Genomic DNA, 1,153,433 nt, shown 5'->3' on the forward strand with positions numbered 1-1,153,433 from the left:
GCTGGCCAGGGCGGCAGTCGAACATTTCCTATATCCAGAAAGGCCCGTACAGGACCTGCAAAATACGGTCGTGCATCATCCTGCTGAAATGTAGGGATTCGCAGGGATCGAATGAAGGGTAGAGCCACGGGTCGTAACACATCTGAAATGTAACGTCCACTGTTCAAAGTGCCGTCAATGCGAACAAGAGGCGACCGAGACGTGTAACCAATGGCACCCCTTACCATCACGCAGGGTGATACAGCAGTATGGCGATGACGAATACACGCTTCCAATATGAGTTCACCGCGATGCCACCAAACATGGATGCGACTATCATGATGCTGTAAACAGAACTGGATTCATCCGAAAAAATGACGTTTTGCCATTCGTGCACCAAGGTTCGTCGCTGAGTACACCATCGCAGGCGCACCTGTCTGTGATGCAGCGTCAAGGATAACCGCAGCCATAGTCTCCGAGCTGATAGTCTATGCTGCTGGAAACGTCGTCGAACTGTTCGTGCAGATGGTTGTTGTCTTGCAAACGTCCCCATCTGCTGACTCAGGGATCGAGACGTGGCTGCACGATCCGTTACAGCCATGCGGATAAGATGCCTGTCATCTCGACTGCTAGTGCTACGAGTCCGTTGGGGTCCAGCACGGCATTCCGTATTACCTTCCTGAACCCACCGATTCCATATTCTGCCAACAGTCATTGGATCTCGACCAACGCGAGCAGCAATATCGTGATACGATAAACCACAATCACGATAGGCTACAATCTGACCTTTATCAAAGTCGGAAACGTGATGGTACGCATTTCTCCTCCTTCCACGAGGCATCACAACAACTTTTCACCAGGCAACGCCGGTCAACTGCTGTTTGTGCATGAGAAAGCAGTTGGAGACTTACCTCATGTCAGCACGTTGTAGGTGTCGCCACCGGCGCCAGCGTTGTGTGATGGCTGTGAAAAGCTAATCATTTGCATATCACAGCATCTTCTTTCTGTCGGTTAAATTGCACGTCTGTAGCACATCATCTTCGTGGTGTAGCAATTTTAATGGCCAATAGTGTATTTAACAACGCAGTTACAAAGTGGTTGTTAAGAATTACTTTCCATACGGTGAACCTCCATCGGAGCTCAACATCTCACTCATTGTGAGATAATGACGCAGTTTTCCAGGCAAGCAAAGAGGAAGATGGGGTACACAAAGCGAAAATCGAACCTCGTCAAGAAAGGAGTTTCTCGTTGCGACAGGATCTTTTCATGCTATATCAATCACCAGTTTTCTCCTCCGATTGCCAAAACTTTTTGTTGGCTCCCACCTACATAGGGCGAAATGATCATCACGATAAAATAAGAGAAATCAGGGCTCGCACAGAAAAATTTATGTGCTCGTATTTTCCGCGCGCCGTTCTAGAGTGGAACGGTAGAGAGACAGCTTGAAGGTGGTTCATTGGACACCTCTGCCAGGCATCTACATCTACGTGGCTACTTTGCTATTTATTGTGAATAGCAGAGTAAGCACGTAGATGTAGATTTAGATGGTCCTGGTGTCAGCTCATAGAGGGTGTAGTGTGTGTACTTACGCAGTGACTGCTGTTGAGAAATTAGTATATAGTTTAGCACAGGACTTTCGCATTGTGAATAAGTTCTTTGGATAAACGTACAGACAAAACAGTATTATAGACTTGGGATAGACTGTACGAGGTTGCACTGCTTTAAACAAACTGACCTTTTATTCAGAAGGGTTCACGGTGCAGATGATACTGATGTAGGTTCTCCGTGGTTTCCATAAAATAAATCATGGTGGTTCTGAAATGGCTCCTGACACAAGACCAACTTTATCCTTGTCAAACTAGAGCTGTACGAATTTAAATATCTGCATGTATATATTATGTCATTAAACTTTCATACCACAACTGTGTGTGTTATGTTTGGTCTCATTAAACTCTTGTTTTACAACGGGGTAAAAGTCAAGAATTGATGAGCACAACAACAAAAACGACATCTGCTGCTACTAGTGCAAGTAGCCCGGTTGGTTTGTTTGAACATATTAATAACAAAGTATACCTTGGAGAATCATCTGCACAAGTGGGCTGTGTTTTTCTGTACAAAATATAAAAAAACGAAGAAACCACAGCAAGCAATCTGCCGCTTCCTTTCTTAAGTAATGAAATGAGGTCTCGATTTAATTTTAACGTTATTCAATCCCGAGCGCTAGACTTCATATAATTTGGCTCGGATGGGACACCGCAATAAGGGGCCTAAATAAAAAATATTCTGGGAAAATTAATCTGCCAGTATAAATATCACAACAAGGGTCCCTAGAATTCGCATCTGACAGCACGCAATAATGTTCCGGTACTACAAACCGCCAACAATATCAAAGAATACAGATAAAAATCAAAGAGTATGAAACAATTTGAAAAATTGCACACTGCACTTAATTACTGAAAATAAAATGAGAACAATTTCATTTCAGTTGACTATATAAAACTAAAACATTGTTCACTCAACTGAAAAGAGAAAAAAAATGCAGCACCTTCGAGGACTGTGTTCAGTGGCACCAGAGTATAATGTGTATAGAGCTAGTGTTCGATTTGTCTCGATCATTGGCGGTCAGAGGGCTTTCAGGAGGCCTACCTGCGTGCCTTCTGTTTTGACGCTGCAGGCGGTAGCTGTGCTGAGTTCAGAGGTGAACAGTGGTCGCAACAGTGGGTACAAGCAAGCCTCTTTGACGGGTACGTGCTGCTGCTGAATGGATTCAATCATCTGAACGGGATCGCACCGAGGGCCTGTGGAAAGCTGGATGGACGTGACATGGCCAGTCAAAACATAGTAGCAGTTTTAGAAACAACGCCAAGGGAGTAGGTAATGACTAGGCTAGGTCCAGGGAAATCATCTTTTCACCTTACAGTTTACACACTTTACTTCACAAGACCCAGGGTTTAAAATACGAAAACATTTCCGGTGTTTAAAAATATAATAACCAAGTTTAAAGAACTTAAATAAAATAACACATAGCGTAAGGTAAAGGGTTACTCAAGAGCTTGTGAAAGGTTTACAATTGACCATTTCTTAAAAGAGGTGTTGACAACTTAAGAGAAAAAACGGTTAAAGAGACTCTGAAGAGACTCCACAAAAATGTGCTTTGAAATCCTGTAAGATTCTAAACTCCCAATGAGTCCGGAATGTTTAGTAATAAACAAGCAACTGGAAAAATTGTTTTAAAAATTGTTTAACCAGTTAATGACAGCAACCATTGAAGAGATATCCCCAAACTATGCTTTCAAAGGATGCTTCCAATTATGGTTCAAATGGCTCTGAGCACTATGGGACTCAACTGCTGAGGTCATTAGTCCCCTAGAACTTAGAACTAGTTAAACCTAACTAACCTAAGGACATCACAAACATCCATGCCCGAGGCAGGATTCGAACCTGCGACCGTAGCGGTCTTGCGGTTCCAGACTGCAGCGCCTTTAACCGCACGGCCACTTCGGCCGGCCTTCCAATTATGTCTAGTTACTTTAAGAATATTAAAGTCTGAGGAATTCTACCTCTCTTAAATAAATCTTACAATCTTTCAATTAAACAATCAACAATTTAACAATTTCAGGAGGTATTAACCACATTAAAAAAAAAAAAAAAAAAACGAGAAAGACGTGTGAGAGACTCCCCAAAATGTACATTCAAGGCAAGCTTCCGACTATGTATAATTGCTTTAGAATATTAAAGTCTCAGTGATTCCACCATACTTAGTCAAATCATACAATTTCTTTCAGTTAAACAAGAAACAGGAAAATTCTCAAAGTATTTAAGGGAAAAAAGCAACTATCTGAGAGACACCCCCAAAATGAGGTTTTAACTCAATTTTTGCAAATGCATATGAATATCTTTACGTAACTCTGGATTTGGTGAGCCGTTTGCAGAGGCATCGTCCCTCGGTTGCCGCGTGTCTGGGTGTCCTTGCACCCAGCCGGACCGGTGTCGTCTTCTGCAAGGAGTGGCCATCTCGGCGGCAAAACTAGAACACACTAAGGCGGGGTTAACCGTCGGTTCCACACCACTTGTCGAAAACTAGTTTTAATAAATACTCACGGGAGGGGAATATAAGTCTCGAGCGAAATAGGACAGTGCCAAGGTGAAACAACATTCAATATGGAAGCACAGAGCTACGAGGGGCTCAAAAGGCAACGGCAGAAACCAAGGCCATATCAGACGAAAACACAAGAGAGACGTTACAGAGACCAGCTCAAGAGGTGAACGACAGACGCAAAGGCTAAACCAAAGCGCTGGCCACCTTAGGTCAGCTCTGGAGAAGACAGCAACTCGCACAGTTCAAGGATGGGGTTTGAGGATACACACCCACCGGTCACCATAACTGAAATGGAGGTGCCGTCACGTGACCAGAGGCTCCACCAGAATAGGAACATCGCAGAAGCGAACAAGGGACAGACACACCCCAGGAATTTGAAGGAAGTTGAGCCACATGGCTCAGCCTCCCTCGCCTAACCTACAGACCGCCTTCCCCCTCTTTGATGTGATGAGTATTCAGGGTGGAGGCTACTTCTACTTGACCTGAGAGACATGAACCCAGGACGCTCACCCGACTAAAGACAAGCAAGTTTACCACAGACAATACTTGGACGATCTCAAAGGTATCCAAGAACTGGGGTGTTAAATTACTAGAACGGCCCATCCTTCCTTTCAGATTAACAATGGGGTTATACACCTACCACACCTCTAAATCCTCTATGTCCCTGATTATAACGATTGGCCAACCTCTGATGGGCCTACCGCATATTTCGTAGTATTTCGAAGATGCATTCTTCTAAGTCGCCTTCAGAACCTTACGCTCCAGGAGCAAATGGTTAATTGACGACTCGTCGGCCAGAGATGAGTTAACCCAACAGCCCAACACAAAGAAAGCAGGGAAAGTTTTCAATGACTCATGTTGGGCTGTATTAAAGGCAAAACTAAGCCATCCCGCGGTGCGGTCTCACTCTGCGACTTACTATGGAAGGCAAGACTAGCCTCTTTCAGATTTCGGTTAACATGTTGCACAAAAGACCGTTGAGGACGACAGGAGATAGTTGTGACGTGACAGATAGCCCGCTCAAAATAAAATCTCCTGAAACCATTAGATTTAAAAGCTGGAGTACTATCACTGACAAAATACCTTGGCAGGCCAAAGATGGAAATTATCCCCGTGAGATGTCGAATAGCAATAGGAGCTGTTTATCCCCGTGAGATGTCGAATACTGATAGGATCTGCAACACTGCAGCTAGGGATAAACCAACAGAATCATGAGAAGCCGCCATCGTGAGTGCATGGCATGGGATCAGTATAATTGAGGAACCACTTACGCATGGGATAAAAACAAATATTTGAGAGACACCTCCAAAGTATGATTTTAACTCATTTTGGTTCTTTATTCAGTGAGCCGTTTGCAGAGCCATCGTCCCTCGGTTGTCCTTGCACACGGCCGGATCGGCGTCGTCTTCTGTAAGCTGTGGTCTTCACTCTGGCAAAACCAGAACACACTAAGGCGTGTTTAACGGTCCGTTCTACACCGCTTGTTCGCGAGTAGTTACACATGGGAGGGGAATATAAGTCTGGAGCAAAATTGCACAGAGCCTTGGTGAAACACAGTCAATATGGAAGCACCGAGCTACCAGAGGCTCAAGAGAGACATTACGGAGACCAAGAACAACTGAAGAGGTGTGCGACAGACGCACTTGTTAAAACAAACAGCTGCCCAACTTAGATCAATCCGGAGAAGTCAGCAAGTCGCACAGTCCAAGGGTTGGGCTTACGGATACACACCCATTGCCTCTCGAAGATATCAGTAGATGTCTAAAATAGAACACTGGGTGGGTCTACAGATTGACTGCCACCAATGTGTTTCTATCCCGGCCGTTTTGTTCTGGAATCCACATACGCAAACAGCTAAACCATGACTCAGAGTTTTGTATCTACGATCAAAACTCGTGTCCGGTATCAGCACTACAGCCACTCCACCATATAACACTAATTAAAGGAGGTCACTAAGTAGAGAAAAAACGATCAGGGCGAACGACGATGTCCTTGAACCGAACGCAGCAGTGGGCTTTTCGTTCTGGAAACGGATGGGGGCCTCCTACTGTACATTTTGGCGGTCAGATGCTAACTCACTCTGCCACTTCCGCTTGACCAGAGCAGCTCCAGAAGACTGCCTTACATCGATCACTCCGTCCGGTATGATGCCGGTCACACTCTCTCGCGGCCACTATCGCTGAAGTCGAGATGCCTCCGTGAGGCCAGCTCGTCCACCAGAACAGGAACACCTCAGAAGCGAACAAAGGACAGACAGACTGTGGGAATTCGAAGGAAGCTGACCCGGACGGCTCAGGAGGTATCGACGTATTGCTGCACGTGTTGGGCACAATATGTAGGTGATGTGTCTCTGCTTTTGCAGTTGTCTGTGGAACATACCCTCACATGTAGACGAGGTTCTGGACGCGTGCGTAATACATACGGATGTCAAGATGGAAACTTTTTTCCAGCAGCAGTAGCTGACCGAACATCACCCAGGGACGAAATCCGGGCACATCTTACACTTGCTCTGTCATCAGGGACCACTGGGAACCGTCTGATTGCAGGAGGATTAAATCACCTGTGCCTCTGGGCAGGATACCACTGATACCACCACACCAGCAAACTCGGCTACTCTGGTGTCGTGAAAGAGTAGACTGAAGGAAATAATGGCGCTCTGCTACCTTCACTGACGAGGGAAGTTTCTGTCTGTATACCAGTGATGGAGGTACACGTGTACTGCGCATACCTGGTAAGGTGCCTATTCCAGAATGCATTCGCCCCCAGCCCACAGGTCCCTTCGCAGTCTTCATCAGTCTTCATGGTGTAGGGAGGCATCAGTTACTACCCGCAGTAAAAGCTGAAATTTCTCCAGGGTAAATCAACCAATGTCCGTTACACTGGACAGGCTGTTATACTTGTGCTTCTACCATTTCTACGATAGGAAAGTGATGTGCTATTTCCGTAGGACAATGAACGTTCACATAGAGCTGACAGCATGTAGCGTGCTCTTCGTGGTGTACAACAGCTGCCCTGGCCATCGAAATCACCAGATCTCTCGCCAGTTAAACATGGATGGGACTTACTTGCCCTCCAGTACGCTATGGTAGCCAATCTTGTGTAAGGACCAGTCACTTAAAAAAATCATGTGAATCACTAAGTACTTTATTGCCACTAATGCTTATGTCCTTGGAACATGTGTCCACTGTATTGCATTGTTGAACTGCAACAAAGGGCGCAAGATGCGTAGGACAGACAATCGCAGCATGTCATTCGGCACCTTTATGATCGTTTGCATGGGAGAATACACGCCTGCTTTGCCGCCAGATAAGGGTGCACTCTGTATTCATGCGACCGTTTGGGCACCCTATACTGTTGAATGTGAGTATCCTTGGGTCTGAATTTGTTATCATTTTCTTGAACAATGAACAACTACCTGTCACCTCACTTGTCAATCAAATGGGCTTACCCATGTGGCTGTTGCATTTTTTCTCGGTAGTATATATTCTTAGAGTGATACTACAATCTATGCATCTCGTAGTCTCAAACTTCCTTAGGGTCTTTAAAAATATTAACTGTAACTGAAATAGGCCTACCCTGGCGTAATCATAAACATGTAATTCTAGAAGGAATACAGTGCAATGACTGATTGGCATTTTAAAATCGTCTTCTTTCTTTCCCTAATTGTAAACATAGTGAATTGTACGAGAACGTTGCGCGTCTTCACGTCAGTTTCGCGGGTACTGCGTTCCACGGAACATCAAATGTGAACATGGAACAATTTTTTCCAAAATTATTAATAAAAGGTTTTCCCCCAATTGATGCCATTCTACAATCATATACATTTTCCTAACTTTACATTTGAAACTTTTATTTCACAAGGGGAAATAACAATGTAACTGGACCATTGCGCTAGAAATGACACTTAAGCTACTTAGCAAATGAAATACACGACTGGCCATTAAAATTGCTACTCCAAGAAGAAATGCAGATGATAAACGGCTATTCATATATTATACTAGAACTGACATTTGATTACATTTTCACGCATCAGTACCATGAACAACCACCTCTGGCCGTAAAAACGGCCTTGATACGCCTGGGAAATGAGTCAAACAGAGCTTGGATGGCGTGTACAGGTACAGCTGTCCATGCAGCTTCAACACGATATCACAGTTCATCAAGAGTACTGACTGGCGTATTGTGACGAGCCAGTTGCTCGGCCACCATTGACCAGACGTTTTCAGTTGGTGAGAGATCTGGAGAATCTGCTGGCCAGGGCAGCAGTAGAAAATTTTCTGTATCCAGAAAGACCCGTACAGGACCTGCAACATGCGGCCGTGCTTGATCCTACTGAAATGTAGGGTTTCGCAGGGATCGAATGAAGGGTAGAGCCACGAGTCGCAACACATCTGAAATGTAACGTCCACTGTTCAAAGTGCCGTCAATGCGAACAAGAGGTGACAGAGGAGTGTAACCAATGACACCCCTTACCATCACGCAGGGTGATACGACAGTATGGCAATGACGAATACACGCTTCCAATGTGCGTTCACCGCGAAGTCGCCAAACACGGATGCTGTAAACAGACCCTGGATTCATCCGAAAAAATGACGTTTTGCTATTCGTGCACCCAGGTTCGTCGCTGAGTACACCATCGCAGGCGCTCCTGTCTGTGATGCAGCGTCAAGGGTAACCGCAGCCATGGTCTCCGAACTGATAGTCCATGCTGCTGAAAACGTCGTCGAACTGTTCGTGCAGATGGTTGTTGTCTTGCAAACGCCCCCATCTGTTGACTCAGAGATCGAGACTTGGCTGCACGATCCGTTACAGCCATGCGGATAAGATGCCTGTCATCTCGACTGCTAGTGATACGAGGCCGTTGGGATCCAGCACGGCGTTCCGTATTACCCTCCTGAACCCACGGATTCCATATTCTGCTAACAGTCATTGTATCTCGGCCAACGCGAGCAGCGATGTCGCGATACGATAAACCGCTATTGCCATAGTCTACAATCCGACTTTTATCAAAGTCAGAAACGTGATGGTACGCATTTCTCCTCCTTACACGAGGCATCACAACAACGTTTCACCAGGTAACCCCGGTGAACTGCCTTTTGTGTATGAGAAATCGGTTGGAAACTTTCCTCATGTCAGCACGTTGTAGGTGTTGCCACTGGCGCCAGCCTTGCATGAATGCTCTGAGAAGCTAATCATTTGCATATCACAGCATTTTCTTCCTGTCGGTTAAATTTCACGTCTGTAGAACGTCATGTTCGTGGGGTAGCAATTTTAATGGCCAGTAGTGTAGATAAAAACTTGACAAAAAGGATCACTCCTTTTTGTGTTTCAGCCTCCCGATTCTATCTCATTGATATCCAGAACAGATCAATTAGGTTAGTTAATCTGATGCTTTATTACTCTAGCAAAAAAAAAAAAAAAGAAAAAAAAAGGCTCAATTATCAGGGCCGTGCGACAGACGTTGGTTGACGACTAAAATGATTAAGTTTGTAGTAACATTTATTGTATGGGGAACTCACACCACATGCTTTGATACTGTGTACACGATACAAGAAAGATTATTTAAGGTGATAATGTATTCATGAAATGTCTTCCGAGTAAGTACATCACATTACACTACTACACCGAAGCACCAAAGGAAATGGCATAAGCATGCGTATTCAAATGCAGAGCTATGTAAACAGGCAGAATACGGTGCTGCGGTCGACAACGCCTATACAAGACAACAAGTGTCTGCTACAGTTTAAGTGAGTTTCAACGTTGTGTAATAGTCGGCGCACGAGCGGTGGTACACAGCATCTGCGAGGTAGAGATGAAGTGGAGAATTTCCCGTACGACCATTTCACGAGTGTACCGTGAATATCAGTAATCCGGTGAAACATTAAATCTCCGACATCGTTGCGGCCGGAAAAATATCCTCCAAGAACGAAACCACCGACGACTGAAGAGAATCGTTCATCGTGATAGAAGTGCAGCCCTTCCGCAATTTGCTGCAGATTTCAATGCTGGGCCATCAACAAGTGTTAGCGTACGAACCGTTCAAGCAAACATCATCGATATGGGCTTTCGGAGCCGAAGGCCCATTCGTGTACCCTTGACGACTGCACTACACAAAGCTTTACGCCTCTCCTGGGCCTGTCAATACCGACATTGGACTGTTGATGACTGAAACCATTATGCCTGGTCGGAAGAATCTCGTTTCGAATTGTATCGGCGGATAGACGTGTACGGTATGGAGACAACCTCATGAATCCTTGGACCTTGCAGGAGACTGTTCGAGCTGGTAGAGGCTCTGTAATGGTGAGGGGCCTGTGCAGTACGTAAGGATCCTGTCTGATCACCTGCATCCATTCATGTCCATTGTGCATTCCGACGGACTTGGACAAATCTAGCAGATGAATACGACACCGCACACATCCAGAATTGCTACAAAGTGGCTACAGGAAAGCTCTTCTGAGTTTAAACGCCTCCGCTCGTCACCAAACTCCCCACACATGAACATTATTCAGCATAACTGGGATGTTTCGAAACGTGCTGCTCAGAAGATATCTCCACCCCCTCATATCTTTTGGATTTGAGGACAGCCCCGCTGAATTCATGTCATCAATTCCGTCCAGCACTACTACAGACATTAGTGGAGACCATGCCATGTCGTGCTGCGGCACTTCTGCGTGCTCGCGGGTCCCTAGACGATTTTAGGCAGGTGTATCTGTTTCTTTGGATCTTCAGTGTAGTGAGGGAAGGTAGAGACACAACAGTCCGTTGTGGTTCTTAATTACGTGATATTGACTGGATAAATGCCTATCATAGTACTGCTGGAATAGGGATGCAAAAGGCACAAATGTACTGGATAAACGAGAGTTACACTGATACAACATAGGTAGAGACAGCCAACAGACGAAACTGAATTTGAAACTGCTTGAAAAATAGGACAATCGCTGGACTGACGTAGTCAAAAGTAGGTGGATTTTCAGTCATACTTACATATTTGTAACTTTTTTTAAGTAACAACAATGAGCATTCTTATACGACTTGGGACACATTTAACCGACCTACGACCACGTAGTCCAGTACACAAGAAATTAACAGTTTCTAGCAAAATAATAAGCGAAACACTTCTGTGACGTTTTAAAGAGTGAAAGTAGAACTATGAAAAAACTTAATCGACTTGTGGCGTAGTTTATGGACATACGAACAAGTGATTCAGTACACAAGCAAAGTGTCATGAAATCAATCAATTCTCCCGACAATTTATAGCAAAATAATAAGCGGAACACTTCTGTAACATTTTGAAGACTGAAAGACGAAAGCACTTACCCTTCTCGTGGCACATGTGTTTATGGCGAGATTTTTATAATAGTTTCCACAACGAAACTTTGTCTCGAAAGATGGCAGAAAATCCAAAGAGATTCAGGTTGTACGTCGGGTATGCTAGCGGCAAAACACAATCAGTGCCTTCTCTGTGCAATAGCAATGAGAATACTATCGATGGCAGTGGTGCTAAAGCAAAGTTACTAAACACAGCCTTCCGAAATTCCTTCCCCAAAGACGACGAAGTAAATATGTCAGAATTCGAATAAAAGACAGCTGCCAACAGAAGTAACTTAGAAGTAGATCAGAGTAGTAAAGCAACTTAAATCACTTAATAACAGTAAGCCTACCGGTCAGACTGTATACCAATTAGGTTCCCTTCATGGTATGCTGATGCAATAGCCCCATACTCAAGAATCATATGCAGCTGCTCGCTCGATGAAAGATCCATACCCAAAGATTGCAAAGCTTTACAGGTCACATCAATATCCAAGAAAGGCAGTAGGAGTAATCCACTAAATTACAGGCCCATTTCATTAACGTCGACATGCAGCAGGATTTTGGAACCTACACTATGTTTGAACATTGAACCTCCAAGAGAATGGTGTGTTGACACACAGGCAGCACAGATTTAGAAAACATTGTTCTAGTGAAACACAACTAGCTCTTTACTCACAAAAAGTGTTGAGTGCTATCGACAAATGATTTCAATATATTTCGTATTTCTAGGTTTTCAGAGGGTTTGTGTCGGGTGGATCTGCAGGAGGGGACCAAATAGTGAGGTCATCCGTCCCATCCGATTACGAAAGGATGGGAAAGGAAGGCGGCCATGCTCTGTCAAAGGAATCATACCGGAATTTGCCTGAAGCGATTTGGGTAAATCACGGAAAACGTAAATCAGGATGGCCGGACGCGGGTTTTTACCGTCGTTCTCCCGAATGCGAGTACAGTATGATAACCACTGCGGCACCTCTCCCGTTTTCCGGAAGGCTTCCGACATTGTAATTAAATTTAGTGCTTATGCAATATCGTCTCAATTATCCGAATGGGTTCGTCATCTCCTCTCAGAGAGGTCACAGTTCGTAGTAACTAAGCGAAGTCGCCGAGTAAAACAGAAGTAATTTCTGTTGTTTCCCAAGGTAGTACTATAGGCCTCCGCTGTTCCTTATCTATGTAAATGATTTAGGAGACAATCTGAACCGCATTCATAGGTTGTTTTCAGATGACGCTGCCGTTTACCGACTAATGAAGTCATCAGAAGTTCAAAACAAATTGCAAAATGACTCAGAAAAGATATCTGCATGTTGTGAATATTCGCATTTGATCCTAAATATTGAAAAGTGTGAAGTCATCCACATGAGTAATAACAGGAACCCATTAATCTTCCGTAACACGATAAATCAAAGCTCAAGGCAGTAAATTCAAATAAACACATTGGAAATACAATTACGACAATTAAATTGGAAAGAGCACATAGAAAATGTTACGGGGAAGGCGAACAGTAGACTGGGTTTTATTTGTCCAACACTTAGAAGATGCTACAGATGTACTAAAGAGTCTACCTACTCTACGCTTATCCGTCCTTTTTTGGAGTACCGCTGCGCCATATGGGGTCCTTACCAGGCAGGGTTATCGGAGTACGTCGAGAAAGCTCAAAGAAGGGCAGCACGTTTCGCAATGTCGAGAAATTGGGGAGAGTGTGTCACCGACATGGTATAGGATTTGGAGTGGACATCATTAAAACAGAGGCGTTTCTCGTTGCGGCGGGATCTTCTGACGAAATTTCAATCTCCAATCCCCCGAATGCGAAAATATTTTGTCTACGCCGACCTACACAGAAAACTAACGATCATAATAATACAATAAGAGAAATCAGAGCTCGCACGGAGAGATATAGGGGTTAATTTTTTTCCGCTCGCTGTTCGATAGTGGAATAATAGAGATTTAATGTCAAGGTGGTTCGATGGACACTAGACACTTAAGTGGTAGTAGGCACTTAAGTGTGATTTGCAGGGTATCCACGTAGGTGTAGATATACACTACTGGCCATAAAAATTGCTACACAACGAAGACGATGTGCTACAGATAGAAATTTAACCGACAGGAAGAAGATGCTGTGATATGCAAATGATTAGCTTCTCAGAGCATTCACACAAGGTTGGCGCCGGTGGCGACACCTACAACGTGCTGACATGTGGAAAGTTTCCAACCAATTTCTCATACACAAAACACCAGTTGACCGGCGTTGCCTGTTAACACGTTGTTGTGATGCATTGTGTAAGGAGGAGAAATGCATACCATCACATTTCCGACTTTGATAAAGGTCGGATTGTAGCCTATCGCGATTGCTGTTTATCGCATCGCGACATTGCTGCTCGCGTTGGTCGAGATACAATGACTGTTAGCAGAATATGGAATCCGTGGGTTCAGGAGGGTAATACGGAACGCCGTGCTGGATCCCAACGGCCTCGTATCACTAGCAGTCGAGATGACAGGCATCTTATCTGCATGGCTGTAACGGATCGCGCAACCACGTCTCGATCCCTGAGTCAACAGATGGGGACGTTTACAAGACAAATACCATCTGCACGAACAGTTCGACGATGTTTGCAGCAGCATGGACTATCAGCTCAGAGACCATGGCTGCGGTTACTCTTGATGCTGCATCACAGACAGGAGCGCCTGCGATGGTGAACTCAACGACGAACCTGGGTGCACGAATGGCAAAACGTCATTTTTTCGGATGAATCCAGTTCTGTTTACAGCTTCATCATGGTCGCATCCGTGTTTTCCAACATCACGGTGAACGCACATTGGAAGCGTGTATTCGTCATCGCCATACTGGCGTATCACCTGGCGTGATGGTATGAGGTGCCATTGGTTACAAGTCTCGGTCACCTCTTGTTCGCATTGACGGCACTTTGAACAGTGGACGTTACATTTCAGATGTGTTACGACCCGTGGCCCTACCCCTCATTCGATCCCTGCGTAACCCTACATTTCAGCAGGATAATGCACGACCGCATGTTGCAGGTCTTGTGCGGGCACTTCTGGATATAGAAAATGTTCGACTGCTGCTTCCCGCGGCGTCAGGGATTTTCTCTGCCTTGTGATGACTGGGTGTTTTATGATGTCCTTAGGTTAATTAGGTTTATGTAGTTCTAAGTTCTAGGGGACTGATGACCATAGCTGTGAAGTCCCATAGTGCTCAGAGCCATTTGAACCATTTTTTCGACTGCTGCCCTGGACAGCACATTCTCCAGATTTCTCACCACCTGAAAACGTCTGGTCAGTGGTGGCCGAGCAACTGACTCGTCACAATACGCCAGTCACTACTCTTGATGAACTGTGGTATCTTGTTGAAGCTGCATGGGCAGCTGTACCTGTACACGCCATCCAAGCTCTGTTTGACTCAATGCCCAGGAGTATCAAGGCCGTTATTACCGCCAGAGCTGGTTGTTCTGGGTACTGATTCCTCAGGATCTATGCACCCAAACTGCGTGAAAATGTAATCACCTGTCAGTTCCAGCATGTCCAATGAATAACCGTTTATCATCTGCATTTCTTCTTGGTGTAGAAATTTTAATGGCCAGTAGTGTAACTGATCTTCGATTGCATATTTCAATGCAGAAAAGAAATTTTCATGAAAACTAAAAGTTAAATGTACAGTTTGTAACAAATTAGTGATCATGCCGCTTCTACAGCATTTTATAGTGACAGAAAAGCACTATGAAAATTCTTACTCGGGTTGTGGCGTATCTAACTCACCTATGAGGATGTGGATCAGTACATAAATAAAGTAACAGAAAATGGAACAATTGACTCTACAATTCTCTTCTGTAACGCGTGAAACCAAGTCCCGTTGAAGCATTTAGACAATATCGCGAAACACCCGCAGAAGATGTGCCAACTTCTCACGGATCAGACCAGGTGCGCCAGTGTCGACTGCGTCCGCGCTCCCTCACAAAAAAAGTAGTATATCCGTCGACCTGTTGCAGGCCACTATGTCTCCTTGTCGTTTGCCGTCGAGAGAGTTCCACAGTTATGTTTACTGCCAGTCCCGAGCGAATGACGTCTCGCAAACTTCTCTGCCCCAAGACTCGTGTGTGCAAACAACAAACCAAACATACACTGCTCAGTTCCTTTGAAAATCCTTTTGGATCTACGAAGCTAGCTAAGAGAGGATTTCAAGAACGATTACCACGTTAATCAAGGAAGAAGATCTCGGAATATGCCTTAGAGTCCAAAAAATGCTAGTTAGTTATCGAATGACGTTGGTCTCTTTCATATTTACAGCATAATGGCCGAGTTGTTTCGCTACTACTACAACATATGGGGATGCTTAGGTGAACAAAAGATGGCACAAGTCCGACAGTAGATTTCTGCATCGTTCTGTGGAGAGAGACGATGGCAGACATGTCGTGGCCTGTCGTCACCTCATATAAACATCCAAACGTTTCACACAAGAGAATACCTCCTCGCCCATCTGAAAGTTGATTTCTTAGCAAAAGGGACACATTGCCTCAAATATTGCCTGCGTCATACCCACTCATTAGCATATACTAATCAGCACCACGAACAAACGACTAAATGCTAAACGGTTTGAGTATACAATGTGTGTGTTTGTAGTGATGGACTGTGTTGTATTCACTAAAGCCTCTTGCGCCCAACATGCAAGATGGCAGGAAGGGATCCTGCTAACACAGAATGATCGTTGCTATACAGCGTGTGGCGCTTTTACAATCGTAAGGGTGGGTTTTTGTGTTCGGAAAGTTCTCAGGCTTGCCTATCTCTCCACTTACTTACGATACTGAGCGCCTCTGCAATTATTAAGATATTTGACTTCGGTGATTATTTACAACAGGGACCTAATACTAAATCCCAAGTATACAGGCAACGGTTTAATACATGAAATATTGAAACGTATTTGAATAAAACGAGAAAGGGTTCTTCTTTCTTACCGAGTTCAGCAACACCATCAGCGTCGGATGCAAATTTTCGCCGGGCACTCTAGAAGCGTCTCTGTAGAGAGAGACACATCTACCAATTTCTACCCGCGTACCAGCTGGAACTTGTGTAGAGCAGTTTGCTTCTCCCGCCTGTGGGTAGGGATCGGGTTATTAGCATGTTTGTAGAGGGGCATCTGTAAAGCGCTCAACAAATTTGCTCGTGTGGCACCAGACATGTTGCCGAAATGGGGAGCCTTAGAGACACCCTAATCATTTCATTCGCATGCAAATCAAGCCGCACCTCTTTACGTACGCGTCACTCGAGGGCGCTCAAAACTAGGGATGGAAAAGCATACACAGCTTTTTCTACTTGGACCATGTTCAAATTCCGTTAGATAGTTTTGAATGGTCGTTAGAGGTTCCACCTTATACAGCAAATCTTGTGGTCACGCCTCATTCCAAAGGGATGTGATCACACTGGATGGGTTTGCAGCCACGCGATGTCCTTAGAAAAGCTTTCAATCATTCTAGGGCGTCAGTTGTGCCAAAATGTGTCCAGAACGTCGTGCCACTAGAAGCTGTTGCTTTCGAGCACCAAATATGCGGCAATTAACGGACCTACTAAAGGAGTGGTTCCAGTGTAGACCTTTATACCACCTCCTGAGGCCTTTCGGTGACAGTTCTGAGCGGCGGTGTTTTTGCTCGGCCATCCGCAAGAGACTCGCGTGAGTTCAACGATGGGCGTCGCGGCTCTGACCTCTAGGTAGAGACGTCGGAAGGAGGAGCGAAACGAGGGCAAGAGGGGATGTGATGGTGTAACACATCCACAATAGATTTACACAGAATTGAGAAATGAAATTTGGTACCAGTACTCACCTTATAGCTCACAGGAACTTCTGATATTTTATTTGCATTTGTAGACATCTTGCTGTAGGAAGTATCGAGAGCCTGAAGGTGACGTCGCAGGGTGCCAAAACGTGATCCGTCAGTAGTACTGCGCAGCGTAGTTCCCCTTACCAGAGCTCTCCTTGGTGGTTGACATCACTGGATCGCGCAGTGGTTACCACACTGGACTCGCGTTCGGGAGGTCGACGGTTCGAGTCTGCGTCGCCCACCCTTATTCCTTTGAAAGGAACTAACGGGAACTTGTGCTCCGTCTCTAATAATCTCGTTATCGACTGGACGTTATATACTGATCTCCTCCTCTTCCTCCTCCTCCACTAATGGCGGATAGACCCAACGCTCTGAAGAACCCGTGGTGGCAGCATAAGAAGGTTCTAGTTTGTGAGCGCCATCTGAGTGGCGACAGATCGAAACTAAGCAGCATCTGGCGTGAGGGGTGTCTCCTTGGTGGAACCCTCTGCTGATTTTGCTGTCGAGCTACTGACTGGGTAGGGAGCAGATTGGTTATTAAGTTATGTCTTAAGATGGGCACCAGCCATGTAGCGTTGCAATTTTTTAAATAAAAACCAGAGCTTAATCTAATTAATGAACTTACACTCAATACATTTATTGACAATGAGAATACGCCCATTATATTAATGATAGTCACATAATGTCATTTCTCGGGCTTTTTAATTATTATTACTCAGAGTCAATAGTGCATTGGTAGAATGTTGTGCTTCGACCACGGCTATTGACTCCACTTACCACGTAAAAAAGAATATTACAAAGCAATTAATATTTTTCCATCAGTATCATTAAATGTTAAGAATATTGTAATATGCTCGCTGCACTAATTAAAACCCCTCAAGCTTACTTTACAGGGTTTTTAATTACTCTTACTTCGAGGGAAACAGAACACTGGCAGGCATATTTTGATGGCGAGTGCTCGAATGTGTGATTTAGGGGACGTCATTTAATTACGTGGATTTTTTTCTCTATTTTGAACTGCCCCTCCCCCCTTAGTGAGATTTGGTGAGATATGTTTGGAAATCTCCCTCTACTCATATGAGATTTGCCACGTAGTCGGGTAAAAATACACAAAAAATGAAAATTTTAAAATTTGCTTTAAACATTGACTAAAACACTTTAAAAACATGTTTTATTTGGTAAGTCTATTAATCAATGTTTTAACACGTCATTAGGAACACCATTTTAAACATAATAACCCTGACTGCTATTTGGACGGACAGAGACAGACGACATACAGACATAAAGGCTTCACGGAAATAACATTAGCAGTTTCGATGGATCAATAAAAAATTGATCCTTTATTGTTATTGATATAGTATACGCATTAAACGTCACAGAACCTTTGCTTACTTTGCAGACGAAAAAGCAACATAATTTGTACCTTCCTTTGAACCATATGATTACGGTGGCTTTTCTATCTCTTGATTTGTATGATCTCTAAGAGAAATTTGGTGACAAACTTCATCTTAGCTTCCTTTCACAATTGATTAAATTCTTGCTCGCACGTTTGTTTCGACGTATCAGAATTCCGCTTAACGTACAAACTGTAAAAGTTTTGATACAAAATCATGTCGAACACAATAACATCGGTTTTATGAGCGTTGCAGACTACCACGACTGACTCACTGACAGAAACTCAGTGATTTCGACATGCGAGGCGTACGCAGCTCGTGGTCCCGCGCCCGGGTTCCCGGGTTCGATTCCCGGCGGGGTCAGGGATTTTTCTCTGCCTCGTGATGACTGGGTGTTGTGTGATGTTCTTAGGTTAGTTAGGTTTAAGTAGTTCTAAGTTCTAGGGGACTGATGACCATAGATGTTAAGTCCCATAGTGCTCAGAGCCATTTTACATGCGAGGCAGGGAACGTCCCCAATGAAATCTGACACTTGTGCGGCACTTGTTACAAATCGGGGAATTCCGGGCAAACACACGTGTAATGCATTCATCTCAGTGCCGAGAGGCCGTAAAGACTGGTGGGAACTTTAAAACTGTCAATGCTCTCGGTTAATTTTATAAAACAAAATGTTACCCGTTGGAATAAAGTACCTTAATTAAAAAACTGACATGAGATTTTCATTGTGCCGCCTCCCCCTTGAATGAGATTTCCTAAGATTTTGCCGGACCCTTGCCTCCATGTTTTGAGGTCACGTGATTAACGGAGATCCCCTTGACAGGCACAGACAAGTCTTGTTCAAGGGCACGGCTTACTGCTAACCCAGTGACCAGGTGGTGGCGTGGATGTGGCAGACCAGGTGGTGCGTACCTGCTGGCTGCAGACAGCGCTGGATGCGAGCAGGCGTCAACTGGTCATGAGCTGCTGACTACCCCCATTGTACGTGAAACAAAGGCACTGAATGACCACCAAAGTGTAGCCAAGTGTCTCTCTTTGAAGTGAGACTTTACATCGAAATAATTATCTTGAGATTAAGGATAAACTATCCACGCAGTTCCTGCTTAGATTACTATTATTTTCTCAATGACATATAATTAAAAGTAAATAATCTGAAAAAGTGTATAGATATATTCAACTTGAACGTGAGGACGCCAGAGAAAACCGTGCTGTCACGGATTAAGAACGAGTTAAGAGTAGTCTTTGAATAAGATAGGTGTACGAATGTCTCTGAGATGAGCTCTTGTTGTTGTTGAGCCCAGGCAGATGTCCCGGCCTGTCACTCGGGAGTTGTCAGTTTGCGCGGCAGTATGGTGATGGGAGGCATAATTGCTATTATGCGTCCTGTTCTGAAGCCAACGACGTGAAATAATTGAATTAAATACGAGGAAAATGCGCATTAGAAACTGTTTCAAGTTGTGTCCCAAAAGAGACTTACAAAAAAAAAAATGAATTCTGCAACAAGGAAATGAAGTCCGTATAACTGCACGGAGACTACATAGGATTCGACGAGCAATACGCCTCTTGGACAAAATAAGAGATACAGGGTGGGCCGATCGCAAAATCCGCTGGGCAGAAGAGGTGATTAGGATTGTGGAAAGGGCCAAATAAGGTTGGGGTGAGTTTCACCATAAAATTGTAACTTATCGTAATTTATTAACACATCAAACTCCAAATCTGTCACGGCTGAAGGCCTCGAAACAAGAAATTTAAAAAAATCCACAAGGTAATTTCAGTGGGCTAAAGTCACGCAGTTACAATTAAAAATAAATTTTATATATATATATATATATATATATATATATATATATATATATATATATATATATATATAACAGGATGCAATACAAACGGCTGAAAGCCCACAATCAAATTTTCTAGATTTTTAAAGTTTAAAGTAAATTACCATAACCTTTGAAAGGCAGAAGCCCGCAATGTTTAAGCTTGAAAGGTGATTTTAAGAATAAGGTTCCTAGGCTGAAGGCTCACAATTAATTTTCCAAAATTTTAAAATATATAGCCATAAGCCTTAAGTTTTAAGTAGCTGAAACCTGAGTAAAAGAAAAGACAACACAACGGCAATAACCTTTCAGCAAATATCCACTTTCCGGAATTCAAACTTACATACATAAAACTCATAACTATGATAGATTATAAACAGACAGTTAAACACTATAGAGACTAATGAGAAAGACACTAAAGAGAACAGCACTCAGAAGACTCCAGGGGGTCGGCCTGCCCTCGTTCACTTAGGCGAGACAGGTGGTGAGTCCAACTACACTTGATCCGTCGGAACCCAACCAAGGGACAGCCACGGACCGACCAAAAAACGACTTGCTTGTCACCAATCAGTACATGAGAATTCAAACACCAAATGTTACGGGTGTGATTATCCACAATCAAATATGTATGTGTATTAAGTTGTCAAAACTACACACCGTGTTGGACAGAGCGACAACATGTGAGGAAAGGACACTGCCTGAAATTATGTTAGTAGCCAGGGCAGGTAATCGGAACACTAACGGCCACAAGGCAGAAAATTCCGCTGTTGATTTGAATTGTAGTCAACCAATATAGTTAGTTCCACCGCATGGCGGCTAAATTTCAGCAGTACAAACACTCGGTGTTGTTCACAGGTAAACCTCCCCAACACCGAACCAGGGAAACGAACCACACAACATGAATGGTACTTGAAACCACTAATCAACTTTGACACCCTGGGTCGGTAAACCACGAAGCTCCACACACGCTCCGAGACTGCGCAGGGACCGCCAGCGGCCCCAGCCAACTGCACCGCGCGGAGATACCTTCCCTACTCCGCAGCAACCGACCGACTACCCTCAGAATGCCGAGAACATCTAAAATAGTCGTCAGTGGAAACAACGGCAACTACACACACAAACTGACAAACACTGCACGAAGACCTGAACGATACTCAACAATAACTAAGCACACACGATGACAAATCGGGAGCCGACTCATGAAAGAGTGGCGAGCCAAAACGCATCGTCCGGTAGGACGACCGACCGACGATCCACCAAGACCGTGGCTTGGCTAAAGTGATGCGTGGCGGCAATGGTCGGGCGAGCCATGTCGACGCAGACCTCGCTGCTACTCCCACCCTACTGCACTAGTGCCGCATTGCAACTCCCCGACTGGCAGGTCCGGACTGCGCTCCAGACGCGTTCCAACTGACTGGCAGACCCGAACTCGCGACCCAAACTGGCTTACGACAGACTTTTTTTTTTCTTTATTGTATTTCAATTCCCGATCGGTGCGGGCTGGCAGCAGCATATGCGCTGCTCTTCAGCCGAAAGACATAGAACAAACAATAGAAGACATTTAAAAATAACAAAGGAGAGAATATGGTGTACATAGATATAAAAAAGGGGAACATCATGGAAGGCAATAGATATTACGAGAGACAACGACCGGGAAGTAATAGCAGTCGATCAAAGATACTACGAGATGGGATAAATCGATACGCGCTGCTAACGCCGCCCACGGTCAGGGCAAACAGCAACTCATTGACAGTAGTAATTTAAATTAACGTAATGAGGTGGAAATACGTTAAAAACAGGGTGTAAAATACATGATGGCGAGAACACGTGCGACGCACGGCTCGCAGTTTAATCACGCTGCAATTGGGAACTAAATAATGGCACGTAGGACTGTATCCACAGGTATCACTGCTTCCATTTTAACACACACGGTACTGCAATTTACATAATTATCTCTTTGTTACTCGTCTTTGTAATTACATTTTTGTTAGATCTTGCTACACTGGTTACCAGTGTCAGGATCTGTAGCTCTGTTGGGATTCTTTTTCTTTTCATTCGTCACATAAGGCAACAAAGAGATACTAACAGAGAATACATAAAATAATTTCGATGATTGGTAACAATCAGTAATGTTTCATATTTCGAGGTAGAATGGGATAGGAATGATGATGGAAATAGGATCACACTTGAGGAAGTGGAAAAAATGGTCAATAGATTGCAGTGCAATAAAGCGGCTGGGGTGGATGAAATTAAGTCGGAACTCATCAAATATAGTGGAATGTCAGGTCTTAAATGGCTACACAGGATAATTGAAATGGCCTGGGAGTCGGGACAGGTTCTATCAGACTGGACAAAAGTAGTAATCACACCAATTTTTAAACATGGAAACAGAAAAGATTGTAAAAACTACAGAGGTATCTCTTTAATCAGCGTTGTGGGTAAAATCTTCTCAGGTATTGTTGAAAGGAAAGTGCGAGTATTAGTTACGGACCAATTGGATGAAAATCAGTGTGAGTTTAGGCCTCTTAGAGGTTGTCAGGACCAGATCTTTAGCTTACGGCAAATAATGGAGAAGTGTTATGAGTGGAACAGGGAATTGTATCTATGCTTTATAGATCTAGAAAAGGCATATGAACGGGTTCCTAGGAGGAAGTTATTATCTGTTTTACAAGATTATGGAATAGGAGGCAAACTTTTGCAAGCAATTAAAGGTCTTTACATGGATAGTCAGGCAGTAGTTAGAGTTGACGGTAAATTGAGTTCATGGTTCAGAGTAGTTTCAGGGGTAAGACAAGGCTGCAACCTGTCTCCACTGTTGTTCATATTATTTATGGGTCATATGTTGAAAACAATAGACTGGCTGGGTGAGATTAAGATATGTGAACACAAAATAAGCAGTCTTGCATATGCGGATGACTTAGTTGTGATGGCAGATTCGATTGAAAGTTTGCAAAGTAGTATTTCAGAGCTAGATCAGAAATGTAAGGACTATGGTATGAAGATTAGCATCTCCAAAACGAAAGTAATGTCAGTGGGAAAGAAATATAAACGGATTGAGTGTCAAATAGGAGGAACAAAGTTAGAACAGGTGGACGGTTTCAAGTACTTAGGATGCATATTCTCACAGGATGGCAATATAGTGAAAGAACTGGAAGCGAGGTGTAGCAAAGCTAATGCAGTGAGCGCTCAGCTACGATCTATTCTCTTCTGCAAGAAGGAAGTCAGTACCAAGACTAAGTGCACCGTTAAATCTTTCGACCAATTTTGTACGGGAGCGAAAGCAGGGTGGATTCAGGTTACCTTACCAACAAGGTTGAGATTACGGATATGAAAGTAGCTAGGATGATTGCAGGTACTAGTAGATGGGAACAATGGCAGGAGGGTGTCCACAATGAGGAAATCAAAGAAAAACTGGGAATGAACTCTATAGATGTAGCAGTAAGGGCGAACAGGCTTAGATGGTGGGCTCATGTTACACGCATGGGAGAAGCAAAGTTACCCAAGAGACTCATGGATTCAGCAGTAGAGGCTAGGAGAAGTCGGGGTAGACTAAGGAGAAGGTACCTGGATTCGGTTAAGAATGATTTTGAAGTAATAGGTTTAACATCAGAAAAGGCACCAATGTTAGCACTGAATAGGGGATCATGGAGGAACTGTATAAGGGGGGCTATGCTCCAGACTGAACGCTGACAGGCATAATCAGTCTTAAATGATGATGATGATGATGATGATGGTAACAATTCTTTGGGACGTAAGGAATGGCGTAACGACGTATAAGGTAGGAAAAGAGCGAAAAATCTACTTTTGTCATCCGGCGCTCTTGTGATACATTTCAAAATTTGTTGCATTTGGGCAATAGTAGCGCTGTGTAGTGTGCTTTGCCTATTGTTGAAAGTAGTTAGAAAAATCTTATTGCAATCCAAAAACAATAATGGAATTTTATTTTGTGTTGGATGCAACTGGGCAAGTTGTTTAAATTCACGACTAGAGACATCAAACTGGAGAGAAGTAATAATAATTAAAATTTTAAGTGTTAATGCTGTGGATCAGTGGGTAGTTAATTAACACATAAAACCGGTAATCTATGCGGTAACTGAGCACAAACAACCGATACTACTCGTGTAGAATTTATACGTTTTCACGATGACGGGAGAGTGACATGACGGAAGCCAGAAGGGGCCCGGTTGATGTCACCAGGAAGCGAGGATGTGGCACTGACGCCACGATATGATGTGTTACATTCTCAATCTTGCTTTGAGAATATGCTCGAGGAAGCGCCCATGTCCTAAAATCCCAAGTGGGAGCTCAATAAACGCCGAAAGTGCGAAACTATGTCATGCTAGATAGCAGGAGCAATGATACATTAGTCCAACAACTACAGGTCCTCCTGGGTGATAATATGAAGCAAATGAATGATAATCTTACAAAAATGGACAGTAGTATAGATAAAAATCTCAACTGTATTCCTAGCAACAAAAAATTGCGTGAAGATTTTAAAAATGATTTCACAAAAATGCGTAATGATTTTACCAAGGTGGTTGATGAGCAGCAGAAAGCTACAAGAAGGTTAGATCAATTGTCTTCACCGCAAGAAACCTTAAATGCACAAAAAGATGTATCTGTTGTAGTGAATTTTGTGGAAAAGTGTAAGGTAATACCAGAACAGGTTATGAAATTGACAAAGGAGGTAGATCGACAAAAGTTACATCAACAGTGTGCAGATGCTAATATAGAGACGTTGCAGAAACGTGAGGACAATGGTGATTTTGACAGCAACACAACCCTAGCACAAAAAGTGGTCCACGAGTATGGGACCTGTTGCGAGGCGGCTGAGAAACTTGTTATTGAGAAAGGAGTATTAAAACTAAAGTGGGGGGGAAATGAGAAATGAGTTGTCACCGGATACAGGAAACGACGCGAAGCGCGAAGGCGAGCGCTGCGGAGAGTCGAAGTGCGTGTCGTGTAGCGCCACCTAGGTACGACGGAGCATCTGTCCCCTGGCGGGCAGCTTAGTATGGGAGCGGAATACCAACTGCAAATGCAGATCTTAAACAAGAATAAGCATCAGATAAATGATGAAGTAAACACGATTGCAACATTTGTGTCAATGCAGCAGGTAGTGCCTACACTTTCTGTTGTATCCGCAGACCCAACCGAATAGCGCGCGCCCTGCCGTCGCATCACCTGCCACAGTTTCCCGTCGCGACCGCCCGCGGCGCATGGCGTTGCCGCCGACCGAAGACGTCGTGCCATTGCTGAGCTGGGGCCTACAGCGGCCTCTGGCTACACGACATAACAGGGGCGCTGGCCCCGAGTCAGGGAGTCTTGCAGACAGGTCGTTGTAGACGTCAATGCCGTCGTTCGTTGTCTGGTTAGCTAGCTCGCTGTGTGATTCAGTATTGTATGACGACTTAGGCCACGAATCAGGAATATTCTTTGGACACTAACTGTATCTACGGCACACTCTTCGCTGTCAATAAGGCTAAGTAACTGTCTTATACTAGCTGGCGCTTATTTGTCACTAATCGTTTCCCTGCCACCAGATTTTAGTCACAACCTGGTCACATCCTACTCCATATCCAAATTATGGTTGCCACGCCCGGGCAGCCATAAAACTTTCAACCACGTTGTTGGATGAGAGAATTCTAAAACACCGAAAAGTCCAACTGCTTTCAGACGAGACGGAAAACGTACATCCATTTGTGTTTATAAGATCCTTCGGGAATGGTTTGCCACAAAGCTGGACAGAAAGACAAAAGATAAATAATGTTTTTGGTTTCCTTCAAAGTAAAGCCTTGCTTTGGGTTACAGATGTAACAGGAAAATGTGCAACATCCGCTCATATTGAGCAGGCTTTTGTCAGTAAATTTTGTCTAGGTGTGTTGAGAAAGCATTCTGAGAAATATACCAAAAAGGAGCGTTACTGGAATGAACTGATGCCCTATGCAGACATGTTTAGGATTCTGATCAGTAAATTACGGCTAAATGTACGAGATAAACTTGTGACTGTGTGGATTATCTTTTTTCGATCTTATGCATGAGGAGGCAAAGGTACCAGAAGAGAATGGAGACGTACAAGGAATATTAGGAACGAAGGGTAATGACAACGCTCATCATAGTAATGGAAATATTTAACGGGTAGAATTCACCCCCTCCGAATAACGGAAATAATGGCAACTCACGCGGAAACGGAAATTTCCATGGCAGCTGAAATGGGTTTAGACAAAAAGAGGCCAACGGTACAACACAGGCTATGAAAATACGACACAGAGTTTGAATGGAGATAAAGGTGGCAGCGGTTGGCCAGGTGGACCAGGCGGTTACTGGCAGAACAACACAAACACAAACAATTCTCGACATGGGAATGCACTGCCAACGTGCGGCGACCAGGGAGGCAGTGTTAGCCAGGAATCCGCCCGGCGCAGAGGTGCTAACTGTCGGGTTGGGTTGGGGTCAGGTGGGGGGAGGGGAGAGAGCCGTAAGTCAGGGGCAGCAGTTCTGCCACTCTGCTCCCAGTCAGAAAACTTAATCAGGTCGGGCTGTGCTCCCAAGTCGTAGATGGGGAGCCTAGCAGCGGTGAACTACATCACAGTGTCACACTTATCAGGTAACATTAAGATCAGAGTAAGACAGACATGTTTTGCAAGGACGACATAGGTGGTATACATGAGAAGCATGAGGCGGTAGTTCAAGCAGTACATTAATCTGTAATATGTAATGCACCGGTGCTAATATATTTAGATATAGGAGTAAAGACATGTGTAATGTCTATGGAATTCTCTAATGAAATAAAGAAAGATAACACTATACTCATTTTCCGTGTCGAAAACTGTCATATTTTGAGCGCGATGGGGAACAAACCGAAATGAATAAAGACACAAGCTTGATCCCCATTACTTTCAGGGAAGTGACAGTAAGGTACCCATTCCTAGTAGTTTATAAGCTGATAATTATCTGTGTGAAAAGTATGGATTTCTTAAGAGATCATAAAGCTAAAGTAATTTGTAGAATAATCACAACCTAGTTCTGGTACTAACACCAAACCCTTACTAGCAACTGTGGAGGCTAAGTTACAAGAGGCAGTATGTTGAACACATGACCAATGCCAAGAGCTATCAGATTTATTTTCATAATACTTGCCTGTCTTCAAAAGGAAACCACGTATCATTAGAGGATACACCTACGGAATGCAGATGAAGCTCATGAATCCTTTTGTTGTATGTCATATCATATTCCATGGACGAAAAACGTTATACGAAAGGAAATATAACACATGTTCCAGTGGGAAATAATTGACCTATCAAAATCACCATGCTTGAGCCCTTTACTCGCAGTGTTGAAGGCAGATGGTAGTGTATGACTTCTCTTAGACGCTAAAGCAATAAACAAAAACTAATCCCCGTCAGGACGAGACCAGAGAATATAGAAGAATAATTGTTAAAGTTCCATAACGTCAAATATCTGACTGCCATCGACTAAAAATATTCATACTGGCAAGCGACCATCCTGAGAGGGTGAAATATACTGCCTTTATATGTTGTGGGAGGCGTGCATATAACTGCACATACGACCATGTGTTCAGGTGCACATGAGCAGTTGCTAGGGCACATGAGCCGTGGCTGGCTGCCTAACACCTTGCTAGTTAAGACAGGGGGAGGCTTCGGCTACAGCCCTCGGTTCATGCTGCAGTGCCATTAGCCCCCACAATGTGATAGTGGGCAGCTTTGTGTCTTAGAGCAATCCCACGGCTGTTGAGTCACATCCCTGGGCGGCAGGACCAGAGATGGACTCTGACCGCACGGCATCTTCTCTTGCAAGACTGCAGCTATGACTCATTAGAGCGACTCACATCACTCAGTATATCTCTTCCGCAACTGTCCCAAGGTCCCAGCTGTACAATGCGCTATGATGGAGCGTCTGTCACTGCTGACCGTGTTTCCGTCTTGAAATGTATCGCATAATGCAGTGAGGTTACTGACTGCTGCTCTCATAATACACTACTGGCCATTCAAATTGCTACACCAAGAAGAAATGCAGATGATAAACGGTTATTCACTGGACAAATATATTATACTAGAACTGACATGTGATTACATTTTCACGCAATTTGGGTGGATAGATCCTGAGAAATCAGTACCCAGAACAACCACCTCTGGCCGTAATAACTGCCTTGATACGCCTGGGCATTGCATTGAGTCAAACAGAGCTTGGATGGCGTTTACAGGTACAGATGCCCACGCAGCTTCAACATGATACCGCAGTTCATCAAGAGTAGTGACTGGCGTATTGTGACGAGCCAGTTGCTCGGCCAGCATTGACCAGACGTTTTTAGTTGGTGAGAGATCTGAAGAATGTGCTGGCCAGGGCAGCAGTTGAACATTTTCTGTATCCAGAAACGCCCGTACAGGACCTGTAACAGGGGGTCGTGCATTATCCTGCTAAGATGTAGGGTTTCGCAGGGATCGAATGAAGGGTAGAGCCACGGGTCGTAACACATCTGAAACGTAAGGTCCACTGTTCAAAGTGCCGTCAATGCGTACAAGAGGTGACCGAGACGTGTAACCAATGGCACCCCATACCATCACTCCGGGTGATACGCCAGTATGGCGATGACGAATACACGCTTCCAAAGTGCGTTCAGCTCGATGTCGCCAAATACGGATGTGACCATCATGATGCTGTAAACAGAACTGGATTCATCCGAAATGTCAGGATGGGGGGGGGGGGGGAGAGGTGGCACGGGATTGAGGAAATCTGGCAATGTTGCTTGACTCATTAATGATGTCACTGGAAATCAGAAAACAATGCAGACTGATCCAGTAATGTTACAGGCCCACTAGTTGCATACCTCTTTACCATCCGTCATAAAACCCCCGAAAACGACTAAAACCACGAAAACTACTAACAGCCCAAACGTGGTCTGCTCCTTCTAGCATTATACTCAACTGTAAACCTTTGATACATCCCTTCTTCACCTACACCAGCATTGCCTGGATATCCACCTCTCCTAGAATCTGCCGGCTCCTTGAAATTCTGCTCTCTGCATTGAATACAGCATCTGTCTACCTTCATAACTTGCATCATGTAAAAACTAATCCACTTCCCACATCATCTTCTCTTCCTAACACATTTTCGGATCCAATACATTAACCGCAAAACCCAGTCACGGCATCCAGTACCTCATCCACTAATCATTAGTCCAAATGATCTCCTTCGCATTCTATGGGTCTTCATCTCTTATCCAGCTTCTCTCGCACCAGTGGTGAAATCTGTGCAGACCTACCTTCTACCCAACCACCACCTCACACCGTCCTTCCATCTTTGTCCCTCCTCCTCCTCCTCCTCCTCCCTACGGCCTTCCAGTCGCTACCTGCGTTCTGTGCAAATTACGGACTTTAAGAGCTTTGCCTAGGGTCTTTATTTCCGTGTTATCCATTTGACTTTGTGAACAAAAATTTAGCGGTTAGTTCTCAAAGAGGTGGCTTGCCCATAGTTTTGAAGGGTTAAGGTACATTCTGCACCATGGTGTTTTGCAGAGTGAATAAAACTAACACCATTATACGTGGTTCTCGCTGTTGTCAGGGGCCCATTATAGGTCAAACCGTCTTTGGGTCACGGTCAACTCCTAGCTTTGTGCTTCAACGTCTGTCAAAAACGGCGAGCAAAATAAAACCAGCCGAGAAAATACTTCATGCTTCATAAGATACGCAGCCAAACTCTTATGATCCGCAGATAATGTAAGATGGGTTGCCTATTTTAAGGTGCATGAAATATTTTGACCCATTTTTATTTTGTGTATGCTGTACCAGAGTGGCGGGAACGTCACAAGGCAAGTGATGTAGCGATATTCTGTAGAGAGCGATAGTGCACCACGGGGCACATGAGGGATTATCTTGGATGATCTATATGTAATGTGCTCCACTGGGACAGCGTTTTTACCGCCATATTAATGTATGCACGGGTACGGCTATTTTGGCAAGTAATGTTTACTATGGATGATACAATGGAAACACGACACATATAACATCAAGAAGTCATAGTACTAAGGCTTCATGTAAATGTGAGAACACCTGGAGCGTGCGATGTGGGACAGAAACAGAGAGAAAAGTGACGATGCGGCAAGGGGTTGCCTACCTGCCTATGTGAGACGCACAACACGGAAAAAGTCCGGCAACTGCGAGTAGGACTCGCACACCGATGCTGCCGTACAAGCTTAGTTATGTATGTAGATAGTTCATCTTTCTTGCTTGTCATAGATATCGATACTAATCACGAGAATTCCAAGACTTTAGAGACCAATTCCAAGATAATTTTCGGATTTTTTTCGCTTAACTGTCATGTGAAACATTGCTTCTTGCAAACCCTATAAGTTTTCATGAACAAATTTGTGAATATAAAATATGTGACATAAACGGCCATATCGTTTTATTGCAGTCAGTTAGAAGCTGTAGGAAGATAGTGTTGGTGTTATGAATGGCGGCTAGCCATAAATATGGAAAAAATCTAAGTTGATGCGGATGCGTAAGAAGATCAAACCTGTAACGTTCGGGTACGGTAGTACTAGTATCCTGCTTGACACAGTCATTTCGTTTGAATATTGAAACCTTCCCGTCCCCTCTATCTCTCTTTTGTTACGCAACCTTCCCTTCTACAATAACCTATGAAACCTTCCCTTAGGATTTCTATCTCTTGCTTAATAATAACAAATGAAATCTTCACTTTGAAATTAATTCTCTTCCTCAATAATAATAAGTGCAATCTTCGAATACAAATTTAAATGCTGCTTGTTAAAAGTGATTTGATGATTATTTCAACGAAACATAGAATGTGTCGTCGTCGTGGCCCTCGGTCGTTACCTGGAGTAACCCAAAACTGTTCCTTACCTTTTTTTACTGTTACCGCATCGCCATCCGATTGCTACATCGAACTTCGACATGAATATGCTTACTCTGTTATACTATACTCTACTAGCTGCTGATGGGCTGTCGTAATAAGTGGCTGTATTTATTACCAACGCTGACGTTATTCCTTAATAGCAAAGCTGACATTATTCTTTAATTAATTTGACTGAAGTTACGTAATTCATAGTTAAACTTTTTCTTGACAAAAACTAAATTTTGCAAAGTATTACGTTGATAGTTTTTCGGATAGATTATAATCAATAATGCAATATTGCTGGCAAAAATTAATTATCTTCTGAAAACGATTCTTCAAATATTTACTGTTGGTAATGAAATGATTTTACAAACGTTCAAATGGGACTTACATTTTACAATAATGTTACAACTAGCATTGCTTAAACATACCTTCAGCAGTCTTGAGTTTCTCAAAAAAATTAAATAATAATAATAATATTAGTTCCTCTTATGATAATAGTTAGCTGATGTCTCTGTACATCCGTTTATAATCTCTTGTAAATCACAGCTAGTGGCTAGCAGGCACACCACTCCTCTCAACCTCTCGCTTCTGTCCTGCTGCAGACTCGCTTCACATCTCGCTTACTAGTGACTTCCTACGAACGCTTAAGTGCGGTCTCCCTCGCCAACAATGCTTTCTGGTGCAGACAATATCTGCTACCACTACAAAATGTATCAATGCGCGATCTTTCCCGCTCTTTTCTTAAAATGTATCCATACGTGTTCTCTCCCGCCCTTTTTAAAATTATATCAATATGCGGTCTCTCCCGCCAACAATACTTTGGTGCAGACATTCCCTACCACCACAATTAATTCCAAAATGACAAATATAAAATATTCCTACTTGATCCTATTAGTAAAATAGAAACATCTTTCATAAATTGTGGTTTGACAACAGACAATAGAAATATACACGTCTTACAGTATCTGGGTGTAAATTTGCAAAGCGATATAAGACGGAACTAGCAAGTGAGAACTGTGGTAGGGAACGCGAAAGGTCGACTTCAATTTCTGGGGAGAATTTCAGACAAGAGGTGGCTCACCTGTAAAGGAGGCCGCATACAGAACGCTGGTGCGACCTGTTCCTGAGTACTGCTCGAGTGTCGGATTGGAGGAAGACACCGAAGCAACTGAGAGGCGGATTGTTAGACTTTTGCCGGTAGGCTAGAACAAAACTTAAGTGTTAGGAAGACGATTCGGGAACTCAAATGGAAATCTCTGGAGGGTAGGCTACTTTTTTTCTTTTTTAGAGGAACGCTATTAAGAAAATTTAGGGAACCGGCATTTGATGCTGATTGACTAACGATTCTACTGCAGCCAACATACACCGCGCGCAAGGACAACGGAGATAAGGCTAGGGCTATAAGGAGGCATATTGGCAGTCGTTTCTCCCTCGCTCTGCTTGCGAGTTGAAGAGGGAAGGAAATGACAAGAAATGGTGAAGGGTACCCTCTGCCAGGCACCATACGCTGGCTTGCTGTGTATCGATGTAGATGTGGAAGCTTAAATTTTTTACACCGCTAAGAGACCGTAGACTGTAGTATGTGGACTAAATTTGAACTTGATACTACTATGAATTCCTGAGAAAAAGGGAGTTTAAGATAAGGGCAGACGCAAAAAAATTTCTTAGTGTGATATAACGAAAAATTAACATCTTTTGATCTTTCCTTTACTTTTATTTTAAATCCTTGATTCTTGCCAAATTTCATGGTTCTATATCAACGAGACTGGTTCTGCGAGCATGAAAATATGTGACATGAATAGCTATATCTTTTGATCCAATTTAATTAGAAGCTTTTGTACACCGCAGAGAGACCGTAAACCTCAGGATGTGACATTAATTTCAGCTTGATACGTTCCCGCGTTCCCGAGAAAACGGTGTCTAAACAGTCAGACACAGAAATAGACAATAAAGAGATCCTATGAGTTCCGTTTTTACCGATTGAGGTACGGAATCCTAAAAATACACTCAGACAGAGGAAAGTAATGGTCACAATTCCAAAGCAGGCAGATGCTTTACAGAATAATGAAAAGACCGGCAGAAGCCGTCTTTGGGCATCATCAGTTTTGCCTCCAGAGAAATGTAGGAAGACGCGAGGCAATACTGATCTTATGAATTATCCCAGAAGATAAACCTGTGTCTGTAGTATTTGAAGATGTAGAGAAAGATTTTGACAAAGAAGACTGGAATACACTGTTTGAAGTTATTAAGGTAGCTGGGATAAGAAGCTGGTGTGTGTGTGTGGGGGGGGGGGGGGGAGGGTGCGAATATTAACCACAAACTATAAACCTGTAGCCATACGATGGGGCTTCAAAAAGTAAATTACACAACGTTATAAAAAGCACTCCGTCTTCAAGCCACGAGTGGCCTACCGGGACCATACGAACGCCGTGTCATCCTTAGATGAGGATAGGAGGGGCGTGGGGTCAGCACACCGCTCTCCCGGTCGTATTCTTGACCGAAGCCGCTTCTGTTCAGCCGAGTAGCCTCTCAATTGGCATCACGAGGCTCCACCCCAAAAAACGGCAACAGCGCATGGCGGCCTGGATGGTCACCCATCCAAGTGCCGACCACACCCAGACAGCGCTTAACTTGGTGATCTCACGGGAACCGGTGTATCCACTGCGGCAAAGCCGTTGCCTACACAATATTATGGCAAGACAAAAAACTTTTATGGAATTCTACACAACTTGTAAAAGTGACACAGAAACACAAAACTATTTTTCAGATTAGTCACCGAGTCTCAATTTGACAATGGAGGAACGTTCTAACAATCGCCCGATTCCAAATACACTTCTCGGGTTTGCCGGCGGGTCGTATTGTGTAACTCGCACGATGTTTCATCGATGTAGCTGCTCGACATCATCAGGTGGTGGTAGCTGCCGCTGTCACTGCTACAAGGCACGACTGATGACAGTCGCGTAGCGGCGTGGAAATTTACCATGCTGGGAGCAGGCAATGCGCGTTCGCTGCTGACCGTTGTCGCCACCTATCGACAGACGGTGGAAGTAAAGTTGTACACCTTGTAGACACTCCGCAAGTCCCCGTATGATACGTGGCGGAGGGTACTTTGTACCACCACTTGTCATTTTCTTTCCCGTTACACTCGCAAATAGAGGTAGGGGAAAACGACTGTCCGTGTGCCCCCGTATGAGCCCTAATTTCCCGTATATCTTCGTGCACCTCACGCGCAATGTATGCTGGTGGCAGTAGAATTGTTCGGCAGTCAGCTTCAAATGCCGGTTCTTACAGGTCAAACGACTTGCAAGAGACTGAGCCAGACTCGTAACCGGTTCTCGTTGTTATTCATTCTGGCAATGGGAGCTATAGACAAATTTCATAAAGTAATTAAAGTTCAAGGACAAGATTTACCGATGACGTTTTTATTCATTCAGAGACGTCAAAGCACTATGAAGAGTAGTTTAACGGAATGTCTAGATAAAAGGTCATAATGTGAAGATCAGAAAGGTTGAAGGAAGGCTAATGGGATGTAGTTTAATTAAATCTGGCGATGCTAATACATTAGGAAATGAGGCAATAAAGCAGTGGATCAGTTTAGTTATTTGGGCAGCAAAATAACTGACGATTGTCTAGGTAGAAGGGATAGAAAATGCGGAATGTTAATAACAAGAATAGCCATTCTGAAAAAGGGGAAGATTTTACGCCTCAGTCGGATCTAAAGTTCCGTATGTCGTCGTTAATGCGTCACAACCTGCTTTCGTACACATTATGTAATTCCCGTACAGGAGGAGGACAATTTAACTGAAAGTCGTTGCCTGCCATCAGCGCATAAATATGACGTTGCAGTGTCTGTGTTCTTACTGAGTACTGTACGATGTTTCTTTGGACTTCTGAACAACAGAGGCACTTAAACATAGCATTTGTCCGCCGACAGCAGAAAGCGACTTTGCTTAATTGTCTTCCGAGGAATTAGAATGAGTAAGTGTACAGGTTGTGACGTATGGACGACGCTATATAGAAGAGTACAGAATGACAGTAACAAGAAAAGCCTTTCTGTAAAAAAAAAAGGGAATAACTTTACCAACTAATATAAATTTATATGTTAGGAAATTTTGCCTAAAAGTATTTCTCTTACAAAAGACTGAAACATAGACGATAAACAGAAGATGAGATACTGCAGTACCAGTAATTGTAATAAGTACTGTGTAATGTTACTTCGAGCATGCATGCATGTTCGAAGGATCAGTTATTGTGAGTTTTCGTCTGACCATTTTTATTGCCACGGAAGGTACGGAATGCAGTTAATTTTGGTCCGCTGCATACGATTCTGTGCACTGCACATGAAAACAGTTGTGGATGGGAGGTTACGTTCGGGACCTGAAAATGACACCGTGTGTAGTCGAAACTGGTAGCATACTTTAAAAAGAACGAAGGACGTTACGTCGAAATACAGCTGCAGGTTTTTTCGTTATTCAAGTTCTAAGTTTGGGTCTAGACGTGAGTCTTACACTGATACCAAGAAATGTGGATTCGAGTGCCACTACAGCACATATTCAGATTCTTATAATTCCATTATACAGCTGGTGGTTCGCCATATTCGCAGCTGCGAAGACATTTCATGTATGTAACTACGATACATTTCCTGTATAAGCAGAAGAGACAGGAAGAGAAGAGAAGATTTCAAATTTTGGTACTACAGAATAATGTTGAAGATTGTACGGGTACATCGGATAACAAATGAAGCCTTCTGAATCAAACTGGGGAGGTATGAAGCTTGCGGCAGAAGTTGGCTGAAAGAAATAAGTGGCCAGGACACAACCTGAAGCATCAAGTCTTCTTGGTAATGAATTGAAGGGGAACATTGGTAGAGAGAAAGAGACAGAGAGAGAGAGAGAGAGAGAGAGAGAGAGAGAGAGAGTGCACTTCCCCAGTTGATGTATGAGAGGTGTTCAAAAGAAAAGGTACGAAACAACACTATGGATAATAACTGAATCTGTTGTTGTTGTTGTGGTGGTCTTCAGTCCAGAGGCTGGTTTGATGCAGCTCTCCATGCTATTCTATCCTGTGCAAGCTTCTTCATCTCCCAGTACCTACTGCAACTTGCATCTTTCTGAATCTGCTTAGCGTATTCATCTCTTGGTCTCCCTCTACGAGTTTTACTCTCCACGCTTCCCCCCAGTACTAAATTGGTGATACCTTGATACCTTAGAACATGTCCTACCAACCGATCACTTCTTCTAGTCAAGTTGTGCCACAAATTACTCTTCTCCCCAATTCTAGTCAATACCTCCTCATTAGTTATGTGATCTACCCATTTATTCTCCAGCATTCTTCTGTAGCACCACATTTCGACAGCTTCTATTCTCTTCTTCTCCAAACTATTTATCGTCCATGTTTCACTTCCATACATGCCTACACCCCACACAAATACTTTCAGAAGCGACTTCCTGACACTTAAACCTGTACTCCATATTAACAAATTTCTCTTCTTCAGAAACGCTTTCCTTGTCATTGCCAGTCTACATTTTATATCCTCTCTACTTCGACCAATATCGGTTGTTTTGCATTATTCCTTTACCTTAAGTGTCTCATTTCCTAATCTAATTCCCTCAGCATCGCCCGACTTAATTCGACTACATTCCATTATCCTCGTTTTGCTTTTGTTGATGTTCACCTTGTATCCTCCTTTCAAGACACTGTCCATTCCGTTCAACTGCTCTTCCAGGTCGTTTGCAGTCTCTGACAGAATTACAATGTCATCGGCGAACCTCAAAGTTTTTATTTGTTCTCCATGGGTTTTGATACCTACTCCGAATTTTTCTTTTGTTTCCTTTACTTCTTGCTCAATATACAGATTGAATAACATCGGGGATAGGCTGCAACCCTGTCTCACTCCCTTCCCAACCACTGCTTCCCCTTCATGTCCCTCGACTCTCATAGCTGCCTTCTGGTTTCTGTACAAATTGTAAATAGCATTTCGCTCCCTGTACTTTACCCATGCCACCTTCAGAATTTGAAAGAGAGTATTCCAGTCAACATTGTCAAAAGCTTTCTCTAAGTCTACAAATGCAAGAAACGTAGGTTTGCCTTTCCTTAATCTATCTTCTAAGATAAGTCGTAGGGTCAGTATTGCCTCACATCTTCCAACATTTCTACGGAATCCAAACTGATCTTGCCCGAGGTCGGCTCCTACCAGTTTCTCCATTCGTCTGTAAAGAATTCGCGTTAGTATTTTGTAGCTGTGACTTATTAAACTGATAGTTCGGTAATTTTCACATCTGTCAACACCTGCTTTCTTTGGGATTGGAATTATTATATTCTTCTTGAAGTCTGAGGGTATTTCGCCTGTATCATACATCTTTCTCACCAGATGGTAGAGTTTTGTCAGGACTGGCTCCCCCAAGGTTGTCAGTAGTTCTAATGGAATGTTGTCAACTCCCGGGGCCTTGTTTCGACTTAGGTCTTTCAGTGCTCTGTCAAACTCTTCACGCAGTATCATATCTCCCATTTCATCTGCATCTACATCCTCTTCCATTTCAATATTATTGTCCTGAAGTACATCGGCCTTGTATAGACCCTTGTAACCTCCCATCAGAAAAAATATATATATTAAGTGTAACTTCCCAACAGAAATTATATAATAATAACCTCCCAACAGTAAAAAATATAACATTGACATTTAGCGTAACCTCCCAATAAATAAATTCCGTAACCTGCCAATAATAAAATGTGACTAATCTCTCAATCAAAATTGTCGCTCACTTATAACCTTTCAATAATGACTGTGAATTTAAACTGCTGAATTTTGGACGTCAGCAGCGCTGCGTCATGGCCTTGAAAGATCATTCTGAATAAATTGAAAATTCTTACCTCAATAAGGTCGCCGGATAACGCATATATATATATATATATATATATATATATATATATATATATATATATATATATATATCTGCGCTTATAATAAATTTTTCTGGCACAGCCCAGTGCAATGCTGGCCGATAGATTTGCCATGTATAAAAGGAAACAACTGATTTTTCTTTACAATAATCGGGATGACCATGGATTGGAGAAATTAGTAAATTCTTTAAATTGAGATGAATGACTGTCAAAAGTTAATTTTTATAGAAGAGATTATTATTAAGACTTTTTTTTTAAACTATTACATGGGACTTGATACAACAATACACCATATGCGCGAGGCGGCTTTTACCTTATATTATATTGCTCAGGCTCCGCCATCGCTCCCCATGACCGGCCCAGCCAACTTTATACACACGACTGCTAGCTACTACTACTACAACTACTACTAACACAGTTCCTACTGCTGACAACACAGCTCTCTGGTCTGAGATTCACTTACAGCTTACATATCGTAGGCAGCGCGTGAGCAATCCATCGAAATTACATCAGCTCGAGTGCGCTAGCAACAAATTTCCTTAATCACGGACCTCTTACACCTTCTATATAGTCCTTCCACCTTTCTGCTTTCTCCTCTTTGCTTACAACTGGGTTTCCATCACAGCTCTTGATATTCATACAAGTGGTTCCCTTTTCTCCGAAGGTCTCTTTAATTTTCCTGTAGGCAGTATCTATCTTTCCCCTAGTGATATATGCCTCTTTATCCTTACATTTGTCCTCTAGCCATCCCTGCTTAGCCATTTTGCACTTCCTGTCGATCTCATTTTTGAGGCGTTTGTATCCCTTTTTGCCTACTTCATTTACGGCGATTTTATATTTTCTCCTTTCATCAATTAAATTCAATATTTCTTCTGTTACCCAAGTATATCTACTAGCCCTCGTCTTTTTACCTACTTGATCCTCTGCTGCCCTCACTACTTCATCCCTAAAAGCTACCCATTCTTCTTCTGCTATGTTTCTTTCGCCCATATCTGTCAATCGTTCCCTTATGCTCTCCCTGAAACACTGTACAACCTCTGGTTTAGTCAGTTTATCCAGGTCCCATCTCCTTAAATTCCCACCTTTTTGCATTTTCTTCAGTTTTAATCTACAGTTCATAACCAATAGATTGTGGTCAGAGTCCAAATCTGCCACTGGTAATGTCTTACAATTTAAAACCTGGTTCCTAAATCTCTGTCTTATCATTATATAGTCTATCTGAAACCTTCCATTATCTCCAGGCCTCTTCGATGCATACAACCTTCTTTTATGATTCTTGAACCAAGTGTTAGCTATGATTGAGTTATGCTCTGTGCAAAAATTAGCCGCCTTCCTCTTTCATTTCTTACTCCCAATCCATATTCATCTACTACGTTTCCTTCTCTTCCTTGTCCAACTGTCGAATTCCAGTCACTCATGGCTATTAAATTTTCGTCCCCCTTCACTATCTGAATAATTTCTTTTATGTCATTTCATCAATCTCTTCGTCATCTGCAGAGCTAGTTGGCATATAAACTTGTACTACTACTGTAGTAGGCATGGGCTTCGTATCTATCTTGGCAGCAATAATGTGTTCACTATGGTGTTTGTAGTAGCTTACCCGCACTCCTATTTTTTTATCATTATTAAACCTACCTGAATCTATGGAAAAGTAATTACAAGAGGCCTATTCCCCGAACTCCTGTGGATGTGACAGTAGCCAGTCCTCCACTGCGTCCTTCAGTTCGTCGACCGAGTTTGAGCGCTTCCCTTTGAGATGTTTTCTTAAAGGAGCAGACACATGGAAATCGCTGGTTAAAACAAATGGTACAAATGGCTCTGAGCACTATGGGACTTAACATCTGAGGTCATATGTACCCTAGAACTTAGAACTACTTAAACCTAACCAACCTAAGGACATCACACACATCCATGATTGAAGCAGGATTCGAAACTGCGACCGTAGCAGTAGCTCGGTTCCGGACAGAAGCGCCTAGAACCGCTCGGCCAGCACGGCCGGCGATATCGCTGGTCGACATGGGGCGAATGTTCAGGCTGCTCCCACTTGAACTCGGCCATCACACTTTGTATGAACTTGGAGATGAGTGGACGCGCTTTATCGTGGAGCAGACCCAGCCACACCGTGACCAGCCCTGGCCGTTTGCTCTTGACGAACTTGGTTAGGCTGCGGAGTGTCTCACAGTCTACACGTCACTGTTAATGGTTTTCCCGGCCTCGAGGAATTCCATGAGTAGTGGACCACGGACGTCGAATATCACCTTGCCTGCTGAGGGAACGGCTCTGAATTTAGTAGGGGACGGTGACGGCGCCATATTCACCTCCCTAGATGTCTCACTATCTTATATCAAAGTGGCATACGTGGTCCGTTCAAAAGTTTCTGGAATGGCATGTGGGAGCGAAATGTCGTTGGCATCCCTGCCCATGCCTCTGTTTCATGAGTAATTTCCACAAATTTCATTGTCTTGCGTCTTTTAGTTGTTATTCATTACTGTATTGAGTAGAACGTTGTCGCAGTTGGTGAATTTAGAGATGGCAGAGTTAGAGGAGCAACGCGTCTGCATTAAATGTTTCGTGAAACTCAAGAAAAGATTTACAGAGACACACCAAATGATTCAGGAAGCGTACGGCGATGAGTGCGTAAAATTTTCCGAAACCCGGATTAATTATTCCTGGGGTTTATTTATGATGCTTGTGTTTGCGTAAGAAACAATAACGTGGGATTGTGGGTTCGCCTTGATGTAAAACACTTATTTTATTTTATTTCTCAAATTAGTTACATCTAAAATATCGCCATCCTTAGTCGGTTTTTCTTTATTCTAGAAAATGTAGGTTTAAAATCGGTACAAACTTCACAAAAAGTTATTACGTGTGTACTGTTTGGTTCCAGATACCGTACTGAGTGAATAGTTTTATAACATGTTATTTACTTTAGGTCACAGCGTGCTTTTCTACGACTATCGCCATTATTTCCGCCATATTTTCTATTGTGTTACTTTTTTTCCGGCATTCAGCATGTCACTTATACGATGTTGCAGTGCCAATATTGTTTAGAAGAAACATGCAACGCTTCTTCTGAAATGCCTGCATGTCCGAAGACCATTGAATCATTCTTCTAAACAACACTGGCGCTGCAACATCGTATCTATCCGCCGATATCAGACAGCGACTTTCAACTACAATGTCGTCCCCTGTATGGGAATTACATGTCGTGTTTAAGAGTACAGGCTGTGAAACGGGATCGGCGACATTTCCAAATTTGAGTCTGGCCCTGAGTCCTACACGGGTAGCCAAAACGATGAAGGCGACCGTTCGCGTAAAGCGAGAGATCCGGATTCGTGTCATGGTTCGGCACACATTTTCATTGTCATCGTTCCCTTATACAAATGATGGTTGTTCGTATTCGCACCTTCGACTGCATTTCATGTATATGTGAACTTATGTACATCACTGTCATAGTGCTGGGAATTCCGGTAACGTTGTGGGTAAAATTTTGATGTGCATTCGGTTGTTAAGTACTGTCACGTACTCAAATTCGTTCGTTGGTTTCCAGTAGAAGAAAATTATTAAATACAAGAGGCTATGGTGGAAGGCAAAAAGGCCACAAATGGAAACACAACACATTGTAACACTCTTTTTTAAGGGTGTAAAAGTTACGGTTTTTCTGTGTGTCAAAGCAGCTGCATGCCGACCAACGAATGTGAGTACATGACAGATTAGGTAACGATCTATTGCGGACGAAAATGGTATCCACGACGCTACCGCAGCTGCCAGTAGTTCAACACTGACGTATGTGAGTTCACATTTTCATATTTGTTGATACAACTGTTCAAACAGTTGCAGATGAGACGCTGTTTGAAGTAGAAACGGTAACAAAACACAGCAAATATGTCGGAAATAACGGCAACGAAAGTAGACTCAGTGCCGTTACTTAAAGTAAGTAAGGTACACTATTGGCCATTAAAATCGCTACACCACTAAGATGACGCGCTACAGACGCGAAATTTAAACGACAGGAAGAAGATGCTGTGATATGCAAAGGATTAGCTTTTCAGAGCATTCACACAAGGTTGGCGCAGGTGGCGACACCCACAACGTGCTGACCCGAGGAAAGTTTCCAACTGATTTCTCATACACAAAGAGCAGTTGACCGGCGATGCCTGGTGAAACGTTGCTGTGATGCCTCTTGTAAGGAGGAGAAATGCGTACCATCACGTTTCGAACTTTGATAAAGGTCGGATTGTAGCCTATCGCGATTGCGGTTTATCGTATCGCGACATTGCTGCTCGCGTTGGCCGAGATCCAATGACTGTTAATAGAATATAGAATCGGTGGGTTCAGGAGGGTAATACAGAACGCCTTGCTGGATCCCAACGGCCTCGTATCACTAGCAGCCGAGATGACAGGCATCTTATCCGCATGGCTGTAACGTATCTTGCAGCCACGTCTCGATCGTTGAGTCAACAGATGGGGACGTTTGCAAGACAACAACCATCTGCACGAACAGTTCGACGACATTTGCAGCAGCGCGGAAGGTGTACTCAACGACGAACCTGGGTGCAGGAATGGCAAAACGTTATTATGTCGGATGAATCCAGAATCTGTTTACAGCATCATGATGGTCGCATCCGTGTTTGGCGACATCGCGGAGAACGCACATTGGAAGCGCGTATTCGTCATCGCCATACTGGCGTATCACCCGGCGTGATCGTATGGGGTGTCATTGGTTACTCGTCTCGGTCACCTCTTGTTCGCATTGACATCACTTTGAACAGTGGACGTTACATTTCAGATGTGTTACGACCCATGGCTCTACCCTTCATTCGATCCCTGCGATACCCTACATTTCAGCAGGATAATCCACGACCGCATGTTGCAGGTCCTGTACGGGCGTTTTTGGATACTGAAAATGATCGACTGCTGCCCTGGCCAGCACATTCACCAGATCTCTCACCAATTGAAAACGTCTGGTCAATGGTGGCCGCGCAACTGGCTCGTCACAATACGCCAATCACTACTCTTGATGAACTGTGGTATTGTGTTGAAGCTGCATGGGCAGCTGTGCCTGTACACTCCATCCAAGCTCTGTTTGACTCAATGCAATGCCAAGGCGTATCAAGGCCGTTATTGCGGCCAGAGGAGGTTGTTCGGGGTACTGATTTCTCAGGATCGATGCACCAAGTTGCATCAAAATGTAATCACATGTCAGTTCTAGTATAATATATTTGTCCAATGAACACCCCGTTTATCATCTGCATTTCTTCTTCGTGTAGAAATTGTAATGGGCAATAGTGTATTATACAAGAGGGTACGCAAATTGGAATTACTTTTTAAAATCAAAATGTTTTCAAATTGTTTACAACACAACTTTATTCCCTTGAAAGTACTCTCCATTACGACTAATACATTTGTCCCACCGATGTTTCCACTGTTCGAAATATTTTTTGCAGTCATCTACAGAAATGGTCGATAGCTTCTCCCTCGCTTTTTTCATGACTTCAGTGTTGCCACATCGGTGTCGTTTCACGCCCCTTTTGACGTGTGGAAATAGGGAAAAGTCGCACGGAGCCATGTCAGGCGAGCAACGTGCGTGGGGCAGTGGAATCCTGTCGTTTTTAGCCTAAAAGTGTCTGACAGAGATTGCTGTGTGTGCGGGTGCGTTATCGTGGAGCAAGGACCAGTCTTCTGTCTGCCAGAAATTGGTCTTTTTTGACGAACACTCTTGCGCAGTCTTCTTAAAACTTCTTAGAACGGCCTGTGAGCACAATCTCTGGAATTTTTCAGTATTTTCGTCGATTCGGGCAGTTGATGGACGTCCAGAGCGAGGTTTGTCATCAAGCGACATGTCGCCATTTTTAAATCGATCAAACCAGTCCACTGGAGTTTCTTCCATGGCGTCATCTTGGTAAGCTGTTTGCACCATAATACAGTTTCAGCAGCATTTTTAACGCGTAGGAAAAAAAATTTCACAGCTGCACGTTGTTCACTTAAACTAACCATCATAAAAAACGAAACCAGATCAAAAAAGCGCTAGCAAAGAAACTATCACTGCAGATGACGCCTAGCGACACGAATGCTTACTGCACAAACTCTGCCCACGACAGTGTTACTTCTTTTTTTTTTTTTTTTTTTTTTTTTTTCACCTCGCAAAAGTATTCGTCCAGTACCGTGACTGGAACGAAATACAGACGTCATAACGTTTTCAATGTTTATAACGATGCTAACTTAGAATATTTTAGGATGAAGAAAAACCCGCTGATGTAGGCTTAAACTAGTTTGGGACAGAAAATAAAAGTGTTTCCCATCAAGGCGTACCCACAAACACAAACTGCTGAGTTTTCAAGATGTCAGGGATACCTAAACGCTGCCCGGACCGTTAGTTTTAGAGGCCACATTACGGCTAAGCGGCGGGCAGCCCGCCAACGCCTTCACAGAACTGCCGCCCCTGCAGTGCCCACACCTCTGGGCCACAAGGCGTGACTTCGCTGGCCGGAAGAAATCGTGGCTGCCACACTGGTTGGGATAGCCAGAGTGTCCTGCTCCTGCTGATGAGCGCATACTGCGGTGGAGAATCCACGTTGGCAAAACTGACGTGGGAAGCGCCCGCCAAGTTAGTCAGTCCCGGTTGTTGGCTGGAGTAGCTCGTTTTCCTCACCAGAGCGGTTGCTGCTGCCATTTTCTTGTGAGTATGCACGCGTCATGTTTTTTGGTAGCAGCCATGGATCGCACAGCTCGTGTTACGTCAGCTTTGATCAGTAACACAGCCGCTAATATTATGGTTGCCATTTTGTACTGATGCAAACGTTAGCATCCCTACCGGTAGGCGTGATAAAACTAGGGATGCTTTCGCTATAGCTAATTTGTTCTCTCCCTGCCAGGACTTCAGTCATCTCATTTCTCTTGACTACTAATCATTTTAACGTAACTGAGACGCCCTGCTAAACCCGCAGGTCAGGACAGCTAGTTTAACTTCTGGAAAGGGGCCAAAATAAGCGGCTGTCAGCTACACTCGAACATACAACCTTTTATTTGATCAAACATTACAAGGTCCAAAAAAAATTTAAAAAAAACACAGCTTTAATTTTGGAACTTAATTAGCGGCTCAATGCACCACACAATCTCATGCCTTAAGGGCAAGACCACTTTAATTTAAAAACGGCTGAAAGCCAATTACTTAAAGCTCAACCAAAATCAGCAATTTAAAAGGCAAAGCCTTCTCTTAAAACAGTTCCTTAATTAGACCGAAGGCCCAAGGAACCTGGCACTTTAAGCGCAAACCACTTAAATTCAAATTCGGCTGAAGGTCCAACACTTAATACTCAATAACATTAATTTTAAAAATGGCAAAAGCTTTACATAAAACAGTTCTTAAATTAGGCTGAAGGCCCAAACCATCTGACGACTTAAGGGCAAAACAACCTTAATCTAACAATCGGCTAGAAGCCATACAAGTACAAACACCAAGAACAAACAAGAAAAGGCAGTACACCCGAAAGCGCTCAGAAGTTCCGAGGGTCGACCTGGAATTCAAACACTAACGCTCGCTTAGGTGAGACAGGCAGTCGGTCCAACCATTGTCGATCCGACGACAACCCAACCGACAGACAGTCAACGGCCCCACCGACAAGATAACCTACGCTTCACCCGACCGGTACACAACAGGTAGTTCAATGGAACAATGTGGAAGGTATTGGCGTCCACAACCAATTATACATTGAGCTGTCAAACTACTCACCATGCTGGACAACGACAACACGATGAGGAAAATACACTGTCTAAAGATTTTAAACATGGCTGAAACAGCAACTGTTGAAATTCTTCAATACTGACGACGCCTTTGGCACAATTGTTTTATTAATCGCCGTTGCACGATGTAATTTTAGTAAGTGACTAAAGTTTTTGTGCCTTTAATACTCTGGTAATTTTACAGTTATTTATGCTATAGTGTTTTTTCTTTCTCATTTCCGGTGCTAAGTTTTTGCTAATGAAAGTGTCTTCATGTTCAGGATATTTTACTTCTGATGAAGGTATATTTATACTGACCGAAACCTAGGTCAAGAATTTTAATGAGTCTTTACGCTGCAACTGTTTTGGCTGTCATCATTTATCGTGAAGAAAATACACTGCCTGAATTTACGTCAACGGCTAGGACAGGTAACCGGATCGTTAACGGCCACAAGGCAAAAGATTCCTCTGGTGCACTTCAAATAACCAAGTACAATTAAACTCCACCAAAGGGTGGCTAAAATTTGCCAACTTGAAAACACACGTAGTTGTTTGTGGGAATATCCCAACAGCCGACAACGAACTCCAAACTACACTATGTGAACAGTCGTGACTTGCTGGTGGATTAAGTCAAAACTCAACTTTCTTGTCCAGAATCGGTGAGCCATGAACCTCGTAGCAATGGGAACAGCACCACACACACCTACACTACATATAGGCCACCAGCGGGCCCGGCCAAACTACGTGCCAAGGAGATTTCCTCGCTGCTCCACGCAAACCGACCAACTACCCGCTCACAGCCCATCCAGAAACTATAAACGCCAGGCTAAAGATAGTCCAAGGTGCGAATATCGATACACACCGCTGCTGCCACCCGCGGAAAGAGAGGATAACAGCTTAATCACGCTAACCGTGTGAGGCTAAACACATAATAGCAACCAAGGTTTAATCCAGTGCATAGCATGATCCAGCCACGGCTCAATCTCTCCCCCTCAAACTTAACACAGGGAGGGGGTAATTCAACCCCTGAGCTACCTGAACTTAACTAGACTAAGGTGAACCCGATACTGTTTACCTGAACTCTTCTCCATGACCAACAGATTTGTTGTTGTTGTTGTGGTCTTCAGTCCTGAGACTGGTTTGATGCAGCTCTCCATGCTACTCTATCCTGTGCAAGCTTCTTCATCTCCCAGTAACTACTGCAACCTACACCCTTCTGAATCTGCTTAGTTTATTCATCTCTTGGTCTCCCTCTACGATTTTTACCCTCCAAGGTGCCCTCCAATGCTAAATTTGTGATCCCTTGATGCCTCATAACATGTCCTACCAACCGATCCCTTCTTCTAGTCAAGTTGTGCCACAAACTTCTCTTCTCCCCAATCCAGTTCAATACCTCCTCATTAGTTATGTGATCTACCCACCTTATCTTCAGCATTCTTCTGTGGCACCACATTTCGAAAGCTTCAATTCTCTTCTTGTCCAAGCTAGTTATCGTCCATGTTTCACTTCCATACATGGCTACACTCCATAGAAATACTTTCAGAAACGACTTCCTGACACTTAAATCTATATTCGATGTTAAAAAATTCTCTTCTTCAGAAACGCTTTCCTTGCCATTGCCAGTCTACATTTTACATCCTCTCTACTTCGACCATCATCAGTTATATTACTCCCTAAATAGCAAAACTCCTTTACTACTTTAAGTGTCTTATTTCCTAATTTAATTCCCTCAGCATCACCCGACTTAATTAGACTACATTCCATTATCCTCGTTTTGCTTTTGTTGATGTTCATCTTATATCCTCCTTTCAAGACACTGTCCATTCCGTTCAACTGCTCTTCCAAGTCCTTTTCTGTCTCTGACAGAATTACAATGTCATCGGCGAACCTCAAAGTTTTTACTTCTTCTCCATGAATTTTAATACCTACTCAAATTTTTTCTTTTGTTTCCTTTACTGCTTGCTCAATATACAGATTGAATAACATCGGGGAGAGGCTACAACCCTGTCTCACTCCTTTCCCAACCACTGCCTCCCTTTCATGCCCCTAGATTCTTATAACTGCCATCTGGTTTCTGTACAAATTGTAAATAGCCTTTCGCTCCCTGTATTTTACCCCTGCCTCCTTCAGAATTTGAAAGAGAGTATTCCAGTTAACATTGTCAAAAGCTTTCTCTAAGTCTACAAATGCTAGAAACGTAGGTTTGCCTTTTCTTAATCTTTCTTCTAAGATAAGTCGTAAGGTTAGTATTGCCTCACATGTTCCAACATTTCTACGGAATCCAAACGGATCTTCCCCGAGGTCCGCTTTTACCAGTTTTCCATTCGTCTGTAAAGAATTCGCGTTAGTATTTTGCAGCTGTGATTTATTAAACTGATAGTCCGGTAATTTTCACATCTGTCAACACCTGCTTTCTTTGGGATTGTAATTATTATATTCTTCTTGAAGTCTGAGGGTATTTCGCCTGTCTCATACATCTTGCTCACCAGATGGTAGAGTTTTGTCATGACTGGCTCTCCCGAGGCCATCAGTAGTTCTAATGGAATGTTGTCTACCCCCGGGGCCTTGTTTCGACCCAGGTCTTTCAGTGCACTGTCAAACTCTTCACGCAGTATCATATCTCCCATTTCGTCTTCATCGACATCCTCTTCCTTTTCCATAATATTGTCCTCAAGTACATCGCCCTTGTATAAACGCTCTATATACTCCTTTCACCTTTCTGCCTTCCCTTCTTTGCTTAGAACTGGTTGCCATCTGAGCTCTTGATATTCATAAAAGTCGTTCTCTTCTCTCCGAAGGTCTCTTTAATTTTCTTGTAGGCAGTATCTATCTTACCCCTAATGAGACAAGCCTCTACATCCTTACATTTGTCCTCTAGCCATCCCTGCTTAGCCATTTTGCACTTCCTGTCGATATCATTTTTGAGACGTTTGTATTCCTTATTGCCTACTTCATTTAGTGCATTTTTATATTTTCTTCTTTCATCAATTGAATTCAATATTTCTTCTGTTACCCAAGGATTTCTAGTAGCCCTCGTCTTTTTACCTACTTGATCGTCTGCTGCCTTCACCACTTCATCCCTCAGAGCTACCCATTCTTCTTCTACTGTATTTCTTTCCCCCATTCCTGTCAATTGTTCCCTTATGCTCTCCCTGAAACTCTCTACAACCTCTGGTTCTTTCAGTTTATCCAGGTCCCATTTCCTTAAATTCCTACCTTTTTGCAGTTTATTCAGTTTCAATCTGCAGTTCATAACCAATAGATTGTGGTCAGAATCCACATCTGCCCCAGGAAATGTCTTACAATTTAAAAGCTGGTTCCTAAATCTCTGTCTTACCATTATATAATCTATCTAATACCTTTTAGTATCTCCAGGATTCTTCCAGGTATACAACCTTCTGTTATGATTCTTGAACCAAGTGTTAGCTATGATTGAGTTATGCTCTGTGCAAAATTCTACAAGGCGGCTTCCTCTTTCATTCCTTCCCCCCAATCCATATTCACCTACTATGTTTCCTTCTCTCCCTTTTTCTACTGACGAATTCCAGTCGCCCATGACTATTAAATTTTCGTCTCCCTTCACTACCTGAATAATTTCCTTTATCTCGTCATACATTTCATTTATTTCTTCATCATCTGCAGAGCTAGTTGGCATATAAACTTGCACTACTGTAGTAGGCATGGGCTTTGTGTCTATCTTGGCCACAATAATGCGTTCAGTATGCTGTTTGTAGTAGCTAACCCGCACTCCTATTTTTGATTCATTATTAAACCTACTCCTGCATTACCACTATTTGATTTTGTATTTATAACCCTGTAATCACCTGACCAAAAGTCTTGTTCCTCCTGCCACCGAACTTCACTAATTCCCACTATATCTAACTTTAACCTATCCATTTCCCTTTTTAAATTTTCTAACCTACCTGCCCGATTAAGGGATCTGACATTCCACGCTCCGATCCGTAGAACACCAGTTTTCTTTCTCCTGATAACGACAGATTTACTGGACCTAAAATACGCATGGCGGTGCAAGGCCCCAGAAAGCGAGGAGTAAATTTACTAAGATTCCTTCCACGCACCTGCCTCCCCGGGAAATTGCGGACATAAACTTGATCCTCTGGCATGCCCTTAAAGGTTTCTCAGTTACGATTATAACGCTCAGCTTGTTTATTATGGCCTCTGAGTATATTACACTTTGTCCGGTTCCAGTTTTCCTTGATAACACGAGGACTAATATCGGCTGGAATAAGATCTTAAATTCCCAACGAGTTCGAAAGAGGGCGTAAGTAGACTGTTTAGGTTTTTACGTTGGTAACGCCACGTAGCGCTCTGTATGAAAATCACTGACTGTGCTGTGTGCAGTCTGTGGCTGCTTTGCATTGTTGGAATTTTTACTATTGTAGTGTTGGGCAGTTGGATGTGAACAGCGCATAGATTTGCGCAGTTGGAGGTGAGCCGCCAGCAGTGGTGGATGTGGGGAGATAGATGGCAGAGTTTTAAGAGCGGATGATCTGGACGTGTGTCCATCAGAAAGAGTAAATTTGTAAGACTGGATGTCATGAACTTATATATATATATATATATATATATATATATATATATATATATATATATATATTATGACTTTTGAACACTATTAAGGTAAATAGATTGTCTGTTCTCTATCAAAATCTTTCATTTGCTTAACATGCCTATCATTATTTAGTGCCTTCAGTAGTTAGAATCCTTTATTTAGCTAGCAGTATTGGCGCTCGCTGTATTGCAGTGGTTCGAGTAACGAAGATTTTTGTGAAGTAAGTGATTCATGAAAGGTATAGGTTATTGTTAGTCACGGCCATTATTTTGTAGGGATTATTGAAAGTCAGATTGCGTTGCACTAAAAATATTGGGTGTCAGTTTAGTGATGATCAGAATAGGTAAAGAGAGAAATGTCTGAGTATGTTCAGTTTTACTCAGCTGTTAGAAAATCAAATAACGTAAGGGGTTAACTAGTACAGTAATTGATAAATTTTTCTAAGGCGATGTTTCAAGGGGAATTAACCGGATAGGAAAGGATCAAGAAGGCAGGCGTAGCTCGCAAGGCTTCGTGACTGGCGGTATTAAAGGCGAAACTAAGCCAGGGAAGACTGGAGTCCCATTTACTAGGGGTCTTCTGATGATAAATAATCAACGTGGACTTGAGATTTCGGTTAACTCTCTCTGCAAAGGACACCTGTGGATAATGCGGGGTTGTCATGGTAGGCCTGACACTTTATGAAAAAAGAAGGCCTTGAAAGGAGCCGAAAGAAAAGCAGGAGCATTATCGCTGACAAGTTGCTTGGGTGGTCCAAAAACACTGAAGACATTAGTTAAATGATAAATAGTAGTGACAGCGGTAATGTTACAGCTCAGGAGGAGCCAAGTAAATCTGGAGACCCTTCTTAGTACGAGGTAATGGTCCTAAATAATCAATATAGAGCTTGTGCGTAGGGCAGGACTCTCGTTCAGAACTCAACAAACCCTACTGAAATACATTCTTGGGTTTGGCTACATTACACAAGCTGCATTTTGATATCATCTCTCTCACGTCCCGGTCCATGGAGGGCCAAGTTAAATGCCCCTTGATTTTCTGGAGAGTCTTATAAGTACCCAAATGGCAACCCACCACCGAATCATGAAAATAACGAAAAACTGGGCTCTCCAAAGTTACAGGCAAACAGTTCTTGCACTGCTTAGCCTCGCTCACCCTCTTACAGAGAATACCACTCTTAACAACATACTCATCCGACAGCTCTCCTGCAAACACACGTTGCTTAATGCGGGCCCGAACAGGGTCCTGATCCTGATGCTGAGCCACATGTTCAAAGAAGAGGGGAATTTCACCCAACGCCATACAATTGAGACTGTCTACCTCTACCTGCTGGTTTTTCTCGCCAGGTGTAGTTTTGGCGAACGTCCTGCTGAGGGGACCCGCGAGGATATATTCAGAGCCCCTCACGTGTTTAACTTCAGACAGAAATGCCGAAAAGCGTACTGCCCACCTGGCAATACGGTCAGTTCTACGCGGCCTAACCAACACCCAGCTCAAAGTCTGAGTGTAGGTTTATAATTAGAAAACCCGACGTTCAAGGTAGAAGCGGTACTTCTCTAAAGCAAATAAAACGGCCAAAGCCTCGCACTCGCAGGCGGAGTACTTGAGTTCGGCATCAGTTAGACGACGAGACGCGTAGGCTAATGGCTGTCTCTGCCCCTGAAACTCCTGGAGGAGAACAGCTGAAATACCAGCTTTAGAAGCGTCAGTTCGAACAACAAACCTTTTATTAAAACCGGGTACCCCAAGAACCGGAGAAATGGCTGTCGCTTCCTTAATATGCTCAAAGGCAGCTCCTGGATGGGTCCCCATTCCGGCGTAACTGATTTAAGGGTGCCGCCAACTGAGCAAAATTGAGAACGAAACGCCTAAAATAATTTGCCATGCCTATGATTTAGCAATTCCCCGCTTATCAGTAGGTGGAGGTAAAGCCTGTATGGCTTTAGTTCACTCTTGGTCAATGCGGATACTCTGACCCGACAGTGTATGACCTAAGAAAGATACATGCTGCTTGGCTAGAGTCATCTCAAAAGGCTTAACGGTCAGGCTGGCTCCCTGTAATCTCGAAAGAACTTGCTGGATATACTCCAAATGATCCTCAAACGAACGACTATAGATATAGACGTCCAAATAATTATACACACACACACTAACTTCAAGTCACCATGGATATTATTAAAAAAAGAGTAAACACAGCCGCTCCAGTTGCTAGTGCAAAAGGAACTCTGTCGACCTCAAACAAGTTCCAATCAGTACAAAATGTGGTAACATGTTTACATTCCTCAGCCAACGGAATCTGATAATAGGTCTGATTCAAATCAAGGACTGTAAACCAATTAACGCCGGCATACCAAGTAAAAGAATAATGCAGATCAGGTAGGGGTACAGATTGAAGGACAACCTCAGTGTTTAAACGGCGGTAGTGAACCACATGTCTGAAATCACGCCCCTGATCATTAGGTACAAGAAATATTGGGGAAGCATAAGCAGATGTAGAAGGCCTAATCACTCCTTGATGGAGCATCTGAGATGTCTTAGCCTTGAGTATCTTCACCTTAGGGGGTGAGAGGCAGTATGGGGACTGCCTAACGCCTAACCAGAATATTGTCGGACAGACGGATATGATAATCAAGAACGTTAGTATCACCCAGGTTATCACTAAGGAGCTGGGGAAAACTGGGCAACAAATCGCGTAACTGAGAAGCCTGATGGGGCAAGAGATGGGCCAGATCAAACTCGTTAAGTATGGCCTCAATGGCCAACGCCCCAACAGTTCGATGAACACTAGGTTTAGGGCATTCGCAAAGGCCAAACTTCTCTTCAGGAGCGAATTTAAAGAAAAGGTTGTGTTCTGAATAATCCAAGACCAACCCTGTTTTATTGATGAAATCACATCCCAAAATTAGATTAACAGGCAGTTCCTTAACCAAGGCTAAAGACATAGGCCAGGAAAAACCGCCAACCAGTATACTCCCCCGGACCCAGCAATACAGAGGCAACACCTGGTCATTGGCCACCCGACATCTCCGCACCGGCGAAAGGACTGAACGAAGTTTCGAAATAATGAAAAGGGACTACCAGAATTCAAAAGAGCACAAACCGGCTCGCCACCTACCCAAGAACAAACTTAAGGCAAGGGGTGTGATGAGGGAGCGACCACCCAAGTACGCCAATGTCTGAAAGCTCGAACCCGAGTTCGCGGCCCAACCCGGCGTAATCTATTGGCTCTGGGTGCACGAGGCTGAACACAAGAGCGCAGCAAATACCCACAATAATTTTTCCACCTGATCAAGTCGCTCCACAACCAGTTCAGTAATATCTCGGAAGAAATAGGCCAGAGGATTAGGCAACTTGGTAAACACATCATCCAACTAGATAGAGGATGTAGCAGTACCACCCCCGTGTGGCTCTCTCCCCCTCCCCCTCAGCGCTAGTCCCTATCTTCAGCCTTCCTCCCATCCAACTCCAAACACGTAAGCTAAAACTGTAATGCGCTCACCAAAGTTCCCAACACAATGGTTAATCTTTTGTGATGATCTTCGAAATATAACGTGCTTAAATCCGCTATCCGATTAGTTAAATGCATTAACTGTGCTCGCACCCTATCCAGCTGATTGTCACTGGGTTGGGTTCCCACCCAAAAGACAAATAGTGTCCTCAAGGCCTTTAATAGCCTCAAACAAAAATTCAATTGCCACTCCTGTGTGACCCACCACCGCTGGCGTGACGTCAGTCGGCTGAAGAACGGCAGCGCGCAAACGAGATACCAGTTCTGGAACACTGCCCTCAACCGGTTGGCGCCTTATTGCCAACTCGTAAACAAGGTGGTCCTTAATGAGCAGGACACTGTCTGACTGCCGTGATGATAAGCACCTGAAACAAGTAACAGCCAAAATAATATGGTGCCACAGATCACAAACGAAATCAGAGTGAACTGACAGCAACTAGAATGGCAAGCACAAGCGCAACCACGCTCTGCTACCAGTGAGACGCCCTGCTAAACCTGCACGGCAGAACAGCTAGTTTAAGTTGTGGAAACGGGCCAAAATAAGCGGCTGTCAGTTACACTCGAACATACAACCTTTTATTTGATGAAACATTACAATATCCAAGAAACAAAGGTTGAATTGTGGAACGTAATTAGCGTCTGAATGCGCCGTACAATCTCATGCCTTAAGGGCAAGACCAATTTAATTTAAAAACGGCTGAAAGTCAATGACTTAACGCTCAGCCAGAATCAGAAATTTAAAATGCAAAGCCTTATCTTAAAACAGTTAAATAATTAGGCTGAAGGGCCAAAGAATCTGGCACCTTAAGAGTAAAACAACTTAAATTCAAAATCGGCTGAAGGTCCAACACTTAAGACTCAATAACATTAATTTTAAAAATACCAAAGGCGTTACGTAAAATAGTTCATAAGTTAGGGTGAGGCCCAAACCATCTAACGCCTTAAGGGCAAAACAAACTTAATCTAACAATCGGCTAGAAGCCATACAAGTACGACAACAAGAACAAACAAGAAAAGGCAGTACACCTAAGGGCGCTCAGAAGTTCCGAGGGTGGCCTGGAATTCAAACACTAACCCTGACTTAGGATGAGACAGGCAGTCGGTCCAACCATTGTCGATCCAACGAAAACCCAACCGACAGACAGTCAACAGCCCCACCGATTCAAGATAACCTACGCTTCACCCGATCAGCATGGAACAGGGAATTCGATGGAACAATGTGGAAGCTATTGGCGCCCTCAACCAATTACATATTTAGCTGTCCATGCTGGACAAAGGAAACACGATGAGGAAAATACACTGCCTGAATTTACGTCAACGGCCAGGACAGGTAACTGGATCGTTAACGGCCACAAGGCAGAAGATTCCGCTGGTGCACTTCAAATAACCAAGTACAGTTAAACTCCACCAGAGGGTGGCTAAAATTTGCCAACTTGAAAACATACGTACTTGTTCGCGGGAATATCCCAACAGCCGACAACGAACTCCAAACGACACAATGTCAACAGTCGTGACTTGCTGGTAGATTAAGTCAAAACTCAACTTTCTTGTCCAGAATCGGTGAGCCACGAACCTCGTAGCAATGGGAACAGCACCACACACTCGGACACCACGTAGGGGGTGCTAGCAGGCCCAACCAAACTACGTGCCGCAGAGATTTCCTCGTTGCTCCACGCCAACCGACCAACTACCTGCACGCAGCCGAGCCGGAAACCATAAGCGCCATGCCAAAGATGGTCGAAGGTGTGAATATTGATACGCAGCGCTGCTGCCACCCGTGGAAAGAGAGGATAACAGCTTAATCGCAATAACTGTGGGAGACTAAACACAGAATAGCAACCAGGGTTTAATCCAACGCATAGCATGAGCCAGCCACGGCTCAGTAACTTTCCATGTAAACAGGGGTTGGAGATATTATACGGACGCTTGTTTATTTTCATGTTGCTTACTTCATTTGTCTTATCTGCAACAACACATTTGTAACTGATGTTACAGTGTAAGAAAAGATAAAACAAAGACACACCATGAAGAATTATCCGAATGGGGTGTAAGTCGACAGATGTCATATGCATAAATAGATAAACAAATGATTATAGCTAAAAAAACAGGATGGTTTATTCAAGAGAGAGACATTCACAAATAGAGCAAGTTAATAACGTGTCGGTCCGCCTCTGACATCACGAATGCAGTTATTCGGCTTGACACTGACTGGCAGCGTTGTTGGATGCTCTCCTGAGGGATATCGTGCCCAATCTGTGCAACTGGCGCGTAAGATCGTCAAAATTCCGAGCTGGTTGGAGGATCCTGCCCATAGTGCTCCAAACGTTCTCAGTTGGGGACAGATCTGGCGGTCTTGCTGGTGAAGGTAGGTTTTGCAAGCATGAAGACAAACAATAGAAACTCTCGCCATGTGCCAGCCAGCGCGCATTATCTTGCTGATATGTAATCCCTGAATGGCTTGCCGCAAAGAGTAAGAAAACGGGGCGTAGAATACTACCGACATACCATGTGTCCCAAATATGCTGCCGATGATAACCAAAGGGGTCCTGCCATGAAAAGAAACGGCATCCCAGACCAACACCCGTGGTCGTCGGACCGTATGATGGACGACAGTCAGGCTATTACCCGACCACTGTCTGGGGCGCATCCACACCCGTCATCGCTCGTCATCGGAGCTCGGTTCGAAGCGGGACTCGTCACGGAGACGATTCTACTTCAGTCAATGAGAATCCAGGCCAAAGTAGTGTCTGGGGGCGCTTCGGACAGCACTGGGGAACCAACAAGACTGTCACCCACCATACTGCCTGAGAGCCAGGAGTGATGCTTTGGTGTGCCACTTCATTTCCGTGGCGCCCTTGAAGAACAGCGATGCGTCGATGATATTCTACAGCCCGTTTTGTTGCCCTTGATACCAAGCCATCCTGGGCTTTCCTTTCAGCAAGATAATGCCCCGCCACACATGGCGATGCTTTCTACTGTCTTTCTTCGTGCTTGCCAACACCTGTCTTGGCCAGTAAAGTTATTGGATCTCTCCGGTTGAGAACGTTTGAAGCATTATGGGCAGTGACCTCCAATCACGTCGGGATTTTGACGATCAAAGACGCCAATTGCACAGAAATTGGCACGATATGGCTCAGGAAGACATCCAATAAATCCACCAGTCAATGATAAGCCGAATACCCGCTTGCATAAGGGCCAAAGGGAGCACCAACGTGTTACTGACTTGCTAAATTTGCGAAGGCCTTTCTTTTGAATAACCATTAATCTGTATGAAATTGTAATCATTTGTTTCTATGAGCATGCACATGTACGTCACATACACTGATTTCCGTCCCACTCGGATAATTCTGTAGAGTCTTGAGCCGCAAGGAAGCAAGGGAGAGGATGTTATGTGTAGCCGCTATCCTCCTTCTACAAGACAAATGCACACGTGGATTAATACGGTTCTCTATTTACATGAACTTCCACTTAACTCGAGTAGAGTCCATGAGTTGTGGTACAAGCTCATCACTAATAGGCCTCTTGCAGACAATATTTGTAATCTTGTAATTACAAACTTTAGCGTCAATGCTACGAGTAAACTGAGAGACGCCAATTGGATGAGTGAGTCAGTGTGAGCCTCTCGTAGCGGCGGTGGCCTAAATACAAGTTGTCGAGAGGGTGTTGGCAGCGTGTTGCTTGTCGGTGCGTCTCTGCCCTCTGTCATGATAGGTGCGCTTGGTCCGGCGCCTACTACCGATCTTCGTGCTACATCTTTCCCGACCTCTGTGCTGGCTACCGCTTACATCAGCACAAATTCATTTGTGGGTCGTCGTGTTTCTTTGTCTTAGAGTATATACTGGACATGCTACCTCACATTCCAATGTGTTTATGAACAATATATTTAAATTTTTACCACATCGGTCAGTCTTCTGTTCTGTATAATGCTTTTGTCTCCTACAAACGTTTTTAGCTACGAGGAGCCCCAGGTACGTGAAACGGACTCTTTTGACATCCACGGTTACGAAAATGGGATATTAGCGAGTGAGACAAAGTGTTCCAGTTAACTGGCTGTCAGGGGGCAGACAACTTCAATAATTTATCAATCTTACCACCATCCACAAATAGCAAAAGTCATAGTATCTACAAGCTGCTCTTGCAACAGATATTCAGCATGGATGCTGTACATGTCCCTTCACTGATGTTCTAATAAATTCTAACTGAGTAACATCAATTTTTTTGATGGTCATAATGTCGAAGTTTTTCTTATATCTCAGCTGGAGTCAAAAAGCGGATCCGTCGTGATTATTCGTGCAGCACCAACAACAAACCTGTCGCTTGACGCCATAGCCAATGTTAGGCAGCATGCTCGAGAGTCTTGTGCACTAGGTTTGGAAGAGACACAACTTCTGGAAGAGAAAAATTAGATTTTGAAGCTGATTTTCGTTGCCGTGTTTACTTGTCACATCTGGAACGATTTTGCCAGCACGAGCAGACATGTACAGGGTGTTCGGAAATTCCCGTTACAAACTTCCTGGACTTGTAGAGGGGAGTGAGTAGATGATACTCTGAATTGGAACCGATGTCCAGAAACGTACCGTTTCCGTGCTACAGCCATTTGAAAACACGTTGGTAATTGATTATGCATGATCCAGCATATCGCTTGTTCTGCAGTTCCACTCATTAATAGCCAAGGAAATTGCTAGTGTACTCGTTGGCGAGCTTTCTTCAACGTGATGCAGTACGGCGTCTTCCGATTTTGGTACGCGACGTCTCCATGGAGCACCACAGTAACGCCTGCTGACGGTGAAGGTGCTCTTTCTCGAAGTTGGTTCAAATGGCTCTGAGCACTATGGGACTTAACATCAGTGGTCATCAGTCCCCTAGAACTTGGAACTACTTATACCTAACTAACCTAAGGACATCACACACATCCATGCCCGAGGCAGGATTCGAACCTGCGACCGTAGTAGTCGCGTTCTCGAAGTTGTTGCGTAATTGTGACGAAAAGTGTATGCGATGAGTCGGACGTTGTGGAGAACGATCTTGATAAAGGCGATGAGCAGCTCCTCGATTATCGTGACCTTTGTCGTTCGGAGGGATCACTACAACACCAGGAGACAAGAAGAACCGTATTCCAGTGAAGAGTGTTGCAGCCCACGCCCTCATCGACGGACCTTCTGTATTTCTTGGATGTTCTCTTAATTTTAGCTTGGATATTAATGACACATTCTCTCATGGAAATGGATGGTTCACTGTTGCCATAGTGAGAGGTGGTACTGGAGTGTTTAGTGTACCTGGACTTGAAAGTTTTAATTATAGAGATGTGATTGCCTATCGTACGTTCCTGTTGTGCTCAGTCCCCTACCCAAGTTCTGGAAATCTGTAACGGGATATCCGAATACCCTGTATTTTTTCGGTTATGCGAATAGTGTTCATAAATCAGTTGCTCCGATTTCGTCCGTCAATACGGTGAAGTGGGACTATAAAGCAGGTCTTACCTTCGTGATACATACATATTACAAAATTCGATGTATGTATACGGGCATTCAAAAAAGAAACAATCCAGAGGCATAGTTACAGAAACCAGCGCCTGGCTGTTGAAACACTTGTCCCACTGTGATACAAGGTGGTGAATGGCTCTCTCATAAAATTCCTGGGGCTGTGATGTTAACCAGCTTCGCACTTACAGCCGGACGTCGTCGTCCCAGTTGAATCGTTTGACCATCAGAGCCTTTTTAAGGAGATCAAAAATGCCATAATCACAGGGAGGCAAGTCTGGACTGAATGGAGGGTGGCCGAGACTCCCCCATTCGAATTTCTGCAGGAGTGCCGCGACTGTGTGTGCTGTATGAGGCTTTGCACTGCCGTGGAGCAGAATGACTCCACGGGTGAGATTGCCTGGTCGTTTTGGTTTGATCGCTTGGCGAAGGGTGGTCAAGGTTTGCGTGTAACGCTGGGTATTGACTGTTGTCCCTGTGATTACGGCATTTTTGGTCCCATTAAAAAGGCTCTGAGGGTCAAACGATTCACCTCGGACGACGACGTCCAGCTGTACATGCGGAGCTGGGTAACATCGCAGCCCCGGGAATTTTGTGAGAGAGCCATTCAACGCCTTGTGTCACAGTGGAACAAGGGTCTCAACAGTCAGGGTCAGTACTTCTAACATACAGGTACTGTAATTATACAATGCATCCGGCTCGTTTCTTTTTGTTCCATATCTCCTGCTAAACCGTTATACCGATTTCTGCTAAACGTGGTACAGATATCCTTTACTGTCAGACAAAATTCGCTGTGGGATGTGAACACCTATCTATCATAGTTAATTAGATAAATCATAAACATTGAGTTGCACGAAAAACCTCCGCGTTGTGCATGACAATTAAATTTTTTATTTCCTTGTACTAACTCTATTTGTAACATATTTCGCTGGCAGTACCCATATATGCCGCTGAATGTATCTACACAAATATATCACTGTACTTCACATATAGTTCAAGAGGTATGGGGTCATAAACATTACGATATCTGAAGAAAATGCCGCATCATGCATGAAGTTTTTACACATTTATTTTTTTACTATTAAGACATGCTTAAATTTGAGTCAACTTACGGTAATCTCTGACACTTTGCAGCGCTTTTAATAGCTTTTAATTCAGAAGGGCAAACCGCCGTAGAAGAAAACTATAGCCACCTATAGAACTATGAAGAGGCGTTGACAGAACGTCTACAAAATCGCGTTGACAGGCGAATCATCTGCATCCAGCGTAAGAAACTGTCTTACATCCGTACTTAAACATGTATACATTATGCATGTTTCCTAGTACGACTGTTTCACAATTCAAAAGTGTTTTTGCAACTACGTCGAAGAGAAATTTTTTTCGTTTCTGCGCTACAAACGCAGTTCATTTTTTGTTTTCGTTTCTGATAGAAAATTGCCAAATGAATACCCGGGCAATGCCAGGTTTGTCAGCTAGTATTTTAATAGTGTACGATTTCATTGGGATCTGAGTGAATAAGTTAAGGGTAACGAGCAGATGACGGTCCAAGGAAAAGATACCATGTACTCACACGTCACAGGTATTTAGTGATTTTTGGACCATTTTTTTTCTAAGGCATTCCTTTCTGTAGCGGCATAACGATATGTGATGTGTTGACAGTCATGCTGCAAAAGGTGTTTAGACAGTTGCTAGTCGTAAAATGTAGTCTTTGACCAACACAGTGTGACGTACTTCATCATTGTTGTTCGTGCTGCGTGCGCGTTAGGCTAAAGATTTGTATGAATTGCAGTTTGTCCGTAGCATTAATAAGATGTGAGGGCGTCAAACTGTGTGCACTTAAAATTATCATGTGAATTATTGTTTCAGTTAGTGTTATATTTACGAAATGCACTTGGAGTCAACCACGAATCTGGCAGGAAGGGGGTCTCCTATCCTTAAAGTAGCTGCTGATATCAGAAAGCTTGTTTGAACCCAGCAGATATACCGATTAGACATAGAGCTGAATAGCGTTAGGCAACAGCAATGGCAAAAATAGGTGGCAACTTATATTAGCAACAATTTACAATGATTTATTGATAGAAGTTTTAAATTCTTAACTGGAGTGTAAAGATTGTGCCTGGCAGAAGAGTTTAAAGTTCGGTTGAGTCGAACCTATTTCCAATACAGGGCACTCTTACATCCAGTGCTCGATGACCACCATCATTTGTATAACGATTGTGTTGAGGTACGAGCTGTTGACTGGAACCGTATGCCTGCTTACATTCATGTTTGGTGAATGGATGTCCACTTGGGAACTATTTGTATGAAGTAAGGTGGAAGCGTAACATAGTCTTTGTTTTGTGTGTTCCCTCTCTGGAGTCGAAACTTAGCTAGGATAAATCTGCGTCATAGCCAGTTCGGCACTCTTCTATGTAGCCGATCAATTAGTCGTCTCAGGACCTTTTGGATGAGATGAAGTTTAAGTGTGAAAGAATTTCTCGAATGTCGTGATATGCTGCCATTTCTGATATACACTGCCTACAGACAATGGAACATCCTCGGAGATTGTGTTCAGTATCACCATGATACAATGTGATCATACTAAGGGGCTCTAGTGCTAGTGATTCATCTGTTACGTTAATCATCGATCAGATGTCGCTCAGGAGCTCTGCATGTGCAACCTCTGTTTTGACACTGCGGGCAATAACTGTCTGAATTTAGTGGCGAACAGTGTTTACAACATCCATTCTAGGGTACAACTAACCCCGCTGATGAGTGAATATGACTGTTAAACAGCTACAGTCATTTGATCGAGGGCGCATTATGGGCCTGCGGGAAGTCGGATGGACGTATCAGGCAGGGTTGTGTTACCACTTTCAATAGTGGTCTGTACGCAAGATTCTCACCATATGTGCTGTATACACACAAGTCACGATCGACGTATTTTGCGAGTTGCGATGGAGGAGCAGACATCATCCAAGGACGAAATTCACGTAAATGCTGCACTTGCTGTGTCATGAGGGTACATTGGGAACCGACTGGTTGCCGCTAACTAACTGTTTTCTCATCCGAGTAAGACACAGCCAGGGAAAAAAGCACCACATGCCCAAAGACGGGAAGCTGGTGGCTGTTCCACAGAGACTCACCACTTGCGCGAGCTCCACCAGCGCCATGCGCGGCGCTGAGGATGACGATGTCGACTTCGCCTCGGCCAGTTCGTGGCAGAGTACAATCCGCCAATGACCGGACGACAACGGACAGAAGCCTGCTCGGAAGATAGAAGAGCAGCTCTCACACCCACTTGGTTATAAATCATCGACCAGGGCTGCCTTAGACAGGGGACGTCGTTTAGTGAACTCTTAGAAGTTGTTGTAAATTGCATTTGCTATATACTGTGAAGTTTACCTACGATTATTTGTACTTCAGCTATCAGCAAAACACAGAGAAGGTTTGATATTACGCGCAAATGTATTGAAAATCGCTAAATGTTCTCTTTCACAACTACCGGATGAATATTGTCTGAGTAATATGTGCGACGTGCGTTACGCTGCTAAAGACATATGCACAGTTTCGAACTTCAATATCTGACTTGTTGTGTTGGAATTTAAAAGTAAGAATGCACGTCTTAACGAGCAGATTACGACATCATGTTAAGTTTTTAATGTCTGTCTATAATTAAATGAAATATTGAAGATCAAATTGTTGTTGTCCCTGGAAACCTTTAGACATGCAACCTGCAAAAGGAGTTGGGTGATTCTTTCAACGATTTTCATTATACGAAGAAATATAAAAAAGCGCTTTATTATACACTCCTGGAAATGGAAAAAAGAACACAATGACACCGGTGTGTCAGACCCACCATACTTGCTGCGGACACTGCGAGAGGGCTGTACAAGCAATGATCACACGCACGGCACAGCGGACACACCAGGAACCGCGGTGTTGGCCGTCGAATGGCGCTAGCTGCGCAGCATTTGTGCACCGCCGCCGTCAGTGTCAGCCAGTTTGCCGTGGCATACGGAGCTCCATCGCAGTCTTTAACACTGGTAGCATGCCGCGACAGCGTGGACGTGAACCGTATGTGCAGTTGACGGACTTTGAGCGAGGGCGTATAGTGGGCATGCGGGAGGCCGGGTGGACGTACCGCCGAATTGCTCAACACGTGGGGCGTGAGGTCTCCACAGTACATCGATGTTGTCGCCAGTGGTCGGCGGAAGGTGCACGTGCCCGTAGACCTGGGACCGGACCGCAGCGACGCACGGATGCACGCCAAGACCGTAGGATCCTACGCAGTGCCATAGGGGACCGCACCGCCACTTCCCAGCAAATTAGGGACACTGTTGCTCCTGGGGTATCGGCGAGGACCATTCGTAACCGTCTCCATGAAGCTGGGCTACGGTCCCGCACACCGTTAGGCCGTCTTCCGCTCACGCCCCAACATCGTGCAGCCCGCCTCCAGCGGTGTCGCGACAGGCGTGAATGGAGGGACGAATGGAGACGTGTCGTCTTCAGCGATGAGAGTCGCTTCTGCCTTGGTGCCAATGATGGTCGTATGCGTGTTTGGCGCCGTGCAGGTGAGCGCCACAATCAGGACTGCATACGACCGAGGCACACAGGGCCAACACCCGGCATCATGGTGTGGGGAGCGATCTCCTACACTGGCCGTACACCACTGGTGATCGTCGAGGGGACACTGAATAGTGCACGGTACATCCAAACCGTCATCGAACCCATCGTTCTACCATTCCTAGACCGGCAAGGGAACTTGCTGTTCCAACAGGACAACGCACGTCCGCATGTATCCCGTGCCACCCAACGTGCTCTGGAAGGTGTAAGTCAACTACCCTGGCCAGCAAGATCTCCGGATCTGTCCCCCATTGAGCATGTTTGGGACTGGATGAAGCGTCGTCTCACGCGGTCTGCACGTCCAGCACGAACGCTGGTCCAACTGAGTCGCCAGGTGGAAATGGCATGGCAAGCCGTTCCACAGGACTACATCCAGCATCTCTACGATCGTCTCCATGGGAGAATAGCAGCCTGCATTGCTGCGAAAGGTGGATATACACTGTACTAGTGCCGACATTGTGCATGCTCTGTTGCCTGTGTCTATGTGCCTGTGGTTCTGTCAGTGTGATCATGTGATGTATCTGACCCCAGGAATGTGTCAATAAAGTTTCCCCTTCCTGGGACAATGAATTCACGGTGTTCTTATTTCAATTTCCAGGAGTGTAGTAACAGCTCTACTTTTCTGTTACATAGTTGTCAGCCACCTGCAATGATCTGCCTTGGTGGCACAGCATTTGCGTCCGCATTGCTCTACTGTGACGGGTACAGCCGTAATAATGCTGTTTTAGGTATGTTGACAGATATTTGGGGTTGTTTCCAATTACTTGTATGATAACGATTACTATGAAAAACAAGTTTAAGAAAATACAATTTTTTCAACGAATTTGTTTGTCTGACTTTTACATTTCCCGCAAAAAAGGTCACAGTGCTTGGGAAACTCTGCTTTGACGTCACGAAACACTGAGTCATTGTCACACGCTACGGATCTTACGGCAACTTGGATATTTGCCAGAATATCTCATTAACGAATAATGTAATCTCAAGCTGGCTTTCCTCGGCTTCAAAGGCAAAGAATTCGTACTCGGCTACAAAAAGTAAAGGATGTTGTGGATAAAGTGGGTTTGCAAGAAACCGGCTTTCTGCGAACTTATTTCGCGCTACCAAAATCTCTGTTGATCGTTTCTTTAAAACTCTCAACAGTACTGTCACTCGTCTGGCCGGGATTCATCGGCGTTTTGACGTGAGAGAACGGTAAATGCTGGCTTAATTCATAGTTAGTTGTCTACTGAAACAGTCGAATAAATACGTACGAAATAATTATGTCTACATCTGTTAAGTTTAAAGGCCGAATTCGTGATGACATTAAGAGGAAGACCTTCTCTATTTCAAAATTTTTGCGGTACGACCCTCTAGGCTGCGAGTAAATTGAGCCCTGTGTCTTCCGTCTAATACTAGCACGTGAAACACCTTAGATTTCAAGAAAAGTTAACAGTCGGTTGTCAATAATATTTATTCTTCTAAATCTACGTCTCCATTCATACTCCACAAGCCACAGTACGGTGAGTGCGGAACGTACCTTTTTCACCACTATTAGTCATTTCCTTTTCTGTTCGACTTGGAAACAGAGTGAAGAATAAACGGATATGAGCACTACTCTGTGCGACCCCTAATTCCTCTCTTCTAGTCTTGATAGACCATACGCGAAATGTACGTCGGCGGCAGTAGAATCGTTTTGCAGTCAGCTTCAAGTGCCCATTCCATAAATTTTCTCAATAATGTTCCTTGGAAAGGAGCTTGCCTCCTCTCCAGAGATTCTCATGTCAGCTCCCATGTTGTTAGAACCTACCAGTAAGAAATCTAGCAATCCGCCAGTATTGGAACAACCTGGGTTCTACGACAAAGTACCGTTATCCAAAATGACGTCGATGACGTCATCCAAGATGGTGGATTTTGGTAGGAAGTTTGAATTTAGGCGGGAAAGTGCCACGCCACCCTCTCCCAGACAAATGGCACGAATTTCAAATTCCAAAACGATAATGCGTCACACCCTAGTTATCTCTACTAAGCAAAGAAAATGGCGGGAAAAAAGGGCTTCTCTTTATTATTTAACCAGTTTCAAGCGTGCCGGCTGAAGTGGCCGTGCGGTTAAAGGCGCTGCAGTCTCGGACCGCAAGACCGCTACGGTCGCAGGTTCGAATCCTGCCTCGGGCATGGATGTTTGTGATGTCGTTAGGTTAGATAGGTTTAACTAGTTCTAAGTTCTAGGGGACTAATGACCTTAGCAGTTGAGTCCCATAGTGCTCAGAGCCATTTGAACCATTTTTTCAAGCGTGTGTGTTCTCCACTGGGTCTGGACTCCAACTGGCTTGGTTGATATCGTCGCTACCAGAGAGCACCACCGTGACGTCATCCAAGATGGCGACCGTGAAGTCAATCAAGATGGTTGCACACAGTGTATCCACCACATGGTGTAAGATTGGACATTTGGCCTACCTCTACTAACCTAACCCCCCCTCCCCTAGAAAAATGGCCTAAAGTTCAAATTTCAACGTGATAATGCGGTACAATTACGATAATGGTGGGAAAAACGGACTTATCTTTATTATTTAACCAATTTCAAGCAGATGTGTTCGCCCCTGGGTCTGGACTCCAACTGGCTTAGTTCATATCCATGCCAGCAGAGGGCGTTCTCCTGACGTCAGGTGATGACGCAAGTACCTTCATTCAAGATGGCTGCACCCGATGTATCCACCACGAGCTCCAGAGCTCAAGTGGCTTAGTTCATATTGTGGCCACCAGAGGACGCTACTGTGACGTCGCATGATGACACAAGATCGTCTGCTCTCTTTCACATGTGCGCGTTAGAACCGGCCACGCGCAGTGCCACCGGCCTGCGGGCATCCGACGAGTTACTTCACACACCCTCGGCCGCCCCTTCCATACACGCGAACATAGTCTTCTGTAAATATGCTAACTAAAGTAACACCCGCACCTTGCATCCAACATATCCATTACCTAAGTAATTAATTCCATTTCAGTTATAAACATATTCAATAATTCAATTTAAATTTCAATATTCAATGACCAATTGAGAAGTTACACATTTTCCCACGATCAACACGGTCTTCATTCATGACCTAGCACCCCCCCCCCCCTCCCCAACCCCTAGAATGCTGCACTGCTATTGGCTACTGCATTAGTCACGTGATTCGACTCCATATAGGTAGGAAAAGGTGTTCACTATACTTTCAACTACCTACTTTCAACTACTTTTCAAGGTCCAGACCGACACCTCTTCCTAGGAACCCCGGCGCCGAGTTTGAATTCTGTCAGTAAACAAAGGTCACTTGGGCTTTTACTTCCAACCTAACAAAATTGTTGCAAACAAAGCTCACCGCCACTAGCCTGTCTCCAGGGCGCAACCTCTTCCTAGGAGTTGATGGTAAAAGGACTCAGCCCACACTAGGCTGATGGAGAGAGGACAGAGCGTACTTTATTTATTAGGAAGCAATTTATTTAGGGATGGAGTATATGTATCACAGAACACATGCTGTGTCATACCCCACAGCATACAGACATGCAAACTACTCCTACATAACTCATTTATAAGGCTCTACACACACTTATGGTAATTGTAAACCATCAAAAATAACGCATTGCACAACCTACAGACATACGAACCACTCGTAAATAATGCAATGCATTTACGTCCAGATAGCCAAACAACTCCTAAATTATCAAAATAATAATCCAACTAAAGGACTCTGCTTGCTAATCGTCAACTGTCGTAATCATACACCTGTCTTTATTTAAACAATTAGAGGCAGCATCACCACCAAGTGTTTTCATCACTGAGTCCATAGCCGAACTGACTTAGTTCATATCGATGCCACTAGAGGACGCTGTAGTGACGTCAGGCGATGATGAGTGCCGTGGACTATATATATGGAGCTATGTTCGGAGACGAATCCACCATGTGCCACATCTGCGATAGGGTTCGCGGGTGGACCAACCACCCGTTACTTCTGGACACGTATTCTATGTCCGAAGTTTGTCCACCATCGGAGGGGACTGGGTCCTGGGAACCGTATGCGAGGTGTGCATGTACTCAGACATACAGAAAACAGAGCAAACGCTCCAAAAATGTGGAGGTGGCTGGATACATTCAAGTACAGTGCTATATTACGCCTCCCTATTAGTGTATTTGGACTAGGTATTGGCAGCTGTGTTAAATTTACATGCAATTTTAGAACCCAGAATGAGCTGTTACATCGTGATCGTATGGGCAAATCTGACTAAAAATAGATAGAATTGTGAAAAATGTCTAGGGAATTGATCGAATATACACCAAAATGCGGGGATATTGAGGAAGTACTTGTGTATGTTCTGGTTCGCGCCGAGCAGCTTGTACATGGGATCAAGTATGCGCCAACATGAGGAATGCGAGAAAACGTGTTGGTACTGAGTACTAGACCTCGTGGAGAACACACTGTTTGCCGCCATCATGGATAACTGTACTTGCGTCAGCACTTGGTGTCACGGTGGCGTCCTCTGGTGGCGCCGAAATGTACTAAGCCAGTTGGGGTCTGGAGCTTATTGTGAACCCACTAGGTGGGATATAGGAGCAGTGAGAATATTTGCATTTGTTGAGAACAGGAAGGCTATCACGTTATGTCTGGGAGGAAGACTGGATTCGAATATATTTTGGTAAACAGGTTCTGTTAGGCCAGGAATCTTGGCGCATACAAGCTGAGACAACAAGAAAGCGAATGTTAAGTATTTCTGGGGCACTATAAAATTACGGAGAGCTGGACTTGGCTTATGTTTTTTTTTCACAAAGCCATGTGGCATAAGAATAACATTGAGAATGCTTTAGATGGCGATGTGTCGGTCAGGCTGAGGCGGGTATGTGCGGTTGGGCGGTCTAAGGCACTGCCGTCATGGACTGTGCGGCTGGTCCCGGCGGGAGGTTGGAGTCCTCCCTCGGGCATCGGTGTGTGTGTTTGTCCTTAGGATAATTTAGGTTAAGCACTGTGTAAGCTTAGGGACTGTTGACCTTAACAGTTAAGCCCCATAAGATTTCACACACATTTGAACATTTTTGTGTGGTTGAACATGTGTGTCAACAGGCTCTGTGCTATTCTGCCTTCAATGGTTAAGACAAGTGGCGCCTCGAGTCGCCGCGAATATGAGACTGGCGTGAAGACGCTTTGGAATGCTATGACAGTATAACGGTGACTTTCACTAGTGTTCGATGGCGCCGGCTTGGGGACTGTGATGGAGCGCATGGGAACTGAGCTGCGGCTGCCTCACTTCGCGGGTGTTGTTGCGCGCGGCCTTAAATGGAGGTCTGTGAGTGCTTTGACAGCTGACAGCCACGTCAACCTACGTGCGATTGCGTCATCATTGGTTTCTAGTGGATAGGAATTTCTCATGTGTTACATATGAATGGGGGAGCCGCCACCTCATGCTTGCAGAAGCCGAGCAGGGGCTTTGACATCTGATGAATGCATCAATTATCGTTATCTCCTGTGTACTCTACCGGACAGGGGTGGTGGACTGTTCTTGCGCCTGTTGATTGCATTATTTCGCGAGAAGCACTGTAGGCCCTGCTATGCGCCGTTTGGATAGTCTACACGTTGAGCATGTCTACACATAAGTGTGAAGAATTATTTACGAGTTGGTTTCGTGTCTGTGGGCTGTGCATCATGATCCCAGGCACGTCAGTGTCATAGATATACTCTATAGTTAATTTAGTTGTTTTAAAATAAATAGAGTGCACTTCATCCATACTCTCCCCAGCAGACCAGAGCAGGCTGAGTCTTTTGCCACCATTTTCCCTAACCATCTTGGGTTACGTCACGAAATGGACGGCAGGGTCCTCTGCTGGTGGTACTGAGTACTAGACCTCGTGGAGAACACGCTTTTTGCCGCCGTTATGGATAACTGTATTTGCGTCATCAGTTGGTGTCACGGTGGGGTCATGTTGAGGCGACGAAATGTACTAAGCCAGTTGGGGGTCGGGAACTCGTGGTGAACCCTTTAGGTGGCGCCATCGTAGATTACGGTACTTGCATCATCACCTGACGTCACTACAGCATCCTCTAGTGGCATCGATATGAACTAAGTCAGTGCGGCTATGGAATCAGTGGCGAATACAATTGGTGGTGGTGCAGCCTCTAATTGTTTAAATAAAGACTGGTGTATGATTACGACAGTTGACGATTAGCAAGCAGAATCTTTTAGATGGATTATTATTTTGACAATTTAGGAGTTGTTTGGCTATCTGGACATAAATGTATTGAATTATTTACGACTGGTTCTTATGTCTGTAGGTTGTGCAATGCGTTGTTTTTGATGGTTTGCAATTAGCTAGAGTGTGTGTAGAGCCTTATAAATGAGTTATGTAGGATTAGTTTGCAAGTGTATGCTGGGGGCATGTCTCAGCGTGTGTTCTGTGATACAAATACTCCATCCCTAAATAAATTGCTCCCAAATAAATAAAGTACACTCCGTCATCTCTCCATCAGCCTAGCGCAGGCTGTCCTTTCACCAGCAACCCTTAGAAAGAGGTTGCGTCCTTGAAGGCTTAGGTTAGTGGCGATGAGCTTTGTTAGCAACAATTTTGTTAGGTTGGTAGTGAAACCCCAAGTGACCTTTGTTTACTGCCAGAATTCGAACTCGGCGCCGGTTCCTAGGAAGAGGTGTCGGTCTGGACCTTGAAAAGCAGTTGAAACTAGGTAGTTGAAAGTATAGTGAACACCTTTTCCCACCTATATGAAATCGAATCACGTGACTAATGCAGTAGCCAGTAGGAGCGCAGCATTCTAGGGGTTGGAGGGGTGCTATATCTTGAATGAAGACCGTGCTGATCGTGGGAAAATGTGTAACTTCTCAATTGATCATTGAATATTGAAATTATAAATTGAATTATGGAATATGAATACAATTGAAATGGAATTAAGTACTTAGGTAACTGATAAGTTAGATGCTTGATGTGGGTGTTGCTTTAGTTAGCGTATTTACAGAAGACTATGTCCGGTGCGTGTATGGAGGTGGTAGCCGAGGGTGTGTGACATATGCTGTCGGATGCCCGTGCGGGTGGCACGGCGCATCTCCGGTTATAACGGATGCGAGTGAGAGAGACAAGATGATCTTGTGTCATCATGTGATATCGCAGTAGCGTCTTCTGGTGGTCATGATATGAACTAAGCCACTTGAGTTCTGGAGCTCATGGTGGATACATAGTGTGTAGCCATCTTGAATGACAGACTTGTATCATCATCATCTGACATCAGGAGAGCGCCCTCTGCTGGCACCGAGATGAACTAAGACAGTTCGCCAGTGGCAGTCCAGACCCAGGGGCGAACACATCTGCTTGATATTGATTAAATAACAAAGACAAGTCTGTTTTTCCCACCATTATCGCAGGTGTATCGCATTATCATGTTGGAATTTGAACTTCAGGCCATTCTTCTGGGGGGAGAAGGGTAAGGTTAGTGGAGGTAGGCCAAGTGTTCAATCTTACACAACATGGTGAATACAGTGGGTGCAGCCATCTTGATTGACGTCACGGTCGCCATCTTGGATGACGTCATGGTGGCGCTCTCTGGTGGTGACGATATCAACTAAAGCAGTTGGAGACCAGACCCAGTGGAGAACACACATGCTTGAAACTGGTTAAATAATAAAGAGAAGTCCTTTTTTCCCGTCATTTTCTATGCTTGGTAGAGATAACTGGGCTGTGACGCATTATCATGTTGGGATCTGAAATTCGCACAATTTTTCTGGGCGAGGGAGGCGTGGCACTTTCCCACCAAAATTCAGACTTCCCGCCAAAATCCACCATCTTGGTTGACGTTATCCACGCCATCTTGGACGACGTCATCGCCACCATCTTGGACGATGGTACTTTGTCATAGAATGCAGGTTGTTCCAATACTCCTGCCTCCGAATTGCTTTCATGTCTTCCTTTAATCGGACCTGGTGCGGATCCCAAACACTCGAACAGTATTCTAGTACAGCCGCACTAGTGTTCTAGACTCCTTTACACATGAACCACCGTTTCCTAAAACTCTCCCAAAAAACAAAGGTTGACTATTGTACTTCCCTACATGCTCGTTCAATTTCCTACTGCTTTGCAACGTTCGCCTGCATATTTAATTTTCATGCGTGTGTCAAGCATGACAGTACTAATGGTGTATTCGAATATTTCAAGATTCGTTTCATACTTGTCTGCATTAACTCACGTTTTGGTACATTTAGAGCGAGGTGTCATTCATTGCAGCAACTAGAAATTTAGTGTAAGTCACCTTGTATCCTCCTACAGTAAATTAACGATGTCACCTCCCAGAACACCACAGCGTCATGAGCAAACAGCTGTAAATTGCTGCTCATCCCGCCAGTCAGATCATTTATGTATATAGAGATTAACAGCGGTCCTGTCGCACTTCCCTGGGCCACAATCCACGATATCCTTGTGTCTCATGAACATTCCTCCCCACTGATCTCCTCTACATGGTAAACGTAACTAAATATCTTGGTAAGATACAGGGATGAGAAAGGATATTCTCATGACACTTGGAAGATTGCAGGATACCAGATACATTCAAAAGTAGCGATGTGCGAATACAGCTGAGTAGTTTTAAAATAGAAGAGAGGATCGAAGAATAGCTGTCATCTGAGAAGAATAACGCAAAAAGAAGTTTTATCACGCAGACCAAATGCTAATAGAGACCTAGGAGACGTAGAAAACGTTGGCAACGATTTCCTCTGTCATCGGAACTGTCGAATCGCCAACTTATTGATAGTACGAAATCGTGTACATGTCATTTGATGTATCCTTTTGTGTATCATCTTCTCGGCTCTTACTCTATATCTCCCAGAGGGGACCATAAAGTAGAATTTACGAATATTTTCACTTATAGGGGGGAGCTAGGGACAATTTGGTGCGACCTTGCATTGGTTTAGAAGCCTCAGGAGAGACGTGCCCCCTCGCGGGAGTATCCCGGACACGCGCGGCCGCATAACTAACGGCCCTCCGCCCCCACGCTCACCCCTACCCCCTCCAGAGGCACACTCTGCCCCTCCACGAGGCGCGGCGCCCAGCAGCCGGCGTTGCCTGGCAACGGGAGCGCCGCCAGACGCCACACGCCAGTCCGCCCGCGGACGCCCACCATCGCGGACGTGTTGGGGTAGGCGGAGGCGAGCGGCGGCGACGGCGACGGCGAACCTCGCCACGCGCGCGTAGCGGTCGACGTCGAGTCTTCTTCGACACTGGGAGCGGCGTCGCCAAGGTAAGTGCGGGCTCCTCTGTCTGCCTCACGTTGGTCGAGCGCCTGGCTCTTTCTTCTCGCATTATTTACGTACTCGATAAATCATTCGTAATATACTACGTTGAGCTTCTAAACTCATACCGCTTGAATAATACATCGAGGATACCTCACACTAAAAGCCGACAGCACGCGCTTCAAGCTCGGTCGTTAGTTGCGTCCTTAGCAACCGGCTCGAGCATACTCGCAGCAATATGAAACAAAGGGCAGAGTTTATGTTCGTTGAGCATGTGCTAAAAAGCAAAATTTCTGTCTGCTATAATCATACTCCATTTATGAAGTAGTTTCATGACTGTTTAGTGAAACAAATCATATTCTTTAAGATGTGGCATTGCAGCAACGCTTCGCTTCCCTGAATTTGTCACTTGACATAACCCACAGGCCTACAATTATACCTTGAAGTCACTATCTGATGTTAAAATAGTATTAATAAACATGAGTTCCACCGCATATAGATTCTTTACTCGTTCTCTAACCACTTCAAAATTATGAGGTACATTTTTAGAAAGCAGAAGACAAGAAAGGAGCAAAGCCAGTTGTCTCGATAAGTAAGAAATATTATTCAAATTTTGCGATGGACTGAAACGAACTGTTTTTTAAATCTGTTATTAAAATTTGACTTCCAGCTTATGCTTCACTTCTTTTAACGCCACATTTATCGATATTCCCGAATCATTGTGCGTAATTCAGGTTTTTACCTTAATGTGGAACCGAGATAACTTAAAAGAGACGATGAGTAGAAGTAATGCATCAGTTCTCGCAGTTTTACGCACAGCACTGTTCAGAAATTATAAGAGCTGTGAAAATAAACTTAGGCGTTCTAAATGATTATCGAATTTTCCATCTTTACTCTTGCAACCATCGTAGGACTACGGACGGCCTTCTACGAGTGTACGTACGTGCGGGACGCACGTTCTACTGGACTTACCGGGAGTAGTCACAGGTGGGAAAACTTCAAGCTACTACTTGTTTAATTTTACTAGAAATCTGCGTTATTCAAGATCAGATGAAGAAAAGTTTCAAACCAATGATATCAAGAACTAGATATGAAAACTATTATTTGTCTGATTTTATGACATTTGACACTTGGTCTTAAGATGTCATAATTAACGTATTGTGTTAAAGGGACAGCTTTAGTGAAGAATGCTTGTTTGGAGAGAATTGTTTCTACCACATCTTCACATATGTGTGACTATTCGTTCCAAACCAGGATAAATATTGGGACAAAATAAACGTATTACGAAGTTCTCGTCCTGGTTAAATAGTTTCCCTATGGTGAAAGTGGACAAATACAAATATATAACTTCTATTACTTGCTGGCGTGTAGTGAAGACATGATGTCGAAGAGTGTTACATTAGAAGCCATTTTCGAGGCATCATCTGTCTACCGACGACTCTTGTTTGTCTCCCAGACTTTCAGTGACTGTGGACAACATAGGCCTTAATTTAACTGATCCAGACATCCTTTAGTATCAACTGCACAATCTTTCAGTAGTTTCTGATACCAAATGTTCGCATATAGTGACTTAAGCGTCGTTATTACATCATTTCTGCAGAGTACGAATACTGTTGCTGCTTCAGTTTTAGGGTTTCGTACCTCATGCGTTAAAATCGGAACCCTTACAGGATCACTTTGTTGCCGGTCCTTCAGTCTGTCGGTCTGTCTCTGTTAAGACCTTGTTTGCTTCAGAAACGGGTAGAGGTACTAACTTGACATTTATTTCACATACTAACGTCTACGGTTCCTCGGCAGCGCGAAATATTTAAGCTTGTAAGTCAGTGCAAAGATACGGAAATTTGTGTCACATATTTCGAAACTCTCAAACTCTCTCATCAAAACTTATAGGTTATTTCCTGTTGATCTAGAATCATAAAATTTTTCAAGAAGCATGGATTCGTAGTATAAGTAAAGGAAAAAATTCGAAAAAAGTTTATTTGTAATAGTGCCCATTAATGTTTTTTTTTTTTTTTTGCCATTCGTTGTTGGCCTATTTGTTCGTTTGTTAAGGCACGTTCTCCAAGGAATGAGCAGAGGTACTGTGTTGAAATTTATGTAAGGAACTAACGTTTACTGTCCCTTGCCAGCACTATGTCAACCCAGTCAAAAGATACGGCCGTATGTCACATGTTTCGATACTCGCAAACTCATTCACCAAAATCTATAAATCAACAATCTACATACATATCGGACCTTGTGGTCTATTGGAAAAATAAATAAATAACTAAAAACAAAAAAGCGGTTAAACACATGCCTGCAAACTGAGAGACTGCAGGATCGAATCTTGGTCGGGCCATGCATTTTTCAGTTCTTCTTTTTAATCTAGCCTTCATCTCTCAGCGATGTGAGGAGTCACCAGAAGCAACACGTTGCTTGGATTCCTCGCTAAACTGTAGCTCCCCTTTCCCGGGTTGGATAAGTGGGGTAGGCTAGGGACACGCAAGTCGCTGAGGTAGCTTTTAATGTCGTCTCATTGCCTTTGTAGAGCTGTACCATGGGAGCAAGGAGAGGATGTTGTTTGGTGGCCGGTATCCTCTTTGATAACACATACTGCACGAATATATTAACTGGGCTATTTATTCATAAGAATCTCAAGATAGTTGTTGTGATACCTGCTCTCGGTATTAGTCCACATTGGCCTCAACTGCTGGCGCAGTACAAAGTCCGCAATGCACATACACTATCATGGTTGCTATGTGCTGCCTGTCTCTGAATTAGTGGCGGAACTAATCACTACTGCTATTTCCGCTGGGCTGCGACTGATGACACTGAAATTTCTCGGTGTGACAGACTCGAACTAACTTGGCCCCCGGTCGACGGCGGCGACCCTAAATACTAGCGGACGAGAGGGCGTTGGCGGCTCGTTTCCTGCGAGTGAGTTGTTGGCCTCTGTCTATCGTCTTGCAACCACCTCTATGCCGCATGGTGTGCTGGCGCCAGCTTACGCCAGCACAGTGGCATCCAAAAAAAGTCTTTACCAGGTCATTGAGCCACAAGAAGCCATTGTTATGTATGTAGTACATAACTGAGTTCATATGGAATCCTGACAGGGTAAGTCCTACTCACAGTTCCCACATTTTTTTCCAATAGGTCATAAGTATTGCTTTGCTGTGATCTTAAAGAATTTTATCTACAATGTTCTCCACTTGTGGTGATGTAGCCATGATAGAATGTCACAGTGGTGACAGTAAAGAAAATGGCTGTCTGTGTGTTCTCTTGAACAGAATCAGTGATTCATGCTTTTCAGGAATGGCGGAGTAGATATATGTGCGCCTACTCAAAAGGCTTTTGAGTCACAGAATTTCCTTTTATTCATTGCTTACTCCGTTCTTTTTTGCATTGACACACGATGAACCAAGCCAACTGAAAAAAAGGGTAAGTTCCAGTAGTACTTGCGCTCTGAGCGTTCTGTACAAACTTAATTACGTATTTAGGTCGTTCATCTACAGCTTTTGGTAGCGACTTTGCGAGTATTGAAACGTTTGACATAAATGAGAGTATATTTTAATGGTACTGACTTTGAAGCTTAAGTTCTTTACTCCGCCAAGAGGCCGTGGACCATAGTAATTGACATAAATTTTAACTTGATACCTCTACATATCCCCGTGGAAAAGTGGCCGTAGCAGACCGACAACAAAGTGATCCTGTAACGGTTACCACGGAACCATAAAAACGTTTTTTCATATTTACTTAGACGAATTCGAAACTTGCACTGGCTCATTGGTAGTATGTAGTTTCGATTTTGTCTTGTATACAATCTTCCATGGATCTTTCCACATCGAGAGAGAATGAAATTACTTTGTCGCCAATGAAGTAGGCTGAATAGTTCATGTAGTCCGCCCGGTTAGCCGAGCGGTCTAGCGCACGGCTTTCCGGAGTGGGAAGCAGCGCCTGGTCCCCTTCACGAATCCGCCCGGCGGAACTGTGTCGAGGTCCAGTGAGCTAGATGGTTTTCAGGCGGTTTTTCATCCGCCACGGGGAATGCGGGCTGGTTCGCCTTATTCCGCCTCACCTACACTATTTCGGCGATTGCTGAGCAAAAAAGTTCTCCATGTACACTACACCACCATTGCTCTACCACGCAACCACAGGGGTTACACTCGTCTGGTGTGAGACCTTCCCTGGGGCCGAATCGCACAATAACGCTGGGTTCGGTGTGGGGCGGCGGAGGGGTGAAGTGGACTGTGGTAGTCGTCGTGGGGTTGTGGACCACTGCGGCTGTGACGCGGACGAATCCTCTCCATCGTTTCTAGGCCCCCGGTTAACAAACAATACAATACAGTAGTTCATGTTAGTGTTAAATTAATCTACATTTATAGCCAGACCAGTCAAAATTATTTCCAGTGTTGCGGTCGTGTACACCATACCGTCTCTTCTAGACAGAGATAACAGGTCGGGTAATCATGTAACTAGACAAGACGGGCAACTGTAGACTGAGAAGGTGTGTAGCATTCAGAGTTCGTAAAGAAACAGCGATTTTACAAGTTATTTTACTCATTTTGAGTGGTAATGGGCGATCCGCAATAATACTTCAGGAAGGTGAACTATTTAGCCAAGATAGCTTTATCGTCAATCACCGGTTTCGCGAAGCATTGTTATCGAAATCTGAAGATGGTAGCCATGCCTACCGACACCGGTTTGGTGTGTTCAGAAGGCCCTTGTAGTGTAAGCTTGGGACTGAAGAATTATTTGAAGACATGAAATATTTACATCAAGTGATCTCGCTGAAGAAGACATGGGAACACTAACAGGGAAACGTCACCATCTTTACCTCATATTTTAAAAAGGAAAAACAGGAAGATATCAGTCCTACAATCGACCCCTCGTGAAAATTTTGGCTATAAATCTGGTAGTACACAGTTATGGCCTTCTGAAAATACAGCTTTTAAACTTTCACGCACACCAATTCGTCACTCGTTCGACAGCCTAATGCCCTAGCACGAAATACGATGTAGCGACATGACAATCAGTACCTTCCTATTTGCGGGATGTTAAAGACAAGGGGAGAGGAGGCGGAATGTGGATACATCTGCTTAATATATTTTAGTGTCTTGTTCGGGAACACGTTATCATACGCGAAAAATATTAAGTACTCTAAATATGTAATATATCAATCCTACATTTATATATTTTAACAACATTCTTGTATTAATATTCTACTAATGGATATAGGCCTCAAAATCAAAATGAGTAAATGGAAGCAACTGAAGAGTTATTACGAAAATTAAGGTAATGATCTTCGACTTACAATTTAATCATGCCATTCACGCTGAAGAAAAACGCATGTTTTGCAGATGTTCTTCACGTTAATAGAGACAGCTTTAAAATCCAAACAAAACAACACACAATCCGGGTATTAATAATAACATAGTGCTATGCTACTCCTTCAATGACACACTAATTCGTTTTATTACGCTACATCTGTGAATCTCAGCATACCAGTGTTCAAAGGAAAGAGGTCTCCGGCACCAGCTACAGGTTAGACTTCCAATGTAAAACAGTAACTCAGAAACCTCTTACTCACTCCACCGTATACTAATTCGCGCCTGGGTATTAGATGGCTGCAGTGTAACGGATCGACTGACAGAGAACCGTGCACGCGAAAGTTCAAAAGCTGTGCTTCAAGAAGACTGTAACTGCGTACCATCAGAATAATGGCTCCAATTTTCACAACAAATTCATTGCTCGGGCTGAAATCTAGCAAGAGTCCCTTTTCTGTTTAAAATGTAAGGTCAAATTGGCAACGTTTCCTTGTGATGGTTCAAATGGCTCTGAGCACTGTGTGACTTAACATCTGAGGTCATCAGTCTCCTAGAAGTTAGAACTACTTATACCTAACTAACCTAAGGACATCACACATATGCATGCCCGAGGTAGGATTCGAACCTGCGCGCGGTTCCAGACTGAAGCGCCTAGAACCGCTCGGCCACTCTGGCCGGCCGTTTCCTTGTGAGTATTCACCAGTTTCTCTCGTCTGCTTCCCGAAGGTGCAGAGGCACGAGTGAAGCTTTCCTTACGAGAAAAAAAATTCAAGGAGTGTTAGTACTCTGAATGGCAGCTAGCATCTTTAAAAATAGACCACTACTAAAGTGATGAACAAAGTATGTCGTTTATTTTGCAGATTTAGAGGGAATATCCATATGAAATTAATAAATAAAATAACTAATTCAATTTGTATAATGGAGTTCCTTTACTGTCTTCTTCCACATTTCTTCGTTCAACTCATTTCTCATGCAGGCCAATTGAATGGTTTCACAAAGCGCTGAGTCATGCAGAACTGAATGAACGAGGTATTCCATAATTAAATGCTTGTTATATGAACAACGGAAGTGCGCTGTGGTCACAGACGGCGGGGATCTCGAAGGGGACTGTGTGATTTCTTGTATAGTCGTTCATTCAAATTAAAAGTTTCTGACAGCTCACTGTTCCTATTTATTAAGTAACTATCACGGATATTTACATTTATACAGGATTTTGCGCATCGAGGATGCAGTTGCTTTCGGAACTACTGCCATGGCTGCGAGTATAGCCCTTAGCTTTAGGGCACGATAACGAAGACGAAAGGCCAGATGTTGGGCATTCAGTCCTGGCTGGGAAGAATGAACCAAGCAGTGGCACACATACCCTGGTAAGGAATGGTAGAAGACAGTTTCACCTTGTTGGAAGTAAGAATTAAACCATTTCTTCATTCATTTTGTCTCTCTCGCCGACTATTGCGATTCTCCTTCCGGCATGCTGAAACAAAACAAAATATGCAAACAAATCGAAGATGACTTCTCGTCAATTAGGCACTACATTTACAAGTCGAAAATCACACACATAAAGTTGCGTGCATATTCACTGAGGAATAACCGATTTCTGTTGTACGTTTTTATCATACAGCGGGTCGTGATGATCGTACAGACATTAGGATACTTATGGCTTGTTTGGCCCCTTCCATTTCTAGGGTGCGAAGCAGTCAGTACAAAGAATGGCTTTCGCGAAGAGCTAGTCTAGTAAAAAGTTTGTTGGCAAAAGAAACTCCTTTCTTCTAGTTACCGCATTTGTGGAAATTGAATGAAAAATTACCAAAATCTCCACTATGAAAATCTGATACTAGTTGCTAGCCACAGGTGTCAGGAATATTAGTAAAAGATAAACAGTAACCAGAAGAAAGCATACTCGGAGTGCCCCTTTCTGCCCATGCGCCAGGGCGTCGCAAGAGTCGAAGGGACCGAGGAACATGTGGATCCTGAATGAACTGGATCAAAGAAAGGTGAAACTCTGTTCATATTATCTCTAGTGCCCGAAATTTAAGTATATTCCTGCACTTGATAGATTATACACAAAAGCAAAAATGTCGCAGTATGTTGTGACTCTACATCATTCATCTTACACTGCTTGGTTGGTACTATATTTTCAGCATGAAGCATAGGAGATACAACGTCGTATGCAACATGTGCAATCTCCCACGATATCCTCACACCAGTTCAGTCAATCTTAACTGCGTACAGTGAAAAGTTCCACTGTGTTGAACACAGAAAAATATACCTATCCAAAAAGCAGATAAAAAAGTGCAAACGCGATGTGTCCTGAATTCAAAGACATAGTATGGGCAGCAATTGAGAGATTTATACCAAATAAATTAACAAACGACGGAGCTGATCCCCCTTGGTACACAAAACGGGCCAGAACACTGTTGCAGAAACAACGAAAGAAACATGCCAAATTTAAAGGGAGTCAAAATCTCCAAGATTGGCTATCTTTTACAGAATTTCGAAATTTAGCGCGGACTTCAATGCAAGATGCTTACAGCAGTGTCCATAGCGAAAAGTTTTCTCGAAACTTGGCAGAAAATCCAAAGATATTCTGGTAGTATATGAAATATGGTAGCGGCAAGACACAATCAATGTGTTCTCTCCACGATAGCAATTGAGATACTATCGATGAAAGTGCTACGATAGTAGAGTTACTAAGCACGGCTTTCCGAAATGCCTTCACCAGAGAATACGAAGTAAATAGTCCAGAATTCGAATAAAGAACAGCTGCCAACATGAGTAATGTAGAAGTAGATATCCTCCGAGCAGTGAAGCAATTTAAATCACTTAACGAAAGCAAGTCTTCCGATCCAGAGTGTATACCAGTTAGGTTCCTTACAGAGTATGCTGATACAATAGCTCCATACTTAACAATCATGTACAACCGTTCGCTCAGCGAAAGATTCGTACCCAAAGACTACAAAGTTGCACAGGCCACACCAATATTCAAGAAGGTTAGTAGGAGTAATACACTAAATTACAGGCCCATATCGTTAACGTCTATATGTAACAGGATTTTGGAAGATATTTTGTGACCGAACATCATGAATCTCGAAGAAAACTGTCTATTGACACACAGTCAACACGGATTTAGAAAACATCGTTCTTGTGAAACACAGTGTTGAATGCTATTGACAAGGTATTTCAAATTGACTACGTATTTCTGGATTTACAGAAGGCTTTTGGCACTGTACCATTTAAGCGGCTTATGGAATATCGTCTCAGTTATGTGACTAGATTCGTGACTTTCTGTGAAAAAGGTCACAATTCGTAGTAACCGACGGAAAGTCATCGAGTAAAACAGAAATGATTTGTGGCGTTCCCCAAGGTAGTGTTATAGGGCCTTTGCTGTTCCTTTTCTATATTAACGATTTGGAAGAGAATCTGAGGATCAGTCTTAGGCTGTGTGGAGATCACTCTGTCGTTTATCTACCAGTAAAGTCATCAGATGATGAAAACAAATTGCAAAACGATTTAGAAGATATATCCGTATGGTACTAAAATTGGCAGTTGATTCTAAATAACGAAAAGCGTGAAGTGATCCACATGTATGCTAAAGGGACGCCGTTAAATTTCGGTTACACGATATATCAGTCAAATTTAAAAGCCGTACATGTAACAAAATACCTATGAATTAAAATTAAGAAAACTTGAAAATCGGAAAGAAAAAACAGAAAACGTTGGGGGGCAAGGCGAACCAAGAACTGCGTTTCATTGGCAGAACACTTCTAAGATGAACAGATCTACGAAAGAGACTGCCTGCACTACGGTTGTCCTTCCTCTTTTAGAATACTGCTGCGCGGTGTGAGACCTTACGATATAGGAAGATAGGATTGACGAAGTACGTCGAAAAAGTTCGAAGAAGGATAGCACGTTTTGTATTATCGCGAAATATGGGAGAGAGTGTCACTGAAATGATACAGGATTTGTGGTGGACATAATTAAAACAATGGCGTTTTTCGTTTGCGGCGGAATCTTCTCACGAAATTTCGGTCACCAACTTTCTCCTCTGAATGCGAAAATATTTTGTTGACGCTGACCTACAGAGGGAGAAACGATCACCATAATAAGATAAGGGAAAACAGAGCTCGCACGGAAAGACATAGGTGTTCATCTTTTCCGCGCCATTTACCAGATTGGAGTAATAGAGCATTGTGAAGGTGGTTCGATGAACCTTGTCAGGCACTGACGTCATCAATCATTAACTCCTATTTGGCAGCAATTCAGTTCTTACGTACTTGGCTACAATTATGGCTAGCATTCAGATGCCTGCGACAGTCTATGACAGCTTGTAGTATTGATTTTGCTAAGAAACCTCCTGGTTCAGAACGCCCTTAAGATTACTGTTAGACGGTGGGAAAAGGGGGGTGAGTCGGAGGTAGATTTAGATTTGAAGACACGTAATTAAACTCAACACGAAGATATATCCACAAGGATCGCTCTGTGGTATCTTTTTTGGATTATGCATCGCGCCTCTGCTTATATTCATGGGTGAGGAGTAATTCCGTGCCGCGTGGGATTAGCCGAGCGGTCTCAGGCGCTGCAGTCACGAACTGTGCGTCTGGTGCCGGCGGAGGTTCGAGTCCTCCCTCGGGTATGGGTGTGTGTGTTGTCCTTAGGATAATTTAGGTTAAGTAGTGTGTAAGCTTAGGGACTGATGATCTTAGCAGTTAAGTCCAAAAGATTTCACGCACTTTAGAATATTTTTGAGTAATTCAGCACAAGACTGGTGGTGTACGCGGACAGACTTGTATGGTTTCATTTGACGCCAGAGTAGATGTTGAGAAGAAAGCAGCTAGAGATGTAGGTCGAAAGCAGCAGTAGCTCATTTGTTTTCTGAAATTCATAGTGTACAGTTCAGTATATTTTAGAGCATAGGGTATGGAGTTTATCAAATATAGCTTTTTTCGAATCTACTTATTTTTATATTATATGGTATTACTCACAAGTCTAACATGTTGTAAGTAACTTGGTATTAGGAAACTCAGATCATTTTTAAAATATGTGTACTTAGAAGCCTTTTTTGACCTGACATTTGCTACGCTGACGCGTATACATGTTAACCCCTGAATAATTTTTGCAACACGGTCGAACATCGCTTTTCCGACGATCAGTTGTTTTTCAGAAACTGCCTCTCGAAATCAGCTGTTCCTGTTTCCGATTTAGTCAACATATTAGCTGTTTCCCGTCAGTTAAGTACGTCAAATGTAGAACTTCTCCCCCAGTTTAATAAGAGGGCGTGCTGAGTAGTAATGGCTCCAAAATTTCTATATGGATACTCTTAAATTTTGTTAAGGGAGGTAGGACGTCAAACGGGCCGACTTGGAGCAGGAGAGGTAGCACATGACATTTTAATTTCCACTGTCTATACTTTTACAAATAAATTTATAAAACTTTATCAACATGACCAGGAAGGATTCGAAATTCACACTCTTAGCAATGTAAGTTCAAAAATATAACAAAATAAAGTTTTTGTACGTGTGAAATTTCATCATTTTTTCACTTACTATTGGCTGCATTTGTTGCTATAGGTACACTTTTCTTTATAAGTCAGAGAGATACTTCGATGAATTTAGCACAGCATACAAACCATACATACAGGTGTATGAAACTCTAGAATTTATTTAATTAATGAAAAACTGAATGAGCTGTTACATTATAAACTTCATGTTTAGAAAAAACTCAAATTTTATGGTTAATTATCTCAATTTTTACCACAGTTTTTAATAGATTTGGAAAATTCTAGAGCACCTGTAAGTATGGTTTGTATGCTGTGCAAAATTCATCGAAGTATCTCTCTGACGTATAAAGAAAAGTGTACTTATAGCAACAAAAGCAGCCAGTAGTAAGTGAAAAAATGATGAAATTTCACACGTAAAAAAATTTATTTTGTTATATTTTTGAACTTACACTGCTAAGAGTGTGAATTCTGAATCCCTCCTGGTCATGTTGACAAAGTTTTACGAAATTATTTGTAAAAGTATAGTCAGTGGAAATTAATATGTTTTTGTGGTGCCTCTCCTGCTCCAAGTCGGCCCGTTTGACTTCCTACCCCCCTTAAGTCAAACAAACGTTATTGACATTCTACACCTTTATTCTTCATGTCTACTTTTTTGCAGCTCTCTGCCGCTTGAGGGCTCCGAACTGTAGCGTGCAACATGGAGGTGTATAACGTAACAACGCTAGTGCGCGGGAAACAGCGTGCTGTGTTCGCTTTTCGAATTCGGAGAGTTGGCGCACACACGTGGACCAATTTCTCCTTCAGCGTGGCAGTGCCACACTACACAGGAGCGCTCCGACGTCTTGGGTAGACTGACATCGACCATTCTTCATACATTCCCATTTGGAACCATCCGGTTTTCAGCTGTTTCCAAAGCATCAAAAACACCTTCAAAGACATCACGTTGATAGCAATAAAGCAGCGCAAGCAGAGATGAGGTTTGTGGCTCTGTAAACAAAGTCAAACATTCTACAGTGGCGGTATGAACAAACTGGTTTCTCGTTGAAAGAAATGAGTTCGATTCCAGGGTGACTACGTTGAGAAATAAATACGTACGCATGAAGAATAAAGATGTAGAATGTTAATAACGATTGTTTTACTCAAGAAGCCTTAAGATATTTCACACAAAAATTCACAGCCATTACTTTTCAGCACGCCCTCGTATTTTGTCTTTTTCTTCATTGCACAGAAAGTATCGCCATCCAGATTGGCCAACAATTTTAAGAACATTTATAAACCTGAGAAAGTACATAACTTGATCTGAAGTATTCGGGCACCCCATATGTAACGTGGAATTGACCAGTAGATCTCTCGAGAGGCAAATCCGCCAGTGTAATACAAGGCTGGGAGTACTGTGTTGTAAGTAAGAAGCAGTAACAGCAGCTGAGCGACTTCGAATGTGGACTAGTGGTTGCATGTCACCTGAGTGACAGACCCATCAATCCTTCTAAAGCTGCCCAAGTCGATTATTGCTCGTTGGTTGTGAAGGGGAGGAAACACGAAGGAACAACCACAGGTAAATAAGGACCATGGAGACCTAACGTGGCGACGGATTGGGACAATAGAGCCTCGCAAAGGGCAGTTGTAGAAAATCGTATAAAAAAATCTACGGAAGACATCGCTCGTGAATTCCAAACTGCTACCAGCTAGCAATATGACGGTGGGTGAGGAGTTAAGGAAATGGGATGTAAAGGCAGAGGAGCTGCGCGCGAGTCGCGACCCAGACGTTTCTGTGACGCTCTCACTGCGTGTAACAAAACACTAAATGCGGAAGGATATGAAAACGTTTTATCCAGTAGAGGAACAGTTCAGAAGGGATGATTGTATCAGCGTCACAATGCAAGTGTCATGAAGCAGCAGCTGTTAGGCAAAGATTTGTGGGCAAAAACATTCCTGAAACAGTTTGGCCTGCACCGAGTCTCGACTGGAAGCTAATGGAACGCCGTCGGGAAGAGTCAGAAAATCGACTTTGCTCCAGACCCCTGAGACCAACACATTTCCCCCTCCAGTTTCGGCTCTTGAGGAAGGGTGGAATGCCATTCCTTCATAGACGTTGAGAAACTGAATTCAAAGTGTCTTGAGCACAGCTCAAGCCGTCATGAAGCGAAGGGTGGAATCACTGTACATCAATGTCCATTAATGGTAGTCTGGATACCTATGAGCAGATAGTGTACTCTTGAAAATGAAAAATGCTAGAGTTTTTATTTCGGAGCGTATTTTGCTACTGAAAGCGGAAATTTACAAGCTTTAACAGTCTTCCCAGAAGCGTTATTATGGAAATCTGCTTAAAATAAAAAATAAAATAAAACATACCCGGGAAACCCACGCAAACGAGCGCAAAGTGAAGGTTATTGCGGGTGAAAACGCTGCAGACCATCGACTGAATATACAGGTATAACACCTGAAACGGTAGAAGGCGGATGGTTTGGTTCAAATGGCTCTGAGCACTATGGGACTGAACATCTGAGGTCGTCAGTCCCCTAGAACGTAGAACTACTTAAACCTAACTAACCTAATGACATCACACAATCCATGCCCGAGGCAGGATTCGAACCAGCGACTGTAGCGGTCGCGCGGTTGCAGACTGAAGCGCCTATAACCGCTCGGCTACACCGGCCGACGCGGAGGGTTTGCCACCGGACAATCGATATGCCAAATTTGGTCACAGTCATGGCTGCAGGGATAGAACTAAAAGTAGGGAACTATGTCATGGCAGTATTGTCAGCTTAAAAACGTCGCAAAGTAAACATCGACAGACAGGACCTTCAGGAATTGCTATGCATTAATGAGCGAGTTATAACAGCAGGGGACTTGAGCTGCAAAACACGTGGACTGTTGCTGGAACAGCGAAAATGACAGCTGACGGAGACTGAGGGGAATTGTCGTGGGCGATCCGTTCTTCGGCCAAATCGCTGCTGACGAATACAGACATGAGTTCTGTTTAAAGCTTGTACTACTGTCTAATATATACCCACATACTTCAACAACGTTTTGAGTTACTCTGTCGTCGTAAAATTCATCCTATCACGGTAGAAGTGAAGATAAGAATTTATACTATTGTGATTAGTTACCTAAGCGATGTCACGACACAGATCGTTTTGGTTCCCTCTAGTGCTTAATGCTGTTACATTTTGACTTAGAAGACAAAAAATGGTTTGCGACACTACTCGGCTCCTCAACGTAGTTGCGCTTTTTCAGAACTTACTATTAAGACCTGTTTTGCCTAGAGTAGCACGGTAGATGCACAATTCACGAAATTAGACTGACTAACAATTCTCACTTTGACGATGCACATGCCTGTACTCTACTGCTGACAAGCTTTGCAGTTCAGATTTCGTACTCCCGCGGATGAGCAATCTTGTAATGCGCTCCTCTCCTGCTCAGTAAACATACATACTGTTGTTTAAGGAACGATGGAATGAATGTAAAGTAGACGTCGCACACGAATACGCTCGACAAAACATTTAAGCGATCCACACATTTCTGACATTCAGAGGATTAAAATTATAAAATTCTTTTATCATCCAAAGTGCTTAGCTGCCACCATTCCACGAGTAGCCTCTGCTGACGCTCTGTGCTACGTAAGTCACCCTACATATCTCTACATCTGTTCAAAAATAGCAGTGAACAGAAATAAAAATCGTTGGTTACAATAGCGAACGCTTTTAAACAAATTTTTAGTCTTGTGTGTGTATGAAATTTGTCAGTGGTATTTAAATATTTTGATGACATATTTTTTATTAACGTGTTTATTATTTATGTACATACTAGCTTTTTACCTGCAGCTTCACCTACCCCACTGTCTCCCCACTCTCCCTCCTCCCCCCCCCCCCTGGTCTCTCTGCTCAGCTGAATGCATCCGCTTGTATGCAGCCTATAACGATTTCCACTGACTTCAAGGCGATATAATTTTTAATGGTATCCACAATGTAACTTTGTCTCGAAAATAGCTGTAAATCCAAAGAGATGCTGGTCGTACGTAGAGTACAGCAACAGAAAGACGCAATCAGTACCTTCACTGCGGCATAGCAATGCTATTAGTAAACACAGATTTCCGAAATTCCTTTACCAAAGAAGACTAATTAACTATTTCAGGGCTCGAATCAGGAAGAGCCGCCGACTGTATAACCTTCAAGTAAATATCCTCGGTGCAGTGAAACAGCTTAAATCGCTGCACTGTTAGCTGAACGATCGTTGCACCTGAGCGAAAATAAAATTCCTCCCACGAATAATAAATTATTTTGGATACCAGTTTAAATTCTAATTGAAGTACGCTCACTGCATTTTCGCAATTTATTCTAATTTGCTACAACGCTCTTCGTCGATCTGCAACTCACCCTCTGAAGCTCCATAGGGAGCCCGTCTGGCTTGTAGCGTAGCAAAAATGATGTTTGAAGATCTGTGTTTATTGTTTCTGAAGATGATTATTTTTGTGCTTCACTTTGTGATCTGTTATGCCTTAAATTGCCTGGTTAGTGTAGAGATTGGTCGTTCTTCTGAAGTGTCGGGGTGCTGTGTAAGTTAGTTAAGACTGATGAATAAGATGATGTGCGGATGTGAAAACTTTCTCGTAGTGATTTTGTGGCCTCCTGCTATTGTATGTAACGACTGATAGTTCACCGAAAACTATTCAATTCTCTCCCCCTCTCCCCCCCAAACAGAGGGGTTTCTGTAGCTGACAGAAATCTCGAGTGGTGCGACTAGGCAGTACGTCTTGGCCTTCAGCTGGATAGATGCCTAACATTTGCTAAGCAATTAAATAGGTCTCGTAACACGGGTTGCACTGTATATAAGAAACTTCATAAAAACAGCGCAACGACTCTAGTGCAGTGATCCATCCAAACACGCTGTATGGTCCACGACAGCAGACTTTCATTTAAACAATGCAATAGTGTCGAAGAGAAAAACAGACTGCATGTACCGATGGACAAAGTCCCCAAGGACGGCCTGGACCCGACGTTTGTTGCAGGGACATACACGACAAGGACCGTCTTTCCGATGAAGCATAAAACGTGATTCATATGAAAAGACTACCTGGCACCACTCAGTGGAGTCCACTTGCGGTATTGGCGTTCAAATTCGAGCCTTCGTCATCTAAAAACACTTCAGACGTTGCAGATCACGTTTCTCCGCACAGCCGCAGACGCAGAGCCGTACACGCCCAACTCGCGCATTGAGCACCTCTTCGGCGTTGAAAAGCAGCCAGCGTGGCTGCATGAACCAGGTGCCTGCTGTGGAGGTACATCCGCAGTAATGTCATTAAGGAGACACTGCTGGTAGCCCTTCGTTCGGTTGAGTCTTTCACTTGCTCGACAATTGCAGTTCTGTTTGTCCGTACAAACCTCCGCAACCATCGTTCAGCACTGTAAATTATGGTCCGTTGTGCGCAACAATTGCCGCTCTTGCCATGCATGGCATACTTTAACCCCTGCAGCACGTCAACCTTTGTCCCGAAAGCCAATGATGCTGTCCTTTTGGACGTCAGAAAATTCGCCCCGTTTCCGAATTACTACAATTACTGCACAGTTTCCCGCGTTCCCCCGACACGCTTTGTATCCCCTCCACTGTTAGCCATGCCACCTTCCGTCTGTGAGTGGTTATTGCACGTTGACGCCGAACACAGGCGGTGTTTACATTAGTGGGACTGGACCGTGCACTCTGCAATTCACGCTTCAGTGCCTGGTAGAGGGTTCATCGTGCTATTGAAACACGTATGTTTGAAATATGATCGAAATTACGTAACTGACAGTAGTCTGAAACACAAATGTAACTATGTGAATGGCATGTGAACGTGTATTTTATGTCGTCGTTTATGCGCTTTGTCCTGTACTGAACTTTTCTGACTGCGAGATGTAAATTTAATTTAGCTACGACAATGTAAAGCGTCAATAACTTTACACCAAACCAAAACTGCATGAATTAACGTAACACAAAAACTGGACCTGATGCAACACTATTTATTTGAAATTGGCCCCGGTAATAAAACAGGACTTGATGAATTTCAAAATAATGGTCCCTATGCTTAATGAATCTCTGTAGTAATATAATTTCTTACCTTTATCTGCGCAATGGTAACGTTCTTCGCACTGCCCTCTGTTAGTATTTTAAATTCTACAGTTAGCAGACAGCTATTGTGCAAGGCTGCTGCTTAGCATACATTTTAATTAAATAGAATATGACTGAGACATTAATTTCTTGAGAAAATAGTTAGTAAAAAATGACATGGATCTGGGAACTGGTACTGACTTGGGGTAACAATATAGCGCTAACTTTCAAACTAGTATTTTGACCCATTGAAAATTAATAATGCTCACAATTAACACACTCAATATACTGAATATACATTAACAATTAGCTTTACAAAATCATTGTATGTGAATACTGTACATTCTCAGTCAGCACTTATGAATACGCGCGTTGCGTTGGTAACAAAACAACTTTCTTTACCTTCATTATTTCCAACTTCTGTTGAGATTCCTTTTACATGTAGCATTCATCGTAGTATCTTGCAAAGGAAGAGATCATTACTACCAGTAGCGAGTAAGTATATATCCAGCACACATCAGATGCAACACGTCTTTAGACTTGAGAGTCCTTCATATATCTCTACCTAAAGTTACTCTAAAACATCACGCGTAACAACTTGAATCAGCTATCGCTGTTGACCAGCGATGCTACTACGCAATCGATACAGTTGACCATCTCTGGTTCAATATAATATTTTCTTACAAAACTTGAATTAATTTACTCTCTCTCTCTCTCTCTCTCTCTCTATATATATATATATATATATATATATATATATATATATATATATATATATATTTATTTCACGGTCTTCAGAGTATTTTTTTACCATTCCACACTCGAACTTGCCTTTATTAAGGGATTTAAATTGCTTCGCTGTACCAAGGATACCTACTTGTAAGTTAATCATGCTGACAGCTCTTTCTGACTGAAATTCTGAAATATTCACTTCGTCTTCCTTGGTGAAGAAATTTCGGAAAACAGTGTTTCGTAATACCATTGCTATCGGACATTGAAAGTAGTGATTGCGATTTGCTGTTGGTGTACCTTACGTACGATCAGCATCTCTTCGAATTTTCTGCCATATTTCGAGACAGAGTTTCATTGAGGAAACTAGTAAAACTATCTCGCGTTGAAGTCGGCGGATATCGTACAGGCTGTATGCGAACTGATGGGCTCGACTGACCATAGAGACGGCGGAATGAAGATGAGACGGACAGAGAGAGGCGAGTGGGGGCTGTTCGCTATGTACTGTATGTGACAGGTGAAGCTGCAGGGAAAGAGCTAGTATGTACATAAATGATTATTTACGAAATAAATTTACGGAAATAAGGAATATAAGATCATAAAAATGTTTCAGATCCGTTGCGAAATTCACACTCAAAAAACCAAAATCAAAAAATAATTATTGAAATAAAAACAAATTTGTAATATAACACGTTTTTAAATCGAACTAGAAAGTATAAAGCAATTTCTCCTAGGAACATATAGATTTCTAACCGAGTGCTGATAATTATGAAAAATTGTGCTTGTCAATATTTAATAGCTGTAAAACTAGAAATGGTTCAAATGACTCTGAGCACAATGGGACTTCAATTCTGAGGTCATCAGTCCCCTAGACTTAAAAACTAACTAACCTAATGGCAGCACACACATCCATGCCCGAGGCAGGATTCGAACCTGCGACTGTAGAACAGCACGGTTCCGGACTGAAGTGCCTAGAACCGCTCGGCCACAACGGCCACCAGCTGTAAAACTACTTGTAAGATTTATAACGAGAAACGTGCGACGCATTCAACAGGTAGTAGTTGGGACGTAAACTATTATTCATGCATCAGTTATGTAATGTATGCACTCCACATTTCTCGTTATTCGTCTTACAGATATTTACGTTGTCATAGCTATTTATACTTTTCAGTTCGATTAAAAAAAAAAAAAGGAAAAGAAAAAAGAAAAACATGTTACAATAAAAATTTATTTCTATTGACGGATCTGTTACTGGCTTTTTATTCAGTCCTAAGTCTAAAATTAACAATCGCAGCAGAAAGTGAAATAGCAATATAACAGGCACTTTATTAGCTGTGATCTTCAGTGAGCTTTTTGCATCTCTACACTCTGGTCTATCCTGTGCATGCCTCTTCATCTCAGTGTAACTGCTGCGTCATACATCAACTTGAACCCGTAAACTGTCATCAAGTTTTGTTTCCCTTCAAAAATTTCCTCTTCCTGCTACTCTTCCGTCCTTGATTACAAAGCTGATTATTCCTCGATGCCTTACGATGTTTTCTGTCAATGGTGTTTCATTCAGGTTGTGTCATATCTTTTGTTTCTGATTCAGTTACCTCTGCGTAATTAACTGATCTACTCCTCAGCATTCTTATATGTTCCAAAACCTTTTTTCAATTTTCCTCCTATCCACGATGGACTTCTATTAGGCTATACTGGTGATCAAAATTAAAGCAGAAAACCGCTATTTTCCGGTTCTGTGTCTAATTCACGATAGAATCATACAAACTGTCAACAGAAGTTCATATAATCGTGTTCAGAGAGGGAGATGGCATTGCAGTCAGCAGACAACCATGCCAACGATGACGTCAGGGCACCTATCAAAGAGGGTAGTGTTTTTCGCGTGTGTACAGTCACAGACAGTACATTATGGCGCAGAGAAGACGCTTCACAGACCCTCTGAGGTGGAGGGACATACACTATGTGATCAAAAGTATGCGGTCACTTGGCTGAAAATGACTAACAAGTTCGTGGCGCGCTCCAACGGTAATGCTGAAATTCAATGTGGTGTTGGCCCACCCTTAGCCTTGATGACAGATTCCACTCTCGCAGGCATATGTTCAGTACTGTGCTCGAAGGTTTCTTGGGGAATGGCAGCCCATTTTTCACGGAGTGCTGCACTGAGGAGATGTATCGATGTCTGTCGGTGAGGGCTGACACGAAGTCGGCGTTCCAGAACATGCGAAAGGTGCTCTATAAGATTCAGGTCAGGACTGAATCACCATCTCCGAGTTGCTCTTCAACAGTGGGTAGCAAGAAGGTGCTTAAAACATCAATGTAAGCCTGTGCTGTGATAGTGCTAAGCAAAACAACAAAGGGTGCAAGTACCCTCCATGAAAAACACGACCACACCATAACACCACCGCCTCCGAATTTTACTCTTGGCACTATACACGCTGGCAGATGACGTTCGCCGGGCATTCGTCATACTCACACCTTGCCACCGGATCGCCACATTGAGTACAGTGATTCGTCACTCCACACAGCGTTTTCCCACTGTTCAGTTGTCCAATGTTTACCCTCCTAACACCAAGTGAGACGTCGTTTGTCATTTACCGGTATAATGTGTGGCTTATGAGCAGTCGCTCGTCCATCAAATCAAAGTTTTCACACCTCCCATCTAACTGTCCAAGTACTTGCAGTGGATCCTGATGCAGTTTGGAATCCCTGTGTGATGGTATGGCGAGATGCCTGCCTATTACACATTACGACCCTCTTCATCTGTCGGCGATTTCTGTCAGTCAACAGACGAGGTCGGCCTGTACGCTTTTGTGCTGTACGTGTCCATTCACGTTTCCACTTCACTATCACATCGGAAAGAGTGGACCTAGGGAAGTTTAAGAGCGTGGAAAACTCGCGTACAGGCGAATGACACAAGTGACACCCAATCACCTGACCACCTTCGAAGTCTGTGAGTTCTGCGGAGCGCCCCATTCTGTTCTCCAACGGTGTCTAATGACTACTGAGGTGGCTGATGTGGAGCACCTGACAGTAGGTGGCAGCACAATGCACCTAATATGAAAAACGTATGTTTTTGGTGGTGTCCGGATACTTTTGATCACATAGTGTAGGAAGAACGGAAACAGGACAGTCGCAAACTGATGTGGCCCAATGGCTGAATGTGAATCGCTCTGTTTAGCGGATGTGGCGGCAGTTTGTAGAGACCGAAGCTGTGTCCCGAAGACTGCTGTCAGGTATTGTGACGATATCTTCGGATCTCAAGTGCAGTTGTCACGAGGTATTGTGGGCCCAGACTTCTTACTGATGGACGATAATCTCGCGTGGCTGATGTTTTCTACAAACGGAAGATGCTGCGCGCATGGCGTGGAGTGCTCGCTCTCCCAGTTTGAATCCCACGGATCATGTCTGTGACGCACTAGGGACACAGGTTCCAACACGTCATTCTCCAAGACTTGCGAGCAGTTCTCCAGGAATAACATGCCTCAACATGACATTGATGACATCGTTCACAGCACTTCCCGTCGTTGTCAAGCCTGTATTGCTGTCAGAGGTTCTCACAACCCATACTGAGCACATTAACTAGTTGTCAGAATTTTTGTTCAAATCTGATAAGTTCAAGAAAAACGAAGAACGTTTAGTCTACCGTTATGCATGTTGCAGTTGCTTACATTCAGTACTGTTTACATTGTTTCTACTTTACTGTTAGATGTTTATACTGTTTTGTGGCAAATGGCTCTGAGCACTATGGGACTTCTAAGGTCATCAGTCCCCTAGAACATAGAACTACTTAAACCTAACTAACCTAAGGACATCACACACATCCATGCCCGAGGCAGGATTCGAACCTGCGACCGTAGCGGTCTCGCGGTTCCAGACTGTAGCGCCTAGAACCGCTCGGCCACCCTGGCCGGCTTTGTGCCAAAATAAACGCATCCTTCCAAAATTTCCGTTTGTTGCTTTAATTTTGAACACCATTGTACTTTCAACCTGAAGTTCCTACCACAAAAATTTTTTAATTCATTATAAAAAAAAAATCTGTTTTTCTAGAAACCTTTGTCTGGCTATAACCAGTCTGCATTTTATGCCCTCTCTACTTCTACCATAGTGAATTATTTTCCTCTCCAATTAATAAATCGTGTCTCCTAGATTCAGTGTCTAATTGCATTATCTAATTTCCTCGGATCACGTGGGTCAATTCGACTACATTCCGTTACTTTTGTGCTACATTCGTTTTTTGTTCACTTTATGACGGCGTCTTAAGACTAATCTTTCCGTTCAACTTACCTTCCAACTCATGTTTTGTCTCACACAGAATTACGATGTCGTTGGCAAACCTCACAGTTTCTATTTCATCTACGTGAAATATAATTCCTTATTGAATTATCTCCTTGGTGGTTTTATTGCTTACTCAATGTACAGATTCAGATTACTCAGAGGTTAGACTACAACTCAGTCTCATTCCACTCTCAACTATAGACTTCCTTTGACAGCTCTATAATCAGTCTTGTTTCTACACAAAGTATAGGTCAACTTTCACTCCGAGCATTTTATACCATTAACATTCAGAATTTCAGAGTAGATTCCTGTCGAGAGTCAATAGCTTTCTTATTACAGTAAGCAATGAAAATGGCAGTTTCTTATAATGTATGTTAGTAGTCAACGACAGACAGCTGACTTGATCTTAGCAAATACAGGTAATACTAATTTTTCATTGTAAGAGATGCAACAGTACACTAAGCAGATTCAGAAGGATGTAGGCTGCAGTAGGTACAGGGAGATCAAGAAGCTTGCACAGTATAGAGTGGCATGGAGAGTTGCATCAAACCAGTCTCAGGACTGAAGACCACAACAACAACAAGAGATGCAACAAATTTTATCGTCATTCGAAATTGTTAAATGATTACAGGTATGGGTTCTGCTTGAAACTTTTCTTATTGCCTAGCCTGTATCCATAGACTACATCAAATACCATGCCTTAACACTCTTAGGAAGGCCATCAAACCAATGAAATACGAGTAAAATTTGGAATACAGTTTTTTATCTCGTTGTATTTTACTGTTCTGTCCAACAGGGAACGAGTGGCAAGCAGAATCCATTCGTTTGAATGACGTCTTATCACAGCTTGCAGCCTTTTTCTTATGCGTTCTTTTCATATCGACTACAATGACCACACCAGTATACAAAAAGATGGGTTACAGTATCCCACTGCATGTACTGTAAAGACCACACAATTTTTCATCCACGTGAGAAGGTTACCCGGAGTGTATACTAAATATTGTATCGTCATTGTTGCTCATAATTTATAGTTTTTTTGTTAGGCTGCTGAATATAACAGTTCCCTGAAAATTCATGAATGCTATTCAAAGCTTCAAACGTTTGAAGAGGGCCAGCTGAGTTGAAAAGGGCCAATGAGGTAATGTCTTTCTAAAACTCGAATAGTTTCTGGCCCATCGTCTGTTGCACTACGTTGTTGTTTTGTGTTGTGTCGGCGCAACGTAAAGCTTGTCATGGTGGTGTTGACCCTCTTGTGTCAACTAGCTGCGATGAGACAGCCGAGTTAAAAGGAACACCAGTGTTTCTAGAATATGTTACAGTACAGGATTTAAGTTCATTGCTTGAAGCATACTACGAATTGCATTAAAGAAAAATATGCTTAGAGTCATACCGGTTACTTGTAAGTATAGATTTATTGTAGTTAATTACACAAGTGCGGCCGGCCGGAGTGGCCGAGCGGTTCTAGGCGCTACAGTCTGGAACGGCGCGACCGCTACGGTCGCAGGTTCGAATCCTGCCTCGGGCATGGATGTATGTGATGTCCTTAGGTTAGTTAGGTTGAAGTAGTTCTAAGTTCTAGGGGACTGATGACCTCAGATGTTAAGTCCCATAGTGCTCAGAGCCATTTTGAACACAAGTGCGTTGCTTGTACTCATGATAGCGACACCTATTTTAATAAGACGGCGGAGAGCAATAACTTCGTGAACGTATATATCTTTTTAGTTTTTGATGCTGAACCTAACACTAAACTTTCATTATGACATCTTACTTAAAATGGAGCATGTCTGGAAGAAAAATGGAGCTACGCTTTACATGTTGAACTTGTAAACCGTGATGCTTTGTTGGTTCAAATGGCTCTGAGCACTATGGGACTCAACTACTGAGGTCATTAGTCCCCTAGAACTTAGAACTAGTTAAACCTAACTAACCTAAGGACATCACAAACATCCATGCCCGAGGCAGGATTCTAACCTGCGACCGTAGCGGTCTTGCGGTTCCTGATGCTTTGTTGGTTTCCGGTAAACTTATTATAAATGGACCAAATATATACTGTTATCATAACAATGTACTTGAGACAATAGTGCGCTATGATTCAATCCCAATAGAAATCTGCTACAAAGAAATATTACTTTCATAATTTTGGTTGAGTCTTTGGAGAAAGGCCGGTTCACTCTGAATTTGGTAACTGGCAACAGACCTAATATTTTTGTTTAAAAATGCACTAATACGATACTATTTGGTACATAATTAATCCATCAATCTTTAGAAAGCAGGAAATTAAGAAAGAAAGTTTATAAATGTAACCGCACTGGCAGAATGTTACGTGATACCACATACTTATTCGTTTGTGACTATAACAGCTCCATCTTAATCACAAAGCGAAAATTGTGGTCCAACTAAAACATTCATATTTCTTTACGTACTACACGAATATGTAATAAAAAATGGGGGTTCCTATTTAAAACAACGCAGTTGATATCTATTTGACCTATGGCAGCGCCATCTAGCAGGCGAACCATAGTGCCATCTGGTTTCCCCCTTCAAGCTAGACAAGTTTCGGTCATTGTAGTTTTATCGTTTGACGCTTATTTCGTGAGATATTTGGCCCGGTCACGATCAATGGACCACCCAGTATATAACTGATCTTGTAGAAAGCGTCGGATGCTCTTTCAGGATATTCGCAGATGATGCAGTTGTTTATACCAAAGTAGCAACGCTAGAAGATAGTAATAATTTGCAGAACGACCTGCAGAGAATTGAAGAATGGTGCAGGCTCTGGCAGTTGACCCTGAACGTAAATAAATGTAAGATATTGCGCATACATAGGAAAAGAAATCCACTGCTGTACAGCTATACTATTGATGACAAACAGTTGTAGACAGCGTCTGCCTTAAAATATATAGGCGTAGCTATCCAGAGTGACCTTAAGTTGAAGGACCACGTAAAACAGAGTCAGATACCAGACTCAGATTCATAGGAAGAATCTTAAGGAAATGCAGCTCATCCACGAAAGAAGTGGCTTATATGGCGCTTGTTCGCCCGATTCTTGAGTATTGTTCATCTATCTGCTATTCCTACCAGGTAGGACTGATAGAGAAGATCCAACGGAGAGTGTCGCGTTTCGTCGCGGGATCGTTTAGCTGGCGAGAGAGCGTTACGGAGATACCAAACAAACTCCACTGACAGTTACAAGAGAGGCGTTATGCATCACGGAGAGATTTACTATTGAAATTTCTGGATAGCACTTTGGAGGAATCGGACAACATATTACGTCCCCCCAACATACATCTCGCGTATTGACTACAAGGAGAAAATTCGAGGAATTAGAGCCAATACAGAGACTTACCGACAATCATTCTATCCAAACACTATTCGCGAGTGGAACAGGGTTGGAAGGATCAGATAGTGGTACCGAAAATACCCTCCGCCACACACCATTAGGTGGCTTGCCGCGCTTGATGTAGATGTAGCTGAGAGGATATTCGGCGAATGGACTGGCCTGCCCGTTTCCGCCATCTGAATCCGACCGATCACGTATGGGATGCGTTAGAGGGACTCACTGCAGCTAGTCCACGTGCACCGACGAGCAACCAGCAGTTCTCAGTCTTTCTGGTGGAGGAACAGAACGTCGTGACAGAACAACTCTGTACCAGCCCTGTGTCCATCGTGGGAGCACGTTGCACATCACGCAGTGCTACCTGTGGTGATCGCGTACGCAATTATGAACCATATCCTGCATTTTCTAATATTCTGTACACCATCATGAATCAAGCTGACTTTTTCTTCTTCTTCTTGCGTTACGGCTTCTGTAGGACCACGGGTAGCCCCTTCGTGGACTGCATTTTCCTCTTCTTCTCCCAGAACCTCTTCATTCTTTCTCTTCTTCTCTCTCGCTATTCTTCTGAGATCTTCAGTGTCCGTTTCTCCTGTCGGCTCCACTGGTGACAGTCTAATATTTTCCTGTATTCTTCTCTGTCATTGATCTCCGGCATATTGGTCGGTGTATTTTTGTTCCTCCAATTTTCCTTTCTTTCGACGTTAATCCCCAATTCCAACCAGTCCTTCCGAAGTTCAACAACCCACTTGGTTCCTATCTTTCCCCTTTTCCTCCCTGCTGTTTCGCACACTCTCTTCGTCATTCTGGCCATACTACATGTCCAGCACACCTTGCCCTTTTGAGTCTGATTTCTCTGGATATTGTTCTAATGTTCCGGTACAATTCTTCCCTAGGCATTCGAATCCACCGCTCTCCACCTCTTTTGGGACCTAGTATTTTTCTCAGTATTTTTCTCTCTTCTTTCTCTAATTGTTCTGCCCCATTTCTTACTAGTGTCATCGCCTCAGCAGTATATAATACCGTATTCCTCACCGTTGCCTTGTTGTGGCTTATCTTTGCCTCTGTGGATATTTTCTTTTTATTGTATATCTTGCTCGTCATACAGAAGGCTGACCTCATTTTCTTTATCATTTCTGTTATTCCCTCCTTGCTCCTGTTCCTGCCTGTTATAAATTCTCCCAGGTATTTAAATTTGTCAACCATTTGCACAGTGGCTTCCGGTGTTACCCAGTCTGCAGTGGTATTTAACGTCTTTGTCTTCTTATAGACGATCCTCAGTCACAACTTTGTGGCTACCTTATTTAAATTGTCGAGTCACTTACTATTGCTGTGTCGAGGCTAGGCAGTCCACTTGATCCCTGTTGTCCTTTTCGTTCCCCTCATGGGTCTTTGGTATTCCCATTTCCTCGTTTATTGCTCTACACTGCCTGATCACTTCGTCCAGTGCTATACAGGGTGTTACAAAAAGGCATCGCCAAACTTTCAGGAAACATTCCTCACACACAAATAAAGAAAAGATGTTATGTGGACATGTGTCCGGAAACGCTTAATTTCCATGTTAGAGCCCATTTTAGTTTCGTCAGTATGTTCTGTACTTCCTCGATTCACCGCCAGTTGGCCCAATTGAAGGAAGGTAATGTTGACTTCGGTGCTTGGGTTGACATGCGACTCATTGCTCTATAGTACTAGCATCAAGCACATCAGTACGTAGCATCAACAGGTTAGTGTTCATCACGAACGTGGTTTTGCAGTCAGTGCAATATTTACAAATGCGGAGTTGGCAGATGCCCATTTGATGTACGGATTAGTACGGGGCAATAGCCGTGGCGCGGTACGTTTGTATCGAGACAGATTTCCAGAACGAAGGTGTACCGACAGCAAGACGTTCGAAGCAATTGATCGGCGTCTTAGGGAGCACGGAACATTCCAGCCTATGACTCGCGGCTGGGGAAGACCTAGAACGACGAGGACACCTGCAATGGACGAGGCAATTCTTCGTGCAGTTGACGATAACCCTAATGTCAGCGTCAGAGAAGTTGATGCTGTACAAGGTAACGTTGACCACGTCACTGTATGGACAGTGCTACGGGAGAAACAATTGTTTCCGTACCATGTACAGCGTGTGCAGGCGCTATCAGCAGCTAATTGACCTCCACGGGTACACTTCTGCGAATGGTTCACCCAACAATGTGTCAATCCTCATTTCAGTGCAAATGTTCTCTTCATTGGGCCCCATGTTCTTCCACCTACGCTCAATGGAGCACGTTATCATGATTTCATACAGGATACTCTACCTGTGCTGCTAGAGCATGTGCTTTTACAAGTACGACACAACATGTGGTTTATGCACGATGGAGCTCCTGCACATTTCAGTCGATGTGTTCGTACGCTTCTCAACAACAGATTCGGTGACCGATGGATTGGTAGAGGCGGACCAATTCCATAGCCTCCACGCTCTCCTGACCACAATCCTCTTGATTTTCATTTATGGGGGCATTTGAAAGCTCTTGTCTACGCAATCCCGGTACCAAATATAGAGACTCTTCGTGCTCGTATTGTGGACAGCTGTGAACTTTAATTCTGTGATACAATACGCCATTCTCCAGGGCTGCATCAGCGCATCAGGGATTCCATGCATGTATCCTCGCTAACGGACGACATTTTGAACATTTCCCGTAACAAAGTGTTTGAAGTCACGCTGGTACGTTCTGTTTCTGCGTGTTTCTATTCCATGATTAATGTGATGTGAAGAGAAGTAATAAAATGAGCTCTAACATGGAAAGTAAGCGTTTCCGGACACATGCCCACAGAACGTATTTTCTTTCTTTGTGAGTGAGGAATGTTTCCTGAAAGTTTGGCCGTACCTTTTTGTAACACCTTGCATTGAAAACAATGGTGAAAATCCATCTTCCTGTTTAACACCAGTCTTGATCTCAAATTCTTCTGACAGTGCTCCTCTGAATCTCACCCTTGCATTTGTGTCTGTCAGAATTTCTTTCATGAGTTCTTGTGTAGTTCCATCAAGTCCTCAGTTCTTCAGGATCCTAACAAGAGACTGTCTGTCGATGGAGTCATATGCCTTTGTGAAGTCCACGAAAGTTATTACTGTCTTTTTGTTTTTTAAAGCCCTATGCCTATAAGTTGCTGACTTCAGTGTAATTATTGTATTTGAATAAAAATGTATTTATGATCGTACTATCAGGCATTTCTTTGTTACCTTTTGTACAATACTTCAGCAGTTTTTGATGTGTATGTTCCAAGTTTCATCGAGCTTGGCGGTGATATATCACAGGAAACTTGCTTTCATCCTTAAGTTTTGGACACCAGTGTATAATATGTGACTTACCCATTACTACGCCTTGGTGACCGCAGTGGGAAGACGGACACTGACAGGATGTGAAATAGTCAGAGTCAAGATAAAAGGACTACACTTAACAACATAGTAGGTACAGCGTCCAGGAAAGTGAATGTAATTACTGAGAGTCGTATGAAAGTTGCAAGAAATTGTGCTGTGTCTGTTTGTTATCCATCGGCCATACAGGACCGTGGAACCGGCAGCCTGGAGCCTGAATCCTGCTGGCGGTGTGATTCGGCGCCAAGACTGACCATCTATTGATGACGTAACGATGGTAACAGTGGATGCTAACTTCATAAGCACGCGAGGCAGCAGAAAGGTAAAAGAATGGGCTCATACCCAGGACCAGCAAGAGTAAAATAGCTTTCCGTCTCTTCATAGTTATGTTTTGCATCGTTTCATAAGTCGCTTAAAATTATTCTCATGAATAAACCACCACTGTCGTTGTACTGTGCTACTATTTTCGCGTCCGTGGTACTATTTCTTTTATAACTGCTTGGCCGAACGTGGTGGTGCAATTGTAGAATAATAGATATGTTTCGGGAGGAGCAAGATTGAAATCGCTGTTCGACCATTTAGATTCATGCTTGCATAATTCCCTAAATCAGTTAAGGTGATTTCCGTGATGATTCCTTTCAAGAGGAGACGACATGCTTCCTTTTGTATTCTAGTCTTCCGTTCTTATCCACCTCTAGAGATGGAAATACTACACAATAGCGACAAAGGCAGAAAGATGGATCTGCTAGAAAAGAAAAACTGCATATCTAGCGTGTCATCCGACGACAGTTTATTGAACGATAAAACTGAGGTAGTAAATGACAGCGTCATTCAGAACATTGTAGATGTTAAACTGTCGAAGAAAAATTTTCCAGGTGAAAGTAGAACTTACGTTCTGAGGGTTCCGCACAAACTTCTGTAGATTGACAGTCCATCCATCCTGAGAATTGACAGACTCGGCGATTTTTGCCTGTTATCGACATTGATACTGGCGAGATATCGGTCCCGATAATTCTTTCCTTTTGGGAATGTTTCAATTTTAAGTCTGAAATCTGAAAACAAGAAAGTAATGTGATATAATTAAAAATTAACCATTTTCTTTTTTTTCCTTTACTTGTACTGCAAAACTTTAATTCTTGTCAAATTACATCATTGTAGTTTACCGTGAAGTACCCTACGGGTCTTGATAAGTTCGTTTGCGATTATAAAAAATATGTGACATAACTAGACGATTTTTTTATCGCTTTGGCTTAGAAACTTACATTTATAACACCGTCAAGGAACCATTCACCTTATGACGTGACATAAATTTCAACTTGATACGTCTATCCTTTCCTGAGAAAAAGGCTTTTGACAATCGGACAGACAGATAACGATGGGATCCTGTAAGGGATCCGTTTCAGGTGCGGAACAGCCTAATCCCTATGTTCCACCAAGATCTACTACATAGACTTTTATTGTAACTTACTTTCACTTCTGTAGGGCAGGGTGTCTCATAAAGCAGTTTAGAATTTCCGCGATTTTTGGCGCCGCACGGCGTCCCACTGCACCCAAAATCCACTAGGTTCTAAACCTTTTCGGTGACCGAGAGCTGCTCTTTCATCCCCATCTTTTTGATGAGTTTGCTGTGAACATTCCCGTCCTCCAAGGTAAGAATAGTCGTGTTCACAGCGGTGCACACACTATTTCACTGATAAGTGACGTAAATGGCTTTGTTCCTGTCCTTTCCTGGCCGTTTCGGCTCTCACCGGACAACTCAAGTATCACTTCTGCTTCTTAAGGTTTCTTCCAAGCTACCTTACTTGTAAATGTATTAGTCTGACCAACTTCTGTGAGTGCTCTTTTCAGAGATATCCATTCGTCTTCAGCTGACATGTTGACTGTTCTTTCAATACTGCTGTATCAGTATTCTCAACTAACTTCAAACGCACATCATCATTCATCAACACTTAAGTATCCCACGTCTTTACACATTCATTTCTCCTGATAATTCTCTTAAAGCTCAGCCCACTCCTCATCCTTGTTGAAATGCGATCCGGGTATTCCTGAGTGCTCCTGGGCGCGCCGTACGATAAAGTACCTGATTTCGGAATAATTGGCTCAACTTGATTAATTCCAGTCTGCCTCTATAGCTGAGTGTGCTGGCAAGTTAGTTCAGCAAGCTTGGTCAGTGGGTTGTCCACTCTCTGTAACAATAATAAGAAAAACGCTTTGGAAATGTCAGCAACGAACTTGAAGAGATGTCATGTAAAACCAGCACAGACCAAATGACGGAAATAATGAAGAAACAGATACGTGGGGGAGTCGAATGAAAACCTTTAAAGTTTTATTAATAATCGAAATTTCGCGCCATTGTTCTGTAAGTTGGCAACACTGTTGCCAACGATGTAAGGAATTCCTTACAGATGGCATCATGCTACAGACAAGCGAAACACAGCCACAATACCAGTTCAGGATGGCTGCCCTGCTTGCGTCGTACACCAAGGCAGAACAGCATTCTGTCATCTGTTGTCTGAGCAGTTTACGTACGAAACCAATTGAAATCCATCGGCGAATGAAGGTCCAATTTGGTGACGCATGCCTATCATTGCAGCGAGTGTAAAAGTGGAATAGAAAGTTGTGAAATGGCGCGACTTCTCTGAAGGACGCTCAACATCCAGGTCAGGTACACTGCGTTGCGACACCAGTGACTGCTGCAGCAGCTGAAGCCACTGTGAGGGAAAACTGCTGTGTGGCGGTGGATGAAATAGCCGCAGTTCCGAACATTAGTCATGGCCCAGCACATCACATCGTTCATGAAGTATCTCAGTGACTCCAAGGTGAATGCCACGGCTGCTCACTCGAGACCTGAAAGAGCAACACGTTGACGTCTGTGAAGAAATTTTTCGGTACTTTGAAGCAGGAGGTCATGGCCTTTTTGTGAGAATCTTTAAAGGAGTCGAAACCTAGCTATACTACCAAAACCCGAAACAGAGAGAGCAAGCAAGGAATGGTGCCATTCCTCAACACCAAAACCCAGGAAGTTCCGGACGCAGCCATCTGCAGGGAAAGTGTTGCTGACTGTCTTTTCAGATGAACGACGCTCTGTCTCGAAACACTACACGACTAGGGGAAACAGCATCACCAGTGCATCACATTCCAATATGTTAAAAAAATCAGTTTCGGGCAACAATAAAATCGAAACGATGTGGACTTCTGACGACAACTGACAGTTTTAAACGTGACAATTCACTGTTTCATACTGCCCGCGGAACACTTGCGACGATAGACGACCTGCGCTTTCATGCTCTGCACATGCGCCATACTCACCGCATCTTGCACTGAGTGATTGTTACATGTTTGGACTAGAGCTGTTGATGTTTTTAGAAATACCGAGAATCCGATATATCGATATTTAAAAATATCGTTATAGGCTCTCGGTATATGGAAAAGAAGTATCGATATATCAATATATCGACGGGAAAAATATAGCGTTCCGGCCTATACAAATATCGGTTGCACATTGTAAATACATTTCCTGACTTACAGCTGTATATTTAAGTAGTGATTAATTATTATATATTATGTACATCAACAAGCTAGCAACCTGCTTATCCCCCCTTACAGCAAGAATTTAAAGGAAAAGAGTGCACGTTCACGCTTGGCGATAACCACTTTACTATCATTGCTAGCTGTATATAAATGGGACAATACAAGGTGACCAACGGATCCGTCGTTTGGTTTCGTCACATATCGGATCTGCCCGGAACACTTCATCTCGACTCGAGTGTTTTTCACTTCTGTAAACGCAAGCGACCTATCAGCTGCGGTGTCAAAGTTCCGTGGTGAAGCTAAACGTTGCAATTTCTGTTGGTAGCGCCGAGCGCCGATTACGTCAGCACTTCTGCTCACAAATCCCGGCCCGGCGCAAAACCAGTCTTTTGATTTAGACTTTTTGTTCATCATCTTCAACAACTGTTTTTGCAGAATGCCGAAATGAATAAATAGCTCATTATTTCCTTAAAAAATTGTTTTTCAGTGCAACTGGTTTGCTATTTCTTTACATCGGAAATCTTGTATTGCATTCACCACCTCCCCCCCCCCCCCCCCCCCCCAGTGCAATCGGATTTCTTCTCCGTGCCCCCACATGCGCACACACGCACTCGCTTTATACATTAGCAACAGCCCTAGTTTGGAACACTCGGAGGCAATGAGAGGTGCAGCAGGTGGTGCACGAGTGGCTGCGCATGCGCACATGACCAAAACATCCCGCCCCCCTCCCGCCAAGAGCAATCTATTCACTTCATATGCTCTGGAGGAAGTGTGCTGAATGACGGGGAGACTACGTAGAAAAATGATACACTAGTGTTCCACTTCCGTTCAATGTATGTTTTTGAATATTTAATGTTTTCATTTGACTCTCCCTCGTAGACAGAAAGAAAAAAATAAGAGGCCAGCATAGATAGCTGCCATGCGGAGGACCCGGCTTCGATTGCTCGTATGGCCGAGGATATTTCCCTGGTGGGAGGACTGGTGCGGTGTGGGCCCAGCCTCGTGGTGCCAACTGAGGAGCTACTCGACCGAGTAGAAGTCCGGAAAGTCTGCGGAACGGCCGGGAGAGGCGGTGTGCTGACCACGTGTCACGTGTCCCTCCGTACCGCACCTGCATGGCGCCTCAGGGCGGCTGGTACACGTCTTTTGGTCCTTCGCGGCCTGGGCGAGGCTCTCGTGTGATGTATTCCAGCCGGTATTTTCCTGTGTTGTCGGGTCTTTGACAGGCATGTCTCCTCCTCTTGTGATTTATAAACGGTTTACGACCTGCTACTAGCTCAAATTTACGGCAGAACAGAATCAGTCAGTCTCGTCTCTCATTCCTACTAGCGATTTTATTTCCTCCCGTAATTCTGCCTGCTGTTCCTTTCGCTTCAACAGTGTTCCACGGTTTATCAGATTTTTTTGAGGGTATTTTCGGTCTGTCGTTGCAACTACAAGAAAGTGCGTGGTCTTTTCACCGGACTCGTTCTGCTTTATTGAGGTAAAGGATCATCAGTGGTGGCGATTTCCGCTTGGTTTCTCGCCCACGTCGGGAAATCTTTGGCGTTTTCCTTCGTTAGACACTGATACATGTATTCTAAATTTTAGTTGGTCTGCAGAACTATGCATTTCTCAGGTTTTACACACCCCACTTTTTCGCACATCACCGTTTTCTTGCAGCTGCAACGACAGAACGAAAACACCCTCAAGAATTGTAAAGCAGCTACGGAAAATATGGCCACACAAATGAAAAATTTGAGATTTTCATCTCTCTTCACGTAATGAATTACACAATCAGTATTCTTACACACTGTTTCTATGTCTGTTCATCTTCTGCTTGTGACGACGACATTTATAACTGGGTTGTTGTTGTTGCTGGCTTTGGTTTATTGTCGATCCTGATGACAATAATTCTATAACGGAAACTCACTCACTGACCTATCTGGCAAATAATGATGAATCCTCCTCGTATTATACCGTTTCGTGCACCTGGTTGTGTTACCCTATATTCTTCTAACCATTTACCTTCCCTGGCCCCCTATACTGAAACTTTTCATTTTCCTTTTCAGGGTTTTTAGTTTCCCTACAACATTTAGACTTGTGATATTGCGCGCTCCGACTCGTAGAATGTTACCCTTTTGTTAGTCACCTCTACCTTGGCAGTCCCCTACGGGTGATCCGAATAGGGGTGTAGAATAGGGGTCTAACTAGAATCGTTTGTCAATGAGAAGATCACCCTGGCACTTGTTCTACTGCTGGGAACATGTGCTGTGGATACACATTATCTATAATGCAGTGTTTTCCATTGCCTTCTGCTTCCTCATGATGTTGATCATTTCTGATTCTTCCGCCTTTCAGGCGTAGTTTCCTACACCAAGTGCGAGTGGTTGCCCTGAAACCCTGTACGTTCCTCCGCCGTCTTTCGCGAGACCATTGGTAGAACGATGATGACTCATTATATGGGAAGTCATGGCTAGCCATTTCTGATTCTTATTCCAAATTTAAGCAGTGGATGGAACAATGAACCAAACAGACCGTCTCTAGACCACAGTGACTTATTTGAGCCGTATCCAGATTTTCAGTTGTGCTACAGTAAAAGTTTTTATTTCCTTGTACTCTTTGAGTGATATTGTTCTGCTAATAAATATTGTATTGTGCATTTCTAGGGCAACAGTTTTGCAAAATTTTTGGATCGTAGTGTGTGTTACGCTAAGTCAGTTCCATTGTAATCAGTTTGCGGTGTTACATAACATTTTATATCGAATACTAGTTTTTTTGGTATTCGTTTTAATTTTGTTCTGGCTGCGAAGGTTTAAAAAAAGGGAGGGTCGTTGCATGCTTCTGCTAACAGGACGTTTCCTTCATTCGTTGTATGGCGCGGTAAGCGGCTAAATTAAAATACTTCGCACACGTTTCTTCGTTAAGCTGATACTCAAGTGTCATGAATATTTACTGCCAAAAATTTCGCCAAACAAGGAACTGTCACATAAGTCGATAGTAGAAGTGTGTGAAACTGCAGGACCAAACGTTTTTGATGAATCAAATACCACCTTTAATATGGCCACACATTTATTCTGCTCTTAGTTACTTCATGTTTGACGCTCATTTTTCAGGGTGTCGTAAGTAAGCTATTTCGTTGAAATACACTACCAGAGATTGGACACAGTCAGTGTGAGCCACGTCGTCTTTTAGTGAGGTGCTTACAAGCAAGACGGAAGCAATACCTCTCCGCCTTACACGTATTGGAAAACGATGCCAGCGGGTGTTTTCTGATTGGATTCCTCGCGGAATAACCTGCGAAACGAGGAATCTCGCGTTACCACCCCGGTTCAGCTGAGAAGTACCGCCTTATTGCTCTCCATAACTTACAACTTGAATCCAGCGCTCTTTAGGGCTGTAGGGCAAATCGAATTTTTCATGGAATCGTGACAATACCAACCTCGTATCGACTATGCAACTATTTTCGAAACTAACTGTATACAGTGGCTTCAATACCTTCCATGACTACCTCGAAATTAACTACAAAACGGTTAAATAACCGTATTGTGTTAGTTTTTTACATATGCTTCACTTCCGACTCTCACACAGTACCGAACATAGAGGCTCTGGAACTCCTTGACGGAAGCTTCTAATTCAATGGCTGCCAGGGTTGCTAGCAGACCACACTGAATCGGTTCAACGTCCTCAAAATGCTTTATCTTGAGAGAAGATTTCATCTTGTCGAGGGTGAAGAAACTGATGTCCGTTTGGGCCAAAGTAGATGAATATTACTTGGTTGTGAATGGGGGTGATTATAATAGGGGTGGTCGACTACTGTTATCACAGATGTAGGGAGGCGGGAGATAATCGAATGTTGTTGTACATATTTTGACCAAAAACCTACCCAGAATGCTATCCGCCAGGATTCGAAGATGAAGAATAAACACAGTCCATCACAGATCCACCCGAAAGTTTTAGTCGAAACAGATTGCCACCAATGCTAAAAAAAAATATTACAGTTGGCAGAGAAGGCTTCAGTCTAGACAGTTCAGTATCGGTTCGAGTAATGATCCACTTGTTTTATCTGTAAAATTTCAGTCTCGCGGGGAGGATTGCGAACATGCAGCTTTTAACTTTTGCTTAAAGTAATCACAAATGTCAAATATTTCTCGTGATTTATTCACTATCATGTTTCGGGAACCGCTGCAGTGAAGCTAGAAATTATATGAAACTTTCAAGGCTCTCGAAGCAGAAAATCGCATTTAATTTTTCAGAAGTCACAGCAATGGCACACGCATGGGATGAGTCGAGCTGTATGAACGAATGAAACAGCCGAACTGACGCAGCGATTAAGGCACTCGATTTTTATACGGAGGAGTCACTCTCAAATCCCCATTTCAAATTTACGTTTTTCCCTCATCATCTTCAAAATTATATTTATTTGATCACCAACCTAGATTCGGCTTCTTAGATTATCTTTAGGTGACAACTCAATCTGGATAACAGAGATAAAAATGTGTGACTTATACAGAAGATACAAAAATGACAGGGTGTTTAGATAGGAAAAATTACATTTTTGGCGACATAGAATTAATTACATTAAATAAAACAGGGAGGAAACAAAAGTGTTTACGTGACTATACATTTGATGAGAAATAAACAGTTGATGAGACACAAAATGAATTTACAATCTCTATCTAGTATTTGCAACGAAAACCTAATTTAACGAAGGGACAAAAAGGAATTGAATCTGATCATTTAATACTAAGCTAGCCTTTTGTGTCATGTGCTTAATGATGTCGAGTAGGGTTATCTTTCTGCTTTTCTTAACAGAATGTAAAACTTCCACTCTACATCATGCAAATTGTTTTCTGTTAAAATATGATGAGCCAAGGTAGACTCACTCTTTCACAATCTTCAGCTTCTTTCGTGTTTGGCTAACCTGACTGTCACATCTCTGCCTGAATGACCAATGTATACGTTTACACACTGCTTGCATGCGATTGCATACATACCATCTGTGCCAGGGATTGCAATTTGTCTTTACTATTGAATATAAATGTTGATATGCTGTTGGTATTACAAAATTGCGACACTAACTTTCTTGGAAGCTTGTCTGAAATGTTGTCAATATGTGGGATTTTGCAGCGAATTTTATAACTACTGACTGATCATTTTCTGCCAGCTCACAGAAGTGACGTTACTTTACGAATTTTCTTTTTTCTGTTTAGGGGAAAGTGTTGTACCTAGAGGATGTTTCCTGGTCGGCACTTCAGTCCAGTGACTGATTTTAAAATCACATGAAGTAATGTGTACTAGAGACCGCCATAAGCAATTTCCGCCATTTTCCACAGTTTACATTGTTGCTAGACGTGAGGTTGTATTTTGTGAAGCATTTGTAAATATTTAGAGTTCTACACGTTTAAGCTCTGTATAACCTGTTTAGAATCTATCATTATTGAATATAAATGTTGATATGCTGTTGGTATTACAAAACTGCGACACTAACTTTCTTGGAAGCTTGTCTCAAATGTTGTCAATATGTGGGATTTTGCAGCGGGTTTTATAGCTACTGACTGATCATTTTCGGCCAGCTCACAGAAGTGGCTTTACTTTACGAATTTTCTTTTTTCTTTGTAGGGGAAAGTGTTGTACCTAGAGGATGTTGTATATGATGTTTCCTGGTCGGCACTTCAGTCCAGTGACTGATTTTAGAATCACATGAAGTAATGTGTACTAGAGACCGCCATAAGCAATTTCCGCCATTTTCCACAGTTTACGTTGTTGCTAGACGTGAGGTTGTGTTTTGTGAAGCATTTGTAAAAAATGGTTCAAATGGCTCTGGGCACTATGGGACTTAACATCTGAGGTCATCAGTCCCCTAGAACTTAGAACTATTTAAATCTAACTAAACTAAGGACATCACATACATCCATGCCCGAGGCAGGATTCGAACCTTAGACCGTAGCGGTCGCTCGGTTCCAGACGGAAGCTCCTAGAACCGCTCGGCCACACCGGCCGGCATTTGTAAATATTTAGAGTTCTACAGGTTTAAGCTCTGTATAACCTGTCTAGAATCTATCATCTATTGTTCAGTTACAGAATTTCAGTGCATTAAATTTCTATGTATTTTAAAAAGTAGTTATACAAGGTACCTACAGTGAAGCCATACTTCGTTGGTCGTGCTGCATCTTGTACCTTAAAACAGAAGAAATTCTTTTACTATGGAATTTGTGATATTTGCAGATCAACTGGGTTCCGTTACTGTCTTAACAGTTTTTCCTACCTCGAACACGGGAATTTGTATTAGTTTCCAACAGATTCAGCTTCAAATTTTTTTGATATTACGCTGTCAAGCCACATTGTGACCCATCTGTCAAAAGTCGGAATAACCACCGTTTGCAGCGCGAGAAGTGCAGGAAAGAAGGCAATGAGGTGGTGGAAGGTTGCGACATGGATTTGGAGCCATGCCGACTGCAGTGCCTTGAGCAAGGTTTTTCGGTCGAGCATCCATGGCGCGAACAGCCCTATCGAGGTGCTCCCGCTAATTATCGACTAGATTTAAATCTGGGGAGTTTGGTGGCCAGGGAAGTACAGTAAATCAAGATTTTAAACATGGGTGGAACAGCAACTGTTGAAATTCTTCACGATAAAGGATGACAGCCAAAACAGTTGGAGGATATAAATTTATCAAAATTCTTGACCGAGGTTTCGGTATATGTAAATATACCTTCATCAGAAGCAAAAAATCCTGAACAGGAAGACACTTTCACTAGCAAAACCTTAGCATCAGAAATGATTTTTTTTTTTTCTTTATTGTGTTTCAATTCCCCATCGGGGCGGGCTGGCAGCAGCATATGCGCTGCTCTTCAGCCGAAAGACATAGAACAAAACAATAGAAGACATTTAAAAACAGCAAAGGAGAGAAGAAGGCGAACATAGATATAAAAAGGGAGAACATCATGGAAGGCAATAGACAAAGAAAAAAAACGGGGTGACTGTAAAATGGAGATAAAAAACTGTTTAAAAGTAGCACACAGAAAAAGCCACACACTGCGACAATTAAAAGAACACAAGGCACAGTATGACTGGAGCATAAAGGTGTTGACGGATGGCATAGCACACAATGTAACACTGATGGCGAACCTCAAGGCAGTACACAATTAAAATCACACCTCTTGACGCACACGAGAAACAGCACTAAACACAACACTGATGTGGCACACTGATGATGATCAAGACAGATGATCTGCCAGGTTCAAGGAGATGAGGGAGACCTGAAGAAGGGAGGGAGGGGAAGAGATGGGGGAGGGGAATGGGGGGCGCGCGGTAGAGGGCCAGGTAGGGAGGGATGTGGGAAGGAGAGAGGCAAGTATGGGGTGCAGGGTCTCAGGGGAGGGGGGGATGGAGGAAAATCCGCTCTGGGAGAAGGAGGAAAGAGGAGAAGGGGGCCCTGGGGAGGGGGGGGGGGGGGAACAAGGCCGGGTTATAGTTGGAAGGAAGGGTATATGTCACGGCGAAGTTCGTCATCTGGGAGGGGGAGGCATTGGAAATTGCCCTGATGAAGGAGATGGAGGGTGTGGAGGTGGAGAGAGGGAGGGATACAGCGATAGAGGCGCGGCAACGGGCGGGGGGTGGAGAAGAAGGAGGAAACCAGAGGGTGGGGGGGATCAACCCTGCGAACAATGTAAAGGATGCGGAGATGTTGGAGGAACAAGAGGAGGTGGGGGAAGGGGATCAGTTCATACAGGAGCCGTGTGGGGGAAGGAAGGCGGATACGGAAGGCAAGGCGGAGCGCATGGCGTTCAAGGATTTGGAGGGCCTTGTAAAAGCGGGTGGGGGCGGAGATCCAGGCGACGCTGGCATAACAGAGGATAGGACGGATGAGGGATTTGTAGGTGTGGAGGATGGTAGAAGGATGCAATCCCCATGTCCGGCCGGACAGGAGTTTCAGGAGGCGGAGGTGGGAATGGGCTTTCTGCTGGATGGTCAGGAGATGAGGGGTCCAGGTGAGGTGTCGGTCAAGGGTGAGGCCAAGGTATCGGAAATGAGAAACACTTGAGCTTAAGTAACAGTGAAATTACCAAAGTAATACAGGCACGAAATCTTGTAGTTACTTACTAAAATTACATCATGCAATGGAGATTTTACGTATTTTGATGTTTGCTGTTTGTGATTTTCGATGTGTATGTGTGGTTAATTGACTAGTATGTTTTTATTCACAACGACAGATGGTTTCGTTTTACTATAACATTTGGGTGGTTTTCGCTAGTATGTACTTCACCGCCTATGTTACACGAGATTCTCGCGCATTACACTAGTGCCCTCTCTCATTAGATGTGTTCTATAGCGCAAGCTTCATCTGTTTGACACTAGGACACAGGTAAATTGGTTCCATATTTTCTATTTTACATAAATGCTTTTAAATGGTCTGATACGTTTTATTTAATAAGACAAAAGATTTGAATTATCACAAGTTTTAACAATTTTGATGCGCTTATGTATGTGTCCATGGATTTTAATGTGCGCGAGTGTCTGGCACATACCATAAGTGCCGTCTCTCGGCGAAACCATCTGGCCTAGTACTTTCACACTCTTGTCTTGATAGTTCATAGGCTAAGTACTGGTGCTAAACTGTTCGCATTGACCCTGTGCCTATAGTCATGTTATACAAATGGAGATGATGTCTTAATTATTGACGACGCCTTTGGCACAATTGTTTTATTAATCTCCATTGCATGATGTAATTTTAGTAAGTAACTAAAAGATTTCGTGCCTGTATTACTTTGGTAATTTCACTGTTACTTAAGCTCTAGTGTTTCTCATTTCCGAGCGAGTTCGCGATGCCGACGAGCGAGGACGATGCGCGCGCGGCTGGGGCAGCCGCCTCGGACTAGCCGGAGTCGGCCGCTGGTCGGTTGGTTGGGCCTGGCCCGCCGGACGTTCCAGCGGCCGCTCCACACTGGACGGATCCCGGGTTGACGACCCAGGCTACGGCACCGGTTCATGACAGGGTAGAACGACGATCGACAGGCGCTATTCGACCGCAGAAGACTACACACCACACGACGAAACCGTATTCCGACGTCGGTCATACGTCACATCACGACGGACGCAGCAATGAAGACGACCGCCAGGACTACGCCAGAAGACTCGATATATGTCGGGAGGAGGACAAAAAAACACTGAAGGACATACAACGCCTTATCCGCTATTCAAGGGACACGCCAGAGCAGGATAACGACACCTGTCTGGCATCTCCATCTGTGGACTCAGACGTCGAATCACAGCACTCCCACCAAACGGTCGACGACGCGGAGATGGCAGCGGCCTTTCCAGCAGAAAACGACAACGACTCCCCACACGCAGAGGGGGACTTTACGCTCGTATACAACAAACGGCGCAGAAGCAACGCATTAGCCAAGGACTTAGCCCACCCGGCTAAGAGACGAACGGAGACCATCCCCACAGCGAACCGATTCGCCCCACTGACACCTCAAGCTGCGCCTCCATCAACCACCAACAACCCGCAGGCACAGACTTCTAATGCCGCAGAAGCCGTGGACAGAGACAAGAATGTGCTTCGCTAAGTGCCCCCAGTCACAATTTATTACACAAAGGATTACGTTCACCTCAATGAAACGCTCAACGGACTTCTAGAGGGCAACCTTAAAGCTATATACCAAAAGGACCGCATCAAATACCACTTTGAGTCCTTCGAAGACCAAAGGCGTGCAATAAAATTCTTCACGAACCACAGCTTCTCCTAATTTACGCATCAAGCACCAGACGACAGGGAACTGAAAGTAGTTGTCAAACGCCTTCCGGCGGAAGTTACCGAAGAACAACTTTCCTTTGCCCTCAAGGAAAAAGGCTTCAAAGTGCTACAAGTCTACCAATTTAAGGAACGCGACGAGAAGACGAAACAATTGATACCGCAACCTGTGTACCGAGTCACCCATCCGGAAAAGACAGTGACAAGATCTATGTCAAATACCTGCTCTACACACGAGTGATAATAGAAGCCTATAATAGTAAAGAAGGACCAGTCCAGTGCCGACATTGCCAACGTTTCGAGCATACAGCGAACTACTGCAGCATGCCAGCACGCTGCGTCCGCTGCGGTGGATCCCATAAATCATCGAATTGTACCCATCCTAGGACGGCGTCCCCAAAGTGCGCCAATTGTGATCAAGAACATCCAGCGACCTTCCGTGGCTGCCCCAAATTTCAAGAACTCCTACGGAAATATACTAGAAGGACACCAAAGAAGTCGACCCCACAACGGCCTATAATTGTTAAGAACTCGGCCATGGCAGCGATTCCGGCCACCCAACAACAAGCGGCACCTCTCCCTGTGGAAACAATCGCCTCTCGACCACAACCGGCACCCATAGTGACTCTACGACAGACAAGACAACAGTGCTAGTACTCCAAAGCAATACATGCCCATCCACCGACGCCAACACCAGTGGAGACATCATCTGCCTGGTCGACCACCTTTACACCAGCGTTAACAGATATTCTTCAACTACTCACCGCCCTCCAGCAGAAGCTGACGTCTATCCTCTCGCTTGTCGAAAGCGTACTGACAGCATTTCAAACGCCCTAAATGGATAGACGGCATCACACGAGGAATCTTAACTTCTGCATTTGGAATGCCAACGGCCTGAAACTGAAGAAAATAGAATTCACGGACTTCTTACATCGCCACAAGATAGACGTAGCATTTGTCTCCGAAACACATCTCCGCGAGTCAACCGACCTCCGATTGAGGAACATGCACATCTACCGGACGGACAGACGGGACCAACGGGGTGGTGGGACCGCAGTTCTGATCAAAAAATGCATTCGTCACCACCAAGAACGTTTACCCCAACTCCAGACTTTAGAGGCCACGGCAGTAACAATCCACACGACGCTCGGAAACATTACCTGTATTGCGGCCTACCTTAGCCCAAAGAAGCCTCTCCACCCCGAAGATCTTTACGCCGTTACAGAGGGTTACGACAAGATCCTCCTTGGAGGGGATCTTAATAGTAAACATGTTGCCTGGAATTCCCGTAAGACTAACCCAAAAGGACATATGTTGTTTGCACTGGAATCTCCAACTGCGGACGCTGGATGATCTTTCGTAGGACCACAGACCGGTGTTAGGACTCATAGAGAGGGCTACTTTGCAACTCCCACTGCTGACGACAAGAACTTACGACTGGCAGCAGTTCCAAGCGTACCTCAACAACAATGTGCGACCAACCCAGGTTGTTACTACCAGAGAAGCGATTGATGTGCCAGTCGCAGTACTCACGAAGAAGATTAACAATGCGAAACAACGAGCACTCATGGAGCACCTGCAACCAGAAGTCAATTATGAGGAGTTTCCACCACCACTGCAGGAACTTAAGACAAGGCGCAATCGATTTCGGAAACGATGGGTCCGTTACCGCCATCCGGATGATAGACGGGAGACTCACAGACTAACCCGAGAACTCCGGCGGAAGGTTCAGGACTGGAAGCAACACACGTGGGAACTCAAAATGGACAACTTTCTATTACGCACCAAAGATGAATGGCGAATAGTTAAAAGTCTCAGACAGCAACAGCCCCCCAAAAGGGCAATTCGAGGACCCCATGGCCTCTTGTACGACTCACTGGCGCAGGCGGAGCTGTATGCGGATACATACCAACAACAGATGACTACGCCCCCCGCGGAGGATGGAGATGATGCACTCCACCGTGCAGAGGAGGACACTGCGGCGGAATGGGAAGCTATTCGGGACGCCCCGATCAACACTATGCCCCGGCTGACAACGCCGGAGGAAATTCGGAGGATTATCAAGTATAGCAAACACACCTCACCTGGAGCAGATAGAATCAGCAATACGGAATTGAAACACCTCCCGAGAAAACCTGTTGTGCTTCTCACCCGGATAGTGAACAGCTGCCTCAGGACTGGATACTTCCCAGAGGCATGGAAGATTGCCAGCATAGTGCCAATACCAAAACCGGGCAAGGATCTCTCACACCCTGACAGCTACAGACCCATAAGTTTACTGCCGACGCTGCGAAAGGTCCTGGAACGTGTCCTACTGAAACGCATGCTGGGCATCCTTGTGGCACACAACATCATCCGACCGGAGCAGTTTGGCTTCCAGGCGAAGCTATCGGCTGAGTTACAACTACTGCGCATCACGGAATCTATCCAAGACAATTTCAACAAGAAACGACATACTATTGGAGTCTGTCTCGATATAGAGAAGGCTTACGATAAAGTATGGCGACGCAACTTGATCGTCAAGCTCCGACGTACCACTCCCCTACCAGACTGCTACTTAAAATTTCTCGATAATTTTCTTCAGGATCGCAGATTATATGTTCGCATTGACGACAAGAATTCAACAACACGGCCTGTCCTTGAAGAACTTCCACAAGGATCGGTCATATCTCCACTGCTGTTTAATTTATATATTAACGACCTCCCGACGGTGCCACATGTTACTGCCAGTTTCTATGCCGACGACACAGCGCTCCTGACTGCAGGCACCAGAATGGACCACCTCGTCACACGGATGCAGCGCCAACTAGATTTAGTGGACCACTGGACCCACGTGAACAAAATAACGGTCAATGCAGAGAAAACCAAAGTTATTGTCTTCACACGTCGGAGACCCATCGTCAATGCACGCCCACGGATATCAGACCAGCCCCCGCCCCCCCCCCCCCCCCCCCTGGGCAACAACTGTAAAATACCTGGGAGTGCATCTGGACGCCAAACTGTTGTATAGTCATCACATTATGGAGAAGAAGACGTCTGGCCTCAAAATGCTGGGAGCTCTCCTCCCATTTCTGAAGAGCTCATACCTCAGCCAACGAACGAAACTCCAGTTGTACCGTGCCACAGTCGAACCATCTATTTTGTATGGATCGACCTCTTGGGGTACTACGTGTGCCACTAACTACAAGAAGCTACAGGTTGTACAAAGCAGATGCCTACAATGGATCACAGGAGCCCAATGGTGGATCCAAAATCATGACATTCATCGAGCCATAAGCGAATCTTACCTCTCAGACAAGGTCAAGGAGAAGGCACGAACCTTATTTCGGAAGTTGGACATGATACGTGACAGTACACCACAACTCACCACAGTAGGTGTGGTAGAACCATTACGCAACCACAAATATAGAGTACCGAAGGCGATAGTATTTGAGCCTCCGTAAATGATATCCCTACATAATTCTCCATAATTTAAGGACATATCGTTCTTTAGCACTTCTATACACATGTTTTCAAACACACACCAAAAGCAACGAGTTAAAGGACCCTTCTGTGTGCCCAAACTAAAGCTGAAAGATGGATAAATAATTAAAGAGAAAATTTTTACCTCTTCCATTCCCTACAGAAATAAAAATCAACGAAGTAGATCAGACTTCAGCACCACCCAAAAAAAAAAAAAAAAAAAATTATCATTTCCGAATGTCTTTCGGCTGAAGAGCAGCGCATATGCTGCTGCCAGCCCGCCCCGATGGGGAATTGAAATAATAATAATAAAAAAAAGGTCATCCCGGATGCTAACGTTTTGCTAATGACAGTGTCTTCCTGTTCAGGATTTTTTACTTCTCATGAAGGTATATTTATATATACCGAAACCTCGGTCAAGAATTTTAATAAATTTATATCCTCCAACTGTTTTGGCTGTCATCCTTTATCGTGAAGTACTGTAAACACTGTTCCGGTGTAGCCACAAGCGCCGGCACGAAAACGAACGAAAGAGCAGAGAAGGCTGTGAGATGACGTCAGACAATAGCACGCTGGTGAGGACCGCACCACGACAGGAGCGGCCTCTACCAGAAGAGAACATAAGCGCCGCTCCAGTCAGTCTCGGCCACACGGACGTAGACCGGCTCTAGCAGACCAGGGCAGCAGAAGACGGACACCAGTGGAGCAGTTATTAGCGACCAGTGTCCATTGCTTATGTAGACATTGTATATAGTGAAGGACACTGACTTATTTGCATGTCGCCCATGGCTTGTGGCACCGTTGTAAATTCAAAGTTAAGTATTGTCAGTCTGCTTTACTGAAATAACTATTAATGTGATTTGCTTGAATTATTCTGTAGCTATCTGACAACGTGGTATCCTTAGGCGCCATATAAGAGACGAGTAGGCAGGACCTCACAAACACATCACGGTGCTTTTCGAACTGTGCGCGTACACTGCGGGCTGTACGACACACTGCATTGTCCTGCTGCTAGGTGACATCATGTCGAGGAGAAACAAATTGCGTATCGGGATGGACATGGTCTCCAAGCATTCATGGATACTTCCGTTGATCCATAGTGCGTTCCTCAATGACGAGATCGCCCAGGGAACGACACGAGAACATCCCCCAGACCATAACGCTTCCTGCCCATCTGTCCGATAGAGCATAAAAATTGAGCCATCTGAAAAAATCACCTGTCTTCACTCAGTGGACGTACCGTTTCGGTATTGGTGGGCAAGTTCCAGCCTTGCCGGTGAAGAACAGCAGTCAGCATAGGTTCATGAAACAAATGCCTGCTGCAGAGTCCCATACACAGCGATGTTCACTCAACTATCGTTGACGAGAAACTGTTGTTAACCCCTGGGTTCATCTGGACAGTCAGTTGCACAACAGTGGCGCGTCTATTCATTCGTACACATCTCTGCAGCCGTCCGCCCCGATAGCTGAATGGTCAGCGTGACGGACTGCCGTCCTAAGGGGCCCGGGTTCGATTCCCGGCTAGGTCGGGGATTTTCTCAGCTCAGGGACTGGGTGTTGTGTTGTCTTCGTCATCAATTCAACCCCATCCGGCGCTCAGGTCGCCCTATGTGCCGTCGAATGTAATAAGACCTGAACCAAGCCTGCTGCACGTGCCCCGTAAGGGGCCTCATGGCCAATGACGCCAATCGCTAATTCCCATTTCCATCTCTGCAGCCGTCGTTCACCACTGATATCTAAATCTCGTGGCGCACCCAGCGCTGGTTTTGGATTTAGGTAGCATCATTTTGCTGTACACGGTGTACTTTAAGCACAGCAGCACGCGAACAGATTACACAATTAACAGTTTTGGAAATGCTTAGATCCCTGCCCAGACAGACAACGATTATGTCCTTTAGTACATCAGGTAAATAGCTCCGTAACCGCGAGCTAACGACAACAACTGTACCCTTATCCCCGTCCCCCCCACACGCTCTGCACACCATTCACTACTCGTGCAGCCACCTGCCGTCTGTGAGTGGTTCTGGTACGTTGACGTCGAACATACACAGTTGTCACATTAATGTGATTGAACCACGTACTTCAGCTTAACTTGCTTTCATTTGCTGATTTTTGGACTTTAGTAGAGTAACAATCTAAAATATAGAGCATTAAATGCAATACCGACAATTTTCTCGATTGAAAGTTTCAATCGAATAGTTGATCCTAGGTACATAGTGATGTTTTACCTTACATACATACACTGATCCTTATTCCATAGACCATGAATACGACATTTCGTAATGATGTGGAATGTGTCACTTTATCACAAGTTTTCTTTACACAAAATAATTAATTTTTTCTTTTTCCGTTTTTACAGTTACTACTTCATATCGAAGAATTCATCTATTGAATAGGAGTTGTCATTCAGAAATGCTTTTAATTTGCTTTTAAATGTTGGTTGGCTATCTGTCAGAATTTTAATACTATTTGACAAATGACCAAAGATTTATTGTGGCAGCATAATTCACCCCTTTCGGTGCCAAAGTGAGATTTAATGCAGACTAGTAAAGATCATCGTAGTGTTGTAGCTATACGCTTCACTGTTATTTTTGAATTGGCATGGGTTATCAATGACAAATTTCATAAGTTAATACATTTATTGCGATGGCAATGTGAATATCCCGAGTTGCGTAAATAAATGTCTGCAAGGTGACCTTGGGTGGGCTCTCGCTATTATTCTGATTACACTCTTTTGTGAAATGAATACTTTCTCTCTTGACGACCAATTGTCCCAAAATATGATGCCATATGAAAGCAGTGAATGAAAATAGGCGTAGTAGGCAAATTTACTGATATGTTTATCATCAAAATTTGCAATAACCCTAATAGCACAAGTAGCTAAACCTAACCATTTCAGCAGATCATCGATATGTTTCTTCCAATTAAATTTCTCAACAATGTGCATGCCCAGAAATTTTGAGTATTCTGCCTTAGAAACAGACTTCTGTCCATAATCCCTATTTATCAATAGTGTTATGCCATTTGCTGTACAGAATTGTATGTACCAAGTTTTCTCAAAATTTAGGGAGTCCATCTGCAGGGAAACAATAAGTTTCTGAAACATTATTTACAATTTTCTCAGCTGATTTTTGTTATTTGGGTGTGATTACTATGCTTGTATCTTCAACAGAAAGAACTAGCTTTGCATCTTCATGAAAATAGAGCGGCAAGTCATTAACATATATTAAGAACAATAGGGGACCTGAGACTGAACCCTGTGGGACACCATTCTTGATACCTCCCCAGTTAGAGGACTGTGCTGATTTTTGCGGACTATTTGTACTGTTAAATTCAATCTTCTGCGTTCTTCCAGTTAAATATGAATTGAACCATTTGTGCACTGTCCCACTCATACCACAATACTTAAGCTTGTAGAGAAGAATTTCATGATTCACACAATCAAAAACCTTTGAGAGATCATAAAATATCTCAATAGGTGATGTTAGGTTATTCAATGCATCTAATATTTTATCAGTGAAAACATACACAGAATTTTCTGAAAATAAAATTGACATTTTGTTAGTACTTCATTTTTACAAATATGAGATGGTACTCTTGAATACATTTTTCTTGAATACATTACTTCTTCAAATATTTTGGATAAAGCTGACAGAAGTGTGATTGGGCAGAAGTTGTTATCATCAGGCCTATCCCCTTCTTTATGTAATGGTTTACCAATAGCATATTTCAGTCTATCTGGAAAAATGCCCTGTTTCAGTGAGCTACTACATACGTGGGTGAGAATTCTACTTATTTGTTGGGAACAAGTTTATAGTACTCTGTTGGAAATGTAATCTGTTCCATGTGAGCTTTTACTTTTGAGTGATTTTATTATTTCCTAATTTCAGTAGGAGAGGTGAGTTGAATTTCAACATTACCAAATTGCATAGGTACTGCCTCTCCCATATACTGCCTTCAATTCTCTAATGAATAGCTGGATCGTATTTTCTCTACAACACTTAAAAATTAATGATTAAAAATGTTTTCTACTTCTGACTTCTTCTTAACAAACTTTTCATCTTGTTTGATAGAAATACAGTCTTTCTGTGCTTTCAGTTGCTGTGTTTCCGTACTAACAATATTCCAAATTGTTTTAATTTTATTATCAGATGTGATAATCTCAGACATAATACACATACTTCTAGCCTTTTTAATAACTTTCCTTAATACAGTGCAGTAGTTTTTATAATGTTCCACTGTTTCAGGATCATTACTCCTCCTAGCTATTAAGATACGTTTCCCTTTTCTGTTTACAAGCTATTTTCATTCCTCTACTAAGCAACAGCTTTTTACATGGTTTATTACAATTAGATTCCTCTGTTTTCTTAGGGAAACTGTTTCCAAATATACTCACAAAGGTATCATGAAATAGGTTAAATTTTAAATTAGCACCATATTCCCTGTACACCTCATCCCAGTCTAACTGTTGCTAGCTTCCCCTAAAATTTTAAATTGTGAAATCGTGAATTGAAGGCATTATTTTGGACTGTTTTGCATTACTGTATGGAGCTATATCATACACTTTAATTAGCTGTGCATCATGATCAGACTGACCATTCTTAACTGGAAAAGTTTTTATTTGTGTAAATTTATCTTGGTATATGAAAACATTATCTATCAGTGTGCTGCTTTCCTGTACCATCCGAGCAGGAAAATCAATAACTGTTGTCAAATTGAAAGAATCAAGTAATTCGAGGGTTGGAACTTTAATAGTGACAACTATTAATTTGCAGGTCGTACAAAATAGATACGTCTTCCAAAGTTTTACTGACCTTCAATGTAGTCACCAGCATGATGTATAACCCGTTGCCAGCAATGTGGAAGTCGAAGGACACTCTTAGCAGTGCCAGTTGTGTTGATAGTTTGAGCGGCACAGTCTATTGCCCGACGAATTTGTAGCAGTTGTGAAGTGAAACCCGTGAAGTGTTTTCTTCAGTTTAGAAAGCCAGTTGAACTCACGAGGGCCTAAGTCAAGGGAGTGCAATAGGTGGTATAGCACTTAGCAGCCCATCAGTCAAACAAATCAGTAACAGCTTGCACTGTATGTGCTTGAGCATTGTCCTGCAAAAAGATGGTCAGGTCCTGTAGAGAGTGTCATCACTGCTGTCTCTAAGCTTTTCATTTTTGGAACACAACCTACGACCAGCTATGAGACTAAAGTGATGACACTTTCTGTAGGACCTGACCATCTTATTGCAGGACAATGCTCAAGCACGCACAGTGCAAGCTGTTACTGATTTGTTTGACTGATGGGCTGCTAAGTGCTATACCACCTATTGCACTCCCCTGATTTAAACCCTCTAGAGTTCAACTCGATTTCTAAACTGAGGGAAACACATTCACAGCATTCACTTCACAACTGCTACGAATTCGTCGAGCAATAGGCTGTGCCGCTCGAACTGTCAACACAACTGGCATTGCTAAAAGCATCCTAAGACTTCTAAATCACTGGCAACGGGTTATGCACAATGCTGGTGACTCTTTGAAGGTCAGCAAAACTTTGAAACACGTATCTATTTTGTACGAGCTGTAAATAAATAGTTGTCACTGTTAAAGTTCCAACTCTCGTACTTCAAGGTCAAGCTTTCTATCGGACTGTTTCAGAAAAACTACGTTGAAATCCCCACAAACAATAATTTGTTTTCCTCTGTCTGACAGATAGTACAACAAAGAATCCAAGTTTTTGAAAAATAGTTGAAAATTTCGCAATGGAGACCTATACACGGTTACAATTATAAAAGTGCCATTATTTAGTTTAAGTTCACACGCAAATGCTTCTATATATCCCTCTATGCAAAATATTTTACTTTCTAAATTTTTCACACTATGACAGGTTTTAACATATATGGCAACTCCTCCTCTCTCGACAGTTACTTACATGTGCTGAAAGATTACATCCACCTACATTTACCAATTCCATACTTGCGACTATATGATGTTCAGACAGGCATAGTACATCTATTCTACCCTCTGTTTCCTAATCTTCTAAACAAACAAGAAGCTTATCTACCCTGTTTTTGTACTCCCCTGATATTCTAATGCAATAAATTAACGTTATTTTTCGCTGTTATTTTATGTGAATCTTGTGACATACTAACATTATCTTTCACTGTACTGTTATGAGAATCTTGTGATATTTTAACATCTTTAGTACCTGCCTCTCTGAACTTCTCATTAAGCTTATTTTCAATTAATGTAGGGTGATTGGACACTGATCTGAGCCTAAAAAAATACTCCCATGAGTTTCAGTGCCCCCTTAAAGATTTCGGTATCATCCCAGCCAGTTTACCCTTCCCTTTCCTATTGAGATGCGGGCCATGTACTGTGAAGACCCACCTACCAATACTATCAACAGCAACCAAGCCTATGCCTGACAAAGTAGCCACCCAAAGCAGCTGATCCAGCTCCATATTGACCCTCCTGACAGGGCTGTTCACTTGGGTCCAATCATACTGCATGAAAGCAGGAACGAAACCAGCATTTGTATGTTTCGTTGCAGACGCTATTTTTACCAGGTCACACTGAATATTATAGCGCTGATCCCTATCAATACCGTTTCCCACTCCACCCACTACCACAACATGATCCTGCTTTGTAAAACCCTTGCACAATGATCCTATACCCTCGATTACTTGGCTGAGACATGCACTGGGCTTGAAAATACTTGTGACTTGGTACCTGTTACTTAATTTTTCCTGCTAGATCTAGCCCACACCTCTTCCATGCCTACTACCTAACGACAGAACGTCCCTCCTACTTTTTTACTTATTTTGCAACAGTTGGTTTCCTAGTGAAAGTCTGCTGAGTGCTGACTACACTTGCGTCTACTTGAGCCTCTTCCTTAGTTGACAGAGGTAGCAAGGCAAATCTACTGTTTGTGCCAATGATGAAAGTGTCAGACACTGTTCTCTTTCTGTGGCCCCAGTTCCTTGCGACCACTTCCCACCTGTTTTCACCCATCTCCCCCCTTAACGCCATCAGTTCCTCCCTAGCACTACCCAGTTCAGCCTGAAGGGCTCTAATCTTCCCTTCCTGTTCCGTTATTTTCCTATCCCTTGAACGTAATCTGCAATACTACAGAAGAGACCCATTTACTTCCCCGATTCCCATGGCACTAAATTCACCGCAATGTAACCATCTGCCACAACAGCTGCGCAGAACCTCAGAACTGACTTTCCTACGGCAGCTAAACACTTCTCGCTCATGGTTGTTTTACAATATTTTTACAAAATTTATGCAGGCAATATTCTATTAACATATAATATTCTATTAGCTACAGTAATATTCTATTAACTAGAGATCACAAGAGTCACTGAAGTTATGTAGTACACTAAAATACGTGTGTACTATTAATATAGCAACGTAATGCAGTTAAACTAAAGTTAGAAATCGAAACTTGTATAAGTGAAAACTTAGGCATGTTTTCACATTCGGAAAGATCTTAACTTTCTGGAATAATTTTTGTAATTTTGGAGACAAACTGCATCACATAAAAAGTGAATGCCACCATATAGAAACGAAATAAGAAAATTTTGTTGAGCCATCAGTCTTCTGACTGGACAGATACGGCCCGCCACGAATTCTTCTCCTGCACGAACCTCTTCATCTCAGCGTAGCAGTTGCAACCTACGTCCTCTATTATTTGCTGTATGTATTCCAATCTCAGTCTTCCTCAACAGTTTTGCCCTCTACAGCTCCCTATAGTACCATGGAAGTCGTTCCCTGATGCCTTAACAGATGTCTTATCATGCTGTCCCTTCTACTTGTCAGCGTTTTCCACATATTTCTTTCCATTTCCGTGCAGAAAGTTCTTACCTTACAGTCGACATAATTTTCAACATTCGTCTGTAGCACCACATCTCAAGTGATTAGAGTCTCTTCTGTTTCGGTTTTCCCACAGTCCATGTTCAACTGCCATAATATACTGTGCTCCAAACGTATATTCTCAAAAGTTTCTTTCTCAAATAAAGGCCTATGTTCGATACTATTAGACTTGTCTTGGCCAGGAATTCCGTTTTTATCATTGCTAGTTGCTTTTGGTGTCCTCCTTGTTCCGTCCGTTATTGGTTATTTTGCTGCCTAGGTAGCAGAATTCCTTAAATTCATCTATTTTGTGTTCGCCCCCCGGTAGTTGAGTACGCCTCCACGGTATCTCTGTAATAAAAATAAACTGAGTGAACGGATCAACGAGGAACCTGACCGGGTGTCATCGGACGTCCGCCACGAACAAATTGAACGAACAAGACAGAACAAAATGAGATAAAAAAGTGGTCAGCGCTACAGACTGTCAATCCTAAGCGTCCGGGTTCGATTCCTGGCTGGGTCGGAGATTTTCTCCGCTCAACGACTGGGTGTTCTGTTGTCCTAATCATCATTATTTCATCCCCACCGACGCGCAAGTCACGAAGTGGCGTCAAATCGAAAGACTTTCACCCAGGCGAGCGGTCTACTCGACGGAAGGCCTTAGTCACACGACGTATTCATCTATTTCGTGACCGTGAATCCTGGTGTTAAGTTTCTCGCTGTTCTCATTTCTACTACTCATTAGTTTGGACTTCCTTCGATTTACTCTGTCCATAATCGGTACTCACTAGACTGTTTATTCCATTCAGCAGATCATGTAATTGTTCTTCACTTAAGTATATTAAACTTTCATTACAGGGCTGGCAAGAGTCGAGTGTCCGAATAGTGTATCAAAGTAGAACACCTTCCACTATATTATTAATCAAGGCAGAGCTATAGCAACAGCTAGAAGAGATATGTTTGATGGTCTTTAAGTCTGTTTGAAAGGCTGATTAAGATAAGTCGTTACAGCGAATTCCGGGATGGTTTCTTTGAAAATGAGGCAGCCGATTTTCTTCCCAAAACACTTTGTTCATGAATCATAAAAGAAGGTTGTATACATGGAAGAATCCTGGAGACACTAGAAGGTATCAGTTAGATTATATAATGGTAATACAGAGATTTAGGAACCAGGTTTTAAACTGTAAGACATTTCCAGGGGCAGATGTGGACTCTGACCACAATCTATTGGTTATGAACTGTAGATTAAAACTGAAGAAACTGCAAAATGGTGGGAATTTAAGGAGATGGGACCTGGATAAACTGACTAAACCATAGATTGTACAGAGTTTCAGGGAGAGCATAAGGTAACAATTGACAGGAATGGGGGAAAGAAATACGGTAGAAGAAGAATGGGTGTACTGAGGAAGTAGTGAAGGCAGCAGAGGATCAAGTAGGTAGAAAGACGAGGTCTAGTAGAAATCCTTGGGTAACAGAAGAAATATTGAATTTAATTGATGAAAGGAGAAAATATAAAAATGCAGTGAATGAAGCAGGCAAAAGTGAATACAAACGTCTCAAAAATGAGATCGACTGGAAGTGCAAAATGGCTAAGCAGGGATGGCTAGAGCACAAATGTAAGGATGTAGAGGCTTATCTCACTAGGGGTAAGATAGATACTGCCTACAGGAAAATAAAAGAGACCTTTGGAAAAAAGAGAACCACTTGTATGAATATCAAGAGCTCAGATGGAAACCCAGTTCTAAGCAAAGAAGGGAAAGCAGAAAGGTGGATGGAGTTTATAGAGGGTCTATACAAGGGCGATGTACTTGAGGACAATATTATGGAAATGGAAGAGGATGTAGATGAAGATGAAATGGGAGATACGATACTGCGTGAAGAGTTTGACAGAGCACTGAAAGACTTGAGTCGAAACAAGGCCCCGGGAGTAGACAACATTCCATTGGAACTACTGACGGCCTTGGGAGAGCCAGTCCTGACAAAACTCTACCATCTGGTGAGCAAGATGTATGAGACAGGCGAAATTCCCTGAGACTTCAGGAAGAATATAACAATTCCAATCCCAAAGAAAGCAGATGTTGACAGATGTGAAAATTACTGAACTATCAGTTTAATAAGTCACAGCTGCAAAATACTAACGCGCATTCTTTACAGACGAATGGAAAGACTGGTAGAAGCCGACCTCGGGGAAGATCAGTTTAGATTCCGTGGAAATGTTGGAACACGTGAGACAATACTGACACTACGACTTATCTTAGAAAATAGATTTAGGAAAGGCAAACCTAAGCTTCTAGCATTTGTAGACTTATGGAAAGCTATTGACAATGTTGACTGGAATACTCTTTCCAATTCTAAAGGTGGCTGGGGTAAAATACGGGGAGCGAAAGGCTATTTACAATTTGTACAGAAACCAGAAGGCAGTTATAAGAGTCGAGGGGCATGAAAGGGAAGCAGTGGTTGGGAAGGGAGTGAGACAGGGTTGTAGCCTGTCCCTGATGTTATTTAATCAAAGGGAAGCAGCGGTTTGGAAGGGAGTGAGACAGGGTTGTAGCCTGTCCCCGTTGGATAAGCAGCTGAGCAGCAAGTCGTATACTCCTAGCTCACTCGTTTGTTACATAGTTTAATTCTTAATTTCTTTGCGTGTTTTTCGTACTTGCATTGTTTAATTCATAAATTTCGGGCGTATTATAGTATTTGAGAGTTGTAGCATCGCGTTTTAGTGCCTGAATAGTGTAAATTCGCGTAGTCATTTGTCTACTGTTTTTGTTTTTGAACGGCCAGTGTCGGTTGGTCACAGTCAGTGTGCTCCCTGCCGCCGTTGGATAAGCAGCTTAGCAGCAAGTCGTATACTCCTAGCTCACTCGTTTGTTACATAGTTTAATTCTTAATTTCGTTGCGTGTTTTTGGTACTTGCATTGTTTAATTCATAAATTTCGGGCGAATTATAGTATTTGAGAGTTGTAGCATCGCGTTTTAGTACCTGAATAGTGTAAATTCGCGTAGTCGTTTGTCTACAGTTTTTGTTTTGAACGGCCAGTGTCGGTTGGTCACAGTCAGTGTGCTCCCTGCCGCCGTTGGATAAGCAGCTGAGCAGCAAGTCGTATACTCCTAGCTCACTCGTTTGTTACATAGTTTAATTCTTAATTTCTTTACGTGTTTTTGGTACTTGCATTGTTTAATTCATAATTTTCGGGCGTTTTATAGTATTTGAGAGTGCAGCATCGCGTTGTAGTACCTGAATAGTGTAATTTCGCTTAGTCTCCTTCCGCCGCCGAGCAGTGTCAGCAGTGCGCAAGTAGCAGCATTACTGCATTTGCTAGGCAATCTTGTATTTTAATAACCGTTTATATTTTGTCGATTTGTTTGCGCTCTCTGTAGATTAGTTCAGACGTTTTTTGCAAAACAGTTTTTAGCATGGATAGGGACTGCAACTGCTGTGTTCGGATGCAGGCTGAGTTGGCATTCCTTCGCTCCCAGCTTCAGGCAGTGTTGGCATCGGTCACACAGCTTGAGGCTGTTGCCAATGGGCATCACTGTGGGGGTCCGGATGGGGGTTTGTCGGGGACGGCCAGCTCGTCCCACGCATCCCCTGATCGGACTACGACTACGGTTGCCCGGGATACTGCCCGCATTGAGGCTGATCCCTCACCTGTGGTAGAGTGGGAGGTCGTTTCAAGGTGTGGCAGGGGGCGAAAGACATTCCGGAGGGCTGAACGGAAAGCCTCTCCAGTTTGTCTGACGAACCGGTTTCAGGCTCTGTCTCAGGCTGATACTGATCTTCGGCCTGACATGGCTGCTTGTCCTGTTCCAGAGGCTGCCCCTCAGTCTGCAAGATCCGTTAAGTTGCAGAGGGTGGGCTTACTGGTAGTTGGGAGCTCCAACGTCAGGCGCGTAATGGGGCCTCTTAGGGAAATGGCAGCAAGAGAGGGGAAGAAAACCAATGTGCACTCCGTGTGCATACCGGGGGGAGTCATTCCAGATGTGGAAAGGGTCCTTCCGGATGCCATGAAGGGTACAGGGTGCACCCATCTGCAGGTGGTCGCTCATGTCGGCACCAATGAAGTGTGTCGCTATGGATCGGAGGAAATCCTCTCTGGCTTCCGGCGGCTATCTGATTTGGTGAAGACTGCCAGTCTCGCTAGCGGGATGAAAGCAGAGCTCACCATCTGCAGCATCGTCGACAGGACTGACTGCGGACCTTTGGTACAGAGCCGAGTGGAGGGTCTGAATCAGAGGCTGAGACGGTTCTGCGACCGTGTGGGCTGCAGATTCCTCGACTTGCGCCATAGGGTGGTGGGGTTTCGGGTTCCGCTGGATAGGTCAGGAGTCCACTACACGCAACAAGCGGCTACTCGGGTAGCAGGGGTTGTGTGGCGTGGGCTGGGCGGTTTTTTAGGTTAGATGGCCTTGGGCAAGTACAGAAAGGGCAACAGCCTCAACGAGTGCGGGGCAAAGTCAGGACATGCGGGGACCAAGCAGCAATCGGTATTGTAATTGTCAACTGTCGAAGCTGCGTTGGTAAAGTACCGGAACTTCAAGCGCTGATAGAAGGCACCGAAGCTGAAATCGTTATAGGTACAGAAAGCTGGCTTAAGCCAGAGATAAATTCTGCCGAAATTTTTACAAAGGTACAGACGGTGTTTAGAAAGGATAGAGTGCATGCAACCGGTGGTGGAGTGTTCGTCGCTGTTGGTAGTAGTTTATCCTGTAGTGAAGTAGAAGTGGATAGTTCCTGTGAATTATTATGGGTGGAGGTTACACTAAACAACCGAACTAGGTTAATAATTGGCTCCTTTTACCGACCTCCCGACTCAGCAGCATTAGTGGCAGAACAACTGAGAGAAAATTTGGAATACATTTCACATAAATTTTCTCAGCATGTTATAGTCTTAGGTGGAGATTTCAATTTACCAGATATAGACTGGGACACTCAGATGTTTAGGACGGGTGGTAGGGACAGAGCATCGAGTGACATTATACTGAGTGCACTATCCGAAAATTACCTCGAGCAATTAAACAGAGAACCGACTCGTGGAGATAACATCTTGGACCTACTGATAACAAACAGACCCGAACTTTTCGACTCTGTATGTACAGAACAGGGAATCAGTGATCATAAGGCCGTTGCAGCATCCATGAATATGGAAGTTAATAGGAATATAAAAAAAGGGAGGAAGGTTTATCTGTTTAGCAAGAGTAATAGAAGGCAGATTTCAGACTACCTAACAGATCAAAACGAAAATTTCTGTTCCGACACTGACAATGTTGAGTGTTTATGGAAAAAGTTCAAGGCAATCGTAAAATGCGTTTTAGACAGGTACGTGCCGACTAAAACTGTGAGGGACGGGAAAAACCCACCGTGGTACAACAACAAAGTTAGGAAACTACTGCGAAAGCAAAGAGAGCTCCACTCCAAGTTTAAACGCAGCCAAAACCTCTCAGACAAACAGAAGCTAAACGATGTCAAAGTTAGCGTAAGGAGGGCTATGCGTGAAGCGTTCATTGAATTCGAAAGTAAAATTCTATGTACCGACTTGACAGAAAATCCTAGGAAGTTCTGGTCTTACGTTAAATCAGTAAGTGGCTCGAAACAGCATATCCAGACACTACGGGATGATGATGGCATTGAAACAGAGGATGACACGCGTAAAGCTGAAATACTAAACACCTTTTTCCAAAGCTGTTTCACAGAGGAAGACCGCACTGCAGTTCCTTCTCTAAATCCTCGCACAAACGAAAAAATGGCTGACATCGAAATAAGTGTCCAAGGAATAGAAAGGCAACTGGAATCACTCAATAGAGGAAAGTCCACTTGACCTGATGGGATACCAATTCGATTCTACACAGAGTACGCGAAAGAACTTGCCCCCCTTCTAACAGCCGTGTACCGCAAGTCTCTAGAGGAACGGAGGGTTCCAAATGATTGGAAAAGAGCACAGACAAATGTAATGTATTGCGAATACATAGAAAGAAGGATCCTTTATTGTATGATTATATGATAGCGGAACAAACACTGGTAGCAGTTACTTCTGTAAAATATCTGGGAGTATGCGTGCGGAACGATTTGAAGTGGAATGATCATATAAAATTAATTGTTGGTAAGGCGGGTACCAGGTTGAGATTCATTGGGACAGTGCTTAGAAAAGTAGTCCATCAACAAAGGAGGTGGCTTACAAAACACTCGTTCGACCTATACTTGAGTATTGCTCATCAGTGTGGGATCCGTACCAGATCGGTCTGACGGAGGAGATAGAGAAGATCCAAAGAAGAGCGGCGCGTTTCGTCACAGGGTTATTTGGTAACCGTGATAGCGTTACGGAGATGTTTAATAAACTCAAGCGGCAGACTCTGCAAGAGAGGAGCTCTGCATCGCGGTGTAGCTTGCTCGCCAGGTTTCGAGAGGGTGCGTTTCTGGATGAGGTATCGAATATATTGCTTCCCCCTACTTATACCTCCCGAGGAGATCACGAATGTAAAATTAGAGAGATTAGAGCGCGCACGGAGGCTTTCAGACAGTCGTTCTTCCCGCGAACCATACGCAACTGGAACAGGAAAGGGAGGTAATGATAGTGGCACGTAAAGTGCCCTCCGCCACACACCGTTGGGTGGCTTGCGGAGTATCGATGTAGATGTAGATGTTGTTCAGTCTGTGTATTGAGCAAACAGTAAAGGAAACAAAAGAAAAATTCGGAGTAGGTATTAAACTCCATGGAGAAGAAATAAAAACTTTGAGGTTCGCCGATGACATTGTACTTCTGTCAGAGACAGCAAAGGACTTGGAAGAGCAGTTGAACGGAATGGACAGCGTCTTGAAAGGAGGATATAAGTTGAACATCAACAAAAGCAAACCAAGGATAATGGAATGTAGTCAAATTAAGTCAGATGATGCTGAGGGAATTAGATTAGGAAATGAGACACTTGAAGTAGTAAAGGAGTTTTGCTATTTGGGGAGAAAAATAACTGATGATGGTCGAAGTAGAGTGGATATAAAATGTAGACTGGCAATGGCAAGGAAAGCGTTTCTGAAGAAGAGAAATTTGTTAACATCGAGTATAGATTTAAGTGTCAGGGAGTCACTTCTAAAAGTATTTGTATGGATTGTAGCCATGTATGGAAGTGAAACATGGACGATAAATGCTGAAGATTAGATGGGTAGATCACATAACTAATGAGTAGGTATTGAATAGAATTGGGGAGAAGAGGAGTTTGTGGCACGACTTGACAAGAAGAAGGGACCGGTTGGTACGACATGTTCTGAGGCATCAAGGGATCACAAATTTAGTATTGGAGGGCAGCGTGGAGGGTAAAAATCGTAGAGGGAGACCAAGAGATGAATACCTTAAGCAGATTCAGAAGGATGCAGTAAGTACTGGGAGATGAAGAAGCTTGCACAGGATAGAGTAGCATGGAGAGCTGCATCAAACCAGTCTTAGGAATGAATACCACAACAACAACAACAACAACATCAGCGCTTATGCTCTGTCGCGACTGATCTCGCTGTCAACGGTATGTGAAACGGTAACCTTCCCTTTCACATCACATGTCAAAGGATTTCTCAGCCACTGGCCTCATAAATTGACATGCAACAATAGTGCTTCGCTGTATATGACGCGAATGTCTGACGATTGCATCTTACAAGAAAGTTTGGTTGATGTTCTCCTACTCAACCTACAGTCAAATATCCACGAAAGCATAACCTGACATCATGCACTTGGTGAATCTCTGCTGGGGTCCTTCATCCTGTGTCAAAGCCATGTTGTTCTACATGTTCAGCAAAGGGTGAATGACTATTGATATACTTAGAGACCATTATATGTAATCAGTATCTCGATTTGTAATTTCCGCCATTATCACATAGTAATCAGTTGTAGTCTTGGTATTCCGGCTGGAATATAGCTGCTGCTTTTATCTGGTTTCCCTTTTGGTGCATACCTAACTGAGTGTATGTCTTTTGTACCGTTGTGCGACCTCTAAACCTAGTTTCATCAATACATTTTCTTTCCTGTGTGTTGACTTTTAATGTGCATGTTGCTATGTGTAGACATTGTTGGGGAATATAACAATATAATCCTCAAATCATAGACAATCAAGGCGATTTTAGTGCTGCTGAATTCCGGTATGCACTCATTGAGTTTAGCTTTGCAATCACTTCATTCATTTCTCATGACTGAATTTAACAATAATGGGGATAATCCATCACTTACTGGGACCTCCTCCCAAATCCTGGATCGACTTCAACAAACAACAGCATGCCTCAGAAGTATCAGCAATATGGGGATTGTAACCTTTTGGCTCCTATAGGATTATAGATATGGACAGAAATGTGTTCTTTCCAGTCCATATGGTAACGCTGATCTGCATCACAAGCATGTTGAATACGAATAGTATCATCCCACAAAGTCATCATGCTTTGCAAGGCTCTCTGTGTGTGAGGGGGAGGAAATGGTTTTCTCGGTCCTGACATGTTGGCTGCCCTTGTGACAGATGTGTTGTCTTGGAGTATAATCATCTTGCTTTATTGGACTGTTGTGCATGGTGGCCCACACATGAGGGGCAAATACATTAGTTTCAGACCCCTGATACTTAGCCTGCCCTGCATGACAGGCATGTTATGGGAGTTGTCTCAACGTGCTTTGTTGAACTATTCTGTTGTGGCGGCACATACCGATAATGATGGTGGGGTACAGTTTGACAAAGATGAATGGGGGATGGGCAAAGTGAGGGGGGGGGGGAGGAGGTAATGTACTGAGTGAGAGGAGGAAGGGAAGCAGCGTAAGAAAGGTGGAAGGTGTACATAGATGGTGGGCAGGTGGAAAAGAGGGGGAGTCAGAAATTGAAAGAGCTAGGGGGACGAGGATATGGTCAGAGGGGTAGGGGGGGGGGGAAGGTATGGTAAGAAAGTGGGTTTGAAGAAATGGACAAAGAGAGGGGGAGGAGGAGATGAAGAGGCAGAGAGACTGGTGAGAGGTAGTTAGATAGAGGTGGGAGGATGAGGTAGACAGTCAGACAGACAGACAGAGGGAGGAAGATGTGGATACAGAGAGGGGGTGAAGGAGGAGGAGGTGTGCTCAATGTACAGAGGGTCCAGAAATAGTGTGATAGACTTTGAGGTGTTGTAGAGGGCATCTTGAGAAACAACTGGAGGATAAGAATCCACGTCTATAAATGTCATCTAACGATGTTATAGGCGCTGGTGTCTGCCAGTAAGCCACCCCTTCGGCAGCAAACGCGACTTTGCACACTGACAGAGCAGAGGTTGAACGGCTGCAGTGTTGTCAGTTACTCAGTAATCGCAACTGATTGCCATGATCACCAATTGGAAAAGTGTAGAACGGCCTTGTCCCCTATGAATGTTATGTTCTGTTGCCTCGGCGGATGGCGGTTTCGAACATGGGTTACCATCTGTGGTTTATCTCCAATGTTTTTTCGGTATACGGGTGAAACATAAACTGCGGATGGATACTCATACCCAAACTGCCATCCGTCAAGGCAACAGATCATCACATTAATAAAAGACAGGACTTGTCTATGAAGCAGGTAGCTCCAACTTCTCCACTGGCGATGATGACACTCAGTCACGATCTCCGAGCAACAAACAACACTGCGAGACATCCCGCCTACGGTCAGTCAGCGTACAGAGTCATGTTTGCTGCCGAAGGCGTCGTATGGTGTCAGACGCCGGGGCCTTTACCTCCGACGCTCTGTAGCGGCGTTGGATGACGTTTCTGGACACGGGTTCCTATCTTCGATTTGTTCCACTAGACACCCTGTACAACCCCTCAAAGGTCGTCGCAGTACCGCTGGGACACGCTGTATGTGTGAAGCACATACATGTGTAACGCATTGAAGAAAAGGCTAGTCTTAACCGTATCCAAGTAATGGAGTAATTATACTCAATACCGTGATGTATTGTGACCGTCATATTACACATGCTGCTAAATTAGTATTAAAAGCAGCATACTCTGTTTTCGTCATTTAGATGAGGAGAATACATCATTAACTCACAGATCACTGTAATATCCTTTTCCAAACACAAAAGTCTTAGCATTCGAGTCGTATTCATTTTTTAAGAGTTGGATACCATAAATTTTGTAGTGAAGAATAAAGTAGAATTCGTTGCGTATAATGTCGCTTTGCTGAAGACGGAAGAAATAAACACAGTAGCTCGCGGCCTTTTGTTCCAAGTCACTAATGGTTGACACAGCGTACTTCTAAACGCCCAGTATTACAAAGCGTGGGTTAGAGCATTTTGGGGATGACATTCTGGGGTGGTAAAGTGCTTTGGCCAGCGGCACCGGTGGGTGGAGGACCTCATATAATCAGATCGAATCCACTCGATTCCTTTTCACTCGCGCCGAGAATAAAAACTGGAAGCCGCTGCTAAACCTCCGTGGGTTAGAGCATTTTGGGGATGACATTCTGGGGTGGTAGTTTAACTGAGAGCTTCAGATAAGGCAGTCGTACCTTGTGGAATGCAACGCTCGGCGTGAAGTAATGGATATTGTTATAGGGTGAATATATTATCATCGCACAATAATGTCCATAACTTCATGTCGAGAGAGCTGTTTTTTATTTTTATTTTATTTTATTTTATTTTATTTTTACAGCTCCACAAGTACAGGGAACGTAGGTGACGCTATTTTCTACGAAAACGTAGCTTCAAATAAAGAGTGCAGGAACATACGACAACACCTCACGTATCGCTTCCGTACGAATCACCATGGAAACTGTTGTGTCTAGACAAGACAGCCTAGACACAATGAGAGGAAGCCGAAAGGCACGCGCTACGCTCACGCAAATGGGCGTGAGGTCTGAAACAGGATACGTAATGAATGCTATAAAGAAAAGTACGTAGCTTCGGGAATACTTAACTTTAATCCATCCTTTTGGTACATCTGGAGATTGTGGTGATACAAGCGAGACTCTTTAGATACATGCAATGTTACTAATGGCGCCTTGCTAGGTCGTAGCCATTGACTTAGCTGAAGGCTATTCTAACTATTGGCTCGGCTAATGAACGATGCTTCGTCCATGTAGTCGCTAGCAAAGTCGTCCGTACAACTGGGGCGAGTGCTAGTCCGTATCTCGAGACCTGCCTTGTGGTGGCGCTCGGTCTGCGATCACACAGTGGCGACATGCGGGTTCGACATGTACTAATGGACCGCGGCCGATTTAAAACTACCACCTAGCAAGTGTGGTGTCTGGCGGTGACACCACAGAAACATTAGTTAACTGCAGCGCACACAGATGCATTTAAATATTTTTCCCGCGCCCCATACATGAATGGAACGAGAAGAAACTCTAATACCTGGTAAAAAGGGAAGTAGCCTCTGGGTGCCATGCAGTTCACAGTGGTTTGCAGAGTCTGGATGTTGATGTAGATGTAGCTGTAAATCTGGTGCCACGACATGCTTGCTTTATTAGATTGGGTCTTGTCTTTTTAATTCCAAAGTAGTACATGCTCAGCTTCGTGGTAAAGTAATATATTGGGGAATAGGCAGTAAACATGTAACTGTCTGTTGTGTGCTGTCCTTAGGTTAGTTAGGTTTAAGTAGTTCTAAGTTCTAGGGGACTGATGACCATAGATGTTAAGTCCCATAGTGCTCAGAGCCATTTGAACCATTTGTAACTGTTTCGTGCTAACAGGCTGCATTGTCACCGAAATATCATGAGACATAACAAACGATGGTAGGAAAACGGCGGATTTCATTAATGTTTATGACATGTTTTCTTCGGTATAGGTACTACGATATCAGTCAAAAAAAAAAAAAAAGAACAACAAAAAACCAGAGCGAAGGTGTAAGAACACTGACTTATTAGGATTCGTCATCAGGGGCGCCTACTTATAAAAAATATCGCGGGGGGTGGGGTGGGGGGCATACTTCGGGTCTTACCCCGGGAAATTTTCTAATAATATTTAGTTTTAAAGTTTTTTAAGCATTTCAGTCATATTATCAACATTAGAACTCCGAAAACTGGATTCTCGATAAGTCGACACTCCGAGAATCTCGACAAGCCCAACACAATTTTTTTGCTTTGAAAAAAGAAACAAAAAATATGAAACTTCCTGGCGAATTAAAATTGTGTGCCGGACCGAGATTCGAACTCGGAAGTTTCATATCAGCGCACACTCCGCTGCAGAGTGAAAATCTCATTCTGGAAACAAAAAATTATCACCCACGGTATTTTTGTAAAAAGCTAATTTCATTTACAGTAATAATCATGCTAATATACTGTTACAGAGCTATGAATATATAGCTCTGAAAAGACTGAAATTATATTTAATCCTAAACTATCATTAAAAGAATAAAACATAAAAAATTTCTGTCGCACAGTAATAGCACTTTGATTAATAAGTGAAAGAGCTAATTTAAGTTTACTTTGATAAGGCTCAAGGTTCACTAAATAAAAACAATATCTCAAAGTTAATGCTATATGCAGTTAATAAAGTTAATGCAGTATACCTAATCCCTGCTTCAGTCAAAAAGTTTGTAAATGTCGGGTTTTAGTTGTGTCATAAACCCTAAAAAATTTAAGTATTTGAAAACTACTAATACAGTACTATAGTAATACAGTGATACAGTACTAAACTAGTACAAATATTTCGAAACTGAAAATTTAACATTATGTATGTATTTAATTCTCTATTTTATAAAGATTTTTAATATTTCTCTGAATGCCATTGATAGGGCTACAGTGTCTTTAGAAAGATGTAAACGTCGACCGTCTGACTGGATTACTGAATATGAAGTCGTGAACCGTAGAGATTGGCACACAGATTACAATATTTTATGTTGAAGTGGCAGCATTACAAGCGAAACTCTGATTAAACTTCCAATAGTAAAAAGGTATCAGCGCAAAGAAACGTTGAAAACATATCTCATAAAGTGTCTCGCAGTCACTTCTATCTCTTGGTGCATATAAGATAGTTCTTCAGAAAGGATCAATGTAATAGTATCAGTTTTATCATGCAAGCCACTATGAATTTTCGTTAATTATGCTTATCACTATATTTTGCTGTAAATATTACAGTGTTTTAAAAGTTAGGCTTCGTCGTACTATTACGTGGCTGGTAGTTCTGTGCTGCAAGTGGTACTATGAGAGGAAATCGACTGTTCAATGTGAGTCGGATCTCAAAACAGCTAGTGGAAAGTACCCTACCGTATTGTAACTCGTTCACTCGCTATGCTCCCTGCAGTAAAGAATACATGCGTACACGTGACGCTTTCATGTTTCTTATCTGTGATGATTTTTCCAAGAAGCAAATGAATACGTACAATGCTGCGATTTCAGCCATGATTTTGGATCGTCTAGACAAAGCGCGTGTTCCGATTTCGTATCCAGAGTTGTTCCCATCTTTTCCTAGGTCTTCAACGATCTCTTCTTCTCTGTAGCGCATAAAGACTTATCTGTTTTGGCAGTCTATATTCATTCTGTTAATATATTTCGATTTACTTTTGTATTGTTCATTCATTCTCCAATATTATAAACATTAATTTCTGCTCCCATATCTCTGTTGCGTATTCTGCCTACTCTAGAGCATCCTTTAACCTTTCTTAAATGGTTGTCTGCATCTCATGTCCTTCTGTGTCGGCACCTAGGTCTCAGTTCGATACACGAAAACCGGTGTTGCCATTACTTTATAAATTTTGACGCTGATATCCTTTCTCGTCTCGTTAGTCATCGTTCTATTTATAGTAGCACACGAGTTTTGAAAACATTAAATATTAGTTCATATATCTCGGTCTTAACTGTAACTTACATAAACCTCCAGACAGCAGAAATGAGACATACGTTCTTTGGGTTTTCTGTTGATAATTATCTTTGAACGGATTGGATGTTTTCCCTTAAACCTTCTTTTAGGTACCGATGTTTCTGCGTTGTTTTCTTAGACAATTCGTTCCATTTTATACACAGATCTGAAGACCACCTTTCGTTTTTGTGTGACCTGGAATATCCGCAAACCGTGAAACAATCATTGCTGTATCGTGATTTATTTTTACTCTGTGGCTTGTCTTTGTTTTCCACATGTTTCCTACTTTCGAGGCCAACGCCACGAACGGTGGTCCTCTGTCACATATCCCCTATCTGGAATCTCTCTGGTCACTACCAGTTGGCTAAGATTTGGTTGAAAAGTAACTGGAGGACTTTCGGTAGACATTCGATATTATCCTGCACTGTCCTTCAGTGGACAGAAATCGACCTTGCGGAGTATCGGACAACATTTGTAGTGACGACTTCCTAGCTCATGCACCTTGACGCATCGTTCTGAGCGGAACGAAGTCGAATAATCACTGGAAAACGTGATAATCGTAAAATACCTAGGTCCATCCGCTCAGAGCAGACTGCACTGAAATGACGACATAAATCTAGTTTTAGAAGAAGCGAATGCGAGAATGAGGTTGATTTGAAGGATCTTAAGTAAATGTACACCATATGGACGAGCATTGGCCTGTTGAAAAATGACACCGCGACATTGTCCCACCAGAGATGGCACATGAGGATACAGAATGTCCGTAACGGGCTGTTGTGCCGGGAGATTTCCCTCAATGACTACCACTCGTGGCCTGGAGTCACACAGAATGGCTCTCCACACCACGACACCAGGAATAAGGCAGCCGTACCTCTCAATAATATCGGGAGAATAGGAATTCTCCCCAGGTCGCAGCCGCACACTTAGCAGACTTTGGTCGTCAGTGTTGGCGCAGAACCACGATCTACCGCTGAACACAAGGCGACGCCATCCATGCTTCCCGACCACGACACCGCTCCACGCGCAGTCGTCCGCGTCTTGGTGTTGGCTGCAGTCTACGCAGAGGACGGTGCTGCCCTAGTCAGAGTGCTGCCAGTCTCCGACGAACGGCGCGGGATGACGTAGAATGTTGCAGAGAGTCCATTACTTGTTCTCGGATGGCAGGCGCAGACGTGAAAGGGTTACGGTGTAACTGGTGCACAGTACGGCGATCCATCCTTGTAAATTAGTGGAAAACAGTCTAGATCGCAATGGTTATTTTATTTAAAATGACCGGTTTCGTCCTAGTCTTAGGCCATCTTCATAAGAGCACTATTAGCTGAAGTTGACGATATCCAAAACAGTCAGTAGACCTCAGTCGCTGAAACTGCTGCAGCATGGTTTCTATGCATAAGCACAGAGAATACTACGAGCATTCTTCGGTTTCTGGGACGAGGAAAAGATATCAGAATCATACATTCCCATGGGCACTCATTGAATCATTCAGTAGAAACACTCCATTGAAATGGCATGACATGCAGTTCTATGACACTTGGACAGACAGGAACTACCACAGCAAGAATTCGAAAACTAAAAATTCCAGAAAATTGTTCGGTCTCAGAAAATTGTGAATTTGACTCGAATAGTATGTAGGATTATAATAACGAAAAGCATCTTTAATGACTTACACCCTCCTGCAGTGTAGTTTAGACTGTGATGGACGTTAACCAGCAATCGTGAAAAGGCATGAATATTCTGAATTTCCAGGATCCTCTTTGTGACATGTCATGTAGTAACGATCGCGACCATCTCTTTTTGACAGCTACGTCGTGGCGTCGTTTAATCGCTCCTGTCAACCAGCATCTGAGTAGGCCAGTTTTCTCTGTTGAGCGAAAGTTTATTGACATCCAGCGCCTCGATGATGGATGGCGGCTGGAGTGGACACAGTGTGCGGGTGGTACCACTAACGGTCTAAGGTCGACCCCAGCAGATGGGCGTGGTGGATGACGGCTGGTGTACAATTTCAGTGTCTAGCGGGAGTTGGCTGCAGCAAGCATTCGCCCCACAGGAACTCTTGTCACCTGACAGAGTAGCTTAGTGGGAGCTCGGCGAAGTAGGTAGCCAGAAGGTGTGTGATGTTGGGTTGGGCTGTTTTTGGGGGGAGGAGACCAAACAACACAGAATTAGGGAAGGACGGGGAAGGAAATCGGCCGTGCCTTTTCAAAGGAACCATCCCGGAAGTAGCCTCGAACGATTTAAGGAAATCACGGAAAACCTAAATCAGGATGGCCGCACGCGCCATTGAACCGTCGTCCTCCCGAATGCGAGTCCAGTGTGGTATCCACTGCGCCACCTCGCTCCGTGGTGTGTGACGTCAGCATGCCGCAGCAGCTGCCCATTTCTGTCAAGACAGACACACTCCCAGCCACCGTTGAGTGAAGTGGGAGGAGAGGGAATGTTAGACTAACTCCACATACGTCGCTCCCATCTCTTACAACAGATTATCAAGTGTGTCACATAGTGATACCTACAAACACATACAAAATTGCTCCACATGTTGCTTTAACACTTGATGTTGTATATGTGATTATAGACAAAAGCAAAACTGTCCATGCCAGAAGTTTGTAGTTATATGTAAAATCATGACAGTAAAATTGTGGAAAACTTACTCTCTTGCCTTCATAGTAATGTTCAATAACAAAGGAAAAAAAATCAACGACAACAGAGCTTTGTAAATGTGCGTGGCCCGTAACTGACAGTGAAATCATAAAACTATTTATATCTTCTTAAAATCTAAAACAAAACACATTTATGCAAGGGAAAATTCATCTACTCTAGGGCATTATAAATGTGAACTGTCCCTAACTGACGATAAAATCTCAAAATTGTTTTAAGATCTCGTTAAATTTAAAGCAACATGCATTCAAGCAATGGTTCACATCTTGTTGGACAAATTAGGCACTGTTTCCATTGCCAGTACAATCATAAGGAAGATTAACTAAGGATGAACAGAACCTACGGTAAAGAATTGGAATCATGCTCATTAAAATAATATAGAACTTATCGTAACGATAATATCACTAACAGAACATAATATTAGACACATTTTAAGACACAAGATATAATTCTTCAATAATCACTTCTATATATTACCGTTTTTACCAGTTGCGTTACCCATACCTGCCTATGAACCTTTGCAATGTCAGACAGTGTCTGCAACCTTGCCCAAGCTTTCTTCCTCCTGCGTTTTTCAAAAACTAACGACAGCATCGTTCTCTTGTCATTTTTCAGTCATTTGCTATCATTTTACTCTCTCATAACATCATTATCTAAAGTCCTTTAATTCAGTCTTGCTGTGTTCCTTAGATTAAATTCACGTAGGACCCACAGCACCAAGATTACATTCACATAATTTTTACACCAAAAGAATGTGTGTACATTATGCATCAATTCATACAACAGATTAACAGCGTTATATATATATACCTGACCAGTTTAGGGTAATTTTCCATTACGCTTCGCTCTACTATTTTTCCATGGTTTTATTTTCATAATGTCGTGGAGTCTCCATGTTTTGTGGGTCCTTAAACTTCCATGCGATTTGTGTTAGTGTGAGGGATTCAATATACCCGATATGGACACTGGAAAAGTATCTTTTTGAACGTAGAGTTCCTGTTATCAGATGGTTGGTGACACTGCACGAGGACCTCTTCCTCTGTGTGGAACAAGATTTCGCTCTTCATTCTGAGGTCGGCCTTTTGTCGACGGTCACCTGCTTGATATATGTTTTTCAGCGCTAGGACAATAATAGACAGTGATCAATCTACAATGTATGTGGCGTTCCTTGGGCGACATTACTGTTTCCTTGATCAAACTAGGAGCTCCTTATTCTTTAATACAAGTACAGGAGGCAGTTACATGGAATCATCTGGTAGCTCGTTGAAGCACATCTTGAAGCAATTGTAGATGTTTGTCCCATATGCAATGTTCCTTGTGGCAATGTATTCGATAGAGGTTTCGCAAATCGCGCATCACTCATTCACTGTGATTCTATGTAGGTTGGTATAGGGAGATGAACATAGGGTGTATCCGTCGCCTCCTTAACATTTTTACCCAGACATTGGACTTAAACTGAGGCCATTGTCAGAGATTGTTTTGTTCACAGAGCCAAAATCACGTGAAAAATGTTTTTCGAATGCAGTACTGAGCGGTTTCGCTGAGGCTTTTCACAGAGCCGTAACGACCACCAATTTTGAGATTAACTCAATGGGTATCAAGATGTATGAGAAAAGAGAAAGCATTCTCGGATCTGGACCAAGAAGATCAGTGGACTCCTCATCTCATAGCCTTGACGGAATTACTATATACATTTGGGCCACATACGATATACTCGCTTGCTTCGCCTTATGACAGATTTGGCACTTATCTACAGCGCACTCCCCACAGCATGTCACTGAAATAACAGGCCTCCTACAATTGATGCTAACATTACTCTCAAAGTGTGTGTAGCACAGATGCGTCGACCGAACCAGCTTGTTAACCAGTTCACTAGGAATGACGATCAGTCACCTCTGATCACTCGAGTGTCTTCTCTGAAGCAACACATTTTCCTTAACTAAGTATTACTGCCATAAAGCTGCTCAGTCTCTCTCATGTTACGTCAGTGTTACAATTTTTGATACATTCCGGTTGCTGCTTGCAGAACTTACGGGCAATTTGTTTTGTTTTTTTTCTTAGCTTCAACGCTTGAGGAATCTCAGAGTAAAACTTTTCTAATTGCTACTTCACGATGCGTTATTTTCTAGCAGTGATGTTTGAAGTCAGTTTTTCGCTGTTTTAATACTTCGTAGAGATGCTGGATAGATGTTGCTCTATCCACAAAGTACTATATGAACTATATGACTACATGACATGTTACAGGCCTGATCGGTTTGTGCACGTTTGTTTTTCACTAAGCTTCTCGGTCTCAAAAGTTTGTCGTAAAACGGGCAACAGTTTGGCTCATGAAATTCTGAGGATGCTTGAAGAATTTGACGAAACTGGCGATAGTGGGATTGCAGTCGATGACGGTATTTCTGAAACACACAGTAATCTGCTTTTCTCTTGCATCTTATAAGCAAGAGCCACACAAAGAAGTCGAAAATGTGTACAGTTCCTGGGGATTGCAGCAGCCACTGTGGCCCGATTTGAATGTGTTAACGCCAGATACTTGCCCTATTCTTTCTCGATATATTCGAGAGACAGGCTTACTTACTTTGGAATCTTACATTATTTAAACAGGGTTAATCAAAACTATACTGTTACCCATCTCTGTAGTTACTGTGCGGTAAACTATCAAGAGCTCGAGACAACGCTATTATATTTTTAATCCAGGGATGTATTCAGTACTAAACTGGAATTTTTGTAGGTAAAGAGCCCAGTGTCCAAGCCTACCGTGAATTCGTTTGGGCTGTTGTGTCTAGACAAGACAGCCTAGACACAATGAGAGGAAGCCGAAAGGCACGCGCTAAGCTCGCGCAGATGGGCGTGAGGTCTGGAACAGGATAAGTAATGAATGCTATAAAGAAAAGTACGTAGCTTCTGGAATACTTAACTTTAATCCATCCTTGTGGTACATCGCTCTTGATGAGACAAGTGAGACTCTTTAGATACAAGCTATGTAAGGCTACTGGCGCCTTGCTAGGTCGTAGCCATTGACTTATCTGAAGACTATTCTAACTATCTGCTCTGCAAATGAGCGAGGCTTCGACAGTGTGCATCGCTAGCTACGTCGTCCGTACAACTGGGGCGAGTGCTAGTCAGTCTCTCGAGACCTGCCTTGTGGTGGCGCTCGGTCTGCGATCACACAGTGGCGACACGCGGGTCCGACATGTACTAATGGACCGCGGCCGATTTGGAGCTACCACCTAGCAAGTGTGGTGTCTGGCGGTGACACCACATGGGCAACATAAGAAAAAGCAAGGTGCCATGCTTTGTGTACTCGTACAGTCCCATCTGAATTTCTTAGAGGGCCAAACGATGGTCAAGGCTTCTGGGTCTGTCGCTGAATAATTGCTTTTGCATCTGGAAAACATCTGTCTCGCGAGTGAGATTGTGTTCAGAGATTGTGGGTCATCACTTTCGGACTATTAGAAAAGCAGTGCGTTGAGGCGAGAATCCCCAAACGCCCTTCAACGTACAAAAAGGTTTGCTTAGGTCAGGTTTGGCCAAAATGGGTGCGATATTACGGTGCCTGTTTTGGATGCATGTCTGAACGAACGTTGCATCGTTCCTCTTAACAGAACAGGCACTGCAGTGTCGTATTTATTCGCCGATACCAAGTAGCAACATTCAATTAAAATGCCCTCACCCATCCGTGAATTGCATAAAGTGTGTGTTAGTACAGGTTATGGTGCAGGAACGATGACATATGAAAGTTTGGATCTGGCTGTGAGTTGTGCATGGAGAGCTAAAGCAATTGAGGTGGCCATTCACGTAAAGCGGAGAAACCGGGTTCGAATCCCGTTCGAGCACACATCTTCATTGTCGTCATTTCCTGGTTGTTCACACTTGCAGCTCCAAATAAAAAATAAGGGCGTTAAATAGTGTACTTTCTAAGCTATGAAATGCTTTTTGTGCTGCTGCATCTCACTTCTGTTCACTTCGGGCTGCACAATGTTGGGGTGGATAAAATCCAAGAGTCGATGAATCATTTTTAAAATAAATTGCTATCCTGAGGTATGCTTTTATCTGTCTCTTGGTTTCTGGAGCTGGATAATCTTTCATTACCACGATTTTTTTGGGTCTGGCCGAATAACACGCAATATGGCATAGAAAGTCTACACTCTGTCGTTCAAATAGTGACTTGTCAAGATTAATGGCTAACCCCCTTCCTCAAATACGACTAACAACGTGGTTGGGCTCCTGCCATACTTTCCCAGCTATTAACATGTCATCAACATACATGGTTACTCTTGATTTCAACATGTCGATGTGTACAGAATCTAGTTCCTGAATAAATGTAGTGAACAAAATATTAGGCCCGAAGTTAATCCATTTGAACTGATAGATGGTCCCATGACAAAGGGTACGGTAAATAATGTCTGCACTTGGAATCTAATATCATGGCAGTACCCGAATCACAAGTCAATGGAAGACATCCATTTTTGTTTTGGTTTGTTGGTTCGTCCACGAATTTTGGCCTGACTTTTAGGAAATATTAAGGTGTTGATTTGTCTCGAATTAAAGACTAGTTTGATTAATCTGTCTCGTTTTGGAACGGTTAAGAATGGACTATTAAAGGAAGATACTGCTCTTTTGATGATCCCTTGCCCCAGTATATCCTGAATCTCTTTCTCCATCTTTTCCTTTTGCGCCGGCCGAAGTGGCCGTGCGGTTAAAGGCGCTGCAGTCTGGAACCGCAAGACCGCTACGGTCGCAGGTTCGAATCCTGCCTCGGGCATGGATGTTTGTGATGTCCTTAGGTTAGTTAGGTTTAACTAGTTCTAAGTTCTAGGGGACTAATGACCTCAGCAGTTGAGTCCCATAGTGCTCAGAGCCATTTGAACCATTTTTTCCTTTTGCGCTAGATGGTCCTTGGCAATAAACCCATAAACAATATTTTTAATAGCGCCAGGCGCCTCAGACAGCACTTTTCCGTGGCCCTGCAAGATATGGCATAGTTCATCTTGCTCCACTTCGGGCATCTCACCAACACAAGAAGTCTTCCCTCTTACAATATCAGTTACCTGCGTATTTGGTTCTTGCTCGGACACCAAAAAATCAAGGATCTGGCACCTGGGACCTGGATACTAGTAGCAACTTATTCAGAATCGTTAGTCAAGCTTGGTTCTGCAATAAGCTTCTAACATTGCATCGCTAATTCTTTCTTCAGAACACAGTTTTCAAATGGCTCTGAGCACTATGGGACTCAACTGCTGAGGTCATTAGTCCCCTAGAACTCAGAACTAGTTAAACCTAACTAACCTAAGGACCTCACAAACATCCATGCCCGAGGCAGGATTCGAACCTGCGACCGTAGCGGTCTTGCGGTTCCAGACTGCAGCGCCTTTAACCGCACGGCCACTTCGGCCGGCGAACACAGTTTTCAAGCTGAATTCTTTCTCTAGTGCCATTTACACTCAGAAACTAAGAAATCATTTCCTAAAATCACATCGACATTTAATGGTGGTACAATCAATAAATTGAATTCTAACGCACTCAGTGATCCCTAAAAGCTAATAGTTTGCTACTTCATCTCAATAGTTGGCCAAAGATTGCCCTCTTACACAAATTTCTTGTAATTGTACTACCTGCCAAGTTCCTACTGCGTCACATTTTTCGAAAGCGCTTTTGCTGATAATGGAGAACCGTTTTCCTGTATCGAAAATAGACCATAAAGCTAACGAGCTGACTGAGATATTAATCACTGGACTCATGGCTGACGCACCTCCATTATCTGCCTCTTCCAACAAACCCTTTCTTACATGTTCCGTGGTGACAAAATTTCCACCGTCTGCTATTCCAGAATTTCTCTTCTCCTTCGCCTTCTGCCTCACTTAATCGTCATTGTGAATGACAGGTCAACTGAGCGAATTTCTAAAATTTTTACCCCATTATATGCTACAGGTCTATCATAATTGTTTCTTCTAAGTTCTAGTCTACGCTGGTTTGCATTGCCGAAAGTAGGCACCTACCATTTCCGCCTATTGGGACTGTATCTACGCTGACTCCTTCCACATTCACGGCTATTGTTTCTGCCACCATTCTTGTTGTGATGTGGGTGATGATCTCTTTGTGATTGGTCTCGCCTTCGTGTATTGTTGCGTCCATTAAATCTGTTGTTGCTACGCCATGGGTTCTGCTGCAGATTGTTGTCGTGATTTCCTCTACGCCACTGATTATTTCACGACCTTTCCTGTGGATCGTAACCTAGTATCTCAATACATGTTTGAAGGCCTGGAGTTTATCTTTGCATAGGCCTGCTGATACAACGTGGTTGATACGCTTTCGTAATTTATTTACAGATGTTCGAACTGGTTGTGATGGGCAACAGGGCTGATGCAGTGACCTGTTCTGCCGAAGCATCTGCTCAAGAACTTGATCGAACAGTGAACCTAGACTTGTTAAAGTTGAGAAATATCATGATCCTGTGTTTTAAAGGATCCAGCGCTACTTCCGAACGTTACACAGAGCGGAACACGTGGCAAAATTCCCTGCATTCTCTAGCAATTGCCAACATTCTCACGGCGGGTGCTTCCTGCAAATATCCACACAGGAACTCCATCCGATACCAATACGGCCATGGCATAGGTAAAGAATGATGGAATCGTTCGATCCAAGGCTGGAGATGGATTCCGTTCTACGAATTTCGGAACGCTTCGTAAGGAAGTGCTTGCAATCGAATCCGCCATCTACCTTCGTGGTGAATATCTTCATACTCTCCTAATGTCTAGTAAATCGACCGCCATTCCTCAGTGGTTGGAAACTGTACCATAATCTGCTTCAAAATCCGAATCACTATAATAATCGCTCATCTTTGATTGCAAGTATTAACTTTCTGTCCATGTCGTGACTTAGCGTCTGTTCTAGATGGGTGAGCCGTTGGCATAACTCACTTGTCACGTTTCACTGCTGTTTGTTAATCTCGCGTTGTCCTTGCTTGCATTTAAATAATGACCTTATTTCCTCTATGTCAGAAATCGTACAGGCAGTGTCCCCTCTGACTTAATTTTGGCAGTATTTTTGGTTATACTTTCAAATTCGTTCCTCAAACAAAAGGTTTTCGTCATTTACGCTCATGGCAATAGCCCATATTTCTCTTATAATTTCTGTATTGTCTTATTCTGCTCAGAAATTTGTCCATTGGTGCTCTCGTTCTTTTCCAAATTCATACTGCTCACTTGTGTTAAGATTTCATCCTTATCTTTATTGCAATAGCTACTCAGTGCTTGAAACTCACGCAACATTTCTTTTACAACTTCCTAAAAGTCTGTTATCCCTCGATCATTTCGGTCTTCCTTACTGATTTCTTATTTTATATTACTTGTTCTGCCATAAGTTTTTTTCTCAATTGCTTGCTAAACCCTCCAAATCTTTCTTCCATTTTGTTCTGCACCTCATCAGTCTTGGCCGGCAACTTTGCACCCAATCCTCTGGTCTGCTCTTCTGAATTTTCTATTAGCTATTTACGTAACCTCTCCCTCGCTTTGGTTTTCTCAGTTCTTGATCTGCGGTTTTGAAGTTTCTTTCACTGTCTTATTTTAAGCTTTCGTCACGTTCGTAAATAAATCGTCGCTTATACTTACATCGTTACGCGACTCTTCCTGAACATCCTTCTCGACTATTCAAGCGCGAATTAGAACCCATTTTTACTTTGTTTTAGAGCGACGGAATCATACAAATCACTCATCACACGTGTCGCTATTGATTATTTAACACAATTTAAATCCCAGAATACACACCTGTTTTACACACACATTAAATCAAGGTTCTTTACGCACCTCATCCATTAAGAAAAATTCACGATACGCAATTTGTCCACACAATCATAAATAATGCATACAGAAATACCCCCAAAATTTAATAACTCCTAAAAAGAAAATATTAGACATATAACTGTTTTGTGCCTATCTAACTGCTTTCCCAAAGATTTCAGTGATTAATACGCAACATGAGAGAGGGTCATTCATGTGTAACCTGTCTGTAAAATACTGGGAAGGAACGGAGTATCATGTTTAAGTTATAAGTTTAATGAAATGGGTCACCCCACCCACCGTAACGTGGCTTGCGGAGGTTGTAGACAGAACTGTTACGCATCTTAATCAATCTGCGACTCCTCGTGATAGGCGTGGAATACCCGAAGAAGAAGAAGATGCGCACAGATCTAGATGTAAACGCAGCGGATCTTATAGAACGCATAGTTATTTATGGTAGGGAATGACATTTTAAAAAGACCGATTCAGGCCAAACGGCTTTCTTGTCGAGCAAGTTATCTACTGCATTCTCTTACACACAGTAACAGATATACTGCGTGTCATGTGAGTGCAAGTACTGCCAGTAGTGACTGAGGACAGTATAATGAACAACAATGGAGAAGTATTTACTTCATGCAACTCCTTTGGTATAAAATCCATTATAAACTGCATGCCCCTTTTTATTTATTCTCAATTAAAGTAAAGAAGTAAATATTACCAAAGGAAAAGTGTAGTAACCACGTCAGTTGGCATAACAGTTTACAGATCTTTGCTATATCAGTGTTTTTGAGTAGTTAATTAGAGAAAACAACTCATATCCATATCAGTTGTACTAGTCTGTCAGTAAATGACACTGTGTAATGAATCTTAGCTTTCTTGTCTCGAATACAGAAAGTAATGTTAGTGAGAGCCAGTTTGTTCTCGAGACAATTACGGTTTCCAACTGTGTTGCTAATAGCAAACTTCTCTTCCAACGCTTACTTGATTGTGCTGTTGTTTAGTGTCGTATTTCTAAAACAGAGTATAGTACCAAGTCAAGCACTACAGAATTGATAATTTTCTAAATGAATGGTATAGTCTCTTTAGGACGACTTTGCGCAATGAGGCTGGCAAATATTTTTCTTTTGTTTAACTACAGTTGGGCATAGCTTTGTTTTGATTCCCGTTAGTTCAACTACTGCTCTGCATCAAAAGGTAATCTTTTACATAACGAAAAAAAATAAAAAATTGCCCGACATCTTTCGATTAACACGCGATAACGCTCAATTTTAAATTCCTTTTGTAGAAATAACACTATCTGCAACTTCCTCTCGTATTGTTAGATGGAAGTATTATACTTGCCTTTAAGCGTAAGAGTAGTTATACCGGTAGATGCTGTTACAAAGCGATTGACAGGAATTTTCCTCGAGGCTGTGAGAGCCGCCCGCTGTGGAAATCTGTTCACCGGGTTGCCTGTCTGCAGGTACGAACTGTTATGATGCGATAGTGCGGTGCGGATGATTTGTGTACATGTTTTGACTCACCTGATCCCTGGTGCATCAATGCCATGGCGCGTATCTCGAATCGAAATTTGGAGATGCTTCTGTCACTGATAATGGTCTGCTTTATGTACGTCTTGTACTTCCATGTAATCGTTTACTGAGATCCCAGAATTGCTTACGAATAACCCTTTTTTGTCTGTTGCACTGGTGATTACACTTTCAGAGTTATCGACAACCTATACAATTACAAAAATAATGATGTGCCTTTTGAAAACCATTACTGGAGTACATTTATCTGCTACAGACAAATTTTCCCGTCTGGCGCTAATAAATTAATAAGTACTGGTACAATAGTTCAGGCACGTGATGGCTGGTTTGTCGCTACTTTGGCGGTGTGGTGTACCTGAAACCTAGCCTTACACGCGGCTCCCCGAGGGGGAGGCATTTTATTCGGCCCAGTGGAACCTCACGGAGTGGCAGCCAATTGCAGGGGCGGCCGAGGCGAGATTAGGTCCACCTCGTGAGGCCGTGGGGGCAGGACAGGGATCAGGCCGGCGCCATGGCCGGCTGGGCAGGAGAGATGAAGTCGAGAATATTTCGTGATACACAGCGCAGGTGGGGCGTGAGGGCGGCTTCTCGATTTCGCTCCGTTTCATGATTAAAATTTGTATATATGTCTCATATAGCAGGTAGCATTCAAATAAAGGCAGATACAGATAGACAGGCGGACAGATAGATAGACAGACAGATAGATACACTACTTGACAACTACTGAGGAACAGGATCAGTTTCTGGAGGAACAATCACAGACAATAATGGTCGAGATGAGACATCGTAGCTAAATCTACATCCAAACTCCGCAAGCCACCTGACGGTGTGTGGCGGAGGGTACCTTGAGTACCTCTATCGGTTCTCCCTTCTATTCCTGTCTCGTATTGTTCGTGGAAAGAAGGATTGTCGGTATGCTTCTGTGCGGGCTCTAATCTCTCTGATTTTATCCTCATGGTCTCTTCGCGAGATATACGTAGGAGGGAGCAATATACTTCTTGAATCTTCGGTGAAGATATGTTCTCGAAACTTCAACAAAAGCCCGTATCGAGCTACTGAGCGTCTCTCCTGCAGAGTCTTCCACTGGAGTATATCTATCATCTCCGTAACGCTTTCGCAATTACTAAATGATCCTGTGACGAAGCGCGCTGCTCTCCGTTGGATCTTCTCTATCTCTTCTATCAACCCTATCTGGTACGGATCCCACACTGCTGAGCAGTTTTCAAGCAGTGGGCGAACAAGCGTACTGTAACCTACTTCCTTTGTTTTCGGATTGCATTTCCTTAGGATTCTTCCAATGAATCTCAGTCTGGCATCTGCTTTACCAACGATCAACTTTATATGATCATTCCATTTTAAATCACTCCTAATGCATACTCCCAGATAATTTATGGAATTAACTGCTTCCAGTTGCTGACCTGCTATTTTGTAGCTAAATGATAAGGGATCTATCTTTCTATGCATTCGCAGAACATTACATTTGTCAACATTGAGATTCAGTTGCCATTCCCTGCACCATATATACATAGTAGAGGTCGAGCGGTATATATATAACGAAAAGTGGTACATATTTCATCATATGAGAGAGCAGAATAACAGACACAAATAACGTTCATGTTTGCACAGGTAAAATCCGAACAGGAAGGTCGATATCGGACGCTCCGTGAGGAATATGCCCTCTTCGAACACTAATGCACATTTTGCGCCTGCTATCTATGCTGGCTATCAAACTGTTGAGGAGGGCGGTTTTCAGTGGTTGTTTGGTTGATTTGGGGGAGGGGACCGAACAGCGAGGTCATTGGCCCCATCGGATTAGGGAAGTACGGGGAAGATAGTCGGTAGTGCCCTTTCAGAGGAACCATCCCGGCGTCTGCCTGAAGCGATTTAGGTAAAATCAGGATGGCCGGACGCGGGTTTGAACCGTCGTCCTCCCGAGCGCGAGTCCAGTGACCGCTGCTCGATTTTCACTGCTTGCACGGTTCGTGGAGAAGTTGTTTGTTGAGAAACACTTTGCCAAGAGATCCCACACGTGCTATAGAGTTTGAAGACTGGCCACTCCAAACGTTGAGTATCTGCACCTTCCAGTGTGTCTCACACGTCAGCGGTCCTATTCGGCCGGGCATTGTCTCCCATCAATTGAAAGTAGGAACCTATGATATCGCTGAACATAAGGGCATGATCCAGAATAACATCCCTGCAATAAGGTGTGCGAAGATATGCAGCAGCGTTCGGCCATTGTGCTTATTGCCTGGCAACACCATAACGGCCAATCCGTACAGATGAGGTTCATGAACATTCAGTGGTGTGTGAGGTGTCCCCATCTCTCTCCACACAAACTGATGGCCAGGATCACTTGCCACACTGAAGCGGGATTCGTTGGAAAATATCATTATGGACCACTGTTGCTGACCCCATGCCAACGAACGTCTTCTCGAAGATTGCGTGCTTTAAGTGTGACGCATTTAACAGGCTTCTGAACGTACAACCCAGCCTGATTTAATCACCGCGAAATGGTTCTGTCAGACACACGTGTGCCGGGAGCGGTTGCAAGGTTTGCAGCGATCTGCCTAGGAGTGGGGTGTCTGTTCCTTTCCGCCTCTAGGGCAACGTATCAATCCCCTTGCGGTGTGGCAGTTCGTCTACGAGCACCTGCATGTTTCCGCGTAGCATTTCCGCCTTCAGTGGAATTCCTAAATAGAGAGATGACCCTTCTGCACGGACCCAATACTGTGGCCACAGTAGTGACACTGCTTCGTGCAGTCCAGCTGCTCGCCCGCGGTCGTAAGCACTCAAGTGATACCTTGCTGACATCTTGCCGTTCCACACGTATAGTCACACTAACTGCTTCCACAACAGCTTTCGTCAAATATCGTACTGCATGGGTTCTGGAATCCATACAGCAATGAAAGCGTCAGAATTAGGTACAGATGGCATCAGTATCGGTTATCTTCTCTTGAAGTTACAGTACGGTTGAACTTCATATGGTAATAAGGGCCTACTGCTACTCGCGCGGCTAAAATTGAGTACAAACTGTTTTAACCTGGCGGTGCACGCACCTGCAAACAGGACGGCAGTACACGCAGCTGGTCTCACAGACCCTTGCACTTTCTATCTTTCTGAATTTGCATTTAAATGTATATTATGGAGGGAAGCGTTATCAAATGAAGTAATATCATTAAAAATCAGTTTAGTAAATATATTTAAGGGATAAATTTAATATTTTGGTCAAAAATATTTACACAAATGGAGATACATAAAATTTACCTGTTATCAAAATAATGCATGTATTCAGTCAGATATTTTGTCGATACAGTCTTGGCACACAGTAACAGAATGTTCAAGGCAAATGTATTTTTGCAGTTCTTACAAATATATCTTGTTTTTTTGTTTTTGCTTCTGCAGTCCACACACCACCCTCGTGAAGTCGCAGTTGATTCCACTTCGGAAACTTTCACACTGCAAAGCTCTCCAGTTCTCTCAGTTATCTTCCTTGGCAATATTTTTGACATTACTCTTTGATGAAGATGATCATGCAGAAGCGCAAAAGAAAGCTGCCTCATAAACTCTCTTCTTCTCAATTGTCCTTTCTGATTTGAGTTGAAAATAATAGCAGCATTTATCGCAGCTGTGTTGATGATGCTATAAAAAACAACCATTGGCCATCTTATTGTGTTTCTAGCTATATTATATGTTGCACTCATTCCGTCTACAACGTCAACTCCACCCTTAGTAAGGTTATAAAGAGCGATAACTTCTGGATTTTTATCATTCTCTGTATTTTCGTCAATATTTCCATTGTGGTGCATCGTTGACAGTAGTAGTACCACTCTATTTCGTTTCGGCGCATAAGAGGCTAAGGTGCAATTTTTCTGAAACCCAAACATAGATAACTTTTCTTGTCGGTTTTTAGTGTTAATAAATGCCCTTGGGACTTGTCTCTTGTTCTTCCTCAGGGTACCAACGATGGTCGTCTTCTTCGTAATCAATGTGGTTGCAAGCTCGCCACTTGTAAAATAATTGTCGCAAGCTATGTTGCGGCCTGCATTCAGGATAGGTTGACAAAGTCCCTGAACAAGTTCAACTGGTCTGTTGTCCTGTCTGTAAGGGCATTCAGGCTGTTGCTCAACATACACCTCCATGTTGAATGTGTAAAACACTCCCTCCATACTTGTTTGGCTTATTTGGCATGTACTGTCTGAATCTGCATCTTCCACGGAATGTTTCTAGTTTTTCATCAAGTGTCACGTATTCAGAAACTGTATAAGCCTTCTGAAAGTTTTCAACAATTAGACTGTCTTATCGCCGCGATGTGATCTGTTTTCTCCCTTTCCATTCTCGTTTGTTTATCGTCGAATCTGAGGCATCGAAGGAGAAAACGAAATCTGTTTATGCCCATTGTGAGATGAAATATTTCAACTCCTGTGCCATCTGTTCGCCACAAATTTTGTAGACTTAGTCGATGGGCACGCATTACACCAGCGTAGTACAACAATCCCATTAAGGCCTTTATTTCAGCTTTATTGGTTTGTTGTGCATCTCTTTCCCTTGAAAAGTTTCCCTTTATACTTTGAATGTACCTATTAGTGCAGTCAACAAGTATGTGTATGTTTTCATCAAAAAACAGTTCCCAGCACTGTAGAGGATTTGTAGCACTTTTCAAAACACCTATCACACCTGGTAAATGAGTTATGATGTTATGACAACGTGTGAGGAAGTTATTTGGCGGAGCATGTGAATTCCATATTGTTCCGTCATTACCGACAAACACACATCACTGTCAGCACCTCAATCACTGTCTTCTGATACATCACTCGACGTTTTTTGTTTGGTGCCGGAATCACTTTTCCACTCTGGGTCTTGGATTTCTTCAAAGTCGATTTCTCCATCTTCAGAATCACCAGCGTCACTTTCAGCCATTACTCCTTGACTTCAATCAAGTTCCTAATTCTCTCTTCCCGTGCCTCATAAGAATAAGCCATGATGCAGTTACAACACTTACAACACACTAAAATAAGGTACAAAGGACGAAACGATCAGTTCTACACTAAACTAAGCAGATACCGAAAATATGCGGGCGCGTGAATAAACTTGGCGGAGCTAACAGTAAACTGACACCAGCACACGCGGGTGGCTTGTGAGACCTGAGACCCAAACCTATTTGTTGTGAGCTAACCGGAAGCGCTATTGTTGAAATACCAGATACACTATACCAAACGACTCCTATTACACTCACTTATAGGTACTGAGAAGATAGCTTCTTGGAAACAACTTTCAGACATTGCATTCATGTGAAAATATTCGCCTTGGTCTAACAGAAAACCTGCGTGTACTGACAGGTTAAGTTGGGGAGATATGTGTGTTCTACCGGTCCCTCAAGGTTATTTATCGGTAGAATTCTGCCTTTGTCTACAACCGATGTTTCAACCTTTAATACTCTAAAGAATCCAGAAGCAAAAGTCATTGAAGAAACAATACTGCCTAATAGAAAAGTATAACCAGCATATTTACAAATGTCAAAAATGAATTATCGTTGACAAAAAGTCAGTAGAACAGCACATGGCAAGCATCTGGATAATTTATTGGAGACCTCAGGCTCTCCTTCACATCTGAGGAGGCGTTCTACATATTTTACATTACATATATTAGAGTAAACCTGTTATCTTTAATTTAGAGACTTAAAATTACAATAGTACAGACAAGAAAAACATACGTGCATTTTAAATTCGTTCATGGTAAACACACTGTCCAGTCATATTAATGTGACAACCTGTGAAAAGCCCGCGCAAACCACATTCTGAAGCGTGGAGCGCTGTGAGATGTGAAGGAAGGGAGTGAGTGAGGTTCTGGGAGGTACCGACAGGGACGTGGGGCCGCGCCGTGCCGACTCCAATTCCATGGCAGGCTGCACTACATTCCTCGGTTAACGATCCATGACGCGGACAGCCCGATCGAAGTGCTCCCGTAGATTCTTGATTGGGCTTGGCCAGGGTAGTACGGTAAACTCATCCTGGAGCGCTTCAAATCACGCACGTTGTGTGACACGCACCATTGTCCTGCCGGTAGGTGCCATCGTGCGGAGGAAAAACAAATTGCGTATAGGAGTGGACGCGGTCCACAAGGATTGCCGCATACTTGTGTTCATCCATTGTGCCTTTCAGAATGACGACATCACCCAGGGAATGACGTGTGTCCTGAACCTTTTCAACAACTGCAGCATGGTGTTTGCTGTTGCAGTTACAGTACTGGAGTGCAAACTGCAGCCTTCGCGGTCGATGAAAGGGTGTGCGAACCAGGCGCCTGCAGCGGAGCGTGCGTGGCAACGTTCGTTGGATGGTCGTTCGAAGTCCCTTGGTCCATCTCGACGGAGAGTTGTTCAACAGCTACACGCCTGTTGGTCCGTGCACGCATCCGCAGTCATCGATCATCCTGTCATCTGCGGCTCGTGCTGCACGATAATTCCCTCGGCATCGGTTTTGGATAGCGCGATTTTGCCAGCCACTGCATGCTATAGCCACAGCGCCACGCGAGCAGTTTATAGAAATAGCCGTTTCTGAAATCCGGTCGCGCTTGGCCCGAATGTCAACGACGAAGCCCTTTTGGACGTCAGATAAATTCCTTCGTTTCCGCTCTACGACAAGGACTGCACTGTTTTCTGGGTCCCCCCGACCCGCTTTATACACGGTACACTGGTAACGGTGCGATCTTTCCCCTTTAGTCGCTACTGCACGTTTACGTCGAACGTTACCGTTGGTCACGTTAATCCGTCTGGACTGTGTATTACATTATGCATGTTACACTGAATTTGGAAAAGTTTGAATAGTACAGACAAGAAAAACACACGCATAGTTTTATTCGTATATGGTAAATAAAACAATAATTAGAGATTACAGTAAGATAGGTTTTTAATTAGCGTAAACAGGAATAGGCATGGAGAAAGGGATGGACGAGGGAGGAAAGAAGTAATGTGATAACAGACAAGGTGTGTCAGCCTGAAACTGCTGGTGGAGGTATGCGACCGTTTTTATTAATATAATTGACGAAGTTTTAGAAAATATGAGTAGTCGCAAACCAGATTTACTGGTGTAAACAATATAACAAATAATTAGCTATACATTTTTGAAAACACCAAATGTTAAGTGAAGAAAGCGCAAAATCGACCGACATGTCAGAACCAAAATGTACCATTTCATACTTGTGGTATCAACGTTTGATACGACCCTTGTTAGGGGTTGCAGTGATTGACCACTGTCCGTATTAGTACCGTTGGACCCGCGAGTAGCCGCTAGCGCCGCTCCGCGGCTTCTATCAAGTTTCTAGCGATCTCTCGTCCACTCTTGCTCGCAACGTCAAGTAGTAAAGCAGCATAGCCTTCAGCTGATTGGAAACAACCTCTAACGAGGGGCTTGGTAACGTATGGCCTAAGTGAGGCCTCAATAGCTATCTGTTTATAATTATATGTATGCAGCCAAGAAGAGTCCTGTACAACTAGGTATGTACAATACATGTTATTTTTTACCAACGACTTCTAATTATTTTAGTCGTAGCACATCCAAACCATGCAGCCAACACCTTATCTACGTTACTGACAAACCTGCTGTGATTTATATGTTTCTATTTACCATTGGCCACAAGTCAAAATTGGCGACGGCTCGTTCGTCGTCATCATAACAATACTAACAATAACTTTGACAACTTGTTCCTTACTCATACATTCACGAGTCCGCAGCTCGTGGTCTCGCGGTCGCGTTCTTGCTTCCCGAGCGCGGGGTCCCAGGTTCGATTCCCGACGGGGTCGGGGATTTTCACCTGCCTCGATATGACTGGGTGTTTGTGTTGTCCTCATCATTTCATCATCATTCAAGAAAGTGGTCATATGGGGCTGAGCAAAGTTAGGGAATTTGTATGGACGCTGATAACCGCGCAGTTGAGCGCCCCACAAACCAAACATCATCATCATGGTCATCATATATTCACGAACCATAAAATGTTACATATAATTTAAACTTGGAGAATGGGAATGCTGGTCGTGAGGACAACGAAAAACTCTTATTTTAGTGCGCTCTCACTTCATAGGTAAACCGCATGGTAGAAGAGTGCACCACCTTAACGCATTACGGCTGTGCAAATGCCGATACGCATACTAAAAATTAAAACAATAACAATTAAACGTACATGCTGTGTGCCTGCACATAGGCACATTAAAACACACATCGCAGTAGTGCAAAATACAAGAAAGTGCATTACAAAATCATAGAAAATATATTTTGTCTTAGAAAGGCATGACTTGTCGATGATTGCAAAACGAGCTGTTTATATTTGCAATTACACTTCTTGACAATTTGTCAAATATAAAATCTTAAGACATTTGCCTCTCCTATGGTTTATTATTGCGGCCATCCATATGCTAAAATGTTTACTGCTTGCTAAAAAAGTGAAATACAGCAACAAAAATGCATATAGTGTGCTTGAACGTAAGCACAACAGAAAGGACTTGTTTTGATATGCCAGTGCACTTCCTGACTAAACGTCAAACGTGAAAACTTTAAACATTTCCTCGTGAACCGTTGATGAATCTAACTAACGTAGTGTTCGCTAATCACTGTATGGTACGAAAAATAGTAAACGAAAAGGTGGTTGCCCGTGTCCCCAACTTCAGAAAAGTGGTTACGAAAGTTATCATACACTATTGGCAATTAAAATTACTACACCACGAAGGTGACGTGCTAGAGGCGCGAAATTTAACCGACAGGAAGAAGATGCTGTGATATGCATATGATTAGCTTTTCAGAGCATTCACACAAGGTTGGCGCCGGTGGCGACACCTACGCCGTGCTGACATGAGGAAAGTTTCAAACCGATTTCTCGTACACAAACAGCAGTTGACCGCCGTTGCCTGGTGAAATGTTGTTCTGATGCCTCGTGTAAGGAGGAGAAATGCGTACCATCACGTTTCCGACTTTGATAAAGGTCGGATTGTAGCCTATCGCAATTGCGGTTTATGGTATAGCGCGTAGATGGAGATCCAATGACCGTTAGCAGAATATGGAATCGGTTGCTTGAGGAGGGTAATGCGGAACGCCGTGCTGCATCCCAACGGCCTCGTATCATTAGCAGTGGAGAAGACGGGGATCTTATCCACGTGGCTGTAACGGAACGTGCAGGCACGTCTCGATCAATGAGTCAACACATGGGGACGTTTGCAAGACAACAACTATCGGCACGAACAGTTCGACGACGTTTGCAGCAGCATTGACTATCAGCTCGGAGACCGTGGCTGCGGTTACCCTTGACGCTGCATCACAGACAGGAGCGCCTGCGATGGTGTACTCAACGACGGACCTGGGTCGACGAATGGCAAAACGTCATTTACTCGGATGAGTCCAGGTTCTGTTTACAGCATCATGATGGTAGCATCCGTGTTTTGGTGACATCGCGGTGAACGCATATTGGAAGCGAGTATTCGTCATCGCCATACTGCCGTATCACCCAGGGTGATGGTATGGGGTGCCATTGGTTACACGTCTCGGTCACCTCTTGTTCGCATTGACGGCACTTTGAACAGTGGACGTTACATTTCAGATGTGTTACGACCCGTGGGTCTACTCTTGATTCGATCCCTGCGAAACCCTACATTTCAGCAGGATAACGCACGACCGCATGTTGCAGGTCCTGTACGGCCCTTTCTGGATACAGAAAATGTTCGACTGCTGCGCTGGCCAGCACGTTCTCCAGATCTCTCACCAACTGAAAACGTCTGGTCAATCGTGACCGAGCAATTGGTTCGTCACAATACGCCAGTCACTACTCTTGATGAACTGTGGTATCGTGTTGAAGCTGCATGGGCAGCTGTACCTGTACACGCCATCCAAGCTGTGTTTGTCTCAATGCCCAGGCCTATCAAGGCCGTTATTACGGCCAGAGGTGGTTGTTATGGGCACTGATTTCTCAGGATCAATGCACCCAAATTGCGTGATAGTGTAATTACATGTCAGTTCTAGTATAATATATTTGACCAATGAATACCCGTTTATCATCTGCATTTCTTTTTGGTGTAGCAATTGTAATGGCCAGTAGTGTAGTTTCTAAGTTCCTCTCATAACATATTCTCAAAAAGACTAAAAGCCATTTCCTACCACTACAGATTTGCTCCTTGTGAGGTAATGGACGAGTTTTGGCGCCCTGAAAGTTTTCTTGAAGTTCGTAGTTGGCGAGGACGTGTGAGGCGGTGGGGGGGGGGGGGGGCTCTCGGAGGGGCCGCGCCGTGCCGAGCGTCGGCAGCAGCAACAGGGGTGGGCGGACCGCGTGGCTGGAATTCCGTGTTGACGCTGTGTCGAGGACTGTGCTTTGTGTCAGTGAAGGAGATGTGTAACCAGGGAGTGCTAAAGGTGCCGAACTTTGTGAAACCATAATAGCAGACATTTCACAGCTCACGTAGAAATTAATATCAGCCAGAGGAATCATGATACCTTAAAAATAAACGTATACATTCATCATACAATGTAGGCTTTCACGCCCGGTGTTGTCTTCATTAAATGATCTGCTGAACGGAATGACCAGTCTAATGAGTACACAGTATGGTTTGAGAGTAAATCAGAGAAAGTCGAAGGTAACGAGAACTAGTAGAAATGAGAACAGCTAGAAACATAACATCAGGATTGATGGTCACGAAGTCAATGAAGTTAAGGAATTCTGCTACCTAGGCAGTAAAATAACCAACGACGGACGGAGCAAGGAGGACATCAAAAGCAGACTCGCTATGGCAAAAAAGGCATTTCTGGTCAAGAGAAGTCTACTAATATCAAATACCGGCCTTAATTTGAGGAAGAAATTTCTGAGGATGTACGTCTGGAGTACAGCATTGTATGGTAGTGAAACATGGACTGTGGGAAAACCGGAACAGAAGGGAATCGAAGCATTTGAGATGTGGTGCTATAGACGAATGTTGAAAATTAGGTGGACTGATAAGGTAAGGAATGAGGAGGTTTTACGCTGAATCGGAGAGGAAAGGAATATGTGGAAAACACTGATAAGGAGAAGCGACAGGATGATAGGACATCTGCTAAGACATGAGGGAATGACTTCCATGGTACTAGAGGGAGCTGTAGAGGGCAAAAACTGTAGAGGAAGACAGAGATTGGAATACGTCAAGCAAATAATCTAGGACGTAAGTTGCAAGTGGTACTCTGAGATGAAGAGGTTAGCACAGGAAAGGAATTCGTGGCGGGCCGCATCAAACCAGTCAGTAGACTGATGACCAAAAAAAAAAAAAAAAAAGTTGTCTTCAGTTGCACCTTCCGGGCTGAGAGGCCGTGGTCGATGAATAAAATTTCTACCTGACGTTTAGGACACATAAAAAAATCGGGCGTAGCTGAGCATCTCTTTCTAGATGGGAATCACGAAATTAAATTTAATGAGACAAGCGTTCTAGCACGAACGGTCCATTATCATGCGCGCATGTGTAGAGAAGCAATAGAAATTCACCAACACCGGAACAATTTTAATAGAAAAGAGGAAATTTTAAAGTTGGAGAAAATGTGGATGTCGACGTTGCGCCAGCAGAATGACAATCGATCACTCTTAATCGAGAATGATGACGCCTTCCAAAGATAGGCATACCGTCGGCATCACGTGACGAATGGTGGTGCCCTCTATGCGCTCTATAAATGCGAGAGTACCTGGAGCATCAGTGGCAGTAGCCGGATGACCTCAAAAGATTTCTCCTGCAGATGGAGACGAAACGTCAGCTAGAAATTTTATACTTCGACCACGGCCTCTCAGCCCGGAAGTTTCAACTCAAGAAACATACACATTACCATTATTCGCACGACAATTCTGATGGCGTAATCAGATTTTCAATATCTATATTAAAGTTTAGTATCTGAATGTAAATTATACAAGCAGCAACGAATATCCAAAATCTAAACGGTTAATCCGATTTTGTTGATCGACGTGTCTTTAGAAAGTTGTTAGTGTAAACCTAAATTGGTATGAATTACAGGCATGTAACTTGGATAGTGGTGCGCCCTCGTGGTCTCGCGGTAGCGTTCTCGCTTCCCGAGCAAGGGGTCCCGGGTTCGATTCCCGGCGGGGTCAGGGATTTATCCTGCCTCGACATGACTGGGTGTTGTTGTGTCGTCTTTATCATCATCATTCATCCCCATTACGGTCGGAGGAAGGCAACGGCAAGCCACCTCCATTATCCATAAGGACCTTGCCTGGTAAGGCGGTGCGGGTCTCCCGCATCGTTTCCCTACGCTCTGTAAAGAAGCATGGGACTTCATTTCCATTTTTTCCAACTTGGATAGTACTTGAATTATTGGAGGTCAAAGTGACCAATTACTATTAATCGCGTCAGGTCATACACGAAAAAACGGTAGCAGCATGCTTACAGATATATTCATTCGTGCCGTGTGCGATTAGCCGAGCGGTCTGAGGCGCTTCAGTCATGGACTGTGCGGCTGATCCCGGCGGAGGTTTGAGTCCTCCCTCGGGCATGGGTGTGTTTGTCCTTAGGATAATTTAGGTTAAGTAGTGTGTAAGCTTTGGGACTGATGACCTTAGCACTAAAGTCCCATAAGATTTCACACACATTTGAACATTTGATTTATTCATTCGTCTATGTCTTTGTTTATATCCGATATATATTAACCACAAAGAAATTGGTTAAATATTTAATGTGTTTTAGAAAGCACAGAGACATTAGGCCACTGGCCTACCTTTTCTTTCTATTCTTTTGGTATACGTTTATTTGATTTGTTTATGTATTCAATAATGTGTGTTAGAGTGTGTCCAGCCGTAGGAATATTTATTGAATTTCAAGTTATTTAAATGTAAATCCAGTATTTCATATGTGTTTCAATTTGTTTATGAGTGTGTGTTGGCTTGAAGAAATGGCGGGAGTGCTCTAGCCAATCACAGCCTTCGTTAGTGGGGAGACTGGATGGAAAAGGGGGGGGGGGGAGTGTTGTACAGGACAAGAGACAAGAGGGTGCCGGAGGGGAAGCACCGACAGCCAGTCGCGGGAAAGACTTGGACAATGGAGCAGTTTGCGCTTGGTCGCGAGAGATAGAAATATTTCTAAGTGCCGACTTGTGCAATTGTAAGACTTCCGCGGTTTCTGCAGTGAAGACGTAGTATGCGTTTAGAAGCGAATGTCTCGAGAGCTATGTTGTTGTTCATAACTAATTACCTTAAGTAGGGATCTATTGTTTCCCTATTATTCAACTTATATTTTATTTAATTGCTGGACCATCGACACAAATAAGTGTCTTGCAATAATAAACGGCATTCTTAAAGGTACTTCTGCTATCGTAATCATCATTTAAAGTCGTTTAAAATAGTACCAGCAGGTTTTATTTAACTGCAGTCTTTCATTTATAAATTACTATGTCACATTCAAAATTCGCAATTGCCGAGTGATAGGAACCTTTGACCATTCGATTAATGTGTATATTCATATTGTATACTGTAGACTCAGCAGTATTTGGCTTGTAATGCGGCAGCTTCGTATCCCATCCCCCAGACAACGACACCAGCTAAATCTTTAAATATTTCCACTCTGAGTCAGTCCGCAATTGGTGGATCGTCCGGGATTTGTGTGCTGCAAAGTGGTAACTCCTTTGCTGTCTGTTATTAAGTGTACTATGCGAAGTGTAAAAACCTTTGCAAAACCAGTTGAGACTTCTGTAGAGTGAACCTCTCACAAAACAAAGTGTGGGATCTGTTTCTTTGCGCAAGGAGGTTTCTGGAAATAGTGAAATTACGCAGCAATCTTTTGTGAAAATGGCGCAAGAAATATTAACGGATGTGTTTTACTTCATCTCTACATTCCATTTTGCCTGCGGCAACCTTAGCAAAAACACTTTCACCTAGCCTCATAATATTATCTCCATGGTATGCATTTGAGAAACCGATCTGCACAATTGTCCCGATTTCCTTATTTATTGCATCATTGTCCAAATCAAACTTTGCTAGCCGGTGAAGCGTAGATACAAAAAACCACTTTTCTTGGTTTTCATGATGGCAAGAATCTACTGGGATAATAAGATCTGATGCTATTTATTTCCGAAAAATGCCTAGTTTGAACTTTGAATTTTCCCTGTTTATCTGTATATCTAAAAAAACTAAGGGTCCCTTCCTTTTCAAATTCAGTCGCAAACTCAATATTTTCATACATGGAATTTAATTTCTGGACTAAGTATTATGCTTCTTTAACATTACCCGCAAAGATAATGAAAATGGCATACACATATCTGTAATACATAATGACTTTTTCTTAAGACAAAAATTCATTTTCCAGATCATTAATAATCACAGACAAACTCGAACTCATATGCAAACCATCTTTCTGAAGGAAAGTTTTCATTTGAATATGAAATAATTAAAGGAATGTGGAAATTTTGTATTTACGATCAGCTGTGCTGTATACAGGTGCTCAGCTTTCTCGTACTTAACGAGATTTGCATAAACAATCGTGAAAATTTCTTCTATCGTTATACTTATGTACAAATTTTTCAAGTATCGTGAAACATAAGGATGGCATTTTCTGACAGAGTAAACTTTTTCAAATGCTGTAGCACGTCATAACTATTTTTCACTGCACATACTTTACGAGATGTGATAATTCTTTAATTTTATTGTGAAACAATCCGTTAACAAAGTAAATAGGACTTTGACTAGCACTCACCACCTGGCTGATAGGGATCTCCAATTTTTGTAGCTGAATTTGGTTTTTCAGAATAGACATTTTAGAATTCATCTTAATAAGTCGTTTTTTTTCCAACTTGTGTCTAACAGGGCGTCACCACTGTTAACCTCCGATCTAATCTCATTGGCATAGTTAGTAAGACGATTTTTTTAACTTTTACGATACTATTTTCATTAAAAAGTCCACTTTTTTACTAATGTAGTCACAGTCGCTAGTTAGCACCAAGGACGTTCTCTGGTCTGCCTTGGACACTAAGAGCTTATTGTCATACAGTATTTCGTTTTCAGGAAAGCAAGAATCTAACGTTATAATGAGGTCCGATGTTGTTGGTTTCCGAAAAATAGCTAGTTTGAGCTTTGAATTTTCCCTTGATGGATTCTTGCCATCCTGAAAGCCAAAAAAGGAACAAGCTGTCAAAGTTACCGCTTGCTATGAAACGGTATTTATTGGATCTGACAGTTAGATTTTGAACTTTCTTATTAACATTTGGTGTTTAAAAAATGTATAACTAAGTATTTATTGTATTGTGTACATCAGGACTTCTGATCATGGGCAGAGCCTGAAACATGTCATTTGGAATAAATGCACCAAGATAACAATTAGTACCTGTTTGTTTGTGACTACTCAGCTTTTTTTAAAATCCACTCAATTATACAAACAATTGATGCATAGGAAGAGAAGCTGGTGTGGCCCACAGAGGAGCAGCGTAAGTGGGAGGAGATGGGAGCGTTGGCTTCATTACCCGACTGAGGGGAAGTTAAAATATGGCGAGGGTGACACAGGGAAGTGCCTCAACTTCTTGAAATCAGCAGGGCAGCGCACTGTGCGAAGTGTGTCCCAGAGTCGGGCAGCAGCGACCGCACAAGAGTGTGCGCATGTTTTAGCTTCGTGAATGGACACAGCTAGACTATTACGTAGGTAGCACCTTGCAATTTTATTATGATTGCACAAAAGATGTTTAATCTCTGAGGCGAGGTACTAGGGCGCTTGATCAATGAGGAACCGGTTGAGTAAAAGGAACCTGTAGTAGTTCAAAATGGTTCAAATGGCTCTGAGCACTATGGGACTTAACTTCTGAGGTCATCAGTCCCCTAGAACTTAGAACTACTTAAACCTAACTAACCTCAGGACGTCACACACATCCATGCCCAGGGCAGGATTCGAACCTGCGACCGTAGCGGTCGCGTGGTTCCAGACTGTAGCGCCTAGAACCGCTCGGCCACTCCGGCCGGCACAACCTGTAGTAGTCCTGTAAGTTGTCTGGCTGCAATCACCCTAACATGTTGTATGCAGCACTGATGTGGTTGTATCGACGAATGTTCCTGATGTGAAGCAACTTATGCATTCGTGGTTAGCTGTAATCGTCTTGTGTGTTCACTACCCATAACATCTTGAATTACATCACACTAGTGGAGATGAGATAGAACGAATGATTGGGCCCAAGTTTGTGTGGCCGGCCTGTGTAGCCGAGCGATTCTTGGCGCTTCAGTCTGGAACCGCGCGACCGCTACGGTCGCAGGTTCGAATCCTGCTTCGAGCATGGATGTGTGTGATGTTCTTAGGATAGTTAGGTTTAAGTAGTTCTAAGTTCTAAGGGACTGATGACTTCAGATGTTAAGTCCCATAGTACTCAGAGCCATTTGAACCATTGATGCTGGTCAAGACTGCCTATACGACGACAAAGACAGCATTATCAACACCTCACTGAGCTTGAACGACGTCGTATAATAGTGCTACGTCAAGACTGACATTCCTTCTGCTATACTGCAGAAAGACTCGGCAGTGATTGCTGGCAGCGGTGAGCACGAGAATGTACAGTCGCAAGAATACCGGATTCCAAAAGGCCACGTTGCACTACCGAGAGGGAAGACGATCATGACCGGCGTATGGCTCTGTCGCATCGTACTGCATCTGCAGCAACAGTTTGAGCAGAAGTTGGCACCACTGTGTCACAACGAGCTGCTAGAAATCGGTTACTTCAAGGACAGCTCCGAACCAGACGCCCTGTAGCGAGAGTTCATTGGAGGACAAGATGGAAGTCTGTTGTGATTTCTGATGAAAGCTGGTTTTATTTCGGACTACTGCAGAGCGGATACACCGAAATTTATGCAGCATGCCCACTAGTTTCTCTTGTCGAGTGTGCATACTACTCCATTCCTCTATTTTATTCAGTTAATTGAAACAACACGATTGCATTTCAGTGACAAATAAAGGCAGATCGTCGGACAACACAGCACATTTTTGTTTGGGAAATGCGACTCTGTGTGTATGAGTGTTAATACATGTTTTGTAATAAGTGTTAAGCTCTTTGCTAAATAATACGTCATTTATGTCTCTTGTGAATTAGAAGGTCATGAGTGTCACTGGACACCCCATTGTGTCTTCAGCGACTATGTAGCCTTTATATTCGGAAACCTTCAAACATTCGTTGCACACATGTCGAGACGTGCAGGTAAATGATCTTGATGTGTGACGGTACACAATTAGCTCAGTATTTTAAAATAATTTCTATTTTGTAATAACAGTTCAAATAGGGATATTCCCCTCGTAAAATACAATTTTTGCTTCTATATGTATATAAAAGCCTGAAAAAAGTATACCAATTAGGAATCACGTTGGACAAATAAATAATAATAAAGATTATACTGTTGATGTGCTTCCAAGTGGGAGCTAGACTGTAGATAGTAGTGCTATCACGTTGGTAGTACCTTCGTCCCGCTGATCACTTGGCGTCAGTTCAGAGGGGCATGTGTTGGAGGAGGTGTACCATGCACGTACACCTCTACCTCCGAACTTGTGGAGAAAGTCAACGTTGCACTTCGACATTGTTCAGAATGTTCTTCGAAACAGTCGCGAACGTTTGTGGCCGCGTGTCATGGTCCCTTGTCATCCATCAAAATTCGATTATTGTTTGGAGATATTAAGTCCAAGACCAGATGGAAATGGTCCCCAAGTAGTCGAACATAACAATTTCCAGTCAATGATCGGTTCAGTTTGACCACAGGACCCACTCCGTTCCATACAAACTCAGTTCTCACCATTATGGAGCCACTATCAGTTTGCACAGTGCCTTGTTGACGACGTGGGTCCATGGCTTCATCCGACCTGCGCCACACTCGAACACTTCCATCAGCTCTTACCAACTGAAATCGGGACCGACCTGCCCAGGCCACGGTTTTCCAGCCGTGTAGGGTCCAGCCGAGATGGTCACGAGCCTAGGACAGGCGCTCCAGGCGATGTCGTGCTGTTAGCAAAGGCACTTACGTCAGTCTTCTGCTGTCATATCCCATTAACGTCAGATCTCGCCGCACTGTCCAAGCGGATCCGTTCGTCGTAGGTCTCGCTCATTGATTTCTGCAGTTAGTTCACACAGTGTTGCTTTGGGTTCCATCGAGTCAGGTTAGCAGAAATTCATGGAAGAGCTAAGCCCCAGGTTGTGACATCATTCATTGATTCCTATTTATTCAACAGTTATAAAACCAATAGTAAAACACAATAGCAAAATGATACTAGGCTAACACAGTGACTTTCAATTGCAGACGCAACATTTAACAACGTATCTTAAGAGACGTGAAAAATTTAAAGTAAAAATTTTTGAAGGTCGAATGTTACAACGACAAGCACAAATTAAGTAATAGGTAAAATATTTAAACAAATTTAAATATACAAGATAATAAAATAGTTTTAAATTACAAGTGAGAATTTAACACGGTATTTTAAGAAAGCTGACAAATTCAAGCAATAAAAAAGACAAAATATGGCCTGGCTGACTAAGGACATTTGATGCAGGCAGGCACGGCATCAAAAGGGACCGAAGCCAAGAGAACTCTGAAAAGATTTAGGCCCACGCGAACCAGAGAAAACAAAATTTAACTTAAGCAGCAGTTACCGTGCGCAGAGCTGCTTTGCACGAGGCAACGGCAGAGGCAGCGGCAGCGGCAGCGGCGAGCTCAAAGGCCGACCGACACCGTCGTGCCTTCGGTACGCTCACCCTTGTCAGGCTGGGTCAGCTGCACGCACAGATTGCAGAAACATCAGCTGACCCATGCCGCAACAGCAGGGCGCCCGTGAAACAAGCGTCATGCGACAAAAAAGGTGACCAGAAACGCCAACAGGTCAATTAGTACGATAACACACTTTCAGCAAATGTCTGCCCGAACAACCATCCAAAATAAGTTACAACACTCGGCAAACGGCAAAATAAAATTAAATTTCGGGAAGAGTACAGTTTAAACACTGGCAAGAACCAAGAGTAAGAATATTAACATAATCAAACAACAAACACAGTTCAACTAATTTTGAAGTAACAATTTGAACTTACCTTGAAATCCTGGTTCTATTAACACACTACTGGCAATTAAAATTGCTACACCACGAAGATGACGTGCTACAGACGCAAAATTTAACCGACAGGAAGAAAATGATGTGATATACAAATGATCAGCTTTTCAGAGAATTCACATAAGGTTGGCGTCGGTGGCGACACCTACAACGTGCTGACATGAGGAAAGTTTCCAACCTATTTCTCATACACAAACAGCAGTCGACCGGCTGTTGCCTGGTGAAACGTTATTGTGATGCCTCGTGTAAGGTGGAGAAATGCGTACCATCACGTTTCCGACTTTGATAAAGGTCGGATTGTAGCCTTTCGCGTTTGCGGTTTATCGTATCGCGACATTACTGCTTGGGTTGCTCGAGATCCAATGACTGTTAGCTGAATATGGAATCGGTGGGTTCAGGAGGGTAGTACGGAACGCCGTGCTGGATCCCGACGGCCTCGAATCACTAACAGTCGAGATGACAGGCATCTTATCCGCATGGCTGTAACGGATCGTGCAGCCACGTCTCGATCCCTGAGTCAACAGATGGGGACGTTTGCAAGACAACAACCATCTGCACGAACAGTTCGACGACGTTTGCAGCAGCATGGACTGTTAGCTAGGAGACCATGGCTGCGGTTACCCCTGACGCTGCATCAAAGACAGGAGCGCCTGCGATGGTGTACTCAACGACGAAGCTGGGTCCACAAATGGCAAAACATAATTTTTCGAATGAATCCAGGTTCTTTTTACAGAATCATGATGGTCGCATCCGTGTTTGGCGACATCGCGATGAACGCACATTGGAAGCGTGTATTCGTCATCGCCATACTGGCGTATCATCCGGCATGAGGGTATGGGGTGCCATTGGCTACAAGTCTTGGTCACCTCTTGTTCGCATTGACGGCACTTTGAACAGTGGAAGTTACATTTCAGATGTGTTACTGCCCGTGACTCTACTCTTAATTCGATCCCTGAGAAACCCTACATTTCAGCAGGATAATGCACGACCGCATGTTGCATGTTGCAGGTCCTGTACGGGCCTTTCTGGATACAGAAAATGTACGACTACTGCCCCGGCCAGCACATTCTCCAGATCTCTCAGCAACTGAAAACATCTGGTCAATGGCAGCCGAACAACTGGTTCATCACAATACGCCAGTCACTACTCTTGATGAACTGTGGTAACGCGTTGAAGCTGCATGGGCAGCTGTACCTGCACACGCCATCGAAGGTCTGTTTGACTCAATGTGCAGACGTATCAAGGCCGTTATTACGGCCAGAGGTGGTTGTTCTGGGTACTGATTTCTCAGGATCTATGCACCCAAATTGCGTGAGAATGTAATCACATGTCATTTCTAGTATAATATGTTTGTCCAATGAATACCCGTTTATCATCTGCATTTCCTCTTGGTGTAGCAATTTTAATGGCCAGTAGTGTAATATAACGGTCAGATACGAGTACAAGACGGCCCGCAGACGCAATCACGTCACAATAATCATAAAAGGAATCTCGCCTTACAACGCCCAACGGTGCCAACACAGAAAATTACACAGGTCTCCGGCAGTGCACCCGGTACAGTAACGGATCTGGTCACGTCTGGAACTGAAACATAATTAAAAGATCATAATGAATGGTCATAACAGCACTAGTAGCACCTGTGGTCGCAGTGATATTCCCATGTTTGTACACTCGGTGACAGTAATTACGTTACGCATCATTTGGCAACGAGAAACACTATTAAAATCAACCAATAACGCGGGGTTACTTTTCAGAGAAGCAACACAGTGTGCTCAGCAAATACAGAGGTGGACAGGCCCAGACAGTTCCTATAAGCGATACAGACCACACTACTGCGGATAGAAATTTCTTGGAAAGCACAAATTCACAAGCCAAGGAGGAATCGCATTTCCGTTGCAACGGTTCCCTCCGAGTGAGTCGGTCAAGACATTGATCACACGGGAGTGACGACACACACGTGTTGGCTCCAACCGACTTCCTTCCTCCACGTTACCTTGTGAGTGTTCTTTCCACACCCGACCAGCTCGCCAACGTTTCAAATCGAAAGACGCGGCGCAAGAACGTCGCCGGCGAGCAGAGGGAAAACGAAACAGAGATACGATCCACAGACTGTAATTGATACGAGCTGACACGATTCACGCTTCTGTTTGCACTGAAAACTCAATGAAACGACGCTGCTCTCGGTAGTTAAGGGAAGGTCCTCCGCCACTGCGTTGTCCGTAGGGAGAGGCAACGCCTGAAGTTTGGTATTCTCGGCACTCTCTTGACACTGTGAACCTTGGAATTCTGCGTTCCCTAACAATTTCCGAAACTGAGTGTCCCATACCTCTCGGTCCAACTACCATTCCCTGTTCATAGTCCGTTAATCCCCGTCACGCCGCTATAATCACGTCGGAAACCTTTTCACATGAATCGCTTGGGTACAAATGACAGCTCCGCTAATGCAGTGACGTTTTATAGCTTGTGTACGCTATATTAGATCCATTTGTATACGTGCATATCGCTACCCCATGACTTTTGTCATCTAAGTGTACACAAACAGCTGTAAACACCCACTCTTGTTTCACCCATTTCAGGGTGAGTCATCGTTGCTGCAACAGTACGTGAAAAATAGTCACAATTACGAGGTGTGGCTAGAAAAAAACCGGACTAGTACTGGTGAAACAATAAAACGAATGCAATAAGGCTGAAAGGCGCGTGGTCTGTCACGTGACTCTCGCTCCGCCTACTGCTCGAGTTTCATCTGCCTCCTGCACTCAGTCTGCCCGTGGCGTCTGTTTCAAGTAGTTGACGTTTTGTCTGTGCGTCGGAAAATGTTGAGTGTACGGAAAGAACAGCGTGTTAACATCAAATTTTGTTTTAAACTAGGAAAATCGGCAAGTGAAGCGTTTGTAATGTTACAACAAGTGTACGGCGATGATTGTTTATCGCGAACACAAGTGTTTGAGTGGTTTAAGCGATTTAAAGATGGCCGCGAGGACACCAGTGATGACACTCACACTGGCAGACCATTGTCAGCATAAACTGATACAAACATTGAAAAAATCGGTAAACTTGTTCGGCAAGATCGCCGTTTAACAATCAGAGCAGCGTCTGAGTTAACAGGAGTTGACAAGGAAAGTGTTAGGCAGATTCTTCATGAAAGTTTCAACATGAACAAAGTGTGTTCAAAAATGGTTCCAAAGTGTCTCACAATTGAACAGAAGGAACGCCGAAGAATGATTTGTTCTGACATCCTGGAAAACATTGAAAGTGATCCCACCTTCTTACAAAATCGATGCATTGGAAAACTCCTGGTTCTCCACGACAAAAAAAAGCACGAATGTCAAAATCGAAATTCAAGGCAATGATGATTGTTTTTTTTTTTTGACATCAAAGGGATTGTGCACATTGATTGGGTACCAGAGGGACAAACAGTGAATCAGCATTACTACATTAGCGTCCTGGCTACCCTACGTGAGCGAGTACGGAGAAAACGGAACGATTTGTGGAGAAAAAAGTCATGGATCCTTCACCAAGACAATGCCCCAGCTCACAGTGCGTTGTCAGTGAAGACGTTTTTGGCAAAACACAACATTCCCATCCTACTCACCTGATTTGGCCCCCTGTGACTTTTTTCTTTTCCCTAAAGTCAATTCAGCTTTGAAAGGAACTAGATTTGAGGCTGTTGAAGCAGTAAAAGAAAAAGCGACGGAAGTAATGTATGGACTTACCGAAAATGATCTGCAGCATTGCTATGAACAGTGGAAAATTCGTATGGAGCGGTGTAGAGACCGAGGAGGAGAGTACATTGAAGGAGATAACATGAAATTGTAAATAATTGTAAATAAATGTTTTTTCCAGCATCAGTCCGGTTTTTTTCTAGCCGCACCTCGTATTCAGTTACGGTCAAAGGCTCAGCCACTGAACGTTGACTGTAAGGGCCACGGCGGAACTATAAATCAACATCCATAGACTGTCATTTGGGAACGCTCACTGGCCGATTCACGGCTCTTTCTGACGCAGCACAAGTGATCTGAGTTCTACAACGGGTCAAAGTGTGGAAAATGTCGAATAGTTCACCCTGCCCATTCGAGTGGGAAACGAAAGGTGCTGATGGAAACGAACACGTAGGCAGCTGTTGTTAATGGCAACTATCAAAATTGGGGCTTACTTTCCCTTTTCACTCAATTACGAAGGTCCGGGAAGCCAGCTTAAAGAGATAATAGGAATAAAATCACATTAATGTGTACTTTTTTATGTACGTTAGTTACAGTCAAGTGCAAATACCATCATTGAGACGATGAATGTACCATATGTAGTGTATCTTACAGAACGTGCTGAGGTTGACGGCCATCAACATAAATGCAACTTGACATTGGCGAACAAGATACCTGATGCGTTTCCAATGATCTGACAGGCAGCTACAATTCTGGAAACTAATTCCATCTTGCTGGGGTCTCATATGGAAGTGATTTTAGATATCCACACAGGAAATAATCAACGGGATTCAGGTCAGGAGACCTCGCAGGTCATGGAATAGGATGTTCCCTTCCAATCCAGACAACACTGAGATGGTTGCGGACATCCACACTGAAGTGTGGCTGCGCGCCGCCATGTTGACGGATGATACCTGTTGGGAAATCGTTCCCTGCACAGCCTTCCAGCAGTGAGAGCATTGCGACGTACTTCCCCGTACACAAGGTGCACCTCAGTGAGTCCTGAGGGACTGTACCGGTACTGCTCCATGGTACTGTACGGTACGTCCCTGAACACCATTGTGTAATGAATGGGTCTGTCACTTTCTACCATGAGACAATGTAAATACAATACAACAGAGCCACCTTATGGGCAAATAAAGTAAGTAAAAGCTGCATCATGACATCCTAGTACTCAGGCTCGTCCTTGTTTCCTTGCAGGAAATAAAGAACGTACATACAAATAAACAGTTGAGTATGTGTAAACTTGTACGCATGTTAGTTCTAAATGAGCTGGAAAACAGTAATGCTAGACAAAACGGTAGACAAGTTTGCTTCCATATGTCCTTAAGCTTGCTTCTCCGACCCAAGGTTCCAAATTTAAATTTTTCAGTGGAGCATTCTCTACATCCTGTGCAGAGGAGGCAAACACATATAAACATCCGTTTACCGTGCTGTCTAGTTGTAAGAATACGAATGGAACAGAACATCAAACCCCGTATTGATGCGAAGTACCATCCGCCATACACTGTCCTTTATCATGCGTAGTGTATTTGAAGATGTAGTCATAGTGTCCTGTTCAAATACGTTTCTCCTTCCATTGGTGCTCTGGTGTCTTTTCACTTCCTCTTAATCCACTTTGCCGGGAAGACATGCAAGATAATTAACTGCGAACATCACTTTCCCATTCCAGGAATCCCTCGCTAGCCTTTGCAGTAGATGAAATCGCATTTGTTTTCTTTGTTGCAGTGGCATCGACCTGTACACTTTGATTTAATTAAATTTCCTTCTTTGGTACGCAGTACTGGACTCAGGTGGCATTCACAGTACCAAAATAAGCAGGAGTCCATTCAAAACGGTTCAGACATACTTCGTTTTCGCATTTGTTTGCGCCAGCCTGAAAAAACTGCGCCACTCGTCTTGCAGAAATCCTCTTTCATTGTTAATTCTTCGAATGTGGTAGACCGCCCTTTTTCTTCTGATATTCCTGTGTCATCAGCTTCTTCCTCATTCGATTTTTGATCGTTCGATAAACTAAAAAGTACTTCTTGCAAACAAATGTAGAGACTACTTATTTTAGAGAATAGACTGGCCAGAGCAAAACTATTTTTACGGCATTTGTGGATCTAGAGAACGCTTTCATCAGTTTTGGCTCGAATATATGAGCACTCCCTGAAATTTTTAAAGCAGCAGGAAAAAATGCATTGACGAAAAAGGTAAGAAATGAGACTGCAGTTGTAAGAATCGAACGATACTAGTTCGATTTTACACAGAGTACGCGAAGGAACTTTCTCCCTCTTCCTGCAGCGGCGTACGGTAGGTCTCTAGAAGAACGTAGCTTTCTAAAAGATTGGAAAAGACACAGTTCATCCCCGTTTTCAAGAAGGGACGTCGAACAGATGTGCAGAACTATAGACCTATATCTCTAACGTCGATCAGTTGTAGAATTTTGGAACACAAATTATGTTCGAGTATAATGACTTTTCTGGAGACAAGAAATCTACTCTGTAGGAATCAGAATGGGTTTCGAAAAATACCCTCGTGTGAAACCCAGCTCTCCCTATTCGTCCACGAGACTCAGAGGGCCATAGACACAGGTTTCCAGGTAGATGCCGTGTTTGTTGACTTCCCCAAGGCGTTTGATACAGTTCCCCACAGTCGTTTAATGAACAAAGTAAGAGCATATAGACTATCAGATTAATTGTGTGATTGGATTGAAGAGTTCCTAGATAACAGAACGCACCATGTCATTCTCATTGGAGAGAAGTCTCCCGAAGTAAGAGTGATTTCAGGTGTGCCGCAGGGGAGTGTCGTAGGACCGTTGCACAATATATATAAATGACCTTGTGCTTAACATCGCAAGTTCACTGAGACTTTTTGTGGACGATGCTGTAGTATATCTAGTGGTTGTAACAGTGGAAAATTGTACTGAAATGCGGGAGGATCAGCAACGAATTGACGCATGGTGCAGGGAATGGCAATTGAATCTCAATGTAGACAAGTGTAATGTGCTGCGAATACACAGAAAGAAAGATCCTTTATCAATTAGTTACAATATAGCAGGTCAGTAACTGGAAGCAGTTAATTCCATAAATTATCTGGGAGTAGGCATTAGGAGTGATTTAAAATGGAACGATCATATAAAATTAATCGTCGCTATAGCAGATGCCAGACTGAGATTCATTGGAAGAATCCTAAGGAAATGCAATCCGAAAACAAAGGAAGTAGGTTACAGTACACTTGTTCGCCCACTGCTTGAATACTGCTCACCGGTGTAGGATCTGTACCAGATAGGGTTGATAGACGAGGTAGAGAAGATCCAACGGATCGTTACAGGACCATTTAGTAATCGCGAAAGCGTTACGGAGATGATAGATAAACTCCAGTGGAATACTCTGCAGGAGAGACGCTCAGTAGCTCGGTACGGGCTTTTGTTGAAGTTTCGAGAACGTACCTTCACCGAGGAGTCAAGCAGTATATTGCTCCCTCTTTCGTATATCTCGCGAAGAGACCATGAGGATAAAATCAGAGAGATTAGAGCCCACACAGACGCATACCGACAATCTTTCTTTCTACGAACAATACGAGGCTGGAATAGAAGGGACAACCGATAGAGGTACTCAAGCTACCCTTCCCACACACCGTCAGGTTACTTGCGAAGTATGGATGTAGATGTAGATGTAGACAAGAAAGAAACGAGGCAGTAAGAGAGACAGGGTTGTAGCATACCCCGATGTTATGCAACCGGGACATTGAGCGAGCAGTAAAGGAAGCCAAAGATAAATTTGGAAAGAAAATTAAAGTGCAGAATGAAGAAGTAAATATTTTGAGGTTTATGGTTGAAAAATGTTAGTTATTTCTTCTTGCTTAGCACGACGCGTTTCGATAATTTATTCTCATTGTCAAAAGCAAATATTAACATACTTTTATGTGATGTTTGTTGCTGTATGCTTACACACATGGAAACGCTTCCTGAAAAGCATAAACGATTCGTAACTGATGCTGTGTTTCATTATGTAAATCGTAAATGAAGCAATATCAGGCTTTCCGCAAACATCCGTTATGATGAATGAAATTTTAAAGTTAGCTGACGAGATTGTAATTCTCTCAGAAACCGCAATGAACTTTGAAGGTCACTTGAATGGAATGGATATGGTCCTGCAAAGAGGTTATGTGATGAACATCTAGAAAAGAAAACGATGCAATGGAGTGCAGTGTAGTCGAATCAAACGATGGTGAGGGAATTGCATTGAAAAATGACGTATTAAAAGCAATGTATGTGTACTGTTCTTTTGAGCAGCAAAAAAGTGACAATAGCGAAACAGAGAGAATACAAATTACAGACTCTTAGTACCAAAAAAAGCTCCTCAAAAAGAAAAATTTTTAACCTATTACAAATGTGAGCCAACAGTTCACAACTGAATTACCAGATGTTGGTGTGCAGCTGGCGCAGTATTTCAGAAGAGACCGTGTGCCTGACGACAGGTATACTGATGAACTAAGCCCCTATGATCAAACTTGGCGCTTTGATCTCCTTCTCACCTTCCCTCCGACTTGCCGCTCTGGATGTGGTTCGCACGCGGGTGGGCACTTAGCTTGCATCTGCTCCCCTCCCCACCCTCCCCCCTGGTACCAACTGATCGCTCCCACCGTGGTCCGAGCCCAGATACGCGTGCTGGTCGCATCTCCGTTGTTGCTGCCCTGCCTCTGAAGTCACTCAGTTGAAATATCTCCTCCCTGGGCGCGGACCTCATACTGGGCGACGGATCGGACGGAGGAGAGAAGAGACAAAAGCGCCGCACTACCACATAAGGAGTCAGTTCATCAGCACTCCTAACGATAGCAACACGGAAGCTTGTCGAAATGTTGCGCCCTTTGGACACTAACATCCGGCTATTCACCCGTGAACTGTTTTGTCACGAATCACACTGGGAGAAGTTTAAGGGTTATGTAAATGTGCGTGCTAGGAAAACTTTTATGAAAATGTTTTCTCTCGAGTACAGCCTTACAGACGCTAAATATCGATGGTAAAGCGGTACAGACACGAGGAGCATAGTTGCTTTTCAAAGGTAGTCCTTCACAAGAAGACTGTCAGCACGCAACAACACGAGGGGAGCTCTACAAGCAGGGAATTGTAGTGCGAGCTCGAATTCCCAAAGCACACACCTGTGGCACAAACATTTGTTACCGGAAAAGTTGTACCAAAGCCATAAAACCTGGACTATAGACCAATGGGCGAGAATCATTTGGTAGGACGAGGGTCGTATTTGGTAGGACGAGGGTCGTTTCACACTGTTTCCATCTACTGGCCGAATTAAAGTGCCATGAGTGAAACATGGCGGGAGTTCGGTGGTAATTTGGGCACCCATATCGTGGTATCCCTAGGGACCCTTGACATACTCTGCAGTGTCGTTTTACGACCAGGGAGTACATGACCATCTTGGCTGATGTGGCCCCTCCCATGTGGTAAAATATTCGTTCCCCAATGGTGACGCTACGTTCCAACATGACAGACAGGGCCCCTGTTCACAGGCCTGATTTTGTGAGCACGAGGATGCTCTGGCCACCACAGTCACGAGGTCTCAGTATTACTGAGCCTTTCTGGCGTACTTTGGAGAGAATGGTGCGTAGTCACTATCCGGACTTGCACTATTTGTTACTAATCTATATAAATAAAAATGTAAAAATGTAAATTGTTCGTTTGCTGAAAATTGTGTCTTCGAATACGAGCGTGTTTATATTATTATTATCATTATTATTATTATTATTATTTTCGATTATTCCCTTTTGAGAGAGCGATTGAACTTGATTAGTCATGACTCCTTCTTCTTTCTTCGTTCTTCCCAAATTCTCTTCATACGTCCACTGTGTTCTCTCTTGCGTTCTTCCGACCGTCTTTCTACCGTTCTGTTTTCCAGATGTTCTTGTTTAAGTGTGTGTTTCTCTATGATGTTTCTAAACTGTTCTCTGTTGTTTATGTTGTCTTGCGTGATCCTCAGTTCTTTAATGTGTTCTTCTGCTTCAGTGATCCACTTTGTCTTGTTTTTGCTCTTGTTTACTATCTCAAAGATTTGTCTAGGGAGCCGGCTTTTATTCATGCTGCTCATATGTCCATATAATTTCATCCTTATCTTTCTAATGGTGTCTGTTCTTGTTTCTATGTCTTTGTAAATCTCTCTAGTTGGCCTCTTCATCCGAATTCCTTCCAGAAACACTGGTCCATATATTTTCCACAGAATTTTTCTTTCATGCTTCTAAATCGCTCTTATCTTCGTACGACCATGAATCACTGTAGTTTCTGTAGCATAAAGTGCTTCTGGTAGGACTACTGTGTTGTAATGCCTTAGTTTCGCATTAACAGAAATAGATTTTTTATTGTAGTGATTCTAAGTGAGCTTATATGCTTTTTGTAATCTGGAGATTCTATCTTTATTGGCTATTGAGTTCAGTCCTGATGGTTGCCTCAAATGGCTCTGAGCACTATGGGACTTAACTTCTGAGGTCATTAGTCCCCTAGAACATAGAACTACTTAAACCTAACTAACCTAAGGACATCACACACCTCGATGCCCGAGGCAGGATTCGAACCTGCGACCGTAGCGATCGCGCGGTTCCAGACTGTAGCGCCTAGAACCGCTCGGCCACTCCGGCCGGCCCTGATGGTTGGATTATCTCTCCCAGATATCTGAAGTGGGCTACTTGTGCTACTTTCCCGTATTGAGTAGTAATGGGGAGATTATCTACACGTTTGTTTTCCATATACTGTGTTTTCTCGTAGGAGATTTGTAGTCCAGTTTTCTGTGAGATTTCGTGTAGTTTTTCCTGTGCAAGTTTGGCTTCCTTTCTATTGTTCGTTAGAATGGCAATATCGTCCGCGAAAGCCAGACACTTCACCCCAATTCTCTGCTCTTTTTTAATCCCAAGCTGAATTCCTTTTATTTTATTTTCCCATGTCCTCACAGTTTTTCCCAGAACCATGTTAAACAGAAGGGGGACATTCCATCTACTTGGCGAACACCAGACTGGATATGAAATGCTTCTGATGGTTCTCCAATGAATTTAACTTTGGTGGATGTATCTGTTAATGCCTGTTGAATAATTGACCTTGTTTTCCTGTCAATCCTGAACTCTTCTAAAGTGTGAAAAATTGTCTGTCTATTGAATCGTAAGCCTTTTTAAAATCGACAAAAGTTACCACAGTATTTCTACATCTCCTCATTAGCGTAATTGTTTTTAAGTTCCGTATCTGTTCGATGGAAGATTGACCTTGCGAAACCCTGCCTGATAGTCCTCTATTAACTTGCCTGCTTGTTCTTCTACTCTGTTTAACAGGGCCTCTGGAAGAATTTTGTGTATTACAGGGAGCAGTGAAATTCCCCTGTAATTATATGGATGAGTTTTTGCACCTTGTTTGTGGAGAGGTTGAATTAATGCACATTTCCACTCTGCGGGTATTTGTTCAGTTTCTCAAATATTTTATGTAATTCTGTGGCTTGCCTGTGTGAGATTATTGTCTTTTAATTTTCATACTTTTACTATGATTCCGTCTTCCTCTGGAGACTTGTTGTTCCTCAAAGAATTGATTATTTCCTTTACCTCTTGAATCGGGATTGGATGTGAATTTTTCTGACTCTAGTTGTTCTGTCGGAGGCTCGCAGTTGAGAAGTAAGTGAAAGTATTTAGCTAAAATTTGACAGTTCTTTTTAGGGTTGGTTTCCAGTGATCCATCGGGCCGGCGAAAGCACAGATTAGGTGGTTAATACCCTGTTAGGCTTTGTTAGAAAATTTTGTAAAACTTTCTGTTGTTGTTCTTGATAAAGTCTTGTTCAATTTCTTTTTGCCGACTTATATCATATCTACGTTTTTCTCTTCGTATTGGCTTGGATGAATTCTTTTGTATTCTCAATAATTCCTGCCATTTTTCGTAGTTTTGTTGCTGCTGAAAGTTTTCCAAGCTTCTATTCTTTCTTCTATTGCTTGATCACATGCACTGTTCCAGCATCTGTGTTTTCTCTTTCTTGGGGATTTGCCTAATTTCATAGTGTTTTGCAGTACTTCTCCAAGTTCCTTGCAGTTCGTTGCGTTTGATTGCCCAATTCCCTGGAGAATTTCCCTCTTGATAAGTTTAAGGTATTCTGGATCAATTCTAAATGTGTTGTTCATTGGTGGCTTCTTTATTAGGTTGAAATCCAAAATTTATTTGCGGCAGATCGTGGTGTGACTCTAAACTCCCTTTCTTGTTCGTGCGTTGAGTATTTCTTTGGTATTCTTATTACATAGGCTATGGCAACATGGTCTATCTTAAATTCACCCTAAGTTGAATATGGTGATTTCCATGTTGTAAGTTTGTTGACAGGTTCAAGGAATTGTGTAGACATGATTTTAAGATCAAAATTTTCGCAGAAGTTTATGAGACACTCGCCGTTTTTGTTTGTTCTCTTATGAGCTGTATGAATTCCCATTTTTTCCTGAAGTTTTCTCTTTTCTTAGTTGTTCATTTAAATCTCCTAATATACAGGGCTATTACAAATGATTGAAGCGATTTCATAAATTCACTGTAGCTCCATTCATTGACATATGGTCACGACACACTACAGATACGTAGAAAAACTCATAAAGTTTTGTTCGGCTGAAGCCGCACTTCAGGTTTCTGCCGCCAGAGCGCTCGAGAGCGCAGTGAGACAAAATGGCGACAGGAGCCGAGAAAGCGTATGTCGTGCTTGAAATGCACTCACATCAGTCAGTCATAACAGTGCAACGACACTTCAGGACGAAGTTCAACAAAGATCCACCAACTGCTAACTCCATTCGGCGGTGGTATGCGCAGTTTAAAGCTTCTGGATGCCTCTGTAAGGGGAAATCAATGGGTCGGCCTGCAGTGAGCGAAGAAACGGTTGAACGCGTGCGGGCAAGTTTCACGCATAGTGATGTGAAAGATTCAGTGTTTAAACCTCCTCTACCAAGAAACGTGCCAGAACTGCGAGCTCGCATCAACAATGCTTTCGAACTCATTGATGGGGACGTGCTGCACTGAGTGTGGGAGGAACTTGATTATCGGCTCGATGTCTGCCGAATCACTAAAGGGGCACATATCGAACATTTGTGAATGCCTAAAAAAACTTTTTGAGTTTTCGTATGTGTGTACAAACCATTGTGAAAATATCTCAAATGATAAAGTTATTGTAGAGCTGTGAAATCGCTTCAATCATTTGTAATAACCCTGTATGTAATGTGTGTGTGCATTGTATTGTGAAACGTTGTTAGCAAACATGAAAGTTGTATTTATGGTTTACTGGCTTATGATCAGAATACCACTAAAGAATCTGAATGTGCAATAACAACAAAAAAGGCTCAGAGTTAGATAGAGTCTGGGGAGAGGGGGAAGAGGAGATGGACAGATGAGTGTCAGGAAATGGAGATAGAAACTGGAAAGAAGACGGCCAGAGAGAGAGGGAGGGGTTGGTCGGGGGAAGATTGAGAGAGTTAAGGTAAGAGAAGATGGACAGAGAGAGGAGGTGGAGGAGGTAATAGGCGGAGAGGGGGAAGTAGGAGGAGTTGGCCAAAGAGAGGAGTAAGAGATAAACAGAGATAGGGACGAGAAGGAGATTAACGAGTATATCCAATTCCCATACATGTCAGTACCGTGTGATTTCTATTTCTTTCTTTCCCATTTAACCAGACGGAGTTACTGCAACTCGTGACGGGAAACAGCTAGTAGTGGTAAAGCTCCCCTTCAAAACCGTACAGGACCTGTCCTCAGCTACTCAGAGAAGACTGGAAACTGTTTTGAATGCCAATGATTTTCCTACATCGTATTCGCAGGTATGGTGTTGAATTTGTAACATTTCCATATTTTTGTCCATCCCCAGTAGATATAGATGCCCCTCGAAAGTTGCCAACAAACTACTCTGCACAGTCTGTAAAATCACGGGTGTAAGGCTTTGGAGGACAATGTAAGACTTTCGCACCCCGCCGCGCCTCCTATTGCTGACAGCGTCGGAGCCGGCGTTGCTGATCCGCGCCGACAGCGGCCATCGATCGCGGACTCGCCTGCGCTGCCACACGGAGTGCTCGTTCTCCTGGCCGGCGATATGGCGGGACGCCGGCGCCACCATATATCTCGTGGGTGACCCCATAAAGGCGAGTCACACGCCGTCGCGCCCGCTGACACGCGTACAATGCCGGAGCGCCAGGTGGCGACTGCTGGCTGACCGCTAGCAGGGCGAACCAGCCGCGCGCTGCGGAATGAGATGTGGATCCTGAGGAACTACTGTGCCGAGTCGCGAGTCCTCCAGTAACGTGCGTCGACGCCCATGTTCTTCAGAGGAAGAGATCTGTCCGCATACTTTTCATAGCACGTAATACGACGTGCTGTTTCATTTGTCCGTAGCTTTCTTTTTATTTATTTATGAATGTTTTACACATCTTCGTATTGGCCAAGCAGGATGATGTAACAACTTCATTTCATCTCCTTTCCGTATTGTATCCTATTTCTCCATAACTCCTTCATCTTCTCCATATTTTGTCTTTTCATTACTTCTGTCTGTTATTCCAGATTTATTATTTCGACTGTCCTGAAAGCATTCTAAATTAACTATTTTATTCTTAAAAAAGAAAGGATTCATTGTTGCTTCAGTATCTTTTATGTTTGTGTCTAGTTCTTTTCTTGTTTCCATATTCCACTGTCCATTTCTTTTTCGAGGTGTATACGAATATTTGTTTCCTTAGCCTGTTCTCCTTCATTCGACAGCCTAAGCTGTCCAAAGAAGATAAATCTTCGCTTTACGATTAGTTCTGATATTGTCTCCGTATTTTCGTACAACTTCTCGTTACCTCTCGTTTTCCAATTTCAAGTACCACTCTTCTATCTTAGCCTACACTTCACTGTAAAAAGTTCCACATGCATATAAACATTCTAGTCTTACCAGTGTGGAGTAGTGCTCTAGTTTTGTTTATTCTAGATATGAATTTCTTATTGTAGCTCTATTTCAAAATCTTAAATATGGCTGCGAATCAGCAACTGTGTAAATCTGACGAGGTTGAAGAAACATGCTAACCGATTGCAAAACAATGGTTTATTAGCCCTTGACCTAGGTTACGATATCTTTAAAAATAACTTCTTCAGAAGGTGTGTTTTTTGATAGATCGCATGGCGGTACATTACATTATAGCTGAATCCGAGCGGCTCTTGTCATACACTCCTGGAAATGGAAGAAAGAACACATTGACACTGGTGTGTCAGACCCACCATACTTGCTCCGGACACTGCGAGAGGGCTGTACAAGCAATGATCACACGCACGGCACAGCGGACACACCAGGAACCGCGGTGTTGGCCGTCGAATGGCGCTAGCTGCGCAGTATTTGTGCACCGCCGCCGTCAGTGTCAGCCAGTTTGCCGTGGCATACGGAGCTCCATCGCAGTCTTTAACACTGGTAGCATGTCGCGACAGCGTGGACGTGAACCGTATGTGCAGTTGACGGACTTTGAGCGAGGGCGTATAGTGGGCATGCGGGAGGCCGGGTGGACGTACCGCCGAATTGCTCAACACGTGGGGCGTGAGGTCTCCACAGTACATCGATGTTGTCGCCAGTGGTCGGCGGAAGGTGCACGTGCCCGTCGACCTGGGACCGGACCGCAGCGACGCACGGATGCACGCCAAGACCGTAGGATCCTACGCAGTGCTGTAGGGGACCGCACCATCACTTCCCAGCAAATTAGGGACACTGTTGCTCCTGGGGTATCGGCGAGGACCATTCGCAACCGTCTCCATGAAGCTGGGCTACGGTCCCGCACACCGTTAGGCCGTCTTCCGCTCACGCCCCAACATCGTGCAGCCCGCCTCCAGTGGTGTCGCGACAGGCGTGAATGGAGGGACGAATGGAGACGTGTCGTCTTCAGCGATGAGAGTCGCTTCTGCCTTGGTGCCAATGATGGTCGTATGCGTGTTTGGCGCCGTGCAGGTGAGCGCCACAATCAGGACTGCATACGACCGAGGCACACAGGGCCAACACCCGGCATCATGGTGTGGGGAGCGATCTCCTACACTGGCCGTACACCACTGGTGATCGTCGAGGGGACACTGAATAGTGCACGGTACATCCAAACCGTCATCGAACCCATCGTTCTACCATTCCTAGACCGGCAAGGCAACTTGCTGTTCCAACAGGACAATGCACGTCCGCATGTATCCCGTGCCACCCAACGTGCTCTAGAAGGTGTAAGTCAACTACCCTGGCCAGCAAGATCTCCGGATCTGTCCCCCATTGAGCATGTTAGGGACTGGATGAAGCGTCGTCTCACGCGGTCTGCACGTCCGGCACGAACGCTGGTTCAACTGAGGCGCCAGGTGGAAATGGCATGGCAAGCCGTTCCACAGGACTACATCCAGCATCTCTACGATCGTCTCCATGGGAGAATAGCAGTCTGCATTGCTGCAAAAGGTGGATATACACTGTACTAGTGCCGACATTGTGCGTGCTCTGTTGCCTGTGTCTATGTGCCTGTGGTTCTGTCAGTGTGATCATGTGATGTATCTGACCCCAGGAATGTGTCAATAAAGTTTCCCCTTCCTGGGACAATGAATTCACGGTGTTCTTATTTCAATTTCCAGGAGTGTATATGAAATTGACAGAAGAACAAGAATTATCACATGCCATGGCGTTAGACAACAGTCACATTACATTCAGCGTACTTCATAATAAATGCGCACTCTTAAAGGCTCTTCCGAACTTAAATTATATCAGGAGTCGCAGGATAAAATATTTGCATAAGTGAAGTGTACACCACGCCAGAGACAAGGGGTTAGTAAACCTTCGCTTTGCATCTGGTTGGCTGACTTTCTTCTTTTTTTTTTCAGCCTCAACAGTTATATTTTTGCCAAGCCATAGGTTATTTCCATTTTATTGACTCTTACGTCTATAGCATACATTTCAAGTCCATTCTGCTGAGTAGATTCCCCATCGTATACAACATTGCTAACTCACCCTCTTTGAGCTACACTGCCCAGACACATTAATGTGACTACCTGTCAAAAGCCTGAACAACTAACTTGAGCAGCTGGACCGCTGCGAGATGTGGAAGGCACCCACGGGGATGTGGAGCCCTGACAACTCCAGTGCAGCGGTCAACTACACTAGGGCCGGCCGTGGTGGCCGAGCGGTTCTAGGCGCTACAGTCTGGAACCGCGCGACCCCTACGGTCGCAGGTTCGAGTCTTGCCTCGGACGTGGATGTGTGTGATGTCCTTAGGTTAGTTAGGTTTAAGTAGTTCTAAGTTCTAGGGGACTGATGACCTCAGCAGTTAAGTCCCATAGTACTCAGAGCCATTTTTGAACTACACTAGGTTTCTCATTTGATGATACATGGCGCGAACAGCTCGATCGAAATAGTCCCATAGATTCCTGATTTGATTCAAATTTGGGGAGTTAGGTGGCCAGGGTAGTTCGGCAAACTCATCCTGGTGGTCTTCTAACCACTCACGTACACTGCGAGCTGTGTGGCACCCGCATTGTCCTGCTGGTAGGTGACATCGTGCTGAAGGAAAGCAAACTGCATGTAAGGGAGGACACGTTCTCCAACGATACAGGCATACTTATGTTGACTCGTTGTGCCTTCCAGAATGACGAGATCACCCAGGGAATGCTACTAAAACGTTTCCCAGACCGTAACGATCCTTGCTCTGGCCTGGACACTTTTCTTTCAGATGTTTCACCCCACACACGCTAATGGTCATCCCTCTGATGGAGCATCAAATGTGGTTCGGCCACCTGTCACCACTCAGTTCATGTCCAGTTCCGGTATCGGCGCGCAAATTCCAGTCTTCATCGCCTATGGACAGCAGTTAGCATGAGTGCACGGCTGCTGCGGGTGTCCATCCGCAGCAACGTTAGCTCGACGCTCGTTGAGAAGACATTGTTGGCAGCTCCTCGGTTCATCTGGACAGTGAGCTACTCAGCTGCCGCACGTCTGTTCGCCGTATACGTCTGCACAGCCGCCTCCCACGCCTGTCATCTATGATGCACCACAGTAGCCTCGGCGTCGCTTTTGGATCATCATAATCATCATCATCATCAGTGGTTTGCCTAAAGGCAGGTTTTCACATGGTAGTTCACCAGGCTGTCCGGTCTTCTGCCATCCTCTTCATGTCTGCATAATTTCCTCTTCCCTGTACGTCGTCTATCACCTTGTATCTCCTTCTTCCTCTCAGGCTTCTCCCACAAACAAATCCTTCCAAAGCATCTACTAGCAAGCACTCCCTTCTCATTGAATGTCCCAACCAGTTCTTTTTCCTTTCTCTTACAACCTTCAGCAGAAATCTCCTCTCATCAATCCTTTCCATAACTCTTTCATTACTCACTCTTTCCATCCAGCTTATTCTCTCCATTCTCCTCCACATCAACATCTCATATGCTTCTAACCTTTTTTCATCCTCTCGTCTCAGTTCTTCTAGTCTGTTTAACAGGACCTCTGGAAGAATTTTGTGTATTATAGGGAGCAGTGAAATTCCCCTGCAATTATATGGATTGCACCTTTTTTGTGGAGAGGGTGAATTAATGCACATTTCCACTCTGCGGGTGTTTGTTCAGTTTCTCAAATATTTTATGTAATTCTGTGGGTTGCTTGTGTGAGATTATTGTCATTTAATTTCCATACTTCTACTATGATTCCGTCTTCCTCAGGAGACTTGTTGTTCTTCAAAGAATTGATTATTTCCTTTACCTCCTTAAGTGACGGTGGATTTGAATCGGGATTGGATGTGGATTTTTCGATGTCTAGTTGTTCTGTCGGAGTCTCGCAGTTGAGAAGTGAGTGAAAATATTTTGCTAAAATTTGACAGTTCTCTTTAGGGTTGGTTTCCAGTGATCCATCGGGCCGGCGAAAGCACAGATTAGGTGGTTACCCTTTCTTAGAAAATTTTGTAAAACATTCTGGTGTTGTTCTTGATAAATTCTTGTTCAATTTCTTTTTGCCGGCTTATATCATATCTACGTTTTTCGCTTCGTATTGCCTTGGCCCCATATAGTGCCACACTCCAGACAAAACATTTGCCAAGCCTTTTCCTTAGTCCTTTATCTAATTTGCCACATAAGAGTCTCCTCTTTCTGTTGAATGCCTACTTAGCTATGGCAATTCGAGTTTTCATCTCTTGGTGACATCTCAAGTCTTCAGTTATTGTGCTTCCGAGATATTTAAATTCACTTACTTGGCAAATGGTAGATTGCCCTATTTTAAGACAGTCTGTGTCTTGTACTGATGACCATACTCTTTGTTTTCGCTATGTATATTTGCATCCCATATTCCACACAAGCTTCATTCAGATCTTTGAGCATGTTATTCACTGTCCGCTCACTTTCTGCCACTAATACCATGTCATCACCAAATCTTATACATTCTATTCTCTTTCCACCAATACATAGTCCTGTTTTCCCATCTAAGCTTTTCGCAATAATCTCTTCAAGGTATACGTTAAACAACAGTGGGGAAATGCAACAACCTTGTCTAACACCTCGTCCAATGCTGCTTTCGGATAGTACCATCTTTTATGCACGGTGTACTTTACCCGCGGCTACACGAAGACAGCTCAAAAACTTTGTCTGTTCGGAAATTCTTCCACCCTTGGACGGAAAGCCAACGGCCATGTCCTGCTGGACGTCAGATAGATCGCTCCGTTTACGCTTCACGTCAGCGACTGCACCTCTGTTCCCCGCCTTAACTCCCCCCTCCCGACGCGCTTTATGTACATACCCTCCACTGCCTGCGCTGTCATCTGTGGCTGGTTATTGCACGTTGACGTCAGTATAGCCGGTGGTCACATTGTCACTTAGTCGTGTATCTGCGTTCACTGTATTTTGGTGCATAATTATATTTGTTATGAATTTTGTTTGTTTCACCTGAAATTTTGAGACCAGTTCTATTGGTTGTTTTCTCCAGAACATTTATTTGAATAACTGCTTCTGTCAGATTGAAGAATTGTATCCAAAAGTATTGCAAATTCTCTTGGAAAAGCCAGGTGCATCTACATCTACATACATACTTCGCAATACACCATACGGTGCGTGGCGGTGGGTACCTCGTACCACAATTAGCATCTTCTCTCCCTGTTCCACTCCCAAACAGAACGAAGGAAAAATGACTGCCTATATGCCTCTGTGCGACCCCTAATCTGTCTTATCTTATCTTTGTGGTCTTTCCGCGAAATGTAAGTCGGCGGCAGTAAAATTGTTCTGCAGTCAGCCTCTAATGATGGTTCTTTAAATTTCCTCAGTAGCGATTCACGAAAAGAACGCCTCCTTCCCTCCCGAGTTCCTGAAGCATTTACGTAACCCTCGCGTGATGATCAAACCCACCAGTAACAAATCTAGCAGCCCGCCTCTGAGTTGCTTCTATGTCCTCCCTCAATCCGACCTGATAGGGATCCCAAACGCTCGAGCAGTACTCAAGAATAGGTCGTATTAGTGTTTTATAAGCGGTCTCCTTTACAGATGAACCACATCTTCCCAAAATTCTACCAATGAACCGAAGACGACTATCTGCCTTCCCCACAACTGCCATTACATGCTTGTCCCACTTCATATCGCTCCGCAATGTTACGCCCAAATATTTAATCGACGTGACTGTGTCAAGCGCTACACTACAAATGGAGTATTCCAACATTACAGGATTCTTTTTCCTATTCATCTGCATTAATTTACATTTATCTATATTTAGAGTTAGCTGCCATTCTTTACACCATTCACAAATCCTGTCCAAGTCATCTTGTATCCTCCTACAGTCACTCAACGACGACACCTTCCCGTACACCACAGCATCATCAGCAAACTGCCGCACATTGCTATCCACCTTATCCAGAAGATCATTTATGTAGATAGAAAACAACATCGGACCTACCACACTTCCCTGGAGCACTCCAGATGATACCCTCACCTCCGATGAACACTCACCATCGAGGATAACGTACTGGGTTCTATTACTTAAGAAGTCTTCGAGCCACTCACATACTTGGGAACAAATCCCATATGCTCGTACCTTAGTCAGCAGTCTTCAGGTAGTTTTCCTGCTCGCAATTGTTTTCCTTCTCGTAATTATTGATTCAATTTTTTGGTTTTTTTAGCTGTAGATTCTAGATCCTTACAATTTTTCTAAACGCAGCTAAACAATAAACAGTTGTGGGATGGTAATACGTACTCGTAATATTCTCTGAGTCACATAGATATCCTACTAAATGGATTGACTGATAAATTAGCTGAAGAAGCATCCTCAGGTGACAGATTTGAACTGGGAGTATCGGGCACAGATTTATGATTGCAATGCTAGTTCTTATTTCGACGGGATTCGATACTTCTTCTATAAATTCTGTTTTAAATACTGTCTTCTTCAGAGTTTCTTGCATTATGTTTGCTAATTTTACTTTAAGACCAGCATCTCTTATGATTTTGTGTATCACTTCTCTGTCTACCGAATCTAAGGATTTCTTAACATGCTGGCTAACATTCTGTGGCGAATTATTCATTTCAAGTTGAAAATCTCTTCTGTGAGGATTTTTTCTTTCGGAAACCATCCTGATATTCTCTGAGGTGTTTGTCTACAGATTATTCAATTATGTTAACTAGATTTTCTGACAATATTTCCGATGCCACTGGCACAAGCGACACTCCTCAGCAGTTTCTGAGAGTGGTCGAGGTGGAGCAGTGGTCAACAGATTGGACTCGCATTCGGGATGGCAACGGGTCAAACCCGCTTCCGGACATCCATATTTAGGTTCCCCTTGATTTCTCTAAATATCTCCACGCAAATGCCGGGATGGTTACTTTGAAAGGGCACGACCGATTTCCTTCCCCATCCATGACACAATCTGGGCTTGTCCTGCGTCTCTAATGACTTCGATGTCGAGGGGACCTCCTTGTAATTACTAACATTTTGTTAGTCTCCTTTTCATGTGGTGGGTTGGTTGATGTTATTTTTCACTGTCCTCCAATTTATATCTCCCCCAAGTGTTCTCAGTAATTAAGTGTAGATCACTTTTAATCTGTGGTTCTGACCATATAAATCATTGTGCAGTAATGGAGTGTTCACTACTTGCTGTACTGTTCTTGAGTGAATGGACGGCGCCTGTTGGTGGGAGATTTTCTTCGTTTTCTTTATTGCATAAAAGAATTTTTTCACCAACCAGCTATCAAAAGTGTATTTATTTTAATACCAGTCTTTAAATGTTGTAATCAAGTTTTCAGTTCGTTAAAACCGAACAGGGACGGCAGTAGCAGTGGTACTGGTGGTAGCTGTAGTAGCCGTTTTATTCATTCGTGTATCTCTTTTACAACGATACTGGACACATGTAAGTATTGCAGTTCAGGAACAATCAAAACAGTGTAATTGTTATATACAGGCATTTACATACTTACAGGTAGAGGTTGGCAAGGATGGGACTGGTACTCAGCTGTCTCTTTGTGGTTGGAATCGTCTCAAGATTTGCCTGAAGTAATTTAGAGAAACCATGGAAAACCGAAATCATGGTGGGCGGAGGAAGGCTGAGCCTCCACCCCTTCGAAAACAAGACCAGTCTGTTTAAAACAGTGGTGCCTCATTTAGTTTATCTTTAATATACAGTACGGTTTTGCAAAGAAGTTATTTAGTGATGTAAAACGCTAATGCTACACTGATAATTAATTTCTCAGTCCAGTCACTGAACATACTATACCCACGTTATTTCATATGTGACGCTACACACTATCAGCAGACATCAGGACCATAGCGAATAATGAGTGAGATGTTGAGCTCAGAAAGATGTTAAGGTGTTAGTATTATACACCGAAAAGCTTTGGGAGCAATATTTTGCAGCGATGAGAAAAAAATTATCGCATAAAAAGATAAGTGGTAATTTTTTGCGATGTTGGCACTGAGCAGATGTCAAATGGTCACCCCCTGTATGGTATGTAGCATATTGCCTCACTTGTAGATTACACTTTGATAATGGGTGACTGATAACTGAAACTAGTCATCAATAAATAGTAATGTGCAAGTGAAAAAAAACCATGTTGACATAAGTACACATTTTAGACAAGCGAAGCGATTTATGTTTCTTGTTTATCTTCTTTTTGGACGTAGTAACTAATAGTATTCTTGTCTAATTTTACTGCAATGGAAATGGAACTGTAACAATCATAAAATGGTATGCATGTAACTAATTTTTTGTCAGCTAATTGGAGTAAAATATTTACTTCACACGGATTACATGTGCGTTTGGTGACCAACGATAAAGATTAACGTAAGATATCCTTTTACATATTACAGCTGCTGGAAATTTCACTTGTTGGAAAAAACATATAATAACATACTAACGGGGTGGAAGAGTGGATATGCAGTTTATGTGTTGCTTGGAAAATAATTTTTAATGGTGGAAAATTCCTTGCAGATTCTTGTTGTTCTTGGAAGAAGAGCGGCTTTTCCAGCAGAACATCAAACATTTGTCGTAAACAACACCAAAAAATAGACTGATAAAGACACCACAATAAATTAAGGTGAACGACATCTCTTGCAAAACGTAAATTACATTTATCGAGTTGCACGCGGAAAGATATAGCCTGAATTTTTTTAAAAATACAATGCTACTACAGAATGAGAACAGACAGCACAAAAATATTAAACGTATTACGACATTAGTAGTTCGTTGTGGTACGTACGCGACTAAAATTAAAATGTTCTTCGGGCTCTGCAGCGTGCTTTCAACTGAGGTATTACGCGTAACGTACAGGATGGTTATAATTAAAAAATGGTTCAAATGGCTCTGAGCACTCTGGGACTCAACTTCTAAGGTCATTAGTCCCCTAGAACTTAGAACTACTTAAACCTAACTAACCTAAGGACATCACACACATCCATGTCCGAGGCAGGATTCGAACCTGCGACCGTAGCGTCCGTGCGGTTCCAGACTGTAGTGCCTCTAACCGGGTTATAATTAATATCGCGCCAGTGTAGACGGAAAATTATTTGCCGCATGGGTACCCAACTGTATAGGAATGATGTGCAGACTGAGCACCACAGGGTTTGCGTTCTTGATAGTGTCATGACTTACCATAGGCGCCGACCCTGGTACGATGAAGTAGAGTTGAAAGACAAGAATCAGTGCGCATTACAGTTGCAGACAGTCAACGAGGTGAGCAGGACTTTACCCGTAAAACTCGTTATCAAAATGTCAGAGGAATACGGAGAGGTCCTCTTCCTACGCCGGGGTTGAAGAAAGTGATTCAGAATTAACTGACGATTTGGGAATTCCTCTTGGGAGAGGCCGGCGGTGGATTACGATCAAATTGTTGGAGAAGCTACCGTCGCCATGGCTGAGAATGCTGGACGCATTGTGTGATCTTCAACAGTACACGAGCTGTGTTACGACAGCTGCAGATTACATGGTTCACCGTCCGGGAAGTGTTGCAAGCAAGTGTGATGTGGTATCTCCAGTGCGGTTCCATGTTGTCCTGGATGCAGATGCTCATCACAATGAGCAACGTTTGTAACGTGGAGCGTAAACACACTTCGCAGTTTCATAAATTTTACCCACTCGGGTGACATTAAACTGTTTCTTCCATTGGCTTATTCGTTACTACTCTTCAGCATGTCTCTGAAATGATTCCGAAAAGTTTCGTTGTCCTATGATCATTCGTTTTCAATAGCGGCCCTCTCAAGAAGTGAAAGTTTGATTATAACCACCCTGTGGGACAAAACATTATGATCAACTGCTTAGTAGTGTTAATGTCCACCTCTGGAACGCAATGCAGCAGTGATTTTACACGACACTAGTTAGACAAGTCTTTGGTACATTTCTGGTGGTATGTACCACCAGATGTCCATGGACAGGTCAGGAAATTCTCGTAAATTACGAGCCAGTGGTTTATGTGCGCCGAACTGACTCGTGATAGCGTCCCAGGGGTGTTCCATTGGGTCAGATCAGGCAAATTTGGTGGCTATGACATCAATGTCAGTTTAATATTATTCTCTTGAAACCACAGGAACAGTTTTTCTACAGCAAGACGCCATCATCCTCGGGGAAGACATCAAGTATGAAGGGACGCAAAAGTAGCACAATAACGTTCACATAATCCATATCTGTCATGGCACCTTCAACTGCTACCACATGGCTGTTGGAAGCCCACGACAATGTCCCCCATAACATTATGCTTCACCAGCGGCCTGTATCTGTCATACGGTGCGTGTTTTGACAGCTGTTATCCTGTATGATGGTGCATCCGGACACGACCATCAACCTGTTGTTGCAATAAACGTGACTCATCCGACCAGGCGAGACGTATCCATCCATTCAAGGTTCAGTCTCTATGATCCATAGTCCAGTTCAGTCATAATTGACTGTGTCATTGAGTCAACATGAGAACACGTGGGGTTCGTGTGCTCTTGTGCCCCTAGTTCAACAATGTGGGCTTGGAAACACTTACGCCTGCATTAGCATCGTACTCTGTTGACAAATCTGCCACAGCGGGCCGCCCGTGCTGCTCTATAAAGCGAGCAAGCTTCCAGCCAACACGTACTGTGATGAGTCACGGACGTCCAGCACTTCGTCGATTTCGCGTGGCTTCACTGGCCTTCAGCCACTCTCGATATGTAGTGGTGACAGTAGCACTCTAACAGCCGGCCAGCTTCGCCATTTTTGAGACTCTCGTTCCCAAACGCCCGGTCCATAACAATCTGCCCCCTCTTAAAGTCGCTTACGTCAGTACGTTTCCCCAGTCTCGGTTCCGTGTCGTCCGTAGAACGATTCCCCTACGAGCTGCAGTAATGAAGCGATTTTCCATATCCTCCGATTTTCTGTGAAGCTCAGATCTTGTCGGTTGTGCTTCCAGACTAAATTGACATTCTTGTTACGTTTCCTAGCATGTTGGTTAGTGTCTCTCATACTGCTCTTCGTGGTTCACCATTCGTCTCTGTACAGGTTGTATACTTTGTTTACATGCTCTCTCTACTGTGTCACTTGTCAGCAGCACCACCGTGGTGTGAGCGTGGGAATTATGTGTTGGCTAGTGAAAGTACGTTTTATTGCGGTTTTTATTTGTGAAATACTCATCTGAAAGTGACTGTAAGATTAACAGCCTGATTTACGATATATGTGGAAACGGTGGTATAAAAATGAAGCAAAATATGAAATGCGGTATTGTCCATAGATCGGCGTGCCACACCAAAGGCAGAAATGTACTTAGACATTAACGATGTCTTATTGCAGTCCGCAACGACGAATGGGAGAGGCTGAAGAAGACACAGCCTCTGTGTCTGCACAGCAGCACCCTCGCACGGACGTCAATATAGAGCAGAGCACGGAAATAGTCTCCCAATTAGTGACCTCAGATGAAGCAGTCAATACCATTGAGAAGGACTAAAGAGTTACTCGAGTCTCAGATGGAGATGTACTGAGTGTTGAACGTTGTACTCCAACAGAACAGTTTGTTAATTAGTGCATCAAGTGATGCTTTAGTAGTCAGTGACAGTAGGAAATTATCAAGAACTCCTGTGGTAAAAGACTGTACCCAGTTAAGTAAATCTTTTTATCGTATATGCAGTAAAGTGAACTAATATTTCATCTGTTGTGGATCAGATGAGCCATTTCACAGAGCAATCAAAGAACGCACAGTTATGACCAGACTATTGTAGTTTCGTCTACTTACAACATCGATATTACTTTGTAAGGAATAATCTCCATCCCCGCCATCTCGTCCAGTTCTCTAAGGAATCGAACTCCGTTTTAAGAAAATCAAATTTTTCACACATCTCAATGTTTATGATATGATGTTTCCTGAAAGACGTGCGTGTAACAATACATTTTTGCAAGTACTTTCAGTAGTACATGTGGATACTATCTGCAAAATATATTGTGAACGTAGCAGTAAAAAAGTAAAAACATCATGACAGATGCTGAAATTTTACTGCGTGAATTGCGAAAAACTAATAAGCGAAAAGTGTTTCCCTTTCATTGACTTCACGGGATGTCAGTGCGAAAAATTTTCAAATACGTTTTAAATTATATCTTAAATTTGTTGAAAACCGCTAAGTGCGCTAATTCTCAAATACTGGATGACTATAGTCAGGGTAATTTGCGCACGCTGTATTAGGCTGCCTCGAGACATATACATAAATTCTAACTTTAGTACCGTACTTGATTTAGTATGTTAAACCCTAAACGTAAGAAAAAATCACTGAATGAGCATATTACGACAGCATTTTAAATATATAAATTCGGTCAATAATTATATGAAAAATTTAAAATAGAATTTTTGCTATTTCTGGAAGCTGTAACTAAAACGGGGTGACTAGGTCACCGTTTTAGTAGTTCAGTAATACATTTAGGATAAAAAAAGTCCGAATACGGAATACACGTTCCCAGGGTAAACGACAGCTTCGGGAAATGTTCTGTGACCTGCGTCGTGCAGAGTTTGTCGTGTTCCATTAGTCTAAACCCACAACCCCTTCTTTGACGCCATGACAAATACGCAGTTTTATTCACTGCTCCGGAATGACAAACAAAGTTGCCAGCCCCGGACAGGAGCAGAGGAAATGGCGAAAGCCAGACGGGTAGCGTGCACTACGGCGCTACACATTCTGCCTGTGTGTTTTCTGCTACCATACGTCGTCAAAGACGCGGTTATCCTGCACACTTGAACGAATGTTCTATCAATATGACATAGCATGTTTTAAGTTAGCAGGAAACTTTCTTTCGTTTGTAGGAAGTAAAACAAATATTTAACACAAGGTTTTTTGCTGATAAGTATTATATTTTCTTATTTTTACGATGTCAGCTACGAGTTTCAACGAAATTCGAAACGAATTTATCATCGAACAGAGTACAAGGTGAAATAGAATTAAAAATTAACAATGCTTACTGCATACGCAAGGATTTATTCTACTTCCAACTACTTGGATTGTCCAACGAAACTCAGTCAACCAGAATTTCAGAATTTCACGATCTAGTTTTTGTATACTGATACAGGTATACTTATTATTCCGAGGCTGATACGCTTCAGTCACCTTCTATGAAATGGAGCAATGCGGTTGACATATTGCCTATGGGAATGAGTCACAAAAACGCTGTCCATGTCCAGTATCCTACCTGTCTATGTAATGGTAATTCCGGAATAAAAAGGAAGTAAGTAAAGGCGCGTGGTTTGGCAAGATTTTCTTGATGTCAAGTGCAAGTTCAAGAAACAAGAATAACTTCTCATGTGTGTGCCCGTAATGTCAGTAGTTGATTTACAATTACTAAAGGCATTAAAAATCCGTTAGTGCAACTGCCAGAAAATCCTTATACAGAGTGAGTCACTGGCTATTGCCACCAAGAATAACTCCGAAAGAATGATAGGGGCTGAAAAGTTTGTGGGACAAAAGTTCCATGGGACAACGGGGACCATCTTTGCTAGGTGGAGTGGCTTCGGAGATATGAAGGTCCACCTTGTATTTTTAAATGGGATGCTATAATTTGGTACTTATTTTCTGACAGCGGCTGTCGAGACGAATCCAATGATGTGTAACAATAAGCTCTTTGAATATCAACGAAGGTCACAAAGGTGGCATAAACGTCCATTTACAGAAGGTGTTAGAAGTGATGACCATTGATATCAATGCAGTGCTGTGATGTTCTTATCATGGATTGAGTGGTATTCCTTATCACATCGGCACATGCTCTGACAATTCTCTCTAGCATATCTTCAGATGCAGTTGCAATGTCTTTATAAACAATGTCCTTTTGGAATCCCCACAGTAAAAAATCCAGGGCGTCAAGTCTGGCGAACGAGCCGGCCACGACACATCTCCTCCGCGTCCAACCCAACGATTTGAGAATTATCTCTGCAACTAATTTCCAGCCATCAGCGGAAAATGTGTCGGGCACCAATCGTGTTGATACCACATTCTGTTTCTCGTTCCTAAATGTATTTCTTCCAATAACAGACCTAATTTTTCTTGCAGGAATGTGGTGTACTTCCTGCCATTAAGATTTCCTTCTATGAAATAGAGGCCTATAATTCTGTCCTCCAGAATCTCACACCATACATTCGCCGACCACGGTTTTTGGTACGCAACTTGCCGCAGCCAACATGGATCTTCATTCGGCCAGTAATTCACGTTACACAAATTAACATTACCATCGTTCTTGAATGTAGCCTGGTCAGTAAACAAAATCAAATTAATAAATGTGTCGTTCCTCTGAATCAGAAGTTGAGCCCACTGGCAGAATTCAATGCGACGTGCACCATCCGTACCAGTTAATTCTTAGTGGAGACTGATATGGTAAGTATGATATTTATGGCGATGCAGAACACGAACAACACTACTCTGGTTGATGCCAGATTCCCTTATGATTTGACGCGAACGTTTCCTCATTAATAACTTTCCTTTGCCGTATATGTTTTCGATGCGATAGAGATCCAGTTGTTCTCAATTTACCATACATATATTTAAATTTTCGACGTGTAGGGTGAGTAAGTTGAGGATATCTTTCAGCGTATAGGGCTCTAGCTCTCATTGAATTTCGTTGGCAGTCTCCATAAATGAGAAGCATATCGACTTGTTCTTTTAAGGAATACGTCATTCTCATTCGCTTGATTCGACGATACTAGTCTTACCGTTCCTATTAGTGTTGTATTGCGTAACCGTCGAATGGTGTTTGGAGGTCACCGGCACTTTAGATGGATACGCCGTGTTCGGCGAATGTTTACTATTTGTACGATATACGAGGGAGAACTGTCAGAGCATGTGCTTTGATAAGTGCCGAAGTGATAAGGAACACCACTCAATCCATGATAAGACGATTGCGGCACTGCATTGATACCAGTTGTCATCAATTGGAACACCTTCTGTAAGTGGACGTTCATGCCACCTTTCTCACCTTCGTTGACCTTCAAAGACCTTACTGTTACACATCTTTGGATTCGTCTCGATAGCCGTTATCAGAAAATAAATATTAAACTATAGCATCCCATTTAAAAAAGAAACAAAGTTGACCTTCATATCTCTGACGCGACCCCACCCGGCAACAAAAAACCAACGTCATATTGTGGTCCCCGTTGTCCCATGCAACATTTGTGCCGCAAACTTTTCAGCTACTATCATACTTCCGGAGCTGTTCTAGGTGGCAATAGTTAGTGACTCACCCTGTATGGTAAAGTAGACCCTACCTGTGCTATCTTACAACATCAGTGATTTTATTACGGGAAACTAAGAAAATATCTCTCATAACATTTATTGAGAGTACAAGAATGAATACCTTGTGTTATTATGAACTTCTCTTCCTATCTTCAATAATGGAAATTGCACTTGTTCAAATGGTTCAAATGGCTCTGAGCACTATGGGACTTAACTTCTGAGGTCATCAGTCCCCTAGAACTTAGAACTACTTAAACCTAACTAACCTAAGGACGTCATACACATCCATGCCCGAGGCAGGATTCGAACCTGCGACTGTAGCGGTCGTGCGGTTCCAGACTGTAGCGCCTAGAACCGCTTGGCCACTCCGGCCTGCTAAATTGCACTTCAGACATATCTTATACGCAAAGTTAAAATATCGTGATGCTAGGAATTATTATTCTGAGATCATGGGTATATTTTACTGCTACTAAAAGTTATCTCTAGTATGGATATTAAATATTTTTGTTTATGGGTCGAAACAAATAGAAAATACTTCGTCAGGATGAGGCAAAAGTTAATGGAAGCTTCCGCTTGTGGGGTTTTACGTAAAGATAAATTTTCAAGAACGAAAGATAACTGCGCTGTGTTAACGGAAAAGCGTAAATACTTTAAAATGCTGGTTGTTGAGAATGTAGAGCGCGAGAAATGACAGAAAACTAATTTTAAGCTACTTTTGGAATTAAATCGAAATACCACACAATATTCCACCTGCACAGAGCATTGGACACATTAACGTGAATGGTAACGAGAGGAAAAGGTTTCCGTTTTACAGCAAGAACAAATTTTTAATATACAAAACTGATAATTATTATTTAACGGTAATTAAACTTACATGAATAGACAGCAGGCCTATGTACAACGAATGTCATACAGAGCCACGAGTGCAAGACAAGACAATATCTGAGCAACAAGATAAAAAGACACAAGCGATAATAGTGAGACAACATAGTAGTGCATGGAATCTTTATATCTTACCGAGCAATCTAAAGGTTCAATGCACTACTTGTGGTAAATACCCTTTATTAAGCGCATATCACTGTAATTACATTTACCATGGATTAGAAGCGTTGCATTGCTATCCAAAATTTAACGACGAGACAGATAAAGTAACATATCGTACTAACTGCTTCGTGGAAATGAATGAAAGTGCTGGAGCACGTCTCCACAACTCTCCTACCTGTGCACTGTAGCGCCAGATGGGGACGGCCCCGCAACACAAGCCAGCTGAGGGAACGCCAGATCACAGTGTGTACCACTGAAGAGCAGCTATGGGGCGCTGCGGTTGCGTTTGGCATTACATCGTGGCCCAGAGACAACAATGGGAAGAATCACCGGGAAAATGGAAGAAGGACGAAGTGTGGCACAGGAGTTTGGTATTGCTCACAGCATTTTTTCACGTGCATCGAGAGGGTTCAAAACATCAGGAACTCGTGTCCGAAGGAGAGGAAGCGGTCGACCACGGTCAGCTACAACAGCAGTTCACCGCTACGTTCTGCAACAGGCAAGAAGGATCCCACGTCAGCCAGTGGATCCAATTTCAAGCTCATTTAACAGCATGCAGAGTCACGCTCCACAGTGACACGTTGATTGCATGGCGTGGTATCTTTGACCGACGACCAGTACATTGCCTTCCTTTGACACCCCCACATCCGCGACAGTGTTTCGATGGTGCTAAGAGCATAGGGAGTCGACGAGCGAGGAGTGGGGTTGCCCGCTCATCACGGATGAGACCACAGTCAGTCTGAGTAGTGACTCTGCACGTACACCCCTACAATAGAGAGCCAAAGAAACTGGTACACTGCCTAGTATCGTGTAGGGTCACCGCGAGCACGCAGAAGTGCCGCAGCACGAAGTGGAATGGACTCGACTAATGTCTGAAGTAGTGCTGGAGGAAATTGACAGCATGAATCCATAAAACCCTAATAGTACGAGTGGGGTGGAGATCTCGTTTGAACAGGGCGTTGCAAGGCATCCCAGATATGCTCAATAATGTTCATCTCTGGGGAGTTTGGTGGCCAGTGGATTTGTTTAAGCTCGGAAGAGTGTTCTTGGAGTCAGTCTCTAGCAATTCTGGACGTTTGGGGTGTCGCATTGTCCCTGTGGAATTGCCCAAGTCCGTCGCAATGCACAATGGACTTGAATAGATCCAGGTGGCCACAGGACGTTTTCGAACGTGCCACACAGTCGTATGTAGACGTATCAGGGTTCCAACATCACGCCAACATCACACGCCTCACACCGTTACAGAGCCTTGAAACTTCCCCTATTGAACAATTACAAATGACTGTGCTTAACCTGACACACAATATTTTGTTAGCGCAACGCAATCTGACTTTCAAAATTCCCTACAAAAGAATGGCCCTGACTAACATTAAACTATACCTTTCACAAATCACTTACCTCACAAAAATCTTCGCTGCTCAAGCTACTGCAATACAGCGAGCGCCACTACTGCCAGCTAAATAAAAGATTCAAACTATGGAAAGCACTAACTACTGATAGGGATAGTTAGCAAATGAAAGATATTAATAGAGAACAAACAATGTATTTACCTTGATATCATCACAAGTCATAATATATATATCAGTTCATGACAAATTACAAACCTCCGCCATCTCTCTCCCCGCATCCACCACTGCTGGCGGCTCACCTCCAACTGCGCAACGCTACGCGCTGTTCACAGCCAGCTGCCTAACACTACAATGGCGAGAATTACAACAATGCAAAGCAGCCACAGACTGCACACAGCACAGCCAGTGATTTTCATATTGAGCGCTACGTAACGTTGCCAATAAGAAAACATAAACAGCCTACTTACATAGAGAAAACATAAACAGCCTACTTACATAGAGAAAACATAAACAGCCTACTTACATAGCCCCCATGCTCCCCACAAAAATTTTTACAAATAGGATTGGGCAGTGGCCAATACAGAATTGAAAAAAATTTTTCATAATTACAATAACAAAGAAATCAAATGCACACACTTATTGATACAACGTTGGTCAAAAGCTAAAAATTTCTCACAGTCCATAAAGACAGTCCACATTGTTCATCACAGTAAAATAGTGTTTTTCTCAAAGTCTGAGCAGTAGAAGAAAATGCACACGGAAGTAGTGGATTTCCATGCAGTCTTGAAGAAGTAGTGTTGTCCTTCCAACGGAAAGTCAGTGCTGACTCTCAACATGCTGACAGGTAATGGGCCACAACAGAGCAAACCCACTGCAGAGTCAGTCGAAGTTTTGATGAATATTGGTAGGTAGGTCATCACAGAGCAGACCCACTGTAGTCCTGGTAGAGATTACGGTATTGGTGGGCCACCAGAGGTGCAGACCCCACTGCAGTCCTTGTAGAAATAATGGTATTGATGAATCATCAAAGATGTAGACCTACTGTAGTCCTTGTAGACACGGCCAGCAGCCATCTGTTGCGACTGTGCAGGTGCACAATCACCATCGAAGAGTCTTGCGGAGAATATAGCAAGTCCATCAACCACCACTTGTGCACTCACTAAGTTTTTGGAATTGTCCTTAGAACCAGCAATGCTGTTATCCAGTCCCTTGCTGAATCATTAACACACGTGCAAACACTAACAGTCCCTACTTCTCACATATTGTCCATATACTATGACCAACAGAAACGTGTGCAGTGAAATGTAACTTAATTTGAAGAACTGGTAACAATTACAATTTGGTAACATAAAAATACAATAATAAAGGTACAAAATACATCATTAAAAAACATAACAATACAGATAACATTTGTAGTACAGGCTTTACAAAAGAATAGAAATAAACATATACATCAGTGTTACAGGAATTATGACATAAGTAAATACATAAAAGATCAGAATAACTTTTGAAACATCAACTTCACACATAAGCATTTAAACAGAATGAATAATGTCTAATATCTTTACAAAGTAAAAAAACATATTATTAATGCCAATTATATTTGATGATAACAGTATTCCTCATCATAGTGAATGTAGCTTAATATTAAAAGAGGGAAAAATTCTATGAAACTACACAGAGACAGGAAGAAAACAACTACACAAGGGTACACAAACACATAGTGGGATAACACCAATAGGAAAGGACAGGGTTCGTTTTCAGTGTAACATTTGGTACTGCAGTCCAACCCAAAACTTCATATATCTTTCCTCTTATTTCATCCTTTGTTTCCACCAAAAAAATTATCCAAGCATGCTTTCTGTATTCTGTTCATATTTCTTTCAAAATAATTATTTCTGATTGTACAATACTCATTTGGGCCCAAATCCTTTTTATATAACTTCGCAATGCATTCTTTACCTATTCTCCATAGTCAGTTTCTCATATAGTCTACCCCCTCTTAAGCTAACTTAAATCTACTGAGCTCAGATGCTAAACTAAGGGACGAGGCAATGCAGCAGCACGTAAAACAATTATTATAAACAGCAATGCAAAAAATGCAAATTGGCAAAGCTAGCAGCATAAATGAGCAAAAGTCAAATTCAATAACACTATGCCTGGCAAACAGCAGCAACTTATACCTAAACATGACATAGCGCAAGCAGAAAAAATATTACACTAAAATGGCCATGTCTAATACCTATGTCACATCTTAACATTAGAGTGATGCATCACAATTTATTCTACAAAAGAAATTACCAAGTACTTGAAAAGAAAATTATAGATGCAGTTACTGGTATTAGTCCCTTCTTATTGTTCTCTCCATTCGAAGAGCTCCTTTTTCGAAGAATGTGGATCAGAAAATAATTATTTAATAAATCTGTTGACAGAAAGTGTTCACATTAGCAAATGCATTTAATTTTATTTTATGAAACCAATGCTGCAACACAGCTGGAAAACAGATGTCAAATGAAATAAGCAACTACGAAAAGCGAAGCATAAAAATATCATTCAATAGTCATGTGGCATTTCGTAAGTCAGTAGCTCTCAACTCTCATAGAAAGACACTTGTCATAATCAGGTGTGCAGATGTACGAATATTTCCCATCAACTCATAAGCATTTCAGTAATTAGCACAAAGTGCGAGTAATCATATGTTTTCAAGTAACGAGGGTGTCGCATTAGCGATGAAAGGCACACCCAAATGGCTTGTTCTCCAGGTGTTTGACACGTCCCACGTCCCCTTTTTTTTCTACCTGTGCCGCTGAAAAGGGCTCGCAATAATGGCTTTTTCTCCAGGTGTCTGACACAGCTGGGTGCCCGCGACGCATTACGTGCAGGTGGTCACTTAACTTTCTTACGGAAATATTTACCGCTACAGTGACAGCCTCACATAAAAATATTTCACAGGTCAAGAATTAGCGTTGCAAATCTGTAGAAACAAAATCCTATGAATATAACAGTGTCCAAAAAATGTTCAGTGGCATTGTGATACATTCACACATGATTCACACATGTCATAACTCTTAAAGTACGATTCTTGGTTTCCAACATCCTTTTTCACAAGTCAAGAGTCCCTACCCACTATTCATTACTCCTTACCTTATTACACATATACGTATCCATCGACACTCGTCAATATTTCGTCATTATAAATATGAAGCATAATCAAATAACTCATATAGCCTCAGCCTATTAATCATAAACATACCTCAGCAGCATAATACACATCGTCGTCGTAAAAATAACATCATAACACCTCGGTCAAATCTCAAAATCGTCGTAGCTTCCTCCAATAATTAAAAAAATTCTCTGCTCATGTCAAAAGTGTCATCTGCCTCAAACGTACTTTAAAAATCATAATCCCTTTACCAAATACATCATTCAAAGCTCTCATAGTATCACAATGGTTCCAAAAAAATATGAAGACTTCACACAGTACAGACAAAATACAATTTCGTAAGTGTGAAGTTATCCAACGGTGTAATTACGTAAACATGTGTCACTGATGTAGTAAAAATAAATGTTTGTCTCTCTCAGTTAAATGATCAGATAGCTGTGTAATTATGTGTTAGAGAAATATGGTACCGATGTGTAAAGTTGTATAAGCAAATACCATATTAGCTAGGGTTCCTTGTGGTTGCCACACACATGGTACACAAAGCATTCTCTCGATACAATTTGAAAAATGTTTCCATTCATCAACAGTCCAATGTCGGTGTTGACGGGTCCAGGCGAGGCGAAAGGTTTGTGTCGTGCAGTCATCAAGGGTACACAAGTGAGCCTTCGGCACCGAAAGCCCATATCGATGATACTTCGTTGAATGGTTTACACACTGACACTTGTTGATGGCCCAGAGCGTAAATGTGCACCGTTGCACTTCTGTTACTCTGAATGATTCCGTTCAGCCGTCCGAGGTGGCCGAGCGGTTCGAGGCGCTACAGTCTGGAACCGCGCGACGGCTAAGTTCGCAGGTTCGAACCCTGCCTCGAGCATGGATGTGTGTGATATCCTTAGGTTAGTTAAGTTTAAGTAGTTCTAAGTTCTAGGGGTCTGATGACCTCAGAAGTTAAGTCCCATGGTGCTCAGAGCCATTTGAGCCATTTTTTTGATTCCCTTCAGTAGTCGTTGGTTCCGTTCTTGTAGGATCTTTTTCCGGCTGCAGCGATGTCGGATATTTGATGTTTTACCGGATTCATGATATTCACGGCACATTCGTGAAATGATCGTAAGGGAAATTCCCCACTTCATTTCTACCTCGGGCATGCTGCGTACCACCGCTCGTGCGCCGACTATTACACCACGTTGAAACTCACTTAAATCTTGATAACCTGTCATTGTCGCAGCAATGACCGGTCTAACTACTGCGCCGGACACTTGTTGTCATATGTAGGCGTTGGAAACCGCGGCACCGCATTCTGCCTGTTTGCGTATCTCTCTATTTGAATACGCAAGCCTATATCAGTTTCTCACGCGTTTCAGTGTATGTCGAGAGGTGGGAACACGTAATTTACCCGGGAATATGGTCGATCGTAATCGTTTTGGTGGTCCATGTGCTATGGCGTGGATATGCATAATGTTGAATGGACGTATTGACCTCCAAATCTTGTACATTCACTGGTCGCTGTTACTGTGACACTGTTCTCCTTCCCCGTGTGCGCCATTTTAGGGGTGCGTTCGGTTCTGACTTCATTCCTTCGGGTGACTACGTGACCGTAGTGAACTGGGCAGTCGGAGCAGCTCGTGGAACGTGGGGATACTCGGCGAATGTCTGGTCTGCTCGACCCCCTACTTAAATCTGAATGAGTACGTTTGGGATGTGTTGGAGAGATGTATTGCATCACGTCCACGTGACCAACGACCATCCGTCAATTGTCGTCCACGCTGGTGGAGGAATGGAACGCCCTGCCACAATAGCCCACTCGACAAACCGGTGGTCAGCATAGGAGCAGGTTGCAGAGTACCAATTGCATTCCACAGTGGTCACACATCCCCTGTCGCACCCCTCGCAGGTTCAATGGTAAGACGGTCCGATGGATAGTCCGTCGAAACCTGAGCACAGATCGAGAATGAAAACAGAAGGTATACTACACTGTGGAAAAAGATGCAAGATAGAAGCAGTGAACTATCCAAGCTCGAAATAGCCAACATCGAGCGAAGTGGAAGAGCCGCGGCTTTGTGGTTATGTGGTCACGGTGTTGGACAACAAAACCGATGGTCCGTGTTCAAATCTCTTATGCTCTTTTTTTATTTTTCTCAAAATTATAAACTGTCCGTCCGATCATTGACTTACCTGTTCTCTTTCTGTAGTCTTGGTAGTTGCCATCTGTACACTGGACATACAACATGGGTCATTTGGTAAGAATGTATTAACGTCGCGAGTATACGTCATGAACAGTGACAGATGCTGGCGAGTGGCGATGGTGGCGAGCTGCTGCATAGACCTCCCACAGAAATGAAATCGACAAATAAGCGGGTGTGAACTATGTTGCAACAAAGTAATTCACGAGTCAAAACTTTTAAAACGGAGTGCAAGAGTCATAATATATGGCACTTGTGTAGAACAAGTAGGAGATACATACGTCTCAAAGTTGCTTCCTTACATTTTGCTGTTGCAAACGGACGCTACACCACGACACAAACCATAATACAGCGAACAAACAGGACAATGGCCGGTCGGACAGTTCATAATTTTGAGGAAAACAAATCGGGAACGAGATATGTTTGCACACGTACCTCATAACCAAGATGCCGTGGCTTTTGAAACTCCTCGATGTTGCACATCTTGAGCTTTGACCGCTCACTGTTTCTATTTTGCTTCTTTTCACAGCTCAGTTTACTTTCATGCTTGATCTGTGTTCAGTTTTTGGCTGCCTATCGGCTGTGCCGTCTCACCATTAAAAAATTGTTCAAATGGCTCTGAGCACTATGGGACTTAACTTCTGAGGTCATCAGTCCCCTAGAACTTAGAACTACGTAAACCTAACTAATCTGTCACACACATCCATGCCAGAGGCAGGATTAGAACCTGCGACCGTAGTGGTCGCGCGGTTCGAGACTGTAGCGCCTAGAACCGCTCGGCCACTCAGTACTAAATCTGAGAGGGGTGCGATGGGAAGTTTCCCTCGTAAGAACCATGTACCACCTTTTGTAATGCCCAGTGGACCATCTAGAATCGCGGTGAGTTGAGTGTGCTTATTGTCTTCGAATAAAAGTGTCATTTCTGTTCGTCTCATTGTGTATTTATTTCTGTTACCTTCTGTCCTATGCTGTCGTAGTTCTTTCTATACGTGGCCCAGGTTTCATCGAGGTATGTTACTTGACAGTGAGACATCATGCGAAAGTTACTTCCATTCACAGGTTTTGCACACCAGTGTATTTGTATTACAAGGTGAGTTTTGTTTTATTGATGTAAAAGATCGTGTTAACTGATTCTTCCTTCGCTTCTAGGTGAAACAGCATAACAATGAATGAAATCTAATAATTGCTTATATTCCTATAGAACATATGCGATGTAATGCTTTTCATTTCTGAATATCAAACAATGTCGATGGCGTGCAATGTCACATAATTACAATTTTGCTCCACTTGCTGGATTCGAAGTCAGCTCGTTACAGAGGATGCTGAGATGCTGAGATACGTGGTACCTCAGTGTGCCATAAAGAAAAGTCAGATCTCAGCATATTTTAAGACGAACTGGTTTTAGATATAAAAGATAAACAAACATTGTAATTATGTTTTAGTGCAAGACTCTGATGATGTTTTATATCTATAAAACAAAAAGCTTAAAGTGATGTATACAGAGAGTCTGCATGTTGTATGTACAAGCAGAATGGGCGAGAAGACGACAAGGAAACAAGCAAATAATCCTAATAAACAGTTGGAAACTAAGGGTTTCCCCAATTCGACGTATGAACAAGAGCAGTCACGCTTATGTTAAAATACTGTTAATTTCTAACGCTGCGTTTATTTAGAAACACCGGCGTAAATTACGTTGTAATGAAGTGTCTGGTTTGATTTTATCACCAGTCCGGATTAAGTTCTGGCAAAAGGCGTCTTGACAAGAAATGTATCAATCGTGGCAAGCCATTGTTAAGACCTCCCAGGTCCACCGTCTTGACCCGTTGGAATTTTTTTTCTTTCTTTTTGTATGGAGATATTTAAAAGCTGTGGTTTATTCCAGCCCAATTGATAATTCCGATGAACTCCAGGAACGCGCTGCAAACGTTTGTCAATGCATTCGGAACACGCCTGCTATTTTTGAACGTCTACGGCTGCAATGGGAAGAGGTGCTGAAGCCTGCCTTCACTTGAACGGTGACCAAGTGAAACACTTGTTGCAGCGTGTTTGTTCTCGTGCGCGTCTCTGCAGTCTGGATCCTTGGAAATTCTGGTATAAAATGTTCACCTGACTTACTCAGATGTATATAGGCAAAGAGGAAACCATTGGCTTCCGGATATTTGTTTATTAGGATTACACGATTGTTTCATTGTCCTCTACTCGCCCCTTACGTTTTTACCAGAAACAAGAGAACACCTTGTCTACGTATTTTCTACTCTTTCAGCTCATATTAATGTGATCAACAGTGCAAAGCCTGGGTAACACCTCCGCAGCGCGAGACGTGCAGGATGAAGTCAGAGAGGTTCTGGAAGGTGCCGACAGAGATGAGGACCCATGCCGACTGCAGTGCCTTGTCCAAGTGCGCTAGGTTTGTGGGCTGAGGGCCCGTGGAGAAATGAAAATTTGTGCCGTACTGGGATTCGAACCCGGATTTCCTGCTCATCAAGAGCGGTCGCCTTACCGTTTGGCTATCGGTACACTACTTACAGCCAGACCCAAACTTCCATATGTCGTCAGCCAGGCGTCTACAACCTGTACTAATTCTTCCATTATGTATATCCGTGTAAAGGTGAGCCATTTTACTGGAAAGTCGCTTGCCTACAATATTGCAGCGCCCGTGTTGTTCTGAATTACGTTGCAAAGTTCTTTTGGAAGTGCATGGAACTTTTCATCGTAATTCAGAATAACACAGGCACTGCAATGTAGTTTGTGGCACTACCGTTCGAAGCAAAGGATGCCGTTAACACCTCAACACGACCGCCTGCATATGGGCGGCGCCATGACAGGGAATTCTGGACTGCCTCATTATGTTCAGCGATGAAACGCATTTCTGCGCAACTCCAGATGACCGTCGCGGGCGAGTGTGGCCGGTAACACGGGGAGAGGTCCCATCACTCCAGTGCTTTCGAGAGTAACAGTGATGCTAATATTGGTGCTTGGATGTGGAGAGCCATCAGGTATGACTTAGTCACTGCTGATAGTCATTAAGGGGATTAAGGTGGCACTAGACCTGTATCGTTGTATGTAACCTCTCATGCGGCAGTACCTTTGTGCCATGATTCAATAGGAAATTGCTCGCACACATATGACACGTGTCCCTATGAAGTGATGGTGAAGTAGTCCTGTGATCAGGAAGATCCCAAGACCTGTCCCCGATGGAACATGCGAGGGAGCAGTTAGGACGTCCCATTGCCAGTCTTCAGAGCATCATTGACCAGTTACAACGGTTGTTTACCACCTTGCCTCTGGGGACGACACAGCGTCCTTATGATACCCTTCCCAACTGAATCAGTATAAGCTTCGAGACCAGAAGTGGTGCAACCTCATACCATTAAGAAGACTTATACTACCAAGTTACTTATAAATTTCGTTTTGTGATCACTGAAATAGGAGAACGGCCTTGCCGCAGTGATAACACCTGTTCCCATGAGATCACCGAAGTTAATCGCTATCGGGGTCAGCTGCAACATACCTAAGTCCTCGTTCTCACGCGATAAGTGTAAACCACGTCGTTCTTCCTAAATAATACTAGATAAGCAGAAGAAGCCGAGCCAGTGGCTTTCCTTCCATACTGTGGGGCCAACGAGTAGCAAGTTAGGACGTGTGCTGCAGAAACGGGGATTGAGACCACTGTTTCAGCCTTCCCGCAAGACTCGAGATGTGCTGCGCCCTATTAAAGACCACGTAAGTCTACTAGTGCTCAGTGTTTATGTCCCTTGCGAGTGCGGAAGCATCTGTATAGGCGTAACAATTCGCACAGCTGCAGAGCATTGTATTGAGCCCAAGGGACGTATTAAACAAATGGGGCTCGAAAAGTCGGTCATAGCTGAGCATTGCCTGGAAAACAGGCAAATAAATGCAGTTTGAGAACACGAGAATCTTTGCTCATGCGCAAAGATACCGGGATTTCGTTATAAAAGAGGCGGCTGAGATTGGAATAAACAGTAACAATTTCAGCAGAGAGCAGGGCTGCACACTGAGTAAGGCGTGGGGGCGCCTTTGGATGTCGCTCGGTCTCACGGCGGGCAGGAGCTGCTGTGAGCTGCCGAACTCGCCTTCGGCGCACGCATTGTTTCGGCTTCTCTGCTTGCCAGCAGCCGTAATTGTGACTGTATAAGCGGAAAATCGTGCCAGTCCCTGCAGTTAATAGTTTTACTCATGACTAAGATGGCGGAGACAGCCACCGAAACCTCGAGAATTTTATTCTAATTGACGCAGAGTATTCAATGTTTCAAGCGTACATTGCAAAAAAAGAGAGTGGCTGTACGGGTAACAGAATACATGTGACGTGCACACATTACTCTTATTATCGGATTAGGACCTATCCACAGCGTTCGTGTTGAGTTACCTGCCGTAATCGGAAAGAGACGGTTCACGTTGGTCTCGGAAAAGACCTTAACGTCCTTAGCGTCCTTCTATGAAACTACACTGGTGTTCAAAATTAAAGCAACTAATCGCTATTTCCCCATCTTGTGTCTAATCAAAGGTATAATCATGCAAACTGTCAACAGATGTCTGTACAATCGTTGTCTGCGGGGAAGGTGGCATTTCGTTCAACGCACAACGACGCCAACGGTCCTCGTCAGGGCATCGATCAAACGGGTCAGTGCGTGCCGGGTGGTCCCACATCCACAATCGCTGTGTGTACATCACGGCGGTATGGCGCAAAGAAGACGCTGACCACACTCTCTGCGGTGGTGGGCCATGAGAAGAATGGAAGCAGGGCAGTCGTAAACTGATGTGGCCCGAAGGCTTCATGTGAATCGTTCTGTTGTTTCTCGAATGTGGTAATGATTTATAGAGACCGAAACAGTATCCCGAAACCAGCGCAGGGCCGACCGTGTGTGATATCAGAATGAGAGAAGTGTTGTTTGGCTGAAAGGGCACGGCAACTGGCATTTGACCTTGCAGCATCCACTGGACGTGTACCGAGACAAACGGTGACTGAAGGCTTCGGAATACCTTTCCGTCACTTGTTATTTTGTTTCCAGAGTAGCAGAATTCCTTTATATCACCTTCTGTATGGTCCCCAATACCGAAATTAAGTTTATCACTAATCTTACTACTACTGCTCTCGGATACATTCGTGCTATACTTTTCTAGTAAGACCTTTGAAACTGCCGCCATAGGGTGAGGCGATTCCTGCTTGCTTCCCCCTACAACTCACCTTAGATGCAAGTATGCCTCGAACGCTGAATGATGATGCGGTTTCGGTGATTAGTCTACTGTGTCTGTGTTCGCCGATCTTTATAGGAGGACCTAAGAAGCTGCCGTCACTTTAGAGTGGGGCATTACCGAAGGCCTATACCACAGAGGTTTCCGGTATTCGCTTAGAACCATTTAGCTTCTGCATATTTTACAACCATCAGAGGAAACTACTTCATTAGCCCACAAAGCACGCCCCCCCTCCCCTCCCCCCCCCAGAGGAACAGTAGAGTCTTCTAGCTAAATGAATACATCTGGTATGTAAATACGTCCCACAACTGCCGGTGATTTACGCCCCCATTAGGTGTCATGGGGTCGCGGCCTCCCCCACCTGTAGAGGCAGGTAGTTACCAGACTCACTTTACTATCAGTAGCCACGACGTGCAGACGTGGAAATGTTACGAAATCTCAGCGTCCTAAAAACACGACGCTCGATTGCGAAGGTGGTACCGTGTTGGAGTGCTGGCGTACTGCAGTGATTTAGTTTTTTCTAGTGCCGCGCATCTGCTTGTTGTTGATAACGGAGGGATCATATATTATTGGACTTGCGGTACATGTTGTTTTAAATATCAATTAGCGATGTTTTTGAATCATATAGTGATATATATTTAGGATGTGTAGTTGCCAGTACGTGCACCTCCCACACTAACAGCCAAGCTTTCCCCTGAAAATAAATAAATTGAAGGCTGTACATTCCTCTACAGCAGCTCAGCACAGACTGAATCTTCTCCTTGCAAATTCACAAGTGGGGAAGTGACGTTGGGAAGAGGGGAAGTGGAAGAGAGGGAGGAGAATCGAACACGCTCTCTGGTGGTGGTATTGTGAACTACAGCTCCAAAATTTGAAATTCCGGCCATTTTTTAATTTCCTGACAGTTTTGAAATTTCCGACATTTTTTATATTTCCTGCCATTTTTGATTTACTTGATTTACAAAATAAATGTAATCAATTTGCATATGAGTTTAATTGAGACATTGCCATATAAAGCACCCTCTAAGAGGGGGAAGGGGTGGCTGCCATCTTGGATAAATTTGGCAGCCAAGCAGAGTGCACAAGTATGCAGGTTGTTACTCTACTTTTGTCCTATGTAAGTCACCAGTATATTAAAGTCATAGCTAGAACGTAAGTTGAAAATTATTTTTCAAATGAGGAATCATGCAAATTTGTGTGTATCAAGCGATACTCTAATATTCAGAGACAACTTCAAATACTCAGAATATTCCTTTGGTAGTGGACTGTACAAAGTTAAGTACATCTACATATCTATGTTGTGATAATGTGAGCCAATATTTTGCATATTATTGTCCCACTCTGTCTCCTTAAGGAACAAAGCAAGGAACCCACCCTTGTCCTGGTGAACTTATTTTCGTACGCCGCAACACATATCCGCAGTTGTCTCGCTAGTGGCTTCTTTATGTACCTACGGTCAGTGGAACTTCTTTGCTTTTAGTATCGTGACAGTTTTCAGTATTAATTATGATACCTGCGGTAGATACGTGTGTGATTATTGTGTGAGAACTGAAATTTCGTCCATCGTACCAACAGTAAAGGTACATCGAGCTAGAACAACTACCCTGGTTCCTCTGATACTGCCTTTACATCTGCCGATGTCTAGCCTTCAAACCAGACCCAGATCTAGGCACCTCCTGCGTCCCACTTAATGTCAGCATCATTGCTCTTCCCATACGATAACATTTCTCAGTTTCATTTCGTTTCCTCTATATATAAGTGAAGTGCTTTTCATTGAAATATATTGCTTCATCTTTTAAATGCACTGGCGTAAGTCGTTGTGGGCTGACGAAAGGGATTTCACACGAGAGTTCGGATCAGCATAGTCGTCCTGGTACCGGACTTCCGTGTCGACAGGAGGCTGGATGGCTGAGAACACGATTATCCTCTGCGAGCTGTTCACGGCGGACAGAAGCACTCGCGCTATTTGGAGCAGTGTGCACGGGTATTGAGCAGTGCCCTCAACACCACACTGTGGACGAACAGCGGCGAGCAATGCAATTTCCAAAACGTTGCATCAGCACTTAGGACCACTCTGTGGCTACGCTAATGGCATTGTCGTGCGGCTCCACCCCGTGTCCCCTCACCCACCTCCTCCCGTCTCGCGCTAATAGGTTGCTGCTGGTCTAGCCGACGCACAACAGTGTCTGTAAGTACGGTCTTCATGCCCTACAAGGCACCAAAGATGTCGATTACTACAGTGACGAATTTTCAGCCTATTGCCCCCACGTATTTCCTTCCAGTATTGAAAAAGTATGTCGCCCGCTGTGGTCGAGCGGTTCTGGGTGCTTCAGTCTAGAACCGCGCGACCGCTACGGTCGCAGGTTCGAATCCTGCCTCGGGCATGGGTGTGTGTGACGTCCTTAGGTTAGTTAGGTTTAAGTAGTGTAGGGGACGGATGACCTCAGATGTTAAGTCCCATAGTTCTCAGAGCCATTTGAACCATTTTTAGAAAAATTATTGAACAGCATTCCTCCCCGATTGATCACACACTGCCGGCCGGAGTGGCGAAGCGGTTCTAGGCGCTACAGTCTGGAACCGCGCGACCGCTACGGGCGCAGGTTCGAATCCTGCCTCGGACATGGATGTGTGTGATGTCATTAGGTTAGTTAGGTTTAAGTAGTTCTAAGTTCCAGGGGACTGATGACCCCCGCAGTTAAGTCCCATAGTGCTCAGGGCCATTTGAACCATTGTTTTTGTCATACACTGATGAGCCAAGAGATTATGACCACCTGCTTAATAATTTATTTGTCCGTCTTTGGAACGGAATACATAATTGAATCTGCGTATCAGCAATCCGACAGTTTGTTGGTAGGTTTATGGAGCTATGTGGCATTAGATGTCTGCTCACTTGCCATGTAATTGGCGTTTGTGTACGGGGTGATGGCGCCCGATAACGACTCAGATAAGTTTCATTGGATTTAGATCAATAGAGTTCGGTCGCCGAGGTATCAACGTGAGTTCGCTACAGTACTCCTCAAACCACAGCCACGGTTCTGGCTCCGAGACTGCATGAAGATCACATCAAGCTTGAAGGGATGCAGGTGGTTCGCAGCTGTCAGCGTGTTCCCGATTATTACCACAGGTCCCATTCAAGCGCAGGAGAATGTCTCACATAGCATAATGCTGCTCCCACCGGCCTACGTTGGCGGCGCGCTGCGCGTTTCGAGCCGCCTTTCACCTTGATGACGGGGCTTGTGCAGACGATCATCGACCTGGCGTAGTAAAAACATGATTCACCCGAAGAGCCGACAAGTTTCCATTAATCAACTGTCAAATCCCGATGGTACCGTGCCGACTGCAATCGTAATTGACAATGTCGTCGGGTCAACACGTGAACACGCAGGGGCTGTCTTCTGAGGAGCTGAATGTTCAACAACTTACGATCAACGGCGTGATCTGAAACACTTGTGCGTGAAGTACGAGTGTAGCATTGTGCTCTTTCAGCAGAGGTACCACGGATCACCATCTAGCCTACTTTACAGAGCAGACAAGCCTCCTAACCCCGCGTGCTGTGAAGAGTCGTGGACGTCTAACAATTTAGCTCCGTGTGGCAGTTTCACTGTCCTTCTACCTCTTTCTGTAGATGCTCACGCAAGTAGCACGTGAACATTCGGCCAGCTTCGCCGTTTTCGAAATACTCGTTCAGAGGCTCCGCGCAACAATAACCTGCCTTTTGTCAGAGTCGCGTATCTCAATGAATTTACCCATCTGCAGCCAGTATCTTCGCTAGGGTAATCCGTCGCCCCTATCTGCTCCACTTACATACATTTGCTACCGCGTCACGTGATCGCAACGCCACCAGTCGGCATCAGACGTCGTGGTGGGCAATCGTCGTAATGGTTTGGGTATGAGTGAGTAACAGCTGACTGTTCGTGAAGCAACTTCCAAGACAACTCAGAATCAATCTAACACGGTCACTCAGACATCAACCCCAGTTACAGGTTCCATATCTGACCGTGTCCAAGGACAACAAAATTAAGAGTTTCAGTATTTCATTAAATTACCGACCGAATTTGAAAAATTAAAAAGTTGTCATAACCTGTATATTCCTACGTTAAGTATCGAGCACAGAAACTCTCTATATGCTTTGAGGCAGTGCCACCCGCAGTTTGCAGATTACTTAGGCTATATTCATCCAGTATTCGAGAACGAGTGCACTTACCGACTTGCAGTAAAATTTACACGTAATTTCAGACATTTTCGGAACTTTTTCTATCGGACACCGCTCATGAAGTAGCGAAAGGGTAACACTGTGTCGCTTGCTACATTACCGGGTGTCATGCATTAAAACTTCAGCATTAGGCGTTTCACAGACAGCACGCACATATACCGCTGAACGTACGAGAAAAATTATGTCACTGTACGACACTTAGTTTAGGGAATATATTACTTAAAGACGCTGGGCGCCACCAACGACCTTTGTTAGACACTTCAAAAATGTTTCTGTAAAGAGACAACCACTCACAGGTTCCTATTGCTGGTGTGACAGGCGTTTCTTTAGACGCCTCTTTGTTACGGACCGAGCGAGGTGGCGCAGTGGTTAACACACTGGACTCGCATTCGGGAGGACGACGGTTCAATCCCGTCTCCGGCCATCCTGATTTAGGTTTTCCGTGATTTCCCTAAATCGCTTCAGGCAAATGCCGGGATGGTTCCTTTGAAAGGGCACGGCCGATTTCCTTCCTCGCCCGAGCTTGCGCTCCGTCTCTAATGACCTCGTTGTCGACGGGACGTTAAACACTAATATCCTCCTCCTCCTCCTCCTCCTCCTCTCTTAGTTACGGTTAGCAGGTACTGGTTCTGCGATCACCACTCAGCTGCGGTGTGTCGAATTGCTTGCCTGTCACACCGGCCTCTAGGAATCAATGACACATTCGTCGAATGGGTTTGAATGGTCCCTATTGGTCCCACCCTACGATGGTGTAGGTAGTGGTGGTGGTTGCCGCGTTGCAAGTCTTTTCCGTTGACGGCACACTGGACGACTTGCATGTCGATGATGATGAAATTATGATTAGGATATGCAGGCCCCGACCGGAGAAATCCTCCGACCCGGCCGGGAATCGAGCCAGGGGCCAATGCATGGCAGTCAGACGCGCTGACCACTGGGCTATGGGGGATGTCTGTTCCACCCCGTACATCAGAGCACACGCGTTAATTTATGAAGGGGTGCGATCACTTTCCATGGGATTTCACTCCCGAGATGTTCTCAGAGAAAGGCTGAATCGTCCGTCGAGGTTTCAACAATGGTAAAGGTTGTGAAGGACGTCGTTCTGTTGCTCATCACGCTGCGAACCGTAGTTTCCGGCTGCGAAATTTGTGGGAATTAACGCCCAAAGGAAAGGGGTGCCTCTGTTGATGCCCCTTTATGCTACCCTGTAAGAAATTTTCCTGTCGATTCTGAGCAGCAATGTGTCTGAACTGTTTCCTCGGCCACCCGTAAGAAAACATCGAGAGTTATCAAGAATAGTGGGGGAAATGTGGTTAATAGGAGGCGTGACAGCTTTCCAATAGTCCACGTCCAGGGTGCGGTCGCGCTGGGCAGAACTGTGGTGAAACTTGGTGCCACTGTGACATCATTAGCCCGCATTACACTTTCACGTGAACTTTTGAGCGCTAGCCCTTTCCTGCCCCGTCTGTCGATTTTGTAAACACGCGTCGCCAATTTGTATGGGCCTCGTCGCTACTGGTGTAGAGGCCGAGTTGCCACAATTGTTACGGTAGACCGAATTGGTGAGTTCGTGAAATGGCTTCTAATGCAGTACACTTCTAACACAATTCGTCTTTGCCACTATTACACAGCTGTGCCCCAATGGCAGGTAACAAGATAAGAGAACACTCAAACAAATTAGTAACGAAGCCACCCAAATGAGGTAAAAAGGTTCACATACGTTTATGACTTGTTTAATGTTGAAGTCTGCAACACTGCTTGCAATATACACTACTGGCCATTAAAATTGCTACACCAAGAAGAAATGCAGATGATAAACGGGTATTCATTGGCCAAATATATTACACTATAACTGACATGTGATTACATTTTCACGCAATTTGGGTGCATAGATCCTGAGAAATCAGTACCCACAACAACCACCTCTGGCCGTAATAACGGCCTTGATACGCCTGGCCATTGAGTCAAACAGAGCTTGGATGGCGTGTACAGGTACAGCTGCCCATGCAGCTTCAACACGATACCACAGTTCATCAAGAGTAGTGACTGGCGTATTGTGACGAGCCACTTCTTTGGCCACCATTGACCAGACGTTTTCAATTGGTGAGAGATCTGGAGAATGTGCTGGCCAGGACAGCAGTCGAACATTTTCTGTATCCAGAAAGGCCCGTACAGAACCTGCTACATGCGGTCGTGCATTATCCTGCTGAAATGAAGGGTTTCGCAGGGATCGAATGAAGGGTAGAGCCACGGGTCGTAACACATCTGAAATGTAACGTCCACTGTTCTAAGTATCGTCAGTGCGAACAAGACGTGATCGAGACGTGTAACCAATTGCACCCTATACCATTCCGCCGGGTGATACGCCAGTGAGGCGATGACGAATACATGCTTAGAATTTGCGTTCACCGCGATGTCGCCAAACACGGATACGACCATCATTATGCTGTAAACAGAACGTGCATTCATCCGAAAAAATGACGTTTTGCCATTCGTACACCCAGGTTCGTCGTTGAGTACACCATCGCAGGCGCTCCTGTCTGTGATGCAGCATCAAGGGTAACCACAGCCATGGTCTTCTAGCTGATAGTCCATGCTCCTGCAAACGTCGTCGAACTGTTCGTTCAGATGGTTGTTGTCTTGCAAACGTCACCATATGTAGACTCAGGGAACGAGTTGTGGCTGCACGATCCGTTACAGACATGCGGATAAGATGCCTGTCATCTGGAATGCTAGTGATAGGAGGCCGTTGGGATCCAGCACGGCGTTCCGTATTACCCTCCTGAACCGACCGATTCCATATTCTGCACTCACCGATTCCATATTCTGCTAACAGTCATTGGATCTCGACCAACGAGAGGAACAATGTCGCGATACGATAAACCGCAATCGCGATAGGCTACAATCCAATCTTTATCAAAGGCGGAAACGTGATGGTACGCATTTCTCCTCGTTACACAAGGCATCACAACAACGTTTCACCAGACAACGCCGGTCAACTGCTGTTTGTCTATGAGAAATCGGTTGGAAACTTTCCTCGTGTCAGCAAGTTGTATGTGTCGCCACCGGCGCCATCCTTGTGGGAATGCTCTGAAAAGCTAATCGTTCACATATCAGAGCATCTTCTTCCTGTCGGTTAAATTTCGCGTGTGTAGCACGTCATCTTCGTGGTTTAGCAATTTTAATGGCCAGTAGTGTAACACAAAAAACGCCCTCAATGGCTAAGTGCAAATAGTCGCAGGTAAACTTCATAGTACATAGCAAATGCAATTACAATAATTGTCTGTTCAATTCTAAGAGGACACTAAACGACGTTCCCAGTCTGAGGTAAACTTCACAGTACATAGCAAATGCAATTACAATAATTGTCTGTTCAATTCTAAGAATATACTAAACGACGTTCCCAGTCTAAGTCAGAGATGAACGATGATCTATAATCAAATGGGCGAGTACTGTTCTTCTATCTTCCGAGTAGGCTTCTGTCCGTTGTCGTCCGGTCATTGGCGGACTGTACTCTGCCACGAACTGGCCGAGGCGAAGTCGATATCTTCATCCTCAGTGCCTCCCGTGGCGCTGATGGAGCTCACGCCAGTGGCGAGTCTCTGTGGTGCAGGCACTCGCATCTTCGCGCCTGTGGTGCTTTTGCCCTGGCTGTGTCTTGTTCAGACGAAACAGCAGTCGAGAATTTATTGTCTAAAGCGTCGCAGAGCCCGAGGGTGACGTCACAGGTCGCTACGGTTTTGCACCATTACAGAGAAACGTTGTAAGCACGTTAGTACCAAAGTTCATGGAATATTGTTGGCCATCTTTTACGGGAGGCTGGAAACTTTTTCTGTGGTCAGCCAGACAGCGATGGAGTACATACTATATGTTATGAAGACGAACGAGTAGTCGCCAATGTTAACTGGAGGCCAATGCTAAATAGAAACATAAATAACAGCAGGTTTGCCAGTAACGTCGATAATGTGCTGACTGCATGGTCTGGATCTGCAACGACTAAAATAATTAGAAGTTGTTGGTACAAAATAATATGTATTGTACTTAACTGGTTGTACAGGATTCTTCTTGGTTGCATACATATAATTATAAACAGATAGCTATTGAGGCCTCACTTAGGCCATACGTTAGCAAGCGCCTCGTAAGAGGTTGCTTCCCATCAGCTGAAGGCTATGTTACTTTACTATTTGACATCCCGAGCAAGAGTGGACGAGAGCTCGCTAGAAACTTGATACAAGCCGCGGTTCAACGATACTGATACGGACAGCGGTCGGTAAGTGAAACCCCTAACAAGTGTCGTATCGAGCGTTGATACTACACTATCCATTGTTCACAGTCTGCAAGTCCACATTCTTGTCCAGCCCACTGAAAGAACTGTTTCTAGTCTGTATTTGCTCATCAGATCGGAACTATGATTATAAATGAAAATTTTGAGCTCTAATTGATACATGTATTTGGTAAAGTTTCACAGATACAACATTCTAACATTCATTAGGTGTATACTGACAACAAATTTCTCTAACATAAACAGCAGTATGAGCAGTTCGGAGGCGACCTCTACGGTAAGTTCCTATTATATTGTCTTTCGCCCTGACTTCTAATAATAAAAGAAATAATAACTGTCACCACTTGGCATGCTGATTTGTTAACATAACGTGCAGCACACTAACAGTTACTTCTGCTAAATCTAAGCAATGCAGGACAGTGTACAGTCATCGCGAGTTTACTTTCTATTATTACTGGAAATATGGGTTTAGCAGCTGCCTGTCTCTGACGTCATCCATGGCAGCGCGCACTCCGGCCTTTGACGGTTCAAATGGCTTTAAGCAATATGGGGCTAAACATCTGAGGTCATCAGTCCCCTAGACTTAAAACTACTTCAACTTAACTAACCTAAGGACATCATACACATCCATTCCCGAGGCAGGATTCGAACCTGCGACCGTAGCAGCAGCGCGGTTCCGGTCTGAAGCGCCTAGAACCCTCGGTCATAGCGGCCAGCTCCGGCGTTTGACAGATGCTCATCGTATAGTGGCTTGGTGCGAAGTGAAGCCTAGTCTTGCCTCTCTGGCTGTATTTATACACTCCTGGAAATGGAAAAAAGAACACATTGACACCGGTGTGTCAGACCCACCATACTTGCTCCGGACACTGCGAGAGGGCTGTACAAGCAATGATCACACGCACGGCACAGCGGACACACCAGGAACCGCGGTGTTGGCCGTCGAATGGCGCTAGCTGCGCAGCATTTGTGCACCGCCGCCGTCAGTGTCAGCCAGTTTGCCGTGGCATACGGAGCTCCATCGCAGTCTTTAACACTGGTAGCATGCCGCGACAGCGTGGACGTGAACCGTATGTTCAGTTGACGGACTTTGAGCGAGGGCGTATAGTGGGCATGCGGGAGGCCGGGTGGACGTACTGCCGAATTGCTCAACACGTGGGGCGTGAGGTCTCCACAGTACATCGATGTTGTCGCCGGTGGTCGGCGGAAGGTGCACGTGCCCGTCGACCTGGGACCGGACCGCAGCGACGCACGAATGCACGCCAAGACCGTAGGATCCTACGCAGTGCCGTAGGGGACCGTACCGCCACTTCCCAGCAAATTAGGGACACTGTTGCTCCTTGGGTATCGGCGAGGACCATTCGCAACCGTCTCCATGAAGCTGGGCTACGGTCCCGCACACCGTTAGGCCGTCTTCCGCTCACGCCCCAACATCGTGCAGCCCGCCTCCAGTGGTGTCGCGACAGGCGTGAATGGAGGGACGAATGGAGACGTGTCGTCTTCAGCGATGAGAGTCGCTTCTGCCTTGGTGCCAATGATGGTCGTATGCGTGTTTGGCGCCGTGCAGGTGAGCGCCACAATCAGGACCGCATACGACCGAGGCACACAGGGACAACACCCCGCATCATGGTGTGGGGAGCGATCTCCTACACTGGCCGTACACCACTGGTGATCGTCGAGGGGACACTGAATAGTGCACGGCACATCCAAACCGTCATCGAACCCATCGTTCTACCATTCCTAGACCGGCAAGGGAACTTGATGTTCCAACAGGACAATGCACGTCCGCATGTATCCCGTGCCACCCAACGTACTCTAGAAGGTGTAAGTCAACTACCCTGGCCACCAAGATCTCCGGATCTGTCCCCCATTGAGCATGTTTGGGACTGGATGAAGCGTCGTCTCACGCGGTCTGCACGTCCAGCACGAACGCTGGTCCAACTGAGGCGCCAGGTGGAAATGGCATGGCAAGCCGTTCCACAGGACTACATCCAGCATCTCTACGATCGTCTCCATGGGAGAATAGCAGCCTGCATTGCTGCGAAAGGTGGATATACACTGTGCTAGTGCCGACATTGTGCATGCTCTGTTGTCTGTGTCTATGTGCCTGTGGTTCTGTCAGTGTGATCATGTGATGTATCTGACCCCAGGAATGTGTCAATGAAGTTTCCCCTTCCTGGGACAATGAATTCACGGTGTTCTTATTTCAATTTCCAGGAGTGTATATGTGGCGCAGCAGACGGCCAGAGGAACTGCTGTTGTTATTCGCCCTATGTCCATGGTAGCAGACTCTAAACGGCCCCTTTCTTGGACACATAATACTTTGTAACACTGTTGTGTATTAATTTAGAATTTACTTAATGTTTGTATTCATACAGTTAAGTTGGTTAAAATCACAGAAAAAGTTTTAGCTCGCATCCATTTAAACTTTGCCGTCTAGAATTTTCAGAACGGAACTGATAGTAGAACCTGACCTCTCAACTACAACCTTCAGTTTGTTATTATTACATCCGCGCCTAGAAACTTGTGATAGCTCTATTGTTTAATAGGTTTCGACACTTTGTAGCAATAACAAAACAGATACTTAATCTACTAAAAATAAGGATATTTTAGTTCCAAATTAAGTTTTCAGCAAATTACTCGAAAAGTTTTAGAGTTAGCTCAGTGAGGTTACATAATTGATGTTTTTTATGTTGAACTGAAGCTTCACACAAATTTTCATATTTCTAAGTCTAATATTTAGCGTCTTAAGGTTTTCTTCAAGACACAGATTCTGACCAAAGTATTTGTTTAATCACGTTGAGACCTATACTAGTTAATTTTGACATACGTCTGGACATTATGACCAATTTTTCGATTTCTAGCGTCATTATTTTCTTAAAACGATGTATTTAGGGAAAAATATTGACCTGAGATTTGACAGTTTACAAATTAATGAACTAAAACATATGCTAACAAAGTTTGGAAAAGCAACTTTAACTTTTAATTCCATTCTTAAATTATGCTGCAATACTTGTGTGCTACGCACACACGAGTCGTGGTGACGTGCCACTACTAGCAGTGAACTTGGGTAAGTCCCGGCACACTCGCTCGCCTCTGTATCTCTCAATTGATACAGCTCTTGTTTCGCCACATCGGGGTTTCGGAAAAGTGACCCTTTCATTGTGCAGTTACGGACGCGTCAGTATAAAACAAGTGTTATCAGTAGAGAAATGGCAACAGCAGAACAGGTCGAACAGTAGAGCTCAGTTGTTTCGAATGTGCACCTGTCACTGGATTTCAACTGAATAACAGATGCATCAGGGACGTTCCAACCTTTGTATAGCAGTCCAAGCATACTGTTGGTGAAGGGATTGTGAAGTGGAAGCGCGTAGGAACCATCACTGCTAAACAAAGTCCAGACAGAAGTCGTGTACTGACGGACTGGGACCATCGAGTATTCCTCAGAGTGGTTTTGAAAATCGCAGGAAATTAGCAGAAGAAATTGTCCGTGAGTTCCAAAGTGCTGCCAGCAGTCCAACTAGCACAATGACTGTGCACTGGAAGTTACAAATAATGGTGCACAATGCCCGAGTTGCTCCTCACAAGCCACATATTTCTGTACTCAAGAGCGATGCCAGTGGAATGTCGATGACTGGAAACCAAAGATTTGGAGTGATGAACCCTGTGAGAGTCAGATGGAAAGGTTTGGGTTTGGTGAACGCCTGGAGAACTTTACCTGCCGTCACGTGTAGTGAAGTACGGAGGAGGCTGTGTTTCTGTATGGTACTGTTTTTCTTGGTTAAGATGAGGTCCTCTTATTGTGTTTAAGAAAACCCCAATTGCAGAGGAATCTGAACATACGTTGTAGCATTGTTTACTGCGTACAGAAGAGGAGCAGTTCGGGGACGATGACTGTTAAGAGTCAGCACGATGATTCAGAACGTCTAGTTCGCGCCAGACCCCAGCGCCTGACGTCACTTCTTTCTCTGGGTTCGGCTCGTAAGGAAGAATGGGCTGCCATTCCTCCACACACATGCAGGTACCTCATTGAAAGTGATTGGCGACTCCATGGAGTGTTTGATGCATACTACTTGTTCACACCTTATATTTTTAAATTTATTTCAATAACACAATTAGAATTATAGGTAATTCTTAAGTCTGCTTTTATTTCATATAGGTCCCACTGCTACTATAGCTATGTAACATCAAATTATTTTATTAATATTTAAAACCAGTTGCTTGGCAATTTAATTACTGTTTTATCAACCTGTGAATGTACGTATGGGTTCTGACCCAGTGCTTATGCAGAGAGATTTTAAAATTGTTAGTAACTACTTTCAGTATGACCCTCGTACTTTCTGCTTTTCGCTGGCCATTTGGACTCGTACTAATGGTGGGTAGGCTTTTAATTAGCTCACGCAAAATAGTAGTTGGTGTTTCTGTAAAAAACAATTTCTTCTTGTACTATCTGTGCTTGTAGTCCGTCTGTAACAACCTCATGTCGATAGGATGTTAAGCACGAGCAGGAAAATAACGCCATTCATCCCAGGTTAAATTTAATGTAAAATATATCATTCATAGAACAGGTTATTACAGTATCTCGCTGTCAGTTAACAATTTTAGGTCGCTGCAAAAATAAAGCGCTGAGGGAATTAACAACGCTGATGGGAATCCGTACCCTATCGCATAGGCGATGTAACGAAGTAACGACAGTTTATCAATACGTGCCATGATCAGCTACCGGCCTCAGGAGGAGGGGGTACATCTCAGTTAACACAATTACTGTGTGCGCACAGCACTCTAAGTAATGACGCCATTTAAGAAAGCGGAAAGCCCTCTGTGAATCGACAATGTTTCTAATTAACCCGATAGTCTATCGTTCACTGAAGTGCTTTAATTACTGCTTGTTTCTGACCTCGTACTGACAGACGCCAGCTGGGGAAATTACTACACGCGCAAACAAAGTAGGCACTCGGCGCGATAGCTGATGGGAGCGAACGTAAAGGCATTTCCGATTTACAGTCGCTTCCATCAGCCACCGCGCCCACTTTCAACTTTGTTTGCTCAGTTAATACCTTACAGTTGTACTCAGAAAGAAATGGTTCTTAGAGATTCATAAGCATCATCGTCATCATCATCAATATTCATTTGAGATTCCCCATGAATTACGATCTTCAAAGATATCCATTTTTAAAGCTCCTGTGCCATTTCTAATGTCACCACTCCACCTTCCATTATGTCATCGTCACTATCTTTTCTAATATTTTGGAATGCAGCAAAGAATTTGTGTGATCCATTCAATAGATCCCAAGTCCCACCCAAGTAAATTTCACTTTCACTGCAGTCACGGTTTTGTCATCAACTTCGGTCTCTTGATTGATCATGAGTGTGTTTTCGTGTTTATCCTAGTAACTCACAACTCCCGTCTCTTCGTTGCTCGCCAAGAAAACCTTATTTCTTTGTTTAATGCGATAAGTAAAAACTCCTCCTATACACAGACTGCAAACTTACTTTATTAAATACATTGGAAGCTTAGTTTTAAACCTTTATTCAGTTCAAGAAATGAACTCCAAATACTTTTCCATTCTGCAATTTATTTATTTATTTATTGCTGTCATATAGTTTTAGCCTTCAGTTGTTATATACACATTGATCAGCCATATCATTATGACCACCGACCTATTTAATACAGACCCATCCAGGTGACAGCAGGGTCACCTGGCGAGGAACGACCGCTAGTCAGACACGCGCGCGGTGCACGCCGTACCATAAGTGGCGTGCTGTCCGTGTGTAGAATGGGGAAGGCACACCAGCTATCTGAGCTTACAGAGAGCAGATTGTGAAGTCCCGTCACGAGCATTCTGGAAGCTCCACGACTCGTCGGGTGTTCGAGGAATGCTGCAGTGCAGCGAAGCCAAGCTGAAAATCACGTCCAGACACCGCCTGGTTGAGCGGCCATATCTCATTACAGGGACGGCGAACTGTGGCGGAACCAATATCAGACTTCAAGACGGAGCAGAGTAAAAGTGGTTCAAATGGCTCTGGGCAGTATGGGACGTAACATCTGGGGTCATCAGCCCCCTAGAACTTAGAACTACTTAAACCAAACCAACCTAAGGACATCACACACATTCATGCCCGAAGCAGGATTCGAAACTGCGACCGTAACGGTCGCGCGGTTCCATACTGAAGCACGTAGAACCACTCAGCCACAACGGCCGGCTACTGAGCGGAGTAAAACTAAGCCTGAACACACACTGCACCGAAAACTCCTAACGATGGACCTCCTCAACCGACAACCCACGCACTTGCCAATGTGAACACCACGCTATAGGCAACTACGACTGAAATAGGCACGTGACCATCGACCCTGGACGTTGGCGCAACCGCAAAGCGTTGCATGGTGTGATGAGTCCCGATACCTTCTTCATCACACAGATGGGAAAGCGCAGATCCGTCGTTTTCAAGACGCGCAGCTCCTTGACGCCTGTACAGAAAATCCTAGGAAGTTCTGGTCTTACGTTAAATCAGTAAGTGGCTCGAAACAGCATAGCCAGACACTCCGGGATGATGATGGCATTGAAACAGAGGATGACACGCGTAAAGCTGAAATACTAAACACCTTTTTCCAAAGCTGTTTCACAGATAAAGACCGTACTGCAGTTCCTTCTCTAAATCCTCGCACAAACGAAAAAAATGGCTGACATCGAAATAAGTGTCCAAGGAATAGAAAAGCAACTGGAATCACTCAACAGAGGAAAGTCCACTGGACCTGACGGGATACCAATTCGTTTCTATACAGAGTACGCGAAAGAACTTGCCCCCCTTCTGACAGCCGTGTACCGCAAGTCTCTAGACGAACGGAAGGTTCCAAATGATTGGAAAAGAGCTCAGGTAGTCCCAGTCTTCAAGAAGGGTCGTCGAGGAGATGCGCAAAACTATAGACCTATATCTCTGACGTCGATCTGTTGTAGAATTTTAGAACATGTTTTTTGCTCGAGTATCATGTCGTTTTTGGAAACCCAGAATCTACTCTGCTGGAATCAACATGGATTCCGGAAACAGCGATCATGTGAGACCCAACTCGCTTTATTTGTTCATGATACCCACAAAATATTAGATACAGGCTCTCAGGTAGATGCTATTTTCCTTGACTTCCGGAAGGCGTTCGATACAGTTCCGCACTGTCGCCTGATAAACAAAGTAAGAGCCTATGGAATGTCAGACCAGCTGTGTGACTGGAATGAAGAGTTTTTAGCAAACAGCATGTTGTTATCAATGGAGAGACGTCTACAGACGTTAAAGTAACCTCTGGCGTGCCACAGGGGAGTGTTATGGTACCATTGCTTTTCACAATATATATAAATGACCTAGTAGATAGTGTCGGAAGTTCCATGCGGCTTTTCGCGGATGATGCTCTAGTATACAGAGGAGTTGCAGCATTAGAAAATTGTAGCGAAATGCCGGAAGATCTGCAGCGGATAGGCACTTGGTGCAGGGAGTGGCAACTGACCTTTAACATAGACAAATGTAATGTATTGCGAATACATAGAAAGAAGGATCCTTTATTGTATGATTATATGATAGCGGAACAAACACTGGTAGCAGTTACTTCTGTAAAATATCTGGGAGTATGCGTGCGGAACGATTTAAAGTGGAATGATCATATAAAGTTAATTGTTGGTAAGGCGGGTGCCAGGTTGAGATTCATTGGGAGAATCCTTAGAAAATGTAGTCCATCAACAAAGGAGGTGACTCACAAAACACTCGTTCGACCTATACTTGAGTATTGCTCAACAGTGTGGGATCCGTACCAGATCGGGTTGACGGAGGAGATAGAGAAGATCCAAAGAAGAGCTACGCGTTTCGTCACAGGGTTATTTGGTAACCGTGATAGCGTTACGGAGATGTTTAGCAAACTCAAGTGGCAGACTCTGCAAGAGAGGCGCTCTGCACCGCGGTATAGCTTGCTCGCCAGGTTTCGAGAGGGTGCGTTTCTGGATGAGGTATCGAATATGTTGCTTCCCCCTACTTATACCTCCCGAGGGGATCACGAATGTAAAATTACAGTGATTCGAGCGCGCACGGAGGCTTTCAGACAGTCGTTCTTCCCGCGAACCATACGCGACTGGAACAGAAAAGGGAGGTAATGACAGTGGCACATAAAGTACCCTCCGCCACACACCGTTGGGTGGCTTGCGGAGTATAAATGTAGATGTAGATGTATTGCGGGACAGCGACGAGCTGCAATATTCACGTGAGCGTCCAAGGTTGCAGGGAAGCTCAACACCATGACGGCCAAGGAGTATTGTACACTGGTTGCAGACCACGTATACCCCTTCATAACTATCATGTTTCCGGACGGCAGTGGGATTTTTCAGTAGGGTAATGCGCCATATCACAAGTCCAGGAGTGTGATGGACTGGTTCGAAGAACGCAGTGGACAGTTTCTATTCATATGCTGACCTGCCCCCCCCCCCCCCCCTCCAACTCGCCAGGTCTCATCCCGATCGAACACATCTGGAAATTGACTGGACGTGGCATCAGAGCTCATCGCCCCCGTCCCCGGAATTTACGGGAATTACGTGACTTGCGAGCGCAGATGTGGTACCAACTGCCTCCAGCGACTTACGAGAGTCTTACTGCTTCCTTACCATGATGCGTCGCCGCTGTTGTCCGTCCGAAAGGTGAACATACCGACTATTACATAGGTGGTCACAATGTTCTGGCTGATCAGTGTATAGGTTAAGAAAAATAACACTGATCGGGAAAATATTTAACGCAGTTTCAGGTAAGCAGCCCAACTTACTTCATCCTCCGATTTGCGGATTGCCTACGTAAAGATGCACGAAATATATTCCAGATCAGTTTTATTTTGTCCAACCAGTCAGTTGATTCCGTGATTTCGTTGTCACTGAGCAGTAATTCATTCACGATGTGTTGTTTACACATTATTCTAGTCCTATAACAGTAGATTTTTGGTCGTACTGTCAAACTCGGCCGGCCGAGGTGGCCGAGCGGTTCTAGGCGCTACAGTCTGGAACCGCGCAACCGCTACGGTCACAGGTTCGAATCCTGTCTCGGGCATGGGTTTTTGTGATGTCCTTAGGTTAGTTAGGTTTAAGTAGTTCTAAGTTCTAGGGGAGTGATGACCTCAGATGCTAAGTCCCATAGTGCTTACAGCCATTTGAACCATTTTTTGTCAAACTCGTCCTGTTAATTTCTTCCAGTAGTTGATGATGCAAATTCTGATCTTCATGCATAAGTTCTACAGAACTGTGGTTGCTATTCGGAAAACTTTACATAGCCGGACGTTGTCTGGAAGATGGGATCCCAGTTGGTATCTCCGTTATGTTGTTTTTCATCCTTTTTATCTTTTACCCTCGATCTTCCCCTCTATCATTAACAGCAGAAGTATATCTTGGGTGTAACGAAGGTATGTCCGAAGTATGCAGTTTTTATTCTGTTAAAAGTTGATAATATTTCTCGATGTTTGTGTATTGGTCACAATAATTCCATGTTAGTTACTGTTACTGTCACGGTATCTGAAGCATTCTACGGTAAATCCACATCCAAAGCCTCGAACTTATTTGCTGCTGCCATGTATAGTGTCCAACCTTCGGAAACATATAGAAGTACAAACCAAGTGTATCATCAAACAAATCGAACTCTTACAGTTTATGTCTAGGTCTGTACTTGTGAGAATTTCTTTTGTTTTATGAAAGCATTACGACCGTTGTCTTAGTGACATAATATCACCTTGTATGACTTCCAATCTTCACAGAGTAATTGGAGTTTATCGGGATGATTTGTTGAAACATTTGAATTTGTGGTTATGTTTGGTGGCGCAACAGCATGCTTTCATTCTCATCTCCCTTTGGTGTATACGTAGATGATACGGAGAATAACATGTAGGCAGAAGTGAAATTGAACCACAGTATCCTAAATCTAATGGATTATTTTGATGTGTTCATATAAAATGTCTTATTTACGTGGCCGCTTTAGTAAATTGCAAGAATTATGATGTCGCAGTGTAACAGTCTCTGAGCAAGCACAGAACTATCCATAACGACAAGATAGAACTTATAGCTCATTACATGGACAGGCCCATCGTTCCATTTGTTTCTGGGGACCGTATTTCAGACACAAAATGTATCATTGTTCGTTACGATGTTTCTAAATGTTGCTAGTGCTCTTCCTCATAGCTAAGTATTTGCGTAATTTTGATCTCGATATTCTCTGTCTTAAGCAATTCATTTTGCTATTCGATAACTGACTTGCACATCCTCTTTGTGTATCCTACTGCACCGTTTACTCCCTTTCTATTTTTTCCCCTTCACCGTTCTTTTCTAAGAGGATGCAAACACACATTATCCTCTAGGAAATGTGTTGGCCATTTCTTCCTTCTTCTCATTTCATGTATTATTTGGTTGCTTCTAACTACCCATTAATTCCTCGAACTTTACTCTTTTGTGTGACTTATCTTTCTAAGTTTTTTCGTTAGCACATCTCTTAGGTGTATAATCTCTTTTGATCTTTCTTCCGTATCGTTCATGTACCTGCAACAGACATAGGTCCACATTCCATACCGAACATATATGACCAGCCTCCCACATAGTACCTCTGTTTTCCACCTGTGAAATGCCGGTAAGGCTACTGCAATTTAGTTTCTTATTTCCTTAAGACTCCATCACTAATGTATTTGAAATGTCGTAATGGCTAACTATTGTTTGGTCCTAATATATTTTCCATGTTTTTCTTCGCTGCACTTAGATTTTCCTTTATTTATTCCCGCTTCAGACTCTGGACATGACTGTTGCAATCATATCGACAAAGTTAGTTAATCTTCCGTCGAAGACACCATAGTCAGCAAATGCAATTCATTGCAAACTTTCTCCACTGACAGATGCAAACTGAGAGTATGACATAAGCGGCTATTTTTGAGCAATTTTATTGCTCACTTCTCAATTTTTAATTTTCAAGTTATTGACCGTTACTTCTGCAACACTACTTAGTGTAATGATAGACACGGAGGATCAAGTGTTACTTCCAAGCTGAAATTAAAATAAATAACACAGTTTCAAATTCAAAAAAATTATGTGGAAAAAAAGCATACGGTCGGATTATGAGAATGTCCAAATGTTACGTGTTGCAAACGTTACGTATATGGGAAACAAACTTACCACAATGCCAATGTCGATATCTTATAAGTCGCTGGCGTGGCAATCTAGAAGTTTTGGTAAGAGTTTCAACGCGATTATCAGTTCTTATGTTTGACTATTTGATTCGTTGTCATAGATATTCTATGGTTTTTTCTGCCCACGCTTGTTTTCCTTCAGGCATCGATGTAGTGTGAGCAGCAATGCATAACAGTTAAGCAGGTTTTTCTAATGCTTTTGTCTGTTAGTTGCTGAAATTGTTTTGTGATGTAATATTAGTGTCAAACGGTCGCTAGAAAGCTATTAGTTGACGCTTGTTTTAGGAAGTTGCTGGATCAGAAGAAATTAAAACAAGATATGCCAGAAAGCATACCAAAACTTCACATTTTCTTGTTAATCAAAATGTATAACTACAAAAGCGTGTATTATGCACTCGAAAGTGAGAATTATTTCCGAATAAGACTCTTCGGATATGGAGGTCTGATACGTACCAACGCAGAACAGCCCAACTTGCCACGATTCCATTTGTTAAATAACTTCTTTGTTTTTCCTCTTCAGTTTTGTATTACCCAAGATTCATTAAATTTTTATCTGTGCTCCATGTCACTAAACTATTATCCAATGTACAGTTTTCAAATCAATGATTATAACATTATACAATACCTAATCACAAGCATCTGGACATCTGTTATCTCCGCTTAACAATCATATACAACCACTCGCTTGACGAAACATCCGTATTCAAAGACTGGAAAGTTGCACAGATCACACCAGTATTCAAGGAAGATAATAGGAGTAATTCAGTAAATTACACGCCCATAACATTAACGTTGATACGCAGCAGGATTTTGCAACGTATATCGTGTTCGAACATTATGAATTATTTCTAAGAAAATGGTATATAGACACACAGTCAATACGGATTTAGAGAATATCATTCTTGTGAAACACGAAGTGTTCAGTGCCATTGACAAGGATTTCAAATTGATTCTGTATTTCTAGATTTGCAAAAAACTTTTGAGACTGTACCACATAAGCGGCTTGTAGGGAAATTGCGTGCTTGTGAAATATAATCTCAGTTATGTGACTGAATTCGTGAGTTCCTGGCAGAGAGGACATAGTCCGTAGTAATTAACGGAAAGTCTTCGAGTAAAACAGAAGTGATATCTTGCGTTCCCCAAAGTAGTATTATAGGCACTCTGCTGTTCCTTATATATATCCTATTTAGGAGACAATCTGAGCAGCTGTCTTAGGTTGTTTGCAGGTGATGCTGTCGTTTATCGACTAGTAAACTCATGAGAAGATGAAAAACCTTGGCAAACGATTTAGAAGAGATTTCTGTATGGTTCAAAAACTGGCAATTGCTCCCAGATAACGAAAGCTGTGAGGTCATCCACATGAGTGCTAAAAGGAATCCATTAAACTCCGGTTACATGCTAAATAAGTCAAATCTAAAGGCTATAAATTACATTTGCGAACAATTTAAATTGGAAAGAACACATAAAATGCTGTAGCAAGAGAAAACCAAAGACTGAGTTTTATTGGAAGAACACTTATAAGATGAACAAACCTACTAAAGAGACTGCTACACCACGCTCGTCCGTACTAGTTTACAGTACTGCTACGCGGTGTGGGATTATTACCAGATAGGATTGACGGAGTACATCGAGAAAGTTCAAAGAGGGGCAGCACGTTTTGTATCATTGCGAAATAGGGGAGAAAGTGTCACTGAAATGATACAGAATTTGCGGTAGACATCATTAAAACAAAGGCGTTGCCCGTTGCGGAGGAATCTTCTCACGAAATTTCAATCACCTACTTTGTCCTCCGAATGCGAAACTATTTTGTTGATGCCAAGCTACATAGTTAGAAACGACCATCACAATAAGAGGGCTGCCCAGAAAGTAGCGTTTTTTTTTGTTTGTTTTTTTGTTTTTTCTTAGCCGAAAACAACGCTAGGAATTCGAAACTTGCGTATTATTTGAAGTCTCCTGGGTGAGCGCTACAAGTTTCTGTCACTTCCGAGAGATAGTGTAGTTGCAGGACAGATTCAAAGTGGAGTCTGCAGGTGGTGTACGTTACAAGTTACGTGCCGTCATTGAATTTCTCACTAAAGAGAAAGAAACTGTGGGGAATATTCACAAACACTTCGGACATATGCTTTCCACAGAAATACCGTTAGTCGCGGGGCACGGAGGGTTAGGTCATCAGAAGGCGGTTCGGCAGAGCTCTACGATTTTCTGCGTTCAAGGAGACCATCCACGGCTGTCATACCTGACATGCTGAAGCGAGCTGATATTGTCATTCGCGAGGAAAGACGTATTACGACACGGCAGTGGGCGCTGCATCTGTGAATCACCAAAGGAAGTCCACTCAGTGAAGCACTGGCTCCGCCACCAGGACAAGGATTGGTACCAACAGGGCACACACGCCCTGGCTTGGCGCTGGAGGAGGGCCGTAGAACGGGATGGAAATTACATGGGAAAATAGGGTGTGTATAATAAAACACCATTCTTTCGTGGGTGTAATCCTCATTATGTTCACTAAAGAATTACTGAAGAAAAAATTCAGTGCATTACTTTCTGGTCAACTTTCGTAAAATCAGAGAAACCAGAGCTCGCACAGCAAACGTGTTCGTTTGTGCATCATGCTGTTCGAGATTGGAATAACAGAAAATTATTGTGTAGTTGGTTCGATGTACTCTGTGCCAGGCACTTGAGTGTGATTTGCAGAGGATCCATGTAGACGTAAACATTAACAAGGGATGTGTCACTGTTTCGCCCTTATGACCACTTGCACTCTCCTGGAGACACTTTCAATGATATACTTAGAAGGAGAGACTGCATTGGTCGTATTTTTTTGTTTTATTAACCGCAAAATCGATTTTCGGTCACTTAGTGACCATCCTCAGTGCTAGAAGTTAAAAATTTTCACATAACGATCAGAGAGTATAAAACAGAAAATCACAACTACATATGTATATGAACATAACAGTTGGTAGGAACATACCTGTAACATATAATTTAAATTGGTAGGCACTGGTGTCAACAAGCTTAGAGCGATCACATAAACTGAGAACTGAGGCCGCTGTTTACATGCACCTGTTCAGCAGACCTCGGTGTGACAGGGCTTGGAACACCCTCTATGTGACATGTGTCACGTGAAGACTTAATATTACTGGTTTTGCGAGATATTAACACTAAATAACTCTTGTGCATTTGTGAATCATGAAGTAATTCAAATTTAAAATGTACGTAAAACACATAGCAGACGAAGGGGGAAGGAAACATCTAAAATACATTGGCGTATTGTTTTTAAAAAACAGACTTATAAAACATAAAACAGATCGATAATAAGTTGTCAGAGTGCAGGACAGGCAAAAGGGAAAAAGACAATAAAAAAGAATGATATATGAATAACATGAAATGAGGTATAACACAGGTTTTAAAAAAAATATAATACCCACCATCTGGCGTGGGCAGTTAGAAGTACAACGTTCGTGATATACGTAAGATGTTACGTTAAGACTAAGGAGTCAAATATATAAAAAATAGTAATAGTACGAAACTGCCATTACGTAATAATTAAAACGCCGTGCAGCACAATGTTCATTACAAAAAATTTTGTAGGTGTGGATAAACAATTTTGTTATCATATTTAACCGACATGCTGATGTACGTCTCGTTTGTCCCTTTGGACAAGCTAGCATTGTTATAACAGTGGTTATAGGCTTCCGCATAAGCACTGGGTCAGAACCCATACATACATGACATCAAATATACACGGTTGCTTACTGTAAAACATAGCACCCACCAATTGGCGTGGGAAGTTAGAAGTATATCGTTCATGATTTACGTAAATATTACGTTAAAACTGAGAAGTCAAATATATAAAAAAATATAAAAAATAGTAGTAGTACGAAAATGCCATTAAGTAACAATTCAAATGCCACTAAACAATATTCATTACAACAACGAAAAAGGTTTGAGGGTGTAGAGTAAGTTAGTAAGCACTGAAGATGGTCACTAAGTGACCGAAAATCGATTTTGTGGTAATAAAACAAAAATATACGACGAATGCTGTCTCTCGTTCCAAGTATACCCAATATCTGGTCGTGGTGCACAGGACGCTCAATGGAGTCGCCAATCAATATAAATTTTTCGTCATTAGAGGAAAAGCCTCTTGCAAGTGGCTTGTTGTGACAGAATCAACAACTCACTACAGAGTAAAATCGTGCCATTAAGCAGTGTAGTTTTGCAAATAACTTGCCAGTGTTGCAGATTCATTAATTCCGAGTAATATAATACGTTCTGGTAAACTGTAATTAGCATTCAGTGTTAATGTTGTAACAGAACGTAAGATCGTGTATGTCAGTAATTTTCGTGTATGTCAGTAATTTCTTTACGTGTAATGTTTTATGTAAATATAGCCTTTGACTGCGAGTTTAACGACTAAGAGACAGTTATCTTTGGACAGGCGGAAAGGAGGTCGATCTTTGGGAGAGGTGGTTAAAGGACTTGGGAGAGAAAGCGTGAGCTAGAGGAGGTGAGAATACAGATGTGGTGTAAAACAATGTCTTATTGCATATTATTGTAGAAGTGTTAAATGTGAATAAATGAATTAAATAGTGATTTGCAAAACTAATGTAACGTTTGCTCTCTAAAAATCAAAATACCACATCGCCCTACAAACCAGTTAGTCTCATCCAAACACAAAGAAAACCGCGGGAACATCGCAGTGGAATCACCTCTAGACTTCACGAAGACAACAACGCAGCCATCGATATGAGTTAAGTACCAAACTGTTCGTACTTGTTAACGACCTCGGACTATAAATTTGAATCTCCTGTAGTACCTGAAGTCACCATGTGGACATAGGAGTAGGACAACTTATATACAGTGGAAATCATAGGGAGAGGTCTGTTAAACTTGGGGGCTCGTCCGGGATATTACAGTTAAATGAGATGGGACTAATTGCGCTTCGTTTGCGGAACATTACAAGCTTTATAATTCGTAAAACGTGAATAACATTGTACACGTTTCCTGGACCAGAAAAAGTAGTGTGAGAACCAACAAAGTGCTGGCTTGTCGGAGAGGTGGACCTGTGATCGACGTAGTGGTGTGAAAAGATAAGTACAATTCTGCTTTGTTTTAAACTTTTCGTCAAAACTGTATCCAAACACGTGGTGCCATCATGACGCTATCAGAAGAAATTAAAAAGGAAGTTGGAGAAATGTTAGACTCGAACGTGTGTGGTGTAAGTGACGATCCAGATGACTCACAAACCGAAAGAAAACCGGATCAACAGGACTGGGTAAGTTTACTCTTTGCCAGAATGGGACAAATGCAGACCGAATTAACAAGGGCAATGAACTCAAATAGTGAATTCCTAGAATCGAAAATAAATGCATCTAGTGAAGCGCTGGAAGCAAAAATGAAAAGCAACGGTGATGTACTGAAAGAAGAGATCTCAAATTTAAAACTTCAATTAGGAGAAAGTTTTGAGGGCGTGAACTCCAAAATTGAAGCTATAGAGAATAAGTTTGTGACCTTAGAAAATAAGTTAGCCACAGTTAGCTCAAGTCAAGGGAAAGAGATTGAAAGGTTAACTGCAGCTCAAAGAACTGTGGAGGAGAGGGTAGACAAATTAAGTCTAGATACAGAATCAAAAGTTAACTCCTTAGATGCTGAATTAAATAAGATACAAGAGTCTGTAACATGTAATTTAAGTGTAATAGACAAGAGATTCACTGAAATGCAAGATAATTTTGTGTCTAGAAATTTATGTATGAATGGTGGAAGTGTGTGGAGTAATTCACCTGTAAAAAGTTTTCCTTGTGATAATTTACACCCTGTAGATTTTTTACAACACTGCTCTGACAACCTTGTTACTGGCATGTCTGATAATCTAAAGATTAAATTTGTTAAAAAATTTCTTGAGGGAGAAGCTTTGTCTTGGGCAAACCAACATTTTGATGAGTGGAAAACATTTGATGATTTTAAGAAGAGTTTCTTAAATAAGTTTTGGTCTGAGACTGAACAGGGTAGAATAAAAAGTGAATTTTTAAATGGGCGTATCTTCAGGGGCAGAAACCACTCAATGAAAGACTTTTGCAGGGATCAACTTAGGAAATTGGTGCATCTAGATAAACCCTTTGACGAAATGACGCAAATTGATGCCCTTAAAAGGAGGTTACCTGAAAGAATACGGTGGGAATTAGTGCATTGACCTAACGACTGTTTAGACCAGTTTCTAAAATATATAGACAAATTAGACAGGGCAATGGAGAGAAATGTAAAACAGTTTAGTAACGGAAACCATTACAGTGGGAGGTGGAATTCTGATTACCGTGGAGAGAACCCTAGAAGGGACGATAGAGATTTTCGGAATGAACACCAATATGATAGAACAAGAGAGTACAATGCTAATTGGAGAGGGAGTAACTGGGAAAGCAATGGTGTAACTAGGAACAACAGATGGGAAGGTAACAACAGAATGAATACAAATTTGAGGAGTGACAATAGAGGTAGACATCCGGAAAACTCCGGACCGCCTCAATGAAGGTCCACAGCTTTGGGGCGAACCGATTTAAACATAATAGGACCACTAACTTTCACACAAAACCCAATACTGTAAATAACTGTACCATTAACAAACAGGTTAAAAACCAGGAATACCAAGTGAATTATACAAATTTTGATAAAAAATTTTGGAATGCTATGTGGCACAGTAGACCACCACAAAATAAACATAGGAGAGACCAAAGTTCTGACTCAATTCTGGATGAGGAGATGTTAAATGATTTTTACAGGTGGGCAAAAAGGGGAGAGCAAGCTAATAATGAAGAGAGTAACAAATGTTTTAGTTCAGAATTGGGGGGGTTGTTCACACAAGAAAGTAATAGTGAATCAGCTGATGATAAACCTAAGCAACAGGAAAAAGAATCAACCATAGAAAGTGAAAAACAGAGAGAAATAGATGAAACTGGCAGTAAAGTATACCATAGTAGTGATGATGATAGTATTTTTGATGTGAAAAGTATGGTAAGCAAACCAGTAAGTGAGTACAATGTTTTTATTGAAATAAATAATGAAGTGTTGGAACTTGATGATAGTTGTGGTGACGAAGTACAGGAATATGATAAGAATAATGAAGTGACAGCTGAAAATCAATTGCTACATGCCTTTCCTGATGAGCTCATGGTTAATCAAAGTGGTGATAACAAAAGTGAAAATATTGTGAAAGAATTAGATTTGCGTGATATTATTGAAAGTAAAGGAAGCCAATTCTTAGAAATCCTGTGGAACCAGTATAATGAGAGTTGTAGTAGCAAAGTGTTTTGGTATCGTCTAAGTATAATTAGCAGAGTTTTATGCCCACGCTGGTGGGAGAGTAAAAGAAAGAGTCAGAGTGAAAGGTACATAAACAGCAAGGAGATATTTTGTGTGCAGCCAAAGTGTAAACTTGACACTAGTAACTTAGAATCTGAAAATCAGGTAAACCTGATGAAGACTGAAAGGGAGGAAGCAGATGGAAATTATAAAGAAATTGAAAAAGATTTATTATATGAAGTCCCCGAGGGGAAGGCAGATGAAAAGGAATTAGGCTGTCCATACATTAAAATAAGAGTAAATCAGTGGGAAGGGCACTGACTTATTGATACAGGAAGCCCCATATGCGCAATTTCAGAAAAATTTAGAGATAAAATTAGAGATGGTAAGAACTTTGTAGAAATGCCGGTTGTAGGGATAAAAATCAGAGGTGCCACTGGTAGGCAAAGTAAGGTAGTTAAGAGTCAAGTATTGTTAACGTTTCAAATTGAAAATGTGGAGTTTGAGCAGGGTTGCCTTGTGGTCCCAAGGTTAGAAGAAAATATCATTTTTGGCATGGATTGGGTCTTAAAAGTGGGTGTAAGCTTCTCTTGGGAAGATAAGACTGTTATAATTTCTGAACCTGAGAAAAATAGTATTCTGAAAACAGAAATGTACATCCTTAACTGTAGTAATTCTTGCAACCGTATAAAAGCTATTGTAAGCAAGGTAGATAATCAAGCCATAAGTGATAAAACATCCTTTGATCTTATAAATGAACAAAATTTCGAAGAATTAGTCGAAGTAAAATTGAAGGAAGCTGTAAATCTAAGTGAAAGTCAGAAAAATCAGTTAAGAGAAGTGTTATGGGAATTTCAGGATACATTCAGTGAGAGACCAGGGAAGGTAAAAGACTATCAGTGCAGACTTCAACTCAGAGATCATCATCCTTTCTTCCTAAAACCATATGGCATTCCATTCTCCAGGAAAAAAGATGTAGAAAGGGAAATCCAAAAAATGGAAACTTGGGGGATTATAGAAAGGAGTAGAAGTGCTTACAACAACCCATTAGTAGTTGTGTCTAAGAGAAATGGTGGGGTTAGACTTGTACTTGACTCTAGGCACCTTAATAAGTTTTTGATTAGAGAAAATGACCATCCTGACAATATGGATGAACTCCTGCACAAATTTGATAATGTAAAATTTATGAGTAGCCTAGACTTGACATCTGGTTTTCACCAAATACCACTTGAACTTGATTCTAGGAAGTATACAGCCTTTTTGTATGGTGGCAAAAGTTACCAATATTGTGTTGTCCCTTTTGGATTGAATGTATCGGTGGCTGAATTTATCAGAGCACTGGATTTTGTATTAGGTGATGAATTGTCTTCAAAATTAATAGTATATGTAGATGACATTCTTGTAACTGGAAAAACCTGGGAAGATCATCTAAACCTTCTGAGACAAGTCTGTTCAAAATTGAGGGAAGGGAGAATGACCGTAAAATTGGAAAAATGTTGTTTTGGAGTTAATGAACTGAAATTTTTGGGGCATAATATTTCAGAAAAGGGAATCTTACCTGATAAGCATAAACTTGAGGCCATTGTAAACTTCCCTACTCCCAAGAACAAAAAACAACTCAAGTCCTTTTTTGGTCTCACTGCATTCTATAGAAAATTTCTTAGTACCCAAGCTTTAAATGCAAACTGCTTATGTAACTTACTAAAAAAAAATACTGTTTGGGATTGGACACAAGAATGTCAGGATGCGTTCGTGGAAATAAAACAACAACTGTCCCAAAGTCAAATGCTGTATAGACCTGTTATGTCGTTACCATTTTGTATAATGGCAGATAGTAGTGAGACAGGTTTAGGGGCACACTTGTTTCAAAACATAGAAGTAGAAGGAATATTAGAACACCATTCTATTGCTTTTGCTAGCCGGGTTTTACAAAAGTATGAAAAATCATATACAGTCACAGAGAAGGAACTACTTGCCATCCACTGGGCATTTAATAAGTTTAAAAGTTATCTTTTAGGGCACAAGGTAATTGTTTTCTCTGACCATAAAGCTCTATCGTACATTCAGGAGTGCAGACTCTATCATGACCGTATAACAAGGTGGGCTTTATTCCTTCAACAGTTTGACTATGAGATCAAATTTATTCAGGGTAAACATAATGTCATTGCAGATGCCCTTTCCAGACTACCAGTAGGTGCAGATGTTGAAAATACTTATGGAAAAGGGAAGAAAGAGTTCAAACTTATGTACTTAAAGGGTGTAAAAGATGAAGCTGAAATACTGAAAATCTGTAATGATATTCGTAGAAACCAAAACCATGATGAAAATTGGAAGTTGGTTAAAAGTTATATAGGGAAAAAGGGAGGAGAAAAGGTAGATCAGTATTATAAAGTACAAAAAGGGATTTTGTTTAGGAGACCTAGACCTGACTTAGACAATTGGAAACTATGTTGGCCTGAGCAGTGTATTGACACGTTAATCAGTTACATACACGAAAGCTTCGGACACTGCGGGGCAACAAAATGTATACAGAAGATACAGGAAAATGTATACTTCTATAATATCAGTAGGAGAGTGAAGAAAAAACTTGAAACCTGTGATCGTTGTCAGAGGGTAAAAGTGAGCAACCAAACATCTAAAGGATTGATGCAAAACATTTTACCAAATAAAAACCTTGAATTAACAGCTATTGATCTATATGGACCACTACCAAGGTCAAGGGGAGGGTATAGTTACATCTTCGTTATAGTTGACATTTTCTCTAAATGTATAAAATTGTATACATTAAAGAGAGCAACCAGTAAACAAATTATCATCAAGCTGACGAATCATTATTTCACAAATGTTGGTATACCCCAGGCCATCATGTCTGATAATGGGTCACAGTTTACATCTAAATTATGGAAAAATTTCATTGAAGATACAGGAATAAAACATATCTTGATTTCGGTTTGTCACCCATCAAGTAACCCAGCAGAAAGGTACATGAGGGAAATTGGAAGGCTCTGCAGAACATACTGTAGTAAAAATCATGTTAATTGGATTGAAAATGTTACTGACTTTGAGGATATAATGAACAGCCTACAGCATTCATCCACTGGTTTTTCACCTTATGAAGTAATGTTTAATAGACGACCTGCAAATTTGATTTCTGAGAATGTTGATTTCCCACCTTGTCAAACTATGACACCCCAGGAAAGAGAGACAGCTGTTAGGAACACTATGAAAAGACAAGGAGAGGTAAGAAAACGGAGACATGATGCAAGAAGTAAAGGAGTACAATTCAGGACAGGAGATCTGGTTTTAGTAAAAACACAGGAAAAATCTAGATTGATGAGTTCTGAAATAAAGAAATTTTTTGACATCTATATAGGCCCTTTTGAAATCAAGGAAAACCCACACCCTAATGCCTATAGGCTAATCTACCCAAAATCCAAGAAGTTATTTGGACTGCGCAATGTTACAGAGTTAAAACTCTACAAACATGACCCATAAAATAGTCATTAATAAGTAAAATGATGCTCGGAAAGAACTAGTTGACTGGCCCAACTACATCACTTTATTGTTTTATCATTCAAGGAAAACTTCATGTCAAAGTGTGGGACTATGTCAGCTAAAAGTATGAAGTAGATTTTGTGTTAATGTGAATTATGTCTGTACTAATTTCTCTTTGTTCTCTAGTATACCCATTCATTAAATTTGGTACGAGATCAGTGTGTCTGGCTACGAACCATTCTACAGTGTCATAGTAATGTCTCTTAACAGAAACCAAAGTTAATGATGTGGACACTTTTAAAGTAATAAGATATGAATAGTGATTGTGTGTAAGAAGACAAAACCTTGTCATTTGTAAGCTATGTCAGATGGAACGTTATTTAATGGATAAAGCAAACTGGAGGTACTTGTCAGATTATGAGAGTGTACTTTGAAAGACCAGGTATGTTATAGTGTGTTAAAAATATAGTGGATTGTCATGAAATTTAATCATGCAAATTAAGAATGTATTGAGGTTTAGAGCATTATGGAAACAGATGTTGGTGTATTACTTTTGAAACACTTGTGATGGATTGAAGGTTATGTGACACTAATTTTGAAGTTTATGTTGTGGGAGAATATTTTGTAATAGTTTAGATAATTTAATGTTAAAGTGAATGAAGAGCTGTTAGGAATTTATCCCATACCCTGTTACACAATTTGGAATAATTTCTATTCATGGCAATATGCTATTTGAGCACAGGAGAGTAAATAAAAATGAAACGCTGCTTAATAATGATGTAAAGTTAAGGTATAAATACCAACAATCTTACACAATTTAAGTGTAGAGTTTGTCATAATTTGACCTATAAAGCTGAAATAGATGTACAATGTGAGGATACCGCAATTATAGTCGCAATCATATGGAACCTATCAGCTATCTCATTATAAAGGAAACATTAAATCATAAATATGTAAACCAATCTGACTCTGAAAATACAGTGCTGATCGCACATAATTGAATTTGCACTGGATTCACCATGTGATTCCATTCATCTCGTATACATGAATTTTCCCTAAGAGACAACCATTTAACATTGTGTATAAGTATTACAATATTTTGAATTATGTCTATTTTATGTATGTGGTTAAAAGAACCTGTGTATTTTAGAATAATGATTTCTTTAGATTTAATGGTTGTTTTGGGCACAATCCATGCCATAAGGTATTATATTGAAGCACTTATATTAAAAGATTGTGAGAGATGCCTGCATTCAACAGTTCACTTAATATATTCTAAAGAAAAAACTGACAATCAAAAGAATGAGGTTAACTAAGATGCATTAAGTCAGTATTGAAGTAAACTTGAGTTTATACATATACTATATAATTATGTACCCATCTTAACACGGCTGTTCAGCTACCATGATCAGTTAAATATAAGGTGCCATATTTTATTGTCAGTTATAAGCTCATTACACTTGTTGCTCAATACAGCCAATGTAACTTTCAAATTGTATATCATGGAAAGTGTATATATACACTCCTGGAAATTGAAATAAGAACACCGTGAATTCATTGTCCCAGGAAGGGGAAACTTTATTGACACATTCCTGGGGTCAGATACATCACATGATCACACTGACAGAACCACAGGCACATAGACACAGGCAACAGAGCATGCACAATGTCGGCACTAGTACAGTGTATATCCACCTTTCGCAGCAATGCAGGCTGCTATTCTCCCATGGAGACGATCGTAGAGATGCTTGATGTAGTCCTGTGGAACGGCTTGCCATGCCATTTCCACCTGGCGCCTCAGTTGGACCAGCGTTCGTGCTGGACGTGCAGACCGCGTGAGACGACGCTTCATCCAGTTCCAAACATGCTCAACGGGGGGACAGATCCGGAGATCTTGCTGGCCAGGGTAGTTGACTTACACCTTCTAGAGCACGTTGGGTGGCACGGGATACATGCGGACGTGCATTGTCCTGTTGGAACAGCAAGTTCCCTTGCCGGTCTAGGAATGGTAGAACGATGGGTTCGATGACGGTTTGGATGTACCGTGCACTATTCAGTGTCCCCTCGACGATCACCAGTGGTGTACGGCCAGTGTAGGAGATCGCTCCCCACACCATGATGCCGGGTGTTGGCCCTGTGTGCCTCGGTCGTATGCAGTCCTGATTGTGGCGCTCACCTGCACGGCGCCAAACACGCATACGACCATCATTGGCACCAAGGCAGAAGCGACTCTCATCGCTGAAGACGACACGTCTCCATTCGTCCCTCCATTCACGCCTGTCGCGACACCACTGGAGGCGGGCTGCACGATGTTGGGGCGTGAGCGGAAGACGGCCTAACGGTGTGCGGGACCGTAGCCCAGCTTCATGGAGACGGTTGCGAATGGTCCTCGCCGATACCCCAGGAGCAACAGTGTCCCTAATTTGCTGGGAAGTGGCGGTGCGGTCCCCTACGGCACTGCGTAGGATCCTACGGTCTTGGCGTGCATCCGTGCGTCGCTGCGGTCCGGTCCCAGGTGGATGGGCACGTGCACCTTCCGCCGACCACTGGCTACAACATCGATGTACTGTGGAGACCTCACGCCCCACGTGTTGAGCAATTCGGCGGTACGTCCACCCGGCCTCCCGCATGCCCACTATACGCCCTCGCTCAAAGTCCGTCAACTGCACATACGGTTCACGTCCACGCTGTCGCGGCATGCTACCAGTGTTAAAGACTGCGATGGAGCTCCGTATGCCACGGCAAACTGGCTGACACTGACGGCGGCGGTGCACAAATGCTGCGCAGCTAGCGCCATTCGACGGCCAACACCGCGGTTCCTGGTGTGTCCGCTGTGCCGTGCGTGTGATCATTGCTTGTACAGCCCTCTCGCAGTGTCCGGAGCAAGTATGGTGGGTCTGACACACCGGTGTCAATGTGTTCTTTTTTCCATTTCCAGGAGTGTATATAACTAAGATCACTTGGGAACCAATTTTATTAGTAACTTTCGGAACTGGAAATTTTATTATGATGTGTGTATTAGACATATTTTATTCCATAATGACACACAATCCCATGCATGCCATGCACGGACTTGTGTGTGTGTGTGTGGGGGGGGGGGTATTGTAACAGAACGTAAGATCGTGTATGTCAGTAATTTTCGTGTATGTCAGTAATTTCTTTACGTGTAATGTTTTATGTAAATATAGCCTTTGACTGCGAGTTTAACGACTAAGAGACAGTTATCTTTGGACAGGCGGAAAGGAGGTCGATCTTTGGGAGAGGTGGTTAAAGGGCTTGGGAGAGAAAGCGTGAGCTAGAGGAGGTGGGAATACAGATGTGGTGTAAAACAATGTCTTATTGCATATTATTGTAGAAGTGTTAAATGTGAATAAATGAATTAAATAGTGATTTGCAAAACTAATGTAACGTTTGCTCTCTAAAAATCAAAATACCACATCGCCCTACAAACCAGTTAGTCTCATCCAAACACAAAGAAAACCGCGGGAACATCGCAGTGGAATCACCTCTAGACTTCACGAAGACAACAACGCAGCCATCGATATGAGTTAAGTACCAAACTGTTCGTACTTGTTAACGACCTCCTGTAGTACCTGAAGTCACCATGTGGACATAGGAGTAGGACAACTTATATACAGTGGAAATCATAGGAAGAGGTCTGTTAAAATGTATACCCAAGTAATGAACCATCTGTGAGATTCTTTGCTGTCATCATTATTTCTGAGTGAAAAGTTGTCAAAAATTTATTTAACTTGAAATAACTTAAATGCATTTGGTGTTAAATCTCTGAATTTAACTAATTCAAGAAAATAAAAGTAGTGACGATTGACTGATATTCATATAGTTGCGTAGGCTTCCGTGGCCCTAACCATTTGACTTAGAAGCTTTCTTAACAGTGTAAAGTTCACAGTGCTAAAACTATACTAGAGAAACCAATGATTCGCTGTTAGTACACCAAGAAGGAGGTCACTAAAACGGAGGTCATTTGGTGTTAAATCTCTAAATTTAACTAATTCAAGAAAATAAAAGTAGTGACGATTGACTGATATTCATATACTTTCGTAGGATTCCGTGGCCCTAACCATTTGACTTAGAAGCTTTCCTAACAGTGTAAAGTTCACAGTGCTAAAACTATACTAGAGAAACCAATGATTCGCTGTTAGTACACCAAGAAGGAGGTCACTAAAACGCTGGCCGAAACATTTGGTTTCTCCAGTACAGATTTTACATTATGAAGCGTTACTAAGAAAACTCTTATTGCAATTGAAATTCAGGTTCTTTTGATGCACAGTAACTGCATTTTAAAATTATCTGAGGGGAAACTTTAGTGAATATTAAGATTAATTTGAAATTTTGAGTAAAGTGCAATGAATTTGATTACTTACACAAAAGTGATTATGTTTTATGAGTTTCATATATGTATTATCTAATCTTGGCTTTCGTAATTTTGATGTTTCTTGTGACTGCAGCCATTTATAAAATCATGGTGAGCGTAAGTAATGTGACAACAGTATGAAGTACTGGTTATTCGTAGGTATTGCTTCCCAAATTGTGATTAGCGTTGCTCAATCTACACCGCTATACATGTTCAGTATTGTTTTCACCAGTTGTAAAGTGTTTATTGCAGTAATTATAAACTTGAATTCATTTTACTGGACGTGTCTTTTCCGTCACAGGACGCATTGTAGCAGGAGCTGCTATATATAGCTGTAGTATGACAAGACATTAAACTCCAACAGATCACTATAGGTTCTATGCGGTATTTTCATTTGAGCATCCATGTGTACTTTTAATGTTGCAACCTGAACACTTGTAATCAGCTGTTACTCTTACGTGGGGTGTCGGCTGCGGTAGAAGCGTCACCCTAGGATGCACAGGACCAAACTGGTGGCCAACGGAGTGACAACCACCCAAAATGTTAAAGCGAATAAATAAAAATTAAAAACCCTATCGTGCAATGGGAAACGTCTTATTTAAGTGGCTCAATTAAACATCAAACAAATGGGTACCACACCTCCTACATGTTAATGGAAGGAGGGAAGTTGTAGCAATGAATGCAAACAAAAGTTCGTATAGCAATTAGATTTATTATCTTTAGAGAATTACCCACTGATATTTATAAATATCAATTAAGGAGCAGACAATGGATTATTTAACGTTGAAGTATAGCCTTGGCAGAGGTGGGTACGGAGATAAGCCACAGTTACGTTCAACCGTGATCGCTTGGGGGTGAGAAAAAATTTAACATTCGTGATTTCACTGAAATATCACAATTTGAAGATACTGAAGCGTTGATCTACAAATACTTCTTTGATATCTCGACCTTCAGTCCACGTGGCTTTCGCCGCTCTAATTACAAGTAAAGACTGCTAAAAGTGGCTTTGTTTGAAGCGGTGGGCATTGTTAGATTGTTTGTCACACGGCAGTCCTCGCGTAAAAATGTCTTGTATATTCGTGAAACACCGTCTTGCTTCTTTTTTACTCTGTTTCTCTGTGCTAGTGACATGAGACGTATTCTGCAAATATTACGTGTTTTGTACAAAAAAGTAAGTACTTACTTGGTTTTATATATTGAATGGAGTAGCTGTGTACACAGAGTACATGTCATGCCCTGTCAGATGTAAAAATATATAAAATTTTACAGGGTAGGTATCATGTTAGACGAACAGATATTGAGCCGGCCGCTGGTGGCCGAGCGGTTCTGGCGCTACAGTCTGGAACCGCGCGACCGCTACGCTCGCAGGTTCGAATCCTGCCTCGGGCATGGATATGTGTGTTGCCCTTAGGTTAGTTAGGTTTAAGTAGTTCTAAGTTCTAGGGGACTTATGACCTCAGCAGTTGAGTCCCATAGTGCTCAGAGCCATTTGAACCATTTGAACAGATATTGATTTGGCTAAAGGAACCGCCGATGAGAATATCCATGTAGAAGGCCTGTCCTCATATACCGACGCATGGTCCGAACATGAAGAGATAGACACTGCAACAGAGCAGTCTGACAACGATTTTAAAACTGCGTCTATAGTAGCCTCAACATCTTCAAATTGTGATGTGGATCAAGACAGGGATGATAAAACATAAAGCTCCTCCCTCAAAAACTGGTTGTCAGAATATTGTGACAAAAGCTTCCAGATGTAAAGGAGGAAGCAAAAAATTCGAAAACTGTTCTCGACGGCGGGAAAGTATTTTTTGCAGACAGTGTAACTGACCACATTGTAAAATACACAAACCAATTACTAGACAGAATGGCAGCAGATTATTCACGCATGCTTGAAACAGCCCACAGGCCAATTTTGAAGAATTACCTGGTTTCCCTGGTGTACTGTACCTCGCTGTATAACATTATTTCTTTATGGTTCATTTAAATTATTATACTTTTTTGCTTTAAAGTTTTCGATTGTTGGTACTATGTTTTCTGTAGATGTAAAGTAAAGTGTGCTGTACTGGAGTTTGAAGTTCTTTGCATTGCATGTGAGTTATGTATGTGGAATACAATGTAAATTGTTTAATACGTTAAACAATTTTCTGATGACATTTTGTGTTTAAAAATATTTGTGTGTATAAATGGTTCATGTTTATGTAAATTTGAGAATTTAAGAAATGGTCACGCTTTGGAACAATGTGAGAAATAGGTGTTATGTAAAAGCCAGTGCGCTTTTGTTTGAAAAGAAGGTGGCTCTGTGGAGTGAAAAAGGTGGCAAGGGTGAATTGTCGTGCTATCTAAAGCAAGCGAGGGAACTAAGTCACACAGTCTGTAGGCAGCTGTGATTGAGGCAACACCTTTATGGAGCAGGAGAAGCTTTCCCTACAAATTTGCACAAAAATGCCTCGGATGGCGACTGCAAGCGGCCTACGGCATAGCTGCGAGTTGTTGGGCTACTGTATGTAAAACTGAACGATGCGAAGAAGAGGGATTGAGGCCATACAGCCAGATACTTGCAGGCCCTACCGTTGGTAGGATAGACACCAGAACTGTTCGCCCTACCCAAGCCAACAGCCACCTTCCTGGTGTTTGATTAATCCGAGTATCCTACTTCACAGACATATGAAGCGCCAAGTTAATATAAATAGACACGATTTAAATTGTTTTTGTGTAAATAATAAAAAAGTTTTCTTAACTATTGCTAAGTGTTATAATAAAAGTTTGCTTACGTAAAGTTCAACCTGAGTGAAGCCAAGTTACTAGAATCTGTTAAATGACTATACATAATTAGTTCAAAGAGTAATAGCTTTTGAAAGTAAATTCCAGTAAGAATGAGGTTTTCTTGAAGTGAAATGTTCAGTATAATAAGTGTGTGCTTTAGTATTTAAGTATTTTAGTATTGAAGCCTATTGATTATGGAATGTGCTTTTCTAAAGGTCCCCCCTGGCCAAATTTTTTTAGCCTCCTTGAAGTTATCTACTGGGGTTTTTCTCTTTTAAAAATGTAATCGATGTGGGTGGAATCCAACATTGTTTATGTGGAGCAATGTTTATTTGAAGAACCAAATCAAACACTGACCAGAAAGTAGGCAAAATTCATACTTCTGCTTTCCCAATACTTCACTGTTTTATTGCCTGGATGGGCTGGCGACCATTAGTACTTGTTTTAAACCACTAAATGAACTTGAAACTGAGTTGTCCTAACATTATTCATGCTGCGTTTCTATCAAACTGCTGAGTAAGGTCTTGGGAGAAGTAGTGAATAGTCTACTTTACTAATCCATTAGACACAACGCAAGGTCAAATCCTGTGAAAAGGGTAACACTATTGATTAGCTTTTCCTGTAAGCAGGACTATCCTCCCAATGTGTATTTTATTGGGAAACTAAACTAAAGTAAGAGTGCTGTACGTGACAACATAGTGACAGGGTTTTTGTTATTTAGGTAAAAGCATGCTAAATTAGAATAGTACTGGTAGGGTTATAGCCGGAGTGATAAAGTCTCATCACCTCAATACCGATGAGCTATGAGCCACTGATGGAACTGCACCAGATATTTTTATTGCATCGATGAGCAGACGGAGATTCCATACTCTTCTGCAAGGTGTACGATTTGAGGAGAAGTCTACGAGGGCGCAGAGGAAGGAAACAGATAACCGGGCACCGATTAGCGAAATATTGGACACATTTGTGAACGCCTGCAAGTAGAGTTACGGTGTGGTAGCATTGACAACAATAGACGAGATGCTGGAAGCTTTCCTTGGACGTTGCTAATTCAGGCAGTATATTCCCAGTAATTCAGAAAAATTCGGAATAAAAGTATGTGACCTCTGTGATGCTAGAACTTTTGACACGCTGAATGTGGAAATATATGGAGGTAAACAGCCTGCTGGTCCATATCAAGTACCTGATGTTGCAGGGAATGTGGTGTTACGACTTTAACGACCTACTGAACACAGGCAGGAACGTGACGACGGACAAACAGTTCTAACGAACTGCACACTAATCCTCGACTCTCAGTGGGAGATACTCTGCGGGCTAATAAGAGAGAAATTCCACCAGAGTTAATGTCTGTAAAGGGTAGGTCAATAAAAAATGGTTCAAATGGCTCTGAGCACTATGGAACGTAACATCTGTGGTCATCAGTCCCCTAGAGCTTAGAACTACTTAAACCTAACTAACCAAAGGACATCACACACATCCATGCCCGAGGCAGGATTCGAACCTGCGACCGTAGCGATCACGCGGTTCCAGACTGAAGCGACTAGAACCGCACGGCCACAGGTCAATAAAGAGCAGCATTTTCGCGTTTCGAGAGAAGCCAAGTAACAATTGTCTCCTTTGCTCATATGATCCGAACAAGAAACAGATGAAGATTGTACTAATGATATTTACCATGCACAGAGACGAAAGCATAGATGCGGAGAGTGGCGAACAAAAGAAACCTGAAGTGATTACGTTCTACTATCTTACAAAAGGCGGTCAGGATGTTGTCGACCGTCTGAAATCGGACTACCCTGTTTCAAGAATAAGCAACCGCTGTCCTTTACGCTGTTTTTGACCTTGCTGCGTTAAATGCTCAAATGATATACAAGACGAATACGAATGACTTAAAGCCAAGAAGAAGATTCCGAACAGAACTGAGTATGGTGCTTACAAAAGCACATGTGATCAAACGTATGCACATTTCTAGCATATCAAACCACTTGAAAAAGAAAATAAAATGTTTTGTAGGTATCCGCAACCTGTCTACAGCAGAAGAAGTTAGTGAATCAATAGAAAAAACAAGATGTCACTACCGCTCTAAAAGAAAAAATAGATACACACTGCATCGCTGTCGTCTTTGTTGCAGTTCCGTTTGTAAAGAACAGCAACCAGTATTCTTACTTGCACTGTGTGTTCCTCACAAGAAGCTGGAACTGACTCAGATTAGTAAAACAGGTGTCATTGTAACCTTCGATGTTCACTTACAGTCATTGTTTCGAAGTGCTGTTAGGAGAAGTGTTGTAATGTAATGATTAACTGTGTGTAACCAATGCACATTGGATTTTTAAAACTAAACCAAGATACACGTTCCATTTCATGTTTACATATAATTATCTTTTGGCAATAACAAACAAATAATTTACTTGCTGATAGTATCTATGTATGGAACCTACAGACAAAAATGTAAAGAAATATCTTTCTATAAAAAATGTAACACGGGGGTTATCACACGACAATAATACGAGGGAGCGATCCTGGATTCAGAATCACGGACATGGCCAGTGATGCGTAAGTTGTTAATGAGATGTAGAAAGCACACGGAAAGATGTGAGGGAACACCGCAGAACTGCCGAAAAGCGCACTGAGAGCAACAAGCTGTAGACGTGACTTTAACATCGCGCACTATCCTCCTCAAGTGAGTGAGTTAAGTCCGCCTTTAAATTGCTTTGCCGGGTATGCTGAGTGACACTTTTTACGTAGTAGCACACTTTCATTATATATTGTCCATAAGAGCAATAGTCGCAATTATAGGAGGTGTTATTCAATGTTACTCTTTAATTAGAAGACTAACCATAAATAATACGTGATTAAAAATCCAATTGGCAATTATATTTATTGGAGTAAACTATCCTTCCTTCCTTTAACACTTCGTAGGATTAACAGAAATATCACGACGATATTCTTCTTGTCCAGAAGCATTTACATTTTGAAGTATACTATCAAGTTTTGGATAAACAATCTCAGTTCCTGGAACCATTATATTCATTGTAACTGATGAGAAAGAATGGTTACAAGACGAGCAATGATATATAGAGGTAACGTAAGTAGATTAACATAGTGACTACAAAATAACCCACCGCAGAACATAGTTACTCGGAATTAGCACTAATTTCTAGGTCTTATAATGGCAGATTTCTGGAGTACATTTAAGCTCTTACAAATACACTACTGGCCATTAAAATTGCTACACCAAGAAGAAATGCAGGTGATAAACGGGTCTTCATTGGACAGATATGTTATACTAGAACTAACATGTGATTACATTTTCACGCAATGTGGGTGCATAGATCCTGAGAAATCAGTACCCAGAACAACCACCTCTGGCCGTAATAACGGCCTTGATACGCCTGGGCATTGAGTCAAACAGAGCTTGGATGGCGTGTACAGGTACAGCTGCCCATGCAGCTTCAACACGATACCACAATTCATTAAGAGTAGTGACTGGCGTATTGTGACGAGCCAGTTGCTCGGCCACCATTGACCAGACGTTTTCAATTGGTGAGAGATCTGGAGAATGTGCTGGCCAGGACAGCAGTCGAACATTTTCTGTATCCAGAAAGGCCCGTACAAAACCTGTAACATGCGGTCGTGCATTATCCAGCTGAAATGTAGGGTTTCGCAGGGATCGAATGAAGAGTAGAGCCACGGGTAGTAACACATCTGAAATGTAGCGTCCACTGTTCAAAGTGGTGTCAATGCGAGAAAGAGGTGACCGAGACGTGTAACCAATGGCACCCCATACCATCACGCCGGGTGATACGACAGTATGGCGATGACGAATACACGCTTCCAACGTGCGTTCACCGCGATGACGGCAATCACGGATGCGACCATCATGATGCTGTAAACAGAACCTGCATTCATCCGAAAAAATTACGTTTTGACATTGCTGCACCCAGGTTCGTCGTCGAGTACCCCATCGCAGGCGCTCCTGTCTGTGATGCAGCGTCAAGGGTAACCGCAGCCATGGTCTCCGAGCTGATAGTCCATGCTGCTGCAAACGTCGTCGAACTGTTCATGCAGATGGTTGTTGTCTTGCAAACGTCCCCGTCTGTTGACTTAGGGATCAAGACGTGGCTGCACGATACGTTACAGCCATGCGGATAAGATGCCTGTCATCTCGACTGCTAGAGATACGAGGCCGTTGGGATCCAGCACGGCGTTCCGTATTACCCTCCTGAACCTACCGATTCCATATTCTGCTAGTAGTCATTGGATCCCGAGCAACGCGAGCAGCAATGTCGCGATACGATAAACCGCAATCGCGATAGGCTACAATCCGACCTTTATCAAAGTTGGAAACTTGATGGTACGCATTTCACCTCCTTACACGAGGCATCACAACAACGTTTCACCAGGCAACGCCGGTCAACTGCTGTTTGTGTATGAGAAATCGGTTGGAAACTTTCCTCATGTCAGCACTGTGTAGGTGTCGCCACCGACGCCAACCTTGTGTGAATGCTCTGAAAGGCTAATAATTTGCAAATCACAGCATCTTCTTCCTGTCGGTTACATTTCGCGTCTGTAGCACGTCATATTCGTGGTGTAGCAATTTTAATGGGCAGTAGCGTAAATGTTTGACATTTTATTGGAAATAATTAATGGCGACTTGAGCAAACTTATCTCTTCAAGATGGAGTTTTATTGTTTATGGAGTAATTATCATTGTTCCCTGACGGTACTGTAGTTATATAATTATTTATTACAATAATTGTAAGCTATGCCCTTAGTTATATACCAGTTACTGCTTATACAAACCGAAATATACTCCATAGACACTTAACTCAAATAACCAGAACGGTAATGTAACTATTGTAATTTGTATTGCATTATCTTCATTACGACTACTACCCTTACTTGATCACTCAGTAGATGCTATAATTACAATCAAAATAATTGGACGAAAATGATACTGAAGCTATCAATATTCACATTTTAGAGATGTAGAATTTGATACTTAAAGTACCCAAGAAGATGATGTAGAGAATGATAGATTTCCATTACTGGCGTAAATACCATAAACAAACAATTCTACGTATAAATACACTACTAGGATCCCTAACAAGGGCCCCAGATTTTCTATATTCATCAATAGTACCTGCGTTCGGAGTTGAAACTAATGCCAAATCTGGACGACCGACAATGGAGGTGCTGTGTTATTCAATGGCACCCTTTATTTACTGGATTATCCATCTTACCAAATAATAGGTGCGTAAATAAAGAGGCTGACGACAGCAGCAGCAGGAGGAGGATCAGATTTCATTCCTATCTTTGTCCTTAGTGCTCAAGTACAGACATTCTTCTACATGGTGGAAGCAGGACCCACCGCATCAGTCACCTCTCCCCTGCTAACCTGACTTCGGTACTCTGCGAAGACCTAAAGCGAATTCCCATCCAAAGACCCCTCTCTAACTCGGCTGTCTTTCTGCCAGAACTAGAAACTGTCATCCAATGAGGATGGAGATTCTGAAATCCACCGAATGAAAAATACGCTATAGCATTAAACAATCTCCTACTTATACAACAGCCAGTCGCTCAGAGCCGGGCAGCTGAAGCCGGAGACTTCTCCCACCCCATGATATTATTCTGAAATCGACGTACACAAAACTCTGCATAGAGACACAGCGCGAAAGTGTGTGCTCTCCAGAAATGTATAGAATGACTCAAGTGGACACTGCGAAAGCTTAAACAGAACGTTATTCGAAGGCGTTGTAAAAAAGTTTCGCAAGCCTCACCCCGAACTCACACCTGCCCAGAAATCTCTTATCTTGCTAAAACCCTCCTGCAACAAATTCGACGTTTGCTTCGACAGGAGACGTGTTGTTTCCCTGTCCCGCCAGGAGAGGCAGCCGGAAAACAAGATGCTCGCGAATTTCAGCCTGATTACCTGCGCTGCGCTTCCTCCCTAGAGCGTGACATTTTTGCGAGACCCAGCTCCTCCTAAGATGATTTGTGTGCATAAACTGAAGCAGCGAGTGGAAAATTCGTAACAAGGCCTGGAATCGAACCCGGGTTTCCTGCTTGCTACGCAGGTGCATCAGGCGCTAAGCCACCTTCGCACAGCGGTTCACACAGCTGCACGCATTACCCTGGCACGCTTTACTCCTCGGTCGAAATTCCCACTGCCGCCCCAGTGGGCAGTTCTTTTCGCATGGAGGGGGAATTTACAGTAGAATTTACAGTGAGAATTTAGATCTAGGAGAGAGGCGTGCCAGGGTAATCCTTGCAGCTGTGAGAACCGCTGCGCCGTGTGACTTCATGACCAACGCATCTGCCTAGTAAGCTCGAGACCTAGGTTCGATTCCCGAATTTACTACAAATTTTCACTCACCACTTCACTCTATATGCACAAAATCGTATATGTATGAGAACAGTGTCTTTCCATCCTCAACAAAACAGATACAAATTCTTAACGTTTGCTCGAGTATGAACGGGTGACCACTAACAGTCTTTCGGTATTTAATATACACACTTAATAGCAAATTTAGGCAGCTAGACTAAATTAATTACCTTTAATACCAAGTTGTTTCCGATAACCACTGAACAGTGAACGTAATAATTCGATGACGATCAATGATAATCTATTTCGCATTCTTTTGGTTAAAATTTATTTATTTGAATCGACGCCTTTTCGGTGAAGTATAGAACTTCAGGTTACAAACATCATTAATACAACGAATAGTACAGGTGGATCATAATCTCTTCGCAAAAATTACTAGCAGATATTTAATTGGTGAGTCTATGTAAAATGACATACAAATATTACTTCAGTGATGGGTTACGCGTATTTTTGCTCCAATTCATCTGTTTAACTCATAAATTTGCTACACAGTTTAGTTCACTACTCGCCATTAAAATTGCTGCACCGCGAAGATGACGTGCTACAGACGCGAAATTTAACTGACAGGAAGAAGATGCTGTGATTTGCAAATTATTAGCCTTTCAGAGCATTCACACAGGGTTGGCGCCGGTGGCGACACCTGCAACGTGCTGACATGAGGAAAGTTTGCAACCGATTTCTCATACTCAAACAGTAGTTGACCGGCGTTGCCTGGTGAAACGTTGTTGTGATGCCTCGTGTAAGGAGGTGAAATGCGTACCATCACGTTTCCGATAAATTTCGGATTGTAGCCTATCGCGATTGCGGTTTATCGTATCTCGACATTGCTGCTCGCGTTGGTCGAGATCCAATGACTACTAGCAGAATATGGAATCGGTAGGTTCAGGAGGGTAATACGGAACGCCGTGCTGGATCCCAACGGCCTCGTATCACTATCAGTCGAGATGACAGGCATCTTATTCGTTTGGCTGTAACGGATCGTGCAGCCACGACTCGATCCCTGAGTCAACAGATGGGGACGTTTGATAGACAACAACCATCTGCACGAACAGTTCGACGACGTTTGCAGCAGCATGGACTATCAGCTCGGAGACCATGGCTGCGGTTGCCCTTGACGCTGCATCACAGACAGGAGCGCCTGCGATGGGGTACTCGACGACGAACCTGGGTGCAGGAATTTCAAAACGTAATTTTTTCGGATGAATGCAGGTTCTGTGTACAGCATCATGATGGTCGCATCTGTGATTGCCGTCATCGCGGTGAACGCACGTTGGAAGCGTGTATTCGTCATCGCCATACTGGCGTATCACCCGACGTGATGGTATGGGGTGCCATATGTTACACGTCTCGCTCACCTCTTGTTTGCATTGACGCCACTTTGAACAGTGGACGTTACATTTCAGATGTGTTGGACCCGTGGCTCTACCCTTAATTCGATCCCTGCGAAACCCTACATTTCAGCTGGATAATGCACGACCGCATGTTGCAGGTTCTGTATGGGCCTTTCTGGATATAGAAAAGGTTCGACAGCTGCCCTGGCCAACACGTTTTCCAGATCTCTCAGAAATTGAAAACATCCGGTCAATGATGGCCGAGCAACTGGCTCGTCACAATACGCCAGTCACTACGCTTGATGAATTGTGGTATCGTGTTGAAGCTGCATGGGCAGCTGTACCTGTACACGCCATCCAAGCTCTGTTTGACTCAATGCCCAGGCGTATCAAGGCCGTTATTACGGCCAGAGGTGGTTGTTCTGAGTACTGATTTCTCAGGATCTATGCACCCACATTGCGTGAAAATGTAATCACATGTCAGTTCTAGTATAACATATCCGTCCAATGAAGACCCGTTTAGCATCTGCATTTCTTCTTGGTGTAACAATTTTAATGGACAGTAGTGTATTTGGTCCTCGTCATCCGGAATTATTCCCACAGAATTATTCCAGGATGAAACTTCCGAAGATTTATTAGTGTCAGTAGACAGTCTCAGAGTGTTTCTACCACTCCTTAGCAACTTTAAGAGGTGTACATTAATTCCTCCAGAAAGGTTTGCACCTCTGTCATCGCTGGCACAGTCTCTGGAATTCCCAATCCAGTACTCATTTGGCCACCAAGATCGATACATGCAGCTGTGGAGTAGGGATCGTAAAATAGGCATTACAGCTTCTGTACACTGTCAATATGCCCCGAAGCTTCATTTCGACCTTAAATCGTGTGCCAATTGTCACTTTATGGCGACAAGGGTTCTCAGAATGCGGGTTGGCATCAGCAGAGCAACGACATTGGAGTATTCAGCCGCTATCGTGAAATATGAAACAATGAATAACTGCCTCATAATGGTCGTTCGCAGTCAATGACACCAGCCCATGATCGCAGTCTGCAAATTACGGTTCGTAGGTACTCTACAGTGACTGCAAATTACCTCCACGCCTTCATGGAGACGAACCCAGATGGTATGCAGCTCTCTCCACATGGTCAATTTGGTTGCTAATTACAAACCAATGCTACTGAAAGTAAATTTTTTGCATCTGTATTTTTTATTTTATTTTGATACTTCGTACTGATGGATGATGATGCTCGACCTCATGGAGCACGTGTGGTTGGTGTTTTCTTGGAAGATACTGCACGCATGGTATGGGCTTCTCACTCTCCCGAGCTGAATACCACGGAGCACATCTGTGATGCTCTAGGGAGACGGGTGGCATCACGAACCACTCTCCAAGACTTGTGAGCAGCTCTGCAGGCAGAATGTCCGTTATTGCCTCAACACGAGATCCATGGAATCATTCACAGCATGCCCCGTCGTTGTCAAACATGTACTGCTGCCAGTGATGGTTACACCTCATATTGAGCACCTTAACCAGTTGTAAGAAAGTGTGTGCATATCCGTTACCCTTGGAGGTCTGTAGAACTTTTCAACACTAGGTGGCTCCCTGTTGAACCGAAATCTGCAGCGAATTAATATCTCCCGACGTGCCACTTCCGTCTACCTTGTCAATAAATTTTTCAATACAATTTTTTGGTCCTTGAGGTCGGCTTCTTCGTTCAGTAAACTTAGAAGATTATTGTGTGCATGTGAATATCTCTTTCTATTAAAGGATGTTCTTGATTGTTCAATTTTGCATAATATGGAGGCTTTCAGGTTCTTCGTTTATGGCTTTTACGTCGTCTTTTTCCATCTGCATATGTTGAAATAATGTGGACGGCTTGTTTCCACTGCATTTGGTGTGGTCTTTGCATCTAATGTTGAAGTTTATGCAGATATGTCCAACGCGAAATTAGTGGCAGGTGTTACATGAAATTTTGTAAATGACGGAGTTGTTATGTATGGGAATTGTCGAGCTGCCTTTGTAAATTTTGTTTGAGGCTGCGTCTGTTTTGATATGCAATGGCGATGTTGTTTTGCTGCATAATTTGTTAATCCTCTTTCAGCTGTTTCCAAGATAAGGTGTAGCTAAGTATGTATCCGTTAAGTTGGAAAAGACGAAAAACATTTTTGTCTATCGTCATGCGTGTTGTTTGTTTACGTTCTCTATTGTTTACATTGTGTCTACTTTGGCATCATCTGTTTACACTTTTCCTAGGCGGAATAAGCTCAACTTCGCAAAATTTCCGTTTGTTGCTTTTATTTTGGTAACCAGTGTATTATCAGTTCTATAAAATCCTATTTGTGGTATGTCTAAGCGTCAATGTACCTTGAGCACACATCTAAGAGTATAGAGCTTTATTAAGAGGGGTTCTATCTGGGAGTTCCAATCAAACTATCGTGTTGTACAAACTAATATGACTCATGTGACCGCCAGTGACATCTACAGGATGGGCTAGATAATAATGGTACGGAAAATATTTGTAAGAGTGTCACGGAACTGACTCTTGTTAATGAGCAGGAGAGCGGACCATCACAGAACATACTCTACGGATATTTTTAGCAAAACAGAGCAACAGCGCACACCACCTTGACAAACTTGTGACGAGTGCCTGAGGTGTTAGGCAAGGACAGGACAATCAGCTGAGGCAGTGCTACCTCCTGGCACCCCGATCGCGTTATCTGTCTACCGGTGATTTTTAACTGTGGCGATCAAGTGTGATAAAATAATCCTCACACTCTTGAAGACTACTGCAAAACTCTGAAAACACCACCGCTGCTGTCTCTCAAGCAGAGCTGCTACGCGTGAGTCAACGTTTGACAAATGGAGCACAGCAATGCATCGACGTCAACGATGGACATTTTCAGAATCTTCTCTGGTGATCACTAACCAGGGTCACTCCCGTGTCAGTCTTACTGTAAACATTTTCCGGGTCAGTTTTAAATTGAACACCCTGCAGTATCCACATTAGAGATTAAAATCGTTTGTGGTCGTATTAAACGTTTTTACTTTCCACTATTAAGAGATTTCAAATCCACGCTAATATTATACAACTTGTTTCCGTAAGAGCATGCAAAAATATCACAGGACATAGAGAATGCTCCACTGAACAATTTGAGGTAGGGAACCTAGTGTCGGAGAAACCAGCTTAAGGAGATAATAGGAATAAAACTACATTGCTGTGTACCTTTTTATTTACATTAGTTACAGTTAAATGCAAATACCATCATTTACACAATGAATGTACCATTTGTTCTGTATCTTACAAAATGAGCTGAAACTGACGGGCATCAATACAGGAATGTCATCGGCGAACACGGTTGTGACGCACCCTAACAAATATCCCTGGCGTGTTTCGAATCACATCATAGCCAGCGGCTATTATGGCAACTAATTCAATCTCCGTATCTACTGGGGCCTCATACACGAGTGACTTTAGACATCCACATAGAAAATAATCAAGGGGATTCAGTTCAGGTGGTCTCGCAGGCCATAGAATAGGACCTTCTCTTCCGCTCCAGCGACAGGTAAATACAGCATTGAGATGATTGCGAACATCCACACTGAAATGAGGCGGTGCACCGTCATAGTATATCCACATTCTCTCATTAACAGCCAAGGGTACATTCAGTAAGTGGGCTGCATCTGTGTTGGCAGCGCAGTGTAGCGCTTTGCATTGGATCTCTGACTGCGCTTTCTTTGTAAGAGACTCTGTGGCTGGCTGGGCTCGTTGTTGGAAGTTAATCGCCAGTACTGTTGGGCAGTTGGAAGTTAGTAGCCAGCAGTGATGGAAGTACTGTTGGGCAGTTGGAGGTGAACAGCCAGCAGTTCTGATGTTAAATGTGAGAAGTTATCATTAAAGGATGGTAGAGATCTGAGGTGTTAGCGTAGGCCAACGATCATGAAGTATCAGACTTGAAGGTTGAAAATTATTCATGATTATATACCTTTATACTAGATGTCAATGGCGATTCAAATTCTTGTTTGAACTGGATGTCACATTATCAAGGTAAAAATACATTATTTTGTTTGCAACAAAATCTTTCCTTTGCTAACCACATGCCTATTAGAGATTAGTGGCTTTAGTAGTTAGAATATTTTATTTAGCTGGCAGTATTGACGCTCGCTGTATTGTATAGTTCGCGTAATGAAGGTTTTTGTGAGATGACTGCTTAATGAAATGTATAGGTTATTGTTAAGATTTCTTTTTAGTCAGGGCCATTCTTTTGAATTAATTATTTGAGTTCAGGATGTAATTTTTTTGAGCAGTCAGATTGCGTTACGCTAGAATCTTGTAGGTCAGTGATGACATGATAAGAATCAAATAATGTAGAAATCTTCTCAGTCATTCTGCAATTTAAGTAGAGACACACTCATTTACAAAGAAGTTTCAATGTACAGGCAAACAAATGACTACAATTCTAGAAAAACTGAATGATTTATTCAAGGGAAAGAACTTCACAAACTGGGCAAGTCAATAAAGCGTTGGTTCACCTCTGGTCCTTATGCGAGGAGCTGCTCAACTTTTCACAGATTGATATATTTGTTGGATGTCTTCCAGAAGGATATAAATGCTGTTTGATCGTCGAAATTCCGAGATGGTTTGAGGCCGCTGTCCGTAATGCTCCAACCGTTCTCAGTTGGGGAAAAATCAGGCGACCTTGCTGGCCAAGTCAGGGTTTGGCGAGCACGAAGACAAGCGATATAAACTCCGGGTGGAAGCGGGAATTATCTTGGTAAAATGTAAGCCTAGGATGACTATCCATGAATGGCAACAAAATGGGGCGTAGAATGTCGTCGACGTACTACTGAGCTAACAGGGTGCTGCGAATGACAACCAAGGGGACCTGCTATGAAAAGAAACCCTGACCATCACTTCTGATTTTTCAGGTCATATGGTGGTCGACTGTCACGTTGGCATCCTGCCACTGTCTGGGGCGTCTTCAGATGCTCCTTCCGCTTTTAATCTCACTGACTGCAGTAGAATTGTCTTTAGCGATGAGTCCCTCCTTGAACTGAGTCCCGATAACCAGCGAAGAAATGTCTAGAGACACTCCGGACAGTAGTGGTTCAAAAATGGTTCAAATGGCTCGAAGCACTATGGGACTTAACATATGAGGTCATCAGTCCCCTAGACGTAGACCCACTTAAACCTAACTTAACCTAAGGACATCACACACATGCAAGTCCGAGGCAGGATTCGAACCTGCGACCGTAGCAGCAGTGCGGTTCCGGAGTGAAGTGCCTAGAGCTGCTCGGCCACAGCGGCCGGCACAGCAGTGGTATTCCGACCTGACTATCGCCTGTTGTACGACCGGACAACCATGATTGATGGGTGATCGCCCAGCTTGCAATTCCTTTTCTTCTGTTGACATGCGCTGTACCCCTACAGCACAGAAGTACATCGACAACATTCTACGCCACGTTCTTTGCACTTCATGACAAACCTTCCTGCGCTTACATTTCAGCGAGATAATGCCCACCCCCACATGGAGTTTACACTGCTAGTCTTCGTACTTGCTAAACCCTGCCTTAGCCAGCAATATCGCCGAATTTTTTGCACACTGAGAACGTTCGGAGCATTATGGGCGGGGGTCTCAAATCATCTCGGGGTTTTGGCGATAAACATCATTTCAGCTATCAGCCTTCAGGAGGACGTTCAGGAACTCTATCAATCAATGCCAAGACGAGTAGCTGCTCGCATAAGGACGAGAGGTGCGCCAAAGCTTTACTTACTTGCCCAGTTTTTAAGCCCTTTCTCTTGAATAAATCATCGAGTTTTTCTGAAACTGCAGTCGTTTGTTTGTTTGTTCATATATATCAGTCATATCGATTTCTGTTCCTGCCCACTCGGACACTTCCTTGGCGCCGTGCGTTCTTTTTTCCCCTTAGAGTGTACCTAGTGCCGAGACGTAAACGTTTATTAAAGCTTAGTGGCTTAACGTGCGACAATGATTATCGCTTTAGTTTCTCTGAAAGAAAAATATTTCAATCTTCCCGTTTTTTTTCCTCGTTATTTCCTGAGCATTGTAAAATGTGAGTAATAAATCTCTCACTATTTCTGCCTTCATTGGGTAAATGCGCTGCTTCACAGTTGACTGTTTGTGTAGTCCCCAATTAAACATTCAGCCACACAGAAATGGTCTTTCCTTTACCACGTCATCAGATAATGAATTAGGAGAGCGGCTTTGATGTCACTTAATAAATTCATGTCTTGTTATATGCGATAGTTGACTGCATTTGCGATGCTGCTCAATCGCACGTACTTGCAGTGTTTTAAGAACATGGCACCCGTCGGAAGGTTGTCTGTCTATATGCACTCTTTCGACTCTCTTGGCTGCCCACAGCATTTGACTCCGGAGGCGACATGGCGGACTTCAACAAGTGTCATCACTGACGGTACGTTCGTGACAAAATAGATCATCTCGGAAGCTCAGAGCCTCACGCGTAGGGCAATGAATTCGCGCGGCGCACAGAAACATTTCAATCCCAGTGACCTCTCTATCCCACAACACAATAGCTACCTCTTATTGAGTTTCTAAAGAGTATGACTTCGTAAATATGAATTTCATGGATAACTGATAAAACACAATACCTATATACAGGGTGGAGAAAAATTGTGTCACAAAATATTAACCTCCGGTAGCTGATGCCAGAGGGAAGCAAGGTTACTAAGTGTAGGTCGACAACGTACCATTTTTAAACTACGGAAAGTTGACTTCACGCACTCCGATTGGCTGTGGGATTGCCCTGTTGCCGTTCATTGCTATGGTTGTCGGTTAACACATACAAACGTCCCTCGCCCCGTCACTGCCTTAACGTGATATACACACGTGTCTAATAGGTCTTGCTGTTTGTCTCCACCTCACGTCAGAGGCATTCACATGGAAGCTTCGCTTCGGTACACACACACGTCACCAACTGTTTAGTCATACAGTAAGCATGGCGCCACTGTATTCGTCTGAACAACAACGAGGTATGGGTTTTGTTAATGGACTGATGTTGTTGTGGTCTTCAGTCCTGAGACTGGTTTGATGAAGCCATCCATGCTACTCTATCCTGTGCAAGCTTCTTCATCTCCCAGTACCTACTGCAACCTACATCCTTCTGAATCTGCTTGGTGTATTCATCTCTTGGTCTCCCTCTACTATTTTTACCCTCCACGCTGTCCTCCAATACTAAATTGGTGATACCTTGATGCCTCAGAATATGTCCTACCAATCGATGCCTTCTTCTAGTCAAGTAGTGCCACAAACTTCTCTACTCCCCAATCCTATTCAATACCTCCTCATTAGTTACGTGATCTACCCATCAAATCTTCAGCATTCTTCTGTAGCACCACATTTCGAAAGCTTCTATTCTCTTTTTGTCTAAACTATTTATCGTCCACGTTTCACTTCCCTACAGTGCTACACTCCATACAAATACTTCCAGAAATAACTTCCTGACACTTAAATCAATACTCGATGTTAACAAATTTCTCTTCTTCAGAAACGCATTCCTTGCCATTGCTAGTCTACATTTTATATCGTCTCTACCTCGACCATCATCACTTACTTTGCTCCCCAAATAGCAAAACTCCTTTACTGCTTCAAGTGTCCCATTTCCTAATCTAATACCCTCAGCATCTCCCGACTTAATTCGACTACATTCCATTATCCTCGTTTTGCTTTTGTTGATGTTCATCTTAAACCCTCCTTTCAAGACACTGTCCATTCCGTTCAACTGCTCTTCCAAGTCTTTTGCTGTCTCTGACAGAATTACAATGTCATCGGCGAACCTCAAGGTTTTTATTTCTTCTCCATGGATTTTAATACCTAATCCGAATTTTTCTTTTGTTTCCTTCACTGCTTGCTCAATATACAGATTGAATAACATCGGGGAGAGGGTACAACCCTGCCTCACTCCCTTCCCAACCACTGCTTCCCTTTCATGCCCCTCGACTCGTATAACTGCCTTCAGGTTTCTGTACAAATTGTAAACAGCCTTTCGTTCCCTGTATTTTACCCCTGCCACCTTCAGAATCTGAAAGGGAGTATTCCAGTCAACATTGTCAAAAGCTTTCTCTAAGTCTACAAATGCTAGAAACGTAGGTTTGCCTTTCCTTAATCTAACTTCCAAGATAAGTCGTAGGGTCAGTATTGCCTCACGTGTTCCAATATTTCTACGGAATCCAATCTGATCTTCCCCGAAGTCGGCTTCTACTGGTTTTTCCATTCGTCTGTAAAGAATTCGCGTTAGTATTTTGCAGCCATGTCTTATTAAACTGATAGTTCGGTAACTTTCACATGTGTCAACACCTGTTTTCTTTGGGATTGGAGTTATTATATTCTTCTTAAAGTGTGAGGGTATTTCACCTGTCTCATACATTTGCTCACCAGGTGGTAGAGTTTTGCCAGGACTGGCTCTCCCAAGGCTGTCAGCCGACATTAATGCGCGAGAAGCCCGACGGTCGTATGAGGAACGGTACCCAGGAAGACGCCACCCACACCCGAGGACGTTTACGGTTACCCGGCGGCTTGGCGAAACAGGCTCGTTAGCGGGATATCATGGTGATGCTGGAAGGCCTCGAACACGACGGAATGCTGCATCTGAAGAGACTGTTTTCGCGCGCATCGAAGAAGGACCTACGACAAGTACTCGAGTCGCTGGACATGACATGATGGTCACTCACGGGCTATTCTGGGAGGTTTTGAGGGATGACGGCCAGCATCCATTTAGTTTTCAACCTGTCCAAGACGTAAATCCTGTGGATGGTTTTGCTGGTGGTTTCTGTAACGTGTTGCACGAGACCCCGACTTCCCCGCCGTTGTGTTGTTTATCGACAAGTGCACCTTCCATCGGGATGACCTTTACAACGCTCGAATCGTTCATAACAGTCGTGGTGTGAGCGGATATTTGAATGAACTCTTCGATGACCGGGTTATTGGCATAGGTGTTCATAGGACATGGCATCCGCGATTACCAGACCTCACGCCACCTCAAACACCGTTTGACGTTACAAAGCTTGTGTCGCGTCAGAGGGTCGCCAGTTCGAGCACCTGCTCTAAGTAAACAGTGTCCCAGCTACGAAAAAGGATCTCTTCAGGGCCGACACAATGTGGGAAACACTTTCTGTACACGAACTTTTGCCGGATTTGTTCCAGGTAAATATTACCATGAAACTACAATGGATGTGTCGGGATCCCGGAGTGGGCGGCTGGCGCGCTACCATCGAGAGTGCGGGCCGCCTTCGATACATCGCCATCTCGGGCAGGCAAAGCATTCGCGTTCATGCGTTATCCAGATCTTCTGGTAACAGGGCAATCCGGCGGCCAGACACTTGTTGTCTTATATAGGCGTTACCGACCGCAGCACCGTATTCTGCTTGTTTACATATCTCTGTATTTCAATACCAATGCCTATACCAGTTTCTTTGGCACTTCTGTGTAATTAAAGCATTTCTTTCGGGCTATTGTCTTGTGCAATAATATGTATAACATATACGAGGGTTGGAACTTAAATAATGGCAACTATTTATTCTCAATCGATACAAAAGTGTTACATGTTTGCACCTGCTACTGTCCTTCAAAGTAGTCACCAGCGTTGCGTAGAACCCGTTGCCAGCGATGTGGAAGGCGTTGTATACCGTTATCAGAGCATGTTCTGTTGATGGTGCGAATGGAGCGGTCTAAAGTTATGGTGGTTCCCGTGGGCGAATGTGTGGTGTTATCCTAACGCATTACGTTCCTCCACAGCAGACTGTGAATCCACAGCATTACTGTTCGTTTTTGTAGCATCACCTACGACCAGCTTTGCGAAACAGGAGCCGACACTTCCTGCGCAACCCACCCATCATTTTGCACGACAGTGCGCGGGCGCGTACAGCGCAAGCTATGGCCGCTCTGTTCGGCCAATGGAACTGGGAAGTACTGTACCATCCACCATACTCCCCAGAATAAGTCCTTGTGACGTTGATTTGATTCAGAAGATGAAGGATCCACTCCGTGGCATTCGCTTGAGAACTGTTCCAGAGGTTCGACAGACAGTAGACCGCTCCATTCGCACCATCAGCAGAACAGGCTCTGCTGACAGTATGCTACGCCTTCCACATCGCTGGCAACGGGTTCTACTACACGGCGTTGGTGACTACTTTGAAGGACAGTAACAGGTGCAAACGTGTAACACTTTTGTATCGGTTGTGAATAAATAGTTGCCACTATTTAAGCTCCAACCCTTGTAAGATCGATGCTTGACACAAATTGTTTTGCAGGCTTAACAGTAAGTTGCAGGCTAGGTTCCAACCCTCGTATCAACAAAGGTGCGTCATCTATAATTATTTAAACATAGTTCGAAAGTAAAAACATAAACTGCTACCTTAATGGAAATATTTTGTTATTTACTGACGGAAGAATAGCCTGTTTCAGTGAATAAAAGTGTTTGGATACTTCCTTCGTGGTGCATCTGTTTTCCTTTTTTCTTAAAGAGTATTTATTTTACGGAGATCAAATACACAAAATAGTAACACAGCTTTCAAACTACAAATAAGCACATGAGCACAGTAACTGAGCATAGTGTAAATCAAGAGTTTCAGTGAAGTGATTAAAACACACAGGAATGGAACAATACGCGTACTTGAGAAGGCCAACCGGTGTACATTTGGACCGTTTTCGATGCATTCGCTGTGCGCTGGACAAATATTAAAAGCTATAGCGTATCCTTTCTCAAATGGTTCAACAGGAATATCAACTTTGTAAACAAATGTTTACGTCGCAGGTGTTGGCATGGCGCTGTACTGTATATCAGTGCAGAAACTTGGTTGTAGAAAATGAAGCGAAGACCATGTAATGAGACGAGTGTGCTATCACTCTGCAAGCGTATGTAATCAGTATGATGTCTGGCATTCGGGTTCTACATGCTGCACATTCAGCTGTCTGCATCACACTACTGTTCTCTAGCGATTTCTGTGTGCCACTGGATTCGTTAACGTTCAAAACATCGGTTGTACACAAATGTAAGAGTTTACATATATCGTCCTTTACGAGTAGCAAAACAGGCGTCAGTGTTTTAAAATAATTTATGTTTGTTTCACTCGATCGATCTACAACCTCACATTTTATCGGTTGAAAAAGTAAAGTTTTACGTGTTTCATTGTACCTCAAGGGCAATGAATTCATTGACGGGGTCCATCCTTCGCATCTTTGTAAAGTTTAATTCTATCACTAACATTCGTAAGAGAAATGGTAGTTTTTCCGCGTATTCCCGCTTGGTTCAACTTCGTAGACACCCTACGTTAGGTTTCCAGGAGCATTTAATTCCGGCAGTTTGCTACTGTACATCTGCTAGTGTACACACGGAACCATAGACATTCGCCGCATGTGCTATTTTAAAGCCAGGACCTATTCTGCGTGTTTGTGGTCGACTGTCGCTTCTGGCCTGATAAGCTCACCACAATACTGCCTGTGTGGCTACACGTTATGATCCGCTAGGGTTCTATTTTGTTCACGCACAGTACGGGAACAGAGCTCGCGTTGCCCTTTGGTCGGCGCGTTTTCTATGGGCTCCACATTCGGTCGCGCTATACCGCATGACTTATTTCACTGCAAATAATCCGGCTACATAAACAATAAAGAACCACTTTCTTCATATTCAGATTTCTATCTCTTTCAGGCTTCCCAGGACAACATCAGATGAAAACTGACAAGGGAACTTCCCCATCGCACCCCCCTCAGATTTAGTTATAAGTTGGCACAGTGGATAGGCCTTGAAAAACTGAACACAGATCAATTGAGGAAACAGGAAGAAGTTGTGTGGAACTGCGAAAAAATAAGCAAAATTTACAAACTGAGTAGTTCATGGTAACATATAGAGCATGAAGGACAACAGAATTGTAGGAGCGCCATGGTCTCGTGGTAACGTGGGTAGCTGCGGAACGAAAGGTCCTTGGTTCCAATCTTCCATTGAGTGAAAACTTTTATTTTTTATTTTCAGTTTATGTGACAAATTCTTATGTTTCATCACTTTTTTGGGAGTGATTATCACATTCACAAGAAAACCTAAATCGGGCAAGGTAGAAGAATCGCCAAGTGTACAAGTCAGGTGGGTCGACAACATATTCCTGTCATGTGGTGCACATGCCGTCACCAGTGTCGTATAGAATATATCAGATGTGTTTTCCTGTGGAGGAATAGGTTGACCTATGACCTTGCGATCAAATGTATTCGGTTCCCATTGGAGAGGCACGTCCTTTCGTCTACTAATCGCACGGTTTTGCGATGCGGTGGCAAAACACAGACACTAAACTTATTACAGTGAACAGAGACGTCAATGAACGAACGGACAGATAATAACTATGCAAAAATAAATAAAGTAAAATTTTCTCTTCAGGGTAGACTTGAACGAAGGACCCCTCGTTCAGCAGCTGCTCACGCTACCACGGGACCACGGCGCTCCTGAGCTCACATGTGCATGATGTTGCCTGTGTGACTCATGGACTACTCAGTTTGTATATTTTGCTTATTTTTTCACAGTTCCACACAACTTCTTCCTGTTTTCTCAATTGATCTGTGTTCAGTTTATCAAGGCCTATCCATTGTGCCAACTTATAACTAAATCTGAGGGGGGTGCGATGGGGAGGTTCCCTTGTGAGTGTTGCAATCGCAGATAAGGTGATTTGTGACAGACAGAATTGTTAGGTGTTTTAGCTTTCACTCAAAGAATTTTATTATTTTAAAACTGATTTTCTTGCATTTACCATTTTCTTTGATATACAGGGTGGAGAAAGATTCGTGCATTCCGACTTGGTAGCGCGATTCCTCGCATACTAGCACTAAAAAAGGGTCTCTGACAAAATTTCGTCCTGTGGGTATTTCGAGCAGTAAATGGACTTTAAAGAGTGGCAGTCTGGCAACACTGTAATCACATGCGTGGTAACTAACTGTCTGCATATAGCGCCACTGCATCTACTAGATTGAAAACATGTTCTCTGTGTACCCTCAGCCAATGACCACATCGAAATTACTTGCAAAGCACACAGCTAGCTCTACCGATGAAGTAAGGTCCTAATGAAATGTAATGGACCGGAACGTGGCAAGAATAATAGCTGGTACTTACCGAAGAGCCCATTAGGGTAGAGTACACCCAAAACAAGTCTGGAATCTAGTAGATGCAGTGGTACGGAACCTCGTCCACAACGTGCAATAGACTTCTTTAAAAGCTGACCAATGAAAACGGTTGTGCTTCCATTCCTGTATTGCAGCGCAGGATAACCGTGTGGTGTGAGGCGCCTTGTCACGGTTCGAGTCCTCCCTTGGGCATTGGTGTGTGTGTGTTGTCCTTAGCGTAAGTTAGTTTAAGTTAGATTCAGCAGTGTGTAAGCCTGGGGATCGATGACCTCAACAGTTTGGTCTCTTAGAACTTACCAGAAATTTTTCATTCCTGTATTTGTAGTATGTAACTGCAAATGTTTTTCAGATGACCCACTGTAATTGCTGTATGACTATTAAGACGCCACGTACCACACCACGCAGACTACATTTAGCAAACAAAAACAAATTCGCCTCAACCCAGAATCGAGCCCTCGCCCTCCTGCATGCTGACCCAAAACGCTAATCACTGCACCAAATGCAGTAAAGGTCAAGTGAATGCTTTACGTTAGAAAATGCTCTTAAAATGTTTAGTCTGTCATCCATACCGATCTGCTTCTTTTATTTTCTGACAGTCTCTTTTATGTCAGATTAGTTGGTCTACATAATAGGGCTTGTAGCTGATCTTCCCCTTGTCGGTTTCTGCCAAACATTTGACAATACAGGAACTGGACAAAAATACGGAAACTGCGAAGAGACAATACATTACTATGCCTAACACGGTGAAGGACAACCGCTGACATTCAAAAGAGCTTTCACTTGTCGCGGAATGAATACATACCACACTGTGTACGGTTCTCAAGGTAATCGTATACTATGATTCACTCGGAAAAATAGCGGCAGAGTCGGGTAACCATGACGGAGTTGGATAACGATCACACAGCCTTCACTTCAAAGCAGACCACAAAGGCACAATAATAGTGAAATATGACGCCTGCGGTGGCCAGGGAAGTGGCGACGATCCATCGCTGTGCTCACGAGACCAGTCCTGGACGACGTCAGCTGTGCGGACAGAAGGCGTGTCTTCCAGGAAAACGGCGTCAACACTGGGAACAAACACTGTGCCATGGGATGGGCCTGAACACCCGAAATAGTCACATAATCCTTGTCAGTGTCGCGGACTTGAAGAGTAACCGTCGGGCCCGTGGAATCCTACCATATGGCTGCCCTAACCATCAACGAACAGCCGGTATGCTTCGCCCCTGGGACGTATACTCATCCAGAAGGTGGAAACAGTGTGAAACAAGACTCGACTGATGAAATGACATTCTTCCATTGCTCCACAGCCCAGGTTTTACGGCTTCGGCACCAAGTTTTCATGTTACGGGCACTGCATCACTGATGAGCAGTTTTGGATTTCGAAGCCGCTCAGTAGTTCCCTGCTTCTGGGCTTCCATTCGTGGTTCGCGAGTGCGACGTTCAGTTCAGCAGTGAATTGAGCAGCTGTCGTCCCCTTACTTTTCTTCACAATCCTTCTCGAATGAGCGTCTGTCAATCACTCAACACGCACTTCCGTCCGCGTTGTGACTTAGCGGCTGATGTTTCTTCGCTTCCTCTGATTCGGGTATAAATCTTCGATACGGTCCTTCCTGAAACACTAAACACCTCGGCTGGCTCGATTACGGGAGCACGAACTACACAGGCGCAAGCAGCGTGCCCTCGCTCTCCGTCACTGAGCTCTGCGATAGCGCACGGAGCACTGGTCTGACCGAGACTGACGCTCGCAACGTGTTGAGGGCGTGGCACAGGTGCCTCTGATGGAGGAATACAAAGGCGGAACGTGGAGGCTTGGCTAGCATCTGCATTTATGTTAATGCACGCACTTATGGGGACGTCTCTGTATTTTTGTCCGACCACTGTACGCTTACTATTGAGGGAAACACTAAATATGTTACTGTTCTTCTCCGACTGAGGTCAGAACTTCGGAAGTTTAACTTTTTTGGTGCTTGAGTGTGGTCATTCCTGGAGCAGAATAAGATCAAATAGCCAACATAGGACTCAGGATAAAGCACTCGTGTGAAACGCAAATTCATTTGTTCATACACGACATACCGTGATGCAGCCGTGGAGGTAGATTTCATCTCGCTTTGTTTCCGAAAAAAAAAAAAAAAGGTTCAAATGGCTCTGAGCACTATGGGACTTAACATCTATGGTCATCAGTCCCCTAGAACTTAGAACTACTTAAACCTACCTAACCTAAGGACATCACACACATCCATGCCCGAGGCAGGATTCGAACCTGCGACCGTAGCATTCCCACGTTCCAGACTGAGCGCCTAGAACCGCTAGACCACCGCGGCCGGCTATATTTACTGTCAGAGCAGTACCTGCAATAAGTGATTGTCCAACACGAAAAGGAGTCCACATTGCTTATTCTCATTCGCTTTATGACATACGGCATGGAGAACGCTTCCGATTTCACAAAGGGATTTTCGGCTCAGAAACAAGCAGTTCGAGCGTTGTGAGGTGTGAGTTCGGCAATCTCCTACCGACTCCTGTTCAGAAGTCAGAAAATTCTGACATGTGCCTCTCAATATACATTTTCCTTAATGTCATTTGTTGTTGACCTATTCTGATGAGTTAGCTGTTTTCACTAACAGGAGGACCACACGGCAATCGCATTTTTGTAATTTTTTAAATTTATCGTAATTGTCGCTTAGAACTCAATTATATATCCCCTGAAGCATTCGCTGAAACTCTCAAAACTTCTCGAGGTGCCTGACATTGAAGTTTTCCGAGGGTCTTTAGTACCGTAAAGTAAGATGGATTTTCGGTAGGCAGCATGGCTCTGTCGTAGGGTGCTTACCTGCCAGGTGGGCGGCCTCGGTTCGATTTGCCCATACTCTTACGTCACATGTCCACTCCACCTGTGGGGAAGTAGGTATGCCAGTCGCGTCTTCCTCCTGAACGTCTGGCGGCTTCGCCATTGTGAACTACATGGGCTGTGCAAGACGACGGCGGCCATCAACTTGCCAGCGACGAGGCGAGCGATGTTTGGCCTTTGCCCCGCCAGATGGTGGCGTCCATCTCACAGGCGCCTCCTGACATCATCACCGCGAAAATGCTCCTCTTCCCGGACAAGGACTGTTGCCCGTGGGCGAAGACCCACTCAGTGAGTTTGATTAGCGGACACTCTGTTGACTGCTTGTTTGGTAGCGGTGACAAATCGACTTTCGGCTTCTGGCAATATCGTAGTGACCGACATTGTGCGGTTGTCAATAACCTTAAGTACGGCCGGCCGCGGTGGTCTAGCGGTTCATGGTGCTCAGTCCGGAACCGCGCGACTGCTACGGTCGCAGGTTTGAATCCTGCCTCGGGCATGGATGTGTGTGATGTCCTTAGGTTGGTTAGGTTTAAGAAGTTCTAAGTTCTAGGGGACTGATGACCACAGATGTTTAGTCCCATAGTGCTCAGAGCCATTTGAGCCATTTGAACCTTAAGTACGAGAAACATTTCTCGAACTTCCTCCTGAGCACTAATTGCAAATCTCATTGACGCCGGATCATCCATGCTGACATACGTCCCTTCTTCCATTTTACGGATCAATCCCGCCAACAGTTATTCATACACACTTGTAGCGAGAAGACGTGCGTCGATGATCTAGTGCCGCGTCGCCACCACGCGGGTTTTTTCCCGCTGATGTCGAAGGCGATCGCCCGTCTTTGCGAGCAGGTACTGGTGCGACGGAGATGGGCTGATGGAAGAGACTCCCTTGTGTCGTCCTTCCTCGTTTTTGGAGTCTCTATTGACACTGGCCAAGCTGCTTTTGGAACTTCCTCTTAAGTTTAGGAAACAATTGTCGGTGGCATTAACTTCCAATCACTTTTATTTTATTTTATTTTTTTTCTTACTCTTAGGTATATTCAGGAATGTAAGGAAGTTAGTTAAAAAAAGAAGCTCCCTAGTCGGTGGTTCGCTGGATCGAGTCCCGCCCATATACTCTTTTTTTTATTTTAAAGTGCTATGCAACTTCAAACAAATTTGTTAAAAAAGTCGGTGAAAGATGTAAATTTGTAAAGAAAGGTGCATATTCTTCAAGTGTTTCCATGAAGTGTAACCTACATGAAGATGAGAACAAAAAAAAAAAAACGGGCAGCCCTTGAGACTAGTAATCGCTAGATCGTTCGTTTTACCTCTTTTGGGACATTATTTTTCCTTTTTCTCCATTCATGTCGAATACCTACTTTATTAAAAACTTATTAAATATGCTAACTGAATCACGTTCGTTTCTAATTTTTATAATGCAAATATATGTGTTCTCATTTCTAATTACATATCGTAAAAGACAGTTTTCATTGCAAATACAGTTATAATTACCGACATTATATATGCGACTGTTTGTGAACAGTGTTTGAATTTTAAAAATTCACGAATTAAATTGTTTTTCTACTCTTCGTGCTCCTGGAAGATGCACTTTCCCTTTAAAACCATATCGCAGTCCGGGATCGAAGACACCTTGCACACGTCGCAAGGCAAGCACTCCATAGCATACCAACACGACGTGGACCATTCTTTGGGATATTAAAGACTCTATGGTAGCTTCAAAGTCGATTTTTTTCAGAATTTCCGTGAGCTGCATCGAAATGCTTCTGGAAAAAAAATGGCTCTGAGCACTATGGGACTTAACATCTATGGTCATCAGTCCCCTAGAACTTAGAACTACTTAAACCTAACTAACCTAAGGACATCACACAACACCCAGTCATCACGAGGCAGAGAAAATCCCCGACCTCGCCGGGAATCGAACCCGGGAACCCGGGCGCAGGAAGCGAGAACGCTACCGCACGACCACGAGCTGCGGACATACTTCTGGAGATTGATATTTGAGTTACTAACTTCATGTAATATCAATATAAAAAAATAGAAAAATCCGATTGCCATGTGGTTCCCATGGAAGTTAATACTAGGCAGAAATCCGATCTGTATTTGGATCACCTCTCCTTGACTCCTGTGCAGAACGGCTTGCTGAAGATTTTCCTCGTGGTTTACTGCTTCTATTCTGTTGGGGAGTTCCCGAAAAAAATTACGCATATTGCTGTGTTACATTCTTGATTATGTTGGTATACACTTAAAGGCTTGTCGTCTGGAACTAATTTGTGTAAATTTCATTCTACGAGATATATTCGGAAAGTTAGGAACGATCGGTCGCGAAATGGAAAATACAGTGAAAATCAAAGCTTTGCACAGATGCCTTGGGCGCTGTGTCTAGTACGCCCATCGATCGCCATCATGTCGCTCTTTCCAGTTCTGAGCTCACAGTGAGAACCTAAATATGGCTGGAAATTAGCGTCTCCCTCCAAGTATGAGGGTCTGGCGAAAGATTTCGCCTGAAGCTATGCAATCAACGTTACATAATTGTCATGCGGTTCGTTCTACACGACAATATTCTCGGCCGCACTCTGCAAGGGCACTGAAGATGCTCCTGCAGCGTTTTCGATGGGAATTGTCAGATCACCCACAATACAGCTCCTAATTGGCTACCCCTGCGGTTCATCTCTGCTCACATGAACCGGTGGCTATGAAGACAATATTTTGACGCAGACAACGATCCGAAGTCCAAAGTAGAAAATAGTCGAAAAGCCCTGGTGAATGTCTTCTATAAGGAGGGAATTAAAAAGTTGGTACAATGCTACGACAGTCTGAGCGGCGACTCTGTCGAGAAGTAGCTGGAAGATGTTGCTAACCGTTGCAAATAAAACAGTTTTGAATTTCACTGTGGTTTCCATTTCGAGACCTATCGTTCCTTACCTTCCGAATAGCCCTCGAATCTGTTACTAGCTGGCAAACGCTGTGCAGGTACTCATTCTGCCAATTTTCTTCTAGAAACAGAACAAATAAAAAAATCGTTCCTACATATTTGTGAAAACACTTTCGAAATTATGAATTAGACTCAGTGTGAGATGATCCCAGACAGTTTCTGTACGCTGCGCGCTGTTTTTTAAACGTTTCCATGGCGAAGCCTCTTCATATCTCTATAGGCGGCTATTGTTTCGTCTACGTCCTTCTACGTATCACAGTTTAATACTATCGAAAGCGCTGCAACGTGTCATGAGTTACTTGTACTCGACTGAGGAGTGTTCTAATAGTAAAGAATAAATGTATTAAAGCTTTGTACACGTCACGGTATTTCTTCACACATCTCAGTGTTTATGGCGTCATATCTCTTGAACTATGTGTCGCACAATGATATGATTATGTTCATTCATTCAGCGGCATATCTGGTTACCGTCTGTGAACTATGTTGCGAATAGCGTTTGTAACAAAGACGTCATGTTCAATGCGGCGGTTTTACACGCATATCATTGTTTATGATGTCATATCTTCTGAACTATGATAGACAGGTGCTTGTTACCCCCACAGCAATTGTTGCCTGACGCTGAGAGGTTTGTGTACCAAGTTTGGTTGAAATCAATCCACTGATTTAGGAGGAGATATGGGACATACACACATTTATACATACATTTTTACAATAGGTATGGATTAATTTTTCTTCTGTGCGTCTTCTAATTCATTTGATGTTTGTCTCATTTATTTTTGCTGCGTGAAGAGTATGACAGAGCACTGAAAGATCTGAGTTGAAACAAGGCCCCGGGAGTAGACAACATTCCATTAGAACTACTGACGGCCTTGGGAGAGCCAGTCCTGACAAAATTCTACCATCTGGTGAGAAAGATGTATGAGACAGGCGAAATACCCTCAGACTTCAAGAAGAATATAATAATTCCAATCCCAAAGAAAGCAGGTGTTGACAGATGTGAAAATTACCGAACTATCAGTTTAATAAGTCACGGCTGCAAAATACTAACACGAATTCTTTACAGACGAATGGAAAAACCGGTAGAAGCCGACCTCGGGGAAGATCAGTTTGGATTCCGTAGAAATATTGGAAACGTGAGGCCATACTGACCCTACGGCTTGTCTTAGAAGCTGGATTAAGGAAAGGCAAACCTACGTTTCTAGCATTTGTCGACTTAGAGAAAGCTTTTGACAATGTTGACTGGAATACTCTCTTTCAAATTTTCAAGGTGGCAGGGGTAAAATACAGGGAGCGAAAGGCTATTTACAATTTGTACAGAACCAAATGGCTGTTATAAGAGTTGAGGGACATGTAAGGGAAACAGTGGTTGGGAAGGGAGTGATACAGGGTTGTAGCCTCTCCCCGATGTTATTCCATCTGTATATTGAGCATGCAGTGAAGGAAACAAAAGAAAAATTCGGAGTAGGTATTAAAATGGAGAAGAAATAAAAACGTTGAGGTTCGCCGATGACTTCGTCATTCTGTCAGAGACAGCAAAGGACTTGGAAGAGCAGCTGAACGGAACCGACAGTGTCTTGAAAGGAGGATATAAGATGAAAATCAACAAAAGCAATACGAGGATAATGGAATGTAGTCGAATTAAGTCGGGTGATGTTGAGGGTATTAGAAGAGGAAATGAGACACTCAAAGTAGTAAAGGAGTTTTGCTATTTGGGGAGCAAAATAACTGATGATGGTCGAAGTAGAGAGGATATAGAATGTAGACTGGCAATGGGAAGGAAAGCGTTTCTGAGGAAGAGAAATTTGTTAACATCGAGTATAGATTTAAGTATCGGGAAGTCATTTCTGAAAGTATTTGTATGGAGTGTAGCCATGTATAGATGTGAAACATGGACGATAAATAGTTCGGACAAGAAGAGAATAGAAGCTTTTGAAATGTGGTGCTACAGAAGAATGCTGAAGATTAGATGGGTAGATCACATAACTAATGAGGAGGTGCTGAATACGATTGGGGAGAAGAGACGTTTGTGGCACAACTTGACTAGAAGAAGGGATCGGTTGGTAGGATGTATTCTGAGGCATCAAGGGATCACCAATTTAGTATTGGAGGGCAGCGTGGAGGGTAAAAATCGTAGAGGGAGACCAAGGAATGGATATACTAAGCAGATTCAGAAGGATGTAGGTTGCAGTAGGTACTGGGAGATGAAGAAGCTTGCACAGGATGGAGTAGCATGGAGAGCTGCATCTAACCAGTCTCGGGACTGAAGACCACAACAACAACAACAACAACAACATCTCCAACCAACAATACAAATGCAATATTTGTGGAGTTTAGCTAAGAGGAAAACTTTAGAAGGAATACAGTTTACCTGTCTTGACGTCAGCGTCTAGGCATGCTCTGGAACTCAAAATCCTTAAAAATGTTGAAATAGCTCCTAGGTTGTGTTTCAGCAGGGTGATTGTTGTACATCCACTCTTTAGTTCCACTTCTTGCAGTTCAGTAGACACAAAAAGTTTTCGAAGCAAGTAATATCACAATTTTCGTAAGAAAATATTGTGCTGAGTAGTTCGTACTTCACTACAAAGCAAAGAACCTCCCGAACTGTACTTCAGGATGGTCAAAACACTGGTGACGTACTGTGTGTGTCTGGTGCCAGAATTACAGTTTGTTTGGAAGCAACCAGAACATTCCATCACTCAAATCAATGCTATTCATATTTCCATTTTTAATATTTTACTCAAATCAAAATTATTTGACGAGCACCACCCATGAACATACTTTGATTAGGACATTAAAAGAATTAAGTTGAAATTCATATTTTGTTGTGAATTATATCGGTAGACAAATTCTCTTAGTTAATCCAATAACGTATAAGCAATATCGATGTATACTGGATTATTTTAAACACAGCAGAACTTCGCCACACTTCTACAACACTGTTTAAGCATCCAAAAACAGGAATCCGAAAATAAGTATAAGCATGGTTGGAAAAATAAAGCGGTATCGTTAGTTTCAGTAATATGAAGTTACAAAAAATTTTGGTTTAGTATAATGTCCCCCTCATACAGCGTCAGACGTATTAGGTAAGTGCTCACAAATTGACAAGCACCTGAAATACTTACTATATTCATAATGGATAAATATGCAACAAAAGTAATCAAATGACATGGAAAACTTGCGTACATAGGCAATGAAAAAATTGTCACAGTAACAGAGAAGTCACACTCAAAGAGACATAAAATAATTTTTAAAATTAATAATGTATTATACTCCTAGTTACATTACCTGTTCCCATTAATCGCTATGTGAGGTTCGTCCAGCATTGTCGAACATGTTCGTTTTGGCGGTTCAGGTGTTATGGTGTGGAGATGCATAATGTTTCAGGGGCGTACTGACTTAGAAGATCGTCGAATACGATACACTGACCCGTCGCAGTTACTGTGACACTGCACTCGTTTTCGATGTGTGCATTTTTCCAGGGATGCGTTCGACCCTGACTTCGGTTTTACGAATAGGAATGCACGACCGCATCGAACAGCGCAGGTGGTGGAGCTCTTGAAACGAGAGTATATTCGACGAATGGACTTACCTGCTAGTTGACTCGCGTTAAATCGAATGAACACTGGAAACGTGAGGGAAGTTGTCCTGGACTGACAGCTCGTGACAAACGCTACGCTGGTGGCAGGAGACGAGTGCATAAAAAACACACGAGGAGGTAATCACAAAGTCTTACGCAGGGGATACATTCCATTAAATGTTGGTGTACTAGCCACGTGAATTATCTATTAAAATATACTGAAGGGGAGTAGTAACTGGCACTCCTGCCCCAGTGAGCACGCAAAAACGCCGCAACACGATGTGGCACAGACCCCACTAATGTCTGAAGTAGTGATGGAGGGAACTGAAACTACAAATCCTGCAGGGCAGTCCATAAATCCGTAAGAGTACGAGGGGCTGTGATCTCTTCTGAACAGCACGTTGCAAGGCATCCCAGATATGCACAACCTGGGGAGCCTGGTGGCGAGCGGAAGTGTTTAAACTCAGAAGAGTGTTCGTGGAGCCACTCTGTAGCAATTCTGGACGTGTGGGGTGCCGCATTGTCCTGCGGGAATTGTTCAAGTCCGTCTGAATGCACAATGCACATGAATGGATGCTGGTGGTCAGATGGGCTGCTTACGTACGTGTCACCCGTCAGAGTCGTATCTAGACGTATCAGGGGTCCCATATTACTCCAACTGTACACGCACTACACCATTACAGAGCTTCCACAATCTTGAACAGTCCCTTGCTGACATGCAGGGTCCATGGATTCATGAGGTTGTCTCCATACCCGTACACGTCCATCCGCTAGATACAATTTGAAACGAGACTTGTCTGACCAGGCTTCATGTTTCCAGTCATCAAAACTCCTATGTCTGTGTTGACAGGCCCAGGCGAGGCATCAAGTTTTGTGTCGTGCAGTCATCATGGGTACACAAGTGGGCCTTCGGTTCAGAAAGCCCATATCGACGATGTTTCTAGGAATGGTTGGCACGTTGACACTTGTTGATATCCCAGCATTTAAATCTGCAGCAATTTGCCTAAGCGTTGCTCTTCAGTAGTCGTTGGTCCCGTTCTTGCAGGATGTTTTTGCGGTCGCAGAGATGTGGGAGATTTGGTGTTTTACCGGATTACTGATATTCACGACACACTAATAAAATTTCCGTACGTTAAAATCCCCAATTCATCGCTACCTTGGAGGTGCTGTGTCCCATTGCTCGTGCACCGACTATAACACCACGTTCACACTTAAATCTTGATAACCTGTCGTCGTAGCAGCACCGATTTAATAACTGCGCCAGATACTTGGTGTCTTATATTGGCGTTGCCGACCTCAGCGCCGTATTTTGCCTGTTTACATAACTCTGTATTTGATTATGCACGACTATGGCAGTTTCTTTGGCGTTTCAGTATACGATAGTTCGTCAGTGTCCACCACTGTCTTCGTGAGGGAAAGTGTTGCCTGTCGAAGAAGCGATAAATCACCAAAGAGATATTGTGACCTGTGAAGGATATCCCCAAGTGTTCACAATATTCCGTGTGAATTGTCAGTAACTAAGTGGGATAATCTGTTCAAACCATTTCCCTGCTTAAGGACAGAGGACTTTGTAGTACGTTCTGGAAACTTCCTCACGCAGTCTCCCACGAACGAATCAGCTTTTTCCGAACACAGTCTTAATCGTAAGTGCAATACCTTGTTTGAGACACGGGTTATTGCCCAAACTTCAGGCTACTGCGACTCAATCATCAGTCTGTTGAAATTAGTCATTACTGATTACTATGTGCCAAAGTTTACTTAGGTTTCCTCTGTCTCCAAGGAAGGCTTAATTTTCAGCTAACTATGGAATTTAAGAAAGCCATTTCATGTTCTCTCTGGATGACGAGAGTCTTAGTGAGCAATAGCAAATGTATAGTTTGGTTTCCGATGGATGCCAAATTTTGGAGTCGCAGTTACAATTCATAAGTATAGGGCTATGAAGGTAATAATAGCTCATTACTCCTTTATGTCATGAAATTTAAGTTGGATATTCATATTACACATTTGTGCCTGTGTGGTATCACTCTGTGTTGTGACACAACTGAATAATGCATACATACACTGTTGTGGTTGGCAGGAGAGCCAACACCGTGTTACGAGAGGAGGCCGAAATGCACGCGTTTTAGCTCACGCAGGCTGGCGTGAGGTCTGGAACAGGACAAGGAAATTAGAAGTTAGAAAAACGGACGTAGCTGGTGGAATACTTAACTTTAATTCATTAATGATGAACGTCGCTCTTGACGGTACATGATTCACAATATCAATAGTAACCGAATATGGCGCCTTGCTAGGTCGTAGCAAATGACATAGCTGAAGGCTATGCTAAATTATCGTCTCGGCAAATGAGAGCGTATTTTGTCAGTGAACCATCGCTAGCAAAGTCGGTTGTACAACTGGGGCGAGTGCTAGGAAGTCTCTCTAGACCTGCCGTGTGGCGGCGCTCGGTCTGCAATCACTGATAGTGGCGACACGCGGGTCCGACGTATACTACCGGACCGCGGCCGATTTAAAGGCTACCACCTAGCAAGTGTAGTGTCTGGCGGTGACACCACATACACCATAGTTGTTACTTACATACAGACAGCTTAGGGTCCCGCTGCTTCGCTCTCGTAGACTGTATGGTCTGCATAATTTTTTTTAGGTTTTTCTCTAATCGAATTTTCACGGTGTTCGCAAATTGTAAAACCTTCTAAAATTTTCAGGCTGATTAAGGCCATGAAACATGGTCTCTCACAAATGTACTGACCAAAAAGCGATTATGGTAACTAGAGTTCAAGATTTTTGTTACTTACGCCTTTTGTATTCTTGTGGTGATATTTCCATAGAAATTTTCATTCCGTAAGACATATTGCCTTGTATGCAACCGAAACTTTCCTAGATTAAGCACTGAAAATTTTAATATAACGAAATACTTCCTTAAAAATATTCGTTCCCTATTTCATCCCCCAGGGATTGAATTCCCAAAAACAGTGAAACACCTATATTTTTATTTCCAACAGAGAAGCAAAATATAAATTTTCATGGATGTAACTCTGAAAGTAGTTAAAAGTTTTTTAATGATTTATTTAAATGAATTTTCACCCTCTGTTTTCCCCCTTAGTGATTGAATTTCCGAAAGTGCTGAACCACATTTTTTCTATTTCGGACTGAGAAAGAAAATACAATTTTTTTAGCTCTACCTCCAAAAATGCCTTGATAGTTACATATTTTCAAAAAACCTTCTATCCAGTATTTCACTCCCTAGGAGTGGAATTTCGAACAACTGCTTCTTAAATGATGCCTACAGAATAGACCACTTCCTCTCCAGATTTAAAGATTCTATCATTAGCGGTTTGGGCTGGGTGATATAAGTCAGGCAATCAAGACAACGGCTTTTATACAGTATGTGTAGATTATGTAGTTATGTAGTGGTCATTACATGAAATAAATCATTCTTAACTCTCTTTGGACCATGGGTTCTTGACATTTTGAAAGGGTCTCTATGACACAGTTGGTCTTTCTTTTAATGTCTCGCCCTTCCGTGAGCTCTCAGTGTGACTGTACAAACCTGTGCGAATGGTGTATCTCTTCTTTGAATGTTTTCTATCAGTTGCTATGGTATAATTTGGTAAGGATCCCAGGTTGTCGAACGGTAATTGCTCGGCCAAGGTTCTTTTAAGTGAGCTAGTTCTTTGCTGACTCTCTCTTCTTCATAATTCTGCCGACTAACGGGTGCAGCGTCTGCCATCCGTACGCTGCCTGTGCCTGTCTAGCGGCGTCACACTTTCAAAGTGTCACGTGAAAGTACTTAGTACGCTGCTGCTCTTGTCTTACGGAGTATTTACGGAGTATTTATATGCTTGCTACCTGAGCCCCCATCTCACTCTGTGAACCGGAACGCGTTATGCAGATCTTAGTGCCTCTCGGGCCCAACTAGAAAAGATAACCGGAAGATGCCTAAATAAGGCGAAACACGTTTTTGAAAAATAATAAAAAATTGCAACCAAGACTGTTTTTAACCAATACTGTCAAGCACTGGTTTGCTGTATGCCACATATGGACTGGAAGAATTTCTATTTAAGAAAAGGTTCCATGTTCTTATAGAACTTGTTTGCGTGTATCTTTGATGATTTAGTTTTGAGCTGCAGCGGGTTTACAATTAATCCTTGTGTAATGAACTCAGTTCTCTCATGTGTCAATGCTGTAGAAGGATTTCGTGTGGACCGTTTATTTTAATTAAATTTGCAAGTGAGTACTCGTATCAGCGGCCTCCTTTCCTCTTCATCCCGAATCCCTATGTAGGCACTCGCATGGCAACAGTAACATGGAGTCAATGGGTCGAGTTTGAGGCGATTTCTTCTTTTACTCTACACCGGGGATAAGGGAACTTCTTTGACTTCCTTCAAATTTGTCTAACGGGGGCGAGCCACAACGATAGCAAAAGCGTTATCAGACCATCTCCAAAACAAAGGCTTTTGATTGGTACGGAGGAGATTACGTGTGGAAGTTTCTAGAACGTACCAGAATCTACCAGCCACTGCTGCCGTTAGCCTTCCGTGCTTTTCCCAGTCTGCCCGATTGGTTTAGCTTGGTGCGTTTTTAAATGGGTATTGCAGATTGGCCGATAACCCCTCCCCTCTATCTCCCTCCCCCCCCCCCCCCCGACTAATAGATTTTTACCCTGGACTGGACTCAGCGTCGAGCGGGGGGATGTTATGTTCTAGGGCTTGACACTCTAGTACCTGTCTTCGGAGAGTAGAGTCGTTTCTACTAGAACGTGACTCTGTTAATTCGGGTTGAAATTTATAAGTTAGCCAGCGTTCAAAGCTGATGGCACCAGCGGCAACAGGAGTACGGAATGATACACTGTATTTGTTTTGAATGTCGCTTGTGTCTTTTAATATCTATGACTGAATTTCCAAATCGAGCACGTGGGGCTTTCGCCAGCGACGAACCACCCATGTAGTCTTACCGTGAAGACAGTGGAGTGTAGCACTGACTCTTTTATTTTGTTTCTCAAACGCGTTTAGTGTTGCGAAATACTCACTCTGCAATATTTCTGGAAATAATGTCGAGTGAGTCTCTACTTGCTGCAAGAGGGAATCTATCACCGTGGTCACGGGACGCGCAGTTAAAAGTGTGCCCTCGGTTGCCAGTTTGAAGAATGCCAACTTTGTGGTGTCACCGCCAGACACCACACTTGCTAGGTGGTAGCCTTTAAATCGGCCGCGGTCCGGTAGTATACGTCGGACCCGCGTGTCGCCACTATCAGTGATTGCAGTCCGAGCGCCACCACACGGCAGGTCTAGAGAGTCTTCCTAGCACTCGCCCCAGTTGTACAGCCGACTTTTCTAGCGATGGTTCACTGACAAATTACGCTCTCATTTGCCGAGACGATAGTTAGCATAGCCTTCAGCTACGTCATTTGCTACGACCTAGCAAGGCGCCATTATCAATTGCCATTTATCTTGTGATGCATGTACCGTCAGACCGATGTTCACCAATTATGGATTAAAGTTAAGTATTCCACAGCTACGTCCTGTTTTTGCTAGTTCATTTCCGTGTCCTGTTCCAGACCTCACGCCAGCCTGCGTGAGCTTAAACGCGTGCCCTTCGGCCTCCCGTCCTAGTGGATTGGCTGTCTAGCCAGTCCACGAAAAACTTCCTCTGTGTTAAGTAGTTGATTCACGGCTTCACTGAAGTCAGTTTGAGGTGGTGGTGATACCACTTGCCTTCAAAGTTCTCTGTCTGTTTCTTGGGTTGTGTGCATGTCCGGTTCCCTGTCACAATACCAAAAATGTAAACAAGCCTCCAGAGTAAAAAGACGCTATTCCTTGATGAATTCTCACAACCAAAAGATAAACCCCTATTCATACTTAAGGGACTATAATAGGCAACTAATGTTTAATGCAGGTAACAACTAATGTCGAATTTCTGTAGCTGAGTGTCTGTAATAAATGGTTAGGCAATCGGATACAAATTATCCAGTTAGTTCGTTCCATGTGCCTCTACATCGTATAGAATCCAATCGCTTTTGGTGTTATATTAAAAAAATGAAACAAAAAAAGGCACACTCGGTGAAATTCGTCACTGCACCGTTGTAGTGGCTTGTGGTGTTACCGTTGCAGACTTTTCTGTAGCAGACTGAAGTGCAGGGTGTTATGTCTCATATTAATCAGTCAGGACTTGTAAAACCACTGCATGTGTACTGAAAGGTTCAACTGTCTATGAGGTGAGACTTGACAGGTGAAATATCGTTATGAGCGCTAAGCAAAAATAATTTTCCTCTTTGTACACAACCTCCGACGTTGCTGGGATTACGCAGTTAAATAAACAGATAAAAGAATGATACCCCTCTTTCAGACATTACTGGTCAGAACCAGAAAAAAGCTATAAATGCGTGTAGAAACAAGTGCTTGTTTTGGGAGGGACCATTCTGTCATATGACAACCGGTTGTTTGTTAAAACTACAGGAGATGGTGAATGTTATTTCAGTCAGATTTATTTACTCTTCAGCCCTCCATGTAAAAGAGCCATGTACTCTTGGAAACACTGATTTTCTCACATGCATGGATCATGCGCCTCTGTAACGTTGATGTGTATGATTAGTTAGCTAGTTAGCGACTTTTCGATAGGTTAAATGAATCAATTAAAGTACATGGTATATGCCACAGTATTGAGCATTTACGTGGAACACACTAATTTCTTTAAATGTCTCTATAGTCAGAAGCCAGCATGATAAAGAGCAGGTAAACACGGGAGGCCGTGTTACTGGCACTTCTCGACCAATCCATCGCTCATTAAACGTTTCTGTCTCGTTCTGTCGTACGAGAGGTAGAAGATGCGATGATAACCGGTCGTGGATACACCTCACCCATTATAAGGTAACGACCATAATTCGTCGCACAGATGTTGGTGATAACGGTACCCGTAAATAATTCTAGTATACTTTACGACCCTGTGAGTTTTGTCACCAACAAATCCTTTGCACATAATGGCACCAAAGAAAACCTCTTGCCTTTTTTTCATGACCACTCGAGTATTTCCACCTGCCCACACGTGGTATTGTCGTAATTTACATTATCCAGTCACATTAATACGAGCATCTGTCAAAAGCCTGAATATCGTCCTCAAGGATAGATAGATGCTTGTGTTGATCCAGATAGATAGATGCTTGTGTTGATCCAGTGTGCCTTCCAGAACGACAAGATCACCGAGGGAGTGTCACGAAAACATTGGCCAAATCAAAGCGCCCCCTCCTTCGGCCCACACCCTTCAAATTGCTCTGAGCACTATGGGACTCAACATCTGAGGTCATCAGTCCCCTAGAACTTGGAACTACTTAAACCTAACTCACCTAAGGACATCACACACATCCATGCCCGAGACAGGATTCGAACCTGCGACCGTAGCACGCGGTTCCGGACTGAAGTGCCTAGAACCGCACGGCCACCGAGGCCGGCCCCAGACCCTTCCAACGATTGTTTCGTGGTTTTTGCTTACAGACGTTTCAGACGTGCACGCCACGGACATGTATTCGATGGAGCATAAAATGTGATTCATATGAATAAGCTACCTCTGACCATTCAGTGGACGTCAGCTTGCAGTACTGGCGTGCAAATTCCAGCCTTCATCACCGATGAGCAGCAGTCAGCGTGGGTGCATGAATCAGTCGCCTACTGCACAGGCCCATATACGGCAACGTTCTCTGAACGGCCGTTGAGGAGACACTGATGCTGGTTCCTTGGTTCCTCTGGACGATCGGTTGCTCAACAGCTCCACGTCTTTTAGCACCTAAATATCTCCGCAGCCGTCATTCGCCACTGTCATCAATGGCCTGTGGTACGTCACAGTTGCATCGGCGACGGTTTTGGACAGCCCCATTTTGCCATACACGCTATACGTTGATCATGGCGGCTAGCGAACTGTTTACAAACTTAGGAGATTCGTAAATACTTCGATCATTGGACCAAAATCCAACTATCATACCTTTTGGACGTCAGATGAGGCGCTCCGTTTCCGCAATACGACAACAACAGCTCTGTTACCTACGTCTAACCGACGCGCTTTATGTGTCCTCCACTGTTAGTGCTGCTAATTGCTGTCTGTGAGTACTTATTGCGCCTTGAGGTCGACCACGGGGTGTGATCGTATTAATGTGATTGGAACATATATTGTCTCACTCAATGTGAATCCGACATCGTTAGGCAATAAAAGGCAAGCTATGAACCGCAAATCCTCAGCGCTCTCTCTGACACTTCATTGGCATAACTATAACCTGACATGATTGTATTGTGTGAAATCTTGCACACTTGGCGAGCGATATGGATAAAGTAACTGCTGGAGAGCAAGAACCAGTGATGATGCGAAACATGCATGTATTATTTTGAAATAAAAAGCTTTATAACCAGATATTTTTGATGTACAAAAAACAAAAATACAAACAACAACCGGGATCCCGGGTTCGATTCCCGGCGGGGTCAGGGATTTTCTCTGCCTCGTGATGAATGGGTGTTGTGTGATGTCCTTAGGTTAGTTAGGTTTAAGTAGTTCTAAGTTCTAGGGGACTGATGACCATAGATGTTAAGTCCCATACTGCTCAGAGCCATTTATCAACAAACAACAATTCGCAATTTTCATCGTAACAACACTTACACACTGAAGAGCCAAATAAACTGGTACACCTGCTTAACATCGTGTAGGGCCCACACGAGGACGCATAAGTGCCACAGAACTACTTGGCATGGACTCGACTAATGTTTGAAGTAGTGCTGGACGGAATTGACACCATGAATCCTGCAGGGGTGACCATAAAACTGTGGGGTGGAGATCTGTTCTGAACAGCACGCTGCAAGGCATCCCAGGTGTGCTCAATAATGTCCACGTCTGGGAAGTTCGGTGGCCTACGGAAGTGCTTAAACTCAGAAGAGTGTTTCTTCGGCCACTCTCTAGCAATGCTGGACGTGTGGCGTGTCCTATTGTCCTGATGGAATTGATCAAGTCCGTCGAAATGCAGAATGAAAATGAATGGATGCAGGCGGTCAGACAGGATGGTTAAGTACGTGTCACCTGTCAGAGTCGCATCTAGACGTATATCACTACATATCACTACAAATGCGCACGCCCCATACCATTACAGCGCATACACCAATTTGAACAGTCCCCTGCTGGCATGTAGCGTCCATGCATTCATGAGGTTGTCTCCACACCCGTACACGTCCATCCTCTCGATACAATCTGATATGAGACTCATCCGAGCAGGCACCACGATTCCAGTCATCAGGAGTCCAATGTCGGTGTTGACGGGCCCAGGCGAGGCGTAAAGCTTTGCGTAGTGCAGTCAAGGGTACTCGAGTGGGCCGTCGGCTCAGAAAGCCCACATCGATGGTGTTTCGTGGAAAGGTTCGCACACTGACTCTTGTTGATGACCCAGCACTGAAATCCGTAGCAATTTGCGGAAGGGTCGCACTTATGTCATGTTCAATGAATCTCTTCAGTCGTCGTTGGCCCCGTTCTTGCAGGATTTTTTTTCTGGCCGCAGCAATGTCCGATATTTGATGTTTTCCAGATGCCTGATATTCACGGTCTTCCCGTGAAATGGTCGTACGAGAAAATGCCCCCCCTCCCCCCCCCCCCCCCCAACGCTACCTTGAAGATGCCGTGTCCCATCGCTCGTGCGCTGAGTACACCACCGCGTTGGAACTCATTGATAAGCTTCCATTGTAGGATCAGTGACGATCTAACAACTACGCCATGCACTTTTCTTACATATGTGCTGCCGAGTGCAGCGCCGTTTTCTGCATGTTTACGTATCTCTGTATCTGAATATGGATGCCTATACCAGTTTCCTTGGCCCTTCAGTGTATTTCTAACTGCAGGAAAGGAAACAAATCGTACATCTTGCGACTGAGTTTAGCAATGTGATTCATGATTTACTGGATTCCACGCTAAAATGTGATCCTGTATCTGCAAGGGTGACGAGGTTAGAAGATCAGAGAAAAGCAAGGGCATTCCACCCTCGGCACCGACATTCGTACCGATGGTCCTTGGTGTTCAAACCAATGTTCCGTTTGATGATCAGTTCACATTTATTTTATCTAATTCCGCTTTGTTGAATGCAAAAACTGACAATAAATTACATAATGCATATGAACAGATGTTGTGCAGTTTATTGTTTACAACCAGTAACAGGACAGCGGTGGAGAGCATCATAATTACAGCGCTTAGATAAATATTTACAATTTCTATCGGACTCTGTTTGTAGCGTAGTAGCGTTCTGAATTTTAAGGGCCGGCTATCCGCAGCTACGGAGTAAACGCCACCTCAGGTGTAACGTTTCTCCGCTATTTGAACGCAGTTGAGCATGCGAGCGGAAATAAATATGCAAAGTAACGACTTGATAGTATCGCACGCATGGACTGACACTAAATTACAGCACGATAAAAAGGATGTCGCCGCTATTCCCGGTAAACATCAACAACAGCTGCCGAATGGAAAAAAGAGAAATACACCGCAGAAACCAACGTTTCCGCTATTTACCCAATGCAGTTTGCTGCATAGTGATCCGACGATGTGCAATTAGCGCCCCTTTCTCATCTGTTGCTGAAATAACTTTGCTGAATTTTCAGCGTGTTTTCAGATCTTTGGGTAATGCAGGACAGAGTAAAACAATCAAAAAGTTCCTTCCGGCGTCACTCTAATGCAAAAAAGTATCGATAAGTCACTCAATAGCACGCACGAATAGCAGGATCTCCTCGAATGCTGCCACTGATAGCAATATTACTCTGTATGTAGGCGAGGGTAATGGGTCTGCAGTGAAGACATCGAGGTTGTTTCTTGTGGAATGATGTTTAAATCCCCGTACTGCATTCTGATTTAAGTTCTCCGTGGCTTCCTTGTATTGCTTCAGATGAATACTGGGATGATTCATTTCAAAGCAACACGAGTAACTTCGTTCCCGCCTGACAGAAACTTCGCCTATGAAATCATTAGCAGATATGGCTCAAGGAATGTTCTTTGTTATGTGGTTCATGTTGGACTGTGATATGAAAACTGCTTCTGTTTATGACACAAAATACAAATTAAAACAGGTACCTCCGTCAGTGACTTTCATTTTCTTACTCGACGTGTTTGAAGAGCCTACACCCTCATCTTTAGGAATGTAAGTTGTTGAAATCAGATGTATTTTTCTGAATGTAGCCATTTGTTTGTCTCAACCTTTATTTCGAAGATGCTGAAACAGACGAACAGTGAAACGTCTTACAAACGCACAATTATATTTGTGTATTTGTGTTTCAGAAAAGGTACACCACAGACATAAATAAATTAAAGAGCCAAAAAAACTGGTACACCTACCTAATATCGTATAGGGCACTAGGAAGCACGCAGAAGTACCACAACAGGACGAGCATGGACTCGACTAACGTCTGAAGCAGTGCTGGAGGGAATTGACACCATGAATCCTGCAAGGCTGACCATAAATCTGTAAGAGTACGAGGGGTGAAGATCTCTTCTGAAGAGCACGTTGCAAGCCACCACACATATGCTCAATAATGTTCATGTTTTGGAGTTTGGTGGCCAGCGGAAGTGTTTTAATTCAGAAGAGTGTTCCCGAAGACACTATGTAGCTATAGGACTTGTGGGATGTAGCATTGTCCAGTTCGAATTCCCCAAGTCTGTCGGAATGCACAATGGACGTGAATGGATGCAGGTGATCAGACAGGATCCTTAGGTACGTGTCACCTATCAGAGTCGTATCTAGACGTATCAGGGGTCCCATATCACTCCAACTGCACACGCCCCACATCATTATAGAGCCTGCTCCAGCTTGAACAGTTCCTTGCTGGCATGAATGGTCCATGCATTCACGAGTTTGTCTCCATTAATTCGTAAGAGTACAAGGTGGAGATTTCTCTAGAACAACACCTTGCAAGGCATTCCAGATACGCTCGGTAACGTTCATGTCAGGGGAGTTTGGTGGCCAACGGAATGGTTTAAACTCAGACGAGTGTTCCTGGAGCCATGTGTAGCAGTTCAGGATGTGTGGGGTATCACATTGTCCTGCTCAAATTGCCCAAGTTAGTCGGAATGCACAATGGACATGAATGGACGCAGATGATCAGACAAGATGCTTAGGTACGTGTCACCTGTAAGAGTCGCATCTAGACGTATGAAGCGTCCCATCACACTCCAACATCACACGCTACAAACCATTACAAAGCCTCCACCAGCTTGAACAGTTCCCTGGTGAGATGCAGGGTCCATGGAATCATGAAGTGGTCTCCATACCCGTACATGTCCATCCGCTCTTTACAATTTGAAACGAGACTCGTTCAACTGGTGCCATCAGAGGAACATTAGAAGACGGACTGGCACGCCGTGGTCTTCAGCGATGAAAGCAGATTCTGCCTGCGCTTAAGTGATTATCGTCTGCGCATGAGCGCTGTCCCGTAGAGTCCAACGTCCAAGTCACACTGGCCACACCCCAGTCCTTGCGGTCTGGGTTTCCATGAGCTACAACTCTCGTTCACCTCTGGTGTTTCTGGAGGGGACGCTAACTAGCGCTCGGTGCGTGCAGGAAGTTGTTAGACCCGTTCTTTTGCCTCCAGCAAGAAGGAGATGATTTGTTTCAACAGGATAATTCTCGCCCACACACTGCACGTGAAACTCGACGTGGTCTGCAAGACGCGCAGCAACTTGCCTGGCCAGCACGATCTCCAGACTTCTCTCCAATGGAGTACGTGTCGGATATGATGGGGTGAGAAGTGACTCTTGCGATTCGTCAGCCAACAACTCATACAGAACTACCTAAGCAGGTCGAGGAGGCGTGGCACGACGTGTCCCAGGACAGCGTTCGTCATCTGTACCATCGACTGGATGTCAGAGTCAGAGCTTACGTTGCCGCCCTTGGAAGCCACACCACGTACTAATATGGGTGTTTCAGCGTTGGTCGATACCTGCCACCTCATAACAGCTTTTTGGTTCAAATGGCTCTGAGCACTATCGGACTCAACATCTGAGGTAATCAGTCCCCTAGAACTTAAAACTACTTAAACCTAAGGACATCACACACATCCATGCCCGAGGCAGGATTCGAACCTGCGACCGTAGCAGTCGCGCGGTTCCGCACTGAACAGCTTAGAGCCGCTAGGCCGCAGCGGCCGGCTATAACAGCTTTTGATATTCATTTCTAACTGTACTCATTTCATGTACTCTATATCCGCTGTTGCAACAATAGATCTTGAGTGAATTGGGAATGTCTAAAATTGTGTAGCACTTTTTTTCGGCAGTGTATATTAATAACGACCCTCACTGATTTTTCTCCGAGATCATCTTCGAAATGAAGGCTAAGACAGACAAGTGCTGCATCTAAAAAAGAAATTTCTTGTATAATATTGTTGAGCAACAGTTAGGCGGAGCAGAGTGCCACTCCGTTTTACAGACACACCGCAAGAATCGATGACGCCTTCACCTTGGTGGGTTTGTTCTATTTAAATTATCGCCCCCCTCTTAAATTAGAGTTCGTTCGTTGATATTGACAGTGGCGTGTCATGAAATTTCTGCTCTCTAAAAGTTTCCCTACTCAGACGGTTGCGAACGCTGTCGAGAACTTACATTGATTGCAGGATACCAGGCCTTGATTAAAATTTAATCTCCTTTATTAGTTTTTTCCTACACCGCGATGTCAATAGACTGTTTAATTACGTAGCTACAGAAAATCGGAGTGTGTCCGATGTTTCTGCTCTACTGCAGCAAGCTGACATTCTAGAGTTTTCTCTCTCTGTCCCTCCCTCTCTCCTCTCTCTCCTCTCTCTCCTCGATCTCCTTAAGTGTTCTATTTGCCTATTCCGATTGCCAGATACCATATTCTAGTGCTGTTCGACGTATAGTCTATTTTTGACGACACAGGTCGCCTCTTAACATTTCAAAGCAGCACTTAAGTTTTTATAATGGGCTCTGTAAGCAGCGCGTCATACTACTCGCCACACTGGAGAACTCCTTTAAGCCTGTGTCTGACTACGAGAAACAGTTGTACAGTCTCCATCTATATCTACATCTACATCCTACATCTACAACTACATCTTCTTCCATACTCTAGAAACGACTTAAGACGCATGACAGAGGGCACTTTCCATTAGGCTTTCTATCCGTTCCATTGAACGAAGCATATAAAAAATGGCATTATAACTGCCTCTGTGTGCGCTGCAATTAACAATTCTGTCTTGAAATTCTTCCATTGGTCAGTGTTTGCATACAAAAATAACACACGCATACACAAGAAACCACTGTCCTGTAACATACAGAGATATAAATAAGGAACCGAAGTGGTCAGAACCTCCCTCTACAATTTTCATAACCTTCTCGCAGTACGAGAGACATTTCTCGCGACACGCCCTAACAACAAGATGGCGTAATGCTTTGGATTACGAACAAGGTCCGAAAGTTACGCTTTTCTGTATCTAAAAGTAGCTGCCAGCCGTCCAACGAATGTGAGTACATGACATACTGCGTAGGAACCTAGTACACACCAAAATTGTATTCACAGCAGTAGTGCAATCCTAATTGCATAACGCTGATATACATAAGCTACAAAACCATGTTCCGGCGTATTGTAAATAAGGTATTATGACATTATTCACAGAAAACAATGTTTGTAACCCAACCGTATACACGTAAAACATTTTACAATGTTTTATAAGTATGTTGCTTCTGCATGTTCGGAATCAAAGAACCCACTGATGATTGTGATATGTACTGCTGAAACTAGTTTGACAATAAATAAATAAACAAATAAATAAATAACAAAATTGTTTTGCGTCAAAGCAGTCCCAAAATCCCATATTTTTATTTTAGCGTTGTAATTAGTTTGGTTACATCTCGGAATTACCTTTGGAAGTGATACGTAATGCGCTGTAGTTCATTTCTTTTGTATATGTTCAATATTCTCTGTTAATACCCTTTGGTATGGGTTCCACATACTTGAGTAGTTTCCTAGGACGGGTTCTACGAATGTTGTCATCCAGTCTCCTTTGAAGACGGATTGCATTTTCCCTGAATCTTAGCAATGAACCGTCGCAGTCACTTCTTGTATCTACAATTTAGCCTACTAGGTCGTTCAGTTTCATTACCCTATAGAATGCAACATCGATGTGTTTTTTTTTCAGTGGTAGGTTCCTCTTTTGACACACTGCGGTTGTAATTATAGGGCGTCTCTCAAATTTTTGAAATGCGGAGTTTTCCTTTTCTGAACACTAAAAGCTAATTACCAAACTTTGCACCACTTCGAGATCTACACCTACCTAATATCGTGTAGGGCCCCCGCGAGCACGCAGAAGTGTCGCAACACGATGTGGCCCGGACTCGACTAACGTCTGAACTAGTGCTGGAGGGAACTGAAGTCGTGCATCTTGTAGGACTGACCATAAATCCTTAAGAGAACGAGGGGAGGAGTTCTCTTCTGAGCAGCTCTTCAGATCTGCTCAACAACGTTCATCTCTGGGGGGTTTGGTGGCCAGCGGAAGTGTTTAAACTAAGGGGTGTGTTCCTGCAGCCAGTCTGTAGCAACGCTGGAAGTGTGAGGTGTCGCATTGACATGCTGGGATCGCCCAAATCCGTCGCAATGGACAATGGATATGAATAGATGCAGATGATCAGACAAGAAGCTTATGTACCTGTCACCTGTCAGAGTCGCATCTAGACGTATCAAGAGTCCCACATCACTCCAACTGCACACGCCCCACACCATTACAGAGCCTCCACCAGCTTCAACAGTCGCCTGCTGACATGCAGGTCCATGGATTCATGAGGTTATCTCCAAACCCGTACACGTCCATCCGCTCGATACAATTTGAAACGAGACTCGTCCGACCAAGTAATATGGTTCCAGTCCTCAACAGTCCAATGTCGGTGTTGACGGGCCGAGGCGAGGAGTAAAGCTGTGTGTCGTGCAGTCATCAAGGGTACACGAATGGGCCTCTGGCCCCGAAAGCCCTTATCGATGATGTTTCGTTGAATGATTCGCACTATGACACTTGTTGGTGGACCAGCTTCGAAATCTGTAGCAATTTGCGGAAGGGTTGCACTTCTGTCATGGTGGACTTTTATCTTCAGTCGTCGTTGGTCCCGTACTTGCAGGATATTTTTCAGACCGCAGCGATGTCGCAGATTTCGTGTTTTACCGGATTTCTGATATTCATGATACACTCGTGAAATGGTCGTACGGGAAAATCCCTACTTCATCGCTATCCCGGAATTGCTGTGTCCCATAGCTCGTGTGCCGTCTATAACACCACGTTCAGACTCTAAATGCGAACATTTTTAAGTTAGGCTTTACCGTGACTGTTACTGACATTAAATGAAACAACAAGTTTACTGTTACCAGTCACCGTTTTATTTTTTCCTCCAGGCAGTGCCACAACTTCCTCCAAATGTTGTAACACAACATACACACATATGTAATACTAACTAATGTAAATCCACCCGATGATGCAGGTTTAAACCTTCGAAACGCGTCGTGGAAAAAATAAAACGGTGACTGGTAACAGTAAACTTGTTGTTTCATTTAACGTTAAGACTCACTTAAATCTCGATAACCGGCAGGAGTAACCGATCTAATTGCGCCGGACTCTTGTCTTACGTAGGCGTTGCCGACCGCAACGACGTATTCTGCCTGTTTACATGTGTCTTTATTGTATACACATGCCTATACCAGTTTCTTTGGCGCTTCAGTATACATCGTTTAAACTAACAGGCGGATTCAAGTTTACGTGTATCATCTTTCTAATTATGACAGTTTTTCTCTCCGATTACAAATATCTGTATTACATATTTAACTTTTCTGTAGAGACACAGAGTGAATGTCCTTATATACCCTTTGGTCTCTTCTAGCTGCAGTATCAGCATGAATATTGGGAGAGATCATTTTAATGCCGCAAGATACGAAACCGATTTTGAGGATTTCGTGTTCGATTACCGCTTCTAAAGAAGAGGCGACACACGTGCTGCGTGATTACACATTCACGAAGTGTCGACTTGGAAGCGTGAATGCTGTGATGTGTTGTTTGGACCTTGCACTACTGAACCTCCTTCCAGCTTTACTGGATTAAAATTTTCTGCCGGAGCAGATCTTCGTGAACGAACGTTTGTTTGGAGTTACTAGTGACGCAATGGCACAAATCGGCCTCTTATTTTCCAGTATTCTGGAAAGCACTTGGAAAGAAAATCAGTTTTGTTCACATCTCTAGTGTTGTATGGATTCTACCGTTGCAAAGCAAACAGTAGATATTCAGTCTGCTGGTTATATAAAAAAAAAGTACCTTAATTCACATATGTACTTTACTCGGCTGCCTTCTTATAATCCCAGTAACGCGCTTTATGAACCCTTCTACAAATCATTGTTATCTGTAAAGACTAGTGTCCCCCGTTTCGTGCCAGAGTCATGAGCTTCTCCTTTCAACAATCGGAGTATTTTTTCGAAGTTTTATTTGACCTCTTCCCGACGGTTATTTTAATATTGGGGACATCCAAGAAATTTCTTTCTTTTTAAATACCTACATTCCTCGCAAATCCAAGGTGGAATTGTAATCTTTCTCATTCCTGATCTCACTAATGAGGAAATAAGACAAGCCTAACATATTCAGGATCTGACTTGGCGACTCCCCACCTTTAAATTTTATGACCTAACAAAAGAACTCAGCTTTTAGTTTACACGTAGCGAGAACACGTCGCACCTTCCGAGCGAGTCGACAGTAATCCATAATTTCTTATTTTTACTATAAATGGACGGCATTTATTTATTTATTTAACGTATGGTACAATTTATAAGTTTTTGGACCACAAGAATAGCTGTATACATATAAAAAGATTACTTAACTACTAGCAACAACAATTCAACACTGCTCTCCAGCATAATATAAAACAAATGAAAATAGTTGGCGAATATCAAGATCTCTCATACAGCTTATCATTCCACTCGTCACTGTCTTCGAAAGGACCCCTGCAGGCACGCACTGGACATGTTGATACGACATGGCCAACTGTCTCTCGTTCAGCGACTCAGTCAGAAGGCATTATCGAAGATTTCCCCCACTTGTGGAGAGTGTCTGCACATGTTCCATCACCTGTTCGGACGCGATTCATCGTACTCCAAATTGCCCGAGGCCGGTCAAATGCAAGGTCTTCTTACTGGATGCCGGCCAGCGTCAAACACTGTGGAGAAAACATTACTGGCAGCGATTCCGTTCATCGATAGCACTGGACTCACCTTCAGCAAGAACCCTTGCTGTGGTAAGAGTGAGATGTCTGGATCTCAATCTTTTTTCGCTCAAGAGAATACATATCGTTCAATATTTGAAGGTCAGTGTTATCAACAATTTTCCGTTCCGATATGCATGTAGCAGCGCGCCCTTCCATCTACTAGGAGGCGGAATGCGACTCGAGACGGGTAACCAGTACTTGGGAGTATATCAAATTGACCCATTAACAAGGTGCATAGATTCTTTAAGTTGTATGCATGTCTTTTTCACAAATGTACTATTACGCCAGACAGGCGTGAAGTATTCTACTGCTAGAAAACGCTACATCCGAGATTTTTTTGCATAAACTGTGTTTAGATTCAACCTACGAAATATTACCAACACGGTGCCTCTTACATTACCTGGAATATTGTGCATAGGGAAGGGTACAAAGTTTACTTTTGTGGATTGTAGAAGGCTAATAAAGCTGTTACGACTCAACCTGTTTTTGCTTGAGAAGTATTGCTGTATGCTGCAGTGACTCGATGATGTCCTCAGCATATCCTGCTGAAGCTCACACGCTAAACAGTGCTTATAGAACAAAAAAGTGGCAACACCTTTACGCAAAAGTTATTTCTTTTTCATACTGTTTTGAGGAAACATTCTTTCCATACTTTCCTATTTAATCGTATTATTTGACATATCTATAGTAAAAATTTTATTAGTTTGAAAACAGAAATAAAATTGTTCTTCTAAGATTCTCACTAAACAACATCATTGCCTGTTCTCAATACATGTTACGAATCATCTCCACCTTGCCCTACCGGTGTCCAGATGCTCCTTGGTGCACATTAAGTATCCCGGAATACTTCCTCAGCTGCAGAGAAATGAAAAGCGCCTCTGGTGTTCCATCTCATCTCCCGTCATAAGACACTATTGACAGGCAGTCTCTTTGATGGTCCCCCATCTCGACGGACAAAAGGGAAGCTTCCGTAAAGTTAAAGCCGTAGGCTGAAGTAGCCAAGTCCCTGGTACCCTTGTCCCTGTCCATGGGTTGGGAAAAATCGCTTTAAAACAGATCTGTCCATGGAGGGTGTAGACAGTGATTTGTTATGTTGTAACCAAATTAACTTTCGTGTAGTTGGTATCCCGTGGTGAAAAGGTCAGTAGGTGTTGCTGGAACTGAAAGTAGCATTGAAAGTTTAATTAAAATGGAAGTGTAAGGAATATATCTTTTCTACTTAATATACGTAGGTAAATCGATTACACAATAAAATATCTGTCCAACGATATTAAGTTTGTACCTCCTGCTCAATTGAATTTAAGAGCTTGACTTAATTTTCTCCTGTTTCCATCGTATTCAATTCAAGGTGAATCTCACCATTTTAGTTCTTTCTGTTGTGTTAATTGTGGTGTCACCGCCAGACACCACACTTGCTAGGTGGTAGCCTTTAAATCGGCCGCGGTCCGTTAGTATACGTCGGACACGCGTGTCACCACTATCAGTGATTGCAGACCGAGCGCCGCCACACGGCAGGTCTAGAGAGACTTCCTAGCACTCGCCCAGTTGTACAGCCGACTTTGCTAGCGATGGTTCACTGACAAATTACGCTCTCATTTGCCGAGACGATAGTTAGCATAGCCTTCAGCTACGTCATTTGCTACGACCTAGCAAGGCGCCATTATCATTTCCTATTTATCTTGTGATGCATGTACCGTCAGACCGATGTTCACCAATTATGGATTAAAGTTAAGTATTCCAGCAGCTACGTGCTTTATTTGCTAGTATAATTACTTTACCTGTTCCAGACCTCACGCCAGCCTGCGTGAGCTTAAACGCGTGCCTTTCGGCTACCTCGTAGTGGCTTGGCTGCCTCGCCAAGTCACAACATTAATTTTGTTGCAGCTCCCTAAGCTAGACCATGGTGTGCAAACCTTTTCATCTCCGTTTAACTACTGCAACCTTTATCCACTTGACCTAATTTACTGTAATCTTAGTCTCCCTCTACGGCCCTGTTTCCTCCACACTTCCTTCTATTAGACATTTAATTATTCGTTGATGCCTCAGGGTATGTCCTATCCTCCTTTAATCAAGTTGTCCGGTGAAGTGATTACCTCCAGAATTCAGTTTAGTACTTATCATTAGTTGTATTCATCTAAGAACCTCTCTTAATGACACTGTCCACATCGTACAAATAGTTTAACCAATTCTTTGATTCCACCGACAGTATTACAATATCGTTAGCAACGTTTAAAGCTTCTTATTCATCTGTGAACTTTAACGTCCTTACCAAATATTCCCTCGGTTTCCTCTAAAATGGTTCCAATGGCTCTGAGCACTATGGGACTTAACATCAGTCCCATAGAACTTAGAACTACTTAAACCTAACTAACCTAAGGACATCACACACATCCATGCCCAAGGCAGGATTCGAACCTGCGACAGTAGCGGTCGTGCGGATCCAAACTGAAGCGCCTTGTACCGCTTGGTCACAGCGGCTGGCCGGTTTCCTCTGCTCCTTGCTCTTACACTATATGAGTAACATGTGGGGATAGGCTATAAACCTATCTGTCATTCGCTTCTCTATTTCTGTCTCCCTTCTGAGGCGTTCGATTGTTTTAAATGCAGTTTTTTCTCTGCACAAGTTGTACTTACCCTTTCTTTCCCTGTATTTTTTTCTTGCAGTCTTCATAGTTCCAAAGAGTGTTTTCTAGTCAGTATTGTCAAAATATTTCTCTAAATCTACAAACGCTGTGAATGTGGAGTTTTCTTTCTGCTGAGGATTTTATACCACAAGTCGTAGTACCAGTGTTGTCTCGAATATTGCGATACTTCTTCGAAGCCCATGTCGATGTTACTCCATGTCGCCTTATTCGAGCCATTCCATATTTTTATATGTATTTCGTGTTAGCGTTGTGTGATCATGAACTGATAGTTTCGTAATACACATATCACTATCTGCATTCTGCATTCAAATGATACACAAATATTTACCTAAAACAAATGTTACACGAAGTACTCATAACAGTAACTTTGTACCATTCTGTAAAGGGCTGTCTCAGGACTGGAGTGGAGCGTGTTACATTCTAGTCATAATCCGTCATCATTTCCTTAGTATCGTCTCAGACTTCTACAATGAGTTACGACCTTTCGATTGCAGTAACAGTTTTGCATGTGCATCACCTACAAAATTAATGGAAGGACATGAACAGAAAAATGACATAACAGGTTGGGTACCGAGGAAGATGACCACCTCAATGATAGCTTTTTATAAGTACTATGGTTCAAATGGCTCTGAGCACTATGGGACTTAACATCTGTGGTCATCAGTGCCCTAGAACTTAGAACTACTTAAACCTAACTAACCTAAGGACATCACACACATCCATGCCCGAGGCAGGATTCGAACCTGCGACCGTAGCATATAAGTACTCGTTCACTCACTACAAACAAAGTGTTTACTACAAAAATACAAATTGAGAATACGTTCAGTGCAAGTCAACACACGGTCGTCAATAATAGTTACGCATTTGCTTGAAATCACAGGGATAGTGTAAATGATTCATTCGTTTTAAAAGCTTTATGCTTTCCATAGTATTACGTGTACAGATACGATTGCTGCATGAGTAGTACCATAAATTCCCCACGTTTGCAACTGACACTCTTCTAATGCTCTACCTGTGTCTCTGTGACTACACGACATACGTCAAAGTGCTAGTTATGAAACAACGTCCTGTCAGTTGCCATAACAGCAGCATTGATATCTTCTATGAGCGGTTCTTAGGAATGGGGACACGTAAAGACCATCCTTGATGTATATCGAAAGAAAAAGTCACAAGGCGTTATGTCAGACTATCTTCGAACAGAGCCACCTCATTTTCACCGTTACGCCCAATCCAGTGGTACAGAAGTTCATCGTTTAGCTACCAACGAACGTCGATGCTCCACTGAGGTCGTCCCTCGCCTTGACGGAAGATGGAATTCTCGGAATCAGCAGATGGTTATGGAAAAGACCACAGCTGCTACACATCAGGGTAGGAGGTAGCCGTCGCATTCTCCTCACGGTTGAAACACGGCCCACACAGCTTCATCTGTGACAGTGCAGAGAAAACAACAGCATAGCGCGGATTTCGTACATGCACCACAATTTCATGAAGATGTTCAGTGCCCCACATTCTGACACCATCACGATTAAACATCCCAAATAAACTGAAGGCTGCTTCGTCGTTAAATATCAGCTTGGAGGCGAAATGTTCATCGTCAAGAGTTTCCTGGATAGTGACGCAAAACTGAAGGCATCAGCAGTTCTCTTCCTTTTTTAACTGTTGAGCGATTTGCACACTGCGTGGTGCGATATGTAGCTGCTTCGTAAAGACATGCACACAATTCGTGGCGCACATACAAATCTCTTTCCTGGCTTTGTCTCCATTTTATCAAGACACTGCCCTTATAATTTCAACTGGTAGGCACAATGCAAACTCACTGAGTTCACAGTTTTATTCATCCATTAGTCATTTTTGTACACGTAATACTTTGGGAAATATAGACCTTTGGAAGCGGACGAATCATTTGTAGTAGCTGTACATCAATTCTTCCAGAGATTCTATTGGAATGGGTTAGGTATGAGACGGCATTGGAAGTGAGTATCGGAATTTTATTCCATTTACAAGTAGACGGCACATTCCAGCTAACGGTTTGGTCTACCCCAACCATTAATACCAGGGTTATTCACAAATTAATCGCCGATTGGCTGTTAAAAATATGCTATCTCTGTAATCGGTATTTACATGTTTCCAATATTTCTCCATATAGTCGCCATCCGGAATCAAGTGTTTGTCGTAACGTGAGAACAGTTTCTCTATCCACCATTAAGGAATGGCACCACCAATTGCTCCGCCCAATTGTTGACAGGCATCGTCGGTCGTGTTCATCCTGGGAGAAATAGAGGAAAGTTACTTGGCGCCATGTGTAGACTATTGGAGGTATACAGAAATATCTCCCAGCCTAAATTTCATCCATTTTTCCTTCGTTCGAACCTCAGCATTGATTGGGCGTTGTTATTAAAGAGAATGATTCCTTCGCTAAGCATCCCATGCCATTTACTTTTGGACCGATCTTAGGAATTTCGCAAGAGGCTCTCAACCAACCAGTGTCGCAGTACTCTCACATATTACACTCATTAAATCTGTTGCCAAAATTCCTTTACGATCACAAAAATCTGTAATCACCATTTTGCTGTTCAACAGCGTCTGCTTTAATTTTTTGGGCTCATTGGGAGAGTGAGAGCGCATCCCTTGTTTGAACTCTTACTTTCGGACTTCACATACTACGTTCTTCAACCATGTCTCCTCCTCAATCATCATTCTGTTCAGAAATTGCTCCCCGTCTTTCCGATGCTGCAGAGGAAATGTGAGGGTCAATCCCGTTTATCAGATTTGTGAACAACAGTTAGACACTCTGGTACCTCTCTCTTTGTTATTGTTAAAGAGGGTCGTACTTAAAAAAATCTGAGGTGTACCATCAGAGAGTTGCGAAGTTGTTAACTGACGTCCCACTCGCCTCAGTTTCGACAACACGTTGCACAAGTTCAGGAGTCATATCTGAATATCTTCCTCGATCACTTCCATGACGTACACTCGTGCGAGCAGGCTTGAATTTTCTACGCCACTCCCCCACAACACAACCACTCATAACCCCATCCCGAACACACGACACAACCCAAGATTAATCCTGATGGCATCGACTCCTGCTTGCAGAGAGGTAATGACAGAACGCATCTCGCAACTTACGCGACATGCAGTAACACTCTCAATTTCAACTGCTGGCTGCTTACACACTGCCGAATGCAACAGATATCTGACTTCTGTAACGTCTCCTTTCAAGTCTCTTTTGTCGTCCACATAAGCACCACTAAGCAACACGTGTATGTTCATTTTTAGTGGCCAATCGGAAGCTAATTTAAGAACAGCTGTCGTGCACCAATAGGAACCTAGCATTAATGGCTCCCCGTGTTTTCCCGTTTTACTCCGAAAAGAAGTCTGCCTGCCAGTTCTCAACTGGAAATCTTTCTGGGCACGAAAATGTCGCGTATTTGAAGACTAAATGTAACTTTGAGCCGAGTTAAAGTTGAGAAGCATTTCTTGATATGTTTCGAGACACTATAGATATCTATCCACACGTTAATTTCAGACTTATTATTTCAGTTTTGTGGGAGACCTTATTCTGTGCCCTGCCACGAGCGGAGCGATGTAGTGTTGCCCGAAGAAGGCACTTGCCGTGACAACTACGCAACTTTTGGCCTTAAACGTCAGCTCACAGCTAATGTAAGTCCGGCTGTATAGATGTTTACAAGCAGGGTGGGCAAAATAAAATAGAAAAATATTTCATGCGCCTTAAGATAGGCAACCCAACTTACACCATCCACCCCAGGAGTGGATGACGTAAGTTGGGTTGCCTACGTGAAGGTACAAGAACTTTTTTCTCATTTACATTTATTTTGCCCACCATGCAGTACAGAGAAGCAAACTCTATCAGCAAGATGGCAGTGGCGATGTATTGTGGCAACAACTACAAAAGCGTTAGTGAGGTATCATGACCCACGCGAGCTCTTTTACTGTCCATCATCATGGAAACTGGTCGTAGCAGAATGCAAAGTTCAAACACCTCCCTTGATGGCGTCCCACTTACGCTCAGTATTAGTGAGAACAGATGACCTTAGTAGTAACACGATCTTTGCACCGCGTGACAGCCATCCTGACACAAGTCAGGAGCGAGGAGGTATTGGTTGCCTTTATGAAATTACAATAAATCTTCGGGGTGCTCCTTTGTAGTTGAATAACGTATTATACAGGTTCAACTTTAATAAACAGATAAACTGCAGGGACGGATTCCTGACTGGAAATGGGGAAAGAAAGGTCCTATGAACATGTGTTCACAAATGCATCATTGCCGTGTTAGATAGTGCTGACGAATGAAAGTTCCTCTGGCCGCTAAGCATGTGTGCCTTGTGTGTTGCAGACTGTGGGATTGATGCAGCGTACTTTAAGCAGCAGAATGGTCCGGTATTCATGTCGGGAACAAGCCGAAATGATGTTTGTGTACTGCCAATCTGATGGAAACGGTAAAGAGCAGCACAGCTGTACTAAAACAAGTACCCTCACTTACACCAACCGCATAAAGCAACATCTGAAGTCCATTTTGGGCGTTTGTATGATCGCGGGTACTTCCAAACGGATGAAAGTTCAGGGAGATGGCGGACTGTGCGTCCACAAGATTTCGAATGTTGGGTTCCACAGGATATTGAGACGAACCCCAGTACAAATTCCAGGCAAGTGGCCCGCCAACACGGTGTAAACCAAAGTAGGATTATGTGCATCCTGCATGACAACCGCTACTATCCCTATCATCTACAATGAGTGTAAGGGTTATTAGCAGCGGATTTCCCCCTACGAGAAGGATTTTGTCGATGGTTTTTTCTCCAGAGCATCACAATTGCGGTATTTCTGTCATCAGTCCTCTTTAACGACGAAGCAACTTTTGCCATCATCATTCTGCATAATCGTCATCTGTCGCGTGCAGAGAACCCTCTCGTCAGCATCGGTTCAGCATCAGTGAGTGGTCAGGAACTACATCCTTGGACCTGTTATTATACCACAACGCCTCAACGGAGGGACGTACCTGGAGCTGCTGCGGACCACTCAGCCTGAACTGGGCTGCTGGAGATCGTGCTTTTGTCAATACGGCAGGTTATGTGGTTTCTGCATGATTTAGCACCACCCCACTTCCACATTACAGTTCGCTGAAACTTCAACAACGTCCGGACGTTGGCTAAGAAGCGGAGGCCCTCTAGCATGGGCTGGTAGATTACTGGACTTAAAGCCGCTGGATGTTTACCTCTGGGGGCATCTGAAAAGCGTTGTGTATGCTGAACCAGTTCTCATGTGCAGACTCTTCAACAACGTGTTCACGACGTCTTTGGCGTTATTCGGAGGGAGGCCAGAACGTGCTTAAGAGTGAGGCAACCTATAATGCGCAGTGTGAACGCGGTCATTGCATTCCATGTCTGCCACTTTTAACATCTGTTGTGACGTGGACGCGATGCAGCTCTACATAGTGTTCCGGGACGACTTTTTGTGGTTGCACGAAGTACTTGTAGCTTGTCATGGGCTTGTACTACAATATGCCATAAACTGAAATACGACAACTGTCCTTTAAAATTGCTGCATCATACAGGTGGCGTACAAGAAACATCGAATACGAATGAAGTGTACTGCTCACTTCTCTATAAGAATGATTAGCAAAAAAATGGTTCAAATGGCTCTGAGCATTATGGGACTCAACTGCTGTGGTCATAAGTCCCCTAGAACTTAGAACTACTTAAACCCAACTAACCCATGGACATCACACACATCCATGCCCGAGGCAGGACTCGAACCTGCGACCGTAGCGGTCGTGCGGTTCCAGACTGTAGCGCCTTTAACCACTCGGCCACTCCGGCCGGCGAATGATTAGCATTTCAGCACAACTACACAAAGTAAGTATCGTATGATTGTTGGTTGATTCTTCACGCGTTGCAGCTGGTTTCCTCCAGTCAGAGAGCTCACCGTTGTGCCCTAACTCTTCACCGTTGCCAAACTGCACATCAAATGTTCACTTCCCTTCCAATGTCTTGTTCGCCTTTCTTCCATGATATGTTTGCGTCCTGAACCCTGCTTCGGCACCATTTATTTCGCGTTTAATGGGATGTGATAATGGCAGCAAAAACAACACACACAACGATGGGAATGATATATTCACGTTTTATACACAGCACTAACCAAACAATACTGCACACTTTCCCAGCAAGTCGCGATTCGGAGTGACGTATACAATTACCAGCATCACAGTGATCAGCCTTTACTTGATAAGCTTCGCACGACTTTGCGTACCGCCGATCATCTTTGCGACTGTTTCAGCAGAGTCGTAAATACGAGAGCATGCTGAAAAGTAACGCTTCCGTATTTTTATGTGAAAACTCTTAAAGCTTCTTAAATAAAACAAAGATTATTAACATTCGGCACCTTTATTCTTCATGTCCACATGTTTGAAATCCCTTGCCGCTAGAGGGTTCCGAATTGTACTGTGTAACACGGCGGAGTGTAACGTAACTGTCTCGGTGAGTGAGAAACAGCTTGCTGAAATAGGGTTTGGAATTCGAAGAGTTCGTTCACACACGGGGAGACCTCTCCTTCACCATGAGAATGCCGAACCACACACACGAGCAATGCTACGTCTGGGACAGTCCGACGCCTGGGGTTCACTCTCATCGATCGTCCTTCTTACAGTCCCCACTTGCCCCCATTCGATTTTCATTTGTTCGCAAAACTTAAGGAACGTCTTAGAGGACTTCGCTTTTATACTAAAGAAGCGGTGCAAGCAGAAGTGAGGTTGTGCCTCCGCGAACGAAGTCAAATTTTCTGAAGTGACGGTATCAAGAAACTGGTATCTTGTTGGGAGAAACATGTTCGTCGCCAGGGTGTCTATGTTGAGAAATAAATATCTAGACATTAAGAGCAAGGACGTAGAATGTTAATAACGTATGTTTCATTTAAAAAGCTTTAAGAGTTTTAACATAAAAAGTTCAGAGACGCTACTTATCAGCATGCCCTCGAATAACGATACAATGTAGCGTCGTTGGTAAGGAAGTGAGTAAGATAGCGTGGAGAAGATTCTTGCTTCGAATCCTGTTAGATGCTTTGAAGTTTCATTTTTTAAATTTTTAATCTCTACCAAAATTACTTTTATTATTTTTATTCACTCAACTAATGTAAGCTGTGGCTTGTTTTTGTCGCTGATTCGGGAACTGATAAAAGACTTTTAACAGACTAACCGAATAAGCTACAGCGTTTCGGCTTAGTAATTTGATCATAAGCGTCTAACTATGGAAAATAACATCTATAAAAATGTTCTCAATTCATTACGCTAACACACATATCACATGTTCAGAATAAGGCATCCTACTTTCAGCACATCGAATGGAATTTAATTCACGACTCGCAGTGAGTCATGATCTATCCCTTGCTGTGAAGGAGAAGACTTTGATTTGACCATCCGCGGTATCGCAAGTGCAATGACCGTAACGGACCTGGGTGAACCAACTTGGCCCTAACATGAAAAGAGCGCATGCAGAGAGCGCCTATGTAATGGATTTATTAATTAATTACCTTGCTAATCAGAATGATTTTACAGAGGACTTGCAAATTATTCTCATGTGAGGAAGTCAATTTCTACGGAATGAAAAAAGGTAGACTGACACTAATACTACGCGGGTGTTGACAAAAATAGAGAAACTGGGTCTTTCACAAGTACAAAAAGTGAATCTCGTTATTCTGGTAGCGTTCAACATGACCTTATGAGACATGGGGAATGGCTGGGCGAGTTGGTCCAGTAGCTTGGCTTTTTCATAATGACGAGGAGCCAAACGGATGGCGAGCGAGGGAACGAGGACCTAATAGCCATGCTTAAAGGTTACGTTACTTCTTAATAAGAGAATGAAGTTACAAGCGTGCAACCACCACTACTGCAGAAGAAAAAGAACAAGTGATGAGTAAAAGAATATCAATGTCCATGTTAATAACCGTTTGAGCAAAGAGGATCAAATTAGCGCGAATACCAACGCTTGCTATGGAATCATCATAAAGTATGAACGTGAGGCCGGCTGTTCGTCACGTGGTCCAGCACAAAAGACCAAACTCATTTCACAAAGATTGCAATTACGGAATCTGAATTCCACGCGCATATCACGAAAAAGAAGAAAGAGAAATAGGGAGACCGGATGGAAGAGGCGCAACGTAACTTCGAGAGTGAGAATCTTTACCCCTAGTATAAACTACAACCGATTTCTCGCGTCTAACGGATCGAGCGTGACAAAGAAATCCTTAGATTTTCGGAATAAACATCGCCAGAAAACGGGAACTACGAGCTCGCTCTCAATGAAGGATTTCGTAACTCACTCACGCCGGCCGCGGTGGTCTAGCGGTTCTGGCACTGCAGTCCGGAACCGCGGGACTGCTACGGTCGCAGGTTCGAATCCTGCCTCGGGCATGGGTGTGTGTGATGTCCTTAGGTTAGTTAGGTTTAAGTAGTTCTAAGTTCTAGAGGACTTATGACCTAAGATGTTGAGTCCCATAGTGCTCAGAGCCATTTGAACCATTTGAACTCACTCACGAAATTGTAATCAACGAAGCTGGAATTCACAAAGAACGCTCATGCTTACGGATACCAACATCGAGGCTCTAGCCACGAGCAGTAAAAAAGACCAACGCTAACCAAAGATTCCTAGGCGCGCTCCTAAACCGACCAATCAGAGGTTCCAGAGTTCCCAGGGAGGCTACTCTGCGGCGTTAGAAGAGAGTGAGAAGTGAACGTTCGGAGTTGGTACGGCAGCTTGAGAGACAAAGGAGGAGGAAAACTTTGGCCATCACGTATCATTCAAACTGGTCAAACGTTCCCCCATAGAACAATCATAAAGGCGGGAAAGGTGGAGCCGTTTGAGCTTCAGGGAGGCTTCTGAATTGACTGCACAAATAAAGATACCCTGCACCCATTCTGTCACGCCAATCGGCACTACATTACCGCAAAAACTTATATAGCCAAGTAAATATTCAACTGCAATTATAAGAGACTGGTGGAAAACAGTTTCGTTACAAAAAGAGTAAAATATGAAAGACGTGCATAGTGATTGAGAATGAAGCGCACGTCTTTCAGTAGTTTAAATCAATTTTTTTTGTTTCAAATCCTTTGCCATGGCATTTTCGTTGTCGTCTTAACTTTTTAATTGTTCTTATTTTTTTCTTCGTATCATTGTTATTTCGTTTCGAATCTGCCTGTTTCGCCTAGAACCTGTAACCAAGTGCCAACTAGGCCTGCTCATCGTTTGGTAATGGGTTATGTCATGTAGCCAGTGAAAGGATAGTTTCAGGTAACCAATAAAGGTGAGAAATTACAGTTTGCTTTTTGTGCTTAAACTGAAAAGTTTGCTCATAGATGTATCTTCATTGTTGTGAGCAGAAAGAGCGTGATTAATAGTTCTGCCGCAGTTGCTGGCCTCCATTTTCTCGGATACACTGTCGTCAGCTTAGGGCATTAGTTTATGTTCAGGGCTACACAACTCGTCTGTCGCAGTTCGGTTACTGGTCTCTTAAAATCAAGTACCGACAGAGCATCTCGCGTTCCGGTAATACCTCTACTTCCAGTACTGCTACGCGTCACACGTATCAGTACTCGTGAATTGACCCACCTTTCTGTGTGTGTGTGTGTGTGTGTGTGTGTGTGTGTGTGTGTGTGTGTGTGTGTGTCGCGTATTACCGAGCAGTAGCATCCAGACAACGTGGCAACACTCCAGCGGCAACTGACATACGTCAACTAACAAGTAATTTCAGTCAGACTATAGGAGTAACGCCATCTATATTCTGATATGAGGAAAGGTTACGCAGTGAATTTGGTTGTCTGTGAGAATGCAAGTTATGTAAGAAGGAGAAGCGTCAACAGGAATGTGTTGGGATTCACAGATTCAGGATAGGCGTTTATGAATATTGAAGTTTCTCGTTCCATGATAGTCAGTATGGAGTGAAAGGTTAAGGAGCGTCATACTCACCACCGCTCGTCTTTCCAGAAAACTTTTGCTACTTTATCATAAGAATAAACGCGATGTAAACAAACACAGACATGGTGATTGGTCAGAAGCCGTAGTACACGTACACCGGTGTTGTCAGTTCTTGGAAGTAGTTTCTACAGATATGTTCGAAATCCTATTACTAAGCCACGATAAATGAAGCTATAAGATATTCTAACGTATTAAGAGCCTTCAACGTCTTCCTTAATCATGGGTTAGCCATGTAATTTTCATTTCAAAAGTACTGTACAGCCGCAGCCACTGCACTGTTGTCCTCTGATTGTCGTGATTTAATACGCAGTGTGCAACGGCTGATGATGCTTCATGCTCCGCAGTGAAACTCTCGCTTGGAACATAGTTAAAAAGTGGCGACAAACGTGTTGATCTTATTGTTTTTCGTAAGTTTATAGAAAACTACAGTAACCTACAAATTAAAACGTAATACATAGCTGAAGCGGTAGCGGGTACTGATCGCTATTCGTTGCTTCAAATCTCACATTTGTCTTTCACTTCTTTCTTTCAGTTTGGAATACTTAGATTTTTAAATGTAAAATTCCTCAGTTTTATGCTAATGAACATATACCTAATCATCATTTTAATGAAAAATGCACCTCTTCTTGTATCTGATTACATACTGCTCACAAAATTCGTTTCTATTGCAAGTATAAGTTCTTAATCATCGATACTTTATAAAAGGTTGTTGGTAAAGGTTGGCGGAGGTAAAAATGTGGCGCTTGGATGATGTTGTTGATCGTCTATGTATTAACGTAGCAGATGACACGCTTCTCGGTTTCGGATATGGAAGGAGTTCAGAGATTACAAGACGACTGGTGGTAAATAGTAACTCCAGTGGCTTCAATACGATTAAATCCATGCAGTTTCTTTCTGCGTCATACATAGGTCACTCAGAAAAATTTCTCTGTGTTTAAGTCTAGAATTTTCATCACTCTTATTTTTAATTACAGTACTGTGTTAACTAAGCACGAGACCACACTTTACGTTTTCCATCTGTTCCCCTAATGTCCAGTATTATTGCTCAGCCGATGTGCACGTGTAATGCACTGCATAAAACGTATCCTTACTATAGTACTTGACTGTGATCGAGATAGCTTGGCTTCCGCTCCGCTCCACTTGAAACGATATCCAATGAGATTCTAGCAAATGCAGAAGAACACATGGTGTAATGTTTTCATCACGTTTATTCTTCTGGTGAACAAAGTATAGTACCGAGACTGAGCGGTATGGTATATCTACATTACGTACCTTGACTCATGAAATGGTAGACTATTGTTTGCAGCTCACAGTGTGGAGCATGCAAGAACCTCCAGAAATGTCTCCGTTTAGCCGGTGAGTACGTGGATGTTGGTATAAGGGGCCTACGGTATAACTGGCCAGACTTTTATCACCCGAGTTGTGCGATAATTAAGCCAGTTCGTCCTTGAACTGACTTAGTGAGTCGCCGCGTAAGAATTCTTCGTACCTGTTCTGTGGAAATTCTCTCGTAGTTTTATGTCCCCCTGCAGAGCCGTAGCAGCGCCGTCGGGTTTTGAAAGTGCAGTACCACTGCCTATGTTTTACGCAATGAAGTGGGAAGAAGCTTTTTTTGTGTAAATAATTTTTACACAGTTTGCTATTATGGTGCGTTTATTTAAGAAACGCCGTAAAATGAACTCGTTGACACTGATTACAAGCGAACTATTAACGGTACGAGAGCGTGACCTTCCATATGACCACTGTTGTGGCGTAGCAAGACAGCCACGCCACGGAAGTAGCCGAAAGGCACGCGCTAAGCTCACGCAGATGGGCGTGAGGTCTGAAACAGGATACGTAATGAATGCTATAAAGAAAAGTACGTAGCTTCTGGAATACTTAACTTTAATCCATACTTGTGGTACATCGCTCTTGACGATACAAGTGAGACTCTGTAGATACATGCAATGTTACTAATGGCGCCTTGCTAGGTCGTAACCATTGACTTAGCTGAAGGCTATTCTAACTATCTGCTCTGCAAATGAGTGAGGCTTCGACAGTGTGCATTGCTAGCTACGTCGTCCGTACAACTGGGGCGAGTGCTATCCCGTATCTCGAGACCTGCCTTGTGGTGGCGCTCGGTCTGCGATCACACAGTGGCGACACGCGGGTCCAACATGTACTAATCGACCGCGGCCGATTTAAAGCTACCACCTAGCAAGTGTGGTGTCTGGCGGTGACACCACAACTACATCGAAAGGCATCCTATAGACGGCTACCGACTATAGCGTATAGCCTGTAACTTGAGCATTCAGTCGGTATAGCTCGTAAAAGATCGTACATCTTGGGCTGTTCCGAAGGTATTCATTTATTCAATAATATCAGCATTTCCTGGCATTGTAAAATTAATGAAATACAGTATTTATGACATGTACACTCCTCCTAATGTCTGAATGACAAAAGGCAACTTTTGTTAGCAAGAATTTATTAATAATAATTACTTGATTCGCGCCAGAATAAATGAACATTCGCTACGTATATCTTTTCTCACGTCACGAATGATTTCTGCATCGGCACCCCATTCCACTGGCTCTATGTGAAGTAGAAAAACTTTTTCTAAATTTAGAAATAGAAAGAAATGTGGAGCAATAGATATTAAAAACCGCATTCTGATAGTATACAACGTAGAGCGAAGAAAATTTAGTAAAAAGAAAAGCTTCTTTCAAACATGTACCTTTTTAGATGACTATTATATCAAAAACGAATTCGTGTTTACTAAAATGCATTTGGGGAATTTAGAATCAACTATTTGGGGCACTTAGAATGAATACAGCGAACGCACAATACACGTCCTGGAAAAAATTAATTGAAATTGGTGTAACTGAGGTCATATTTGACTGAAACAGAGCGAGGTTACAGAAACTAGACTTCCATTACCATCCTTTAGCTGCCATTGCATTCTAATAACCATGTTGAGGTTCTTAGGTGCAAAGGACTTCGACTTTCGGAGGTAGTTCTGCTTACTACAGAAAACATGTATTACAAGTGACATTATGATGATCGGAATTGATAACAGCCAGAACTAATCGAGAGAGGATGAAGTTGCAGAGAGAACCATTCACATCGAAATAAATAAATAAGTCCGAAATACGCCGAAAAAGGAAAAAAGAACAAACGAAGTCAACAATTTTCTGGCCTACAATAATCTAAAATGAATATATATTTCATTGAGACTCGTCCTGTGATAGAAGAGTAAAAAAATACTTTACATCAAGTTCCGAACGTAGCAAGATGGGTAGGCGAGCAAGATTCCTTTCGTCTGCTTGGTTTGGGCCAACTTGGCTTGTTTGGGAGTAAAGGACCCTGATCGTTCTGCTGATGCCGTGCGGCAGCTTGGCTGCCTGGCTAACAGGAAAGAAAGCGTGGGCAGGTTAAGGGATGACTGTGTAAAACTCTGCACCTGGCACGATGCAATAACGGTCATTTCAACGATGCGGTCTGGCCGTTGTGGATCAACCGTGAAGTGCGTAGGAACCACAACAGGCGAGTAGTCCTGACACGTGGCTAAGGAAACATGGACTCACATGTACTTGGTTGGTGCATGAGTTCGTAGCGTTCTAGTTTCGTATGTTGGTATTGCGTTCGCTATGGGTTTATTTATCTGGCGTCTTTTTTTATTTGTAGTACAAGTTTCTATTTTAGTTTAGATACTGTCATTTTGTCATTCGGAAATTGTAAGTGGAGCTGTGGACTACAGAAAATGGAATGCCAATTGGAGTAATCTGAACATTTGCGACATATTCTTCTGTTTGAGTTCAGTAGAGGGGTGACAGCCGCGGAGGCAGCCAGGAACATTTGTGCCATGTATGGGCATGATGCTATTCGATAGAGCATGGCAAGAAAATGGTTTTCTCGTTTTAAGGAAGATCGTTTTGACATTAGTTGCTCTCCAACTTCAGGAAGACTTTCGGTGTTTGATGATGATCGATTGAATGTATTATACTAATCCGCAATGATCCACGTCAGCGTAGTCGAGAACTGGCAGATGTGATGATTTCATCATCGTGCGACACTTGGATGAAGTGGCGAAGGTTCAAAAATCGGGTGTATTGGTACCGTATGCTCTAAGCCACATTCACAAAAACAATAGACAAGCCGTATTTGCATCTCTGCTTGCTCGTCATCAGTTGCCTGTCGAACAACACCGACCATTCCTATACTGTATCGTTACTGGTCACGAGAAATTGTGTCTTTATAATAACGTAAGGTAAAGAAAGGAACGGTAGAGCCCAAACAAAGCAGCAGTTCCTGTTACAAAGATCTGCGCGCTTCCACAAAAAAATAATGTTATGCATCTGGTGGAACAAGAACGGCGTGGTCTACTAGGAATTACGTCCCTGAAGTTTAACCCTTAAACAAAACACGTGTTGTTGTACACAATTAGAAACATTCGGTCTCAGAGTCCTGATGTTCCTCGATCATATTTTTTCATAGATTTATCTTTTTTAAATATTTGCTTTTGTGTTCAGGATGATATTTTTGCTCTTCTTGCATGGAACATCAAAATGAGTATTATGTAAGTCTTATTTATTCAGAGTAATTGGAGTTCTCATAAACAGTGACATTGAAGCACAATACTTGTGAAATAAACAACAAAAATATCTGGCATGCCACCTTGTTTTCCATGTGTATTGTCAGTATTGACTGTAACTAATAAGTCTTGTTCATCTTCCTTCGTGCAGAGAGGGTCCAGAAAATGAAGATATTCTTTGATATTAAAGATTAATGGAACGAAATGACATATCGCTACAGTTATTGTATCGGAGGAAGGTTATTTTGTGTGTTTAAAGCGACCACCATAGGCAGCCAAACAAAGTCTACGCCGCTGATCTGTTGACTGAGCTACGGGTGTCAGTGTTGCCTGTGTGACAGCCGCACAGGACGCTTCGATGATCTCTCGTAGCTCGTTTAGTGTAGCTGGCTTCTATTGATAAACTCCATACTTCAAGGTTCTCCATAGGTGTAAGTGAAGAGTTGAAAAGTCTCGAGACTGAAGTGGGCACTCAGCAGCTCGTCTTACATCATTCAGGCAGATTTTTATCCAATTAGGCTCTGATATCTCTGTGCTAGAGAGGCAGAGCGCCATCTTGTAGGTAAAACCTTTCATTTCCAAACACCTCTCGCATGGTAGGTAAAATCTATGATTGCAGCATGTGAAGATACACCTTACCAGTTACGGTAGCTTCAAAGCAGAATGCCCATTCATACTGCACGATGACAGACCACACCACCCGTTACGTGAACGTGTTTGTCCACGTGAATGTGTGGATTTTTAGGATCCCAATACACGCAGCTGTGGTGGTGCTCGGTACCGTTCAGTTTCAATTGCGCCTCGTCAGACCACATAACCATACCTGCAAACCGTTCATTCTCGGGAAGCATGACTTCAAACCACTCACAGTACTCCATCCTTCGATCGGTGTCGTCCTCTTTCATACTGTGGAGCGTTCTTGGAATTTACACTTTCCACTTTGCAGCCTTCAGAATCCGTCGTACTCTTGAGCGGCTTACCCCCCTACCATGTGCACCCTGCTTCACAGGTCTTTCAAAGTGATCTTGTAAAATGTTACGACACAGCAGCACTAGAAGCTACACTTGTAGAAGCTTTTGGTCAGCCAAACGTTTCCTTATGCAGACACTGAACAGAATCGTCGACTTAAAATTGATCCCGAATACCATAAATTGTTGTAGGTGTCGCTAACTGAGTTCTGGACACTTGACGCCATTGCCGTTCCACCTCTGTCATGTTTTCATATTTACAGGATCACTTCAATACGCCCTTTTGTTGCTGAAACGACGATCTCACTTCATTCATTTCTCCACTGCCATCTGCTGGAAAACGCGCACCCACATACGTTGAGAAAGCATTGGACTACACTACCACTCAAAATTTTGTTCCAAAGATGTTAACTATCAAAGTGCGTGTACGTTTTTCTGGACACCTCTAAGTTGTCACGACAGTCGTTGTCATCATCATCGTCATCATTTTCACTACTCCAAGACTATAAGACTATTACTATTTTTCTTTCATCTCAGATCATCTTCTTTCGCATCGGTAATTATAAAGCCAGAATTCGCATCTGAGTAATATGCCCCCCCCCTCCCAATTCTATACCTCCCTCCAGATCCTTGAGCGTCATGCACTCCGCCTCGCCTTCTGTATACGCCTCCTGTCCCCCACGCGGATCCTCTATGACCTCATTCCTTTCCCCCATCTGCTCCTATTTTTCGAACATATCCGCATACTCTACACCTCCCGCCACCTCGATCCCCCTCACTCCCTGGTTGCCTCTCTCCTCTCCCAACCCCGCCCCTGCCACGCCTTCACTGTTGTGTCCCCCCCTACCCTCCATCTCTACACCCTTCATCTCCTTTCCCAAGGTGGCTTCCATCGATTCCCCCTTCCAGATGATGCCCTCTCTATCTCCATCTATCCGTCTTATCAACTCTGATCCTCACCCCTTCTCCTTTCCTCCGTCCTTTCCCTGGGCTCCCTCTTCCGCCCCCCCCCCCTTTTCCATCCTGTTTTCTCCCTGCCAAAGCTCTCCCTACCTCCCTTCTCCCCACCCTCCCCACTGAGCCCTTTTTTATTGCCCTCCTCTACCTTCCCCACTCCCTGTCGCATCTGCCCAGCACCCCCCACCCCTCTTATGGGACCTCATTCTCCATCAGCTCCTTTCACCTCTCCCCCCTTTGCTTTTTCTCTCCTTCCACCCTTTTTCTTATTTTCCCATCATCTGTCCAGTTTCCCCCCACCTGCTCTCGGCTGTGGTATGTCACATTTGCCAACTTTTTAGTGCAGTGTTCCAGTGAATGTTCAGTGTTGTTCGTCTTTCTAGTGTTGCGATAAGAAACCATGCTCTCGCCGGGTGTGAATTTTATGTCTTTAGCGAACAGAAACCAGGCTGTCGCCGTGTTATTTTAATTGACTATTATTTTACCTGTCTGCTTCGTAAGTATTTTATTAGCATCATCATCCCTTCGTTCTATGTTTTATGTTCCACGCTATTTTCGTCATGTTACTATTCAAGTCTCCGATTTTATCACCTGTTTTTTTTATTTATTCTCTTCATCTTCTTAAAACAAAGTCTGTAGGGTGAAGAGCGGCATACTAAGCTGCTGCCAGCCCGCCCCCTTCGGGGGGAATCGAAATTCAGTAATAAAAAAAATCCGAATAATAATTTTCCACCTCGGTTTCATCACAGCTCTCCTGCCACCAGTCTGAAAGTTACCACTCAGAATTAGCCTCACTGTGCTGTATTCTCCCATTTCTTAAGCCGCTCGTAGATTTACGAGTACATGCTGAAGCATTGTCCATCATGGTGTCTTCTGAACTAAAAAAAAAAAAAAAAAAAAAAAAAAAAATCATATCCAAAAACAAAAGGAGTAATAGAAAAAATATCTTACACGTAATACAAAACATCCGTTCTAAGAGACCGAACCATTTCATCCGTAATAGGAAACATATGGTAAGATAGAGCTCCAGAAACTGAACTGAAATGTTTCTGCTACGTAAATGGTCTGCCAATGAGAAGTTGCTGTGGTGGGGTTAGTGGCAAACGGAACAGTGTTGCGACTCCACGCATTAAGAAACGTTGAAGTTGCAAACAACGGAGACGTCTTGCACACGCAATCCTAGAACAACGACCAGGAAGTCTGCATGAAGTAATGTTACTCCACGACAACGGCCACCAGCATTCTGCCAGACTGACAAAAACCACTACACAGGAGTTGGTTTGGTAAGCCATTCAGCGCCCACATTACTCACCTGACCTCACGCCCTCAGATTTTTCTCGATTTCTACAGTCGCGGAAACGAAAAGTTTCCCCACCGGCGGCAGAAACTTATAAATGGTGAAAGAGAATATATTAATGATGACTAAAGTTTGTGTTATGTGTATCTCTTGCTGTTATTAAATTGATGGGAAAATGCTACTAACTTATGCAACGTCCCAATAGTTTCCATCACAATGTAATAGCTCTAATTGACCCAGCAAGCATTGAAGTGCGTCGAGAATTAGAATTTTGTTTTAGCTGTCGATCTGTCATGTTTTCTGTTGAGAAAGTGTCTACTGCATACCTGAGATTCACCAAGCATTACCACAGCATTTCAGCTTATGTGTAATGTAAATTAAAGTGATCATCGGATATTCAATATTTTTGAAGGTCATTGATTTAACCGTGGAAATGTAAAAATGCTCGCATTTAGTCTGCAGCTGAAATCCCACTGACAGCGACATATATTTTGGACAGAAAAAATGAAAATGATCTACGTTGGGGAAGTGATTATAATTGTCAGCTTTGTTTCTGGTATAATTAACATAAAAGCGTCAGTTCAGCTACATGCTAGTTTCTGGTGAGTCAATCGAGCAAATATAGTGACAGGACTCGATACAGTTGAAAATATTAACTTCATTGACTGGAGAGTAGTAGGAGGCACAAAGTGTATTGGTTACGGAAGCATATCACACTTGACAACGCTGCAAATTCGCGGCTTACGTGCAAGATCGCGTGAATGTGTGACACCGCGTCATCGCGTGGAGCTCTCTCTCGGCTACGTCACGGGGCGAGGCAGCGTCGGACATCTCCAGCAATTGCCGCCAAGCTATGCGATGTTTACTCGCGCTCTTTCGCTAGCACACTATAGAGTCCGAGCAGACCACTCGGATGGACGACACCTCTGTAGGGTTCTTCTGTATCTTCAGATCATTTAAGAAGAAGTTAGCCTTGCACTGAGCACACACGAGCTTACCGCGAAGAATTACGTCTACATCTCGCCTCTCAAAACGCCCTGCGCTCGACTTCCACGGCAAGTACAATTAAAATTGAATACTCGCGTAAATTCAAAGCAACACCGCTATATCGACTGACAAGTCATTTTGAGGAGCCAACAGATATTCTTGGCGTATGGATACGTCAGAGTATCGAGGGATCAATAACTTCGCTTCAAATTTCATTCCGTGTGGTCCGACGGCGATTAGTATCCATGCGTTATTGAAAACCTTATCAGTCGAAACAATTGCAGCGAGTGAAGAATTTAAGCGGGTGTTTTATTGCAATAAGGGTTACTATTCAGAGTAATCTGCCCAATGCTACTTTCTGCCAGTAACGTGCAAACATGCAACATAATCTTACAACATCCCTTGGGGGCAACTTGACGAAGAATCTCTATTTGCTGTAAGGACTGGAACAGGCTCTCTCCAAAATAGAAGGTAGGTCTTACGTACTGAGTTCCTTATAGGCGTTACACCTACAGAACTGACAAGGAAATGGCTTTCATTAAATAAATATAAATCATCAAGCAATACTGTTAAGGTTAAAGTCATGCTAATTAAACTGCAAAACCATCCTTATGTTTGTTAGTCAGTCATAATAACTTACATATTGCAATCAACAAATTTTAATTTCTCCAAAATCTCTTCTTTAGTACCTCTTCCAGTGTGTATGAAACACTACCTGGTTAAATCTCATCGCCCAAAACGTGGAGACCGAACTACTTGCAAAGGAAGTATCGCGACAGCTAAAACCGATAAGAAGTGTCTGAAAATATGGCGAAGTGCCTGTTCTACTTGAGTTATATGTCAAACTCTGTGTTTCTATACAGCTGATATTTCAAGGCTAACAACAGAAGTGCAAGCCGCTGAAGAAACAACATCGCGTAAAGATAGACTGTTATGATCAACAGATTGGCAAGAGTCGTAAATGAAGTGTTACTTGGCAGAAAGCTAAGCATTTACTTCAAACAATATAATTTAAGAGATGCATTACTTCCACAGTAACATTTCCAAAGATAGAGGCTCCTGTTTTATCGTACGTTCTGCCCTTATTCGTCAGCGAAGTCCAGATGTTGAATTTCAAAAAACTTGTTCAAACACAGAGAGTGCAACACTATGTATACTCGACAATGGTCGTCTGTGGCAGTGCTACGTCACTTTCGGGGTTGACGCACACGAGTACTCAAATATCAAACATATTTGTAAACTTGTGGTAAGATCTCATGGGACCCAACTGCTTAGGCCATCGGTCCCTAAGCTTAATCTAACTTAAACTAATTTATGCTGTGGACAACACACACACACACACCCATGCTCGAGGGTGGACTCGAACCTCCGACAGGGTGAGCCGCGCGACCGTGGCAAGGCGGCTGAGACAGCGCGGCTGCCCCGCGCGTCCAAATATAGGAGTGACCACATTACCAAGAACCAGACCACCAGTTGTTCCATTTTACACCAATGTAATTAGTTCATCATTCTTTCCGAGAAATATTACCTTGTAAGTAATACGTACTTTAACTACATTATTTCAACTGAATGTTCAATTTTTGTAAAAATATAGCTCTCTCACGAGTGTTGTAAGTACACTGGTCATATCAGGGAATGATTTTTTCAGCGACCTGTGCTTGAAAAGCTTTAGACTCGTTAACTTTCAAGTAGCGATGACTGTACACAAATTCAGGGTTACTCAAATGACTTTCACGGACAGTAGAACAGGCACGACCACATATTTTAAAAGTCATGTTTCTTTGCGTTTATAGGTTCTACATGAGAATTACGACGCCTTTCATCAAACGATCTGAAGTAATTTTAATCTATGTCTCTATTACACCTTGATAGTAGAACTGGTGCCACCAGTATTACATATTATCATTTCGTTTACAGATGCACTGCACATCCCACGTACCTTCTAACAAATCCAAGTCTCTTATCTACACTACCTAACTGTGATTTTCCACGTCCTTCCGTTTCATATCTCTCTTTACTACAGGTTAGCCAAAATAAAAGTGGCCTGGTAAATATTTGAGGCGCTTTAAGATAGGCAACCCAACTGAAATCATCTGCACCGAAGGCGAGTTGGGTTACCTCTCTTAACGTGCCTCGAATATTTTCCAGGCCGCATTTATTTGCTCGCCACTTACGTGACTGTTGTAACTTGCTCAAGATTTGTCGCTGTCGATCTTATAACGGGACACAATTGAGTTCTGTTTCGTTGTTTTAGGTATTGTCTTCCATTGATTCACACTTAAGGAGAGCTTCTATTCACTACCCGAAGTGGATACACTGTTCAAGTCTCTCTGAATTCCATTAGGATCATCCGAATGTGAGACGTTCTGGAGAAAACAGATGGTCAGAAAGCAATTTGATAGCACTGCTGATCCTGTCTGTTATATCTTTAATATATTTCGCGAAGATCAGAAGCCCTATTACATTTATTTGGGCAACCCCCGGATGCTACTTTCATGTCGGTGGAACGTTGGGCGTCCACTATTAGGTTCCATTTGTCAAGGTGCTGCTATCGAACAGTTATCTGTGCTACTTCTAGTGAAGCCACTAGTAGTCGCGTCTGAGGTCGTCCTCTAGGGAGCAGAGATAACAGAATTCACAGATGGAAACTACTGAAAGATCCAGTCCGCAGTTGCGATCGCAGGGCGGAACGCCATTAGAGAGAGATAAGGCTTGGTGTTCCCCGACGCAGCCATCGCTGTCTGGTCTTGCTATTAACCTGTACGACAGCGACGATGCAGGCTCGTATTCTGAAGCCGATAACAGCAGTAGCGGAAACAGATATCGTCCAGAGACACGGGCAAATCGTACATTAAAATATTCATTTTAATCACTAACACTTGTTATGAAGAAAAACAAAATTACTTTAACTGTCTAACGCGCAATTCCTTTCAAAGGTATGCCTCAGTGTTTACAGAAAATTACAAACCAGAGTTATGCCCTGAACCATATCACCAGACACTACATATGGCCCACCAATAACGCGATCTGATTTTGGAATTGATTTCAGCGATGGTAAAGGTCGTGCAAAGCATGATGGAGTTGTGTGAGTTGGGTGGGGGGCGGGGGGGGAGGGGGAGACAGACAGACAGAGAGATGACTCCGAAGTAACATAACTGAATACCGAATTACAACATTAACCCCAATACTCCGACTACACAGCCGGAAAGTACAATAAATCACTCCTTATAGACTCTGTATGTGCAGGGGAAAATGTTTTTATTGCCTACAGTAAGTAATAAACTGAAAATAAAGAGCTTGTGCGGTGAAAACAAAAATTTCAATGACTTCACCTCTGCCGCGGTATGTCTCGGAAAACCGCCTCAGCATCATCTTAACTGGATTACTGTCATTTTTTATGAAAAACAAAGACAAGCCTTGCAAGGATGTCTCATGAGGCCCTGGAGCACGTTTAGCATGAAACAAAGCTTAAATGGAGGCACGGCAAACATGTTGAAATTTGTGGACACGAGAAAGATTGGAGATGATAAATTTTCGGATTCCAAGTGATTGAAAAACTCAATGTCATATATGAACAGATAATATGTGCAAGCGAGCTGTTGCACTTACGCACAGACTTCGAGTAAGAACATTGAACATCCCTTCTGCATATCTTAATACCATATTACGTAACAATAACTTTGCAAACTGTTTAGAAATGCAGTTGTGACTGAGAGTAGCAAGTCACTTGAATTTTCAAATTGTGAGCTCACAGATAGATACCGATCAGTACATTTACTGAAGCAACTGAAAACGGAAACAAAGGCCTAACCCTATGTATTGTGCGTCCACATAGAAAAGCCAATCGGAATGGACATGATTTTACCTAACTTCAATAGTACCACTGTTTTTAATCGTGTGAATGCAACATAAATGTTCGCCAGATGCTGCTGTAGGGGTCAATGGGATGTGACTCATACGGATGCAGGATGACAAAGTGTGGAGTGCAGTGGTTAGGGCGCGTTGGGTGCCCAGGGGCTATAATGAGATAGAATTAGTGATTCATTGGTTTCGGTTTTAGAGCTGAATTGTTTCCACAGCAGAAGCAACACACAGGCTTGTAATTCGCTCATGCGACCACCTCATCAGTCTCAAGTGCCTCGGCATAGTCAGGGCCACCAGTACAGCAGAAGTGGCGCCACCCAGCTGGCGGCAGGCGTTGCCGTGTGGCAGTGACGCCCAGCATCGCGGCCATGCAGTTGAATAGAGCACGCTCAAAGAAGTCGAAAGTAGCGCGCTAGCGAGATGGTTCAAATGGCTCTGAGCACTATGGGACTCAGCTGCTGAGGTCATTAGTCCCCTAGAACTTAGAACTAGTTAAACCTAACTAACCTAAGGACATCACAAACATCCATGCCCGAGGCAGGATTCGAACCTTCGACCGTAGCGGGCTTGCGGTTCCAGACTGCAGCGCCTTTAACCGCACGGCCACTTCGGCCGGCCCCTAGTGAGAGCCCCAGCTTGTTGTTTCAGGCTTTTAACTCGTTATTTTCTCCAGTCTCAATGTGCTGAAAATCATTCTTGCATATGATTTACGGGTTCATACGCCACTGTGCACTGTTGACAGAATGACACTATGCTTCTCTCAAATAAGATTGTATTGCTTCACTGGTTATTCAGACACACCTCTAAAAACTTAGTGTGGCAATGTTCTCATTTGTGTGTCACGCCATTTGCAGTATCAGCTATCATGACTGTTTGACAGTCCAATGCGCCGATATCAAATACAAGACAAATGTCCTGAGGCTTCTGCTATGGCAGCCTGCCCAAGTCGAGAGATGTGCGAAGAGTGCCCGTATGTTTAAAACTGCACAATAGAACCAACCGAACCATACACATATAGGACTCTGTTTGGACAGATCATGTCAAAGTTTTAGCTACGCAGTAAGACATCTCTGCTCTTTCCAGTTTGGCTGTGAATCATCACTCTCGCTGACAGGGATCACTACCGACTGACCGTCCGTGAATCAGAAAAATGACTTCCGCAGAGCGTCGGTCCACAGCCTATGCGAAGCCTCCTTACAGATGCTACCGTCTTCACTGTACGCATGCGGTACACTGAATAATGCTTATACTTTTCAGAGTAACACTGTCAGAAGATTATCTGTGCATAGTTTCACAACAAGATACTACATGCCTCACGTATTCATAGCTCATTAATACAATAGGTGTGAAAACGTGACTAAGGTCTTGTGGGTTGTCGCTACTTCAGTAACTTCTGGGTGACTCTTTAGCCACTTATTTATTCAGTCATTTCCACAGCTGATATCGCAAGGCTTCGAGGACTTGCTTCCATACTTTCACAACTCAAAAAATCTGAACTGAAATATGGCTGGTAGCTCGGGACAGCTGCAGAGACCCCAGACCATTAGACTACGGAGGGGGTCATCTTCAGGCATTGTACTAGCAAAAAAACATTGTTAAAGTAATATCAAGCAGTACAAATTAGTCCCATATTCAGATAATATGTCATGGCAATAATGTGGAAATACAACAATTCTCCCACGGACAAGCTTCAAGCGGTAATGACAAGTCCGTATTTGCGTATATATCGAGAGACTGACTGTGATGACTGTGTCAGAACTTTATGGACTGTGTTGCTACAAATTAGCGTCGTATAGGAGAAAACGACGGGCTGAAACATGGCAGCATGCAGCTTGGTTCTCTCGATAAGTAACATGGCGGCCGCTGACCCATCGCTATCAACACTGTCTCATGCTCTTCTTTCTTGAGGAAATGTGGGGAGGGGGTGAGGATGTTTTTGATCTCTAGAGCAACAAACACGCTCGAAAAGGACAAAACTGGCTCTGTTGAAACCTAAATACAAGAAGAACTGATTTACCTGCTGAAGCATTGTAATGTGATACCTAACGTGGTCCTGTGTCAAAACCTGCATAACGGTTGCGCTTTTTTGCATTTTAGGTGTGGACTTCACATCTGGAATACTTGTGCACGGACGATTGTGATACATCCTTATTGTGGACGGCATCGCCTGTTGCGTTCCGCCCACATTGATGTCTCTATCACAATACGCTGTGAGCACAAAAATTCTTTCTTTGGTGTATTTCGGTAAGGCCCAAGGGGGCAAAATTGGTTGACTGTCAAATAATGAGATAATGCTTCTTTGAAAATAAAAAGAACAGACTACGTGGTACACAGATTTCCTTCAGGAAATTTACAGTGTCTGTGAACCAATACACAGAGAAGAGTGTTCCACATCACTTCTGTGGGATATGAAAATGACATCAATACCGACAAGAGTACTGCGCAGAGACGCTTTTTCATTTATTCTTTACATACAAAGATAGAAGGGAAGAATGTGTGCCGGCCGTGGTGGCCGAGCGGTTCTAGGCGCTACAGTCTGGAACCGCCCGACCGCTACGGTCGTAGGTTCGAATCCTGCCTCGGGCATGGATGTGTGTGATGTGCTTAGGTTAGTTAGGTTTAAGTAGTTCTAAATTCTAGGGGACTGATGACCTCATAAGTTAAGTTCCATAGTGCTCAGAGCCATTTTATTTTAAGAATGTGTACGAATTTACCATTGACCACCGTGAGAACGAATGCCACTTTGTGGCGTTGCGGGCATGAAATGCGATATGTTATGTACATAAGCAAGACAGAGACGAACAGTGAATCATTCTAGCGATGATACAGTCCGCAATATCATAAGCAGCTTTCAAATAGGGCAAATTGTTATGGTCCAGCGACTGGGAGCATATCGGCAACGACAAAGCTGGCCAATCGTTAGTGTGCTAACGTCACGAGTACCTATGCAAAATTTTTGAAGGAAGGTGAAATCGTAAGCTGGCGACAAGATGTTACATGTGGACGCGTCGTCAGGGGACGTGGCGTTCGGCGAATCGCCTACTCTGAAATACAGGCTAGGTGGCGATCTCTGGCAGGTCTGACGACAGGGTACGGTGCTGGTGCAGCCACAAGTGTGTCGGAACACACCGTTCGGCACACATTCTTGGACGTGGGTCTCTACAGCTGACGGCATCTACAGGGACTGGACAAAAATACTGAAACACCACAAACACAGTACATTAGCGTGCAAGAAACCTCTTGATATTCAAAACAGCTTCCAGTCATCTCGGAACGGTTACATACAGGTTGTATATGGTTTTCACGGGACTCTTGTATCAGTTTTCCAGCAAAATAGTGATAGGTTCTAATAGCAGTGATGGAGATGGATAGCGATCATGAACTATCCCCTTGAAAGTAGATCTCAAAGGCTCAATTAATGTTGAGACCTGTTAGATGTGGTACACAGGGGAGCCGCGGCGGTTCATCGTCGTACTCCGAAACCCAGCCCTGGACGAGGCAAAAGGGGTGGAAAGGAGCCCTGTCGTCCAGGAACACAGCATCAACATTGGGGAACAAACACTGCATGACTTTCTTCCATTGCTCCATAGTTCAGCTTTTATGGATTCGGTACCACGTGTTCTCTGTTACGGGCATTTGCAACGTCGATGAGCGATTTTGAAATTTCAAGTCGCTCTGCAGTTCCCATCTTACGGAGATCACTTCGCGTTCTTTGGTGCTGAAAGGGTTCGCGACTACGATTATTCATTTCTGCTGTGAATTTTGTAGCTCTCGTCCCCTTATTTTTCGTCACAGTTCCCTTCAGTGACCATCTATCACACTTTAGTCAGCTTCGTACTTAGCGGCTGGTGTTTCTCCGTTTTCCCTGTATGAGGTATAAATTTTCGATACAGTGCCTCTTGTAACACCAAACAATTCGGCTATCTTTATTCAGGAAGCACCCAGAATATAAGTGGCAACAACTTGCCCCATTCAGTTCACTTAGGTCGGTTATAACGCACCCACAATTACACAGAACCCTATTCTGACTGCGACTGACGATTGCAAAGTGTTGAGGACACTGCACACTTACCGTTCGTGGTGAAATACAACGGCGCAATCAGCAGGCTCCGTTGGCATCTGCATTTATGTTCAAGAATGCCTTTCCCGCGATGTTTCCATACTTCCTGTACAATTTCTTACGTTGGCCCATCAACATTAATTGCGACTTCAGTGGTCTCGGGTTTATTGAGATTAGACCGTTGATCAACGGAAGTGTGGCACCTGGTCGGATGGGTCACATTTATTACTGCGCCAGGTCGTCGGTCGTGTCCTGATACTGCGTCATCCAGATCTACGGGTGGGGGAAGGTGTAATGACACGGAAGTTGGCCGGTGGGGAACGGGTTGTGGGAATGGGTGCAGGGGGGGGGGGGGGGGGGGAGAATTACACTGTGAGGGACATTCACCTGGACTTCCATGAGATCTGTGGTACTAATCGAAGACATTATTGGAGACCACCTCCACCCCTTCATACGTGATGTCTTCCCCGACGACGATGGCGTCTCCGCGCAGGGCGCAGCTGTCCGTGTGACAAGGCCAAAATCAAGTTACAGTGAAGAACATGCTAGTGAACTCACGGTGATGTATTGATCAAGAAATTCGCTTCATCTGAATCAGGAAGAACACATCTGGGACGGTAGTTGAATGTTCGCTAACCACCATCTGTAATTTCCGAAATTACGTGACCTATGCAAAGGCGTGTGGCCCTGCGTACCTCCAGTAACCCAGCAAGAGCCCGTCGAATCCGCGACACGCAGTATCGCTGCTGTATTTGCATTTTAACGGTGTCCCAGCACAGTTTTAAGTAGGTGGTGACGTTGTTTTCGCACGTCAGTGTAGCTGAAACAATTAAAGGGTCATAATACTAACTGAGAATGAAATTGTAGAAACTGGTGTCTTCTAGTCCTGCAGCTGTGGAGAGAAAGTATCGCTCTGTTACGTGTTTTGTGCCACCGTTCTCCTTTGAAGCGAGGCGGCAGGCTGAAATCTGTCGCAACAGGTCGCCGGACAGGCTGGCGGTGATAAATAAGAGCGCCCCCCGGAGACTGCCCCCACAACAGCGGCGCGGCCGGTTCCGTTGCCTGGCAACGCGCGTCCTATCCTGACGTAACGCCACGGCGCCTGCCGCACAGCGGGCGTCGCGCGCACCGGACGTCCGCCGTCGGAGGCGTCGCGGGTAGCCGCCGTGACGTCACGCGGACGGGAACCGCCAAGTTCACGGTACGCCAGGAGCGCTTTTTTCTCAATACACGATGATTCTCAAAGCACTGTCATTCGTAATAATAGATATTCTTACCATTTCGGCACACGAACAGACGCACCACATAATATTCAAACATGATGGACAGCAGATTTCTTGTGGACTACATTGGCAAAAATATATGGCCCTGTGCATCCAAGGATCGAGAGCAATTAACGTTACTAAAACATCGCTGTGCCAATGACATAATAGTAAATGCTCTTGCGACGTCACTTTTTGCGGCGCATCTTGAATTGTATTTCCTTACGGGACACTTGTTTGTCACATTTTCGTTGGTTTTGAGGGGAATTGTATATTTGATTTCTGCTGTGTATGAGAAAGAAAAATACTGTTTCTTCTGTTTCAAAAGAATTTTAATGTTCAGGAATCTGTCAGACTTTTATTTCTACGGTTAATTATATTTGGCTCTGAGCAGTATGGGACTTAAACATCTGTGGTCATCAGTCCCCTAGAACTTAGAACTACTTAAACCTAACTAACCTAAGGACGTCACACACATCCATGCCCGAGGCAGGATTCCAACCTGTGACCGTAGCTGTCACGCGGTTCCAGACTGAAGCGCCTAGAACCGCACGGCCACACCAGCCGGCTAATTATATTTCTTAATTCGTACTGTTTATTGTGAGTCACACTGTAGGTGCAGTGCTTTTTTATGATACTCGGTTTGTTATCTTTCCGAGAAATAGCTGAAGTTCCTCTTGTGGTCACCATTTACTGTCACGCGGTCGAGGCCGCCTTGGTACGGTCGATGCGGCTGCTCCAGTCGGAGGTTCGAGTCCTCCCTCGGGCATGTGTGTGTGTGTGTGTGTGTGTGTGTGTGTGTGTGTGTGTGTGTGTGTGTGTGTGTGGTGGGTGGGTGGGTGTGTCCTCCTTAGCGTAAGTTAATTTAAGTTAGATTAAGTAGTGTGTGAACTTGGGGGCCGATGACCTCAGCAGTTTGGTCCCATAAGATCTTACCACAAACTTCCAATTTTTTTCCATTTACTACTGATGCGAACATAAATTCGGAGCACCGTGTCGCTGTCTCCACTTGCGTTATATAGCTTAAGTTTATTTTCCGATAACAGCTTCGATTTATTTACGATAAAGTTCGTGCAGTGCATTGTGGTTTCAGTACACCCTCAGGGCTGTTTATTTACAATACTCGATTCAGTTTAATTATGACATATAGTTAAAGTTATTCTTAGCAAACCATTTTACGATCTACTACTGAAAACTACATATATTTGAAGTAGGTACACCAGTGTCCAATTGCGATAAAGTGTATGTTCCGATACCAGGCAAGATTAATTTACCATGAATGAATTTTTTTTTGGGTAGTACTAAGTGTGTTGTGACGTACATAACAGCTTCACTCCAAGAAATGTTCGTGTTATTTCTAGGTGACTGACTGCATTGGTTGTAATTTGATCTGTTTCTTCCCAAAATAGTAAATTCTCGTAATCAAACCTCTGTGTACTCTGTTTCAAAATATTGTCAGTATGTAATGTTACAGTCACTATGTTGTTCACATCATTTGGCGCAAGTTCACTATATCACACTCCAAACCGACTGCTAGCATCGTAATTTCCTCTTTATCTAATATTTTTGCCATCATAGTACCCAGACAGACGCGTTGCACATAACTGAAGTGTGCCAGACAGCAGGTTTATTGAAAATAACATCGACGTAACTACAGTGAGGTGACATAAGTCGTGGTGTACCTCCTAATGTTATGTCGCACCTCCTTTCGCCCGATCTAGTGCATCAGTTCGACATCGCACGAACTCAGCTGGTCCTTGGTAGCCCTCTGCAGAAATATCAAGCCGTTTTATCTCTATAGCCGCCGATAATTACGACAGTGTTACCGGTGCAGAATTTTGTGCATGAGCTGACGTCTCGATTATGTCACATAAATGTTCGACGGGATTTATGATGGCGATCTGGGCAGCCAAACCATTCGCTCGAATTGTCCAGAACGTTCTTCAAACCAGTAACGAAGGACTGTGGCACAGTGACATGGCGCATTTTAGGCATACAAATTCCATCGTTGTTCGGGATCATGAGGTCCATGGATGTGCCCAAGTAGCCTAACATAAGCAAGACTCATCCATTCCACGTAAAGACATGCCACACCATTATGGAGCCGCCACCAACTTGTACAGTGCCTTGTTGGCAACGTGGGTCCATGGCTTCATCCGACCTGCGCCACACTCGAACACTTCCATCAGCTCTTACCAACTGAAATCGGGTCTCACCTGACCAGGCCACGACTTTACAGTCGTCTAGGGTCCAAGCTATATGGTCGAAAGCCGAGGAGAGGCACTCGCGTCAGTCGTCTGCCGTCGTGGCCCAGAAAAACCAAAATTTCGCCGCACTTCAAAATGGTTCAAATGGTTCTGAGCACTATGGGACTTAACTTCTGAGGTCATCAGTCCCCTACAACTTAGAACTACTTAAACCTAACTAACCTAAGGACATCACGCACATCCATGCCCGAGGCAGGATTCGAGCATGCGACCGTAGCAGCCGCGTGGTTCTGGACTGAAGCGCCCAGAACCGCTCGGCCACCGCGGCCGGCTTTCGCCGCACTGTCCAAACGGATACTTTCGTCGTATGTCCCACATTGATTATTGCGGTTATTTCACGCACGGTTGGTTGTCTGGTAGCACTTAACTCTATGCAAACGCCGCTGGTCTTGGTCGGTGAATGAAGGACGTCAGCCAGTGTGTTGTCCGTGATGAGAGGTGATGCCTGAAATGTGGTGTTCTCGGCACAGTCTTGACACTGCATCTCGGAATATCGAATTCCCTAACGAACTGCGAAATGGAATGTCCCATGCATCTAGATCCCACCTCCATTCCGCGCTGAACGTCTGTTAATTGCCGTCGTGCGGCCATAAACACGTCTGTAACATTTCCACATGAATCACCTGAGTACAAGCGACAGCTTCGCCAATGCAGTGTGCTCTTATAGCTTGAGTACGCTATACTACCGCCACATGTATATCGCTATCCTATGAGATTTGTCACTTCCATGTATAATTTCTGCTGGATCCATTCGCAGCGATAACACATGATATAGACGCTATATGTGAACATCAGGAAGTTTTACATAAGGTATTTCTCTCAGACGGCGCTATGGTTGGCCCGCTAGATAGCACTGCCGTTGGTCAAACGGATATCAACTGCGATTTTTTAAATAGGAACCCCCAGTTTTTTTTTACATATTCGTGTAGTACGTAAAGAAATACGAATGTTTTAGTTGTACCACTTTTTTCGCTTTGTGATAGATGGCGCTGTAATAGTCACAAACGTATAAGTACGTGGTATCACGTAACATTCCGCCACTGCGGACGGTATTTGCTTCGTGATACATTACCCGTGTTAAAATGGACCGTTTACCATTTGCGGAAAAGGTCGATATCGTGTTGATCTATGGCTATTGTGATCAAACTTCCCAACCGACGTGTGCTACGTCTGCTGCTCGGTATCCTGGACGACATCATCCAAGTGTCCAGACCGTTCGCTGGCTAGTTACGTTAGAACAAGAGTTGACCCAGACGTGTAACCAATGGCACCCCATATCATCACGCTGGGGGATACGCTAGTATGGCGATGACGAATAAACGCTTCCAATGTGCGTTCACCACGATGTCGCCAAACACGGATGCGACCATCATGATGCTGTAAACAGAACCTGGATTCATCCGAAAAAAATGACGTTTTGCCATTCGTAGACCCAGGTTCGTCGTTGAGTACACCATCGCAGGCGCTCCTGTCTATGATGCAGCGTCAAGGGTAACCGCAGCCATGGTCTCCGAGCTGATAGTCCATGCTGCTGCAAACGTCGTCGAACTGTTCGTGCTGATGGTTGTTGTCTTGCAAACGTCCCCATCTGTTGACTCAGGGATCGAGACGTGGCTGCACGATCCGTTACAGCCATGCGGAAAGATGCCTGTCATCTCGACTGCTAGTGATGGGAGGCCGTTGGGATCCAGCACTGCGTTCCGTTTTACCCTCCTGAACCCACCGATTCCATATTCGCTAACACTCATTGGAATTCGATCAACGCGAGCAGCAATGTGGCGATACGATGAACCGCAATCGCGATAGGCCACAATCCGACCTTCATCAAACTCGGAAACGTGATGGTACGCATTTCTCCTCCTTACACGAGGCATTACAACGACGTTTCACCAGGCAACGCCGGTCAACTGCTGTTTGTGTATGAGAAATCGGTTGGAAACGTTCCTCATTGCAGCACGTTGTAAGTGTCGCTACAGGCGCCAACCTTGTGTGAATGCTCTGAAAAGCTAATCATTTGCATATCACAGCATCATCTTCCTGTCGGTTAAATTTCGCCCCTGTAGCAGGTCATTTTCATGGTGTAGTAATTTTAATGGGCAGTAGTGTATTTACCGGGTACCCAGCTTCATAGTATTTGCTCAGCAGGATTGTTTTCTTATCAGTGTTAGAATCCTGACTGGCCGTTATGGCGACGCAGGATTGAAACACAAGCATTGGTGTGGATCACAGTTGCAGATAGTCAACATGGATCTGGACAATGTTCAAATGGTTCAAATGGCTCTGAGCACTATGGGACTCAACTGCTGTGGTTTTCAGTCCCCTAGAACTTAGGACTACTTAAACCTAACTAACCTAAGGACATCACACACATCCATGCCCGAGGCAGGATTCGAACCTGCGACCGTAGCAGTCGCACGGTTCCGGACTGCGCGCCTAGAACCGCGAGACCACCGCGGCCGGCTGGACAATGTGATCAGGGCTTTACTCGTAAAGCTGTTCTATGAAAACAACAGTATCGACGCACTGAAGGAATACGGAGAGGTCCTCTTTCTGGACCGGGGTTGAAATAGTAGATTCAGAAGTTGGAATTAGCTGGCGATTCGGAGATTGCTTCTGGGACAAGACGACAACAAACTTCGCCACCAATTTTCGAACAAGATACTGTTGCCGTGGCTGAAGATGCTCGGCGCAATGTGCGATCTTCAATCAGGAAACGAGTTTGTCACGACAGCTGAACGTTAAATGGTCCACTGTTCGAAAAGTGCTGCGGACAATTGCGAAGTGGTACTTCTAGTGCTGCTCCAGGCTATCGTGGATGGAGACAGTCATCGCGCTGGGCAACTTTTGGAATCTGGAACGTAAATGTGGTAGGCAGTTAACAAATCTTACCCTCTCACGTGGAAATTAAAATGTGTTTATTTAATGGTTTAGTTGTTATTCTCTTACGCATGCCCTTTCTTGGGGGCCTTCTGAAGTCTGGAAATTTTAATTATAACCACCCTATATTCGAGCACTCGGCAGATATGGAAGAGCGTTGAGAGTAATTCTCGCACCTCCGACTGGTCCCTGGAACTTTTGCAGAAATATCCACAAGGGAAAACCAATAAAACACACCTTACCTTAACCACCCTGAAAAGGGCAGCAGCAAGTCGCTTGAAACGTCGACAATTTAGGTGCTTCAATGTTTCATAGTAACGTGGCCCAACAAGTAAAATTATTTTATTCAACATATGTTACGTTAGTTACATAGGTCAAGAATAACCGAAACGATATGAAGTGGAATCAGTACTGTGGAAGGAAAGGCGAATGGTCGCCTTGGGTTTACTGGAGAATTTTAGGAAAGTGTGGTTCATCTGTAAAGGAGACCGCATATAGGACGCTAGTGCGACCTATTCTCGAGTACTGGTCGAGTGTTTGGGATCCGCAGCAGACAAGTTTAAAGGAAGAAATCGAAGCAATTCAAAGGTGGGCTGCTAGTTTTGTTCGAGCAACACGCAAATGTTACTGACGTTCATCAAGGACTCAAATGGGAATTCTTGGAGAGAAGGCGACGTCTTTTTCGAGGAACACTACTGAGAAAAGTAACTGGCATTTGAAGCTGACTGCCGAACGATTGTATTTCCGCCATCATAAGTTTCATTTAAGGGAACCCGGAACCTAAAAATGATGAAATTTTGGGTTTTCAGTTTATTGTGAAATAAAATACTACAGATCTTCCTCTTTAAAATGACATATTAATCTTACCTGTAGCTCAACTCCAAGTACTGAAAATATTATTTTCAATAATGTGCTGTAGAGGGCATGTCGCGACATTGAATTTCCATGGATACATGTTCATAGAAAACATCGTTTTTCAAAACTTCCGGTCTTTCCAAGGACTTTATATTATGTTGGCAACACGATTTGATAGGCAATTGTTTTGTCCGCGAATTGTAGTCTTTGGATACTGTTGTTTACCTTGAGCGTTTGGTGGTTATGGCACGATTTGTGTTGTATTTCTATTGCGTAACTGGAACTTATCGAATATGCCTCGATTTGGTAACAGACTTTACAAGAGGAAAAAGCCTCCTCCGATGTACACTAGTGGGACTGTGACGATTTCTCCGACCTTGGGAAATGATTCTGAAAATAGTGAGGTTATTCATGAAGTGAAATCTACTCCTGTCTCTAGCACAAGCAAGAAGTTGCATGGGTCAACTGAAAAATACTGCAGTTTATTGGGGAAGTGTAGTGTGGATAATGTGAACGAAATAATTAACATTTCATTCCTCTCAAAGGTGATTGAGAGCTCAGTACTGAGTAAGGAATGTTGCAAATTGAGTATGTCAGTAAATGTCAAGCGACACATAGGACTTGCAGCAGAAATATGTCTCCATTGTACTAGTTGTCATTACAGTGTTTCATTTTGGAACTCAGAATGTCGAAATAGGCCAAGGTGAAACTGATAGTGAGAAAAGCAAGTACTATGGTGTAAATACTAGATGTGTTTATGCTCTAAGGTCAATCGGCAAGGGATACTCTGCTGGTCAAATGTTTTGTGGTGTAATGAATCTACCACCACCACCAACGAAATCCTCATAATATAACTCGGTTGTTGGATCCTGTGTTGAAGATATTGCCCAAGAATCCACGAAAGAAGCAGTGGAGGAGGCTGTGGCGGTGAATGAAGAAATTCCAGATGTTCAGAATTCTCGGGACCTGACTGTCGCTCTAGATGGTACGTCGCAGAAGCGCGGCAGACTTCACATAATGGGGTAATAACGGCAACAAGTGCTGATACTACAAAAGTTATAGATGTTGTAATTAAATCCAAGCACTGTAGGTGTCCTAAAAGAGTGAAGGATGAGCATGCAGAAAACTGTCGAAGGAGTTACAGTAGGTCTAGTGGGGCCATGGAAGTTTCCGGTGCGAAAGACTTTTTCAGTCGCTCTCTTATGTGGTACGAGGTCAGATACCTACAGTTCCTGGGTGATGGTTATTCGAAGTCTTTTGCTACTGTATCTGAGCTGAAACCTTATGGAAATGATGTTACCATTACTAAACAGTACTGCATAGGTCACGTTCAGAAACGTATGGGAACAAGGCTGCGTCTACTGAAGACCACAATGAAAGGCCAAGTACTCAGTGATGGAAAACCTTTGGGTGGAGCTAAAAGATTGACAGACGAGGTAATCAACAGGTTACAGAGAGACTATGGACTGGCAATAAGACAAAATACTCACAGTGTTGATGCAATGGAAAAGGCTGTAATGGCACTTTACTACCACACCTTATCGACTGACGAGGAACCACTACATGGACTATGCCCACAGGGACCCAATTCCTGGTGCAAGTACAAAAAATATCAGGGATCTGAACGTCTATAAAAGCATCATCACTGTGATGAAGGCTATAAAACCAATTTTCAGAGATCTTTCTGCAACTGAACTTTTGGAGAAATGTCTCCATGGACGTACACAAAATCAAAATGAGAGTGTGAATAATGTAATTTGGACCAGAATGCCAAAAAATGTGTTTGTAGAAATTCATATTTTCATTTTGGAATATATGATGCCATTGCTACGTACAACAAAGGTAACATTATAAAGTGCAATGTGCTGCAGAAGTTGGATGTGATGCCCGGAAAGTACATGGTGAGTGCAATGATTTCGATAGACAATGAGAGGAAACGGGATACCGAAAGGAAAGAAAAGGAGTGTGAGAGGCAAGACAGACAAAGAGTGAAAGGAGTGAAAAGAAGGCTAGATGGGGAGATGTCTAGTGACAGTGAAAACTCCTCTTATGGTGCTGGACTCCACTAAAATGTTAGAGAAACTTTGAAACTCGCTTTCCACAAGTTCACTTTTTTTGCCATAGAAGGAATATTTTATGCTAAACTATTAGAGATAATGACTTAAAATTTTCAAGGAATGTAGACAGTGCCAATATACACATTGTATCACAGCCTTTTTGTGATACATAATTGATAACAGATTTTATTTCAAAGATACCATGCCAAAAAATGTGTCAATTATTTTCAGTAAGAAAATAATATCTTCCCAAAAAACACCAATAAATTAAAATCCATATGGTAAATGGTAGCAAATATATGTAATATTATACTGTAAGAGTTTCATCATACTGGTGTTAATAGTTCATAAGAAAATGTTCCTTACATTCAACATTGGAGGTATAGGACGTTCCGGGTCCCCTTAAGGACAACGAAGATAAGGTACGAGAGATTAGGGCTCATACTGAGGCATATAGGCAGTCGCTTTTCACTCGTCCTGTTTGCCATTGGAGCTGAAAATAAAATGACTATTAGTGGTACAGTGTTCCCTTCACCACGCTCTGTACAGCGATTTGTGGAGTATGTATGTAGATGTAGATATAGATGAATCCACGAGTCACAGATGCTTGCAAATGATTACCGGCTACACTCAGCAACAAAACCGAAAAATAAACTGGCCAGAGCTCCGCCGTAAAGCATTTGGGAAATTAGTAAGCTTTTGATGCTTGAAAAATAACATTGTGGATTATTGTGGATCGCTAGCTTCCACCTTTCTAGCATCGCTTTCGCTCCGCAGCACCCACGAATTGCTTACTATATTTCAAGGTGGCATACTGACTACAAGATTTCGCATGTTCCAAGTAACTCCCGATAGATTTTAAATATTCGAGCCTTTCAGGTAATGAATCTTCGCATGACAAACGAGAGGCTTTTGAATGAAACGCAGGAATTCTCACCGCCTGTCCCCTTTCTCTGACTAATAACTCTTCTCTGGTAAGGGCAGCCCACTAGCAAGAATTCTCACGTTAATATTTCCCACTTAATGTTGTTAGGAGAATATTAGACGTGAGCAGAAAGTCTACGGTTGTAAGAAATTATGACTACGTTGTTCAGAACGTATTCCGAATCGCTCCAACGAGCCACTCTATGCAGAATACATGACACCAACACACTGCTCCAATCTGTATCAAAATCGAGTACCCTTGACCCACGGGGCCGTAATAGTGTCTCACCGCCGTTGGATAAGCAGCTGAGCAGCAAGTCGTATACTCCTAGCTCACTCGTTTGTTACATAGTTTAATTCTTAATTTCATTGCGTGTTTTTGGTACTTGCATTGTTTAATTCATAAATTTCGGGCGTATTATAGTATTTGAGAGTTGTAGCATCGCGTTTTAGTACCTGAATAGTGTAAATTCGCGTAGTCGTTTGTCTTCTGTTTTTGTTTTGAACGGCCAGTGTCGGTTGGTCACAGTCAGTGTGCTCCCTGCCGCCGTTGGATAAGCAGCTGAGCAGCAAGTCGTATACTCCTAGCTCACTAGTTTGTTACATAGTTTAATTCTTAATTTCTTTGCGTGTTTTTGGTACTTGCATTGTTTAATTCATAAATTTCGGGCGTATTATAGTATTTGAGAGTTGTAGCATCGCGTTTTAGTACCTGAATAGTGTAAATTCGCGTAGTCGTTTGTCTACTGTTTTTGTTTTGAACGGCCAGTGTCGGTTGGTCACAGTCAGTGTGCTCCCTGCCGCCGTTGGATAAGCAGCTGAGCAGCAAGTCGTATACTCCTAGCTCACTCATTTGTTACATAGTTTAATTCTTAATTTCTTTGCGTGTTTTTGGTACTTGCATTGTTTAATTCATAAATTTCGGGCGTATTATAGTATTTGAGAGTGTAGCATCGCGTTTTAGTACCTGAATAGTGTAATTTCGCTTAGTCTTCTTCCGCCGCCGAGCAGTGTCAGTAGTGCGCAAGTAGCAGCATTACTGCATTTACTAGGCAATCTTGTATTTTAATAACCGTTTAAATTTTGTCGATTTGTTTGCGCTCTCTGTAGATTAGTTCAGGCGTTCTTTGCAAAACAGTTTTTAGCATGGATAGGGACTGCAACTGCTGTGTTCGGATGCAGGCTGAGTTGGCATCCCTTCGCTCCCAGCTTCAGGCAGTGCTGGCTTCGGTCACACAGCTTGAGGCTGTTGCCAATGGGCATCACTGTGGGGGTCCGGATGGGGGTTTGTCGGGGACGGCCAGCTCGTCCCACGCATCCCCTGATCGGACTACGACTGTGGTTGCCCGGGATACTGCCCGCATTGAGGCTGATCCCTCACCTGTGGTAGAGTGGGAGGGCGTTTAAAGGTGTGGCAGGAGGCGAAAGACATTCCGGAGGGCTGAACAGAAAGCCTCTCCAGTTTGTCTGACGAACCGGTTTCAGGCTCTGTCTCAGGCTGATACTGATCTTCGGCCTGACATGGCTGCTTGTCCTGTTCCAGAGGTTGCTCCTCAGTCTGCAAGATCCGGGCAGTTGCAGAGGGTGGGCTTACTGATAGTTGGGAGCTCCAACGTCAGGCGCGTAATGGGGCCCCTTAATGAAATGGTAGCAAGAGAGGGGAAGAAAACCAATGTGCACTTCGTGTGCATACCGGGTGGAGTCATTCCAGATGTGGAAAGGGTCCTTCCGGATGCCATGAAGGGTACAGGGTGCACCCATCTGCAGGTGGTCGCTCATGTCGGCACCAATGATGTGTGTCGCTATGGATCGGAGGAAATCCTCTCTGGCTTCCGGCGGCTATCTGATTTGGTGAAGACTGCCAGTCTCGCTAGTGGGATGGAAGCAGAGCTCACCATCTGCAGCATCGTCGACAGGACTGACTGCGGACCTTTGGTACAGAGCCGAGTGGAGGGTCTGAATCAGAGGCTGAGACGGTTCTGCGACCGTATGGGCTGCAGATTCCTCGACTTGCGCCATAGAGTGGTGGGGTTTTGGGTTCCGCTGGATAGGTCAGGAGTCCACTACATGCAACATGCGGCTACACGGGTAGCAGGGGTTGTGTGGCGTGGGCTGGGCGGTTTTTTTAGGTTAGATGGCATTGGGCAAGTACAGAAAGGGCAACAGCCTCAACGGGTGCGGGGCAAAGTCAGGACATGCGGGGACCAAGCAGCAATCGGTATTGTAATTGTCAACTGTCGAAGCTGCGTTGGTAAAGTACCGGAACTTCAAGCGCTGATAGAAAGCACCGAAGCTGAAATCGTTATAGGTACAGAAAGCTCACTTAAGCTAGAGATAAATTCTGCCGAAATTTTTACAAAGGTACAGACGGTGTTTAGAAAGGATAGATTGCATGCAACCGGTGGTGGAGTGTTCGTCGCTGTTAGTAGTAGTTTATCCTGTAGTGAAGTAGAAGTGGATAGTTCCTGTGAATTATTATGGGTGGAGGTTACACTAAACAACCGAACTAGGTTAATAACTGGCTCCTTTTACCGACCTCCCGACTCAGCAGCATTAGTGGCAGAACAACTGAGAGAAAATTTGGAATACATTTCACATAAATTTTCTCAGCATGTTATAGTCTTAGGTGGAGATTTCAATTTACCAGATATAGACTGGGACACTCAGATGTTTAGGACGGGTGGTAGGGACAGAGCATCGAGTGACATTATACTGAGTGCACTATCCGAAAATTACCTCGAGCAATTAAACAGAGAACCCACTCGTGGAGATAACATCTTGGACCTACTGATAACAAACAGACCCGAACTTTTCGACTCTGTATGTACAGAACAGGGAATCAGTGATCATAAGGCCGTTGCAGCATCCCTGAATATGGAAGTTAATAGGAATATAAGAAAAGGGAGGAAGGTTTATCTGTTTAGCAAGAGTAATAGAAGGCAGATTTCAGACTACCTAACAGATCAAAACGAAAATTTCTGTTCCGACACTGACAATGTTGAGTGTTTATGGAAAAAGTTCAAGGCAATCGTAAAATGCGTTTTAGACAGGTACGTGCCGAGTAAAACTGTGAGGGACGGGAAAAACCCACCGTGGTACAACAACAAAGTTAGGAAACTACTGCGAAAGCAAAGAGTGCTCCACTCCAAGTTTAAACGCAGCCAAAACCTCTCAGACAAACAGATGCTAAACGATGTCAAAGTTAGCGTAAGGAGGGCTATGCGTGAAGCGTTCATTGAATTCGAAAGTGAAATTCTATGTACCGACTAGACAGAAAATCCTAGGAAGTTCTGGTCTTACGTTAAATCAGTAAGTGGCTCGAAACAGCATATCCAGACACTACGGGATGATGATGGCATTGAAACAGAGGATGACACGCGTAAAGCTGAAATACTAAACACCTTTTTCCAAAGCTGTTTCACAGAGGAAGACCGCACTGCAGTTCCTTCTCTAAATCCTCGCACAAACGAAAAAATCGCTGACATCGAAATAAGTGTCCAAGGAATAGAAAAGCAACTGGAATCACTCAATAGAGGAAAGTCCACTGGACCTGACGGGATACCAATTCGATTCTACACAGAGTACGCGAAAGAACTTGCCCCCCTTCTAACAGCCGTGTACCGCAAGTCTCTAGAGGAACGGAGGGTTCAAAATGATTGGAAAAGAGCACAGATAGTCCCAGTCTTCAAGAAGGGTCGTCGAGCAGATGGGCAAAACTATAGACCTATATCTCTTACGTCGATCTCTTGTAGAATTTTAGAACATGTTTTTTGCTCGCGTATCATGTCATTTCCGGAAACCCAGAATCTACTATGTAGGAATCAACATGGATTCCGGAAACAGCGATCGTGTGAGACCCAACTCGCCTTATTTGTTCATGAGACCCAGAAAATATTAGATACAGGCTCCCAGGTAGATGGTATTTTTCTTGACTTCCGGAAGGCGTTCGATACAGTTCCGCACTGTCGCCTGATAAACAAAGTAAGAGCCTACGGAATATCAGACCAGCTGTGTGGCTGGATTGAAGAGTTTTTAGCAAACAGAACACAGCATGTTGTTATCAATGGAGAGACGTCTACAGACGTTAAAGTAACCTCTGGCGTGCCACAGGGGAGTGTTATGGGACCATTGCTTTTCACAGTATATATAAATGACTTAGTAGATAGTGTCGGAAGTTCCATTCGGCTTTTCGCGGATGATGCTGTAGTATACAGAGAAGTTGCAGCATTAGAAAATTGTAGCGAAATGCAGGAAGATCTGCAGCGGATAGGCACTTGGTGCAGGGAGTGGCAACTGACCCTTAACATAGACAAATGTAATGTATTGCGAATACATAGAAAGAAGGATCCTTTATTGTATGATTATATGATAGCGGAACAAACACTGGTAGCAGTTACTTCTGTAAAATATCTGGGAGTATGCGTGCGGAACGATTTGAAGTGAAATGATCATATAAAATTAATTGTTGGTAAGGCGGGTACCAGGTTGAGATTCATTGGGAGAGTGCTTAGAAAATGTAGTCCATCAACAAAGGAGGTGGCTTACAAAACACTCGTTCGACCTATACTTGAGTATTGCTCATCAGTGTGGGATCCGTACCAGATCGGTCTGACGGAGGAGATAGAAAAGATCCAAAGAAGAGCGGCGCGTTTCGTCACAGGGTTATTTGGTAACCGTGATAGCGTTACGGAGACGTTTAATAAACTGAAGTGGCAGACTCTGCAAGAGAGGCGCTCTGCATCGCGGTGTAGCTTGCTCGCCAGGTTTCGAGAGGGTGCGTTTCTGGATGAGGTATCGAATATATTGCTTCCCCCTACTTATACCTCCCGAGGAGATCACGAATGTAAAATTAGAGAGATTAGAGCGCGCACGGAGGCTTTCAGACAGTCGTTCTTCCCGCGAACCATACGCGACTGGAACAGGAAAGGGAGGTAATGACAGTGGCACGTAAAGTGCCCTCCGCCGCACACCGTTGGGTGGCTTGCGGAGTATCAATGTAGATGTAGATATCCGGAAGACGCCTGCTCTTGCCCCGCTGGGGGCTAAGGGAATCATGTATCCGGTCTGATTCGCGTGAATGTTAAATCGCAATCTCAGTTAAAATGAAATGAGGTAATTACTTATCGGAATACTTGTCTCTTTGTAGTCGCAAACGGTATGTTCCAATCCGTATTTCAACTGTGTGCTGGACCGGAAATTGAAGCCATATGATTGCCTGAAACCAGACTGTGTGCTTCCAACTGCAAGATCGGTTAACCCATCACGGATGGCTTTTTCCCTCCATAGAGGTAACCCGCGCATGGATAGCTCATCTGAAAACTTCTTACAGGGTGTCACTGCACGCCGGCCTAAGTGGCCGTGCGGTTCTAGGCGCTGCAGTCTGGAACAGCGAGACCGCTACGGTCGCAGGTTCGAATCCTGCCTCGGGCGTGGATGTGTCTGATGTCCTTAGGTTAGTTACGTTTAACTAGTTCTACGTTCTAGGGGACTAATGACCTCAGAAGTTGAGTCCCATAGTGCTCAGAGCCATTTGAACCATTTGTCACTGCACGATTATCCGCGTGTGATCGTCGACACAGGTTGTTGTTGTGTACTTCAGCCCGGGGTCTGGTTTGATGCACTCTCACAAAGAGAGTGCATAAAATGAGATTGTCTGTATACCCCCCTACGTGCCCTAATGTCTCTTAACATAGTGGTCCTTAAGCTAAATGTAAATTGACGGCAGTAGAATCATTCTGCAGTCAGCTTTAAATACCGGTTCTCTAAATTTTATCAATAGCATTCCACGAAAGGCACGTCGATTACCTCCAAGGACTGCCATTTGAGTTCCCGAGGCGTCGTGCTGGTTGAATCTTCCGGTAGGAAATCCCTTCGACGTCTTCCTTCAATCCGACCTTGTGCCTATCAAAACAAGAGCAGTACTTAAGAATAGTTGCAATAGTATCTTATATGCGATCTCCTTTACAAATAAACTACACTTTCCCAAAATTCTCTGTATAAACCGAAATCGACCATTCGCCTTCTTGGCTACATTCCTTACACGCTCACGATGCTTACCCTGTCCGCCAGATCATTTATATGTATAGAAAATAACAGTGGGCCTGTCACAGTTCCGTGGGGCACTCCTGACGACACCCTTATCTCAGACGAAGCCCCACTGACGAGGACAGCATACTGAGCTCGGTTACGTAAGAAGTGGTTAAGCCACTCACATATCTGGGAACCTAGTCCGATTGCTGTTACCTTCCTTAAAAGTCACATTGGTACACAGAGACAAACGCTTTCCGGAAATCTAGGAATATAGAATGTGCCTGTTGCTCTTCTTTCATAGTTCGCAGAATATCAGTTCAAAAGAAAATACCTAGCCGTCCATTGTGCTGGGAAAAAAAACTTGGAGGTGGCACTGGAACTACTGGAGCACTGTTCCCAGAGAAAATCTTTGTCGCCAAATGACATGGGACCAATCTTAGAGGGTGGGGAGCACCGGGGAAGGAAGAAACGCTCGTCACTAACTGATATAGGACGAAAATTGGAGGGTAGGAGGCGCTGTGGATAGAAAAAAGTCGTCCTCACCAACTGATACGGCATGAAACTTGGAGAGGGGGGGGGGGGGGACTGGGGCTAGAGAAAATCCTCGTCGGCAACTGACAGGTGTCGGAAACGGAAGTTGGAGGGGGAGGGGGGTGAGGAGCAGGACTGAAACGAGGAAAAGCCCTTGTCACCAGCTGATACACAGCGTGCCACTTGAGGAGCAACGACAACACTGTCCAGCTAAAGAATGTAAAACAGGTTTAAATAATAATTCAAGAACACAACTCTCCTTCATGGAGTTTTGAGTTACACACAAACATAGGCTTGTTTGTTATTTTGAGCCAAAACAAGGAGAAAAAATAATGGTTAAGTGGCCGAAGGCCAAAGCAACTACGAAGAAGGTTCAAGTCCCCACTCACTTGGACTGTTCTGGAGTTAATAAAAACAGTCGTGGTCTTAGCAAAGTCTGAATAGTAAAGTCACTGCCCCAAGTTCGTAGGTATCAGAAATGCAGCACGGAGACTATCCGATCTTGGTTCCATAGAGAGGGCGCCAGGCCCTAAGAACTCGAAAGGAAAACTGGTTCCACGGCTGACACTGCACTGCCATTATGTGGTTGTCAGCTGGCCGTAATACAGCCGGAGTTCCAGTTTGCTTGCACATGACATCGTGTAGGAACACATTGCCCACGAGTGCAGCGCCGTGGTCGTGGAGGCGCGCTCTGCCGGCAGCGGACCTGCTGCCTCCCTTGAGGGCTGCCAGACACTCCGCGGAGAAGAAGTCGGCGTCTTGTTGTCGTCTGGAGCGGTTACCAACACGCGACTGGTCTTCGGCAACAGGCGCTGGTGCCTGTTGTGGCAGACGATGCATAAAGCGCCGCAACCTGCTGCAGCTGACTGAGCTGCAGGCTGCTGTTTCGTGGGAGGGACACAGCATGAAGAAGTTAAAGATCTTCTTCATCCTATACGTATGGCTACCATAAGAAACGTGGAGACAATATTAGACTAACTTCGCCACGTCCAGAGGTGTCTAAGCAGTCATCCTCCTGCCTTTCGTATGTTGTTGAAATGGGAAGAAACATGGACACGCTAAGTACCTTCTGCCACGCACTTCACATTGGTTTATGGAACATATACATGGAGATGGAGAAGAGTGTGGTAAGACACCGATCTCCTGTTCGTATCCCCGTCCGGTCATCCAGAATTAGGGAAAATAGCAACTTTTCAGAAATTTACATCGTCCGTGAACCACACCATAATACTGACTATTGTTTTTTGCGCCACTCGGTGTGAAGGATAGACAAGCTCCTTCCCCAGTCTCAACTTCTGCTTGTAACACATTCGTTTTTTTTTTATCCCGACCTGATCTGATCGAATAGCAGTCCAATATTTATTATTAACATGACCGTGAACCCAATGGGGCTGGTAATCGGAATTGACTGCTACGGAAGTTGTTACTTTCCAGTTTCCTGTTAAATACTATGATACTGAATGTCTGGTAATGAGGAACACCAACACAGTTTTACTAATTACGAACATATTCTTCTCAACACACAAAAAAGGAGATAGCCACTGCCTTCGTCATACATATCTAATTACGGCTTTTCTCAGCACAGGCTTTTTTCATTTTCCATTATCGTCACACGCTAATCCATCACTGCATCCAACACTGCAATCCAAGGTTAGGCCGGCGCGGTAGACGCAAAACCAAATATCGGCACTAGTAACGTCACTGATCACTTTCGTAATGATACTTCTTCACTTTCCCGGTATTAATCCATTACATAGGGGTCGAACCACGGCGATGGCGACACCCTTCTCCGTTAATGACCTGTATTTCAACAATGGCCTTCACACACACACTACACCCGCCAACCACAATGGCGCACCTCGACACTCGCTCTCTCAACACATCACAATTGATTGTTCGTCCTATCGACCTGTGCCAAGTGCAAAGTTATAGTAAGGGCCTTGGACCCCTTACATGCTCCGACACCAACCAACTCTTCATCGACTGTAAGTTAAACGCTAAACTTCGTTTCTTCCAGAAAGATAGCTGCAAACACACGCCTTCTCGTAAAGAAGACATACACTTAACCGATCGCATGATTGTAGTAGGTATTTAGGTGCAACAAAAGCTGCTCTAATGCATTGCGAGTTTCCGATAAATCTAGGTTCAAATTTTTGCGAGCGTGTTGAATACCACACGAAAGCACCAGGTGCCGCATAGCGGCTTTAGCACAGTCAGTCAAAAGTTACCTAAAGAGCTTGCTAATGCTTCTCCATTATCAGTGTAAAGACTTCACAGGAGTAGCTTTTTAATATGACCACGAATGTATCAATAAATAATTATTCATTTCTTTGCCATTGATTACACCTCTTGGCTGATGTGCGACTTCATCATTAGGAAGTCCATTTCTTATCCCCAAGCTGAACTATATCACTTACGTCTGTCCCCATACTGAAATTTTTTTGTGGTGGATGCGGTAGTGTTTCGATAAACTCTCAAATTTAGTCGTCACACGGGTTTCCTGAACCTTCTGATAGATCCAGACTCGAAAGGCGTAACACAATCTAATGAAAACCGAAAATTAAACAATGAAATTAAAGTTCAGATATCAGAAGCTGTACGAAAAGCATTGCAAAATAAAGGAAGAGGTATGACAGACTCCTTTTGCATGGGCCCCCGCTCAGGTGGGACTGGCTTACAAAGACGTAGATCAGTTGTTGAAAGAGGCCACTGTTTCTTACGCTGTAGTGAACATCTGATTACCATCCTCCGCTTTCAGCTTATGGATTCGGCAATTGGAGGAAGAAGAAGAATGAGCAGAAGATTAGTGCTTAGTGCCTTGCAGTCTGCCATAACGCTCCGTTCTACGCTACGATTCGACCAGTAGTTATGAGTTAATCCTCGGTCTGGTACACTGAGGTCACAGAAGTCATGGGATGCCTTGTAATGTCGTATCGGACCTCCTTTTGTTCGTCGTAGTGCAGCAACTCGAGCAACATGGAGTCAACAAGCCGCTGTAAGTTCTCTGCAGAAATACTGTACCATGCTGCCTCTATAGCCGCCCTTACTGCGAAGGTGTTACCGGTGCAGGATTTTGTACATGAACAGGCCCTCGATTATGTCCCACAATTGTTCGATGCGATCCATCTCGGGCGATATGGGTGGCCAAACCAATCTCTCGAGTTGTCCAAATTTTATCCAAATCAACCACGAACAATTGTGGTCGGGTGACACGGTTTAGTGTCATCCATAGAAATTCCATCATTGTTTCGGAATATGAAGTCCATGAAACGCTGCAAATGGCCTCCAACTAGCCGAACAAAACCACTTACAGTCAATGATCGCTTCATTGGAATAGAGGACCCAGTTCATTCCGTGTAAATAAAGCCCACACCTCTATGCAGCCATAATCATCTTCCACTGTGCACTATCGACAACTGTATGCAAACGCTGCTGCTCAAAGTCGTTAAGTAAAAGCTGTCGCTCACTCCGTTATCAGTGCTGAGAGGTAATGTCTGAAATTTGGAATTCTCGGCACACTCTTGGCACATTTGATCGTGGAATATTGGATTCCCTAAAGATTTCCGAAATGGAATGTCCCATGCGTCTAGATCCAACAAACATTAAGCGTTCAGAGTCTGTTAATTCCCGTCCTGCGACCGCAGTGCCTTCAGAAACCTTTCCACGTGAATCGCCTGAGTACAAATGATAACTCGACCATCGCACTGCCCATCCACACCCCGTGTACCCGATACTACCGCCATCTGCATACGTGCGTATCTCCGCCCCGTGTCTTTGGCACCCCATTGTAAAACACATGCTGTTATTCGGCACTTCCTCCGAAGCACGGTGAAACCGCTTCCCGGAAAACCTTGTGAAACAGAAGATGCCCTTTACAACAAGTGCTCCGTGGTGGGACTCCACGGGTATACCTCCGAATCTCTGTTGACCACTCTTTCTTTAACTCTATTTTGTCTGTAGTTGATACGTCAAGATTTGTTAGCTATAAGTAGTGAACATATGTGGACGGAGTAAAATAATTAAATTATTGTTCAAACTCCTTATAGTATGATTTCTCTGTATATGCTGGGTCATTCAACGGCCACTACCGATGTCATTTAATGCAATTCGCAATTCTATATCCAGCCTTCAAAAACCACATGCAGGATTTTCGTACTCTCTCGGTCGCTATGCGCAAACTACACACATAAAAAAAAAGTTTCGCATCACCCCTGTTCCCAGAACTCCTGAATATAGACGTTGACTGTGGGTATTGTATCACAGACACAGTCCCTTTGACTGTTCAGAGATGTCACTAAACCCGCCAAAAGATGCAAACACCCATGGATCAACATGCGCCTATTAGACGGAGGGGGTCTGACAGTCGATCAGTTCGTCATTCCACCAGGAAGGAAGTACATGGCTCGTGTTGTCTGTAGTTAACCAAGCCTAGACGGTCAATACCACGGTTCGATCGCGTGCGCATATTGCTTTGCGCCAGGAAGTACTCATACAAGGGAAGTGTCCAGGCGTCTCGGAGTGAACCAAAGCGATGTTGTTCGGACATGGAGGAGATACAGAGAGACAGGAACTGTCAGGGACATGGCTCGCTCAGGCCGCCCAAGCGCTGCTGCTGCAGTGGATTGTGGCTCGGAGGAACCCTGACAGCAACGCCACCACGTTCAAAAATGCTTTTCATGCAGCCACAGGACGTCGTGTTACGACTCAAACTGTGTCCAGTAGGATGTACGATGCGCAACTTCACTCCCGACGTCCACGGCAAGGTCTATCTTTGCAACCATGACACGATGCAGAGTGATACAGATGGGCCCAACAACGTACCGAATGGACCGCTCAGGATTGGCATCTCTTCACCGAAGAGTGTCGCATGTGCCTTCAACCAGACAATCGTCGCAGACGTTAGGAGGCGCAACCAGGTCAGGCTGAACGCCTTCGACACTCTGTCCAGCGAGTGCAGCAAGGTGGACGCTCCCTGCTGTTTTGGGGTGGCATTATGTGGGTCTGACGTACGCCGCTGGTGGTCATGGAAGCCGCCGTAACGGTTATACGATACGTGGATGCCATCCTCCGACCGATAGAGCAACCATATCTGCAGCATATTGGCGAGGCATTCGTCTTCATGGACGACAATTCGTGCTCCCATCGTGCACATTTGTGAATGACTTCCTTCAGGATAACGACAGCGCTCGATTAGAGTGGCCAGCATGTTCTAAAGACACGAATCCTATCGAACATGCGTGGGATGGACTGAAAAGGGCTGTTTATGGACGACATGACCCATCAATCACTCTGAGAGATCCACGCCGAATCACCGTTGAGGAGTGGGGCAATCTGGACCAACAGTGCCTTGATGATCTTGTGGATAGTATGCCACGACGAATACAAGCCTGCATCAATGCAAGAGGACATGCCTCTCGGCATTAGAGAAATTGTACAACAACATTACTGAAATGGAATGGGCTGCCCAGAGTCCCCACTCGAACCCAGTCGAACACCTTCGCGATGAGCTGGAATGCCGACTTCGCTGCAGAACCCGGTGTCCAACGTCACTGCCTTGTCTGGTTTCGACCACTGACGAAGAATGAAGCATCATTCCTTCACAGACATTGACACCTCGTTGAATATGTCCTCAGTAGACGTCAAGCCGTCATAAAAGTGAAAGATGGACGCATTCGATATTAACGTCCAGTAACAGTTGTTCGGATATTTTTGATCAGACACTGAGCATAAGCATCAACATTTATACTTAGCAAACCACTGTGCAGCGAATTGTACAATCTATTACTGTTTGTTCCCATTTCATTCAAGTGTGGAGTGTGGGAAGAATGAATGCGCAAATGCATCTGTGACTGCGGTAATTACGCACCACTCGTCTTCGCGGTCCCTACGGGAAGGGAGGACGTAAGATTTGAGTTTAATGTCCCGCTGTCAGCTCGGTGATTAGCGACAGATCACAGGCGTACATTACGAAAGGATGCGGAAGAAAATGAACGTAGCCATTTTCAATGGAACTATCCCAGCATTCGCATCGACCGAATTAGGGAAATCACCGAAAGCCTGCATTCGGATGGTCGGACGGCGATTTTAACAGGCATCCTCACGAAAGCGAGTCCAATGTGCACGGTGATCCTTTCGGGAGCGATACGCAGGAGACTGTATTACATTCCTAGATCCCTCTATTGAAATATTGTAAGTGGGTACTCTCGTGAATGTTGGCATTTATCTATAAGTGTCTAGCAGTTTAAGTTTTTCAACGTCTCCGCGAAGCTCACAAAGGGTCAAACAAAAACTCGACCACATGTGCTGCCCTTTCGTGTATATGTTCAACACCCCTGCTAGCCTTGTCTGGTATGTGTCCCTCACAGTTGAGCAGTAGCCTAGGATGAATCGCATGAATATTTGGGAAGCTACCTCATTTGTAGGCTCATTGCATTTTGTCAGTACTCTTCCACTTCAGAAAATGTTTGTAAACTGTCTTATGGCTGTGCCTGTGAATTCGCTCCAATTCATACTCCCCAATTGACTGCACCTGGTTTTGGTATTTTTGTATGAGTTCACCAACTCCGGTTGTGACTCAGACATATTATTGTCATAGGAAATTATGTTTCTGGCGTTGTATGACGCGTTTTGTGAAGGGAGTATAGTTTTGGTACTTCCGAAAATTAAAGTGCAGCATCTGATCGTGTGTGACTGAGATGCTATACCCCGCAGGAGACCCACATTCCTTTTGCGGGTACGTGTTTGGCACGCACGGGTCCCCAAGCTATTGCAGTCTCCTTTACTTTCCAGGATGCATTACCATTCCTGTTCCTCTCCATCCTTATCCTTGCTCCTTTGTCCCTGCCCCCACTTTTCCCTCTTAGTGGGCGTCTTTATGTCGCTATGACTATCCTCATGGCTTCGTTTTGTCTGTGCTATTGTTTAGTTTGCTGTTTCCATTTCCTTTTCGGCGTTTTTGGTCCCCTTGCGGTTTGACCTCCATTCCCAAATTTTTCCATTCAGAGTGAGCCATTTGGAGATGAACTCACTACCCAGCTTCTATGGTGCTGGTTCCTCTCCCACTCCCCTCCCCTTTCCCTTGACACCCTGGCATTCCTCCTGCTAGGTCACTAGAAAGGTAGCCAATCCGTGTGTTGGGGCTGTTAAGTACCCACTTGGCTGAGCCCCCTGAAACCACGGGGATCACACTGCTAGTACCTGAGCTGTTAACGCCTCGTGTATGCTCAGGAGTCGATGCTCATCACATTGGGGAACCAGAACTTCCGGCAATGACCGCTGTGCCAGACGGCCCTTTCTGTGGCTGGGGTTGAGTTGAAATCTTTCCCTCGGTACCTGGTTTGTACCAGGACGAATGGTGGAAGTTTTTCCAGGACCAAGCCATTGTTTTTCACGGATACGATTGAAGGTAAGTATGGCGAAGTGGAATCAATGAGTAAAGTGCGATCCGGTGCTTTGCTCATAAAGACATCTTCTGCTGCCCAATCTGACGCCCTGCATGCTTGTAACCGTCTCAGTGGTGTCCCAGTCTCCGTCACCCCCCACCAATCCTTGAACTCGGTACAGGACATTATTTTTCACCAAGATATTCTTCTCCAAACTCACGAGGAGCTCCGTGCTAACCTCGAGCGGCGAGGGGGTCGTTTTTTCCACTGTGTGCAGTGAGGCCCTACAAACAATTGCACCACTACAGGCGCCTTTATTCTGGCCTTCGAGAGGGATGTCCTCCTAGAGAATGTCAAGGCAATGGTGTATCAATGTGATGTAAAACCTTATATTCCACCACCGATGAGATGCTTTAAATGCTTACAGTTTGGACACATGTCCTCGTACTGCACCACTGATCCCCTGTGCAGCGGCAGCGGCTATGGCGCCCCCCCCCCCCCCCCCGCCTATGAGGGGAGTGCCTGTGCTCCCTGCCAGTGAAAATTGTCAAGGACAGCATTCTCCATGCTCGTCTGCATGCCTGGTGTTTGTGAAAGAAAGGAGGATTCATGAGTACAAAACCTTAGATCGGCTCACCTACACTGAGGCTTATCAAAAGTATGATGGGCTCCCTCCTGTGTCTGTGATTTCTACCTTTGCTTCAATTATGTCCATTCCACCTCCTACCACCTTCTCTTCCCAGCCCCACCCCGTTCGCCCCATGCCTTCAGCCTCCTCCTCCTTCTCCCACACACACTCCCGCTCCCTGTCAGTACCCAAACCCACCCCTTCATGTGCTGCTGCGCCTCCCCCACTGGAGAAGTGCTCCCCTCCTTCAGTGGCCACCGGTACTGGAGCTCCCTCCCGGGACTCCTCTTCCCAGCACCCCTTGAAAGGCGATCTACTGCTCCACATCGGCAGCGTGATCTGCTGCCATTGGGCGCCATGATTGCCCAGTGTAATTCCGTGCCTGCCCTCGCTGAAGTCTGCCCTTCCCTGCCTTAGCAAGAGAAGAAGCAGAAATGCAAGAACAAGGGCAAGGCCCCTCTAGTACCCCCTGAGGTGTAATCTTCCCCTCACCCAGTCAGTAAACCAACAGTCTGACCCCACCTATGTGGATGTTACCCCATCGTTATCGGTGACAGATTGCAACTTGGCAGCGTGACCGACTCAGGTCTGTTCACTTCCCATTTGGACTCCAGCTTGAGAATCCTCCAGTGAAATTGTAATGGATATTTGCATCACCTTCCAAAGTTGCAGCCCCTTCTTTTCTTCTACTCTGCCGCTTGTATTGCGCTCCAGGAGCCCCATTTTGTCAATTCTTACTCACCCACCCTTGTGGGTTCCACACTTTCTTTCAGAACCGAATTGGCCCCTTGCGGGCTTCTGGTGGTGTTTGCACTTTCGTCTGCAAGGAAATTCTTAGTAAATGGGTTCCCCTTCATACCACTCTGGAAGCCATTGCTGTCAGGGTCCATCTGGCCACTCCAATCACAATCTGTAATCTCTACCACCCATCTGATAGGCCTCCCACATGCCTTGCCCTAACCACCCTTCTTCAGCCACTCCCTTCTCCCTTCCTGCTATTAGGGGACTTTAATGCCCACAACCCTATTTGGGGTAGTCATACAACTACTGCCCTGGGCAGGACAGGTGAAGCTGTTCAGTTTACTAAACACAGGCACTCCCACACACTTTAGTGTGGCACATGGCACTTTCTCTACCATTGACCTCTCCCTTTGCAGTCCCAGCCCTCTTCCCTCCATTCAGTGGGGAGTCCACAATGACTTACATGACAGCAACAATTATCCGATTGTTTTGACCTTCCTTCAGTTTCTCTCGCTCCGTCACCCTCCCTGGTGGGCCATATCGAAGACTGATTGGGGTGCCTTCGCCTCTGCTCCCATCCCCCCTGTATTGCCACACGACATTGTTGATGAATCTACAAGGGCTTTGACTGCCGCCATCCTTTCAGCAACTGTTTCAGCAATCCCTTCTTCCTCAGCTTCCCCCCTCTGGAAAATGGTTCCTTGGTGGACACCGGAAATTGCTGCAGCCATAAGGACCGTCGCCATGGTCTTCAACACTTAAAGCGGCACCATTCTACTGCTCTTCATCTGGTCTTTAAAAGACTCTGTGCCTGGGCCTGCTACCTAATCAAATTTCAGAAACGGATTTGCTGGGAATGAAATGTAGTTGCCATAGGACCACACACCTCCTCTTCAAAGGTCTGGGTGAAACTCAGGCGAATTTTTGGCCACCGTCCTCCCAGTGGGGTTGCAGGAATTTCTGTGTGTGGTATTGTCCTTACCACTCCGGAATCTGCAGCAGAAAATTTCGGCCAACACTTTGCTCAAGCTTCGGAATCGGCTCTGTAACCGCCCACATTCCTTCTCCTGAAAAAGCGCTCAGAGCGACTGCCTTTGTCGTTTGTTTCTCGCTGTTCAGAGCCATATAATGCCCCCATTCAGCGAGTGGGAATTTTACACCGCCCTCGCCCTTTCCCGACATGGCTCCTGGACCAGATCAGTTACATAACCAAATGCTCCAGCACTTAGTGCTGGCTGGCCACCATCGTATACTGACCCTGTTCAACCGTCTGTGGAGTGAGGAAGTCTTTCCTACCCAGTGGCAGGAAAGCATTGTTGTTCCTGTGTTGAAGCCAGGGAAGCCGCCTCTTCAGTTGGCTTGCTACCATCCAATTAGCCTGACTAACACCCTCTGCAAGCTCCTTGAATGCATGGTGAGTCGGCAGCTATTTTGGATCCTTGAATCCCGCGACTTTTTGTCATCGACTCAAAGTGGTTTTCACTGTGGCTGCTCTATAGTGGATAACTTGGTCCACCTGGAGTCTGCTTTCTGGTTGGTTTGTGCCCATCAGCAACACCTCCTCACAGTCTCCTTTGATCTGCATAAAGCCTATGACACCACCTGGCGCCACCACATCCTCACCGCCCTTCACAAATGGGGCCTTCATGGTACTCTGCCCCTTTTTATTTGTAACTTGCTTTCTTGTCGCTCTTTTCGGATCCAAGTTGGCTCCTCCTACAGCACTCCCCATCAGCAAGAAAATGGGGTTCCACAGGGTTCCGTGTTGAGTGTCCCTCTCTTTCTCATAGCCATTAATGGTCTGGCGACAGCTGTTGGCCTGACAGTGTTCCCCTTTTTGTATGCTTACGATTTTTGTATCTACATCACTTCCTCCATAATGGGTGCTGCTGAACGCAATCTATAGGGAGCAATCTGCTGGGTGCACTCATGGGCTCTATCCCATTGCTTTCAGTTTTCGGCGGCTAAGTCTTGCATCATGCATTCCTGCCATTGCTGTACAGTCCATCCCCATCCAGCACTGTTCCTTCATGGCCAGCCTCTCGAGGTGGTGGACACCCATTGCTTCCTGGGTCTGGTCTTTGATGCCCGGTTCACATGAATCCTTCATCTTTGCCAGCTGAAGTGGACGTGCTGGTCCTATCTCAGTGTTCTTAGGTGTCTGTGCAATACCACCTGGGGTGCAGACTGCTCTGTTCTCTTGAAACTGTATCAAGCGTTGGTCCAGTATCGTTTAGACTATGGAAGTCCTGTCTGTGGATCTGTGATACCTTCGATGCTGCAGGTACTAGACCCTATTCACCACTGTGGGGTCTGACATACGACTGGTGCCTTCCAGACTAGTCCCGTACTTCGCCCTCTTGCAGAGGTGGGGATTCCACCACTGCCAGTTTTGTGCCAACAACAGTTGATATCTTATGCACTCCACATTCACTGCTCCCCAAAGCACTATAATTATGGTCTCCTTTATCCACACACGGAGATCATCCTGCCACAGTGGTGGACACAATGTGGGCTTACCGTGGCTGTCCGCATTCAGTCGCTCTTTGATTAGCACCAGCAATTGCCTTTACAGCCTCTCTTCTCCGCTCACTTACTTACCCCTTCGTGGTGCGTCTCTTGGCCACTACTCTATCTTCATCTCTCAATCGACTCAAAGGATTCTGTCCCTTTGATGGCTCTTCACCACCAGTTCTCCTCTCTCTTCAGTTCTTTCCAGGGTTACAAAGTGATCTATACTGATGGCTTAATGGTTGCTGGCCACACTGGTTTTGCTTACACCTATGCTCGATGCACGGAACTTCATTCCTTGCCAGATGGCTGTAGTGTTTTCGCTGCAGAGTTGGTAGCCATCTTGCGCGCACTGGACTATATCTGCTTTGCTCAGCACTATCCTTCGCTATCTATAGTGACTCATTGACTGGTTTGCACGCTATCGGCCAGTGCTTTCCTCGCCATCTGTTGGTCATCGCTATCCAGGATATCTTTTATCTCCTTGCTCAACTTGGATGCTCGTTGGTTTTCATCTGGACCTCAGGCCATGTTGGGATTCGTGGTAATGAACTTACCGATCGACTGGCTAAATTAGCTACTACCAGGCCATATCTTGCTATTTGTATTCCGGAAATAGATCTTCGCTCAGCATTACATGTCAGGCTTTGGGCCCTCTTTCTTCGCTGAACAAGCTCAAGGCAATTAAGGATTCTACAACTCCATGGCGGTCCTCCTTACGGGCCTCTCATAAGGCCTCTGTCGTCCTGTGCTGGCTGTGCATTGGCCATACTAGGTTGACTCATGGTTATCTCCTCCATCATGAGGATCCTTCTCTCTGTCGTTGTGGATCAATGTTGACTGTGGGTCACATCTTATTCGACTGTCCCAACTTAGCCAGCCTGCGACGGACTTTCAGCTTTCCAGACTCTGTACCCCTGGTGTTGGCTGACAATGCCTCAGTGGCAGATCTCGTTTTACGTTTTATTTGTGATGGGGGTTTTTATCTCTTTATTTAAGGGATGGGCCTTCTACCTTATTGGTGAGTGGAGGGGGTGGCAGGCTCTCTTGCTCCCCCCTTGGTCCCAACTGGATTGGCTTCAATTGGGCTTGGTCGTTCACCCCAGCCCTCTGCATACTCACTCCCTTGCTTATGGGGTCTGTTATGTCTTGAGCGTCTCTCTTGACTCCTGTGATTCTTCCTTAATGCCCTGTCAGTCACTTTCTTTCCCTCACCTCTTCTTCCACCTTTTTCCTTTCTACCCTGTCAACAGTATATCATTTTATAGACATTGTAGTTCCTCCTTCTAATGTAGGAATTTTACGGTTTTAGTTAATCCAAGGTCGGAGGGACCGATGACTGCTTAGTTTGGTCCCTTCTCCACCCGACCAACCATCAGCCAACCAACCGACACGCTATTTTCTCAGTGTCTGAAGTCTCCATGACGCAGGTCCAGGGCATATGCCGACGTTTTGTCTGCTCGAGCTGCTTTGCCATGTGTCGAAGGATCACCCCGTCCACAGCAGAAGTAACACAGAGAAAATTAGATCCCAGACTTTGACGTAGTGAGGCAACTTTGATACATTGGTGGTCTTACACCCAATGATCTGTTAGTGGACAGCCGCAAGAGAGATGAAGCGCCACTTCTTGCCCACTGTCCCTCTAGATAATAGGAAGGCTGACTCAACCAACGTATTCCACAATTTCCATAGCATCCAACCATCATAATGTTGTATGTGTGTGTGTGTGTGTGTGGGGGGGGGGGTCGTGTGTGTGTGTGTGTGTGTGTGTGTGTGAGGGTTTTGGGGTGTGTGCATGTGTGGAGGGCGGGTGGGTGTGGGAGAAAATAGATAGAGAGAGAGAGAGAAAGAGAGAGAGAGAGAGAGAGAGAGAGAAAGAGAGAGAGAGAGAGAGAGAGAGAAGGGGTGATGGGGGGGGGGGGTTCACAATATTTAATTATGTAATGGAATAACACTGACTTGAAGCGTAAAGTACCACTCACAAGAAGGAAAAATTACGTCACCCATTTGCTCGAATTTTACACAGATAGTAAATAAACGCGGGTAAAGGACGACCTCATTAGACACAGTGGATACGAAACAGACTGTGCCCATAACGGACAAATCATCACATTCCAATTCCGATGATATTTAGAAATAGTGTATACTTAAATCAGGATCTTAGCCACAATGATGGTAGAAGTGATGTAATTTGCAACCTGAAGGTCGTCTTGAATAAATACACTAACGTTCTAGGAATGACTGTTACTATCCTCATGCGACCTGTGAACTGTGTTACACAGTCAGCTACAGTAGAACCCGCTGGAGACCCGAGAAACCTTCATCAGAATTATACGTCGGAAAAGCCTACAGTCAGCTTGAAGGTGGTTCAATTAGCTCTATGTCACGCGCTTAATTGTGGATTGCAGAGTTATCATGAAGATGTCGGACGAATCACCTGTAAGGTCTAAGAGATTACTTAAAGTGTCGTCGCCTAAATTATGGTGACTCCCATCGGGGGCGGTGCCTGGTTTCAGAGGTAGTAATCAAAAGAAAGAGACAAGACAATCACAATGAAAAATATTGTAATATACTCATCTTACTACAACAAATCCTTATCGACATTCGTATTCAAGTCTATGGGCGATGCTGGGACGATTTAAATGCCCTGAACAGTTTACAGTTCACGTCCGACCGGCATTAGGCAAGTCTTGAGGTCAGCTCTGCTGCAATACGCCCGTAGGGAATGTTTGCGGCTACAGCTGTGACGATACTCGACTGCTGCTAGCATGGAACTGCTGCCACCTTTTTGTAGGACAAGAAAAGATACAGGAAGTACATGGAAATACAATGAAGGCTAAACGAGAATACGGCCAGCCCCTAGAGAGAGCTAGAAAAGTTTAAGGGAAGATGCAGGGCAAAACTGCGAGAAAAATTCGAATTTTCTGCGTAGTTTATTGGATTGATTCCTTAAGAATAACATCGCCAAGTTTCATAATCGAACTCTGGCTATAAATGTGTTCTAAAAAGGTTTGTTTTGGCGTCTGTGCCTGCCACGCACCCTCTGTTTATGCTGTAATCCACACATTCTCTATGCTACAAATTTTTTGTAAGTTAATTTTTCGTTCACACAATGGAAACGAACTGCAGATGATTCTAAAAGGCTGTGAAAAATATCATCTTTGGCTATTCCTTTGTTAGCAACGTGGTTTTTTTTATAGTCTATGCTAAAAATGTCTTTCAGTCATTACTCTTGCATATATGAACTTGTTTCGCTCGAAACGGGTCGTAACAGTGGATACATATTCAAAAAAGTGAGGAAACGTCGAATTTCACGTGTAAAAGTTACAGGGAATTTAAATTACGGTGTTCTAGATCCTGCTCGTAGGTGTGAAGATCAATTTTCGGCAAAGTCACTGAGTTCATCGAAGAAGAAAATTAGTGAAGGAACTGATGATGTGGTGTACGTTCGATGTTGCAAAGCCAACTTTCACGTACCTAGCCAATCCTGAACTGCTGGAAAATGTGTACATAGGAAAACACAGAGTACGAATGAGAGTAACAATCATCTTACACGGATGCGTTATCCGGCCTCAGTTGTCGTGAAGATGTGATGCCTGTGTAGAGTTCAGTAGTGGAAATGTAGGTAGTTTTAAGCGCCTATAGAGAGTAGGTTTCCATGCAGGTGCATTCACACTGAAGGTACTGAAAACCACCAATGAAGTGAAACTGGACAAAGCTAGGCAGAAGAAAAAAAATAGCAGAAGTTGGCTAGGCAAAGGAGTTAGGAGAAGAGATTACTAAAGGAAGACGAGGAAGAGAAAATAGATTATGGATATGGACAGCATTAGTCTGTAGAGGTGTAGGAGTATTGTCAAAAAGTGAAATAAAAAATTTTAAATGCTAATTGCAGTAAACTGACTTTTTTGGGCTATGCTGTGACTTTTCTCAAGAAATATAAAAGCTAACATCCTGAAATTTGTCATAGTTCTTAAGAATTACTTTCTAAATAATCCTGTGGAGCACTTTTCCGTTATCTTTTCTCTGAGAAATGTTGTCCTTTAAGCTTAAAAAAAATAAGCAGTGCCAAATAACACAAAACTGAAAAATTAGTTTCAAAGGTACTGTTTACTTAAACAAAACCTGTTCCACACGTTTTATTAGCCTGTTATGCGGATATGAACTGTTAAATTCCAGTTTTATTCCTGGTTTAGGTCATGAGGAAAGGAACATTATAGAAACAACGGTAATTAAAAATTCCAATTCTTATAAAATTTGAGTCTGTGCACGTTTTCAAACAAAAATTGCGCAGAGTGCAAGCATTATATTTTACATAATATTATCAAGTTTTGCTATATAGCAGTAACATTTTTGAAAATATATATTTTTAAGTACAAGAGTGCATTTTGTGCTTAAAAAATGGTTCAAATGGCTCTGAGCACTATGCGACTTAACTTCTGAGGTCATCAGTCGCCTAGAACTTAGAACTAGTCAAACCTAACTAACCATCACACACATCCATGCCCGAGGCAGGATTCGAACCTGTGACTGGAGCGGTCGCTTGGCTCCAGACTGTAGCGCCTAGAGCCGCACGGCTACTCCGGCCGGCCTTTTGTGCTTAATATAGACGAATGAAGAAAATGGGAGTCGCTAGCCATTAGTTCTGTAGAATGAATACGGAGACAGGGGCTGAACGAAAAAGCTTACCGCATTACGTTGGTGGAGTCACGATGTCAGATGCTCGTGGTGGAAATGGCGTGATGGCACGGTGGCGACAAACGTGGCCGCTGTGAGCTTGCGAATCTTACTGACTAAACAGGGCAGTCTGAACACAAGGATTCTCCCAAGTAATGTCATATCGAAATGACGATATCTTCAGCACTACCACTGTCTGCGGTGTGAAACCATCCAGGATCAGCAATCGAATGGACTTGGAGAGCGGCGCTCTGTACTATTTGCAAACTCGAACACCACATGTAGTGTGCATCCGCAGTTAACAAAAATGTTCGCGTAGCCAAAATGACAGGGAGTGAAGGCAGAACCACTGGTGCAGCTTTGGCGCAGCGGGGTGACATAGTACTTTGGCGCTCAAGTTGGGACACCTGTTTAGGCGCCAGTTATCTGAATGAGGGAACAATATTTGTGCCTCCATGACGGCGTCTCTTCAGTTTAAAATTCAAACGTAGCGGCGCGGAAATTTACAGAGTTTCGCCATCATGTGTACTTTCCAAATTAATGAAATGATGAATGTCGAAATCACTTCAGCCCCTCCAGTCAGTGGCCCTCCATACAGGAAAGTCATCGGTGGTATCTATTGGCTTGGAGGAATTAATCTAAGAACATAAACTGCTTTATTCACTTTTATGACATTGTAATACATGATCCATCCAGTATTTGATTACCATAAATTAACTAGGAAATTTGCGGGCAACCCGATCTGTGATTGAAATTACGAAAATAATTTTCTTCAGCTCTCTTCCTTCGTGACAGAAAATGGCCTGGACATCTGTTTTGGCACGCCATGTCCATTGTATGCCTTCAAAAGTCTCCGCGTTCTAAGGGTTTAAAGTTCAGTCGCTAGAGGTGGGCCATAAGCTCTGATAGGCAGGGAGGGGGAGGGGATGGGGATCAGCCGTTTACTTTTCGAAGGAGTCACCCCATCATTTATTTTCAGCAATTTATGTAAGTCATGGAAAAATAAAATGCAGATGCCCACATGAGTTTTTGGAAGCGGTGAACTCACGAATGCACGTACATCGTCTCTGTTGGTCCCAGGAGACACTGCAAGCCACCCAACACATGTTCCAGCTGCAATTACCACTGAAGCAGCAGACACCGTTGAGTTCCTAAGTAGTTCTCTCGCTGATGAACTTTTATCATTTTCAGTACTACGTTGTCCCTCTGTTTTTCTGTCTCTGTTATTATTTGTCCACTACGCATGCCAAATATTGGATGAGCTTCATGGCTATTGGTTCATTAATTTTAAGCAGATACACTCTCTGTCATCGTTTCCTACCTCTCTGTTTTCATCCAAGTGATGAAGATACAGTGACAATGTCTGAGAAAAAGGCTAAGCACAAAGGAGGGTAGGAGGAAACGGAATGTATCTTCACGAGTTGCAAGTGTATGTAGTGTTGTTTGAGTGATTACAATAGCGAGCGAGTATACACAGAAGTTGATGGTGCTCGTCCACTTACCGATATGACGTTTCATCCCATCTGTCTCTGCTTTTGTTGGGAAAGGGGTCAGAGGGCCACCGTATGTGTTACTGCTCTGCTGTAACTGGTCCTTTATATCATGGATACTGGCACGAGTGGCGCGTAATAGAGCGATCCTCCATTATGATGGTCAATTGTGATCGATTGGAATCTAGGTGAATAGTATGTCTGCCCTCACGTTGCGTGCAGTCAAACATCGGTCCACTGTCAATTACCAATACCCACATTTCTGGATATTGCACCATTTGACGATCGGGCCGAATTAAGACCCACAACTACCTCACTTTCTGATGACGCTGTCTCACACGAGGTCGCGGCATCTCCGTGTCCCTCAGTCATCCCTCAGTACCTGACGCTTTTCACGCCCATTATATAACCCACTACGACTGGTAACAAAAGTAAACAATAACAACACTAAAACACTCTGGTGGTCTTTCTACCTGTCACAGAGAATTGCACCCCCTGCGGGTCCGGGGGTTAGAATAGGCCTGAGGTGTTCCTGCCTGTCGTAAGAGGCGACTAAAAGGAGTCCATCCCCCTCCAGGGGGTAGTTAGCGCCTGCGTCCGGAGACGGACGGTCCCACGACTTATAATTGTGGTGTTTTTGGTTTTTCACTTCTCGTTTCTTCCTTCTTTGGTTGGTTCCTTTCTTTGTTCTTCTCTATCTCACTGTCTTCCTTACTCTTTCCCTTGCCTTCTTCTCCTTGCCTTCTTCTCCTTGCCTTCTTCTCCTTGCCTTCTTCTCCTTGCCTTCTCTGGTCTCCGCCTCGGCGTTTGAGACAGTCTGTCCTCTCTCTCCCTCTCTCTTCTTTTTCTTCTTCTTCCTTCCTCCCTGTGCGCGCCCGAAAGCCGACCCACGCGTTCGCACGCGTAGCCGGTGACGGGGTAACGCGTAATTCCCCGCTCTGGGTAGACAAGTAAGGCACGCACGTACCCCCTGGTAAAGGCCAGGCCCAGGGAGGGGTGATTGCCTGAGCTGATACCTTCTGACCATGCCAATTGGTCCCTCTGTCTGTTTCTCGGGAGGTGTGACCTGAGGTGTAAACATTCACCTAAGGCGGGAGTGCCCTCTGAGAGGGTCCCCATAAGGAAGGAGCGCGCCATTGGAGACCCTGGCAATCATGGGGGATTCCTCCGCAATGGATTTCTCTTCTTCTCTCTCGACTTCTGCCCAAAAATGGAAACATAACCAGCCCCCAGTGACAAAAGTCTTACCGCCTACCCCACAGTTCCTCGTCATTTCTCGATCTGAGGACGGAAAGGATTTTTCCTCTGTCAATCTTTTCGTTGTCCAGAAGGGCGTAGATGCCATAGCCGGTACTGTTAAGTCTTGTACGAGGTTGCGTAATGGTACCTTGTTACTAGAAACTGAGAGCGCCTTTCAGGCACAGAAACTGCTTCGAGCCACACTCCTGTACACGTTCCCTGTCCGGGTGGAGGCTCACCGAACTTTGAGTTCATCTCGTGGTGTGGTCTATACTAGATCCCTAGACGGATTGACTGACGAGGAGATTCAATCTTTCCTCGCTGAGCAGGGCGTGACGGCTGTCCATAGGGTCAAGGAAAAGGTCAACAATGACCTTGTACCGACCCGGACACTTTTCTTGACCTTTGATAGTGTTCAGCTGTGGTCGCACATCGATGTGGGCTACGAGGTTATTTCTGTTCGCCCCTATGTCCCGACACCTACGCGCTGCTACCAGTGTCAGCGTTTCAATCACACTCGACAGTCTTGTTCCAATGCGGCTAAATGTGTCACTTGTGGCAGGGATGTCCATGAGGGTGATTGTCCACCTCCGTCTCCTCATTGTGTGAACTGTCAGGGTGACCATGCAGCATCCTCCCGCGACTGTCCCGTCTATAAGGAAGAACGCTGTATCCAAGAAAGTCGGGTCAAAGAGAAAGTGTCCACCTCGGCTGCTCGCAAGCTATTGGCTAGTAGGAAGCCCACGCTGCACCCAGCGGGGAAATACAGTACTGTCCTCGCCTCTCCTCGGACTACCAGGGAGGTGGCAACCCAGACATGCGATCTGATCTTCAGCACCATGGTCGTCCATTCGGCCAGTGCTAAGATCGCGCGGTCGACGTCTCCCCTTCCTCCCATCACCCCACGGACACCAGCCACTTCATTAGCTTCAGCTAAGATGAAGACCCAGAAGTCAGATGCACGGGCCTTCAAGAAGGAACCGTCCCGTGCAGACTTTCTACGTAGCTCGACCTCCCAGCCATCGACCGGTACTTCCACCAAACGACCTTACAAGAAGGCTCATAGGATGCACAGTTCTCCTTCTCCGCCACAACGCATTTCTTCTCCTGCGCCACCCAGTGGTTGCCGCCCCAGGCCGTCATCCGTTTCGCCTGGCCGCACCGCTGGTAGCCGAACATCTGGCGGTTCACCGGCGGAGGAAGCTCCCCCTCCCGGCCATCTTACCAAGATGGCCGATGAACCTATAGAACCAATGGACGATGACTGTCCGCCTACTGATAGCGGCGGCAGTGCTCGCTCGAAGCCAGGCCCTCAGCGGCCTTCGAGGTGCCCCTTCTTTCATCTTCCTTTTCTTCTTACGATGGCACTTCTTCACTGGAATATTCGCAGCATTCGCTCCAACCGAGAGGACTTGAAGTTGCTGCTCCGCTTGCACCGTCCACTCGTCGTAGCCGTTCTGGAAACGAAGCTACGCCCATGCGATCAAATTACCTTGGCACACTAACCCTCTGTGCGTTTTGACCTACCCCCTGTGGTAGGTATCCCGGCTCATGAAGGGGTTATGTTGCTGGTCCGGGATGATATTTACTACGATCCCATCACATTGCACACCGGCCTGCAGGCAGTTGCCATCCGAAATACTCTCCCCACTTTTACATTTTCCATTTGTACCGTTTACACTCCATCGTCGTCTGCCGTTACCAGGGCAGACATGATGCAAATTATTGCTCAGCTACCTGCACCATTTTTGTTAACTGGAGACTTCAATGCTCACCATCCCCTATGGGGCTCTCCAGCATCCTGCCCGAGGGGCTCCCTGTTAGCGGACCTTTTCAGCCAGCTCAATCTTGTCTGCCTCAATACTGGCGACCCTACTTTTCTTTCGGACACATCTCACACCTATTCCCATTTCGACCTCTCCATATGTACTCCCCAACTTGCACGCCGGTTTGAGTGGTATGCACTTTCTGATACATATTCGAGCGACCACTTCCCGTGTGTTATCCATCTCCTGCAGCATACCCCCTCTCCGTGCTCATCTAGTTTGAACATCTCCAAAGCAGACTGGGGGCTCTTCTCTTCCAGGGCGACCTTTCAGGATCAAACCTTCACAAGCTGCGATTGTCAGGTCGCACACCTCACGGAGGTCATTCTCACTGCTGCTGAATATTCCATCCCTCACCCTACTTCTTCTCCACGTCGCGTACCGGTCCCCTGGTGGACCACAGCATGTAGAGACGCTTTACGTGCTCATCAACGTGCTTTACGCACCTTTAAACGCCACCCTACATTGGCGAATTTTATCAATTATAAACGCTTACGTGCACAGTGTCATCGTATTATTAAAGAAAGCAAGAAAGCCAGCTGGGCTGCTTTCACAAGCACCTTCAACAGTTCTACTCCTTCTTCTGTTGTCTGGGGTAGCCTTCGCCGGCTATCTGGCACTAAGGTCCACTCACCAGTTTCTGGCTTGACGGTCGCGAATGACGTCCTTGTGGCCCCTGAGGCTGTCTCCAATGCCTTCGGCCGCTTTTTCGCAGAGGTTTCGAGCTCATTACCACCATTACATCCTCCCCCGCAAACAGGCAGAGGAGGCTAGGCCACCTAACTTCCGCTCCTCGAATCGTGAAAGTTATAATGCCCCATTCACCAAGAGGGAATTCGGAAACGCACTTGGCCGATCATGGTCCTCCGCTCCAGGGCCTGATTCTATTCATATTCAGATGCTGAAGAACCTTTCTCCTGCGGGTAAAAGTTTTCTTCTTCGTACTTACAATCGCATCTGGATTGACGCACATGTTCCCCCATGCTGGCGCGAGTCTATTGTTGTCCCGATCCCTAAGCCGGGGAAGGACAAGCACTTGCCTTCCAGTTATCGACCCATATCGCTTACCAGCTGTGTCTGTCAAGTGATAGAGCGAATGGTTAACTCCCGTTTGGTTTGGCTGCTCGAATCTCGACGCCTACTTACCAATGTACAATGTGGATTTCGTAGGCGCCGCTCTGCTGTTGACCATCTGGTTACTTTGTCGACCTTCATTATGAATAACTTTTTGCGGAAGCGCCCGACCGCGGCTGTGTTCTTTGATTTGGAGAAGGCTTACGACACTTGTTGGAGGGCGGGCATTCTCCGCACCATGCATACATGGGGCCTTCGTGGTCGCCTCCCTCTTTTTACTCGTACCTTTTTAATGGATCGACAGTTCAGGGTACGTGTGGGTTCTGTCCTGTCAGACACCTTTCGCCAGGAGAATGGGGTGCCACAGGGCTCAGTTTTGAGCGTCGCTCTCTTCGCCATAGCGATCAATCCAATAATGGATTGCCTCCCAGCTGATGTATCAGGCTCCATTTTCGTAGACGATTCTACCATCTGTTGCAGCGCTGTCTTCAGCGTTCTCTTGATCGTCTTTACTCCTGGAGTGTCGCCAATGGCTTCCGTTTTTCTGCCGAGAAGACAGTCTGTATTAACTTCTGGCTCTACAAAGAGTTTCTCCCACCGTCCTTACGACTCGGTCCCGTTGCTCTCCCATTCGTGGAGACAACAAAGTTTTTAGGTCTTACATTTGACAGGAAACTTAGCTGGTCTCCACATGTGCCATATTTGGCTGCCTGTTGTACCCGTTCTCTAAATGTCCACCGTGTTCTCAGTGGTATGTTGAGGGGAGCGGATCGAACCGTCCGTCCGTCCGTCCGCTCCAAGCTGGATTATGGGAGCTTCATATACTCCTCTGCACGGCCATCCATCTTACGCCGCTTCAACTCCATACAACATCGGGGTTTACGACTTGTGATCGGAGCGTTTTATACTAGTCCCGTCGAGAGTCTTCATGCTGATGCTGGTGAATTGCCACTCACTTACCGGCGTGATATACTGCTTTGTCGGTATGCCTGTCGGCTACTGGCAATGCCCGACCACCCGTCTTATCATTCCTTTTTTGACGACTCTCTCGACCGTCAATACGGATTGTATGTCTCTGCCCTGCTGCCTTCTGGAGTTCGCTTTCGTCGCCTCCTTGAACACCTTAATTTTTCACTCGCTGCAACCTTTCGAGTGGGCGAGAGCCACACGCCACCTTGGCTCCAGGCTCAGGTTCGCGTTCACCTACACCTCAGCTCGCTCCCAATGGAGGTTACACCCGGTTCAGTCTACCACTCCTGTTTTGTCGAACTTCGTTCGAAGTTCATTAATATGACCTTCATTTATACAGATGGCTCTAAGACAAATGACGAGGTCGAGTGTTCTTTTATTGTCGGGGCACAAATTTTCAAATACCGGCTCCATGGCCATTGTTCGGTCTTCACAGCTGAGCTCTTTGCCCTCTACCAGGCTGTTCTTTACATCTGCCGCCACCGACATTCTGCATATGTCATCTGCTCCGATTCCCTGAGCGCCATCCAGAGCCTCAGTGATCCGTACCCGGTTCACCTTTTCGTGCACCGGATCCAACGCTCTCTTCAGCAGCTGGTGGACGTCGGTTCTCCGGTTAGCTTTATGTGGGTTCCTGGCCATGTCGGTATCCCTGGGAACGAAGCTGCAGATGCCGCGGCCAAGGCTGCGGTCATCCAGCCTCGGACAGCTTCTTGTTGTGTCCCTTCGTCAGATTGTAGCAGGGTCATTTGTCGGCGCATTTTATCGCTGTGGCATGCCAATTGGGCTGCACTCACAGACAACAAGCTTCGGGCCTTGAAACCTCTTCCCGCGGCTTGGACGTCCTATTCACGCCCTTCTCGGCGGGAGAAGGTAGTTTTGGCCTGGTTACGAATTGGACACTGCCGGTTCAGCCATCGCCATCTGCTGACGGCTGCGCCGGCGCCGTTTTACCCATGTGGGCAATTGCCAACGGTCCGCCACATTTTAATGTTCTGTCCGGATTTTAACACACTGCGTCTTGATCTTGGCCTGCCATGAACTCTAGATGCCATTTTAGCGGATGACCCACGAGCAGCTGCTCGCGTTCTTCATTTTATCAACTTGACAACCCTCTCTAAGGACATTTGATTATGCTGTTTTTTTTTTTAATCCTATGCCTGTCAGTCTGTCTTTTATCGTGTTTTCCGTTTCGTTACTGTTTTAAACTTGTACCTCGCGGTGCATTCCTAACGTAGTCTGGGCGCTAATGACCGTTGAAGTTGTGCGCCCTAAAACCACAAAAAAAAACAAAAAAAAAACAGAGAATTTCAACTGATTTACACACCCGCTGACGCTGTACACGTAGAAAGTTACAATGACAACCGAGAGTGTGTTCTTGGTCTTTAACTTCTTCTGTCAGGCTGTCCACATTCCGACGTGTATTTTTTTCTGTTTTGTCTTTCTTTTCTTTATAGTTCAGAGATACGAGAGGACGTCAAAAAGTAAAGAGACTTTCGAGAAAAGGAATATTTATTGTAATGATAGAAAAATAAACATACGCTATTTTTCTACATAACCTCCCTGCACTTCAACGCACTTTGTCCAACGTTTCACAAGTTTAAAATTTTAGATAACGTTCTGTAATTGGATCAAAACAGCAATCGATATAAAATGCTTAAAATCGGACTTCTACCGATCTTGCTCCGTCTGCCGCCACCAGCATCTATAATGGCGGGAAAAAGCCTGAAGATGGTCTGAGGAAAGGGCCGAAACAGGTTGCTAACGAATAAAAATCTGAAAACACGATCGAGACTGTTTTTATTCGATTTTTAGCGGTTTTTCCACAAGATCTTGATTCTCCACACGAAAATAGGTTTCGGTTGCACCAGTAACCAATTTTGCACCACATCCATGACTTCTGTATCGGCAGCAAATCATCTTCACTTGAGCGCTTCACCAATGGTCCAAACGTATGGAAAGAGTTTGGAGCCAGGTCTGTACTCTATGGCAGGTGTTCCAGCAATTCGAATCCCAACTCCTTCATTGTTTTGGTCGAACGTTTGGCAGAATGTGGGTGCTGTATCTTGCTGCAGGATGACAAGTTTTCTCAGTTTTCAGCGACTTTTGAATCTGATTACAGGTTTCACATTAGTTCGCAACACATCGCAATAGTTCTCACTGTTCATAATTTCGCCTTTTGGACTGAAATGAAGGGACAGTCCCAGAACAGTGTTAGCCTAATCTTAGCAGCTGATGGTTGACGTTCAAATTTCTTTTGGTGATAATTGCTATTTGTTAACCAGTATCGTAGCCTTATCTTCCGGTTCGTGATGATGCACCCCCGATTCGTCTACAGCAAAAATTTGCTGTGAAAATCTCCCTCGCGATGATAACGGGGCAAATTTTTTCGTGGGATGTCCGTCCTTGTCGCCATATGCTTTCGGTACCCACCTCGCACACACTTTCCGAAAATTTAGCCTGTCGTGTAAGATGGAATAAGTTGAACCACGACTGATATCTAAGGTATTGGCGATCTCGTCCACCGTGGTTCATCTGTCCACATCATCATACCCTCAACGACTTCCAAATTGTCCTCAGTTGTTGTCGTCGATGGCCTGCCCGATCACTTCTAGTCACGTAGAGGATTTCTTCCCTGTTTCAAGCATTCTACACGTTCTTAGATATTGCTTCACGACAAACAGCTGTCACCATATTGCGCTTGCATTCGACGAATAATTTCTGCAGGTTTAACACCTTTCGCAAACACGAAGTGAATCACTGACCTTACTTCCTCCATGGTGAAGATCGACAATGGAACTGCCGTGTTTCACGGTCTGTTAAAATACGACGACTAACGAGGTAACAAGATTGACACGTTGTATGGAACTGTAGCAGGCGACAATACTTCAGCCCTGGATACTAGCAGCATTAGCAACCTCTACGACGAGAAACTGCCAAAGTCCCTTTTATTTTTCGACTGCTCCTCGTACAACTGCAGTAGTGCAGGTTTTGTGTTTCGTGTCCCTCCTATGGGCCACCAGGCGCGTTTTCTCTGTTGTTTCGGAAGATACTTGCAATTTCGTTTGCTCAGTGTGTAGTCAGTGTGTAGACAGTATAAACAAATGCTGCTCGTCATGGTTTCATACGACACTCATTGTCGACGGAAAGCATCGGTTTGTTTCTCGTTGCGAATGTTATTTAAAGCAGAAATTTACGTGGCAGTCAATAGAGTGATTCCTAATTAGTTTATTGTAGTATTGGTTCTGTCGACGTGTATAATGATACGTGAAATGAGTATATCGTCTGCAGAATAGGCAAGGTAAACAACATGTGAAAAACCTATAGTATAAGAAGGGACGTGTATTAAGATATCGTGGAATAGCTTTGATAGTGCTAAAGGGAGCCCAGAGAGCGAAAATTGTACGAGAAGATAGAGATTAGAATATATGAACAAACACGTAGGAAGTTTGGTGTAATTGTTGTTCTCAGATGAAGGGACTGAAAAAGTTGACGCAAGACAAGAAATCGTGAGCAGCCACATCAGACCAGACATAGGGGTATGGGGAAGAAAAGAAAAGCGATGTCGTGGTGTGACTGTCTCTCTAACACCATCGACAATTCTATGGCACCTTTTAACACCTTTGTAACGGAGATAAAGTCCATTCGACGATTGTCTTGTTCGGATTGGAAGAATCCCTTCAGGGAGGTAATGGGCCTTGTACCTGGCTACAAGTGCCCGTTGATGGCAGGAATGGCACATTCAACACCAAAAAGTTCTTCTTGCACCCCAAGTATGTTAACCGCGTTGCATTATATCCGCCGTCTTGACCTCTGTATGAACTCTTTCCCACGCTCACCACAAAATGGTTCAAATGGCTCTGAGCACTATGGGACTTAACATCTGAGGTCATCAGTCCCCTAGACTTAGAACTAATTAAACCGAAGTAACCTAAAGACATCACACACGTCCATACCTGAGGCAGAATTCGAACCTGGGACCGTAGCGGTCGCTCGGCTCCAGACTGTAGTGCCTAGAACCGCACGTTCACTACGGCCTGCCTCTCGCTACAAAACCGCGGGAAACGGGGCAGGATGTCCAGCTATACACTAGTTAGTGGTGGAGTTGGCGCATCGGTAAGGCAATGGACTTGTGTTCGCTAATAGCGTGGAGAGCTGCATCAGACAGGTCTTCGGACTGAAGACCGCATAACAACAACAACAACAACAACGATAACAACATGACCACAGCAGCTCGCCGTAGCCAGACCGTATGATGAAATTACGTCGACCAGACGGTCAAATTGCAGGTGCCTGGCCACCCAGTCTTCTGATTTAAGACTATAGAAGAACAAAGCTGAGATTCCTCCTAGACTCAAGGTTAGAAGAAAGAGTTTGCTAATTCAGAAAAGAGGTGCTGTCTCGAGACGTGTCTCGGAGCTAGGGTCTTTGTGATTGGCGGCCATATGTAGTATTACGTTTCAGCCGGCAAAGAACCAGGACTCGGACAGCAACTGGTAACCAGATACGCGTGCTGCGTCTCGAGACGCACTACAGCAACAATAGTATTCAACAAAAATGTAATTGAGCAACTGGAAGACTGTTTACAGTCCTCGTGACTACTCCAGCAGTCTGGGTGAAGTTGGTAACGGGAGCTCTTCTAGTACCTTGGCGCACCTGTAGAACACTGTCCTAACATATCTGCCGCTGGTAACTAGAATTGCTCAGTGACGGCGTACTGCTGATTAAGCAAGACGACATTCCAGTTTTCCCAGAACAAAGGGAGACGGCCAGACCTGTGCGCGGTGGCAGAGGCCCGCAGACTGGAGAACTGGAGAGCGTTCCGTCAGAGGCGAGGGCTCATTTGCATGCCATTAGAGAATACATGGCAGCACAAGACTCAACAGAAGGGCGAAGGAAAAATTATGGAAAGGTGAGTGGTGGTGGTACTGAACACAGGAAGAATGTACGGCTAATTCTGTCGTGAAGGCAGTTATTTCCAGAGGACTCATCATCAAGAGAGGGGAACGGGGCGTGAATTGGTTCCTTCTGTCGACCAACAGACTTTAATTATCCTACAACCATTTGGGATAGTTACCAAAAGTCTTTTCTGAAAACTACCTAGAACAGATACTTTTCAAGCCCACTCATGATGGAAATATGTCAGATCAAATGGCAAGGAAGAGACGTTACCTGTTTGTGGAAGTTCACATCGGAACTGTTGTAATTGACCATAAGACCCATGAGACAATAATAGCAACAATGAATACCGAAGTACAAAAGGACAACTAAAACAAGTGGAGATATATATATATATATATATATATATATATATATATATATATATATTACACTCCTGGAAATTGAAATAAGAACACCGTGAATTCATTGTCCCAGGAAGGGGAAATTTTATTGACACATTCCTGGGGTCAGATACATCACATGATCACACTGACAGAACCACAGGCACACAGACACAGGCAACAGAGCATGCACAATGTCGGCACTAGTACAGTGTATGTCCACCTTTCGCAGCAGTGCAGGCTGCTATTCTCCCATGGAGACCATCGTAGAGGTGCTGGATGTAGTCCTGTGGAACGGCTTGCCATGCCATTTCCACCTGGCGCCTCAGTTGGACCAGCGTTCGTGCTGGACGTGCAGACCGCGTGAGACGACGCTTCATCCAGTCCCAAACATGCTCAATGGGGGACAGATCCGGAGATCTTGCTGGCCAGGGTAGTTGACTTACACCTTCTAGAGCACGTTGGGTGGCACGGGATACATGCGGACGTGCATTGTCCTGTTGGAACAGCAAGTTCCCTTGCCGGTCTAGGAATGGTAGAACGAAGGGTTCGATGACGGTTTGGATGTACTGTGCACTATTCAGTGTCCCTTCGATGATCACCAGTGGTGTACGGCCAGTGTAGGAGATCGCTCCCCACACCATGATGCCGGGTGTTGCCCCTGTGTGCCTCGGTCGTATGCAGTCCTGATTGTGGCGCTCACCTGCACGGCGCCAAACACGCATACGACCATCATTGGCACCAAGGTAGAAGCGACTCTCATCGCTGAAGACGACACGTCTCCATTCGTCCCTCCATTCACGCCTGTCGCGACACCACTGGAGGCGGGCTGCACGATGTTGGGGCGTGAGCGGAAGACGACCTAACGGTATGCGGGACCGTAGCCCAGCTTCATGGAGACGGTTGCGAATGGTCCTCGCCGATACCCCAGGAGCAACAGTGTCCCTAATTTGCTGGGAAGTGGCGGTGCGGTCCCCTACGGCACTGCGTAGGATCCTACGGTCTTGGCGTGCATCCGTGCGTCGCTGCGGTCCGGTCCCAGGTCGACGGGCACGTGCACCTTCCGCCGACCACTGGCCACAACATCGATGTACTGTGGAGACCTCACGCCCCACGTGTTGAGCAATTCGGCGGTACGTCCACCCGGCCTCCCGCATGCCCACTATACGCCCTCGCTCAAAGTCCGTCAACTGCACATACGGTTCACGTCCACGCTGTCGCGGCATGCTACCAGTGTTAAAGACTGCGATGGAGCTCCGTATGCCACCGCAAACTGGCTGACACTGACGGCGGCGGTGCACAAATGCTGCGCAGCTAGCGCCATTCGACGGCCAACACCGCGGTTGCTGGTGTGTCCGCTGTGCCGTGCGTGTGATCATTGCTTGTACAGCCCTCTCGCAGTGTCCGGAGCAAGTATGGTGGGTCTCACACACCGGTGTCAATGTGTTCATTTTTCCATTTCCAGGAGTGTATATATATATATATATATATATATATATATATATATATATATATATATATATATATATCTCAAACCCAACGAAAAAGGAGTAGTGTATTATCTCAATGAGGAACTTGAAATTTTTAAAAATGGTTCAAATGGCTCTGAGCACTATGCGACTTAACCTCTGAGGTCATCAGTCGCTTAGAACTTAGAACTACTTAACCCTAACTAACCTAAGGACATCACACACATCCATGCCCGAGGCAGCATTTGAACCTGCGACCGTAGCGGTCGCGCGGTTCCAGACTGTAGCGCCTAGAACCGCTCGGTCACAGCGGCCGGCCAAACGAGCTATGGCTCAAGTTTAAAATAATAGCTGACCATGCACTGAATAGATATGTACTCAGCATTTCATGATGAGGGGGATCCTACATGGTATAGAGTCACTGTCAGAAAACTTTTAAGGAAAGAAACACTACTGCATAAAAAAAAGTTCAAATGTGTGTGAAATCTTATGAGACTTAACTGCTAAGGTCGTCAGTGCCTAAGCTCACACACTACATAACCTAAATTATCCTAAGGACAAACACACACACCCATGCCCGAGGTAGGACTCGAACCTCCGCCGGGACCAGCCGCGCAGCCCATGACTGCAGCGCCCGAGACCGCTCGGCTAATCCCGCGCGACTCTACTGCATAATAGGTATAAAACAAAGCAGAGTGCAATAGATAAATGCTAATTGAAACGCATTAGACTGTGAAGAGAGTAATGCATGAAGCCTTCAATGTCTGTCGTGGCAGAATACTGTCGAAAGATCTTTCACAAAACTTAGGAAAATTCTGGGTGTATGTAAAGGCTGGTACTGGCACCAAAGCTAGTGTCCATTAACGGTCGAGACAGGAACTGAATTTGAGGGACGCAAAGCAGAAGCAGAAACTCTTTATTCTGTTTTCCTTTACAAACGAAAACATAGAAGTATATCCAAAATTTCATTCTCGTACAACTACATCCATATGATTACTTTAAATTCACTGTTAAGTGTCTGGCATATGATTCAACGAACCAGTTTCAAGTTATATCTCTACCGTTCCACACACGAACAGCGCGCGGTGAAAGTAAACACTTAAATATTTCTGTTCGAGCTCTGATTTATCTCATAATATTATGATGATCATTTCTCCCTGTTCAGGTAGGCGATAGCAAAATATTTTCCCACTATGAGGAGACAGTTGTTGGTTGAAGTTTCATGAGAAGATCCTGCCGCAACGAAAACAGCCTTTGTTTTAATGATCGCCACTCCAATACACATATCAGATCCACCCCAGGGGGTCCACAACTCTTTTGTGGATACGTGCGTGGCGAACACGGGGCTTCGAGCTATTGCAGCCTTCTTTCTCTCCAGGGCTGCATTTCCTTCGCCTTCCCCTCCTTTCCACTCCTTGCTCCTTTCCCGTCGCCCTCTCCTCTCCCTCTCTTGGTGTCCTTGCTTATGTTGGCCCCCGCTATCCTCCTGGTTCTGTTGGTTTTACAATCCGGCTTTGTTGCGTAATCATCTCCTCCTTTTGGCATTCCTTGGTCCCCCTCTGGGGTTTTACCTCCATTACAAAATTTCTCCTCCGTAGTGTGAGCCATTTGGGGAAGAGCACCTTACCTAGTGTCTCCGACGTGCACCCCCCCCAGTACATTCCACCTTTTCTTTCACGTCGTTGTCTGATGCTAGGGTGCATAGCCAGCATGGTAGCCAGCCCGTGTGGTTGAGCCCCCTGAACACACAGGGATCACACTTCTGATATCTGAGCTGTGACCTCCTCATGCATGCCTTGGAGTGGTTGCTCGTCATCCTGGAGCATTGGAACTCCCAGCAATGGCCGCCGTGCCAGACGGCCCTTGCTTTGGCTGGGTGGCGCCCGTGAGGAGAGCCCCTGATCGGAGTGGGTGGTATCAAGGCGGACGCTATGCAAATGAAACGCATACGGGTCCAGAACTCTGGCCGTTCTTCTGCGGCCGTCTCTCTGCATGGAACTGATTCTTCAAGTGCTTCTTCTCTTGCCCCTCGGCCTTCCCTTCCATGGCTACCCCCTGGGAAGAGAGTCCGGCCCGTCGACTAGGGGCGAAACCTTTCCCCCATTATCTAGTTTGCACCAGAACTGATGGAGATACTTTCACCAATACCAAACCTTTATTCTTTGTGGAACACATTGAAGACAAGTTTGGCGAAGTGGACTCCCTGAGCAAGATGCGGTCGGGTTCGTTGCTGATCAAAACTGCTTCAGCTGCCCAATCTGCGGCCCTTCATGCCTGTACCCACCTTGGCACAATTCCTGCGTCCATTACCCCCCACCAGTCTCTAAATATGGTACAAGGTGTGATTTTTCACAGGGACCTCATCCTTCAAACTGATGAGGAACTTCGGGACAATCTCGGACGGCGGGGTGTTCACTTTGTTCGGCGTGTCCAGAAGGGTCCTAAAGACAATCGCATTGATACTGGTGCCTTTATCCTGGCCTTTGAAGGGGATACCCTCCCTGAGAAAGTTAAGATTATGGTTTATCGATGTGATGTGAAGCCGTACATCCCACCATCTATGAGGTGTTTTAAGTGTGGTGTCACCGCCAGACACCACACTTGGTAGGTGGTAGCCTTTAAATCGGCCGCGGCCCGTTAGTATACGTCGGACCCGCGTGTCGCCACTATCAGTGATTGCAGACCGAGTGCTGCCACATGGCAGGTCTAGAGAGACTTCCTAGCACTCGCCCAGTTGTACAGCCGACTTTGCTAGCGATGGTCCACTGACAAATTACGCTCTCATTTGCCGAGACGATAGTTAGCATAGCCTTCAGCTACATCATTTGCTACGTCCTAGCAAGGCGCCATTACTACTATTGATGCTGTAAAACATGTACCGTCAAGAGCGATGTTCACCAACCATGGATTAAAGTTAAGTATTCCACAGCTACGTCCTTTTTTGGTAGTCTCATTTCCTTGACCTGTTCCAGACTTCACGCCAGCCTGCGTGAGCTAAAACGCGTGCCTTTCAGCTTCCTCTCACAGTGGGTTGGCTCTCTTGCCAATCCACAACATTAAGCGCTTGCGTTTTGGACACATGTCTTCCCGCTGTTCACAGGCCCCTCTCTGTGGTGACTGTGGATGTCCACTCCATGAGGGGAGTCCCTGTGTTGCCCCTCCTGTGTGTGTAAATTGTCATGGTAGTCATTCTCCACGTTCACCAGATTGCCCAGTATATAAGAAGGAAAAGAAGATACAAGAGTATAAGTCCCTCGATCGTTTAACCTACACAGATGCCCGTAAGAAATACACACGTCTTCACCCTGTGTCCATGACATCTAGTTACCCCTTGGTTACATCTTCACCCCTTCCTCTCCCTTCCTTACCCCGTTCCTTATCCCCATCCCAGACCCCTCTCCTCCCCCCCTCCCCTGCGTCTCCCACACCTGCTCCTCTGGGCGCTGCTCTCCCCCCCCCCCCCCCCCCAGCCGGAGAAGTGTCCCACTCCTTCGGCGTCTGCCGGTCAAGGGCGCCTCTCCTGGCATGCCCCTTCCCGGCACCTTCCAGGCCAAAGGTCTGCTGCCACGCGACGACCGCGAGAGCCGCGGTCTGTCGGCCCCCAGGTCGCCCGGTCTTTTTCTGTTCCTGATCTTGCTGCAGCTGGCTCCTTTATGCCACACAGCCCTCCTCGATCTCAGCCTGAAAAGAAGAAGAAACATAAGTCCCGGGACAAAGTGCCTCTGGTGTCACCAGAGGTCCCTTCCCCGACTTCACAACCGGATTCTGACCTGTCGTTCATGGATGTCGCCCCCTCCTTGTCGGTGACGGGTGGGGATCTGGCGGTAAGACTGGTTTTAGCATGTTCAGCCACCATTTAAATCATCGTTCTGTGGTTCTGCAATGAAATTGTAATGGATACTATTGTCACCTTTCGGAATTGAAATCCCTTCTTTCGTCTTACTCTGCAACTTGTGTGGTTCTCAGGAATCTTATTTTACTGATTCTTACTCACCGACCCTCCGTGGGTTCCGTGTTTTCTGTCGAAATCGGGTCGGACCCCTGCGGGCTTCTGGTGGTGTTTGTACGTTGGTACGTACAGACATTGCTAGCACGTGGATTCCTCTTCAAACTACATTGGAAGCGGTTGCTGTTAGGTTCCACCTCGACTCTGCGGTCACATTTTGCAATCTTTATCTCCCTCCTGACAGGACTCTTACACCTGCTGCCTTAACTGCCCTTCTTCAGCAACTTCCTCCTCCCTTCCTCCTACTTGGGGATTTTAATGCACATCATCCCTTGCGGGACAGTGCCTTTCAATCTAGGCAAGGTCTTCTTATAGACCAGTTTATTGCAGACCACGACTTGTACCTTCTTAATGATGGCTCTCCTACTCATTTCAGTGCCGGTCATGGTACCTTTTCTGCCATTGATCTTTCTCTTTCTTCTCCCTCTCTCCTCCTTTCATTACACTGGAAGCCACACGACGACCTTTGTGATAAAGACCATTTCCCGTAGATTATCTCGCTCCCTTCCCGCTCCCTGATGCACAGGTTACCTCTTTGGTCTTTCCAACGCGCCGATTGGCCTCTATACACTGAACAGGTCGTGTTTTCTCCCTCTTTGTCGGGTTGTATTGATGACCTCCTACGTGACATGTCTGACGCGATTGTTCGCGCTGCTAACCTTGCTGTCCCGCGCTCATCTGGACCATTTCGTCACCGGCAAGTCCCATGGTGGAGAACGGCCATTGCCATTGCCATCCATGATCGCCGTCGAGCTTTGCAACACTTTAAGAGGCACCCATCCATAGCCAGCCTTAATACCTCTAAACGCCTCCGCGCTAAAGCCCGTTATTCAATCAAACAGAGCCAGCGGATATGTTGGGAACGATTCGTTTCTTCCCTTGGTTCAACTTTCCCTCTGTCACGGGTATGGGCTACACTTCGCTCTCTCCAAGGTTGCCATCGGCCATCAACCCTCCCAGGCCTTCACCTCCCAGATGGCCTTTGCACGGACCCATTCGTTCTTGCAGAACATCTTCTGACCCATTTTGCAGTGGCCTCAGCATCAGCCTCCTATCCAGCTGCTTTCCTTCACCTGAAACAGCAGGCTGAAGCTTCCACCTTATGTTTTACGCCTTGTGAGTCAGAATCTTACAACGAACCTTTTACTGAATCGGAATTTCTTTCTGCACTGTCTTCTTCTCATGATACAGCCCCTGGCCCAGATTCCATTCATAACCAACTGCTTCAACATCTCAGTGCTCCACAACGGCAACATCTTCCTCAGGTGTTTAACCGTATCTGGCTCCAGGGTGACTTCCCTTCTCAGTGGAGGGATAGCATCGTGGTTCCTGTCCTTAAGCCTGGTAAGAACCCCCTATCTGTTGACAGCTGTCGGCCAATTAGTTTGACCAATGTTGTTTGTAAGTTACTTGAACGGATGGTAGCCCGTCGGCTAACTTGGGTCCTCGAATCTTGGGATCTATTGTCCCCTTACCAGTGTGGCTTTCGAGAGGGACGGTCTCCAATCGATCATTTACTTCGCTTGGAATCCGCAGTTCGGCAGGCTTTTTCCCAGCGCCGCCATTTTGTTGCAGTGTTTTTTGACCTTCGCAAGGCCTATGACACGGCCTGGCGCCATCACATTTTACTTACCCTTCATCAGTGGGGTCTTCGGGGCCCACTCCCGATTTTTATCCGCCAGTTCCTGTTCCATCGGTCGTTCAGAGTTCGAGATGGTACTGCTTTTAGTTCTCCATGGACCCAGGAGACGGGCGTCCCACAGGGTTCTGTCTTGAGTGTCCTTCTTTTCCTCATTGCTATCGATGGACTTGTGGCCTCTGTCGGTCCTTTGGTCGTCCCTGCCCTATTTGTGGATGATTTCTGCATTTGGGTTAGTTCCCTTTCGATGGCATCTGCAGAGCGGCAGCTCCACGGAGCTATACGGCGTGCCTTTGCATGGACCCTCTCACATGGGTTCCAATTCTGTCCTCTAAAATCGCGAGTTGTCCACTTCTGTCGCTGTACTACGATCCACCCTGATCCAGAGCTCTATCTCGATGCCCACCGATTGCCTGTGGTCCCACAGTTTCGTTTCCTGGGTCTTCTTTTTGACAACAAGCTCTCTTGGCTGCCCCATGTCAGACATCTGAAGATAGGTTCTTTCCATAAACTCAATGTCCTTCGCTTCCTTGCCCACTCCTCTTGGGGTGCGGACCGATCCCTCCTTCTCCGTCTTTGTCGTGCTCTAGTTCTGTCTCGCTTGGACTATGGTTGTCAAGTTTATGGTTCAGCTGTTCTTTCCACACTGCACGTGCTGGATCCAGTCCACCATCGTAGTATCCATTTGGCCACCGGTGCCTTCCCTACTAGCCCTGTTGATAGTCTCCTGGTTGAAACTGGGAGCCCCCCCACCCCCCTTTCTGTTCGGCGGTCCCAGCTTCTGGTGTCTTATGCACTCACTATCCGTTCCTCTCCTACTCATTCTTCCTATTTTATCCTGTTCCCAGACCGTGGACGTCACCCACCCGACTCCCGCCCTCGGGCCCGTTTACCGGTTGGGCTCTGCCTTGCGTCTCTTTGCCGTGATTTTCAGCTTCCTTCTTTGTCCTGCCTTCCTCGCTACCTCCCCTCCACCCCCCCCCCCTTGGTTAGTTCCTCGGCCTCGAATTCGGATGGATCTCCGCCGAGGTCCAAAAGATTCCATCCCTCTGGTGGTGTTCCGTTCCTTTTTCCAGCAAATTTTATGGGAGTATCGGGATGCTGTTGTTTTTTACACTGATGGCTCTAAATCTGCTGATCATGTGGGGTATGCCTTCGCATCCTCTGTCGGAACGGAACATCATCTGCTGCCACCTACAGGTGGGGTGTTTACTGCGGAATTGATGGCAATTTACCAGGCCCTTACCTTTATTAAACAGTCCCAACACAACCGCGTTTTGTTGCGTACGGACTCGATGAGTGGCCTTCTTACTATTGACCGGTGTTTTTCGCGCCATCCCTTGATCTCTGCCATCCAAGACCATCTCGCTGATATTCACCGTGCTGCTTGTTCCATTGACTTCATTTGGGTCCCTGGCCATGCGGGTATCCCGGGTAATGAGCTCGCTGATCGTTTGGCTGGGGGAGTAGTCACCTACCCACCGTTTTCTGTAACCCCTCCTGCAGCGGATTTACGGCTTCACATCAAATCCCACTTGGCACAGTCATGGGCAAAATCTTGGGAGGCTACTCCCCTGTCTAATAAACTTCGTGCGATTAAGGTGACACCAGGCCCGTGGCGTTCTTCCTTTCGCCTCTCCTGACAGGACTCGACCACACTGTGTCGTCTCCGCATTGGCCATAGCAGGCTGACCCATGATTTTCTTTTGCGTGATGAGCCACCCCCACTTTGTGGTTGTGGAGCCTTCCAGTCGGTAGCCCACATTTTGGTTGAATGCCCCCTTCTTTTGGCTCTGCGTGCTAAGTACAGACTCCCCCACACTTTACCTTTGATGTTGGCTGACGATTCCCGGATGGTCTCTCTGGTTCTAGGTTTCCTCCGGGAAAGTGGTTTTTATTCTCAGTTTTAAGGTTTTTGATCTCTCTCTGGTATTCGGGTAGGGCGGTGAGTGTTTGGGTGTCTCTCACTGTAAGCAGAGTTCGGAGATTCCCGATTCACCTCCTGACCGAAATCCTCTTTTCTTCCCCTTTTACTCTGTTTTTATCCTTTTTTTAGGGGTTTGTTAGTCTCCTTTTCCTATACGTACTTCTACATTCTAGCGGTTGTACCTTTTAAGTCACAGGTGGTCTTGCCTCTGCTGCTACAGCATAGCGTTGGGTTCGTTCTCTTGCTGACTTCCCTCGTTTTGTTTTTACCATTGACAACATGACTGCCCCTTTACGTTTTTAGCCTTTACCCTTTTATTGTTCTGCCTTCCCTGAGATGTCACATTAGAGGAATGGACCAAATGTGAAACAAGGGACTGATGACCTTGCTGTTTGGTCCCTTATACCTCAAACAACCAACCAACCAACCAACATATCAGATCCGTTGCGCTCTCTCCATTTCCCGATAGTACAAATCGATCTGCCCTCCTTTGAACTTTTTCGATGTCCTGCGTCAATCCTATCGACATGGATCCAACAACGCACAGCGGTACTCCAAAAGTGTACGTACAAGCGTGTTGTGGCTCAAATGGCTCTGAGCACTATGGGACTCAACTGCTGAGGTCATTAGTCCCCTAGAACTTAGAACTAGTTAAACCTAATTAACCTAAGGACATCACAAACATCCATGCCCGAGGCAGGATTCGAACCTGCGACCGTAGCGGTCTTGCGGTTCCAGACTGCAGCGCCTTTAACCGCACGGCCACGTCGGCCGGCAAAGCGTGTTGTGGTCACTCTCTTTAGTTTACCTGTTGCTTTTTCTCAGTGTTCTGCCAATAAATCATTGTCTTGGGTTTGATTGGCCCACAATATTATCTACGTGATCGTTCCAATGTACGTAATTTGTAATCCCTAAGTGTTTAGATGAAATAAAACCCTTTAGATTTGTGTGATTTATAGTGTAACTGAAATTTAGCGGATTGTTTTTGATACTCATGTTGCTGACTTCATACTTTACATTATTTAGAATCAATTGCCAATTTTCATACCATACAGATATCTTGTCTAAATCGTTTTGCAATTCGTATTGATCATCTGATGACTTCATAGGACGGTAAATGACAGCATAATCTGCAAGCAATCTTAGGGTGTTAGTCAGATCGTCTCATAAATCGTTTATGGTGATCAGGAATAGCAGAGGGCCTATAACACTTCCTTGTGGAATGCCAGATACTAATTCAGCTTTACTAGATGACTTTCCGTGAACTGCAACCAAACGTGACCTTTCTGGCAGGAAATCGCGAACCCTATCGCACGACTTAGACGATAGTTCATAGACACGTAGTTTGCTTTGAAGTTACGTTGTGAAGTATGGTACCAAAAACCTCCTGGAAATCTAACAATATGGAATCAGTTTCACATCCCCAGCAATAGCACTCATTACTTCGAACCATTGAGAACATAAGTGAAAGAGACATTAGTGTCAGTGGCTTTGAGAAACAACTGATATTGTTAAAATTCAACAAACCTCCAAGGCCCGATGGAATCCCCATCAGATTATGTGCCAAATTTGCGGCTGAGGGCTGAGTTACCCCCTTTGTTGTCTGTAATCTATCGTAGATGCCTCTAACAAGAAATTGTGCCCAGTAGTTGGAAGAAAGCAGACATCACCCTCGTCTACAAGAAGGCTAACAGAAGGGATCTACAGAACTACCGTCTAATGTCCTCGACATTCATGTGTTGTAGAATGGAATGGAAATGAAGTCCCGTGCCTCTTGACAGACCGTAGGGGAACCATGCGGGAGACCAGCACCGCCGTACCAGGCAATGTCCCGATGGAGGTGGTTTGTCGTTGCCTTACCCCGACAGTAATGGGATGATGATGATGATGATGAAGACGTCACAACAACACCCAGTCATATCGGGGCAGGTGAAAATCCGTGACCCCGCCGGGAATCGAACTCGGGACCAGGAAGCGAGAACGCTACCGCGAGACCACGAGCTGCGGACTGTTGTAGAAAATTGCAACATACTCTGAGCCCCATCGTAATGAGATATGTCAAACAGAATGACCTCCTCCATGTCAGCCAGTACTCACATGGGGATCAAGGCAGTTGGGTAGATACAGTATTTCTCAACTTTCGAAACGCTTATTATTAAAAGTACGATCGTATGGGGTATAAAGACAAATCTGCGACTGGATTGAGGACTTTCTCATATGGATCAGGCGGCAAGTTACTTTTCTCATCTGCTCCTACACACATACTCCGTGAGCCACCGTATGTTGGAGAATCATTGACAGCTGTAGAAGTAACTTCTGTATGCCCCAGGGAAATGTGTTGGGTCCCTGGCTTTTCGTGATGTATACTAATGACCTTGTGGACAATACCCAAGAACCCTCAAACTTTTCACATATATTCCACTTACCTATAATGAAGTACAGTCCGGAAGAATCTGCACTAATATTCACTCAGATCTTGGTAATATTTCAAAGTTAAGCAAACATTTGCAACTTGCTTTAAATGTTCAGAAACGTATAACTGGTGCGCATCAAAAAACGAAAGGAAACGTAACATCCCGTGACTAAAATACTAATAAGTCACAACTGGAATCGGTCAGTTCGTAGCAGTAACTGAGCGTAAACCTTTGCAGGGACATGAAATGAAACGATCACACAGGCTAAGTCGTGGTTAAAACTTAGCAAATTTCGGTTTTTGGTAGAACACTAGGGAAATGCAATCTCCCGCTGCGAGTTCGGGGGTTAGAATAGGCCTGCGGTATTCCTGCCTGTCGTACCAGGCGACTAAAAGGAGTTTCACACGTTTCGGCCTTTATGTGATAGTCCCCTGTAGGGTTTGACCTTTATTCTTCAACATTTTCCCAAAGAGCGAGCCAATTTAGGAGGGGCGCCTTACAGGGTGCATCATGTCCATCATGCATTGAGATCATTAGCCCACTTTCTCGTCGTCGTATTGCAGTCCTCCCCATTCTCCATCTCTTGGGTGAGGACCCCATCCTGGGTGCGTTTTCTACCATGCACTATGCTGTGTCGATTTCTGCGTGGACGATGACCATGGACTTCTTTACACCTAATGTACAGCATGGTAGCCAGTCCGTTGTGATAGGGCCGCCATGTACCCTGTTGGTTGTAGCTCCCTGACCACATAGGGAATGCTCTTCTGATGCCTGCACCATTAACTCCCCGCTTATGCCAGGGGCTAGATGCCCATCCTCCTTGGGCATCAGGACTCTCGGCAATGGCCATCCTGCCAGGTGGCCTTAGCTGCGGCTGTGTGGCGCCTGTGAGGAGGACCCCTGGTTGGAGTGGATGGAATCAGGGTGGATGATATGCGATGAAGCGAAGTCCATCATCTCTTGCTGGTGGTGAAACACCAGCGATCTCTAAGTGATCACGAGCTCAATTCAACGCACATAAGTATGACCCCAAATCGTTCCCCTCCATGGCCACGCCATGGGAGGAACGACAGGCTATGGATGGCAGCGGATCTTATTCGCCCCAGTACCTTGTATGTTCTAGAGCTGATAGGGAATCTTTCATGACGATGAAGCCTCAGTGTTATGTTGAGTATGTAGAGTACAAGTTAGAGGAGGTGGAGGACTTTTTCAGATCGAGATCTGGGTCAGTCTTGATCAAAACAGCATTCTCTGCCCAGCCACGGGAGTTACTCGCTTGTGACAAGCTGTGGCATGTTGCTGTAACCATAACGCCCCATAAGAGCTTAAATATTGTCCAGAGTATCATTTCACAGGGACCTTCTTTTGCAGTCCGACGATGAGCTGCACGCCAATTTAGAGCGGCGAGGTGTACATTTCGTCCGGTCCGGTCCGAAGGATAAAGAGGTTGCCACTGGTGCCTCCATCTTGGCCTTTGAGGGTGATATATTGCCCGAGAAGGTCAAGCTCATGGTCTACCAGTGTGATCAATCCCCCGATGCGGTGCTTTAAGTGCTAGAAGTTCGGTCTTACGTCTTATCACTCTACTTCCAGCGTCACATGCCGAGATTGTGGACGCCCATCACATCCCAAAAATCCATTTGCCCGCCCCACCCCCCCTGCCATCTCTGTCAACTGCGGAGGGCACCATTTACCTTGCTGGCCTGACTGCAGGATTCTCTAGAAAGAAAGGAAAATCATCGAGTAAAAGACACTGGACCCGACTGACCTACACTGAGGCTAAGAAAAAATTTGAACGCCTGTATCCTGTGCGTATGACATCGTCTTACGCCGCCACTACAACAGGTCTGGCACCATCAGCTCCACGAACCCAGGTCACCTCTCAGAGCTGGAAGATTACACTTGCGCCCTTGATGGTGGGGGGCCATTTTCCTCCCTGTTGCTCCTGCACCACCTACTTTGGAAACAACTCCCCCCCCCCTCCCCCCAACCTTTGGGGACGTCTGTCCCCACTTCTAAGCTGGAGAACCGTTAAGTTTTCTTCAGCTTCTCTCACTAGGAAGGGGTCCCTTGGGTCACTGCCTTCCCAGGTTTCTTCTAGTGGGAAAGACGACACCCGCTAGTGGCTTGATGAGCCCAAATTCAGCTGGCATCCCTGCAGGTCAGGGGGTTAGAATAGGCCTCAGGTATTACTGCCTGTCGTAAGAGGCGACTAAAAGGAGTCCCTCCCCCTCAAGGGGGTAGTTAGCGCCTGCGTCCAGAGATGGACGGTTCCACGACCTATATTTGCGGTCATTTTGGTTTTTCACTTCTTCTGGTTTCTTCCATCCTTTGGTTGTTTCCTTTCTTTGTTCTTCTCCATCTCACTGTCTTACTTACTCTTCGCCTTGCCCTCTTCACCTTGCCTTCTTCTCCTTGCCTTCTTCTCCTTGCCTTCTCTGGTCTCCACCTCGGCGTTTGAGACAGTCTGTCCTTTCTCTCCTTCTCTCCCTTCTTTTTCCTCTTCTTCCTTCCTCCCTGTGCGTGCCTGAAGGCCGACCCACGCGTTCACACGCGTAGCCGGTGACGGGGTAACGCGTAATTCCCCGCTCTGGGTAGACAAGTAAGGCACGCACGTACCCCCTGGTAAAGGCCAGGCCCAAAGAGGGGTGATTGCCTGAGCTGACACCTTCCGACCATGCCGATTGGTCCCTCCGTCCGTTTCTCGGGAAGTGTGACCTGAGGTGTAAATATTCACCTAAGGCGGGAGTGCCCTCTGAGAGGGTCCCCACAAGGAAGGAGCGCGCCATCAGAGACGCTGACAATCATGGGGAATTCCTCCGCAATGGATTTCTCTTCTTCTCTCTCGACTTCTGCCCAAAATCGGAAACTTGACCGGCCACCAGTGACAAAAGTACTACAGCCTGCCCCACAGTTCCTCGTAGTTTCTCGATCTGAGGACGGATAGGATTTTTCCTCTGTCAACCCTTTCGTTATCCAGAACGGCGTAGATGCCATAGCCGGATCTGTCAAGTCTTCTACCAGGTTGCGTAACGGTACCTTGTTACTAGAAACTGAGAGCGCCTTTCAGGCATAAAAACTGCTTCGGGCCACACTTCTGTACACGTTCCCTGTCCGGGTGGAGGCTCACCGCACTTTGAATTCGTCTCGTGATGTGGTGTATACTAGATCACTCGACGGATTGACTGACGAGGAGATTCAGTCTTCCCTCGCTGAGCAGGGCGTGACGGCTGTCCATAGGGTCATGAAAAAGGCGAACAAAGACCTTGTACCGACCCGGACACTTTTCTTGACCTTTGATAGTGTTCAGCTGCCGTCGCGCATCAAAGCGGGCTACGAGGTTATTTCTGTTCGCCCCTATGTCCCGACACCTACTCGCTGCTACCAGTGTCAGCGTTTTAATCACATTCTTTTTAACCACAGTCTTGTTCCAATGCGGCTAAATGTGACACTTGTGGCAGGGATGCCTATGAGGGTGACTGTCCACCTCCGTCTCCTCATTGTGTGAACTGTTAGGGTGACCATGCAGCGTCCTCCCGCGACTGTCCCATCTACAAGGAAGAACGCTGTATACAGGAAATTCGGGTCAAAGAGAAAGTGTCCACCTTGGCTGCTCGCAAGCTATTTGCTAGTAGGAAGTCCATGCTGCTCCCAGCGGGGAAATACAGGACTGTCTTCCCCTCTCCTCGGACTACCAGGGAGGTGGCGACGCAGACATGCGATCTGACCTTCAGCACTACGGTCGTCCGTTCGGCCAGTGCTAAGATCGCTCGGTCGTCGTCTCCTCTTCCTCCCATCACACCTCAGACACAAGCACCTTCATCAGCTTCTGCCAAGACGAAGACCCAGAAATCAGATGCACGTGCCTTCAAGAAGAAACAGTCCCGTGCAGACTTCCTACATACCTCGAACTCCCAGCCATCGACCAGTACTTCCACTAAACGACCTTCCAAGAAGGCTCATAGGAAGCACAGTTCTCCTTCTCCGGCACGGCGCATTTCTTCTGCTGAGCCACCCAGTGGTTGCCGCCCCAGGCCGTCATCTGTTTCGCCTGGCCACACCGCTGGTACCCAAACATCTGGCCGTACACCTGTGGAGTAAGCTCCCACTCCTGGCCATCTTAACAAGATGGGCGATGAACCTATAGAACCAATATCGGAAGGTCGACGGTTCAATCCCGCGTCCGGCCATCCTGATTTAGGTTTTCCGTGATTTAGGGAAATCAGTCCAGGCAAATGCCGGGATGGGTCCTCTGAAAGGGCACGCCCGACTTCCTTCCCCATCCTTCCCTAATCCGATGAGACCGATGACCACGCTGTCTGGTCTCCTTCCCCAAACAAACCAACCAATCAACCAACCAATGGACGATGACTGTCCGCCTACTGATAGCGGCGGCAGTGCTCGCTCGAAGCCAGGCCCTCAGCGGCCTTCGAGGTGACCCCTTCTTGCATTTTCTTTTTCTTCTCGCGATGGCACTTATTCACTGGAATATTCGCAGCATTCGCTCCGACCGAGAGGACTTAAAGTTGCTGCTCCGCTTGCGCCGTCCGCTCGTCGTAGCCATCCAGGAAACGAAGCTACGCCCATGCGATCAAATTGCCTTGGCACACTACACCTCTGTGCGTTTTGACTTACCCCCTGTGGCAGGTATTCCGGCTCGTGGAGGGGTTATGTTGCTGGTCCGGGATGATATTTACTACGATCTCATCACATTGCACACCGGCCTGCAGGCAGTTGCCGTCCGAATTACTCTCCCCACTTTTACATTTTCCATTTGTATCGTTTACACTCTAGGGCAGACATGATGCAAATTATTGCTCAGCTACGTGCACCATTTTTGTTAACTGGAGACTTCAATGCCCACCATCCCCTTTGGGGCTCTCCAGCATCCTGCCCGAGGGGCTCCCTGTTAGCAGACCTTTTAAACCACCTCAATCTTGTCTGCCTCAATACTGGCGCCCCTACTTTTCTTTCGGACACATCTAACACCTATTCGCATTTAGACTCTCTATATGTACTATCCAACTTGCTCGCCGGTTTGAGTGGTATGCACTTTGGTACATATTCGAGCGACTACTTCTCGTGTGATATCCATCTCCTGCATCATACCCCTCTCCGTGCTCAACTAGTTGGAACATCTCCAAAGCAGTCTGGGGGCTCTTCTCTTCCAGGGCGACCTTTCAGGATAAAACCTTCGCCAGCTGCGATAGTCAGGTCGCACACTTCACGGAAGTCATTCTCACTGCTGCTGAATACTCCATCCCTCACACTACTTCTCCACGTCGTGTACCGGTCCCCTGGTGGACCGCAGCATGTAGAGACGCTTTACGTGCTCGTCGACGTGCTTTACGCACCTTTAACCGCCACCCTACAGTGGCTAATTGTATCAATTATAAACGATTACGTGCACAGTGTCGTCCTATTATTAAAGAAAGCAAGAAAGCCAGCTGGGCTGCTTTCACAAGCACCTTCAACAGTTTTACTCCTTCTTCTGTTGTCTGGGGTAGCCTGCGCCGGATATCTGGCACTAAGGTCCACTCAGCAGTTTCTGTCTTGACGGTCGCGAATGACGTCCTTGTGGCCCCTGAGGATATCTCCAATGCCTTCGGCCGCTTTTTGGGAGAGGTTCCGAGCTCCGCTCATTACCACCCCCGAAAACAGGCAGAGGAGGCTAGGCCACCTAACTTCCGCTCCTCGAATCGTGAAAGTTATAATGCCCCATTCACCATGAGGGAACTCGAAAATGCACTTGCCCGGTCACGGTCCTCCGCTCCAGGGCCTAATTCTATTCATATTCAGATGCTGAAGAACCTTTCTCTTGCGGGTAAAGGTTTCCTTCTTCGTACTTATAATGGCATATGGAGTGAGGGACATGTTCCCGCATGCTGGCGCGAGTCTATTGTTGTATCGATTCCTAAGCCGGGGAAGGACAAGCACTTGCCTTCCAGTTATCGACCCATCTCGCTTACCAGATGTGTCTGTAAGGTGATGGAGCGAATGGTTAACTCACGTTTGGTTTGGATGCTCGAATCTCGACGCCTACGTACCAATGTACAATGTGGATTTCGTAGGCGCCGCTCTGCTGCTGACCATCTGGTTACCTTGTCGACCTTCATTATGAATAACTTCTTGCGGAAGCGCCCGACCGCGGCTGTGTTCTTTGATTTGGAGAAGGCTTACGACACCTGTTGGAGGGCGGGCGTTCTCCGCACCATGCATACATGGGGCCTTCGCGGTCGCCTCCCTCTTTTTATTCGTTCCTATTTAATGGATCGACAGTTCAGGATACGTGTGTTTTCTGTCCTGTCGGACACCTGTCGCCAGGAGAATGGGGTGCCACAGGGCTCAGTTTTGAGCGTCGCTCTCTTCGCCATAGCGATCAATCCAATAATGGATTGCCTCCCAGCTGATGTATCAGGCTCCATTTTCGTGGTCGATTTTACCATCTATTGCAGCGCGCAGCGTACATGTTTCCTGGAGCGCTGTCTTCAGCGTTGTCTTGACCGTCTTTACTCCTGGAGTGTCGCCACTGGCTTCCGTTTTTCTGCCGAGAAGACAGTCTGTATTAACTTCTGGCGCTACAGAGAGTTTCTCCCACCGTCCTTACGACTCGGTCCCGTTGCTCTCCCATTCGTGGAGACAACAAAATTTTTAGGTCTTACATTTGACGGGGAACTTAGCTGGTCTCCACATGTGTCATATTTGGCTGCCCGTTGTACCCGTTCTCTAAATGTCCTCCGTGTTCTCAGTGGTATGTCGTGGGGACCGGATCGAACCGTCCTACTTTGCCTATATCGGTCGATCGTCCCCTCCAAGCTGGGAGCTTCCTATACTCCTCTGCACGGCCGTCCATCTTACGCCGCCTCAACTCCATACAACATCGGGGTTTACGTCTTGCGATCGGAGTGTTTTATACTAGTCCCGTCGAGAGTCTTCGTGCTGAAACCGGTGAATTGCCACCCACCTACCGGCGCGATGTACTGCTTTGCCGGTATGCCTGTCGGCTACTGTCAATGCCCGACCACCCGTCTTATCGTTCCTTTTTAGACGACTCTCTCGACCGTCAATACGGGTTGTATGTCTCTGCCCTGCTACCCCCTAGAGTTCGCTTTCGTCGCGTCCTTCAACACCTTGATTTTTCACTCCCTGCAACCTTTAGTGTGGGCGAGAGCCACACGCCACCTTGGCTCCAGGCTCAGGTTTGCGTTCACTTTGACCTCAGCTCGCTCCCAAAGAAGGTTACTCCCGGTTCTGTATATCACTCCCGTTTTGTCGAACTTCGTTCGAAGTTCATTAATATGTCCTTCATTTATACAGATGGCTCTAAGACCAATGACAGGGTCGGGTTTTCTTTTATTATCGGGGCACAAAGTTTCAAATACCGGCTCCATGGCCATTGTTCGGTCTTCACAGCTGAGCTCTTTGCCCTCTACCAGGCTGTTCTTTATATCTGCCGCCACCGACATTTTGCTAATGTCATCTGCTCCGATTCTCTGAGCGCCATCCAGAGCCTCAGTGATCCGTATCCGGTTCACCCTTTCGTGCACCGGATCCAACGCTCTCTTCAGCAGCTGGTGGACGATGGTTCTCGGGTTAGCTTTGTGTGGGTTCCTGCCCATGTCGGTATCCCTGGGAACGAAGCTGCAGATGCCGCGGCCAAGGCTGCGGTCATGCAGCCTCGGACAGCTTCTTGTTGTGTCCCATCATCAGATTGTAGCAGGGTCATTTGTCGGCGCATTTTATCGCTGTGGCATGCCGATTGGGCTGCACTTACGGACAACAAGCTTAGGGCCTTGAAACCTCTTCCCGCGGCTTGGAAGTCCTCCTCACGCCCTTTTCGGCGGGAGGAGGTCGTTTTGGCCCGGTTACGAATTGGACACTGCCGGTTCAGCCATCGCCATCTGCTGACGGTTGCGCCGGCGCAGGCGCCGTTCTGCCCATGTGGGCAATTGCTGACGGTCCGCCACATTTTAACGTCCTGTCCGGATTTTAATACACTGCGTCTTGATCTTGGCCTGCCATGTACTCTGGATGCCATTTTAGCGGATGACCCAGGAGCAGCGGCTCGCGTTCTTCGTTTTATCAACTTGACAAACCTGTCTAAGGACATTTGATTATGGTGTTTTTTTAATCCTCTGCCTATGTCTTTTATAGTATTGTCCCTTTTAGTTGCTGTTTTAACCTTGTGCCTCGCGGTGCATTCCGAACTTAGTTTGGGCGCTAATGACCATTGTAGTTGTGCGCTCTAAAACCACAAAAAAAAAAAAATCAGCTAGTCGCAGGGCTTCTTGCTCATCCTCAGTCCTGGAGACTGAGCCAGTGAAGTCCTCCCAGCCAGGGAAACTCAAGGAGCAGCGAGAGAAATCCAAAAAGAAAACCCCTAAGACCAAGGAAATTGCTGTGGCACCCTCACCACCACTACCTACAAGCTCTGTGGCTGAGGATGGGGTGGAGATTTTGGCGTCTGCTGAGGACTTAGATCTCGCCTGACCCTCAGACACAATGGATATAGACTGCTCAGGCAATAAATCGGTGGCAGCAGGTGACTCTGAGGCGTAAACTGCCTCATTGAATGTTCCATGCCTTCCCAGTCTCACGATGTCATCCTCCAGTGGAATTGCGGCGGTTTTTTCCACCACCTCGCTGAGCTGTGGCAACTGTTAAGCCTTACACCTGCTATCTACATTACCCTCCATGAAACCTGGTTCCCAGCAATGCAGATCCCTGCCCTCCACGGCTATATGGGATATTACAGGAACCATAGCGACTCTAATCGAGTGTGAGGTGGAGTTAGCGTTTATGTCCTAAAGTCGGTCTGTAGTGAACATGTGCCCCTTCAAACCCCTCTTGAAGCTGTGGCTGTCAGATAAGGACGACGCTGGAAATAGCTGTCTGCAATGTATATCTTCCTCCAGATGTTGCAGTACCCCTGAATACATTAGCTGCACTGATTGATCAACTCCCTTAACCTTTCCTAATTCTGGGAGATTTTAATGCCCATAACCCCTTGTGGGGTGGTGCCATGATTACTGGCAGAGGCAGAGATGTCGAAACTTTACTGTCGCTATTCGACCTCTGCCTCTTAAACACTGGGGCCGCCACACATTTCAGTGTGACTCATCGTAGTTACTCGGCCATTGATTTATCAATTTGCAGTCCAGGACTTCTCCCATCTATCCACTGGAGAGAACATGACAACCTGTGTGGTGGTGACCACTTCCCCATCTTCCTATCACTGCCCCAGTGTCAGACTCATGGATGCCTGCCCAGATGGGCTTTGAACAAGGCGAACTGGAGAACTCTCACGTCTGCTGTCACCGCTCAATCTCCCCCACACGGTAACATCGATGTAATGGTTGAGCAGGTGACTTGCACAATTGTTTCACGATCCCTCGCTTTGTAGGGTGCCCGAGGCATAAGGCAGTTCCTTGGTGGTCGCTGAAGCAATTAAGGAGCGTCGGCGAGCTCTACAGTGGCATAAGCGGCACCCTTCCCTGGAGCACCTCATAGCCTTTAAACGGCTCCGTGCCTGTGTTTGCTACCTTACCAAACAACGGAAGGAGGAGTGTTGGGAGAGATATGTCGCAACCATTGGGTGACACACGTCACATTTCCAAGTCTGCGCCAGGATCAAATGTCTTTTCGGGTACTAGCACTCCCAGCCGTCCCAGGTGTTACCATAAATGGCGAGTCATGTACCGACGCTAACGCGACTGTCGAGCACTTTGCTAAGCACTTTGCTCGAGCCTCTGCGTCGGAGAATCACCCCCTCCCCCCCCCCCCCCCAGTCTTTCGCACACTCAAACGTCAGCTGGAAGGGAACTTCCTCTCATTCACTACACGCTGCAGTGAATCCTATAACACCCCATTTACAAAGTGGGAGCTCCTCAGCGCCCTTGAACATTGCCCCGACACAGCTCCTGAGCATGATCGCATCCACAGCCAGATGATTAAACATCTCTCATCTGACTACAAGCCGTCATCTTCAACCGGCTCTGGTGCGATGGCGTCTTTCCATTCCAATGGTGGGAGACTGCCATCATTCCAGTGCTCAAACCCGGTGAAAACCCGCTTGATATCTTTCGGCCCATCAGCCTCACCAACTTTCTTTTTAAACTGCTGGAACGTATGGTATGTCAGCGGCTGGGTTGGGTCCTGGAGTCACGTGGCTTGCTGGCTCCATGTCAGGGCGGCTTCCGCCAGAGTCGCTCTACCACTGATAATCTTGTGTCCATCGAGCGTTTTCCAGATGGCAACACCTGATTGCCGTATTTTTGACTTATGTAAAACATACGACATGACTTTGCGACATCATATCCTTGCCACATTGTATGTGTGGCATCTCTGTGGACCACTCCCGATTTTTATCCAAAACTTCCTGTCGCTCCGTACTTTCCGTGTCCAAGTGGGTGACTCCCATAGTTCCATCCATATCCAGGAGAATGGAATCCTACAGAGCTCTGTATTGAGTGTCTCTCTATTTTTAGTGATCTTGCAGCGGCTGTCGGGCCCTCCGTCTCACCTTCTCTGTATGCAGACAAATTCTGCATTTCGTACTGCTGCTCCAGTACAGTTGTTGCTGAGGGGCGCCTCCAGGGAGCCATCCACAAGGCACAGTCATGGGCTCTAGCCCAAGGCTTCCAGTTTTCAGCTGCAAAGTCGTGTGTCATGCAACTCTGTCGGCGTCGCCCCGTTAATTCGTAACCGGCACTTTATCTTAACGACCATCCTCTCACTGTAGTGGAGACATATCAGTTCCTAGGACTGTTTTCGACACTCGATTGACTTGGCTCCCTCATCTTCGCCAGCTTAAGCAGAAGTGCTGGCAGCACCTCAGTGCCCTCTATTGCCTGAGCAACACTAATTGGGATGCAGATCCCTTGTCCAATCCCAAATTGGCTATGGGAGTGTGGTTTATGGTTCGTCAGAGCCTTCAGTATTGCATTTACTCGACGCTGTGCACCACTGTGGGGTTCGATTAGCGACAGGAGATTTTAGGAAGAGTCCGGTGACCAGCGTACTGGTGGAGGCTGGTGTCCACTGCAGATCAGACGTGTGCAACTGCACGTCAGTTGCAAAGCACACATTCATACTTCCCCTGAGCATCCGAATTACAGTCTTCTTTTCCCGTCCGCGGTAGTGCATCTCCCGCATCGGCGGCGCAGATCGTGGCTAACGATTGCGGTTCGCGTGCGGTCCATTCTCTCCGAACTGGAGTCCTTCCCTTTACTACCTCTACTTGCGGTCCGTTCACGTTCGCCTCGATGATGTATGCCTCGACCGCAGCTCGTCTCGACCTTTTGCATGGCCCAGAGGACTCTGTTAATCCCGCCACTCTCTGTTGTCACTTCCGCTCGATTCTTCACGTGTTCCGGGGCTCTGAAGTGGTTTACACCGACGGCTCAATGGCTGATGGTCACGTAGGCTTCGCATATGTTCATGGAGGGCATATCGAGCAGCACTCCTTGCCAGTTGGCTGCAGTGTTTTCACTGCAGAGCTGGCGGCCATATCTCGTGCTATTGAGTACATTCGCTTATGCCCTGGCGAGTCATTCCTCCTGTATACTGACTCTTTGAGCAGCCTGCAAACTATCGACCAGTGCTACCCTCGCCACTCTCTGGTAACGTTCATTCAGGAGTCCATCTATGCCCTGGAACAGTCCTACCGTTCCTTGGTGTTTATGTGGACCCCAGGACACGTCGGAATCCCCCGCAACGAACTTGCCGACAGGCTTGCCTAACAAGTGCCTCGGAAACCGCTTCTGGAGATAGGCATCTCTGAAGCTGACCTGCGTTCTGTCGTACACAGCAGGGTTTTCCGGCTTTGGGAGACGGAATGGCATAACAGCACGCACAACAAACTGCGTAACATTAAGGAGACTATGAATGTGAGGAAGTCTTCCATGCGGGCCTCTCGCAGGGAATCGGGAGGAGGAGGAGAGGATTAGTGTTTAACGTCCCGTCGACAACGAGGTCATTAGAGACGGAGCGCAAAGCTCGGGCGAGGAAAGGACGGGGAAGGAAATCGGCCGTGCCCTTTCACAGGAACCATCCCGGCATTTGCCTGAAGCGATTTAGGGAAATCACGGAAAACCTAAATCAGGATGGCCGGAGACGGGATTGAACCGTCGTCCTCCCGAATGCGAGTCCAGTGTGCTAACCACTGCGCCACTTCACTCGGTCGCAGGGAATCAGTTGTCCTCTGCCGACTCCGCATTGGCCATACGTGGCTAACGCATGATTACCTACTCCGACGCGAGGACCCACCTGTGTCGCTGCGGCTCCCAAATGACAGTCATCCACCTCTTGTTGGACTGCCCACTTTCAGCCGCTCCGCGGCAGACTTTTAATTTTCCCAGCACCCTGTCTTCGCTGTTGGGCGACAATGATTTCAAAGCAGCTTTAGTTTTACGTTTTATCCGTGAAAGTGGGTTTTATACTTCTATGTAGGTTTTAGCGCATGTCCTTTGTCCCTCTGTGTCTTCCACCCTAGTGCTTTTAGGGTGGAGGTTTTATTTTGTTGCAGAGTGGCTGGCTTTTCCTTTTTATTCTCATCGCTGGCCAGCCACTGTAATCTGCTTTCATGTTTTCCTCTCTTCTGTTTCTAGCGTCTCTCTATCGTATTCTTGTACTCTTTTGTTCCTTTTAGTGTTATCTGCCCTTTCTTCGTTCTTGTGGCTTTTCCTTTCTTTCCGTTTTGTGTTATATATTTCGTCCGTTTTATTCTCGCACTTGTGGCATTGTTTTATTAGGAACAAGGGACCGACGACCTCGTAGTTTGGTCCCTTCTCCCGCCTTTAAACCAACCAACCAACCAAATGCAATCAGTCTGCAAAGGAGATTGCTTACAATCAATCCACTCGTGCGAGCCATCCTAAAATATTGCTTAGGTGTGTGTGGGACCCTCACAGCGGATATTGAACTTTTACGAAGATGAGCAGCATGAATGTCAAAGGTTTGTTTGACCCACAGGAGAGTAATAAAGAGACGAGGAAAGAACAGATCCTTGCCCGGGAAGCCTTCAAGAACCGGCTTTAGATGATGACTCAGGAATGCACTACAACTCCCTAAATATAGCTCGCGTAGTGATTGTGGAGACAAGATCAGATTTGTTACTGCTCGCTTAGAGGCCCTTGAACAGTCATTCTTCTTGCTCTCATTACATGAATGAAACGGGAAAAGCCATAACAACGAATACAATGCACATAAACTCTGCCACGCGCTTCACAGTGGCTCGTAGACCAATGGTGCAAAGGTAGATGCAGGTATAGGAACATATGGATCACCTTAAGTACTTGAGGTGACACTTGAATCAACCTAACTTAAAAGTTAGAGTTTGTTCCATTAAACACGAAACAGAACGACCTTTTCTAGCAGGAAGCATCGAGTTTATACACACGTGATGTAAAATACCACTAATCTGTACCACAGAATATAAAAATTTCATTTGATAAAACTGTATGAAACATTGTCATCATTCCAACGAAATTTCGTAGTCGCATTGCTATCATCGAACTGCGGTATACTGCTTGCCAAAAATGTGGAGCACCCGGAAGGAAAGGAGGAAACGAAATAAAACGTCATGGGCAAGGAGGGTGTGTGGTGTTGTTTCAGTGATTCCAAAATCGTATCAGGTTTAGAAAGAACTTGGCAGTATGAATTCTACTTTTCATTAGACGTTGCACGTCCACTGGTCTGGTTGTGTCGCCTGATTAGGTTCGGAAGTGCGTCGTAAAACCGTTGTACTCTTCCTGAGGCAAACTGGCCCACAACCATTTTAACTAGTCGTTGATGTCATTAATACTGGCACTGCAATGTAGTTGACGTCCTAGCCGGTCCCACATTTTCCATCGTCGACATATCTACGGGTATTTCTGGCAGGTGGAGTTCCTAAACATCACGCTGACGGTTTGTGGAGAGAAGTGACATCTGGGAATGAGCATCGTCCTGTTGAAACGTGACAACACGGTATGGTCGCACAGAAGGTAACAGGTGAGGAAACTGGCTGTACGTGACATACATTTGTGCCAGTACCAGCTTTAGCGGACCGTGCAGGGAAAATCTGGAGGGGCCGAGGAGATAAAAGCACGGTGCCGGCGCCTCGGCGGTCAGTTCGTCAGTGCACCTGATGATGGCAACATGGTCGCGTGCCGAAATATTGTGCCCTTTGGACATTAACACCCGGCTGTTCACCCGTGAATTCTTTCGTCATGAAGTACGCCGAGAGAAATTGAAGAATCAGAGGTTAGATTTTACCCTCTCAGGGTGGGGTGTATACCACGACGCCTCTGTGTTTGTATAAGAGTCCTGCATAGCGGCTTCTGCTATTAAAGAAACGCCAAATGCATGTCAATGAGCTTTCCTGTCTCGCAAAGAACTATGTACCCAGTTACCGAAATAACGAGACACGTTTTACCAATATACTCCTATGAGATGACCGGAGAAACGTTCTGCTACATACTCGAGGTAAATCGTGGTGACCTTTAAAAGCAAGGTTTCTGTTTCGCAGTAGTGATTTAAAGTTGCGCTGACGTACGTCAGTTAACCTTCAGTGACTGTCATTTAGCAGATGAGTGAAAGACAAGCATGAAGTGTAACAGATGGTGCTCTGAAAACCCTAAGCACTTAAAGTGGAAATGCATATCGTACACCACATTTGAAAACCACTTCATATTAAATGTATGAATACCCTACTGACATAAAACGTCAGTAAGCAGTAATAATAATTTGTAGACAGCTAATGTCAATCTATCACAAAAAACCAGTACAGTAGCTATAAGCATATAAGATACGTCACCCTCTACACTTGAAAAAAATTATTTTTGAGGTTATAATTTATACCTAAGTTTCCCAATAAAGATTTTTCCTATTTGAGGTTTTGAGTAAACTTGCGATTTCAGTCCGTAGATCCCGAACTATATCCCGATTATAGTATTTTCATCCTCAGGATTCCCCAAACTCACTCTTTCCCTGGACTTAACTTACCGGTTTTCACGCTCCATATTTCGTGTGCGGGAACGTCAGTCGATTTGAACGAAGCAGACAAATTGATTTGAATTTTATCGATTGTCGTCCGAAGTCTGTACGCTCTGGAGATAGGGTTGGCTGTAGTGTGACCGCGCACGTTGCGGCGTACTGATTTGGAAAGATCGGCGGTCTCCGGCCGATGTCGGCCCTGGGCGGAATCCATCGATATTGGAGCGACTGTGACCGCAGCCTAACTTGGCGGGTGAAGTTGGGATGCTCAGAAGTATGGACACATCACGTGATCCGTCGAGCAATAGCAGTCATCCGTAGCGTGCGCCCAAGTTTATTTCGTACTGTGCGGAGAGCGTTTACGACAGCCTTTAGCATTCTGCGTGGTGTTATTTTTAAAGCTTTTCCGAGGCAGTTTGGTCATATCAGCGTCAAAAGCAAAATTTCACGCGGTGTTACAAAAGCAGGCGAGAGAAGTAGTCTTTCGCGTGTAACAGTTCCATGGCTGGCTTCCACTGGCGCGTGGCCATATGCAAAACTTCCGCATGAGGATTTCCCACATCCTCCCCCCCCCCCCCCCACCTCCTTGCCAAACTACATGTTACACACCTTCGTCACGTTCAAAAGAATTCTAAACTTCGTAATTGACATATTACCAGTATATCAAAAGACTAGCTGTTACCATAGCATACACAATACGTGTAACGCCGTGTACTGGAAAACTACCGTACGTTTAAACTGACAAGGAAAATATCATTCTGTGGGAAACACCTGCTAACGGAAGAATGTAATGCTTGATTGTTAGCCACAATAATGAGTAGAAAGGGCGCGGACAGGCACTGAGAGACAGTAAATCGCGTACCTCTTAATTTACGCATGAGCAGTAGTCGTGTGTTGAAAATAGATAATACTATAGCGCATCAGTATCATAGCCCCTGGTTCCCTCGACTCCGATGCACGCGTAATTTTTCTGAGACGTATTCCAGTGGCCATATTCGTGTCACTATTGGTATATAATTGAATTAGAGTACCTTAAAAGTAGTTTCAGAAACACCTTACTTTATTTTTTCTATTTTATTGTATTTTACACGTCTAGTTCAGTGGAACCAAACTGAGGAGCATTCTCAAAGGTAACGGAACGTGTCACTACGCGAAACTACAACACAAAAGTAATAACAAGTAAAATAAAATGTTTACGGAACCAAAAAACGACAAGGCATAAGTTAAGTAATTGCAATCGACAATATAATATAGGAACCAGCTTAATTTTTCGAGGAACTCCTCGACAGAATAAAAGGAGTGACCCATGAGGGGTGACACAGATTTTTATACTGAGTCCGCTATATGTTCTCGGATGTCAGGCGCAGATGTGCTTGGTGATGGTCAGACGTTGTCGGCCGAAAACGTGACGAATAGATGCCTGCGTCTCATAGGGATGTGCAAATTCTGAGAAAGATCAGTATGCACTGAATCGATATTTATGAAGAGTATCAATACTTTCGTGGCAAAAATGTCGGTATTTCAATATATAGGTCGATATTTCCAATATTTACAAGAATTAAAAAGAAAACCTCATGAAAGTAGCAGAAATGATTATTATATCCAATAATGACGAATAAAAGACACACAACGTACTACAAATTCACTTATTTACAAGAAAATTAATTATTGAAACCAATAATCATCACCGATACACATTAACAGAACACTGTTTAATATGTCAGTCTACTTCTGTACTGGCACAATCAACTTTGCTAAGGAAGCAACGCTTTCGGAAGAAACCGAAGAGGCTTGGCATATTACGTATTTCTGAACAATTTCTCAGGTATGAAATGATGACTAAACCTTACGGACAACAGAGTCCATTTGCCATTAAATACCAGTACAGCAATGTGTGTGATTTTTCTGCCAAGTCTACATTACTTCTACAGCGCCTCTAACTTTTCTTGACCCAAGCAGACAGAGGGTAAGAGATGCGCACATTCCGCCTCATAGTTGCGAGCAGGAAGGAATAATTTCCACCACTCTCGTACAGTGCTGTCACCAAATTTTGCACCTTGTACCTGTCATTTGCAATGGTAGAAATAACAAACTTACATGATTTTGCGGCATAGATACATTCATAATGAAATCTGATGCTCATTTGTAGTACTGAACATGAAATTAAAGTAAGGTCATTGTACGACATTTACTGTCGGGTTGAAAAGATTGGTACCAATTCGAATGGACAAGAAAACTGCCGATGAGAACTATAGCGCCTATGATTCGAGCGTAGACAGATAATAAAAATATCACTTCCGATGTTCAAATATCAATTCAACTATATGTCGATAATTTTAATAGTGTTCGCATGTATCTATATTATTTTGTAGAAGTGTCTATATTACCATATATCGTTATTTCTTGCTTATCCCCAGCGTCACGGTCCCATACAGTTCAACTTCTGGCACTGTCACACCCGAATGCGGCACATATCTGGGTATAGCAAGCTCCCACACGTCGGCCAAATGGAGACCCACAATGTGGCGGGTTTCAATCTCTGCTAGGTGCTCATAACACTGTCTCACACGACTACGTACCATCTTCGTGTTGTCCACAGCGATCGCTCAACAGTTCGAGTTATTCAGGTCCCTTACATATTCTATAAGGCCTGATAATACTAAACACGAACAACACTAATGCACTTTCGTGGCCGTTCTACCTGGTGCGCCGCGCAGAGTGGCCGCACGGTTAGAGGCGCCGTGTCACGGATTGCGCGGTCCCTCCCGCCGGAGGTTCGAGAGTCCTCCCTCGGGCATGGGCGTGTGTGTCGTTCTTAGCATAAGTTAGTTTAAGTAGTGTGTAAGTCTAGGGACCGATGACCTCAGCAGCTTGGTCCCTTAGGAATTTACACACATTTGAACATATCTACCTGCTGCAGTGAAATGAAGCCCTAATTATTCACATACTCGTTGATGGTTTGTAGTTGCAAGAAGTTAGACATCTGACCACCTCTTCTGGGACAGACAGTGTAAATATATTGTCTGTAGGAGGCATTTACTGCTCAGCGTAACTTACGGTTGTCGCTAAGTTCCATACGAGAGCAATTCTTCGGAATTAGCCTCGTATGCAACCAGCGCAACAGAAACTGTTGAAATAAAGTGTCTTTCACTAAAGTTATAAGGGGCGTAGCGAGCACTCTATCAAGATTAGAAAAGCAAGACTAGTAGGTAGATTTTGCATTAATTGGTAGATGAGGTAACTGTTCTTACTGACGTTTCTAAATGCGCAGATTTATCGTGCAACAGAGAAAAGGATTTTGAAACATTTGTTCTTGCGAAACTCAGTTTGCCCTTTTGTAAAATGGGTGGATGCCAGCAGGCAGATTCCATATTAATAGTTTTACAGAAAGCATTTGACACGGTGTCACACTGTAGGTAGTTGACGAAGGTTCGAGGATACGGTTTGTTCCTAGATATTGAGCGCCTCGAAGAATTTTTAAGTAATAAAACGCAGTAAGTTATCCTCGACACCGAGTGTTCATCAGACACAAGGGTATCGTTAGGAGTGCCCCAGGGAAGTGTGATATGACTGCTTTTAATATCTTCATACATAAATGACCTCACGGATAGGGGGACCATAGAAATTTAGAACATTACGATTGTTTAGTTATGACTGTGTCGTGAACCGGAAGCTGTCCTTGATGAGTGACTGTAGGAATGTACAAGATGACTTCCGCAAAAATTCTAGTTGGTGTGATGAATGGCACAATGCTCCAAATGCAGAAAAATGTATGTTAATACGGATGAGTAGGAAAAACAGCCCGGTAACGTTCCAATAAAGCATTAATACGGTGCAGCTTGAAGCAGTCACTTTCGTTATCTGGGCCGAAAATTGCTAAGCTAGATGAAATGAGAATAAGCTCGTCAGGTTGGTAGTAGGGAAGGTGAACGCTCGACTTCGTTTTGTGTTGTTGTGGTCTTCAGTCCTGAGATTGGTTTGATGCAGCTCTCCATGCTACTCTATCCTGTGCAACCTTCTTCATCTATCAGTACTTACTGCAACCTACATCCTTCTGAATCTGCTTAATATATTCATCTCTTGGTCTCCCTCTACGATTTTTACCCTCCAATGCTCAATTTGTGATCCCTTGATGCCTTAGAACATCCCCTACCAACCGGTCCCTTCTACTTGTCAAGTTGTGCCACAAACTCCTCTTCTCCCCTATTCTATTCAACACCTCCCCATTAGTTACGTGATTTACCCATCTAATCTTCCGCATTCTTCTGTAGCACCACATTTCGGAAGCTTCTATTCTCTTCTTGTCCAAACTATTTATCGTCCATGTTTCACTTCCATACATGGCTACACTCCATACAAATATTTTCAGAAACGACTTCCTGACACTTAAATCTATACTCGATGTTAACAAATTTATCTTCTTCAGAAACGCTTTCCTTGCCATTGCCAGTCTACATTTTATATCCTCTCTACTTCGACTGTCATCAGTTATTTTTCTCCCCAAATAGCAAAACTCCTTTACTACTTTAAGTGTCTCATTTCCTAATCAAATTCCCTCACTATCACCTGACTTAATTCGACTACATTCCATTATCCTCGTTTTGCTTTTGTTGATTTTCGTCTTATATCCTCCTTTCAAGACAGTGTCCGTTCCGTTCAACTGCTCTTCCAAGTCCTTTGCTGTCTCTGACAGAATTACAATGTCATCGGCGAACCTCAAAATTTTTATTTCTTCTCCATGGATTTTAATACGTACTCTGAATTTTTCTTTTGTTTCCTTTACTGCTTGCTCAACATACAGATTGAATAACATCGGGGAGAGGCTACAACCCTGCATCACTCCCTTCCCCACCACTGCTTCCCCTTCATGTCCCTCGACTCTTATAACTGCCATCTGGTTTCTGTACAAATTGTAAATAGCCTTTCGCTGCCTGTATTTTACCCCTGCCACCTTTAGAATTTGAAAGAGAGTATTCCAGTCAACATTGTCAAAAGCTTTCTCTAAGTCTACAAATGCTAGAAATGTAGGTTTGCCTTTCCTTAATCTTTCTTCTAAGATAAGTCTTAGGGTCAGTATTGCCTCACGTGTTCCAATATTTCTACGGAATCCAAACTGCTCTTCCCCGAGGTCGGATTCTACCAGTTTTTCCATTCGTCTGTAAAGAATTCGCGTTAGTGTTTTGCAGCTGTGACTTATTAAACTGATAGTTCGGTAATTTTCACATCTGTCAACACCTGCCTTCATTGGGTTTGGAATTATTATATTCTTCTTGAAGTCTGAGGGTATTTCGCCTGTCTCATACATCTTGCTCACCAGATGGTAGAGTTTTGTCATGACTGGCTCTCCCAAGGCCGTCAGTAGTTCTAATGGAATGTTGTCTACTCCCAGGGCCTTGTTTTGACTTAGGTCTTTCAGTGCTCTGTCAAACTCTTCACGCAGTATTGTATCTCCCATTTAATCTTCGTCTACATCCTCTTCCATGTCTATAATATTGTTCTCAAGTACATTGCCCTTGTCTAGACCCTCTATATACTCCTTCCACCCTTCTGCTTTCCCTTCTTTGCTGAGAACTGGGTTTCCATCTGAGCTCTCGATATTCCTACAAGTGGTTCTCTTTTCTCCAAAGGTCTCTTTAATTTTCCTGTAGGCAGTATCTATCTTACCCCTAGTGAGATAAGCCTCTACATCCTTACATTTGTCCCTTAGCCATCCCTGCTTAGCCATTTTTCACTTCCTGTCGATCTCATTTTTGAGACGTTTGTATTCCTGTTTGCCTGCTTCATTTACTGCAGTCTTATACTTTCTCCTGTCATCAATTAAATTCAATATTTCTTCTGCTACCCAAGGATTTCTACTATCCCTCGTCTTTTTACCCATTTGATCCTCTGTTGCCTTCACTACGCCATCCCTCAGAGCTATCCATTCTTCTTCTACTGTATTTCTTTCCCCCATTCCTGTCAATTGTTCCCTTACGCTCTTCCTCACACTCTCTACAACTTCGGGTTTAGTCAGTTTATCAATGTCCCATATCCTTAATTTTCCGCATTTTTGCAGTTTCTTCAGTTTTAATCTACAGTTCATAATCAATAGATTGTGGTCAGAGTCCACATCTTGCCCTGGAAATGTCTTACAATTTAATAAGTTATCACGTGTTTGTGATCTCGTCACGGAAATGGAACCGCATAATATCTGTTAGAGCAAACGGAAATCAGTCCAGAATTGTTGAACTGAGTTGTCATTGATGATGAAAGCTGAATTTTTTCAATGCGATCCAGAGACAAAACGCCAAAGTTCGCAGTGGTGCTCAAAGGGATCACCCAGACCAAAAGAAGCTCGCATGTCAAATTCAAAAGTGAAATGCATGCTTGTGTGCTTCTTTGATTCCAAGGGAATTGTTCATAAAGAAGGGTGTCTCCAGGACAAACAGTTAACCAATATTACTACAAAGAAATTTTAGAAAGACTTCATAATTGGATTCTGCATCACGATAATGCGCTGTCCCATACTGCTCTGTCAGTACAACAATTTTCAGTACTACCACAGCCACGTTATTCACCAGATGTCGCTCCGTGCGACTTTTTTCTATTTCCAAGAGTCAGGACGGCGATCAAGGGACACCATTTTCAAACAACACAAGACGTCAAAAAAGCTGTGACGAGGGTCTTGGAGGATATTACAGAAGACGAGTTCCTGAAATGTTACCATCAATGGCAGAAGTTTCAAGTTTCAATGGCAGAAGTGTTGGAAAAAGTGTGTGCAATCAGAAGGGAACTAATTTGAAGGAGACAACACTAAACTTGATTAAAACGTTAAGCAACATTTTTTTTACGCCCGTCTCATTACTCTATTGTCGCACCTCGTATATCGGTTTCCCCTTTGCACACTACATATCAGTTAGTTGCTACATATAAAAATTTAAGGTATTTCTCCTTTCTCTGTCTCTTATTTTCTTCAGACTCCTGGTCGCGTCCTAACTGAAACATTTGACAGCTTCGTTGATATTATTTACTGTTGCCTATAAGCAATTATTCATCATACCTTTTAAGATGGCACACGTGACGAAGTTCTAAACTTTTACCTATTTCATTCTATGCTCGGTTTGTTGTGTGTATATCATTTTGTTTGGGTGGTGGAACATCATTCCTTAGGTCTGGAAGGCTCGTGCTCTTCTACTTGTGTTTGACACTGTATAGCCCTGGCTCAGAGAGAAGCATAGTGCTCTCAAAAATGACGCTACCTTTACCCATGTCTATCACAGCTTGTCTTTCATTCAGAAAATCCACACCTGTTATGTCCACTGTTAATTTCGGTATGGTAACGAAATTGACTTCAATCTTTTGACCGTGGCCTGAAAGAGTTAACGTTGTTTGTTTATTGGCATCCGCAGCATGATTCTTGAAGGGACCCTTCACTTCAATCTTCTTCATTTTCAAGATCAGCAATTCTTCATTAGCATTCCATAGGTTAAATAAGTTCTCCGAAATCGCGATTACCTCGCTTCCGCTGTCTATGACTACATTAATAGGGATTTTTGCTACTATGGCCTTCACAACTGGTTGAATCTCGACCGTTTTACTCTGTCCTTCCTCATCTCCCTGCATTAAAGCATCTTCCATTGAATAATGTGTGAGTTGTTTCAGGATTTTTACTTGTGAATTGGAACCTTGTGTCGTATATGTCTCGACCTCTATCACTCTCTCTTCTACAGCCTCTCCACATTTAACTTCGTCTTCCCTCACCCCAACTACATCTGCCTCTTCTTTCATCATGGAAACTCCCTAATAATCGCATCTAAATCCTTTTCTTTATATCTCTGTAACTTCCATCATTGTAAACATTGGGACCTGTGCCCAGTTGTAATTTATTTTCAACTCCCGACGACTGTGTATTATCCTCCTGAGGTGTGTGTTCCCTGGTCTGTCTCAAATAACTCTGAAATTCTAATTACTTCGTCCCTATTGTCTTCTCTCATTGTGCGTGCCTCTGGTAGTTGGTTTTCTTCGTCGCTATCCTCCCAATTAATTTCTCCCCAGTATGATGCTGTTGTTCTCCTGCCTTCGTTTGATCCCTGCGATGCAATTTCCTCATTTATTACCTGTCATGACAAATTGTCTATATCTCTCGACGGTACGTTATCCTCTTGGAATCGGCTCTCCCTTGTTTCAGTATTAAATAATTCTGCAATGCTAATTACTTTACTTCTTAACTCGACTTCCGTTATACCTGCTTCATTTCGTTCCGGTAGTCCATTTTTTTGGGAAATCCTCCCAGCTAATTCCTGTCGAGCCAGACGTTTGCAGTATCTCGACTTCTTTCTGTCCCTGTTGTTCTGTTCCGTCATCTTTCACCTCTCGTGATAAGTTATATATTTCTTTCGTTACGTTGCTGCTGCTGCTTGCCTGGGTAGGTGCGCTGTTCTCCTTTCTCCTTAGTTCGAACGTTTGTCGGAGTTTGGTGGCCCTATCTCAACGTCTTCTTTCGGTCCATCCTGTCTTTGTTCGACGTGGTGACACAGGATTCGTTCTCGGTAGTTTGTTGGCCTGTTTGTCATCCATTACCAATTGCGATTACTGTTAGTCCCCCTGGTCTTCAAGTAGTCGGACATAACCATTTCCATTCTATGGAAACACAGCACACACCATTATGGAGCCACCATCGACTTGCACAGTGCCTTGTTGACAACTTAAGTCCATGGCTTCGTAGGGTCTGCACCACACTTGGAAACTACCATCAGATTTTACCAACTTAAATCTGGAATCATATGACCAGATCATGGTTTTGTAGTAGTGTAGTGTCCAATCGACATGGTCACCAGGCCGGGTGAGGAGCTGAGGCGATTTCGTGATGGTAGCAATGGCACTCGCGTCAGTCGTCTGCTTCCATGGCCCCTTAACGCCAGATTTCGCCACAGTATCATAACGGAAACGTTCGTCGTTTTTCCCTCGTTGATTTCTGCGATTATTTGACACAGTGTTGCTTGTCTCGTAGGACTGTCAACTGCACGCCAACGTTGCTTCGGTTGTTAAGTGAAGCTCGTCGGTCACTGCCTCGTCCGTGACGACAGGTGATGTCTGAAATTTAGTATTCTCGTCACACTCTTGACCCTGTCGATCTCGGAATATTGAATTGTCGAACGATTTCCGAAATGGAATGTCCCATGCGTCTCGCTCCAACTACCATTCTGCGTTCAAAGTCTGTTAATTCTCGTCGTACGGCCATTAACAAGTCAGAAAGCTTGGCACATGAATCACCTGAGTGCAAATGATGGCTCTGTCAATGCATTGTCCTTTTATACCTTGGGTATGTGATACTGCTGCTATCTGTACATGAGCATATCTCTATCACACGACTTTCGTCTCCTCAGTGTATAATGCGCATTCACACGTTTCTGTGCAAAGTGAAAGTTAAACAAAATTTTTAATTTAATGATAGTGTCAATATTTTAATTTATGGGAGAGATGTGAAACGTTTCGTACATTGAAAGGAACCACCGCCTCAGCTCTTTGACGTGAGACGGCGGAGTGTGCACGTATACACGTTTACACCTCCCTGGCCTTAGAGCTCCGAGCTTATCTGCTGCTTTTACGGAGGAGATTTCAGTGAAGCTGAAACGAGCAGCAGAGACCCAGCACACGCGATGGTGTGGGCGGACGAGGCCGGGCATTGGCGGGACACTGTGCACAGAGGCGCGGAAATTTCCGCTGCCACGTTGGCTGCGTACCCCACCGCCTGGACGAAGTATGTCAGGCTACCCGAGAATGCGTTTGTCGTTGATAGCACTGCACTCCGTTCATCAAAATACTGACGTATGGTGGAAATAAGTATTCTTATCAAAATAATGATTTATTTTCCTGCATAGGCGCTGCATTCTTTTAAGGTTCAATTTTTTGTGTATTTTAATCCTGATACGTTTCATCACTATTTCAGGGTCGTCAGTGGGAAGTTTTTTTAATTCTTTGAAATTATAGAGGCTTTGGAAATATACGTAATGTATAAGAACCGAAATTACCACTATTGCCCACACCGCACTTCTGTTTGAAGAAAAGTACACTACCTTACATTTTGTATTTCGCCTGCATGGCCATGTCAGTTACATAAATATAGGAAAAATTTCATGACATACGAAACAGAGACCGGAGATATAAGATGCTTCTTCTCTGATATTTCTGAAGATATTTTCTATTTTATGGTTTTTAGTGGCTGTAGTCAGTGGCTGTGGGAAAACCGGAACAGAAGAGAATCGAAGCATTTGAGATGTGGTGCTATAGACGAATGTTGAAAATTAGGTGGACTGATAAGGTAAGGAATGAGGAGGTTCTACGCAGAATCGGAGAGGAAAGGAATATGTGGAAAACACTGACAAGGAGAAGGGACAGGATGATAGGACATCTGCTAAGACATGAGAGAATGACTTCCATGGTACTAGAGGGAGCTGTAGAGGGCAAAAACTGTAGAGGAAGACAGAGATTGGAATACGTCAAGCAAATAATTGAGGACGTAGGTTGCAAGTGCTACTCTGAGATGAAGAGGTTAGCACAGGAACGGAATTCGTGGCGGGCCGCGTCAAACCAGTCAGTAGGCTGATAACCAAAAATAAAAAAAAATAAAAAAAAAGTCAGGAGGAACTTTTCATGGGATTTTTCATTCGACGCCCACTCTGAGCGTAAAATTTCATCACAAGCCTTCAGTCCAAAGACTGCTCCGATGCCGCACCCGAAACTGGTATATCTCTTAATTAAGTCTATTCGGGTATGCATGACTTTAGAAACATACATCCACTGCGTTCACCATTTTGTAATAAGGCTATTATTGCCCTATACAGTTCTTACAGCCTTCCCTCAATGTTCCTGATGTGTTGGCAAATGTGCCAACACCTTGTAGATAGAGGCGGCGTAAATGCACGCTATCTAACGCAGACGGGCGTGAATTCTGGAACAGGATAAATAGTGAATGCTAATAAGAAAAGTATGCAGCTCCTCGAATACTTAACTTTATTCTATCCTTGTGGTACATCGCTCTTGATAATACAAATAAGACTATCTTCAGATACGGTTAATGGCGCCTTGCTAGGTCGTAGCCATGGACTTAGCTGAAGGCTATTCTAACTGTCTCTCGGCAAATGAGAGAAAGGCTTCTTCAGTGTAGTCACTAGCAAAGTCGTCGTACAACTGGGGCGAGTGCTATCCCGTATCTCGAGACCTGCCTTGTGGTGGCGCTCGGTCTGCGATCACACAGTGGCGACACGCGGGTCCGACATGTACTAAATGGACCGCGGCCGATTTAAGCTACCACCTAGCAAGTGTGGTGTCTGGCGGTGACACCACATTCCTTCCCCGCAAATCGGCGAACGGTCGTGTGATAAGGCTTCCGCCCGCCGTGGGGAGGACCCCATGTTGACGTATGCGATGAGGTGGGGAGCCTAACAACAGGGGAGGCTGTGCCACCCGCACCCGGCCATTCGGTCCGAGGGGAGCTAGGAAACGTCTGAAAACCTAGTCCAGGGTGCACGTCAACATGCGGTGTATGCGCCCGTAAAGAGACAGGAGGGGCCGAAGGGTCGACCTCCATTGCGTCGGGGTACCCGACGCGCGATGACGTCATGTGGTCCGGAGCGGGCAAGAGTTCCATGGCGGAGGACGGCTGGTCACGGGAAGCGATCGGCGGCGCGTGATCCAGGGAGGCGCTTGGCGCCTGCAGCGAAGAGTCGATTGCGGGCGGCGCCGGCGGGAGAACAGGCGGCGGCGGCGGCGGCTGCGGCGGCGCGTCGCTATGGGGCAAAATGGAAGGCATCGTCGGTAACACGGATGAGGCGAGCCAGTAGATGGGTCCCCAGGGCGCTGACCGGACGGCACCGTCGCTGAAAGCAGACGGGGAGCGGCAGAACCCGTGCGACGACAGAGGCGCAGCTGATTGAGATGCCGACGCACCTCACCAGAGGCCCACAAAACCAAATACATCGCGCGGCCGAGGCAGCGAAGAATGCGCCCTGCGAGCCAACGCCGTGAACCTCGATAGTTGCGATAAAATACAACGTCGCCTGGAGCAAAAGCAGGAGTCTGCCGCTGCACAGGAACCTGATGCGGCGGGTGTAGCAAAGACATCAAGGGTCGATGAGGACGACCGTGGAGCAACCCAGCCGGCGAGAGACCATCTCGGGGCTGAGAGCGATACGAAGACAAAAAGAGCAAAAACGCGTCCTCCCGAGAATGCGACTCTTTCAACTTCAACATCTGTGACTTGAAAGTCCGGACCAACCGTCCAGCGGCACCGTTTCACTGAGGCGAAAACGGCGCGGATGTCAGATGTTGAATACCATTGGCCTGGCAGAATGACTGAAATTCTGCGGACATGAATTGTGGGCCATTGTCGGAAACAATAGTCTGCGGAAGACCTTCAATGCAAAAGATAGCAGACAACGCTTGGATGGTGGCAGAGGACGTCGTGGAAGACATCCGGACAACAAAAGGAAAATTACTGAAGGCATCTACCAGAACCAACCATCGAGTATTCCAGAATGGACCAGCAAAATCGATGTGCAAGCGTTGCCAAGGGGAAGTGGCTTTTGGCCATGCAAAGACTTTCCGCGGTGGTGCGGATTGTTGTTCGGCACACATCATGCAAGAAGAACACATATTCGTAATCGCAGCATCGATTCCGAACCAAGTACAGTGCTGACGAGCAAGTTGTTTCGTTCGCACTATACCCCAATGTCCTTGGTGAAGAAGCCGTAAGACAGAGGACTGTAACGAACGTGGGACCACGACTCTGGACTGATCATTATCAGAACGCAACAACAAAACACCACGTCGTACAAAAAGTCTCTCCTTATGAGCAAAAAATCGGCGAACCAACGGATCCTCGACCCGAGACTTTGACAAAGGCCATTGCGTAGCAACAAAACGCAAAACGGTAGTAAGGACAAGGTCAGCAGCTGTGGCTGTTGCTACACGACGAAAATCAATCGGAAACGATTCGACCACTTCATCGGTTTCCGAATCAATGAACATGCAAGCAAGTTCGGAAGAATCGAATGCTTTATCCTCAGCAACAGGCAAACAGGACAACGCATCGGCGTTTCCGTGCTTAGCAGTGGACCGATACAAGATATCTTAGCGGTACTGCGAGAGGAAAATAGACCAGCGAATGAATTTCTGCGCTGTACGCGGAGGTACAGGCTTGTGCGGATGAAAAAGCGACGTCAAAGGTTTGTGGTCTGTGGTGATGGTAAAGTGACGACCATACAAGAAATCATGGAACTTAGTAACACCAAAGACGAGAGCCAAAGGGTCTTTCTCTATCTGTGAGTAATTTCTTTACGCAGACGAGAGCAATTTGGACGCAAAGGCAATAGGGCGATCATGCGAGCCAACTTCGTGCGCAAGCACAGCACCGATCCCGAAATCCGATGCATCTACCATCCACAAAAGGGGTTTCTGGGGATCGAATGGCGTAAGACAAGTATTTGAAAGCAACGCCGATTTCAACTGGCGAAAGGCGCGTTCGCATTCCGTCGTCCAGACGAACGGAACACTCTTACGGCGTAAGCTATGAAGCGGAGCTGAAATGGAAGAGGCATTGCGCAGACAGCGATAATAATAGTTAATTTTACCCAACACGCTCTGTAGCTGCTTCACATTTTGTGGTGAAGGTAAATCTTGTATGGTACGGAGGTGCTCTGGACTCGGATGTATGCCTTGGGCATTAATGACATGTCCCAGGTATGGTAAGTCACGAGCAAAAAACACACATTTGTCCTTCCTCAAGCGAAGACCATTTTGTCGCAATACCTGAAATAATGTTCGTAGGTGTGCTAAATGCTCGTCAGCTGTGTTTCCGGAGATCACAATATCGTCCAGATAGTTCGCAGCAGTAGGGACCGACGCACAAACAGTTTAGCAAAAAGATCTTCCGGGCGGGGCAAGGGAAAAGTTGCAATAACGAGTTGTGGATTCACACAAAGTCTCAGTTTTCCGGAAGGTTTTGGCAAAATTACTAAGGGTGAGGCCCAGAGAGAAGCTTGCACACGTTCAATTACACCCTGTGATTCGAGATCGTTTAATGTTCTTGCGACCTCATCACGCAATGCGTGGGGAACATTGCGCGCTCGGAAAAATTTCGGTTGCGCGTTTACTTTCAGTTCCAAATGTGCTTCATAGTTTTTAGCGCAACCAAGGCCCGGTGCAAAAATGTCTGCAAATTCTTCACACAGACGAGAAACACTGTCTGAAGGCACAGTCTGAGTCACTGATAGGACCTGATTTACTATAGACATGTTAAACAACTGAAATAAATCTAAGCCAAACAAGTTCACTGCAGTAGACGAACGAAGAACGTAAAATGAAGCAAGTTTTGTTTGTCCCTCGTATGTTGCAAGAAGGCTGCACTGTCCTAACACAGGGATCTGCTGTCCTGAATAACTTTTTAACTGAACATTTGCGGCACGCAACGGAGGTTTGCCCAGTTGTTTGTACGTCTCGTGATTGAGCAATGAAACTGCAGCTCCGGTATCGAGCTGGAATGGTATGACCTTGCCATTAAAGTCCAAATCTACAAAAAGTTTATTGTCCTGCTGACGACAAGGGCGACTGTTTTGTGCAATTTGAACTGATACAGGTACAACATCACTTGCTAATTGACGAGATTTCCGGCGACGTCGACGCACACGTTGTGTGGGACGAACACAGTCACTGTTAGAGAAAGTGGCACTGGACGAAGCGGAATTAACTACATGAATGTCCATGGGCGAAGGTCCACGAGCCTCAGTGTCCTTGGTTCGATTCCGGCGCGAAGCAAAGGGCCTGGAATGATTAATAGTGTCTGATATGAGCTTTTTCTGGCAAACACTTTGAACATGTCCTTTCTTATTACAGAAAAAGCAAATAGCTTGGCGTGATGGGCAATTTTCACGCGAATGTCTAGTAGCACACCGCGGGCATGATTTCACTTCATTTGTGTGCTGGTTTAGATCGTGGCGGCAGCTGCGTTGACGTGCGCGAGGGCAATTTACCGTGCCGCGCAGCGCGCCCGGCGGGCCGGTTAATGTTACACACTGCTGGCGAAGTTTCAAAAGATTCCTGAGCAGTCAAGCGTGTCCTGTCTATCCAATATGTCTATCACTTGATGAAGGGAGGGATTGACTAGTTTCAAAATTTGCTCCCGTATGCGAACATCAGAAACGTTCTGTGCTATTGCATCACGCACCATAGTATCTGAATAAGGAAGGCCACAGTCACATTCAAATGCACACTCCCTTGTAAGGCCTTGCAATGTTGCAACCCACTCCCTATTAGTTTGACCGGCCGTACGTTTTGTATGAAAGAACGTATACCTTTTTGCAACGACATTTACTGTTTCTTTGAAATAGGCGTCCAATGCCGACAAAATTTCTTTGTAGGACAGAGTTGCTACGTCACGTCGGGGAAACAATTTCACTATCACACGGTACGTTTGCACCCCTACACACGACAATAAATGAGGCTGCCGCTCGTTACCTTGAATTCTGTAGGCGGCGAGATGAAATCCAAACTGGCGGGACCACTCGGTCCACGTTTCCACATCTGGGTCGTAGGGCCTAAAAGCCGGTGCAACTGCGAGTTGTGGCTGCGGTAGCGGAGAAGCGGCGGCTGCCGCATCGGTTTGAATGGCACGTTGACCCTGGACGAGCTGTCCAAGGGCATCCAATAACGCCTGCGTCTGCTGATTCTGCAAGCGATATAATTCGGACAGTACATCTGGAGATTGTGGCGAAGCCATGACACAAATAAATCAGAGCAAGTTACTATCAAAATGACTGCAACGTGGGCGCGTCACCAATACTCGGCGCCATTGATGTGTTGGCAAATGTGCCAACACCTTGTAGATAGAGGCGGCCTAAATGCACGCTCTCTAACGCAGACGGGCGTGAATTCTGGAACAGGATAAATAGTGAATGCTAATAAGAAAAGTATGCAGCTCCTCGAATACTTAACTTTATTCTATCCTTGTGGTACATCGCTCTTGATAATACAAATAAGACTATCTTCAGATACGGTTAATGGCGCCTTACTAGGTCGTAGCCATGGACTTAGCTGAAGGCTATTCTAACTGTCTCTCGGCAAATGAGAGAAAGGCTTCTTCAGTGTAGTCGCTAGCAAAGTCGTCGTACAACTGGGGCGAGTGCTATCCCGTATCTTGAGACCTGCCTTGTGGTGGCGCTCGGTCTGTGATCACACAGTGGCGACACGCGGGTCCGACATGTACTAAATGGACCGCGGCCGATTTAAGCTACCACCTAGCAAGTGTGGTGTCTGGCGGTGACACCACAGTTCCCTCCATCACTAAACTGACTATACCTTGATGCCTGAGGATGTGTCCTATCAACCGGGATTCTATTATCAATGTGTGAGATAATTTTCTTTTCTTTCCATTTCGATTCAGTATCTCTTCAATTCGTATTAGATGTTAAAATATCCTTCTTTTTTAACAAAACATTCGATACACTGACTTCTGATTGATGTAGTTTAGTATTCTGTTTAGTGATATTTATTGGCAGTCACGCCAAATCAATGAATCATACTCAGTACGTCCAGAAATTTCTGCATGATGTTAAGGTTCATATACTGCTTTCACCTTCAGTAAATACTGCTGAATTCAGTATCTCACAGTACTACCTTCGTTCCATTCTATTGATTGGATACATTAACCAAAATTTTGTTGTAAAGAGGGACTCTTAGAAGGAAGCCGGCCGCTGTGGCCGAGCGGTTCTAGACGCTTTAGCCCGGAGCCGCGCTGCTGCTACGGTTGCAGGTTCGAACCCTGCCTCGGGCACGGATGTGTGTGATGTCCTTAGGTTAGCAAGGTTTAAGTAGTTCTAAGTTCTAGGGCACTGATGACTTTAAAAGTTAAGTCCCATAGTGCTTAGAGCCATTTGAACCTTTTTTTATTTATTTATTTTTTCCTTAGAAGGGAATCCGAGTGTTCCAAAGCGAGAAGCATGGACACTAGGTAGGTGCGACACTTGCCGACGCTGCTCCGGGCATACTGTAACACAGGCGTGGCCCAGGTTTGTGATCTTGGCGGGCGTTTTTGCTTTGGAGTGGAACTACGTCTCACCAGTGTTCTGCAACCCCCCCCCCCCCCCCTGCCATTTCCTACCTCCTCCTATGCGCATGCCACTGTCCGCTGGAGGTGTGTAGGTACCGTTACCTTTACATTCCAAGTGCTAAGTAGCGATGTTCAATGACCATCGATGTTGACAAGATATCGATGTTTACAAGATATCTATGTTTGAATTCCAGTGACAAAGTCTTTGGAATATTGTGATATCGACGTTGATTAGAAAAAACTGACCTTCGATGTTTGCAAGAAAATATAAAATAAAATAGATAAATAAATATCATTCTACTTATAATCAATATCAATAAATTTTTCTTCATTTAAATAAATATTATTCTCAACGTCTGTCGTAAACACATTAGGTTAACACATCTGCCGCTCGTCAAACGTCACGATTCGACTTGTGTCTCCAGAACAACTCAATATCTATTTATGGATGAGTACCATCACCGCCGGTGACTTGACTCCCATGGAAATGGTGTGAAAGTGGACTTCTTCTTCGATTCTCTTGCGGATTCCTGATTCAATTTTTCTTCTCGTATCCCTTTTCGTCTCGTCTAGTCCCCTAGCGCTTGTAAGATACCGCTTCTATTCAAGCCAGATTTTTTCATTTTTTTCCAGTTTTACAATTTTGTGTCGTGTCAGCAGGTATGTAGTATTCAGTGAGCAAAGCGGTATGCAGAACGCACACAGTCGGGAGTAAGATATCAGTTCCCACGTTGGCTGAAAGAGTTGGTGGAGCATACGGGGCTGCCAGTGGACGGTGGTGTGAGGCGCTACGGCTAGGCGCTATAACGTCCTTTACAACAGCAGCATCGAGTGAGGTGGCGCAGTGGTTAGCACACTGGACTCGCATTCGGGAGGACGACGGTTCAATCCCGTCTCCGGCCATCCTGATTTAGGTTTTCCGTGATTTCCCTAAATCGTTTCAGGCGAATGCCGAGATGGTTCCTTTGAAAGGGCACGGCCGATTTCCTTCCCAATCCTTCCCTAACCCGAGCTTACGCTCCGTCTCTAATGACCTCGTTGTCGACGGGACGTTAAACACTAACCACCACCACCACCACCACCACCACCACCACCACAACAGCAGCGAGGTACGTAGGCAAAGCACAGATATTCTGGCACGAAGAAAATAATGTTGCGTAATAAATATGCGCTAATAAACCCGCTGTTTCTAGTACACGTATGAGGATAAGCCTATAGGTGAAAGCATTTTCTCACAACAGTATAACAACTCCAGAAATAAATCATCTTAATAATGTAGAAAAATGTTTAAGCTATCCGAAATCTATGAACGGCTACGAAATATCACTAGCGTAGGTACGAATATGGATTGCGCGCCGTAGACGCCAGTCACCCATAGGATGCCTTCCGATCTAGTTCTATTGTAAAACCGTGCTTTCAGAAAATTGTTACTTATCCGTTAATAATTATTAACTGCATCGATGTTGTTAGATTATGGTCTTTGGCAAATAAATACATCGTAATGGCATCCCTTTTGAACGTAATTCCGAATAATACAGCTCCCCACTTCATCAATTAGAGTCACAGGAAGTAGAATTGCGCTTTACCGACAATGCGACGGCGCTGATCCTGCTCCTGTGAGGGACCTACAATTCGAGAGCGTCTCGGCAAAACAGGTAGACAGAATCCTACACGACAGCAGACTAAGACAGTCCAAGGACGGATTCTCTTAATCCCCGCAAAACTCGGATGTGAAAGGACAGGCAGTCATAATGTACACCTCTTATACTATCCTATACGGACTCACTGGCTAAACCGAGACACTGGTGGTGGTTTAGTAGGGGCAACAAAGAGAAGGGGGGGGGGGGCTTCTTGCATGCTCTGGTCGCCTGATGCTGGTCGCGTGCGAAGAGCGCAGAGCAGCAAGTTAAGCCAGCGGCTGCTGACTGGTTGAAAACTCGCCTGCTTCTCCGTCTGTCTTCATTGCCGCAGACGTCTGCTACGACAGGATTTTCACCATGCTCATCACTCCGTTATGGAGGACATTGTAATAGCCATCCCTGGTGAAAAGGAGCAACTGAAAGTGTCGAAAACTTATAAGTCGCCATGTGCGGGTGGAATCCCAATTTGGTTCTAGAGACAGTCCTCTATAGCATTTTCCCCGTGCTCAGTTTGCATTTATCGCGAATCTCTCGCCTAGCTGAAAGTTCCAAGTGACTGGGAGAAAACAAGGTGTCTTCTGTACATATCAAGGATAACGAAACTGACACACAAAATTACAGACCAATATCCTGAACATTGGCACATTGCAGCGTTCCAGCGTGATAAATTTCCTTGAAACGGAAAATCTATTATCCAGTAAGCAGCTCTGATTCAGAAAGCGTCAATCGCGCGAAAGCTGCTTCCCATTTTCTCAAATGATATCCTGCGAACCACGGACGGAGGGAAAAAAAAGGCAGATTCCACATTCCTACGTTTCCGGAAAGCGCTTGACAGCGTGCAGGCTATTTACGAAATTCTCAGCACATGTATTAGGTTCCCAGATACAATATGTGAACGAAAGTATCCGGACACCTGCCTGAAAATGACATAAAAGTTCGTGGCGCCTAGCATCAGTAATGCTACAATTCAATATTGTATTGGCCCACACAGTCTTGATGACAGCTTCCACTCTCGCAGGCATACGTTCAGTCAGGTGCTGGAAGATTTCCTGGCGAATGGCAGTCCATTCTTCACGGAGTGCTGCACTGAGGAGAGGTATCGATGTCAGTCAGTGAGGCCTGGCACGAAGTCGGCTTTCGAAAACATCCCAAAGGTGTTCTATAGGATTTAGGATAGGACTCTGTGCAGGCCAGTCCATTACAGGGATGTTATTGTCGTGTAGCTACTCCGCCACAGGCCTTGAATTATGAAAAGGTGCTTGATCGTGCTGAAAGATGCAATCGCCATCTCCGAATTGCTCTTCAGCAGTGGGAAGCAAGAAGGTGCTTAAAACATCAATGTAGGCCTTTGTCGCCGTCCGGAGTGGCCGTGCGGTTCTAGGCGCTACAGTCTGGAACCGGGAGATCGCTACGATCGCAGGTTGGAATCCTGCCTCGGGCATGGATGTGTGTGATGTCCTTAGATTAGTTATGTTTAATTAGTTCTAACTTCTAGGTGACTGATGACCTCAGAAGTTAAGTCGCTTAGTGCTCAGAGCCATTTGAACCATTTTTTAGGCTTTTGTCCTGATAGTTCCACGCAAAACAACAAGGGGTGAAAGCCCCTCCATGGAAAACACGACCACACCATAACACCACCGCCTCCAAATTTTACTGTAGGTACTGCACACGCTGGTAGGTTGGTAGATGACTCCCACCGGGCATTCGCCACACCCATACTATGCCATTGGATAGCCACATTGTGCACCGTGATTCGTCACTTCACACAACGTTTTCCCACTCTTGAATCGTCCAATGTTTACGCTCCTTAAACCAAGTGAGGCGTCGTTTGGAATTTACCGGAGTGATGTGTGGCTTATGAGCAGCCGCTCGACCATGAAATCCAAGTTTTCTCACCTCCCGCCTATACTTAAAGTGGATCCTTATGCAGTTTCGAATTCCTGTGTGGTGGTCTGGATAGATGTCTGCCTATTACACACTGCAACACTTTTAAACTGTCGGCGGTCTCTGTCAGTCAACACATCGGGAACAGTAGACCTAGGGATGTTTAAGAGAGTGGAAATCTTGTGTACAGGCGTATGACACGTATGACACCCAACACCTGACCACGTTCGAAGTCTGGGAGTTACGCTGAGCGCCCCATTCTGCTCTCTCACGATGTATGACGACTACTGAGGTCGCTGATACGGAGTACCTGGCAGTAAGTGGTGCACCTAATATGAAAAACGTAGCCGGCCACGGTGGCCGTGCGGTTATAGGCACTTCAGTCCGGAACCGCGCGGCTGCTACTGTCGCAGGTTCAAATTCTGATGTGTGTGCTGTCCTTAGGTTAGTTTTGTTTAAGTAGTTCTAAGTTCTAGGGGACTGATGACCTCAGACGTTAAGTCCCATAGTGCTCAGAGCCATTTGAACCATTTAAAAAGGTATGTTTTGGGGGGTATCCGAGTACTTTCGAAATGGAACGAGCACGTAAGGACGGTAGAAGGGAAGGCGGAAGCTCGAATTCAGTTTATTTGGAGAATTTTAGGAAAATGTTGCTTCAAATGTGAAGGACGTCACGTACAGAACAATAGTGCGACTCATTTTTTACCACTGGTCGAGTGTTTGGATTCCTAGAAGGTCATGTTACAGAAAGACATCGAAGGAATTCAGAGGCGAGCTACTAGATCTGTTACCGGTAGGTTCGATCAGCACGTGAGTATTGCAGAGATCGTTCGTTAACTCAAGACTTTTTTGCGAAACGATATTGAGAAAATTTAGAGAACTGGCACTTGAAACTGACTGCAGAATGGTTCTGCAGCCGCCAACGTACCAACGTGCATTTTGCGTTAGGACCATGGAGATATGATAAGAGAAATTAGGGCTCGTACTTGGCCACATATACAGTCGTTTCTCCATTGTCCTATTTGCAAATGGAACAGGAAAGGAAACGTCTAGCACTGGTATAAGGTACGCTACGCCATTCACCATACGGCGGCTTGCGGTTGTAAACATCGTCAGGGGAATGTTACCAGGCTTCTGGTGTCTCCACTTCGCTGAATTGCTTCCGGGCACAATGTTGTCGAGGTCGGCTGTTCCATCGTGGCTGATGATGCCACCTCCCACGAAGCAGACGTGTGCTGCGGTCTTCTTCTGGCTGGTGGGGGCTGAGATTAGGGTCTCGTTTGCCGCCTGCACTGCTGATCGTTGACCGCGCCGCATCTCCGGCTCACTCAGTCTCTGACACTGCACCCGCAGTGCGCGCTTCCTGGCGGCGTGCGCTCGCCTTCTTCCGTGCGTTGGTACAGTCGTGGTCTGCGGTGGCTGCTGACGTCACCAGCCACACCTGCATGCGGTGTGTGCGCCCGCGCACGGCCGTCGGACTCTGCGCTCCGCCGTTTGCTAACGTCACGTGTGCATCCACGTATGTACTCCACAGGCCACCTTACGGTGCGTGGTGCAGAGGACCCTGTACCATTACTAGTCATTTTCTTCCCTGTTCCACTCGCAAACTGAGTGAGCGATAAAAAATTGTCTGCATGCCTCTGTATGAGCACTAATTTCGCTTATCGTCGTGGTCGTTACACGAAATGAAAATTCATTCCAGTAGAATCTGTTGTGTTGGCTGAAGAGCCAACACCGTGTTACTAGGGGAGGCCGAAATGCACGCGTTTTAGCTCACGCAGGCTGGCGTGAGGAGGGAAGAATTATACTGACGTGAGGTCTGGAACATGACAAGGAATTAGAATTCAGAAAGCGGCCATAATTAGTTTCATACTTAACTTTAATCCATTAATGATGAACGTCGCTCTTGACGGTACATGATTCACAATATTATCTGTTCAGATTACAGTAACTGAATATGGCGCCTTGATAGGTCGTAGCAAATGACGTAGCTGAAGGCTATGCTAAACTGTCGTCTCTGCAAATGAGAGCGTATGTAGGCAGTGAACCATCGCTAGCCAAGTCGGCTGTACAACTGGGGCGAGAGCTAGTGAGTCTCTCTAGACTAGACCTGCCGTGTGGTGGCGCTCGGTCTGCAATCAGTAATAGTGGCGACACGCGGGTTCGACGTATACTAACGGACCGCGGCCGATTTAAAGGCTACCACCTAGCAAGTGTGGTGTCTGGCGGTGACACCACAGAATCGTTCTGCAGTCAGCAGCAAATCCTGGTTCTCTAAATTTTGTCAGTTGTGTTTCGCGAAAGGACCAGCGTCCTTCCTCGACGGATTCCCATCTGAGTTCACTAATCATCTCTGTACTACGTGTTGACTGAATCTACCGGTAACAAATACTGCAGCTCGCATCTGAACTGTTTCGACGTCTTCCCAAACACTCGAACGGGCACTCAACGACGGCCTCTCCACTACGGTCTTCAGACGCTGGTTCCACTTCACATCCCTTCGGGTAGCTACGCGTAGATGTTTCATCGATGTCATTGTGTCATGTAGAGAACAAGTAATGCTGTATTCGAACGATACAGGACTGTTTTTCCCACTCTGCTGCGTTACCTTATATTCTTCTGCACTCAGAGCAAGCTACTATTCACGATACAAACTAGACATGTCATATCTTAACCATCTAGAGTTTCTGAACGACTCCTCGTTCTTGTACCAGTACGTCATGAGCAACTAACCGCAGATTGCTTCTCAGCGTGCCAGTCAGGTCATTTATATATACCGGGTGATTCATTGCTGCCAACTCACGGTTTTATGCTACCTGCAATGCCTTCATATACCAAGACCAGTATTTTCCTATTCTCTTCTTCGCTACGCAGCCTTTTGTAGGAAATTTAATGTAGTTAAATTTTATACTGAGATACAACTTCGCTAGAGGCCATAGGCTTCGAATTATTCAAGAAAAACATACGAAAGTGACCTTCAAAAACGTATTCTTTTACGAAATTTCAATTTCGTAGAAAAAGGTCCTGTTCATTTTTTTCTGTAGGACTAATAGTTTCATCACAGCGAGCGAGAGAATATGAAAATCAAGGATGTTGTCTTGGAAGGCGTTGTGGATTGCATAAAACTCATAGATAGGGGAAGCTGAATCAGCCTGCATTGACAATAGGAGTGATTCTGCCCACTTCCCTGGGGTAGACCTGACGAGACCCTTGTCTCTGATGAACATACTGGGTTGTATTACTTAAAAAGTCTTAGTCACTCTTATATCTGGTAACTTATTCCATGCGCTCGGGCCTTCATTAACAGTTTGCACTGCGGCGTCGTGCCAAATGCTTTCCGAGAATCTGGGAATATGGAGTCCGCTTGTTGCCCTTCATCCGTGTTTCGCTGGATATCATGCGAGAAATGGGCAAGCTGAGTTTCGCAAGAGCGGTGCTGTGTAAGATTTGTAAACAGAAGCTTTTTCATCTCAAGAACTCTGCAGCAAACCTTCGTTAACGGCATTGGTCGGTAATTTTGCGGGTCTCTTCTTTTTACCTTTCTTATATAGAGGTGTCACGCGTCTGGCTGCCGCGCGGCCGGCGTTCGGAGGGAGTTGCCTTCTGGACGGTTGCTGGTCTGTAGGATATTTCACGTTCGCGGGTTAAAACAGCTCTAAATACCTCGCAGCCGCGATAACACGTTACGTCTTTCCCTTCAGAGTTGGCACACGTCGGTTACTCTTGTCGAGGCAGCCGGCGCTGCCGGCTCGGATTGTCGCTAGTGCCCTTGTCGCAGGCGTCAGACATTCAGCACGCACTTGTTGCAGACGACGAACGCTGGGACGCCCCTAACCTCATCTCCATCTCCTCCACCGTCACTGCCGGTTTGTCACCAGTGTACGAAGGAAAAACTTACGGTTCTCCGTATTGTCTGGATGTCTTCGATCTCGTCTCTGAGGTGGTCGGGCTGCATTGCCTGTGAGGCTCCGCGAAAGATGGCCCCAGTCACCTTGTCTGGGTGCGTGCTGTGCGGGTAGAACAGCCACTGGCGTGCGGCCGCTGCACTCGCCTCGCTCCAGTCACCTTCACAGCAAACATGGCCATTAAGGAGCGGTATTTCGGAATGAACTAACGTAAGGCATGAACATTCGCTATTTTTGTAACTAAACTTGGACTAACGCTCTCTGTTGTTCATTCGCACCATGCTTTTGTGGCGTCACTGGGTATGCCCGTATTGCGTGGAATTCTTTTTTCAATTGCTAATAATAGTGCTTCAAATTATGTAAGTACACAGGGCAAGTGATGAGCTAAGTATAGAACCAAGAATTTGCTCAAGAAGTGTTAACTAGACTCAATTCATCGCTCTATATGATTGAAAGATTTTTGCAACTGCATCCAGCAATTAATAGTATCATGAATTCCCTTGCCAGTGCATCTTCTGTGGTAACAGCAACACACACAGTAGCTTCCGCCGTGCGAAACTCATCTTGCCCTATTCTCATATAACATACTGCGAAAACTATGATTGCGGCGGAACAGGCAGGTTCCCTGTTTCAATAATTGCGAAAAGCATTTGACAAGCTACGCCGCAACGAATGTTCGACAAGCATACGGAATGGGTCGCCCGACACGTCAGTAGCTTGAAGACGTCTCAAACAGTAGAACCCAGTATGCTTTCCTCGACGGCGAGTGTTCATCACAGACAAGGATATCGTCAGGAGTACTCTAGGAAAGTATGATGGGACCGTTATTACTTTCTATATAAATAAATGGTCTGTCGCACAGGGGGCCAGCGATGTGCTGCTGTTTGCTAACGATGCCTTGGTATCCGGGAAGGTGTCGAAAACGAGTGAATGCAGTGTGAAACAAAAAGACTTAGTCAAAATTTCTAGTTGGTGTGATGAATGGAAACTAGCTCCAAACGAAGAAAAATGTAAATTAATGAAGATGAATGGGAAAAACAAACTATAATGTTCGGATACTCCATTAGCAGTGTTCCGCTCGATACAGCCATGTCGTTTAAACACACTGGTGTCCAAAATTAAAGCAACAAACTGCTATTTCCCCGTCCTGTGACTAATTCACGATGTAAACATAGAAATGTCAACAGATGTCGTTACGATCGTGATCTGCACGGGACACGGCATTCCGATCAAGGGACAACAAAGCCAACAATGACGTCAGGGTAGTTATCAATCGGGGTAGTGTTTGGCAGGTAGTCTCACATCCACAGTCGCTGTGTATACAGTCACAGAAGATGCAGTATCTACATCTACATCTACATACATACTCTGCAATTCACGATACGGTGCGTGGCGGAGGGTACCTCGCACCACAACTAGCATCTTCTCTCTCTGTTCCACTCCCAAACAGAACGAGGGAAAAATGACTCCCTATATGCCTCTGTACGAGCCCTAATCTCTCTTATCTTATCTTTGTGGCCTTTCCGCGAAATATAAGTTGGCGGTTGTAAAATTGTACTGCAGTCAGCCTCAAATGTTGGTTCTCTAAATTTCCTCAGTAGCGATTCACGAAAAGAACGCCTCCTTTCCTCCAGAGACTCTCACCCGAGTTCCTCAAGCATTTCCGTAACACTCGCGTGATGATCAAACCTACCGGCAACAAATCTAGCAGCCCGCCTCTGAATTGCTTCTATGTACTCCCTAAATCCGACCTGACAGGGATTCCAAACGCTCGAGCAGTACTCAAGTATAGGTCGTATTAGTGTTGTATAAGCGGTCTCCTTTACAGATGAACCACATTATCCCAAAATTCTACCAATGAACCGAAGGCGACTATCCGCCTTCCTCACAACTGCCATTACATGCTTGTCCCACTTCATATCGCTCTGCAATGTTACGCCCAAATATTTAATCAACGTGACTGTGTCAAGCGCTACACTACTAATAGAGTATTCAAACATTACGTGATTCTTTCTCCTATTCATCTGCATTAATTTACATTTATCTATATTTAGAGTTAGCTGCCATTCTTTACACCAATCACAAATCCTTTCCAAGTCATCTTGTATCCTCCTACAGTTACTCAACGACGGCACCTTCCCGTACACCACAGAATCATCAGCAAACTGCCGCACATTGATATACACCCTATCCAAAAGATCATTTATGTAGATAGAAAACAACAGCAGACCTACCACACTTCCCTGGGGCACTCCAGATGATACCCTCACCTCCGATGAACACTCACCATCGAGGACAACGTACTGGGTTCTATTACTTAAGAAGTCTTTGAGCCACTCGCATATTTGGGAACCAATCTCATACGCTCGTACCTTAGTTAGGAGTCTGCAGTGGGGCACCGAGTCAAACGCTTTCCGGAAGTCACGGAATATGGCATCCGTGTGATACCCTTCATCCATGGTTGGCAAGATATCATGTGAAAAAAGGGCGAGTTGCGTTTCGTAGGAGCAATGCTTTCTAAAGCCGTGCTGATGCATGGACAGCAGCTTCTCTGTCTCAAGGAAATTCATTATATTCGAACTGAGAATATGTTAGAGAATCCTGCAGCAAACCGATGTTAAGGATATTGGTCTATAATTTTGAGGATCCGTCCTTCTACCCTTCTTATATACAGGCGTCACCTGCGCTTTTTTCCAGTCGCTCGAGACTTTACGTTGGGCAAGAGATTCGCGATAAATGCAAGCTAAGTAAGGAGCCAATGTAGTAGAGTACTCTCTGTAAAACCGAATTGGAATCCACACAGGACATGGTGATTTACTTATTTTCAACCCATTCAGCTGCTTGACAACCCCAGGGATGTCCATCACTGTGTCCTCCATACGGGAATCCGTACGAGACTCAAACGGCGGTATGCTTACACGATCCTCCTGCGTGAAAGAATTCTCAAATGATAAATTTAAAATTTCAGCTTTCATTTTGCTGTCTTCCGTTGCCAGGCCAGACTGATCAGTGAGTGACTGGTTGTAAGCCTTCGACCCGCTTACCGATTTTACGTAAGACCAGGATTTCCTTGGGTTTTCAGCAGTATGGCACAGAGAAGGCGACTACAGACACTCTGCTGTGGAGGCCCATAGGAAGAATGGAAGCAGGAGGGCCGCAAACTGATGTGGCCTGATGGCTTAATCTGAATCGATCCGTTGTTTCTCGGATGTGGCTGCAGTTTATAGAATAGAATCTGTATCCCGAAGACCAGGGCGTGTGGCATCAGAAAGAGTGGACGGTTGTTTCGGTGTAAGGACACGACGACACCGCCTTAGTAGTGCATTGCAAGTGGCATCTAACCTCGCAGCACCCTCTGGACGTGTTGCAGCGAGGGAAATGGTGTACAGAAGGCTTCGGCAGAGTGGCCTTTATTGTTGGAGACCTTTTGCATGTTTACCTCTGGCGTGTCTTCACAGAAGGGAACGTTTAGATTGGAGCCGTCAATATGGCATCTGGACGGTCGAACGGTGGGCTAATGTTCTTTCACGGATGAGTCCCGATTTAGTGTGGAGAGTGATTCTCGACGGATCCGCGTATAGAGGGCGCGTGGAATACGGTATCGGGACCCAAACATTGTGGAAAGAGACCGACAACGAGGAGTATCCCTAATGGTGTGGGCAGGAGTTATGTTGACCACTCGGACACCTCTTCATGAAGTTGTACGGGTGACTCGGCAAGATTTGATTATTGTCAGGTCCGTCAGCAGATCTTGGGATCTCAGGCGCGGTTGTTGCGAGGTGCTGTGCGCCCAGACTTCGTATTGATGGATGATAGTAGTCGACCTCAAGGAGCACGAGTGGTTTGTGTTTTTTGGAAAAGGGAGGATATTGGACGGATGGCGTGGCCTGCTCACTCTCCCGGTTTGAATACCACAGAGCATGTGTGGGATGCATAAGGGAGACGGGTTGCACCACGTCAGCATCCACCAACCACTCTCCAAGGCCTGCAAGTAGCTCTGCAGGAAGAATGGGAGTTACTGCGTCAACGTGAGATTGATGAAATCATTCTCAGCATCTCTCGTCGTTGTCAGGTCTGTATTAGTGTCAAAGGTGGTCACATCACATTCTGTGCACAGTAACCAGTTGTCAGAATGTGTGTGTAAATCAGTTAAATTGGAACAAAACGAAGAACAATTTTGTCTACCTTTATGTATGTTGTAGTTGATTACGTTCAATATTCTTTACATTGTTTATAATTTACCATTATGTTTCTGAGGTGCTCTAGCTTATGGTGCAGCTTCAGTATCATATCTACTGTAGATTTTCTCTTCGGTCATTCAAATATGACAAGTTTTAAAGGACACCCTGTATGCGTTCATTTGTAAATCGTAGTATAAATTAACCAGTCACGGTCCAGAACCGAATTTATACTTAGGAGTAAGTTCTCTGTAACATGTCCATTTACATTCCTGGAACTGACGCATCTAATACCTTTATTTATTATAATTAATACAACGCAAACGTTAAATTCAGATATAATGCCCGGTACAGAAGAGTTATATGTGGAAGAAGCTTCTCAGCGCTTTTTAGCTCTGCTAACTCTCTCCCTCGCTGCCTCTGCCCATGGCGTACACAGTCCACGAACATTGGACCTTGTTATTCCTCGAAATCTTGCAGAAAATACAGAGAGATTCTGCTCATACATAAAGCACACCAGTGGCAAGACGCAATCAATACCTTCACTGCGCGATAACAACGGTGAAGTCACTGATGACAGTGCCACTAAAGCAGAGTTATTAAACACGGTTTTCCGAAACTCCTTCATCAAAGAAGAAGAAGTAAATCTTCCTCAATTCCAATCAATAACAACTGCCAAGATGAGAAACATAGAAATAATATCCTCTGTGTCGCAAAGCAGCTTAAATCCCTTACTAAAGGTAAGGCTTCCGGCCCAGGTTGTATACGAGTCAGGTTCCTCTCAGAGTAAGCTGATACAATAGCTCTATATTTAGCAATTATATACAACCGCTCCCTCACAGAAAGATCCGTACCTAAAGACTCGAAAATTGCTCAAGTCACACCAATACCCAAAAAGGGAAGTAGGAGTAATCCGTCGAATTACAGGCCCATATCACTTACGTCGATTTGCAGTAAGATTTTGGAACATATACTGTATTGGAACATTATGAAGTCCTCGAAGAAAACGATTTATCAACACATAATCAGCACGGATTCAGAAAATATCGTTGTTGCGAAACACAACTAGCTCTTTATACTCGTGAACTGATGAGTGCTGTCGACAGGTGATATCAAATTGTTTCCATAATTTTAGATTTACAGAAGGCTTTCGACACCGTTCCTCACAAGCGTCTTCTAACCAAATTGCGTGCCTATGGAATATCTCCTCAGTTGTGCGACTCGATTCGTGATTTCCTGTCAGAAAGGTCACAGTTCGTGGTAACAGACGGAACTTCATCGAGTAAAACAGAAGTAATATCCGGTGTTCCCCAAGAAAGTGTTATAGGCCCTCTACTGTTCCTGATCTATATTAACGACATAGGAGAAAATCTCAGTAGCCGTCTAAGGTCTTTTACCGCCTTCTAAAGTCATCAGATGACCAAAACGAACTGCAAAATTTTTTTGGAAAGATATCTGTATGGTGTGAAAAGTGGCAATTGGCCCTGAATAAAGAAAAGTGTGAAGTTATCCACATGAGTACTTACAGAAATCCACTAAATTTCGATTATCCATTAACCGACACAGATCTGAAGGCTGTAAATTCAACTAAATACTTAGGGATTATAATTACAAACACCCTAAACTGGAACGATCACATATATAATCTGGATAGAGCAAACCAGAGACTGCGATTCATTGGCAGAACACTTACAAGGGAACCTCCCCATCGTACCCCCCTCAGATTTAGTTATAATTTGGCACAGTGGTAGGCCTAGAACAACTGAACACAGATCAAACGAGAAAACCGGAAGAAGTTGTGTGGAACTATGAAAAAACTAAGCAAAATATACAAACTGAGTAGTCCATGCGCAAGATAAGCTACAACAGGGACAATCTGAGCTCAAGAGCGCCGTGGTCCCGTGGTTAGCGTGAGCAGCTGCGGAACAAGAGGTCCTTGGTTCAAGTCTTCGCTCGAGTGAAAAGCTTACTTTCTTTATTTTCGAAAGGTTATAGTCTGTCCGTTCGTTCATTGGCGTCTCTGTTCACTGTAATAAGTTTAGTGTCTGTGTTATGCGACCGCACCGCAAAACCGTGTGATTAGTAGACGAAAGGACGTGCCTCTCCACTGGGAACCATATTGCCCACGAAATGCATCTCACGTATTTAATGCACTCTCGTCCAAAGTAGCGAACAGTCAACTGCCAGCCAGGGAGCCTCGTTAGCAGGAATACTCTCTCTTCCGTGCGCTGTAGTCGACTGACGTCGTGTGTTTCGATGTTTTTTTAGGTGTCGCGTCCCCATACTACAGCGCAGTAATGTCGCATGGGACGGACAGACGTACAGATAATAATTGTCTGAAAATAAAAAAATTAAATTTTCTCACTCGAGGCAAGACTTGAACCAAGGACCTCTCGTCCCGCAGCTTCTCACGCTAACCACGGGACCACGGCGCTCTTGAGCTCATATTGTAGCTTATCTTGCGCATGGACTACTCAGTTTCTATATTTTGCATATTTTTTTCATAGTTCCACACAACTTCTCCCTGTTTTCTCGATTGATCTGTGTTCAGTTTTTCAAGGCCTATCCACTGTACCAACTTATAACTAAATCTGAAGGGGGTGCGATGGGGAGGTTCCCTTGTTAGAAGGTGCAACAGGTCTACTGAAGAGACTGCTTACACCACGCATGTCCGCCATATTCTGGAGTTTTGCTGTGCAGTTTGGGATACGCATCAGATAAGACTGACGGATGACATCGAAAAAGTACAAAGAAGGACAGCTCGGTTTGTATTATCGTGAAGTAGGGGAGATACTGCCACAGACATGATACGTGAATTGGAGTGGGAATCATTAAAACAAATGCGTTTTTAGTTGCGACGGGATCTTCTCATGAAATTTCAATCACCAGTTTTCTCTTCCGATTGCGAAAAAACTCCGTCGGTGCCCACCTACATATGGAGAAGTGGTCATCACGATGAAATGAGGGAAATCAGGGATCGCAGAAAAAATTTAAGTGCTCGTTTTTCACGCAAGCCGTTCGGGAGTGGAACGGTAGAGACAGATTGAAGGTGGTTCATTGAACCCTCTGGCAGGCACTTTATTGTGAATAGCACAGTAATCACGTAGATACAGGTGTACATGTAGTCATCGTTCTTCACTTGCATCGCGTTACAAATTTTAAATTAAAGACATGTATCTCGAGCGAATTTCTTGTAATGTGGAAAAGCCGGTTACCATCTTCGTTAAACACTGTTTGTAAGCCCATTCCTTAAAGGGGCTGCAACCCTTTGCTCCAGGGAAGCCCATACGCAGATCATTCCCGTATGAAGAGTTGTGGTGAAATTACTCTAGTACCTCCTAAATTTCACCTTATAATTCGGAATATACAACTACACAACTCACTTGTGTTTTTCTTGCTTTGTGATCTCAAGAATAACTGTAACATTGTCTCCAAAATATCACAGAAGAATCGACGACTTGGTTGTACAAACCTTTAGCCGCCACCATCGCTGAAAACTGCTGATCGGGGCTCAGGGGAAAACACTCGCAACGGGTTTGGGCTAACAAACATTAAACCTCTAGCTGCAGGATTACTTCCCTGCGTTTGACGCGCCACCGCCGGGGATGATTGTGCGTTACTTCCACACCATTTTTCTGCCTGTATTAGGGATTAGCTACCCTACAAACTGCAGCAGGGATGAACCCAACGGATAATAATAACCACTAACCCTCTACCTGAGCTCAACTTCTTACACGTTATGGCCGGCCGCGGTGGTCTCGCGGTTCTAGGCGCTCAGTCCGGAGCTGCGCGAATGATACGGTCGCAGGTTCGAATCCTGCCTCGGGCATGGATGTGTGTGATGTCCTTAGGTTAGTTAGGTTTAAGTAGTTCTAAGTTCTAGGGGACTGATGACCACTGATGTTAAGTCCCATGGTGCTTAGAGCCATTTGAACCATCTTACACGTTATGGAGGGATGCCGACTCAGTTTTTCAGCAGTTATGAAGTTGCTCCACACAAAAATGGAAACCAAATGCCGTTGTCATTGTTCATCTATTACCAGCAGATAGAATGCATGCAGTGTGTACAGTGCGTGCAGTGAGTGGTGTTGAGGAATGAATGAACAGTGTCGTGCTAGCTTTTTACACTACGAAATAATTACTTGTAAGCCTGTAGAAACCAAATGTTATCGTAAAAAGCGCAAGGCTGCGCTGTTGTTTACATCCTATGGATGTATTCGCGAGGGTGGAGGCTCCAAATCACCATCCGCGCATATTGGCTTGGGGTTTTCCACAGTTTCCTCGAATTATCCCAGGCAATTGCTGGGATGGTTTCTATTGTAAGACCAAGGCCAAGGACCTATCCCGTTCTTGTCAGACTAGATCTGAAAGTATGCAAGTTCCTGTATACGAAGGTCAGTTTTCTTCATTTAGTTGTTAATTCACTAATTCTGAATTTGCCGCTCTTCTGCAGAACTTCTTCTACGGCTCAGTCCAGTAACAGTTGCCTGCGTCAACAGATGGCGTCACTTAATACTCCGGAAAATGCCAGACATGGATGTATGGGCAAGACAGCATTCTATGATTCATTTACTTACTGCAGAACGCGAAACACCCACCGCCTTCCTGAACGCCCGAAGAAATCGCATTGAGGTGCTACGGTGACAGCGAGCTCCGTTATACGAGGGGTTCGCCACTCTGGAGAATCTGAGGGGCGGACACAGGTGAGTGACTGCAGTGGCATCACACAACATCCAGCGTGTCAAGCAAATCACGTGGGGGCGAACGCCGGGTAACAACGGGCGAATAGTGTCCCAAGTTATCCATCGCTGAAGGCAATGTGATACCCATTATTGGAAAATTGGGCTTCTCAGAGATTTGTGCCCGCTGGCTACCGAAAATATCGACCGACTAGGATAAACAGGCAATCTGTTGCAGCGATTCACTGTACAGATTTTGGCTAAAATTGTAGATTCATTTTAGGGTCCTGTACCTCAGTCGGTAAAAACGGAACCAATGCTAGATCACTTTCTTGTCCGTTGCTTCGGATTCTACGCCAAACTGGGGATCCCTTTCTCCAGTTGGATAACTGGATTAGGTTAGGGACACGCAAGTCGCCAATGTGACGTCCAATACAAAGACTTGCGCCAGTCCATTAAACCGTAGGAAATTATAATAACAATAATAATAATAATTATTATTATAATTACTATTACTGATACCTATGAACATAACTAGTTCAGAGTATGAACCCTACTTCAACTTGCTCGTTTTATTTATTATTTTTAACTAAGAGGTAGTGGATAAAATTGCAACGCACAACGCTGCCGGCATGGAAAAGTTCTACAAGGCAGATTATGCTGACAGTCTTTAGTCTTTTAGGACGCAGAGGGTGACAATCAAGTTGATATTTTGGAGACAGTATGCTGAAAAACTCCATCCAATACGTGGAAACCTTCAACAAATCAAGTGTTAAGGCGAATGTTCTCCTCTTGTACGGCAATACAAGCCACTAATTAAATTGCAAAAAGTTGGCTGGGAAGTCTTGCTCTATCCATTCGGCCCACTCACATAAGCTCATCTGCTCATCTCGGACATTACTTTAAAGATTTGGAGACCTTGGAAATTTGTTTCCATCAGTTCGGCTCACTCAGAAGTCACTGGGGACATCTCTCTGAAGATGCAAAGATCTTGAAAAATTCTGTGCCCCAGTATATGAGAAAGCAGTCCGATTATCTTACCGCACAGGTGCACATAGTATTGTGTCAAGGTGAAGGAAGGTGGAGAAAGATGGTGTGGCCGGCCGGAGTGTCCGAGCGGTTAAAGGCGCTACAGTCTGGAACCGCACGACCGCTACGGTCGCAGGTTCGAATCCTGCCTCGGGCATGGATGTGTGTGATCCTTAGGTTAGTTAGGTTTAAGTAGTTCTAAGTTCTAGGGGACTTATGACCACAGCAGTTGAGTCCCATAGTGCTCAGAGCCATTTGAACCAGCCAAAGATGGTGTGTGTTGGAAAGTGATAAATCAATCCTGAATGTTATAGCTGTTATCCTATTTACACTGCTTGCCAACGAAAATGCTACACCAAGAAGGACCAGAGATATCACAGACAAATTGGTTTGGGAGATAACGCATTGTACAAAGATCAAACAGTTGAAAATAAAGCCCGATGTGAAGTGAGGAAGATAATGAAATCAGTTCTGAGCTTCGCCGCCATTCCTGGCTATAACTGCTGCTACAAGCCTCAGCATTGAATCAAAGAGGGGCGTGATGTGTTGCTGGGGTGCAGCAGTCGATGATGTTTCCACATATTGTCAAAGGTGATCCGGTATAGCAGCGATGGGTGTATTCCGGGTCAGTCAATCCGCAATCATCGACCACAATTTTCCAACAGGCGAGAGGTCGGGAGGACAGGGAGTCCAAGGCAAAATTGCAATACGACAGGCGACAGAGTAGTCTTCACCAGTGCTTGTCACGTGTGGTCGTGCATTATCCTGCTGCAATGTTGCCGTCGGCATGCTCCGAAGATATGGCAAGGACAACAGGGACCAACACTTCAGAGATGTAACGCTGGCTGGTTAGTGTACCGGCATTGTGTACTTTGGTGGGAGGGAGGAGGCGATGGTGATGGGGGGGGGGGGGTTGCACAAGTGGAGCCCAATATACCACCCCAAACCATAATACCGGGTATGGGACCGGTATGGCGACGCGTAAGGCAACAGTTCAACCACCTCTCACTATGGTGTCTCCAAACCCGAAACCGACCATTGTGGTATTGCAGGCAGAATCAGGATTCGTCGATAAAAGCAATGTCGTTCCATTCGGTTATTCACGTCCGTCTTTCATCGCACGATTGCCGGCTCATACGCCTGTGGCGTTCACTCCCTGGTGAACGCAGAAATGGACGACTCACGGGCAGTCAACGACGCGTCGAATGGTACACGCTGACACTGCTTGCTGCGCATTGACCGAATTTGTGATATGGTTCGTGATGTGGCAGAGCGATCCGTCACTGCCGTACGCACATGTCTGCCACCACGTGTAGTGGTACAACGTGGTGGGTGTAGTCGGTCCTGTCACTCCATCGTTACCTCTTGCGTCCAAGTATAATCCGCAGTACCTACATGCAACTATTATTCCTCGGTAGAACTGCTCGAAAGACGCTCACTGTTTTCTACGAGGCATACTGAAGCTACTTACGCGAAACAGCAGCACGAAAGAATAATTCCAGTACGTCCACACCGCCGCCTGTTCATATACGAGGCATACTGAAGCTACTTACGCGAAACTGCAGCACGAAAGAAGAATAATTCCAGTAGTCTACGTCCACACCGCCGCCTGTTCCCCATTTACACAGCTCTTGCGGGTGGAGCTGGTGGCGCCCGTCATGTGCGCCTGAGCTCAAATGCTAATCGTGTGCATCTCGCGTCGCCGCAAACTTCCTTCAGGGTGTTGCATTTTGGGTGGCCTGCCTTGTGTATGGCATTCACTTTTTCTTGCAAAATTAAAGAATGCGTGGCATTACTTTCTGAATAATTGTCGTGTATGAATTGAGTACAAGTGGTACAAGTGCTTACTGAAGCAAACTGAACGGATGACTGCCGTAGTTATGGCTATTCATAAATTATGTGAGTTACGATCGAAACAAATATTTATTCCTAATGGTCACTATTTATTCTGTGTCTAGTTGTACGTACGGTTAGATACTGTAGTGCCTCTCCATCATTTTCTTGTAATATACTAAAAGCGTATATTGCGTGTGTTCTAAAACTTTTTAGAGTAAGACAGGTACAAGTACAGAAAACATTTTGTTTACTGTGCTATATTTTGAAGATTTTTTTGGTACAACACACATAATATACATCGCATACTACATGTTCATTATGAAACAAGTAAATGTGAGTAATTAAAGCGAAATTAATATAAGAAGCTGAAAAATAATATATAAACTCCAAATAAAATGATAATGTCGAAACGAAAAATATTGGCGTGGTTTCAACATAAACGAGGCACTTTGTACATTCAGTGTCTGTAGAATACGAATCATGCCCTTCTGTGCATCTCTTGAAGAATGTTCGTCCTGGGCAACAATCGTCATGCTGTTGTGCACCTTTCAGTCTTCCTCCTTCCCTTCTTTGACCTCCTCTTCTTGTTTCTCCACTTCCTCTTCTTACACCTATGGTAGCTCCTGTCTGGAAATCGGATGTACCCTTACAGAACTCATGATAAAGTGAAAGGATTTAGTTCTTCCTCTCCTTAAGATTTTCCCATTTCTCAAGTTTTGTTTCAAACTCATCTCGATGCAAATGCTGCACAGGAATTATTGATGGGGGACCAACATTGGACCGTCTAAACTCCGCTTCTATAAAGTCAAGATCACAGTTTAGTGAAAAGTTTAACTGTATTGTTATAGCAATTTCTTTTCTTATTCACTTCCATCTAGTCCTGGTATTCCTCAGTTGTATTTTGTTTCCTTTAGCAAATCTATCCTTTATCGTATCATCCTTGCATTAATGGAAAGAACGTTTTCTGTTTCCATTTCCATCAGACAACTTTCTATTGATCTGCTTCATTGCTTTCATGCTGTCTTGGTGAGCAAATACATGTTTGAGGGGTTTCTTTGGCTTTTTAGAGAGACCAAAATCTTTATCACATTTCACATATGTATGGCCAGGCTCAAATGGCTCTGAGCACTATGGGACTTAACATCTGAGATCATCAGTCCCCTAGAGCTTAGAACTACTTAAACCTATCTAACCTAATGACATCACACACATCCATGCCCGGGGCAGGATTCGAACCTGCGACCGTAGCAGTCGCGCGGTTCCGGACTGAAGCGCCTAGAACCGCTCGGCCACCGCGGCTGGCTTTATTAATGGCCAAGTTCAAGGACCTTATGTTCTATTGTATCAATACGCTGATTTTCCCTGAAGATGAGCAAGCGATATATCAAAACTTGTCCTATTTGATCATACGTTAAATGTTATTATAAACACTCTTTCAGGCTCTTAAGATGGCACCTGTCCGTCATTTCATTTGTAATAGCTGTATTGTAAATGCCATCCAGGCATTGGCTTACAGCATAAACTTTATCATTACAGTGTACGGCACTATGCGGAACCTCGCTTCTATTACTTTTACTCAGGAGAGATTCACACTTTAGCTTTTCAGGTGTGCATTTGGATTATTTATTACGAAATGTCAAGTTGTACCCTTTGTACTCTCGGCCCTATAAATCTTTGTCTTAAGACGAGTATCCTGGCAAGAGTGACCAACGGATGAATAAAACTACTACTACTACTGCTGTTACTACACTACTATCATCACCACTTTGCACTTGTTCATAGCTCAGAACCGACCTTACATGCGACTGCCCCAGCAAACAACCCTCTCTCTAAACGAGAATCACTGGATGAACGGAGACATTTGTTGGCACGTCCGTATAAAGAGCGCCGGTACTGGGTTTAACTCCACTCCATAATTGAATTGCACTATTAGTAATTCTCAGGATAAATTTTGTAGAGTACCACTTTGTAAACAACTCATGTTTTCAGAAAATGTGGTGGAAATGAAATCACAGGTGTTTAAATAAGTTTCCGTGCATCTCGTTTCCTGTGAAGCAGTTGTTTTCATAGCCTGCGCGATGACCCTCTTTTGATTCCGCCTGACTCTGTCGTTTCTACACGTTGCTAACCCCGTAGCTCCGTTTGCAAGAGAACGTAATTGCAGCTGGCAACGTATTACGTTCCAATTTTCGGCTCCGAACTGGTAGAGGACCGTCTAGACAGTGACAGATGCAGACGACTGTGCGACGTAATCCCATTGCAGCATCAATTGGTCTCCTGTTAGGCCCACTTCAGTCGTCGGAGAAAGCTATTTCGTGCTGGGACTATGCGTCATTCCGCTTCTATTCTAGAACAACTTCCTTATCCGTTGTCGCATTTGGATTCATCTCAGATCGTAGCCATTTTCATCAAAGAGCCTTTTTCACTCCGCACAAAGTTCTCCGAACCCGAAAAAATTCCGGAAGCACGTACTAAGAAGTGAAGAAGTACTGACTAAAAACGCGGAGGAAATATCAGCAAGCCTCGCCCGAAAGCACTATAAAGAGGAAAATTCTTTAAAATGAATTTAAAAGCAATCCTCTCATGTCAACTGTACCAAGTGAATGATCCGACGTCACACAAATTTAAGTGCTGAGGTCAGGTTGGTTTAATTTCCGTTCAGCGACCAAGAACAAGACTTCTCTTGTGAGTTAAATACGAAGATACAGGTGTGTGTAGCTAGTGCTGAGAAGGTATGGAAAGGAGAAACATCTAAACATTTTTATAAATAAAGTAGTTTAGAAAGGTGCCCGATTCGAATCCTAGTTGTAAAACATTCTGGGGGAAACAGAAGATACATCAACGCCAGAAGAAATCATGTGAAAGTGAAGAGAAAAAGACCGCTCCAAGATATGCGACGCGGCCTATGTGGCGCCTGCAGTGTTTATGTAAATAAAAAAAAGCTTATGAGATACTATACTGTGCAGGCGGACGTGCTGGATGGTTAAATGGTTAAATTACACTTAGATGAAATAGGCCAAAAGCAGAACATATTCTTGTTATTACTCGTATGCCAATTACACATCACACTAGAAATAGAAATAGAAATAAAATAATAATCATCATTATCATCATATGAAATGGTTCAAATGGCTCTGAGCACTATCGGACTTAACTTCTGAGGTCATCAGTCCCTCAGAACTCAGAAGTACTTAAACCTAACTAACCTAAGGACATCACTTACATCCATGCCCGAGGCAGGATTCGGACCTGCGACGGTAGCGGTCGTGCGGTTCGAGACTGTAACGCCTAGAACCTCTCGGCCACTCCGGCCGGCCTGTCATCATATTGACTTCCGGTTTAGGCACCCGTGCCTCTTCCAATTTCAAGTAGAATATAGCTCAACTTTCCATCTCTTCGTAGGACAATCAAAATTTCTTTTGTCTTGAGGCACTATATTTGCATATTAATATAGATTTTCGTTCTTCTGACATCGTTTCAAAGTCGTCATGCCAGTTCTGTATTCATCCATTTTCTGAAGTATGCTTTTGACACCCGGTTCATCCCTTATTCCATCATTTTTTATCCAGTCTGTGATTTTGTAATCAGATAGAGGCATTAGGTGTCTCATCAGTGCTGCCCCAATTGTCCTCCTTTGACTGACGCTTAGAATCAAAGTCTGTGACCCATACATTAGAATTGGCATTGCCATCACATTAAAAAGTTCTAGTACTGTTTCCTTACTGACTTTTTTTTTTTTTTTTTTTGAAGGGAGTGCTATTTATAGTATCTACCAACTGCAGGAATTTTTTCAATTTGTATTTTTCAGCATTGAGTGTGAGATGTGGGATCTTATCTCCCAGGTATTTAAACCTACTTATTTGTTATATCGGTTTATCATCAATTATTATTTTTGCTCTTTAAATGCTTCCTAGTATGGAATGCAATTATCTTAGTTTTATGTTTAGATACTGTCAAAATCATTTCCGACCTTGTGCAAGCACCAAATTCTTTCTGTAATTTATCTTCTGAGGCTGCTAAAATTGTTTGATCAGCTGCATATGAGAGTGTATTTATAATTTCATTATTAAGTTTATGATGGTGCAACTACTTTATTCCGCGAAGTCTTTATAACGTCGTCTATGTACATATTAAACGCTGTCAGTGATAAAGGAAAACCTTGTCTCACTCCTTGTCAGGTGTTTCTCACCAAAGGACTTCCTTTTTGTACTATAATTTTGTTGTGTTTATACATACTTTGAATTACACTTATTACTAAGTCTACAACTTTGCTTCCGCCGTTTTTTCTCAAAGTTCGGGGATTTATAGTGAAAAAATTACAAAAAAATTATGATTCATAGTATTATCTATCGCTGGCCACTACATTCTCTCATCTTTCGGATAGTATACGAATCCCGTGGCGGAAGAACTGGGCGTCTTTTGTGGGGATCCATGAACCGATTCAATTTTGCACTTTTTCATATGATCGGAAGTGCTGGTCAGCCAGACTGTATGCCACTGATCGAAAAAGGTGGTAGTCAGAGAGAGCAATGTATGGAGTATACGGGGGGAGGTATAGGACTTATCATTTCAACGTTTCCATGTATATTTTGACGGTTTTGCGACATGGGGTCGAGCAGTGACCTGCTGCAATATTACCTTTAACTGTCTGTCGCTGTATTGTGGCCGTTTGTGTTTTAGTGCTGGGCTCGAACGCATCAATTGCTTTCGATAATGATGTCCTGTGACTGTCTTCGTCTGTTTCAGCAGCTACGAAAACGTTCTGCCTTCCGCCACCATGCCGGTCTTCGATATCAAAATCACCGTTGTTAAGGCGTTGAAAACATTCTCTGCACGTTCTTCCACTAATAGATCCCTCACCACTAGTCTCATCCAGCGTTTTAAGAGTCACAGCAGCAGATTTCTTTAAGTTAAAGCAGAAAGTTAAAACTTCCTGCAGATGGCGAGAAATGGGTTGACGTACTTCACCGAGAATAACATTATGATGCAATCACAAATCGACTAATATTTTTGTTGTGACTTGGCAAGACAGCCAAGCCACTATGAGATAGCCGAAAGGCACGCGTTCAAGCTCACGCAGGCTGGCGTGAGGTCTGGAACAGGTAAAGTAATTATACTAGCAAAAAAGGTACGTAGCTTCTGGAATACTTAACTTTAATCCATAATTGGTGAACATCGGTCTGACGGTACATGCATCACAAGATAAATAGCAAATGATAATGGCGCCTTGCTAGGTCGTAGCGAATGACGTAGCTGAAGGCTATGCTGACTATCGTCTCGGCAAATGAGAGCGTAATTTGTCAGTGAACCATCGCTAGAAAAGTAGGCTGTACAACTGGGGCGAGTGCTAGGAAGTCTCTCTAGACCTGCCGTGTGGCGGCGCTCGGTCTTCAATCACTGACAGTGGTGACACGCGGGTCCGACGTATACTAACGGACCGCGGCCGATTTAAAGGCTACCACCTAGCAAGTGTGGTGTCTGGCGGTGACACCACATTCCTCCCCCGCAAATCGGCGGACGGTTGTGGTATAAGGCTTCCGCCCGCCGTGGAGAGGACGCCATGTTGGCGTATGCGACGAGGTGGGGAGCCTAACAACAGGCGAGTCTGTGCCACCCGCACCCTGCCATTCGGCCCGAGGGGAGCTAGGAACCGCCTGAAAACCTAGTCCAGGGTGCACGCCAACATGCGGTGTATGCGCCCTTAAAGAGACAGGAGGGGCCGAAAGGTCGACCTCCATCGAGCAGGGGCACCCGACGGGCGAAGACGACCGATGGTCCGGAGGGGGCAAGAGGTCCATGGCGGAGGACAACTGGTCACGGGAAGCGATCGGCGGCGCGTGACCCAGGGAGGCGTCCGGCGGCTGCAGCGAAGCGTCCACTGCGGACGTCGCCGGCGGGAGAACAGGCGGCGGCGGCGACGGCGGCGGCGGCGGCGGCGGCGGCGGCGCGTCGCCATTGGGCAATATGGAAGGCAGCGTCGGTAACACCTGGGGATGAGGCGAGCCTGTGGATGGGTCCCCAGGGCGCTGACCGGACGGCACCGTCGCTGAAAGCAGACGGGGAGCTGCAGAACCCGTGCGACGACAGAGGCGCAGCTGATTGAGATGCCGACGCACCTCACCAGAAGCACCCAAAACCAGCTACATAGCGCGGCCGAGGCAGCGAAGAATGGGCCCTGCGATCCCACGCCGTGAACCTCGATAGTTGCGATAGTATACAACGTCGCCTGGGGCAAAAGCAGGTGTCTGCCGCTGCACAGGAACCTGATGCGGCGGATGTAGCAAAGACATCAAGGTTCGATGAGGGGGCCGGGAAGCAACTCAGCCGGAGAGCGACCATCTCGGGGCTGAGAGCGATACGAGGACAAAAAGAGCAATAACGCGTCCTCCCGAGAATGCGACTCTTTCAGCTTCAACATCTGTGACTTGAAAGTCCTGACCAAACGTTCAGCGGCACCGTTTGACTGTGGCGAAAACGGCGCGGACGTCAGATGTTGAATACCATTGGCCTTGCAGAATGAATGAAATTCTGCGGACATGAATTGTGGGCCATTGTCGGAAACAGTAGTCTGTGGAAGACCTTCAATGCAAAAGATAGCAGATAACGCTTGGATGGTGGCAGATGACGTCGTGGAAGACATCCGGACAACAAAAGGAAAATTACTGAATGAATCTACCACAACCAACCACCGAGCATTCCAGAATGGACCAGCAAAATCGATGTGTAAGCGTTGCCAAGGGGAAGTGGCTTTTGGCCATGCAAAGAATTTCCGCGGTGGTGCGGATTGTTGTTCGGCACACGCCATGCAAGAAGAGCACATATGCGTAATCGCAGCATCGATTCCGAACCAAGTACAGTGCTGACGAGCAAGTTGTTTCGTTCGCACTATACCCCAATATCCTTGGTGGAGAAGCCGTAAGACAGAGGACTGTAACGAACGTGGCACCACGACCCTGGACTAATCATTATCAGAACGCAACAGCAAAACACCACGTCGAACAAAAAGTCTCTCCTTGTGAGCAAAAAATCGGCGAACCAACGGATCCTCGATCCGTGACTTTGACAAAGGCCATTGCGTAGCAACAAAACGCAGAACGGTAGCAAGGACAGAGTCAGCAGCTGTGGCTGTAGCTACACGACGGAAATCAATCGGAAACGATTCGACCACGTCATCGGCTTCCGAATCAATGAACATACAAGCAAGTTCGGGGGAATCGAATGCTCTATCCTCAGCAACAGGCAAACGGGACAACGCATCGGCGTTTCCGTGCTTAGCAGTGGACCGATACCAGATATCGTAGCGGTACTGCGAGAGGAAAATAGACCAGCGAATGAATTTCTGCGCTGTACGTGGAGGTACAGGCTTGGTCGGATGAAAAAGCGATGTCAAAGGTTTGTGGTCTGTGATGATGGTAAAGTGACGACCATACATGAAATCATGAAACTTAGTAACACCAAATCCGAGAGCCAAAGCTTCTTTCTCGATCTGTGAATAATTTCTTTGTGCAGACGAGAGCAATTTGGACGCAAAGGCAATAGGGCGATCGTGCGATCCAGCTTTGTGCGCAAGTACAGCACCGATCCCGAAATCCGATGCATCTACCATCAACAAAACGGGTTTCTGGGGATCGAATGGCGTAAGGCAAGTATTGGAAAGCAACGCCGATTTCAACAGGCGAAAGGCGCGTTCGCATTCCGTCGTCCAGACGAACGGAACTCCTTTACGGCGTAAGCGATGAAGCGGAGCTGAAATGGAAGAGGCGTGGCGCACATAGCGATGATAATAATTAATTTTTTCCAACACACTCTGTAGCTGCTTCAAATTCTGCGGCGAAGGCAAGTCATGTATGGCATGGAGGTGCTCTGGACTGGGATGTATGCCTTGGGCATTGAGTACATGGTCCAGATAGGGTAAGTCCCGAGCAAAAAACACACATTTATCATTCCGCAAGCGAAGACCATTATGTCGCAAGACCTGAAATAATGTTCTTAGATTGGCTAAATGTTCTTCTTCCGTCTTTCCGGAGATCACAATATCGTCCAGATAGTTTGCTGCAGTAGGGACCGAGACACAAACAGTTTGCAGATATGGCTGAAACAATGCAGGGGCGGATGCACACCCGAATGGCAGTCGTTTGAATCGGTACAAACCAAGATGCGTGTTAACCACCAAAACGCGCTGGGATTCTTCGTCCACCGGTATTTGCAAGTACGCATCTGCTAGGTCAAATTTCGAAAAATATTTACCCGGGCACAGTTTGTCAAAAAGATCTTCCGGGCGGGGTAAAGGAAAAGTTGCAATCACTAGTTGTTGATTCACTGTTGCCTTGAAGTCCACACAAAGTCTCAATTTGCCGGAAGGTTTTGGCAAAATTACTAACGGTGATGCCCAGAGAGAAGCCTGCACACGTTCAATCACACCTTGTGATTCCAAATCGTGTAATGTTCTTGCGACCTCATCATGCAATGCGTGGGGAACATTGCGAGCTCTGAAAAATTTCGGTTGCGCGTTTACTTTCAGTTCCAAATGTGCTTTATAGTTCTTAGTGCAACCAAGGCCCAGTGCAAAAATGTCCGCGAACTCTTCACATAGACGAGAAACACTGTCTGAAGGCACAGTCTGGTTCACTGATAGGACCTGATTGACTATAGACAAGGTAAACCATTGAAACAAATCGAAAACAAACAAGTTCACTGCAGAAGAAGAACGCAGGACGTACAATGACACAAGTTTTGTTTGTCCCTTGTATGTTGCCAGAAGGCTGCACTGTCCTAACACAGGGATTGATTGTCCTGAATAACTACTGAGCTTAACATTTGCGGCATGCAACGGAGATGTGCCCAGCTGTTTGTACGTGTCTTGATTGATCAATGAAACTGCAGCTCTGGTATCGAGCTGGAATGGTATTACGTGGCCATGAATGTCCAAGTCTACAAAAAGTTTACTGTCCTGCTGACGACAAGAGCGACTGTCTCGTGCAACATGAACTGACACTGGTACAGAATCACTTGCGATTTGACGGGATTTCCGGCGATGTCGACGCACACTATTTGTGGGACGAACACAGTCACTGTTAGAGAGAGTGGCACTGGGCGGAGTGGAATGAACTACATGAATTTCCATGGGCGAAGGTTCACGAGCCCGAGTATTCTTGGTTCGATTCTGGCGCGTAGCAAAGGGCCTGGAATCGTTGTGAGTGTCCGATCGGAGCTTTTTCTGGCAAACACTCTGAACATGTCCTCGTTTATTACATAAAAAGCAAATAGCTTGGCGTGACGGGCAATTCTCACGCGAATGTCTAGTAGCACACCACGGGCATGATTTTAGCACTGCATTTGCTTGCTTGCGCGGCACACGTGGCTGAGAGCTTGGCGGCAGCTGTGAAGACGGGCGCGAGGGCTGTTTACTGTTCCATGTAGCTCGCCCGGCGGGCCGGTTAATGTAACACATAGCTGGTGAAGTTTCAAATGATTCCTGAGCAAAGTCAGTTGTGTCTTGCCGATCCAATATGTCCATCACTTGTTGAAGGAAGGGATTGACTAGTTTCAAAATCTGTTCCCGTACACAAACATCAGAAACGTTCTGTGCAATTGCATCATGTACCATAGTATCTGAATAAGGAACTCCAAATTCACACTCAAAAGCACAATCCCTAGTAAGGCCTTGCAAGGTTGCAGCCCACTCCCGATTAGCCTGTCCTGCCGTACGTTTGGTACAAAAGAAGGTGTTGTGACTTGGCAAGACAGCCAAGTCACAATGAGAGGAAGCCGAAAGGCACGCGTTAAGCTCACGCAGATTGGCGTGAGGTCTGGAACAGTTAAAAGGAATTAATAGTAGCAAATAAAGTACATATTTGATGTAATACTTAACTTTAATCCACAATTGTAGAACATCTCACATGACGGTACATGTTATAACCACAATATAAAATAATATCAAATGCTATGGCGCCTTGCTAGGTCGTAGCAAATGATGTAGCTGAAGGCTATGCTAACTATCGTCTCGGCAAATGAGAGCGTAGTTGTCAGTGATCCATCTCTGGCTAAGTCGGCTGTACAACTGGGGCGAGTGCCAGGACGTCTCTCTAGACCTGCCGTGTGGTGGCGCTCGGTCTGCTATCACTGACAGTGGCGACACGCGGGTCCGACGTATACTAATGGACCGCGGCCGATTTAAAGGCTACCACCTAGCAAGTGTGGTGTCTGGCGGTGACACCACAATTTTTATGGCATTTTGTTTACAGATGCCTAAGCTTATTGTATTGGCAACCGCCTTGCCGCAGTGGTAACACCGGTTCCCGTCAGATCACCGAAGTTAAGCGCTGTCAGTCTGGGCTAGCACTTGGATGGGTGACCATCCGGTCTGCCGAGTGCTGTTGGCAAGGGGGCTGCACTCAGCCCTTGTGAGGCAAACTGAGGAGCTACTTGATTGAGAAGTAGCGGCTCCGGTCTCGGAAACTGACATACGGTCGGGAGAGCTGTAGGCTGACCGCATGCCCCTGCATATCAGCACCCAGCGACGCCTATGGGCTCAGGATGACACAACAGCCGGTCAGTACCGTTGGACCATCATTGCCTGTTCGGGAGGAGTTTAGTTTTTTTTAAGATCATTGTATTACACCTATGACCAACCACCTGAACACCAGTTGCTGCTACTGCCGTCTATTGCAAAACGATGGAAGCAAAGTTGTAGACCTAATAGATGCTGGGGTATAGCATTTTTTGCAAAATTTCCCATAAAAGACTGTGTTAACTATATCTAAATATTTATCATAGACAATAAAATCTATATACCTGAGACGGTTGTATTCTCTATGTTTTTCAATAATTTGGCATACTGGAGAAACACTGTCTACGCATGATCTTCCCACCCGAAAGCTATTCTGTTCTTCAGTAAGAAACGTTTCCGAAAGTACCTTCAGTCTATTTGTTATTGATTTTGCATGTTTCCAGCATCGAGAGTTCAGAAAAATAATACCTCGATAACTCTCTCATTTTCTACGATCCTTTTTAAATAATGGGATAACAACTACCGTTTTCCAATCCTGTTGTATGTTGCTGTATTTCCAACAAGTATTTACAAAAGTCAGTAGTTTTATGAACAATGATTCCCAAGCGTATTTAAGTAATTCCACATTGAGGTTGCCTTTTCCTGGGGAAGAAAATGTGTATACTTTACAAATTTACAAACCTATCATTTATATAATTTATCACATCTGCTGTAGTGTCCATGAAGTCCACGGGGTTTCCAGGGAATGACATATTGTCGAAAAGTGTCTTAAAAATTCAGTCTGTCTGGGAAAGCCACGGGTGCATTCCGCAGTGGCAGTCTCCCCCCACATGTATAACAGGGCACCGCATCTCCCATGGTTAGTCCGGATCCTGTTCAGTGTACACGACATCCTCTGGGGCAGTTCAAGTTCGCATACTTTTGTGTTGGCTCGCAGAAAGCTATGGACCACTGGTGCAATGTTGTTGCACATTCTTGAGTCGAAGCTTCGTGGGGACTGATGCTGTGGGTCACCACGTCGCTAGCTCTTCTGAGTTGAATGTGTGTGCAGCGGAGCCCGTTGAGTACGATGGCGGACATGTCCTCGCGAATTGGAAGGTGCTGGTTGTTGCATATTCTCTTACATTCCATGGGAAGATATTCTTTCTTCTCAGGCCAGATGGTGGAACGCGGCTCAGGGCAGGCAGTCAGCACACTGAAGTGGACTTGGTTGTAGCAGTAACAATTCCCATTGTTTGATGTTGTTGCGTGTCTACCAGCTTCGTGCTGCGTCCGTTTATCCACACAGGGCTTCACTACTTTGCCAATGTGTAAACAATGCCGAGGGCGAATGATCGTGCGGTTGAAGCTGGTGCACCCCATGTTGTACCAGATAATTTTTACTGAACATTGTTTACGTAGGTCTATTTAACTGCAGTCTTTGTTAGACGCTGTTCAAATAGCAACGTTCTGTCAAGTATTACTCCAAGGCACCGTGTGTATTCGTTATGATTCAGGCGGTAATCCTCGAAAAATATGTCCACTTGACAGATAAATGTAATATTACTCAGATTACTCAGATGGAAGCAAGTGGATTCAGATTTGTGAGTTCTGTGGAAGTCCCCCTTACGATCACATTGTCCCATTATACGTAATGCACTGATCAATCAGAACTTTACGGCCACCGACCTACCGCCGATATAAACGTGTCCTGGCGACAGCAGCGTCACCTGGGGAGATATGAAACACGTACGGTGCATGTAGTATCAGTGAGCGTGCTATCCGTGTGTAGAATGAGGAAGGCGTGCGATCCATTTGAGTTTGAGCGAGGGCAGCTTGTGATAGCCCGGAGGCTCGGCACTAGAATCTCGGAAACTGCACGACTCGTTGGGTGTTAGACGAGCTCCGCGGTGTCTTCAACGCGTGGCGAAATCAAAGTGAAACCACAACCACAATTCGTGGGGTTAGCAGGCCACCTCTCATTACAGATGTTGGATGTCATAGTCTGGGCAGACTGGTAAAACAGGACAGGTGGCGAATTGTGGTGGTATTAACGTCCGACTTCAATTCTGGGCAGAGTACAAGTGTGTCTGAACATACACTGTGCCGAACACTCCTAACACTGGGCCTACGCAGGCGACGACCCATGCATGTGCCAATGTCAACGCCAGACATCGGCGACTGCGACTGAAATGGGTTCATGAGCGTCGGCACTGGACGTTGGTGCAATGGCAGAGCGTCGCATGGTCTGACGAATGCCGATACTTCCTTCATCATGCCGATGGGACGGCGCGAATCCGTTATCTACCAGGGGAACAGGTCCTTGGCACCAGACAAGTTGGCGGCGCATCGATTATGCTCTAGGAAATGTTAAATTGCCGTCCATGGGTCCAGTGAAGCTCGTGCAGGGCATCATGACGGCTAAGGAGAGTCGTACACTGGCTGCAGACCAAGTACTACCTTCATGACGATCATATTTCCCGAGGGTAGTGGCAGTTTTCATCAAGATAATACGCCATGTCACAAAGCTATGAGTCTGACGGAGTGGTTCAAGGAACGTAGTGATGAGTTCCAATTGATGTGCTGGCTCACAATTCACCAGATCTGAACCCAGTCGAACAAATCTGAGATGTGATTGAACGTGGCTTCAAAGTTCATCGCCTCGCTCCTCCGAATTTATGGGAATTAGGTGACTTGTGTGTGCAGTTGTGTGCCAACTCCCTCTAGCGACGTAGCATGGCCTCATTGCTTCCATGCCACAATGCGTTACAGTTGTTATCCGTGCCAACGGTGGATATACCGGCTATTAGGTGGGTGGTCATAATGGTCTGACTGATCAGTGTCTATCCTCAGTGACCTCGATTTTTTTTGGGCTGAGTTGCTATCACCCAGTCATCAGCACAGCCACAATTCCTGGACTGAATAGAATATACGAGCTAAATAGTAGCGGACCTAGGAGTGAGCCTTGAGGTAGGCCATGTGAAGGGTCACTAATGGCATAGCCAGTAATGACCTTAAATGATCTGTTCGTCAACTTATTGCCAAGAAGATGTGCTATGCTTTTGCACTGAGCAACTGATAGACATCACTCCGCCCACACGTAGCATCATTAGCTGCAGACTGATCAATAAATACAGCAGAGGTATCAATTTTTTTCTGAAAGCCAGCTTCTATGTAAGTTGTCAATGAAAACGCTTGATCCACATAGCCGAGACGTTAGGACTTCTGTGTTGTGCAGGATTATATGCACTGTATATCCGCCGAGATGACATGACTTGATTAACTGATCCATATTCAGTGTGATACGCTGCGTCCGTTCCGCCCTTAGCTTTCGGTGTGTCGTCGGGTCCAACAGGTCACGTACTTCTGCACACAATCTTCAGTCTTCATTACAGTGGTTACGTTGCCCTTGTCATCAGGCACAACCAATATGTTCTTGTCGGCATTAAGGCTTGTAATCCTTCTCGTTTCGGGTTGCTAGCCGACGGTTTTGCTCGGCAAGTATCCTAGCGGCTTCAGTTCGTATTTCTTAGGCGTTTCTACAAAGGAGGGTATGTGCGGTCTATTCGATATTATCAGTGACATGTGCCGTACGTAAAGTTCTGGGATGGCTGGCAAAGGCTCTCCTTTTTGCAGCACAGACATTTCCTCTGACGGAAGTGATTTCCGCTTACGTTAAGCAGTTTGGATGATCTGTCCTTCTCTCTGTATCTTTCAAATTTTTGCTTCTGTCCTTCGAAGCAGGGCCAAGTTCGCTCCACATGCTTCTTTGCATAATGCTCTCGATCATGTCCGTGTCGTCTCGATGCATGCTGCTATTAAAATGATAGTTAATTTGCTCGTATTGGTTTTTGCGCACTCCCTCCTTGTCGTATGAATTTGGTCGAGAAGGAAAGCTCGTTTCATCCTGTCATAGTTGCGATGTAGGTTGAGACAAGTGGAGAAATCGACCACGGTGCGGCACGCGTTATGTGAGGCCGACCAAGTAATAAAATTCGCCGGCACGCATGTTGTCTTTGTGGGGAAGTATTACCACGCCCCTTAGTTCAGAAAGGCCGTTGCAGATAACAAGGGAAGACCCGTGGCGGTTATGAGACCGAAGAAAAACTCTCAGACATTGCGGAGCAGGTACATCGCTTCTCCCAGGAGGAACTGTCAATATTCAGGGATATGAAATGATGTTTTTGGCTGAATGATCGTTTCTAAGTTATGGACATATGGCGTGTTTAGAATGGTTTCAGAAGTAGATCACATTTAATGTACAGTGTTCATTAATTCCATTTCCTGTATCATTCAATACATCATGGGGCTCACAAAGGCGCTCATGTACAATAATCAGTGAGCATTACAACATAGTTTCAAAAACTATCAATTGAAAAATACGTATTTTTAACACATTGACGTCTAATTATTATCATAAACGTCACATTACAGCTGGTGTGCAGTTCAGAAGCATGATACAGTATCCTACGTTAACTTCAAAGCACTCCTGTGGGAACGTGTTGTGTTATCTCCATTTGTTTGCGTTTTCCGTTGTTCTTTAGTTGCTTCAAAATTCATCGAGGTATGTCCCGTATTTGCAACAAAATGAAGGGCACTTTGTTTCTTACCATATGGGTTTCACTCCTTTTTATTTATGAAGCATTCCAGTGAGCTATAATACTTGTTAGTTTTTTTGTGTACATAAATGCATTATGCAGTAATTCTAAATCTGTTAATATATTTTCTCATTTTATTCCCTTGTTTTTTAGCTTAGAAGCAACTTTTACAGCACAAGTTTCGTGAGGTTACATTATCAGTTGCTGTTGCGATTTTCAGTGTTATTAGTTCGTTCATATCATCCTGCAGATGTGTTTACTCGGTCTCCATACTCCAGGTGACAAGTTTTCAATGTTTTCTGTTTTCTCGCCCACGTTTAATACAAGACTTCACTTGCACTGGTCACTATGTTTTTTATTTTTATTATTTTTTTATTGTGTGTGTTTGTGTGTGTGTGTGTGTGTGTGTGTGTGTATGTTTGTGTGTGTGCACGTGGAGACCGGTGGTGAGCGCTATCTGCCAAATGTTCTTCAGAAAATCGTCAGACTTCCAAGTTCCGGTGATGCTGTGGGGAAGCTACGTGGAGCAGATCCTGATGGACCATCTGGTGGCCGCTGCCTATGGTGTTGGCTCCGCATTCCTTTTGAAGCCGAGTCTTACGTGGCGGGCGTCGGCAGCGATGTCTTGCGAAACCTGGACTTTGAATTACTGCAAAGGCCAACAGAGAGTTTTTTAAGACTAACGTGCCGAGTAGCAGTTCAGAATGAAAACCAATGCGGCACGTATGGTTGTTACATTCTTTGTCCACGCTACGTACCGAATTGTAAGCGCGTATCAACGAGAAGACATTTATTTAATATCGGCCAAGGACACCGCACACTTGCAACCAAGCTCCACGACAGTCATTAACACCTGTTCTCGTTCTCCCGACTCTTTGTTGCTGCTTTATATAATCGACCTATCGATATGTTTCTATAGCTCAACACATCTCGCTTAGCATTACACATAACGGAACAGTTAACTATTTTATACAAAACTACCTCTTCGCCTTATTCTGTTCAAGAAAAATAATTTTAAACAACATACTAACCAAGCTGCAAACACACAGAATCAAATATAAAAAAGAACGAGCAGTTCCATTGACAGGAACTCCATGACGTAAGCAGAAGGAAAATCACACAGTGAAAAAAAGTGGCAAAACTCGAGCAATAAAAATTTTTCAACATACTAAGAAAATAAATCATAATTCAAGGAAAAAAGACACCACAGATAAACAAAAAAAAAATCTATATCGTTTTGTCATATTATCTCCACTGTGTGTGTGTGTGTGTGTGTGTGTGTGTGTGTGTGTGTGTGTGTGTGAGAGAGAGAGAGAGAGAGAGAGAGAGAGAGAGAGAGAGAGAGAGAGAGAGAGAGAGAGAGAGGGGGGGGGGGTTGTTTCAGAGGGAGGAGGGTCTTGCATGATGCACTGAAAGCAAATCGACGTAGATATTGTCCAGGTACTGACAATTCAAGCGCCCTGTTCGCATGTCAGATAATAGCTCTGTGTCACGATACCTGGACAGTGATATCTCTGCAGGCCAGCAGGCTTGGCGGTAACACCACTAATACCGCTCCTGATGTACGGTAGGTGCTATCGCTTTAAGCCTGTGTTAAATACTCTTGAACCGACATTGTTACCAAGAGTTAATAGACCCGTTTGGACGGAGGTTTTCAACCTGTTTCTCTGCTTTTACTGATCCGTTTCTAGACACATCTGGTTTAACTCGAAAATCATAGCCTTTGGTTACTGTGAGGAGTCCGGACGACCATTAATTGCGTGGGCTAAAGATGCGAGGATCCCCGTAAAATCTCACCAGATCTAATTTAAAGGGGCATAATGAAAATCACACGTCAACATTTTAATCCAGATGATATATAGGGTGGTCCATTGAGCGTGACCGTGCCGAATATCTCACGAAATAAGCGTCACACGAAAAAACTAAAAAGACGAAACTTGTCTAGCTTGACGGGGGAAACCAGATGGCGCTATGGTTGGCCCGGTAGATGGTGCTGCCATAGGTCAAACGGATATCAACTGCGTTTTTTTACGTAGGAATCCCCATTTTTATTACATATTTGCTCTTCTGAGAATGCCATTTACTTTTTCACTCACCAAAATTTACAAGAATTAAATGATAAAATACCACATGTTGGTATTTTCTGCATACGGTCTAAGGAATTTGACTGTGTGGCTCACAGTGTTCACCTAGATAAATTGAAGTTTTATGGGACTGATGGTATAGCCAACCATTGGATAGTGTCATATTTAACCAAAAGGATGCAGAAACTTGTACTCAGTAATTCAGTCAATATAGTACATGGACGTAATTCTGACTGGGGACAAAACACGTATGATCTTCCCCTGGGCTCAATTATACTTTTATTGTTGTTTCTCATGTACGTAAACGATCTTCCTTCTATTATACAAGAAACAAAATTAGTTTTTTTTAAAAGTGAATTTGTATCGTAATCAACCCAACCATACAAAGAGAAACAGAAGAATTGGTAAACATTGTTCTTAAACGAATCATTGACTGTTTTACTTCTAATGGTCTCACCGTCAATTTGAGAAAGGGATAACACCTTCATTTCTGCACATCTAGGGGCTCTACACCAATGGTAAGTGTAAAATATGGTGAGGAAGCAATGAATAAAGTCGAAACTTCAATATCCTTAGGTGTCCGTATTGATGAGAATGTAAACTGGAAAAAGCACGTTTTGGAACTCGTAAAACAATTTAGTGTAGCTACATTTGATTTTGGAGTCATTGCATATCTTGGGAGAGGCAGATCAGTAAGTTGACATATTTCGCATACTTTCATTCAATATTGTCGTATGGAATAATGCTCTGGGTAGCTCATCTTTAAGAGAGAAATTCTTCGTTGCCCAAAAACGTGCTGTAACGATAATATGAGGTCTCACCCACGATCTTGTACACATGTTTAGGGACTTGGACATTCTGACTACTGTTTCGAAGTATGTTTACTTCTCACGAAATTTTTGTTAATAATCCACTACAGTACAAAAGGAACAATAATGTACATAATTACAATACCAGAAAAAATTATTATTTCACATTAAGGTTGCCTTTGGCACAAAAACGGGTACCCAATGCTGCAACAAATATTTCTGATCACTTACCTAGTGATATAAAATGTCTGATAGCAAAGTAAAATTTTAAAACAAATTGAAATAGTTTGTCGTGATAATTCTTTCAATTCCGTACAAGAATTTCAGTTTTAATGTGTAAAAGTGGTGTTTTGCTTTGTTTTGTTTCAAAACACACTTATAAATGTTCAGCATGTAACTATGCTTACAAATTAATTTTCGGTGTGAATGTAAAATGATTCGTTCCACATCATTACGATTTATCGTGCGAAATGATCGATGCAACATGAAACTAACAGTAGGTCTACCGATACAGTAGGTCTACTGTCAGGTGTATCAGAACGATGTCAGCTTTTAATCTTCGACTCTATCGTTTCCTGACCGTACCCACTCAACTAAAATTGATATATTTAACCTTCTACAACATCCCTAAAAGCTGTAACATGAAGGACTCACCATCTACACATCAATGCACATAATTTTGAGCTCACTCTGCAGTGCATAGCAGAAGTTATTTGTGGCACTTGGTAGCGTTATTTACGTCTCTATTTCCTACCTCGCTGAGGTCCGGGTGTAGACAGACCGCAGGACCGTTAGTTTATACGCGTCGTAACTCGGCTAATGTCTTCTTTTACGATCGTGTCGGTAATGACCGCTCAGTCGTTGGGCTATAAAGTCCTACGAACAACATTCGAATTCTCCACTATCCTGGTGAGACATGACAGGGAAACCACCTAGTGAGCACGAGTCTTGCATCTGTTATCGTTTCTAAAATTGTTCCATATTATCAAGCTTCCTTTTTGTTCAGTAAGAATTTGAAATTCATTGCCATTACACACAGTCATTTTCAATTAAATTTTTCACTCTATCCTGGAACTTGCACACTGTGTAAAAGAATGTGCAGATAAGGAACACAGTCCTGTACCATACCTTTTACTGATAAGTCTGTTACTGTTTGAACTGCCCAGTTCCTCTCTACTAGTCAAAAACTTCACAGAATCTCGCCTACCTACTCGTTTCAGCAGTTGGGGCCGAGAAAGGTATACACGAGAGCTTCTGTTATGTTTGTAAGTTGCATAGAAGTATTGGGGCAAATCAAGCTGTGATGACGGCACATGGATCGAAGCTCAGACGTTAAAGGCATTGCCCGCATAAACAAGATTCCAGGTTCAATTCCGGACGAGGAACACGTGTAATCAGCCAGGACGTTTTAGATAACAGATAAACATGGCTAATTGTTATGGTGTGTAATTGGTACTCGCAATGGTTCAGTGTAACTAAACACAGTAGTGTCTTCTTAAATGAAAATACTTTCCTTACTTAACTGCATCCAAGCATTCTAGAAAAGATAAATACTATATTGAAAAATCTTTTAGTCCTTACTCAAGATTATTCTCAAATACAGACACTTAACAAATAATGCACAGTACATTTTAACCTCTATTCCTACGTGAATCAGTGTTTGATATCTTTGAAAATCCACATAAGTGTTAAACCATTTAGCCATTGCGTTTCTTAGTACATAGTGCAGTTGAACGGAATGGGCATTGTCTTGAAAGGAAGATACAAGATGAACCTCAAAGGAGGATACTGGAATGTAGTCGACTTGATGCTGAGGGAATTAGATTAGGAAATGAGACACTTAAAGGAGTAGATCAGTTTTGCTATTTGGGAAGCAAAACAATTGATCTTGGTCGAAGTAGGGACGATATAAAATGCAGACTGGCAATGGCAAGGAAAGCGTTTCTGAAGAAGGGAAATTCATCAACATCGAGTATAGTTTCAAGTGTTAGCACGTCCTCTCTGAAAGTGTTTGTATGGAACGTACCCATGTATGAAAGTGAAACATAGACGACAAACAGTTGAGACACGAAAACAATAGAAACTTTTGAAATGTAGTGCTACAGAACAACGCTGAAAATTGGATGGGTAGATCACGTAACTAATGAGGAGGTACTGAATGTAATTGGGGAGAAGAGAAATTTGTGATACAGCCTGACTGCAAAAAGGCATCGGTTGGTGGAACACATTCTGAGTCATCAAGGGGTCATAAATTTAGTACTGGAGGGGGGGGGGTAAAAATCGTAGAGGGAGACCAAGAGATGAATACAGTAAGTAGATTCAGATGAATGTAGGTTGCAGTAGTTATTCGGAGATGAAACGGCTTGCACAGGATAGAGTAGCATGGAGAGGTGCATCAAACCAGTCTCTGGACTGAAGACCACAACAATAGTACACAGTGAGACGGAAACAGAGAGGAGAGTAAATTATTGTTGGAATGTTCATCATTCGGCCAGAATTACGTTTTTTTTCTCACATCATTTTCATCCGATTTGGACACTACGCTTTACACTATGTATTTCAGCTTCCTGTTACGTTGTTACACCTACCACTATGTTAACCAACGAATATTTGTTTCCGTATTGGTGACAATAAGCGGCTGAGTCTCCTCACATTACGAAAATATAAGCGTTTCACCTTTCTAATATCCGGAATGCGTGAACAAACCAGATCCGTCGAAAATTTTAGTGAATAGTATCATGACACATGTTGTTGTTGTGGTCTTCAGTCCTGAGACTGGTTTGATGCTGCTCTCCATCCTACTATATCCTGTGCAAGCTTCTTCATCTCCCAGTACCTACTGCAACCTACACCCTTCTGTATCTGTTTAGTGTATTCATCTCTTGGTCTCCCTCTACGATCTTTACCCTCCACGCTGCCCTCCAATACTACATTGGCGATCCCTTGATGCCTCAGAACATGTCCTACCAACCGATCCCTTCTTGTAGTCAAGTTGTGCCACAGACTTCTCTTCTCTCCAATGCTATTCAATACCTCCTCATTAGTTGTATGATCTACCCATCTAATCTTCAGCATTCTTCTGTAGCACCATATTTCGAAAGCTTCTATTCTCTTCTTGTCCAAACTAGTTACGGTTCATGTTTCACTTCCATACATGACTACATTCCATATAAATACTTTCAGAAACGACTTCCTGAAACTTAAATCTATGTTAACAGATTTTTCATCATCAGAAACGCTTTCCTTGCCATTGCCAGTCTACATTTTATATCCTCTCTACTTGGACCATTATTTTGCTCCCCAAATAGCAAAACTTATTTACTACTGTAAGTGTCTCATTTCCTAATCTAATTCCTTCGGCATCACCCCACTTAATTCGACTACATTCCATTATCCTCGGTTTGCTTTTGTTGGTGTTCATCTTATATCCTCCTTTCAAGACAATGTCCATTTCGTTCAACTGCTCTTCCAAGTCCTTTGCTGTCTCTGATAGAATTACAATGTCATCGGCGAACCTCAAAGTTGTTTTTATTTCTTCTCCATGGATTTTAATACCTACTCCGAATTTCTCCTGTGTTTCCTTCACTGCTTGCTCAATATACAGATTGAATAACATTGGGGAGAGGCTACAACCCTGTCTCACTCCCTTCCCAACGACTGCTTCCCTTTCATGTCCCTCGACTCTTATAACTGCCATCTGATTCCTGTACAAATTGTAAATAGCCTTTCGCTCCCTGTATTTTACCCCTGCCACCTTCAGAATTTGAAAGAAAGTATTCCAGTCAACATTTTCAAAAGCTTTCTCTAAGTGTACAAATGCTAGAAACGTAGGTTTGCCTTTCCGTAATCTAGCTTCTAAGATAAGTCGTATGGTCAGTATTGCCTCACGTTTTCCAATGTTTCTACGGTATCCAAACTGATCTCCCTCGAGGTCGGCTTCTACAAGTTTTTCCATTCGTCTGTAAAGAATGCGCGTTAGTATTTCGCATCCGTGACTTATTTAACTGATTGTTTGGTAATTTTTACGTCTGTCAGCACCTGCTCTCTTTGGGATTGGAATTAGATGACAGAAAATACAAACAAAATGAGCCCACTGACGTTAAAAGAAATCTATGTTGGTCAAAATACACCTTCAGCTATGTTTTCAAAGTGGTAGTAAAGCGGCTGCCTGCTGTAGGAATCGATCGAATCGTTAATGGCCAACGTGTTTTGCTGTCCGTCGATTTGTGATGCAGACACCTGTACACTGCGACAGTGATGACAGACCACCTCGCGTCAGTCTCATCTGGCTGCTGCTGAGCTCCGTATCTAGAAAGCATTCTTGTAAACTGGAGCTGTTGCGAGATAGCTGGTCTTAGCAGTGTGTGTGAGAAGCAAGCGATAAACGGCAAAGAAAAAAAAAAACAAAGAATATACCAATGACTGAAGGGAAAAATAATTTTGACCAAGCAACGAAAGAGAATCTTTTCACGGGGAATCTGATAGAAGAGAGGATGGAATTCCGTTGTAAACATAACCAGAAGTGGATAAAGACGTAGGAAATAACTCACAGTAAGTTACATTTGCTACAATCTGCATAACTGGGCAGTATATTCATAGCACAGGTATAATGATTTACTGTGTATTGCTATATTTTACAACATTACAGTGCCAGAATTGCCCAGAAGCACGACGCCATGTTCGTGACACTGCGGCGACTGCTGCCGTTGTGAAATACGTGTAATATATATACGACTGCCAATACGCACTACCATCAGCTGTATAATGGAATAACGCTATCCACGCACGCTTCCGACTAGATCAAAACTTACATATGTTGTCAACCACGTATCTAAAACCTACGCCCATACGTCGTTTATGTACGATATATAATATTACATTTATCCGTCGACAGCTTGCAAGTGACTTTCAATTAAAATGTCTCCCCTGTACAGATATATGTACGAGTGAAATTTTTAGATAAATGTTTAACGATGTATAGAAGTTTGCGGCAGCGTAAAGAAGCGTGCTCGGGTAGCATAATAGTAAGGAAACCGCTTGCGATAAACAGAAAATCCTGGTTCGAGCCCCAGTCCGCACAAATTTTCATCTTCACTATTGCATTATTCAGCTAATGGCTGTAAATTATTCACAACTGCAAGTACATTTCGTGTACGATATATTTTACATTCAGACCGGAAAGCGTTAATGTGTATGATTTACGTAAGTTGAAAGTACATCCCAGACGGACCTTATAACGAAGCCCTAACAGAATAGGAATCTCAAAACTCAAACTGAATAAGAACCATATAAATTAACCATCGTTGAACGGATATCTTCCAGTATCGTTTTAGAAGTTAGAGTGAAACAGAACAGAAAAAGGGCAAATAAAATTCCTGAAGTACAGAAAGTACGGAATGGAAAAGAATTAGGATCAAGTAGGAAGAGACGGGCATATTACATTAAATATTTAAGGTAGTAGTAAGAGGGCAAAGATGATAAGGAAGCACAGCATTAGATCATTTGTACCGAATGAGATTACAAGAGTACTTTCGCGGTGATTAAGAGAAAAGGAAAGAAAAGAAACGAAACGACATAGAAATATATATGACAAGTGCATCAGGAGGTGAATATAGGAGTCATCATCATCAGTCGTTTTACTCATTGCTGAGTGTCGTGACCTCATTTCCTCATTCATTGTTACGTAGTTGAAACTTCAGACAGATGTCTCCATCCACAGCGATCTTCGGCCATTCCTAGAATGACGTGATGCGGCAGGCTGGTAATCTTCTTCGCTTGATCCAACCATCTGTTTGCTGCTCTCCCACGTGGTCTTCTGCCCCCAATTTTTCCCACCACGATGGTCTTCTCTAAATTATCCCCTTTCCTTCTCAAAATATGCCCAAGGAACTGAAGGTATCTTTGGCTTACACGAGAAGATAACCTTCTTGTGATTTTAAGTTCTTTTATCATTGAAACATTTGTTCTTTTTTGTGTCCACGGTACACGTAAGATCCTCCGCCAACACCACATCTCGAAGGCATCAATGCGGCTCTTATCACTACCTTTCACGGTCTGCCATATCTTAGTGAGTTTGACCATTGCGGCACGGCCAAGAATGATTCGTCGTCTTATCTCTTTATCACACTTTCCTTTGCAATTCATAAGAGAACTAAGATATACATAATCACTCACTATCTCCAGATTCCTTAAGCATCCTGTAAATTGGTTTTGATCGATGCATTGGCGATTTATAACCATTACTTTGGTTTTTCATATTTATCTCCAGTCCAAGGTTAGACTAATATCTTTCACTCTTGAGAACAGATTACCGAGTTCTTCCTCACTTCCTGCTATGAGTGTAGTATCATCTGCGAAGCGTAAATTGTTGATTTTACTGCCGCTAATTGAAATCCCACCGTTCCTGCCATCCAGCGCTTTCCTGATTGCACACTCTGCATAGATATTCTAGAGTTGACGAGACAGTTTGCAACCTTGTTGTTTCCACCTAGCTATTGCTAATTGCATGTCACTGATAATAGTGCCATCTATATATTCTACCATCCACGCGCGCGGTTTGAACTCTCGGGTGATTCTGTTTATCTTCATGAATAGGTCATGTGTTTCAGTTACTTTTTGATGTTGTCCTGTGTCATCACAAATACTGGTGAGATACTGGGCCTTGTCAATTAGGCAGCTGCGCTGAGTTTCGTGGCAAAGTTCTTTGTATGCTTCTTGACCTTGAGCGGTTTGTATGCCACGTTTTCTTTAGTGTGCGCCGTTCTTCAATGAGTAGTAGAGTATTGTTCGAAATGCAGGGATTCTTCGTTTGAGGGGTGTTGTAAGTAGGCTGTTTATGTTTTCTTATCGGTAACGCCACGTAGCGCTCTGTATGAAAATCACTGGCTGTGCTGTGTGCAGTCTGTGGCTACTTCCTCTGTTAATTTTTGGAGTTTGAGTCTTATTCTTTCCACGAATTCTTTGAGGCTAATTTTATATGTCAGACGAATCTGCCTTACTCTTTTCTTTTTGATCACTTTCAGTTTTATCTTCATTTTCATACACAGCATGATATGGTCACTGCCACATTCTGCTCCAGGATAGGCCTTGCAATCTAGGACCGAACTACGCCAACGTTGCCTCACGAAAATGAAATCAATCTGATTTCTAACCCTATCGCCTGGAGAAATCCATATGTATCAACGCCGTGGATGTTGTTGAAAGAGGGTATTACAGACAGATAATTTTCGCCCAGAATTCCAGTAGCCAGCCTTTCCCCACCCCAAAAACATACGTTTTTCATATTAGGTGAATTCTGGTGCCACCTACTGCCAGGTACTCCATATCAGCGACCTCAGTAGTCATTCGATATCGCGAGAGAGCAGAATGGGGCGCTTCGCGGAACACCTGGACTTCGAACGTGGTCAGGCGACTGGGTGTCACATGTGTCAAACGTCTGTATGCGATATTTCCACACTCCTAAACGTCCGCAGCTCGTGGTCGTGCGGTAGCGTTCTCGCTTCCCACAGCCTGGTTCCCGGGTTCGATTCCCGGCGGGGTCAGGGATTTTCTCTGCCTCGTGATGACTGGGTGTTGTGTGATGCCCTTAGGTTAGTTAGGTTTAAGTAGTTCTAAGTTCTAGGGGACTGATGACCATAGATGTTAAGTCCCATAGTGCTCAGAGCCATTTGAACCACGCTCCTAACCCTCCCTAGGTCCACTTTTTTCGATGTGATGGTGAAGTGGAAACGTGAAGGGACGACTCGCTTGGTGTAAGGAACGTAAACATTGGACGACTGAACACTGGGAATACGTTGTGTGGAGTGACGAATCACGGTGCACAATGTGGCAATCCGATGGCAGGGTGTGGGTATGGCGAATGCCCGGTGAAAGTCATCTGCCAGCTTGTGTAGTGTCAACAGTAAAATTCGAAGGCGGTGGTATTATGTTGTGGTCGTGTTTTTCATCGAGAGGGTTTGCATCCCTTGTTGTTTGGCGTGGCCTTATCACACCACAGGCTTACATTGATGTTTTAAGCTCCTTCTTACTTCCCACTGTTGAAGAGCAATTCGGGGATGGCGACTGCATCTTTAAACACGATCGAGCACCTGTTCATAATGTGCGGACTGTGACGGAGTGGTTTCACGACAAAAACCTCCTTGTAATGGACTGGCCTGCACAGATTCCTGACCTGAATCCTATAGAACACCTTTGGGATGTTTTGGAACGCCGACTTCGTGCCAGGGATCACTGACTGACATCAATACCTCTTCTAAGTGCAGCACTCCTTGAAGAATGGGCTGCCATTCCCCAATAAACGTTCCAGAACCTGATTGAACTTATGCCTGCGAGAGTGGAAGCTGTCATCAAGGCTAAGGGTGAGCCAACACCATATTGATTTCCAGCATTACCGATCTAGGGCGCCAAGAACTTGTAAGTAATTTTCAGTCGGGTGACCGGATACTTTTGATCACATAGAGTATACATGTAGTAACGACAACCCATTCTTCCTAAATAGCTGTGAACCGAGAAGAAAGTAACGTTACACGCCGGGCTCTGGAGCAAGCTAGACGTTACAACTCATCGCAGAGGCTGGGTTCAGATCAGGCCAGTCTATTTCAGGGATTTTCGAGAAACAACTGTCTCACAAATGCTGTTTATGACAGGGTGCATTGTGATGCTGATGCAGCCGTTGTCTCCGAACTGTTCTTCTTCTGTAAGCAGTGCGCCGGCCGAGGTGGCCGAGCGGTTCTAGGCGCTACAGTCTGGAACCGCGAGACCGCTATGGTCGCAGGTTCGAATCCTGCCTCGGGCATGGATGTGTGTGATGTACTTAGGTTAGTTAGGTTTAAGTAGTTCTAAGTTCTAGGGGACTGATGACCTCAGAAGTTAAGTCCCATAGTGCGCAGAGCCATTTTTTCCTTAGATTATCTCGATTGTCGCTTAGTGCTACAGAAATACAGGGTGTTTCCGTAAAAGTGGACAAAAATTTAACAGCACACATAGGATGCTCCCCTGAACAATTTGAGGTCGGAGAAGCTAGCTAGCGGATATAATAGAAATAAAATCACATTACTGTGTACATTTTCAATTACATTAGTTACAGGTAATTGCAGATACCATCACTGACATAATGAACGTACAATTTGTACCGTTTCTTACAAATTGTGCTGAAACTGACGGCCGATAACCTCAGTACAAGTATGACATCGCGTTTCTGACGCACTCTGACCAATATACCCGTTCCGAATCACATCACAGGCAACTACAATTGTAGCAACTAGTTCCATATCCGTCTGCACTGGCATCTCATACACAAGTGACTGTAGGTATCCCCTTAGGAACTAACCAAAGGGATTCAAGTTCATGTCAATTCACAGGTCGTGGAATGGAACCTCCCCTTCCAATCTAGCGACCAGGAAATACAGCATTGAGATGGTTGCAGACATCCACACTAAAGTGAGGCGGTGAACCGTCATCTTGTACCTGCATCCTCTCATGAAGAGCCAAGGGTACGTCCTCCAACAACTCAGGCAGATCTCTTTGCAAAAACCTCAAGTAGAGGTGATCATTCAGACGGCCAGATAGAGATATGGGCCAGTGAGGTTGTCGCCCACAGTGCCAGCCTATATACGCAAAACAAAACGTACTTGCCGGTGTGACTGTACAACAGCGTCAGGATTTTCCCTATCCCACTCGAAATACCATCACGATCAAATGAGGCTTCGTTAGTAAACAGCAAGATTTGGAGGAAATCTGGTTGTTCAATGCAGTGTTAGGACAACCACTGACACGATGCAACCCTTGGTGCAGTCAGTCACAAGCATTGCATGCACTCGTTGTGGGTGATGTGTGTGTGTGTCTTGCTGGTCGACTACACACTACTACGTGTAGCGCCCATTTCACGTGCAACACGACGAGTGGGGTCCGCTGCAACAAGCTTCAGCAAACTCCTCTTCAAAATCGGGTGTGCGAGTGCTCCTCCTGTTGCCAGGTCTGTCGTTTCTCCTTTCTAATGAACCAGTCTCCCAGGTTCGTCGATCGAGAGAAATAAGGCACTCGTTATGATGAATGATGCCTGTTAGAAAATCGTTCCCTGTGCAGACTTCATCAGCGAGAGCAGTGCAACGTGCTTCCCCAAACACAAGGTGCATGTCAGTGAGTTCTGCGAATCTGTACCGGTACTGCTCCACCACATTCTACTGTACGTCTCTGAACAGCATTCAGTAATGAATGGGACGTTCTGACTTGTGGCAATGTAAATGCGATAAAACACAGCCACATATGAACAAGTAAAGTAAACGAAACCTGCATCGTATCTTTCTAGTAATCAGGCTCGTCCTCCTTGTTTCCCTGCGTGAAATTAAGAATGTACATGTATATGAAGAGCAAAGTACGTGTAAACTTGTACACATGTTAGTTTTAAACAAGCTAGGAAGCAGTAATGCTATACAGAGTGGAAGACAAGTTTACTTCCATATCTCCTTAACCTGGGTTCAAAAATGGTTCAAATGGCTCTAAGCATTATGGAACTTAACATCTGAGCTCGCCAGTCTCTTAGACTTAGAACTACTTAAACTTAGCTAACCTAAGGACAACACACACAACCATCCTGAGGTAGGATTCGTAACTGCGACCGTACCAGCAGCGCGGTTCTGGACTGAAGCGGCTAGAACCGCTCGAGAAGCTGGGTCCTCCGACTCCCAGTTCTTTACCTTAAACTTTTCAGTGGAGCATTCTCTATGTCCTGTTCGAATTTTGCACGCTCCTATGGAAACAGCCTGTGTATGCCTTGTGCGGAGCTGCTCGACTATTGTACTCCTTTCTTTTAAACTCTCTACGTGCAGCCATTGTGCTAGATGGACTGCTGGTAGCAATTTGAAACTCACGAGTCGTTCGTTCTTGTGATTTCATGCGGAGTTCTACAACCACCCTCCGCAATGTTCAACTTTCCCTGTCCATCTCCGCCGCTACATGAGGTCTTTCTGGTCTTGGTTTAGCTTTGGTCGCTCCTTCTCGTTTCTATGTCACAATATAAGTCATTACCAACCGACCAGCGAGAGCACCACCAGCAGCGAGTACTGTTTGTATAAAGCGTTTTTGTACTTATTTGCTGCGCTTAGCTTTTAAATAGTTTTTCTGGGAAAACCTAGCGTAGTTTTCGCATCTCGTATTTCAGTGAGTGTTTCTTGATTATCAGAGTAGCTCATCAGAAGATTATCTTGGGAATTTGTCACCGTATAGAGTAGGGTAAACATAGTCATGTGTAGGGACTGTGGTTGTTGTGAGCGGACGCAAGGAGAATTGGCCACTCTTCGGGGGCAGGTGGAGGCTTTGTCTGTTAGGCTCATCGAGCTCGAGGCGCAGGCGTCGGCTCGTAGTGGCGTTGGGGCAACTGTGGTGAGACCTATGCCTACTTCGGTGGCCTTGGAATCACATGGAACCCCTGATGTCGCTGCGTCTTCCGGCAGTGAGCATCTTACCGGTCAGCCATCATTCCAGGGTGAATGGCGGACAGTGGTGGGCTCGCGCGTGCCTGGCCGAAAGGCGAAGGTGGGATCTGGCCGCGTGGCAGCTGCCTTACCCCTTTCCAACAGGTACGGGGTGCTTCCTAGTGGCGATGACATCGTTTCCGAGCCACCACAGGATGCCTCGCCTGTTGGGCCAGTGGCCGATTCTCCGGCAAGGTCCCGACAGTCACAGAGGGCGGGCCTATTAGTTATAGGGAGCTCCAACGTTAGGCGGGTTATGGAGCCCCTCAGGAAAATAGCGGGTAGGTCGGGGAAGAATGCCAGTGTGCACTCGGTGTGCTTGCCGGGGGTCTCGTCCGTAATGTGGAGGAGGCCCTTCCGGCAGCTATTGAACGCACTGGATGTGACCGGCTGCAGATAGTAGCACATGTCGGAACGAATGACGCCTGCCGCTTGGGTTCTGAGGCCATCCTTGGTTCCTTCCGGCGGCTGGCTGATTTGGTGAAGACAACCAGCATCGCACGCGGAGTGCAAGCTGAGCTTAATATCTGCAGCATAGTGCCCAGAGTCGATCGCGGTCCTCTGGTTTGGAGCCGTGTGGAGGGTCTAAACCAGAGGCTCAGACGACTCTGCGACTATAATGGTTGCAAATTCATCGACCTCCGTTATTGGGTGGAGAACTGTAGGGCCCCCCTAGACAGGTCAGGCGTGCACTACAGACCGGAAGCAGCTACTAGGGTAGCAGAGTACGTGTGGCGTGCACACGGGGGTTTTTTAGGTTAGAGGGACCCCCCCTTGGATCATCGTTGATAAAGAACGTCCGTCCTCAGAGACCAAAAACAGGAAAAGTTAACGTAATATTGGTAAACTGCAGGAGTATCCTGGGCAAGGTTCCTGAATTAGTATCTCTTATTGAAGGAAATAGTGCGCATATAGTATTAGGAACGGAAAGTTGGTTAAAACCGGAAGTGAACAGTAACGAAATCCTAGACACAGAATGGAATATATACCGCAAGGATAGGATAAACGCCAATGGTGGAGGAGTATTTATAGCAGTAAAGAATTCAATAATATCCAGTGAAGTTATTAGCGAATGCGAATGTGAAATAATCTGGGTTAAGTTAAGTACCAAAGGTGGGTCAGATATGATAGTCGGATGCTTCTATAGACCACCTGCATCAGCAACCGTAGTAGTTGAGCGCCTCAGAGAGAACCTGCAGAACGTCGTGAAGAAGTTTCGTGATCATACTATTGTAATAGGGGGAGACTTCAATCTACCAGGTATAGAATGGGATAGTCACACAATCAGAACTGGAGCCAGGGACAGAGACTCTTGTGACATTATCCTGACTGCCTTGTCCGAGAATTACTTCGAGCAGATAGTTAGAGAACCAACTCGTGAAGCTAACGTTTTAGACCTCATAGCAACAAATAGACCGGAACTTTTCGACTCCGTGAATGTAGAAGAGGGTATCAGTGATCATAAGTCAGTGGTTGCATCAATGACTACAAGTGTAATAAGAAATGCCAAGAAAGGAAGGAAAATATATTTGCTTAACAAGAGTGATAGGGCACAAATCGCAGAATATCTGAGTGACCACCATCAAACGTTCATTTCTGAGGAAGAGGATGTGGAACAAAAATGGAAAAAATTCAGAAACATCGTCCAGTACGCCTTAGATAAGTTCGTACCGACTAAGGTCCAAAGCGAGGGGAAAGATCGACCGTGGTATAACAATCATGTACGAAAGGTACTACGGAAACAAAGAAAGCTTCATCATAGGTTTAAGAGTAGTCGAATCATAGCTGATAAGGAAAAGCTGAACGAAGCGAAAAAGAGCGTAAAGAGAGCAATGAGAGAAGCATTCAACGAATTCGAACATAAAACATTGGCAAACAATCTAAACAAGAACCCTAAAAAGTTTTGGTCATATGTAAAATCGGTAAGCGGATCTAAATCCCCTATTCAGTCACTCGTTGACCACGATGGCACCGAAACAGTGGACGACCGAAGAAAGGCAGAAATACTGAATTCAGTGTTCCGAAACTGTTTCACTGCGGAAAATCGTAACACGGTCCCTGACTTCAGCCGTCGCACGGACGCCAAAATGGAAAATATTGAAGTAAACGATATCGTAATTGAAAAACAACTGCTATCACTTAGTAGCGGAAAAGCATCCGGACCAGACGAGATACCCTTAAGATTCTACAGTGATTATGCTAAAGAACTTGCCCCCTTTCTATCAGCAATTTATCGTAGATCGCTGGAAGAACGTAAAGTACCTAGCGACTGGAAGAAAGCGCAGGTCGTTCCCATCTTCAAGAAGGGTCATAAATCAGATGCGAATAATTATAGGCCTATTTCGCTTACGTCAATCTGTTGTAGAATAATGGAACATGTTTTGTGTTCTCGTATTATGACGTTCTTAGATAATACAAATCTCCTTCATCATAACCAACATGGATTCCGCAAACAGAGATCATGTGAAACTCAGCTCGCCCTATTTGCCCAAGAAATTCACAGTGCCGTAGACACTGGCGAGCAGATTGATGCCGCATTCCTGGACTTTAGGAAGGCATTTGATACGGTTCCCCACTTACGTTTAGTGAAAAAAATACGAGCTTACGGAATATCGGACCAGGTTTGTGATTGGATTCAGGATTTCCTAGAAGAAAGAACACAACATGTCATTCTTAACGGTTCAAAATCTGCAGATGTAGAGGTAATTTCGGGAGTACCGCAGGGAAACGTGATAGGACCTTTATTGTTTACAATATACATAAATGACTTAGTTGACAACATTGGTAGCTCCGTGAGGCTATTTGCAGATGACGCGGTTGTCTACAAGAAAGTAGCAACATCAGAAGACTCGTACGTACTCCAGGAGGACCTGCAGAGGATTAATGCATGGTGCGACAGCTGGCAGCTTTCCCTAAACGTAGATAAATGTAATATAATGCGCATACATAGGGGCAGAAATCCATTCCAGTACGATTATGCCATAGGTGGTAAATCATTGGAAGCGGTAACGACCGTAAAATACTTAGGAGTTACTATCCGGAGCGATCTGAAGTGGAATGATCACATAAAACAAATAGTGGGAAAAGCAGGCGCCAGGTTGAGATTCATAGGAAGAATTCTCAGAAAATGTGACTCATCGACGAAAGAAGTAGCTTACAAAACGCTTGTTCGTCCGATTCTTGAGTATTGCTCATCAGTATGGGACCCTTACCAGGTTGGATTAATAGAAGAGATAGACATGAGCCAGCGAAAAGCAGCGCGATTCGTCATGGGGACATTTAGTCAGCGCGAGAGCGTTACGGAGATGCTGTACAAGCTCCAGTGGCGGACACTTCAAGAAAGGCGTTACGCAATACGGAGAGGTTTATTATCGAAATTACGAGAGAGCACATTCCGGGAAGAGATGGGCAACATATTACTACCGCCCACATATATCTCGCGTAATGATCACAACGAAAAGATCCGAGAAATTAGAGCAAATACGGAGACTTACAAGCAGTCGTTCTTCCCACGCACAATTCGTGAATGGAACAGGGAAGGGGGGATCAGATAGTGGTACAATAAGTACCCTCCGCCACACACCGTAAGGTGGCTCGCGGAGTATAGATGTAGATGTAGATGTAGACTTGTGCCGCTTTAAATGGTAGAAATATGCCTGACTGATCTGACACTGACATCCAGTGAGTAGCCATGTTCGAAGTCTCGAAGCTCCGCTGACCGAACCACTCTGCTGTTACTGACACTCTGCTGGCAACGCGACACTGACCGCCTCCTTATGTACTGACAGGCCCGTCTCCCATGACATCTAGAGACGAATTTCGTGTTAGATAGGGCTGTACAGATGCTTTTGATCCGCTAGCATATTTCCTAGAAGATATATTGAAGTATCCATTTTAAGAGTTACGTTGGCCGTGATCTATACTCCGTCGCTAAACACGAAATTTATACTCTGAAAACGGGTCAGGCACGTTTAATTTTTGCGTCTAAGAATTTTCACTTTAAGGTTTCAGATATGTTATTTCGAATCTGTTTCTAACGACTGAACATTTGTTTGATTTGGCAAAGGTATTGAGGAGCATAAATACTGTAAATACGAAATATTAAAAGAGCTTTAAGTTTTTCCTGTTGAGTTACTTGCCCACTCGTCAGTTTTCTTTCGCATGTGCAACCGCATACAAGTTAATGCTGTGACGCTAGTGGAGGGCGTCAGTTAGGGCGAGACATTTGCTGTGAAAAGCGGGAAGATGTTACAGACAAGAAACCAAGCCAGGGCGTGAGCCGGACGAGAGAATTCCAGTCTCGCTGTTAACTTCGGTGGCAGTTCTCGTGAAGACAATGAGAAACACTCGGCCGTCTGCGCTTCTCGTCCGTGATGGACGCACACAGTTCATTAGTACAGGCGAGCGTCAGCCACGTTCCCTAAAGTGTTGTGCCGTGTCTGTGTAATATTGAGGGTATAAAGCTTTATGTTTGAGGATGCAATAGAACTCTGCGGCTGGTATGGATACTGAACACTGTGAAGGGTGATTTGTTTCTTCATCTACATACAATTTCCGCAATCCACCGTACAATGCGTGGCGGAGGGTACGCTGTACCACTACTAGTCCTTTGCTTTCCTGAACGACTCGCAAATGTAGAGCGAAGGGAAAACGACTGTCTATATGTCCCTGAAGAAGCCCTAATCTGTCTAATCTTATCTTCGTTTCCTTTACGCGATATGTACTTTCCCACTAGTAGAAACGTTCAGCAGTCGTCCTCAAACGCTGTTGTTTCATCGTCTGTACGATGGTAGTTGCTCTTTTGTTTTGAAGACTAGCGTCTGTTCGTTTAGCAAGCCAGTCAGTCAGACTCTCTGCTGCTGCCTATTTACATCTCCAAGGTGACAAGTTACATATTCACCTTTCCCTATGTTTTACTGGAAGTATATTTCTTAAATTTGGTGTATGTTCTTCGGTTTAAGAGGTTATCCGTGGCTCTGCACACAGACGTCATGTCACTGCACGCCTCGTGGCACCATGTGGCCCTTCTGGGTTATGACAGCAGCAGCCAGGTGGAACTTTGAACCCCACACAACGCACACACTAGAAACAACAGCTACTTCGTAACTTCCAATGGCTGCTTGGCATACAGTCGTCATGGCTTTGTGCAGCTAGTGGAAGCTTGTGATCTGCAACTTTCTATGTTGTTGTTGTTGTTGTTGTTGTTGTTGTGGTTTCCAGTCCTGAGACTGGTTTGATGCAGCTCTCCATGCTACCCTATCCTGTGCAAGTTTCTTCATCTCCCAGTACCTACTGCAGCCTACATCCTTCTGAATCTGCTTAGTGTATTCATCTATTGGTCTCCCTCTACGACTTTTACGCTCCACGCTGCCCTCCAATGCTAAATTTGTGATCCCTTGATGCCTCAGAACATGTCCTACCAACCGGTCCCTTCTTCTCGTCAAGTTGTGCCACAAACTCCTCTTCTCCCCAATTCTATACAATACCTCCTCATTAGTTATGTGATCTACCCATCTAATCTTCAGTATTTTTGTGTAGCACCACATTTCGAAAGCTTCTATTCTCTTCTTGTCCAAACTATTTATCGTCCATGTTTCAATTCCATACATGACTACATTCCATACAAATACTTTCAGAAACGACTTCCTGAAACTTAAATCTATGTTAACAAATTTCTCTTCATCAGAAACGCTTTCCTTGCCATTGCCAGTCTACATTTTATATCCTCTCTACTTCGATCATCACCAGTTATTTTGCTCCCCAAATAGCAAAACTTATTTACTACTGTAAGTGTCTCATTTCCTAATCTAATTCCTTCGGCATCACCCCACTTAATTCGACTACATTCCATTATCCTCGGTTTGCTTTTGTTGGTGTTCATCTTATATCCTCCTTTCAAGACAATGTCCATTCCGTTCAACTGCTCTTCCAAGTCCTTTGCTGTCTCTGACAGAATTACAATGTCATCGACGAACCTCAAAATTTTTTATTTCTTCTCCATGGATTTTAGTACTTATTCCGAATTTTTCTTTTGTTCTTTACTGCTTGCTCAATATACAGATTGAATAACATTGGGGAGAGGCTACAACCCTGTCTCACTCCCTTCCCAACGACTGCTTCCCTTTCATGTCTCTCGACTCTTATAACTGCCATCTGGTTTCGGTACAGATTGTAAATAGCCTTTCGCTCCCTATATTTTACCCCTGCCACCTTTAGAATTGGTAAGAGAGTATTCCAGTCAACATTGTCAAAAGCTTTCTCTAAGTGTACAAATGCTAGAAACGTACGCTTGCCTTTCCTTAATCTTTTTTCTAAGATAAGTTGTAAGGTTAGTATTGCCTCACGTGTTCCAACATTTTTACGGAATCCAAACTTATCTGCTTCTACCAGTTTTTCCATTCGTCTGTAAAGAATTGGCATTAGTATTTTGCAGCTGTGACTTATTAAACTGATTGTTCGGTAATTTTTACATCTGTCAACACGTGCTTTCTTTGGGATTGGAATTATTATATTCTTCATGAACTTTCAATGGCAGCAGCCCACAGAATACTCGCGCAACAAACACCAGCTGCTCCACCTCATGCAGCCATAGCTCTGCACGCAGACATGACATCGTTGCACTACTAGTCGCACATTGTGCCCTGCTGGCCTCTAGGACAGCACCAGCCAAGTGAAGCTGTGAACCCCAGAGAACACACACACACCACAAACGCCAGCTGTACCGCATCTTTATGCTGCATTTCTGCACACAGTCGTCATGCCCTTCGCCACTGGTGGCAGCTGCTACCCCTGGCTGACCTCAGAGCAGCACCAGCCAGTTCAGGCAGTGACCTCTGCAGAGCACGTAAGACTCAAACTCCAACTGCTCTACATCTTCTGCTGCCGTAGGTCTGCACACAGATGTCATGTCCCTGCACAGCTGGTGGCACTTTCTGCTCCTGCTGGTTCCTAGGGTAGCTACAACTGGGTTGCGCAGTATTACATTGTGAGGCAGCCTTTGTGCTGCGTTTGAAGGATATCTTCGCACATGAACAGAGCAGAGAAGCGTCAGAGCAACGATTTATATTACATTAGTGTTTGTCAACCTAACGCAACTAAGTAACCTGCCCAAAACTGTGCAGATAAACACGGTTATTATTAGCTATGAAACGCGGAGCCCCCTACACATTCGTTTTCTTTGAAACCAGAGGTTTTAAATAGCCTCCACCACAGCAAGATCTTTGCTTCACTGGAGACTTTCTTTTGACACTAAGACACGTTTTCGGTGATAGGTACAGCCTGTGTTCGCCGGCCGGAGTGGCCGAGCGGTTCTAAGCACTACAGTCTGGAACCGCGCGACCGCTACGGTCGCCGGTTCGAATCCTGCCTCGAGCATGGATGTGTGTGATGTCCTTAGGTTAGTTAGGTTTAAGTAGTTCTAAGTTCTAGGGGACTGTGACCTCAGGAGTTAAGTCCCATAGTGCTCATAGCCATTTGAACAGCCACATGTTTCTACCGTTTAGGCTCCATGATACTACATTTTGAGTGTTGCAGACTCCGGAAAATCGATAAATGATTGTTGGTCAGTTGGAGAAATATTTTATGTTGCTATTGGTTGTTAATTAGAACAATCTGAACATTCAGGATTACGATGGCAGTTCACAATTACCAATTCATCCAGACCACCAATGCTTCCATATGGCTGCATAGGTAATCTGTCATGTTGTAATGCCATGTAGCATCGTTACACAATCTCTCTCTACCTCAATTACATGTTTAATTCTTCATTTAGAGCGTGTCCTGTGATTACTTACATGTACCTTTATTATTGATTGATTGATTGAACAACCGAGTGAGTGGCGCAGTGGTTAGCACACTGGACTCGCCCCCCCACCCCCCCAGGGGGTCCGCAACTCTTTTGTGGATACGTGCGTAGTGAGCACGGGACCCCGAGCTAATGTGGCCCTCCTTCCTTTCCGCATCCTTCCCCGTCCCCGATCTTCGCCCACCCCCCTCACCTCTGGCTCTTTCCTTCCCTTTCTCCCCCTCTGGGAGTATGGTTTGTGCCTACGTCCGGAGACGGACGATCGAAACTGTTACAAACTCCTTGCTTTCTACACTTGCAAGTCTTCGTCCTTCCTCTGTCCTTCTCTTTTCCTTACCTCTTCTCTTTGCCCTTTTCTCCGCTGCGGCGTTTGAGACCCCTCTTCTTTCCTTTCCCTTTCTCTTTTTTCCTCCCTGTGCGTGTCTGAAGGCCGACCCACGCACTTCCATGCGTAGCCGGTGATGGGGTAACGCGTAATTCCCCGCCCCGTGTAGACAGGTAGGACACGAACGTACCCCCTGGTAACGGCCAGGCCAAGGGAGGGGTGATTACCCGAGCTGATACCTTCCGAAAGTGCCGATTGGTCCTTCCGTCCGTTTGTCGGGAGGTGTGACCTGAGGTGTAAACAATCACCTAAGGCGGGAGTGCCCTCAGAGAGGGCCCCCACAAGGGAGGAGCGCACCATCAGAGACGCCGGTAATCGTGGGGGATTCTTCCGCAATTGTTTCCTCACCTTCCACTACATCTGTTCACAAGCGTAAGTTCAATGAGTCTCAGCCACAGACAGTTCTTCCATCGTTGCCACAGTTCCTTGTTGTTTCCCGGTCTGACGAAGATCACGACTTCTCTACGGTCAACCCTTTCATCATTCAGAAAGGTGTCGACGAAATTGCAGGTCCTGTAAAGTCTTGTTCCAGATTATGGAATGGCACCCTGTTGTTAGAAACAGTCAGTGGCCTCCAGGCACAAAAATTGCTGCGTACCTCACTACTACACACCTTCCCTGTCCGGGTGGAATCGCACCGTACTTTAAATTCCTCGTGTGGAGTCGTTTATACACGCTCCCTCGATGGATTTTCTGACGAAGAAATTCAGCACTACCTGTTTCACCAGGGCGTAACGGCTGTTCATAGGGTTATAAAAAGGGTTGACATGAACATCATTCCAACCCGCCCTGTCTTCTTGACATTTGACAAAGTTCAACTCCCATCGAATATCAAAGCAGGCTGTGAGATAATTTCCGTTCGCCCTTACGTCCCAAACCCTACGCGTTGCTATCGGTGTCAGCGGTTCAATCACACCAGCCAGTCCTGTTCCAATCCGGCCAAATGTGTTACGTGTGGCAAGGATGCCCATGAGGGTGCTTGTCCACCTCCATCCCCTTGTTGCATCAACTGTATGGGTGACCACGCTGCTTCCTCTCGAGATTGCCCCGTTTTTAAGGACGAAAAGTTCATCCAGGAAATCAGAGTGAAGGAAAAGGTGTCTGTAGTGTCGGCAGACTTGCCAACACTACGCACACTAATTGAAAGAGGTGGCCAAGATGCACGCGCTAACTCACGAAGGATGGAGTGAGGTCTGAAACAGGATACATAATGAATGCTATAAAGAAAAGTACGTAGCTTCTGGAATACTTAACTTTAATCCATCCTTTGTATACATCGTTCTTGATGAGACATGCTTCATACGATACAAGTGAGACTCTATAGTTTCAGACAATATACTGCTAATGGCGCCTTGCTAGGTCGTAGCCACTGACTTAGCTGAAGGCTATTCTAACTATCTGCTCTGCAAATGAGCGAGGCTTCGTCAGTGTGTATCGCTAGCCACGTCGTCCGTACAACTCGGTCGAGTGCTAGTAAGTCTCTCGAGACCTGCCGTGTGGTGGCGCTCGATCTGCGATCACTGACTGTGGCGACACGCGGGTCCGACATGTACTAATGGACCGCGGCCGATTTAAAGCTACCACCTAGCAAGTGTGGTGTCTGGCGGTGACACCACAGTGTCTACCTTTGCTGCTCGAAAGTTATTCGCCAGTCGACAGCCCACCGTTCCTCAGACAGGAAAATACAGCTCTGTCCTTGCTTCACCTCGGCCAACAAAGGAGGTGGCCACGCAGACTTGTGATCTCACCTTTAGTGCCACGGTCGTCAGATCGGCCAGCGCAATGATCGCCCGTTCAACCTCACCAATTTCGCCTGCCCACTCTATGGCTCACCCTTCATCGGGTTCTGCTAAATCTCGAGCCCATAAGTCAGACACCAAGACTTCGAGAAAAGAGCATACTCTTGAAGATTTTGTACGTACCCCAACTTCACACCCATCGATTCCCCCTTCATCTAAACATCATACTTCCAAGAAGGCTACAAAGAAACCCAGTTCATCTCCTCCTCCGCCAAGGCGTGTCCCATCTACAGCACCACGTGTGCGGAAATCGCCCTCGGCCGTCTTCTGTGTCGCCAAGACGCACTGCTCGCGGCCGATCAACCGGCCGATCGCTGGTGGCAGGAGCTGCTCCTTAACAACCTATCGATCAGGATCTTCTGCCTTCGGCTGAATGCCATTCCATGTTGTCGGTCGCAAGCTCTGAGCAGTCGTTGAGTTGACAGCGACCTTGGTCACATTCCTCCATTTTCTGTTCACCCTATGTCCATAATCCACTGGAATATCCGCGACATTCGAGCCAATCGGGATAAATTGTCGGTCCTCATACGATCCTACTCGCCGGTCATCTTCTGTCTTCAGGAAACAAAGCTGGGTCCCCATGACCGCTTTGTTCTCCCTCATTTTCAGTCTGTCCGATATGATCTCCCCTTTGTTGAGGGCACTCCAGCCCATGGAGGACTCATGATTCATCTCCATGATACTCTCCATTATCACCCAATCCACTTAAACACTTCCTTCCAAGCTGTCGCCGTCCATCTTTCCCTTTCTGGATATCCCTTTTCTCTTTGTACTGTATACATTCCATCGTCCACACCAATGGCACGAGCTGATCTCTTCACCTTCTTGGTCAGCTTCCACCCCCCTATTTGCTGGTTGGGGACTTCAATGCCCACCACCCCCTTTGGGGATCTCCACATCCTTGTCCACATGGCTCACTATTGCTAGGCGTCTTCCACCAAGCGGATCTAGTTTGCCTCAACACTGGGATCCCTACATTTTTGTCTGCCTCCACGACAAATTTATCTCATTTGGGCCTTGCGGTCGGTACTGTTCCGCTAGCTCGGCGCTTCGAATGGTTAGCCCTTGATGATAAACACTCGAGTGACCACTTTCCATGAGTCCTTAGACTGCAGCCTCAACTGCCATATATGCGCCCGCGACGCTGGAAGTTTGCCCAAGCCGATTGGACACTTTTTTCGTCCCTAGCGACATTCGATGACAGTCACTTTCCCAGCGTCGACGATGAGGTCAAACACATTACCGACGTTATTCTTACAGCTGCGGAACGTTCAATACCACGCACCTCCGAATTGCCCCGGCGCCCCCCAGTTCCTTGGTGGAACGAGGCATGCCGTGACGCAATACGTGAGCGGCGACGTGCTCTCCGCGTTTTCCGCCACCATCCCACTTTGGCCAACTGTATCTGCTACAAGCAGCTCCGTGCGCGATGCCGTCGTGTCATCCGCGATAGCAAGAAAGCAAGCTGGAAATTCTTTATTAGCTCATTTAACACCTTCACTCCCTCCTCGGAAGTTTGGAGTCGGCTTCGACGGTTCTCAGGCGCGCCTAGTTTCTCCCCGGTCTCTGGGCTCACTGTCGCGCATGATACATTAGTGTACCCCGTCGCAATTTCTAACTCATTGGGCCACCACTTTGTTGAGATTTCGAGCTCTTCGAATTACTCGCCAGCGTTTCTCCCGAAGAAACGTGCAGCGGAAGTGCGACCTCTTGCTTTCTCCTCTCAAAATCGCGAAAGCTACAATACCGTTTTCTCCATGCGGGAACTCCAACATGCACTCTCTTCTTCTCGCTACTCCGCCCCAGGACCGGATGGTATCCACGTCCAAATGTTGCTGCATTTATCAACCCATAGTCTGCGTTACCTCCTTCGCCTTTATAATCGAATTTGGACCGACAGTACTTTTCCCAGACGATGAGGGGAAGCTATCGTCGTTCCTGTTCCGAACCTGGAAGGGACAAACATCTCCCCTCTAGCTATCGCCCCATTTCTCTCACGAGTAGTGTCTGTAAGGTTTTGGAGCGTATGGTGAATTACCGTTTAGCTTGGTGGATGGAATCCCGCAGTCTTTTAACACCTGCCCAATGCGGATTCCGAAAGCATCGTTCTGCAGTTGACCATCTTCTTGCTCTCTCCACTTAAATCATGAACAATTTTCTCCGGACACGTCAAACAGTAGCAATATTTTTTGATCAGGAGAGAGCATACGATAACTGTTGGAGGACAGGCATCCTCCGCACACTGTTCTCTTGGGGCTTTCGAGGTCGGCTGCCCCTTTTTCTTCGCGTATTTATGGCAGAGCGCACATTTAGGGTGCGGGTGAACACTACTCTCTCCCGTACTTTCTCCCAAGAAAACAGGGTACCCCAGGGCTCAGCGCTGAGTGCTGTACTGTTTGCCATTGCCATCAATCCAATTATGGATTGTCTCCTTCCTGATGTCTCGGGCTCCCTCTTTGTGGACGATAATGCGATCTACTACAGCTCTCAACGGACCAGCCTTCTTGATCGACGTCTTCAAGGATGTCTCGATCGCCTCCACTCTTGGAGAATCGAAACCGGCTTCCGTTTTTCTCCCAGTAAGACCGTTTGTGTTAATTTTTGGCGACGTAAGGAGTTTCTTCCGCCCTCCTTACATCTAGGTCCTGTCAACCTTCCGTTTTCAGACGTCGCTAAATTCTTGGGTCTTATGTTTGACAGAAAACTGTGTTGGTCCTCCCATGTTTCCTATCTTTCGGCTCGCTGTCTGCGATCCCTCAACACCCTCCGTGTCCTAAATGGTACCTCCTGGGGAGCGGACCGAGTGGTCCTTCTCCGCCTCTATCGCGCCTTAGTGGGCTCGAAATTGGACTATGGAAGCATAGTCTACTCCTCTGCTCGGCCGTCTATTCTTCGGCGTCTCGACTCTATCCACCACCGTGGATTACGTTTAGTGTCTGGAGCTTTTTGCACCAGCCCTGTGGAAAGCCTTTATGCTGAGACTGCTGAACCCCCGCTGTACAATCGGCGAGCAGTCCTTCTGAGTCGTTATGCTAGCCATATGTCTTCCATGCCTGCTAATCCAGCCCATGACCTTTTTTTTCGACGCCTCCTTTGATGTAGGGTATGGAGGCCGCCCCTCCTCCCTACTACCACCGGGAGTCCGCTTCCGTCAACTGCTCCATTCTCTTTCCTTCCGCTTTCCTAAAACCGTCTTGACAACTTAAGGTACAGCACCGCCTTGGGTCCGTCCCCGGATCTGCCTTCTCCGTGACCTTTGTAGATTTCCCAAGGATGGTACGCCTTCACTTGTTTATCGTCGGGCATTTGCTGCTCTATGTGCACAAATGACGGACGCCACATTTATTTACACCGACGGCTCGAAGACATCGTTAGGTGTAGGGAGTGCCTATATTGTTGGCGACACCCCAAATCACTTTCGGCTTCCCGACCAGTGTTCGGTTTATACTGCGGAGCTTTACGCTGTTCTACTGGCTGTCCACTACATCCGCCGCCATCAGCGGATACAGTACGTTTCTGCTCAGATTCTCTCAGCACGCTCTTTATCCTGTGCACCCTCTGGTCCACCGGATTCAGGACGGTCTGCGCTTGCTCCACCTGGGGGGCGTCTCGGTGGCGTTCCTCTGTCTCTCGGGACACGTTGGTATCTGTGGAAATGAGGCGGCCGATATTGCAGCCAAGGCTGCAGTCTCTCTTCCTCGGCCAGCTATTCAATCGATTCCCTTCGCCGATCTACGGAGCGTTCTATGTCGTCGTGTTGTTCATTTATGGCACGCGCATTCGTCGACACTTAACCATAATAAATTGCGGGACTTGAAAGCTCTTCCCTGTGCTTGGACCTCTTCCTCCCGAACGCGTCGTCGGGAGGAGGTAATTTTAACTAGACTCCGGATAGGGCACTGTCTTTTTAGCCATCGACATCTTTTAAGCGGCGATCTTCCCCCACTCCGTCCCCACTGCTCTCAGCTGTGGACGGTAAGACACCTTTTAATTGAGTGCCCCTATTTTAATCCGTTACGCTCCCGTCTACAGCTATCGCCTGATATATCGTCGATTTTAGCAGATGGCACGCGCTCAGCCGACCGCGTTCTCAAGTTTTTTTTGGGGACAACCAACACCTTTCTGTAGTGGATTTTTAAGCCTTCCTTCTGCTTTTAGTTTCTCCAATTTTATGACTTTCGTTCCCATTGCTGCTGGTTTTCAATTTCGGTTTTTTACTGTTTCGTAAGTCACGGACCGGGCGCTAATGACCATAGCAGTTTTGCGCCCTAAAACCAAAACAAAAAAAAACCAAAACAAAAAAAAACACTGGGCTCGCATTGGGGAGGACGACGGCTCGAACCCACGTCCTGCCATCGAGATTTAGGTTTTCCGCGATTTCCGTCGATCGCTTCAGACAAATGCCTCGATGGTTCCTTTCTAAGGGCATGGCCGATTTGCTTCCCCATCCTTCCCTTATCCTAGCCTATTCTCCGTCTCTAACGACCTCGTTGTCAATGGGACGATAACACCACTTTCCTCTTCCTTTGGTCCAGTAAAGTCATGTTCTACCCATTGGTGTAGCAAGAGGGGTGTACGTAGTGTGGTCTGCACCTGGTACTAGCTTCTAGGAGGTGATCCATCTTGCTACATTCCTTGGCACGAGTTGGAAAAATGTTTCTTGTTTATTCGTCTCTTCATTCATGACACTTACAGGAGTGCACTCACTACGTTAAACTGCCATTACTGTGTGTCTGACGTGGCTCCAGTTTCTTCATTCTTCTCTTATCGTGTACGACGAGTCAGTGTTTTATCCCACAAGGTATAGCTTACAGAAGTTCATATAAAATATATATTCATCTGTACATATGTAAATGGAATAATTTATGACTATCTTTAGTACATTTTTTTTTGATATCTTAGTCGTAAGGAAGGTGACAAGGGTTTTCATTCCTTGATGCAAAATGCCTGAAAATCCTTGCGGAACTACTTTTCTACGATGATTACGATGAGTATAATGAACCTGTGAGTTAAAGATAAAGTTCAAAAACGTGAACACGATACTTATTCGGACGCTACTGCCGCTTCTAATGTTGAAACCGTCGCTGTGAATGATGGTTACCTTTTCCCTTGTGTGAACTGTAAAACCCAACGAAAGAAGCAGCTATTTAGTCAAAGGGGCGCTGCTAAAATCCTTTACCTCGAGCTATGGTGACGATGTGCTCAGACGTGCGAAAGCAGAGTTGTTTCTCGCCGTTGCTACCAGTATGGTACGTTATATTGCTTAGTATAACAATAAGACCAAATTACAAGAAAATACAAAATGTTTTGCTTATTTAAAGCAACTCTGACGTCAGATAGCGCTGTCGTTCGGTATTTACATACTAAGTGCATGAATATGAGATGAAGATATCTGCTACTGTTTGTTGTTCGTGGGTTTCTGATTCTTATATGAAAGCATATTCTCCTTCAAAATATCGGACGATTGATGAATGACTCCTTACATTTCTGGAGCATTCCTCTTTTATGCAGTATTTGACTAAAAATCCAAAGATATTGTGAATAAAAGGTGCTTGCTATAGTAGAGCACAGAAATCTCTATTTGCAGACATTTGAAATGTATTCAGGAATCCAGTCTGAATGCAGTCTTACGGTTAGTTCAGGCAGTGTAATCGTCTTTGAAATGTTTTTAAACATCATCTTAGCCACGATATAGTCTCGGTGAGAACAACAGTCACGGATAAATGACATACTAGTGTCCCACAAGGCAAAACCTTGAACGTCTTGATGACCTTTAGTGGGAATATTATGCAAAAGTAAGCTTGAAATTCCTGCTGAGCTACTGCTCAATAAACACAGAGACGTTGAGTTCAAGTTTCCTTGATTATATGAGACAAATGCGTGTGATGGTTTACGTTCCGAGGAGTTCACACTGTTTAGTTTTAATACAAGCAAGGCAAAGTGATGACAACATATATGAAGATATAGGTGCCTGTAAAAAAACCAAATATGACTTCTACAACGTTCTGGTCGAGCGGTTCTAGGTGCTTCAGTCTGGAACCACGCGACCGCTACGGTCGCAGGTTCGAATCCTGCCTCTGGCATGAATATGTGTGATGTCCTTAGGTTAGTTAGGTTTAAGTAATTCTAAGTTCTAGGGGACTGATGACCTCAGATGTTCAAGTCCCATAGTGCTCAGAGCCATTAGAACCATTTGAACAACGGTAATGAGGGCAGATTGGACACTTGAAAACATCCATAGGACAAGACAAGTTGGTCGCAAAACCAGCACATGACCCCCTGCTATGTTTTAATCGTTAAATATCAACGCATTAAACTGCTTTCTCATTTACAAAATAAACACCAGTAGCAAGACATAGATAAGAATATTTCTCAAGCGGCTTAAAACTAACGTATCATGCGTAACGTTGTCAAGAAATTATTAGAGAGAATGAAGTTGTTTCTGATGGGTAGATGAATAGAAGTAACAACTCAACAGTAATAGGAAGAGCATCAAAAACACGAAGAGAGCTGAACCAACATTGCAGAAAATGAACAGATGTCGCATCTGCCCTAGTAGCAACGATAACTAGCATTTACCATAGTGTGCCACTTACAACTGAAATGGGTGTAAAATGCTTTCTATCGTTGTGTGTACAAAACATTTAGCGAAGTGAGGGATTTTAATGGTACAAAACGTTTTTGAGTCACCGTTTGCACACTAAGTTAGATTTCCTTTACTTTGCACTAAATAATTTCAGCGTCACTCAGTGGCGAAAGGTAACGCTGTTTCTTCCTAAGGAATTAAGAGTTTTTATTATTATTTCGTTTTTATCAATGAGAAATTGTTCTTATTATCTAAAACAAATAATTTCTACATAAAATTTATTAATTTTTGCGGAAATATGGTTTAGAATATATACAGAAGCATGATACGACGTCGTCCAAGTGGAATACAGAAAAAAGAAGAAATGTTTTGGAAGACTAGCAGCTGGTCAGCTCGGTACTGAAACTTGTTACACCGTCTACGTCAGCGTCAAATATCCAAGTAGTACCAGGTCAAAATAAAGTTGAAGGGGACGTCATAAAATCATCTCAAACCGGGAGTGAATCTGTAGGTAATGAAAAAACTGACGGAAGTAATAAAAGTGAGGAACCAGTTAGACAGGACATTCACGACAGAAGTGAATATCTCAAAGAAAATCTAGAAATCTATACGAAATATGTATACGAAAATAGACAATGCACCAGATGAAGAGAGTGTGAATGACGAAAAAAAAAATACAGAAAGCAGTAGTAATATTTTGTTCTAGGACAGCTCTGAAGTGTCCTTCCGGTTACAGAACATCTAAGGGCTGACATAATTAAAACAGGGAGTGAAGGGTTCTAAATAAAGATGGACCATTTGCTTCTGTTAACAGATACAGCGACAAGGACAAGACGAAAGGTGCTAATCAACATTTGACGTGTGACTGGACTGGTACTCAACGAAAAACGAAATTTATACTGGTTTTGCTGTAGACCTTTTAGCACAGCATCAAGTTCGAAAAATATATTTAAATTTGTTACTGATTTTCAAGCTTCGGGGAAGCCCAGTCCAAAGTTTACAACCCTGGAACTTCAGAGAAACATCGACCTTGTTTTGAAAAATGAAAGAAAACTTTAGAATAAGTCTAACTGCCAATGGAAAAATTGACCATATTACCAGACGGCGCCTCAAAATAAAAAAATTAAAAAAAGGAAAATGGATGGATATTTTAAAACGACTGCTAGATGTTAGTGTGCTGGCACAAAGGCAAATGAATTTTCTGCAGACGGTTAGACTGTTATCTAAATATGTCGCTGTACTCAGGGAACAGTTCATCAAACAACATTCGACTCAGTCGCTGTCGGGAAAAATATTTTCAAGCTGTCTATTCCCCACTACCCAAACTGAATTTATCTCACTTCTGGGGGCAAATGTTAAGGAAAAGATTTTAAATGGTGCAAAAAGTTCTAGATTTATTGTATCATAGTTGACAGTGCGCCAGTCGTCTCGCACGTAGATAAAATCAATGAAATCGTTATGTTCACAAAGAAAACAAAATAAGTTGAAGCAAAAGAGTAATTTCTAGGTTATTTTCTGCAAACAGGGAAGAAAGCTGTTAACATGACGGAAGATGTTTTACAAGTTAGTGAATAAGATTGTCTGGAAATAACAACGTGCCGAGCACAAGGATACGATAACGCATGTACAATGGCTGGAGTGTTCTGAGGAGTTCAAAAGCAAGAATTGGTGAACTTAATCCTAAGGCATTGTTTTCCCCATGCAAACCACTCTCTCAATCCGTGTGGATTACACGTTTTTGCAACAGTTCCATCACGTGTGACGTTTTTTTTGGAAACATAGAAAGTCTGTACATGTTCTACACACCTTCTACCCAGAGATGGACGATCCTTCTGAAAAAGTTGGAGTTACAGTTAGGAGACTTTCAGATAAATGATGCAGTGCTCACTAAGAAGCTGTTAAACCTATGTTTCAGCCCTTTAAAAAGATTATGGATGCTATTGTGGAACTGTCTGATTCTTCGAAACCATAGAAACCAGAACAGTTACTCTATGTGGCCTGCGTTGTGCTATTTCTCGATCTTTGTTTTTCATGTTTATCGAATACTGACTTAGAAGAAGTCAGCCAAAATCAAATGTTTTTACGCATTCTTGGTGTCAGCTTCGGGTTGTGTATTACTAACAAGGGAACCTCCCCATCGCACCCCCCTCAGATTTAGTTATAAGTTGGCACAGTGGATAGGCCTTGAAAAACTGAAAACAGATCAATCGAGAAAACTGGAAGTAGTTGTGTGGAACTATGAAAAAATAAGCAAAATATACAAACTGAGTAGTCCATGGGTAACATAGGCAACATCAACGATGATGTGAGCAGAAGAGCGCCGTGGTCCCGTGGTTAGCGTGAGCAGCTGCGGAGCGAGAGGTCCTTGGTTCAAGTCTTCCCTCGCGCGAAAAGTTTAATTTTTTATTTTCAGACAATTATCGGAGTTCAGGCACACACACATAATCAACTTCGCTCTCCAGAATTGCAGGATATGTTCAGATTTGCGTGGACATCTACAGGATTTGACGGTCTACACACGAAAAAATTTGAAAACGTTAAAAACATATATTTTGACAGAACATAGAGAAAACTGTGCGACTGTGAAACAGTTGCATTCATTTGTTGCAGTTTATGTGACACACTCTTATGTTTTCATCACTTTTTTGGGAGTGATTGTCACATCCACAAGAAAACCTAAATCGGACAACGCAGAAGAATCTTTTTACCCCTTCGCCAAGTGTGCAAGTTAGATGGGTCGACAATGTATTCCTGTCATGTGACGCACATGCCGTCACCAGTGTCGTATAGAATAAATCAGACGTGTTTTCCTGGATCAAATGTTTTCGGTTCCCATTGGAGAGGCACGTCCTTTCGTCTACTAATCGCAAGGTTTTGCGGTGCGGTCGCAAAACACAGACACTAAACTTATTACAGTGAACAGAGACGTCAATGAACGAACGGACACATCATAACTTAGCAAAAATAAAGTACGTAAACTTTTCGCTCGAGGGAAGACTTGAACCAAGGACCACTCGCTCCGCAGCTGCTCACGCTAACCACGGGACCATGGCGCTCTTCTGCTCACATCATCCTTGAAGTTGCCTATGTTACCCATGGACTACTCAGTTTGTATATTTTGCTTATTTTTTCATAGTTCCAGACAACTTCTTCCTGTTTTCTCGATTAATCTGTGTTCAGTTTTTAAGGCCTATCCACTGTGCCAACTTATAACTAAATCTGATGGGGATGCTATGGGGAGGTTCCCTTGTAAGATGAGAAGTCGAAATCTCTTTTTGGAAGACAAGAGGAATCGTCTTGTTGGCGAGCACCTTGATCTGCGAAGGACACATGTGACGATACGGGCATTATCGCGGAGAAAAGTAGAAACATCAGGAAGAGGAAAATAATAGCTGTAGAGAAGGCTGCAGACGCGCTGCTGACTTTGCACAAGGAACTGAGAAGTTCAATATCAGAGTTCATCGACAGGTTTCTACAAGAAAACGATGGAATATATAACACATTGTTTTGCTGATTTAGAACCCTGGAATATGACTGAAATCTCAGAAACGCATATTGCCAGTAATGTAAAAAATTTAGTTGACAGTTATGATGAGATTTCTGAGGATGGTAGTCTCCCAGAAATTCCATCCCTGAGAAGATTTCTTCTAGATGCCAAGGCTGCAAAAGAAGAATCTCATGGTTGAACATCTTTAACCTTCTTACAGTTTGTCGTTCAATATGAATATGCCCACCCTCATTTTCGCATGGAGATTTTTCTTGACCTCACGTGTTTCGGTAGCGTCATGTGAGAAGAATTTTCCCAAACTCATACTAACTAAGCATTCTCTTAGGTCCCCTACTAGTCAAGCACGACTCTCTAGGAAGGCAATTTTGTCAGTCGGCAATAGTTGAATGAGGGATGGTGTTGGTGACTCAGTTTCAAAATTTGCGGCCGAAAGAATTAGAAAGGTTATTGTAAGTTATATGTTAGTCACCTATCACTAAGATGATATGTGGTTACTTGTACTGCTTCATTAATATTTAAGTAAACTAAGTTGTTTATAAAAAAGTGCTTTACTTATTTGTTTCCATCTATAAAATAGTTAAAAAATTGTTAACGTGATATTTTGGTTACTTAAATGCAGAATGCAGCACCAAAGTATTCCCCCCCCCCCCCCTCCCCCGGCACAAACGAAATGTTTTCCTGTCATTAGCGCTGGTAGGGTAGGGGTGGCGGGGGACGGGGGGAGTCGGAAAAGTTAAGCACTGCATCGGATGCCAAAGTACCTACCCTCGGCCCTTCCCCTACCCAGGCCATTTTATTACTTACTTCAGTGCCTTTTTAGCTTGTTAAATCGTCCGAGCTTCTGCATTAATGACTCAGTGGACCTTTATCAAAATATATTCACCTAAATTAGTTTGTAATCGGCTCTTATTTAAGTAGAGTTGAGCTACTCCCTTGCGTTCTTAATCCATCACCACGCTTTGTCTACTCCACTGTGATTGTACGAATAAGGCCAAATAAGGCTGTAGTAGGAGAAGAATTCGATGCTACAGGGCGGGAATCATATTTACAATAACAAATGGTTCAAATGGCTCTGAAAACTATGCGGCTTAACGTCTAAGGTCATCAGTCGCCTAGAATTTAGAACTAATTAAACCTAACTAACCTAAGGACATCACACACATCCATGGCCGCGGCAGGATTCGAACCTGCGACCGTAGCGGTCACCCGGTTCCAGACTGTAGCGCCTAGAACTGCACGAAGACTCCGGCCGGCTTACAATAACAATGATGCGGCATTAACCCTTGTAAGTGAACACCCCAGAAGGTGTTTAAAATGGCCACCGTTGACGTCGATGTAGCGCTGTGCTCGACTTATCAAACTGTGGGACACGCGTTGCACCTCTGCCTGAGAAATAGCAGAAATACTATTTTCAGTGCTCTGCTATGACTCTTTCAGTGTGGTGGATTACTTGGGTACACTTCTCCCTTCGATTTGCCCCACAGGTAAAAATCACGGCGAGATAGATCAGGCGATCGTGGTAGCCAGAAGATTGCTCTGCCTCTGCTGATCGTCCTCTCCTCAGGAAACATTTCACGCAATCGAGACAGAGTTGCCAATGCAGTGTGACCTGTTGGCCTGTCTTGATAAAAATGTCCACACAATAGTCGATATTCATTGAGTTGCTACACATATGGATTAAACAGTTTCTGAACATATCAGTTAGTATTAATAGTTTGGTGAAAGCGTCGCGAAGCGATGCGCACACCAGACGTTGTGCATCAAAACCGATCTTAAGATTGCGGAACGGTCTTAATAGTATAGGTGTTGATTTTCTTGTGTAAAATGTTGATCGTTGCCTGAGTTCACGTATCCTGACAGGCTGAACCAGTCCTCATCTGACGAAATGAATAACTGAGGATCCTCAAGTCCTGATTCCACTTCACCCAGATGACACCAACAGAACTGAACACTCTGGATACTTTAAGCAACGCACGATGGTGATGGGCTGTTATCCTGTTCATTAACATGGCTCACTTGCGCATCAGTCTCAAATATTTTCACGGCCAGTTTTATAACGCACTCTCTGTATAAGCTGGGATCAAGTTAGTGGGTGCTCGCTTCCAGGCCAAACAGCTGGAAACGTGATTTCATCTTTTAGTTATCACTGAATAATTTAGAAAATACATTTTAGATGTCGATATAACATATGATTATTTCCTTCATTTACCGAAAAACGTATTCTGCTCAATCCCTGTCGAAATGAACAAGTTCACTGTCTACAATAACCTTCGTATCGATGAGGGGTTAAACTCTAACTCCTCCTGTGACGGATTTTGTTAAATTCTGAAACAGAATATTCGAATGTTATCAATACTCACCGTGTAGTGTGTATGTTTCAGAATCCAAAATTATAAAACTAGAAAGTAACCTTATTGATGAGAACGCCTCATCGCTAGTAAATAAAAAGTCGAACTCCAGTATCATTCTGAATTGTATCCCTGAAATCTCTAATAGGAGGTGTCCGGCAAATCAATCAAGTATTCAAACCAATTCTCTGTCTACTACCTTACATACATTGTCCATACAGTATAATTTTGTAAAGAGTACAACTAATGCAATAAAGCAGTAACATAGCAAAATTAATGTCTGACATGTATCTTCCCTCCGTTACGCCTTGGATTACTCAAGTCCTGATAACTAGCCAAATATTCATGGCTTTTACATTACTGATTGCCATTATCAGCAATCAGGCAGATTAATTTTACAAGTCGACAAATAATCCTACTCAGATGTAGCTAACTTAAAGTAAGCATTATTGAATGTACCGCTTTGCATCGGCCATTTTGCAACAGAAGCAAGTAGCGATAGAGGTGCTCGGTGTACACGTCGTACCGTACGACAGTTCTGGGCATTTCTAAACATAACATCATCAAAATATTAGCCGATTTGTGATTGCATGGCAAGGTTATTCTCGATTAAATGTGTCAACGTATTAGCCAGTTCTCGTTATTTGCGAGAAGCTTTAATTTCCTGCTTAAGCATGAATAAATCTGAGGACGAGGTTCTTGAAATTCTGGGTAAGACCTATGGTGAGGCACCGATTAGTGAAAGAATGCGCAGAGGATTGCCAGATAAGTTCTAGTCTCTTTTTCGGAATTATGTGTTTCAGTGCAAAAACAACATACCCAACGACCTACGATATCAGTATTAAATGCGTGACTTAATAAATTCCCTGAACCTCAGGGAAGTTTCCTGTTGTGATCGGCAGTGCTTATGTATACTTCTGTATACTTCAGCCGAAAAACTTCAGAGGAGTTTTGCTTGATTCGTCGATGGTTAGTGTGTTAGTTACACAACTGCGCTGTTTGTTAGCCTGTTGCTAGCAAAATGAGAGAGAGAAAGAGGGGTGAACAATATACTTCCACCTGTCTTTCCAAGCGTTCACGCCATCGTACGTGATGCGTGGTTGTCATTATTTTTGCGAATTTATTATTATTTTAGCTTCTTGGCTGGAAGGCCTTCGCGTCACCACCGTCGTCAAGGTAACGTAAGGGAGGGATTCGTGTCCGCTATCTGTCTCTAAGTTGTGTAAACATCTTTCTACGCGTGATTGTATTTAACTGTTCGTACATCGGAATTCCTGGTATGGAAATATGGGATCAAGCCAGCATTCGCTTAAACAAGTGTTGTAAACCGCCTGAAAGCCACATGGAGGCTGGCCGCTGTATCAGTCCTGTAGGCGCCAACCCAAGCAGTGGAGTCTTCCCAGGGTCAGACCCCACCTCCCAGTCTTGCAAGCTAGCGCGTTGCGTGGTAAGCTGCGACAGCTGGCTGGGTCTTCATCCATATCTATATAATACTTCGCAAGCCATCGTATGGTGCGTAACGGTGGGTATCTTCAACCACTACTGCTCACTTCCTTTCCCGTTCTACTTGCAGACAGAGCGCGGAAAACGCAAATGTCTACATGTCTCTGTACGAGCCGTGATTTCTCTTATCTTACCATCGTGTTTCTTACGCGATATATACGCTGGCACCAGTAGAATCGTTTTGCAGTCGGCTACAAAAGCTGGGCCTCCAAATGATCTCAATAATGAATCTTGAAACGAATGTCGTCTTCCCTCCTGATAGAGGAACCACCTATGCTTTTCACTCTTGAAACTTTACACTGAACTTGTGATTTATGCAAGCTCAGTAAGGGACCAATGTCGTAGAGTAATCTCTGTAAAATCATATCGGAAATTCATCCGGAACCCGGCAATTTATTTATTTTCAGCGTTTTCAGTTGCTTCTCCACACCATCGATGCCTAGTACAATGGCCTTCATATCGTAGTCTGTAGACAGTCAAATGACGATATGTTTGTACGATACTCCTGCTTGAAAGATTTTTTAAACGCGAGGTTTAACACTTGTACTTTCCTTTTGCTGTCTTCTGTTGCCATAACATATTGGTCAACGAGTGAGTGGATGGAATACTTCGACCCACTTAGCGACTTTGCGTAGAACCAGTATATTCTCGGGCTTTCGGTCTTTCCACAGAAGCACCACTTTTCCACTAATTATTTGTGGATAATTACGCTGTGTCCATCATACTGGAACTAAATGACGCCCAGTCAGTGTGTAAGTGGCGCGTTAACAACTGCTTGTCTATTCTTCCTAGAAAAAAAAAAAAAACATTCCCATAGGGTTCTTGACGAATTTCTTAGGTTTCGTAACTAACGTCGCTATTATGGAATGATGACTAATCTCTGGCTCTACAGATACCGTCAATAAGGTCAGGACTGTTTGAACTTACAAGGTCTAAAACACTTCCACTGGCTGCTTTCACAGCAATGGCGTGCATAGCCCAGTGCAGTTCTAAATTCTCACACCAGTAGCACGTGAACTGCCGACCAGCTTTACCATTTTCAAGATGCTCGATCCCCGGCAGCAGGCCGTAGCAATCTGCCCTTTGTTAAATTTGCCTATGTCAGTGGATTTCCACATTTGTGGCCCGTATCGTCGCTAGAATGATTTCCTATTTGTCGGCCGCTTTATATACTGACGGAAGAAGATCGCAACACCAAAAATAATTAATTTAGAGAAATTTAATTTCGCGAACACATTTGTTTGGGTAAAATAATTACGTGATTAACATGGCAAGATAACAGGTTAATGAAAACGCGAGATAAGGCACTGCGTATGCGAAATTCTGGTACACTAATGAACGGCGTGAGCGACAGAATGTTGAATGCAAGCGTGCAAATGTACATACATTATGTTGCGCAGGTGCCGAATGTAAGTATGTGCAATGTAGTTTCATACCTATTGCACGTGGTCGGTCAGTACAGTGAAAACTAAGACTGTTTGTGGATGGTGCTGAAACTGCCGAGCGATGATGTCCCCCCATATGCGGTACGTTGTAGAGAGATCTGCTGATCGAGCAGGCCAAGACGACATGTAGACACTTTGTAGAGCGCGCTGGGGCATAACAGAGAAATGTGGGCAAGCGTTATCCTGTAGGAAAACACCACCTGGAATGCTGCTCATGAATGGCGACACAACAGGTCGAATCACCAGAGTGTCGCAGAGTTTTGCAATCAGAATGCATGGGATAGCGACAGGAGTGCTGCTGTTGTCATATGGAATCGCACTCCAGGTGTAGGTCCAGTGTGTCTAACACGCAGACAGGTTGGTTGCAGGCCCTCAACTGGACTCGTAACCAACACACGGACATCACTGGCACCGATGCAGAACGAGCTTACATTCGAAAATACAAAAGATCTCCACCTTGCCTGTCAATGTAATCTCACTTGACACTGAACTGCACTGAAGTCGGAAATCGCGATGGTTTGGACGCGGTGGAATGGACGCCACAGGGCGTCTAGCTCGCAGCCGTCCTATTTGTAACAGTTTTTACGTCACGGTAGTGCCAACTGCTGCTCATACAGCCGCTGCAGATGCAGTGCGGTGCGCCAGAGCCATACGCCGAACACTGGGGTCTTCCGTCTCGGTAGTGCCAGGTGGCCGTCCGCAGCCCGATCAAGCCAGCAGTCATCTACATCTACATCTACATCGTTGCTCTGGAATTCTCACTTAAGTAACTGGCAGAGGGCTCATCGAACCATTTTCATACTACTTTTCTGCCATTCCACTCTCGAATGGCGCGTGGGAAAAAGGAACACCTAAATCTTTCTGTTCGAGCTCTGATTTCTCTTATTTTATTATGATGATCATTTCTCCCTACGTAGGTGGCTGTCAACAAATCATTTTCGCATTCGGAAGAGAAAGTTGGTGATTGAAATTTCGTACATAGATCTCACCGCAACGAAAACAGCCTTTGTTTCAGTGACTGCCACCCCTACTCGCGTGTCATATCAGTGACACACTGACCCCTATTGCGCGATAACACGAAACTAGCTGCCCTTTTTTGCACTTTTTCGATGTCCTCCATCAACCCTACTTGGTAAGGATCCCATAGCACGCAGCAATATTCCAGCAGAGGATGGACAAGTGTAATGTAGGCTGTCTCTTTAGTGGGTTTGTCGCATCTTCTCAGTGTTCTGCCAACAAAGTGCAGTCTTTGTTTCTCCTTCCCCACGACATTATCTATGTGGTCTTTCCAATTTAAGTTGATCGTAATCGCAATTCCTAGGTATTTAGTCGAATATACAGCCCTTAGATTGGTGCGATTCATCGTATATCCAAAATGTATCGGATTTATTTTAGTACCCATGCGGATGACCTCGCACTTTTCTTTGTTTAGTGCCAATTGCCACTTTTCGCACAATACAGAAATTCTCTCTCGATCATTTTGTAATTGTAAATGATAGTCTGGTGATTTTACTGGACGGTCAAGTACAGCGTCATCTGCAAACAATCTAAGGGGGCTGCTCAGATTATCACCTATATCATTTATGTAAATCAGGAACAGCACAGGGCCTGTGACTATCTTGCGGAACGTCAGATATCACTTCTTGTCTACTCGATGATTTACCGTCTATCACTACGAACTGTGACCTCTCTGAGATGAAATCACGAATCCACTCACACAACTGAGCCGATACTCCATATGCACGCAATTTGATTAATAGTCGCTTGGGGGGAACGGTATTGAAAGCCTTCTGGAAATCTAGGAATGTGGAATCGATATGAGATCCTTTGACGACAACATTCATTTCTTCATGGAAATAAAGAGCGAGCTTTGTTGCACGAGAACGATATTTTCTGAATCCGTGTTGGTTATGTATCAATAAGTCATTTTCTCCAAGGTGATTCATAATGTTCGAGTACAGTATATACTCCAAAATCCTACTGCAAATTCAGATCAGTGATATGGGTCTGTAATTCAATGGGTTACTCCTATTTCCTTCCTTGAATATCGGTGGCTATATTCCTGCAAAGTTTTTCTGCAATATCGCAGAAGGAACAACTAGCTTCTCGTAACCCTATTACACGACCTCATTCAAACTCAGTGAGGTGCTGATAATGGGATAGGGATTCCTGGTTAACATCAAATCACCACGTCCAATCTCAAAGGTAATTGGCTCTGAGCACTATGGGACTTAACATCTACGGTCATCAGTCCCCTATAACTTAGAACTACTTAAACCTAACGAACCTAAGGACATCACACAACACCCAGTCATCACGAGGCAGAGAAAATCCCTTACCCCCCCGGGAATCGAACCCGGGAACCCGGGCGTGGGAAGCGAGAACGCTACCGCACGACCACGAGCTGCGGACTCAAAGGTAATTAACACTCTCGACTGCTACGGTGTGTATTTAAACAAATCTCATTTGCATCCTCATAGAGACACTACCAGCGCCACTCTTATATGACTGTCAAGAAATCTGAACAGATATCACTTTTCAGATGTGAAAACACGCTTGCCAACTTTCGTTTATGTCGCACAATGTGTTCTTCGTTTTCCGACTTTTTTCCGGCAGTGCATAACATCATTACCGTGCTATATGTCTAACACCACCAGGCAAGATTCATAGTTTCAGTGGACATTGGTCATAAAGTTGCGGAACATCTATGTATTCGCTAGACATACAAGACAGGCGAAATATCGTGAGACTTCAGGACGAATATGATAATTCCAATCCGAAGGAAGGGAGGTGTTGAAAAATATTAGTATTACCGTATGATCAGTTTAATAAGTTATGCCTGCAAATTAGTGACACGAATTATTTACACAAGAACGGAGAAACTTGTAGAAGGCGATCTCACGGAATATCCTTTCGGGTAACTGGGTAATGCTGAAACACGTCCCCTAGAACTAAGAACTACTTAAACCTAACTAACCTAAGGACATCACACAAATCCATGCCCAAGGCAGGATTCGAACCTGCACCGTAGCGTTCGCGTGGTTCCATACTGTAGCGCCTAGAACCGCTCGGCCACCCCGGCCGGCCTTGGAGAAGAAACAGTAACTTTGACGTTTGCCGATGGCATTTTAATCCTGGCAGAGACAGCGACGGAGTTGGAAGAGCGGGGGAACGCAGTGGACAGGGTTTTGAAAGGAGGCTGTAAGTCGAACGTCACCAAAATAAAAGCGAGGGCAATGGGATGTAGCCGAATTAAATCAGGTGATCTGAGAGAATTAGATCAGGAAATGAGATACTAAAAATAGTACACGAGTTCTGATATTTGCACAGAAAAATAACTGACGGTGCCCGAAGTAGAAAGGGTCTAATTTTTGAATGGCAATAGCAAGAAAAGTGTATCTGAAAAAGAGAAATTTGTTAACTCTGAAAAAAATTTAAACGTCGCAAATAATTTTTTGAAGATGCTTTTCTGTTGTGTAGCTTCGTAGTGAAGCGACGCATGAATGATAAACAGTTCGGAATTTGAAACGTGATGTCACAGGAGAATTCTTAAAGTTGGATGGGTAGATTGGATAACAAATGAAGAGCTGTTAAACGGAAATGGGGAGAGAAGAAATTTATGGAACTTCCTGATTAAAAGAAGGGTTCAGTTGATTGGGCACATCCTGCCCTTCGAAAATAGTTTGTTAATGGGGGTTAAGGATTAAGTGTGGCGCATTACAATTGTAGAGAGAAAGAGACCAAAACTTAACTATGGAAAGGAGGTTCAGATGGATGTTCCTTGCAATAATTACACAGATTAATAGACTTGCGTGGAGAGTTGAATCAAATCATTCTTCGGACTGAAATTTCCAGCCGGCCGAAGTGGCCGTGCGGTTAAAGGCGCTGCAGTCTGGAACCGCAAGACCGCTACGGTCGCAGGTTCGAATCCTGCCTCGGGCATGGATGTTTGTGATGTCCTTAGGTTAGTTAGGTTTAACTAGTTCTAAGTTCTAGGGGACTAATGACCTCAGATGTTAAGTCCCATAGTGCTCAGAGCCATTTGAACCATTTTGAAATTTCCAAGAATAACATGGCATTCCACCCGTAGCACGTTCACGAACAACCGGGCAAGATACGAGAATAAATTTCCATAAAACTAGATTCCTGACATACCAGTTACATGACACGTAACTGTGGGTACCAAGAAAAGAACATTAAATTAAATACAGAATGCCACAATGCAATTTCTAAGATCACATGGTTACTCAAGTACAGAATACGCCAGGAACCAGATGTGGATGCAGTCCACAAGAAAATAAATAGATATTGAAGCAACTCATATAAAGATATGACCAGAAATCAGCTGTAGTTTATTTGGTTATAAGGACATATGGGATAAACATAGGAAGAAATAAGAGGAGAATGGAAAAATTTTTTGAAAACAGACTATAAGAATTATTTAAAAAGTGAAGGCATTGTTTTGTATCACTAGGTTCACGAAAGGACGTGAAGAGTAAGAGAGCTTCACTTCTGTACATTACCGTACATCTTATACTGAACATTCCCTTTCTTGTATGCTCGGATATAGATACAGAATGATCACAAGGCCGGACTTTAGGTGAGTGGCCTTGCACACAAAATTGACCTGGCAGTTTGCTTCGCTTTTCGTGTGGTTAGTCTCTAAATGAAGGTTATTTGGAAGTTCAACGCACTTTCCTAATTTTCGGGCGGTCACAGGAAATGAGTTTTCTGAGCGTGATTAATTCTCTGACAGAAACGGGGCCTGAACATTAACAGCCGAATTCGTCTTTGATGCCAGAATATCAGTATTAGAGGGAGTCTCCAATATATTGAAATTTAATGAAAGCTGGTAAATTAGCAACGTCCAATTTGCAATGAAAGTGATGTAATCTGAGCGAACCAACTCTTCATTGACGCACTGCAGTATGTATCATTTGCCAACGCGTGGTGCAGGTATCTGAAATGAGGATCTTAATACCTCGTGGTAGCGCTGTTATTCATTCTGTAAGCTTAATATTATTATTTGTAACAACCAGTAACTGTACTGCCTGTACTGCTAGTGATACAGCACATATTGTGGAGTAATTAACTTCGTGAGAAAGACTTAAAATTAAGTTTCACCATTTCCGATCTCCTAGTAAATCATTACGCAGTAAGGCAGGCATTGATTTTCGTAAATGTGAATTGTAGATTATGTTAGGATGAGATGGAATTAGGTCTTTCAAGATATTTTTAGTAATTGTTTATTCCGTGTCAGTATCGACACAATAGTAATTTCACGCAAACTCACTACATTTCGAGGAATATTGAGTGTTTATAAATCAAGTATACAAAAGTAACCTATAATTGTGAAAGGCTAAATAACTTACAGAAGTGTTCGATACGTCACTCACTGCAATATATCTTCAGGTTTAATTCCAGCCTAATACTGTTAATTCCCGATGTTCACGCTAGGCGGCATACGCGAATGAGTTATTTTAACATCATTTTGGAGTCGCATAACGGTGCAGAGCGCGGGCAGTGTTGTTTATGGTTTCATGAATCCGATTCGTTCAAATAGCTCTGAGCACTATGGGACTTAACATTTGTGGTCATCAGTCGCCAAAACTTAGAACTACTTAAACCTAACTATCCTCAGGACATCACACACATCCATGCCCGAGGCAGCATTCGTACTTGCGACCGTAGCGGTCGCGTGGTTCCAGACTGAAGCACCTAGAACCGCTCGGCCACTTCGGCCGGCTTCATGAATCTGAATCCATTACTTCAGTTCGGAGACAATTCAGGACTAAGTATCGCAAGCCACCACTTCAAAGACAAACTGATATTAACAGGTACAATCGTTTAACCGTAACTGGCTGTGTATCACGCAGGACTCCATGTAAGTGTCGGTCAGCAGTCTCCGACACATCAGTTGAACAAGTTCGACAGTTGTTACATTCCTAGTCCAAGTAAATCAACGAGATGTGCCAGCTTAGAATTGAATATGCCTTGTTTCACAGTGTGGAAGGTACTGTGGAAATACACGTCATTCAAAGCCTAGAAATTGCAATTGTTGCAAGCATTAAAAGAAAGTAATAAAGTAAAACGAGCTTAGTTTTGTGTAGAAATATTCAACAAAATGCAGACTGAAGACGATTTTCTTTATGGTCTTGAATCTGAAGCTCTTCCGTGTGAGTTTTCTTGCAAATAGAGCTGTTTTTGCAGAGGTTCTGTCTTGATATAAAGACTATTTTTATTGCTCAGACATGTTTCGCTGAAGTTTCAGCATCATCAGTGTTTTTTACTGTCTTTTATAAAACAGGAGAAATGCTCTTTTTGAAGACAGTATTTACATAGTTGAAAACCAGAAATTTTTTTATATATATACCTTCTTACTACATGTTGTGCATTTCCTGCATTTTATGTTGTTTAACACAGTTCTTTTGTTTCGTAGGTTGTCTGTCATCGGCAACCATATAGAATTTAAAGTAGAGACATTCATTTACTTCGAAAATTAGCACTGCACATTTTATGATTATGTCTACGATTAATTAATGCTATGTAGAAGATTGTATGTGGTTGCAAGACTACACTGGTCTTGCGGTATGTTTTGGAACCCGGTAGGCGACTCTTACGTACCATCCTGACACCAGTCATTCCACCTGGAGAACCTTCCACTTGACTGCTACCTATTCCACGCGTGTGCTAAATTGATTTCACCCTTTAACTGCATTTGTTGTTGATAGTCTACATTAGAGGTTATCGCAGTTATCAGAATTTAAATAACCCTAATGCTGAAACATTGTTAATGAAATGGAGTTCCTGTCATTATTTTTGTCAATTATTGATGTGTAATTAATATACAACATGAGATTGATTTTTATAAAACCTATGGCACAAGTTTATTGATTATTAATTGGACAAAGATGCATGGCAGCACAGATACGCAACGAATAGTTAACAGCCCTTTGTGCCGGCTTGTTGGCAAAGACTACGGTTTGTTTGACCGAACTATTTACTATAGCTGTAAAAATGGATAATGCAATCTGAAAGTATGTAACAATGAGTAGACCTTGATGGATTTATTCTATACAGAAGTTATACTACGTTACTGCAGCTGAGAACAAGTGGCGAGATTGTTATCTTATTTGTCCTAATAATCCTGAGTAGGAATACAGTACCCCTTTCTTCGATGGCTGTGAACGAGGGCAGCTCTGTGGACAAGAGTGGCCCGCCACTTCCTTGGCAGCAGGGCCGGAAACTAAGTAAATGACAGCCAACAGCATCCACCCATTAAGAAGATGTAAATGGTACTGCTGGACTGGGGACTGGTCTCTCACATCACAACGCGTGTTTGATGTACCTGCAGACGAGCTGACTCCACAAAAAGGCCCAGAGGAATTTCCGAGGAGGACACATACCTCTACAGATGGCATGCAGAACCAGGTGCAACAGAACGGTGCAAAAGCCATAGAATTGCAGTATGATACAAGACATTGTCTCTGACCTAAGAAATGGATTAAGTGAGTAAAAAGTGTGATAGCCGCAGCACATGGCGTAGCATCCCCCTGCGTTTCCACTTACACTAGGCTGCTAAGGCGGCAGGCAGACCTCCAGCTGTCCCAGCTTTCTTTCAGAGCTGATGACTGGTCCCCAAGTCGATAGGTTACTGGCCCATGCCACAGTCTGACGATCTCCTTCAGGTCGTTGTCGCTGGCCCCAGGATGTTGCTTCATGAAGCCACACAGGATGAACTGATGGTAGGTTTGACAGCTCCCAAAATCTGCACAGCCCTCATCGTACGCATCAGTGCCAATTTTTTTATAAAGTTCTACATACATAGTTCCTTATGTCTTAGATAACAACCCAAAAATAAATCCCTTGAACAAAGACATTGAGAGCCCCTTTATAATTACTTTCCTTTTCTGAACAATAAAGAAAAGGAAGAAGAATGAAGAGAAGTATGTGGTATTGTGTAGACTAAATATAATATCATTAACGTTTATGGTGGTCCTAAATATACGGCGTGAAGTGTGTCTCGTCTGTCTGTGAGAGTTGTGTTAGTACCATTTCCCTACGCGAATTATCCCTACGATTGGCCGGCACTTCATTCACTCTCCATTCAGCACGCTCTTTCTACACAACACTTAACATTAACTTATTCTCTGTACCCAACACTTGTCAACTTCACCTCTGAGCTCTCTCTACTCGTACATTATGACTACCCTACATATACTTCTCCTGCTCTTGGTACTCCGGCAGTATTGTCACCCAATGCTGAAGTGGTCTGAAACCATGCTCCCATTCATCTGCATAGAAGTTCTGTCTCTTCATACCTGCTTCTGCGTCCGCACATCTGGAACTTACAAATGTCATAAATTCTCGGTAACTTGTTGCTCTTCATGTTACAAAAACTCCTCCAAATTCCTCTTGTTAAATCGCCGCTGCAGGAAACACAAAAAGGTAAATTTAGTTCTCCAATATAGGTCGGTCCTAACCCTCACCAACACTCCCCATCTTGTTGCTGCCCTCATTTTCCTGTGAACCGAGGTACGCCACACCACCGCGACTCGTACTGAACATGCCCATCCATCACAGTGTGCTTTGCCTAAGGCGCTCTGCAGGCGCCAACAAAAGACGAAGACCTCGATAAAGGCTTTATTTCATGAGTGGCGATGGCCCAGAATCCCAGACTTAGTGTGTGGGCAGCTAATGGTACTCATCACACACGAAAATCGTGACAAACATGAGCCGCGGCATGGCCGCAATCTCGTCGTCGCCAAACAGCGGAAAACAACGAACACCTACCCCATGGGCAGTGCATAATATACCGCGGAAAAGGGACAGAAATATTCTCTACTAAGAGAACTGTACAGCTAAATTTGACATTCATAATGCAGTCGTTTCTTGACTAACATTCTTATACTCATTGGACCATGTCAATTAACAGCATCAGTGCGAACCGAAGACAATGGTTATTTGTCACGAAGGTAAATGCAGATTGGATGTTGGACTCAGTTCATTCAACGTGTAGAAGCTATCATGCCATAGAGAGGTGTCAGTTAATATGAAGAACTGTTACTTATGACAAATGTACCATCCTGACATCGATTTTCAAACAGCCAGTGAACGCATTGATACGATGACTAACAACCACGTTACTCAAGGAGTCGTACCGTAAGGTTGTAAAGACTCTTACAAATACATCAAGTTTAAAAATTTTGTAAACAAATAATGTAGACCACGCTACACAATATCGCCTAAAATTTGCTGGTACCCTGAAGATCTATGTACAGATTGATTCTAACCTAACTGAACTACAATAAACACCTACTCCACGGATTGTTTCACATTACAGACATGGTGATAACCCGGACATTTCCTTGACTTCTACGTTTCGAGTTCCAGTGTGTTCATGACAGCTATCCTGCCGGTTCGGACAGGTCCACTGTAGACAGGGTAGAATATGTGGCACAACTGTTTCTGCTTGTTAGGCAGACAGAAACTTTTAACGAATACCTTTGGTATATGCGGAATTCTCTCACGCGTGCCTTTCTATACCAGATGTCTTTCCATTTCGCTCCCACCTCTCGCAGCCTCCCAAGTGCCAGGTCGAAAATTTGCTTGTATGGCACTCAGGTTCTCGTGGGGAAATCTACGACTTTACAGGCTAGATGTCTGGGCTGCCTGTTATTGAGAACAGTCAGTGGTGCTATCTCAGTGACGCCATGTGGCAACTCGTTCATCACGACCTGGACCTCGCATAGGAAAACATACCAGTTGGCGTGTCGTTTCGTGCAGTATATATGGAAAAGGATTCCCAGGCTGTTCATTACCCTTTCTGCCAGAGGCGATTGGGGGTATCGTGTGGATGCGTGTATTGGTTTACTCGTGTGTTTCCTTAAAATAGCTTTCCATTTCTCTGATCGGGCCTGGGGTCCATTCTCAGAGATAATCCTATCTACATTGCCTACTTGGGTGAGTAAATCTTTGCAGAAGGCTCTGCATACTGTCCGTGCTCTTGTCTTTTTCAGTGGGTTAAAGCGTCATAGTTGGACGTCAGTTCCACTTCTACCCGGATGTAACTATATCCTCTAACTGTGAGCTCAAGAGGGCGCATTAAATCGGTTGCAACGAGGTGTTTTAGATTAGACTGAATTGTGGGATGCAGAGTCGCCTACATTGTCACCATCGTATTTTTTATTTGATGACAAATACTTTGAACAAACTGACGGTGTGGCAATGGGAAGCCCATTATGCCCCACAGTGGCCAAATTGTTATTGGTAGATTTTGAGAACATGGCACTGAAGACGGCATTCTTAAAATCAACTTTTTTCTAGAGATACGTTGACGAACCTTTATGGTTTGGCCACATGGGAGGGATGCTCTGGATCATTTCCTAGATCATTTTAATTGTCTGCATCCCAATATTAAGGTCACGATGGTAGTTGAAAAGATGGAAAACTTCCCTTTTTAGGTGTCTTGGGCTACAGGATGGATCATGGAACATTAGGACATTGCGTAAACCCACTCATAGGGACCGATATCTCCATACATCAACTTGTCATGCATCGTACCAACGCCACGGGGACCGGCGTACATTGGTAAAAAGAACTTACACCGTCTCTGATGCAGATAGTTTGACACAAGAACTGGATCATCTGCAAGCTGTGTTCAAGCAGAATGGTTATACTAACAATGAGATCAGTCGTGCTCTGCAGGTAGGACCTTCACGGGAACCAACAAAAGACACAAGCAAATCGGTGGCATTCCTACCTTTTGCGGGGAGCATATATTCAAAAATAGGAAGAATTTTAAAGAAATTCGATATTAAAAGTGTATTCCGTCCGCCAGCTAAGACCAGAACTCTGCTGGGCTCAGTAGAGGATGATTTGGATTTGACAAAATCCGGCGTCTACAAGTTGCCCTGTCATTGCGGAAAAGTCTATACTAGACAAACGATTCACACGGTCCAGGATCGTTGCGTGGAGCATTATTGCCACACGCGTTTATTTCAGCCAGAAAAATATGCATTGGCGGAACATTGTCTTACTGAAGGGCACAAAAAGTTGTACGATGAGAGACAACTGGTTGCCCAAGCGTCTTAGTACTGGGACTGTGTAGTGGAAGAAGCCACAGAAATCAGGCTGTCTGACAATATTATAAACAGATTTAAGGGGTATCCTTTAAGTAAGAGTTGGAACCCTGTTCTGTTAGACATTAAGAAACAACGGTCCTTGTTTCGATCATCAAAAAGTGTCGATAGTGTTTGATGTCGATTTATCATTTCCGCGAGCTTCCATCACCGGTGCGCTGTTGCGCCTGTCGGTAAAGGGCAGTTATGATCGCGCACGCGCGGTGGACTCACTGTCGGTGTATAAAGGAGCCACAGCGGTTTGTTTTATTTCAGTTCCGGTGAGTTAATGCGACGGCCTACTCACCTGAAGATCGCTGCCAGGTGGACGGCCAAAATATCGTGTCCACATGAGGAGATGTTCCGGCTGGAGATCCGACAGGAATACAACCATTTGATAGTGTCGTCCGGAAAAGATTACGGAGCCATATTATGAACTTGTCTCCGTAGGAATGTTCTTACTTGTATTGGACGTGATGGAACAATCTCCTGGTTACCAAGATCACGTGATTTAACCGCAATGGAGTTCTGTGTATGGGATTACATTAAACAGAGAGTGTTTGTTCCTTAGCTTCCGAGAAACGTCGAAGAAATGTGAGCAACGGATTACACAAGCAGTTGACATCATACATCAAGACTTGCGTCATAGGATTTGGCAAGAAACTGATTACAGATCTGACATTTGTCGAGTTATAAAACGTAGCCACACTGAACATTTGTAAATAAAACTTGAAGCTATGCTGCATTCAGTGCGGTAGCAAATATTTCTGTAAGTTATCTCCTTCACAATTAATGATTATCTCTGAATAACTAATTTATAAACACCTAGTATTTTTTCATTACACTCCGTAGTCCGTCCTGATAATTGATTGGTCAGCGTGTCGGATTGCCGTCCTACGAGCCCGAGTTCGATTCCCGGCTGCGCCGGAGATTTTCTCCGCTCAGGGAATGGGTGTTGTGCTGTCTTCATCATCATTTCATCCCCATCCGGCGCGCAGGTCGCCCAACGTGACGTCGAATGTAATCAGACCTGCACAAAGGCGGCCGGACCAGCTCCGCAGCGGCCTCCGTGCCAATGACGCCAAACGCTCATTTCCATTTCCATTACACCCAGTATCTCTTTTCGTGCTTCAAAGCCACATGTCACTTGTCTCTTGTCTGTGGTGTCTTGTACAGGGCATTTTTATCTATGGAAATCTGCTGTAAACCAATAAGGGTAGTCATCGATGAAAAGTATGGAGACTTACACGAATCCTGCCTTTCAAATAACTTAGGTTAACGAATTGATGCTGCGTGTTTCCACAGTCGCCACATGATCTCGGCGCTCTCTGCATGTCGCACTGGGCCCTCAGAAGCGCACTGCTAGCGCCAGTTTTCCCTTTCAGGATTTTACTAGAAATGCAATTCCATAAAAGTTTATTGTAGGTCTGAATTTGAAAGTGAAAGCTCACTCACTGTGCCGCCTATAAAGTTCAATAACATGTATTGCCACTGGGAACTTCTGGAACAACTGACTATATAACACCCTCTTATCCTACCAAGTACGTAATCCAAGTGCAGAGGGCGACACAGCAAGATGACTTTCAGTATCTGTAACTAGTATTCTCAAGACTCATCTGTTACAGCAACTTTATTTATTGTTCTTATTAGTAATTTCTCATCACAAATTCATTGCGTATAGAACTGAACAATTGCTTAAGGACAAGAAGCCTTTTCAGAATGAGATTTTCACTCTGCAGTGGAGTGTGCGCTGATATGAAACTTCCTGGCTATGAGGACGGGGCGTGAGTCGTGCTTGGGTAGCTCAGTTGGTAGAGCACTCGCTCGCGAAAGGCAAAGGTCCCGAGTTCGAGTCTCGGTCCGTCACACAGTTTTAATGTGCCATGAAGTTTCAAGAAAACTTTTGTATGAATATTCAGAGTCACGCTAGAGACAGTGATTGTAACGTTCAAAATCAGTGCGTATCAGGCCAAGACATCGAGACCATTAAGGCTCGTACAGCAGAGATCGGACAGTGAGGCGAGCACGCAGCGACAGGTGCCATCTGTAGGGGAGACGTACCTAAGAATGCGCAGTTAAAGAATACGCGTAAACGTCTGGGCTATTATCAGTAGGAAAACGAAATAATTTTAGGTTTATATTTATTAACACAAAATCCACATGTTCAGAGAGGTAATACTTTTATTGAAACTTTCGAAAGCACGAAGAACAGGAAATGCGAGCCCTTCCGTTCATCTGCGTTTGAGAGTACGCGATACATGCCCAAAGAATACACATTCAGCAAGTGTCACAAATGTGCGCAATATCACGCTGAAATGAAGAGCACTGTTCGTACCACTATTTCCCACATTTAATTCACTGGATGCAGTCCTCTGGAAACGCCAAAACCTATGTTCTCTACTCAAAGCTTTCAGTCTTCTCGTAAAAGCAGATTCCTTCGATCCCAGAGCAGCGGCAACCTTTGTTTGAATGCCCCATTTCCAGTTCGTTGTCTGGCCTCCGTGAGCAGCTCTTCAGTTCAGATGAACTTCCTGTCCGATTTTTGTACTTAATTTGAAGTCATTCAGAAACGAAACCTATCCTTCGGACTCCACAATGCACTCAAGAGGTACAGATTTGCAGTTGTGCCTTTAAGAGAGACCGTGCAAGGTGGTGCATTAGTTAACACATCGGGCTCGCATTCGGGAGGACGACGGTTCAAATCCGAGCTCGGCCATCCTGATTTAGGTTTCCCGTGATTTCCCAAAATTGCTTCAAACACCGGGTGATTAAAAAGTCAGTATAAATTTGAAAACTGAATAAATCACGGAATAATGTAGATAGGTACAAATTGACACATACGCTTGGAATGACATGGGGTTTTATTAGAACAAAAAAAAAGTTAAAAAAAAATCTCCGACAGATGGCGCTTCATCTGATCAGAATAGCAATAATTAGCATAACAAAGTAAGACAAAGCAAAGATGAAGATGTTTTCAGGAAATGCTCAATATGTGCACCATCATTCCTCAACAATAGCTGTAGTCGAGGAATAGTGTTGCGAACAGCACTGTAAAGCATGTCCGGAGTTACGGTGAGGCATTGGCGTCGGATGTTATCTTTTAGCATCCCTAGAGATGTCGGTGGATCACGAAACACTTCGCCGGCCGATGTGGGCGAGCGGTTCTAGGCACTTCAGTCTGGAACCGTGCGACCGCTACGGCCGCAAGTTCGAATGGTGCCACGGGCGTGGATGCGTGTGATGTCCTTAGGTTAGTTAGGTTTAAGTAGTTCTAAGTTCTAGGCAACTGATGACCTCAGATGTTAAGTCCCATAGTGCTCAGAGCCATTTTTTTTTTTTTTTGAACGATACACCTGCGACTTCAGGTAACCCCGAAGCCAATAATCGCACGGACTGAGGTCTGGGGACCTGGGAGACCAAGCATGAGTGAAAGTGGCGTCTGAGCACACGATCACCACCAAACAACGCGCGCAAGAGATCTTTCACGCGTCCAGCAATATGAGGTGTTTTTTTTTTTTTGTTCCTATAAAACCCCATGTCATTCAAAGCATGTGTGTCAATTTCTACCTCTCTATCTACATTATTCCGTGGTTTATTCAGTTTTCAAATTTATACTGATATTTTGATCACCCGGTCTATCCCGGGATGGTTCCTTTGAAAGGGCACGCCCGATTTCGTTCACTATCCTTCTCTAATCCGATGAAACCGATGACCTCGCTGTTTTGTCCCCTCCCTCAAATCAACCAAGCAACTCTAAAGAGAACGCACACACTCTTTGGGATGTTACATGCGCGCTCTTTCGCAAAAAAAAAAAAAAAAAAAAAAAAAAAAACAATGGTTCTAAGCGAAGCCAATACATGGCAGCACATGTAATATTTGCAACACATGGGGATACAGTATAGTAGATTGCAAGCCAGCCATTCAAAATGCAATAAAAATGCATCAAAAAATCTGAAAAGTCATTTCTACCTGGTGTACTTCGGAAAGATAGGATTTCTTCACAAAACTTCTACGAACTGTTTCTGACACCACTCTGAACACAAGTACATCAGTGGCGAGATGACCAGTTTAGTCAACTGTCACGAATACAAGCTGCACTTTTTTTGGGACTGCGCATTCTTTGGTACGTTTACCCTATACGCCAGCATTGTTGAGACACAAGCAGTTAACTTCCTACATTGTTGACCGACTCGAACATACTCCTCTTCTAGTTTCAGGAAATCGTCCGTGACAATCACTACGTGTAATCGCTGCCGCAGTGTTTGTACAAGCAGTTTCATAAGTTCCGTTATACGTTAACACACCTGTTTCCTGTATGACCCAAGACACTGTGCTTCAGCTTTTCAAGTAATGGCTGATTACAGGGGGATTCCCCCTGTGACGCTTCTGAAGATGGGCCGCTCTGTCCAATATCTCCTAACTACCCGTCGGTGATGAAGGCTATCCAGTCAGACGAACAATCGCTTATTTTCCCTGTATTTCCCATGAGACTTTCGTCGTAATTCGTAATTTTATGTTAACGTAATTGGCTGGAGTTCAGTTTATGAGATAGGCTTGTTCATTTAAATGGCAAAAGTTTAACGTTGCTACCTAATCTTTTGGCAAAATTAAAAAGCCTTTTAGCTACAGTCATAATAAGAGGTGAGACAGTCAGTGTGAAGTATTGCATCAGCGGCCACAGGATGGTAATTGCAATGCGGTGACATGTGGGCCAGAATGACAAACACACATGCAGACTGCGAGACGAGGCTAACAGCTGCGCTCAGCAGAAAACTTCTCTGCGCAGTGGTAATGAGAGTATCAGGTGGGCCAACGTCACAAGAGGGAAAGTCTCTTTCTATGGGCAACGTGATTAGGTGGCAGGTTTTAGTGAAACAAATGCGCCTCGGAGCGATATAAAAATGTCTGTGCCGGCCGTTGTGGCCAAGAGGTTCTAGGCGCTTCAGTCTGGAGCCGCGCTACCGCTACGGTTGCAGGTTCGAATCCTGCCTCGCGCATGGATGTGTGTGATGTCCTTCGGTTAGTTAGGTTGAAATAGTTTTAAGTTCTAGGGACTGATGACCTCAGATGTTAAGTCCCATAGTGCTCATAGCCACTTGAACCATAAAAATGTCTGAATTTTAAGACAGAAGCATTCTCATTGCCAGAGTCCAGCAGCACCACCAAGACACAAGGACCTGGCAGCCCCGGTGACGTGACCGGGCGTCACCAACAGCAACCATGTGTTTCACGTGGGGCTGACCTGTCCCTACCACTACTTAGCTGCCATTGGGACCTCGTGACACAGCATTATCGCTCTACCGTCCGCACCTGTGGCAGCCAGGACTGAGTCGCCCCCCCCCCCCCCCCCCCCCTCCCGGCAACCGAATCCCCATTAGTATTGAGCATCAGCCGCCGTCTGGGGGTACTGCCAAAGAGCATTGGGTCGAATCACGCGTATAGATATCTCCACACGGTGCCAAAATGGTTGCATGTGGAGGCGACGACGCAATAGAGCGCAGCCGACGCTACTATTGTGGTCTCCCGAGGCCAATGGCCACCCACGGCCCTCAGTCAGCACTGCGGGGCGCCTACGCAGCATCCTCCCACCAGGGCAGAAGATGCCGTGTGTACGTCAGTGCCGGTCAGGGTCAATAGAGAGAAGTGTGTTCTGCCTCCGTGAATCACGAGAAGTAAAAAAGTAATTTTATAGGAAGAATATATTTCAATTTTTATTATACTCTGAAGCCGGGAGATGAGTTTATGCAATTTTCAACAAATGGTTTATACACTATTTGGGCATGTAAAGACAATTTCAAGAGAGAAGAATTTGGCGTTATATTTTTCAACGGTATATCGAAGTTCTGTACCGATCAGCACCGCTATTGGCAACAGAATCAACCTTTATCACAGACATAATACCCGCTCTACATAACCTATTGTCTTTCCCTTCCCATGCTATTCAAAGCCGAACTTACAATCTAAGTATGCTAATTAATATTATTAGTCAGTGAACAGTTTTGGTCACAGCAGACAGCGTAAAACCAGGGTCCAAGATAATCGGTCATGAAGCAATCACCGTTTTCCAACAAGTTCGTTATTGCAGTGCCTCCAAGCGGTTGGCATGTGTGAAAACACTGGGAAACAATTTTGTACCGTGTGTGTAGAATGGAGAAGCACATTTAAAATGCAAATGAAGTAATATTTCGGAGGTTATTTCGGCACTATGAATATGGAAATGTGCTTTATAATGTGCGATGAAATATTTCTTTCTGTTTAAGGCGGTGAGACATAGAAAACAGAAAGAAATGGAAACACACACTCTTCCTTCAAAGCCGATATTATAACAGTCTGTACTGACAGATTTGTATAAGAAGCCTAAACCAGGAAAAGTGTAAGACAGCTTTATTGTAATCACCGATCTTTATTTGTTCACTGGAAACGAAGTGAGAGGATCAAAGGAGTGTTAGTCAAAGACAGAACATTATCAGAATTCGGTTCAGCGAGGACGCAGCCCAGGTAGCTGATGCTGAACATGAATTCTGCTTATGTGTTAAATGGAATGGAACACTTAACTACCAAGATAGATAAAACATAGCAGTTAAACGCAAGGCATAGAAGCAAGGACGAGGCCAAAAGATCATTTACAAGAATAAAAGTTGGCTAACGCTAAAGAATGTAAAAAATCATGCCCAGTCCCGAGTATATAAAAATGAATTTGAAATTTAAAAAAAAAGTTCGTGAAACGAACTGAAGTCGGCTCACATGACCATGAAATATTTCGCAAGTTCTGAGATATACTCCTAATCAGTTCCTTTCGAACCGAAAACACATCAGGTGACAATGCATTTCTCGCGTTAAGGGATTTTCGATGAAATGATTACGAATCAGCTACTGTGAGCAGTAAATATTATAATTCAAAAATGGTTCAAATGGCTCTGAGCACTATGGAACTTAACTTCTTAGGTCATCAGTCCCCTAGAACTTAGAACTACTTAAACCTAACTAACCTAAGGACGTCACACACAACCATACCCGAGGCAGGATTCAAACCTGCGGCCGTAGCGGTCGCGCGGTTCCAGACTGAAGCGCCTAGAACCGCTCGGCCACTCTGGCCGGCCTATTACAATGGGATAAGATTTTACTATTACACGTTAACATTAGTAAGATGTGGGTTAATAGTTTAATTACCTTTTACTATTATCATTGGAAAAATCACTTCGATTGTGGGCTTCAAGTCTTGTTGCATTATATACTAATTCCTGAAAGTACTCGGTATGCAGAACAAACTGGCTATGTTTTCAGCACAAATGAAGAGGAAGTGGAGGCATTTCTTGGTATGAACCTGGTAAAGGGGCACCATTTAGAGTCTAATTGACAGCTGACCCTGAGTAAAGGGTTCCTTATATAGCTCAGATTATTACATTACACCGATCTGAAGACATTCGAAAATACTTACACTTATCCAACATTGCAGACCAACCAATATAAAAAGATCGTGCGTACAAAGTGAGACCGCTAACTGAGCATTTGAAGAAAACTTTCCAGGAATCGTTTAGATCAACTAGTGCTCGATCTGTAGATGAGCTTATGATCAGGTTAAGAAATAATATTATGCGACAGTAGATACAAAAATAAGCCAGTTAAATGGGGTTTCAAGATGTGGTGCAGTAGTGATTCAGAAACTGGTCACCTATTTCAGTTTGTTTATAGACTTGCAGAAGAAACTCGGGTCCTCAAATAGGTCGTGATGGGACAATAATTCTGCAACTGACGAAGTCTATATTCGGATTAACGTTTTTCACTGTTGAGCTTTGCAGTATTACCTTGCTTCAGAAAATATCAGGTGCTGTGGAGCAGTGTGCAACAACCGTAAAAACGTGCCAAAATCAGTCCCTCCAGACACGAAAATGAGAAGGGGTGATACATACAACCTTTGTAGCAGTGGAGTGACAATCCTCAAATGGAGTTCATCTACTGCCTTACGTTATTTCCTCGGTACCATGTGCAGCTGTGAAGAGGCGTCAGCCTGGTTCATCTGAGAAGATCAGTGTTCAGTGTCCCGTTATGACAAGAAAGTACAAGTGGATGGGACCGATGAGTCTCATGAATCAGAAGAAAATGATTTATGAGATTGACAGAAAGGCAAATACACTGACGTTACTAAGAATGAGTTGTGCGACATAAACGAAAGTTGGTAGGTGTGTTTCTACATCTGGAAGGTGGAATAATTTCCCACCAGTCTCGTAAGAGCGGCGCTATAAGCGCTACTATGAAGATACATGTGGTGTACTGACGGTAGCAGAGCCAGGATAGGGAAGGTGTAGGCACATTTATCTGGTCCAAGCCTTGTTGACACAAATTTACTATTTAACAATAAACTGTTAATACAATTAACAGTTTAAAGGAAATTTTAGCAAAAAAAAAATTTTAGAACATTCTCTAGAAGAACATGCAGCCTCTCTCTGAAACATTACATGAAGATACTGTTAGTAAAGAGTATATTATATAATACACACATATGGCAATATCCAGAAATAGATGGGTTTATCCCAAGTAATGTTGGTAGAATTAAGAAATTTGCAATTTAAACGCACCAATTTTAACAAAGTCTAATGTAATAATAATTTGGACAGAACTTTCATAAAATGATCGATGATAGTGGATACCGTGCCGCCGGCCGCGGTGGTCTCGCGGTTAAGGCGCTCAGTCCGGAACCGCGCGACTGCTACGGTCGCAGGTTCGAATCCTGCCTCGGGCATGGATGTGTGTGATGTCCTTAGGTTAGTTAGGTTTAAGTAGTTCTAAGTTCTAGGGGACTGATGACCACAGAAGTTAAGTCCCATAGTGCTCAGAGCCATCTTGATACCGTGCCATACACTATGAAACAAATTAAGAATTATTCACGGTAGACACCTGGCACATGATAATATTCTCTATTTCAAATCACAAAATGTTGGCTACAAGAACCAAGCACATAATAAGGTAATTATCATTAAATATAATAAAAGTATATGAAAATTTCGGCCTTAGCCAGGTGACGAGAGCCGCACCACTGCAGTTTCCTGTTACACTCGAGTGCTAGGCCCAACAAACGACAGCTGGTCATGGAGAACCACGCTAAGCAAGCGAACATTCCGTCCTCGCCACATGCTCGCAAACAGCCGTCTTACCGCAGTCCTTAAACGGCAGGCACCAGTTGACTCGCAGCCGCTTCCGTCCTGTCGCCATCCGACGACCAGCCGACCGATCGACCAACGGCCCCGGCGCCTACTGGCACCGTGCGGACCTGCCTGCTGCTGACTGCCAACTCGTCCAACCACGGAGTGACGACGAACCCAACTCTGTGCACAACCCAACAGCGACTGCGACTTAGTGCCGACCGACTAACATGCGAGTGTCTGCCTTCTGACTGACTCTGTCGCCTCACTGCACCGACTCCCAGACTGATCGACTAACCGGCTGACCAGACTCGCCGAGACTGACTGACTGGTACTCTCCCCAAAACTGTCGCTTCGCGCACCAGCGCCCACAGCGCTCAGCGATCACGCCCCCTATCGCAGCGGCGAAAACAAGTGAATAATCTCGCGGGTAAATCAAATGAGCTGAGCCGTGACACGGCTCAATACAAACCAGGTTTGCTTTAACGGTCATGAGTGTTAGTTACCTTTGAGATTAGACACGCTGATTTGATGTTGGTCAAGAATTCCTTCAAAGTGGCAAAGACGCTTTATCAGCACGCTACTGAGTGTGTATGAGGTCGTGTAGGAGGGCTAAGAGGAGCTGGACATTGCATCTGTGGTACTGCGGAGAGAGTTCGAAGGAATGTGGTCATTGTACATGATTGTTGGCAGCGGTGGTCGCTAGAAGGGTACGTTCGCAAGAAGACTAGGCCCCGGATAGGTACCGAGCGGCTAGTCCATCATGTTTGGCGTATGGCTGTCTCGCAACATACTGCATCTGCATCAGCAATGTGAGTATCAGTTGGCACCAAAATACATAACGAACTGTTACAAATCGGTTACGTCAGCAGCAGCTCCGAGCCAGACGCCTTGTAGCGTGTATTCCAGTGACCCCAAAGCACCGCCATTTGCTACTTCATTAGTGTCGAACGATAGCTCACTGGAGGACAGGGTGGAAGTCTGTTGTGTTTTCAGTTGTGATTTTGCCTCGGTACCAGTGATGGCCGCGTGTTGGTTACAAGGCAGCCAGTTGAGGGCTTTCAACCAATCTGTCTGCGTGGTTGACTCACTGGACCTACACTTTGAATAATGGTCTGGGGTGCGATTTCGTATGAGATAAGGAGCACTCTCGAGGTTATCCCACACAGCCTGACTACAAATTTAGGCGTCGGTCTGGTGATTCGACCTATTGTCTTACCATTTATGAACAGCAGTCTAGGGTGTGTTTTGAAACAGGATAACGCTCGCCTGCAGCTCGATGTTGTAACCCAACGTCCTCTACAGTATGTCGATATGTAGCCTTGGCCTGATCGATCACCAGATATGTCTACAATCCGGCACACATGGGGTATCATCGCAGGACAGCTCCAGCGTCATCCACAAACAGCATTAACAGGCCCTGTATTGACCGACCACGTGCAACAGGCATGGAACTCCATCCCGCAAACAGACATATGGCACCTGTACAATACAGTGCCTGCACGTTTGCATGATTGCATTCAACATTCTGGCGGTTACACACATCATTAAGGTATCAGCATTTCACATTTGGAATGGCTTATGTCGCGTTTGCATTAACCTGTGATCTTGCATTAATCGCTTAAATATATTATCTAGACAAATATATTCCCGAAATTTGATTACCCTACGACTTTTTCCATTAGTGTATTAAGAAATACCTGAAAATTTTCTTCGCTTGTCTTGACATTGACTTGAACAATGCGTTTGTAATATATTCCACACTGCCAGCAGGAGAGGGTTTAAAATCAACATTATCAACTCTACGGTTCGAAGCATAGATTAGAAGAAGTCTAATCGGAAATTATTCAAGTCCACAAAGTAATTTATTGTCAGCTGTAAAACCTTCAGCAACGTTACAAAGATATTTTAATCCAAAGATCTCAGGGCCCCGAGGGATAAAATCGGGCGTGAGGAAATTTGCAAATTGTGCTTCGATGCATGTTGAAAAATGCCACGCTATCTGTGAGCAGTGTGGTGTTAATTTGTGCTTTACTTCAAGCAGAAACTGTTCTCCGAAATTTCACATCAAATAGACAACAGATACACAGCCTTTGTAGTTCCTTGCTTTATAATATGTAGTGTGTTCTATAACTGTCGTTTAAGGTAACTTGCCTATGAAACCTCTTAAAAAATCGATTATTTGTGTTGTATTTTAAATCGATGTTTAGAGTACTGGACAAAATGGTGGTTACAGAACAGAGGTGGACATCAGGAAGTTATTTGAAAATGAAGTTAATGGTCTCTCAGTGTTCGTCCACACTCATGTTTCCGCTGATTTCACACGTCAATGCGATTAATACACTCGTGTTCGTGGAACATATAATATACAAAAAGGAGGAAAAAAAGACAGAGAAAGGCTGGAGGCTGGAGGCTGGAGGCTTTTGAGATCTGGACATGGCGGAAGATGGAAGGAATAAGTTGGATGGACAGAGTAAAAAATGAAGAGGTACTGAGAAGAGTGGGAGAGAAAAGGCAGTTACTAGATGTAATAAAGAGAAGAAAAAGAAAGTGGATTGGGCATATATTAAGAAAGAATGACGGACTGATAAAAACAGTTTTAGAAGGTTACGTAGAAGGGAAAAGGAAGCGAGGAAGGAAGAGATTCCAGATACTGGATGACATGATGGACGGTACAACATACAGCAGCCTTAAGAAGGAAGCAATAGATCGCAGAAAATGGAGAGGCAAAGGACCTGCTAATATAGCAGATAACTGATGATGATGATAATATACAACTATTTCTCAAGTAGGCAGCCCTGTTTCGAGATACGCTTTGAGGTGCTCTTATGTTCCCTAGTATATCTTTCGTTTTTGAGCGTTGCTTCCCTGAAAAACTTTGCTACAGCTTGAGTTGTCTCTATTTTTTCATTTTCGACAGCTATTGTACCTGCAACTTGTTTTTATGTGGGGCAGTTGGCAAGGGAGAAGATCTCTAGTTGCCAGAAATACACTATGTGATCAAAAGTATTCGCACGCTCCCAAAAATATACGGTTCTCATATTAGGTGAATTGTGCTGCCACCTACTGCCAGGTACTCCATGTCAGCTACCTCAGTAGTCATTAGACATCGTGAGAGAGCAGAATGGGGCGCTCAGCGAAATTCACGGACTTCGAACGTGGTCAGATGACTGGGTGTTACTTGTGTCATACGTCTGTACGTGAGATTTCCACACTCCTAAACATCCCTAGGTACACTGTTTCCGATGTGATAGTGAAGTGGAAACGTGAAGGTACACGTACAGCACAAAAGCGTACAGTCCGACCTCGTCTGTTGACTGACAGAGACCGCCAACAGTTGAAGAGGGTCGTAATGTTTAATACGCAGACATCTATCCAGACCATCACACAGGAATTGCAAACTGCGTCAGGATTCACTACAAGTACTATGACAGTTACGTGGGATGTGAGAAAACTTGGATTTCATGGTCGAGCGGCTGCTCATAAGCCACACATCACGCCGCAAAATGCCAAACGACACCTCACTTGGTGTAAGGAGCGTAAACATTGGACAACTGAACAGTGGAAAATCGTCGCAAGGAATGACGAATCACGTTAAGTGTGTTTTAAGCTTCTCTTTGCTTCCTACCGTTGAAGAGCGATTCGGGGAAGGCGATTGAATCTTTCAGCACGATCGAGCACCTGTTCATAATGCAGGGCCTGTGGCGGAATGATAATCTGACAGTAACATCCCCGTAAAGGACTGGCTTGCGCAGAGTCCTGACATGAACCCTGTAGAACACCTTTGGGGTGTTTTGGAACGCAGACTTCGTGCCAGGCCTCACCAACTGACATCGATACCTCTCCTCAGTGCAGCACTCCGTGAAGAATGGGCTTCCATTGCCCAAGACACCTTCCGGCATTACTGATGGAAGACGCCACGAACTTGTATGTCATTTTCAGCCAGGTGTCCGGATACTTTCGATCACATATTGTATACTCAGGGTTTCATGCGACACAGTCACTGGTGAAAATTGATTCTATGAGAGGGGCCAAAGCTGAAAAGTTGGTGCTCGACGCAACTAAAGAGACAGAGTAATAAAGAGAAACAAGAGAAGGCGGAGAGAAGATGAGCAACATGTAAAACAAAACTATTATGCAATTGGAATGAATTAGCAACAACTGTTGAGACATAAATCAAATATAATTTTGAACTGAATTTCCCAAGAATTACATTTACTGACATGTTTATGTTGTGCACAGAAATCTGTTTCTGATAAAAATCTGAAATTTTTGGGGCTGTTTCGGGATAGTATTTGTGGGAAGTAGACTACAGACTATAAGCAGGAAGGACAATACATATTAATTAATTAATTATAAGAAAGTAGTCTCAGTGTATATTGTCAGATGTAAATATTTCTAGGATAAATACTTGTTGCTGAAATACCATGATTGTAGTCTACTTTGTAGGTAGATATGTTGTTAATGTTTATTTAAAATTACAAGCATCTAAGATAGGCAAGTCATAGATTCCACATACAGACTGGATATAAAAAATAGTGCAGTCAGGATGAAAACTAATGTGATTCATTGTAAATAAAGTTGTTCAGCAGGAAACACACATTTGTCGTTCAATTTTCAACCTACAAAGAGTTCATGTTTTTTGGTTGGAGTAGTGTAATCTTCATGAAAATTTTTGGTATTTTTACAGGCTTTCATAGGCAAGTTACCTTAAGATCACAGGCACTTGCAAAAGAAGTACAAATTGCAAATAATATTTTTTTATAAGCCTTCTAATTAACTCAGAGATGCATAAATTTCAATCATCAGCCCTTTAATTTTCTTATGCACATGAAAGGGTTAAACAGAATTCATGAAATTGGGGCTGATGTAAAACTCAGTAGACACGCTAAAAGCAGGGAAGGGCAATTTTCAACGCTAATGAATCTGTTTCGATATAAAATGTATGATTATTACAGCGGAAGATAGCCGTCATCCGAATTACGCTTCATCTGAACGCTACATTCAATGAGGGTTGTTATACTCTTTGCAGGAAGGCCAGCGGGAAATTAGTTTTTAGAATGGGTTTTCCTGTTTATCTCTTATGGAATATTTGTTCACTAACTGGACAAAATTTTCTGCGTACTATTAAATATGAAATATTTGTTTGCAGATGCAGAAATTACTCACATGAGTAGCAAAGTCCATACGTAAAGGCAATTTAATGTCACACAGAACACGCCTGTTATTCGAAACGAAACATTCAATTACACGTGAATAATGGGGAAGAGGTCTCCGACATTTTTCGTTTCATGTGACCTTTCAGATCTTCCCGTTGTACGAAATAATCTATGAAATTTACGACCAGCAGGGACACGTAGCTCATATCTTCCACTAGGGGTATAGGTTCGTGGCATCATGCAATTTTCAGTCTGAGTCAAAGATTGTAACTTTTATCTAGATGTCGGTCTTTTGCTTTGTGTTAACGGGAAACACCTTCAACACTCCATGAATTTTTCATATCGTTAAAGTGACATGAAAAAAGAAAGCGCAAGAAACGGATTTCAGCCAAACCACTTCTGTTTGTTCGGATCCGTAACAGCTCCAGAAAACTGAACATAGCAAGTATGACAATAGACTTGCAGATTAATTACAGTAAGAACAATGTACTCTGCAGTCAGAATGCCGAATAGTAAAGATTAATGAAAAAATTCATGGAAACAGTTAACGAAACTGTATATTTGGGAAACTGAAAGAACAAGCAGGTAATGAAGTAAACTTACTCTGAGTTCATATCGAAAACTGAAGCCTGTGATCAGGAGTAAATTCCCTATGTGGCATAAACAGAAATACTGTAACCAGTGTATAGTGCCAGAAATAAGTTTTGGAAGTGAAATATGGACGTTAAAGGCGTGAACAGGTCATAAACCATTGGTTACATTACGAACGTTCTATGTTTGGCTTAGCAAGAAAATATAGAAGATCAATGAAATGGATAAGAGAGAGGACAGAAGTTGACCACGTGATAGTGACTTTACGAAACTGAAACGGAGAGTGTTAAAGTAGACATCTGGGAGACTAGATCTAAAGCGTGACCCACAATTCCGTTAACGTTTTTAAATTAAATACTTCACAGAATAATGTAGGTGTAGAAGTGAAAATTTACAAGCATCCTTGAAATGAAAAGACATGCGGTTTTAACGATACCGAAAAAGAGTACAAAACGGTCAACAGGTAGCGCTTCGTATGATACAAAAGCAACAATTAGCAAAACAGCAACTTTTTAGCAAATGACGATGTTCTTTATAACAAATATTTATCACGTCGGACCTCATTCATCAACAATACCTGTTATCGAGGAACAATACTGTGTACAGCACTATAGAGCATAGCATTTGGTATGGAGAGAAACTGGCGTCAGATGTTTTCTTTTAGACCAACGCGATAGACGTGCGACGTCAGTTAACCTGGCAACCAACAGTCTGGGGACCTGGGAGGCCGAGCGTAATAGACATGGCGTCTCTGCACGCGATCCTCACCAAACAATGTGCGCAAGAGATCTTTCACATTTGTAGCAGTGTGAGGTGGAGAGCCATTCAGGTAAAAACACTACAGATTATTCTTTAACATAATCAATCACAGTTTCATATATTAATTTTGTACAACGCGTTCCGATACGTAACTTATCACCTTGAGATACTTGTTATGTGGGACATCGATCGACATGGTTCCACGATTAGAACAATTGTGTCACACTCGCGAGGAATGGAATTTAAATCCCTGTCCGGCCATCTAGCGCTATGCTTTTGTCTGACTAAGTCGACCAAGGGAATGTCACGTTGATTCCTTTGAACAGCACATTATCTAACTCCCCCGTCATTCTTTGTCCTGCTCGAACAAGTGCTCTGTAAGTAACGACTGGGTAGTCTGCGTGGCTCTTACAGAGGATCTGATTTAGCCTTGTTTCAAGACTTCTGCTGTGGGATGTTGGGTGGCTGCAGCGCTAAAACAGCGCGCTGTTTCGTGTTGCATCCTCCCAGAACTTCATAATAATATTCTAAGACAAACACAAGCTCAAATGTAAATGACATGCCTCTGAAAATGAGGTATTAAGCTTCCAATAACGTGCAAGAAATGCTATTAGTTAAATTGTAACCACTTATGATGCACGCTGCATTGTTTCTACACTTTTGTAAAATAAACTGACGATGAATGCACGTGTTTATAGCCGACTTTAAGATGTCACGTCGCCCAGTAAGACTTCTACATCTGAGCTGCTCGTCTTCCTTCGGTTTTCGCTTATTAGACTGCAACCAAATCTTTCCTTATACAAGGTGTCCCAAAAATATTGCGGCAAATTTCGAGGCGTTGCAGAAGGCGTCTCGAGGAACAAATCGAAGACAGGAAAACGTGTTTGGAAAAGTCATCCAAAGACGTTACAAAGCATCGAAACCACAGGCGCTGGAGCTCACCACTGCACCACGCCTTCGGCTGCAAACGTGATTGGCTGGCCGCTGTGGCCGAGCGGTTCTAGACTCTTCAGTCCTGAACCACTCGGCTGCTACGGTCGCAGGTTCGAATCCTGCCTCGGGTATAGCTGTGTGTGATGCCCTTAGGTTAGTTAGGTTTAAGTAGTTCTAAGTCTAAGGGACTGATGACGCAAGATGTTAAGTCCCATAGTGCTTAGAAACATTTGAACCATTTTTTTGCAAACGTGGCTACTGACGCTGGCCGGCCATAGGCGGAACGTCTCACATTGTTATTAGTTATTCAATAATCGCGACACAACAGCCAATGGAGAAGATGGAGCTACCTGCTGCCTAGACAGACCACGCCTCCTATGAATGCGATGTACTTCGGCCTTGGTGGATAATGGTTTCGGACAGGGTTTCCATGTGCAATTTATTTTTCTTCTGTATACCTGAAAACACTGGAGGTTTTAGAAGGTTCCAGGAGAAAAATAAACGGTAGCTGGAAACTCTTATCCAAAATCGTCAATCACTGAGGCAACAGAGCATCGCATTAATAGGTGGCAAAACGTTTCCACGCAACGGCTAGCTCCATCTTCTCCAATGACGATCGTGGCAATCAGTGGCGGTCGCTGAATAACAAACAACATTGCAGTAATTTGCGCTTACAGTCACTCAGCGTACAGAGTCAAGTTTGCAGCCGAAGGGCTGTGGTGGGCTTCGGCGCCTATAGCTTCAACGCTCTGTAGCGTCGTTTGATGACGTTTGCAGTCACTGGTTTCTATGCTCGATTTGTTCCTCGAGACAACCTGTACAGCCGCTTGAAGTTTCTCAACATTTCTGGGACATCCTATACAGTCCATTGCCATATCGACTGGCTAGAAAGTTGGGTTTCAATAGGATTCCAGCGCTGAGATCGATGACTTATTCATCAAGAATCGAAGTCTGCTTCCTTCTCTTCTTGTACGAACTAGAACCAATACCACCTTGGGCTCGTGGACATTTTCGAGCCGATCGTTTGAACTATACAAGGGATAATGCTGCCTTGAGAGATTTTTAAGTAATGTGTGTTAATCTCCGAACATTGTATGAAATGTTTAGTGGGCTGAAACAAACAAAAAAAAGTAAAAATGGCTCTGAGCACTATGGGACTTAACTTCTGAGGTCATGAGTCCCCTAGAACTTAGAACTACTTAAACCTATCTAACCTAAGGACAGCACAAACATCCATGCGCGAGGCAGGATACGAACCTGCGAACGTAGCGGTCTCGCGGCTCCAGACTGTAGCGCCTAGAACCGCTCGGCCACCCCGACGGCTGGGCTGAAACGTGAGTGGTAATTTGCACTTAGGGGGAGGCATGCTAGGGTAGTCGGTGCAGTGGTGCAAGGCCACTGTGCCAGGGAGGCGCATTGGTTAACGCATCTGCCCAGTGAGACAAAAATAAATTAAAAACAACCTTTTTAATAAAATAACAATAGTTTCTTAAGCAGTAGAATTTTGGTTTTAAGAAACGGAAGTATCTAATTAATTTTAAGGAGAAGAATTTAAAAAAAAGAGCGAAAAGTGCGAGCAGGACAACCTGGTTCGAATTCCGGCTTTGGTACAAATTTTTATTCGTACATTCAGCGTGCATGTAGAGGTGATTCAGAAGGAACTGTACATACTTTGTGGGTGTAATGTGCGGGTCTGTCGGCCGAAGTGGCCGTGCGGTTAAAGGCGCTGCAGTCTGGAACCGCAAGACCGCTACGGTCGCAGGTTCGAATCCTGCCTCGGGCATGGATGTTTGTGATGTCCTTAGGTTAGTTAGGTTTAACTAGTTCTAAGTTCTAGGGGAGTAATGACCTCAGCAGTTGAGTCCCATAGTGCTCAGAGCCATTTGAACCATTTGTGCGGGTCTGAATAAGAGTAAAATCTTAAACAATGTTTTGTCTGCCACTGTTTTATTTCCAGGTTATGGTGCATAATGTCATTTGTGGTAGGCATTACATCATGGGCCTGCACAGGCTTTTGGCCTGTCGTGTTCGCCTGCATATCGACTGATGTTACTTTTTCAACGGTGCCCCTGCACATTTTAGTCGGAAGACAAGAGAGTATCTCTGAGTTGTTTACTCCGATAAGCGGATATGTCATGCAGAACCAGTTGCTTGTCCCTCCAGATAACCGGATCTCAACACTTGGACTACTGCCTTTGGAGCCGTCTCAGCCAGTTCGTGTATGGTGCTGCAGTTGAGGCCGTAATACAATTGCAGGAGCGAATTGAAAATAGCCGTGTAACTTAGTAGAATGAGGTACACAGCGCGTGCAATTGTCCAAGAGCAGTAACAGGTCGAGCATGTCACTGTCTTCGTGTACATGGACATCGTCTGAACATCTCCTGGGGTGAACATACAGTACATAGTTGAGCTGAATTTCTAGTCACTCCGTGTCGTTGTTTTCTGAGGAAAATTTATTTTGAGTTGTCTTTTTTGCACTTGTGATCCCTACTCTCCTTCATAACACTGAAATAAATCAATTTTAGACAAAAATTTATTTAACATTTTACTCTTATTTTGATGCAGACATTACATCTGCGGATCGTGTACAGTTGCTTTTGAATCACACTGTATACATCTGAGATATTGTTGGCGTCGCCCCCCTGCTTACAGACAAATTCGACTCCTAGTGCCAGATACTCACTAATATATGATTTTTTTTATCTGTGGCCGTGCTGACATTCCGCGAAGCGCAGACATATTTCCCCAGTATTTTTCTGCTCTGACGGCTGAGGAGAATGGCTAGCGCTTAATAAATCGAGTGCTATGTCCCAAGCCATCCATAAATTGATAGGTTTGTACCTGTGTACCAGATTTTCTGACGCTGTTACTTCTGTAGACTCCTTCATTCCGCTGGACCTATTCTGTGACACTGGTGTCGTCATGTCTCGTCCCACGACCACATTTCGAGATGCACTTGGTGACAGCCGACTTGTTTCGCTCTTTCAGTCGGGCATCCCATGTGTCTCGCTACTTGGACACGGACTTTATTAAACACCAGATCTTTGGAGGCCCAGGATGTCTTTAAAGTACAAGTCAGTGTTTTAATCTTTGCTGTTTTCGAGTGAAACTAAGTGGGTCTAGTATTTCTATAGAGGAGTAACAACTTCACTTCGAGAGTTTCAGCAGCATCAGTCACGGGAAACATTCTAAAACTGGATGTAAGTTGCTTTGACGTTCATGTGCTGGTAAAACGCCCTTTGGCTCCCTTTAATAGATATTTAAGTATACACTCAGATAATATATCCACGCTACTTAGCCGGCCGGAGTGGCCGAGCGATTCTAGGCCCTACAGTCTGGAACCGCGTGACCGCTACGGTTGCAGGTTCGAATCCTGCTTCGGGCATGGATGTGTGTAATGTCCTTAGGTTAGTTAGGTTTAAGTAGTTCTAAGTTCTAGGGGACTGATGACCTTAGAAGTTAAGTCCCATAGTGCTCAGAGCCAATTTTGAACCACGCGACATAACAATTACAAAAGAAGTCAAACATAACCTGTGGTCTGCAAAATTAGCGTCAAATTGCCATCTGTACTTGAGTCTTTGGGAGATCCACGACAAGATACTATTTGGATCACCTGCTTTTAAAACGTAGTAAAAATGCTAGTTAATTTTCCACATGCCCACCTATCAATGGAAGCTTGTTGAGCAAGATGGCAATCTTAACAGTGGTTTGATTTGAAATTACACGTGGTGTAGCTACGTCACTGATATTTACCTGGAATGGGTCAACCGAGAAGGTATATACCATGCGGGACGTGTTCATATTTTGCCAAATTCATGACTCAAAGGTAGTAATTTTAATAAGAACATGCACGTTTATCTGTGTCTCACACGTGTGGAGTTCTCCTTGTCAAACAGCTTAATTTGACCGCCGCACTGCGGGACACAAAACACTCATTGCACGGCTCACAGTCTTCTCTAGCACTGTTACTGCACAAAAGTGAAACGTTTGTTTTTTTGCCTTAGAAAAGTGTATTTCATTTTCACAAATATTAGTATTTCGCAAAATTGTTAGGAAAGTGGTACTCAACTTTTTGTTTGTCAAAAACAATTTTTCATTCGTCATCGCGACGTATTGATCGAAACTGTAGACTAATAGTAAGGACTTAGGTTTGCTGCTCATTCAGCGTGCAGTCTATCTTGATTATTACCGTGTGCCTTAAATGTTGACGGTTGTGAAGATGAACTGGTGCTGATCTGAAGGTTACGAGAGATCTTTATGCAGTAAATGACCCCGAAGAGGTATCTTAACTTCGTTGTCGCTTGCTCCAGAGATATCTGCACGAGATTACAGTAACGTGGCAAGGGCTCCTCTACTTTGGCCCGAATTTTATTTTGGCCGGCTACTACGTAGTTTCGGGTTCCAATAATTTCAGTTACTGGTTAAGAGTAAAGTACATATTTTATTTCACTCATATTTATTTATTACCAATGGATTTCGGCTTTTTCAGCTGTCTTAATGGAACAACTGAGTATTGCTCACGAAGACACTGTTGTGCAAGGAAGCCCGGTATTCAAAGTCTGATTATACTTGAAGTACACAGAATCTTTGGCCATAAGACAAGCAGGCGATGAGTAATCACACAACGCTTTTGGTCGTAAAATCGACATGAAATAAGTCACCGAGAGATTCTTCCTGGTATTACTGATGGTTTCCATTACTCTTTAATTATGCTTGCTTGCTGTAGTTTGGTACAAATATCGAGAATAGGAAAAGCCGAGAGGAGACAAGGAATCATAATGTAAATGATAGGCTCTGCTCTATTTAACAAATATCCACATAATTTCATTATAAACTTCATATAGACCCTAATTAATGAAACAGGCTACTAATTACCACCGCAAGGGAGACTGAGATAAACATGTAAATTCGACAGAATAACGTTAATCTAATGCCAGTACAGGGTAAGAATGGTATTAAAAGAGTTCAGATTTACAGAATGAATGGTACCAAAACCAACATCAAGAATAAAGAGACAATACATTGAAATATGCAGAATGTACGAACATTCAACTAGAGTATGAAGAAAGCCTCGGCGATAGACGTGAGAGAAAGGCTATAAGTGGTACAAAAATGAACAGCAACGGAGAGTAAAATAGGTAAAAGTGAAGTCTGTTGCGCAAGTCCGTGACCGAAGCATTGTCCTGACCGCAGGCAGATTGAAATCTTTCTGTTCGTCGCTGCTCCAGGGGGGCGTATCCCTCAAATTGCCCGCATCTTACCTGCCAGAAAAGATCCCCGGTACTCTTTCTGACAGAAGGCAGAATGTATCTGCGACTGTCCTGGAGGGACTTAAACGAGGAATTCCTCACGGAAATAAACCCGCTACCTTCATGGCCGGAGTCTAGTGCTCTTCCCGCTAGATTACCACGGCCACCTGTAATAGAGAGTGTCAACGAGAATATAAGTTCAGTTCACATTTGGAATGGCAAAGACGAATTTGAATGCTACTGTTTCTATTGAATAGAAAGTTCTCGGGTTTCCGGACGCGTCAACTGATTACAGTTACTCGAACTTCCAGCCAAACAATCCTTGGCTATTGTTGAGTGGTATGACCGCCAGTGGGCTGCTGGTACGCCCCTTATATACACTATAAGCCGGCTGTGACGTCATTGGTGATCGTGGCTTCACCATATAGGGGCACACATGACTCAGCGTTCGTGTGACCTCTTCAGCAGCGCGATCGCTGTATCCCATGTCGCGTTGAACTGCAGGCCACCAGATCAGTTTAGGGCGTTACTGGTGATTTTTATTTCAACGGCTCCTTTAGTTACACTGTGTCGCAGGCTTTTAATGCGAGCGTCGACGGAGATTTCCTCAAATTTTATCCGGTGTCCGTTTCCTAAATTACGCTCAGCTAAAACGTATATTTCGCGATAGCGTATGCAATCAACCCTCTCATGCTCCTACTTGTTTGTCCCACAGGGCCTACTGTTTGTCCCACAGGGCCTACTGTTTCTCCAGCGTACGACTGGCAACACTCGCAAGGTATCTTGTAGACCCTACGTGTTTTGAGCCTGCTGCGTCTTTAAGTGTCTCAATAATGGACAGATTTTTGTCAGAGGCTTGAAGATCGATTTGATCTTGTTTCTTTTCCGCTGGCGGCTTATCTTGCCCGACATGGAGCCACAAAACAGCAAGATTGTAATTCTTGCTTAAAATCACTTCATTTATCTGATGAACGTTATGTATACGTTGTTCCCGAAGACCTTGCATAAAGGCCTCAGCTCATGATGCAAGTTATCAGCGTCTGATATCATTCTTGCACCATGCAACAATGTGTGTATCACAGTACGCTTCTGTGTCGGGTGTTGACGGCTGATGGCATGCAAGTACAGATCCGTGAGGGCAGGTTTCCTATAGACACTGTGGCCAAGACATCCATTTAGACTGCGGAGTACGAGGACGTCGAATAAGAGCAATGCATTGTCATTTTCTACCAGCTTGTTGAACTAAAGTGTATGTAACAGTTATTATAGTCGAGGTTTTCCAACAAGTCGACATGTTTCTCACGTCCGTGGGGCCAAACGAAGAACCAGTCGTCAGCGTGCCGAAAGAAACAACGGGCTACGTATTGCAACGACGAGTCAACGTACGCTCGTACATGGCTATGCCGTGAGCACCAGCAACGTCACAGCCGGCAGTTAGTGTATATAAGGGCGTACCAGCAGCCCACTGACAGTCAAACCATTTACAATGGTCAAGGAGTGCTTGGCCGAAAGCTGTAGTAATTTTAATCACTTGACTCGAGAAATCTTTATTCAGAGTTACCACCGTTAGACTCTGCATTCTTGCATTACTGTTTCTATTATTAGCTCGTGAGGTGCTTTAGTATCTACCTAATAACATTTCGTGTTCCATGTCCTTGGAAGTTTCAACATTTGTAGGAGTTTAAAAGTGTACTTCCTATTGTGAATCGAGTGCAGACATTTGGTGGCCTTCCACTGTAGCTACACGAGGACACTTCACGAAGTGTCTCGCTATTTTACCCTTCAGCTAACCCTGTCCGCCCTTCCCCAACTCGACAGAATTTTTCTTACACATGTTCCCAAGTGCTGTGTTTAGATCTAGTACATTATGTCACGTGTTTGCAGATTTCATTATTTCACAACGTGCCCTCTTTCCCTCAGTGGGCGGCTAAATTGGTAATACAACGCAATTAGTACCGTAACTGAAATGAAAACGTGGACAAAATTTCAGCTCAGCCTTCTCTCGCTTGTTCAGTGCACGAGTGAGACACGCATATGACGTTTCTCCCACTGCGAAGTCCGCCATGCACAGTGCCCTGGCTGCCTTTGAGCCGCCCGGAAATTGCAGATGCTGAACCGTACCGACGTTCCATTGCGTCTCTTTAATATGGTCGGTACAATAGTCGCCAACTTACTGAGAAACGTTTGAGTGGAACGTCAGGAGCAGGGTCGCTTCGGTCGCAACTCACGGCCGGAGGAAGTGGCTGTACGTTTCCGGTATGTGGAAAGCGCCGCACACGGCGTGCCTCTTCTGTGCATTTCGCGACTGTTTCCACCCGTGCGATCAGAAGTGGCGCGATTCAGAGGACGGCCGAAGCAGCAGGAATGGACCAGGCAGTGTCATGGACCGATATTCGACACTGCTTCGTGATTCTAGCCGTCAGACTGGAGTCGTCGTGAACTGGAGCCTATTTGATTGATGCACAGAGTTCAATGTTCCGTTGACGATAAGGTTATTGGAGATTTCTAATTTGACTACTTTATTTCGTGGAGCCCTCGTGAAATATATACTCACATTTTACAATAACAGTATGAAGATTACACAGCTTTAACTTGTTTTTCACGAGTCTACATAGTACGTAACACAATGCCACAGCCTAGGCTGTTGACCTGCGCTATGTTAAGAGGAAAATTTGTTATTTAACTGATTACTACGACATGTGGGAATCTGAGACAATAGGAAAGAAATTACAGTAGAAAGCAGACCAGCAAAAAGCACAAATCGCCATTCCCCCGTCATCTCTTACCTCATTATTGGGACACTGCGTCACCCAGCAATGAGAAGAGCAATGGAGGGTGGTGAGAAACAGCAAACTGCGGTGATTCAAGCCAGGTGTCTAGCTACTGCGTAGCTCGTATTGGTCATGACATCTGGACGAAAGTGGCCCTATCCGCCCATGAAATGGATGTTGTCGTTTTGTATATGACTTCATATTCAAGAGGAGAAAATACGTGCTGTGTGATGTGTGTGATTTACAAATTGCCGTACACTTCGGAAGAGCTCATTTTACATTTCGCTAAGAGTGCAACAGTTAACTACAGACTTGAGGTCTCTCGCATTTCACCTAACAACAGGACGAATGTGGTAAGCTGTTATAATGTTGTACAGCGTATGTACACTGGCCTTTTAGGTAGAAGATTTTCCAGAGTGTATAGCATATCGTTTACTAGCTTACTGACCGATCAACGATATCATGTTTTCCAAATGAACTATTACGCAGCCTTTTCTACTTCAGTTATTAATGATAACATTAATGAATTTTAGGGTTCTCTCTCTCTCTCTCTCTCTCTCTCTCTCTCTCTCTCTCTCTCTCTCTCTCTCTGAGTGTGTGTGTGTGTGTGTGTGTGTGTGTGTGTGTGTGTGTGTGTGTGTGTGAGTGAGTGAGTGAGTGAGAGAATGAGAGACAGAGGGGGGGGGGGGGCGGGAGAGGGGGAGAGGGAGAGGAAGAGAGATAGGATGTGTATTAGGATAATGGTAAAATTAAAATTCTCCTATGGTGAAATTTTTGTTGTTTTCAACAACACTCATATCATAATACTTTAGAACGATATGTGTCTATGTTAAGTTTCATGCCACGCCAGAAGGCTGCCTAGTTTTCAACTATTCTGCGTGTCCCCCTTCACTAAGTGCCAGCAGACAGTGGGAATCCTTGTCCTTCAGAGCGATTACAATGTCATTCAGTTTGACTTAATTGTTTTTTCGGTAATCTCAGAAATGACATATTATAAAGTAGCCTCACGTGTTACGATACGTTGTTTCTAAAATCGAATGCATTATTCGTTGCAACTGTACTGTTGGTGTTACTTTTTGACAGTGTGCCCGAGTGTGCTGCTGCAAAGTGTCAGTTGCCGGAACACAAAACACGTTTCTGTCCCAGAAACAACGAAAAAAGCATGCCAAATTCAAACGAACGCAAAATCTCCAAGACTGGCGATCTTTTATAGAAGCTCGAAACTTAGAGCGGACTTCAGTGCAAGATACTTGTAATAATTCCCACAATGAAACTTTGTCTTGAAACCTGGCAGAAAATCGAAAGAGATTCTAGTCATATGTAAAGTGCTCTAGCGGCAGGACACAATCAATGCCTTTTCTGCGCAGTAGCAATGGAAATACTATCGATGAAAGTACTACTAAAGCAGAGTTACTAAACACAGGGTTCTGAAATTCCTTCACCAAAGGAGGAGAAGTAAACATCTTCAACTTTTTTTGGTCCCGTCTTCCTCAGTTGCGCGTAATGCTACGGTATATCGATAACTTTCACTTATGGACCGTCTGACAGCAACTGAATAAAACACAATTTTAGTGCCATACGTGTTTCGCCTTTATTTTCTGCAAGGCATTATCAGTGTCAGGTTGCGTGGACAGTTTCTTACATATTACGCTCCTGTTGCATTAATGGTGTTGTTGTTCTTGTTATGAACGCCAATTTGCGGTTTTTTCCACATTCCACAGCACTATGCACTGAACGCTTGTTTTAATCAAAACATCGATGATTTCAGCCGTAAATAGAAATATTAAAAAAGGTAGGAAAACTTTTCTGTTTAGCAAAAGTGACAAAAAGCAGATTACAGAGTACCTGACGGCTCAACACAAAAGTTTTGTCTCGAGTACAGATAGTGTTGAGGATCAGTGGACAAAGTTCAAAACCATCGTACAATATGCGTTATATGAGTATGTGCCAAGCAAGATCGTAAGAGATGGAAAAGAGCCACCGTGGTACAAGAACCGAGTTAGAAAACTGCTGCAGCAGCAAAGGGAACATCACAGCAAACATAAACATAGCCAAAGCCTTGCAGACAAACAAAAATTACGCGAAGCGAAATGTAGTGTGATGAGGGCTATGCGAGAGGCGTTCAATGAATTCGAAAGTAAAGTTCTATGTACTGACTTGGCAGAAAATCCTAAGAAATTCTGGTCTTATGTCAAAGCGGTAGGTGGCTCAAAACAAAATGTCCAGACACTCTGTGACCAAAATGGCACTGAAACAGAGGATGACAGTCTAAAGGCCGAAATACTAAATGTCTTTTCCCAAAGCTGTTTCACGGAGGAAGACTGCACTGTAGTTCCTTCTCTAGATTGTCGCACAGATGACAAAATGGTAGATATCGAAATAGACGACAGAGGGATAGAGAAAAATTTAACATCGCTCAAAAGAGGAAAGGCCGCTGAACCTGATGGGATACCAGTTCGATTTTACACAGAGTACGCGAAGGAACTTGCCCCCCTTCTTGCAGTGGTGTGCCGTAGATCTCTAGAAGAGCGTAGCGTTCCAAAGGATTGGAAAAGGGCACAGGTCATCCCCGTTTTCAAGAAGGGACGTCGAACAAATGTGTAGAACTATAGACCTGTATCTCTATCGTCGATCAGTTGTAGAATTTTGGAACACGTATTATGTTAGAGTGTAATGACTTTTCTGGAGACTAGAAATCTACTCTGTAGGATTCAGCATGGGTTTCGAAAAAGACGGTCGTGTGAAACCCAGCTCGCGCTATTCGTCCACGAGACTCAGAGGGCCATAGATACGGGTTCACAGGTAGATGCCGTGTTTCTTGACTTCCGCAAGGCGTTCGATACTGTTTCCCACAGTCGATTAATGATCAAAGTAAGAGCGTATGGACTATCAGACCAATTGTGTGATTGGATTGAAGAGTTCCTAGATAACAGAACGCAGCATGTCATTCTCAATAGAGTCTTCCGAAGTTAGAATGATTTCAGGTGTGCCGCAGGGGAGTGTCATAGGACCGTTGCTGTTCACAATATACACAAATGACCTTGTGGATGAGATCGGAAATTCACTGAGGCTTTTTGCAGATGATGCTGTGGTGTATCGAGAGGTTGTAACAATGGAAAATTGTACTGAAATGCAGGGGGATCTGCAGCGAATAGACGCACGGTGCCGGGGATGGCAATTGAATCTCAATGTAGACAAGTGTAATGTGCTGCGAATACATAGAAAGATAGTTCCCTAATCACTTAGCTACAAAATAGCAGGTCAGCTACTGGAAGCAGTTAATTCCATAAATTATCTGGGAGTAGGCATTAGGAGTGATTTAAAATGGAATGATCATATAAAGTTGATCGTCGGTAAAGCAGATGCCAGACAGAGATTGGAAGTATCCTAAGGAAATGCTATTCGAAAACAAATGAAGTAGGTTACAGTACGCTTGTTCGCCCACTGCTTGAATACTGCTCAGCAGTGTGGAATCCGTACCAGATAGGGTTGATAGAAGAGATAGAGAAGAACCAACGGAGAGCAGCGCGCTTCATTACAGGATCATTTAGTAATCGCGAAAGTGTTACGGAGATGATAGATAAACTCCAGTGGAAGACTCTGCAGGAGAGACGCTCAGTAGCTCGGTACGGGCTTTTGTTAAAGTTTCGAGAACATACCTTCACCGAAGAGTCAAGCAGTATATTGCTCCCTCCTGCGTATATCTCGCGAAGAGACCATGAGGATAAAATCAGAGCCCACACAGAAGCATACCGACAATCCTTCTTTCCACGAACAATACGAGACTGGAATAGAAGGGAGAACCGATAGGGGTACTCAGGGTACCTTCCGCCACACACCATCAGGTGGATTGCGGAGTATGGATGTAGATGTAGATGTAAAGCCTCTTCATATCAGGAGTATCACTTACAACCTACGTTCTCATTATTTTATGGAAGTGTACCGATCTCTGTCTTCTTCTACAGTTTTTGCCTTCTACAGCTCCCTCTAGTACCATGGAAGTCATTCCCTGATGTATTAATAGATGTGCAATCATCCTGTCCCTTCTCCATGTCAATGTTTTCCACATACTGCTTTCCGCTCCGATTCTGCGCAGAACCTCCTCATGCATTACCTTACCAGTCCACCTGGTTTTCGACATTCGTCTTCAGCACTACATCATAGATACTTCGACTCTCTTCTGTTCTTTTTTTTCCTGCAGTCCATGTTTCACTATCACACAATGCTGTGCTCTAAATGTATCGTAGTTCGTCGTATCCTAGTATATTGCTGTGCGCTATCGGATCCTTACCATATAGAATTGATGGAAGACCTCGTAAAAGTTCAATGAAGGGCAGCTCGTTTAGTATTATCCTTAAATATGAGAGAGTGTGTTACGGCTGTGGTACGCGAGTTGGGGTGAAAATCATTAAAATAAATCAATCTCCAACGCTCTCCTCTGAATGCGAAAGGTTTTTTTTTTTTTTACACTCACCTGCGTAAGGAGAACTGATCATCGTAACAAAGAAATTTCAGCTCTTACGCAAAGACTTGAGTGTTCGTTTCTTCCGCGCACTATTAAAGACGACAACAGTAGAGATGCAGTAGGCAAGTGGTCTGATGAACCCGCTGCTAGGCACTTAAGTTTAATTGCAGAGTAGTCTTTCACATGTAGACGAAGTTGAACAGTGATCTTTAATATACTGCCGTCGGCAAATTTTACTCAAAATTGTCAATATGTGTTTCGTCTCGTCCTAAGACTTCCGATACATAGCTGAATCAAACCACATATTGTGACCATCATTTTTGCCAGCCGTATAGAACGCTGTTTTCCACACTTATCAAAACACACAACCGACTACTTACTCACTTTTTAAGCTATCTAGCGTTTCACAGCGTAAAAGCTTTTTAGAAGTAGTTTAGGCTTTTAAGAGGCGTAGAAAGTTGACAAAAAGTCACTCAAGAGTTTCTAGGTCACCCAGTGAAGTGTTAAGCTTGGATTACTTTCCACGTTTCTACGGCGCCTCATCTGCGGCCGTACTGCAGACGAGACGCGGCTACACTTGCAGAGGGCTACTCAGTGCCCGCAGCCAGTAGTTTCTGGTTCTTGACAGCACGACAATCAAAAGGGCAGTGGTTAATAACAATTGAGATACGCTGGACTTGTTCACAGCCGTAGAGATCCGAAAGTATTTTTTTTCTGCGCAAGAATGTTAAGTAAGAATGTAAGTCTTACATAGTTAAAGAGTTTCTCACTTTTTATGTATCGACGTTTGTGCCTTTACTCATCGTATCCCTTATACGAGGGATAGCCATGAAGTTTATAATAACGTACCAAAATATTGAAGTAACGTAGCTAAATTTTTTAGTTTGCAGGTACAGCGGTGGAAAAAAATATGGAAACAGCGCGAGGAATGCATGCTTGAACATAACTGCAGATGGTAGCTGAACTTGGAGATTTCGCTGTTGTTGTTGACCACTAAGGGCACCTTTGCATTGTCCTCAATACGTTACAGGTGTCAGTCGTAACGATAACAGCGTTCTGTGTAGTCGCGAGTGTGAAATATCGAGGCTACGTGAATTCGAACATGGGAACATTGTTGGTACTTGTGTGGTGGGTACTTCCGTTATCCAGAACCAAGGTAGCCGAAGTTTTGGTGTTTCTGGAGACACCACACCGAAGGTTTGCACCGCATACGGGGAAGCTGGAACGCCATCAGCTAAATCACAAATCAGACGAGAGTGTGTGTTGAGTGATCGTGGTGGATGGTCACTGAAGAGGATTGTGACGAGAAACAAGAGGAAGACAGCAGCAAAAGTCACTCCAGAACGGAATGTCACAGTCGACAATCCTTTCAACACCAAAACAATATTATAGGAGCAGGGAACTGCAGGCGCAGATGAAACGCCACAGCCAGTCTTCAGTGATGCAAATGCTCGTAGAAATCTTGTTTCAGACTGCTTTACAACCTCTGGCTGAGTTTGTGCCACAAGGGTGAAACCTTGACGGGGGTCCGGTGGTGATTTGGGCAGCCGTTTCGTTGTATTCCATGTGCCCCGTGGTCGCTCTGAAAGATGGCATTCCTACCAAAGACTATTTTGGTATTTTGGATGATGGGATGGTACAACCTTTGTTCAGCAATGACGATACTTTCTTCCTAGACGACAAGGCTCCTCTTCACAACTTACATCATCCAGGACTGGTTTTGGGAGCCGCGCGGAGTGGCCGCGCGGTTAGAGGCGGCATGTCACTAATTGCGCGGCCCCTCCAGCCGGAGGTTCGAGTCGTCCCTCGGGCATGGATGTACGTCTTGTCCATAGCGTAAATTAGATTAAGTTAGTGTAAGTAGTGTGTAAGTCTAGGGACCGATGACCTCAGCAATTTGGTCCCTTAAGAATTCACACACATTTTGAGCATTTTTTGAACCTTTTTGGGAACACGAGGATGAATTGTCGTCTCTCCCCTGGTCACTGCAGTCAACGGATGTCAGTATTATTGAGCCTTTGTGGTCTACATTCGAGAGAAGAGCGCGTTAACGCTATCCACCTCGATCATCATTATCTGAAACTGCCATTATTTTGCTGGAAGATTGCTATAAAGTTACCTTGAAAACCATACAGGGGTTGTATTTATCCACTCAGAAACGACTAGAAGCTGTTTTGATTGCTAACTTTTCCTACAACTTGTTAGGCGTCGTAAAGTGTTCGGTTCTGGTGTTTCCGCCCCTGCGTATGTCTGTAGCCCTGGTACGTAGTGACATCTCAGTGCCAGAGTACCGTAGTTCGGCGCTGGGGCATCCGAAACAAAATCGCGCATCTCCGTTAACAATGTCAAGTTTCGTGCGGTAATTCGTTTCCGGTATCGGAAGGGGAGTACGCTACAGTCATCCACGTTGAGTTCGTGGAAGTGGGCGAAAACAGTACACCGCCATATGAGGCTGTGTTTACATGGCAGAGGCGATTTTACTGCGCAGTTTATTTTACCATGTAGCGGCCACATGTTTTCAATTTTATTACCATATTTTGTCCCATTTTTATGATGTTCAGGATGCACGGAACTAGTGTTACGAATTATGACGAAATTTTAATGACTGATTGTCACTTCTGAATATCGCAGTTAATACGGTAGTGTGAATGTTCATTCGGCGATCTTGACATTTGTATGACGAAAAACGAAGTGGTAGATCTTGTCTCTGTGAGGAATCGGGAGTCGCAAAGGAATTGGAGTACCTAGAGTTTGAAACCCGGAATATCATAATCGCAGCGATAGTGTAAAAAGTGAAAATCAGTAATGGCTCAGTTTTCAACATCTTACATGACATTTTGAACACTATAAGTCCTCCCACGCTGGGTTGTGTGATTGGTAACATCACTCAAAAAGTTTACCGAATCGAGGTAGCAGCGGAAACGTTGCAGCTGTGGGAGACGAATCCAGAAGACTTCTTTGGGCACTTGATCACCATGCACGAATCCTGGGTGTTGTGACCTCGAGACAAAGATACAAAGCAAAAAGTGAAACACGTAGATGAACTACCGCCGAGAAAGTCAAACATCCATCCAGTATGGGGCATTTTTGTGTGAGGACGGAGGAGGGGGGCAGGAGGTGGTAGATTTCTATGTAGAGGTGCTAGCAGGGGCAACCCGTCACTATGTAAGACTATCGAAATCCTCTGAGGACATTACTGGGGGCTAACAAAACTAGGCTTTGTGGGAGGTTGTCCAGGGGACTGTTCTTGCTCCACAAAAACACTCCAGCTTTTCCTGCATATGACACACACACACACACACACACACACACACACACGTAATGTCAAGTAAGCATGAGCTCTAATACGCTTACCTTAAGAGTAATGAGCAATTCTTGATCTTCGATATCGTGAAGCCGGCCGGAGTGGCCGAGCGGTTCTAGGCACTTCAGTGTGGAACCGCGCGACCGCCAGGTCGCAGGTTCGAATCCTGCCTCGGGCAGGGATGTGTGAGATGTCCTTAGGTTAGCTAGGTGTAAGTAGTTCTCAGTTCTAGGGGACTGATGACCTCAGATGTTAAGTCCCATAGTGCTCAGAGCCATTTTTTTTGATGTCGTGAAAGGAATCTCTCTACTGCAAGTTCTTTGCTTTCCATATTTTGGAAAGCGGTAGTACAGATCAAAACAAGAAAAAAATGTCCAGTAAACATGTTCTCTAAAATGTGTATCTTAAGAGAACTTGATCATCTTCGCTACTTTGAAACACAATTCTTCTAAAGAACAAGTGCTCATAAGTTTTGAAGTCTACAGCACATGTTCTGTATTTTGTCCATACTACCACTTTCCAAATTACGTAAACCAAAGAGCTTGCTGTAGAAGATATTTGTCTCACGGTATCGAAGATCAAGAATTGCTTATAGCTCTTAAGGTATGGGTTTTAGAGCCCACGTTTACTTGACTTCTTTGTTTCGAATGATCATTCCTGTCATATCCCTGAATATTGAATATCACTTCTGAAAGACCCCTGTATGTATATCTGCAGCCAGTTGTAAAAAGACATTTAATTTATTAACCGGTCTTAGGCACTTAGTACCCTTCTTCAGAAGGCTATAATTATCGTATTGTTTGCGAGTGTCAACCACAAGATGCATGCAGCATATTGCTGTTGTCACGTCGTTTGTGGTGTCTGTAAAAAAAAATGTATAAGGAAGCCAAACAAAAAGTGCAGACATGCCAGAACTCGAGATAATCAGCTAATAAGACACTATGAAACACAAGACCACAGCAATATCCTGAACATATATATATCAAAAAAGTTTTGCATCACCTCGGTTCCGAGAGTTACAGAACCTGTACAGAAAACTGGAACAGAGGTCAACATAAACATCATTTCCGCCCTTTTTATTGCTCATGAACACCATAAATTGCATGTTGCACCGCCATACAGCGAGAATTTCAGAGGTGGTGGTCCAGATTGCTGTACACTCTGGTACCTGTGATACCCAGTAGCACGTCCTCTTGCATGGATGCATGCCTCTATTCGTTGTGGCACACTATCCACAAGTTCATCAGTGCACTGTTGGTCCAGATTGTTCCACGCCTCAACAGAGATTCGGCGTAGATCCCTCACAGTGGTTGGTGTCTCACGTCGTCCATAAACAGCCCTTTTCAATCTATCCCAGGCATGCTCGATAGTGTTCATATCTGGAGAACATGCTGACCACTCTAGTCGAGCGATGTCGTTACTCTGAAGGAAGTCATTCACAAGATGTGCACGAATCGTCATCCATGAAAACCAAAGCCTCGCCAATATTCTGCCGATATGGTTGCACTATCGGTCGGAGGATGGCATTCACGTATAGTACAGCTGTTACGGCGCCTTCCATGACCACCGGCGGCGTACGTCGGCCCCACATGATGCCACCCCAAAACAGCAGGGAACCTCCACCTTGCTGCGCTCGCTGGACAGTGTGTCCAAGGCGTTCAGCCTGATCGGGTGCCTCCAGACACGTCTCCGACGATTGTCTGGTTGAAGGCATATGCGACACTCATCGGTGAAGAGAACGTAATGCCAATCCTGAGCGGTCCATTCGGCATGTTGTTGGGTCCATCTGTACCGCGCTGCATGGTGTCGTGGTTGCAAAGATAGACCTCGCCATGGACGTTGGGAGTGAACTTGCCCATCATGTAGCCTATTGCGCACAGTTTTAGTCGTAACACGACGTCTTGTGGCTGCGCGAAATACATTATTCAACTTGGTGACGTTGCTGTCAGGGTTCCTCCGAGCCGTAATCCATAGCTAGCCGTCATCCACTGCAGTAGTAGCCCTTTGGTGGCCTGAGCGAGACATGTCATCGACAATTCTTGTCTCTCTGTATCTCCAAGTCCGAACAACATCGCTTTGGTTCACTCCGAGACGCCTGGACACTTCCCTTGTTGAGAGCCCTTCCTGGCACAAAGTAACAATGCAGACGCGATCGAATCGCGGTGTTGTCCGTCTAGGCATGGTTGAACTACAGACAACACGAGCCGTGTACCTCTCCTTCCTGGTAGAATGACTGGAACTGATCGGCTGTCGGAGCCCCTTCGTCTGAGAGGCGCTGCTCATGCATGGTTGTTTACATCTTTGGGCGGATTTAGTGGCATTTCCGAACAGTCAAAAGGACAGTGTCTCTGATCAATATCCAGAATCAACGACTATCTTCAGGAGTTCTAGGAACCGGGGTGATGAAGGCTTTATTTGACATTATTCACACACACACACACACACACACACACACACACACACACACACACACACAATACGTCTGTTTCCCACAAGATTCTTTACGCCAATTTGATGGTAAACAAGTTATTAAGGTCGATGGTATGCGTTTGTACATTCTGAAGGACATACATGTGAATCGAAATTTCTTCTGATCATTTTCCTGTTTAATTCTTCATGAAAGATAATACCCAACCTTTTCATGTGATTTAGTTAGGTACTGACTAACATTAGAGACAGATGCGAGGCATTTATCCACACTTCATTTACTTGCTTACGTTCGAGCATTCAAATCACCAGTGCCTTTTAAGTTGTAACAACATTGTTTTGAGGATTCCATTGTATACTATGGCCTCATAACGAACAATGTAGGAAAACCTTAAAACAGTTTAAATACCGCCAGTATCAGTATCCACTCAGTTTCTTCCTGAAGTAGCTAAATTAAATGTGCTCATAGGTTGGTTGGTGGTTGATTTATTTGGGGTAGGGGACCAAACAACGAGCTCTTCGGTTCCATCGTATTATGGATGGACGGGGAAGGAAGTCGGCCACGCCCTTTCAAAGGAACCGTCCCGGAATTTGCCTGGAGTGATTTAGGGAAATCACGGAAAACCTAAATCAGGGTGGCCGGACGCGAGTTTGGAGCAGTCGTCCTTCCTCACGCAACACTCGTGTGCTAACCACTGCGCCACCTCGTCCGTTTGTGGTCAGAGACTGTACTGAGTAGACCTCTTTTGAATAAAGGAAAACACGGAGCTTGGAACAGGCCGAGAGCTGATTCACTCTTTTGTAGCTACCCTGCATCCTCAATGTCTTGGTTCATAACATTACTCGCCTCCATTACATCAGACGGTATGACGCGCTCTGGAAGTCGCACGTAATGGCGCCATTGTGATTAATTTTCTGACGCTCCAGTGTACTGGTGGAAGTAGTAGCAAGTCTGAATAACTACAAAATCGTCAAATGTAATTTTTTCGTCTCTCCATACTTGTAGAAGCCAAAATTGAACGTTAGCGGAACACAGAGTAGCGAATGGAGATCCATTTTCAAAGCAAGGATAGCCGTTACTCGAAGGGCAGGAATCCACGAGTTGTGACGGTTCGGCAGGTAGTAATGTGTGTCCTGATACTGGAAATGCAGGTGATAGGCACTAGGTGATCTGGCATATGACTTATGTTCTCTAAGCATGATTTTGAAAATTCTCGGAAAAGTATACCTTCAGTTGGCCTACGTGTCTAAATTATTTTTCTTTAGTTTAAAACTGTGTCGTAACAGCCTCTCTGGTTCCTCTAAACGTCTTTTTGTGTCGGACAGAATGAAACAAAGTTGGAGCTGTACTGTACCACGAGAACAGCGTTTTCTGGCTCCCTGTTAACTGAGGGATGTCGAATTATGGACATCAAGCGCGGCAGATCCCGTAACCAACAACAGATCGCGATCCAGCTAACTGACGTATCATATGCATACGTCACGGTATCGGGTCACTGTCACTTTGACGTGAATTTAGCGTAATAGGAACGTAATTGAAACCTATGCAAATGTGTGAATGATGATGTTCGTCTGTTGTACTAAGTAAATTATTTACGCCGCTTTGTTACTGCCAGTGGCAATTTGACGGATTACCTAATGAAATATTAGCACGCGAGATTATTTTCGTATATAATCTGATTTTAGGTTTCAAAGCTACTTAGAGAAAATTTTTCTCCTCTAGATGTGCGCTACGTTCTTCCCTGTAACATGTCATTTACCGAAAAAATTGGTTAAGTGATTCAAATGTTTGGGCCAAACATTACACAAAATATTGACATTGTTTTTATGAGAAGATAATGCGCAGGGTTGTGCGAATAAGTCATAAACTACGTAATGGTAATCCCAGTAAGCAAAAAAATTCTGTTGGTGTTGTAAACAGGGACATTGTATTGGTACTTCCGCCATCCATCTACCTCATTCTCAAATAACGATTTAGGTGTGAGAGTCTTAGGCAGGAAGTTCTTACATGAAACTACCTGATGACGGCTACCCAGATGCCTATTTCAGCACCGTTTCAGGTAATAATTTTACGATCTTTTCCTTCCAGTCACACGGGTTGTACGTGTATCGGACCTACACTCATCCCAAAAAGAACATTTTTATCTCTCTGTGAATATGCTACAAATCTAAACAACGTTAACACGGTCATCAATTGTTGGAGACAAGAGCGGATACTGCGCTTTTCTGGTTAGCTTGCAAATACTTCTCGGGTGTAACAATTGGTTTACGATGGTGTAAACATCACCAGTAGCGGTGTTTGCAACCTGGCGACAGTTGGCTGGTCAAGAGAGTATACCAGTACTTCTCCACCAACAGAATCCCCGGTTTCATGAATGACAGAGTCTTTCTTAATCATACGTCCAGCCATTTATCTACAGACTTAACCCGATGCATCATCGCCCGTCGGAATACTTCCCACAGTCTTGACTATACATTAGTCGATTTTAATTATAGGTAAGAGCATTTGCAATTGAATTTTTTACCACGGTAGCGTGCTCGTAACTTCTGAATGAGAATGGTGTCGTTAACCCCAAGATGTTCCTCTGTATAGTGATTTTCCCAGACACTTACTTGCGTCTTTGGCTGCATCCATACGGGAAGCTGTGGTAAATTACGTTCCTGCTTTCGCCTGGGGCCTCATAGCTCGCATTTCAGCCGAAACCTGCCCTGCCTCTCGTTTACCAGAATATTCGCTTTCGTTGCTGGACTGTATGCTTATGAGATTATACATGATGAAACTGCAACATGATATCCTGTACATAGCAAACGACCGTGGAAAATTTCCTACTTGCCGAGGAATTCCAGTGAACGCCGTTGTTTCGTCTTGTGATATTCTGGTGCGCTCTGCACTTCCAGTTATTACTCGTTGAAATGAGCCTGCGGTATATTGTACTGTCGAGTAACAGCTAACACAAAAGAAATTTTCTTCACCAAATAGTTTCGACAAAAGAAAAAGTTTCAGTGCTGAAATAATCAATTTTTTATATAAATCTGTGGAAATCCGCACACTCCTTATCAGTCTAAAATTCATTGCAAAAATTCTCTCTATAGCTTGTCATTTGCCTTAGACGAAAAGCTTCTTTCCGTCATAACGTACACTTCCGCACACTAAAAGTAGTTTGTGACGTAACATTGAAGACAATTTCGGCAACAAGCAACAATTATTAGAAATTAGCCGTGTTTTCCATGGAACTCATTTTAATAGAGCAGCTGCGAACGTGTTATTCAGGTTTTTGCTACTAGTTTCGTTTCTAGAAATTGTGACTAAAATTACTAATATTTGTGGAAATCGGAACTAATTCTTATTCGCTGTAGCATCATGTATTTTTTGGGACGTAACGTCTATGAACTAATTTCACCAAGGACTTATCTTAATTTGTACACCTCTGCGAAAAAGCGTTTTTAACCAACTGATGATCTCAGTAGAAGCAGCTAATCAAAATAGATCACGACAGTAAACTAATTTCACCTAAAAGACGAAGTTTCAGTTAATATCAATTAATTAAAACACCTACATTATTGCACCGATAACATTCAAATTGCTTTGCCTCGATAAAAATCCGATTTCAAATTTTTACCCACCTAATCAGCTGCAACCGTGTGATCTACGTAAAACCATTTTTTCCAACATTTATTTTACCATTTTTGTATGTTTTAATTCTTCTATGCCCACATCAACCCGGTGCAGTCACCCTATAACGTTACCAGACAAAAAAAATAAATAAACTTAGCATGCAGTACGCTAAGAGGAAACAAAATCAAACTTCGCGGGTTGACAGTGTATGTGATGTTATTTCAGTGATTGTAAACTCCAGACAAATTTACAAAGAATTTGGCAGTATGGTCCTTTAGCAGTGTGACGTTGCACTTTCTCTGGGCACTATGCAGGCACCGATTCGGTTGGGAAGGGTGTCATAAAACCGTCGTATCTTCCGCCGAGGCAAGCCAGCCGAAAACTGTTGTAACTGATCCTTGCTATCATGGCTACTGGCCCTGCGACGGATTTGACGTTTAATCTGGCCCCACACATGTTCTGGGCATCTTGCTGCCCATGGGAGCACATCAACATCACGCAGACAGTTCGTAGAGCCATGTGCCGTGTGTGTGTAGCAGCATTGTCCTGTTGAAAAATGGCGCCACGATACTGTCGCATGAGAGGATAACATGTGAGAATGCAAGGTGTCTGTGAAATACCGTTGTGTCTTCAGAGTTCCGTAAACCATTACCACGACGACCTGAAGTCTCACCCGATGGCTTGCTGCACAGTGATACCAGGAATAACAGCGTTGTCCCTCATGAAACCACTGGAAGTTCCCAACCCCTCCCGGCAGCCGCTATACTTGCGGCCATTGGTACAGTGTAAGTCGGAATCGTGCAGGAAATCCACAAAATGTTCTCACGTGACAGGTGCAAATGAGAAGCGGTTGAGACTTGTTTGATGCACAATACAATGCTTCCATGAAGTTTTTCTTTTCATGACTCAAATCATAACATAACGTCACACATCAAATGATGCCATCCACTTGTAATACTGAAAAATAATTAACAAATTTTTGATCTAATACCTGCAGTTTGGAGCATGATAAAATTACAGAACATAAACATATGTAAATCACATCCTGTTATCAATTTCTAGTATGCTTATACATTTTGCGATATTTACAAATTATTTGAAATTCAGGTATCCTGTTACTGGGTCTGTGGTTATCACTGTTCTAGTTATTAATTTCGATTTCTCGCTAACTACTGAAACATATTCTGAAAAGAAAAATGAGTTTAATCATTTTGCGTTTATAGCTCGATGCAGTAATCACGTCGTGTTTTATCATCTTTCTATTTCTGACTCTTCAAACCCTTCTATCATGTCTATTCTTGCTGGGGATCATAGTTTAAGTCTACCTACCCCTAATTCATCTTTATTCCTGTATTACTTGCTTTTTCTGCACCACAATAATTTCTGAATACTGTGCTCTATGTTAGATGTCACTTGTAGCATGCTGGTTGTAATGAATATCACGTAAAATACGTAGACTGCCTGGTTAGATGTAGGAGAACGGCATGAAGCCCTAATCCTGCCAGGTTAAATAAATCAATAAAGTGCGCGCGGGATTAGCCGAGCGGTCTGGGGCGCTGCAGTCGTAGACTGTGCGGCTGGTCCCGGGGAAGGTTCGAGTCCTCCCTCAGGCATGGGTGTGTGTGTTTGTCCTTAGGATCATTTAGGTTAAGTAGTGTGTAAGCTTAGGGACTGATGACCTTAGCAGTTAAGTCCCATAAGATTTCACACGCATTTGAAATCAATAAAATAAGAAATAAAAATAAGTAATTGCTTATTTTCTTTGATAGCTGATACTGTTAGGAACGAATAGTTTCTATACGAAATATTAGCAAGTAAGTTGGCTTGGTGATGACAAAACACTATACTCTGACTTCAAAGAAGTATAGTTTAGTTTCCTGTCCAGCCATTCAAATTAACGTTTCTTATGATTTCTCGTAAATCGTGTAGGCAAAAATGCCATCGTGATTACTTTGACAAGGATCCACACTGTTTTCTTCCGCATCCTGGTCCACTTGGTGACAGCATTCCATTTTCAGTAACCTCACGCTCAATAGAATGCTAGACTGCAATTACGCAGGCTGTGCAACCTGATTTAGGTCAACACAGTGGCGATCTCGCAAACAATTTTGTTTTAGTGTACACATCAGACTCATGACACACACGTGGTATCATTATCGATATAAACCAACGTAACTTCTGCACACCACTGCACGCTCTTGAATTCGTCGCATAGTAACTCATGAAAATATATCATTAAATACGCACAATATAATACTGAATTTGAGACATTGTCTTTTCAAAGTTAAAACTTATCGACACTAATAAATAGGTAACTTTTACTAGCTTTCACACAAAATAAACCAAAGATTCTGATTCAAACTAAAAAAAGAAAAAAAAGTTGGTTTCCTTACTCAAAAGCGCATAAAGATGCCAAACACCTGAAAACAAGAGCTTTTGATTATAAAATACGCAGGTATCAGGTACTTCGTTAATCCAAGGTATCGTACACTACATTACGCACTTCCTTAGACAGTTACATCGGAAACAGCACATTTAATTTTTCTCTTGGGATAGTGGGCATCCCACGCAATGGAAAAGAAGCGTAATCCGACCTGTTAGTAAGAATGAAAACTTAAAACCATCTTGTGTTTACGAAACAGTTAGCGTCTTTCCCTCTGTGGGCTATGCAAAGCCCTGTAATATACTGCTCACAAGGAAATTACTGCATGCTTAGGATAATTCAATTTATATGATAATAATCAGTCTGGATTTGTAAACGCCACAGTAGAAACATTGCTCTCAGCAAGATAACTTATGACCTGAAATAACAGTAACTGTGTGTGGTTCAGTGGCCAAGTGCAAGTCTTTGTATAGGACGCCACTTTGGCTACTTGCGTGTTCCTATGCTCGTGTTATTCATCTGGCGAAAGAGGACATACAGTTTAACGTGGTACCCAAACCTCGTGTTGTTGCTGGCGACTCTTCACATCGTTGTGAGGTGAAGCCTAGATTAAACGCTGACTGAAAATTTCTGTGGTCCGGACGGGAATCAATCACGCAACCTTTAGATTTCGGGGCGCGACTTTTACCGCTAGACCACCATGTATGACTGACCTGCAATATACCACAGACAACTGTCATTTCACAATATCCTCAAAAACTGCGACAGCAAAAATTTTCAGATAGTATGCTGAAGTGGTTTGAAAGCTAAATCAAAAACAGACAATAATATGCTGTTTGTGGGCTTGAAAAGCTGTCTCGAAAGCATTGTCTCCCAGGAGTGACTCAGCGGTCACTCCTGTCACCCTTCCTTGTATTTCAGTAATATCTCGTAGATTCTGTCCTCCTGTAAATATCCTTTCTGTGCCGGTGACGTCAAGTTTCAGTCCAGTACCACACCTGACCGTTTCATATGTCTAATGCCATCATCAAAGTGAGTGACGATCCTTCTTCATTGGTGACATGGGCGCTGAAAAGTAGGACTTAAGCTACATGCGTCAGAAGTAATTTTAACATCCCGTCACAAACTAATTCATTCTGCCTATTGTTATTATCGTCGTTATTCCAATGTCTTATCGGAAAACGGCGAGAAACTTGTGTGTAATTGCAGACGAGGGCGTCTGCTGTGCAACTAACACTCTTACCACGTGCTGCAAAACTTCCGCTTGCCTCCATGCCCTTCAGAGATTTCCAAAAGATGCGAAACGTACATATGTGCAGAATCTCGTTCATTCAAACTTCCGATATTGTGACGTTCAAAATGGCTCAAATGGCTCTGAGCACTATGGAACTTAACATCTGTGGTCATCAGTCCCCTAGAACTTAGAACTACTTAAACCCAACTAACCTAAGGACATCACACACATCCATGCCCGAGGCAGGATTCGAAACTGCGACCGTAGCGGTCACGCGGTTCCAGACTGCAGAGCCTAGAACCGCACGGCCACACCGGCCGGCCGATATTGCGACGTAATTCAACATACCGCAAGCAGTGAAATCTCTGGAAGGTTAGTATCAATCACGAATGCTTGTCTGCGTTAGATCTGTAACATGAGTATGTCGCTGCTACATACTCACAATTACGATGGTTGCGGTAACTGCTATTTGCTACGTCTACGTCGCTAGCTCCTCAGCATGTGTGCACCCCAGTACCTAACGTCGGATGTTCACCATGTGTCAACACAAATCTTAATTGAAACACAAAGTGCCACTTCCGTAGTCTCCTAACTATGCTCACCCATAAAACAGACTTTTCCAGTTCCTTCTCGCAGGATTCTTAGTTTTTTTCCGTTTCCCATCCCGCCACTTCTTCTTCCATCTCCTTATTGCTTGTGTCTATCACCTTGCTCATTCTCTTCCTCTACAGTCGCTGCTCTTACGTCCAGCGTTGACAGTTGTGAGTGCCCTCAGCTTAAATCTGTCCGACTTTAATCTGTCCTTGTCGTTACACGTTTCATGAACTAATATAAACTGTCCTTTTTTTACTATAGCTACTAGCGTTTTCAGTAACTGTGTTGTTTAAGGGGCAGTCAAATGAAAACGAGACATACGGGACAAAGTAAGTAAAGTGCTTATTATTTCGGAAGTAATCGCCATAACTGTTAATACATTTATCCCACTGTGAAACAAGACGGTTAGTGCCTTAACAGAAAAATGCTTGCTCTTGACTACGGAACCATGATTGTACTCAGGCGAGCACGTCTTCGTCTGAAGCAAATCGATGTCCAGGAATGTCTTTGTTCAGGGCTCCAAAAATACTCGAACTTCCTTCGGTGAGATCGGGACTATATGAAGGCTGTGTGTGGGCTCCGCACCGAAACCTGTGCAGCGTGCTCCAAACAGTCTTGGCAACACGTGCTCAGGCATTGTCCTGCACGGAATGGTGCTGTCCGTTAACATTCCTGGGCGTTTGCACTCGACAGCAAGCTTCAATTTTTTTAAAGCCTCCGCGTACCGCTGTGCGTTAATTTTTGTGCCATGTTCCAGAAAGCCAATTATCAGCGTCCCAGGCGCGTTCCGAATACATTAACAGCCATCAACAATGCGTTTCCGAAGTTTATAGAAACTACAAACAGGGCTGGAACACACCAAAGCCTGTAAATATTCCCACCAAAAAGAAAATCCAACGGGTTCTAGTTGGGGACCTGGGGGGGGGGGGGGGGGGGGCAATGGTACTGGCGAACCACGACCGATACACTTGTTTTCGAAACGCAGTTTGCCTATACTTATGTATGAGAAATCATGATAAATTCAAACGAGGGCAGTTTATCACTTTGTAATTTACAGCTCCCTTGCGTTGTTTTGAAATAAATGTAGCCCTAGACATCAATAGTGTTGTAACATTGCCATGACTGCACTTCTGTATACAGGGTGAGTCGCGTAAGAGGTAACACCCCACACCCCTAATTCCGGGGGCGATTACACGTATCGACAAGCGGTGTTCGGCGAATCATAGCCGACTATGGGGCACATACTTTGGTACATGCACAACAATTACAACTTTTATATTTACCGAGATAATGAGGCAAGTACACGATTTTTAAATGGGACGCTGTACTTTTCTTACCATCATTCGAACCCTCTGGAAAAGACGCATATAGTGATGTAACGCATGTTGTTATTGTGATTCAAACTTCGCTTAAAAGACACTGGGAAATGCTCTCTGCAGCATGCACGGCCTACGCTACGTAGGTAAATCCTCATCCGCCCTCTTTTAAGCAAAGTTTGAATCACAATAGCAACATGCGTTACATCACTATACGCATCTTTTCCAGAGCGTTCGAATGATCGTAAAAGAGTATAGCGTCCCATTTAAAAAAACATGTACTTGCCTCATTATCTCGGACAATATAAACGTTGTGATTATTGTGCATGTACCAATGTATATTCCCCATAGTCCGCTATGATTCGCCGAAAACCTCTTGCCGATACGTGCAATCACCCCCGGAATAAAGGGGGTGTTACGTCTTACGCGACTCACCCTGTATATCGCATCGGGGAAACCGTTGGTTTCAGGAACCTTTTTGTTTGTTAAGGTAATTTACTTACCTATAATAGTGAGACAATCTGTGTAACATATGAGTTGTCACGAAAACAATATAGAATGACAGATCAGATGTAAAAGAGAGCTTTATAATATTAATTTTGTCAAGATAAATAAAAATATAAAAAGAAAAAAATCATCTGAGAAAAGTCTCTGTACCGAAATAGAACGAAAATACCCATTGTTGAGCATAAACGGTATTTTTCGGGACAGTATGTCTTTGGAAAGGGATTTTTCTACAGCAAAACATACAAAACTGGAAACGTAAGTAAATAATGAAACAACATTTATTTTTAAAAGAAATGAATGTTAACTTCTGACACATGATACGACCATGGGAAGAGGACAGGACTCATTATTCATAGCCTGTGGCTTTCCTTCGACAAAATATAGATTCCTCTTACCTCACTAAATGACATGCATGGACAATAAAATCCTGCATCTGTTTTCATGCCATGCGGCAACCCATCAAACCACAGAGTGCAAAGACATTAATTAGCAAACACAGCACTGTGACGTATGTAGAAAATTTCGTGTTGTCGATGAATCATTAATTTTCACTTTCATAACTACACAGCTGAAAGTTAATCTTATACATTTTCGCTCTTAGAAGCTTCATATTTTTATTTAATTTGCTATTTCACTTGTCTTAGGGTATTTGCTGCTGCTCTGTGTGTGCTTTTGCTCAGCTGTTAGTCTCCATTCCCACGCTGGCATCTATTACAGCCACAGTCGTTAGCTTCCTAAATTTGTGTATCTCCATCAAACCTCACGGGATATTACTGGCACCAAAGATGTCGGCCAGTATGGAGCGTTAATACCAATGTATCTCTGTGATAGTAAACACCAGCAAAATATAAATATGTAAGCGCATGCATTGGTTCATTACCGCGTAACCTATGTCTGAATTTCTTACCTGTTGTTTTAGGTAAGCCACCATGGATGATCAACGTCATACCCTACTGCAGAAACGTGAGTGATCGAGTTTGGAGACTATCGTCAGCAGGCAGTCGAATGAACGCACGGAACCAATGTTCAGTGTTTCGGCCACCTGCGAGATATCAATCTGGTGATAGTAGCACCCAGGAGCAGAAAAGTTCAGGTAGGCCGCATGTTGTCACAAATCTGTGAAAAAGTATATTAACTAAAGAAAAAAATCCAAAGTGATACATTATCGCACATCGTTAGTTATCTCACCATGTTACCTTTTGTCGATCTTCTGTAACACCACATTACAAAATCCTGCATCCCAGGCAAATTGTAACTATATTAACGTTAGTTTGATTTCAAGAGTGATGAACAAGCCATTCTAACAGTTCAATCGTCGTAGACATTAAAACCCGCTTCGGTCGTACTAAACACTCTGTCACTTTTATGCAGACTTCACAATATTCACTATTGTGAAACTTGATGTTATATTCTCAAGCGTTCAGAAGTTGGCTGTTGACTTTAAACGCTTTAATTATTGACGGTATTTTTATGTCTCTAAATTTCCGTAGATAGTTGTATGAAAAAGTCCGATAAACTTCAGTCGTAAATTAAATGCGAGACAAAACGCTTTCCGCCTTTGAAGTTCCTGCACTTTGTCTTCTGTGGACCCCGACTGAAATTCCTTGGCTAATGGCTGCTTCAGAACAAGCTGTGAGTAAACATTTCAAGGACAGTCCTATCATTTTCTGACGCAGCCATCGGCCATGAAGCATTTATAGACTATTTGTAATGATCAGACATTCGAAATAGTTACAGCCCTAAAACATTTTTCGACTCAAATACAAAGCACTATCCGTACCGCGAATGACCATCCGTGACTAGCACCATGTAACGATTTATTCAGGTTAGAGCGTATATTACTGTTTTGCCGGAATATCGGCGCAGTTATTTTCATTTCACGTATAATGTCGGCCACCGTGTTTTCCCAACACGGTTATGTGGCTGAAATGTAGTTGCAAGACTCTTGTCTTACTTGTGTGAAACATGCAGTACTCTTGTTCCGAATACCTGCGATGAGTACGAGAAGCAGAGCGACTGTGGATGCCTTACAAATTCTCGGCACTCGTTCCTGTAAATCACAGTGTGGACGCGGCCTACTGTGGGAGATCTCATTTTATAAGTCGTGCCTCGCTACAACGTATATGAATTTCAATCATATTTGATGATTCGCTGACCTCTTGGCCTCCTAGGATTCTGATTCCATCGTGTCGTAAGTTTGTTAATTATTATCTCGCCATAGACAATCGGTTTGAAACTGGGTCTCAGGGTTTGCAGTTCCACTTTCGTGTCGCCATCGTCGTCGATTCTGTGGCCCACTGCTGTCAATGCGTGCAGGACAGAATCTGCCGCAGGTGATCATCCCTCTACATCGACATCGCGTGCTGTTTACTAACATCTGCATGACGGAGTGTCAGTATCACGTACTATGACCCGGACAGAGTAATAAATTAGTGATACGAAACCAGTAAAATTAGGGCATCATAGACGTACGGTCCGGCGCAAAATCTAATCAGTCACTGTCAAGAGTAAGAAGTGCGTGGTGTGTGACATACAGAGTATTTTATACAGGGATTTTCGTTGTGACTGGCGATGAGCGGGATTTTTTTATTTGGTTTTTAACTTTATATAAGAAACCACACCATTCGTTTCATGACTGAAGCGCAACAAGGCAATCTGATGATGATCACCGAACGAAACCAAACGTAACACAATAAGTGTGTAATAGTGTACTAGGTGTGGAAGTATGAAACCGGAATTTCCCTGTGGATGGTGCTAGCCTTCAGTGTAGGGTCGATGGGACCGCATCCGCAGCGCCATCTTCTTCCTGTAATGGCTAACGACTGTCAACACACAGCAACCCAAGTTCCGTACTTCGGTATCTGTTTCAAAACCGTAAACACGACGAGTTTGGTACCTGCGAACTACGATTTGGGGGCAGCATTAGTTTTCTGTTTATCATTTGAAGAAAACTGCTGCAGAATCGCATAGAATGCTTGTCGAAGCTTTCGGCGAACATGCTCTTGGGGAAACACAGTGTTTCAAGTGGTTCAAAATATTCAAAAGTGGTGATTTTGACGTGAGAAATGATGAGCGCGGGAAACCACAAAAAGGTCGAAGACAATGAATTGCAGGTCTTACTTGATGACGATGAAATTCAAACTCAACAGGAACTCTCGGAACGATGGAATGTAACGCAGAAAGTCGTTTCTCTTCGATTGAAAGCTATGGTAAAGGTACAGGTTGTGGGAAAATCGATTCGGCAGAACTGAATAAAGACAGCAACCAAATCTAAAGACCACTTGTAAAAATACTGCTCGCCAGATACAAAAGAAAGTCGTTTCTGCATCTAATAGTGACAGGTGATGTATTTGGAGACTCCTAAGCGTTGCAAATCATGAGTGAATCCAGACAACCATCGACATCCACTGCAAGACCAAATCGCTTTGGAAAGAAGGCAATGCTCTGTGTTTGGTGGGATCAGAAGGGTGTCATCTATTATGAGCTGCTAAAACCTGGTGAAGTCGTTAACACTGATCGCTACCAACAGCAAATGATCGGTTTAAATTAATCGGAAAATGGAAAAAGGCAACACAGTCACAGCGCTCCGTGATGACGCCCCATCACACACAGCAAAACCGGCCAGGAGAACGATCAAGGGATTCAGTTAGCAAATACTACTGCATGCGGCTTATTCTCCAGACTTGGCTCCGTCCCATTATCATCTATTTGCATCACTCAAACACGCTCTCGCTTCGTATGAAAATGTGCGAAAATGGCTCACTGAGTGGATGGCTTCAAAAGAAGAACTGTTTTTCTTATTTTTTTATTTTTTATTTTTTAATTTTTTGCGTGGCATTCATAACCTTCCGGAGAGTTGGGAGAAATGTACAAATAGCAATGGAGATTCTTTCGAATAGAAAAATGTTTATCAGTTACAGACAACGGACGTGTAATTATTGCAACCAAATTCCCGTTTCATACTTCTAAATGTGGTAGAATAACGCAGTTCAGGTGGTTTTCAATAATCGCTAGCAGATTCTTTCAAATGGCTCTGAGCAGTATGCGACTTAACTTCTGAGGTCATCAGTCGCCTAGAACTTAGAACTACTTAAACCTAACTAACCTAAGGACATAACACACATCCATGCCCGAGGCAGGATTCGAACCTGTGACCGTAGCGGTCGCTCGGCTCCAGACTGTAGCGCCTAGTACCGCACGGCCACTCCGGCCGGCAGCAGATTCTTTCATTAGTTGTTATATTCCTGGAAAAAGAACGTAGTATGTTCTACGTATACGCATTACACGTTACCGTGTTCTTACCAGGTAAAATAACTGGACACTTAATAATGAAATGAACAGACGAAAGAGCACAGGTACTGTGGTGTCACCGCCAGACACCACACTTGCTAGGTGGTAGCCTTTAAATCGGCCGCGGTCCGGTAGTATACGTCGGACCCGCGTGTCGCCACTGTCAGTGATTGCAGACCGAGCGCCGCCACACGACAGGTCTAGAGACTTCCTAGCACTCGCCCCAGTTGTACAGCCGACTTTGCTAGCGATGGTTCACTGACAAATTACGCTCTCATTTGTCGAGACGATAGTTAGCATAGCCTACAGCTACGTCATTTGCTACTACCTAGCAAGGCGCCATTATCATTTGCTATTTATCTTGTGATGCATGTACCGTCAGTCCGATGTTCACCAATTATGGATTAAAGTTAAGTATTCCAGAAGCTACGTACTATTTTTGATACTATAAGACCTTGACATGTTCCAGACCTCACGCCAGCCTGCGTGAGCTTAAACGCGTGCCTTTCGGCTTCACCTCATAGTGGCTTGACTGTCTTGCCAAGTCACAACAGGTACGTACTCTGAGTATACCAAAGTAAGATGAAAGTGTCAAAAATAGAGGCAGTGATCTGCTTAACATGAGAACTAGGGACAATAGACGAGGTTAAGGATTTGTGATACCTTGCAAGCAAAATAATGTATGGCAAACGTGCCAAGGAGGGTATAAGATGCAGACTAGTGCAGTCAAAGAGGGCATTCCACGCGAAAATGAGTCTCTCAAACATTGGCCTTAATTTGAAGAATTTTTGAGGAATATATGTTTGGAACACAACACCGCTTGCAACTGAATCACGGACTGTGCCAAAATATGAACAGATTAGAAGTGAGACGTTTATCATGTGGTGCCACGGAAGGGTGTTGTAAATTAGGCGAACCTATAAGATTACAAATGAGGAAAATTCTCTGCAGAATCGGATAGCAAAGGCTACGTGGAAAATAAGTGCAAGAAGAAGGGACAGGATGGTAAGACATGTGTAAGGCATGAAGGAACGACTTTCATGGCACTTGAGGAAGCTCTATGTTGTAAAATTCTTAGGAGAAGACAGGTTGTAATACATCTAACAAATAACGGACAAGATTACTTTCTTCGTGCAGAACTGACAACACTGCTGATGTTTTCGTAAATACTACTGAAGAAAATATTGCAACCAGATATACTTATTTCGTGAATGATTCACTTAACCGTGCCTTGTTCCAGGCGCACTGTCAGACGGCAGCGATGACAACTCGCATAAATTTCATATTTTTGTCCCATAATGTAACAGAATACTCGTGTTTTGGTGCTTTTCATATAAATGTACTATTATATCCATTGTCTATAAACTTCACATACTCGTGGAAAAGTTTCAGTTTATAGCCTACATTACAGACTCATTGCTATGATCTATGAGTCATACTGTAGATAGCATGGCGAACACATTTAATTAAGCATGCTTCATTTACATCTGGCGTCACGTTAGCTAGTGATTTGGTTGGCTGTACGAAAAACATGATTGTAGAATGCTAATTAGGATGTATGTAGGGCGGAGCATGTCTGCAATTTGATATGATACTTGGCAATTGAGTGGTATGCATACATCCTTCAGAGAGTTCTAAAATGCTGTTTGTTGCAGGCGTAGAACTATGTTGGCTTTGTATTAACATTTAACGCTGCTGTCAAATTCAGGGATGATGGCAGGGCTACAACCACTGTTGTGAGATATAAATTTATATTTGTAGTTAGTTCTCGTTTATCTTTAATAATCAATGAAATTATTTCTATTGTGTTGAAAATTGGTCTATAATATGCCAGTTTATGTTCCTCAGGATGCCATGGTTTTTAAATCTATATCGTTAATCTAGATCCATTCTATGAAAAAGAGTCATTGTAATAACAGCTCTAGAGGTATTTCATTATTGCACCATTTTTTTTTTTTTTTTTTTTTTGTATACGTAATCGAATCACAAAATAACCTAACGTTGGATATAACAGTATCAGATGTAAACACGTATCCCACATCTTGTCCTTAGTCTAGCTCATTCTTCAGCACATACAAACGAAGCAGACCTGTATGCTCTTAAGTGTAAATCAAAACTTCTCCTCAAGTAAGAAAATGTGTAGATCTTGCACGTAATGTGAAACTGATGCAAAAACCACACACACACTAAAATTCCGGTATATTATGACACTGGCACGAGAAACCTTCGCTGCCATCTGGCGATGGACGAAGGGCCAAAATAAGCTATGCTTGCAGTTCTCTCTTGAGTTTTTGTGTGTAAGTGCGACTACGAGGTGCACAGGGCAGTAACTCATGGCTGGCTGATCGAAAGAAGCAAATCAAAAGGCTGATAGCCAGGGATGTGTAATTAAGTAAAATCCCGCGTTTTGGCCACGCACGGACCAATCGCGCCAGACCGAGCGCCGTGTCATCCTCTTCCAATGGCGTTATCGGATACGATATGGAGGGGCGTGCCGTCGGCGTTCAAAGCTCCCGGTCGATGTCAGATTTCCTTACCTTGGAACCGCTACTAATCGGCCGAGTAGTTCCTCAGTTGACATCACGACGCTGGATTCACCGTGTATCAGTCCTCCCAGCAAGGAAAAACCCCTGCCAGTACCAAGAATCTAATCTGGGTTCCAAATACGGCAGTCAGCAGCGCTCGCCTCTGCTCTGGAGGTGGACACAACCTAGGTAGAGGTATGTATTTAATTTACTGTGCATCAGAAACACACTGACACTGCTGATTGTGCCGGCCGGAGTAGCCGTGCGGTTCTAGGCGCTACAGTTTGGAACCGCGCGAACGCTACGGTAACAGGTTCAAATCTTGCCTCGGGCATGGATGTGTAAGATGTCCTTAGGTTAGTTAGGTTTAAGTAGTTCTAAGTTCTCGGGGACTGATGACCTTAGAAGTTAAGTCCCATAGTGCTCAGAGCCATTTGAACCATTTTTGAACTGCTGATTGTGTTATCCTAGATGGCAAAATGGTCACCGAGTGAGGTGAGCAGTGGTTAGTACACTTGACTCGCATTCGGGAGCACGACGGTTAAAACTCGCATGTCCCCATCGTGATTTAGGTTTTCCTTGATTTCTCTAAATCGCTTCAGGCACATCCCGGGATGGTGCCTAGAAAGGGGCACGGACGACTTCCTTCCCCATCCTTACCTAATCTGATGGGACCGATGACCTCGCTGTCTGGTCGCCTCCCCAAAATCAACCACGCATTCAACCAAAATGGTCATTTTTCAAATTGAAGACTCTAATGGGAATAATTTTGGCTCAGTTGGGGCATCAAATTTCGAGGAAAATGGTGTAACACTTTCTTCGGATTTTGTTTGGTCTTTTAATTAGTTATGCAATCAATTAGCCATCAGTGTAAGGTGACTCGTTGACTGCTCGTGTACAATATTTGGTACGCTGAATATAGCTGTAGACTAATCATGTTTCAAGGTGTATCCCGTGCCCGTAAATTGAGGGTTTGGGTGATGTATGTAGGTTGTTGAAGTTAAAGAATGGTTCGAGTAAGTAAATGGATAGGTGAACCACGTTTCGTTACGAAATCCAACAAGACAATGACGCCTTGCAGTTCAATGCAAAAGGGTTTACAAATTTCGAAAGCCATTATGATTGCGGGATTTAGTGTGCGACAGTGATTCGGAATCCCCGTACAGCCGGAATATCAATGGGAAGAGCACGTCAGACACCCTTGGGTGACATACCCCGATGGCAGTTTGCTGCCATGTGACGTGCAATCGGTCGCTGGCGCGAATACGTCGGTAAATTCTCTCTCTCTCTCTCTCTGTCGCTGTCCAGTCCCTCGCTAGCCTTTGAAGCCTTCAGTTACGCGCCATTGAACAGTACCGCAGCTTTGACCTTGCCTCTACTACGTCTGTCATTTGAATTGCTCCCCGGGGTGTTGTACACGGTTAAGCGGTCGGCGCACGGAACGCGTTGGTTCACGTTGACGTGCCGCTCCACGAGTTTTGTGGCATCACTTCCTCTTATTTCACGTTGAGGAGGAATTTCATCACGATAAAGTAATTCTTACCATGTTATGGCAACGTATGACGTAAAGTAGAGCCAACAGGAAGCAATGAACGTTCACTACGTTATAAACACAGGGCACGAGTCCCGCAGATAGAAAGACACCATACTGTACTTGGGTTCAGTAGAAGCTCATATTCGACGGATTTTATGTTATACCTTACGCTCTATGGATATACTCTGTTCCTAACAACGGAAACTCCCCCTTGGATATAGTGGTAAAATGGCTCAGAGGGCAGCCCATCGAAAACTGAACACAAACCAAGCATGTAAATGGAAGAAGGTGTACTCAGCTGTGAAAAAGGCAAAACAGAAATAGCGAATGGTCCAAGATCAGCATATGCTACATCGAGTGAAATGCAAGAACTATGGCGTCGTGGTTGTGTACTCACGGTATGGACAGCGAAACGTCAGGTACGTGTTGTAATCTCCGTTGGGCTGCGTTTTTCATTTTTGTTCTAAAAATTATTAACTTCCTGTTCGGTCATTGATGTATCTGTTCTCCATCTGTAGTCTTGGCAATTCTCATACCATACATTGGTTATAGAATAAAAGTCACGTGGTAAGACCTTCGCAAGTGAATAAGAGCAGACGAAATGCCGCATAGACCACTCACAGAAATGAAAAGAAAACAACAAATAAACGGGTTTGACCCCTACGTTTCAGCAAGTGAAATGAAGATTCAGTGCTTCCAAAATGGAATTATCTCTGCAGAACAAATAGGATGTACATACACCTGGAGGTACACTCCTTGCACCTCAATGTTGCAAACGGACGATACATAACAACACAGACAGAAAATCCCCCCAGGGGGTCCACAACTCTTTTGTGGATACATGCGTAGCAAGCACGGGACCCCGAGCTAATGTGGCCTTCCTTCCATTCCGGGCTGCATACCTTCCCTTTCTGCATCTTTCCCCATCCCCCCTCTTCGCCCCCCTCCCCTCACAACCGCCTCTTTCCTTCCCTTTCTCCCCCTCTGGGAGTATGTTTTGTGCCTACGTCCAGAGACGGACGCTCGAAACTGCAACAAATTCTTTGCTTTCTCCGCTTGCAAGTCTTCGGCCTTCCTTTGTCCTTCTCTTTTCCTTACCTCTTCTCTTTGCACTTTTCTCTGCCGTGGCGTTTGAGACATCTCTTCTTTCCTTTCCCTTTCTCTTTTTTCCTCCCTGTGCGTGTCTGAAGACCGACCCACGCATTTCCATGCGTAGCTGGTGACGGGGTAATGCGTAATTCCCCGCCCCAGGTAGACAGGTGGGACAAGTACGTACCATCTGGTAATGGCAAGGCCCAGGGAGGGGTTATTACCCGAGCTGATACCTTCCAGAAGTGCCGATTGGTCCCACCATCCGTTTGTTGGGAGGTGTGACCAGAGATGTGAACAATCACCTAAGGCGGGAGTGCCCTCAGAGAGGGCCCCCACAAGGGAGGAGCGCGCCATCGGAGATGCTGGTAATCATGGGGGATACTTTCGCAATGGTTTCCTCATCTTCTACTATGTCAGCTCACAAGCGTAAGTTCAATGAGTCTCAGCCACAAACAGTCCTTCCATCGTTGCCACAGTTCCTTGTTGTTTCTCGGTCTGATGAAGGTCACGACTTCTCCACAGTCAACCATTTCATTATTCAGAAAGGTGTCGACGCAATTGCAGGTCCTGTAAAGTCTTGTTCCAGATTACGGAATGGCACCCTGTTGTTAGAAACAGTCAGTGCCCTCCAGGCACAAAAATTGCTGCGTACCTCACTACTACACACCTTCCCTATCCGGGTGGAACCGCACCATACTTTAAATTCCTCGCATGGAGTCATTTATACACGCTCCCTCGATGGATTGTCTGACGAAGAAATTCAGCACTACCTGTCTGACCAGGGCGTAACGGCTGTTCAAAGGGTTATGAAAAGGGTTGACACGAACATCATTCCAACCCGCACTGTCTTCTTGACATTTGACATAGTTCAGCTCCCATCGAAAATCAAAGCAGGCTATGAGATAATTTTCGTTCGCCCTTACATCCCAAACCCTACGCGTTGCTATCGGTGTCAGCGGTTCAATCACACCAGCCACTCCTGTTCTAATCTGGCCTAATGTGTTACGTGTGGCAAGGATGCCCATGAGGGTGCTTGTCCACCTCCATCCCCTCGTTGCATCAACTGTATGGGTGATCTCGCTGCTTCCTCTCGAGATTGCCCCATTTTAAAGACGAAAAGCTCATTCAGGAAATCAGAGTGAAGGAAAAGGTGTCGACCTTTGCTGCTCGAAAATTATTCGCCAGTCGACAGCACACCGTGCCTCAGACAGGAAAATACAGCACTGTTCTTCCTTCTCCTCGGCCAACAAAGGAGGCGGCCACGCAGAATTGCAACCTCACCTTTAGTGCCATGGTCGTCAGATCGGCCAGCACAAAGATCGCCCGTTCAACCTCACCACTCTCGCCTGCCCACTCTATAGCTCACCTTTCATCGGGTTCTGCTAAATCTCGAGTCCAAAAGTCAGACACCAAGACTTCGAAGAAAGAGCATACTCTTGAAGATTTTTTACATACCCCAACTTCACTACCATCGGTTCCTCCTTCATCTAAACATCATACTTCCAAGAAGGCTACAAAGAAACCCAGTTCATCTCCTTCTCCGCCAAGGCGTGTCCCATCTACAGCACCACCTGGCGGAGATCGCCCTCAGCCGTCTTCTGTGTCGCTGAGGCGCACTGCTGGCGGCCGATCAACTGGCCGATCGCTGGTGGCAGGAGCTGCTCCTGAACGACCTATGGATCAGGATCTTCTGCCTTCGGCTAAATGTCATTCCATGCTGTCGGTCGCAAGCTCTGAGCAGTCGTTGAGTTGACAGCATCCTTGGAAACATTCCTCCATTTTCTGTTGACCCTATGTCCATTATCCACTGGAATATCCGCGGCCTTCGAGCCAATCGGGATGAATTGTCGATCCTCTTACGATCCTACTCGCCGGTCATCTTCTGTCTTCAGGAAACAAAGCTGCATCCCCCATGACCGCTTTGTTCTCCCCCATTTTCAGTCCGTCCGATTTGATCTCCCCTCTGTTGAAGGCACTCCAGCCCATGGAGGACTCATGATTCTTCTCCATGATACTCTCCATTATCACCCAATCCACTTAAACACTTCCTTCCAAGCTGTCGCTGTCCGTCTTTCCCTTTCTGGATATACCTTTTCTCTTTGTACTGTATACATTCCATCGTCCGCACCAATGGCACGAGCTGATCTCCTTCATCTTCTTGGTCAGCTTCCTCCCCCCTATTTGCTGGTTGGGGACTTCAATGCCCACCACCTGCTTTGGGGATGTCCACATCCTTGTGCACGTGGCTCACTATTGCTAGACGTCTTCCACCAAGCGGATCTAGTTTGCCTCAACACTGGGGTCCCTACATTTTTGTCTGCCTCCACGACAAATTGCTCTCATTTGGACGTATCGGTCGGTACTGTTCCGCTGGCTCGGCGCTTCGAATGGTTCGCCCTTGACGATACACACTCGAGTGTCCAATTTCCATGTTTCCTTAGACTGCAGCCTCAACTGCCATATATGTGCCCGCGACGCTGGAAGTTTGCCCAAGCCGATTGGACACTTTTTTCGTCTCTAGCGACATTCGATGACCGTCACTTTCCCAGCGTCGACGATGAGGTCACACATATTACCGACGTTATTCTTACAGCTGCGGAACGTTCAATACCACGCACCTCCGAATTGCCCCGGCGCCCCCCAGTTCCTTGGTGGAACGAGGCATGCCGTGATGCAATACGTGAGCGGTGACGTGCTCTCCGCGTTTTCCACCACCATCCTACTTTGGCCAACTGTATCCACTATAAGCAGTTCCGTGCGCGATGCCGTCGCGTCATCCGCGATAGCAAGAAGGCCAGCTGGAAAATCTTTATTAGCTCATTTAACACCTTCACTCCCTCCTCGGAAGGTTGGAGTCGGCTTCGCCGGTTCTTAGGCGCGCCTAGTTTCTCCCCGGCCTCTGGGCTCACTGTCGCACATGATACATTAGTGGACCCCGTCGCAATTTCTAACTCATTGGGTCAGCACTTTGCTGAGATTTCGAGCTCTTCAAATTACCCGCCAGCGTTTCTCCCGAAGAAACGTGCAGCGGAAGTGCGACCTCTTGCTTTCTCCTTTAAAAAACGCGAAAGCTACAATACTGTTTTCTCCATGCGGGAACTCCAACATGCACTCTCTTCTTCTCGCTCCTCCGCCCCAGGATCAGATGGTATCCACGTCCAAATGTTGCTGCATTTATCAACCCATTGTCTGCGATACCTCCTTCGCCTTTATAATCGAATTTGGACCGACAGTACTTTTCCCAGTAGATGGCGGAAAGCTTTCGTCGTTCCTGTTCCGAAACCTGGAGAGGACAAACATCTCCACTCTAGCTATCGCCCCATTTCTCTCACGAGTAGTGTATGTAAGTTTTTGGAGCGTATGGTGAATTGCCGTTTAGCTTGGTGGCTGGAGTCCCGCAGTCTTTTAACACCTGCCCAATGCGGAATCCGAAAGCATCGTTCTGCAGTTGACCACCTTGTTGCTCTCTCCACTTATATCATGAACAATTTTCTCCGGAAACGCCTACCAGTAGCAATATTTTTTGATCTGGGGAGAGCATACGATACTTGTTGGAGGACAGGCATCCTTCGCACACTGTTCTCTTGGGGCTTTCGAGGTCGGCTGCCCCTTTTTCTTCGCGAATTTATGGCAGAGCGCACATTTAGAGTGCGAGTGAACACTACTCTCTCCCGTACTTTCTCCCAAGAGAACGGGGTACCCCAGGGCTCCGTGCTGAGTGTTATACTGTTTGCCATTGCCATAAATCCAATTATGGATTGTCTCCTTCCTGATGTCTCAGGCTATCTCTTTGTGGACGATTTTGCGATCTACTACAGCTCTCAACGGACCAGCCTTCTTGAACGACGTCTTCAAGGATGTCTCGATCGCCTCCACTCTTGGAGCACTGAAACCGGCTTCCGTTTTTCTCCCAGTAGGACCGTTTGTGTTAATTTTAGGCGACTTAAGGAGTTTCTTCCACCCTCCTTACATCTAGGACCTGTCAACCATCCGTTTTCGGACGTCGCTAAATTCTAGGGTCTTATGTTTGACAGAAAACTGTGCTGGTCCTCCCACGTTTCGTATCTTTCGGCTCGCTGTCTACGATCCCTCAACACCCTCCGTGTCCTGAATGGTACCTCCTGGGGAGCGGACCGAGTGGTCCTTCTCCGCCTCTATCGCGCCTTAGTGCGCTCGAAATTGGACTATGGAAGCATAGTCTACTCCTCTGCTCGGCCGTCTATTCTTCGGCGTCTCGACTCTATCCACCACCGTGGATTACGTTTAGTGTCTGGAGCTTCTTACACCAGCCCTGTGGAAAGCCTTTATGCTGAGACTGCTGAACCTCCGCTGTTCAATCGGCGAGCAGTCCTTCTGAGTCGTTATGCTAGCCATCTGTCTTACATGCCTGCTAATCCAGCCCATGACATTTTTTTCGACGCCTCCTTGTACGTAGGGTATGCATCCCGCCCCTCCTCCCTACTACCACCGGGAGTCCGCTTCCGCCAACTGTTCCATTCTCTTTCCTTCCGCTTTCCTAAAACCTTCTTGACAACTTGGGGTACAGCACCGCCTTGGCTCCGTTTCCGGATCTGCCTGCTCCGTGACCTTTGTCAGTTTACCAAGGATGGTACCCCTTCACTTGTTTATCGTCGGGCATTTTCTGCTCTATGTGCACAAATGAAGGGAGCCACATTTATTTACACTGATGGCTCAAAACATCGTTTGGTGTAGGGAGTAGCTATATTGTTGGCGACACCCCAAATCAATTTCGGCTTCCCGACCAGTGTTCGGTTTATACTGCGGAGCTTTACGCTGTTCTCCAGGCTGTCCACTACATCCGCCGCCATCAGCGGACACAGTATGTTATCTGTTCAGATTCTCTCAGCTCTCTCCTCAGTCTCCAAGCTCTTTACCCTGTCCACCCTCTGGTCCACCGGATTCAGGACTGTCTGCGCTTGCTCCACCTGGGGGGCGTTCGGTGGCGTTCCTCTGGCTCCCGGGACACGTTGGTATCTGTGGAAATGAGGCGGCCGATATAGCGGCCAAGGCTGCAGTCTCTCTTCTTCGGCCAGCTATTCAATCGATTCCCTTCGCCGATCTACGGAGCGTTTTATGTCGTCGTGTTGTTCTTTTATGGCACGCACATTGGCCGACAGTTCCCCATAATAAATTGCGGGACGTGAAAGCTCTTCCCTGTGCTTGGACCTCTTTCTCTCGAACGCGTCGTCGGGAGGAGGTAATTTTAGCTAGACTCCGGATAGGGCACTATCTTTTTAGCCATCGACATCTTTTAAGCGGCGATCCTCCCTCACTCTGTCCCCACTGCTCTCAGCTGTGGACGGTAAGACACCCTTTAATTGAGTGCCCCTATTTTACTCCGTTACGCGTCCGTCTACAGCTGTCGCCTGATATATCGTCAATTTTAGCAGATGACACGCGCTCGGCCGATAGCGTTCTCAAGTTTATTAGTGCCAGTGAGATGACGTCAGTCATTTGAAGCTCTTTTTGGGGACAACCAACCCCTTTCTGTAGTGGATTTTTTAGCTTTTCTTCTCCTTTTAGTTTCTCCAATTTTTTGAGTTTCGTTCCCATTGCTGCTGCTTTCCATTTTCGTTTTTTACCGCTTCCTAAGTCACAGACCGGGCGCTAATGACCATAGCAGTTTTGCGCCCTAAAACCAAAACAAAAACAAAAAAAGAAAAACAGACAGAAATTTGAACACAGCGAACAGACACGTCGATGACCGGGAGGAAAGTTCATAATTTTGTGAAAAAATGTTGGGCGTGAGGAATTTTTAAACACGGCTTTTCCCCTTCGCAGTCCAACAGCGTGCCCACATAACCTATACGCCGTGGCTAATCGTTCTTTCTCAATGTTGCAGAACTTGAGTTTGGACATTTCACTGTTTCTACTTGTATCCCTTTTTCACAGTTGAGTACACGATCTTCATGTTTTCATGTTTGATCTGTGTTCAGTTCACACTGTCCATTGAATCATCTTAGCACTAAATCTGAGGAGGGGGCGATGGGGAATAAGCGTCAGCACATTGAATGTCCAGAGAAGGAGTCGTTATTGGGACGAGTTATGATAAAGTTAGAGGAAATGTCATACTGGTAATTACAGATTCTTTGCATTTAGTTATTTTCGCGTGTTGTGAAAGTTTTAAGACAACGGCAGATTGATGATTCATGAACAATGTGTCGTTCTTGTCAGTATATGTTGTAATTAAATGCCAGCGAATAGCATTTCAATGATTAAAGCCTTTAGAAGACTGTGAAACAAAGTGAAAGGTAACGGGTTTGAAAGTTACAGCGTGACGTAGTGAGGAGGGGCGCCTCATTACAGAACTGATAGTAGGACCGTAGCGGGTCTGAGTCCTGCTGTATGGAAGGGTTTCTCTATTTTTCGGCTTCACCTTATCTAAAAGGTTCTGGGACTTTCTTACGAAATTAATATAAATAATGTCGGTAACACTTAATATTGTGTAAATGTATGTGTTCTCTCTATCAGGATTGAGTGTGTTCGATTTGTTGAAATTTTATAAGCTGATGTCCTTACTCACTGGACACATATCCTTCATTTTTCGTCTTATTACAAGTTCACGCATCGGGTACAGTGGGGTTATTAGTCTAATTTCAACTGTAAACCGCATATAATATGTCATGAAACTTCGTAGGAAATCTGTCAATGTGATACAATTCTAGTATGTTAATTCTGAATTGTGTATATAAAAGATCTAATTTCGTTTACAGGAACTAAGTACTAAGCAAACATCTGAAAAAGGCAGAAACCACAATATGTAAACATGGTGGGGCTATTCCACCCAGCCAATAGGCTATTGTGCCCCAGTGTATTGCAGTGTCAAAATCAAGAGCATTTGCCACAAGCAAACCTTTTTCGTTCCGTTCCAGGCTCATACACCTCAAGCAACCATGTAGCATATTGCTGGCATTTTATCCAGAGGATCTGCCTATAACTCTGGTTACTGCTTGTTTCATATCTTCCTCAGACCACTAAGTACTTGACTTCCTCCTTATGTATGTACGGATCATCTAAAAAGAAACCAAGAAAACATGTTCTCTAGAATTTAGCAGTGAAATGTCTATTAAAGTAAAAATTTCACTGAGCGGAAATAGCCGTACGCGCAGTGGGCGAAAAGATGTGGCAAACCATACCAGCCTCAAAATCAGCGCAAAATCACGTTCACCATATCGTCCAGTGTGCCGACGGCGTCGTATCCCGCAATGCTGGATATACCGTCTGCGTGCAGAGCAACATTAGCTGCTTCGTCGCTGGCCGATATGGCAGAGAGGTTCTAGGCGCTTCAGTCCGGCACCGCGCTGTTGCTACGATCGCATGTTCGAATCATGCCTCTGGCATGGATGTGTGTGATGCCCGTAGGATAGTTAGGTTTAAGTAGTTCTAAGTCTAGGGCATTGATGACCTCAGATGTTAAGTCCCATAGTGCTTAGTCTTTTGAACCATTTGGGCTGCCTCATCCCGTGTGCCTACGGCCTTAAGACAGCTTTTCTACGGTCTTGACTTGTTGTTGGCTGGACATCCACTTCGTGAATGCGACCATCGTCGACCTCAGGAACCGCTTGTCGTTCCACCAATTTTTGCGTTACCATCAGTGAGAGTAGGATAGAAGGCAGAATATACAGTGGAATTATACCGACTGACAGACATAGTTAAGTAATGTGGCTGTGTGTTTAGTACTTCCATCCCAATGTTGTTTCGTGTGACAGGTCGTGCGCTGCAGCATACATCACAAGGCCCTCAAACATTGAAGCGCCAAACAAACTGGTACACCTGCCTAATATTGTGTAGGGCCCCCGCGAGCACGCAGAAGTGCCGCAACACGTCGTGGCATGGACACGACTAATGTCTGAAGTAGTGCTGGAGGGAATTGACACCACGAATCCTGCAGGGCTGTCCACAAATGCGTAAGAGTGCGAGGAGGTGCAGATCTCTTCTCTACGGCACGTTGCAAGATATCCCAGATACGCTCAGTAATGTTCATGTCTCGAGAGTTTGGTGGCCAGCGAAAGTGTTTAAACGCAGAAGAGTGTTCCTGGAGCCAGACTGGAGCAATTCTGGACCTATGGAGTGTGGCATTGTCCTGCTGGAATTGCCCAGGCCTGTTGAAAGCACAATGGACATGAATGGATGCGGGTGATCAGACAGGAACCTAACGTACGATTCACCTGTCGGAGTCGTATCTAGACGTATCAGGGTTCCCGTATCCCTCCAGCTGCACGCGCCCCACACCACTGCAGAGCCTCCACCAGCTTGAACAGTCCGCTGCTGACATGCAGGACTCGTAGACGTGCATCCGCTCGATACAATTTGACACGAGACTCGTCCGACGAGGCAACGTGTTTCCAGTCATCAACAGTCCAGTGTCTGTATTGACGGGCCCAGGCGAGGCGTAAAGCTTTGTGTCGTGCAATCATAGAGGCTATACGACCGAGCCTAGGGCTCCGAAAGCCCATAATGATGATGTTTCGTTGAATGGTTCGTACGCTGGCACTTGTTGATGGCCCAGCATTCAAATCTGGACCCGTTTGTGGAAGGTTTGGACTTTTGTCGCGTCGAACGATTCTCTTCAGTCGTCGTTGCTCCCTTTCTTGCAGGCTCTTTTTCCTTCCGCGCCGATGTCGGAAATTTGATGATTTACCAGATTCCTGATATTCACGATACACTCGTGAAATGGTCGTACTGGAAGATCCCCAGTTCATCGCTTACTCGGAAATCCTGTGTCCCATTCCTCGTGTGCCGACTATAACACCCCTTTCAGACTCACTTAGAACTTGATAACCTGCTATTGTACCAGTAGTAATCGATCTAACAACTGCGCCAGAAACTTGTTGTATTTTATGTATGCGTTGCCGACCGCAGCGCCGTATTCTGCCTGTTTACATATCTCTGTATTTAAATACGAATCCCTAACTCCTAGTGATTACGGTTGCCATGGAACAGTTCACCCTTTACCAATCCATCGATATCGACATCGACATTTTTCGTCATCAGACATCCAGATCTTGGAAGAAAGAGAAGCGGATAGAAGATTCTGACGTTCTTTATGATAAGTATACATGTTGGCCTATTTTCCCCTTCAAGACTTCAGTTCTGCAGATCCCTCTGCAATGGCAAAGATGAGCATGGCGTGGAAGAACGGCAGGAAGGCAGTCGGGCGGTGCGGTTCAATTTGCATCCCTTTGTGCACATTGTAGCTGTTAAAGGCGGAGAGAGGCGCTATGTCGGCAAATTGGATTTCCACATGCAGCGTCTGTGCGATGGAGACGGAGAGATATCTGTGGCGTATTAGTGGCCGCGACTATCTCGACTGACTGGGAAGCAAGTTCTACAATTCTGATGAAGCTTTGCAGGCGCCCAGCTGCAAATGGAAACCAATGAGAGGTAGATGAAGTGCGAGGTGCACGGAAGAGTAGGTGCAGGCAAGAATTTCTACAACCAGTTCTGTAGAAGAACGTGAAAATACGGTGTATTGTTACATACCTATACATTAAGATAGCTGTGAAGAGAACTGTGGCACGGGAGGAGAAAAGGGGAGGGGGTGCGATTTTCATCCAAGGAAACTTCAGGAAGCGCTGAAGGTCATCATCGCCACTACCCCTATCCACTCGCAAAGCCGCTAAGGAAAGAACAGTAAGATCAAAAGTTTTAAACGCCTGTTTCAGAAAAAAAAGTTCTACATTACTTCCGAGCAAAATTAGTCTGCTTATAAGCATAATTTTCACCTGTACAACATTTTTGAAAATGGGCACACAGCAGTTTACTCAGCGAGTGTAAGATGTCCTTTTTATGTTGTAACACTGGGCGCTATATTCTGCGATTGTTGCGACCGGACCAACAAAGCTTACCTGCTGCCAGTCAGCAGCAGCAGTAGTGTTGCCGAATAGGCCTTTTAGAGATACCTTTGGCCTCTGTTTAATACTAGTTAGCTACCATATGAGTGATTTAGCTTGGGTCCATAGGTATGGCTTTTTTCACAATCATTCCCTTTTTCCTAGACTATAGGAAAGCTTCAAAATTTATGCTCATTACAGGAAAATTATTTGCATTGAACTAAAACTTCAAAACACGCCTTAACATCCCATAAAATGTATTATTAGACGGAATTAAAATACCGCAAGTCAACTAAAGCTGTGGCGGTGTGTGGTCCAAGCCCATCAGCATACACATACCCAAGAGAACAAACGTAACTATAAAATATGAACAGTTCAGAGCGTTACTGGAAACGCTGTAGCAACAAAGCTGACATTAGCATCTTTACAATAAGGAATGAAGTTGTTCTAAGCAAAGCAGGCATTGATTTATGCAGGCTGAATCGGAAATCATACGCTTCGCAGCTGCAAGAAACCATGTGCCATCGACTGAACTGAGGAGAGGAACACTGAACTTCTATTTCGTGCAGTAGTTTGCTAAATGTTAACTGACATAAAGATTGTTTAACTACATGTTTACGTCAAAATAAACAACGCACAGATGATTGAGCAATATTCAATCTAGGTTTCGTGGATACGAATTAATGTTTGAGTTAAAATCTGTAGTAATGCTATAATCCATATTGAACCTTTAAAATACAGGTCTAGCTGTACATTCACAGCTAATTGTTTGTATTAATATAATGTTCAACAGATTTCAAATTAAATAATAAATAATAAAATAATAAATAAATAATAATAAATAATAAACAAATAAAACAAAAAAATAAATAAAAAATATAAATTCATGTTAGACTTTTACTGAGCATAATTTTTTTTGAAAAATAGAAATATACAGTCATACGCCTTGTTCTATTTCAGCTTTTTACTAACTCTTTTGGTAGGCACATTTAGCTTAATTCGTTTCGGAAAGTTGGAGACACTAGTCGCAGTGGTTCGTGGCAAGGTAAACATACGTGCAGTACAGCGAAATTACCTGTTTCCAATGTTATTGATTTATGGACTAGGACTGTGTCTGATTTCCTTTCTCTGAAAAAAAAGGGGTACGGGTGGTGAATAATACTTTTTTTATTTTTATTTTTTTTTATTTATTTTTTTTTTTTGATAAGCGGACGGTGGACCAAAACTGGTTCATGACCTATGCTTTAAGGCGAAGGAAGTAAGTTACATTACTGATAGCCAGGAGCAGTTGACGCATTGCGAACTTAGTGACAGTCAGAGACACTTAATGACGTACTAGGTTATGACCCGAACCGTTAATAAAGCATGAACGAAATATATGGTTGCCACGTTAATACTACTTTATATACCAAGTTGCAAACGCCCACAGTTGCATTATCAATACACACGGAGGTAATCGGGCTGAAATTGATGATGGAAGTAATTTTCGTCATACTTTTGTGATCGGAAAGAAAGAAGTATCTTTTCAGGGATAGTAATGCAAAATTAACTCTATTAACCGTGGTCGGAAGCTCGCAACGGCAGGAGATTGTAGCGAAATCTAGGAAGACCTGCAGGGGTTGGATGAATGGGAGGGGGGGGGGGGGGGGAAGGCGCAGTTGACCCGAACGTAAATGAACGTAATTTACTGCGCATTAATGGGTGACACTGTCCATTACTGTTCTGTTACAGTAACAGGGGTAAATGACGAAATCGTAACAACCGTGTGCGTAACCATCTTGAGTGACCTAATGTGGAATGTCTACTTAATACTTAGAAGTAAGAAATCACATTTCTGACTGAGTTTCAAATGAAGATACTTAAGGAAATGTAATTCATCCATGGAAGAAATATATTAGAAAACGTTTTCTCGGCTATTATTCAGAATAATTCAGCAGACTAGGACACTTAACGACTGAATGAGCAGCAAAGTGATAGTGATAGAGAGAGAGAGAGAGAGAGAGAGAGAGAGAGATGGAGAGGGAGGGAGGGAGGGAGAGAATCCAACAAAGAGTGCCACGTTTCATCACAGCATCCTTTAGCAAGCGTGACATGTTTATGGAGATGCCCAACAAACTCTATTGGCAGATATTGCAAGAGAAGCGACGTGTATCACTAAAAGGACCGTTATTGAATTCTCCAAAGAGAATCGGTTTCCAAATTCCTTCTTCCAATATGCATCTCACGACGACCACAACGAGAAGATCAGATGATTTTGAAATGATATTTACCGTTCTTCCCACACACTAATCGAGAATGGAAAAGACGAGGGAGTAGAAACCTGTGGCACTAGAAGTACCCTCCGACGGAGTACGGGGGAAGACGTATAAGGGTCGATCAAAAAATTTCTTTTCGAAAGCCGTACACTCCAGAATTGATATGCCAATCAGCCAAAATCTGCGACAGCAGTTCACCCATGCATCAGGTTGAAGATACCCGTTTGCTAAAACGCCACGTCCTGCTGCACGATGAAGTGCACACAGTCACCTGCTGCACATCTACGTCCCACAGGACTCGGCGACACTTCAACGCATTTCTAAGGCACCGAAGACGTGACAATCGCATTGGAATAGATAAGGGATGGGTGCTCAAGTGTGTCCCACTCGAGTTGGCGTAACATCCGTGTTACAAGATTTGAAAAAGGGGGACGTGCATTATGATGAAACAGCAGCAAGACACAAAACGATGGTGTTCGACAAACGTGCTGCCTCGTACAAATTTTTCACTCTCCAATGGATATCTACCGGTGTTCCTGCTTTGGCAGCCAGGAAAAGAATAAATTCACATTGGTCGCATTCGGTAATAATGTCGCCGTAGTTCACGGATCCGCATTTACGGCAAAGATGTCGGAAAGATACTAATGCCACACTGATCCATTTTATGCCTGTAGCTGCTTATACAGCGTGGTCCATTGATAGTGACCGGGCCAAATATCTCACGAAATAAACATCAAACGAAAAAACTACAATGAACGAAGCTCGTCTACCTTGAAGGGGGAAACCAGATGGCGTTATGGTTGGCCGCTAAATGGCGCTGCCATAGGTCAAACGGATATCAACTGCGTTTTTCTAAATAGGAGTCCCCACTTTTTATTACGTATTCGTGTAGTACGTAAAGAAATATGAATGTTTCAGTTGGACCACCTTTTTCGCTATGTGGTAGATGGCGCTGTAATAGCCACAAACGTATAAATACGTGGTATCACGTAACATTCCGACAGTGTGGAGGACATTTGCTTCGTGATACGTTACCCGTGTTAAAATGGACCGTTTACCAATTGTGGAATAGGTCGATATCGTGTTGGTGTTTGGCTATTGTGATCAAAATGCACAACGGGCGTGTGCTATGTATGCTGCTCGGTATTCTGGTGACATCATCCGAGTGTCCGGACCGTTCGCCGGATAGTTAAGTTATTTGAGGAGACAGGAAGTGTTCAGCCACATGTGAAACGTCAACCACGACCTGCAACAAATAATGATGCCCAAGTAGGTGTTTTAGCTGCTGTCGCGGCTAATCCGCACATCAGTAGCAGACAAATTGCTACAGAATCGGAAATTTCAAAAACGTCGGTTTCTGTGCACCAGGAATTGCATGGCGACGACTTTGAACATCGTGTACAGTTCCACCAGTGGGCACAAGAGATATTACGGCACGATGACCGACTCTTTGCACGCGTTTTCTTCAGCGACGAAGCGTCATTCACCAACAGCGGTAACGTAAACCGGCATAATATGCCCTATTGGGCAACGGAAAATCCACGATGGCTGCGACAACTGGAACATCAGCGACCTTGGCGGCTTAATGTATGGTGCGGCATTATGGGAGGAAGGATAATTTGCTCCCATTTTATCGATGGCAATCTAAATGGTGCAATGTATGCTGATTTCTGACGTAATGTTCTACCGATGTTACTACAAGATGTTTCACTGCATGACAGAATGGCGATGTACTTGTATCATGATGGATGTCCGGCACATAGCTCGCGTGCGGTTGAAGCGGTATTGAATAGCATATTTCATGACAGGTGGATTGGTCGTCGAAGCACCATACCATGGCCCGCACGTTCACCGGATCAGACGTCCCCGGATTTCTTTCTGTGGCGAAAGTTGAAGGATATTTGCTACCGTGATCCACCGACAACGCCTGACAACATGTCAGCGCATTGTCAATGCATGTGCGAAAATTACGGAAGGCGAACTACTCGGTGTTGAGAGGAATGCCGTTACACATACTGCCAAATGCATTGAGGTTGACGGACATTATTTTGAGCATTTATTGCATTATTGTGGTATTTACAGGTAATCACGCTGTAACAGCATGCGTTCTCATAAATGATAAGTTCGCAAAGGTACATGTGTCACATTGGAAGAACCGAAATAAAACGTTCAAAAGTGCCTACGTTCTGTTTTTTGGTTTAAAAAAACCTACCTGTCACCAACTGTTCGTCTAAAATTGTGAGCCATATGTTTGTGACTATTACAGCGCCATCTATCACAAAGCGAAAGAAGTGGTCCAACTAAAACATTCATATTTCTTTACGTACTACACGAATATGTAATAAAAATATTGGGGTTCCTATTTAAAAAAACGCAGTTGGTATCCGTTTGACCTATGGCACCGCCATCTAGCGGGTGAACCATAGCGCCATCTGGTTTCCCCCTTCAAGCTAGACAAGTTTCGTTCTTTGTAGTTTTTTCCTTTGACGTTTATTTCGTAAGATATTTGGCCCAGCAACGATCAATGGACCTTCCTGTTTACTCGTATTTGGGTCGTGCCACGTTGATATCCGCAACGCCTTAAAATGGAAACTTTCTGATCGCCCCTTGCAAATGTAAAAATAGTTTTAAATGCAGATACCAGCCTTTGTCGTCCAAAAATATGAAGCGGACACCTCCGAAGTATGAGTAACATGTTTCGTAGACTAACAGATGTCTTTCCGAAGTCTTCCAACGAATGAAAGCTAGCCATCTAGCCATTCGCACCGCCCACAAAACAGCCTATCTGAATGACACGATTCCTATTGCCACAACTGTACCACGACGTGAGATTAAAATAAGATTTCGGAGGGACAACTCTTGAAGTTAATCTTACAGGCTTTCCGACTGTCACAGATCCTCTTCAGTTTCAGCGGGATGCTTTCTAAACAAATATTCTGGAGTGTAGTGCACATTTTTGTTCCCTGTAGAAAAGGATGTGACCCTTACAAAGTGGTTGTTTTGTATTTTCTTTTCACTCAATGCATGCAGCTGTTCTTCGGAAATTTATACTTATTGTCAACAACAAATCTCATGAGACGGTGGACAAAAGTCAGAATGCCCAATCTATTAAAAGGTATCTTTTCGAAAAAAATGACATGGATATGACAAGAAATCCGCGATTGGCGTTTATTCTGAAACACCTTTTATTTCTAATGAAGTTACTTTTATGAGATAGTGACAACTGATTTGGCATACTTTCGCCAACTTCAGATGTACGGGTGACGTTTGGTGAACTAAACGTTCATTAAATCAGCTGTCGGTGAGTTTGACAACAGCTATAGGAAACGGTTTGTTCGCCAAATGCCACCCATGACAAAGAGTACATGAAGTTTGGCAATGAACACCGAAACAAGTTATGACTTTTGTTTTATTGGTTTTTTTTTGTTTGTTTGTTTGCGACATGCTGTATTATAAGTTTTTGTAATACTACCTGTATATAATGTGTGTGTGTGTGTGTGTGTGTGTGTGTGTGTGTGTGTGGGTGGGTGGGTGGGTGGGTGTGTGCGTGCGTGCGTTGTTTAGTATAGTGTAATGTTTGAGTTGTGTAATGATGGTGAAAGAAGGGAGGGGGTGGAACGCTGCGCCTGCACACAGCCTGCTCCCCGCGAATGTCGCCAAGGGGGCCGCCGACCTAAACGCTCGCATCCGACGGACGGATCACCATCAAGAGTGACGCATGCCCTCACTCCATGAGACACTGTGGAGGGGTTTGGTATTCTGAAGGACACTGGCGCAAAGTCTGGTGGTCATGAACATTACGCCACCATTACTTCTTCCCTTGTCGACCAAACACTGACAGTGAAATTTTTTCCATCATCAGGATTGGAAACGACTTACCTCCGGGTCGATCGTCATCGCACAAGGCTAAGTTAGTAACTTTCTTTTTTCCTTTTATTTGTAGACCTTTTTCAAGGCTTTGAAACTAGGAAAACATCTGTCTTTTTAATTTATTGAATTTAATTTTGTTCTTTTTTGTGGAGTCACAGTCAGCTACAGGCTGGATTTGACAAGATGCACAGGGGTCGAATCCCGAGGCCTGGCCACGATGCCTTCCCCTTCCCATCACTTTTCTGCACCCTCACTCTGTTCATTTTTATTTTACTTATTTATTAATTGCTCATAAAAGCAGTGGGAAAACAAATTCAGACTAGCTCACCCATCTGGAATCCTGGAAACCCCAAAACGTGATAAAGGATAGCATGCGGGCCAAGTCCAAGATGTAGGTGCGCCATGTTCCATTACGAATCGGGCGGAAGCCTGCGACATTGGGAACACACCAACTTTGTGGGGGCATGGTGAAAACGCTGTTAAGGTATTTGGTAAAATACAAAATACTCGTTCTAAAACGGAGCTGCGCTCAGCCTCCACATGTTCAGTCAGCAAGCATTGCCAAAAATCGAGGCGCGATTGATGAGCACCTTCATTTAGATGTTCCAAGATTAAATCCTTTCTCCAGAGAACAGCCCGAGACTTCCTCTCAGGAAAATATTCCATGTCTGGGTAAAGAAGGGATTCTTGGTTAATAACACGCGGTGGCACTCGTACAAAGCAACGAGACCCCCGCAACTGATACGCATTTTAGTCGGTGATCATCATCGTCGACACAACGACAGACACTTCGCAGGGGAGAGTCGGCCAGTCCTTGGACACGGAGCCGCTGATTAGTCGGATTCTCCCACAGTTCGCATAACAACAGGTCGATCTATTTGCGTCGGGAAGAAGCTTTGATGAATGTGCAGCCAAATCACAGTCCACCGCAACAATCGAGACTTTCGTTCTACGGCGTTACAGGCGACACTACGCAGGGGAAGGACAGATAAATCCTTCACATCCGGCCGGCACGAGGCGTGGGAGTTCGGGGAGAGCATAACTGAGTTCCAGAGTCAACGCTGGGATGTGTGCGAACGTAGGAATGATGTTACCGACTGGGATCAGTGGGGAGAAGGACACTAACTTAAGGACAGCAAGTAAATGTAGCGTAACAGATGCTTCGACACCGCAACGTTGTATGTGCATCGTGGCCGTGAAAATTACTGCTGCACGATAGCTGACGTTCCTAAGACCAAGCCCTCCTGCACGGGGAGGGAGGGGGGGGGGGACGAGTAAGTGCGTCACAGCGTTCTTTGAACATAGGCCCAGTCGTCAGGAAACATCCGAATGCCGCTTGAGTACTGGGTCCTCTCTTTATTAACATTGGTAGAATTTGCAATTATTCTGGATGCCACATTGGTATTCAGGTAGGCAACACGCTGTAATGGTTCGAGATGGCGTTGGGAGTTCTGACTGATCATCATGCTTGTAATTCTCAAAATTTGACGAAAGTTTACCGCCGCTATGCGCGTTGACGACATACAAGTGATCCCAAGATTGCGGATACGTTGGACATAGGACAAGGGCATCAGATCTTTCGGCGGTAGCCCGCGACCAATAGACAGCGCTCTGGATTTGCCCACATCCATCACAATCCTAGCCAACCTCCCATGAGCCTAATGGTGTCTAGTATCTGTGCGACATCTTCCCGAGAACGAACCAGCAGCAGAAGGTCATCCTCGTATGCTCGACACCGGAAGCTGTAACCGCGTAAGGAGAGTCCGGACAACTGCTTAGTGGGAAGGCGTATGAGCGTCTCCAGCGCCACTGCATATAGGTACATGGATAGCGGACAGCCTTGGCGGAGCGACCATTAAATCGGTATCGGAACCGCCACATCACTATTGATCTGGACCAACGAACGCGCGCTGCCTAATGACGCTGATCAACCGGGCAGGGAAGCCCATCCGTTGTATGACAGAATATAGAAACACATGGGGCACCCTGTCAAACGCGTTGTCAAAATCTACAGCTACGATCGCCGCACGAAGTCTGCACTTCTCTGCCAGCGCAGTCACTTCACGATGGTTTTCAGCCGCGCGTATTTTAGACAAAAATTGAAAGGTAATGTCGATTTTCTTTACTTGTTTTCCGTGATGTCAGTGCGAAAATCCCGCGGTCAGAATAAGTAGCAAAGTAACAAACACGAGACCAAGCGCTCCACATGCGGAAGTACGACACATCCTCTCCAGGCGGCCGCTAAAGCCAGACTGTTGCGACCTCGGCCACGGACGCCCGTGACACCAGTTATGACTGTTATAAAATGTTACTTTGCCAGAACAAAAGAAAATGCACCCGATAGTGGCTTATCTGAGCGCCACTAATCAGTACTGTGTGCGGCACGTGTTACTCAATTTTGCAGTAAAAATGCCCGTTGCTTCTCGTCTTAGTTGCTCTAAAATAGTAGATGTTATTATGCAGAAGAAATGTCATGATTGAGTGCATAAAAATGCTAAAGAGGATTTTAAATTTAACGGTATTTAACGTCAGCACCAGGACGACACCCACGTCGCTTATTACACCACCATTGCAGGGTACTGTAATGTCACGGCTGGCAGCATTATACACTACTGGCCATTAAAATTATTGCACCAAGAAGAAATGCAGGTGATAAACGGGTATTCATTGGACAGATACATTATACTAGAACTGACATGTGATTACATTTTCACGCAATAGATCCTGAGAAATCGGTACCCAGAACAACCACCTCTGGCCGTAATAACGGCCTTGATACGCCTGGGCATTGAGTCAAACAGAGCTTGGATGGCGCTTACAGGTACAGCTGCCCATGCAGATTCAACACGATAACACAGTTCATCAAGAATAGTGACTGGCGTATTGTTACGAGCCAGTTTTCAATTGGTGAGAGAGCTGGAGAATGGGCTGACCAGGACAGCAGTCGAACATTTTCTGTATCCAAAAGGCCCGTACTGGACCTACAACGTGCGGTCGTGCATTATCCTGCTGAAATGTAATGTTTCGCAGGGATCGAATGAAGGGTAGAGCCACGGGTCGTAACACATCTTAAATCTAACGTCCACTGTTCAAAGTGCCGTCAATGCGAACAAGAGGTGCCCGAGACGTGTAGCCAATGGCACCCCATACCATAACGCCGGGTGATACGCCAGTATGGCGTTGACGAATACACGCTACCAATGTACGTTCACCGCGATGTCGCCAAACACTGATGCGACCGTCATGGTGCTGTAACCAGACGTTTTGCCATTGGTGCACCCAGGTTCGACATTGAGTACATCATCGTAGGCGCTCCTGTCTGTGATGCAGCGTCAAGGGTAACCGCAGCCATTGTCTCCGAGCTGATAGCCCATGCTGCTGCAAACGTCGTCGAACTGTTCGTACAGATGGTTGTTGTCTTGGAAACGTCCCCATCTGATGACTCAGGGATCGAGACGTGGCTGCACGATCCGTTACAGCCATGCGGATAAGATGCCTGTCATCTCGACTGCTAGTGATACGAGACCGTTGGGATGCAGCACGGTGTTCCATATTACCATCCTGAATCCACCGATTCCATATTCTTCTAACAGTCATTGGAACTCGACCAACGCAAGCAGCAATGTCGCGATACGATAAACCGCAATCGCGATAGGCTACAATCCGACCTTTATCAAAGTCGGAAACGTGGTGGTACGCATTTCTCCTCCTTACACGAGGCATCACAACAACGTTTCACCAGGCAACGCCGGTCAACTGCTGTTTGTGTATGAGAAATCGATTGGAAACTTTCCTCATGTCAGCACATTGAGGGTGTCGCAACCGGCGCCAACCTTGTGTGAATGCCCTGAAAAGCTAATCATTTGCATATCACAGCATCTTCTTCCTGTCGGTTAAATTTCGCGTCTGTAGCACGTCATCTTCGTGGTGTAGCAATTTTAGTGGCAAGTAGTGTGCGTGAGCTCTGTGTATTGTTTCTTATTGCCCTATTAACTTAGAGAAAGAACTTGTTCATACTAGTTATTACATTTATAGTTTGCTTTATTACTCGGAGTGAGACCTGGACCCGTAGCACTTTTGTCTGTACCACCATTAGTGTGGGTTACGTTTACTTAATTTTTTACATGACTAATAGGAATTCTTGATTTGCATACACCATGTTTCGTAATCCACAAAAAAAAATAAATATCCGGCTGCAAGAAAGTTCCAAAACTCAATCTGTGATGACCACATTCCACCACGAGATCGAACACCGTCTGGTGGCATTGCGAGCACGTTACGTGATAAGAAAAGTGCTCTCAGGAAGAGAGACAGAGACAGAGACAGTGACAGAGAGAAAGAGAGAGAGAGAGAGAGAGAGAGAGAGAGTGAAAGAAAGAAAGAGAACGTCGCACTACGATAGGATTATCAGATGGGACGGAAATCGCTAGATGTGACTTACATGCATAGACGAACGGATTATTGTAATTTCAGATTTTTTTTTATTTATTTTTTTATTTGCCGACCGGAGTGGCCGAGCGGTTAAAGGCGCTACAGTCTGGAACCGCACGACCGCTACGGTCGCAGGTTCGAATCCTGCCTCGGGCATGGATGTGTGTGATGTCCTTAGGTTAGTTAGGTTTAAGTAGTTCTAAGTTCTAGGGGACTTATGACCACAGCAGTTGACTCCCACAGTGCTCAGAGCCATTTGAACCAGCCATTGTTTTTATTTATTCAAGAGAAAGAGCTTCACAAATTGAACAAGTCAGTTACGCATTAATCCACTTTTAGTCTTTATGTAAGCAGCTATTCGGCTTGGGCTTGGTTGACGGAGTTGTTTGACGTGCTCCTGAGTGATATCGTGCCAAATTCTATCCTGTTGGTGCGTTAGACAGTCAAAATGTGGCGTTGATTGGAGGGCCCTGTCCAGAACACTCCAAGCGTGGTCAGTCTCAGAGAGACCCGGCGACCTAGCTGGCCAAGACAGGGCATTGCAAGCACGAAGGCAAGTGGTGGAAGCTCCAGCTGTGTGCCGGCTGAAATATGAGCCCTGGACGGCTTGTCACGAAGGTTAAAAGAACGGTGTGTAAAACATCGTCAACGTACTGCTGTGCTATAAGTGTGCCACGGCGTTCTGCTATGAAATGAAACGGCAGCCCAGCCCGTCACTCCATTTATCTGGCCTTATGGCGTGCAGTACTCAGGATGAAACCCCCACCACCCATTGTCCATGGGGGAGGGGGGTGGGGGCCCAGACACGTCCTCGCCGATCATCGGGGCTCAGTCGAAGCTGGAGCCTTCACCGATGACAATTCTACTCCAGTCATCGCGATTACAGGCCGGATATGCCCGGCGCCATTGGAAACGTGTTTGTTGGTGTGCAGAGGTCACGAACACAGCCCCCATTCCGCGAGCCGCCTATTGGTGGTCCCTGTGGTCAGTGAAGCACCAGCTGCCGGTCGGATCGATTATGTTGATGACTCTGGGGCTCCGAGTGCTCGTGTGACGACCGTTAGGTCCTCACGTTCTCTCATCTCTCTAGGTCGACCGCTTTCTTCTTGATGCTGTGTTCGTACGTAGCTCAGCCATTCCTGGCAACATCGTCGAATAGTGTCATGGAGTGATTCGCCGATTATTCCATCCGGCTTCTTTAATTCCAACTCTTGAATGCTGACATCAGCGTATATTGTTCACGCGTCTCAATGACCAGGCACAGTTACCGTCGAACTGAATACACGAAATGAAATTAGCAATGACTTTGTGGGCTGGTATCGACATGGTCCCTGTTTACTGTCCTTGCCAGCTACGATGTGAAACTGCGATGCAGCGTCACACATTCGTCCATCGGCCGGAAAAGTATACAATTTTAAATTTTCCGTCGGTACATGTATGAACATATTGCATAACTTCCTCGTTGTGCGTCTTCTTACCTCGTGATGACTGGGTGTTGGGTGATGTCCTTAGGTTAGTTAGGTTTAAGTAGTTCTAGGTTCTAGGGGACTGATGACCATAGTTGTTAAGTCCCATAGTGCTCAGAGCCATTTGAACCATTTTTTTTTGCGTCTTCTCATTTATTTATTTACATATTTAGTTGTCTTAGAGTGTATCTGGTTATGATCGGTACAGACTGCATACACGTAAAAACTACAAAATATTCGCAGTAATGTAATCCTTTTCTTACCTGAAATGTGGGCTGCACTTCCAGGTAAAAGACTCCGTATGTCTTTCTGCAACTTGGTAAGAGAGAAAAATAGAACTAAATGATTATATCAGATAAAATTTTGATACATAGAAATGAGTACTGCCAACTACGACCAATCTTAACTTTTATTCATATCTTAAGGCAACGGCACATCAATAGCTAAAATTAAATTCATAAGTCACTAGAGATGCATGATACAGGCGAAACACCCTCAGACTTCAAGAAGAATGTAATAATTCCAGTACCAAAGAAAGCAGGTGTTGACAGATGTGAAAATTACCGAATTATCAGTTTAATAAGTCACAGCTGCAAAATACTAACGCGAATTCTTTGAAAACGAATGGAAAAACTGGTAGAAGCCAACCTCGGGGAAGATCAGTTTGGATTCCGTAGAAATATTGGAACACGTGGGGCAATATTGACCCTACGACTGATCTTACAAGAAAGATTAAGGAAAGGCGAACTTTCGTACTTATCATTTGTAGACTTGGGGAAAGCTTTTGACAATGTTAACTGGAATACTCTCTTTCAAATTCTAAACGTGACAAGGGTAAAATACAGGGAGCGAAAGCTTTTTACAATTTGTACAGAAACAAGATGGCAGTTATAAAAGTTGATAGACATGAAAGGGAAGCAGTGGTTGGGAAGGGAGTGAGACAGGGTTGTAGCCTCTCCACGATGTTATTCAGTCTGTATATTGAGCAAGCAGTGAAGGAAACAAAACAAAAATGCGGAGTAGGTATTAAAATCCATGGAGAAGAAATAAAAACTTTGAGGTTCGCCGATGACATTGAAATTCTGTCAGAGACAGCAAAGGACTTGCAAGAGCAGTTGAACGGAATGGATAGTGTCTTGAAAGGAGGATATAAGCTGAACATCAACAAAAGCAAAACGAGGATAATGGAATGTAGTCGAATTAAATCGGGTGATGCTGAGGGAATTAGATTAGGAAATGAGACACTTAAAGTAGTAAAGGAGTTTTGCTATTTGGGGAGCAAAATAACTGATGATGGTCGAAGTAGAGAAGATATAAAATGTAGACTGGCAATGGCAAGGAAAGCGTTTCTGAAGAAGAGAAATATGTTAACATCGAGTATAGATTTAAATGTCAGGAAGTCTTTTCTGAAAGTATTTGTATGGAGTGTAGCCATGTATGGAAGTGAAACATGGACGGTAAATAGTTTGGAAAAGAAGAGAATAGAAGCTTTCGAAATGTGGTGCTAAGGAAGAATGCTGAAGATTGGATGGGTAGATCACATAACTAATGAGCAGGTATTGAATAGAATTGGGGAGAAGATGAGTTTGTGTCACAACTTGACTAGAAGAAGGGATCGGTTGGTAGGGCATAATCTGAGGCATCAAGGGATCACCAATTTAGTATTGGAGATCAGCGTGGAGGGTAAAAATCGTAGACGGAGACCGAGAGATGAATACACAAAGCAGATTCAGAAGGATGTAGGTTGCAGCAGGTACTGGGAGATGAAGAAGCTTGCACGGGATAGAGTAGCATGGAGAGCTGCATCTAACCAGTCACAGGACTGAAGACCGCAACAACAACAACAACATCAAGTCAGTAGAGAATAAATTACGCAACTTCCTTAATAGAAATAACGGATCTCAACCGCCAACAACGAGCGAAACTTCCTAGGACAATAGTGATCAAGGGCGCTCATGCGACAGCTTATAAGGCTTCGATAGTTACAGTTCCTCCCTTTTTGAAAACTTTTAAGCCATTTTCTTCACAGAAAAACTTCCCAGTACACTATATTTATTCTCTTTTCCCTGAGAGGAAGCGAGGCCAGTCGGCCGTTGATGGCGTTCGCTTTTCCGGGGAGCTACTACTTCCGGCACATTTGCAGCTGGTGGCCAATCACTCGGGACGGCTTGGTGTCCGGAGGCGTCACGTATTCTGCCGGCGATCAGATGTTGCGTTAAAAGAAAGAAAAACAAAACATATACTTTAAAATATGACAGACATATCAGGTCTAATCACATTTTCCTTCTTGTACTTGAGTCTCAACTTCATCTACGGTAATGAGAGAAGCTGAAGAAATGAATTAAAATCTATGCCACGGCTGCTGCTTGAACCCGAGCCTTCTTGCTTGCTAGGCTGAAGTCGTGAATCGAAGTTCGTGTTACTGAGGGCATTGGACTAGGATAATGTTAGCAGCAGTGCTACCAAAACTGCTCTGGTGGTGTAATCGCTAGCATATCTGCCACGTAAGCAAGGAGATCTTGGTTCAAGTCCTGATCATAGTACAAATTTTCATTTATTTCTTCAGCTTCTATCATTATTGTACATGACTGACATATTTAAAATGTGTAATACGCGATTTTAATCAGCTGTTGGCGAGGGATAGTCGCGTGGTCTACGGCAACTTGTCGCGGTCCGCGCTGCTCCCCCGTCGGAGGTTCGAGCCCTCCCTCGGGCACGGGTGTGTGTGCTATCCTTAGCGTAAGTTAGTTTAAGTTAAATTAAGTAGTGTGTAAGCTCAGGGACTGTTATCAGCAGTTTGGTTCCATAAGACCTTACCACAAATTTCCAAATTGTTCAATCAGCTGTTGCAGAAAATGAGTGAAGCAAACCCAGTTTGAGACATACACATTGAAGTTACTTGGTACGTTCGGTGGGAAATTATTGTGTATATGATGAACAGAATTTCCACACGGCTGCCCCGCATCAGAGTGCTTCATTTAAATGCTGCTTAATTTCTTCTTACCTAGTAGTGTAAAGTGCCGTTATGATCCTCTTCAGGCCGGCCGGAGTGGCCGTGCGGTTCTAGGCGCTACAGTCTGGAACCGCGTGACCGCTACGGTCGCAGGTTCGAATCCTACTTCGGGCATGGATGTGTGCGCTGTCCTTAGGTTAGTTAGGTGTAAGTAGTTCTAAGTTGTAGGGGACTTATGACCTCAGCAGTTGAGGCCCATAGTGCTCAGAGCCATTTTTTTTATCCTCTTCACATCAGTTACAATGAATCTACTGTATCACTTTCTCCTAATTTCACAGTGCCCTAGTATATTTCGCATTTGTGTATTATAAATAACAATAAAACAAAATAAATGATGTTGACTTAATCTAAGTACAGAAGAATAACACATGATCTGAAGGGTTCTAACGATTTTTCTAAATTATGACAACTGCTTCAGTTACCCAAGTGTCAATTTAACGAGCGATAATAATGTCTGGCAATATATTTGACAAGGGTTACAAGCTGTAAAAAGAGCAGCCTATTTTGCAAATCTCCAGGTATTTTAGAACACTCTAATTACAAGGACAGCGAAGGTAAAAGTATACTTTCCCTCGAACCGCAGGTTGTTACATATGGCTAAGAACAAACTGTGATGGTAGAATACATAGAACGGAGTGTAAACAGCCTAAACCATTGAAACGAAACCTCCACGAAAAATCCATGGAAATGCGATAAATGGAGAAGGATGAAAGTTCAGAGAATACTACGGTTAGAACACGAGAAGATGATGGAAGATGACAAGATTCCCAAATAATATTGAAAGGAAGACTGTATTCCACCAGAAGCAAGGACCGACCGTAAGCAAGATGGATGGACAATTTGTTTTGTGACTTTGCCAAGTAGCGAACGAGGAGGGAAGAGGAAAAAAAGCAGGTAACAGGGATGTACGGAGGCAGAGAGGAAGAAAAAGGAGAAATAATACGCAAAGGCATTGTTAACTTATATCGATAACGAATTGTCATAATCTTCATCAGAACATTTGAATTTCTCATTACTAGAACGAGAGAATTGTTTTGTCGGTTGATAGGCCCTTCCACGATTCTAGCTGTATGTTTGTAATTAATTCATGGTCGCTGATGTAAGTAGCAGGTTCACTGGACACTACTTCACCAAAATTCTGTTGAGCGCAATTACTAATGATGTTTTAACTTGTAAACCTCGTGTAATGTTTATTTCTAATAATCAGGTATCATTAATGAGTACTGAGCTGTGACTGAGAGGAGAACTACAGAAAAAACAAAGTGCTACTCTCGTCTATGGTACCTTAGCAGGAGGAAACAAATATGTAAAAGAGCATTCTAGCCGTTGCTTTTTCCTACCTTTCCCGCCATTTCTTTTCATACGGTTTGTGCATCTCGGTGATACCACAATAGTAATAATGATTTTCCACTCAAGAATAATAATTTCGAAACATATTTATCTGTTTTCGAATGCCAGGGAGAAGATTATCCCTTCATTCGTTGGGAGCCAACTTCTGACGTTGTGGTTTCAGTAGTTAATCATAGACGACTTCGTGCCTCATTCACGAGGGGAAATAACTCCCGTGTAGTATTCACGCGAGGCTGAGTTACAGCGGACGTGGTAAATTATTCGCCGTAGTCCCTTTACGGGAGCGACCAGTTCGACACATCACGTATCGAGAGCGAACAGTCGAGATTAGTTTCTGACTTGGGGCCTCTATGTCGCATCAGAGATTAGGTGGAACTTAAACATATCGCTGACGTTGGAATCACGTCACGTATTAGACATATTGATGTAGCTAGACATCGTAATGTCAGGGGGCGTATTTATCTCTCTCTCTCTCTCTCTCTCTCTCTACTTCTTAGCGTTCGTGCCTTTATACCGTATGTGTGTGTGTGTGTGTGTGTGTGTGTGTGTGTGTGTGTGTGTGTCGGGCACGCGCACACATACTTACACACATGTCGCTCTCTGTAAATATTTTCTTCTTCATCTACCATCGATTTCGACTATCGACGATCCACATGAATTAACTTCATGATTTTGTCTTCTTTTCTGCTTTGCGGCCTTTCCAGTATGCCTTTGTTCTTTCACTACGTTCTTTTTTTCTATCATCTGCCCATACAGAGATGCGCTTTCTCACCTTTTCCTGAAAATCCTCCAACTCTATAATTTTGTTCCGAAAAGGTGGCCTTTGTAGAACATCTGATTCTGTAACGTTAACTTGTGCTAAGCCCTTTTTCGCATCCCTGGACAAAATGATACGCGTTTTGAGATTTTTGTGGAAATGATCAAATATTTTTTCAGACCATCTATCCAGGTTCTTTCCATAAAACTAAATTATCCTTTTCCTGAGAGCATCAGATAATTTTACAGTTTTGATATACATTTTTTCATTATTTCTTCCCATCCACATACCCTCAACATGTTTTTGGATGGACCTTTCCAGTTTCTCCATTTTTGTTGAGGACTAAACGTTCCGCTGAATAAAGGTTTTATGACAATCTTGTAGTGTTGGATTTTAGTTTTTACTGAGAGTGATTCATTATTGTAAATATCCTGCGTTAATTGACAAGCAGTTTCCGTTTTCTGGTCTCTGTTTTTTGTACTACTTAATCTAGATTGTTTAGCACTACTGTTTCCTATGATTAATTAAATTTATTCATTCTGTTCATTCTATCGTATTAGTACTTTAGAATTTTGAAGTATTTCTAATATTCGTCATGAATTCTATCTCCTCGAAAGAAATTTGTAATTCAGTCTTATATCAGGTAGATTTTCACAGTTGCTGCCTCGACGATTATTGTAAAAATTGCTAAATCATCTAAAGGGCTAAGTTTGACACTCCAGTTTTTATATCCAAATCTGTTTTTCATTTCTTTTCATTGAATTGTAAAATGATATTCTTACAAATTTTTCCGAAAAGCAATTGAAGAGCACTGGAGAGAGACCATCACCTTGCCCTACATCGGTTTTGGTTTCAAGTGATTCTGATACATTCCCCTACGGAATTTTATTTTGGACTTTGTTTCTGCCAGTATTTCTTTAATTAATGCCAAAGTTTTTTTGTCCATTTGGCATTCTTCTAGTGAGTTGAAGAGTGATTCTACGCCTACAAAGTCGTAGGATTTCTCGCAGTCTACGTAGATTACAACGCCGTAATTCCTTATGATCAGTTTCAAATTCATAATCTGTCTTACGCAGGACCCACACTTTCTAAATATCCCATGTTTTTTACCAAGATGATTGTGTCATCGCTCATTCAAATGAGTCTGAAGGACCTTGAAGTTTCACAGTTGTGACATCCTTGACATATTTCTGAGAGCTGAATCCTTTCCAGAAACCTCGTTATGTTTGTATTCTTTAATTATATTACCTATTTCTGTTATATATGGATGTTATGACACTAACGTTTGTCACTTTCGTATATATCACTCTAACTTGCCGTGAACAAGCTAATGTTACCATCTGAGAGGATTTCGAAGTTTGACCGCGCTTACGTCTAATGGACAAAGGTATCGGAATATAATGTCGAATTTGGTGGAAGTAACAGAAAAACCCAACGGACTTTAACCTTGTGAGTTAATGAAAGTGGTAAAATTATAAATGAATGAAAAAATGAACGATCGCCTGCCAAATTAGGCACATTAGTTTGGAAATACATGTTTGAGGAAACTGAATATTGATTACTCAACTTTCTTTCGTTGAGATTTCCCTTTGAATAGCAAACAAGATACAAACTGACGTAGTGCCCTCCGTACTGTGTATAGCAGCAGTTACCAATAACACACACACCAATAAGTTATGGGGAGTAGATTTGCACCAAGATCATGCTTATGACAACTGCATTCAAGGGCATTACTTAATCAAATACTAAAATGTTACTGCATGAAGTGCAGAACTAAATTTGGACATGAGGGGCTTCTATCTTGACTGACATGAAAAACACAAATAAAGATGAATAACATCATAAATACACCGTTTAAACTCCTCTACATGTAGTAATTTTCGTTAGTAACATTAATAGTTCAATTTTTTCTTAATAGGTGGAGGAAATAAACTCGTATAGTTACATTAGTCAAAACTCTTTCATTATTACAATAGTAAAGACTAACTCTAAAAGCTAATCATTCACTTCACTTGGAGTAGTTCATAACTTACTTCGTAAGACAATAAAATACAACACTGGGCTTAATTAACTTCGAAAAAGGAACCATTGAAGATAGAAACCAAAACCACGCTGTCTCTATAAATGAGCATAGCTTCACTTCTAACGTTACTGTCGTACATCTGTTCATTAAAGATTTGTATGTATTTGCCTTTTAAGCACCTGTGAAGCAGATATTCTAGACAGTAATATTTACACAACCTTGCCCTGTAATCCTTCAAAGCTGTATTTTATAATAAACTAAGGATACTTTAGCAGAAGCCTATCCAACTTCACTTTTGTGATTTTAGCTTTCACTTTGACTACTCCTTTACTTCAGACAAAAAAATCACTTTTAAACACATGAATGCAACAATTGTTCATTTAAATCAGGATACTCGGTTTTAGTAGCAGTTAGGTGAGGATCCTGCGTAGATTCGTCATCAGGATTGAAAATATGGTTCCGGACGCGAATTTAGGTTTTGTATGGTTATTATTGCAAGCAACACACAAATTAACTGTTCCATGACCATATACATTACTTAACTGAATGTATGAAGTTTGCAAAGCAGTGGCGAAGATTGGTGGCAGGCGACATGGCGCATAACTAATTACGGCTCTTGATTTATGAACGCTCTCTAAAATCTCTTCTTGGCGTCAGATTTTCAACATAATAGAGCCATTCCATTATGCCATGAATACGAAATAATAGCCAGATCCACATCCGAGGCCAATCCCTTATAATGCAGCTTCCAGTTGCCTCTCTTAGCACCGTCGAAGTGTACCGTGCTAAGGGTAGCCACATACTGCGTTCCGTTCACACAAAGGAGCCGCTCAGTTTTGACCACCAAACCCATCCTTTACATCCCGCAATGCCACTTCTATTGTGGAAGGACTTCCGTAAAGCGTTTAAATGTTACAAATACTAGTGTCCTAAGAATAAACCAGCTTTTACCAACCATTTTATTTATATAAACATATTCGTATTATAATAATTCACTATTTCAACATATTGTTTTGCTTTTTTCATATATACATTACAAAACTCTAATTTTCTTGCCATAGAGCAAGGAGTTTAAACACCACAAAATACACACTTCATAAATTGGAGATACACAGTTACATAATATAAATCTACTTCTGATCGACATAAGTGTTACAAGGTTCCTAATTTTGAAAAGCACTTTCAGGTTTTACTTTGTCAAAAGAGAGGCTACTTGAAATACTGTGCTATTAATCTAGTTTTGGTTATTAATAATGGGTAGTTCGCCATTTTTTCTTTTAAAACTTAGACTAGACGGTTGACAGTTCATTAATTTACTTTGGGAAGTTTTATCAAATTGTCTTTGGTTTTTATTACAGAAGTCTTCTTCCATATCATCTAGAAGATACTTTTCAAAGTTTCTCTTAGCGCACCTCAAAATTTTTGCCCTTCATTCTCTTTTGTTACGAATTCCAAACAGTCAACTTTGTTCTTTGAAGAATACCATCTTCTCCATGCTATCAGTCTGCCAGAACAAACTAATTTAGAATCTAGTCACTGGGAAAGCATCAGTACCAAAATAATACATGCTGCCAACGAAACAGCTCCACAGAAAAAGACAAACAATTACGGATTGTGGAAATACTATCTATTACAGTCGTACTTCACTCAATCACTTACACATTCAACGAACATTGAACAGTGGGAGTGTGCACACCAAAGTTCATGAAAGCTGTAAATTACTTAAGGAATGACTCTAATCAATCCAAAGTCGGATGATGTATGGGTCACATCGTCAGCAGGCATCCTAGACGTCAAAGGACGCAGTTCCAGCAGGTGTGAGAGTTACAGAGGTGAAATGAGTGCAGCAGAATGGTGGATCACCGAGAAATGGGAGGTAATTCGAATGTTAGCTACCATTTAACATTAGAAGTAATTTGTTAAACTTCTAAACTCATTAATGTAAGTCTCAGTTTGGTATCGAAGAAACATGTGAATTTGTTTTCGTATCGAAATACGTAAATCTCTGTCCAGGGCAATCACCTAAGTGAAAATTTAATTTTCAATGCAAATATGTGTAGCAAAAGCTACACGAACCATGATCCAGGCCAGCCCATACATAAAACAATTCGCCTGCAAGAAAGCAATCCATTTTCAATGGAATTTACATATGCTAACTGACTGCAAAACGAATAATTCGGATTGAAATGTTCGCCCTGAATATTATTATCTATATCTTAGTTTCGTAAAGAATCATTGTACCAGAACCGTTATTGCATCTATACAGCAAATGAACAAAAAATTTATGCATCTGATTTTCTGATAACACTGCCTGAAAACTGGCAAGATTGCACTTTACTGAAATCTTTTACTGCTTTTAAGCCTCTGAACTGATTTTCACAAATAAAATCTGACAATCACTGTGCCTTACAATGGACATCAACTCTGATGGTAATTAATTTTATCGGTCTTTATGTGCTCTCAGACCGCTCTTCCTCTCTGCAGCCTGTCACTATTAGGAATATTGAGGTGACACCTAAAACCAAATTACATTTGCCGTACTTGTGATGTGCACTGCGAGATGGTATCATACTAATTTTCACATAAATTCTCCTCAGTACGAAACTCATGAAGGGCTATGCAATAACGCAAACAGCCATGAATATAAAGAATGATAAATGAAGAACTAAACTGAATGAATAATAGTCCGCCCCCGGTAGCTGAGTGGTCAGCACGACAGAATGTCACTCCTAAGGGCCCGGGTTCGATTTCTGGCTGGGTTGGAGATTTTATCCGCTCAGGGACTGGGTGTTGTGTTGTTCTAATCATCATCATTTCATCTCCATCGACGTGCAAGTCGCTGAAGTGGCGTCAAATTGAAAGACTTGCACCCAGCAAATGGTCTACCCTATGGGAGGCCCTAGTCACACGACATTTATTTATTTTTTAATGAATAATACATAAAAAGAAGACTCAAAGTTTAGCTATGCTTCATTAAGCCATGACAACAGTACACTCTTTTTCATGAAGTTGATAAGTTGGCAAAATATTTCTTAATATCATTTCTTTGTACAGTTACTTTCCTTGATACTTGTTTCAACTATCAGACAAATCTATGTACTTCACTACAAAATTTCTACAGCATACTTTAACCATACACAATTTTCTGACAATAATAAACTACACAATTACAAATACAAAAAGACTGGATTGCCTTAAAAATGGACTTGATCATTCTCCCATTCGTATCATGTCATTTCCTCAATTCTTTTCCTCAAATTATATTATTACAAAATGTGTTTTAAACAATACTACCTCTACTACATGACAGGCCCTCTTCCATCCTTTTCAAACCAAGTATGTAGCCAGACTGACCAACACACACTGCTACTCTCTTCAAAGGAAGTAACCTCTCTGCCCATAGAATATAATGTTACAGAAATTAATTGCGTTTATCAAATTTGCCACTTAATTAAAATTTATGGCCAAAACTAAACGTAATCTTCCTGAAAAATAGATAAATTCGATTTCAAGATTTTAAAATTATATTAGCAAATCAACTACAAGCGCTGTTTGTACTACTTCTACTTATAACAGTGACAAAAAATTGGGGGAACTGTTTTCATGGGGTTCAAGCCTGAGATATGATGAAGTGTGTGCGAACAGAACAATAGTCATGTAGATTGGTATAGTCAAGGGCTTTTCGAAAATGGGATATTCTACTGAAAAAGGAGGGTACTTGGTTTTAATGTGGTAAACTGTGCATGCTGAAACGGTGTTTGATGTTGTTGGTGTCTCCAAAGATAGGACATGAAGAGAGTGAGATTACATCAGTGGGTTCAGTGCTCCGGCTATGCTGTTTCAACTAACAAGGAGGGTTTTACACATTTATCAGCCCCATATTTCAATAAATATTCAAATGACGATGCCCACATGTACGAAATTCCAGACACTTCCTACTCCATATTTAGGTATAGGGAGAGTGGTATTGCATCAGTAACCATTTACTATGTTTGACGATGATAGCTATAGACATTCCTGAAAGTACCCCCTTCCCAATTAACAAAAATTTTGCAGAATTGTTTCTTCTGATAGAACAGCAGGAAACACTTAAAAATGCTCCAGAAGGGACAATCACGAAAGCATGGAACAAAATGTGTGGTTACAAATACCTGGGATGGGTGAAAATGTACAAAATAATTCCTTTGACCATGTACAAAGGTATACAGATATTGTACATATTTTGAAATTCAAAGTAACAGTACATTCTTGCAAACAAATGTACACAGCTTCCACTAATAAATTGATTTTACACATTTGTTGTGATAAAGGAGACATGTCATAACAAGATGATTGCTGTGGTAAATCAGTAATCTCGTTCCATCAGATACAGTGGCATAAATATAAAAAGTCTTATAGTAAGATACAAGGCTTTACAATATCATTGCAATTAGCTATACAAATGTTCAAAAGAGATCTTTGAGGACAAGTAAGAATTCCTTTCATTTCAACGGAAGTAAGGAAGATGCACACGATTCATGCAACATGCTACAACACTTTACAAAGCCATTATGATTGTGTATAAATGTTTACAAGAAACCTTGTCAAACCAATTCAAATAAAATAGGAAAGATACAGGCATTTAGAGTATTGTACAAAAAATCTTACAACAGTCTGTTCAAAATTATTGAGATAGCCTATGAAGACCACATCATGCAACAGGAAAAATATCACTGCAAAATGTAACAAACAGCACTTTTTTGCCACACATCGGCTTATCACTGTTGCATCAACATGGTAGCGTGAACACTTTTCTGTCACAGATTCAGGGAGCATAGTAATTTGGCTTCATAACTCCAGTGACAATCCATAGGGCTCAAAATAAATATTTTATCCAGATAGACTCAGGGAGAACAAAGGGTCATGTCACAATCTCCACTGACAACACAGAATGTGAAGAGCTGTAGAACTGCCATGATAAGAAGTATTTGCACTGTTCCACCTTCCATAAGCTAAGATATAGTGTGACACTCAACTTAGTGCCACAGCGAATTGTATAAATTTATTGAATATCAATACTTCTATCAAGCTTTGTTTGTATGTGTGAGCCAAAATCGTCTCCCATCCGTTTATGGAAAACATGAAATATAATGTGCAAAGGAATCAGATAACTAGTTACAGCCCTCTTAATACCACAATGAACTGTCCAGAGAAACATACAATTTCATGCACATGTGCCTTATTTAAAAATTCTTATCTGCTATACATACCTTAGAAATTGTTATCTCATAACGAGTAAGACTTGTCACCAAAGTTCTGGTGTAATTTCAACCAACTGCTTAAACAAATAAACTGTTAATCATCAATGTGGTATCAAATGTTAATCTTAAATACTTATCACCATTTCTAAAGTACCTTACAGAAATGAAAAGACTTCGATCTAGTTTCTCAAGTTAAGTACATCTATCTAGTCTGAATGCTGTCTACCATATATGCCATGTACAATAACATCAGGAACAATTATGGTGATTTTCAAAACAGCTAATTATTATACACGCACTCTTAGAATAGAAAATCTTTTTAAACTACAACAGATATCAGTCAACTTCTTATACTACTGGAACAAAAATCTAATGTGTAACACCATCTTAGCATTTGCAAATTCACTGGTATCATTACAACTACAAAACTGTTGTCATTCCTGGTGATAAAAGAGGTGATAAAAAAGTAACACTTTATCTATCTTTCCATTAACAACATGCAAATTCCTGAAAGTTAAAAGTTCAGTTTTCAAGCACAAAGTAGCTCTATTATATGTTGAATTTATTCCACATAAAGATGCATGTACAGAGCACAGTTCTGAAAGAAAACGTTCAAATGTTAAATGTATTTTGGTTCTTGTTTCCACTGCTTTACAGTGTACCTGTAAAGTTAATATTAAACCACATACAACATCATTAATGAGGGAAAAATTTTCCTTTACCCCTTACTGGATACTTTAAGTAATAATCCATAAAAACATCCACATACGTCATCACTACTGAAATATCATGTTGAGCTTCGTATTGGCTTACTAGAATATTTATTCTTAAAAACATTTCTTCACCTAGACACACTTTACAATTCGGTACTTATCATTCCTTCATTGCTGCTCAACAGAAGTACCGTTTGTAATAGCATATTATCAACATCTTCTTTCTACATTACGAGTGCATCATTTCTTACCTTTTGGTCTCAGTATTTCTTATATTAATGTCATACTTTATTCTTTTTCTATCATTTTCACTCTGTGTCCAGCTTCTTACAATATACATATTCAGCTTGAATTGGCAATTAATATCTGAGTGTTATAAATAGTCAACAGATGAGGATTGCTAGCTTCATGTTCTATTTTCAGACATATCAAAATGGCATCAATATGGGAGACTTCTGAGACATCATTCACAAATTAACACAAGTTCATAGCAAATTATGTTTACCAGCAGTCAGCAAAGTAATTTCTTGTAGTGGAAGGTCAATCAGTCTTAAAACGTACATCACCATACTTACACCAGGATAGCAGGAGACAGTTATTTACACTTATACCCTAAATAGAACAGTAGCACATCTCCCGTGCACAACGAATTAAAAGAAGAAATAGTAACACAAAATATTCGCCTCGTGGTGTACCCAACACAGACAGATTGATCCCCTATCTATTTTGGATTTCATTCTTTCATCTTTCAGTGTATACCAATGGAATAATGTAAGATGAAACAAAAACTTCGTATTCTCCTTTACTTTAAATCCACACAGAAAAGTTTGTATGATGCCTGGTCTGTCGACAAAGACTGCAAAATGTGATGGTAAGATACCGAGTTACTCTTACCTGTCTACTCCAGAAACATTTTTTACACTGTCTACTTTATCATGTATAATTTTAGTGATATCAAAGGACTGTTCCATCTCCTAAGAATACTTGATTTATGACTAATAGGCTCAGTGGAATGTCATGATTTCGACGAAAATAAAAATTTCAAACACTTGATGTATTCTCCGCCTTTTAAATCCAATTCTCGAACTGCAAACAGATGAACTTGCCATCGACTTCAGCTTTCGCCTTAACATCGTCAAAGATTAGAATAGCCTTGTATTCAGTTAGTAAGTCAACACCTAATATCACTGTGTAGTAAAAAGGGCACAATTAAGAATTTAGCAGATAACTGATGAAGTTGGCTAATGAAATCCAAATATGTCTGGTTTTTTGGCTAACCTCTACAGTCTTACCAGTAATAACACCCCTTAATTTTGGTTGATTCAAATAGAAATATTGGACATTTGCAGAAAGTTGCCTCACTGATAACCGAAACAGAACTGCCTAATACTGCTGATAAATAAACTTTGCATCATAAACTGACACTATCGGATGGATTGTCTACATTCTCTTCCAACAAGGTATCTCTAGGATCATCAGACTGAACATAATTTATTCGTCTCTCCCCTGAATACATGTCATAGAATCTTTTTTCTAGGAAACTGTCACTAAAATCCACTACCATGTCATTAGTTATGTTCCCTACAGCATGTGGATGTACATTAGTTTCACATTCACCGTCATCAACTGACCAAGGCATGTAATTAGTTACACAGTCAGAGACATTGATTTTCCTTACGTTTCTCGCTTGGTTCTTAACAGTCCTTGTCTTAACAGTATCATGGTCGGTTTCAACTAACATCATTTCCTTATTTTGATTACTAGTAGGCTCACATTGCTCATTTTGTTCGTTAATGGATTCACAATGTATGATTTTTATGGTATGAATGGAGGAATTACCTGTATTGACAAACGAGTCGTCTGCCACATATGCCCCATTTATTACAGGCAAAGATTACATGTTTATCTTGCTTGACCTGTTTAGTTTTCTCATTTACGTCAGCAATAGGTTCCTCTAAATTTTTCATTTATCAGTTCCAGTTTGCTGACAGAATCTTCTATCATGTTCTTCACATTTCTAACCTGTTCTTTATAGTGCTCCGATAATAGATTCAGAAATTTTCTATCCTTATCTTTACTGCGCTCTTCTAAACATTCAGAATACTTTGTCATTGCTAAAGGAAGGGATAGAGTGCCTCAGTTTGACCAATAATTAAGGATGCAAAACCTGAGTCCTTAACTACGGAAACCTAACTATTGTGATAAATTACATTTTACGCACTCAGTTTCCACAGCAGAATCCCAGATAATACTTTCTTGTTCTAAGTTCAATACTGAAAAACTACCCTGACGAATACTGTCACGCATTGTCCTATCTGTCTCAGTGAAATCAGTATTGTGATAGGATCACTGTTCAGTCTCTCTTCTCTGCCTACATAATTACTGAAAGCTATACCAGCTGCAGTTCTGGCATTTGACATAGCTCTGGCAGCTTTTTGACACTTTTGTGCAGTTACAGTAATACAACAAGCAAAAAGGAAATACTGCGCACAGTGAAGATCAATATTACACAGATAACTGCTAAAAATTACTTTCCATAAATGTCACTGAAAACAGAAAAATATTTGAATTACCACTGGCAGAATTAATTGAATAAATGAAAATCCAAGTTTCTGGTAATATTACTCTTCACTTCAGTAAAGAACACATAGTAGATACACCACAAAAATCATGTCCATCTAACTGTTTGTCACTTCAGGATTGAATGTACAAGAATACTTTTTAACAGGGAGTATATAACCAGGAAAGGCAAATATCAAGGTAAAATCACTTATTCTACACACACAATAATACACAATGTGCATAAAATAAAAAGAATCTCAGTTGCACTAAGATCTGTAAAATACTTGCCACAAATCGGTATTCAAAACTGCAAAAGATACATTGAAGTTCTATTCCTTCAAGTGGCTCTATGGGAGAAGTATGTTTATTTATATTTTTCTAATTTGTTCGGTGTCTGTAAGAAACACATGAGTGTAATGCGTGGTCCAATATGCAAACACTGTTAAATGGATTTTACTTTAAATCCATCATTCGAAGAGAATTAAATATACATTTTGAATTTTTACTTTCGAGTTATTTGACTATTTTAGAAAATTATTTCTAAACTGGTTTTGCTTTTATGTAACTCGCAACTGAACAGTAAAATCATCAAACATAAAGGACTGATTTACTTCCAAGGTGAAAATGAAAATATAACAGTATAATAATTAGCCTTGACTTGTTTATACTTAAAAAGCATCGAATCAATCGTTGAAATTAGTGTGGACCCACATAACACCCGAAGATTACTTCTCTTGCCATTATATTCATACTGTGGTAGTCGAATCCTGGCTCTTGGCGTTAGCTGAAAAGTAAAGTCTTAAAACTAATATTGCTCTCCGCTGCCGCTCATTGCTGTGAACAAATGTATGTTAAATGCTTCAGCGGGCGACTTCTTTCTTTTTTCCTAGTAACAGGAAGCAGACATATTGTAACAAGACAATAATGTAAACATTTGTACTGTTAACCTTGTTAATATAGTACGTTAACGTTTATACGTGAGTTATTTACGTGTACAGTTCACTGTCAAGTTCCTTGCATTGAATTAATTTTTCTTAAGACGTTCACAGCTCTACAATTTTAGCAGCCACTGCTTTAATGGACGCCATTACGCGCCGATTTAAAATGCGAAATCACAGTGAATGTGCAGAGATCGCCCTCTTTAACATTTAACAAACATTTTTTCATATTAATGAGCTGCTGCGGAGAGCAACATTATTTTTAAGATTTTACTTTTCAGTTTACGCTGAGAGCCAGGATTCGACAAAAACAGCCTGAATATGATGATTCGAGTGATGTGTGTGTCCACAATATTTCCAATATTAGAGTCCATGCTCTTAAAGTACAAATACGCCAAGGGTAATTATACTACTGTTATATATTATGTTATACATTTTAAAGTAATATTCTTGGAAAAAAATCAGTCCATTATGTTTGATGGTTTTACTGCTCAGTTGCGAGTTATGTGAAAGTAAAACCAATTTTGAAATAATTTTCTAAGATAATAAAATAACCCAAAAGTTAAAATGAAAGTGTATATTTAAATTCCTTTGAATGATAGATTTCAGGTAAAACTTACTTAACAATTTTTGCATATTGGACCACACAATTACACTCATCCGTGTTTTTAAAGGGGCCAAATAAATAAGAAAATGTAAATAAATAAATAAATAAATAAATATACTCTTCCCGAAGAGCCACTTTATCCTACACAAGGAAACATTAACTGCTCTCCAGAAAATTTGTCTGTTATGTTGCATGGTAGTGAACATGCAAAACAAACTGTGTTGGTATCTTATAGCATACAGTGTATAATTCTTTCAACTGCTGCATCACAAATATTGAAAGTAATTGTCAAGCCAATGCCTCAAATTAAAATTATAATTTGTGGTTAGAGAACAAATCTTTATTTGAGTGCAGAAATCAGCACACTAGTCAATAAATACTTATCCTGGCAGGGTGGCCAAGTGAAAGTAACTTATTAAACTTCTAAACTCATGATTGTAAGTCTGAGGTTGGTATCTAAGATACACGTAAAACTTATTTTGATATCGAAATACGTAAATCTCAGGCCAGGGAAAGAAAATTATGTGAAAACTCAATTTTAAATGGAAATATGTGGAGCACAGGTTATAGAAACCAAATTCCAGGCCAGCCCATGGATAAAACAGTTCGCTGCAAAAAATAAATCCAGTTTCAATGAAATTTACTTATGCTATCTGACTGCAAAACAAATAATTCAGATTAAAAGGTTCACCCTGTATAATATAAATCTTTATCTTAATCTCGTAAACAATCACTGTATCATAATCGTTTTTGCAATTATATAGCAAATGAACATAAAAATTAATGCATCCGATTTTCTGATAACTCTGCTAGAAAATTGACATGATAGCACTTTACTGGAATCTTTTACTGGTATTAAGCCTCTGAACTGATGTGATATTATTTTCACAAATACACTCTGATAATCACTGAGCCCTACAATGGAATTGAGCTCTGGTGGCAATTAAATTTATTGGCATACATGTGTGCTTGGAATGCTCGTCCTCTCTGCAACCTGTCGCTTTTAAAAATATTGAGGTGACTACCTGAAACCAAATTTTCTTTGCCATACTTGTGATGTGCACTGCAAGACGCTATTATAGCAATTATTACAAAATGCTCCTCAGTGAACAACTCACGATGTGCAACGCGAATATCAAACAGAATCATGAAAGTAAAGAACGAAAAATTACAAACTCAACAACTGATAAACAAGAACAAGATTGCAAGTTTACCTATGTTTCATTAAGCCATGACAACAATACACTCCTTTCATCAAGTGCACATACACGGACAAGTTAGCAAAATATTTGTTATTACTTTCCTGTGTACAAAAACTTTCCTTGACATTTGTTTCAGCTATCAGACAAATCCATTTCAGCAGCAAACTTTAACTGTACACGATGGTCTACCAATAAGAAACTACACAGTTAGAAATATAAAGAGATTTAATTAACTTAAAAATGGGCTTTGTCATTCTTCCAAACATGTCATGTCACTTCCTCAATTTTTTCCTCATATCATATTATTATAAAATCTCTTTTAAATGATGCTGCCTCCACTACACTACAGGCCAACGTCCATTTTTTTCAAACCAAGTATATAGACAGACTGTCCAGCACATACTGCTACTCTCTTCAAAAGAAGTAACCTCTCTGACCAAAGAATATAATGTTACAGAGATTGAGTACATTTATCAGATTTGCAGCTTCATTCACGGTTATGGCCAAAACAACCTGAAAATCGACATGGAAAATAGGAGAGCTACGTTTCAAGATTTTAAAACGATATTAGCAAATCATCTAACAGCGCTGTTTGTACTACTACTACTAATAGCAGGACAACAATAGGGGAAATGTTATCATGAGTAAGAGTTCAAGACTGAGATTTGATGAAGAGTGTGCCAACAGAACGACATTTACTCAGACTGCCACAGTCAAGGACTTTTGGAAAATGGGATGTTCTCCCGGAAAACGAGGGTACTTGGTATTAATGTGTTAAAGTGTGCATATTGAAAGGAGGAGTGATGTTGTTAACGAAGATAAGACATTAGGAGAGTGTGGTCTGTTCCCTGATTATCCAATTTCTACTGACGAGGAAGGTCTGATATTATTTATTAACCCCATCTCTCCATAGATATTCAAATGAAGAGGCCCACGTATACGAAATTCTAGACACTTCCTACTCTCTATCTACGTATAGAGAGAGCCGTGTTGTAGGCAGTTACTACGTCTGATGGTGGTAACTATAGACATCGCTAAAAGGCGGATTTCACAGCCAGGCCAATTCGGTCACCAACCATTCTTTATCGAATCGCCTTGGAAGGAGCACTTAGGGATTTTCGTAGGAAAAAACGTAAACAATACTGATATTGATTACGTAGGCTTTCCCGGCGTAATAAGTATTGAAAGTCCGTTCGGGTTTGCTGCCGGATCCTAAAATCAATTTGTATATGCAAAAATAAGCAGTCGGAGTTCAAGAAAACGTGAAACAAGAATTGGTAGCCGACATTATGTGAATGTTACGGTTATGAAAGCACGACAAGGCGCCTTCCGCGAGGTGTATACGTGATGTTGCAGGGTATGCTGAGATGTCTGTTGAATTACTTCGTCTTCCAGAAGAATTTCTTTCGTAGCTCAGCAGCGTATCTACTCCATAAAATGAACGGAAAGAAATGGGAATCAAATGAAAATTCTCTGACAAAATTGTATTTTCACTTGTGCCTTCAATAGCTAAGCAATGTGCCTCTGAAAGGAAAAAAAGCATAAGGCAGATGTATATCTGAAAGAAGCACTGTAGAATATTGCTGGAAGTGCCAAGCTCACTTTCATTCATTGGTTACCGGTGGTACCCAGTATAGTCCCTGCAGGGCTCAGAAGAAACGCTGCGAATGTTCAGATTCTTAAGAATAGGAGCAGTACGCCAGAAGTAATGTAAAGAACTTTAGGTACACCTTCTGGCAATAGACGTTACCATGTCGCCGAGTAATGGAAAGCGTGTTGGGAAACACATCCAACGTAGAACACAGCCGCGCGAGGTAGCGATGCAGTCTGAGGCGCCTCGCGACAGTTTGCGCGGCTGGCCCCGTCGGAGGTTCGAGTCGTCCCTCGGGCTTGGGTGTGGTTGTGTTGTGCTCAGCGTAAGTTAGTTTAAGTGGTGTGTCAGCCAGTGGACCGATGACATTAGCCGTTTGGTCCCACAGGAACTTATCACAAATTTCCTACAACACCCACATAATTCAAAATCCAATGTCGAACTTTCCAGTGTTTCGTCTTTCCCCACATACATAAAGAATAAGGGAGATCTGATCAGATTCTGAAGTAGTGCGGCGCTTCTGAAAGTGCTGCATGTGACTGTGTTGAACTGGAACAGATAATTGGACATGTTGCGCAGAGCCGCCCAGTGCATGCATCTGAAGGTGGTTTGAAAGAATTCAGAATGAAGTGACACCAACGGTTGCCATCTGGCTGTTAAATTTAAAACATTGTGTGTGTTTAAAAGGTTTTCAGAAATTACTGCAACCAGTCGCCTTTTATGTAGATGTATTTTATTTAACCATGACCGGTTTCGAGCTGCCTAGCAACTCATCATCAGATGGTATATACATTTAGTGCTTTTTTGTACCCATTTTGTGGGTGGTTGAGTATCTGTGGATACTCAACCACCCACAAAATGGGTACAAAAAAAAAAAAAAAAAAAAAAAAAAAAAAAGCACTAAATGTATATACCATCTGATGATGAGTTGCTAGGCAGCTCGAAACCGGTCATGGTTAAATAAAATACATCTACATAAAAGGCGACTGGTTGCAGTAATTTCTGAAAACCTTTTCACACCACAGTCGCAGTGTTCCACATCCACAATGGATAAAAGTCTTATTGTGTGTGTTTTGTAGTGGCACATGACAATATTAGTAATAATAATTCATTTGTTTCAATAGGAAATATGTCTCCCCATGGCGACTTTTGTGAGGCCTCCATTATCAGTAACCTCAGAATAGCTTCTAAGGGGAACCACTGTCGATGGCGGTGTGGCGTAGTCAGTCGCACCCCTCACGTACAGCTGATTCTCAGGGGCACTCGCAGGTGAGCGCGCCTGTTCCGGCAGGAGGCATTACCGTTGTGTTCGGTTCTCGAATGTCCAGGAACAGCCGCTGGCGCCTCTTTATGCGGGGCGAGAGCAGTCGTTGTCCAGCTTTGCGTGCAGCTCTCGTATGCAGTCGAGTCGCAGAAAAAAACGAAACGTTTGTAGATGTTGATCGAATATCAGTTTAAGAAGTCTTCTGTCGAACTATGAGGCAAGAGCGAGTGATTAATCGGTTTATTCCCCGAGTATGCGCATAAATACAGATGAAATCATTTGAAAAATCAGTATAGACGTTGTTCCCTTGCAGCAACCGTTGGTGGGCTAGTATACACTGGTGTGTAAAACTTAAAGAGGAAAGTAATTTTCACATGATGTCACTGACCACTAGTACAACTCGGTGAAACTTGGAGCATACATAGAAGGAACTGCTACAATTTAATACGGACTGTAATTGAAAGAAATGTGCAATGAGTCGAACAGAAATGACACTTTTATTCAAAGACAATAGTTACACTGAGGTCACTGCGGTGCATGGTGGTTTGCTGGACTTTACAAAAGGGTGGATATGAATCTTAACAGGAAGTCGCAGTGCATGGCCTGCAACGTGCTCCCATGTTGACCACACGGCAGGTAAGGAGACCTAGTGCTACGGCGTTCCATTCCTCCACCAGCGTGGTTGGACGGTCTTTGGTGCTTATGGACGAGCTGCAGTACGTCTGCCCAACGCATCCCATAGGCGCTCGATGGGAGTTAAGTCGAAGGAACAGGCAGGCCTGACTATTCGCCAAATGTCCTCTCGTTCCGAGAGATGCTTCATATGCGCTATTCGATGGGGTCGTGCACTGTGATCCCTAGAAATGTAGGGGTTCATCCTTGCGAAGATGCACACGGGAAAGGTGTAGAGCTGCACAGTATCGTTGACCAGAGAGTGGACCGTGTTCAAAGATTTGAAGGTCGGTGCACTCTGCAACATTCTACGTCCCAGTACAACACTTGGACTATCAAAACAGTCATGTTCGACAATGTTCATGAAAGCATTATATCTTCCCACCTCTCACCATATGAAGGAGCGTCCAGCCCTGTCGAACATGATCGTTTTGGTGATCCAAGTTGACGTATCCTGGACCTGGAATACTTCGCTAGAACCACACAGCCGTGTGGTTTATTCACTACATTTAAGAAAACAGTGAATCCAACACAAATGGTCTTCGTTGACCGTCGAAAACAAGTAACAAACTTTGTAACTAGTTTCTAACAGGAAATCCACGACTAAACGCAAGTACTTGGAATACAAGTCTTCGATGAAGAAACAACACAATGAAAGCTTCTACAGTCAGAGGTAGTTCTGCACTTGTTTGACTAACTCTTCTTGAGCGTAAGTTACGATCTGTGCGAGTTCACAATTTCTGCAATCTTGCTAAATGAGTCTTACAGAATACCAACAGGCTAGCTAGCACGTTGCTGAGGTTCCTTGGCGGCGAAGGCAACATGCGGTCGAGGTGGCGCTGGATCCAGAGTAAACTTTTTCTCTTGGGTGGCTGCGTCGTAATTGCTGTGACCGTCGGGGACGCGGTTCTAAATACCCGCACGGCGGAGGTACACGTCCTGCTGATCGGCTGCACATGACTCTGACATATGCAGCAAAAGCTTCTTGGCAGGAGAGAGCTCTCTTGCTTGGCTACACGCTCTCTGTGCTTTGGTCCAGTGTAGCGCGAAGGCCCGCTGTAAGTCGCGCTGCAAGTGGCGGAGCAGGATCGTGCAGTTGCAGGGGCTCTGCTGGCAACCAGCCCGACGGCGGTGTGTTGTAGTGTTGCAGCGTACCGTCGGCACCTAGCGGCTTTTACGACACGGCACAGGTGTTATGGTGTGGGGAAACATAATATTGCGTGGCAGTACTGACCTCTATATCTTTCAGCACGGTACACCTATTGGCCAACATTGTTGTGACACTGTTCTCCTACTCATGCAGGAATTTTCAGGGGTCTATTTGGCTCTTGCTTCTATTCTATGGATGAGAATGCGCAATCACATCGAACAGTGCAAGTGGAGGGACTCTTCCAATGAGAGAATATTTGGTGAATGGACTAGCTTGCAGATGTTAAGATGTGTATGAATTCCTAAGGGACCAAAAAGCTGAAGTCATCGGTCCCTAGACTTACACACTACTTAAACTAACTTATGTTAGGAACAACGCCCGAGAGAGGACTCGAGCCTCCGGCGGCAGGGGCCGATCAATCCGTGACATAGCGCCTCTAACCGCGCGGCCACTACGCGCGGTGGACTAGCTTGCAAGTCTCCTCGAATTGAAACCCATCGAGAACGTGCAGAATTCGACGGGAGACGCGTTGTCTGCATGCACCAAAGAGCACAAACAGTTGTCAACCGGGTTAGTGGAGGAATGGAACGCATTACCACGAGTACTACTTACGAACCTAGTGCCCATTACGGGAGCAGGCTGCAGAGAATGCAGGGCCGTTGGTGTTGATCACGCACCGTATTAACAATCACGTCCCATCTCTTTGAATTGCCCAGAACGACACCATCAATCACAGTGAATTCAGTGTAATTGTTGTATTTGATTAAAAGTGTCATTTTTGTTCCTCTCACGCCATAATTATTTCAGTTAGCTTCTGTGCTATACTGTAGCTGTTGTTTTTATGTATGGTCCAAGTTTCTTTGAACTATGTTTCTTGGCGGTGTCACATCATGCGAAACGTACTTTTGTCCTTAAGTTTTGCACACGACTGCGTTATTTCAGCAGTTATTAGGGCTACTGTGAACCGTTATAGCGTGACAGATTAATTTAGAAAAGCAATACTGCTGTCTCAAACTTCATTGTGGTACTGGAACAAAATTCAACAGGGAATTTGAGAATGGTTCGGTCTAGCCGTTGATAGGAGGTGTATAACTCAGGAACTCGATAAACTAAGTAAATGGTATCAAGCATTGTCATTTCAAAGAAACCTTTTTCATTTAAAACTGAAGAACTTGAATAATCGTAAACAAAAGGGACAAGTTTTGTTTTAGGCGACACAGTCAGGTTTCATCTTAAGCGTATTATATCCGTTATCTGTTAACCTTCTCACATCCACCTCAGATCGCCACAAGGAAAACTATTTAATTTGCGATTCAGTAGTAGATAGTGCCACGGCGGTTACAAGTTGTAACATGAACACCTAAAATTATTATGCAAACTTTTAAGTTATAATGGCCAATATAATCACGTTCGGAAATATTTGTAACTGGTGACTCACCCTGGCTTCACGGGCATAGCAGCAAGTACTACCTGACGAAGTATAAAGCGTAGCGTATATCAGTTATCCACACAATACTTCCTCCTGAATCTATCTAATGGTAAAACTTGAATGAAAAGCACTGCAGTATTTCCTGAGATCAGCCTTCAGAGACAGACAGACAGATAAAGGCGGCGGGGAATTTTAATTTATAACTTGTATAGAAGGTATGTATGATTTTGGTCAGTCTTTGCTGCTGCCTGTAGCTGGAGTTGAGACGACTCTTTACTTTACTGCTTTTCCCTCCAAATCCCGCCTCTTCTGTAGCTGACAAGCTTTTAGCTCCCGTCATTGATACTAGCTGTCACTCCATGCACCAATTAAATATGGAATACACAGTAACACGTACAGTGTGTAACGGCTCCATGTAAGCCGCTACATGGCTCGACCCCACAACTAAAGACACCTGACTGAGTGCCCTTCCGACACTCAGGGAAGAGCCCGATGGTAATTAGTAAGATAGGGTTATTTAAATAAAGACGATCATTTTAATATTAGATATGGTAATTGTCTGCAAAGTGTGAATGCGAACGTATGATGGCTGTGGGTGTGCTATAGGCATAGTGGAAGTGCAGCCAACCTCGAATCTAGTAGAGCGCGACTGCACTTGACCAGAGAGGCATAAGCTCCACGCGCATCATTAGCGCTCGTTAGGTTGGCAAACAACCGTGTGCGGTATCTCTGAGTCCTTGCGGCCACGATGTGTGGACCCGGACGAGGGAGACCGTATCGGGGTTGTTGCTGGGAAGACCTGGGTGAGTAAGCACGCTCTGCTCTATCGCTCCGATAGTTAGAGAAGATTTAGAATTCCATGTTCACTTTGAACTTGGAAGCAGCTTCCCTGCTGAGGAAAGCCACTATGGTATTTCCTAGAATCATCTCGGTTAGGAGAGATAGGGAGATGATTTCTTTTACCAAGTAATTTCATGGGAATTGTGTTCACTGCACTTGGGAGTGAACAGGCGCTCATTGCCGAGTAATACTCAGAATTGCTCAATTTGCATTTCAGTGTGAGTGTGAAGTATATATGCAAAGTGTATTTTATTTAAATGTGTTTATTGACCACTGATCGTGGCGAGATTGGTAACACGTGGTCCGCAGACCCGGTGCATTTCTTGGTGAGAAGCTTCAGCTCGACGTAATCACATTTCGTGATCGAGCTGGATCTTCTACATAAATTCACGCGTGTGATTTAATTGTTCCTTCATAATATCCAGTAAAACTCGCGGAGTTAGTTAAACGTGAAGACGGGACTTGCCCGAATTAAAGTGACTGTTGGAACCATGTGCTCTCTCCCAATGTTGTCCCACTTGGTGTATGGGAACCTTCCTCTTTTATCTGTTAGATAAAATGAATAGAGTGAATGTTAGTGTGTGTGTGTGTGTGTGTGTGTGTGTGTGTGTGTGTGTGTGTGGCTAAATGATGATAGAAATGTGCAGGCGGTAGTCATTGTCGATTCACGGCACATGTTAGCCGGATGTTTAACTAAGTTTACTTAGATATTATACTATTTGTATCACGCCAGCATTCCGTGATAAGTGAGAGGAAATATTTGAGATGGTAATGTTTATTGAATAAATGTGATTGTGTTATTATATAAATATGTTACAGTGACTTCTCCCAGCCACACCATATTCCCTTATCATTTCACAGAGTATTTGGTATGCGTATTTCAGTTAATCACCTGTCTATGTCCCACTCATGGGCATATTTCATTTAATAAACTCTGTAAGGTGGTATTAAAACTTCATTATAATAATATTCTAATTCTAACTTGAATAAAACCACCGAATAAAACTTTAGTTTGAGTATTGATGCTTGTTGCTGCAAATGGCCGCCGGCGTCTTCTATAGTACAGGTGCCATTTATAAAATTGAGGAGGCCTGCCGAGGGTGCGGAAAGCAAGTATCGTGGAAGTGTGTTTGTTTTAACTTGAAACAACTAAATAGCTAGACGCATACTATGATCAAGCTGTTATTAGCGAAGGGGACATCTGTATGCGCTACAGCTGGCCACCTCCTGACCACCTCTCCTGCGTGGTGTACCTCTTTCTACATGCAGATGGCGTAGTGTGATCTACACTAGCCTGTCCAAATAACACAGTCCTGCCTTTATGATTAGTACGCCTCGTCCCCAGTACCGATGAAACGTTAAATTTTAATGCAGGATTGTTGATTAGGTATTCTTTCTAGTGGCTGTGCGTAAATAACACATCTGATTTGTACGATGGCTATTCGGAAAGAACGTTCCGCTTAGTCGCGAAATGGAAACCACTGTGAAAATCCAATGAAGCTTCGCTCATATGTGTTAGGCAGTGATTCCAATACGCCCGTCGATCACGCCACGTCACGTCACTCTTTCCAGTTCTGAGCGCACAGAGAGAAAGTAAAGATAACTAGAAAATAGGATCTTCCACCAAGTACGAAGGCATGAGGAGAAATTTCGCCTGAAGCTATGCAGCCCACAAAACATAACTGTCATACGTTTCCATCTTCAAGCCAATTCTCAGCCGTTTCAGTAGGGGCAGTGACGACGCTCCTATAACGTTTTCGATGGTAAGTGTTTGATCACCAACAATACAGCGTGCCAGTTGTTCACTCTGAGTTTCACCTCTGCTCACATGAAATGCTGCCTATGAAGACAATATTTTGGCACAGACTACGAGCTGTAGACCAGCTTAAAGAATTGACGGAAAACACTGGCTGCTGCCTTCTATGACAAGGATAATGGAAAGTTGGTACAACGTTACGACAAATGTCTAAGTCGGAGCGGCGACTGTGTAGATAAGTAGCTGGAAATTGTAGCTAACTGTTACAACTAAAACTTTTTTGATTTTCACAGTGGTTTTCATTTTTCAGCCGATCGGAAATACCCCCTGTATTTCAGAGGAACTTAGGCGTATGTCTCTAGTGCGTACATATAATTTCAACTACTCTAAATCCAATTTACTGTGCTCATCAATGATATTATTACATGTAGGAAGTGGAGAAAAGTTATTCCACGGCAGCGCTTGTATGAGCCGTGATAGCAAATTTGACTTACGTAAACTTTGTACCCACAGCAATGTAAAATGTCATCTGAACACGATCTCTAATTCCGTTGTACGTTACGTTGCTAAGGAACTCGAGAATCCAATAACTCTTGTGGAAATTACGAGAGCTATTCGGAAAGTAAGGAACAGCAGGTCGCGAAATAGAAACCACAGTGAAAATCAAAACTGTTTTATTAGCTACACCTTCCAGCTACTCCTCTACACAGTCGCCCCTCAGACTTAGACATTTGTCGTAGCGGTGTACCAACTTTCCAATTCCCTCGTTATAGAAGACAGCTGCCAGTGCTTTTCGACAATTTTCTACTCTGGACTGCAGCTCGTTGTCTGTGTCAAAATATTGTCTTCATAGCCAGCAGTTCATCTGAGTAGAGATGATCCTCAGAGGCACGGACTCGTGTTTCAGTAACTGTTGTTCAACAGCGATTAGAATGGACAGAGACTGTGATCGCTGTGTTCGGATGAGGGCTGAGTTGGCATCCCTTCGCTCACAGCTGCAGGCGGCGCTGACTTCTGTCGTGCAGCTTGAGGCTGTTGCCAATGGGCACCACTGTGGGAAGCCGGACTCGGGCATCACGGGGATGTTAACCTCGTCCCGTCTGTCCCCAGATCGGCCTGCCACTGTGGTTGCCTCGGTTGCTGCCCGCAGTGGGGCTGAGCCCTCGCCTGTGGTTGATTGGGAGGTCGTTCCAAGGCGTGGCAGGCAGCGAAAGACGTCCCCAGGGGCTGATCAGAAAGCCTCCCCGGTGCGTCTGATAAACAGGTTTAAGGTGCTGTCTCTGGCTGAGCAAGATGCAGCAGCCTGCCCTGTTTCAATGGATGATTCTTAGCCTTCAAGGTCCGGGCAATTGCAGAGGGTGGGCTTATTGGTAGTTGGGAGCTCCAATGTCAGGAGCATAATGGGGCCCCTTAGGGATATGGCGGCTAAGGAGGGGAAGAAATCCAGTGTGCACTCCGTGTGCATTCCGGGTGGAGTCATTCCTGATGTGGAAAGGGTCCTTCCGGATGCCATGAAGAGCACAGGGCGCAGCCAGCTGCAGGTGGTGGCACATGTCGGCACTAATGACGTGTGTCGCTTTGGATCTGAGGAAATTCTCTCTGGATTCCTACAGCTATCTGATTCGTTGAAGGTTGCCGGTCTTGCCTACGAGATGAAGGCAGAGCTCACCATCTGCCGCATCGTTGACAGAACCGACTGCGGACCTTTGGTGCAGAGCCGAGCGGAGGGTCTGAATCAGAGGCTCAGACGGTTTTGCGACCGTGTTGGCTGCAGATTCTTTGACTTGCGCCATAGGGTGGTGGGGTTTCGGGTTCCGCTGAATAGGTCAGGAGTTCACTACACTCAGCTGGCGGCTACACGGGTAGCGGAGGCTGTGTGGCGTGGACTGGGCGGTTTTTTAGGTTAGAAGGCCTCGGGAAAGTTTGGGGTGGGCAGCAATCTCAAAGGGTGCATGGCAAATACAGGACATGCTTGGATCAAGGAACAATCGGAATTGTAGTTGTAAATTGTTGTAGTTGTGCTGGGAAAGTCCCTGAGCTTCAAGCGCTAATAGAAAGCACAGAAGCCGAAATAGTTATAGGTACAGAAAGCTGGCTACAGCCTGAAATAAGTTCGGCGGAAATTTTTACAGAGTCTCAGACGATGTCAGGAAAGATAGATTAGGCAGAATTGGTGGTGGAGTGTTTGTGTCGGTCAGTAGTGGTTTATTTTGTAGTGAAGTCAAAGTAGATACTCTGTGCGAATTGGTATGGGAGGAGGTTATACTTAACAGCCGAACTAAGTTTATAATTGGCTCCTTCTACAGACCCCCAGACTCCGATGATATAGTTGCTGAACAGTTCAGAGAAAATTTGAGTCTCGTAACAAATAAATACCCCACTCATACGGTTATAGTTGGTGGGGACTTCAACGTTCCCTCGATATGTTGGCAAAAATACTTGTTCAAAACCGGTGGTAGGCAGAAAACATCTTCCGAGATTGTCCTAAATGCTTACTCCGATAATTATTTCGAGCAATTAGTCCACGAACCCACGTAAATTGTAAATGGTTGCGAAAACACACTTGACCTCTTAGCCACAAACAATCCAGAGCTAAAAGAGAGCATCATGACTGATACAGGGATTAGTGATCACAAGGTCGTTATAGCTAGGCTCAATACCGTTTCTTCGAAATCCACCAGAAACAAACGCAAAATAATTTTATTTTGAAAAAGCGGATAAGGTGTCACTAGAAGCCTTCCTAAGAGACAATCTCCATTCCTTCCGAACTGACTATGCAAATATAGACGAGATGTGGCTCACATTCAAAGACATGTTAGCAACAACAATTGAGAGATTCATACCTCATAAATTGGTAAGAGATGGAACTGATCCCCCATGGTACACAAAACAGGTTCGAACGCTGTTGCAGAGGCAACGGAAAAAGCATGCGAAGTTCAGAAGAACGCGAAATCCCGAAGATCGGCTAAAATTTACAGACGCGCGAAATTTGGCACGGACTTCAATGCCCGATGCCTTTAATAGGTTCCACAACGAAACATTGTCTCGAAATTTGATAGAAAATCCGAAGAAATTCTGGTCGTATGTAAAGTACACAAGCGACAAGACGCAGTCAATACCTTCGATGCGCAGTGCTGAAGGTATTGTTACCGACGACTGTGCCGCTAAAGCGGAGTTATTGAACGCAGTTTTCCGAAATTCCTTCACCAAGGAAGACGAATGGAGTATTCCAGAATTTGAAACACGAACAGCTGCTAGCATGAGTTTCTTAGAAGTAGATACGTTACGGGGTTGCGAAGCAACTCAAATCACTTGATACGGGCAGGTCTTCAGGTCCAGATTGTATACCGATTAGGTTCCTTTCAGATTACGCTGACACAACAGCTCCCTACTTAGCAATCATATACAACCGCTCGCTCACCGATAGATCTGTACCTACAGATTGGAAAATTGCGCAAGTCGCACCAGTGTTTAAGAAGGGTAGTAGGAGTAATCCATCGAACTACAGACCTATATCATTGACGTCGGTTTGCAGTAGGGTTTTGGAGCATATACAGTATTCAAACATTATGAATCACCTCGAAGGGAACGATCTATTGATACGAAATCAGCATGGTTTCAGAAAACATACTTCTTGTGCCACGCAGCTAACTCTTTATTTGTAAGAAGTAATGGCCACTATCGACAGGTTATCTCAAGTTGATTCCGTATTTCTAGATTTCCGGTAAGCTTTTGACACCGTTCCTCACAAGCGACTTCTGATCAAACTGCGGGCCTTTGGGGTATCGTCTCAGTTTTGCGACTGGATTCGCGATTTCCTGTCAGGAAGGTCACAGTTCGTAGTAATAGACGGCAAATCATCGAGTAAAACTGAAGTGATATCAGGTGTTCCCCAGGGAAGCGTCCTGGGACCTCTGCTGTTCCTGATGTATATAAATGACCTGGGTGACGATCTGAGCAGTTCTCTTAGGTTGTTCGCAGATGATGCTGTAATTTACCGTCTAGTAAGTTCATCCGAAGACCAGTATCAGTTGCAAAACGATTTAGAAAAGATTGCTGTATGGTGTGGCAGGTGGCAGTTGACGCTAAATAACGAAAAGTGTGAGGTGATCCACATGAGTTCCAAAAGAAATCCGTTGGAATTCGATTACTCGATAAATTGTACAATTATCAAGGCTGTCAATTCAACTAAGTACCTGGGTGTTAAAATTACGAACAACTTCAGTTGGAAAGACCAAAGGTTGCGAGCCAAAGGTTGCGTTTCATTGGCTGGACTTTTAGAAGATGCAACAAGTCCACTAAAGAGACAGCTTACACTACACTCGTTGGTCCTCTGTTAGAATATTGCTGCGCGGTGTGGGATCCTTACCAGGTGGGATTGACGGAGAACATCGAAAGGGTGCAAAAAAGGGCAGCTCGTTTTGTATTATCACGTAATAGGGGAGAGAGTGTGGCAGATATGATACGCGAGTTGCGATGGAAGTCATTAAAGCAAAGACGTTTTTCGTCGCCGTGAGATCTATTTACGAAATTTCAGTCACAAACTTTCTCTTCCGAATGCGAAAATATTTTGTTGAGCCCAACCTACATAGGTAGGAATGATCATCAAAATAAAATAAGAGAAATCAGAGCTCGAACAGAAAGGTTTAGGTATTCGTTTTTCCCGCGCTCTGTTCGGGAGTGGAATGGTAGGGAGATAGTACGATTGTGGTTCGATGAACCCACTGCCAAGCACTTAAATGTGAATTGCAGAGTAATCATGTAGATGTAAATGTAGATGCAGATGTAGATGTAGCCAATTATGGGCTGTATTGTGGGTGATCTAACACTTCCCATCGAAAACGCTGGTGAATCATCTTCATTGCTCCGGCAGAGTGTGGCCGAGTATATTGTCGTATAGAACGAACCGCATGACAGTTATGTAATGTGGATTGCATAGCTCAGGCGAAATCTTTCGCCAGGCTCTCATACTTGGCGGGAGACGCTAATTCCTAGCCATTTTTACGGTCTCACTGTCAACTCAGAACTGAAAAGAGCTTCATGATGCTATCGACGGGCGTACTAGACACAGTGCCGGACGCATCTGTGCAAAGGTTCATCAGATTTTCATTGTATTTTCCATTTCGCAACCAAGCGTTCCTTACTTTCCGAATAGTCCTCGTATTTTCCTTGTTTACGCCACTTGCGTAAATATACTTCAGCGGGGATTCTAACCATTCCACTAAATCAAAGCACGTAACGCAAGTTTAAGTTTCAATCTTTCTTTATTTAACTCAGACTATTAATTTCAATACTAAACTTCATTGTGAACGAGTGACACAAAAGGTGAATCCCACACAAATTAGAAACGAGGAAAGAGAAAAAAATTTAAGAATAAAATTCGTCATGCCACCATTACTTTTGTATTAAATTTAAAATTATAAGCAAGCCTCTGGCTCTTGATGTGTTGGCTTAGGAACTCGCACTAACTGTCCCGAATTTGTCACTCGTCACCTTATGAGGCAATGAAATGTCGTTGTTTCACGTCAACTGGTTCCGCTAGCGTACAAACTGATCCTTGCCGTTTAAGGTCAGTAATTTACGAGCCACAATGGCCAAGCTCTCTCACTGTAAGCCCTGCAGACTCTGTTTCCTGGCGCTTATTAAAATCCGACCGATACTTCAACTTAACGTTATATAAATCACATATGGTGCACCAATAACCCATTAGTGCGTATTAAAACCTCAACAGACACAAAGTTTGACACTCAATTACTTTAGAGTGACCGTCATATACTAACCACAAAATTATCGCAAACGCTCAGTTACCTTAGAGCTAGCGTCCCTCTAAACAGCGCAAAATACCGGGTGAGCAAAAAGTCAGTATAAATTTGAAAACTTAATAAACCACGGAATAATGTAGATAGAGAGGTAAAAATTCACGCACATGCTTGGACTGACATGGGGTTTTATTAAAACAAAACAAAAAAACAAAGTTCACAAAACGTCAGACAGATGGCGCTGGACAGCAAAACGTCAGTGACTGCGCATGACAATCGTGTATAAAAGAAGTTGTAATGCGAGAGAGAATCAGATGCGCCAGCAGTCGCAGCATCTTGACGTTACCTGAAAATGCGCTTTTAGTGAAGCTGTATTATCAGCGTTACGATCCTATCGCCATAGGAAGGGGATTAGAGCCGGTAAATGTCCGTTGACAACTGCAGCTGTGGTGAGAATGATTTCGAAGTTCGAAGCCACGGGTTGTTTAGACGATAGACCCCATAGTGGCCGACCGATCACAACGCGTAATGCTGCTGAGGCAGCTCAGGAAGAAATGGAGACTGTAGCGGGTTCGTCTAAGCACGGGGAAGTCAGCGCTCGTGCAGTCGCACGTCGCACCGGCATTCCATGCACTACTGTTTGGTTGGCACTGAGGCGTACCCTCCTATGCTATCCGTACAAAATCCATCGGCATCATGAACTGTTACCTGGCGATTTAGTGAAGCGGAGGGCATTTGCGGTGTGGGCGTTTCAAACGATGGCGGTAGATGACGATTGGCTGAGTAACCTGTTGTGGACCGACGAAGCTCTTTTCACGCTCTGAGGGTCTGTCAACGCCCACAACTGCAGAAATTGGGCTACCAAAATCCTAGAACTGTCGTGGAAACTCCATTGCACGACGAGAAAGTCACGTATGGGTTGAATTTAGCACATCTACCGTTATCGGACCTTTTCTCTTCGAGGAAATGTGTGATTCTGGTTTTGTAACGGCTACCGTGACGAGTGAGAGGTACGCCGACATATTGCAGAACCTCATCATCCCCAGCCTAGCTGATAAACACCTGCTGGAACGTACGATATCTATGCAGGATGGCGCTCCTCCCCCCCCCCCCCCCCCCGTATTGCTAGACGCGTGGAAGATCTCTTGGGCGCGTCGTTTGGTGATGATCGTCTGCTCAGCCGCCACTTTCGTCATGCTTGGTCACCCAGGTCCCCAGACCTCAGTCCGTGCGATTATTGGCTTTGGGGTTACCTGAAGTCGAATTGTATCGTGATCGACCGACATCTCTAGGGATGCTGAAAGACAACATCCGGCACCAATGCCTCACCATAACTCTGGACATGCTTTACAGTGCTGTTCACAACATTATTCCTCGACTACAGCTATTGTTGAGGAATGATGGTGGACAAATTGAGCATTTCCTGTAAAGAACATCATCTTTGCTTTGTCTTACTTTGTTATGCTAATTATTGCTATTCTGATCAGATGAAGTGCCATCTGTCAGACATTTTGTGAACGTTTGTATTTTTTTTGGTTCTAATAAAACCCCATGTCATTCCAATCATGTGTGTCAATTTGTACCTCTCTATCGACATTATTCCGTGATTTATTCAGTTTTTAAATTTGTACTGACTTTTTGATGACCCGTCTCGCGTCCGTCAGCCGTCGTAATATAATATATTATTATAGTTATTTTGAATTTTCTGATTGTTGCCGACTTATGTGGTGGGCCTTAATAAAAATGATATTTCATTCAATTTTGATTTACGGTTAAATGATTTTGTGAAGTTCTCCTTTTTAACAATATTAATCTCAAATTATTTGTTACGTTAATGAATGTTAGACTCGCTGAATCTTAAAACATGTGCATACAAGTTGAACAATAGAATAAACTTTTCATATCAATTTCCTCGGCTAGTCAGTTCACTTTAAAGCAAGAAATCTTTAGTTATTAATTACAATTGCTGCCAACACACGCGCGAGAGCATTTTTTTTTTACCTCCGTTAACCATTGTATTGAAGTCGGAGTCCTGGCTCTGGCTGTTGGCTATGGTACTGAAAATAAGAATCTTAAAGCTATGTATTTCTGCAACGTCGTGCGGCTGTGGAGAAAAATTAATATTATGTTAATAGCGGGCGAGTGTTTTGGTTCCGCAAATTTTTCATAGGTTAATATCGCCACGTAATGGCGTCGTTGGCTGCATCGGCCGCTGCGATTGTTGAACTGTAAATTACTTGAATGCAGGTTAATTCAAGGAAGGCGGACATGAAATCGGGATCACCTCTTACAAACTAAAAGTGCAAAATAATATTAAATGAATATATTATATGCTTAACTCATACAAATATGCTTACATTTTCCAGCACTCCCAAGATGTCCGTCTATACACAATCAAGACAAGAGAAGAAGACGACTAAAAAATTAACAAAAGAGCGTATCTTGTCATCTCTTTAGGTGATTTTGTTACATTTCCTTGCACTCGAAACCTACCCAGAGAAATTATTATTTTGCGGCTACACGATAAAAATATATTATTCAATTTTTAAATGTCTCTTCTTTATAAATACTGTTCTTTAAGTCTTTTCGTAATATAGCACTGGGGACGCTATGCCCGTTACTACAAAAACAACGAATTTCAAAGTCTTGTGCACACCACGAAACCACGAATCGCATTAGTAGTCCAGTTCCGTTATTGATTGTCACTGTTTTGAACAGAAAGCTTCTCCAAATATGGAAAACAACTTCCTCAAATCGAGCGTCTAATCCTCAGCACGTTATCCAAGCACCTTCCACCTCCGAATAAATTATATCTACAGCCTAACGCCGCAAACTAACACATTCATCAAGTTCGATGTCGTAGCTGAACCTCTCCAGACCTTACGACTAGAATAATCTCAAATTCACTAACCTCAGCGCACTCTAATTTACGTGTACAGAACAGCATAAAATCAAAGCAGAAACCCCGCAGAACTCATATTCTTAATTGACGAAATCCGACAAGACTCTAAATAGGTATCTCCATTCCAATTTCTCTACGATATGCACTATCCCGACTAGATCCACGATCAAATGCTTTGCCTAGGTGATTCTTATACACAATGTGTAACCAGAGCTTTCACAGGGTACGTGTCGAGTAGGGCTCTCGTGCACGACGGAACTTTTGAACTCAGTTACCATAGGGGAACCAATTTTTGACAGTCATTTGATGATTCCTTTGGTTTTAACAATTAATTCTGTATTCCTCAGCAGCCTTCGCTGCGTCAAATAGTGGCGAGCCTGGACGGGACTGTACCTCTGGCTCTGACAGATGCTGGTTTCTGCTGCCGGAGCACGGAGACACTCTGCCGCAACTTGCTCCAAGTTTCAGGCGCAGACGTTTGCTCGCTTGTCTACAACAGTTTGCACACAGAGACTTTAGTTACACAACATTTTTACATTTATAAGCATTATTGAAGTATTAACAACTTTTCAACCTCCAAAACTGATACGTTGAAGCGACTAAGAATCCGTGACGACAATCCAAAACTTTTGTCCCGTCACAGTACGAGCGGTCAGCTTTGTATTTTAAATGTGAACCTCTATCTAAATTGCGTATTCGGATTCTGCGACAAGAAATACGTACGATTGGCACAAACCGCTGTTTTCCATTAGTGGTAAATGGCGCTGTAATCGACAAATTTTTGCAGTTAAGAACCGATGCATTTGATCATACATTCCATTTACAGTGTAAATGTAAACCTTCGTGTTCTAACAGTTGATGCTGATGTTCAGACGTTACTTGCACTTTGCTAGTGTAATTGTACGGTACAATAATACAGGGTGTTTCAAAACGAATATATGTATTTCGAATACATGTATTTGTTAAACTGTAAGGCATACGAATATGAAACTTTACACACATATTTACGACCCTCTAAAGTTCAGATAACAGATGCTCAATATGTCCTCCATCACCGACACTAATAATATCACATCGATACTCAAATTCCTCCCATACTCGGGCAAGCATGCCCTTCGTCACAGATGTTATGGCAGTACGGATCTGGTTCTCCAACTGTTCCAGGTTCTCTGGGAGTGCTGGGATATAAACGTTGTCTTTAACGAAACTCCACAGGAGAAAGTCAGAGCGTGTCCAATCCGGTGACCGTGGAGGCCAGCTGATACATGGTAAGTCGCCAGCTCCTTGACGACGAATCCAACGGTTCGGTAGAGTTTCATTCAGATACTCACACACTTGGCGACTCCAGTGAAGGGGTGCCCCGTCTTGTTGAAAAATGAAGTTGTCTTCATGCAGCCTCGGAAACAACCAGTTTTGTAACACATCGAGGTGCTGCTGGCCGTTAACCGTGTTTCCATCAAAGAAGAATGGGCCGTAAACAGATGATCGGGATACGGCACAAAACACATTGGGCTTGGGCAAATCTCGTACATGTTCAGTGGCTGCATATGGGTTTTGTAGGCCCCAAATTCAAACATTGTGTTTATTTATCTGACTCATAACATAGAAAGTCGCTTAATCACTGAACACGATGCGTTGTGCGAAAGTGTTATCATTATCAATAGTATCAAGAATCTCGTTACAAAATGCCACACGTTTGCATTTGCCATCAGGACGCAGAGCTTGTAACAGCTGTAACTTGTATGGCTTCATAACCAACCGACGTCTCAAAGCACGCCAAATTGCTGTTGTAGGCAGTTGTGACTCCCGACTGACACGACGAGTTTATGTTGAATGACTACGTTGGAAAGCAGTTGGGGTTCGTCCAACATTTTCTTCAGGAACACGAGGGTGGCCAGGAATTTTTCCTTTACAAACACATCCTGTATCTAGAAACTGTCCATACCATCTGCGAATGTTCCACCCATTCGCAGGATCAATTTGGTACCTTAACATGAAACGTCTTTGTACTGTAATCACGGAATTACACTTCGCAAACTTGAGAACACAAAATAATTCCTGCTGCGGAGCAGCCATTTTAAACATATGACGATTACCAAGCAAAACGGAAGACAACTGACATCTAGCGGCTATTGATATGAACTACACTACATATTCGTTCCTACAATAGCCGAGCCGAGGTGCAGTGACCAATAGTTTGGACAAAATAATGCTTTGTAAAACGTATATTCTTTTTGAAACACCCTGTATTACTAGACACCGATATTTCTGGCAAATAAGTTCATGCAGGGTAAGGCAGGTTTCTCATTCCTTCCACATTGACTGTGGTGAGTCCCCAACCCATCAGGACGATTTCCGTGGCCGCCGTCTTGCCCCACCATTGGGGTAACTCACCTCGGTGTGTGTTTCCACCCAACTGCGATAACTGCTAGATCTTATTGGCGGCTATCCGCGGAGTACAAACCACAACCATTGTAATAAGATAGGATGTCCTAGAAATGACAGTGACAGGCGCATTTGCCATGGGTGCTCACCGAAATCAAGCACCCCAAAGTTGATAGACAGGAGGACTTTTTGAATTCAAGCAGGCCATTTGTGAGAAGCAAGGAGACACGCTAAGAGTATACTGAAACGGCTAAACCTACTGTATTGAACAATAAAATTTTCAATACTAATATAAATTTCCAACTTAGATACCAATTCTTAGAACACAACGTCTTACATTTGCATCGTAAACGGTATGTAGAATCAAATGCATCTGTTCTTAATTGGAAAACTAGGCACACTTTACGTTTGTCGATTACACCGTCTCCTACCACGAATGGGAAACAATAGTCTGAGTAAAGCGTACGTATTTTTTGACGTAGAATCAGAATACGCAGTAAAAATGGGACGTTCCCATTTGAAAATACAAAGTTGACCCCGCCCATGCAGGAAGGGTGGTTAGGAAGTGGCCAGATGTACCACAGACAGATGATCCCTTTACTAGCTTTTCACCTAGAACATATTTTCCTTCTATGACACGTTTTCGAGAGATTTAACTGTCTCAAGATAAAACGAACATCCTGTACATAGCACACTCGTAGTTACTATAATTATAAACTATATACACAAGCTGATGTGTTGGTAAATGTGCCAACACCTTGTAGATATAGGAGGCCGAAAGGCACGCTATCTAACGCAGACGGGCGTGAATTCTGGAACAGGATAAGTAGTGAATTCTAATAAGAAAAGTATGCAGCTCCTCGAATACTTAACTTTATTCTATCCTTGTGGTACATCGCTCTTGATAATACAAATAAGACTATCTTCAGATACGGTTAATGGCGCCTTGCTAGGTCGTAGCCATGGACTTAGCTGAAGGCTATTCTAACTGTCTCTCGGCAAATGAGAGAAAGGCTTCGTAAGTGTAGTCGCTAGCAAAGTCGTCGTACAACTGGGGCGAGTGCTATCCCGTATCTCGAAACCTGCCTTGTGGTGGCGCTCGGTCTGCGATCACACAGTGGCGACACGCGGGTTCGACATGTACTAAATGGACCGCGGCCGATTTAAGCTACCACCTAGCAAGTGTGGTGTCTGGCGGTGACACCACATTCCTCCCCCGCAAATCGGCGAACGGTCGTGTTATAAGGCTTCCGCCCGCCGTGGGGAGGACCCCATGTTGACGTATGCGATGAGGTGGGGAGCCTAACAACAGGCGAGGCTGTGCCACCCGCACCCGGCCATTCGGTCCGAGGGGAGCTAGGAAACGCCTGAAAACCTAATCCAGGGTGCACGTCAACATGCGGTGTATGCGCCCGTAAAGAGACAGGAGGGGCCGAAGGGTCGACCTCCATTGCGTCGGGTATCCGACGCGCGAAGACGTCATGTGGTCCGGAGCGGGCAAGAGTTCCATGGCGGAGGACAGCTGGTCACGGGAAGCGATCGGCGGCGCGTGACCCAGGGAGGCGCTTGGCGGCTGCAGCGAAGCGTCGAATGCGGGCGGCGCCGGCGGGAGAACAGGCGGCGGCGGCGGCGGCTGCGGCGGCGCGTCGCCATGGGGCAAAATGGAAGGCATCGTCGGTAACACCTGGGGATGAGGCGAGCCAGTAGATGGGTCCCCAGGGCGCTGACCGGACGGCACCGTCGCTGAAAGCAGACGGGGAGCGGCAGAACCCGTGCGACGACAGAGGCGCAGCTGATTGAGATGCCGACGCACCTCACCAGAGGCCCCCAAAACCACATACATCGCGCGGCCGAGGCAGCGAAGAATGCGCCCTGCGAGCCAATGCCGTGAACCTCGATAGTGGCGATAGAATACAACGTCGCCTGGAGCAAAAGCAGGAGTCTGCCGCTGCACAGGAACCTGATGCGGCGGATGCAGCAAAGACATCAAGGTTCGATGAGGACGACCATGGAGCAACTCAGCCGGCGAGCGACCATCTCGGGGCTGAGAGCGATACGATGACAAAAAGAGCAACAATGCGTCCTCCCGAGAATGCGACTCTTTCAACTTCAACATCTGTGACTTGAAAGTCCGGACCAATCGTTCAGCGGCACCGTTTGACTGAGGCGAAAACGGCGCGGATGTCAGATGGTGAATACCAGTGGCCTGGCAGAATGACTGAAATTCAGCGGACATGAATTGTGGGCCATTGTCGGAAACAATACTCTGCGGAAGACCTTCAATGCAAAAAATAGCAGACAACGCTTGGATGGTGGCAGAGGACGTCGTGGAAGACATCCGGACAACAAAAGGAAAATTACTGAAGGCATCTACCAGAACCAACCATCGAGCATTCCAGAATGGACCAGCAAAATCTATGTGCAAGCGTTGCCAAGGGGAAGTGGCTTGTGGCCATGCAAAGACTTTCCGCGGTGGTGCGGATTGTTGTTCGGCACACGCCATGCAAGAAGAACACATATTCGTAATCGCAGCATCGATTCCGAACCAAGTACAGTCTTATTCACTGATAGGACCTGATTTACAATAGACATGTTTAACAACTGAAATAAATCTAAACCAAACAAGTTCACTCCAGTAGAAGAACGAATAACGTAAAATGACACAAGTTTTGTTTGTCCCTTGTATGTTGCGAGAAGAGTGCACTGCCCTAACACAGGGGTCTGCTGTCCTGAATAACTTTTTAACTGAACATTTGCGGCACGCAAAGGAGGTTTGCCCAGTTGTTTGTACGTGTCGTGATTGAGCAATGAAACTGCAGCTCCGGTATCGAGCTGGAATGGTATGACCTTGCCATTAAAGTCCTAATCTACAAAAAGTTTATTGTCCTGCTGACGACAAGAGCGACTGTTTTGTGCAATTTGAACAGATATTTTTGCACCGGAGCTTGGTTGCGCTAAGAACTATGAAGCACATTTGGAACTGAAAGTCCACGCGCAACCGAAATTTTTCCGAGCGCGCAATGTTCCCCACGCATTGCGTGATGCGGTCGCACGACCGTTCAAGGATTTAGAATCACAAGGTGTGAGTGAATGTGCGCAATGCCTCTTCCCTTTCAGCTCCGCTTCATCGCTTACGCCGTACAGGTGTTCCGTTCGTCTGGACGACGGAATGCGAACGCGCCTTTCGCCAGTTGCAATCGGCGTTGCTTTCTAATACTTGCCTTACGCCATTCGATCCCCAGAAACCCCTTTTGTTGATGATCGATGCATCGGATTTCGGGATCGGTGCTGTGTTTTGCACGCGTGGGTTCGGATCCCATCCTCGTCGCCAATGATGTGTTGGTAAATGTGCCAACACCTTGTAGATATAGGAGGCCGAAAGGCACGCTATCTAACGCAGACGGGCGTGAATTCTGGAACAGGATAAGTAGTGAATTCTAATAAGAAAAGTATGCAGCTCCTCGAATACTTAACTTTATTCTATCCTTGTGGTACATCGCTCTTGATAATACAAATAAGACTATCTTCAGATACGGTTAATGGCGCCTTGCTATGTAGTAGCCATGGACTTAGCTGAAGGCTATTCTAACTGTCTCTCGGCAAATGAGAGAAAGGCTTCGTAAGTGTAGTCGCTAGCAAAGTCGTCGTACAACTGGGGCGAGTGCTATCCCGTATCTCGAGACCTGCCTTGTGGTGGCGCTCGGTCTGCGATCACACAGTGGCGACACGCGGGTCCGACATGTACTAAATGGACCGCGGCCGATTTAAGCTACCACCTAGCAAGTGTGGTGTCTGGCGGTGACACCACACAAGCCATCATCACGATTCATTCTATCTGTTAGCGAAAACCGTATTGTAATCCGTACACTGGTCACTGAGGTTAGCCATTACATAGATCCAGAAAAACGCCGCAATGTAAAATGTACATATTTTGCATGAAATACCTCGTATTTTCTGAATCTATCAAATTTATTTCTGGCCAAATAACACAGCTCACCTCAACGCGATGTCGGGGGATTGTCCACATTTGCTTTCGGCGTCGGTGTATCGATCGTTTCTACTGCGATGCAAAATGCTGTTTCAGCTCCACGATGCGAAGCATCAACGGGGCGTCGAGGGGAAGGGGGAGGGGGTGTACTTTATTTTTATGTAATCTCATAAAAAGTGCCGGCGCTCTGTGATGTCCAGTGGGCTGGCAGCCAGGGCACCAGGTCCCGTGTGTCGCCGGTTGCTGCTGCCGTCTCACCTAGCCAGGTCGCCCAGCACCCTGTTCTGTGGCGTGCGGAACTTCCGACCGAAAACGAGCGTAACATAAACGAGTCCTGTCGCTGAGGACGCGAAAAGGTTCGTGGGCGATGAGCCAGTGACGTCACCGTGTGCAATTCCACGATCCACTACACTGCGAAGCACGAGAGGAAGAATCTGCAACGTCAGATTTTTGCTTCGTGGAGAGGAACTTGGCCAGAGTTATGCAGTATAGGTTTTATGCCACAAGCAGAACATAGAAGATGCCATATTGTATTAATTTATACGGAGCTGAACTCTCTATTTGGTAGTTTTTATATAATAGCATACGTCACATTAATATCGGCTATTTCAGAGAACCAGCTCATAGAGGCTCACGCGAAAATGGCTCTCTGTAGGTGCGATTCGTTGTAGTAACATAGGAAGAAACTACATGTCGGTAGTTAGAGGTTTTTCGCATTTGATGCTTCTCGTTTTATAACTTGCGTACTGTGGAAGTATACCGTTTCAATGCTGCAGCACAATGGTGATCATGAGAAGCGTATCGTTTTAGGTACAAATTGCCAAAACAGTCGTTCAATAACAAATAATGACATGTAACTGCAGCCGCGAGACAATGTCTACCGTATAACTTCGGTGTTACTACCGTGTTGAAACCATAGCGCAGTTCATACATGCCGTTCAATCACACTTAATCCAAAAACATGCGTTGATAGCGTCGTAAGTTATAAACAGACAGATAGCAGACGTGCGTCTAGGTACATGCTTTTGTTTTCCATCTTTCCTTTTTTAAGAAACCCCGGAACTTACTTACTGATTTCATAGACCTTTTATCTTCAATCGTCGGTATCAATGTTATTAGTTGTAAATAACGTATTTTCCGCAGTTCTTGATGCACAGGCCAACGACTGGAATGTTTTCTCACTGGCCAGAAATCTTAGCGTAATTGACAGTCTACGGCAGAAAGTAAACATAAGTTTTTGCTGTTATGAAACTTCATTGAAAAGATATATGATTAGCGCTTGGTTTTTATGAACTGTCTGATGTTTGCAATTTATCAGTAAACGCTTAACTCAAAGGGTGTGATCCCACAGAGCGCGCGAAAATTTTCGAACCCACCCTCAAGTCAGTTCTGGCAGAATGTGACTATGCTTCCCCTTCCCTCCTTAAATCGCTCGCCCTACCATGTTTTGTCGCTGGCTGAATTGTTGCTTTTTTGTTTGTTGTTGAAGCGTGTTATTGACGGGTGTCGGTGTCTTCTAGGCTGCACCTCGAGAAATACGTTCCTGTTTTCTTCAGTATAGTACAAAATGTGTTCGCAGCAATGTGTCAGTGTTAAAAATCCTATGTTTGATTCAACTGCGAGTCCGTGGTTGGGGTAATATGGTTCAGAAATAGACAAAAACGACGACGATTTTATAAAGAATGTAATCACAGTTCTTCTAGTGGAGAGTCATTCAGAGGAAGAACATCAGGACAAATATGATATGGACCTTTCTATTTACCCGATAATGTACGTACAGTGTTAGTTAAAATCAAACGTGGTCTGTGTAGAATCCTCATGGACACTGTGGAGTCTTGTACCCAGGAAGCAAGCGAGAGGACGTTGTCATCGGTGGCCGGTATCCTTTTCTACGAAACAAATTCACACGAGGAGTAAGAAGGGTCGTTATTTACTTGTACTGGGTACTTAATTTGAATACAGTCCATGTGTTGTGGTAAAAGCTCAACAATAATAGTCCTCTTGCAGACAGTATTAGTAGTCTTGCAATTACAAACTGAAGTCCCTAACCTCATCACTATGCAATGTCATAGCCTGAGTGAGTTAGTGAGCCCGCACTGCAATAACTGCCAGACGCCAAACTGGGGTGTGAGATAGTGAGGACCTCTGGTTAGCGGCGGCGGCCTAAATACATGCTGTCGAGAAGGCGTTGGTGGCCTGTTGATTGTTGGTGTGTCTCTGGCCTCTCTCGTGATAGGCGCCCTTGACCTAGAGCCTACTATCGATCTTTGTGTTACATCTTTGCCTACCAGTGTGCCGGCGACAGCTCGCACCAGCATAGTCTGAGTGTTGGTGGATGAAAACGTAGATCCCAGCAATGAATGTCTACTTTGCAGACTTTTATGTTGAAGTTTAAACCGTATAGTTTAGTTAAATGTGACAATTTACTTTTTACAGATATACAATAATTTTTGAAAATATAAAATTCGGTTCTCTAAGAGTTAGTTTGTGTGTATCTCATATTTAAAAGACCAAAAAATGTATTATTTGTGCCTAAAATCTCGGTTTAAATATAGGGGCCCCAGAGACGCCACCTCGTAGGATATATTACAGAAAAGTCATCTCCTGAGTTAACTGTTAATACCATCTTCAATGATAGTATCTTCAATAAATCTCGTCCTTCCATTCGAATGAAACTACATAAAATCTCGATGTTGAAATAAATGTGACGAAGTGTATTACTTTAGAGTGAGGGTACTCAGTGCAACATCAGGAATATGGATATTATGCATGCATAAACTGACATTACACACAATACTTTAACCATATTCTATTTAAAACCGAAAATCTGATGGAGATCAGTTGAGTTAAGGAATAACTTATACTATTACGTCTCTCAGATCATTGTGCAGCATTATGTACTGTTCCTGAGCCAACAATCCGCTGTTCAAATAACTTTCCTAAAGAAACGGCCGGCCGGTGTGGCCGTGCGGTTAAAGGCGCTTCAGTCTGAAACCGCGTGACCGCTACGGTCGCAGGTTCGAATCCTGCCTCGGGCATGGATGTGTGTGATGTCCTTAGGTTGGTTAGGTTTAATTAGTTCTAAGTTCTAGGCGACTGATGACCTCAGAAGTTAAGTCGCATAGTGCTCAGAGCCATTTGAGCCTAAAGAAACTGCGTGAATTTTGCACCTGATGCTGCAATTGGCCGGCTAGATTCCTTCGCTGCCAGATCAAGCCGAGTTTCGGAGAGTAAAGTTCACTAGATCTTCCAGAAGGTAAATGTTTCAAAAAGACAGGGTTGTCAGTTAACTATAGACACACTTCCAACAATCAATGAAGAAACAAGGTAACAGCATCTTGGACATACAAAGGGTAAGAGTCGGACTTCTCCATCGAAACATAATAAGTTTATTCAATACGAAAAATGATCTTTTCTTATCAATACAGGAGACTGCGTCATCTATAAGTGATTCTACAGATTTGATACGCATAATCGATCATCATTTGGAAGTCACAGAAATGTAGCGCATGCCACTATACGCTGATCAACCAGAACATTATGACCACCTATCAAGTAGCAGGGGTGTTCACTTTTGGCATGGAGCACGCGTTTTGGCATGGAGCAATGTGGGCCTCATCGTTCGCTGGAGGGAACTGGCACCACGTCTGAACATCCAAGTCCCCTGATTCCCATAAATTCCGGGGAGGAGGAGGATGATGAGCTCTGACGCCATGTTCAATCACATCTCAGGTGTGTTTGATCGGGTTCAGATGTGGTGAGTTGGGGGACAAGCACATCAATTGGGACTGGACACCGTGTTGCTCGAACCACTTCATCACACTCCTGGTCATGTGATATGCCGCATTATCTTGTTGAAAAATGCCACTGCCGTCGAGATATATTATCGCTACGAAGGAGTGTACGTGGTCTGCAACCGGTGTAAGGTACTGCTTAGCCGTCAGGATAGCTTGCACGATCTCCAGTGGATCGGTGGATGCCCACGCGAATGTTAGCCAGAGCATAATGAAGCCGCTGTCATCTCGTCTACATCCCGCAATACAGGTGTCAAGGAATTGTTCCCCTGGAAGACAACGGATTCACGCTATCTCACCGGCATGAGGAAGAAGGAATGGGGATTCATCAGACAATGCAAAGCTCTGCCACTGCACCAATGTGCAGTGCCGATGGTCACGTGTGCATTTCAGTCGCTGTTGCCGATTTCATGATGTTAACATTGGTACACGCATGGGTCGTCATCTGTGGAGGTCCATCTGTTCTTTAGGAGCGTTTGGTGCGCTGTGTGTTCAGGCACACTTGTATTCTGCCGAGCATTAAAGACTGACGTTAGTTCCGCCACAGTTCGCTGCCTGTCCTGTTTTACCAGTCTGCCCAGCCTACAACGTCCGAGATCGGGGTTTCCGCCCAATTCCACGTCGCCTGGACGTGGTTTCACCTTGGTTTCGCCACGTGTTGTAGGCGCTCAAAACAGAACTCCTCGAATACCCGACAAGTCGTGCAGTTTCCGGAATGCTCTTGCCGAACATCCGGGCGATCAGAATCTACCCTCGGTCAAACTCAGACAGGTCGCGAGCCTTCTCCATTCCAGACACACACACCACGCTCACCGATACTACATGGACCATACTTGTGCCTGAGTGGCAGTCATTCCTCGGCAGGTGATGCTGCTATCGACTGGACGGATTTATACAAATAGTAGGTCGGTGGTCATAATATTCTGGCTGATTGGTATATGTATAAAAGCGAATATCACAACACTGTAGATGTAATATTAGGTGCTAGTGGCGACATACGTGGCAGAGTAAAAGAGGAATAAAGTACTGGAACAAAACCCCTAATGAACACTTCATTAAACATTTATTTGATTTTTGTACCTCAGTAACAGATCTGAAAAAATACAAGATAGCTTTTCCGAAAGTTTATAGGCTCCCAATGGGAAATGGTTTGAACTTCAGTAGGCACTTAAAGGAGGAACTAATAAGAGTTAGCGGAAAGAACTGAGTAGTGAATTTATATGGAGATTTCAATATAAATTTCGACTGGATAGTTTAGATCTATGGAATTTATAATGCCCAGCTTTGCTTTTACCCACATACTAATATTTCCATAAAGAAAAGACGTAATGCAACAACGGTTGATAATTTATTTCTGAGCCCAGCTGTCTTTCATGAAATAGGTCTGAGGCACATAAAAAATTTTCATCTCAGCATGATAGTCAAATGGCACAACTAAGCATCCTCATCAGTCGGGTTTAACTAAGAAATGAAAAGAAATTGCGCAGGGATGAATGCAGATACTGACTCGGTTACACTATTGGGAGAAGTTTTACAGGATGGAAAATGAGAGGAAGTTCTCCAAGACCAAACAACATTACTTTCTACATCTACACCCATACTCCGCAAGCCGCCTGACGGTGTTTGGCGGAGGACTTTTACAGTCTTATGAATATACGAGGTGCATTCAAGTTCTAAGGCCTCCGATTTTGTTTCTCCGGACTGAAAAGAGATAGAAACATGCGCATTGTTTTAAAATGAGGACGCGTTCATTGTCAATACGTCCCAGAGATGGCAGCACGGTACGGCAGATGGGATTTTACCGCCAGCGGCGAGAATGAGAACTGTTTTAAATACTTAAAATGGCGACGTTTTCCTTACTTGAACAACGTGCAATCATTCGTTTTCTGAATTTGCGTGGTGTGAAACCAATTGAAATTCATCAACGTATGAAGGAGACATGTGGTGATGGAGTTATGGATGTGTCGAATGTGCGTTCGTGGGTGCGACAGTTTAATGAAGGCAGAACATCGTGTGACAACAAACCAAAACAACCTCGGGCACGCACAAGCCGGTCTGACGACATGATCGAGAAAGTGGAAAGAATTGTTTTGGGGGATCGCCGAATGACTGTTGAACAGATCGCCTCCAGAGTTGGCATTTCTGTGGGTTCTGTGCACATAATCCTGCATGACGACCTGAAAATGCGAAAAGTGTCATCCAGGTGGGTGCCACGAATGCTGACGGACGACCACATGGCTCCCCGTGTGGCATGTTGCCAAGCAATGTTGACGCGTAACAACAGCATGAATGGGACTTTCTTTTCGTCGGTTGTGACAATGGATGAGACGTGGATGCCATTTTTCAATCCAGAAACTAAGCGCCAGTCAGCTCAATGGAAGCACACAGATTCACCGCCACCAAAAAAATTTCGGGTAACCGCCAGTGCTGAAAAAATGATGGTGTCCATGTTCTGGGACAGCGAGGGCGTAATCCTTACCCATTGCGTTCCAAAGGGAACTACGGTAACAGGTGCATCCTACGAAAATGTTTTGAAGAACAAATTCCTTCCTGCACAGCAACAAAAACGTCCGGGAAGAGCTGCGCGTGTGCTGTTTCACCAATACAACGCACCCGCACATCGAGCTAACGTTACGCAACAGTTTCTTCGTGATAACAACTTTGAAGTGATTCCTCATGCTCCCTACTCACCTGACCTGGCTCCTAGTGACTTTTGGATTTTTCCAACAGTGAAAGACACTCTCCGTGGCCGCACATTCACCAGCCGTGCTGCTGTTGCCTCAGCGATTTTCCAGTGGTCAAAACAGACTCCTAAAGAAGCCTTCGCCGCTGCCATGGAATCATGGCGTCAGCGTTGTGAAAAATGTGTACGTCTGTAGGGTGATTACGTCGAGAAGTAGCGCCAGTTTCATCGATTTCGGGTGAGTAGTTAATTAGAAAAAAAATCGGTGGCCTTAGAACTTGAATGCACCTCGTATTTATCTCTAAAATCTGTCAGAGACGTATTCAGTGGGAGTGGACAATAAGGTTGACTGAGATGTGTCATACAAAAATATCTTGTAGGCTACTAGGTAGAGGAGACATTTATGCACCTCAAAAAACTAAAAAGCACTTGAAGCAGTATGACGACAGGCGAGTCACCTGCCCTGTGTCTGGCTACTGCACCCCTGAACTGCTCTAATTCTGCCTGTGCTGTGCCAGGTCAGCTCTCACTTTTCAGATCACCTACTTGGGTTCCACGGTCGTGGAGCGATACGTGCAGCAGCTAAAGAGCCGAAGTCTAAAGACATCTGTGTCTCAGCTGACTGCTTGACAGCAACCAGCACCACAGTATCGACCACTTCCACATTACTCTGCGGCAGCTTCCACACTCGTCCACTGTCACGAAGTTATTTACTTGGCCTAGAAGGGTTATTTAGTTGTAGCTGCTCAACGAGGAATGCCTGTCATTCATCTCCCCATCATATGATGAACGGTTCTAGCTTCTGGTACGTTTCTCTTTCTTTTATTTGCATTGAACGACGTGTCTCAGGGTCAGAAGACCAGTATATTAACAGACATCAATTGTGAACTTTCCGTACACGACAAACTGGAAGCTTTGTTCTGTATACTGTGTTTAGTTCATCAAAAGAACCTCATAATATTTTCAGTCTCGTGTTTTACCTTTCCTGTCTTCGAGTCTTGATTTGTGATTTTATTGTTAATTTGTACTACTTTCTTTTCAGTGTGTTGATTATACTGACCTTTATCCTTATTGTAATTGGCTATGAGTGCAACTTAAACACATGCTCTGGTAAAGCTTTCAAATTAATGGTGAAGTCTATCTGCACTTGAGATAAATGTCTCATCATAAAATCGAAGATAGTTCTGGCAAGATCCATCGAAATGCATTTCTTCCTCTATTTCATAATTCACCTAAAAACTGCCTCCCTCGAGAGAATGCTGAGAATGGCTGTGGGTTGTTTCTTTGATTAATATGTTACCTGCCTCAATATGAGCTTCTTGTGTTACATGAAAATGTAAAGGCTTTCATCGCATACTTTTGCCTAAAAATGCACGAATTACTAATGAAGAACCATCACAACATTGACTTTTAGTTGTAAAACATTTCCCATATACTTGGCTACGGGCAAAATAGTCTCTTAGATTATGTCTCTTCTACAATGATTGTGATAGCATGCTACTTGGATCGAGGTCTTCACAGGAATAAGAATAAAACATTCTCTCTTGAGCTTGTGACACTTGCTAATGCATTTTTCATTACGTGGGATAGAAACAGAAGGGTGCAGTTTTCACAGCTGTAATGGAAAGAAGGAAAGCTACCTATGTCAGTGTATCCAACCCGATCATGCACGCATAGTATAAGCTACTTCTCTCCTTGTTATTCGGTACTAAACGCTCGCAAGGTGATTAACAATAAAGTTCATATAGTTCTCAGAATTTATTATAGTTTTCAACTTCTTATTATCCGTGTTATGCATATCTGCACTCGAAATCTGATTTTCTTCTTTGAATAAACAACCTGGATTAAAATTTCTTTTACAATAGATTACCGATCGCAAAGTTATCAAATCTAATCCTAGTTATTAAATCTCAGTTATTAAATCATACTTGTTAGAAGTGGAAACATTATCTTTCACGTAGCGCTCTATAAGGTAAAACGTAAATGAAAGCGTCTGGAATGTTATGATTGTACCAAGTAGCTTGCGCTATTGAAAACATTATTAACGTTCTCCTCCTCTGAAATATTATTTCTCCCCTCTGTATTCTTTTAATTCCAACTGCTTTTCTGGATTGAGTGGACGGAGAAAGAAGGGTATTGGGCGGGGGAAGTAAGTGAAGCCTAGCAATTATTCAAAAACACAGTGTAATGCGGAAGTTTCACAAATAAATAAATAAATAAATAAATAAATAAAAGGTCAGAAAAGGACACATTACATACGGATATGTACGTGTGGCAGTGTCAGGTCCATCGACAAGAAATCGAAAAAAAAAAAAAACTGAGTTAAATAAAATTCAAGAAATTGAGCCATGTAAGCTACATGTCGATAGGGCATCGGCATAACAAACGAACATCTCTTACTGGTAACAATGCTTCTGGGCCAAGACCTTTTTCGCAAAATAGGGGGCTTCAAATCCTTTATTTACTCGTTCTATAGTACCTGTTGACGGCAGGAATATACTTTCTACGACTTAGAAATAGGACGCTAACTGCATTCTTCACGCCCTACCTTCATGAGTCGTTCAAGGTACTACGCTCTTACATAGTCCTTTTTACTGTTTAATTAATGTGTGTATCGTAGATATGCCTTAGTCTTTTTGCTGTTTTGTCGAAAACTAACATTCTCAGCTCGTAACTGTGTACAAAATATAGTTTTGCTTTTTAGAGAAGACAAGATCAATCAGCCACCTTTTATAACGCTACTTATTTATTTAAAAAGTGCCGTTACCGGTTTCGAACCGATAGGTCCATCATAAGACGGCTTGCTCACGTTAAGATACATTTAGCATTAGCTTTTTGTTCTCCCAAATTATGAAATTTCGTCGGGATGATGGTGCCCTACAACGAAAACAAAATGTGAGACAGTGTCTACTCATCTGTAATTGTGCCTCTCAATGATTTTAAATGATGTGAACAAATTATTACAAGTGAAGAGCTTATCACTTATTTTGATTCCAATGTATACCATAATGTTTACATACTTTCGCTGCAGTAACACTTTGTAACGATCTTGTTGCCCTATTTGTTGTTTACCTTAATTTCAATTTGTTTCGTTTAATATAAATAATATTTCTACTTTTGTGGACTGGCAAGACAGCCAATCCACTAGGACGGGAGGCCGAAGGGCACGCGTTTAAGCTCACGCAGGATGGCGTGAGGTCTGGAACAGGACAAGGTCTTCATAGTAGCAAAAATAGTACGTAGCTTCTGGAATACTTAACTTTAATCCGTAATTGGTGAACATCGGTCTGACGGTACATGCATCACAAGATAAATAGCAATTGATAATGGCGCCTTGCTAGGTCGTAGCAAATGACGTAGCTGAACGCTATGCTAACTATCGTCTCGGCTAATGAGAGCGTAATTTGTCAGTGAACCATCGCTAGCAAAGTCGGCTTTACAACTGGGGCGAGTGCTAGGAAGTCACTCTAGACCTGCCGTGTGGCGGCGCTCGGTCTGCAATCACTGATAGTGGCGACACGCGGGTCCGACGTATACTAACGGACCGCGGCCGATTTAAGGCTACCACCTAGCAAGTGTGGTGTCTGGCGGTGACACCACATCTACTATCACTCTCACACACACACACACATACACACATACACACACACACACACACACACACACACACACACATATATATATATATATATATATATATATATATATATATATATATATATATATATATATATAATTTGTGTTATGTCCTTGAAGAACGCATTTAGACTGAACTACATGTCCATTCCCAGTTGTTTTCTCTTTCCGTTATGCCCAAACTTCCCTCTTTCGTGTGCTTTCGTTCTTCGGTCCACTTTAGATCCTGTGTTCTCTTCGGATTTTCGATCCATTGTGTTCGTTTGTTGTGTGGTGTCTCTTGTAGTTCTTTTTCTTCTGATCAGCTTTCTAAAGTTTGTTTTGTTTTGTATTGTTTACTGTGTGATGTTGAGTTGTTCCATGTCATTTCTTACTTCATTCATCCATTTGTTGTTCTTCCTTGTGCTAACCAAATCAAAGATCTTTCTCGTTATCCTGTGTGGTGTCATTCTGTTGAGGTGTCCGTAAAACTGTAGTCGTTTCCTGATTTGGTCTGTTACTTTCTCTGTGTGATCGTATGGTTCTTCAGCTGTCTTCTTTATCCATACCTCGTCTTTTTGCGACGACCCGAATATTTTCCTGAGTATTTTTCGTTCTGTCTTCTCTATCTGTTTGATTCGTGTCTGTCCCTGTACTGCTGTGGTATCGGCTGCGAATAGTGCTTCTGGCAGCACCACCGTCTCGTAGTGTCGTTGCTTGGTCTTTCGTGATATAGCTTTCTTATTGTAGTGATTCAAAGTCATTCTGTAGGCCTTCTCTAGTTTCGCTCTTCTCTCTTCATTAGATACCTTATTTCTTCCTGTAATCTGTATTGTTTCTCCTAGGTACTTGAAATTTTCCGTTCCGTGTATTGTCGTATGTTTTGTGTGTAGTGGTGGTTGTTTTTGGGTGCTCATGAACTGTGTTTTCTCGTATGATATCTGTAGTCCGGTCTTGGCTCGGATTTCTTGTGGTTCGTCTATGGCTCTTAGTGTTTCTTGTAGCGCTACGGTGGCTAAATCTTCTGCAAACGCTAGGCACTAGACTCTTACTTTTCCTAATAGCACTCCTTTCTGTGTCTTTTCCCATTCCTTCACTATTTTGTCCAGTACTGGTGAGAGGCCGTCTCTCTGCCTGACTCCTGTTCTGATTTCGAATTGTTCTGAAAGCTTTCCACAGAACTTCACTTTAGATGTGCTGTTTGGTAGTGTTTGCTGAATTATGGTTAGTGTCTTCCTAACTACTTTGTATTCTTTCAGGATTTTGAAAAGGGTTTCTCTGTTTAATGAGTCGTACGCATTCTTGAAGTCGACGAAGGTGATGGTTAAGCTCTGTTCGTGCTGCAGTACCATCGGAAGGTTCCATATCTGTTGAGCGCACGACCTGTGTTTACGAAACCCAACCTCGTATTGCCAGTCAGGTAGTCTGTTTGATCTCTAATTTATTTACCAGTGCTTTCGAAAATATCTTGTATGTGACAGGTAACAGCGAGATGCCCCTATAGTTGTTTGGTTCCGACTTATCTCCTTTCTTGAGCACAGGCTGTATCAGTGCTGTGCACCATTCTTTCAGTGTCTCTTCTGTTTCCCACGTCTGTTTCGTGATGTTGTGTATGTGTTGTGTGAGATCCGGATCTTGTAGCTTCCAGAATTTGTCGATGACTCCATCCTCTCCTGGTGCTCTATTTTTCTTCAGGTTATTGATGAATTCTCTTACTTCTTCTATTAATGGCGGTTCGCTATTTTGGTTTGGTGTGTCCAATTTGTCTGTCGGTGATTCTGCGTTTAGGAGTTTCTCGAAGTACTTCGCTAGGAGGCTACAGCTGCTCTTGGTATTGGCCTATAGCATGCCGTCCGGTCTTCAAAACCAGAGGTTCGGTGCTTGGTATTACATCATGTTTTTTTTTCTTTTTTCTGAACGCCCTGTAGAAATTCCGCGTGTTGTTCCTACTTCTATCTCTTCTAGTTTCTGTTTGTCACAGTTTGGTTTTTCTCTACAGATAATTTTATACGTCTGTTTATGTGTTTTGAGAAATTCTTGCCAGTTTTCTGGTATCTTGTTGGTATTGAACTTTTTCCATGTGTTGATTAGTCTTCCTATTGTCAGGTCACGTGTGTGGGTCCACCAGCGGTTTTTTCCAGGTTCTCGGTGCTACTGATAACTTCATGGCTTCCTGAAGCCTTCCTTATAGCTGTTCTCATTTTTGCATTGTTCCTATCTTAATTTTCACGAGTATTTTCTCTTGGTTGAATGTTAGACATTCTGGACCTGGTCTAATGGTCTTAGTTTTCCCTTCTTTCCACTTAGGGATTTGGCGTGTCTTTATCTGTAGTTGGTGGTGATCCAAATCAAAGAAGCCCTTTTGTGTGCTGATGCTCTGGATTTCCCTCTGTGCTTGTCTTTCTATTATTACGTGGTCGATCTGTAATTCTCTCTTGCCATTTAGGAGTTTCCATGGAATTAATTTTTGCATGGGTTGCTTGAAGTTCGTTGAAATGACTTTGAGGTCATATATGTATATTAAAATCGCTGATAGGCACAACTACAGTTAAATAGATATTGTCTAACATCGTGTTTTCGTTGCAGGGCACCACCACCCGAAGGAAATTTCGTCATTTGGGAGAACAAAAAACCCTTTAAATAAATAGCATCATAAAAATAGGCTGCTTGATGTGATTTTCTCTGTGAGAGTTAACCTATAACTAAGTTTGCTTTTTTTATTTAAGTTACGGTAGATATTTTTCTTATTCATCGACGAGGAATATACACCATCTAATCAGAAGTATTCGGACATAATTATGTAACGTGGAACTGAACACCCCCCCCCCCATCTCAGTATAAAAAGAAGGCGGTGAGTAATGTTTTCTCAGTAGAAAATCGGTATAAGCAAACTGGGTTGATCAGGAGACGAACGTGGACAAGTCATTCGGTGTCAACTGAGTAACAAATACATCAGGAATATTTCAACCTTTATAAGGCTGCCGAGTTAGGCTGTTGATGATTGCATTGTGAAGTGTAAACACGAAGTGACAACCTCTGCTAATCCAAGACTGGGAGACAGGGACTGTCAAACATTCTGGAGTGTGGTTGTAGGAAATCGTACGACATCAGCGGAAGGAATCACTGGAGAGCTCAAAAGTGCTACCAGTAGACAAGGTAGCGCAATGATTGTGCGTAAGGACTTAAAGGGAACAGCGCAAAGTGGGTGAGCGGTCCCTCATAAGCCACAAATACCTGTAGTCAATGCTAAGCGACTCTCGGTGTGGCGTAAAGTGTAAGGAGCCAGTGGACAGTGGATGACTGGAGTGATGTGTCATGTTGTAGACCGTGATAATCCGGTGTAAGGGTATGGTTTGGCAAATACCTAGAGAACCTTACCGGCCATCATTTTAAGTGTCAACAGTGAAGTACGGTAGAGTGGTGTTACGGTAATGCAGTCTTTCTCGTGGTTAGGGGGTAGGAACCCTAATTCCCTTAAGAAAAAGCTAAATGCTGAAGGATATGAAAACATTCTACAACACCGTGTACTGCGTGTTGTAGTGGAACAGTTCGGAGACGACTATTGTTTGTAACAGCACGGCACTATTCACACTGTCAGAAAGCGGAATCTGTGAGGTAATGGTTTGTGGACAATAACATTCCTGAAATGGACTGGCCTGCACAGAATCCAGATCTGATCCCAATGGGACGGCTCTGGGACGAGTTAGAACATCGGGTTCTCTCCAGCCCTGAGCGCGCAACGTCACTACCTTCTCTGCTTTCGGCTCCTGAGGACGAATGGTCTTCCATTCCTCCAGACTCATGCACACAGCTCACTGAATATGTCCCCAGTAGACTTCAAGCCTTCGTAAAGGTGAAGGGCGGACACACTTCACATTAGTGTCCCTACTATTAGGTGTCCACATACTTTTGACCACATAGTGTGCAACACTAGAAGGCGCAATAAAGTTCTAGATAGAACTTAAACTTGGACGAAGCATCAAAAGTATAGAAGTCTTCATCAAACAGTGCGATCAAAGAAACAAACCCCTCCCACATGTTAATATCAGTGAGATATCTCATCGGCGAACTGGCTGTCGGCAAGCACCTCACTGATGAAATTATTAGTCATTTCAACATGAACGTTTTCGCTAACATACGAATCGATCACCAGGCATCAAATAGAAAACAAGCCTTTATGTTATTCGGCCGCAGTGGAGAATATCACACGCGGTGAGTACTGGATATTATGATTCTCGTAAGGTGAATGTGTCATAGTTCCAAATAGTTTCATTTAGAGACAAAGCTTTCAATATGTTATAAATCGTTTCTGTCTTTCAACCAACAAGTTCTGTTGTCAGTCTTCAGGATATCGTTGGATTGAAGGCTCACGTTAGATATTGTTTCCTCAACTCTAATGCTAGACTGAATGAAAAAAAAAAGCTTAGCTAATAGCTGCATCTGCCAACGTCCAAGTACCATCGATTTGGGAAGTGATGTTTTTATATCAACTTAGACGTTCTAGACACAGCAGCATTGTGTGATGACACAGAGAGCATTACAGTATTGTTTAGTTGTAATATCAACCTTCAAAGCAAATTAGTATGATTTTTTAGTCGAAGACGACACCATCTTCTGAAAATCACTTCAATATCTATTCTCTATTTTGCAACACACTTCTTATTTCCACAGAATTTTGACAATGATATCTACAATAAGTCTTTTAGTATTTTCTTTTTTGACTTTTCCTGGTTTCCGTTCGTAAAATTTTACTTTGATTTATATCTCTTAGTAACTTATTGTGAAAAAATATACGCCCGAGAAGTACAGTTTTCGTTTTATAAATACACAAATGCAGATTTCAGCTAGTGCCTAGCCATTATCAATGCACTATTTTTTAAAATGGTTCAAATGGCTCTGAGCACTATCGGACTTAATATCTATGGTCATCACTCCCCTAGACCTTAGAACTACTTAAACCTAACTAACCTCAGGACATCACAGAACACCCAGTCATCACGAGGCAGAGAAAATCCCTGACCCGCCGAGAATCGAACCCAGGAACCCGGGCGTGGGAAGCGAGAACGCTACCGCACGACCACGAGCTGCGGACTCTTTTAAAACTCGATGCATGTTAGTTCCCTTTTGTTTGGGCGTCAGTCACACTTCTTGGTATTCAAAGAACTGTGACAGACACCCGAACAACAGGGAACTAACATGCATCGAGTTTAAAAAATAGTGCATTGATAACGGCTAGGTACTAGCCGAAATCTGGATTTGCGTAATGTGCAAGGAAAAAAAGAAAAGACGACTGATTGCTACACTCTATTATTTATAAATTACATAAAAGTCGCTGTTTGCACCCACTTTCCTAATGGAAGGTAACCTGATGAAGTATAGTTTCGGGTTTTTATAGTTGCTTTGATCTCATTCAAAACATTTTTCTCTTGATGTTACTTTGAGAACCCCAGTCACTATCACCACAGCCCATCGCTAAAGTGAATGTCGCTTGGTAGTGCTGCGGGTACATCACACTGTGAGGGAAGGATACAACAGGAGCAGAGGCGAATGGTGAATAAGTCTAGCGATGATACGCACCTCAACTTACGAATTCCGCTGACAAAGGGTAGATTGTTATAGCACGGTGCCTGGAAGCGAGGATCTCGAAAACGGGGAAGTAGGTGGTACTTTCGCGTGCAATCTACGTGAGCATCCATAAAAAATCATTGAAGGATGGTGAAACTAGGAGAGGGCTGCAAGGTGTTGGACGTCCGCGCCTCATTACACAACGTGACATCCGAAGACTTGCCTATTCTCTAACGTTTGGTAGGCCACAATTTCTGGCACATTTGATGATGGGTAAAATGTTGGTGGAGGCACAAGGTTTCCCGATCACACCTTTCAGGGTATATTGTTCAATGTGGGTCTTCGGAGCACGTGACCCCTACGTATTACAATGCTGACTGAACCATTTCACCAGTTACGATTACAGCGGGGAGGGGATCATCAACATTGAAACGTTGATCAATAAATATTTTAGTATAAGGGTCCAGTGTTATCCTGAGCCCCGTTACATACTCCTAGATATTGCACTGTAAGTGCGCTACATGTCCTGTTTGGGACCAATCTTGTTCCATTCGCTGACTTTAATTTCCGTTGACGTCAGAAATGCGCAATTCACTCTTCACCTTCAACTTTGCATTCAGTGGCCCTCTCTCCTTCCTGGGGCTCGTTTTCCCAGTTTGTTAGTTGTATGTTGTGAAGCTATTTTTTCGGAAACAGTGGTAACTATTGTAACAAAACGAATAAAATATAGTTACATTATTAGTCTCTAGAGGCCTTCTGGAGGCCAGATGGCTCTTACACCAAAGTAACGAAAAAACAGCTCTCAATGGCACCGACGTTTGTGTAATTTAAGTTCGGTATCACCCTACACAAGCAGGAGACACTATAGACCTCAATGTCTCTCTCAACCGCTCTCTCTCTCTCTCTCTCTCTCTCTCTCTCTCTCTCTCTCTCTCTCTCTCTCTCTCTCTCACACACACACACACACACACACACACACACACCAACAGCAACATGATGATTCCGCCGGAAAAGTAATCGCCAACTGCTCGATTGCTCGATAATTATAACATCAGAATCACGTGCAGATAAGACCGAACGCAAGTGATTAGCGCTGCAAACTACCCTCGGGTGCATCACTTGTGATAATGAGCTGTGTGATTAACATTCATAAAGAATCTGATAGCTAGTTTTCCGACGTATACAGTTGTTCTACTTTCTCAATAAATGTGGACGCAACCAGAAGCATCAAAATCCAGTGAATGGAGGGCTGCATCAATGCACTGCGTGATGCTTCCAAATCGGGAGTTGGCCGGAACACGCTCTCTGTCAGATGCAGGCGAATCCCATAAACAGATGAATGAATCTAGGTCAGTGTGGCCGTGCCATAAGGGCCGCCAGAGATTATCTTACCACGGCATGGCTTCAAATACAAATACTATCTTAGCATGACTACAGCTGGTACCGAGATCAGAAGAGAGCGAGAGAGACAGAGAGAGAACAATCACAAAATTTATATATACTGATGTAAAAAATCGCAACATAAAGAGGGAGTTGTGCGACATAAACAAAAGTAAGTAGGCTTATTTCTACATCTGAAAGAAACTGTCTGTTCACATTTCGCACCAGTCGCATAAGAGTGGCACTAGGGGAACCACTATGAGGATGCAAGGTTGGCTTCAAATACACACTGTAACGGTCGAAATCGTTAGTTACCTTAGAGACAGGATATGGTGAGTTACTGTTAGTCAAGAATGCCTTCATGGCGAAGCCATTATCAACACCTCACTGAGTTTGAACGAGGTCGTGTAATAGGGTTGACAGAAGCTGGATATTTCGTCTGGGATACTGCAGAATGGCTAGGCTGGAATGTAGCCACCCTGCATGGGTGATTATGAGAAAGTGCGGTCGCTAGAAGACCGGGTTCTGGACGGCCACGTGGCTCTGCCGAGAGGGACACACGATGCGTTCACCGTATGGCCCTGGATCGTAGTATTGCATCTGCAGCAGTAGTTCGCACCACAGTGACACAAAGAACTGATCCAAATCAGTTACTTCAAGGACAGCTCCGAGCCAGAAACCTGCAGCGTGCATTCCACTGACCCCAAGCCACCGCCATTTGCGACTTCGCTGATGTTCAGCGAGAGCGCGTTGGATGGAAGAATGGAGGTTTGTTGTGTTTTCTTATGAAAGCATGTTCACCTCGGTGGCAATGATGGCCGTGTGTTGCTTAGGAAGAGTGCAGATGAGGGCCTGCAACCAACCTGTCTGCGTGCAGGACACACTTGACCTGCACCTGAAGTTATCGTCCGGGATGCAGTTTCGAATGACTGCCGGAGCCCTCTTGTGGTTATCCTTTGCACCCTGACTGCAAAACTACACGTCCGTCTGCTGAGTCGACCTGTTGTCCTACCATTCATGAACAGAATTACAGAAGGTGTTTTCCAACAGGATAACGCTCGCCCACATACCGCTGCTGTAACCCAACATGCTCTAAGTTGCCTTGGTTTGTGCGATCAGCATATCTGTCTCCAGTAGGGTACACATGAGACACACCCGGATGACAACTCCAGTATCATCCGCAACTGCATCAATCGTCCCTATATTGACCGACAGTGTGCAACAGACAAGGAACTCCATCGCAAAAACTGTCACCCGGCACCTGTACGACGCAATAAATACACGTCTGCATTCTTGCATTCAGCACTAGTGCGTTTACATTGGTTATTACTGTTCCAGCATTTCAAATTACCAATGGCTTATCTCGCAATTACATTAACCTTTGACCTTGCAATATTAATCACTTAAATCTGGTACCTAGACGAATGTATTGCCGAAATTTTATTACTCTACATTAATAACCGTTGGTTTTGAATTTTTTTCTGTCAGCTACTTCTTGAATATTACGTGAAGACGAAAATGCTCTTTAATGACCGTACAAGCCGGTGAAATAATTAAAGACTTGTTCATGTTCACAAGTTGAATGACTGATGAAAGGTTTGTATATATTTCCACCGGTGGTCTGCCGTACGCCAAACCTGCTCGCAAACCATCTACGGAGCTTGCCATGCCCGCAAGAAGACACGAATCCGTCCCGACAAACAGACATTTGATTATGTTTGACTCTGCTCTACCCGCCGATATCGTTGTCTTGCTTCACTTCCACCGACACACGAATGTCAGCGCTGCAAGTTAATGCTCCCTCATACGATTTCTTGGAAACTGTTGTGAGAGCAACAGCTGTATTCTAATCATTTGTAACGTGTGTCACCAGAAGATTATCTTGCACGAATGATGTGAGGTAACTCAAGCATTTGTGGAAATTGGGATCGTGATCGCAGTGGCATGAGACATCGATATGGGGCCGTAGTTCAAACAGGAGGTGAACATTTTGAACATGTTCTGTTAAAGTAACTACCTGAGGGAAGAAAAAATGTTCCTATGAATTTCACTGTTTTGGAGACCGTAACTCAGAAACGATGCATTTTCGGAAGCATGCTAATTGAGCTTTACTGACAAATATAACCGCGGTCTGGTTTCTATAAAAGCCGTAGATAACTTTCGGCTCTCTGCGAACCGATTCCTCTTATCTTACTGTCAATACCCATATGGGAAAAAGTGGTAACAGTAGATTATTTGCAGAGTTTTCCAGCAATATCGATTCTAGGAACTTACCCAACTGGAGTTCTTAAAACACAGTAAAATGTAACGCCTGTCTGAGATAGGGTACGGACACTGTTGAGGTTTCCATGTGGTGTGCGACATGATACCGCCTTACCAGTCAGTCTCTGGACTCGTTCACTTTGGTAGGAATTACAGACTAATGAACAACAACCAAAAATAGGTCGCAAGACTGTTCTGTACGCGACGCACATATTTATTAAGCTATGCTCATCGAATCAATAATGTGACAACTGCCCGTAGAACCACTACATTTACGTTCCAAATCGACCCTAGACGTGGCTGCGGGATTTCATAGTGCATTATTATTACTAATTTCAGAATAACGTTCGACAGGATCGTCGCGGATTAATTTTGTTTTCACATAATCATTATGTCAGTTTCCCTAGGGTTGGCACACACTTTGTCGGCTGAAAATTTTTACGCCTGACAACAAGAGTATAGAGATATGTAACTGAAAATCGCTGGCTGATACAGACCACCGTCTGCGTTTAGGAGAGCATCTGCTGTTTGCATGGGTAAACTGAGTTCCTTACGTAGTTAGTGGGAAAGTGGTAACAGTTTTAATTTGGGTGTAAACGTGAGCTGTTGGCTGCATGTATTGTGGTTAAAGCATAGAGAGAAAGACCTGTAGTTTTTTTGAAGTTATTTGTGGATGTGCGGTTCTCTGCAGTGGACCCAGGTTATCCGGATTTTGAATTCCACTAGGTGCGTATTGGACATGACTGGCAATGACACACTTGAATGGCTGTTTTAAATGATGTGGAAAGAATCCATACATAGCAAGGAAATCAAATGCAAAACTGATTCAGAAAATGATATGATTTTTAAAGACAAAGTGATAACTATTACAGATGTAGGATGCTTTCCTCATTTAAAAAAAAATTGTTCACATCTGAACTGATCCAAATTTCCAACCAATTATTCTATCTTCTCCTTTCACAGGTTCATAATACCACAAAAGTTCCCTGGCGTTTCTGTCCCGTTCCTTCGCATTAGTGTGCACAAGGGCAGAATATTTTCTTTTGGACCTTCTGTGAATCAAAAGTGATCCTCAGCTCATTTAGTTAGAGACACTTATGAGTGTCATATGAAAGAAGAAAAGCCGGTTCAGTATGATACAGGGTTAACAAAAGTAACTTCAGGTATGTATTCATATTCTCAGTATGTAACAATGAAATAGGTTTCATTTAACAATGAAATTCGCCAAACAGCCGTGAAATTGTAATATTATTATTTTATTTTCGTTGCTATTTTAGGCAATTCATTATGTCATCTTCAGGCCCCATATCCACCTCTCAAAAATAATCGATTTGGTATACTGTGGCCGTATATTCCTGGAAGTCTTGAATGCTCAAGTGAAGGAAGTACTAGACAAAATATTTGCGAGATGGATATGGAACCTGAAGATGGCATAAAAATTGCCGAAACTAGTAGCGGCACCGCTGTTTGGCGAATTTCGTAGTTAAATGTTTGACCAGCCGCTGTCCCAGGTCCACAATGAATCAACTGGGAATGAATAACATTTTTATGCAAATACTTAGTTTCCGAGTTATGGCGTTCAAAAGGGTGATGTTACCCAAACATTTTTCTTCCCTCAGGTAGATGCCTTTACAGAAGACGTTCAGAAAGTCCAACTCACATCGAAAACGACACCAAGGCCCGGAAACAATGAGTATTTATTCAAGTAACTCGTGCAGATAAGCTGCTCGTGACAGGGCTCGTACACGTCGTAAATGATGGGGATACAGTAGTTGCTCTCTCAACTGCCTCCAAACAGTAGTATGAGGAACATTAACTCCAATTCTAACATTTGTACGCTGATAGCAGACGGTGCAGAGAATTAGAATCCTCTCCTCTACATCTGCAGTTGAAGATCTTGGCCATATCGTATCAAAATCTGGGGGGGGGGGGGGGGGTGTAAACATATGAGCGCGCAGACGACGATGGTCAGATGTCTTCCCACTAGACACCTCTCCTGGTGGAAACGACGGCATTGGGCAGCCTCCGCGATGTGCATTTCTGGGAGCTGATGACTTAGGTACATTTCGAATGCCAAACACAACACTCAATCTATCCTTCACCTCGGAGTTAACTGCCCTGTTCCCATCTTCTGTCAGGGCAACTCTCTGCTGGAACCAAAATGTTCCTGTGTACATTACTGTTTCCAATGCCATAACTCGGAGTCCATTTACAGACACATGTTGTAGTAAACGTCTTTTAAGGTCTAAACATGGAGAACAAATATCAGGAACTGTGTCCTCTGTTATGTAAACATCTTGTATAATTTCAATTTTTCCTTTAAAACGTAGTGATGTCGTGCTGCAAGGATACCTTGCGCCCTTTACTGTTCATTGAAACGTCATCTGCGACAGCACCTTTTACGGGTGAAGGCCTTGTGGAAGCAGCGACACGCCGTGCCGCAAAAGACGCCGTAATCCAGCAGCAGACACGGCGACGCCAGCGACGTGGCAGCGCCTGTCGTGTGTGAGGAACGGCGATGGTCGCCTGGGAAAATCTTAGTATAGAGAAAGGCCCCCACTGGCTCCAGTTCTGGCGTCTGTCTTGCAAGTACACTTACCACGGAAAGTCATTTATTTACGTGTCTAGTTCTGTAGCAGCAATCGAAGGAGTCACTCTCGATGGTCAAGTAAACACATGAAACTAAATAAGAAAAGGTAACAATAAAATAAACTTTGAATGAATCCTTTGCAGGCAACGAACTGCTGAACATACACTGAAGTGCCAAAGGAACTGATACAGGCATGCGTATCCAAATACAGAGATATGAGATTGCAGCATATTTCAGTGCAGGGCCAACCACAATGTCAGCGTGGGAACCATTCAACGATACATCATCGGCATGTGCTTTCGGAGCGTTAACGCCCCCTCTTGTACACTTGATGACTGCATGACACAAAACTTTACACCTCACCTGGGCCCGTCAACACCGACATTGGACTGTTGATGACTGGAAACATGCTGCCTGCTCGGAAGAGTCTCGTCTCAGATTGTATCGAGGGGATGGACGTGTACCGGTGTGGAGACAACCTCGTGAATCCATGTACCCGGCATGTCAGCAGTGGACTGTTCAAACTGATGGAGGCTCTGTAATGATGTGGAGCGTGCGCAGTTGCAGTGATGTGGAACCCCTGATACGTACAGATACGAATTTGACGGGCGACACGTACGTAAGCATCCTGTCTGACCGCCTGCACCCATTTATGTCAATTGTACGTTCCGACGGACTTGGTCAATTCCAGCAGGACAATGCGACACCGAACCCGTCCAGAATTGCTACAGAGTGGCTCTTCTCAGTATAAGCAGTTCCGCTGGCCACCAGACTCCCGAGACATGAACGTTGTTGAGCATATATGGGATGCTCTGCAACGTGATGCTCAGAAGAGATCTCCACCACCTCGTACTCTTACTAGTATACGGACAGACCTGCAGGATTCATGCTGTCAATTCCATCCAGTACTACTTCAGACATTAATCGAGTCCATGCTCCGTCATTTCTGTGTGCTCCCGGGAGCCCTACACGATATTAGACAACTGTACCAGTATATTTGGCTCTTCGGTGTATATTAGCATAATCGACAACATAACATAGGAATTAACTTAAATTTTTCCAGAAACTCTGCGATGGAGTAGGAGTAAACCATGAAGAAACTCTTCTATTTATACTTGAATATATGAGGATAACTGCTAAGATTTTTTAATTCTTGTGGTAGCGTACTGAAAATAGATGGAGCAGAATGTTATACGACTTTCTGCTAAAGAGTCAAGGCGGTGCGATCTAAATGCGGATTGGATTTCCGCCTAGTATTAACTGAGTGAAAGCTGCTAATTTCTCCAAATAGGATCATATTGTGAACAACAAACTGTATTGAAGAAAGTTTACATTGAGATGCCAGAGTCATAATTGGAGACTGCTGAACAAATTTGGACAAAAGGTTCGTGAACTTACCAGATATCGTACAAACAGTACATTTCTGAGCCACAATACCCTTTGAGAATGAGAAGAGTTACCTCAAGAACGGAGACCAATTTTCGTGTAGGACAATCACTTACTGCAGATGCTGTTCTAATGCTAAACATTGCAGCATTCTGTTTTTGAACAAGATTCCTAACATGTTTTTTTTTAATCTTTGTGAACATCTCGGAATTTGGATTCTTCAGATTCACTAATCACATATCAATTCTGTTTAATCGAAATGTGAGTTTTAGATGAATTGTTTGTTCGAAACGGAAAAAGCCGAATCTCGCTGTGATTTAGCATCACTTTATTTCCTACAACACATGAATTTATGTCTTGAAGTAGAGTATTTGATACACTCAGTACAGTATTTGATGCACTCAACATGCTCAACTGTCAAGATAGCGTCATTAGCAAAGAGAATTGTTTTAGAATCACCTGTCATATTAGAAGGTACACCACTTATAAATATAAGATCCACTAGTGGTCCCAGAACTGGACTCTGAGGTTCCCCCCACTTACCTGCGCCTCAGATAGACGCCACCTCACAGCCTTCATTTTACTGGGGCCTTTCTTCTGTCTGTTTGTCACGTAGAAGAGAAACCAGTTGTGAGCCACTCATCGTATTCCTCAAAAGCACAATTTCTGCAGTAACGTTTTGTGGTCAACACAATAAAACCCCTTAGTTAAATGAAATCCAACGCCCAATGTGCGAAATGTTTAATCCGTCCAGTGCCTCACACAGAACGGAGAATATAAAATTTTCAGTTGTGAAACATTTTCTAAAGGTAAACTGTACGTTGACAGTAAATTAAGTGACCTGAAATGATCGATTACCGCTACACTGTGAGAATCACCTTAAACTAACATCGCTAGTGTTGCGGATATGGAAACTGATGTAGATGTGCGGTTTTCACAGAATGGATTGTTAGTCAGGGATTCGTATTTTTAGCCAATAAACAGATTGTAGTAATTCTTAGAAAGTGTATTGTGTGTACTAACATACACTTTTTAAAATGGAATGATGCCTATTGACATTAACAGCCTAAAAGTAGTATGTCTGTGGTGTTTTTTCCGGGATTATATTCCGTGTTTTTTACGAGAGATCATATTTTGAAAAGCTTCCACATTGACACTTCGTTGTGCCAGCCAAACTGGGTAGTTGCTAGGTACGAAGTTATAATGCTTGCTTACTGTGTGCTTGCCTGTTCCTTGAGTGCAGATATTGTGTGATTTGTAAGTAGTAGATTGTGAGTGGATAATGGGAATTACTGCTGCGGAAAAGGCCGACATGCTCATGGTGTATCGAGGCTTGTAGGAAGAATGAGGAAAGGCATCCCAACAGACATCAACCATATCGGCAGTTCTTTATCAGCCTCTTCAGATTTGCAGTCTGAGACCTAGAAAATGTAACAGAAGGGAACAAGTGGCGACAGTAGAGGGGGAAATTAATATTCTTGCTGCCGCCCTGTAACTCCTTCGCAGCCACACGAGGAAATGTTATGAGTCTAGCAAGTGTCCTAGTCATTCTCCATCGACATAGGTTCCACCTCTCTCCATCAAGTGCTGCATGGAAACGAGTACGGCAATAGTGTTAACTTCTGTACATGGATATTAAGACAGGACACACGTGTGATATGTATCTTTCTTATTGATGAAGCCACATTTACGAATCATGGCCCGATAAACTGCCGAAGCAAGTACTATTGGTTTATTCACAATCTCCTTTGGCTTCCTCAGGTGGAATCCCAGGATCCATGAAGTCTAACGTGTGTGATAGTCTCGTTACTGGTCAGAATCCAAGTGTGTAGTGTATGCAGTTTTGTTGTTTTTAGTGTGTGCTACCACAGGTATTTCAAAAGTGACAATGTGGGAACTTTTCAGAATGCGATATCAAATAAACCATTCGCACTAGAATCGTACAACAAACAACACTGGCATCCTAATTTACTCTACTTTCACTTTTTTAATGACGATAGGAATTGCTCTGTTTAAAAAAGTTTGCACAAGAAATACACTTTCTAAGTATTAATACACTCTGTTGATTTACTAACAATGCGCGCCCCCGACTACCAATCCATTCTGTGAAAACCACTTATCTGTAGCACTTTTCTTATCCACAATATTTGGGGTGCCAAATTTACGTGATTCACGCTGCGTATAAAGCCTCTTATATGACTTTGGCAAATAGCGATGGCGTAGAAATGAACCTAGAATTGACAAGAGTATCCCTTTCTCCTATTTCACAAAGCAGTTTCACTATTGAGTATTTCAGTCGTCCAGGAAACTGTTCATTTCTAAGGGAAAAAATTACAAATGTAAGTACAGGACTAACATACGAAGCATAGTGATTTAGTCTCCTGCTAAATAACCTATAATAAACATCAGAATCGTTCGACGAATAGTTCATTTTTCTGAGTGCCCTGTAAGACAGTATGTTACAAGTAACTGGAGTTAATACCGCACTTATGTTTATGTCGTCCATTGTCCATTTTTCCTAAAAAAATATTTCGAAAACTAGCTTAAAAATTTGTTTAACGTGGTGTACACGTTGCAAGCATGCACGGAAACGGTGAAAAATATACTTCATGAGTTAAGAATGCAACGTGTTGGTTATACATTGAAGGGATTATGAATCATTTAGATGAACTAATTTTGCTGTATCTTGTTTCGAACTATTTCACAGTTATATTCTAGGTTTGTCCAGAATGTAAAAATTCAATTCACAGAAAATACCCACTAAGCAGGGTTGTTTCTGTGTTAACCTCAAGTATGGTTAAAATATATTTTCGGATAAATTTCCTTGTAATTATGACAGATGTAATAGTAATAGGCATCCGTAACAGAAAAAATTCAGTTTTAATTTCCATTGCTGGAATACCTGATTGGGAATTACGCCCTCACGTCAGAACTACCCTTGAGGCTCACCGCTTATATTATTCACACGTTAGACTTCATGAAGCTGACCATTTATAAACAAGAAATTACAAATGAGGCTAAGTACAGGACTAACATATAATAACATATACTAGTAGACACTTCACGTTGGCCTAACGTCTTCATAACCCACAAGAAAATTAATAAATTCATAAATGATCACAAGGAACTAGGTACTGATCTGAATAACTGTTTTCCTCATTCATATTTTACTACAATATGAAACATACGAAAACATAGAAATAAAACTTTGCCGAAAATGTTTTACAAAATACAAAAATCAAAAATGAGAGGTGACGGATGATTTCGACACTTAGCAAAGCTATTAAATAAGAGGGGGGTGGCTACGTTAATACTACGTCTCACAAAAAATAACCACAACATAAAGACTATCTGATTTTTACATCGTAAATTGACAGAGATTGTGTATCTGTAGCTGCAGTTCAGTACGACATGCATTGGCTGAAATACAAGTGCTGCAGGTCAGATGGATTTGGTGGAGTGACGAATAAGCTCCAAAGAGAGAGATCACTAATATGCACAGGTTGTAGACACAGTCACAAATGTACTTCTGATGGGAGTCTGCTCGTAAAACCTCAACAAGTGTATTCCTGCACAAAGCTGAGTGGAGAATTTTGGCTGGAACCCGCCGACAACCGAGACTGTACTATCGGACGGACATCCGCCTAATGTCTAGAAAAAATCCTACCCAGATTTCCTTCTCAACAACATCGCTCGATGAGGAGCGTCGCCAAAAAATTGTCGCGTCCACACGTCGAGTGGGCGGGCGTAAATCGCGCCAGTGCCTTAACCGTAAGACCGCGCTACAACTCCCTCCCGCATATCGTGTAAAGCGTTCTCCGATAGGGAAGCTTGCCACCAAAAACTATAAATTTTTCCTGCGTGCTCCGAGGTAATCCCACATCAGAAAAATGTTAGCAGACTTCAGGCTCCAACGTTAGCTTGGCGCCGGCGAGTCACTAAGGATTTCTCTGCGCAGCAGCCAACCCTCTTTTCCCCAGAGGAATAGACTAAAGTTAGGCGCCAGGATTTCGCACGCGACGTTCTGAAATCGTAAGTGGCCAGCGCCGCCTGAGCTGGACATTCACTCCAATAGGTCAGCAGAGGGCTCAGGACGGTGGCCCCAGGCCTGTCGCCCAGCTGGCCTCCCAAGGGGTCAGCAGGTCAGACATGAAAGGCGCCGCCTGCAGCCGGTGCCCTCAGTGCAGTCCCCGCTTCTGTGACTGTCCTCGTGGGCCGGACGTCACTTCCGAGGAACTTCTAACAGCGGACGCCCTCTCCTTCACCTCGGCGTGTGTCCCTTCACATAGTGCGACAGAAGCATCTTCCACGGATACTCGCCGATTCGAATAAAGATTGACACACTAATTATCAGTTCGCGCCAACTACCAATCGTAGTCCAAACGAACTCCGTAATTCCTACATTCATTTACACTAATGGCCATTAAAATTGCTACACCAAGAAGATATGTAGATAATAAACGGGTATTCATTGGACATATATATTATACTAGAACTGACATGTGATTACATTTTCACGCAGGTTGGGTGCATAGATCCTGAGAAATCTGTACCCGGAACAACCACTTCTGGCCGTAATAACGGCCTTGATACGCCTGGGCATTGAGTCAAACAGTTCAAGAGTACTGACTGGCGTATTGTGAAGAGCCAGTTGCTCGGCCACCACTGACCAGACGTTTTCAGTTGGTGAAAGATCTGGAGAATGTGCTGGTCAGGGCAACAGTCGAACATTTTCCGTATCCAGAAAGGCCCGTACAGGACCTGCAACATGCGATCATGCATTATCCTGCTGAAATGTAGGGTTTCGCAGGGATCGAATGAAGGGTAGAGCCACGGGTCGTAACACTTCTGAAATGTAACGTCCACTATTCAAACTAATGTCAATGCGAAGAAGAGGTGACCGAGACGTGTAACCAATGGCACCCCATACCATCACGCCGGGTGATACGCCAGTATGGCGATGACGAATACACGCTTCCAGTGTGTATTCACCGCGATGTCGCCAAACACGGATGCGACCATCATGATGCTCTAAACAGAACCTGGATCCATCCGAAAAAATGACGTTTTTCCATTCGTGCACCCAGGTTCGTCGTCGAACACACCATCGCAGGCGCTCCTGCCTGTGATACAGTGTCAAGGGTAACCGCAGCCGTGGTCTCCGAGCTGATAGTCCACGCTGCTGCAAACGTCGTCGAACTGTTCGTGCAGATGGTCGTTGTCTTCCAAACGTCCATATATGTTGACTCAGGGATCGACACGTGGCTGCACGATCCGTTACAGCCATGCGCATAAGATGCCTGTCATCTCGACTGGTAGTGGTACGAGGCCGTTGTGATCCAGCACGGCGTTGCGTATTACCCTCCTGAACCCACCGATTCCATATTCTGCTAACAGTCTTTGGATCTCGACGAACGCGAGCAGCAATGTCGCGATACCGTAAGTCGCAATCGTGATAGGCTACAATCCGACCTTTATCAAATTCGGAAACGTGATGGTACACATTTCTTCTCCTTACACGAGGAATCACAACAACGGCTCACAAGGCAACGTCGGTCAACTGCTGTTTGTGTATGAGAAATCGGTTGGGAACTTTTCTCATGTCACTACGTTGTAGGTGTCGCAACCGGCACCAACCTTGTATGAATGCTCTGAAAAGCTAATAATTTGCATATCACAGCATCTTCTTCCCGTCGGTTAAATTTCACGTCAGTAGCACGTCATCTTCGTGATGTAGCAATTTTAATGGTCAATAGTGTACTTGCCTTGATGTGTCACTGAAGCAATGAGATGGCGATAATGCGTCTTTACTGGTTGTTTAACTAAGAGAGATAAAAGTAGCGAGCCCAGGGGCTTAGCTACTTTTCTCTATCGCCCACAGGCAGACTTTTTTTTTTTAATATTATGGACTGTAATACTTAGATTATAGTAATGTGACATGAAAAACTGAAACAAAATTAAGAGACATAAAACCATTCTAGATGGTTCTGACTTAAAAGGTGAAAATGAGGAAATCCTTTGCAACCATCTGACTCTAGTAATACCTGAATATTACGCGACGCAGAGACATACGATACGAGTATTCTCGTCACTGTAACACTTATTTGCTGCATAGGGAGCTGAAGGTGGATCAATATACATCATATGAACTGATTTATGAAGCACCTGGTCAAAGCAAGAATTTCTGGCACAGATTTTAAAGCAATCAAAATAATGATTAGTAGACAAACATGTCCATGAAGGCAACACACTCCTTCTTTTATTGAGGTCAGAATAAAGATTGTTCTAGGGCAATCGTACGTATCTGTTTCAATAACATTGAACTCTGTGACAATGGTATCCCAGAAGAATCCCAAGGAGTACAAAAGTTTATCTTTGACGAAACGTCCTCCATACAAACTATACAGGATGAGTCACAAACCATCGCCACCAAGAATAACTCCCAATGTATTATAGGAGCTGAAACAATTGTGAGAGAAATTTGCATGGGACAATGGGGACCATAATAAGACGTTGGTATTTTGTTGCTGGGTGGGGTCACGTCAGAGATATGAAGGTCGACTTTGTTTCTTAATTGGGATGCTATAATTTGGTACTTATTTTCTGATAGCGGCTAACGAGACGAATCCGATGACGTGTAACAGTAATGTCTTTGAAAGCCAACGAAGGTCAAAAAGGTGGCATGAACGTCTATTTACAAATTGTGTTGGAAGTGACGACTGTTGGTATCAATGCAGTGCTGCAATCTTCCTATCAGGGATTGGGTGGTATTCCTTATCACATCGGCACTTATCGAAGCACATGCTCTGAAAATTCTGTCTCGTATATCGCGAAAACAGTAAATACTCACCGAGTACTGCGTATCCATCTAACGCGCCCGTGACATGTGCACACCATTCGTCGGATTCTAAATACAACACTAACAGCAACGGTAAGAGTAGAATCGTTGAATTAACCGAGAGTGATTGATATATTCCTTGGAAGAACAAGTTGATATGCTTCTCATTGACGTAGAATGTCAACGAAATTCAATGAGAGCTAGAGACTTATGCGCTGAAAGGTTTCCTCAACGTACTCACCCTACACGTCGTACATTTAAATAAGTGTATGATAAATTGAGAACAACTGGATCTTTAACGCATATCCGGCAAAGGAAAGTTACTTACGAGGAAACGGAAATTGGTACTCTTGCCACTATGGTTTGAGATCCTAGTGTTCATTCGCATCATATCACAAGGCAATCAGGCATGAGCCAGAGTAGTCATTTTCGTATTCTGCATCACCATAAATATCATCCTTAACATATCAGTCTCCACTAAGTATTAGCTGGTACGGATTGTATGCGTCGCATTGAATTCTGCCGGTGGGCTCAACTTCAGATTCAGAGGGATAACACATTTATTAATTTGATTTTATTTACTGACGAGTCTGCATTCATGAACCATGGAAATGTTAATTTGCGTAACATGCAGTATTGGGCAACTGGAAAACTATGTTTGCTGCGGCAAGTTGCACACCAAAATCCGTGGTCGGTGAATGTACTGTGCGGAAATCTGGAGGACAGAATTATAGGCTCCTATTTCATAGAAGGAAATCGTAATGGTAGGAAATACACCACATTCCTGGAAGAAACATTAAGTCTGTTATTGGAAGAAATACCTTTAGGAACAAGGAACAGAATGTGGTATCAACACGATGTATGTTTGGTACTTTTTTCGCTGATGGCTATAAATGAGTAGCAGAAACAGTTCCCAAATCGTTGGACTGGACGCGGAGACGTGTCTTGGCTGGCTAGTTCGCCAGACTTGACGTCTCTGGATTTTTCTTGTTGGGATTCGTAAAAGACATTGTTTATAAAGGCATTCCAACTACACCTGAAGAAAGACGAGAGAGAATTGTCAGAGCATGTGCTTCGATAAGTGCTGAAGCGATAAGGAATACCACTCAATCTATGATAAGAAGATTGCAGCACTGCATTGATACCAGTGGTCATCACTTCTAACACCTTCTGTAAATGGACATTCATGCCACCTTTGTGACCTTCGTTGATATTCAAAGACCTTACTGTTACACATAGTTGAATTCGTCTCGATACCCGTTATCAGAAAATAAGTACCAAACTATTGCAACCCATTAAAAAAAGGGAAAAAAAAAGAAAGCGACCTCCATATCTCTGAAGCGACCCCACGTAGCAACAAGAAACCAATGTTATATTATGGCCCCCGTTGTCCCATGCGACTTTTGTTCCACAAACTTATCTGCTCGTATCATACTTTCGGAGTTATTCTTATGGCAACAGTTAGATACTCACCCTGTATATTCTCATAAATTAACTCTCGCAGTACCCAAGGGGAGGGGATTATTACGTTGTGAACACCTTTTGGAAATATCATAATCTAGTCTGGTACTTTATATTTAAAAATTTTGAATGTTCGTCGATTTCAATGATTTCGTATATCAGATTCCGTAACTGTTTTAGTTTTTCAGTAAAATTTAATCCAAATGTTTAAGTCTTAACAGTGAATGTGACTGTTCGCCATAAATGCAATATTTTCGGGTACAGGATTCTTCTTTCACGTCTGTATGACTTCAAAAAGGTATATGGTCTGTGATAATCAACGATAATTAACGAAATTCGTATTTTTAAATTTTTTTGTGGTCATAAAGTACCGTACACTGGTATTATTAAGATTCCGCTGAAAGATATTTTCAGGTTCTGTATCCTACTTATACAGTAGCACTTATTTCAAAAGTATGTTGATAATAAAAATTGAACAGATTAAACGACAGTCTTTTAGGTTTTTTTATGGTGGGCACAAAGTACCCAGTCACCTTTCCACGCTCGTTGGTATTACGTATTATGGAATACGCGTTGAAATAGCTAGGATTAAGGGATCATCAGTTACTAAAAAGTGCAAAAATAGGACCAATTACAAGTTAACATTAAACATTTTGTGATTTATAAATTAATGAAAGTATAAATTTTATCAAAAATACACGTAATTTGTAAATGTTTCGCTTATGTGAATCAAAATTAAAACAGCACCTTTAGGTCAATGACAATCATTCATCTAATATCGAAATGAATATTAAGTTTACTATGTGAATCAACGAAGGTACAGACAGGGATGCGGGGCCACGCTGATTCCGGTACATGGCCAGTTGAGCTAGGTTTCTCGGTTGAGGATCCATGGTGTGAACAGCCTGATTGTGGTGGTCTCACATATTCTCGATTGGGTTTCAGTCGCGGAAGTTGGTGGCCAGGGGTACAGTAAACTCACCTTGGTTCGTCTCTGTACTCTCTGAACCACGCACATACATTGTGAGGTGTGTGGCACCTTGCATTGCCCTGCTGGTAGATGCCATCTTACCAAGGCAAAACAAACTGCATGAAGGGAGTGACATGGTCCCCAAGGATTGATAATAATGCTCTTGATCTATTACGCCTTTCAGAGACACGAGAGTTTTCAGGGAAAGCCACGAAAACATTCTCTAGATGATAACAGTCCCTCTTTCAACCTGGATCCTTCTGATGATTCAACGGTAATCTGTCTGATGGAGCATGAAACGTGACTCGTCCTTAAACGGCCCCCTGTCGCCAATGAATAGACGTCCAGTTGTGGTGCTGGTGCGGAAATTCCAGCTGTCGTCGCTGACGAGCAGCAGTCAGCATGGCTGCATGACCGAGTTACCTGCCGTGGAGGCCCATATGCAGCAATGTTTGCTGGACTGTCGTTGAAGAGCCACTGTTGGTAGCCATATTGTCCCTCTGCACGGTGCATGGTCAGTTGCTTAACAGCTGGACGGCTAAATAGCCTATACACATCGTGGACCTTTGTCGTCTATGGCCCATAGTGCATCACAGTTACATCAACGGCTGTTTTGAATAACGCCATTTTGCGATCCGTGGTATGCATCAATCGTGGCAGCACACAATCCGTTTACACACTTAGCAATTTCAGAAAAGTTTCCCCTACAGTCCCAAAAGCCAGAGTTCATGCCCTTCTTGATATCACACAAATCACTCCAGGCAATGACTCCACTGTCTTCCACGCACCTCAACATCCTTCATACAACCTCCACTGCAAGTGCCGCCACCAACCATCTGAGAGTGATGATCGCACGCTGATATCGAAGGTAAGTGGGCGGGACTGCGTATTTTGATATGTGTGGAGACTGTCCTGATCGCAAGCACCATCATTATAGCCAACAGCAAAGAGTAGTTGTCCAAACGAGAAGAAAAATATATTCTAGGGAAATTCTACCCCTAAGCATAGATCTGCATAACAATCACAGTGTGGCCAAATGATCAACGGCAAGAACTCGAAATGAAAGAAGGTATTATTGTGGATTCCTTCACCTCAGTGCAGATGCTGTTCCTGTAGACGTTAGCAGAACTACGGGCCTAACTAAACCAAGCCTCGTTGCTGCTACCCACTCGTTCCCATAGAGAAAGGGCCACTTAACCCTGACATGCACCAGCCAGTCTTCATCATCTATCTCGCAGATAAACATTAGCCAGACAGCTGGTTCGGAATGTGTCACTGGACAGTTTCGCAGTAGGCCTAGTTAGGTAGCACAGAAGTGCATCTGGTACCCCGGTACCTCTTATTGTGGGAGCTACCATCCCTCGCTCGAATCTGGGTCACCAGCCATCTGTCAGCTGGCTGCCACATTACACCACACCTACTGAGGCTGAGACACATGACCTCTGCTCTCCAGAAATCTGGTCACTTGTTGAGTTCGTGTGTCACCAACTTCACAGACTCTGTCTCGAGAAATGTTTGCATCCACATAAGCAATCGGTCTATATAAGTCATACACATAACACGCATAATGTATGGTCAATATTGCACACTGAATTATAATGAATGAACTCCTGATGAGAGATTTGAAATATTTACATATAATCTTCTGTAATATTTATAATTACATATTATTGGAGTAACCTGATACGCAAAAAGTGCTTTCCACATCATACAAATTCATTCATTCACTCATTTCGTATAGGCCATCTTTGGACCACGTTATTTGAACTGTCTTGCTTTACGTGTTTTCGTGTTTGCCTAGTGCTCCCGCATTCGTTCTCGATGTTGCGCCTTCCTCTCATGGGTCCCTAGCCTTTCCCGTTTTTAGTTTTGGCTTTTCTTGGAAACTCTGCCACGCCATAAGTTTCTCCTCGAGTGGGAAACGCTCCAAGATGCCATCATATGTGATCTCCACTTCTTTAAGATCTTTCTCCACCTCTGTGTACGAGGCCCATTTTGTTTCCTTCTCCTGAAAGTAGTGGATCATACGACTGGTGAGTCTTCCAGGGCGCATTCGGGTCATATGTCCATAAAACGTAATCCTTCTTTTCCGGATGGTATCGGTTATCTTCTCTATATGGGAATACATTTCATGATTATGACATTTTCTATATTCCCCACTCTCTTTGATGGGATCTCAGATCTTTCTGAAAAATCTTCCTTTGCTTGGCCTCCAGTTTTTCGATTAGGCCTTTTTTGTTCATTACTAGGCCTTCAGACGCGTACAAGACCTCCAGACGGACAACAATGCAGTAATGCCTTAACTTTGCATCGAACGATACTCATCTTTTGTTGTAGATGTTTTTGGTTAAATGGAATGCCATTTCCATTTTGTTCATGCGTGATACGAAGGCTTCTTTCTCTGATAAGGTGGCTGTTATCCATTCTCTGAGATACTGAAACTTTTCAACTCGCTTAATTTTGCCTTGACTCACTACAAGCTCCCTAGGTGGTGAATTTATGTTCGTTATAAACTCGGTTTTCTAAAATGAGATTTGGAGGCCAGGCTTCTTTCCTTGTACGGTAAGCTCATTAATTTATCTCTCAGCTGTTTCCATGGAATCAGAAAAAACTGCAAGATCCTCTGCAAAAGCGAGACAACCGATTTCAAGATTTTGTTTTTTTGTAACCCGACATGACATCATTTTTAGTTCCTTGGTTTTCCAGTTCTTTGCGCCTCTCACGATTCACCTTTTCAAGGCTATAGTTGAATAACAGAAGTGGGATCCCATCTCCTTGCCTCACTCCAATCTTTATTTCAAAGGCTTCTTATGTTTCTAATCTAAATTTCACTTTTGAGTTTGTGTTGGTTAGTGTTTGCTGGAGTATCGCTTTGGCCTTCTTGTCTTCTAGAATTCTGATCAGGGTTTTACTGTCAATCGATTGACATGCCTTTCTTAAATCCACAAAGGCACAACAATATTTTTTTCCTGAGCTTCAGGTACAAAAGGATGGATATGAGTTCCATTATCTGGTCGACGCATGAACGCCCCTTCCTGAAACCTCCTTGATACTCTCCCAGCTGTGGGTCTAGCTGTTCTTCTGTCCTAGTTTGCAGAGCTATCGACAGAATCTTATAGGTTGTTGATATGAGAGAGATACCACGCTAGTTATTTATATCTGTTCTGTCACCTTTCTCTTGGAAAGGATAAAATTCCAGCCATGTGGGAGTCTTTCTGTTTCCCAAATCTGGCTGATAATTTCTGTTGGTTTATCTACTGACTTATACCCAGCATACTTTCAAAGCTCAGCAATTATAGAATCTTCACCTGGTGTTTGTTGTTTTTAAGCGAGCGAATACTTAGCTTGACTTCCTCTTTCGTGGGTGGTGATGAATTTGGGTGTACTTCTACATACTCGGTAAAGGGAAATGTGGAGTTTGGAGGTTCACAGTTCAGAAGTGCTATAAAGTAATTCGCTAATATCTGGCAGTTGTCTTTATCATTGTGAGCTAGCTTCCTGTTTGAAGCTTTGAAGTGTAGGCTTGGAGTATTGTACTTGGTGAGATTGGCCTCAAAAGTCCTGTAGCAGTTTCGTGGAAGTCTTGTTCAATTTGTGCCAACTGAATTTTCTTAAATGTGGGCTTCACTCCCCGTATGATCTTTGCAGCGTGTTTTCTAGCATCCAGGAAGATAGTTTTCTTAGCTTCATTTCTCTTGGAATTCCATTTCTACCACGCATGCTGTCTTTGCTTCACTGCTGCCTCACAATCACTGTTCCATCTAGTATGCTTCTTCCGTTTCAGAAGCGGGTTTCCTTTGCTATTCTGACCAGGGCTTGTCGCAATTTTTCCCAGAACTCTGGACCTAAGGATTCAAGCTTACGAGTGAATTCTCGATTGGACGTCAGCTTTTCCGTGTCAGACCTGTCTATCTTCTTTGCTTCTGCTTTTCTGGAATATCTTGGAATTACCTTAATTTTAATCTTTCAGAGATGGTGGTCTGAATCCAGATTGCCATTCCTCAGAACTTTAACATTCTGTATCTCTCTTTGTGCTTTTCGGGTGATGGAAACGTGATCAATTTGATATTCTCCAAGATTCGGATTTGAGCATGACCAAGTTTCTGTTTTCATGGCAAGTGTTGGAATGCTGTTGATTTTATGAATAGGTTAAAAGCTTTACACAATTCCACGAGTCTCTCTCCATTGCGGTTGGTTCTTTTGTGTGCTGGGAATTTCCAACAACGTCTCGGATTTTTCTCTCCTTGTCAAGTTTCGCATTGAAATCTTCGACCAGGATGATGATGTGTTTGTCTGGGATCTTGGATACGCATCATACAAACAATATTAATAATAGCAGTAGTAAGTACAAGTAAGCGTGTGATGTGGGGATAATTGTGAGTGTTGTTGGAGTCTCATAGGTAGTTGGTCTAATCTACTAGCCCAATATGAGCCAAAATGAATCCATCCTTACACGCCATATACGCATCAATATTGAAGTATCACCATGAACTAAAGGAAACTAATGTTTAATGCAGTTTTATAAACGTTAAACAAGGCAAAATACCCTATCACACAAGAAACTAATCTAAGCATTAGTGAGGAAGATAGACAAAATTCAGTCGTTAAGCTAGTTACCCAATGTTTCTTTCACAAAATCATCATTGTCATCCATGGGTACACTCGGCTGATTGATCTGGTCAGTCTGTGAACAACATAGAGCACACAACCACACAAACAGAAGTCAGTCAATGGTATACAACATCTGAATGATCAGAATTATGGCTCACTATATTCGAATCTTCGTGCCATAACAGGCTTCATTGGATCCACTCAACTTTCTGCGCTTTTATAATGAAGTACATAGATACCAATTAAGGTGAAGGTATCAAGTCCCTTGGTTTGACTGTCCTGTAGGTATATGTTAGAGGCATCATCTGTAATGTAAGTTCTGTGTATTTCATTTCCATGGATTTTTCTCTTCTCTCTCTATCTTCGACTCTCTCTTTTCTTTTTCCTCTTCTGAAAGTCGTAAAACAACGTACGTGAGTGCTTCAGATTTCCAACCCATTAAGATAAGCACAATGATAAAATATCACAAGTTCAATGTTGCTAATTTGTGCCTTAAAGTGTATACAGATCCTTCAATAGGGAACAAAACCGTTCTATTCCTCCTCTTGGTCAGTCTTTTTTTTTTTTTTTTTTTTAAGAAATTTTATTATGTTGGTATCAATACATTAACTCAGTCAAAACAGTTATTTTACCTGTGCTTGGGCTTTCCTCATCTGTGTAAGGATGTTGCTCAATTCTTCTCGCTTCCTTTTTGCACGAATGTGTGTGCCAAGCCTTCTCTTACGGTATTTCAAGGCCCGATTATCCTTTGAAACCTTCAGCAATTCCATTGCTCTCTTTTCATATGGGGCATGCCCGCACACTTCTCTAATTAAATCTCTAACAAATGGTGTGTGTTTTGTCTGAATACCTTTCAGCCTTGAAGGTCGTATTGGTCTCTTATCTTATTTAGTTTTTCCCATGCGTATTCTTGTCGTCTGGTGTCCCTTGCGAAGTCCGACACATAGCTCGTCGTCAGGAGGAATCAGAACTCATAACGCCCTGAGCTGAATGTGCAATAAGTGATTATATATATAGTTATATATAGCGAGAGAGAGAGAGAGAGAGAGAGAGATTGCCTCGTACACATACTGATATGTGGGACACCCACAAATCTCTTTCACATCCACAAAAAATAGTCAGACTGTAATCCTTGCGTGGCCCTAACCCTTTACAGTCAGCTCAAATAATACATGCATTCATGGCATGCACGCAATCCACGACAGTCACGAAAAACAAAGGCACAACGCCTCAGTGGCCCAGCCAAACACAACGACATGGAAAGGAGCACCAATGACGCTGACAGTTAACGAAAAGACAACAAGGTCTTGGCACCTAAGCAAGTTGATATCAGGATTCCGGATAAGGGCAACAAATTCTCGCACGTAAAAGCCAGTGTGAGCAGGATGTAGTGGGGGAGCACACCTTCTTGAATCATCACTTCACATAAGTAAAAACAATGACAAGTGATTCCGGTATCTGCAGCGTAACTATTTATTTCCTCTATATGCTGTGAGGAATCTAGTTAACCTCAACTCGTGACTGTTATTCTGTATCTGATGCAATGGACAAATCCACAGTTTATTAATGACACAATGCATGTACTGCCTTCCATAACAGAGACCTCATAGGTATTCCTACACGAAACTTGTTGTACAATGACCTACACACATAAAACTATCAATCTAACCTAATAAAACCCTATATTTCACTTACTCTCCTCTTTTTCCTCCGAGAACGATCTTCCTATATACTCATACTCTCAATAGATAACATGGCTCAATCTGATTCCTTGCGTCGGTAAATTTTGTTCCATGCACGCTCCATTATTTACTCCGTAGTGATGTGTTGTTGTTTCATTCCTCATTCCTTGCATTTGGAGGCCTAATTTCAACAGTCTCTACTGGTGGATTGTTCCTGTTTGCCTCACGTCAATTCTCACATTAAGTCGGTTATTGATAATGTGTACACTATTAAAACTATTCAAGTTTCGCCGGACACTGTGGCCGAGCGGTTCTAGGCGCTTCAGTCCGGAACCGCGCTGCTGCTACGGTCGCAGGTTCGAATCCTGCCTCGGGCGGGGATGTGTCTGATGTCCTTAGTTTAGTTAGGTTTAAGTAGTTCCAAGTCTAGGGGACTGATGACTTCAGATGTTAAGTTCCGTAGTGCTCAGAGCCATTTGAACCATTCAAGTTTCCTTGTCTTTCCAGTGGTGGACCAGAGTGAGAATGTCAACCAAATGGCGAATTCCGAATGTCTAAGGAGACACTGTTTCTTCTAGACGACACTCCAGCATATTAGCTCACACGCCGCTGCACAGTGAAAATCTCATTCTATAAACTCCAGTATTACTTTACATATTGCGGCTTTTCTGATTTGCGTTATGGGAACTTAAGGGCATACTCTAGGTCTCAGAGTACACTTTGCAATATCTCACTGTCATAGGTGCATGACTACTAGAACTTTCTAGTAGTGGACGGTAAGTTTCATTCAAAAAAAGCATATAATGTCAGCTGAGCTCCATGGTGAATCCAGGGACTGATTTCTGTTTTCTACCACTGACACACAAAGTCTCAGGGGACATCGGAGTCTCAGTGCCTCCAGGTCCCTGCACATCATTATCTCTTCCTTGATCTTACCTTGGATTTGTTTTGACCAGTATATTCCGCAGAACACCTCTCTGATGTGATGATATGATCGACAGCTGATCACAGTATTTCTCATAGTCACTCTCAAAGTCTCCACAAATAAACTCCAGTTTGTTGCCTAATCGCCGAGCTGGAGGCAAAGATGTGTCAGACTGAGCTATACAAGCCTTGAGGTGTACTGTGTTACCTCCATCTTGCTAGTTTCGAAAATTTTGCATGGAAACAAAATGTTTATTGTCGAAACCAAAGTCCTCACTTGCATGTGCACTTACTCCTGTCTCTGTGACTCTTACGTGTTTGATATTGTGTGCAGTATCTACATACAAACGTATGTAGATTTCTGCTGCAATGACTCAGTGATATTTAATAGCTCATTAGTATCAGAGCGAGTGCCAGTCCTGCTTGTTTGTTGTTCCGTTCGCTTCTGGCGCTCGTCCTCCTCCTGCCTATTAGCACACTGAATGTCCAACCGTTTTAAAGGTCTGCGAGTGTCCTTAAATTCCTTCATAATCTCCACAAATTTTTCTGCTGTTCTTCCAACGTCTTATTTTTATGGAGTGTTCTGAAATCTGTTCTTGCATCTCCCACATAGTCTCACGTCCCTGTTCCTGCATTGGGGCAAAAAGTTTCCGTGTTTGATGAGTGACACCTTTGGCTGCCGTAGCATACTTCTTGGCCACCGCGGTGTTCTGGGCTCCGACTGCGACACTCCTAGTATCAAGGGCGTTTTTCCTTGCTTCCATTGTGACGTCCTTCGCTTCGCCTGCTAGCTTCTTGTTGTGGTTACCTTTTGTAACACATCCTTGATACTTTACGATACCTGTCTTAAAATTCTGTGGTCTCTGATTTTCTTTCTTCTGTGTCTGCTTGCCTCATCCTGTCTGCTTCCTCAATCTTCTTTCTTAACTTCTTCAATTCCTCAAGTTCCTTCTTTCTTATCGTTTCAGGTTTTCCACGTAATCTCCTTTCTAGAGTCTTAACCTCTTGATGCCTGTTCTCTTTGGATTGCCTCAAAAATTCGAGATCGCTGTTCACTGTGTCGCTGCTTTTCGTATTTGCTCTCAGAGGCGGAATTGTCCTGTTATTGTTGGCCACTGGCAGGTTACTGATGTGACCTGTGGCACTGACATGACGTGTCTCTTTCGTATCATCATACTTACTCACTTAACTGTCGGATACAGTGTCCTCTAAATGAGATACACAACCGTGCCTCTTAGTTACGTCTGAATTTCATTGTTCCATCTCTGATTTCCTTTCTATTTATAATCTGATTGTTTTCTACTTAATAGAGCCCACAATTCCACGCTCTGCCTGAACGCCTCTTGCCCAAATTCTGGTTAACATTGAGACATCAAAGAAGCATCTCAGGACAAGACGGAAAGTACAGTCAACATGATTCCTTCGGGTATCTTCACCATCAAAACACACCTATAACATCAAAGAAATAACCACCCACATGTTCACAGCACCATTTTCAAATCCAATGATAAAACAATATAACAACACTTGTGGTGCAGAGACCACAGGATAAAAACATACAACAAAACAAACATCTGAAGTAAAAGTACGTACAGGTGGATCAGTATGTATTGCACCAGTGGCTTAAGATTATTTATTCACATTGCCTTACTGACACAAAATATTAAAAAGGAAACGCTATTTCTCTCACTGCGTAACAGAATTATCTTATCAGAAAAATTCTGGAAGACATTGCCAATTTATAGAAACTCCTCATGATGGTTTGAAAGCAGCAAGAGGAAAAGTTCAATTTTATTTTCTGGAATACCCAACTTGGAAACTCCTCATTGTGTCAGAACCACCCTTAAGGTTCCCATTTAAGAATATTTGTGCAATGGACTTCATAGTGCTAACAACCAAACTGTGTACTCCAGCAATGATATTAAGTTGGGAATTTCGGGCTTATGCTGTTATTCTAACCTGTCCTCAACTCAAAGAATATTAATAAAAGCATAGACGATCAGGAAGAACTAAGTACTCTTTAGACTTATTTTCTTACAATATGACACATATTTAAACACAGGAATAAAACATTGATCAAAGCGATTTAAAAAATAATACAAATCGAAACTGACACACGTGGATGATATCTTCAGCTGACAAAATGGTCAAATGCCAGGGGGTGGTCAAGATAACAAGACGTCTCCCACAAAATAGTCGCATTGTGAACGCTATTTCACTATTATATCTTGAAATGACGTAGATTGCGAAACTCTAGCTGTTAACCAATACGACATACATCGGCTGCAGGTCATATGGACTTGGTACAGTGAAAAATAATGTCCTCAAGGAAAAACTGCCAATATGCATGGACAATAGATATGCTCACCAATTTACTGCCGAACGTGAGATATGCAGTCTGTTCGGAGGTCTGTAACTTTTAAAACCACGAGCAGTGCACCCTTACTTCAAGATGAATAGAGAATCCCGGCTGGCGCCCGTCGAGAACCAAGACCATACTCTCAGGCAGAGGGAGCTCTGCAGAATTCCCAGAAAATCGCATCATGCTTTCCTTATCAACACTGCCACTCCGTGAGGAGAATCGCCCAAAAATTATCTCCAATCGTCAAGTTGCGTGCGTAGATGACGCCAATGGCATAATTGTAACATCATCCCAGAACTCCCACTTAGACATAGCATAAAACATTCTCCTAATGGGGAAGCTTTCCGCCAAATCTATTTACACCCGATCAATGCATTCTGAAACATGGACACACTTGACCTTCACCTCGGCCATGTCTGTCTTCGCACAGTGCTATAGGATCATTCTCAGGCATACCTGCCGATATGAATTAAGATTTACACTTTATCAATCGCTCTGAGCTATAAACCCTGGCAGCACCTTAATTACCCTGGTGGGTCAGTACAAAACTCAGATGCCGATAATGTGTCTGTATTGATTAATTAAATGGAAGGGAGTGAGTACAAAAGCTTAACTATCTTTCAAAATCAGTGCTCCAGCCATATTAATTTATTCATGAGGAAACAAAGAAAGCAGGGATCGTCACAAACATCAACTGCACCTGAAATGAAAAGGTAGATTGAATTTTCTAACATAAGAAATTACACATTATCAATTGTGAATAACATGTAACGTAACAGTTATCTAAAATCTATGGAAGATTGGACCGTTGTGATAATGGCTAAGAAATAAAGTACGATTATCTTTCTCATGATTCCATTAAACTAATTCCCTCTGTGTTAACTATTAAGGTGAGTGATTATTCGACTCGCAAAGTAAGAAAAGAAAAAACTGAAATGTCATTAATTGCTCGCCTAAGCTTTGTGTTCACCCAAATTCATATTACTGTTAGTCAAACACCATGTTGCCTAAACAGAAATCTATTCATCCCGTCGACACACAACATAGCTTCTCACACTCTTCCCATCCGTATTGGCTTGATGATTAGAGCTGCAGACAACGCGATGCTGCTGTAAGACACGCCCCCACTTCATTCCAGAATAGCATATGCAGATACACTGACACGCCAGTATGCATCTGCAAGACACTGGCGCTGATGGTTGAAATCCGCTTCACTGCCCAGTGGAAGATGGGAGATTCCAGAAAACCCCAAAACAGAATGCCCAAGACTTCTCTTCGCAGAAGCTGAAATCAGAATTGAACTGACTCTTCATTAGAATCAGAATGCCCCTGCCTTGCTCTGTACAGCTCATCACCGGAGCTTGAAGCAGTGCGCAGTTCCCCTCTCCCCCACCTCCCCCATGCATGATGAGTCACGAGGCAGATGGGAGACACAGTCTGAGTCAAAACAATTCATACTGATATTTAACTTCCATTCGTGTAGTCAGTACAGTAGAACCTCACTCACGTATCAAGGGCCTCTCCCACAAGAAATAGGTCAAAAGACAAACATGCAACATTAAGTGCCCTCTGGTTATACAAGACTCTGGAAAATATGCTGCCTGTCGTGAACTACTCTGCCACTCCATTCCTAAGTGTCAAGACTTGTTTCGAGCAAAAATTCTTGGTATCCCTTTGACCAGCTGAGAGTCGCTGAAGGCTCATATTTATCACTCAGAGGACCTCTTGGCATTGTACACTCACTCTTTCTAAGGGATAGGCGTTCTCTGGCGAGGCGGCAGAACAGGGGCTGGGCAACCTCCCTGCTGTTTTCGGACCCAGGTAGGTGCCACCGCCCCCCATCACGTGGCCCAGATATGCAGCGACAGCCTTCTCGTTAATGCACTTACACTGCCGGGTTTCCAAACACGAGGCTCCTCTTTCACCCCCAGTGTGGGACACAGGAGTTTCGGCATATGCCAACCTGCTGGTTGCTGTGCCACATGGAAAGACTTTTTTTACTAAGTACGGTAAGGTTGTAAGGAGATGAAATCAGCTAAAGAATACACTACACATAAATAATCTCCATTTGTAAGTTAACCTGTTCTAGAAGTTTCGTTGGCACTTATACGTGATACGGCCTCCACTCACTGCTCACTTGATCGCTTTACCCCTTCCCTTCTGGGACAACAGCAATCACGAACACTATTGTTCAGTTGCAATTCTGGTGGGGGGGGGGGGTTATGTATTCTCTGAATTTTCTTACACAGCCCATTGGTCCTAGTTTCTGTCGGATTTGAAGTGGCCCTATGCATCTTCACACAATCAGAACTTTTAGTTTGTATGAATGATCTGCAGCTCAAATCAAGAAAAAATTTCGACACTGTTTGCAATATAAATTGCATATCAAGTGAACAACAGTTGGGTTCAATTATAATTGAGTCAAAACACCATTCACGAGAGAAACTAACAAATCCCAATCAGTCCTATTATAACACAATGTCCATTAGTAGAAACTGAAAACTTTCAATAAACGATGCATCACTGATCATAAACAGCGTACATCATACAGCGTAAAAAAAAACAATCAAGTCATTGGATAGGCCCAAGAACACTAATAATATGAACTGATTATCCCATTTACTCAAAAATTTACAAGATAAGCCATTACTAAATACCGAAATGTTTTTAACAATAAGAAATTATTCGAAATCGGCTATACTTCAGTGTATCGAACAATCACACCTGCCATCTGAGGGGAGTGTTAGTTTCTCAAGAAACTTTATAAACTCAACATATGTTCCATCTACCTTTCATGGAACTACTACTGATATTTATGAACCAATTTTCCATTGTACAGACAACTTGTAATCCTCGGAGAAAGGCCACAAAAACGCTAGGAAATGAGAGTGCACAAAAAATTATTAGTCTACGTGTCACTGACTCCACTGCAATAGCACAAGGAAATCAGACAAGTAGACAATGACCCATAGAATCAGTAGGAACACTCACACTGAAATACCGCACAGAGTAATGTTTGAGAAATCCACAGAAAATATCACAAAATTGCAATACCAATTACAATCTTATCACCACCATCATGGAATATTCCAAACAAAGAAACTATTATGTCTGTAAGGCTAGTCACCACATAATTGTAATGTAATAACCTCAAGAGCTGCTACAGAAAATCCTACACAATTGAAAGATGATTTCTACACAGTAATGAAATGACGCACGGCTTGCAAGGAAACAAGAAGGAAAAATTTGAAGCAACTGATACAGGTCTGTTGCCTCAACATGATAACTGCACTCTAACAAATTCAATGTCTAAAAGCTCTTTTTATCCTCATAGTCCCCAAGATCATCTATAAGCAAAAGCAGGCAGCAGAACATGATAACTTTAATCACTGTGCCTGCCATCGAAATTGCTCTCCCTGGCTCTGGCCTCAAACATCATCTTGGTTACCTACCAAAATCACTCACAGTGCATGTGAAAGAACTAAATATAGCTACTTATACAATCAAAAGTCAATGGGCAATCATCACAAAGTAAATAGTACCCACCATAAACTATGGAGTTTTGTAATTCCAAGGGAAACAATTTTCATTAGCACAGATATAACATGAAATGCAAGCATCTGAATTTCCACTAACAAGCAAGAAAGCTTGGAAGCACACTGCAGAAGCATTTTTCAAGAAAACAAGACATCAAAGAATGCTGTAGACTTGATATTTTCAGTACCACAACACATTTCGTGACTTGGTGGATAAAGAAACACACAAAAAGCGAATATCTACTGACTTACCGTTCTCCAGAGAGGGAAGAAAAAATACGTTAGTGACAGAAAAATCACTGGGTATTTTAAGTAACATAACTTTGCACATAGTCCACTCCAATTTCAGATCAGCCTACACCGAATAACAAAAAATTGTCAGTTGAAAGCTACCTGTTGTCTACATTTATTTTTAACGCTCACACAAAAGATTTGAAATACTTGTAACTATTCACGCAGTTTCCCAGAAAGCCCTAGGTAAGAGGCACCTGATTCTAATTTATCTAAGGACAACAGTCAACCTTCGCAAACGCGTTGGAAAACAGATACAGAAGTCTGAGAAGAAAATGATTAGTTGGTACTACAAGAGGGATAAGTGCAGCTAAGGGGCTGCAAAGTGTATGAATTTTCAGTGTAATGAAAATTGTCTTATGGACATGCACATGTTCGTGCAGTTTATAAAGTCTGAAACAATTCTGAATCTTACTTAAAGAAAAAAAAAAAAACACTAATCTCTGGATAAAAAAAAGACAAGTTTTGTCTGAGGATATCGTGACAGCTGATCTGTATCGTGATGTTGGATGAACTGCTGTATTTATCCTAAGTCTTATTTACGAGTACTTACCTAAAAAGCTGAAAAATCACGTAATATATGACAATACTCGTGGCGCTGAGAGGTTTGCAAGATATTTGTGATTAGCGGTACCATTATATGGAGCATGGGAATACCGTGTTGCCTTTTGAAGACCGTTAGTTTACGTGAACACATGTTTGCGGAAAAAGAAACACAGGAAGATTAGGAAACCAGGAACATAGGCACCAGATTTATTAACAATCTGTTCGGTTGGACTACCACTTCTCCTACAGAAAAAGTAGAGATACAGTGAACTTCATTACTTTAAAGATAAGTCAACCTGTAAAATAAAATGACGGAAAGAAATCGCAACATCAAAAAGATGTTGTGTGACATGAACTAATGTTTGTTGGCGTGTTTCTACTACTGCGGATGATGTCTATTCCAATGTCGTGACTGTCGCATAAAGGTGGTGTTAACAGCGCAACTACCAGGATGGAAATCAGATTTGCTTTAAGTACGCCCTATAACGATCATATGCGTCAGTTACCTTTAAGGTTGGATGTGGTGAGTAAATGTTAGTCCAGGATGCCTACAAAGCGACAAATATGATATTATCAATGTCTGACTGAGCTTTTCCTATACTGCAGAATGACTTTGCAAAAATGTAGCCACTGTAAATGATTGGTGGCAGCGGACGTCACGAGAATGTACGGTCGCAATAAGACCGGGCTCCGAAGGGCCACGTGACACTACAGCGAGGGAAGACCATCGTGTTCGGCCGATGTCTCTGGCGCATCGTGCTGCATCTGAAGAAGCAATCTGCGCAGCAGCTGACACCGCAGTGACAGAACGGACTGTTACGAATCTGTTACTTCAAGTTCAGCTCCGAACCAGACGCCCTGTCGCTTGCATTCCACTGACCTCAAACCACAGCTATTTCTCACTTCAGTGGTGTCAAGCGAGAATCCATTGTATTTTCTGGTGAAAGCTGGTTCTGCCTCGGTGCCTGTGATGGCCATGTGTTACTTCGGATGGGGCTAGTTGAGGGCCTGCAACCAACCATTCTGCGTTCTAGACACACTGGACCTATACCTGGGGTGCGATTTCGTAGAACAGCAGAAGCGCTCTAGTGGTTATCCCATGCACCCTGACTGTAAATGTGTATGTCAGTCTACTGATTCGGCCTGTTGTGCTGCCATTCATGGATAGCGTTCCATGGGGTGTTTCCCAACAGAATAACGCTCTCTCACATACCGCTCTCTCTACCGGATCTGTCTCCAGTCGGCCACGTACGGGACATAATCGGACAACAACTCGAGCGTCGTCCAAGAACAGCATTAACCGTCCCTGTACTGACCGACCAAGTGGAACAGGCATGAAAATCCATCCCACGTACTGACATCAGCACCTGTATAAAACAACGCATACTCGTTTGCATGATTGCATTCAACATTCTGGCGTTTACACCGTTCATTAATGAATCAGATTTCACATTTTCAATGAGGTATCTCGCTCATAAATTAACCTGTGATCTTGCAGTGTTAATCACTTAGGGATGTTACTTAGACAAATGGTTCAAATGGCTCTGAACACTATGGGACTTAACATCTGTGGTCATCAGTGTTGTGACTTGGCAAGACAGCCAAGCCGCTATGAGGTAGCCGAAAGGTACGCGTTTAAGCTCACGCAGGCTGGCGTGAGGTCTGGAACAGTTAAAGGAGTTGAGTCTAGTAAAAAAAGTACGTAGCTTCTGGAATTCTGAACTTTAATCCATAATTGGTAAACATCGATCTGACGGTAGATGCATCACAAGATAAATAGCAAATGATAATGGCGCCTTGCTAGGTCGTAGCAAATGACGTAGCTGAAGGCTATGCTAACTATCGTCTCGGCAAATGAGAGCGTAATTTGTCAGTGAACCATCGCTAGCAAAGTAGGCTGTACAACTGGGGCGAGTGCAAGGAAGTGTCTCTAGACCTGCCATGTGGCGGCGCTCGGTCTGCAATCACTGATAGTGGCGACACGCGGGTCCGACGTATACTACCGGACCGCGGCCGATTTAAGGCTACCACCTAGCAAGTGTGGTGTCTGGCGGTGACACCACAATCAGTCCCCTAGAACTTAGAACTATTTAAACCTAACTAACCTAAGGACATCACACACATCCATGCCCGAGGCAGGATTCGAACCTGCGACCGTAGCAGTCGCGCGGTTCCGGACTGAGCGCCTAGAACCGCTAGACCACCGCGGCCGGCACTTAGACAAATGCATTCCACAAATTTCATTACTCTACATTAATTAATTTTTGAAGTTGTGATTCTTTTTCGTCAGCGTAGATTACTTTACAAGATACGTAGCAAAGAATCGAAATGACTTGTTGGTGAATAAGATGGGGTTTTAGTATCTAGCATCGTCACAGATGGCAATATAATGCATGGGAATTCCGGCTCATGTGGACACATGGCTCAGTACCATCCACAAAGAACGAAGTTCCGTTTTCAATCGGAATGCCAGTAAGAGCAAAATATTTGCTGTGCCTAACCGTAAGAAAGTAAAACATCGTTGCGTGTGAATGCGTCCGATTACATTTGCAATGCGTTTTTATATACCAGTAACATGCAGGGATCTTTAGAAACAGATCTGCAGCAGCGTGAGGTGACAGCGTGCCCAGGCATATCTAAGACAAGAGCATGAGTCACTGGGGCCACACTACCACGTCGAGTTCAGAACGAATTCTCGCACCAAGCTTCAGATTGGCCGAAACTAAGCAAGACAATACGCCGTCGATGACTGTGGGTCTACAAGTTTGTCTCGTTGGATAATGAGTGATAGCTTCATATTCAAATATCAGTGAAACGAGATGAGGCGAGAAGCGGACGTATTTCACGTGCAATCTACAAATAGAGAACAATAAAGACTTCCATTCTAATTTCGACAAACAAGAGGCCATATTAATAAGGAGTGAGGTAAATTGTGACTAGATAACTCGATCAATAGGAAGTTTCCGAGTCTGAAGCACTGTCCAGAACACGGTCTTACTTGTTCAGCGAGTTTCATAACAGCAGAAGCTCTGCTGCAGACCGGAACACCGATTCCAAAGCATATTTACACAGTCTGAATGAAGTCTGACAGATTAATCAGTTGGATTATTTTAAAGAGTCTCATTCGATTTTCAAACTCGTAAATACCGTACAGATACATATAAGAGAACTGAATTACAACAGAACTTGTCCGTTGCACGTTCAAGGCCGAGGTGATGTTGCCAGGTCACTCTAAGCACTGCGTCACCCTTCTAGCTGCGGGGATTTGCGATGCCAGCAGCTGCGAAAAGGTGCTCTGTGCTGGAAGTGAGCCTATGCTGACAGGCAAGCGCTATAATTAGTAAGGATAGTCCACGTTAACGACAGTTTCGTAGCTCCTACTCGCTGAGTGTTTTTTCGTGTATTCAGGCCGCACACAGTTAACTGAGTTACTAATGCAGCAGTGGGGTCAGCCTTCCCACTCTAGACCTGTGTTTCCCCAGACAGATGTTGTGTAAAAGCAGGCGTGGCTCGTTCGCCTTTGGTGTTTATTCAACGTCTGTTTCGACTATGCAGCAGTAATGTATGTGCCACGTATCGGCACCGCCGAAACACCGACAGCAGCCACCTGCAGGAGCGCCCCAAGGACCCCTCCTGTCACCGCTGCTTTATCTCCTGCATGTGGCCGATATACTTCACTACTACAACATGCTGTGGGTGCCGCCTTCGTTGCTGTCCATCCCATCTGGCCGGCCGCTGGTGGCCGAGCGGTTCTAGGCGCTTCAGTCTTGAACAGCGTGACCGCTACAGTCGCAGGTTCGAATCCTGCCTCGGGTATGGATGTGTGTGATGTCCTTAGGTTAGTTAGGTTTAAGTAGTTCTACGTTCTAGGGGACTGATGACCACAGATGTTAAGTTCCATAGTGCTCAGAGCCATTTGAACCATTTTGAACCATCCCATCTGCCATTCTTCCCAAATATCCCTCAAACTTTACCTCCAAAATTTCGTCTTTTGGCGTAACCAGCTGTACTTTTCAGTCAATCCTACAAAAACACAGACATAGTTCTAAGATAAATCAGCTGAGATTTCCATTGTCTAGGAATTTACCTCACGATCCACAACAGTCCTGTCCATTAATTAAAAACTAAATTTCACTGCTAGTCATTATAATTTCAACGCCAGGATGAACGGTAAATAATGAAACTTTAGTTCTTGTGTGTACACAGTATAGTAGGGACAATACATAATTAATCCGTTAACCTGCAACCATGTGCGAGGCTCGTTGTCCTGTATTCGCGTCAAATGTCATAATCACGAGCGCGGCACGTGGGGCCTGGGACCATGGTACGTCAGTCGCGGGGAAAAACAGCAAAAAAGCAGAATTATTAGGTGAGATTTTCATTACTTATCAGGTATTTCACAAAATTAAACCAGCTAGAAGTTACAAGTATACTTACATCATGTAAGTCATGCCCGATTGGAATAACTTCTGACCGATTTATCGAACTGTGGAATGGCTAAAAGGCGGGGCGATCGTGATTACATTTTGGGTCCAGTATGTTGGAAATTAAATTGTAGCTTAAGGCGTCCCCATAAAAGAACATACTAAATAAATGCTTTGTATATTAAAATTCGTTAAATTTTACCATTCGTGACACTTGTTCTCATATTGTCACAAGTAGAGAGTATTTGAGAACAGTGTTGACTTCTCCTGTCCATCTGTGGAACCACGAAACAAACCTGAATGTGCACCGTCACATGGACACCTCCCCGTAATCTTTGTACCTCCCATCAGACGGTTAATATCTTCTGAAATTAGGTAACAAAATTTATTTGTGCGTAGAAAGGTGCATTCTTGATGTGAAAACTAAAGGCGTCTTTCAAAACCATAGATAAGTGACATATTCATAACTTTATACGTGTATCCAAGTGAGGACATTGTGATTGAAATATTGTAATAGCATAGAAATTTAGGACATTATTTCACTGCTTCTTAAGTCATCTAACGGTGATTTCACAACGCTGCGAGTCCAAGGTAGGCGACGGCCACTTACAGAAGAAGAAGCTCTAGCGCTCCTTAATTCATTCGAAATTGACGATCTATCCGATGATTCTGGCTATAATTTTAAACAAGAGGACAATGATGGAGGTAATGTTAGATATTTTATATCATACGGTGTACTGTAAACTGAGTAGTCTACACGCAAAGCCCTCTGACTGCATGATGACTGACACTGAGGTAATCACGAAACACTCGTCCCATCTATACGACAATGCATTGGCGGCGAGACTGTTATTGTTGCTTACGAATTTGTTACAGCGCAGCCAACCTAAGGCAGAAGAAGAAAATTATCCATTCTAATTGTAATAGACTTAAGGGTAGCTTCGAATGTCCAGATTGCTAAGTCTGATGTCTGTTCACGTGCTTTGCATCCGGACATGGCAGGGTGATAGCAACGCCTGTAGGGCATTTAGCGGGCTTTGCACCCGAAGACAACATGCAGTTAGCTGCTTTTGAAACCGAACATGACTTTAGAAAGTCATTTTCGACGGTTTGTAACCGGTTTTGCAACCTGAAACATATTCCATCATGTAGGCGCTGAAAAAATCTACACGGCGGTGTGCCCACCTCAAAATCAACATATAAAGAATTTAGCGCCTTTTTCATATGGGCTACTCAGATACAAGTTCCTTCTGAGTTTTTATTTTTGTAATAGCATTTTCTATTATAAGTGCTGGAGATCCCCCTATCATCGGAGAGCAAAGCAACGATAACAATGAACATGACCATACCGAAATGGTATTGTACCTGAAACTCATGTGTTGGGCGTTGTTGAGCTACCATAATTTTGGACAATTGACACCTAAAAAAGATACACATCGGAGGAAAAGAGGACTTACTTAGACCTTCCAATTGTGCAGAAATTCGTGGAATGCACAAATGTTTACGCAGTTTACAGAAATGTAGGTAATTTTGCCTCTACGACAGAAAATGAAATACTTTCACTTATCACTTATAGGAATTCACGTACTGATGGGAAATTTGAAGTACCAGGATTAGATGTTACTGGGAACTGCAGCTACATATTTCCCAAATAGCAGACGCTAAGTCAGTCAACCGTTTCCTTAAACTGAGACGAAACTTCCACAGTGTTGACATAACAAGTGATCCTGATAAAATAATCGATTTTGGAAAGTCACACCAATATAAAATTCCATAAAAGAACGGCTGCTGAGTTCACCAATAGAAGGACATCTTAGAGTCGATCAGCGAATGGTGCCTTTTGAGAGATCATTGAACGTAAAACAATATGTGAAGGGCAAATCGAAACCATGGGGAACAAAAATATTTGCACTCTGTGGAATAAGCGGTCAAATGTTTCATTTTATAATATATGAAAGCTCGATGACAGAACTTGATCCTGCAGTGTGAAAAAGTTTTGGTCTTGGTGCTTCAGTATTGCTCAAATTAGCAGAAAAAATCAATGAAACAAATGCGCTTCTCATTTTCGATAGTTATTTATGTAATTATAGTCTCCTGCAGTACTTGAAAAATAAGAATATGTACGCAATATGCACGGTGCGCCAAAATCGTTCCAAGAACCCACGATTTTAGGGTGACAAAGACATGGTGACGTGAGACGTGGTAGAGGCTCTGCTGAGGAACTGGTAAGTGAAGATGAGGAAGTTATAGTAACAGAATGGTATGACAATAAGCCAGTGGTAATGGCGTTGAATTTTGTGGGTATTGCAAACAAAGATGTGTGTAAAATATGGTATAAAACTGAAAAGAAAACCGGCCACAACTTATTCAGTTTATAATCAACATATCAGAGTGGTCGACAAGATGGATTTTCTGATCATTATTTATCGCGAAAGTGGACGCTTCGCATGTTTGTTATATAAAAAGAAAGAAGATCTCAACCGATAAGCTTACAGCACCTATTTGGAATTAATGTTATTAACACATCAAGCACAGATCCCAATACTCCATGATATCCTTGGAAACATAGTAAAAACACATAATAAAATAAACAGCACTGATCAAAAGAAGCTTGACAATTTGAGCAAGAGAAACAAGCTGCCTATCGATAAATATGTAAATAAGAATAGTAACCCCCACAAATTTTCCCCAAGAGTTGTAAATTCAACTAACATTGAATTCAGTAAGACAGAAATGACACAACTGAATAAGGGTCTGAAGCATAATATAAATCGAAGCACCAATTACAAAAACATAAAAGACACCATACGCTCACTAAAGAAAGCCAGTGACTTTTCAAAACTTAATGACACTGAACAAACAGTACTAGGCCACAAGGCTAATAAAATTATACAGAAACACATAAGCGCAGAAGCAACAAAAACAAACACCTCTGAAACAAATGTACTCCAGTGAATCAATAATAAACTACAAAAACATAATGCCCTGCGAGTAAAACCTGGTATAGGTTCCACAACGGTTATCGCGTTTAAGGATGATTATATACACAAAACACTCGAATTCTTTCCAGACAACTACATACTGGCAGTTCAAGTTGACCCCACACCAAAGTTTCAAGCTAAAATAAGAAAATGCCTCAACAACAGTAACTTCCATTTCACTAAGAATGAAGTACGAGACCTTACTGTGATGAACCCAACAGCCCCCATACTCGGAGCACAAACAAAAGTCCATAAGATCAACACACCTATAAGGCCTATTATGAACTCAATTAATAGCCCAGCCTACAAATTAATGAGACAACTAAATGACATACTTGTAGAAAATTATTCATTTCAAAATCATATTCCATAACGAACAGCGATGAACTTATTAACAGTTCGAAAGATTTGACAGCACCACCTCAAGCCAAGCTTCTATCCCTAGATATTGTTAACCTTTACAGCAGTATACCTGTAGATGAAACAGTTGAGATAATAAGAATAAACCGATTGCGAAACAAGACAATAAGCAAACCCGAAATCATAGAACTTGTAGATGTACTTAATCTAGTGCTCTCACATGATTAGTTCTCTTATAACAATAAAATTTACATGCAGGTTCAAGGACTAGCAATGGGAAGCCCTCTCAGTGGCCTATTACCTGAAATTTTTATCAACCGTATAGAAAATAAAAATCTAACACTAAATGATAACATCACAAGCAAATTTGAATTCTATAAGAGATATGTAGATGACACCCTTATTCTATTTGATGGCACAGAGGATGAAGTGACAAACCTTTCTAACAAAGTCAATAGCCTACATAAAAATATTCAATTCACCCTTGAACAGGAAGAAGACAACACTATACCTTTTCTTAACATAAAAATATCAAAACAGAACCAAAAGGCAGCTTTCAATGTTTACAGAAAACCTACTGGCACTGATACCATTACACTAAACTCCTCAACACATCCCTCCTCCCACAAAAACCTGCTTACAGATGAGTGCTGTCCAGAGCACACAAATTTCCACTTCAACATACAGAACTCCTACAAGAAATAGAAACCATAATGTGCACTGAAATAAACAATGGATATGAACTTTCTCTAATTAATACCATGTCACAACAGATAAAAATTGAACTGAACAAACAACACTAAACTACACTCACAACTGACAGTGCCCCAGCAGTGAAATATGTAAAAAGTCATATCTTGGAATAGTAGCCGGCCGGAGTGGCCATGCAGTTCTAGGCGCTACAATCTGGAACCACGTAACCGCTACGGTCGCAGGTTCGAATCCTGCCTCGGGCATGGATGTGTGTGATGTCCTTAGGTTAGTTAGGTTTAAGTAGTTCTAAGTTCTAGGGGACTGATGACCACAGCAGTTAAGTCCCATAGTGCTCAGAGCCATTTGAACCATTTTGAATAGTATCTGACAAATTAACAAGACTATTCAAGAACACAGAAGTAAAAATCAGCTTCAGCACCAACAACAACGTAAGTAGGAAGCTTATTCACAATATATAACCACTAGATACAGGTCTTGATGCATCTGGCATTTACAAAATTACCTGCATCCAATGTAATAAAGATTATATCGGCTAAACAGGCAGAAATTTCAGGATCCGATTCAAAGAACATTTAGACTGCTACAGGCTTGATAAATGTAACAAATCAGCAGTAGCAACTCACATAAAGACACAGGCCAGCCTTTGAAAATCGAAGACAACCTCGAAATTTTACGCAAAATAGGAAAAGGTAAAAGAATGGATATCATGGAAAAAATGGAAATCTTCATACATAACACAAAGCATGGAGATAACATTCTTAATGAAATAACCGAATTCAAATACTCAGAATTCTTCAAAAGTCTTAAGCCAGTTCTAACTCAATAGATTCAAGATATGTCAATGTAAATAATTGTCTACAAATCTGTCAGTACCAAGAATATCGATACAAAACCTCGATAATCGATACAGACTCAAATGCTACAGTCCACGATCTTATGTTGTGTGTATAACATCGAAGCAATTTCTGCTGTGAATTACGTTGGCAGTCAGTGACAAAATATAATGTGCAATAATGTAATGTCAATCAACAGCTCCGCCATTACACCAGTGTTGCACGTGAAGTAGCAAGATGATGAAATTGTAAGTGATCAACTATCATATAAAAGCCTTTCAGACTATTTTCGTAACACATAACTCATACAAATCTAGCTGCATCCTATACAGGTTACGATATACATAGTCAACCACAAGGAAGAAAACCAGCGGAAGACATCACTGATTTCGATTTCTAGCCATACACTGCCCCCCCCCCCCCCCTCCTTCACCATCCCCCCAAATGCCACACCAGCAGCTACAGTAAAAAACAATGGACGAAGAGTTCTAGATTAATCTAGTTTTTTTTATTTTTAGGGAACATTTATCTATATGTATAAACGCCTGAAGATGAAACGAACATGTTCTAAAAGCGTTGCATTGTGTTAGATTAAGCATAAAATAAAAAGTGACTGGTAGCAGAAATTTGAAATAAATAGTGAATAAGTTTGTAATAAGCAAAAAGACGAAAACCGATTTTATTCGTCCACTAGCTTTTCGACAACTCAAAAATATGTGCGCACTACTATAATAACCTAATTACTTATGTGTAGTAGTCTAATATGAGCACTGGAGGCGTAATTGGGAGTCGCGTAGAACTTTGGATTTGTAATATTTCAGTATTTCACGATGCCTTGAGGGGCTCAGCTAGCTACACTATGTGAACAAAAGTGTCTGAACACCCCCACAATCATAGGTTTTTCATATTAGGTGCGTTGCGCTGCCACCTACTCCCAGGTACTCCATGTCAGCTACCTCAGTAGTCATTAGACATTGTGAGAGAGCAGAATGGTGCTTTCAGTGGAACTCAGGGACTTCGAACGTGGTCAGGTGATAGGGTGTCACTTGTGTCATACGTCTGTACGCGAGATTTCCACACTCCTAAATATTTCTAGATCGACTGTTTCCGATTTGATAGTGACGTGGAAACGTGAAGGGACACTTACAGCACAAAAGCGTACAGGCCGACCTCGTCTGTTGACTGACAGAGACCGCAGATCGTTCAAGAGGGTCGTAATGTGTAATAGGCAGACATCTATCCAGACCATCTCACAGGAATTCCAAACTGCATCAGCAGTCATTGCAAGCACTATGACAGTTAGGCGGGAGGTGAGAAAACTTGGAATTCATAGTCGAGCGGCGGCTCATAAGCCACACATCACGCCGGCAACTGCCAAACGACGCCTCGCTTGTTTTAAGGAGCGTAAAAGTTGGACGATTCAACAGTGAGAAAACGTTGTGTGAAGTGACGAATCACGGTGCTCAATGTGGCGATCCGATGGCAGGGTATGGGTATGGCGAATGCCCAGTGAACGCCATCAACCAACGTGTGTAGTGCCAATAGTAAAATTTGGAGGAGGTGGTGTTATGGTGTGGTCGTGTTTTTCGTGGAGGTGGCTTCCATCCCTTGTTGTTATGCGTGGCACTCTCACAGCACAGGGCTACATTGCTGTTTTTAGCACCTTCTTGCTTCGCACTGATGAAGAGCAATTCGGGGATGGCGATTGCATCTATCAACACAATCTAGCACCTTTTCATAATGCACGGCCTGTGGCGGAGTGGTTTCACGACTCTAACATCTCTGTAATGGACTGACCTGCACAGAGTCCTGGCCTGAATTCTATAGCACACCAATGGACGTTTTGGAACGCCGACTTCGTGCCAGGCCTCACCGACCGACATCGATACCTCTCCTCAGTGCAGCACTCCGTGAAGAATGGGCTGCCCTTCCCCTAGAAACCTTCGAGCACCTGATTGAACATATGCCTGCGAGCGTGGAAGCTGTCATCAAGGCTAAGGGTGGGCCAACACCGTATTGAATTCCAGCATTACCGTTGTAGGGCGCCACGAACTTGAAGTCATTTTCAGCTAGGTGTCTGGATACTTTTGAACTCATAGAATATCTGGCGAGGAGGTTCAAATCCATCCACTGTCAACCTTGAAACTGATTTTCTGTGGCTTTCCACTTTCAGTTTAGGCAAATTCCGAGGCTGGTCCCTTGCTGTACACCACATTCAATTCCTTTCCTAGTTTATTTCTTTCCAGCAGATTACAGTTCCGTTAAAGTTTCGCTCCCGATGCTTAAATGAAAAGAACTGCCATATTTACATTGGAAGGCTGCAGTTGATCGTCATTTTGTACGACGTATCTTTCCATAAAGAGGCCTCACTTACGCAACGGTGATATATAAAATCTTCAAGTTTTACTACAGGAACGTTGTTCTGCTAGGAGATGTCTTATTCGTAATATTCTTGCAGCAGTGAGTCCAACCGTTTAACTCTAATTTATGAGGTACACAGTTGTTGGCATCAAAGGTCGTGTAAGTGTATTATCGCGGTTTGATGCAAACTCATTTAAGATGCTGTACACATTAAACTCGCTGAAATTAATGAGTGAGTAACTGTTAAGATCTCAAACCACGAGTTCCTAGTATTTGTGTATTCCGTTACCATATTGCCAAATAGAGAAATACTAAATTATTGGGTATTTGGATAGAGGCCATGAAAGCCTTGGTATTCCATCTGTCTTGTGAAAACTGGTATTTATGTTGCTGTTGTTGTTGTGGTCTTCAGTCCAGAGACTGGTTTGATGCAGCTGTCCATGCTACTCTATCCTGCGCGAGCTTCTTTATCTGCAAGTAACTACTGCAACCTACAGCCTTCTGAATCTGCTTAGTGTATTCATATCTTCGTCTTCCTCTATGGTGTCTACCCTCCATTACTAAATTGGTGATACCTTCATTGCCTCAGAACATGTGCTGGCAACGGATCCCTTCTTCTAATCATTGTGCCACAAATTCCTATTCTCCCCAGTTCTATTCAGTACCTCCTCATTAGTTCCACTGCCATCCAATCTTCATCATTCTTCTGTAGCACCACATTGCGAAATCTTCTAATCTCTTCTTGTCTAAACTGTTTATTGACCATATTTCATTTCCAAACATGGCTACACTCCATGCAAATACTTCCAGAAATGTCTTTCTGACACTTAAATCTATAATCGATGTTAACAGATTTATCTTCTTCGGAAACGCTTTCCTTGCCATTGCTAGTCTGCATTTTATATCCACTCTACTTCGATCTATATCCTCTCTACTTCGACCATCATCAGCTATTTTGCTCCCAAAATAGCAAAACACATCTACTATTTTAAGTGTCTCATTTCCTAATCTAATTCCCTCAGCATTGCCTGATTTAATTCGACTACACTCCATTATCCTTGCCAGCCGCTGTGGTCGAATCGTTCTACGCTCTTCAGTCTGGAACCACGGGGCTGCTACGGTCGCAGGCTCGAATCCTGCCTGGGGCATGGATGTGTGTGGTGTCCTTAGGTTAGTTAGGTTTAAGAAGTTCTAAGTTCTAGGGGACTGATGACCTCAGATGTTAAGTCCCATAGAGCTTAGAGCCATTTGAACCATCCATTATCCTCGTTTTTCTTTTGTTCATGTTCATCTCATATCCTCCTTTCAAGACACTGCCCATTCAGTTCAGCTGCTCTCCCTGGTCATTTGCTGTCTCTCACAGAATTACAATGTCGTCGGCAAATCTCAGACTATTTATTTCCTTTCCATAGAATTTAATTCCTACTCCAATTTTTTCTATTGTTTCCTTTACTGCTTGCTCAATATACAGATTGAATAACATCGGGGATAGGCTACAACCCTGTCTCACTCCCTTCTCAAACACTGCTTCCCTTTCAAGTCCCTCGACTCTTAAGAGTGCCATCTGGTTTCTGTAGAAATTGTAAATAGCCTTTCGCTCCCTGTGTTTTACCCGTGCCACCTTCAGAATTTGAAAGAGTATTCCAGTCTACATTGCCAAAAGCTTTCTCTAATTCTACAAATGCTAGAAACGCAGTTTTGCCTTTCCTTAACCTATCTTCTTAGGTAAGTCGTAGGGTCAGTATTGCCTCACGTGGTCCAACATTTCTCAAAAATCCAAACTGATCCTCCCCGAGGTCGGCTTCTATCAGATTTTCCTTTCGCCCGTAAAGAATTCGTGTTAGTATTTTGCAGCTGGACTTATTAAACTGATAGTTCGGTAATTTTCTCACCTGTCAACTCATGCTTTCTTTGGCATTGGAATTATTATATTATTCTTGAAGCCTGAGGGTATTTTACCTGTCTTACACATCTTGATCACTGATAATTCTTGTTACCAGTAACTCCATAATCGAGAGAGATTTGATAGTGAATGAATTTACCTCACCTGTTAATAACTAGGATTCTACTATACAGTTATACATGTAGAAATTTTCTGTATCATTTTATACCATTTTTAAGAAACCTTTATCGCATGCAAATTAACAAAATGGAGCTACGAGTTTTTCAATATCTACCATCGATATATTTTAAGAAAAGCTTTTCTTGCTTAATTATTTAGAGGAAGTACTATTTCTATGAAGGCTTCCCAAAAGCAAATTATGTACAAAAAATTAATAATTGAACATGTGTGTTTTCACCATAAAATGAAAAACAGTAGCCTTTTTAACGTCCTCTTTAAGAAACTGTACCCTCCCTTTGGCTAAATCCTGGCTACGTCCTTGGCAGTGGTCGTAAAAATTCCTAACCGACTGAGATTGAAGACTAGTGACATCTTCAGATTCCGTAGATTTTCCCGGCGTCTTATATGTTTATGCTCTTCACTGGTATGTTGCAGGATACAATCATCTTCACTTCACGATATTTCGGCGATGGTTAACCGATGGTGCATCAATCTGGCATTCTTCTTCATGTTGTCGTTAGTAATTTGGGCGTTCCGGCTTATAATTTAGCTAAACGTCTTTCTTCCATCCACAGCCCTTACGTTGGGAAATGTGAACATGATTTATCAACCTCGACTGATTTTATTCAGCGGTTGAATTCTTTATGCATTGGAACATCTGACCTTTCAGATAATTTTGATGTGGTTTCTCTTTTCACCCGGGTACCTTAGCAAGAGTCCTTGCTGTTAATTGGTCAACTTTTGGATGATATAACTACTGAGCTGTGTCGCCATGTGCTGACATCGACATATTTTTTATTTAATGGCGTATGTTTGAACAAACTGACAGTGTGGCAATGGGGAATCCTCTTCCTCCCTTTGTCGGCAATTTTTTTTATGGATGGTTTTGAAGATACCACACTACAGACTTCTTCTCCTCAACCTACATGTTCTTGGAGATACGTGGATGATATTTTTATTGTTTGGCCACATGGAATGGAAGCTCTTAATTGGTTTTTAGATCATTTTAACTGTCTTTATCCACGCATCAAATTTTCGATGGAAATTGAAATAGATGGAAAATTAACTTTCTTGAATGTTCTAGTGCACTAAAAAGAAATTGATACCTTGGGACATGGCGTATACTGTAAACCTACACATACGGACCGCTATATTCATTCTACGAGCTGTCATGCACCACATATGCGCATGGGAGATCTATGGACATTGGTCAAGGGAGCTTACGCCATTTATGATTACGAAAATTTGACACAGGAACTGGCTCATCTTAAGGCTGTCTTCAAGCTCAACGGATACACAGATCATCGATTTAATTGTGTTTTTCTGTGAGGACCATCAAGAGAACCAGCGCCAGATACTAGTAAATCAGTTGCTTTTCTACCCTTTGGTGGAAGTATTTCTTCAAAAATTTCTAGAATTCTCAGGAAATACGAGATTAAAAGAGTTCTTTTGCCTTCGGCCAAGATTAGAGTCCTGTTTGGATCTGCTAAAGATGATCTGGGATTCAGAAAGCCTGGAGTTCATAAAATTCCTTGCCATTGCGGAAAGGTCTATATTGGACAGACTATTTCCACTGTTCATGAACGATATATGGGACATCAGCGTAACATACGTTTGTTACAGCCTGAAAAATCTGCCGTCGCTGAACATTGTCTCAATGAAGGGCATAGCATGTCGTTTAGAGAGACGCAAATCATTGCTCTGGCTTTCCGTTACTGGGATCGTGTGCTCAAGGAGTCCATCGAAATACGAGTATCTAATGACATTATTAATAGAGATAAAGGTTTTCCTTTAAGTAAGATGTGGGACACTATTTTATCGGATATAAAAGAACAACGGTTTGGTTTTCGACCCGTTACATCTTAATTTGCGACAGTGTCTACCGCCGGCGGCGCTGCAATTCTTCTTTTCGCAGGGGGCAGCTCTTCCTTTTCTCGCGCAGGCGCAATGGCCTGGACCAGGAGTATAAAGGAGCCGCCGTTTCATATGTTTATTCAGTTCCGGTGTGATTGGGTCTCAGTGATCGCACGTAAAGATGGCAGCCTGGTGGATCGCCGAAATATCTTGTATTGGAGACTATCGTATACGTTTGAATACCAGCGAAGAGCATAAAATTTAATGTGTCATATTGTGAGTGGCTATCGGTATGCACCAAAACTGGAATTGCTGTTGTCAGAGAGTGGAGGTCAGTCTCAACCAATTCCTATGTAAAAATTTGCGAAGGGAACTACATGCAAAAGATATCTGGAAATGGGTACCTGCAAGAGGTCTTTGCTCACAACCGTACATTTTTAAAACTGCACATATCAGTGCGCTAAGCAATAAAGAAAATGGAGTCTAGCTGACTTGATGTGTGTATTGTGGCCAAAACAAATGCGATTTCGTTTCTTTCCGAGAGATGCAAGTCGTCAAGTTCACATGTAGTCCAAGAGGGCGACTGAACAGCAGTTTGTGGAGGGCATAGCTGAGGCAGGAGGTGGTTCTCTGAGGTTTTGGAGGTGTTTTTGTTGCATGAATTGGACCTACTCATTCAGATTTATTTCAACATACTCGGTGACCAAATGTCCTTTCGTCTACATCTTCATAACGAGTATGCTGTGGCCACATCCATTGTCAAAGATGACCACAGCTGTGTTTATTGATATGCGACCTGGTGCCCTATCGCATCCTCAGTGGCCCATTATATCAGAAGGCCTTAATCAACGAAAAACATCTGGAACTATTTCGAACTGCTGGTGGAACATATCAGTCATCATAGCAGCGATATGGTTAATGGAATAGAGCACGTATCTGAGGAGACAACAAGTTTAATGTCAGATGCTGTTGTTGCGCTCGGAAATAAGGGCGGATGCGGGACTGAAAAGACTGTCAGTCATTCTTGCCAGGGACTCTAAGAGACGCAGTAGAAATTTGTGAATGGCAGGTGGTATGCGACCAGAGGGGTGGTGCCAGGCGAAGTGGCTGATCGCACTAGGCTGGGAGTGAACGGCCCAGCCGGTCTTGCGCGCCTGAAGGACACTGAAAATCCTCCAAAACCCAGACCCAACAAATCGCAGCCCTGCATTTAAACTGTGTATTTTCTTTTAATATGAAAACTAATTGCTAAAATCAAGACATATAGGCAAAGAAAGTCGATCCCCACCAACTTATCTGGAAACATTAATTGCTTTCTGGAATCCGCAGTTACTACAGAACGGCATTAAAAGCTAAATTAGCAAGGAAAGACGTATCAGCCCTTGACTAGCCAGCACAAACATTCATTATACGACACGATACCTCTGGAAAAAAAATCACTTCGTCCTGGGCAGTCATGAGCGGCAGCCTGCCTCGGCACTCATGAGCTGATGAAAACGTTTGAATATAGCTCTGCACAACATTGATCAGATGCTGTGTGTCAGTTATGCTGTTACCTTGACTTTCGTTTCCCTTCCCGGGAGCAATTCGTTGCCTAGCTACAGTGACGTAAAAAAAGGAAGAAAAACAAGGAGGAGTTGATTGACATAAACGGAAGCTGTAGTCGTTTGTCTACACCTGGAAAATGTCTATTTAGATTTCGCGCCACTCCCATAAGAGAGGTGGTAGTAGCGCCACTATGAGGATGCAGATCAGGTTTGCTTTAAGAGCAGGCTGAGGCGGTCGTGACCGTTCGAGATTGGACGTGGTGAATTGCCGTTAGTCATGAATGCCTTTAAGGCGACATAGATACCACCATGAACACCTCTCTGAGTTTGAAGGAGGTTGTGTAATAGACCTACGTGAAGCTGAAAGTTCCTTCTCCGATATTAAAGATTAACTTGGTAGAAATGTATCCACTGGAAATGATTGCTGACAGCGGTGGGTCACGGGAGTGTACGGCCACGCGGCATTACGGACAGAGAAGACTGTCGTCTTCGGCGTATGGGCGTATGGCCCCGGCGAATCGTACTGCGTCTGCAGCAACAATTCGAACAGCTATTGGCACCACAGTGATTCATCGAACTCTTACAAATCGGATACTTCAAGGACTCCTACGAGCCAGAGGCCCTGTACTTCGCAGTCCACTGACCCGCAAACCACCGCCAATTGCCACTTCAGTTGTCTCAAGTGAGAGCTCCTGGTGAGCGGGCTATAGGTCTGTTGTGTTTTCTTATGAAACCTGGTTCTGCCTCGGTGCCAATGATGGCCGTGTGTTGGTTAGGAGGAGTCAAGTTGAGGGCCGGCAACCGATCTGTCTGCATGTCAGAATCACTGCACCTACACCTGCAGTTATTGTTGGGGTGCCTTTTCCTACGACAGCAGCGGCACTCTAATGGATATCCCACGCACCCTGACTGCAGGCCTGTACGTCAGTCCGGTGATTCAATCTGTTGTGCTGCCATTCGTGAACAGTATTTCAGAGGATGTTTTCCAACAAGATAAAGCTCGACCACGTAGCACTGCTCTAATCCAAGATGCTCTACAGAGTGTCAACACTCTGCCATGGCCTGTTCCGTCACCAGATCTACCTTTAATAGAGCACACATGGGTCATTATCGGACGATAACTCCAACATCATCCACAACCAGCATTAATGGTATATGTGTTGACTGATCAAGAGCAACAGACATGGAGCTCAATTGCACAACTGACATGCGGCTGCTGTGTATCACAATGCATGCAAGTTCTCGTGCTTGCATTCAAACTCTGCCGGTTACTACTAAACCTGTGACCCGGCAACGTTAATCACTTATATATGTTAACCACACAGACGCATTTCCGAAATTTCATTACTTTACATTCATTATTTGTTGATGTCGCCGTTTTTTTTCCGATCAGTGTCTCTAGTGCAAATATTAATGTAAGATATACATAGAGCTTCCGAATAGTTAATCAAAGCTGTTTTGTCGGCGACTTGTGAGAACGGTAACAATATCCCCACTTATTTTTGTTTATTTTGGGTCGGGGACCTGGTGGCAACATAGGCAACTTTTTTACACAGACGGAAAATATCAAACACTCTCAAGGGAAAGTTCAATTTATTGTCAAGTAATGTGACAGATAGTTGATCATTGAATGAGTATATGACAACAAATTCATACCGGATCAAACACACACGTTATAGTAAAAGATGCCTAAACAGGCACATGGGTACACAGCTACCCCCTCCGGTGGCAACGCAGGGGTTTATTCTCGCACCCAAACGATCATAAAGACGCCAAATGGTATCCTGTGACACAGTCCCAAACATTTACACCCTATGTTGCAATTCGGCAATGGTTTTTGCACACTTTGAAAAAGGATTAAGCTCCCGCTTCATAATGCCCCAAAAGTTTATGAGAGATCCGGTGATCTAGCCGGCCAGCGCAGTTGATCTACTACACGAACAACACGTTGCGTCGCAGCAGCCGTATTTGTACATGCATTGTCCTGCTGAAAAAGTACATCACCTCCGTGTCGAAAAAGTGGCAGTGGCTGTGACAGTGGCACAGTGCAATGTAGCGGACACAAGTAACTTTACCCCGCAGAAGCACCAAATGTGACCACGACTTGTAACTGGTGTCCACCACCACTTCCGCCCTACGCCATGAAACATGGGATGGGACTTGGGTGTCGTGGACGAATGCATTCCAGAGTAGGGCGTTCACCATTTCTACCTAGTACACATGTACAGCCATCAATCGCATACAAACAGAAACTACTCTGAGCGTAGAAGACAATAGAGTCCTTGATGACATGCATCCGGATTTCTTCCCTCGAGGATCTTCAGTCGGTGACGGCTGATCAAGAATTGTCGATCTCAACGTGCGTCTGTATCACGCGTGTGTGAAGCATCAGGTCTATAGGTGTGCGAATGTTCCAGAGATCACTGTTGAAAACAGCGACACAACACCGATACACTATGCGTAATACATGCAGCTATACGTCAATACCTCCATCCAGCTTCCTGCAGGTCTATAGTGCGATCCAGTTCAAACGGCTGAAACTGTTCAACAGGAGTACTATTAGTCGGACGGGCGTGGTTTTACCCTGTACTGAATGTTGCAAAAACTGTTCATCTCTAAACGCAACACAGTAAGTGCCTGAAAAGTCAGAACAGAGGGTGCGCGAACAGGCCTCCTGAGCTGTATCTGATCGCCGATGACCGTGACAAACAAAACAATAACACTACAACCACTCAGTATGCACATGTTATACACTAGTGTCGCAGAGCACGGTTCTTTAGAGTGTTCAATTTATTTCAGCCCACGTAGCGCCTACTAACTTTACTGCACATACTTTATGTGGAGTGATGGGTGTATCCGTTGCGTGACAGTGTACTCAGGTAACTGTGCAAGTGTATGTGAACCGCTCTTGAGCAGAACAAAGCAATCTCGATCCTCAGGTTAAGGTAGGTTATGGAATCCTCACATGCAAGCACATTATAAAAGCAGTGTAAATCACTGCCGCCACAAGCATCTGGGTCGTTGTACAGTACAGCTACTCACAAACGTTCAGAGTGGGCAATAATTGGCATATGGCAGCGAAATTTGGTAGATATTCTAATGTGTTAATGAGGAAACGCAATTGTGCTGGAAAATATTAGTTCCATTTTAAGCTACGATGTGCAAATCTAGTGCTGTGAATGCAAGTAAGACGTATAGAAATGTTTCCATATGTAATGGATTAGGATGGAGACGTGGGCAGAAAAGGCCAAACGTCAAACAACGCAGAGATGCATAATTTTGATATTGTTAGAAACTGCCACTTACACAATTTCTCTACTATTATTGCTGGAGACGTCGAGAAGATGCTGCATCCGTAAAACGACGTGATCAGCAGTTGCTCTCAGCAGTTCCGGTGGAATCTGAGCAATGTGTTACTGTATACTGGACTTTAGATAAGATAAAGATCGAACACCTCCCTGATAAACACGTTCAGGTAGATACACCCAGAGCTAAAAGTTACAAGGATTCAGATCAGCTGATGTTGCAGGCCATGCGTCTAGAAAACCTCTGGACAAAACATGTTTGTGAAATGTTGCTGTTTAACAGGTCTAGCAGTACTGGGTGTTGTAGCCTCATCTTGCATGAAAACGGTAGTTTCCACGCGGTTGCGGTCGTCCAAAGGAGGACTCACATGCTGTACAAGGATGTCTCGATAACATGCAGACGTCACGATACATGTGACAGCCTCTCTGAGTGCTTTCTCTTCAAAGAAGAATGGACCGTGAATGAAGGTGCTATTGTATCTTCCTCACACACAGTCATATAAGACGAGCCCAGTGTCTCTTCGTGTACAACACTCGGTTCAACAGTACCACAAATTCGGCAGTTCTGTGGAGTCAACGCATCCTGTAGTGTAAAATGTGCCTCGTCGCTCTATAGAATATTTTCCGGCCATATGTCAGCAACTTCGATCCGTGACAGAAACCAAGTAGCAAATCTGAAACGTTGCTGCAGATCACGAGATTTCTGTTGCTGCACCCTCTACATCTTTTACAGGTACTAGTGTGAAGTAGACTGGGAAACATTTCGTACTGTTGACCGTGTATGAATAATTTCGTGGCACTGCACCAGCGCCATCAATACCCAGGGCACGTGCTGCATCCTCAGTTACAGCAACGCCAGCCTCTTCAAGACTTCCCACTGGGATAGGACGCCTTCCTCTTCCAAATAACATACAAAACTCACATGTGTTTTAGACTTTCATAATTGTTTTATATAAAGAATTTAATGACATCAGGACTCCTCAGATATTTCAGCTGGCGATCCTCTCTCAGTGCAGCACTGTAATTGCTGACCTTCACACTGCCGCTCACATGAAACAGTTTCAATGACTGCGCACAGCCTCTCTTCTCGATAGCCATTCTGTTCACTCACTTTATGGCTTACGAAATGATAGCACTAACATCATACAAACTGTGTACAACGCCGGATTTGCACCTGGTGGCAATTGGGACTATTTTCTTTTAGGACAAACTGTTCCACATTAGTTAATTAGCATTTCTACCAAGTTTTGCTGCGATACGATAGTTAGTGGCTACACTGAACCTCTGTCAGTAGCTGCACTCTCATTACTACCACCCAGCGTTTGCACCATCGCACGTGGTGCACTACCAGATAGCTCGCATATGATCAGAAAAGCGCTAGAGTCAGATGTCTCACTTAAGAACCAGAATGCAATTGGTAGCACCACACCAACAGGGCTAAAGCAGCGCTATAAAGTAGGTTGTGTTAGAGGACGAGATACATATTAATTGAGGAGACCAACGAAATTAAGATATGAGCCGTTCAAACAAGTGATTTTCGGTTGTGTTTCATTGTATGTGGTTGTTTTGGAGGGGCATTACGTTAACTTCGCTTTGCAGTGATCTATCTTTGAATGTTGTGTTCTAGGGTTGCACACTGAGTTGATAAAGGTCATGGGATAGCGATATGCACATATACAGGTGGCGGTAATACCGCATGCACAATGTATACAAGGCCAATTCATTTCCAGAGCTGTCATTTGTAGTCATGTGAGCCATGTGAAAAGGTTTCCGGCGTTATTAAGGCCGAACGACGGGAATTAATACACTTCGAACATGAGCGACTGTTGGAGCTACACGCATGGGACATTCCATCCAGCAAATCGTTAGGGAATTCAATATTCCAAGATCCACAGTATCAAGAGTGTACCGTCAATACCGAATTTCAGGCATTTCTTCTAAACGCAAACAATGCAGTGGCCGACAGCCTTCACTTGACGACTGAGGCACCGAGCGGGGTGGCGCAGTGGTTAGACACTGGACTCGCATTCGGGAGGACGACGGTTCAATCCCGCGTCCGGCCATCCTGCTTTTGGTTTTCCGTGATTTCCCTATATCGCTCTAGGCAAATGCCGGGATGGTTCCTTTGAAAGGGCACGGCCGACTCCCTTCCCCGTCCTTCCCTAATCCGATGAGACAGATGACCTCGCTGTCTGGTCTCCTTCCCCAAAACCAACCAACGACTGAGGGCAGTGGCGCTTGCGTAGAGTTGACACCGATAACAGACATGCAACTCTGCATGAAATAACAGCAGAAATTAATGTGGGACGTACGATGAACGTATCCGGTAGGACAATGTGGCGACACTTGGCGTTAATGGGCTATGGCAGCATACGACGGACGCGAGTGCCGTTGCTAACAGCACGTCATACATAGTTTGCAGCACCTGTCCTGAGCAAGTGACCATATCAGCTGGACCCTACACGACTGGAAAACCGTGGCCTTGTCAGACGAGTCCCGATTTCAGTTGGTAAGAACTGATGATGGGGTTCGAATGTGGCACGGACCCCACGAATCTATGAACCCAAGTTGTGAGCAGGGCACTGTGCAACCTGGTGCTTGCTCCATAATGGTGTGAGATCTGGTAACATGGAATGGACTGGGTCCTCTAGTTATGTTCGGCAACTTAAGCCATTTTTGTGGATGGCGCTGCGCCGTGTCACAGTGCCACAATTCTTCGCAATTTGTTTGGAGAGTATTCTGAACAGATCGAGAGAATGATTTGACCACACAGATCGCCCGACATGAGTTCCAGCGAATATTTATGGGACATGATATAGAGGTCAGTTCGTCCACAGAATCCTCGACCTCAACATTTTCGCAATTATGGACGGCTATGGAGATAGCGCGGCTCAGTTTTTCTGCAGGGGACTTCGAACGATTTGTCGAGTCCACGTCACGCCGAATTGCTGCACAACGCCGGGCAGGAGGTGTTCCGACAGGATACTTGGAGGTATTCCACCACTTTTGTCACCTTATTGTGTTTATTTCCTTTATGCAGAGTGTAGGCTGCATATGGTGTCCGAAAGGGCACAGAAGTAGAGGGTCAGTTAGGGGTTAACTGCACTTGAACAACACAAAGCAGGTATCAGTCCTTGAGATTCCACAGGTTACGGAATTCCGACTTGCGAACGCAATACAACGATAGAGTTTTAAGTCTCTAACGCTATAATCTACTTGTAGCACCACAGCATGTGAATTACGATGACAGGGGGACGGAAACGCGGTCGGTGACAAAGATGGCAGAGGATGGTGGCGGCGCTGGCGACACAGGTGACGGGTGGCGATTGCAGTCATAGTGACGCACGTAGCAGGCGCACGGGGCGTCGACGCGGGGTACAGCTGGAATCAGCTGGAATTTGTGGAGTGGGGGGGGGGGGGGGAGGCAGCAGACACGAAAACGATCGCTGAGATCCAGTGGCGCTTTCACCGAGGCACGGTCATTGGGTCAATTGCATTCAAATACGGGCATGACCAGGAGGGCAGCCTAGTTTATTCTTTCCCTTAGACAATGAGAGACTCCAACCTTCAGATGCGTCTGTTATATAAGGCAGGCCGTGGTGGCCGAGCGGTTCTAGGCGCTACAGTCTGGAACCGCGCGACCACTACGGTCGCAGGTTCGAATCAGGCCTCGGGCATGGGTGTGTGTGATGTCCTGAGGTTAGTTAGGTTTAAGTAGTTCTAAGTTCTAGGGGACTGATGACCTCGGAAGTTAAGTCCCATAGTGCTCAGAGCCATTTGTTATATACGATCAACATTACTTCACAGCGAAAACATGATCTTAACAATTAAAAACAATTTAATGGTAAGCGAAAATAAACAACAGAGATTGCCAAGTCGTAGTAAGCAGTATAGTGATATAAGTCGCTTGAAATGAAATGAAATTATGTCTTCACGTTCTCTGTCTCTTCGGTTCTTTATGTATAACGTGACATCGCCTGTCTGTAGATTCGAACTAATCTCAGGGACTACTGTAGAGATTTTGATAAAGTTTTTACTAATATATGCAATGACTGACGAGGAAGGGCCATGTGTATAATTTGTACGTACGGGCTCTTTTTTTTAACTGCAGACAACTAGATACCTTGTAAACAAAGCATCCCATGAAAAAAAATTTCTGGGTGAGAAGTTACTATTAGTAAAGGGAACATCTGTGTTTGCTACAACTCGTCACCTCGTAACAACCATTCATCTTTGGGCCGGGTCAACTTTGTATTTTCAAACGGAAACTCACCCCACACCTCCCCCTTTTTTATTCCATATTCGGATTGTATGCGAAAAAATACGTACGGTTTGCTCAAACCATTGTCTTCCTTTCGTGATACATGGCGCTGTAATCGACAATTATCAAGAGTGCCTGTTTTTGCTATTAAGAGCCGTCACAGTTGATTGTACATTTCATTTCCGATGTAAATGTAAACCTTTATGTTCTAACAGTTGATATTTAGGTTCGAAAATTTCATGATATCTCTGTATGAGCCATACGCTAAATAAATAAAATATATTCGAAATTTACTGCAGGTTTGTAAATTTGATTTTATAGTACAATATGATTATCCGTTTCAGCGTCTACGTTAACGTGATCCAACACCAACGTGGGTGTATCAGTTTTGTGGTCCCATCCGAGTGCTTGATTTTGGTGAGTCCCTTACCTCTCACCATTTGGGTACTTGATTTTGGTGAGTCCCTTTGCCTCTCATCATCGGGGTGCTTGGTTTCGGTAGCTATCCATGGCAGGTGAGCCTACCACGATCACTTCATGCTCATTTTACTATATTTCAGCGGTTTTGATAGGTAATGCGTCGGTGGCGACGTAGCGGCCTACGCGAGAATCCAAGCACCCAAATGTCAAGCATTCCAATGGTTTGTGGACTCGTTACAGTCAACCCTGTACCGAACAGAAAACTACACTACCGTACAAGTATATCATTTCCATGAAAGGTCAATGTCTAGACCTGCTATTTGTACCGTACAGACACATTTGCCACAGCCAAGTAACGCTTGAACATAACTATCAGCCGTTAGAACAAAAGGTTTATATTTACATCGTAAATCAAACATAGAATCAAATGCGTCTGTTTTGAATTGCGAAAATAGGCACACTCGACATTTGTCGATTACGTTGTCATGGTCTGAATAAACATTACGCATTTTTTGTAGCAGAATCCGAACACGCAATAAAACGGGTCATTCCCATTTGAAAATACAAAGTTTAGTGATAGATAGGGGGTGACCAGTTGCAGCACAAGCAGATGACCCCGTTACTAATATTGACTTTTCACCTAGAGCATTTTCTTTCTTACGCTGCGGCGTTTTCCAGATAATTAGTTGCCTTATGGAAAGTGTCTAAGTTATGATGAAGTCCCCTGACGCTCCGAAAACGACGCCGTTGCCACCTACCGTTACAGTTATCACACCTGTGAAGAGCAGCAGCGACTGGAGAGAGTGTCACAGCGTGACCATAATCTGCACCAGGCCTGGTGACCTGGAGAGTGAGAGGTCACAGAATAGAATCCGACAGAAACCACCTTCATTTTTGTACTACCTTTCAACCTAGCATTCCCCTCTGCATGACATGGAGATTCACCACGAAACGAAACATGTTTTGGGTTCCACGTTACACTATAGGTCCCCACTCCCTGGGTGGATGACTGTTTGGGGACTGAAAGTTGCCTAGGTGACGGCTAATAGATTGCAGTCGTTTCAGAAAAACTGAGCAGCGAAGAAAAATGCGAATGAAAAATATTTGATTTTCAATTTTTTATGTAAAAAGTAAAACGTTTTCCGAAAGAGTACTTCACGATAGAATATAGTGTTGCTTCGTTTACATAAAGTAAGTGCTTTAGCACCACAGCAGATGATTGAATTTTCACCTTTCTATGTTCGTTGAATCAAACACAATACTTCGCGTAGTAGAGCGACAAAATTTGCCATAAAAGATCCGCGACAAATAATTGCGGCAATTGGTCTAAACAATGAATCAGTGCATTCTAAGCTTCACAGCAGGAGTCCCGTCACAGTCGATGTATTCGCATCAAAAAAATGGTTCAAATGGCTCTGAGCACTATGGGACTTAACATCTTAGGTCATCAGTCCCCTAGAACTTAGAACTACTTAAACCTAACTAACCTAAGGACATCACACAACACCCAGCCATCACGAGGCAGAGAAAATCCCTGACCCCGCCGGGAATCGAACCCGGGAACCCGGGCGTGGGAAGCGAGAACGCTACCGCACGACCACGAGATGCGGGCATATTCGCATCAAATGTATTTCTATTTATTTCATTTTCTTTCTGCCCTTCACTCATGATCCACTCAACCAGCCTCCGATACATGATAGGCTACAAATTAAAATATACATCCAGTCACATACAGATTTGCATTTACGATTCACAAAGAACATTTACATCAGTAGAAAACTGATAAACGAATTCAAGACGCGGTCCCATAATTTCCACGAGATAGCAGTTCAAACGCCAGATGGAGATGGAGCAGATGACATTTGCGCCTCCTAAGAACATTTCTGGAGAGTGCTGCTTAAATCAATTAAGTTAAATGAAAGTAATGATACTCAGTTACCTAACGTTGTTCTTACAATTTCATGCATGTATAGAGTACGTAGTTCTGGACAGCATTCGTCAAGCTACGATTCATACTCAGTATGCGCCCTTGATAACAGCCACTTGTCAACATGCTACGTAATTTTCGGTGTATCCTTACAGCGGTGGCCCTTCATCATAAGCCACAGCCATAACATTACCTGGATCTTTGCCACTAGCTTCACCGCCCCGCTGCGTTTTAATAACCTCATCAAAACTTAATATCTGCAATTCGATGACGAATAAGATATGAGAGTACAATAGTGCTGGGATGCCTATATTGGAAAATGTAACTTAGGAAGAACTGTTGTGGACTGGCAAGACAGCCAATCCACAGTGACGGGTAGCCGAAAGGCACACGTTTAAGCTCACACAGGCTGGCGTGAGGTCTGGAACAGTTAAAGGATTTGTCTAGCAAATAAAGTACGTAGCGGTTGGAATACTTAACTTTAATCCATAATTGGTGAACATCGGTCTGACGGTACATGCATCACAAGATAAATAGCAGTTGATAATGGCGCCTTGCTAGGTCGTAGCAAATGACGTAGCTGAAGGCTATGCTATCTATCGTCTCGGCAAATGAGAGCGTAATTTGTCAGTGAACCATCGCTAGCCAAGTCGGCTGTACAACTGCGGCGAGTGTTAGGAAGTGTCTCTAGACCTGCCGTGTGGCGGCGCTCGGTCTGCAATCACTGACAGTGGCGACACGCGTGTCCGACGTATAGTAACGGACCGCGGCCGATTTAAAGGCTACCACCTAGCAAGTGTGGCGTCTGGCGGTGACACCACAAGTACTTCACATGTTAACATGGTTCAAATAGCTCTGAGCACTATGGGACTTAACATCTATGGTCATCAGTCCCCTCACATGTTAACATATGTAGATTCAAGCAGATGTGAAAATTTTCGCCAAATAATACCTCACAAATAACTCTTGTGAAAATTTTGATCATAATTAGAATGAAATTTTCACTCTACAGCCTACTGGCGGAATTAAAGCTGTGAGGACGGGGCGTGAGTTTTGCTTGAGTAGCTCGGTTGGCAGAGCACTTGCCCGCGAAAGGCAAAGGTCCCGAGTTCGAGTCTCGGTCTGGCACACTGTTTTTATCTGCCAGGAAGTTTCATGATCATAATTTATTGTTACACGGCATTGTTTCTACATATACTCGTACTTTTGTGGTTGTTGGTCTAATTAAGATAAATTACCTTCTTGGGAAGTCGTAATTACAAATCTCCGCATTTTCGAAGCGATTTTGTTCAGTCTTATCAGTTCGAGCTTAGATATTCAGCTTCTCAGTTACAAACACGCATGGGTACTGTGCCGAAAACGTCGTCAAACATGTTTCAAATTACGGAAAACCAAAATCAGGGTGACGCTACAGGATTTAATCCCGACTTCTCGCAAATACGAATTCAGCGTAGTTGCAACTAGATGGCTTTGCTCGATCGGAAATAGAAGGCGCCGTGCTGACTGTGAAATGTTAAAGGGGACTGCAGCTTGCCGGGTTTTCTGGTGCACGTGTGCGGGAGTAAGGCATACGCACCGGCCGCGCTATCAGAGGCAAGTTCACGTGCAGGGCGGACCAGCTGTGTGTGGGAGGGGGTCACCGCTGAGAAACACAATTACCGCGGGTACAAAGCGCCGCTGAGTGCCGGCGGCGTCAGCTCTGAACTGCTCCGGTGGCGTCCGCTTGGTTAGGTGCCCACGCTGCGAATTCCGAGTTTCATCAGGGCACACCCGCTCGAGCGAGGCTGCAGGTGGCCGTATTGGTAATTCCCCGCCGATTGCCCCCCCCCCCCCCCCCCCCGGTCAGTTATTAAGTGCAGCCGACGCTGACATCGCGTGCCGCTGGAGTAACTCAGGAGGCATCGTTCGTTGATGCCTATTTCAGGGAGAACGACAGGGTGACGGACGAAAAAAACCTCGACATTTTTTTTATTACTGAATTAGAATGTATATACATTGAAGAATTATTCCCCAAAATATTATGCGCGAACTGCAAAAAGTAACGATTCTGTGAGCGTTTGAAGCCGAGCGTGCAGCGCCTCGGCGTTAGAGAACCGGTTGCACAAGTTGTTATCGATGCCATCGCTTCTACTTATACCGATTTGAGCAAACCTGACATGCTGGAGAGCTGTTTCGGCGGTTTTTCTCCAAATGTAAACGAAAGTTTCAATAGTCTCATTAGGAGACACGCTCCAAAAATTACATCCAGACGAAGTGAATTTGTTAACATTGCTTCAGATTTGGCCGTCTGTATTTACTGTAGGCTATACTGCATTGATACACGTGTAAGATGCCCTTCAAATCAAAATAGGAGATGAAATGCGCCGATTATGTGAAGATACAGACGCCGGTGGCGATGTGCTCAACGGCTTTGAGACGGAAATGAGGGCTTCTCAGGTCAAAGAAAGCGGCCATCCACCTGCTTGGGCGGTGGTTACTGTGGACCAGGCACCGATGATATTCCATAAGTTTTAAGCCTTGTCTCTTTTTTATGTGACAACTAGCTGTCAACCCTTAAATCCATTTTCCTCAGCATCATGATTTTCGGCATGGTTGTCGTTGCTCACGCTACAATTTTCATCCTATTTGAGTGATTTTTGGTCCCACTCGAAACAAATTGATTGTCTTCAGTTCATCGTAGGCGATTGTTTCTATGTTGATATCCAGTATTTTTTTCGGACAAAAATTAGGGCTCTAAAAATGGTCAGATTTTCAAATATCTGTAATATCGCTTTTTTTTCGTGTCCGTGCTACAATTATTTGGAGACATGTTGGTAACGCGACCGATTTTACATGCAGTTCAGTAGGCATAGCCCAGTACCTCACTTGTTTGCAATCCCACTCATTAACAACCAAACGAAAGAGCAGAATTTATCGTGTACTCGTTGACGAGATCTCTTGATCGTGGCGCTACGTGGCCTCTTCCAGTTCGGGAGTGAGGCATCTCCTTGGAGCACCAAAGGCACGCCTGATAAGGATGAAGGTACCCTTTCTCGAAGGCGTTGAGTCACTGCATAATTGCGACGAAAATAGTATGCGATGGAGTCAGACGGTGTCGACAACGATCTTGATAAAGGCGGCGAATCGTGAGTTTCGCCATTCAGAAGAATTATGTTACGGTGTTCTGCAAACGGGTATTCAGTCGTTATGTTCTAACACTGATATGCACGTCAATGAGGCTCCAAGCAGGTCAGAGGCGTAGAACAGATGTCAAATGACATCAGCTGATCCGACGTAACCACCCACTCCCATGCCTACTCTGTTGCATACCTACCTAGCAAACATCTTTTGAGACGGTATGGCCACTGCACATTTCCGGACATGAGACCCTATTCAAAATGTTATAAATCAACTCCCCTCTGCAAGTCCTAGAAATTTGTAAGGGGAGTTTACGAACACGCTGTGTGTGTATGTATGTATAAATGTATGTATGTATGTTCCACATCTCCTCCTAAACCTCAGGCCAGATTTCAGCCAAATATGGTACACGTACCACACACAGCCTGCAAATCATAAGTGTGGAGGTAAGAACCACCCATCTATCAAAAGGTGTGGGGCAGGGAGCTCAAGAAACGGAGTAAAACACGAACCATGAATATCCATCCTTTAGTCATCCATTGCTAGAGAATTAGAGCACTTAGAGACTTGTAACGAACTTCAGACGTAATTCCAAATACTTACGTAACTTTTTCTCTCTGACGACCACCGTCAAAGTTTATCGCTCATTACATTTCCACTGTTCATGAAGAAAAACTGTTTCGTGAAACACGACATTTCTATTTATTTCTTATTTACTAGTAACTGTACACGCGACAACTTTTGCAGACAGCACTCACCTATACAACTGAATCTACCAGAAAAATTATATTATTGTACAACCCATAGTTAAGGAGACTGATGTTATAACACTGATACGCGTGACAAACTGCCGCGTCATGCCAGACGCTTAAATTCATTACTTCGCCGCTAGTTACTCTATTCGTAACACTTTTTGCTGAATGTGTCGATATGTGCCGCTGAATGCATATACAAACATATACGATTGTACGACACACAGTGCAGGAGATACGAGATCAAATACTGAGGAGTGACAAAAACTGCCGCATCATCCATGTTTTTTAATTCGTGACATCTTTACCAGTAACTCTATTCACAAAACATTTCACAGACAGTACCCGAATATGTCACTGAATATACTTACAAAAATATATCACTGTACAATACATAGTTTAGGAGATATGTCATCAAATACTGAGAGATGCGTGAAAAACTGCGACATAATGTTTGACGTCTTTACTACTAACTCTATTTGCAGCACATTTCGGATACAGTATCCAGACAAACCGCTGAACGTAGCTGCAAAATTATATAATTGTACAACCCATGTTTCAAGGGATATGATGTACTGGAAATGAAGCTGCATGTGAACGAAAGTGCAAGGTGAAATTAACTGGAGATAACGGTGAAAAATGTATAGAAGTACATTTAAAATATGTTAAATGTATTTGATATATGTGTACATGGGCAAAACAATGGGTCAAAAGCTTATCGGAAACGCCTGGAACGATTTCAACCAAAATTGGTACATGTATTAGTTACAATTTGAAAAGAAGTACTGTGAGGGTAAGAATGACCCGACTCCTATCTGCGTGAGTATGATAATGTGAAGAGAGAAATTGGGAGGAGGAGATGGACAGGCAGTGATGGGGAATGAGAAAATGGGCTCAGATTAGGGGAAGGAGGGGGTAAACAAGAGAGGAGAGGGGGAAATGGGCAAAGAGAGGGGAGAGGAGGTGATGGACAGTTAAAAGAAACAGGATCAGATGGACAGTGAAAGAAGAGAGACAAGGGGAGGCAGAGACAGGAACACATAGGGGAAAAGAAGAATTGGACAGACTCTGGGGGGAAGGAGAGAATGGACAGAGAAAGGGAAGAGAAGGAGATGACTAGGTAGAGGAGAGGAGGAGATGAGCAGAAGAATGCGGAAGAGGAGTAGATGGACATAGAGGGAAAGGAGGTGGTGGGTAGAGAGAGGAGTATCAAATTGACAGAGAGAGGGCCAGGAGGAGATGGATAGAGAGAGAGGGAGAGAGGCAGGGGAGACGTCCAGAGAGTAGGAGTTCGAAGAGGTGTACAGAGGGAGGCGGGTGGAGGACATGAACCAAAGGCGAATTGGAATAAATAGATGCCAAGCAATGCCGGGTACTCAGCAATATTTTGAAGGAAACTAGCAAATGTGTCCAATTTAATATTAGAAGTTCTACATTCACAACAACGTCATAGAGGATAAAAATTTATTTTTGGAGCGGATGGAAAACACATTTTAGTTACAGTACTGATGAGTTTTGTTAGCTGAAACACTGGTTTCAAAACCTCTAGTCCATCAGGAGTACTAGTAATTTTTATGCGATCCCTTTCTTACGTCGCGTTGAAATACACTTACGTGCCAGAACATAATGACCGTCTGGTTAACAGCATGTTGGTCCCTATTTGGCTCAAATGGCTCTGAGCACTATGGGACTCAACAGCTGAGGTCATCAGTCCCCTACAACTTAGAACTACTTAAATCTAACTAACCTAAGGACATCACACACATCCATTCCCGAGGCAGGATTCGAACCTGCGACCGTAGTGGCCGCTCGGTTCCAGACTGAAGCGCCTAGAATCGCTCAGCCACACCGGCCGGCGGTCCCTATTTGGGCTGCAGCACAGCAGATATTCTGTGTGCCATAGAGCTGAGAAGTCTTTGGTAGGTTTACGGAGCTATGTGGCACGAGATGTCTATTCACAGATTAAGCAGGTTGACCACCGGTCTTTCGTCGCCGCGGAGCAGCCGCAAGATAGCTACCGAGACGTGCTATACCGGATTCATATCAGGCAAACGTCAGATCACTATCGCTTTACTCAAATGACTGTAACACTATTTTGAGTTTGTGGAAATGAGTATTATCCTGCTGGGAGATGCCCTCTCTGACATCGAGCATGAAGGGATCCACGTGGTGCGCAATAATGTACACGTAGTTCACCGCTGTAACGACGCCTTCGATTATTAACGCAGGCATCATAGAAGCCAAGGTGAATGTCCGCCATGTCATAATACAGACCCGCCGGCCCGTGTCCGTAGCGCAGTGCGTATGTGTAGCAGACGTTCGCCTGGATGTCGGCATTTCTGGACTGAAACATCGACCTACTTCAAGAACAGTGCATCACACAGTTAGGCGACACGTTTCCATTTATCCACGGTCTATACTCTATGATCCCGTGCCCTCCGGAATCGTAGCTGACGTTATCCTTGGGACTATATGGGTACACGTAGGGAGTCGGCTACTGCAGAGTACCGTGTTTAAAAACTTGCGTTGAACAATGTGCTCTGAAACACTTGTTCCTGCACGAGCGTTGCATCTTGCCATGGATATACTGCACAGAGCAGGTAAGCTTTTGAACTATACGTTCTGTGATGAGGCCTGGACGTCCAACACCTCGTCACCCACATGTGGTTCTGAGAGACGCCAGCTGAGCTCTTGAAATGCCTTTTTGGCTATCGCAATGATGCACTCTGGTAGGACCGTCCGAGAGACAGATCGTTCCGCCATAGACCCAGATGCGGTATTGAAAACTGATGAGCAACGAAATAACGATTGTGGATAAAAAAGATGGCCATATCAGATGAACCCTGGGTGTTGTTCCTTTCATAAAAGTAATAGGTAACAGAAAAGGGTATCATCATCATCTAATTAATGAAATGAGAGATGGGTCCAAAACTAACTCCAATTTATTATAAAATTTTAAATGATTAATGACAGAATGTTATTGAGATTGATAAAGCACAGACAACACGAGAAATATCATCTACAAGCATTGAACAAAACCAACAGTTCAATGGCTTGTCGAAGTCCGTGTGGGATAGGAGGATGGGAATGGCCAACGTTTCACAAGTCATCTATGAAAAGACGAGATAGGCACACAGTCATGCTCTATTTTCACCAGAAGGCGTGTGACTACCACATGCAAAAAATGTGAGCCCTCAGTCACTTAATCAAAACAGTAAGGAGCAAGGATTTAGGTTGAGCGGTAATCGTTTAGTCCACGAAAATATTTAAGAAGCTGAACAGTCTACTCATTGAATCAATGAACAAGAAGTCAACATCTCATTGCCAAATTCAGAATTTCATAAAAGGGAGAACACTTCGCAATGATTCAGTCTCGTTCTTCAGGGAACAAAGTCTCTGACTGGCGCATTGGGCCTTTAACACACAACTAAAACATAGACAATGTATGGTGTAGAACATGCACAATATAAAATTCTAAGGCCAGCTGGAATCGGACACAAATAATCTCGATAGTGATATTCTAAAGATTCCTTTTAACAACTGAGCAACAAGGCTTTAAGTAATGAAATCTTCCAGTTTAGGTCTAGATAATTAATAAATTTTTAAAACAAGAAACGTTAAAAACTCAACAACAACTAAAATTTAAGACTTATGATCGTAACTGTAAGTAAACAACTCCTTAAAAAGTTTTAGATAACATTGACATTGCGGAACTCTTCAAATTCATGATTTTGACTAAGGTAATGTTTACGGCAAACTCATTAGCTCTGTTGTTGCACCACAACAGACAAACTATTTGTAGCAAACAGCTTACGTTCTTCTGATACTGCAGAACAATTGAGAATGAGGTATATAAGAAATTCGAGTTCCACAACTTGCAGTTCGTTATAAGATTACTGTTTATCACAGGAATTAAGCAGAGAGCAAATGTCCATCAGAAACTGATAACTAATACCGCAGTGAAATATACAAATGGTATTCAAGGTGAATAACACGTGGAAAAGTGGCCTGTGCAAACAGCTCGTTTTCAAGGGAGCAGCGATACATGTAAACTATTTCCTCGATCGACTCCTTACTCTGTGGCCACCATACTGCAGAGTGTACCAGGATGCAGATCGGCCCAAAATAGCGAAGTACGTTCGACGTCCAACAAATGACTCAGCTCCACGAAGGCACCATCGCGCCCTGTAATTCGCATGAGGATACGCAGGCTGTCCACAGCTGGGTGAGAATGAGGTTTGCCCCTTGCAACTAGGCAGCCGCGCACATCACCACCTCCACGGCTGTGCCTCCACTTCTGACCGGAACCGGGCACAGCTGCACAGATTGACGACAAGTCACAGCCGTTGTGCGGAACTTCGTTGTTTCGCTTCGCGGGGCCGACTCTACGCGAGCGCCATAGACCACCGCTAGAAGAAGCCTCGCAAAAACCCACGGCGGTGCCAACAGAACACCCACTGCCAACTTTGGGGGAATGACAGTATACGTAAAATCAAATCGAGCTATCTCACTCGAGATCATGCCACTACCAAACTCGGTGACAAAATACAGAGGTCTCAGAAGCCAATCAGTCTGGAATGGCAAATAATCAATGACACTCATTTTCCGCTCGTATATGCTGCAAGTTCTCACAGTTGTTTGCATAGCGGAAGATGGGAAGCTGCGTGCGATTCGATCGTCTGCTCACGGCAACACAATAGCAGCTGGATCTCGGTCTGCTGCCGACAGACAAGAGTGTGTTCCGCCAAAGCGTAAGACCCAGAAGCGACAGTACTGTACGGGACAAGCGCAAGAACTAACTGGTCTCTCCCCTCTCTCCAAGATCACCGTAATTCTCCTTTGTCTGTGAAAAAGCTCCGTTAAACGCAGGCCAGTGATATAATTGTTAACAAAATAGCTAACTCACCACCTGAGAAAAGTTATATAAAGTTAGCCAATCGGTTGTCTTCTCTCGTGTGCTGTTCTTAAACGATTAAGTGTCGGTCTCCCACTCTTCAGTTAAGTCTTTAAGTACACCCAATTCACTGATGCCCCGTACCTGACTTTCTCAATGACTGGAATGTTATTGTGACGGCTCATTTTGGAGACGTAGTTAAGCTAGAGATTGGTCACCCTATAGCCAAAGGGAGAATGTGGGAAACCTGCTATTTCGCCTGCTAGGAGAATAGGTGTCTGGATAACGGTTTCCGTCGATGGAGAGGGCCGCTGGGCGCTCGCTCGGTGACGAGGACCCTGGGAAAACTGAACACAGGAAAATTCATTCCGTTCTCGGAAATGTTTGCCAAGACGCCTTGAGACCTCAGGAGCCGCTGTGGAGCCATAGATTTTCTGGATCCTCCAAGATATTTTCAAAATCTAGATGGAGTTTCTGGTAATCCATAAAGTGGGACTGCAGCTGGACACCTAGTACTGGAATAATTATAAAAAAAACAGCGACTCTATTTGAATGTAACGTAGTTTATGCTTTTAAAAACATGCTACCGGTTTCGACACCACATGGTCTTATCTTCAGGCCCCGAACGTAACCTGCCACCACAAACGTTTTCATGTCCAATGAACAGAATCGTATGCAGCTGGCTAAAATTAATTGAATTCGTTACCATCCGTGACAGTAACAAGTCCACATTCTGTTCATTGCAGATGAAAACGGTTGTGGATGTCAGGTTATATCGGGACCTGACGATGGCACCATGTGATGTCGAAACCGGTAGCATATTTTAAAAACAATAAACAACGTTCGATTCAAACACAGCCGCTGGGTTTCTCATCTTCATTTAAGTACCTAGAATGGAGTTGTGTCGGCAGCTGCCAAGTGTAACTTGCCCGTGTACAATAAGAGCTGTTGTTCCCAGGCTACCTTTATACAACGAAATTCATCTGGAAGGAGCAAGAGAGGCAGTGAGGGCAGAAGGGTACTGATTGACGAATGACAGGCCGGCTGCGGTGGCTGAGTGGTTCTAGGTGCTTCAGTCCGGAACCGCGCGACTGCTACGGTCGCAGGTTCGAATCCTTCCTCGGGTATGGATGTGTGTGATGTCCTTAGGTTAGTTAGGTTCAAGTAGTTCTAAGTTCTAGTGGCTGATGAACTCAGCTGTTAAGTCCCATAGTTCTCGGAGCCATTTGAACCATCTGAACGAATGACAGCTCGTCGCTGTTGTTCTTTGTGAAGCAGACAATCGAAATAGGACAGAGGGCAAGATTTATATGTCGGAGTGCAGGACTGGAAAGATTAGTGACGGCAGCGAGTGTTGGTCCAGGTGCTGTAGCCGGTAGGGTAAATGTGAAGTGGCGACAGCGGCGGGAGGAGTTGGAAGCAGCCCGGAGGACGAGGGTAAGAGTTCAGCAAGGACCGGTGGAGAATGGAGAGGTCAGAGGTAAAGCGCCGCTGCGATCTTTCTGTACCTTGACTGACAGCTGGGAGCAGGTAATTCTGATCGGTCGAAGAGTGGAGTGGTAGTTCGGAGGTTTTACTATTTGTCAAGTAGGTTGCAAGTGTCTAAGGATGTAATAGAATCTAAATTATTATTCTTATCGTAGTTTATTAGACAATATAAATTCACATTGTAGGATGTGAGGTCCGCCAGTTATGCAAAACACCGCTTTTTCTCAGTATCCAAACATGTTTCAGCATCACTGTGCCATCATCAAAGGATTTCGTTTTATGTATTCTGTAATGTGAACATTTTTATTAAATGATTACAAAATTATGTAAATGTTAATTCAGACAATAGTTCGTTTCTTTTTGTTAGTACCTTTACACTTGCTATTAATGATTTTTCCGGATCACTTGTGTGATGTTGATGAGAAATTTTGTCGCGAGTTAATCTATCATCTACAATGAAATTTAGTTTGTCGCGATATAAAGTGAAAAAGAAAGTGGATATTTTGTAGCTAAAGCAGGAAATTAGGAAATTATATGCTAAAACGCAGTCGCACAACACTGAACTTTATCAAACACATTTAGAATCAGGCAACAAATTTACAATACCACCTCACTTTGAGGAAATAACATAGAGCGAAACGGCATACATTCAGAAAGTAATGCAAGATAATCAGGAGAATCAAAAACGTAAACTCAGCAGAATAATCAACAGCACAAACTCACACACTAAAAACAATCACAACCAACAATATAAGTTACATGATAGAGTCATTAACCTAACTGACATAAATCTTACCAAACAAGAAAAGAGCCTACCAGAAAAAGAACCATTAACACAAACATATCACACAAAACATTAGAAATCCCCCTTAACGGAATCAGAACACATTAAAAAGGAACAAGAAAGACTCTGCACACCAAATTTTAATGCAAACTTGACAAGAGAATTAGTAGCTGCAGGAATAACACACAAACCCACAATTATTTCTAATCATACAACATCAGGGGAAATCACAGCAAACAAGCTACATAAAAGGGGCTGACACACGAAATCGTATGTAAAAACGAATATAGGTGCGAAATATCACGACATACTAAATTACATTATAGAGGATAAGTTAACTCCCAGCAAGATTTCTCATCAGCATTGTTTGATTGCAGATGACAAGCTAGCGGTAATAAATAATACAGAAGTGATCCGGAAAAATCATGCACAGCAAGTGTAAAGGTATTAACAAAAAGAAACGAACTATTGTTTGAACTAAACATCCACATAATTTTGTAATCATTTAATAAAAATGTTCACATTACAGAATAAATAAAAGGGAAACCCAGTGATGATGGCACAGTGGTGCTGAAACATATTTGGTCTGGTACCGAGCGACCGCTACGGTCGCAGGTTCGAATGCTGCCTCGGGATTGGATGTGTGTGATGTCCTTAGCTTAGTTAGGTTTACTTAGTTCTATGTTCTAGGCGACTGATGACCTCAGAAGATAAGTCGCATAGTACTCAGAGCCATATGAACCATTTGAACCAAACATATTTTGGTACTGAGAAAAAAACGGTGTTTTGCATAACTGGCGGTCCTTACATCCTACACTTTTAACTGCAAACTTGGTCGACACAAGGAGCGACAAATCCAAATGATGAATATAAATACAGGCACTAGATGAAACCATACTCCTCAAAATGCAAAGAGATGAAAACAATTACTAAAGGATGTGAATAAAACCCTTAACTTTTAATTTGTATTGCCAAGGTACTCTAACAGTTAGTCTCTCCATCTGTAAGCGTTATATGTCCTACGTGCAGTCATTTGTTTTTCAATACCCGACCTAACCCTTTTGTGATGTTACGTTATGTTTATGTATGGTGTTTGTATTGCTGAATTGTCTTTCCTACTGTTCGACGATCCTTATGAATTGACGCCGGGTCTTCGTGGCTGCTATATGGGCCAGAGAGTTCCATTTAGACTGGTCCTCCTTGTCTCATGAAAGGAACGTTGTGTAGTGAGGTTGGCGACCCAAATTAATTAGTTAATCGTTCAGGGAGGGCGGGTGTTAAAGGCTGAATGTAGCAATCAATCTGATTTATGTAGTACATTTAAGGGAGGGTGCATTGCACTGTCTAACAATCTCTGTCATATTTTTAAAATTTTTAGACTTGCTGTTCCATACCGCGTTAAGAAACCCCAGGGTGTCGGCACGGCACCCTTACAAAGAAAGGAAAGAATTTGTGGACGAAACACAACTGCCGACCCTCCCACAAGCCAACAGAGTTCTGTGCCTGCGGTCTGGCCGCCCTCTCCACTGTCTTCCAGAAAATTGCCAGCTGGGGAGAAACACATTCTTTAGAACTTCGCTTTGACTCTACGGCTCGGCTTGTTAAACGGCAACATTCTGCACGGGGCCCAGTTCTCGAGGCAGCTCATTATTCGACTTCTTTACTTAGAGACTCTGACCGCATACCGCATAGTGCGCAGCTAGTGGGAAAACGCTGCGGCCGCTGTCCACCAAGGGCCCAGCTTCACAGTACTTGTCCACAGCGGAATACCTGCAGCGACCGCACCTTCCCCGCCCTTCATGCTTCCTCCATGCAAAGCCGGGTATGCTCTCGAACCACCTCGGTGGGGCTCCAAGTCACTGCAGTACGCTACTGCTCTTCCCTTCGGTCGTCATGGCCAAGCGAAATGTGCCGCTACAGAAGTATGTAACATGCAAACTACCACCAGAATAGTGAAAATATTGAGATAAATGATGTAGGCTGAATCGCTGCTGTCATCGAAATTATTTCTTTTATTCATTTTGTACCTGATCTCTCACATCGGACTACGTTTTCACACATGCAGTACTTTTTTTAAATCAAAGTTTCCGAAGAAATAACAATTTTAATACGACAGAGAGTATTAAAATTATTTGAGTGTCTGACTTTGCTATGTGAGTATGTAATACTGAGTATGAACTAATAAAATTAATACCGGCAGTACTTGTACTACTGTATTTGATGCCAGTATTAATTTAATTAATTTATAGCCAGAGATAATAATAATAATAATAATAATAATAATAATACCTGTAACATTAACTATAGAGGCATGTATGAAAAGAATTTATAGGTGTACATGATAGATGGCTTCCAGAAGAGCGAATTCTTGGAAAAGGAAATTTAAGGGGACCGCGCCAGCCAAGAACAATGGGAAAAGAGGAAGATCTGCATGGGAAGAAGGATATGCAAGGGTAACGATTGCGCACAGGTACAATGGTAATCCTTATCGTTGCTTTTGTGGATATGTCATTAACTGTCTTCTGAAGATGGAGATTTTATTGGATTCTGTAATATAATGAGAGAGGTTTTTCCAGAATCAGGTTCCTGCTTCTGAGAAGAACTCGAGAAAGTGGCTGAACAAAAAAATGGTTCAAATGGCTCTGAGCACTATGGGACTTAACTTCTGAGGTCATCAGTCCCCTAGAACTTAGAACAACTTAAACCTAACTAACCTAAGGACATCACACACATCCATGCCCGAGGCCGGATTCGAACCTGCGACCGTAGCGGTCGCGCGGTTCCAGACTGAAGCGCCTAGAACAGCTCAGCCACTCCGACCGGCGTGGCTGAACAATGGAGTGGAACAGAAAGGAATTTGTTCTGATGGGAACCGGTGTTTCTCCTATGTTTTTCAGATAATTGAGTTAAGGTCGAAGACAGGTAGGAGGGACAGTGTTTGTTGATAATACCGTAGGGAAGACAGAGGGTATAGGAAACCTCTGCGCTTGTTTGCACGTAGCCAGGATTGGTGCTAATGATCCCGAAATATGGTGAAGGAGTTGAACATCACAAGTTCCAGGCGCCCTGAGCTTACGTGATAAGGGCTCTGCAGGATAATATCGCTGTAATCGATAACTAGAGGTATAAGTGTTTTCACAAGTGTCTTTTGCAGTGCAACAGGGAATACGTTTTAATATTTTGGTAGGTAATCAGCATTAAATATTGATTAATCAGCAGGGTTGTGACGCAGATCGACAGATTGAATTACGTAATGAAATATGAGACGTGCCATTTCAGCAATAGACACGCGTTTCAGTCTCACGTCCTTTCAATCACTTTCGACAGATATACGCGACAGTGGCTTGCGAACAGCAGAACAGTTTCGCTGTTTCAGTGATGGTCCTTCATAGGCGTCCCACCATCATAATCCGGCATTTACCGACGTCGCTCGTATCATCGGGTCCCACGTTTGCGCCCTGCATCGTCGTTTGAATAATTCACCATCCGCCTGTGTTACACCTATAAACCGGGTGCTTATATTTAAAATGCAGCTGCTCATAGAGGTACAGTGCGGGCAGTAAATACCTTGTGGCAGCTGTTCCGCCGTAAAGTCAAGCGCCGGCACGCCGGTAAGTAACGTTAAAGCAGAGACGGCTGCGAAGAAGACGTAACCCAACAGTACGCTGACAGACTCCTCTCTGGGACGACACCGAGACAGCAGCAGCCTCTAGGTGAAGACGACATAAGCGCCGCGCCGCCTGGCCACGGCCTAAGACTGACCGTTCTACGAGCTCTACAGCAGCTACTTAGGAACTTTATAATTTCACTTGTATTAGGCATTGTCTATACTGATGAGATTTCTCATGTTGTCTGTCACACATTGCTTGCGACACACCATTGTAAAGTCTCAAAGTTAAGTAGTTTGATTTATCTCACTATAATAAAAGTTCAGTAATACAATTTGCTTGAACAGTTGTCTAGAGAAAGCATGTTTCCTAGGCATCCCATAATCGATGGTTAGGCGGGTCACAACAGCAGAGAAACTTGATAGATATTCTATTGTGTTAATCTACAACCAAGTAACGCTGAAAAAAATTAATTCAGTTTTGGTCACCAGAATCAGATTTGATTCTGTGAACGTTTCCCTGGATTAGAACGGGACGTGGAGAGAAAATACAGAACAAGTGAGAAATGCATAATGTTTATTTCATAGCTAACCGCCACTCACACAGCTTGTTCGGTATGAGCACAGGAGACATCTACGAGATGCTGCATCCGTGAAACGACGTGACCACCAGTTGCTCGCAGCATTTCCGGTGTAATCTGAGAAACGCGTTCCTGTCTTCTGGCCCCAGAGCCAAAAATCACTTGGATTCAGATCAGGTGATCCTGCAGGCCATGCGCCTCGTAAACCTCTGGAAATAACACTTTCGTGAAAAGTCGCGTTAAGCAGATATTCCACGATTTGGCAGTGTTTCTGTGTATTCACTTCACCCTACAATGTAGAATGTGTCACGTGATTTCACATACTATTGCCAACCACATGCCATTCATTAACTTCAGTTCGTGCTAGATACCGAAGTGCAAATTCAGAACGTTGCTGGGTATCATTAGGTTTCACTTTCTAACCGCCTGGATCTTGTACGGGTAGCTTGGTGAATAAAGACGGCAAAACTTCCCATACTTCGACCAAGGGATGGACAATTCTCGTGAAACTGTACTAGCACCAGCACAACTCGGGGCACGTGCTGCATCGTCAGTTACAGCGACAGCAACATCGTCAGTAACTTTCACCGGACAGGACGCCTTCCTCTTCTAGTGCCACACCACGCTCATCGTCTATTCGAATTTCAGTATCTTTTGTAACCCATTTAATGACATCAGGCCTCCCCTCAGATGTTCCAATCGGCGATTCTCTCTGAATTCAGCACTGTCATTGCTGCCTTTCCCATAAAACACTTTCAGTAATAGGACACGATCTTTTTTGTCGATAGCCGTACTGTTCACTCGCGTAATGGCTTGTGGAATCACAGCGTGGGTGTCGTACCGTCACGTAACGAGTGTACAGCGCAAGATTTGCAGATGATGCCTACTGTTGGAACTAATTTGTTCTCCAGCGTAAATCGGTTCCACATTAACGCATTAACGTATCCAGAAAGTTTCGCTGCCATAAGATACCTGCAGCCCACACTAGACCTTTGTGAGTAGCTGCGCTTTAATTATAACCGCCCGGCAGTTTCCAGATCGCGTCACGTGACAGCAACGCCACGGGCAGCTTGCAGTCTCACGGAGGACAGCGGTCATGATCTTTTGGCTCATCAGTTTGTAATCAACGGTAGCAGTGTACTACGGAACGTTGGAGCGAATGAGGGAAGATTTTCTTGCTGGCTATCACAAAAAATAGACAGTTTCCAAGTCAACGGAACGGTGTTACTCATTTACAGCCAATCTCGATGTCATTTCGAGAGGTACCCAACGTGTGTGCAGTGATGCATTTCTATTGGTGGTTGCACTTCAACGATACTTACTAAGAGAATCACACATAACTTAAGAAAATTGGTAGAGAGGGTATATGCTTTCAAACAGTTGAGCTAAATAAATTTCATAAAATTTGTTACTGCATGGTGAATTTACTTTCGCAACAGAATGAATTTTTCAGCTATAGACACACTGCAGTCAGGCACCATGAGGGAACTCATCAGGCGAGAAAGTAAAATACCAGGACGCCTCGTAACACAGAGGCATATACGTTGTCATACTGCGTGGCGTTTTGTGTAAGGTAGCCTATACACAGACTGATACGACAGAAATTACAGACTATGGATTAAGGACAACAGGCAGATTCCATATTTCTAGATTTCCGGAAACCATTTCCCATTGCAGACTGTTAACAAAGGTACTGTCATAGGGAATAAGTTCAGATATGTGAGTGGTTCGAAGACTTCTTGAATAATAGAACACAATATGTTGTCCCCCACGGCGAGTGTTCATCAGAGACAACGATTGGTCAGGAGTGCCCCAGGGAAATGTGATAGGACCACTGTTGCTCTCAGTTGACATAAATGATTTGGCTGACAGGATGGGCAGTATTCTGCGCTTGTTTGCTGATGATGCCGTGGTGTACGGTATGGTATGGAAGTTAAGTGACTGTAGGAAGATACAAGACGACGTGACAAAATTTTCAGTTCGTGTGATAAGTGGCAGCTAGCCCTAATCGTGGAAAAATGTAAATCAGTGCGAATGAGTACGAAGATAAAACCAGTATTGTTCGAACACAGCATTACTATTGTCTTGTTTCACACAGTCAAGTCGTTTAAGTATCTGAGCGTAACGTTGCAAAGAGATATGTGATGGAAAGAGCATACGAGAATGTAGTAGGGAAGGTGAATGATTGACTTCAGTTTATTGGGAGAACTTTAGGAACGAGTGGTACTGCTCGAGTCTTTCGGATCCGTACCAGGTCGGATTGAAGGAAGACGTCGAAGCAGCTAGGAGGCGGGCTACTAGATTTGTTACCGGTAGGTTCGAAGAACACGTAAGTCTAACGGAGATGCTTCAGGGACTCAAATGGGAATTCCCGGAGTGAAGGCGACGTTCTTTCGTGAAACTCTATGGAAAAAATTTAAAGAAGCGGCCTTTGAAGCTGACTGCCGAGCGATGCTAATGCCTCCAACAGCTATTACGCGTTAGGATCACGAAGATAACATACGAGAAATCTGGGATCACACGAGAGCAAGTAGACAGTCGAGTTGCTTTTCCTTCTCTCTATTTACGTGTGGATCAGAAAAGGAAATGGTTAGTAGTGGTACAGAGTATCCTCCATCATGGACCATACGTTGGCTTGCGGAGTATCCATGTAGATGCAGATGTAGATGTAATGCTTGGAAAACATAGCCATCTAGCGATAAAAGCATAAAATATTCGTGTATCTACTGTATATGTATTAACAGGATGTAACAAAGCTATACCGACGAACTTCGAAAAGAGTTGTACATGATGTTTTCAAGAACAAATAACGATGTCCACCCGTGTCAGGAAACGTTATTCAACTGCAGTGCAATACATTTTGCGGCGTGCAGTTGCAGCTGTAGCCGTTATAAAGGTACGTTCTGACAAAGTTGTTTGTGCACTGTTGCATAGTTATTAAATTTAATAGTTTTCAGCGGTTTTTTGTGCTATTTGTGGCGAAATAACGATTTAATAACTTTTGGAAACGTTCGCTCGCTGCATTTTTTAGAGTTTTTTGTGTGTTGAAGTCGTTTAGTAAATTTCGTGTTTTAGTTTTCAGCTGACGTTTCTTACTGTTTCTAGTGAAATATTTGAGTAAAGTTTTCATTCAGTGTTTCAACTTCGTTGAGCGTTCCAGTGGCCGCTCGAATTTTTGGTTTTAGCTAGTAATTTTGTGAAGTTTTGTTGGTACTTCTACTAGCTGTGGTGAAGTAGTATCAATGCAAGTAGTTGCTTTCTTAGTAGACAGAAACCGCTATTGTTAGTTCTATAATTAGTTCTACTGGTGTAACTGAACTTAGGTAACGTGCCGGTAGACGTATAATTTTTTTCAGTAAGTCTAAAATTTTACCATGAGTGAGAAGTTTGGGCTCTGTCGTAGGTTTGTGTGTAGTGGGTTACGGTGTGGGATTTGTTCAAAGTATTTTCATCGGGGGGAAATGCAGTGGGGAAACCAGTGGTCATTCTAGCGAGATCCTTGCCTGAGAATGCAGAATCTGCAGTAGAAATAAGTTGATAGAGGAACAGGAGCGTAAGATCTGTGCCCTTCAGGTGCAGTTACAACGCGCAAAGGAGGAATTTGATAGGTTGAAGAGGGAGAAGGGTGGTGGGGAATGGGAACTGGCAGTTGGGAAGAAGGCAGCTAGGTGGAGGAAGTATTCAGACAGTTATACTTTGCATATACGCAATAGATTTGACCAACTGTCAGAATTGAGTGAAGAGGAGTCTCGTGTAGCTGTAGATATAGGGAATATGTAGCAGTCCTCAGCAGTCAGCAGGCCTAGGTCAGCTGAAAAGTCTAACAGAAAGAAGAAGATTCTGCTGATAGGTAGATCGCACGGTACAGGTGTAGGCCAGCAGTTGCAGGAAGTGTTGGGGAGTGAGCACCAGGTCACCAGCATTGCGGAGCCTAGTGCAGGGTTGGCTAGGGTGATTGACACCATAGGGGAGTTATGTAGGAATCTTACGAAGGACGATCAGTTAATGATAGTGGGTGGAGCAGGGAACAGTCTTGATAGAGACGGGGAATATGATGTAGGTGGTGAACTGGTAAAGATAACTACTCAAACTGGTAGCACTAATGTGCATTTTGTGCAATTGTTTCAGCGTCATAATCGGCCTCATATGAATGCGGCAGTTAGGCACGTTAACACGGGGCTGCTGAGGGCGCTGATGGCAGAGGGCATGGGTCACATTTCAGTGGTATCAGTTGGGTCTATCAGTAGACCGGTTTCACTACGCATTGCCTGAAACTCAATAGGTATGGGAAGGGGAGGCTGGCAAAGCTTATTGGTGACAGAGTAGTGGGTCGTGGTTGGATCACTCATGGATAAATTCCTGTAGTAGTTGGTGTTAGAGCTGCACTTTTTTAGACTGAAGTCAGCTGATAGGTATACCCGCATAAAGGAAATCCCTCTAACTAAGGGCCTACCTTTAGAGGATTTCATGCTTCCAAGTAGAGAAGGAGTTAGCATATTTCATCAAAATATAAGTGGTATTAGAGACAAAGTTAGTGAACTGTTTATAACTGTTGGCTCTGAAATTATTGGTATATCAGAGCTCCACTTAAATAATTTGACAATTCAGAGGCTTCCTTTACCAGGATGCAGATTAGCTGCCTGTTTTTCAAGGAGTTCCTTGTGGGGTGGGGGAGTGGCTATGTACGTAAGAAACAGTATTCCATTTGAGTCCATTGACGTATCACGGCACTGTATTGAAGAGATATTTGAACGTTGTGCAGGGGCATTTGAATTTAGTGAAAATAAACTTGTGATTGTTGTTGTTTATAGGTCCCGTAACTCTGACATCAGAGCATTTCTTCTCAAGCTAGAGAGGGTTCTTGATTCACTTGGTAGGAAGTTGAAATGGTTCAAATGGCTCTGAGCACTATGGGACTTAACTTCTGAGGTCATCAGTCCCCTAGAACTTAGAACTACTTAAACCTAACTACCCTAAGGACATCGCACACATCTATGCCCGAGGCAGGATTCGAACCTACAACCGTAGCGGTTGCGCGGTTCCAGACTGTAGCGCATAGAACCGCTCAGCCACTCCGGCCGGCTTGTAGGAAGTACCACAAATTAGTTATACGTGGTGGCTTTGCAAGAAAAAGGATGTTGGTACACCTCCTAAATTCGTATGATCTGATGCAGACAGTGTTTCTTCCAAACCGGGCGCAGCGGAACAGTAACACAGCCATAGACAATTTTTTAATTCATTTTTCATTACTAGATGAGCATTCTGTTAGTAAAGGGGTGAATGGCCTTTCAGACCATGATGCACAAATTTTAACACTAAAAGGCTTTTGTTCTCAAACAAATGTCACATATAATTACAAACTATATAGGAAAGATAATCCAACAGCAATAGGGAGTTTTTTAAACCTTGTCAAGGAACAATAGTGGTAGGACGTTTATTGGGTACTTAACATAGATCACAAATAAAATGCAGTCCTAAACACATGTCTCATGATCTTTGAAAGTTGCTTTCCATCAGATTGTCCTAAACGCGATATTAGCTGTAGTAGGCAGGCTGGGTTGCTGGCTAGTGGGATAAGAATATCATGTAGAACGAAGTGGGAATTATATCAAAATCTTAAAAGTAGTCACAATCAAGCTACAGAAGCCCATTACAAACAGTATTATAAGGAGCTTAAAATATTATTAGGAAAGCAAAGTGTATGTGGTATGCAAATAGAATAGCTATTTCATAGGATAAAATTAAAATCGTATGGTCAGTTGTGAAGGAAGTCTCTGGTCAGCAGCACAAGGTCGAAGATATAAAGTCAGTTCGTAGTAAAAATATTTCCATCACTGATAAATCAGATATATGTAGAGTATTCAATCATTTTGTGAGCATTTCTGGTGAATTAAATAAAAATTTAGTTTCTACAGTGAATCATATAACTTTTTGGAAGTTTCCATTCCAAGATTGATGTCTGAAATACTCCTCTGTGATACAGACAAGGGGAGGGAGGATTGAGCCAATACAATACGTAAATCACTGAAGACTAAGCACTCTCATGGATATGACGGAGTGCCTAGCAGAATATTAAAGTACTGTGCTGCACAGGTTAGCCCTGTATTTTGCCACCTTTGTGGTTTTTCCTTTAGGAGTGGTCAGTTTACTGAACGATTACTCAGTAGTACAGTTGCTTTATAAAAAGGGAGAAAGGGATAATGTAGACAATATTAGGCTTATTTCTATGCCATCAGTGTTTGCTAAAGTTGTTTAAAAGGCTGTGTATGTAAGGATAATTGATCATTTTATATCACACGAATTACTATCAAATGTGCTGTCTGGCTTTAGAAGTCGTTTAACAAGTAAATACGCTATATTCTCTTTTCTCTGTGAGATACTGGATGGGTTAAACAATAGGTTTCGAATGGTAGGCGTAATTTTTATTTAACTAAGGCATTTGATTGTGTTGATCACAAAATATTGTTCCAGAAGTTGGACCATTACAGAATATGGGGAGTAGCTCACAATTGGTTTACCTCTAACTTCAGCAACAGACAGCAAAAGGTCACTACTCACAACGTTGAGAATGGCTGTGATATGGGGTGTGAGAGGGATACAGTCAAGGAGGGAGGGGGGCGGCTGCCACAGGGATCAGTGTTGGGGCCACTCCTGTTCTTTATAAATGTTCTTTATAAATGTCCTGTTCTTTATAAATGATATACCATCTAGTGTTATGGGTAACTCTAAAATATTTCTGTTTGCTGATGACACTAGCTTGGTAGTAAAGGATGTTGTGTGCAATATTGGCGCGGTTTCAAATAGTGCAGTTCATGACCTAACTTCATGGCTTGTAGAGAATGAACTAACGCTAAATCACAGTTAGACTCAGTTTTTACAGTTTCTAACAATCAGTTCAACAAAACCTTACGTTTTAATTTCACAGAATGGGCATATGGTTAGTGAAACTAAACATTTAGAATTTCTAGGTGCTCAGATAGATAGTAAACTACCTTGGAAAGCCCACGTTTAGGATCTTATTCAAAGAGTTAACGTTACCATGTTTACCATTCGAACGGTGTCTGAAGTGAGTGATCGTTCGACACGAAAATAATATACTTTTCCCATTTTCATTCTCTCATGTCATATGGTATTATATTTTGGGGTAACTCTTCCCATTCTAAAAGGATATTTTGGGCCCAGAAACGGGCTGTTCGTGCAGTAAGTGGTGTAAGTCCACGAACCTCTTGTCGACCCCTGTTAACGAGTCTGGGTATTTTGACACTGGCCTCTCAGTATATATATATTCCTTACTGTCGTTTCTTGTTAACAATATTAGGTTATTCCCAAGAAAAAGCAGCTTTCACTCAGTTAATACTTGGCAGAAAAAAATGGCTCTGAGCACTATGGGACTTAACTTCTGTGGTCATCAGTCCCCTAGAACTTAGAACTACTTAAACCTAACTAACTTAAGCACATCACACACATCCACGCCCGAGGCAGGATTCGAACCTGCGACTGTAGCAGTCCCGCAGTTCCGGACTGCGCGCCTAGAACCACTAGACCAAATACTTGGCAGAAATCAAATCTGCATTTAGATGGGACTTCCTTAACTCTTGTGCAGAAAGGTGTGCGGTATTGTGGTGAGCGTACTGTAAGACCTTTAGTACACACACCATCAGATAATTTGACTTGTAGCTCTAACGAAGTAGGCGAGTGTGAGCAATATGTCTCGTGGTCTTATCATGGCGTGTTTATCTTCTGCTGGTATGTCAGACGATAGAAATGCCACTTGCACGCTTAGAGTAGCAGATTGATGGTGACCAATTTTAAACAGAACTTGACTAATTTTCACACACGTTTATTAAAATAATAACAAGCATAAAAATTACTTAACTTGGTTCTGGATGCTATTTATAATTGATGACCTGAAGTTCCTTTGGTATTGGTACGTTAATCTTTTTCTCACATATATCTCTGATACTTGAGAAAAGTTTCTATACATCTTCATGGCTATGTACAGGAATATGGTAATCTTATTAGGCGCAGACTGAAACTTGACTATAGACTGGTACAGACAAATGTAGAACTCGTACAGACTGGTGCAGACATTGCAGACTGGTACAGACAAATGTAGACTGACTAATCGGAGGTCTGTACACTTGTTATAACACCTCGCGCGTTCATGTACCACTGCGCGAGTGTGATCCGCGAGGAGAAAAGGTTCTACATTAGCAGCAATCTCATTGGCTGCGTTACATTTAATACGCGGATCGGCGGAAGCAGAATTTGGTCCGTCTCTATGGCAGCGCCAACTCATAGTCCGGAGACGGACGAGCGCTGCGCCTGGGCTGTTGTGCATAGCGGGGCGCGCTCTAGGGGGACAGTTGCGTACGCGCTGACTACGAGGAACTATGTACACAACAAATATACTACTGCATCCATTTTCAATAAGCTACCGCTCGAATTCAAAAATCTTAACAGTAATCCACGCAGTTTCAATTCTGAACTGAAGAGTTTCCTCATCGATCACTCCTTCCATTCTGTCCAGGTGTTCCTTGAAAAATTAAGTTGATTCTTGTAGTATAGTTGATTGCGTTTACTTAATCATATGGGTTGACTTTTTTCTGGTTCTTCAGCATTTTATTTTTATCTGTTATTACTTTTATGTTGTAATTTCATGTACTGATTTGTTCCATGACCTCGGAGATTTTCTGCTCAATTTGGTCGTATGGAACTAGACATGTAAATAAATGAATTAATACACAGTGTCTGAATTACAGGGACTGAAGTGTGTCATTAGGCTACTCATTCGGCCATAACGGTAAGTTTCTTTGAATAAGCCATTACTGAACATTTAACACAAACGAAAAGGAGGAGACCACAAAGACATGTGTCAATGTACCGCGGAAATGCCTCTTGGTATACGCGACTACTGACTTTAGCACTGAGGAAGTTCGTGGTACCTTTACTAGAGTGGACACTTCCTATTCACTGCAGTTGAGTTGCTCAGCGTTGCGAGCGCGTTGTTAGGAATAACTTTTTCTGCCAGTATCTTCGAAACGATTTGAAATCGTTATTCTGCATTCATTCCCTTCATTTTCCGCAGTTTCCAGCCAATGTAATGTTCACCATTCTATTCTCTCGTAAAAATTTGTCTAAAATGCATTTGACACCACAAAGGCCGAACGCATCATGTCCGAGAGAAAGTGTTTATACAGTCTGTCTTAAGCACTCTGTATACTTGCGGGCATCCGCCCGCTACCGTCAGCCACACAGTTCTTGTAGCGTCTGACTCCGACAACTCTGTTTACAATAAACGGGCTTAACAAAGATATTTAAATCGAAATGTCAGATCAATCAGCGGAAGAGGGAAGCGGATGAGGAATATGATGTTCCAAAGCCTCGGTATTTTTTTCCAGACCTGGAGCATGTTTCTTTCAAAATTGCCGTATATATTGTACAATCTTAATCTTATGTTTCTTCAATAACACGTTTTTGGTCAGATCCGGCCTATTCATTGCTGAAGGCAATGCATTTTATGGCAATTATCTTGGATAGTGTCCTTTAGGTATTGGAAGGAAAATGATGAAAAAGACGCAGCAATTTTGTACGATATGGTGTGCTAAAAACAAAAAGATAGTACTGTATTTGCTCTAGAATTTGAAACAGTGCATTTTTAGTGACACTAGCGTTCATGTAGAGGAAGTTTAATATAAGTCTTCGTTTCGGGATGCGCACGTTGTAGTTTTACTCAGTAAAGAACGCCTTGAAATGTGATTGGTATGTAAGAAGTTCTCTGTAGAAGGGAGGAGTGGGCAGATGCCTCAGTTCAGACCACAGGGTTTTCCTCTACAGACTTGACGCTGGTCTAGTCTCGGTTCGTAAGACAATCGTTAGGATTATTTTATGGGGAGATTATAGCATTAGCTTTCTGACCGATTCTCCATACAAAATCACGTTAATGGATTTACTTGAATCTTACAACCTCGTGCAGGCAGTATTATTCCCAGCTACGGTTCAGGGAAATGTCAGCACGTTCACCGACAGTATCTTCATAGACTGTGTGGCGTCCGGCCCACTCGTCTAACATAGGGTGCCTAGGAAGATGTTTTCTCGGATAGCTCAACAACAATAGAAGCAAATTTTATTAATGGAGTTTATTAAAATATGTTAAATTGACAATGCTCAACTTGCGTTTCTACAAAGATGTGTCACAAGCAAATGGCGACATGCAAATAATCAATGTCCTTCGTATATACAATTTCCACGCAAGCAACCACACAAGTCCATAAATCACTGCTCTAGAGTTTGTATCACAGCTCGTCTTCTAGTTCAGCTCTTCTAGTGCCCGTCTTCTTGTGTGGCCGAGGTTCGATGGAGCGGGGCTTATATTCTCTTGGTATAAGTGCCGCTCCTGTCGTGGTGTTGTCCTAGTCAGTATTCTATTGGCTGACGTCGTCTCATAGTCTTCTCTGATATAGCATTCCAGGCCGACGTGCCAGTGCTTGATGTTACGCCGGAAAAGGTTGTATGAGAAAAACTGGTAACGGCCTGTCGGTCTATGATGGACATATAGTAATACTGAAGGAAATCAAGACACTCATATCCGAATGTAGTAAACAAAAAACTTAGGGACATGAGTCCACTTGCAGTGCAGGCGTTCAAGGCCTATCTCCAAAGGCTAGCAGGGCAAGAATTATAAAACCGTGACGACGTGAACGGTAGATATAGCACATTTCTTCAAAGCTTTATCGCTTTCTTTCCCATAAAAAAGTAAAGGCAAATATGCAGTACTTATAAGCAACCGATATGAATAACAAATATCTTTAGAATGTGATTTAGGATGAATTGGAAGCTTTACCTAAATATGGAGGACGATCAGAGTCTGGTAACAGAATTTTACTACAGGCAGTACTGCAAAGTGCTGAGAATAAAACAATGCCCAACTACAAGAAAGTAGAATGCTCTCAGAAGAAAATTAAAATCATATGGTCAGTTGTGAAGTGGCTGTCAGGGAAGAACGTTTATTCTCAACATATTTCGCGTCTTTTATGTGAGACTCCAGCTGTCAGCGATCCACCAGTGCTGTGCAAAATACTTAATGCTCACTTTGTGTCAATAGCCTGTAAGTTAAATTAAAATATTTATTGGTACAGATAAATACGTAGAATTCTCGAAATCTAGTGTACGAAGACAACTACGTCACATAAAACTATAGAAACCAACCAAAATTGAAATTTTACGAATTATTATATCTTTGAAGAGTAAAGGCCGCATTGAGTTTGACGATATATCGAGTCGGATTATAATTAGTACATCATTAATTTGTTTTGAACTAAGTCACACGTGCAATATTTCTTTGGGGTGTGGAAAATTTCATGAGAGAGTGAAATATTTGTTACTGAAACTACAGTGACGAAGGAAATAATGTAGGGAATTGCTCGCCGGTTTCTTTACTGTCAGCGAACTTCTTGATTAGGCAATGAATAGGAGCGTATTAACACAAGTAAATTTGCTGTCAAACACGCAGTTAGGCTTGACGAAAGGGTATCCGCCGGAAATGCAACTTACTCTTTCCTTATGTGAGGTACTGTCAAGTCTAAACGACAGGTTGAGGATAATAAGTATTTTCTGAAATTGGGCAAAAGCATTTACTTTTGTGGACTATGCAATACCTCATCCTAAGTTAGGTGAATATGGGATTATGGGTAAAGTTCAACAAGGCTAGCTTCATGTCCGAAAAGTCGGAAACATAAAGTAGTCCTCCAGTGTCAATAAACAAGGAAGAGATTTGAATCTATGTCTAAGGGTTGTGTTCTGGATCTGTTGCTGTTCTTGATATGTACTCACACTCTGGCACTAAATATGACACACGACTCTTTTTTTTTGTCCTTGCATATGATAGGAGTGTTATAATAATATAAATGACTTGGCTAACGGTAACACACGACAGATTAACGCTTTAATGCAACAAAACGCCATGCATATAGTTTCTAGCACGGGTGTATCGAAAATACGACATTTTTATTGCCACTTGCTATCTAGACAGTCAATTAATCCAACCATTTTAAACTCTTAGGACTGAGTGTAGATGGAAGGCTGTCTTGAAAGTACCACGTTAAAGGTCTGTGCAGAATCTCTGACTGCTGCTCTCTTGGTATGATCTCCATTGTCTGTGACACTGAAACACGATGCCTTTATTTACTCCCGTCACTTTCATTCTACTGTCTCGTACGGTATTGGTGTTTTGAGGCAAATCAGTGCACTCATCGAGAATGTTTTTATACCAGGAAAGTGCGGTGAGGCATACCTGCTGTGTCAGTTCATGACCTTCGTGTAGACCCATGCCGAGGGTCTCGGAATTTTGATCTGTCATTCCTGTGCATATATTTCAGCATGGGATTTGTTGTTGACAATGCTGACTCATTTACTCAACGCCAGACGGAGAAACTACGCGCTCTAGGCCAATGCTTCCTTAAGCATTGTACAGAAAGGCTTCACTATTAACAGCCTTCCAGCAGAACTGAGAGTGTTGAGTAATGAACCACAAGTATTCTATTGCAAGTTCAAGAAAAAACGTCCTTGTGCTACAGCCCTCCTATTCAGTAGAGGATTTCCTCGTAGTAGTTGAGAACTTTTCTCCGTGGTGTGTTATTTATTCGTATATTCTCTGTTTTTCACGTTTTATTAAGTCTATGTTGACAGGTATAAATGTTCGAATTATTATTGTGTGGATTATATAGTGACTCATCCCGTAACCGTAACTTGCGCATTTGCCTCGTGCCACGGAACATGAATTTTAAAAAAAATGAAAAAAAGGAAAAAAAAAACCACACACACACACACACACACACACACACGCACACACACACACACACACACACACACACACACACACACACAGAGAGAGAGAGAGAGAGAGAGAGAGAGAGAGAAACACCTGCTGGTAATGATCCTGTTTAAAAGCGTTACCTGCCAGAAAGGAGTCTCTGAAAGGCGATGGGGTGGTGACGGGTAGGGTGAAGATGGACGTGAATTATGTGGATGATGTTATTTGCTTATAGTGTCACATTGGAAGAATAATTAAATTGATTATATTTATTACTTATAAGATAGCAACATTATCCATTATTTTAGTGGAATGTAAAAATATACATTGCAGTGTCGACCGAGACGGCACAGCACCGACTACTGAGTACTCGCTGTGATATTTGCTAACTGTCTTCGCTCATAGGCACAAGCAAACTTGTCCACGAAAATACAATTGCATTATATGGGCCCTACCAGCGAAATGTCTCTTATGAAGCCTTCCGTCAAATTCTGCCATGAAGCCTCGCACTGAAACCACTAAAACTATGAGAATATCTTGGCTAGCGTTCTATCGTCGTGTTCGCCGGCCGGAGTGGCCGTGCGGTTCTGGGCGCTACAGTCTGGAGCCAAGCGGCCGCTACGGTCGCAGGTTCGAGTCCTGCCTCGGGCATGGATGTGTGTGATGTCCTTAGGTTAGTTAGGTTTAATTAGTTATAAGTTCTAGGCGACTTGTGACCTCAGAAGTTGAGTCGCATAGTGCTCAGAGCCATTTGAACCATTTTCTATCGTCGTGTTCGTACGTCTGATAGGCCAGCTCAGGTTCATCTTGCCAGTCGAATTACTTGGTAAAATCTTTTGTTGTTGTTCCATAATTTCCCTTCTTCCTACGCTAAAAGACCCACTCAATAACCATGAAAGTTTCTCTCTGAAAGTATGCACATGCTTTTCTAACATTGTGTTTAACGTCTACAACATCTACAATTGACGTATCCATTCGTCGGACGCCTTCGAAAAGTTCCTTTATTTTGTCATTATCTGTATCCCCGTATCAGGCCAAAACGTGAGCTGGGTGCACATATGTCGCATGTATTCAGACAATAGCACTTGCATGCCCTGCCAAAATCACTTTAACTGCCCTGCTTCAAATTTGAAGTCTCTAGAAACCATCTGGGTCGCCACATTACAGAGATTTTAGCAACGTATTCAGTGTCAATGTTTGTTCGATTCCGGTAGGATTACTGACTGCAGAAGAGAGCCTCGGAAGTTAAAGTGTCGTCTTCAACTATGTTTGTATCAGTTGCTGCTCATAATCACAAGCCTTGTTTTATGTTGTACCTTTTTAAGTCAGCTAGCGTATCGACTTACAAATGTCGAATATGGATCAGAACTAACGTTAATCTGTTAAGCCAATTTGGTAACGCTATTAAATTTTGCACTGGCCATATAACTCTCAGACTTCATTCGACTTACTTAATTTGACAGTAACTTAGTGTATCTAACACACAGACAAGGCATCAGTTCCGGAATATGATAACATGGGAAAGAGTATAACTTATCACCAAAATGGTCATTTTGCACAGTATTATCAAATAATTAATTGAAAGAATCGTAACAGAGATACGGTTGATTAAGATTCCTGTTTCAATGGAAAACTAATAAAACTGTAAAATAAAACGCTGTCGGAAGCCCTAGATCGGAAAGTTAGTCTTCGAAATAATCTTTATTGTTATTTTCGGTTAACGTGAAAGTCAGTTATAGTCACAATGAGCAGAAAAAATCATCGGTAAGGTTAAAGAAAGGAAATTATTTGAATTCCCTCTTTTCAATAGTCAGTCGGTCTCTTCGGGTTGGGGAAGGACGGGAAGGAAGTTGAAGGAACCATCCCGGCATTTGCCTGAAGCGATTTACAGAAATCACGGAAAACCTAAATCTGAATGACTGGACGCGGATTTGAACTGTCTTCCTCCCGAGTGCGAGCCCAGTATGCTAACCACTGCGCCACATCGCTCGGTAATAACCTCTGACGTTTAGGTACTGCTGTTGTCAGTCGTATTAATGAACGAATTAATGAATTAAATACTTTGTAATAACATGAAATTTTAAGTACAAAAAAGTAGTTTTCCTTTCAGGCGGCTTTGATTAACTCCTTTAATCATTTAAATCATTATTAATAACATGACATTGGAATACAGGACAAAAGGAACTGAATCCTGTTACAGGTAACTACCTGGGGAGCCGATGCAAAACTTCTGAGGACAGAAACACTGGCTTTACCTTACCTATCAACTAAGTGACGGTTCACCTGTATGGATCAAAAGTTCCCACATTCACCAACTGGATATTCAGCTCTGACACACAATGAGTGGTGTTACCAGATAGGCGCCTTTTCAATGGCTCCGACTGACAAGTTGGCTCTGAGCACTATGGGACTCAACTGCTGAGGTCATTAGTCCCCTAGAACTTAGAACTAGTTAAACCTAACTAACCTAAGGACATCACAAACAGCCACGCCCGAGGCAGGATTCGAACCTGCGACCGTAGCGGTCTTGCGGTTCCAGACTGCAGCGCCTTTAACCGCACGGCCACTTCGGCCGGCTGACTGACAAGTAACATGGCTCCGGGTCAAATAAGAAAGACAACAAGCTCTTGATTGATTGTGGACAAGAGTACAGTCGAATCATTCTCTTCCCATACATGATTTCAGTCAGCGACGCTCTACAGTTCGATTGAAATCTCGTCAAAGACTCTGGAGAGACGACCTGATCGTGCTAGAAAACTCTGGTGTCAGACTTATTGGTTTCAGTCTTGTACGTATCACTTGGCGCACAGTGATTCTAATCAGATGGGAATATGGAGGACAGTTTCTGCTCTCTGCAGCTGGGAATGGCAAACTCTCTAAAGCGAGGAGGCGCAGTCAATGCCACCTATTGTAGCGTTCAGGACTGCCAAATCTCTTAAAGTACAAATCCAGCTAACTCTAAAGCAGCTGAATGGTTGTAGTAGCTCGGCAGTGATCTTCGATTTCTCCTATTTGTTTATTTTACTGGTTGTTTATAATTGTTAATGTGCTTGTGATTGTCTAAGAGCAACAAATTATCATAAAAGAGATAAAATAATATCTGAGTGGTCATATTTCGTTTCAGTGTCACAGACTATCTTTATTGGAAACGTTCACACAAACAATATTGCCTTGTCGATGGGGTGCACTAGTGTCGCGCATCAGATCTGAGCGCGACGGCTTCCCGTGAGCGCGTGCGTCAGACGGTGTCGGCGGCAGACGTGTTGCTGGCGTTGTGGTAAGGAGCTGCACGATTTCTCATCAAGGCTTGTTTAGGAAAGTATTTGGGATTCATTGTGTAATAGGTTTAGTTTTATTGTCAGAAGGAGAACGCGAAATACCAGTGTTCTTTGCTAGGGAGCATTCTGTTATGGAAGAAATAGGCAACAAATAACTTTTACACCGATGGACGAGGAAAACGGTGGTACCTAGCATTCGACGATTCTTCTGCACAGTGTATTTGGAGTAATGATTACTAATGTCTGTGCTACAGCTAAATAACGTGGAAGAGACCAACTCCGTACGCGGGAGCTTTGGAAACTCGTAACACGACGTGGGAAGACCGTAAGAACGTGTTGCTGCCTTCCACGTGGCACCGTTCGATGAATTCTCAGCTGGATATGTAGTACTCACACACTTCTTAAATCAGAGGTTCATATATTCCCTTAAACACATGAGCAACCACCTCTTATTATATCCTTTAGAAAGTTCGTAGACGGTAAAGATATACGATTGTCTTCGTGTGTACAAAATGACAATTTAGATGAAAATATTGCATTCATCAAAATGTAGACAACACAGCGTCTACACCAGGGGCGAATGTTGTTGCTTGTTTCAAGATGCAGGAAATATTTTATAACCGAAATTTGTTGTAATGGGAGAAACTTGAACTATTGGGCGAAATTTCCCAGTTGTAGATGATACCTTTGATACTTTAATGCGTAGTTGGTATGCTTATTTTTGTACTGCGAACATTGCTTTACGTCTGTCCTTCACTATGAACCCTGAAAATACTCATCTGGACAAGTTTAACGGGGCTTAAATGTAATGAACTATGATAAGCACCTACCTCTCAATCACATCATCTTATTGTGTGTCCTGCAGCTCCATCCAATACCAGGCCTCATAGAAGAGCTGTCCAACGCCCCCGGGCGCCACGGTTCTCGTGGTACGTTTCCCTGGTGTCATTCATAAGCAAATTTCTATTCTGACGATTTCTAATATTAAATCAAATTCCAGGAAAAAATCAAAGAACAACAATTAGACGACATTTCTTGGTACGTGGGGCGTTCAGTAAGTAATGGAACACACTTTTTCCCTCGGCCCGTAGACATCATGGAATATTCTCACTTCATAGGCTATATTTTCATCAAGTTCCGCTGGGTGGCAGTGATACACGTAGCCTTCAAAAAGGCGTCAGTAAAGGGGTGCGTTCCAACCAGAGAAGTGCCGTTGAGTTTCTTTTGGGAGAAAACCAGAGCGTCACAGATATTCGTAGGCGTTTGCACAGTGTTTATGGAAGCCTGACAGTGAACATAGCAACAGGGTCGCGCAAGCCTATCCGACCTCCTGCGCGCCGGCCAGGAGCTCACAACTGAGACGGCTGCGATGCTGGAACGTGAAGACACTCTCATTCGAGGTGATCAACAGATCGCAATAACACCCCTCCCTGCTAAACTGGACGTCTCTCGTTGTAGTGGTGACACACTCGTCTACCAAATGCGATACTCAAAGGTGTGTACCCACAAGGTTCCTCGCTGTAAATCAGAAGGCCATTAAGGGTAGCGAAGGACAATCGATGCGGAATTGCTTTTGCGTTACGCGGCTGACCGTGCCAATTTTTTCCCACCATTATCGCTGACGATGAGACATGATTTCACACTCCGAACCGGAAACATAATGTGAAACCTTGGAGTGGCGCCACATCATCTCTCCTCCGAAGAAGTGGCACAAAGTCGCACCCTCAGCCGGTAATGTCAGGGCGACGGTCTTCTGGGACTCTGAGAGGGTTCTTCTGATTGATACCCTCCCTCGTGATGCAATAATCAACTTTGAAGAATTGTGTTGTCCTTCCCTTAGGAAACTGAAGAAACGACTTCAGCGACTTCGACGCCACAAAAATGCAAACGGACTTCTCCTTCTCGATGACGACACAAGGTGTCACACAAGTTTGCACACCCGAGATTAGCTCACAAAACTTCACTAAACTATTCCTGAGTATCCACCCTACAGCCCGGACCTCGCACTCTCCGTCTCTTTGGTCCAATGAAGGACCGAAGGAAGCACTCCGAACTCCGCAGGAAGCAGCACGTGGATGGTGGGGAGGGAGCTTGTTGGTGTAGTTAAGACGTTAGCTCAGACGTCTACCAGTAGAGTGGTATCCAAGCAAGATGCACCGACGAATTGAACGGAGGCTATGTTGAGAAATGGGGTTTTGTAGCCCGAAGTGTGGGGAATAATTTGCAATACTGGAATTCTAAATAAAATAAATCTACTTTCAGAGCAAAAGTGTTGCATTACTTATTGAACGCCCCTCGTAATTGGAGACAGAATCACTTCAATCCCATCAATGGTATGCTGCAAACAATAAACTCGCTCTTCTTGAACATTGTTGTTTGTACCGACTGCTTCTTTCTGGTCGATGTTTTTGGCGCTATCCAGTAGAGCGTGCGAGCTTCTGAATGCAAGTTGAGCTACATGTTTTGTGTCTGACTGGTTTTTCATAACAGAGTATGGCCAAAAGACAAATAACTTACAGTTGTAACAGTGATTGCGAGGAGCAACATTGTTTTTCCGAATTCAGAAATGAACGTGTGTGTTTATTGTGCCACTGTAATGTGTCTGTTTCCACGAAAAGTAATGTGGAACATTATTTTTCGACAAATCATAGAAATTTCTATAGGGACTATCCTTTTAATTCTGAATTACGCAAACATAAAGTTAGACAATCGACATCTAAATTAACACTAAAGCAAATTGTGTTTAAAAAGTCAACTCAGAAAAATAGCAACGCGACAATGGCTTCCTCCAAAGTCTATTATGTTTTGCCGAAAAGGAAAAAAAAAAGTTTAAGTGACGGGGAAGTAGTTAAAGAAGGAGTGATCAGTGCCGCAAAATCTCTGTTTGATGGTCACAGCGATAAATGTGTACTTACGTCTCTTATAAAAGGATTTTATTTGCTTCAGTATACTGTTGCTACACGTGTTGAGCAGATTTCTAAGAATTTGGAGTCTCTGTATATCAGGACCCAAAATTGTGTATTTTTGGCTTCACATGTGATATTCCCCACATTGGAGAGTTGTGCTGATTTATTAGAATGATCTTTCGTGATTTTGCTGTTAAAGAGAAGTTCGTAAAAATGCTGTCATCTCATGAACATACTAGGGGAGATGGCATAGTTAATGTATACCTGAAATTTGCCACTCTCTAAGCCTGTCACTACAAGAACCAATAGCCTCCTTAAATGATTGGAAAGAATAATAGGTTTCTTGCTCTTTGTGCTAAAGACGACTATTTTTCAAAATATTTTTGTTGACATTGTATTATCCACCAGGAAGTTTTATTTGCAAAGTTGTTGATTTCTGTGGGTGTCATGAAAGTTGTAATTTGTGTAGTATATTGCACCGTTCTGGATATATCAGATTCTTCTTGCAGATGTAAATTGCTTTAGTAGGGCGGGAGGGGAGTGCGGGACTCTGAAACGATTCTGCACTCTTCTCAATGAGATAAGAACTTTTCTGAAATCATATTTTGGGCAACACTGTCACGAACCTGACGAGAATCGTGGGTCCTAAATTTAGGTTTCTAGGCAGGTATCGTCTCAGAATTTAACGATGTAAACCCCCAATTGTAAGGGAAAAATCGCATTTCAGCTGTAATAAGTACAGTAAATACCCTTCAGAAGAAACTAAATGGAAGACGTGTATGTTGGCGAATGTGATTATGTCTTTTACCAAGCAACTTGAAGTGATAATCAGAGAATTTAGTAACAAGTTTAGCCATTTTTAGTGATTATATTTGTAATACATTAGTTTCAGTTGGTAACACTGAATTTTGAGGTAGGTTATCTGACATCTTCGGAAGTTTTAATTTTGAAAAATTATAAATGAAATATTTTTTACCTTCAAAACGATATGTCTTTGGAGTCAGGTGAACAGGAACAGATATCCCATGATTGTTAGTGTTTCGTTCAAAGCTTATCCTTCCCTTGGCTCGATACATCTTTTCGATGCGATGTTTTCATTGATTAGCATCATCAAGAATTAATATCATTGCATCCTGACAGACTCACATTAAGAACAGTTTGTTTCTGCCGCACACCAGATTTTTGAACATGCAGTGCCATCGTATAGTTTATATCTTGATATATAATGCAGTTAAAGCGATACTCGATTTTGTTTACAAATCTACGAGAAAACTCAGGAAAGTCAGAAATAGGTGTTATGAAGGCAGTTTGCCATTCATTCTAGACTGGCCTGAACCTGTGTATGATACGTACAGTGCAAACAGTGCAATCTAGACCAATGCAAATTAATTATTAGTTATCCATGTAGGACTGTATGGTGTAGATAAATTTAAAATCCACCAATAAGTTCATTGATAACTGATTTACGAAACAACTAGTTTCAAGAACTGACCTATATATCTAAAAGTTTAGCCGCTAGAACAGACAACGAGGACCAGAACTTAAAGATTTCTGGTATTCCGAACGATATACATCCCGAAAATATGAAACTTGCATAGATTTCTCGTTGTGAAGTATTAAAAAATATTACAAGCCATTTATCTACGCAACCATTTAAGTAGACTCGTGAACCCATAACGTGTACACTATAATAAACTTACATCAAACATCAAATAGTTCATGTGCCCTGTTACTAAATCAATTAATAAATGTCTCCCTCCTATAGGAGCTTCATCCGATCGACGCGTCAAATTTTATTTATACCTCATATCACGAACCACGTGAATTATTGTGTCCAATGCTTTTTTCGGACGTTTTTTTCGGAAATCTCCTATTTCGGGCTTTAGTATACAGAGAGCTACGAAATCTGTGTAATGACCACTCAGATTCACACTTCTTGGTCAGTTCGTAATATATGTATCACGGACGCGAATTCCAACGGATATAACAGTAGTAGTGCCTGAAATTGGAAGCCTGTATGAGACTTTTGTGTTTTGTTCTTGTGGTTCTCAGTCCGAAGACTGATTTCGTACAGCTCTCCTCGATGATCTATCCTGTGCAAGCATCTTCGTCTGTGGATATAAGCTAGAACCTACATCTATTTGTAAGTACTTATTGTGTCCATCACTTGGTCTCCAAGTAGAACTTCTACCCTCCTCCCACCTGTACTTCCCTCCGTTACCAAATAGGCTGCTCCTTGTTAATATTGTTTTCGAAGGAAAACGTGTTGTTGACAACAGAGTTCCTAAAGGAGTAAATCTACTGTTACGCTGTTGTTAGTGTGCCACTCTGTTTGAGGAGCTTTCTACAAGGGATTCAAGAGTGGATCCACATAGTATCCTTGTTATATGGTTGTTGTTCTTGTTGTTGTTGTGGTCTACAGTCCTGAGACTGATTTGATGCAGCTCTCCATGCTACTCTATCCTGTGCAAGCTTCTTCATCTCCCAGTACCTATTGCAGCCTACATCCTTCTGAATCTGTTTAGTGTATTCATCTCTTGGTCTCCCTCTACGATTTTTACCCTCCACGCTGCCCTCCAATACTAAATTGGTGATCCCCCTGATGTCTCAGAACATGTCCTACCAACCGATCCCTTCTTCTAGTCAAGTTGTGCCACAAGCTCCTCTTCTCCCCAATTCTATTCAACACCTCCTCGTTAGTTATGTGATCTACCCATCTAATTTTCAGCATTCTTCTGTAGCACCATATTTCGAAAGCTTTAATTCTCTTCTTGTCTAACCTATTTATCGTTCACGTTTCACTTCCATACATGGCTACAATCCACACAAATACTTTCAGAAACAACTTCCTGACATTGAAATCTATATTCGATGTTAACAAATTTTTCTTCTTCATAAACGCTGTCCTTGCCATTGCCAAACTACATTTTATATCCTCTCTACTTCGACCATCATCAGTTATTTTGCTCCCCAAATAGCAAAACTCCTTTACTACTTTAAGTGTCACATTTCCTAATCTAATTACCTCAGCATCACCCGACTTAAGTCGACTACATTCCATTATCCTCGTTTTGCTTTTGTTGATATTCATCGTATACCCTCCTTTCTAGACACAGTCCATTCCGTTCAACTGCTCTTCAAAGTCCTTTGCTGTCTCTGGCAGAATTACACTGCCATCGGCGAACCTCAAAGGTTTTATGTCTTCTCCATGGATTTTAATACCTACTCCGAACTTTTCTTTTGTTTCCTTTATTGCTTGCTCAATATACAGATTGAGTAACATCGGGGATAGGCTACAACCCTGTCTCACTCCCTTCCCACCCACTGCTTCCCTTTCATGTCCTTTGACCCTTATAACCGCCATCTGGTTTCTGTAGAAATTGTAAATAGCCTTTCGCTCCCTGTGTTTTACCCCTGTCACCTTCAGAATTTGAAAGAGAGTAATCCAATCATTTTCTCTGCCTCGTGATGACTGGGTGTTGTGTCCTTTAGTAATTAGGTTTAAGTTGTTCTAAGTTCTAGGGGACTGATGATCATAGATGCTAAGTCCCATAGTGCTCAGAGCCATTTTTTTTTGAACCAATCCAATCAACATTGTCAAAAACTTTCTCTAAGTCTATAAATGCTTGAAATGAAGGTTTGCCATTCCTCAATCTTTCTTCTAAGATAAGTCGTAGGGTCAGTTTTGCCTCACGTGTTCCAACATTTCTACGGAATCCAAAGTGATCTTCCCCGAGGTCGGGTTTTATCAGTTTTTCCTTTCGTCTGTAAAGAACTCACGTTACTATTTTGCAGCCGTGGCTTATTAAACTGATAGTTCAGTAATTTTCACATGTGTCAACACCTGCTTTCTTTGGGATTGGAATTATTATATTCTTCTTGAAGTCTGTCTCATACATCTTGCTCACCAGATGGTAGAGTTTTGTCATGACTGGCTCTCCCAAGGCCATCAGTAGTTCTAATGGAATCTTATCTACTCCCGGGGCCTTGTTTCGACTCAGGTCTTTCAGTGCTCTGTCAATCTCTTCACGCAGTATCATATCTCCTATTTAATCTTCATCTACATTCTCTTCCATTTCCATAATATTGTCCTCAAGTACATCGCCCTTGTATAGACCCTGTATATACTCCTTCCACCATTCTGATTTCCCTTCTTTGCTTAGAACTGGGTTTCCATCAAAGCTCTTGATATTCATGGAAGTCGTTCTCCTTTCTCCAAACGTGTCTTTAATTTTCCTGTAGGCAATATCTATCTAACACCTAGTGGGATAAGCCTCTACATCCTTACATTTGTCCTCTAGCTATCCCTGCTTAGCCATTTTGCACTTCCTGTCGATCTCATTTTTGAGACGTTTGTATTCCTTTTTGCCTGCTTCATTTACTGCATTTTTATATTTTCTCCTTTAGTCAATTAAATTCGGTATTTCTTCAGTTACTCAAGGGTTTCTACTAGCCCTCGTGTTTTTACCTATTTGATCCTCTACTGCCTTCTCTATTTCATCCCTCAAAGCTACCCATTCTTCTTCTACTGTATTACCTTCCCCCATTCCTGTCAATTGCTCCCTTATTCTCTCCCTGAAACTCTGTACAACCTCTGGTTCTTTCAGTTTATCCAGGTCCCATCCCCTTAAATTCCTACCTTTTTGCAGTTTCTTCAGTTTTAATCTACAGTTCATAATCAATAGATTGTGGTCAGAGTCCACATCTGCTCCTGGAAATGTCTTACAATTTAAAACCTGGTTCCTAAATCTCTGTCTTACCATTATATAGTCTATCTAATACCTTTTAGTTAGTTACATGGTTATGTACAACAAGTATTTTCTTCTCCAGGGTGGAAGTACCCCAGAATACGTTGCCATAAGACACTCGTTGATGATAAGTGGAAACTATGTCATGTTTTGACAGATTAATTTTCAAAATCTACTACTAACCGTAAATACTGAAAATATTGCAGAACTTAATATTTAAGAAGATCCGTAACATGTGGTTTCCATTTGAGGGTCCCATCAATATAAGCACCTCATAATTTATTGATTTATTCTCATGCATTATATCTGAAGGACTTGACTGGACGTTTAGTACAGAATTGCATGTGTTGTGATTTATGTTTATTATTTACATTCAGGGACAACTAATCTAATCAAAATGAATTTATAATTTTCAAGAGAATTTTATTTGCTGTATTCAGAAAACTTTATTTATATTTTGAGGTGTTTAAGTTTATACAGTAGGCATGATTATAATTGCCGTATAATCATCTAAGAACCTAACTAAATTTCGGAAAATTGAATTATACGTGCATCAAAAGAAGAATTCATGTGTGATGAAACTATCATTAGTCTCAAATAAAGGCTTACGAAACACAAAAACGTCTTACCGTTTCTTCTTATATTCCATGATATCAGCGTTCAGATGATATTTCAGTACAAAAACGACACTACCCAGTAGTTAGTCAGCTGTTTTCTCGTTGGAAAGAATGGGAAAGAAGTCTTGCCAGTGAATACAGATTTACGTTTCATTAAGTTACTATATCTAAATGCCAAGATGTTTTAGTACATATGTCACGATTGTCTCTTACTCCTTTATCGCTTCTGGACTAATTCTCCGTCTTTGTGATACGAACACTGATTGGGCAGTGGAAGTCATCCTTTTTGCCTGTTTGGCTTTTCAGTTTCCATTCTCTTAGGATGTTCATCTTAAAACTATAGCGTCTCAGATTATTAATTCTATTGACACAATAAGTTCGATCCGGTAAGATTCCTCTAGACGTGTTACTGTGTGATGTGTCCGTCCAGGTCGACGCACGAACATTCTTAAAAAGAAAGAAAACTGAGCCACCAAGAAGGAATTAACTGAATGGAATGGAAATCGGTAGATGAGTTGCGCATGTACGGAAAAACAAGTGATTAAAATTTTACTAAAAATAGATGATTTATTGAAGAGGAAGAGCTTTACAAATTAAAGCCATTTAATAATGTGCTGGTCCATCTCTGGTCCTCATGCAAACAATTATTCGGCTTGGGGTTGATTGATGAAGTTATTGGTCGTCCTCCAGAGGGATATTTGGCCGAATTCCGTCTACTTGTCGCGTTAAATGGTCAGAATCTGGAGATGGTTTTAAGGCCTACCCATAATGCTCGAAACGTTCTCAGTTGGGAAGGGATCCGGTGACAATGCTGGCCAAGGTATGATTTAACTAGCACTATCATAAGAACTAGAAAGTTTTACCGTGCGCTGGCGGGCATTATCTTGCTGAAATGTAAACCCAGGAATACTTGCCACGTTTGGCAACAAAACTGGACGTAGAATATCGTCGACATATCACTGTGCTGCAACGGTGACGTGAATAACAATAAAATGTTCCTTCTATGAAAAGAATTGGCACCCCAGATCATCGCTATTGGTTGTCGGGCCGCATGGCGGGTGACATTACCCTACTGTGTGAGGCGTCTCCAGACACGTTTTTGGCCTGTAATCGTACTGATTAGAGTAGAATTGTCTTTAGCGAAGAGCTACGCATCGAAAAGAGACGCGATTATCAGCAAACACTTGTCTGTACAGGCTCCAGACAGCAGTGGAATACCAGCTTGTCTGTCGCCTGCCATACGACCAGGAGTAATTGTCTGGGGTGGCATTTCTTGTCATACCAGGACTCCTTTGGTTGTGATCCGTGGTACCCTTACGGCACAGTGGGACATACCACATCCCACACTAGCATTAGGATTCTGAACAGCTTTCATAGGAGGGAGAATATTGTTCAGTGCCTTCCGTGGCCTTCAAAGCCACCTGACATCAATTCCATATAGCAGGTACGGGCTTAGCTTAAGAAGATTCTCCAGGACAATTGACCAGACCCTCCTCCTTGAACTGTGAATGTCCTAAGGGATTTGGTTCATTCTTCGTGGGAGAGAATGGCCATGATGAACCGTAGACTTATCAGTTCTATGCCTGGAAGGATCCAAGCTGTTCTTGATGCCAACGGCATGTGGACAAAATACTGAAGCTGTACGCATCCTATTCTTCACTTTAGTTTATTACATTTTTCTGTAAAGGGCCTACATATTATTAGGCCAACAATATTACTTTCAAAATAAAAGTCTACTTGCTACTACATTATTTGTATTTTTATGGCAGGTCAGATGAATATCACTATCTACGGAAGATTATTTGTATTTTTATGGAAGCTCAGATGAATATCATCCTCAAAGGAAGATTATTGTTTTGGCAGATCGGATGAATATCATCCCCCAAAGATAATTATTTCAATTGTTAAGGGTGGTCATAAATATTGCATTCTAAGCATAATTATGTTTTGATCTCAAATTCAGAATCCATAATTTGTTATTTACTCAAGACAAAATTGAAAAAAGGACAAAGAAAGAAAATATAGTTTAATAGCAAATAAGTAATTAAAGCACTAAATATCAGCGACACCATAAAAAAAAAGACTGATGTCATTTCGATCCGACACATACCACAGCTACCATTACAGTAAGCTGACATACTATGAAGGAGTTAACGATCTCTTCCTTTTAGCATAACAGTCGAATAGGCCTACCATGGTTACAGAACGAAAATTAAATTACAAACAACAGACACTGGAAGGCACAGACTCTCGCTCATGCAAACCGCTCGTAAGGATTTAGAAAAGTGTGCGAATCGGCTGATACGTTTATCTTTTCTACGAACTGTAGAGACACCAAGTGTCGTTGAAGTAATTAGAGATTTTTCAATATTTTTCAATATTTTTACTATGATGATTTGTCTGTTTGTTTAGAGTAGACCACTAAAAAAAGGAATATTTTGGATGAATGTGGAACCTAGAAAAGCCTACAACTGCGCAGTTTGTAGCGAATTAAGGTTTGAAATATTACTAGCAAAATGCTAAACAAACGAAATGACAGTTTACTCCAGTTGGATCCGAATGTTCGTTCTTTACGTTCGTAAACTGCCAGCTTATCCGCTCAGTCAGTTAAATAGATGTGAAACATTGGTCCCTCTAGTAAAATTCTACCGGCATAGACCTCTTATATCTCAACCTTTCCTATGTGCTCCAATAATGATTGTCGAAAGAAATGATGCGATAAGTTAAATTTGCAATGAATCTCGAGCTATACTGTATCCTAAATATTATATTGCTTCTAATTGACGATGTAGACACCAGGATGAAGTTCCATATATCGTTACAATTGTGAACTCCAGCACTTATAAATAAACTTGGGCATGCTCAGTGCTCTGTTCTTGGATTCTAAATTATTCGGGCCGAACGATATTTTTGCATCTCACTGCACATCACATCTATCGAACTCCACCCCATTCGGGTAATTCTTCATGGTGTATTTTTTTGTAGTGTATTTTTGTAACTGTACTCAATAGTTCTAGTGACCCTGCTGGTGTAGCGGGTAGAATATTTGACTCTGGCTGTGGACGTCCCGGATTTCATACCGTGTCGGCGAGAGCAATTTTCCGCTCTCCAATCCCTCCAGGACGCTCCCAGGTCCATTAAGTTAACTGTCAAAACGTATACTGAGTGAAAGGCGGCTCGAACGAAGGTCTCCTAGTACGGCGGGTGGTGGAAGAGATCTAGTCCGCCCGCCCACAGGCCGATAGCCCATTCGAGGGCTTTCACCGAAAACCTCACATTTACCTTACCTCTTACACTTCAGTTCAGTGCAAGGGTTTCATGGCGCCCTCGATGTTAGTCTGCACATTCCAAGTCTCTTCATTTCTGCGTAACTGCTGCAACCTGCACCCATTTGAAGCTGATTAGTTACTCGATGTACACATCTAATCTCCGGCGTTCTTTAGCAGGACAAAATTTTAAAATCAGGTACTCTCTTCTTATCTGTACTGTTCATCGTTCACATTTCATTCCCATTTAAGGTTGCACACCAACCAAATATTTCCAGCAAACAGTCCCTAAAACTTGATTTTAAATTCGAAGTTAACAAAGTTTTCTTCTTCAGTAAAGCTCATCTTGCTATTGCCAATTCGCCTTTTAAATCCTTTTTCTCCAGGAATTGTAGCTACTATAGTTTATGCTGCTGCCCCTGTAGGAAAACTCGTCCACTGGTCTTAGTGCTTCAATTCTTAATTTTATTCCTAAAGCATCACTTAATTTAATTCAGCAGAACTCCCTCACTTTTTTTACATTTTTTGATGATACGCCTACAACTTCTTTTGAAGATGCTGTCCGTTTCATTCCATCGATCAACCAGCTCCTTTGCAGCTGTAGAATTACGTTGCCATCGGAACCATTAACATATTATCTCTTGTCCCTGGCCATTAATTTATGTCCTATAAATGTCTTCGCTTTCTTTTACTGTTCTATGAATAGAGGGAATAGCATGGGGTACCCCTCGGACTATTTCCTCTGGGCTACTACATTTATTTCATTTTTTTAGACAATTAGGATTTCAGTTTTGTTACTAAACAAGCTGCAGATGAAATTTCCGGTCACTATATCTTATTCCTCATAACTTCAGATTTTAAAAGTAATTAATGCATTATACAGAAAGGAATGTCAATTAATTACAAGAACTGGAAAGGAAATTATAGAATGAAGTCTCATTTTTTCATATTGTCAGCACCTATGACAGCCTATCAACATATTTAATTGCTGTTTGTTAATGGATAACTGTATTTTAGTCACAGTATAGAATTTATTTTGTGTTTTACCATTGTCACATCTGATGGTTCAAATGGCTCTGAGCACTCTGGGACTCAACTGCTGAGGTCATTAGTCCCCTAGAACTTAGAACTAGTTAAACCTAACTAACCTAAGGACATCACAAACATCCATGCCCGAGGCAGGATTCGAACCTGCGACCGTAGCGGTCTTACGGTTCCAGACTGCAGCGCCTTTAACCGCACGGCCACTTCGGCCGGCCACATCTGATGAACTCAATTAAAACTTCGGGTTAAGTTTTGTTCCAAGAGCATTTGTTTCAGCTCAGCATTGAAAATTACGCAGAAACGCTTATTAGTGAATATTTAAAGCAACTTGTCCGTCATATGTATATAATAGGCCTTATGAAAAGGTTTGCTCTAATAATATAGGTGACTAAGCTTCACTTGCTGAAATTTGTGACAGCACTTAACGTTTTACTTTTAACAACGATCACAGGAAAGTTAGAAATACCTAAAGAACGTAGCCGAAATTCGCCACCAGTTATCTCAGAAATAAAATTGGAAATTACATAAGGGCGGCAGGCAAGAACAGAATATCTCTGACGCTTTCATCTCTCACCTAACATTTCTTGCTCGCTCTAGTTTCACGCTAATGCAAAAGGAAATAAAAGAACTGCTGAGGCTCGCGTAATAATGCATCTTACGTGCTGTTTATTCCAAACGTCGTTCCCCAAGTAACAGTGGACTGAAAGAGATGTCATAGCGATTTGAACGCTGCAATACATTCCAGATTCTGTTCTGGGTCCACTAACTTAAATGTCCCCGAATTTTCCCAGTACATTTGTCCCATGGACCCAGACGGGTGTTTGAAAAGCTGCGTCTACTTAGCTATGGCTCTGCCTCTGCCTAATCGTGGAGGGACTAAGTATAGTAAAGTTAAACAATAACCGTGATTAAAAAGTTTGCAGGACGGGGAGTCGAACCCTGAAACACCGCTGTCAACTATCATGTACAATAGCTACATTACTACCGAATCTTGTAGCAGTATCACTTGAGAAACACCGTCTTCTCGTAGCATTACAATACGAACACCTTCAAAGTCAGTGAGATGTTCGTAACAGCGTCTTTGTCGCTTTAAAGGCGTCCTTGACTAATATCAACTCGCTATGTCCAATCTCAAAGTTAACTAACGCTCACGACCGTTCACGCCGTGTGTTTAAAGCAAACCTGACTTGAATCCTCATAGTAGCGACTGGCGCGAAATCTAAAAAGACGTCATTTTCCAGATGTATAAATATGCGTAACAACTTTCGTTTATGTCGTACACCTCGTTCTTGGTATTGTGATTTTTTTTCCGCCAATGTGCTAGTCGGTTTGTGGTTTCATCATAAAGTTGTTATCGACTGAACTAACTTTCGAACCCAATTATCTTCATCTGTGGGGAGTTTTGCTTTTCTTCTTTAACACAAATAAATTGGCGGCTGAGGCTCATATAATGCTGGATAAGACCTTCGGTGAGACACCTGTTTGTGAAAGAAAATGCAGTGAATGGTTTCAACGTTTCAACAACGGTGATTTTGACGTCCAAGGCCGGTACGGCCGTTATTGAAAGCAGTTGACGCTACTGAGCCGAACACTGAACGGCAGACAGACACGGTACAGCGATACACATGAAAAGGTGATTTCGCAGCATGACAATTCTCGACCCCATAACGCAAAATGCCTCAAAACGTACTTGGAAACGTTGCAATTGGTAGTCACCTTGACCCGCCGTATTCTCCAGTCACTGATCCGTTTGGCTGCTACCTTTTTCCATCAGTGGCACACCGCCTGGCAAGACAAGCACTTCAGATCATATGAACAAGTAAAGATTGGATCGTTCACGGATCTTCTGAAATGACGCAAAGTTCTTTCGACGCAGGATTCGTATGGTACCCGAAAGATGGAAAAGTAGTGGCCAGCGATGGTCAGTACTTTGAATCGATTTTTTGGTACGTTTTTCCACATTAAGGCTTCGAACTTCGATAAATATAGGGCGAAGCAAAGTTGTAGATCTAACAATAATTTGTCAGTACATGTTAGGGGTGACAACGACCTTGGCATACGCTGGTATACTGAGGGAAGCGTGCGCAGAGCCTCCATCAGGATCAAGTCACATTATTTTTTCTTAGTATATTTTATCCATTTTTCTGCGAGTTCGCAATATTTATTTCTTCTTCCAAATTGTATACCAAATGTTGCAGGGCATTAAGTTGACGGTTTGTTTTCGATCAGTGACGGGGTTTTCGGTGTCACTACATTCTGTGATATTTTCTTGTGCAGAGTACTTAAAAGCTGGAGTATGTGACATAATGGTAGCTTCTGTTAGCAGATCTTTAGTCGAATTAAGTGATTTCAGTCTGTTTCTTTTTGTACATTCGTTGTTGTGTTCAGATTCGCCTCCACAACTAAATGGTGGTCGCGTCTGCCTGCTATGCCGACGACTTCGTTTACATACCTGTTAGTGCCAAGCATTTATCCTCGGTGAGAAGAGTGGAAGCGGGTGCACCAGCCTCATAATATCAGCTGAGGAGCTACATAACTGAGAAGTAGCGGCTCCAGGGTTAACAAAGCCGAAGAAGACCGAGAGAGCTGTGTGCCGACTCAATACCCCTCCATTCCGCTTCTAAATGGCACCACTGGCAGAGGTTGAGACGACGGTCAGTCGGTCCCTATAGGCTCCATCTGGGCCTGAAGAATTAAAGCTATGTTGGTCTTTGTTCTGGGCTTATCAGACTAAAAAGGCTGCTAGGAAAAATAAACAATTGAGAGTCTTACTGAAAACGCTGTTGCAGCTTAGCTGACATCAGCAAAGTATCGAAAGTTCACAATATTTCTTACAAAAGTTCTTACCAAAGCAGACTTTGAATTTTGCAGGATGAATCACGAGTGATACGTCTCACAGTTGTAATGAACACTACGCCAGCAACTGAACTGAGGGGAGGAAAAGCGATATTCTCTTCGGCGTAGAGTCCACTGCTCGTGGTTTAGTGGCTAGCGTTGCTGCCTCTGGATCACGGGGTCCCGGGTTTGATTCCCAGCTGGACTTGGGTTGTCTCTGCACGGGGCTATCTGTTGTCCTCATCATTTCATTATCATCATGATTCGTGACAGTGGCTAGGTTGGACCTTGTAAAAAAAATGGACTGTGAAAAATTGCGCTGATGACCGCGCAGTTAAGGGGCCCACAGACCAAACATCATTATGATCTTCGGCGTAGTAGTTTGCTACATCTATGAAATAGTGTAATATTACAGTGGAGATATCCTGAAATTGGTCATGTAATTATTTAGCACAAGTATTGTTTATCTTTTTAATGCGATGAAAAGAATATTGTGGGAAGGAAACTGACATGAAGATGATTGTTTAAAGTCATTTTCACGTCAAAATGTCGAGGTTTTGAAAAGGAGCTGGTATTCGATATGCATATGATAGAAATAAAATATCCTATGTTTAAACCTCTATTGAGAGCACTAGTGCATCCAGAACACATATCTCTAATGAGACGCACAAGGCATGCCTCTAATTGTTTATTCTTTGGGCTTTTCTCTCTCGTTGTGAAAGCCCTTAAAATGAAGCCTCGTTCACACATTTAAGAAATGATGCAAAATCCTGTGGAACAGCTATTTCCTGTAGTTGTTGTAAACTGAATTACATATTTGATGTGAGTAAATAATTTTTTAAGAACTCGAATCTAAAAATCCGTGAAAATAATATCATTGCTGATTACATATTGCCTGGTCTGTGAATAAACTTTGATCAAATTGTTCTTTATACGGTTGGAGTTATCTAACAGTATCTACTTCACTAAACTTCAGAATATGTCACTTCCCCCACTTAAATACCTTACACAGTATAATTATTGCGTAAATAAAATTGTGCAGTAAAACACCTCGTTTTGTTTCAATTTTTCTGGGCTTTTTCTTTTTTGGTCTTTTTTGTTTTCTGGACACACTTAGTTATTTCGTTTTTCAGAGTTTGCAAGACTGGTTACAGCACAATTCTGCTACAACGACGAGATGCAGTGTTCACGTGTGTCTATGTCGTGAGTAGCAACCTATACTTTTCGTGATGTTGTTGTTCTTCCATGCTGAACTTCTCCATAGTTTGAAATGCATTTTTACTAACTAACCACACCCATCCTTACTGCATACATTGGAATATTTCATATGAATGCTTTGTATGCATGCTCCAGCCTTTAACTGTCGGATTCGATCATCTGTCCCCATATCAGTTTTCATTTCTTAAACTATACCGGTAGTACCAATGCAAGACATTGATTTATCCAAGATAAACCCCAAGCACTTTGCTCAGTCTTCTGCAGTTATTACGTGGAGTGTAGTGAGAGGTACCTCGCAGCTGTTAGCGGGCCTACTGAATCACGACTGGAGAGTTCAGACCACTGAACACGAATGGCAACGTTCCGGGCTCGAATCCCGGTCACGAACACGCAGGAAGTTTATGAACAACACTCGCTACGCTGCAAAGTGAAAGATTCATTCCGAAATCAAGTTGTCTTTCTGTGAACCATCCTGTGAAGCCGTAGAAGAGATAGGAACAAGAAATTGTGTTCATCAACCGAAATTGGAACGGAAAAATTGCAGGCCGCAGTAATATAAGGGGCGATCAAAAAGTTTCCGTTTGAGGACGTTAGTGCAGCGTATACGCAACGTAGCACGACTCCGATAGGGGTATATAAGCACTGTCATGTAGGCACGATGTTAGTGCGTGCTGTAAATGTGAAAACGGAACGATGGCGACGTCAATACCAGTGCGTCTAGACAGGGCCAACGCGTTGTTATTAATCTTTTGGCTGCCGAAGGACAAACAGCGCTAGACGTCCACCTGAGAATGAAGACAGAATGTCTGTCATCCATGTCCCCTCCGCCAAAAAGCTTAAGGTACAGCCATATGCTCGAAACGTGAGGCTCCCCCTGTTCTTCAATCACCGGTGCCTACTACTCACTCATTTGAAGGAACCTGGTGTCTTTACCATGGGGGGGACGGTTCTGCACAAAGTTGGAGAAATTACGGCCTGCTGTTAAGGTGAAACGTTCAGGAAAACTGCGACAAGGGTTGCTGCCTCTTCATGATGACGCATGACCCCGTATCACGAACGCCGTAATGCAGCAAGTTACGCCAACTGAAGTTGGGGACACTGGAGCACCCTTCCTATAGTCCTTCGGTGCCTTAGAAGAGGCCTTGAAGAGTCGACGACTCCTGTCAGAAGACGATGTGCAGCAGGCAGCTATGGACTTCTTCACGCAGCAGGACATGGTGTATTAGCAAACGGGTATCTTGAACCTGGTGCGTAGATAGGATGATTGCCTTAACGCTCAGGCAATTTTGGCTGGTACCCATACCGCTGCTGGACTGCACGGCCATCGAACCGAAACTTTTGTGTAGTTCGTTCTATATTTAGCAATTATCTCATATTCTCTCACGATGAAGCACAGGTAGCGGAAGAGAAGGTGACAAGGACGAATACTTCAACGAAGTAACATGAGGAATGAAAGCTGAAACTGCAGTGTAATCTTCAATGTGCCGATGGCTCAATAGACGTTGGTGCGTGGAGAGAATTCGTCCAGCTACATGCTGGCACTATGTTTCACCCTTCCCGTCGTATTATTTCTCCGTTACTAACAACCGAAATTCTAGGGATAGCTGCTTAAATAGGCTTCACAGGCATTCAAAAGTGTGGCCGACGTTATATACCCTTGTTTCTTCAGATACGCAAACATCACAGGGATTTCTGGCTCGTATGATTCACGTTTCACAAATTGCAGTCCGAAGACCTGCTCCCTCGGCAATGTTGGACACATTGCTTCGCAGAGTTAACTCTTCATATAAATAAACAGCAAAACATGTACATTCATTTTCCAGAACATAGCAATTTAAGAAGTGTTTCCACTATATGTCCTATTACTAACAGTGTATAAAGAATAGGGGAGGGGACTGGTCAAACGGATGGGGGATACTCCAATTTCGAAACAGCTCCTCACATTTGAGCAAAATCCCAACAAACTTCATCACACCTGGAAACTGTCGACATCTGGAAGATGAACCTGTGGATTAACATCGATACTATTTAACAAACATCAACATAAGCAAAACGAGGATAATGGAATGTAGTCGAATTAAATCGGGTGATGCTGTGGGAATTAGATTAGGAAATGAGACGCTCAAAGTAGTAAATGAGTTTTGCTATTTGGGAAGCAAAATAACTGATAATGGTCGAAGTAGAGAGGATATAAAATGTAGACTGGCAGTGGCAAGGAAAGCGTTTCTCAAGAAGAGAAATTTGTAACATCGAGTATAGATTTAAGTGTCAGGAAGTCGTTTCTGAAAGTATTTGTATGGAGTGTAGCCATGTATGGAAGTGAAACATGGACGATAAATAGTTTAGACAGGAAGACAATAGAAGCTTTCGAAATGTGGTGCTACAGAAGAATGCTGAAGATTAGATGGGTAGATAACATAGCTAATAAGGAGGTATTGAATAGAATTGTAGAGAAATTTGTGGCACAACTTGACTAGGAGAAGGGATCGGTTGGTGGGAGATGAAGACGCCTGCACAGGATAAGAGTAGCATGGAGAGCTGCATCAAGCCAGTCTCAGGACTGAAGACCACAACAACAACAACACAACATTTTTACAAATGGAGTAATTGGCGATGGATGGCTGCCTCTGTTACATTTTCACAACAACGGTCTCCTATGGATTTTCGACGAAATACCATCGCGTTAAAAGGTTACGTGTCACCTGCCTGCGTTAAAATAATCCTTCCTGGACTGAGAATCGCAGTAAAAGGTTGATTTTCAGTTTATTTGTTCGGTGTCTGCATTTACATGCAAATGCGATAGAAGCGCTGCAAATGTGACTGTGTTTGCATTGTCACTGAGCAAAAGAGAATTCTAGCAGCGTAGTGCCGGATTCCTGTTGCGCAAATTGAGTGAGATAAAAGCGGCAAGTGTTGGTTTGTGTACCGGCTGTTCGAATCGAAATGTCAGCATTTCAGTTGGCTCTAATGGCGTTTACTACAAGCGGTAATCGTGGCCACTTATGAGCTTCATTAGCTAATGTTTTCCGTGCAGTTAGCTCCTGATGCGAAGATTATTAGATAATTTCACCGCTCTTCAGTTTTTTTAAATTTTCGTCAAAATAATTGAAGATACAAATTAAATCCGTGTCAGTGAATGAACTCTGTAGCACCAGGCTTTCCTGTTGTGTAACAACGAGTGAATAGTAAGCGGTGGGTCGTGTTGAGAAATGCGTGAACAGCCGGCCTGAGTGACCGAGCGGCTCTAGGCGCTACAGTCTGGAACCGCACGATCGATACGATCGCAGGTTCGAATCCTGCCTCGGGCATGGATGTGTGTGATGTCCTTAGGTTAGTTAGGTTTAAGTAGTTCTAAGTTCTAGGGGACTGATGACCTCAGAGGTTAAGTCTCATAGTACTCAGAGCCATTTGAACCAATCCGTGAATAGAGTAGCACAGACTTTGTACATTATGTTAACAAGAGTGAGCTTGTTCTATTGGATGCCTTGTTTTCAATATTTGTAATGTGAGTGCGCCAGAGATGTACTTTCGTTCTGCGTACGGCCGAGTTCTAGAACATTAGAAAAATATATCTTTACTTTGTTTCGTCATCGTGGTTACTGTGTCACTTTTGGTGCTAATAAGAAGAGTGTTTTGTTAGTTTACTCCAAGTTTTTTCTGCTCTTTGATTTTCAGCAAAATGTAATAACAGACAGTATATTGCCCTACAGCCTCTTTGGAAGAATGTATAAACAAAACAGTACGGTCAACAAGGATAAGCCGAATTGCTATAAACAGGAGGATGGAGGCTCCTATCTCCATTCAGCCATCCCCCGTTTTAGGTCTTCTGTGCCGTCCCATAATTACTTCAGACTTATTCTGGGATGGTTGCTAGCCAAAACGTCACGGCCTGCTCTCCACCCAATCCTTCTCAAACCTCAGCTGTAGGTATGCAGATGCCTTTATGTATGAATTATGTTTTCGTATCTGCAACGATAATGTCATGAAATGTCCAGTGTCATGAAATGTCCAATATAGACTATGTGATGAAAAATATCTGGACATTCATTAGTGGACGTTCATATGGGGTGCGTCCACCCATCAACTTTGTGACGGTCTGAACTCTGTTGGGGACACTTTCAGTGAATTAGTGTCTGTGGAGGAATGCCTCAAGATCCAAAACCAGGGAAGGTGGTGATGTCGGACGGTGTAGTCTGGAACGAAGTCGTCGTTCTGACCTATCCCAAAAGATGTTCCGCTGGGTTCATGTTGGAACTGTGGAGAGACCAGTCCTTTTCAAGAGTGTTGCTGTCGGCACACCATTACCTCACATGTGCCGCTCTATGACGGAGTGCATTGTTATGCAGATGCAATCAACCATTGTCACCTTACTGTTTCTATACAACAAGCAGAACACAATACTGTGAAATGTGTTCACATCCTCGCGTATTCAGCGTTTCCTTAAGCGCGATAATGCGAGCACACCCTAACAGCTGAAAATATCGCCACACCAGAACACTGCCTCCTGCATACTACACTGTTGGGACTACAAGTTGTGGAAGGTAACGTTCTCTTGGCATTCGGCAAGCCAAAACCCTTCCATGGGACTGCAGAGGCTATAGCCTCATTCATCACTCGAGATCACTCGGTCTCAGTCATCCACTGTGCAGTGGCGATGTTCTTTCCACCGCCTCAAACATCGCTAAGCATTCAACAGACAAATCTGTGGGTTATGAATAGCTGCTAGACCATTATACCCTTCTACACTCTCTACGCTCGTTCATTGTGGTAGATGAGCGGTTGGTGGTAGCTTGGTACTTAAGATTGTTTCCTTCCTCTGATGATTTCATGAGATTCTTCCCAAACATCCACCGCAAAACTCGATGGCTTCTGTTCATCAGTACATGATGTCTACCTGGCCTTGGTTTAGCTGTCATGCTTCGGTCGAATTTACAGTTCACAATGACATCACCTGGAGTCAAATGACTCTAAGCGGTATGGGACTAAACATCTGAGGTCATCAGTCCCCTAGAACTTAGAACTACTTAAACCTAACTAACCTAAGGACATCACAGACATCCATGCCCGAGGCAGGATTCGAACCTGCGACCGTAGCAGCAGCGCAGTTCCGGGGTGAAGCACCTAGAATGGCTCGGTCACAGCGGCCGTCTCCCTAAAGTCGGTTTGGGTACTTTTGGAAGAGTTGTTTTTCCTAATGTCTTGCGGGAATTGCCCATGCCGCCATCTCAATAATGCAATGTCAGTCATGACGATACGAATATAAGGACAACGCAACCGCCCAGTCCTCGAGCGGAGAAAAGCTCCGATCCAGCTGGGAATCGAATTCGTGCCCCTGTGGTTAGCAATTCGTCGCGCTGGCCGCACAGCTACGGCGGCGGACATTTTGGAAGGGTTGAATCGTCTCTGGTGGATCTGTTACTCAGGTGGCATCCAGTGGATAGTCCACGTTGGAAACCACTGATATCTCGTGACCGACCCTCTCCGGTGTTACTGTTTCTCTACTGGCAGCACAATAGTCCCCGCCTCCTTTTGCCTCCTTTTGCACTGGTGGGTCCACGTCTTGTGACATCTGATAGTCAAGTCCGGGTCGCGTGGACCACGACTAGCCACAGCGTGCCTGACTTCACAAGTGCAGCGTGCTCAGGCCAGGCCCAGCCTCACTCGGCTTTCCTCAGCCCTTCGCGAAAGTACCGGGAGCAGCACATCTCATTTAGCACTGTGGTGCGGCCTTTTCCGGCCCGCTCAACTCTCAGAATTAAGAAGAATAGTCGTGTTATCGTTGTTCACTCCTCGGTATCTGTTGGTGAAATCAAGTACATTCACATTTCCATTGGCTGCCTGCACAAAAAGAGGCAGCCTAGCGATCTATCGCATCTTTTAAGTTAAATAGGGTTGGCAGAAAGAGAGGGATGTGAATTGTCAGTTCGTGCAAGCGACGGCTACTGCATTTCTGCTACGAAACTGCACCGCGATGCCATGCAGATGGAATTTAAAAGTTATGTGACAATGAAAGATTAAAAAATTACAGTGATCGACAAACGGTATTCATCGTTCTATACATCAAGAAAAACTTTGTGATAAATTTGCAAGCATGGAGCATTTGAAGTAAGTGCTCATATGAATGGTAAAATTTCTGCAGTCACAAGCAATATTCCATCAGCTACAACAATTTTCAATGCAAATTAATGAAAAGTATAGAGACTTCACACATTACGATAACGTACGCTGCTCCCCAATTGAGAACGTTTGGAGTAGTGTGCTTAGGGGGCTCCATCTGGCTCGGAATTTTGACGATCTGACGCGCCAGTTGGACAGGATCTGCCACGATATCGCTCAGGAGCACATCCAACAGCTCAGTCAATCAGTGGCAACCCGAATAGCTGATGTCATAAAGGCCAGACGTGTACCAGCACCTCATTGATATGCTCGATTTCTGAAATTCCTTCTCTTTAATATATCATCTGAAACGTCCCCTTTGAACAATTATACACGACTGTCCTTAAACTGATACACAATATTTTTTTTTTTTTAGCGCAACGCAATCTGACTTTCAAAAATCCCTACAAAAGAATGGCCCTGACTAACATTAAACTATACCTTTCACAAATCACTTACCTCACAAAAATCTTCGCTGCTCAAGCTACTGCAATACAGCGAGCGCCACTACTGCCAGCTAAATAAAAGATTCAAACTATGGAAGGCACTAACTACTGATAGGGATAGTTAGCAAATGAAAGATATTAGTAGAGAACAAACAATGTATTTACCTTGATATCATCATATATAAATATAGCAGTTCATGACAAATTACAAATCTCCGCCATCTCTCTCCCCACATCCACCTCTGCTGGCGGCTCACCTCCAACTGCGCAATGCTACGCGCTGTTCACAGCCAGCTGCCTAACACTACAATGGCGAGTATTACAACAATGCAAAGCAGCCACAGACTGCACACAGCACAGCCAGTGGTTTTCATACAGAGGTGGCGTTACCAATAAAAAAACCTAAACAGCCTACTTACACATCAAATATTTCTGCAATTGTAATCACTTGTTTCTCTGTATACGTACATCACGCCTAGTGATTTCTGTCCCATTCCGATGCTTCCGAAAAGACGACATCAGCAAGGAAGTGCCACGAAAATATTTCCCAGTCCATAACGCTCCCTCCACCAGTCCGGACCGTTCCGACGATTGTTACAATGTGTTTACTTTTACACGTTTGACGCCGATGGAGTGCAGATCGTAAGAAAATGTGTCGTATGAGAAGACCACCCGTTGCTGTTCATTGTAGCGGACATCCGTTCGCGGTACTGGTGTGCAGATTTCAGGCCTCGTCGTCGATGAACAGCAGTCAGCAGACTCCTGCTGCGGAGATCCACAGGCAGCGAGGTTCGCTGAGCGGTCCTTGAGAAGACGCAGTTGCCAGTCCCTCGGTTCAGCTGGGCGGTCAGCTGTTCAACAGCTGCACGTCTGTTGGCCCGTACACACACACGCATCTCCAGAGCCGTCGTTCACCACTGTCACCCACGCTCCGTGGTGCGTGACAGCTGTCTAGACCCTGATTTTGGATAGCGCCATTCTGCCATGCACGGTGTACTTTAAAAACAGCGGCCCGCGAACAGTTTACAGACTTAGCCGTTTCGGAAATGCTTCCACACTTGTCCCGAAAGCCAATGCTCGTGCCCTTATGGACGTCAGATAAACTTCCCCTTTTCCGCATTGCGACAACAAGTGCTACGTTTACCGCGTCCTCCCTACAGGCCTTATGTACCCTCCACTGCTAGTGCTGCCACTTGCCGCCTGTGAGTTGTTACTTAACATTGACGACTAACATAGGCAGCAGCTACATTAGCGTAGCTAGACCGTGTCTGTTTAACCAATAAAAATTCAGTAATAATGGTAGACTGTAACATGGAAAATCCCGAGTGTATCTACAACTGAGTATAAGTTAAACAAGTATGTGCCGTGGGTGTGCCTATTTGCTTCTGCATGGTGCAGTGAGACGAAAAGGTCAACAGTGGCGTCATCACTGACAGCGCATTTGCGCATAACGCCTGCATTTTGTATATGCTGGTGCTGCGGTGACCGGCCGGCCAGTGTGGCCGAGCGGTTCTAAGCGCTTCAGTCTGGAACCGCGCGACCGCTACGGTTGCAGGTTCGAATCCTTCCTCGGGCATGGATGCGTGTGATGTACTTAGGTTAGCTAGGTTTAAGTAGTTCTAAGTTCTAGGGGACTGATGACCTCAGATGCTAAGTCCCATAGTGCGCAGAGCTATTTGAACCCCTTTTTTTTTTTTTTTTTTCCTGCGGTGATCGACGGTTCCACAGACGGCGTAGCGCGGTGCGCAGTGCGTGTCCGAACAGAAGCGGGTGTGGTCGCGAGAAAGTTTCGTGTTAAAGCTAGACAACACCTGAGACTCTGACACTGCCATTCTGTGCCTACCACGCAGTAACATGCGACTGTCATGAGGGCGGCAGGTAATCTGAACCGTATTTGCCAGCGATTTTTCCGAGACGATTGGCCGTCGCAAAGGCGGTTTCTGGTTTGGGGAGCTGCCAGGGCATACGTGAAAAGTCCGCGTATTGTTTCATGGTCACCTGATGACTAGAACTAGTACTAATAAAACTGCATAACTGGCACCACATGCAACAGGAATAAGAGCCGAGGAAGAACATTTAAAGAGCCACTCGGTTGGTTTAGCTGTACCTTAGCTAGAGACGATGGACAGTGCAAATGTACCTTTATCTTAAAAAAAGTAATACCTTCAAATAGGCTTAAGGGACGTTAACATACCAAGTGTCCACTAATACCCCTTGAACAGCACTATCGAAAGTCAGCATCAGATTTACTTATTAAAGCAGTCATAATCATCAGTTTCCTGTTATATTAGCAGGTCCTTTGCACCTCCATTACATCGTTTCCTTCTTAGCATCCAGCATCTGAAATCCCACCCTCCCTCGCCTCCTCTCCCCTTCCATTAACTCCTCTAATACTATTTTTATAACCCCCACTTTTTTTCTCAATGTATGGCCAGTGGTCCATTTCCCTTTTCCACTAAAGTTTTACACATGTTCTAATATTTCTCCACACAGCATTATCTTTACTCTTTCATGTCCTCCTGGTGCTATAATTTTTGTTTTATTTGTACTGATTTTCATTCCATAAATATGGCATTCAGTTTCAGTGATACTCACTATCTCTTGTAATAATTTTTCATCTGCTGCTAGAAGGACAATATAGCTCGCAAATCTGAGACACCATATTTTTCTTCGCCCATCCAGTGAGCAACGGTCACTATGGTAGGAGACAAACAGTATCCTTCCCTACTCCTTTTCCAGCTGGTACATTTTCGCCTCGCTTTTTCGCTGAAGCTTTTTGATAGAAATAAAATGATTTTATAAGTCTTGTGGTTTTCGAGTCGATTATGTTTCCCCTCATTATAGTTGCAAGCTCATCCGAAGCCAACTTATCAAAGGCATTTTCCATGTCATTTCTCTTCGCTTATGAATAAAACTCTCTCGCAAAATTCGCAATAGTCTCTTTAACTCTTTTGCACCAATATTCCGTCCAAAAACCAATTGCTCCTCAGCCCTAGCCTCCACAATCTCTTCCAGTGTTTCATTAATGAAACATATCTTTGCCTCTTTGTGAAATGAAGCTAATTTTCCTATGCTCACTACATTTCTTGGTTCCTTGTTTCCTTGGTATTGGAACCATTACCGTTGTCAGACAGTCCACTGGCCATTTGCAACTGTCAAACATTTTGTTACATAACCTCAGTGTTTCCCTTACTGCTTGCTTCTTGGTTTAAACATTGTAGCATTGCTTCTAATATCGTATATGACTTTCAGCTTTCCCATTTTTCATTGCAGCTCAGGCACTCATTATTTTTTACATCATGATTGTTGATCCTTTCTCATCATCATGGAGTTGTTGGTTTATGGCCTGTGTTATACATCTCTTTTAAATAATCTACCTATCTCTGTGGGATGTCCCTACGATCTTTGTACACTATATGTTCGTCTTTGCTGACAGTTTCCATAGTAGGACTTCCTGGTCTCCTTTACTGCAGTCTTTACTCTGTTGTGCAGTACACAGAGAGGTCATAAATCATGGGATACTTCCTAATATCGTACCAGACCTGCTTTTGTCCGGCGAAGTGCACCAGCTCCACGTGGCATGGACTCAACAAGTCATTAGAAGTACCCTCCAGAGATATTGAGCCATGCCGCCTCTATAGCTGCCCATAATTGCGAAAGTGTTGCCAGTGCAGTATTTTTTGCATGAGCTGACCTGTCGATTGTCACATAAATATTAGGCAGGATTCATGTCGGGTGATCTGGATGGCCAAATAATTCCCTCTAACTGTCCAGAATGTTTTTCAAACCAATCACGAGCAATTGTGGTGTTGTGACATGGCCCATTATCATCCATAAAAATTTCATCGTTGTTTGGGAATATGAAGTCCAGCTCACTCAGTGCGTCGTTGACAACTTGGGTCCGTGGCTTCGCGGTGGCTGTACGAGATTTGAGCCCTACCAAGCAAAGGCACTCGCATCGGTCGTCTGCTGCTGTAGCCAAATAACCCCAAATTTCGCCACACTGTCCAAACGGATACGTTCGTCGTACGTCCCACATTGATTCCTGCGGTTATTTTGGTTAGACAAAAATTGCTCTGATGTTAGCAGAGTCATATGGCAGGGCTGCGACCGTACAAAATGCTATCACTTACTTCTCCAAAACTGGAATCTGAACGACACGTTTTTCGGGATATGGACTTCGTGGGAACTAAGTCCAATCCATAATCAGAATTCAGAAAGGAGGAAGAAGAAATGAGTTAATAGAAAAGTGTAAAACTCCAAAGAAAGTCAACACAAACTAACGTGATTTATGAACTCATGAAGCCTTGTCAGAAGACCGACAGCGTATCTGTCCTATTCCAAAGAATCAGAAGTAGATCTCACCATCTGCCGTTGAGATCATCCATCGCCCTAACAAGAGACTCCTCCTCGACAAAGAATTTGAGGGAAACGAAAGAAGACCGAACGAAACGGAAACTGGCGAAACCAAAAGTGGCATTACGTCTGCAAGATCTGCGAAGCTGACGAAGAGGAAAAAATTATCAAGTTCCTCAAATGTTGCCTATGGTTCCATACCTCGTGGCCGAAAGTAAGTGCGAAGAAAAAAAAAATTCATTGTGACAGTTGAAAACCTGAATGAGCAAGTAATGTTCGGTGTGTTCAGTGTAAGTCCAAAAGTTGCTTGAGATTTTAGATAATGAATATGTATTAATGGTTCATATTTTCTTGCTAATGTCTTAAAAGTTAGAATAAATATTGGTCATCTATTTTCTGTATTTCTTGCTATAGCTAAGAAAATTTTTAGTAGTACAGTTTATAATATCAGCTGTGAAATTTAGAAGACCTGCTTGTAAATTGTAATACACAACACCTATCAACCTACTGTGTTATACATTTTAAACCAGAAAATTTATTTTGGAAACTTGCGGCATATTTGATGATCTACACGTTATTAGTATTATATTTAGATTATGTACAGTCGTGGACAAAACAAGCGAGACCCCTCGCCTTTTCGTTATGCTGATCCGCACGACTTTAAAGTCTGCTACACAGCATAACGGGCAAGGCGACGAAGTGCTACCAACATAATATGCAAGTTCGCACAGCTGATGTGCTGAGATTGCTAGCACTGGAGAAACTCACGCTTCGAAGACGCCACAGCATCGTATGCCGCCACTTCGTGGGAAACGAAATACTTCAAGTATAAGCCAATGTGTTGTATTCGCATGTCTGTGACTATGACTTGGATCTAAAGTGTGGTTATGGATAGTACGTATGCTCAGATTGCGAATCTAACATCATGAATAAAGGCAAGAGGAAATGAATTAGTCGTCCTTCCTCATCAGTCAAATCAAATATATTTTAGTTATTCTTTCTTAAATGAACTGCGCAGAAAATCATTCACCAGAAGTGAATAACTTTTTAGCAACACCAGATGATATTAACAGCTTGCCGGCGCGGGTTAGCCGTGCGTTCAACGGCGTCATATCGCGGACCGCGAAGCTGCTTGTGCAGTCAGTTCGAATCCTTCCCTGGGAATGAATATGTGTTAGGTTAGGTAGGTTTAAGTAGTTCTAGGTCCAGGGGACTGATGACCTAATCAGTTTGGTCGCATAGTTCTTAGAGCCATTTTTTGACCTCTCGGGTAAATTTTCTTTACATAAACGGCCGTATGTTTAGATTGCGTTGACATAGCTCACTTTTTTACATCACCAAGGGACCGTATACCGCAGGATGCATTTCCGCTTATTATGTCCACCCGTACTCGAGTTAGACGTGTTTTAAGGGTTGGGTAGACAGATAGACAGTCAAGAAACTGAGACTAGTAGGGTTCAATTTTTACCGATTTACGTGACGAAATCCTAACAACGAAAATAGCTACCACAGTTACTGAAGATGAGGGCCGCATAATAATTTCCTCTATTGTTTATTCGAAATGTCCCAGTTGCAGTCGATACAACAGCATATTAATCGTAGCTATGCTTTCGATCCAAGTCGCGTTTACAGGAATGCAAATAAAAGCCATTTGCCTATACACGTGGTAATTCAGATCCCACTATTAATGCCACCGCGTTATAGATGTACGAGCATTCCCATAGCTAGCTACCTTAAGGAACAATTAGGCTATGAGTGTTTTCTAGCTGTGGCTCGTCTAATGGAGAATCCGAAACACTGTAGAATACGTTTGACAGCTACGTCGCCGTTTATTTCCTGGGGTGGTGCAGAATTTTCCTACTAAATTTACTTGCTAATAACAGTATTTTGTTATTTCGATACACATCCCGAATGAGTGTCACATAAGCGGTGACAAAAGGTAGACAATTCATGTTTTTGAGTCCAGAAAGCTCTATGTAACAGAAACTGCAGATCATTTTGCCATTTTCATTGTGATATTGCCGGATAATTCATGTCTGGGGTAATAATAGGGGGCTGTTTGCCTGAGTTGTCTGCTAGCGTAGTGAAAGGTGTTTGCTACTGCAAGGGAGGTCTGGTTTGTTTTCGGTTCTAATCTCGATGGAGGCAGATAGACAATCAGTAAAGGAATTCTAAGAAATTCTCGCGCCTCCAATACGTTTTGTTGCTATCGTTATTGTGTACAGGCGCGTTGCGCATGTCGATATGAAACTCTTGTAGAATTTCATACCTGTTACTGCCTACCTTTTCCGCTTTTGTCAATAATTGAATTGACTTACGTGTGGCACTGAATGATTTTTAACTGAATTTCGTTATGAATCTTCACGCATTTCTAAATTTGCACACTTTCATGGTAGGTCAGCAACGGTGATCCAGTATGATTGGTCTGAACGTCGACACACACCATTTCGCGGCCGTATGCGCATAATATTTTGCTAATTCGTAACGATCTGGGGTACTTTGACTTACTAAAACAGTTATGTTATCTCGATAAGCTGAAATTAATTTTTATTAGTACAGTTCATACTAATTAGCGTTTATTCTTTTATTTATATCTTATACTCGTATTTAGGTGTTGTGGCCAAGACACTAATCAGCATTAATATAGTCTTACACATGATTGAAAACAGTCTGACAAATTTTGGATGGTTTTTCAATTTCACGCCTGTGCATAGTATGTTGGTAGCACTTCGTCGCCTTGCCTGTTATGCTGTGTAGCAGACTTTAGAGCTGTGCGGGTCAGCATAACGAAAAGGCGAGGGGTCTCGCTCGTTTTGTCCACCAGTGTACATTAGATATCAGAAAAATGCTAAAAGTGATGGAATTCATGAGAGTTTAATCTGCATAAGAAAAATGTCAATATGCATCGGTGAATATAAGCCTCACGTGATTCAGAATGGGGCACTGAAAGACCAAATGCGTAAATCCCCACGATTTGTCGTGGGGAGCGAAAGCAGATGGTCGAGTACACACTATTAGTTCTCAGCAGCGAAAGTACCTAACTGAGTCCGAGTAGACATCCATCAGGTAATTCACGTGCGACGCAGGAACTGCGTTCGGCATTGCGCGTGAACCAGTACCGTGAAGGTATGCTCCGGTTGCCGCATCCGCTTCGGTCCGTTCCTCGGAGTCTGGGAAGTGGCGCGATTTCACCCGAACTGGATGGGCTAAGAGTGATTTTGGAAAGAAGTGTGAGAGGACCATTGCTCCATTTAGCACTCCAGCCTCATGCATCGGTAGCATCTTCTCACATAGTTGTGCACAAAGGCAAACTTTATAAATCTGAACAAGAAAGATACCGTTGTTCGACGTCAGTATTCTCAAAAGACACGCCACAAATGCCTCTCTGAGGGTTTTGCGAGCTGCTTTTGGTTATAGGAAGTATGCTACAAGTCGAACACTTTCAGAAATTCAAAGTGGATTCTTCTGTAAGTCCACACGTTTCGATAAATACAGCCACAATTAGCCAGAAAAAAGTGTCTTACACATGTCAGTCACTCTTCGTCACGTACGGACTCCAAGATTCAGTTCCAGTACTGACTGATATGTGGACGAGTAAGTGAGGTTGCTTCGTGATTCACAAAAGGGAATCAGAAAAAAGACAATGAAGAACAAACGATATTGTAGCTTCCTGGCAGATTGAAACTGTGTGCCCGACCGAGACTCGAACTCGGGAACTTTGTCTTTCGCGGTCAAGAGCTCTACCATCTGAGCTACCGAAGCACGACTCACGCCCGGTCTCACAGCTTTACTTTTGCCAGTATCTCGTCTCCTACCTTCCAAACTTTATAGAAGCTCTCCTGCGAACCTGCAGAACTAGCACTCCTGAAAGAAAGGATATTGCGAAGACATGGCTTAGCCACAGCCTGGGGGATGTTTCCAGAATGAGATTTGCCCGCGAAAGGCAAAGGTCCCGAGTTCGAGTCTCGGTCGGGCACACAGTTTTAATCTGCCAGGAAGTTTCATATCAGCGCACACTCCGCTGCAGAGTGAAAATCTCATTCTGGAAACATCCCCCAGGCTGTGGCTGAGCCATGTCTCCGCAATATCCTTTCTTTCAGGAGTGCTAGTTCTGCAGGTTCGCAGGAGAGCTTCTGTAAAGTTTGGAAGGTAGGAGACGAGATACTGGCAAAAGTAAAGCTGTGAGACCGGGCGTGAGTCGTGCTTCGGTAGCTCAGCTGGTAGAGCTCTTGCCCGCGAAAGGCAAAGGTCCCGAGTTGGAGTCTCGGTCGGGCACACAGTTTTAATCTGCCAGGAAGTGTCATATCAGCGAACACTCCGCTGCAGAGTGAAAATCTCATTCTGGAAACGATATTGTGTTTATCATGGAAGGAGAATTTGATGGTGTGCCCAGCCAAAACATCGCAGTACCTATACATTGTTCTTGGAATAACCCATTCCAGTGCGCAGCTTGTTTTGAAGTTTGCTGGATAGGTCTAGGTTATTTTGCGGCTCAGAGGCTTAGTTTCTTTTGAAGGTGTAAACCGTAACCGAGCAACTCTGCTCCTCTCCTACTTTCTCAACGAAACTAATATCCCAAGGGCGTACGTGCAGCCACAGCAAAATTTTCTTATTAATGAGGGTTACACATGCGGAAACGGGGAAAATGCCCGTAGACAGCACACAAGTATTTCAGTCACTAGCTTCATCTCATCACGCTGCTACTAATATCCTGTCTAGCATGTAATGATGCGTGAAGACAAATATTGGTCCACTCGCTTATCCTGCACCTGCATACAAGGTGTTCGGAAACTGCCGTTACAGACTTCTACCACTTGTATCGGGGAGTGAGTATATAATATTTTGAATAGGAAAGCGCGTCTGGAAATATAAGGGTTTCCGTTCTACGACGGTTTCAATTTATATGGGTAAGGCGTCCCCGTCTGCTGAGGGAATGAGGAAAGTCTCAGAGTTGCTTATTCTTGTATGCAGTAGCGTAGGCAGGATGACGTGTGCTACGTCAGACGGTCACCTGACATCACTTAACGTCTCCCTCGCTGCTGGACGGTCTTGTGCATTTGCCGTAACTCCTTCCGTTCAGGCTAAGTGGTCCTGCATACTTGATTTACCTACAAAACGTACTGAACCCGTTCTTGGAAGTTGTGTCACTGAATGTCCGTCAGGAAACGTGGTTTCAGCATGACGGTGGACACCTCGCTTCTAACGTGCGGCTCGGAGATATTTCAACAGACGACATGGCGAAAGATGGATAGATCGAGGTGGTCCAACCGCGTGGCCTCCTTATCGCCGAATTTAACTTCTATGGTCTACTTCTTGTGGGGTCGTAGGCAAAGTGTAGCGTGTGAGACTCCTGTAAAGACGGTGGAAGATCTACTGGCTCGTATTCTGGTCACTGCATTAGATATTTGACAGCAGGTGGGATAGGAAGTATGTGGCAGAACATACTTCGCAGATATAACGCCTGTAAAAGCATTGGTGGTTGCCACATCAGCCGCTGTTGTAATGCATCATTGTTGTTCTGAATGTACGGTGAGCTGCCTTCTTTTTTGCTGTGGAATAATGTATGGTGATTATTATGTGTCCAAGAGACTAAACAACGGGCTCACCAGTCCCTCCTTACCGTGAGAGAAACGTGTCAAAAGGTAAAAAGCGAAAACAATGAGGACTAGACTGCTCAAACTATATTACCAAGTCAAAGAGTTTAATAGGCCGTAACAGTCAGTTGTACCACAACAGCTAAAAGAAATGAGATAAGCCAGGCAGCATCTCGCACTACGTGGACTAAAAGCCAACAAGGTGAGAGGGGAAGACAGGAATCCGCGGTCGCCTGGTGGGTACCCGCCACCGAGGGAGGCTCTCGCCTCCACAACCGCCGGTAACACTGGAAGGAGAAGAGTATTATAGGTTAGAGTAAATTCCGCTCTGCCTCAGGAAATGCAAGACTTCGGTATCGACTGTCACGTCATCAGTAAACACCTCAGGTAGTGAGGTAGGCAAGATGAGTTTGTGCCGCAGGCCGGCCAGCAAAGCGCACTCAGCAGGAACATGCGCTATCGTCAGTCAACTACCGCACGATCCTCCCTATGCAGAAGGAACTCGTGGGTGAGTCTCGTGTGGCCAATACGTAGTCGGAACAACACAATGCCATCTTTCTGAAAGGCCTGGACAGATGTATGCCGCATCTTAGGGGACACTTTAATGTCCCTAAACTTGTTTTGGGTCGTAATAGCCTGCCATACCAATTCCCAGGGCCTCAAAATATTTCGTTGAAGTTGTCTTAAGTCTGGGCCCGATATCCTTATGTCAAATTGATATACTCTAGTTGCGTCTTTCGCTGGACGGTCTGGAATGCCTAAGTGTCTCGGTGTCCAGATGAAACTCGCCGTCTTCCCAGAAGTGTAGAGGTCAGCCAGAAGGTCCTGGATGTTTTCGGCCAAAAGATTTTTGGGATAGCACAGGGTTATGCCTTTTAAGTAACTTACGGAATTACTACAGATCAGAAAAATCGCAGTGGCCTAGGATTTGATGTACCGCAAAGCCTGAGACGTGGCAATCAACTCTGCAGTGTATACCCTGCAGGCAATCGGCAGAGAGTGCTTCTCGTGTCCCCTTGCACTTGCAAACGTAACCGACGCTGTCATTCACTTTCGATCCGTCTGTGTAGATACATACCGAATTACAACAATCGTGGAGGATTGAAAGAAACGGGTGTTGGAGAAGAGTATGATCAGCATCCTTCCTGAGGCCACAAAAGAGCTCCATCCGTATCACAGGGCAGGGTACAGACACTAGGACTGTCGAGGGATCTCTAGGAACACAGACCAACGGAGGCTGTTGGAGCTCCTTGAATAGAGTATCCAGTCGGATTCCAGCTGGTCTTCCTAGTTTTGGGGGATGCGCAAACAGTCTGAACCGCTCGATGTGAAATTGTGTTGAGGGACATGGGTCGGTAGGTATCTGAGAGACTGTGACTGCGTAAGTCGCCAGAAGCTGCAGTCATCCCATCCACAGCGGTTAGGTACCAGGAGGCTGTTAACAAGGCTGATGAGGGAGGAGGCCCTCAGTGCCAACCGCACGCCAGTGTGGTGAACAGTGTCCAGCAGACTCAGCACGGACGGTGCTCCCGACCCGTAGGCAACACATCCGTAGTCCAGTTCAGAAGAACTGTGCGGTCTGTGCCCCACAACTAGTGACTAAGAAAACGGAGAACATTCAGCTTCTTCATACAAATTCCTTTGAGCCAGCAGAAATGTGGCGGCCAAGTTACCTTGTGGTAAAATGAAATACCTAATAACTGGAAAGTGTCAATGACTTCAAGTAACTGGCCATCGAGATGAATTTCCGGGTGTGGGTGCACAGTCCTGAGTCAATAAAAGTGCATAATTCATGATTTTGCAGGGGAAAATTGATACCTGTGGTTCAGGGCCCAGGCGTGCACTCTCCACACAGATGGCGCTCAGTGGTGTGCAGTGATGCGGAGGCATAATACAGGCAATGGTCAGAGACGTACAGTGACAGAGAGACTCTGGGGCCCACTGCACTTACTGTACCATTGATGGGGATAGCAAACAGCAATACGCTAACAACCGATTCCTGATGGACTCCAGTTTCCTGTACATAGTGAACGCTGAGAGTCGAAACTATCTGGAGAGAGATAGGGAATTCTGGATAGAAACGAGTAAACTGCCCCGGAAACCCCACTCATGCGGTGTAGAGAGGATATGACGTTGCCAGGTACTATCGTAACCCTTCTGTAAGACAAAGAACGCAGCAGTCAGATATTGACGATGCGCAGAAGCATTGCGCACTGTAGATTCCAAACGAACCAGGTGATCCGTGGTGGACCAGAAAGCCGAAAAGCCGCTTAGGAATCGTTATATATGCCCTCCGGCTTCAAGGCACGGTTGACCGTTCGTTCGAATAGCTTAAGGGCGATTAAAAGCCAGAGGATATGTTTCATGCTGTCGTCCCGAAGGAGTTTGAACGTTTGGTTGTGAATTTTGTCGGGTCCAGGGGCTGTATAGCTACACTCCACCAAAGCGCTGTGAAGTTCCCGTTCGCTAAAAGGCACACTGTACGACAGAAAGCCGTGTGCGCTGGAAGATAGCGGGCGGTGAACAATGAAGCGTTTCTGTGCCAGGAAATAAGTATGGTGACTTCCGCAAGCGGGCACTCCAGCGAAGTATCCCGCAAAACATTCAGCAACTATCACAGGGTCAATGCAGATGTTAAGATTCACAAGGATGCCAGGAACCGCCGCGGGTGGTGGATGGCGGCAAATGCGGTGGAGTTTATTCCATACTTGTGAGGGATGGGGACGGGGGGGGGGGCGGCGGGGGGGGGGGGGGGGACAGATGGGATCGTAAAGTTGAGACATATTGCTCCCAACACTCCTGCCTCTTTTTCTTCATTAGAAACCGCGCTTTCGACCAGAGTCTCTTAAATGCTGTTAAATTATCCATAGAGGGATGGCGTTTGTGCCGTTGAAGCGCCCTGCGGCATACAATGATAGCTGTGGCTGTTATCTTCAGACCACCATGGTACCAACGGTTGCCGGGATGAGCCGGAAGAGTAGGGTACCGTTGCTGTTGCAGCATGAGTAATAGTATCAATAGTACCCTGTACCAATTTGTCGATATCCGTGTCCGCAGCTCGTGGTCGTGAGGTGGCGTTCTCGCTTCCCGCGCCAGGGTACCCGGGTTCGATTCCCGGCGGGGTCAGGGATTTTCTCTGCCTCGTGATGACTCGGTGTTGTGTGATGTCCTTAGGTTAGTTAGGTTTAAGTACTAAGTTCTAGGGGACTGATGACCATAGATGTTAAGTCCCATAGTGCTTAGAGCCGTTTGAACCATTTTTCCGATATCCGTCACATGATTAGCTGCATAAGTGGCTGCAGAAGAGAGAGCCGGCATAACAGCTTTCCAAAGCGACCTACGTGGAGCATGTTCTAGATGTCTGGGAGTGGAGAGGGAGAGATCGATAGGAAAATGGCCTCTGTCACGAAGATCGCCATGGGCGCACCACAGAATCAGGGGTAAGATCTTCAGGCTGCAAACTGCTAGATCGATAGTTGAAAAGATTCTGTGGGCCACACTGAAATGGGTTGTAGCTCCAGTGTTGAGTAGACTGACGTCCAGTTCTGAAAGGAGGCGTTCTAATACTCAGCTTCTGTGAGATATAGTATCACCGCCCCACGGAGGATTGTGGGCATTAAAGTCCCCCAACAAGAGGAAGGATGTGGGGAGCTGTGCCACTGACTCTAACGGCTTGCAACAATGGAAAGGTACGTCTGGGGGTAGATAAGCATTACATATTGTCAACCAGCTGAATGGTAGACACTAACGGCCACGGCTTCTAGTGTATTGGTAAGGTGCAACTGCTCGATGAAAATATCAGAGCTTATGATGGTACAGACCCCACTGGACCCTCTCTCGACATTAACGCGATTGGTACAATAGGGGTGGTATTTTTTCAGAGCAGGGTGGTGTATAGCCATAAACCGTGTCTCAGGAAGCTCTATGCCAACTGCAGTATACGTAGCCATTAGATGACGGACTTTGGTTACATGGCGACAGTAGCCATTACAGTTCTATTGAAGGAGTGTTGATGTCGTGTCTGAGAAAGTGGCGATTGGAAAACATGGTTGGGATTTCTTAGCTGCCAGGCCTTGGTCCGCCTGACTGCGCGATCTGTCGTGTATGCGCATAGGCTCGACTCCTGATGGGCCTGGGAGCACAACGTCCAAAGCCTCAGAAAATACACTCCTGGAAATGGAAAAAAGAACACATTGACACCGGTGTGTCAGACCCACCATACTTGCTCCGGACACTGCGAGAGGGCTGTACAAACAATGATCACACGCACGGCACAGCGGACACACCAGGAACCGCGGTGTTGGCCGTCGAATGGCGCTAGCTGCGCAGCATTTGTGCACCGCCGCCGTCAGTGTCAGCCAGTTTGCCGTGGCATACGGAGCTCCAACGCAGTCTTTAACACTGGTAGCATGCCGCGACAGCGTGGACGTGAACCGTATGTGCAGTTGACGGACTTTGAGCGAGGGCGTATAGTGGGCATGCGGGAGGCCGGGTGGACGTACCGCCGAATTGCTCAACACGTGGGGCGTGAGGTCTCCAAAGTACATCGATGTTGTCGCCAGTGGTCGGCGAAAGGTGCACGTGCCCGTCGACCTGGGACCGGACCGCAGCGACGCACGGATGAACGCCAAGACCGTAGGATCCTACGCAGTGCCGTAGGGGACCGCACCGCCACTTCCCAGCAAATTAGGGACACTGTTGCTCCTGGGGTATCGGCGAGGACCATTCGCAACCGTCTCCATGAAGCTGGGCTACGGTCCCGCACACCGTTAGGCCGCCTTCCGCTCACGCCCCAACATCGTGCAGCCCGCCTCCAGTGGTGTCGCGACAGGCGTGAATGGAGGGACGAATGGAAACTTGTCGTCTTCAGCGATGAGAGTCGCTTCTGCCTTGGTGCCAATGATGGTCGTATGCGTGTTTGGCACCGTGCAGGTGAGCGCCACAATCAGGACTGCATACGACTGAGGCACACAGGGCCAACACCCGGCATCATGGTGTGGGGAGCGATCTCCTACACTGGCCGTACACCACTGGTGATCGTCGAGGGGACACTGAATAGTGCACGGTACATCCAAACCGTCATCGAACCCATCGTTCTACCATTCCTACACCGGCAAGGGAACTTGCTGTTCCAACAGGACAATGCACGTCCGCATGTATCCCGTGCCACCCAACGTGCTCTAGAAGGTGTAAGTCAACTACCCTGGCCAGCAAGATCTCCGGATCTGTCCCCCATTGAGCATGTTTGGGACTGGATGAAGCGTCGTCTCACGCGGTCTGCACGTCCAGCACGAACGCTGGTCCAACTGAGGCGCCAGGTGGAAATGGCATGGCAAGCCGTTCCACAGGACTACATCCAGCATCTCTACGATCGTCTCCATGGGAGAATAGCAGCCTGCATTGCTGCGAAAGGTGGATATACACTGTACTAGTGCCGACATTGTGCATGCTCTGTTGCCTGTGTCTATGTGCCTGTGGTTCTGTCAGTGTGATCATGTGATGTATCTGACCCCAGGAATGTGTCAATAAAGTTTCCCCTTCCTGGGACAATGATTTCACGGTGTTCTTATTTCAATTTCCAGGAGTGTAGTTTAACTTTCTGATTATCCTTCTGTGACTTAGATTTCAGTGAAGATTTCCCTATTTTATCTTCTGGAAGTGAAGAGGACTGTACATTTCTTCAGCTCGTAGTCTGTAGCTGCTAGTCCTTCTCTTGAAAGGGGAGAACCTTGGCAGGTGTCGTCATCCCTGATGCCAGAGAATGACTAGGCATCTCTGGGCGCACCAATGGTGTGGGAACCACTGGTGCTATAGGTGTAGGGGATGAAGGAGCTGACGCTCCCTTCCCTAACGGGAGGGCAGGCCCTGGAATACGACGAGGGCCTGGAGGTGTTGTGCGAGACATTGTCATTGCGTGAGGTGTGGACTGTGACACGACAGTCACAGGAATTGGAGACCATATTAATCGGATGAAGTCTTTCAAATTTTTACTCCATCTTTGTAAGACAGGCGTTCCAGCGTTTTATGCTCTTGAATTTTCTTTTACCTCTTGTGCACTGAGCATTGTGCTGAACGAGGAGGGTGTCGTTCCGGACAATTGGCACACTGAGGGGATTGGTCACAAGGGCTGCCCTTGTGAGACGCCCGTCCACATGACCTTAAGATAGTCTCATTAGAACAGCGGGCGAAGATGTGACCAAACCTTGGCACCTAAAATACCTCATGGGAGGAGGAAAGCAGGGCCTCACATCAGAACTATAAACCATGAGCTTAACGTTCTCAGGCAAAACGTTGCCGTCGAAGCCTAAGATAAAAGCTCTATTACCTATTATCCTTCGGTCCCTTATGGGTGCAGCAACAAAATGTACTCCATGCTGCATCAGATTAGTATGCAACTCTTAATCAGTTTGAAGTGTTAGATCCCAATGGAAGGTAACATCTTGAATTCTGTTGAGCTTATTATCAGGAGAAATGGTGACTGTTGTATCACCTAATTTGACATAGGCCTGAAGTGCCCATGATTGTTTGGCGTGTGATGTTTTGATCAGGAAAGATCCATTCTTCTCTATTGCCACAACCTCCCCATATCGATCCTTAATATTTTCAATGAAAAACATTGGATTCGTTGAAGCAAAAGAGCCGCCTCCAGTGCAGGAACAAACCAAGAACTCGGAAAATTGTCCGCTTCCCTTTCTCCTTGCCTGGTTCTCTTCTTGAGGCATGGTCAGTGACGGAAATGCCGCAGGACTGTAAACTTCTTCATTAAAATCACTGACGAGGCGGCCGTGTGGGCACGGCCACCATTAAGTTTGAGTTGTTTCATTGGGCACCATGCGTGCCGATGCCACTCACTCCGATCGGAGGATCTCTCCGTGTGCGAAACTCCAGCAAGACAAAGGCCACCTGGCACAGTAGCCGTGCTCGGAGTCCCGCTACCCCGAAGTGGACAGGCGCCTACTCCTTGGCTGACAGGGTAAGGTCACAGCTCAGGCATCGGCAGTGCGATCCCTGCACTATGAGGCGGCTGCGACTGCGAATGTACGTGACAACCGCACCACGAGTGACTGGCTGCCACGCTGGACTTTTGGTGCAGAGGTAGACCCGCTTGATTGGCAGGTGCAGAAGATAACAGCGCACAGTGGAGAGGTAGTGCGCCACAGTAAGGCATCCCCAAACGGCCTGCACTGCGGTAAAGTTTCGAAAGTAGAGGTCAGACTCAAAAAGGGGACCATAATTTAAAATGCTGAAAATTGTGAGGGGAAAAAGCGTTAAAAACAAAAAAAGTGAAAAGAGCAGAAACCTTCCAAAGTCTGACAACTGTCGCAGGACAAAGATCAACTTGATCCAATAACAGACTCCTGCTTAGGAAGATCCATGGGTCTGTTATAGCCCTGGACACTGTGGAATAGTGTAAACAGGTAATGTTTCAGTGTTAATACAAACAAATGTTCTTAAGTGATAAATGGATGTTTCGCTATGTTTCCTTTCGAACTGTTACCTAATAACTCTACTGCATCGAGCGTAATTCAGTCCCTCTGGGGGACTGATGACCTTCGCTGTTTAGTACCCCTTAAACATCCCAACAACCACCACCACCATCAGTCCCTCAAGCAGATGCGAATGAGTCAAACATCTGAATTGAATCCGTCGTAGAACGGAAACAGTACATTTCCGGACATGGTTCCCTTGAAAATATTATATATTCACTCCCCTCCACAAAACTTATAAGCTTATAAGGGGAATTTCTGAACACATTGTATGCACAAGGCAAGCTCTCCTCCCCCATCCCCCCAGTCTAGTGAGTTGTAATGAGTAATTCCTACCAATATTCTAATTTTTCTGTTTTGTTCGATTAGCATAAAGAGAGTGAGTAAGTGAGTGAGAGAGAGAGAGAGAGAGAGAGAGAGAGGGATGTTTACCTACACACTTTCCCAATCTTTCCCATGTTACTTATTCTCGTGACCACTATGCAAGGTATCAAATGAAAGCAGTTGAATTCTTGGCAGGAATTACACACGAGTATGATTTATTTAAATTTATTCGGCAATGTTACATGAGAAAATCGTCGACTTTCTTCAAAAAAATTCCCAATTTTGTTCCTTATTACAGTTTCGGGTGGACTATCTGATCTATTATGATCCTATCAGTTTGTCTCTGAATTCTGTCGATGTCTACTATCATATACATTGATTAGTGTTTTAGACGTTGGAACAATACTAGAACTGATTACATTAGCGACTTCTACGCTGTATTCCTACAGATGTAACACAGTTTTTCATAACTTTTAAACAAGTCCGTTACTGATTTCGCACATTATTCCCATCTCATACCGTACCATAGTATCACCTTCAAATATAAACACAACGTGAGAGGATAATAAGGTCTGCTACTAATCTTGTAACGGGATACTATCGAGCTGTTGCTGACAATACCTTGCAATTTTCCTCAGTTCTCAGACCAATTAGAAATGAGGTCCTAATTTTAATGTCTCGTCTTGATACGAAAGTGCAATCGATTAACAAAGTAGTACGCTGAACACAGAATAAATGCCAATAGTGGTAACACAAAGGGTTAATAGAGAACTGCACATGCTGTGAATTATATCATACTGAGCCACAGACGTTTGCTTACCCCATTTCTACCAGCTGCTAAGACTATGTGACTGGCCTTCTATGCCACTGGTGGCACTCTTGAATCGTGAACTATAATGCCGCCAAGACACTGTTCATAAAATCCACTGACGGGATCGTTAAATCGCTCTCCATGAAAACGGCATGCTCGGCCAAACATGTTCTGGTTTATGTTTGAGTCCCTGGTAGGGATGGGTGGAGCAGCAGAACTCTCGACCAATGTGGTCAAGTGCCATTTTTTCCACTACACCTTTTGTGAGGGGTGACTGAGACGGAGGGAATGGTTCGTCTCCACAGATTCCTAAGCCGCGATTCCCTCATCTACCTGCTGGCGAGAGGGCTGCGGGCTCAGACGCCATACCAAGGCGCAGAAGTCGTAGGGTGAGGGACCCTGCTGAGGGTGGCTCAGGTGTCTCGTCGAGGGCTCGCCTGCCAGAGGTAGTTGTGGTGACAGCGTCTCATCTGCCTATCCAGTGGTTTCTTAATCGTTTGTTACGGAACAACTTACGGAACTTTGTCCATGCGACAGCGGTTCTCCATAAGTTCCCCCCGGACAAAATACTTCAAAAATCATACTTAGAATAAAACCACATGCACACTACAATTCAAATGTTCATTTCACTGCGCCATGTCAGGGAGGTATGTCCCTGCTTCTAGTGAACACTTCGACCAGTAGTTTCACTTATTTCTCCTATTGTAGCGTTCATGAAAGATTGAATTCTTCTCGAAATGTTTGATTCTACATTTCCATGAACATGCACTACTGGCCATTAAAGTTGCTACACCAAGAAGAAATGGAGATGTTAAACGGGTATTCATTGGACAAATATATTATACTAGAAATGACATGTGATAAGATTTTCACGCAATTTGGGTGCATAGATCCTCAGAAAACAGTACATCGAGCAATCACCTCTGGCCGTAATAGCGGCCTTGATACACCTGGGTATTGAGTCAAACAGAGCTTGGATGGCGTGTACAGGTACTGCTGCCCATGCAGCTTCAACACGATACCACAGTTCATCAAGAGTAGGGACTGGCGTATTCTCGCGAGCCAGTTGCTCGGTCACCATTGACCAGAAGTATTCAATTGGTGAGACATCTGGAGAATGTGCTGGCCAGGGCAGCTGTCAAACATTTTCTGTATCCGGAAAGGCCCGTACAGAACCTGCAACATCCGGTCGTGCATTATCCTGCTGAAATGTAGGGTTTCGCAGGGATCGAATGAAGAGTAGAGCCACATGTCGTAACACATATGAAATGTAACGTCCACTGTTCAAAGTGCCGTCAAAGCAAACAAGACGTGACCGAGACATGTAACCAAAGACACCCCATACCATCACGCCGGGTGATAAACCAGTATGGCGATGGCGAATGCACGCTTCGAATGTGCGTTAGCCGCAATGTCGCCAAACATGGATACGACCATCATGATGCTGTAAACAGAATCTGAATTCACCCGAAAAAGTGACGTTTTGCCATTCGTGCACCCAGGTTCGTCGTTGAGTACACCATCGAAGGCGCTCTTGTCTGTGATGCAGCGTCAAGAGTAACAGCAACCATGGTCTCCGAGCTGATAGTCCATGCTGCTGCAAACGTCGTCGAACTGTTCGTGCAGATGGTTGTTGTCTTGCAAACGACCCCATCTGTTGACTCAGGGATGAGACGTGGCTGCACGATCCGTTACAGCAGTGCGGATAAAATGCCTGTCATCTCGATTGCTAGTGATACGAGCCCGTTGGGATCCAGCACGGCGTTCCGTATTACCCTCTTGAACCCACCGATTCCGTATTCTGGTGACAGTCATTGGATCTCGACCAACGCGACCAGCAATGTCGCGGTACGATAAACCGCAATCGCGATAGGCTACAATCCTACATTTATCAAAGTCGAAAACTTGATGGTACGCATTTCTCCTCCTTACACGAGGCATCACAACAACGTTTCACCAGGCAACGCCTGTCAACTGCTGTTTGTGTATGAGAAATCGGTTGGAAACTTTTCTCGTGGTAGCACGTTGTAAGTGTCGCCACCGGCGCCAATCTTGTGTGAATTCTCTGAAAAGCTAATCATTTGCATCTTCTTCCTGTCGGTTGAATTTCGCGTCTGTAGCACGTCATCTTCGTGGTGTAGCAATTTTAATGTCCAGTAGTGTAGATACTACGCAAACTACCGTATGCAGGGTACCCTGTACCACTACCAGTCAATTCCTTTCCGGTTCTACTCTCAAAAACAGCGAGGGAAAAGCAACTATCTATATGACTCCGTATGAGTTGAAATTTCTCGTATCTTCGTGGTCGTGAAGCGCGGCGTATGTTGACGCCAGAAGAATTGTTCGTCACCCGCATTCAGTTGCCGGTTCTCTAAATTTTCTCAATAGTGGTTCTAGAAAACAAAGTCGCCTTCCCTGCATGGAAGTTGCCAGGTTGAGTTCCTGAAGCATTTCCGTGACACTTACGTGTTGTTAGAGCCTACCGGAAACAGATTTGTTTCCCTCCCCTGAATTGCTTCGATGTCTTCCTTCGACCCGACCTCGTACGGATCCCAAACACTTTAGCTGTAATCAAGAAGAGGTCGCACCAGCATTCTATATGCGGTTTCCTTTACAGATGAACCCCTCTTTCCTATAATTCTATCCATAAACAGAAGTCGACTATTCGCCTTCCATACCTCAGGTTGTATCCAAACATTTCAGGTTGGATCTTCCTACTCATCTGCATTAACTCAATTTTTCCACGTTTAAGGCTAGCCGCTATTCAACACACCAACCGGAAACATTGTCTAAGTTGTCGTGAATCTTCCTGCAGTGACTAAACTTCGACTTCACAGACGCCCGAATCTCTACTAACTTTCGTTTGTCGTTATTCGTGCGTTACCTTTGGAACCGAGGTTACAACAGCCTCTGCTTCTTCAGTACTCCTGAATTTCGTTATGGAACCCTGGTGGGTCTTTTCCATCCTTTATCACCTAACTCTCCAGACCACGATTTACAGTCTGTTTACACTTTGCCCGTTATTTCACTACATCTATCTTACTGGAACTAAGTGATGCCAGTTCGCTGTCTAAGTGAGATGCTAACAACTGCTCTTCTGATCCATCTGCCAGAAGCACTCTCCTAGTGTTCTTGACTGATTTATTACCTTTCGTAATCGTAGTTGTCATAATGACAACATGATCGCTAATCCACGTTTTTGTACTGACATTGTCGATGAGGTCCGGCATCTTTGTAGCTGAAAAATCGAAGATATTTCCATTGCGTGTAGGCTGCCTGTCTGTCTGTAGCCCCCACAATGAATCCATATATATCCTAATCTATATTCGGTAGCTTAAAGTCGCCTCCGACTAGTACTACATGAGCAGGGTATTTACGCACTATTGACCTTAGAGTATCTTTGAATGAATCTAGAACTGTGACAGCAGAATCGGGTGACTTGTAAAAGCATCCAACAATTAACTTGGTTTCACGAACACCTGTTGCACGAGAGCAATTAACTTCACTATCAAACCAACCTCGACTTTGTCGGTACTCCTACTCACCCAAAACAACTGCTGGTGCCTCGTGGCACTGTATCACAGCAGTTACTTTAAAACTGGTTCAGATGGCTTTAAGCACTATGGAACTTTACACCTGAGGTCATCAGGCCCCTAGACTTGGAAATACGTAAACCTATCTAACGTAAGGACATCACACACATCCACGCCCGAGGCATGAGTCGAACATGCGACCGTAGCAGCCTCATGGTTCCTGACTAAAGCGCCTAGAACCGGTCGGCCAAGAGGGCCGGCACGGCAGCTACTCCTTAATGCGTGTATACACGGTTTCAGCGATTAGTATACAAGACGCACCTCATAACATCCCTGTATTGGCAACAGCTTTGTGTTGTCGAAAGTTAATTTTGGCATGGTGTTCAGTCAGAACTCTTACTCTCGGGATCGCGTTGCAACCTTCACCCACTTCACACTCGTCTTATACACCGTACTTCGACTGTTCTGTGAACAGCGCGCTGCACATGTCAGCCACTTGCACTGGAAGGCTGCTGTTACTGCAACTGTTGCTTCTCTTGACAAAGTTCCAGAAACTTTGAGTCCAGGAGACTTTCCCTGGGAGGGGGAGGAGGGCTGGAAAAGTGGTGGAGATGTCGAAGGAATGGCAATACCTGTACCCAGAATATCCAAGGCCAGAAGAGGGTCGATATTCGTACAGAAACTAGGCGTGATTGGTAACCACACGTGCGGCCAGCTGTATCAGATTTGTGCACGGCGGCGAGCTTAGCCCGTTACTGGCGTGGCTGACTCCATGTGGTCCGCCTTTCGCGCCTCTAGTGGCGACCTTCGGTCCTAAGCTGATACGCCTCCGAGCCGCTGCCAGTACCTTCAGCTGGCGCGGTTATCAAATTAATTGCTTCCGCATTTTCTTTTGACAGTTCGGCGACGCTATTTTGTTCTAGAGTGCGGGTGACAGTAACGCCAGCAAATAATCTAACAGTGTCATTAACTCTATCTGAGCAATCCATTAAATATGTTGAGAACATTAGCGAGTTATTAATTTTCTTTGGAGGCACTCTAAGTTACTTTTGTTTCTGTTGTCCATTGCGTCCACTGTAAAGTACTGGATTCTACACTCCGAATCAGTAGCATACGCACGATCGTACCTCAGTAACAGCCAACAGTATGATACCGTGTCCAATGTAGGATGACGTAATCTACCCATAGATCTGTGTCTACTCCTTGCAAAACATCGTGTGTTGATAAAGCGAGCCTCCGTTTATGCTATACATGACTTCTGAGTCTATGATGATTTCTATGACTCATCTCTATGATGAGTAGAGGCTTTCTACTTATTGTTACTACCTAGAACTTGTTATTACGTCTAAAATTTTAGAACATGTGGACGTTAAATATGTTAGTATGTAATTCACTGCTAGTTTTCTTCAGTGTCCAAAATATATGTGTGGTGTCACCGCCAGACACCACACTTGCTAGGTGGTAGCCTTTAAATCGGCCGCGGTCCAGTAGTATACGTCGGACCCGCGTGCCGCCACTGTCAGTGATTGCAGACCGAGCGCCGCCACACGGCAGGTCTAGAGAGACGTACTAGCACTCGCCCCAGTTGTACAGCCGACTTTGCCAAAGATGGATCACTGACAACTACGCTCTCATTTGCCGAGACGGTAGTTAGCATAGCCTTCAACTACGTCATTTGCTACGACCTAGCAAGGCGCCATAGCATTTGATATTATTTTATATTGTGGTTATAACCTGTACCGTCAAGAGAGATGTTCTACAATTATGGATTACAGTTAAGTATTACAGCAACTGCGTCGGTTTTTCTAAGTTCTCATTTCCTTGTAATGTTCCAGACCGCACGCCAGTCAGCGTGTAATTAAACGCGTGCATTTCGGCCTCCTCTAGCAACACAGTGTTGGCTCTTCTGCCAACACTTCAATATGTATGTGAGAAGGATGTCTTTCTCCATCGTTCGTGAAAGACTTCATTCTTTGCCAGTTAATCATTTGTCAGTGTTACGAAATTTATTGCTCCACTGTTTTTTTTCAGCGGTTCCTGTCACACCATAGGGTACAAAATAACGTGAAATACTTCCTTATTGTAAATTCCCAGTGGTGTAAATTACTTTCTCCAGTAACAAGCCAAATAATAACCAGTTTATATATATATATATACACTCCTGGAAATTGAAATAAGAACACCGTGAGTACATTGTCCCAGGAAGGGGAAACTTTATTGACACATTCCTGGGGTCAGATACATCACATGATCACACTGACAGAACCACAGGCACATAGACACAGGCAACAGAGCATGCACAATGTCGGCACTAGTACAGTGTATATCCACCTTTCGCAGCAATGCAGGCTGCTATTCTCCCATGGAGACGATCGTAGAGATGCTGGATGTAGTCCTGTGGAACGGCTTGCCATGCCATTTCCACCTGGCGCCTCAGTTGGACCAGCGTTCGTGCTGGACGTGCAGACCGCGTGAGACGACGCTTCATCCAGTCCCAAACATGCTCAATGGGGGACAGATCCGGAGATCTTGCTGGCCAGGGTAGTTGACTTACACCTTCTAGAGCACGTTGGGTGGCACGGGATACATGCGGACGTGCATTGTCCTGTTGGAACAGCAAGTTCCCTTGCCGGTCTAGGAACGGTAGAACGATGGGTTCGATGACGGTTTGGATGTACCGTGCACTATTCAGTGTCCCCTCGACGATCACCAGTGGTGTACGGCCAGTGTAGGAGATCGCTCCCCACACCATGATGCCGGGTGTTGGCCCTGTGTGCCTCGGTCGTATGCAGTCCTCATTGTGGCGCTCACCTGCACGGCGCCAAACACGCATACGACCATCATTGGCGGTGCGGTCCCCTACGGCACTGCGTAGGATCCTACGGTCTTGGCGTGCATCCGTGCGTCGCTGCGGTCCGGTCCCTGGTCGACGGGCACGTGCACCTTCCGCCGACCACTGGCGACAACATCGATGTACTGTGGAGACCTCACGCCACACGTGTTGAGCAATTCGGCGGTACGTTCACCCGGCCTCCCGCATGCCCACTATACGCCCTCGCTCAAAGTCCGTCAACTGCACATACGGTTCACGTCCACGCTGTCGCGGCATGCTACCAGTGTTAAAGACTGCGATGGAGCTCCGTATGCCACGGCAAACTGGCTGACACTGACGGCGGCGGTGCACAAATGCTGCGCAGCTAGCGCCATTCGACGGCCAACACCGCGGTTCCTGGTGTGTCCGCTGTGCCGTGCGTGTGATCATTGCTTGTACAGCCCTCTCGCAGTGTCCGGAGCAAGTATGGTGGGTCTGACACACCGGTGTCAATGTGTTCTTTTTTCCATTTCCAGGAGTGTATATATTCACTCAACATGGTATACTTTCATTGCGCACACGATTAATACGTTTTGAAACTGTAGTGAGGAATTAAGTTGTACTTACAAGGAAAAAATTCTGACGGTATGGTGCGTATTGTTTTTCACTTGGCTTTTAGACCATACAGGCGGTGTTATACTTCTTACACATTTTCAAAGTGTACTTAGGAAATATCGCACCAACATTTCAAACTGTGTAACATGTAAACAGCATATTTTGGCGGTGGTAAAGAGCCTCTCAAGCCACATCTTGACTCTAGCCCATCTCAGACTGCGACTGTCCTAAAACACACCTCCAAAACCCAACTAAAGACTACTGCGAAGAGATTTCCAGGCACCTGAATATTTTATTGCTTAATAATCCAATCAACATAGACATTGTGAAAGAAATGGAAGCAAAAGAGATTACGCAGGCTTTGAAGTTGCTAGAGACAAAAAAGCAGATGGACTTTACGAGCCCCCACACGAATTCTTGATGGAACGAGGAATTTTGGGGAGAAGGCGATTGACTAAACTCTACACAGAATGGATCACAACGGGGACATCCCCTGAGATATGGGAAGAAACAAAAGTAGTCGCAGTGTTGAAACACAGGAACTGGATATAACCCAAAGAATTTCAGACCAATATAGAGCTATGTATCTCCTGCAAAACATTAGAGAGAATTTTACTGACCAATTTAACTCCATACATCGGAACCAACCTTTCTACATACCAAGCGGGTATACCATCAGATAGAAATTGCTGTTAGCAAAACAAATACAGAGAAAGGCTTCCAAAATAAGATGAATAACTGCCTGGTTCTCATATCTTTTACATCAGATTACGATATAGCATGGACAGAGGGGCTACTGCTTAAGCTAACTACAGTCATGGAATGCAAACAAACACACGCCTTACTCAAGAACATCTTAACAGAGACGAAAATTAAGTTTTCACCTAACGGCATGAACGGCAAGAACATGCTCAACTTGCGCTGAAGTTGTTCTTGTTGTGTCCGTGCCTGCTGCAAAAATGGGATGAGAAGTTCCGCTTTATCCAAGACCCTTTGGTGTAAGTTAAAAATAAATATTAAACCCAAAGATGATAGCACATTAGTGAGGAAACATGTATGGGTTAAACAAAACGGAGGTAAAGGTGTCTTGCTTAAGACGGAACTTCTCATCCCGTCAGCAAGAGCATGGTTCTAAATAGCGGCCTGCCATAGCTTTCAGATGTAGTACGGATTCTTTTTAAGTTATATATTGCCGACTTCTGCTGAAGACCTACAACTTCATAAGGGCACCTACATCCAAACCCGAACAAAACGACCAGCAGCATAACACACCTTAGCAGTAGAGATGCAAATAGAAAAACGGAAGAATCCAAAACCTCGCGATGTAATCCTGTAGAAACTATCTGGAAGGACGTGGGCTTGTGGAGCGAGCACACTGAGGAGTTCAGCATTAGTCCTTCTCTACAGCGCGTCTGAATACTGGATGAGAAGAACACACGTAGCCAAGGTGGGCGTCCAACTAAAGCAGAGAGTGCGGATAGCCACTGGAACACTCAGGGCCACTCCGTCTGCCTGGATCCCCATCCTGTCAAACATAGTGCCCCCTGAAATCTGGCGACCACAGTTAGCTACAGGAGCATACAGAAAAATCTTAGACAAGCGAAAACTCCCTGCACACCAAGACCTAGTACCTACAAACAGGCTTAAATCCAGGTCAGTATTACGGAAAATCGGCGAAGATCTGCGAGGCCCCTATTCGAACGCAGCTTGGAAGAAACTGTGGGCTTTTAAGTGAACATAACAGCCTATACTTTGTGGACGACCCTAACAAAGCGATTGACGGATTCAACATCCCAAAGGAATTTTGGATAACCTTGAACCATTTCAGGACGATTGTTCGCAAGTGTAAGAAGCAAACGGGGCCTATAAGACGACACTAAATGTGAGTGCGGGGAAATCCAGTCAATGGACCTTTCACTTGTGTGTGAAGCACATGGCTATGAGGGTGGTCTGGAGGACGTACTCAGAATCTGTGACTTAGCCGTAGAGTGGCTCAAGAATATTTTTAATATTCCGTAGTACTATAAAACATATGTAATTGTATCTCAGCACAGAGTTATACATTTGTAAATGCCGCAAAAATACACTACTGACCATCAAAATTGCTACACCAAGAAGAAATGCAGATGATAAACGGGTATTCATTGGGCAAATATATTATACTAGAAACGACATGTGATTACATTTTCACGCAATTTGGGTGCATAGATCCTGAGAAATCAGTACCCAGAACAACCACCTCTGGCCGTAATAATGGCCTTGATACGCCTGGGCATTGAGTCAAACAGAGCTTGGATGGCGTGTACAGGTACAGCTGCCCAAGCAGCTTGATCACGATACCACAATTCATCAAGAGTACTGACTGGCGCATTGTGACGAGCCATTGCTCGTCCACCATTTCCAGACGTTTTCAATTGATGAGAGATCTGGAGAATGTGGTGCCCAGGGCAGCAATCAAACATTTTGTGTATCCCGAAAGGCCCGTACAGGACCTCCAACATGTGGTGGAGCATTAGCCTGCTGAAATGTAGGGTTTCCCACGGATCGAATGAAGGGTAGAGCCACGGGTCTTAACACATCTGAAATGTAACGTCCACTGTTCAAAGTGCCGTCAATGCGAACAAGAGGTGACCGAGACGTGTAACCAATGGCACCCCATACCATCACGCCGGGTGATACGCCAGTATGGCGATAGCGAATACACGCTTCCAATGTGCGTTCACCGCGATGTCACCAAACACGGATGCGACTATCATGATGCTGTAAATAGAACCAGGATTCATCCGAAAAAATGACGTTTTGCCATTCGTGCACCCATGTTCGTCTTTGAGTACACCATCGCATGCGCTCCTGTCTGTGATGCAACGTCAAGGGTAACCGCAGCCATGGTGTCCGAGCTGCTGCAAACGTAGTCGAACTGTTCGTGCAGATGGTTGTCGTCTTGCAAACGTCCTCATCTGTTGACTCAGGGTCGAGACGTGGCGGCACGATCCGTTACAGCCATGCGGATAAGATGCCTGTCATCTCGACTGCTAGTGATACGAGACTGTTGGGATCCAGCACGGCGATCCGTATTACCCTCCTGAACCCACCGATTCCATATTCTGCTAACAGTCATTTGATCTCGACCAACGCGAGCAGCAATGTCGCGATACGATAAACCGCAATCGCGACAGGCTACAATCCGAGGTTTATCAATGTCGGAATCGTAATGGTACATATTTCTCCTCCTTACACGAGGCATCACAACTACGTTTCACCAGGAAACGCTGGCCAACTGCTGTTTCTGTATGAGAAATCGGTCGGAAACTTTCCTCATGTCAGCACGTTGTAGGCGTCGCCAGCGGCGGCGACCTTGTGTGAAAGCTCTGAAAAGCTAATCATTTGCATATCACAGCATCTTCTTCCTGTCGGTTAAACTTCGCGTCTGAAGCACGTCATTTTCGCGGTGTAGCAATTTTAATGGCCAGTAGAGTAAATAATCATGCATATTATGAAGAAAGGCACAAAACTAATAGAGGTTACGTGACTCATTGCACATTATCTTTTTATTGTTTAAGAATAATATACCGATAGTAATACATTTATTCCATTACAGACAGGGAGTTTTCGTTTAAGAATGGGTTATCACTCACATCTGCGTCAGTTATACATATTATGGATGAAATGAATGAAAGGGTGATTTACTATGCAGCAATTGTATTCGACAAGTTCTCTAACTGCACATCTTCATAAAAAAATTGATAAAAAAGAGTACTTATTTTCGAAAAATGGCCACTGTAGCTAACAAGTTAGTGGCTTTCTCTATTCTGAGTAAGAATTGTTACTAGCCATTTAATGCTGAATGCAGCTATTGCGAATTACTGAAATATGTAGAGATCGGGAAACATTTTCCTTGAAATGACGATGGACATTTACTACCGGATGGTTTCACTCAGTTTGCACTCTCCGAGATTTTTCTACTGTAGATACCGACAGTCATTTAATCCTCTGTGTGTGTGTGTGTGTGTGTGTGTGTGTGTGTGTGTGTCCGTAGCTGAACAGTCGGCCTGTCTGACCGCCAAACGGGGGACCCGCCTTCTGTTTCCGGCAGTGCCACGCATTTTCCGTTGGACGCGGCACTGGAGCGGGCCGCACCCACACCGGTATGCAAATTGAGGAGCTGCTCGAGTGAGGAGTGCCGGCTCCAGGCTCCGGAGAGACCTGGCAGCGGCTGGGAGAAGAGCGCTGTGCTGACGCCACTCCCCTTCATACGGCTTCCCTAGGGCGCCATTTCCAGAGGATAACACGGCGGATGGTCGGGATCACTTAGACCTCCGGTCCAGAACGCAAACTTTGTAACGTGTCTGTGCGTTTCAGAAATGACTTACAGTAAAGTGATGAAAGTCATGGGGTACCCGTTAATATCGTGTCGGGACTCTCTTTGCCTGACGTAGTGCCGCAACTCGACGTTGCATGGACTCCACAAGTCCTTGGAAGTCCCCTGCAGAAACATTGAGCCACGCCGCCTCTATAGTCGTCCATAATTGCGAAAGTGTAACCGGTGCAGGATTTTGTGCACGAACTGACTGCCCGATTATGTATCACAGATGTTTGATGGTATTCATGTCGAGCGATGTGGGTGCCCGTAAAATTAGCTATCCAGAATGTTCTTCAAACCAATCGTGAACAGTTGTGGCCCGATGATACGGCGCACTGTCGTCCTTAAGAATGAAGTCCGTGCATTGCTGAAAATGGTGTCCAAGTAGCCGAACATAACCACTTCCAGCCACCGGTAAGTTTAGTTGGACAAGAGGATCCAGTCCATTCCGTGTACAAAAAAAAAAAAAAAAAAAAAAAAAAAAAAAAAAAAAAAAAAAACTGCGCCACACTCTAACCCTTCCATTAGCTCTTACCAACCAAAGTCTGCCTCGTCCAAGCAGGCCACGCTTTTTCAGTCGTCTAACTGATGTGGTCACGAGCTGAGGACAGACGCTGCAGGCGCTGTCGTGCTGTTAACAAAGCCGTTCTCGTCAGCCGTCTGCTGCCATAGCCCATTAACGCCAAATTCCGCCGGATACGTTCGTCGAACGTCCCGCATTGATTTCTGCGGTTATATCAAGCAATATTGCTCGTCTGTTAGCACTGACAACTCTACGCAAACGGCGCTGCTCTCTATCGTTCATTGAAGGCCGTCGGTCACATCGTTATCTGTGATGCGAGATAATGCGTGGAATTTGGTATTTTCGGTACACTCTTGACACTGTGGATGTCAGAATATTAAATTCCCTAAAGAATTCCGAAATGGAACGTCCCAGGCGTTTTGCTCCAGGTAGCAATCCGCGTTCAGTATCTGTTACTTCCCGTCGAGCGGCCACAATCACGTAGGAAACCCTTTCACACGAATCACGTCAGTACATATGGTGGCTCTTCCTATGCACTGCCCTTATGTACCTTGTGTACGCGATACTGCCGCCAACTGTGTATGTGCATATCGGTACACCATGACTTTTGTAACCTCTGTATGGTACTGGGAACAGAATACTGTGGTGATAGGTCCCTCCAAGAACACCTGAGAGGGTGGGTGGAGGGGGCAGATGTGGCCTGTGTGAGATCCTGGACTCATGGACTTCCTGCAGCAACTTCAGCTGAACGTGGTAACCGTTTGCCGTTTTTTCGGGTCATGAGTTTTAAGACTGGTTTGCAGCGGTACGTCACGAATTCTTCTTTAGCGCCTATCACTTCATCTCAGAGTATCGCCTACATCCAGCATTCACCATAATTTATTGCACACATTCTAATCTATATCTTCCCTCATGTTTCTTTTAACCTCTAAAGTTCCCTCTAATACCACTGAACATATTCACTGGTGCCTAAGTACATGTCCTAACATCATGTTCCTTCTTCCATTTAGTGACAACCACATACTTCTTTCCTAGTATGTTCTGCGGAGAATCTTCTCTTTTGTTGCCTTCTCTTGCTGCATATCAAACACTTCACTTTTCTGCTTTTTCAGCTTTCTCGTGATATATGATTCCCTTACACGCAGTTCTGTGCTCCAGCTGTAACTTCTCGCATGTTTCATCTTCAAATTAAGATTTAATACAATAGTACAGAAGCTGGCGCCCGGGAAGATCAGTCTGGGCTAGGGAGAAAAGTGGGATAGGTCAAAGAAAATGAAACCTTTCTATTTTTATTGCATTTGCAGATTTAGACAAAGCTTTCCATAATGTTGAGTGCAACACACTCCTAGAAAATCTAAGGTAGTTGCATAAATTGCAAGAAGCGATAGGTTGGTTGCAACTTCCACAGAAATCTAACTGCAGGGGTAAGAGTCGTAGAGCATGAAAAGGGCTCTGAGCACTATGGGACTTAACATCTATGGTCATCAGTCCCCTAGAACTTAGAACTACTTAAACCTAACTAACCTAAGGACATCACACACAGCCATGCTCGAGGCAGGATTCGAACCTGCGACCGTAGCGGTCGCGCGGTTCCAGACTATAGCGCCTACAACCGCTCGGCCGCTCCGGCCGGCTGCATGAAAAGCAAGCAGTAGTTAAATGGCTCTGAGCACTATGGGACTTAACATCTATGGTCATCAGTCCCCTAGAACTTAGAACTACTTAAACCTAACTAACCTAAGGACATCGCACACAGCCATGCCCGAGGCAGGATTCGAACCTGCGACCGTAGCGGTCACGCGGCTTCAGACTGAAGCGCCTAGAACTGCACGGCCACACCGGCCGGCGCAAGCAGTAGTTGAGAAGTTAGTCAGACAGGGTTGTAGCATCTACAAAGTGATATCGACCAAGTAATAAACAAAAACAGCGAAATATTTTTGTGAAAAGAACTATGGTTCTAGGAGTAGAAATGAAATCTATGACGTTATCTGACGATACTGTAATTCTGCCAGGCGTAGCGAAAGACTAGGTAGAGCATCTGAACGGAATAGATACTGCATTCAAAAGAGGTTGTAAAATGAACATAAACACAATTAAAATTGTATTGTGAATTGAAAAGTAATTGAATGTAGTCGAATTAAATCAGGGGAAGCTTAGGCTTTTCGATCAGGAAATGAAACATTGAAAGTCGTAGATAGGTTTTACTATTTGGACAGTAGAACAACCTATGATGTCCGAAGCACTTAAGGACACAAGATGCAGACCATCTCTGATGATCTCTATGTCTATGGGACGTTAAATCCTACTACTTCTTTCTTTTTTATAACGAGAGAGCCACGCAGGATTAGCCGAGCGGTGTAAAGGCGCAGCAGTCCTGGACTGTGCGGCTGGTCCCGGTGGAGGTTCGAGTCCTCCCTCGGGCATGGGTGTGTGTGTTTGTCCTTAGGATAATTTAGGTTAAGTAGTGTGTAAGCTTAGGGACTGATGACCTTAGCAGTTAAGTCCCATAAGACTTCACATTTCATAATGAGAGAATCGTTTCTGAAAAAAAAAAAAGAAATTTGTAACATCCAACACAAATTGTCAGGAATTCTTTCCTGAAAGTATTTTTGCAGAGTGTAGCCATGTACGGAAGTGATAATGTACGATATGGAGTTCAAACAAAAAGGAAAGAAAAGCATTTGTGACGTATCACAGAAGAATGTTCAAGATCATCTGCTTAAATCGAATAAATAATGAAGAAGTATTGAAATGAACTGACGAACAATTAATCTTGTGACACAAACTGACTAAAGAACGGATCGGTTGAGAGAACACTTCCTGAGCAATCGCGGAATCGTCGGTTTGACAGTGGAGGGATGTAGGTGGAGGAATGGGAGCGGTAGGTAAAAACTGTAGAGGGAATACAGTAAGCAAGTTCATCTGGGTCTAGGATGCTGTTTTATTCATAGGACAGAGTAACGTCAATGGGTAAATAGACCAGTCTTCGCGCTGAAGACCACAACAGCAACAACATCAAAAATCGTTTCGCGAGACGAACTTTATTTTCACATGCTAGCCAGTTTTAGAACTGTTGATGTTTTCAAAAATATCTAAAATTCGATGTACCGATATTTTAAAACAATGTCAATATCAGCCCTGGGTATTTAGAAAGTAATTGTCGATACATCGACGGAAAAAAATATTGACGTGCAGGCCTAAAAAAATCTCGGGCGCACGTTCCAAGTATACCGCCGGTTTTAGAGCTGCGTATTTAAGTGTTGTTTTATTATTAGATATTCTGTACATCGACAAGCTAGTAGCTTGCTTTTCCCCCTTAGAACAAGGATTTAAATGAAGATAATGCTCACGCCGGGGTTCCCGGGTTCGATTCCCGGCGGGGTCAGGGATTTTCTCTGCCTCGTGATGACTGGGTGTTGTGTGATGTCCTTAAGTTAGTTAGGTTTGAGTAGTTCTAAGTTCTAGGGGACTGCTGACCATCGATGTTAAGTCCCATAGTGCTCAGAGCCATTTGAACCATTTTTTGAAAATGATGCACGTACATACTTGACGATAACCGCTTTGCTAAAAATGATAACTCCATGTAAGTGCCACAATAAGAGTTGTGAGATGGGTCCGTTGTTCGGATTCGTCAGACATCGGATTTGTACGGAACACTTACGTGTCGGTTTCCCTGCGATCTGGCAGCTGTAGTGTCAAAACTGTGTCGTGAAGCTAAACGTCGCAGGTTCTTTTGGTAGCGCAGAGCGCTGTCTTCGTCAGCATTTCCCTTCACACGTCTCCGCCCACCACAAAGGTGAACCTTGTCATTTATTTTTTTTTTTTTTTTGTTCACGATTTTCAGCAACTGTTTTTGAAGCATGCCGATGTGAGGGAATTGCACACTAGTTGCGTTAAAGTTGGTGCTCTGTAACATCACATCGGGAATCTCGTTATTCTATTCACACAGCCACCGCACAGTGCAATCGGACTTCTTCCTTGTGCCACATAGACTTTCTACATACACTCAAAGAGAACGACTGGGCGCTATGAAAGCACAAAAGACAGTAGGACTCCTTTACATAGTGAAAGCAAGATTACGTTCTACTACAATTCCAAAAGAACAAATCAAATATTTACCGAAAATGCGAAAAATATAAAATAAAGATATGTTGTTGTTGTTGTGGTCTTCAGTCCTGACACTGATTTGATGCAGCTCTCCATGCTACCCTACCCTGTGCAAGCTTCTTCATCTCCCAGTACTTACTGCAACCTACATCCATCTGAATCTGCTTAGTGTGTAGTTCTCCTGGTCTCCCTCTACGATTTTTACCCTCCACGCTGCCATCCAATGCTAAATTTGTGATCCCTTGATGCCTCAGAAAATGTCCTATCAACAGGTCCCTTCTTCCCATCAAGTTGTGCCACAAACTCCTCTTCTCCCCAATTCTATTCAATTTCTCCTCGTTAGTTATGTGATCTACACATCTAACCTTCAGCATTCTTCTGTAGAAGCACATTTCGAATCTATTCTCTTCCTGTCCAAACTATTTATCGTCCATGTTTCACTTTCATACATGGCTACACTCCATACAAATACTTCCAGAAACGACTTCCTGACACTTAAATCTGTACTCGATGTTAACGAATTTCTCTTCTTCAGAAACGCCAGTCTACATTTTATATCTTCTCTACTTCGACCATCATCAGTTATTTTGCTCCCCAAATAGCAAAACTCCTTTACTACTTTAAGTGTCCCATTTCCTAATCTAATTCCCTCATCATCACTCGACATAATTCGATTACATTCCATTATTCTCGTTTTGCTTTTCTTGATGTTCATCTTATATCCTCCATTCAAGACACTGTCCATTCCGTTCACCTGCTCTTCCAAGTAATTTGCAATCTCTGACAAAATTACAATGTTATCGGCGAACCTCAAAGTTTTTATTTCTTCTCCATGGATTTTAATGCCTACTCCGAATTTTTCTTTTGTTTCCTTTACTTCTTGCTCAATATACAGATTGAATAACATGGGGGAGAGGCTACAACCCTGTCTCACTCCCTTCCCAACCACTGCTTCCCTTTCATGTCCCTCAACCCTTATAACTGCCATCTGGTTTCTGTACAAATTGTAAATAGCTTTCGCTCCATGTATTTTACCCCTGCCACCTTCAGAATTTGAAAGAGAGTATTCCAGTCAACATTGTCAAAAGCTATCTCTACGTCTACGAATGCTAGAAACGTACGTTTGCTTTTCCTTAATCTATCTTCTAAGATAAGTCGTTCGGTCAGTATTGCCTCATGTCTTCCAATATTTCTACGAAATCCAAACTGATCTTCCCCGACGTCGGCTTCCACCAGTTTTTCCATTCGTCTGTAAATTATTCGTGTTAGTATTTAGCAGCTGTGACTAATTAAAGTGATAGTTCGGTAATTTTCACATCTGTCAACACCTGCTTTCTTTGGTATTGGAATTATGATATTCTTTTTGAAGTCTGAGGGTATTTCGCCTGTCTCATACATCTTGCTCACCAGATGATAGAGTTTTGTCAGGACTGGCTCTCCCAAGGCCGTCAGTAGTTCTAATGGAATGTTGTCTACTCTCGGGGCCTTGTTTCGACTCAGGTCTTTCAGTGTTCTGTCAAACTCTTCACGTAGTACCGTATCTTCCATTTCATCTTCATCTACAGTCTCTTCCATTTCCATAATATTGTCCTCAAGTACATCGCCGTTGTATAGACCCTCTATATGCTCCTTCCACCTGTCTGCTTTCCCTTCTTTGCTTAGAACTGGGTTTCCATCTGAGCTCTTGATATTCGTACCAATGGCTCTCTTTTTTCCAAAGGTCTATTTAATTTTACTGTAGGCAGCATCTATCTTACCCCTAGTGAGATAACCATCTACATCCTTACATTTGTCCACTAGCCATCCCTGCTTAGCCATTTTGCACTTTCTGTCGATCTCGTTTTTGAGACGTTTGTATTCTTTTTTACCTGCTTCATTTGTTGCATTTTTATGTTTTCTCATTTCACCAATTGAATTCAATATTTCTACGGTTACCCAAGGCTCCCTACTAGCCCTCGTCTTTTTACCTACTTGATCCTCTGCTGCCTTCACTACTTCGTGCCTCAGAACTACCCATTCTTCTTCTACTGTATTTGTTTCTCCAATTGCTGTCAGTTGTTCCCTTACGCTCTCCCTGAAACTGTGTGCCATCCTCTCATTTAGTCAGTTTATCCAGGTCCAATCTCCTTGAATTCCCACCTTTTTGCTGTTTCTTCAGTTTTAATCAGCAGTTCATAACCAATAGATTGTGGTCAGAGTCCACAACTGCCCCTGGAAATGCCTTACAATTTAAAACCTGGTTCCTGAATCTCTGTCTTACCATTATACGATCTATCTGAAACCTTTTAGTATCTCCCGGATTCTTCCATGCATACAACTTTCTTTTATGATTCTTGAACCAAGTGTTAGATATGATTAAGTTATTCTCTGTGCAAAATTCTACCAGACGGCTTCCTCTTTCATTTCTTTCCCACAATCCATGTTCACCTACTATGTTGCCTTCTCTCCCTTTTCATACTCTCGAATTACAGTCACCCATGACTATTAAATTTTCGTCTCCCTTCACTACCTGAATAATTTCTTTTATCTCATCATACCTTTCATCAATTTCTTCATCATCTGCAGAGCTAGATGGCATATAAACTTGTAGTACTGTAGTAGGCGTGGGCTTCGTGTCTATCTTGGCCATAATAATTCGTTCACTATGCTGTTTGTAGTAGCTTGGCCGCACTCCAATTTTTTTATTCATTATTAAACCTACTCCTGCATTACCCCTATCTTATTTTGTATTTATAACCCTGTATTCACCTGACCAAAAGTCTTGTTCCTCCTGCCACCGAACGTCACTAATTCCCACTATATAGAACTTAAACCTATACATTTCCCTTTTTAAATTTTCTAACCTACCTGCCCGATTAAGGGATCTGACATTCCACGTTCCGATCTGTAGAACGCGTTTTCTTTCTCCTGATAACGACGTCCTCTTGAGTAGACCCTGCCTGGAGATCCGAATGGGGGACTATTTTACCTCCGGAATATTTTACCCAAGAGGACGCCATCATCATTTAACCATACAGTGAAGCTGCATGCCTCGAGAAAAATTACGGCTGTAGTTCTCCCTTGCTTTCAGCTGTTCGCAGTACGAGCACAGCAAGGCCGTTTTGTTTAGTGTTATAAGGCCAGATCAGTCAATCATTCAGACTGTTGCTCCTGCAACTACTGAAAAGGCTGCTGCCGCTCTTCAGGAACGACACGTTTGTCTGGCCTCTCAACAGATACCCCTCCGTTGTGATTGCACCTACGGTACGGCCATCTATATCGTTGAAGCATGCAAGCCTCCCCACCAACGGTAAGGTCCATGGGTCATGGGGGGAGGAATAAAGATATAGGCACTTGATATTGTTATTCCCATCGATGCGTTGATATATCGGCGATGAAAATAGCCTGTTTCTTACGTTCTCCTTGCTAATCCATATTATTCTGCTTCCGATGTACCAGCGTTCCTTCAATTTGCTTTCTACATGTTGCAAATTTTGACGTTAGTTTTGTAAAAGCCTGCATTCCAGCTTTACGCCCTTTTTAATCCTAGAACTACTGTCCCAATCTACAGGTCTTATTTTTTACTCATTGCAATAAGACGTATTCTATACTGTTCGTCTATCCCTATTGTTTGTACCTGTTTTTCTGACGATTTCAGCGATGTTGCAGGACTGTATATTTTCGAACTGTGTTTCCAGAACGACAAGTCGTATGATAGTGACTTCATTTTTCGTAAATGTTGCTTCCGTTCTGAAGTATAACGTCAGAGCTTCTCCTCTTGTACCTTTACCTATCTGAAAACCAGACCGATCATTTTCTAACAGACGTACAAAATTCTTTTGCATTCTTTAGTATACTATCATAGTCAGCAGCTTGGATGCACAAGTTATCAAGCTGATGGTTCGATAGTTCTCACAGTTATCTGCACTTCTGTCTTTGGCCTGTGTTAACGACGTATTTGAAAAATCCGATATCATCTTTCTGGTCTCATGGATTCTATACGTGAACCTGAAAATCGTTCGTGTCACTTCCTACGAGAATCTTGAAATTCAGCGTGAGTATTGTCTACTCCTTCTGCCTTGTTTGATCGTGAATCTACTGCACTGTGCCAAATTCTGACCTTAATACTGGATACTCGTTGTCTTCATAATTCACACTCGTTTCATCCTACACCACATCAACAGACGGTCCTTCCCATTCGAAGAGGGCCTCGGCGTACTACATCTACCCACTCTCCACTCAACGTTAACGGTGGAATTTCTTTTGAAATCTTAATGTTACTGTCTACGCTTTTAAATTTATCGAAAGATATTTTGACTTATAAATGTAATGAAATTCTCATTACGATGATAATTTAATTTTCTCTCTGTTCACATTTTGCTTACCGTCATTTCTCTTTACAATCTTGGACTAATTCCTGATTACATTGCAAAGTGACCCTCGTTGATGCTTTTTTTTTTCAATGACATTTTTGGATTTCCTTCTTTTATTGATCTCTTGGTCTTTGCTTTCTCTACGCATCATACCTTTGCAGATTCTTACTTTATTCTTATCTGTACGACGTTCCTGAGTATCTTTTAGAGGTATCCATTCCTACTCGGTTAATCTATGCAATGTGCTGTTCATTAGAGCTGTGTGTCTAGAGCCTCAGTGAACTTGAAACACACACGGTCAATCGCCAGTACTCCACCATCTGTTTTCTTTGCACGTTGGCTCTTAAACTTCAACCTAGACTGCATCGTTATTTAAAAAAAAAAAGAAAATCTCCTTGTATTCCGAGATCTGATTCAGGATTCTGTGTCTCGTCATCCTGTGGTTCACCTGCCACCTTCATGTATTCAGGTCTTCTTCAAGTATCACTCCAAGTCTTCCGATTTTGGGGCAGTGTACTTGCCATCAGTCGTTCTGACAGGAATTGACTGCAGGATTGTGACAGTATTTCCCACGCCTCATTCCTGTCGCCGAACCCGTATTTTCGCAAAACTCTGTCTTTCAGTTCTATTTTTACATACTGGAATACCCGTTTTAAGTTGTGTTGTGCATTCTGTCTGTCCGATAAACATACAACCTACTAGTGTAATAAAATACTGTCATGGGACAACACGGCAAGGAAGATTTTCTGGTGAGGGAAAGATGACATGCAAGAATAAGAATAGCTTAGTAGCATCTGGTGAAATTTAAACAGAACTTCGTAAATACATTGTCACTGTCTAGGAAGAGTCGGGTATTATGAGACACTTCAGGCGACAACAGGAGGGATGGTGAGATTGTAAACTGGGTGAACTGGAAAATAATCAAAGCATTATAATGCCTGAATCGACATCAACAATTATCTTCCACAATTGATTTATTGCTCGGAAAATGATTCTGAGATGATAAGACAGCCGTAGTATCGGTAAACGTGGGGACATGGAAGCTTCATGAAAAAATTAAGCCCACTTCTCGACCGCGTGGAGTAATTTCTTCCGAACTTGATGGTTGTATGAGTCATTATCTGGACAAAAGACATTGTTGGTGGAAGGTATCATTGGTATATGTGCACCAAATTCGAATTAGAAGCTGATAAATTAGTTACTCTAAAACTGTCTTTGTGAAAGGTGACCAAACCAGAAAGGTCATAACAAAGACGAGAAAAGCTAATATGTATAGGAAAGCAGCGGAGAAACGAATGATTTATTTATAAAGCAGCTAAGAACTAACCTCGCCTTCCTCCCAGCTACACAGTATTGTTGAAGAGGTTGCCTTCCTGAGTTTCATGTGATCAACCAGCGGCGTAGGAGAAACAAAGAGGGAAGAGAGATTCTGTCTGGTTTTCACGCAGATTACGTGTGCACCTCAGAAGCGCAAATACACTCCAGCGCGATTCCTCGTGGGAGACTGAAATGCTGGCAGCTGCTGTTGCTGCTACGGTCTGTTGGCTCGATGCAAATAATATGAGCGCTTTAGCGGTACAATGTTAAATAACAGCGGTACAATAGACCACGCTAATCCTCGGTTTTGACTCCGCTGCGGCTCTCTGTTGACGTAACACACAGGATATGTGAACGGGAGCGCGCTGTGGCGCTTCTAATTACTTCACTTAGTGCCTGTGTGAGCAGAGCTGTTGGCAGAAGGCATAAGAGTGTCTCGTGACGTGAAACATGTAATTACACGTGTTTCGTTACGGCAAACATTTCTCCATGGTGGATAATCTGTAGGATGCAGTAAATTTCATCATCATTTAACCTATCGAAAGCGTGATTACGGAAAGAATGGAGGGTTTGCCAAATTCTGCACGAGTCCCTCAGACAGCGTTACTGCTTTGGGGTTAGCTACTTCCGTTTCATTTGTTACCACAAGACCTACATTCTCGGAGTATACTTTTCAGACAGTATACTGGTCTTGTATGTCCAGTCAGCGAAGCCTTTGCTACAGGGTAGCAAGGGAAGGCTCAGCAGCGATGGCAAACAAGACCATGGGAATGGGGCAGTCCTGTCTCACGAAACTTCTCAACTCAAAATTCCTCGATAACTGACAGTTGATCTTAATTCTTGATGACCTGTTTTTTAGCGTTTTCTCATTTTGTTGATAAACTGTAATGAGAATTTTAAGGTTTTTAACATGGCTGTCAATCAGCGACTGTTGTATAACACAAAATTTTGAAAATCACAAGTCTCAGTCGCAAACACAATTAATTTGTGACCTAGGTTTCGGTGTCAAAAGGAACACCTTCTTCGAACAAAATTAAAACTAAATGTTACAGCATAAAGTACCAAAAAATACGAAAGCTGCGGTCATACCTGACAGCTCAGATAGTCGGAATTAAAGTAAAATACAACAGAGACGCAAGCCACTAGGGGCTGCCATGTGTCCTCTGCTACAGTGAACACAAAACTCTGAGTTGGAGAGAGTGAAAGATGGAATAGGTTCTTTCCTTTTTCATGTAATTTCTTCAATTATTTTGTATAGTGTCTGGTTTTGGTCATGGAGCAACTGTTTATTTTGTGTTAATGCTTTCTGTATGTAGAAGTTTTCTTGGAAAGGGAGGAGGTGTGTCATTACTGATTCTTATGGTGTTCAAATCTTTTCAGTATTTTTTTGTCTACAGTAATCTTGTTGTAGATGATCTGCAACTGGAAAATGATTTCTATCATATTTAAGTACTCTGACGTTCTGTACAACTCGTGTCAAAGTCCTGCCAGTCACTCCAGTGTATATTTTTTCATACTGTCTGCAGTGGAGCTGATAGATACCAGATTGTCGGTACCTGTCTGCCTTTGATTTCAGTTTTGGGATGTGGTTTTGTATTGAGTTGTTCGTTTTGTAAGCAATGTTTACGCATTGTATTTTTGAATGTGTCACTTATTTTATGTGTGAATTTGTTGTGGTAGGTCGTTGTATGCCATTTTTTGTAGTAGTGCAGGTAGTATGTGCTGTTGTGGTTTGGTTAGGTTTTTTTCATTATTTGTGTCCTTATTTCTCTGTTTAGTTCGTCTACCTTTCTTTCTTTGTGTCCATTTTTAATGCTATTTTTTTATAACGGCTAGCTGTTCTTGGTAATTTCTAAGATCCCGTGCCGCTGCAGTGTTAATTGACGACGTCGCCACGTCGACACCGGAACACGGAAGGATTGCATGATGCGTTGATGCATGTTCAACGACGTGCGCAGAACGGTGTGCTCCGGAACACGCGCGCCAGCACCAGCATTTCAGAACGAGCGAGGCTGCCACCTTCGCATTCCGTTATTAGACGTGGATGTGCAACGCTTTGTCACCCGCTCGCGGTTACACCGTCCATCAACCACTTTGCTCAGATGACCATGACAGTAGCGTGGGAACTTTGCCGTGTGCGACAAGCTGGTTCCGAAGCGCCAGGCCATAACAATCTGCGCTTTATCGAAGTTGATTATGTCATTACTGCCGGTATAGTCGCTATATTGATTCCCTTTTCGGTTCTGCTCCCGTTAGCGCGTCAGGTGCCCGCAACGCCACGAAGCGGCATTCAATCTCGCTGTGGGCAGTGCTCGTAGTGTTTTGTCCCGTCAGTGTATGTGACATGAGTTGCATGAAGCTGTTTGGGGATGATGATGTTGCATATAATGAAATACCCAAGTTTTAAATTTGTTGCTAAATGCAGGAAGACCTGTGGAGGTTCGACGCTTGGGCAAGAGATTTCAAAATGACTCCTTATTGTGTGACTGCACTAGTGCTGAACAATCACTAGAAACGTTGACATCCAGTAAGCATATGGGAGAGACAAACAATTTTCTGTGGAGAGTAACCACAGCTCAGAGATATTGCGAATAACAATAACAACACACAACACTTCATAACCATTCAAATTGTTATACAAATTTGGGTAAAGTACTACAAGTCCGCGAGAAAGAGGATCCAAAAACTTTCATATGGAACCGAGACGTTAATGATGCTATAAATCTCAAAAACAGCCTACCGGATAACACCACATAGGATATAAGATTCGGTGGATACCAGCTGCATACACTATTGGCCATTAACATTGCTACACCACGAAGATGACGTGCTACAGACGCGAAATTTAACCGACAGGAAGAAGATGCTGTGATACGCAAATGATTAGCTCTTCAGAGCATTCACACAAGGTTGGCGTCGGTGGCGACACCTGCAACGTGCTGACATGAGGAAAGTTTCCAACCGATTTCTCATACACAAACAGCAGTTGACTGGCGTTAATTGGTGAAACGTTGTTGTGATGCCTCGTGTAAGGAGGAGAAATGCGTACCATCACGTTTTCGACTTTGATAAAGGTCGGATTGTAGCCTATCGCGATTGCGGTTTATCGTATCGCGACATTGCTGGTCGAGTTGGTCGAGATCAAATGACTGTTAGCAGAATATGGAAACGGTGGGTTCAGGAGGGTAATACGGAACGCCGTGCTGAATCCCAACGGCCTCGTATCACTAGCAGTCGAGATGCCAGGCATCTTATCTGCATGGCTGTATCGGATACTGCAGCCACGTCTCGATTCCTGAGTCAACAGATGGGGATGTTTGCAAGACAACAACCATCTGCAAGAACAGGTCGACGAAATACGCAGCAGCATGGACTATCAGCTAGGAGACCATGGCTGCGATGACCCTTGACGCTGCATCGCAGACAGGAGCGCCTGCGATGGTGTACTCAACAACGAACCTGGATGCACGAATGGCAAAACGTTATTTTTTCGCATGAATCCAGGTTCTGTTTAGAGCATCATGATTGTCGCATCCCTGTTTGGCGACATCGCGGTGAATGCCCATTGGAAGAGTGTATTCGTTGTCGACATAGTGGCGTATCACCTGGCGTGATGGTATGGTGTGCCACTGGTTGCACGTCTCGGTCACCTCTTGTTCGCATTGGCGGCACTTTGAACAGTGGTCGTTACACTTCAGATGTGTTACGACCCGTGGCTCTACCCTTCATTCGATCTCTGCGAAGCCCTACATTTCAGCAGGATAATGCACGACGGCATGTTGCAGGTCCTGTACGGGCCTTTCTGGAAACAGGAAATGTTCGACTGCTGCCCTGGCCAGCACATTCTCCAGATCTCTCACCAATCGAAAACGTCTGGTCAATGGTGGCCGAGAAACTGGCTCGTCATAATACGCCAGTCACTACTCTTGATGAACTGTGGCATCTTGATGAGGCTGCATGGGCAGCTGTACCTGTACGCGCCATCCAACCTCTGTTTGACTCAATGCCCAGGTGTATCAAGGCTGTTATCACGGCCAGAGGTGGTTGTTCTGGGTTCAGATTTCTCAGGATCTATGCACCCAAATTGCGTGAAAATGCAATCACATGTTAGTTCTAGTATAATATATTTGTCCAATGAATACCCGTTTATCGTCTGCATTTCTTCTTGGTGTAGCAGTTTTAATGGCCAATAGTGTATGATTTCCTGACCCACTCTGTTCAAGGACGCGGCCTGACACCTACTGACACCTTGACTGAACAGAGCCAAATTAACCTCGCCACGTAAGTTGACCTCCATGATAGCTAATGACTTGTGATGATCTCACGCGACGTACCTGAGTGACTGCGTCGATCTCCAACAGGCAGAGGCAGGCTTCCTCTCACATCAGAACACAGCACGTAACTTCTTCGACTACACCACACATACTCAGAACAGAGATTGTAAAAGTAATGTAATGGCGTATTACGTTTAGACGAGCAAAACCACTTGACCCACCCTCCGGCGAATCCTACTGTTCGAACAAGAAATCGGAATCCCGAAGACTAAGACTGTAACAGTGACAAGAGTCTGCTATAAGGCTTGTATTGATTGATCGAAACTGGTTGGAGTAGATTCACAAAGAATACAGCAAGTATAAATATCTCGATCCACTGAAAACAAGACAGACCCTGAGGAAAATAAAAGTAACCAGGCACCCTTCAGCGTGTTTACTGGACCTGATATTCGAAAAATTACGTTCTGTGGCAACTTTGAACAAAAATGACTGTAAGTGAAATCATTCAAGGATCATTCAAGGATGTCGTTATCACACTCTTAGGCAGCAAAAAGAAACCACTTCTCATTTATGTAGCAGTACAATATGCAAAAGGTCTCCTTCATTTTTATCCTAAAATTTGGGCCACGTGCGTAAAGAAAATTCTCGGCGCTTCGTCTAAGACATCAAAATGAAGAAAAGAGGGTTTAAGGCTTCTGAAATACCCATAACGTAAGAGACTATTGTTGCTCAGTTCACCGAGACGTGCTAAAGGCAATGTATATTACATGCTATAAGACGATTGAATCGAAATAGAATGCTCTGGAGACGTAATTTCTAGGTAAAATTCGTCTTTATGCATGAAAGTTTATCAGAGGAAAAGCTGCTTTAGCTATTTTAGGGAAAAAGGCAATGGAAATGAAAGCTATCGGAAACATAATTACTGTGGAGTTAAGAAGTGTTTTCACATTTATACTTCAATATAATATTCGTTAATACTGAAAAATTAAATTACTTTTCATTCCAGTGATTTTAGTATTTTAGTGGTGTCTAACGAAGACACATTGTAGCAAAACGCAATTCAGATAGAAATTCGGAGCCCAGAAACCATGGAATTGGTAACCAAAGATTTTTCTGTTTGGATGCGTAATTAACGGTCCTGACATTTTTTAATTGAAGGCAAAAGTGGCCTGCATGACTTCTAAATGACATTATTTCGATCTTTTTGTGTGATATGGCTTTGTTCATTAGACTCATACATTAACGCCTATCTGTTATTCGGTGACTAAATGCGGGTTCAGAGGGAATGAGAGTGTGATCAATAGCAGTCGATTACAGTTGTGAAACTAGCGCAGTTAAATACGTTCGAATTCACAGTGGGGGAGAAAGCGGCCGTGATGGATGCTGGGAACACAGCGCGCCCACGTGTCGTACTGCGTCCGATAGCCGGCGCTAATTACGGCACGTAATGTGCAGGTCGTGTTGACCTGCCGCCAAGGGTACAGAATGCGTGATTACAAGGCTCCGTACCGATTCCCGGAGGATACCAACGCCCTGGATGTGTTGATGGCTCTCGAATTTCACATGTACATCGCTTGTTTCACGAGTTGTGTCAGAGATATGTGGTTTTCAGACAGGACGTGTCTTGAAAATGCGTGACTGCAGAAGCACGTAGCACGACACGCAGAGACCCGCCACACAGCGTAAAACCCACTTACAATACAAAACCCGCATCGCACGCCACTCAGGTTTAGCGGTAACACGGCATAATGGACAGACCATCAAAATCTGAACACAGATCACGCATGAAAACAATAAGAAGATGTACTGAACCGAGAAAAAAAGCGTAATAAAAACAGTGAACGTTCGAAGTATAAGAAGAGCAACAAATAGCAGTTTGTTACTTCGATGGTGTGCAGTTCCGCTTCTAGCGCCGAGCGGGAAGGTTCTTCTTTATTTCACTTGCCGCAGCGTCTCTTGTGAGAAATTTTTTTCGTTACTGTTTGTTCTGTCTGCTGAGTGAGTCGCAGCGCCTCCGCTCCTCCTTACTGTCTGTGTTCGTCTACTTCCAGCGGCGTCGGCCGCTCCGCTATGGCTACCATGGTTTTCACGTGTGTTCCACGAAAAGGTACTGTGAGCATTACTTCCGATGAAACAAAGCGACACGTGCAGACTGGGTCTCTAAAAATCCACGATTGGCTTGACGATACAATTCATGTGAACTCTGATCAGGTCCACATCGCTTATTTTGGAGCAGACGAATACGTGTTTTACGTTATTTTTACGGATCCTCTTCACTTTGAACGATTACTGTCACGACATGGTTTTCAAATCCTGTAAAAGCATCGCGATAATTCCGTTAATATGGTGTCACCTGCAGGTGCTGAAATCGAATATACCAATGTGCGAGTGCTCAACCTCCTGCCGGAAGCTGATGACCACTTTCTAATGGACATATTGACTCTTTACGGTAACGTGAAATACTTCCATCGTGAACACTGGTCTACTCAGCACAGACTACAGTGTTATAGTGTAATTCGCTCCTTGGAAATGCGTGTCAAAGGAAATACTCCATCACAAAAAATGGCTCTGAGCACTATGCGGCTTAACTTCAGAGGTCATCAGTCGAAGGACATCACACACATCCATGTCCGAGGCAGGATTCGAACCTGTGATCGTAGCGGTCGCTCGGCTCCAGACTGTAGCGCCTAGAACCGCACTGCCACACTCCATCACAATTCAAAGTGTGTGGTTACCGCGTCCGTGTCATGTATACTGGTCAAGATGGGACCTGCTTCTTATTTAATGAAAGTGGACACGATCGGTCTAATTGGCCGCGGAGGGTTTTTCTATTAAAGCCGTCATTAATGCAGCGTCGCAAATTGGCGGTTGCTGATCTTGTTCCTACTACTCCCGTCGTCGGAGCTACTTCTGCATCGGATCATAATGAACAAACAGTCAATTCTGATAATCGTGTCAATACATTTCCGCCTTTACCTCCGCGACAAGTTCAGAATCCTATTGTCCCCAGGATAGAACCTGAAAAGGTGACAAACAAGCGACGTCGCACTCAGGATGGTGATAGTTGGGATTTGGCTGTACCTTCTGCGCCAGCCTCCTCCGCATCAATTGTCTCTTCCGTTTATCTCGATGCTGCGATACCTTCTGTCCGTGGCACGGTGAGTGGCGAAGAAGTTATCTCCAGCATTACTCCTGCTCGCGAAGTGGCTCCTTCTGAGCTGCCTGAGGGAGCGGAGACCCCCTTCGCCTTTGTGTTCTCCGTTACAGTTTGAGACGATGCAATATCCTCCTCCTCCTTCGTCTTCAGCCGCCGACGGTTTCCTGAATTTTCCGACTACCGCAACTCCGGAGGAGAACAAAATTAGCGACCAAGTATCACCTGTTGCATTGGCAGGTCCACAGAATGCTTCCGCCTTAGTGGCTGGAACTGCATTGCATGACCCTTATTCTGAGGGGCAGGAAGACGTGCCTCTGACCCCTCCCACACCTCCTCCTGCATGGAGCGCCATGTCACGTAGGCGACAAAAACAGGGTGTACAACCTAGCCATGCGGTGGCACGTAATAAATCTGAGAAAAACAGGTTGCGACGACGGGGGTTTTCGTTCCCCTTTGTCCGATTCCTCTGTGGATTCCACAATGGATCTTGACTCTCAGCTGTCTGCCTAATTCTGCTCGAACGTACCGTGCATCCCAGTATAAATGTGATCAATGACCCAAGCTTACATGTTCCTTTACTTAAACGTTAACCGTGTGGAATCAGAATTGCGATTGGCTTCGCTTTGTCAGTTCATTCATGATTCATGTGCAGACAAACTTTTCTTACAGGAGGTGTTACTTAGGTATTTCTCCTTGCCTGGTTCAAATGGTTCAAATGGCTCTGAGCACTATGGGACTTAACATCTGTGGTCATCAGTCGCCTAGAACTTAGAACTACTTAAACCTAACTAGCCTAAGGACATCACACACATTCATGCCCGAGGCAGGATTCGAACTTGCGACCGTAGCAATCGCGCGGTTCCTGACTGAGCGCCTAGAACCGCTCGGCCACCACGGCCGCTCTCCTTGCCTGGTTTTCGTGTCATCTATAATGTACCACCCCAATATTCTACGGGGACCGCCTAATTTTTTCGCGAAGGCATTGCTATTGCTGAGGTGGAAATGTAGGATTCTGGCAGGGACATAGGTTGTCAACTTTTTAATCTTACTTTAGTTCTTTTATGTGCTCCATCTGGTACTAGTCGTGCAGTGGATCGTTCGCGTTTTTATAAAGAGGATATTGCTTATCTGTTTCATAAGAGTCCTCCGAGTATTCTGTGGGGTGGTGATTTTAACTGTGTGTTGCGTCCTGTAGATCAATCTCCAAATTATAATTTATGTCCCAAATTACAAGAACTGGTTCGCTCCTTACGCCTCAAGACGAATGGGTATGTAAATACCTGACGTTAGTTAAATTTGCTCACATTACTGCGACTTCTAGTATCCGGTTAGAAAGGTTCTACTTATCAGACTGCCTGCGCGATTGAATTCTTAATGTTGAAGTCATCCCAGCTTCCTTTACAAACCACTGTGCTGTGACTACAACGCTCTGTCTAGAGCGCAACCAATCAAATTGTTTCGCACTTCGTGGAATAGTGAATGTTAAGCATGTAAAGGGAAAATTGTTGACCTGACAAGAACACAAATGGAAGGATTGAAAGTGCGATCGAAGCCACGATCATTGATGACGGAAGAGCTGACTTCCTTATAACATTTGCTTCGGCATCAGACCCCTCGCTGACGCGCTTGTATTCATGCTTTGACGCCCCCCAGTAAATATCCGTTGGGGAGTGCCTCAAGGAAGCCCGCTGTCAGTGACTTTGTTTGTATTGTCTGTGGAGCCCCTACGTCGGATGCCAGAATCCCAGCTGAAAGGTTGGACGCTTTCCGGAGGGACTATAGCTGTTCGTGCATCGCGGATGACGTGATGGTTCTACTCCGCAATTTTGCGGAGATGCCTCGACTGAAGGCTGTAATCGATGGTTATTGTCGGAGTTCAGGTGCACTACTTAATTAAGGTAAATGCAGACTTCTTACTCTACTGGGTTTTGATGATGCCGTTGTTCCATGAGCTACTGTAGTGGATCGGCATACGCCTCTCGGTACCATCATTGATCGTTGTCCACTCTAAATGGCGACGCTTAGCTGAAAATCTGTTACGGAGAAAAATTCAGGGAGTGATACTAGAACATGAAAGGCGTTCTCTCACTCTCCACCAGAAAGTCCGAATACTGGATAAGTGTTTTTTACGCAAAGCTTATTTCTTGGCCTAAGTTTATCCGCTTCCCTCAATGATGGCGAAGGAACTATAACAATTGTCTGGTCGTTTCTTATGGAAATGACATATATTTCGCTTACGGTATGAGGTGGTCACAAAGACTCGTTCCTTTGGGGGGTTGGGCCTGGCTGACATACGAAGGAACACGCAGATGCTACATGTGCTTGATAGTGTTTTGATGATAACTCAAGAAGCTCATTTATTACTCTGTGTCCGTCCTGCTAGTCTTGAGCCCCCAACTGATGTCGGTCGCATAAATTATCAGTTAAAACATATTCGTGATTTCTATCTTGCGATGAGCTATTTAGGGGCTGACATTTTATGGACACCCGTCCTCATCATTAAATTCCTACAGACTCGTTGGAAAGCATTTTTCTGATGGTAGGTGCTTTTCGTGTTACGTATGTTTCCCATCTGATTTGCCTCGGTTTGTTCTCTCCTATTTTAGCAGCCCATTTTGTTTAGTGTTTTGGCTCAGTATCGCTCCAGTTCTATTGTAAAATGTGTTGCTACTTAGGATATAATCTGATTCGATGTCTTTTTGCTTTTCGATTCTGTATGAAATTAAAAATAAAGAAACTAAATAAACATGAAAAACTATAAAAAATTGTTTGCATATATCACGAGAGCTTGGTGGTGTTTTTTCGGCTAGGTTCGAGGTTTTCTTTTTCCTTTGTCCTTTTACTATTGTTTTGTTATCATAATTAATTTTTTCTCCCATTTGCAGCTTATATTACATGATGATTTGACCATGGTCTACTCAAGTTTCAGATTGTACCAAGTCACTCTGATGATAAAAAAATGGCGTTGTGGTAGAGTGGTTACGGTTTTGGACCTTAAAGCAGGCGAGCCGTGTTCTGAGCCGCCTCGTGTCTTCTGTTTATTCAAATTCGCGTCTGTGTCGCGACGTAACGTATGTTCTGCACAATTTCTCTATTCGTAGCTGAAAGGAAGTGGCTTTCGAATGGGAACTGCAAACCATCGATGAGGAAGTGACAGGTCAACTGAATCCTACACCGGGAAATATGTCTGGTGTGTCATACGCGGTGTTTGTGGAATCTCTTATCGACGCACGTAATTAGTTTGCCAGATGAGTGAGTGAAATGTGAGTCTTTTCCCGTATGCATGTGAACGTGATAACTGTCAAGGAAATGATGGAAACATAAATGTTTGTCACGTAAGCTACACGAATTAACGCAACAGTTGTACAGTCACACAGTTCCTCTATGCTCTGGCAAAACCCACGTTTTTAACGTTCTTGAAGTTGCTTTCCGTTTTGAAAGTTTTGACTGCTGAATTTCGTTGATGTAACGCAGTTCACACCCGTTTATGTGTTGTTTTCATTTCTGTGAGATGCCTATGTGGTATCTTGCCTGTTCTCACTATTCACCACATTTACTTGCGACGGTAGTGTTTGCTTACCACATGACTCATAGTCTATAACCGATGCATAGTTTGACAATTGCCAAGACTACAGAAAGAGAACGTGCATTTTAAATAACCGGACGGACAGCTCATCATGTTGGGGGAAAGAAAATCCCACAAGGGTGTTTTGAAACCAGCTCGTTCGCCTTGCAGTGCAAGATCCAGACCGCTGTACCACGACGCCGTAGGTGTTACTTTTCATTCTATTCACATGTCAAGCTAGGACCGTTCACTGTTCCTATTTTGCTTTCATGTTTGATCTGTGTTGTTTTTGACGGGCTATGGGCGTCTTACTATTGATGTGATTGGGCGGGGGGGGGGAGGGGGGGGGGGTGATGGGGAGTTTCCCTTGTTCCACCACTTTATCCACTGTGGTCAGTCGAAAGCGGTAGATGCGAGGAGTTCAGATCTAATGTAAATTCACGACTTTCACTTTGTTAAATGTAGTGGAACCCTTCCATAGGGCCAGTGACAAGTTGCCCACCGAAATCGAAGATAGTTAAGCCATGTTATTCTCGCAGGAGAACTTTCAACCTCGCGAATCAGAAGGAGAAAATATTACCGCAAGAGCATAATGCAGGAGCATCCATGGTAAGGTACCAGAATTAATATTTCTTATTAGATATAGTAAAGTCCACACTTTGTAAGGAATAGGAAATTGGTTGAAACTGGAAGCGAATAACAGCGAATTACTGTGTCCGGCCAACGATACTAACGTTTTCCGTGATTTCCCTAAATAACGTAAGGCAAACGGCAGGCACCACCAATTTCCTTCCGTAATCCGACCTTTCGCTCCGTCACAGATGACCTCGTTGTCAATGGGACATTAAAATCTAATCTTTGTTCCTTCCTGACTTGTCTTCCATTGAACGCCGTCTTATATGACGGAAATAGACGTAAAATAGACGTAACGTATAGCGCGAAGACAAGCATCACTGTTACATTACGCTTGTAGCGGGACATCCTCCTCTAGCATTACTTTTCCTTAACAGTAGCTGTCGATACCAGTATTAGTTTTCGAATTTTGGACATGTCAGTTTTATCTCAGCTGCTTTTCTGATAACTGTCATATAATTTTATACACACTATGTTATATTTCAAGCAAAAATTAATGAAAGGGAATTACTTTATTTTCATTCTTAGAATGGATAAGTACTAGCTATGAATGTACAGTTAACATTTTTCAGAATCATTTAAAATTACGAATTATTTGACACACATAAAATTTCTAATATTAATTACGCAATCTAGTACTGTCTACTATGTTTATTTCTGGAATCATTTATGAAATAATAATCGAAACTAATAGAAATTCATTTGTCAAGAAAAATTGTAAACCCTTTGAAATATTGTTATCTCTGCTGAGTGAGACAGAAGTAAGGATATATCTGATATGATCAGACGTAGTTTTGTATTTTGGGCGAACAATGTAATTTCGGCTTTATTGATGTGAATATTCAAAAGACTCTATGGTATACTAAAATGTGACAAAATATATTAGCGTAACAACAAAAATTATGAACATCACTCTTCAAATTTATTTAGATCAATTTAAACATGAGAAATGAAAATGTGAGAATTTCAGCTTCAAGAATCAGACACCTGGACAAGGAAAAGTGTAGCCAACTCTGACGGAAAGTTAACTAAACTAGAAAGTTTATTGCAGTCTTTGCTCCTCAATTTTTTCATAAAAGGCTCTTATTGTGGACAATAAGTGGAAATAGAAAGGAGGGGAAGATTACACGCTTTTGATGAAAAATCACTGGAAGTGACAGTGTCCGTCCGAAACGATTTAAAGTGACCGCGTGACACTAATTGTAGAGAAGCCAGCGCCAGGCAGGAAGAATGGTAAGGAAATACAATTAATTCCCGGGGGAAGTAACTTCGGAACCACCTTCAAGACCGATGCTTGAGTGTTGGACACTTACCTGGTTAGAGCAATTTGAGAGACATAGAATATCCAACGAAGAGAGGCGCGCTTCGTCATGGGATCGTTTAGTAAACGGGAGATCGTTATACGGATGGACAACAATTTTTTTGGCAAACGCTGTAAGAAAGGTTTTCAGTATTATGGAGACGTTCGATGAAGAATCGAACGAGACGCTACTCCATCCTACGTATGTCTCGCGAAATGTTCACGACGAGAAAATCAGAGAATCTGGAGCTCACATTGTGGTACTAGAACGCTCCGCCACACACCTTATATGGCGTGCGAGGTATAAATGTAGATCTGGGTAATGACAATCAGAAATCCATTATAACTGTAAAAGCATCCTAATGTCCACACGCAGCAGTAGAAAAACAATCGGTACTGTTCACTGAAGTTCCCAATGCAGCCAGAAATTCTTTTTATTACATTACTAGAAAGATAATTTCATTTTTCCTTGACGACTCATTCTATTCTACAGACGAATTTTAAAATTAACAGATTAACGTGCGCAGTAAAGTTGTACAGTATGCATTGAATAAGATGTTTATTTTTTATATTTAAAATTTACATTGGTCACAAGCTGAGTAATAACAGACTTAAATGTTTGCCTTGCACAGTTGTAAACCATTGCGCTACTTATTAATCAGCATGCACCCAGCACGTAGCTGTGCAAGGAACAATCGCTTAGCGTAGCCTGTAAAGTAGCGGTAAGTGGTTACTCGTCACTTGCATAGAAATTATCCCAACATAGAATATCAAAACAGCAGAGAAACTGAAGAAGGTTGGAATGGACGATCATATACCACAAGGGAATTTGAAGAAGGAATTTTGGATTTGAAGACAATGTGAAATTCAAACTTTTACCTAAGTCAAAGATTCTGGGAGATGATGATAAACAGTGAGCCTAATATAGCTGTGTAAAAGTATTTTTCTGTTACGTTTTTGTTTTTGATTTTATACGCAAGGCTATTCATGCAAACGTAGAATGATTTCCGTTTTTCGCCTTGTATTCAAAATAAGTCCTTGTGTGTAAAACAGTATGTACGCAACGAAACAATCAACAAGGTATCTTTACCGTTGCTTCAGTATTACTGAGATATCAGTACAGTTTAGTTGCCAGTGTCGGCAGGAAATACCGTTTCGAATCTGTTACCTGAGCGTCCTTGGCTGTTAAGCGACATCTACTATCCACAGGATTTCGTTCACTCCCTTGTCTCTCTTAACGTCATCGATAACGAAAATATGACGCTACATCCCACATGTGGCCATCTCATACTAGTACACCAAACAGGTGGAAAACTAAAATAAATATTCCAATGACCAACTTGAATTTCGGACATTAGCCGCAATCCGGCAGTTCACTACCGACAAGTGAAAATTTGTGCCGGACCGTAACTCGACACCGGATTTCCTGCTTTGCGCGAGCAGACTCCTTAACAACATTGGCTATCTGAGCACTCTTTCATCCAGCCCAAACGCCCAACTTGTCGCACACACTAAATACATAGCTTTCCCTGTACATTACACTCACTGCTCGCAGCCACACGCTGATTCCCGCAAGAGGTGGGAAGAAGAGTGTATTTGCATCGAATGATAACTAGTTGCTGTCAAGACGCATATTTTAGACCTCTTAACCGTGTACATATATGACGAAATGGAAATTCCCACATTAGCCGCGATCAGACACGGAAATAAATTCATTGGCGACAAGTGAAAATTTGTGCTTTACCGGGACTCGACCACGTATTTCCTGCTTTACGGGGACGGTTGCCCTAACCGCTTCGGCTATGCGAGCATGCTTCTCGCCCATCCTGAATTCCTAACTTGTTGCGCACTATACACACAGGTGTCCAAAATTAAAGCAACAAATCACGATTTCCAATCCTGTGCCTAATTAACGATATAATTATACAAACTGTCGACAAATGTCCGTAATATCGTGTCCTGCACGGAAGATGGCGTTCTGGTCAACGGACAACCGAGCCAACAATGATGTCAGGGTGCATGTCAAACGGGATAGTGTTTGCCGGGTCACAGACGGCGCAGTACGGCACACAGAAATGGTTCTATGTAGTGGAGGGCCATGGGAAGAATGTAAGCAGGACAGTCGGAAACTGATGTGGCCAGATGGCTTAATACGAACAGTTCTGCGGTGTTTCTGATGTGGCGACGGTTTATAGAGATCGAAACTATAACCCGAAAAGCAGAGTGGGGCCGACCACATGCAACATCAAAAAGAGAGAACTTTTAGTCGGGTGTAAGGGCACGGCGGTACCGCCGTAGTACCGCACGGGAGCTGGCGTCTGACCTCGCAGCACCCACTGGACGTGTTGTATCGAGGCAAACGGTGTACAGAAGGCTTCGGTAGAGTGGCATTTACTGTCGCAGACCAGCTGCATGTGTACTTCTGACGCATCTTTACAAAAGGGAACGTCCGGAGTGGTCCTGTCGACATGCCACCCGGACGGTTGAACAGCTGGCCAATGTTCTTTTCACAGATAAGTCCCGGTTTGTTCTGGAGAGTGATTCTCGGCGGATTCGCGTTTCGAGGAAACGTGGAACACGATTTAGGGACCCAACCATATCGAGGATGATCCCCAATGGGGCAGGAATTAAGCTGACCACTCGATCACCTGTTCAAGAAATTGTACGGAAGGATCGGCAAGGTGTAACTGCTGTCATGTATCGTGACGAGATATTGGGACCTCGTGTGCAGCTTTTGTTAGATGCTGCGGGCCCAGACTTCGTACTGCTAGGCAATAGTGCTCGACCTCATGGAGCACTCTTGGTTGACGTTTTCTCGAAAACGGAAGATATTGCACACGTGGTGCGGCCTGATTGCTCTCCCCAATGTAATCCGATAGAGCAGGTCTGTGATGCACTAGGGGCCCGGGTTTCATCGTTAGCGTCCATACACACACGCTCCAAGACTTGCGAGCAGCGCCGCAGGAAGAATGGGCATTATTGCCTCTACATGAGATTGGTGACAACATTCATAGCACGCCCAGTCGTTTGTCGGGCCTGTATTGCTACCAGAGGTGGTCACATCCCGTAGTGAGCGCATTAAACAGTTGACGGAATGTGTGTGTAAATTCGTTAAGTTGGAAGAAACGAACATTTTTGTCTACGGTTATACACGCTGAAGCTAAGTTCTGTGTTCTTTACATTGTTTCTAATTTACTATCACCTGATCATACTGTTTTGTGGGGAAATAAATGCAACCTTGCAAAATTTCGGGTTGTTGCTTCAATTTTGAATAGCAGTATACTTAACGTCCCCTGCCCATTACAGTCATTGCTCCAGCCTTGCACTGATTTCCGCAACAGGCAGACGAAGAGTGCGTCTGCTCTGAATGATGATTAATTGCCTTAAAGGCGCATATATTTATGTGTATCTATAAATATATGCATAAATATATACATATATATTCCCATGTTCACGGAATAGGGCGATTGCTGGCTGTATCTACTCCCCGTGGTTTCCCGGCTGATAATTTTGCTCTTTTAGTGACTTGTCCATTCTTTCCTTTCCTGTTGCAAACAGCCTGCAGCAAGAACGTACTTAAGTTACTCGTAAATAAACTTCATTGCCGCACGGTTCTTGCGCACTGCGTTGTGCGTCTGTAGAGTTATTGTCTTTATCGAATCCCGTTCCTTAGAAACTCTTACATTTCATCTAACGAGGAACATCGGCAGATGGCGGCACTGTGCGGCATTTTGATTACTCATACTAACTTTCAGAATGTCTCTTTATAATGAAACTGACACTAAACCCAGATAACCTGCAGTATTTACCGCTGTAGCCCATTCAATTTCTCCAAGTTTTCTTTAGTTTACTCTCTCTCTCTCTCTCTCTGTCTGTCTGTCTGTCTGTCTGTCTCTCATTTTTTCGACGTGTATGTTAAACTTAGGACCGGTAGCCGGTAGATTCTCAGCGCACAGTGATATGTATAACCGGATTTCGCTTAAATGATAACGATTCTGAACCTTTACTGGATGCATCTCTTTAGTATCCCAGCGCCCTACATTTCAATTTTAAGAGTATTTGCCTTTATGCAAGGCTATTCCAGACTAAAAGCTCAAGCTACATGTCATAATATAAACGGTAGCTTACAATTCAGGTCTGTATGTGGGTTGGGTAAAAGAATAATCCTACAGCTTCCAGAATGAGATTTTCACTTTGCAGCGAAGTGTGCGCTGATATGAAACTTCCTGGCAGATTAAAAGTGTGTGCCGGACCGAGACTCGAACTCGGGACCTTTGCCTTTCCCGGGCAAGTGCCTACAGCTTCTACAGAAAGAATCACATTGATGTCGCACTGGAGGACGGACTACATACCAAGGTATTTAAAGGAGTCTGCTATTATTTAATCCGTACATATAGAATGCAAGAAGAAATTGTCAGGATCGAGCAGTAATGGGACACAGTAAATGGATCGTGAATCAAAACCATCGGTCTTTTAGGTGTCCTTCCCTTATTGAGCCGAACTGGGCGCTAATGACCGTAGCAGTTTTGCGCCCTAAAACCATACCCAAAAAAATTATTGAGCCGAAATGAAGACAAGTTATAGAAGGCACATACATGCTCAATCGGATCATAATACAGACATCTGAGATGAAGAAAAGCAGAAGTGAAACAAGGGATGTAAAAGATAACACAATCGTGCACTCTGAAGCCGAAACGTTGGCATAAGTAATTGAGTATTTTTAGTACGTCAGACGTTTTGTCATGACAGATGGTAGAAGTAGGCTACAGCGGATGTTAAAGCTAAAATACCCCATCCAATAAAATCAATAAAAGATCACTGCTGACGGCAAATATTGTTTCTTTGACTACTAGAAAACGAGAATTTATGAACTGCACTATGAGCGTATGGACATATGAGGCAGGCTTTTGGACGCTGAGGGATGCTGAAAAGTGCTAGCTATCGACATGTAGTCCCGTGGGAAAATGTTGAAGATACCGTGGACTGACAGAGTCGCAAAAGAAGTGCAGAGGCCGTCTTAAATTTCGTTCGTATATACAGGATTAGAAGCTAAGTGCCGGGACAGCAATTTCATAAAACAGAAAACGAAATTCTTAAATATAGATAAGTAAATAGAAAATATCCTAGCGCCTTGGTAGCCGAAATCAACGTAACGTGAAACTCTTACAATCGAGAAGTCGTTGCCGGCCGGGATGGCCGAGTGGTTCTAGGCACTACAGTCTGGAACCACGCGACCGCAACGGTCGCAAGTTCGAATCTTGCCTCGGGCATGGATGTGTGTGATGTCCATAGGTTAGTTAGGTTTAAGTAGTTCTAAGTTCTAGGGGACTGATGACCTTGGAAGTTAAGTCCCACAGAGCTCAGAGCCATTCGAACCATTTCGAGAAGTCGTTGGCTCGAATGCCTCTAGTAGCAACTAATTTTCTTAGATTTGTTTGAATTCCGTATTTATTAACGAATACAAATATAAAGTAACAAATAATTATGTTTTTGAATAAAAATAGCATCTTTCTATTTTTTACTGGTGGCTCGCTCCGGGTAAGCATTAGTACCTCTAAGCAGCTACGGCCACATGACTTCTTCGTCATAGCACAAGTTTTGTTTATGGGCACTGCGTATTGAGGTATGACTCAAAACCAATGTTAGGCAACTGAATGTCGTCACTTTCGTCTCCATCGTTTAGACTGGACCAGAATTCGCCACTTACTGGGCTACTGCAGCGCCCGAAGCGCTTTACGGACCGCCCAACCAAACCCACGCGAGCCGCGCCTTTGCGTGCTCTCCATTTGCCTCCTGCCCGCTTCGCTGCCCACAAAGGCTTTAAGACCCGCACGTTAGCGACAATCACCTCTGATGCCCGATCCCATAGTTGCAGGTGGCGCACTCCCATCAAAGCGACGAGAATTCCTCCAAACGACAATTAAATATGGAACAGGTAACATCAGTTCCTGCTGGGAGGATGCTGATGCCACTGCCAAATCGCTGCAAGTATCAAAAGACCTACAGTAATTCTTGAGAGCAGCCCTCACATACGGGTACAGCCAATTTGCACCAGATAGTTATAAATTACATACATGAACCTTCCCCGTGAATCAGTCAATCTATTAGTGAAGACCATATCTAAACCCATCAACCTTTCTCGTCTATTAGTGAAAACCATACCTGAACTCCTACACTAGTTCCTGACACTAGTCTTCATAAGCAAGCAGAACAACCCGGCAGGTGATTTTAATTTACAAGATGTATATAGAAGAATATGTGTGTACGTGTGTATACATTCTGGTAATAACAATTACGTGCGACTCTGTGGTGCAAATCTTCCGAGTGGACGTCAGTTGGGCGACTGACGCCTCGCTAGCTAGTTATCCAACCGGGAAAAGGCGACCTATGGTTTGACGTGGAATCCGGACCGCGTTTCGTCCCTGGCGAATCTCCATATCATTGACTGTTGAATGCTAGGTTAAAAGAGTAAGTGAAAAATCTGTAACCCGAGTGGAATTCGGTCTCATGATCTTCCAGTTTTCGGACATGGGCTTTGACACTTTTTTTTTTCTGCAACCTTTTGGCTCCTAGCCAAACCGTCTACCACTATTTTTTTTTACCTTGCGATCTAGAGGCAGTGACACTCATTACTTTTTTCGTTTCCTAGCCAAAAACTTTTCTGCCTCACCTTTTTAAATTACACTTACTACTGAGAAAAAGAATAAAACAAAATCGGTATTAATCCTACATGGTGCCACCACTTTTACACTTATAAGCAGGTTTCTTTCTCTTTCAAGTCGTTGCTTGCAACTAAATAAGACAGACAGGAACAGAAAACTGGACTAAACTGTGAAACAATATACCTGAATAGGGGTCATGTCAAGAATACCACAAGGATCACCTAATGCAAACGATAACTTTACGACGAAACACAAAGTACAGCGCAGCCTATTGGCGATTAAGTCGCGATACCGTGGCAGGCTCAAGGGCTTACAATATGCCAGTAGCCATATATTGTAGGTAGGAGGGTGGGTCCGTATTGCCCCCTGCGTCTGTAACCTAATGAACGTAGTGGCCCAATAGTCATGCAATTATATCTGACTTAGCCCTCGGGAAGTAGGAGGACTCTGGACGCAACAAGACATCGGCCGAAAAGGCTGTGTCAGCAGCTCGAGTTATAAACACTAATTGTTTTTTAAGCCATTACCAGTTCATTTTATGACCATGACAAGTAAATATATGCTGTAACGTGTCTATGGCGGGACAGCGACCTACGGATGGTAATCCGGGTGTCAACTGGTCATTGACAGTCACTGAAGCTTGGATAACTGTAACCAATTAGACAAGAACCCCAATGGCTTCCAGTACCTGCAACAGGAAGTCTTGGTTGACCCGGTCAAACACCTTGTCAAAATTAAAAAAAAGCCAGGGCACCAGGAAGAGAAGCAACACCACCCACCAATGTCAATCATGACACTCTGATATCAGGCTCAGAATAGCACGGCCAGGAATGCAAATCTGATGTTCAGCAACAGCTTTCTTCGTGGGTGCAGATAGTCGGCTATTCACGGCCTTCACCGTAGTCTTATCATCAAAACTGAATAAGATAATCGGGCGAAATTTATCAGCTGCTGCCTGATCAGAACTAACACAGTTTTCTGTAAATTAAAGGTGGAAGGGAGGAAAGAAAAGGAAAGCGGAGCAAATGATAACAGTTGCATGGAGATTATTAGTGGAATCGGCGGCAATGAATGAAAATGTGTGCTGGACCGGAACTCGAACCCAGAATCCCCCGCTTATTAGGCAGCTGCATTAACTTCTGCGCCAGCCGGACGCAGTGTTTATTGTAAATACGCGGACTCCCTCGCCGCGCTCCCCGGCCGACCCACACGCACACCTAGCGCCAGCTATCGGCAGTCCCAGTCTACGTCCTCTGCGCCCACTAATTTTAGATTCCCGCTGGAGGTCAAACAATAGAGTTCACCCGCAGTGAAGGGTCTGAATTCAATGTCCATGGATTCGAATCAGTTAGATGAATACTTGGTCTCTGTTCTTTCGCACATGGCCGAAAGAACAGACACTACGCATTCATATAACACAATTTTGCCATCTTCAAGTGAGTCGGGCAAAAATCCTCTCCCAACATTTCGCTCAAGTACAATATAAAGGCGCTACTCGTGAAACGCCAGAAAGGATAAAGTAAGCACTTGCGCAGAGGCAGCCACCCAAGATGGCGTATTACCGCCAAGCCTATTCAGTCAGCCGGAAAAGTGAAAGATTTCCTCTGAGCGAAATAGAACGTTTATTAGCTAGCTACGGTATCAGATTAGTGTTCTGTCCGTCATAGAGATTTAAAAAGTAGGGAAAATAGAGCACAACTTGTCCAATTTCTGTACAAAAGATGAGCGCCCTAGTAACTTCAAAGAACTCGAAGAGCCACTGACAGCGTAACATAGCTTTACTGATACATAAAATATCTCTTCTGAAGCTTTAAAAATCTAATGACTTACGTAGTGTTACAGAGTCTCTGTAATACACGGTGGTCATACTGTTGTTGTAGCCCGGAGCATGTAGGTAGAAATGGAGTCTCTGTGAAAACTAAAACTAAAAATTTCGCTTCAAAGGGTAACAGTGCAGCTAGGACAGCTTTTCGCTCACTGTCTACCCCGCAGTTCTTTCCTGGGGGGCTTAGTGTGAGCTCTACTCTCTCAATAGTCCATTTCCCGTAATTATGCATGCCATCTACGACTCCCGTGGTGTCACTTAACCATTAGTAAGCCAGACCACTGCTGTATGAAATACAAACATCGAACCAGACAGCGATATTAGAGTCCATCCCATCGTCTGCAATCGATAGTGATGTAACACTGCACATTTCGAGGAAACGACTGATTTTACTCCACATGCACTTATCAAAATAAAGATTCACTATACACTCGTATGTTTGTCTGAGACGTATTGTCTTAGAATTACACTAAAAATAATTCCCATCCCCGATTCTTACGAAATTTTTCAGGAGGTTTGCCAGCGTAAGAATTGCGTATTCACCCCCTGCCCGCCTCCCCCGTATTTTACCAATTGAGACAACGTCTTGTCCATTTACCAACTCGCCTGAGATTTGGTTGAAGAGGTCTTGACCGTACAATGCGTAGTTCAGAATGGGAAGAGCCTGCTCTGTCCTCAGGCGATGAGAATGAAAGGCATGTAATGAAATTCTTAGCAGTCACTCAGCCCCAATTGGAGAAGATGTTATCTTCGAAAGCTAGAGTTTAACGCAGACGTGCCCAGGCTTCACCACCAAGAAAATTTCATATGCGGGAATAATATTGTTCAAATGGCTCTGAGCACTATGCGACTTAATTTCTGAGGTCATCAGTAGCCTAGATCTTAGAACTAATTAAACCTAACTAACCTAAGGACATCACATACATCCATCCCCGAGGCAGGATTTGAACCTGTTACCGTAGCGGTCGCTCGGTTCCAGACTGTAGCGCCTAGAACCGCACGGCCACTCCGGCCGGCTGGGAATAATATTGTTCAGGTCGATTTTTCTGGACACAGACCCGGCCGGGTTGGAGATTTTCTCTGCCCAGGGACTGGGTGTTTGTGTTGTCTTTATCATTTCTTCATCGTCATCATTCGTGTCAGTGGATACATTGGACTGAGTAAAAAATTGGACTGTGTAAAACCTGAGACTTTGTACGGGCGCTGAATAACGCCTAGTTGAGCGCCCCACAAACCAAACATCATCCACCTGGACACAGAGTGAAGTCAATATTGATTACAATCATATTATTACTCAGATAAAACGGCGCATTGAGGATTGTGCACGGTCTCGTTGCAGGCTGCTTATTTAATGGCTTCGAGGGGCCAAAAGAATATATTTTTCAGTCTTTCATACAAGTATTGTTCAAATTTAAAAATTTAATGCTGCCATAATTTACTCAGCAAGAGTAATTTAACTTAAAGTTGTACACAATGAGTCAAGTATTAAAGTTAGGAACTGTGTACATATATTGAGGGCAGAATAAATCACGGCGCGCAAATTACGGAGGGTATATTCACTCAGATGGAGATCACTTAGCACTTGCAACAAAATTCACACATAATTTCAAATGTTTTCGAAACTTTTTCCTGCTGACACCCCATACAGAATAATGAAAGGAAAAGCGTTTAACGCTTACTACATATTCGCTGATTCTAAAGCAAAAGCTTGAGCATCAGGCTCGACCTTTTAATTTATTACTTCTTTACTGCTAACTCTATTCACAACACATTTCGCAGGCAGTATCCATGTATATCACTGACTGTCAACGCAAAATTATGTCACTGTACGACACATACCGTGGTTCAGGAAACATAAAGACGCATGAAAATCTAGGCGTTCTTGAAACGGAGGGAAAATTACCCAAATTACCTTATCCAGTGTTTGATAATAAAAAGTAATTAGCGACTTCCAACAAACTTTAAACACAATTTCAAGGCTTTTCTAGTGGGTGAATGATCTGAAACTAATAAAACCAGCATAATCAGCGTTTTTTGTGTTAAACAATATGGGTTTTATTTAAATGACGGTGTCTAAATTCCTGTCTGGTCAGTTTGGTTTGGATATTCCTGCGGATTTCCTCAGTCAGCTGACCTCATTTTCATCGGCCGCGTCTATGTTCTCGCCGGCTTCGAGATTTTGTTACGTCTCTAAAGATTTGAACATCAATGGGAAATTAAAGAAAACCTACCTTCGTCACTTTCTTCTTTTAAACGGTGCGAAGTTCACCTGTAAATACGGTTACTACCATTTACATTGGTAATTCCTTATTTTTCTGACGTGATAGCAAATAACCAACAACTTTTGTTAATTCTTAGTGCGAAAATATGCATTCAAGCAAGTTCTTTTTACAGTAGTATTTGAATTGAATTTAAAAGCAGCAAAATAAAATTTTCAGATGAACGCCGTGCCGCCCACCGTACATAGGCTCCTAATAATCTTGAGGTGATAGTCCGTTTAAATGTGTAGTTACCAACGCGCATCGTTTGGAAACAACAGATCCAGCGAGAGCTGAAATACATCCTATCGAAGCAGGACAGCCAGCAGTTTTTTGTGTTAAATCTGAAGTGCGGTTTGGGAATTAATGATCCGAATGGCACAAGCGGCTGTCATGACGTCACGTCGATTCTCATTTGCTGCGAGAAATTTCCGTTCATAAAATTCAACTGTGTTCAGTCTGAGTGCCATTTAATCCCTAACAGCGATTGTTCGAAAGAAAATCGCTTTTGTAGACACTTCAAAGTACTGTGACGTGAAAGTATAATTAACTGTTGGCTCTGTTTCCTAGGATATATATGTAACTGCTCACTCTATTCCCGTTCTAGCTGTTATACATTGTTTCGAATTATTCAGCCATAATCCAGTTGTGGACTGCCATGATGTAACTGCTGAAAGCGTAAAAAACCAAAAACAAAAAAACAAAAACAAAAAAAAAAACAGGAGTCTGATTTCAAATAGGTATCCTTCTCATACAATTATAGTTGGTAGTTCCTTAAATCTACTCTTGATAAATTGACAAAAATACATGTTTAACGCTGCGATGTTCACGCTGTAAGAAGTGTAAGTGGTCGTATGGATTACATGGATACGACATTTTCTCAACAAAGACAAGATGTCATCACTGTTTGAAAAGGTTTTTTTTTCTATCTTATGTGTTATATTGAGTACTGTTGATGAAAATGTGTTCGCAAAAAGTAAACATATCGCCTCATCTTTGAAAAAAGAAAATCATAACTGGTCCTCCTAATTTCAACTAAAATAACACCTTTGGCTAAGACCATGGTAGATAGTCTGAAACATATTAATCTAATCATAGTTTCTGTATGAGACATATAGGTGGACTTAGAACTGTGTCGCAAATAAGTTTTTGACACCTATTGCACACCGTTTGAGTACTATTGCGTGCTCTTTCACAGTCATAGTCGCGTTCCACGGAATATTTTCCTCTCATTCTTGAGGTCGATGTCTGAGTTTCTGCCATAGAAATGCGAAAAACACATTATTTTAAATGATTGTGAGTGTTTTATTTTCGAAAAGATACGTCTAGCCAACATGCTGTGTATTCCAGTCTTCTTTGGGCCAGAGTTTTCATGCCACCAGACACAGGTCGACAACCATGTCTCGACGTTGGATACAATCGCAGTTTTCGCTCGTAGTATAATTCAAAATGCCATTTCTAATGACTCATAACTTTTCCTCTATTCAGAGGAGGAGTCTTTGATGAGACAGTGTCATGTATGTGCGAGTTTAAAAGTTAACCCAGCTGCTTTACCAAAATGATTCATCAGATTCAACACTGGTTTCATGCACCTCTCTTGAGATTTCTTTCTGTTGCTCACTGTGATGGTACTGATCTTCAAGAGCATCCTTCATCATTACAACTCGAGTGAAGTATGCAGTTGGGACCGTTTACTCTAGCCACCCTAGCATTCGAGCTTGTTCCCATAAATCTTCGACTTTCGTAAAATTTTAGGAAATTATATGATCAGGTGACATTTATATACATTCTAGACGAATAATTAGTCAATTTATCAATTTCTAAGAAACGGAGTGAAATAAGGCAGTAAAAGAAACACTGTGTGTAAAAAATACGTAATACGTCACGTTAGAAACAGTAGTCGATCAGTAACTACGCAAAAATCATACGACACAACCAAACACAAATGGCGCTTGTGCTAAACTGAGGGTGGTTTCCAAACAGCCATTTTAGAGTACACAATAGCTCGAAACATTGGCGTTGCCCCGTTTTCAGGTTTTTTCAATTTACGCAAGTGGATTACATGTGTAATCCACGCGATCACTGCAGGGTTAAAGTCGGTGGCCGAAATAAATCATCTCGAGAAATTTTATTAAATGCATTTTCCAAAGATTACTTTGAGGATTAAATCCAGGAGCTCACTAGAACTGTAAATGGTTGCTATAACGTAGTTTACCTTTACCGAGAAACAATCCTGAAAAATAGGGAGCATCGTGACGGATAGAGGTGTTAGTGACAACAGGTTCACTGTAACGAGACTGAACACTGCTGCATTTAGACCCACCAAAAATAAAAGCAAAACACACATATTTAAAAAGCAGATAAAAATTCACTTGATATTGCCCAAGAAGCAGTCTCCATTCATTCCCGATAAATTATGCAAGTGAAAACCAGATGTGACTTCAATTTAAAAAAATAGTATCGGGAGCAGACTACATAAATTTGTGAAAGATATTTGGCATCTGTTCTTCGGAAGTTTTGATTCTGCAGATACTACGAATCAAGACACTGGGGAGTTAAAGACATTAGCGACTAGTGGGCAGTGATTAATATCAATGGAGAAGCTGAAAATTTCTCCAAGACCAGGATTCAAACTCAGGTCCCCTGCTTGCACCGTCTGCATTCACTGTTTAGCACAGCCATACCGACTACTCTCGAACACTTCCCGCCAGACCCAGATTTTCGACTCACATCACACATTACTGACATAGTGCGCGGCTCATTATCTTAATTACATACACCTTGCCGATGACGGCCAGTAACCCCAGAAGTAACGAAAAAAGGATTACAGACTTAAAGGAACGCAAGACGTCTAAGACTGGTGATGCTTTGCAAAAGCTCAAAATTTAATCTGGACTTTAATGCGAGATGATTATTAGTTTCCACTCTGACCAGAAATCTGGCGGAAAATCCAAAAAGACACAATCAGTACCGTCACTGCGTGATAGCAATATTAACATTACCGATGACAGTTTCACTAAAGTGTAGGTACCGAACACGGTTTCATGAAATTCTTTCATTAAAAAAGACGAAGTAAATATTACAGAATTCAAATGAAGAATAACTGCTCGACATTATTTACGTGGAGGTACATATCATCGATGCAGCGAAACAACCAACGTAAATGACCTGAAAAGGGCAAGCCTTCCGGTCTACATGTTATACCAAATGGGTTTCCAGAGTATTCTGAAACAATAACTCCATACTTAGCAATCATATACAAATATTCAACCGTTCGCTCGATTGAAGATCCGTGCTTAACGACTGGAAAGTTGCACAGGTCACACCAATATTCAAGGGAGGAAATTTTACTGCTCCGCTGAATTACAGACCCACATCACTGACTTAGATTTGCAGTAGGATTCTGGAACATATAATGTGTTTAAACTTTATTTATTACCCCGAAGGGAACGGTCTACTGACACACTGCACGGTATGTGAAAACGTCGTGCTTGTGTAGCACAACTCTTTTGTCACATGAACTAATGAGTGCTATCTACCGGAGATCTCAAACAGCTTCCAGATTTCTAGATTTCCAGAAGGCTTTCGTCTCCGTACCTCACAAGTGGCTATTAATAAAACTGCGTGTTTGTGGAGTATCGTCCAAGTTGTGCGACTGGAATCGGACGTCCCGAAACAGCGTTCTTGCGGCCGCGGATCTCTGTCGTGTTTTAAAATAGTACGCATCAGGCCACTAACAGCCGAATCCAAAAGCGTCAACTCACTTTAAGAGTTACTAAAGAGTGTATTTTTCTTTCTCAGTAACAACCAGAAACACAGAGACAGTAATATGTTGTTGTTGTGGTCCTCAGTCCTGAGAATGGTTTGATGCAGCCCTCCATGCTACCCTATCCTGTGCAAGCTTCTTCATCTCCCAGTACCTACTGCAACCTGCATCCTTCTGAATCTGCTTAGTGTATTCATCTCTTGGTCTCCCTCTACGATTTTTACCCTCCACGCTGCCCTCCGATACTAGACTGGTGATCCCTTGATGCCTCAGAACATGTCCTACCAACCGATCCCTTCTTCTAGTCAAGTTGTGCCACAAACTTCTCTTCTCCCCAATCCCATTCAGTACTTCCTCATTAGTTATGTTATCTACCCATCTAATCTCCAGCATTCTTCTGTAGCACCACATTTCGAAAGCTTCTATTCTCTTCTTGTCCAAACTATTTATCGTCCATGTTTCACTTCCATACATGGCTACACTCCATACAAATACTTTCAGAAACGACGTCCTGACACTTAAATCTATACTCGATGTTAACAAATTTCTCTTCTTCAGAAATGCTTTCCTTGCCATTGCCAGTCTACATTTCATATCCTCTCTACTTCGACCATCATCAGTTATTTTGCTCCCCAAATAGCAAAACCCTTTTACTACTTTAAGTGTCTCATTTCCTAATCTAATTCCTTCAGCATCACCCGACTTAATTCGAATACATTCCATTATTCTTGGTTTGCATTTGTTGATGTTCCTCTTATACCCTCCTTTCAAGACACTTTTCATTCCTATCAACTGCCCTTCCAAGTCCTTTGCTGTGTCTGACAGAATTACAATGTCATCGGTGAATCTCAAAGTTTTCACTTTTCTCCATGGATTTTAGTACCTACTCAGAATTTTTCTTTTGTTCCCTTCACTGCTTGCTCAATATAGAGATTGAATAACATCGGGGAGAGGCAACAACCCTGTCTCACTCCCTTCCCAACCACTGCTTCCCTTTGATGTCCCACGACTCTTATAACTGCCATCTGGTTTCTGTACAAATTGTAAATAGCTTCTCGCTCCCTGTATTGTACCCCTGCCACCTTCAGAATTTGAAAGGGATTATTCCAGGCAACTTTGCCATAAGCTTTCTCTAAGTTTACAAATGCTAAAAACGTAGGTTTGCCTTTCCTTAATCTAGCTTCTAAGATAAGTCGTAGGGTCAGTATTGCCTCACGTGTTCCAACATTTCTACGGAATCCAAACTGATCTTCCCCGAGGTCGGCTTCTACTGGTTTTTCCATTCGTCTGTAAAGAATTCGCGCTATTATTTTGCAGCTGTGACTTATTAAACTGATAGTTCGGCAATTTTTACATCTGTCAACACGTGATTTCTTTGGTATTGTAATTATGATATTCCTTATGAAGTCTGAGGGTGTTTCGCCTGTCTCATACATCTTGCTCACCAGATGGTAGAGTTTTGTCAGGACTGGCTGTCCCAAGGCTGTCAGTAGTTCTAATGGAATGTTGTCTACTCTCGGGGCCTTGTTTCGACTCAGGTCTTTCAGTGCTCTGTCAAACTCTTCTCGCAGTATCATATCTCTCAATTCATCTTCATCTACATCCTCTTCCATTTCCATAATATTGTCCGCAAGTACATCGCCCTTGTATAGACCCTCTATATACTCCTTCCACCTTTCTGCTTTCCCTTCTTTGCTTAGAACTGGGTTTCCATCTGAGCTCTTGATATTCATAAAAGTGGTTCTCTTTTCTCCAAAGGTCTCTTTAATTTTCCTGTAGGCAGTATCCATCTTACCCCTAGTGTGATAAGCCTCTACATCCTTACATTTGTCCTCTAGCCATCCCTGACGTTTGTATTCGTTTTTGCCTGCTTCATTTACTGCATTTTTGTATTTTCTCCTTTCATCATTTAAATTCAATATTTATTCTGTTACCCAAGGATTTCTACTAGCGCTCGTCTTTTTACCTACTTGATCCTCTGCTGCCTTCACTACTTCATCCCTCAAAGCCACCCATTCTTCTTCTACTGTATTTCTTTCCCCCCTCCTTGTCAATTTTTCCGTTATGCTCTCCCTGAAACTCTGTACAACCTCTGCTTTAGTCAGTTTATCCAGGTCCTATGTCCTTAAATTACCACCTTTTTGTAGTTTAGTAGTAATATGTTAAGATGTGCTTAATTTTAAATGACTTTTGTAAATCCGACCGTGACCTAAGTAAAGTTTGCCGCTTGCGTCAGGGGTGGGGTGGTACGTAGCGCGGCCACTGTGTGGTTAACAGAAGTGACAGCGTGAATATTTTATTGTTTGCCTTCCATTGCTGGCAACCCACGAGAGTGCGCTATTGGCACCGATCAGCCGCTATGGTACAAATGTCTAACGGACGTAACATGGATTTGTGAAAGCGCTTAATAGAGGCACATGTTTGTAGTAAGTAATATGCAATTGTATGAAGGCTGTTGAAAGAAAAATGTCATGCAAAAAGTTAGTGATCGTGTCTCATATTGGATTTACTGTTATTAATTAGTACAAGATGGTAATTTACAGAGGTTACCATTTAATAATAAGGTGGATAAAGTGTACAGCGTGTGAAAAAGCGGCCATTTCAGATCTGTTTCCCTGAACAGCGATTGGGCCTGCCACGGAGTGGTCACACTAGTTATATCATAAATCGTCAATGTTGTGAGACAGATGACAAAGGAAGCTAGATCCGTTATTTACTAGCAAAAATGCTTTTATTTTTGAGTCATCTGATGTAAGACAAGGCATTTACATTATTCTTGTTCAAATGGTTCAAATGGCTCTGAGCGCTATGCGACTTAACTTCTGAGGGCATCAGTCACCTATAACTTAGAACTAATTAAACCTAACTAATCTAAGGACATCACACACATCCATGCCCGAGGCAGGATTCGAACCTGCGACCGTAGTGGTCGCTCGTCTCCAGACTGTAGCGTCTAGAACCGCACGGCCACTCCGGTTGGCTTATTCTTGTTAACTCGCTTTTATGGAGAGTAATATTTTTGTACCATATCTTTTGACGAACAAATGTACATCCTTGTAGTGACTTATGTGTGATAGCCTCTTCTGTGAACCACTCACGCCGACATGGTGTCCGATCAGGGAAAGAGGCTGTAAGTGTGACTCATGGCTAGTTTCACAGGTTATCGTGATATCCGCTATTTCATTTCTGTGCTCTCCCCGGGGTGGTCTTCGTACTGAAGACGTGTTTGTGAGTGATCTTGTGTACTTTCAACTTCTCCTTCAGTACCTATGCTCGCCCTGCGCTTCATTCCGTATGTAACAATTTTAAAAAAATTTGTGACAGGGGTACCCCTGAATTTATCTGTTCATTTCTGAATACAGGTATATGTGTCGCCTGATTACCCCAACTATCATTGTTGTGGCTTCCCTACTGTCACTTTTGTAAACCAGTTTCTTCGTAGGCTACGGAACACCTGCAGGACAGAAGATCCTCAGGTGGGTGACTTGCTGGGGAACAGGGTCAGTCGGAGCTCCATTGCTGATTTCCTACAGTTACACCAAACCGATAAGCAGTATACCAGATGCTCATTTCCTCGACGATAGACATCCGTTCCTTGATCTAGGATCCATTCGGGAACCGTTGCTTCAACGTCCTTATCGTCAGAAAATCTGTGATTCTGTCGTCCATGTCATAGGCTTGATGCGAGATCTGGACATCCCGAACAACATCAAACATGTCTGTGCGGCCTCGGTGAAACTGAAGCCACCATTTCACGACGGCTGGACGCGACATCCACTTTCATCCATGTACAGCCTGGTACACGTGGTACAACTTTTTGCATTCTAGACATTTTGCTGACAAGAATCGTACTGCCCCGGTTATTTCGAAGTGCGTTTCCAGTTGCCGCGTCTTTTCACTCCCCACACTCTGATGCACCTACTATCAAAATCACACCAGAATTTTGTTTCCAGTAAGTCCAGAATATGAACTGTCTTGTGACAACGTACCACTCTTTTTGTGCAACAGGTTTGGCTTTGGACGACATGTGTAAATTATGATGCGTCTTCAAACAAATTTCGGGCTTGGAAACTGTCATTTCTGAAATCGTTGCACGATATTTCGACTAGGAACCTGCTACTCATCTTCAGGTGCGTCATCTAAGACTGATAAACACTTGCTCCGTTCCGTCCTGCAAAGCGCGGTGCGAGTATTCCATGCAAGCGTCAAAATTCAAGTTGACCGACGAACGACAATTGCTGGCGGCAGCGATCTCGTTGGTGGAACCGCAACTCAGCTGTCCTCTGCGTCTCCGCTCGCCGCGGCCGTTGGCGCATTCTGTCGTCTTCGATTAAAACTAATAGTGGAGATGATGGGGTTCTAACTGGTAGCTGCTGTAACGGTTCGTCAGATTTTCCGCCAGGCGTTTTTCCACGGATTATTGAACAATGGAGACCCAAAAGGGTGTTGCTGCAGTCATAATCACTGTTCTGTCATACTCCATAGCAAGTCCTGTGGAAGTACGGTGTTCGGCAATAGTGCACTTACTTGGCTGCAGAAGGCGATTGCAGCATTGATATTCAGTGCAGCGATCTTTCACAGTGCGTGTGGTCCGTCCTATGTAAGCCATACTACACCGACAAGATATTTTCTAAATTCCAGCTTGCCGCAGTAAGAAGTCGTTTTCCACCGATCGCAGAAGGTCTTCAATCTTAAATGGTTTACGGAAAATCACTCTTACTTGAATTACAGAGGTTTCTTGCTATTTTAAACGAAATGTTGCCTACAGAAGGAAGAAAAGCTAAAGATTATGCCGGAGCGTTCTCCTCTTTATCCATTTCTTGAGTCGATTTTAACTGGCAGTACCCTGTTATTCTGCTAGGTGGAATATAGATTTTTCTAAACGCTGTCATTAGGTAATCGAGCTCTTCAGGTAAACTATCTAGATCCGAGATAGTGCTAGCCCTGTGTTGGAGTGCTTCAAGCATGCTCATAGTTTGCGACGGATGATGACAGCTTAGCGCTTATGAGTGGGAGTACGTTGAAATGAGTGCCCCAGAGAGCCATCATTCTTTAGTCTAACACGACATTCAAGGATGGCAGATAACTATCCTTCAATGTTCCCATGGTCCACCGAATGTTGTTATGAACAGAACTAACGTGGTGAAGGAACTCCAACAAATTTATCTTCTACATGAGGCCCCACTATGAAAATATCATTCACATACTTCCAAAATAAAGCTGTTTTCAGGGCTGCTGATTCAGGCGCTCTCTCATCGAAATCATCGATAAAAAGTTTGGCCACCAATGGAAATAGACACCTCTTTATAAAGCTAACTGTCGCATATTTTTTTGCGCTAGTGAGGGAAACGTTTCAGGCGGACATCACTGCTTTGTTTCGGCTTGCACTATCCTGAACCTCTGTTATGTTTATCCTAGAATATTTTAAACAGACTGGTAGCCCTCTGTCTCCCTTTGTGGCCAACCTTTTTATGGGAGATTTCGAGGCGAGAGCGCCTGAATTAGCTGCCTCAAGAAAATTGGAAGTATCGTCCACATACTCCCAAAATACATAGTGGTCTCATGGAGCAGAGAAACTGATGGAGTTTCTTCACCATGTTAGCACCGTTTATAACAACATTCGGTTCACCATGGAAACAGAGAAGGATGGTTGTCTGCCATTCTCGAATGTCATGTTAGACCGAAGAATGACGGCTCTCCGGGACATTCATTTTATCGTAAGCCTACTCATAACCGTCAAGTTGTCATCACCCGTCGCAAATTATGAGAGTACTTAAAATATTTGTACACAGAGCTCACAGTATTTCAGATCTAGAAATTCTGCCTAAAGATCTCGACCACCCTAAGAGTGTTTACAGAAATCGGTATTCCACCCAACACATTAACAGGGAATTGTCAGTTACAATCAATAATCAAGAAGTGGATAAAGAGGGAAAAACACCTAAAAAATCTTCAGGTTTTCTTCTCTTCGTATGCAAGTATGTATGTATGTATCGAAGATTACAGACTTTTTGGGATCGCTGAAGAATAACTTGTTGCTGCGGAAAGCCGTAATTTACAAAACATGTCGTAAGTGTGGTATGGTTCGCTATTGCCGAACTCTGTATTTCCATTGGACATTCAAAGGAGTATGATAAAACTGTGATTCGGACCACAGCAACATCTTTTTGGGTCTCTGTTATTAAACAATCTATCGAAATACGCCTCGCGAGAAATCTGACGAACCGTGACAGCGGCTACCAATCGGACAGTGCATGGAGTCCCAATACTTCTACGAATTGTTCCGACGGAAGACTACAGAGGGCGCCAGCGGCCGCGGCGAGCGGTTAACACAGAGGAGGTACAGAAGAGTCCCACCGTCGAGGGCGGAGCCACCTGGAAGTGAGGTCCATCTGTCAACTTGAAATTTGATGCGTGCACGGAACACTCGCACCGCGCTATATATGACGGAACGGAGCTAGTCCTCTCCAGTTTTCGATGGCACTGCTGAAGATGACTGGCAGGTGCCCAGTCGAAATATCGTGCAATGAATTCAAATACGATCGGCTGCAAGCTCGAAATATGTTTGAACATTCAATTCACCGGGAAAATTTTAAAATTCATTTTATTAGGGGTGTTCAAAAGAAAAGCTACGAAACAATACTTTGGGTATAATGGAAGTCTTTATTCAAAAGCAGTCAGCAGAGGCCTGACCACAACTGCCCCACTGCTTCACGTGCCGAAGTATTCCCTGTTCCCAGAATTCGCGCGGCTGTGACGGGTGTCACTCCTCCAATGGGTCCTTCAGTTTGTCGCCCGTGTTGAGCGCTGCCCATTGAGATATTTTTGTTAGCTGGCCAAACACACGGAAGTCGCAGGGCGACATGTCTGGTCTCTAGAGCGGATCCGCAAGCTACTTCCTCTATATTTTGGACATTATATATTAGCGACGTGTGGACACGCGTTATCGTGTAGCAAATTCACCCTGTCTGTGAGTACCGCTGGCCGTTTTCTCTTGATGAACTTGGCGTAGGTTACGGAGTATCTGACAGTAATGTTTAATGATTTTTTTTATGCTCATGGAATTCGTTGAGTATCGGACCTTGGAAATCGAAAAAGTCTGTGAGCATCACGTTGTCTACTGATGGTACAGCTTTACATATTTCACGAATAGGTGAAGACACCTACATTCACGTCCGTCAATGTTTCACTACGTTATCTCAGAGTGGCATATGCAAATTTCCACCCGTATTTTGTTACGATGTTTCGTATCTTTTCATTTGAATACTACTTACACTCATCAGTGCCCTCTCGTGTAATTCACTGTACGAGATTACGAACTGAATGAAAGCGCTCTATAGGCTTGCTGATAAGCTTTATTTTGATGAACAGTTGCTAATGGAGAAACCTGCAGTTTATTTTAGTGCCGAGTTCAACGAGTTTTCTTTGCATATGTTTGATTCTAGACATATTAGCTACAACACATGCCAACATTCAGATTTGTAATTAGCGTCTGCTCGAAACACAAAACGTGTAAAATTTTTTTTAAGAATTACGGAGATACTGGGAAGACTGCATTATTGTGACTTGAGTTTCCATGGGACGAGTGAAACTGACTCTTGTCCAATATGCTATTAATTTCGGTTCAGCGTTCTCTGCAGCAAACCAACTCTGTCGTTTTTCGAGCAGTTTTTACGTTGATCTTATTTCTACTCTGTTGTTATTTATTTACATCTGTTACTAGGATCTACCTGCTACGATATCTGTGAAGTCAACGATCTATTTTGCTTAGATTGTGTCATTACAATGAAAACTACTGAAATAAGTAGTCTTCATGACCTCCTACAAGACTTCGACTTAATTGTCCCTAAACAGTGGAAACCGTTTACTAGCATGCAACAGCAAACCACTGGCGTAGATGTTAATGCGCAGTAAGTGTTTCTGCGGTATGTCAACGTTTTACGAATATGTGTGACCTCTGCCTCAGGTGAAGGGACTGAGGCTGTTGTATTAAGAGCTGGACTGCAGAGGCGCCGGCTACGCTTAGTTCCATTCCAGCCGGCTTTGCGTGGATGGGGGCGGCCGAGCTGCCGGGAGCGCGCAGGCGAAACCGAGAAATACGAAGAGCGCCCTCTATAGGCCGTCCCGCAGGGCACGCCGTGCCGTTCTTGTTACGGTAGGCTGTGACGCGTATGTTGCGGTTCAACGTCGCGCTGGTGACCTGGAGATGGATCACTGAGCCCGGATTGCGGAAAAATAGGGAAGGGAATCGGCCGTGCCCTTCCAAAGTGACCGTCTAGGAACATGCCTTTAGTGAGTTAGGAAATATCTATGCTCGAACTGAGAGTTGAGCCTCCGACATTCAAAATGCGAGTCCACTCCCTTATCCAGCTTCATCCGTCAAAACTGAGGCATTAAGAGATGATTTTACAACCCATTGCGCTTTGTCACTCGCAAGGGAAGGCCATGACGTTGGGATCACAGAGTTATTTCAAACTTAATACGCATTTACCAGGCCATTAAAACGACATAATGTGCGGGAAGTAAGGTGCACTATTCTGACAATTCAGAGATAATCGCAAGTGAAATTTTACGCGTGTGTCATGGAACGGATGTATCTGTGCCTAGGCGGTGGATCTTAGAGCACATGGTGGTCAAGTGGTAGGGTTACCTGCCCTCTGTAATAAAAAAAAAATTAAAAAAAACTGAGTAAATGGATCAACGACGAACTGAAACGGGTGTCTTGCGACATCCGCCCCGAGCATATGCAACGAACGAAAACGAACAAAATGAGATTAAACAAAAAAAAGTGGTTAGCGTCGGCGCTGCGTAAGCTGAGCGTGTGGGAGGCGACGATTCGACTCCCGCTCTCACTTAATTTTTAATTTATTTTTTCCTCACTAGTCATATTATTTAATTTATGACACTTTACAGGTAAATAATTTCAGAAAACTACATGTATTTGCATGAAGTTTCTGTGAATTTCATGTTATTTTACCGCTTAACATTTTTTAATAAATTTAATTATTAGAACCAACATATTTACAACTATCGACAAGTAAATGAAGAAACACATGGAGTTTTCCTGAAAAAGTGTACCTGCAGTGATCTACGATATCCCTTATACATGCAATCTGGTAAGGTCCCCGGAACTACTTTGCAGCTCGATGCTTCGAGCTACTGACATAAAGGCGAGATCCACTTGTCAGTTAACCTACGTAGCAGTGAGACGCTGCTCATGTAGCAATAACGAATAGTGTAGGTGCAAATTTTTTGAGTTTACAGTACTCACACTTGTACTACAAATATGAAGATTTGAGCGGGTGTCGAACCGTCACTTCACACACGTTCGTCTTACGAAGCTCGAACGCTAACCGCTTGACCACCATGAACTCAGTCCGCCTTCTATGCATAGATACATCAGTTACATAATAGACGCGTAAAACTTCTCTTCCGATTTTCTCTGAATTGCCACCGCAGGCCACCTTACTACTTGCACACTATGTTGCTTCAATAGACTACTGAAGATATATGTAGTTTCAAGTAAATCCGTGATCGCAGCGTAGCGGCCTCCTCTTGCCAGTCATAACTTCGAGCAATAGAAACGTTTTTGGACACATCTTTTCAGTGTCTAACAAAGCACAAAGCGTTGTTTAATTCATACGAATATGCAAGCACGAGTACATCACTTGTCACGAGTACGTCACTTGTCACGGGTACGACTAATGGAGTAGTCTGGTGAAGTCACAAGCCAAAATGCCATGATCATCTGCTGAGCAGCCCTTTACTTTGTCTTTGGAATGCATTAGAGAAGCGTTTCTGCGTGACATGCAATCGAAAAGTCCTTGGTAGATTTCCGGGGGTATGAGACACCTGGTGCGTACGGAAAGGATGCACAGTGCCCGTGAATTCCCTGCGTATGGCTTGTAGGCGCATACTTGTCGTCCGATAGCGTCCCAGATGTGGCCGGGACTTGGACGTGAGTTCACTGTCATGGTGCACAATCCATTGCCGCACGGTTCTTGGCTTATGGAGCAGACAGCTGCAACATGCTATAATCGTCATCAAATACGTCAAGTACGAATCAATGTTGCCGCGCACAGTAATGTCCACAAAGTCCGCAGCTGTCATTTTAACTTGGATAACTACCACAGGTTGCGCGGAACAACAGGTGAATATTTCCCGTAGCATTACATTGCTCTCCCTCCCCCCCCCCTCCCCCAGTGGCCTCCGATCGTAACGCTGTGCTTGGTTCGACCAGTTTTTCGCCTGGATGACTGCATTTCCAGAAACAACCATCGATCTGGCGTAGTAACAAATGCGATTTATCCGACTAGGCAACACGTTTCCATTGTTTGCAAAAACAGACATAATGTCTTATGGGATAACAGCAATCAGTGATTTTATAATGTTACTTTAAATCCGTCTTGATTGCAATTTTTTTTTTTTATTATTCATATGACCGGTTTCGGTTCATTCAGAAGGTGGTTCTGAATGAACCGAAACCGGTCATATGAATAATAAAAAATTTGCGATCAAGACGGATTTAAAGTAACGTTTCCATTGTTCCACGGTACAATCTCGATAACTGCTTGTCCAGTCGATGATTTCGTTGGATCGACATTAGAACACCGATGGGCAGTGTACTGCAGAACCACCATATTGAACAATGTGCACTACAGGATGCAAAGCACTTTATTGTGGTCAGATCTGCCACAGATCACCATCTGTTCTACTTTAGAGAGGAGGCAATCCTGTGACATTCACGTTCTGTGATGCGTCGACGTCCAATTTTTGTTGCTTACGCTTTTGCCGTTCCCAAGATGCTCGTTCGAACACTCCGGACCGTAACAGTCTGCCCGTTGTCGAAGTCTTTCATGTCAGAGGGATTCCCCATTTGCGGCCCACATCGTCCCTGGAATGATTCGTCACACGTCTCTGCTCCTCTTATATCCTTTCCTTCCTTGTCACGTGCTCGCAGCTCCTGGTAGCAGTATCCATTCTTGCTGTGGTAAGATGTTCAAAAATGGTTCTGAGCACTATGGGACTTAACACCTATGGTCATCAGTCCCGTAGAACTTAGAACTACTTAAACCTAACTAACCTAAGTACAGCACACAACACCCAGTCATCACGAGGCAGAGAATGTGGTAAGATGTCATAGCGTTTCGGATCATCAGTGCACGTCGTCGGAATTTGTGCTGGCCGTCGAAATAAGGCAGAGCATAGAAAGTGCGACACGTCACCTCATTCCAACTGACTGCGGCCACGATACGAGCGGCCGACCCAAGAGGGTTTGAACCTCCACGGTCGTGCAGCAGCCGGGCTCTTCATACGGCGACGAATCAACCACATAACACGAAAACCTAGTGCAGTGTAGTATCGATGGCAGGTGTCGCGGACAGTAACTGAGGATTGGAGACACGTGGTGCTGCCATTTCAGTGCCGAGCAGCAACGGCCGTCGAACAACCAAGCTATTCAGAACCCCCAAATGCCACACGTCACATCTAAAATTGATCAGTACATGGGCAGTACCGTCCCTTTTGGACTGCCGAAGTGTGGATCAAGGCGACTAGACTGTGACGTCTGCAGTGGTAGCAAGTGTATACGAGGCAGACCTTCTCCACTACATACTGAAAGGCACACAGATGGACGGGTATAAGCTACACACTTTCATTTTCTGTCTACAAGAAGCCAAGCTGGGAAGAAGCACTAATCGAAAATAGTTATGTTTCTGTGACGAACTGAAGTAATTCATCTTATAACTTACAGAGTGCAGCAATCAGTCGTCCTTTTTTAGGTTTTATTACTCTGAGGAGATAGTTGATAATTGAAATTTCAGGACAAGGTCCTGCCGCAGTGAAAAACGCCTTTGTTTTAATGACAGCCACCGCAATTCATGTATTCAAAGAAATGTGACTGACGCCCAACAGCAGGGACTTACATGCATCGAGAATAGAAAATAGTGCATTGCGAATGGCTAGCCACTAGCCGAAATCTGGATCTGCGTAATAAAATCTAAAAAAAGGACGACTGACTGCTGCACTCTACAAGTTATAAGCCACATAACAGTCGCTGAGTGCACCCACTTTCCGAATGGAAGGTAACCTGCTGAATAATTCATCTAACTGAATAACATCCTTGGTTCGCTGACTGATAGTTTCTCGTCTGCTGCTGGCTGTGGCGCAGGCATGGGTTCGCTGTCTTGATGTGGCATTCAAATATTCATCGTGGCTTATTCCCGTAATTTCCACGTGCACCCGTTCTTCTTCTCTGATTTGTCTTATTTTGTTACGACATCATTTCTCCCTACGCAGGAGAGCGCCAACAAAATATTAGCACACTCTGAGGAGATAGACGGTGATTGAAATTTCATGACAAGGTCCTGCCGCAGTGAAAAACGCCTTTGATTTAATGACAGCCAACCCAATTCGTGTATCATATCCGTGGCAATCTTTCCCATATTTCGCAATACATCAAAACGAGAATCCCTTCTTTGAACTTTTACACCACTCTGTCAGTCCTATCTGATGTGGATCCCTCGCTGCACACCAGTACTCCGCAAGAGGTTCGGACAAGCGTGGTGCAGGTAGTCTCTTTAGTAGACCTGTTACATTTTCTAAGGGATCTGTCTGTAAACCTCAGTCTTTGATTATCTTTCCCAACATTATCTGTGCGTTCGTTCCAGTTCAAGTTACTCATAATTGTAGTTCCGAAGTATTTAGGTGAAATTATAACCTTAAGATTTGTGAGATTTACCGTGTAACTGAAATTTAGAGGATTCTTTTTAGTGCTCATGTGCATGACTTCACACTTTTCATGATTTAGAGTAGATTGCCATTTTTTTAACCATACAGATATCTTTTCTAAACCATTTTGCAATTCGTTTTGATCATCCGATGACTTTACATGACATTAAAAGACAGGACCATCTGCAAACAATCATTAAATTCGGAGTTACGTATAAAACATCATCCGAAACTGTGCTAAACGCATTTTCTGAAAATTATTTGGAGTAGTTGGCTCATGAGCCCACTCGAATTGTAAACGGTTGTGTAAACATACTTGACCTCTTAGCAACAAATAATCCTCAGCTAATAACGGCGTCAAAACGGAAACGGAGATTAGTGAACACAGGATTGTCATAGCGGGACTGAATACCATAGCTCAGAAATCCCGCAAAAATAGAAGAAAAATATACCTATTCATAAAAGCAGACAAAATTCGCTTGACGCTTTCCTCAGAGACAAATTACACTCCGTCAAAATGAACAGTTTACCGGTAACTGTTGACTACATGTGGCCTGATTTCGAAGAAATAGAATCGACAGCAAGTGAGAGAGTTTTACCGAATAAATTAACAAATCATGGAGCTGATACCCACTGGTACACTGATGCACAAACTACGCTTATAATAGTATCCACAATGAAACTTTGTCTCGAAACACGGCATAAAATCCAGAGTTTCTCGTCGTATGTTAAGTATACTAATGGCAAGACACAATCAGAGACTTATCTGCGCGATAGCAATGGGAATACTATCGATGACAATGGTGTAAAGGCAGAGCAAGTAAAAGCAGCACTCCGAAATTCGTTCACCAAAGAAGACGGAGTAAATATTCCAGATTTCCAATCAAGAACGGCTGCCAACATGAGTAACTTAAAAGCAGATATCCTCGGAGTAGTGAAGCAGCTGAAATCACTTAATAAAAGCAAGTCTTCGGGTCGAGACTCTATACCAATTAGGTTCATTTCAGAGTATGCTGATGTAATAGCTCCATAGTTAACATCATATGCGACCGCTCGATCGACAAAAGATCCGCTCAAAATACTGGAAAATGTCAGAGGCCACACCAATATTCAAGAGACGCATTAGGGGTAATCAACTAAATTGCAGGTCAATATCATTAACGTCGTCGTGCAGCGGGATTTAGGAACATGTATTGTGCTGGAACATCATGAATTACCTGGAAGGCACATACTGCAGTCAACATAGATTTAAAAAATATCGTTCTTGTGAAACACATCTAGCCCTTTACACAAACGAAGTGTTGAGTGCTATCGAAAAGGGAGTTGAAATTGATTCCGTATTTCTAGATTTCCAAAAGGCTTTTGACTCTGTACTTCACACGCGGTTTGTAATCAAATGGCATGCTCATGGAATATCGTCTGAGTTATGAGACTGTATTCGTCATTACCTGTCTGAGAAGTCACAGTTCGTAGTAATTGATGGAAGGACATTGAGATAAACAGAAGTGATTTCGGGCGTTCCCCGAGGTAGTGCTTGGGCCACCTGGTTTTCCTTATCAACATAAAGAATTTACGAGGCAATCTGAACAGCCATCTTAGGTTACTTGCAGATGATGCTGTCGATTATCGTCAAGTAAAGTCGTGAAAAGATCAAAACCAGTGGCAGAACGACTCAGATAAGATGTCTGTATGGTGCGACAATTTGCAACTGATCCTAAATAATGAAAAGTGTGAAGTAATCCACACGAGTGCTCAACTTAAACTTCGGTTACAGGACTAAACAATCAAATCTAAAAGCCATAAATTCAACTAAATACCTGGGAATTACAATTACAAACATCTTAAATTGGAAAGAACTGATAGAAAAGAACACACAGATAATGCTGTGAGGAACGCTAATCAGAGAATACGATGTATTAGCAGAACACTTAGAAGATACAACATACTTACTAAAGAGATTGCCTGCACTACGCTTGTCCGTCCTCTTTTGCAGTACTGGTACGCGGTCTGGGATCTTTACCAGATAGTATCAACGGAGTACGTCGGAGAAGTTCAAAGAACGGCAGCACTTTATGTATTATCGAGAAACAGGGGATAGAGTGTCACGGACACGATACAGGATTTGCGGCGATGATGATGACGTTTGGCTTGTGGGGCGCTCAACTGCGCGGTCTTCAGCGCCCGTACGAAGTCCCAGTTTTTTACTTAGTACAGTTTTTACACAATCTAATCTAGCCACTGTCACGAATGATGATGATGAAATGTTGAGGACAACACGAACGTCCATTCCCCGGGCAGAGAAAATCCGCTACCCGGCAGGGAATCGAACCAGGCACCCCATGATCCAGAGGCAGCAGCGCTAGCCACTAGACTACGAGCTGCGAACAGGATTTGCGGTGGAGATGTTTAAACTAATGGCATTTCCCATTGCGGCGGTGTTTTCTCACCAATTTTCTCTTCCGAATGAGAAAAAATATTTTGTTTATTAACGAAACAAGGAAAATCAGAGCCCGAGCCGAAAGATATCGATGTTCTTATTTTTCCGTCTGCAGTTAGAGAGAACAATAATAGAGAATTATTATGAAGGTGATTCGCTTACCCCTCTGCCAGGCATGTAAGTGTGATTTGCAGAGTATCGATGTAGATGTAGATGTAAATGTAGATGAAGAAGACTGCTCATATTGTCTCCTAAATCGTTTATGTACATCAGGAACAACAAGGCCTGTAACACTCCTTTGGGAACGCCAGATATTGTTTGTTTTACCCAATGAATTTCCGTAAATTATAAGAAATGTGACCTTTCTCACAGGAAATCATGAATCCAGTCGCACTATTGAGACGATAATCCATATGCTCGCAATTTAATGACAAGTCGCTTGTGAGGACAGCGTGAGAAGCCTTCTGGAAATCCACAAATATGGAATCAAGATGTCCTCTGTCGATGGCACTCATTACTTCGTGAGAATAAAGAGGTATTTGTGGTTCAGAAGAACGTCGTTTTATGTGTCCGTTTTGCTGTTTGTCAATGAGTCGTTTTGTTCCAGGTGATTCATAATGTTCGAGGACAGTATACGTTCCGGAATCCTACTACAAATCTACATTCAGCTCCGTTCCCTGCGTGGCCGTCAGTGGCGACCTCTCCTGCAGAGGTAGCGACACCGGCATGTTTTGCTGTGAGCGACGGAGATGCCGAAGTGTGCGGAGCACCCGCGGGCCGTCAACACAGACTTTTCTGCACTCGGTGACTTCGGACTAGCGCAAGGGCAGCATCGTGTGTGGTCGGCGTAAGTAGCTGCCGGTGCTGCGTAGACATTCTGAGACACAGTGGGCACACTCGGGCAGCGGGACACGAGGACGCAGCAATACACCTCAGTGACTGAATGACGACAGGCCATCAGTTCAAGCCGGCATTAGTAGCTTAGTTTGTGCCGAAGCCTGACGTGAGCTATGATTACACTTGGAAATTCTCATTCAGTAGATGATGACGTTGTCCTGTTAATCAGTTGGGTTTAGTGAATGACGATGTCTGGGATACACTTTTGCTGCACCTAAGATAACAACTCGTGCGCGTTGTGCCTCTGATGCAATTTCAAATGACACAGCCGAGTTACGAACATCGCTTGAAATTCCATGAGGCTTTCTAAGCGCTCTCGCTCGACCATCCTGTTCGAGAGCTACACGTACAACCGCATTATGAGTAAAAGATCACTACCGAAAACTACACTGTATATCAAAGGCTTTAGGTCGGCCAATCAGGATCCGTACAAATGATTCACTTTCTTCTGACATTGACTGAAACTATGTCTAGCAGCCACTGTGTACGTTTGCTTCTAACAAAGCATGTACAAAAAAATTAACACGGCCGTGAAGGACGAGGTATTTGGCTCTCCGATGGTAATTTAAGGAATCAGCTCGTAGCTGTGACTACCAGAAGACAACAAATTAGTATACTGAATGAATGTGACTATCCTAAACATTACCGTCATGGCAAAACTGATTGGGACACGTTTTCCAAATGTCCACCACCTAACACTGGAAACGCAAGTGCAGAAAACGATGACGTAGATATCGGAGGAGTTGACGCTGATGGTGGAATATTTACACGCCCTCCTATACAGTATAGCAAGTCACTCTGCTGTTCACCTAGTATCTCTAACATCATAACAGTAGCAGAGGAATAATGGTGGTGGAAGGTAAGTAAATGGAGTAGTAGTAATATTGAAGTGATCATAGCACACAGATTTCAACAACAAGGTTTGAACTGACGATTCAACCACGCGGCCGGGTATTTATTTCCTGCTGAGGACGGACCGACGGCCTTACACACGTGGCGAGTTTTCCGGAAGTGAAACTGCCAACAACACTGATACTATCGCCACAGCTGTTTGAATCTGTCGCCGTATCCCTGAAGTGACGGAATATCAGAGTAATGTGACGCGAGGAACATTTGCAGAGGCCGAAATGAGTCCTCGGACACCCCTGACACCGTCTCCGAAAGGCGAACAAGACGTGAAGCTACCGCTCTGTCCAGTGCAATCACTTTCTTCGGCCACAGCGTTTCACAGACGACAGATGATTACAACAGTTTCACTATTTCATCGATTCTGAACTAAGACCCAATGCTTTTAAGAACATTATGTAGACCTGAGTACATGTATGCTATTTCGTTCCACTGATAGCTTTTGGGAGTCTCTTGAGCGGGAAATGCGGGTGTCTTACGCAGCTGTGAACAATCGGTCGAGTTGTCAACGGCTGTGTAAGGAGCTTTCTGTAGATCGTCGTAACCATCGATTCATTCACTACTGCAACCATCAGTTTGCTGGGGCGTCTAAAGAGTAGCAGATAATGAAGTTGAATCTGAGTACCTTCTATCAGGCCCAATATAACAGTTCGTGTTAATTTGTGTCATTCCTAAGAGGCGAAAGAAGATTAACGTTCAGTGTCCTGTCGATCGAGGTCACTAGAGACGGAGCGCAAGCTTCTGCTATTTCCCGGATAGGGAAAGAAATTGGCCGTGCCCTTTGAAAGCAACCGTCCAGGTATTCGTCTGGAGAAATTTCAGGAAATCACTGGAAATGTAAACCTGGATAGGTGGATGCCGATTTGAACCGTCGTCCTCCCGAATGCGAGTCCAGTGTGCTAACTACTGCGCCACCTTGTTCGATCTATCATTCCCATTACGGCTGTTGCAGTTCTTGAACATGGCATCTGTGGTGAACCGTTCCATGACAAATCGCTAGACACGGTTGACAAAAGCCAATACGGCGTCGAGTATACAAATGTTCGTAATCAGGCTGTAGAAAATCAGAATATTTTTATGTGTAGGTGTGTAAACTTTGAGAAATTTGTTTATAAACGTGGTCGATTATGCTCTGTGTCACACATCTAGATTCATTCGCAGTAATTTAGAAAAGTAAGAAGGTTTAACTGTATCTGTGAATGCGGCTTTGTCAAATGTAGCCGAAGTGAAATTACAGTTGATTGTTATTGTACAGAAGTTTAGGAATTCGATCAAGTTACGTCAAGAGATTAAAATCACCGGAAGGTATATTCAGCTTACTGAAAGGCAAGTAGAAACACACATCTTCGAGTTTTCTAACAAAACAAATGCTGAATTAAAGGTATTCAAAGTGATCCAGCAGTTTCGTCGTACAGTACAAACCACTTTCGGACTTCTCCATTGAAATCTGACTTCCATTTGTTTCCTTACATGACTCATATAGCTCTGAGACATTACCATTCACTTGCTCTTCTCAACTAACGATCGAACAAGAAATTAATACCTCTGATAAACAAATCTGAAGAGAAAGTGATCTCAGAAGAGCGTTACTGCCCAAATACGGGCTACCAATTATCACCACTTTTCCTGCCCTCTCGCGTCCCGAAGCGATGCTGCTCTCCCTAGCTGGCGCTGTCAACAGCTTAGTGCAGACAAAAGATGGCTGCCGGCACCCCACTGCCGTAGCGCGGCACCTGCCGTTGCCGAGCAACCAGCATAAAGACGCTCAGGCACTGATGTGCTGTGCTGTGCTGTGCTGTGGTCTTGCTACGGACATCATCCGGTGAGGACGTGACCGTGTGCTGACTGCACGTCTAGACTTAATCCCACGACTCGCAGGGTTTCCACGACCATCGCAAGATTAAATCCTGTGTTACGTGATCCTTCTGTCGATGCTTCCTTAGCATGACGCATTTCAGTTCAACAGTCCACTGAAATATTCGCCCTGGTACATCTCTTAATGCTTGGCATTGTGAGGCAAGTGGAACGTGATGGCTACATCTGATGCTCCTTCAACAATTATAGTACAGTATTATTGATACGTACTTCCATCGTTTCAGAAGACAATTGTACAAAAACTATAAGCCATACGTAAACACACGCATACCAGATGACAGAGTATTTCTCAAAGATTTTAGATTACATGACAGGTGCTCAGCGTGTGATGTGACAAACGTGTGTACATGCTGGCAATTCACTGTAAGAACTGACACGAATTTTCCGGAAAGGCGTGACAACAGCCCACTTCTAAAATCTTTCACTGGGTTGTCTGCCTTCATATGGGAAAGAATTCGATGCGACAGCATGGAGAGGAAAATTTTTTACATGTCTGTCCCCTAGTGCAACTAGATCACGCCTCAAATTTAGAACCTTAACATCTAGAGATGGCCTGTCCACTGACACGTATACTTTTCCTGTATGTCCTTTGGTTTCACACAGTCATCTTCTGAAATAACAGAGGGGCTTATGAATAAACCTGTACTGAATAAAGTAATGGAGCTGTCAATAGAGATTTAATTTAAAATTGTTTATTAATTAATTCCTCCTGTCTTCGATGTGGATAGGAAAGATCGTATTAAATTTTTTGATAGAGGCTCTTTTCCACAAAAGTTCTAGCTCTATTTCTTGACTTGCAAAGTGTATCCATAAAGTCCTAGAACGTAATTTTTGTGATGTTTACTTTAATGCATCAATTATTCTTCAGTATTGTTTCCTTGTGTTTCGTAGAGTGCAAGTTTCAATTACAACTAAATATTTCTCTGGGATCGAATTAAACGATTGACATAAAAGGACAGCGTTTACGTTTTTGTGAAATCAGTTGTTTTTTGAGCATTTATTGTTTTCTGTCAATATAATATTTTTACTATTTCTGATAAATTAAATAGTATCCTACACAAAAAAAGTCTCCACTTCCCACACTATCAAACAACTTCAGAGTTGTCTTGAATTTCAGTAATTAAAATATTTATATATAACGTTGTTCCAACTGTAAGTCCACATTTTCCACAATACCGAACAAGTTTACTCTTTTCTTAAAATATTTTTCATATTACATTTTCCAACTACAAGTCTGTAAATATTGTACTGCAGTCCATTTACAGTATCACAATGCTAAACAATAAACTAAGGGACCATGTAAAAGGCAAGACATCACCTTCCATCCATTCCTCTACTTTGAAAATTAATAAGTATAAAATATACAGATTTGTTAACATCGAGTTTAGATTTAAGTGTCAGGAAGTCATTTCTGAGAGTATTTGTATGGAGTGTAGCCCTGAATGGAAGTGAAACATGGACGATAAATAGTTTAGACAAGAAGAGAATAGAAGCTTTCGATATGTGGTGCTACAGAAGAATGCTGAAGATTAGATGAGTAGATCACATAAGTAATGAGGAGGTGTTGAATAGAATTGGGGAGGAGTTTGTGGCACAACTTGACTAGAAGAAGGGATCGGTTGGTAGGACATGTTCTGAGGCATCAAGGAATCGCCAATTTAGTAATGGAGGGCAGCCTGGAGGGTAAAAATGGTAGAGGGAGACCAAGAGATGAATACACTAAGCAGATTCAGGAAGATGTAGGCTGCAGTAAGTACTGCGAGATGAAGCAGCTTGCACAGGATAGAGTAGCATAGAGAGCTGCATGAAACCAGTCTCGGGGCTGAATACCACAACAATATACACATTCTTTTCTCTCACTAGCGAGTGGCACAATCGGTAAAGTTAGGAGTATCGTAGTTCACTTTCGTGGCCCTTCAGTCTTCTCGAAGGTGTGGTTTTAACTTGACTATTGACGGACATACAATGACGGCAAAAAAAATCGCAACACCAAGAGTGAGTTGTGCGACATAGACGAAAGTTGATAGGCGTGTTTCTATATCTGAAAGACAATGTTTATTGAAATTTCTTGCCAGTCGTGTAAGAGTAGTGCCAGTACCGTCACTAGGAGGATGTAAATCAGGTTTGCTTAAAAACCATAACGGTCTGAACGTCATTTACCTTCGAGATTGGATGTGGTGAGCTGAAGCTAGGCAAGAATGGCTTTAAAGCTACGAAGTCGGCATTGTCAACACCTGACTGAGTTTGAACGAAGTCGTGAAATACGGCTGCGAGAAGGTTGACATCCCTTCTGCGACATTGCGGAGAGACGTGGCAGGAATATAGCCACTGTAAATGACTGTCGGCAGCGATGGTCATGAGAATGTACGGTCACAAGCAGTCCGGGCTCCAGAAGGCCACGAGGCACTACCGAGAGGGAAGACCACCGTGTTCGGCGTATGGCTCTGGCGCATCGTACTGCATTTGCAGGAGAAATTCGTGCAGGAGTTGGCAAAGTACTGTTACAGATCGATTATTTCAACGACAGCTCCGAACCAGACACCCTGTAGCTTGTTTTCCACTGACCACAGACTACTGCCGCCAGCATCTTCAGTGGTGTCAAGCGAGGGCCCGGGAGGGCAGGGTGGAGGTCTTCTGTGTTTTCTGATGAAAGCCGGTTTTGCCTCCGCGCTAGCGATGGCCACATGATGGTTATATGGAGGCCAGTTGACAGCCTGCAGCCAGCCTGCCTGCATGCTGGACACAGTGTACCTACATCTGGAGTTATGGTCTGGAGTGGAATTTCGTACGATAGCAGGAGCGCTCTCGAGGTTATCCCACGCTCGCTTACGACTTAAAATTTGTACGTCAACCTGGTGATTCTACCTGTTGTGCTGTCATACATCAAGAGCATTCCAGGGGTGCTGTTAACGCTCGGCCACACATCACTGTTGTAACCGAACATGCTCTACAGTGTGTCGACATGTCTCTTTGACCTGCTCGACCACCAGAGCATTCTCCGATCGTCAATTCCAGCGTCATCCTCAAACAGCATTAACCATCCCTGTAGTGACCGACCAAGTGCAACAGGCATGAACTCAACCTCTTAAACTGACACCGAGAAGAACCAATCAATGCACGTTAGCATGCTTGCCGTCAACATTCTGTCGGTAACATCGGCAACACAGGCCAACGAAAAAATTTTTTGAAAAACTTTTTTTACTTTGATAGCTAATCTTCATAGATTTTTATGAGCTGAATCCAAATCTAGCTTTCGTTTCTTTTGTACAACCCATAGTTTTCGAGTAATATGCTTTTTATTATATAGTATAAAAATCCTGTGCTGTACGGTAAACGGGGAAATTAATGAAACATAAGCAAGGTTTGTATTTGCAGTGAGCCACTTAAAACAATAATACGTGAAAGGGAAGTTTGACTTGTCAGCTGGAATTGCTTTGTGTTTTCTTTATATTTTTTCTTTGAAGCTTCTTGTGCAACTTTTTCCATGATGAGTCGCTTGCTGCACTTCTCGGTGAGTTACCAACAGTAGCCCCCATCACGTTGGTGTTCCAGCGGCCTTGGTAGCGTTTTTCCATCACTTTAATGTCCTGGTGAAAATTCTCTACTTTCTCCTTACTAACATCTCCCATATAGTCCGGGAAGTAATCAAGGTGACTGTTAAAAATCGAACTTTCAGGCTCATTAAACATTATAAAGTTTTAAACTTCTTTAACACTGTGAGACGCCCTGCTAAACCCCTCAGGACAGGACAGGTACACTACTGGCTGTTACGGATCGTGCCGGCCGGGGTGGCCAAGCGGTTCTGGGCGCTACAGTCTGGAACCGCGCGACCGCTACGGTCGAGGGTTCGAATTCTGCCACAGGCATGGATGTGTGTCATGTCCTTAGGTTAGTTAGGTTTAAGGGGTTCTACGTTCTAGTAGACTTATGACCACAGAAGTTAAGTCCCATAGTGCTCAGAGCGATTTGAACCGTTTTTTGTAACGGATAGTGCAGCCATGTCTCGATCCCTGAGTCAACAGATGGAGACGTTTGCGAGACAACAACCATCTGCACGAACAGTTCGACGACGGTTGCAGCAGCATGGACTATCAGCTCGGAGACCATGGCGGCTGTTACCCTTGACGCTGCATCACAGACAGGAGCGCCTGCGATGGTGTACTCAACTACGAACCTGGGTGCACGATTGGCAAAACGTCATTTTTTCAGATGAATCCAGGTTCTGTTTACAGCATCATGGTAGCATCCGTGTTCGGCGACAGCGCGGTGAACGCACATTGGAAGAGTCTATTCGTCATCGCCATAGCGGCGTATCATCTAGTTTGATGGTATGGGTGCCATTGGTTACACGTCTTGGCCACCTCTTGTTCGCATTGACGGCAGTTTGAACAGTGGACGTTACATTTCAGTTGTGTTACGACCCGTGACTCTACCCTCCATTTGATCCCTGCGAAACCCTGCATTTCAGCAAGGTAACGCACGACCGCATGTTGCAGGTCCCGTACGGGCCTTTCTGGATACAGACAATGTTCGACTGCTGCCGTGGCCAGCATATTCTCCAGATCTTTCATCAATTGAAAACGTCTGGTCAATGGTGGCCGAGCAACTGGCTCGTCACAATACGAAAGTCACTACTCTTGATGAACTGTAGTATGGTGTTGAAGTTGCATGGGCAGCTGTACCTGTACACGCCATCCAAGCTCTGTTTGACTCAATGCCCAGGCGTATCAAGGCCGTTATTACGGCTAGAGCTGGTTGTTCTGGGTACTGATTTCTCAAGATCTATGCACCCAAATTGCATGAAAATGTAATCACATGTCAGTTCTAGCATAATATATTTGTCCAATTTATACCCGTTTATCATCTACTGCCGGCCGGAGTGGCCGAGCGGTTCTAGGCGCTTCATTCTGGAACCGCGTGGCCGCTACGGCCACAGCTTCGAATCCTGTCTCGGGCATGGATGTATGTGATGACCTTAGGTTAGTTAGATTTAAGTAGTTTTAAGTTCTAGGGGACTGATGACCTTAGATGTTAAGTCCCATAGTGCTTATTGCCATTTGAATTTTCTTGAACACGTTGTGCCCACCTGGCGAGTCGTCCTGTTGCATCCTTAAGACCTGTCAACCAACAAAGTTAATGATGGTCTGTAGCAACTGTTATTGTCCTTCAGATGGTTCAAATGGCTCTGAGCACAATGGGACTCAACTGCTGTGGTAATACGTCCCCTAGAACTCAGAACTACTTAAACCTAACTAACCTAAGGACATCACACACATCCATGCCCGAGGCAGGATTCGAACCTGCGACCGTAGCGGAATGTCCTTCCATAGACATACTGTCGAAATATGTTCATCGCTCAGATCGCAGCAAAACATTCTCTTCCTGTAGTTGAGTAGTTTCTCTCGGCTTTTGTGAGTGTCCTAGAGGCATAAGCTATAAGCTTCTCTTTCCCAACCGAAATTTGCCCCAGAACAGCACCGATCCCTTACCCACTGGCATCTGTGTGTAGTACTGTAGGTGATCTCTCATCATAGAGACCAAGTACAGGGTCAGTCGTCAGAACTTTTCACAGCACGTCGAAAGAATCTTTTTGAGCACCACCCCAGAGAAATTTAGCATCGGCTTTTAACAACTTTTGGAGTGTCCTGGCTTTGATACAGAAGTCTTTCATAAAACAACGGTAATAAGAACATAATTCGAGGAAGCTTCTCACATCTCTATTACTTTTAGGAATAGGAAATTCCGTTATATATCTCATATTTTCTGGGTCTGACCACACACCTTCGTATGACACAAGGTGTCCAAGAATTTAGTTTTCTTTTTCTCCAAAGAGACTCTTTCTTGGATTAAGTTTCAGTCCGCCTTGTTGGAGACACTTAAGAACGTCCCTCAGTCTTTTTGTGTGTTCATCAAAAGTCTCTGAGAACACTATAATTTCATCTAAATAACAAAGACACATCGTCCACTTCAGGTGACTTAGACGATTATCCATCATATGTTGAAAAGTTGCTAGTACATTACACAAACCAAACGGCATTACCTTAAACTCATTCTAGCTCTCAGGGGTAATGAATGCAGTTTTCTCACGATCAATCTCATCTAATTCGATTTGCCAGTATACCTAGTACATGTCCATGGTTGAGTAAAACTTAGCCCCCTTCAGACAATCTAGTGTATCGTCAATTCGTGGAAGAGGGTAAACGTCCTTTTTAGTCATCTTATTAATCTTCCTTTAATCAACACAAAAGCGCTAACTGCCATCCTTCTTCCTGGCGAGAACCACTGGTGACGACCATGGGCTCTGCGAAGGCTGAATGATGTCATTCCTCATCATTTTCTCTATCTCGCCGCGAATTATTCGACGTTCCGTTGCTGACACATGGTTTGATCTCTTGCTTATTGGTTGATTGTTTCCAGTGCTAATCCGGTGCTTCACCGTCGATTTGTCTAATTTGCTCTTCACCTGTGAATTGAAGCGTTCAGAGAACTCTTGAATAATGGCAAGTAGCTTCTTCTGATATTCCTTAGTGAGATCTATAATTGCTTTAGAAGCTTTCAAAAAGTCCCATCCGAGAATGTCATGACTACACGCTACACTCTTGTAAGACGATGAATTCTAAGGGCTGTGTATGGCCACTTATACCCACACGAATGACACATCTGCCTGTAGGTTTTACGTATTTCCCATTAACCACCTCAGCATAGATGTTTTGCTGCCGACGAATACGGTTTTCTGCAACTGACAACGCTAGTTCTCCGAAAAGACTGAATATGATGCTCCAGAGACCACAAGAGCTTGGGTTGCTCGGCCATCCACGAGGATATCGACGTAGTTTCCTATTATTTTGGTAGTGATCGACGGTGGAGGATTTTTCTTTTCGGCGGCCCCACCTCCAAGGAAGGTCGCACCCTTTAGTTTTCCAGGCTGTGGAGGCTGGGTAATCGGCTGGAGCTGCTAAACAGCGATGGAGACCTTTATCGGCGTGCTTGGGAGCGTCCTCTCCAGCGGCTAGCTTGCGGCGATGGTGACTTAAGTGGTCCTGCTCCCACATCTTCTTGTTCATCTTCGTCGTCTCGGAGTTGGCGTCGGCTAAGATCGTTCTGCTATATTCTGGTGCGAGAGTCATCAAATATCCTCCACCTTTCTCGACAACAGCGCGCCATTTGTCCAGGTTGTCTGCAGTGGAAACATACTGGTTGGTTATCCTGGGTCCTCCGGATGTCAGTCTTCCTTGGTGTCCAAACATGTTCCTCATGCGGCATTGTACGAACGTAACTTCACCTGGGTCTCGACTTTTTACCGTTTTAAAGGGAAATGAAGGACCAGAGATTGGGTTCAATATCTGCTTCACTTCCTCCCTTATGACCTCTTGATGCATCTCGGTTTTTTCTATCGCCGTGCAATCCAAGTGCCTTCTGAACTTCCTCTCTCACTATCTGACGAATAACTCTTGTGAAATCAGTACCTTCCTCCATCACAGACATCGATACGATGTTTGGAATCCGTTCTAACTTCTTGCGTGTTACACTTTCTTGATGCATTGTCTCGATATACTGGAACCATTTTATGAAGTCGTCTGCTGTCGAAACATCCTTCAGCAAGACCCTTCATGAGATGTGGAACCTTATCTTCCTCCTTCATTCTAGGATCCACTATTCTACATGGCTCCAAGACGTCTTGAATGTAGGATGATGTAGTTTCTCCTGGACGCTGTGCCCAACACTTTAATTTATCTTCAGCCTTGCACGTCTATCGTTGTGTCTCGCCGAAATACTTGCGCAGTTCCACCTGGAATACTTTCCAGCTTGTGAACTTCTCCTCTTTGATCTCATACCATTGCTTAGCAGTGCCCTCCAAGTAGTAAAATACGTTATCCAAACAAATGGTGTCATCCCATTTGTTAAATTTGGCTATACGCTCATATATCTTCAGCCACTTGTTCGGATCTTGGCTATCGTCACCAGAGAACCCTGAAGGATGTCTCATGTGGTGGCACACAGTTGCTGTCATCGTAACGTCCTCTACTTCTTCTGACTCCGGTAGATTGCGATTTGTAGAATATGGCTCGAACTCGGGTTTCTCGCTACGGAAACGGTGGCTCTGTCGTGGCCTGATGGGAGCGACTGTGTCATCGATAATGTGCGTTATCACAAGTTCCAATACGCGGCACCTCCAGCAGAATGATGTCACATAGAAGAAGGTGTAATTAGATGAATGACGAACACTAACTTCACTTAACAAGGTTTATTTAGCACTTGCACATACGAGAGCGTGAAGCCAACTGCCTCCGGTCAGAACACATACGGTATATATACAGTTACAGAACATTGCAGTACAATGATTCTTTACATTCTAGAAGTATCCACAAATGTCCTCCATCGGAATATAGAAATTAAAATTTTACCCTCCCTGTAACAGTCTAGTATCATAACCGCTACACTACGGTGACTGTGGTACTCAGTTTCTTATGCGACAATATTCTGGCTGATCAGTGTATGTGCATGCAGGGTGTCTGTTCTTTCGAACATGTCGGAAAGAACAGACCCCACGCATTCATATGACTGTGTGTTTATCTCGAGATGGTGTAACTGAGGGAGCGAAAATATCCGGATTTTATTCATCAAGTAGTTGAGAATGAGTGCACACAGAATGATGTAAGAAAAAAAAACTATATCGATTACTACATTTTCTTACACAATTGTCTGAAAGAACACACACCATCAACAGTGTATGTTCTTCCAGACATGGTTGTAAGAATTAAAAACCAACACGGGCACACGACGATAAAAGCACTGGTCTCGATTCCTCGTTGACTCATTCTCCTTGGTACGGAAATCCATGTAATGCTGCATGCATAATATGATGAATTACTGGACCACTATGTAACGATTTAGACAGTGCGACATCTGGAAGTTTCGGTCGTTCTGGAGAACGTACATGGAGAGCGCGAGGTAATTGAATCTACCGGTCGCAACAAGTGGCAAATCTGGGTTGAGTCCCAGTCCAGCATAAATAGCCATGTGTCGTTATTGGGTATTAGATCTACGGAGTGATCCTTATTAACGTTTAAGTTAACCCCCTCCACCAAGCGACATAGACGAAGCTGAGACATGTAATTTAATATAAGACATGTGGGGTCGCATGTGTCGGGAGATACCTGAAAAGTGGATGACAAATGCAGAACACGCGACGTCACCAGATGACGCACCTCGCCGCGCATGCAACGGTTGTGCTTATTGGTCTGTCGCACCTGACCATCCCAACCCAAATGAAGTATTCATGCCGTTTTGGTTCCGGGCCCACGTGCGCGACAATGCCGCATGGGTCTCATGGGTAAAATATACTACATGCTGTGTGGTGCTGCCAAATCTGAGCGCATTTTTGTGCGACACTGACGGTGTGTAGGCTCTCTGCAAATACTCTAGCTTCTACGTTGCGTGTGGTGGGCAATTTTCTTGATGATGTTACTGTATGTGTTAATATTTGTAAAGGAAAATAATATATTTGAAGAACTGTGGTCGGAGAAACAGTTGTTAGGCAACAGTATCTGTGTCTGCGATGGCAGGACTGTGGAGTCGTAGATTCTCTGAGAGCTAGTAGTGGATAGCTGCTGTCTGCAGTGGGCGTGTATTCGTTGAGTGTACACTGTAATGCATGAAAGCACTTTTGGAAATATGTGCGTTGAAATTTTATTACGAGGAGGAATTATGATCCAGAACGAGTGGGCTGTATTGCAAACGGATGTAAAAAAATATTTTGAAATGAAGAATAAGGTCTTATGCGATAAGGTAAAAAGTTTATTTTTATTTTAGTAGACTTGTATTATTGGTCAATTTCACCCTCGTCACAGTCGAGTTTTTGATAATTATTCTGTTGATTGATATTCTGAGCTAGCTGAAATTTCAGAACTTTAAGGATGAGTTATGTGTTTCATTCGCATTCTGTGTCAAGATTATGAACTCAATTTTCCTGGACCAATTCTAGTTTGTTTTTAGCAGTACTTTTTTGTAGCCGTTGCGGAGTCTTGTTGTTTTGTTGTTTCTCTCAGTACTTCATTTTACAGGCGAGATTTACAATACGTGATTGTTTCATTTCCTTTGCGCAATGCAGACTGTCAATTTCTTTGTTTTACCAGAGCCGTATGTCAGTGCAGATTTTTTCGTGTGTTTGAAGTTGCACTCTTATACAGGTCGACATTACAGTTTTTTTTGATACAGTTACGTTTTGTTTTTCAAACAGTTCGCACTGAGCAGTTCTACAGATCGTGAAGTTATTGGTTTTGCTTATTTATTTGCTTCTGAATGAGGTCGGTTTTCACACACACAGGATTATTTTCCATTTCATGTAAGTGATGTGACTTTAAGCTCAGTAGCACATTTAGGTTGTCATTTCACATTTCCAGGTTTGTATTTATGATGACACACACAAACAAGTAAAGGCTACTCACTTACTGTTCTTCGAAATTAAAAATGGGTGACGATTTGTTTAGAATAGACAGGGAGTATTTCAGCAAAGGCTGACGGTGGCTCAGTGCTTCCATGTTTTTAATTCTTGGGGAAGACCGCTTCTTCCGTCAACAGTTTGAAAATGCTTTAGAAAGTCTCAGATCGTCCAATTTCCTCACTCAGTCATTAGATACATACGACAGTACGATCATCAGTGGTTTAAGACTACCACATACAAAAATAATGGGAATTGCGCATAGATTCTAATTCTGGGAAACTGTCTGAGTACTGTAAACCTTTTTATTTGCAGCTACCAGATTCCTTAACAGGGAGATAGAGACTGCAAACACAGTTAAGCCATAACATTATGACCACAGATCACTGCGACGTTGGATTCCACTTGGTGGTGTTGCGAGCACGTGACTCAGTAACAAAAGTGTGTAAGTGGGCCAGACTCCGGCGGGGTATCACCATAGCGAAGGTATTGGCTGCAATTGGGGAAATACATTGAGATAAGTGACTTTGACACAGGGCAGATTATTATTACGAACAGGCTGTGAACGAGTGTCTCGAAAATGGCGAAGCTAGTCTAATGTTCAGGTACTATCGCCGTGAGCATCTACGAAAAAAGGTAGAAGGACAAATGAAATTATCAATAGTAGCCGAAGGGTTCGACGTCGAAGACTCTTCACAGGACGCGGTGTTCGGAAGCTCGTCTGCTCTGTAAAGTAGGATAATGGTGATTTGTGGAATCTCTGCCGAGAGAGCATACTGTTGGTTGAGGCACAAGTGTTCAGAGATGAACGGTGGGTAGAAACAGCGTGCCACGGATACAGGCTTGTGGGAGCAGTGTTTTGCTATGGTAAACATTCTACTACTCTTGAATGGGACCTGTGGTAATAATCAAAGACAGGCTGACAGCTGCGAACCGCCTGCATCTCTTCATGGCTGATGCCTTCCTCGACGGCCATGTCATAAAAAAATATTCAAATGTGTGTGAAATCTTTTGGGACTTAACTGCTAAGATCATCAGTCCCTAAGCTTACACACTTCTTAACCTAAATTATCCTAAGGACAAACACACACACACCCATGCCCAAGGGAGGACTCGAACCTCCGCCGGGACCAGCCGCCATGTCATATTTCAGCACGATAATTGTTCGCTCCTCGGAGCCAGAACCGTGCTACGGAGGTTTGAGGAGCATTATAGTGAACTAAAGTTGATGTATCGGCGTCCAAATTCACACACGTAAATTTTATGGAAGAAATCTGTGTCGCTGTCGGGCACTATAGTCGAGTCCGCAAATCAGCGGCCCGCTATTTAAGCAAATTACAGGACCAGACACCTAGTACCTCATACCTCCACAAACCTACCAACAAACTGTTGTGATGTATATCGTTCCAAAATAGGACAAACAATCTATTAAGCAGGTGGTCGTGATGTTTTGGCTCATCGGTGTATAATGCCTAGTTGTGGAGGGATATTTTCAAAAGATTATAACAAGGACCTTTAGTTGCAAATTCTGTTCTCAAGATCGGCTGAGGTGTTACAAGTCACGAATATTACTCGGTCGGCATTTCCACTTCCGACGCAAATTGCAAACCTCTGCAGCCAGAGGGCTCCGAATATTAGTGTGGAACATGGCGGTGTGTAGCTGTTCTGTGAGACCCACAGAATACTGAAAGTGCGAATTCGAAGAGTTCATCCACACAAGGAACACCCTCTCCTTCTACTGTGTCCAGACTAAGCGCCTGCAATTCTGGCTTCCCGCGAAGCAGACCGGTACAGCGGGCCCCGGACGTAGTAGGGGTCAGCCTGGCCGGACGTCCCGGAAACACAGACGCTTCCCAGAGATCACCAGGAGGCGTCTACGCCACCACAAGAGGTCGCTACAGCCGCGGACCGCTTTCCTCCCGCTCGACACGTGACTGCAAATAGAGCCAGCCATATCCATGCGCCAAGCAGTATTTACGCTGGCGCAGGAGCCTGGAGGGGCAGTTCACGCCGAGCGAGCCCACTGGTGTCATCGTAGCCACCGCGTCATCGTCAACCGCCACCAGCCCTTCGGAGCCATCCTCGCAGGGCCTCTACTCGTCCTCGTCCTCGGACTCAGGTGACGGCAACGTGGACTCCGCGCCGCTCATCACGAGACGCCCGGAGCTTTGTTTGGTGAAGTTGTATGGTTACTACAGACAGTTTATGTTTGGAAGAATCTCTGATTTAGTTATTGGTAGGCTTGGAGGATCAGTCCTATCTCATGAATATTGCTTTGTAAATTTTGAAGAAAGACTTAAGCTTGAATAAAACCGCTATAACTCACACTCTGAGATTTTCCTACCCGCGGACGGCGGATATATTACCTTCACCATAACCAAGCCAGACAGACACGAGTGCTGCGACATCTGCAACAACCCGCTGTCTAGCGCTCACTGTCATCCATCGTGCTCCATATACAGTCCCGAATTGCCCATATCCGATTTACCTCGGTATCCAAATCTTAAAGAACACCTTCGAGAAGCTTATTTTGTACGCAATAAGGCGGTGCAAGTAAGGTGAGGTTGTGGCTCCGTCAACAAACTCACACATTCTCAACAACCTGGGTTCTAGTTGGAAGAAATGTGTTCGTCGCCACGGTGACCACACTGAGAACTACACTGAAGAGACACAGAAACTGGTCCACCTGCATAATGTCGTGTAGAGCCCCGGGAGCACGCAGATGTGCCGCAAAACCACGTGCCATGGACTCGACTAATATCTGAAGTAGTGCCGGAAGGAATTGACGCCATGAATCCTGCAGAGCTGTAAATAAATTCCGTAAGAGTACGAGAAGGTGGAGATCTCTTCTGAACAACTCGTCGCAAGGCATGCCAGACATGCTCAATAATGTTAATGTCTGGGGAGATTGCTGGCCAGTAGAAGTCCTTAAACTCAGAAGAGCATTCCTGGAGCCACTCTGTAATACACCTGGACGTGTGGGGTGTTATATTTCCCTGCTGTAATTTCTCAAGTCCCTCGGAATGCACAATGGACATGGACGGATGCAGGTGATCAGACGGGATGCTTACATACGTGTCACTTGTCAGAGTCGTATCTAAGCGTATTAAGGATTCCGTATCAAAAAAATGGTTCAAGTGGCTCTAAGAACTATGGGACTTAACATCTGTTGTCATCAGTCCCCTAGAACTCAGAAAAACCTAACTAACCTAAGGACATCACACACATCCATGCCCGAGGCAGGATTCGAACCTGCGACCGTAGCGGTCACGCGGTTCCAGGCTGAAGCGCCTAGAACCGCACGGCCACACCGGCCGGCGATTCCGTATCACTCCAACTGTAAACACCCCACACCATTACAGAACCTCCAGCAGCTTGAACAGTCCGCTGCTGACATGCAGGGTCCATGGATTCATGAGGTTGTCTCCATACCCATACACGTCCATCCGCTCGATGCAATTGGAAACCAGGCTCGTTCGACCAGGCAACATGTTTCCAGCCATCAGCAGTGCAATGTCGGTGCTGACGGGCCCAGACGAGGTGTGCAGTGTTCAAGGGTACACGAGTCGGCTCCGAAATCCCGTATCGATGATGTTCCGTTGACTGATTCGCACGGTGACACTTGCTGGTGTCCCAGCATTGAAATCTACAGGAATTTGCGGAAGGGTTGCACCTCTCTCACGTTGAACTATCCTCTTCAATTGTCTTTGGTTCTCTTCTTGTAGGATCTTTTTCCGGTCGCAGCGATATCGGAGATTTGGTGTTTTAACTGATTTCTGATATTCGAAAATTCCCACTTCATCGCTGCCTCAGAGATGCTGTGTCCCATCGCTCGTGCGCCGACTATAACACCAGGTTCAAAGTCACTTAAATCTTGATAACCTGCCATTTAGCAGCAGGAGTGTAGCCATGTATGGAAGTGAAACATGGACGATAAATAGTTTGGACAAGAAGAGAATAGAAGCTTTCGAAATGTGGTGCTACAGAAGAATGCTGAAGATTAGATGGGTAGATCACATAACTAATGAGGAAGTATTGAATAGGATTGGGGAGAAGAGAAGTTTGTGGCACAACTTGACCAGAAGAAGGGATCGGTTGGTAGGACATGTTCTGAGGCATCAAGGGATCTCCAATTTAGTATTGGAGGGCAGTGTGGAGGGTAAAAACCGTAGAGGGAGACCAAGAGATGAATACACTAAGCAGATTCAGAAGGATGTAGGTTGCAGTAGGTACTGGGAGATGAAAAAGCTTGCACAGGATAGAGTAGCATGGAGAGCTGCATCAAACCAGTCTCAGGACTGAAGACCACCACAACAACAACAACAGCAGCAGTAACCGATCTAACAAATGCGCCAGACACTTGTTGTCTTATGTAGACATTACCAACCACGGTGCCACATTCTGCCTGCTTCCTGCATTTGAATACGCATGCCTACACCAGTCCCTTTGGCGCCTCAGTGTACATATATAACCATGAGGAATAAAGACGTAGCGTTTTATAAAGTTTATTTTATTTTAAAAGCATTAAGATTTTCACACAAAAATTCGGAGGCATTTATTTTTAGGCACGTCCTCGCATTACTAATAAAATACTGTTTGTTTCCTTCGACTAAATCCATACATGAAAACAAAACATTGTAGTTCGAAGACGAGTGGTACGTGTGACAATTACAAAAGCATGGTTCGTGAAGAAATAAGTTAAGTTAGGCATTAATGCCTCGGTTATATGCAGGATATTAGCACTATTTCAGTGAGAGAAGATGAGAGGAGGGAATGGACGACGCTTTCGAGAGGTAACTGTTTCCACATTCGTCTGAAAGGACGTAGCAGGAAGTTCTAAACTGGATGGCTGGACGCCGGTTTGCGGACCAGCGTGTTTCCTGCACTAAAGGAGGGACCATCAGGACTTAATGCTGCGCAGAGGTCGTGAGTGACGTACCAAAATTTTCAACATGAGAAAGTAAGTCGACCATGCCTTTCTCAGTGGACCGCTCCTACGCTTAGAAAGACTGAAAGAAACGTTATTCTGGATGGCCGTTCCTCGCAATTGCTACTCTACTGCCGTAACTATTTCTGGATTCGAATTCTAGAATGCAATCCTTAATGGCTTTGTCACTTTTGTTAGAGGCAGCCAACAGGAAAGTACTGACGAATTTTTTGCTCAGAAAGGTGCAAATATCGATTGATAACATCCACGTGGAAGACATACGTGAATCGGGTAACATCTCCGTAAATCCGCCACACACTGCTTCCGTTAGCACGTAGAGAATTAATGTAACTCAAACTGGAACTTATACACGACGTATGCAGAGTACAATTTCTCCAGGGTATTTCAGGACCGTGCTTCATTCGATGTGTATGTTTTCAATGTTTAATCTTCCCAACTGAACACTGACTTGATTTGTTTCGTATCTTTTAAATGCGTATATGTGTTGTTTTCCTGAAAAATGCAAGTCGTGTAGTTACATATCGCTGTCTGATAATAAGAGCAGTGAAAACTGAAATTGTTTGGCTGCACTTTACTTAACTACAACCTAACCTAACCTTTTTATAACTTTGGAAAGTAAAGCTATCTGTGTATGATCGAACAGTCTTTACGGTATTGCAAACTGACCCTAACTAATTTTCATCTCTTACCTGTAGCAACAGAATATCAGTACACCTCGAAGTGATGAGCATGAAGAATACAGCGCAGCAGCAAGCTAGCTAAAAGGAAAGAAAGCCTTGTACAGCTGCAAGTATTCTAACTAGATCATGCTTTGACTCTATCATCTTAATTCCACAGAGCGCACTGCAGCGACAAACTCAATGAAAAAGATGAAATTCTTTCGTGAAGAGACAGTTCTGGATTCTGAACTTTTTAAAAAAAACCTGTATTGCCAAAATTAAACACCATCTTTTGATAATTACAATGATCTTCACAAAAAGTACTTTTCATAACAAATGTCATTCTGCCGTGAAATTAACTATTGAAGTGGTAGAGTAGTGGTAAATTTGTAGCATCTTAGAGCAAGCCATGTAAACTGGTAACTATGTTTAATCACGTCTGAATAATGAAATTAACTGACCCGAAGCAATAAAGAAAACTTCCACTAAAACCTCCCGTTACCGAAACACATATCTACGCGCAAGCAAGCATTGCAGTAATATTTCCTCACTTGACAAATTAATATTTACCGAATCATACTTCTAAGTTCATAATTCTCTGTGTCTCTCTCTGTTCTCCGCATGCTTGCGTACCCATATGGAACAGAACACATCAAATTAAAAGAAAGCTTATATTATTTTTATTGAATAGGAAAAGTAAGCTAGAAACCTTACAGATGAATAATGTGAGGTGAATAACACCTATGGAGTTTTACAAGATAATTACACGAAAACTACAAGACATACAGAGAAATGGAACATATCAATGGACAGAGCATCAGTCCACGCTTCCGTTGGTAATACGCGCCGTGGCGTAGTTGCAGAGGGCACCACTAGGATGCAGGGGCGTCACAACGTGTAGGTAAATCATCCTGTCGTTATTGTCGCATCTCATTACCTTCTGCCTTTAGACAGACAATCCAGTGATCAGATTTACGAAGCGGGTTATTGCCACGTCTTCTCGAGCAATTCTTGTGACTTCAATTAATTGCACTGAAATATTTACTTCTCCCGCGATACTAACTTTGCCAATTTTGAATATCTGTAATGTGAATCAAAAACTTGTAGAACTTCTCTATACTCCTGTTATTTATTTCGTGTAGCGTCGATTTGTAGTTGGGTTTTGGAGCATACACTGTGTTGGAACATTATGAATTAACTCGAAGAAAACGATTTATTGATATATAACGTGGTTTCAGAAAATATCGTTCATGTGAAACACAAATACATCTTTATACTCATGAAGTAATGAGTGCTATCGACAGGGGATGTCAAATTGATTCCATATTTTTAGATTTCCAGATGGCTTTCGATACCGTTCCTCACAAGCGTCTTCTAACCAAACTACATGTTATGGGATATCGCCTCTGTTGTGCGACTGGATTCGTGATTTCCTATCAGAAAGGTCACAATTCGTAGTAATAGACGGAAAGTCATCGAATAAAACAGAATTAATATCCGGCGCTCCCTAAGGAAGTGTTATAGGCCTTCTATTGTTCCTGATCTGTATTAACTTCATAGGAGGCAATCTGAGTAGCTCTTTCAGACTGTTTGCAAATGATGCTGTCATTTACCCTCTCTTAAAGTCATAAGATGATCATAATGCATTAAAAAATGATTTGGATAGGATATCTGTATGGGTCGAAAAGTTATAATTGACGCTGAATAAAGAAAAGTGTGAAGTTATTCGCATGAGTACTAAAAGAAATCCGCTAAATTTCGATTACGCGATAAGTGACACAAATCTGAAGGCTGTAAATTCAACTAAATACTTAGGGATTACAGTTACAAATAACGTAAATTGGAACGATCACATAGACAATGTTATGGGCAGAGCAAACCAATGACTGCGATTCACTGGCAGAACTCTTGGGAGGTGCAACAGGTCTACTAAAGAGAGTACGCTTGTCCGCCCTATTCAGGAGTACTGCTGTGCGGTGTGGGATCCTCGTCAGGCGGGACTGACGGATGACGTCGAAGAAGTTCAAAGAATGGCGGCTCGTTTTGCACTATCGCGAAATTAGGGAGATAGTGCCACAGATATGATACGTGAATTGAAGTGGCAATTATTAAAACAAAGGCTTATTTCGTTGCGACGCGATCTCCTAATAAAATTTCAATCGCCACTTTTCTCCTCCGATTGCGAAAACGTTCTGTTGGCACCCACCTACATAGGGAGAAATGATTATCACAAAAAATAAGAGAAATCAAGGCTCGCTCAGAAAAATTTAAATGCTCTCTTTTCCCGATCGCCGTTCGAGAGTGGAACGGTAGAGAGACAGCTTGAAGGTTGTTCATTGAACCCTCTGACAGGCACTTCATTGTGAAGAGAAGCGTAATCACGTAGATTCAGATGTTCGTGTAAAATGACTTTTTTGGAGACTAGAAATCTACTATGTAGGAATCAGCATGGGTGTCGAAAAAGACGTCGTGTGAAAGCCAGCTCGCGCTATTCGTCCACGAGACTCAGAGGGCGATAGACACGGGTTCCCAGGTAGACGCCGTGTTTCTTGACTCCCGCATGGCGTTCGATACAGTCGTTTAATGGACAAAGTAAGAGCATATGGACTATCAGACCAATTGTGTGATTTGATTGAAGAGTTCCTAGATAACAGAACGCAGTATGTCATTCTCAATGGAGAAAAGTCTTCCGAAATAAGAGTGATTTCTGGTGTGCCGCAGGGTAGTGTCTTAGGACAGTTGCTATTCACATTGTATATAAATGACCTTGTGGATAACATCGGAATATCACTGCCGCTTGCGAATGATGCTGTAATATAAGGAGAGGTTGTAACAACGGAAAATTGTACTGAAATGCAGGAGGATCTGCAACGACGCGTGGTGCAGGGAGTGGCAATTGAATCTCAATGTAGACAAGTGTAATGTGCTGCGAATACACAGAAAGAAAGATCCTTTATCATTTACCTACAATGTAGCAGGTCAGCAACTGGAAACAGTTAATTCCACAAATTATCTGGGAGTAGGCATTAGGAGTGATTTAAAATGGAATGATCATATAAAATTAATGGTCGGTAAAGCAGATGCCAGAATGAGATTGATTGGAAGAATCCTAAGGAAATGCAATCCGAAAACAAAGGCATTAGGTTACAGGACACTCGTTCGCCCACTGCTTGAATACTTCTCACCGGTGTGGGATCCGTACCAGATAGGGTTGATAGAGAAGATCCAATGGAGAGCAGCGCGCTTCGTTACAGGATCATTTAGTAATCGCGAAAGCGTTACGGAGATGATAGATAAACTCCAGTGGAAGACTCTGCAGGAGAGTAGCTCGGTACGGGCTTTTGTTAAAGTTTCGAGAACATACCTTCACCGAAGAGTCCAGCAGTATATTGCTCCCTCCTACGTATATCTCACGAAGAGACCATGAGGACAAAATCAGAGAGATTAGAGCCCACACAGAGGCATACCGACAGTCTTTCTATCCACGAACAATACGAGACAGGAATAGAAGGGAGAACCGATAGAGGTACTCAAGGTATCCTCCGCCACACGCCGTCAGGTGGTTTGCGGAGTATGGATGTAGATGTAGATGTGGGTCTGTAAGAAAGCTAAAAGAAATAAAAAACACTGTCCTCTTCTGAAACCATGGAAGTGCTTACGAGTAACTCCGTATAGAGAAGTTCGTATTGCTGCGTGTGATTATTTTGCTAATTATGTATGCATGTTGCCACAAAAAAGGTACTGGCAAAGAGACAGGGGACACATAACCTCAACACTTAGAAAAGGGAAATTCATCGATGAGCCAAAACATTATGACCATCCAATACTGGACTTGAGGACGGTGAGCCAACTTGTGGCGTCCGTTTTGTGTAAAATATTGCGACGGCTGACGCAGTCTTCTTCTTCAGTTGTTATGAATTGTGCTGTTCCGTGTACTCGTTGTCTGGGCTCCTGACGGACTGTACACGTAACAGCACAACTCACAGCACCTGCAGATGACGACTGGGTCGGTCGCAGGAATATTGCGCGTAACGTGGAAATAACAAGTCTTCTGAACATCTGGACGTACACCAATACACAAGCACACGGAGTAAAACCGAAGGATTTCATTTTGACCACATGATTAATAGCACCTTACTCCATCTTTGGTGCAATTCTCCGTGGCTTGGATCTGAAAAATCATTGTTAGATTTCCAGAGCCATGTGGCTCCATACGTCTCCGCTCAGGTCCACAAGTTCCCGTATATTATGGGGTGTGGTATTTGCACAAAGTCTAATAGCGTCCCAACGTCAGATTAGGCGAACGGAATGGCCAAGGCATCAACGTGTGTTCACTAGCACGCTCCGCAGATTCTGTAGCAAGATTCTCGCAGACAGTTAGCCTGTGGCATGGCCGTCGGAGAAGATACCAAACTTCAAATGATGTAAGTGGTCCACCATAATGTATACGTAATCTGCAGCTATGATTTTGCTTTCAGTTGTTCCATAAATCCCATGGGAACTCACGCGAATTCCCCTCTCCCCCTCCCTCCCCCCACCCCCTCACACACACACACACACACACACACACACACACACACACACACACACACACACACACAGTATAATACTGCCTGTATTCGCCTGTGTTAGTGATGCGGTGCATATTTTGTGTAGCCATTGGCATGGATGGGGTAATCGCGTATGCGGGCACGAACATCGGCCTGGCATAACAAGAACGTGATGTGATTCAACCTAACAGACGGCACTTTTTCAATGATGCACTACCCAGTCTGTTTGATGCTGTGCCAACTGCAGTCTTAATCGACGACGTCGATGGGACAAATTGGGAACTGGTAGCGATCAGCCTCTTAGTCCCACATTCAAGAATGTGTGCCCCGAAACACTTGTGCCCCGAAACACTTGTGCTTGCAGCAGCACCGTACTCTGTCGTCTCATCTCCCGCATACCGCTGGTTAATTTGTCTTACAGAGCGGACAAGTCTCCACCACGACGCTCTCGTGCGAGGCGTGCGAATCTGAGCCCTTGCCGAACACTCGTGATCGTGCCGTCCGTCAAACTCTTTCCAGAGATGCTCACGACAACAGCACGCCAAGAGACGACCAGTTTCTGATTTCTGAGAACCTAGTTCCCAGACGTCGAGCTGTAACAATGTGACCTTTGTCGAAGTTGATTATTTCAATGGATTAACCCATTTTCTGCCCGTATCGTCTCTATTCCACTTACGTAATGTTGTAGGGCAATACATGAAACCATTCCTTGCAGTTAATCTTGAAAACTCCCTTATTTAGCATTGATACGTGTATGAAACTGCGTGTATGAAACTGGGATGCACCGATGTATCCCAGTAATCAGTCGTGTAATTTTTAGCCTTCTGCGATACCTGTACGAAGACACCCTTCACCTGCTACTGGGGTTCGGTACTGCGCTTATTTTGCATTTCAAATGAAAGTCTTTTCATGTCCCGTTCTAGTGCGATCTGTTCCGATGCATTTTACATGATAACTGTACTTTGAAAGACACGAAGGTAATATAAATGAGTTCTGAGATGGAGATACGGCTGATCAGGACCCAGGATAATAGAATGTATTTTCTTTTACATTGTGCGATGCATGTGTCCTAAAAGTATGGCTGAACTCTTCTTGTACGCCCCTAACAAGTACTGCTTTATTCTTCTGTAGATGGAATCGTTTATATGAGGCATTACTGGTCATCTACTTAGAAAATTCCACTCGATATTCCTCATACAACAGTGTGAGTAACTGCATACACCCACTGGCTTTTTTCCAGAATGTCTTAGCACTGCAGAGAGGTTTCGTGTTATTCCTTTGCACAAGACACTCTGCTCAAATAGCAACGATTCCGTTGCGAAGGGCAGTGATTTGCATACGCTAATTCACTGGATGCTTCCCAGCTGCACAAACCTAGATATGACGTTCAGCCGGAGAAGAAACTAAGTAGGTCGGATGGTGAATGCATATCCCAATATTGTAATGTCAGTTTTCATGGGTCACAACATTCAAATTATGTACATTGTCTTTTTTCTAAGTCATTTACAGTGAATAATCAAACTTTACATATTCTATATCATTCCACCTAGAAGCCAGTTCATAGAACTATGAGTTTTAAGAGCTGGCTGATAAGAATATGTGATTAAAATATGTAAAGTCGTTCCATTTCCATTGGTGGTCATTTCATTGCAGACTAGAATTGCGGCAGAAGACTAAATCATGTCATCAATAGAAAGTGGCACATCGCTTACACTTGCTACTTTTGGTATTTCACATCGTGGTGTTATGCGCTGTTATGTTTTATGCACTTTGGCTACCTGGGGCGCTATATGAATCATAATCCCACGGACAACATTTTAGAAGAGGTACAAATATATTTTCTGAATAGTGTGGTATGAGAGATCTGTGGTCTCCGGCGGAACTTTACAGAGTAAGAATGTAATTATGATTTTTTCGGTTTGCTATACCACTTACGTTTGGTTCTGTGAAAATGTCTCCATAAAAGTGAAAAAACTTGTAATAAACAATCACCAAAAAGTACAACACAAAACAAAGACCAGTGAAACGGCCCTCAGAAGTGTGATACGTTGACCGTCGCTGTGGGAACACGTCAGCACAGTGGCGTCATGTCGACCTTCTATCGCATTCAGTGAACCCGCACGTGAGGTGTATTTCGGTCAACTCTTTGCCACTAAAGTTATCCATACTGCTGTGTGTTTCCGTTAACGTACTAGCATCGCTGCTTGAAAAACGAACCCCTAACACAACCCAGCAGTACTGAATGCAGGCTTGAGGACAAAGACCAAAGTGGGCATTAGTGACGTCAATAGCAGTTACCATAAATGAATGAAACAAGTGTTTCCAAAGAACACACAGCGAACTTCGTCGACATGTGCGCTATTATGTGGTTATTTTCACAGCGTTACCGTTGCAAAGATAATGGGGATAACAAATAGCACAAGTTGTAATTACTTTTTAAGTAACCATCAGAGACCACAAGGCTCCGATAGCAACAAAATACTCAATAAATATCCTTGATCAACCTCCAGTGTTAGAAAACAATACTGACAAAGTTCAACGGGTTGTAGAGGGTATTGTAGTCTGGGAACATTACCAACGACCCTACAGAGCATCAAACTTACCGGCGCTAGCGCCTGCTGCTGGGCCACCCCTGAGGCAGCAAACGTGGCTTCGTATGCTGATGGACCACAGCTAGAATTTCTCACAATGTTGTTTGTTCTTCAGACACTGCGACTATTTGGTCATGACCGCCAGAGGAGAAGATGGAGGTAGCTGCTGCCCCGTCAGGCGTTGCGTCATGTGAATACAACGCTCTGTTGCCTGGGTGGATGACTCCTTCGAACACACAGTTCCATCTGCAGTTTGTATTTCTTCTGAAATCCTCTAAAATCTCCATTGTTTTTCGTTATGCAGGAAAAAATAAACTGCAAATTGAAATCCATTGAATTCATAGCAAACTAATCCTGTCCACCCAGCTGCTGGCTCCGTCTTATCCAATGGAGACTGAGGCAGTCAGTCACGGTCAGTGAATGACAAAGAACATTGTGAGGCATTCCGCCTACTGTCCCACAGCATACGAAGTCACTTTGTGCGTCGAAGGGTTGGCCTAATCGCAGGCACCAGCGCCTATGACTTTGACGCTCTACGGCGTCATTGGAAGACGTTTCTAACCACTGTTTCCTACCTTCGATTTGTTTCTCAACACACCCTCTACAAACCCTTAAAGTCTGTCGCAACCATTCTGGGGCACCCTACGCGCGCGCGCGCCTGTGTGTGTGGTGTGTGTGTGTGTGTGTGTGTGTGTGTGTGTGTGCACATATACAGGAGCCTCTAAAATTCCCCTTACATAATTCTAGGATGTGTGCAGGGGACTGAGTAGACAATATTTTGAACTGGAACTCATGTCCAGTACAGTACCGTTTTCTTGCTACGTCCATTTAAAAACATGCCTGCTAGGTAGGCATGCAATAGGGTGAGATGCTTATGTCTCATCGGCTGACGTCATTTGACCTCAGTCCTACCTCTCTGACGTGGTTGTAGACCCATTCACGTGTCTGTTAGTGTTAGAAAATTGTTGAGTACAGAATAAACTGACGTTATCCTTCTGTATGGCGAAGCTCACTATTATGGAAGAAATACTGGTTGCCTTTATCAAGACCGTTATACCTCAGACGCCATCACATAGCCTTCTCGCCACAATTACGCAACGGCATCGAGGAAGCGATACCTTCCAGGAGATATGGTTGGTAGAGTTGTGGTCTGTGCAGGATACATTGCAGAGAGACAAGATGTGATAGAGCTCAAGTACCAAAACATCATTTGTAGATACAATGTTTTCCGCGAACTTGGTAGTCGCCACACAGAACCTCACTTTTAGTGGATCAGAATGCTAACCCTCTTTTTAAAAGGTCAAAAGTAGTATAACTGCGAACAACAATGTCTGTGAAAACTGATTAAGTTTCCTTGATGTTTCTTTGGCTATTAATCAGTGGGACTGTGAAAGAAGTGATGCACTGGATCACGCCTAATAAATTACTTGTAAAAGATGTCGCATTACGAACATGTTTTGGAACTGTTGTAGCACGGAAGCGGTGCGGCGGTACGACGGTACGTTTCCGGACGTGAGGATTAATGTTCTAAATATTATCTATCATTACTTAGTCCCTTCGACAAGCTCTAGATGTTTGTAAGGGGAATTTTAGAAAGCCATACAAGGTGTTATTTTAACCGAAGACATTGAAATATATCGAAAACTACACACAGGATATATATATATATATATTCCAATTTGTTTGTCTCGGAGGGATTGTAGCGTACGAATCTACGGCAAAATCTACATACATTTTGTCTGAAGAATTTTCGTGATTTCGCCACAGATGGTACTGTAATCGGAGAAACAGAAATGGGTGCACAGTCGTGATTTACGACATGCTAGTCAGTGGACCTTCAATATCAGGTGGCACGTGAGGCCTCGCTCACATGAGGGTAGAACAGGCCAGTATGTCATAAATTCTAATTCCAAATCCCATTTGCAACGTTGTTTACCTCCGACATATAGACCAGGGGACTTTTCAACGGGGCCACAGTGATTGTGCAGCTAACTACACCGTATTATGAGAGGCAGCAAGTGTCACGCAGACGTAGGACAGGTGGCGCCTTTAAACATTGCCATCAGTGCGGAGTGTTTACTGCTTGCACAGCTGCTTATCATTCGAAGAACAGACATGCAAGTGGACGAGGAATGTTGCAACTACACAAGAAAAAATTGAAATGATCCTGACTTACGAAGAATGTAGGAGAAATACTGTGGGTGCTGCTGCCTTGTATGACGAGCGTTTCAGAGAAAAATCTCGCTCTCGTTCGTACTTTTACAAGGCTGTGTACGCCTTTGTGTTTGGTGGCAGCGTAGAGACCGACAAAAGAAAACGAGGCAATCGTGTTACAGGAGAAGCTAATGGCAGCTATTAATTGGTCCGTTATGTCGCCAGGTCTGAGGTCACCCGATTTCCTCTCAGTATTAGGTGTACCAGCAAATGCGAACAGGCGGTGAAGACACGATCGACCGAATCAGAAACTGCTGTGCCGACATTCCCACAGATATGCTTTCGTCCTGTATACTGTCATTTGGACTGCGGGTCACTACGTATGTTGAAGTCGGTGGGACTACGTTTGAACACTTGCTCTAAATGCAAAAGTAGATTAGCGTACGCCTCGCGCCACAGCCACAGTGGCGCGCCGAGTAGTCCCGTGTTCGATATGATTGAGGAACACAGTGTTGCGAATGGGGTTTTGAATTAGAAGTTATGAAACACGTGCCTGTCCCCGCAGCATGCCGCTGGGGTCCCACGCCCCAATGGATATTCAAGGGCCCTTGAGTAGCATGTCGTAGATTACGATTGTGTATCCAGTTCTATTCCTTCGATTACAGCACCATCTGCGAAAAAAGTGCTTCAGACACAACGTATGTGGATTTTGCCGTAGAATCGTAATATGGAATAAAAAAATGGGGGCTCCCACTCAAGATTTCAAAGCTAACCCCAACACCCCAACCACGCAGGGGTGGGGTGGCGTGTCGATTGTTGCACCGTTGGATGTCTCCCTCCGAGACAAACATTTCTTTAATGGATGTGTAGTTTTCGGGATATTTCAATGTCTTCACTTAAAAATTATAAACTCATAGTCAGAAAAAGTTGAACACCTTGAACGACGAGAGATAAGACTTTCATATTCACAGAACGTTTATATTAGTATGTTTTGCAGAAATGATTGGCATTTGAATCACCTCGGTTCAGCATGTGTCCTGTTCCCTAGTAGGTGTGATAAATCGATGCTTATAAGGGGCCAATGGCGTCCTATGGTATAGTCATCCACGCTGCATTCATCTGATTCAAAAGTTCATCTCTGGTGGTTGATATTGGATCCCAATGAGGCACTCGCTGTTGTACCACATCCCACACATTTTCGATCGGCGAAAGGTCTGTTGATCTGGCGGGCCAACGAAAAGGCTGACTTCCTGTCACACTAAGAAGGCATGTGTTCGTGCAGCAAAATCTGGTCCTGCATTGTCTTGCTGCTGACAAATCGCGTCTATGGTGTTGCGCAGGAAGGGTATGGCTACGGCTCGCAAGATGTCATTCACGTAGGCGACGGTGGTCACAGTGCCCTTGACACGCACCGACTGTCATTTGTGGTTCTATCCAGTAGCGCCGCACGCCATTAGGGCAGTACGTCATGTGTGAACGCAGTCTCTGTGATGCCACTTCCCCTGTCTGCGGGAACCAAAATGCGGCCACCATTTTCAAAGAAACAGAACGTGTATTCGTCCGCAGACACTATCTGATGCCATTACTGTCCCCAGTGACGTCGTTCCACACACCATTGCCGTCTGGCATACTCCTGCGCATTCGTCAAAGATAGGCGGAGCAGTCGACGACGCGCACGCAATCCTTGCCGTAATAAACGGCAACGGACTGCCAGCTGCGATAGAGTACGATGTGTTACACCGTTCCACTGTTGCGTCAGAGCCGAGGACGACGCAGATCTGTCCTGCAATGCCATTCGCATAAGGTTTTAACAGAATAGTAAAGCACGAAGGATAACTATGACAGCACCTCCCTAGCCCATACCAAAGTGCTACTCAGACGCTGCGGGGTACAGATTATTCTTCGTCTATCAGCGCTCCCGTTAATACATATCGATTAAATAAATAACTCAATAGACTAATTTCGGAGCGCTATATCGAATGGGTATGTAAAATTCCACTTCTGAAACAATTTTCTCTGTAATAGGAAAGAAATCCAGGCTTTCCGTCGACGCTGTGTGTTGTAAGAAAGATGTGATGTGCAGGATATCTTCTGGCTGATTCCAGCTGCACACTGGAAAAAGAAATTCAAACTATTTGCCGAATAATCAGAGATAATGTTACTCATGGAATAGATACAAAATATATATACAGGGTGATCAGTAACAGTCTGAAACGACTGTAATAGTGTTGTAGGTTAGGTGGTGGTAAGAAATAATTGTTAAGAAAAACATTCTACATGTATCGGTGTGTCCCAGTTAATTCCATTCAAGGTAGTCAAACAGGCCACTGTGCTCCCGAATTCAAGTCACCCACCAGCGACAGTGTTGCAAAACGTGTTCATCGTTTGATTTCCTACAGCCGAACAAGAGAGCGATATGAAAATTGTTTGTGGGTCAGTAGTAAGGTTCGAACCCGTACCAAGGCGGAGTAATCTCGTGCTTTATCACCTATGGTGTGGCAACAAGTGACACTAATTGTGTCTGGCCAGCTGCTTGAATTTGCGCTCATAACGGCCTGATTGACTAATTTCAATACAAATTAAATCAGAAATGGTGCAGCGCAACGAATGTTTTCTTAACAATTATTTCTCAGCACAATCTACCCTGCAACACCCTTACAAACTTTTCAGACATTTTTGGCAACACCGGGCACACTGGCAACAACGGAAAGGATGGAAAATAAAGAAATTTTACTCATTGTGCATATTGCCCACTGTATAGCAGGTAGAATAGTAATTAAATCTTTAGGTGGTTTGGGGCTATACAGGGCACCGAATTTACTACGCAGAGCTACCACATCCAGCTGCTACGGTGCCTTTAATCCAGCTGGACACCGAATCGAACTCAACTTGGATGAGGTGTATCACTCCACGATACTTCACCTCTACGACAGAGTTCATGAGTCAGAGTGGCTGGTGAGTGGTGCGCTGCTATTTTCAGTGGGTGGGAACGTTCTGGCCAGACAAATAATCCAACACATTCTGTGTCGAGGTAGGTCAGGATAGCAATAGCAACATGCGGTCTTTGGTTATTTTGCTGAAAAATAACGTCCCTGAAACCTCGATATAGGGCACAGCTGTCGGTCTTATACGTCAGAAAGATAGCGAGTGCTGTCAAAATAACTTCCTCCGCAAACAGAGTCGATGGTGTGAAGCATCCAGTGGCTCTCCACACCACCAGATGATAAAGACAGATGCATTAGCCCAATGTTCATCCCCCTCGGAACTTTCCACACGTATACGACTGAAAAGACGAGGTGAAGCCACTGCTGGTGAAGTGTTGTTGTTAGTCTTATCGGTGTTGGCGCTCTTTTCTCTGGTGTTTTGTCAAAATAAGCTGCCATGGTAGTCGCCGTGCCGGTAATATTCCAAACTGACTCGACCTTCCTTACGTCTCATGCGAATGCGCTAGGTCTAGCCATAATGTAGGTGTCAGTGATCGAAATACAGCGGCATCAATCAATGGCACCACCAGTGGCCCCCTTGCTCCGGCTGGGTGTCGGTAGCCCGAATGTGTTTTGTAAGTCTCCCAAACGTAACAGATCAGCTACTGGCTGAAGCTGACGAAGGTGGTGGATCGGAGAATGAAGCTGTGAAGTAGAGGTTACGGTACGAAGTGATTGCTGTGCATATGCGCTTTGTAGTGTTTCCTGCTGCAAGCTTAATATGATTGGGTGAGCTCTGAATGCTAAGAGTTCTATCTCTATCTGGATCAAGTTTAGATGAACTAAGGTTAAGAGTTATTTAGGTCTGTAAAAAAAGATTTTACTATTATTTTTGTAAGGAGATACGCATTTGCCGGTGACTCACGCTTTTCAAAGGCGTAACTTGAGGCTCCCCTTGCCACCTGCAAGATATGGATCTCCAGCGTCCACCCCAAACGTTGCCTTTCAACGTTTGGCAGACAATAGCGCCCCTCGCCCAAAATCCTTCCTCACTCGTTTGCTACATGACGTGCTACCTGTTCTCCATCTGCAAGGTGGCGCTCGAGTGTCCCAGGGGAGCGTGCGGCAGTGACTGCTTCCGACCCACGGCTTTCTGGGAGTGATGAACCAGCGTTCCACACTGTGCCGGTGCTCGGGCCGTCGCCTGTAACAGCCTGTGTGCCGCCAAAACATTTTTCCTGTTTCCACCTAGCACGCAAGTCTGGTTTAGCTTACCACGAGACCTGACAATCACTTGTATATATGACATTCTAAGTACTTCTGTGACTGCAATTAATTATGCAGGTCACGAGTGGATCTACACTACTGGCCATTAAAATTGCTACACCACGAAGATGACGTGCTACAGACGCGAAATTTAACCGACACGAAGAAGATGCTGTGATATGCTAAGGATTAGCTTTTCAGAGGATTCACACGAGGTTGGCGCCGGTGGTGACACCTACAACGTGCTGACATGAAGAAAGCTTCGAACCAATTTCTGATACACAAACAGCAGTTGATCGGCGTTGCCTGGTGAAACGTTGTTGTGATGCCTCGTTAAAGGAGAAGAAATGCGCACCATCACGTTTCCGACTTTGATAAAGGTCGGATTGTAGCCTATCGCGATTGCGGTTTATCGTATCGCGACGTTGCTGGTCTCGCTGGTCGGTATCCAATGACTGTTAGCAGAATATGGAGTCGGTGGGTTCAGGAGGATAATACGGAACGCCGCGCTGGATCCCAACGGCTCGTATCTGTAGTAGTCGAGATGACAGGAATCTTATCCGCATGGCTGTAACGGATCGTGCAGCCACGATTAGATCCCTAAGTCAACAGACGGGGACGTTTGCAAGACAACAACCATCTGCACGAACAGTTCGACTACGTTTGCAGCAGCATGGACTGTCAGCTCGGAGACCATGGCTGAGGTTACCCTTGACGCTGCATCACAGACAGGAGCGCCTGCGATGGTGTACTCAACGACGATCCTGGGTGCACGAATGGCAAAACGTCATTTTTTCGGATGAATCCAGGTTCTGTTTACAGCATCACGATGGTCGCATCCGTCTTTGGCGACATCGCGGTGAACGCACATTGGAAGCGTGTATTCGCCATCGCCATACTGGGGTATCACCCGGCGTGATGGTATGGGGTGCCATTGGTTACACGTCTCGGTCACCTCTTGTTCGCATTGGCGGCACTTTGAACGGTGGACGTTACATTTCATATGTATTACGAGCCGTGGCTGTATCCTTCAGTAGATCCCTGCGAAACCCTAAATTTCAGCAGGATAAGGCACGACCGCAAGTTGCAGGTCTTGTACGGGCCTTTCTGGATACAGAAAATGTTCGACTGCTGCCCTGGCCAGCACATTCTCCAGATCTCTCACCAATTGAAAACGTCTGGTCAATGGTGGCCGAGCAACTGGTTCGTCGCAATACGCCAGTCACTACTCTTGATGAACTGTGGTATCGTGTTGAAGCTGCATGGGCAGCTGTACTTGTACACGCCATCCAAGCTCTGTTTGACTAACTGCCCAGACGTATCCAGGCCGTTATTACGGCCAGAGCTGGTTGTTCTGGGTACTCATTTCTCAGGATCTATGCACCCAAATTGCGTGGCAATGTAATCACATGTGAGTTCCAGTATAATATATTTGTCCAATGAAAACCCGTTTATCATTTGCCTTTCTTCTTGGTGTAACAATTTTAATGGTCAGTAGTGTAATATGAGGTTACGTAAAGCTGCGTGTGTTGCAGGACCATTCCGGAAAACTGTCCCATAACACAATGTGCATATTTTTTTATTGTTATCACAATCCGTGCATGAAGCTTGTTTACATAAGATAGACAAAGAAATACACATCAAAGAATATGAGGGAACTTCGTAGTAGATTAAAACTGTGTGTCGTAGCCGAACCTATACGCTATGCCTATTACGGGCAAGTGCTCTACTGTATCGGGTACCCGAGAACAATGACGACCCACAGTCATGGCTTTAACTTCAGCCGGTACAGTTTTCGTCTCTTCCGAACTTCAGAGAAGCTGTCCTACGTACCCAATGGGACTAGCACTCCTGAAAGGAAGGAAACTGCGAAGAAATACCTCAGTCACAGCCCGTGAAGAATGAATTTTCACTCTGCATTGGAGTGTGCACTAATGTCAAATTTACTAGCAGGTTGAAACTGTATGCCCGAACGGAAGTCAAATCTGAAATCATATGTCTTCCATGGGCAAGCGCTCTACCAGCTGAGTTATCCAGGCAAAACTCAACCCCCCCCCCCCCCTCATAGCTTTAACTCCGCCAGTACCTCACATCTTTCCTTCCTAACTTTAGAGAAGTTCTCCTGCATATCTAGCGGTACTAGCCTGCTGGAGGAGTGGACACTGCAGAGCTATGGCTTAGACAAACCTTGTAGAATTATTTTCTGAAAGAACGAATTTTTACTCTGCAATGGAGAGTGCACTAATCTGAAACATCCTAGAACAGTGATTCAATCTTCCAGGATGTTTTACATCCGTGCACACTCTGTTGCTGAGTGAGAAATTAATCTAGACGACACTGATGCGAGCAAGGCATCGCACATTAACTTTGCAATGAAAGGTCAATTGTTCTATCAATCTAAAGCAATAAAGCGCGCAAAAAAAAAAAAAAGTCATAAATGTGTCGTGAAGCGGCTATCTTGCATGGACATGAATGACGTTATTTGCATTGCTTTGTCGTGGTGTAATAATAATAATACTATAATAATAATAATATATAAGTATATAGCGAGAGTCTGTAAACCCTGTTAAGTGTCGACGTAGATGATCTCTGCATATTTTATATAATATCACCCTGATGAGTAACAACTTAATATACAGTACATGTTAAGTTTCGTTCTTTCATTTACTAAATATTTCGATAATACGACTGACAAGGTGCCGCGCCCACTAGTCATCACAGAGTTCGACCAGATACGTAACATACGCTGTGCTTGCTTGGCCAGAAATGAAAGTGACGCAAGTGGGAGCCAGAGATGGGCAGCTGTTTGGAAAAAAATAGCATTTTTGTAATGAGGACTAGAAGAAATGAGAACAGCAAGAAACTTAACATCAGGATTGATGGTCACGAAGTAGATGACGTTAAGGAATTCCACTATCTAGGCACCAAAATAAACACTGACGGACGCAGCAAGGAGGACATTAAAAGTAGAGTAACACTGACAAAAAGGGCATTCTTTGCAACAGGAGTCTACTAGTATAAAACGTAGGTCTCAATTCGAGGAAGAAATTTCTTAGAATGTATGTTTGGAGCATAGCATTGTATGGTAGTGACACATGGACTGTGGCAAAACCGGAACAGAAGAGAATCCAAGCGTTTGAGATGTGCTGCTGCAAACGAATGTGAAAATTAGATGGAGTGATAAGGTAAGGAATAAGGAGATTCTGCACAGATTCGGAGAGGCATGGAATATATGGGAAACCCTGACAAGGGGAAGGGACGGGATGATAGAACGTGTGTTAAGACATCAGGGAATGACTTCCATGGTGCCATGGATAGAGCTACGTATGAGCCATTTACGTTAGTGTAGTTTCCAAGCACTGGCTGGCGCAATGGAAAGAGTGTTGAAGAGTATGGAATGGTAAAGCGAGAATCGTGCCTTGCAGTCCCCATGCTGAAACATATCTCATTTTCAATATGTACGTTACTTACACTACAAATAAACTGAAAAAATGCTTAGTACAGGGTATTGCTTAATGATTTCATAAAAGTCATGAAAACGAAAGGTGAAGGAAACTTTGGCATTTCAAGTAACAGGGATTGTAGGGCGTGCACAAGAATACAACATTCTCTGAAAATTCACGTCATTCGAGCGACAGCTGGCAAGCGAATGAGCTCCGCAGCCCTAGCTGGCGTCAGCGCCAACAGCCGATATACTGAATTCACCTGCTACCAGGAACAGTTGCTAGTGTGCAACTGCCGACGGCCGTTTGAAAGTCCAAATTAAGCTATCGGAATACAGGTTCCTCTATGGTTTAATTGCAATCCTTTTTTGAAAAGTTATTTGCAGAGCTCTCGTGGACACTGTATCTACAATTTTTTATTGGGAACTTATTTGCAATCCCAAATCCTCCTTTGCCTTTCCCTTTGATACCCTTTACGACAATACTAATGAGTAATAAACATTGAGCATAATTTCGGTTCATTTATAGTGTAAGTAACGTAAAAATTGAAAATAAAAAAATTCCTACGAAGGGATCCAAATCAACGATGCTCGGATTTCCGTTCTCTGCTCTTTCCGTTGCCCCATTTTCTGTCTGGAACCTACGCTAATTTACGAGGGGCTACCCCAAAAAAACCGGAATCAGTTTTTTAAAGCTATATGTTTTCAAGCTGTTCACGAAACATTATCCCCTTCAAAACACTTTCCAATACAACTAATACGTTTGTCCCACTGGTCCTTCCACTGATCGAAATGCCTTTGTAGCCACTATTAGAAGTGGCTGACAGCTCCTCCCTCCCTTTTTTCTTCACTTCTTCAACGTTGTCAAGTCGTGTCCTTTCATGGCTTTTTTCATGCGTGGAAATACGAAAAAGCCGCACGGAGCCACGTCAGGCGAGTAAGATGCGTGGAACATCGAAACCATGACATTTTAGCAGAAAACGTCAAGCAGAGGTGGTTGTGTGTGCAGTTGGGTGGAAGAACCAGTCTCCCGTCTGCCACAAATCGGGTCTTTTTTTACGAACAATGTTGGGCAATCTACTTAAAACTTCCAAATAAACGGTTTGATTGATGGCCTGACCTATGGGAATAAACTCTAAATGAACTACACCGTTGACACCAATAAAGCAAATCAGCATTGTTTTGATGTTTGATTTCACTTGACGACATTTTTTTGGACGGGGGGACGATGACGTCTTGCATTAGGTTTCCCGTAGCTTTATTTGTCATTACGATAGCACCATGACTCACCATCGCTAACAACCTATGACAGTAAATCAGGATCAGTTTCAAGCTGTTATTTCAAAGCACGACAACTTTCTACTCGACGTTTCTTTTAATTGTCAGTCAGAACGCGAGGGACAAACTTGACAGCAGCCCTTTTCATCCCCAAATCTTCCGTGCAAATTCGCTGATCCGAGCTCCAAGATAACGCCCCAAATCTCTAACAGCTGATCAGCTGTCTGTCGATGGTCTGTGAGTACAAGCTCTCGAATTCTCTGTTGGTCCATTACGTCCAGGGGACACCGGTTGGTACGTACTTTTCAATCCAGTGAACTTTACCAACAGCCGTACAGTGTAACTATTTTATTTTTTTGAAATCAACCAGCTTCGGAATTCCATTTTGCCACCTTCAGCCCCCATACGCTGTTTTCGAATCAGCGAACTTACCGTATAGCACCATAAAATCCCAATCGTGGAGCAGCTGATTCAGACGAAAGCGTGGCAGCTCCACTACGATTGGAATTCACAATATCTAGTTTTATGGGGCGATATGGTAAGGGCCTGAAGATGGTAAAATGAATTGCCGGAACTGGTTGCTTTCAAAGTAAAATAAAATATCTTAAAGTGTATGGGTGTTGGTAAAGTTTATTGAACTGAAAAGCTCTCGAACTTTTCCAATATTTTCGTCGATTCGGACAGTTGATGGACGTCCAAAACGAGGTTTGTCACCAATTGACATGTCGCCATTTTCAAATCGAGCAAACCACTCGTATACTTGAGTATTTCCAATATCGTCATCTTGGCAAGCTGTTTTCAATATGAAAACACTTTCAGCAGCATTTTTACCAAGTAGAAAAAAATTTCACATCTGTGCGTTGTTCACTTAAATCTGCCATCATAAGAAACGAAAGAAGAACAAAACAGCGCTAGCAAAAAAAAAAAAAAAAAAAAAAAAAAAAAAAAAAAAAAAAAAAAAAAAAAAAAAAAAAAAAAAAAAAAAAAGATGAACACAAAAAGCCAAGTCGACAACACGCGCGCCACTGAACTGTCAATGATACCTATCAGCAGAAATACGCACTACACACCCTCCGCCCACGGCAATGTTATTCCGGTTGTTTTGGGAGCCTCCTCGTAAATGGCTCATGTCTCACCTGACAGGCGCCAAAAATGCTGGTTTTCCTAGAAGCAAGGGCATCTTTAACTCCTACGTCTGTCACAATTTATTTCCACACAACCTCTGCATACACCAAGAATTCGGACAAAATCAATGATGGCGAGTAGGCGCAGCCCGCTTGTGCCAGTATGATTGTTTGGAAACAACAAAACTGACAGAACGAATCGGCTTTGTGAGCGATAATTGTGACTCCATGGCGCCCTGTGGGTCCTAATCGCAGGCTGTGTGGGGTAAACCTGATCCCATATGAGGGAACAGCAGGCTGGCCGTGTGTTTGGTTCAGAGCTTACGGTGTAAGTGGCCAGCAGAGAACATTTAACTACAGCGTCATCCCCGCCTCCAACAACGCAGTCACTGTGCCGACGATCTAGCGTCCACAGACTTGGAAAGGAAGAAAGTCATCACGTCTCAATTCACACACGATGCCAAGAAGTGTGTGATGACGATGAAGAGAAGGAAGAAGAAATAGACTCCTCTGACACTGTGACAGGTCTGGGAAATCGCCTGATACACATCACCAATATTGTATGCCTACTGTTTGAAGCATCCTTCAGCCATGTTTGTCAGCGGTTCCAGAAGACCTGTGTTGCAGCTTGGATAAGCAATTGAGTGAAACAGCTGTCTTCGAGAGACAATAGTGAATGATGTGTTCATATTAACTAACACAGACTTACTTAGACTAATCCAACTAATCCTTCATTTTCCTCTGGGACAGTAGAAAGGTCCCTACTGCAGTGGTACACTGTATAACATCAATGGGCTGTAAGATGATGGCAGGTAGATTTGGCGGGTTCCCGGTGAACTACAGTTACTGAAGTATGTTCTGCTGGTATAGATATCTGCTGAGGTTTGGTTATTATATAGTGATGTTTTACGTGTCACAATTCGGATCGTTAGTTTCGACTGATGATAAAGCGAAACCACGTGACAAACAGTGCCCTTCTTACTAATGTGTGACAACACTGACCAATTCCTCTTTTCTACGGTTGGTAATTATTGTGACAAATTAGAGGTGCCACATCAGTTCGTCCAAACTCATAGGTATTGTCAGGATTCAGAATAAGCATAAAACGTCGGGAAATAATCACCAGCCTTCCACACTCACTTCGAGAAAATTAATACCTGAGCCCCAATGACCAGTGAAGATGTGCCTGGGGACGCCCTGGACAGTGGCAGCATACCAACCTAACAATCACCCGGAATGCGGCCCGACCACCGGAAGTGACGTGTTGAGTACCATTTCATTTCATTTCATTTCATTTCATTGGAAGGCACCCTTTGATTGCCATCCGCCTCATCCTTAAAGCACAGCGGTACTTCGATGATAATCTACCCTTCGTGACAAACCATACAAAACTTACATTTGAACAAGATAATGCCCGCCTCCCACTGCAAGAGTTTCTATACTTATCTTTGTGCTTGCCAAACCCTTTGGACAGCACGCTTGCTCGACGCCACCCCAAATGAGAATATTTGAAACATCATGGGCAGCGCTCCCCAACGAGTTCGGTATTTTGATGATCTAATTCGCCAATTGGACAGAATTTGGCGGACATACAACAACCTTATCAATCAAGCCGAAGAACTGCTTGCATAAGGGACAGAGATGGATAAAGCGTTACTGACTGTCTCAGTTTATTTAACTCTTTCTGTTGAATCAATCATCCAATTTTTCTGAAATTGAACTCATCCGTTTGCTGTACGTGTACATCAAATCCACTGATTACCGTCCCATTCACTTCATTCTGCGTTGTGCGTGGCTTTTTCTCATTGTATTTTCCGCAGGAGGTTTCTTCTGCCCAGCCTGTAGAACATACCCATTTCCGTACCTTATAATAATTGTCACTTGATTCCAAACATTCTAGCTCGTGTTGTTTCCTTGTTAGGTCTGTTTGCAGAAGTAAATCTAAACACAACATTTTTATGGTAGCACTTACCCGCTTGCCTTCAAAGCCCTACTTAACAGACACGACTACAGTTTACGCTGATATTTATTCTCCCGGAAAGGCTGAATTGATGCTAATGCCCTCCAGGTTGTTTCTACAGGCGTGCCCGGTAGGCAAGGATGTGGAAGTCGCACACGTGCTGCCATTCAGGATTGCTGTTGCACTTGGACAACCGTGAGAAAACGGGTCGCGTTTGAATAGTCAACACTGTACATAATAAAACTGCGAACTGAAAAGAACTAGATCAAGTAAATGCATTTAGGAGGAAGCGTTAAACAGTATTTTTCAATCCAAGTCAAAGATAGATTGAAAAAGGCTCGAAACTTGTGCCATTACGAGCAACCTACAAAGCTGTACTCACCATTGGAACATCAGTTGAATCTTCCTCCTCACCAGCAATCTAAAATTAATTACATGGATCGCATACGAAACCTGTCCATATGAAGAACACGCAGAAGATATGCGCTATAATTTTTTTTCTGTCGAATAATTCCCTGTTGCTGTACTTCGCCTTTCAGTGTGGCAACGAGTCGCCTTCTTGCATCGCCGTCCACGTCATCACAATACGCAGCGGGAACAGACACATAGTGGGGGCTGAATATTGTACAGGGTGTGGCAAATAAGAGTGGATCAAAGGACAGACTTCCAGGAAACAAAGAGACACAGCACAGGACAGGAACTACATTACTAATCTGACTAGAGGAGATGTTAAGTGACTATCAATCATCTCTTGACGCTTTTAGGCCCTCGTCAGAAAGTTGCTGAAGGCGGATCGAAGCCAGATTGCTGGAATTGCTACAGTCTCATCCGAAATGTTCCATTGCAGTTCTTGAAGACTATGACGGTTGTCGAGATACTCCTTGAACTAGAGGGCTCCCCGTATAAAGTAACTGTACACTAACGGATCAGGTGACCTGGGTGGCCAGCTACGGCCGCGACCACACTGACCCCTGCTAACAGCTCTGTCAGGCGGGAAGATTGTGCAAATGTGCTCCGAGGTTCGGCCGGCTGTATAGGCAGTTGCTCCATCCTGTTAGATGTAATGGTACGTTTTTCATTCACCCTTATTGCTGCCACTACTGAGAAATAGTATCTAGTCGTCCTGGACACTTATTTGCTCCATCCTGTACTTCGTTACTGAGTTAAGCATATTACGGCACACTAGGTGCTGTGGCAACCAATATTTTCAACAAATAAGATTAGTTCTTCCCAACAAAGGTAAATGGCAACGGGATATGTCGAGACGTCATCGTTACGGCTACGTTCGTTACAAAGTGCGAAGCTTTCATAAATCGTATGATGTCACGTGTGCGCCCAGGTGCTCAAGCAACACTTCAGTGCACGAACGGGTACTGTTTGGCGGATTGTCTACCCAAACTGCGCCTGCCCGTGGGCCAGCGCACGCTTGCGATCTTGCTGGGTCAACTGCACGGTCCGATTCCATTCGTCGTCTTGACCAGGTACTTATTTTGTGACGTGATTAGTTAACGATGTGAAGGATGTAATATGCTGTTTTCTCCATATATGTCGTTATTTACGAGGAAACCTGAGAGCACAGCTTAAATTGATGGTAGCGATTGTTGTTATAATCGTCGTTCTGACAGATCTTTGGCTGTTTCTTTTCTTATATGGCATATTTTCCAATGGCAAGGTTAAGCAGGAACCAAAGAGCAGAGCTGAAATTGTTGCAGATCAATCGAATATTGTTCATATTTATAGATAATCTTGGTGCTTACAAATATTTGACATTTTTTCGAATCGGACGTCGTGGAAACGCAGTACGAGTGATGTTGTCAAGATAAGTTTGAGATGTTGATTATTACGGTCTTGGGGGGGGGGGGGGGGGGGGGGGCGGAGGAGGTTGGTTCAACTACATAGGAAAATCGAAACATTCAATTCCGCATGTGTGTTTTCTTTTGTATTTTTTTGTTGCGTTCATTCTTGAAGAATCTGTGTTTGTTATGTTTCGATAACATGGTTGTCCTGGATTGATGTTGGGCTTATTGTCGTGTTTATAACTTCTTCCCGCCCAAAACTCCCATTAGTTTCACACCATTAGGTGATTGAAATATCTCGCGTGTTATAAAGTTTGTCTACGCCGTAACTGTCTATTCGTGGTTGCCCTCTTGAAGAATGTAATTGGTCTGTTATCAGATTTTATCTGACGTTGCATTAGTAACTGGTGTAAACTATACTATTCACTCCGAATATGTCGTGGGCTAAAGCAGATCGGTGGACTCAGACCGTGCGCTGATCGCTCCTTGCTCCGTGGGCGAGCGTTGGAAAGGCGTGGGCGGCGAGTATTGGGAAGGGTGCATCGAGCCCTCTGCGATACAACAGGTCCTTTCAGTTTGTCAGATGCTACCCCCACTACGACCGCTCAAAAGCTGCCGTTGCTAGGCGACGATCGTTCGGGTGTCGTCGCGCTGACGTGCTGGGCAGCGGGCGCCAGTCTAGCTGCGGACGTCCAGCTGTGAGGGCGTGCGGGGGCGTTCGACTCAGAAGGCGGGAGTGCGGCGGCGGCCCCGCCACGTGCTGCCGGGGCTTACACGACCTCCTCACGGTAAGATCGACGAGGACTGCGCGCGTTTCCGATCATTTTCAGGTCTTCTTAGTGCACATGGCGGGACGAGTCCTATTGGTATCTAAACATGTTGACTGGTTTGGTAGTTGTTTACTCCTAGTCACTTTCAGATTCAGTAGAAATTGCGAATTTTTACTAAAATACTGGTGAAGGAATCAGTTCACAGACTGTCTAAAAATGTACACATACTATGAATGCATATTTCTTGAATCAAAGTGACCTTCTTCAAAAAAATAAATAAATAAATAAAAAAGGACCGGATCAAATATGACACATACTCTGAAGGTTCCAGATGACTGAGCCTGCAAGTAGCACAATGTGTGCCATAAATAGACGCACTTTGTGATAGCATTGGCTTAGAAGCTTAAAGCTTAAGCTTTTTAATCTCTGAGGGACTGTAGACTTCTTTTCTGACATAAATTTCAAATTAATACTTCCAAGCGTTCCTGGAAAACATGTCACAACAAATGCTTGTATCATTTGACTGCAATGAGTTTGAGGTTTAAATTTCTTGCACCACAAAGGGACCGTAGACGTTACTATTAGACACAAATTTCAGCTTGATGCATCTACCTGTTCCCTGATAAAAACGGGTCTTAACAGACGGACAGATAGACGGACGGACAACGAAGCGTTCCTGTAAGGGTTATGCTTTTACCGATTGAAGAATGAAACCCTAAAAAAAGTATGTTCCAGCTCCAGATGATGTCAATATCGTCTTCTTAGGAAGTCGTCATCACATTGTCCGTTTAAAAAGAAACGAAAAGAAGATAGTAATAGACTGGGAAACGAAGTGAAGCAATTAAAGTAGCTTACATACAAAACTGTACGCACTTGAATACCTTTAACAGTAATAAATCAACAATATTTCTCATAATACCAATGACACAAATAAAAATATAATTACAGAAGTAATATGTTTCTTTCTACTGTGTAGAAGTGTTTTTTAAATTCGCCTGTAGATTTCGTACAGTTCTCGAGAAGAATTTAGCATTAAATTCATAATTAGCTTACCTACTTGTGAAACATTTCATTGTACTAGAAAAACGATTAAAGAAATTGATTACTGCTGACTGAAAGAAAATTTGAGATTTTGTTGGTTGGTAGATTGATTTTATAGCTACCTACAAAGTTACTGTCAGGTTCTTTAGATGGTTGGCTCGATTTCTTTCTAAATCTTGCTAAGAAAATTAGTTTACGAGTTGCGTAAAACTGGTTGGTTTATGGATGTAGCTAGATTGTGGACATTCAAGAGATTTCTAAACAGCACGAAGTCGGCGAAAATGGTCATACTGGCCAATAAAACTTTTCGTAATAAATGGAACACACTCGGATTTCACCAAAAAAAGGAAATTTTTTTGTGTACTACGTATCCATTTACCATGGAAAATATCGCGTATAGGGTAAAGAAAATTGTGAAGTAGAGACGATTTCGCTATAATTTAAAGTTGTCTTATACAATTGCCAGATTTCTATCATAACGGAAGATTGATCAACAGTATTTATGGCTACGTACTGAATAGATTTCTGACGTTGATGTTTGGCTTAAATGGCCGACTTGTTTAATATCATGTCCTCTTCTGCCTAACTTCCTGGTTCGTGTGATGCTTACATTGCACGAACGAGTGTGATCAATCGTACACTTCATATTTTTTCTCTGTTTTATTACACTTGCATCGTCTTTCGCGTAGAGGACAAATGTTTCCGTGTTTTGTACTGTCCCCCGGAGTAGAGTGCCTTTTCCTATCCACGCTTGACATACGACTGATCATCCTGACACTGGTCAGGTCGTATACTTGTCACTGGAAATCTGCCATTGGCAAGCATCGAAGGATGTGCCGACCCCGAAGTCTGCAATTCATTGTGAAGTGCAGGAGGATCAACCGCCATACCCAGACCTGCAGTTTCTACAACGGGGGCCACATCACCATCAGGAACATCAGCTCCAGCGGCAACATCATCAAAAACTACAGCTTCAGCAGCAACAACTGGTCCACCAGCAACAGTCTGAGAACTTTCAATTACAACAACAATAACAACAGGATCATCATTATCAATAATAACGGCAACTGCATCAGGTCAGTCAGCAGATCAGTCATCACTGCGGCACTAATGGCTTACCACTTGACGCCGCTGCAGCTGACCGTCCGCAGCAGTTTAGCGGCCCCCTTAGTAAGAGGCCCTGTGTCGACTCGAATACTGTCCCGGACTGTGGCATGCGTGAGGTACCGAGTTCGGATATTCCTCTTGCTGACGGGCACAGTGGAATCATACACAGAATACTCTAACTGTAATCCCTCAACCCCTCACGGTGCGGTGAGTGCCAACAGTCGATACAATTGATCTGATGCAGGCCAGTACATTGTCTTAGTAAATGGCTTAGATGAGAATACTGGTAAACACCGTCCCTATGTCAGTGAGCAAGCTGTTGTATGCCTATAGCTGTCATTTAAAGCACAATGTTGTCAACATTTGCCCTTCCTGCAGGAACAGAGTTAGCAGACTTAGGATAGAACTGAAGTCTGCTGCGGCTGCCAGCAATTTAATAGAGGACTACATTCTCAAAGTCCATCAGTTCGATGGTTGGTTGGTTGATTCGAGGGAGGGAACCAAACAGCGATGTCGTCGGTCCTATCGGGGTAGGAATAGATGAGGAAGGATTCGGCCATCCCCTTTCAAGCGAACCATTCCGGCATTTGCCTTAAGCGAATTAGGGAAATGACGGAAAACCTAAATCAGGGTCGTTGGACGCGGATTTGAACCGTCGTCCTCCCGAACGCGTGTCTAGTGTGCTAACCACTGCGTCACCTCGCTCGGTTAAGTTCGGTGTCTGTATCCCAAACTCTCTCCACCTCACGTATTATTCACTATACTGACATTCGTCCGACAGATAGTAAGACAGTCGACGAAATGGAGAGCAAGGAGCCTGTCGTAAATATCAAACTCTACGCCAAGAAACACCATTCAAATACGGAATGAACGGTGCCGATTCAGGGCTGCAGGGTGGTTTTTCATTCACAAGCGTCACCCTCACATGTTGATATCTTAGGGACACGGTGTTCGGTGGAACGGTACGTCGCCCTGGCGTTTTCATCATCAGGGGAACCAGTGCAGAAGCCATAATAGTTGCAGCACCTGCGGTGGTCAACACAAGCGGATTAGTGTACTGCGGTGGTTCCAGCTTGCTTAAACTGCTCTGGTCAGCACCCAGTTACATGTAGGTCGTGCGTGGTATTTCTCCATCAACAAGAGCTACAACGTACAAGAGCCTACGCTACATCGGTAGCAGTAACTGGTAGCCCACAGCACACATGCTCAGTTGCGTACGAGAGCTTCCCAGTCCCCAAAGCCACGTGGATTTTCCCTACCTCTCACCACAACCGCCACTCGTTACGCAAGGCTATTCCGGTAGACCATCACCACAGCCGGTGCCATCCCAGTTGGTTTCTCTCTGTCAGATAAACGGCCATCATAAGAATGACTTTCCGGCAGCAGAAAGTTCTCGTACCGTCTTCGGAACTAGAGACTGATCGAAATGGCACGCTCCGAGACCAGCTTGCGACAGAAATTTTCTGAAATGGGTCAAGAATATTCTATCTCACACCATCTCTCCCGAGCCCCTCCACCACACAAGCCATATCCTCCTTAGTAAGGTAAATAACAACTGCTGCTTCGTAATAACAGTGAGCTTGCCATCGGAAAAAATCACCTGGCTTATCTTACGCCATGCTGAAGACGCGAAGACACAGCCACCTGGAATTTTACTAATACAGTCTACAGGACAATTATTAACGACATCCCTGACGCCTAGCAGCTATGAAGGGATTTACGATCTTTGAATGGAGTGCACGATCTGCGATCACTAATAACGAAGTACCCCAACATGAACCTTTGACGTGAAATGTAGCAGTCCCAGCCATCTCTGAGACGTGGCTTAACCCAGATACCGTCGTCCGCCTTCCAGGACATCAGGTATACCATTAAGACTGAGAGGATGGTGGAGGAGGAGTTGCCCTCTTCATCAATAATGTGCTGTACCACACCCCAACACTGATGTCCCATGGCGCTGTAGATGGCTTTCAAGCGATACCGTTCAGTCTCTCACCTCAACTCTGTATGATAATCATTGTGTTCATCTACTGCTGGTCGCGATCGTATATTCCCCTCAAAGACTGGTATGCTTTGGTACTGCAGTTTGAACCTGCTAACCTCTGAGGATTTTAACCCGCGTAGCATACTATGTGGCCTCTGGTTTAATGGTAGATTGGGTGTCGGGATTCCGTACATTCTCGCCAAGTTCAGTCTTATAACGTCAAGTGCGATTCCCCCACATTATTTCCGTTACCGGACGACGACCCTCAGCCGTTGGCTTCACCTTGTGTTCGGCGTGTATTTCCTCGCTTCCTGCATAGACTACATCCAAGACGCCCCCGCAATAGTAACATTATTTTTCGAAATCACAGAAGAGGGTGATTACCAGCACCAGTAGACAGCCGATTCCCTGGTGACGGATGGATGGAGCTGATAAGCATCCCCCCCCCCAAAAAAAACAAAAGAACAAAAACAGAACTCAAAACATTTTGTGAACACTTCTCCACGAACACGACAATGGTTTCCTTGCTCTGACGGAAATCGGTGAAACGGGCTAGAAGGGGAGATGGGAGGCCCTAAAGGGGAAAAAAAGTGGTTAGCGCGACAGGATGTCGATACTAAGGGCCCGGGTTCGATTCCCGGCTGGGTCGGAGATTTTATCCGCTCAGGGACTGGGTGTTGTGTTGTCCTAATCATCATCATCATTTCATCCCCATCGACCCGCACGTCGCCGAAGTGGTGTCAAATCGAAAGACTTGCACCCAGCGAACGGTCTATCCGACGGGAGACCCCAGGCACACGACCTCAACCTGGAAGCTGTGTAAGTACTGTCCCTCCTTGGAGCCAGCCCAGTTCGGAAACCGGGACGTCTGTTTGTGTTTTTACTTTGCATTAAGAGCTTATCTTCGTAACGAAAGCCATTATCCAGCTTTCAAGTAGAAGTGACCGTGCATGTCATTTTCCTCTGGAACTGGCCTGTCTCGAGCTCTGGGTCGTAATTTTGTGCTTGTTATTTTATATAACGAATTTCTTTGCACTTCGCCCTTTTATCGTTGCTCTGTTGCGAAAATTGCACTAAAGGTAACTATGCACTTATATAAGTACTGCTGGCTGGCTGCTGTTCGTGTTTTCATGTTTTTATTATACATTAAGAACTGATGTTTCCATACGAAATGCTTTTTATTGTTCTACTCTGGACATTACAATTATATTAATATGGCGCTTTTGTGCCTGCTGATTGCTGTATGGTTTTGCTGCCCAAAAGCCAAAAATAAACAAATAAAACTGGTGTGTCCAGCGGCCTGCGAACCGAATGTGTGGGCCGCGTGTGGGCCACGCGCACGTCGAGGATCGACCTGTCTTAACTTTCCTCTCTCCTTCCCGCAAGTTCCCAGTACAGCACAATTCATTTAGCACTGCGATGTTACATTTTTCGGGTCGGCACAACTCACTTCGTTTCGGCAGAATCGTAGTGTCAGTGCTGTTTACCCTTCGGTATTTGTTCGTGATACAAGTATGAAGAACGTTCACAGATAGAGTAGCAGTTAGCACAGATGCACTCTAGCGATCCATCGTCACAAACCTTTAAACCTGAGTGGGAACGACAGAGGAGAAAAACAAGAATTCTCAGTATCTGCAGTCCAGTCACATAATCGACAAGTACTACAAATTTTGTTATGAAACGACGTTATACACACAACATAAAAAGGTTTGCATCATCTCGGTTCCAAGAGTTCAGAAACCTCTACAGAAAATTGAAAGAGAGATCAACATAAACATCATTACCGCCCCTGTTATTGCTCATGAAAACCACACATTGCATGTAGTACCACCATACAGCGAGAACTTCAGCGGTGGTGGTCCAGATTTCTGTACACACCGCTACCTCTAGTACCCAGTTGCACGTCCTCTTGGATTGAAGCATGCCTGTATTCTACGTGGCATACTATTCAGAAGTTTATCAACGCACTATTACTACAGATTGTCCCACTCCTCCTCGCGATTCCACATCCCTCAGAGTGGTTGGCTGGCCACGTCGTCCATAAACAACCCTTTTCAAGGTATCCCAGGCCTTGTTGTTAGGGTTCATGACTGGAGAACATCTTGGCCATTCTAGTTGGTTGTTGTCGTTATACTGAAGAAAGTCATTCACAAGATGTGCACGATGGGGGCGCAAATTTTCGTACATGAAGACGAATGCCTCGCCAGTATGATGCCGATTTGGTCGTACTATCGGGTGGAGGATGGCTTTCATGTATCGTACAGCCGTTACGGCGCCTTTCATGACCACCAGTGGAGTACGTCGGTCCCCACGTAATACCATCTCAAAACAGCAGGGAAACTCCACGTTGCTGCACTCGCTGGAGAGTGTGTCTAAGGCCTTCAGCTTGACTGGGTTGCCTCCAAATACGTTTCCGACAATTGTGTGGTTGAAGGCATATATGACACTTATCGCTGAAGAGAATATGATGCCAGTCCTGAGCGGTCCATTCGTCATGTTGTTGTGCCCATCTGTATCACGCTGCTTGGTATCGTGGTTGCAAAGATTGACCTCGCCAAGGGCGTCGGGAGTGAAGTTGCGCATCATGCAACCTATTGCACACAGTTCGAGTCATAACACGACGTCGTGTGGTTGCACGAAAAGCACTGTTCAACATGGTGGCGTTGCTGTCAAGGTTCCTCCGAGTGGTCATACACTGCAGTAGTAGCCCTTGGGCGACCTGAACGAGGCATGTCATCGACAGTTCCTATCTCCCTGTATCTCCTCCATGTCCGAACATCACTTTGGTTCACCCCGAGACGCCTGGACATTTGCCTTGTTGAGAGCGCTTCCTGGCACAAAGTAACAATGCCGACGAGATCGAACCGCGGTGTCGACCGTCCAGGCATGGTTGAACTATAGACAGCACGAGCCGTGTACCTCCTTCCTGGTGGAATGGCTGGAACTAATTGGCTGTCGGACCCCTCCGTCTAATAGGCGCTGCTCATGCATGGTTGTTAACGTCTTTGGGTGGGTTTAGTGACTGCTGTGAACAGTCAAAGGGACTGTGTCTGTGACACAATAGCCACAGCGAACGTCTATCTTGAGGAGTTCTGGGAACTGGGGTGACGCAAATCTTTTTCGATGTGTGTGGTACCATGCAAGAAGTTCAAATGGTTCTTAGCACTATGGGACTTAACATCTGAGGTCATCAGTCTCCTAGATCTTAGAACTACTTAAACCTAACTAACCTAAGGACAACACACATTCATGCCCGAGGCAGGATTCGAAGCTGTGACCGTAGAGGTCACGCGGTTTAAGACTGAAGCGCCTAGAACCGCTCGACCACACTGGCCGGGCCATGCAGAAAGAACTGAAAATCTTAGTCGACAGTAAAAGAGCAAAAAGATTAACAACGAGTGACGATTACTATCCAGTTACATAATCCACAAGTACTGCAAATTGTTATGAAACGACATTACAGTATCAAGCAGAAGGAATTGAATGACTTAGTTGACAGTGAAACATCAAAAAGTTTAACAACGACCGACAGACGGAATTCATTGTTCTGTATATCAAGAAGCACTTTGTGCTACATTTGAAAGTTAGTGGTACGAACAATAAAATTTCTGAAGTCGCACGCATTATCCAATGTCAGCTGCGAAAGTTTTCGATTGAACAGAACGAAGAGTAGGGAATTATACATTATAGAAAATTACGTTGGTTAATTCAAGGGACATGTATGATCAAAAACCTGATTTAAAACCCGCTATTGTTCAATTTATGAAGGAGAAAGGGTACAGGAATGAAAATTTGAACATCCGGAATGGATTGCAGACCTCGCATTTTAAGTGGGCTTGATTTCACAGTGCCCCCAGTAAGACATTGCAAGGGGAGAACGTATTTCAGATTTTATGGGGATGCATTTAAAAAGAAAATCGTATTGTTGAAGGAACAAATTCTGACACAGTTTAGTTCTGTATGCTGACTGGTGTTAAAGGAAACACTAGGTCTGTGGAGTTCATTGTGGCGTTACAAGAATTGCAAGGACAGTTTTCTAAATGTTTTGAGGACACTGCCTACCTTACGTCTGTTTTCGAGACCGTTGGTCCTTTCAGTTGAAAGCACCCTTGTGAGTGTACATATGTAACTGACTGATCCGCAAAGTAATAACCGCTTTAAACACAAATTCTTTTACATTAAAACTTTGAAGGACGACTACGTTGTTTTCCACATGGAGAGTTTCCAAGACTCCGTAATGAGGATTCGAAGGTGTTACAATATTTCGTTCGACGGTTGTTTGTGAAAGACTTTTTTGCGAATAGGAAAAAAAAATAGTTGACGATTAAGTATCAGCATGAGCATGAAAGTCAATGTAATTTTGTCAGTACGTATGCCGACACTTTGTCCCCGATAAAATTTGTATTGTGTCTTCAGCGTGTCAAAAGTAATAAAATGACAACGGGAATTTGTTTTTTATTGTGATCTGTGTTGTTCAGAAATGTGAAATGTAAAACCAAGTCGTATGCTACGCGACTGCATTGTCATTTAAGTGCAGCGCATTCGAAATTTCCTCCTCTTCAAGCTCAGACAGCGTGCCGCGGTGGTGGAGAAATCTGTAGCGAGGCTGAGGGCTCAGGGCTGTCGTGCCGGGGAAGGGCCTGCGAGCCGAATACCTAGCCACCCCGATGATGCTGCTAGATAGTAATGAATAGATATGTGCAGAATAAGGTGAAGTATTAATTTACTTGTTTCCGGAATAGCAATATCCCCAATGAGCATAATTTTCTCTTCTTAGCCTTTTCGGAAATTAGGTAATTATCGTTATCTTAATTTATCCACAGACGTGAACACGTTTCCTTTTAGTAGACATAAGAGGAAATTCATTTGAAAAATAACATTAAACAATAATTTGAAGAACGTTATAAATAAGTTGCTCCTATTCCTATCTCTCTTACAGAGATAGCACTTATATTAACCGTAAAATGAATTACCTTTGCTCGATAAATGTAACTGAAAGATAATTCACATATATAGCCAAGAGCAACAATTGTGGTATTCCATTCACTGTTTTGACTCAATAACTGAAACTGTGCCGGTCGGTGTGGCCGAGCGGTTCTAGGCGCTACAGTCTGGAACCGCGCGACCGCTACGGTCGCAGGTTCGAATCCTGCCTCGGGCATGGAAGTGTGTGATGTCCTTAGGTTAGTTAGGTTTAGGTAGTTCTAAGTTCTAGGGGACTGATGACCTCAGAAGTTAAGTCCCATAGTGCTCAGAGGCATTTGAACCATTTTGAACTGAAAGTGTCCGTTTCTGCAAAATTTCAATTGTTTAGATTGCCTAAATCAAGGAAATGTTTTCCTATATGGACTAAATTTAAACGCTATGAAAATCGTGTGAGACCACAAGTAAAAGAAGCAGTTTAGATATGTGCATTTCCCAAACGACGTTTCTGGCTTTTATATCTAAAAGCATAACGACTGGTCGGTACTAAGCTATAATCGTAAATAGAGTTCATTATACATTTTTATCAGTTCGTGAATACCTTCGCCAATATATTTACGTCTAAAATTGCCCATCCGTTGACGTATGTTCATGTGATCACAGAAAATAACAGTTCACCATATGAAAGTGCATTTGCCCTGCTGGTATCGTGTCTCGCCGTTCTACTGACCAAACTGGTCTCGGTACTCTCACACAGCATGCAAAAACTTATCGGATGGAAAAACTGCTTGCTTTTTAGACACGAGACTGCAAATAGGTAGATTCCGTCTCCATGGCCTTTTCAGAGTCTCTACACTCTGTACCTCGTTATCGAATTAACTAACCGAGGTAGGTGGAGCAGCCGTTAGCACACTGGACTCGCATTCGGAAGGACGACGGTTCAAATCCGCGTCTGGCTATACTGATTTAGGTTTTCCCTTATCTACTTAAATCGCTTCAGGTAAATGCCTGGATGGTTGCTTTGAAAGGGCAAGGCTGTCTTCCTTCCCCATCCGTCCCTAATCTAATGGTACCCTCCCCAAAACCGACCAAGCCATCGAATTAACTATAATACGATCATATGTACTGTCTATACAGACATTAGATTAGCTCAAAGAAGTTTTGACTCACAGAACCTACTGAGCTATGCTGGCAGCGAACGTTCAATAGGAACCAGGGCAGCGTGTGCGTGTTCCAAGAGTATGGGAACACCAATGATCAGATATACCTAAACCGATTATCAGATAGGATCAGCAGCTCTTTCTGATAGTTCGCCAACGATCGTGCGGTCTACGTCATAGTCTTTATGTAACTGTAAAAATGTGTAGTTGTTTTGCTCAGTATTGCAGTCGTCCTTAAGCGTGAATAAGCTGAGCCGTGTCCCTGAAGAGAATGCTTACGAAATAATCTTAAAATCGTAATGAGATATTTTTGTAGTTTAATTTGGATTCTTTCTGCAGGGAAGTACTCCTAGAGGTAGGTTAACAACTAGAAAAAATGTCTCGGCGGTAAGATGCCGCACTACTGATCGAAAGGTCTGACAGTCAGTGGCCCGTCAGTCTTACGAATTTAATCCACATCTTTCATCTTTTCCACCTCCAGAAATGTTTTTAACGTAGAAAATGCCGAGTTGTAGCAGTCCACGTCAAACTGCAGGTCACCAGCCACATCCGCAGCCGAGGTGACGCAAAGCCGTGGGCACACGGGCCACGCATTCGAAAGTCAACGTCGAGCATGCCGAGTTCACAGTGTCTCATAACGCTCACAAATGATGCGGCTTGTTTATTCGATACGCGTGTCTCAACGTGGTATACGCGATCGCAGCGCGCTCTCCAGCGGCAGTTGTCCGTGTCCGCTTCGTAGATAACACAGTTTATTTACGAAATGGACAGGCGTAAGATTCGTTCGTCAGCTTGAAAGATGGCTGTAATATCTCCCTTGACGATTTTCAGTAAGTTTTGTCCATAAATGTGAATGATGTTGCAAGTCTGATAAATGTATGCAACATCTGTGATATCGACATAATCATATTATTGGTAAGACTATGTTTGAGGCCAGAGATATTGATCCGGAAGATTAACTTTGCTATGTCAGAGTAAGTCAGGGAGCAGCAGTAGCAGCATGCGTCGGACAGCCTAGCGCTGTACTCGGCTTAAGAAGGATAGAAGCTGGCCTGCAGTGTAGTGGAGGCAGCATTGTTTGTAAAGGATTTTGTAGTAATATGTTTTGAGGAAAGATATTCAGCAAATGAGACTATGCTAATCGAACCGACGTAGCTTTATATACACTCCTGGAAATGGAAAAAAGAACACATTGACACCGGTGTGTCAGACCCACCATACTTGCTCCGGACACTGCGAGAGGGCTGTACAAGCAATGATCACACGCACGGCACAGAGGGCACACCAGGAACCGCGGTGTTGGCCGTCGAATGGCGCTAGCTGAGCAGCATTTGTGCACCGCCGCCGTCAGTGTCAGCCAGTTTGCCGTGGCATACGGAGCTCCATCGCAGTCTTTAACACTGGTAGCATGCCGCGACAGCGTGGACGTGAACCGTATGTGCAGTTGACGGACTTTGAGCGAGGGCGTATAGTGGGCACGCGGGAGGCCGGGTGGACGTACCGCCGAATTGCTCAACACGTGGGGCGTGAGGTCTCCACAGTACATCGATGTTGTCGCCAGTGGTCGGCGGAAGGTGCACGTGCCCGTCGACCTGGGACCGGACCGCAGCGACGCACGGATGCACGCCAAGACCGTAGGATCCTACGCAGTGCCGTAGGGGACCGCACCGCCACTTCCCAGCAAATTAGGGACACTGTTGCTCCTGGGGTATCGGCGAGGACCATTCGCAACCGTCTCCATGAAGCTGGGCTACCGTCCCGCACACCGTTAGGCCGTCTTCCGCTCACGCCCCAACATCGTGCAGCCCGCCTCCAGTGGTGTCGCGACAGGCGTGAATGGAGGGACGAATGGAGACGTGTCGTCTTCAGCGATGAGAGTCGCTTCTGCCTTGGTGCCAATGATGGTCGTATGCGTGTTTGGCGCCGTGCAGGTGAGTGCCACAATCAGGACTGCATACGACCGAGGCACACAGGGCCAACACCCGGCATCATGGTGTGGGGAGCGATCTCCTACACTGGCCGTACACCACTGGTTATCGTCGAGGGGACACTGAATAGTGCACGGTACATCCAAACCGTCATCGAACCCATCGTTCTACCATTCCTAGACCGGCAAGGGAACTTGCTGTTCCAACAGGACAATGCAGGTCCGCATGTATCCCGTGCCACCCAACGTGCTCTAGAAGGTGTAAGTCAACTACCCTGGCCAGCAAGATCTCCGGATCTGTCCCCCATTGAGCATGTTTGGGACTGGATGAAGCGTCGTCTCACGCGGTCTGCACGTCCAGCACGAGCGCTGGTCCAACTGAGGCGCCAGGTGGAAATGGCATGGCAAGCCGTTCCACAGGACTACATCCAGCATCTCTACGATCTTCTCCATGGGAGAATAGCAGCCTGCATTGCTGCGAAAGGTGGATATACACTGTACTAGTGCCGACATTGTGCATGCTCTGTTGCCTGTGTCTATGTGCCTGTGGTTCTGTCAGTGTGATCATGTGATGTATCTGACCCCAGGAATGTGTCAATAAAGTTTCCCCTTCCTGGGACAATGAATTCACGGTGTTCTTATTTCAATTTCCAGGAATGTATATACTTGTATGGATAAGGTGTCTGTTCTTTCGGACATGCCCGAAAGAACGGACACCACTGATAACCTGCAGCCGTCTCGAAGGAAATTGGAATTATATATTAATACCTTCAGCTGCTGACGGGCGTTTATATCAATGGGGACAGGTGAAAATGTGTGCCCCGACCGGGACTCGAACCCAGGATCTCCTGCTTACGTGGCAGACGCTCTATCCATCTGAGCCACCGAGTGCACAGAAGACAGTGCGACGGCAGGGACCGTCTCGCGCACGCATCCCGCAAGACTCACATTCTCACCTTTTATGTCCACACACTACATTAGTAGTGCCCCACCACAACACGCTCCTGTAAGAGTTCGTGGAATATGTGTGCATCCGCAGAGAAGAAGGAGGTCATCGCCGCTACTGCCAGAACTTACATTGTTGTCTGTTCTTTCGGACATGTCCGTAAGCACAGGCACCATTGATGACCTGCAGCCGTCTAGAACGAAATTATAATTACGTATTAATACCTTCAGCCGCTGACGGGTGTTGATATATATCAACGGGGACAGGTGAAACACTAACGGAACTTAGTAAGAATGTCTTCCACGAGTAATGAGTGTGTTGAGGCGAGAAACCACGAATGTAGTGTGTGGACATAAAAGGTGAGAATGTTAGTCTCGCGGGAGGCGTGTGCGAGGTAGTCCCTGCAGTCGCACGGTCTTCTGTGCACTCGGTGGCTCAGATAGAGCGTCTGCCATGTAAGCAGGAGATCCCGGGTTCGAGTCCCGGTCGGGGTACGCATTTTCAGCTGTCCCCCTTGATATGTATATCAACGCCCATCAACAGCTGAAGGTATTAATATATAATTCTAATTTCGTTTTAGCTGTATATAGTTTCTGTAACAAAATAATACACGGTTGCTGGATCACAGGCAATAAACTGTTTAAAATTCCAGAAACTTCAACGTTTAACTTGACCACGAAATTTTGAGACTATGACAGCTTGTTCGCTGGCGTTTGCAGAAGTCAAAAAACAGGAAAGTCGACATGAAGTGTTCCGGACAAAATCCGATATGTGACGAAGCCGAACGACGGACCCATCGGACACCTTGTATTGCGCCACTTACATGCAGTTGCCATTGTTAGCAAAGCGTCTGTCGCTAAGCATGAACGTCCATCGCTTTCCTCTCAGTTCTTTCTCTAAGGGTCGGCGCTAGCTTTTTGATGTACAGAATGTCCAATAAGAAATCAATACTTAAATACACAGCTCTAAATCTGGCAGTGTATTTACAATGTGCAGCTGATATTTTTTTTGGCCAGTACGATATTTTCTTGTCAGTATACCTACACATTTTTTCGATATATCGAGGGCCGGCAACGCTTTCCTCTTTAAATATCCATGTATCGGATGCCCGATAGTCTTGAAAAATATCAAGAGTCCTACTCTGAACCACTAGCCGTTACTGCACCTGCCTATCAGCGCGGAATACTACGTCAAGATGACAGACACTGAAATTACTCCACTGACCGGCCGGAAATATTAAACACCTCTTCATGTAAATGGAGGACTCAGGTTGATCGATTAAATGAGGGACAGCGTGTGTGTCCACGGCTGGTCCGTCTGCCGCTTCCCCACCCATCGCCCCTGTCTCCCGAACCGAGTGCGGACCCGACGACGACCACAGAAACAGTCTAACCCATCCTGATAGGGAAGAACCGCTATCCCTCTCCTGCTTCACTGTGAGCGCAGTAGGGACGATCCGGCTCGACAACTAATATAAAGTGTCTTGTCAGTTTGCCTTACACACAGAGAGGGCTTAGAAAATCGAGTTTTACATAGGCGACAATGTCTGGAAATGTCATCCAATGATGCTACAGGGCGTCAAAGTTATAGGCGCCAGCACTTGTAAATGTATGTACACTTATATTCACACAAGCCGGCCGCAGTGGGCTTGCGGTTCTAGGCGCTACAGTCTGGAACCGAGCGACCGCTACGGTCGCAGGTTCGAATCCTGCCTCTGGCATGGATGTGTGTGATGTCCTTAGGTTAGTTAGGTTTAATAAGTTCTAAGTTCTAGGCGACTGATGACCTCAGAAGTTAAGTCGCATAGTGCTCAGAGCCATTTGAACCATTTTTGATATTCACACAAAAACAGCACATCTTGAACGACTGGAGATAGGACGTTCGAATTCATACGACATGTACATTAGTATGTTTAGTATGTTCTGCAGAAACGAATAGCATTTGAACCCTGTCAGCCGGATGGTTCAAGATCAGTATCGGTATCTCGGTGAAACACCAGCTACCGGTAAAATGTGGCTTCGGTTCTCGTTGTCGCTTTAAACAAAAAGTAATGGATCAGCGTGATTTAAGCAAACCTGTTGGAGGCCTCGCAAACGTATGCGAGAACCATATCGTCAAATCAGTGAGTTTTAAAGACGGAGCATTATTGGCATAAGAGAATGTGATGCATCCAACGGGGAAATTACTGCTCCTCATATGGGACGAAGTGTTTCGGCAATGCAACGGGTATCTGCAGAAGGGTTCACGGGGGACCGTAGAACATGACGAGATGAGTCAGGACGCATCTGACGGACTACCATCTCAAAAGATCGACACCTCATCCGTATAGCATTGCAGGACATATCAGCGTCCTCCACAGCTGTGGCGCCACAGGGGAACAGTGTAACACATCGTACACTATCAGGGGCGACAGTAGCCCGCCATTTATTACGGCGTCCATTTCTCTGCCTACCTTTGGCAGATATGCGCTAACATGCTAGAGGGTGATGGTGTATGGAACGACTTCACTGGGGACAGGAAAGGTATCAGATAGTGTTTTATGACGAATACAGGGTCTGTTTGTTTGAAAATGATAGTGACATTTTGGTTCGTCGCAGACAGCGGAAGTGGCATCACAGTGACTGCAGTCGCACGAGACATACATCGCCAACTCGGAGCCTTATGGTGTGGGGTGCTATGGGGTACAACCGAAATCACAGTTGGCGCGTGTCCAGGACACTGCGAGCAGTGTGACCTACGTGAATAACAACCTCCGACACGTAGCCATACCCTTTCTGCACAACGCCGGAGACGCCATTCTTCAGTAAGGCAATGCACGGCCACATGTTGCTGCACGAACACTTGCCTTCTTGGCGTCACAGGAGGTCAGCCTTTTGCCCTGGCCCGGCAGACCACAAGAGTTGTCGCAAATTGAAAATGGTTGGTTATGATTCAAATTGTTCAAATGGCTCTGAGCACTATGGGACTTAACATCTTAGGTCATCAGTCACCTATATTTAGAACTACTTAAACCTAACTAAACTAAGGACATCACACACATCTATGCCCGAGTCAGGATTCGAACCTGCGACCGTAGCAGCAGCGTGGTTCCGTACTGAAGCGCCTAGAACCCCTCGGTCACAACGGCCGGCTTTGGATATGGTGAAACGACTGGTGCAGCACTGTGACCCAATGCCAACCACCACAGAAGAACTTTGAAACCAAGTGAATGCTGCATGGATGGCTATGCAGAAAGTCATTAGCGCCTTATACGCATCGATGCCATCACGCATTGACCTACTTATCAGGGCCCATGGCAAACTCTATGCCTATAGACAACTGGGCACATGCTGAACCGAGGTGACAGAAATACTAATAATTTCTGCAGGACATACAGTACATGTCGTGTGAATATGAACTTCCTATCTCTAGTAGTTCAATGTTTCTTGATTTTTCTGAACGTGAGTGTATATAGAGGGTGTTTCCGTGATGATGATACAAACTTTCTAGGATGATGGAGATGGATAAATGTGTCAGTTTATGATAAGCACCCCTGTGACGGGAACGAATGAATCGGAAGTGAAGCCGTCGGCACACGCACCGTGCATCCGAGCGCTGTCCGTTGAACGGGCCGAGTTTCTGACGCCATAGCGTGCAACAGCGGGTTGGGGAGCCTTTCCAACGTGCGGAGCAGTATCTAGCATGTCGGATATTCTGAGCTTGCGTCTAAACGTCGACCATTGAGATGGCAGAACGCCACCTACGTCATACGCACGCCTTCTCCCTCCAGTACAGAGTTGCGAGGGGCCATATCGGCATTCATTTAAAGCCAGTGTGAATAATTATGCCGTTTCTGAACTCCAGAAAATTGAGAATCTCTCGAAAACCCGTCGTTGATTGTATGATTCCTTGTAATAAAATGATAACTATGAGAAACAACATATTCTTGTTAAAATAATTGGTTACGTATTATACCAGTAGGCCATTTGAAGGCAACGCCACACAGAGGATCCATCGAAAACGCATTGTTCTTGGTGCAGTTTGCTACTATTAAATTTGAGTTAGTAACATACCTACGATTAAAGCTTTCAGGAGATGGTAGAATGCTAGGGTTGACCATCAGACATTTGCGGTCAGTTTAGCGCAATCTGTTTTCGTGTCCACCCAGTGGCTGCCCGGGCGTGTTAGCCGTATAGTCTGACGATAGCAGCTGTATTATGCCGCTCTTGACCCAAAGCGACATTGCCGTTGTCATTAAATTCCGTGAAGAATTTTGTCTGGTCGACAATTATGTTATACTTCAACATTTTAGTTTCTATTTCCTATGACATTTTTGTTTGACGAGAACAGTTTTGCTCAAGCGTTTTAAACCGTTCTGTGATTACATATACACCATGTAACTTTTTATTCTGATGAACATTGCCCTAGCGCAGTCGAAACTGTCGTCAATTGATAAAATTTTGTGGAACCGAAGTGGCTGTACATACTTTTCTGTAATTAAGTTGCAGTTTCTGTTTGCAGCGCCGACCGCCGATTACGTCAGCATCTCCCTCATACGTTTCCGCCCCCCGCAAAGACCAGTCTTATGATTTAAATTTTTGTTCAACAGTTTCAGAAGTAGTTTTTGAAGAATTTCGATGTGAAGATATGGCACGCTAGTTGCGATAAAATTGTTTTTTAACGCAACTGGTATGCTATTTCTTCACATTGGAAACCTTGTCATTCCATTCATACCACCACCGCCACCTCTCACTGCAGTTGGACTTCTACTTTTGTGCTACCCCTACGCGCTTCACTCACTCAAAGAGACAGCCTCCAGTCTGGAAGCTCAAAAAGTCTAAGACTCCTCCACACTGTGAAAGTAAAATTACGTTCTATTACAATTTCAAAAGAACTGTTTCAAATATTTACCGAAAATTGCGAAAAAAATATAAAACAAAAAGTATAGGCAGTTGATACGACCAAGCAAATATCGATACTTCGATGACTATGTTGTCGCCGATTTACATCGATATTTCCCGAATGTATATAGATATATCGTTTCCTAGCAGCATTCCTAGTTCGGAGAGGCGAGCAGCTTACACGGTGGAGCGTCGACTGGGCGACGCTGGAGCAGGCGCCGCTGCACGCGAGGCCAGCCCGCAGCGTATTCTGCCTTTACGGCAAGCCGCAGTGTTTGGTAGCGCGGCAGCGGCGGTGGCCGGGTCCGACCTGTGTCCCCACAGGGCGACTGCCGCCTCGACAGCAGGGGCGGGCAGCTGGCGGAGACTCGGACGTCGGAGCAGGGCAGACGGGCGTCGGTCATCGATTCGAGGCCCGGTGGCGTCAGGGTTAGCGCGACGGCTCCACTTGACACAAATTGTCATCACTTACTGCCCAGCTCCAGCTGGCTGAACGACGAGGAGCTGCTTTGGCAGTGGTTAATTACTGTTCCACCTGCCCATTTCACCTTAACCCCGGTGTTTCCGCGTAGCGTGGAAACATCTGGAGCCTGTCCTTGCCCGGAAGGCGTGGCGTAACCGGCAGTAGGTGGGCCAAGCTTCGTCGATTACGTGACATCGGTCTGGCGGCCTAGTTCCGGCGCTCGTGGTCCGACGTCAAAGGAGCGGATCACGCAGTTCAGTGACTAGCACCTGCTTCTCTCGCTCTGGCCTCGTTATGTTTCTGGCTTCCGACTTCTGCTCCAAGTTGCCCTATAGTTCTACAGTGCAGCGAAGCGGTATGACGTGGGTGGAATACCCAGTCCTTAGTAGGGACGGCGAGTAGTACAGACTCCGTGCAAGAGCTATACAAAGGAAACCGAATGAGAGACGCTAATGCGATCGCTTACTGGAATGCTCGAGCCGGTTTCATGAAGTACGAATCATTGCAGACATTAAACTAAATTATAGAAGCTTTACTTCAGTGTTGCGCAGGCTGACGTCTTGTGGAGCCGCTCATGAAAATGCATCTGAGGGAGAAAAGGATTTACAGGCACCGTATTTCGTGTAACTTATTTTCATTCCCTTATTATTAAAAATGGAGCTGTAAATTGCGTCTGAAGCAGTGACAAAATGAAGAGTTTTCGGTGGATGTAGAAAAGCATTTTCTGCACCGAACTTCAACATCGTATGTATTGAATGCTCACAGTTCACGTGGTTTTCCTTACTCGTAAAGTAAATTTTTGAGTGAAGGTATGCAACTTACCACACAAAAATGTACAAATATTTCGCGGACCTAGCGAAATATATTACTGTATTTTGTAAGATTATAGAGAAACGTAGTAACTGCTCCCACAACCGATGCATTAAGGAATCGAACTCCTGTGTATAAGACAACTTGTTGTAATTCGCTAAGTGGTCTCATTATCAAACACAATATGACCAGAGCCTCGGTAACTTCTCCTCCGTTTTAAGAAATGCAATTTTTTCACACATCTGAGTAGCTATAACGTCATATCTCCTGAACTGTGTATCGTACAACGATATAATCTTGAAGCTACATTCAATAGTATATGTGAATACTCTCTACAACATTGTCGATAATGCCCAAAAATGTATTGGGAATAGAGTTCACAGAAAAGAAGTAATAAATTTAAACTTCATGCCCGATGCCGAAGTTTTACTGCATCAGCAGTGGAAACGTAGTAAGCATAAATCTTTCTCCTTTCATTATTATGTAGGGGGCGCCAGAGAGAAAAAAGTTTCTGAATGGTTTTGAAATTATGTGTAAAGTTTACTGGAAGTCGGTGAGTACTCTCGCTCTCAGACAATGGATGAATATCGGCTTGGAAACTTGCCCGCTATGAGTCGCACTGCCTCACGACATACATACCGTTTCTAACTTGAACGCTTTAGTATTCTGTTAAACCTCCAAGGTAAGATTATATTTCTTAATGAGCAGATTAAGGTAGCATTTTAAAGTTTTTAATTTGGTGGGTAATTGTACGAAACGATGTAAATCAAATTCTAGTTGCCACTGGGATCTGTTAGACAGACAACCAGCAACTGGGGCTAAGAACCGTTTTGGGCATTTAGTAATACTGATACACAGAATCAAGTTTCTTTTTCTTTTGAACCCATCTGACCTTAAGCATTCTTCTCTAGGATTAAACCTGAAAAAATTCTGTTCTCTTACTACCTGAAGTGCTTTTCGTCCACGATTCACTTCCATATAAGACTACGCTCCAAACAAATAAATACCTTCAGAAGAGACACTTAAATTTAGATACGATGTTAACAACTTCCCCTTGTTAAGTACTGCTTCCCTTTCCATAACCAGATACTTTACCCATCATCAGTTATTTTGCTGCCAAATAACTAAACTCGTCTACCGCTTTTAGTGAGTCATTTTCTCATCTAATTCACTTAATACCATCTGAATGAATTAATTCTACTAGATCTCTTTATACTTGTTTCACTTATGTTGATGCTCATCTTGCAATCTCTTTTCAAGAGACTATCCATTCCGTTCTGCTGCCCTTCCAAGTCCTTTACCGTCTATGACAGAATTACATTGTCAGCAGTAAACATCAAAATCGTTATTTCTTCTCGATGAACTTCAGTTTCTTGTCCAAATGTTTCTTTGGTGTCCTTTACTGCTTGTACAATATACAGTCGAGTAACTTAGGCGACAGCCTGCTACCCTATCTCAGTCCATTCTCAAGTACTGCTTCCCCTTTGATATTCTTCAACTGTTACAACTGCCGTCTAATTTCTGTATAAGCTGTAGGTAACCTATCACTCCGTGTATTTTATCCCTGATACCTTCAGAATTTCAAAGAGTGTTTGAGGCGTAGCGCCTTCGCATCGCTCCTGTCACTTGTTAGGACGAAATCGTTATAGGCATGAGTCATCGACAGATGTCACCAGCTGACATGGACCTGACAAGGCAACCTCCCCATCGCACCCTCCTCAGATTTAGTTATAAGTTGGCACAGTGGATAGGCCTTGAAATACTGAACACAGATCAATCGAGAAAACACGAAGAAGTTGTGTGGAACTATGAAAAACATAAGCAAAATATGCAAACTGAGTAGTCCATGCGCAAGATAGGCAACATCAAGGACAGCATGAGCTCAGGAGCGCCGTGGTCCCGTGGTTAGCGTCAGCAGCTGCGGAATGAGAGGTCCTAGGTTCAGGTTTTCCCTCGAGTAAAAATTTTATTTTCGCAAAGTAATGATCTGTCCTTTCGTTCATTGACGACTCTGTTCACTGTAATAAGTTTAGTGTCTGTGTTTTGCGACCGCACCGCAAAACCGTGCGATTATTAGACGAAAGGACGCGCCTCCTTAATGGGAAACGAAAACATTTGATCGCAAGGTCATAGGTCAACCGATTCCTCCACAGGAAAACACGTCTACAGGACACTGGTGACGGCATGTGCGTCACATGACAGGAATATGTTGTCGACCCACCTACCTTGTACACTTGGCGAATGGATAAAAAGATTCTTCTACCTTGCCCGACTTAGGTTTTCTCGTGAATGAGATAATCACTCCCAAAAAAGTGATGAAAACATAAGAGTTTGTCACATAACCTGCAACAAACGAATGCAACAGTTCACAGTCGCACAGTTTTCCCTGTGCTCTGTCAAAACATATGTTTTTAACGTTTTCAAATTTTTCCGTGTGTAGACCGTCAAATCCTGCATATGTCCAAGCAAATCTGAACATGTCCCGGAATTTTGGAGAGCCAAGTTGATTATGTGTGAGTGCCTGAACTTTGATAATTAACACACGATCACGTAAACAATACTGCTCTGTGTACCTGTGCAGATTCGAAAAATCATAGAATCTTTTCATAAACTATTTCACTTGCCGAAAACCAAACACATCTAACGGTTGCACAAGAGGTGTACACCCTGGAGGAATGGTAATCACGTCTTCTCCCACACTATTGACTTGCTCAGTTTGAGAAGCTCTCTCTCTTGAATAAACCATCCAACTTTTCTGAAATTGTAATGATTTGTTTGCCTGTACATCCACATCACATCTACCGATTTCGATGTCATTAGGATAATTCCTTCGTGGTGCGTCATTCTTTTTGGTTTGTAGTGTCCTTTTCACTCACCAAGAGGAACGTCAGAGGAGGCTTTAGAGGTTGGTGGTGTTGGAAGCGAAGCTATGTAGGTAGTAAAACGTAGAAAACTTTAAACAATTCCTGTGAGTGAGAGGACGAACTAAGAGATAGGTAGTTCATTTGTGACTTTTTCTGTGGAATAACAAGGTCTGTATTTTATATCTATAGTGTCACCTCAGGTAACCCTTTTACTAACATTTATTTTATATCCGAGCAACAAGACTATTAGCTGAACTACGGGAATCACGTTTGATTATCACGCAGACAGTTGTAGAAATCTTGGCGATGCATGATTTTCGTCTCCAACTCCCAGCTTTCAGTGGTGTAGCTACGTCAACCGGAGCGCTTTGAATGGACGCTGTTTTCTCGGGGAAGGAGAAAACATGGCAAAATGAAAAGCGGAAGAGAAGGGCGAAGGAGCAGGGGACACTAGCAGAAGAAGAAGAAAAGTACAAAAAGAAGAAGCAGAAGAGTAACAATTGCAAAAATGAAGAGAAAGTTCTCACTGAATGAAATTTAAGAAGGGTTCCGAATTTCTTCTCGACACTAAAGGACCTGAAGATAAAATGCGTAAGTTCTGGCCAGTAACAGACGTGACGTGAGTGCGCAACAACTGTGTGAAGAAATTTTGAATCCAGCCAACTATCAAGAGCAGAAGAAACTTTCCAGTTCATTGTTAAACATGCCGACAAAAGTGTCTTCCCGAATTTAAGAGTCGTCATCAAAAGAACACTGACAGTCGCCGCCTCCAACACTAGCTCCGAGGGATCCTTAGTGAACTTCAGCTCATATTTTTAAACTCCAAAGATTCTATCAGATATTCTGGGGGCTTGCTCCGCTCAAACGTCTCCGCCTTATTCAACACTTCCGTCTGTCTTTCCTTTAAAAATGCAACTTCACAACCTGCAACATGTTAAAGGACCAACCCCAAATGCCCGCCGACGTTGTCAGGCGCTCAGACGATTTTGCAGGAAAGGCATTGCCCATGTTAGCGGCAGCTGGGTTTGTTGTGATGTTCGATTCCTGAGCAACGCCATCTCCTGAACACTTGTTACAAGCTTATAAAGAAAGAGCATATTTTCTGGTCTCCATCGCACTACCTCATTAACTTATGTCTTGAACACCCTGCGTCTTTCGCCATTGCGACACCATTGCCCTACACTCATACAAAAAAAAAAAAAAAATACGTAGTAGGTACCAACTGACAAAAAGAAAACAATTACAGCTTGGGCCACATCATCAACCGTCTAGATTCTCTACACTACTTCGCCACATGCTCAAAACGATAGCAAGTAGAACAATTTACAGATACAGATTCAGCACACAGTGTGGAATTTCGAAGTAGATTACGCTGCGAACAACTCACAAGCTCTAATTACTTGGGCCATCATTTTGCGGAGATTTCTAGCCCCTACCTCTATCCGCCTTCCTTCCTTCAACGGAAACAAGCGGAGGAGGTTCGGGCGATATCCTTCTCTACTCAGAATTGAGAGTGCTACAATGCCACCTTTACTATGAAGGAGCTAAATCATGCTCTAACTTCATCCCAATTCTCCGTCTCAGAACCAGACAGTGTTCACATTCAGAAGTTGCAGCACCTTTCATTTGCGGGCAAGCACTTCGTACTTCGTATGTACAACCGCATCTGGGCAGAGGTCGCGCTTCCCAGACGCTGGCGTGAAGCCACTGTCATACGTAAACCTACACCTGGTAACGATAAACACTTCTCCTCTAGTTACGGCCAAATTTCTCTCATCAGCTGAGTTTGCGAGGTAATGGAATGTATGATTCAAGCCCGGTTGGTACGGTGCTTTACTAACCACTACGCAATGTGGATTTCCAGCGCACTGTTCTCCAGTTGACAATCTCGTCACTTTGTACAACCATGTTTGTCCCGGCGGAGATTCGGGTCCTCCTTCAGGAATGGGTGTGTCTGTGTGTGTGTGTGTGTGTGTGTGTCTTTGTCTTTAGGATAATTTAGGCTAATTAGTGTGTAAGCTTAGGGACTGATGACCTTAGCAGTTACGTCCTATAAGATTTCACACACATTTGAACTTTTTTATAACCATGTTTGAATGGTTTTCCGCCGAAATCCCAGGCTGTGGCTGTGTTTCTCGATTTGGAGAAAGCCTACGCCACCTGCTGGAGGACTGGTATGCTCCGTAATCTCTACACGTGGAGCTTCCGTTGCCGCATGACCCGTTTCCTTCATGAATTTTTATGAGGACCGAGTCTTCAAGGTATTTGCGTGTTCTGGCTTGCCAGACACCTTTATCCAGGAAAACAGTGTGCCGCAGGGTTCCGTCCCGAGCGTCGTCCTCTGTGCTGTCGCCACTACCCCTACAAAGGCCTGTCTCCTGCTGGGCACCTCCAGCTCCCATTCGTTGACAATGTTTCCATCTATTGGAGCTTGCCACGGACCTGTCTCACTGACCGGCGTATTCTGCCATGTCTCGATCATCTTTACACTTGGAGCATCAACAATGGCTTTCGTGTTTCAACTGACAAAACCATTTGTATGAATTTCTGAAGGCCCAAATGGGTTCTTCCACCATCTTTACATCTAGGGCTTGTTGCTCTTCTGTCCGTTGACACTATGAAATTCCTGGGGCTCATGCTAGACAGGAATCTTTCTTGGTCCTTCCACGTGTCTTACCTGGAAGCCCGCTGTATGAGGTCGCTCAGTGTCCTACGTGTCCTTAATGGTACTTTCTGGGGTGCGCATCGTACTACCCACTTCTGTTTGAACCGGTCCCTCATCCTTTCGAAACAAGACTATGAGTGTTTCACTTATGCCTCTGCACGTCCGTCCCTCTTACGCTATCTTAATCAGTAGATGGGAAAGACTGGTTATGGCTACCTGGCTCAATTCCTGCCGCACCCTCTAGGTTCGTCAGAAATTGAGCCACTTATCCAAAACCCATCATTTTCATCTCAGTACTCCAACAGTTCAGGTCAAGATCACATGCTTTTCATTTGAAAGAATATATTTTTTAGAAAGGTGCAAGTAAGAAAATAAATTTTACTGTTTTTTTTATTTTTTTTATAAAATGTTCATGTAAGAAAATGATTGGTGCATGCAAGAAAATGATTGGTGCATGCAAGAAAATTAATAAAATGTATTGGCGAACGAAGGTAAATGGTTCATTTCTCTTGGTGACCATAATAAAATGTAGAAATTCATTCTCAAGAAGTTCGAAAAATTCCCTATCGTACAGATTCTATTTAGTGATCACAGAGCTTTAGGCCTCTGTCTTCTGGACGTCAGCTCAGCACGGAGTTTAATCACTGAATTAAGAGAGCCACTCCATTATTTGAGTTGATACACGCCATCCCAGCTGCAGACAGCTCTTAAAGCTGCGTCGACGGCGACAAATCGTACAGAAGCGAGGATAAAAAAATTTATGTCAAATGGCTAGCTCTTCTCAAGCCGCTGACGCTTGATGACTTCATGAGATAATGGCCAAAATATTTCAGTCTACGTGCTAGGTTAAGGTGTCTGACAGATCAAATAGGTTCGAAGATTGTATTCAAAGGCGTAGTTGCTATTTGAGTGACAAAGTCAAAAACTGCTTTAGCTGCCACTAACTTCGTGAGAGAACAAAATATTTGGAACGATATAATAATCATTAAATTCGATTTTAATCACGTATAAACTATAGTAAACTGTTTAATTAGCTTCATTTCAAAGTTTAAATAATCAAAAACGGTTCAGAAATAGTGAAATTATCGTAATATTAATTTTCTGCAGCCAGAGGAATCTATTGACAGTTTCCTCACTGCTGCAAGACAAGTATAGCTGGGAGCGACAATGACTGAGATGAGGAGGCAGAGTAAACAGGAAGGCATGGGTAGGCTGACAGTAGCCGGTCTGATCACCCTTACATTTCCTCCGGCCATTAGTTTGTGTTAGCCTTCGCTTGGAGCAGGACCTTACATAACATTGAGCTTTCTACAGCGATAGTAATAGATCGACTTTTCACTAATATCTCAGCCAAATACTAACTGATTTTCAAAATTTGAAGTGCTAACATGATGGAGTCAAAAACTGCTTTAGCTGCCACCAACACTCTATACTATCTCTATATTTTTAAAATGTTTCAAAAATGTACACAAGCATGCAATTAATACTTTTATAAATTTTTGAAATTTTTCATTCATCTATGAAGAAGTAAAAGTTAGTAATTAAAAAATTTCAGTAAGTATTCTGTATTGAGCATTGAATGTGAGATTCTTCATTCCATACTTACCTACATATGCTAAAGTGTCTGCAGGAATTTTATCATTAAAATTTGCACAGTTTCATAGTCATTTTCTGTGATGTTACAGTATACTTTGTTTGAGTCATATTAATGACATAAATCGGATAATTCGTTATAAAATTATATCGGCTCACATCAAGATATGCTTTCGGTTGTGTAGCTCGTTTAAAATCGAGAAATGCATCCTATGCTTCGAGAAAATTGTTTGAAAGGTTAATATTTCACATATCCTATGGGAAAATTTCCATTCTTCCATTTTTCAAGTATATTTTCTGTAGGTTAACGTGATCGAATAACGAAGAGTCGACTAACCGATTATTTTTACGATTTGTATGAAATATAACAAATATCAGATTCTACTGAGTTACAGCTATTCGTGATATCTAGTTCAAAATTATTCTTAACCCTCAGTCCCGCAACTTCTATAGTTTGTAGTTCATATAAAGTTTTCGGAAGTTTCGGATTTTACAGTATATTTTCCCTTTGTTCTAACTAATAGTCTAGTTCATATTTAACAATTAGTACGTGAATTTCCATGGATTCTACAACAATTATACTTTCTTTAGGAAGAGTGTCTATTATTTCAATTCCAGTGTCATTATAATCAGACCATCGAAGAAGAGAATTTCCAGAATTTGATGACCATGTAAAACTTACTGTTAAATCTTCCTCCTACATAGTTTCCTTATAATTTTTAAAATATCCATGCAGAATTCCTAATGGATAAAGCACTTCATTTTTCTTGCTATTTATTTTTCCATTATTAAGAATATGCCCTTCCATACATATTTTATCAGCAAGAGATGAAGGTAAATTCAGTAAAACTGATCAGGAACTAAAAGGTTGCTTTATTCTAGAGATAACATTATTTCCCTTCTTTACAGCTATTAAATCAAAAAGTTTTGTCACATAATTACGCATTCATGTTTTATTGGATTTCCCATCATAAGTTGGATAATCTGTGCCATCACTTCCAATAACACTGAAATTCATGCAGAATTGGGCAGTATTAGGATGAACCCATCCATCACCAATATTTATCTCAATTTCAATATCCTGGTTGGGCTCATTCTAATTACTATTAGTCTTTTCATCCACAGGGACTGGGTAAAACTGATAACTTTTGATTTTATTCATTATTTGTTATTGAAAAAATTTATTAAGACATTTCTAAACAACTGTTATAGTACCTCCATTGAAGTCAATCATGTTATCATTTTCATCAGTTACAGTTGTTTCGAAATTTTGAATTGGATCAAAAATTGAAATATTTACAGGATAATGAATTATTGGTCCACCAAATTCTGCATTTGTCTTGAATGAGGCAATAATATTAGTATCTTGATGAAAATGATCAGTATCTTTACAAATATCCCATCAGCCAAATTAAAATTTATATTTATTAGTTAGGAACATCGTTAGGAACGATCTTTGCAATGGCCTCAACAATTTGATTACTAAAACGAAGCACACTTCCAATACTATCTTTTATATCCATATACAATTTTACATCACTCTCAGTAGTTACTCTGTTTAACATTTCATCTGCCTTAATGTAAATATTAGGAATTTTGGAATGAATAAACTCTAGTTACTCTGTTTAAAATTTCATTTGCCTTAATGTGAATATCAGGAATTTTGGAATGAATAAACTCTTCCAAGTTTTTCAAACTATACCGACCAGTTGGAATTTCTATTCCTTCTCTGTCACGATATAGTTTATTATTTTTCAATGTAATATTTGGAGTTAAAAAAGTTTAATAGGAAAAAACAAGGGAAACACTAGTATAACTGTCTCTTATAGGAACAATTAATCTTTTTTTTTCAGAACAGGCGAATTACCAGTCAATTGAAAAAGATGAGTCATTTATATTAATAAAAATCTATTTAAATAAATGACGGATTTGGACCCAAAAATAAGATTTCCAGAGAAGAAATCAAAAAATAAACACAGCAAGTATAGGGTTATTACAAATGATTGAAGTGATTTCACAGCTCTACAATAACTTTATTATTTGAGATATTTTCACAATCCTTTCACACACATACAAAAACTCAAAAAGTTTTTTTAGGCGTTCACAAATGTTCGATATGTGCCCCTTTAGTGATTCGGCAGACATCAAGCCCATAATCAAGTTCCTCCCACACTCGGCGCAGCAAGCCCCATTAATGAGTTCGAAAGCATCGTTGATGCGAGCTCGCAGTTCTGGCACGTTTCTTGGTAGAGGAGGTTTAAACACTGAATCTCTCACATAACCCCACAGAAAGAAATCGCATGGGGTTAAGTCGGGAGAGCGTGGAGCCATGACACAATTGCTGATCATGATCTCCACCACGACCGATCCATCGGTTTTCCGATCTCCTGTTTAAGAAATGCCGAACATCATGATGGAAGTGCGGTGGAGCACCATCCTGTTGAAAGATGAAGTCGGCGCTATCGTTCTGCAGTTGTGGCATGAGCCAGATTTCCAGCATGTCCAGATACACGTGTCCTGTAACGTTTTTTTCGCAGAAGAAAAAGGGGCCGTAAACTTTAAACCGTGAGATTGCACAAAACACGTTAACTTTTGGTGAATTGCGAATTTGCTGCACGAATGCGTGAGGATTCTCTACCGCCCAGATTCGCACATTGTGTCTGTTCACTTCACCATTAAAAAAAAATGTTGCTGCATCACTGAAAACAAGTTGCGCACTGAACGCATCCTCTTCCATGAGCTGTTGCAAGCGCGCCGAAAATTCAAAGCGTTTGACTTTGTCATCGGGTGTCAGGGCTTGTAGCAATTGTAAACGGTAAGGCTTCTGCTTTAGCCTTTTCCGTAAGATTTTCCAAACCGTCGGCTGTGGTACGTTTAGCTCCCTGCTTGCTTTATTCGTCGACTTCCGTGGGCTACGCGTGAAACATGCCCGCACGCGTTCAACCGTTTCTTCTCTCACAGCAGGCCGACCCGTTGGTTTCCCCTTACAGAGGCATCCAGAAGCTTTAAACTGCGCATACCATCGCCGAATGGAGTTAGCAGTTGGTGGATCTTTGTTGAACTTCGTCCTGAAGTGTCGTTGCACTGTTATGACTGACTGATGTGAGAGCATTTCAAGCACGACATACGCTTTCTCGGCTCCTGTCGCCATTTTGTCTCACTGCGCTCTCGAGCGCTCTGGCGGCAGAAACCTGAAGTGCGGCTTCAACCGAACAAAACTTTGAGTTCTTCTACGTATCTGTAGTGTGTCGTGACCATATGTCAATGAATGGAGCTACAGTGAATTTATGAAATCGCTTCAATCATTTGTAATAGCTCTGTACTTGCATCACTCTGTTTGGTGGGCAATCATGTAACGAAGTGGTTGTGGAAAAACTGCATTAATGATTCACAATTATATCCTACATCCAGGATGGCTGAATTGGAATAAAATTAATCATTTGTATGTCTGTTCTAAAAGTTAAAATCAACCAAAATATCAAGAATTTATAAAGAGGAGTTAAAAAATAGAAGATAAGCATAAAGAGAAAATAGCCACTTTCATTAAAAATAATGATGTAATTCTGCTATTAGATCAATAACAAAAAAAATTTGTATTGGTATTTGATGACTTCATTCTAGAAAATCAATATATAGTTAGAGAATATTTTACTAGAGGAAGACATAAACGAATATACTGTTTATATTTAGCTCAATCTTACTCAAAAATTAGTCAGAGAAAATCTAAATTTTTAAAAATTTTCGACAGGATAATACAAATTTAAATCATTTTATCATGAATTTGTTGGAGGTGATTTAAAGTTTGATGATCTTAAAGAAATGTGTAGTAAATGTTAGAATGATGAGTGTGTATTTTTTATGATAGACATGACTAGAAAACCAAATCAAGGTAAGTTCAGAAATAAAATACAACTTTTCATAACAACATAAATGATAAGCACAAATGTAAATGTTAAACTTTAAACATAAATGTAAACATTTAACATAAAATAAACATTCAACATCAATGTTAAATGTTCAACACAAATGTAAGATATGTTTAATTAACGTTTTTCTACTTTAATAAATGTTTGCAAAATACCATCCAGAGATTGTTAAAAGAGTAGGACGAGATAGAAGAAAAGCTGAATAATTGAAAGCACAATTGAAGTTTTGGAAAAAACAACCACGAACAGAGTATGAAAAATATTAAAAAGATCAGCCAGTTATTGATACTATCGAATAAGTAAAACAAGGAATTGAAGGTTTAGGTGATAATGTTCAGAAAGCAAGAGAAGAAAATAGAGAAGTTTAAAAACAAATGATTCCATATCGTTATCATATATAAGATTTTGAAGATTTATCACCAATTAAACCATCAAAAGATGGGTCTGATGATACTTCTGGTGAATATGACTATACATTAAGTGAATAAACAAATCCAAATGTTTCGAAGGGTTACTATGGAAAGAGAGAATCTCAAGCTGCTGTTAAAAAAACAAAGGAGAAACAATCTGGCAGTTGTCAGAATTAAGTTAAAAAGATAAATGTTAGTCAAAGAATGTTAAAGTATATTGATCACAGTGAAGGTAAGGTTTTTGGTCTGAAACCTGTTGGCATGTTTAAATATGTTAGTAAGTTGTCAGCTGAATTCAGTAGAGATAAATTAAAAATTAATGATAAATGTGTAATTTTCCCAGTTAATGGACGCCAGATTAAAGTCTCCAAATATAACTAATGGATAATTTGGATATTTATTTCCTCTGTACTCAAAACTTTCCCTGAAATGTTCTTCGACGTTTGTTGCGGATGCTGGTGGTCTATAAAAGGATCCTAATACAATTGTAATTCCTTGTCTGATTGACAGCTTTACCCAGACTATTTCACAGTCCGACCCAGTATCGATATTAACTGCGTTTAAACAGCTTTTAACTGCAATGAGCACATCATCTACCGTAGCATCAGTCCTATCCATCCTAAACATTGTCCAATATGAGTTCAAAATTTAACTGCTATTTGTGCCTGGTTTCAACCAGCTTTCGGTACCTAATACAATGTTGACATTACTATTGTTTATTTCGGAGAATAACATGGGGATCTTGCTACAGACACTTTGACAATTTACTAACATGAGATTTAGCATATTTAAATCCTTTGGAATGACTTGTTTAGGCGAACTAACAATTTTTCAGTTGGCACACCCACATCAGTGTCATGAACTGGTAATTTTTCTGGCCAACGAATTGTTTCCCATGTGGAGGAACCTAATCTAAGAAATCCAAATGTGCATGCCACAAGTACTGTGCTACCCATGTAGCTGCTTCCTGCGTGTAGTCCACCCCTGATGTATCGAGGGGCGTCCTAGAACCTTCCACCCCATAGCGTAGGTATAGGAATCTAGAACCATTTTCTTCAGAGTCGACGTAGCCTCTGGTTTAGATTCTCCACTTGACTCCAAACCAGAGGACCCAAGTTCGTCCTAGGTACGATGTCGAAAATCGTCAGCTTGACTTCCACTCCTAGAGAGATGGAGGCCACCTTAGCCAATTTAGGCAGCCGTCGAAAGGACCCAACGATTTCCTCGTAACCCCGACGACTGGCATCGTTGGTGCCGACATGTGCAACAATCTGCAGCTGGCTGCACTCCATACCGCTCGATAGCCGCCAGAAGAGCCTATTCCACATCCTGGATAAGGCCCCCCGGCAAGCACACCGCATATACGTCGGACTTCTTCCCCGCCCCTTGCCTCTATGTTCCTGAGGGTCTCCATGACCCACCTAACATTGGGGCTCCCAGTAACTAACAAACCCCTATCCCCACGTGCCTGCCTGGACCTTGCTGAAGAAGCGGCCACTATCCTGGCAGAAGGGGTATTCTGATCCTGCTCAGCCTCCCCCCCCCCCCCCAGCATCAGATGGCACACTGAATCTATTAGTGAAGTCCATGGTATTTGGTAGGAGCTTGCATCGCTCATGCAGCCTTCGCCTTGAGGCTCGAGACCTCAACACTGTAAGCCACCCATACTGAGGTGAGAGGGGCTAGCCAGCTCAGTCACACGTGAAATTGGCTAAGTAACAGAGAGCTGTGACATCGCCTCCTGCACGTCTAGTACAGCAGAGGCTGCCCCAGGCACCCCATCCCCACCGCACCTCAAGGTGGCACTCTGGAGCCAGCTGATTGTGGCCAACAAAGCTTGCAGCTGCGTTTGGACTGTGGCCATCTCCTCCTGCATCCGCACACAACAGATACAGTTTCTACCCATCTAGCTAATATGTGATTTACTACAAGAAACTCAAGGAAACCTACTGCGACACAAGGTTAACAGCTACACTGTAGTTGGCCGAAGGACACTCAACAATGAAAAACAATAAAATGTGTGGCAGAAGCTAGATCTGGTGCTTAGTTTCCTGCTTGGGGCTATCTAGAGAATACTAAAGAAAAAGAAACAGTGGCCTACAGTAAACTGCTACAGGTTATCTACGGAATATTATTAAAGAATTAAACAGTAACCTACGGTAAGCTACTACCACTGATTATTCCTCATGTTTATAATGTAAACAAACGTTTATGTACACCCGAAAAATGACCTGGCAAAATGCATAAAAACTGCTATGTTTAATATATCGAGTCCAAATGGCACTTATAAACGTAAGTATTGTAACTGAATTAATTGATAATCTGGCATATTAAACGTCAGTTAAAAATGTAAACAAACGCTTGTGTACACGTGAAATTGTCCTACACAAAAACTTCGTTTTTCCTATTCAGACCCAAACAAAAACTGAAACCTTCAATTTATCGAGTCTCTGACACTAACGCACGTAAATACTATAGAATACACAACAAAAGCAATTGAATTACTAGCTAAATTACTTTGTTGTAACATATCAAGTGAGAAGCGCTCGCAGCCAACGTCAGGACTTAATCGATAGATTAACTGTAATTCATGTAGAAAAATTAGCTGGAAATAAAAATTATCATAATGAAAAAGATGACATAGCACAGATGTTAACAAATAAATTTAGTGATTTTATAACCGATAATCCAAAAGGAATTCCATATTCAACAAGATTTTGGAATAATCATCCTTACACATTTTATAAAAGTGATACATATGGTAGAGGTTTTGTAAATACATTAGTTAACAGTTTTCATTTGAAGTGCATTTTCCAGGCTATCGATTTTGTGGTCTGGGGATCAAACTAGATGAAAGATTAGCTAGAGGAGATCAAGGAACTAATCCTTTAGATGAAGCTTGCAAACAACATGACATTGCCGATCAGTATCATAAAGATTTAGAAAAAAGACATGAAACTGATAAAGAACTTCTATTAGCAGCAAAAGATACAATACATGCAAGTGATGCTTCAACTCTCGAAATAATAGCTGCAGCTACATATAGAGGAGTAAGGTATGGAAATAGAAAATTAGGAATGGGCTTAGGCATGGATGAAAATGTTTGTGTCTATGAAAAAATATTAATAAATTTTATCTACATAAATGAATAACTTTCTAATCGATTATACTTTGCAATCTAGTGGCAAAACTAAACCAAAATCAATTAAATTTAAACTGAATAATGATAAGTTAAATAGTACTGAGCCATTTGTAATTGAGGCTCAAAAAAGAAAGAAAGAGAAAAAAATTGATGGTAGTTTACTCATTATATGAGGTATCCCTGTTGTGAAGAAGTTTACTGCAATCTGACAAAAAAGAAGGAAGGCACTGGATTAACAAAACATGAAGGTGGATTTCTTCCATTACTATTAGCTGCATTACCATATCTAAATCTATTGATTCACTTAATGGTGGATGTGCTGCAATTCCAAATGCCATAATAAACAAGAAAAAATGTGATGCAGAATTCGAAGAACAGAAAAGACACAATAAAGCAATGAAAAAGAAAGGAATAGGAGCAATATATACGATGAAGTAATTTGTGGTCACTTATGTTTGTTTTAAAACTATTCTGTGATAATTTTGAATTTAATGGTATTTTGAGTTTACTAAATAGACACTTTTGGAAATAGAAAAATACAAAAAGGAGATTAAGAAAAATCAAAAGTGAAATTGATCTGAAAACAGAAAGTTTTATCAGAAGTTTCATAAGGAATTATGAACCATTTTTAGAGTAGCTGCAGGATATATTGATTTTAAAGGGAGAATAATAGTAGATATAAAAGATCAGTAAATGGTTATGATGCAGTTATGAAACAATACATAGAAAAGGAATATGTTGAAAACCTGAATACACAAGTTTTTTAACACAGTTCAATAATTATGCCACTGCTGCACATCTTAATGAAAAAATTAATCAGATTCAGCAAGATAACCATAAAACTACAAAAAATTACTGTACCAAAAAATGCAGAAAGGTTTTTTAGATTATTTCCCTAAAACACATTTAAACTCAGGCTTAGATGCGTTAAGTAGTCTAAAAGTTCAAGTATATGATAAACAAATAATGGAATTTACATTTATGACTGGAGGGGAACAAAAAACACAATCTCAAGTACAAGTATATCTTTAAAGAAATTGTTGTTATTAGTCGAAATATAAATAAAGGATTATCTTTTAATGATTTTGATATTACACTAAGTGTTTATGATAATCTTTATGAAATAACTCCTACTAATCAGTCAATAATTGTAAACAAATCAAGTTATCTGAGTGTAAGATTGAAAGATCCTGTTAAAGTTGTTCTAGTTGATGTGAAGTTAATTATATTTGGTGAAATAATTTAAATCTTATTAAATTTTTATTCTATTTAAATGAACAATCTCATTTCACACTCGGCTCTTCCGAGTGGTCATATATATTGTTTGAAGGTTAAAAATTTACTGGGACTCATAATCCCCAGAGACTCACCACTAAATTTGGACGACAGAATATTGAAGATCTTTGCACAATATGTAAAACTAAAAAGAGTAAATTCGTTAAAAATATTTTGTATAAGATTATTGAAGATCTTTGCACAATATGTAAAACTAAAAATAGTAAATTCGTTAAAAATATTTTGTAGAAGAACGTAGTTCTAATAGTGCTTCAGTAGTCCAAGAAGAGGTGAGCAAATCTCTCACCCCTAATATTCATTAACAAAATATTAATGAATTACATAAACCAATGAGAAAACATTTTAACTGAAGTTAATTTCTTTCAGTATTGATGATCTATGGCAAGCTGACCTAGTTGATATGGATTTAGGTAATTTGAAAGGAATTTCTAAAGTAAATAAAGATATAAATAGCTATTGACTGTTATTGCCATATTTTGTAAGTTTGTTTGGGCCATCCTAGTTAAAGATGAGACAGGCAATAATATTGTTGATGATTTTGAAAAAATATTCAAGTAGTGACAACCAAAAATTTACAGACAGACCATTATGCAATAACGAATATCATGATCTGACGAAGAAATACAACATTAATCATTACTCAACTTTTACTGAATTGAAAGTATCTCTTGCTGCATGATTCAACAGAACACTTAAAGAAAATATGGGGAAGAAATTTAGTCTTGAAGGAAATTATAAATGGGTTGAACCAGCCTCGAAAGTAGTTGATAAATACAATAATACAAAACATTCAACTATAAAAATGAAGCCAATAGAAGTTAATGAAAAGAACCATAAGATAGGAGTCATAGTGATTAATGATAAGGCTAAACTTAAAAAAGGAGATAAAGTGAGATTTAGTATACTGAAAGAAATTTTTGAAATAGGATACACTGCTGATGGGTTAACAGAAATTTTTGAAATTGAATCTATTATTCGTTCTCTCCAGTTATGTACAAACTGAAAGATATCGACGGAAATTGGGTAAATAAAGAAAATGTATTACATTAATTCTGTCTGATGATCAGCAGCACATAAAACAGTCTTTGATTGCGTCAGGTCCTTATTTTCTGATTATGAAATGACTTGACTTTGCTTTCAGCTATTTCTTATTTTTTGAAAATATAATAAAAATTAATGGTAATAAATGGCAGCAATCACAAGCACATCTTAAACTGAATGATCTACGATGAACTTGTTTGAATTTATCAAGATTAACAACAGTATTATTTATGATAATAAAGAGGTGTCTGTGATAATGGATGAAGAGAATAATCCATGGCTCGAAGAATTGGTGGAATTTTGGAATTTACTAATCCTCAAAAAGCAATTCGAGATCATGTTTGAGAAAAACAAATATTACGATGTGAGGAACTGGTAGCAACACCACCTTATAGGCAACCAGAGGATGGAGTGGGGAGCGAGGCGACTACACTGTCAGGAGGCTGAGTGGCTGAAGTGTGAGACTGGACAGTATTCCGATGACGCCCAAGATTTCCTAATTACGCATTGTTCCTGTGGACTGGTGTGTGTGTGTGTGGAGGGGGGGGGGGATCATTCTCCTGCCCCGCAGGAATGGGCCGGTGATACGTCCGCTGGGTGGGCGAGCGTCCATCCGTCTGGCTGCAACACGTACTGTCGTCCTACTTAGCTGACGTATGCACTCGGTTCCAGACCCTCAGCTGTGTTTCGTGAGCCACAGTACCGAAGTCAGTAGCACGTAATGAAATCTTGCAGCCAGATAGCCACTGTTCGATGAAAGGCCGCACCTACGCGGCCGAAGCGAGTGACAAAAGGCGCGCCCAGTGCGTTGTCAGTGGGCAGCTCGTGTGTGCTGCCCGTCGCCGTCGCCTCCTGGCGGGAGTCCGACTGCTGCTGGAGTGGGCCGGCACGCCCACCGTGCTGTAGCGACGAGTCCCATGGATGGATCCAGAACAGAAAGCTGGGACCCCGGCAGCGACTCGAACCAGTGGCTCCAACAATAATCTAAGAGTTCCGCAACTCCTGAAATGTGGAAATCATCATTCCTAAAGAAAAAAAAAACGAATAGGAACTTCTGTGAAAGAAATCTAATGTAGTTTATTACTGGGAAACGTGTTCTTTACAACCCTTACTTCTCGAGTTACTTAAGAAAAACAAAAACGGCCTTCAAATACGGCCCCCCACCCACACGTTCATAGCCCGTTGGTGAGGATTTCCAGTACGTTGTTCATGGCCGTTCCCACTACCACTGTACAAAGATTTGGGGCTATAAGACCTTGTCTCTAATTCGACTTTCTTTTGCTTCCGTTGACTAGGCTACCCCTTGAAATGTAGTCGTTTGTACTGTATATTTAATCCAGATTACACATTGGACAGTAATCCTCTAGTCCCGCAGCCGCTTGTCTCCGGCCAGTGACACAGGGATGACAAAGGAATTTGTAGGGAGTCTATTCTTAGTTCCAAAATGGCAAGCGCGGTTATGAAGGGGTTGCAATTTCGTCGGTGTACAATACGGCTCCGGCCGCGGTGGTCTAGCGGTTCTAGGCGCTCAGTCCGGAACCGCGCGACTGCTACGGTCGCAGGATCGAATCCTGCCTCGGGCATGGATGTGTGTGATGTCCTTAGCTTAGTTAGGTTTAAGTAGTTCTAAGTTCTACGGGACTGATGACCACAGATGTTAAGTTCCATAGTGCTCAGAGCCATTTGAACCATTTTTTTACAATACGGCGATATGCCTTGCGTTGGTCAGACATGGTCAACCGGAACTTGCCCCCACGTTCGCATACGGCCGTCCATGGGACCACTTTCACAGTCCAATCCCCCACAAATCTGGATACAGCATTATTCGACACCCAGGCAGATTAGATCCCACTCTGAGGCGTCTTTCACACTCTGTTCGGTACTGACTGCGAATGTGGCTTAGGAAGTCGGGGTTAGCATGGAAGGTCAAGGCCCCTATAATGTCACTCCTTAAACACAACAACTAGCAGATCAATAAATTAACAATTTATTCACGACCATATTTATAAAACAGCTAACATACAATCAACACGTGGCCGTCTTAAAAACAATATGAAAAATGACATATTCGGCGTCTTAGGGAGCACGGATCATTCCAGCCTATGACTCGCGACTGGGGAAGACCTAGAACGACGAGGACAACTGCAATAGACGAGACAATTGTTCGTGCAGTTGACGATAACCCTAATGTCAGCGTCAGAGAAGTTGCTGCTGTACAAGGTAACGTTGACCACTTCACTGTATGGAGAGTGCTACGGGAGAACCAGTTGTTTCCGTACCATGTACAGCGGGTGCAGGCACTATCAGTAGCTGATTGGCCTCCACGGGTACACTTCTGCGAATGGTTCATCCAACAATGTGGCAATCCTCATTTCAGCGCAAATGTTCTCTTTACGGATGAGGCTTCATTCCAGTTTGATCAAACTGTAAATTTTCACAATCAACATGTGTGGGCTGACGAGAATCCGCACGCAATTGTGCAATCACGTCATTAACACAGATTTTCTGTGAACGTTTGGGCAGGCATTGTTGGTGATGTCTTGATTGGGCCCATGTTCTTCCACCTACGTTCAATGGAGGACATTATCATGATTTCGTCCAGAATACTCTACCTGTGCTGCTAGAACATGTGCCTTTACAAGTACGGCACAACATGTGGTTCATGCACGATGGAGCTCCTGCACATTTCCGTCGATGTGTTCGTACGCTTCTCAACAACAGCTTCGGTAACCGATGGATTGGTAGAGGCGGACCAATTCCATGGCCTCCACGCTCTCCTGACCTCAACCCTCTTGACTTTCATTTATGGGGGCATTTGAAAGCTCTTGTCTACGCGACCCCGGTACCAAATGTATTGTGGACGGCTGTGATACAATACGCCATTCTCCAGGGCTGCATCAGCTTATCAGGGATTCCATGCGACGGAGGGTGGATGCATGTACCCTCGCTAACGGAGGACATTTTGAACATTTCCTGTAACAAAGTGTTTGAAGTTACGCTGGTACGTTCTGTTGCTGTGTGTTTCCATTCCATGATTAATGTGATTTGAAGAGAAGTAATAAAATGAGCTCTAACATGGAAAGTAAGCGTTTCCGGACATATGTCAACATAACATATTTTCTTTCTTTGTGTGTGAGGAATGTTTCCTGAAAGTTTGGCCGTATCTTTTTGTAACACCCTGTATGCCTCTCTCATATGTTAATTTTGAGCCTCCTGGTACCATTGTGTTCCAGCCAGCAGTTTCACGTCATCAAGAAATCGCTCTTGGGGTCTTCCAGTGTCTCTCTTAAGGTCCCATAGCTCCAGCGCACAGTTATGCTGGTCCACCTGCTATGACCTTGTCGAGCTACGTGTCCGACTCATTGCCATTTCAGGGCTACAGTTCTCACTAGGACGTCTGTTACCTATGTTTTCCTTCTAACGTTCGCTGATCGAATCATATCATTGAAGCTGTCTCTTAGCACTGGTATCAACTGAGATATTGCAGTAAGTACGCTTTTTAAATGGATCCGTGTACTTTTTGTTAGTGACCTCGATAGCTCTTGTGAAGACAGTTAGAGTGAAATAGAGCTTGTTAATGCTGACATTCAAACCTGTCGTAAAATTCTCGATAATACCGTTGAATGTGAGAGTACTGTGGCCGGAAACGGCATTTACGGCGCAGACACTGCCAGACAGGTGTCTCGAACCAGATTTGCGTAGTTGTACACCGTAACGTAGGCCTGCCCTACGAGAATAAATCTTTATTTCCCCTTGAACCAACTTACGACCTAGATGGAAGTTCAAATACGGATGCCGGATATGGAAATACGACTCAGGCTAGAATCTAACATACCACGAAGGGTTTAGGAAACGATTTCACATTTGTGCATCTTCCCAGATTTACGTGAGCTGATACAGAGAAACCAAATGTTCATTCTTAAAAAACAAAGAGGCATTATACGCTTCAAGAAGCAACTATTCTATTAAATATCTATATGTTAGGAGGACTTGACCTATTTTTCCTGTGCATGGCTGTGTGCTTCTTACATGCTGTCAGACAACTGTCTCTACCTACACTGCTCTACGTTATATATAATGGGATACATTGGTTGAACTAGGTATTTTATTAAAAATACTTTGGTGACGGCCTGAACACCGAAAAATAAATATTCTTCTTAACGAAGCGTCGTCTCATGCTGAACGAAAGATCCTTGTGACCGTGCTACCAGCCACGTGCAATACATTCTGTCCACTTACCTAATACTGTAATGCAATTTCAAACACACGTAAGTGAAATAAACAAGTTATTAACCACGATCTGGTAACCACTTAAGCCGCGTAACAAAAATTTTGTCTTAAGAAAATAAATGTATTCTTTATTTAAGTATGTGTTCAAACTGTTGACTATGGACTGAAAAGCACATCTGCAGTCGCCGTCCGAAAGAACGACGAACAGATGTAAGTGCAGTGGATAATGCGGTAGAGCATGCACTTGCCACTAAACACACATCATCTGGCGTAGTTTGGGCTTTGTAAACGACTGCATCTTTGAGTGTTTCTCAAATAAAGAAATCAAGAGGAGTCAAATCGGAGGACCTCGCAGGCCATTTGCCAACAGGATTTCGTCCTATCGAACGTCTAGGAAAGTTGTTATTCATTATTTGCGTTGCAACACACGACGAGTGAGCTGGAAAACCGTCGTGACGTAGCCACATAGACGGTCGAATAGCCAGCGGTACCTCTTCCAGAAGAACTGGGAGAATGTTCGCCAGAAAGTGTGCGTACGAATGTCTATTTAGAACGCCTGAGATGACGTAAGGACCCAAAATGTAATTTCCTCTGATGCCCCACCATAAGTGTACACGCCATAGCCATTGATGTTGCACCTGACGAAGGCAGTGTCGATTTTCGGCTGCCTCGTAGAACAGGTTATGCAACTTTCCATTGGTTTCCAGAATGAGATTTTCACTCTGCAGCGGAGTGTGCGCTGATATGAAACTTCCTGGCAGATTAAAACTGTGTGCCCGACCGAGACTCGAACTCGGAACCTTTGCCTTTCGCGGGCAAGTGCTCTGGTTTGGTTAGTAAAAGCTGCTTCATTGAAAGGAACACACGTTGGAAAAGCGGAAGGTCGTCTCTCAGTTGCTGAAGGGCAAACCGGCCAAGTTCTGTACGACGTTCGAAATCAGGCTCACCAAATGCCCGATGTAAAGACAACTTATCCTCACTGGTGTACATGCTAGCACGCAACGAATGTTGAAGCAGAAATAAGCGGACTGCAGTGCAGGCGAGTAAATAGGCAAATGTGTTGACATTCTGATGCAGGCCAGCACGAGAGGTCCGCTTGGCGGTGTTCGCATCGCTAATGGTTCAAATGGTTCAAATGGCTCTGAGCACTATGGGACTCAACTGCTGTGGTCATAAGTCCCCTAGAACTTAGAACTACTTAAACCTAACTGACCTAAGGACAGCACACAACACGAGGCAGAGAAAATCCCTGACCCCGCCGGGAATCGAACCCGGGAACCCGGGCGTGGGAAGCGAGAACGCTACCGCACGACCACGAGATGCGGGCGCATCGCTAATGACTCGCCCTATATGAGTACACAGATTACAAATCGCCTGCTCCTGTCCCAGTTTTCTTACTACTCTCATTGATAACAACTTCATCTCGACAGTATAAATGAGTTTCAAAATTTGAAAATTTAATAGACTGAAATAGTGTCTAAAAGACGCCATACTCTAGAAAAATGGCTCTGAGCACTAGGCGACTTAACTTCTGAGGTCATCAGTCGCCTAGAACTTAGAACAAATTAAACCTAGCTAACCTAAAGACATCACACACATCCATGACCGATGCAGCATTCGAACCTGCGACGGCAGCGGTCGCTCGGCTCCAGACTGTAACGACTAGAACCGCACGGCCACCCCGGCCGGCGTACTCTACATCTACATGTACTGTCAAGAATACTCCGAAAGATAAGGTACAGTGCGTGGTGGAGATTACCCTAAACCACAGCTTGTCAGTTTCCCTCCTGTTCCACTCACAAACAGAGCAAGGGAAAGACTGTCTATACGCGTCCGTATGATCCCTAATTTCTCGTATGTTATCTGCGTGGTCCTTACGCGCCATCTATCGTGGCGGCAGTAGAATCGTTCGGCAGGCAGCTTCAGATGCCGGTTCTACCGGTTCTATAAATTTTCTCACTAGCATCTCTCGGAAAGAATGTCGCCTTCCTTCCAAGGATTCCCATATGAGTATCCGTAGCACGTACGTAACACGTGTTGTTCGAACCTACCGGTAAAAACTCTAGCAGCCCGCCTCCGAATATTTTCGCCGTCCTCCTTCAATCCAACCTGATACGAACCCCAAACACTCGAGCAGTACTAAAGAACAGGTCCCACGAGCGTCCCATATGCGGTCTCCTTTACAGGTGCACCACTGTTTCCTACAATTCTTTCATTAAACCGATGCCGACCATTTCCGACCCCGTACCACAGTTCTCATGTGCTCATTCCACCTCATATCGCTTTGCAACGTTACGCCGAGATATTTAAACGACTTGACTGTGTCAAGCAGCACACTAGTAACTAGTAACATTACAGGTTTTTCTCCCTATTCCTCAGCATTAACTCACATTTTTCCACATTTAGGGCTAGCTCCCACTCATCAGACCAACTGGAAATTTTGTCTGAGTCGTCTTCTATCATCCTACAGTCACTCAACTTCGACACCTTGCCGTACACGACGGCGCCATCAGCAAACAGCCACAGATGGCCGCCCACTCTATCCGCCAAATCATTTGTATGTAGAGGGTGCAACAACGGTCCTGTCACACTTGTCTCGGCCACTCTTGATGACGTCCTTTTCTTTGATGAACACTCGCTGTCGAGGACAGCATACTGGGTTCTGCTCTGAAACGTTGTTTTAGCGAGATATGGACGCAATTACCGAAATCTGTCACCTGTTACCTGTGGCCTGTCGAACACTCACCACAGTCCGCGGATAAATCACGAAAACTATCCGAGTTACGCCACACGCGAAGGACCCAGCCTCCAAGCGCATCCGACAGCCTAGATACGATGGGCAGGGCCTGCATGTCAGCAGTAAACGCCGGGTGTAAAATCGGCGTGCCAAACCCGTCAGAAATATCCACGGAACTGGCCCGGGGTTCTGGCCCGTCGCAGAAATCCCTCGTGTGTGGCCACCGATTCAGTGCCGTGGTTGAGCGCGTTGCCACAGCTCGGGTACAAGGACGTCACATGCGCTGATCATCAGTAATCAGAATAGCGAGTTCCCACGCCTACAGCCAACCACATTTCGGCCGGTCCGCTTATGAGCCCCTCTTTCGCCCTCGAGGTTGCCGTGTCGATGCTACGCTCCCTCTTTGGCTTTGCGAGCAGCGCGCCGGTGCACGTCGGACCCCTGCAGACAACGGAGCTGCTACCCGCATGGCGACTGCGCAGCAGCCAGCTTCTGTTGCATCGCAACGAGCGGCCAGATGTTGGCACTGCCAGTCTAGCGGCGGACGCCGAGCTGTGCGGACGTGCGTCGCTCCGCGGAGCTCTGCCGTGTGTCTTTCAGTGCAGCTTGCCGGACACAGCCTCGCCACGTACTCCCGCCGGATAAGCGACGAGCTCAGAGTAAGGCAGTCGCAAATTTTAAATTTTTGCTGATTCTTCTGTGACAAATCCGTACACGTGACATAATGTCCACAGAGAATACGATGGAAGTGGTTTTGCTAGCGCAACATTTCGCAGCAATAAGCAAGGAATGGAGACAGCAAAGATAGGCATCATCTGCAATTTTTTTTTTTTTTTTGCATTTCTTATTTTCATCTCTAGTGCAACAAAAATTTGCGAGGGGTTATTAACGCCTTGATTAGGTCCTTCCCCAGATTTTTTCCAACTATCGAAAGTGCAACTGAAATTTTAACTTATTTTTTTAAAATTCTTTTACGTCATCTGTTGTGCAGATTTGACTACCCATTTGCATTTAAAATGATTGTAGAGCTTGTCAAAGCGTGTAATACTTCTTCGTGATTCCCTGGGAATACGAGCGTTAATACTATAACCATACCATTCAAATTACTTCCTAAATATATATAAATATTATTAATTCTTTGTGTACTTTTTATGTTTGTTCGTGAATAACTACTCGATAGATGACCTCTTTAAAAGAGCCAAGATGTGTTTCTTACATCGTGGATGCATCATGGTTCCAAGCCATCTTGACCAGGTACTGGGCTGGTATTAGGCTGGTAGAAAAAAAAGATACCACCTTTTGGATCCCCACTGTTCAATCCGCGAGAGACAGCTTCCTTGCTGGCTGCCTGCGTTGGACATTGAAAGCTCGTTGAATCGCCAGTATTAGCTGTTCCTAGCGCGAGGCTGGCCTGCAGTATGATACACCTATTATTTCGGAGTAACATGCCCGAACATATTTTTACTATGATTTATGCGCCAACATCGCTGTTGGGCTTGTTTGAGTTTCTCTAGGTTTTTTGAAATTGTCTTGAACACTGTAAATTATCAAGATTTTTTGGTACTATAATTATCCTGACTTCATTTAACAGATATTCAGCTACTTTGGTTTCATTTTTAGCTAGTGAAATGCGTTGCCCCATGCATTAACTTTGTCTGAAACCATAGTGAACTTCGAAGATTTTGAAACACGGCATAACTCTGCGTAGTGTCGGATAAATCTGCTAATTGCCAACTATCAGAGATTTACTTTGATGCGTTGTATGTAGGGAAAGTTGCCTACGTAGTATGAGCTTCTAATTTGTACCACTGCTATAAAATTCGTACCTATTGTCAAGTCCAACATAAGTGAGGTCAGCGGTTTTGCTAATTTAATGAATTTAGTGGCTTAACTCAAAGTTTTTCACAATATAATAATTTTACTGATCCCTTAACATTATGATGTGCAATTAAGTGAAATCAATTACAATAACAATTAAGTCTATAATAAAAGGAATTACAATGACGTTACAGTGAATTGAGGTTTGTTAACAAGTTTTATGCAATTTTACATCAATTACGTTTTACGAGGTAATGGTTATCATTTAGAAAGTTTCTTTATGTTCTGAAAATGGATACATTCATGAATATTTAGCAGTTTAAACACACAATAGTTACATACAAATTCTTAAGAGTAGGAAGTTTCCTTTGTAACTAGTATGTATGCATACGAAGCCGAAAGTTGTTTACCGTGAATTAAATATGCAATATGCGCTCTGTCCTCAGGCCACAAGTGGCCCATCGGGACCATCCGACCGCGGTGTCATCCTAGGCTGAGTATGCAGATAGGAGGGGCGTGTGGTCAGCACACCACTCTCCCGGTCGTTATGATGGTTTCCTTTGACCGGAGCCGCTAATATTCGGTCGAGTAGTTCCTCAATTGGCATCATGAGAATGAGTGCACCCCGAAAAATGACAACTTCATTTCCTGATTTTTTTTCTTCTAAAACTGTTCGAGATCATTATTTGTCGACTCGTATATTGTGAAATTATGCGAATAATTCACATTCTAATTCTTCAAATAACCTGTTACCACACTTTATTTCCCAGAGACCTGTGTAACATATAAAGCACACAAAGGAAGCTCTACTTCCAAAAGTTTTGACAGATTACGGTGTCCATTTACATTAAAAGAGCCAACAGCGTAATCGCCGAAGAGATAAGTGTTTTCTTATTTTACTTAAAGCAAATCCAGATGGCAGTCACATTCAGTTAACACTTCGTGCTATTGGTTACATGAATGAGCTAAAATCGTTACACTTTAAATATGACCCGTATCTTGCAGAGTTGCGGTAAGAACGTGACGTATTTAACTACCCACTATAGGAAAGACGGGATGTAAGAAGAGGAGTTTCTGTGTTCAACAGATTCGATCCTTTGATATGAAGGTAAGTTTTGCGTAGGGAAGGGAAGGGGGGGGGGCAGTGGAATGATAAATACTGTCCCCATTCCACTTGTTCGTTATTTATTGATTTATTAACCCTGACAAAATTGGGGATATCAGTCCCTCCGTTACGCCTTATCAGAAATTTTACATACAGTGCTTGACCAAAGAAGTGAAGCATGCAGAACGAGAGGATGAAAGAAAATCATATTTCATGGACTTCAGAGCGTATATGATATCGTTTGAGTGATTACAAAATCGAGCCAAACTTACTGACAACTAGGCGGCCTAGGCCCACTTGTCGGTATGACGTTGCACCCCTCCTGATCCGGAGGCATATAATTGATTCGGTTGGCAAGGGTGTCATAAAACAGTTGTACACTTACTAAAGTGGTCTGGGCCACACAGTATTCAAAATAGTTGTTGATATCCTGAATATTGGCTCTGGGATGGAGCTGATGTCTCAACTGGCACCACACATGTTCTATCGGGGACAAATCTGGTCATCTTGATGGCTACAGTACCTCATCATCACACAGACAGTCCATAGAGACTTGTTCCATGTGTGGGCTGCAGTTGCACTTTCGCATGATAGACAACACATGTCGACGCACGATGCTCGTGAGTTATACTTGAGAGCATCATGCATGGTCATGGATGAAATATCAATTTATTTATTTATTTTTTAATATAAATTGCCGCCATGTAACATGGGACCGAATCCCATTACGAGGAGTACAGATGTGCACATAAAAGTAAAGAACACTTGTAAATGTGAACGTAGTCGAAAGATCAACACGTTTTCACCGGTTAGCGTAAAGATACACCTTCTCAAAACACACCACATCATTCGTATCACTGTAGATCCAGTAAAGGCACTTCATTTCATTATGTTGAGTCAAGAGCGATGAGAAGAATCAAAATGTTGGCAGGTGTAACGTAATGTATTCGTAGCTCAGTAGCACTCCCGCTTAACACTTCAGGCGTGTAGATTCTGCCCGTTTCCACCTGTACCGTAGCGCCACGAGAGCGCCCTTGCTTCCTTTCAGCGTCGTGTGCGTAGCATCTTTCTTTTGTCTCACAGTGTTTTTCCCTCTGAATCAGATTTAACGAGGCGTTTTATTGCGCCGCGATGTCGTCCATGGTTCCCAGGGACATTCCACTTAAAGCTTTAGTTTTGACAAGTCCACGTGGCACCCGTAGCCAGGTTTGTTAGAAATTCATGATAGGCTTGTAGACACGATCAATGTCATTTCAGAACAGGTTCACACGACTTATCTCGATTATGGATCGTATGTCTTCTGTGTAGGTTTCCAGACCGGCTTTAAGTAGACAGACTCGTTTTGCGACATGGAAGAGTTCCTTTCACTCATTGCGATAGTAGTAACAGCATGGTTACTATGGCGAAAGCGTAGTTAAATATACGAATGTCAGAGAGTTTAACCTTCCGCCCAAAGATGATGACGGTTTCTTCGAGACCGCCCTGCTTCCGTTTGGGGACACACGGAATATACGGTGGGAATTCTGGTCTCCACAACATCGTTTACAAGTTTACAGTCCATGAATATGGTTGGTAAAACGGAATGTCCACTTTCATTTGCAGATGTGTGAACATCGAGTACATATAATTTACACAGGACAAGTGGGCATCAGTATTATATAAAATGAGAATGCACACCTTCGCAAAATTTCCCGCGTCATGTCGTGGTCTTAAAATCCACTTATGAACATCGTAAAAGGCTAACTAAAGCAAACTTCGTTCCCCAAGTGAGAGACATTGTGTCTATCCAAGTTTTTGATGGACAAAGTGAGTCATTGATTGATGGCCCTAGTGAATTTCCGCCATTAACTTCACATAGGGACTTTTCCTCTGTAGCTTCCGCGTCGCCAGCACTTCCACTTCTGCTGAAAAGATTACTTTGGAGGTGCGTCCCTTCACCGAGCTCAGTCGAGATGATAACACGTCAGTTAGTGTTGAGTATTCGAAAGCCTCCAGCACCCTATCCGCTGTATCTCCAGCGACCGAGACCCCCTCTTTGTGAATGGTCGTAGATGGACCTGATCCCGAGCTCCATACTATGCCGACGCACTTGCCGGGAATTCCTGAGTCTGTAAATTATGCCCACCCTTCTCTTGCGCCCCCATATTGGGTAAGAATGCTACAGACCACTGCTGATCAGACTCATATTCTCAAAAGTGCTCCAGTGGTACACGAGGTGACAGTAAATGGCATTCAATTTTCGGGTTCATTGATTCTCAGGAGCAACGCTCAACTGTGGAGGAGTATTGTATGTCCTGTGTGTCTAACACTGAATTATTACAGTTATATAACTTTGTTGTGGTGTTCCGGAATTTGTTGTGGAGCTTTCTCGGAAATGCCTGGCAGGACGAAGAAATGATCATTTTGAGGTTGAAGCTCTTTGGTCCGTGTTTGCTTTAAGAATACGGCTTTAGCAAAAACACAATTTTTTTTAACATCCCAAACATGTTTCACTGCAGTTGCAGCATCATCAGTGGGGTTTATTACATAGCTTTATGTGTTCTTCAAAAACTTATATTTACGATTTTAAAAACTAATATTTACATGTGTAGAAACATAAGTGAAAATAAAATTAGATATCTATATATAAAAATGTTTAACAGCTATAAAATCAATTCCAACTGCCATGAAACATGTTTGGGATATGCTAAGGGCGGACCCCATTCTAAAACATATGTATTGTTAAAGCAAACACGGACAAAAGAGCTTCAACGTCAAGTCTTCATTACTGCTTGTATGGCGTTACGTTTTAACTTGTGGTAGAGCTAGTTACCTACGTGTTTTCCACCAGCGAGTATGACCTCCCCTACGGATGATGGATGGATCAGTTCTAAATTGCGGCACATACGTAATTTTATATTATAACTACTTTTCTGGGAAACTACATTTCATTAGTGACACTCCTTACCAACAGATGTCTGCTTTCCCGTTGGGGAGTACAATCATCCCTCTCCTCTGCTGAAACGACCGCGCCGTTGATAAACTAGGAAACAGAGCGGTTTCGCGTTAGTCTTCCTATCCTTCCGGTGGAAGTCGCCTCATTGGCCGCCTGATCCCTACCAACGCGCGCCTCCATCACATTGGGTTTCGTCTCGCTGGTCTTTGGGATACATGTCATCAACCTGATACCTTACCACACAGGCTTGTCTCTTCCAGGCGAGAACACTGGCTTTCCTTAGCCGACCAGGTGAAGCTGGTTTCTCGGTTCAATTTCTTCTGTGTCCGAATTTTTCCGTTTTCCATCGGGCGAGAACTAATATGACTGTATGGCTCCTCGGAAATTACTCCAATGTTTAGTCGGGAATGAGAACGACCCCGACCCCCGTGTTTTCCGCCAATATACATGGTGTTTCCCTAAGAGCGTGCAAAAATTTAACACATCTAGAGCATGCTCCACCGGACAATTTGAAACAGGCATCCAGGGGTCAGAGAACCCAGCTTAAGGAGATAATATGAACAAAATCACATTACTCTGTACCTTTACATTTACATTAGTTACCGTTACCTGCAAATATCATCGCTGACGCAATCAGCATACCATTTGTACTGTTTCTCACAAAATGTGCTGAAACTAACGGCAACTAATTCCATCTCCATTTCCACTGGGGTCTCATACACGAGTGACGTTAGACATCCCAGTAGGATATAATCAAGGGTATTCAGGTGACATCGCAGGCCATGGAATAGGACCTCCCCTTCCAATCTAGCGACCAGGAAATATGGCACTGAGAGTGTCACGGACATCCACACCGAAGTGAGGAGGTTCAACATCAAGGGTACATTCTCCAGCAAATCAGGCAGAACTCTTTGCACGAAGCTGAAGTACAGGTGGCAGATCGCCAGCCGCGGTGGCCGTGCGGTTCTAGGCGCTCCAGTCCGGAGCCGCGCTGCTGCTACGGTCGCAGGTTCGAATCCTGCCTCGGGCATGGGTGTGTGTGATGTCCTTAGGTTAGTTAGGTTTAAGTAGTTCTAAGTTCTAGGCGACTAATGACCACAGCAGTTGAGTCCCATAGTGCTCAGAGCCATTTGAACCAGCCAGGTGGCAGATCAGACTTACGGGTGGAAGATATGGCCCAATGAGGTTGTCGCGTACAATGCTGGCCCAGATATTCACAACAAAACGTACCTGATGGTGTGACTCTGCTACAGAGTGAAGGTTTTCCTTATTCCACCGATGGTTGTCCTTGCTGTTCGAAATACCATCACGATCAAATGAGGCCTCGTCAGTAAACAGCACATTTTGGGGGAAATCTGGTCGATCAATCCATTGTTGGAGCAGTCACTGACGCAATGCGACCCTTGGAGCAAAGTCAGTCACAAGCATTGCATGGTCTCGTTGTGAGTGATACGGCTGTAATTGATGTCCGTAGAGTACTCGCCACACAGCTCGACTAGTACGTGCAGCGTCCATTTTATATGCAATAGGGTGAGTATTTGTAGTGCAGTCGGCTGCAACACGTTCCAGCACTTCCTCCTCAAAATCGGGTGTGCGAGTGGTCCTCATGTTGCCAGGTCCCTCGTTTCTTCTTTACAATGAACCAGTCTCCCGCATTCCTCGATCGAGAGAAATAAACACTCGTCGTGATGGATGATGCCTGTCAGGAAATCGTTCCATGTACAGACTTTCAGCACCGAGAGCATTTCAACATACTACCCTGTCCACAATTTTCTTGTCAGTGACCTCTGCGAAACTGTACCGGCTCTGCTCCATCGTATTGTACTGCACGTCTCTTGAACAGTACTGAATAGTTGTTGATTCGTACCACCTTTTGTCATTGAACAGTGTAAATACGATACAACAGAGCCACCTTATGGACAAGTAAAGTAAACAAACCTGCTTCATGACATCCTAGTGATAAGGCTCGTCCTCCTTGTTTCCTTGCAGGAAATGAAGAACGTACACGTAAATATACAGCACGGCACGAGTCAGCTTGTACGCATGTTAGTTGTAAATGAGCTGGAAAACAGTAATGCTAGACAAAACGGCAGACAAGTTAAGTTCCGTATCTTCTTAAGCAATCTTCTCCGATCCCACGTTCCCTACCTAGAATTATTAAGTGGAGCGTTCACTATGTCCTGTTACAGTTTTACACGCTCTTCCGAAAACACCCTGTATGGTCAACGCGTACTTCAAATGGCAGAGGCTTCCGCGTTACTTTGCTATATTTGCAAATATATAGCACCTTGTTTGTAATCGTCAAGATGTTAGGTTTTTCCCCTTGTTCTGGAGCATTCTCTCATTTCATTATTGATAAAGAAAACAATTGTTTTGTATTGAGTCCCGGTATATTATTTGCCTATTAACATTGAAAAATAAATAAAAAGTAAAAAAATAATAATTAGAAAACGGACCGGTGTCATGTGAGGGACCAGCACAGTGACAGGTGGGGCATCGGGATTCGACCACTGCCCACTGTGTCCACCCAGGCTGAAGCTGCTGTGTCCGTTATTTCCAGTAATGAAAAATAAAGTAAAAGAATGGTCAACGGCTGTGGCTAGCAACGTCCCGTCGCAGGTCTCTAGGGAAAAAATGTATAAAAAAAGCATAAAAAAAGGAAGCAGGTTGCCGTCCCGCTATGTGCAATTTTTTTCTCATTTTAGAGATGAAAAAAAAATGTCGGCATTGCTGGTCTAATAGGTAACTGCGTGACGAAAACGTTTCGTTCGTGATTGGCTTTAGTGTAGCTTTTCTTGCGTTACTCGGTTAATTTGTTAAATCTGTACTAAGTTCCAAATTAATAGAACGAATAGTTCACCGTTCTCGCTGCGATATTTTCGTCCCTCAAAAGGCACACCGTGTGGTTTCTTTACCACTCAATATCCTGCCCAAAGGCTTAAGCTTCAATGACTGTCTGCTATCTGCGAGGAAGGAAGACTATGAAGTGGGCAATAGATTTCTCATTTTGTGTGACATCTCCCGAGGCAACGGATTCTCGGCGCGGAGTAAGGCAACTTTTGTCGCCTGTTCCATTTTGTCTCTGCCCATACGTTTTCTATAGGGTGTAATTCTGGTATAGAAGGATACGAACTGACACATTTCTTTCTCTTCTGCAAATCGCCCCATCGCTGACAAGTGTTTACGAGACTGGTCCTGCTGAAAACAGACTGCTACTTCAGGATACAGTTGTCAAGTGATGGAACCATAATATTACTCATAATAAGGGTATACTGGACACAGTCTATCCTCTGAAGCATTCCGAGTCCGCGGGGACACATCCAGCTCCCAACTGCCACAGACCCACGGCCACTACAACATGACCAGTGGATGTGTTTGGGGTCGAAGTTGGCACGTTACGGTCTTTCTACTGGTACCGGACCGTCATTCGCTGAAGTCAATATCGATTCACCGGAAAACATTACGTTCCGCTACTCATGAGTGACACTGTCCTCGGCAAACACTAAGCACTAGAGTTGCTCATCACCATGGACGCCTGCTTGACGGCCGCACATTTGCCAAGTAGCGCCGCCTCCCTAAGCCGACGCTGAACCGTGTCCACCGAGCCGGAAGACAGATTAAGATGTTTCAACTGTGTCGCAATTAATAAGGCGATTTCGCTAGCGACAGATACTCATTCTATGTACACCACAGCGATGAGTATATTGCTGGGGCTTTTGATAGCCTGTGGTGGCTGTCTTTCTTTGGTCGCCATAGGGATTTGGCGTATCCAGAGGCGCTGTGTAATTGCCTGAGATGTTATTGCCACGGGCGATGTGCTTCTTTAACACGCCCCGGAAAAAAATGACGAAGACGACAACAAAAGCCTGTCAGCAGGGATCAGTGTGTGGTCCGGAGTTTTTGAATATAGCACTGGTGCCCATACTACAGAAATTACAAGACAGCAGTAACATAAGCGGTCTTGTGACATTTGCAGATGATGTGCTGTCCATTGAAAGTGGTGACTCCAGAAGAATTAACTCTTAACTCACGAGGTGTGGTCTCTCAGATCAAGCGAAAATTTTCGAACTCGCTCTCCAAGGCCATTTGTCGTCGAATCCTTCTATATTCCCCCCTACGGTTCTAGGCGCTTCAGTCTGGAACCGCGCGACCGTTACGGTCGCAGGTTCGAATCCTGCCTCGTGCATGGATGTGTGTGATGTCCTTAGGTTTAACTAGTTCTAAATTCTAGGGGACTGATGACCTCAGATGTTAAGTCCCATAGTGATCAGAGACATTTGAACTAACTCCCCTACCCTCATTAAATTCCCAAGCCTACTACGTTTTGCTGTCGGTTGCGTTATCGCATTCTGTCTTTATTGTTGACACATGTTACTGATTGATATTGGAGTCTTCTAGACCGCGCCTTGTGAACTACCTACCTATTTTCTTCAGTACTGTGCCGTATAGCCCAAAATGTTTCGACACGAATGTGTCATTTTTAACTTTCCCAAGTTTGATAAAATTGTTAGTCGGACTTTGGAGGAAGGAAGGTGTCATTGATACAGATCAAGAATTAAACGAAAAAGACGACGATTTTACTCTGATAGTCAGCGATTACAGATCTGCCATCTAACTAGAGTATCATTCAGAAGAGAAGAGGAAGAACTTCAAAAAAGCTGTGTTGGGGTTCTGTCTGTTCCTTCAATGAAATACTTCAAGCTTCTGTTAAAATCGAGTGTGTTCTGAGTGGTTACATAGCCTCCACCAGCTTGAACCGTCCACTGCTGACATGCAGGGTCCATGGATTCACGAGGATGTCTCAGTATCCGTACACGTCCATCCGCTCGATACAATTCGAAACGAGACTTGTCCGACCAGGCAACATCAATCCAGCCATCAACTGTCCAATGTCGGTGTTGACGGGCCCAGGCGAGGCGTGAAGCTCCGTGTCGTGCAAACATCAAGGGTACAATAGTGAGCCTTAGGCTCCGAAAGCCCATATAGATGATGTTTCGTTGAATAGCTCGCAGTCCGTATTGGAACTTTATCTTGCCTCACGTCGTTGTGTCCATGTAACATTTTCCCCTCTTTTTTAATATTTTACGGGTCCGCTGTGATTTATTGTTTAAGTCTTGTTACTCTTAGGGCGTTCGGCAGCGCACAGGCGGATTTGGTCTGTCAGATTCCTGTGGTGTGTTGTCAGTTTTCTCATTAGTATTGCTCGTGGCCTCGTGTGTCTGTCTGACGTGTTTTGATGTCGCCGCGGCAGTCGGCCTCGTTGCTACTCGCATTTGAGACGTCGGTAAGCAGTCCGCTAAGCAGTCCGACAGTTTTTTTTTTTTTCGGGTTTCTCTGGAACGTGTTTGGTAAGTACAGCCGCGGCTTCGCACTTTTTCCGGTTCCGAATCAGACGCACGGATTAAAGGGTCCATCATTAATACAGAAATTTCAGTTATTGGGTCAACCGAAAGCGTATCAATACTGGCTGTTAAGGTATTTGTCTGTACCGGGGCTACCGGTTAGAGTACCGCCTGTTGTTCTTGAATGTGTGCTCACGTGGCGGGACTCTGCAATATGCTTGCATAGATTGAACCATTACGTAAGTTTCCTTGATCCACGTGTAGGTGTATGCGAATGTTTCTCTGCAGGCTTTTAACTTTTGGACACGCTGATTTTAAGTGGTCGGTAGATCTGTAATTGGCGCAAGTGCGCGACTGTCCCTGTATAAGTGGATATGACGGAATGTGTTCTAGCACTCTTTCAGCCCGCTGTTTACACTGAAATATTTGTGTACAGTATATTTGTAAAAGCGTTCGATACAGGCAAGTGTCTTCCGAAATGGGTCCATTGTTACTCCAAATGTAAAAGTGCAAATCGTTACCGTCAGAAGTCCAAGACCTGCATAAATGATACTCATCTTGTTGACCTCTCTGTTTGTAAGCATAAAGTCCACAGTTCCTTCGGTACTATCCACAATTATAGCACAAGTTTCGTCTTCACATATTTTAACGTATATGGTGTTTGCTCCGAAATCGTACTGAATGCCTAGCATTTCATTGTCACACAAATCAATCTAGTCGTGAAACCTCTCATCTAATTCGGATGCTTTTGGAGATTCAAAACAGTATGGGAATGAAAATTTGCGAATAATGGATTTCATGCTGTTGTCAATCACTTACTCACAACACTTCCACTGTGCTGTAAACTTTGCTGGGGAGCGCTTTGGAGCTCATAAAGACGTCCTTCCTCATTCGTGGCTGCAACGGAACTACCTAATGCCGACGCTCCGGCAGAAGGCAGAGTTGAGGCCACCTGTTCTTGACTACTCTGCACGCTGTTGCAGCGTTTCCAGAGCCTCGTTTTTAGGAACAACACTTCTATGAAGCCTGTTGGCGTGACCATGTTTTGCTGCATGCACGTTTGTCTTGAATTTGGATGAGGAATCGCATGCTAAGTGCCAAGTGTGGCACGTGTTCCTCATCCTGCATACTTGGATTCAGTCCCAAGAAAATCTTTATAGTAAGGAAACAGTTACAACAGTAGTTTCCGTTGAAAACCAGCGAACAGACCCAGACACTACAAGGTGAAAAATTTTTGATTGATAAACAACATAAAATTCGCTTGCAAACTGCAAGAAATTCATTCTATAATGCGCGAGATCAACAACATTAAAGAAGCCAACTGAAGGACAATGGCAGTTTATTCATACAAGATAGCTCATGCAGGCTTCACGTTTATATCATATTACTGTATGCCCACGTTTCCCAGTGTTGGTTAAAGAAGGAAGTGTGCCTACTGGCGCTTTTCGTGAGCCTTGGCTGCTCACGTAATATTCCGTTACTGCCTGTTCTTTGCGATTTTTACAATAAAAATTATTTTGGAGCCAGAACGTAATGAGTGTGTCGATTAGTTCTCCACGATGTGATGTGTCGTACGGAATTTCATACTAATTTTGTCCCTTTACCGACTGAATTTTGAATAATTCTCTCTCAGATCATGCTTTGATTGTATTTCATTTTCATACAATCAATAAGCAAACACATCTTTGAACGCTCACTTAAACCTCTTAAGGTTTATCTCAGAGTGTTTCTTCGCTGAATAATAAATAATTAATCTGGTCAAACGTCTCTAGGAACATTGGTTTAAGGTGGGTGTCAGTTTGGCAAGAAAAAGGGATCTTCCTTCATCCACTCACGGTCTGAATTTAAAAAGTCCGTTCCCAGTCAAGATCTAAACCCCGCAAAAGTCATCCGCCTAGATAACACGTCACTAAGATCAATTCCTTTGCCTAGGTGTTGATTCTTAAACTGTACACCATTGTATCCACATTGCACCCACTTAGGTTTCATCACTAGAAGTCTATGAAAAATAAAGAAAGATTCATTATAATTCTGTGGTTCTGGGCCCACTGAATGATAATGCAGAGAAAAACTTGATCCTCATTTCACACGTTTTGATGTTTAATTTGAAACATCCATTTTTGAACAGCGTTTACAGGATGTTTCCGTAAGTGCGTGCAAAAATTTAACTTGACATAGAGTATGCTCCACTGAACAATTTGAAGTAGGGAACCTGGGGTCGGAGAAAGAAGCTTAAGGAGATAACAGGAATAAAGTCATGTTACTGCGCACTTTTTTATTTACATTACTTACAGTTAACTGAAAAACCGCCAGCGTAGCCGAGAGCGTAAATGCACTGCTTCCTAGACTCGGGTAGGCGCGCCGGCTCCGGATCGAAATCACCAGACCGATTAACGACGAGGGCCAGTATGCCGGCCAACCTGGATGTGGTTTTTGGGCGGTTTTCCACATCCCAATAAGTGACTATCGGGTTGGTCCCCACGTTTTACCTCAGTTACACGACTCGCAGACATTTGAAACGCGTTCGCACTATTTCATGGCTTACACTAAACGCAGACAGATGTAGTACACTAATTCCGTCCCGGTATATTCGGGGTGGAGGCAGGAGGGTCATCCGAGCACCTTCTGCAACTAACACTGCCAAATCCGTTGTAATACGGCCAACCCCGTGTTGAAGCGGGACAAAGGCCGACAGGAAAGAAAGAAAGTTACAGTTAACTGAAAATACCATCATTGACACAATGTACGTACAATTTTTACTGTATCTTACAAAATGTTCTGAAACTGACAGCCAGCAACCTCGATGCAAGCGTGACATGGGGAAACAAGACTTTGATTCAGCCTAACAAATATCACTTGTGTGTTTCGAATCACATCAGTGGCAGCTACAATTCTGGAAACTAATTCTATCTCCATATCCACTGTGGTGTCATACACAAGTGACTTTAGATATCCCTACAGGAAATAATCAAGGGGTCTCAGGTCAGATGACATCGCAGGCCATCGAATAGGACCTCCTCTACCAATATCTACATTTTTGTATACCTTTTGGAAGAAGTCTATTATCAAAACTTAAAAGGATATTGTTGATATATTTGTTGAATGTTTTCCCACATAATCGTCATCCAATTTACTGGACGTGGTGAGCTGTGGCGCAACCTTCTTTATGCCCTCCTGGAAGGTCTCTCCCGCCAACTCCTTCCCCGACTTCAGAAACTCATTTTGTACATGCTCGTCGGCTAAAAATTTAATTCCATTCTTGTGCTCCTTCAGGGGAGAGAAAATGTAATAATCTGAAGGCGGTAAGTCAAGAGAATACGGAGGGTAGTTGACAACATTCCCCTAAATGAGTCCAAGTACGTCTTGATGGCTAAGGCTTTATGAGGATGAGCTTCCCGTGCAACAAGCACACCCCCCTCGTCAGTATTACTCTCCCTGTCTTTTGACTGCTCGTTTTTAGTTTTTAAGGCCTCTCCCTGAGGCAGAAATTCGACCAGAAGTATGCCTTTTAGGTATCAAAACACTGAGACCTTTTCCCGAAATTGTTGTTTTGAATTTACGCTGGATGGCGAATTGGTGCGAAACCACTGTGACGACTGTCTTTTTGTCTCAGGTGTATCATGAGTTACCAAAGTTTCATCTCAATCCAAAATAGAGCTCCGAAAATCCTCATCCTCAATTTAAAATCACTCAAGAAACTGAGGGCGCCACTGACCTAATTTTTCTTGGGCTCTCACCTGTTTTGGGAACCTTCTTGCACACTTTTTCCGGCATTCCAGAGTTTCTGTGAATATCTCGTATAAGTGAATTCTGGAGAGTTGCGGAAACCTCGCAGAAATCTCATTCACTTTGAATAGGTAGTCTTCACCAAGAGTTCCCTCGATTTTTTGCACCAACTCATCAGTGAAAATGGAAGGTCTTACTTTCTTCTGTTCGTCAGGAACACTTGTCCTGCCTCCACTAAAATCTCCAGATCACTTAAACACACTTGTCCTGTTCATGACAACTTAGGCGTGAACCGTTCTGATTCGCGTAAAAACGTCGGTAGATATTATTCCTCCCGCGAGTAGGAAGCGGATCACAGCAAGTGCTCGCAATTCACGGGATATCTTACTGTCGTCTTTCACGCAACTGGACGTTTCAGGAGTGTACTTACTATCAAGTTTCTGCGATGCTCGCTGTGGTCAGGATATCCTCCTCCACCACTCAATGCTGCCAAACCTCATGCCTCGTAGTAGGTGCATTACGCTTTCTGTTGCCAAAGACACCTCTTCCAGCAGGGGAGGTGGCTAGCTCACCCGCAGGAAGCGCAGATAAGACTCGCCTGTGAGGCATTTTGGATGGATAAATGGTCCCACGAGGACACCAGTACTGCACTCTTTGCTGTGGAGCTAAAACATCAGTACAAACAGAACATTCCACTTATCTCTTTACTTCTCTTTCGTGCTTGCAAGCACTAAAACCCGCACTGTAGCTGGTTGTATGTCTATTTGACTTTTCTTGCTCTTTGTGCTCTCAGGGGTGTTTTATTGCTCTTTGTTCCCATTTACGAAATTCACTGTACATAAACAATCAGCTGAAAATTTGCGATTTGGCTGCTGCCAGTCGATATCTAGTAGGGGGAATCAGAATAACTGTTGAATAAGAAGAATCTGACAACTGCTTTTCGCACTGGAAGTGCCGTACAAGTGAGGCAGAACCGTGGCGTACAACAAGCGCTGAGAAGCTGGCTACCGTCTCACTACTCGTCCCTCCCGTCCCCCCCCCCCCCCTCCTCACAACCAAATATTCATCCATTGCGGCTGCAGTCCTACTGCTAGTGTGCCTGCGGCAGATTTGAGCTTGGCACTCCGAGATTAGTTCTGCTGGGAGAACCGCCGCAGGAAGAAGCCTCCAACTTCCCTGCGGCAGGAAAGATGAAGCACTCATAAAGGCTCTCTCGCGACCGCCTCCGGCAAAATCCACACATTTCTATGGTCTTTTCAGTGTTGGCAAAAAGCGCTAACGTGTTACATGTATATCTCTGCCAGCACCAGCGTTTCGTAACATACTGTATAAGACGTTAATTTCGTTATCGTCAGTACTAACCACATTTTTCCGCATTCAGTAGTATCTCTTCGTCTATATTTTGTTCGGTCATCCATCCTACCCTTCATTTGGTTCGTAGTTCAGCAGTGTTTCTCTATTATAGCTCTACCTGCTCTGGCCTCCTTCGCTGGGTCCTCTTTTCCTTACATTTGTTTTTCAATTACCTAAGTATCCTTATATTTATTTCCAAATATGGTTCAAATGGCTCTGAGCACTATGGGACTCAACTGCTAAGGTCATTAGTCCCCTAGAACTTAGAACTAGTTAAACCTAACTAACCTAAGGACATCACGAACATCCATGCCCGAGGCAGGATTCGAACCTGCAACCGTAACGGTCTTGCGGTTCCAGACTGCAGCGCCTTTAACCGCACGGCCACTTCGGCCGGCTTATTTATCGTCCTACCTAGTTTGTATACATCCAGCGAATAACCATTCTGGCCTATTTATATGTCAGTGCACAACACCGATATCCATAGGTTGACACAGAATTTACCCACTGTTTCTCGTTTATGAAAAATACCTCTTGATTAAACAACACCAGTACTGAAAATATTTTTACAGGTGCTAATCTCGTTAATGGTTACGAATTTGTCAAACTAAATATGGAGACTTGCTAATCTATTCTACATTTTACGAGTTTATTACAAAATCGACCATGCATTGACTGCGTCCCTTTGAAAAACATAACTTTGGTCACTTTTGCAGAGTGATTTAATTTTGTGCTAATTAGCATTTTCCATAGAATGTTCCGCTATTCACGTAAAACAGTTCACCTTCAGCGAAAAGCATTGTACCTATAATATCAATCATTTCAGTATCTCTCGGTAATTACTGTCATTACGTCATTGATGTGAATATTAAACCCTGTAGACGATAGCGGACATTCATATCTAAGGGCTCACATTACCTCGAATTATTTAAGCTATTTAAATTCCCATATATTTTATGACTTAATACTTTGTCCCATTTTCAGTGTTACTGAAAATCTTTATTCAGAACTAACTGAAATAATGTATGGTTGAAAAAGATTTTTTATTATTAACGAAAGTGAGGGATTTGCTTTGCACTGTCGAAAGAAACGTGAAGCCTCCAGAAGCTTAGGAGGAAATGAAATGAAATTTTACTATTTGAGAGAATTTGTGATGTTATCTCAGTGACTACAAAACCGAGTCAGATTTATAAAGATCCTGGCAGTATAAGCCCTCACATCGGTATGACATTACACACCAACTTGGCTGGATGCATGCACTGTTTCGCTCGGAAAGAGTGCCATGGATGCGGTGTATCCCTTCCTGAAGAAAACAGGGCCACAGCTGTTTTAAGTGGTCCGTGAGATCCACGGTATTCGCACCGGGATGGTGTTGACGTCCAAGCTTGTCCGTACACGTTGTATTGGGGCCGCATCTGGGACATCTACATGATGCTGAGATACTTCCATGATTTGTGCTAAAAAGATCGCGCAGATCTGTCACCCACGGAACACTCGTGCGACCAGCCTGCGCATCAACTCCGTCCCAGTGCCAGTATCCTGGACATCAAGGACCATTCACAAGAGCTGTGGGCCAGCTCGCCTCAGGAGAGGATACGATGGTCTTATGACATCCTTCCCAGCCAAATCAGTCCGTAAATCCAGGCCAGAGGAGGTTCAGTGTAGGGGTGCTGGCTCCCTCTGAAACAACCGGTATTTGGTTGTATAGATCTTTTTCAACATCAGTTTAACTGAACTTTTTAAAATTCTCAACAAAACCAGTTTCTGAAGTAACCCATTGTTGTTTTTGAAAGACATTTGCTCCATTTGGTTCTTAAATGTTGCTTTATGGTACACAATCATGATTTTTGGTTTACAGCGGTCCTCGGGTAAACGTTGAAATGTTAAAATATGTCATTGACATATTGAATTCTTTTTTCCCTTATTGTGATTTCATTCCCCTGCCTCATATGGGCAGGAGACGGCTGGCAGTGGCACAATCCACTGCTCTTCAGCCGAGTGACATGACAGCTAATAAAAGGAGAAGATTATACATATAAAGTCGATAAAAAGGGGGACATACAACAGAGTAAGGGGAGACAATGGAGGTAAAAGACCGACTGACATGGAGACGTTCATGGGGGGACAATAATAAAGCCAACATAAAGTTAAAAAGTAAATTTGGCGATTCGTAGAGCACAAAAAAGACACTGAAGTCACACACACAGTTTGAGAGCTGGCCACAGTATTAAAACACTCCACAACAAAGACGCCTTAAAACCACTTTTAAGAGATAAAGCACACACAATGAATAATAAAAACTGCCAGGAGGAACCTGCCGAGAGAGAGAGGCCTGAGAGGATGGAAAAAGAGGGGAGAGCAAGGTGCAGCATGGGAGTCGGCGGGATGAAAAGAAGAGGGGGATCGCGGGGTGCACCAAGAGGCAGGAGACAGGTGGGGTGAGAGATGAAGAGGGAAGACAAGGCAGGAGGGAGTGTAGAGACACTGAAGCAGAGCACAGGAGAGGGGGGGGGTTGTAGGTGGATGAAAGCTGCTCATTAGAAGGGAGGGGGAGGAGAGGGAGCCCTGAGAAGGAGGCAGGAGGAAGGTGGGGTTAGAGTTGGTAGGAGGGGAAAATGTCAGGGAAGAGTTCATCATCCCGGAGTGGTAGGTGCTGGCTGTTGCATTGGGAAAGGAGGTGGAGGGTGTGGAGATGGAGAAGCGGCGGGACAAAGCGGTAACGGTGTGGCAACAGGCTGCTGGCACAGAGGAAGGGAGACACCAGGGGGTGGGGATCGAGTCAGCGGACAATATACAGGGTGCAGATGTGTTCAAGGAAAAAGAGAAGTTGAACGGAAGGGGATGAGGTCGTAGAGGATGTGCGTGGGGGACAGAAGGTGGACACAGAAGCTGAGGCAGGGTGAATAGCGTTCTAAGATTTGGACGGCGTTATAGAACCTGGGAGAGGTGGAAGGCCAAGGAACGCTGGCATAACAAAGAATGGGGCGGATCAAGGATTTGTACATGTGAAGGATGGTGGAAGGATACAATCTCAATGTCTGGCCAGACAGGAGTTTCAGGGAGCAGAGTCTGTTGTGGACTTTGTGTAGGATTGTAAGCAGATGGGGAGTCCGGGTGCATATTGAAAAAAAAAATTTCCTTTATTGAATTTCGATTCCCCCGAAGGGGGCGGGCTGGCAGCAGCTTAGTATGCTGCTCTTCACCCTACAGAATTTTTAAAACATAAGAAGATAAGAAACAATAAAAGCAGGTGATAAAATGGTGACATAAATTGTAAAACAGCAGAAAATTGTGGAAAGTTAAAACATAAAACAAAGGGTGGGCGATGCTAATAAAATAGCCAGGAAGCAGACAGGTAAAATAGTAGATGGACAATTAAAAAACACAGCGATAGTTTGTTTTCTGTTCACAAGAGATCAAAACGTCACAGCCAGCAACACCATGATGTCCATTCGCCTCACTTCGGAAAAGATGCACAACATTTAACAATCACTGGAAACACTGCACTAAGAAGTCGGCATGAAGGTGACACATCACAGCCAAGAGAAGATTCGGGGGGGGGGAGGGGGGGGAGGACCTGGACAGATGAGGGGGGTGGAAGGGGGTGATGAGGGGGAAAGTGAAAGGAGGCCGAACTAATGGAGGGAGAGGACTCATAAGGGGGGGCAGGCAGGGCAGATGCCAGAGGGAATGGGGAAAGGCAGAGGAGGGAAATGCAAAGGGACTCAGGGGAGAGAAAGAGGCAGAGAGAGGGTAGCCAGGTAAAAAACAGGATGGAAGGCGGGGAGAGGGATCCCAGGAAAAGGACAGAGGAAGGGAGGGAGAGGTGAGGATCAGAGTTGATGGGAGGGATAAATGGAGGGAGAGAGGGCATCATCCAGGAGGTGGAGTTGACAGAATCCACCTTGGGGAAGGAGATGAAGGGTGTAGAGATGGACAGTAGGGGGGCAGCAGAGGGTGGGGGTTGGACGGGAGAGCTGCAGGGGATGAGGTGGATCAAGGCGGCGGGAGGTGTAGAGTATGCGGATATGTTCGAGGAATAGGAGCAGATGGGGGAAAGGAATGAGATCATAGAGGATCTGCGTGGGGGACGGGAGGCGTATATGGAAGGTGAGGCGGAGTGCATGGCGCTCGAGGATCTGGAGGGACTTATAGAATTTGGGGAGGGGGGCATATCATATTGAAAGAAATATTCCTTTATTGTATTTCAATTCACCATCGTGGCGGGCTGGCAGCAGCATATGCGCTGCTCTTCAGCCGAAAGACATAGAACAAACAATAGAAGACATTTAAAAATAACAAAGGCGAAAACATGGTGAACATAGATATAAAAAGGGGAACATCATGGAAGACAATAGACAGTAAAATAGAGATAAAAACCGTAAAAAAGTAGCGCATTCAAAAAACCATACTCTGGGACATTTAAAATAACACCAGGCGCAGTATGACCGGAGCATAAAACTATCGACGGAGGGCGTAGCACATAACAAACACTCACAGTAACACTAAGTACAAGGCCAGCACACAATTAATATTACACTTCGCGACACACGGGAGAAACAGCACTGACGTGGCGCACTGACAATGATCAAAACGGAGGATCTGCCAGGCGCAAGGAGATGAGGGGGAGGGTACATTGAAGAAACATATTTCTGATCCTATAGAACAGTTGTCGTATTACAGGGTACGAGTACAAACCAAAGGTACATAATATGGTCGTATAACAGTAGGGCCGGCCAAAAATTCTGCACCGTGCGGAGCTGCTGCACATGTGCAACCTCATGGTCACAGTGTGCACACTTGCCAGACACGTCAACAGGATAACAGAGTCGTCTCCGTGCATTTAGTGTATGTCTCTTAAGCTCGGATGTCGCCACTTCGCTTTACCCCCTAGCTGGGATACTCTGTACCTGTCGCGCTCTCTTGCTCTTTTGACAGTGTACATTGCCATGATGGGAAGGTATCGCGTTGTTCCGTTGCCATAATACATAAAAAATAAGTTGCGTATTCAGATTACAATGTTCTCCTATGTAACATGGAGCAGGACGAGGTACAAGTTAGTAAATAAAAGTTCTAAATTAGAAAAAGAAAGAAATCTGAAACATGTTTATCGTTGGTGATGAGAAACGATAAAGTTAATGTTCGGGACAAAAGCACGACACACTGATAAAATCAAACGGTAGCAAAGATTTTCGTCACGATCGAATATCGATTTATTCATTTTCTTTATGGAGAAAAATCTTTCGCACTCATAAGTAAATCTGAAACGTGGAAAGTTTTCGTAGAGTTGTTTTGCACTTCGTATAGCAAGGAACTTGACCTTCAGCGTGTATTGCACTGCAGTTCGGTCAGTTAAATCTGTAGATGATTCCGAGCATCTTCACAACTGATGCTGAAAACTGCGGTAAAAGCAACGAATCGTAGGAGACGCACTCGCAACATCTACAAATCGTGCGTGAAATTGCTCCTTAATTTTTACAATTATGGACACGTAACCTTGAAATCTAGCGTTTTCGTGGACGAAACCAATGGTACGCTTATGTGCAGTGTTTTTAGACAATAGTTGGTTCTCCCAAAGAGCAAGGTTCCTTTCAAAAGCGTTCCCTTTTTCCATCATGTCAGAAATTAAATTATTTTACCCTGCAAACAGACGTTCAGGGTGTTCATGTAGACGTATTGTCCACGTGAAACGCAAGGTTGTCCACGAGGAGCGCGAGTTGCAATACCCAGCATGAGTCTTCTAATTTCTGTTCACTCTTTTCCTTCTCATCTGTAAGGAATATACTACTGCCAAAACCGCCAAATATAAATCAAAAATGTTTTCAGCATTTTACCTCGAATAAAACAGCGTACTTCGCAATAGTTAGGTGTGTCACCGCACTTCTCTCCTAATTTCTCCAAGAACTGTCGAAACTGGTGATGCGTAAGCCCGCGAACTTTCAGATACTTTACGGTACGCACAAAAATTTGCATGACGTTTTCTGACGTTACTGATTTTGCACAAAGCTTCACGATGCAGAACGCACTGAATTCCATACACAACATCTTTTCTGTGCGTCCTAGCTCTTTGCGCATCAATGCTATGAGTCCTCTCTGATGACCTCGTATTGCTGACGCTCCATCCATGGTTACTGAGATTAACCGATACCAATCCATACCGACCCCATCAATCACTTGCTCGACAGCTTGGAGTAACGCTACACCCGTCTTTACTCCCTTCCAAAGGCATTTAGTCGAAAACGTTCTCCGTCACACGCAGAGCGTGGAAATGGGCATTTAATGAAACGGCGTTACAGGTAAAAGAAAACTTTCTGCAACATCTTTCGTTTTGGAACTTACAAATAAAATCAGTTACTCAGTTTTCATGGAGCTTCGTGGTGGGGCTGTATCTGAAAGATCTGTTGCTTCATCCAACGCAACAGAAAACGCAAGAAAGTCCATACCTTATTTATTTACTGCCTGTTTCCATCGCCGGCCATAAAACTTATTCAACGTGTCACTGTTTGTCTGGAAAGTCCGATTTCTTGAAACCTGCTAACGTTTGTGCGACACAAAAATTAATCAGCATCAATGATACAGGATTTAAGAAACTGCCCTTCGGAAAGCGGTTTCCCTGCGCCTGGCATTGTTAATGCAATTTTGAAACCTGCTCGCAGTGCAGATGTACTGAGAGTGTCATTCTGGAAAACTCGTTCTACAGCAAAATTGATAAGAATGTAACACTAGAAACGGAGAGTTTAAGAAGTATCAATTATTATGATTTACAAAAGAAACCTGTTGATGTTGCACATCCATTTTCTTAAGCGCACCGAATTTATCTTGCCGTTGTTCACTGTTCAGTACATTACACTCGTCTTTATTCAATGAATTGTTGTGTTGCTCAGTGTTGAACTGACGCTTGCTACCTGTTATACAGCGGCACCAGTACTGTAAAAAAGAATTGCAGTTTCCAGTAGTGTTTAAGTGACTGAGAACACAGGTTTACGGTTCTTTGCTTTTTTTGCAATAGTCGCCATTTCTCAGTACGCCTCACGTAAGGCCACAGTCGCCATAGAGAAGCAGGACTGGGTGCGCTTCGATCCTCCTGGTACCGCGTGGTCAAGGCTTCAGAACCTTCGCCGCTCATTTGGTATACGTGTCTGGTCACGCATTTCGCTGTTCCACTTTGCGCTCACCTGTGCCGCACACCAGCACTTCTGTACAGTGTGCAGCATTTGGCCGGTCCTGTGTAACAGCATATGAGTACATATCGAAGATCCATAATATGGCTCACATTCTGCGCAAACAAAAACAATCAACACCGACTATGGCGAATTTAACAAATGGTTGAAATGGCTCTGAGCACTATGGGACTTAACATCTATGGTCATCAGTCCCCTAGAACTACTTAAACCTAACTAACCTAAGGACATCACACAACACCCAGTCATCACGAGGCAGAGAAAATCCCTAACCCCGCCGGGAATCGAACCCAGGAACCCGGGCGTGGGAAGCGAGAACGCTACCGCACGACCACGAGCTGCGTATTTAACAGCCAATACTATTCTTTGACCTTCATTCCTCACTTCTGCTCATCGCATTCTTACCTGTAGTAAACGTAGAATTCGAACAAAGACTGAGAAACTTTGACTCTTTTTCTTTCAGGAAACATAGAATCAAAATATTAAATTAAATAGGCAAATGCAATAAAACGTAGTCCTCCTACCGTTCGCTTTTCTTCTTGAAAAATGATAATTGTTGACGACTACAAAAAAATCATAAGTATTCTCCTGTTGATTCTAATTGCTTCAAACTCTGCTCAAAAATCATTTTGTGATCGGGCATCATACCACTATTTGAACATTTCAAATAGTCAGTTCTATAGGGTGAAAACTGAGGTTGAAAAACTCAATTTTTTCGTGTTACTTTGTCTTTATTCACGAGCTACAAACGGAAGCATTTTATGTAAACATATGCTGCTCATCAGCTGTTTTTCATTTTTATTGTAATTATAAATTAACTGTTAAGTTTTTCAGTTTATCACTTATATTATGTCACAAGTTTGATGTGGCTTCTTCCGATTTTAGTCTTTTAAAGCAAATGGAGTATTATTCTCGATTGATACCACACTTCGTAAAATACTTCCAGACTAAGGATGGAGCCATTCTGCTATACAACTGATGTCCAACGACGACAGTGAGAAACTCCTGTATGGACCAGATGGGGCAAGTCTTACACGTTGCATATACGTGGGTACCATCTAATAGGCCGCGCCATATGCTAACAGGTACATTATAGTATCAGCAATGTTGTGCCAGTCCTTATGCCATGTGCTTTTTGCTGGCTCCTGGAGGCATTGTTATTAAAAACAACACTGATCACTATTACCATTGTCTGTAATAACATAATAATTCAAAGCAATGCAAATGTTACAAATAAAAAGTAGCTCATTCTTTAAAAAATCGTTTACCTAAAAACTATAAATTTTAGCACTGCTACTATTGGTAATTGAGACTTGGTTTTTTTTACCCCGTTATTAGAAGAAATAAAAACACCTATTGTAACGAAACCGAAAAGAGCCGAAAGATACCGGTTATTCTGAACTAAAATACCGGTATCGGTTTTAGCCGGTGGGTTTTTCCAATTCCTTGTGCAACTTCATACTGAAAAATGGATTATACTGCCAAGTGCTTTTGTAAACAGACTAAGTTTTGTCATGATTGAAATGACATGACATACCCTCTCAATCGATAAGGTTTTAATTAGTTTCATTTTTCCTGCACTCGTTGCTTCAACTTTTCGGAAGGCAGTGTAATTTTGACAGCGGTGGTTTTCTCACAGGAAACTTTGTGAATACCTATCTTCTTTGTCAAAGTAGTCCTCGGACGTTATCAGTGCCCCATCACGAAGCTCCATGAAAACTGAGTAACTGATTTTATTTGTAAGTTCCAAAACGAAAGATGTCGCAGAAAATTTTCTTTTATCTGTAACGCCGTTTCATTAAAAGCCCATTTCCAACAATTTAGTATCTGCAGTTCCACTGCTGCACGTGGCGGCCACCTGTTACCTATCTGCCTCTTTTCCATCCCTACCTCAAAAGCAGAACTCTAGGCCGGTGGAACTCAACGTCTGGTTCCTTCACATCCCACGCAGGCACGCGCCGGCCTCGCTGGAACAGTGTTCCACATGGTCTTCTGCTGCGCTCTCTCCTCTCCTCTGCCCCCCCCCCCCCCCCTCCTTCCGTCCCTTAGGGTCTGAATTTGATAATGGAATACAAATAAGCGCTCGCCATGGAAGGGCGGGCAGACAGGCGTTCTTCCAATTTTTACGTCCGCAGCAATCGCCGACTTCGGTCTGTGGTTTCTCATGCTCTGCTCTATAGTAACGATTCATACACTAAAAACTATTGTTGGCGCGCTGCTCCACTCATTTGTACTTTTACTTTTACATGACAACGTGGTTCGAAGTTCATGCTATCGTATTGAGGTCAATTATGGTAGTTTTACATGGTTGAGTTCGCTTGTGACATATAGATGTGTTGTATGTTTGGCAGAAAGCGATGTGCTAATTAGATTATATGCCGTCTTGCAGTGTTATACAAACGTTAGCGTTAATTACAGCACTGAAAGATTTCGACTCAGTTTCTGCATGTATGTGTAAGCTGCACTTAATGCACAGCTATACGAATTCGGATGTAACAGATGTTTGCTGCCGTATCGAGGCAAACGTTTCTGATGTGTGAGACTTATAAACATTGTAACACTGAATGGCGTGTAATTAAAAATACCTGCAGGTTCACTGTGACCGCATACAGCAAATATATTCGCCCAGGTACGCAGTAAGTAGAACCTGTGACAACGTAACCTGCCCGCCGCTGCGCTGTCTGGTAAATAAAAGTTTATGGTACAAGCAAATTCGACCGTGTAAAAGTATCATAATCCACCTAAACATGATGGGAGAACGATATCAAGGCATAGCGGCGTTAAAAATAAAAGTCACTGAAGCAATGGCCCAACGTTTTTTTGTATATTATCTAATTGGGCGCAGCCCTCATGCAGCAAGCCTTTCTGAACGTCGTACTGATTCCTTGAGTAGTACTCGCATCTTGAACATTCATACGTCTATTTCAGAACAAAAATTATTCCACTGACCACTGTTATTAAATCATGTCTGCAGGGTATACTGATGACATAGCATTAGTCGATTAAAGTAAACGCGTATTTAGTCGAGTGGTTAATGAAATGAAACTTGTGCTAACGTACGGCTATAATGTAGTCATAAGCAGAAATAAAACTGAGATTAATGGTGGTGTGTGCAACTGGCAGACATGTTGGAGGGTAAAATGTTACACCAACTTGCGCTGTCCTGGCCAAGATAATGATTCCGTAGTTGTGGATTGATCAAGGGCCTGGGCGTCTGGAGGACGTAGACTGCTAGGATTTATCAGAAATCAAAAATGGATAATGTCAGTCGATACTACATTAACTTTATGGGAGCATACACCTAACAACAGTGAAATAAAGTTAAATTTATGATATGGTGTTTACTCGAACTCTGAGTTCGACTTTTGAGGGCTTGTTTCTCTCATTATGGCCTTACAAAATTATTTAATATTAACAGATTTCGTATATTATAGGTATATGCTTCCAAGAAAAGTGTTTACTTTTCGCGGGTCAAAGTTAGAAGTTAATAGGTTGAACCGTTTTTATTTTATGCTAGACGCAGTTTTGACAAATTGTTTCTCGCCAAAAAACAGTTTAAAGTTTGGGAAAAACTTTTGTATTTGTTATTCGTTTAATTTTCGTAACAACTAGATGTTATTTTCTATTTACTGCATGCTGTTATATATTTTTGACGTCGCAGAATACAAATCTGAATTTAATTTTCCAAAATTCAAAATGGCTAATCCAGTTCGGTGGACGAAAAATTGTTTTTATCAATTTTGATCAAAATTTCACAACAAAGTGTTTTCGTTACTTATGCAGTTCCTTATATCAACCCTCCCTCTAACTCTAGTTTATCTTGGAGAGCAGTTCCCTCGTTCTTCTTGGCAAGAGAATCCGAACTCGCTGAGCTGTATATGCAGCGTTCGGCAGCCGGAACACGCTGTTCGTCACCTTTTTCAGCGAATATGTGTGCATGCATGCTACAACATAATAAATTTGTGAACGTGCCTCATGACACGACAAGTTGTCTACCTGAGCCAGTCGTCTGTGGCTGAGAGCGCCCCACTGCGGCCATGACACGGCTTCGAACAATGGGCTGTGGATACTTCTGTAACGCGCGGATGAAGACACCTCTTTGTCTCAACATTCTACACACATATGCTTTTAAAACAATGTGATAAAACTCGAATTTTCGATCATTTTTAATAACAACCTGGCCTTAATTGGGGATGCAAGTGCTCGCGAGTCTGATTGATTCACGAAGTAAATTGTTTTCGAATAAGTTCAACAAGGAAAATGGGAAGTCATTGTCCCACTAATTCACTAAATACGAAAAATTACCTCTGATAGTGGAAGTACGTATTGCTGACTAGCAACTGAAACTCATTCAGATTCTGACTCCAACTGGGCTGTGTGATTCTTGACTGGACTGTTTATTGATGCTGAATAGCAAAGTTAGATGAAGCAGTGATGGGAGGAGAGTGGCAGCTGGGCTGCTACTAGCGCTCATTGCTGTTTGACCACCTGGGACCAGAGCCTCAACTGGAAACTGTCGGCTCTGGTGTCTGGCGGTCCCTCAACACAGCTCGGGCGAATGGCTAGTATTGCTTCGTGCGCTGGCGGTCACGTGCTGGGCGCAAGCAAAGTAATCACACGACTGCGGTGCTGCCAGCGGCGGTCAGTTGCACTGGATCCATCGGTAATCTGGCTTGTAAACATACCAGCACATCGGCCGATGTGATGACTATCACCGGTGTACGCAGGCCCTCGTTATAACGCCTGTACCCCAGTAACACGCCGATCTCAGCTTTGTTGGTGAGTAGCTGCAGTCGCAGGTTAAGCATGGGCTATTGAAGGGGTGAGTGTAGATCTGCGCTTTACCGAAGCTACGGTTTGGAAGGTTCGATACCGTACTTAAACGACGCAGTAAATGGTAGGAGTACCGGTAGGAAATGAAACACTAACGAACGTGTAAGAGAGGAAACTTGGGAGCCAACGCTTTCTCTTTCTTCTTTTGTTTCGTTGGTTTTTTTTTTTTTGCACATAATTGGAACCGCACGTCAATGAGTGTTGTTCCATATACACTCCTGGAAATTGAAATAAGAACACCGTGAATTCACTGTCCCAGGAAGGGGAAACTTTATTGACACATTCCTGGGGTCAGATACATCACATGATCACACTGACAGAACCACAGGCACATAGACACAGGCAACAGAGCATGCACAATGTCGGCACTAGTACAGGGAATATCCACCTTTCGCAGCAATGCAGGCTGCTATTCTCCCATGGAGACGATCGTAGAGATGCTGGATGTAGTCCTGTGGAACGGCTTGCCATGCCATTTCCACCTGGCGCCTCAGTTGGACCAGCGTTCGTGCTGGACGTGCAGACCGCGTGAGACGACGCTTCATCTAGTCCCAAACATGCTCAATGGGGGACAGATCCGGAGATCTTGCTGGCCACGGTAGTTGACTTACACCTTCTAGAGCACGTTGGGCGGCACGGGATACATGCGGACGTGCATTGTCCTGTTGGAACAGCAAGTTCCCTTGCCGGTCTAGGAATGGTAGAACGATGGGTTCGATGACGGTTTGGATGTACCGTGCACTATTCAGTGTCCCCTCGACGATCACCAGTGGTGTACGGCCAGTGTAGGAGATCGCTCCCCACACCATGATGCCCGGTGTTGGCCCTGTGTACCTCGGTCGTATGCAGTCCTGATTGTGGCGCACACCTGCACGGCGCCAAACACGCATACGACCATCATTGGCACCAAGGCAGAAGCGACTCGCTGAAGACGACACGTCTCCATTCGTCCCTCCATTCACGCCTGTCGCGACACCACTGGAGGCGGGCTGCACGATGTTGGGGCGTGAGCGGAAGACGGCCTAACGGTGTGCGGGACCGTAGCCCAGCTTCATGGAGACGGTTTCGAATGGTCCTCGCCGATACCCCAGGAGCAACAGTGTCCCTAATTTGCTGGGAAGTGGCGGTGCGGTCCCCTACGGCACTGCGTAGGATCCTACAGTCTTGGCGTGCATCCGTGCGTCGCTGCGGTCCGGTCGCAGGTCGACGGGCACGTGCACCTCCCGCCGACCACTGGCGACAACATCGATGTACTGTGGAGACCTAACGCCCCACGTGTTGAGCAATACGGCGGTACGTCCACCTGGCCTCCCGCATGCCCACTATACGCCCTCGCTCAAAGTCCGTCAACTGCACATACGGTTCACGTCCACGCTGTCGCGGCATGCTACCAGTGTTAAAGACTGCGATGGAGCTCCGTATGCCACGGCAAACTGGCTGACACTGACGGCGGCGGTGCACAAACGCTGCGCAGCTAGCGCCATTCGACGGCCAACACCGCGGTTCCTGGTGTGTCCGCTGTGCCGTGCGTGTGATCATTGCTTGTACAGCCCTCTCGCAGCGTCCGGAGCAAGTATGGTGGGTCTGACACACCGGTGTCAATGTGTTCTTTTTTCCATTTCCAGGAGTGTATTTTATATCCTTACAGAAAATAAATTTTAATTTATAGGTAATAAAAGTTAGTTGATCACTTAGCTTCCGCCGTTTCAGGTGACCAAAACAATTACTTTTGATGAAAGTGTAGATTACAAGGGCATCCACGGAAAAATTATTATTGTTGTTATTTTGTGTTCAGTAGAATTTTCTTCTGGATGACGAAAGGCAGGAGTTTCGTGCTATTATTGATAAAAGCGGAAGTTCTTTATGAGTAACAGAAACATCTTTTATATAAAGTCGACGAAGTATTTTCTCTTTGCAGTTTCCTTTAATTTTATCTTTTTCGCAAGGAAATTGCGTTTTCTAGCGCTATATGGTAAATCAACATTTCTATTTTTTATTTGTACTACAATATCACTCTGTTTCACGTTAAAAATCAACTAATTCCGAGAAAACCTGAATTACACATTAACAGTTTAAATTTTACTATATATGCTGTTTATTTTTAAGTGACAGGAAGATACGTATGTGAGAGAAAAATGTTCCGTAGGTTATGTGTCCCTTTATACATCCTAACTTAGTTTATAGACTGTTCACCCCTTCCAGCTTCCATAGGACTCTAGTAAGACAAACAACGCGATCGGTATGAGGTAACGCCCTTTAGGTATGCAACACATCGAACATACTGGTGATGCAGGCATAAAATTAACTAGCCAAGACTACAACGAAAACTAGCGTAGTGTAGGCTCACTTATGGTAGCCTACGGTAGTTCTAAAACCCTGGGATTGTGATTTATTGCCTCGTAATTAGACTAGATAAAGAAGGAAGGTCGAAGAAAGATATATTAGTAAGGATTGTGTAAGGCAAAATGGTTTTCTATTGAAAGAGACACCTATTGACATATAAGATATCAACCTTGAGAAGTGAAACTGACTTATGAAAAGCTACGTTTGAAGAACAGCCACGTACGGATGCCAAATATGGGAAAGATAGAAATAAAATGATGTATAGTGCCAGTAGACCTCTGGAGACCAGATTGTTTGATCGAGTAAGAAATGAAGATGTCACTGAGAACAAATGTCTAACAAGGAGTATGACAGCACGAACAAATAGCATGTGTGAGTCCTCTGCCAGAAATGAGTATCACTGTTCATCAGACAATTATGGATAAACTTCAGAAAAAAATGCTGTGCTATATTTCTGGGAGATTTGAAATGAAAGGTTTCTGAGTTACATTTCACCCTTTTGGATTTATTCATGTAACACAAACATAATAAATATTCGTAACACGTCAAAATCATATGCAATTGGCTAATAAATGACAATGCTTTCTCCCAAGCAAATAAATCCATTACTATAGAACTGGGCTTAGCTGTTCGTCCTGATTAATTTACGTAGAGTTTGGTGTCCAAAATCATCTGATTTCAGTTGCAGCATTCGTGGTGCAAGCGACTCTTAACAATCAGGTTTATTGCCGCTATACTCACTGAACTCAACGAAATCTAATTTCAATAAAAGCAACTCGCAGAAATTCACGCTTCTAAACATAAATTCCGTCAAGAGGAAAACCAAATCTTTATCAAAATGTAAACTTCTAGATCAGCATCTACATGGATAAGCCGAAAATCACACTTAAGCCCCTGGCAGAGGATTCATCGAACCACCTTCTCAATAATTCTCTATTATCCCAATCTCGAACAGCGTGTAGAAAAAACGAACACATATATCTTTCCGTGCGAACTCTGATTTCCTTATCTTATTATGATGATCGTGTCTCCCTATGTAGGTCGGCGTCAGCAAAATATTTTCGCATTCGGGGGAGAATGATAGTGATTGAAATTTCATGAGAAGATTCCGCCACAACGAAAAATACCTTTGTTTTAATGATGTCCACCCCTGATCATGTCAGTGACAGTCTCTCTTGTATTTCGGGATAACGCAAAACATGTTGCTTTTCGTTGAACTTTCTCGATGTACGACGTTAATCCTATCTGGTAAGGAACCCAGCCGCGCAGCAGTACTCTAAGAACAGTACGGACAAGTATAGTGTAGGCAGTCTCTATAGTAGTTACGTTACATTTTTAAGTATTCTCACAATTTAAAGCAGTCTGTGGTTTGCCTTCCCCTCGGTGGTTTTGTGTGTTCTTTCCAATTTGAGTTGTTCGTAATTGTAATTCCTAGGTATCTAGTTGAATTTACAGTCTTTAGGTTTGATTGATTTATCGTGTAACCGAAGTTAAACAGATTCCTTTCAGCACTCATATGGATGATCTCACACTATTCATTATTTCGAGTCAGTTGGTAAGTTTCACCAATTTTTGCATCATACGGATATCTTCTCTAAATCGTTTTGCAGTTTGTTTTGATCATCTGATGGCGTTACTAGACGATAAACGACAGCATCATCTGCAAAAACAAAAAAACTAAGACGGCTGCTCAGATTGTCTCCTACATCGTTTTTATAAACAAATAACAGCAAAGGGCCTATAACACTACCTTGGGGAAGGCCAGAAATCACCTCTGCTTTACTGGATGACCTTCCGTCAATTACTACGAACTATGACCTCTCTGACGGGAAATCACAAATGCAGGCACGTATGTGAGACGATGTTCCATAAACACGCAATTTCACTACAAGTCGCTTGTGTGGTACAGTGTTAAAAGCCTTATGGAAATCTAGAAATACGGAATCAGCTTCAAATCCCTTGTCAGTAGTAGCTCAGCACTTCGTGTGAGAAAAGCGCTAGTTATGTTTCACGCCCTGACTGTGTGCCAATAGACCGTTCTCTTCGAGCTAGTTCGTAACGTTTGAACACAATATATGTTCCAAAATCCCTCTTCATATTGACATTAATAATATGGGTCTTTAATTTAACGAACTACTCTTATTACCGTTCTGAATATTGGTGTGACCTCTGCAACTTTCCAGTGTTTGGGTGCGGATTCTTCGTCTTGCGAGCGGTTGTATATGACTGGAGTTATTGCATCAGAATAAGCTGAAAGGATCCTAATTGGTATAGAGTCTGTATCGGAAGACTTGCTTTTGTTAAGTGACGTAAGTTTCCTCAATATTCCGAGGGTATCTCCTTCAAAGTTACTTATGGTAATTTCTGCATAAAACTGGCCGTACTCTTCTTCCTGTATGGTGACTGTGCAGTTTGAACACACATCGCTGACTTCCCCACTCCAAAGCTACAAACTCTAAACTCAGCTTTATCTTTCCATAAAACGACAAAGCCCCGATAAGCGCTGCCCGTGCGGTGGTCAAAAAAAGGACTACAAGTGCAAAAGAAGTTAAGGTTCACTACCCAGTGGGGGCCGCCTCGGTTAGGACTTGAATTGTTGCTGAAAACAATGGTTGAAGAGTTGGTCTAGGGCATGAATCGTTGGGCCAGTCCTATACATCTGTATTACTAAGTGAATGAAACAGTCGCATGACCACGGTGAAAGATGGCGAAACTTATGGCTTCGTCGACTTTCACAATATCCACATTCCAGCCGGCCGCGGTGGTCTAGCGGTTCTGGCGCTGCAGTCCGGAACCGCGGGACTGCTACGGTCGCAGGTTCGAATCCTGCCTCGGGCATGGATGTGTGTGATGTCCTTAGGTTAGTTAGGTTTAAGTAGTTCTAAGTTCTAGGGGACTTATGACCTAAGATGTTGAGTCCCATAGTGCTCAGAGCCTATATCCACATTCCGTAAGCAAATTATATAGCCAGATACGTAAATCGACTTAATTTGATTTGCAAATAACGTATTCTTTTATTTTCACTAAAGATTGATCACGTTTCGCTTCGTTTAATTGTCTTACCGATGGTGGTTGCCAATACATCAAGTACCTGTATCAGTTTTACTTTTTGAGAAATTCATCTGGCAGTTTCATAGACAGACAGCAGGGCGAAGTGCATGGAAGAGTACCAGTGATGCTGGTTGTAAAGAAGGTGACTATAGGTAGGACGGCGTTCGATGACGGCTATTCTGTGCAGCTAAGGAGGCTGGGCGGACGCCTGTGGAGATGGATGATGATACACCACCAGTGGTGACGCAACTTCCCTGTGGCCGAAGACAGCCCTTACTACGTCCCGACACAAGTTAGGGGAATTCTAGACCCTTGTTCGTCGTTCCGACTTCGTAACAAATTTTCTAAAGAACAGTGGCATGTCTTGGATAGCGGGCAGCAACAGGCTTTGTGCAGAAACGCACAGGGAGCACAATGGCAGTCTGTCGATAAGAAGACAATGAGCCGCTGGGCATCACAGTGTCTGTAAAAGCAACAAGGAGAAATGGGAAGGCATTTACGACGCTTCTCTCTCGGCAAAACACGGCAGGAGAGTAGCGAGGATTTCATAAAATGTGAGATCGCAGCTTCCTCATCCCATATTACTTTCAGCCTAGTCTTCGCGAAAAAAGCAGATAGAAGTCTTAGGAGGTTTGGGGAAACATGCTATTGAATTGAATATGGGGCTTTGTCGACTCACTAAAAGGACAGAGCCAAAACAATTTCATATCTTTAGCTGAAGTCATATAGCACTTTGGACGCGAAAGTATGGGCCTCTCATAGGACGGTCTGCTCTGGCGTAGTATGCTTTGGAATATTATTGAGAAGTGGGGGAAGCTCTCCAGCGGGATTCAAGGGCAGCTTTTATTCTTAGTGTGTGGAATGACGCTCCAACAAAATTGATCCTTGTCACAGGATAAGTGCTTGTAAGACCTTTTGCACTGCGTCGCCACGAAGTAGCTAATGTTACGGGGAAGCCCTGAAGAGACACTGCGGTCTCTGCTTGCAGGAGAAACACAATTCTGCTCTCAGACTTCGGTTTCCGACTTCAGGGTGAATAGCCGTTATTTCGTTTTGCAGCTCAACTGGAGCAAGACACAAAGTTTGGGTTAGCTAGCTTTTCAGGTTTCGCAATCGTCGTAATCGACACAGTCACTGTCTGGGACAAACCTCCCATGATGCGGTGGCTGTGCTTATGCAAGCGCACATAACGAGTCAACAGCTGTACTGACAGTTAACACAAACACACAGTTAAAACATGGTAAGGTCTGCAATCAGCTTCGACTGGTACAGGATACGATGTGCTCAATGAACATTAAAGTTTTTCATGAACAGGAGGAATACGTCCTTCTCGCAAACACAATATTATAAGCTCAGATTTTTGAAAATCAGTGTCATCGGGTCACGGAAATGCAAAAGTCATGCTAGGAATGCAGTAAATTTAACTATGAGCTCCTTAACGTGAATCTCCGCCAACAATAGTCACTTGCAAATGTTTCACACATGTGTGAAAACTTTTCCCAATGATGAGGATAACTGAACACGTAATATGAAAGTGCAGTGCCTGTTCTTTGGACAAGTCCGAAAGATAACACAGCACTCATTCATGTAATTAATTTGTTTCGACGGGCAATGAATCGCCCACCTTCAGTGTCGGTGCACAGTTACGTTTGACCTCCTGTAGGAATCTCAAAGTAGCGAGCGTGGATGACGTGGCAGATACTGCAGGCGGGTGCTGGCGAGCGGGAGCGCTGGTCGGCCGAGGCGCGTGCCGAGGCAGTCTGTGCAGTTGCGGCGAGTACTGTGCTCGACTGGCGCAGTGGTTAACGCATTTGTACAGTGTGCAGGAGATCCTGGGTTCGAGTCCCGGGGTGGCCTGCATTTTCTCTCGTCGCCAATGATTCCGCATATAATCTCTATGCAGCTGACATCAATTACCCCTTCCCTTACTTGTCCTGTCCTTTCTCTCCTCTGAAGCTTCAGTGTTCATAATTGAACATGTTTATATTGTACTTCAGCGCAACTCTTTCACACGTTTACATCAGCTATTGCAATAAACAATAGAATTTGTGGTAACTTTGACTTTCATTACTTAGGTATCTTACCTGACCACAAAATTAAACTGTAGTGTCAGCATTCTGGTGCCCTTTTTTAAGTCTGTAGGGTCATAATTAGCGTTAATTAAATATTTTTGCACAACAACTACAGCAAATAATAATAAAAAATCTTCATTGGATATCTATATATACATACAGATTATATATATAGAGGTGTAGGTGATGGGATAGTCCAATGGTTGCAGGTTGCTTGTCGAATGGCTTCCAGAGGCAAATAAAATTTGATTTACGGTACATGTATCAAACCATACACAAATATAACAAAGGATGTGTATGTATGTGTACTCTACATCTCCTCCTAAAAACCATTACATTCATTAAAACCAGTCCTGGTACACATACACCTTACTGTATGTAAGAAGTACTGTTGGGGTAAGAACCATCTCCTGTTCCAGTAGGGGTGGAGGAGAAAATCGGGCGAAATATGAGATGGAGAGAAAGAAACAACAGTGGAAGTGGTGGAAAGAGAGGAGGGAGGAGGAGATGAACAGACAGAAGGATGAACAGGAGATGGAGAAAGAAAGGGCGAGGAAGAAATGGACAGAAAGAAGGGGGAGCAAGAAAGAAGAGGGTGTGGGGAGTTAGGTGGAATAAAAACGGAATGTGAAGTGGAAAGGGAGAGGGTGTGAGGAAGCCAAAGCTAGAGGAGGGAGTGTACTGGGATAAGTGAAGGAGTAGATGGCTGTGAGGAAGCTGCTGGAAGAGGTACAGGGTGTGGGGAGGGAGGTGGAAGCGTGACAGGGTGTGACGAAATAAGTGGAACGCAGGAGGAAGAAATAGGAGAGAGAAGACAGGTTAAAGGAGAGATAAGACACACATGTGAGAAAGGAGACCAGTCACCAAAAAGCAGAAGGGTTAAGTTACCGATAGGCACACAAAAATGTAGCTCCCATCCGCTTAGTTCTGAGAAGCTGGTGCTCGAGGGAAGGATTCAGATAGCACTGGGTTGTGAGGGAGGTATCAAAATTGAGCATGCTGTGTTCAGCTTCATGTTGTGCCACTAGCTCGTCACGTTTGTTCTTGACAACAGTTTGGCAGTTGCCATTCATCCTGGAGGACCGCTGGTTGGCAGGAATACCAACTCAAAAGGCTGTACAATGCTTGCAGCAGAGTTGGTATATGACATGGTCGCTTTCACAAGTGGCCTGGTCTCTCAGAGGTAGGAGAATTCTGTGATAGGACTAAAGTAGGAGGTCTGTATCGATGGAATGGGTCTGTCACGGAGATATGATCCCTGAGCCAAGGGGTGGGGAGTGGGAGTGGCACAGGGTTGCACTAGAATGCTGTGGAGGCTATGTGGGTGATGGAACATCACTTTAGGAGCGGTTGGAAGAGAACTGGGTAGGCTGCCCCTCAGTTCCGGGCAGAATGAGAGACGAACAACAGAGCCATATCCTTCACCAGGACTTCGATTACCTGTCATCCTGCTCTGAAACATGGGGCATCTTAACCAAGATCCTTTCCACCTCTCCTAAACTGTTGTTCTGTCGTCTACCCAACTTACACAATATCCTAATCCACGCCTATTCCCTATTCTACTCTCACTCCCACACCCTTACCACAAATATCATATCCCACCTGTGAAAGCAGCCATGTCCTATAGTGTGTCTGCTGCCAGGACTGTACAGCTTTTTATGTTGGTATGACTACCATCCACTGCTAAACAGTTCCCAAGAAAAAAGTTGACCATCCAGTGGCACAACATGGAGCGAGCCCAACATGCTCAATTTCAATGGCTGCTCCACACACCAAGCCATTTGAATCCTTCCCTCCACCGCAATTTTCTGTGAACTGCGCAGATGGGAACTATACTTACAACACGTCCTCTGCTCCCATAATAATGCTGGCCTCAACCTCATGTAACCCACTGTGCATGCACCCTCCACTAACAGTTTCCCCATACTCTTTTCTGTCGTCGCTTCCCAATCGCGACCCCCAACATCGCCTTCAGCTTGTGCCGCTTCCCATCAGCCGTAACAGTCGTGCAAGCCCATAAATCTGGCATTCCTCGCTCCCATATTCCTAGCCATGAAACTGGACGCCTCCCTGGGAGTCACTAGCCACCAACCCTTTTTCCTTTTTCCCGCCTCCCTCTCCCTCTACCCACCCAACCCGACGGTATCACCACCACAACCAGAAACCCGCCACAAAATAGTATTGACGTTGCCAGTCCAGACGACACCATGTAGGGGCACAGGCGTGTGTATGCTTGGGTATGAGAGCGGGCAGGTGTTTATGTATTCCACTTCAGCTTGTCAAAGGATAATTCTGAAAACCAGCAAGTTTCTTTCTCTTGTGCGTGCCTGTTGACAATTCACCACTTCTGCTTTTCGGTGAATTGTCTCCTTTAATCCCAAACTATTTACATTCCACAAGAAACTCCCTACAACATTTATACATGTGTGAAACATGTAGACACACATGAGTGGATCCACAGGTAAAAATATAATTTCATGAAATTACTGACTGGATTTAAAAATGTTACATGCCCTTGTAAACTACTCATTAAGAAGTATAATCTTACGTTAAAGGTTTAAAACAGTAAGACGTGTATTAAACTTAGAAAATGTGTACATGTTTTGAGGCAGCGAAGCTCACCACGCTTATATAAACTGAATAATATTCGTCTACTATTTAAGAATGAGTGCATACAGATACTTCCAACAAGTTCTGCAAATCATTTCAACGTTTTTGGAGATTTTTCTCGCTGACTCCCGCCACAAGTTAGTGTAAGGAAGCTAGTTTATAGCTCACTATATTTTCACTATTCATGCAGTAAAACTGCAACATTTAGGCTGCCGTTTCAATTTATTACTTCTTTACTACCAACTCCATTCGAAACACGTTTTGCGCGCTGTATCCACATGTATACCACTTCATGTATCTGCAAGAATTTATCATCATACGACATACGGTTCGGGAAATATTACGTAATAAACACTGACATTCGTGAAATCGATGTTTTAGACATGGGTATTCGATTCCCTGAAAAATCGGGGCGAGGGAGGGAGGGCCGTGGGGTTGGTGGAACAGGGGTTGAGAGTTAGTCGTGGGCACGTAAGACACATCGTCGATGGTGTGGGATGCACCAGTTACGTTGAAAATCAAACCTCGAGCTGATAAAGAACATAAACAACCACTGGTGATCCAAATCATTAAGACGACTTCCAGTCACGACATTGAATGCGACCTGATGGAGCTGCGGGCACCTGACTTGGTAAAGAAAGTAAATGGGAGCCAGTGGTCTTTCACAAACAACCGCGACACGCGATATCGGTTGGACCTTAACCACTGACAGTCCTCCCTTTCCACTTGTTCTTGGCTGTTGACCAATTCAACTTCGATGCATACAGGCTGAGTCAGGAGGAAAGGTACATGCTTTGAGGCGTGATAGTATTAGTGATTCCGAACAAGAAACTTCATAGTGACATATGCACTAGTGTGAAGGGTTTCCGAAATAGAACACGTTTTATACCACTTTTGTAAGTTTTCCTTGAATAACTTGAAAACCGTCCTCTCCAACGATAATGGGTCTCAGTATACAATTTAAGTAAATTAAATTTGCTACGAAAAAGGTCCTATTTATCCTTTTTATTTTTTGCCTAGGACTAACAGTTTGTGCAAAGAGATCGAGAGAATATTGAAAATATCGCACGACGCGCGTGGGCTGTAGCTTAGGTACTTCTTGTAGGCCTGTTTGAGGCGGTTTCCGACTTGATAGAACACAAGGTTCGTGTATCAAAATGTCCGTCTCAACTTCCTCTATACTACTGTGGTACGTTGTAAACTATGACAGTGAATAATACAGAAAATAAGTATAAACTTACATGTAAAGTGTTCTCTCTCGGAAACCATTCGGAGTAGCGCATATGGCAACACAAATTTTTTTGTTAAGAATCACTAATGCTATCACACGTCAAAACCTTTCCTCCTGACTCACCTTTGCGTGTATTTTCCACATCGGTTCCTGAACTACTGAACGATTTCAACCAAACTTGGAACGAGTCAATGTTTGGTAAGCACCACCCGCCGATCAAAGGGGTAGGGGTGGGGAAGAAAAGCAATATATCCCATAACACGAGAATATGTATACTTTAGTTGACCAATATTTGAGAATGAGAGAACTATACAGAATTGAAACAAACTTTGCATATTATGTCAAACTTTTAAAAAACTTTTTCTCGATAACGGCTCCCACAAAACAATGAAAAGAGGAAAAGTTTGTCGTCTACTACATTTTCACTGTTCACGGAATAAAAGTGCCCAGTGACTCATGACATTTAAATTTATTACTTCATTACTACTAACTCTATTCATAACACATTTCCTAGAAAAATATATCATTTTACTACACGCAGTTCAAGAGGTATGATGTCATAAACACTGAGATACGTGAGAAGCTGCGCATTATGCATGACGTTTCAATTTACTAGTTATTTGCTACTAACTAACATATTGTAGATAGTAGACACATATGTCAATGAATGGCCTGCAAATTATTTCATTGTAGAGCATATAGTTCAGGACATACGACGTTATAAACATTAAACTGCGTGAAAATGAACACTGCAGTGCGAAAATCGCCAGACGTACGGGTGAAATATATGTACGAATATCTGTACACGAAATATGTTAAATGTATCTGAAAAATATTCGACACGTGCTTATTGGAGCGAAGCCACGGGTGTAACGCTCATCCTAAACATATGGAACGATTTCTGTCAAATTTGGACGCGTGTTGGTTACAATCTGGAAAGAGATAACTAAGAGGTAAGAAACACCAGGCTCCTATTGTGTTGTGATAACGTGAAGTGAGAACAGAGGAGGAGGAAATGTTGAAACAGCAAGGGAGGGGGCGAGACAGCCACAGATAGGAGAGGAAGAGGAGGAGGAAGAAATGGATAAAGATAGGGAGGACGAAAGTGGACAGCGAGAGGCGAGAGGTGGAGACGGACAGAGGAAGGGAAGGAGATTAACTCAGCAGGTGAGTAGGAAATGAAGAGAGAGAGAAATGGTGGAGATGGATAGTGAGATGAGAGAACAAGATGGACACAAAAGGAAAGGGGAGGACATGAACAGTGAGAGGGAACAAGGAGAAAGACAGAGAGGTGAGGTGGAGAAGGACAGAGGGAGTGATTTGGGATGATGGGCACGGGCTGGGGGGATGGATAGAGACATGAAGAGCAGATATAATTCCGTAGGCTTCCGCGGCCAGAGTAAGTCGACATAAAAGTTTTCTGGGTATAGTACCGCGTCATAATGTAAAAACTACTGCTGCTGGAAAGAGAAAAAAAAACAGCGTTTCGGCCACGATTGCAGCGGCCTTCTTCTGGGTCTAATGGTGCGTTCTAGCTAAGCAGTGTCCTCTATATTATGTTGTTAGTGTTCGCTGCGCGTGCCATTACGTCATAATTTTAAAAAGGTAGTTAGTTTCGTTGGCAACCTAAGGAAGAAGGAGAGGGAAATTTATTTTAATAGCTTACTGCGGTGGAGGGAGAACGTGACCTCTGTTGTGTATTGGCTCTTGTGTTGTGTACCTTGATTGGTGGTCACCGTCGAATGAGAAGTTTTCTGCTGTTTACCGACTGCTGGATGTCGATCGCGCGGCGGCAGTTACTCGCCGGTAGTGCTCGTGCCTCGTGTTGACAGTGTGGTCTATTGTGCTCTGACTGCTGGCAGCCAAGGTGGGGCAAGCCTGAGTCCATCCTCCCTGTTCAAGTTGTTAGGGTGTTTAAGTATTTCGATTGCCTCTTTGATTTTGCGTTTCGTCATAATTGGCTGCTTGGCCAACACACAGGCTTCGCCGTATTTTATTTCTTTTCCGCAGTCTTGCTGGTGTTCTTCCACAGCGGATTTGTCATGTTGTCTGGACGAATATAACGCTCGTGTTCCCGAATGCGGGTTGCTATTGGCCTACCAGTCTCGCCGATGTATGCCTCTCCGCATTCCCATTCCATCTTGTAAACGCCTGCAGTTTGTAATGCATCCACCGTTGTCCTTAGTGGAGCCTAGCACGTCCTGGATTCTACGACCACTATAGAAGACAGGCTGCAACCAAATGCGGCGAAGGTGTTTGCCTATTAGACCCAGAAGAGGCCGCTGCAATCGTGGCCGAAACGCTGTTTTTTTTTTTTCCTCCAGCAGCGGTAGTTTTTACAGTATACCCAGAAAACATCAATTCCGAATGAAGAGCGGAGTTGGGTAGAAAGTGAGTGGATGGATAGTGAGAAGGGGGAGTAGGAGGAGGATAGAGAGTGGGTTAGGAGGAGGTGGACAGGGGGAAGGACGGCAGGAAAAGGTTGGCAGAGACGCAGTATAAGAGGAGGTGGATAGAGATTGGGGAAAGAGGAGGTGCACAGGGAGACAGAGGGCAAGAAAAGGTGGGCAGAGACCCAGTAGAAGAGGGGGTGGATAGAGAATGGGGAAGGAGGAGGTGGACAGGGGGAGAGAGGGCAAGAAAAGGTGGGCCGAGACAGAGTTGAAGTGGAGGTGGATAGAGAATAGGGAAGGAGGAATTGGACAGGGAGAGAGAGGGCAAGAAGAGATGGGAAGAGAAACAGTAGAAGAGGAGGAGCATCGAGAGTGGGGAAGGAGGAATTGGACAGGGAGAGAGAGGGCAGGAAATGGTGGGAGGAGACTCAGTTGAAGAAGAGGTGGATAGAGAGTGGGGATAGAGGAGGTGGACAGGGAGAGAGGGGGCAAGAAAAGGTGGGCAGAGACCCAGTAGAAGAGGGGGTGGATAGAGAATGGGGAAGGAGGAGGTGGACAGGGAAAGAGAGGGCGAGAAAAAGGTGGGCAAAGGCACAGTAGAGGGGGAGGTGGTTAGAGAGTGGGGAAAGAGGAGGTGACAGGGAGAGAGAGGGCAAGAAAAGGTGGGCAGAGACCCAATAGAAGAGGGGGTGGATAGAGAGTGGGGAAGGAGGAGGTGGACAGGGAGAGAGAGGGCAGGAAAAGGTGGGCAGAGAGTCAGTAGAAGAGGAGGTGGGTAGAGTGTGTGGAAGGAGAAGGTGGACAGGGGGAGAGAGGGCAAGAAAAGGTGGACAGTGACACAGTAGAAAAGGAGGTGGGTAAAGAGTGGGGAAGGAGGTGGTGGACAGGGAGAGAGAGAGCAAAAAATGTGGGCAGAGACACAGTAGAAGAGGAGGTGTATGGAGAGTGGGGAAGGAGGAGGTGGACTGGGAGAGAGAGGGCAGCAAAAGGTGGGCAGCGACACAGTAGAAGAGGAAGTTGGTAGAGAGTGCGGAAGGAGGAGGTGGACAGGGAGAGAGAGTGCAGGAAAAGGTGGCTGAGACTCAGTAGAAGGGGTGGTATGTAGAGAGTGGGGAGGTGGACAGGGAGAGAGAGGGCAGGAAAAGGTGGCAGAGACTCAGTAGAAGAGGAGGTGGGTAGAGAGTGGAGAGGAAGATGGTAGACATGGAGAGAGAGGGCAAGAAAAGGTGGGCAGGGACACAGTTGAAGAGGAGGTGGAAAGAGATTGGGGAAAAAGGAGGTGGACAGGGAGAGAGAACGCAAGGAAAGGTGGCCAGAGACACAGTAGAAGAGAAGGTGGATAGAGATTGGGGAAAGAGGCGGTGGACAGGGAGAGAGAGGGCAAGGAAAGGTGGGCACAGACACAGTTGAAGAAGAGTTGGATAGAGTGTGGGGAAGGAGGAGGTGGACTGGCAGAGAGAGTGAGCTAGAAATGGAAGGCAGAGACACAGTAGGTGGATAGAGAGTGTGGCAGGAGGATGTTGACAGGGAGAGGAAGGACAAGAAAAGGTGGGCAGAGACACAGTGGAGGAGGAGGTGGATAGAGAGTGGGGCAGTAGGACGTGGACAGGGAGAGAGAGGGCAAGAAAAGGTGGGCAGAGACACAGTAGAAGAGGACGTGGATAGAGAGTGGGGAAGGGGGAGGTGGACAGGAGAGAGAGGGCAAGAAAATGTGGGCAGAGACGCAGTAGAAGTGGAGGTGGATAGAGAGTGGGGCAGTAGGATGTGAGCAGGGAGAGAGAGGGGAAGAAAAGGTGGGGAGAGACACAGTGGAAGAGGAGGTGGATAGAAAGTGGAGAAGGTGAAGGTGGACAGGGAGAGAGAGGGCAAGAAAGGGTGGGCAGATACACAGTAGAAGAGGTGGTGGATAGAAAGTGGGGAAGGAGGAGGTGGATAGGGAGAGAGATGGCAAGAAAAGGTGGGCAGAGGCACAGTAGAAGAAGAGGTGGATATAGATGGGGGAAGGAGGAGATGGACAGGGAGAGAGAGGGCAAGAAAAGGTGGGCCGAGACAGAGTTGAATTGGAGGTGGATAGAGAATGGGGAAGGAGGAATTGGACAGGGAGAGAGTGGGCAAGAAGAGATGGGAAGAGAAACAGTAGAAGAGGAGGAGCATCGAGAGTGGCGAAGGAGGAATTGGACAGGGAGAGAGAGGGCAGGAAATCGTGGGAAGAGACTCAGTTGAAGAAGAGGTGGATAGAGAGTGGGGATGGAGGAGGTGGACAGGGAGAGATGGGGCAAGAATAGGTGGATAGAGACACAGTAGAAGAGGAGGTGGGTAGAGTGTGAGGAAGGAGGACGTGGACAGGGAGGGAGAGGGCAAGAAAATGTGGGCAGAGTCTCAGTAGAAGCGGAGGTGGATGGAGAGTGGGGAAGGAGGAGGTGGACAGGGAGAGAGAGCTGGAAAATGTGGGCAGAGGCACAGTAGAAGAGGAGGTGGATAGAGTGTGGGGAAGGAGGCGGTGGACAGGGAGAGAGAGGGCAAGAAGAGGTGGGTGGGAATCAGTAGAAGAGGAGGTGGATACAGAGTGGGGAATCAGGACATGGACAGGGAGAGAGAAGGAAGGAGAATGTGGGCAGAGACACAGTTGAAGAGGTGGTGGATAGACAGGAGGGAAGGAGGAGGTGGACAGGGAGAGAGAGGGCAAGAAGAAGTTGGCAGAAACACAGTAGAAAAGGAGGTGGATAGAGAGTGGGGAAGGTCGACAGGGAGGGAGACGACAAGAAGAGGTAGGCGGAGACACAGTAGAAGAGGAGGTGTATAGAGGGGATGGAGGTGGTGGACAGGGAGAGAGAGGGCAAGAATAGGTTTACAGACACACAGTAGAAGAGGATGTGAATAGAGAGTGGAGAAGGAGGAGGTGGACAGTGAGAGAGAAGGCAGGAAAAGGTGGGCAGAGACACAGTAGAAGAGGAGGTGGATAAAGGGGAAGGAGGTGGTGGACAAGGAGAGAGAGGGCAAGAATATGTCTGCAGAGACACAGTGGAAGAGGAGGTGGATAGAGAGTGAGGAAAGATGAGGTGGACAGGGAGAGAGAGGGCCAGAAATGGTGGGCAGAGTCTCAGTAGAAGCGGCGGCGGATAGAGAGCGTTGAAGGAGGAGGTCGACAGCGAGAGAGAGGGTAGGAAACGGTGAGCAAAGACACTGTAGAGGAAGAGGAGGATAGAGAGTGGGGATGGAGGAGGTGGAAAGGGGGAGCGAAGGCAAGAAGAGGTGGGCAGAGACTCAGTAGAAAAGGAGGTGGATAGAGAGTGGGGAAGGAGGAGGTGGACAGGGAGAGAGAGAGAGGGCAGGATAAGGTGGGCAGAGACACATTAGGAGGTGGATAGAGAGTGGGCTAAGGGGGAGGTGGACAGTGAGAGAGAGTGCAAGAAATGGTGGGCAGAGGCTCAGTAGATGAGGTGGTGCATAGAGAGTGGGGAAGGAGGAGGTGGACAGGGAGGGAGGTGGCAAGAAGAGGTGGGCAGTGACACAGTATAAGAGGAGGTGGATAGAGAGTGGGGAAGGAGGAGGTGGACAGGGGGAGAGAGGGCAGGAAATCGTGGGCAGAGACAGAGTAGAAGAGGAGGTGGATAGATGCGAAGGAGGAAGTGGACAGGGAGAGAGAGGGCAAGAAAAGGTTGGCAAAGACACAGTAGAGGATGAGGTGTATAGAGAGTGGGGAAGGGGGAGGTGGTCAGGGAGAGAGAGGGGAAGAAAAGGCGGGCTGAGACACAGTATCAGAGGAGGTGGATAGAGAATGTGGAAAGAGGAGGTGGGCAGGACGAGGAGGCAGCAGGAGTTGGACTAAAGCACACTTCAGGTGAAAACATAATTCGAACGAAACATATAAAAGTAACTAAAAAAATTGTATTTCAGGCTTCACTTATTTCAAATGGTAACTATGTAAACATTTATTATCGCTGATCCACTGTCATCCATGTTGGCAGAAAAGTAACATGAATGGAAACGAAGTAAAGTCACAAATGCACCTCTAGACTACACTTATGAGAAAGAATTGATTCTAAAAATGACAGGACATGACACCAATGATGCTACACATAAGGAAAAACACCTAACGATATTCTGTAATACAGCTTATCTGATCATACACTCCTGGAAATGGAAAAAAGAACACATTGACACCGGTGTGTCAGACCCACCATACTTGCTCCGGACACTGCGAGAGGGCTGTACAAGCAATGATCACACGCACGGCACAGCGGACACACCAGGAACCGCGGTGTTGGCCGTCGAATGGCGCTAGCTGTGCAGCATTTGTGCACTTCCGCCGTCAGTGTCAGCCAGTTTGCCGTGGCATACGGAGCTCCATCGCAGTCTTTAACACTGGTATGATGCCGTGACAGCGTGGACGTGAACCGTATGTGCAGTTGACGGACTTTGAGCGAGGGCATATAGTGGGCATGCGGGAAGCCGGGTGGACGTACCGTCGAATTGCTCAACACGTGGGGCGTGAGGTCTCCACAGTACATCGATGTTGTCGCCAGTGGTCGGCGGAAGGTGCACGTGCCCGTCGACCTGGGACCGGACCGCAGCGACGCACGGATGCACGCCAAGACCGTAGAATCCTACGCAGTGCCGTAGGGGACCGCACCGCGACTTTCCAGCAAATTAGGGACTCTGTTGCTCCTGGGGTATCGGCGAGGACCATTCGCAACCGTCTCCATGAAGCTGGGCTACGGTCCCGCACACCGTTAGGCCGTCTGCCGCTCACGCCCCAACATCGTGCAGCCCGCCTCCAGTGGTGTCGCGACAGGCGTGAATGGAGGGACGAATGGAGACGTGTCGTCTTCAGCGATGAGAGTCGCTTCTGCCTTGGTGCCAATGATGGTCGTATGCGTGTTTGGCGCCGTGCAGGTGAGCGCCACAATCAGGACTGCATACGACCGAGGCACACAGGGCCAACACCCGGCATCATGGTGTGGGGAGCGATCTCCTACACTGGCCGTACACCACTGGTGATCGTCGAGGGGACACTGAATAGTGCACGGTACATCCAAACCGTCATCGAACCCATCGTTCTACCATTCCTAGACCGGCAAGGCAACTTGCTGTTCCAACAGGACAATGCACGTCCGCATGTATCCCGTGCCACCCAACGTGCTCTAGAAGGTGTAAGTCAACTACCCTGGCCAGCAAGATCTCCGGATCTGTCCCCCATTGAGCATGTTTGGGACTGGATGAAGCGTCGTCTCACGCGGTCTGCACGTCCAGCACGAACGCTGGTCCAACTGAGGCGCCAGGTGGAAATGGCATGGCAAGCCGTTCCACAGGACTACATCCAGCATCTCTACGATCGTCTCCATGGGAGAATAGCAGCCTGCATTGCTGCGAAAGGTGGATATACACTGTACTAGTGCCGACATTGTGCATGCTCTGTTGCCTGTGTCTATGTGCCTGTGGTTCTGTCAGTGTGATCATGTGATGTATCTGACCCCAGGAATGTGTCAATAAAGTTTCCCCTTCCTGGGACAATGAATTCACGGTGTTCTTATTTCAATTTCCAGGAGTGTATTTCATACCATTATATTCGCTTACTTATGTATCTACAGAGCACCTGATGGAATATGCTGAATTGAGCTCATCGTGAGTGATATAAAGTACAAACAATTTACTGAGAAATTTAGCATAATAATCATTTCATTAAAAGACATATTTTTCACTGTCGCAAAGAAAGAAAGTCATGGGCTACTAGAAGACTGGAATGAATAAATACCCGAGCAATGCTGTGTTTCACAGCTATTACTGTGTGAAACAGGCATCAAGCCGAAGCCAAAATACTAGCGTTTGTAAGGTACATGGCGAGCTAATTGAAATATAGAATTCATAAAATGTTCAAATGTGAGTGAATTCCTAAGGGACAAAACTGCTGTGATCACCGTCCCTAGACTTACACACTACTTAAACTAACTTCACTTACGCTGAGCGCAACACAGTCACACACCCATGCTCGAGGGAGGAATCGAACCTCCGGCGGAAAGGGCTGCGCAATCCGTGACATGGCGCCTCAAACAGCGTGGCCACTCAGCTCGGCTATGGCAGTCAATAATAATCAATGGAGGAAATGAGTACATGTGGAGCAGATTATGGCTGATCGCTGCTCCTTTACTTCGAAATGCTGGGTGGAATTTACTTTGTGTTAGCATTTCAGCGTAGAGATCTAGCAGCAGTGATAAGAGGTATCGATTTTAGCAGTGCATACCTCTCGGATCTCATTTATTAGCGAGTTCGTTAATTTGAAGTACTTCCTCAAACCGCTTGAAGCAAATTCCAACACGAGTGCTTTGAAAGGGGCACGGCTGATTTGAGTCTCCACCCTTCTGTCGCTAGTGATCTCGTCGTCGACACTGAACTTCCTTCTCCTCTTTGTAACGTAGTATCGCTGGCTGCAGCCTTTCTCTTACGTTGTTACGAAACTCGTCCAATGAACGGAGCCGCAGGTGTAGGCTCCCTGTTTCCTGAAACGAAGTTCAGTCCGGGCGCTTCTCTTCGCCTGTGCTGAGGCTTATCTGGTACGGCACTGCACAGACACTCGGAAAATTCAGAGTAGCGCGGCGGAACGTGCAAGACGGCACTGAAGGTGGGCTCATGTGGCCGGAACTCTATGCGGAGGCACGGCGAGGACCAGGGCGGCGACTGAGGTATAAACACACGCGAATGCGTCGCAGGGTGTTTGGCACGGCGCTGTAAGAAATGTTTCCGTCTCACGCCTCGTAACATCCCGCCCCAGCGTCTGCACACCGCAGAACTGCAGTTTATGGCCGTCATCGTAGAGGAACAAATGCAGATACTCACATTCATAATTTTCTGCCTTCAGCACTCCAGTAGTTTAAATTGGCACAGTTTGCTGTTACGCTGTTTGCTGAGATCTTGGAGGACAAAATTTTGGAAAAAAATCTTTTTGTGGCTAAATAATTTTTCAAACGCTTCTACACATCCCAGTAACCTTCTCCATAAATAACTAACACTTCGAACTCATACACAGTGCATTCCAATCCCGCAGAACCTTGGCTACGATAAATTAAAGTCGTGTATTATGTTCACAAAATCACTGTATTTATCCAAAATGTCGACCTCTGAATCAAAATACAACTGAAATCGTTTTCAAAATCTTTTCCAATAGGCACTGTAGTCCTTTTCTTCGATTGCATTTAGTACTGCAGCACAGTTTTCTTCTATATGCTCCTTACTGCATCGTAACGATGTCCTTTCAATGTCATAATCAATTTGCGTTACAACCAGAAGTCAGCTGGAGGCAAATCTGCCGAATGCGGGGTGATCCATTACTGCGATCCATTAGCTGACCAAAACGTCACGCACAATCTTCGCGTCTTCGCTTTTTTGTTGTGGGGGAGCAACCGGGAACCAGTCTCACGGTTTTCAAATCGAATTCGACGAATTTTCAACCATCTACGATCGAGGACTAAAAAAGATTGATACGGCCGCGCTGATCCACCCCCAATTTCCGACGAACGTCAGACACGGTTCTTGTTGAAACTTCAATAATCGTAACGCCGCAACTCGCCCCGAGACAGCACTGCAGTTTGCAGTTTCACACAAGCAGTCCTAACGGAACTGGTAGATACTGAGTGATCCTAAGTTTCTGTCAAACTGCTTCAGGTATCGCTTATATGTTAACTATATCTTACAGGCAGCTGTCTCGAGTAAAATACACTCCTGGAAATTGAAATAAGAACACCGTGAATTCATTGTCCCAGGAAGGGAAAACTTTATTGACACATTCCTGGGGTCAGATACATCACATGATCACACTGACAGAACCACAGGCACATAGACACAGGCAACAGAGCATGCACAATGTCGGCACTAGTACAGTGTATATCCACCTCTCGCAGAAATGTAGGCTGCTATTCTCCAATGGAGACGATCGTAGAGATGCTGGATGTAGTCCTGTGGAACGGCTTTCCATGCCATTTCCACCTGGCGCCTCAGTTGGACCAGCGTTCGTGCTGGACGTGCAGACAGCGTGAGACGACGCTTCATCCAGTCCCAAACATGCTCAATGGGGGACAGATCCGGAGATCTTGCTGGCCAGGGTAGTTGACTTACACCTTCTAGAGCACGTTGGGTGGCACGGCATACATGCGGACGTGCATTGTCCTGTTGGAACAGCAAGTTGCCTTGCCGGTCTAGGAATGGTAGAACGATGGGTTCGATGACGGTTTGGATGTACCGTGCACTATTCAGTGTCCCCTCGACGATCACCAGTGGTGTACGGCCAGTGTAGGAGATCGCTCCCCACACCATGATGCCGGTTGTTGGCCCTGTGTGCCTCGGTCGTATGCAGTGCTGATTGTGGCGCTCACCTGCACGGCGCCAAAAACGCATACGACCATCATTGGCACCAAGGCAGAAGCGACTCTCATCGCTGAAGACGACACGTCTCCATTCGTCCCTCCATTCACGCCTGTCGCGACACCACTGGAGGCGGGCTGCACGATGTTGGGGCGTGAGCGGCAGACGGCCTAACGGTGTGCGGGACCGTAGCCCAGCTTCATGGAGACGGTTGCGAATGGTCCTCGCCGATACCCCAGGAGCAACAGTGTCCCTAATTTGCTGGGAAGTGGCGGTGCGGTCCCCTACGGCACTGCGTAGGATCCTACGGTCTTGGCGTGCATCCGTGCGTCGCTGCGGTCCGGTCCCAGGTCGACGGGCACGTGCACCTTCCGCCGACCACTGGCGACAACATCGATGTACTGTGGAGACCTCACGCCCCACGTGTTGAGCAATTCGGCGGTATGTCCACCCGGCCTCCCGCATGCCCACTACATGCCCTCGCTCTAAGTCCGTCAACTGCACATACGGTTCACGTCCACGCTGTCGCGGCATCCTACCAGTGTTAAAGACTGCGATGGAGCTCCGTATGCCACGGCAAACTGGCTGACACTGACGGCGGCGGTGCACAAATGCAGCGCACCTAGCGCCATTCGACGGCCAACACCGCGGTTCCTGGTGTGTCTGCTGTGCCGTGCGTGTGATCATTGCTTGTACAGCCCTCTCGCAGTGTCCGGAGCAAGTATGGTGGGTCTGACACACCGGTGTCAATGTGTTCTTTTTTCCATTTACAGGAGTGTATTAGCAAACAAGAATAACTGAGTACTAAAAGGTTTTATGATACACTCCTGGAAATGGAAAAAAGAACACATTGACACCGGTGTGTCAGACCCACCATACTTGCTCCGGACACTGCGAGAGGGCTGTACAAGCAATGATCACACGCACGGCACAGCGGACACACCAGGATCCGCGGTGTTGGCCGTCGAATGGCGCTGGCTGCGCAGCATTTGTACACCGCCGCTGTCAGTGTCAGCCAGTTTGCCGTGGCATACGGAGGTCCATCGCAGTCTTTAACACTGGTAGCATGCCGCGACAGCGTGGACGTGAACCGTATGTGCAGTTGACGGACTTTGAGCGAGGGCGTATAGTGGGCATGCGGGAGGCCGGGTGGACGTACCGCCGAATTGCTCAACACGTGGGGCGTGAGGTCTCCACAGTACATCGATGTTGTCGCCAGTGGTCGGCGGTAGGTGCACGTGCCCGTCGACCTGGGACCGTACCGCAGCGACGCACGGATGCACGCCAAGACCGTAGGATCCTACGCAGTGCCGTAGGGGACCGCACCGCCAGTTCCCAGCAAATTAGGGACACTGTTGCTCCTGGGGTATCGGCGAGGACCATTCGCAACCGTCTCCATGAAGCTGGGCTACGGTCCCGCACACCGTTAGGCCGTCTTCCGCTCACGCCCCAACATCGTGCAGCCCGCCTCCAGTGGTGTCGCGACAGGCGTGAATGGAGGGACGAATGGAGACGTGTCGTCTTCAGCGATGAGAGTCGCTTCTGCCTTGGTGCCAATGATGGTCGTATGCGTGTTTGGCGCCGTGCAGGTGAGCGCCACAATCAGGACTGCATACGACCGAGGCACACAGGGCCAACACCCGGCATCATGGTGTGGGGAGCGATCTCCTACACTGGCCGTACACCACTGGTGATCGTCGAGGGGACACTGAATAGTGCACGGTACATCCAAACCGTCATCGAACCCATCGTTCTACCATTCCTAGACCGGCAAGGCAACTTGCTGTTCCAACAGGACAATGCACGTCCGCATGTATCCCGTGCCACCCAACGTGCTCTAGAAGGTGTAAGTCAACTACCCTGGCCAGCAAGATCTCCGGATCTGTCCCCATTGAGCATGTTTGGGACTGGATGAAGCGTCGTCTCACGCGGTCTGCACGTCCAGCACGAACGCTGGTCCAACTGAGGCGCCAGGTGGAAATGGCATGGCAAGCCGTTCCACAGGACTACATCCAGCATCTCTACGATCGTCTCCATGGGAGAATAACAGCCTGCATTTCTGCGAGAGGTGGATATACACTGTACTAGTGCCGACATTGTGCATGCTCTGTTGCCTGTGTCTATGTGCCTGTGGTTCTGTCAGTGTGATCATGTGATGTATCTGACCCCAGGAATGTGTCAATAAAGTTTCCCCTTCCTGGGACAATGAATTCACGGTGTTCTTATTTCAATTTCCAGGAGTGTATTTTTCACTATCTAAAAAAACTTACAATTTCATGGCTAAACCAAAAGCCTTATTCTTCTAGCCATCGAAAAGTTTTTGACAAGATAATGCTAATGTTTATCTTCCTCCTCAGTCCCAGTAAGTTTACATTTCATGTGCTGAAAAAGTTTCCTGTACGGTCTCATACGGTTTTATAACAAATGCATATTAACATACACACGTAAGTTTTCTCTGAGACAATGGACCATATTGTCTTAGAAGTAAATAATAAATCACTTTACTAAACACATAACTCCAGCCCATTTTGGCCTGCTGCATCACCAGTGGTTCAATGTTCCAAAAATAGAAAACAGTCCTTGTTGCATGCATTTTATTAATAATGACGTGTTACGTGTGGTTATCTCATGTTCAGATTATCATAAACAACGGAGCCCGCATTACTCATATTTAAAATCCATTGATATGATGGCGTCAAAGCGAAAAATTGAAACAGTTTAAAACCCCCCGTCCGATAAAGGTTTCCCGGAGATCTCCCTTGGTCCTCAGGCTAATTCCCCAATTGTAAATTCCCTGCCAAATATTTCCAATTGGGATTCCCCTGCACCCTACTGCCAGCCTACTGCGATATTTGGCTGGAAAGGACTAGTTCTACGGCAGCCGTTCTGCTCTTGCGAGTGGAAAAAAATTAATCAGAAGAAAACCATCAAGTGGAAGATGAATTGTTTTGGTACGAGGAATTTTTTTTTTTTCATTGATATTCAACCCGGATCTTGGTGCAAGCTCAACGCCTCTTCTTTCTTTGTTGATATCTGCTATTTCTTCCAGTACTTCATCTACTCCTCATGTTCTCTTTTCCTTATTTGTCAAATGGTTCAAATGGCTCTGAGCACTATGGGACTCAAATGCTGAGGTCATTAGTCCCCTAGAACTTAGAACTAGTTAAACCTAACTAACCTAAGGACATCACAAACATCCATGCCCGAGGCAGGATTCGAACCTGCGACCGTAGCGGTCTTGCGGTTCCAGACTGCAGCGCCTTTAACCGCACGGCCACTTCGGCCGGCTCCTTATTTGTCCATGTTGTTCCTGATTTCTTATTTCTTCTGCCTTGCAAGCCTTCTAAGCTTTGTATTTCAGTCTTAAGACGTTTGTTTCAGTTATTCCCGATTCTTTGGTGTTGTTTCATTGCCTTTCCCTTCTTATCTCAGCAATCGGTGCTATTGTCCGTTTCGTTATCCATAAATAGTGGAATATTTCTCTCGCTATCCTGTTTCCAGCCATTTATACACTTATTAGAATTTGGTTGGTATGTAAGACAGGGAGCTCTAGTAATTTCAGTACAATCTTTTTAATCTACGGAGTAAAATATCCCGCCTTTCCTGAACTCGCATAGTAAAATCAGAATGTATAAGTTTTATGTCCAACACAAGACACACGCTGGAGTGAATTGACTAATTTTTTACTCACACAATTCTAATTATTTGAACAAACAACTTGAATATACTTGGAGAGTCTTCCAGATTAAACATCAAATCAACAAACACTTCTTCCGTACTTCTTAGGTGGCATGAAAAGCTATTCTTGCTACTGCCAAGAATGAAGTCACTTGTTAGACTATGTAGTGGCAACAAAAGCTAAGTTTTGAACCGCTGTTAGTTCACTCATCTTCAATGCTAAGTTGTTTTACGATTACGGGTGAGGTCAAGTTAAATTTCCTCACTGCAGTCCCCGAAGTCTTGTCCTCGTCGAGACTTGCCTAGCTAGTAAGGTCCAACCCCTGGTAGCGCGACATCTTGGTCAGAAGAGGGGCGGTGAACGGTGAACTGGGTCTTGAGCGTATTCTTATGATGTCGTGGACGGGAGGGCTGATGTGATGGAAGCGTCAGGTGGACGATCGAAAGATTAGTACGGTAGTTTCTTGGCAGGTGACGCCTCTTCTGAGAGTGTCCCTAGTAAGATAATAGGAAAAGAGGAAGGACATCAGTGACTGAATGATGCTGGCAGAGTTTAGACATTTTGTTCTTGAAAGTTGTGACAAACCGTTCTGTCAGGCAATTGGAAGCTGGGTGCAACGGGGCTGTATGGACTATCGCGATTTCGTTAATGTTACAGAAGTCCTTGAACTCTGTAGATACGTATTGTGGACCACTATCTGTAGTTTCTGGGCGTCGCTGTAAGGATAATATTCTGGCTATGGCCTGGATGGTGGCCGCAGAAGTTGTGGAAGGCATTCGGGAGATGACGGGATATCCTGAGCCTGCATCTGTAACAATGAGCCAAGATGTCCCTAAAGAGCCGGCCGTTGTGACCGAGCGGTTCTAAGCGCTTCAGTCCGGAACCGTGTTGCTGCTATGGTAGCAGGTTCGAATCCCGCCTCGAGCATGGATGTGTGTGATATCCTTGACTTAGTTAGGTTTAAGTAGTTCTACGTCTAGGGGACTGATGACCCCACATGTTAAGTCCCATAGTGCTTAGAGCCATTTGAACCATTTTGTCCCTAAACATGGGCCACCGAAATCCATATTAATTCTTGTCCGAGGGGTCGACGTGGATGGCTCCTGGAAACATTTGTGGCCAAGGGCCGCTTGCTGGGATTTGCAAGTGGTACAAGAGGCAAACATGTTCTGATGGCTGTGGCCATTTCTCAGCAGTATATTTGTTGACGCCAGCTGCTTGGGCCCCCCCCCTCCCCCATTAACACTGGTGGAGGGTTTCAGAGCCCTATGTTGGAGCGAGCTGGGGGTTATGACATGTGTCCACCCATTTTCCTCTTGGAGCAGTACGACCCCCTGTAATGTAGAAAGATTATGGCAATAATTCAAGATGGCCAGAAGTCTTGGTTCTTTCTGTTGGTAGGACACCCAAGTTGCACCCATCTGAAGACCTTGTAGAGGTTTAGGTCCTTTGCTGAGTGTTGCTTCATGGTGTTGGCATCCAGAGGCAGTTTACTGAAGGCTTCTTCCGCTGCAACATTCTACATCTACATCTACATTTATACTCCGCAAGCCACCCAACGGTGTGTGGCGGAGGGCACTTTACGTGCCACTGTCATTGCCTCCCTCTCCTGTTCCAGTCGCGTATGGTTCGCGGGAAGAACGACTGTCTGAAAGCCTCCGTGCGCGCTCTAATCTCTCTAATTTTACATTCGTGATCTCCTCGGGAGGTATAAGTAGGGGGAAGCAATATATTCGATACCTCATCCAGAAACGCACCCTCTCGAAACCTGGCGAGCAATCTACACCGCGATGCAGAGCGCCTCTCTTGCAGAGTCTGCCACTTGAGTTTATTAAACATCTCCGTAACGCTATCACGGTTACCAAATTACCCTGTGACGAAACGCGCCGCTCTTCTTTGGATCTTCTCTATCTCCTCCGTCAAACCGATCTGGTACGGATCCCATACTGATGAGCAATACTCAAGTATAGGTCGAACGAGTGTTTTGTAAGCCACCTCCTTTGGTGATGGACTACATTTTCTAAGCACTCTCCCAATGAATCTCAACCTGGTACCCGCCTTACCAACAATTAATTTTATATGATCATTCCACTTCAAATCGTTCCGCACGCATACTCCCAGATATTTTACAGAAGTAACTGCTACCAGTGTTTGTTTCGCTATCATATAATCATACAATAAAGGATCCTTCTTTCTATGTATTCGCAATACATTACATTTGTCTATGTTAAGGGACAGTTGCCACTCCCTGCACCAAGTGCCTATCCGCTGCAGATCTTCCTGCATTTCGCTACAATTTTCTAAGGCTGCAACTTCTCTGTATACTACAGCATCATCCGCGAAAAGCCGCATGGAACTTCCGACACTATCTACTAGGTCATTTATATATATTGTGAAAAGCAATGGTCCCATAACACTCCTCTGTGGCACGCCAGAGGTTACTTTATCGTCTGTAGACGTCTCTCCATTGATAACAACATGCTGTGTTCTGTTTGCTAAAAACTCTTCAATCCAGCCACACAGCTGGTCTGATATTCCGTAGGCTCTTACTTTGTTTATCTGGTAGAAGCGGACGTCCAGGTCCTTGTCGAAGGCCGGATCTGCCCCTACAGGTAATCAGAAGAGAAGATCCACATTAGCATGAAGTGCAGTGGAGCGAAATTGAATGTCGTATAAGTAACTTGACAAAAACAGGGCCCAGTGTTGCAAACGTTGAGCCAACTTAGCGGGAAGAGTTGCTGATGAGTGGAGGAGTGGCAGGAGTGGGTTTTTGGTCCGTGAGGATTGCGAACTGACGGCCATAAAGGTAGTCGTGGATTTACTTTATGCTGAACATGACGGTCAAGGCCTACCTTTCTATTGGCTGTAGTTTTTCTCCGCATAGTGCAATGCAACGGACGCAAAGGCTATAGGACGTTCCACCCCATGCCCAATGTGGGAGAGTAGCGACTCCACCCTATAATCAGATGCGTCAGCTGCTAGTACCAATGGCTTTGCAGTTAGGGAGACAGGGTTGAGAATAGCCTCCTTGAACATATAGATGGCTTGATCACATCAGTCCGTCCAGTTTGGTGGTACATTGTTATGTAAAAGCTAATGTAATGGTTCAGGTATGGCTGCTGCCTGGGGCATGAAGCGGCGGTAGTAATTAATTTGACCTAGAACTGATTTTAGTAGCGGGACATCCTTGGGAGTAGGCAGCTTTTGGATAGCCACCACGTAAGTTGGAGTGGGGCAGATACCCGAAGCACTGAATAGATGCCCCAAACACTCTACTTGATCTACAAAGAATTCACACTGGTTCAGGTTGGAGCGTAGATTCACTTTTTAATGTCAGTGAACAATGCTTCTAAATTATGAGTGAGTTTCTCCGTGGTTTTGCTGCTACCAAAATATCGTCTATGTATTTGGCTATGGCGGAAACTTGTCCGATTAGTTCTTCTAAATATGAACATGAAGAGTCACAACCGTAAGAAACTTCCTTGTTTGTATGAGGTTACCGATTTCGGTGTATTTTAGACCATTTTCAGACCTACCACCATGACTGTAGATGATGGCGGTGAAAGGAGCAGGCGCTATGTCTCCACGAACATTAAGTTAGCGTTCGTTGAGACATAGCGGCTACTCCTTTCACCACTACCATCTACCATCACGGTGGCAGGTGTGAAGATGGTCTAAAACAGACCGAAACCGGTAACTTCATAAAAATAAGAAGTTTCTTACGATTGTGATTCTTCATGTTCATTATTAAGTATAAAAAAAAAATGTTCTCCAAGAGACATGTTCCCAAAAATTAGTTCTAAATAAGTTCGGAATATGGCCGGTGCACTGTACATCCCATCCACGTCGCAAATTTTTACGATTGTGGTGTCGGCGCGACCGCCGGAGTCACTCTGCTCGCCCTGCCGCGGTACGGGCGGAGTCGTGGGCGTGTTTGAATACTGTGGCCAGCAGACTTTCGGCTGCTGGCGCTCCGTGACAGGCGTGCCACGGCAGCAAGTAACATACTGGACTTTTCTAAATGATGCGATGTGCAAAACACATTTAAACTACTGCTAACGCGAGAGACAGGACGAAGTCTTTTATTGCGAGGACGGGGAAAAATTTCCCTTGCTGTCGTAGTCGCTTTTTCGTGTAACTGAAATTCTGCATTCTTTGCTAAATGATCTTCCAGCGTGATGAAGGAATGTAGGTGAGATCTTAGCGCGTCTTGGATGTCCGTACATTAGAGATGGAGCTCTGCTGGAGATGAGTGCAGCTATGTTGCTACAACATATTGCAGCCATCACCGAATTCGCTTCCGGCTATTTGAGGAAATATATGGAAAGCTTTAATTACGGTAATGTAACGTTCCTAGGGTTCACAAGTCTAGCATCTTAAGGTGAAGTTTTGATCCGTCTCATATTTTCAGCTGCTTCAGTTCTCAATATGTACTATGAAGAAACAACTTCGGTAGGACATGGCGCTTCGAACATTTTGTTGGGAAGTATTGCGCACTTTAGGCACAACAGAGCAGATTAAAATTATTTGTTTTTTGTGACCTTTACTCCGAAGGGATGTTTAATGCATTTCTCCATGGTAGTCTACCTCATCCACGCCGTTGTGCGTCTGTAAGCTGCTAAGCTCCAAACACTCACCACACCTCCCCCCCCCCCCCACCCCCGCCCCACCCTCTCTCCACACACACACACACACACACACACACACACACACACACTCGAGAAAGTTTCGTCATATTTGCGTAACATCAGTAACCTGTCACCATTTGAAACTACACACTACAGCCCAGCCTCGGCTTTCCTCTACAGTTGTTACCCAAACATTCCCTAACTACCAAATGAAATATTACATTATGTTGAATTACTAAGTGTGCCGCAAAATTCGTTTCTCACCACTTCAGCTATTACTCAATTTCTTCACCTAATCTTCAGCACTCTTCTGTATACTCAATCGGCAGCTGCACATTCTGCAGCACCGAAACTAAGGGGGCTATACGTTCGTCGATAATCCTGTTATAACTTGTGAACGTATCCCAGATACGAAGCACAGGTCTGACATGCGATAATAGGCTAACGTACTTCCGCGAATTGGTAGACGGCACAGGCTAACGTCTGAGTCTAAATCTTAGCGAGAAGTTGTTGCTTCAGTGTACTGCCACAGGTTCACCTCCGAAACGACTTAGGATAATAATATTTGACACTCGATTACGTTTACAATGATTTCACCTTAGCGGATGCAAAGTATCCGCGAGTCATAATTGTGGGTAAAAGAGGCCTATTCCAGCATATTTATTACTCAACAAAATATTCGCAGGATCTCAGCTCTTCATGATACACGGGAATGTTTTTTACTGGTTTAACTACCAAACAAAGTCAGCAAACTTATCTACGGACCTCTATAAAAAGGATAGCATTATAGTGCTATAACTTGCATTTGGTGCTGATCATCTATAATTTTGTATGAGAATGAAATCATAGGAGTTTCCTTCGCCATACAATATTAATCAGCCAGAAAGCGCCATGTATTAATGAGCGAATATGATAAGACGACTTTTTTCGAATTCCAAGGTGCTGTAAACTATTTTTCACACAAATATGAACAGTGAGAATATTTTACGGACCTTCCAACATTACCCTGCATAATTGATTTCATAGTATGATAATGAGTACAGGCCGAAGCAATAAATTAAAAATTTTACCAAGGCTGAGATTCGAACCCTGGAATCGTGCACCCCAGTAAAATGCACTAACTATGGAGCCAACCGGGCACCGTGGTTAACACAACTGCACAGATTACTGGAGTAAGTCTCTGACCCTAATATGAATTTCAATTCACGCCTCAACCCATCTTGCTCAGTATTGCACAGGTTATTCAGTATTGGAATAGCACCTTAGCATTGAACAAAATGGGGATAATCCTGCCTGTGCCTCAGATGTAGGTGATATATGAATCATACACGCTGCAGCAATGAATCAAAATTTGAATCACCGTTGGGATTCGAACTGCGGTCTCCTGACTAGTAGCCAGAAGTGCTAACCACACGCCATCCTGGCACAGCTGTAAATACAGCTGAGCGACTTACCCTACTATGTTAAGGCTCTGGTAATAATTCAACACCGAGCGAGGTGGCGCAGTGGTTAGATACTGGACTCGCATTCGGGAGGACGACGGTTCAATCCCGCGTCCGGCCATCCTGATTTGGGTTTTCCGTGATTTCCCTAAATCACTCCAGGCAAATGCCGGGATGGTTCCATTGAAAGGGCACGGCCGATTTCCTTCCCAATCCTTCCCCAACCCGAGCTTGCGCTCCTCTCTAATGACCTCGTTGTCGACGGGACGTTAAACACTAACCACCACCACCAACCAACCAACCAATAATTCAACGACAGTGGGACATCAGCGGGTGGTGAAATACTTGGATAATGAAAACTGATACCAACAGTTGTACAGTAATCCAACGTCGTCTATTCAAAACATGCTACCTGTTTCGAAGCCAAAAATCGCCATCTTCAGGCCCCAAGCACAATCTGGCGTCAGTTTGCGAACCACAGTGACAAAGACCAATGAGGTCTTGAAATTGAAACGCTGCAACTTATTAAACATGTTACGTACGCATGTGTAACCAACAAAATAGAGTTCAACGGGGCCAAAATGAATTGGATTCCATAACTCCCAGAAACAAGCCCACCAATGGTCAGACAACAACTGCATACTTTCGTGAGAAAGCCTTTTCGGCATCTGACGCAGTTTGAAAGGGGCCTCATCGTGGTGTTCTGTCTGGCCGGCCGGTTGATACCTTGCAGTACCCTGATTTGTGGGGCATTCTGCTGTGACAGTGGTCCAATGTCAGACCGCATGTAAACGTAGGGCACACAACCTGGTCGACAGGTTCCAGTCGTCTGACCACTGGTGGGCTTGTTACTGGAAGTCACGGAATCCAGTTGATTTTGGCTCCACTGCACTCGACTCTCTTGGTTACACATGCTGCCATAACGGGCTTAATGAGTTGCACTGTTTCCTTTTGAAGACCCCGTTGCTCTTCGTCACTGTGGTTCAAACGTTGATGGCAGATTACGCTAGGGGCCTGAAGGTGACGCTTTTCGGTCGTAGAAACTGGTAGCATGTTTTGAATACACGGCGTAGGATTTAGACACAGCTGTTGGTTTCAATTATCCCAGCCCTGGCACAAATTTAAATTCATTGCTTCAGCCAGTATTCGTTATCACTGATAATGTTGGTCCTCAATATGTCTCTGGAACATTTAATTTCATCTGATAAAAAGTTTGCCTATGCCAATTTTGGGCAGCCTCTGGAATAGTGATTCGAGTTAAGTAGGGGAACATCAAGATGGGCTGACGAATGAATTGGTATTTGTATTAGAGACAGGTAATTCGCTCAGATATATTAGCTCCGGTGCCACGGTGGTGCAGTGATCAGTCCATCTGCCTGTTGAGCAGGAGACTGAGGTTCTAATCTCAGCCTTTGTCCAAATTTTAATTCATTGCTTCGGCCTGTATTCATTATCATAGATAAAGTTGAGACTTAATATGTCTCTGGAACGCATAATTTCATCTGATTAGTATATCCCCTACGCCTGAGGTACAGGCAGAATTGTTCCCATTTCGTTCAATGATAAGGCGATATTCCAGTATTGGAGAGCACCTGCAATACTTACGTGACATAAGAAGCGAAACCTTCAGTCTCTGTTCTGTCAATCAACAACAACTGCAGCTGATCGTTCCGTGCTTCGCGCCTTGCACACTGTCATAAAAGTTCTCCTATCGCAACCATTTCCGAATCTTTGATATAGTTCTTTGTCAACATAAATGTACTAGCATAGATTCTGAATGACTGATACAGTAGTGTTTTGCGCTTAAGATGAGTAACAGCGACTTCTGATGTCAAGTCCTTTGACTGTTTGCGTTTCCTCAAATATTTAATCGTGTCACCAGTCACACAAATCACATCATAAGTGGCGCAAAGTGTTATTGCAACCACCTTCTGAATGTGACATCTGCAGCGAATAATTTACTAAGAATATTATTTGGTGGACACTGTTGAGGGAGATGTACACTGTCTGACAAAAAAGGTGAAGCATTCAGAAAACACAGTTGGATGTCAGTGTAACTTTGAACATGTACGCACAATTAGCCGGTATGTAAATGGTAACAGTTTCAGTTCTTTTTAACAGATAGAGGATCTTGTAGAATGCGTTAATATTGTTGATGTTAAATGTTGTTACCAGGCCTGATAGGGTACATAAGGATCGTGAACAGCCTCATACATTAAGTGATCACAGCGCCTCCGGCACCTCACAGAGTATAAAGGGGTCTCATTCTGAGTCTCCATGTGTCCGGCTGATCGATTTGTGAGGCATTCGGATATGACAGTGGCCCAACGTCAGACTGCATACTCGTCGACAAGGTTCTAGACGACCATGTCTGCTCACCACAAGGAAGGGTGTCCTCATTCTGCACCAAATATATCGTAATCCCTTCACATCAACGCCTCCCACCCCAGAACAAGTAATGGACTCCCTGCAACATTCTATGTCACCGATCGACATTGGTAGTAGACTTAACAGTTGTTGTTGTTGTTGTTGTTGTTGTAGTCTTCAGTCCTGAGACTCGTTTGATGCAGCTCTTCGTGCTACTCTATCCTGTGCAAGCTTCTTCATCTCCCAGTACTTACTGCAACCTACATCCTTCTGAATCTGCTTAGTGTATTCATCTCTTGGTCTCCCTCTTCGAATTTTACCCTCCACGCTGCCCTCCAATGCTAAATTTGTGATCCCTTGACGACTCAGAACATGTCCTACCAACCGATCCCTTCTTCTGGTCAAGCTGTGCCGCAAACTTCTCTTCTCCCCAATTCTGTTCAATACCTCTTCGTTAGTTATGTGATCTATCCATCTTGCACTTCCTGTCAATCTCATTTTTCAGACGTTTGTATCCCTTTTTGCCTGCTTCATTTACTGCTTTTTTTTATATTTTCTCCTTTCATCAATTAAATTCAATATTTCCTCTGTTACCCAAGGATTTTTACTAGCCCTCATCTTTTTACCCACTTGATCCTCTGCTGCCTTCACTATTTCATCCCTCAAAGCTACCCATTCTTCTTCTACTGTATTCCGTTCCCCCATTCCTGTCAATTGTTCCTTTATGCTCTCCCTGAAACTCTGTACAACTTCTGGTTTATTCAGTTTATCCAGGTCCCACCTCATTAAATTGCCACCTTTTTGCAGTTCCTTTAGTTTTAATCTACAGTTCATAATCAATAGATTGTGGTCAGAGTCCACATCTGCCCCTGGAAATGTCTTACAATTTAAAACCTTGTTCCTAAATCTCTGTCTTACCATTATATAATCTATCTGATACCTACTAGTATCTCCAGGATTCTTCCATGTATACAACCTTCTTTCATAATTCTTGATTCAAGTGTTAGCTATGATTAAGTCATGCTCTGTGCAAAATTCTACCAGACGGCTTCCTCTTTCATTTCTTACCCCCCATCCATATTCACCTACTATGTTTCGTTCTCTCCCTTTTCCTACTCTCGAATTCCAGTCACCCATGTCTAATAAATTTTCGTCTCCCTTCACTATCTGAATAATTTCTTTTATCTCATCACATATTTCATCAATTTCTTCATCATCTGCAGAGCTAGTTGGCATATAAACTTGTAGTATTGTAGTAGGCGTGGGCTTCGTGTCTATCTTGGCCACACTAATGCGGTCACTATGCTGTTTGTAGTAGCTTACCAGCACTCCTATTTTTTATTCATTATTAAACCAACTCCTGCATTACCCCTATTTGATTTTGTATTTATAACCCCGTATTCAGCTGACCAAAAGTCTTGTTCCTCCTGCCACCGAACTTCACTAATTCCCACTATATCTAACTTTAATCTTTCCGTTTCCCTTTTAAAATTTTGTAACCTACCTTCCTGATTAAGGGATCTGACATTCCACGCTCCGATCGGTAGAACGCCAGTTTTCTTTCTTTTGATAACGACGTCCTCTTGAGTAGTCCCCGCCCGGAGATCGGAATGGGGGACAATTTTACCTCCGGAATATTTTACCCAAGAGGACGCCATTATCTTTTACCCAAGAGGACGCCATTATCTTTTAACCATACAGTAATGCTGCATGCCCTCGGGAAAAATTACGGTTGTAGTTTCCCCTTGCTTTCAGCCGTTCGCAGTACTACCACAGCAAGGCCGTTTTGGTTAGTGTTACAAGGCCAGATCAGTCAGTCATCCACACTGTTGCCCCTGCAACTACTGAAAAGGCTTCTACCCCTCTTCGGGAACCACACGTTTGTCTCGCCTCTCGTCAGATACCCCTCCGTAGTGGCTGCACGTACGGTAGGGCCCTTTGTATCGCTGAGGCACGCAAGCCTCCCCACCAACGGCAAGGTCCATGGTCCGCGGGGGGGGGGGGGGGTGGACTTAACAGTAGCGTGTGTAAATTGCCCTTAACACCGCAACACAAACGGCTGCGGTTTCAACGCTACCGATGGACATTCTGACCGAGTACGGCGCGATCTGTTGGAAGGCCCCTTTCTTCCAGTTATTCAGACAGACAAAGCAGTGATGCTCCTGCCATCATGCCTTGGGGAACCAGCCGGTATGGCTTTAGTTCCAGTTGTCAACATTTGAGGGAACTCGACAATGGCACAATTGTATGTGAAGGAAGTCCTCCGTCAGGGTGTGTTATCTCTCATGCAACAATATCGTGGTGCCTATATTCAACAGATGAATACTCGTCCACATATGACACGTGTCCCTATGAACTGCCTTTGTGATACTGAAGTACTTCTGTGGATGGCAGTATCGCCGGATCTGCTCCAGATTGAACGTGTGTGGGACCATTTCTGACATCAAAACCGTTCAGGATATGAAGCTCACGTTACAACAGCTTTGGGCCATCTTGCCTCAGTCGAGCGTACAAGGGCTTTATGACAACCTGTCAACCGAATTAGTTAATGCAACCAGGCCACAGGGGGTACAACGTCATATTTCATAAATCGGTTCATACTGCAGAGTTCTTTGTAAACAGGACTCGATTTTGTGATTACTGAAACGACATCACGTACTCCCTCAACCCGTTACGTTTCATTTCGTTTCGTCCTCCGCTTCTGGCTTCTCGGCTATTTTTGTCATGCGCTGTGTACTGTGACTGACAGGCTGTATGGAGTCATTTTGCACAACGCCGTTTCTCATTCAAGATGAGAAAGTTGCTAATCATCGGTTTCCCGGCGAAGGGGACAGTGTTTCCCATCCACAACACATACCTTTCTTTTCATGTCTAATGTCAACATTGCCAATAACAGTTTTCGAAACTCTAGAACTCAAAGCGCAATTGATATCTGTCCAGAAAGTTTTAGGACGGTTGGTGAAGGCCATTGATTGCTACAGTGCAGATGTTCGCTTTGTACGTAAGTCACTAAACTTGCGGTCTTGTATTAATATAAAGAAACTAAATTTAGATTGGCCGGCCGGATAGTCCCACTCTCACTGCGCCTCCTCGCCTGGTGTTTGGAAACAGAAGAGAAACGTGCCAGGTGCTAAAAACAGGGGCGTTTGTTGAGAAACGCTGTGAAATATCAGTATTACCAGTTATCATTTTTATAACTTCTCACTTTCATTACCATACGGTAATTGTCCGTGTGAAAGCAGTGGTAATCACTAGTAGTGACTTCTTGTTTGAGAGGGTGGAACAAAATAAACATCAGTGATGCCTTCTGCAAGTGGTGAAAAATTGTGATTATTCTGTAGGCCCTATGGACCTAAGTGACCCCTCTCTCCCTCGCTCCCTCTCTCCCTCCCTCCCTCCCTCCCTCTCTCTCTCTCTCTCTCTCTCTCTCTCACACACACACACACACACACACACACACACACACACACACACACGCACGCACACGCACGCGCGCACTCAGTTAAAACAAAAGTAGCGCTAAGGTAAAAGGCAACAGTAAGTGAGTAAATATGTCGTGTGTCCTGTCTTATCTGCTTCGAGTTGTAGAATATACGGATCGACGTGAGGCGGTGTAATGATCACGCGCCAAGAAATACGTACCCTGAAGGTACCATAAGCAATGTCTGAGTTAGTGAAGTGTAAGGAACTTCAGATGAATCTGTAAATAACTGCTGAAATTCGCACAAATAACTCAAAAGTTAACAGTGCTTCAGAAATAGTGAATCAATAATCAGTAATAGGCTAGATCCACAATACTTATAAAACATCAGTACAGGACACATAGTTAGACATAGAGCAGACACTAGGAAAACTGAATACCAGGAAAAACAATAAATAATTGAACGAAATAACACAAAATACGTAACGTAACAACACACATAACTAAAAATGAGGTTTGTGTTATTTAATATGAAAATAATTACAAGAATAACATCCTAAGGTCCAAATATACAATATCTAAAACCAAAAATTAAGTAAATAGTTGAAAAAAATAGGAAACCAGAATAACTAAAGACGAAATGAAACTTTAAACAAGATAATTTAATCATTTAAGCAGTTGTGCCGATACAATGTAGGATACATAAAGCTCTTGTCTTCTATTTTCTTGAATATTGGAATTAGTGCATGTTGCGAAATATTGGCAATGCAAATGCTGTTCAACAAACGACAGACCTACCTTTAACTTCTACAGGAACCCTGCGTGAATCGCAGCCCCTATTCTGTGAACTCAGCGCATCGCATCTGTTTTTGCTCCCATTGAAAAACAACAATCTTTCAACTCATCTAATAATGAGGGTCTAATCTCTCCCTTATCTGACCTTGCACCTCAGTGTTCTCATTGCTGTAATCATCAGTGACATGTATATCTAGAATGGAAAAGCTATTTGATGTAAAAAAAAAAAAATGTCGTGGAATGTCCCCACTTCAGCCCTTGTAGTTAGGTGAAGGCGCTATACGTAGCCTTCAAAATGGCGTCTGTAGCGGAGGTGCGTTCCAGGCAGAGGGCTGTCACTGAGCTTCTTTTGACGTAAAACCATGGGATGTTGGCAGAATGTCTGACTATATATGGCAGTGAACATAAGCACGGTGAGTCGTTAGGGAGGCGTCTGTCATCATTGCAGCAGGTCGTGCAAACCAGTGACTCCTGCAATGTTCTAACGTGTGGATACTCTCACTCGAGGTGATGTACGGTTCACAACGAAACACCTCTCTCCTGTACTAGACTTCTCCTTCTCCATGATAACTCAAGGGCTCACACAAGTCTTCTCGCGCCAGAAGATTCCACAAAACTTCTGTGGACTCTTCTCCCTCATCCTCACTACATCCCGAATCTCGCACTTCCGACTGCCAGCTTTTGTTCCCATTAAGGATGCACTCAACTGGAAGCGGTAAGAGGATGATTGGGAGATTATTGACATAGCAACACGTTGGTTCGTAGGTCTACCAGCCTCTATAACATTCGGATGAGTGATATGATGAAACAAAGAGCACGTTCACCATAATGACGAAAGGAATTGCATACCCAGTGTCTGTTTATTTTAAAGAAATCACCACGTGAAAAATTTCATGATGCTATTCTATTCGAAACTGAAGGCGTTTCTTTTATGTATGTTTCTACTGAAAATTCTTGGTAAAGCTTCTGTACGCAGTTAAAAACAATTGCTGCACACCAATCAGTGTCTCACCATCTGCTTCTGCATTCGACAAATTGCACTGCGGACATTTTCCTGGGTAGCCGCAGCGACAGCTTCCGTTGGTCCCGACCACAGGCGAGCAACCGGCGGTCCCAGCGGACGCTAAATTGGGAAGCACGCCAGGCGCCAGCCAGAGTCCGCCATTCAGAAGCGCGCGGCGAGCGCTTATTTGCATCCCATTAGGGGGCTCAGGGCGGCGGAAGGCACGGCCGCGAAGCACGCGGCGTCCTGGTGCACTGAGTGGGCCAACAAAACACTGACTTTCGCAGGTCCCACACTCTTCCCTCTGTGGGAGAAAGATCACAGAGAGAGAGAGAGAGAGAAAAGAGCACAACGTGAGCTCTACACTTACGTCAGAGATTCTACAGCTGGAACATTGTTATCAATAAGTGAATCTAAGATCTGATCGCAGTGCTACATACGTGGGACAAAATATTATTAACACAGACGCCTTTTGCACAGCTTATTATCTGACTTACGTCTGGTTTTCTCTTTCTAGTGTAGTACCTCCAAAACGTTCTCGTCTATCAGTATGTCGGGGATAGCTGTGAAGTTGTGTCGATATCTCGTCTTATCAGACCTTACGTATTCCCAAAACGGCAGCAAACAGTCGTTGATGATTTAAATAATGAAGACTGCACCAGTTTCTTATTTATGGATGTTTACCACAAATCGTTTCACGAAATTATTCTCATTTGCAAGTGGATTTGCTTACATAAAAATTTTTTGTGACGTTTTGGTGTCTCTTGTAGTGTAGCTGACTTATTGAGGTTATAACGCAGTCAGAAAATCGGACAATATAAATCTTGGAATATATTTGTATTCTGATGTTAAAGATACTATTTCTGTTTGTTACAGGCGCCTCTCCTATTGCACAGAATATCACACACACGCAAATCATCACTTAAAATGTTTTCGTAATCAAAACATGCTACAGAGATATTAGGTCAGTATGGTTTTCACAAACAGAAAATGTAGCACCTCTGACTTTATGCAAATTGTGGGTTACATTACTTAACCAACATTATCCTTTACGATATTTATTTTACCATTTTACCCGCCAGTATAGCCGAGAGCGCTAATGCGCTGCTTCCTGGACTCTGGTAGGAGCGCCGGCCCCGGATCGAATCCGCCCACTGGATTAACGACGAGGGCCGGTATGTCGACCGGCCTGGATATGGTTTTTAGGCGGTTTTCCACATCCCGCTACGTGAATACTGGGCTGGTCCCCACGTTACGCCTCAGTTACACGACTCGCAGACATCTGAAGACTTTTGCACTATTGCATAGGTTACACTTGATGCAGACAGCTGGGGTGCACTCGTTCTGTCCCAGGGAGTTTGGGGTGGTGGCAGGAAGGGCATCCGGCCGCCCTGTGCAACTAACACTGCCAAATCAATAGTAACAAGGCCGACCCCGCGTTGTAGCTGGACAAAGGCCCCGAGAGGACGAAGATTTATTTTACCATTATGACTACTGAATTATCGTTTACGGCGATCTGATGCAATAACATTTTTCCAGAGACATATGAGAATCACCTTTATCTTCTATTAGAATACAAGCTCAAGTAGTGAATTATAATTTGTTGCAAAGGCAGGACCCTTTTATCCTTTTTTTTCAGGTTTTTCGTTGTATTTAGTCGTAGCTGACGTCACCCGACGTACGCTGAAGTTTGTTGTTGATCCCTCAAGTCAGTTTTTTTTACTACAGAGAGCATTCAGTTCTCTGACCTAACACGCTCAGATACCGAGCCGTCGTTTTTATGATGAACTGAACCCCAGCCCGCAGCACTTGAACCCATGTCTCCTGCTTACTTAGGTAGATGCACTACCCATTAGACCAACGAGGCATTGCGACTACAATAGCCGCATGAAATACCCAAGCCAGACGCCCTTCCTAACGCAAATTTCAGTTCACACCTTCAGCCCATTTCCCAGATTAAAAAAATCGTCAGTACTTCTGAGGCTGTCCGATATTGGAATGGTACCCCAGATTTGCACGTAATTGGTTAAATGCTGCTTGTACATCAGGCGTAGGTGATCTGTTGATTTGATGGAATTACGTTTTGCCGGAGACATATGAGTCTCGACTTTATCTTCGATAAAGGATGGACGCTGGAATACTATTTCAATATCGGAGAGCCTCGACAACACCGACGATATAAGAAGGGGAAATGGGATGAAGGGATGAACTGAAGTTTGTGTTAGGCAGAGAATTTGATTAGGATAGTCCTCGCAGCTGTGAGAACCCCGTTGCCACGGTGATGTAGAGGTTAGCACAACTGCCTGGTAAAGTTCCGACTCGAGCTGGAAGATTGAGAGTTTATCGCCGCAGCGCAGCGTCGCGCGCGCGTGGACAGCATTTCCTCAGTCTTGTTTGTGTCTTCGTGTATGTCGCATCTTTGTAGGTGCAAACTTTTTGGACATCACGGAATCTAGACTTGTACTACAAAAATGAAGGTATGAGCGGCTGTCAAGCATTCGCTCCATACACGTTCGTCTTGCAAATGTCGAACGCTAACCACTCGACCACCATGAACTATAACATCGGGCACCTACGCTCTGATACATTAGTTACATAATTGGCACGTAAAACTTCTAATGCGGTTTTCTCGCAATTGCCAGAGAAGTGCACATCACTACTTGCACATTATGTTGCTTTAGTGGCCTACTGAAGAGGTGCTGAGTTTGATGGACACCCATAATCCCAACATCGTGGCCACCCCTTGTAAGAGAAGATACTTAGCTTCAGTGCAGCCTGGATATCTGCAAGTTCATGATTGGCTCATTGGTACAGTTCATGTAATATCTGTTCAGGTTCATACTACCTCTTTTGATTCTGATAACTATTTTTGGATCCACTGCAACCATATAGGTTTCTTTGAGTTACGGTTCTCAAGTTGCTTTTAAGGATGGTGCCATTAGCATGGTGCATCTTACGAATGCGGCCCTGTTTATACCAAGGTCCGAGCGTTCAGTCTCCCGCCGGAAGTTGACGACAGTTTAGTGAAGGAGGTATTGCTTCGTTGCCGGGATTTTAGGGGTATACGACGCGAGGGTCGGTCCACTCAACAACGGTTGCAATGTTATAGCAGAGTCCGTTCGCTGGAGTTGGTCGTCAAATGTAGCATTCCTTTCCGCCTACAGGTATGTGGTTACCGCATTCATATAACCTATAATGGGCAAGTGATGACACACTTTCTCTGTAGTGAAAGTGACCACCTTAGTTATAATTGCCCGCGGTGGGTATTCGTACTGAAGTCCATATCTGAACAGCGTCGAAAATTGACGTTAGCTTATCTCCTTTCTATTGCTAACGAGGTTCGTGCCGTGTCTTCCCGTCAGCAACGGAATAACAAAGGATTTCGCCGTTTCCTGCTCCCACCTTCCCACCTTCATCCTCGGACCACGGTCCTGAAACTGTTGTTGCCAAGCCGGCAGTGTCCGCAGTGCAACATAAGAGACGACGTACGCAGAATGATGAGGAATCGGATAGGTCTACTTTTCACCAACCCCTCCCTGAAATAACTTTGTTTGTTGCTGTAATTTATAGTGCAGAATCCTGCATTCCTCATGCGGTTGGTAGTGCGAAAACGGCTGCTGAGGTCTCTAGTGTTTCTCCTAGTATTCCTCCCGCGGTTGAAGTAACTCAACCAGACCCACCCACGGGCTAGAAAGTCGTTGAGCCTTCTGACATTCCAGTGATTCAACAGCAGCATATTGAGGCGCCCCTAAAATTATCTGCTACCTTGATGTCAGCCTTTCAGGTGACGTCGGAAACACCAACTATTTGTGCTCCAGTGGATGCAGTTGGTGGTCATGAACGCCTACCACTCGACCCAGATGAGATGCCTGACCTCTCTCCTGTATGTAGATCCGAGCTCCAATGATTCCGTCCTGCAGAGTGGGCCTCTGTGTCTCCTCGTTTGACACCTAATTTGGTGAATGTCAAGAATTGCTTACGGTCTTGACTGCCGATACTGTATTGTCTCATACACATTCTAAACCACGTGTCCAATTTGAACGGGCGGTGGCTCGTGAAAAGATGAAGCATAAATAATCCAGAGTCCGGGGTGGGAGCTCCACACCCTATGCTGGCCTCAGCAGTGGATCTTGACACAAAATGGTTCAAATGGCTCTGAGCACTATGGGACTTAACTGCTGTGGTTATCAGTCCCCTAGAACTTAGAACTACTTAAACCTAACTAACCTAAGGACATCACACACATCCATGCCCGAGGCAGGATTCGAACCTGCGACCGTAGCAGTCGCACGGTTCCGGACTGCGCGCCTAGAACCGCGAGACCACCGCGGCCGGCATCTTGACATACATTGGTCACTTAATTCAGCTGTCAGGAGCTCGAACTTCGTTTCTTGTTATTAAAGATTGCAGACATATGCGTTCCCTTCTTTGAATGTTAACAGAATGGAATCGGACCTGCGGCTCTCTTAGCTGTGTCAGTTTATCTATAATTGCTGTGCGGATCTCGTATTCCTACAACATGGTCAATTTACTCGCTGTTCTCTCCCTGGTTTTTGCACTGTGTTTAATGTGGCTCCCAAATGTTCCACAGGGACTGATATAATTTTAGGGAGGTTACTTCGATTGAAGAGATTGAAGTTCTGGATAATGTTAGAGGAATAGGATGTACTTTTCTTCACCTGACCTTGATTCTGCTTTGTGAACCGCTCCAGATTTTATAAGGGAAAAAAACTTTGTGTTCAGCCTTACGGCAGCTCTTGTCATGGGGGAAACCTCGCCCGAGAGGTCCACCGCATGAGCGTCTAGGGACGCGATTCCAGTTGTGGTTTCCTGTTGCCTTCCACTGATGATGATGAAATGATAATGAGCACAACACAACATCCAGTACCCGAGCGGAGAAAATCTCCGACCAACCCGGGAATCGACCCCGGGCCCCATTTTATAAGAAAGAGATGGTTTATTTCTTACGGAAAAGTCTGCAGAATATTTTGATAGATGGTGACTTTAATTGTGTGTCGCGTCCTGTAGATCAGTGTACCAGTTTTAATTTCTGTCGAGAACTACAAAATCTAGTTCGACCCTTGAAACTGGAAGAAGTTTGGGTCTGTAAATATCCGACTCTTTTCAGATATATCTATTTTACTGCTACTGCTAGCAGTAAGCTTGATAGATTAAGTGATGGGATACGTGATAGGATTTTTGCTGTCGATGTCATCCCCATCGGCTTCACTGACTACTGTACAGTGACTGTTACTTTAAACCACTTGCGACAGTCGGTGAAATAGTTTTGATCACCTAGGATGCTGAATGTGGCGCACTTCGGGGACCCCTCTCTTTGTGAGGTGATCCGGGAAGTGTGGGACCGTAGTTTTCGTTCTATGGCGCCTCTGCTTTGGAAAAATGGGTTCAGCTTGAAAGGCAGAGGCTCAGACAAACGTTGATACGATTCTGGACTGATAAAGCGCGGAAATTTTACTTACGAAGGAATTACTTACGCAAGAACTTTACTACTCTCTCTCTCTCTCTCTCTCTCCCCCTCTCTCTCTCTTACGTGACCATTATATTAGCGCTCATCAGGTTCCACTACGGACCGCAGACGTCAAGCGTGTAAAGGCGCAATTGTTACGGTTAAAGTATCATCAAAAGGAAGATTTAAAGATGGGATGCAAACCACGTCCCTTGGCAGCGGATGACTTGACGTCTTTATACACTCCTGGAAATTGAAATAAGAACACCGTGAATTCATTGTCCCAGGAAGGGGAAACTTTATTGACACATTCCTGGGGTCAGATACATCACATGATCACACTGACAGAACCACAGGCACATAGACACAGGCAACAGAGCATGCACAATGTCGGCACTAGTACAGTGTATATCCACCTTTCGCAGCAATGCAGGCTGCTATTCTCCCATGGAGACGATCGTAGAGATCCTGGATGTAGTCCTGTGGAACGGCTTGCCATGCCATTTCCACCTGGCGCCTCTGTTGGACCAGCGTTCGTGCTGGACGTGCAGACCGCGTGAGACGACGCTTCATCCAGTCCCAAACATGCTCAATGGGGGACAGATCCGGAGATCTTGCTGGCCAGGGTAGTTGACTTACACCTTCTAGAGCACGTTTGGTGGCACGGGATACATGCGGACGTGCATTGTCCTGTTGGAACAGCAAGTTCCCTTGCCGGTCTTGGAATGGTAGAACGATGGGTTCGATGACGGTTTGGATGTACCGTGCACTATTCAGTGTCCCCTCGACGATCACCAGTGGTGTACGGCCAGTGTAGGAGATCGCTCCCCACACCATGATGCCGGGTGTTGGCCCTGTGTGCCTCGGTCGTATGCAGTCCTGATTGTGGCGCTCACCTGCACGGCGCCAAACACGCATACGACCATCATTGGCACCAATGCGGAAGCGACTCTCATCGCTGAAGACGACACGTCTCCATTCGTCCGTCCATTCACGCCTGTCGCGACACCACTGGAGGCGGACTGCACGATGTTGGGGCGTGAGCGGAAGACGGCCTAACGGTGTGCGGGACCGTAGCCCAGCTTCATGGAGACGGTTGCGAATGGTCCTCGCCGATACCCCAGGAGCAACAGTGTCCCTAATTTGCTGGGAAGTGGCGGTGCGGTCCCCTACGGCACTGCGTAGGATCCTACGGTCTTGGCGTGCATCCGTGCGTCGCTGCGGTCCGGTCCCAGGTGGACGGGCACGTGCACCTTCCGCCGACCACTGGCGACAACATCGATGTACTGTGGAGACCTCACGCCCCACGTGTTGAGCAATTCTGCGGTACGTCCACCCGGCCTCCCGCATGCCCACTATACGCCCTCGCTCAAAGTCCGTCAACTGCACATACGGTCCACGTCCAAGCTGTCGCGGCATGCTACCAGTGTTAAAGACTGCGATGGAGCTCCATATGGCACGGCAAACTGGCTGACACTGACGGCGGCGGTGCACAAATGCTGCGCAGCTAGCGCCATTCGACGGCCAACACCGCGGTTCCTGGTGTGTCCGCTGTACCGTGCGTGTGATCATTGCTTGTACAGCCCTCTCGCAGTGTCCGGAGCAAGTATGGTGGGTCTGACAAACCGGTGTCAATGTGTTCTTTTTTCCATTTCCAGGAGTGTATCATATGATTAGACATTAGACTTGTCGTCGACGATATCTACGATCTTATTGTCAGGTTGCCTTCTCTCAAGTCACCGGGTTGGATGGTCTGCCTGAGTTTTATATTCGTTTTTGGCCTTTGTTGGGCACTGCTTTTACATTGCTTTTAAACAAAGTGTTCAGAGGAGGGTTTGTGCCAGACTCGCTTAAAGTTGCCTAAATTGTGTTAATTCCTATAAGTTCTGGTCAGGCTGTAAATGAGAAATTTCGTCTGGTCACCTTATTAAATGTTTATTATAAGGTTGTGGCAAGGACGGTGAACAGCCAGCTGTCTACGTTGTTTGGGAAAATTTTTGCTGACCGTCAAAGTTGTTTATCTGGTCATTCTATTCTGAGGCCAGTAGCTGGATGTCGTGATGTCATATCGGTAGCTGCTCGTTCTAACTAGTCAGCCATGGCTTCCTGTTGCAGATACTGGAAGCCATTGGGTTCACAACACACCCACACAAGGTCTTATATCATTTGTTTACGGGTATCAAAACTTCGGAGGGTGTCATTGTCCAACTGACAACCCCGATTGCCATCCGTAGGGTAGTCCGCTTTCAATGTCTTTGTTTGTTCTATCACTTCAGCCCTTGCATCGAAGAACCGCCGCTCAGTTACAAGGACGGATGCTTCTGGGCGAGACGATCTACGTGTGCACGTACTCGGATGATGTGATGGTGTTACTCGGTTCTCCCGCTTAGATTCCGTTGCTCAATGCTACGATGAATGTCTTTTACCTTGTATCTGTTGCCCGCATCAACGAAGGTAAATGCCGACTGATGAAACTGCAGAGTTTCTATAACACAGAATGTTTCCAAAATAGCTTTAAAATTTTGAAAACTCATATAAACTAATTCATAGTACCTCCAGAAATAATTGTGGTGTCAATTTTTAGGGAAATAAATCAAGTTTTGTCTCGAGTAGTACGCTAGTGCTGAATTGCACCGTAAGAAGCGCTAGCGGCAGTTGCGTTACAATTGGCTACCTTCACTGAACCCCAGCGTGCTAGCTGTGTGTTTGGGTTTGAAGAATCGAAGTCGGCGTCAACAATTCAGAGTAATTTCTGTCCAAGTACGCTAAAGATCCTCCTAGTACACCTACAAATCATGAGTGGCATAAATGTTTTGTAGGAACAGGCTGCTCGGTAACACATGGGAAATCATCAGGTCGTCCAAGCACATTTAACGACGTCGATGAGCGAGTGAGACAACATTTCGTCAACAGCCCTATGAAATCAACCCGGAGTGCATCTCGCAAACTGCAAATCCCACATACGACTATTTGGCGCGTGTTGAGAAACCGTTTGCATTTGAAACCGTACTGATTGACTATCGTAGAAGCAATAAAAAAACAGTGATAAAATTGCTCGCAAGATCTTCTGTGCAGATATGTTAAATCGGTTACAGGAGGATGAACATTTCTTGGACAAAATCATATTTTCTGACGAGTCGAGTTTTCACTGAAGTGGCAAGGATTCTGGGCAGCGAAGATCCACATCAAGCATTGCAACATATCTGTGGTAGCCCCAAACTGGACGTTCTTTATGCATTGAGCAAGAACAAAGTGTACGGCCCCTTTATTGCTGTGAGAGAACCCACAATGGGATAGTGTAGCTCCATGTGTTACAACAGTTTTTGATACCACAGATCGATGAGCATGACCAAGAACCGAATGTTTACTTCATGCAAGATGGTGCACCACCCCACTACCTGGACGACGTCCGGATTGGCAGTGATGCGATAGTTGCATGGCCCCCACGTTCCCCAGACCTGACTGCACTCATTTTTTTTATGGAAATACATCAAGGATATCGTGTTTCTACCTCCTGTGCCGGCTTCTCTACCTGAAATTAGAGCACGAATTTATGCAACCACTGAGCAAATTACACCTGCAATGCTACAGCGAGTTTGGGCACAAATTGACTTTCGATGGAATGTCTGCAGGATAACCAAAGGAAGCCACATACAACATCGTTAGTTTAACGTATAAAAACTTGATCTGTTTCCCTACAAAATAGCATTAACCCAGTTTTACATCTTATTTCAATAAATTTATATGAATTTTTAAAGTTGTAAAGTCCTTTGTGAAACACTCTGTACTGTCAGTTCGTGGGCGACGATTTTCGAAAGACATAAATCCTTAGGAGTCAAAACTGACCGCTTTCCACTGCAAATGACAAGACATAATTGTAAGTGGGTACGGCGGATGTACACCGGAGGAATCCTGGAACATGAACGGCGTTCAGTTACCTGCTTCAGAAACTCTAGATTCTGGGTACCTACGTTTTGTGCAAAGCATATTAATCGCCCACGCCCCTCCATGATGGTTCAGAAAGTAAAACGGCTGTCTTGTCTTTTTTGGGGGAGCATCACAATTTTAGATTACGCTACTAGGTGGGTGCGCGTGAGCGTTCTGTCGGGGGTTTGGGACTTCACAAAATTCAAAGCGATGCATCTGTTTTATTTGTTCGGCGTACCGTTCTGACTGTCTCTCATGCAGTCCACATATTCACGTCTCGGTTTTTTTTTTTTTTATACTGTATCCGGTGGGGCAGTCTTGATCCGCCTGACGATGTTGGTCGAGTGAATGTCGGTGAATTTTATTGTACAGAGGCAGCAACTGACCATCGCATATTGGTGGAGAATCTACTGTATGGCGCCGTTTGAACGAGCATCACGGCGAACTCAGTGGGAGACGGTTTAGTTTCATCTCAGACTTCCTATTCTATTATGTCCTCGTAGTATCAAACCTTACACAATCTCTTATCCACCAATGAACGCCTATTTCGAATTGACTGTCACGGATCAGTGGTGTTTTTATCAAGCCATTGACACTCTACGACGTAGACTAGCCTGTCATAGCCACGAAGCGAACTGGCACTGGCTTAGAAAATAGTTGGCGTTTCTAACGCGATCCGTTGAGACTGATTTTTCAGCTGACATCCTGTTGTATTTAAAATCCTCCTAGTTTCCGCGGGCAATGGCAGATACCACTTCGTGGTTGTTAGGCCACTATGCTCATTACATTTCAAACAGGGACTGCGGCACGAACCCATTCGCCGTCCACCCATGATTCCACTGTTTATTTGAAGAGCTGGCATCTTATTCGTCAATGTGTTGAACCTAGTATTTTTCCGTCAAAGTGCCGGTTGAGTTAACTGGTTCTCGTATGTACTCTTTTCATGGCCGCTTTTCAGGCGTAGTGCTACTGAATTTACTTCATTTTTTGTGGCCTCGTTGGTCTCGTCTTTTTTTCCATTAACAGAAAAAAAAGACAAACAAAAAATTGTTTCAGGTAACGTCTGGAAATGAAACTTCCTTTTTAAGTGGCGGAAGACGTGTAGGCTTAACTCCGATCTTGTTTCATTTTCTTTTTGGATCAGCGCGTTATAAGTTAAAAAATAAGAAACGTGTCAGTACCATGTGAGAGAGTAGCACAGTGACAGGTGGAGTGGGGGGGGGGGGGGGGGGCGCGGAGGGGATGCATTGTGGCTAGGCCTCGGCATTGGATCCCTGCCCACCTTGTCTCCACCCAACTGAAGCTTACTGAAAAAAAAAGAAAAAAAAGCAAGAGATGTGGGTTCAAGTCCAGGCTTGGAACAAATTTTAATTGATTACTTCAGCTTCTGTGTCTGTCGATTATGTATCTCCTTCGTTGTACATGTAGAACAGAGTCTGTGAGGAATTGTACACATTTATTGAATTTACTACATTTATCAATGCAGGAGAAATATTTAAAAAACAATAACTGATTCGCTATCTAGTTTGTCTTTGAGAATTTTTTCCCCTTGCTGTTTGTGGTACGCAAAAATTTCCACCTCCTCCATTAAAACCATTATATGTGATTTTTGGAAGTGATGGACCATCTTAAGCTCTTATTCTATGTTTTGAATGGCTGCCCAACGTTTTCTTTATGTCTGTTCTTATTGGTGATTTTGTAAATTGGTTGTATGTGTAAGAGTTGATGTGTTTCTTCTATTTAATTGCAAAGATCGTGCCAGTTTGTCCTATGTAGAAACTTTAGGGAGTTTTATATGTGTGTAGTCCTAAGTCTGAGAAATAAACTTTGTTATTCTTAAAGGTGTGGATTTAGTTCTGTTCTTTGTTGTTTATGAAGAAAGCTATTGTCACTTTAAGTGACCTAACGTTTCCTATTTCATGAGAAATGTTGCATATGTCAGAAATGCTGACCATACATTTGATTGTATTATTGGTTACTTGTAAAGAGCCAAGAATTTCATTTTTCTGTTCTTTTTTTCTGTCAGTGAGCTGAGGAAGTCATTAGCCACTGAAAAATTCTTAATAACATCTATTTCTTTATTCCTGTCCTCAATGTTCACTGAAATATTGTTTGCGCTTTGTACCATCGTTTTGTACGCTGCTTTGTTGTGTACATCTGGGTGCCATGATGTGGCACATTTGTTGCTGAAAGTTGTGTTTTTTCTGTATATCCAGAAATTGTGCCTGTTGCTGTGATTTTATATGCACAAATCTAGAAATTTAATGCTATTACGCCACTAGCCGTTAAAATTGCTACACCACGTAGATGACGTGCTACAGGCGCGAAATTTAACCGACAGGAAGAAGATGCTGTGATATGCGAATGATTAGCTTTTCATAGCATTCACACAAGGTTGGCGCCGGTGGCGACACCTACAACGTGCTGACATGAGGAATGCTTCCTACCGAATTCTTGTACACAAACAGCAGTTGACCGGCGTTGCCTGGTGAAACGTTGTTGTGATGCCTCGTGTAAGGAGAAGAAATGCGTACCACCACGTTTCCGACTATGATAAAGGTCGGATTGTAGCTTATCGCGGTTGCGGTTTATCGTATCGCGACATTGCTGCTCGCGTTGGTCGAGATCCAATGACTGTTACCAGAATATGGAATCGAGGGTTTCGGGAGGGTAATACGGAACGCTGTGCTATATCCCACCGGCCTCGTATCACTAGCAGTCGAGATGACAGGCATCTTATCCACATGGCTGTAACAGATCGTGCAGCCACGTCACGATCCCTGAGTCAACAGACGGGGACGTTTGCAAGACAACAACCATCTGCAGGAACAGTTCGACGACGTTTGCAGCAGCATGGACTATTAGCTCGGAGACCATGGCTGCGGTTACCCTTGACGCTGTATCACAGACAGGAGCGCCTGCAATGGTGTACTCAACGACGAACCTGGGTGCAGGGGTGACAAAACGTCATTTTTCGGATGAATCCAGGTTCTGTTTAGAGCATCATGATGGTCGCATCGGTGTTTGGCGTCATCGCGGTGAACGCACATTGGAAGAGTGTATTCGTCATCGCCGTACTGGCGTATCACCCGGCTTGATGGTATGGGGTGCCATTGGTTACACGTCTCGGTCACCTCTTGTTCGCATTGATGGCACTTAGAACAGTGGACGTTACTTACCCGTGGCTCTACACTTCATTAGATCCTTGCGAAACCCTACATTTCTGCAGGATAATGCACGATCGCATGTTGAAGATCCTGTACGGGCTTTTCTGGATACAGAAAATGTTCGACTGGTGCCCTGGCCAGCACATTCTCCAGATCTCTCACCAATTGGAAACGTCTGGTCAATGGTGGCCGAGCAACCGGCTCGTCACAATACGACAGTCACTACTCTTGATGAAGTGTGGTATCGTGTTGAAGCTGCATGGGCAGCTGCACCTGTACACGCCATCCGAGCTCTGTTTGACTCAATGCCCAGGCGTATCGAGGCCGTTATTACGTGGTTGTTCTGGATACTGATTTCTCAGGATCTATGCACGAAAATTGCGTGAAATTGTAATCACATGTCAGTTCTAGTATAGTATATTTGTCCAATGAATACTCGTTTATCATCTGCATTTCTCCTTTGTGTAGCAATTTTAACGGCCTGTAGTGTACTTTTTGGTTTTCAGCCATGAAATTTATTTCCTTGTGTGTATTGTTAAACAAATTAATTGTATTGTTGGCCTCACCTTTGAGCAAAATTAAGGCATCGCCTATATATATCTCTTGCATTACACTACGTTTTAAAGCATGGTTCTTGGCTGCTGAGTATTTTTTGTTCTAGGCGGTTTGTCAAAATTTCTGTTGTGGAAGATATAGCTGAGCCCATGGCTAGTCGATCTGGTTGCTGATAAAGGTTATCATTGAATGTAACGTAACTGTAGTTGAGGATGAGTTCTAGTAACCCTATAAACTGAACAGTCGTTGATTGCTTACTTCGGGGGAAATAGAGATACGAGGCAGGAATGAAATTAGGATGAGATTAGCACAACGAAAGAGAACACACCTCGTCGAAAGATTTCTACTAGTCACAGTTCATAAAGAAAAAAAATTCTGAGAATGTATGCGTGGAACACACAGAAGTGAATCGTAAACCGTCGAGAAAACCAGATGAAAGGAGAGTCGAAGGGATTGAGATGCAGTGTTACTGGAGGATACTGAAAATGGTGTGGACTAATGAAACAAGATGCAGCGTCCGGGCCGTCCGCTTGCGCCGTCGGCATCCCGCATGACAGAACGAGCATGCAGGCTGCCTTCATCACAGCGAGTGAAACCAAAGCAGATGTTTACGGCACGACCCAGGCCGCTACCGGAAACGGAAACACAGCCTCGTGCCTCGGCCGACGGCCGCCAGGGCCCGCTAACCGAGCATCGCAGATCGATAGCTGCGTCAAGGTTGCGATCGACAAGTAGAGTATTTTCCCAGGCCACTCACGTGATGGAAAATACACCCAGAAGACCCATCCACCAACCGGCCTCATAATCCGGCGCACCTCCGACCAGAAGCCAGTTCGACAAGTCGCTTCGCCCGGACTTGCAGGGGCCTGCAATCCTGGCCGCTGCATCCACGAGTCTCGTCTGCTGGCAGTCCTTGACCGTCAGGAGTGGTACCCTCGGACTGTGGCCCAAGAGTGTCGTGTAACGCTGACCTGGCACCCCTGGACAGCTTTGTGGTGATGTTATGCTGACCACTAGCTAGTAGTTTCGTTTCCGTCCTTTCTTTGGTGGACTTCTTCCAGCGGGAGACTTCGGAGGAAAACATTTTATTTTTGTATTCTTCTGCTACAAGATCCAAAATGAGATTCATTCTTACTTCCTTACTTAATTTTTTTGTTTCGACTACTTTGTCGGCATAAGCAATGTTCTTATTTATTGGTTTTTCCCAGTAAAAACTGACTGAAGAATATCGTTCGCGTTTTGACTCCCCTACTGAAGATACGGTGAGAAAAATGACGATTATCTTTGTAGAAATGGCGAACAACGAATATGTGGAAAACACTGGGCAGATTAAGAGACTAGGCGATGATGGCGCATGTGTTAATGTGTGGGAGTAACTCCCATGGTACTGGATTGAGCCATGGAGGGCAGAAACTCTAGGGGAAGACGTGGAATGAATTATACCGTATGAATGGTTGACGATGTTGTATGTAAGTGGCACTCTGATCAGAAAAAGAGAGACACAGGGTAGAAAAACATGGTGTGTCGCATCAGACCCGCTAAACAGTCAGAAGACTGATGAACCAAAAAGAAAGATATGTAGAAGTAGTTAGGAAGTAAACTTAATCTAACGTAATGATTCTACGGAGACATCTTGAGAAAATATCCTGCTCTAAACACAACGTAAACGAACAGCTACACTTACCGGTACAGATTGGTGTTTTTTAAGGAGCATTTGTGTCTCTGAAACTCAAACTAGTGCCACGAAAATGATGGCCAAGTTGAATATATGATGAGGGTGAACTACCCCTCTCTTTCTGAACAAAACAGGACATGAAAATATGATACTTTCCTGAGAATGAGCTGTATATATAATGAAATTGCAAATGAAATTCAAATGAAATTTCATATAAATCAAATACGGCCCGAGAACAATCATGAACACGAGAGGAAGAACAGAATTACCTTGAAACTCGGGAGAGCATACGAATATCACACAGAGGCGGCAATTTTCCATTCGCAACACAGTAATGCAATATTTTACATCAAATAAATAGCTGTACCCAATATATGATATTGATTACAAAACTGTTACAATCGGGCACACCACCCCCCACATTATTTTGACAGTGGCGAACTGACCCACGATGAACACTCTGATTACAGGCTACTACAGGAAACTTGTAAAACAAGAAAGGAATATAAATACAACAAAATTTGACAAACCGGCAACCCTGCCTCTGGTACCGCGCGCCGCGGAATTTGAATCCCCGCCAGACGTCGAAGACCCCTAGGGGTGAGGTCTCTGCACCATCGCGTCGTGAGATGCGGCGGCGCTCGCGTCCTGGCCCGCATTTAGTGTGAGGGCGCCACAGTGGAACACGTGGTTGCAGCGGCCAATAGCGGCGCCCCCGATAGAGTATTTAAGAGTCGGCCTCTCGCTCTGCCAGCGAATCTAATCGTTGCGTGAGTCTCGACACATCGCCTCGACTACAGACACCGTTTTTAACGTTCTTCGTTTTCATTAGTAGTGGACGTCTTGGATTCGTCTGGTTGTCTCGGTCACAACAGGTTACAGCACTCCCCGAGCTCTTAATTCAAATGGTTCAAATGGCTCTGAGCACTATGGGACTCAACACCTTAGGTCATAAGTCCCCTAGAACTTAGAACTACTTAAACCTAACTAACATAAGGACATCACACACACCCATGCCCGAGGCAGGATTCGAACCTGCGACCGTAGCAGTCGCGCGGTTCCGGACTGCAGCGCCAGAACCGCACGGCCACCGCGGCCGGCAGCTCTTAATTGTACAACACAATGGTAGTAACTATAATTAATAAAATATTTTCACAAATAAGAAAACAGTAAAACTCAACTATGACTAATACATACACGGCGTCACTTTAGGGCACACCAAAGTTACTGAGCAGACACTTTCTTGAAACGGGCAATGCACTCTGGCAATAGCCGTCAAATAACAGACTATTAGTTCAAAATGGTTCAAATGGCTCTGAGCACTATGGAACTTAACTGCTGTGGTCATCAGTCCTCTAGAACTTAGAACTACTTAAACCTAACTAGCCTAAGGACATCACACACATCCATGCCCGAGGCAGGATTCGAACCTGCGACCGTAGCGGTCGCGCGCTTCCAGACTGTAGCGCCTAGAACCGCTCGGCCACTTCGACCGGCAGACAATTAGTCTACGGTTGTTGTGATAAGCTAATAGGCCAATGATTAGAAATTTAAAGTTATTAAACAAGAGAGCATTTCAATAAATTCGAACCACTTAAGATAACTCGATTAATGGACCTTGCAGAAAGGCTTTAAAAGAAACTTTAACACAATCATGAAAATAAGACACCTATTTCAAAATAAAATAAATAAAAGAAGACTAGGATACTGACATGCCAGAATCACCCAAGGCTAATAAAGCTCATTGGTGTTAGGAGTAGGGCGTAACACACTAAACGAAGCACAGGCAACGAACAAAGTTTTACAAACTTGAAGCAGCTCATTCATATCACGCGAAGCAAAGCTCAGTTCTGTTCAGTCACACAGAATAACAGTCCACCAGCGCCCCACGCCTTCCCAGTGTGACAGCAACCAAGGACGCTTAGGGCTGATCGTACTCCACCTCAGTCAGCCACCAAATGCCGCCGCCCAGTATTGTTACAGCGGCCAACTCAGACCGCTGTTACGAGGAATTTCCCTTCACTGCGATCGCCGTATTTCCATGCAAGCCTCTGCACGACGGCTTAATAACACGTCACGGCATTGCTTAGCTGCCGCTGTTGCCCACAGCATGTTTTATAGTATAATTGGGCACAGAATCACCTCGTGCCCACCGTAAACAGTTTCGACGCAGCGCTGTAACCCGCTAGGCGGTAAACCACCGCATTCCCTTCCCCGACCACAAATTCTTCCACCTGCCCGCGCCTTCCTACTGCAAGATGCGGCGCTTCACTCTCTCCAGCTGACGGCGATCGATACATCGTTGCCCGTTGGCAAAGACCGTTTCATAGCGACTTGAGTCCAAGCGAAATAGATGGACTGGAACAGCAAAGAAAACAGACGGTTTGCTTTAGTCTGCAAAGGTACTACAGACTGTTGTGACAAAAGTCTGGGATAGCGATATGCACGCAACAGATGGCGGTAGTATCGTGCATGTGCATTGGCAGAGCTGTCGTTTGTACTCAACTGATTCACGTGAAAAGGATAAAGAATGTAAATGCCGTGTGACTAAGGCCTCCAGTCGGGTAGACAGTACCCCGGGTGCAAGTCTTTCGAACCGACGCCACTTTGGCGACTTGCCTGTCGATGGGGATGAAATGATGATGATTAGGACAGCACAACACCCAGTCCCTGAGCGTAGAAAATCTCCGACCCCACCGGGAATCGAACCCGGGCCGTTAGGATTGACATTCTGTCGCGCTGACCATTCAGCGCTGACCTTTCGCAGACGCGAAAGGGATTCCGATGTGATTATGGTCCGACGGCGGAAATTAATAGACTCCTCCTTGTTGCAATATTTTCTCCGTTAGTGTACAAAATGTCACATACTCAACTACAATAATAAAGTAGTTCAGAAAATAGGCAACACTGAAGAAAACAGTGACTTCAAATAGGATACAGAATAGCCAACACAACATTAAGAAATCTCCGAACGGATGCAACATCCACAGACAAGTCAACATATGTAACATTTGTTATTCCGTATACATAGGACTAACACGTAGGAACTTTGAAACAAGATGTCGAGTACACCTCAAAGCTCTAAAAAATGTAACAGCTACACTAGCACATTTGCTACCTGCCAGTAATAAATTAATACATCCGATCACTGAATTTTCACGTAGGTCCAAAAGATGTGCTATGATGGGAGTATGCCGCGTGCACGGGGCCGCATTTACATTATACACTACTGGCCATTAAAATTGCTACACCTAGAGGGAATGTAGATGATAGACGGGTATTCATTGGACAAATGTATTATACTAGAACTGACATGTGATTACAATTTCACGCAATTTAGGTGCATAGATCCTGAGAAATCAGTACCCAGAACAACCACCTCTGGCCGTAATAACGGATTTGATACGCCTGAGCATTGAGTCAAACAGAGCTTGGATGGCGTGTACAAGTACAGCCACCCATGGAGCTTCAACACGATACCACACTTCATCAAGAGCAGTGACTGGCGTATTGTGACGAGCCAGTTGCTCGGCCACCATTGACCAGACGCTTTCAGTTGGTGAGAGATCTGGAGAATGTGCTTGCCAGGGCAGCAGTCGAACATTTTCTGTTTCGAGAAAGGACCGTTCAGGACCTGCAATATGCGGTCGTGCATTATCCTGCTGAAATGTAAGTTTTCACAGGGATCGAATGAAGGGTAGTGCCACGGGTCGTAACACATCTTAAGTGTAACGTCCACTGTTCAAAGTGCCATCAATGTGAACAAGAGGTGGCCGAGACGTCTAACCAATGGCACCCCAACCAGCACGCCGGGTGATACGCCAGTATGGCGATGACGAATACACGCTTCCGATGTGCGTTCATCGCGATGTCGCCAAACACGGATGCGACCATCATGATGCTCTAAACAGAACCTGGATTCATCCGAAAAAATGACGTTTTGCAATTAGAGCACCCAGGTTCGTCGTTCAGTACACCATCGCAGGCGCTCCTGTCTGTGTTGCAGCGTCAAGGGTAACCGCAGCCACGGTCTCCGAGCTGATAGTCCGTGCTGCTGCAAACGTCGTCGAACTGTTCGTGCAGATGGTTGTTGTCTTGCAAACGTCCCCATCTATTGACTCAGGGATCGAGACGTGGTTGTACGATCCGTTACAGCCATGCGGATAAGGTGCCTGTTATATCGACTGATAGTGATACGAGGCCGTTGGGATCCAGCACGGCGTTCCGTATTACCCTCCTCAACCTACCGATTCAATATTCTGCTAACAGTAATTGGATCTCGACCAACGCGAGCAGCAATGTCGCGACACGATAAACCGCAATCGCGATAGGCTACAATCTGACCTTTATCAAAGTCGGAAACGTGATGGTACGCATTTGTCCTCCTTACACGAGGCATCACAACAACGTTTCACCAGGGAACGCCGGCAACTGCTGTTTGTGTATGAGAACTCGGTTGGAAACTTTCCTCATGTCAACACGTTGTAGGTGTCGCCACTGGCGCCAACCTTGTGTGAATGCTCTGAAAAGCTAATCATTTGCATCTCACAGCATCTTCTTCCTGTCGGTTAAATTTCGCGTCTGTAGCACGTCATCTTCGTGGTGTAGCAATTTTAATGGCCAGTAGTGTATTTCACGCAGCGGTATTCACCATGGGATTTTCTATTTCCGCGCCCTCGAGCTACATACACTGCTTTTACTGGGAATGTGCTGCGTAAACACGACATAAACGAATGACAGAGCAGGATATTCTGGAGAAAAATAGGGCGGCTCTAGGTGGGCTGATGTAATCGGAAGACCGAACGGGGGAGCGGTACGAGAGGAGTAGGGAATGCAGGCTGCGGTAAACACGTGCTTATGCGCAGACAGCTTCCACGATGAATTCGTCTCCGCTCAGCAAAAAATATTTGACACTGCACGCCACTGGACATTCCAGTTGCGTGTTCACGCATCGCAAATACGCATTTTCCGATAATCATCGTAAACCGTTTTACGTATATATTCGCCGGTACGAAAATGTATTTCACAGCTGCTGAAATTCCATCAACTCTTTTTTATGCTCCATAGTATGTTTCAATGAGGCCTTGTCTTCAATTCTGTAACATTTGCTTTGTACGTTGTGTACCTTTTTTAAATAACTTGACCTAAAGTAGACATTGTGTGAGCTGTTTAAAAATCTGTGTTGTCCTAATGTCCACCCCGAATTTTAATGTGGTCACTTCCAGAATTAGTACATATCGCTAGAAGAAGTAATTAGGTAAGCATTCCATTCTCTCACACGTCTGTGTTAGTTTAGGTAATTACAAACCAACGAAAGTAATTATAGCATGCCTTAAATACGATATTTCGGACTCTTAAAGAAATAACCATTAATACAGGGGTATTTATAAAATCTAGAATGAGATTTTCACTCTGCCGTGGAGTGTGCGCTAATATGAAAGTTCCTGGAAGATTAAAACTGTGGGCCGGGCTGAGACTCGAACTCGGGACCTCTGCCTTCCGCGGGCAAGTGCTCTACCATCTTTTGTTTTTTAGTCTCATTTTGTTCGTTTTCGTTCGTTGTATCTGCAAGGTGCGGACGTCGCAAGACACCCGTTTCAGTTCGTCGTTGATCGATTAACTCAGTTTTTTTGTTACAGAGGGGAGCTAACCGTCTGACCGAACACGCTGGTTACCGTGCCAGCAGTATTAAAATTTCCGCCCGGAACCATCTGAGCCACCCAAATACGACTCATGCCCCGTCCTCACAGCTTTACTTCTGCTAGTACCTCGATTCCTACCTTCCAAACTTTACAGATGCTCTCCCGCGAACCTTGTAGAACAAGCACTCATGAAAGAAAGGATATTGCGGAGACATGGCTTAGCCACAGCTGGGGGATGTGAGGACGGAGCGTGAGTCGTGCTTGGGTAGCTCAGATGGTAGAGCACTTGCCTGCGAAAGGCAAAGGTCCCGAGTTCGAGTCTCGGTCCGACACACAGTTTTAATCTGACAGGAAGTTTCATTTCTAAATTAGTTATACCATACAAAAGTAACCTTTAGTAGTGACAAGAGTAAATAACCTACAGAAATATTTGATACGGCAGTGAATGCAGTATATCTTCAAGTTTTATTCCCGCTGAACACTGTTAGTTCACGACATTGCTGCTATGTGGCATGTGCGAATGAGTTATTCCAACAGTCGTCATGGAGTCATAAAACGGAGCTGAAAGTGTGCAGTTCGCTGCTACAGTTCAAAGACAATTTGGGACTAAATATCGCAAGCCATTACCTCAAAGAAAAATTGTTATTAATTGCTTGTTTGTCACATAGGACGACGACTCAGGGTCGGGGAGCAGTCTCTGACGCAGAATTTGAATAACGTTCGGCAGTCGGAGTTAAAATAAATCGACGAAACGTGCCAGATTCGACCTGAATGTGCTTAGTGGTACAATGTGGAAGATATTACAGGAACGCCAGTCATTCACATCGCGAAAACTGGAACTCTCGCAAGCTTTAACAGAAAGTGACAAAGGAAAACCAGCTGAGTTTCCTGTAGAAATGTTTAACAAAATGCAGACTGAAGATGAGTTTCTCAATAAAATTCTGTTCAACGTCGAGGGCACATTACATACCTGCGGTAAATCGAGTCGCTATAATGTCTGGACGTGGGGTGAGTAGAAACCACGTCACGTAATCGAACATGAACGGGACTCGCCAAAGGTAGATATTTCTTTCCGCTGTATAACTAATTTATAAGCACTGTATATAGGAATTAATGGGGCGAGGAAGTAGTACAATATTACGTTGCCTCTCTTGCGACAGGTATTTCTCAAGGTGTGATACATTTCTGTTTTGCTACTTCGTACATTCTTTACTGTGTTGTGACGAATACTCTTTTCCTTCTCATATAAATACGACTACGTACGCACCGCTGTTTACGCAGATGTATTGGACGCATAATATCTACACGATAAAATATCACGCTCTTGTGAAGTAACATATGAAAATAAGGAATGGAGGAAAGAAATGTCTTATCTGGTTCGACGCCGGTAATAGCAAGTATACGAAAAATGTCAGATATGTTTTTTATTATTCTATCGATGTAGTGGTCAGTGGAGGCTGCTCAACTCGAAAAGAGGTCCACCTTCGTCTGTTTAGAGGAATCATCCTAGTAATCTTTCGAAACGATTCAGGGGAACTGTTGAACACCAAAATAAGAATGGCCAGTCAGCGATGTGAGTTTTTCCGGTTTCCGAGAAGTCATTTCAGTATTTCAACCAAAGCATCTTTTCGATCGGTAGAGAAGCAAGACTCAGGTTTTTGTTTATCTTTTTTATTAAGTGACAGCAAAAAATTTTACAATAGTTAATTAAACGCCACCTTATAATGCTATCAATATCGGATTACCATTCGTAAATTTAACTGGATTACTATTCGTCAGAGTTTGGTCATTGTCAGACGTAGGGAGTTTGAAACGCCTTCAAAATTTTCGCAATTTCCTTGTTGCCTTGAACAGCTGCGCTGCACTCGCTATCTGATCAAAAGCATCTGGACACCCTTATGTAATGCGGAACTGACCACTATGTAAGGTTTGGATGTTAAAACAACAACTGCGTAAGCTGTAAATAACTTTGTTTTAATGTTGCAATCTTATCACAGAAATACACGTATTTACGCAGTTTACAATGTGTCAATGCTACGACAATTGCTTAACGAACGCATACCGTCCCGAGAAAGTGAAATAATCCTAAACCTCACAGTTGTAAATTTTGACTAGAAGTTCAATTACAAAATTTTTCTTACGATTACGTCATGATGTTGGCCAGTACTATGATAAATCATCCGATTCCGGTTCAATGTTCGGTACTATTCAGGATGGCAATCAAGTCTACAGAGGATGGTTAGTTTTGTGACAAGTTGAGCAAAAGATTACTCAAGGTCGCTCGAGTTTACAGTGGACACAAGCTGGTGAACCAACAAGTTTACACCTCTGCCCGTGATATTTACCTTAGCTGCGATGAGGTATCATCTGCATGGCTGCTCTCGTCCTCTGAAATTACTATAAAAACTAATTAAGCCTTTGCTGATTTTTTCCAGCAGAAACTCTCCCTATGTTTCTCGTCATGCGAGAAAACATGTACTCATGCCTGGTCTTGCCATATGGCGATATGCACGCACATAGCTGGAGAAGCATGCATATTAAAATTCCCTCTCAGTCCTCGTAAGGACAAGTATCTAACTAACTGGCTGGTTCGTTTCTCCACAGTGGGAGCTCAACGACACTTCAGCTGATATCTTGCGGAATGTCAGCCACAGCGAACGCAGTGCTCACTCAAATTTCTCCTCTGCGTCGCAGAGAGCGTTATGCGCCCCATTCTGCACTTGACGCCAGTTCAGAGAACAGTCCCCAAAAATTTCACTCTCGTCTTTCTCGTAGCCGCCGAACTCTTCTCCCCCCCCCCCCCCCCCTGGGTTCTCTTATTCTCTCCACGTCACGGCTTTTTTCGACCAATAAGTGCGTACCTCTTATTTTGTGAAAACTCTCTCTGCCAATCGCAAGGGCCTTACCATTGAACTGCCTCGAAATCTCGGCACTTTACTCTCTCCTAGTTCGTTTCCGCCAATCGGACATTTCGTGCCCACTCACATGTGTACCATTCGCTGTTCACGTGACCAACTGCGTCACCGATCTTGTTTGTATCCATTTGTAATTCCGAAACGCAGTTTTCTAAAGCTTCTTTCTGCCCCACTTCTGGCGTCCCGTTACTTGCTCTGCAGTATGCGTCACCTGTCCGATCGCTGACTTCCGCCACGGGACACCCCCTAAGAGCTTTTTGTGGTGCCTCCCACGGTGCGGCCGCTGTGTCTGCGTGCGCTGCCTTCCACTCGAAACGTTTCCTCTCGCTGCTTGTTTGACATTCTGCTCATTGACATGCATTATATAGGAGTGGTGTGTTAGTACCATCGATTGAGTGTCATCCCTTTCGCATTACATACCTATAGGCAAATCTGCTCATTATGGCCAAAGTAAGTTAGGTATCATATTAACCTTTCTGTTACGATGTATAAAATTCTTATGTAAGGTGCGAAATTGACCTTCATTTATTCTGCTACCTTACAACTAGATGTCAGGACAGGCAGACCCGCCAGTAATAAAGGTGACGGGAATATTGTGCTGTCAACACAGAAGCAGTATCAGCTGAATGCGTGAGTCAAATGAGCACAGTGACTTCGAGCATGCACTAGTCATCAGATGTAACCCAAGTAACAAATGCATTAGGGACATTTAAATCCTTCCAAAGCTGTCCATGTCGACTGCTGGTGATGTGACTGAGAAGCGAAGACCACGGCTGAACCCAACCAGGCCGACCTCACGTCCTGACAAATGGTTCAAATGGCTCTGAGCACTATGCGACTTAACTTCTGAGGTCATCAGTCGCCTAGAACCTAGAACTAATTAAATCTAACTAACCTAAGGCCATCACACACATCCATGTCCGAGGCAGGATTCGAACCTGCGACAGGCCGGTCGCTCGGCTCCAGACTGTAGCACCCAGAACCGCACGGCCACTCCGGCCGGCTACGTTCTGACAGACAGGGTCCTTGGAGGATTGCGGAGAGTGGTTGTAACAATCACATGGAAAAAGGAAGAGATTCACTCCTGTATTCTAAAATGGCACTTGTAGTCCAGATAACGCAATGATAGTGCGTAAGGAGTTCAAAATGTGGTACGATGGTGGAGCACCTTCTTATAAACCACACATCATGCAGTCAATGATCAGCACCGATTTGAGGTGGCGTGAATGTCTACGCAACTGCAGCGTGGATGAGTGGAAGCGAGATATTCGGAGTTATGAATCACCCGATACCATATGGCAATCTAACATGTGAGTTTTGGGTTTGGCGACTGCCTGGAGAACGTTACCTGCCATCATGTGTAGTGCCAACAGCTGTAGTAGAAATGAGGTGGTACTCTGACCTGGGGGTTTTCCTCGTGGGTAGGATGTGATCCACATATTGAGTTTAAGAAAATGCGGACGGAGTTAACACATTTTACAGTATTGTGTTCTGTTCTGCATGCAATAGACAAATAATTTTGAGGCGATGATTGTATCGGTATGACTGTGCTCCTCTTGATACACCAGCACCTGTGAGGCAATGGTTTGTGGACAACAAAATTCCTGAAATGGACTGGCCTGCCCAGAGTCTCGATCTGAACCCAGTGGAGCACCTTTGGCCTTAGTTAGGACGTTGACTTCGGACGAGACTCCGGCGTCTAACCTCAGTGCGTCTCTGGTTTCTGCTGTGGAGGAAACACGGGCTCGCGTTCCTCCAGAGACACTCAGACATCTCACAGAACATGTCCCAGCAGAGTCAAAGCAGATATCAAGAAAAAGGGTGAACACACACCATACTTCTCTCCCCGCAGTCGCGGGCCGGGGCGGCCGAGCGGTTCTAGGTGCTACAGTCTGGAACTGTGTGACCGCTACGGTCGCTGGTTCGGATCCTGCCTTGGGCATGGATGTGTGTGATGTCCTTAGGTTAGTTAGGTTGAAGTAGGTCTAAGTTCTAGGGGACTGATGACCTCAGAAGTTACGTCCGATAGTGCTCAGAGTCATTTGAACCATTTTTTGTCCATTCAGTGTCATGAACCTGCTTCTTCTGAACTGTACATACTTGAAAAATATAGGACTAACTTGTCAGTAATAAAAAAGAATTTACATGTTCGCACAGATTAGCTCAAACGTTTCTGTGTTGAAAAACTGATTGTGCAACTACAGTATTTTCCTGTTCTTTTGCATTGGACATATCATCATTCAAATAGTAATACACCAAAATTTAAGATAACTGAGTTACCGACAATATGAACTGCATATACACTACTGGCCATTAAAATTGCTACACCGAGAGGAAATGCAGATGATAAACGGGTATTAATTCGACAAATACATTATAATAGAACTGACATGTGATTACATTTTCACGCAATTTGGGTGCATAGATCCGGAGAAATCAGTACCCAGTACAACCACCTCTGGCCGCAATAACGGCCTCGATACGCCTGGGCATGGAGTCAAACAGAGCTTGGATGGCGTGTACAGGTATAGCTGCCCGTGCAGCTTCAACACGATACCACAGTTCATCGAGACTAGTGACTGGCGTATTGTGACGAGCCAGTTGATCGACCACCATTGACCAGACGTTTTCAGTTGGTGAGAGATCTGGAGAATGTGCTTGCCAGGGGAGCAGTCGAACATTTTCAGTATCCAGAAAGGCGCATACAGGACCTGCAACATGTGGTCGTGCTTTGTCCTGCTGAAATGTAGCATTTCACAGGGATTCAAAGAAGGGTAGAGCCACGGGTCGTAACACATCTGAAATGTAACGTCCACTGTTCAAAGTGCCGTCAAAGCGAGCAACAGGTGACCGAGACATGGAACCAATGGCACCCCAACCATCACGCCGGGTGATACGCCAATATGGCGATGACTAATACACGCTTCCAATGTGGATTCACCGCGATGTCGCCAAACACAGATGCGTACATCATGATGCTGTAAACAGAACCTGGATTGATCCGAAAAAATGACGTTTTGCCATTCGTGCACCCAGGTTCGTCGTTGAGTACACCATCGTAAGCACTTCTGTCTGTGGTGTAGCGTCAGGGGTAACCGCAGCCATGGTCTCCGAGCTGATAGTCCATGCTGCTGCAAACGTCGTCGAACTGTTCGTGCAGATGGTTTTTGTCTTGCAAACGTCCCCATCTGTTGACTCAGGGATTGACACGTGGGTGCACGATCCGTTACAGCCATGCGGATAAGATGCCTGTCATCTCGACTGCTAGTGATACGAGGCCGTTGGGATCCAGCACGGCGTTCCGTATTACCCTCCTGAACCCACCGAGTCCATATTCTGCTAACAGTCATTGGATCTCGAACAACGTGAGCAGCAATGTCGCGATACGATAAACCTCAATCGTGATAGGCTACAATCCGTCCTTTATCAAAGTCGGAAACTTGACGGTTCGCATTTCTCCTCCTTACACGAGACATCAGAACAACGTTTCACCAGGGCACGCCGGTCAACTGCTGATTGTGTATGAGAAATCGGTTGGAAACTTTCCTCGTGTCAGCACGTTGGACGTGCCGCCAGCGGCTCCAACCTTGTGCGAATGCCCTGAAAAGCTAATCATTCGCATATCACAGCGTCATCTTCCTGTCGGTTAAATTTCGCGTCTGTAGCACGTCATCTTCGTGGTGTAGCAATTTTAATGGCCAGGAGTGTAGTAGGAGTTAGAGAACAACATCAACGCAAACCAGCCAGTCATCTTTTAAATTGAAAGAATACGAAAAACTCCTTTAGTTACGAAAAAATGTGTAAGCTGCTACCTGATTTTGACTATTATGCATCAACTCGACTGAGCGAGGTGGTGTAGGGGTTGTGGCAAATGGCTCACATTCTGAGAGGGCACGAGTACGAAGCGATATTTGGCCCCCTGAATCTAGATTTTTATTTACTTTTGATGATGGTGTGAATTGAATCGTTCCAGAGTCAGTGTTCCACCCTACAGCAGAGATACCGGTGTTTTGGAAATTGTTTGAACCTTGTAACCGAAAGACAGACCGAGAGTGGAAGCTAGGACCCTCGCTTTAGCAGGCTCTTGCTGACAGAGCAACCAAATCACGTCACAGAGGCCGCCCCCATAGCTCCACTTCCGCCAGTGCGTTTACCATACTTTACAAATTTTTTCACAAGCTTTCCTGCATGCCTTACAGGAGTAGCACTCACTAAACAAAGGATAGTTCGGCATGATGGCTTAGCGACCGTCTAGCGAATGGACTGCAGAGAATTCTAAACGTCGGCAATGCTTTCGCACACGTGCAGGTCATTGTCTCCTGGCTGCACGCCTCCTCCACTACCACGCCGTGCTTTCTGAGGAGGAGGAGGTGGCGGAGGAAGGAGGGACAGGAACAGGGGGAAACTGCAGAGTCGCCACACTTAGATGGCAATGCAGTCGTGCAAAGAACATTCAACGGCTTGCATGTGGCTCAACAAGTTAGATCACAAACAGAGCAAATTTTCAGTATAATTCATATATGGCACCCTGAAGGCATGACCAAATTTTTATCTGCTATCAACGTTTGCATGAAAAGAGATGCATACGATTTCGCAAATTCTCGTCACTCTGGCAGCCACACAATCATGAGTTATTTAGCTTCATAATCGAAAGAAGGGTATACGAGTGGAACTTCGACTCTGAAAGCCCATAACGATGAAATTACAATAGGGTGATTCAAAAAGAATACCACAACTTTAGGAATTTAAAACTCTGCAACGACAAAAGGCAGAGCTAAGCACTACCTGTCGGCGAATTAAGGGAGCTATAAAGTTTCATTTAGTTGTACATTTGTTCGCTTGAGGCGCTGTTGACTAGGCGTCAGCGTCAGTTGATGCTAAGATGGCGATCGCTCAACAGAAAGCTTTTTGTGTTATTGAGTACGGCAGAAGTGAATCTACGGCAGTTGTTCAGCGTGCATATGGGGCACTGAGAATCCGCGGGAAACAACTCAGTATGAACGTGACTCGCCTATGGTGAACGTTTTCTGTGCCATTTCAGCCAATAACGTTTTTGGTCCCTTTTTCTTGGAAGGTGCTACTGTAACTGGACTACAGTATCTGGAGATGTTAGAGAATTGGCTGTTCCCTCAGCTCGAACAAGAAGCACAACAATTCATATTTCAGCAGGATGGACAGCCACCACATTGGCACTTATCTGTTCGTAACTACCTGAACGTTAACTACCCGAGGCGATGGATCGGCCGCCGGGCAGCCCGTGACAGAGCACTTCATCACTGGCCTCCAAGAAGCCCTGATCTTACCCCCTGCGATTTTTTCTTATGGGGGTATGTTAAGGATATGGTGTTTCGGGCACCTCTCCTAGCCACCGTTGATGATTTGAAACGAGAAATAACAGCAGCTATCCAAACTGTTACGCCTGATATGCTACAGAGAGTGTGGAACGAGTTGGTGTATCGGGTTGATATTGCTCGTGTGTCTGGAGGGGGCCATATTGAACATCTCTGAACTTGTTTTTGAGTGAAAAAAAAACTTTTTAAATACTCTTTGAAATGATGTATAACAGAAGATTATATTATGTTTCTTTCATTATATACACATTTTTAAAGTTGTGGTATTCTTTTTGAATCACCCTTTTATATTAATACCTTCAGCTGCTGACGGGCGTTGATACATATCAATAGGGAGAGGTAAAAATGTGTGCCCCGACCGGGACTCGATCCTGAATCTTCTGGTACGTGGCAGACGCTCTATCAATCTGAGCCAACGAGGATACAGAGGATAGTGCGACTGCAGGGACTGTCTCGCTTACGCCTCCCGCGAGACTCACATTCTCACCTGATATGTCCACACACTACATTCATAGTGTCCCTACCCAACACACTTATTACTCGTGGAAGGCATTCTTACTGATTCCCGTAAGAGTTCGGGTAATATGTGTGCGTCAGCACAGAAGAGGAAGGTCATGGCCGGTATTGCCAGAACTATATACTCACATGGATATGGTGTCTGTTCTTTCGGACATGTCCGCACACATATTACCCGAACTCTTACGGGTCTCGGTAAGAATGTCTTCCACGAGTAATGAGTGTGTTGGGTAGGGACACTACGAATGTAGTGTGTGGACATAAAAAGTGAGAATGTGGGTCTCGCGGGAGGCGTATGCGAGACAGTCCCTGTAGTCGCACTATCCTCTGTGTCCTCGGTGGCTCAGATGGACAGAGCGTCTGCCATGTAAGCAGCAGATCCTGGATTCGACTCTCGGTCGCGGCACACATTTTCACCGGTCCCAGTTGATATGTATCAAAGCCCGTCAGCAGCTGAAGGTATTAAGTACATAACGATGATGTTTCGTCTAATGGTTCGCACGCTGACACTTGTTGATGGCCCAGTATTGAAATATGCAGCAATTTATTGAACAGTTCCACTTCTGTCACACTGAACGATTCACTTTAGTCGTTGTTGGTCCCGTTCTTGCAGGATCTTTTTCCAGCCACAGCGATGTCGGAGATTTGATGTTTTATCGGATTGCTGGTATTCACGGTACACACGTGAATCGGTCGCACGGGAAAATCCCTACATCATCGGTACCTCGGAGATGCTGTGCCCCATCGCTCGTGCGCCGATTATAACACCATGTTCAGACTCATTTAAATCTTGATAACCTGCCTGCCATTGTAGCAGCAGTAACCGATCTAGCAACTACGCCAGACACTTGTTCTCGTATACAGGCGTTGCCGACCGCAGCGCCGTATTCTGCCTGTTTACGTATCTCTCTACTTGAATACGCATGCCTATACCAATTTCTTTGGCGCTTCAGTGTATTTTACATGGCCGGTAGTACTGGAGTAGTCGGCAGCTGAGTGTGGTGATTGGTTAGTTTCAAGAGCGCGAGGTCCTTGAACGAATATCGCTGCTTGCACTTAACACTGTGCGAAATGTCATTATTAAATGATTCATTTAATATTTTCATAATCTTTATTATGAAAAGAGGAGAAAAATTTCGTAATGAGATTGGAAAAAAGGATACATAAAATAACTAAACTGATTTGATTGAAAGTTCTTATCTGTATGGCTGGTAAGTATAATGTTTAACCTACGGTGGACTGCACGAATCAGGATGAGACTGGTAATAGAAAGACGGAAAGAATACATATTACGACATACAGCACTTGTAATGGACGCATAACCTTTGCATGTGCATGGTTTTTTTCAATGTCTCTACTGAAAAAAAGGGCTATATTCATAACCGGTGTTCGGTTATCGATCAGTTTTGTGGCGTACCTCGTATATCTGTCGTTATAATAACGTGGAACAAATAAAAAAAAAGATTTATTGCAGACCTCGTGCTTATGAAACTAAGCTCTTACTCACTTGGCTGCGTAATCCTTGATTAGCACAGACCATACGAAATGTGTAAGCATGCACAAAATGTTCTAACTCGGTTTTATCAGAAACGGTTGATAGTTTCGTCTTACTGTTTACGAATGTTGTGGTCCTAATTGTGTGCCCTACACAACCTGTCATTATGAAACAGATAAGTGAGGGGATGTTTGTCCGGTCCCCTTCTTAGCTGCGCCTTGGACCGCATGCGTGCAGCGCATTGTCAACATACGCTGGCTAGTACGCCAGGCCGACACTGGTCCAGGGGTCCTTCCTAGAATGGCTGTCTCATTCTGTAGCGAAGTACTCCCTGTTTTGAAGCGTCCTGTCGTCGTGGTCGTGACACGTGGAATGGTAGGGCAGTTGATGAAAGCATTACGCCAAAAAGGCAAGAGTTGCAATCTCTCAGGAATTTACAAGATGAAGGGCTCCTCAGAAAGGATCACGCCCAGTTTATTCCCATTACTCCTCGTATGCGGCTTGTGCTCCATCTCTGGCGACTTCGTCGTCCTCGGAATATTAAATACTGGTTTTCTTCTTCCGGCACCTCAGAAAGAGATATACAGGGCGACCATGTGAAGATTCATTTCTTACGTAAAAATACCATTTATTCATTTGAAGTAATGTAACGTATAAGGATATCGAATTTTTAACGTACGCGGATCAGATGTAAAGGACAAAAGAAGTAGATGAACTGGCGAGATGTACCTGTGCTTCCGAAGGAGAATGTTCTGCCTGCGACACGTCGGCATGCAACCTGTCACTGATATCACAGAAAGATTGAAAAGGCTTTTGTGCTTACTTAGGTATCTGACTACAGGAGTGCTGCTCGCAAATTCTATTCCCACTTTAGTCGTAGGTATGAGTATTAATTTTGCGTTCACTTCTTTGTATTTCCTCTAGTTACTGAACCAAATTCTGAAATTACGAAACATTTGCATATAATGTATAATACTAATTTCAATGAACAATGACTGTTATCTGACATATTAAATATTAATTTTTCTCGAAAAATATAATTGTACACACTTAAACTTATATTACACAAACAGAATTATTATATTTTACTTTCATCAGAGTACTCTCCCATGCATTTAATGACTGACTCACAAACCAACAGACTGTGATCAACAAGTTTTTGTAGGTATTTCGAGTCCATATGACTGCGCACTGCCTTAACAACATTCAAGAGATGTTCCTCCCTTGGCCGGCCGGGGTGGCTGAGCGGTTCTAGGCGCTACAGTCTGGAACCGCGCTACCGCTACGGTCGCAGGTTCGAATCCTGCCTCGGGCATTGATGTGTGTGATGTCCTTAGGTTACTTAGGTTTAAGTAGTTCTAAGTTCTAGGGGACTGATAACCTCAGCAGTTAAGTCCCATAGTGTTCAGAGCCATTTTGTTCCTCCCATGTTATGCGAACTTTCCCAGACCATTTCAATAGGATTAGACTCAGGACTTTGGGACGGTCACACCATATCTTTCAATACCTTCTGATTTCCTCTGATGTAATGTACATCTTACAGAATGCCGAACCGATGTTGTGGGTCATTATCCTGTTGCAATGTGAAGCCTTTCCCTATCAAGCGCAATCCACGTGGTATCATAAGATACAAAAGTATGCTGGTCATACACCTTTCTATTTTCACAGTGCAGCCAACTGAAACTCCTGTAAAATATTCCAAAGCATAACAGAATCCTCACCATATTTAACCCTAGATAGAATATACTGCTACACCACACTATCTTCTTCAGTGCAGCGAAGGTTAATTTTTATTATGCACGAATCTGTGCTGCCGTTTTGAACCTATCGACCTTACTAGTAATTCTGATGAATTTATCGTCCAGGTCGCGGTAGGTCCTTACTGCTGCACGTCGACTTGTGACGAAGAAGGGTGTATTTCACTTTTCCTCTAGACACGCCACATTGTTTCCTAATTTGAGACATACATAAACCTGATTCTCTCAGTGGTAGTATTTCGCAACGTTTTTCTACGTATACGTCCACTCTTAGAGCCATGTAAACGATGGGCACACTGACATCTGTACCTAACGAACTGAAGTGCAGTAACCATACAGCATGTATCCTATCACTGCTTGTAGCACAATGTGAAATCACAACACTACAGGGAACAATTGGACAGTATGGAATGGGTATTCATTTGTCACACATGTAAACACACATACTTGTTCTGGTAACTATTTTGTATGTACACAATTTTCTTGTGGAGAATATTGCATGTAGATGAAAACAGACACATAAATTCGATATGTTTACCAACGTTGTACTATTCCTTTGCTTACTCTACTGTACCCATGGTATTACATGGTATCTACAGGGAATTAGATATCAGTTACTTGGTATATCCAAATTAAACAGCAGTTGTGTACATACTGCTGTGGCGCCCAAGACAGCAGGAGTGGACGAAACCACGCACAACACACACGGTCTGCGGGCTGCAGACGACAGAGGACATCATAGCCCGGGAACTCAGCAGACAGGTCAGCGGAGGTCATAAACAGAGCTACAGCCTGGCCACAAGGCGGTGTACACGGCGACGATAGAGGTAATTGACAAATCACACCTCTTCCTGCATCCGCTGTGTGTTGTACCAACAATAGACCCAAAATTATTCATCCGTGAGAGGTAATTTAGGAGATCACTCGAGTTCCATCGCAGCCACCAACCTGAAGATCTACACCTACGTGCCGCAAGGACTCAGCTGCCGCTCTGGATACTACCCCACCTCCACGACCTTGGGACTCTTAAGTGTTCAGTGACGCTTCAACTGGGTCTTAGTATCACTTGTGCTGTTGTTCTACTGATCGATAAGGTAATGTCAGACTTAAAGTTTTCTGTCTTCGTCGAACTTATGAATTTCTGTTGCTGTTCGATATTCGGTAATTCAGCAAGTGAAGTAGCTATGTAATGTTTCGTCTAGCGTTTGTTGTTTCTGTAAACTGAAACCGAGCCGAGGAAATCTTTTTTCTATTCAAATTAAAAGTTCTGAACATAGCTTTGTTTGTTTACTTAAAGTTATTGAGTTCTTCAGGCATTGTCGAGCTAATTTATTTTGTGAACTTCGAGCTGTAACCTCATTTCATTGTTGAAGAAATTTCATTTATTTGGTGTTTGTTCTTTTTCTGAGTCATAGGAAGTTGAGAAGCGTTAGAGCTGTGGTTTTCAGTACACTTGTGTGATTGTCATTACTTTCCTTCTTTTGCAGATACCTCCCCAGAATGGGACACATTAGATATTACACACATTATAAACTGAAGTCTTTGTTCACATTTTTCTGCCTGTGTGATACAGATAATCTCAGGAACTACCGTAGGGATTTTGATACAGTTTTCATTAATAAAGAGATGATACAGGAGAATGGTTTGTGTGTATCACTGCATCTTACAAGCAAGTCGTTTGGCCGTAGTAACTCAGTACTACCTGTGTGAAGCCCGATTGGGTCATTAGTCTGTTCAAAAATGTTTCGGTCCATTTTCACATTTGTATACATTTGTGAGTTTCGTTTCAAGGCTTCCAGGGCATGAAAGAATAAACATTATGAAACTAAAAGTGAATACCTTTTCTGTTCTGTGAAATAAAAACAAGAGTAAGAGCTGTTCATTGGAAGTGCATCTGTTTTCATATTGGTGAAATAAAATTCTGCTTGCTGCGTAGCACCCAAAACTGTGTTGTTCCACTTTGTAAATTGTGACATTCTTGGATCCTCCATGAACACTGTCCGCAACGTAATCGAGTTGTCTTTGATCAAGCCTGTCCCAGTCTATAACGGCAGCCCTCCACATGTCATTCAGCGTATTAGAAATGATCTTGCAAGGACATATTGCACATTTTATCTGGTCCCATACATGCTCCATCGTGTTCACTTCGGTAGTTGACATGAGCTGAGCAGTTAGATCCAGTTTGTCTGTAGGAAGAAAGCGTTTACGTGTTGGATGCGTTCATTATTCATTTTAAAGACGAACCTGTAGTAGAATTTTTCATTGTATGGTTGGACAATGGCATTGATATTCTTGTGCTGATACTGAACAGCCCTCAAATTAGCCTGGTTAGCAACAAGGGGCCTTCGACATGCAAAGACATGACACTGGCCCAAAATATGACTTATACGCGTTTCTGCTGAACCACGCAGGACTATGTGACAGTATCGAGCACTGTGACGCGACTGCCTCCACACACGCCAACGATGATCAGCATACCAGTCCCGTACTGGTCTGTGGAGATAACTCAGGGCCATGGATCGAAATTTCATTCCAGGTGTTCCTTTGCCCACCTTGTTCACACACAACGAAGCTGTGCAGTTGGTACAGTCTGTCGTAATGGCCGCCAAGAGGCAAAATTAGTCGAATGGAGGCAGTTTGAGTAGGGAAGAGTGTTGTACCGTGGAACACTTTTCGGACACCTGCGTAAAACATGCCCTGTACCCAGGAACAAATATTCCATTCAATTTTAAGAGAGTTGCAACTGAAAAAATCTTCCCAGTGCTATAGCTAATAGTCCGTGTGTAACACTATTACTCTTCTACAAACTAATAGTCAGTAAATAAAATCAAATTAAGAAGAAATATTTTCAAAACCAGTAACAAGTTAAAGAAGCTTTGTTATAAAAGTAATTGCCAAGTAACACAAATTTCGATTTTGAAGGCAGGGAAAATTGTCAAGATCGTAAAGAAGCTCAGTTCATTTACAAGTACCGAGTATTGCGGAGAAGAAGACCTCCTTCTGTTTCAAAGTACAAGAGATTGCGTGACCGACGAAGAATGGCTTAACAGTCGACATGCTGTGCAAGTAGTTTCAGGTACATAGAATTTTACTCACTAAGGAACTCTGTAATTGAAAATTTACCAGTATCCTCCAAATAACTTTAATATATTGTAATATACTCATACAACTAGAACTCCTAAAACGAAAATTCACAAATTCTGCACAAAACACAACCTCATGTCTTACACTAACAGAATCAGTACAAAATGCCTAAAACTGCTCAAGGTGGTTCCTAGTGCACATTTATTCACGTGATTCCAAAATCATTCACTGGATTGAAACACCGACTATCTTTTTCTAGATACGCTGTCTTCCAGGTACAATACTTTCCCCCAGTAAAAAATATCGGATCAGAACACATTCAGCCGTATAAATTTCCAGTTGTTATATGTTTGAGGAACCCACAATATTCACCAACATCACGCCTCCTGACCGACGTGTAGGAAGAATTCTATGTATGATCCAATCAAAATACTGACCAGCATTCAGTGACTGTATTCGTAGATCACTTCTTGACACAGCAATCCATTAGATCATCACTTACCGACTTTTCCACTTACTGATTTCTTGGTTGTCCCAAACATAATCACCAATAACCCATAACTTTCAGGGACTCATCACCTACTGTTGCTCACATGATTGAGGTATAGAATGGGGATATTATACACTGAAACTCTCATGCGAAAAAGTGTCAATCAGTGCGCCACCTGGGCTATAAATGACACTTCCAGCATGCTGACCGTCTGATCACTTTATGCAACCCACATAATCCTATTCACTATTTCAGAAATTCCATGTTTTTCTGAATTTCACTGGGAATACACGTTTACTTCGCCAGCCGCTGGGCCGAGCGATTCTACGCGCTTCAGTCCGCAACCACGTGGCTGCTACGGTCGCAGGTTCGAATCCTGCCTCGGGCATGGATGTGTGTGATGTACTTAGGTTAGTTAGGTTTACGTAGTTCTAAGTCTAGGGGACTGATGACCTCAGATATTAAGTCCCGTAGTGCTTAGAGCCATTTAAAACATTTTACTTCGAAAGTTGGCTGTTACATTTGCGGGTTTCAATGGATCATTTGCTACATTTACTATTCAATTATTTCAGGTATTAGCTAACGAAGATTTTCTGCAAAGATGCAATTATGTACCTAGTTACCGAATGTAATCAACCAAATTAACTTCAGTGTAGTCTATAAGATGTTCAGACAATATTCTTTGTGTCGACCAATCAGGATTTGGACCTATCTCACTATCCAAATTGGAATCCGTTATACACTGAACTGTCAAAGAAACTGGTATAGCTGGCCGGAGTGGCCGTGCGATTCTAGGCGCTACAGTCTGGAGCCGAGCGACCGCTACGGTCGCAGGTTCGAATCCTGCCTCGATCATGGATTTGTGTGATGTCCTTAGGTTAGTTAGGTTAAATTGGTTCTAAGTTCTAGGTGACTGATGACCTCAGAAGTTAAGTCGCATAGTGCTCAGAGCCATTTGAGCCTAACTGGTATAGGCATGCGCATTCAAATGCAGAGATATGTAAACAGGCAGACTATGCCTCTGCGGTTGGCAACGCCTATACAAGAAATGCGTGTGGCGCAGTTTTTAGATCGGCTACTCCTGCTAGAATGGCAGGTTATCAAGATTTGGGTGAGTTTGAACGTGTTGGTAAAGTCGGCGCACGAGTGATGGGACATAGCATCTCCGAGGTAGCGATGAAGTGGAGATTTTCCCTTACGACCATTTCACGAATGTACCTTGAGTATCAGGAATCCGGTAAAATATCAAATCTCCTTCCGAAAATTGGTGCAGATTTCAGTGCTGGGCCATCAACAAGTGTCAGTGTGCGGAACACTGTACGAAACATCTTCGATAAGGTCTTCCAGAGCCGAAGTCCCACTCGTGAACTCTTGATGACTGCACGACACGAAGTTTTTCACCTCGCCTGGGCCCATCAACACCGACAGTGGGCTGTTGATGATTGGAAACATGCTGCCTGGTCGGACGAGTCTCGTTCCAAATTGTATCAAGCGGATGGATGTGCGTACTGGTATGGAGACAACCTTACGAATTCATGGAACCTGCATGTCAGCAGGGGACTGCTCAAGCTGTGGAGGCTCTGTAATGATGTGGGGCGTGTGTAGTTGGAGTGATATAGGATCCCTGAAATGTCTAGATACGACTCTGACAGGTGTCACGCATGTAAGCATCCTCTCTAATCACCTGTATCCATTAATGTTCATTGTGCATTCTGACGGACTTGGGCAGTTCCAGCAGGACAATGCAACACCCCACACATCCATAATTGCTACAGGGTGGCTCCAGGAACACTATTCTGAGTTTAGGCAATTCCGCTGGCTACCAGACTCCCAAGACATTAATAATATTGAGCATGTGTTGGATGCCCTGCAACATGCTGCTCGGAAGAGATTTCCACACTTTCGTACTCTTATGGATTTATGGACAGACACGCAGGATAAATGTCAGTTCCCTCCAGCACTACTTGAGACATAATTGAGTCCATGCCACGTCGTGTTGCGGCACTTCTGCGTGCTCGTGAGGGTCCTACACGATATTAGGCAAGTCTACGACCTTCTTTGGCTCTTCAGTATATAAGAAAACTGAAATAATCAAACAAAATGATTACGATACAAGTACTGAACAGAATTTGCAAACCTAACACAGTAGGATATAATGTAGTAACAAAACAATTAGTAATAAAATATGTTAATGATTGTAATCTTTAAAAATATATTAATGAATATAATAATTAATGTTTAAAATGCCTAAACTAAACATATATTAACATAAATAAATGATACTGAACCTATTTGATGCAGCATATGTTATTTCAACTCTGCACTTTTTTAATTAATGACATCATAAATGACCAGCACTAGGAATTATGAAAACGGAGAATTACTATATGTAACTACAGCAGAAACAATATTCATTTAAAAACTATAATGTACATGTATACTACATGTACTTTTACAAACATTTGTTGTTACATATTCCAATACACTTACATATTATTTCAGTTGAAAATTATACATAATGTTTTTCGTTTTTTGTTCATTTTCTGTTCTAAAATTTAATTCACTTATTAAGCTAAGTGCCATTAGATCCTTGTCAGGCATTATTTTTATATTATTAATAAATTCATTGAAATGTGATATGTTGACATAGCTATGCAGTCTCTTACAATGTTTATGCATTTCCCTTTTGTAACATTTTAGTTCACTTCCTGAATTGTTTTGGTAACTTCAGTATAATTGGCTTAGCAATATCTATTGGAAGATTAGTGATTTACAAACACTTTAAGAATAGATGCGTAACGACGAGGGGATTCTCTTACGTTTTTCACTCTTCCAAATTATATATGGTAAATCATTTACAAATGTTACGAAATATATTCTACGTTTACAATTATTGATAATAACTTGATTAAATTTACTGGTAACCATTTTTATTTTTGCTGCTTTTTCAATTTGATAATTATTATTACCATCAATTTGACCATCACAAATAATCATAAATTCATAAATTAATGTATATCATCATTCATGCTTATATGTTCAACAGAGTTATCACCATATATTTTTAATGCTATTTGTATCTAAACCTTTAATTCAAGTTGTATTACTTTTATAACGTTTATTTAACCAATACATCCATTCATTTGCATTCCCTATTAAAAGTAATGTCGATATTTCAAAACTAAATACATATTGCTACTAATGAATAGACATCCCAAGTTATTTGCAAAGTGAAGTAAGGAACCTCGAGTAGTGACTTCAATGCATGATCAGGAAGCGAACTTCATTGAGCTTACAAAATTGTTGAGGCTTTCGTGGCCACTTGTTGACAAACTGCCTGCTGGCTTCTGTCTCGGGTTCTTCGGCCGACGTTCATCTAATGATTTTTCTGACGTTTCGCCAGCACGAGTGGCTGGCATTGTCAAAGCTTCACCCTCCATTGCCGGTGGTGAACTGGAGCCGAGCTCGCGGGCGCCGACTATATGTACCTGGCGCGCCAACGTCCGAGGGCTTCTCCGCGTAAGGGGTCACTGATTGCTACTGAACAGTCTCATAACGACGTTACGCTAAGTTGCTGTCGCGGCGATGGCAACCACATCACAGCACCTTTGCGGCCCTGAGATGTGCCATTTCTGTGTGTTTTGTGATGTCGATTGGGTCATTGCTTGTTACTGTCTCTTTCACTGCTGTGAAGGTATTTTCACATAAAGGAAGGGGACAGGGGTCAGAACCTGAAGAAAGCTCTATTACACTGCAACTGGAGACTGACGGCCACAACCCTATCGTACTAAACACTCAGAAAAGATCATCTACATCTACGACTACATGGATACTCTGCAAATCCCACTTAAACGTCTGGCAGAGCGTTCATCAACCAACTTCACAATAATTCTCTATTACCCTATTCTCGAACAGCGTGCGGAATAAACGAACACATATATCTTTCCGTGCGAGCACTGATTTACCTTATTTTATTATGATGACCGTTCCTGCCTATGTAAGTCGCCGTCAACAAAACATTTTCGCATTGGGAGGAGAAAGTTGGTGATTGAAATTTCGTGAGAAGATTCCGTCGCAATGAAAAACGCCTTTGCTTTAATGACGTCCACCCCAAATCTTGTATCGCATCTGTAACAGTCTTTCCACTATTTCGGAATAATACAAAACGTGCTGCTCCTCTTTGAACTTTCTCGATGTACTATGTTAATCCCAACTGGTAAGGATCCCAGTCCGCGCAGCAGTACTCCAAAAGAGGACCGAGAAGCGTAGTGTAGGCAGTGTGTTTAGTTGATCTTTTACATTTTGTAAGGCTTCTGCCAATAAACAACAGTCTTCTTTTGCCTTCCCCACACCATTTTTTGTGTGTCCATAACAGTAATTCCCAGGTATTTAGCTGAATTCACGGTCTTTAGATTTGACTTATTTATCACTTGATCGTAGTCTAACGGATTACTTTTAGCACTCATGCTGATGACCTCACATTTTTTCATTATTTAGGATCGATTGCCAATGTTTGCACCATACAGATATCCTTACTAAATCGTTATCCAATTTTTTTTTTATTTTATTTTTTTTTTTTTTTTTGATCTTCTGGTGACTTTACTAGACGATGAAACACATCTTCCGCAAACAACCTAAGACGGCTGCTCATATTTTCTCCCAAGTCGTTTACATCGATAAGGAACCGCATAGGGCGTATAACACTACCATGTGGAACGCCAATACCACGTGGAACCATCCTTCGTAGCGGAGATTAGTAACACACGCTTGTGTGGTGGAGCTCGATTCGGACATAAACTGGTTGGAATCCAGGTGGTAGATGAAATTTTCACTGGTAGTACACGGCCGGCAACAGGTGGAGACGTGGTGGAATAGAGTTCCTGATGGCCACTCTTTGCGCCAGTGTCTCGTATTAAAGTCGAAACCTCTCCCCGATGTATTGTGAAGTGAGGGCACGTGGTGCGGCTAATGGCGGTCTGTCTCGGGTTATTGTTAGATTTGGTGCCATCCTTAATACTATTCAAGAGTTTTTCCATCTTCCTTCTCTTATCGTGATCATACAACGCGAACATAACACCACAGATGCTTCCATAAAGCATGAGTTACTCTCCCTCTACACACGACAGCTACACATAAGACATTAGTCTCCCATATTTGCAAGGAAAAGGACCATTTGGCGATGCAGAAAAAGTCCCTTTCCAGCATAGGGCTGAAACTATCCTTAGGGTCTCCAGGCGAACAGTGGCACAGAACTTCACTTTTTATTCATCCTCCAAAGTCGGTGGAGTTTGGATCCACCATACAGACAACAGCAGTTCGTGATAATTATTTGACACTGCGGCATATAATAGTCCCGACGTGTCGCTAGAGGAAAACATTAATTGCAGTGCACATTGGCAAGATTCCCCAAATGAAACCGCGTTCAGCACTGACTTCCGTGGTCAGGACTACTTGTGTTTAAATTGTGGTAGGTTATGGAACTAGAAAACCAGTAGTTATTGAAGATTTTCCACAGGCTAGTAGTCACTCGAGATGGCACTCCAGCTCTTCACAACTAGCGTTTTAATAGTGGTTGACAGTTAGACAATATTTACCGATACCGCTATAAATTGAGTGTAGAACTCTCCTTACCACGGTTCGTTGTCGAAACTGTCATAAAATATGAAACATTAGGTGCTACTGAAATGGAATTAACTTCTTTCCCGGTGAGTAATATATCCGCCTTTCCTGACTTCTAGTCTCATTTGAATTATCTACCGAGCTTCATCTACTGAGGCGAGTGCGCATGACAACACGTAAGGTTAGTAGTCAGGTAAGTATTCTCAATATTGTGTAAATGTAAATATTGTTTTGTGGTCTTCCGTCTGAGAAATTGTTTGATGTAGGTCTCCGCACTGGCCTGCCTGTGTAAGCCTCTTCATTTCTACGAGACTGACACCTGCTTTAAGTTACTGCTGTCTCCCACTACAATTTGTACCTGCCTACACACTTCATTCTACTAACAAATTCACTATCCCTCATTCCTCAGGATGTTACGCCAACTGATTCCTCTTTTAGTTAGTTCCTGCAATAAATTTCTTTTCTCCCTAATTCGGTACTGTTCTTCCTCACTTGTCAAGCGATCTTCCCGTCTGGACTATAGCACCACATTTCAGAAGCTTCTTTCTCTTCTTCGTTGAACTACATGTCGTGTACATTTTACTTACGTACAGTGGTACACTCCCCACAAATATCTTCAAGAAAGACATACTGTCATTTAAACTTACATTCTACATTAACAAAATTTGTCTCTTGAAGAAATACTTTCGTTGCTATTGTCAATCTGCTTTTCATATCTACATCTGCATTTACTGCACTTACATCTATGTGCATACTGAGCAAGCAACCATACGGTGTATGGAGGTGGATGCTTTCTATCAGTGCTAGACATTCCCTTTCGGTTCCAGTCTAAAATGAAGCGAGAGAGAAACGACTGTCTACATGCTTCCGTACGAACCCCGGTTTCTCTCACTTTGTCTGCGCGATTCTGACGCGAAACATAGGTTTGAGGCAGCAGAATAGTTTCACAGTCAGCCGCAAATGCTATTTCTATAAAATTTCGAAATACGAAGGTCGTTCAATAAGCAATGCCCCACTTTTTTTTCTCAGAACATATTTATTGTTAAGAATCCGAATTTGGTGACAATATAAATCAATATGTCCTCTCCATTCCCTGTTTTTCTACGTAGTCTTCATCACGTTCTATGGCCGTGCGCCAACGTCGTGGAAGAGCACGTATTCTCTTCTACTAAAAGCTCTTGTGCTGTACGCGTAGCCATGTTTTTACTGTATGACTGACACTCTCTTTATTTTCAAATTGTGTTCCGTAGAGAATCTTTAAGCAGCCCAAAAAGATGGAAGTCTGAGGCCGCCAGGTCTGGACTGTAGCTTTGGTGAGGCAATGATGTCCACCCAATTTGTCCATCTCTTCCCAGGTGCTCAGACCTGGGTGTGGGCTTGCATTATCGTGTTGGAGAAAGATTTCTGCTAGATTCTAGTCTGATCTAAAACGTCGGGAACGGTTCTTGAGTTTATTCAGAGTCTTGACGTATGCCTCTGTATTGATGGTTGACCCTTGTGGCATCACATCCACGAGAATGACGCCTAGACAATCCCAGAAGACTGTCACCATGACCTTTTCAGCGGAGGGGGTTGTCTTGAATTTCTTCTTGCTTGATGAATGAGGATAACGCCACTCCATGCAATGCCTTTTTGTTTCCAGCTCAAAGTGATGCATTCAGCTTTCGTCGCCAGCAAGGATCCATGACAGAAAGGCCTCTCTGTCGGTCTCAAAATGCTCCAACAATCCATATGAAATGGTCTTCCTTTGAATCTAGAGGTCCGCTGTGAACAGCCATGGAACCCATCATGAGCACCTCTTTGAACATCCGGGAGTCTCGATCATTGCAGACACACTTCCAATGCTGAACGACAACTGCATAGCCAGTTGTCGAGTTGTGATCCGCCGATTTGCACGAATTATGACATCCGCACCATTCAGCATGTCCGGAGTAGTGGCTGTGACAGGACGTCCCGAGAGCGGCTGATCATGGAGCTCTGTTTCTGAATTTCCTGAGGCTATAACTTTCTTTAACCATCGCCCATCTGCACTCCTATTAACTGAAGCATCGCCATACACTGCACGTAAACGTTTATGGATGTTCACCATAGTTTCTTTTTCTGCAACCAAGAATTCGATAACTTCACGCTGCTTGTAACGGGAGTCGTGTGTAGACGCCATTTTGACGCCATCTGTCAGAAAAGCTCGCAACTTCACTGGGGCACAGAACAAACATCAAATGTGAAGCACCAACAAGGACTTTATCTATACGTATTAATGACTTTTATTTTAAAAAAGTGGGTCATTAATTACTGAAAGACTCTCGTAATAACTGGTGGAAAGAACTTCTTCTTCCCTAGAGGAATTCCCATCACAGTTTATGGAGTATCTCTGTCGTACTCGCGAGTTGATGGAACCTACCGACAAGAAACCTAGCAGCACGACGCTGAATTGCTTACTGAGGGAGATGGAACAGTGGTTAGCACACTGGACTCGAATCCAGTAAGTGCCAGCACGGTAGCTCTGTCAGAGGGTTGGGTGCCCTCTGTGACAAAAAGCTGAGTTACTGGATCACCGATGAACTTGAACAAGCGTCACGGGACGTCCGTCCCCAACAAATAGAACGAACCTCAACGAACAAAATGAGATCAACAACAAAAAAATGACAGTAGGACGGTGGTTCTAATTCTCGTCCGGCCACCATGATACAGAATTTCAGTGGTTTCCACCAGTCGCTGCATTCAAATTCCTCTCTTCCACATCTCTTGCGTTCTGTCTCTAAAGACCATGCAGTAGATGGAACGTAAAACTTCAATATTCCTTCCTTCTTTTTGAATTGCTTGTACGTCTTCTGTTAATCCGATCTGCTGGGAATCCCAAACACTCGAGCTGTAGTCAGAAATGGGTCACACAAGTGTGCTATAAGCGATTTCCTTTATAAACGAGGTACACATCCCTAGAATTCTCCCAGTGTGAACTGAATCTGACTATTCTCCACCCCTACTGCAGACACTACGCGCTCCTTCCGTTTACCCTCAGGCATTTTCTCGACGTTACTATGACAGACAAGCCACTTATACTGTATTCTAACAATACGGGATTGTTTCTCTTACTCATATGCAATAACTTACATTTTTCTACATTGATAGCAAACTGAAATTCACCATAGAAAATAAAAATCATGCCTAAGTCATGCTTTATCGTCCTGCAGTGAAATAACGACGGCATTTTCCCGTACAGTACAGCGTCATCAGCAATTAGTTGCAGACTGCAGCTCACGCTGTACGTCTTATTATTTTAGTAAATGGAGAATACGAGCAGTCCTACCAAACTTGCCTGTGCCACTCCTAATCACACCGTTTTCGCTGATGAAATACCGTCGCCCTCTCTGCTTCTAAAATCCTCAATTATTTTGCCGCCCAAGTAAAATTCCCGTTTACTGCTTTTAGTGTTGCAGTTTCTAACTTTATTCCGTCAGTGTCTCCTTATTTATTTGGACGAAATTGCAAAAAATCCTGTTGATAATTGACTGACAATTCCCTTTCATGAGGTTATCGATTCCGTTCAAATACTCTTCCGAGTCCAGTGCCGTGTCTGAAAGAACGACAGCGTTTGACAAACCTCATACTTTTTAATTCTTCTCGCACAACTTCTGTTCCATTTCCAAATGTCTGCTTGGTTTCCATAGCAGTTTTCTCGATACGTTGATCGATAAACGTTGCGGACAGCCTACAGCCCTGTCACAGTTGCTTTTCGGCTATGCCGGCCGCGGTGGTCGAGCGGTTCTAGGAGCTCAGTCCGGAGCCGCGCGACTGCTACGGTCGCAGGTTCGAATCCTGCCTCGGGCATGGATGTGTGTGATGTCCTTAGATTAGTTAGGTATAAGTAGTTCTAAGTTCTAGGGGACTGATCACCACAGATGTTAGGTCCCATAGTGCTCAGAGCCATTTGAACCGTTTTTCGGCTATGCTTCCCTTTCATGTCCTTCAGCTCTTTATAACTGCAGTCTACTTTCTGTACAAGGTCTACATAACCTTTCGCTCCCTTTATTTTATCCCTTCTAGCAGTATGACAAAGATAATTTTCCAGGCAATGATGTGAAACACTTTGTGTAAGCTACAAATGTTAGAAACGTAAGTTTGCCATTCTTAAACTTATACTCTACGGTAAATCATGGCGTCATAAAAACTTCTTGGAAGATTAAAATTGTGTACGCGACCGAGACTGGTCCTCGGTGTGTCTGCCTTTCGCAGGCGACTGCCGTATCGAATGAGCTACCTTCTTTTCTTCATTGAAAGCATTTACTTACATTTTAGTACCGGTACACAGAAACAGCTACTTTTACATAAAAATATTACAGCAACAAGGAAACTCGTAAAGAGGACCACCAAAGATCTACCGCACCATCTATGTTGAAATACTTGAGTCCAGTTATGACACTAACGAGGACAACACGGCAAGTGCCATGACTCGATTTCCCAGAAAATTCGATCAATAGAAAAGGAGTCAAAATAAACAAACACTTATCTTGGCTTATCCATAGATATTCGGCCGTTTCTAAGAAAACTACAGTCAACGTTTTCGATGTAATTTCGGATGCCTTTTTGCGCGCAATAAACCCACACGAAGTGGTAGCGCAGTGGCAACTGTCGCTCTTCACACTTTAGCGTCCTGTGGTCAAAACACAATGATGTTATTATTTATTTTTCATTCATCTACCAATGCCAGTAGAAAATTACTGCATGAATGTTTCTTATTAACTTAGGGGATGCAACGTCGTTATATTAATAGTTAAATTACAACTGGGTTTCCAAATAAGTGTCATCCTTTTGCTATATAATATATGTTTATCTCGTATTTTCAGGGGTTACAACCTTTTAAATTCTCATCTTCTTATTTTTCATTCTTGTACCATTTCTTATAATAATTCTTATATCTTATTCTTATGTTTTATTTTTCAAAAAGCTTTGATGCATTCTCTCGGATGACGCTAGTTATAGAAACATTCGTAACATAAAACGTCCGAACAACAGTAGCATGGTGCTAAGGCAAGTTTTGGCACAGTGATAATTCCCCGCATTACTCTGACTGGGATAAAAACACCGTAAACGTTACTGGAGATTGCACTCGTTGGCAATAATTTCTCAGCAGACCATGCGCGACTGATCACTTAACAAAAATTGGCGCTTTCAGTTGATTATGAATTATTATACACTATAGGAATTTTACCGAAAGCAATTTTATAATTCATTTATTGTTTTTAGGGTTTTATATCTCAATCGGTAGGGACGAGACGGTTAGAGAACCACATTGTTGTCCGTCCATCAGCCCGTCTGCCCGTCTGTCTGTCCGACTCGTCAGAATTCTTTTTATCAGGAAGAGGAGGACGTGTCAAGTTGAAATTCATGTCACATTTTAAGGTCTATCTTCCCATGGTGGTGTAAGGCCGTGAAGCTTCTAAATAAATGCAATCAAAAGATATGATCATAGACCATATTTCACATACTTCGAGACTCGCAAATCTACCCATAAAAAGCTACTGGATACTTCCCCTAAGCATACAATCATGAAATTTGAGAAGAAACAAGGTTTCTGAAACAACCAAAGAGAAAACTTAGAAAATTATTAATTTGCACTTGCATTAACCGAAAAAATGTCATTTTTCATCTGTCTGTCACTCCGTCTCTTAAGAGCCATTTTCCTCTGGAAGGGGTAGACGTATCAAGTTTATATTTATGTCACATACTAACATACTTGACGGTATAATAGCTGTTGCTTCTAAGTTAATGAAATAAAAAGATACGGCAATTTATATCACAAATATCGACACTCGAAAACCCACTCAGCAAAATCCATAGGATACCTGCTGTTGCCCTTGAATCATAAAACTGGTAAAGAAGAAAAATTCCACAGTACAAGTAAAGGAATATATATAATTCTTAATTTGTAATTATGTCACAGGAAAAATTTTTTTTGTCGTTTTTGATCCTACTGTTTCTCCGCCTGTCTGTTAAGACACATTTTGCTCGGAAACAGGTAAGTGCATCAAGTTTAAAGTTATATCACATAGTCAGACCTATCATCCTTTGTTGGTGCAGAAATCTTAAGCTTCTAAGTTAGTGCAATCAAAACATACAGCGATTTATATCACATATTTTGGTACTCAAAAACTCGCTCATGAAAACCTCATTAAAACTATTATAAACTTCAAAACACATTACAAACTCATTGAAATCCTAGATGCGATCATGATATTGGTCGAGAAGAAATGTTTAAGAGCACAAGTAAAGATAAATCATTAAAAATTTCACGTTTGTAATTATGTGACATGAAACATTCTGGAAAGCTTTGGAATTCGTGAACTAAAACCTTGTACTATGTATGTCGATAATAACACAAAAATCGTCGAAATCCATCGATTCGCGGGATGGGTGAACTGCCTCTATACGTAGTTAAGTCTGTGTGGAACTTTCAGTGCACGAGTCCTGCTCGCACCTGGCCAATTTTATTTGTTTTCGTACTAATTTACTCACCAGACATACAATTAGTAGACGAGTCAACGTTATTTCTATATATGTCGAAAACATTCTTACACTAATGATCTGCGGACATGGGTAGACAAGTGGAAAACTAAAACAAAAGTAATAATCGGGTTTCGAACGTGGGGCGACAAACTGTGAAGATACAACACCAGCCACTACGCTACCACCTAGGCTGAACAATTTACCCGTTAAAAGGCATGTAAAGTACCTCGAGAACTCTAATCGTCGTTTTCTCGGAAATGATAAAGTATCTGTGGATAAGGCGAGACACGTTTTCGCTTATTTTCACTCCTTTTCCACTGAGCAGAGTTTCTGGGAAATTCGGTTATGGCGCTTGCCGCGCGGTTCGTGGCATATCTTGATGTTTTAAATTTGCATGCTATTAAGTTTATGTACAAAATGCGCCATGCACTGGTTGTACACGATTACACAAAAAAAGAAAACAGCCAAATTTAGTAGCCAGAAACAAGAGAATAATTTGCACCTCTCCTCAGTCACAAGAGAGGCAACGGCCTTGCCACAGTGGATACACCGGTTCCCGTGACATCACCGAAGTTAAGCGCTGTCGGGCGTGGCTGGCAGTTGGATGGGTGACCCTCCAACCGTCATGCGCTGTTGCCATTTTTCGGGGTGCACTCAGCCTCGTGATGCCAATTGAGGAGCTACTCGACAGAATAGTACCGGCTCCGGTCAAAGAAAACCATCGTAACGACCGGGAGAGCGGTGTGCTGACCACACGCCGCTCCTACCCGCATCCTCAACTGAGGATGACACGTCCGTTGGATGGACTCCGATGGGCCACTTGTGGCCTGAAGACGGAGTGCCTTTTTCAGTCACAAGAGCTTCTCAGTCATAAGTGATATTCCTGAAAAATTCTTTTACCTAATATTTACAGCACTATTGAATCTCTCATATTTAACATTCAAAGTAGACCCGTAATTCACAATTTTATTCGCGTTCTTCTCCTTTCAATGCATAGTACAAAGCCATTTCAACATTATCCTTATAGTTTTTCTGCAAGTACATTTTAACCATGGAGCATCCTTAGATTTTACACAGCTACAAACAAAATGCGTAAAGGAGAACTCTCAATTCTCTTTAGAACTAACATAAAAATGCCGGCAGGTGGAACTGTTTAACCTCTTTTAGCGTAACAAAGACCCTTAAGAATTGAAAAAATATCATGTTTAGCAGTCAAAAGCACCAGAACAGAATTTACTTCCACTCAGTCACAAGAGGGCTCCCTAAATTCAGTACCAAATTTTTGACACAGTCAACTATCCACACTTACATTCACCACTGGAGAAGTCACATTTAACAGGAAATTAGGCTTCACCCAGTTGGTCCAGTGACTAGTCTTCCGAGGATATAATACTTCCTTCGTCAGTCTTTTCTTGCAGTTGACGAAATTAATTGGCATGTAACACATAGATTGTCTCGATGTCATTGTCCTTTCTCTCCGTTTTATGTTTCTTGATAGTAGAGACCCAAGTTTGAATTTGTCTTCTCTGCTTCTTCACTGCTTGCCATATCTCCTATGAACACGGCACTGTTGTCGGTTTGTGCTTTCATCAGGAAAGCATGGTCGGTTTGTGCTTTCATCAGGAATGTTGTGAAAAATTGTCGCAGTGTAAGAGAGGCTTTGGTAGCGTGTCCATTTGCGACGGCGTTTCTCAGCATGGTACCATACAGATACGTCATCGTGTTTGTTTTCTGGTTAATCAGCATATCTAGTTTGTGTTTTTGCCATCACCAACGGTTGCTACCGTCTCCACATCCTCTTCCACTTCCATAGGGACATTGGCAGTGGCGACGATAGCAGTTTCGTCTATTAATCTACTCGTAATTAGATCGCTATACCGCCATCCATTCCTTTCCGTTGCTCTGCGCCGGTAGTTTCACTGACGCTCGCTGCCATCCTCGCATTCTCTTCCACTTTGATAGGCGCCCTCCGATGCTCCTCATCATTTGTGTCATTAGTGGCTGCCAGGCCCCGATGGGCCGGTAGTTGGGCCATTCAGCACTGACAGAAGAGTTGTACGTACCATTGCTTCAGGCTGACTTCCTCAATATGCAATCGTACAGGGCATTTACGGTCACATTTTCCACTCAGGTGCCGGCCGCGGTGGCCTAGCGGTTCTAGGCGCTCAGTCCGGAGCCACGCGACTGCTACGGTCGCAGGTTCGAATCCTGCCTCGGGCGTGGATGTGTGTGATGTCCTTAGGTTAGTTAGGTTTAAGTAGTTCTAAGTTCTAGGGGACTGATGACCACAGATGTTAAGTCCCATAATGCTCAGAGCCATTTGAACCATTCCACTCAGGTGTTTAGTGGTATTGCATACGGTTTGTTTTTCGTACACAACATACGCTCCGTGACGGTATACAGTGACATAAGGGTGTATGTGCTTTTGCCACTCAGCTTGCCATACCAAAAGTTTTCTGACCATACTATCTCTCTCACACCGTAAACTGTCCCAAATAAACTAAGCAGTTTTCTGATCTTTTCGAGGGACACTTCGAACTATAAATTACAGACACTCATAGATCGCAAGCCAAGACCTGCGCACGTTGTTGTTACTACGCTAACTCACCAATCATTATGCTTAAATTTTGTGGTCCCATTGGCGTTCCTGTCTATTCGTTCACAAACGTCACTATTTATAAATTTTTTATACACACTATCTACAGTATTGTGAATTTGAGTACCCAACACTTTCGCATCAAGCAGCTTTACGTCATTAATTACCCATTTGCAAATAGCGTGAGGGGTAGACCTTCCGGTGTTCCATTCAAAACTGAATTTCAATGAAAGTTTCGGATACCATGAAGCCACAGTCATGCAGTTTTTGAGAAAATAAACCACCATTTCGCTGTGAGTTACTGTATTTATCTTCTGTGCTGTCTAGATTTTGGCTCGAATTTTATGCCACTATCAAGTACAACGCTAAAATTTCTAAGACCATTAACATGTCAAGTCTGTTAAGGCAATTCATAGCCGATAAGTAAAACTAAGTCGTGTCTTAACATTCCAAAGCAGGTAAGCGAGACTAACAGTTGCTTTAGAGCCATGTGTTAAGTCTTATTTACCTGCTTTGGACTGCCTTAACAGACAGAGTATTCTGCAGTCTTCTGCAACCATGTCTTATTAAATTGATGGTCACACTTGTCATTATTGACCTTTTTTGTTGATGAATTCCGAGTGTTTCATGGGTTTCAGATACAGGGTGGTTATAATTAAACTTTCGCTACTTGAGAGGGACCCCATGTTTAACAAGTCATGGTAGGAAAAGAGAACTTCGTGGAAAAGTTTGTAAGGATATGAGAAAGCGAATTAACGTACGAACCATAGAAGGAAACACATTTTAATTTACTCCTGATAGGGTAACATTTGTTTACTGCGTGCCATGTTTACGTTCCAGCTTCATAAAGTTGCTCAGCGTCACGACCATTTGCGTCGACGATAGCCTGAAACCGCAATGTAGACTGCCGTACTGCTGCCCGAAACAATGAAGGACCATGGAATGTTCAGCTGTCGTTACATAGCTCGCGCATTGCTTGAAGATCGCACATTGCCTCCAGCATTCTCAGCCAAGGCAACACTACCTCCTTCAACAGTTTGTAGCGCAAGGTTCCGTCGATCTCACGCAGGAACAATTCCCAAATCGCCAGTTAATTCGAACTTATGAATCATGTTCTTCAACCCAAGCGCAGAAAGAGGACTTTCCAGCATTCCTGTTTTCGTTCGATACTCGCTACGAAAAGCAGCACTATCGCAGTTTTTTTAATATATATATATATATATATATATATATATATATATATATATATATATATATATATATATATAACAGCCTCACAAGGAACGTCCTGCTCATCTTGTTGAGACTTATGTTGACTTTCTGCAACTATAATCTAGACTGACAACTATAATCTACACTGATGCCCGTGTTTCAGTGTACGTCGCGGTACCAGTAGCCAACCTGCGCGTACCTGCAAGTCATGAAACTAACACTACTAACAATGCAGACCCTTCAGCGCACAATGTGAACATCGGTCCTATTCTGCTGCGTACCCACGTGGTGGATAATTTTCCGCCTCCACTGCCTGAAGTAGCGAAAGTTTAATTATAACCACCTTGTACACTGAAGCGCCAAAGAAACTGATATAGGCATGCGTATTCAAATACAGAGGTATGTAAAGAGGCAGACTAAGGCGCTGCCGTCGGCAACGGCTGTATAAGACAACAACTGTGTGGCGCAGTTATTGGATCGGTTACTGCTGCTGCAATAGCAGCTCATCAAGATTTAAGTGAGATTGAACGTGGTGTTACAGTCCGTGCAAGAGCGTTGGAACACAGCATCTCCGAGGTGGCGATGGAGTGGGGATTTTCCCGTACGACCATTTCACGAGTGTACCGTGAATATCAGGAATCCGGTAAAACATCAGATCCCCGACGTCGCTGCGGCTGGAAAAAGAGCTTGCAAGAACGGGACCGACGATGACTGGAGAGAATCGTTCAACGGGAAGGAAGTGCGACCCTTCCGTGAATTGCTGCAGATTTGAATGCTGGGCCATCAAAAAGTGTCAGCCTGCGAACCATTCAACGAAACATCATCGCTATGGGTTTTCGGAGCCGAAGGCCCGCTCGTGTACCCTTGATGACTGCATGACACAAACCTTACACCTCGCCATGGCCCGTCAACTCCGGCATTGGACTGTTGATGACTGGAAACACGCTGCCTGGTCGGACGAGTCTCGTTTCAAACTGTATCGAGTGGGTGGACTTGTACGGATATGGACACAACATCACGAATCCATGGACGCTGCGTGTCAGCAGGGGACTGTTTAAGCTGGTGGAGGCTCTGTAATGGTGTCAGGCGTGTGCAGTTGGAGTGATATGGGACCCCTGATACGTCTAGAAACGACTCTGACAGGTGACACGTACGTAATCATCCATTTCTGTCCATTGTGCATTCCTACGAAGTTGGGCAATTACAGCAGGACAACGCTACACCCTCACACGTCAAAAATTGCTACATCGTGGCTTCAGGAACACGATTATGAGTTTAAACTCATCCGTTGACCACCAAACTCCCTAGGCATGAACATTATTGATCATAATTGAGATGCCTTGTAACATGCTGTTCTGAAGAGATTTCAACCCCGTCATACTCCTACGGATTTATGGACAGCCCTGCATTATTCATGGTGTCAGTTCCGTCCAGTGCTTCTTCAGACATTAGCCGAGTCCATGGCATGTCCTATTAGAAGCACTTCTGCGTGATCGCGGGGCTCTTATATGATATTAGGCAGTTGTACCACTTTTCTCGGCTCTTCATTGTGTATTTTGTAGTAGGTGGTACAGTTTGGTCGCCGCAGACTCTCCCAAGGATCACAAGAAGTCCAAGTTGCTTTTGTCGACTCAACACCTCTCTGTGCTGTGCCAAAATTTTCTCCCTGGACTGCATCTCCCATCTTAGCAAGAAGATTGTAGAGTATGAAGGACTGACCGCCGCACAGACTCTCAAATGAGAGACATCGATAATAGCACTGCTGGTATTGAAAAACGATTAACACTGCTTAAAGCGACGAAGGCGAACCAGGCGGGGTTCCAGTTATACTTTACACAGAAAACGTCACGGACTTGGCTTCTTTTCTAGCCCGTATTTATAGAGAATCGCCAGCGAAGCGAACTGTCCCCGTCGATCGGAAATAGTCCACGTCGCCCTCTCTTTGCAAGAAAGGGTCCCAAAACGGATGCACAGCACTGCTGGCAAATGTCACTGTGTTTCAGCTGATTCTGAGCTCAAACATTATGGCGAGCCTGGACGAAAACAAATTACTCTTAAGGAAACTTCCCGGATTCACAGGACAAAACTACTACAGTTGGAGTCACGAACGATGGTGGTCGAGTTTAGGCTTGTTCTGCGCATCTACCTGACGCATTCTCCGACAGTCAATGAGCGTTCAAAAGTGTTCTGAGCACTCTGCTGTAAAAGCTGTAGCAATGAAAGCACTAAACGTGATCGTAGCGAGCTGTTCAGTGAATTTCTATTCCATTTGTTGCGACTTGTCTTCACTGATAGTGGAGGTACATCATAAACTCTGGAGAGGTAACCGAGAGACATAATTTGCAGGATGTACGCTTTCTTCAAGCAGGGAGCACGCCCATGCGTGCGCTGCAACTGTCGCTTGGAATCGCCAACAATATGCGCGAACTTCCATCGTTCGTGGATCGGGCCAAAATGCAGGAAATACCGCGGACAACAGATGCACATCACCAGATAAACATCGTCTTCCTGGATTTGTGAAGAAGCTCGACAGCTAACCAAGATAAGATACCACGGAGCGTTCTGACAAATATGTGCCTGGCTCGAGGAATATTTGATTAATTGAACCCAGTACGTTATATCAGACAGCTAATGTTCAATAGAAGCGAAAGTAACATCGGGTGTTCCTCAAGGTGGCATAACAGCTCACGCGTCTTCAATATACACTGCCTGACAAATAGTTTGGAACACACAGAAATGGAGGAGCGATCGAAACTGCCCGACATGAGAAGACGTGTGAGGACGTAGTATGTCCATGAAGTAACGTTGCGCCGTCAGCGTTCCGCAGTTCACTATCATCCGTGACCTCCCCACACCACAACACAGGAATAACAAAGCTGTGTTGTCCAGAACATTGGAGAATGGTACATCTCCCATTGTTGCAGCCGTTCTCCCCTCTGATTGTCATCCAGTTTATGTAGAACCGCAGTTCACAATCGCTGAACACAATGAAAAGCCGTTGATCAAAGCTTTAGGATCACAGCACCTCTACAAACACAACCGTTCGTGTTGTGGTGTTAATGGCAGCCTTAAGCACAGGTCCTTAATTCCCTATTTCGACTGCTACTAGTCTATCACAAATGGTGCGTTACGACACAGAATGAAGCACGCAGTTCATTACTTCTTCTCGGAGGGCAGGTGTGGATATAAAAACATTTTTATGTGTTTCGCGAACAATAAGGTGATCCAGTGATGTGGCGGTCAAACGTGGTCCAACGGAACTTTCACGACGAGTATGCTGGCCCTCAAGTCTCCATGCAGTCCATCACCGGACCACTGTCACATCCGAATGCTCCACAAATCTCGATGTTGCATGATTCGACTAGCTGACCAAGTGGGAGACCACTGAGACCCATCTCGAACGCTGTCTGATACTGACAGCGCTATCTCATTTACATACCCGTCGATGGTGTGTACGTGTACGGAGTTTCACTGACATCCGATTATGTCATCTGGGTGCGTCACTTTCTTTTGTCAGAAAGTGTACACGGCTGACTCATCACTAAAGATGAGCCGCAGCGTCCGCCAGACGATGCCAGTGTCGAAACTAGCTGGAGAACCACAAAAAGGTTCAGCAGCTGGTCGTGGTTTCAGTTCGAAATGTCTTTTACATCGGCCTCAGGGCACTATTTAAAGAAGATTTTATGGACTATAGGATTGTTCGCTGCCTATGTTGTTGTGCTCGCTACAGTGGCCGTGCTGTCTTAGGCGCCTTGTCACGGTTCTCACGGCTACCCCCGGCGGAGGTTCGAGTCCTCCCTCGGGCACGGGAGTGTGTGTTGTCCTTGGCGTAACTTAGTTAGATTAAGTAGTGTGTAAGCCAAGGGAGCGATGACCTCAGAAATTTGGTCCGATAGAATTTACGACAAATTTCCAATTTCACGAAAGTGTCGCCGTTGGACAATACACAATAAACTTATTTAATGTATGTGTGTGTGAGTGTGTGTGTGTCGTCTGTTTTCGACAAAGACTTGTTGGCCGAATCCTCATATTGTGACAGTCTTTTTGTTGAGTCTATCTACGACTCAGCATGTATGCTACCTGTATGTGGTGGTATCAACTTTTCTTTTCATAATATTGTTACATTCCATCCTGGATTTTCCATTGTTTGTTTTTTGAAGATGTAATTTTAATTTATTGTAGGGACCTACAAAAAAAATTGCGTAATTATAGATTTTTGAAAAAAAGTTGCATTATTTGGACCCCACGTCTTGGCCAAAAAAACTAAATATGGACATAAAAAGTCGGCTACGATTAGTTGAAGAGAAGTCAATTTGCTTCATGGGAGACGAAAAATCATTCAAATCGGATGAAAACTGCAGCGTGGACACGCTGACCATGCCGAAAAACATGGTTAGAGAAAAACGTGTTTAATGTTTGACAAGTATTTATCGTTTAAAAAGGGACGAAGCTGGAAACTTATGGGACATCATCGATGGCTTTTCCATAATAACTGTGGTTGGCCTATTTCGGCTACTTTGAACTAACAAGCCCTCATTTTCGACGTCAAAGCCCCTTTCGTCGCTGACGCATCGCCGCTGACGTCTCTATCTTCACAGATTTGTCGCATTTAATAGCCGATTTTGATCTGAAGGGCATCTGCCACGTACAATATGGCCTATTTAGAACATACACACAGGGACAGGTTTTAAGCAACGTTAACAATTTCGATTAGGCTGGGTGTTATTTTTGTAGCGTATGAAAGAAGGTTGTATTCATGGAAGAATCATGGAGATACTAGAAGGTATCAGATAGATTATATAATGGTAAGACACAGATTTAGGAACCAGGTATTAAATTGTAAGACATTTACAGGGGCAGATGTGGACCCTGCCCATAATCTATTGGTTATGAACTGTAGATTAAAACTGAAGAAATTGCGAAAAGGTGAGAATTTAAGGAGATGGGACTTGGATAAACTGACTAAACCAGAGGTTGTACAGAGTTTCAGGGACAGCATAAGGGAACAAATGACAGGAATGGGGGAAAGAAATACAGTGGAAGAAGAATGGGTAGCTCTGAGGGATGAAGTAGTGAAGGCAGCAGAGGATCAAGTAGGTAAAAAGACGAGGGCTAGTAGAAATCCTTGGGTTACAGAAGAAATATTGAACTTAATTGATGAAAGGAGAAAATATGAAAATGCAGTAAATGCAGCAGGCAAAAAGGAATACAGACGTCTCAAAAATGATATCGACAGGAAGTGCAAAATGGCTAAGCAGGGATGGCTAGAGGACAAATGTAATAATGTAGAGGCTTATCTCGCTAGGGGTAAGATAGATACTGCTTACAGGAAAATTAAAGAGACCTTTTGAGAAAAGAGAACCACTTGTATGAATATCAAGAGCTCAGATGGAAACACAGTTCTAAGCAAAGAAGGAAAAGCAGAGAGGTGGAATGAGTATATAGAGGGTCTATACAGGGGCTATGTACTTGAGGACAATATTACGGAAATGGAAGACGATGTAGATGAAGATGAAATGGAAGATACGATACTGCGTGAAGAGTTTCACAGAGCACTGAAAGACCTGAGTCGAAACAAAGCCCCGGGAGAAAACAACATTCCATTAGAACTACTGATGGCCTAGGGAGAGCCAGTCCTGACAAAACTCTACCAACTGGTGAGCAAGATGTATAAGACAGGCGAAATACCCTCACACTTCAAGAAGAATATAATAATTCCAATCCCAAAGAAAGCGGGTGTTGACAGATGTGAAAATTACCGAACTATCAGTTAAATAAGTCAGAGCTGCAAAATACTACGCGAATTGTTTACAGACGAATGGAAAAACAGGTAGAAGCCGACCTCGGGGAAGATCAGTTTGGATTCCGTAGAAATATTGGAACACGTGAGGCAATACTGACCTTACGACTTACCTTAGAAGAAAGATTAAGGAAAGGCAAATCTACGTTTCTAGCATTTGTAGACTTAGTGAAAGCTTTTGACAATGATCACTGGAATACTCTCTTTCAAATTCTAAAGGTGGCAGGGGTAAAATACAGGGAGCGAAAGTCTATTTACAATTTGTAAAGAAGATGAAGAAGCTTGCACATGATAGGGTAGCATGGAGAGCTGCATCAAACCAGTCTCAGGACTGAAGACAACAACAACAACAACAACAACAACAACATCTCCAGATGAGACTATTGAAACTTTCGTTCACATTTTGAGTAAAACTGCCCACACTACGCTCCAGAAAATCAGGTTTACTCAAACCCTAAACATCACATGGACGCAACGAAGGGAGTGTGAGCGCGGAACCTGTTGTCTGACGCCGAGTGCTGCCTTGAACGCTCGGATTCAAACCCGCACACAGTCCGTACTTTTTGGAGTTTATAGTATTTTGGGGAATATTTCTTCAATGTACATACATTAGAATTCCTTAATAAAAAAAAATCGAGTTTTTTCTACCGTCACCCTGGAGTATCCTCTGAAACCCTTAACAGACGTGCCCTGAGTCACTAATGTTTTTCATAAAATTTTGACAGAAAATGTGCCACATTGACTATAATTGTGCTGTCAAGTTACGAGAGTCTTCGATTCTTTTCTAGTTCCATAACATATGTTTCTTCTTACATAACTGCAATTTATAGTCTTTGTAATTTACGATTTAAGTTTCTTAGGCCCTACCTAAAACGGGTTCTCTAGTGCATACGGTAAAGCCCTCTGTGGCAAGATTGCCTACTATGTTGCTTCGAGGCCAAACTTCACTTCTCATCTCCATACTCCTCCCTCCCTCCTTCTCTCCCTCCCTCCCTCCCTCATACCGAGAATCCGTCGTGTAGCCGTGAAACTTTGTGGTGCGGCGAGGTTTGCCCTTCGATGTTCCTGTCGGCGGGCCTCGACGCTTTCCTTGAGGTCACATTAACGGGATAATCGGGTTCCCGTACCTTGCCAATGGTAATCAACCGTCAAGTTTTATGACATGTTTTATGAGCATTTCGCGCACAGTTATTGTTCAAAGGAACACGATGATGCGTAAGTTCAAGATTTTGTAAATCACGCGAAATGTAAAACTAAGTTTCTTTTGGGATGTGATACGGGAACACAGTATCTATGGAGTGCATTGGAACAGAACACATAAGGACAATTTATGCAGAGTATTGTGATGGTATCGGAGCAGAATTCCTGCACTGGGCGTGGAAACGTTTGGCCGCTAATAACTCTGCCTGCTCTGCTGCAACTGTAGTTTGATGTGAGGAGATTCGGAATCGGATACGCACTAACCGATGAGAAGTAACTGGACAAGTTTTAGAGGACATTATGTGGGGTGCGTCCACGCTTCCACTTTGTGACGGCTAGCTTTCACTGCGGTGTCTGAACACCCGTCGAGCACTCGCAGTCGATTCTTCCTTCAAGAGCTGAAAAGGTAGCGATGTCGGACGCTAGGGTCTCGAGCGAAGTCGACATTCTAATTCATTCCAGAGATATGGAATATGGGCACACCTGTACATTTCAGTAATTTCATTGTCCACAAAAAATTGTCCTACAGAGATACTGCTTTATGATAAGGTGAACTGTCACGCTAACAGAAACAAGCGTCGACTGCACACCGTTCCTCTACTGTGCGCAGTAGGCGCGGGTGTAAAATGTTTTCGCATCCTCCTGCATTTGGCGTTTATTTGAGCGCAGTGAGGACACCACACGCAACCGCCCCCACGTCATACTTCTCTGCTGGCACAGCACACGGTGGCAGGTAACGATCTCGAGACACTCGCCAAATCCAAACGAATCCATCAGATTACCTCAGGTCATAGCGTGAGTCATCACTCTAAATCATTCGGGTCCAGTCATGTACTTTCCAAAGACGTTGCTCTTTATAGCACCTCAAGAGTCGTTTAGCACAAAACTAAATAAATATCTGGGCTATGAAGCGCCGGTGGAACATTGTACGCCATTATTTGTAAAATCCTATGAATTATCTTTGTGATAGTTGAAGAACTGATACCACTTTTGAACTCGCAGGTGATTCCTTCTGTTGCGTGCATGTGGATTTTACAAACAGCCTCCGCAATGTTCAACTGTCCCTTAGCGTCAGTATATGATGTCCTATTGGTCTTAGCTTGGCTGCGATGGTTCCTACGCGTCTACATTTAGAGTCACATCACTTACAGTCGACTGCTTCTGTACTGACAATGCTGTACTGCTCGTCTCCTTTTATACTTGCGGGTCCCCCTTCCGTGACATGTAATTGTCAATTACGCATCACACAGAGTTGTCCCCGTAATACATAGCACTTACATCAGGAGTATTTGTTCGCCGAGACATCAACGTGAGTTCACTATCACGCTCCTCAAATCACTGTAGCACGGTACTGGCTCCGAGACACGGACAGTTATACGGCAGAGACATGACATCGCCGTCGGGGAACATATCAAGCATGGAGAGGTGCAGGTGGTTCGCAGCTGTTAGCATGTTCGATTACTACCACAGACCCTATGCAAGCACAGGAGAATGTCTCCCATAGCTTAATACTGCTCCTACCAGCCAGAGTGTATGGAGCGTTGCAAGTTTCGAGCCGCCGTTCACCTCAATGACGGTGTTTATGAAGAGGACCATCGACCTACTGTAGCAAAAATGTGATTCACCCGACGAGCAGACAGGTTTCGATTGATCGCCGGACGAATCCCGATGGTCCTGGGCAAACTGTAATCGTAATTGACGCTGCCGTTGCGTCAACATGTGATTATATAGTGGAAGTTTGCTGCGGAACTCCATGTTCAACAACGTACGATGAACGGTATGCTCCGAAACACTTGTGAGTGCATCAGCACAGTGCTCTTTCTGAAGAGATCCCACAAATCACCATCTATCCTACTTTACAGAGCAGAAAAGCTTCCGAACACCACGTTCTGTGAAGAGTCGTGGACGTCAAACTATCTAACGCCTAGTGGTAGTTTCATTGTCTATCTATCTTTTTTCCGTAGATTCTCATGACAGTAGCACGTTAACATTTAACCAGGTTCAACATTTTCGAGATACTCGTTCACAGGCTCTGCGTAAAATAATCCGCCGTTTGTCCAAGTCGTTATTCTCTATGGATATCCTCATTTGCAGCCCACATTCTCGCTAGTGAGATCCCCCATCCCTAACTGCTCCGCTTACATACTTTTGTTACCCAGCAGTCACGTGCTCTCAAAGCTACCGTGCGGCAACCAACGTCGGGGTGGGAAGTGTTCGTAATGTTCTGTCTCGTGTGTGTGTGTGTGTGTGTGTGTGTGTGTGTGTGTGTGTGTGTATTCATTAGCCATTGGCACATCTGAACACTGTCATCTGAACAATGAAAAGACGGTACGACAGTGTGCTTCTACAATTCAGAATATTCATCAGGGTCAAACCGAATAGTGGTACCAACTGACATAGGCCTAAATTGGCCATGTGACGCCGTACAAGCGATTTTAGTGTCAAGTATGACGATACGAAGATAAGGGAAACACAACACGCAGTCCCAGAGTGGAGAAAATCTCTGACCGAGCTGGGAACCACACCTGGGATCCTCAGATACTAATGATCAGGTGCCAAAGAACACACCTAAAATATGAGACAACGACCTACAGCCATAACTACCCCTTCCACATGTCATGGGTTGAGTGCCTCATTCAGCAGTGAGTGCGCTCGCAGCAAAATCGCGACTCACTACACGCCTCCAGTGAGCAGGTACCAATTTTTGTGTTTCCTGACCCATTGTAGAAATGCAGCTTTATATGTCACTGAGCAACAGCCACTTGCGACGTACCTGACTCTTAAAGCCTGTTACATACAGTTCTCTTTGCGATGTTGGCTCAGAAATTGGTTCAGGTGCACCTGCTTTCGCTGTGAACAACAATTCCTATTCAATATAAAACCGATTGTCACTGTAAAGGGGTGACACTATAATCTGGTCCTTTTTACGACCGCAGTTTCCATATTACATACATGCGGATGGTACACCGTTCCCTATAAACTCACTGGACATTCCAGTTTTTATCAACACCAAATCTGGAAACTTCATTAGCGGTGTGGACAACGTATGACCAAGAGCGGAACGTCTTTCCGCCTACCTTACTGCACCGGTTACACGCAGCCCACTGGCAAAATCCACACTATTTCCCTTATTACGTTGCTATCTTTTTCAACTAGTCTTTGGCAACTCTTCGCAATGCACATCTCACGGAAAGGAAATAACAAGGGTTCTCCACTGTCATGCGCAGAGGACCGTGTGATGCCGACCGTCCGCCGTGTCACCTCTGCAATATGGCGTCAATTGGATGCGATATGGAGGGTCATGTGGTCAGCACACCGCTCTTCAGGGCGTTGTCAACTTCCCATACTTTGGAGTCGCTGTTTAAGATTCAGTTGACACCTCTTTTGGCCTAATAAGGATGAGTGCACCGCATACCACTATTCCCATCAATGAACATCCTGACAATGCTGGTAACTGAACCCAGGTCCTCCGCACGACACTCATGCACGCTGGTTATTCCGCTACAGGACGTACACAGCCCGAGGAAGCAGACTAAAATTACAACTAAGGTATTTCGACACAAACAATAATGAAAAATAAACTATGTATATAATTCAAACCTACTTGTAAATGACGCTGTACGGCACAGTACCAAAAATATACACAAACGTGAAGAAAACATGCATTTCCAATAAATGTCAAAAACATTCTTTAGCGACTTGTTTCTAGCAGCCTTGTTTTAAACTCCTAGTACAAATGTTAACATAAGGATATGTTTTTTGTAATCATTGTTTTATTTCCAGTGGAATAATATTGCTGTACCATTACAAATATACTGTGCTATTCCACGTCAAGGATATTGTTCATTGTAGTGTCCGTTGCTGGTAGGCTCGTCATTAGAACTTCACCAAATCTACAGGAAACGTGTGTGACACATTATTTCCCGTATTTAACTGCACTTCCAAGTTTATGTCTTTACATCTACTTTCGACGTCTACGTCTGCATATACATATACATACACATTAATCATTTTCTTCCCTGTTCCTCTCATAAATTCACGGAGGGTGGAATGAATATCTGTATGCCTAAGTACGAGCCTTAATCTCTATAATACAGTCTTCGTGGTCCTTGTACGAAATGTAAGTTGTCAGCAGTAGAATTCTTCTACAGTCAGCCTCAAATGCCGGTTCTTTAAATTTTCTCAGTAGTGCGCTTCGAAAAGAATGTCGTTTTCCCTCCAGCGATTCCCATTTTATTTTCCGTAGCAGCTCCTTAATACTTGCGTGATGCTCGAACCTACTAGTAACAAACCTAGCAGCCCACAACTGAGTTACCTCGACGTCTTCCTTTAATAAAGATACTATGATCAGGGATTTCATTGTGTGGACAGAAATGAAATAAGATTTCCATGAAGTTCTGAAAGGGGCGTAAGTTACACTAAAACGAAAAAAAAAACGGAAGAGGCAACGACCACGAAAGATTATCCGAACGGGGGAGAAATCGGCAGATGTGATATGTCATGTAAATGTACAGACAAACAAACGATACAGGAATATTGGATGGTTTCTTAAATTCGCTGGCGATCGGAGCTGAATTTGAAGCGTGACTCATCACTGACGACAATTCTAATCGAGACAATGAGATTCCAGGCCAAAGACAACTCCGGAGACGCTCCCGACAACTGTGGGATACCGGTCTGTCAGACGCCGGCCTACAACCCGACAACAATGAATGGTGGTCTGGGGTGCCATTTTATTTTATAATCTGAAGCGTCAAAGAAACTAGTATAGGCACACACATTCAAATACAGAGATATATAAACAGGCACAATACTGCGCTGCGGTCGGCGACGCCTATATAGGACAAATGTCTGGCGCAGTGGTTAGATCGGTTACTGCTGCTACAACGGCAGGTTATCAAGATTTAAGTGAGTTTGAACGTTGTGTTGTAGTCGGCGCACGAGCGACGGGACACAGCGTGTCTGAGATATCGATGAAGTGGGGATTTTCCCGTACGGCCAATTCACGAGTGTAAGGTGAATATCAGGAACCCAGTAAAGCATCAAATCTCCGCCATCGCTGCTGCCGGAAAAAAATCCTGCAAGAACTGGACCAACGACGATTGAAGAGAATCGGTCAGTGTGACTGGAGTGCAATACTTCCACAAATCGCTGCAGATTTCAATGTTGGGTCATCAACAAGCGTCGGCGTGCGAACCATTCAACGAAATATCGTTGATTGAGCCTTCTTAGCGGACGGCCCACTCGTGTTCTCTTGATGACTGCACGACAGAAAGATTTACACCTCACCTGGGCCCATCAACACCGACATTGGACTGTTGATGACTGGAAACATGTTTCAAATTCTATCGAATGGATGAACATGGACGGTATGGAGACAACATTATGACTCCATGGATCCCACATATCAGCAGGGGACTGTTCAAGCTGGTGGAGGCTCTGTAATTGTGTGAGGGCGTGTAGTTGGAGTTATAAGGGACTCCCGATACGTCTGCATACGACTCTAACAGGTGACATGTACGTAAGCATCCTGTCTCATCACCTGTATCCATTCATGTCCAATGTGCACTCCGACGGGCTCGGGCAATTCCAGCAGGACAACGCAACGTCCACACATGTAGAATTGCTACAGAGTGGCTCCAGGAACACTCTTCTGCCCACGACACTCACCAGACATGAACATAACTGACCATATCTGGGATGCGTTGCAACTCGATCAGGAGAGATCCCCACCCCTTCGTACTACTAAGGGCTTACAGACAGCCCTGCAAGATTCATGGTGTCACTTCCCTCCAGCACTACTTCAGACATTAGTAGAGTCCGTACCACGTCGTGCTGCGGCACTTTCACTTGCTCGCAGGGGCCCTACACAATGTTAAGCAGGTGTGCCAGTTTCTCTGGCTATTCAGTGCATCAGGACTCCTTGGCTGTCATCCGCGGGACGCTTACTGCACAGTTGAACGCTGAAGATTTTCTACGCCTTCAGGGCAAGCCATCCTGGGCTTACATTTCAGCAAGATAATGCCCGAACGCACACGGCGATAGTTTGTATGGTTTTCTCCGTGCTTGCAGGCCCTTCGCTGGCCAGTAAGGACGCTGGATCTTTCCCCAGTTGAGAACGTTCGGAACATTATGGACGGAGCTCTCCAGCCAGCACGGGACATCGGCGATCTAACGCGTCAGTTGGACACAACATGGCATGACATCTCTCAGGAGGCCATCCTGCAACTATCAATCGATGCCAAGCGGATAACTGCTTGCTTAAGGTCCGGAGGTGGACAAATGCCTTACTGACTTGCTCAATTCGCGAAGTTCTTTATCTTGCATGAATGATCCAGGTTTTTCTGAAATTGTAATCAGATGTTTGTCTGTGCACGTACATCACATCTACGTATTTCCGTCGTATTTCGTTGTCTTGCATGCGGAGAAGTTTGCGTAACTTTATATTACGTGTCATTGTCAACCGCAAAAATAGAAGCTTTATGTCTGTTTTTTACTGTTCTGTACCACGGTGGTGTTCCATTTAGCGGCTTTCATCTTTACCTTTAAGAATTGCTTGTATTCTTTCCGAGGCAGTCATTATCAATCTACTGCGTAACCAAATTTGTTCATACAAACTACAGCATTGGAATGCCATTCCGTTCACGATTGTAGCTTTTTGCTCAGCATGGACCAAATTGATGTGGGCTCCAATCCAGTATCCCGGATTCCTTTCATTCTAATGCACTTCCACTGGTCAATGTCAGTTTCCCTTTTCCGTCCGTTATGCACGTCTTTTGTGTTGTTAAGTTACTAGGTGCGGCAGTAACGTCTTTGCAGTCACTCATGTTCGCTGTGTACAGCTAGCGGACAGCTTACTAACTGCTTGATTGTAATAGAACCTAGTTGCTTTGTTGTTGTTGTGGTCTTCACTCCTGAGACTGGTTCGATGCAGCTCTTCATGCTATCTAACCTGTGCAAGCTTCTTCATCTCCCAGTACCTACTGCAGCCTACATCGTTCTGAATCTGCTTAGTGTAGTCATCTCTTGGTCTCCCTCCACGATTCTTACCCTCCACGCTGCCCTCCAATGCCAAATTTGTGATCCCTTGATGCCTCAGGATATGTCCTACCAACCGATCCCTTCTTCTGGTCAAGTTGTGCCACAAACTTCTCTTCACCCCAATCCTATTCAATACCTCCTCATTAGTTGCGTGATCTACCCACCTAATCTTCAGCATTCTTCTGTAGCACCATATTTCGAAAGCTTCTATTCTCTTCTTGTCTAAACTATTTATTGTCCATGTTTCACTTCCATACATGGCGACACTCCATAAAACGACTTCCTGACACTTAAATCTATACTCGATGTTAACAAATTTCCCTTCTCCAGAAACGCTTTCCTTGCCATTGCCAGTCTACATTTTATATCCTCTCTACTTCGACCATCATCAGTTACTTTGCTCCCCAAATAGCTAAACTCCTTTGCTACTTTAAGTGTCTCATTTCCTAATCTAATTCCCTCAGCATCAGTAGACTTAATTCGACTACATTCCCTTATCCTCGTTTTGCTTTTGTTGATGTTCATCTTATACACTCCTTTGAAGACACTGTCCATTCCGTTCAACTGCTCTTCCAAGTTCTTTGCTGTTTCTGACATAATTAGAATGTCATCGGCGAACCTCATAGTTTTTATTTCTTCTCCCTGGATTTTAATACCTACTCCGAATTTTTCTTTTGTTTCCTTTACTGCTTGTTCAATATACAGATTGAATAGCATCGGGGAGAGCCTACAACCCTGTCTCGCTGCCTTCCCAACCACTGCTTCCCTTTCATGTCCCTCGACTCTTATAACTAGCATCTGCTTTCTGTACAAATTGTAAATAGCCCTTCGCTCCCTGTATTTTACCCCTGCCACCTTCAGAATTTGAAAGAGAGTATTCCAGTCCACATTGTCAAAAGCTTTCTCTAGGTCTACAAATGCTAGAAACGTAGGTTTGCCTTTCCTTAATCTTTCTTCTAAGATAAGTCGTAAGGTCAGTATTACCTCACGTGTTCCAACATTTCTACGGAATCCAAACTGATCATCCCCGAGGTCGGCTTCTACCAGTTTTTCCATTCCATAACATAAGGTTTCTGTAATGTGCTTGTTGGGCTACCTTGATGGCTGCGGTGGTGGACCTCTGATAGTCCCTTCCAACTCGCCTCGTGCGTCATCTAATGTCCGTCATCTCTGGTGATCTTGGCACCATCTTTAATTACGTGATGACAGTTTTAGCGATACATTCGAGATCTTCAGTGTGCTCCCTGCCGCCGTTGGATAAGCAGCTGCAGCAGCAAGTCGTATACTCCTAGCTCACTCATTTGTTACATAGTTTAATTCTTAATTTCTTTGCGTGTTTTTGGTACTTGCATTGTTTAATTCATAAATTTCGGGCGTATTATAGTATTTGAGAGTGTAGCATCGTGTTTTAGTACCTGAATAGTGTAATTTCGCTTAGTCTCCTTCCGCCGCCGAGCAGTGTCAGCAGTGCGCAAGTAGCAGCATTACTGCATTTACTAGGCAATCTTGTATTTTAATAACCGTTTAAATTTTGTCGATTTGTTTGCGCTCTCTGTAGATTACTTCAGACGTTCTTTGCAAAACAGTTTTTAGCATGGATAGGGACTGCAACTGCTGTGTTCGGATGCAGGCTGAGTTGGCATCCCTTCGCTCCCAGCTTCAGGCAGTGTTGGCTTCGGTCACACAGCTTGTGGCTGTTGCCAATGGGCATCACTGTGGGGGTCCGGATGGGGGTTTGTCGGGGACGGCCAGCTCGTCCCACGCATCCCCTGATCGGACTAAGACTGTGGTTGCCCGGGATACTGCCCGCATTGAGGCTGATCCCTCACCTGTGGTAGAGTGGGAGGTCGTTTCAAGGTGTGGCAGGGGGCGAAAGACATTCCGGAGGGCTGAACGGAAAGCCTCTCCAGTTTGTCTGACGAACCGGTTTCAGGCTCTGTCTCAGGCTGATACTGATCTTCGGCCTGACATGGCTGCTTGTCCTGTTCCAGAGGTTGCCCCTCATTCTGCAAGATCCGGGCAGTCGCAGAGGGTGGGCTTACTGGTAGTTGGGAGCTCCAACGTCAGGCGCGTAATGGGGCCCCTTAGGGAAATGGCAGCAAGAGAGGGGAAGAAAACCAATGTGCACTCCGTGTGCATACCGGGGGGAGTCATTCCAGATGTGGAAAGGGTCCTTCCGGATGCCATGGAGGGTACAGGGTGCACCCATCTGCAGGTGGTCGCTCATGTCGGCACCAATGATGTGTGTCGCTATGGATCGGAGGAAATCCTCTCTGGCTTCCGGCGGCTATCTGATTTGGTGAAGACTGCCAGTCTCGCTAGCGGGATGAAAGCAGAGCTCACCATCTGCAGCATCGTCGACAGGACTGACTGCGGACCTTTGGTACAGAGCCGAGTGGAGGGTCTGAATCAGAGGCTGAGACGGTTCTGCGACCGTGTGGGCTGCAGATTCCTCGACTTGCGCCATAGGGTGGTGGGGTTTCGGGTTCCGCTGGATAGGTCAGGAGTCCACTACACGCAACAAGCGGCTACACGGGTAGCAGGGGTTGTGTGGCGTGGGCTGGGCGGTTTTTTAGGTTAGATGGCCTTGGGCAAGTACAGAAAGGGCAACAGCCTCAACGGGTGTGGGGCAAAGTCAGGACATGCGGGGACCAAGCAGCAATCGGTATTGTAATTGTCAACTGTCGAAGCTGCGTTGGTAAAGTACCGGAACTTCAAGCGCTGATAGAAAGCACCGAAGCTGAAATCGTTATAGGTACAGAAAGCTGGCTTAAGCCAGAGATAAATTCTGCCGAAATGTTTACAAAGGTGCAGACGGTGTTTAGAAAGGATAGATTGCATGCAACCGGTGGTGGAGTGTTCGTCGCTGTTAGTAGTAGTTTATCCTGTAGTGAAGTAGAAGTGGATAGTTCCTGTGAATTATTATGGGTGGAGGTTACACTAAACAACCGAACTAGGCTAATAATTGGCTCCTTTTACCGACCTCCCGACTCAGCAACATTAGTGGCAGAACAACTGAGAGAAAATTTGGAATACATATCACATAAATTTTCTCAGCATGTTATAGTCTTAGGTGGAGATTTCAATTTACCAGATATAGATTGGGACACTCTGATGTTTAGGACGGGTGGTAGGGACAGAGCATCGAGTGACATTATACTGAGTGCACTATCCGAAAATTACCTCGAGCAATTAAACAGAGAACCGACTCGTGGAGATAACATCTTGGACCTACTGATAACAAACAGACCCGAACTTTTCGACTCTGTATGTACAGAACAGGGAATCAGTGATCATAAGGCCGTTGCAGCATCCCTGAATATGGAAGTTAATAGAAATATTAAAAAAGGGAGGAAGGTTTATCTGTTTAGCAAGAGTAATAGAAGGCAGATTTCAGACTACCTAACAAATCAAAACGAAAATTTCTGTTCCGACACTGACAATGTTGAGTGTTTATGGAAAAAGTTCAAGGCAATCGTAAAATGCGTTTTAGACAGGTACGTGCCGAGTAAAACTGTGAGGGACGGGAAAAACCCACCGTGGTACAACAACAAAGTTAGGAAACTACTGCGAAAGCAAAGAGAGCTCCACTCCAAGTTTAATCGCAGCCAAAACCTCTCAGACAAACAGAAGCTAAACGATGTCAAAGTTAGCGTAAGGAGGGCTATGCGTGAAACGTTCATTGAATTCGAAAGTAAAATTCTATGTACCGACTTGACAGAAAATCCTAGGAAGTTCTGGTCTTACGTTAAATCAGTAAGTGGCTCGAAACAGCATATCCAGACACTACGGGATGATGATGGCACTGAAACAGAGGATGACACGCGTAAAGCTGAAATACTAAACACCTTTTTCCAAAGCTGTTTCACAGAGGAAGACCGCACTGCAGTTCCTTCTCTAAATCCTCGCACAAACGAAAAAATGGCTGACATCGAAATAAGTGTCCAAGGAATAGAAAAGCAACTGGAATCACTCAATAGAGGAAAGTCCACTGGACCTGACGGGATACCAATTCGATTCTACACAGAGTACGCGAAAGAACTTGCCCCCCTTCTAACAGCCGTGTACCGCAAGTCTCTAGAGGAACGGAAGGTTCCAAATGATTGGAAAAGAGCACAGGTAGTCCCAGTCTTCAAGAAGGGTCGTCGAGCAGATGCGCAAAACTATAGACCTATATCTCTTACGTCGATCTCTGGTAGAATTTTAGAACATGTTTTTTGCTCGCGTATCATGCCTGATATTATGTTGACACACGATACCATTTCACGTAGCTGGATCCCAATTGCTTTCTTAAGGTTGAATCCTTCTGCCGCAATTAGATTTTGATCGGTATTATATCTACTGTTAATAACGAATGTATTTATATTGTGACCACTTCTGGTCACTCCAGAATTGACTGTCTACTCGGAAATTATATTTATAGTTCTTCTCTTTGACAGTGTAGAGACTATGTTAGCAGTTGCGCCGGCTCCATTGTCGTATGTCTCCGGTTGTCCCGGACGATTCGCCACAAACAGGTCAAGTTCTGGTATAACGTCTGAAATCTTCTGGCCTTTATTATCTGTGTGTCTGCCAAAAAGAGGTCACGTCTCGCATATATACCTGCTCTTATCAATAAAATATTACTATGAGCGTAGTTATCCGCTTTCTTTTCTTTCCAATATACTGATATATGTGCACAGAGTGCTGTGCATATACATTTGTCGGATTCCATTCACTGTTTCGATGTCAAAATACAATAGAAGCCAAGTGCTCGCTACACATTTCCGAGGTTTTCTTAATTGTTATACCTTTGTTTACCTGTAAGTAAGTGCCCTTGCATTTGCTCATGGAAGGAAGTAGCTCATATCCCGGTGGGGGGAAGGGGGAAGGAAGGGGGATGGAGGGAAGGGAGAAATGGGTGGATATCTTTCCCATTATTCAGATATGGCTCCTGAATATGCAATAGATCATCTCCCGTTCCTTCCGAATTTTGTTTTTTAGGTTCAGACATTACGAAGAGACTTCTAATTGCATTACTCCGTAGAATTTTGAAAGGCATTGTGAAAAGGGTGTTCGGATGTAGTAGGCCCTACTCGCGGGTTGGGAGTCGGCGCTCGAATTCAGTTCGTCCATGGGTTCATTCTCGGTCTCCATACGCGTTGTGTAAATCTAGTCGTTCCAGTCTTTTTGGGCGAACTTTACGCATCAGTTCACATAATTCTTTAATATACGTGGGCAGATGATTTGTCTTCAGTGTTGATGTATCTGCTGCCCCGATTGTGGGGAAGGTGATAGATTTCCACTTTTCATCACCTGCTCTTGTTATGCATCGAAGTACGATGTGTATAGCTTTTGTATCCTCTAGTTTGCTAATTTTCATGTTTAAGTCGATGTATTTATAAATTTGAGTCGAGTCCACTGTATAAAATTTCTGTCTAATATCTGCAATTGCCAGTTTTGTTACGTTGTTTCGTATATTTGATAATTTTCTTCTGCGCACGTTCATTCCATTGTTATGCATAGGTCTACTTCTTGAGACTGCTGTATTGTGCGTGTAGACTGTACATTGTAAGCTATTCTTGATGTTAACTTCATCGGTTTAATGTACACTGACGGAAAATCCGCAACACCAATAAGGAGATACAGAACATGAAAGAAAGTTGGTAAAGTTGGTATTCGTATTTCTACGCCAGAAAGATGATGTCTGTTCCAGTATTGCGCCAGTCGCTTACGAGTGGTGCAGTTTTTGCTTTAGATACATGCTGTGAGCGGTATGTACACTTGACAGCAAAAAAAGTGGGTCACTGCCGAATACAACCAACATAACGTAGCTGTGTTGCAGGTCCTCTAAACACCAAAACCCCATGGGTTACAGTCGTTTGACTACACACAATGGGTACCGCAAGAAACTACTAGGGACCAAAGGTCACTATGCCAGTCAGTCTAAGCGTCAACTAATATCGTCATACAAAACATATTAGAAAACACGTTCTTACCGATGAGACATCCCATAACACTCACAAACTAACCTTAATTACAACAAGTGGCATTCCAAAAGTTCTGAGAAAATGTATTATTTGCTGTGCGGGATTAGTCGAGCGGTCTAAGGCGCTGCAGTCATGGACTGTGCGGCTGATCCCGGTGTAGGTTCGAGTCCTCCCTCGGGCATGGGTGTGTGTGTGTGTTTGTTCTTAGGATAATTTAGGTTAAGTAGTGTGTAAGATTAGGGACTGATGACCTTAGCAGTTAAGTCACGCATTTGAACATTTTGAAAACGGATTATTTTATATATATCGTGCAGTAATCCTTAGTCAAAATTAAATACTTGAGACAATATATGGAGTTACAAAGCTGTACGGCAATTGGAAATAAGTATTTCGCTCTCGAAAAGGTTTTTCATCCACGTGCTGAACGTCGCTCAACGGCGAGTGGCTCTGGAAACTGGATATTGGACGAACCAGTAAAAAAACGCGATTAAAGGCAACAAGCACTCTACGGAAATCTCAACACTAACAGTGAATAACCAGTAATATCATTGTTCTCGTAACACATCAACATCTACGTGTACACAAATTTGAACTTTAAATAACATGACCAACGTCGTCGTTCTGGACCTGGATTAAAACCCAGCACCTATAGCCATTGCTAACCAAGCTAAGATTTGTTTATGCCTTATTGGCAACCGATTACTAGGCATAAAGACACGAGAAGTATAGACGTTTGCACCAGCATCAGTTATCAATTCAGATCCTGAAAATAAATGACGAAAATGTTTGTACTGATCTGGGAATCATGTCATTACAGTTACCTACCTGGGAAAAACCCCCAACGCCGTTTAATATGGTGTCATTCACAAGGAACAAGTTATGCTCATGTTTAAAATTGAAAGGCCATCATGTAAAGCTTGTGAACGGGATGCTACCCCAGCACCTAATCGGCTTGTTAACGATGGACGTAAAATCGGAAGTTAAATATGAAATGTTTTCACCAATAGCAAGATGTTGAAACCTTAAATGACAATAGAAATTTTTTTTTCCTTTTTTTTTTTTTGTCAGACTGGGATTCGAACCCAGCATCTAGCGTCGTCGTTTTCTAGCCAGGAACAGACGATAAATAGCTGTTGTTGGTTCACCTGTAGCGAGATGTGCGCATGTTTAGCTAGACATCAGGCGACGAAAAGTTCTGTGCTGAATGGAATTCAGACCCCGCGCACGTGGTCATCAAGACACTTTAACTATCAAATTCTTTTCTAATAATAACTAGGAGTGGCATGTTTGTACTTTCAACGATGTGATGGAAAATACTCTGCTGGCTAGAAGTTGAATCCACAACATATCGTCGTTAGTGATCACAACGAACACAACGTCAAACACAAATCCGTTCTCGCCAGTAGGATGGATAGGTATGTTTGAACTTGAAAACATGTAAGGAAATGTTTGATCTTGTAATGCTGTGATAAAAACCTCGTCATGTGGCAGTGAACTGAAATGGACACGTGACAGCCGACAACGCACGAAGAGACGTTGAAAATGCAACTATTTTTCACTAGTCGTTCGGTGTGCACATGCTAGGGCCTGAAATTTTTATTGCAGTGGGAGTGATAGCTACGTTTCCTATGGTACTTTTTATCGCTCTTACTGTAACGTCCCCTTAGAAAAGTTATACATGACTATGCTTAAACTGACACACAATATTTTTTAGCGCAACGCAATCTGACTTTCAATAATGCCTACAAAATAATGGCCCTGACTAACATTAACCTATCCTTTCACAATTCACTTACCTCACAAAAATCTTCGTTACTCGAACTACTGCAATACAGCGAGCGCCACTACTGCCAGCTAAATAAAAGATTCAAACTACTGAAGGCACTAACTACTGATAGGCATAGTTAGCAAATGAAAGATTTTGATAGAGACAAACAACCTTAATAGTGTTCAAAAGTCATAATATATATAGCAGTTCATGACATCCATTCTTACAAATGTACTGTTTCTGATGGACACACGTCCAGATCATCCGCTCTCAAAAATCCGCCATCTCATTTCCCCACATCCACCACCGCTGGCGGCTCACTTCCAACCGCACAACGCTTCGCGCTGCCCAACACTACAATGGCGAATATTGCAACAATGCCGACCAGCCTCAGACTGCACACAGCACAGTCAGTGATCTTCATACTGAGCGCTACGTGGCGTTACCAATATAAAAACCTAAACAGCCTGCTTCACATTACTGCAGGTGATTGCGGAACGCATGTTTCTGGATTCGCGTTCATGTCAGTTTTCTCCGTGGTATTTTGAAAGTACTAATTCTTGTTGGGGTCCTTTCGGTGGTCGCTGTTCAATATTTCATCTTCCTATACATCAGCCCTAGCTGCCAGCTTGGTTTGCAACGAGCTTTGAAACACCTGTGCCCTGGTTTCAGTAGGTAGTTCCATTGGATAATGTCCTTGCAAAACTGGGTTGTCAATGTATTTTGACAGACATAAGAAATTGTCACTAATGTTAACAAAACGATTGTTTGGTGTGGAGGGATATATTGTAGCATCCATTTCATCGGACAAAAATATTCATAAGTAGTGCCTCCATGGTATGGCACATCGCCAACTCCGACGTACTGGAGGTGAAGGTTTGTTTTCATTTTGGCTGAGCGTCATGTGAAGTTTAACTTATTTTTAGTTGACGGGACTTCACTGTGTTTACGTTGAAGTAATTGTATAAACTCTCGACAGTACATCCTAGGAAATTGCCATCGAAAAACATTAGGTAAGTTGGATACTCGTTGCTGCTTCTTTTGAAATTTCTATTCCGATAATAGCAGGGTATGCATCCTACCGACTCGTTGTTGCGTAATTATGTTTTATTCTGTGGTTAAGGTTATGCCGATTACAGCATCTCGGAAGTGAAGTGAACGCGTTAATGTTTACAGCCTGAAATTCTTTGTCGAATTTTTCTCTTCCGAGTAGTATGTTCCCAAGTCATTTACTTACTTCGATAGCCTGATGAAATGTTTCTCAGCTGACAGTCCCATTTAAAGCAGAGTTTTTATCTCTTCCAAAAATCAAATAATATACTTTGTGTATTGCATTCAGTTCGTTGGGATTTTCTAACATTTCATCGACTGTTTCTTTTGATATGTCATATATTTCTATCAAAGGCCATTTCTTTTTCGGTGGCTAGCATTTAATATTCACACACGTTTTAACCTTATCGACAAAGTTTTTGCAGTCTGTTTTGTATTCGGATTCTAAGACTATTGCTCACGGTGTTGATCTAATGACTTTAAGACTGTCTTCCACACTGTTATTTGATTTGGTATGTCTTTTGGTATGCCTTAGTAGAGCCAGCCCGGCAAAACTCTACCATCTGGTGAACGAGATGTATGAGTCAGGCGAAATACACTCCGACAGCAAGAAGAGTATAATAACTCCTATCCCAAAGAAAGGGGGTGAAAATTACCGAACTATCAGTGTAATAAGTCACAGCTGCAAACACGAATTATTTACAGACGAATGGAAAAACTGATAGAAGCCGACCTCTGGGAAGATCAGTTTGGATTCCATAGAAATGTTGGAACACGTGAGGCAATACTGACCATACGACTTACCTCAAAAAATAAATTAAGGAAAAAATGGTTAAAATGGCTCTGAACACTATGGGACTTAACATCTGAGATCATCAGTCCCCTAGAACTTAGAAATACTTAAACCTAACTAACCTAAGGACATCACACACTTCCATGCCCGAGGCAGGATTTGAACCTGCGACCGTAGCGGTCACGCGGCTCCAGACTAAAGCGCCTAGAACCACTCGGCCACATCAGCCGACAGATTAAGGAAAGGTAAATCTACGTTTCTACGATTTGTAGACACAGAGAAGGCTTTTGCCAATGTTGACTGGAATACTCTCTTTCAAATTCTGAAGGTGGCAGGGGTCAGATACAGGGACCGAAAGGCTATTTACAATTTGTACAGTAAACAGATGGCAGTTATAAGAGTCTAGGGGCATGAAAAGGAAGCAGTGGTTGGGAAGAGAGTGAGACAGGGTTGTAGCCTATCACCGATGTTATTCAATCTGTATATTGAGCAAGCAGTAAAGGAAACAAAAGAAAAATTTGGGGTACGAAATAAAATCCGTGGAGAAGAAATAAAAACCTTGAGGTTAGGTGATGACATTGTAATTCTGTCAGAGATGGCAAAGGATCTGGAAGAGCAGCTGAACGGAATGGACAGTGTCTTGAAAGAGGGATATGAGATGAACATGAACAAAAGCAAAACGAGGGTAATGGAATGTGGTCGAGATAAATCAGGTGATGGTGATTAGGAAATGATAATGATTAGGAAATGAGACACTTAAGGTAGTTGATGAGTTTTGTTATATGGGGAGCAAAATAACTGATGATGGTCAAAGTAGAGAGGATATAATATGTAGACTGGCAGTGGCGAGGAAAGCGTTTCTGAAGAAGAGAGATTTGTTAACATATCAAGTATAGATTTAAATGTCAGGAAGTCGTTACTGAAAGTATTTGTATGAATGTAGCCATGTATGGAAGTGAAGCATGGACGATAAATAGTTTACACACGAAGAGAATAGAAGCTTTCGAGGCAGCCGGTGTGGCCGAGCGGTTCTAGGCGCTTCAGTCTGGAACGGCGCGACCACTACGGTTGCAGGTTCGAATCCTGCCTCGGGAATGGGTGTGTGTGATGTCCTTAGTTTAGTAAGGTTTAAGTAGTTCTAAGTCTAGGGGACTGATGACCTCAAATGTTAAGTCCCATAGTGTTCAGAGCCATTTGAATCATTTGATGAAACTTCCGAAATGTCGTGCTACAGAAGTGTGCTGAAGATTAGATGGGTAGATCACATAACTAATAAGGGGGTACTGAATTTATTTGGGGAAGAGAGAAATCTGTGGGACAACTTAACTTGAAGAAGGCATCGCTTGGTAGGACGTGTTCTGAGGCATTAAGTAATCACCAATTTAGTATTGGAAGCGCTGTGTGGAGGGTAAAACTAGTAGAGGAGGCCAAGAGATGAATACACTAATTAGATTCGGAAGGATGTAGGTTCCAGCAGTTACTTGGTGGCGAAGAAGCTTGTACAGGATAGAGTAGCATGGAGAGGTGCATCAAACCAGTCTCAGGACTGAAGACACCACCACCACCACCACCAACAACAACAACATCATGTCTTTCCTTCACAACCTTTGCTTCCTTGTTGCTTGTTGCCCAGACGAAGATAGTGTTTTTGTTCTTTGCATGTTGTATCTTTTCCGTGGTGCACGAAACTGTATTTGTAATATTATTTACAGCTGAGATGGCAATTGCTGCATATGAGACATACTTTTTGAGGTCCTAAATTGTGTTTTTGTTCTATGGAGCTGTGAAACTTCTAACTGATAGCGGTCCATTTTTTCACCGGTAGTGTAAAAGTACAGGGTGGTTATAATTAAAGTGTTGCTCCTAACGGAGATCCAGGATGCGCTGTAATTATCGCATGGACCTAAACTTGGCGGATATGCACATGCGATAGTGCGGAACCGATTTGCGCTGAATAACAAATTAGTTCCAGTAATGACAACCAGATCAACCAGATGCAAATCTGGCGCTGTACACCATTTGTATGATCGTATGACATCCAAGCTGTCATTTCGAGAGCCATAACATGAGTGAAGAGTATGGCTACCTAGAAGGGAAATCGTACGCTGTTAGTGTAACTGTGGTATGTGAACGACAGCAGTTACAGTGCTGCATTGAGAGAGTGTCGATCACAGAGTAAAAGGTTGGAGGAGAGACCCGATGACATTAAATGGTTTAAAGAAGATGATAATCACTCTCGAAAACACGAGTGAGTTTAATGTGGCACCTGGAGGAGGAAAGCGTCCTACTCCGGTGGAAGTTACTCACCTTCCAGCACGTGCCGAGGGGAGTGATAATGCTCCTGCAGTATAATCATATTTCTCCAGCTCACTGGCAACAGTACAGAAAGTTTAACGGTCTTATTTGTACAAGATGCTGACAATGCAGCAATTGAAACCTCATCATCAGCAGCAACATTCTGAATTTGATCTTAGTTTTCTGGATGGATCGAAGTTGATGACATGTGGCTGGGCAATGTTCTGTAGAAAAAAATGGTTCAAAATGGCTCTGATCACTATGGGACTTAACATCTGAGGTCATCAGTCCCCTAGAACTAAGAACTATTTAAACCTAACTAACCTAAGGACATCACACACATCCATGCCCGAGGCAGGATTCGAACCTGCGACCGTAGCGGTCGCGCGGTTCCAGACTGAAGTGCCTAGAACCGCTCGGCCATTCCGGCCAGCAATGTTCTGTAGAGTGACGAGCATATTTTACACCACGGGGTTCAGTGAATACACAGAACTGCTGAATTTGTGGTACTGTTAAACGTCGTATTGTGCACGGAGAGCCATTGCACTCACCTTATGTGACTGTGCGGTGTGGACTCACAAGCACCTTTATTCTCGGTCCGCTCTTTTTTGAAGAGCAAACACCCAGACCGTCTGTCAGAGGTACCGTGACGTCTGCACGTTATCGAGACCTCCTTCTAGAGCAAGTGATTCCTGCTTTGTAAGAGCGCAGCTGTGTGGAGACCACAGTTTTAAAGCAAGCTGGGGCAACAACTAGCGTAGTTCTCCCAGTGAGAAACCTCCTTAATACAATCTTCTACGAACATGTTGTTTCCAGAGGTTTTCCAGATGCGTCGCCTACAAGACCACCTGACCTGAATCGAGGTAACTTTCGGCTCTTGGGATATCTGGAAGATTGTGTGTACCAGGGACCCGTTCGACCTCTACCTGATCTCAAGGGCGGTATACAGGAACACATTGCTCAGATTCTACCGGAACTGCTGCGAGCGGCTGTTGATCACGTCGTTTTATGGGTGCAGCATTCCGTCGACGTGTCTGGTGTTCATACTGAACAATTCTTGTAAGCGGCGTTAAATGACAAAATCAAAATTATGCGTTTCTCATTTGTTTGACCGTCTCTATTAGCGTCCTGTTCATAACCCATTACACAGAGATAGATTTCTATGCGTCCTTCTTGCATTCACAGCACCAGATTTGTACCTGGTGGCCAAAATTTGAACTAATTTTTTGCCAGCGTAAATCGGTTCAGCATCAACGCATTAAAATATCTACCGAGTATCGCCTCCACACGATAATTGCACCCCGTACTGGACCTCTCTGAGTAGCTACCTTTAATTATAACTACCCGGTACTGGACCTTTGGGAATCCATGGCTTCAACATGTTTTTATCTGTTCCTGACCCGGTGCCGACTCATGGAGTGTTCCAGTTAACGATGACACAGCCGGAGCGGAGCCCGCCCTGCTGATCGGGTGATATCAGTGATTAAAGTTTTTGCTTCCTATGCTGGACTTGATCTCCACTGTCGTCTCTTCGGAGCTTTTTATGGTCACCTCAGGTCATCATAGAAGATAAATAGCTCGGAGAGCAGCATAGCACACTTAAAATCAGAGCTGCTAAATGACTGTCTTGGAAAGAACTACATACAAAACCGCCTCCTGCTCTTTTTAAGAGTCACCCCAGGTTTTATGGATCGGCACGATTACAAAAATCTTTCTGTCGTCGTGAGAAGCCGCGCACTTAGTCAGAGTTTGACTTAAGCGCTACTACAAAGGTAATTAAAGTTTAATTGGACAGTAAAATAAAACGTACTGTGGGAAACTGCGGGTCGTTCAGGAACAAAACACCACTGATCGATGAGACCTTACTGTGGCTGCGGACTTAGCTTTGGTCGCTTCCAGTGGAGATACGCGGGACAGTGCCTCCGGAGGGCTGCACTGACGATCCCAGTCTCCTGCTGTCGCTTGTGTTCAGGCGTTAGACCCACAGAGGAAGAAGGCCAGCGAACGTAATTCATATTAGACCACCATAAACTTATCCTGAGCGAAAATCACAGAAACTGCAAAGTATGCAAAAGAGACGTCGCGCATTCGGCCAAATAACGCGGTTATCCAAAACGCGTTCCGACATTCGGAAGCTCGAAAGGTGAGATGACAATTCAGATAAATTAGAGCACAGAATCTGGTTACTAAAAACGTATTTTTTTGTGATCTTTGTTTTCAGTTCGTAAAATTAAAGCAGGGTGTGTCCGCCATTGCGCGGGGAGCTGTACAAACACGGGCAGTACCCGATCGCCAATCTGTTCCTCGAACACTCACAGGTGGCGTATCAGAGTATCGGTTTTAGCCCTCCATAGAGTCCGACAAAGTGATTTCCCCAGCTACCACTTCATCCTGGTGTGTCAGTAACGTCTACTGACAAGAGTTGTGGATAATCATAAACTGAAATCTTAGGATGAAAGTATGTACTGGGACACGTGAAGTCGCAGTATTAGTCGATTTCGGAGTTCACCTACATCTCCATCATACTCCGCAAGCCCCCTAATGGTGCGGGCCAGAGGGTACTTTCGGTACCACTATCTGATGCCTAAAATCCTGTTTCACTGGCGAGTAGTGCGTAGGAAGAATGATTGTCGGTAAGCCTCTGTATTGGCTTTAATTCCCCGAATTTTCTCCTATTTTCTCCTCGTGGTCAGTACGCGAGATGGATGTGTGTGTGTGCGGGGGCGGGAGTGATATGTTGTTGTACGACTCCCCCCAAAAGTAATGTCCCGAAATTTCAATAGTAAACCTCTCCATGATACACAACGCCTCTCTTGTAAAGTCTGCCAGTGGAGTTTGTTTAACAACTCCGTAATGCCTCTATCTCCTCAATCGGCCCTATCTCATAGTGATCCCAGATAGATGAACAATACACAAAAACCGGGAGAAGAAGCGTCTTATAAATCTCTTCTTTCATGCATGAGTTACATTTCCTTAAGATTCTTCCGATGAATCTGGGTTTGGTATCGGCTTTTCCCATTATCTCTTTTATGTGGTCATTCCACTAAGGCTTCCTAACTCGATAGTACCGACTAGATATTTTACGGCAAACGCTGTCTCCGGTTGTTTGTCATCAATAGTTTAGCTGTGCAGTGGTGGATTTATTTTCCTAGGTATACGCAATACGATACATTCATTTCCGTTCAGGCTCAATTGTCAGAGCCTGCACCATTCTACAACACTCTGCAGGTAGTTCTGCAAATTCTTACTACCATCTAGCTTTGCTACCTCGGTATAAACAATTGCATCATCTGCAAATAGCCTCAAAGAGCATCCAACGCTATCTACTAGATCATTTGTGTATATTGTAGCCGGCCGGAGTTGCCGAGCGGTTCTAGGCGCTACTGTCTGGAGCCGCGCGACCGCTACGGTCGCAGGTTCGAATCCTGCCTCGGGCATGGATGTGTGTGATGTCCTTAGGTTAGTTAGGTTTAAGTAGTTCGAAGTTCTAGGGGACTGATGACCAAACAAGTTAAGTCCCATAGTGCTCAGAGCCATTTGAACCAATTTGTATATTTTAAACAGCAACGATCCTTTCACACTTCGCTGTGGTACTCCGGATATTACCTTTACATCTGTCGATTTTGTTCCGTTAAGAACAACGCATTGAGTTCTATCTGCAATAAAGTCTTGAATCCAGTCGGAGGTCCGCTCTGATACTCCGTAAGCTCGTATTTTTTTCATTAAATGACAAGGCGGGACGGTGTCAAATGCCTCACTTAAATCAAAGAACACGGCATCAACCTGAGCGCCGTTTTCCACTGCGCTGGGGATCTCGTGGAATAACAGAGCGAGCTGATTTTCGCAGGATCTGTGTTTGCGGAATCCATATTGATTTTTGTAGAGGAGATGCTCATTTTCCAAGAATGTCATAATTCATTAATTAAAACATCCTGACTGAATTGCCGTGGTCCATATATAAAACTACTTCTCCTTCCTGACGTTTCGTTGCCTACTGCGGGCAACATCTTCCGAGGTGAGTCGGCGACTGGCTGCTAGGCGCTGGAGGCCCCGCTTGTATAGAGCGCTTAGATGGCGCCACCACTCATCACGTGCTTTCGACTTAAAACTATCTCTGGCTAGTGCTATCTCTCTCGGTTATAGGTAATCGATAGTCACTTCGTTGGTACACAGTCGACCGCCATATCTTGTCTAGTTTTAATACTTCTTCTTTTTTATTAAAATTATTATCGTGCTTCTAGATTCATATTGCTTCTCCATACATGCGGGTATAATAATGTGAGGTCCTAGCTATCACGTTTGTCTCACTAAATTTTATTTCGTGATCACCGTCTTTGAAAACGTCTTCCGCTACAGCTGATTTGCCAATTTGTCCCAGTCTACAGTTCCTTTTGTGTTCCGTTAGGCGGGTATCAACACTCGTTTTAGTTGTTGCAATAAAAACATGCCACAGCTACACGGAATTTTATACACACCTGGGGTAGCTAAGGGGTGTCGTGCGTCTTTCACCGATCTTAAACTTTGACTAAATTTCTTGGTAGGTCGAAAGATTGTCTCCACTTGAAACTTGGCCAAAACTTTCCCAATACGGTCCGTGATGTTACGAATAAAGTCGAAAGCACGTGATGAGTGGTGGCGCCATCTAAGCGCTCTATATAAGCGGGACCTCCAGCGCCTAGCAGCCAGTCGCCGACTCACCTCGGAAGATGTTGCCCGCAGTAGGCAACGAAACGTCAGGAAGGAGAAGCAGTTTTATATATGGACCACGGCAATTCAGGCCGGAAGTTTTAATTAATGAAGACACCAGCCGTGAAAGCCTACATGCTATGAATGTCATAATTCTTGAGCATAAAACATTTTCCATAATTCTACAATAGATTGACGTCAACGATATAGGTCTATAATTGAGTGGATCTGCCTGACGACCTTTCTTATAAATGGGAATGACCTGCGCTTTTTCGCAGTCGTTGGGTTCCTTTCGTTACTGAAGCGACCTACGATAAATTACTGCTAGAGGGGGAGCAAGACTATTCGCATAATCTTTATGGAATCTTATAGGTATCTCATCTAGTCCTGACGCCATTCCACTACTAAGTAATTGTAACTGCTTTTTAATTTCGCGATCGGGTATCTCAATATCTGCCATTTCGCCGTTCGTACGACGATTAAGAGGAGGGACAGTGTTACGATCTTCCGCGCTGAAACAACTTCGGAAGACCGAATTCAGTATTTCGACATTCTCTATATTATCTTCCGTTTCGGTACCGGTTGGTCGCTGAGAGAATGAATAGATGATTTTGACCCACTTACTGATTTTGAATACGACCAAAATCTCTTAGGGTTTTTACTCAGATCGGTTGACGACGTCTTACTCTCAAAATCATTGAACGCTTCTTCCATCGCTCTCCTTACGCTCATTTTCGCTTCATTCAGCTTTTGTTTGTCAGCTAGGTTTTTACTTCTCTTGAATCTGAAGTGCTCTTTCCCAGCGCTTTTCTAACACGGCTTTTAAAGCATGGCAGATCCTTCCATCCCTTAACATCTTAATAGGAACATTCTTGTCTAGGGAATATGCGTATCATCCTCATCAGTTAGGTAAAGAGCCTTTTCATGATGCCGAAACGGGAATGTGCCGAGCTGCTTTGGGAAGCTGCTTGCCAGATCACACTCCACCAGCGCTTCTATAATATTACGAGTTGTTGCGTCCAACGAGCGTTCTAGACGTTGATTGAGAGTGCAGAGAAATGTCCTTTCCATTAGCTTCCACTGGTACTGGGTAAAAGATTTTTTTGAGGAATTATGAAAGTCGGCTGAGTAAATACTAAGAAAGAAAAGCAATACTTGGTTAACAATCTGTTCTGTTCTCCGGCGCTAGAGCTTAAACGTACGCCATTCCCCTGTGTACAATCTGCGAAGGCGCCCTGGAGCTGGGTACACACGGCTAGTGCTGCAAGAAAACCTCCCCATCGCATCCCGCTCATATTTAGTGGGAAAATGGTCCAGTGGACAGTCGTCAAGATGTGAACACAGATGAAGCAGAAAGAAGGTGTACTGAACTGTGAAATAAGAAGCCAAATAAAAATAGTGACGGTCTGTGCTCGAAATGTGCAACATCGAGTGCACTGCAGGAACACGGCGGCGTGGTTCCGTGGTTACGGTGTTCTACATCTACATTTATACACCGCAAGCCACCCAACGGTGTGTGGTGGAGGGCACTTTACGTGCCACTGTCATTACCTCACTTTCCTGTTCCAGTCGCGTATGGTTCGCGGGAAGAAGGACTGCCGAAAAGCCCCCGTGCGCGCTCGAATCTCTCTAATTTTACGTTCGTGATCTCCTCGCGAGGTGTAAGTAAGGGGAAGCACTATATTCGATACCTCATCCAGAAACGCACCCTCTCGAAACCTGGACAGAAAGCTACACCGCGATGCAGAACGCCTCTCTTGCAGAGTCTGCCAGTTGAGTTTGCTAAACATCTCCGTAACGCTATCACGCTTGGACTGTAAAGCGGCATATCAGTCTTCCAAATCTCCCTCTCGACTTTTTTCTCCCCTACAAAATTATCTACTTTCCGTTCGCTCTCTAAGGTGTCTTTTCTCCTTCAGTAGTCTTGGCAAGTGCCATACCATAAATTGGTTATAGAATGAGAGTCATGTGGTAAGAATAAATTATCCGTGACAAGTAAATGTGATGAATAGTGATGCCAGGCGAGACGCCGCGTAGACCTCCCACTGAAATGAAAATAATAAATAAACTGGTGTGAACTACGTTACAACAAAGGAATTCAAGAGACAAAACTTCCTAAACGGAACGCAAGAGTCGTAACATGTACTTGTGTAGAACAAATAGGAGGTACGTACGTCTGTACGTATTTACTTACACCTCGCTATTGCAAACGGACGTTACACCACACAAATTTGAAAACAGCAAGCAAACACGTCAATGACCAGACACAAAACTGTGTCGGGAGAAAGAAAAAGAGGTGAGAGAGGGGGGGGGGGGGGGGGCACGGGGGAGCGGATCTCCCGCTGTACATTCAAAAACCGTAACCACGTAACCACAGCGCCATGGCGATATTCATTTGCTTGATGTTGCACATCTTGATCTTTGACCGTTCATTGTTTCTGCTTTGCTTCTTCTCCACAGTTCAGTACCCCTTCTTCCCGTTTTCACGCTTGATCTGTGTTCAGTTTTGCCGGCCGGAGTGGCCGTGCGGTTCTAGGCTCTACAGTCTGGAACCGAGCGACCGCTACGGTCGCAGGTTCGAATCCTGCCTCGGGCATGGATGTGTGTGATGTCCTTAGGTTAGTTAGGTTTAATTAGTTCTAAGTTCTAGGCGACTGATGACCTCAGAAGTTAAGTCGCATAGTGCTCAGAGCCATTTGAACCATTTTTGTGTTCAGCTTTTCACGGCTACACACTGGACCAATTTACCACTAAACTTGAGGAGAGTGGGATGGGGAGATTCCCTTGTGAGCAGCAGAGCCAGAGCAGATTCTTAAATCGCGACCCGAGGTGTGAGCTGCACGGGGCCGCTTCCGGGTTGACCGTCTAGCCGCTAGTGAAGTGTCGCTGGCGACGCGCTTCCACGTTGTGTAATACATCTCTCTTGCGGCGGCATCTAGACATCGCCCTCCCTGTTGCGTCCACTAGCTACTGCTGATGTACAATTCCGGCCAAAACGGTAGTGCACACTAGGGCCGTGGATATTTTAAAAAAATTCGTGAATCCAATATATCGATGTTTAAAAAATACCACTATCGACCTTCGACATAACAAAGAAAGTACCAATATATCGGTGTGAACAATATCGGCTACTAGCCTATAAAAATATCGATTGCACATTGTAAATACGCTGCCAGTCTTAGAAGTGTATATTTAAGTACTGATTTATTATTAGGTACTCCGTATATCAACAAGCTAGCTGCATGCCTATCCCCTTGGAGCAAGAAGTGAAAGGAAAACGATACACATTCACATTTGGCGTTACCAACTTTGCTGACAATGATAATTGTATGTAAGTGGCACAATGAAACGTGTCCGATGCGTCCGTCGTTCGATTTCGTCACGTATCGGATTTGTTAGGAGTACTTCGTGTCGACTTCCCTGTTTATTTCATTTCTGCAGACGCCAGCTGTAGTGTCAAAATTGCGTAGTCAGCCTAAACACTCTAATTTCTGTCGTTAGCACCGTTATCATTTCACCTGAATTTTGTTCATCATTTTCAGTAACTGTTTTGAAGAATGCCGATGTGAAGAAACAAGAAACTAGCTGCGTTAAAAGTTGTTTTTTGACCCTACTGATGTGCTTTTTCTTCACATGGAAAATGTTGTTGTTCTGTTGACACCACCAACTCCCAGTGTAGTCGGACTACTATTTCTTTTGTGGCACTACAGGCTGACAATTATTGAACTATATGAAATAAAATCGTCATAACTACTGAACGGTTTGTGTTAGGACGTTCAAACTGGACGGTTGGGAGCATGGCGTGATGGGAATTAGTATGTTGTGGTTTAGTGACGATGTCCACTTTCATGTGGATGGGTTGATCAGTAAGGAAACTGGCGCATTTGTGGTATTGAGAACCCGCATTTCGAGATCGAGATGTGTCTTCACCCTCAACTGGTCACTATATGGTGTGCAGTGTTCAGTCATGGAATAATCGGTGCGATATCCCTCTATGGGAGGGTGACTACCGAATGGTACGTGAAGGTTTTGGAAGATGATTTCATCCCCATTATCCAAAGTGAACCTGGTTTCGACAAGATGTGGTTCATGGAAGACGGAGCTCGTTGCCATCGAAGCAGCAGAGTGTTTGAGGTCCTGAAGGAGCACTTGAGGACCGCAGTCTGGCTCTGGGGTACACGGAGGCCACTGGCATGGGCCTCGATTGGCCGCCATATTTTCCGGATCTGAATACATGCGACTCGTTTTTGTGGGACTATGTTATCCACAAGGTGTACAGCAGTAACAGCGAAACTATTTCTGAGCTAAAAGAACTATTCAGGAGGCCATCGACAGCAGCGATGTTCCGACACTTCAGCGGACCTTGCGGAATTTCGCTATTCGTCTACGCCACATCATCCGCAATGACGGCAGGCATACTTCACGTATCATAACCTACATCCGAATATCTGTAGTGACGTTTACATGTTTAATAAAGCGTGTGAACGCCGTAGTTTGTAACTAATTTACGTTTTTTTCATGTGGTTCAACAATCGTCACCCTGTATATTTTCTTCACAGTTAAAGTGAAAAAACTGGACTTAATGGAAGCTCAAAAAGTAGTAAGTCTCGTCTGCACAATGAATATGTTGTACCACAATTTCAAAACGACGACTTCAAATATTTACTGAAGATTGTGAAAAAATGTAATACAAACTAAAAGTATAGACTCCCAATAATGCTATTCTGATATCGATATATGTAGGGAGAAAATGTCGGTGGTGTATATGTCAACATATTAGGAAAGCAATATCAATATACGACATTGTATCAACAACCGTACTGCACACCCGACTTCACGTTATATGCCTGACACAGAATCTGTAACCACGGCTACTGCCATTGCTTTCAGGTGTTGCATTGTCTGCATAAGAAGCAGAGTTGTTTCACAAGATAGCACACGCCAATGAAACGAAGTACCGGGTGATCAAAAAGTCAGTACAAATCTGAAAACTTAATAAACCACGGAATAATGTAGATAGAGAGGTAAAAATTGACACACGTGCTTGGAATGACATGGGGTTTTATTAAAACAAAAAAAAAAGTTCACAAAATGTCTGACAGATGGCGCTGGACAGCAAAACGTCAGTGACTACGCATGACAATGGTATATAAAAGGTGCTGTAATGAAAGAGAGATTCAGATGCGCCAGCAGTCGCAGCATTTTGACGTTACCTGAAAAGGCGCTTTTAGTGAAGCTGTATTATCAGATTGGGGAATGTGCTAGTTCAGCGTTACGATCCTATCACCATAGGAAGGGGATTCGAACGGGTAAAGGTCCGTTGACAAATGCAGCTGTGGCGAGAATGATTTCGAAGTTTGAAGCCACGGGTTGTTTAAACGATAGACCCCGTAGCGGCCGACCGAGCACAAGGCGTAATGCTGCTGAGACAGTTCAGGAAGAAATGGAAACTCTAGCGGGTTATTCTATGCACGGGGAAGTCAGCGCTCGTGCAGACGCACGTCGTACCGGCATTCCATACACTACAGTTTGGTTGGCACTTAGGCGTACCCTCCCATGCTATCCGTACAACACCCATCGGCATCATTAACTGTTACCTGGCGATTTAGTGAAGCTGAGGGCATTTGCGGTGTGGCCGTTTCAAATGATGGCGGAAGATGACGATTGGTTGAGCAACGTGTTGTGGACCGGCGAAGCTCACTTCACGCTCCGAGGGTCTGTCAGCGCCCACAACTGCAGATTTTTGGCTATCGAAAATCCTTGAACTGTCGTGGAAAATCCATTGAACGACCAGAACGTCACGGTATGGGTTGGATTTACCACATCTACCGTTATCGGGCCTTTTTTCTTCGAGGAAATGCGTGATTCTGGTTTTTAACTGCTACCGTGACGGGTGAGAGGTACGCCGATATGTTACAGAATCGCATCATCCCCAGCATGGCTGCTAAACACCTGTTGGAACGTACGATGTTTATGAAGGACGGCGCTCCACCCCATATTGCTAGACGCGTGAAAGATCTCTTGCGCGCGTCGATTGGTGGTGATCGTGTGCTCAGCCGCCACTTTCGTCATGCTTGGTCTCCCATGTCCCCAGACCTCAGTCCGTCCGATTATTGGTTGTGGGGCTACCTGAAGTCGCAAGTGTATCGTGATCGACCGACATCTCTAGGGATGCTGAAAGACAACATCCGAAGCTAATGCCTCATCATAACTCCGGACATACTTTACAGTGCTGTTCACAACATTATTCCTCGACTACAGCTATTGTTGAGGGATGATGGTGGACATATTGGGCATTTCCTGTAAAAAACATCATATTTGCTTTGTCTTACTTTGTTATGCTAATTATTGATATTCTGATCAGATGAAGCGCCATCTGTCGGACATTTTTTGAACTTTTGTATTTTTTTGGCTCTAATAAAAACTCAATGTCATTCCAAGCATGTGTGTCACTTTGTACCTCTCTATCTACATTATTCGGTGATTTATTCTGTTTTCAAATTTATACTGACTTTTTGATCATCCGGTATTACGACCACCACGCAACGCGGGATTGGATGCAGGCTGACGGCGCTGTGGTCACGAGATGTGGTGAGGGAGGCACACAAGCGGAGCAGGGACAAGTGGGGAATCATTGCAGCGCCTATACGGACCACATGTGGGTAAACCTAATGTCATAAACGACATCGACAAAAGGTAGATTCTCATGTCAGGGCACTTTGGCACTAACAATTTGCAAATTTCGCCTCTGTTCGGTTCTTCGCATGTTGCCTTCACCGTCGTGAGTGCCTTTGGGAAGCGGTTGAAGAACGGTGAAAGCCCGAGTAGTCGACAAGATGTTGGACGTCCACGCCTCATCACACGGCGTGGAGTGAGGAGGCTCGCCACGGTGCTGGTGAGGCACAGGTGCTGCGGAGCGCCTTGTTTAGTGCACACTGCGGAACGCGGAACGCCACAGCAGACGATCCACTCGCGTTCCTTTTTAACACCACCGATACAAACAGAAGAGTGTCGTAAGTTTAACATGTGTACCTGCGTATCTGTCTCTGGCAATGCAGCTCCAAAACGAAAGGTCTGATTTTAATACACTTTTTTATTTATTTTGAAGCTGCTTTGATCGGTATGGTTCTCAGCTACTTTTCATGAATCTTCAGCCGTTGCAATTCCATCAACTAAATTATGTAAAAAAGTTTTCCGCCACCACGCGCTCTTGATATACTCTATGTCATCCAAAAGAGCTGCATCAAGTTACGTAGTACCAGACTGCAGAGCTTAAAAAGATCTAAAGGAAAGTCCGTAAGCAATTACATTTATCTTTTACGGTTGACCAACAATATAGATTTTTTCTCATTTGAAGTCGCCTGTTTCAGCACATACAAAGCATCAAAAGGGCGATTGTGACTCAACTGCATAAGATAAACCAATGCTGTCCATGAATTTTTTGTAGTTCTTTGTAGGTCTACGATTCAGTACTAAATCAAATGATATTGCGCTAATCGTTTAGGGAGCCTGTTGCAAGAGAGTACAATGACAGCCCATTTTCCTCCGACTTGATTTAGATTCATTGCTTATTTCATATGTTACTAAATTAGCTAAGTATAGACTAAAACGTAGTCAATGAATATACATATCAAATAAAAAGAAACACGTAAATCGCATGAATGAAAAAGAGCTCGCATCGCAGTTTTGTCCTTCGTCCCGGAAAGTATTGATGTGAATGTGGGTATAGCGTGTCGATCGTAGTGTGTCTACCAGTAAAATATAAAGTTTAAAAAGCATCAAACAATATTTGAATAAAAAATTAAAAAGAGAAAGCCCCAACACAGAAAATCTCTCTAAAGTATAAGAAATAATATGAATTGCCCCTTTAAGTTTAATATGTGTAGTAATATTCTGAACCAAACGTGTTCGCGTCGATGGACCACTAAGTAAATAAAATAAAAACAGAATACATCTAAAAATGATTAAGTATGAAATTTAAATACAAATCAGCTACCTCGGCATCGTAAGTAAATATTGAAGGAACAATATCAAATCTTTCAGTCTGTGTGTTAATTAAATTACTCCGAAAAACTCGCAATATAGACGCAACGCCTGCCCTCACGCGAATGCCTGTTCGCGTCGCCCAACTTGGTCACGACTCGCACTCGCTGTTTAATGAAGCGTGAATTAGTGCGCTATCCTCAGACCACTTCAGAACACAGGCGTCGTAAGATAGATAAATTCATGAAACTGTGTCCTAGGATACTTAGAGATGGATTTATTTTCATATTTTATATAATAACTAACTACAGCTCCACTAACTATTTTGAGTTGTGGATGAGGGACGTGCAGGACTGGTACACGAGACTACAAACAGAAAAGCCTTATATTATACCCAGCAATAACGAAACTATGCTGATATGGTGTTCTAGAAAGGGTTCCTGCTGTTAACTCTCCGCCGGCCGGAGTGGCCGTGCGGTTCTAGGCACTACAGTCTGGAACCGCGGGACCGCTACGGTCGCAGGTTCGAATCCTGCCTCGGGTATGGATGTGTGTGACGTCCTTAGGTTAGTTAGGTTTAAGTAGTTCTTAATTCTAGGGGACTGATGACCTCAGAAGTTGAGTCCCATAGTGCTCAGAGCCATTTGAACCATTTTGTTAACTCTCCCCCCCCCCCCCCCCCCCCCTGTTGACGTGATGACGCTTGCATCAAAATATGTGTTGTTGTGCCTATCTGCGACTCAGCATCTCCACAATACGGTGAGTAGCAACTTTCCTTCTCCAGTTGTTACATTCCATCCTAGATTTCCGTTTGTTTGGAAATATTAAATTTAACGGGACAATACAATTATTTGTTTTACTTTCTAGATCTTTTTATGTGTCAGGGTTTTTGAAATTTTTAATTTAAGTTTTTTGACAGAACGACATCATCAGTTACGATAACTGTCAACGCAGGATTATAGAGACCGAATCGTAGGTTAATGGAAACGTTTCGGCTGGACGGATGAATCACATTTCTTGTTACAACGGGTCGATGATTGAGTCCATATTCGCCGTCACGAATTTTATGGGCTGGTAAATTACTAAAAGACAGACTTTAATATTAGAAAAGTTGTTGTGTACATAGTTCTTCGTATTCAGCGCGTACAAAACTTTCCCACTAGAGCGCGCCCCACTAAGCACAACAGTGCAGGCGCAGCGCTCGGCCGTCTCCGCACTACGAGATGGCGCTGCCTTAGAGATGGAACAAATTCTGCTTCCGCCGATCCACGTATTAATATGTAACGCAGCCAATGAGATTGCTGCTAACGTAGAACCTTTTCTCCTCGCGGATCACACTCGCGCAGTGATACATGAACGCGCAAGGTATTATAACGAGTGTACAGACCTCCGAGGAGTCGGTCTGCATTAGTCTGCATTTGTCTGCACCAGTCTCTACCAGTCTGCATTTGTCTGCACTAGTCTGTACCAGTCTATAGTCAAGTTTCAGTCTGTGCCTAATGAGATTACCATATTCCTGTACATTGCCAAGAAGATGAATGAATAGACACATTGTCAAGTATGAGAGATTTGTGAGAATAAGATTAACGTACTAAGGCCAAGGGAACTTCATATTGTCACTTGTAAACAGGATCCAGAATCAAGTTACGTAATGTCTATGCTTTTTATTATTTTAATAAATCTGTGTGAAAATTAATCAAGTTCTGTTTAAAGTTTGTCACCATCAGTCTGCTACTCTAAGCGTGCAAGTGGCATCTCTATCGTCTGACCTAACGGCAGGAGATAAACACGTCACGATAAGACCATGAGACATATTGCTGACACTCGCCTACTTCGTTAGAGCAACAAGTCAAATAATCTGATGATGTGTGTACCGAAGGTCTTACAGTACGCTCACCAGAAAAGTTTAATGTAAAACCACGCTTTTTGCATGCTTCTCCATGTATGCAAAACATGGACCGTGTCGAAAAGGACTGTATTTATGAGCTGAAGAATACGAGGCTTACCCTGTGGCGCACGCCCTGCTAGGGGATATTTGATGAAACCCAAGCTATAGAAACAACATTTTAGAGCAGTTTTCAGATTAAAGAGCCTATAATGAAAGTTTAATATAGAATTTACGATTTTATGAACATATGACATGAAAAAAAATAAAAAGAACTCAAATCATTGAGGTATTTGACAAGATTTATTAACATTGCTATTAAGAGCTGAAAAACGGGAAAAAATAAATAAAAAATTCAGATTCATCTCCTTGCAAACACCAGCACTTCAGTTTCAGAAGTACCCCATTGTAACTATAAACAATACTCTTAAATTAAAATTTCAAATAATCATCTTCACTAGTTGGTTTGCATCTAAACGTCATACTAATGAAACTAGTTGCGATATCTTCATAAGGCCGTTGTCTTAAAATCTAAATGTTTAGCCTATGCCCTAAGAAGGGGTTCAAAGCATGTCACTGATTAAATTCAGTTTTTAAAATGCCCTATCACCACCGCGGTTTGTGAATATAAAGTGACAGATACGTTTTTAGAGCGGCAGCAATGTTGGGAAAACAACATTCCATAGTTGTGGCTCCTCAGGTAGATGAAATGAGATATAGACAAAAATGGGCTTTCCCCCAAATCAAACATTTGAAACTGTTAAAACTGCGTTAGTATTTCTTTTAAACATGTAAGTAGTTTCGCCAATTGAAGTGTCACGCTTTCGGTGGGATATTACTGAGAAACTGAAGCGAGGGAACGCAATGTTTGTGAGCTAAATGCTGACGTAATTGGTATCATTTGACTACTGAAAAATTCAGCTGACCAAACCTACAAGAAATCTATAATTACTAAACGGGCACACAGAAGCGCAACCTCAGTCATCTAACGGCTTTTGGGGACAAAAACAAAAATCTTGATTTTCAGTCCTATTGATATTATCACTCACCAAATTAAAATTTTAAAATACTCTGATTACCTGTTTGTTAAGAAGTACAGTCTTGCGTGAAAGGTTTACCACAATAAGTCAGGTATTGATGTTCGAAACTGTATACATGTCTAGAGGCGCAGTTACCGATGGCGCCCAAATAACCTAACTAAATTCATGCAGTATTCGAGAATGAGAGCACTCATCGACTTATAACTACCTTTACTCATAATCTTAAACATTTTCGCAATTTTTTTTCGCTGAGGCCCACCTTAATTTGGTGATAGGTCGAAAGGTTATCGCTTACCACATTGTGGCTACTCCTGCAGTAAAACTGCCGCATCACACATGACTTTTTAATTTACTGCTTATTCTCTAGTAATTATATTCACATAACATATTTTAGACAGTATCCGCATATACCATTACATGCAACAGTGAAGTTCTATCGTCGTACGACATAACATTCAGGACATATGATGCCATAAACACTGATATGCTTTAAAAGTTAGTTATTCTGAAAAAGGGACCTTCCGTATGTAAACTCATTTGTAAAGTACTCAGATGTTTGAAGCTGTTTCATACACGGGAGATAGATTGTTCAAAGGGCCGCCAGATAATGTTGCAGGGGCAGCAGCAAGAATAATTGACAGATATGGCCCCTAACGCTAACCAGCATGGCACTATTTTGCTGGTACTGCTAACTGTTGTAAGTGAAGAGAAACTACAGCCACTATATTTCAAGAGGGTATGTAGCTCTACTGCATGGTTTCATGCTGATGACATAACCTCGTATAAAACATTGTAAGCCGGCCGGAGTGACCGTGCGGTTCTAGGCGCTACAGTCTGGAATCGAGCGACCGCTGCGGTCGCAGTTTCGAATCCTGCCTTGGGCTTGGATGTGTGTGATGTCCTTAGGTTAGTTAGATTTAATTAGTTCTAAGTTCTAGGCGACTGATGACCTCAGAAGTTAAGTCGCATAGTGCTCAGAGCCATTTGAACCATTTTTGAAAACATTGTAGAGATAAAACCGTTCCCCAACCGAATCCCATCAGATGTTGACATCGGAAAAACCGAATTTGACGTTCAATGAGTCAGATCGTGGATGTCTACTTCATTAACCCGGAGAGTGAGTTATAGAATCAGAAAAGAGAAGTTGGATAGTTTGAAGTTAGACAGAACGAGATTCGGTGGCGTGCGATGACTTCTAGTCAGGTGCGTACAGAGACTGGGAAAGGAATGAGATGGGAAGCCGATTGGTGTAATTTTGTACAGAGCGCAACTTGGTCCTTCACGAACACTAGGTTTCAGTATGATGAAAGAGATTGTATAAGGGATAGAGACCTACCTCACACTGAAAATTTGCAAATAGTTTATGTACTGATAAGATAGAAATTTAGAAATCAGATTTTAAATGGTAAAACATTTCAGAGATTACAGGTGTACTGACCATTGGCAACTGGTAAAGAACTACAGATTAAAACTCGATAAATTGCGGAAAAGCAGAAAATTAAGACGATGGGACCTGAATAAAGTGAAGGGATCAGAGGTTGTTGTGAGTGATAAAGGGAACATTGTGTTACCTTAGTGATACACGAGAAAAAAATGCAACAGAAGGTGCATGGGTATCTTTCGAACATGAATTAGTTAATAAAAGATAATATCCAATAGGGAGTAAAAAACAGCATTAGATATCGTTAGATAACACGCAGGACAATTTATGTAACTGAGAAAATACTAAAATCCAGCAAATGTTTCAGGCAAAATGGAGTATAGATTTTAATTACTAAGACTGAAAGGAAATGCAAAAAATAGACGTGCCTACAGAAGAAATGAATAGTTTTGAAGTGTGCATTTCTTATGGAATAACAGAGGCTGGATACAAGAAAATCAGGTACACCTTCGGGGAAAATAGAAGCAACTATGCGAATATCAATTGCTCAGATAAAAAATTAGTTCTAAGCTAAGAACGGATTGCCGAAAGGACGAAGGAACATATAGAAGGGCTAGAGAAAGGAATCGAAACTGCTGATGTAAGGTAAGGGTACGTGAGGTAGATGAAGGTGTGATAACAGATAACTGCGATCAGAATTTGACAGAGGACTGAACACCTAAATAGGAGCAAGGCACCTCGACATTCCTCCAGAATTATTGAAATCTTTATGAGAGCGTACCACGACAAACTACTCCACCTGTTGTGCAATATACGGTAAAAGGGATAGCGTTGGCCGATGAGACTGTAAGTTTGCCGGTGATAGCCGAAGGGATGGGGCCCGCATCTCATGGTCGTGCGGTAGCGTTCTCGCTTCCCACGCCCGGGTTCGATTCCCGGCGGGGTCAGGGATTTTCTCTGCCTCGTGATGGCTGGGTGTTGTGTGCTGTCCTTAGGTTAGTTAGGTTTAAGTAGTTCTAAGTTCTAGGGGACTTATGACCACAGCAGTTGAGTCCTATAGTGCTCAGAGCCATTTGAACCGAAGGGATGGAAGTGTTATAAGATGAAAGAAGAGAGAATAATGGAATATAGTCGAATTATAGGTGACGCTGATGAATACCGATTAAGACATGAGTCACTGAGAGTAGTTCACTCGCTCTGATGTCTGGGGAGCAAAATAAGTGAGGACAGAAGAAGTGAAGGGTAGCAATAGTAAGAAAAGATATCCAGAAACTAGAAACATGTTAACATTTAATTTAAATTTAAGTGCTAAAAATTAATTTCCTAACGTGCTTGTCTGGAGTGTAGTAGTGTACGGAAATGTAACGTGCAGGATATACATGGAAGAGATGAAGAAAATAGGTTTTGGTGTGTGATACTACAGAAGAATTCTAAAGATTGTATGGTTAGAGTGGATATCTAACGAACGTGAATCAGTGAATCGTTTGGTTGACAGGACATATCCTGTGGCTTCAAGCAAGAGCTGGTAACGGCGTGTGTGCGTGGGGTAGAAATTGTACTGGCAAATGAAGAGTTGACTGCACTAAGCAGGTTCAAGTTGATGAAGGACGTTGTAGTTACGCAGAGATGAAGACCCTTGCAGGGGGTAGACTAGCGTGGAGAGCTTTAAGGGGCAGTCAAATGAAGACGAATCAAATGGAAAAAAGAGAAAATTTAAACTCTTCCACCCATCAAAATAAGGTTTTGCATCACTCCGGTTCCCAGAACTCCTGAAGATAGACGTTGACTATGGATATTGTATCACAGACACAGTCCCTTTGACTGTTCAGAGATTTCACTGAACCTGCCCAAAGATGTAAACAAACACGCATGAGCAGCTCCTATTAGACAGAGGGGGGTGCGACAGCCGATCAGGTCCAGTCATTCCACCAGGAAGGATGTACTCAGCTCACGCTGTCTGTAGTTCAACCATGCCTAGACGATCAGTACCGCTGTTCGATCGCGTCCGCATTGTTACTTTGTGCCAGGAAGGGCTCTCAACATGGGAAGTGTCCAGGCGCCGCGGAGTGAACAGTCAGCAGCTCGTGGTCTCGCTGTCGCGTTCTCGCTTCCCGAGCACGGGGTCCCGGGCTCGATTCCCGGTGGGATTAGGGATTTTCACCTGCCTCGAGATGTAGGGGTGTTTTTGTGGTCCTCATCATTTCATCACCATTGATGAAAGTGGCGAGATTGGGCAGAGAAATGGTTGGGCATTTGTACGGGCATTGATAACCGCGTAGTTGAGCGACCCCACAAACCAAACATCATCATAGTCATCGGAGTGAATCAAAGCGATGTTGTTCGAACACGGAGGAGATACATAGAGACAGGAACTGTCGATGACACTCCTTGCTCAGGCCGCCCAAGGGCTAATACTGCAGTGGATGATCGCTACCTACAAATTATGGCTCGTAGGAACTTTGACAGCAACGCCACCATGTTGAATAATGTTTTCCGTGCAACTTCAGGGCGTCGTGTTACGACTCAAACTGTGCGTAATAGGCTGCGTGATCCGCAACTTCACTGTCGACGTCCATGGCGAGGTCCATCTGTGTAACCACGATCCCATGCAGCACGGTGCAGATGGGCCCAACAACCGAATGGACTGTTAAGGATTGGCGTCACCTTCTCTTCACCGATGAGTGTCGCATATTCCTTCAACCACACAATCGTCGGCAAACCAGGCAAACCAGACAGGCTGTACGCCTTAGATACACTGTCCAGCGAGTGCAGCAGGGTGGAGGTTCCCTGCTGTTTTGGGGTGGCATTATGTGGGGCCGACATATGGCGCTGGTGGTCATGAAACGCGCCGTAATGGCTGTACTATACGTGAATGCCATCCTCCGACCGATAGTGCAACCATAACGGCAGCATATTGGCGAGGCACTCGTCTTCATGGACGACAATTCGCGCCCCCATCGTGCACATCTTGTGAATGACTTCCTACAGGATAACGGCATCGCTCACAGGAAATTCAATAACAAAGCAGAAGGTATATTGCTCATTTGTAAAAAGTTTCAGTTTGCAGAGGTTGGCCGGCCGCGGTCGTCTGGCGGTTCTGGCGCTGCAGTCCGGAACCGCGGGACTGTTACGGTCGCAGGTTCGAATCCTGCCTCGGGCATGGGTGTGTGTGATGTCCTTAGGTTAGTTAGGTTTAAGTAGTTCTAAGTTCAAGGGGACTTATGACCTAAGATGTTGAGTACCATAGTGCTCAGAGCCATTTGAACCTTTTTTTTTTTTTTTTTTTTTTTTTTTTTTTTTTTTTTTTTTTTTTTGTGCAGAGGTTGGATCTCTCTTACTCATCATTCTCTGCTATTGGGCAATATGCAAGTCTTGTAAAATACATAGAAAAGGAGTAATAAAATCGATTGATTTTCTTTATTCCGGTTACGCACGGAATACCGCCGTGGAGCACCCCTCACACGTAATTACACCATCACAGATCGCTTAAAATATCTGAAAAACCGCCTCAGTACCCATGCAGGCTGCCAGGCTGCTTCACATTGGTGAGAGCCTGATAAGTGGTGGTGTGCTCGCGCGTGCACTAACCCTGGCACACTTCCTGAGTACACAGCCATCTCTAGTGGTCTGTATGCACGAAGAAACCTGTCGTATAGCGGCGCATGCGAGAGATGCCTTCCTTCCAAAGCAAATATCTGACGGAATCGATACAGAAATACTGCTGAAGTTAATAAATAATTATTTTCCAGTCACGTGATCATGATGTATTGGATACAAGGTGGACGCCGCAGCTACCCCATACACACAGACTGACGATGTCACAAAACTAGTAGCTGGCTCACTCCAAAACACTTTTTCAAAAAAAGATCGTTGCCTACAAAGAGAGAGAGAGATAAATAGGTAGAGAGAGATAAATAGATAGAGAGAGAGAGAGAGAGAGAGAGAGAGAGAGAGACAGACAGAGAGAGAGAGAGAGAGCTGTAGTTTGCTTTGCAGATGACATAGGAACTAGCAGGAGATACTTTATTCTGCCATGGACTGTAAACTGCCTTAGCCTTCCAGTGGACTTTCCTTGAGGTTCACTTCACGAATTGCTTCAGGAGTTATTAAATCAGGTGCAGAATATCACATCTTGAAGACGTCACAAATGGTGCTTCAGAAGATATGCCACAGGAAATACTAATTAAATCGTTAATATAGCGTATAAACAATTCGCTTCACACAATTTAAAAAGATCGGCACTGCACAGTACTTTGCGTACATAAAAACAGTGTTACGTTTTTGACGAGAAGCTTCATTAAATAATACAAACCAAATATAATTTGATGTTGCAAATGGAATTGGTGATGCTTGAAACGATAGTTGTAACTTCAAATTTCGAAGGGAATTTTTAATGTCACAGTTATGGAGTTCCTGAGCACTACAGATCCGCTAAGTGTATTTTCATTTTTAAAAGTACTGTATAATTCCTAAGTTGACTAATTTTCTCCGCTACAGTAGCACGAAGAAGTTGGGTAATGAACTGTCAATAAAAGGAGAACACTAGCTTTGTCCATGAATGTATACTTGCCCCTGATGTAGGCGACCCGCAATGTGAAGTAAAGCCGGCCTTGCCCAACTACTAGCGTTAGCTAACTGTCTGACTGGCTCTCTTGTCTATCAGCGATTCCCTTTCTGTCACCATGTCATCATCGTCATTTCAGGCACACTAAATAGGAAAGTTGATGATTGACACTAAGAAGAATCTGGCGCCTTGCATCCATGATGACTCGTTCATCTGCCTACCAATGGTTATGGCGGGAATTTATTACCTCGCTCTGTGTGAATTCCTCCTCAGCAGCAGATGAAATGCAACCAGTGAACAGCGCTTCTTCGGCGCTCCGTCTGGGAATGCACTGACATAACTATAGTCTGACGTCATGATGTTTTGTCCTGGAAGCTTGAACACAGCGCACAGTTGACATGAATAAAATTACTGCTCGTGTAGATTTAGACACGTCAGAGAGACATTACGTCTTCATTACCTCCAGTTCATCGCTCCCTTATTGCATGATGACCATCGATTCATGATCACAGCACTCGCTCCTGTGTACTCAGCGTGGGAAGTGCACGTGGTCCACCACGATTCGTTGTTCCTTTTATGAACGAGCCCGTCTCCAGGTCACTGCAACAATTTGTTCATTTTCAACAGCGCTGAGGATGCCGTTCGGCATACGTAACACTTGAGATCCAATTAATGCCGTTGGGCGGACGGTGATAGAATTTCATGTCTGTCCGTTTTCGCGTGGAAAAATAGGACTCCATATCAATGTGTATATTGTTCACCCTCCATGGAGTCACAACTCTGTTCCTGGTACCAGCAAAAGCTCAAAATTTCGCCGGACTTCTCATATATCATTCACAAATCGATTATAGTCAGGACTGGTTTGAGAACTTTTTCCACACAAGCGACATGTAATTTGCTTCCCACCTCCCCGCCCTACAGACATACGTTGCCTTTCGTTGGCTTCATAGCAAGACTCTTAAAAAGCACTCATAAGCCAAAACATAATGACTACTGCCTACCGCCACGCTGGGTCGGAGCGTTGATGGTATAACGGACACGCGACTCGGCAGCAAAATTATGTAAGTGGAGTAGACACGGAAGGGGGATCACCCTAGCGAAAGCATGGGCTGCAAATGGGGAAATCCATTGAGACAAGCAACTTTGACATAGAGCAGATTATATTACGCAGTGTCTGTGAACGAATATCGCGCGAACGGTCGAATGTTCACGTCTACTGTCGTGAGCTTCTACGGAAAGAGGTAGGACACTGAAGCTACCACTATGAGCTACATGGTTGGACGTCGAAGACTCTTACAGAACGTGGGGTTCGAAGGCTCGTCTGTTCTCTAAAGGAGGATGAATGGTGATCTGTCAGATCTCTCCCGAAAGAGCACAACGATGGTGCGCCCACAAGTGTTCCGGCGCACACCGTGCATCGTACATTGTTGAACATGGAGGCTGATGGGGGCTCTATTATGATATGGAAGACATTCTCCTGCTCTTGCATGGAACCCGTGATAGTAATCTAAGACACGCTGACAGCTGCGAATCGCCTGCATCGCTTCATGTTTGATGTCTTCCCCGACAGCGATGTCGTCTTTCAGCAGTATAATTATTCGTCTCTGGGAGCCAGAACCGTGCGACAGTGGTCTGAGGAACATTAGAGTGAACTGACCTTGCTGACTCGGCGACCACATAGTCTGATGTAGATCCTGTGGAACCCATCTGGCTCGCGACCGGGCGCCATCACCGCGTACGCTGATCAGCGGCCCGCTATTTACGCGAACTGCGTGACCTGTGCGTTAGACATCTGATGCCACAAACCTACCAACAAACTGTGGGATCCCTCATACGCAGAATCAGTTATTTATTTCGTTCCAAATACGGACAAACAAGATGTTAAGCAGATGTGTCTATGTTTTGGCTCCACAGTGTACATCAGAACATAGTGATCGTCGAAATGGGTTGTTTTTTCTTTTAAAATAATTGCTAGTTAGAAATACTTCTGTAACAGAAATAAATTTGTGAAAATTATTCCATTGGTAACTATTAAAAGAAGAATCAATTTCCATTTAAGGTGATTCCTAATACATTTAAGAGCACTTCGGGAAAGGAGAATTATACCTATTCTATTTTTCTAGCTTTAATAACGATAGGCTACTGATCGAACCGAGTCGAAAGAGTGAAAACATAAAATGTCTGTTATTCTTTTTAGTTTAATAAACCAACTTTATCCTATAATTTACTAATTATTCCACTTTTCATGATAAAGGACAGAAACAGAAGAAACTATGATTTAATTTTATATTGGCACTTCAGATATCAGAATATTATTTAGTTGCGTACGTGGTAAGGTACTTGTCAAGAAAAATCGCCATTAAATAGTTAAATTTCAGGAAATTTACCATGAAAGTAATTGAAACTTGGTATGCAAATTTATGGGTGATACGACACAGAGATATTCTATTAATTGACGGGAGATCGACACATGGAACACAAGTCGTAAAACATAAAGGCTTGAAACAGTGAAGTATCACATTAAAGGTATCTCTTGGGTGAAATTTGAGGCGAATTATACTGGAGTTCAAAACTTAAGGACGAAAGTAAATACCGCATGATTTTTCACTGCCAAGTAAAATATCTCGAAGATATTTGGACCATACATGGAGAAGCTGGTGCAGTGTGCCACAGAAAGTAACTGTAAGATATATGCAGTGAGGTGAACGCAAATGAGACTTTTATTCAAAGTTACACCTTTCACTGAACTCTCCGCAATGTATGATGGTCCCCAAGACATCACAGAAGTCGCGACATGTTCCGTAAAAGGCTGTGTGATCAGTGATCACCACGGACGGTAACGTGTGCTCTGCAACGTGCTCTTATGTTGACCACGTGGCTAATAAGGAGGCCTCGTGGCAGAGTGTTCACCAGCGTGGTGGCCCACTGCGGGGCAGTAGCTGGTGTACGTGAATGTGCAGCAGCTCCTCTCCCCGGCGCATCGCACACGTACTCAGGGGAAACGGCAGGCCAGTCCATGAACCGAATATCCTCCCGTTAGAGATCCGCCAGCTGCTATGCGGTCGCACGCTGTAACTCATAAAAAAGAAGTCTGGGCCAGAGGCTGGCAGGTCTCTAAAGACGCACAGGGAGAACGGTTAAAAATGTCACAATAACAATCGTGGGTTTGTCTACCATGTTAGAAGATTTTGAAGTCAGTATCCCCATGCAACATTATGCCTCCCCACAATACAACACCTGGACCCCCAAAACGATCAAAAAAATGGTTCAAATGGCTCTGAGCACTATGGGACTTAACATCTGAGGTCATCAGTCCCCTAGAACTTAGAACTACTTGAACCTAACTAACCTAAGGACATCACACACACCCATGCCCGAGGCAGGATTCGAACCTGCGACCGTAGAAGTCGCGCGGTTCCGGACTGAGCGCCTAGAACCGCTAGACCACCGCGGCCGGCAAAACGATCATGTTCGACAATTTCCCTAGGTGCAACGCGTGTTCCCATTTCTCCCAGTACGAGGGTAGATAACACAGCCTGGAACATTGCGCAACGTAGTAGTTTCAGTGGGCCAAGGTATTATGGTGCGGAAGGCGTGCAGTTGGAAGGTCATACTGATCATCAAACCAGTTCTCGAACACTGTACTCCATCCCAACTCGCGTCTGTTCAGAGCTGAAATCGCCTCTGGCTCCAGTTTTGTGGATTACAATGAGCGACTGCATCGAACCACGCAGATGGAGAAGATCTGCGAACCACAGTGTATCCGGCCAATGGACTGACGCGCCTGTTCCACCGACTTTTACGACGCCCTGTGGTACGTCCACGTGCACCAGCGACCGTTTACCAGTTGTCAACCGCGTTGGTGGAGCAGTGGAACGCATTACCACGAGCACTGCTTACCCACCTTGCGGCCAGCATGGTAGCACGTTGCGGAGCAACCGTTGTCGCCCGTGGTTACCACACAGCCTATTGAGAACCATGCCCCACCATTACAAATCTTGGTGATTTCAGTGTATTATTATTTTTGAATAAAAGTGTCACTTACATTCGTATCATTGCGTGTTTCTTTCAGTTACCTTCTGTACTGTATTTCACTGCAGCAGATATTTCTATCTATGGTGCAAGTTTCTTCGAGCTATTGGAAGTGATACGTAATACGAAAGTTGTTTTCGTCCTTATGTTTTACCCACCAGTGTAAATCGGACCTCATCGAAAATTTACATTCCAAATACAGTTGTACTAAGTAACACAACCTGTGATACTGAAATCTGTGGTACCTCGTATCCACAAGAGCGCAATCGTCTCGCTAACGCCAACTAGTGCCGCTTGGGCCTTAAACAGGCTCTAATTAAAAAAGGGTGTAAAATTTTACCGGCCCACTCCGTTCGCCTCACCAGACACTTCGTGGCAGATGTAGTTGTACAAACCGCTCACATGAAAATCGGCGCATATGGCACGGGAAGGAAAGCGACAATGTGTGATCCGTGGAATAAAGCACGACTCAGCTGGCAAAGACGGCGGCACCAGACGCTGTCTCTGCCGCACAGTGAAGTCGCACCCACACACGGGAGCCGCCGGCGAACAGTCGGGTGCCGCCAACACACAGAACGCCCGTAGATTACCCGCTCGCACCCGCGAGTCGCACATAAAGGCGATAGTCCGCGACGGGTCTGCACCCGAGTGTGATTGTCCTCCTCCCGCATGGATGCGCACGTTTCAGCAGCAGCCGCTGCATTATTGAGTAAATTCCCTGAGTGCCTCAGCGGGAATTCACTGCATTATTGAACAGATGCCGTAAGAGTTTGGTGCAGTCCGTAGCGCCTATTATCATTCTCTCTCGTCTGAATCCCCACTGCGACTTACCTCTCGCAATCTTGTGGACTGGCAAAAAACGCGAGTCACTATATAAGTAGCCGCATTAATGACGAACCTACAGTGCGCCTATCAGTTTTTAACCGCATTATTGTATTACACCAAAAAGGTCACAGTGAATGTAAAGAAGTTACCTGACGGTAGTAACGCTTTTCGCTTGTGGCAGAAACGAGTACTGGCATGCACTGTAGGGAGGCACTAAAGTACCTACAGTACTGAAGGCGTGTACCCAGTAAAGTAAAACTTTTTTTTTAGGATGATTTGCAAATTCGAACGCCGTCTGCGTGTATAATATTGCAGCATATGTAGATTCTATCTCAGAACACGAAAAATTACATTCTTTATGTTAAACAGGAGGCAAGAAAGCGGAATTTAATGCAAGGCAATTTTTTATATTTTTTTGCCTCTTATTTAAACACAGCTGCCACTGTGTACTCTAGCCGTGGAAGGACAGAATTGTTTTGTTAGATAAATCTGCCGTAAAGCAATTGTCGAAGCAATATGTGCGCCCATATCATAACCGGAGATGCAATATTCAGTGCCTGTTTAATTTTGCGGGATCCGAGCAAGGATAAAAAAATTCTTTACTTGTGGATGTATAAATTATGAAACTTCATCTCCAACGAGCTTATTTAACGCTGCAGACACGAAACTCTCACGTCTTTTGGTCAGAGTTTGTGTAGTATAACTTGTATATATTTACATTGTTCTGGAATAAAGTATCTTGGATGTTTTGTTGTACATTGCCATATTAGGAAACAAAAGCATGTCTTACTGTGATTGTGAATTCTCGTAACTATTTAACTGAAGAAAGACATTTATTTTTGCAGTAGCTCGCCATATACAACGTATGAGACTGGTAGCGCAATAGAAATGTATCTAATGTATTCGCGACAATTTCATTTTCAATAAAATTATATTTAAAGGAGAAGGAATACAATTTTTTTAAGTATCGTGGAATAATTTTAAACAGTATTTTGTTCTTCTATAGGAAGGGCTGATTTGGAATAAATTTTATTAACAAATCACTGTAAGACCTTTCGAGTGATTTGACATTTTCCGTTCTCCCGATCCCTTAGTGTCTTTCTACTGATATTTCATTACATTGTTCATAAATTATTTTCATCTATGACGTATAGTGTTTTCTTTGGCGTACTTTAAATTTACTTAATGGAAAATCAACGTAGTGTTCTGGAAGGAAGCATCTGAAAACTGCTAGTGCAGAGAGGAATCATGCGATAGTTAGGAAGTCGGTGGAAAGAGAGACACATCACTGAGTGACGGATTATCACACTGCATTTACGCAGTTCCGATACAACTGTTTTCAGATGTCACTGCAGCTTAATGTCGTTCTAAACACGTAAGTAATGTACATAAAGTAGGAACTCTGATTTTTCTCGTTGAGTTTACTCTGTAAGACTCTTGCAGGGTTACGGCAAAGAGTTGGGTATCTTTTGTCAAAACAGATCATCCAGAGGCTTTCCTCGAATCTAATTATTTACGGATTATTTATGTATCACAGAATTTAACGTTACAGGTGAAACTAATCTGCACTTGATTGTACGTTGTGACTCTTTGTGGACAACGGTGTATCTCTCTCATGGCACCACGATAATACCTTCGCAAGCTCACCTCTCGTAGTACACGAACCAGATTGCGTTTTACCGATGTGTTCATCTCACAACATCTTCCGGTTCACCGACTATTTTCGGTACTAAATATCACTGTCAGAGAAGCGCATTGTGTTTCAGATACCGGTGTGCTGACGACTGTATTATTTTAATTAATTTTGCTTTGCGAAACAGTAGGTCCTTCGCAGTTAGTCTTCTAAACTCAGGACATACGTAACACTACAGTGTGTGTGTGGTGTGTGTGTGTGTGTGTGTGTGTGTCTGTGTGGGAATGTAGGGTGTACAAGAGTGAAATTAATATCGTCCTTGCGCAAGATGGCATGGTGCGTTCTTTCCTAATGGCAAACAAGCAATAGTGAGCTTGAAACTTCCTCACAGATAAAACCTGAATAGTCGATCGGGCACGAAAAACAACCTACTACTTCACCGTCAGTGGTTCTACCAACAGAGATTTCGAAATGTGAATGCTGATCCGCTTTCACTAATTTAATTCTGACAGTTCATTCTGTTATCTGCATTGTTGCACCAATATAGTAGAGCACTTAAATAGCGTATGCCTGCATAAACGTTATTGAGACGTTGTCAAAAAGAATCGAGAAATTGTTAATAGATAATATTGCTTTGAAATGAAACTGATAGCCTAGCGCCTTCAGGTGCATTAGTGGTAATGAAAGGGAAGAAATGTACTCGTAGCCCATCAAAAGCTATGTCTCCTGCTGCTTGCAAGCTATCCTCGAGAAATTCAACAATTTACAAGACTGTGAAAAAATGGGTAGTTTTGGAATTTGTAGCAGTTATTCTCACCAAGATGTATTTTCATTTCTATTATTTTTGGGACTGAATTAGCTACCTTTCAGTCCAGCAGTCTGATAATGATGATTGGTTTGTGGGGCGCTCAGCTGTGCGGTCACCAGCGCCAGAAAAAAGTCCCAATTTTTTACGCAGTCCCATTTTTTCACACAGTACAATGTAACCACTGTCACGAATAATGATGAAGACAACAGAAACACCCAGTCCCGGGTCAGAGAAAATTCCCGACCCGGCCTGGAATCGAACCCGTGATCCTGTGATCCAGAGGCAGCAACGCTAGCCACTAGACCACGAGCTGCGGACCCGGTACTCTGAGCTGGAAGAACACTGGATATAGGAATTTCAGATTCCTTGTGTCGTTCGAGAATGTCACGAAAATCCCAAATTAAATAGTCTTAGCTGCTCTGGTACATGATTATTTCTCAGATATTGTGGGGTCCACAACATTACTTTAGTGCTAAAGTTACATTAATATTCACACCCAAACAGGTGAAACCAAAGGACTGGCCACTAAATATTATTTTATCACTGATGAAATTCCTTATTCAGAGAGTTTGCATGTAAACCAGTGAGCACCGAACTGGACTCAAGATATCTGATAATTTTTCCGTTGGTGAATGGCCATAATAGCTGCGCCTATTCAAGTCTGACATTGCGCAAAAACCATCACTTTTGGCTTATTTATGCTCATCAAGAACCTTGTTGGTGTCGAGTTCGTTGGCAATTTGGTAAAATTACGGGAACCAACCGGACAACGTACACTGAATCGTTTCGTAAATAGACTTGACGTTCAGTGAGTTACCGCGGATTCACACATACTGTTTAAGAGACGCGTTTGTTGAAAGCCCAAGATCTTGCACTGTAAGCCTTCCAAGTCAATGTATGGCATGACAGGGTACTTTTCGACATCTCCTGCTACCTTAAATTTTACCAATTCTGATGCAATGTACGGAAACCTTGTACAATTTGTGTAATATAGGTGCGGATACTCAGAGGCTAAATGCCATCGAGATGCCGAATATAATACTTTAAGACAATCCATAGACCAGATCTCTTGTCAATGTCTGGCCAGCAACTCTGATCAGTCTTAATGTGTCAAATGGTTCAAATGGCTCTGAGCACTATGGGACTTAACATCTGAGGTCATCAGTCCCCTAGAACTTAGAACTACTTAAACCTAACTAACCTAAGGACATCACATACATCCACGCCCGAGGCAGGATTCGAACCTGCGACCGTAGCGGTCGCGCGGTTCCAGACTGAAGCGCCTAGAACCGCTCGGCCACACCGGCCGGCCTTCATGTGCCAATGAACGGTGTAGCTGACACCATTGAGGACTTTTGGAGGGAAAAAAGATCATATAATACATTTATTTGCATGGTAATCTTCCGCATCAGCTGTTAAAATCAGTTATTATTGGTTATACGTCTTGGGCTTACTGCAGTTAATTCAAGAGAATTACACCAGACGCGTTTCGTTTTATTTATAAAGCATCTTGCGTGGTTATTGGTGTTTCTTTACATATTCTGCTTCTTCCCTACTGTGAATCGTAGTCTTTCGACGTCAGCCTCTACTAGCAAAGGGGAAAGAAGCGTTATATGTAAGGAATCACCAGTAACCACGGCAGATGGTTTATAAATTAAAGCAAAAGGCGTCTGGTATAATTCTTTTAGTTAAATTGCGGTAAACTCAAGACGGATAACCAATAATAAGTGAAAAGATTATATTTTTGTCAACAAGTGAAGACGCGAATCAGAGTGGTACAAGCACTGTGGAGGAACATAGCCAACTCCTGATAAAGAGTGTCAAATGAGTTTTCAAGATAATGCACACACTCAGCAGTCGCGAGGAGATATGTATTAGGCCCACCACACTGGCGACAAATCTGGCGATCTCTACTTTACGCCACCATCTCTTCTCTTGTAGTCCGTATGATTCCGGTCGCTACACATTCTACCCACACCACATCGTCACCGTCTCACTGTGGCTTCGATGACTGCGACGCCTGACTTTCCAGAGGAAAGTTCTTTATACAGTAAGACGACGAAGCTCTTTAAAGGAGGAGAGTTTAGAAAATCACAAACAACAGATATATACTCAAATTTTATAAGCAATTTGAAGCTCGCATTTGAAGACTCTGATACTTCTTTAAGTTGAGAGTCAATTTTCAATTTAGAAAACGATCCACGGGCAACAAATATCAGTGATGAAATATGTTTTTATGAGATAATCCAACTTACTGTATACGTTCAAATGATACAAAAGAAACGTTTTCGCGAGTTTTTGTGTGTTATTGTTAACAGTCTTGTATAAAAGAATGCGAAGTACTTTGAAGAATTGGTGAGCTTGAATCAAAGACGGCGTAAGATAATTCTTATCTTTTTATTGGCACAGCAGACGACAACATATTAAAGGAACATAGAGACTAAAGTTGAAGATACTTTATCTGTGCCTTTGGCAAAGAAAAACCTGTTTTTTTAACATTTTTTGTCTGAACTGGGATATTGAACCTACCTGCCGTGTCTACTCCGTTAGGCATCCTGGTTACTTGTAAGTTCTCATCCCTTTTGAAATTCTTTTTGCAGATAATACCACATTCAAAATTACGTTGAACTACTACTACTGTTATATGATGTGCTATTAATGCTATTACTATTACTAACAGTTTAATTCGTTTATTTATTTCGTTAGTTAGGCATCAAAGTAACACGAGAACTTTGCAACCACCACTTGTTTAAGAAATAGAAATTTAAGACATTTTTTTTTCACTATTGCATTGTGTGTAGCTTACATTTGACCATTTGGCACCAGCTGTCCTTTTCATGTTTAGGAAAGTTCCAAAAATCACTACATCCGGTCCAAATGGTCCAAATGGCTCTGAGCACTATGGGACTCAACTGCTGAGGTCATTAGTCCCCTAGAACTTAGAACTAGTTAAACCTAACTAACCTAAGGACATCACAAACATCCATGCCCGAGGCAGGATTCGAACCTGCGACCGTAGCAGTCTCGCGGTTCCAGACTGCAGCGCCTTTAACCGCACGGCCACTTCGGCCGGCACTACATCCGGTCTAAGAATATCTCGGTCTTGAATGAGTACTTATTATGTATCCATTTTGACGTTCATATATCTGACTATTTTTGTTTTCGGTTACGAGCCATTTATGTTGAGGATGCATTTCACCCATTTTCAGTCATTTCTTCTTCATATGTGGCCGTAAATCCTAGCTCTGGGTAGCGCACTGGGTCCGTAACCCGAAAATAGCAACAATTTAAATAGTGAATGTGCTATATTCTTATCCAGTATCTCATCTTTTATGAGACGATGTTTACAACCAGTAGGAATACGCTGTTCCCCTGGTCTGTTGTAGTAATAAGAAAGAATTTAGCCAGAGATATTTGAGGCCACAGTCATAGAAAAATACGTCTGAAGAGAAGACGAGACAACAGGAATGGCAATAGAGAAAAACAATATGGATGCCGTAGCGAAAGAGAGAGACATATGGAGAATGAAGATGAATTGGTTTTATTAGGTGTATGCAATGAGGAATCTGTTGGAGCAAAATTTATGCCTTTCGCATAATTGAGTCGTTTTTTTCTTTTAAAGGAGCGTAAGCCATTGCTTTGGCAACGTCGCGTTTTATAGTGCCTTCTTTAAGTAAAGGCAAGTCAAAATTACATTTATTGCTCTTTCACTGGTTACCTATGGTTTTCGTTCGTTCCGCGGCTAGTGCACCATTACGCAGTGGGCAATGAGTAGCAAACGTTATTAGAATCGTCGTCAGCGTTATCTACGAACAGTTAATTTGGTTTAAATTTTAAACAAGTAGTAGAGAAACTGATCCTTTCTGAATTTGCAGCCACTATTATACTTGAGCTTGAACTGACAGTCACACTATACCATATCCAGATGACTGCGCTTGAGACACACAAATGGTTAATTGAGGACATTATATCATCTACAGATTATTACGTAGGATTTTTCTTTGTTCTCACGAGAAGATATATTTTAACTTCAGTAATATCTTGGCATATAGTACTACATACGATACACAAAATGGCCGTGTTCTGCGCTGTTAACAAATACGCCTTTTCTCACTGGGTAATCACGGCTAAAAGACTATGTACGATAGATAATTTTCTACAAGAAGTCGAACAAACGAAGAGCAACAGCGATAATAATGCGTGCAGGTGCGCTCTTATGTACGATTACTTATCAGGCATTTATTTTGACTCTCACATAGTGAAAAATACACTCCTATATTTTACAACCAATGTAGGGTTCTTCATAAGCATATCCGTGGTTTCAAAAGACGTCTATGCGGAAACTATAAAACATACAGAAGATAGACACACATCAGTGGATAGGGAATCTCTCGATTCGTAACACGTGTGGTGACGTAGCTGGAGAGCGCACCTTGGTGGGCAGGGGTGTCAGGACATGTAGAAAAATCGCCGAAGTAGTACGCGCCTGTAGACAGGTAACCCGATAAGACACGCTGATCGTGCGCCGCATTGAAGTCCGCCACACCATAGAAGGGTTCCTATACTGAGCATTTCTAATAAGAGTTAAAAACGTGGTGAGATGTCTTGTAGTTTTTCCGCAGTAGCCTTCTACAAATCCTGTAAATATGCGTGCAGTGTTGCCTCACACTAGAATTATTGAGGTTCTCTCTACAAATATCCCATTTCTGCTGTGCGCAATTTTAGGTTATTTCACTTTCGTTGTATTTAATATCTCATTTTCATGCAGTCGATTGGAAATGACTTAAGGTCTTACACACTGTGAGCAGCCTGGATAACCACGTTCTACACCGTGGTCCGCTGTGAGACGTGCGGGGTGAGAGTCAGCGAAGCTCTGGAAGGTACCGGCAGGGACATGGAGCCGTGTCGACTCCGGTGCCTAAGGGTTCTCGGTTGAGGATCCACAGTGCGAATGGCGCGAGCGAGGTGGTCCCACAGATTCTCAGTTTCGTTTAATTTCGTAGAGTCTGGTGGCCGGGGCTGCACGGTGGACTCATCCCAGTGCTCTCCGAAGCACGCACGTACAATGCGAGATGTGTGGCGCGTTGCATTGTTCTGCTGGTAGATGCCATCATGCCGAGGAACAGACTGCATGTAGGGGCGGACGTGGTTCCCAAGAATTCTTGTGTTCATCTATTGTGCCATCCAGAATAACGAGGTCACCCAAGGAATGTCCTCTGGTCTGGATCAATCCGATGATTGTAACAGGGTGTTTGGTTTCAGACGTTTCAAGCCGTACACGTCAACAGCTATCTGTGCAATGGAACATAAAACGTGATTCATCTGAAAGGTCACCTGTGGCTACTCAGTGGACGTAAAGCTGCTTTATCGGCCCTCAAATTACAGCCTTCGTCGCTGTTGAACAGCTGTCAGCATGGGTGCGTGAACGAGACGCCTGCCACGGAGATCCGTGCGCGGCAACGTTCGCTTGGCGGTCGTTGAGGGGACTCTGTTGGGAGCATCTTGACTCTTCTGGGTGGTCAGCTGCTCGACAGTTGCAATCCTGTTCGCCCGAACCCATTTCCGCAACCCCAGCTCACACCTGTCATCTTTGGCCCGCGATTCTACGCAGCTGCCTCGGCGCCGGTTTTGCGTACAGCCTTTCTGCATGTGTGGTATACTTTAAGCATGGCGGCACGCTAACAATTTACAGGCTTAACTATTTCGGCAAATGCTTACACCCATGTCCCGAAAGCCAGTAACCATGTCCTACTCGACTTCAGAAAAATCACTTCTTTTTCGCATTATGACAACGATTTTACTGTTTTCCACATCTCCCGCGATACACTTTATATACCCTCCACTGCTAGTGCTTCCACCTGCTGTCTGTGAGTTCTTGTTGCAGCTGACGTCGAATACAGGCGGTAGTCGCATTAATGTAATTGGACCGTGCGGAATTAACACGTGGTGTCCGAAATGGTACAAGAACAACGCCATCGATGGACGTCTTTAAATTAAGTGTCACAGCACAAGCTTATGACTCAAGATGGAATGTTCAGCTATGCTGCTAAGAGAAAATTATAAAAGTGGAAACAGACTCTTACAACAGACACAGCAAGAAAACTCGCTGAAAGCGAGAGGTGTTCAGCAACAGCAAGAAAAGGGAAGCGCTTTTGTAACCCGTTGAACCGCTGATAAAAATAAGATTGCGTCAATCATTACAATGGGAACCTACTTTGAGGAATGATAATTCAGAACAGCAAATGGTATGTAGTTCAGGAGAACTTGTACGCTGTATAGAAGCAAAAGAAGAAGCATTACACCGAAACAAATAATAATGTAGTTGGGAGCGGTTCATTTACACTATTCTCAAACGCATTTGTAACGCCGTTTAGCAACATTCTGAAAAATAGCAGTTCCGTGAAATCAAAGGCTTCGTTTAGAGCACCTGCTGGAGAAGTGTGCTTAAATCAATAACAAGTGGCAACAATTTGAAAAATAAAGGGATGACGTCATTGTAAATACGAACAGTAATAGCCGCATTTCGAACACTCTGTAACTCAACCTCATCCGCTTTTATCTAATTCCGCTTACAGCTCACTTGTCAGCCATACGATATTGCAAAATCCCTACTGCCATCTTGTCTCTGACACGAAGCAAAATGACAGTTTTGCAGCTCTACTGCTATGTTTGTATTTAATGTGGAAACTGAATGAGTTAACACAAAGTCAGCTGCAAGCGTAATACGATGTGAAAAAAGTATTATGAAGGTAGCCTTTATTCGGTGGATCGCAAATGAATGGAGCGCAAACGAAAACAGCCAAAGGGGAGAGCGTTGGTGCAAAGCTGTTTTTACTGCGTTTCAGTGCACATTTACTAACACGCTGGGAGATACGTGATCGAACCGACGTGCACGTGATTGGCGCGACCAAAATCATAGAACGTCCATTCGGCAACAGCAGTGAAAATGTATCATGTGCAGTCCAGGCGACCATGCAATGAAACGCTTTGTTGTTGCTGTAAAAATATTGACATGACGACGATACTTCAGCCATGTATTGAATTGACAACGGCTAGCAGCTAGTGTGCCATTAATGAATTTGTGTGTTTAGTCGGTTAACAGTCGATCCATTCTCCTGTTCTCGTTCGATGAGATTGCGACGGTATAGTTCGCCAAATGTTATGCTTCCTAACCACTTTTTCTATTTTCTCAACATTATAATCGAGGGGTCTATTCAGCACTTTTTATCGCATATTACAGGCTTATAAAACTAGTGCACATCTAATACGAGTGTCTCTAATTGAATCGGTCTTCTCTAAAAGGGCGTGAGACAAGAAAACTAACTCGGTGGTAAATTTAAGAAAAAAGCTGTTGTAGAAGAAAGAAAAAACAGGAATAAGGTAGTCTGCTCTATGAACCAGTAGTATAGCTGCTCCTTGACTGGCCTATACATGAACTGTTACATGAGTACAGATACATACAATGTTTTGGATACTTAATATATGAAAACATCCGCTCTTTTAAAGAAATTGTGTTCATAGAAAGATGACACAGAACAAAATGTTAGTTTTAGGCCACATTAGTAAATTAAATGCTACAAAAACGACTCTAAGCCACAGAAAAAGAACATGATACTTTTAAACTTGCAAAGGAAACGTGAAGAAATATTGGAAAAGATACATAAAACTCAAATCTTTTCACCTGTGATGCACTGTTCCTCAGTCATCGTCATATGCTGCGCTACGGTCAGCAGACCAGCTCAAAAGTTGCTTTTAAAATTGCATATCCTCATAAGGAATGTACTGCTGCATCTTTTCGATGTCTCTAACTTTTTGCACTTTAATAGGCACCCGTCCTGTTGGGTAGGCGGGGTTTGTTGGCGGAGGAAGGGGATCTCGTTGGCGTGCCGTGAAGAACGCGTGCCCACTCTGGCACTCGCATACACAAGGGGAAAGAAAGTACTGATTGCGAAGTTATATCTGCCACATCCTTTTTTCATCATCAGAAACTGTCGTCTTCCTATTATATTTTTTCCACCAGACTTCAAAGGTCAGAATGTCAGATGTGCCAGTGATTGACAATTTGTTTGCAAATTACACCGTAGGAACAGAATTATTGCTCGAAAAGACCTAATAGTAGTGGTTATATTTCCTGAGATTAAACTAAATATTCAGGACGATATTTTAATTAAACAATTAATATTCAGAAAAACTATCAGTCAATAAATAATCACATAAGAAAAAAATTAAAAACTGAACTAAATTATAAGGTGACACAAACTATTCCTATTTAATGATATTCTCTGTAAACATATTGCTATGTGATGGCATGCAGCACGTAATGTGTCTCAATAATTGTTTTAATTATATTACTGAAATCGAGTCCAAGCGATTTTTCCCTGGAGAAACTACCATTGTATTTGAATCTGGCCTTCTACAGCGAGAAAGGGGAAGACACATTTGGTATATCGATCCTTGGTGCAGCCAGCAAGACGATAATAAGTCTCCTTTTAACCATCGTTGAAGGCAGGCACTTTAAAATGCTTGCTCTGATAACAAGCAGTGAGAACCAAGCTACTAACACTAAATTCTCGCCGCGCGGGATTAGCCGAGCCGTCTCAGGCGCTGCAGTCATGGACTGTGCGGCTGGTCCCGGCGGAGGTTCGAGTCCTCCCTCGGGCATGGGTGCGTGTGTGTTTGTTCTTAGGATAATTTAGGTGAAGTAGTGTGTAAGCTTAGGGACTGATGACCTTAGCAGTTAAGTCCCATAAGATTTCACACACATTTTTGAACTAAATTCTCTATGTTGGGAGAATGTGGAGGCATGCAGTCTATACTAAAGCTAGCTCCACGATCTGGTTAGCAGAAGGTCAAGTTTTAGACGGCGGGTAGTGTTATAAATTGAAAACTGAAGTGAAAGTTAGTTTTTGTAGTCTTTGTGGAGTTAAGATTAAAATACTGAAGCCACAACCGTAGTAGTTGCTTGAATGATTTACAGAGTAAAAGAAATGCTCCTGTTTGTTACTACTTCATGATTGATTTATGCAGATATTTTGAATATATTCATACATTGTAATAATATATAGAAATTTAGATTAGTTTTGTAATGAGGAAAGATATCTGGTACAGATGTAAAGATAGGAAGCTACTGCATGTTTAGTTCCCTTGGTCTACTTTACTAAAGTAGAAAATCTCCACAAAATAAAATATCGATAGCCAATTGGTTACTGTAAAGAGACAAATAATTGACTTACTGCAAATAGCGAACTATTTTAAATATAACCGATTAATGAATGGAATTTCTGAAATTGAGTTGTAGTGATACATGTCTCACTAATAAATACTGGCATCACAATACTGAGAAGAAAGGTACAAGTAGTAAACAGGCAATCAATGAAAACGTCAGTGCAAACATTCCTCAGAAACAGCCATATTGATCGTTTCTGAGGCCATAATCACTTAACGTACGGCTTGTTACTGGAAATTTGTGGTAAGGACTGTGGGACCAAACTGCTGAGGTCATTGTTCCCTAGGCTTACACACTAATCACGCCGCATGGCGTTTGTTACTCTAAGTAATGTAATTACTCTCCAACGACAATTCAAAATTATCTCCGTAATATAAGAACTTCTTTAGTTTCTAGTTTCAGCTATACAGTGAACTTAACTTGTGATATCAGTGAGATACATTGATTTAAGCATAACCCATAGACACAACGCACCATAAGCAAGAGACAACAAAACTTGCTAGCTTAGTGCCTGCTGCCTCGCTCGCGTGGACTGCATGCTCTGCACAGATCTTTTTTTCTTTTTGTTCTCCTTTAATCTAATTTTTATGTCGTTCGCAAACTGCAACGCCTTATAAACATTTCACGCTGAATAAGGTCACAGAAGTACTGCTTTTGCCCAATGTACTAATGACGAAAAAACGATTTTGGTGGTTGGAGTCCAAGGCTTTTGTTAATCATGTTTTTTTGTGTTTTTGGTGATATTTCCGTAGGCACTTCATCCCCTAACACGTATTTCTTTATATCTAACCGAGAAGTGAAATACAAGTTTTCATACATTTTACCTTAACGAAATACTTTCTTAAAAAGTTTCGTTGAAGTTCTAGCTTCAAAATTGCCTTAATAGCCACATATTTTCAAAAGAGCTGTTATCCCCTATTTCACCCTCTTAGGAGTGTAATTTCGAACGATCCATTCTTAAACGAAGCCCACACCCTCTCTAAATTTCAACATTCTATCTGCAGCGGTTTGTGCTGGGCGTTGATGAGTCATTGAATAACTCTGGCCCTATTCTACCCCCTTAGAGGCTGAATTTACAAAAACACCGAAACATCGATTTCTTTCCTTTTCTGACAGAGAAGCCAAATACCATCTGTCATAGATACAGCTTTCAAAATGCTTTCACAATGAAATATTTTCATAAAACGTTTTATCCGCTAAGAGTATCCAAAAACAGTGAAGTGAATAATTTTTATTTCTTAAGAGTGAAGCCAACTATAAATTTCCATCGATCTATATTAAAAAATTCTTGCATAATGAAATACTCCCACAAAAACTTTCATCCTCAGTTTGACCCTCGTAGGGGCTCAATTTCGGAAATAATTTTTTGTTTCTAATCAAGAAGGTAATTAAAAATTTTCGAAGATTTAGCTTTAAAAATGCTTTCATAATGAAATATTTCATAAAACACCCCCTTATGTGTTGAGTTTCCGAAACACTGAAAAACGCATTTTTTCTTATTTCCAACCCAGAAGTCAAATATCAGTTTTAATACCTCTAGCTTTAAAAATTCTTTAGTAATTCTTTAATAATGATTTATTTTCAAAAAACTTTCACCCACTATTTTACCTCCATAGATGTTTAATTTGAAAAAATGCTGAAACATGTAGGACTAGCTTCAAAAGTGCTTTAATAGCGACATGTTTTGAAAAAAATTTTTTCATACCCTGTTTCACCCCCTTACGTATGGAATTCCGAAACATGCCTTCTTAAATGACGCCTACCGGGAAGATCAACACCTTCTACAAATTTCAAGTTTCCATCCCTAGTCGTCTTGGGCTGGGCAATGATGAGTCAGTGAGTCAGTCGGTCAGGCCACTCCCTTTTCTGTACAGACATTTACCCGACCGCGTCTGTCGCCAAATGCTTAGTGTCACTGCCTTCGATGCAGAAGGACACGGGTTCGATTTCTCGTACTTTCTGAGATTTGTTTCTGGAGTAGGGAGGACTGGAAGGACTCAGTTCGGACTCGTGATGCCGAATGGGGAACTGCTTGACTGCAGTAGCGGCACCATCATCGTCACGATTCGCCTACTGGCAGCAACGGAAGAGAGGAATAGCGGCGCGCCGCCCACAGCCACCGGTCGCTCCTCGTACTGCTTTGTAGACAGCAGTCGCAGCAGGCCTGAGACCTAAGCCGTGAGTGGTGTGGTGTTACTACCACTAGGCTCTTACCGTACAGGAGAATCAGGGAAAGAATTACAGTAATAAGAACGAAATCGCAAATACAGGGTGGTAGAGCAAAGTGGAGAAATCGCTTGCATCAAATGAGCCACATTTTAATTCTCGAACCAAAACTGACTTGTCGTCCAAAAGGATGATTAGCATTCAGATGATAAAAAGTTGGTTAATACAAATACTTTCAGAATGTCTTCCGAAGAGTTTCTCTATATATTTCACCTGAACGGACGCAATTCATAAGTCACATTGGTGTCCTGAAAGGAAAGGTGCATGAAATGTATTCGCAATTGCGTATAAGAACAACCATCAGCTGTATAAGGAAACGACAACAGTGAAAATTTATACCAGAGTGCTACTCGAACTCTGATTTCCCGCATTAAGCGAGCGATCCGCTTAACCGCTCTGGCTATGCACACCCGACTCACGGCCTGACCCAAACTGTCATTCGTCGCTGTTCCTCTGTCACATCCTGTACACGTATACATATTATGTAAAACCTGTACAGGGGACATTTCAACTGAAAGTCGTTGACTGGTGTCGGCGGATAAATACAATACTGCAGTGCACGTGGTGTTAATAAGAATCGCTTTTCTTAACAAGGCAGGCACTGCCACATCGTAGGAAAGATGCTGTCAAAATAGGAATATCATGTGTGACGAAGATATCGCAATAATTTACTGTCAGCTGTAAGCGTTATATGGTCATAATTTCTGTGTCATTACATCTGTTTACATGGTACTCATTCATTGTATGCTTAGTCACCGAAATCTATTAGATACATTGACTGTGACAGCACTTTTGTACAGATGGGTTGTAGTAGTCACCACCGCAATATTCATCATGGTATTCATGATAACAAACTTTAGTAAGTAAATATAGTTCCGTTACCGTAATATTTTTCATTGATGTTTCAGCGAACCCGTTTCCCAACAAATTCTGTGTCATATATTAGGAATTTTCGATATAACTAAACGGCTCTTGTTGTCCCAGTTACAAAAAAAAATGGCTCTGAGCACTATGGGACTCAACTGCTGTGGTCATCAGTCCCTAGAACTTAGAACTACTTAAACCTAACTAACCTAAGCACATCACACACATCCATGCCCGAGGCAGGATTCGAACCTGCGACCGTAGCAGTCGCACGGTTCCGGACTGCGCGCCTAGAACCGCGAGACCACCGCGGCTGGCTCCCCAGTTACATCCCTACCTCCTGGCTTACACAGACATAGGCACTCATAAATCACTTACAACGCTCCATTGAGAACAAGGAAAAGAAATTGGTAGCTGGTTGGGAACTGAAACCGTCGCCGACTAGTGATATTAGTATATTATTAATAATATTGTTTAAATACCTAACTGTCGTAATTATGTACTACAACACCCCCAATTTGTTTCAGGTAAGTTGGAGTTACGCAATTTTCTCGGAACAAATCAGCAAGGTTTGCGAGGCTCTGTCGTGCTGCATCAGAATCCACCATGCGTGAGCAGAGGTCGTTTAAGCTTCGACCCGATCACGGGACTGAGCGCCCCACAAACCAATCATCATCATCACCATCATCAAGGTGGAAACCAAGATAAGTACTGCACGTAAGTCGTACCTACTAGCTGTCAATGTGTTGCCTAGCCTTATTCCATGGTTAAATCAATCGGATTCAGCTAAACATCCTTGTTATTCGTAGTTCCCTTTCATCTAAGCCTCCAGTTAAACAGAACTGTATGCGTTTGAGAAAATAAACACATACTCTTCTACAGCGTAAACTGTTGATCTTGTTAAATGGGTTTGAAAGGCAGCTATTCCAAGAGCAATAATAGTATCACGTAAATGCTAAGTACATATAACCAAACAAATTTCTACAGGTTATTTCTTAGGATATCGCTCCTCCACTTCCACATTAAGAAGCCACAGGACGGCGGAAACGTTACTGTCAGCGTCACTTTCGCTACAGAACCTGATTCAGTGATCTACGGAAATTTAAAACGTTATTGTGTAGATCTTGAGATATGCTGCTTCAAAATCAAAAGACACGGCATCACGGAGTGCTCGTGTTGATCCAGTCGGAATTCTAACAGCCGCCAGTGAATACGACTAGCATATCTCATGATATGACTGGCTACTGCATTTAACGTTTGATGGATCGTTTATGCGCTGAGTTCTTGTTGCTCCTGCGTATCAGAATACTCGAAAATGGTCTAAGAGAAAAACTGTACTAATGTACAACAAGTAAAGCGAAAATCATAGCTGCATGCGATGTCAAATCATTTTGTATAGTTTGTGGCAGCTGGCGATTAAAGTTCAGTTTTGTTACCCGCAAAATAATACAGACATTGCCTGAAGAGGAACACACTTTCCTAAGAATGAACAGCGAGGTGATTATTCTCCTTCAAAAGGAAGGATTCATGTAGGACACTGAACTCTAGAGAGTTATGAGCCACGCCTCCGTGATGTATTAGATATCCATCAAAACTGAAGCGCTTTTTTCCAGATCTCCATCTCAGACGAATATTCAGTTTGTGGTGCAAAGCATTAGCTAAAAATTTTTCTGTCGTGGTACTTCTCTCTTTCTTTTACGAGCGGCATTTATATAGTTTAAAATGAGATATGAAAATCGATGTCATTTTCAAAACTGCGTTTTTCGAAACACTTTTCTAAGTCACGTCCTCGGTCATTGTGGGCTTATAACACTTTAGTATTCAGTGCGTGGAACCCGGTTGACATCAAGTAGATATGTACCTCATGAGGTTCTTTTGTGGGTTCTTTGCTTATATTTTTGATTACATTTCAAAAAGAAATACAAAACGATATCAAGCTGATATACCAGATAAGTTCTGTAAGAATGGCAGAGGAATAAAAACAGAGTGGAAGTATGTGGTAGCGATGGTCTTCGTCCTGCTCTAGCTTGTAAACCCAATGATGACTGTTTCCAGGCAGCGAAATTACAGTGACGTATTACCAAAGCTATCATTCTTCGTTTTTCGATCATAGACCTCAACTGAACACTTTTATTAATACTGAAATTCTGGTACAGAAAGGCTCAGGACAGGGAGGGAACGACAGTCCATGTGCGTCGTTTCCAGGGGCGTACCTGTTTCCGAATACAGAGTGGTGATGACGTAGAACAATACCGCAGCATACTTACTACCTGTGGAGAAGGGGATGAAGTGAGGCAGTAAGTCGTCTTTCAAGGAGTTACGTGCGTCGAGGGGGAGTGGCTATGTACGTAAAAAAAAAGTATTCCATTTGAGTCCATAGACGTATCACGGCACTGCACGGAATTTTGTTGAATATTGTGCAGGGGCAGGTGAGTTTAGTGAAACTAAACTTCTAATTGTTGTTCATTATAGGTCCCCTAACTCTGACTTCAGGGCATTTCTGCTCAAGCAAGAGAGGGTTCTTGATGCACTTTGTAGGAAGCACCAAAAATTAGTTACATGTGGTGCCTTCAATATAAATTTTGTATATGATGGTGCATACTGTCATTTCTTGTTAACAGTGTTAGCTTATTCCCTAGAATAAGGAGCTTTCACTCAGTTAATACTCGGCAGAAATCATACCTGCATTTAGATCGGACTTCCTTAACTCTTGTGCAGAAAGGTGTGCAGTATACTACTGCATCCATTTTCAATAAGCCACCACTCGAATTGAAAAATCTTAGCATTAATCCACGCGCTTTCAAATCTAAAATGAGGAGTTTCCTACTGGGTCACTCTGTGGATGAGTTCCTCGAAAAATTAAGCTAATTATTGTTGTATTGCTGATGGCGTTTACTTACATTTATGGACTGAAACTTTTCGGGCTCACAAACATTTTATTTTTATCTGTTATTACTTTTATGTTGTAATTTCGTGTACTGACACGTTCCATGACCTTGGAGATGTGCTTCTCAATTTGGTCCAATGGAAATTGAAATGTAAATAAAAAAATGTATTTCGGTAATGTAAGAATAACTGTTGGACATCGTGCTAAGACAATTTTTGACATGTGGGTCCTGTTCCCAATAAGTGTAGATTAATACACACTTTTATACGAAATTTTCCACTTGCTTTCGGCGTTTTCTGTATAATACAAATAATTTCTTCTTATATCCAGTAACTTAAATATCACGTGAGTGGTTGGAGGTGGTACTTGATTTTTTCCTTTTTGTGTTTTGCTAAATGTGTATGTATTATAGTGGTTTTTAATGGCAATATAGGCCAAAGCCCAGTGATGATACAACGCGAGTTATTTCCAAAACCTAAAGGGAATTAACTCCCACACACTAAAAACCATATCTCTGTATTTAGAACATAAAAGTAAATACATATAGCAAAAAATAACCCTCAGGGATGAAAATTAAGCAGATCACTTAAAAGTACCATTTCCTAGAACATTTCTTTCGTTGGACATCCCAAGTTCCGTGATATGCTCTTCAGTTTTCACCAACCACGTAGAGGATAGACCAGATTTATCCTGGGAAAGAAGCCACGTGACTCCATAAGCGCCGCGTGGAGTAGCCGCCCGATCTGGGCTCCTTGCCACGGTTCGCGCGACCGCCCCCGTCGGAGGTACGTCGTCTCTCGGGCATGCGTGTGCGTGTTGTCCATAGCGTAAGTTAGTTTAAGTTAGATTAAGTAGCATGTAAGCCTAGGGACCGATGACATCAGCAGTTTGGTCCCATAGCACTTACCACAAATTTCCAAATTTCCTACTCTAGAAGCAAATATAGATATTGACAATTTGTTGGTCAAGAAATAAATTATAGTACGGGCCAACCTGTCAGTTGAGTGCATTTTCTGAGATTCAAAGATTTTGAGAAGGTTTCATCTCCATTTCAATAAAACCTGTACCAACCGTCCTAGAGAAATAATGAATTGATTGAGCCAGTATGAGAATACCCCAGAATATAAACTGCTGCAGCTTCAAGAAGACTCCACCAAGATAGTGAGACATTAATGGTCGAAGAAATCAGACATTGGGTTTTATATTATCAAAATTATTCTAAGTAGTCATGGAAGAGGTTCTCCCATTCTTAAACTGGCAAAAAATATTACTAATAATTGTTACTGGGTCGTACATGAATCACCTTCTTTTTTTATTATTGTGAGCATGCCGCTCATCTTAACCAGCGATGGTTTACCCTTCGTTCTGCTGTTAGTTCTCTTTAAATGCAGCAAGCCTAGTGCAGGCAATAGGCTCTGTAAGAGTCAACAGTGCAAAGTTCGTCACACCTGGTACTGGAGTATGGAAGTGAGGTGCATGATCGCATTAAACACATGAAAGTCAGTGTAGTAGAATTAGTTAACAGGGTATAGATGATATACTATCACAAATGACTTATGTAGATTGTATCTTGAAATGGTTGTCCATGTAAAAGGAACAATTATCGTTGATAATCGATATCCATTTTGAAAAATAGAATTGTGATTTCAACAGTGTGCCTTTAAGAGATAGAAATCAAGTTGGCTGATATCTGTTTGCATATAATGCAGTGTGTGTGTGTGTCCAGCATCTTCTCTAAAACACCTGGATCGATTTCAATCAAATTTGGCATACAAATAGCACTCTGGGGATGAGAGCCTCCTAACTCAAAGAGGAGGAGATATATACACAAAAAACGATTTTACAAGCCCTAATGTGTAGTTTGCCCTGCATGACAGGTGTGTTATGTGGAAGTAGTATCAGTATGCCTTATCGACATACTTTGCTAGGCAGCCTACATGTCAGGAATAAATACAGTTTTCCAGCACCTGACATGTAGGCTTCCAGGCACAGAAGGTGTGTTGTATTGGAGTAGTATTGGTTAGCTTTATCGACATGCTTTGTATGACAGCGTCTGTGTCAGGAGCAAAAACAGTTTTCATACCTCGTAGTCTAGGTTGTCATATACAACAGGTGTTTTGTGGGACTGCTTTATCGACCTGTTTCACAGGGGGTACCTGTTTGAATGGGCAAGACTGGGGGAAGGATAGAAGAGATGATGGAAAGAGAGAGTGAGCAGGAGGGGATGGATTGCAGGAGAGGTATCAGGAGGCAAGGGACAATCAGAGGGGGAAAAGTGAGATTGACAGAGATAGGTGGTGAAGAGCATGTGGACAGGGGGAAGGAGAGTAGACAGGAGGAGATGGTTAGAGAGAGGGAAAATGAGGAGATGGATAAAGAGAGAGGGAGGAAGAAGAGATAGGCAAAGACTTGGGGGATGAAGGGTTTAAAGGTACATTTGCAGGATGGGTGTGTATATATTGCAAAAATGTAGATTTAAGTTCATAACATAAATTAAATAATTACATAAGATATTAATTAGTGTAAGTGGTTGTATCAATTGTGGCTTGCAACCGCTGAAACATTAGAATAATTACATAGTTCAGTTGTCTTGCCGAGAACTTCTTTGAAGTGCTTCAGGTAGGATGCATATCTGCTATCGCTGCAAATAGTTATTTGGTACACCGTCATTATTCTATTTTATTGATACACAGTCTCACAGTTGTACACAGCCAAAGAATTAATGTAATTAATTTGATGTAGTATAATATTTTTTGAATACAGTGATATTAATTTATGTGGGATAATTTTATATTGCTTCAGTCACACTTTTTACTAATATTTTATTAGTACAATGCATTTCGGCAGCATGCTTCCATCATCAGGTGCATTATACAAAGATATTATTGTAGCAACTAAAAATGCCACAGACGTAGCAAAGTTAAACAAAAACGAAATGACAGTTACTGTTCAGATGGCTATGAAAGCCATAAATAATCAACTAAACAAACAAGAAAAAAGTTATAAAGATATAAACAGAAAGCTTAGTAACCATAACACTATAATAACTAAAGCAGACAAAGGCATTACATTATGTATATTGAAAGAAGCAGAATACATAAGAAAAATATTAGATTTCTTTACTGAAAATAACATCACTGAAATACAAATAGACCCAACAAAAGCATTCCAGACAAAAATCTAATCAATTCTAAAAGCCACACACTTCCTACTAACTGACAGTGAAAAGAAATATAGCACTATCGTGAACCTTGGGCACCAAAGCTAAGTTCACAACCAAAAATACATAAAGGAGGCTGCCTGATTCACCCAATGGTGAACTCAAGAAACAGTCTAGGTTACAAAATTACAAACACACTTAACCAGATTCTACCTAAGACATACATATACGCAAAAAATACTCAGTAAAAAAACAACAAGCAGCTAATAGATGAAATTAAAAACATCAACATTACCCATTCGGCCCAACTTGTATCTTTTGACATTACAAACCTGTACACTAAGATTCCCATCCCCAAAGCACTCAAAATCATTAGGTCAAACCTCAAAAAACATCAAAAACTGTCATTGCCCGAAATTATTGAATTCATGGACATCCTTGAACTAATACTAAAGTATTTTACATTTAAAAACAAAATCTACATGCAACATGGAGGCCTTGCAATTGGCTCAAGCATAGCTGGTACAATTGCCAACATAAACATTAACCCCCTTGAGCATAAAACTCTTGCTAAAAAAATCAAGCTCTATGGATAAAATCATTTACTATAAACGCTATATTGATGATACATACTTGACACGGTTAATAAACAAGATAGTAACATTAATTCACAGTGGAATATGAGAGCAATGGTAGCATCAATTTCCTTGATCTAAACATCAGTAAATAAAACAACTCACACAACTTCAAAGTTTACAAGAAGGCAACAGCAACAGATACCACCATACACAGCTCGTCCTATCACCCCACAACACACAAACTTGCTGCATACAGACCACTACTTAACAGAGTCAACAATATACCAATGGATAAATATGCACATCTTGATGAGCTCAGCATAATAAAACAAATAGCTTCAGGAAATGGCTATGACGAAGTATTAATTGACGATCTTATGCAAAAACGGAAAAACAATGGTAAACCACCTTCCACTTTCACAGGCAAACTATCCTACAGAATAGCAAACATTCTCAGACCACACGACATTAACATTGCCTTTACAACACACAACAAACTGCAACACACACTGAGACACAATATACACACACACAGACTCAGTATCACAATCAGGCATTTATAAAATGGTATGTAATACCTGCAGATCCCTTTATTTAGGCCAAACTGGGAGAGACTACCAAACAAGATATAATGAACACACAAATACTTACCACACTAACAATTACAACAGAGCAGCAATAGCCACCCACATAAAAGACACAGGCCACCCATTCCATGATATTCCGAATGATCTACATATATTACATGAAAAGGATAAGGGACACCAAATGGACTTGTATTAAGAACTGGAAATCTTCATTCATGGCACAGCCCATGGAGATGTAGTATTAAATGATAAGCTTGAAAGTAATAATGTTAACTTCTTCAAAAATTTCTCCAACATTAAATGTTTATTCCATTGACAATAGTTTTCATTAAGTATCCATGTAACATTTCCGTATTGCCAATATAACTAGATAAAAGTTTTCATCTTCACTATGGGTATATATTACTGTGTTTGAAATTGTAAGTAGTTTAGCTTAGATTTTATAACTCTCTTGAAACTTGTAAAGAGTCTTTTAAACTGTAAGTTGTTTATCTTAGATTTTAAAACTCTTTAGAAAGTTGTAAACAGGCGTTTGTGAAAATGCTAAGCTGTGATTTAATTATTACTGTGCTCTGTGTGGCAGAAAATGAAATCGCTAACAAAAATGTAAGTAAACATATTAACATATATTACCTAATCATGCTATTTACATAAAGTACACACTGTAACATTTATCCTTCCACACAGGTTTATTTTTCGATTCTTAACCCCACTGACACACACAGCTAATGTACATAACCTAGCAGCTGACATACAAGTAACTGTATAATGTTTCATTTATGTTGAAAGCTATTGTTCCAATTAAACGGCGTCTTGGCATGGGTAAAGGTTTCATGTTACAAATATTATCAATGGTCCAGCACGAACCAAAATTTTGCAATTATTCAATCTACAAAGTCCGATAACGAAATATTTTCCGTAAAATTACTCGCAGTCAAATTCACAATGAAGGGACCTTACACAAAGAGCCGTTGTCAAGTGCGAACAGTTTGTATAAACTGATCACATACTATTATAATTATCTATTATTATTTGTCTGTTGGCTAATATTCACAAACCAGACAAGAGAAGACACGATAAGTCAAATGGGAATGGGGATAGGGTGATGGGTTGAAGGAGATGAACAGAGGACAGGGGTAGAATGATGTGGACAGAGGATGGGGTAGAAAGATATGGTGAAAGCGAAGGGGCATGGGAAATGGACAGAGAATGTGGTAGAAAGATATGATAAAAGCGAAGAGCCACGGGAAATGGACTAAGTTAGGGGGTAGGAGGAGGTGAAGAGTCAGAGATTAGAGAAGGAGCAGCTGGCAAGATGAGGTGGAGGAAGTGATTGGTACAGAGACGGGAAGGAGATTTGTGCAATACATGTGTCAGCTACATACGTGGCCGAAGCCTGAGCCAAATGCTAGTTTAACAATAAATTCAAAAGCGTTTAGAAAGTGAACTTGAACTGTTACTACTCAGTAGTTTTCCAGGCATTAACACTGCTTATTTGGAATAATGATTTTAAAGTTTATGATACTGGTTAGAACATTTGGCCAGTATTAAATCTAATGTGACCAATGGATGTGAGCTCTACTGATTGGGAAAAGATGAGGAAGAACACTCACCACGCACTTTCATTGATTTGGGGAAATCATAGAAACCAAGTCGGGAAGGCCGGAGAGCCATTTCAAGCATGTATATGAGGCCAGTGTTACCTCACACTGCAAGAGCATTTGAGTGGTGCATGTTCGGAATTACTAGCAGGTAGAGGAAAAAAACGAGTGGATAATGGAAAGGTAGGCGGTGGAAGATGTAATTACGGCTTTAATGAAAGTGAAATGCAACTGTGTGCAGTGTGTAGATAGACAGACAAGATGAATGGATTGCAGACAGACGAGAAATGTTGCCTCGCGGGGTAGCCGGATGGTTTAAGGCGCCTTGCCGCAGTTTGCGCGGCTTATCCCGTCGAAAGTTCGAGTCTTCACTCGGGCATATGCGTGTGTGGGTGTGTGTGTATGTGTGTGTGTGTGTGTGTGTGTGTGTGCGTACTAGGTGCAGTGTTGACGACCAGGCACTGCTACATGGACATACAATACCCTCGGCCAACATTGTTCCGAAATCTGCTTTTGCTATAGCGTACCTGTCAGGGGCCAACCGCCTGAGTAGACTGGTGAACTGGTCTTCTGCTGCCTGGATAACCTTGATATCACAGCTGGCGGTGTGGCGTCGATATCCTCCCATAATTGGACACTGCCGGTTCAGCCATCGCCATCTGCTGACGGCTGCGCCGGCGCCTTTCTGCTCGTGTGGGCAATTGCTGACGGTACGCCACATTTTAACGTCCTGTCCCAATTTTAATACACTGCACATTGATCTTGGCCTGCCACGTACTCTGGGTGCCATTTTAGCGGATGACCCAGGAGCAGCAGCTCGCGTTCTTCGTTTTATCCACTTGAGAAACCTGTCTAAGGACAATTGATTATGCTGTTTTTTTTTTTTAATCCTATGCCTGTTAATACGTCTTTTATAGTGCTGTCCCTTTTAGTTGCTGTTTTAACCTTGTGCCTCGCAGTGCATTCCTAACCTAGTCTGGGCGCTGATGACCATTGTAGTTGTGCGCCCTAAAACAACAACATAAAAAAAATCCTCCCATAAGGAGGCGTTGGCGACGTCTGGGTATCACATGGTAGCGGGCCACGAGATCTACTCCAGTCATCGGTTACACGATGACGAAATTCCACTTTATTTTAAGACGCAGTTCCAGATCCAGTTCCGCATTTTACGTGCCGTATGTTTTAATGATGGAGTTGTTGACTGTCGACAACTTGAAGGTTGTGGACGGGCGGTACTCATGCAGTTTGTTGCGCGGCAGACTACGTAAGTCAGAGCCTGTATCAATAACTCAAAACTCAGTTCCTGACTTGACAGAGATTGGCGGGTAGAGGCACAAGCAGGGGCGTCGACTTCTGCTTGGCGCTTGAAGTTCACATATTCGCATGGCAGGTTGCACTTGCGAGTTTCGTCGCCGAATCGCTGCTGGTACCAGCATGTGTTGTCGTCGCGACAGGGCCGTGGGATGCGGAACGGCACAGTGGAGGCCGTGGGTACGTTTAGCGTCGCGATCGGCGAAATGTTCGCAGAGTTATTCACCCAGGGCGTCGATCTTGTTTAACAAGTCGGCGTTCAGCTGGTGTTAAAGCGCCGTCACCTGTCTTCACAATCTGTCACTACAGGTTTCGTCTCCGCCGAAGCACTGTTGCAGATAATAGCCGCGTAGAAACAGGAAGCGGGCACAATGGCATCCTCAGTGCTTTTAGCCAGGGCGGCCACGTCGTCTAATGCCGTTTGAGTCTGAGACGCGATTATAGCTTTAAACGGTGCCCGTGGATCTGCTGCTCCATTATGTGCGTAACAAAGTGTCCGGATCCGTGTGTGTGTGTGTGTGTGTGTGTGTGTGTGTGTGTGTGTGTCGCTACGTATGTGGAATAGGTACGGCGATGGCTTCTCGCTAGCTATGTCTTCCTGTGTTAGTACTTACAGTACTCTCTACTCTTGAGAGGCGTACATTCGGCGTATGATTTCTAACTTAAAATTCAAGCAGGCGTCTATTGCAGGTGGTGTCGTTATAATGTGCTGCACACTGCGGTGCAAATCGGTCATCGAGTTGGCTGACTACAAGAGCGAATTTTGTCGAATCGGTTGTTATTCCTGAACGTAATACACTTGCCTCAACTTGCGCAGCATTGGTACGCCAAAAATGTGGAAGTCGCACAGCCAGTGTTGACGTGATCTGCGGGTCTTTATCTGCCGTTTTAGAGATGCGAGACGATATTCTCTGTAAAAAATTGTATGCGTTGACCACGTAACAAGTCGGGGACACCACCTAAGCTAAGTCTGTAGGGCTACAAGATCGCCACTTCCTTGCGTATGTTACGCGGCGTCTATAGTTCATGAACTAGTAACCTGCAGCTATGTACTCGTTACCACTGCTGTACTTTATCCAGATTAGTATAGAAATTGATGTAAATGAAAAGACGGTAACATTTATTGAGTCTCAGCTGCAATAGATATCTCGACTTTAAGACAAACAACAACACAATAATAATTATCAACTATAACATGTAGCAAGTTCAAAGAAAAATCTGTTTCGCAGCAAAGGATAAGCGCATGAGGCAGCGCTCCGAGCGGCCAGCACGCGAACCTCGTTAATTTAGCTGGCGATCAGCTGATCACGCCCATTGAGCGCACGACTACCGTTGGCCGTCACACCCCTTTCTCATTGTCTGACCTTTTCTGTTCACGTCCAAATTATAATACACTACGTATGACGAACCTTTTCTGTACGCCTTTTTTGTGCATTCACAGTGACAAATTTACACCTGATGGCCATCATTGGAACTTTTTTCTACCCTAAATCGGTTCCGCATTAAAGTATTAACACATCTACCAAGTTTCGCTGCCACATGATAACTACAGCTCACACTGGACCTCTGTGAGTAGTTGCGCTCTAACTACAACTACTCGGTGTGGACAAAATCGGGAAGGGTCACTGCATGAGGTGGCCCTGTCAGAGCGGGATCTGCCGTTGCCGTCCGCTACGCTGCGGTTCTCGACATGCCGTGCTGATCATTTTCTAAACAGCGTGCTCGGACACTTAACGGGCTACACTTCCACTCCTTCGCAGCGTCCTACAAGCTGGTACGGTAGCGTCAAGAAACACCTCAACAGTGGCATAAACCTCAAACAACACAGGAATCGGCAGAGTTCGAAAGGCTGAAACCGAATGAAAACGATTTTGGTGATGACTGTGTCCTAATATCCATTAAGGCCGTTTCCGTCTAAAACTCAGTGTTTGTGTGCTAACGATGCTTGAAGATTAACGAACCCAAAGGCTGCCGACGCATAGTCACTGAGGAAACGATGCCGTGTACCAGACAATTACGAGCAACTTAAGTTGGAAGCAGCGCACAGAAGATGTTATGAGGAATGTGAATCAAGAACTGCCTACACCACATATCTTCTTCCACTTCTGCGCTACTGCTACGCGGAACGGCATCCTTACCAAATACGACTAGCGGAAGACATCGTAAAAGTTCGAAGAAGGGCAGCTGGTTTTGTATTAAAGCGAAAGAGGGAGTGACTGTCACGGATATGATACAAAAGGTGTGGTGGCAATCATTAAAACAATGAGACATTTCTTGTCGTGGCGAAGTATTTTCACGAAATTTCAATCACCAATTGTCTCCTCCAAACGGGAAAATGTTTTCTTGACTCCCACCCAGGTAAGTAAAAATGATAATCGTAATACAATAAGAAAAGTTAGAGCTAGGAGAGGAAGATTAAAGTGTTCGTTTACCCAACATGTTATTCAAGAGCGAAACGGCAGACAAACAGTCTGACAGTCTGAAAGTGGTTCGGGGAACGTTCTGCCAGGCATTTAGGTGTGAATTAAAGGGTAGTCATTGAAGGTAAATGTAGACCAACAGTTTCACATGAGAAATAAGTCAATTATTTGGTAAAAGGCTGGATACTTGTTAGAAAAAATACACGATGACACAAACAGTACTTATACACTTACATTTTGGAATTTAGAAGTGGGTGTGCTGTCGCTCGTTGTTCCATTATCTGTCATCGATGTGCGAACGTGAAGGGTCAATTAAGTGGCTGAATACTGAGGAACGGTATGCACACTTGACAAGGGCAAAAGTTGGCCGTGCTACACTATTTTCGGTGTGTCCACACTACAGCATTCCAATATCGAAAGAAACAGCGATCGCAGTACCCAGATCCCTGCTACGAGCTGTTGTTTCCGGCTGTGTTTCAGTGTGGCGCTTGCTTACGAGTATTTCTTATTACTCGCATGTCATTCACGCCAGCCACACACAACTGATAATTCTAAGTAAACAATATATACTTCATTGTTTAGTTATGCAGAGATTATGAGTTTCTAGAATTAAATTTTTACTCTGTGGAGGAGTGTCGGCTGATATGAAACTTCCTGGCAGATTAATCTGTGTGCGGGATCGAGACTCGAACGCGGGACCTTTGCTTTTCGAGGGGAAGTGCTGTACCAGCATGGCTATCCAAGCACGATTCACGACCCGTCCTCACAGCTGAGTAAATCAGCTGGTAGAGAACTTCCCCGCGAAAAGCAAAGGTCCCGAGTTCGATCTTCGGTCCGGTGTATGAGTTACGACAGTAGTTTGCCTGGGCGGACATGGTGCCTTAAACGAAATATGGTTTTCATTATCCTAAACAACATGCACCGTAAAACTGGTTGTTTACGCCTAGTGGAGTACTCGCATATCATCTAATTATTTCATGCATGTAATACCCAAGTGCATGTTCAACATCAATGGACTACTTGTCACCACGTGGGAATGCATCCATATGCTCTCAGCAAACTTTAACACCAAAGACTTGAATGCTGGAAAAGCTCGGTATTCGATAACTTACTGTTTAACATATCTCAGTGCGTAGTTTTGCTACTGATAGAAACAGCCAAATGTGGTACTGACTTAGAGCTTACCCCACCGGAGTTTGTGGGAACGTCACTGTTCGCGGTATGTGTGCAAGCAAACTCAGCTGAAGGATACTCTTGCTGTGGAACGACTGTCAGGAACGTACCAGTGAACTGGTGAATTCACGGCATGCACGTGCGTACAGCACAACTGTTATTACGTATGAGAAACGTTTCATAGCTAGAAATTACGCCAGAACCGTCAGCATTTAGCAGTTCATATGCGTTACACGTTTCTCTCGTCTACAGTCGTGCATAACAGTGGAGTGGGTAACATTCTGCTTCCTCTTTCTATTTCATCTGTACTGCACCATGCAGCTGGCATGTCCCTAAATTTTGCAACTTGTGTAACTGCGAATAAATCTCCGAAATGTCAGTTTTCATCGTACTGTCAGATATACCACTGCTGTAAGTTAGCATCGATTTCATTCGCACACCATTGTATTTAATACTATGACGTTGGTTTATGCTTACAGCCAGACGGAAAATACAGAACACCAGAACTTGAGAATAACTAGGTAATTCTCTGTACATTAATGCTCACCGCTGTGCACATTTATAAGTAACAAGGGACGTGTTACAAAACATTCGGTGATCACTGAAGTTTTCTCGCTTTTCATACCTTTTTCCATTGACACGGTTTCCCTAGACATGTACCGTGAGCGTAAACTATTGTTCGGTTAAATTATGGAACACACTTAAACCATTGCAGTACCAGGGAGGCGCGTTCCATGCGCCGGAATATTCCACGGACTTGGTAGGTGACGTATCGATTTGGGCCAAAGGCAGTACACTGGAAAGAGTTAGCAGCGACCTTGGAAAAAGTTCCGAGGAAGTTGTTACGCCACTTGGCTGCGCACTGAGCACTGCACCGACTAAAACTGAAACCGTAAGTTGCCTTCACACTGAAAACCAACTCCAACAAAATTGGTTGACGACTTTTTTTCTTCTACATCTACATCTACATGACTACTCTGCAATTCACATTTAAGTGCTTGGCAGTGGTTTCATCGAACCACAATCATACTATCTCTCTACCATTCCACTCCCGAACAGCGCGCGGTAAAACGAACACCTAAACCTTTCTGTTCGAGCTCTGATTTCTCTTATTTTATTTTGATGATCATTCCTACCTATGTAGGTTGGGCTCAACAAAATATTTTCGCATTCGGAGGAGAAAGTTGGTGACTGAAATTTCGTAAATAAATCTCTCCGCGACGAAAAACGTCTTTGCTTTAATGATTTTCATCCAAACTCGCGTATCATATCTGCCACACTCTCTCCCCTATTACGTGATAATACAAAACGAGCTGCCCTTTTTTGCACCCTTTCGAAGTCCTCCATCAATCCCACCTGGTAAGGATCCGACACCGCGCAGCAATATTGTAACAGAGGACGAACGAGTGTAGTGTAAGCTGTCTCTTTAGTGGACTTATTGCATCTTCTAAATGTCCTGCCAATGAAACGCAACCTTTGGCTCGCCTTCCCCACAATATTATCTATTTGGTCTTTCCAACTGAAGTTGTTCGAGATTTTAACACCCAGGTACTTAGTTGAATTGACAGCCTTGAGAATTGCACTATTTATCGAGTAATCGAATTCCAACGGATTTCGTTTGGAACTCATGTGGCTCACCTCACACTTTTCGTTATTTAGCGTCAACTGCCACCTGCCACTTCATATAGCAATCTTTTATAAATCGCTTTGCAACTGATACTGGTCTTCGGATGACCTTACTAGACGGTAAATTACAGCATCGTCTGCGAACAACCTAAGAGAACTGCTCAGATTGTCACCCAGGTCATTTATATAGATCAGGAACAGCAGAGGTCCCAGGACGCTTCCCTGGGGAACACCTGATATCACTTCAGTTTTACTCGATGATTTGCCGTCTATTACTACGAACTGCGACCTTCCTGACAGGGAATCACGAATCCAGTCGCACAACTGAGACGATACCCCATAGGCCCGCAGCTTGATTAGAAGTCGCTTGTGAGGAACGGTGTCAAAAGCTTTCCGGAAATCCAGAAATACGGAATCAACCTGAGATCCCTTGTCGATAGCGGCCATTACTTCGTGCGAATAAAGAGCTAGCTGCGTTGCCCAAGAACGATGTTTTCTGAAACCATACTGATTACGTATCAATAGATCGTTCCCTTCGAGGTGATTCATAATGCTTGAATACAGTATACGCTCCAAAACCCTACTGCAAACCGACGTCAATGATATAGGTCTGTAGTTCGATGGATTACTCCTACTACCCTTCTTAAACACTGGTGCAACCTGCGAAAATTTTCCAATCTGTACATACAGATCTATCGGTGAGCGAGCGGTTGTATATGATTGCTAAGCAGGAAGTTATTGTATCAGCGTAATCTGAAAGGATCCTAATCGGTAAACAATCTGGACCTGAAGACTTGCCCGTATCAAGCGATTTGAGTTGCTTCGCAAACCCTAAGGTATCTACTTCTAAAAAACTCATGCTAGCAGCTGTTCGTGTTTCAAATTCTGGAATATTCCATTCGTCTTCCCTGGTGAAGGAATTTCGGAAAACTGCGTTCAATAACTCCGCTTTAGCGGCACAGTCGTCGGCAACAGTACCATCGGCACTGCGCAGCGAAGGTATTGACTGTGTCTTGCCGCTTGTGTACTTTACATACGACCAGAATTTCTTCGGATTTTCTACCAAATTTCGAGACAATGTTTCGTTGTGGAACCTATTAAAGCCATCTCGCATTGAAGTCCGTGCCAAATTTCGCGCGTCTGTAAATTTTAGCCAATCTTCGGGATTTCGCGTTCTGCACTTCGCATGCTTTTTCCGTTGCCTCTGCAACAGCGTTCGGACCTGTTTTTGTACCATGTGGGATCAGTTCCATCTCCTACCAATTTATGAGGTATGAATCTGTCAATTGCTGTTGCTACTATGTCTTTGAATTTGAGCCACATCTCGTCTACATTTGCATAGTTAGTTCGGAAGGAATGGAGATTGTCTCTTAGGAAGGCTTCTAGTGACGCTTTATCCGCTTTTTTAAATAAAATTATTTTGCGTTTGTTTCTGGTGGATTTGGAAGAAACGGTTTTGAGCCTAGCTACAACGACCTTGTGATCACTAATCCCTGTATCAGTCATGATGCTCTCTATTAGCTCTGGATTGTTTGTGGCTAAGAGGTCAAGTGTGTTTTCGCAACCATTTACAATTCGCGTGGGTTCGTGGACTAACTGCTCGAAATAATTTTCGGAGAAAGCATTTAGGACAATCTCGGAAGATGTTTTCTGCCTACCACCGGTTTTGAACAAGTATTTTTGCCAACATATCGAGGGAAGGTTGAAGTCCCCACCAACTATAAACGTATGAGTGGGGTATTTATTTGTTCAATTCGAAATTTGACTTAATTTTCAACTGTTGTCAACATTTGTTTGAAGTGCGAATCTGAACCATTACTTGAGGGACGTTTTGTATCGAGTTTGTAGTTTAAGGTCAGTGAACAAAACAAAGTAAAGCTGTGTGACTTGCGCATGCGCATTTGCCGTGTCGTCTACTGTCTTCGTCTGCTTGGCTTCTTTCGACAATGGCTACTCACGAGTCGTCAACAGAGTCAGCAATTCAGTTTTTATAAGAAACTGAAATGAGGAAAACCCTGTAGGATCCTTCGGATTCTGCATGTAAAGACAGTTGCATAAGGAAAGATTTGTTGAAAGAAGTTTCGGACAAAATTGGTGTACCGCTTGTGGAGTGTGAAAGGAAGTGGACAATTACGAAAATACAGTACAATCGCGAGCATTGTAAAATAGTCAAAACTAAAGGGAGGGTGTGAACAAGCCAGGGACAATAAAATTTACAATCGTAAGTAAAATGTCATTCACTAGCATAACTGAAGATGCAAGACTTTTGGTCAGATATTTTGTAATTACAGCTATATTTTCATCGGAAATTTGTTTCTGTTGTCATTTCATTTCGCCAACATCCGATAAGAAGTAGTTTGGAAATTAATGGCTTACGTTGTTCATAACTAAGGTTATAAGGGTTTTGTTCTGAAGTTTTTAATTACGTTTATCTTTTCGCTCGATATTTTTTATTCATATTTCTCTTAGCATTTCACTTTACCAACATCCAATTCCAAGTAGATTGCAAATTCGTCCCTTATATTCCTTGCGGTTCTTACAACGCTGCCGCCCTTTCTCTGAAGACATTTATTTTGTGGAGACATCCTCCAACTGCCATACCAAACCCTGCCTGTTTCTGGATCTTCCATATCGAAACTGCCAGGTGGTGATTAAACTGTGGCACTTTCTTTATTTCTTTTTAAAAAGGTGTGCAAAGACACTATTGCACAAATCACTAGGTTAAGAGCGTCTTAAGGTCTTTAGTGCATAGTTGTTTCTAAGACACCGAAAAACTACTTACAATATTCCAAAAATGATCTCCACACTTCTTGTAGCGTGAGATATTCTGTAATTAAACATTATTTCCGGCTGACTTTCTCTTGCCAGCCTACTCATGGTTTCATCATGTACTCTGAAAGAGCAAAACCAACATCTGCACCATAACAAATGGCAAATCTTCACCGTCAGAAACAACTTGCATTGCTTTTCTGTAACAAATAACTAAAACGCCGAACGTGTGTTTACAGGATTTGGAAAGTGTTGTCAAGATTTTTCAACATTTGTCAACAGTTACAAGTTAGTCAATCTTCAACTGAGATATGTTTTTGGTTGTTGGAGCTGGTTTTCGGTGTGAAGGTAGCTTTACACTGCAGGTATACTGTATGGATCGACGAATTCAGATCATACTTGTTGTGTCAGTACTGATTATAGCTTCAGACATAGTACAGCAAACGTGGAGAAAAGTTCTAGAACTGACATATAATAATCTATGGTAGCAGAAAATAAAGATGCGGCAGATCTGTGGTGTCACCGCCAGACACCACACTTGCTAGGTGGTAGCCTTTAAACAGGCCGCGGTCCGTTAGTATACGTCGGACCCGCGTACCGCCACTGTCAGTGATTGCAGACCGAGCGCCGCCACACGGCAGGTCTAGAGAGACTTCCTAGCACTCGCCCCAGTTGTACAGCAGACTTTGCCAGAGATGGATCACTGACAAATACGCTCTCATTTGCCGAGACGATAGTTAGCATAGCCTTCAGCTACGTCATTTGCTACGACCTAGCAAGGCGCCATTACCATTTTATATTGAGATTATAATTCATGTATCAACAAGAGCGATGTTCTCCAATTGTTTATTTATTTTTTTTATTTATTTATTTATTGTTCCGTGAGACCAAATTAAGGAGAAGTCTCCATGGTCATGGAACGAGTCAATACATGAAATTATAACACGATATTAGAAACAGATAAAATGAAATATAAAAAAAAACATATTCAGGTGACAAGTCGTAAGTTTAAATGAAGACAATCAACAATGTAACACTGGAATTTGCTTAATTTTTTAGTTCTTCCAGGACCTCCTCAACAGAATAGAAGGAGTGACCCATGAAGAAACTCTTCAGTTTAGACTTAAAATAGTTTGGGCTACTGCTAAGATTTTTGAGTTCTTGTGGTAGCTTATTGAAAGTGGATGCAGCAGAATACTGCACTCCTTTCTGCACAAGAGTCAAGGAAGTGCATTCTACATGCAGATTTGATTTCTTCCTAGTATTAACTGAGTGAAAGCTGCTAACTCTTGGGAATAGGCTAATATTGCTAACAACAAACGACATTAAAGAAAATATATACTGTGAGGGCAATGTCAGAATTCCCAGATTTTTGAATAGGGTCGACAAGAGGTTCTCGAACTTACACCACATATAGCTCGAACAGCCCGTTTTTGAGCCAAAAATACCCTTTTTGAATCAGAAGAATTACCCCAAAAAATAATACCATACGACATAAGCGTATGAAAATATGCGAAGTAGACTACTTTTCGTGTTGAAGTGTCACTTATTTCAGATACTGTTCTAATGGTAAATAAAGCAGCATTTAGTTTCTGAACAAGATCCTGGACATGGGCTTTCCACAACAGCTTACTATCTATCCGAACGCCTAGGAATTTGAACTGTTCCGTCTCTCTTATAATATGCCCATTCTGTCTGATCAAAATATCGGTTCTTGTTGAATTGTGAGTTAGAAACTGTAAAAACTGAGTCTTACTGTGATTTAGCATCAAATTATTTTCCACAAGCCACGAACTTATTTCATGAACTACATTATTTGTTACTGTTTCAATATTACACACAAGATCCTTCACTATCAAGCTGGTGTCATCAGAAAACAGAAATATTTTTGAATCACCTGTAATACTAGAAGGCATATCATTTATATAAATAAGAAACAGCAGTGGCCCCAGCACCGACCCTTGGGGAACGCCCCACTTAACGGTGCCCCATTGGGACTGAACATCACTACCACTCTCAATATTGCGGAGAATTACCCTCTGCTTTCTGTTCTTAAAGTAAGAGGCGAACCAATTGTAAGCTACTCCCCTTACTCCATAATGGTCCAACTTCTGCAGTAATATTTTGTGGTCAACACAGTCAAAAGCCTTGGTTAAATCAAAGAAAACACCTAGCGTTTGCAACCTTTCATTTAATGCGTCCAAAACCTCACAGAGAAAAGAGAATGTAGCATTTTCAGTTGTTAAACCATTTCTAAAACCATTGTGGATTAAAGTTAAGTATTCCAGAAGCTATGTACTATTTTTGGCTACTATAATTACTTTACCTTGTTCCAGACCTCAAGCCAGTCTGTGTGAGCTTAAATGCGTGCATTTCGGCCTCCTCTAGCAACACGGTGTTGGCTCTTCTGCCAGCACATCAAGATCAACCATGGAATTTCGAACATGGGAGTTAAATACTAACAAAAACAAAAGTACTTCAGTTGGCACTTAATTATGGAGTAAATGGAGAGTGTATGGGGCCGCCAACCAGTCTGGCCACACACTCTGAGCCCGCATCTCGTGGTCGTGCGGTAGCGTTCTCGCTTCCCACGCCCGGGTTCCCGGGTTCGATTCCCGACGGGGTCAGGGATTTTCTCTGCCTCGTGATGGCTGGGTGTTGTGTGCTGTCCTTAGGTTAGTTAGGTTTAAGTAGTTCTAAGTTCTAGGGGACTGATGACCATAGATGTTAAGTCCCATAGTGCTCAGAGCCATTTGAACCACCACACACTCTGAGACAAAAACGACACACCACGAAGGAATTAGTCGAGTAGTATGGAAATCGGTAAATGTAATATATATGTAGAGACAAACGAATGCTTACAATTTCAGAAAAACTTGATAACTTATCCAAGAGGAACAGCATCGCAAATTGGACCCGTTGGTCCACCTCTGGCTCTTATGCAGGGAGCATGGAATTAATTGATAGATTTGTTGGATACCGTGCCAAATTTTGTCAAACTGGTGCATTAGATCGTCAAAATACCTAGCGGGTTGGACGGTTCTGTCAGTAATGCGCCAAACGTTCTCAACTCGGGAGAGATCCGACGACCTTACTGGAAAAAATAGCGTTTGGCAAGCACGAAGACAATCAGTGAAAACGTCTTCTGCCTGGAACCTCGTTGACTGGTGCAGAATTGTCTTCAGTGATGGGCCTCGCTTCGAAGTTAGCCCGAACGATCAGCGATGAAGCCACTGGAGACGCCCCGGACAGCGGTGGTAGGTACCAATAACTCTGCCGCCCACCACACGGTCCAACAACCAGTAGTGATCGTCTGGACTGCCGTCACAGCACAGCGGCACGTCGGAGATGTTCTACACCACGTTTTGTTGCCCGTCAAACCCAACCGCACACTGCGAGAATTTCTTTCGCTTATCTTCGTGTTGCCAAATCTTACCTTGTCAGCAAGGTCGTCGGAAACATCCTCAGCTGAGAACGTTTGGAGTATTACAGGCAGGTCCCGCCAACCAGTCGGTAATTTTGAAGATCTAGTGCGCCAATTTGACAGAATTTGAATCTGGCAGGAGATCCGTCAGGAACACATCCAACAGGTCTGTCAGTCAGTGACAAGTCGAATAACTGCTTTCGTAAGTGCCAGAGGTGGTGTCTGTACATGTATGTAACATCTATTGACCTCCGTCCACTCGGATAGTTTCTTCGTGGAACGTTTTTCTTTTTTCCTGTTCTCTCTCTCTCTCTCTCTGTGTGTGTGTGTGTGTGTGTGTGTGTGTGTGTCCAAACTGGCTGGCGTTCCTGTACAATCTTCATTTGCTACATAATTAGAGGTAATCGAGGTACTTTAGTTTCTGTCACTGTTTAAGTCCTTCCATTATTTTATGTTTTCCAAATTGCATGGCTGATTAGTCGCATCTTTATTTTGTAATACCATATAACTTACTCCCGTTTATAGATTATAGATACCAAATTTCAGACCCTGTGACCTTGTTAGTTCTAGAATATTTCTCCACGTTTGCTGTGTTATGTCTGAAGCTGTAGTCAGTCACTTGTGCATAGAGTTCAACACAGAGGAAATCAATGAGTTTTGAAGAGTCTCATCAACAGAGAAAAGGCAGTCAGTTCACTAGCTATCCAGAGGGGAAGAAAACCTGCTTCCTGAATTTAAAATAGCAATAAAGACACAATGAGCATCACACGTCAAATTTGATGCAATATGATCCACTTCATTAGGTTGAAATGGTGGAAGGAATTAAACGTGGTTCAGTTTATAACCAGATTCATGATTGAATCTTTCACTCTGCACTAGAGGATACGATTTATTTATGTAGATTTTCCGACTCCTTGTAAGGAATCGGGTACCAGACATGGACTCAAACATAGATTTTCGCCTTTCATTTCTTACCAATAAAGTAGACAAGACCATAATGTACTCTCGCAACTACAATCCTATCACAATTCTCTGTCGTCATACGTGTCTAGATGCTCTATCCGGATTCACACGTCTGCTATTATGAACTGTGACATCCAGCGTGACATCCAACGTTACTACCGCGCTTTGAATGCCAGAACCATTCAGGATCGTTTCCTGGTACCCCACTTTAAGGATTACAATCGCACCTGATGCGTGAAACAAGTCCTCAGTGTACTTGACAGTGCTAAGGCGTATACGCAGATCCCTGTGGCTGAAACAGACATTACGAAAACAGCCAAAATCTCCTCTTTCGGATTATTAGAGAGTTTATTAATGACCTTTGGCCTGAGGAGCACCGCACAGATGTGGCAACGATTCATCGATCCAGTGGTACAATGTTTAAGACATTGCTTCGCATATTTGGACGACATTCCCGTTTTCTCAGAGACTGTAGAAGCCCATCAACAGCATCTCGTTCAGGTTTCCGAACACGTCACTGGCACGGTATCGTACTGAATGTGTCAAGTTGTGAATTCGGCAGACCGCACATAGCCGTCTTGGGACATGTAATTTCGTCACACGGTTCACGCCTCTTACCTGAGAAGTTAGAGGCGGTATTGAACTTTGCACGACCAGTTACAGCGATGGAAATACGCAGGTTCCTCGGCATGCTCAAGTTTTACCGTTACCACCTGCTACGAGCCGCTGAATTACAAGAGCCGCTAACAGCCGCATTGGCCAGTCAGAAGGCTAAAGGGAAGGCATTGTTGCAATGGTCACAGCTAATGATCGACACTTTCGAGGCAGTCAAGAAGACTGTAGCCGAAGCTGCGCTTTTCGCACACGCCGCGACAATCGTCATGGATACTAACTAGTCAGGTCGCCATTTATACAGCGGTGAAATACTTCCGCACACAGCTAGAAGCGCGTATCTTCACGATGTACACGGACCACAAGCCTCTCACATATGCCTTTCGTCAAAACAATGGTATGTTGCTCGCCACGACAACGTAACCAGGTATACAACACGTTCAGGGCTAAATAGCGTAGTCTCTGACTGTTTATCTCGGGTTAGCGCTGTCACGAACACCACTGATCTCTTATGCCTGTGCAAAGCGCAGCAGCAGTCTGATCAAGAGCTACGTAACCTTCTTCGAGACACAGAGACTGGACTACAGCTTGAACTCATGAACGTGCCCGTAGCAAACGCACGTCTATATAGCGACACTTGCACTGGGAAGACACGCCCATATGTACCCGCAGGTCTACGCAAGCGTGTCTCCCATGGCCTTCACGACCTCTGCCATCCAGGAACCAGAGCATCAGCAAAAGTTGTCGCCTCCCGTTATGTTTGGCCCGGACTTCAAAAAAGAATGTTGACAGTGGGGATTATTCGCGGCTGGTTAACGAAGCAAGATTGCTCACGTACATGGGACCGTCAGAAACTTCCCACAAAGGACGGAGGGATACGCCAACGTTCATGTAGACGTCGTGGGACTTCTGCCGCCGTCAGACGGACAACGCTATTTATTGACAATCATAGATAGATTCACACGATGACCTTAGGCGAATCCGGTTGATAACACCCCCTCCGACACATAGGCAGATGCATTCATGTCACAGTGGATCGCGCGATTTGGCTGCCCATTAAATATCACTACCGACAGGTGACGCCAGTTCGAATCGGAGCTCTTTGGACAGTTGAGCGAATTTTGCGGCACTACCCACCACCTCACCACGAACTAACGTCCATCCAGCAACGGAAAGGTGGAGCGCTCGCACCACTCCCTCAAGGCAGCCTTTATTTACTCGGCCTGCTAGCGGTGCCAAACCAGACCTGGACGTGGCGCCAGAAGAGCTAGTGTATGGCGACACTTTGTGCCTACCAGGAGAAGTTACTGATTCAAGTGCTTCGTCCAAGGAAGCTCTACACCAACCGGAATTCATAGCGCAACACAGAGAGCATATCACACGCATCCGACGCCACCTATAATCACGGCATTGACAGCATCCCCACCGCGTCATCGCGCCCGACGACACGACTCTGGACATTCTAGTCAACGGTAAAGGCAGAACTGTCTCAGCTGAAGAGCTTCAGCCTGCCTATGTGTTTGAGGACCCCGTCGACGCATCCGCGCCCAGTCAGCCGCCTCCACCGCCTTCTACGGGCAGCCAGCCACCTGCTGCCTCAACGCCGCCGCAGCCGGCCCGCCAAACGTTCCCTAGCCGGCACGTCCACTTTCCTGCGAGTTTCTTCGATAGCGTCGAGTCTCGTGGGCGCCGACGACGCTCCGCTTCTCCGCAGGGGTCTTATGTGGCGACCAGTGGAGACCATGAGCTCGCTGGGCGCGATGTTTTGATCGTCAGTAACGTCATGTAGGTTCGAGCGCCGGCCGCTCGGGGCCCTGCCTCGCGCGCTTATTCCTTGCTGCGAACAGAGCGTTCTTTGAACTTGTCACACTACTGGCAATTAAAATTGCTACACCAAGAAAAAATACAGATGATGAACGTGTATTCATTGGACAAATATATTATACTAGAACTGACATTTGATTACATTTTCACGCAATTCAGTACCCAGAACAACCTCCTCTGGCCGAAAAACGGCTTTGATACGCCTGGGAATTGAGTCAAACAGAGCTTGGATGGCGTGTACAGCTACAGCTGCTCATGCAGCTTCAACACGATACCACAGATCATCAAGAATAGTAACTGGTGTATTGTGACGAGTCAGTTCAAAAAAATGGTTCAAATGGCTCTGAGCACTATGGGACTTAACATCTATGGTCATCAGTCCCCTAGAACTTACAACTAATTAAACCTAACTAACCTAAGGACATCACACAACACGCAGTCATCACGAGGCAGAGAAAATCCCTGACACCGCCGGGAATCGAACCCGGAAAACCGGGCGTGTGAAGCGAGAACGCTACCACACGACCACGAGCTGCGGACTGACAAGCCAGTTGCTCGGCCACCAATTGGTGAGAGATCTGGTCTATGTGCTGGTCAGGGCAGCAGTCAAACATTTTCTGTGTCTAGAAAGGCCCGTACAGGACCTGCATCATGCGGTCGTGCATTAACCTGCTGAAATGAAGGGTTTCGCAGGGATCGAATGGAGGGTAGAGTCACGGGTCGTAACACATCTGAAATGTAGCGTACAGTGTTCAAAGTGCCGTCAGTGCGAACAAGAGGTGACCGAGACGTGTAACCAATGGCACTCCATACCATCATTCCGGGTGATACGTCAGAATGGCGATGACGAATACACACTTCCAATGTGCGTTCACGGCGATGTCGCCAAATACGGATGCGACCATCATGATGCTGTAAACAAAACCTGGATTCATCCGAAAAAATGACTTGCCATTCGTGCACCCAGGTTCGTCGTTGAGTACACCATCGCAGGCGCTCCTGTCTGTGATGCAGCGTCAAGGGTAACTGCAGCCATGGTCTCCGAGCTGATAGTCCATGCTGCTGCAAACGTCGTCGAACTGTTGGTACAGATGGTTGTCGTTTTGCAAACGTCTCCATCTGTTGACTCAGGGATCGAGGCGTGGCTGCACCATCCGCTACAGCCATGCGGATAAGATGCATGTCATTTCGACTGCTAGTGATACGAGGCCGTTGGGATCCAGCACAGCGTTCCGTATTACCCTCCTGAACCCACTGATTCCATATTCTGCTAACAGTCATTAGATCTCGACCAACGCGAGCAGCAATGTCGAGATACGATAAACCGCAATCGCGAAAGGCTACAATCCGACCCTTATCAAAGTCGGAAACGTGATGGTGCGCATTTCACCTCCATACAGGAGGCATCACAACAACGTTTCACCAGGCAACGCCAGTCAACTGCTGTTTGTGTATGAGAAATAGGTTGGAAACTTTCCTCATGTCAAAACGTTGTAGGTGTCACCATCGGCGCCAACCTTGTGTGAATGCTCCGAAAAGCTAATCATCTGCATATCACAGCATCTTCTTACTGTCGGTTAAATTTCGCGTCTGTAGCCCGTCATCTTCGTGGTGTAGCAATTTTAGTGGCCATTAGTGTATATGTTACAGTTGGTAACTGTCGTCTTGTTGTTTGTCTTTGAGTCAAGATGTCAATTACAGCTGAAACTAAATAAATGTCACTCTCTTTTCTTTTACGTTTATTTCTATGGTAATTTGGAGAGAGTACTGCAGTGATAACGAGAAGATAGTTATAGATTACTAGTTCATTAACTGTAGACGCCACGCAATACACACTAGCAAGTGGTGGTCTTGTAGCCGTATAACAGTCAGCTTAAGGCATGTTACTGACCGTTATGGCTTGTCAAATGATAGCGTCGATGTCGTAACGTTATAGACATAGTGCACAGCACCAAATTTGCGCCTGGTGTCCAAAATTGGAACTACTTTTCCCTAGTGTAAATTGGTTCCGTATTAACGCGTTAACGTACCTACCGGGAACCGCTGTCCTAAGGTAGCCACACTAGACATCCGCGAGTAATCGAACCGTAATTACAACCACCCAGTAGTTACAGAATCTCAATGCCTCTGCCCGAAGATCTAATCCATCGCAAAACCGTGGCGGGGCAGAGGAGGCAGTATCATGGTGTGTGGGACACTCGCCTGGACTTCAGTGGGACGTGTGACAGTAATCGGAGGCGCCGTGGCAGCTGTGGACTACGTGGACACTAGTGCGAGCCACCTGCCTCCTTTGATACTTATGATTTCCCCCATGGCGATGGAATCTTCCAGCAGGATAATTATCCGTGTCACGAATCCAGAATCACGCCACAAAGAAGCCTGACAGTGGACTCACGTTGATGTGTTTGTCACAAAATACGCCTTATGTGAACCCGATGGAACACATCTACAACGCTACAACGCCCCAACTATGCTCCCTGAAACCACCATTACGGGAATTTTGTGGGATGTGCGTAGACATCCGAGGCCAAAAACCTCCAGAAACCTAGAAATTGCTAATCGAAACCATTCCACTCAGAATCGCTGCTCCATTGCGGTTCCCAAAGTCGTCCAGCACACAATTAAGCCAGAGTGGCCATAACGCTTTTGCTGAGCAGTGCACGTCGCGAGTGAATCGTTACAGTGAATGATTTGATTTTTTTTTTTTTTTGGATTGTATAGAAAGCAATTAGTAAAGTCTGTAGCAACGAATCGCACCTAGTTTCATTACATTACGGCACATAAGATACAACGCAAATACAATGAAACAATGTACATTTGCTGAGTTGTATGAAACTAACTGCTTGCTAGTTGCATTGTGGTAATCTATTAAAGGCGTTTTCATCATCCCTGGCTGTACCGAGCGGAAATGATGCGAATGCGAAATTCGCATGCATCGGAGACGTGACCCAGATCTCAGAAGGACAGTTCTGATTCAGTTCGTCTTTTACTTGAAACTGTTTCACGTCGTGGTCAGGATTTTACATTCGGAAAATAAGGGTTTCTTTGGCCCTCCTTTTCCGGCTACCGAGATGCTCTGTTCCTAAGCATATTGACGTCGTCGTACGCTACATACCTTGGAGCCTCATCTCGCTTCAGCGACCCGTAGCTCACAGTGTCTTCTCATCTCTTTCTCGGGCACCTCACGTCCCTGCTACATATCTCTTGTCCATCTTCACCTCGCTCTTCGGACCTCCCATCTCTTTTCACACTGCGCCGTCCTCCCATATTCATGAATATGACGTGGCACGTGAACGCTTATTTTCACAGAAGACGTCCTGCTTGTATATAAGCTCGTCAGGGTTCAATATTGATCTCCTTCGTCAACTAAGGCGCACACATTGCCCTAAGTGATTCTTCTGCCGTGTGCTCGTGTACACATTTGGTAAGTATATTAGCTGATGATCTTTCAAGCCTTAAGCCGATCTTTCAAGCCTTAAGCCTTAAGATTATCAGTCCTCAGCCAGAATATACTCAAATAAGTACCTGCGCAGTGAACTGTCAGAAAACAGAACTCAGACATGTATTCGCAGCCGAATTACCGGTTTTGTATACGACTGATGCCTCGATTTCCATACAACGAAAATCGCGTAAAATGTGTCTCTTACAGAATCAGTAAACAGAGAAAAATCAGTGCTAAAATAGTGGCCGTTCACACATATGCTTCTAAACTTTTTACTTGATAAAATCTACAACTTTATAAATTCTTTGGATGACAATGAGTCAGGTTAAGCTTCCATTAGCTAGTTTCAATGGGAATGAAACAGTATATCTATTCGCAACACTGCCGCTGCCCTCTGTACGCATAGTCATGCCAAATACGTAAACAGGAACTACGGTCACTGTCTTCCCTTAGGAGTACTTACAGTTCGAGAAAGAAAGAAACTACTCTCATTATCATATCGGCGGAGAGGAGGCAACGCCTGGATAGATCGCTTCCAGCTCCGTTAGTTGTTTACTGTACCGTTGTGGAATACAGTGTGGGCTAAAGGGAAACGAGAACACGAATGCCCAATGCTAGCAGACCGCCTACCGGAGGGGAGTAAAGGTAAACTCCTATAACATCTTCTCAGGAACTCCAAACAGAAAAATTACCGACGCGTCGAATCTTGTGGAATCAATTCTGAATGCTCTATGACACTCACACAAAGATATGAGCATCGCCTTCATGTCTGGCTTCACTTAACGAGGCCTTTTTGGGGGAGGTGACAACGACGTCGTCAATGTCTTTCATTGTGTTCACTGTTGCTCAGACTCCTCATCAGTAATGTTTCCACACGACGCTCTCTTCGCTGTTGAGTCGGAACTTGAGAAACAAAGTCGGCAGAGATCTTCCTCATTCATTAATCGTGTGTTAAAATGAGGTGAACGTACCTCTGAGACAATTGATTTAACTCTGGCATTTATTGAACTGTCTCTCTTCAGTCTCCAAGCACATGGTCGCTAATTTTCTCGAATTTCTCGTCTGTCCGGTATGTTGATGGATTACCAGAAAGTGGTCTGTCGCCATTTTTTAAACATGAAGTGCATTCGTACAAACTTGATTTTTGCCAAAAGCTTTTCTGGTAAACGGTTACAGCCTCAGCGTTGTTTCTCTCGAGCGGAAAACAAAATTTCGCAGCTACGGGTTTTTCACATAACGCTTCCTGTATATAAACAACTCCTGTGATGAAACTCTCTATGGGCAGATAAGACTTCCGGGGAGACGCCGGAGGCAGTACTACACTCGCAAAGAGTTGAGCGATAAACCGCATCGAGAAAAACGCGTACTAATTAGGATCCGCCCGGGAACCACATTCGCTCCCTGTTAACCTATCAGCGACCTAAGGTACAGGTCCTATGCACGCTCACTACCACAGTTCTGCAGACCGTGAAGTCAACGCACAAATCGCGACAAGCGAACTATTTAACGTCGCTCGACCTGTTGCTCGCTAAAAATCAGGATACGACAGACGGTGACTCCTGTGTTGACGCCCCCTTCCTTCATGTCCGGAGGGCGTTCGAATACAGCTCCGTTCTGGGTAGCAATGAAATCACACTCGTGGTTACAGGTTATCCATCCCACTTTGCATCTGAATTATGAACGTCGGACCAAACAGAGATATTTACATCATTCTTAACATGGAGGAATCTTCACACATGTAAGCAGCTTCAGGTGTACCTTAAGACACGACTGCGGGCCCGTTAATGCTAGCGATTTATATAGGTCACCTGATGGGTAATACAGGAACCTCCTTTAGATAATCTGCAAATGATGCTGCATATAAGGATGACGTAACGCTAGAAAATTTTCTAGAGAATTAAGTCCTGCAAAAGATCGACGCTTAGTGCGCGGAGTGGAAGGTGAACGGAATAGAAAAATATATGGTTCATTGTAGATCAAGGTAGAAGCAGTGTTATTGCTAGATTGTACAACTGACTAACATTTGCTCACAGCCGTTATATACCTAGGTGAATTCTTACGGAGCGATTTGAGTTATAGTATCAGTATAAAACCTCTTGTCGGAATCGGTGATGCACCCTTATGTTTATTTTAAGAGTTATAAGAAAATGCATGATGTAGATTCTGTTGTTGTGGTCTTCAGTCCGAATACTGGTTTCATGCAGCAATCTGCGCTAGTGTATCCTTTACAAGCCACTCAAATTTCCCAATATTGCTGTCGAAGACGTCAGGGTGCTGTTACAAGTTCTTTTCCGCTTACCTCGAAATTTGTAAAGACGTTCGTCTCTTACAGCACAGGCGGCCCAGGATTGTACGTCCTTTTCTGTGTTCACCTCACGCTTGATGACAAAGAGATTACTGGTACTACGTAGGTTGATATTCGACACCGAGCTGTCAGTGGTACATCGACACTTATTATGGATGTCAGAATGTATTTTGACTAAGCCCAAATGTTAAACAACCTTAACTGGATGTGGAGACCGTGACAGTAACTCATGAGGAGGATGCGACAAGTCCCATAACCTAATTTCCGCGAAACTTCGCTCAGTAGAAGAGGGTTCATAATAAGCGAACACATGACCCTGCTTTTCCGTAGATTCATATTTATCGTTTCTGTCTGCATTTTATGAACTAGGTTTAATATAGAATACTTTTCAATCTAACATAAAAGTAATTTACTCTTACTTTCCCAAAAAACTGTCAATTATTTTTATTATTGGATTGTAATGTCTTTGATATTGATATACTTTGTAAAGTGTATATTTATTTTCGTACGTTGTAAATCAAAACATGTGGTTGAGATTGAAAATTCTTTTTGTGACCGAACGCAAGTTGTTTACAATTCAATGCAACGTTTGTGGCTGAGAAAATACAAACATCCTTAAGAAAGTATTTCCTTGCAAGAAAACAGCAAAAACAAATGCGCCAGATGGACATTTCACGTAAGCTGCATTTCAACGCAAGTATGTAGCGCACCCATTTGGTTACACGTTTATAGTTGTGAACTATTGTTTGTCTTAGAGAAAGTGACAGGAAACCAATGTATAATTTGTCTTCATGAAAGCATGAAAAAACCGTCTAATGACGATTTGTAAAAAATTCGAAACCGGAAACTGTACTTTTAAAATAAAGTAACCTAAGACCAGTTAGTGGCTGGTTGCTGTACACCATCAACAATTTATCCGTAGATATTCCACTGTTTCTGAGAAAACAACGGTCAAAGTTTACGAGGTACTTTATGTGCCTTTTAGCGAGTAAACGGTTCAACCGCAGCTATGTCACATTGACCGGCCTCGCGACTTCAACTTTGCATCTCGTGTTCGAAACCTGATTTTATTTTTGTTTCTGCTTTCATTTATTTTCCCATGTTCGCATAAGTTTACTGCACGAATATTATTCTGTGTATGTTGAAATAATTTTGTCTTTATCCGTCTAAAAATGGTATGTCTGGTGAATGAATTTTTAAAAATAACAATATTTGAATCCAAAAATTATTTGAAATTTTTTTCGATGAAATTCCTGTAGTGTACCTTGATTCATAATCAATTGCAAGCGCCAGTTTTTGGAAAAGTGATGTATTAAGCGTGGTTTGCCTTGAAATTTTTGTTAACGCGTTAAATCTTCACCTATATACACACGATGCTCCTTTCCCGAGTGAGGTTCTTACAAAGAAATGTCACTGTGGCACAGCTGCATTCGCGGGATGCTCGTGGTGTTCGGAATATCTGTATTTCTGATGTTCCTATGACCGATATCATTCAGGGGAATGCACCAAATCGTCCTGAAGAATAAATAAGAGAATAAAATTTTAGAATTAAGAACTGATGTAAGAATATGAGAATCTAAAAAGATTGTAAGCCCTAAATATACCATAGACACATATTATATAATAAATGTATGGCAGTTACTGTGAAATCCAGTTGTAATTTTACAATCAGTATAACGCCCTTGTATCCCCTAACTTCATAAGAAAGATTCGCGTAAAAACCCGCTACAGACATGGGTAGATTATCAGTGTTCTGCCAAAAGGCAGGTTTTCACATGGTAGTTCTCCAGGCTGTCCGGTTGTCTGCCATCCTCTTCAGGTCTGCATAATTTCCTCTTCCCTTTATGTCGTCTATAATCTTGTATCTCCTTCTTCCTCTCAGTCTTCTCCCACAAACCAATCCTTCCAAAGTATCTGCTAACACGGGTAGATAAATGAGAAAAGCAAAATACCTATTTTAGGCGCTCAGTCCGGAACCGCGCGACTGCTACGGTCGCAGATTCGAATCCTGCCTCGGGCATGGATGTGTGTGATGTCCTTAGGTTAGTGAGGTTTAAGTAGTTCTAAGTTCTAGGGGACTGATGACCACAGATGTGAAGTCCCATAGTGCTCAGAGCCATTTGAACCATTTGAACCAAAATACATAAAAACAGTAATCGGGGTAGTCACAGAAATGAAAGACCGCGACGCTAGCTTCTGTGCCACAAATTCAGATGAGAGACTCGCGGGCCTTAGCACATCTCAATTCTGACGGCCGTTTTCTCAGCAACGGTCGAGTATCTACGGCTAAAGCGAGACATGTGTTCACTTATTTTGGCTCCTGTCGCACTTAGTGAAGTTTTGGGAAATCGGGTTATGGCACCTGGCTGTTCTCCTCGTCAGTGCATCGATCTAATTTCACACAAAATTCACAGACGTAAGATTAATAAGTAGGACTGGCATGACTCAGACACTGAAATGAGAATTACTCCTGGTTGTAATGAACTGCATCGTGCAGTGTGCATCAGGAAATTATGTCTGGACAGAATCGCCTCTCTAACCCAACATGGTTTCCTTCCGACTGTTTTGTCAAGTCGCAGAGGTGGGCTCTGTTCTCCACCACGAGGCAGTCAGAAGCCGCAATTTTTTCACCTCCAAATGAGGTAAGTTGTAAGGGAACCAACGGGAAACGTGATAGCCCACGGATCCAGTTCGCGATGATGACACAGAATGCTAGCCAGAGGTCCACCTCATCATGTTTAACATGTATTCACTTACTTATTGCGCCATAGTGAACAACTTTGTAGATTTAATGAAAGCCTAAACAGAAATTACGAACCGTTTATCTGCAGTGAGAAGCAATAATTTCTATGAGATTGTAGGCTTTCTCGGCTTATTTAAGCTATGAAATCTTCACGGGTTATCAGCCGAGTGGCGTCATCTTCTGATGGCAACGTTTCAATGGATTGCGTATCCATGATCTTCGCCTGATAACCCGTGAAGATTCCATAGCCAATATTTTCTGCCTATCAGATCAATCTCGTTCGCGGTTATGGACAATCTGCCAAATATATGACATTCTCCTTCTCTGTTGAACTTCTGCATCTCACTTCCATTTGAACCTGCTTACTGCGATTATTGATTCGTCTCCCTGCACTTACAGCTTTTACAAGCTACGCTTCCGTCCATCAACAAACTGAAGATTCTTTGACGCCTCATGATGAGTCGTACGAACCAGCACATCTTTTTATTCAAATTGTACCATAAATGTACTTCTTCCGCAATTCCGTTTAGTAACTCCTCAGTTGTTATTCCATCTACCCCTCTAATCTTCAGCATTCTTTTGTAGCACCACATTTCAAAAACTGCTGTTCTCTTCCAGCCTGAGCTGTTTACCGTCCACATCTCACTTCCGTGTAAAGCTACACTCCCGACAAATGAACTTCATAAAAGTACTGCTAACTTTTAAACTACTATTGGCCGTTAACCACTTTACCTTTTGCAGAAATTCTTTTCTTGCTACTACCACTTCATATTTTATATCTCCTCATCTTTTTCGTTATCGTTGCTTATTTTCCTGCCCAAACAGCAAAATCATTGACAAACTTTAATGCTTCATTCCTTAATCTAATTATTTCATCGTCACTTAGTTTTATAACCTCTTTTCAAGGCAATTTAACAGTGTGGGCCACAGTAAGGTAATCTACCTAGACATTAGCAGCCGTCTCTGTCAGCTGCAGTCCTCAACCTGCCAACAGAGCATAATGCAGGAACGACGCACTTCCGCGGTTCCACCCACTGCCGTGTAGCAACACCAGGTCATAGGTCACTGGACCCTGTTCGAGACGCTTCCACATGACACAAAAGCGTCACGTCTTACCCATGGGTAACCCGCAGACAGCTGTATTTGACCCCCTGCGGGCCAGCCTGTCATTGTCTAACGGCTGGGCTATACTGTGACCAGTAGTCTTGGCCATATTGATAATGCGATCGCCAACACCTTCGCCGGGCCTCGAACTTCCGGCTTCCGCCAGACCAGCTAGGCACTTGGGCAGCTCTGCATTCTGCCGAAGGTACGGGACTTTTACGCTGGGTTGCAGCCATCTGTGCGTGGCTGAGGCTCAAACCGAAGACTCCTCCGCCCTGTGCCACTGGGGCAAGACACAGCCTGACGTTTCCTCGGTGACAGCAGAGGATGCAGTGGCCTGCCTGCTACTGCTGCACATTCTCTGACACAGCACCAGCACACGATCTGCTCTACCGCTGATCAGGACGACGCTGGAAAACACTATGTCGACGTATTTACCGCGCCGCGTCAACTGGAATCCACAGTAGCAACTCAGAAGACTGAATGAATGTAAATAAACAGCAGTGAAGGATTCGTTGCACGCACGAGCTGCGTTTTTCTGCTGCACAGACATCCACCTCCAATTGAGAATTACGGTGCCCACCAAGCCATTTCAGACACGCCATTTTAAAACTATCCATCCAGCTCTGCTAATCTTCCACATTCTACGCCATCTCTAACAAAATTACGTTGTTATCCAAACATCAATGATTTTACTTCCTCAACCTGATTTTTAATTCTTTTCCAAATTTCTCCATTGCTTCCTTCAGTTTAACTGCATGTACAAAATTAATAACGTCGTTCAGAGGATGGAATACAACACTGACTTCGTCGCCACTGGATGGTGCATCAGCGTAACAGGACGCAGGGTGTCTGATCGCCTGTCAGGTGGCGTTGGCACCAGATTTTCCAGAAATACAGATTTGTTCAGAGTTCTTCGGAGGTGAACTACAGACATAGAGTTCTCTATACAAAGTCTGAATAGTTATGCACAATTTCGCGAAAGAAATAGAGAATGCCCTAGTGATTTTTCTTGTACAGGCAATAGGTTATGAGATAATTGCAGTAACGAGTGACACGCTTTCACCACACACAGAGAGAAACAATTTCGTACTAAATTTTTGCTCCCAGTTCTGGATGGCACCCCTAGAGTTCTAACGAAAATTGTCAGTTAAACCCTTACTCGAACTGGGGAAACTTTGCCCTCGGGTAGCAGGATGGTCCTACCCCCAACTGGTTAGCCATCTGTGTAAGATTAAATAGTGTTTCGTTGTCTAATTTAAGGTTGCCATATAAAGAAAACTAGTGGCAAAGCTAGATTTTGCAGCGTTTTTAATGATCGTGCTAACGTGCATTAATTTTCAATGCTAAGCGTTGTGGAATCTGAAGTATTATGGAAATGCTGTGGTAAGATTTCGTGGTCCTCCTTTTATTTATTTGGTGAAGGCAGCAGAAATTCATCTATATTTATATGTTTGGAAGTTGATCATGACCACATACCATCTTAATAATATTTTTAACACAGCAGAGTATCAAGGGAGTCTGTTAAAAGAAAAGGCGAAGATTTGCCTGACGTATTTATAGTTTACTGGTAAAGAAATAAGAATTAGTCAGACAACAAAGAACATATAACTAAGAAAGATGTAACGTACGTGTTGAAAACATGCAAACTTTTATGAAACGTAGTTTTCTGCTTTGCTTGTTAAAAGACAAAAGATTGACAACGGACATTTATTTCCGTAACAGGATGAAAACGTTGGGTTCATAGGTTCTATGGAGATGGCAAAGACGCTGATGACCACTACTTGCTTTTATCCGCAGTCTTAAGTTGACCATTTCTAAAGGTGGCACCGCTTTGAACAGTTTAATCACTCAGTCATAAAATTAAAGCTGTTCTTTTATTTCTAGTTTCTAATTTCCTTACTGTTCCTCATATGATAATAGGAACGATTATCTAAAGCTTCTTGTACATTTCATGATTATTAGTGTCCTTAACGTAGTTTTTTATGGTGATTTACGGATGCTATGAATGTAATTAGATTTTATTGGCTTATGTATCTTATCTTATTCTTAAGATATTATCTCCTTAGTGTTAGCCATCAGCACCTCATACAACTCAGGTAGTATGCTCATACCTCACGAACTAGCATACACCTTCGCAATAATAACTTCGAATGCTTCTTTGTCTACAACATTGCTCATATGAAATTTAAAAGTTTTCCGCGCGTAATGGGGCCCCTTAGGGATATGGCAGCAAGAGAGGGGAAGAAAACCAATGTGCACTTCGTGTGCATACCGGGGTGAGTCATTCCAGATGTGGAAAGGGTCCTTCCGGATGCCATGAAGGGTACAGGTTGCACCCATCTGCAGGTGGTCGCTCATGTAGGCGCCAATGACGTGTGCCGCTATGGATCAGAGGAAATCCTCTCTGGCTTCCGGCGGCTATCTGATTTGGTGAAGACTGCCAGTCTCGCTAGCGGGATGAAAGCAGAGCTCACCATCTGCAGCATCGTCGACAGGACTGAATGCGGACCTTTGATACAGAGCCGAGTGGGGGGTCTGAATCAGAGGCTGAGACGGTTCTGCGACCGTGTGCGCTGCAGATTCCTCGACTTGCGCCATAGGGTAGTGGGGTTTCGGGTTCCGCTGTATAGGTCAGGAGTCCGCTACACGCAACAAGTGGCTACACGGGTAGCAGGGGTTGTGTGGCGTGGGCTGGGCGGTTTTTTAAGTTACATGGCCTTGGGCAAGTACAGAAAGGTCAACAGCCTCAACGGATGCGGGGTAAAGTCAGGACATGCGGGGACCAAGCAGCAAGCGGTATTGTAATTGTAAACTGTCGAAGCTGCGTTGGTTAAGTACCGGATCTTCAAGCGCTGATAGAAAGCACCGAAGCTGAAATCGTTGTAGATACAGAAAGCTGGCTGAAGCCAGAGATAAATTCTGCCGAAATTTTTACAAAGGTACAGACGGTGTTTAGAAAGGATAGATTGCATGCAACCGGTGGTGGAGTGTTCGTCGCTGTTAATAGTAGTTTATCCTGTAGTGAAGTAGAAGTGGATAGTTCCTGTGAATTATTATGGGTGGGGGTTACACTCAACAACCGAGCTAGGTTAATAATTGGCTCCTTTTACCGACCTCCCGACTCAGCAGCATTAGTGGCAGAACAACTGAGAGAAAACTTGGAATACATTTCACATAAATTTTCTCAGCATGTTATAGTCTTAGGTGGAGATTTCAATTTACCAGATATAGACTGGGACACTCAGATGTTTAGGACGGGTGGTAGGGACAGAGCATCGAGTGACATTATACTGAGTGCACTATCCGAAAATTACCTCGAGCAATTAAACAGAGAACCGACTCGTGGAGATAACATCTTGGACCTACTGATAACAGACAGACCGGAACTTTTCGACTCTGTATGTGCAGAACAGGGAATCAGTGATCATAAGGCCGTTGCAGCATCCCTGAATATGGAAGTTAATAGGAATATAAAAAAAGGGAGGAAGGTTTATCTGTTTAGCAAGAGTAATAGAAGGCAGATTTCAGACTACCTAACAGATCAAAACGAAAATTACTGTTCCGACACTGACAATGTTGACTGTTTATGGAAAAAGTTCAAGGCAATCGTAAAATGCGTTTTAGACAGGTACGTGCCGAGTAAAACTGTCAGGGACGGGAAAACCCCACCGTGGTACAACAACAAAGTTAGGAAACTACTGCGAAAGCAAAGAGAGCTTCACTCCAAGTTTAAACGCAGCCAAAACCTCTCAGACAAACAGAAGCTAAACGATGCCAAAGTTAGCGTAAGGAGGGCTATGCGTGAGGCGTTCAGTGAATTCGAAAGTAAAATTCTATGTACCGACTTGACAGAAAATCCTAGGAAGTTCTGGTCTTACGTTAAATCAGTAAGTGGCTCGAAACAGCATATCCAGACACTCCAGGATGATGATGGCATTGAAACAGAGAATGACACGCGTAAAGTTGAAATACTAAACACCTTTCTCCAAAGCTGTTTCACAGAGGAAGACCGCACTGCAGTTCCTTCTCTAAATCCTCGCACAAACGAAAAAATGGCTGACATCGAAATAAGTGTCCAAGGAATAGAAAAGCAACTGGAATCACTCAACAGAGGAAAGTCCACTGGACCTGACGGGATACCAATTCGATTCTACACAGAGTACGCGAAAGAACTTGCCCCCCTTCTAACAGCCGTGTACCGCTAGTCTCTAGAGGAACGGAGGGTTCCAAATGATTGGGAAAGAGCACAGGTAGTAGCAGTCTTCAAGAAGGGTCGTCGAGCAGATGCGCAAAACTATAGACCTATATCTCTGACGTCGATCTGTTGTAGAATTTTAGAACATGTTTTTTGCTCGAGTATCATGTCGTTTTTGGAAACCCAGAATCTGCTATGTAGGAATCAACATGGATTCCGGAAACAGCGATCGTGTGAGACCCAAATCGCTTTATTTGTTCATGAGACCCAGAAAATATTAGATACAGGCTCCCAAGTAGATGCTATTTTTCTTGACTTCCGGAAGGCGTTCGATACAGTTCCGCACTGTCGCCTGATAAGCAAAGTAAGAGCCTACGGAATGTCAGACCAGCTGTGTAGCTGGATTGAAGATATTTTAGCAAATAGAACACGGCATGTTGTTATCAATGGAGAGACGTCTACAGACGTTAAAGTAACTTCTGGCGTGCCACAGGGGAGTGTTATGGGACCATTGCTTTTCACAATATATATATATATGACCTAGTAGATAGTGTCGGAAGTTCCATGTGGCTTTTCGCGGATGATGCTGTAGTATACAGACAAATTGCAGCATTAGAAAATTGTAGCGAAATGCAGGAAGATCTGCAGCGGATAGGCACTTGGTGCAGGGAGTGGCAACTGACCCTTAACATAGACAAATGTAATGTATTGCGAATACATAGAAAGAAGGATCCTTTATTGTATGATTATATGATAGCGGAACAAACACTGGTAGCTGTTACTTCTGTAAAATATCTGGGAGTATGCGTGCGGAACGATTTGAAGTGGAATGATCATATAAAATTAATTGTTGGTAAGGCGGGTACCAGGTTGAGATTCATTGGGAGAGTGCTTAGAAAATGTAGTCAATCAACAAAGGAGGTGGCTTACAAAACACTCGTTCGACCTATACTTGAGTATTGCTCATCAGTGTGGGATCCGTACCAGATCGGTTTGACGGGGGAGATAGAGAAGATCCAAAGAAGAGCGGCGCGTTTCGTCACAGGGTTATTTGGTAAACGTGATAGCGTTACGGAGATGTTTAATAAACTCGAGTGGCAGACTCTGCAAGAGAGGCGCTCTGAATCGCGGTGTAGCTTGCTCGCCAGGTTTCGAGAGGGTGCGTTTCTGGATGAGGTATCGAATATATTGCTTCCCCCTACTTATACCTCCCGAGGAGATCACGAATGTAAAATTAGAGGGATTAGAGCGCGCACGGAGGCTTTCCAGCAGTCGTTCTTCCCGCGAACCATACGCGACTGGAACGGGAAAGGGAGGTAATGACAGGGGCACGTAAAGTGCCGTCCGCCACACACCGTTGGGTGTAGATGTAGATGTAGATGAATCTTTATCTGTGTATTCCATAGTACCTATTTTTGTCTGAATATTTATTATGATCTGTAATTGTCTAAACCTACCAAACGCTCTGTTCACTAACAGTGTAGAGATACATCGGCACCATCTAATTCTGAAAATACGCACCTTTCATCGTTATCTCCAAAAAATATTTTTTAATTCATATTATTAAGCACCTGATGCACCACCATTTGTTACTTAAATTTGTATGACGATCACGTAACGTAAAGCGAATATACACTACTGGCCACTAAAATTGCTACACCACGAAGATGACGTGCTACAGACGGAAAATTTAACCGACAGGCAGAAGATGCTATGATATGCCAATGATTAGCTTTTCAGAGCATTCACACAAGGTTGGCGCCGATGGTGACACCTACAACGTTCTGACATGAGGAAAGTTTCCAACGTATTTCTCATACACAAACAGCAGTTGACTGGCGTTGCCTGGTGAAACGTTGTTGTGATGCCTCGTGTAAGGAGGAGAAAAGCGTACCATCACGTTTCCAACTTTGATAAAGGTCGGATTGTAGCCTTTCGTGATAGCGGTTTATCGTATCTCGACATTGCTGCTCGCGTTGGTCGAGATCCAATGACTGTTATCAGAATATGGAATCGGTGGGTTTAGGAGGGTAATACGGAACGCCGTGCTGGATCCGAACGTCCTCGTATCACTAGCAGTCGAAATGACAGGCATCTTATCCGCATGGCTGTAGCGGATGGTGCAGCCATGCCTCTATCCCTGAGTCAACAGATGGGGACGTTTGCAAAACGACAACCATCTGAACGAACAGTTCAATAACGTTTGCAGCAGCATGGACTATCAGCTCGGATACCATGGTTGCAGCTACCGTTGACGCTGCATCACAGACAGGAGCGCCTGCGATGGTGTACTCAACGACGAACTTGGGTGCACGAATGGCAAGTCATTTTTTCGGACGAATCTAGGTTTTGTTTACAGCATCATGATGGTCGCATCCGTATTTGGCGACATCGCCGTGAACGCACATTGGAAGCGCGTATTCGTCATCGCCATTCTGACGTATCACCCGGCATGACGGTATGGAGTGCCGTTGGTTACACGTCTCGGTCACCTCTTGTTCGCACTGACGGCACTTTGAACACTGAACGCTACATTTCAGATGTGTTACGACCCGTGGCTCTACCCTCCATTCGATCCCTGCGAAACCCTTCATTTCAGCAGGTTAATGCACGACCGCATGATGCAGGTCCTGTACGGGCCTTTCTGGACACAGAAAATGTTTGACTGCTGTCCTGACCAGCACATAGACCAGATCTCTGACCAATTGAAAACGTCTGGTCAATGGTGGCCGGTGGCCGAGCAACTGGCTCGTCACAATACGCCAGTCACTACTCTTGATGAACTGTGGTATCGTGTTGAAGCTGCATGGGCAGCTGTACATATACACTCAATCCAAGCTGTTTGACTCAATGCCCCGGCGTATGAAGGCTGTTATTACGACCAGAGGTGGTTGTTCAAAAACGTGTGTGGAATCTTACGGGAATTAACTGCTAAGGTCATCAGTCCCTAAGCTTACACACTACTTATCCTAAATTATCGTAAGGACAAAGACACACACCGATGCCCGAGGGAGGACTCGAACCTCCGCCGGGACCAGCCGCACAGACCATGACTGCAGCGCCGAGACCGCGCGGCTAATCCCGCGCGGCAGAGGTGGTTTTTCTGGGTACTGATTTCTCAGGGTCTATTCACCCAAACTGCGTGAAAATGTAATCGCATGTGATTTCTAGTACAATATATTTGTCCAATGAATACCCGTTAATCAACTGCATTTCTTCTTGGTGTAGCAATTTTATTGGCCAGTACTGTATGTCTTAAACAGCATGTGTGAAGCTTCCTCTGGCTGTTTTTTTTTTCTCTCTCTTTTCTTAAAGCTTGTGTGAGTACATTATAATTACTTTCATGGTATTAAGTATGACGCGATACTTTTTATCTGTATATGTCAGATACATTCTGCTGTTTGTTATCCGTAAAATGTTGCGTTGTATTTTTAGGTAAGCGTTATGTTTTATTCGCTTGTCATGCTCTACTTACTATTTTGCATGTAATTACATATTTCTCATGGATATCTATTTTATTGTAGGTCTTTTGAAAATGGCGAAACGAGCAAGGTGTAATAAAGTCATCAAAGAACTGTGGTCAAGACAAATAGTAATTTTGTGAGGACGTATGGAGTGTATGCAACAAGAATACTCACGTTCTTCAGAACAGCATGCTTCTGCTCACCAAGTCTGTGCTCTTGTGCATTCTTCGCTCTGGTATAACTGATACTCATGAATCAGAACACCCATAAAGCTGTAATATCTATCGAACTAGATACCTGAAGTATATATAATTTATGTTCCTCGTTTATTTTTCAGTTATCTGTTACAGTGCTACATGAACTTGATCCTTCTCAATCGGATAATTTGCAGCGTTTAGTTAATTAACTAGCTGTAGAGTGGTGATAACATCTTCATTTACAGATAAGTGTGAAGTTTCTGAGTTAAAGAAATTGTCATTCACATCAAATTGTTTAAATATACTCTTATTTTGTTAGAAGCCAACAATTCAATCTGATTAGTCAGAGGCTTTAGGATTTGATCGATTCCTGCTTGAATTGTCGTGTATCTTCGTCTGTTTGTCTGTTTCATGATTCACTATAGTGAATGTTCTAAATTTTGATTCAGAAGATTAAGGCGATACAATAGGGGACTGGAGCCAAACGATCTTCAATTCTACACACGGGATATCACTATACACAACTTGATACATACATACAAAGTTCTGGAAGCATTCTGAAATCCAAATATACAGATTTGCCTCGTGAAGCGGCACAGGGTGGTATTTGGATATACGTAGCAGTAACCAATATACAAACAGAGCAAATTGTAGTCTGTTCTTGCGGTCGCAGTTCAAATTCATCAAGGAACGTAAACTTCTGCAATACGTAAATGGTTGCCGCCGTCCACTTTGAATGATGAGTCCCTTTGCAGCACGTTGAGATAGTCCACGAGATGGTACTTTGAGAAGAGAATACGCAGTTACTTCAAAAACTATCGATATAATCGTCTCACATATGTTACGGCTGCAACGCAACTACAAGATATCTTTTTCCAAAATGTTTTTGAGTAAAAATGCACAAACCTCTAAAACAGGACGTATTCTATGCCATTGTGACAGAAACTAACGATTCAAATAAACTCATTCATTGAGAGTTTCATGGGCAACTTTTACCTGCCCTGTTCCGTAGTAAGTTAAACGACCGACATATGCATAAAATTATCAGCATTGAATTAGTAATCTATTGTTGTTTTATTTTAGTTTCAAATACATTTGTGTGTAGAATTTATCCTTTAATAATATTAGTAAGTAATTTGCTGTTTTCTTGATTTTCAAATTCTTTTCACTCTCGTCTGTAAATGGCTGCCTGTGCTCGCTCATAAGTCCTCTTTACGATATAACTGATTATTGATTCCATGCATGTACCTTGGGGAACTTTTCAGGTGCTGACTGACCAAACAAAAGTTATCGTATTCGATTGTAAAAATCGTCAGAACAATGACGTGTTCTATGTCGTCGTAGTTTTGAAAAAAAAAAGTCTTTCACTGCTGCTGATACAGTATGCAATACAGCAGCTCCTGGGTCGAAAGTCGTTGAATATCAAAATAAATTTTCACTTCCTACACAGTATGACACTTCGATGCGTAATTAATTTACACACTCACGAATTGAGAAAGTAAAATATTAGTTTTGGTTTGATAGATGACAGCTTACCACCAGTTACTGCGTGATAGTAATGCCCACAGAAGTACGTATCTAATTTTCTGTAAACGAACTGAAAACTAAAATATTGTCCTTTCTGCGATTATGAGCTTCCCTGAAACGTGAATGACGATTGGGATTTTCCGCACGGGGTCATAAACAGATTCCGTAATCCATGCTTCCGGCCAGCTTGCCCTGGCCTCTGTCTGCCAGGCTAGTGTTCAGTGGACTGTCACGCCACCCAACTAGTGTGACATAGTCTGAGTACGTATTCAGCTAGGGAGACCTAAGTAAAAACTTTGTCTGGTTCAGGCAATCAATGAATTTATCATTCAAAAGCAATACTTGCTCCTACTTTATATTTTTCCCTGGAAATTTATCTAACATCCGCAGAGCACACTTTCGGATACAAAAGGTATGGTGAACGAGTGAAAATGAACGGTTCCCAGAAAGGAAGGATCAATACTGAACTAGTTCCCAAAAATGAACTAGTTTGCCTATCTTAAATAAACACTATTTAGTAATTCAGAACTGTGATTAAGATTTTTTCGCGAAATGATACAGAACTATTCAGATTTTGTACGGAGGGATGGACTCTAGAACTAAAGCATATCTATCAATAACTCTGAAGAAATGTATACTTCTCAGTTCGGTGCCAGCTTCGCAGCTGTTTAGAATTGTGGTTTTTTTTATTTCTTCAGAATAAGCCGGCCGGGGTGGCCGAGCGGTTCTAGGGGCTTCAGTATCGAACCGCGCGACCGCTACGGTCGCAGGTTTGAATCCTACCTCGGGCATGGAAGTGTGTGATGTCCTTAGGTTAGTTAGGTTTAAGTTATTCTAAGTTCTAGGGGACTGGTGACCTCAGATGTTAAGTCCCATAGTGCTCAGAGCCATCTGAACCATTTTCAGAATATTCTACAGAAATATCCTAATTTTGTACAAATAACTCTAGAACTTTGGCATATCAATCAATAACTGAGGAAAAAATATGTACATTTGTCGCAAGTCGGGTGCCAACACCACAAGGTGTGAAAATGGGTCCACCGTTATTGCTATTGTCTCATAAACTGCTTTCTGCAGAGGTAAATGTCATTAAGGAGGAGGAGGAGATTAGTGTTTAACGTCCCGTCGACAACGAGGTCATTAGAGACGGAGCACAAGCTCGGATTAGGGAAGGATGGGGAAGGAAAATCGGCCGTGCCCTTTCGAAGGAACCATCCCGGCATTTGCCTGAAGTGATCTGGGAAATCACGGAAAACCTAAATCAGGATGGCCGGACGCGGGATTGAACCGTCGTCCTCCCGAATGCGAGTCCAGTGTGCTAACCACTGCGCCGCCTCGCTCGGTGCTGTCATTAAGGTTTTATGTAAAAGTCTTGGGGAGTTACCCAGCTTTGTGATTCTTATTTTTTTCTCAAATTTAGCACTTGTTATTATTTTATTGCACAAGATTAAAATTTTCTCTATCACTATTTTCTTCGCGAAATTCTAAATAACTATTCAAATTTTGTATAGGTAACTCCATAATTGTAGCATGTGTATGAACAATTCTGCAAAAATGTGTATTTCTCGAAAATCAGGTGCCAACTTCACACGGCTCTGGTCGGCGCCTCCCTGGCGTGGGCGGCGGCACTGCTGCAGGGCTGCCGACGCCTGTATCCCCACCCCTACCTAGCCACATCACCACGCAGCTCCTATACTCGCTCCCCTACTCCGCCCCCTTCGTCCATTCCGCTGTAATCGGCAGGCTAGCAGACCGGCTCCGCTCACGCATATGCTGATCCTGGTGGGTGGGGGATAGAGGTGATGGGGGAGGGGGGTGGGCTACGTACGGGGCGATGCGCTGCCATCGCCACCTGTCGCGCGTGATTTCCCAGCCGCTGCAGTCTGGTCTGTACCTCCGGGCTCTGTCCGTTTTTCTTTTTTTTTCTTTTTTTGTACTGCGTGATTCAACGCATTCTGCGCCTGCCAGTTCGCTGCGTGCTCGGTGCCACATTTTCATACTCTATGGCTCTCCCCGCAGATTACTGTTGTGGGCATTCGTAGTTCCCTTCACAAATGAAATCCAGAGATGGAGAGCATCACATTGTTCACCTGATAGGATTCTTCTATCTTTTAGGGTCAGTGAAGAACTGTTGTAGGATTCGTTTCCGATTCTCTGCCTGGTACCAGAAGGCGCCATATAAATTGAACAGCCAAATGATAGGGTGACTTGCCACCGCGGTACTTAATGGTGCCTGGTGGTGTTAGCCGGTTCTGGGCGCTACAGTCTGGAGCCGAGCGACCGCTACGGTCGCAGGTTCGAATCCTGCCTCGAGCATGGATGTGTGTGACGTCCTTAGGTTGGTTAGGTTTAATTAGTTCTAAGTTCTAGGCGACTGATGACATCAGAAGTTAAGTCGCATAGTGCTCAGAGCCATTTGAACCAACCTCGTGGTGTTAAAGCACATGACGCGGAGCAGAACGTACAGCAGCAGAACAGAGATGCAAGGGGAATCGTTCTAGCTACGATACGGACCGAAAAAGAGGAAATATATAGTACTAAATGTCATTGTTTAAGGTTGGTATCAAATTTCCTGAAAGTTCTTGATGGATTTACTTCATATTTTAACACTATATTCTAACGTTTGGACGGGAATTATATATGAGTGCAAGAATTAAATGCTGTGCTATGGTATGAAAATGTGCTGGTTCGACTTCTTTCTTACAGTCAGTTTCAACTAGGATAGCTGGGCGTTAAAGGTATTTGACAAACTGTTCCTCACGTATACACGGTGTCACAAAAAGGTACGGCCAAACTTTCAGGAAACCTTCCTCACACACAAAGAAAGAAAATATGTTATGTGGACATGTGTCCGGAAACGCTTACTTTACATGTTAGACCTCATTTTATTACTTGTCTTCAAATCACATTTATCATGGAATGGAAACACACAGCAACAGAACGTACCAGCGTGACTTCAAACACTTTGTTATAGGAAATGTTCAAAATGTCCTCCGCCGGCCGGTGTGGCCGTGCGGTTCTAGGCGCTTCAGTCTGGAACCGCGTGACCGCTACGGTCGCAGGTTCGAATCCTGCAATGGGCATGGATATGTGTGATGTCTTTAGGTTAGTTAGGTTTAAGTAGTTCTAAAGTTCTAGGGGACTGATGACCACAGATGTTAAGTCCCATAGTGCTCAGAGCCAGCCAAAATGTCCTCCGTTAGCGAGGATACATGCATCCACCCTCCGTCGCATCGAATCCCTGATGCGCTGATGCAGCCCAGGAGAATGGCGTATTGTATCACAGCCGTCCACAATACGAGCACGAAGAGTCCATAAATTTGGTACCGGGGTTGCGTAGACAAGAGCTTTCAAATGCCCCCATAAATGACAGTAAAGAGGGTTGAGGTCAGGAGAGCGTGGAGGCCATGGAATTGGTCCGCCTCTACCAATCCATCGTTCACCGACTCTGTTGTTGAGAAGTGTACGAACACTTCGACTGAAATGTGCAGGAGCTACATCGTGCATGAACCACATGTTGTGTCGTACTTGTAAAGGCACATGTTCTAGCAGCACAGGTAGAATATCCCGTATGAAATCATGATAACGTGCTCCATTGAGCGTAGGTGGAAGAACATGAGGCCCAATCAAGACATCACCAACAATGCCTGCCCAATGAGTCACATGCCAACACAAGCACCGAAGTCAACATTACCTTCCTTCAATTGGGCCAACTGGCGGTGAATCGAGAAAGTACAGTACATACTGACGAAACTAAAATGAGCTCTAACATGGAAATTAATCGTTTCCGGACACATGTCCACTTAACATCTTTCCTTTATTTGTGTGTGATTAATGTTTCCTGAAAGTTTGGCCATACCTTTTTGTAACACCCTTTATATCCTTTCTCCTCATATATGATTATAAACAAACATTTTATGCACAACTGTCTGGTATTTGATTTCTACCTCGCAATCGATTTTGACAGAGGACAGGAAGATTATAATTATGGGTTATCGGCTTATTATTGGAATACTACTATAGAATCTGAATCACCTGTAACTTTGTAATCCCGTGTGTTTATACATTAAAACTACGCAAATACTGACAGTGAAGCTACTGTTATCACGGATCCAAATATGATTAGGATTTCACGTCCCATCGATATAGAGCCAACTACAGACAGAGCACAAGCTCGTTATGTTAAAAAAAAAAAAAAGAGATAAAAGAGAAGGAAAAGACTCCGGCGGAACAGGCCACGAAGACTCAACGATACTGCCTGGCCGCCATGTCATCCTCAGCCCACAGACGTCACTGGATGCGGATATCGAGGGTCACGTGGTCAGCACACCGCCTTACGTCAGTTTACGAGAGCGCTTTGTGTTTCAAGGATGGGGAAATAAATCGGCAGTCCTCTTTAACAGGATCCATCCAGGTATTTGCTCGAAGTAATACAGAAAATCAAGGAAAGCCGAAATCGGGATGGCTGGACGTTATTTGAACCGTCCTCATCTTGAATGCAATCCAAATCCAGTGTGGCAACTGGAGTATAATCAGCGGCCGCACCGTGGCGCACAGCGTTTCGCAGCCTGGGATCGGACGGCGTTCATCTTATGCTCGAAAGACGGCGGCACCACTGCCGCTCAACAGCCCAGTCGCGACCACCCAGCGGCAACCGCAGTAACGCCAGCTGGCGCGCGGACGGAAAATAC

The 1,153,433-nt window shown here is 43.8% G+C and overlaps 1 non-coding gene across 1 annotated transcript; it reads right to left on the bottom strand.

The window, feature by feature from the left end:
* Nucleotides 1-887,917: 887,917 nt before the first annotated feature.
* On the bottom strand, nt 887,918-887,992 carry Trnat-cgu. The gene has a single exon. It is a non-coding gene; the product is annotated as a tRNA-Thr (tRNA).
* Between the last annotated feature and the right edge of the window lie 265,441 nt (nt 887,993-1,153,433).

The sequence above is a fragment of the Schistocerca americana genome, chromosome 3 (genome assembly GCF_021461395.2).
Source record: "Schistocerca americana isolate TAMUIC-IGC-003095 chromosome 3, iqSchAmer2.1, whole genome shotgun sequence".
Classification (NCBI taxonomy): Eukaryota; Metazoa; Arthropoda; class Insecta; order Orthoptera; family Acrididae; genus Schistocerca; species Schistocerca americana.